Source organism: Lissotriton helveticus, chromosome 9 (assembly GCF_964261635.1).
Source record: "Lissotriton helveticus chromosome 9, aLisHel1.1, whole genome shotgun sequence".
NCBI classification, from domain to species: domain Eukaryota; kingdom Metazoa; phylum Chordata; class Amphibia; order Caudata; family Salamandridae; genus Lissotriton; species Lissotriton helveticus.
Window position 1 is genome coordinate 599,405,902 of NC_136070.1, and position 1,153,433 is coordinate 600,559,334.

Consider the following 1,153,433-nt stretch of genomic DNA (forward strand, 5'->3'; position numbering starts at 1 on the left):
AACCTTCCTGTTCTATAAAATAAGCTAGTTAATATACTACAGGAAATGCCATAAATCAAGGGTAAATGATGGTAGGTAACACCTTCAGCTACTGAAGTAGGTCATTTCATACAGACATAACAATCACTAATTTGCATAGTCTCTACATAATGTACTAATAGGCTAGCAAATACATTCATATCAGTTTCGTTTCTGTTTCTAACGTGATGTAATTTTATCTCATCTTGTGCTTCTAAGTCTACTCTATCTTGTTTGTGGTGCGCTATCTTTCCGTGTATACTAGTGTCATTCTGTTTAGCAGCCATCTAGTAAGGTATTGCTATTGTCAGTCCTAGCCATACTACAAGTACTATAAGTACACTACATATACATATACTACAGCAAGTCTTTATACAACTTCTTTTTGAGTTTCCAGTAACTCTTTTATCAGCCATTTTTGACTAAGGAGGCTTAACCCCTCTTTGAGAATTTTACACAGAATACACCTGTTATTTTATCTCAAGTTGGCCTCACTTCTTCAATATTTGGATCCGCAATCAATTCTTCATCACTTTCATCACTGATTTCCAAATTCCCGAAATCTTCAATGATGACGTAAGTCCATTGAGGGCCTTTGAATTTATTGTTCAACTTTTTCAGGCGTGGACTTCTACTTCTTTGATAGCTTGTAGACGGTTCAGTTGGTCTCGTTACTTCGTCCACCTGTTCAGGTTTTTCATCTATTGTCACTAGGCGATATTTCAGTCTTTGAACAAAACAAGGCCATTTATCGAGTCTTTTAGCTGGCACTGTGCTTTCTGATTCTTCAAATGTTCTTTTGTTTTCTTTAAGTTGTGGCACCACTTTATTTTCATGAACCTCAGGTATCCTCTCTAACTGACCTTGTCCAGGGCTTATTACGGTTGACTGTTCCGCCTGGATGGATTCTTCTAGACTAATCTGACCTTATTCAGGATATGACTTTGTTGGGCCTGGAGTTTTTTCTTCGTCCTGAACGTGTTTTGCTAATCCTGTCTCGTCCTGCACAGGTCTTGCAGATTCTTGATTGTCTTCCACCTGTGCATTTTGTATAGTGCCTATCTGTCCCTCCTCAGACAATGGAGTTCTGATAGGGGTTTCGTTGGTCTGAGTATATTGCTCTTTCCTTATCTGGTCCTCATCACGATTACCATTAGCTTGTATTTCTGTAATGTGGGTATGTTCTTCTACACCTATCTCATCCTCACTATCAGTCTGACTATCTAAGTATGTTTGGCTTCTTGTTCTCACTCTTATTTCAGGTATGTCAACCACTGGGATCCATTAATCCTGACTGGTGCTCGGTTGTTCTTCGTCAACTACTTCAGGATCAACTTCTTGAGACCCTTCAGCCTCAACTTCGTCAGGTCCAGTTACCCTTTTAGTGTGGCTTGCGAGGATCCAGTTGGGGATTCCCTTGCACTTTACAGCTGTGGTGGTGACCAGTATCACTTGATGTGGCTCTCCCCGCCTTGGTGCTAGGCAAGATTCCCGGGTGTGATTTTTTATCACTACCCAATCTCCAGGGTTCAAATCATGTGCTGGAGTTGAATGTCTGGCTTCAGCGTCTTCCCCAACCTGGTGAGAGATAGAACGCACTTGGCCAGGCAACTCTTTGCAGTACTCCAACACTAAATCACCAGATAAAGTTAACAGCTGATGTTCTGGCACACATGCTTGCCTCAGTGCCCTTCCCATGAGTATTTCATGGGGACTTAAGCCTGTTTTCTTGTCTGGAATGCTTCTGAGCCCCATCAGGACAAGAGGCAAAGCATCAGGCCATTCTAATTGGGAAGATTCACACATATTTCCCAATCTTGCTTTAATTGTGCCATTCAATTGTTATACCACTCCAGAAGCCTCTGGGCGGTATGCACAGTGAAATTTTTGCTCAATGTTAAATGCTTCACAGATTAGAGCAATAATTTCATTATTAAAATGTTTTCCTCGGTCTGACTCAATGGTTACTGGAAAAACGAACCGAGGAATGAGCTCTCTCAAATAGAGTTTGGCTGCAGTTAAGCTGTCATTCCTGCGAGTGGGTAGGCTTCCACCTATTTTGAAAATAGGCAGACAATGACCAATACATACTTTAATCCTCGACGCGCAGGTAACTGAATGAAGTCAATTTGGAGTCTGATAAATGGGCCTTCTGCCTTCCTAATTTTCCCAGGACACACAGTTTTCTTACCAGGGTTTAATCGTTGACATGTTAGGCATCTCTGGCAAAGACTCTCTGCTATGTTCCTGAACTTCACATTGAACCAGTCCCGTCTGAACAACCTCACCATAGCATCTCTCCCTATATGTGTGTCCCCATGGTCCATTCTATTATGCCATCTTCAGGTCTTATCTGACACCCTATTTTCTGCCAGCCTTCCCTTTCTTTGGCCTCTGCTTCACCTTGTAAATCTTTCACTTCCTCCCATGTATTCAGACCTCTCAATAGCATAAGTTGGCAGCTGTTTCCACATGCTTCGATTTTCTTGTTTACTGCCATTTTATATTTGGCACAGTGTTGGGCCACTTGGTCAGCATAACGATTACCAGCTGTCACTTTGCCATCTCCAGATTGGTGAGCAAGGCATTTGACCACGGCCAGTTCTTTGGGCAATTGAAGTGCTTCAAGTAATTCTTTTACAAACTGTCCATTTTTTATAGGGGTTCCTGAAGAAGTCATGAACTCCCTTTGCATCCATAGCTGGCCACAGTCATGCACAACTGCGTAACCATACTGACTATCAGTGTAAATGGTTACTCACCAATGTTTCCGAATTTTGCACGCTTTTATTAAAGCAAACAATTTGGCTACTTGTGCAGACTTGACTCCTGGTAAATAGGATGCTTCTACTATATTGGATAATGTGCACACAGCATAAGCAGCGCTTAGTCCTCCTTCCTCATGGCACATACACGAGCCCTCTACAAATAACTCATGCTCTTGGTCTTTTAAAGGTTCTTCCTGTATGTGTGCGGAGGTTTTGAACTGAATTCATTTAAGTCGATACTGTCATGTTCAACTTCTTCTCTCACTTACTCAAAAGTGAGAATCTGACAATAAGGTTGCTGGATTTAGAACAGTGCACCTCACTATTGTCACGTTTTCTGAACCAATGACAGTTCTTTAATATATAGTCATCCGACTAGGAGTTAAATGCTCAGTACGTGTTCTAGTTAACAGAATCACCACTGAATGTGGAACATATACTGTTACAGGATGTCCCATAATGATGGACTCATGCACGTTGCAGCTACCGCTTTCAAGCAACCTGGCAGTGCTGATGCCACTGGGTCCAATGTGGCAGGTCATCGCATTAATCCATGAGTCTGGGTTGGGCCTGAAATAGCACAATTGTCTCTTGTGTCACAGAATAGTGCAAACTATTTTGAATAATCTGGCATCCCTAATGCTGGAGCTTCACACAGACTGTTACGCAATTTTAAGAAAGCAGTCATGTTTTCATCGTCCCATTCAACAGGATCCTTTGCTCATTTCTTTGTCATTTGAATCAATGGCTTTGCAAGCACTGCAAATCCCACAATCCACTGCTTGCAGTGACATACAACTCCAAGAAACATTCTGATCTCCTTCTGAGTTTGTGGTAACTTAATATTTTGAATTATTTTGATTCTTTCAGATGTCACGCTCCTGACCCCTCTTTCTATCTGGTGTCCCAGATATTTGACAGAGGTTGTACAGTATTGCAACTTCTCTGGGGACACTTTATGTCCACCCTTTGCTAAATGGTTCAACAATGCAATGGAACCAATCACACAGTAATTTCTTGTTCTCGATGCCAATAATAGGTCATCGATATACTGCACCCGGACAGATTGTCCGGGCAGCACCAGTGATTTAAGGCACTTTTTCAGAATCTGATTAAAAATAGATGGACTTTCCGTGTACCCCTGAGGAACACGATTCCAAATGTAAACATGCTTGTCAAATTTGAACGAAAATAAAAATTTGCTATCTGGATGCAGCGGGATGTAAAAGAAGGCCTGGCATAAATCAATTACAGTGAACCATCCTGCTCCCCATGGTATTTGATACAGAATCACTGCTGGATTTGGTACTACTGGGCAACATGGGATGACAATTTTATTAATTTTACGGAGGTCTTGGACCACCCTGTACTTTCCGTTTGCTTGCTTTACGCCAATTAAAGGTGATTTGCAAGACTGCTCATTATTTCTTCTAGAATGCCTTGTTCAACCAAACGCCCTATTTCCTGTGCAACTCCTGCCTTTATTTCGGGACTCATTGTGTACTGTCGAATATTCAGGTAAACTGCACCTTCTTTCACAGTCACTTTTATGGGACCAACATCTGCCATTAGGCCTACTTATTTACGTGAAAAATCCCATACATCAGGATTCACAAACGTTTTTAATTCTCCTGGTAAATCTTCTAGGCATATCTTCTTAACTTCTGTTTCATGTCTGGCTGGCATAATTTTATACACTCCGTCTTCATCTGGAGTCTGAATTTCAACACCATTTGGTGTACAAAAAATTGCGCAGTTCATTTTGCACAGTAGATCCCTTCCTAGCAAGTTTACAGGCCTAGAATCACACACTACGAATTTGTGCATTTCTCGGAAGTTGCCAATACAGACTTCCATAGGTTCTGTGACAGGGGTCCTAATTTGTTTATTAGAAACGCCCACTGCTTGGATCGCTTCTCCCGAGAGGGGTAGGTTTGGGATGTCTGCTGTTCTCACAGTAGAACGGGTAGCACCAGTGTCCAACAAAAAGGTAACATAATTTCCCTCCACTTTCCCTTCAATGTAAGGACCTGACTGATCTACCGGTAAGGATGCGCCAAGTACGCAATCCTCTCCCCCCCCCTCAAGCACCTTCAATATTCCTCCATCTCAAAAAATATATCCTGAAAAGAAATTGTGGTGTTGCCGTAATTTTCTTATCATTTCCCTCCCGAGATCCGGTGTCCACACTGTATTTGGGTTGACTCACAAAATCTGGCATAGGGGCTTGTATCACTGTATTATCTGTTGCGGCTGTCTCATTGACACCTCATTCTGCGTCTGTGGATTTAAATTTTGATTTTGGACATTATTATTCTGTATTAATTTACACTCATTTCTCCAATGCCTCAATTTTCCGCACCCAGGACAAGGAAACTTTTTCTTCGCCTCTTCTGTACTCATTTTCCCTCTTGCTTTGCCCCCACTTCCTTCACCTTGGCCTTCCCCTCTTTTCTGATTATTTGCCTGCTGACTTAGATGAGGCTCTTGTTGTTCTGCCATTTTTACTTGAGCCCACATTACTTTTTCTTCTAACTTCTTTAGTTTATTATCAATTTCATCCTCGCAGTATTTTGCATACTTGAGAATTTTGTCGACAGGCTTTGCTTGCCAACACAATTTATGCTCTTTAATTGTTTGGGAGATTTCAGGTTTTAATCCGGACACAAAACGATAAATAAAATGTGTCATGTCCTTATTATCAATGTTTTCTAAATGACTATACTGTTTAAATACCTGCAAGAGGCGTTTATGATATGCATGTACAAATTAATCTTTATTTTCGGTGGTTCTGTCTATTTTAGTCCAATCAGTTTCTTTTGGAGGAATCTTTCCCTTTAAGTAAGTTATCACCTGACTGTACTTCTTCATCACATTTTCTGATGGGGCTCCTGTTTTAGGATCTCTAGGGTAATCATCATTTGGCCAATTTACTGTCATTTTACACTCGGTCCACAAATCAGCTGGAACAACAATGTCAAATAAACCATCTAAATCCTTTAACCCTGTTGGTGCTGCGGACGGCCCCTGCCCGTTCCACGTGACGGTGGGCGTGTGTAGAGGACGGCCAGGTGCCATCCAAATCCCGTCCATTTGCTAATTCGCCCGCACAGCGGCAGAATTAGCACAGCGCACAAAGGGTTAACAGCACTTTCAACACTTTCACAAACCTTTCAACTTGTCGGTACCATTCTACAGGTTTTTCTCTGAGTTTTGGACAGTCATTAGTAAATGATAAAATATCCTCTCGGGACCCTGGGACATGTACATAACCTCCTCCTGGCACTTCTCTCATCGGACACAACCTTTCAACCTTTTCAGTTTCTTTTAGTAAATACTCAGAAGTGGTTTTATTTCCCTGTGCCTCTTCCTTCTTCTTTGTCCATCTAGCTTTCCATTTGTCTAAATCTCCCCATTTATTCAACAACAACAACAATTCCTTTATCTGCAACTTTCGTCCTGACACATTCATATTTTCCAAGTCTTTGTCAGAAAATTCCGCTCTATATGGTTTCTGTAATACCATTGATTTACCAATGTCAATTCCCATTTCCAAAGACAAAAAGACAAATTCATTAACTTTTCATGGTATATTTTTGTATTGCGGGTAATACTTCTGCATATAAACAATAATTTATCTTCATCAAATGAGTTTAGGTTGTCCAATCCCTCATTTCCTGCTACCATTTCTTCTAATTCCACCCTCAATTTGAATATGTCCAATACCTTGGACTGTGATTTTGGCTTCTCTATGTTTCGGGTCCATCTATCTAATTCTTCTGGACTTACTACAGTTGCATGTCTCGTTCCTGAGGATGTTGCAATCTGTACCTCTTTTGGACATCGGGGAGTAACTTTTCTGATTGAGTCACTTACTGGTTCTCTTATAGGTAAATCAATTAAGGAAATTACCGTCTCACATTCACTTGCTTGATCATCAACTATTAGGGTTTCTTTTCTCGGCTGTATTATAGGTGTAGTCAGAACAGGAGCTTTAGGATTCGCTTGCTTATCTCCATATAAAGGAACTACCGGACCCATTGTTACAGGTATCGTCAGGGCTTCAGGACTTGTATTTAATTGGGAGATTTTCTGAATTAATTCACTACGCTGTTTATTTAAAGCTTCCTTTTCTCTTTCTTGAAGTACCTTTTCTAATGAGGTTTCACGTATAACCTGCAGAACTAAATGTGGTTGCAAAAACGGAGCACTAGGAGTAATTCTATGGATTTCTTCACGGTAAGGTGGAGGACTCTTCATTAATAAATCATCTAAATAATCATCATCCGAATCACCACTAGTCATTACATTTCTCGTTTTCTCTGTACTTTTATTTCCTGATGGTTCTTCTGTAGTAAAGACAGGATATAATCCTTCCACTAACATGGATTGTCTCCATCTTTTCATTTGCTTATCTCGGGTATCCTTTGGAAATTTGGGATAAAATCTACTAAAACTTCTATCACCTCGAGATCTGTCTCACTCAAATCCCTCTGTCTCCCAGTCCTCTAGGGCTTCATATTCAGTTAATCTTGGTCTTGGGTCTAGTTCATTCATGCAAGTTTGCAAATTGTGCAAAATCCTACCATTAAATGTACCATGTTCTGGAAAAGCTTGTATGCCATAATTTTTAGTATATTCTATCCAATTTTCCAACCACACACATGTGTGGTAGCCCCTTTCGACCATCATGTATGATGCGGGCCTATTAGGTGGTGGAATAATATTCCCTTCTCTTGTTTTAATGGCTTTGTCCTTCTTAAGGTAATTCTTTATTTTCTTGAAAAACAACATTTTTCTCTTTCCTCCGTACATGAGATAAGGTCTTCCTCTAATCTGTTGTTCTTTAGCAAATCCTGAGTATTTTCTATCATGACGATTTCCTATAAATGCTGGATCTGAATGCCACATATACCTCTATTGAATTTTTCAGTAAATTTGATTAATTGAGTTTGTTTACTTGCAGAAATATTTATCCAATACCAGCGCGTCTTCCAATCTCAATCACCAATGAGGTTTTAACTTACAAGCAGTGTTAACCAATGATTGCGCAGCTTTTCTGTGACGTGAATCTACTCTGCACTCACCCCTCCTTTACAATTTTCTCACGGCTACACACCCACTGTTTCTACCAATCCCAGCGTGGCTCTCTGTGACGTCAGTGCAGCACCCGTGACTGACTCCCTCCTTTGCAAGGTAATACAACAATTCAATTTCTTTCAAAATTCAATTATACATTTCATTAATTGGGAACATGAAAACATTCGCTACTGTGCCTCATTGACTAGATTCAAAGAAAAGATAATTTCTTTCACAACGAGTAAACCTAATTCCGCCTACTCTTTATGCACTGCGAGTAAAACAACCTTCCGTTTACCCTTTACTTAAGCGAAAAGAACCTGCTACTCCTTCAGAATTACCCTTTTAGGTGATATAAGATCAAAGTTTCACCAGCGAACTCCTTTGCTACCAATCATTCTCACTTTTATACTAGAAAAATAAACCTTAACTAGTACTTCAAGTTTTACCTAACTTTACGCACCTTTTTCCTCAAGGCAAGTAACCTCACAGCAGTGTGGCTTCTATTTACCGCCCGCTTTTCTTATCCCGGGATATTCCAAACAACATTTAACAACACAAGTGGATTTTGGTTAGTATATAAAATCAATAACATTAATAATCAATAATCAATACGCAACTAACTACCTATTTTTAACTAATCCCTAACCATACTACTGCTACCAGAAAAGTATACTGATAGAGCGCGCAGGACCACTAGCTCAGTTTACCATACTCACCTGGGCCCATAAAACATTCACACTTTGAACTAGTAGTCCTGCCTGTGATTTACTAACTAATCACCTATCAATACTTTGAGTCCTTTTATGACTTATACCTGTAAACCATGACTTACCAATCCTTGTCACCTTTGCTATAAGTCCTAGGGATCGAATAAGGAGTTAGAATAAACAGGCAGTATTTAAACACATTTACTTTTCCTGTAATAACCACAGACTCGGGGAAAGTGTTAAAAGCTTTATCTATGCAAGATTTTCTGAGTAAAAAAAAAAAAGGCCACAATACCGTGACCATAAATTTTACAAGCAAAAATATGACATAAAGTTTGTAAGAAATCACAGTAACACCTTTAAACATCGGTACCTGGGAACGGTGAGAAAGGGAAATTGCACAAGGACATACCACATGGATTATATTTACCTAGAATGGTGCAATGACCAATCCTGGTCATGGGCTAAAGCAAAAAGACCAGGGCTAGGCTCCCGACTAATCAGGTGCCCATGGGACAAGATAGGTGCAGATCAGGACAGGTGACCTCCTCTAAGTGCAACGCCAGCGTTACACCCCTCTTTCTCAGCAAGCAAATTAGTACCCCGACTGGGTAATCAATGATCTCCTATAGCATGAGTTGGGTCAGCGACAGGTCAGCTATTCGGACAAGTAGGACAATTTCTCTATCTAAAACTACCTTAGTTATACCACATCGAGGGCAATGTACCACCCCTACATGTTGCAAATCTATGTGTTCCCCTTCAGTGATTGGTCAGAAAGATGAGGAGAGGTCATCACACCATACTAAGATGAGATCATTTCAATTGACTTGTATTTATCAAGTCTCCACCGACAATTTATTTTCCCATGACTTTATTCCGCCCAACAATATCGACATACAAATTACATACATTGTATTTCTTTCAGTATTTTTGCTTCCTCTTTAGAGGTCAGTAGAGCAGGTTCCCAGGAACATCGTGGGTAAGAAGGGTGTTGGCAGCCATTCAATGCCAATGACTGCATGACTTTCAGGGATTTGTTGCGCAGGCGCTGCTTTTTCAATATGGAGTTTTCGTCTCATTTAAGGCCCATAATACGAGCTAGTAACAAAGTCAAAAAAGACACATTAGAATGCAAAAGTAAATGAATGCACTGCATACCACCTATCTCTACTCTAACCCCATTACTTTATTTTAACTTTTGCATTAATAGTTAAGCAGAACGAACAAGCTTAGTACAAGCAGCAGCATAAGCATTAGCATGTGAGGTTTGAAGCGGCCATTTCTGGCAGAAGTAAGAAGATCCCACCAAAAGCAGAGATACCTCACACCACGTAGATGTGGCGGACGCATGCGCAGTAAAGTTCCTGCGTTTTCGGCGGCCATTTTAAGACACTCGGGTTAATGTTAGTAAAAGCACATATGCATGCTTCCCCATCTTTCTAAATATGTTGTGTAATGCAAATATTAAAGGACGAAAGATGTTGATTAATAAGTTAAAGGTTATTTCGAGAGTGTTGAATCCAAGCAAGTTTCTGTACGTGTGAAACCTTGCTCCATCAGTATGCCGGTGCCCCAACCATGAACTACATTTCCCAGCTGTGCTTGGAGACTGTAGAGGCCATTTTGGATTGTCAGTTATAATTTTCTTAGTGTTTCATGGTATTGTTACTAGGTAATTGTGCGACAGTGTTGCAGCAGCCAGAACCTTACTACTTGGATGCCGGATTGAAAGAACTGGTCTGTCCACAAGAGTTTCCTGGAAAACCTCTTGTTAATACAGAGGAGTATTCTGAAAGTTGGTCATGCTGAGAAGCAAAATTTTAACTATTTCTTTTATTTTTTTTAGTTCATACCTGCCAACTTGAAGAACAATCTCACAGTGTGAGGAGGGGTCTGGGTCTCGTGCTGAGACACTAGGAGGCACTTTTGAACTCTACCCTGCCCCCAAGCCCCCTCCTCCCAAAAAATAAGTTTGTTGAGGCTGGTGCCGATGTCCTGGGGGTGTTTTCAAACCCCTTAATGGATGTCAGCAGTTTAAAGCCTCTCGAAAATGAGCTGGAAAATCACTATTTATAGTGGTTTTCAGCTCGTTTTCCCTAACACAGTGTGATACCGGCTCCTCACCAGAAGACCATATGATGGGAGACATAACGTGTGTCACACTGTGGCACAGTGTGAGTTGACAGGTATGTTAGATGTATCTTTTTATTGAATTTTCTAACAATGATACATTGCTTAATAAACTGGGTGCTGTAATCTTGTCACTAAAAACATTAGCTTAAGAAAGTACAGTGTCTAAAAAAGAGTGGCCGCATAATACATATTATCAATGAAATGTCCCCTCCCTGAACCCCCTCCTTCAAACAATCAACAAAATAAATGTATTGGAGACAAGAAGTCAATCAGTTCAGTAGGTACCTGGGGTCCATTTACTGGGTGTGTGTATTGAAAAAGAACATTCAGTTGTGTGTGTTCATTGGAGTGTTCTACAGGCATATTCTCTAATGCTCGAAATCTCACTAGTTGCTGGAAATTGCAGTGAAATTTATTTTGTGGCTCTATTTAGGGGCCAGTCTTGGTAGATAGGAAATAGCTGGGAAATCCCTCTAAGGGAAAGATAAAGAGCTTCTCCCTACTGCTCAAAATGTGTGATGGTCCGGGAGAACCTCTGCAAAACGTTCCATGGCCATAAAATTGACTCTAGTACTACTCTGTAATGGACTGGTGGAGTCTCTTTTTTCCCGGTATGATGTCAGCGGCCGCTCTTCCATTAGGGCAGAGGAGCGTTGCCCACTGCTTTCTCTCAGTGTGAGAAGCAGAAATATAAAAATTGTATTTTAAATACCATTTTATGTTTCTGCTTCTCGTGATGCAAGAAAGCTTGGTCGCCCCACTCACTGCTGCCGCTCCTGCCTGCCTTTGCCGACTCCTGCCTGCAGATTCCTTCGCTCGCTGCCCGCTGCTCCTGGGAATTTCCCGCTGCTCCTGGGAATTTCCCGCTGCTCCTGGGAATTTCCCGCTGCCCGCTGCTTCTTGGAATTTCCCGCCGCTGCCGCCCTGCGGCCCCGCCGCCCTGTGATTCCATTCGCCGCCCCGCTCCCGCCACCCAGCTGCTCCTCCCTCCCGGCTCTTTACTTATGACGCCCCCAGAGCGACCGCGCAGCGGACGCGCACAGCGGACGCGCGCAGCGGGAGCGCCGATTGAGCGCCGAAGGTGCGCCAAAGGTAAGCCCGTCTGCGCCCGTCCGCGCCTGGCCCGCGCCCAGCGCCAGCGCCAGGACCCCTGGCCCTCCCCGCCGAGGCAAGACGACCCGACTGACCTACGACGCCGCCACTCTCAACGCACTCAATGCCGGCCGGACCCACGCCTGCTGCCGAGCCACCCCGAGACGCACCCACGGACCCTTCACCTGCTGCACCTGCAAGTTCACCTGCCTCCGAACCTGCCCCGCACCCGCCAAGACAAACACCAGCAGCAACCACCTCAAGTGCATCCTGATCAACACCCGCTCCGTCCACAGACACGCCGTGGAACTCTGGAACCTCCTCGACGCTACATCACCGGACGTCGCCTTCCTCACAGAAAATCATCAGGAGGGACCGCATCAACCAGACCGGAGGTGGCATCGCCATCGTCCACAGGAACACCATCCGCATCACGACCGACGCCAACGACTCCTTCGCCGCAGCCGAACATCTCCACTTCCAGATTCACACCGACCCTAAGACGACCCTCGGAGGCACCCTCGTCTACAGACCCCCGGGACCACGCACACAATTCAGCGAAGACATCACAGACTTCATCAGCCCGCACGCCCTCCCCTCCACTGACTACATCCTCCTCGGGGACCTCAACTTCCACCTGGAGAACAACAAGGACCGCAACACCACCGCCCTGCTGGAAAACCTCGCCAACCTCGGACTCAAGCAACTGGTCAACACCCCCACCCACTACACCGGCCACACGCTTGATCCTGTCTTCTCTTCCAGCAAGTACATCACCTTCAGCCACGCCACCAGACTCCACTGGACCGACCACAGCTGCGTTCACTTCAGCTTCAAAAGATCCACGACCCACCACCACCCGCAACAGGTACCTCACAGGAATTGGAGCAAGATCACCGCAGACCAGCTCACCACCTCCCTCAGCCAGAGCCCACCCGCCAACACAACGGAACCCACCGAAGCAGCCCGCAACTTCACACAGTGGCTGACCGCCTGCGCCAACGACCTCGCACCACTAAAGAACCCTCCCAGCAGACCCAGAAGCAAGAAGGCATCCTGGTTCACCGACGACCTCAAGGACTCCAAGAATACCTGCCGCACCCTCGAGAAAGCCTGGCTCCTCGACCGGACCACCGACAACATGAGCGCCCTCAAACACGCTACCCGCAAGCACCACCAGCTCATCCACACCACCAAGAAGAAATCCCTGAAGGAACGACTGGACAACAACGCCCACGACAGCAAAGAGCTCTTCACTATCGTCAAGGAGTTCTCCAACCCCATCACCGGCACCAACGACATCACTCCGTCACAAGACCTCTGCGACTCCCTCGCCTCGTCCTTCCACCGCAAGATCGCCGACATCCACAGCAGCTTCGGCGCCCCACCCACGCACCCAACCGTCGAACCAACGCCCCCCACCGCCACCCTTCGCACCTGGACCACGGTGACCACCGAAGACACAGCCCGCACGATGAACACCATCCACTCCGGATCACCGACCGACCCCTGCCCACACCACGTCTTCAACAAGGCCGACTCCACCATCGCACCCCAACTCCGAAACATCATCAACGCCTCCTTCAACACCGCCACCTTCCCGGAGAGCTGGAAGCACGCCGAGATCAGCACCCTCCTGAAGAAACCTACAGCGGACCCCACCGATCTCAAAAACTTCCGCCCCATCTCGCTCCTCCCTTTTCCTGCTAAAGTCATCGAGAAGATCGTCAACAGACAGCTGACCGCCTTCCTCGAGACGAACGGATCCCTCGACCCCTCGCAGTCCGGCTTCAGAGCCAACCACAGCACCGAGACCGCCCTCATCGCAGCCACCGACGACATCCGGACCCTGCTCGACAAGGGGGAAACAGTGGCCCTCATCCTCCTGGACCTCTCCGCTGCGTTCGACACGGTCTGCCACCGCACCCTAGTCCAGCGCCTCAGCAACATCGGTATCCAAGAGAAGGCACTGGAGTGGATCATCTCGTTCCTTGCCGGAAGAACACAAAGAGTCCGCCTCCCCCCATTTCGCTCCGAGGCCACCAAAGTCATCTGCGGCGTCCCGCAAGGATCTTCACTCAGCCCCACCCTCTTCAACATCTACTTGAAACCTCTCGCAGCCATCGCACGCCAGCACAACCTCAACATCATCTCTTACGCCGACGACACCCAGCTGATCCTCTCCCTCACCAGAGACCCCGACACCGCCAGAACCTGCCTACACGAAGGGATGAAAGACGTCGCCGAGTGGATGAAGCTCAGCCACCTGAAACTGAACTCGGACAAGACGGAAGTCCTCATTCTGGGATCTTCGCCCTCCGCCTGGGACGACTCCTGGTGGCCCCCAGCCCTGGGCACCGCACCCAAGCCAACCGACCATGCACGCAACCTGGGCTTCATCCTGGACCCCTCCCTCTCGATGACCAGACAAGTCAACGCCGTCTCCTCATCGTGCTTCAACACCCTGCGTATGCTTCGCAAGATCTTCCGCTGGATCCCGACCGAGACCAGGAAGACTGTCACCCAGGCACTCGTCACCAGCCGACTGGACTACGGAAACGCCCTCTACGCCAGAACCACAGCCAAGCTACAGAAAAGACTCCAGCGCATCCAGAACGCCTCCGCCCGACTCATCCTGGATGTCCCCCGACGCAGCCACATCTCCAGCCACCTGAGGAACCTGCACTGGCTCCCCGTCGACAAGAGGATCACGTTCCGGCTCCTCACCCACGCACACAAGTCTCTCCACGACCTGGGCCCCAAGTACCTCAACGACCGCCTGACCTTCTACACGCCCACCCGCCAGCTACGGTCCACCAGCCTCGCCCTCGCAGCCGTACCACGCATCCGAAGAGCCACCGCCGGAGGAAGATCCTTCTCTTACCTGGCTGCCAAGACTTGGAACTCCCTCCCCATCCACCTTCGGCTGACCCAGGACCATCTCGCCTTCAGGAAACAACTCAAGACCTGGCTGTTCTAGCAGTAGCATACCCCTCCCTCCAAGCGCCTTGAGACCCTCCCGGGTGAGTAGTGCGCTATACAAATGGCATGATTGATTGATTGATTGGTTGGGTGCGGGTGGGAGGGTATGCCTGGTTGGGGGCGGGCGGGTGGGCTTGTTGGAGAGGAGTGGCTTGCCCACTGTTGTGGGCCCTGACTGTTTGGTCGGCCCTCTGGGGCCGACCAAACCAGTCATGCGCACTCTACATTTTCTCTATATAGGCAGCATGCAGCCTACATAGAGAAAATGGCTTCCCTAAAGGCGCCCTGCTGGGTGCCATCTGTGCCGATCACAACACTGCCATTGCAGCGTTGTGATTGGCTTAGAAGGGTGGGAGGGAGAATGCCTGCTTCCTGTTCTCCTGAAGCAGCAGGAAAAATTGGGACCCAGCCAGCATCGGAGACAATGCGAGAACCGGTGAGGTACGTTTTTAGTTTTAGTTTTCAATTAATCCCCCCACCCCGCGAACCCCCGTGTGACCCCCAACCCCCCACTCGCGAGTCATGCGAGGCTCGGCTGTCTGATGTCAGTGCGGTCATTGACACTTCCATAAATACCAAAGGAGGGAGTGGAGAGAGAGTGTGTCCAGACGGACACTGGGAGTGGATTCGACCTCCCCTAACTATAATTTATAACCAAATTGAATCCACCCTCAGAAGATTGGCGCTAGAAAATAGATGGTCTTGGGTTGGATGTGTTTCCTACATGGGTGGGAAGCACATTGTGTTTCTTAAATACCCCTCACACACCAAAAGGGCCCTTGGTGTCATGTTTCATTATAGGGGTCTTTGCGCCCCTCTACGGAACGTGGCATGCTACTAAGCAGCGGATACGCGGGAGCACTGATGTAACCACTATGTAGTGTGAGGGGGGTGAGTGGTAGGGTCAGGAGTGGATAGTGAGTGAGTATTAAAAAATACCTAGCATGTGAGAAGTAAAAATAATTTTAATTGCCCTCCGTGCCGGTATTGTTAAAAAAGTGAGGTGGAGGTGTGATGTATTAATTTACAAAACTCTGTATAGAGTAGAACATTAGCTAGAGTCCCCCACATATCTACAATCTCTTAGTATGTATGACCTTCTCATACTCTGTATTTTCATTACTATTCCTATCTATAAGAACAGAAAACCCAAGACGGGCGATCCAATAGCATCAATCTGCAAAGACTGAAACCAAGAATTTAGTCGGACATTCGAGGTACAAATGACCAATACAAATGTCTAACAATGAGATATTTACGAGTGATCTATATTTCACATGGTTCTCTGACTTTTACCTTTTGTGATTTTAGTGTAATCGTTAGAATATAGGGTATCAGCGCTGGCTCAACATTAACTCAAGCCCATGGTCGACCAAAAATTTTAAGATGTAAGTGCCTTAAGATTAATAAGTGCTTGTTACTACTTTTAGAAACTTTTTGACCTCATAGAGTGCAATCTCACTAGACATCCTCCTTCAATCTTTAGGCGCAATTAAACAGAAGGTATAAGAAAAATGTTTGTAGAAAAATAAAATAAATAAATAGAGGCAATATATATCAGATCTATTGGACCCAACATCGTCCCTTATCAATGTAAACAACAGCCATAGTGGCATATCCTTTTAACTTTGATATCCTCAAATAAGGTACACTAGATCCGTTTGGAATCAGTGGAATTCCTTCTGAGTCAATTTTAATCATCAGTCTATGTATAATTGTATCACCGCAGCATGATTATATGTATCTATACACCTTATTAAATCTTCCCATTTCTCCCTCTTGTTCCCCCTTTTAATGGCAAGTGTCGCAAGGAAATGAAATTGCTAGTATTGATGTACCATTACATTTCTGATCCTGTATTCCAATAAGGTTCTAAGCTACAAAAGAAAACGATAAATTTGTATAGTATTTTAAATAATTCTTGTACTGTTGGTAATTTTTCTTTGTATGTAAATTTGTATTTTGTAGAATCTTTCGTGGCTGCTCCAGAAGAAGGCGCTGGTCGCCGAAACGCGCGTAGAGTACCAATTTGCCACTCCCTCACCTTTACCTTCTTTTTCAAAAAAAGGAATTTTTTAATATGTAATATGTCTCTATTTTTATGTTGATTCTCTCTATGTAGAATTTTTAACTTGTATGTATTTTATATTTTGAAATATGATCTTCTGTCTAATCATTATTAAAACCTTGGAACTTTAAATATTGTTGTAGCTTAATTTCCTTGTTACTAATAATTTTGACATTGTGTTGGATGATTGCCTAGATTGTTACATACCAATTATTTACTATTTCCCTGGTCTAGGAATCTTATTTTTTATGAATTCAGGGGGTCCTTGTTACATATACACTTAATTTACAAAACCTCCTGCGTGTGTCAACATGTTTCGAAGCGTGATGCTTCTTCTTCAGGACGGGTACAGAGATCCCTACCCTACTCACATGGACCATATAATACAATCTGTACACAAGAAATACTATGTGTAGGATTAATAATATAAATGTTGCAAACTATGCCTATTGTCGTCAAATGTACTGCGACAAGGTAATACCTTTGTAACAATCTGAAAAAGAAACACAAATGTATGAAAAAAACATCAGATGAGTAGAATCACTCCGGACATGAAGTTTGTGACCTGTAAATGGGATATATACAGTGTCCATTGATAGCCTTGAGAATATAAGTGCTGGAGCAGTGTCCTGTGAAAAAGGGACGAATACTAGACACACAAAACACGTAATATAAAACACACACTCTATAGAGGTCAATTCCTATTGGTTACTGCGGGTTTTCAATGAATGCATAAAGTTGTCAACACAAGAAACTATTCACATACTTGCTATCCAGAAGCCAGAGGCGTCCTGAGCCTTCAGAACGGTGGGGCCCCGTGCTATTTGCACTCAGTAAGGAGAATAGCTGCATTAGGGATGCATTAGGAAACTCACTTGGTTCGAGCAGGAGTGGCCTCGTAGAAGCGGCTATGTTGTACTTACATCAGTCAGGATACTACCTCACTCGATCGTCCCCTCCGCGGCTCCATGGTTAGTGTGAAGCCGGGAGCTCTCGGTATTTATGCTATACTTAATTGCCTTAATTTTCCCACCACTTGTGCGGTGTACGTGTGTGACAGGAGCGTTGCTCTTAGCAGCTATGAGTTAAAGAGACAAAGTCCTAATGCGGTTCGGGTGAAATTAACCTGGAACTGCAAGAGGACACGTAGTAGTGGGACTAGACCCCTCACTATCTAACTGTGTGCGACTGCGCGATTCTGATTGGGTGAATCAGAAATGCATGTCTGAATTATGCGAGGAAAGGTTGCCGCGGTGGCACACACCCGAGAGGGTGCGCGGAACTGGTATACCGGTTATCCATGCGCATCATGTGAGCAACAAGGTTATTTTTTTATTTTATTTTTTTAATGTATTTATTGAAGATTGCATAGTAAAATACAGCAGTTACATATTACAACGTCATATGTATGTACGAAAAGATAAGCATTATGGGCTCTGCTGCTGCACATTTCAGAAGGATAAGAGTTTTGTAAACAACTAACAAAACAGGCTACCGTCAGTACAAACATGAAACAAATCTGACAATCCCAGCATTCCTGTGCAAAATAAGGATCATTCTGATAAAGAAACATAACATATGGGGTCAATACATATTGTGGTGGACAAATCATATACCTCTACATACAGATGCAGGTGAGTGCATATCATATCCTCTATCAATGTTTGAATTGGGCGGAGAGCAGCATTGTCTTAGGCCTAACTCAGCACAGCATATTACCATTGTGTTATAAAAGCGGTACATTTGCACAGACACAAGTAAAGGGAAATCCCAACTCAGCACTCCAGAATTATGTTTCCGGGCCACCGGGCTCCGATGGGGGAGACTCCGCTCTGTTCCGTGACCATTGCAAGAACGGCTCCCAAATATCCCTAGCAACAAGGTTATTAACTGCAAATAAAAGGCAGGATGTTGATGAGGAATTATTTGCATAACACGGGGATATTTTGAAAATTAATAAATGGGACTCTAAAAAGCCCCGGTGGGCTGAGAACAGGATATTGAAAATCAACTGAAGGGAGAAGAGCAGTCTAAAATAGAAAAGCTGGATTAGCCAAAACCATTGCTGTCCTCCGGGCAGCTGTGGTGAAGTACGTTGTTAAAAAGCACACTGAGCCAAATGAACGAGGAAAAGCAGGCTTAAATAAGCTGCCATTCATTCGATGAGTTACCATAGTGGCACCCAGAGGCTTTTCTACTTCAGTAAACTGGCTCCAAGGAATATTATTGTTAAGTCCATTGACGTTGGTGCCCAGGTGGAACACCCAACGTTGTTCTTTTTCTAGGAGGCCGCTCTCAGATGGTAGTTGCTCTATGACTGTCCACTGTAGGTCGTTTACTGTGTGTGTTTCCGACAGGTAGTGTGTCGCCATTTTTGTGGTACTCTTTTTACATCGGACATTGCTCTTATGTTTGCCGATGCCGATTTTGGCTGGTTGAGACATCATACCAATGTACTGTAAACCACAGGGGCATGTGATTATGTAAATAACGTTCCGGCTGTTACAGTTGATGAATTTTCTGGGCTCCCAATCGCTGCGATTCCTATACTTATCCCATCTGCTTTTTTTGGTAAGGTGGCATGTGCTGCAGTTACCACAAGGGTGGTGGCCTTGGTCTGGTTGTAGAGTTGGATTGTGGGTGGTCGTGACTGGGCCTGTGCGTGGTCAGGGCCGAACTGGCCGTAGCGGGCACCGGGCAATCCCCCGGTGCGCCGCATGGGTGGGGGACGGTTTGGGGCCCCTGGGGGCCATTTTTGTTACAGGGCCGTTTCTGCAGCATAGCTGCAAAATCGGCCCTGTAACAAAATCGGTCAAAAACCGGCCTTGACAAAAAGCTCGGCGGAACCCACAACCTCCTGGGGCTGGGCTGCCGAGCACTTTGCCATGGCCGGTTTTGTTTCCCAGTCCGGCCCTGTGCATGGTCTTGTGTGGACAAGCATGGCCTTAAGGTTTCTGCCCCTTTTGTGTGCAAACAGTGGTTTCTCTAGGTTCAGGTCACCGCAATTCAGGATTTTCCAATGTCTGTTAACAATTTTTGATGTTCTGTTGGAATGGGTGTCGTAGGTTGTCACACAGATTGGTCTGGCCTCTGAATCCTTGGGACCCTTGTCTTCCAATGGAGCCTCCCTTTTGTTGTTACGCGCCCTCTTCATTGCTTTGTCGATGATGGGGGCGGGATAGTTCCAGTGGGAGAGTTTGGTCTTCAAATCTGACGCTTGTTTCTTGTAGTCAGTTAGATTGGTACAGTTCCTTCGGAGACGAAGAAACTGCCCATAGGGGAGATTATCGCGTAGGTGACATGGGTGAAAGCTGTCGTATAATAACAGTCAGTTTTTTGCAGTAGGTTTAAAGTGTGTGGTGGTTTTCAACGATCCACCCTCCGGATATATGTTCAGGTCCAGAAACACTAGTTGGTCACGAGTGTGGTGCTGGTGAACTTTGGGAAGGAGTTCTGCTGGTTGAGCCATTCCATGAATTGCTCGATTGATGGAATTTCCCCTTCCCATATGACCAGCACATCGTCAATGTACCTTTTCCAGGTCTTAATGTTGTGCCTGAAAGGGTTATCCTGATGGAGAATCTTGCAAGTCTCCAAATGGTGTACATAGAGACCAGCCAGTCTGGGAGCGAAGGTGCTCCCCATGCTGGTCCCATGTTTCTGCAAGTAGAGAGTGTCCTCATTCATGAAAAAGTTCTTGATTAGGGCCAGGGTAATGCATTCCATTACTAGGTTCCTTGGTGTTTGGTACTCCCAAGAGGTAGAGAAAAGAATCTCCTCAATGATTTTTAGTGTCTCATCGTGGGGCGGACTGGTATACAAACTCTATATGTCTCAAGAGTAGTTGGCTGCCAGGGTCCAAAGGCAGATCTTGTAGCAGCAGTAGCACTGCTTTTGTGTCTTTTAGGTAGGTGTTAGTTTGTTGGATCGGAGGGCGGAGGAAAGCGTCAGAAAATTTAGACAGAGGCTCCAAAATCAAGCCTATGCCCGAGACTGTCAGGTGGCCTGGTGGTTGTACCTGGTCTTTGCGTATCTTAGAGATGGTGTAGAAATATGGGGTCATAGGTGATTTTTGGATCAGAAACTCAGCCTCCTTTCTTGACACCCAGATGTGCGCCAGGGCTTCTTCCACCATCCCCGTGTTCTGGATCTGTAAGGATTCTGTGGGGTCTTTCTGTAAGATTGCGTAGTTCCTCCTGTCTACCAGCGATCTCCTGATCTTCATTATCGTAGGCCGTTGACGTCTGGATCACTATTGCCCTGCTGTTTTCGGCTGGGTTGATGGTGATCTCTTTGTTGTTTGATAATTATTGTATGGCTTCCATTTCAAGTCTGGTGGTGTTCTGAAAGGGAGTCTGGCTATCTGTGGTCATTTGTCTAAGGTCTTCCATAACTGCCTTCTCAAATGTCAATAGTTTGACTAGTAGTATGGAGTCTGGCGAAGTGAATGTTGATTTTAGCTGTAAACCTGTGTCCGATGATTCAATTGCAGTGATACTCTTCTCTTAGAAGAAAGACCGTAGCTTTAGTTTCCTTAAAAATCCTTGCATTTCTGCATGGATCTTAAATTTGTCCAACCTGTTTGAAGGTACAAAGCCCAAGCCTTTTTCTAGGACTCTTCTTTGAGTTTCTGTGAGTTTGTGTTCTGTGATATTCACCACTAGTTGGCGCTCTTGCTGGTGGACGCCTAGTTGTTGAGTGAGCCCGTCATGCTCCTCGTCGAGACGCGCGGGTCCTCTTCTTTTTCCATTGTCCAGTGCACATTGTTGCCTCTCCTGCCCCGTCAGGGTCCCGGGCATGAACCTAAAAAAGGCGGTGGCCCGTAGTAGTTATATTCGTAATCGGGTGCCCATTGTTGGTATGCAACCCCCATCGGCGGAGGTCCGTACGGATATTGCTGGAAAACAGGGGGCCTTGGTAGTTGCCCCATCCTCTCTGTCTTGGATTATACGGTCTTTGGTATTGTTGACCTCCTCTATGGTTCCTAAAAGAATTTCTCCTGCTTGAATTGGAACCGTTGGAACTAGTGTCTGAGATATAGCTGTCCAGGTCACTGTTGAAGTCCTTTGGTACATAGTCATTCCTTGTGTATGGATAGGCTCTCTCATGGGTGAAGCGTTCCTTATCCAGACAGTGTTCAGCAGAATTAAATCAGTCTTAATTTGCTGTTGCAGTTAAGGAATTGTGAAGGCCCAACAAAACAAAGGCAGCACCTTGATGAATGGGATATCTCAACATTGTGTTCATTGCAGCAAAAAGTTCGGCCCAGAGAGGATTACTATATGGACAATTCCTCCAGATATAGTTGAAATCATCCCATGCACCCAACCCCTCTAGCAAAATGTGCGAGTAACTTGGTTAGGCAGTGATCACCCGCGACCCATGCAGGTAAGACTGGTGGGGCCAGGTGGGGGTGGAGGATTTTGACAGATGATGACAAGGGGAAATTAAATAAATAATTAATTTTGCCTCATCGTCGTCTGTTGAAACCCTTCACCGGGCCCCACCGCTCTTACCTGCACGGGCTGCGGCTGGCAGTGATACCACTCAAATGCAATTTTATACTGTGCTTCCATTCCTAGTGCGGACGGAAATGTTTTGCCACAGGAATTTCCAATCGGTCTTGCCTCTATCTCTCCCCAACCAAGATTTTGTCTTATTTTGCTCTACAAACGTGAGTTGATACCACAAAGACTTTGCAGCGTTTGTTATAACTGCCAGAAATCAAACATTTCATGCTGAAGAAAGTTTTCACAAAATATTTTTGTTGTTGTAAATTCTCTGGTCGCAACTTTCCTGACTGATGGAGTCATCACCCAGAGCCCTAGTTGTGTATAATAATATTTGTTTTGATGTAAATGAAAATGACTTTTTCATGCTTCAAAGGATAAGGCTTCAGTACCATGAAACATGTCTGATCTTGTCAGACATCCCCCCTCCATCTATTTATCGAATGGCCCTGGTGTCCGCGCAGGTGTAAGGCCAAGATTATCTTGGCTGGGGGTATATGGTGAGAGAAATTATGTAAATTATACGCCTTTTGTGACAGACTTCCACACTACGAGTGCAGCACTTGTAGGAGTGCTTGCTTGTTTAATCTTCTGGAGGCCTATATTGTTTAGGTTTCCACACTAAAGGTTTCAGAGGTACAGCACTTTAGATCAAGTAACTGACAAATGGTAAATAAGTGAATCAGATTTACCATTATCAAGGCCAATAAAGCGAGGATTTTGTTTTCAGTGGAAGCAAGCAGGATGAACCTATGCATTCTAACTGCATTCTAAATTGAAAAACATTTCCTGAAGTTATGCATTTAAGAGCAACCACAAAGTTTCTTTTCTTTTATGAGAGCATATCCAAAAATATTATCTTTTTAGGAAGAGGTCAGCAAAATGTGACAAGACGTCTAGTTTTTGCAAATGTAATATAATACTATCAGGGTGATCTGAATTTGAATTAAGTCAGATATTCTTTACATAGTAGTCCTAATTGCTGGGTGAACCATAATGCTGTGGCTTGGGTCATCATATTCGTCCACCCGAGGCGATTAGTCACCAGGTGCCATAGCGGTACTGTGTGGGCCGTTGGACCGATGTACTTTCCTTTTCGGGCCTTCGTATATAGCGCCCCCATATATCCCTCTCTGCCCATCTGATATCTATCCAGCATGTAGGCTGGAACCATCGGGGAACGATATATCCAGTGGTTTACCACCACTAACTGTGAGACCCAGTAGTAGAGTCTAACATCAGGGAAAGTGATCCCCTGTCGTTCCATCGCTTAGTCAACTTTTGCTATACGAGGTGAGCCTCTGTTCCATAGTAGCATCTGACCTCACTTTCCACACTTAAGGAATAGGCGTCCGGAACCTTAGTTGGACAATTTTGAAGGATATAGAGAAAGTACGGAAGGGCTAACACCTTAAACAGGGCAGCTCGGCCCAGTAAAGATAGAGGCAGGGACCTCCAAGTGTTTGATGTCATATCGCAGCCTGTCCAAAGGTGCCGCTTGGTTTCGATCATAGAAGAGTTTGAGATATGGGGTTATAAAAACTCCGAGGTATCGAAACCCGTCGAGGGACACTTCTACTTAGCATCCCAGGGGGAGGCGGGGAACCGGGCCCTGTAGGACGATTAGTATCAACTTATTCCAGTTAATCGCATACCCAGAGTATTTCCCAAAGTTCATAAAAATATTTAAAACTATGTGTAGGGACTTGTATGGGGATGCGAGATATAGCAAGATATCATCGGCATAGAGCTATATTCGTCATCGTGCCCTTCCGTCCATTTTAATCATCTCAGCATTGCATCCCCACTCACCCAGGATGCCAGTGATTACAGCATCAAGGAGGAAATTAGGGGGGACAGGGGGCAGCCCAAGTCAGATATTAATAAATGAATGCTAATTTGAAACGTAAACAAATTAGCAGATGGTCAATTACTTTTAATAATGCAGGCTCTTCCCACACCAGGGAGATGAGTTAATCCTCAAAATTGTAGACATCATTATCCCTACCTCCTTGTCCCGGCAATTACTCCTGAGGTTAACCCCCCTCATTGACAGGACCAAAAGCAGAAAGTAGGAGTGGACTTGACTTAATCCCATTCACATAGGGTGGTATGAGATATGGCCAACCCCATTCCTCTTCCTGATTTTGTTACTGTCTCGAGGACTGAGACATGGAGGTAGGAGGGAGGTCGCTACCGGTAGGAGCCTCTCGGCTTGATAGAGGAGACTCGCGCCCTGCTGGGCTTGAATAGTGCACTTTACATTGCATGCGTTTACAACGCGGTCGTTATAACCGTTGCATCGCAGTACATTACAACGCAAGTCGTTACATCGACTTTCTCTAGGGGGCGCACTGGATTTAGGAATAGTATAATTTGCTATTCCAACTTCAGTGTGCGAATCAGTAGGGTAGGTGTTGAAATAGTAAACTATACTATTCCTTATGTTAGCGCGCCCCCCTAGAGCAAGTCGATGTAATGACTTGTGTTGTAGTGTACTGCGATGTAACAACGCGGTCGTTGTAACAAGTACGTTGTAATCGCATGCGTTGTAACGCATGTGATGCAATGGTGAGTAAACAGTCTAAATATCGATTTTTTTGTCCGACCTACAAGAATATCGAGTTGTAAATATCGGAGGGACAGAATATCAAAATCAAGAATATCGACCACCATAATATCGACCTGAAGGTAAGAAATATTGTTTTTGTTAATATCGAAGTTAGTAATATCGATAGCAAAAATATTGATGTTACTAATATCGATATTAATATTAGAGTGATGTATTTGATATGTTTGTTTTTATAATTTTTGTTAATTATTGTACTAGTTTTAAAATATATGTATTACATTTTTAGAAGTTATTAATTTTTTTTAAAGTAAATTATGTGTTTTAGTACCGTAGCAGGTTGTAGGTTTATAGGGGAATAGGGTGGGAAGTAATTTAATTATAGTAAATTCATTAAATATTTTTTAGGAAGTAGTAAATATTTTTGGGAAGTAATTTAATTGTAATTAAGTAATTATTTACTTTTTCTTTATTGGTATTGATAATTCTTTTTATGTTAAATAATTATTAATTGTAGTTAATGTTTATTAAATGATTAATTGGTAATTATATTAAGTGTATTAATTTATTATTGAAGTGTGTTGTGAGGTTATAGGGCAATAGGGTGGGAAGCAATTTAATTGTAATTAAGAATGTTTTTTGTGTGTTGAGTGTTGATAATTAAATTATTGTTAATCAATTATTAATTGGTAATAACTTTTTAATAATTAATATTTTTACATTCATTTATTGTTCATTAATTATTAATTGGTAATTCAATGTGATTGTTTATAATGTATTGATATTTATCATTAATTATTTTTTAATTCATTAATAATTTCTAAATGTTTTTTAAATAATTATTGTTTTTTGGTATTGAAAATTAATTGTATTTTATTGTTTTTTGTTGTTTTTTTGTCCTCATCTCACCACAGACTCCAGCAGTTTTGACAAGTCGATTTGTACTTAACTGGGCGCCACTCGACTCACTACTTTTGTCTAGCCAACCACAGCCTTCCTCTTAATCCCGAGGACTGGTGTAATCATTAGACAAACACGCTGTTTACAGGATCTTAACTGTTTATCATGTGCAGGCGACACCCCCAGGAGAGCAAAGGGGACCAGATGTTAGCAGGCGGTTCCTCTTGATCTAAACTTGCCCTATTTAGGGCAGCGTTAATCCAGCTTTCTCTAGTAGGGGGGCTGGATCCTTCCATCTGATGCAAATCTCCCTTCTAGCCAGGATCACAAGATAGAGAAGCAAACCCATCTGGGACTGTGGAAGTGACCAGGTACCATGGTTAATCAGGCCAAAAAACACCAGGCAGAGATCCATCTCTACATGTGTTTGAAAAATATCTGTCAAAGTGAAGTGTCCCCCACATCTTTCCAAAATCCGATTAAGTCTGCACATTCAAAAAACATATGGATATCATCCACCTTATTAATAGAACACCTCGGGCAAACTAGAACAGAAGCGGCGGGAGATACAAATTTGGCAATTTTAGCCGGGGTTTAATAAAGCCTGTTTAATACAAAAAAATTATTTTTCTTTAAGTTCGTGGGCTTAATGTATTTATACATTAACTTGATGGAAAATTCAAAAAGGTTTTCAATGTCTTGGGCAAGTGGGGTGGAGTTCCATACTGCTGACTGTGGGGGGACCTCATGATCTACTGCTTCTAAAAGGCTTGTGTACCACAGTGATACCTCTTTTTTCCTCTGACGTGTATTTTGAAATAGCTACTCAAGTTCCTAGTTCCCTACTGTTTCTCGGGCCCCCGCTTCAAACCATGACCTTAGCTGAAGGTACATAAACCTTGAAAATGCAGCCCCAATCTTATCTAACAGTATCTCCCAAGGGAGAACCCCATCTGAATCCAACAGATCCAGCCACCTCTCCAAACCCGCTCTTCTAATCAGGATTGCTAAGCTATCGCCCAAACAGATAGGAGTCCCCGGTGAATCCCAGATTGGTGCAGAAGGGGAAAAATAGCCAATACCCCAGATACGCCTTAATTTGTACCATATGTGCAAGGCAGCTTTCAGAACCTTGAGGCGCACCCGCTTGAAAAATCTGGGGGCCCCAAATTTATATAAAAACCCAGCCTGCCCACTACCACCCTCTGCTAAGACTAGTTCCCCCAAAGTCTACCCCAAGAAGTTTCCTCCGGAGTGGAGAGGAGCATGCTTATGCCCTTGAATTGGAAAGCCATTAGGTATAAATTTATATCTGGCAGTGCCAGGCAACCTTTGAGTAGCTTCCTTCTTCCAGGTTAGCCTGGCACTTTTCTGCCCCCAAATAAAGCTGCTTATCTTCCCCTGAATCTTATTAATGATATCCTGAGGAAAAGTAAGAGGGACCTCACTAAAAAGGAAGTTCAGTTTAGGTAATACCGACATCTTCACCAGGTTGACCCTCCCATAGATCGATAAAGGGAGGTTTTCCACCTGACAAAGAGGAAATATATATCTTTTTCAATTTTTTTCCAATTGATCAAAGGTATTTTATTTAAATCCTTTACTATTTTTATTCCTAAATACCTGAACTCTTTGCTTACGGGGCCATGACTATACACCGAGTTCCAACACATAATCTCTGTTTTATCTAAGTTGGCTAAATACCCTGAAATCGAGCCAAACTCCAACAACAGATTTTCTAGTTGCGGAATGGAGATATCAGGATCCATAGTATACATTATAACATCATCTGCGTACAGAGCGATTTTACATTGGTAGTTTCCTGACTTAAAAGGGCTTATGATATTATCCTGCCTGATCGCCTGCGCAAGGGGGTCGATATAAATGTTGAACAAGAGGGGGGAGACAGGGCACCCCTGTCTCGTCCCTCTCTGCATTTCAAAGCTAGGGGTCAGAGAGCCGTTTAGTAAAATCTTTGCCGATGCTCCATAATAGCAGTTCTTTAAAATCTGGACGAAAATCGGACCCATACCCATGCCCTCCAACGCCGCCCATAAATATTTCCAATAGACCCGATCGAAGGCCTTAGCGGCATCTAATGCCACTACTGCTAAAGGGTTCCCCCTATTTTCTGCTAAATCAATGTTGCCAATTAGCAGTTGGGTTTGCTCCTGAATGACTCTTCCGGACATAAAGCCCTTCTGGTCGGTGTTAATCAGGCTTGGTGCTAATTTACCCAATCTCCCTGCCAAAATACTCATAAACATCTTGTAATCAGCGTTCTGCAGGGAAATTGGGTGGTAAGAGTCAGGCAACAGGGGATCCTTCCCAGGCTTCAATATCAACACTATCGTGACCTCCTTCCATGAGCTAGGGATCTTCCCTGCAGGACTGTATACCATATTAAATAGAGTATGGAGTGCAGGCAAAAGTTCATCCAGCAACACTTTATAGATTTCATTTGGAAGGGCATCAAGGCACGTAGCGTTCTTCGTTTTTGCCCTCTTTATTTGCTCCCTAATCTCATCCATAGAAATAGGAGAATCTAAGAGATCTCTAGTTGAATCTGCAAGAACAGGAATAGTTTTATCCATCAGCCACGATCTTATTACATCTTGTGGGGGATCAATATCCTCCTTGTAAAGGTTTGCAAAACGAGACAGAAGGCAATTCTGCATAACTGCGGGCTCAATAGATTTAGTTAACGCATTATCAATTATAAGTTGACTAATGGTGTTTTTTGCCCTATCAATCCTTGCCTTCCATGCCAATAAGGCACCTGCTCTCTCCCCATATTCGAAGTTTTCCATATTGCGAACCTTCCACTGAGCCTTACATTTCTGATCCAGAAAGGACCGTAGATATCGTCTTGCCTCCTCAAGTTTTTCCTCTATCTGTACCAGTTCTCTAGAACTTTCCTGGGCAATGTGACTCCTTTCTTCTTCAAAAGAAGGAATTCTACCCTCCAGAGTCTGCAGTTCTAAAACATTAGCCTTATTCCTCGAACTTATTAGACTGCGCAAGAGCCCTCTTAAATTTGCCTTGTAGGCATCCTAGACAACCTCTTCTGAAGTAGTACCAAGATTAAGAAAGAAAAACTCCAGAGAGAACTTTTTAATTGCCTGGAGAATTCCAGAGTCCAATAGCATTGTCCTATTCAAAGTCCATCTAACTTGTTGAGGAATTATATTTGTGGAATATAAAAAAAGAGGTGCATGGTCAGATAGATGACTTGGAGATACAAATATACTGATAACATTCTCTATAGTCTCTCTATTTACCAGAACATAGTCGATTCTTGAAGAATGATGACTCTTCTTACAATAAAATGTAAATCCATCCACACCTCCCATCTTTGCTCTCCATAAATCAACTAGGTTGAGATTAGATAGTAAATTGTTCATAACCCTGCGAGATCTCGGGGTCCCATTAAAGTGACTCACATTAGATCTATCATTCACTGGGTCGAGCTGAACATTAAAATCCCCACCTATAATAAGTGGGGGATTTACCATAATTAACCTGTCCTGCAGTTTGACTAGAAAGGATGAGTCATCCGTATTAGGGCCGTAGTAAAAAGAACAAATCAACTTCTCTCCATCAAAGTCAAGCAGCGCAATAATCCATCTGCCTGTTTGATCTGTCTGGACTGATCTTATTGTACAGGTGATTCCCTTTTTACCAAGATAGCAACTCCACGAATATTCAATACTTGGTGGGAGTAGCAAAAACATTGAAGCCAAGGAATTTTTGAAAAAACAGATTCAGACTCTGTCCTGTTCAGATGAGTTTCTTGCAACAAACACACGTGCGCAGGGGACACCCTTAAGTATTTAAAAATTAATCTTTGTCTCCTTGGACACCTCAGGTCATTCAGGTTTCAGGAGATGAATTAAATATTCCAACCCCCCTTTATTTTATCCTTACATAACTTAAGTGGGTCTTATCTAGATGTTGAATTTGTTTACTAGATAATCTAATCAAAAGGAAATCATATAATTTGTGAGATGAGGATTTTTTTAACCTATTTTGCTACCACCCTGTGCCACCCTCTGTGCTCCCTGAGCCCTTCCCTTCCACCCCGGATCCCCGTGCCCCCCAACCCCCTACTGCCCTGAGGAACCCTACCTTCCAATAGGTCAATACCTATTTGGACTCAACCTCCCTCCAGGCTCTATGAATATACATAAAAACTAGTAAATCATTACGATGGGGAAACAAACTCTCATAATAGCCAGTATCACCTGTTTCTCAAGCTGGATCTTGGCTATGAGTGCATCTGCTTCATTAGTGGTCCGGATCATATGCATATTGTTGTTCCACATGACTCGCAGTGTAGCTGGGAACCTTAGTTGAGCTTTTGCCCCTAGACTATTTAATTCTACCAGTCTCTTTCCCAACTCCCACTGTCTTTCGGCCGTTATGTGTGAAATATCGGACCTGACGGAGAAGGTGAATGGAGACATATCAGTAAAAGGAGAAGATATAGCCCCCGCTTTTAAGGCTGCATATAGGATCTGTTCTTGACCGAATATGAAAGAAAATTCACCAGTATCTTCCGTGGTTTCTGACTTCCCGGGTTCCTTTTAAAGGGGTCTCTATGTACCCTCTGAATTTCGTTTTTTAAGTCAACATTAGGAAGACTCTCAAATACCGTACCTTTCAGTAATAAAATTACGAACTCCTTTATATCCTCTCCCTCAATCGCTTCTGGAACAAAATTTCAGATAATTTTTCCGCGAGTGATTCCCAAGTCTTTCCAAGTCATCTTTAAGCTCTTTGTTTTGAATAGCTAACTTCTCCAGCTGGAAAGAGGAAGACCCTATTGCACTCTTCATCTTCGGAATCTTGACCTCGATTGCCTCTGTCCTTGCGGTAATCTCTTCAAGCTTCTCAGCTAGGATTTCGCATGAAGATTTGATGGCAGCCTGATTCACCTCAGAGACTAAAAACCTATTTGCCAACTCTGCTTGATTTGCCTCTGAAAATGGTGAATCTATTTGCCATTTCATCTTTCAGTGCAAAAAGAATGTCTGCCATAGAGTGGGAACGAGAATCAAAGCGAAAATCAGAGCTTGACGTCAGAGTCTCTTGAACATTCAAGGCAAGCAGGGAAGGGTTTTGCTAATGGTCTGCACGAACTGTCTTCCGTTGGCTCCTCTTGCCGCTCTTTGCTCTTCCCATGGGTCCCTTGCGCAGCCCTGCCCTTGCCACCTTCATGCTCTTGAACACTTCCCGACTCTTCCCTATTATCAGGGGTGGAGACAGGAACATAAAAAGGGACTGCCACTGATTTTATGTCTGAGCCCTTTCTTTGGTATAATACCGAGTATCAGTTCGAGAGGGCTATAGCTGGATGGACCTCTAAATTAGTCTCTGATATCGTAGCGAGGTCTATAGAATCCGCTAGTTCGTCCGAGTTCGAAATGGTGGCACTTTCCAGGAGACGCTTTTGCTTAACCTGGTTAGTCCCTGGGCTCTTCACTCTTGGGGTCGTAAGAGTGGGCATGGATTTTAAAGAGACTACTGGAGCCACGATAGGTTATAGATTTGACTCAGACATGCTTTACAGGTTCCCTTCCACTTCAGGAGGTGGAAAGGATGAAGACAATACTTTAGTTGTAGACAAAGACATGACCTGATAGAAAGTTTTCAGCGACTGATTATTTTAGATTTGGAAAAGGTGTTTTTTTTATCCCTACTTTCCCCTTACCTCTCTGGGCGTTAGACTTAGCCGGAGTAGTTGCTAGGTCGGTACCCCCCACCTGTTTAAACTGTTTTGCCGAGAATTTTACTTCGGCCACTGGGGGAGATATTCGATGTGGTAGGCTCGATTAACTAATCAAGTTATTAGAGGCAAAATGAGCCGCCCTTGCCCGCAGCGAATATCTTGTTAGTTGGGGGAAGATGTTCCCTCTTGCAATTCAGCCCCTTTCTCCATACAGTCCGGTAAGACTTTACAATAAATGTCCTCTACCCCGTTGCCGGTGCAGCTTTAAAATATGGATCTGAATGTGGATTTAAATCTGAATGCGGGAGCTTAATAGCCCCCCAGGGACAGTCCGGGAGTGACCCACCTTCTACAGGCTCGTAATCACGGCGGTTGTTCCCAGAGGTACCATGCCAACACTTAACCTCTCCTCCTCCTACCTTTTCCGAATATAATACGTTCTCAGGTCTATGTGTTCTCCCTTCCGCACTGCACAAAGACCGGAAAAGGAGCCCACTTTGCTTCCACTCACTGGCGGCGACCGTCCACCTCCAGGCCGATCTCAATGCGCCGGAACAGAAACCAAGAAAGATGCCAGCTCCGGTGTAACTCGCTGATGCTAAAAAAAACTAGAGCGTCAACGGTGCCTGCGACTGCCGAGTTCACTGCAGGCACCTCCCACATACCAGCCGCCGGACGTGAAGACGCTGAGAAAGAGGCTAAACCAGGCTGACTGCAGAAAACAAATAGCAGGTACAAATCAGGTCACATCGTACTGTAAGATAAATACTCATAGTGTGAAGAGTTCAGGGTCGTTGATGCAGGGTCAACTAAGCTTCAAAACCCCACTGTCATCTGGAGCCATGGAGAGGTGCGTCTGCGGCCGTTTACGCGGCGGCCGCCATGTTCCGACGCCCACAATTTTATTTTATTGTATTATTATTTGGTAATAAATTTTTTAATAATTATTAGTTAATTGTATTTGTTTTAATTGTTAATTAATTAATTAATTTGTAATTATTTGTAAATAATTATTTATTGGCATTGTTAATTAATGTAGTGTATTTTAATAATTATAATTATATATATTTATTATTATATATTTTAATTATTAGTACGTTTTTTTAACCTCTATGCTATCCAACAGTTTCCCTACTGTTGCACCCTCTGGAGTTGGAATGGTAATTTTTACCCCTATGCTATCAAACACTTTCCTTACCGTTGCACCCTCTGGAGTTGGAATAGTAATGTTAACCCCTACGCTATCCAACACTTTCTCTACTGTGGCACCCTCTGGAGTTGGAATAGTAATTTTAGCCCCTACGCTAGCCAACACTTTCCCTACTGTTGCACCCTCTGGAGTTGGAATAGTAATTTTAACCCCTACGCTATCCAACACTTTTCCTACTGTTGCACCCTCTGGAGTTGGAATAGTAATTTTAACCCCTACGCTATCCAACACTTTCTCTACTGTAGCACCGTCTGGAGTTGGAATAGTAATTTTAATCCCTTCGCTATACAACCCTTTCCCTACTGTTGCACTCTCTGGAGTTGGAATAGTAATTTTTTACCCTTCGCTATCCAACACTGTCCCCACTGTTGCAACCTCTGGAGTTGGAATAGTAATTTTTGCCGCTATGCCCATGGTTCCCAAACTGTGCGCTGCGGCACCCCGGTGCGCCATTAGGACTAGCAAGGGGCGCCGCGTACTTCTTTGCAATGAGAGCAATAAAAAAATAGTGAGTCTTTTGATGCCCTCCCTGTACGCCGGCGTCAAGAATGATTTTCCCAGCAGTCGCAGCGAACATCTGTAGAATCAGCACCTACATGCATCACGTAACCTCTACTTAGGCGGGGCCAGGCATACACAGTGATGACGAGTGTTATTTCTGCCCGTGTTTGGACGAGCCTCCAGAGACCCTCTTCATAAAGTTACAAGTAGGTCTCACACGTAAACATGCGCCTTGTCTGATGATTAGAATCAGCAGCAGAGCCGTGCCTGTGCAGCTAGGCCAGCAAGTGCCAAAGCCAAGTGTTGCAGCCTGCATTTTAATACATGTGCCATTATATAAGGAAGAAGCAGTGATTATTAGGTGGCTGCTCGGCTCAGAGCTTTAAAATGCAGGCTGCAACACTTGGCTTTGGTACATGCTTGTGACCAGGTGACCAGCCTGACGCTCTCAGTAGCGGTCGCTCCCCACGCTCCCTGCTCTCCTTTGGTATCGTTGGGCTGCGCTCTTTGCTCTGATCTGCTCATTTAAAAACTGCTGACTGCTGTCCATCATAGCGCTGCACTGCGATAAGCATTGTCGAGCATTAGAAATAATTATAGCGCTTAAGCTGACTTAGCACTGTTTTATTCATGTGTGCAGTCCCAGTTGTAGCGCTCGCTGTGTAGCTTTGACTGGAAATTGCTTTGCTTGTTTTGTGCATCGATATTTGTAGCGCTTCCATCACAGATTGTATAAGTTATTTAATTTGTCTTTGTGCCCCAGCCTGTTTCTAGCTTCACTTTTGCTGCCATTTTGTTGTTTGTTGTGCCTTCGGAGCCCGTCCTCTACACCCCGCCCCCACCACCCAGCTGATCCTCCCTCGCCCCTCCCCCTCCCACTATCCACATATGACAGATGCCTTTCCGCGCAGCGTTCACGTGCAGCGGTCGCACCCCATGCGCGCCGAAGGTGCGCCAAAGGTAAGCCCGTCTACGCCCCTCCGCGCCTGGACCGCGCCCAGCGCCAGACCCCCGGTCCTCGCGTTACCCACTCTACCCTCTTTGCCCTTAACCCCGGACGCACACCACAATGCTGCAAGGCTGCCCCAGGACACACCCATGGACCCTTCGCCTGCCACTCCTGCAAGTTCGACTGCATCAGGACCCACACCAAATCGACTAACTACAAGCACAGCTCCGACTCTACCCACCTGAAGTGCATCCTGCTGAACACCCGCTCGGTCCACAGACACGCCACCGAACTCTGGGACCTACTCGACACTGCATCGCCGGACATCGCCTTCCTTAGAGAAACCTGGATGAACACCTCATCAGCGCCCGACATCGCCATAGCCATCCCGGATGCTTACAAGATCATCCAAAAAGACTGCACCAACCAAACAGGAGGAGGCATCGCCATCGTCCATAAGAACACCATCCGAATCACTACCAGCTCCGACGATAACCTCGCCACCGCCGAGCACCTCCACTTCCAGATCCACACCTACCCCAGGACCACACTTAGAGGCACCCTCATCTACAGACCACAAGGAACCCGCACACAATTCAACGAAGATATCACTGACTTCATCAGTCCACATGCCCTCACCTCCGAGAACTACATCCTACTGGGAGACCTCAACTTCCACCTGGAAAAGAAAAACGACAGCAACACCACCACCCTTCTGGACAACCTGGCCAATCTCGGACTCAAACAACTTGTTGACACCCCCACCCACCTTGCCGGACACACGCTTGACCCTATCCTCACCTCCAGCAAACACATCTCCTTCGATCACACCACAGCCCTCCATTGGACGGACCACAGCTGCGTTCACTTCAACTACAAAAAGACCGCGAACAACAACCCCCCACAACCTGTTCCCCGAAGAAACTGGAACAAAATCACAGCGGACCAACTCTCCACATCGCTTAACCAAAACCCTCCTACCATATCATCGGACCCAAACCAAGCTGCCACCAAACTCACACAATGGATCACCCACAGCACTGACGAATTAGCACCATTGAAAAACCACCAGATCAAACAAGGTAGCAAAAAGGCCCCTTGGTTCAACGAGGACCTTAAGAAATCCAAGAACTTATGTCGTACTCTCGAGAAAACCTGGCGAAAAAACCCAATTACTGACAACCTGACCACCTTCAAGGACGCCACCCGCAAACACCACCAATTGATCCGATCCACCAAGAAATCAGCATTCAAGGATCGACTCGACAACAACGCCCACAACAGCAAGGAACTATTCAACATCGTCAAAGAATTTACCAACCCCACCGCCGGCAATAACGACATCACTCCCTCCCAAGACTTCTGCGACTCTTTATCCTCTTTCTTCCACAACAAAATCGCCGACATACATAACAGCTTCAAAAACCCGTCCGAAGAACAATCCACTCCACCCACCTCCAAACCAATACAGAACTCTCACAACCTTTGCGCCTGGAACCCAATCACTACTGAAGACACCATCCGCCTGATGAACTCAATCCACTCAGGATCGCCAACCGACCCATGTCCCCACCACATTTTCAACAAAGCAGACTCCATCATCGCACCCCATCTCCGCGATGTCATCAACTGTTCCTTCAACGCCGCTACCTTCCCAGAAAGCTGGAAACATGCCGAACTCAGCACCCTTTTGAAGAAACCCACAGCAGACCCCTCTGAACTTAAGAACTACCGTCCCATCTCACTCCTCCCATTCCCTGCCAAAGTCATTGAGAAAGCCGTCAATAGCCAGATCGCCGCCTTCCTGGAATCCAACAATTCCCTTGACTCCTCACAGTCCGGATTCCGAGCCAAACACAGCACCGAAACGGCCCTCATTGCAGCTACAGACGACATCCGAACGCTTCTGAACAACAGAGAAACAGTTGCCCTCATCCTACTTGACCTCTCCGCCGCCTTCGACACAGTCTGTCATAGCACCCTCATACAACGCCTCAGCAACGTCGGAATACATGGAAAAGCTTTGGACTGGATAATCTCGTTTATCGCCGGAAGAACCCAGAGAGTCCGCCTCCCCCCATTCAATTCAGAGGCCACCGAAGTCATCTGCGGAGTACCACAAGGCTCATCTCTCAGTCCCACCCTCTTCAATGTTTACATGAGCCCCCTCGCATCCATCGCGCGACAACACAACCTCAACATCATCTCCTATGCAGACGACACCCAGCTGATCCTCTCCCTCACCAAAGACCCTAACATCGCTAAAACGAACCTACACGAAGGAATGAAAGAAGTAGCCGAATGGATGAAGAACAGCCGTTTAAAACTAAACTCGGACAAAACGGAAGTCCTCATCCTAGGATCATCCCCCACTGCCTGGGACGACTCATGGTGGCCACCGGCCCTGGGTACAGCACCCATACCTACAGACCACGCACGTAACCTGGGCTTCATCCTAGACTCCTCCCTCTCGATGTCCAGACAAGTCAACGCCGTCTCATCTTCTTGCTTCAACGTCAGTCGCATGCTCAAAAAAATCTTCCGTTGGATCCCCACCGAAACAAGAAAGACTATCACCCACGCACTGGTCACTAGCCGACTGGACTATGGAAACACCCTCTACGCCGGAACCACTGCCAAACTACAGAAAAAACTCCAACGCATCCAAAACGCCTCAGCCAGACTCATATTGGACATCTCCCGTCAAGCTCACATTACCGGTCACCTGAAAGACCTTCACTGGCTCCCCGTCAACAAGAGAATAATGTTCTGTCTCCTCACCCACGCACACAAGGCCCTCTACGACCTAGGACCCGAATGCCTCAACACACGACTGTCCTGCTACACACCCACCCGCCAACTGCGCTCATCCAATCAAGCCCTCGCCGCAGTTCCGCGCATCCATAGAACCACCATGGGAGGAAGATCCTTCTCCTACTTAGCAGCCAAAACCTGGAATTCTCTCCCCACTCACCTCCGCCTTACACAGAACCACCTCTCCTTCAGAAAGCAGCTAAAAACCTGACTATTCGATAAGTAATGCACACACCCTCCCCCAAGCGCCTTGAGACCCTATGGGTGAGTAGCGGGCTATACAAATTTCTGAACTTGAACTTGAACTATGCTGGCCTCGCTGCACATGCCCGACCCACTGCTCTCCCTTTGAGCGCTGCTAATATTTACTGATTACTCTGACTACTGCACTCAGAGGTCTACCGCCCTTCAAACTTGTGGTGGGCTCTTCCCCAGTGTCTTAGCGCATGGGAGGAAGGAGGCCTTTATTATTCACAGAGTTTGATTGCACTATTTCTACTACCTACACTGGTTTACATCAGATGTGGGCAGATAATTTTAGAGCCTTACCACTTTGTTATTAATCAACATGTACAGAGGGGGGTCAGAAAGTCTTTTGTTCTGCTTATACGAGAATTTGAACCAAGAGGCCTTTGGAGTGTTTCTGGGGAGGGTTGACCACCTCAGTAAATGCGGGACGAATCCTGGTTACTTGGAACTGCTAGCAATGGTTTAAAATGAGATTTTGGTAAGTCGCTAGAGTTAGATTCTTTATACTTACTGGCATAATAGGAAACACTTGCGTGCAGGGTAGGCTGCAAACTCTGTGGGTCTAATCATGGCATCATAAATGCCAACATTTCAGAACAGTAACGTGGAGGTTTTTAATCGGGGGAATGTGTTTTCTCCCGTGACTTCTATTTGATGCTGTGGTAACTTCAGGCGGAGACAGCGATAACGAAGCAACTTTTGGCTTCAAACCGGTAGTCTCCCGCCTGAATCCGGTCAGTTGGCATGTATGTGGCAGTTACAACTTCGAATCTGTGACTCATAGTTGGTTTTCCTTATTTTACTATGGAAGCAGGCGTCTGTGCATGTTCCAGCGCATAACATTAGCATTTCCAGCTGTTAGTCCAGGTTTTGTAAAGCGAGATTGTCTTAGCTGGTAAGTCCTGCTTTCTCTTGCCATGTGCTGAGTGTGCCATGCTCCTGCGTTGTCAGCATGCCTGGCATACTTATTGTATCGTTTCTCACTTAACCATTTAAAGTTTTTTTATTAAATAACTGTTATATTTTAATTTTGTTACAAATATGATTACAATACCTTCATAGTATTCATCCCAATTCATTTCAGGGAGAAAACTGGAAGTACTCCTGAGGTACAAATGACATGATGGGGAGCCGCGGCCAACTGCCTATTAGGACAAGGGAGCCGCGGGTTGAAAAAGTTTGGGAACCACTGCCCTAGGCTATCCAACACTTTCCCTACTGTTGCACCCTCTGGAGTTGGAATAGTACTTTTAACCCCTACGCTATTCAACACTTTCCCTACTTTTGCACTCTCTGGAATTGGAATAGTAATTTTTACCCTACGCTATCCAATATTTCCTGTTTTAGTTAATGTAGTGTATAATTTATTTAAAACTATTTTTTATAATTTGTTATATATAGTTTTGATATTTTTATTTATATTGTATGTGTATGTATGTATTTATAATTTATAAAATATTTTTAACAATTTACAAGTTATTAGAGTAATAAATTGTAAATATTATGAAGTAAGTATATATATATGTTATATTTTATATGTATATGTTTAATTTTTTTGCATTATATGTATTACTTATAATTTTAAACACAATTTTAACTATGTTTATTTTAATTATATGTATTATTTATTACATTTTGCATTATTTTTAAACATTTTTAAAAAACGATATTGTTTACAATATTTTTGACAACAATGTTTCTTTTCCAATATTTTTGTACTTACCTTAATGTAGATAGGACTTCAATATTCTTAACATCTATATTCCGCCTCCGATATTTTTGACGTCGATGTCAGACATTCGTAATGGTGGTTTCCTGCTGGGAATAGTACACTTTACAACGCATGCTCTGGGCTTTGGTGCGGTACCTCCATCTGATGTCTCAGCAACATGGAAGTAGGAGGAGGAGGGCGCTCCATCCAGACTTCACTTTTTATTGGCAGTCCAGGCTTTCTTCTGATTTGGCTGAGGGAGAAAGGGGGATTTTACCAACTGCGCACATACCTGTGGCACAGAAAGATTTGTGGATGACCGTAAGCATGTATGAGTCGTGTTACTGGCGCGGCTGATGGCATGTCCTTTTTAAGATTTTCTCCTCCACAATAGTATGCACATGTGTAAGGGAAATACTATTTTCCTGATTAGCTAAAGACTCCACCAAGGAGTTATTCAAAACAGTAAAAACTCTAATTGTTATAATAATAACTGCATTAGGTCCGATCAAACTCTGTGTAACAGACTAACAATTATTTTCAATCAAAGCTGAATGTTATCTTCAGCATTAGAAGCCATCAAAGATAGATCCAGTGCCGTACCTACTGTTGTTACGGCCTTTACCCCCCTTTCAGTTAGGAAGTTTTCGAAACCTGTTGAATCCACTAAATCTGGGGCAGCTTTGGATCCTTGCCCTCCTCATGTTTTCCATGGGGTTTCTGACATGGTATCAATCTACCTCCCTGAACTGAACAAAATTATAATTACTGGATATTTCCCTGCAGCGTGGAAAAAAGCATCAGTGCTTTACCTACTTAAAAAGACCCTGCCTTGGCCCTCAGGATGTGAACAATTATAGGCCATCTCTGCCAGCCAAGATGTTCAAGAAGGCTATGACTGTTGATATCATGGCTTTTCTTGATGAAGACAATCTTTTAGATGACTCCCACTATGGTTTTAGGCCCAATCATTGTACTGAGTCAGCTCTAGTGGCTTTAACTGTGGAAATTAGAACTATGGTCGATAAGGGTGGGGTGTCGGCCACGTTTGATACTGTCAACTACTTGCTGCTTATCAACCGGCTCTATAGCTCTATAGCATTTTCTTTTCTTTTACACAGAGTTTTATATAGCGCAAACTTGACCCGAAGGTATTGGGTATCAGAACGCTTTACACGAGCACCAGTAGCATTATATAAAGACACACTCATTTTTGTCAAGCACGGGGAGATTAAGTGATTTGCTCAGAATCACAGGATGTTGTGCGTCCTTGCTGAGACTCGAACCCGGTTGCCCAGATATGAGGTTGACCGCCCTTGCGCTTAGGCCAACTCCTCTCCCAAGCATTGGCATAAAAGACTCCGCACTTGCCCTTCTTAGCTATTTCCTGTCCAACTGCTTTCTGTAAGTTGTCGCCTTTAGGGAATTTACTTCAGAACCATTTTCTCTTCCATGTGGGGTACCCCAAAGATCCTCATTAAGTCCATCACTTTTTTATATTTATGTTACCTCCCTGGTCAACCTGATTCGCTCCTGTAGGTTCTCTGTAATATTTTATGCCGACGGCACACAGATTGTAGCATCTTTCTCATTTAATGTCGAAAGGGTGGCTAAACTGTTTAATAACTGTATGGACCAAATTGTATGCTGGATGAAGAATAATTGTCTGAAGTTGAATTCAGGTAAGACTGAGACCACCATCCCTATGATGACTGTCATTCCTAATAGGTCACAAACTGCGACATACCTAATTAACATTCATGAGGTTGGATGACTTGCCACTAGAACTAGCTAATTTAAATTTAAAACCTTAATACTTTATGAATTATGATTTCCAAATTGCGATTCAGTAAAAAATATCAATTTCCAGTGTTAGTATGTCTGCGCCATGGACAACTGTACCCTAGGTTCCTGTCTCCCATCAGTGGACCCCTGGATGTATTAAAACCAACTTAACTGCACCACTCCAAAAACATAGATCTTCACTTGTGGAATCTCATCCCCTCACCACCACTCTTGTATCTGACCCCTGGAAATAAAATATTTACCAGGCCCCCACCATCAAAGTAAGGACCATGGGGATGATCAATGACTCTGACCTCCCCTTCTTTGTCAGGTAAAAGAGATTAATTAATCCTCTAGCTTTACCTACAGGATCCTGTGTTACACATTCCTAAGCATTGGATCCTCTACAGTGCAAGCTACACCATGTTTCTCTCGTGCCTACAATATGCCTGATTATATCTCGTAGCCCTGAACTCTATCCTCTGCAAAGAACACTGCAGCACATTCAAACTGCTGCTGCCAGACAACATCTATACTTCTGCACTCTTCCTCACAGCCCACTTGCCCTTCAAGCTCTTCGCTGACTTCTTGTGGCAAGAAGTAATACCTGCAAGACATCTGTATTATCTCTAAGGCCCATTAACTTTGCTGACCCAATCTTCCTACAGTACAAATTGCTCAACTACCACCAAAGAACAATCCTCATGCCTAGACCATGCACACATCTAACCATCTTCAGGTTAAAACAGTTCTGCAATGGTAAAATCTATGTCACACTGAAAACAGCCAAGTTTTGGAGCACCCTCCCCTCAGAAATCAGCAACCTTACCAACCTCCAAAAATCCCAAATGACACAGTGTATTATTTTTTATGGTGAAGACATATATGTACCGACATATATACCTGCACAGTAACCTTGCCATTCAAGTTTACTGTAAGTGAACATCGGTCCATAGGTCGACATGGACTAGCTACTGGACAAAACTGAAATAGCCAACTCCACGATGGTACCACCGAAATTAGTCATGTTTCGCATCGAACACTGTGCTTTCCCCCCCCCCTGACACAATTCTCATGTTGAGGGTGAGCTACCACCGATGTTCCTAGACACCCTGCACCTTGGCTGGATTTCTGAGCTTCTTCCCTCCTACTAGTGATATCACTATCATTCCCAGAGGACATACACAAAGGCCTAAGCAGGAAGGAGGTTACACCTCCGCCCTCCCAGGATGGCTATTGAGTGGCACATCAGGGCATTGTGCTTCAAAGGCTCACACCGCCTCTGATATACAAGAGACATGTCCTCCAGCCTGGGACAAAGGCCACCCTGCCTCCAGGCACTCGTGTGTGCGGGCAGGTGGAAAAAGTAGCCAGTCAGGAGGTGTACACTCCCAAAAGACTATCCACACCCTGTTACGGTGATAAAGAGGAAACCAGGAAACTTCAGATGTATTCCAGAACAAGTTTAATGCAGTAAATAGAGGAGCCCTGTCCCACTTGTCCTGCCTCCAAGAAATCCAAACTGCAACTGGCTCAGCTGTAGTTGGATGCTATAAAGAAGGAATGATGTGTGTGAGCTTAATGAAATGTAAACATTTACACAGGTCCACATAGTATGGTGCGAGGCAAAGAATGTACACGTGAAGTAACAGCTTAATATGAACATAAAGAAAGGAATAATTTCATCACTACATCATCTTCCCCTTTATAAACCAAAACAATGCAATTTTCAGGGCATATAAAAGTCTCAGTACCTCACGGGCATGGAAACGTTGCAAGAGTTTCTAACTTCTCTGAAAGATCCAGTTGCGCTGGTACCCTAAGAAGGACTAAAGACACTCATCTGAATTACCTAACCATGTAGATTCAGTAAGATCCAAATCTGTACCCAACTCAGAATTGTTAGACTGGACAGAGGAAGAAGATTGAGTAGCATCTGACACCAAGTTATTTCCTTCCAATGCAAACCAATCCTCACTGTCTTGACCTCTTTCCTCATCAATGAGGCCTTTGTGTGTGCGAATTGTACATCCTTGCTCAGGCATCAACCTCACAAGAGCTGTTTTGCTCCACCAACCTCTCTCATTCAGCAAGGCTGATCCTCTCAAAATGTTGTTAATTTGCGCAGGACCGGCGAAAACTGATTTCCCTTTTTAGGTCGAGGGACCTATAAGCTGCGAAGCAGCTTCCGGTCCGGAGATTTAATGTTACTTAGTAGGGGTTCAGAACCCGCCTCCCTGCCCTGTCTCTCCACCATTGGCTGGCTTCCTAAATGGAGGCCAGCCATTGGAGGAGAGAGCCGTCCCTCCAAAGAAGCTCTGTCTTTTTCGGATTTGTGGGCATACGTTTTGCTGTTCTTTAGACAGTGACGTTGCCTGTCACTCAAAACAGCAAAACCACACCCCGATTCCGAAAAAATCGGAAGCTTGAGGCCGCCATTTTGCTGCTGGTGAGGTTGAGGTAGGCTGCTCTCGCTCGCTTTCCTCGTTCCCGACGTCTTTTTTCCCTGCCCCCTCCCGCTGTCCGTGTCTTTGTTAGGGCTTGTGCCCTGGTTACTTTCTAAAAAATTAAAATAACGCACATGTCGCCTGCCGCTATTTTAAAACAACTGTGGGTCACAGCTACTAACTGTCCGACTGGAAGCTGGGATGATAACTTATTTAGTTGCCATGTATTCAACCGAAACTCTTCAGTTATTGACCGCGCGTTATTCAAAGAAAAAAATGGTTTTGAATCTTTGGCTGCAAGCGGTCCTTTTGGTGTGCATAATTCAGCCCTATGGCCACCTTTTCTATTACGTGTTTTTCCGCGGGGCGGGCATTCTAATTTGCATCGCTTCATATACCGATATAGCAAATGTGGTAAAAAAAAACAACATTAGTAAGATGCCATTTTAACAGTTCTTTTGCTTATCTGTCCTTTTTTCCGTGTTCATGCTAAATTAAAGATACTCCCCTTCTTGCGAGAAGTTGTCTCTGACAGCACCTACTGCAGCCCAACGCACCGGTTCTTTCCAACGGTACAGACGGAGCGGCCTTCGTGAGATCAAGGGGCACTTTAGAATGGAAGACATGGACCGGGACGAGGCGCAGGAATCCGTTGAAGCACAGGGGGCCCAGGAAGAAGAGTCCCAGCAGGAGCACGGGAGCGAGGAGGTCAACTGTGACGACCAACCGGCGGAGGAGAACGGCAATTCCAATGGAGTTCAAGCGTATAGCCTACCTATTGTCTTTGTGATTGCTGGGCAGGACGTGTTGGGTAGCCGCTAGGATATCGGGGATAAGCTAGTAGTACGAGTAAAAATAGACCCCACATCAGCGGCTGATTTGCTCTAAAGACGGGGTTACGTAAGAGTAGTAGGCCGTGAAAAACGTGTTGTAGAATTTTAGACCGTGGTAGGGAATGGAGGCCTCTCTTGTGGGTGGTGACCGTAGTCCGGTAGGGGCTTGTGCGGTCAACGCTATTCGGTTGAAGCAGGGAGGGCAAATGTCCGCACTTTTGTAACACTGGAAATGTATTTTTAAGGTAAAGTGTGACGACGTGTCCTGCTGGTCTGTAAATCTCGCAGACCAGTTTCACGCGTGATATTAGTCTAGTCCATTCGTTACAGCTGTGAGGCGTAGGACTATAAGGTAGTACTTTTGAACCGGATGGACAAACTTTGTGCCGTTGTGCATTATGCGCTGGTTATTGCAATACTACTTCCGGGGTTTGTTATAATGGCGGTCTGCAAAGGTTCTTCAACGCGACAAACAACGTATATCGGCTTCTTAAATTTTATGACGACTATCAATTTGCCTATTCGCAGTGTTTCACAGGTTTACGGGAATAGTTAATTTAATGGCATATCTATAAACCTAGATCAGCGAGGTTATAGCACTTGTGTCTGATCTTATAGTTTTGTGGGCATATATTTAGTTGGTAGTTTAATGTGAGACTTGTAGTCTTCTAAATCCTGTGCTTTCTTCACCGTAAAGCATGACAGTATTTTATTTCGCTTTGTGATGCATATTTGTTTTATATCAAGTACATGTGCCTGCAAGTACATGTGCCTGCAATGAGATAAACCTAATTCTGTTTTGGCTTTTCTGAAGAGCAACTGAAAGAGAAGTCTGAACTGAAGGGAAAATCTACAGGATCTAGGAAAGGAAACCGGTTTCAGCCGTACCAAAAGGACCGAGGATCGGGCTCTGGTGACCGGAAGGGACAGGGGCGCAACAGAGTATTTATTAGTAACATCCCATATGACATCAAATGGCAAGCAATCAAAGACATCATGAGACAAAGGTAATTTTCCCTAACCACGCCTTTTTTTTGAGCTGAGGATTTTAAACGTTTTGCTTCCCCTTTTCCCTCGAGACAACCAGCATTGCTGAGGAGCAATGTTAAAGTTAGTGCTCTTCTGCTGACTACTGCTTACATAGATTGGCACATGCATGCCGCCATACTTCCAAAATGGTTCATTTTAGGTAATTGTTACTGGCAATCCTAATATCTAGTGTTTATGTATGCACAATGATGGATGTCCTCCAGACACTGTTTGTACTTCCTTGGTAGTACATTTGGCGTTGGAATTCAAGTTGTCTGCATTGCACACTGTCAATACGCTCAGGTGATACCGAACTACAATTGCTTATTGCTGTTCTTTGTTCACACATTGCATAGTCTTGGCAGAATAATGAAATTATAAAGTCCCACTTACTGGGGCATTATCAACGTTAAACTGTATATTGTGTAAGGCGGGTCTGTGAGAAATTGTGCTTGGTGTATCTGTTGTAAGGTGACATGACTATTTGACTGGTTTTTATTATCGAATTTTAGAAAGTGTTGCCTCCTGTGAACATTTGGCTTGTAAATTTGTTTTTATATTGAAGGTAAACTTTTTTTCAAGATTGAATTCATTCAGGTAGATAGTCACCGTAAAACAGCTGTTGTGCTTGAGATGACACGTCAATGAAACGTGCTATATAATTGTTTTAAATTGAGGATAAATGGCCGCTGATTTTTGTAATATTGCTCGTAGTGGCCGAAATATGATTTTGTAGTATGAATTGGGTTATAGTTGTGTATTGCTATTGAGTATGTGGCTGCTACGTTTTCGAATTTGGCTGAATTATGTAGCCATTGATTGACATTTGGTATGTTTTCATTGTTGGTGAAACATAGGTTCTTTGTAGAGTTGTGCATTGGGCACAGTAAATAAAGATGCTGGTGTTTTTAAATGCATTGTTTCTTGGTATTTTCCCTTTGTATGTCTTATGTAGTTGGTGAGGTTACATACGTGGAGCTCTTTAAGGATGCTGAAGGAAAATCAAGGGTAAGTGCCATGGGCAATAACCTGTTTGAGGTTTTAAACTTCCTCAGTAGTTTTATTTTTGCATTATACCTGTACCAGTTTTCGAAAGTAAGTTTCATTTTACTGTTTGTGTATGAAAGATCTCGGATCCCTGCACTGATAAATAATTGGATGCTATTTCAAATTTAACTGGAAGGCTGAATCCACCCTATTTTGCAAACTTTGTCCCCTTTCAGAAACCTAAACTAGGCGTTAGATCTTGTAATCTGAATTTGTTTTCTGGATTTTCGACACTATACTGAATGGTCAATTTCAGTTAGTGCAATGTTGTACTTTTGGCATCCTCCAAGCAGTTTGCAGAGCTGCACACGATAGTGCTGTGGATCAATAGACAAGTCCTATTTTAAAATGAATTGGTGTTGTCAGGTTCTTCTGCTTTCCGACTTGGATGGATACATATATTTGGAAGGCATTTAAGACCGTTTTAACCTATTAATTATGCTATTTAAAGACACCCACCATAATTATTTGTGTGCTGAAACATGACAAACTGTCCTATGAATTAACTCTATTGTTTAGCTGTACAACACAGCCTATACAAAATGCCCACATGCCAGTGCTTTTGCTTCATGTGCATATTGTCAAATGGCACAGTATTTCCATGACTGTATAACACTCAAATGCTACTCTCCCCAGCACAGCTTTTTTTTTTTTTTTTACAAAAGTCAAACTAGTATGCTGCTCCTGCATCTTTGCACGCCAGTAAGCTGCCGTCCAGGTTACTACCTGTGAACTGGATCCAGCAAATTAAGTGTTATGGAATATGTTTACCTCTAAGAGGGCAGCCCGTCTCTATATTGGCAGCTGTTTACATGCAGCTGGCTGCTTTAAGCAGGAAGGGTTAGCTTAATTAAATGTGTAGGCCTGTACATTGTTGCAAACTATTCTGTACGACGATATTCGCTTACTAATTTATTTTAATTCTTTACATGTATTTGAAAATATCCCTTGCTGTAGGGTTGTGGGTAAGTAACCAATATAAATATATATTTGTCTGTTTACGTTTGTGCGTTCTATTGGTTAATAAACATTTTGTTTTCTACAGTGTGGTTGAGTTCAAAGATGCAGAATTTGTCAAGAAAGCAGTGGAAGTTATGGCCAAGCTCGATCTTAGTGGAAGACCCTTGAACATTAAAGAGGTGAGGCTGTTGATTTTCTCTAATAAATAACTTAGAACTGCCTTAACAAAAAAAATCACCTCATTAATCCCGGTTTAATATACTAATCAACAGCGGAGACATGACCAGGCAACTTTTACAAATTGTCTGTTACTTCCCTTCATTGCAGGTGTTTTTATATTAACATTTGTTCCGTTTGAAATCGGATCAGTTGTTTTCAGTCATTAACATTAGCCAGTTATTCGGCAGAGGGTATGTTTTAGTACTCAACATGTACGATACGTTAGTACTGTACAGTACAATGCTTTGCTGCACTTGAAATTCCCCAGTTGCATTCTGCGTGCCTGCATGTTGAATGGAAAGGTGCTCCAGATGCGGCATGTATCATTGATCTACTGCAGGATGAGACAGTTTGTGGCTGTGCACTGTCCGTGCTAATGTATGCTAAGTGGAAAGGCTTTGTGTTAGCTAGAGGTGTTTAAGTGTGTGTGTGGATCTGTGTGTGGCTGGGTGGCTCTGTGTGTGGCTGGGTGGCTCTGTGTGTGGCTGGGTGGCTGTGTGTGTGTGGGTGGCTCTGTGTGTGGCTGGGTGGCTCTGTGTGTGTGGGTTGCTCTGTGTGTGTGGGTGGCTCTGTGTGTGTGGGTGGCTCTGTGTGTGTGGGTGGCTCTGTGTGTGTGGGTGGCTGTGTGTGTGGGTGGCTCGCTCTGTGTGTGTGTGGGTGGCTCTGTGTGTGTGTGTGGGTGGCTCTGTGTGTGTGTGTGGGTGGCTCTGTGTGTGTGGGTGGCTCTCTCTGTGTGTGTGTGTGTGTGGGTGGAGCTCTGTGTGTGTGGCTCTGTAAATACTCTCTACTACTCTATAATGCTCATCTATTGCCATTGTAAATGACAATACCATTTATTTATGTTTTTTTTTAAAATGAAGCAAAATGTCATGAGCAATGCCAATAGCTCTACCTTTATTAATGCCGAGACCATTGCATTGTAAATGTTTGTTTTAACCCTGGTGTGTCGTTTGATCAATGCTGAGTAAGTAACCTTGTATTCAACATATTTTGCATCGTGCATTATGTCATAATGACTTTTATGCACTGACTGGACTGCAGCAACCATTTCCCTGACCATTTTAGAGATTTGTAGTGATATTATTTTTCTCTTAGCATAATGTCCTTGACCCAGTCCGGCAAACCTCAGACCTTGGTTTTCTTTTTCTTAACAAACAAAAAGGAGACACACCAGTGGTGGAGTGAAGAGCAAGATGGTAAGCCCAACCCTTCTTCAAAAGGAACCCTGCTAGCTAAAGCAGATTGTATTCCTTCTTTCAGAAACATGTTCATCTGCTCCACCAGACCATTTTAGGTGGGCGTGTACAAAGGCACTGTCAAACGTCTGATGCAATGGTTTTGGATAAATTATTCCACATGTGAAGAAATTAAGTGTGTCCCATTGTCAGTGAATAACTCCTTTGGTGGCCCTTCAGTTTCAAATATCTTGCTAACATTTTTTAAATAATAATAGCAGTACTGGTACCAGGAACAAATTAAAGAAACACCATTTGGAGAAATAATCTTCTAAGACTAGTACAAATATTTTATCTAAGGGTAAGACTTTGAGCAGTCCTCCAAAATCCAATTCAACTTTTGACCACACTTCATCACGAAGTGGAACAATGTGTAACGGTGTTGGAGAGTGACCCAATGCATGTCTGACAGTAAACAAGTATTGCATTCAGAGATACAACTTGCAGCTTGAGAATCTAAAGAAGACCACCAAAAAAGTGTTTTACATTTTACAAGTGGCTCCTTCCCCTAAGTGGCCTTGGTGAGCAGCCTGGATATGTTTGGTCCTAACAGCACATGGAGGAACAGTGACATAATTTTGTAAAAGAATACCATCAAAATGGACAGCTCGCTTTCCACATGGGAGAAAGGTTTGAGAGGAGCATCTAGAGATCTCTCTTTGGGCTACACCTTTTTGACAAACTCCATTACCGCGGATAACACATTATCATCTTTAACAGCAGATAGTCATTCTTCACAGGAGACCAGATCAGACGAACTCAAAATATCATCCAATGTGGCCACCACAGATTTAACCTCTTCCAGATCACCAGTTTGTTCAACACCTTGAACTGGCATCCTGATAAGAAATCAGCCCTAGAGGTCATGCCCCAAGGGATGTTGTCAATTTTGAAATTGTATTCTTGCAAGTGAGAAAGGAGTCTGACCAGTCCAGCTGATGCTTTTTCTCAGCCATTACTGTTAAGTAAATATATCAGGCACTTGTGATCTGTAAATGAATCAAAACTCATGTCCCAAATAAATGTTTTAAACTTTTCAATGGCCCATGAGCAATCCAACACCTCCTTCTGAAAATAGTGCTGTGGTGTGACTCTGGAGTTTTCAGTGAGCGGGAAGCTATGGTCACAGTGTGTTCCCAGTTGTCATAAAATTGTAACAAAACATTCTGTAAGTATGCATTTGCTCCCAGGTGAAAAGAAGAACAAGGCTGGATCATTAGTAGACGACGTTTTGATTCTAGAGAAGGACTGCTCGGCTAGATCATCCCAAATGAACTGTACACCTTTCTGCAACAATTTTCTAGGTGGTTGTACAACTAGAGCATACCCTTGCATAAACCTAGAGTAATACCCACTCATGCCAAGAAAGGACTTAGGTGTCTTTATGTTTGGATGGGGTTACTTCCTGTATTGCTTGTACAAATGAAAATGTTGGTTTAATGCCACTGTTAGAAATATGGTACTCCAAATAGTCTAATTCCTTCTTCAGGAAAAAAACACTTCTCAGGTTTGAGGGTGATGTTCACTTCCCTGAATACCTCCAAAACTTTGTTCAGTATATTCTTATGTTCTGTGGCCGTATTAGAGAATACCAATACATCATCTTGGTATGCCTGGGTGCCTGATATGTTGGATAAAACAGAATACATCAATTTTTGAAACATGCTCACTACAGAAGCAAGACAAAATGGCAACCGTAGAAACTTGTAGGCTCCAAAAGGAGTGACAATGGTGGTAAGATCTTGCAAATGTGCAGCAAGCAGAATCTGTGGTACATCGAGCGCAAATCTAATAGTGAGAAAAGTATTGCCCCACTTATGTTTGACAACAGCTCATTTATCTTGGGCAAAAGGTGACATTCATCAATCAAATTTTTGTTCAGGATGCGCAAGTTCGCACAGATTCTAATGTCCCAATCCTTTTTGCATACAACGACAATGAGACTCACCCACTCTGAGGAGTCCGTGTGAGAAATTACATTTTCTTTAACCAGTTTATCAAGTAGTGTTTTGAGTTCTGACCGCACTGACAAGGGTACTGGCCTATCCTTATGAGAAACTGGCATTCTTCTTAAGATTTATTTTGTGTTCAAATTTGTGAATGGTGCCAATTTTGTTGGTAAAAACTTATGGAAAACTGTGAACTACCTCCACAATAGGTCGTCGCTATTATCAATTATCGAAACCACCATCATGTCATCCACCTAACAGAATTAGGAGAACCGGGACAACCATTAAGCCCAATTTTGCTAAGTCTTCGCATCCTTCAATATGTTTGCCCTTTTCTGCTGTATATATCTTTGTGTGAATCTCCTTGTCCAAGCATTTTACATTATCCATAAAGAAACCAATCATGTTAATATCCTGATCTACATAGACTTTAGGAGAGACGTCAGGAGAGTGCAAAGGTCTGGTCTAAGCCCATGTTTGATGATAAAATGTATCAGAAACAATCATGATGGGTGCTCCTGAATCTGGCATCATATTAAGCTTAATCGGCCAAATGCACAGACCACAAAGTAAACTTTTCACAGGTTTCACTTCCAGGGCATCTACATCCAGTGTAAAGACCACTCTCGCTAAGTCCTGTGAACATTCCTCTGTAACAGAAGCAATATCCACAGAACCTACCCAAAGGCTGTCCCCATCACTGCTGCAGACCCCATGAAAATGTCCACATTTGTGACATTTGGTGCATATTTTTACCACAGCCAGACACAAAGCATGGTTGCCATATGAGTTTTGGAACCCCATCTATAGCAAAATGTCCCACACCTTTTGTGTGACAATTTCTTTTTTTTCTCCATACAACAGTACATTAACAGACTCTGGAACTTGTACGGTGTTCTAAACCTGTGCAATGTGTTCAGCTGAAATAAATTGACTAAAAATGACCGATCGTTCTAGGGCTTTGGTTATATCCAATGCTTCAATCAAAGTGGTATCACGAAAACGAAGTACATTTTCCTGGATTTTCTTAGAAGAGCAACCAAAAACAAATTCTTCCCTGATGAAAGTGTCTAGCGTAGCTCCAAAGTCACATTTTGCTGCAAGAATCCTCAGAGCAGAAACAAACTCTTCAATAGACTCCTCCTGAGTCTGCTTCCTGTTGTTAAAATAAACATTTTCAAACAGTATACTCTCTTGCTCTGTAAATTTCTTCTTCAACCCTGTAATCGCCTCCAAATACTCATTCCAACCATCACCATCCTCATGAGGTGATAAAACAGGTAAGTTGTCATAAACCTATTGACCTTCAGACACTTAGGGGCCTATTCCGATGTTGGACGGACCTGAGTCCGTCCGACACCGGGCAAGAGCTGTAACCGATCGACCTGCTGTTGTCTGTTACAGCCCTGCTAGTACGATGCGACCAAACTGGGGTCGGTCGCATTCGTATACCTTATAATGCAAGCATGCTTTCCGACCGGAAAGCATGCTTGCAATGTAGAAAGCAGGGGTGCAGTCCATCCCTGCACCCTGTGGCCGGCTCCCCAAGGTGCCTGCCACCAGGTGCAGGGATCAATGGAGGGGCACCATACGTGCCCCCAGGCCACCATCCGGCGGACTCACACCCATGGGGGCCCTGCTGGGAGCACCCAGAGACAGCTTCCGACTGCCTTTTCGTGCCGGACAGATCGGTACGAAAAGGCAGTGAACAGCTGGCATCGTACTCCCTCGGTCGTACAGAGGCGACCGCGGGAGTACTGGAGGATTTCCAGACTGCAGACAGGCTCTCTGAGCCTGTCGTCTGCAATACGGAAATCCGAGTTGGATTTCTTTCCAACCAAGCCCATCAGAATGGCTCGGTCAGAAAGGAATCCGGCCGGCAGTGACCGATTCGGTCGGAAGGGCTCCGAACATGTTCGGAGCCCTTCCGGCCGAAATCGGAGTAGGCCCCTAAATTGTTATAAAGACCAGCTTTTTTCGTTTACAGTGGAAATTATTTACTGTCAGTAACCACCAATAAATTATCAAAGCAGTTGAACCACCTTACCCATGAAAGTGGATGTTTTCCAGGGGTCTGAAGAAATGGTTGAATTTGCACAAATTGCTGAATATTAGACATTATAAGTACTGAGAGTAATGTACAGATCCACCTTATTATCCTTTTTTGAAATATGAAAGTTTAAAGAAAATACCTCAATAAACAGGTACTAGTCCTCTGCAGCCGCCAGGCACAACCCGTACTTTCAAGATCCAAAGAAGGAATGTCGCTGGGCTCTGTTTAGAACCAGCCCAAAAGTAAACAACCAGGTGCCTTCTGGGAAGCATAGTCCTGAACCTCAGCGAGTCTCAGCCCTCTACAGCTTTCTAAAGACTAGCTGAAGATTTGCTTCATCACTGCATTTGCCATGGCCAAGGTTTGTTGGTGGTCCTGCTGACTGCTTTACACGATGATCCAGGAAGAGAGAGTCTCTAGCTTCCTCAGCCTTCTCCTTCTGTGGCGCAGCTGTCGACTACTTGCCTCCCAAACCTGTCTGCGTAAGCATGCCTGGTAAAGACAGCTGCTGCAGTCCCGTTCAGCACCACGGATAGCAAGCTAGGCAGAGCTGTCCTGCCTGATGATTCCTGGGCTTGGGGCCCCTCCAAGCCTCCCCACTCGACATCCAACAACAAAAAAAGGAGTAGAAGTACAAGTACACTATCCACTAGTATGATTAGTGACACACACTTCGTTTTTTAAAAACTGCCTTCACCCACAAATGGTGGCATGCTTCATCAAAGGGGTTGCTACGACACCCCTGCGCATACCAACGCCTGGGGTGGAGCAATAGGGAGGGGAAAGACAATACAAACATAAAATAGGGATCTGAAAAATAATAGTACAGAAACGAAAGTGTAAAACTGGCTCAGAAATGTCAGTTTCCACTTTTATACCTGGGCTTCCTGGTCAGGATTAAAATAGATAAAGGATGGTGGTGACGGGGAGTATTAATGACCCCATACCCCTCCCTCCTCTCTGCATGTTAGTCAACATGTTTCAGCCGATTTTCTCAAGCCCTACACGGGTCTTAAGGCTTTCATCAAGACCTACGATCCTCTTGATTCTCCAGATCTCCTTCTTTCTTTTAATAGGTTGAAGATAGACCCAATCTGATCTGAGGGCTGCAATACACACTTTGATAATACCTGTAAATGGAAATATGACACTTTTAACCATTTATATATGCATGAGAGATAACTTTATGTGTTAGAGAAGACCCATATACACATGTTCCAACATATCCTAATCATGCCGCTCAAGTGTTGCTTCCATATATGCTTTCCATATATGCTACCCAATTGTGGATGTGGCTAACTGGTCGCCAAGCGATCGAACACCCAAGTGACCTTCCTAGCCAATGTTCCACAATGCTATAATCCCTTATTGCAATTATTACAAACGTGAAAAGACAACAAACAAACAAGTGGCAGTGCCTAATGGGATACGTAATTAGTATTGTGAAATACCCGGGTGTTGAATCTTACCAATTTTCGCCGTTATTTCTGGTCAAAAAGGCGTGGTAGTGAGGGCGACTCCGTGTGGTCACACTCTAGTTGTAAAGGAGAAGGAATATGATTATTTGAGCCCCACCTGGCACTTAATGCCTGTGAGTATAAAACCGCTCTAATGAACGTGTTTAGCATTCCAAAGGTGCTCGTCCACACAGACCCATGTGTACAGCGTCTTTTGATCACTATCAACGGACCTCAGCCCCCTCTCCGTACTTCATTAAGGTGAGGCTGCCGCTTTACCAGTTCTCTCCGCAAGCCATGGAGATGCCAGCACTTCACCAATGCCCTCCACCTGATCACAAAGTGTGATCACGTGATCTGGACACCTGTCTGTTTGCATCCAGGTGTCTTCCCAGCTCCTGTAGTTATTTTGCCGCCATATTGGGTGTACTACTCCATAGTTTGATTTTTACCATAGTGAAATAAAGCCCATCGATGATTTTTCGGGCATAATGATAGATGTGCCCTGTATATCATTTCCCATAATAAATTTAGAGAAACATCTTCATCAGGAATCATTTTTATCTCCTGATCAAAGCCCCAATTCTGCCATAAAAGTTGTTCCATATTTGTACTCATTTCTTGTATATTCCTTATTTGTTCTCTCTTGTGTCAAACAAAATATATGTATGTGTATTTTCTGCTGAGAAATTCACATTCATATATATTTTAAAGCCTGCTGAATATACCCCTGTCCCATAATTTCAGAGTGTATGACTACAATTGTTCCAGTCATATTCTCCATGATCCATGTGTGTGATCTTTAAAATAGTTATAATCTATTCAGTAGATTCCACTGGATCTCATCTTTCAAGCCCCTCTCGTCTCTGTGAATCCTATATATACACTTGTGTTCCCTCAGTAGCAGACACTTCCTTATGTCTTGCGTTGTGTTAGGGATGGTGCAGAGACTAAATATCGAATCCCAAATATCGACTTGCCTGAATATCATTGCAAAAATATTGTGGCTCAAGAATATCAACAGACAAAATATTGTGGTGAAGAATATCGAATTTTGGTAAGTAATATTGATGTAAAAAGTGTTTAATATCGTTTGCAAAAATATAGATGTTAAAAATATGGATTTTGTAATAATGTTATTTATGTTAGAATATGTTTTATATGTGTGTAAGGCATGTATTTTTTTGTATAAGATTTGTTTGTATTTTTATTATATGTGTAAAAATGTTAGTAGTTATTAAAAAAAAATATTGTTTGAATTTTGCGTTTTTAGTTCTGTAGCAGGATGTGGGTTTATAACATTTTCATTTATCAATAATTGTTGAATTAAGATGTACATTTTTGATCAATTTTGTAATAATTAGTTGTTAATGAATTTTAATGAATTAACTGCCAATTAATTATATCAATTGTGTAATTATTTGTATGTGTGCGTTGTGCTGTTTACAGGTGAACATGGTGTGAATGGTGGGAAGTAATTTAGTTTTTAATTGATGATTTAATAATATGTTGTTAATTAATTTTAGTTAATTAATTGGCAAATAATTATGTTATTTGTGTAAATATTTTTATGTGTGTTGTGTTGTTTATAGGTGAAAATGGTGGGAAGCAATTTAGTTTTTTTGGATGATTTAATAATTAGTTGTTCATTAATTTTAGTTAATTAATTGGCAATTAATTATGTTAATTGTGTAAAGATTCTAGGTGTCTTGTGGTGTTCATAGGTGGAAATGGTGGGAAGGGTGGGAAGTAATTTATTAATAAATATTAGTTAATTAATTCAAAATAATTAATCAGTAATTAGTTATGGTATTTGTGTACTTAATTTTAGGTGTATGTAGTGAATATTATAGTGTTAAATAATGCATAATAAATCAATGTTTATTAATTATATTTATTAATAATAATTTGTCAAATGATTAATAATTATGTTATTTAGGGAAATACATTAAAATGAAAACTTTGACTTTTTTGATTGGTGTGGTGTTTATAGGCTAGGAAATGAAATAAATAAATTATTGTTTAAAAATACCTGTTTGTTAATATTTGATTATTTTAAATAAATATTGTGTATAAATGTATTTATTTTAGATAATAGTTCTATCTTTTTTATATATGTAATTAATATATTTAATGTAAACGTTTAATATATTTAATCTGCTATTTGTAAAATATTGTTTAATTCTTTTTTATATTGTTTACATTTTTTAAATTATTTAAATATTATTAATTTTTGTTTCTCTGCTATCCAACACTTTCCTTACTGTTGCGTTGCACTCACTGGAGTGGGAAAGGTAATTTTTTTCCCCTTTGCTATCCAATACTTTCCCTACTGTTGCACTCACTGGAGTGGGAATAGTAATGTTTACCCCTCTGCTATCCAGTAATTTCCCTACTATTGCACTCACTGGAGTGGGAATACTAAATTTTACCCCTCCGCTATCCAGCACTTTCCCTACTGTTGCACTCACTGGAGTGGGAATAGTAATTTTTACCCCTTTGCTATCCAACACGTTCACTACTGTTGCACTAACTGGAGTGGGAATAGTAATTTTTACCCCTCCGCCATCCAGCACTTTCCCTACTGTTGCACTCACTGGAGTGGGAATAGTAGTTTTTACTCCTCCACCATCCAACACTTTCCCTACTATTGCACTCATTGGAGTGGGAATAGTCATTTTTACCCCTCCGCCATCCAGCACTTTCCCTTCTGTTGCACTCACTGGAGTGGGAATAGTAATTTTTACTCATCCGCTATCCTGCTCTTTCCCTACTGTTGCACTCACTGGAGTGGGAATAGGAATTTTTACTCATCCACTATCCTGCCCTCTCCCTACTGGAGGAATTTTTACCCCTCTGCTATCCTGCACTTTCCCTACTGTTGTATTTATTGTATTGCAAAGTGTATGTTTTTTTTATAGTTAAATGTTTGAATTCATTATAAATTGGTTATTTTTTTAATTTTAAATTATTGATATAGGTGTATGTTTAATTTTTATATATTTAAAAGTTTAAACATTAAATCAAGATATCAGTTAATAAATTATATTTAAGTAAATATATTTTTATGTATACATTTTTATGTTTGTGTGTTTATATTTTTTTAATTATGTTTATTTGTTATATTTATTTAAAATGTATATTACATTTAATGTATTTTATTAAAAATATTATTTAATATATTTATTTTATATTTAATATATTTTTAAGTCAATATTTTGTACATCTATATGTTTTGCTTCAATATATTTTATTCAATATTCTTGTACTTACCTGTTTAAATATAGGGAGTCGATATTTTTGTATTCTATATTTTTGCTTCGATGCTTTTGTATATTGATGTTTTCTACGTCGATATTTCATCGGTGAACCGTCAGGAATGTTTGGTTTGTCTAGCAATGTCCAATAGATGTCCTTCAACGTGTGCATCTGCTCTAGGTAGTGTGTGGTCGGTTTCATTATAGTTTTCGGGGACACCTGATGTTGCTCCTAGGTTCCATGTTTCGTATTTTTATTTTTCGTGTTGTCATCCCTATGTACAATAAACCACATGGACATCAGATCAACCAAAAGGACCTTCATCCAGAACAGGATAACCTCCAACTCCAGCATACTCAAAGTGTCAGGAATTAGCCAGCCGCGAATACCTGACTACTGAATAAACGACAACTTCCATGAGCCTTTAGCTGTTGTCACGATATTTAAAGGAGGGCGGGGCTGCAAGACTTTGTGCGTGATTCTGGATAGCTCGTTTGTTCTGTTTTCATTTCTGCATCTTGATCCGAGGAAAGAATTCCTGTGTTTGTTCCTGTCGGAGCTTGTGGATGTGCCTGGATTCTCAGCGCTGGATTTCGGTACAGTTTTCTGTTATGCGCTCCGCTCCTTGTGGGCGTTTACTGTTTTGTTTTGGTTCCTGGTTTTCTCCCGCCTTTCGCGGTTGCTGCCGAAGAAGTGCGAGACTGTGCATTCCTGGCAGAGCGAGGTGAGGGAGTGGTTTCTCGGTGAGCTTGCGTGCGTGAACGCATTGGAGGTATTAGTGACCCTACAGCTGTCGGGCACATTTAAATACATTGTGTTCTCATCGAATAAGTGAGAGCGGAGTGTTGTGGAAGTTCTACACACTACCGTTACGAAAGTATCGGAGGAGGAGGAAATGTTTGGAGGGCGTGTATAAGTGCCAAAGCGGAAAGTAGTGGGTGTGGATACTACGCTTTACCGTATTTGGAGTTTTGAGTTCTTGGATTTTGACATTTTGTACAAAGGTCAAAGCGGAAGATAGTGGTAGGACGCTACATCTTACCATGTTTAGTCTAGACACTTGCAATATTCAGTGGGTAAAGGAACCTTCTGAAATCTATGATTTTTACTTGTGATCTTTGAACTTTGAAAAAGGCGCATGATTCTTCCTTTAGAGTTTGCTCTGCTCTCCTTCTGGTGGGTATCTGTCAAGGGTCATTGGCGGGTTGGCTTTGAAGGAGAAGTTCTATTCCAAGTGTGCTCTTATACAACCGTGGGTGCGTTCCTTTGCAGAAATTCTTTATTGAATACATTACTATTGTTTAGAATGCTGGGATATTTATGTGCCTCTTATGTTGTTTAGAGACAAGGGAACACTCTGAGTTCATACACAACCTCTGCAGAAGCAGGAGTGATTTGGAGAATCTGAGCCAGGTGAATGGAGGAGAAAACATTAGTGAGAATGAAATGAGAGTAGCATATATATGTGTTCTAAATCTGGTGTGCTTTCTTTTTCAGCTTCCCTTTCCCTGCGGTTCCCTTCCTTTTCCCTTTTTTCCCTCGCCCGATCTCTCGAACACCCTGTGTATTTTGTATCTCAGTGTGTTGGTGAGGTCCGGAGGTGGAACATATTTGCTGCAATTGGACCCTGCAGAGTGCAACCTGACACGAAGGAACTCTTCAGCATCATCCAAGAATTCAGTAAACCCCCCAGAAAAGCCACGGACATCACCCCCGCCCAGGACCTCTGCAACAAGCTCAACACCTACTTCCATCTGAAAATGAAGTTCCTTTATGACAACCTCGACGAACTGACACCAGCCCGCGAAATCACACACTCCCCCAGCAATGCCAGTAAACCCATTAGCTCCGCCTGGACCCAAATCACCACAGATGACAGCGAATTAACCATGAAAGGCATCCACTGAGGAGCAGCCAAGGACCCCTGCCCTCTTCACTTCTTCCACAGAGCCGCCACCGCCATCGCACCAGAACTACGACGCACAATCAACACCTCCTTCAAAACCGGCATTTTTCCCAACGACTGGAAACGCACAGAAGTAAAGCCCCTTCTCAAGAAACCCTTGGCAGATCCTTCGGACCTCAAGAACAACCGACCCATCTTCCTCCTTCCCTTTGTGGGAAAAGTCACCGATATGATCGTCAGCGCCCAACTAACAAAATTCATCAAAGAGAACGCCATCCTTGACCCCTCTCAATCCGGATTCTGCAGCAACCATAGCACCAAGACCGCCCTACTCGCCTCCATGGATGACATCCGCATCCCTCCTCGACCAAGGCCACACCGTGGCCCTGATCGTACTTGACCTTTATGTAACTTTTGACACCGTCTCCCGCCGCACTCTTGCTGCCAGACTCCATGACACCGGCATACAGGGAACCACCCTCTAATGGCTCCGCTCCTTCCTCACCGGAATAACCCAAAAAAATCACCCTTCCTCTCCAAACACACAGAGATCAACTGCGGAGTACCTCAAGGATCATCTCTCAGCCTGACGCTCTTCAACATCTACCTAGGCCCTCCTCTCCACCATTGTCAGACAGCACAGACTCAACATTGTCTTATACGCTGATGACACCCAGTTCATCCTCTCCCTCACCAAGGATACCATCACCATCCGACTCAGCTCCCAGGAAGGAATGAAGGACATCGTATCCTGGTTGAGAAGCAGCTGCCTGAAGCTCAACTCGGAGAAGACAGAGGTCCTCGTCCTAGGACCCTCTCCCACCTCATGGGACAACACCTGATGGCCCACCGCCCTCGGCAGACCCACCCATGCCTACGGACCTCGTCTGGAACCTCTGCATCATACTCGACTCCTCCCTCTCCATGACTCGACAGGTCAACGCCATCACCTCCAATTGCTTCAAGACCCTCCGCATCCTTCGCAAGGCCTTCAAATGGATCCCCCGAATCAAGAAAGACTGTCACCAACGCACTCATAACCAGCAGACTGGACTACGAAAACGTCCTCTACATCAGAATCAACAAGTCTCTGCTCCGCAAACTCCAGACCATGCAGAACACCACAGCCAGACTAGTCCTCAGCATCCCTCGACAAGAAAACATCTCTCAACACCTGCGAGACCTCCACTGGATCCCCGTTTAGAAGAGGGTAACCTTTAAGATACTCACCCATGCCTACAAATGCCTCCACAACACCATACCACAATACATTAATGAAAGAATATCCTTCCACATAACCAAGAGAGACCTCCTATCTGCTGACCGCGCCCTCACAGAAACCCTGCGCATCCGCAGAGCTAGAACACGTGGAAGAGCCTTCTCCTACATTGCGGCCAAGACCTGGAACGAGCTCCCGGTCGAAATCAGATGAGCCCCACTGCACATCTTCAGGAAGACCCTCAAGACCTGGCTCTCCGACCGACCGGAGCTGCTGACCCTCACCCCACCCCCCAGTGCCTTGAGACCCTCACGAGTGAGTAGTGCACTTAACAATTCCCTGATTGATTGATTGACTGATATTATCAGGTAAATTACATTTTCTTAGTTGCAAATAATATACTTCTTTTGGACCCAGGGATATTTCAAGCCTACATCAAGGCATTTAGTATCCATGGTCAGGTTACAGACATCACATGAGCCACTTCTTGTGTGGACTGTCACTGGTGGTAGGTCCCAGAGTCTGTGTTGTTTGCCTGGTGTTGCCTGGCGCGGTCCAGTATGTACTAGAAGATCTCTCATGTTCACACTTCTCTTGAAGGAGAACAATGGTTTTTCAAGATTCAGGCCTCAGAGTTTAAGGTGGGCCAATTTTTCATAATGATGTCTGTTATAAGGGTGACCGCTCGAGCCTGCCCAGGCGAGGTCGCCCCACTTACGCCGCTCCTGCCTGCTGCTGCCAGCACGCTGCCCTGCTGACGGCTGCGCACTTCCTGCTACCTCCGTTTTCGCCGCTGTCCGCCTCCACTGCGTGCCTGGTTACCCCTCAGTCGCCTGTTGTTACCCTTTTTCTTTTCTGTACCCTGCTGTGTGCCTGTTGTCTCCCCCGCCCGCCGCCTGTTTACCCTTTTCCTTCTGTACCCCTCTCCCCCGCTTCGGCTGCCCTCCCCCTCCGGTGTGCTCCCTCTTGCCGCCTTCTTCCCGCCACTGCCCTCTGGTGTCTCCGCCCCCCCTCCTGCCCATTGGCCGCCCGCTCCCGCCACCCAGCTGACCCGCCCTCCCGGCTCCTCACTTAAGGGGTCCCAACGCAGGGGTAAGGAGTGACCGCTCGAGCCTGCCCAGGCGAGGTCGCCCCACTTACGCCGCTCCTGCCTGCTGCTGCCAGCACGCTGCCCTGCTGACGGCTGCGCACTTCCTGCACCCTCCGTTTTCGCCGCTGTCCGCCTACACTGCGTGCCTGGTTACCCCTCAGTCGCCTGTTGTTACCCTTTTTCTTTTCTGTACCCTGCTGTGTGCCTGTTGTCTCCCCCGCCCGCCGCCTGTTTACCCTTTTCCTTCTGTACCCCTCTCCTCCGCTTCGGCTGCCCTCCCCCTCCGGTGTGCTCCCTCTTGCCGCCTTCTTCCCGCCACTGCCCTCTGGCGTCTCCGCCCCCCTCCTGCCCATTGGCCGCCCCGCTCCCGCCACCCAGCTGACCCGCCCTCCCGGCTCCTCACTTATGACGCCCCCCCGAGCAACCGCGCAGCAGACGCGCGCAGCGGGAGCACCGAATGAGCGCCGAAGGTGCGCCAAAGGTAAGCCCGTCTGCGCCCGTCCGCGCCTGGCCCGCGCCCAGCGCCAGGACCCCTGGCCCCCACCGACGGAAGCCTACCCGACGGACCTACAACGCCACCGACCTCAAAGCACTCAATACCGGCCGGACCCCGGGCTGCTAGCGAGCCACACCGAGACGCACCCATGGACCCTTCAGCTGCCACTCCTGCAAGTTCACCTGCAACCGGACCCACGCCACACCAACACCCACCAAGCCGAACGCCAGCAGCAGCCACCTGAAGTGCATCCTGCTCAACACCCGCTCCATCCACAGACACGCCGTCGAGCTCTGGAACCTGCTCGACACCACAGCCCCAGACGTCGCCTTCCTCACGGAAACCTGGATGAACTCCTCCTCAGCGCCCGACATCGCCATCGCCATCCCGGAAGGCTACAAGATCATCCGAAGGGACCGCGTCAACCAGACCGGAGGAGGCATCGCCATCATCCACAGAAACACCATCCGCATCACGACCGACACCGACGATACCATCGCACCCGCCGAACACCTGCACTTCCAGATCCACGTCAACCCCAAGACCACCCTCAGAGGCACCCTCATCCACAGACCCCCGGGACCACGCACACAATTCAGCGAAGACATCGCCGACTTCATCAGCCCACACGCCCTCCTCTCCACCGACTACATCCTCCTCGGGGACCTCAACTTCCACTTGGAGAACAGCAACGACCGCAACACTACCACCCTGCTGGACAACCTCGCCACCCTCGGTCTCAAGCAGCTGGTGACCACCCCAACCCACTACGCCGGACACACACTCGACCCCGTCTTCTCCTCCAGCAAGGACATCACCTTCAGCCACGCCACCGGACTCCACTGGACGGACCACAGCTGCATCCACTTCAGCTACAGAAAGAACACGGCCCACCACCACCAGCAACAGGTTCCCCGCAGAAGTTGGAACAAGATCACTGCAGACCAGCTCGCTACTTCCCTGAGCAAGAACCCTCCCACAAGCACAACGAACCCCAGCCAAGCGGCCACCAACCTCACGAAATGGATCAGAGACTGCGCAGACGACCTCGCCCCCCTGAAGACCCCGCCGAACAGACCCAGCAGCAAGAAAGCCCCATGGTTTAACGACGAACTCAAGAGCTCCAAGAAGAACTGCAGAGCACTCGAGAAAACCTGGCGCAGAGACCCAACACCGGACAACATGGCTGCCCTAAAACTCGCCACCCGAAAACACCACCAACTGATCCACGCCACCAAGAAAACCGCATTCAAGGAACGACTGGACAACAACGCACACAACAGCAAGGAACTCTTCAACATCGTAAAAGAGCTCTCCAACCCCAACGCCGGAAACAACGACATCACCCCTTCGCAAGACCTCTGCAACTCCCTCGCCTCCTACTTCCACAACAAGATCGCGGACATACACAACAGCTTCAGTACTCAACCGACGCAAGCCACGACCGAACCACCGCCCCCCACAACCACCCTCCGCGCCTGGACCCCGATCAGCACCGAAGACACCGCCCGCACGATGAACTCCATCCACTCCGGATCTCCCACAGACCCCTGCCCTCACTACGTCTTCACTAAGGCCGACCCTGTCATCGCACCCCACCTGCGGGACATCATCAACACCTCCTTCGACACCGCCACCTTCCCGGAGAGCTGGAAGCACGCCGAACTCAGCGCTCTAATTAAAAAACCATCAGCCGACCCCACCGACCTCAAGAACTACCGCCCCATCTCGCTGCTCCCGTTTCCGGCAAAAGTCATCGAGAAGACCGTCAACAAGCAACTGGCCGCCTTCCTCGAGATGAACGACTCCCTCGACCTCTCGCAGTCTGGCTTCCGGGCCAACCACAGCACCGAGACTGCCCTGATCGCAGCTACCGATGACATCCGAGCCCTGCTCGACAACGGAGAAACAGTGGCCCTCATCCTCCTGGACCTCTCCGCGGCCTTCGACACTGTCTGCCACCGTACCCTAGTACAGCGCCTGAGCAATGTCGGAATCCAGGAGAAGGCACTGGAGTGGATCATCTCCTTCCTCGCCGGAAGGACACAGAGAGTCTGCCTCCCCCCGTTCAGGTCAGATGCCACCGAAGTCACCTGCGGCGTTCCTCAAGGCTCCTCGCTCAGCCCAACACTCTTCAACGTCTACATGAGCCCCCTCGCAGCCATCGCACGCCAGCACAACCTCAACATCATCTCCTACGCCGACGACACCCAGCTGATCCTCTCCCTCACCAACGACCCCGCCACCGCCAGAGCCAATCTGCACGAAGGGATGACAGACGTAGCCAAATGGATGTCGAACAGCCGCCTGAAACTGAACTCGGACAAGACGGAAGTCCTCATCCTGGGATCATCACCCTCCGCCTGGGACGACTCCTGGTGGCCCCCCGCCTTGGGCAGCGCACCCAAACCCACAGACCACGCACGCAACCTGGGCTTCATCCTGCACTCCTCCCTCTCCATGACCAGACAAGTCAACGCCGTCTCCTCGTCATGCTTCAACATCCTTCGCATGCTACGTAAGATCTTCCGATGGATCCCCACCGAGACCAGGAAGATGGTCACCCAGGCCCTCGTCACCAGCTGTCTGGACTACGGCAACTCCCTCTACGCCGGAACCACCGCCAAACTCCAGAAGAGACTCCAGCGGATCCAGAACACCTCAGCACGACTCATCCTGGATATCCTCCGCCGCAGCCACATCTCCGGACACCTGAAAAACCTGCACTGGCTCCCGGTCAACAAGAGAATCACCTTCCGGCTCCTCACCCACGCACACAAAGCCCTACACAACCAAGGCCCAGGATACCTCAACAACCGCCTCAACTTCTACGCTCCCAAACACCAGCTCCGATCGACCAGCCACGCCCTCGCCGCCGTACCCCGCATCCGAAGAGCCACCACAGGAGGAAGGTCCTTCTCCTACCTAGCAGCCAAAACCTGGAACTCCCTTCCGACCCACCTCTGCCTGACCCAAGACCACCTCGCCTTCAGGAAGCAGCTCAAGACCTGGCTGTTCGAGCAGTAGCGGACCCTCTCCCCCCAGCGCCTTGAGACCCTCCGGGTGAGTAGTGCGCTATATAAATGCTTTGATTGATTGATACTGTTTGATACTGTACGGTACGTGGTAATACAGGTCATTTTTGTCATGTCCGGTTATACAATGTTTTCTAATAGGGCACCCCTGTTGAAATTAGATGTTCTCTATTGTGCCTTTTTTTAGCACTCTATTAGGATAGTCTCTATACTGGAGTTTCTCAGAGAGTTGAATAGATTCATTTTAAAGTTCCTAAGATCCGAATTGTTCCTCCTTAAACAAAGGAACTGTCTGACCGGTGGGTTCTCCCTAAGGGATTTAGGACGGAAGCTTTTGAATGATAGGAGGCTGTTCCTGTCAATGGGTTTATGGTAGAACTGTGTTGTCAATTTTCCTTTCCTCGCTGTGATCACAAAATCTAGAAATGGTAGTTCAGTTTGTGTGATGTGGACATAAAATGTAGTAAGGGGTTGTGCTTATTTAGCCAATTAAGGAAATCTTTAATCAAGTCCATATCCCTTCCCCAAATCAGGAGAACATCATCTATGAAACAGTGCTATATAACCCTGCCAGGTTCGGCACAAATGCACTTCCCATAGATGTCCCACGGGTTTGCAGGTAAATGGTTCCCTGAAATTCAAAGAAGTTTATTGTCAGGGCTATTTCTGCTAGATTCAGCATGAAAGATATTGGGGTGCTGCAAAACCACGCTTGTGCATACAGTAAGTCTTCTAACACGCATAAGTGTTTCTGTCTGTGGGATATAATGATGTAGAGAGATTCGATATCTAGACCTACCAGGTATTCCTTTGTTGGGTCAAACTCCATATCTTTGACACGGTTCAATACATCTCTAGTGTCCCTTCAGATATGCCTTCATTTTTTGTACCAGAGGATTAAAGAAAGAAATCACACAATTGTGATATTGGTTCTAGTATTGAGCCAATGCCTGATACTTTTGGTCTCCCTGGTGGAGGTCTCAGGAGTTTGTGTGCTTTTTGCAATGTATAGAAGTATGGGATAACTGTATTTTCTTTTCAAAGGAAGAGTCCTTCCTGCTCTAATATCCAGTATTTATTCACTGCTTCTTCCACTAAAGTGGCTACTTTCTTTCTTGTTTCAGGAGTTGGATCCCGAGTCAGGATGCTGTAGTTTTTTCTATCTGATTAAAGGTCTTAGGCATTTATTATCATAGATTGTCTTGGTCTGGAGGATTATAGCCCCTCCCTTATCCGCCGGTTTGATGGCAAAGTTATCATTCTGACTTAATACTTCCAGAGACTCTCTTTCCAAGCTGGCGAGGTTTCTAAATGGATTGATCTCCATCTTAATCAGCTCCTCAGCTTCGTATATAACTGCCTGTTTAAAAGTAGTCACCTCTTGGGGGAGTGTCATGATTTGCGGAGTAAATTTAGATTTGGGCCGAAAGGTGGTGTCACCTTTCTTTGTTTGATTTTCCTCCTCAAAGAATACTCTCAGTATTATCTTCCTGAAGAAACCCACCAGTTTTCATCTCAGTTGAAAACTATTCTGTACATTTGTGGGGACAAATATATATGGAAACAATACTTGAGTGGCATGATTAAGATGTGTTGGGACATGTATATAGGAGTCTACTCTAACACACACAGAGTTATCTCTCGCGCATATATATGTATGGTTATGAGTGTTATATTTCCATTTACAGGTATTACCAAAGTGTGTATTGCAGCACTAAGACCAGATTGGGTCTATCTTGAACATATTAAAAAAACATAGTAGATTTGGGCAATCAAGGAGATCGTAGGTCCTGATGAAAGCTGGTCGACCCATGTTGGTCTTGCGACTATTTGTGGGTGACGTCAGTTATAAAAAACTAAGTGTGTGCCACTAATCATACTAACTGGTAGTTTCCTTGTACTTCTACACCTTTTTTGTGTTGTTGAATTGCAATGGGTGGCAGCAGTGATTGAGCAAGCCCCAACTGGAGAAAGGACATTTTTGCACACTGACAGTAGGACCACTTACCAAGAGCTGGTGAGCTGGGTACCGACCAGGCACAGAGATGGATGGAAAATCAAAGGCGCTCCTATCTGGGGTGGTGAACAGTTGTGGGAAGAGATGCGGAAGAAAGCACAGAAGTGTCAAATCTATGCGGGGCACATGGATGCCCACTGTCCTAGAGACACCTTCCTTGCATCTTTATTCAACAATGAAGTGGATCAAATGACCAAAACAAGATCATAGTTCATTAATGAAGAAGCTGACGTGGCCTTAGAAAACTGGACTAATACGACATCAGGGTATTTGGGAGAGAACAGCACTCATGTATGGGCACAGTAACGACAAACCCCTATCTCTAAAGAGCGACTGCACAAGCAGTGAAAGAGTACCCAACGTGCAACCAAATTAGAGAGATGCACTTGCATAAGAAACCAAGCGGATATATGAAAAGAGGAACTGCAGCTGCCACAATGAAGCAAATGGTCTATATTGGACCTCTGCCGAAGGAACGGGGGCGAAAGCTATGCATTCACTATGGTGGACACTTATTCTGGACTCATGCTGGGTTTGACTTGTAAGTCTGCAGGTCAAAAGTCCACTTTGCTAGGGCTAGATGACCTGTTTAGACACTATGGGGTACCAGAGGAAATCCAGACAGACAGGGGTACACATTTTTCAGGAAAGGCTGTACAGGACTGGGCTCAGGAGATATAGTACATATTAGTTACCACCCACAAGCGGCAGGAATGATTTATAGATATAATAGTTTGCTGAAGGGACAATTGAGGAAGCTATCAGTGCATCAGAACTTGAAAGGATGGAGTAACAACCTGGGCAGAGCATTGTTTGAGCTAAACAACAGGCCCAGAGGTCCACTGACCCCTTTTATCCGAAAGACAGGACAGGACCCTGAGCCGACACCAACTATGATAATTTGGAAAACAGACCCCCGAACCAAGCTTCCATTACAAGCTATCCCTGGCAGGATAGGTCTAGATCTGTTTGCCTTAGAAGCGGGAGAAATCAACCAGGGCAGACCAAGGTGATACCCTTGAGAGTAGGAGTGAAAGTACCAGCAGAAATATATGGTAGGATTGCCCCTTGCTCTAGCCTAGCTATTAAAGGAACCTCAGTGCTGGCAGGAGTTATTGATTCAGACTACAGGGGGGAATCAAAGTGGTACAACTGAATCAAGGAGAAACTGCTGTATCATATTAAACACATCACAGAATTGCACAGCTGATCTGTGAGAAAGGGCAACTCCCACATGTAGGGGAAAGATTTGGACCCCCTAATTCCACCCAAAGAGGGGAGGGGGGATTTGGCAGAACTGAAAGGAAGGTGTGGGTACATCATCCAGGAAAGAAAGCAGAAGCTGGAGAGATACTAAGTCAAGGGGTGGCAAGTAGATATGCTGTGCTTTTGAAGAATTCTAGTGTGCCTGTGTTTTTTTACCTGCAGTGAGGCTCAGTCCACCAACATGAATTAGGAAATACTTATCAAAGATGTGGTTCTGGCTCACCCTGATGATTGCAACTGTAGAAGCCATATGGGTACACCCACATGAAGTCTACGAGAAAATCACCTATGATCTCCATGCCTCTTGTGCACAGCCAGCACCCAATATCACAGATAAATGAGGGATGACTTTGTTATGCAATGTGCTGGTGCCGGGATGTAACTGGATGGCCGCCAAGGTGATGCCTTGGACAGTGACAGGACGACTAATTCGCCATACCTTTAGACTAATGAAGTTACAGGGAACAACCGCAAGGGTGCTGGCCCTGAAAGCTATTAAACATGACATGCAGATACTGTAATTAAATATTGCTCTTTGTGCCTGCCTCAGCATATCATGGTGAAAAGTATGAGTGCTTGAATGAATGGATCATTCAGCCAGAGCATATGGTGGTGGTCACTATGCAAAATGGAAAAATGGGGGTCCGAGGATCCAAGCCTCCTACATTTATGTTTTATGTAGCAGAGAAGCGCATGGCTAGTATTTTAGGCAACTACTCAGTAGTTAGATATAGGATACAATGCAAACAAGCTCTGCATGCAAGTACTATCAATCAAGTAATATTGCAGATCCACATTACTCAAGGATATGTTACATGGCATGATCCATTGTGTGCTAGGTGGGTGCAACAGTTGTGGCCTTTGCCAAAATTGCGAATTAGAAGGGATTTAGGATCTTTAATAGTTGGGGAAATAGGAAAACTTCTTTGATATTGAAGCCATGAGGAATAAATTATCATCCACCATATATAGTACCGGTGAAGCTACCAAAGTAATAGCTCAATGGGGCCCCATTCAGTCACAGGAAGTCTGGAAAGTCCTGCGAGGACTATATCAAGATTGGCAGTGGCACAATTTTACCTATGAGCAGTTTGGGAAAGTGTTTCAATGCAAGCACTATGTGTCCAAGGCATCCAATTCATCCTATGGCAGAACATTGCAAATCAACAGTTTATAGAATTCATATCCGAGTGGGGACACTTACAAGGGGAATGCAGGAGACAACGGTTGCAGTTACCCGATGAGATATGGGTCAAGCCAATACAATTCCAGTGTGAAGGAGAAATATGTTACACTCACTTTAAAGTAGCAAAAAGTAACCATCCTCCAGAAGTATGGTGCCCCTTTGTGCTGCTCCAGATAGCAATAGAACATAAATGGTGGATACCTCACACAGACAAGGCATGGATTGATCAGGCTACTCACACAGTAGATCCATTAAATGTGCAGATTGGTGAAAGAGGTAGGTATGTACTTACACAGGGAGAGTGTTAGATTCATATTTGCATACCATACCAGGCGAATGTGAACGGTTAACCTATCCCATTAATGGCACGGATCTGTATCAAGTAGGGACAGAAACCATTTGTTACATTACCAATCACCCGTTGCTCATTAACAGATTCATACAAACAACAGGAGAGCAAGTATTGTGTGCCCATATTGTGTCTGATATTAATAATATAAGCACCCACGTATTGTACCTACCTATTACATTTACCACTGCTCACCTGGGCATGCACAGGATTTTTTAATGGGAAGTCCCCCTCACAATTAAGCTGCCTGGATTAGAAGCTATTAGACAATATGCACAGATTGCTTTTACTAGGTTTGACATAGCTCCCTGTGACTCAAAGAATTAAGTTTAAATCCTTGTGCCTAGTTTTTAAAGCTCTGCATGGGAAGGGACCTAGTTCCCTTCAATGCAAATTTGAATGGTACGTCCCCGGTAGAGCCTTGCGCTCCTCTGGGGCAAAACTAATAAAAGTCCCCCGATTTAAAAAAGTTAGAGCAGGAAGCAGATCCTTTGGGGTTGCTGCTGCAAGGCTGTGGAACACTCTGCCTTTTGAACTGAGACAACTCAGTGAACTCCTACCGTTCAGAAAGAACCTAAAAACATGGTTATTCCCTAAGAATTAGGGTTGAGTATAGGGAGCTTTCACTGCGATGGCCAACTGAGTTATGAGTGCCAAGATGCCTGTCAGGTGATAGTGCGCTATAGAAATCAAATAAATAAATAAATGTACAAAAGGCGCATAATGACAATCAATGCCAAGCAACTTATGCATACCGCTTCTCATATTCAGCATCTAACTGAGCATCATTGGTATGACATATTCGTTGGCTGGGCACCAGGAGCCTCGAACATTGTTAATTTGGTGCTGCACACTTTGATTTGGCTGTTAATGTCTTTGCTATATTGACTATTATAATGTGCAAACTATACGTATGTGCTAAACAGCTGTATGTTAGAGTAAAGACGCTTGATGCAATGTTTACTGGGCTTCATAGTAATCTGTCTGCGAACACGATTAAATAACTTGGTTTTTGCATGCATTGTCACTCATCAAAATGGGTGGAGTGTGGAGTATGCATGCCTAGTGTTTGGAAGACAATGTGACGTGAAAGGGTTAATTAGCTTAGGCTGTGTTGATGAGTGAAAATGCATGCAGAAAACCCTTCTACCACGCAGCGCTAGCATTGATTCGTGTGAAGCTTGTTGGCCATTTCCAACTAGACGCAATTAGATGTGCTGCCAAGATTCTTTGTTTATGGCACCAGGCCACGTTGGGCTTGCAATGCTTTTCTTCGACATTCCATAGATGCAGCTATCTGCGAAGAATCTGTTTATGGTACACTGGGGCAGCCAGGTGGATCGTTGGAGACAAATACTGTTGAGAATGTACTGACCCAGAGAGGGCCTGGGAGGATGGTTGATGCGTACCAGAAAGAGCAAGGTTATACATACTTATAACAGGGCTAGAACTTGAAAGAAGGGAACAATAGAATATTGCACAAGCCAGTTTTAGGGTATAAAAGTCAGGGAGCGTGAGGCCCCTAGTGAAGCTCACAGACGGGAGTCATGCAGAACTGTCCTCCACCTGAATCTGCTGCCCTCAGGTACTCCATTAAGTCCCAGGGGGGTGAAGGGCCTGATTCTACTTCTCTGTCTCAACTTGTCAGAGTATTACTATTGCATCTTTACTTAACTGCATTGCAATTGATTCAATACTGCATGTTTTACCATCACTAAGCTAGCATTGCACAGTACACACACACACACACACACATATATATATATACATATGTATATATATAAGCTCCTGAGTCTCCCTCCCGTCCCGGAAAGAGAGTTTAAGCACTCCAGGTTAGGCAAACGATTTTTTATTCAACACACAGCGCAGATGACATGTATATATATATATATATATATATATATATATATATATATATATATATATATATATATATATATATATATATATATATATATATATATATATATATATATATATGTGTGTTTAACTTGCTCTCGGAAGTTGAAAGGTAATATTCTAATTACTTACGTTTCTGCTTTGAGTTACTGCATTGTGAATGATGTTATATTCTCCTGTGCTAAAGACTTACCTTTGTGCCTTTACCCATTTCTGGCATTTCATTATAAATATGCATGCAACCATTTCGCTAATGTATAATTATCATTGCTGAAGATAAGTGTTCATGCACTTAAAATTTTATTATAGCTGAATTTTATTGGCTACCTGTGTGTTCCTTACTGAGTGTCCCTATTGATTTTTTCTTGATTGACATTGCTTGGGTTTGTTGCCAGCAGCCAATCCAATACAGTAGATATCAGTGCCTTACAGGTCAGGCAGGATGCTTTGAAACAATGGCTGGAAGCTGTGGAAAGTCAACTGAAAGTCAAACAAGGAGGTAAACAATTGGGACAAAAGGTCTAGAATCTTTTATAGAAACTTGTAGATCTGGAATACAGGGGCAGAGGGGACAATGTGCTCTTAACGGGTATCCTGGAAGGCCTTAAACAGGTGGACATGATAACGTTTTTTGGCACTTTTCATACCAGTGGTGCTGCAATCCAAAATCTTCTACCAGGCCCATTCAAGAGTGCTCACCAGGGGCTTTATTATGGCAAGGGCACGCTGTCCATGTTTATGCCATGGGGCTGCCTGCAGGAAATTCACTGGAAAAGAGCTACCTTTTTGTGTGCACTGTGAGTGTGCCTCCTAAGGGCCTGTTTGTGTCTTTACCAGTGCTTAATTTGAGCCGGTGATTTCCGGGGCTCCGCTCCAACGCTCATGACAGTCACATGGTGACACGGTCTGCCTGTCTTTAGGTGTGAGGACAACAGCTGTTTATTTATTTATTTATTTTGAAAGTTTTATATAGCGCGAACAAGATCTTCGCAGATATCAGAGCGCTTTACAGAGGAGGGGAGCATGTATACGCAGATACATCAATCATGTTAACAGTACATTGAAGTGATATCATAAAACAATCAAGTAAGTCAATTTCAAAGTCAAAATAAAAATACAAGGGTTCGAACAAGTAGTACAGATGAGTATCGAGTCTTTGTAGTTTTTCCCTAGTAGTCGTTCAAGTGTATTTAGCCATGAGGATCGCTTTTACTTCTCTCTTGAAAAGTATGGTAGAGGTGATGAGCCTTGTTTCGGGGGGAGCGAGTTCCAAATCCTGGGAGCCATTCCTGAGAAAGAGCATTTATAGGTTTTTTCCTTGCGGAATCTTTTAGGCTTTAGCAAAAGATTGTTTGTGCCTCTAGTGTTTCTGGAGCCTCCAGAAATCGTCAGCTTCTGAGCGAGGTATCTAGGTGAGCTCAGGTGGACAGCCTTGTGGGTCAAGCAAGCGATTTTCAGGTGTATTCTGGCTTCAAACGGCAGCCAGTTCAGTGATTTGAAGTCAGGGGAAATGTGTGAGTGTTTTTTTGATCCAGTGATAAGTCTCGCTGCGGCGTTTAGAGAGGCTCTTATGGGTGCCGTAGTAGCTAGGGGGAGACCGCAGAGGGCGGTGCTGCCGTATTCTATTCGATGTATGACTAGTGATTGTACCGCAGTTTGGACGTCTTTGGCTGGAAGGAAAGGTTTAAGTTTCCTAAGGGTGTTGATTTGGTAGTTTGCTCCCTTAGTTGCTTTGTTGATGTGTTCCTGCATGCTGAGATTGGTGTCAAGTGTTATGCCCAAAGATTTCGCTGAGTCCACGATGGTGGGTTGAACATTGAGTGCCGTTAGGTCTTTAAGCCACATTTGTGCGGTTGTGATCTTCGCTGGAGGTGAGATCAGAAGGAACTCTGTTTTAAGGGCATTGAGTTTGAGATGATTAGCGGCCAACCAAGATTGGGTGCTTCTGATCGTTGAGTTCAAGAGCGTGATGTCTTTGGGTGATTGTAGTTTGAGATAGAGTTGGGTGTCATCAGCATACATGTGGAAGTGTACATTGGATTCTTGCAGCAAGGTGGTGAGAGGTTCCATAACTAGGTTGAACAAAGTTGGGGATAGGGAGGATCCTTGTGGTACGCCTAGGGATACAGGTCTTGGTGCGGACATCAAGTTGTTGCTCTTGAATTTCTGCGACCTGTTATGCAAAAAGGAAGTGAACCATTTGAGCACAGTTCCAGATAGGCCCATTCTTGTGTTTAATAGTTCGAGTAAGCTCTCATGTTTGACGGTGTCAAATGCGGAGGAGAGATCAAGGAGGATGAGGAGGCAGGTATCGTTATGATCTAGGATTTGGAGGGCGTCGTCGATTATGTGAATCATGGCAGTTTCCGTACTGTGATTAGCTCGGAAGCCTGATTGATGAGAGTTGAGGAGATCAAATTGAGTAATGTGTTTAGTCAATTGTATTTGTGCGCATTTTTCCAGCAGTTTGGCAAGAGTCGGAATGTTGGTAATGGGACGGTAGTTGTTTAGGTCAGAGGGGTCGGCTGTAGGTTTCTTTAGCAAAGGTGTTACTTGTCCAACTTTGAGGGAGTCGGGAATAATCCCTTGTTGAAGTGAGCTGTTAATGATTTTGGTCCAGAGTGGAAGGAGCGACGGGGTAAGGACTTTGACAGCGTTAGCAGGAAGGGGGTCCGTGAGGTGATTGGATGGTTTCAGAGTGCTGAGCAGTTTGCCAATTTCTTCTTCCGTGTAGGTGACAAAGGTTGACCAGGTTGCATTGTTTTTTGGTTTAGTGGGTGTTATGCGGTGGGGTTTGGGATAGAGGCTTGCGTCCATGAGGAGATCATTCTTTATGTTGTCAGTTTTTTGGTTAAAGAAAGAGGCGAAGTCTTCGCAGGAGGGAGCTTCGCACATAGTGTTGAGAGGTTGGGGTTGTTCTTTGGTTTGTGTTCGGATAAGCTCAAACAGCTTTCTCGGACGATTTTTGGCTTTATTTATACAATATACATTAAGAATGACTAATGCGTGCCACCCAAGCCATTCTTATACCTTTGGGGGCCTGGAATAGTATAAATTGTTAGTCTTTTAAGAGTTTGATGGTTATTAGGGGTGTACGTACTGTTGTTGCCAGCGCTGGCAGGGGCAAGGGATGGTGCAAGATGCAGTGTTCTTCTGACAAGGGCCCTGGCCCTTATTATTTACAAATTAAGCACAGGTCTGCACCAGCATCTATAATATGGCACGGGCACAGAGGTAAACAGATCTCCTCATTTGAATGGAGCCTTGCTCTCATGATGACACTGGCGCTGCATGGGCACCAGCGCTATCAGTATTACAGAAGGGTAAACACAGTCATCTGTGGCCCCTTCTGTAATACCATTGTTCCCTGGAGGCACACACACCCTTAGCGCCCCCAGGGCAGAATGTATATTATGCCCTCTAGTCTAATTGAGATGTTTTCAAGAGCTAGACATGCTGAGATCACTCAAAACCTGCTTTACACAGCACCAGCAAGTTAGACATACCCGTGGCGACAAAACACAATGGCCCCTTTCGCTATGATAATACTATGATCTTTATTTCTGCAGACTTCTCACAAGACAATACTTGAAGTAAAAACGTTTCTGGTGCTGCCTCTGCAGAGTGGGGCTAAGGCAATGCCTCCTGGAACCAACCATGATGTTGATCTTGATTAATAGAAAAACAGAGAATTCTCAATCCAGATGACCAGGAGATGCTCATGATGATTCTTTCACGGATACAGCTTGGACTGCTGATGGCCGAAGGGCGGGAGTTTAAATGAAAGACATGAATCTGTCATGCGGAAATGGGCGAGCACAGAGTGGGAGCCAGACGCCTCTGCTCTGCGAGGCTGGGACAAATCCAGTTCGGTCCGGAACAACTGACTTTGATTCTCTTGCAGCCATAGACTAAAATGGGATACTGGAGTTGTGATCCCTGTGTGTCTTTATGTGTTTTCTGTTTAGACTTCCTTTGTATTTCACAATGTTGACCTGGCACTCGGAATACAACGGTGCCTCCTGTGCCCCCTAACTTGTGCTATTGTCTACTCTTACTGGCAGTGCTGCCCTTTCTTCCATACCTGCTCCCTACACATGTCCTTAAATGATTAGGGTAGTCTGTCACCCCCTGCAGCTGAGACACCCCAATGACCTAAGAACAGTAACAACACGAGGTGAGGAGGGAGCACACCAGCGCTCAAGCGCATACAAGCCACAGAGGTGAGACACACAAGGAACAGAGGCAGACTAGCCTACCTCAGAGGCTCAGAGGCGCAGGGCGAAATCGAAGGGGTAGCGGCCCAAGGAGAGACAGGACACGACCTAGGGGAAGCAATAGAAGCGGAGGCTGCCGGCTAAGAACTAAACAACTCGCACAAACATAGGGGAGCACAGCTGTAGCAGGGAGGAAGCCCTAGACAAGCACAATAAACGCAATCAAAGCCCGCTCTCCAAGCCAGCAGCCTGCAAGAAGACCAGCCAACGGTGCCCCTGCGGCTACGATCACCGAATAAGAACATAGACGACCGCCGCTGAGGTCACATTGCCGAGCAGCCGATACCGGAGCTGGCGGGGGCTAAGACAAGAACGAGGACAATCAGAGAGCCGTGCAGATTCCGGCAAGACAGGCCAAACGCCAATAAAGGGAGCACAACAGAACAGCAAAGAGGCGATAGACTCCACACCTATCTAGCAAGATGGGGATTTGGCGAAATGGCAGGACATGAAGGCAAAACCAACAACGACATCAAAAAAGTAAGGAAGGACCAGCCAGATTCCCCATCGAAGCTCAAAAACTACCTCAGGAATGAAACCACGCTAGAAACGATCCTAAAGAAAATAAATGAGGGGAACGAACTGGCCAAAGCAACAAAGAAAATGATAGATAACATGCAACTGGAACTGGCGGGCATAAGAGCGGACCAGAGTAAAACGAACTGCAGACTAGAAGCAGCTGAGAAGAGGATCGGAGATCTTGAAGACACCAGTGGGCACATGCACAAAGAACTGGGGTTTGTGATGAAGACCTCCAACCACCTCCAGAAGCTGTTGGCTGAGCAGGACGACTGAAGCAGGAGGGGGAACATAAGACTCCTGGGAGTGCCTGAAGGAGAGGAATATGCTCCAGGGTCTTGCGCTGCCCTACTGGAGGCCCTGCTGCCGCAGCTGACGGGCCTAAAATTCGACAAGCAATTCGAGATAGACAAGGCCTATAGAGTGCCGGCAACCAAACCTCAGCAGGGTCGCGGGCCGCGCCCCATCATTTGCAAACCATTGCGAGCGAACCACACAGAAGCAATCTTCGCGGTCGCAAGGAAAAGCCAGAACATGAAATGGAACGGAAACAAAATAGTAATCACACAAGACTTCTCAAGACAAACAGTGGAAGTCAGGAAAGGCTTCCTAGCCCTAAGAGACAGACTCAGGAGCGACAACATTACCTTCAGCTTCGCCGGCCCAGCCAGGATGAGGATCACTGACAGAAGAGGAACACTGGTCTTTGAGGATCCCAGTGAGCTTAGATGATACCTACAAGGACCAGTCCCAGAAGATATGGAGGCCCAAAGCCCAGGCACAGGAAAGAGGAGAGCCCCGCCAGACAATGCGGAGTGCGGAACCGGAATGTGAATACGACCAGGCAGTCCTCAGGTACCGAAACACCACACTTGTCTGTGGAACAATCCAAGAAGGCCCGACCTAGCCTTTTAAGGTTTCCCTTTCTACACTAACCAATTTACCTCATTGAACGAGCTACCTCATTGCCTTTGCACATCTACCTCACTGAACCGAACTACCTAATAGTTTTTTGTGGTCCTACCTCCTTGCACCGAATTACTTCATCGCCTTTGCAGAGCTTCCAGAATACCCAACTTAGGTCACAGACTTGAACCTTGTCCAAACAGAACAATAAGAAGCGAACATCTAGGATGCACTACCATGGTCAGGACAAGGACCCGAATGAAGCGGAACTCATATCCTTTTATTTCAAATGTGCACCATGTGCAGACGCAACAGTGTAGGACTAAGCCCAGGACTGGACTCGGGGGGGAGGGGAAGGGGGGTACTTGCTGTCGGACGCCTACTGCACAATGCACGGGGGAGGGGGGAGGGGAGGGAGGAGGGGGGACAGGGTAGGGGGGCCCTCAAGTACAGTGGTATGTGATTCTTGCTCTCTATGTTTTTCTACTTTTCCTTTCCTTTTCCTCACTCCCTATATATCCTAGAGACAGAGCTACCCTAGCCGCAAACGGTTTAGAGCTTCCAGGGCTGACTATCAGAGCTCAGGGACCAATGGGAACACCGCTGAAGCACCGCAAACGAAAGTTATTGAGGGAGAACACCACATTGACACACGACAAACACGCAAGTAATGTCTGCACAAACATATAGCCAGCTGAGCTCAGACATAAAGGTGGTGTCCCTGAATGTCAAAGGTCTCAACCATCCGGTAAAACGGAAAAAGATGCTTGACTACCTAGCGAAGCTCAAGGGCGACGTTTACGTCCTCCAGGAGACGAAACTCTCGGAAGAGGACACGCAGCCCCTCAGAGCTAGCTGGATTAGCGATTCCTTCTGCTCACCAGCCATACATAAAAAAAGAGGGTCATCACACTAATATACAAGAAAAGCAACCTCACCCTACACGAGAAATACACTGATGAGGATGGGAGAGTACTGATAACCAGTCTCAAGAGAGGGGATGAAATCATACACATAGCCAACATATACGGGCCCAACTCAGAGAACATGGACTTTTGGGAAGGGGTGGAAGCCAAACTAGGAAACCTCCCCCAGGACGACCTACTTCTGCTGGCTGGGGATATGAACCAAGTGCTGGACCAGGCCATAGACAGACACCCCGTCAGGCAGAGTCACAGACCCCAGGAGCAGAAGACACTGGAGAACCTATGCTCCAAACTGCACCTTAGAGACCCCTGGAGACTCCAACACCCAAACGCGAGAGAATACACGTTCTACTCACACCCGCACAACTCATATAGTAGAATAGACTACATACATATGTCAGCATCGCACACACACCTCATAGACCATACAGAGATAGCAGCAATAACAATATCAGTCCACGCACACATCAGCCTCTCCCTTAGTGGGCGACACAATAAACAACCCAGCCGAAGATGGAGGCTAAATGATGACATCCTGAAACACCCCACAAACAGGGCTGAGATCGAGGAGGCAATCAAGGAGTATCCTTCAATGACAACGCAGGGATAGACAAGGCCATCCTGTGGGACGCACTCAAAGCTACCATAAGAGGCAAACTCCTAAACATCAAGGCCAGGATGAACAGAGAAAGGAATAGAAGAATAACAGAACTAGAGAATGAGATCAGGAACCTAGAAAGAGGCCACTGCGCAAACCTTGCGGACGGCAACATGCTGACTGACCTTACAAAAGGAAAAATGAACTCATTAAGATTCTGAGCGAAAGAGCTGGCACATGGATAAATAAATATGTGCCGCTTTCTGAATTATATGCATCATTGTCGGCCCTCTAAGGCAAAACAGCACCCATCAAAGGAGTACGAAAAAAATACAAAAAAATTTGTTGGTCACAAGAGAGACTATGATTCGAACTTTTCACTGCAACAGTTGGAACTTTATGAACTGATTTTTTCATGTATCAAGGATGACCATGGTTTGACTTTGAGATCACAAAAGGAGATTATTTTACCGTTTCAATCTGATTAAGCATAAGACTGTGTGCAATGCAGCATTCACATTTTTGGGGTCGCGATGACAACTCAGAAAAATCAACGTTATGACGTCTGAGGGTGGGCGGTGTATTTGTCTGATAACTTGCAGGAGAATGGATGATGAGGGAGGGGATTGTATATGGGTATTGCTGATTTAGTTCGTACGGGTGGCCACACGCAGTGTACTGTGGGATTTGGAGGCAAATCGGAAACAGAGCAGTAACGGAGTATGGGAAAGATTTTGATTGAGCACAGGTGGGGAGAAGGGGTGGAGACATGTAATGGTAAAAGCAGAGCAGAAAACAGAAAGCCATGGGAGGATTGGTAATGAACACGCTGGGAGCACGCTCATGTTTCTGAACAGGTACGATTCAGCAGTAATGAAAAGGTAGTTGGAACATTAAGTTTAATCTCTTTAATTAAAGTTCACTAGAACGTTATGAAGGAGGGGTTCGATTCAAGTGAGGGAGGTTAAATTAAAGGTGTAAGAGAAGGGGAGAGGAGTTGGTTGACGAGGGCATGGAAAGCAAGGTTATTCAGCGAAGGGTAGTCTGAGGCTACATTTTATTAGCGGGAATATGTTGATATACTGGAGATATGTGAAGGGTATGGTGTTTTGCTGAATCACGTTTTGTTGATTACGGGGTTAATCTATGGTTTAATTGAAATATTTTACATTTTCAGACATTCCCCTGATGAAGGTCCAAAAGTGAGGCCCGAAATGCATTGGGTAAAAAGGATCAATGCTAGTGGATAAAGCTTATGTAAACCGGCATGGTGCAAAACAAGGCTGGATTGGCACGTTTGTAACATTAAGCCAAATAATGTTTTTGTAAGCGTCTCCCTTGTGACATGATGAGACAACATGAAGTATTGACAAAGTTTGGATTATTTGGAAGAAAATACTAATAAAGAAAATGAGTAAACATATGAACTGTGTGGCATAGCTATATGCAAAGGACAATAAGCTGTGCATCCGCCTGGGGTGTCGTTTCACCCCAGCCCTTTGAGCATAAATAAATATAAAGCCATTAATCTGTGTACAGCCAACAAAGCGGGGCGGGCACTAGCGTCATACCTAAAGGCAAAGAAGAGACAGCACTCTATTGCAACAATAACAGACACCACTAAAAAGACTCACACAGCAAACAAGGAGATACTGGAAGTATTTAAAGACTTCTATGGTAACCTATACAAGGCAGACAAAGATCTAGCGAAGGACGGGGGGCAAGCCTACTGAGCAAACTAAGCCTACCCACGCTGACGGAGAACCAGAGATCATCCCTAGGACACGCCATAACGGGGCGGAAGGAAAGAAGGCGATAGAGACACTCAAAGTAAACAAGGCGCCGGGGCCTGACGGATATACGGCAGCCTTTTACAAGCTCTTCCTACAGCTATTAAAACTACCATGGTAGAAGTGTTCACGCACTGTGCGCACAAAGGCCGTATGACAGACACAATGTCAGAGGCCAATATCATAGTAATACCCAAAGAAGGGAAAGATCCACAGTACCCTCAAAACTACAGGCCGATCTCAGTAATTAACGTGGACTTCAAAATTTGCGCCAAAATACTGGCAACCAGACTCAACAACCACCTCCCCCACCTAATTCACAACTCACAGGTAGGGTACATTAAGAACAGGCTGGCCCAAGACAACACTAGGCTTCTCTGCCATCTTATTAACCACACATCCAACAGTACAGACCCCGCAGTCATGATCGCACTCGACGCAGAAAAGGACTTCGACAGGGTTTCCTGGCCGTACTTGGACCTATGTATGCAGAAGTTCGGGCTGGGTGAGAAATACAGGAGTATGGTGATGGCCCTTTACAAGGAGCCCAAAGCACAGGTCGTGGTAAACTGAGGCACATCGGAACAACTAACACTAGAGAGAGGTACGAGACAGAGCTGCCCGCTCTCCCCAGCCTTGTTCCTACTAGCACTAACAAAAAACCCTACCGAATCAATAGCGGCACTAATGAACACCATTGGGACGTATGTGAGAGTCTCGGGATACAAACTGAACAGGGATAAATCTGAGTGCAAACCCATGAATGTCCACACTACAAGCGCAGTCCTGGGCGAATCAGGGCTAGCATGGCAAAAGAAGCACCTCAAATACCTTGGTCTCCACTTTGGTAGGGACCTCAGGGCGACGCTTGATCACAATGAGGAAGCCACCCTAAAAAAGGTAAAAGAGAAACTGAACTCTTGGTTACCCAAATACATCAGCTGGTGGGGCAGGGTAGAGACAATCAAGATGATGGTTACACCCTTGATTAACTACATGATAGGTATGCTACCACTAACACTGACAGACGATTTCCACAAACAGCTGGACAATATGATCAACACATTTTAATGGAAGCAAAAAAGACCCAGAATAAGCCTGCAGAAGCTAAGGCTGAACAAAAGCTTAGGAGGGCTAAACATTACAAACTTCAAAATATTCCAAACAGCATGCTTAGCCAAACAGGGATCCCACTGGCTCGTCCCTAACCATGAGTACACACCAGTTTGGCTAGCACTGGAGAAGGCGACCCTAGGCGGACTAGACCCCATAGCCATGCTCACAGCAAACAAACACCCAGAGATGAGGAACACAGTCCTCAGGAACACAAAGGCCGCCCTCCAAAAAGTAGACAAAAAGATGGAACAGACAATCAGGAATACTAGTTGGGAATCCATCTGGTTTAACTCTAAGGTCCAATACAAAGGGAAGATTCTAGACAACAACACCTGGTACGGGAAAGGAATCTCCACCCCCACACAACTCGAAAAGAACAGGACACCACTAACGTTCGAAGCCCTAAGACAAGCCCATAGTCTAACCAACGCTCGAGTTCTATGAATTTCTCAAAATTAGAGCGGCCATCACAAAAGCAAACTTAGACAAGAAGGTCCCCTCCATCATACAATATATGCACAACCTGAACAAGATAGGCCACCAGACTTCCCATATATACAAACTCCTAAGCCCTACGGCATCGAACCTCAACACTAAGGTGGCACAAACTAAATACTGGCTGCTACACAGGGCCTACTGGACACCGGCCCGCCTAGCGGAGGTCAGAGTCAGAGAAAACAACACCTGCTGGAACTGCCAAAAGGAGAGAGGCGACCTCGCTCACCTGATTTTTTACTGCACCAAAGTTACGAGTTTCTGGAACAAGGTTAGGGACTTCATCACAAAGATAGCGAGACGTGAAATACAACCAGGCTTTGTGGGGCTAGCCACTGCATTCATGGCCCCAGATCTAGACTCCAAGGGGGACAAGGACCTGATAGACCTTCTCCTCACTACAGCAGTCAAAACAATACTAGCGAACTGGAAAGACACAGGGAAGGCGACCTTCAAAGGCTGGGTCAACTGGATCACCTTCCTCAGAGGGGCGGACAACATAACGGCACTGCATGCACCCAACCACACAGCAAGGGGCGAAATGTGAGCCTCGCTGGATAGACACTTGGGTCCAAACAAACCCCCATAGAAGCCGTCATACTCTGCCCACCGAAGCCAATAATGGGCACTGGACGCTCACCGCGGAGAAACATCAAACATCATAATGCTCTGTCTCCCCTCCCCCACACTTACCTTCCTCTACTCCTCCTTTCCTCACTCCTCTCTTTCTTCTTAGTGAGGGTACAACAGTGTTACCTGGAACAATTTACGCCAACCAGCAATTCGAGCGTTTGTGACTTACTTCAAGCCATACGAGCCAGTATGCCTTATGTAACCCCAAAGGCGTCTGGATTCACCCTCACGCACTACTACTGTACTGTATATATATATATACAAATCTTCAATAAAATACTTAAAAAAAAACAAAACGTGCCACTGGAGTAGCATAATTTAGTGCCTCATAGATTTGTAATCAATTTATACTCCATGTGTGTTTAACATATTAATCTGTGTGCATTGCATAAATCAAATGTAGTAGGTGCCGGCATTTATACGTAGTAAGAGTCACCTTGCATATATATCAAAATGTACTCAATGTATTACTTATGCTAACTGTGATTGCTTGGAAGTCATGTTGATTTAAAGATGGCCTAACCAGTAAGCGGGCCGATTCTCTCCAATTATTTCTTTAATAAATGCATTGCAAGCTTTATGTTTTCTCTCTCCTCTGCAGGTGCGGTATCAAGAAGTGCTCGATAGGTAGAATAGTGCATTATTATTGTACTTTAACTTTTAAATAGCTATGGGAATAATTGGATTTGTCCGTGCACATGCACTGCGTGGGATGAGAGAGATCCCCCTGTACCAGGCAGACTCCGTTGTTACTAACATCACGGCTGTGCAGCTGTGTGTTTCTGTATCCAGCTCTGGGAAACTGGGGAGTTTACATGCTGTTGAAGAACAACAACTCTTAATTGAACCATTTGGTGGAAACCATTTGTAGCATCCTCCCCAGCCTGGTAGCATGCAAAATAAACACGCAACACAGAGCACGTAACTGTCGTCTTTATCCACCAGCGTACAACATTCAACTGAGCAACTCATTATTTCCTAAACTTTTTTTTTTTTTTTTTTACTTTTTATTTGCAGGATAGAATTGCAGAAAATCACACAGTACAATCTGGTCCCAGAAATTGCGAAGTAATGAAATGTTCACAGTACTGTACATGCATATGTAATATTTCGTTTTCTTATTTTCTTTTTGTTACATTCCCAACTCAACCCACCCAACTCCCCCCACCCAAAAACCCACCCGGGCACTCACATATAGTCATATTAGTCATTATATCTACATGGCGGGACTTCTCACAGCAGTCTTTCATTCAGTCTGGATAGGTGTCGTATCACCATTCGGGAACATACAAAGCACCTTTCAATTACATCTCGTCCACCTCTACGTGAAATGCACCCGTGCCAACCCCGAGTCTCCTCCATCCGGGACAGCTGCGTGTTCGGGGAGTCTGACCATGTATCTCCCCGCAATAATCACCACATCTCAGTCAGCCTCAGACAACAACTCAGACGTTTCCTCCCCGCCAATCATTTCAAAGGACAACATCATGGCGTTCCACTCCAACGATATAGGAGTCTTTCTTAGGCCCTTACGCTCCTCTAGCTGCAGCGCCAACCCCTCCGCATTACCCCACCGCACCACTTCCGCCCTCCATACGTCAGTGTCAGGCGGCCTTCGCGACTTCCACCTCATGGTAATAGTTCGCTTTGCTAGCAGCAGTGCAAGATCAGCGAACCGAGTAGCCACGCTTTTCTTCTTCTCCGAAGGCCCTAGACCCAGTAAGCTAAAGACTATGGTGTCATATGGCCTATTAGGGGATACCCTGCGTAGTTCATCGTGTATTGTCTTCCAGTAATATCCTATTTTTGGGCAATCCCACAACATGTGTACTAGCCTCGCATCTTCTAAACCACACCGGGGGCATGCGTCAGATGTGTCCGGGAACATCACATGTAGTCGGTGTGGTGTGAGGTATGCACGGTGCAGAATCATGAGTTGGATGAACTTAAACTTCGATACTTTCTTGGGGAATTTAAGGATGCGTTCCCATTCCTTCTCTCGTAACTCTCTACCCACCTCCCTTTCCCATGTTTCTCTCAGTGGTTGTAGCGATATCGCTCTCCCGGCGCGTATACCAGTCGTGATCCATTTTGTTAAATGACTACCCGATCCCATCAGGTACTGCATGGTGAATAGGGTATTCACACCTGGCTCAGCACCGTCCGGCGACCAAGTCTGTGTAAGGTATCGGCGCACCCCTGCATGTAGCAGGAACGAACCCCCAGGAGCGCGGTGTACCCCGCGGAAATCGTCAAAGGTCAGCAGAACACCCTCTCCGTAAAAGTCACCTACCTGCGACACACCCGCATCAGCCCATATTGCGAGCTCCCGAGTGGACAACAGTCTCGTACCCAGTGGGATCCCCAGCAGTGGTATAGTTGGGGCATAGCAGGAGGCCGAGGAGGTGTATCGTACAGCCCTTCTCCAGCAGGCAATGGCGATCTTGAGTAGGAGAGGGTACTGCCCAGGGATCACAGCTTTTGGTAGCAACAGAGTGTGTATGACACCTCTCTTCCTGTCAGTTTCAGACATATCTATTTCATGCAGGTTGCGACCCGCAATCCAGTAAGCCAGCCACTGCAGCTGGCATGCATAATAATATGCCAATAGATCCGGGACTCCCATCCCGCCAGCCGCTGTAGGTAGCTGCAGCTTGGCCAGGCCAATACGGCGTCTACCCCGCCCCCAAATCAGCTCTGACAACATTGTGTTCAAGGCCCGAAATATAACAGCTGGCACCAACAAGGGTAAATTAGTGAAATAGTAAAGTAGCCTAGGGAGTACTACCATCTTAGCGATGGCCACCCTGCCCGCCACCGACAAAGGCAACGTGGTCCAAAATTGCACCTGCGCTCTCAGCGCTGTTACGGCTCTGCCCAGGTTGCCGTCAAGCATGTCCGTTGCTGCTCTATAAATCTGTATCCCCAGGTAACGGAAGGTCGTCTCGGCCATCTCAAAGTGGTAGGGGGGAAAGGACAATGGGTCCCGCGCCCCAAGGGCAGCGAAACTGTACCCGTACGATTTAGACTCGCTGATCGTAAGGCCCGAAAGCGCGCTAAAGGCCTGGAACATATCCGGGATGGGATCCAGGTCCCCCTGTAGGTCTCCCAAGTAAAGGACAATATCATCCGCGTATGCCGACACCACATGGGTCGTTCCGCCTCTCCTGATTCCCTTATGTTGCGCTTGTTGTTGAAGTTTGCACAGCAGCGGCTCTAGCGCTAATATGAACAATAAGGGGGACAGCGGGCAGCCTTGCCTGGTTCCCTTCGCTACGTCCAGTTGCGGTGAAATGCATCTGTTTGTGTGTACCCGAGCCGTAGGGCGGGTGTATAATAAACGGACCCACGCAATAAAATCAGCCGGGATTCCAAACCTCTCAAGCGCCGAAAACATATAATCCCACCGGAGTGAGTCGAATGCCTGACGCAAATCCAGGGAGATGCATCCCTCAGCTGCAGTGGGTGAACGTTCATGAAGCATAAGTTGGCTAAGCCTCCTCAGATTCATCGCCGTACTTCTGCCAGGCACAAAACCACATTGGTCTGGGTGGACTAAGCTCGGAATATGCTGAGCTAGTCTCGTCGCTAATACCTTGCTCAGGATCTTGTGGTCGGTATTCAACAACGACAAAGGCCTATAGTTAGCCAGGCATAGACCATCCCTACCCGGTTTAGGCAGTGAAACAATTAGGGCCTGTAGTGTGGTCTGCGGCAGTCCTTGCGCTTTCCTCGCTTCGATGAGCACCGCGTGCAAGCGTGGAGCCAACAGGTCTATATACGCCCCGTAGAATTCCGCCGGCAGACCGCCGGTGCCAGGGGTCTTATTCCTCGGAAGAGCTTGCATAGCCTGTCGTATCTCCGCGATCGTAATGGGTCGTGCTAGACCCTCACTCTGTGCCCCCTCCAGGCGCGGTATCTCAAGCCCAGTCATAAACTCCTCGAACGCGTCCTCCGACATACACTGGTGCGGACCATACAATGTGCCATAGTATTCTCGAAAGGCAGTGTTTATATCAAATTGTGTCGTGGCCAGCGTCCCTGTCTGGTCCCTAACCTCTAATACGGGAGTGGGAGCCGGGGCGTCTCTTATCAATCGTGCCAACAGGGGCCCTGATTTCTCAGCGTGCATTTGTTGTTTGCAAGTGTATTCCCTGTAATCCAGGACACGTAGTTCCTCCAATAGCTCAGCGTGTTGAATGTGGGCCTCCTGCAGTGGTGTAAAGGGCAAATTCGTACCCGCCGCCTCTCTCTCCAACATGGCCAGCCGGCCCTCCACCTCGCTAAGTCTCTCCATTACCATGCGCCTCATGCCTGTTCTTATGTTCATTGCCTGCCCCCTGATAGATACCTTAAAGGCATCCCACTCAATTTGTCGCATGCTAGCCATGCCAGTATTTATACGGAAATATTGTGTGATTGCGTCTGCAAGGGTTGCCTTGAAGACAGTATCCTCAAGTAAGGCAGGGGACATGCGCCACGTCGGTATAGGCGTGGGCAGTCTGCCCCACTGTACCACTACCTCCACAGGATTGTGGTCTGAGAAGGTCTTACCCATGTGCTCCGACGTGGTCACCGCATCCAGCAATGTCGTGGTGCAAAACATATGGTCTATTCTTGTGTGCAAGTTATGGGGAGGGGAAAAAAAGGTATACTCTTTATGCAGTGGGTGTATGCGCCTCCAAATATCAGCCAGGTCCCATCCCATCGCCCACTGTGATAGTGCATCCGCCTGTCTCCTACATTCAGTAGCCTGTAAAGGTGGGTGCGACCTATCTAGGGATATGTCGAGCACTGCATTAAAGTCCCCCCCAAGTATCCATGTGTATTCCGACCAGTCAGCAATCACCCTATTAAGCACAGCTAGAAATTCCGACTGGCCTGTATTCGGCGCATACACGCATCCAAACACCACAGGGGAACCATCCAACAATCCTCTGACTAGCACATACCTGCCCTCCGGGTCTAGCCTCTCCTCCACCAATTTAAAGGGAACCGAGTTCCTAAACCATATAGCCGCCCCTCTGGAAAACACAGAGTAAGTAGTAGCAACCAGTTGCCCCTTCCACTTCTTTAGCAACTTCGCACTTTCGTCCTTATTCAAATGCGTTTCCTGCAAGCATGCCACAGCTACACGCCCCCTATTGAGTTGCGCCAACACCCGGTGTCTCTTATGGACCGAGCCCATACCCCGCACATTCCAGGTGCACACCGTGTATTCGCTAAGAGTCCCCATGGTGATCTGCGACAAACATGAACAGTATTTCCCGCCCTGTTCCAATCATATATATAAAGTAAGTCATGAGTGCCAGAAAAACACGTAATCTCCAAACTTCAAGGTCCCCACTCAAAAAAAAAACATGAGGACCAAACACAGGCACCCAACTGGGGTGATGACAAACAGACTGAACCATTGCTGCGCCCTGGGGGTGTGGTTCCGCTCTTCCTTGCCTGGAACCCGCCGAAGTCAACACAGCGCGCCCTGGCAAGTATTCATCCCCCCGAGCCCCACCCGTCCCACCCAAGGCCCACATATATCCTGTACATTACCAGTCGGAGTCTTCTAGAGTCCCTTTCAGAGTTCATTCGCCTCTTGTGCAGTTATTTTCGGGAAAAGTAACAGGCTATCCGCAGAGCCCGACACCTCAGTTTGTGCGTCAGAGGCATTATCCAGTGCCGGCTCGCCTCCGGCATCGTGGGCAGCCAACGCAGCCTCCGTCAGTCGTGCTCCCTCCTGGATTCCCTTCATCTTGAGCGCGGTCTCCGTGCCGCGCGCTTCATCCTCCACCCCGTGCGTGTCGCTCTCAGTGGTCCGCCGTTCCTCCCGGCGCAGCGGCTCCCCCATCCGGTCCTCCACAAGCGGGTCCTGTGAAGTAGTCGGCGTCAGTGTCACCTCCATCCATTCTGCCGCTTCCTCAGGCGTATCAAAGAAGAGTGATTTGTTATTATAAATTATTTTCAGGCGTGCCGGGAACAGCAACGCATATTTCAGATTTCTGGCTCTCAGACGTCTTTTCACTCCCATAAACGTTGACCTGGCCCTTTGCACCGTCGGGGTGAAGTCTGGGTATATCGACACCGTCTTGTCCTCAAAACCCAATGGCGCCTTCTCCCGTGCCACTCTCAGTACTATGTCTCTATCCTTATAATTCAGCAAACGTGCTATTAGAGGTCGCGGTCGGGGTGGTCTAGCCGGAATCCTGTGCGCCCTCTCCACACTATACAGGGGTGTGAGTGCCTGTGGTCCCGCGATATCCCTCAGCCAGTCTTCGACAAACTGCGTTGGGTTCCTCCCCTCACTGCGCTCCGGAACACCTAAAATGCACACATTATTGCGGCGTGTCCTCCCTTCCGCATCGTCCATCCTCTCCCAAATTAGTTTCAGCTGCTTCTCCATGTGTTCCATTTTCGTGGAGTGCTCCGTCTGTTGTGGTATGAGGTCATCTAGCGCTATCTTGTGTTACGTGACTTTCTCCGCAAGCTTATTATGATCAGCACGCAGCAACGACATACCAGTTGCCATGTTGTCCATTCTTGTTTCGAGCGCTTCTCTGGAGGCCCTGATCTCAGACAGGATGAGGTCCAGTGTGTTCTCTTGAGAGTCCTTGCCCGTAGGAGGCACCATTTCCACATTCGAGGAGGCCAGCGGGTCCTCAGAGCCAGTTGACTGCAATACCAGACCGGCACCTCTCTCGGGCATCTTGGTCCTGTTTCTGCCCATAATTCTCGTTGCCAGGTTGGCGGTGTGTATCCACCCCGGGCGATCCCGCTCCAGCCCACTACAAATCACCACAGACGCCACACTCCTCCTATGTCCAGCCGTTAGTGGCTCGTCGTCCCGCGTGTGGGCGGGCGCAGCGTCGTACTGGTTGGTCGCTCCGGGCCCGCTTCGGGTATCTCTCAGGTCCGTCCAGGGGGTCCGCCACCCACGAAGCGGTGCCCAGCCGCCCGCCACACAGGGAGGCTCAGTGTGCAGTATCCTCCCCACCTCCGAGAAAAGATATGTGATCCTCCCCGCCACTTCGCCGTCGCCTCAAGGCCGTAGACAGGAGGAGTCGCCCTCACCTGCAGTGGAACCGCCAGCCGCAGTGGTCAGCGGTGACGGTATTCAGGCCAGCGCCCGTGTGCACAAGTGTTAACGGCCAGTCTCCCTCTCTAGGTCCATTGTCCGTCGGGGCGAAGACCCCCTAGGGCCATCAGCGCCCTCTGCACTCTCGGGGTAAATGTTGCTTCAGTTCGTGCCTCCAACAGACCTCGTCGTGGTCACCATGCAAGGGCGTCGTCCTGCCCGCAGTCAGTAGGGTCGTCCCAGTGCCGCTCACCCACAATTTCCAGGTCACTGCTTATTATTCTGGCAGTCCCCTGACGACGACGCGTGTAGTTCAGTGGTGCGCCCGGTGGAGAGACACGCACACACACTCTGCCTGTCCTGCGCGTCTGCCAGCGCAAATCAGCTCACGCACTGCAACGCCTCATGGACAATGGCGGCTGCAGCGCCCAGTGAGCCCCGGGAGGGTCCCAGGACGTCGTGTCAGGTACAGGGTAAGATGCCAGGGATCCCGGCCATCGGGTGCCTCAGCGCACGAGGCTTCCACTCTTCTCCGCCTCCCACGGTAGCGGCTCCCCCAGCAGGGCTCACCTCGCGCCGACCTTCACTCTGCCGGAGACCGCGGCTCTGTCTACATCCACAATCTCGGGCACGCCGATCACTGTTCGCCGGTCCCTGGTGGGAAATAACAGCAGCAAATGACCAATGTTGGCACCAGGCTTCAGCTGTGCACGGCAGGAGCGCCCCGGTGAAGTTGGCCTCCCCTACGCTCCACTGTCTTCCACGACGCCGTCCCTGCAGGGCTCACCCCGCTCGGCCGTTCTCAGCACGGGAGACCGCGGCTGCGTGTCTGGCGGCAGGCCTCATACACCGCGGGAGCTCCGACTGCCCGTACGAAGTCTCGCCGGACTCAAGGCTCCGACTGTGCGCTCTAGGGTCCCTTACTTGTCATCAGACCCGGGTGGGACGCAGGGGCCGTCCGGGGTACAGGATATTCAGCTTGTATCACCGGGCAGAGGACGGAGCTACCTCAAGAAGCGTCCGCCATGCTCGGCTCTCGGCCACGCCCCCCCTTCCTAAACGTTTATGACCATACCTTGCCACCTCCCCAAATGGTTTCATACTTCTCTCATTCAGTCCGCCCAGAACCCCAGGGTCCTGGCGATCATAGTCTTAAGACACTATGGGGCCCATTAGGATGGCGGGCGATCCGCCAGCCATCCTTGCTTTAAAGACCCCCCGACATATTAACATGGCCGGGGGGGGTCCACGGTGGAGGGAAAGACCGTCTGCCGCTTTTCCGCCGGTCGCCTTGTATATGGTTGCGGTGTGTATCAGACACCGCCAGCCATATATTACATATATGTCAATGCCTTTCCGTGGCGGCAATGCCGCCACGGAAAGGCATGCGGAGTCCACATGCGGGGGCCCGTTGCGGGCCCCCATGGACTCCGAGGGCGTGGGGGGTGCACATGGGGGGTACCTATGGTACCCCCCTGCTTTTCAATGCACAACATGACAGGGACCGCGCGGGGCCTGTCATGTTGTGCATTGAAAAGCACAATGTGCATTTTTAGCATTGCGGCGGGCGGTGCTTTCAGCACCGCCCGCCGCAATGTTAAAAATGCGGGATGCGCCAGCCACTGTGGCAGGCGCATCCTAATTCCCCCCACGGGACCCCCGCCCTTATGGTGGGCGGTCCCGTTGTCCAATAGAATGGCGGCCGGACAAAGTCCGCCTGTCATCCTAATGTCCCCCTATGTCTTCCCCTTGGTAAATAAAAAGGCGTAAACAACAGCAAAATATTATATTTCTTTGATAAGTCGTCTAGGTGCTCACACTGTTTGGCCAGATCGCATGGTCTGAGGTAGTTGAGATGCCCCCTGAGTGGACACCGATGGTACAGCAGCTGATGTTTGATTTGGGCCGTCAGGTGGGGCAGCCCCATCTGAGATTACAGGGACTGATGAATGTCGAAATAGATGTCTGAAATGTGATGAATCCCATGTGATGGATTTTCCAGGACATTGCGCAGTTATCATATGTCCTTTGCATATCACAGCTCTCAGAGGATCGGTGGAAAATAGATAATCTTTTTTCTGCTTCTGTTTTTGTTTAGAAAAGAACCCAGTCACTTGGATTGGGAGGCTATGCTGCTAGAACTCGAGGAGATAGAGATGGAACCATTGCAGATAGGGGGTGTGTGAATGGAAGAATGGTATAGGATCTGCAGAAGTGTGCAATATCGGTGTACTAAAGCCTGCTGGTGCACGGGTGTGGTTTCTGTGAACTTAAATAAATGCTATGACAGTCTGATTCATTATGACGGAGTGTTACATTTTGGACTACACACGAGCAGGAGACGTATGGGGATAGGGTGGATGTTGTTGGGAGGGGTGAGGATCGGGGGTTTGATCCTTTAGTTTGTTGATTACTAAACGTATTGATGCGACACTGTGTAATGTACCACTGACCGTACAAGTGCCTTCAAGGAAATGTAGAATGGGGAAGAATATGATGTACTGTACTCCTGTATTTTTTTCCACATGACATCTATAACATGCTGGAATTGTACATAACCGCCTTGTTGGGTTGGGAAGAAAATGAGAAAAAGACTGTACTGTGTGATAAGAACCAATGATAAAACAGTGACAATACTGTACAGATGCGAATAAAGAGTTTTTAAAAAAAAAAAGAACCCAGTCACTTTCGTTGAAGACGAGTTTGTGAGTTCTCCGCCATTGATCAGCGTATGTCTTCATTTCACGTTTCGAAGCAGTGTCAGTGGCACAAACTTTGTCAGCAGTCCGAGTGCGTTCATTGTTCCACTCTGTTGTAGTTTGGTTCTTACCGATCTCCCAAACAGCAAGGTGGCAGTACTTTCATCCGCGGTGGAGTGGTGGAGTGAGAAGTCGAACAATAGGCATGGAGCAGCAGGAAGGGATGGGCTACCCGCAGTGATATTTGAAAGGATTGCCAGTTGTGTAGCCCCCTCTGTTAGAGAAAAACCCACATTAAGTGGGTAACTAAAACTAAAATTATCCTCAAATCTTTGCCTAAATATAACATGGCTTTCTTGTGAAACAGAAGTAAAGACAAATCGTTGCCCCCAACTATAAGGCCTATATCCCATCTAAAAGGAAAAAGCAGTGTTTACAGCTAGCTACTAGCCAACCTAGAAATCTTCTAATTTACATATCCTGTTTTCTGAAGTGCAACATATGTTTGTCCGTGAGTGCTCTACAGCAGGGCATAGCAATCTTTTCATATCTTTGCTTGATTTTCCACAGTTGCTTGGGCTCCCAGTAGGCTGGATATTGCTGGCTTCGGGTGAAGCATTCGACAGAGTCAAGTGGGCAGGCTTGTGGATGATACTGTCTAAATACAGACAATGTGGTCTTGTTTATGTATGACTAAGAGAGGCGATGAAGGTGACTGAAGCATCAGCAAGGTGCTTACAATGAATGTATGACAGTATATCAAGGTTAATAATGTCGGTCTACAATAATATCGCTACCAGGACCCTGACTACCACAAAATCATCATTTTAGGTAAATTGTTACTATCTTTACGCAACATCACCTAACTAACCCCATTAACAATTGTGCACACCTACTATCCTTTTTTACACTTACCTTGCAGAATAGTGGACCGTTCGCAGTAGTGGATGCAATATTATAGTCATTTGACATAAGCATGTGAACTAGTAGGGCATACCCTTACAATATACTAATGCAAGAAACTGAATGCTAATACATCTCAAACAATTTGCTATAATGTGTGTAGCCTTAGTCCTGTACTCATGAATATCTAGGCATTAACTGTTCCCAGTCGTCAACTAGATCAGCTAAAATAACAAAACTTGGAACAATTACAATATTCCTTTAAAATGCTCTAGTTATACCAAGATCAGATAGATTTTAACCCCAACCACAATTGCCCCTAGCATGCGGTGAATTTCCCTGTGCTGTACAGATTACCTCTGTCATTCACATACGCACGATTTGATGTGTGGAAAGCAACTTTCTGGGTGGACTTACCTCAAAAACCCCAGAGATGCCCCTCGCCTCTGGAGGAAACAATTGAAGACCTGGCTCTTCTACAGAACCTTTAACTAACTTTCCCCATCTTGAATAACCTGTCAGTCACCATGAGACTCCGTCCACACTTTAGGCTTTGCACAGTTTCGAATAAAAATTTGTAAATGCAGTAATGCATTAGTAAATGCAGAAAACATTAAAAAAAAGTCCGGTTATCCATAAACACTTACACTTCTTATCAGATGTTAAATGCACATTAGAAACTAACACAAAAAGACAACGTTCTGTGGCACTAAAAAGTTTATTTCATTTTCATTCTTTACTCAAATACACATTGAGATACGTGACTTCAAAACAAAAAAATAAATAAAAAATACAATCGTTTTTTCCTGTGTCATTCTTTGCTGGATAAATTGTGCAGGGACAAAAAAAGATACAGACCCTAAAGGCCAATAGACAAATTGTCCATTTCCACTTTCATATACTGGGTGCTTGCAAGAGTGTACATTTATTTGGGTTAATTGTTATCTGTCAATGCGAGCAGACAGAAAGCTGTGTACATTTAATAACATTAATTTCTGCATTCGGTACGAAGTACATGAGAAGTGCAAATATTCAGAGTTCGTAATTAAGTTGTCAAGAGGTACAGAGAATGTAATACTAATTGTAATACACTTAACAAGCTGAAACTCTAAATACCAGACATTTATCACCAGCTAGTCGATTGTTTACATCAAGACCACTGGATCTTTTATTGATACAAAACTGATCACTACTGCAGAAGTACCGTACACTGTGTTCACGTTTTGTGGTTAAGAAACACCAAAACATTAGTCAACAATTCCATAGAGTTAAGAGAGAAAAACCCATCCAGCAATCCAGTGACATAGAAGCAATTTGTAACTATTGCGTCGGTGCACTAAGCATAAAGCCCTAGCCACATGTCACATTTTAAAAGCACTGCCAAGATTAAAGAGGACAACACAAACAAAAGTTAAATATTTAATGAGGCTTCCAGCATCATGCACTTAAAAAGCAACAGAAACCCCCCCTACCTCTAGAACACCGTTCCCAGTCAGTATACAGGAGTGGTCCTAAGAGGCGAGAGACAGCATAAAAAGAGCTGCTTCCGCCTATATGTTGTGTTAAGACTATGGTGTTGAAAAAATGGTACAGGAAAACTGAGATGATGTATAAGGGCAATGCTGTCTCCACTCCGGCCACCCCAAGTTTTTTTAACAGTCGTATTTCTTGATATTCCGTTTATTCTGCCTTTCTTTTGGTGCCAGGAATTTTTGCTTGGATTCTAAAAAATAAAAGAAGAATTTAGAGGTGCTATACTAACCATTCATTGCTATCATTTTATTGTGGATTACAAAGCCATGGGTGCACTGACCTAAGTTTGGGTGAAAAATGCTATGCTTGACAGCTTTGTAATGAAATCTTAAATGAAATCTTATGGCCACTCTCATTGGGCCTCTGGCTTCCTCTGTCCCAGTGCAAAGATACATTTATATTGAGTAATGCTAATAATGAACCATAAGGTGGTTTGTGAATGGGTTGAGATTATTAGCACCACCACACAGCTTGATTTTTCTATTTAAGTAATCATGTAGGGAGAGGGGTACTTATCTGAACATTTTACCATCCTGGGTGTTGGTCAGTAACAGGAGAATTTAGGCTATCAGCACCCCTGATATCGCTGACCTTGGTCTTCAACATGGTCAAGCGAGCATCGCAAGACCGTTGTGGATTCGGCCTTCTCAGATTGATGCAATGGCGACTGACAGCTGCCAATCTCTTCATTCTCCAGGTGGGGTTTATGTCTAATACATATGTTCAGAGAGGCCCAACTCAAAAATGCAGAAAAATGCATCTCATGGGTGCAGGAACTGATGTCCTGCATTCACTAGACGCATAGACCAATACAAACAGTGCTGTAAATGAAACTTTCAGATCATAAAAATCATGTTTTGAGATATTTAACAAGTAGTCTTTGATAGTGTCTAATGTGTACCACTGGTTGCATGGGGTGGGCACTCACACTCATTTTTGTGAACTGGAGCTTATTTTTCATCACCAGACTTTGACCCAGAACAAAGAAGAAGGAGGCAGAACATGGTACAAGAAGAAGCAAGATAGAAAAGGGAAAGCAGCAATAGGAGAAGGCGGGGATGAAAAGAACCTTGAAGAGGGAGATAAAGAGATGGGAAGTGTGGGATCGTGGAAGAAAGGGAAATGCAGTGAAATCAAGTCTAGGCAACCATGGTATTCAGCAACCCTGGCAACCACTAGTGGTACTGGCAGGCCCGTGAGAACATTTTTGGGCCCCTGCTCTTAAGTTTTTCTAAACAAATTAAGCACTTTGGTGATTAAAGCATGTTTTTGGAGACAACACGGAGCACATTCTGTGAAAACACAGTTGCACTGATTTAATTAATTACAAAACAAGCCCAGATACATAACCTATGCTTGAAATAAACCTTTTTAGGTTTAATGGAAAGGGGTTTTGTAGAAAATACGTTTAACAAACCTCTAATATAAAACAATATATAAAAGAAAATCACAATATTTGCAACTTAAAATTGGCTTTGCTATGAAACCAATCCAATTTCCAAATCATTCCCATTCTAGAGAACTGTGCAAAAGCACATCCATAATTGCATTCTAAACACTGGCTTATCTTTACTGTAAGTAAACAACCTGTGAGTTGAGATACCTTAAAATGGTAGGCAAAACTACAGGAGTCTTTTGAAGAAGATAGCAGGGAAGCAGGCTGAAAGAGAGAACCTGCCACTACCATTTGAGAAAAGGCTTTGAGAGCAGAACCCTCAAGAAAGGAAGGGGCGAGTGAGTGTTAATGTGAATAAATAAAGTTAGCTAAAGATGGTGGATGAGAGACAGCAAAGTTGGATCACAGGTGTTTATATGGCTGCAGAGACAAGGCAATTACGGTGCTTAATTTGTGCTGCTGGTTAAAAGTTTGAGGCACCAGAACTCATTTCTGAAGAATGTAGTTATTTTCCATTAGACTGTAAACCACAACAAGACAGAGAATGGTAGAAAAGAGATAAAGAAAGGGGAAGAGAAGATGTGAAAACAATGACAAAGGGAAAAAGAGATAAAAGGAACCACCTGCAATATAAAGATAAAGAGAAAGGTATGTAGGTAGTGAAAGCAAGCGGCATGAGGCAGAATGAAGACTTGAGTAAGTTGGTATTCGGCAAGACTGGCATTTAGCAACCCAAGTGACGTGCTCTAAGAAAAACTTTGTAACATCTACAATGGTTCAGGGATTATTTAGTGTAAAACAAAGCAATACTGTTTTACATGAATGAAACAGTTGGATTTAACCACAGAAAAGAGAAGGAAATAATGAGAGGGTACCCATAACAAATATTCAAAATGCATTTGTTATTACAAATGTTCATAAAAGACACATAATACAAAATTGTAATATACTATATACACGTGGTGCTCACAAAGTTGCAAAGCGCTTGTGTCACTCTATGACTAATTGGTTGGAGAATGACATGAGCGTTTTGTTGGGTTCATTCGGCAGCAGAAGTATTTTTGAGCTTGTAGGTGGCCCGACGAGTTATGCATAGGTTCCCCCCAGTGAATTTATGCGATTACAATTTTATTGTTTGGGACTACTGGTATGTATCATTGGCCCTGGAGAATTTCTTGTTTGGGATATTGGCAGTTCAGATTGTTCACAATCAATCTGTTGGTTGCTCTGAACTTTGTCCGGTGTCCTGATGATGACCCAATGAATCAATATGGTCGAAACGCCTTCCACATATTCCTTTGGCAAAAAATCAAAGAGGAAGGATACATTGCGTTCATGTTCATGTTATTTGTTGGATCCTTTTTGTTTAGAACTTTTCCTCTGCCATTGTTTTTCTGATAATACCGTATACTGTATTTGCAGTCACATTGTCTTGTGCAACTTTGGGAGCACCACTTGTGTATTGTATATTATAATTTGTTATTATTTGTATTTTATGAACAATTATAATAACAAACACTTTTTAAGTATTTGTTATGGGTGCCTTTTCATTATTTTCTTCTTTTGTCTGTTTAAATCCAACTGTTTCATTCATATAAAACAGTATGTGTTGCTTTGTTGTTTTGCACTACATAGTCCCTGAACAATGCAGCTGTTTCAATATTTATTGACCCCAGGTTCTGGGTAACAGGGCTGCCCCTGTTTTATGTAACCCCTAAGAAAAACTTAGGGCTCCTGCACATGTGTTTTGTCTAAATTAAGCACTAGACAAGAGTGCAATTTCTTGAAGGTGGAAAAGACTTAGGGCATTTGGTCAGACCTGAGTAAAAGAAGAGTGAGTGACCAGCCACTGGGGCAAAGCGTTATGTTTTAACAATAATAGCACATACACCACAACATCTGACTTACTTTGTCACAACTGCATTTACATGGGTCTTCATGAGCCCGACGTACTGGTCAATCTGAGGCTAAATAGCCAAATACAATAAGAGAGAGTTAGTAATGATTAATAAATGTAGTCAAGTTCAACAGCAAATTTAATAGTAATTAGCTGCCTCGACTCACCTGATACTTATCGTATACAGCAGGCAGAGAAAACATGGAGATCACAGCTGTAAGAAATACAAAGATCACAGAATCAGCATTTCCAGACATTAAGTTTCTTTATCAATGTCCAAAACAGTCCACTAACACACACCTTTCCAGTGTACCCAAGCAACTACAGCTACTCACATTGCCCATTTTAGGTAAGCAAATGAGCAAGATATACTAACTTGGTCATGCCTGCCTGGAATTATTGAGAATCCTACTCATAACAAAGTTTACTTTCCACAAATGCTTTTGTCGAGGGATGAAAGACCAGGTGGGATGTAATAAGATTGGACCTGGAAGGATTATCTGCCAAAGATGTTTCATAGGACCTGGGCTCTATGGACAAGTAGGTGCTACTTAACAGACATGAATGTGGCTGTAGTTGGTCTTAGTACACCAAGGCATTGTTACAAATATTGAGTTAAAATTATTTCCTTTTGCTCTTGACAACGGATTACAATTTAGGTTGTATTTACTCATGCGCTAATGGCACATATGCTATTTGCTCATGTACATATTGGATACCCTGCACCACTTGCCTGCAACTGTACAGCAGATAAAACCTGACAAGATCATGTTGGCAGATAACAAGGAATTTCAATTTCTGCACCATGTATTGTGTTACAGGGTACATATATCTGAACTTACCGATGTTTCTCAATAAAATTCTCCCCATCTTTTATGACCCAAAAATCTGTTGGCAAATTGTACAACAAATATAATTGCACATGGGCATGTTGTACATGAGCAATTACAGTAAGGGCAAATACCACCTAACTGTGAATATAGTTTCTGGCAAAAACAGTCGTTTGCACCTGAAATAGAATAGTACCTTAGCTCTAAACAGGTTCAAAGGATTTGGTGAAATGGTAAGCCCAAGGCTAACTAGTGCATCTCGAGGAATTAGCCTTGGAAACAACGTATGAGGCAGTGAATGGTGTTTCAGAGCTAAATACATAGTGACAGGGAGTTTGAACAAAATATAGGATTAGAAATATCAAGGTACAGAAATGACGGGAAAAAATATTGTGACAATAATATTGTGATGCGGAAATAGCATAAAGAATATCAATTTTCCAGGTAAGTAATATCGTTGTCAATAATATTATTGTTGTTAATATTGTTTTCAATAATATAGTTGCAAAAAAAATCGATTTTTTTTTAAACTGTTTTTATTGTTATTATACAACTCATCAGCATCTATCACAGGTTGTTTACATTTATAATGCACAATTAGGTTATGAAACTCAACACATTTATCCGAGTCCACCTCCCCATATAATTGGAGCACAGCACTCCTGACCTCAGGCCAATTGTGCACGATTGTCATGCTATTCTTCCCCAGAGTCATCGTCAGAACTGCCCCCATCAGAATCCGGTATCGATCACATATATCTCCCCGGTATGCATTCCATGCAGCCCATATTTTAGTCCATTTCTGTGGGCACTTAGGGGTTATGTACACCGTTCTTTCCGCTTGCATATTTAAGTCCATATCTTTGCACCAGGATCCCAGCAAAGGCACCTCCCTCGCTCCCCATTTCTGTGCTATATTACGTTTAGCTACCATGAGTCCCAGCGTGACCCACACCTGCCCATGGCGTGTTAAGTCATTTGGTTCCCACACATTTTAAAGGCATTTGCGCGGCTCCGGCAAAAGCGACACGGCCATTGCTTGCGATATCGTTCGTAGAACTGCTCGCCAGTATTCTGCTATCAATGGGCAGTCCCATAGCGTGTGGAAAAAGGATCCCTCTTCCCCACACCCTCTGAGGCAAAACGGGTGTTGTGCTCTCCCCATTTTGTGTAGTGTTAAAAGAATCGTTTTTTTAAATATTTTTGTGTTAGTTCATATATGAATTTTATGTGTTGTTACTGTTTGTAAAATTGTTAGTAATATTTTGAAATATAGGGCCACATTACGACACCGTAACGGAAAATGGGACTGACCGCCAGAGGTGCGGCGGTCCCATGAGACCAATTAGGATGCACCCGACACACTGGCGGGTGCATTCTGGCCTTTAACATTGAGATGGTGTTGCTGGGTGCAGCTCCGTCTGCAATGTTAAAAGAGCATGGTTTGCATTGCCATACACAAGGTGACAGGTACGTCTTTCCGTCCTCCGCGATAACCCCGCCACACTAATATGGCGGGTGGTAAATCAGGTACAAATGGCTGGAGGATCGCCACCGCTGGCCCGGCGGTGGCGATCCGCCTGCCATCATAATAGCCCCTTAGTTTGTAATTTTACGTTTTTTCATAAGTTTTTATTTTAATTTCTAATGGTAATTTATATTGTCGTAGTAGGTTATTAAATAATTGATTCATAAATATGAAAATTGTGTAATAATTTTACTTTTTGTTATATAGTAGGTGCGGGTTTCTGGGTTTGTAGGGGTATGAGGCAAGAATTTAATTATGTAATAATTAATTAACAATGTATTAATTAATTACGGGATCCATAAATATACAAACTGTGTAATAATTGTTTAAGTTATATATTAGGTGCAGGCTGTTGGGGTTATAGGGGTATAGAGTGGGAAGGTCATTAAGTAGTAATTAATTATAATTATTTATCAATGTATTATTAATCATTTAATTGCTTAGTATTCATTTAGATAGTGTAATAATTGTATTTTTTAGGTTATATATTAAGTGCGTGCTTCTGGATGTGTAGGGATATAGGGTGGAAAGTTAATTATTAATGAATTATGAAATTATTAGTTAATATTTAATTGATTATTAATTGTGTTACATTTATTTATTGCAGTTAAAAAAATTAAAAGAGTTCCGGGTTCCAGGCAGGGATCAGACGAAACATATTGGAAAATTGTTAAATTGTAATTCACATTTCACTGTCTATTGTCTGAGCAACCTATGGTACATGGGAAGCACGATACACCAGACAAAAAAGAGAATTTTTGGAGCACATGTGTGCTATAACTAAAAAAGACAGTAGCTATCCTGTTGCAAGGCATTTTGCAGAACATCATAAAAGCAATAGCCAACTGCTAAATTTCTTTTGTATTGATCAAGTGTCCCCCATGAAGAGAGGAGGTGACAGAATAAGAATACTGAGACAGCTGGAGTCTAACTATATAGTGGAACTTCAAACCTTCGCCCCACATGGACTCAATTGTGAAGAGGAACCATGGGTCCATGTAGGTTAAGGTATAAAGAAACACCATGATCAAGAGTACCGTTCTTTAAGATGCATAGTAATATTACAATATATTGAGATAAATTGAGAATATACCCTTTATATCTTAGGACTATATATTCATAGTGATCAATTGTATAAATATATTTGGATCACCATTCATTGCTCCAGGTTCCCTTTGTCCCGTTCTTCTAACAAATTTCCAAGTACATTTACAGTACAGTAGGATTTATTGTTTATCTTTTTTTCATCTCACTTATCTTCCTCACTTCTGGATCTATTCTTATGATGTTTTTATTGTACACTTCACTACTGATTTTTACTGTGAGATATGTAAAGGAACGGCTCAGATTGTTTTTAAGATCTGATATAATGTGGAATTAAACTGCCAAGTTTCATGAGCCCATTCAGGGCTTGATTGCTGGTCATTTTTTGAGTGTTATGTAAACACATGTTAGGATTATATATAATATGGGCTGTAGGTGATAATATGATTGAGCCCATTCGGGGCTAGATGATTTAACTACATGTCTGGAAAAATGGAGGGGAATATTTATTATGTACATAGAACAATCATGTTCTTTTATCCTCTCAAAGATGGCCGCCACATACAAAGTCGATTGTAAACGTTTTTAAGTATGATTTGAGCCCATCCAGGGCTTGATTATTCACAAATCAGCTATTTCATGTACGAATAATGGAGAGGAACCACTTATTGAATTTGAATTTGTATTGTGTACATAGAACAATCGTGTTCTTTTATCTTCTCCAAGATGGCCGCCACATGCAATGCCGATAGTAACTGTTCGTAAGTCCATTCTTTTTGTCAATAAAAAGAAGCAGTAATTGACTTGTATTGAAACTTTATGAAATGTTTGTCACGCTGACATTGTCACGCTGACATTGACGAAGGCCGTCATGGCCGAAACGTGTTTGTTAGCCAAAGCCAAAGGGACAAGAATAAAGTAATTTTGGTATATTACGGACCCGAGTGTGTGCCAGACTTTGTTGTTACAGAGCGTCTTGGAGAAATTTCTGCAGTGCACCGCTGCTACGTGGCAGCACCCACCCAGAAGCGAGCGGCGGTTTAGGTGACAACCTTGGATTAAGAAAAATACATATATATATATATATATATATATATATATATATATATATATATATATATATATATATATATATATGAAAAACAGGAACTCCTCTCAAGTGACAGAAGCAGAAGCCTCAGCGGGGATTAAAAGCAGCTCCGTTTATTGCTCACAGATAAATGGCGAATGCATTTCGGCCGGTTTGGCCTTCGTCAGCGCCTGCGGTGGATATAAATGAAACCCACGTTTCTGCAGTTCTTAAAAAGCCCAACCAATATATATTTTTTTTTTTCAAAAACACATACACACCCATAAATATTTAAGTGTGTATGTTTAGTATATATTTATATATAGTATTAAGTGTAACTTACATTTATTTAATTTACATTATATTAATGTTATATATTAAAATATGTAAGATTTACTATTTAAAACTACATATAACATATATATATATATTAAAACAATGTTTGTGTATGTTTTTAACAATATTAGTGGAAAACAATATATTTTTTGATATTTCTGTACTTGCGTTCATAGGTATAGGAAAATTATATTTTTGTAAATAATATTTTTGACATAATATTTCTGTGATCAATATTATGTCAGTGATCCAGTGACAGATCTTTTTAGTGGGTAAACACTGGGTTGGTAGGTGCTCTGGTGAGCTGATATCAGATAAAGGGTCCAGCACAAGTCCTAATCCATGACAGATGTTCAACTAACCACTGTGTAAACAAGCTTCATTTAGATTCAATGTATGTGAGTGTATATGCCATCAATATGATACAAATCTGGCTTGAATCTGGCCAACCTGGACCTAAGTTGACCACTATTGCATAGAACACTGGGATTCCTGAAATATATGCAGTGGTGGAAAATAGATGCTAATAAATGCTAATGGTCAAAAGGCAGCACACAAAGGAACCACCTACACTTGCACCACTTACTTGTCACCAGGGCTGGCTTTAGCACCCGTGGTGTCTGCTGCAACAATCTTCTATTGGCGCCTGCCCCTCAATTACCTTCTTTCCCTCACTACCACATAGTGCCTCTCATCTCTCCATAGCCCCTCTCTGACATACATTTAGTTTTTATAGGCCTTCTCATAATTCACTCACACTCAGTACGGTGACCTGCATGGTACATGTTCTGTGCAGCAGGCACATTAACCCTCTGAGCTACTTTATGAGGAGTCAAACCTGCCACTTGACAAAACTCCAATCTCTCTTTTCCAGCAGGAATATTAATGTTCATTATTGCCTGAAAGTTGCTTCACAAACAATGAACTCTGCAGCAGGGGCTTTTAAACTCACTGGCTATTTGTAAGCACAGCATCCCCCCCCCCTTTAGCAGCCAGGGGTGGCTGCACCTGTAGAACCGCCCTAAAGCCGCCCCATCTTTCTACCTGTGTTTTCTTTGGTTCCTATTCTTCCCCAACAAGCAACAAAAAAACTAACATCAAAAGGCAGCCAATCAATGAATGGTTAGAATATGTAAATTCCAGGGAAATGTGGCACATCACACACTGAAAATCATTTAATGAACACTTTTCATTCGGGGGAAGGCAATCCTGTTTTCAAAATAGTTTTCAGAAGCAACCACTCCCCAGCAGGAACAGTACGTGCTATTTACCCATGATCAGCAGCGTCAGCCCATTGAAGAGCGCTCCAACGTAAGTCAGCAGCCACATTAGTACAGCGAACTGCAGAAAAAAAGAACATCAGGTGTTACTCCTCTGATTACATCATGGTTATTTCAACACTAAACATACATGCTTGTGAAACAAGGATCTACCAAGATGTTTATGAGGCACTCTACGGAAATGGCTCATGCCATACCTTTATGGAGGGTCTGGAAAGCTGGCTAAAGATGTACCTAATTAACGGTGGATTGAATTGCAACCAACATATCTGTTCATTCTTTTTTTAATCTATGCTATTGGACAACAAAGCTAATAAAATTTCATTTCAGAGATTAAGAGCCTTATTATGAGACCGTCCCGCACCATTAAACCTGTGTAGGAACCGCCTGCCAGATCAGGAGTTTTTTCCTGGTCTGGCAGGCGGTTCTTTGGCATTCCCACGGTGGTGCCTATGAAATGGGCACCGCAATGGGAACGTCAAAGGCAGTACCTGCACGGCATGGACTGCTGCAGTTCATACCATGCAGGTACGGGTGTGCATGCACACAGGGGGGCACATATTATGCCCCTCACTGTGCATCCACATGGCGTGAGGCACTAGGGGGCCCTTTGTTTCCTCACTGTCACAGTGAGGAAACTCGTAATATGCTTGGCGGGGCTGCAGCAGCCTTGCCCAGTATATTGCGGCCACGGGACCACTGCGCAACCGCCAGGGAACGGCGGTTCCCTGGCGGTTGCTGCAGTTGTCATGGCCCCAGGGTGGCCAGACCACCCTATTTGTAATAGTGAGGTTGGGAGACCGCCACCGTGAGTTCACGGTCCGCTAGACTCATAATAAGGCCCTAATGGTCATAGTAATTTATGGAATTTTATTGTCTCAAATTGTCTTTTGTCCTCATGGTTTTTAGTTGCGCATTTATCTTTATTCGCTTTGCTTTTAATTATTCCATTCATGTGATTTTGTTCAGTAGCTCTAATCTGAAAGCTGTTGCAAGTGCCTCCAGATTCACAAGTCCCCTACCCTACCACTGGCAGAACAGAACTTGTCACAGCTATACCTCCAACCAATCCAAATGGAGGGAGCTGTATATGGTAAGGATAGCAACAGCCACAGCATTTAGCCTAGCAAAAAAGGCACAACCGTTGTTCACAACTACTGTAGTGTTTTACGGACTTAGACTCAGAGTGGTTCAATATCAATGCATTTTTCCAACACTAGCAAATGGCATCAGAATACACAGTCTACCATTGGTTAGAAGCCCTAGCAATAGAGAACACTGACATTTACAACAACAAAAAAACTACACCTGCTGAATGAATTGCCTCACATCTTATTTGTTTCATCACTTAAAGCACTAAAAAACAACCGAGGGCATTCAAGACTGCCCATTATTTATAAGAATCCACATGGTTTCTTTGGCAAAGGACAAATCATGTGGACACACAAAGGTAAGACTGCCATTGTTGGTGTCACTTATCTATGCATGCCTTTAGCGGCCATCAAGGAACAAAAGGACTCTAAGAATGGAAAGTGCTATCACCAGTCTAACGTGTTCTATCATGATTACCTAGTTTTTAAAGTTATTAAGGGTTACCATGTTTTACTGTTCTTGCGTCTTTTACACATTAAGAGTTCTATTTATGAGGCTGTTTGCATCGTTCTTGCACCATGCAATGCAAGTCGGTTTTTTAGGCCAAGGAAAACCACTTGGCCTGGCCCTTTGTGGCTACAAAAATCCCAGAGTAACGAAAAGCAGAGCAAATCGCTGTGTTGTGTTACTCTGCATTGGGAAGGCACTCCATGGGCATTGCTTGTGTGTTCCCATGCAACTCCCATGAATTTTAATGCATCCCCAGGTTTACAAGAACTTGTAAACCTGGGGATACGTCAACATCTTACACCTTTTCTGGGGAGGTGTAACGAGGAGAAAAATCTCTATTTCTCCTGGTTTCTTCCTCTTTCTAGGTGTGCTGTATACTGCCTACCAGGATTGTTTTGTGCAGGAAAGTGCCACTTCCTGCACTACAAAAACAATCCTGCATACAACGTAGGCACCTTTGCACCATGGTGCAAGGGTGTCTGCATTGGCACTAGGCAGCCCATTGTGCACCAGCACATGGGGAGAGGAGTTGGCCTAACGGCTAGGGCGCTCGACCTCGGACCTGGGGATCTGGGTTTGAGTCTCGGTAACGACGCCAAAAAAACCTCCTGTGATTCTGGGCAAATCACTTAATCTCCCCGTGCCTAAAATGAATGCTTGTCCTCATGTAACGTAACTGGTGCTTTGTAAAGTGCTCTGATACTTGATTCAGTTCGGGTCTAGACCGCGCTACATAAAACTCTAAAAAAAAAATGGAAAAAAAATGGGAAAGGTCAGGAATACGCTGTATTCCATTAAATACGGCACATTCCTGCCCTTTCCCTGTCAAGTAGTGAAGCGCAGTAAGGTGACTTGCAGCATTGTGCTGCGTCACAAAGCTCATTATTTAGCCCCAGGGTTTGGAGCTATCAAAGAAAGTTTTAATAAGCATACCTTCAAGGAATCCACCAGGTCCTGCACAAGAAAAAGTCTCCTCAGCTCCTTGACAGTGCTGTTCATGTACAACTGAAGGCAGTCTGTGTATTTTTGAATTTGGTCCTGAGAAAGGGAAATTTCCATTTCCAGGTAAGGTCTGTAAAATGAAAACAAACACAGGGCAAGTTCAAAAAAGTAATCAGCATTCACCCCTATTCATATTGACAGTGCCAATCACTGCATTTACGTATTGAATTACTATAAATACATAAAAAAGATTTGACATCAGCCACCTCACTGTGTTTTGAGGTGGTTCAATAAGTGTAGTTTGACTTACATCAATAAACTGGATTTGACTCAGATTGATCTATGACAAGAAACTGATCGAAACATATACTGATAGTGTATAGCAATGTACTTGATTTAGATTGCACAGTAACAAAATAGTGGCATAAACTTGTGTAAGCTCAAGTCTATTTTTGTATCACCCCTCTTTTTTCATTCTTCTTATTCTCACTTTTATTAGTCTCTTTACCGTTTGCTGTGGAATTGAAGAGATTGGCTGTTGACCACGCTTATTTCTATGCAGGAAGGCAGTTGAGTGGACAACAAGCACGTGAAACAAATGTTTATGGAGATAAATGCTGATACTTCAGTTATTAATGTTGAGGCTTAATATTTTCTCATTAAATGTGAAGGATTTGGAACAATCGAATAAATAAATTAGACTATAGTGGAAAGAGAAAAGGTGACATGGCCCTTTTACAGGAAACTAGAATCTCTAACAGACAGGTCTTTCAGTAGGGAGGCTGTACACAAAAAGAATTGTGTGATTATTTAAGAATAGAAAAAAGGCGAACCTGAAATTATTGAGATAGAAGGAGATTTGAAGGGAGATGGGTCTGGGAACTCCTTAGCAATGATATTAATGTGCCTACTCAAGACTCCATCTTTTGGGATGTGTTCAGGATAAAAAGTCAGGCATTCTGGCAGGGGAATCAGAAAATGGTACTTAGTTGCAACTTTAATCTAATTCTAGGCATTATGCTGGATAAGAAAAAACAGATAGAAATCCAAGTCACCAAAAGCATATAGGACTTTACTGGTTAAATGTAAACATTTGAATCTACTAGACCTGTACAGAATGCAACACCCAACAGGTCAGTTATTTCCCTTTATCTCCTCTTTCCATCAGTCATACTCCTGTGGTGATTACCATGTTATGTGTTGGAGGGCATATTAAAACCTATCTGAGATCACTCTACCATTGCTACCATTGGGCTAATTCTTGAAAATGTATCCCAAAAAACTCCAGGTAAATTCATGAACGTTGTATAATGAATTTCTCAGAAACCCCCAACATGTGGAAAAAAGATCTTTGAAAGCTTAACAGACTACTTTGAATTCAATAGCAATAGTCCTCAGAGCTATTATAATACATGGGATGCAACAAAAGCTACAATTTGGGGTAATTGCATTTCTATAGCTGCAGTTGAGAATAAAACTGCTAAGGCAACCCTCTTAAAAAGACATCAAGAAACTTGAGTTTTCACAATTATGTTAAATGACTTTGAATTTTATCCTAAACTGAGATTGCATAAACATTAATATACTAAGATCCTGTCTCGTAATGTGGGTCTACTGATTAAAAATGACAAAGTTAAACAAATATGTGATGCTAACAAGACAGTAAGGATTCTAGCAAATGATTAAAGAAACAGAAGTCCTTTTATACATACTGTGGCACTTAAGAAAAAAGAAATTAAATAGTCACACGAAATAACAAAATTATTCAGGCCTTAAAAATGCCTATGAGAATCTCTATACCCATTAGCAGGGGCGGCTCTAGGCACATGGCGGCCCTGGGTAGGGAGCGTAGGTAGGGGGCCCCCGGAGGAACGCAGGTGTGGAGGCCAGTGAAGAGGGGGGGGTCAGGGTGTTTGGAAGTGGAACAGAGCCGGAGGCCGCCAAATCCCTGCCAGGGGTTGCCACACAAATATGTAGCCATCCTCAGAGGATTGTTATATTAAGGATATATATTGGCGTGGCGGCCCCTGGGGTTTGGCGGCCCTGTGCAGATACACATCTTGCACATGCCTGCCATTAGGAAGAAATAGATCAAGATAAGACTGACCGATTTCTAACATATGACTAAACTTAGTGATGAAGATATTACTACTATTGAATCTCCAGTGGCAATGAGGGAGATTCAAAAGGCCACAACCCACACAAGTAGAACGCGTTCCTAAACCAGATGTTCTACCCAATCATATTTGTGGGGGTCTTCAGTCACACTCTAAACAAACACTTGGAAAAATATTTGCCTTACAAAAATGAATCCATCCTGGCGCAAAGTGTTAGTAAAGTCTGACCAGTTTGTCACATTACATTATACCTGCAGCACTTTTTTCACACTTTCCCACAGCAGCTAGAGGCTCTGCTCCTTGGGGAACCTTGAGTTTGGGGCACATGAATTGGCCTCACAGATCCAGGGTCGCAAAATCTTTTATCAGAAAAGGCCAAGGTATTCTTTGAACCTCTAGTTCATTAAACACAAAATTGACACCCTGTTTCATGTTTCCAAAACACCAGTTTGACACCCTGTTTCATGTTTCCAACAGGTGTTCCCTTAACTATGGAAGAGCTAAGGAGCTGATTTAGAGTTTGGTGGAGCGGATACAGCATCTCAGCCAAACCGAGGGGCTTATTTACAAGCCCTGTGCGCAGCTGGAACGTCACTTTTTGTGATGTTCCGGTGGCACACAGAGCTTACCCATTTCAACAAAGCCACGTAAAGCCACCCTGCATGGCTTTTCATGGCCTTGTACATAGGGACTGAGGCAAAGCAGCATAAGTTGCTGTGTTGCCTCACTCTACGATGGGGAGGCGTACCATGGACGTTACGGTGGGTGTTCCCAGGTAACACCCATGGCATTAGACACATTCCCAGAACTACAACAAGCTGTAAACCAGGGAATGGGTCAAAAGCCTACACTTCTGCAGCATACACAGAAGGAGGAAATCGATACACCTTCCTGCACAAAAAAAATCATCCCTATAATGCATGCACCCTTGCACGATGGTGCAAGGGTGCCTGTGTTGGTGTAAGGCAGTCAATTAAGCACCAACGCAGGGAAAGAGGACAGAAATGCACTATATCTAATGGATATCTTGCCCCTTTCTTTTGCCGTAGGACAGCGCAGCAGGAAAGCTTGTGGCACTGCCCTACAGCATAATATTGCAAATGAGGCCCTGAAGGTCTATCCCTCTGATTTACAGTCAGGCAGACCTTTATTAGGTTAGCAATGGAGACTACTCCATCTCAATAACTGACAAACTCCTCCGACGGCCTGACAAAGTAATGGGTTTTTGGAGGGTTGTCCATTCAACCGCTCACCCGATTTACAGTGAACGGTCGAATGGCCAGTTTTTACTCTCCCTTGCTGCCAAAAAAAGCGTTGATGTAAGGGACAGTAAAAATGTTTATACATCCACCACACCATGGGTGAAAACTCCTAACATCATTTTTTACTCTCCCTTAACACCATGAAAAACGTGGACATAAGGGACAGTAAAAAAATATTTTTACGTTCCCCACACCATAGGTGAAAACCCCCATGGTGTGGGAAGGGGTTATCATTGATTTTTGCTTTTCAAAAACAAAATACTGCTTTGGAATTTTCTTTTGAAGATACAAATACTTGTTAAAGGCTTGACGGAGGTCATCATGTTTGATGGTCCTGTCCATCAAAAATGTAACTCATTGGCTGGAACAGCCATAAATCTGTGCAATAAAGTACATGTGCAAGTTAACCAGATGGAAGTGACCAACATTAGGGGGTCAAACACTAGATAGAGTGCCAACCGAGAATAAAGATCCACAAGGTCATAGATGTTTAATTCGGTTTCAGCTAAACAGACAATACGGCTCCAAGAAAATATTTTCTGTGTACAGGCAACTGGGCTATTAGCAAGGTTCCCGCTAATGTGGTGCTATAAAAGTGCACCTCAAACCCTACTTTATGGGATTTCATTCCTGATGGTATTCAATGGTACTCTCCCTAAAATAGAGCCACTATCTGGCTTTTCCTACACTTGCCTTTAAGGTAATTCCAGCAAGATTTGCCTTATAAGAGTCTTATGTCCCATTCCTCCCCCCAGAATGCTATTATTGTCAATCATTGCTCCAGCTGTGCCTTTCTAATCAGAAGAAAAGCGGAATAACTTAAACTCATGTGCAGCAGTGTAGGTGGACTTCACACAGAGTTGTCTCCAATGTGTCTTGTGGCTGTTGAGACAATCTTCGCTAGAAAAATTGTATTCACATCACGAGTCTTCACGGCACAAAAGCTTCACTTAACACTGTTCTGCAAACGACACACACTGCTCGTTCTTCGGAATCTCAAGAGTGGATGTAGCCTGGCTAAAAGCAAAACAGATTACTAGAATACACAAAAATAAAAGCTGATCTGATAGGGATTTCTAGCCACAGATTCTTTACCTTAGGATATTCCCCAGGCGTCAGGCTGAATCTGGAAGATTTTTCGAGAAGTACTCCTGTGCTCCAGTAGATGCATTATTGGCTCCACATTGGCATCGTCCGCACTGGAAGTGACGTCCATGGTACCTATGTAAGTGCCACCCTGGTGTCAGAGTCAGTTCTTTCCTTTCCACGTCAGATAGCGCTGATCTGGTCTGAGCTACCCCTCAGTCACTTTTTGACTGGCTTTTTTGATCTTTTGTCTATTTTTTTCTTAAAATAATATATTTTCCTGGTGTGAGGGAAGTCACCCAAAAAACTGGATGGTTTCAAATCATGTGGGGCATCTCACAGGCATATGTCAGTGACAGGCTCCCACTTGGGGTGTTTATGGTGCTTGGAATGAGACTACAACTACAAGAGCTGCAAGGATTGCTGTGCCATGCCTACCTGAAGGCAGTGAGGGAGCGCTCCCTCAAGCTTCTTGCCGTCCGATGTCAGCTGACTCTGAGACGCCTGCGTTCCCAATTGCTCCTAAGGTTCTGGAACCGTTCACAGAGCACGTCCCAATAGTCGTCATCGCACACCAGATCGTCGGGTAAGTCCCACAAGCATAAAAAATTAAAGGAGCCGAAGAGGTCCTCAAATTCGCTGCATCTGTCAAAGTCTTCTGACATGAGTTGGCAGAAACTGACGAGATCTGATCTACACTTCACTGATTTACCCATAGTCGAGCGACCCCCCCATTTGAAGGAGTTCTATGAGACCAAGCACCTCACATTAGGGCGGCCTGGCCCTTCTGGAGTTGCTTTGGGCCCCACGGGTACGGGAGGGGCCCATTCTGGATCCACGCCAGCGGGTTAGACCTTGGCGCCAGTTAGACCCTATATCCTATGCTGGATCAGGAGCGGAGCCAATATCGAGATCGAGATCGAGGCCTTCCTGGGCGCCCACTCCAGTATCAATGCCCCTGGCAGCACCATCCCCAGCATTATTCCTGGCTCCAACATGTAGCTGGATAGGCGCTGTTTGATGCCAACCGGGCCCAAACTTCCAGGAGAAGAGCCAGTGTCTTATTTGTTTTATAGGGTTGGAGGAGGGGGATTGGGAGGGGTCTGCTGACCCTTATGATTTCCAACCCTCAATGAGGAATAGGACAACTGGTACGAGGAACTGGCGAAGGTCAGTGGGTTAGACACCTCACCATATACTGGTCTTGTCTCTCCGCCTACCGTCGCTATGGAGGAGGAAGTCTTTTTTGCAATGGTGGTGCGCAGGGCGGCTAAGGTCTTGGACCTTCAGTTGCCCATAGTGGCAGTTAGGACAAACGTCTTGATGGAGGTGCGTCAGTTGGAAGTCAGCCCTTCTGAACTGCTACCTCCTTTCCATGAAGCCCTTCTGGACGTCCTACTCTGGGTCTGGTCCAAGCCCTGCACAGTGGCTCCTATCGTACTATGAATGCCTGCCCCCATCACCCCCTCCTGAGGATTTAAGTTCCCTTACCCAGCACCCCACTCTGAAGAGCTTGGTAGTCCAAGCCTCCACATCCAGAATCACCCCCGGCGTGTTCCCTACCACTCCACCGCATTGGGAATCCAAGAGGCTGTGTACCTTTGGTAAGAGAATGTTCTCTGCTGCCAGCCTAGCACTGCAGTTGCTAAACCCTGCATGCCTATTAGGCTGTTACTACCATACAATATGGGAATCTGTTGCACAAGTGCTGCCTATGGTCTCAGAGGAGGCTCGAGCCAAGCTCACCCAGGCTATTGCTGATGGGAGAGATGCAGGTAAGTTCATCATAAGGTGTGGGCTTGACACAACCGACTCACTGGGCAGATCAACCTCATCGTTGGTGGCCTTACTGTGCCATGCCTAGCTGAGAACTATGGGCTTTTCAAGGGATGTCTAGGCTTCTCTCATGGACATGCCCTTTGATGGTTCTCGCCTTTTATGGCGAGAAGGCGGACTCAGCACTTAAGTGGTTTAAGGACATCAGAGCTACAGCCAGGTCCTTGGGCTTGTCTTTGGCCCATCGTCACCCCAATCCACCTTCGGACCCTCTGTGGCCATGGAACCACGTCCATACCCTCCTAGCCATCACGGACAAAAGGCTTCCCAGCCTTTTCATGGCTGAGGACACAAACAACGTGGGACATGTAGCCAGCAGTCACGCCAGCCCACCACCCCTGGCAGCAACTGCCTCCAAGCCTCTTTAGTTCGCCCTTCGGCCATTGTGGGCGCACAGTGGGAGGCAGGATACACCATCAACTTCCCCATTGGTGGTCAGTGGCATCAGGCTGCTGTGTCCTACAGATTGTCCAAAGGAGCTACTCCCTCCCCTTTGTGATTACCCCACCACCCATGCCTCCCACTTAAGATTGGCTGATGGAGGACCATCTCTCCTTGCTCCGCCGGAAGTGCAGGCTCTTTTAGCCAAGGAAGCCAGATAGTGGGTGCCAGCATCAGAAGTACGTTGTGGTAGTAATTCCAGCAACTTTCTGGTGCCAAAGAACAGAGGACTTTGTCCTATCCTAGACCTGCGCCATCCCATCCTCTGCCTGACAAATTAGAAGTTCAAAATGCTAACGCTCGCCCAAGTCCTGCCTGCCCTAGACACTGGAGCCTGGATGGTAGCATAGGACTTGCAGGACGCCTATTTCCACATCCCCGTCCTGCCTGCACAGAAGCATTAAGTTGTGTTCACGGTGGGCGAAGAACACTTTCAGTTTGCTGTGCTCTCCTTAGGCCATAACAGCGCCCCTCTTGTGTTCACTAAAGTGATGGCAGTGGTTGCCACTCATCTGCGGATGTTGGGGTTCCAGTTTTCTCCTATCTCGATGATTGGCTGTTGAAGGTGAGCTCACCCCAGGCAGATGTCTGCCACCTACTGACTATTGCAAACCTCCTGTACTCACTGGGATTCTCTAAAAACATGCCAAAGTCGCATCTGACTCCCTCTAAGATGCTCCCTTTCATCTGAGCCGTTCTGGACACAGTGCAGTTTCGGTCCTATCCTCCCGAACAGCGTGTCGAGGATAATCAGACTATGATTCCAATGTTTCAGTCTTTATCCTGGATTTCAGAGAGACTGACTCTGAGGCTGTGGGGCCTCATGGCTTCCTGCATCCTGCTTGTTACTCATGCCCGTTAACATGGCATATGTGGGCTCTGCAGTGGGACCTGAAGACCCAGTGGGTACAGCATCAGGTAAATCTCTACAACATGGTCTGGATCTCGGAGGGAACTGCAGAAGGTTGACAGTGGTGGCAAACAAACCACAATTGGGTCTGTGACAGGCCCCTTTCCCAACTAGAGCTGACTATAGTGACAGATGCATCACTCCTGTGTTGATGCGGCAATCTGGGAGAGTAGAGATCAGAGGACTCTGATCTCTGGTGGAGTCCAATCTCCACATCAACAAATCAGCTTCAGGCAAATCGCTTGGCATCGAAAGCCTTTCTTACTTTGATCAGGGGGAGGCTGGTGCAGCTGTTCATGGGCAACACCACCCCAGTGAAAAGGCCATGCATCTCTGAACATGGCTGGAATGTCAGGGCATTTCTCTGGTGGCTCAACACCTAGCGGGCTCTCTGAAAGCCAGAATGGACAAATTCAGCCGAAGATGCCTAGCGAATCATGAATGGCGTCTCCATCCGGAGGTAGTGCAAGGTCTCTTTCAGCAGTGGGGAGAGCCTTGGTTAGATCTGTTCGCCACTGCTGTTAATACACAGTGTCAGCAGCTTTGCGCGTTGGAGTCTCCAAGGCGACTCTCTCTTGGAGGTGCTTTTCACCTTGAGTGGAGCTCCGGCGTCCTGTTCACCTTTCCACCAATACCACTCCTACCCAGCGTTCTCATGAGGGTCAGGAACGACCGGGCTCAAGCCATTCTTGCGGCTCCAGAGTGGCCACAGAGTCTGGTATCCCGAGCTGTTGAGCATGAGCATTGGTCCATCACTCAGGCTGCCTCTCCGAGAGAATCTTCTGTCGCAGCAGCAGGGGAGAGTCCTACCCTCTAACCTGCATGGAGATTGAGCGGCTACAGGTGACAGCTATTGACCTTTCTCTCGAAGTCTGTGATGCTATTCTAGCAGCAAGGTGCCCTCCACCAAGTCGCTATACATCTGCTCTTGGGATAAGTTTGTGTCATGGTGTGCTTCCCACAAAGTTGACCCCCTTTTTGCACCTTTATTCAAGGTTCTATTGTTTGCTTTATCTTTGGCCCAGCAGGGCTCTTCCATTTCGGCATTTTTGCGGTTGCTGGAGAAATCTTGCCTCAGTGGGACCTCAACCTTGTCCTTACCTTTCTAATGTGTGCACCATTTGAGCCTCTGCACAATTGCCCTCTTAAGCTATTGAAGATCACAACAGTTTTTTTTAGTGGCCATAACATCAGCCAGGTGCGTCAGCGAATTACAGGAACTCTCGGTGCACCCTCCTTATACCACCTCTGACCCAGACAAACTAGTTCTCGAGACACATGCTTCCTTCCTTCCAAAGGTTGTTACTCCCTTCTATATAGGCCGGAGCATCACCCTGGCTAATTTTTTTGCTCTGCCCCATCCTGCCAAAGCGGAGGAGAGGCTCCACCATCTGGACCAAAAAAGTGATTGTTGTTCTAGCTTGACCACACAATATTCAGTTTGGACGATCAACTCTTAGTGGGCTATATAGGAGCTAAAAAAGAGAAGGCTGTGCTGAAATGGACCATCTAAAGGGATGTATGACGTTACAACTCATACTTTTACAACGCATACCATTACAACGAAATTTTTACAACGCAAAAACGATTACAACGCATGTATTTACAACGCATGTTTTTACAACGCAGGTACCTTTACAACGCATACCATTACAACGTAAGTATTGGTAAGTATATATTATTTTTTTTAATTTAAATTAATTGAAATGAATATAATTTAATTTAATTTAATGTAATTTAATTTAATTTATTTTCATTTAATTGATTTAATTTAAATTTAATTTAATTTTATTTTTACCCTGTACCCCTGTACCCCAAAAACCCCAAACTGACCCTAAACTCTAAAAATACCCCTGTACCCCAAAAACCCAAAAGTTACCCTGAACCCTTAAAATACCCCTTTACCCAAAAACCCAAAACTGACCCTGAACCCTAAAAATACCCTTTTACCCAAAAACCCAAAACTGACACTGAACCCTAAAAATACCCCTGTACCCCAAAAACCCAAAACTGACCCTGAACCCTAAAAATACCCCTTTACCCAAAAACTGAAAACTGACCCTGAACTCTAAAAATACCCTTTTACCCAAAAACCCAAAACTGACCCTGAACCCTAAAAATACCCCTGTACCCCAAAAACCCAAAACTGACCCTGAACCCTAAAAATACCCCTTTACCCAAAAACTGAAAACTGACCCTGAACCCTAAAAATACCCTTTTACCCAAAAACCCAAAACTGACCCTGAACCCTAAAAATACCCCTGTACCCCAAAAACCCAAAACTGACCCTGAACCCTAAAAATACCCCTTTACCCAAAAACTGGAAACTGACCCTGAACCCTAAAAATACCCCTTTACCCAAAAACTGAAAACTGACCCTGAACCCTAAAAATACCCCTTTACCCAAAAACTGAAAACTGACCCTGAACCCTAAAAATACCCCTTTACCCAAAAACTGAAAAGAACCCTTAAAAATACCCCTTTACCCAAAAACTGAAAACTGACCCTGAACCCTTAAAATACCCCTTTACCCATAAATTGAAAACTGACCCTGAACCCTAAAAATACCCCTAAAAAAAAACAAACATATAACATTTTAAATATAATTATATACTTACCAATACTTACGTTGTAATGGTATGCGTTGTAAAGGTATCTGCGTTGTAAAAACATGCCTTGTAAATACATGCGTTGTAATGGTTTTTGCGTTGTAAAAATTTCGTTGTAATGGTAGTGCGTTGTAAAAGTTGCGTTGTAAAGGTTGTTTCCCATCTAAAGATGTATAGTTCTCTGCATTAAGATTTGCTAAGCATTGGCCAAGATGCAACCCCCAGAGGGCTTGTGGGCTCACTCTCACAGACACAAGGCTGTGACCACTGTGTTAGCATGCAGCGTCCCTGTCTTGAACATCTGTTAGGCAGCAACATTGACATCCCTGCACATGTTCACCAAGCACTACTGCCTGGATAGTCTGATCCATCATGACAGGCACCTCACTCTTCTGGTACTGCAAGACTTTCTTGTTTAATTGGATTTGAAGACCGATCTCATGAAAAATATTGCTTGGGTATCTATTCTAAGGTAAGGAATCCTGTGGCTAGAAGTCTTCATCAGTTGGACAAATTACTTAACTTTGGTAAAGCCTTATCTGGTAGAGACTCTATCTAGCTGCAGATTCCTTATCGCTCTTCCATCCACTCCACTCTGCAAACCGATTACAATGTAATGGGCACCCTTCTCAGGGCCTTAGCTTGTCACATTAGTGGTCAGAGCTTATCATGGCTCCGCGCTCCTGGTGTGGCATTCACAAAAGTAACTGGTGTAAGTTCACCTGGGTGGCACCTATATAGGAACCACGCACTACACTTCCAGGGTGGACAACACTGATGCACAGGAGAACAATGCTACCTACGGGCATTCAGGGGTACTGCTCAGACATCTTCTGTATCCAGGATGACACCTGGAGAATATTCTACGGTAAGGAATCTGCAGCTAGATAGAGTTTGTAACAGTAGGGCATTTCCCGAAGGTAGGTAACTTGTTTAATAAAATAATGCCAAAGTGTGCTAGCTCATGAGCTTGTTTTAAATTATACCCACAAACCGGGGGCCATGCTGAGTCAGGTTTTAGATGGCGACTGAAACCTGATAGTTCTAGAATTTAGCATCTTTAACTAGCAGTCTTATGAGCTCAGACCTACCTCAGACCTGCCTAAACATAGTCATGTGCACTGGTGTGGCTAGGATAAAAGTTGAAACGTTAGCAAACCCTTTCCCTTGGGCATGCAAGTGGCAGGACAGTGGTGAACAAGACAACTTTGTGAGGCCTGTGAAGGTACTTTGTGCAATTTGGAGGATCTTTGAGGCACAAAGCCGAATCAGAGGTCAGAAGCCCAGATGAGAGGTGCAACTGTGAGTCAAAAATTCCATCACATGGGCATAATTGGCAAATTTCAGTACGACTTTTCCAAACCAAGCAGAGTACTGGAGATACCTTCGAGGATGGCCAAGCAAAGGCAGAGGGCTGCGGAATGCAGGGATGCACAGAGGGAGGCAGAAGTTTAACACCTACACTTTCCTACAGCTGAGGAAGGAGCCAGTCAGTTAGGGGAAGGAAGGTTAGGTTGTGTATTTCCTTGATTGCCTTCTTGATCATACCAGGTCATCACTGAATCCACTGGTGATGGCCATCATTCTACATAGGTACTGCCAACCAAGGCAAGTGCCTTGGATAAAAGCTGACGGTGCAGCCATCACAGAGTGATGAGGAGACAGACACACACTTATTTAACAGATTGGTGCTCACTTACAGGAAGAAGGGGCTTTGGCAGCTTAATATATTAGCATATTCAGAGAAGGTTGATAGCAAGTGTTATTACTCAAGATCATATATGTTCCTCTGAGGCCCTCAGAACACACAAATCCTTAATGGTCTGCAAAGACAATATGTAGAAGATACAGGCAGCTACGTTAGAGCTGATCCAAAAGAAAGAACATCATTGAAATAGAAGGACTCACATAGACCAAGACCAAGCATACTGGATTCAAAGAATGACATGTGTTCACAAGTGATACAAACAAACAAATGCAGCAGCAATAAAAGGGCCGGCAGTGTTTATCAAACAAGGAAATGTCACAAAGGCAGAGATAGGGCAAGTTCATGGAACCTCACTACCACAAAAATGTTCAATCTAAGGTGAGGATGGCAGTGCACATATCCTTGATAGAGATGACTGTGTAGGTAGTGAAGTATCACTTGTGAGTTATAGCAAAGAGATTGAATGAGATGAAGTCATAGATTTTGCAGATGTAAGGTAACCTACAGTCACAATGAATTTGATCTTCCTAAATGAAATCACCCACATCAATCAGCTCATGGACAGGCAGTGTACCTGCCCCAGAGTGACAAAGAAAGCATAATCAGATCAGAATTTTACATCCACTGTCAATCAGTGGTTGAATATTCCTTTCCAATTCCACAGCGGTGTTGGGTGTAATGGGGAGAGGATGTAGATTAACTGCCAAAGCTGCCGACTTTGGAAGTGGGGAACCAAGTTTGGCTCAACATCCTGTGATTCTGTGCAAATGACAATCCACCCATGCGTACACAAATATGAATGTGTCCTTGTGTAATGTAACTGCTCCTCGTGTAAAAACTGCAGGAGAAAACGTATAACCCGGAGCAATTAAAACCCCACATGACCATATGGAATGCACGAGCAATCTACAAATACTAAGAGTATGTGTTGGCCAGAAAAAAAGATGACAACCTTAATAATCTTGTCAGTAGTCTCTCCTGAAACCCTGAGTATCTAAAGTGTGAATGGGCCCGGCCACTCTGGGTCCATGAACAGAATCAGGCGAGACCCCCATCTGAGATGCCATCTTTCCATTCAACACCTTAATCTGGGCATCGATCTGGAGCCACTATGCCAGTGGCCCAATGAAATAGCAAAGAGGACAGCCATCAACTGGCATATGTCAGCTCCCTATGATCCTAGCTGACAGATCCTTATAGAGGAGTTGTTTGTATGCAATATTCTAGGGCCCATAATTCAGCCGCAGAAGGAAGGTGACTAGGTAATCCCACCACACTGAGCCGAATGCCTTCTTGATGTCTACCAGCAAGACCACTGCAGGATCATCCAGTCTGTCTGCCAAGGTCAGAGCATTATCCAACTGTCGTATGCTGTGTCTTGTTGCTTGACGGACCAGTGAGGGGATCACTTCGGAAAGTTGGGCTGCCATGGCTTTTGCTATAATCTTGATCTCAATATTCAGAAGGGAAATGGGGCATTAGGAGGAGCAGAGCTGCCGTGGGTGGCCAGGCTTTGGATTCGCTACTATTTCAGGCAACAATCTATTTTCTCTCACCTATCAAAAATCATCGTCCAGAAAGTCCATGAGTTTATTAGCATAAAGTTAAAGAACTCAACAAGGAATCCAAAGGGAACTCAACATCTTTCCCAACAGCAAATGGTCCAAGTTCTCTGAGAGTTTGGTGCCCATAAGGTCACCCTCCAAGGATAGTTTGTCTGCTGGGTGGAAGATCTGGCATGTTGATGGTTTTGACTCGTAAGCAGTCTGTGAACACTGACACCTAATCATAACAAGAAAAAATACCAAACCTAGTATATACTAAGGGGCAGATTTATGAGGCCCTTGCGCCACGTTTACGCCGCTGTTGCATCACGCAAGGCGGCGTAAACGTGGTGCATCCCTACGAATGATTTACAACGTGACGCATCTAGGCAGATGCGTCACGTTGTAAAGCCCTGCGCCGCTTGTGGGCGTTCCGGCGCAGGGTGGGCGTTCCGGGGCAGGTGCACCTCGCAAAAGTGGCTGAGTGAAATCTATAAGATTTCACTCAGTCACTTTCAGGCCAATGCTGCGTCAAAAGCCTGCGCCTACTTGAAGCAGGCGTAGGTCTTGATGCAGCATTGGTCAGATAGGGCACCCCCGAGCCTTGCTGGAGCTGCGTCGCGCTTGCGACGCAACTCCAGCAATGGGCCGCCTTTACGGCACAGATACGTCACGCCTCTGTGCCGTTTTTGCACCATGGTGCGCCGCATTGTAAATGCGGCGCACCATGGGTGGCGGAGCTGTGGCGCACTGTGGCGCACATTAACTGGCGCATCTCCAGGGATGCTCCAGTTAACATAAATCTGCCCCTAAATGCTTCAGGACAGTGGTCTGGCCATGTAAGACTTATAATCTGATATGTGTGACCAACATCTGAAGAAGAGTTTGGCAGAGTTTCATTGAGTTGTTTGAATGCTGCATGAGGTGTTAGACACCATGGATTGGTGCAGATATGTATGATGACATATCCCATACTCTAGGCAAATGATAAGAATAGTTCCTTGCGTAGACCGTGGAGCACTACACAGGCCACTGACTTTGCAGACAAAATGGCAGATGTCTGTTTACATTTTATTTAAGGCTGTGGAAAAGAACAGCCTCCATTTGACATTCAGAAGCATGGATTGCAATATATGTAGGAATATTAAAAGGGAACAGGCTCAGGCAGACGTTTGTCTTGGAACAATAAATACCTTCCTGTTGAGCTAATGCTGTGCTGTATGAAAGGACTCACGCATTCTCTTTGTCGTTGCTGTTGCTATGTGTGAAGGAGAGCCATGGCAACGGTATTCTGATTCAAGACCTAAGGTAACTTTATTGCTAAGGCCAGTTTAGAGACTAAATTTACCAGCTGATGGAGGAGATTCTGTTTCATTGTGTATTAAGTTTACGGTGATTTCTTCAAAACCTACAGGATTTCATCTCTCTGAGTTTATGCACATCATGGGTGTAGCTCCTTCGATGCTCATGACGAGCTCAGCTCGTCATGAGCCACGGTCCTCGTGTGCTCATGACGAGCTGAGCTCGTCATGACCATTAGAACGCTCACATGTTGGGCTAATTCCCCTGCTGTGCGAGTGTTCTATGAAAACGGGTGTGGTCATGACGAGCTCAGCTCGTCATGAGCACACGAGCACTGTGCTGCATTACGAGCTGAGCTCGTCATGAGCATGGAGGCGCTGTGCGCACCGCCCCTCCCCCAGCACAGTGAGGGAAAGTGCCCAGCAGGAAGGTGGTAGCATGCATGATGCTGCAGTACAAATTAATAAATATGGGTTGTTGTCATTGCAGGAAGCTCACTGGAGTAAAATCTGAGCATGAACATTGTCTCGATTAGTCTGCCCACCATTAACAGTACCTGACACAGGGGCTGCTGGGGTGTTCGATCTATATCGTCTCTGAGAGCAAGACAAAAAAGGACATCTATAAGCCAAGTTTCACGGCTGCTAAAGGATGTGACACCTTCACTTCTAGTTGAAATTAATTGGACTGCATGAACAACCAGTGACAGAATTGTATAAAAAATTCTTCTCTCTCACAACTAGCAATGTAAGTACCATGAAATGCATTAGGTTTCTTGTCAATCATACAACTCCTGCGGAGGATCACTGTTAGCAGCACAGAAGCAAAATGTTTAAGGTTATACAGCCGCGGGCTGTGGAGGGAGTTACGGTGGGGCAGGGAGGCGGGGAGGGGGAGGGGCAGGGTGGAGGGTGCTAAATACAGGCATATGGATCATTACAGGTAAGTACACAATTTAATTAATAAAACGAAATTCGTAGCGCGCACAGCATTGCTTTTTGCCATGCAGTGCGCGCTACGAATTTCGTTTTATTAATTAAATTGTGTACTTACCTGCAATGATCCATATGCCTGTTTTTAGCACCCTCCACCCCGCCCCTCCCCCTCCCCGCCTCCCTGCCCCACTGTAACTCCCTCCACGGCCCGCGGCTGAGGTTATATCTAAAAATGTCATAGCTGGAAAAAAGTTCAAATGTGGTACAAATAAAACCACATCAGTAGTAATGATATTATCCTTCACTTCTAAATAATTTGCATTAAGCTGAATTAGGAAATTGCCCTGTGCTAATTCTCCTGATCACCCTTATCTCCCACAGTCTATCCTTAGGAAAGGTGTAATGGGGAAGTGATATTACTTTAAGGGTCTTCAGCTTTTGACAAGACAAGACTTTCACTTGCTCCTCCTCAGCTGTATACTTGTGGTCCTGATCATTTTTAGAGTTCGCCTGCACAGCGCTTGCGTTGTGCTTGAAGAATCTATTATTTTTAATATAAACTTAAAAGGGGCTTACATCCCGCCTCCTCTCTTACCTGGCTTCTCATTAGTTCATGTGTGTGCCACTTACCTTTCCTCCATTTCTTTTGGCCCTAGCCTATTTTCCTGCATTTACCAATGCTCGTCCCTCGTATACTTCTCTTATCAGTATTACGCCACCAAAATACTGTTAGCATCTGCTTTGATGGAACTATATTTTCATGAAGTTCATATTTAATCAACAATTTATCACCCGGAGAGATTACTTGATTTGCATAGAATCACAGGATGTTGTGCGGTGTCACCGAAACATGAATGGGGATACCTCGCTTTCGTGTCAGCAGCTCTTGCCACTGCACCATATCCTCTAGACTCCCATGTTATTTGTCAGGGAGCTTTTTCCTTCTACCAGATGATGAGTGATGAAAACAGCTCTTTATTCATTACATAGGCGAAACCGATGAATTACCAATGGAACAAAAAGGCCTCAAGAGTCAAGCTTTCGGTGGTCCAACTTGCAGTTGATCAAGGTGGTTTGGCTCTCCCCCATTTTAAGACATGTTATGAAGCAGCCTTTTTTGATATTGTGGCAGGATTATTAAGGATTAGACAGACAAGAGATAACTTCTTTCTAGGAAAAATGATACAGGAAGCAGGTTCTCAAATTCCTAACTTTTTAAAAACTGCTAAACTCCCTAAAAAATCAAGATATAAGACGTTAAAAGTGTATACAGCGAGACTACTGCTCCTTTTTAAAAAACAAGGCTCTGATGGCTCTATGTATGTGAGCTTGTCTGAATGTGTCAAACTGGGTCTGAAGATATCCTTGAATCATCTGAAAGATTGGGAACTTTCCGGGTTTAGGGAATTAAGACATCTGTTTGTACAAACTAAGGTCATTAGCTGGCAGGAGATTTTAAATAGAATGAATAATTCCAGGCGACTTATGTTTTTAGAGTATTTACAAATGGTCTATTTTATTAGGAAAGAGATAGGTAGCTTGTTCATCTCTCCCACTGCCTTGATATCAGCTTTGTACGGGGATAAAAATAAAGGTATAGGATTTTGGTACAAAAAGCTCTACTTTGCTAATTCTTCTCCTGTAATTGAATAGACATCTAGAGAAAATAAGCCTCTCGACACAGTGTGTTCTTACAGTTAAAGATTGGGAGCTATTGTGCCATCTGGGCAATAAAGCACTTCGGGCAGCTAATTACAAAAGAATGTCTTTTTTATCGCGTTGGCTCGCGTATTATACCCCGGTGAGAATGTTCCCGGAAGTTGTGAATAAGTGTTTTAGATGTAAAGCTATGGGTCAGGGAGGATGGTGTCATATCTTATTCTCCTGCCCGAAGTTGGAATCTTTTTGGAAGGGGATATTCGCAGATATGGAGTTGGCAACTGGGAAAGTATTCTTGCCAGAAGCAGAGGCGGCCCTGTTTGGCATATGTGAAGAGAGGAGCAGGTTTGACAAAACAGAAGAAGTATTTCTTTTTATTTCTTGTGTAGTTGCACGGTCTTTAATCCTTCAAAATTGGAAATCAGTGGTGATTCCATCACAGATACAATGGTTCAATAAAATGAGAAGAACATGTAATTTCGAAAGAGCTTATGCAGGTAGGGTGGGAGCCACTGCAAGATTTGAAAGAAATTAGAAATATTTTGAGAATCTGGAATTGTTCAAAGGAAGATTATAAGGATGGAGAGGGTAATGTGAACTTCTTGCACTTTTTTTTGTAATATTGCTGCTTTATAATAGCTGTTTTGCACTTTATTGCACTAAGCACTTTAAAATTGCACTTTATTGGATTTTATCTCCTTTGGCAGTGGCACTTTATTGCAGTTTTTGCACTTATATGCAGTGATATTGTTCACTAAAAATTGCGGTTTTTTGCACAAGGACTTTGTAAGTTTTTATAACGGTCTCTTTCCCCTCTAAATCCTCTGTTTTTATTCCAGTTTTATCTCTTGTAAATTGTCTGAAAATTTTCTGACTGTTAAAAAAACAGATATGAATAATGTCTTTGTTTTTTTAATTATGTACCAATGATTTCATGATGTCCTACTGCCTTGTTCAATAAATTTTTTTTTAAAAAAAACAGAATTACCAAGGTTTGTTAATCTTGGCAGTTTTAACTGTCTGTATAATGACTTGTAACCAAGAAACAGAAAGTGGGCTTTCTGTCAGCCCCCTCTAAGCGCTTATTAATTTGGGCCAGGCTCATTTCACCATGCTTTGAGACAGTTTCAATTACATTTTGGATCACCTAAAAGGATCATTTCCAACTACCCTTGGAGCTATTTGATATTAAGTGTGTTTGTGTGCATAAGAAGTGTTTTCATTGCAATGCATAAGGTGCATTGTTACTGATTAAAATTAAATTCTTGCTATTTTAATATGTCACTGTGCCACATTTTGTAGAACCTTGTTCTTCAAATAATAGCTCTTACCTTCAATCTACGTCTCCTGTTAGTGTTGTCCACTAAAGAGTTATGTGTCTGAGAATTAGTAGTTTCTTTTTTGGTCTTCAGAAAAATTAGTTTCTAGGTCCATACACTAGAACAGGACCTAATATTTTTTGATCTTCTTCCTTATTGTGCCAAGATGGAGGCATTGATCTACCTTCAAACTATTTTATGTGGAGATGGACAGCTATGCTCCTGCTTGTACATAGGTATTTTCCTCTTTAAACCTCTGGTTTAATCAGCTCATGTGAACTAAGCAAAATACGGTGGGAGTGTGTGCGAAAAACCTTCAGGTACAATGCTGCAAAAAATGAAAATTGTTTATCCTGTGGCAAAGATGGAACTTTTCAATCGATTTAGGCATTTAGGAATTTCCTTCACAAATTCATGTGAGCCATGAGCAATGTCCTGCCAAGTGGTGAATAGACTGTTAAATGTTTCTTGTCTAGTGCCTCGTAAGCTGAAAGAATTACTGGTGTCACATTACAGAATCAATTGCAACACAGTGGCAGCTGGCATGTACCGAGGGAGGTGAGGTGGGTGGCAGAGAAAAAATATCAAATAAATAAAACACACTTACCTTACTGTGCGACACAAAGTCCTCGATCGGTCTTCTTTCTTCGAGGCAGGCTCCAAAGCAGGACCCAGCTAACTCCCCTAACCAATCCTGGTACTGCTCTCTCCAGCATGAGAGAAGCACCAGGATTGGAGGGAGAGGTCTCTCTCAGCGCTCTTAAAAGGACTGGAGGCCTGCAATTTCTGTAACCCAGCTGTCTCAGCTGCGTTAGAGAGGTTTAAAATATGCATGTCAGGTTGGCCATCGCAAGACGGCCGGCCAAAGAGACATGAGCATTTTTAACTTAAGCGCACAGCTTCCAGCTGCCAGTCAGCAGCAATGGCCTGCCCCATCCTGACACTCAGTTCAGGACAGGTCGGTTGATAAAAATGGTAATAAATGAACTTTATTACCATTCTATTTTTCAACTCTGGCCTGGGGCTTTTCTTTGTGGGGCAATGCTCCTCCGCTCAAATGGTGGAGCTGCCCCTGATACAACATACTGAACATATCAAGCCATATGGACAATAGCAAAGTGAAAGACGTACGTGTTGTGCCCTTTGCAGCTTTAATAATGACTGGCGGCCATCTGAAAAAGGACTGCCTTTGAGGAAAATAATCCTTTTGTCATTTTGCAGTGGCTATTTGAAGTTTTATTCTCTGAGAAAAAAGCTAATATAGTGAATGGGAGGAACTTTAGCAAGAGTATTTCAGAGACTAGATATGTCCATGTGAAAGGCTTAAAAGATTGAATGGTTGAGTGTTGGATAAGTGTTAAGCATTGAATAAACACGACTACAGAAATGTGTAATGCAGGTAATGGGTGGGACTTTCAGAAAGCCCAATGCAGGGCATGTAATAGACCTCAAAACAACTAATACAAAAAATGCACAACACAATATTAAAGGATAATACATGGAATGGATTACATTTAGCGAACAAATGGGTTACTGGGAATGGGACCTTGGGAAAGTCTCATAGAGGAAATTAATAGAATTTCGGAAAAGTCTACATGCGGTGTAACAAACTGGGACTGTGAAATATCCGTGCATATTATAAAGTTTGAGTTTCTATCAATACAATAGAATGGAAAATGCATTACTCTTGTGACAGAAACATCAATAAACAATGGGGCACATTTATTGACAGCCACCCAGAAAGGTATATATGCTCAAAAGGTTTGCACTGCTTCTGTTTGCTGACACTTCTTTGAGTGCCATTGAGAAAATTGGGAACATGTCCCAGGGTAAGATAAAAAACTGGGACTACACCAGATAATGTCATAATTGAGTGAAGAGAGCATAAAATAACAATCCAAGAGAAGTTATTATCAGATAATGAACAATGCACCTGGCACAATACAAAAAAGTATTGTATTGTATTGTATTGTGATTGCATTTATATAGCGCTTACTACCCCTGACGAGGCGTCGAATCGCTTTTTCTGCGAGTAGCGCGCTACTCCGGAACCCATAAAGGATTAGTGTTGGGTTAGCATAGTGAAATATGAAAGTAATTTGATTGGTGGAAGTACTCACTTAAATGGATGCCCCTCGTCGGTCTTCTGCACCGCCTGGAGCACTGACTTGTAGATTCTGAAGCTGATGGTGGCAGAGAGAGCAGCGAGGGCCAGGTATGCAATGACACTGACGACGCTGAACTGGGTCAAGGAGAAGAGCATTAGGAGGACACTTCCAAACACGATGCCAGTCTGCTTTATGTCGCGCCAGTACAGCAGGTCAACGGCTGTGGACAGAAACACACATTTTCAATGCCCAGAATGCAGCAAAGAGACATTACATATTGATCAAGACGTTTTATCTGAAGTAGATACAGAAGGCATGCTGCTTCCAAATCTAAATACATTGCTAGCCAAATCAGAATATTTCTAAATCAGATCTTCATCAGGCTGCCAGGGATGGTTCAATGAGCATATGTTGTACTGTCTCATTAGAATAGTTCTGCTTCTTAAAATGCTACAACAAACAATTCCACTCACTTGATCCAGGCGCTGAAATTCAAATTAAGGCTACTATTGTGCAAAGTCTTAAACCTTTTCATGAAAAAATGCAAAACTGGCTTATTTTCGGAATACAAGGCCTACTACTTGTGTCTTACGAACATTTTAAATAGCTTTTTAGTCAGAAATAGATTACTCCAAATTAATTGACAAATTGCATCCATTGTAACATGCTTTGCAAGACCTCCTTTAGCTTTCAGTGGGTGTGCAAACTAGGTGCAGAGTTCATGGCCCCACACACAAGGCCTGTTCGGGTAGAGGCAGAAGGTACCTGAAAAACAGCATCCATCTTTAAGCCCAATAAAATCTTTGGCCCCAGGATGGTTTCCTCGATTTCACCTTGCTGCGCTGCACTGCTTGACAGGGAAAGGGCAGGAATGCTCAGTATATAAGGCAATATGGCACATCCATGCCGTTTCCTCTGTGCAGGCACCCTATTGGCAGCCTAGCGCCAACGCAGGCACACTTGCACCATGGTGCTTGCAAGGGTGCCTGTGTTGTATGAAGAATTGTTTTTGTGCAGGAAGGGGCACCTTCCTCCACAAAAACAATCCTATGAGGCATATTCCTCTATGTGTGCTGCAGCACACATAGGAAGAGGAAGTAACGAGGAGATATAAGCATATTTCTACTTGTTACGCCTCTCCTGGGAAGGCATAGCTTTTTGGCACAGTCCCAGGTTTACCAGTTCTGGTAAATCTGTGAAGGCATCAAAAATCATGGGAGTTGCGTAGGAACATCCACGCAAAGCCCATGGAACGTTTCCCCAGGGCAGTGTAAGGCAACAGAGTGATTTGCGCTGCGTTACCTAGCTCCAGATTTATGGGGCCACCTGCGGCTATGCAAAGTGGCCTTGCACGGCTTCATAAATCTGACTTAAGGTTGCATGGTGCAAGAGTGATGCAAACCACCTCGTAAATAGACCCCTAAGTTTTTGCGATGTGCAGTAGTCAAAGTTGAGGTGCTGCGTTGCACAAAAACAAGAGAGCCTAACAGCTCAATATCTATTAAGTTGTGTTGCTGCTGTTCTCTCCTCTGGTGCTGGCGTACCATAGGCTGCCTTGAGCCAAAGCATGCACCCTTGCAACAAAGTGCAACGATATTTAAGTGATATCAAGGTTAGGTTTTATACTGGAAGGGTACCCTTCCAGCACAAACTTCTGTGTTTCCACAACGTTTATCACATCAGCTTTTGGATGTCTGCTGTCTGGTGCAGTGCACATATGCAACTTTGTGTTTTGCAACAGGAACATTACCCTTCTATGCTTCTAGACCATAAGCCAAAAGTGTGACTACAAAAATCACAGAGAGCTGCACATAGACCAAAAGGCTAAATCATCTTAATTTGTTTTTTTCTATTCTAGGTTTCTTTATTTGTATTTTGTGTTTAGATCACAAAGGGCACATTTATGATGGATGAATAAAAAAAAAGAATAACAGTCAACAATTACAACGTTTTTGTGCAACATACCATCTTAGATTGCACCGTAGGTGCAAGCCAGAGCCCCAGTCTCCCACAACGGATACATCAAAAGACAATAGAGCATCCATAGGCATGGTACTGTACAGCACACACAAATATGAGATGCACATTTAGCTCTTAATGGTTATACAGAATACTAGATGCAAACACCTCATGCAAATGTAAGGCACATTACGGCGGTGGTAGGGCTGTGCCAATAACTGATGGAGTGTGTAGGTCACCAGGAAGTAAGTTGTAAAGGACAGTCCTCAATCCATTGAGTTGGGGTGATGTTAACAGCCGCATCTGAGTCCTGGGTTAGAAGATAAGACTCCAATGGTCCCCATAAATCCATGGGTCTTGAGCTAGGGGGCAATAGTTTGGCATAGGTAGCAAGCTGGTCTTTACAGAATATGAAGTCTTGCAGCCAGTTCTTAAATGTAGGTGCTTGGCACCTTCACTACTTACAAGCAACCCGCCTTTTAGCTAGAAGATGGAAAAGTGAGACAAGTTTCCGATATCCCACCTCTATGCCTCCTGTATGTCCCAGAATTGCCACCAGTGGGGTGAGGATGAGTGTTTGATCAATTATGAGCGATATCGGTCCCTCAATCTCCCTCCAATAAGACTGAATCTGGTGACATGACCAGGCCAGGTGTAGGAAGTCTGCTCTGCACCCTCCATTCCAAGCCTGGCACATCTGTCATCAGGGAGGAGATTATATCTGTGCAGTTTTACAGGAGTATAGTATAGCCAGTGCTGAAATGTATAATGGATAATACAAAGCCTACTGCTTGATGCGATATGCGTCATCTGCTGGCAACATTGGAGCCACTGAGCATCAGGGAGGGGAGCACTCTGTTCCAGATCCCAACCCTACTGAGCTCCTCCACTCATGCCCAGCATCTCCTGCTGTGCCGTGTGATATAGGAGGGAAACCAAGCGTTTCGGCCCTTCTAGGTTAAGCAGCGTGTGCAACATGCTAAGTGTGGGGTCTCCCGGGGAAAGTCGGGGCAGCAACTTTTATTTTATGTTTCAGTCTGAGATATAGAAATACATCTAAGGGTGTCGGTTGTCCACCAGCGTATAAGGTTTCACTATTGCTGAATAGGCTGTCTTTATGAAGGTCTCCCCGAGTAGTAGCGCCAGCCCAATGCAGCATGTTTCGGCAAGCAATTTCACGAGTGACTGGAATTGATGTCTGATAGTGTAATGGAAGGGAAGGTCGTGGAGGTCTATATCTAAGATTTGAGTAACATCACATTAGCGGGAAATCTGGTTGAAACCTCTGGGTTGATTTAGTTAGAGGAAAAATATAAAATTTTCCCCAGTTTATTTGGATGCCCGACAAACCCCCAAAGTGAACACATTTGGCGAGCACAGAGTTCAGGCTATCCCGAGGGTGGTGTCATCAGTGTAGAGCAATACTAAAATAGGTCTAGTGGGATACCTGATTGCATATTGGTGGTGGTGTTGTTAAATCTTGGCAGGCAGCAGTTCAACTGCAAACACAAACAGCAAGGGTGACAGTGGGCACCCCTGCCGCGTGCCCGAGTGATAAAGAACGGTGCTGAGCATGATCCGTTGATCTGGACCTTGGCTGATGGATGGGAGTACAAGAGGGCAATTAATTTCAGAAACACGGGGGATTCCCATACGCTGAAGCATGGCCATTAAGTAATCCCATTTCAGTGAATCAAAAGCCTTGGTGGCATCAATTAAGACAGCAACTGCGGATAGATCTGGGTCAATATCCAGAAGCAATGCGAACAGAGTGCACAAGTTGTGGGATGTGGACTGCTCAGGTATGAACCCTGATTGATCCGGTTGGAACAGAAATGTCATTAGGAGACTAAGGCGGTTCACCTGGACCTTGGCCAGTACCTAAGTGTTGCAGCTGATGCGCAACATGGGCAGGTAGGAATCGCATATGTCAGCATTTTGTCAGTCTTAAGTAGGGCTATTATCATGGCTTCTTTCATAGATGGCGGGACCACGCCATCCTTTTATTTCCAGAATAAACCACCTCCAATAACGGAGTGAGGATACTGATGTAGGCTTTATGAAAATCTGCGAGAAGGCTGTATGGGGCAGGGGCTTTTCTCAACTGTAATTGCATTATATCTTCCCGTATCCCATCCTCTTCTATATCTGCTGCCAGGAATTCCCTGTGTGTCACTTAGCCATCCCAATGTAACATCCTATATATAGATGTCTACATTTGCCCCCTGCATACTTGTCAAGGTTTATAGTGTACCATAAAATGAGGCAAACTCTCGCAAAATGTCCAGTGTGTCCCATACTAAGGCTCGGTCCTTAATCTCAAGAATTGTTTTTGTAAGCTGGGGTTTACATGTCATGGACACCAATGCATGTCCTGGTCACTTTCCCTTGCCATATGTTCTTGCCTGAGTGTACTTGCCTTGGTATAAACATTCATGTTCGTCAGCTTCTTCAAAGTCAGACTGGGCTGCCCTAAACTTCCTGGCCACTTCAGGGTCTCTGGGTGCACCTAACTAAGTCTCTAATTTCTTAATGACTCCCTCCACGTTGTGAAGCATATCTCTAAGGGCCTGCAACACACCAAAGCCAAGCATAACCCTCATATTGTAACTTTAAAGGCTTTCCTAACAGTACTCAGTTTGTGAACTGTATCTCGGTTTCTTTTTAAAAAGTCTAACTTCATGTCCTAGCTCCTCTCTAAAGGGAGCATCCAAGAACAGCAGTAGAGAGAGGTGCCACAATGCGGATGGCGAACAAGTCCTCGGGAGGCTCAGCTCCAGGAGAACCAGGGAGTGATCTGAGTAGGTGCGTGCTAAATGTATAGTTCCTCGAATCTATGATCCCAGGCCTTGTTATTGAAGACAGTAATCCAATCTGGCCCAACTTGCACGCACTCCTGCATAGAAGGCCCCTTCTTTCAGATGTGGGAGCAGTGAGCACCAGGCATCTAGCTTCTCACCTTATATCAAAATGTCATGTACATGTCGGGCAGCCACACTGTGAGAGGTAGAGAAGCCATGCAGCCTATCCAGTTCTGCATTGATAGCTAACTTGAAGCCCCCTCATAGAATGTATATGGACCCAATATCTGCAATCTGGCCCAATAGTCTATCAAAGAATGAAGGGTCACAAGTGTTTATGCCACAGCAGTTGACAATAATTAGTGAGAAAGATTCCAATCTGCCAAATATCAAGGCATAGCATCCCTGGGGGTCATTACATGATCCCTATGGGATATATGATGTGCCTTTGAGCACTAGTGTCGCCGAGCCACGCGAATATGAGGAATATGTAGCAAATTGTCTGTAGGATGCCCAACGTGAGTTGAAGTGGTGTGTGTAGTATCAATGAAGTGCATCTCTTGTAACAGAGCAATGTATATGTTATGTCTGTCTAGATATGCTAGTATTTGCGTATGTTTGCGTGGATCTCCCAGTCCTCTAACGTTCCATGTGAGGCAATTGATGTAGGGACGAGTGTCACTATCTCGTATAGATTTGATGTCTGTCACTCCTAAATAAGTAATGAAGAGCTAGTGGGGCGAACCAGACATGGCAGCACTATGTTGGTGTGTTCATTCCTTCTACAAACAACAAAATAAATAGATATACACAGGTAAAACACCCAAAACAATCCCCTTCCCACTCTCCTCCCACACTAGCAGCCCAGTCCAGCCAGGGATATCAATCCCATCCAAACCCCAAGAACCAGAGATAAGTCAATAAAGGATTTGCTTCTATCAAATTGTGGAATCCCGCTTAATTAATAAGGAGGGCATTAGAGTTTGACAGAGTTGGAGCACTGCCCACAAATAGCCGTGCCAAACTTGTGGTTTCCCAGCGTCTGGCATATGGGTCACCAACCTAAGATCACCAAACTAACATCTAAGAAGATTGCACTTGAGGGTGACATTTTTTCCCACATTTACACTTTGCAATTTACTCCCTTGTTATGAAAAAATATGCAGTTCTTTGGCAATGCCTACAATAAAACTTAGCAAAGGGTATGTCTGCTATTCCATTTAGTTCACAAGGGTTTCAACCCTTTTTGATCCTAAGCCTCATGGAAATATTATCTCTTCATTGATCATCAAGAATTTAACACAATTAGAATCCTAAACACATATCCTCTTTCTCTTTTATCAGTATTGTAGGACCAAATAAAGGCAGCAAATGTCTTAACTAAGCTTGATATAAGGGAAGCTTACAACCTTTTTTCAAATCAAAGAAGGTGATGAATAGAAGATGGCCTTCAACACTCGGTATAGCCACTTCAAGTATTTGGTAATGCCATTCTAGCTATGTAATGCTCCAGCCGCATTTCATCAGACTGTAAATGATACTTTCAGAGATTTCAACATATATCAATCAATCAACAGTATGTGTGAGAATTGCTGCATTGTTTACCAGTCTAGTTAGCAAAATGTGTCTTTTAACTCTCCCAGGTTTCATTCCTAGAGTTTCAGATTTCTTGCAATGGGATCAGTAAGGACAAGACCAAAGTCCAGGGAGGTTTAGAATAGCCTTAACCAAGCTACCTAAGAGGTATCTAACAAGTTCTACTCAACTCTTTTACCAGAGCCAGTCCTATAAAACAATGAATCCTTGATCTGGAGTATAGATCAAGAAGGAGCCTTCCAAACTATAAAAAACCAAAAGCATTCACCTCTGTCCATATTCTGAAACATCTTAACTCCCAGTTACCTTTTTCTTTTTGAACAGATGCTTCAACCACTAAATTTTCAGCAGTCCCCCTTTACTGAAGCTTTGCATCTAATTGCCTAAAACTCCAGAATCTTGTTGGCCACAGAACGTAAGTATACAATCGCTGACTTAGAATTACTCCCTACACAATAATTCTTTTGTAACTGACAACATTATTTGGTTCTCATAGTTTGGACGTACCATAAAAACCTTTTATATAATTAAAGTCTGTGCTAATGCTTGTCATCAGTGGATTCTCTTTTTTTCAAAATTCAGTTATTTGATCACGTATAGACCTGTTAATAAACATGCAAAGGCGGAGTCTGTGTCAAGGCAATGCCAGGGTGATCCTCCAAATCTGATGTCTCATACCATCTTGTCACCCAGCAAGTCTTTTTTCTGGGGTTACTTGCTAGAGCTTGTTTGTCAAGCACAAGAACAAATTGATCCTACTGTCTAGATACATACAAAACAGAAGGACTCATCTCTTGTTTTTTTCCAGCCATAGCCCTAAAATAGTGCCATGATTCTTCCTTGGCAGGGCACCCTGGCCGTCAGGAAAACATTGGACTAAGGGCCAGATGTAGGTCACCAAATACCGGTCGGTAACGGCCGATTTCGGCCGTTACCGACCGGTATTTGGTGATTGAAATGTAGGGGGCTTATATTTTACAGAATCGGTAAATTTACCGATTCGGTAAATTTACCGATTCTGTAAAATACCGAATCGGTATATTTACCGAATCGGTAAATCTATATGTAGGTGGCACAGGAAACAGTGCCACAGGCCCCTAAGAATTCATTATTTACCATGTAATACTATTGCATGGTAAATAACAAATTCCTGTGTAAATGCACATCTGTGCATGTACACCTGTGCCATGTGGCACAGGGCATGTATGTGTGCCACATGGCACACAAGCCTGAATCACGGGTGCAACAGGGTGTCAAAGTGACACCCTGTCCCCCTTGTAAATTCGGTAATTTTACTGAATCGGTATTTACCGATTCGGTAATTGACATTGGTTCCTATGGGCCTCATGGCCCATAGGAATCAATGGCAAATACCGAATCGGTAAATACCGATTCGGTAATTACCGAATCATACAGATTCGGTAAAAATTACCGAATTTTTACCTACATCTGATTTACCGAACCTAGAATACCGAATCGGTAAAATTCGGTATTCTAGAGTTGGTAAATCAGATTTACCTACATCTGGCCCTTAGTGAAAATACTTTTTTGGTAGCTAAAATTAAGGGACATGGTAAACCAGTGAAGTAGCCCAGCGCACGGTCTGTACTCAGGCCGTACCTACTCATACTAAACCTTCATGATACCTCCAACCCTTGCCTATCCCTCATTAACTATCATTGATAGAGGTCCTCAGTTCCACGGTTCATATGTTAAACCTGTTGCTGATTCATTAAGTACTCCTCTTCTTAACATACTTTTAATTAGGACCCTTGTGTATGAGGTCAAAACCACTTTAAATGTCCAAGGTCATCACAGTCAATTCTGCTACCAAGTTCTGGGCAGAACATGTAAAAAGTCTGAGGACCTTGCATTTCAAATCTACTACCAATCAATTCTAGACAGATGGATAGATTTAACATCTTAATCAAACAGTACCTTTGCTTGGTTTTAATGAACAATCAGGACATTTGGGAAAGGCTGACAGGCACTGTCTGAAATTTGCCTATGCTCACTCTTTGCACTGTTCTTCACATACACACCCCTTTTCTTGCACCTATGACATTCGTCGCTGTGTCTTACCTGCTGATCTTCCTCCTTTCTTATTGCCATCGATGTCTGGCCTTCTGCACTGCATCAAGTCCATTCAGAAAGGAGTACTGGTACACGTAGAACAAGTCAACACAGATCACTAAAAGTCTGCTTATAGCCACAGACTACTCTTCCTAATTATAAAATGGGTGATGAGGACTTGCTGTCCACACAGTTTTGACTATTCCTGGTTCACACTCAAACTTCTGCCCACGATTTGTTGACTTATTTCCAATGATGCCTTGGAGAATTCTGTGGCATTACGACCTAAGCTAATAATTAAGTGGAAGATACAGCTGTCATGTTCCATATGCTATAAACCTGCTACTGAGTCACCAAGCACTATCCCTCTTCCAAAACTCATAGATCGGGCCACGAAGTATGAGGCCTGAAGGCAGCATGGCCAATTGCAATACCTGGTGGCTTGGAAGAGAGAAAAGACAACGTGCCTGAGAGATCATGAGAACCATTTTTTTTGTTCATACCCCTCAACTGAAGAGAAAGTGTCCCAGTTGTTTCCCAGACAAACTGGGGTGTAGGCGTTCTTTGTGGAGGGGTACCGGTAGGCCAATGCACAGCCCCTGTTCCCACTCCTTTCTTTTGTTTTTCTTTCCAGTTCCCCTCAGGTTCTCCTCTAGCCAGACAGTAGGGTACTTACCTTTCGCTCCTGCAAATCCTGTTAGTCTTAGCTGTCCAGCTTTCATGGATGTTGGGTTGGATCAATAGTCTTCCTTAGTGTTGGTTATTATATTGGCAGCTACGAAGGCTTGTAAGTGAAGTAGTGTGGCTCACTGGTTAGAGGCGGCAGACCCGAGAGCAGAGGACGGCCCGGGACCAGGGTTCGATTCCCGGCGCGGCAGGTTTCTGGACCAGGGTCAGCGGACTCGATAATTCTCTCGCCTCGGTGCCCACTCTGATCAGCCTTCACACTCGGCAACTCTGGGCATTAGCTTGCCTCATCTTCACTAACGGCCCCACCAGACCGCCGGGGATGCCTGGTCTCACCCTGGAGATACCCATTAAGGGACCATCTCTCAGGGAAGCCAGGAAGGGTTTCGCAGCGGTCGAAGCGCCTTGGGACCCTACGGGTAAGTAGTGCGCTATATAAATGCCTATACATTTGACATTTACATTTAAGAGAAACTGAAACCTGCACTTACCTGTTTGCTGGTACTATATTTATTTGTTAAGTCACGCTGTTGCTTGTCTTTAATAAAAGCAAAAGAGACAAGTGAGTTTGATGATTAGCTCGAGGCTGAAAGCACCGAATATAAACTACTAATTCTTGTGTCTATTTTTTCATCCTTTCTTTATTTTGCCCTCACTTCTTTCTCCAACCTGAGGTAAGGGGAAATGTGGGGCTCTCAACAGGTTTCTCTACTGTATTAGTTATTCTTGGTGACCCTCACCATTTAGAGGTGTGGGCCTCTCTGAGTTTACACCGGTAAAGCCTCAGCTGCCCCACTGGCAGAACCCCATGAGGCTGGCAGCCAGTGCTCCACTGAGTCACCAGAGCACAGTGATGGTAGCAGGTAGCCCTGCTCTACTTAGGATGGGGAGACAATCACTGTTTTTCCTTAGTGGTACTGCTGTGTTTGATATGATAGCCCCAGAAAGGAAAATGTTCACTGACAGATACTGAGAAAACTAGCTGCAATTCGGGAACATCTGTCTTTTACTTTGCAGCAACAAAATTGTAATTTGAGGGTTTGCTGCTGTACAAAAAAGAAAATATCGAAGAGGGTGCTTCGGAACAGTGTCCCGCTCAGCATTCAGTAGTAATGAGAATGATCTGCTGCACTGAAAGTTGCAATTTCCCAGCAGCGGCTGCTACCAGACGGGGGTGGTGGGACGGGAGGTTAATAACACAAAAAAAACAGTTACCTTAGAATGGCCGGCGTGGCACCGCCTCCCCTGCGACTTCTTCCTTTCAGCAGTCCGGCCAGCAGCACCTGGCACACAGGCTCCCCTGAGCCAATCACAACGTTGCAATGCAGGATTGTGATTGGTCTGAGCACCATGGATTGGCGCTCATACTAGAACAGGGAGCCTGTGCATGTTCCTCACCAGGCTACGTAATGCAGCCTTGTAGGAACATGCAAAGTGCACATGCACTATTTGGTCAGCACAAGAGAGCCGGACAAAAAGTTAATGCACACTTTGGGAGTGCAAACCACACCTCCCCTGCTCTGGCCAGCCCTGCCTCATGCCACACAGGCTACTAACTGCATGCAATCAGAAAAATAAAATGAAAATAACGATGTGTTATTGTAATTTTATTTGTCCTTTTTGCACAGTAGGTCAACACTCTCTTAGCGGAGGAGCCGCCACTGTAATTTCCTATCAAAGAACCCCCCCATTCAGTCATGGATATACAGATATTGCAGACGGTTGACTACAACGGCAATAGACACCAAAGCCTCTGCTAACCTAATGGGCTGGGAGGACACTCAATGAGGTCTAAATGACCCCTAAATACATATATTTAGATGCAGTAGATTTTCAGACTGGCAATTTAGCTTTTTTGATAAATTAAGTATAAACATATCATACCAAAAGCAAATTTATTTTTTGACCTCAAAAAGTACAAGTGTCATATTTGTCCATAGCGCTTTATGGAACTACTTTGTGTGTGGATGTTCTTCTTGTGAAAGGGCGAAATGCTGTGACTCTCAGTTAACCTCATAGCTGCGTCGAACCTTCAGCACCCAGTGATGAACGTTTGAATAACGAGCGCTGGCCCGTCGGCCAACGGTCGTGCGCAGCACTGGGGAGGTAGCGTTGCCGTCGGCCATTGGCCGACGGCAGCGCTTAAGGGGTTAAGCTAGCGAACTGTTGAAGTCAGGTGACCCACTGCCCCAATCTGTATGCATTAGTTGATGGAAGAAAAAAGTGTGAATGACTCAATAATAGACCAATGGATGCAGAGGATCAGCTGAAAGCTCATATGATTAATGCCCAATATAGTTATTGGGGGTAGGGCTGTTGTTCCACTGAGGCCACAGAGTAAATTCCTCTGTCGCCCTGATGGCAGTCCCAAGTACCAGATTTATAAATAACCACCAAGCTGGATTTTCTTGTTAAAAATAAAACAGAAAATGCCCACTCGCTGTGGGAGTCACCTTCAATGGTGAGGAGGGCATTATATCTTTTTTACTGTCCCTCATAACCAGGGTTTGAGTGGAAGAGACAGTGAAAATACGGTTGGTTATATGTCCGCCCATCCTAATTGGGCAGACAGACAAATAGACAAATCTCTGACTCCCCTTACTCCGTCGGGTCATCGCAAAAGTATGTAGTCACTTCCGTAGCCAAAATTAAGGTCTGCATGCGTCTAAATATGCAGGGCACAAAAACAACAGTGCAGTGCGTGGGCAAGCATGTGTAAGTAACATGACGTACATGACGTACATCACTGTTATTTTGACCATTTTACCATGTGCATTGAATTTTTGGGAAGCAAAACCTCAATGTAGCAAACTAGGAATGCAGAGTGGATTTGGGGTTATAACACAGGTATATTAAAGCTCAGAACGCCAGTACACTGGAACCAGGCAAGGTGGCACAGGGCTTTGAAGGGGAGAAGTGATGAACATACATTGGGTCTGTTGAATTACTAGATACTGAATCGTACCGGCCGACTCGAATCGGCAGTCGGAATCAGACTTTGGTGGCCCGTAGTGGGACCCCCTGCACCCAGAGCCTTCCCAATCGGGCCCGTGGGGATACCCATGGGTCCTATCTTACCAGCCATGCACAGTGTGGCAGGCACCAGGGGTGCCCGATTTTCCCCAGCCACACCTTTCTTCAATGGGAGGATATGCATTCGGTCGGAACAAAGGCTCCCATTGAAGTCAATGGGAGTCCAACCAAATCGTATCTGGAAGCATCCGGATGCATCTTACTCAGTCGGTTGGACTCTACTGATCCGATTCGGTCGGAAACCATTCCCAAACCCATTCGGTCAGGAAGCTTTCCAAACCGCATCAGAATCAGGTCCTTTGTGTTTTACACACGCTCATCATTTTTTATTTTTTCTGCCACTCTGAAATCCTTGGTTTTTAGTGGTGGTTTGCCTTTATTTGTCCCTCCTTTGCGTCTTTGGTTTCGTCACATGGTAACCAGCCATATAACATGAACGTGTGTCCTTAAGTCTACTTACGTTCGTTTCGACTGACTATTTCTTTTTTTGGGCTTGTTTTCAGAAGGTTTCTGAGTTCTCCACATCCCCCACCACCTCTCCCAGTTCGCTACTTACCCACCCCAACACTTGAACACCCCCACCACCCCTCCCAGGTCGCCGCTTGTTTTTATTCTGAAGAACTGCAATGCTCAAACCCTCTCCTCGGGCTACAGCTGCCTCCCCCTCCCTCCTGCATGTTTACTTTAGCTGTTTACATATACAAATGCTCGCTCCCTCTCCTCGGGCTGCAGCTGTATTTTAAATCCAAGTATTGAGTCTGATTTTTTCTGACCACTTGGAGAAAGTTATAATTGTAGTAGAATTTCGGCTTTTATATGACAGTACATGCTTCTTTTTAAGCCGAATACAGTCTCTTCAAACATGGCGGACTTCTATACACAATAGTAGCAGCTAGTTTTGTCTGTCTTCTTGCTCTGTGCCGGTAACTGGTCACATGTGACAGCAATCACTTTACGACAGCTTGCAGACTGGCACAAGACCAGAATGCTAGGAAAGGGCGGGACTACCGGTCATCTCAAGTGCAGTGATTGGCTGAATTTCCACACATTGCATGTCGCCTGTAGGTCCTCTTCACTAGTTTCTGGGTTGTCAAGATGTCATTGAGGGTACTTGTTGGGGTGAAGTGGGTTATTGATTATGCTGTAAAGGTGGGGCATTATGAGAACGTTTGGGACCCACATGTTGGGATGAGGGAATTTGCTCAGCATTATACTATCTGTGCATTTCCAACTGCATCCCACAAAACAACCTGGCCTTCTTCTATGTTTAAAAACAAAACAAACATGAGCAGTATGCCCAGTCAAAATAGCAAAGGCTTGGGAGCAACAGCACCAAAACATGAAGATACCACAGGAAGATTATGACAACGGATATCTGATCTGGGATTACAAGTTTAAGGTTTTACAGCTAAGTGTTGTATGACATTCGTAAGACTCCATTTAAGTTAATGGGCTGGGAAAGTGACAATTACATGAATGAGTCTGTACATTAAGTTGTGAGGTACCTGTTGAACCCCCACACTTCCTTTTTAAACTTTACACTCCTTTTTAGGTCTCGCCTAGGCAGCAAAAAGATAGTGTTAAGTGAGATGCATTGGCAAACGGCTCCACTGGATGTAATGTTTCTCTGCCCTGCCTCGTCAGCTCTTCATGAAAATGTTTTTCTGTATAGCCCACAGTGCAGTTTGATTCACTTTTGCACGCCTAATTTACAGAGGTGTATTCATAAAAAATGCCATATTCAGAGTACTGAAGACGGAAGCTCTCCATTGGTTGACATCAAAGAGGACAATATGTAATAAAAATGGTATGAGGAGTTTCTTCGAAATGTACGCGGTGAAGAATAAGTAAAGTGTGCATCTCAGTTTATCAGGGTCTCCGTTTTTGAAGCATAGTGCGTCGAGGCCGTTCTGTAAAGTGAATATATGAGACTACCACAAATTCATTTTACTTTCAGAAGGTACACCTGAGTTCGTGGTGACCTTAAATGTTCACATTTCAATGCTTATTTTTTCTCTGAACAATTCGCTTATATACTAGACTTACCCCCAGATGCATCAAAGTTATGTTTTGCGAGTCCTTAATAGAGAATTTTAAGGATTCGCTATTAAAGACTCGCAAAACGGGATGCATGTAGGAATCGCAATATTATTTGCGATTTCTATTGATTCCTTATTTGCGATTCGCTAATTGCTAATCGCCAATAAGGAATGGCTCATAGGAATGAATGGGGAGTCATTCCTTATTTGCGATTAGCAATTAGCGAATCGCAAATGTGCCGCAATTTCAAGAGTGCCAGGGTGTCCAAAGGACACCCTGTTGCACCCCTGAAATGGTAATGTTCACTGGTTTTGCGCACACACATGTCCCAAGGACATGTGTGTGTATAACATACAACTTAGAAAAATGTACTAAAGTGCATATTTCTAAGTTTTTGCTATTTACCACGTAGTTTGACTTCGCGGTAAATAGCGGCCCCAGATTGCGAATTCGCAATTTTGGAATGGTTCATGGATTGCATTTAAGGAATCGCAAATTGCGATTCCTTAAATGCAATTGCAATTTGAGAACTCGCAATTATTTGCGAATTCTTAAATTGCGAGTGCATGAACCCTTGATGCATCTCAAATGCCATTTTTGCGGGCGCAAACGGCCGAATTTTGAGATTCGCACCGTTTGCGCTCGCAAAAATGCTTGATGCATCTACCTGTAAGACAGCCACATTAGCGCGAATAAAACGCTGTATTTAATCAAATGCTGCAGCTGAATCGTAATGCGCGAGTCTACTGTGCTGTAAAACCAAGGCTGAGTAGACAGCTGAATAATCCTTTCTGCCAGGGTATCCACTGCCTGCAAGAAATGTGAATGTGCGCAACTAGGTAATCTGCAAATGTGCCTGTACTGACTTTAATTAGTCAAATAACTCGAAGCGTTGTGATGACAAAGATTTATTATTTTTCAGTTGCAGTACAAAGAGTTAACAACTGAGCTGTGAAGTGAGTGCTTGCAATTGAAATTGCATTTATGTGACACTTAGTATCCTGGACTAGGTGTTGAAGGGACAGTTACGTAAAAAAATGCATTATGTACAGTCGGGGTATTACTAAAATCGAACATTTGGAAGCACAATTTTATCTTAAATCTTTCTGTGCATTTTGTAGCTGTCTATATTATACTGTGTGTAATGCAAGTTTTAATTAATAACTTAGATATTCCCACAGGCTCTAACTTCGTAGCACTAAAAATAGACAAGACACTATTCTCCACTGCTCCAACCAAGATGTCTGTTCTGTTACCTGAGGCAAGCATGTATTCCCGAATCAGACTGCACACCCCAGTGTGCAGTAACAGTATAGCTCTTCAATCCCTGGAGGCACGGCACCCAGGGTAATATGCTGCATGGCTGAACACTTAAAAGGACTAAAAGGCAAGACCGATTGGCTATGCCAATGCTTGTTATTTATGTTCCCACTTTTCTAGTGTAGCTATTGTATTGCTTTAGATGAGCCTGTAATAACAGTCATGCACAGAAAAAAAGAGCATTCAAAGGCCTACCCTTGGATAGGCCTGCTCAGTCTCTGAAGGTGCCCACACTGTGGGGCATAGGGTGCCAGCAGAGGGCTTCTCCAATTGAAGTGGGAGAGTTGTGAGTTTGGTGGAATGGGAGAACTGGTGATTTAGGCCCAGGTTAAGAGTTAGGCAGAGAGGAATTACCATATGGAATGCTGCTCCACCAGATTCTGAGTTTCCTGTGTTCCCACACCCAGTTTTCCCAGATGTTGGAACACCAGACCCAATTTTACCATGTGGTAATTCCATGTGAAAAAACTCACATTTGGGCCTGGCTGCAATGCTCACCCCTGTCGAATTTAGTATTCCCTTCATTTCCTTACACCCACACTAACCCTACAAGAGATTGGAGCATACATTTATCATTTACTCACAGCAAGTGATAAAGGTATGTGTCAAACCCCATGGAATTGTGGATTCCGTGTTGTTTTATGACCAGGTAATCTGGTCTGATATGGTTTTTCCCCATTCCATGAAACTGGCATGGTGCTATGGCCTACTAATGTAAATATTGCATGCAGAGACTGCACTCTGCCAGTACCATGCAACTCATAATCAGGGCTTTAGCGTTTCTCCTGTCCTTTATTACTAAATGAATGCCTCCATCACCGCAACTGTGACGGTTGGGCCTCCCCACTTTGCTTTCTCATTACTGACAGAGAGGGTTCCAGTCAGCAGGGGGGTACGGCAGGGATGTGTGATGGCGCCAACACTATTCTCCCTCTTTATAAATGGGGTGGTGGACCATTTGAGGGAGGTTCCGGCAGATGCCCCCATTCTTGCCGGGGAGAAAACCCCGACCCTCCTCTTTGCTGACGACACCCTCTTGATGTCTAAAACCCCCAAAGGTTTACAAACGCTTCTTGACCGTTTCTCTTTATTTTGTGAGGACCGTGGGTTAACTGTCAACACTTTGAAGACTAAACTAATGGTCTTAACCCCCAATAGTAAGTTGAGAAAGGTACATGTTACCCTCTGTGGTTCACCCTTGGAGGTTGTGAGTGAGTTTGACTACCTGGGGGTGAGACTGTCTAACCGTATGACTTGGGACTCCCATATTTCTAAGATGGTACTGAATTTAAAAAGGGTGTCCGGTGCAATAACAAAAAATCAGCGACTTTCCATAAGCCGTCCGGTAGCCCCGGCCCTAATAGTCTACGAAGGGAAGGCTTTATCTTCGGCAGTTTATGGCGCCGAACTTTGGGGGGCAGAAAACACTAGGCCACTGGTAATTGCTGAAAATAAGTTTATCAGAGATTTAGTGTCACTTCCGATTTCCTCACCCTTGTTACCCCTATTTTTTGACATGGGTAAAAAGTCAATTGCGGACAAAGTTCGGCTTCGGCCTTTGTTATTCTGGGTCCGCCTTAGAAGAACCGAGGAATTAAGGGGGTACGCTCGAGTGTTGGATGAGCTAATTACTCTCAATGTTTCCAAACAAATAAAATGGCTTAACAACCTCAAAAAACTAGTAGTGTCAGTAGGACTGGGGGAGTTTTGGGCGTCACAGGATCCACCCCCAAAAGAAAGTGTAAAAAAATTGTACTGGGATTGGGTTGAGTCCAAAATTAATAACAGTTCAAACTTGGGAACGCTAACAACGAACTTTCTTGCTCATAAACCACACATGAAGCTAGAACCGTTCTTAGATTTCATCCAAATAGCCAGCCATAGAACATTATATTTGAAATTAAGGTATGGCACCCTGCCCCTTAATGGTTTTGTGGGAAAATGGAATTCTAAGGGGGGAACTGAATTAAAATGTCCAGGGTGCCAATGTCCTGAGGAAACCCTTCCCCATTTCCTATTTGCTTGCCCAACGTATAAAGTTGTTAGAACTAAATGGCTGAAACCTGTATGTAGGGAGTTGGGGGTTAAAGATTGTATGACAGCCCTACGTATTATCACAACCAACACGGTTTCTTTGTACATTGTTTGTGGGGTGGCCAAATATTTGGGGGGTGCGTGGATATTACGCTCTAGATTGGTGAACAATGTGTAAATTTCGGGAAAGGGGAAGTTAATTTCTTAAAATAATTTCTGTTTTTTCCTGTTTCATGAGATGTAATTGCAGTACTATGGATCATTTGTTTTATATGTTTGTACGTTTGTACTTTTATGATGTATGTTCATCGAATAAAGTATTACAATCGAATCAATCATTACTTTTAGAAATTCTATTTTTACACATCTGTGAATTCACGCCTAAAACGCCTGCGGTGGCAAATCAAAAATCCATACTCTGCTAAAGAGAAAGGTCTTGGTTTTTCGCTTTCGGATTTTGATTTGGCATTGTTCTTCTTTGTGTGTTCTAGTTTATGCTTATTATTGTAAATTATAAAAAAAATCCTATAGATTATAATTATAAATCATGTTAAAATATAACAAAAAAATAAATAAATACATAAATTACAGTTTATAAAAATATATATATATATAAATTACATCATAAATTGTATTTGCAAATTGATCAAAATATAACATTGAAACTAGATTGATTAACCCGTATTCAGGCATTTTTAAGTTTAAATCCGATTAAGGGGGGGTCATTTAGACCAATGAAGACAGTCAGCCAGTTCCCGAGGGTGCCAGTGTAAAGAGTATTCATGGAATAACAAGCTGGTATTCTCAGCCAAATTAAAGGAATAGTATTCTAAAATAAAGAAATAGAAGAAAGCTTATTTTTCATCCAGTTTGCAGAACATCCATGAGAACTTTTATCTCTTATTAGACAGCTTCAAAATTCTATTACAATTCAAAATGACATCTCGGCCTCTGCTAAATTATGTGAGACACTAAGTTCTTTTCTAATAAGATTACCACTGTCAGGGAAGAGATTTGCACTCGAGCGCCTCATAAGCCATCTTCCATTGACTCTCTTGCCACCTTAGGGAAAATTGATGCAACATTAGAGGAATTCCATCTACTATAAGCGGCACATCTCATCAAAATAATTAAAAATAGATGGCCCTCGAGGTCATCATTAGATCTTTTTATGCAAAATATATGCAGAAACTTGCAGGTGTGCTGGTGGATCACCGTATTCAGCTCTTCTATTACTCTATGAGGACTGGCCTGGTTCCTCTTGACTGGAAGAAAGCGGTTATAAAACCTTTATTACAAAAAAAAACTTTGGACCACCTTTGACCCCAATAATTTCAGACCCATTTCCATTCTTCCCTGTCTGCTGAAATTATTGGCGAGATGAGTCTTTCTCCAACTCCAGGACTTTGTGGAATCTAGTGATGTTCTAAAATGCAGGTGGTGAGATGGGTCCCTATCAGGCTCTCCATTTTTGCCCCTACCCTCAGGATGAAAAAAATGCATCTTAACTCTGCTGCAGTACCACCCTTCACTGCCTTTGATGTACTCCAAAGAGACTCGTTATAGTTAGTTCACAGCCTCATTATTTCAGAACTAAAGCATTTTCAATATGTTACAACGAAGCCATAGCTGTGGCTAATATATCTTATGCAACGAACAACCATTGACAAAGCCAATAGTCCTGACTTTTTGTAAGTGTAATGTTACTTGTTGTATAATATATCTGGATGCAATGACGGAAGCAGCAAACTACCAGTCAGGCGGCACACTATGCTAAGCACAGATTTTCAGCGTAAGTATTTTTATGACACGCCCTTAATTAGCCACGCCCCTAATTACATAGGCCACAACCCTTTCAGAGCCCCCCAAGTTCCTCCTCCCACTTAAAGCCCTGGGTAGGAGTTAATGATCACAGTTGTAGCCTCCTTTGGGTTGAGCCCACACCCTAAGGTACCAGGAGAGTGCTGCAGCTTTGCCATTTATTTCTTCCCTGGAGCCTTCCTCTTCCTGTCTGTTCTCAATCTGTGCGGTGCTTCGTCAGCCACTTGAAGGGTAATGATGCTGTCTATCACCTGCTACCACAAGGCCTCCCAGGAAGCAACCCCTAAGGACGCATTTCAGCTACCAACCTCAGCCGCACAGAGCTAGCTCTTCCTCCTTAGGCTATTGCAGTCTGCTATGTGGGCTGACGTGTGCCCTGACATGTTGATTTTTGTAAGAGGCGGCCATATCTGTGCCCATTCGCTGCCTTCCATACTTTTTGTCTTGCATATGAAATAGTCCACTGGTTTGATAATGGACAAAGTACGCATGTGCAGAATATGATCTGCATTTGTACATTGTGATCTGCATGCATTGCATGTGTTACACATGCTCATCCAATGCACAGCATGTAGTGTACCTTGCATCAGAATAAATGCATCCTCGTCCTATGTGGAGTAAATTCACCAACACAACCTTACACCGCGCTGCCCTGAACATGTGCACCAATTTCTACGCATCGCAGAACTATTTGTCTACTGAACACTTTGTAAAACATGCATTATGCATGCATATTAGGAATCTCACACAAATTCTGTACTTTGCAAATTGTTTGTGAAGCACAACAAATGTGCATTTTGCACCTAAATTTATAAACAAAATTAGAAATTTTGCAATTTGGGGGAATTTGGCCACAGTAGTTTTAGAGCCCAACCCTAGCCCAAAGAGCAGAGGAACAATGAAATAAAGATTAACACGTTTTCAATTAATACACAAAATATATTATTACTATGGTGGTAGAAAATATCTTTATGAAAACCAGTGAGTAAAATGACTGAGACCCTACCATATATTAAACTGTCAATAGGTGCTGGTCAACCTCCCCTTTCCATGTAACTGGACACTAGGGTAAGCCTAGGGCTTCAGGAACAAGGCCTTGAGTCTCGGAGCAAGGCATAAGAAAGAGTGGTTAGACACTCTGGGGCAGATTTCCCTTGTGACATCTTTACGACACCTTTGCGTCACTTCTGTGACGCAGCGTCGTCGTAAACAATGCGCCTCTATGCAACATATTTACAACGTGACGCATCTAGGGAGATGTGTCACGTTGTAAAGCCCTGCGCTACATTATACTTGCGTCAGATATAATGTATGCAGGGTGGGCGTTCCGTCGCAGGGAAGCCTCATAAAAGTGACGCAGTGAAATCTACAAGATTTCACTGAGTCACTTTTATGACGCCACTGGGTCAAAATCTTACGCCTGCTTGAAGCAGGCGTAAGGAGTGATGCAGCATGTTAGGAATAGGCATTCCTAACCATTGCTGGAGATGCGTCGTGCTTGTGACACGATTCGAGCAATGCGTCACGCATTTGTCTATCCTTGCGCCCCGGTGCGCCGTATTGTAAATGCAGCACATCCATGGTGGCGCAAGGCTATTTTTCCGTCACGCAAGATAACTGGCACATCTCTGCTAATATGCAGAGATGCGCCAGTTGTTGTAAGTCTGCCCCTCTGCATTTCCAGGATACTGGGATGTCCACCCAAAGGAGAGGGCAGCCAGCACCTGAAGTGGAAAACTATTCAAAGGTTGTGGTGGTTGTCCAAGAACTGTTCTCAGTTATTGGTGGCCAGAAATAGTGGCAAGCGCCTTAAGACGCATGCTATGTAAAAGAGTCTGTGATTGCCATGAAATATATTATGATGATAAGTTATACAGTGTTAATTAGCATACCCAAAACACCACCTGCTGCTGCCAGCTTTAAGGCACAGAAAGACACTGCATCGGATTAATATATGTTTAGTATGAGAGTGATACATAAACTCTACTGTGTACATATGTGAGCGCCTAAAGGGCCTTATAAACTTATCAGTCACATAAACATTTTTACTACATGTCACTAAGACAAAAGCAGTATAAGCTACTTAGGTGGGCATACTATTCCTTAAATAGATCACTAGAAAACTGGCTGATGCTTAAAGGTGCCATCTCAAATGGTAATGTCCCAAAACAGGGAAAGCCTGCTGCAATCCGCCATTAAATATGCATGTGAAGCGAAGCCAGAGGCCTAGAGCCTGATGAATATTTGATGCCAGTGTGTTGGAAAAGCAAGCCTGGCGTTTGAGCAGAACATTCATATTCAAATTAGAAAAGATTTATTTTACTCTGACCTTAATCCACTCTGAGACATTTATCAAACATATGTAGAGTAGGCTTCATGTAGGCAATCTTGACAATCAATAAACACATGCACAGACTTTCTACTGTCTTCGCTCTCTTAATCTGAGAAACTGATTAGCAACATCCTTTTTTGCTACTATTTACATTCATCCTTCTGATTGAAATCATTATGTGGAATTGTGATTCATCAAAATGAATTCAGTAAAGCCGTTTGGAAGGTGCCTAACAAATAATTCTGTGTTGCCAGTGCCTTTTTGTGGAGAGGGCCACCTTATAGACCTAGACGCGTGTCTCTGGCTGTGGACACCAATGCCTTCCTGCACAATAATGTTGCTTTCATTCGCTTGAGTACCAGCACCCGAGTCCACAGGCTTGTGTTGCTTGTCTGGTTTCTTTCCCACTCGTTCTTCCTGCTAAAGTGCTTACTTTCGTCCGCCTCCCTCCCTCATGTTGAGCATGGTCATTTGTTTCTCCTTAACCTTATTCCTGCAGAGCTGATCTGGCCTCAGTCTGTTCTGTGTGCCCAATATTCTCACATTCCAGCATTCCTGCCCTCCTCAACCCCATGTCCTCCATCTTTTTGTGCTCAGTTCTTTCCATCTTTCTTAAGTGCCCAATCTCTCTGCTTCCACCATGTTTAGGTCTGTCCTAGAGAAAAACTTAGTTGTAGCTGTCTTGCCAGTCTCATGTAATAAAAACAACCTATAACTAAAAAAAACAACTAAATAAATACACAGAGGGTCTTTAGGTCTTCATCCATTTACATCTGATCAGCTGTCATTCACATTGTGTTTCCATCCACAGCAGCACACAGAATGGGGCAATCGGTCAACCCACTTCAGTTTTTGGCTGCCTATGCACCTTAAAAAAATGCATGCTCACTACAAATCGACAGGGGCGGCTCCTCCACGTGGGCGTCGGAGTGTCGCCCCACTGCTTTCTCGCAGTGCAAGAAGTGGAAACGTAAAATGATATAAATACCATTTTACGTTTCCGCTTCTCGCAAAGCAGAAGAAGGGTATTCCTGGTTGGGGACCGGCGGGTGGGTGGTTAGGGGAGGAGTGGCTAGCCCAAAGCCCAATGTTATGGGAGCTGACTGTTTGGTCGACCCCAGGACCGACCAAACCAGTCATAGCACTCTCCTGCAGTCTGTATGAAGAAAATGTCCTCCCCATAGACGCCTGTAAGGACGGTGTCCTAGCCAATCACAATGCTGCCATTGCAGCGTTGTGATTGGCTTAGGAGGAAGAGGGAGGCTGCCTGCTACGGCTTACAGTTTGCAGAGAACAGGAGGCGTGACGCGGAAGTCCGGCATCGGAGGCAAAGGTACGTTTATTTTTACCTAAAATTGAGCAGTAATGTCTTTGCCTCATAAATTTCTGGGCATATTACATGAATTTCAAAGTATGAATCTCACTGCCTAAATATGCTTTTTTGTTGCCACCCATCTATCAATTGATAAACAAACATAAAGCAAGCAATTGCTCAATGATGTTTAACAGCTCAGTGTAAAGGGAATGAATAAATAAATAAATCCGGTATTTGTTAAGCATGAACTAATAATAATAATAATAAAGCCATTTTTAGAGCGCCTGGTTACACTCAAGACAGTGTGTCCCCACGCTAAAATTGCTGCTGCTCCCAGAGAGACAGAAGTCTAATCGCCCCAAAGGGTCTCAAAGCACTGGGGGCCGTCGGGTAGATTAAGTGAGCTATTGCCTAGAGTCACAGGGTGCTGAGCAGAGCTGACACCGGCGATCCAACCCTGAGCCTTGCGCTCCAGAGTCAGTCACACGGGCCACTGCACCACACCTCTCCCTTGAAAAGGGGGGGGGGGACACAGCACCGACACCAATCGGAGTTGGCAGATGTGAAGATGAAAGCACACTTCCTGATAGGTGAATATGCACATGTGCACAGGCAAATACCACCATTCACCTTCTTGTTGAATTGTGACCTATTGCCCCATATTGAATATATGTTGGGAAGCAGCAAAATGTGAATGACAATGCAACAGACTAATGGATAAAGAAGGCTGAATGAAAGCAAAGACATTTATGAAAAAAATTCTGTTTTTAGAAATTAGGGCTCATAATCCTCTTGAATCACAATAAAGGTGGAAACACCAACTAAAAATAAACATATTTTGTATTGTGTAGTGAGGTCGCCCCATATGCATGGTTGTGCATATTGTACAACTGCGCTTGGGAGAAAAAATGTGCATTCCCCTTATTTTACACCGACAACAATTTGGGGGGGGCACTTCTGATTTACACTCTAGAAATGGATAGACTCCCACCCTTGACATGGCTAAAATATGTACCAGAAAATTGTAACCGGAAAACAGAAACTTTAGAAGGCCTTGCAAACTGTTGCTTGAATTGTATAGGGTTGTGATAGACTGCTCTGAAAGTTTCAATCCCGTTATCGCCTGTATAAAAAAAAATATGTATCCACCCTGAAGGTATAAAAACAATTATTAGCTGCTATCTACTTTTAAACTGAGCATCTTCCATTCTCAATGTGTGAAGAGTCCTTTGTACATAAGTGGGGGATATAGATAAGCATGAGAACAGTAAGGTTTTGAAGCTCAGTTTGGTCTGGACTGTTTCTATTGGAGCAACCCCAAGGTTAATTTGCATATGGCTGGCTCCTGTCTGGAGTGTCAGAGTAGATAAAAAACGATAGACGGGGGAGGAGACCCCAAATAATTACTAGCAGCTGAGACCATATCAAGTCAATGGCGTAGCTAGACGATGTGCCACCCGTGGCAGTCCCTGCATTGGCCGCCCGTGATGGCATGTAAGAGCACAGGAGGGGGGGTGCTGGCGATTCCCGCGACGCCACCAGGTAAGGGAGGGAGGCCTCATTCCTAAAAACTCATGCTACACCACTGATTTAAGCATTTCACTTTTCTGTTTTCCTCAATACTTTGCCCTAAGTGCTAGAGGAGAGCCCAGAGGTAGGTCCATGCTCACTGATTCCTGTCGGCCAAAATCTAAGTCGGGTGCGCAGTATCAGTCGTAGAAATGGTGCCTTGAAAAGCATCTTTTGCTATTATGCAGATCAAATGGCTTTTCTAGCCAATTTGTGCTTGGAAATTATATATGGGGTAGCATAAGTGACTACTAAATGGTTACAAGGTTCTTGAAAGCAAAAGGTGCTCTCTTGGCTCTGACGGAGTTGATATGTAAGATTTAGACAAGGCGACTAATTGAGTAAAAAAGCAGTTTGATGGGCATAATAGCAAAAGATGCTTTTCTTTGAAACCACTATTGCATGCTTACTCCTTAGCCCGATCCCTATCCTGCTGACATATATGCATATACTGAATGAAAAACGTAGCTCTAAAGAGCAAAATACATCATGATTAGCCAGTGGGCAAAACATCAACCTAGTAAACAATCAACGCTGCAAGCAGTCAAAGTAATTTACTTTGTACATGCTTTACTCTCAAATGCACTAGATTCCTGTTTCATTTATGTGTCCAATAAACATGGTGCATTTGTTGTACACAGGTAAGAATGTAACACTTCAATAAAATCCTTTGAACCAAAAAAGTTACGCTATATGGCTAGACAAAGCTCTATTGTTCTTTGTACCATAAACGTAAAACTTCATACATTTTTCAAAGTGTGAACTGGTGAGGGCCCTATTAGGATGTCAGTCAGAAAGCCTCCGACCTGTGGTTGGAGGCTTTCCGACCAACATAATTGGTTTCACTTCTGACCGCTGTATTACAATGACGGCGGACGGAAGTGCAACCTCCCAGCCATTCTGGCTGACTTCCGAAGAACCGGCCGTAATCCCTTCAACATGGCGCTTCCACAGTCGGGATTATGATGCCGGTTTTCCACAGGCTTTACATGTTGGGCTTTCCGACATGGAAAACCTGTTTGAAAGCGACTTTGGGGGCCTCTTGCAGGTGCCCCTTCTCATTGCGGCCTCCGGTTGGGGGCACCTATGGTGCCCTCCTGTTAATCCCTGCACTGTGTGACAGGCACCTTGAGGTGCCTGCCAACCCTGTGCACAGATTAACGGAAACTCCCATTTCTCTATGGGAGCTTGTGCTGCGGCCGGTTTACAGCAGCAGCACAAGCTCCCATATAGAAATGGGAGTATGTGACTGCACCATGTGTGATCGCATTGTAATAGCGGTGTCGGGACCGCCGACCGGAGGTGGGTAAGTCCCGAGACGGCAAAGGTCGCCGTCCGACATCGTAATGAGGCCTTTGAAAGTAGGGATGTGTGAGTTTTGAAGGTGTTACATCAAAATACAATTTTTCTAATTGGCATGCACTAATAGTGTATCCGGAATGTCCACTACCACCATACCATCAAAGTAAGTATATATAGGTGTTGAAATATTTGCTGCTGGGAACCCTGCATCTACTTACCTTGACAATGCATATATATATATATATATGCATTGTATTCAATGAAGAAACAAAGGTTAAAACATAGATTCTTTCCATATCTATACACACCTAACAAACTATACAAACATTAGAAATTCTAACGCTATAGATATAACTTAAATGTATAATTTATGCACCACCTTTAAATCACTATAACTTAAATCCTAATTTCTATACAAGCCAAACTTAAACTATGCAAAATGGTAAATTCTAAAGTTACAGTTATACCTTAAATTTATAATTTAGGCACCACCTTCACATTATTATAAATAGCGTACCTCCATACACATAGTGTTCAGCTCGCTTAACACACAACAACCATAACTCACTCCTTCTCCATGCACTGCCTATACCCTCTTATTTTACACCACTCAAACAATCCTCCTGAGGCGGAAAGCCGGGAGAGCGCCTGATATTGCATTTTGTATTTGAAAAACTGCATTTTACTGTGTTATTTTCGTGTTTTTAAACCTACTTACTGCACTGAAGCCAGACAGATTTCCTTAAAGCCCCGAACAGCCGACTTGACGCTGTAACGGGGTCCCCGCTCGATCGCCTTCCCAGGGACCAACTTAGCCACGCCCACCTCGCTGGCCACGCCCCCCGCAAGGTTAAAGGGCGTGCTGATCACTAGCGCTGCCCACTCAAACAATCCTCCTGAGGCGGAAAGCCGGGAGAGCGCCTGATATTGCATTTTGTATTTGAAAAACTGCATTTTACTGTGTTATTTTCGTGTTTTTAAACCTACTTACTGCACTGAAGCCAGACAGATTTCCTTAAAGCCCCGAACAGCCGACTTGACGCTGTAACGGGGTCCCCGCTCGATCGCCTTCCCAGGGACCAACTTAGCCACGCCCACCTCGCTGGCCACGCCCCCCGCAAGGTTAAAGGGCGCGCTGATCACTAGCGCTGCCCACTCAAACAATCCTCCTGAGGCGGAAAGCCGGGAGAGCGCCTGATATTGCATTTTGTATTTGAAAAACTGCATTTTACTGTGTTATTTTCGTGTTTTTAAACCTACTTACTGCACTGAAGCCAGACAGATTTCCTTAAAGCCCCGAACAGCCGACTTGACACTGTAACGGGGTCCCCGCTCGATCGCCTTCCCAGGGACCAACTTAGCCACGCCCACCTCGCTGGCCACGCCCCCCGCAAGGTTAAAGGGCGCGCTGATCACTAGCGCTGCCCACTCAAACAATCCTCCTGAGGCCGAAAGCCGGGAGAGCGCCTGATATTGCATTTTGTATTTGAAAAACTGCATTTTACTGTGTTATTTTCGTGTTTTTAAACCTACTTACTGCACTGAAGCCAGACAGATTTCCTTAAAGCCCCGAACAGCCGACTTGACGCTGTAACGGGGTCCCCGCTCGATCGCCTTCCCAGGGACCAACTTAGCCACGCCCACCTCGCTGGCCACACACCCCTCCCTTCCGCCCTCAGCGTCACTATTTCATCATGTGCATTTACCGGAAGCGCAGCGGACGGGCGGAGCGGGCGCGACGATGGCGCGCCGAAGGCGCGCCCATGGCAAGCCCGTCTGCGCCCGTCATCGCCAGTACATCGCCTCTCGCCAGTCCCCCTGTTCAACTCGCTCCATACAAACTGCAGTACGATAGAAAAACCCTCCTTGCACTCAAACCAGACTCAAGATGCGATGAACTTGAAGGCTGCCTTGGACAAACAAGTCTGTACTGCAAGCCCTGCAGCTTCAGAACTCCTTCACCTGGGCTAGCCAGCTACAATACTACTGCCCATAAGCAATACACCCTTACCGTCCTCCAACTGAATGTCAGATCTCTGGTGAAACACCATGCCGAAGTGTTCACCCTCATTACAGAGGAATGTCCAGACATCATCTTTATATGTGAAACCTGGCTCCACAACGACCAAAACAGTATCCTAAATCTCTCGCTGCCCGAGGGCTTCTCTATAAAAACCATTAATAGAGACACCAGGGGTGGGGGGATAGCTGTGATATTCAGATCGGCATACAACTGTACCTTTGAAAAGGAATCTATCTGGGGCTGTGAAAGCGCACGATTCAAAATCTCTACTAGTCCCCATTTCACTCTATCCGGACTCTATATTTACCGACCCCCCGGCCCTACTGCCAGGTTCATTGAGGAACTCCTAGATGTGGCGCACACTCTGGTGATATCCTCCCCCAACTTTACCATTCTAGGAGACCTCAATCTACACTTTGACTCCCTGACCGATTCTATTACTCAGAACCTCCATGCTGATCTCACCGCCCTTCAGCTAAGCCCACTCATCCTAACCTCCACTCACTCTGCCGGACACCTACTGGACCCTGTTTTTTCCAACTTTCCAGACGCCTTGGCTGACCCCGCTAAACCCATGGGGTGGACTGACCACTCTCTTATCAAATTCTTCTTCAAGATCAGAGACTCGACTATGATAAACCCAACTAGCTCCCGATACAAGAGACCCTGGCACAAACTGAAACCTAGCGATCTTACCAATAAACTAGGCAATTTCCGCCTCAATCCATCTGACGGAGACATTAATTCAGCCTATGCGGCCTTTCAAAAATGGATAAACTCAGGACTTGATTCCTTAATCCCTGCAAAGTGGACTAAGACTCGTAATACTCCATCTAACCCATGGTACAACGAGAATCTTCTAACCATGCGTAAAGACTGCAAAAGAGCCGAACGCCAGTGGAGGAAAGAATATAAGGAGACGGAAAAAGCCGCCTACCTACTAAAACTTAGGTTGTATCACAAGGCGGTTCGTACCACCCGTGCCTCCTTCTATGCGGTAGCAATCAGCTCTAGTTCAAATCCCTCAAAGACTATTTTTAAAATTGTTCAAGAACTTAGAGATACTTCCATCCCAGCCCCATGTATTACCTCCGCGCATCAATGCGATGAACTTGCCACCTTCTTTACGGAAAAGGTAAAGAAAATCTATACCACCTTTCCTCAGAACCCTCCGGATACCTTCAAACCTCGTGAGCCTTTGCCTGACAGTCCCAGTCTGTCCTTCATCCCCAGCGTTACACATGATGAACTTGCTAAACTGTGCTCTAAAGTTAAATCTGGCTCTCCCACAGACGCCATGAGACCCGACAAATTCCTAGAATCTCTGGATTTTTTCCTCCCTCCTCTGAAGACCCTACTTAACTTTTCATTCACCTCAGCGGTGGTTCCCACTTGCTGGAAGCAGGCATGGGTCTCTCCAATCTTAAAAAAACCTACCCTAGACCCATCCAAACCAGAAAATTTTAGACCAATCTCACTGCTTCCATGGGCCTCAAAACTGGCCGAAGCCCATGCGAACAAGGTTCTTGCCAACTATATGACGCAACATCGAATCTTAGATCCATCACAGAACGGCTTCAGGCCAGGATTCAGCACCGAATCCGCCCTGCTGACCACCGTTGAACATCTTCGGGATATCCTGGATGCCGGCCAAAGTGCTGCGCTGATTTTACTCGATCTCAGCGCAGCCTTTGATACGGTCTCCCACTCTATCCTACTTAGGCGCCTTGAGGACATAGGAATTAAAGACCTTGCCTTAGAGTGGTTCCGATCGTTCCTGACGGACAGATCTTTTCGGGTCTCGGCCCCTCCATTCACCTCCCAGCCTCACCCCATAGAGCAAGGCGTCCCCCAGGGATCGGCGCTCAGCCCGTCCCTATTCAATCTTTATGTCCAGCCTCTCGCTGAAATAGCAAAAGAATGGGACCTGACGCTGGTATCGTACGCCGACGACACCCAGCTGGTCATCTCCCTGTCCGAAGGCCCCTCGATCTCAGCAGCGAGATTCAAGACCGGATTACAGGAAGTCGCACGCTGGATGTCACACAACTGTCTCCAGTTGAATGCTGGCAAAACGGAGGTGCTGCTCCTAGGTAAAAACCCCGACTACTGGTCTGATCATTGGTGGCCATCTGCACTGGGCCCCATCCCCCCCTCTAAAACCGTGGTAAAAAACCTTGGCGTCTGGGTGGACGCAGCTCTTAACTTCCAGACCCACACTAAGAAACTTGCTGCCACCTGTGTGGGCCTGTTGAGGTGCCTTCACCCAATTCTTGGCTTTTTTGACCATCATACGCGCCAGCTGATTGTCCAGTCTACCATTCTGTCTCGACTGGACTACGCCAATGTCCTTTTCCTCGGCCTTAACAAAGCTGAGATGGCGCGGCTGCAACGCATACAAAACTCTGCTGCCAGGGCAGTTGTAGGCCTCCCTCGTAGGTGCTCTGCTAGAAATACCATCCAGAGACTACATTGGCTGCGTATGGAAGCCCGAGTTCAGTTCAAAACTCTCACTACTGTTTTTAAAATTCTTAAGACTGACTGCCCTGGTCTCTTGCGCCCTCTCTTAGAGCCTTACACCCCTCAGCGTGCCCTACGCTCCTCAGGGCAAAACTTGGTTATTACCCCACGTATAAGGCTAAGCAGAATGGGCGGCCGCTCTTTCAGAGTCCTGGGGGCAAGGCTCTGGAACTCCCTGCCACCCCATATCCGCTCCATGACCAACTTACTGGTCTTCCGTAAGGCGATTAAAACCATTCTATTCTCCCCATCCTAATCCCTTTCTGTCCTCTCTCTCCCTCCTTCCCTCTGGTTATTGTTATGGGTCAGCGCCGGGACGCCTCGTTGCTGGGGCAGCTGTTCGCGCTTAATAAAACTTAGTAACATAACATAACATAACATAACATACCATATGAAATCATCACATTTAAAACAAAACTTACCACATCTCAAATCACATCTTTTGAAAACAGTGCATGTTAGAGTGGCAAGATATAGTTTTGTAGACTAGAGTTGCATAGAGTGGGGGAGAGTGTCGCAGAGTGGAGTAGTGTAGAGTGGAGTATCAAACAGTGGCATAGAGTTGGGTAAAGTATCCTATCGTGGAGTAGGGTGAAGTGTAGTCGATTGGAGTTGTGTAGGATAAAATGATTTAAAGTGTCATTGAGTGGTGTGTTATGTTGTAGAACAGAGTGGCGTGGAGTAGAGTGTTAAATAGTGATGTAGAGTGTAGTAGACTGTTGTAGAGTGGAGTTGTATAGAGTAGAGTAGTGTGCAGCTGCGTAGAATGGAGTGTCGTAGGCTGACAGAGTGAGTTAAAATGGCATACAGTGGAGTTGAGTGGAGTGGCATAGAATAGAGTGGAGTAAGGTGTCATAGTGTGGAGTTGCATGTCATACAGTAGGGTGCTGTGGAGTGAAGTGGTATAGCTTAGAGTGGAGTCAAGTGTCACTAAGAGGAATGGTGTGTGGTAGAGTAGAGTGGCTTGGCGTGGAGTAGAGTACAGTGGAGTGGTTTAGTGTATTGCTGAGTAAAGTGTTATAAATTGTAGAGTACAGTGAACAAGCATACACTGGAGTGGTATAGTTTTGAATATCATATAGTAGGGTGGAGTGGCAGAGAATGGGATACTGTACAGTGGAGTGGTGTACAGTGGAATACCGGGGATTCAGGGGGAATACAGAGGATGCATATGTCCTCTCAGTTTCGCATCATTCCTCGAGCACTCCAAGGGTCAGATGTACGACCCTATTTTGCATACGCAAACGGCTTTGTGACCCGTTTGCGCATGCAAAATCTAATAGGGCCATGTACAATCCCTATTTAGCGAGTCGCAATTTTTTTGCGACTCACTAAATAGGAATTGCGAGTTGCTATTAGAAGGGGCGTTCCAAGGGCGTCCCTTCCTAATAGCGTGTCAGAGACCTACGTAAGAATGTTTTGCGGTCACAAAAAACGTGCAAATTACCGCCCTCTTCAAGAGGGTGGTAAAGCACTTGCAAATAGGAAGGGTTCCCAGGGGACCCCTTCCCCTTTGCGAATGCAGGGGAAAATATTTTTTAGGGGCAGGCAGTGGTCCCAGGGACCACTGTCTGCCCTTAAAAAATGAAACAAAAACATTTCCTTTTACTTTTTTTAAAATGCAGCCCATTTTTCTTTAAGGAAAACGGGCTGCATTTAAAAAAATAACCTGCTTTATTTAAAAGCAGTCCCAGACATGGAAGTCTGCTGAGCCAAACAGGCCACCATACCTAGGAGGGCCAACCCTTCCCAATGGGGTCGCAAATTGCGAGTGCCTCATTAATATGCATGAGGTATGCAATTTGCGACCCTATTAGGAATAGCTAACAGTGTCTCAGACACTGTTGTACATGGCATTTAGCGACTCGTAAATTGCGACTCGCAATTGAGCGCCATTTGCGAGTCGCTAAATGACATGGTCGTACATCTGGCCCCAAGTCTATAACTATCACTCAGTAGGATCAGCCCTGTACGGTGTTGAGCTCAAAGGACATGAGGGTTTCCTCTTTAGCTGCAGTTGAAAATTGCTTTATGCGGCAACTGATTGGCCTCCTCCTCAGTACCCCGCTGCTCCCCCTGAGGTTGGACATGGGCTTAAAAGAAAATTCTGACAGAGCCAATGTTAGGCCCATTTTGTTTTGGGGAGGATCTGGCCAAACACAGCAATTGAGTCCATATCAGTTGGGTCTTGAAAAGGAACTACTTCTGTCAGGTGCTGCTGATCTCCTGTGGTTTAAGCATGTGAGGCGAACCCTTACAAATATTGGGCTTCAGCACTGTGGGATGCCCCTGTAGAGAGGCCTGTATGATCTCATAAGATCATATCAAGAAGGCATATTGGAAATACAAAAATGGGCTTATTGCAAAGACAGTCCAATAGGTGTCTCTTGACGTCGATTCTTTTATTGCTGAAGGATGGTTTTGAGACAGAGCAGTTCCCAAATGAAATAGAGCCTACAACTACCAGGAAGCTGTACCTGCAATTCAGATATAGGACTCTGCCGCTCTCTTCATATACACATAGTTGGGTGCAAGTACTCAAGCCACGAAATGGGCAGTGCCCATTTAACACTAATCAAAATGAAGCAATTGAGTATGCTTCATTTTTTTTACCCTGCCTACTGGAGCTTAAGAACGAAATGGATTTCACCACTCTGTCACAACATAGGGGCTAGAGAATCTAGAGTTGCATTGAGATTCTAAAGACAGACACCAGCATCTGTGTTTTTTGTGATTTCGTTTTTGCGATTTTGCAATTTCTGCTGGCTATGTGGAGTCTTAGGCAAAAACTACTACAAGAGATATTGTAAAGCATTAATGAATTATCATTTAGTACCTGTCTGCAAGCTTTCTGGCTTTTGTCATTTCCAAGTGTTTTGATACTCAAAGTTTTCTTCAGTTATTTCCAATGTGTATGAGTTTTACATTTTTTATGTGGATTTTATTCATTACTATTACTAATTATTCTTTATTTTGAAATAATTGTACTGTGATGTTTTGTGAACTTTGATTACAAATTGCTGAATAAAGTTGTTTTGAATCGAATTGAATACCGTAGAGTGTAATGTTGTATAGTGGAATAGCATAGACCGGAGTAGTGTAGAGTGGAATGGCATACCGTGGAGTGACATAGAGTTTAGTGGTGTAGAGTACAGTGACATAGAGTGGAATAGTGTAAAGTGGAGTGGCGTACAGTGGAGTGATGTATAGTGGAGTGACGTACAGTGGAGTGGTGTATAGTGGAGTGGCTTACAGTAGAGATGCATACAGTGGAATAGCTTAGAGTGTAGAGGCATAGACTGGAGTTGGTACAGTGGGCTAGCGCAGAGTGGAGTGGCGTATAGTGCAGAGGCACAGTGGAATGCTGTAAAGTGGAGTGGTGTAGAGTGGAGTTGCATAGAGTGCAGTGGTGTACAGTGGAATACCATAGAGTGGAGTGTCGTATAGTGGAGTGGCGAGCAGGAAAATAACGTATAGCGGAGGTTGTAGACTGTAGTGGTGTACACGAGAGTGGTGTGTCATAATGTAGAGTGGAGTGTTGCGGAGCCGACTTGCATGTTGTTGTAAAGTGGGGTGGTGTCCAGTGGATTGCATAGAGTGATGTAGAGTGCAATAGTGTAGAGTGGAGTGGCATACAGTGAAGTGATTTAAACTGGAGTGGCATAGAGTCCAGTAGTGTGTTGTAGAAGGGAGTGGAGTTCCGTAGAGTGGAATAGCGTATAGTGGGGTGGCACAGAGTGGAGTGGCGTAGTGCAAGAGTGTGTCATATAGTGGAGTGGCGTAGGGTGATATGGCATACTGTGGAACAGCGTGGAGAGGAGTAATGTAGAGTAGAGTGGCTTACAACCCAATAGCGTGGAGTGAAGTGGCTTGGAGTGGAGTGGCATACACTGGAGTGACATAGAGAGGATTAGCGTAGAGTGGAGTTGCATACAGTGGAATAGAGTAGAGTGGATTGGCATACAGTGGAAGAGCATAGAGTGGAGTGGCATACTGTTTAGTGGAGTACAGTGTAGTGGTGTACAGTGTAGTGGCATACAGTGTAGTGGCATACAGTGGAATAACATAGAGTGGAGTGGCGTAGAGTGGAGTGGCTTAGAGTGCAATAGAAAAGAGTGAAGTAGCATGGAGTGGAGTAGAGTGGCATACAGTACAGCTGCATAGAGTGCAGTGGCAGAGAGTGGACTGGCGTAGAGTGGACTGGTGTAAAGTGGAACAGGGTACTGTATAGTGAAGTGGCATAGAGTGGAGATGCATAAAGTGTATTTGTAAGTAAGTATATAACTGTCTGACTGGATCTGTGAGTGGATACATGAGTGTCTAAGTGGGTAAGTGATTGGCTACATGAGTGTCTGAGTGTGTCTGTGAGTGAGTGCATACGTCTCTCAGTGGGTCTATCATCGGCAGCGTGAGTGGTTCTGTCAGTGGGTGCATGGGTCTCTGAGTGCGACTGTGAGTGGGTACATGAGTCTCTGAGTGTATAACTGACTGGGTGCCTAAGTATCTCAGTGACTCTGAGTGGGTGTGTGAATGACTGTATGGGTGTAAAAAGCTGACCACACAAAGGAAGACAGGGCAAAGGATCCTGCACCAGTCAAAGTACCTTATCTGGGGTCTATTTGTTTGTTTCAAGATTGGTGCAAAGGGCCTAGGGAATGGGCTCCATGTGCCCTAAATAAATGACATACAAGTCACTTAAACAAGATAAAGAGAGATTGGCCCAGCACTCAAATAAGTGACATGTGAGTAATAATTTGTAATAAAATTTATTGGCAATATAACACACAATGTGTAATTCGACAAAGTCTCCCAATCAAAGAATAGTGCCGGCAGAATTTGATTGTAGATGCAAAGATACTTTTATTCTTTATTGATATACTAATTCTCAAAATTCCTGACTGTGACGCATTTCGTCCTCGTGTGGACTTCTTCAGGGCTTGCTGTCATAAACAAATTCTTGCGATGCAATATTAAAAATGCAATCAGGTCAAATTTGCAGAGTCAGTCTTTGTCATTAGGTTAAACAGTTGTATAAACCACCTGATATTCCAATACTTAAAAGGACCTGATTGACACAAACAGTCCTCTATTGACCAGTAACATGGGAAATGTATCTCCCGAGCTTCAACAAGGTCGTTCGGTTCAGGGACTGAATATGGGATGGGAAGTTGCCTGCTTGATAATAAAGGTTTGCTGACCTACCTGCAGCGGTGTGCAGCCTCAAGCTTCTGGGCACTTGGTGTGAAAATATATATATATATATATATATATATATATATATATATATATATATATATATATATATATATATTACCTACTGGCGGTCGCCAGTAGGTATATATAGTTAGGATTTTTTCTCTATGGGTTTTTTAAAAATTCTATGTCTAATAACTTTGGCGTTTGTGGACGGAATTGGCTGAAATTTTCAGGAAAATGGCACATTTTGTTTCTGAGCAGCCCTTGAAAATTTGGGGGGGGTTCGTCAAGGGGGGGCTGAGAAAAAAGGGGGGTCCCAAAACGTGTTTTTAACATTGAGTTTTCCATAGGGCGGTTTGCCTCACTTTTAGCCCGAACGGCTGAATGGATTTGCACGAAACTTGGCAAAATTGTAGGGACTGGTAGCCCGATGTGCCTTTTGTAGGTCTCAATATATGTGCTCCAGTGGATTTTGAGAAATTAACGTTTAAAAAAAGATATATATCTGTAACAGCGGACCGGGCAGCGCTCCAGGACGCGTACTTTTCGCGCAACGGAGCTTTGTGAAGCGAAGCTGATTGGTTCTCCGGCGTCTGTCAACATTCCAAACAGTCCGTAGCGGCCGCCATCTTGTCTCTCGGTAGGATCGAGAGACAAGAGGAGGCCAAAGCGAAGGGGCAAATGACCATAAGGGGGAATAGTAGATCCTCGCTGACCCCCTACGTTGATGTGGAGGTTTTAAAAGGGCCCCGCGGGGCAAAAAAAAAAATAATAATAATAATCGAACGGCTGAATGGATTTGCACGAAACTTGGCTAAATATTAGGGACTGGTAGCCCGATGTGCCTTTGCTAGGTCTCAATATATGTGCTCCAGTGGATTTTGAGAAATTAACGTTCAAAAAAAGATATATATCTGTAACAGCGCTCCGCTTCGCGTACTTTTTGCGTTACGGAGCTTTGCGAAGCTGATTGGTTCTCCGGCGTCTGTCAACATTCCAAACAGTCCGTAGCGGCCGCCATCTTGTCTCTCGGTAGGATTGAGAGACAAGAGGAGGCCAAAGCGAAGGGGGAAATGACCATAAGGGGGCATAGTAGATCCTTCCTGACCTCTTAGGTTTGATGTACCATTTTGCCAAGTTTGGTGTAATTCCGTTCAGCCATTCAGGCTGTAGACGTATGTAAATGTCCTATGGAAAATTGCATGGGGAAAACACATTTGAAAGTGTTGAAATTTAGAACCAATTAAAATGTTACTTTGGTTTTGTATTTGTGTGTGATGAAAGTTAATTGGTTATGTATATATTTCAAATGAGAGGAAACCACAGCCATTTTGTGATACTACTGTCTGAGGTACATTTGTGAGGAATTTTTGGTGGTGAATTTCTGGTGTTTGATTTACACAGTACTAACACTTCTCCTACTTTTAAAAAGGTGAGTTGTTAATTTGTAAGGGGAACTATGTTGTACACTTGAAGATAATTTGAAAAATGTTTTCTGTTATTTATTTGCAGTCCTTCTGTTATACTAAATACTTGATAAAGTTAGTTTTATATTATGTATTACTAAAAACGATAAATGAAAGTGATTATTTTTTTCTGCAATTTACAGCAAGCAATTTCAAAATAAAATGGCTCACAATGAAGAGACCGTGGCAATTTCTTTTGAATTGTCCACTACATTGATTGAAATTGAGAGCACCAATAATGAAATATTGTCACAAGGAGGACATGACTTGTATGATTCCATTAGATTGATTGAAATGGACAGCACCAAGAATGAAATATTGTCACAAGGAGATGACTTGAATGATTCCACTACATTGATTGAAATTGAGAGCACCAATAATGAAATATTGTCACAAGGAGGAGATGACTTGTATGATTCCATTAGATTGATTGAAATGGACAGCACCAATAATGAAATATTGTCACAAGGAGGAGATGACTTGAATGATTCCACTACATTGATTGAAATTGAGAGCACCAATAATGAAATATTGTCACGAGGAGATGACTTGAATGATTCCACTACATTGATTGAAATTGACAGCACCAATAATGAAATATTGTCACAAGGAGGAGATGACTTGAATGATTTTTTTGATCAATCTCTTGATGGCGAATTTATCGAGTGTTTGGAGACCATAGAGTTACAAGAATCATCATTGGAGACTTTTCATGAGGACATTGCTGATGAGGACATGTTACTAGTTCTTTCAAATTTAGAAAATTCTGAAGAATAAATTTATATTTAGAAATCAAAAATTGTTTGAGACATTATTCATTTTTATTTTTAATTTATGAGGTTGTAGCGAAGTGATTGTAGTATAAAATGAGACTTATAGTATAGAGTGCAACATTTTTATGTTACATGGTAAGTTTACTCATATTTACTTCCCTTCTGCCACTATATTATCTCCAATGTGTATTTGACATCTCTTCTTCATCTCCGGCCTCCTTTCTCTCACTGTGTGTCTCCGATGCATCTTATCGCTGCTATTTTGTGTAATTACAGAAGAGAGTAAAATAAAATAGTTCGGAACGTGAAAAGGGGGCAAAGTAGAGTACTCCTCACCCCCTAGGCCTTTTTAGGCGGTCCCAAAAGGATCAGTTTCTGCTTTCCTGAGAGATTATGGTATGAGTTCCATATACCACAATAACTTGCATTACAACATGCAAGATATCTATCTCCTATTACCAACTTTTGGAGATATTCGCGCTAAGCGCGAATATCTCCAAAAAGTAACACCTGCCCTGAGCAGTTCTTAGCCATGTTATCCAATGGGAGGTGGATAACATGGCTAAGAGCATTAGCTCGGTAATGCATGAATATCGCTGAGTTTTTAGCGATATTCATGCATTGCGGCCGTTTATTATCGCATTTGCGATAAACCTTGATAATAGCAAGGTTTATCTTCGATAATTTCTGACGATGCTTAGTGGTAAAAAATTCGTTGGTAAGCATCGTTAGCGATAAATATCGCTTAACTTTGGTAATATGCCCCAACGTCTGTTAACGTTCGATTCGAAGGAAATGAGGAAGTGTTGAAAAACATTGTCTGCGCCATCTTGCCTTTTTTGAAATGCCACACTTTTGTCGTGCACGGCAGCCATTTTAGATGTCTTGACCAGACCCACTCTCTGCACGCTGTCGATTCGTAGCATGGCTCCTCACCCACGCAAGCATCTTCCCCAGGCACTGGTCACCACCGCTCTCTGTCTTATGCATGGGCAATAAACCTCCCCCCATCTGCGCTGCTCTTCCCTGAGAATCACACTCTGTGCCCGCCCGACACCTCCCTTTCGCCCTATTCACTACCGCACCCTCTGACACTCCTCTTCCTCTGTGTCCGATTGTCCAGGCTATCAGCTAGCCCTGCAGATGTAGTTTATGGCCCCAGCTGTAAAGAATCACCCCTCTTCAAAGGAGTTATAGTAGATCAAGGCCCACACCCGATGAGATCCGTCACACCACACGTGTTCCTACTATCTGAAAACCATCCTGTATTGTGATTGGGGAGGGGACCGAGCCTGAAGCGGAAGATTCCAGGAATGACTCTTTGTACATCAAAGTTTTTACAATTATGTGTCACATTAAAAATATATAGCACTCCAACAAAGTAGTAGGAATATAAAACTTTAATAACATATAAATATATACAACAAAACAAAAACAGTAAAAACATTTAAACAACGAAGAGACCGTGGCAATTTCTTTTGAATTATCCAATAGATTTATTGAAATTGACAGCACCAATAATGAAATATTCTTGTCAGTAGCGGTCTGTTGTGCGAATAGTTCCAAGGCAGCAGAACGCGCTGAAATCTAGATGGCACGAAGGTGATGTCTAGTAAGTTGCCGCCCAGCAAATAACGGCGTGGGGCGCCGCGGGGGTGAGTGAGTCCAGTAGGCACCACAGCTATTCTTACCGGCATTGCAGAATTACTGCTGGGGACAATGCCTGTGCTGTAGCAGGGTCACAGCAGAAACAAAAAGGATTCTGTTGAAGATGTTGTTGGTTTTCAATTTGAAAACAGTTCTGGTGTCAACTGCTATGCTAATGTAGTGGTTAATGTTTTGTTTTCTCTAGAAAATGTAAAAGAGGGGGAGGCAGTCCAAAGTTCCGTTAAAAGGGCAAAGGAAAGGATCGGTGGTTTGAACTATCAGTCAAAAAGGGGAGGGGGTGCAATAATTTTTCCTACCGGGTCACACTGTGCTTTCACCGGAAGTGAGGTCTGCAGGATTCTAGTAATTCAAAGTGAGGCTGGCGCCAGCATGGGAGCGCCGACGTCCCGCGGATACAGTTTCGTCTCTCCACGGGCGATCATGGCAGTCATTCCCCATCGGGGGTCGGAGACTCCCGCGGCTCCTCTAGAATCTTCAAGGTCGTGGAGGACTACGGTGGTGGAGTCAACCAGTGACCGGGCCATTTCTTTATGCTGGGCCCGCTCTTGCCAGGTCGACCGCCATTTTTAGAGTTCGGCAGCTACCGGCGATCGCGGGGTCACATGAGCGGACGGGCTCCACCCTGCCGGGCGAGACGTTGCAGCATGGCCACAGTGGAAGAACCCTTTTCCGGGCGCCTGGAGCGCTGAGGGTGCAGCTGGGAAGCCTCCACCTGGGGAGGCGGGAGAGGCCTGTTCGCACCGTCTCTCCCTCCCAGTGCACCCCACGGCGTCTCGCTTGAGATTTGTTATGGCCGGACCAGGCGATGAGGACGAGGGGGGGGTCGGAGGCATGTGCAAGACATCCCCCCCCAGTGTTGTCGCAGCCATTATTCAAGAAAGAAGAAGTGTCCCGTCCGTCTTCGGGCCGGGCTTCCGGTAGATGTCGGCCGGACGCCCCTGGCTCTGGCCCCATGAACGGGTTTCTTGGTTTATCGGCTGCAGCCGGATCCCGTCGGCCTCGGCCCCCCGACCGTTGGTGGCCGGACCGGAAGAGCATGTGGCGGGACTACCTGCAACTCTCAAGGGCCACCGCGGCCGGACTGGGAGAGAGAGGGGAGGGTCGAGGAGACATTCCCCCCCCCTGCAACTGTTCAGCGTTGTAAAGGCAATCCCCTGGCCGGGTCCCGCTGGCCTCGGCCTCTCCTCCGGCTACACCCTACGTTAGGATCTCCTGGCCGAGGCGTGGCAGCAGGACCTGCCTTATATGGGCTGCTCCCGGCTGGGCGTAGTCGGAACCCTGCCCCACCTTGGAAGTTTCCAGAGTGGGGGCGGATGTTCTACTGACTTGCATTTTCCCTAGTCTATCGATTTTTTTGGCGTGGCAGGCGGTGGGACAGCGAGGGGTGATTTGGTTTCTCTTACTGTTTTTCTGGTCTCTCACCACTGGCATATTTTAACGTTTTCTTGTTTCTAGGACATTAATAGGTTTTATCATTACGTTATGTTATTGTTTCTTTGTTCGTTGTTTAATAAAAGTTCATGTTCATCAGTGGCCTACTGATTTTCGTTTTCCTATTCTTTTCTTTCCAGGTTGTTTCATGCTAAAGTTTCTGTTAACAGGATACAGTGATCACTTCGTTATTATTGCATATGTCCTTTTCACTAGGGGTGCTCTCTGGTCGGGCCAGATGACGTATCTCTAGTAAATGGTCCGGGTGAAACAGGTGCATCAATCAGTGGGGAGTAGATAGGCATGACAGATTACAACGGGGGAGAAAGGTCCGCATTACGTACCCTTTCACTACTTGCAAAGATTTTCCTACGTTTATTTGCAAACAGGGAATACCTCCAAAAAGAACTAATTCCCAAACAGTCAATGTTAGGACAATCAATCAATCAATGAGGAATGAAATAGGTACGACGTGTTAAAGGCTTGCGTTACCTACCCTTCACTATCTGCAAAGGGAGAGAGAATATTCCTATTCTTCCTCGTTTGCAGGCAGAGAAGATCCTTAAGAGAATTAACTTCGAACAATTCAATGCTCGATTCAAACAATCAACAAGGGGTACTGTGAACACAAATGAACGCCGCTTATGTACATACGCATTGCTATTTTCAACAGGTTGTTCCTAATGTTTCTATTTTAGCGAGGTCAAAAAGAGATCCCATTAGTGGCCTACTGATTTTGCTCGATTCCTTTTGTTTTTTTACACGATTTTTCGCTATCTGCAAAGACTAAACAGAGTATTGCGACTCTGTGCTTGTTTGTAAATAGAGAATGAACCAAAGAGAACAATCAATCAAATGGAGAGAGAAGCAGGCACGACGGATTACAAAGGGGGCAAAGGGCTGCGTTAACTACCCTTCACTATCTGCAAAGAGAGAGTACTCCTAATAGAAATGAGGGGTGGGGGGCAGCATTCAAAGCAGATCAGTGTGCATAAACACGAAAATGTTTTTACTTACCACGTACTTGACATTCGACAGCTTATGATATTTGCTATTAAAAAACCATTGAAATTCACTGAAAAAACCATAGGTTATAGACCATATATAGTTAGGAATTAGCATTTACAAAACCTTGAAAATTCACTGAAAAAACCATAGGTTATAGACCATATATAGTTAGGAATTAGCATTTAAAAAACCTTATTTTACTCACACAAAACCATTGAAATTCCATATATAGTTAGTTGCACTAACTATATATCGCGCACCCGCAATCCACTGCTGATCATGTCACATATTACATCATTCATGACATGGTCAGTGACATCACTGATGACATCTCAAATGACATCACTGATGAGATCACTGATGACATCTCATTTGACATCAATGACCACATCACTGATGATATCATTCATGTGACAATACAATGCATCTCCTCACGTTTTAATATAACCTCTGTTTCACCCAGTGTTAAATACAGAGTATAATTTTTGAAACCATTGACACACCAATACTAGTTACTACATACGTACTCACTGATTCCTACGTCTACACACACATTCACTCATTCACCCATACAATCATTCATACATACAATCACTCATCTTTACAACACTATCATATGCACTCATACACCTATACAGACACTTACACTCTGCCACTCATCCATGGAGTTACTCACACACCTAGTCAGTCCTGTAAAGAATCAATCACACTTCCATTTTCTTGTCTATACAGTTAAACATAGAGCACCTTACATTTTCAAACATATACTAACACATACTTACTTTCTTATACAATCATTGATACAAGTACACATTGATCTGCACAGAGTCACACACCTCCCAGCCAGCCACACACACACTCAGTCTCCTATACAAATACTTGGACAATCAATCAATAACCCATATAGTTAATCATATAGCTACTGATCAACACATGCAGCAGTTTACAGAACAACAGACATAATGATGCACAAATTAAGACAGTTTAGTCACTAACCCATGCACTCAGTGAGACACATTTAATCACTCACTCATACATTCAGTCATGCACCTACTAAATCCTTCGTCCAGACACTTATACATCTACTCATTCTTCAATATGTAAAACATATTTAAACTTTACAGAAACACACAGTCACTGGATGATGTCATCAGTGATCTCATCAGTGATGTCATTTGAGATGTCATCAGTGATGTCACTGACCATGTCATGAATGATGTAATATGTGACATGATCAGCAGTGGATTGCGGGTGCGCGATATATAGTTAGTGCAACTAACTATATATGGAATTTCAATGGTTTTGTGTGAGTAAAATAAGGTTTTTTAAATGCTAATTCCTAACTATATATGGTCTATAACCTATGGTTTTTTCAGTGAATATATATATATATATATATATATATATATAAGAAAAATCAATGCTACCAAAGTCTAATCACCAAACTTGGTAGTAGATTCGATGTAATTGTGCGCCAGGCCGATAAAGGCGGGAACATCGTTTTATGGCCTAGGGAGTTGTATGTGGCGGAAGCGGAAAAACAGCTGCTTGACACTACATGTTATAGAAAGAGTAACATTACTATAGTCAAGGCTGCATGGGACCATCTCAACACAAAATTGATGGCATGGAGAAGTGCTAAATTGATATCCATAGATGAGCACAAGTTCATGAAAAATGACTATCCTGTAATCCCGGCATTTTATCTTATACCGAAATTGCATAAGGATATTAATTTTCCACCAGGTCGCCCGATTATTTCGGCAATCAATAGCGCCACTGAGAACATTTCGCGCTACATCGACTTTTTCTTACAGGACTGGGTAAAAGGTTTAAAGTCATACGTTCAGGATACGTCTGACTTTATCAGGAAATTGAATCAGGTGGTATGGCAGGAAAATTGTTTGTTGATGACGTTAGATGTTTCGTCATTATATACATCAATCAAGCATGCAGATGGTTTAAGAGCGGTGGGATTCTTTCTAAATCAGAGACCTTTGAATTTTTCAGTGCATAACAAGATGTTGTTGGCTATGATTGAACTGTGTTTGGAACAAAACTTCTTCTTATTTGATAATCAGGTGTACCAACAGATCAGGGGCGTAGCAATGGGGGCCTGCTTCTCTCCGAGTCTAGCGTGCTTGCACATGGGGCTTTGGGAGGAGCAGGTCCTATGGGGCACGCTAAATGAGATAATGAAGAAGCATGTGGTTCTGTACTTACGGTACATAGATGATCTGTTCTTTGTATGGCGTGGTACGGAGCAGGAGGCGGCAGATTTTGTGGAAACCTTAAACAACAATGGTATAAATTTGATGTTTACCTCCAATATCGATACTAAATCCGTCGCCTTCCTTGATACAGAAGTGTTTGTCACAGGGTCAGGTATAGCCACGAGAATGCACAGAAAGCCTACGGCGGGCAACACCGTTTTACACGCGTCAAGTCATCATCCTCAGCACTTAATCACCAGCATCCCCTTTGGGGAGATGCTGCGGATTAGGCGAATTTGTAGTCTGGATGCGGACTGCATAAAGGCACAAGAGGAAAGTAGAGATCGCTTCCTGTTACGTGGGTACTCGTTAAAAACCATCTTTTTTTTTTTTTTTTTTTAAAGACCTTTATTGAGAGAAAAGGCAAATACAAAGCAACAGAAGCCCAGGAGCTCACACATACGATACATTGCAATTACTGAAGCACGAAGGATCCATTACAGAAGGAAGGAGGTCTAGTTTTAAAAGTGTTCCTTGTAGAATAGACATGAACAGGAGAGCGCGGTGCTAACAGGACAACATCGGTATAAAACAATCAGGATAGGTAATCTTGAAGCATAAACAAACACCAAAGTCGTTGCGAGGCACCAAGGAAAGAAGCGTCTAAACCCCAGGGAAGGAAAAAAGGAAAAAGAATAGTAGGCCCATAGAACAAAAAGAAAAACAAAAAACAAAAAGAAAGCATCCCCCCCCCCTAAGTACCCCCCACCCTGCACCCCTGCAGCTGGCTACGGCCCGACCCCCCCTAGCAGTGTGCCTGTCGCCCAAGAAAAGGAGTCCCGAAAGATAGAGAGTAAGAAAAGGAGAGAATCCTAACACTCTCAGAAAAAGAAAAGTGGGGAGGAGCCCACAACCCGTCCCCCAGCTCCGCCATTCTGTACCAATAGTTCCCACAGCGGTCTGACGCTCAACAGGTATAATATGTCCAATATGCAGAAAAAGTGGAGGCGCAGCAGCAGCGCGCAATATATGTAAGGCAATAGCACCCAAACCAAGCGCAAGCCCCCGATATAATCTTCCATCCCCAACGATACATGTCCGAGTCACTCAAAGAAGCTAGATCCCTCGCCGTCCCACCCACCAGAATGGCACAAGTACAGGAATCAGTAGCCCAATCGCCATAGCACGGTCCCAGAGCACAGAAAGGAGCACAGCGGCAAGAACATAAAACAGAATACCAATAATATGTCCCCATTCGGCATGATCAGTAACCAAAAATCCATCAGCCCAATACCGGAAGCGTCTATCCTTGTCCCGTTTTATCCCTACCACCGCAGACCCGTGCAGTCGATACGGATGCAGACGGCAATTCAGGAAAGAAAAAACGGTGTAGGGGATCCGGTGCCGGTAGGGCAATGAAGTCCAGGAGTACCAAAGGGAGCGCCGAGTATGCCATCTCAAAATCTCCGAAGGTAGCCAGGGCAGGGAGGGAAAGCGCCGTGCACAACTCTCCTCGGGGCGAGTCTCGGGGATCAGCAAACATTGCGAGAAGGGAGGGCTCGCATTGTGGCAAAGGTTCCAGAATACACGATTTCGGGGGCCACTCTCCCGTGACTGATGGCAACGACAGGATTGGGGTCACGAGGGCGCCACCGACTCCAGTGGGCGCCACCGGAGCACAGGCGAAGGTGGAACAAAGAGCGGTGCCGAGTCCCTGCGAGTCGGCCATCTTAGGACAAATCGAAGCACCGAGGATGCCCTCCATTTTGTCCAGCAGGACGCAGCCAGAGCGTAGAGCCTCAGATCGGAAGGAGAGGACCGCTTCCAAAACGTTCCCAAAACTGTGAGAGGGAGCACACAATGTATCAGGCATGTTTCCCATTCAGTGAGGCAAGAAACACCAATCACGGCCAAACAGCCACGACACAAAGCAGGATGTCCACCATAGCATCGGGCAGGGAGACCCCAGGTAGAAACAGGCGCGCACCATACAAGGACAACCAGGCGTGCTACGATGTCAGAAGCCTGAGCCTGGGCGCAGACATTAGTGGAGTCCGACCAATACGCCGTCCACTTAGTTTCGATTGCTCGGCCAGCTTGAAAGTACAGCGGCAATAGCGGGGCGAAATGCAGGCAATAAGCACACAAATCACAGTGCGAGTGTCCGTAGCGTCAAAGTTGTAGACTGGCGCAGTCACCGCAGAGCCAAAAGCGCAGCAGGATGCGAGCACGAGGTCCGCTGGCCGATGAGAGCCGCCAATCGGGACCTCACCGTCCCCAGGTCCGGGAGAGCGCGTCTGCTGACCGGCCTCGATAGTTACGCGAGGCCCCGGTCTGTACGCTGATGCGGGCCGCCAACTGCGTCCAAGTATTTCTCCGACTTGCCAAGGAGCAAAAGCGTCAGGAGTTCGTGGCGGGTCAGTAGAGTACGTCCGCTGTCGAAATCAGCCACTGCGTTACAGGATATCAGGCAGGAGAGACTTGAAGGCGGAGACGGTCCCCGGAGCAGAGGGACTACACGTCCGCTCCGAGCGCCATCTTGGCTCCTCCCCGTTAAAAACCATCTTAAGAGCAACAAACCGAGCTAATGCAATTCCCCGACAGGAAGCGCTTGCAGTAAGGGCCAGGAAAGGTCCCTCTACTGAAGTGACTGATAACCCGGTGATTGAACCCAGGGTGATTGTAAAATACTGTAGGCAACATAAGGAGATTCGCAAGATATTCTATAAGAACTGGAATCTAATAACAGGGGATCCTGTTATTGGTAAATATATACATGGCAAACCACAAATAACTTTCAGAAGGTCAGGGTCCATGGCTGATAAGCTGGTCCATAATTTCCTCGAAAAACGAGTCTCCGACACATGGGGGGCATTGGGAGGAGGTTTTAAAAAATGTGCTGTATGCAAGGCCTGTAAACATGGCTGCAGTAAAACGCAGTACAATGTACCTTTCAGAAAAGAGCCTGTAAAAATTAAGAAAAGGATGTCCTGCAAAACAGACTTTGCAGTCTATGTACTGCAATGCCCATGTGCCCTGCGCTATGTAGGGAGTACTCGGTTGCCCGTACATAAACGAGTTCTTCAGCATATTAGGGCAATTGTGGGGAAAGACCAGAGCTATCCAGTGGCTCGCCACTTTGAAGCTAAACATAACAGTGATGCAGCCTTGTTACAATACTATGCCATTGATTGTGTCCCTCCGCTAAAGCGAGGGGGGGATAGGAATGCCAAGTTAAGAGCTTTGGAGACGAGGTATATACTGGAATTGGATAGCAAGACTCCGAATGGCATGAACGCGAGTGAAGATTTATACACTTGCCTGTAGTGCCTTCGGACCTGCTCCAATTCTTGTTGTTTCCACTCATATTCCGTTCGGTTAAACTTATCATGCGAAATGAACCCTGAAATTCTCTGATAAAAGTACAATGATACATTTGGAAATAGGTTAAGTAAGAATTGGGATACTGGTGTCATGAAGGTCCACAGGGGTGGTGGTAGGAGTGTGTCAGAACAAGTCCTTCCCCCTATTGACTCAATTAAATTGAATAGATTTTAAAAGAAAGAATGTTTTTTCTTTTTGGTGATTTTTTGATTTTTTACAGATTTTGTTGGGAGTCACTGTAAGGTGTGGGTCATATACAGGATATACAACTGAGTGGAAATTTCTCCTGTGAAGATAGGAGTATAGCAAATGACTATGAGAACGAGTAAGAATAATAAGAAGGGGTAGAATACTTGATTGACCAGCCAAAGTGTATTATGGTTGCTGGTCGATATGATATGTCAACAGTGTTCTGATCAACAATTAGATAAACATACATATACAGGTACAAATAAAATGGGAGTATATATCTTTTAAAGTTTTCCATTGGATATTTGGGAAATGTATATATTATGAAATTATGTGAAAATGTAAATATTTATCATAGATGTATATTTTTGTAGTTTTGTATTATAGAGTATATATTTTTGATAGCAACTAGTTGAATGTATGTATATAATTAGATGGGAGTGTGTATATATATTAAGTTGTCTAATGTACAGAACTGTGGGTTTTAACAACTTTGTATGAAATAGTGTGTGATCGGAGCATTGAATCAGAATTGTATTTACCCTATTATAATGGGCACTGCGCCCTTTATCTGTTTTGCACTTGCGTATTTGCACTCGTCAATTTGCATTGCACTGGAGAAGCAAGAGTTAAATTAAAACGTAGGAGTGAGATCATTTGACTCCTCCTGTTCCGCCAGTTGTAAATGTTTAAATATCCTGCTTTTCTTCCGCGACGCTATCATGTGACCAAGCCTCGTGTTGGAGGCGAAACGCGTCATGCGGACTTGCTGGGTTAACTTTATGAAATAAATCCACTGAAATTCAAACAAGAAGGGTTTGTTCTTTTTCGTCCTCGACGAGGAGCTGCTACGAAATTGGTAGTGGTGGAGCGGCGGCTTCACCAGACGGAGGTTGTGATAATATATATATATATGTATATATATATATATCCGCGCTCACTCCTTTCTCCTTCTAGGTACCAGGAAAGCACTCCACAGGGACTTCAGTTGTCATAAATTACCATGATTCACAGGGATGAGTATAACATGACGCGTTTCGCCGATGCTTTAATCGTATGTTCACATATATATATATATATATATATATATATATATATATATATATATATATATATATATTTATATAGTTATATATATATACTTTCATGGTGCAGAGTTTGAAGTTAAGAATAGCAAATCTACATTAACCTATATCTATCTACCTTGACGATATATGTACAGAAATCTTCAACGTACATAGAGGAGGCATGTAGAACAGTAAATCTGCATGTACCTAAATACACTTACCATGACAATACATTAGTAATCGATATTTTGGACATATGTGAGGTCGATAAAAAAAAATCTTTAATGTGGTAGAAATCAGAAGGACATTTTGGGATAAAGAACAGGTACATCGCGAATATCAATATATCCTTGTCCACAACTAAATTAGTGTAGGGTTGTGGTCCAAAAGTACTTGCAACTGACAGATAGAGTGAGCCATGCATAATCAAATAAAAATAAGCTGTTTGAACAGTTCACAGGTACCCAACTTTCAAGTTTACATTTTGACCACATGGCTGATTAATACTTCATCCACACTGAGTAAGGATTCTTTCACAATCCATAGTCTATAATACTGAGAACTGAGCATCTGCTTTGTATTCTTAAGGTTCAACTTCCCCAACACACCCAGTCCCAGCTAAAATTGCTCAAAAGGATGAGTTTTTTCCCGGGTGATAAAGTTGATTCATGATTGCATGGCATGATGTCAGATGTGAAGTAAGCAGCATTTACTGGAAATGACCGGTAGATGACTGTGAACATTCTGTAAGGTTTAAAGATAAAGAAAGAAACGTGTTTCTCGAGGTGTGAGTCATGGCTTAAACATTAATCACAAACACAGATATTGATGTGTCAGAGGATAAAGTAGACAAATATTTAATCCTACTCCTAGCAGCATGGTAGTCCTTGTCCACAAGAGGACTTCAATACTCAGTTTTCATACGTTTTTTAATGAATTTTATGAATTATTAAGCCATGCGAATAAACAGAAATCTCCATGCAACATGAAAGTATGTTTTTGGAAGAAATGATTAAAAAATGAGTTCCCCAAAGAATCTTCTAAATAACCATATTCGGCGAATTCATTAACTAAAGAAAGGGTTGAGATGATGTCAAACTTTCAATCTGTCAGATACGAACATCCAGGCTGCTTTAGCAGCGAGAAGCATTGTCGGCTGCAGACAACCTAAAGGGACACCCCTTAAGGGCCCACCTTACAATAGGATAATGCAGGGGCTGGTTCTAAGAAATTGGAATGGAGCCACAGGTTTTGATGAAAATGCCATAAAACATTAGCCTGTACGGTGCTGCAAAGTTACAGAATTTTTATATGTCATAAAATATTGGTAATCTAATCAGTGATACTATGGTCTTATGCACTCAGTTTGGCAATGGTGTAGGAATGTTCCACTTTGTATGCTTAAATTAAAAACATATGAATGCCATTTTGCCATTTTTATCCCATAAACTTGCAACTGTATTCGACTCTGACTGCCAGAATCATTGAGTGGGTCTGCACTAAGGAGTCGCTCTGTAACACACTGAGATTGAAGGAACTGTTTTGCTCCATGGAATGACAGAATTTGAGCTCAAAGTGGTATATTCTTACAATTTTGCCTTGTCACTAATGAGCCAAACACATCGATGGTCGTCAAAAACGATACACTACCCAACAAAATGGTCTGAAGAGATTGCCTTGATTGTTTTTTCTTTTTTGGCAAAAAGAACAGATGATGGATGTAATGCTGAACAATGCAAACATTCACCCCCAAGCAAAAGATCTAGGTTTAATCCATTGTTTTTTTGCCTACCACGATACCCCAGTTTGGACCCAGCCATATGGAAATCAGTCTTGATCCTGCTCCTCATGGTAAAAGTCCAGTCCGAACTGCCAGGCCAGGTCCTCCCTGGACCAGAAACAAGCATCCTGGGACCGGTCTCTGGGAATCACCCCTCATCAATCAGGTAAGCTTGAATCCAGTTGCGGAGTGAGCACACACCCACGTCCACGCATACCCTTCCCATTTAGGGTGACAAAAGCAGAAAGAACATATGATGGACGAAATGCTGAACAATGCAAACATTCATCCCCAGGCAACAGATCTGGGTTTATCCATCGTTTGTGACTGGGGGTGAATGTTTGACAATGTTCAGCATTCCGTCCATCAACTTTTTGCGCTGCATTTTCTTTTTTTGGAACATCATTGGAAATTCTCTTGCCCAGGGACGGTTGAAGGTTTAGAGGTCCGGAATATAACTTTTTTGCTTGTTCTTCCAAAAACATGTGAAGCTTTTGGAATGAGATGGGTTCCGGGAGACTTACAAACCAATGCCATCAGCTCTCTATCATAGCTCTATAAATGTCATGCCCTAAAGTCCTGCAACCAATATCATGGCTATGCGCTCACACTCACAGTGGGATTGGCAGCACAGGGCGCCTTGTGCTGATGATCATCTGGGTGTGTGTGAGTGCAGAGCATGCTTTTCAACCCTTGGAGCTCTTTGGAGCTGAGGTGAACCAGACTTGGCTCTATGGTGTGTCAATCACAGACTGTGTGTGCATGCCTGCATGTGCTTGTGTGTGCACATGTGAGTGAGTACAGAGTCCCAAATGCAGAAGTCAGAGGTCAGAAGAAGAAGTGTGTGAGACCAGGTGTAGCTGCAGCATGGAAATCAAATTTGGAGCTCGACATTATGACATCAGCTCTGAAGTGTTGCTGGCCTTAGTTTAGCAGGGATCCTTCTTGGAATATTGTGGGCCTTCTTGTTATAATGGTACACACCCCTTGAATAATATTGGGCAACTTTTGCACATTATGAACATAATGGTACTGATCATTCACTTTTTATAATACGCAAGTAAAATCTCAGGCTATTATGCAGGGGGCTACAGTTCTTGCCTCATGCTATGCATCACATTGTGGTTGGTGCTTGCAGGCTTCCACACATGGATTACTGCCATGCCATCTACCTGAGGCTCTCTGCCAAAGTAGTTTAAAGCTAGAAAGACTGGAGAAGCTGGCAGTTTGGTTAGCATGCAGGCTGCACCAGTACAACCTTGTTTTTACGGATCTCTGGTCATTGCATGGACAGCGGGTAAAGAAGCGAGTGCGATTCAAAACACAAGTCATGGTGAATCAAATCTGTGACAGATCAGACTCGAACTTGCTGGTCAATCTTGAGACCAATTATGTCGTAGAATGATCACCAAGCTGAGGGCCTCAATTTCTTATGAAGGACTGTTGCTTAATCAGGCCTGGTGCGGCAGCGGCTCGTTCAGAGTTTGAGGTCTACAGCTTTAGAATTTGCTACACTTAGTCCAGTGCATCATTTAGAATTTTGGGGAGTCCTGTAGAGCAGGGTTCTCCAAAGTCAGTCCTGGAGTACCGGATCCATGCCAGGTTTTTGGCATATCCTCATTTAGATAAATGTAGTTATCTTAAAAATCTGGCATGGATCCGGCCCTCCAGGACCGGCTTTGGAGAACCCTGCTGTAGAGGCTTGAAAACCTTTCCTTGCTACAATTTCTATTTTTTACTGCTAGCTGATTGTTAGTACTCCTCGTACCAGTATGGGCAAGCGAGCGCTTTATGGAGAAAAATGTAGATTCACAGGCATATTGGGAGCTCTGGTAGACTGTCGCTTATCCTAAACATATTATGCACACTCTTGCTATAATGGTAGCTGCTTTTGCCACACTGTGTGCCTCCTCGACATTATAATGCCCACCCCTGGAATAATACCAGCCCTGGTAGAATGGTATTAATTTAATCCATATTTTGGGCATCTTCGATGTTATTTCTGGTGCAATGGCATTTATTCTTGGCATGCTATCTTCAATTCTGGCTTTATGTGGCCCACCCATTGGAGACGGCAAAATGGTGACTATTCTTTACATATTGTGGACATCCTTAGCTTGATGGCTCTCATCATCACATAATGGTATCTTTGGTAGTAGATTTTTGGAATCTTTGGCGTGATGTGTCGAATCCTGACTAATGGTGGACAATCTTAGCATATTGTGGGCATTCTTAAAAAATGGTTAAATCCCGGTGTAATTATGATCTTTCTCGCATACTGTTGGTGCCCTTATCCTGGTGGTGCCCACCACTGGCATAATACTCACCATCTTTGGAGAACTGCGGGCATTTTTTGCATATGGAGCATATCCTTGGCATAATTGTGCTCCTGGCAGTATTTCGCCCTTCATTGACACACTACAAGGCGTTGTGACGTAAATGTGTCCATTCATGGCATAACTGGCATGCAATGGGCATCCCTAGTATTTGATGGTGATACATCGACATGCAAGGCAGAATCTGTGCATGCGTGGCAGTAGTACATGTAAGTGTATAATAAAAATGGCTACCAGATTTTGGGAGCCAGACGTGTATTCACTTAAAAAGGAAAAAGTAGCAGTTTGGGCCAAATTACCTTTTTTTGTTATAATGACAAGCGCTTGATTTAAAGATGCTATTTGAGTGATGAAGCTGAGCTTGGGAGATTTATGCTGTTACTATTCCCTGTGACATTTTAAGGATGTTGGGGGGCCTGAGCCAAACGTATTTTGGGGGCTGCTTCTCGGAATAGCTTTGAATTTATGATCTAATTTCAGCTCTTACATACACTCTTTGGCCAGGTCACTGAGTGCACAGGCACATTCATACAAAATTCAAATGTGTTTACATCTAATATTCAGGGATTGTTATGTAATACTGCTGCGAATAATCTATGTGACACACTCCTATTTACCATATTAGATGGCCCGTTTTGATCTAAAATAACTTTTTTATGGCTGTGGCATTAAACATAAATACATACTGTGTCTACAAAATGTTTGCAATAGACTCAACACCCACATTAAAAATAAATTAAATTAAAACAGTATTTAGAACAATCTGTTTAATAAATATTCAAGGTCACAAGGACAAGACTTTCTGAAGAACAGAGCTGGCTCTATCAGGGGGGGGCCCTTTAAATGGCTGAGACCCTGGGCCAAAGCCTACTTTGCCAATGCCTTAAAACGTCTTTGACTATTCCCTTCCTGTCAAAAGGGACTTTTTGCTATAGATGTTATTTCATTCCCTTTGTGGAATCATGCCATTGATATTGATAACGCTTTTAAATGATGTAAAACAAATGTATGATGTTACAACGCATATACTTACAACACATGCACTTACAACGCAGTTTTTAGATCGCAACATCCACTACAACGCATTCCATTACATCGCATGACACTACATCGTATTTTTAGAAAACTACCTTTACAACGCATTCCATTACATCACATACTACCTTTACCACGTATACCATTAGAACACATACCATTACATTGCATTTAAGATAAGTATTGGACAGTATAGAGGTAACAATTACTATTCTAACTTCAGGAGGAAAGTGTTGGATAGTGTAGGGGTAAAAATTACTATTCTAACTTAAGGGGGTGCAACAGTAGGGTAAGTGTTGTACAGTGTAGGGGTTACAATTACTATTCTGTCCCCAGTGGGTGCAACAGTAGGGTAGGTGTTGGATAGTGTAGGGGTACTATGCGTTGTAATGGTATTCGTTGTAATGGTATGGGTTGTAATGCCTGCGTTGCAGTGTCATGCGATGTAGTGTCATGCGTTGTAAAGGTATGCGTTGTAATGCCTGCGTTGTAGTGACATGTGTTGTAATGGATGTTGCGATGTAATGACTGCGTTGTAAAGGTTGTTTTTCCATGTAAAACTGTATGAGGCATGAGCCTGTAAGACTGATGGTTGTAACTTGTCTGCTATTCAACTTGTAATGTCTTAACTGCTGTATGAGCTAGTAAAATTTGTGAGGTTCTGATGTCTATGACCTGAGATTCTGAGATTTGGACAAGTGTTTTCCCCCATAATACCCAATACAAATAGATTCTCAAAAATACCATGTAACTCAGAATCTTGGCCCTCAAAATTAATGATGTATGCTGGAGTCAAATTATGCGTATTATGTTGTTTTTTAACTTAGTATTGTGTAATTTTGGAACTTTGATCCCAGTATGAATGTTTTGCTATGCTTTTATGAGTTTCTCTCGAATAAAGCTAAATGAATAACGAGTGACCTCTTAATCCTGAAAATACAGGATCCATCGGAATTATGAAATCCACTGGAACCCAGTAGATTTCTTTACTTTCACTTGAAAATGTTGGCTCTTAAAAACATTTTAAATATGTGTATGTAAATACAGGGGAAAATGGGGAATTACTGTGGCAACCGGGCACAGAACTACAAATCCTCCCTGTTATTCCTCATTTCTTAGTTGACCCTTTGGGCCCAAATTCTAATGGACTTTATTTCCTCAGCCCCGGAGTTATCACTCCCACCGGTATTGGTAACTCTGGTGGTGATGGAAATGCTGTCCATTTACTGGGCCACTCCTACTTGTAAGGGCAGGACAGGCAAAAAAAAGGTGTGAGAAATATAAATGAAGAAAGAAGCTATACACATTTCTACAAAAGTATATGCCACATGAAATTCAATACCCATAATTTTTTTAATTTGCAATATTGATGGCTTTTTGGGCTAGTTTCAGGCCTACTTGGAAAGCTATGAAATTACTGAAATAATAAATTAGGGCCCCTTCGATACATATTGCCTTTTAGTCATTTCAGCTGTAAAATAGCGAAATCACCTTTTGCTCTTTTTTTATAATGCCCTTGAGAGAGAAACCATTAAGAATCTAGCACGTGGGTGGCCAAACCTTTATGGCGGTGTATTCATTTCTGCTGGAGCCAAACCACTGCACATAGAGTTCACCACTGATTTGAGGAGAGTCTTTTAGACAAAACGGATCAGGTCTGTATGACTGAAGTACTTTCTGAAAAGATGACAAGTTGGCTGTTCACCATGTCCCAACAACCTACTGGCCTTTTCTGAAAGATGTCTCATTGGCTGGTCGCCATGCCCCAACGACCTACTGGCCTTTTATATGTTCTTAAACAAGCCCCAACAGTAGGAGGTTCTTGCTGAAAATTAGAAAAACAATGAAAATTTGAATTTACATCAAGCACGTGGGTGGGGTCCCTGTTTTTCTCTGTTCCGTCGTACAGCATCCACTGGCCTTGGGAGGGGCGTGGTCATAAAATCTAAATCGGAATCTAAAATGTAGTTTACCGGATTTGGCAAACTCAGCACCAGGTTAACTTGGATAGGTGATTTATTACTATTAGGTTTGCTCTTGTCACCAGGGTACTGCACTCCATGCCTTCAGTCCTGCGCTTCCTTTTAAAAGTCATTTAATTGGGTACCCCTATCAAATTGTTTAATTGAAGCCAAGCAAATCTACAACTCTAAAAGCACCTTAGGTTTTTTTAATAAAAGCCCATGACTGAAAACTCACTTGCCCGATGGCCTACAGTCAGCTGATGATAACTATACTTAGAGGGCAAATTCACTCAGCGTTAGGCAGCTGTACTAAATGCCTTTTACACCGATGGAATAATCAAAAAAATGACAACTGGACAGCTGTGTCAAAAAGGCTGCCAAAATGGGAGGCGATTGAGGCGCATTTCAGTAGCTGATATCACTGTGTGATGATAAAAAGCAGAACTGGGTGGGACTCTGTTATCGCCTGCATGCGCACAAACGAGAACAGACCCCTGGGAGCATGTCTTTGTGGAGATTCGAGCATCACATCTAAGGCCCAATGAAGCCCGTCTGCTGATTCCCAGCACACCAAACGTTGTTTTCTGATCGCCACAAGCCTTATCAAAGATCTCTGGACATCTGCCTTTGCTGCCAGTTTCCTCCTCCCAAAACAGCAGTGTCAAAAGACGTGATCGTTTTAAATAGCGCTGAAGTTTGATCAAGACAAGCGCGGCGCTCTGCTCGCCAGGTCCACCTCCATCGCACAACAGGCAACCACGTCACGTCTAGACCACTTCATGGAAAATAAGGCGAGCGAGCCACAGACGTGGGGCTCAACCGTTTCCAACCACGCTGCGTGTTGCCTTTGTGAACACATTATCGCACAGGACTGAACCCTGAATTTGTTTACCATCATATTATAATTTTTTTATTTTTGAATGTCACAAAAGAGGTAAACTCAAAAATTCAACAAGGATATGGCTGTCCCTGAAGTATCATATTGACTAAGGAAGGCAAACGAGAGTGATGCTGAAGGCATGAAAATGGCTTTGCGGGTGCTCTATTATAAAACCGCGAATTTAATATTCGAAATAAACAGGGCCTCCTTCAATACAATTCCATTAAAAGCAACGCAATCCTCTTGGAGTTAAGACATGTTTTTAATAAAAATGTTCGCTCAGCTTGCAGGTTTGAGAGATAGTATTCACAAATGCACACACCAAGTTGATTTGCTCTATGTGTTTACTGTTCGTATCAGAGCGACAAAACGCCCTGCGACCCTTATTTAAAATAACAGTGAATGAACGCAGGCTGTGTTTTCATACTGTGCTAAATCTTCCAACCCGGCGCACACAGCTCTCTCGGGCTCCCAGCCTCCCAACAAAACAAAGACTACATGTCAGCAGCACTGTCTGGCACTGAGCGAAAATGGCTGCAAACCTCTCTGAAGCGAGCTGGGAAGGTGGCCACACCCAGATGTTGTTGTGGAGGTGGCGAAATACACTAGCTTCGGTAAAATATGAAAAAGTAAAAAAATAATAATAATACACAGCTGTTTCTAGCAATGCCCAGCTAGGGACTATTTAATCATAAAGGTTATTGTCGGAATTATTTCTAGCTTCTCACGGGTGCGTCTATCGCAAGGGTTAGCGCCCCAATAATGCTAATGTTAGCACCGCTGCATCATCTGGGCGCCCTTTGTGTTGCCGGGAGACGCGGATTTGACAATGGGTGTGTCCCCCATGCAAGGATGCAGCACTGCAAGCCGCCTGGCGGACAGACATCACGCGGATTAAATATTGCAAAGCATTGTGTATCTGATGACGCTCAAACAGGCACCATAAAACAGCGGATTACGTTGAAAATTAAAGGGCGGCTGGGCGCTATAAAGGCTCGCAACCTGTCTGCAATCTAGGTAGGCATGCACGACGCAAAGGGATAACGTACCCTGGCCCTTCCAGTTGCTCCACATGCACTCCATCTTGGTAGAGTCGGCGCTGGCCTGCATCTTTCGGGGAGGGACTCGGGAATGACTGGTGCGTTCTTCGGGGGGCGCCGGGATGTCACTCAGGCATTCCAAGGCATGAATGGGCTGTGGGTACCACTGCTGCCGCGTGCCTGCCCCAGCTCCAGAATGATGCTGAGAGCAGGAGAGGGGCGCGCGCGCGCTGGTGGAGGGGGAGGGCGGGAGCTCAGCGCTGCAGTCTACACTGCAGCAAATCAGCGCGGTGATGTGATAGCCCCAGGGACCGCGCGCCTCTGGATGAGGGACGCGCACGTGCCTTTCACGCTGGAGTCGTCCACGAGGCAACACTTTGCTATACAGACACACGCATTATTTGCGCCTAAATGATATCAAAAACCACAAAGAAGAGACGTATTTACTCTTTCCCCCTCCTTTCTCTTTCCTCCTTTTTCTCTCCCCTTCTTCCTAAAAAATGTCCCCAAAAATGCTTTTTGTAATTTGTTTAGCTCTTATATTCTGGCCTGGATTTCTCTCTTTCACATAATTTGTCTTGCAATTTATAATTAATCCTTTGGTTGTACTGATGTTTTACTTCGCCTATTATATTCAATTAAGCTTTCTAAACTTAAAAAAAAGAACTTCTTGTTTTTAACACAGATGAAGCACAACTCTGAACGGTGGTTTTCAGTAGAGATAAACATTGCAGAATCTACAAACAGTGGGGTTGTCTGTCATCTCAACGAACCAGAGCACTGCCTTAAATACCAGTCCCATAATTCTCAACAAATCAACCAGTTTAGATTCGCCAACTTCCTCCCGATGAAGCGGGATTTGTATTTATTTGGCACCGAAAGCGTCTGTGCAGGAAATGCTGTGCACGGATCCACAAACGCTGTACAAATCCACCTAAAATGGAGGAAGGCATGTATAAACCGAGTTCATAGGGCGGGGGACATTGAGACGTTATTGAGATACCAGGCACCAATCGATATCGGATCACCGAAACCTTATACAACTGCTTTCACTTTCGTTGTCTCGAATTCTTACACAGGATTTGTGGAATGCTTTAAAGTGTACATGTGGCCTGTCTGTTTTTCAAACAGTGTACTGTGGTTTCAGCTTTCATTCAATCAATCAAACAGCATTTGTAAAGTGCAACACTGCCACCCCTAGGGGTATTCGGGCGTTGTGTCTCAGTCGAAGAGCCAGGTCTTGAGTCTCTTTCTGAAGTCTACAAGCGAGGGCTGTACAGAGCTGGAGGGGAAGGTCGTTCCAGGAATTGGCAGCGATGTAAGAGAAGGAGCGGCCACCACTGTGGCTGAGACCGATGCAGGGAGTGTGTGCGAGGGCAAGTGAAGAGGAGCGCAGGTGTCTAGCAGGATGGTGGAAGTTCAGCCGATGGTTAAGGTGGAATCTATCTGAAGATTTTGCAGAGCATGCAAAGTCTGTGGAAGCAAGGGGAGGCGACTGTGTTAACTTGCCATTTCATGGTCAGTTGGCTGTCGAGGATGATGCCAAGAATGCGTGCGTGGTCAGTCGGCGTGGTCTGAGTTCTGCAGGCAACCAGTTGTGGTCCCATGTGGAGGTGCTCTTCCTGAAGATCAGCAATTCAGTTTTCTCGGCGATGAGTTGGAAGCATTTGTCTCTCATCCATTCGGCTACAATGGTCATGGCGTTGCAGAAGTTGGTTTTGCCGTTGGAGGGGTCCTCGGTGAGCGAGAGGATCAGTTGAGTATCACCTACGTAGGCGATTATGTTGAGTCCGTGGGATCTGACGGTGTCTGCGAGGAGGGTCAGGTAGATGTTGAACAGGGTGGGGCTGAGGGATGATCCTTGTGGTATGCTGCATATGATGTCTTTGGGTGCGGAGGTGAAGGGAGGCAGTCATATGCTCTGTGCGCATCCTGTGAGGACGGAGTTGATCCACTTGAGGGCATCTTGCTGTATGCCTATGATGGGGTGTCTGTTGTTGAGGGTGTTGTGGGAGACTGAGTCCAACAGAGCGGAGAGGTCGAGGAGGATCATGGCCACGGTTTCTCCACGGTCAGGGAGTGTTCTGATGTCATCAGTGACGGCGCTCAGTACAGTATCAGTGCTATGGTTGGCACATAATCCTGATTGAGAGGCGTACAGTAGGTGGTTTTGTTCCAGGAATTCGGCGAGCTGCTGGTTGATGGCTTTCTTGAGAACTTTGACAGGGTAGGGGAGAAGAGAGATCGGATGATAGTTTTTGAGATCGTGAGGCTTTCTTTAGGAGGGTAGCAAAAAAAGCGAGCAACCCAATATGCCCTTGAGGGTTCGGGCAAAGAATATGGAAAGGTGAGCGTACCTTCAAGGGATTTTGTTTATATTAATTAAAGCATAAAGCTCTCATTACAAATTCTTGACCAGGAGTGCTTTGTGTCAATTTGTGCCAAAATGCAACAGTAATTACTTATTCAATTATAGAATAGTCACAATAGGTGATCTAAGAGCAAAAAATAGATAGAGCGGGTGTATATGAAAGATTTGTATTTAATACTCTATACAAATTAAAAATGGTACAAAATCAATATAAACAATGTTACAAGAAGTACATGTTAGATCAATACAAAACTTCTTTGTGACAATTGTATACGCTTTTCTTCCGAGTTACAATTAGTTAACAAATCCAGACAAGAAAAAGCGTGGGTCGACGTTTCGGTCTCTTAAAAACTGATTGATGAGACCATCTTCAGGACAATAGACACTTTCTGAAGCCCTAAAAGCAATAAAGAGTTATTATTAAAAAAACATTCTATATTATAACCATGTCATGAAACTTAACATGTCTCATCAATCAGTTTTTAAGAGACCGAAACGTCGACCCACGCTTTTTCTTGTCTGGATTTGTTAACTAATTGTAACAAGGAAGAAAAGCCTATACAATTGTCACAAAGAAGTTTTGTATTGATCTAACATGTACTTCTTGTAACATTGTTTATATTGATTTTGTACCCTTTTTAATTTGTATAGAGTATTAAATACAAATCTTTCATATACACCCGCTCTATCTATTTTTTGCTCTTAGATCACCTATTGTGACTATTCTATAATTGAATAAGTAATTACTGTTGCATTTTGGCACAAATTGACCCTAAGCACTCCTGGTCAAGAATTTGTATTGAGAGCTTTATGCTTTAATTAATATAAACAAAATCCCTTGAAGGTACGCTCACCTTTCCATATTCTTTAGGAGGGGTCTGACGTCTTGTGTTTCCATCTGTTTGGGAAGGTTCCTGTGAAGATGGAGATGTTGAGTATGCTGATGAGTTGAGTGCTGATAGGGTTCATTGTGAGGTTGTAGAGGTGGTGGGGCAGCGTTCGATGGGCATCCGGAGTGGATGGAAGACATGATGGCTGAGGTAGTGAGGGCGGTGAGCGGTGACCAGGCAGTAATGATTTGGCTGTTGTTTGCTGGTTGGCTGAGGTAATTGGAGATGAGGGTGGTGGGTTGGATGTTGAAATTGTAGATGTTGGGGGGAGGAGCCAAGATGGCGATCGGAACAGTCGCATGAACGCTTCGCTCTGAGGTCCCTTCCTCCCCGCTTACCTATCCTGTCGATAATCCTGTTCGAGGCTTTCTGATTTCTACTGCTAGAGAAAATCGCTCACTTACCGTTTGATTTTGGGGCTCCAACGTGCAGTGGCTCCTGCGATCTGCCCTTGTCTGCTTGCTAGCCTTCCCGGCCCTGACGCCGGGGCCTCGAGTGCAGCGCCTGCCCGGCGGTGTTCGGAGTGTTGGTGGCCCTGGTCCGGATGAGAAGCCTGTTGGTGGGAGCCTGAGAGCCGCGAGCCGGGAGAGATGGAGCGGACCCACTCCCAATAGTGGGTCGCCCCGTATGCCCGAGCAGTTGGTGACCCGGAGAGAGGCCGTGTTGTCCGGTTCCCCTTGGGTGGGACGCCCACTCCTGTTAATAGTTCCGTCCGGGAACCGGTGCCTGGCTCCCGGAGAGCTGCTGGGAGCACACCCGGCCTTCTGGTGACTCTCCTTTCTCCGCTGGGCGCCGACCCCGCTGATCGACTGTGGGTCCTGTTGCCTCTGGCGGTCATGATGGACTTGGCGGTGGAGGGGATAATGGCGGCGAACGATGTGCTCAAGATGGCGGATGGCCCCTTGGAGTGTATCCCTCCCGGAGACGGTGGCACTGTTGCATTTGAGACCCCCGGACCTCGGTTACTTGGGGCGGCGCTTACACGAAGTCATGTGTTGCTTGCGCTGGTTACTCTGCGAACCGATCTGCACTGGAAGTCCCGGGACTTGGAATTACGGATCGCTGCCATTGTTGATCCGCCATTTTGTACCGTAGTGCATTCTCCCCGAGTTGTTCCCGTTGATTCTCCTCCGGTTGCTGAGCCGGGGTCCCCGGATGAGTCTACGATTTTGAGGGAACAAATGGACCTGGCGCCGGTGCGGCAATGTTTTCCACATCTTGTGTTCTCCACTCCGTGCTGGGCAGACCTGATTTTGGACTTGGCCGTGTTGGTGATTGGCATACTGTTGCATTCTGGCTGCCGCCATGTATCGCTGGCTACTTCTTGGTGGCTGGGACAGTGTTGTGCGAAGATGCCGCCTGCCTTACCTGACTGGTATGGACTTTTTGTGTCGTACTGTCTCCAGACTGCACGGAGGTTTGGCAGTTCTACTATTCACAGAAGTGGCCAGGGGTGACCTTGCCTAGATCCTGGCGGGACTTTCTCTTAGTTAATGGTGTATCCGGGACTCGTCTTGTGGACTGTTTTTGATTGCACCCTGTGCGTTGGCTTTTCTCTGTATTCTTTCTGGCCTCGATTTGTAAGTTTTCTGTTGCGGGGATGGGGGGGGACCGAGTGTTTCCATCGCCGGCTCCTCTCCTCTTTCTTTCTTTTTCTCCCTTTCGTTATTTTTCTCTTCTTCTCTTTTATTTCCCTTTCTTCGGGTGACTCTGGGGCGACAGACACGCTGTTAGTGGGGTAGGCCATAGCCATTACGGTGATGTAGGGTGGCGGGTGATGGGGGGGGGTTTGTTATTTTAATTTGTTTTGTTCTATGGTCCCTTTTTCTCCCCTTTCAAGGGGGTTGGCTATGTCTCTCTTTTTTTTCTCTCCTTTATTCATCCGGTGTCTGCACTTGTCTTTCTTACTGTTTTGGGCGGGTGGGCTTTCTACACGACGTCTTGCTAAATTGCTTGCTACGGTTTGTCCTTTACTTCTGGCCCACCTTTGGTGGGCGTAGGGTGTATTTGGCCCCGTTTCTTATTATTGCTTTCTGATTGCATGGGGGGATATACCCCTCCCGTCTCCTTTTCTCTGACTGTGTTGCATGGCGCCTTGGTAGATATAGCCGCTGCCTCCTCTTAAAATCATAAAAATTAAACCTTTTTTATCCTTGCGCTTCCTGTGTTACGACCACATTTCACGGCTATACTGTACTTACTTTTTACCATACACGTCTAAACTGCTCTGTTTTTTGATCTCCTGATTTTGCGGCCGGCCCCAGTGGTTGTAGGCCTGCGCTTGTATTGCTCTGCTTATATGAATAAAGGTTTAAAAAAAAAAAAAAAAAAAAAATTGTAGTTGTTGGTGATCTTGCTGTGAAAGTAGAGTGACAGGGTGTCACAGAGTTCTTGGGAGGGTTGGATGGTGTTCTCTATGGCTGATGGGTTGGAGAATTTTTTGACTATTTTGAAGAGTTCCTTTGCATGCTTGGCTGCGAACTTTATGCGGGTGGGGATGGCTGCTTTCTTGGCTTCTTTTGATGTGCCTTTACAGAGAATAGTGTATTAAATTACAGGACCAATTCAGCTCTCCTCAAGAATACTCACTGCCCAACTCCAGCTAATCAATACCTCCCGCTACACAATACCGCTTGGAGGTGCAGCATGTGGGCAGTGTTGTGATACAAAATAATGGGGCCAGCCTCCACAATGTGATGAGATGTCCCAGAGTCTCGAATATCTTATAGATATTCATTGGTCTTGGGGTGAATGGGAGCCCCATAAAGAATTGGGGGACTCTTGAAGGTTTGGGTCCACCCTGTGTCGCAGGGGATGCAGGACCTGCCTGCATTACATCCCTGCATGTGGCCACTGGGCCTGAATGGCGGTTAGTACACCAGAGAAACTCAAGGCGTCATAGTCACTGTTAAATGCTTTGGTGCTGAATGGGCTAAAGGCCACTATCCAAGATTTTGCCACATGAAATAGTGGGTTTTTCACAGTCCAAGGATGCCTAGAAAGTTCAAGAAACTTCTGAAAATTGTTCTGCTGCTTGCAAAAAGAAGGGTCACTATATCTTGGTATCAAGGACCTTCACCATCAAAAGATAGATGGTTGACAGACATAGACCCCGATTATGAGTGTCCATAAATTTCCATAAGTGCTGTACTTTCTGTTGCTGCTCATATCAGAATTATGAGTCACACCTCAACAAAGTGCACTGGGTAGTGCTAATGGGCATTACTTAATCGATTTGTGATGTTATAAGCTGTTTTGTAACGCGCTCAATTACTACCGGAGTATCCTGGCGCGGTATACCGCTGGGGAACCCGTCCTGGCTTTCCCTGTGGGATGGACCCTACTGGGAGTCCCCAAGGTGAAGCCAGGCATCCCCGGCGTTGATGGGGCCGTTGTGGAGATTAGGCAAGCTAATGCCCAGAGTTGCCGAGTGGGACCCCTGGTTAGAGTAGGCACCGAGGCGAGAATTATCGAGTCCGCTGACCCTGGTCCACGACCCTGCCGCGTCGGGAATTGAACCCTGGTCCCGGGCCGACTCCTGCTTCTGGGTCTGCCGCCTCTAACCAGTGAGCCACACCACTCCACACCACATGATGTCTGTTGGTGTTGTGTAACTCTGAGTTGCTCTAGTACATAATTAGTGCAGTATTCTCATTATGCACAATCTCAATCGGACACAAAGTATGGAATCGTACCACTGTGCCTATGCAATAGGTGATTTTTGTTTTGCTTATTCATAATATGGTAGGTACTCTGTGTTGCTAGAATATCAAAATAAAATAATAACAGTATGTGGACCGTGCCCATGCATTGTATGTTATTGCAGTTGAAAAATAATGGATGACCAGGTAAAATGGAGATCTGTTGGCATTTGTAATAAAACATAAGGAATTCTGTTGATTTTGCAGGTTTTTACCGCTAATTTATTATTTCCAAATTTCATCATAGTCTATGTCGCAAAGGCTGTCACAAACTACAGCCATCAAAGAAAGTCACTCATACCACTCACCAGATGATTCATCAATAGTCACCCTAAACATTTACCCATAATGACTAATAATACCATTCATACAGAATCAATGACCACAGTACTCACCACGCAACTGGTTCACAGTAGTCAACGACACTTCCAGCAGCAACTCACAGGTCCAGTGCTACAATAAAACAGCTGTAGGCAGCTGCCTTCAGTGGTACTAAAAATGGCCACACAAGGGTGCTAAACTGCAATAAATTACCTTAACAAAGCATTTGTGCTAGAGGCCAAGGTGTGCCTGAACAGCAAAATCCCATTTTCCACAGACTCTACTTATTCTGAACGAACACCAGCTCCACCTTACGGAAACAAGTGTTAGACATCACTTTTATACTGGTACTAAACAGAGGTAGAGCTGGTAAGTTTAGGCTGATATCGTTAGAAGGCTAGAAGCTAAAAAATGTTCAAGCCAAGAAGCAAATCATTCATAAAAATGATGCCAACTAACATAATTAAATGTATCAATTGCAGGAATGAATATTACAGAGGATTAGGTTGACCAACATTGTTAGAAATTAGTAAAGTTTACATGTATAGTGATGTCTCCACTGTAGAGGGTATTTTTGGACTGTGGTACCCCAAGAAAGAGCACCTAAGCACTAGACAGATATCACCAGAATTCCTATTTCATGAGCCAGAGTTAAATGTATGCCCACCATAACAGGCTGAAAATGTCCTACTGCTTGTGACTTGGATAGCTGGAAACTTTGTAAACTCTATTGCTGTTCCTCAACACAAAACACATAAGGGTATATTTATGAGGATGTGGCCCAGCGTAGCAAGTTCACAAGGAAAGGGCAGGAATGCGCCATATTTAAAAGAATACAATACATTCCTGTCCTTGTCTCTGCACCTCGGTGTAAGGGTGCCTGTGTTGCATGCAGAATTGTTTTCCTGCACAAAAATAATCCTGAGTGGGATATTCCTCTAACTTTGGTGCTGCAGAATGCTGCACAGATAGAAAGAGGAAGTAATGAGGAGAAATAAAGACATTTCTCCTTATTACGTCTCCCCTGGGAAGGTGTATCTTTTTGGCACATTACCGGGTTAAACAGTTCTAGTAAATCTGGGAGTGCATGAAAAACCATGGAAGTTGCATGGGAACACCCACTCAACGCCCATGGAATGTCTTCACATGGCAGAGTAACGCAGCATAGCGATTTGTGCTGCGTTCCATTAGTCCAGATTTATGAAGCCACTCAGGCCATGCAAGGTGACCTTGCGTGGCTTCACAAATCTTATTTTTGAGTTGCGTCACACTTGCACCACGTTGCGTGGTGTCAGTGCGACACAACAAGGGCTCATAAATATGTCCCATAACCATGACCAAATTGTTAGGCCTTTCTACACCTTTAACATTCAATTATGGCATGTGTTGAGTCTCAGCTCATAAGCAGTGTTTATAGGCTATCATCTTCAACAATGCACTTGTAAACAGGGTTGGACCGGCCTTTTATTCCATCAGACATTTCCACAGTGGGCTGGAGCCTTTCGGGGCCGGTTTTGCAAGCCCAGGTCCTTCGCTGGTGCTTCTGTCACTTTTCCCAGCTCTCCAAGAGTAACTGAAGCAGGCACAAGAAACTTTCAGACAGAGTGAGGGAGAGGAAGAGAGAAGGTTGGAGAGAGAAAAAATAGAAAGAGAGAGAGTGTGTGGCTGGACTGAGAAAGATAGAGCAAGGATAGGAAGGGAGCGGGTATGGTTTGAGCATTTTTGATAGGGCTCTTTTTAGATTTCTTAGTCCATCCTTGCCTGCCAAATTCATGCTCTCCTGCTACTCCCTAATGCACTTTATTTTGTACTGAAGCATATTTTCATCTACCTATTTCTAGTCTCATGGAAATTTTTTTTTTTTACATTTACATAATTTATTTATTTTTTCTCATTTTATTGACATTCATTTTTTAGTCACCGGAAAAAAAGTTGATAGCGTGATTTCAGATTTCTTAAAGTTATAAATGTACACTCACACTTCAGCATCTGTAGAAGTTTAGTGTGCTTAGTTGCCATAAACAATGAAAATAAAACACTTGCGTAAAAAATAGCATTGTAGTTTCAGCAAATATGCACATTTATAGATATTTTCACTTCATTAGTAGCCTCCTGCCTTTTTTTAAACTCCCACAGCTGCTACTATGGGCAGTTGTCGGCCTAGCACGTATGATTGGCAGCAAGGAGTTAACGTTCAAAAGAAAACCTAATATATACATTTTCTGTTTTAAAACAAATGCAAACAGCAAATCTGTTGATTTCTAATCCATACCTTTGTATAAAAATCTTTTAAAATAACAGAGAACACTTAGCATTATTTATAATTCATGTACTTAGTTCAAATAAAACCTTTTTTTTTAATTCAAGCTTTATGTTTTGCAAGGAATCAAGCCTTTTGGGCAGGTTTCCCCCCACATTTTGCTCTCATTTGGATTATTTACTGCTGGTTTTTCGATTCTGAGAGTGCAAGGAGGCCTTCTAACCAGACCCCTGTGCCAAGGGTCTAACCCATTACAAAAGGTATGTCAAATTGGCTACACCCAATTGGCAAGTGCTGACTTACTGTCCAATCAGGCTGCAGCACTGTTTGTGCCATTCTGAGAGTGGCAAATGACAAATGGCTTCCAGCCTGCCCCTGCGGACTGACAGAGCAGTGTCTTTACTGATAGTTCAACTTTGCTTCTCTTAAAAGTATATGTAAGTCTCCCCTAAGGAAGGCCTTTAGTGCCCCATGGCAGGGAGTGGTGGGGAAACATCCATTACAACACAGTCACTACTTCGCACTGGTTTTACAATGCAACTGTTACAACAGAACTGCATTTATATCACATGACATCACAATGCATGCCAATACAACGCATGTCACTACAACGCATGCCATTACAACACATACCATTACAATGCAACTGTTACAACAGAACTGCATTTATATCACATGACATCACAATGCATGCCAATACAACGCATGTCACTACAACGCATGCCATTACAACACATACCATTACAACGCATGCTAATACAACGCATTATAAGGTAAGTAATGGAGATTATTTCGTTTTAGGGTGGGGATGGGTTGTGGGGTAGGTGGGAATAGTAATTTTTACCCCTACACTATCCAACACTTTCCCTACTGTTGCACTCACTGGAGTGGGAATAGTAATTTTTACCCCTACACTATCCAACACTTACCCTACTGTTGCCCTAAAAGTATTTTGCGTTGTAATGGTATGCGTTGTAAAAGCTTGCATTGTAATTGTTTGCTTTGTAATGTCATATATACAGAGTGGCGTATTGTTATGATAGACATATAGATTTATATCCTTTTTAGCAGCCAAACCCTTAAACTTTGTCGTTTTGCTAAGGAAAGTTCGTAGCCCCATTGGTTAACACAGGGTTGCAGGCAGGCACTCCAGCCTGGCTTACTTTTGAATGGGAATACCTAACTGGGTCCTGTATGGTATCAAATTAATCATGACATTAAATCCGACTTGATGCCCAAGTCATGATATATGTCACTTTTAAAGTTAAGCAACTTTTAGAACGTTGCCACTCTGTGCTCCAGCTAATCCAGTGGCCTCACAAAGGCCCTGGCACACAGACAGCTTTCTTTCTGCCTGGGGAGACATGTGAATGACTTCCAGGCTCAAGAGCAATGGCAGTTGCTGCAGAGTGAGGTGTGACCTCCTCTCCCAAGAAGACTACTCAGAGTATTAGCACAAAAGGTGAGCTTCAAAGGGAAATTGCCTTTGAAGGACTGCTTGTGACAAAACATCCAAACAGGACGTCTTTTTTTCCTGCAGACAAGTTGTAGACGGAGAGGAAAAACACATCCCTAAACCGTTTTTGCCAGGGGCACGTAGCACTTAGGTAGTCACACCTCTGGGGTGGGCTACCAAGTTCCTCACAGTTAAGGGAAAGTTCAGACATCTTGAGAGTGGCAAGAATATTGTACTCTGGGCTCGCCAAATGCCACACATCACTGGAACTTTGTCACCAAAAGGAAGGGACCTACTAGCCTATTGGCTAGTGACTGTATTCCCGGGATATAACGGACACCCAGGGCACCCTGAACCACAGTACATAATGGACTTGAAGAGAGGACAAAAAGAAGAGTGTCCTGCTGCCTTTGATGCTGCACAAAGAGAGGCTGCGCTGCCAGAAGGACTGCACCTGTTGCACTTTGGGCTAGTGAGTTTGGACTGTGGCTCCTGGCTTGGCATTCACATGAACCCCAGTCCAAGATTGAAACAGTGACTCCAAGGGTCAGTCGGCTGGTCCCCTGGACCAGCACCAGGGACATCAAAGCTGAGGAAGCCCAAAACAGCAAAGCAATAGCAACTTCTGAGGTATTACCACTGGCCTCCGCCGGGCATGCGTAGAGACAAATCAGAGATAGCCAAAAGTTGCATCCATGTGTGCCAGGCCCGGGTGTTGGCTATCAGAGAATGGATTCATCACTCAAGAGGGACACTAGCCCCCAACAAGGATATTTATTGTGACCACTGTTTCGCGAGATCGAGTGCCCAACCGCAGCGGGCCTTCTACTGTCACCAAGAGGATGTCATGGAACCCCAAGTGCTGTGGTCAAATTTGCCTCACCCCACCTGTGGACTGAGGGATCACCTGCACTTCACCCCTATTGACCGCACAGCAACAGGAGCATCTTTGAGCATCTTTTCCCCTTGCATCCCCAGCATCAGGAGCACTCTATTGTCTCCTATGGCTGTTGTTTCCTAAAGGCTGGAACTGGATTGGAAAAGGCTCTGGTGGCCAGGAAACTGTCCAAAGTAACCTTACTGGACTCCTAGACCTCTGCCCTGTCAGATTTGGTTGCCCAAAGTTTGCAAAGTTTTTGTTGACCAATGCTTGTTTACAGTTGCATTTAAAGTATTTATTTATTTAAAAATCTGTATCTGGAATTGTCTGGTGGATTTTGATAATCAAAGACTCTAACAAACCATAAAAATATGCTCTATTTATATAAACTGTTGTTGGGTCTCTTTCTTTTTGTGTGACTTTTTTCCATTGTTTGGTTCTATTCAATGCTTTACGCTAAGTTCCTTCGTTTAGTTTTCCTCCTCAAAGCCACAGCTACCCAGGGTTGACCTTAAGGTTTACAAATGAGCCTGACTGGAACCAAGACAGGTTTTACAAGTGCATTCCAAGATAAGGCCCCACAGCCATATCATATAGTACACCCAAATCCCCACATGTATGAAGCTATTTTATGGTATGTAGTGGTTACTTATATAATGCTAACTATACCTGATGTCGTTAAAAATATCATTGTGTGTTATATCACTGTAATTTATACATTTAAGTGTATTTTGAAATTGGTTTGTCTCGCATTTGTTTTTAAAATGTTTGCATTTTTTGTATACAAATTTTAGGAGTGGGATGTTGGAATAGTGTGGGGAGTAAATTAAAAGATTTATTTTTAAAAGTTTATTATGTTTAAAATAGTTTTTGAGTGATTTCTTTAAAAAAAGTAAAATGTTTTATAGTAATTTTTTTCATGAAATGATATCTTTAAATTGTATTTTTGTATTTTAGTTATGTAAAATTCAGATGTTTATATGTAATGTTTTAACCCGTTAACCACTGCGGTAATTCCGCCGCGGTGTGGGCGTTTCCTTGCACGGGCGGGGCCGCGTCGGCCGCTGCACGTGCGCAGCACTACGCAGGTAGTGCTCACGACGGACGGCCAACGGCCGACGGCAGCACGCAACGGGTTAAAAACAATTTCTAAAAAATCTTTTTATTGTTTTTATATTTTAAAAGATTTGGAATAAATATGTTTTCTGTCCATACTTTTATAGAACTTTTTTGTTTCTTATTATTTGAATATATTTTAAAAATTATTTGTGCAACATAATAAATATCTGTTATTAATTGTAATGTTTTTAATTTTAAATAAAGGTGTTTTTATCATTTGATTTTTTTTCATTGGGAGTTACCGTTTTTTGTAATTTAATTCTAAAATGTAAATATTTCAGATTTTGCGTAATTATTTTTTAATCAAATAAATTATTTTGAAATCATCTATACTTACAAATTGTAAAGGTATAGTGAATATTGGTTAATTTCTTTATTAATATCCCTTATCTAGGTCATGTGGTTTTCTAATTTGTGGCATTAAAAATGGCGTTCTGTAATGTATTATTTTTTGTGTAATGTCTTGTATAATTTTGTGGAAATAGTTAATTTTGAAATGTAAAATTCTAGCAATTTCCCAAGTGTGGTTATGTTTAAGTGGGAGTAGTAAATCTAATCATGCCAAAGTTCAGCACCTTCCCCAGTGTGGTTAAATGTGGAGTGGGAATTGTAAATTTGGCCACTTCAAAGTCTTACATTTTATCTAATGTGGTTAAGTTTAGAGTGGGAATAGTACATCTGAACACCCTCGCCCAAAAATATAAAACTTTCCCTGATATTGGTAAGTTTAGAGTAACTATGAAATCGCCAAAGACCAACACTTTCCCCAATGTGATAAAGTTTGGAGTGGGAAAAGTCAATCTGAACCACTCATAGTCCTTCACTTTCCTAAAATGTGGTTAAGTCTGGAGTGAAAATAGTAAACTTGACACCCCAAAGTCCAACATTTTCCCCAATTTAATTAGGTGTGGAGTCGGAATAGTTAACCTGAGCTGCACCAAAGGCCAACACTTCCCCCTATGTGGTTAAGTCTGAAGTGGGAGTAGTAAATATGAAGCACCCAAAGAAAAACACTTTCTCCAATGTTGTTAAGTTTGGAATTGTAATTTATTTGCAGTTTTACACACTGTTTAATCAGTGTAAGGGCTTTAAATGAGTACCAGTTATGTTACATAAGGCCAGAATACATTTTGTTAGACACATGGAGATACATAATTTGTCCAGAATCATAGGATGTTGAGCTGACGCTGAGCCACAAACCTGGAGGTCCATTAGGATGGCGGATGGACAAAGTCCGTTCGCCATCCTGTCTGAGGACGGGACCGTCTGCCACAGGTGCGGAGGTCCCGTCCGTGTAATTAGGATGCACCCGCCACAGTGGCGGGTGCATCCCGCATTTTTAACATTGCGGCGGGCGGTGCTGAAATCACCGCCCGCCGCAGTGTTAAAAATGCATGTTGTGCGTTTCAAAGCACAACATGACAGGCACCGCACTGTGCCTGCCATGTTGCCATGTGCACCCCCAACCCCCCTTCATCCTGGGGGCCCGCAACGGGCCCCCAAAGCAAGGACCGTATGCCCCACCACTGAAATGCATAACCCCCGGCACATCCCAATATGGCTGGCGGTGTCTGATAGACACCGCCACCATATTAGAGCTTTTCCGCCGTGGTCGCAAGGCGACCGTGGCGGAAAAGCGGCGGACGGTCTTCCCGTCCGCCACGGTCCCCCCGCCATTGTAATATGGCAGGGGGGAAATAGGTGGCGGACGGGCAAGGATGGTGGACGGATCGCCACCGCCTGCATGGCGGTGGCGATCCATCCGCCATCCTAATTGACCCCCTGGTTTGCAAGTTCCAAAATTGTCTGCTCCAGCTCATCATCTCTAGTCGTAACACCACACCCTTTCTCCCTATTAATATTAAACCTGAAACCTACAAAGTCCAACACTTTCCCCAATGTGATAATGTTTGAAATGGGAATAGTAAAAGAGAACCTCTTCAAAGTCTAATATTTTCCTCAATGTAGTTAATTTTGGAATGGGAATAGTAAATCTAACTCCTCCAAAGTTCAACCTTTTCCCCAATGTGGTAAAGCTTGGAGTTGGAATAGCAATTTTGAAGCCGTCCACAGTCCAACAGTTTCCCCGAAGTGGTTGGAGTGGGAATAGTAACTATGAACCCTCAAGCGCCAGCACTTTGTTTATTATTTTATAAACAATAATAAATAAAATACATTTGGCTACATTGATTGTTATGGGATGGGCATCTTTTTTATTTATTTTTTTTCACCATTTATTCCTAGCTTTTTGATTTTGTGTTCTTTCTTCCTCATTTTGGCCTGTTTGTGAAACCTGTGACACTGTTGCAACCGCTGGCCTCCAGTTCGGGTAGGACTATTTAAAACTTATTTTTTAAGGGCTAGTGGTAGGAGAGAGATCTTTGGACTTAGTTAGCCTAGTCTTTGTAATTGGATGCTGTTATATTGTATTGTTTTTAATGCAGTATGTGTTGTTTAGTTTAAGGTATTGTGGTAGGTCTTATTGTGAAATGGAACACTTAGGGCCTGATTCCGATCTCGCTCGGAAAGCCCTACGGCTGACTCGGGCCCGTAGAGCTTTCCAAATGACTCATGCTCCTGGCCTCCGAATGCCCGAGTACGATGCTAGTACGCGCTGATGGACTCGGGTCACTCGGTGCCCCATTGAAGTCAATGGGAGGCTGTTGTACGTCACGTAGTTAGGCTTCCATCGTGAAAAAAGCATGCTGCGGAGAAGGGCGCCCCCTGTGGTGGGTACACATTGGTGCCCCCGCAACGTACATGCATGTGTAAGGGGGACCTTGGGACCCCCCCGTGAAGGAGGTGTAGGGCTACGGGTAAAGGAGGACCTGCTATGGCCCCCCGAAGTACCCTTTCTGAAGCTTTTTCAAGTCAGAGGCTCAGAGTCAATCCGGCTGCTCGACACGCGCATCGTACTTGGTCGCTTGGAAATTGGACCCATTGCGCTGCACGAGTCGGCCATGTTGTAGTCGTCCAGAGGGCTTCACTGACAGGTATGAGTCGCTTGGAGCACGAGGCAATATTCACATTGTACTCGCTTGCTTGTACAGTGGGACGAGTCTGTCGTAAATCACACTTGTGACTCGGACTCGCTCCTGACGGATGCCATCAGGAGCCCTTCTTAGTGAGTCGAAATCGGGCCCTTATTTGTATGTATGTATGTATGTATTGGTATACTTTTATAGCGCGTGTCTGTCACCCAACGGGTATCCTGGCGCTTTGACTAAAAGGAGCCTGCTTCGCAACGTGCTGATCAAAAGAAACTAATGTATCCCAGCCTTGGGAAAAAGATGGGTTTTTAAGTTTTTCTTGAAAGAATTGAGGTCATTCGTGCTTCTCAATCCCAATGGAAGAGCATTCCATAGCCTAGCTGCCGTAAAGCTGAAAGATCGGCCACCCAGTCGTGATCTCAATACTTTAGGCACCACAGCCAGGTAGGCAGAAGCCGAGCGAAGGGATCTGGTCGGAGTATACCAATGGAACATGTTCTGTAGTGGGATTGGGCCTTGTCCGTGAAGGGCCCTAAATACAATACATAACGATTTAAAATCAATCCGCTGAAGGACCGGTAACCAGTGGAGGTCCCTTAGTGCCTGGGATGAGGAGTCGAAACGGCGACGGTCTAGCGCTAATTTAGCTGCAAGATTTTGCACCCGTTGCAGTTTTCCTGTCAAGGTAGCTGGTGCTCCGAGGAAAAGGGCATTACAGTAGTCCAAACGACTTACAATAATGCTTCTCACCACCTCTGGTCTACTGTCCAAGGGAAGCATCGGGAGGACCTTCCTCAGCATTCGTAGTAATCCCATGCAGTTACTCACAGTTTTACTAACAGCTGCGTCCAATTGGAGATTAGACCCAAACATCACTCCCAGATTACGGACCGAAATAGCTGACACAGACGTGCTCTGGAAGGAAGGCGGCCAAAAGTCCGGCGGAAGAGGTCTAGGGACACGATCAGTAGTGCAGTGTAAGACTTCTGTCTTAGAGCTGTTAAACTGCAGCGAATTCTGATTCAGCCAGTCGGCAGTTGCGAGCATACATCGGTGGAAGATGTCCAGCGTCACTGCTTCCTTGCCCTCAAGCGAGAAGACAAGTTGAGTGTCATCCGCATAATTCGTCACCGCTATGCCAAAAGATCTAATTAGCGCAACTAATGGCCGCAGATATAAATTAAAGAGGATAGGGCTGATGGCCGACCCTTGTGGGACCCCTTGCTCCACTTTCCTGATGTCAGATTTGAAAGGAGGCAGTGACACTACCTGATGACGATTTCCAAGGTATGATGTCAGCCACTGCAGAGCAAGGCCTGTCACCCCCACTTCCTCTAACCTTTTGATCAGAATTTCGTGGTTGACTGTGTCGAACGCGGCCGACATGTCGAGCAGCACTAAAAAGGCAGCTCTACCATGGTCGGCTCGCGTCCTAAGATCGTCTAACACAGTCACCAGCGCTGATTCGGTCCCGTGAGCCGGTCTAAAGCCGAATTGAACCTCATCCAGACAGGACCCGGTCTCCAGATACTTCGACAGATGTTTTGTAACCCATTTTTCCAGAATTTTTATTGGAAACGGGAGCAAAGAAATAGGTCGATAGTTGGCTGGGCACACCGGATCCAAGGTAGCCTTTTTAAGAAGAGGGGAAACCACGGCCAGTTTCCAACAGTCTGGAACCCGTGCTGAAACCAGGGACTGTTCACAGATGGCAGACAGCGGGGGAAAAAGCTCTTCCCGGAACAGCTTCCAGTATTTATGTGGAAGCGGGTCCAGAGGGGATCCCGACGCCACACTGTGAGCCAAGGAAATGAATTCCTCAAAGGTGGGAGATGGAAAGCAGTCCAACTTGGCAACGCTAGGGGTTATTTCTGTAGTAGACTCAAGGTGCAGTTCATTGCCTTCTAGAGGATTACCGCTAGATGTAACGCCAAGATTGTTTAAAATGGCTGCGATTTTATCCTCAAAGGCCTGCGCCAATGAGTTACACAGAGACTGGGATGCGGGAATAGCATTGGCCGTGGTGGCAGGGCATGACAGATCCTTCACGATTTTAAACAAAGTCTGTGATTTGTTTACTGCCACCCGCAAAGACTCTTCCAAAAACCTAGCCTTCGCCCTTTTAATCTGTGCTTTGTAGATGGACATGGCCTGTTTGTAAAGAACCCGGTCGAGGTCCGAATAGTTCTTTCTCCAGATGCGCTCGGCCCGCTTACATTGGAGTTTAAGTTGGAACAGCTCCTCGGAAAACCACGGCATGGCCGGAGTCGGCCTGTTTCTGATTTTCCGTAAAGGGGCCAAGGAATCTAATGAGGACACAATCCGTTGACTCAGTCTTTCGTAGCTCAAGTCTACGTTTTCCTCAAGAGTGAAACCCCCAGAAAGTAATAGAGGTAGAGGAGACTGATTCAGGAGTTTAGACCATTGTCTGCTGCGTTTGACCCCCGCTAGGTTCCTATTTTTCCCCCGCCCCGCCTTGGGCGTAAGGGAGAAGGACACAAGCGCATGATCTGTCCAGCATTGTGGCAAGATGTTCCGAACGGTTAAGTACTCTGGATCAGCGAAAACTAGGTCCAGTATATGGCCCTTTACATGGGTGGGAGTGAGAACTAACTGCTGTAGCTGAATACTCAGGCAGGTCTGGGTTAGATCTGTGAGCGCCGTCTCTCCAGAGCCACCTGCCCAGAGATTAAAATCTCCCAATACCATTAACCTTGAATGTGAGGTGGATAGATCAAGGATAAGCTCAATCAGCCCAGCCACAGCTGAAATAGGGCTAGATGGAGGTCTATAGCAGAGCAGACCCGTAAATAGAGCGCCCCCCTGATCATTCAGGGAAAAGGCTAATAGTTCACACCCAGGAATAGTCTTGATGTCAATCAGGGATAGGTCTATTGATTCTCTGAAAATCAAACCCAGTCCTCCTCCTCTAGCACCAATCCGAGGGATGTGCCTGATTTTATATCCGGAGGGGCAGGCCAATCCCAGCTCCACTACACAGTCCGAGCTTGTCCATGTCTCTGTCATGAGTAGAATATCTAACTCATGGCAGTCGATCATGAAGGCAATATCCCCGTGATGCAAACACAGCGATCTCACATTTAAGAGACCACATCTATACGAGTCCGTCTGCTTCTCCGCAGCCGCTGCTCGTCCTCTTAACGGGGGAATGATGTTAATGCCTAAGAGTTCATCTCGGGTATAAATTATGGTCCCCTGAGATGGTAGTCCAGGGAGACCGGCCCCCGGCGCGTCCGTTGCGCGAACGGGCGCAAACGGGCTTACCTCTGGCGCACCTCCGGCACCCCTACGGCGCACCCGCTGCGCGCCGTCGCTGCGCGCTTGTCCAGCAGCCATCTTAAGAAGGCCCAGGCCAATAGGTCACGTGGGTCCTGGCAGGGCGAGTGGCTCTCCCTCACCCAAGATGGCGCTCCGTGAGGAGAATCCTTCCCCCAAACCAAAATGGCGCTCAGAAACCGGCGCGATGAGTTTGCAGTGCCCCCGAGTCCCTTCTACCCCACAAAGTGTGGGTGTGCAGAGGTTAAATGCGGGTGAGATCTCCCTAATATTCCCTCTAAGCGGCGCAGGCAAAGAAAGAGCAAACAGAGCAGGCGCTCGACGCAAAACAATATAATGGTTTTAAAAGTAATTAAAATACAGGTAGAGCGTTTGCACGCAGCGCGAGTGCAGAAGGCTGGTAGTCTGCCTAAACGAGGTAGGAGGACCTACTTTTATTACCTCCTCCTCCAATGCGTGGGTCCTGGCAGGGCGAGTGGCTCTCCCTCACCCAAGATGGCGCTCCGTGAGGAGAATCCTTCCCCCAAACCAAAATGGCGCTCAGAAACCGGCGCGATGAGTTTGCAGTGCCCCCGAGTCCCTTCTACCCCACAAAGTGTGGGTGTGCAGAGGTTAAATGCGGGTGAGATCTCCCTAATATTCCCTCTAAGCGGCGCAGGCAAAGAAAGAGCAAACAGAGCAGGCGCTCGACGCAAAACAATATAATGGTTTTAAAAGTAATTAAAATACAGGTAGAGCGTTTGCACGCAGCGCGAGTGCAGAAGGCTGGTAGTCTGCCTAAACGAGGTAGGAGGACCTACTTTTATTACCTCCTCCTCCAATGCGTGGGTCCTGGCAGGGCGAGTGGCTCTCCCTCACCCAAGATGGCGCTCCGTGAGGAGAATCCTTCCCCCAAACCAAAATGGCGCTCAGAAACCGGCGCGATGAGTTTGCAGTGCCCCCGAGTCCCTTCTACCCCACAAAGTGTGGGTGTGCAGAGGTTAAATGCGGGTGAGATCTCCCTAATATTCCCTCTAAGCGGCGCAGGCAAAGAAAGAGCAAACAGAGCAGGCGCTCGACGCAAAACAATATAATGGTTTTAAAAGTAATTAAAATACAGGTAGAGCGTTTGCACGCAGCGCGAGTGCAGAAGGCTGGTAGTTTTATATGTGTCTTTTATGTGTTGAACATTAATTTTCATGCTTTTAACTGTGCCTTGTTTTATGCTAGGGCTGTAAGTGTTTTTTGGGAGTGTTTATATGGTTGTTCATTCTTTACAGAATTTTATTTTTGGACAGTACACAAAAAGAGACAGCAGTCAGCCTAGTAGGTGAGGGTGATTTATTGGTGAGCGGCCACAATGTTACACGGGACGAAAGGACAACTTATAAACAGTGAGCATCAGATGGAAAAAAGATACACGTGAGTATATCCCAGACAAATATCTGAAATTAAGGTGGACAATGTCTGTAAGGTCAAAGTAAGGAAAAAGGATTGGAAGGAAAAGAGAACAGATGAACAGAGAAGCAGTGTGATATGCTGAGAAAAATTGGGAGCAGTCAACAACAGGAAAATGCAAAACAATGGTTGAGATGGTTCAATGATGGAGCCAGAAACTATAGGAATGGATGCGACTGACACAGCTGTGGAGGACTGGGTGAGACAAAAAAGGATATAACATTTTCCCTAAAATTAAACGACAGAACAATTACTGCTCACCTTATTGAATACCTAAAAAAGTGTGCTGGTGAATATGTAGACTTAGTAGTGGCTGGTAACCTTTAAAAGTGGTGGGGTGTAATCCTTAGCTTGAATAACAATGAACGAGTCTGACTTCTTAAAGAGTTAGAGGGTTCTCTCATACTTGCTTGCACTCAGTGTTACTCTTGCAATCATTCTCACTTATTTTTATTCACTTAATCTTATTTTCATTTATAATCAATTTTACTCACTCTGACTCACTCATTCTCACTCTGACCTACCCCGTCTCACTCATTCTGGTTCACACAATCTCACTGTGAGTCATAGTCATTCAGACTCACTCTTTCTCACTCATTCCTACTTATTCTCACTTATCCTGACTCACCCAGTCTTACTGTCTCACTCTGACTTACCCAGTCTCCCTCAGTCCCACTCATTCTCACTCATTCTGATTTACTCAATTTCACTCTGACTCACTCAGTCTCACTCATTCTCACTTAGTCCTACGTATTCTGACTCATTCTGTGTCACTGCGACACACTTTGACTCCATCAGTCTCACTGATCTCACTCCGACTCACTCACTAAGGCTCTGACTCGGTCTCACTCTGACTCACTCAGCCTCACACACAGTAACACTGTTACAATGTCATTCTCCCTCACTGACACCTATTCAATCTCACCTCACTCATACTCAGTCTTCCTTTCACACTCATTCTCACTCTGAGTCACTCCATCACGGAATCTCTATCACACACATACATAAACACACAGACAAGCTCACAGAAACACACACTCTCTTTTACAGACACATACTCTCACCAATATGCACACAACATGTAAGAGCTGTTTTCACTTGTCTTGCTGCCTGCAGAGGCTCAGTTTGGAGTCCTGTTGTTCAATTTTCTCTCGGGCAGCCACACAGGTACTTTCTACTTTCAACAATACAGCATGGAACTGAACCCTCTAACCTGCCAAGTTTCAGTCCCTGCTTTTTCACCCCACTCCATCCTAATTCTGGAATTCGTTGGGAAAGTGTAGGTTGTCAGGCTGACTTGCGTGTAGCACTGGGCACTACAGGGCTTATGCCTGCAGAGCCTATTGGCTACTTTTAGCAATTGTGCTTTTGCACGTCACAGAGGAAGAAAGCTCTGAGGTGTGCCAGGGCCCTGAAGCGAGGGCTGGGATTTGAACCGCCCTGGACAATCTCGCTGATGACTGCATCAGACGTTTGTCATTTTTGCTTTTTTTTTTTAACAATAGTTAATAATAGATTATTATTCACTCTTGAGTGACAAACAGATTGTTAGTCACCCTTGTTATGATAAAAAACGTGCCTCAAAATAAAGAGGACATAGCCCTCGAGCACACATGGGAGAGCTGCCACTGCATGGATAGTTTTAAACTGCTGCATAGTGAATAGATACAACCTAAGGATAAACTAATGAGAAGTCCAGGGGCACCTGCAAACATTGAATCCACAAATTGTGGAATGTTTAATGTTAGATAGTGTACACTGTTAGAAGCAGCCTTAGTGGTTCACATCACTTTTTAAATACATGGATGTTATGTTATGGTACGTAGGGCCCACGTGACACCCAAGAGGGAATAGTGACATCTGAAGAAGAGAAGAAGGGTAGGACTACCCTTACCGGGGCTTTTTGAAAGAGTCAGGCTTTAAGTTTCTTTGGCATTCTAGGTCCAAGCTGGCGGCTTTAATATGCAAGGGGAGGTGGTTTAAAGGCTTTAGGAGCCAGGTACGAGAAAGCTTGGCTGAGGGCTCCGGCTCTTCAGATGCATGGGACATGGGTGAGACGTAGGCTGGTGGGGTGAGGATGCCTGGAGTGATGTGGAACAAGATGTGGCTCTTCATGTAGGTGGGTCCTTGGTTGTTCAGTGCTTTGTGTGTGTGTGAGTAGTTTGAAAAGGATATGTTAATAAACGGGAAGCCAATGGAGATCTTTGAGATGTGACTAGGTGTAGGACAGGGGTTTGAGTGTGAGTCTGGCTGCTGCATACTAGGTAAGCTGGAGTCTCTTGATTGAGACGTGCAGAGATTACGACATAAAGTGCATTTCTGTTGTTGAGCTTGCTGGTGACGGGCTTGGGTGATGGTTCGGTGGGTTTTCAGCAGAAGCCATCTGAAAATTTGAGGGATGGAAGCAGGAGGAGGTGATCAAGTTGACCTGGCTGGACATTGAGATTTGGTTGTTTATCAAGATCCTTGGGTGCCTGGCTTGGCTTGATAGGCTGGGTGTGAATTCTAATTCTGAGGGGCACCAGGATGAAGACTAAGAGTGAGGTGTCTTTCCCAAAGAGTAACACCTCCATCTTGTCACATGAAATGATGTTGAATACACAGGCTTGGATGATGCTGGTGAGGGGGGCTCTAAACACTGTAGAGTTTGGGGCTGACAGATGAGCCTTGAGGGACTCCGCAGATCAGGTTGGACGCTGAGGAGGTGTAGAGAGCTAGGCCAATGGCCTGTGTGTGGCCCATGAGGAAGGAGCTGACTCACTGAAGTGCAGTTCTGTATATTCCAGTATCATGGAGACGTTGGGTGAGTATTGGGTGAAAGATGGTGCCAAAGGCGATTCAGAGGTCAAGAGGTAGGAAAGCCACAGTGTTGTTCTTGTCGATGATTAGATGGATGTCTGTGTCGGTGATGAGGGCAGTCTTGGTGCTGTGATTGGGCCCAAATTCAAATTGGGATGGGCACAAGCGGTAGTTGTCATTGAGGTAGATGCTAGTCATTTGTTGATTCCGTTTTTCCAGGACGTTTGCCAGGCAGGGTGTCCAGGAGGGTAGTATGAATTTAATACGGGTTGCTCTAGAGAGTTAAGGGGAGATGGTCTGGCTTTGGTATGTTCAGACTCAGGTCCAGGATGAAAGAGTAGTACAAGAAATGCTAGACAACAATCTGTGGCTATGGTGTGTGGCACCCACAAAGCCCATATTGAAGACACACATGTTTAGTTGTCAGCCATTCTCATGCGTACCCTTCTCATAGTGCCCCATTCAGTGGATCGTGTTGCAGCAATGTTGGAACACAAAAAGTAGTATTTGTTGATTGCATAAAAAAGTGATTTGCACCAAGTAACCATGACATTCAGATAAGAATGTTCAAAGTGTGGGGTAGACATAAATTGATACACTGCTACATCATTTATAATTCTATACTAAGGACCAAGAAGGGGAGGTTTGAAATCTGTTAAAGAGCATGGCAAGTGGGTGGAAACAAAACTAGGCAAAGAGGTTTGAGATTGGAGGATGAGGTGTCCTTTTAGATAAATGTTACAAGAATGACATGAGGATCTCCCTACTTGGCATTGTGCTAAAGAAGGCTCCAAGGGAATTAAGAGTGATTCACTGTTTCTCTTGGCAGGAAGAGTAATTGATGAATGATCAAAAAGAGACGCTGCTTTGTGACATAGGCCAATTTGGATTAAGTAGTGGGCATGGTGAGAGATGAGAGGTGGCACTGTTGGCATTGAACTGGTGAAATGTGCTATTATATCTGAATGTAGGCTGCTGCTGTGTACACGTACAATATCTACATTTTGGGGATTCAATTTGGAGGAAGATTATAAACGGACAAAACAATGTCCATGGGCTGTGTAGTGGTGTGAAGTATTTTGAAAGAATACAAAAAATGAATGGAATGCTTAAATTAATCTCAGCCACTGGTAATTACTCAGGGCTATATACAGGTCCATTGTTATTTTGCATACCATGCCACCTCAGTTTAGACACCGCCATATGCAAATCAATCTGGACCTTGCTCCAATGGGAATAGTCCAGCCCGAACTGCCAGGCCAAGCCCTCCCTGAACTGGAACTCAAGCAACCCAGGACCGGTTACCCCCTAGTGAGGGGTCATCAGCGAGTTATAGCTTGGTTCCAGTGACACAGTGTGCACAGGACCCATGACTGGGCATGCCCGTCCCACTTAGGGTGACACACTAAATAATACAAAAAAGTGGTAATGGATGGAATGCTTGAATTAATCGCAGCCACTGGTATGGGAACAGTCCAGTCTAACTGCCAGGCCAGGTCCTCCCATCCAAATTGAGGTGGCAACCCCCGTTCTCTAAGCTAATCAATTTTCCACACTTCCTGTCTGAGGTCTACCACAACACTACAGTGGTAATGGAGGATTGGTAACTCTACTATTTTTCAATATGTAAATGTAGGACAATTTCACCAAATATCTAATGTGTTCCTATCCCTATACATTTTCTCCAACATGCATCTCTTGTCCTCAGAAACCTGCTATACAACTTGTTGAGAGTCCGGTGTGATCCCAGAATGATTTCTACCAATGATTCCCTGTTCTTAATCACCATACTATGCTTCATTATGTCTTCCCAAAGTAGTTGCCAGGTGTTTCTAGGTAAGTCCCTACCTTATGGCTGACTCTACCTACCTATGCATTCCCATTCTGCTTCCCTCAATGGACACCAATCATCCAATTCAATTCTGGAACAAGTCCACAATTCCCTGTGAAGGTTGTAATCATTTGTTTCAGAAAGTGTCTTCTGCCTCAGAGCAGCTCTTTAGAACTCACCTACATCAGCTTTTAGCTGTGTGTTGTCAAACACTGAATGTTTACAGTACCAATACTTAGAGTGGGCTTTGGCTCAGCCAGCTGCTTGCCACTGGTTTGCTTTCTAGTCTCATTTACATGCTTTTTATTCATTGGCTTTCCTTCCTTCCATTGTGTTTGCCTCTCCTGAGACATAGCTTATTTCCCATCCTTCTGATTGGATGGTGTGCACATTCCACTGCGCCACATCAGGGAACTAAATGTACTCTTTCTTTGAGTACTTTGTGATAGTGCATGTGTTTTCTTGTTGTTTTCTCTGTGTGCTGCTTCCACCTTACATCCCACAATGTTTGCATCGAGTTTGCTTCCCTCCAACCTAATCTGTTGTTTCAACTGTCCCTCCCAGCCCCGCTTGACTCTTTTAATTGAAATCCCACCCAGATCCTCTGTTGCTCCACCTCCCTTCCCTGCTCCCCACATTAGCTTAATGAAACTTGAGGAGGTCCCCCTGCTAACTACATCGGGCCCGCCCCCTTCCGACTCAGTCAGGAGCTTTCACACCAGGGTACTGCACTGAGGGCCCCCCCGGGAGCTCGGTTTCCCCGCACGCTGCGGGGACCTTTGTTTTACGCCACTGGCTCCCCGGATGCTCCTACTGCTCAGATGAATTTACTTATTCACTTCCTGCCGCCCACTGCTTGGATGCATTTACTTGTTTTCTCCATCCTCATCTGCTCCCCTATTGAGCGAAAAAGAGCTTGGAAGGTGAAGAGAGGATTACACAGGGTAGCAAATGTGAGAAGGTAGTGATGTGAGCATGAGAAGGGAAAATATTAAGGAGGGAGAAATGAAAAAGCAATAAGAGTGAGATGGGAAGAAGGTTGGAGTGATAGTATGAGTAGTAAGGCGATCCTCAAGTGGCACAGGGTCCCTGCTGAGTGTAGTCGGCCCATCCCGTTGGAGACACAAACAGACAAGTACAGCTCTGTACTGGCCAGAGGATGTGAAAGGTGCATATCCAGGTTAGGGGCTACCACTAGATAGTCCTGGGTGGCTCACTACATCCCTTCCCAACTCTGTATGGAATTGTTATCGTAGAGCTTTACACACAAAGTCTTTGAGCTGCCGGCTCGGTTATGGATTCAACCAGAATTTATAACGCTTGTGGTGTGAGCAGTCCGGAGTCCTGTCAACATTCAGGTTGTTATGAGTGTCCATGCCACTCCTATTGTTCTCACTGGTTCATTCTGGGGTGTTGTCATATTGGGCGACTCTACGGGGACTCTCATCCTTATGCAGATCTTTTACTATAGGTTTGTCTCACCTCTTCTTCTTCCAACACAGGTCTAATTTCTTGAACCATGAGATGTTTCTTGTGACTGTTTCACTGCCCTTCTTTGCTGTGACCATGAGGCCTTTGACACTGATCACTGTCCACACCCCAGGTGAGAAAGGTGTCCCGAATTCCACCCTGGCCTCCGGTCTCTGATAATGATTTTGTTACCAGGAAACATCAGCAATGCCGTTGCTCGCCATTTGAGGTAATGCGCACGTTGTTCTTTGTGCTTCGGGCATGAGCTCTCAAGGGGTTAGAGGATGGCTGGGCCCACTCCGGGTGCACCAGAATGGTGTCTCTCCTGGGTCCATTAAAAATTTGTGACTACGGAGCCCATTGGGTAGTGCATGCGGTATTCCTCGGTACTCATGGAAGAATCTCTGAAGGCTGAGTTCAAGGCTGGTTCCTTCAACCATGGCAATTCTGCGGTCTTCATTCAGAGTATGTATGAATCGCTCAGCAAACAGTGGTTTGCCTGCAGCCACTATGGAGTGACACAGCAGTGTTGTATCTCCAGGTTGCTGAGCATGTCTTTGAATTCAGACCCTTGGGAGGGTGGTCTGTAGTCAGTTTTGACTTTGTTCGGCACACCGGACATTGAGAAGGCCCTTTCCAGAACCAGTGCAACATTGGCGAAAGCCGTCAAGTCGATCACATCAACAATGTGGTATTTGGAGCAATTGTCCACTAAAACCACTGTAACCCTACGATCGGGGAAGCTCCCAAAGTCTTGACTTATTGTGGACCTCAGGGCTGTGCAGGGTTCTTCTGTGATATTGGGTGCAGGGGGCTCCAAGGAACTAGTGAGTTGACGCAGGGCATAGCTGCACCATTTCATCTACCGCTGCTTCGAGGTCAGGGAACCACATCTTTTCCCGCACACAGAACTTTATCTTCACTGTCGCAGGGTGCCCTCCATGGGCTAACAATGTCATGTGATGCTGTAAGCTCATTGGGATCACCAACTGGTGGCCTTGCAATAAGATGCCATCATGAGTGGCGCTGAGTACATCACGCATCATCCACAATTTGGTCATCCTCTCTTTGTCGTGGCCTTGACAGTCATTGGCATCTCATGGAAAATTCTGCCAGGAACCTCTCTATACACGTCCTTCTCTTTCCTCCATACAGCGTCGGACCTCATGGCTTCTCCAATGATGTTGAGTGCCTTTGCGCAGGCACCTTGAGAGATCATGTGGACATTGTCCACGACAGCTTCAATACTTTAAGCGTCTTGTTCAGCCGCTTGCGGCGGGTGGCCTGAGAGGAAATCCTGTATGTTCTTGGAGTCCTGTCAATGGATGACTTCCATTTGGTAATGCTGCAGTAGGATTGCTCATCGTTCAATTTGCAGCAGAGGGTAGAGTGCCAAGCCTTGGAATAGAGGGACGAGTGGTTGATGGTCCGTAACCACTCTGAATGGCCTTATGCACAGATAAAATGTATGCATGCCCACTTGATGGCCAAGGCCTCTCTTTCGATCTGTGCGTAGCGTGCTTCAGTAGGCCGAATGCCAACAGTGCCCATTTTCCCAGGTCCACGAGCAGGTTGGGAATATTGGCATATATTGTGGGCGTGATATGCCTTTCCCATTTGATGGCTAGATTCAGGACGCCCATGTTGATACATAGTCATATATTCCTGGACTGTTTTGGCATTTCTGCAATGACCTTGGGGGATACCCAGGGTGTTATGCAAAATGCGTGGTAAAATGCTCCATTATTCCTTGCTTTTTGGGGGAGTATACCTCCAAACCTCCTTTCCATAATTCTCACATGCTGCGCCAACACACTCTGCAGAGCACGGGGGCTGGTAAAAAAAAACTGCAAAGGTTACTTGTGGTTTTAGGTCTGACCCTTTGTGTGTCCCACTCTCACTGGTGTGCAGAGGGGATGAGGCCAAGTGGCAATTGGGGGACATATTGCACCTTGGTAATAACACAGCCAATAAATGCCAATCAACTCTGAAACCGCTTAGTGGCAACTATAGCAAAAGATCTTACATTGTACTTCCATTGTATTACTTTCTAAATTGTGCCTGGGTATAGAAACACCCACACACAGGAACACAATGGGGCACATGCATCAAGGTAGGATTTTGTGAGTCCTTAATTACGATTATTAATGAATCGCAATTAAGGACTCTCAAAAGCCTATGCATGTAGGAATCGCTATAAAAATAGAGATTCCTAAACAATCCTTAATTGCGATTCGCAATTTGCGACCCACAATTAAGGGATGGTCCCCCATCCATTCCTATGGGCCTACAGGCCCATAGGAATGAATAGGAGATTGCATGCGCAATTTGCGAGTATCAAAAGGGCACCCTGTTGCACCCCTGAAATTGTGATGTGCACCCATGTTGCGCACACACATGCCCCAAGGAAACTTTGAAAAATGCACTTTAGTGCATTTTTCAAAGTTTTTGAAAATTACCAACCAGTTTAATTGCTCTGTAATTTGCGGCCCCAAATAACAAAATCGCTATTTAAAAGTGGTTCTTGCATTGCATTTAAGGAATCGCAAATTGCGATTCCTTAAATGTAATTGCAATTTAAAAAATCGCAATTAATTGCGATTTCTTAAATTGCGAGTGCCTTACACCTTGATGCATGGCAAAAGCCCTTTTTGCGGGCCAAACGCCTGATTATTGCGAATCACACCGTTTGCACTTGCAAAAAAGGTTGATGCATGTGCCTGTTTGTTTTATATCTTCCAGAAAAACAACACGGTCGCTGTGGCAGTTCCTATGGCATTAGATTCTTCACATAATATTGTCACTTAGTGCATGGAACAGCCTTTAATAACAGAATTATTAAGATTTATATTATGTAAAAAGAAAAGTTAGATACAAATCCACGCAGCCATCAAATGCACAATAAAGACAATGAATGACCTGTTAAATGACGAACTTCCAGTCACAAACAAATAACAATAAAAGACAATCATGTTTTCATGAAACACCGGAACTACAAAAATTCGGACCCATCAGGGAACATATGAGCTACAAAAACAGAACAATAAAAAACAAAGCAGCCATGTCACCATACATTATGCATGCTTCCAATGGTAGTTTTGCGTCTCGAAAGGCAGGCAGCTTTTATTTACCCGTCTGAGGCCACAGGCCCCAAAGAGCAAGCACAGTATTTTAGTGACCTCGAGGGGATACAACAGGCAGAATGGAGCGGTGGAAAACAACAGCGTATCTCAAATAAACTGGCCACTGCAGACTGTAATGGCTGGGTGCTGAATAAGAGGAGCCAACCCTTGGTTCTACGACTCGGTCTAGTCCGGTCCGCGTCTGGTGCAGCAAGGAACTAAAAATAAACAAAGATACCTCCGTATGTATGGAAAACACGCCATGCGCGCTGTATTCGCTGAGAGATATGGGACTCACTGCAAAAAAATGGATATGAAGTTGTGCTTTTGGGGGTGAGAAAATTCATCGTTTAAGGCAAATGTTTTGATTATTTAAACAACTCAGGGCCAGATGTAGGTGGCTAAATAGCAAGCGCTAACGCTGAAATTCGCAGAATTTCAGTGTTTGCGAACACTATTTGGCTGCAAGCAATGTAGGTGAGTTTAAACCTACTAGAAAAATAAGGAATCGCAAAATTGCGATTCCTTTTTTTTGCTCTTGGATTTAAGGAATCGCAAATTGCGATTCCTTAAATGCAATGTAAGTAGCACAAAAGAAAGTGCACTTTAGCCTTAAGGAATCGCTAATTACCACCAACTTTAAGTTGGTAGTAATTAGCGATTTCCTTTAAAAAAGCACTTTTTTGCTTTTTTTAAAGGGCCATGTGGCACACATTCATGTCCTTAGGGCATGTATGTGCGTCACATCTGCACACATGCACATTTCAGGTGTGCAACAGGGTGTCCTTTTGACACCCTGGCACCCTTGACATAGCGTCCGCTATTTGCGATTCTCTAATAGCGAATTGCAAATAGTGAATATCTTCCCATTCATTCCTATGGGCCTCCCAGCCCATAGGAATGAATGGGTAGGTATTCCTTCTTAGCGAATCTCAATTTGCGATTCGCAATTAAGGAATATTAAGGATTCACTAATATTTTAGCGTTTCCTACTTCCATTCAATTTTGTGAGTCCTTAATAGCAAATCGGTAAAATTCGCTATTAAGGATTCGCAAATTTGATTTTATCTACATCTGGCCCTCAGTGATGTCTAGATTTGGAAAGATGAACCATACGCAACTATTGTCCTCAAACGAAAAATCAGCAATGTTGCAAAGGCCCATCAGGTGCAGGTACCATAGGTGCAGCAGGTGCAGTGACACCGGGCCCATTAAATCCCTGACAGTTGCTGTATTTTACTACCCCAACAGTAGTTAAAGGAGTCATTTCCTTTGATTGCACCAGGGCCCAAGGCATCCTTGCTACACTACGGCAATGCTGTAGTATTTATGACTGAGTAAAAGCGAGATGACAGGGCCTGTCCAACTTGTTGTTAATGTTACAAGTTAACCAAAGATTGCAAAGCAGGTTGGGGGACATCCTAAAAGAAAATCCAAAATAATATAATGTGATGTGTTCTTTCTCCCCCTTAATTCCAATATGAGAAGCGGAAAATATTCTGAGAGATGAAGACATAATATATAATGGGATTTGAGGAGGCGGGACAGTTATTTATTTACCAAAATTGATTTTCATGATTATTTTTTTATCACCATAAAATATTAAAAATTTCAAATATGGCAATTATGTTTACTATAAATGCATAATTTCCAAGTACACTGGACAACATGCTATTGGTATCCAAAGACGACAGCGAAGTGGGTTGGCAGTCCCAACACTTGTTCTTTCCAGAAATTCGCACCTTTCTGGATATCGTTTTACAACCCTTCGTTGATTCACTGGCATATACAAGTTACACACACCTGTATGAGTTGTATTACCAGGAATTTAAGATATATGTCAGTTCATATAGGTGATTTTTGCTATGACTTATATAAGATGCTTTAAGGCAGATAGCAAACAACTGGAGACCAAAAACAATAACACCAGAGTCTAAAAGTGGCTTCCAAAATTGAGGGTACACACAAGCACACATTTATGTGAGGTTTACAACTCAGGTCAGCAGGGGGATGTGGCCTAACATTGCAAGATGGAAGTTACACTCCAATTGTGATCCCACTCGGGCTTCTGAAAATTCTTTAACATCAGGACACTATTGAGCGTTTTATCTGGCTGGCAACATGCCCCCGCGATGACTGTCAGAGACCAGTGAGCCAGGAGGGCTGGTGGAATGGTTCTGAAATGACGCCAGTGGACCTGCTGGAGAGTGACGCTGACGTGTGGTGGGTGTGGTCTGTTGCTGTGACTGGGAAAGTATTTTCTGCGGGCCACGTGGAGCTGAACTTGGCAGCTTAGCCCCGTGGATTACTGGTGGAGGCCTACCCCACCCTAAAATCATGAGAGGCATGGGCTGTCCACGTGGCTGTAGCTTAATGAAAAGAGGAGAGAGGAGGTCACCCAGGCAGGGTGAAATGGGGCCTGCATGCACTATTCATTGTGTTGACCTGGCCTGACGAGGCCATGGTCTGCGTCAGAGGTTGGTAGGGCAACGGGGTCGGGGCCCATCCCCGTCTTTTCTGTCAACTGCGTGTGGGTTGCACTGAGAAGACTTCCAACACGCCATCACCCATGATTTACTGCTGGCACCTCAATAGAAGCACTGGTACCAGTGTACAAAGACCTGCTTGGAGGTTGGCACAGCAAGAGTGGGCGCTGTTGAGGTCACGAGTGCAGAGCTTGAAGCGGTGGGGTGGGGGCAACTTTTCACAGGTAGCCTAAGCACTATACGGAGACCCAGGAAGGATTGAATTGCATGGACTACCTTGCACTAACCATTGTGATGTTTCCACTGGTCTCACACTACACCAGTACTGCTTACCCTCCAACAGCAACTCACCCTTCCTGGAGTTGCTGGGGCAACTGACTTGCAATAGGATCACCAGTCCTCCAGCCCTCAGGCAGCCACTGGAACGCTTTCGAGATCCTGATCCATGACTGACCCTCACACTGGCCTTGTGTGGGACCATACTGCTTGTGCCTTCCCTGTTGGATTCTGACAGCATTGTTGGACTTGCAGTAAGGTAGGTCTCCATCCCTCGAACTATGCTGATGAAGCTTAGCTAACCACTGGCATGGACTAACCAACACTATGTGAACCGCTGGTGGGCGCTCTGTGCCGAGCTGAAAATATTGCTGTCTTCACAGATGGGGAGACACAAAACTAGGGGGTCCTTTCCCCCAGCAGCAGCCCTCACAGGGATATCTGATCGCCGCCAAGAGATATCTCCTCCCTCTTCACTGTTGAAAGTGTTCACCGGGTACCTGCCCATTACCCTCCACCTGAAGGCCTCCAACAGAGTGATCATAGCTAAAATAAAGTAATATTGCAAGACAGACACGCCACATAACTTGAAAAATGCACACATCCTAATGCTCCTGGATTACACCATTGCAGTTCAACACAGATGTGTCTCATTCTTCAGCATTAAACAGAGAATGAGGGACCTTGGACCTAAATACTCCTTGTTTTTCTCTGCAAACCTAAAGGTTATTGTTGGAATGTGGTTTGTTAGTAGCGGTAAGTAGGTACCTACCACTAGTAATAAGGCTACAATCACAATATAAGGTCCAGTGAAGGTCTCAATAAATTAATCCCTTGCTCAACTCTTTGTAGCTGGCTGCAAGCAGGCAGGCTTAATTTAGGAGACAGGTGTGTAAAGTATTTTAAAACACCAGTACATTAAGTAAGACACAACACATAGTAAAAAGTCCAACACCAATTTCTAAAAATAGGAAATACTTTTAGGATTAAAATGAGACCAAAACAACAAAAATCCAATGTAGGGAAGCGGAGATATGAATTTTTAAAGGATAAACACTTTCTAGTGCCTAAAAGCCTAAAGCGACATTTTAGGACATCTGGTCGCGCTTGACCGGGACAAAGTCGGTGTGCAGGCAGAATATCGAGTATGAAATGTCGAACTTCAGAAATAAATAGTCCTAAATATCATGATTCAGAAATATTGACAGCAAGAATATTGTCGTCAAAAATATCGATTTTAAGGTAAGAAATATAATTTAAAAAAATATAGAAGTCATTAATATCGTTTTCAAAAATATAGGGGCATATTATCAAGGGGGTTTATCTCTGCTTTTTTGGCTTTAAAAGCCAAGAAATCGGAGATAAAATGATCTCCCTATTACCTAGCTGTCGCTAACACCAGTTAGCGACAGCTAGTAGGAGATAGCGACCATCTTGGGCCCCACTTTGCATGTCAGAGAAATTTATCACTAATGACATGCAAAGTGGGCGTGCCAAGATGTTAGCGAGTGGAAACAGTCGCTAACATCGCTATCTCCTATTACCAACATTTAGAGATATTCGTGCTAAGCGCCAATATCTCCAAAAGCTAACACCTGCCCTGAGCAGTTCTTAGCCATGTTATCCAATGGGAGGTGGATAACATGGCTAAGAGCATTAGCTCGGTAATGCCTGAATATCGCTGACTTTACATCGATATTCATGCATTGCGGCCGATTTTTATCGCATTTGCGATAAACCTCGGTAATACCAAGGTTTATCTGCAATAAAAATCGCCGCAGGTCGGCGATACATTTTTGTCTCTAACCAAGCAATAGCGATAATTATCGTTATTGCTTGGTAATATGCCCCATAGTTGTTTAAAATATCGATTTTTTAAATTAGTGTTATGTATTTTAGTATATATTTTAAATGTATGTGATTTTTTTTTAATAAGAATTGTTTATGGTTCTTATTATTTGTGTTAAATTATTAGTAGTTATTAATTTTATTTTAATTACATTATGCATTTTTTTAGTTCTGTAGCGGGTTGTGGGTTTATAGGAAAATAGGGTGGAAATTAATTTAATTATAATAAATAAATGATTATTTTTTGTTTTTTGATATTTATTTAATTGAAATTTTATAGTCTTAATTGTGGGAAGTAATTTATTAATACTTAATTATTAATTGGTTTTTAATCAATATTAATGAATTGCTAATTAATCATTGTGATTGTGCAATTTTTTTGGTGCGGGTTGTGGGGTTTGTAGTGGTAAGGGTTGGAAAGTAATTCATTTTTAATTAATTAATAATAAGTTGTTAATTAGTATTAATTGATTAATTGAAAATTAAATATGGAAATGTGTAATTAATTTTAGGTGTGGGTATAGAAGTCATTAACATCATTTGCAAAAATATAGTTGTTTAAAATAATCGATTTTTCAAATTAGTGTTATGTATTTTAGTATATATTTGAAATGTATGTGATGTATTTTTTGTATACAAATTGTTTATGTTTTTTAATATTTGTGTTAAATTTTGAGTAATCAATTTTATTTTATTTACATTTTGCGTTTTTAGTTCTGTAGCGGGTTGTGGGTTTATAGGAAAATAGGGTGGGAATTAATTTAATTATAATAAATCAATGATTCATTTTTATTTATAAATATTTATTTAGATGAGATTTTATAGTGTTAATTTTGGGAAGTAATTTATGAATACTTAATTAATAATTCGTTGTTATCGATAATAATTCATTGCTAATTATTTATTATAATTGTGCAAATTTTTTAGGTGCAGGTTGTGGGGTTTATAGGGATAATGGGTGGGAAGTAATTTATTTTTAATTCATAATTAATTGTTAATTGATATTAATGAATGTATTGAAAATTAATTATGGAAATCGTGTTATTTTAGGTGCGGGTTGTGGGGTTTTGAGGGGTAAAGATTGGGAAGTAATTTATGTTCAATTAATTGTTAAATAATCGTTAATAAATAGTAATTAAATAATTGTAAATTAATTATGCACATTGTGTAATTCATTGTAGGTGAAGATTGTGGGGTTTATAGGAGTAAAGAGCAGGAAGCAATGTAGGTTTCATTAATTAATAATTAGTTCTTAATATTATTAATGGAAAATTAAATATGGAAATTGTGTAATCAATTTTAGGTGTGGGTTGTGAGGTTTATAGGGGTAAAGGGTGGAAAGTAATTTATGTTTAATTAATTCATAATTAGTGGATCATTAATATTAATTAATTAATTGATATTTAATTAGGGTAATTGTTTATTTTTTTGTGTGTAGGTTTTACATTTATAAGGGTAAAGGGCCAGGAGAAAATTACTTTTACTTACTTTATAATTAGTTGTTAAATACTGTTTAATTTTAGCTGTGGTTTGTGGGGGCTATAGGGGTAAAGTGTGGGAAGTTTATTAATTTTTATGAGTTTTAATTTATTTGAAAATGAATAATATTTCTTTAATTGGTAATTAATACTGTTAATTATGTAAGTCCATTTTTTATTTAGATGTGGGTTGTGAATTGTGTGGTGTTATAGGGGAGGAAATTTAAAAAAAAAGTGAATGTATGTAAAAATTAATGTTTTTGTTTCTAATTAAAAATATGTATTTGTTTGAAAATGCTTTTTTATTTTATTTAATATAATATTTGTAGGTACATGTCATATGCATTTAACATATTATGTTTTTAAAATTTGTAATATTAAATATATTTGAATTTTAATTTTTAACATATTTATATATTTTTTTTTATTTATTTTTGAAATATTTTTGTTGTTAAAATTTTGTTTGTTTTCAATTTTTATTTGACTGGAGTGAGAATATAAATTGTTACCCTTTCGCTATCTAACACTTTTCCAACTGTTGCACTCATTGGAGTGGGAATAGTAATTATTACCCCTCCGCTATCCAACACTTTCTCTACTGTTACAACTATTGGAGAGGGAATAGTAAATGTTATCTCCCTGCAAACCAATAATTTCTCTACTGTTGCACTCATTGCAGTGGGAATAGTAATTTTTACCCCTCCACTATCCAACACTTTCCCTACTGTTGCACTAATTGGAGTGGGGATAATAATTTTTACCTTCTGGTATCCAACACTTTCCCTATTGTTACACTCACTGGAGTGGGAATAGTAATTTTTACCCCTCTGCTATCCAACACTTTCGCTATTGTTGCACTCACTGGAGTGGAAATAGTAATTTTTACTCCACCGCTATCCAACACTTTCCCTACTGTCGTACTGACTGTGGGGATGGATTTAAGTTTAAAGATTTTTAAATAGTTTAATGTTTTAAATTATAATAGAATGTTTTTTAAAATAGATTTTAAGTTATTGGTATATAACTTACACACTTAAAAATATGAGCCCTCCAATGGGCGACTCGAATGAGTCCGCGTTGGTTTGTGGGTCCTGTCGTGTGTGCCTCAGTTATATGCCGCTGTCTGAGATGTTTCAAGCCCACCAATGGGCCTCCACTCGCACATCCGGCTTGTTAATCCTCCATGGATGCCTCCACATTGAGACTCCGTGATTCGGAGCTCCGTGGCCCCAAATTTCCGGGTGGTGCATCTCCCGCACTGGGAGGCCGTGTATAAATCAAAGCTCCAAGGTTCCCACCTGTTGGAGACGCACTCTTGACATCCACTGCAGCAACCCTCATGAGGTAAAAGCCAGATCGGCGGGTGGATCCAGTTTACAGCATGCCTGTCGATTCAAGCCGAACGCGTTTCATGCTCATTGCACTCTTCAGTGGCGCAAGAGTCATTTTGGCATAGAGGCCACACCTCCCACTTAAAAATATGAGCCCTCCAATGGGCGACTCGAATGAGTCCGCGTTGGTTTGTGGGTCCTGTCGTGTGTGCCTCAGTTATGTGCCACTGTCTGAGATATTTCAAGCCCACCAATGGGCCTCCACTCGCACATCCGGCTTGTCAATCCTCCATGAATGCCTCCACATTGAGACTCCGTGATTCGGAGCTCTATGGCCCTGAATTTCCAGGTGGTGCATCTCCCGCAGCTGGGAGGCCGCGTATAAATCAAAGCTTCAAGGTTCCCACCTGTTGGAGACGCACTCTGATATCCACTGCAGCAACTTTCATGATGTAAAAGCCGGATCGGCGGGCGGATCCAGTTTACAGCATTCCTGTTGATTCACGCCGAATGCGTTTCGTGCTCATTCACTCTTCAGCGGTGCGACAGTCCTTTTGGCATAGAGGCCACACCTCCCACTTCAAAATATGAGCCCTCCAATGGGCGACTCGAATGAGTCCGCGTTGGTTTGTGGGTCCTGTTGTGTGTGCCTCAGTTATGTGCCGCCCTCTGAGATATTTGAAGCCCACCAATGGGCCTCCACTCGCACATCCGGCTTGTCAATTCTCCATGGATGCCTCCACATTGAGACTCCGTGATTCGGAGCTCCGTGGACCCAAATTTCCGGGTGGTGCATCTCCCGCAGCTGGGAGGCTGTGTATAAATCAAAGCTCCAAGGTTCCCACCTGTTGGAGACACACTCTTGACATCCACTGCAGCAACCTTCATGAGGTAAAAGCCGGATTGGCGGGCGGATCCAGTTTACAGCATGCCCGCGATTCGCGCTGGATGTGTCTCGTGCTCATTGCACTCTTCAGCGGCACGACAGTCATTTTGACATAGAGGCCACACCTCCCACTTAAAAATATGAGCCCTCCAATGGGCCACTCGAATGAGCGCGTTGGCTTGTGGGTCCTGTCGTGTGTGCCTCAGTTATGTGCCGCTGTCTGAGATATTTCAAGACCACCAATGGGCCTCCACTCACACATCCGGCTTGTCAATCCTTCATGAATGCCTCCACATTGAGACTCCGTGATTCGGAGCTCCGTGGCCCCAAATATCCAGGCGGAGCATCTCCCGCGGCTGGGAGGCCGCATATAAATCAAAGCTCCAAGGTTCCCACCTGTTGGAGATGCACTCTGACATCCACTGCAGCAACTTTCATGAGGTAAAAGCCGGATCGGCGGGCGGATCCAGTTTATAGCATTTCTTTTGATTCACGCCGAACGCGTTTCGTGCTCATTGCACTCTTCAGTGGCACGACAGTCATTTTGGCATAGAGGCCACACCTCCCACTTCAAAATATGAGCCCTTCAATGGGCGACTCGAATGAGTCCGCGTTGGCTTGTGGGTCCTGTTGTGTGTGCCTCAGTTATGTGCCGCTGTCTGAGATATTTCAAGACCACCAATGGGCCTCCACTCACACATCCGGCTTGTCAATCCTTCATGAATGCCTCCACATTGAGACTCCGTGATTCGGAGCTCCGTGGCCCCAAATTTCCGGGTGGTGCATCTCCCGCGGCCTGGAGGCCGGAAATAAATCAAAGCTCCAAGGTTCCCACCTGTTGGAGACGCACTCTGACATCCACTGCAGCAACCTTCATGAGGTAAAAGAGGGATCTAGTTTACAGCATTCCTGTTGATTCACGCCGGACGCGTTTCGTGCTCATTCACTCTTCAGCGGCCCCACAGTCATTTTGGCATAGAGCCACACCTCCCACCTAAAAATATGAGCCCTCCAATGGGCGACTCAAATGAGTCTGCGTTGGTTTGTGGGTCCTGTTGTGTGTGCCTCAGTTATGTGCCACTGTCTGAGATATTTCAAGCCCACCAATGGGCCTCCACTCCCACATCCGGCTTGTCAATCCTCCATGGATGCCTCCACATTGAGACTCCGTGATTCGGAGCTCCGTGGCCCCAAATTTCCGGGTGGTGCATCTCCCGCGGCCTGGAGGCCGGAAATAAATCAAAGCTCCAAGGTTCCCACCTGTTGGAGACGCACTCTTGACATCCACTGCAGCAACCTTCATGAAGTAAAAGCCGGATCGGCGGGCGGATCCAGTTTACACCATGCCTGTCAATTCACGCTGGATGCGTTTCGTGCTCACTGAACTCTTCAGCGGAGCGACAGTCATTTTGGCATAAAGGCCACACCTCCCACTTCAAAATATGAGTCCTCCAATGGGCAACTCGAACGAGTCAGCATTGGTTTGTGGGTTCTGTCGTGCGTGCCTCAGTTATGTGCCGCTGTCTGAGATATTTCAAGCCCACCAATGGGCCTCCACTCGCACATCCGGCTTGTCAATCCTCCATGGATGCCTCCACATTGAGACTCCGTGATTCGGAGCTCCGTGGCCCCAAATTTCTGGGTGGTGCATCTCACGTGGCTGGGAGGCCGTGTATAAATCAAAGCTCGAAGGTTCCCACCTGTTGGAGACGCACTCTTGACATCCACTGCAGCAACCTTCATGAGAAAAAAGCCGGATCGGCGGGCGTATCCAGTTTACAGCATGCCTGTCGATTGACGCTGGACGCGTTTCGTGCTCATTGCACTTTTCAGCGGTGTGACAGTCATTTTGGCATAGAGGCCACACCTCCCACTTAAAAATATGAGCCCTCCGATATAAGTTTTTTGCACATTAAAACCATCTGTGGACTGTAACGGTGTCCCGCCTCCTTTGCATTGCTTAAGGTTTGTCGGCTGTTTTTTTGGATTCTTGCCACCGCAGCTGGCACTGACATCGAAGGGCAGGCGTATTGCATTCGGCAAAATTGCTTGGATCTCTCTCTCTCTCTCTATGTGCATATATATATATATATGTACATTTTTATAAAATTTTAAAATTATAAAAGAAATTAAAATGTATAGTTTAATCATTGTTTTGAAGTAAATATATATATATATATATATTATGTATGTGTGTTTAACTTTTTAAATTAAGTTTATTAGTTATATTTGTGAAAATGTATATTAAATCTACTTTATTTTTAAAAAACTTAATTTTATTATTTAATATATTTAATAGTTAATATTTTATTTTATATAAATAAAAAACCTTATTTTGTACAACTATATTTTGAATATCGATATTGTTTTCTCAATATTTTTGTACTTTCCTGTTTATATATAGGGAGTCGATATGTTTGCATACTATATAGTTTTTCATCTATATTTTTTACATCTATATTTTTTACATCGATATTCTGTCAATGAACCGACAAAAGTCAAAGTTTGAGGCCCACAGCGAAAACACTTAACAGTAGGGCTCAGTCAAGTTTGAACCTCTGACTTGGTCACTTTCTGAAGCTTTTTCTCTTTACGTTGAGTGGGGCTCCTCGACAGGCAAGCTTTGGGTTCCACAATGGTGACTTAGCTTAGCTCAGCGAAATGCCTTAGTCACCGTCTGGAAGGCTGGTCGACAATGAAAAGCTCAGAAGCTTCAGCTGGGCAAACCTGAATCTCAGGCCGAATCGCGGTTCAATGTTGCCGAAAAGTTGAAGAGTTGGTCACCTTATAGAGCTTTTTGATGAAAATTCTCCAAACATCTGAATCTTCTTCCAGGTTCCAGAACCTTCTTACTGGAGATGCTGCAGGTGGAGCTGTGTTAACCTGTTGCTTTCAGGGAGTCTACTCCTTCAGTTTCCAAAGCAAGGCAGATCCCTTGGGACTGTAGTTCCAAAGTCTGTAGCAGGAACAGTCATTCAGAGAGCAATCCTCTTGGTGCAGGTCAGGGTTCCAGTAGGGCAGTTCTTCTTCTTTTTGTAGTTTAAGGCAGGGATCTGAGTTGCTGGGCAGCTCTTCCATGTCTATCCAGTTTTCTTGGGTGACAAGCAGTGGGGCACCCCTGGCCAATGGGGTGCAGGGTGCCACCCTCAGACCTGACCACTTCCTCCAAAGTGTGGAATATTCTTGTGCCAGGGAGCATTAGTCCTCTTCCAGACCCTCTCCTAATTCAGTTACTGGCGTCCTGTCTGGCTTGGGGTGCAGGATGTAGGGGCGGGCCTGTGTCCTGTCCTGTGATTCCTTCTTTGAAGACCATTTTGGCTACTCCACCCACATCCTGCCTTTTGCTCTGCAGCTGCAGATCTCCCACCAGATGCCCTTTGTCTCTATGCAGTCTACTTCACACCTCGTCAGAGCAGTTTGGCTCAGCCTGTTAAAGGCTAGTCAATCAGGAGAGGCTGGATTTGAGCTCATCAGAAAATAAAATTCTATAGCTTATTTTCCGTGAAAGTTATAATGAACCTTATCTTGGCAAGTTACTGGGTTTATTCTAACTACCATTTTAAAACTCTGAAGTATATTTTTGTCTCACTCATATCAATAGTTATACTTTATTAAAGTATTCCCATGTTAGCATATGGAAACAATGTGCTACAATGGAGAGAAAGGAAATTGGCAGTTTCTCCCTCTCCACGGCATGTAAAACATATTTTAAAATGTCCTTATATGTAAAAATAAGGTTGTTTAAGACTTTGGAAGTACCTTTAATTCAAAAGTCGAATTTGCGTATTTATGTTTAAAGCAGCCTGAATAGTAATGCTGCCTTTAAAATGACAGCAGGTAACACAGCAGTACACACTTAAGTGCATTAAATCCGCTGGGCCTCTAAACCTGTATGCTCTACCATGTACTATGGGGCTTACAGGTAGGTTGTCATACCAGTTGTAATTACACCCAATTAACATATACCTTTAACACAGAACACTGGCCCTGGGTCTGGTTAGCAGAGTCCAGGGCACAATCAGAGTCAGTTACCGCCAGTATCTGTCAAAAAATAGGGGGATCCGGACAAAAAGGATAACTCTCTCACAGTTATTACAAACCAATACTCATACTTTTCAAGGGAACTTGTGGATGCATGTGATTGGGTTGAGCAACAACAACAAAGTGTACCAGTGGCTGAGTTGTTTCCCCTCAAGCTCCCTTGAGGCCTGCCTGGAGTGGTTGTGGCTCTCTCTGTGAGATCCTGCTGTGCAAATCCACCTTCAGTACACCTGTATTTTAGCTGCTGGATTTGGAGTCGCATCATTCCTCTGACAATTGAGATAATGCTTCTTCATATAGAGAACCACAGGCTCCTTAAATAGGTTCTGCATCGATATTCCATCCCTCAATAATGCCCGAAACAGCTGACAACATATTATAGTTTTTTTTAAATTTGTTTGAGTTGTTTAAGAGAAATACACGGCGACAGACATTCAGTAAGTACATCTTCAGCAAGCAAAGTCCTGAGATAAAGCAGAAGATTTTTGTGACAGTCCACTGGTGAACCATCTTATCTGTCTAAACTGGGTAAGAAACAGTGGGAAAAGAAGGGAAGAGGGATAAGGAAGAAGGAAACCACTCAGCAAGGTCCAATGCCTAGTAACAGTTACATTTGATATCTGGGTGCAATTAGATGGAAAGCTGCCACGCAAATATAAAATACCTAGCTGGCCAGATCAGTTTGTGTGGAACCCGCGGGAGCAACCACCTCAACAGCATGCACTTTGTCTTGTGCTCGCAAGTACGTCTCTAAGGGGGCCCAGACACATGATCCTGCTCCAGTGCAATAACAGCCATGAATCTAGTGGGATAGGGCCAGTGATGGACGAATTACACCTGTGTGCAGTAGTTGTACAAATCCATGTCTGTTGCTCCCAGGCCACACTGCTCAAAGGAAAGTGTAAGCACCACCCAAGCAATTCCAGGATGTCGGCCCGCCTGTTAAAAGAATTGGGCAGAGTCTTCTGCAGAAGGCCATTGTTAGTGAGATCTGCAAATTTGTGAACAAATATAAGAGCTTGGGTTGTGCCTGTGAGAGACAGCGGCAGTCTGCACTAGACCTCAATCCTCTCCTCCGGCCAAGTGACAAGACAACCATAATTGTCCCGCTAGAGGTCCTGAAGGTCCCCCCTGAGCCATTTTCCTAGATATCAGACGGATTCACTAACCCATCAAAGTGGATGTTCCGAGGTAAACTCAGTAGTGATCAGGGGAAACAGTATGGACTTAGACCACTTTGCATTTATACTGGAAAATCCTCCAAATCTGGTGAACTCCAGCAATAATTCATCCAAATTGTCGCGCAGGTCCCTAACATATAAGGTCACGTCATCTGCATACATGTACACCAAGACTTCCCACTGCATAAAACCTAATCCACGATGTGAGTGATACTGCCACAGCCTCGCTGCAAGGGGCTATATGGTGATGGCAAAATATAATGGCGAAAGCAGGCAACCCTGGCGGGTGCCACGCGCCACCGGAAAAGAAGGTGTTATTACGCCATTGGCACGCAATCGAGCAACAGGATCAGCATATAGAAGACCAATCAAGCTAATGAATTTGGGGCTCAGGCGGGGCCACAAGGTGAATAATATGGGCCATTCCAGGGAGTCAAATGCCTTTGTGGCATTTAAAAAGGCTGAGGCGCCCTTCAGATCAGGAATAATAGTATGAAGGATCGTGAAAAAAGTGTGCAGGTTATGAGCTGTCACATGTCCCAGCACAAAGTCTGCATGATCTGGATGAACAATGAGCGGTATAAGAGGTAGTAGTCTGGTGGCAATCAGCTTGGCAAGAGTATTATTATCTAAACTATTCATTGATAGGGGGTGATATAATTCAAATGTCTGGGGGTCTTTATCCGATTTGAGTATGATTACAATCAAGGCCTCCCAGAGGGAAGGGGCAGAGTGCCAGTTCGGAGGAATTCATTGTACATCTCAAAAAGATGGGGTGTGAGAATCTGGGCATACTCTTTATAAAAGGCTGCACTTAGGCCATTTAGCCCAGGGGCTTTGTCACCCCGCAGGGCATTGATAACCTGTATGATCTCTTCCTTGGCGAAAGGTTCAGCTAGGTATTGCTGGTGTGCACCATCCAGACCAAGGAGTTGCACCGAGTCTAGATAATCAATGAGGTCGGAGGAGGGCTCAGTTCATTGGGATGCATACAGCGAGGAGAAAAACGTGGTAATTTCCCTCTGCACTGCCACCATGCCAATATGACAGTTGCCCAAGTCATCTTGTATTTTGGTGATGTAGTAACAAGTCCATGGCCTGCGCAGTAGGTTGATAAGGGTTTTGCCCACCTTGTCTCTTTCTCCAAATCTCACTCCCCAAATAATGCTTTTCCCTCAGTGCCACTTCCTGGTAGGATGCCAACTTGTCTCTAATGGGCACCAACACATCTGTGGAGTAATAATGGAAATAAAGTGCCTCAAGTGCACAGACTTCCGCCTCAAGATATGATATGCAGACCCCTGTGACTTGAAGGCCTCCCACATCATGGATGTAGAGGAGACGGAATGCTGACTGAGCTCAAAATAGTCTATGATAGCTTGTCATACGTATTCCCGAAATACCTTGTCTCTCAATGCCCCCGACGAAAGCCGCCATGTGAAAGCGTGCTCAAGGCAATCTGGTGTGTGAATTTCCAACAAGACTGGCGAATGATCAGATAGGGTTCTGGCTAAGTGACCCACCTTCGTGGTCCATGCATCTATATCACGTGAACCTTGCCAGAAATCAATGCACAACCAGATTGAATGGGTGGATGTAATGCAAGTGCCCTCAGAGTTACCCCCAGGCCTAGTACGCCAGAGGTCTGAAAGGTGATTGTCGTCAATGAGGCTGTGCAGTTGTACTGCTGCATTTAGGTGTGGATGCCTAGTGTTGCTGGAGTGATCAGCTACTGGCTCCAGGACCACATTGAAATCTACAACCCACAAGATCGCTGCCGGCCCAAGAGTTCCAGCAAGTTTTCAAACCTCGGAGAAGACACGAGGGTCGTTCATCGACGTTAGTCCCATAAATCGCAGGCAGCTTCAGTGGGATACCTTGCAGACTGCCAGCAAGCAAGAGACTTAATGGCCCGCAGGGTCACAGAGGACCTGGCAGGCATGCCAAGTGAGCCCCCCGCGGAGTACAATATCCACTCCCATTGAGTAACTTGAGTAGTAGGCTACTTGTTGTTCCCCAATGCATCCCGCTCGCAAGCGTGTCCTAGTGTGGTCAGTAAGGTGGAGCTCCTGCAGGAAGCCTATGTCTATCTGATGGTGTTGTCATTAAGGCAGTGGACATTCCACGTTAAGCATTTAAGTGTGTGCATTAGAGTAAGGGAGGTATAACAGTCGCACCAGGCAATAGGCATGCAGTCAGCTTGGGAGTTCGCGAAGTGATGCTGAGTGGGCAAGAAAAAAAAGAAAGGGACATTGCAACATCTAACAGCTGTAATCAACAGCATTACCTCAACAATTTACCCTGCCCACTTTGGCCCTCCAATAAGGCAAAATACATCCAACACTCCCATCTAGCAAACCCAAATGGTTAAACATAAGAGCAAAGAAGGAACTCATTCCAAGAAGGTGCAACAGATGACCGACAACCTCCCAGCCACAGAGTAGCTGGGTGCCGGAGCAAGGATGCACACGCAGCCAGGGCCCTGCATGGCTGGGTACCCATGTAGTCTACATCCAGCTCTGCCAGTATGGTATGTCAGCAGGGGTAGCAAAGGCTCGGCTGTGGATCTCACCAGAGGAGGCAGGGGTATAATTCAGGATTAGTCATTGTCACAGACCCGTCCAGGTTCCGATGTTTCCACTGCTGGGGTTGAATATGATGGAGCTTTTGGGATAGATTTAACACATTTGGAGCTGCCTTTGGGTCACTGAAGAAGTAGATCTTTCTAGAATAGAACATTTGGAGTTTAGAAGGGTAGAGAAGCAAATATTTGGCCTCCCTCTGCAGCAAGGAAATCTTGACCAGTAGGAAGTCTCTCTGGGCTGCCTGTACTGCAACAGTAAAGTATGGGAAGATTGAAACCACATTGCCCTGGTAATGTAGGGACTGTTGTTCCCTAACCAATTGCAAAATTGTGTCACGGTCACAATAGTTTAGACTGCGGGCGATCATGGTTCTCGGAGTTGACCCGGGGAGGGGGGCGTTGGCTGAGTGATCTATGGGTTCATTCAACAATAAGCACTGTAAAGAGGTCTTCCCCAAACAAGTCCTGCATCATGGCTTCAATATAATTTTCCATTCTGCCCATCGCCGTTGACTCTGAAATCCCTACAATATGTATGTTATTTCTTCTAGTTCTCCCTCAAAGTCTTCATTTTTATTCCGGATAACTTCAAGTACCTTTTCCATTTGTAAAAACTTCTCACTGGCCACTTAGTGATTGTACTTTAGATGATCAAACCTGTCTGTTAGCAAATCAGTCTTGGTGTCAATGGCTATTAGGCGGTGTTTCAAATCCAAAAACATGGAGCAGATATCTGGCAACTGCGTGGGATCATCTGTTTGTAGGTGACTCGATCTAGTAGCAGCAGGGTCCAGGTCACTGGTTCACATCTGTCGACATTGATCAAAGGATATCTTCCTCTGTTTGGCGTCCGTCTTCCCCATCGTGGCTGAGCAGCCCAGGAGGGCAGGGCAGTATAATATTGTGCAGGAGCCCCCCCTGCCACGGGCTGCTGTCGAGTCAAGGATCCTGCCTTACCGCCAGAGTAGCTGGCATGGAGGGGCATGAACATACCGAGGCCAACAGGCGCCTTAGTGAAGCAGGTGGATGCGGGCACCCGCAGTAGCTCTGGGATGGCGGGTCACCATGCTATAGTGTTCACCAAGGGTCTGCATTGCCAGGCTAGGGGAAAGCATCAGTTGAAAGCCATACCAGGGGGGCCACTCGTGAACCCCAGGGCAGCCCATTCCACTGCTGTAAGCCAGCATCCAGATGGCAGGGGAAGCAGCACCTGTGCAGTTCACAGCAGGGGGGGCAGCAGGCGGGATGGCAGTGAACAGTCCTGGCCACCCCGTGACCATAGCTCAATATTTACCCACGGAAAGTAGACCGCTGTCTGGGGGGACCAGAACAGCATGCGGTCACCAGTTCCCACACCCCCAGCTAAATAACAGGGTGAGGACCTCCAACGAGCAGGGGCGAGAGGGCCGCAAGGCAGGATGTCAGTGGCATCAACAGGGGCATGAGCAAGTCAGTCCCTACAGGCATCTGAGCCCGCCCATGAAACAACACCAAGTCCACATGGCTTCCCCAGTTCAGGGCAACCACTCAATGGGGCAGAGGGGGTCTGGGGCCCAGCCAGTCATCCAGGCACGGGAAGGGGGGTCAAGCCACCACACAGGCTGCAGCCTAATGGGTTCTAGGACACTCTGGCTTGATCACTTCCCTCACCTGTCCCCGGTGCCTCTGTTCTGCAGGTTCTTGTCCAGCAGTGCAATCATCAGCAGGCCCATATCCCAGCCTCAACAGCGAAGAGGCTGTCCCTGCAGGCCATCTCACTCTGTGGTCTCCCCTCCCAGCAGACAGCAAAGGGGCCTCCAGAATAGTACGCCATCTGCTCCTCTGCCTCCACTCCTGGGCCCACAGCCACGAGGGAGGTAGCCCAGCACCACACTGTCTCACAGTGCACAGGGGGAGAGCCACCCAGGCAATGCCAAATGCCAGATGGCAGCCTGCGATGCCCCTGTCACCACCAATCAGGGCAAAATCCAGGCAAGATACACACAACAGAGGGGGACCCCAGTGCCCCACACCCCAGGCCGGTGTGAGCCACGTCTCCTGGGGGCTGAGAAGCTGGAGGCCTAGGCTCACATCCATTCCGGGCTCACCAGCCCATGAGGTTAGCTAACCGCCTTATCAGACAGCATTCGGTAGGAATTTAGGTATGGCGGAGTTCAGTAGGGCGTTATCTATGCAAGCAGCCCATTGGCAGACCTTGATGCCGCCTCTGAAACTGGATTGTTGTTGGATAATCAGCTCCAGCTGGACGAGCCTCACAGAGTGGCGGCCATCTTGAAGTAAGGCTCTCTAGCACCCACCCCACAACATATAGTTGAATGTGCCATCTACACCTCACTCTTGGTGGGAGGGTGACACACACTGCCTGCATAAGTTAACATCATGCTGGGTACTCCTCTCATGTCACACACTACATGCCTGAATTTGACATCCCTAGGATGCTGAGTGGTGCTGGCCGCGTGCGCATTGCCACTCACCGTCTAACGCAGTTATATTGAACCTTGCTGCCACACAGACTTTTTGCAGGTTGATGCAGTTGTGGGAAACATTAGCCGCTCATGGTCGAACACTGACATGAAGGTTACCGCTCACAACATATCTTTCTTTATGACGGACCTCGTCAAATTACCTATCTGGTTACTGCCTTTTCCACCACTACTGGTCCCACCCCCTACAGGTCCACTACAGCCTTTAGGGTCTCTGAGTTTCCTTGTTTGGGCAGCTAGATACTGCTCTGCCACAGTAGGTTGGAGAGTTGGGTAGGTTTTGTAGTGAAGCATGGTCTTCAATTCGTGATTTTAGGTGTCACCGGGTTTCATTATAGATCATGTCCAAAACCATTTCACCTTAGCTATCAAGCCCCGATGGCTCAAGCTCTCATTACACTACAATACCCCACAACATTTTCAAGGTAATACTGATGTCATGGAACATCCAGGGCAGAGGCACCTTGAAAAAGCATTAGTCTATATGTACATACCTCAAGCGCAGAGGGACCCACATCGCCTTGCTACAGGAGCCCAATCTTGCTGACATTGAGAGTCTAAGACTCCAGAGAGTACAGTTCTACTGTACAGGCCACACCGGCTATGTCACAGGGGCAGTTATTTGGGATCAGGCCAAGGATCCCTATCAAATGTATAATTGTAGTTACAGATGCAGAGGGACACTATGGGGCATATGTTTCAAGCCCTTTTCCCGGCCTGTTTGTGTATGGGAAAAGGCCTTTTGGGATGTATCCTCCCAAAAGGGCATCGCAAATTAGAGAATCGCAAAATTTGCGATTCTCTATTTTGCAATTGCATTTAAGGAATCGCAAATTGTGATTCATTAAATGTGATGTAGAAAGCACCTAAGTTGTGCGAATTTGAGATAAGAAATCGCAATTTACCACCAACTGATAGTTGGTGGTAATTTGCAAATTCTTTGAAAAAAGCACTTTTTTGCTTTTTTCAAAGTGCCATGTGGCACACATACATGCCCTTAGGGCATGTATGTGCACCACATGTGCACACATGCTTATTTCAGGGGTGCAACAGGGTGGCCTTTTGGCACCCTTGCAACCTTGAAATTGCATTCTCAATTTGTGATTCTCTAATTGGTAATCTCAAATTGAGAATGTCTTCCCATTCATTCCTATGGGCCTCCTAGCCCATAGGAATGAATGGGAAGGTATTCCTTATTTGCGAATCTCAATTTGCAATTCACAATTAAGGAATATGTAGGATTCGCAAACATTTTAGCAAATCCTACATACATTGCATTTTGCGATTCTCTAATTGCGATTCGCTAAAAATCACAATTTGAGAATGGCAAAACTCTTTTTGATATATATGGCCCTTTGTGTTTGTGAAGGAAGTTTTAGACAGCACTGGGGTTTTGTTGGGCAGTGTATATTGACCGAACACAGGGCATCCACAGTACGTAACAGAATTGTTCATGCAGCTGGTTTGCTAGTCCCACTTCCCCATGGTAACAAGGGGTGTGGGGAAGAGGGGAAATTTAATAACTGGGGGGAATACAACTAAGTTTTTAATGTCATTTTTTTATAGGTCAGATTTTTCTTACCTCGCACATCTACAACGTGCTCTACTTCCTACCTAGCCCAGTGGTTATTGCACGTGTGTCTAGTTGATAGCTGGAGGGCCCTTCACCTCAGTGCCAAGGAGTACCCCTTCTACTCCTCCCCATATGGCCTTCACGTCCAGCAGGACTGCTCTCCATGCCACCTAGCCACACAGCTATTGGTGATATGTGATATACAGAGGTTATTCTCATTCACTTTCAGTTAAACATTGATGTGTAGGTTATATGTTACTCGTAGGAATTGTGGGCAAGATTCACTGTAGTTGCCTTTCAGATGGCACTGTCTCTACATTATTAACAGGACCAGTGTGTGACAAGGGTGATATTTTGGGTCATACCACACTTTGCAACACAGTTGCACAGCTTGCTGGTTTGCCCGAGAAGGTGAGTTGAGGTAAGAGAGAGAGAGAGAGATCCACATTTGTAAAGCGCACAATCACCCATAAGGGTCTCTAGGCGCTGGGGGCCGTCGGGAAGATTAAGCAAGCTATTGCCCAGAGTCACATGGTGCTGGGCTAGCCTGCCACCGGAGCCGAGGATCGAACCATGATCCCCAGATTCCAACGTCAGTCGCCCTGGCCGCGGCGCCACACCTCTCCCCTAGGTCTATATATACCTTGGTGATAGCCTTTCTTTTTCATGATGGCTATATCGAATGGAGTTTCACTTGTTGACACCACTACTGTGCACATTGCACCACGTCACGAGGGTGCCAGCATTTCCTCTGGCCACACAACGCCAGGCTTCTTTTTTGTGCAGTCTTGCATGCACATTTTGAATTCAAGAGGCCAAGGGGTCATGTTTGACATGCATCCACACAACTCTACAGTGCTAGCAACCATGTTACATTGCAGGTATGCGTAAGGCCTTCCACTTACCATGGTTTTCATAATTGGGTGTACTTGTGATTTCAGTACACACACAGTTGTCTCAATAGTTCTGTACCATAGGCACTGTGTACCATCTCTGAGGGGATAGGCCAATTCCAAATAGGAAGATTGCTACCACTGACGCCCACCCCATTTTGTGATGGCCAGATTTGATTATCTGCAGAGTATCACACATCACTCAGCTCAGCTCTGCTCACTTGTACGTGTACATGACTCCTCTGCTAATCCTCTAGTGGACCCATGGACTCTCGTTTCTGTCACAAACTGATGGCACACAGATGATTATTTGACCCTAACGTGACACCAACACCCTCAATGTAAGTCACCATTTGCTATTTATTAACATTGCTACCTGTATCTGAAGGCTATGGCTGAAGCTGTGGGCACATGCTAGTAGTTATGATATTCTGTGACATGTACCTACCCATGTTTGCCACCCAACTAGGCCCATACACTTCACCCTCCAAACATTACTAAGACCTGCCCATAGTTGCGGAACATATCTCATCCAGTCACTTCTCTATTCCCTGTTTGACATCCTCCTGCTTTGACATATGTGGCATATCCAACATTTCTCTTTCAAAATCCCTCCTGACAGGGGCTATACCTTCATTAAGGCCCACATCACATGTAGGATGTAGTACCCCAATGCTTTTTTCTATGGCATCCCTTCTCAGCTGCATCAGAAGTGTGACACTATCAGACATAGCAGTGCATGAGTATGGTTCAGGCTAGCTTTCAGTACACATGTCACTTCTCACCTCCTTGCTATGCAATGTCTCCCCAATCGGACACTGTGCCAGTTCAATATGCTCATATGCGCAGCCACACCTACATTGCACTACACTACCAGGGGCCCACCAGGCTCACACACAACCTATTCTTCCAACACACAGTCATAGTCCTCTGGTGTGCACCACTTGCATTTCCCCCCACCACCATTTTCGATTTGTGCATGGCAGGAGGTAGGGTGGTCTGTACCATGGCAGCTGTCACCTGTGTGATTTCACCCCATACATCTGTACTGCTGCGTGCCATGTAGTTTCAGGCTAGTGACAGTACGTCTGGCTATTGGCGTTTTCATATGTGCTGATTCTTCACACACACCACACCTGAAAACCCTCTTAGATGAGGAGTTAATCCTCTGGTAACACTATTCCATTCCATGGCTTTGCAGTCCAGATTTATCACATGGCCCCAAGACAGACACACTAGCCTCATGGTGCAAGGGAGCATGCATTGTCAGTCAGGGTGGGCAGGGTTCCAGGGTCCATGCATGATGTGTTTCAGTTCAGGTTTTTGGCTTCGTATTGTATGACTCTGTTCCTGGTTACTAACCTTCTACATTGCACTGCAAGTCCCAGTATACAAGGGATAACCTGGGCTGGTGCCACACATGGCCTGGACAAACGTGACGGAGCTAGACTGGGCTGTGCAACATTTAACTCGGCAGTTTGACTGACATTTATATGATGTATGACTGGACATGTGCGTAATTCCATCCCTTTCCCTTACAGTCAGCACAGAGAAGGAACATAGCTTGCTGCACTGCAGAGCATGACATTTTTTATCATATTGTCCCTTGTTGCCACTTACCCTGTAGGACTTGTTATTCCTCATTGCCAGCACTGTCTTGTCCGGCAACTCCTGACAACCAACTCTGCTGGGATGACTGATGCCACCTGCTCCTCGAAGGGAGTCAACTCCTCCTGGTCCTCAGCTCCTCTTCCTGCGGTCCGCCTGGCTGCCTTCAGGTGATTTCCCAGTTTCTCCTTAGTCCTACGCTTATATTTGTGCCAGCGCTTCTTGCACTCTGGCACTGTCCTTTTAGCTTGCCCGACACTGTTAATCTTGTCCACTATGTACTGCCAAATGGCGTCTTTCTTCACTAATGGCAATTTGGAGGTGACAAAGATTTGTTGTTCATACTTTGTCACCTCTTTATTCAGAATGTTATTCTCCTCCCCACCAAAATTACTCTTCCCCTGGGGGTCTGTCTGGACTTTCGGGCTGGTGCTGGGGTTGTTGCCCTGACTGCTGCTGCCTTTTGAGGTGTGGGGAAAAGTTTTTTTTTCAAATGCGTCACTTTTTAAGCAACTTTTGATGCATGACGCAATCCAATGTGACGCTAGGGTGATTTGTACTGCTTTAAGTGCTGCCAAACAGCTTAGCATTTCTTTTGCTGCACATGCATCAGTTTTAACTGCACCATGGACCCTACACCATGGTGCGCTGTACCGTAAATAAGACACATTCAATATGTGTTAAAATGTCGCACTGCAGCTCAGCTTTTTCTGATGCATTACTGCCTTACAGCAGCGATGCATCAGTTGTCATAAATGAGGGCCATATGGAAACTTTACACATGAAGCATTAGATGTCGTCTCTTTTTTAGGTCTCGGCCTGCGTAGGCTGGGCTTGCGCAGTCTTGCTTGCGAGATCTTATGTCTCTCGTAGTGGGGCTTGAACCCGCCCCTCTTCTCCATTGGCTGTCCTCCTAAACGGCGGCCAGCCACTGGAGAAGACGTCTCTCTGACATTGTGTTTTCACCATAAGCCCCGTCCTTTTCGGATTGAGAGGCGTGTTTTTTTCGTTTCTTTCTCTCCTCTCCTCCAGTCAATGGAGAAGAGGGGAGAAAGAAAAACACGCCCCCCAGTCTGAAAAGGACGGGACTTACAGTCTCCTGCTGCCCGTTTCGTTTGTTTAGTGGATACGAATTCGTGATGAATGATGTACTGCGCTTAGGGGTTGGCGGATGAAACGTTTTTGCCAGTTGCTACAACCCTGTGTGCAAAGCAAACTAACCAGATACGATGCCCGCCCGCTCTTTGCAGTGGAAGCACGTCAAGCGGTAAAAGTTACTTTCGGTCAAAGACGGGGCAGCACATACGGTATGCGCGCAGAGAATGGACTGCTGTGTGCCAAGGACGGGCGTGAGGGGAGAGGAATCTGGAACTCCAGCCCCAAGGCAGCTGCCAAGGCGAGTTACTCCTCCACAGTAGCAGCGGCCGCGTCACGTGCTTTCCGAGTTTTGTATCTTTACTTTATTTCTTAGCCCCAGACAAAAGGCATAGCTAGGGGCGAAAAGCAACCCGCACGATCCCTGGGCAAGCCCGGGCCACGGCACTGTCACCCTTCCCCCGCGCCCTGCCACTGCTGTCTGTGAGGGGTGGGCACCGGGGTAGGACGGGGGATCGGGCGGACCTCGGGTACCTGCCAGTCCGGGATACCATGCCAGCCTCCCCTCTTATGGGAATGGTATACTCGGGAGGGCGGCAAGTGAGGCCGAGTAACACAACGTGACCCGGCTGCCGAGAGGGAGCCGGGGTTACTGCAGAGTACGTGTGCACCCTGCGGCTAAAACAAAAGCAGTGGCTGCGCGAGCACAACAACGCCCGTGCTTCGGTGCTTAAAGCTTTACCATTGCAAACTTCATCAGGAATGCGGCTGGGGAGCAGGAGCAGAGGAGCTTGCGTTGCCGTTCCGGCTGAGGACAAATGAAGAATCTCTTACTACCCGATAGGCAACTGAATTACTATTGCAACGCCCAGCCCCACATATTTCGCTCAACCCTTAGTGTTAGCCGCATACCCTAAAATTTGACTTTGCAAATTAGCCTTACCGCCTGTTTTGGAAGAAAGTCACACTTTTCCAAAATATTCTGACTAGATATAGAATTTGCCCAAAGCGAGTGCGTGTGATTTGTGTCTCTCTGCCTCGTGTGCCTTCTCTCTTACGTATATCTCTCTCCCCTTCCCCCAGATCTCATCCTCCTTAAGGGCCCCGCCCCCTCAACGTTGACTCACCCAGCAGGCATCCAGCTAATGAAACTGCTGGAGTTTAAAGTGCTCCTACCTGCTCCAGCAGCCCCCGGTCACGTGACATGAAGGGGGGTAGGCACGCAACGCCCCCCCACCCCTCATGTGGGGGAACACCCAAATGTACTTTAACCCGACCTACCCACTCCATTCTTATCTGCAAGAACCTCCTCGTGCACAGCCTGGTTCCCCGCCTTAACTTTGTAATTAGACCCTTTGCTGCCCTTCCTTAAGCCACCGAAAAGAGGCCCCCCTCCCTTCCCCCGTTGCGTCACCCCAGGCCAAATTACTCCAAGTCGGTACTCTTGGAGACTACTTATCGGCCCGGGATCACAGGATGTTGAGCCACACCGAGTTTAAAATGTCATTCCCTCTCTCCAAACTCAACAGCTCTGAGCCTAGAGCCCTCTCGCTTCCCCCCTCATACCCCATCATGTACTGCTATTGTCTTACCCAAAATCTTTCGCTCTTGCGTACAATCACTAAATATACAACTCCTAAGCGGAGGCTCCTGCAGCAGCCCCCCGCCACTCGCGCGCTCCCCTCGCGTGCCTTGGTTTACCCTTTAACCCGACTCCGCATTGAAACCTTCTTCCTGATACTCCATGCGTCACCCCATGCCAAATACCTGGTCTGTGGTACTCTGAGAAGAGTAAATCATCTGCGCAGGATCACTGGATGTTGAGCCACTCCCAAGTCGGCAGCTCTGTGCATAGGCCACATCGCTTCCCCTATGGTCCCCACTATAGCCTACGGTTGCTTAGCGGGCCCCATTGACTAACTTGCACCTCCTGTGATCCTGTCCGCCATCCGAGCTTAGCCTGCAACTCACAAATTGCAATTTTCTAACAACCATTGAGCCAGCCCCAGACAAAACACTTCAACCCTCCCATCCTCACACATCATTAACCTACCCTTCCGCACATTGCTCCACTCCTGCTGCCATATGAACCATCGAGCTGGGGGCAATGCAGTCCTCCATGTGCACTGCTGCTGGGCCCGCAAGGTGGTACCTGGGCTAAACATTGGGTGTAGCCACACCCTATTGTAATTGTATACCACTCTTTACCCCCAAAACTCCGCCCCACATCCCTGCGTGCCCGTTAATACTGACAGCCCGCCTGCAAACCACCTGCGGGCTGAGGCTGCAGCACGCATCTCACCTACAGTTTTCCTGTTTAACAGTACTTACATACTGTTCCACCGACCCAACCCACACTGCCCCTCATCTCACACCATCCGCTCAGAGGAACTGCCTCCACCCCCCGCCTCGTTTCATGCCCTGCTACTTTGGAAGGTGACCCGCGCAAACAACCCTTGGCCCTCCCAGCACTTCTCACCGCAATAACACCCCTTCATCCCTCCCCAGACAGTGCTTCACCCCCGCCTAGGTCTCCCGAGGTAGCGAAGGCACCGCGGTTGACAAGGAACTGCAACCAATCTCACTGGTCCCAGAAGGATGAAAGGCAGAGGGCATGAAGACTGGGCCTCGAACTGCTACACAAGGACACCAGCCGCTCCCTGAATCCTCTCCCTATGCGTGCGGGTTGGAGCCAAACCAGAAATCACCTCGAGGGCAGAGGACTGACAACCCTCCCTTGTGCCTGTGCAAGGCGACAAGCCCCCCGCCCATCCGATGGCACTGTGATCCGCGTGGCTTCCTCCTTCCTGTGTGCCTTGCCCCCAGTACAACCAGCCCCATCAGCACACCCCACTAGCTGCCCCACACATCTCAACCACCCTCTCCCCCTGGGCAACGGCACCTCCTCCCACCCAAGGCCCACTGCTCTCCAAACCTATATCTGCAGGAATACTGATCTCACACCTGTAAGCTGTAACTGCAATCATAGTAACAATACATGGATGAGTATATGTATTATCCACTCAGAGTCCTTATTCCAAAATGCGTGGGTATTAACATTTTTAATGCATTAGATTAATGTGATAAAAATAAATAAAAGCCAGTACCATTTAGTGTGGCAGCGTGTCCTTGGCTCATTTTAAAACGCGGCTTATTAACGTGAATCGGTATTTCAATAACACCTCCATTTGATCCAACATAATGTGTTTTCATTTCTGCCCACTGCTCGGCCAAATCAGTGCAGCCTTGGAATAGACACCGTAGCATGTTCATTCTAATTCACAGACTTTCAAAGGAAAATGTTTCATTCATTATTGCAGTGCTTTTTGCAATGTACCCAATTTGTATATATAATGCCATGGATTGTTTGTGCTCTAGTGCATGTGAGTGTCGAATGGTATGAAATGAGTATTAGATACACACAAACAATGTTCTGACGATGCTTTGTTTAATTAAGTTCTTGATATTTTCACGTTCCGATATCATTGATACTGGATGTTTGCTCACATTAATTTTATTTCATCATGGCTGCCCTGTTCCTGATTTGCATTTGCTTGCACTCTTGTCAATACCTTGCTGACTTATTAAAAAGCCTAAAGTGGGTTGGCACTTTTATATTCTATTAATTGTGCCACCGGCTCCTAGTTTCTTGCTGTACTTTGCATGGGATGCGATGTCAGTAATACGTCGGGATTGATTCATGACACTTTTTTTCCATTTAAACTGAGGGTCTGATTTATTGCTTTGAATTGGGTTGTGTGTACTTAGCCTGAAAGTGTTGAGCGCCCTAGTACTTGATTTTTCCTGGTTTCCAAATTCAAAGTGTTGAATTGGGTTGTGTTTGAAGCAGGCACATGCTGCATGCTCTTCCTTACTCTGTTTGCTTGATGTTGCCAAATTCCATGTGTGCCGCATTTCGTCCTTGGAGTATCTGTTTAAAAGTTCTCCTTTTCATTTCTTTTCTTTCTGCTTGTGTCACCTCTCCTATTCATACACTATTGCCTGCATTGTTTATAGTACAATCCTATGACCTGCCTCACTGTATGCCTATCTTGAATACATCAACCCCTGCTAATGTCTATTCTCCACTTTGTTCTCCTACATCCTTTGACTTCAATCTTCTCTAATGTTATGCCATTCTCGTCGTGTCCCTTTCAAACATTTCTATTCCAGACTGTGTGTGTGGCTCTCTGTGTGTTTGGCTCTGTGTGTGTGTGTGTGTGTGTGGCTCTGTGTGTGTGAATGTGTGTGTGGCTCTGTGTGTGTGTGTGTGGCTCTGTGTGTGTGTGTGGCTCTGTGTGTGTGTGTGTGTGTGTGTGTGGCTCTGTGTGTGTGTGTGTGGCTCTGTGTGTGTGTGTGGGGGGCTGTGTGTGTGTGGCTGTGTGTGTGTGTGTGTGTGTGTGGCTCTGTGTGTGTGAATGTGTGTGTGGCTCTGTGTGTGTGTGTGTGTGTGTGGCTCTGTGTGTGTGTGTGGCTCTGTGTGTGTGTGTGTGTGTGGCTCTGTGTGTGTGTGTGTGGCTCTGTGTGTGTGTGTGTGGGGGGGCTGTGTGTGTGTGGCTCTGTGTGTGTGGGTGGCTCTGTGTCTGTGTGTGGCTCTCTGTGTGTCTGTGTGTGACTCTGTGTGTGTGTGTGGCTCTGTGTGTGTGTGTGTGTGGCTCTGTGTCTGTGTGTGGCTGTGTGTGTGTGGCTGTGTGTGTGTGTGTGGCTCAGTGGGTGTGGCTCTGTGTGGGTCTGTGTGTGCGTGGGTCTGTGTGTGGGTCTGTGTGTGTGTGGGTCTGTGTGTTTTTGTGTGGCATTTGCGAGAGATTAAGCTATTGGCATTGTAAATGACAATGCCATCTATTTATCTGTTTTCAAAACCAACACATAAATAAAAAAATGTGTCATTTACAATGCCAATAGCTCTAACTTTTGCGAAGGCGAGACCGTTGCATTGTAAATGCTTGTTATAATTGCAAATATTGTTTCTCTGTTTTATGTAACCCCATTCTGTTGTCTACTACCCTGAACCTGTGTCTCACTACTCAACCATTCACATACCTCAAACCATTTTTAACGGAACTACCACCAAAGATTTTGATTTTTTGTAATGCGACATAAACTTAACACTGGCAGAGAGAGCGTAACACATTAGTGCAAGCTCAACTGAAACAAACCACAGATTCCTATCAGGCATCAAATCTATCCTGGCTCTAGTTAGTGAATTTTCAGGCCATTTCTTTTGGGCCTACAGAAACCAGAGGCAACAAGATAATCCTTTTAATAACATGTGCCAGCTGTCCCTAAGACCACAGGACCCAGGTACAACAGCAAACTCACTGAAATGCCTGAAACTTGCTCTGTAGGCTTTTAGTGAGTATCAGTGACAAGCAATTAAGGTTTACTTCTGGAGCTTGATACAGGTTTAGAGCCTCCGACATAAATAACACATGAATGACACACAATACTGTGAATATATTTCCAGCACTATAATTGTATAAAAGTATAAGACATTTGTTCGATTAGCATAATAGAGTCTATGTATAGCAGTGCCTTAAAGTGTAATTGAGATGACTAATTCCTTTACAGATTTCTACATGCCCATCTCCTCCATTCCTTCAGGGAATATCATGAAATGCAAATGGTGTATTGTCAATGAGCCCTCTACCCCTGATTCTAGTGCTTGAATCATGTAAAGAAAGCTGGTGCTGGGGTGGGTTCTAAGGTCTTCATGATATCTTCGACGCGATGGACCCTCTGGTTCTTCGACACTCACCTGCCAGGTGAGGGAAGAACCATTTCCATCTGTTTAAACGCTACCTCTGATTACAGCTCGCTTCATGATCATCCACTCCTCAACTGCCGGGCCATGGCACTATTGATCATATGATGGATATGCTCCATTCGTGTTTTCAGTGCTATTACTTTCAAGCCTGGGATTGGTAACAAGGAGACTTGCCCATTGTTTGGACCTCAGAGCTGACCAAATTCACACTCAATTCTGCAGCAATGGTTATTCTGCTTATGGGAGGTGCCCCTTTCACAAGGGCCCTACTCAAAGGTGATATTACTGTCAGTTGCAACAACTGCCAAGGGTATTTAGAGATACTCTGGTCTCTTGAGAGAGAGTGATTATTTGGGCATGAGTCCAGACAATCTCAACAATCGACCCTATGGTGGGCCTTCAAAGGAATCAGTATTTTTGGTGACAGAGGCAATAAGGTTAGCACATCCAAGGATCCATTCCATCTTTATGGAAAACACAGACGTTTTCATCATCCCTCGAAGGTAAAGCTCCTGTAGTGTAAAATATATAAATACATGATTGAGTCATAATTTAAGATAGTCCATTTTAAAATGTCCTATCAAACTGTTTTGGCAACCTGCATAGACATCTTCCTAAGTACAAAAAGAGGTGCAAACCCCTAAAACAGTTCCTTCACATTTTCATGGCAAGGGGAGCCTGGAGTAATCTCTGATACAGGGATGATCCAATTTACCACCAGAGTTCATCCTTATTGATTGACAGATATCGCTTCAATATCTTACAACATTGACTTGAGTAAGGAGATATTTGTGCGCAGAGCTGGGTTTGTTACTTACAAATCTGACTGATAAGGTGTGCGTGGCCCCAAACTTTCTCTTGACACTGCTATGTCATGCAGAGTCCTATCTGATTTCTTTCTCTTAGATCTTTATTCCACTGAACTTGTATCTACAACCTCTCACTGATAACTTATATCACAGACATCTCCCTCCTGGGGCACACTAATCATATGCGTCAGTATTTAGCCTTAGTTCATTGTCCTCTTATCTTCTGGGTGGCCAAGTCTTGATGAGACTAACATTCTTGCTCTGTCCGTCGGTACTTCTTGCCGGCGTCCAAGCCCCGAGTCGGCTTGGACGCCGGCGAGAAGTACCGACGGACAGAGCGGTGCTTCCTCTTCCTGAGCCGCAGCCAGGTGATGCGAGGCCTTTTCCTCCTGCAAACTAGTGACAAATCAGTCCATATGCAGAAAGGAATCAGTAGACACCTAGGATTCCAGGTGATAACGTTCTTTTTCTTTATGTGTTAACACAATTTTGTTCATATTGCACGTTGCAGTAGCAATCATTATCAAAGGTCCTGAGGAAGGCAACGACAATAGGGTCCATTTACACTGCTGAAACATGTCGACCTATACTCTTTCTGGGCAGATATTTGTTTAAAACTGCTCTTTTTTTGCTCTGTTTTTAATCTTGGGGAATTAAGTAAAAACAATAAAATGTAGTGTTGCTCATTCACCCAATCTTAAGTCACTCTTTCACACTAACATGCACTACAATTTTGTTTTAGCCATCACACTAGATCATTAGTCAACATCAGAAGGACCGTACGGTGAGTCATAATTTGATGTAGGACATTCCATCTAGTCCTAATTCATCATTTATGTCTTAAAATGGGAAGGTCCAAAAGGTGTCCCAGATGATGATAAGGGCGGTACCGTGTGGTGACTGATGGGTATCCTTATTTCTTAGGAGAATTCCAGGATTAGTTGCACATTTTTTATCCTGTGTTGCTTTTCACATCGCATCTTTATTAAGGAAGTAGGTTCGTTGTATTTAGATCCATTGACATTCTTTATGTGATATAACATTCTTGACCCTCACAAAACCGGCCACCCTGTTTGCTCGAATGATAACCCATGTCTGTCTCACTGTCAATGGAATTTTATAAAGTTATAAGGCTCAGCGTATCCCAGAGGTATCTTGGTGCTAAACTGCAAAGGAGAAAATAAAAGTTTGGTTTTTACTATACTATGACTTTTGTAAAACGAAAGTTTGATATAAAGGCCCGGGTGTACAACATGATATGCTTTAGTGCTTGTCAGGTGCACTTTTCACAACACAATGTCTTTACATCGGATGTATGACATTACAACACATGCTATTACAACGCATGCCTTTACGACGCAAGTTTTACAAAGCAACTTTTACAACGACTTGCGTTGGGGGGCGCTGGATAGTGAATAGTTTAATTTACTATTCCAACTCCAGTCCCCGTGGATAGTAGGGAAGGTGTTGGAAACTATTCCCTATCCTAGAGCGCCCCCCAGCGCAAGTCGTTGTAAAAGTTGCGTTGTAATGGTTGCGTCGTAAAGGTACTTCGTTGTAACAGTTGCGTTGTACTTACATTTTCCAAGACATCGCTTAAATTGTTTCACGTCAATCTTAGTGCATGTGCTACTAAATCTAGGACTTATGATCTCATTCGTCCCGTCCACGGATTTATACATTTTTAGGTCTCGGTAATATCCGGTCGGTAGACCGGAAGTCCGAGATTTATTGTTAGTAAGAGGGTTGCTTTATCCCTCCCTCTTTTTGGCTCTCCCTCCATTGGCTGGCTTCCTAAACGGAGGCCAGCCATTGGAGGAGAGAGCCGTCCCTCCAAATAGGCTCCGTCTTTTTCGGATTTGGGGGCGTAAGTTTTGCTGTTCTTTAGACAGTGACGTCGTCCGTCACTCAGGACAGAAAAACCTCGCCCCATTCCGAACAATTCGAAAGCTAACGGCCGCCATTTTACGGCTCCTTAAGATGAGGTAGGCTTGCTGTCCTCGTTTCCCGCTGTCTTTTTCCCCGCCCCCCTCCCGCTGTCCGTCTCTGTTTCCGCCCTCCTCCCGCTGATTAGGTCGGCCGTTGTATTATTTCCCTGCCGTGGTCTTTTTCCCGCCCCCCTCCCGCTGTCCGTGTTTGTTCCCGCCCTCCTCCCGCTGATTAGGTCGGCCGCTGTGCTGTTGTATTCTTTTTCCCACCCCCCTCCCGCTGTCCGTCTTTCTTCCCGCCCCCCTCCCGCTAAATAAATCATTCAGTGTCTCTGTTTGTGTCTGGGGAATAACAGTGGGTGTTGAAATGCCTCACAGTGCTTTTTAGGTAGAGGGACCTATAAGCTCTGGATCAATGGCTGCCCCGCTGGTGTGTACTTTATTCTCCTATGCAATTGTTAACGCACCTTAACATAATGCTGCCGCCTTGATTAATATGGTCTGCCCAGTTGTGTTAGCCTCCCATACCACTGTGTGCTCAATTAGTCTGACAGATGTAACGCTGCGCCATGAAAGCCCGAGCAGAGCGGCCTGAATAGGCCCCTTTATGGAAAAAAACACGCACGAAATTGAGGCTCCGCGCCGGGCCACATTAAACGCGAAACCATGTTGAAATATAAAAAGGTCAGCGCGAACAAAAAGGATTTCCTCTGTGGAGGGATAATTCAGGTTGTTTTGTCCTTTATTTATTTTAAACCAACTGCATATTCATGGCGCTGAGAAATAACCCGTTCTTTAGGGCGGCGGGAAGGGGTTTTCGGCGAGGCTTATGAGGTGGCAATACTTTGGCTGGGTACGTCCCGCACTTGGGGACCGTATTGCCGCTTGTTTCATGCCTCTGGTGAAAGGCTGTCTCTTGCAGTTGTTTTCGCGCTCGCTAGCGCCTGGATGCCGTTGCAGTTTCGCTTCTCGCCGCGGGTTCAGGTCTAACTGTGCCCGACGGCTGTAAATTCTGCAGGTTCCTTTGTGGTCGGCGTCAGAGGCCGCCTCGTGACGAGAAAAGAGGGGGCCTCGGGGCAAGATCGGGGATCGACAGGAGCCGGACCCCCAATGGCCCACTCACCGGTAAGGAGGGCCGCACCTAAGCCCAGGCTCACGCACACCGCTGACATGCTGCAGGCAATGCTCCTCCTTTCATCATTTATCATTTCAAACGTGCCCAGCCGCCCCATCGCTGCAGCGACAATAGACAACTCTTTAAAGGAAAGTTGTAAGACGCGTGAAATCTCCTCATGAAACAACAGTTTATTTCTTGCCGGGTTATGATATTTTGAATTATCCAATTATTGAAGCGAATGAATATGTATTTAATGGGTAAAAAATATTTTGTTCAGAATCTTTGGGTATATATCGGGGAGCCCCTCTTTCGCTCTCGAGCTTTTTTCTCTCTCTCTTTGCGCCTTATTTCTCTACCCCCCACACTCTCTCTCCCCCCCTAGTTCCCCCTAGTTTCCTCTCTCCCGCATTTCTCTCCTTCCCTCCCTCTTTCTCCCCCGTTCCCCTCCTCTTTCTCTCACACGCTCTCTCTTAATTTTTCTCTCTCTGCCACCTCTTCCTTCCTCTCTCCTTTCTATGTCCCCTTCGCTCCCCTCCCCTGTTTCCATCTGTGTCAGAGGCTGGGGAGCAGGTCCTTTGGAGAGCTCTCTAGAGGGGTGTTTCTGACGGGAGTTGGTGAGAGGTTTCTCTAGTGAAGTGGCCAAGTTCCAACAGAGAGATGGCGCTGTGCAGCGGCATCCCCCAGCCACTGTGTGTGTTTTTGGGAGGGGGCGTCCTTTGTGCTCGGTCTCACGTCATCCCGAGGGACCTGCCAGGATCAAGGGACAGAAAACGTCTTGAGAGAATAGCCCACCCCCTCAGCCTTGGGTATGTCTATGGAATGGTCACCGGGCCTGGTTCGTCTTAACACCTCCCCGCCTTACTACCATTATGTATGTGAGACACGCGCGTGGCCATGTGAGTGTGACCGTGTGTTTCACTCAGTATATGTTTGTGTCGGGTGTTGCAATGGGTAAGTGTGTGCCACTAAGGAGGCATGTGTGTGAATGAGTGTGTATGTGGCTGGGGTATGTGTGCGCCAATGTATCGGGATGTGTTTGTATGAGTGTAAATGTGGGTACGTGTGTTGGTGTATGTGTATATGTGTAGGTATTGATGCAGGTGTGCATGCGTGAATAAGTATGAGTTTGTGTTTCTGTGACTATGCGTGAGTGTATGGGGTTCTGTGTGTTAGTATGTATTAATATGTGTGGTCTGTGCTCGCTTTGGTGCGTGTGGATAAGCGCTTCAGCAAGGATGTAGGTTTGCACGTTAGTGACTGAGTAGGTATATGTATGATTTATATATGTGCGTATGTAAGTATGCGTGTTAGTATACTATAGATTTGCACATTGTAATGTGTTAGCATAAATGTAGGTATGCATATTGGTGTGTATGCATGTGGGTACCCTCAGCATCTCTTCAAGCTTATTTTAAGGCGTGTAACATATTGTGCCACAGATAAAACTGGTGTGGCCCTCTACATAGGAGATATGCACACATTTATGTGTGTGCATATTTACAATTGGAATACATTTATAAACAATCATGCAACCTCAAATGTAAACAATTAAAACAAAAATCTCTGCTTTCAATTGAGTGTAGTAGGAGACATTAATGTGTGTGGCAAGGTACAGTGTCTTCTTGTTTTTTTCTGTGGCCTCCTGGTAAAATTACCAACCATGGTGGGAGGGGGCACAGGGGAGGAAAGCAAGACAAATAGAGCTGGGCAACAGGCCCCATTGGGCCCCTCACTAGAGATGCCCGTGAGTAGATATGTTTGTGTGCGTTGTTGGCTGGCATGTATGTTAGTAAGCCTGTTAATGTGTATATATAAAGGCATGTGGGTATTGGATTTATGAGTAGGGGTGTCAATGGGTTTGAATGTCGGTATGCATATTATTATGCTTGTATTGGGTATGTGTGTAGAGAGAATATGCATTTAAGCATTTAGGTGAAAACGAATTAAGTAGTGTCTGCTCCCAAGTTAGGCCATTGGTCCCCATGTTATATTTCAAATGGTGTTCTTCCTTCCCCCACCCCCCCCCCCTCCCCCCCACACTTAATACCTGGGCTACTCTTTCCAATTCATAATAATTCCACAGCTGACCCCACCACTTATCTATGTTCGGTAGAATAGTGCTGATCCACTCCTGGGCAATACATAACCTAGCCGTACAGATTGCTGTAAAAGAAAACAGTGCCACAGGATTATGCACCTGTTCCAAGGACAATATTCTGAGCCTAGATAACCAAATTGTACTCCTGTCCAAACTGCTTTGGTTACCACCGCCCAGAAACAAGTTAGTTTATTATAGTTCAGAAATGTGCGAATGTAATCCACTTGCTCAATTTAGCATTGGGGGACATTTGGAATAAACCTGAATGTCTCACAATGTAATCTCATTGGTGTATAATACTATCTATAAATTACTTTAAACGGCTGTAATCGCAGATTAGCTGCTTCGAAAACAGCGTTACCAGCATCAATTGCAATGTGAATATATTGTCTAAGAATTTCAATTACCAATTTCTCGTGGCTTGTGCGTGAGCTCTTGCGTAAGCTCCTCGCCCTCCCCCCCTCCCCCCTCGTGGTTTGTGCGTGAGCTCCTGACCCCCTCCCCCCCTCGTGGCTTGTGCATGAGCTCCTGACCCCCTCCCCATGCCTAACAAAAATGAATGTGTCCTCTCTACTACTCTCTAATGCTCACCTATTGCTATTGTAAATGACAATACCATTTATTTATGTTTAAAAAAAAAAAAAGGAAAAAAAATGTCATGAGCAATGGTTTGCGCACGGAATTTCTGAGAATGCAATAGGATTCGCCAAGAAGAAACCGCTTTTACCACGCAGCATGAGCTACGAGGGGCTGAACCACACAGGTGGAAACAACCATTTCTAAACCACGAATATGTATTAACTACGCATATTCATGGTTAAGGCATATGCACGGTCTAGTTGCTGTTGCTGCCGGAAGCAGGAAGAGGAAGGATCGGGACGAGGAGGAGAGGTAAGACGGGTTTTGAGGGGGTGGGGTAGTTTGTAGGGGTTATGGGGTAGTTTAGAGGGCTAGGAGGGGGTTAGGGTAGTTGTCATGGCTGGGGTGAGAGTTTTAGGGCTCAGGGCATGGGACAGGAAAGCGCAGTTTTCATTTGGAGGTAGCAGTTGGGAGTCTTAGGGCTCAGGGCAGGGGATGGACGTGGGGGTAGATTATTGGATTGGGGTAGTTTTGGGGTTGGGAGGTCGTGGTAGTTTTCAGGGCTGGGGTGGGGAGTTTTAGTACTCAGGACAAGGAACAGGTAAAGGGCAGTTTTAAGGCTAAGGGGGTATTTCGGAGGGTTGCGCTTGTTTTAGGGCTCAGGGAGAGGACTGTGGTAGTAGTTTTAAGGGGGCTGAGTTGTAGGGCTAAGGATAGGGGAGAGGATAGCGGCAGTTTTCAGGTTGAGGGGGCAGTTGGGCGGGGGTAGGCGGGAAATAGGGATTTTTTTTAAGTTTAGGGTGTCTTTAGGGTTTAGGGCAGCGGGCAGGAGTGATCTTTTCCACACATGCCCATTCACCAAACATGTCTTTACCACGAAATTGAGTGGTAAAGACGCGGTCGGGGTTAAGGCATGCATTGTTAAGGCATGCGTTTTTCCATCTCACAACCTTCTGCAAGCCACCCTATGTACAAACAGGTCAGTTCACAAAATACCAAATCAAGGGGTTGGGGAGAATGGCTTGCCAAATTATACTCATTAAGCAGGTCGCAATTTGTCACCCCCTGCAATTTGCCACAGTCATAGGGATGGTGGCCTGCAAGGGTCAGCAGACACCATGCCTGTGATTATGTTTAAGTAAAGTAACTTTTCATTTAAATAAATCCATTTTCCTTAAAGGAAACAGGTTTTTTTTTTTATAAAATTTCACTGAGAGGTAGCTGCGGTGCCGTGGACCACTGCCTACTCTCTCCCTGAAACATTTTTCAACATTCACAAAGGGGAACCAAACGATACCTCTTCCCCTTTGCGAATCAGTTACCACCTCAATTTGGGATTTTGAAATTGACCAGAATTATGGTCCCAAACAATGATACACCAGTAACAAATCACAATTCGGAAGGGAAAGCCACAACAAGCCTCTTCCAAATGGTGATTAGTAATTTCTAAACCCATTTACTGTTTTGGAAACCGTTTTCTGAATCAATAAATGTGAATAGTAAATACAAAAAGTGTTTTAATGGTTGCAAACAGTCTGATTTAGAGAACTGTAGGATTTCTGACCATAAGAAAGTTTTGTACATCAGGCCAATATGTTCTTTATGTTTGCTCTATCTTAAATATTTATATCTGCTTATCAATACCAGCACCCTTTTTAATATCTTTTCTACTTTTGTGGACTTTGGCTCAGCCAACAAACCACATTACAGCACCGCAGGGCTGTACAGATTCTAATCTCATTCACGGGTTCATTCATCCATTTATGATATTACTATTTCCAGTACCCCTTCAACTGCCAGAAACCAAGGGACAAGAGCTTAGATTAACTTTTACAACATTATTGCACTATACTCAGCGTTAAATGAGCAGTCATTCAAAAGACGGTCAAGCTGCGGCCCTAGATGGAAAACCCATGCTGCGTCAAAAAATGTAGAAACAGGATACATTCCAAATAAGTTTAATAGATCCATTCATCCCTATGTGGGGTTGCCATATTTAGAATCAAGAATGACTACTTTATTGTGGAACCAACACACCAACAAATGACTTTTTTAGTGGTCTCGGATATATTCCAAAAACAGCTAGACCTCAGCAATTGTTAGCCTAATGTCACACAGGAGTTGGGTTTGTGGTTTTAAAGCGCATATATTTGGAATATGTAAGGAAGGACTATTCCTATCATGCCTCACAAAGAACAAACATATATCCAAGCCCCAGCCACAGTCTTTTACATATACATGTTGAGAAAAACTGAAGAAGGACATGATGACCGATGGGAGGGGCAGGCACAATGGGAGTCGGCGTGACCTGGTAAGACCTTAAGCCCTCTCTCTTTTCAATCAGGAACTGTTTTAAGGGATAAAATAGCGAGAACTGAGACAGAATTATCAATTTATTAAAAAAAATGGTTGGCCAAGACAGCAGATCCAAGCATGTCCCCATAGACCTGGCTAATCGAGCCAGAAGAAGAGATATGCCCTCGCAGCAGTACTTCTTGATGACAACACTGCTTCTGCCATAGGACCATTAGTAATAAAGCCCTGCAGCTGTAAGTGAGAGCAATAATCTTCCCGGAAACTGAAATTCAGCACTAAATCGCTGGAGGAACTAATCAATGCGGTCAATTGCAGGGTATTTCCTTTATCTCTGATTTTAGGAGCCTTTGGGTTTACTGGTTGTTTATAAAATATTTATCGCATTTCAATCGTGGAGGGATCTCGGGATTTCCTTAGTTCCCTGACAGGATGCAGAAAATGTGAACCTACTTCGAGAACATTTAAGCGCAGATAAACTGTAAATTAATTGAGAAAGAGACATAGGTTTATGAGTAAAAATATTTTTGGTTTTAAACCTAACCTGCAGGTTAAAATATGCACTAAGGGCCTCATTTATGAGTTTTTGGCGCCGGGCGGCGCGCAAGGAATCTTGCTGCCCTGCGTCAAAACAAAAGGGCATGAATGCGCCTCATCTTTGTGATATGGCGCATTCCTGTCCTTTTCCCCTGCGCTGGCACACAATGGGCTGCCATGCGCCAACGCAGGCACCCTTGCGCCATAGTGAAGGGTGCCTGCGATGCAGGGCTGATTGATTTTGTGCAGGAAGTGGCACAATTTTTCACAAAATCAATCAATTGAGGCGATTTCCCCTTTCCATGAGTGCTGCACAATGCAGCATTTATAAAATGATGGAAATCCGAGGAGAAATGTTTCCATGATGGCGGGGTGGCATTAGTACCTGACACATAACCAGGCTTGCGATTCCTCGTAAATCTGGGAATGCTTCAGATTCCATGGATGTTGCGTGGGAACGGTGAACAACCTTTACAACGAAACTTTTACAACGCACTACCATTACAACTCGGTCATTACAACGCAAACCATTACAACGCATTGCGCTGGGGGGCGCTCTAGGATAGGGAATAAGTTTAATTTACTATCCAACACCTTCCCTAGTGTCCACGGGGACTGGTGTTGGAATAGTAAATTAAACTTTTCACTATCCAGCACCCCAAAGCGCTATGCGTTGTAATGGATTGCGATGTAAAAACCGCGTTGTAAAGGCAGGCGTTGTAATAGCCTGCGTTGTAATGTCATACATCCACAAGGCGATGAAAAGCCGGAAAATGTCCTTTAGAACATAGCCAGAATCACGCAGTGTCTTCACAGCGCCGGAAACTGAACAAATGCGCCATTAGCACACAATTGTTCTGCACGCAAGTCATTACAATCACTTACTTTATGGGGGCGTAATGGTGGAGTGGTGTTAGAATTAAAGTCTAACACCTTCCCTATTGTTGTGCAGACTAGAGTTGGAATAGTAAATTAAACTATTCCAATATCCAGCGCCCCCCCAAAGCAAGTCGTTAAAACAAATTGCATGCAGAACAAATGCGTGCTAAAGATGCATTAGTTGAAATAACGGAGTTCTTAAGGCATGAGGGAAAAACGCATGCAGAATTCTGTCCTAGATTCGAAAAGCCACGTATAGCGGCTTTGCGTGGCCTTGTAAATATGCTGCAGCACATGGTGCAACCGGAGTGTCGAATAGGTGACACTCTGGCAGCGCAAAAGAGCCACAAGAGGCCTCGTAAATGAGGCCTATAGGTTGGGAAAATAGGGCATTCAGTGCAAGCCCTAATTCATATAAGGATCATTTTAGATACACGAGTTAGTGCTAAAATGGGCTCAAACTGCATTTACGTGCGTTTTCACACCAACTCTCAATAGGACTAAGTGTAAATTACACACCTCATTATGTATTAGCCTGGGTATTATCTCCAGATTTTCCCTCGTGATAGCTTCCTGGGGTCCACAAACACTAATAGTGCATGAAGAACTATTTTAATTACCATTTGCCGACCTTATTGCTTGTCATTCATCAAAACATCAGTTATTCCTTGCGACTGGAGCACAGCAGGATGTGAACAGGTCCAGGCTTGTTGTGTGGTCACCATCCTGCAGAGTGGAAATGATCTACTGCAATAAACAGTTCCAGAGAGGGGCTGATAGTGTGTACAGATTTAGAATGAGCCTAGGGGCTGTCTTTCTTGGGTATTAGGAAGCGGGGGGGAAATTCACCCTATATCTCTTCTACGTTAGAACTTGCTTCTATAGGACCATACTAGAGAGCAGCCTGTATTTCTTTCTGTTAGAGTGGCAGATAGTCTGTCCATGCCTTCTTTTGTCTTAAAAGCTAATGTCTGGGAAGGGTACAGAATGTTATAAAGTATCCATAGGCAAATATATTCAAGATCCACGTACATGTGGCTCACTCTTGTCATCCTTTTGAAAACAGTCTCAGCCTTTTTCTGACAGGCGTTTGCGAATGCAACCTATATAGGCATTAACAGCCCTAGTGCTCCCAGTGCCTCTGTCACAGATGTTTCCCAAATAAATCCTCCTTTGGTGTCTGCCTCACACGTCCATGGCTGCCATGGTGTGTGTGCTGTATGTGTTTTATGTCCTGGAAAGAATGACTTTGGTTAGTGGGAGGATGTCGCCTTAGATACTATGGGCCTCATTTATGAGAAATGACGCATCGCTGCATGAAAGCAGCGATGCGTCACTTCTCAGTGCACACTCCTTGCGTCATGATAGATGCGTCATATTTATAATATGACGCATCATGTCGCAAGGAGTTACAGATACGTCAGTATTTCTGACGTATCTGTAGGCGCAAAAGTGACGCAATGCTGGAGTGTGTCAAAAAAGTGACGCAACTCCAGCAATGTGTACTTTCACATGGGCAAGTCCCGTGTTGTGAGTGCCTGCATCAGTCTTACGCCTGCCATTAAGCAGGCGTAAGATTTTGACGCATTAGCGGCCAAGAAATGGCGCACTGAAATCTTATAGATTTCACTGCGTCACTTCCATGACCCTTTCTTGCGTCAAAACGCTCCCCTTGCATACATTATACCTGGCGCAGGTATAATGTGGTGCAGGGGTTTACAAAGTGACGCATCTACCTAGATGCGTCACTTTGTAAATATGGCGCAACAAGGAGCATTTTTTACGCCACTAGTGCGTCACAAAAAGTGACGCTCCAGCGGCGTAAAAGTGACGCACAGCCTCATAAATGAGGCCCTATGAAAGGATGGGTACTGCTGCACTGCAACCCCATATCACACAGTTGTGTCTAGGTTTCAATCTTTTGTAATATCTTGTCCACTTTTGGTCCATAAAGGTTCTCGCTATCCAAAGAAGAGTCAACAGTGGGTCTACACGCAGAGTTTAAACGCTAATCCTTGTAACCAGCCTCAACCTTTAGGGGGAAATAAATAAATAATTAATTCCCCCTCATCGTTGTCTGTTGAAATCTCCCACCACCCGGCCCCACCGCCCTACCGCTCTTACCTGCATGGGCCGCGGCTGCGTGTAACCACAAGTAACACCTCTGAATGGGTGACGTAGTAAAATCGGAGGCATCTAGAATGGCCCTGATATACTACAACCCAGCATCAGCTTGTTTCAGGCAGATTACATTTTCCATCTCTTCACAATTATATTTATCATATCTGCCAGTAGTGTTTGGGAACTGGCAATGTGCCAGCTCTCCAGTCTTTACCATCCAAGCAGCCAACTCAGGCCTTTTATTCTCCTTATAAGGAGGTATCCGTTTGTAGCTATGTCTGACCATCTCTTGCTAGTCCATTGGATGACCACAGAACCAAGCCTTGCAATGTAAAGGAAGTCTTGAGGAGCAACTATTTATTAGTGCCAGTATGCAACGTAATAGGGCACGTTTGAAGCTGGCTTTTTAAAAAAAAAACATTTTTGATGCTGACTTCAGACCATCATAAGCTCATGGTTCTGTGTTTTTCGGTTGAAATCATAGTTTCAATTAGAGAGTTGCATTCCTCTTTCTCTCCTTGCATATCGACAACCAATGCTTAATTTGTGCCTGTGTTTTTTATCATCAGAAAGAAGAGAGAGAGAGATGAAAACAGTGACAAAGAGAAAGTAGGGATAAAAAAGAAACAGAAAGAAGAGAGAGAGAGAGAGATGAAAACAGTGACAAAGAGAAAGTAGGGATAAAAAAGAACCCGCAAGATTTAGATAAAGAGACTCAAAGTGCAATAGGACAGAAGAAAGAGGCATGAGGTGGAATCAAATACACGCATCCTTGGTACTCGGCGAACCGGTATTCAGTAGGACCAGCAATGGGCTACAAAAAAGCACCGAGGTCCTGGCTTAATTATTTTATTTTACAATTGAGCACTGGCCACTATATGGTGGAATGCCACTTTTGCAGAACAGATGTTTTGGTGGTGTGGAAAGTCTGATAGGATAAAAGTCTACACATTTCTCTAATGGAGGAGTCAATCTCATAATCCTTCTTTACATCCAAGAAATCCTCACCAAAATAGTCATTCTCTTTCTAGGAACAGTCTTGGGCTTATTCCTGAGTTCAGTCATGACAGTGTTGCCTGCACTATAAGTAATTTGTGAGATAGGCTTTGAGTATGCATGATACATTTGTTAATTCAATGTAAGATTATTTTTTCAATCATAGCTGTTTTGTAAAGACCTTTACATTCTAGACACTGCTGTCCAAGTTTTCATCCCTTACCAGGAAATATTCTAGCCGGATAATTTTCTTCTTCCTCTCTTATCCACTTTGAATCATGAGGTCAGTGGCGGTGGCCACCTATCTAAAGTGGTAGGCGGCCACAGGTGGAGAGAGCGGGGGTTTGGAGGGAGAAATAAAATAGAAGTAAAAAAAATATTAAAAATGTACCTGCCGCTCTGCTCTCGCTAACGCCTGCCTCGCTGATCCACTTGTCGGGCCGGAAGGGGATGGCCCTCAGGGCACAGGCCCCACACCCAATCCAGACGCTGCTCTCATAGCATGAAAGCAGCACCAGGATTAGTCTGAGTGGCCTCTTTTGCCGCTTAGACAGTGCATTGGGGCCTGTGGCTTATCTTCAACTCGGCTGTTTAACACAGCCAGGTTGAAGAAACATAAGTGCGCATGTGTGTTTGGCCGGCCTGGGACTACTCCTCCCTAACATTCCCGCCCCCGCCCGCCCTGTTCTAATTGTATTGCGGGGCACAGACAGCATAAATAAAATGATAATAATATTGTATTTTTATCATTTTATTTATCGTCTGCTGGCACTGGCTGGGGGGCGACGCTCCATCACTATTACGGAGGAGCCGTCCCTGCATGAAGTCCACCTCTGTCCTAGGCATGCCTGCCTACACTATGTAGAGATATCTGTGCCTACAAAAAAATAATACTTCACAAACCATGTTATACAAGGTCTACAGTCCCAAGTTAAGCAGGTGTTCTGCTCACTAATCCTGCAACATTTACTCCTTCAAGATTCTACATACAAAGCTGAGCCTTTATGTTAAAAAGCATCAATCCTTAAAATCCGATCAGCCGTGTATTGTACACTTAAGAAATATTGACGTGATTAACTATGTAGATTTGGTAAAAGACAATCTAAACCCAGTTAAGTGCCTTTAATGGCAAGGAAAGAAGTAATGAGATTAGAATGACTCTTAAGCACTAATACATTGTAAACAACATTACAGCAGACATAAATTGAGAAGTATATTGCAATACTAATAACTTTTAGGCTGTAGTGCACTCTGAACGTCATTACTAAGCTATATTGAGAAGGAGAGTATAATTTGATGCTAATAATTAACTAATCCTAATTTAGCAATGCCAAAGAGTGAAATCCTACCGGTGGAAAAAACTGCAGATGGTTATATTCTGACCCCATTACCTTTGTATTGTGCCACGGGTCTACCAAAAGAAAAAAATCAGCAAAAACACATTTTTTTAAAGGTGAACTTTTTCGCATATGTATGACCAGTAAAATATTTATATCTGTGCACCCTCAAAACACCTGGGGCCTCATTCATGAGGCCTTGCGTCAGTTTTGCGCTTCCGATGCGTCACTTTTTGTGACGCATCGGCGGCGTAATACATGCCTCCTGTTGCGCACTATTTACAAAGTGACGCATCTAAGCAGATGCGTCACTTTGTAAACCCCTGCGCTACATTATACCTGCGTCAGGTATAATGTATGCAGGGGTGGCGTTCCCCCGCAAAAAGCCTCGTAATAGTGACGCAGTGAAATCTATGAGATTTCACTGCGTCACTTTTAGGACTCTGTTGCGTCAAAATCTTGCGCCTGCCTCACAGCAGGCGTAAGACTGACGCAGGCCCTTTCACATGGGGCTTTCCCCATGTGAAAGGACACATTGCTGGAGTTGCGTCACATTTGTGACACATTCCAGCAATGCGTGACTTTTGCGCTTACAGATACGTTAGAAATACTCGCGTATCTGTAACTCCTTGCGACATGATGCGTCATACTGTAAATATGACGCATCAATCATGTCGCAAGGAGTGCGCACTGAGAAGTGACGCATCGCTGCTTTCACGCAGCGATGCGTCATTTCTCATAAATGAGGCCCCCACTGTCCATATAATGTTACATGAAACACTTTGCCCAAAAACGTTTTTAGAGGAAGCATAAAGTGCAGTCTTCAGTTTTATTTGATATGGGTGAACATAACCAAATTCATCCAACGACATACTTGACTCTTTCACAATTTTATTTCTTTTTTTGATTGTTTTAATTTTTTATTTCAAGATTTACTTTTTATGTGTTCAAGTGTAAGCATTTATATATTAACAGCATTACATTTCGGCTTTCAGATTAGTTTAAGAAGAACTGGACACCTCTACAGGACAGCATTCCAATGCAGGTCGCACACACCATTCTTTACCTGAAGGCATATCAACCCCATCAAGTAATGGTGACCAATGCAGCATAACCCACTGCTTATTATCCTAATTTCAAGCAACAGAGAAGTTCTGTGAGATTTACCCCTAATATATATAACAAAACCATGATGTTTATCACTGAATAAATAGACTGGATGCATTAACTAAAGGATCTGAAGTCGCAATTGAGACGTTGCCGGTGATATGCACAATTGTCTATGCAAACATGAGACCTTAAAAGCCTTGAAGAAATGTATGCTTTCATGGCAAACCAAGTGTTGGCTGGGTGTGATAAGTGCATAATACATGGACGTGAACAGAGAGCACATAAGGAGCGTATTCAGAAATGAAAATTGTTCCAAAAATAGAAATACTAAAATGAAAGAAACCATGATATCTTTGAGTTAATGTGGTGATGGGCGTCACAGTCAAACAAGAACGCAATATATATCTCTAGTATATCTCCTAAAACAAATCCTGTAAACTAAACACTTTCTCCTCAAGCAATAAGAATGAAGAAGGAGTTGCAGCTAAATAGTGGGCAGAATTAGCCATTGAAGGAGAGTGGGGTCTGCAATCCCATGGCCACCCCAGATTTTTGCTTTTTGCTTCAGTGGTTTACGACTTTCCCTGGCTGTGGGCCTGCTAATCAGACCCACAGCCTAGCTGTTCTCTCTCTAAATTGACAAGCATGTACCTTAGGTGCATTTACCAATTGGTACCTGGCCACCTTATCAGTCCCTGTACAGTATACCTTAGGTATCCAGGGCATAGGTGTACCCAGGGCCTACCAGGGGCTGCAGCATGTATTATGCCACCCCTGGCTGGCCACCCAAATCTGACACAACTGGCTGCACGACAGCTGGGGCAAGGTGGTGTAATCACCCTTTGCTTTAGATATAGTATTCCTATATCTAAACCCTAAAATGGACACATATATTCCTATCAGTCACTCCTATGGCAGGCCTTATCAATCCTGAAGGCAGAGTGCTTGGAATTATGTGAGATGGTGCTCTGGCATGAGCTGAGCCCGTTTGCAGCTTGCGGAATGAAGTCCTTATAGCTGTTCCATGATAACGCTATACCATATACTCTTAAGTGCATTATGAACCTCGCGGTCAAATGCTAACTTTGGCATAGCATTATCAAAACATGTCGAGTAAGGTGTCATACGAATTGGAATACTAATCCCTCGCCAATTCTGGCAACGGGGTTAGCATTCCACCCTTCTAGAGGGACACGACATGTCTGTAACTGTGAACCCCGGTTAAAGTTAACTCGAGCCTCAGCATCACAAAATGGATGCTGCCACCACAGACACAAGTCTGACCTCCTGCTGCTGGGAGTCCTTCCAGCTAGGGAGGCTCAGACAAAGGGTTTCCTGCCTTGGGAGGTGCTAGCACCACCCCAGACAGGATTTTGTGTATTAGGTAGGCCAAGGCTGAAAGGAATGAGACATGCCTGGGGCACACAAGGTGCCCTGTGCATACACCGGTTCCAACCAGTTGCTGGGGCACTCCAGCCCCAGCTCTGGCGGGAAACTGGACAAAGGATAGGGGGTGTAACCACCCCCCTTCCTGGTCCCACCCAGAGGAGGGACCTAGTCGTAGTGCAGCCCCCTTTAGCTGAATAAAGCTAGGAGCTGGTCCCATTCCCAGTTAGATTAATCTTGACAACTTCCACGAAGAACTCTTGACCTTCGACCTCCTGGACACCAGAAGACTGAAGAATCTCCCCTATGGTCAGGGAGTGACCATCCTGCTTCGCAGGCACCATCAAGCTCCTGTGCGGTTTGCTGCAAAGTCCTTCCATCCCGGAATCCGACGACCCAGCTCGACAAGACCCGGACCTCCAGACCTCTCTGACCTCTACCCACATCCACAGCACAGCTGGGACCCGTGGGTGCGACGAGTAACGTGGAGACGGCCATCTTGAAGAAACCTGCACAGCGCTTCCAGCACAACCCCCGAGGGTTCCTCGAGTGAGTGCATTGGGGACTGAGAAGCCCCACACCGACGCAGCTCCTGCACCAAAGACCAGCCCCCCAGCATCCCCGTGATCTGCGTGGGGCCCTTTTGCCTTTTTGCTGCCCTTCCTGTTGTCTGGTCACTTGCCGGCTGGCTTGTGACCTCTGAGACGACGACCTGAAGATTTCGACACTGCTAGTCTGGTCCCCCAGACTGGCCCTTGCTTCCTTGTGAAAGAGAAGCACCCCGGACCCTCCTGGTCCACTCCAGACGCCATCTTTGTTCCACCGCGTGGCTTGCATTAGCCAAGGCCTGTTGTCCAGATCGACGATCCGACACCGCCAACAGCAGCAGACTACGTGGGACAGCTCGTGCCTCCAGACTGGTCGTGAAGAGCAGCTCCTGGTCCGCGCAGCTACAGAGAGAAGCGACCCTTCCTTCACCTGAACGCGGCGACAGCATCTGGTTCCCTCCTGGTTCCAGCACCGTCACTGGCTAGTGACCAAGACTCTGTCCCCTTCCCTTTCAGGACTTCTTCCTTCCAGTTCCATCCTTGGAACCACCGGACTCCTCCATCTGGCTGCCTGCCAGCAACTCCTTGTTTCAGGCATCACCGGGATCAACGCAGCAAACCCGACGCAACTTCAGCCCTATGCACCCGCAGCCTGTGGGTTAGGTAACTAAAGCTTCTAGGTGCTGAAGTCTGGGTCCACTATCCTAGTGTCCAGGTCCACTGTTGTTTTCCCTCCATCCAGCCGGGTTCGTCCGGAATCCGTAACTTTCTAAACTGTAGTATCCATAGACGTTGGTACGCATCCTGCGTGAGAGTTTCCACTCTGCACGTGAGTCCCGTGGGCCTCCTGCTCCGTACTTACCTAGTTCGTAGTGTAGTCCCACCGATCCTCCAGCCTCTGGATCTCCTTACAGTACTTTCCTTCCTCGCATTCCATTGTTTTGAGTATATGGTTTGTCGTGCCCTTAGGGCACTCGTGTAAATATTGTGCGAACTCGTATTTCTTTTGTAGTATTGTCATGTGCTTAGCCCTCTGACCTCATAAAGAGTTCAGAGGTGTATGTTAGTTAATAAATATACTTTTATTTTCATAACAACCTGTGTGGTGTCCTTTCATCTGGTATTCAAGGGGTTATATTGTGGTAAAACAGCTGGCTTCACATGCCAAAAGAGTTTAGCCTAAGACTGCTTGTGTCCACGCTACTAGGATAGCTGGTCTATAAGGTTGACTTACAACCAATCACCATAAGGGGTTGTTTGGACTGATACAAGGTGATCACTAGAATTAGTGAGCATCATATATCAGGCCAACTTCTCACAGCCATTCCAAGATTAAGTAACAAACAGAGACCAACATGGAAGTGTTGGTGGTGGTCCTGTCTGCAGTTTGCTGAGAACCCAGATTGGCTACTTACATATTTGGCCACACATTGGAGCAAAAACTGCCTCCTCCTGATGGCTCTGTTTGCTTCCAGTTCACCTTTCAATCTACTGCATGCTGGATTTACTTCCTAACTCCTCTCTCTGGCTCCACATCCGTTAGAATCACTTGGCACAGCGACGCCTGAAAGACGCAACGCTAACATGTGATAGATTTGCGGCTAATGTTGGAAGCTAAACCCCACTCTCGAGGGGAGGTCCTCATACGGGTGGTGGAAATACCTGGCACAGGGGACCACAAAGAGGCAGCTGCATTCCACTGGACAGAGTCTGCAAGTGAACCAACATGCAATAGATCCGTCACACAATGAATGAATACTCTTCCCCAATGTCCAGCCAGGTAATGAAGATAACTGAATGTGTTACAAGTATAAAGCACGTTAAAAATAACTATTGCTGATGCAAGATAAATTTCCAAGCACCAGTGTTCTCAAGAAAAGTTTCTTTATGATTGATGGTCTACTGGGAATTTCTTTGTTTTGGTTTGTATAATGTGCCTCATCTTCAAAAGTCCTTGTTGATAGTTGTCTTCAATAGGAGGACATGCAGCATTACCCTTTTCTTGGAGCTTTCACTGGGTGTGACAACAAACGTTTGCTAGGTAAATTATGGCTGCAGGTCCCTGTTAGGGTCACATCTTATGTGCCTTAATATTTATGCTCTGCTACTTCATTCTCCTCCTTCTTATGTAAAGGCTTTGTTCGCCTTCAGGCTACTGGAGTGCTGCTTACAATAAGGTGGGGAGCATTAATGGGGTGATGGATTTGCCACTTGGACAGGCTAGCATAGCAGTAGTACACGTTGCACATCGGTTTCCCCTTACTCTATGATTTGCCACCACAATGAGATATGAATGGATTCGAATTTATTTACTTGAAAAAGTATCTGGCAGATGCAGAGTGAGTCTTCCTTGACATGCCTTTAGTGCCACACAGCTTTGAGAGACTTCCTCCACAACGTCTAGGATTGTCCGGTGATTCAGATCTTCTAGGCTGGTGTAGCCAGAGCCATATCTGGGATCCTGGTGTGGATGATGCTTCTGTCCCCTGAATCGTCTCTCCTTCAAATGTTTGAAGATACCTTTTGCTCTGATGGAGGGTAGTGCAGCAATATTCCTTGTGGCGCGGCTACGACAAAACCTCATAAATGAGGCCCAGGGTCTTTTGGCGTCAGTCTTTGGCAACTCTTCATGCGGCTAGTTAATAGATGACTGGCATCGCGCTGCTTTGTATTTATATCTTGCTGCTACTCCTGCTTTTGGAATGTTGCCTTGGTACTAGTGTCATGTCCAAAAAGCTGTTGCGTATACCACGGTTCAGTTCTGGCTGGTATTCAACGGCGGTTAGGGGCTGATCACAAGGGGGTTGGGTGGGGGAGGTATTGAAGAAAAGAAAAGAATCACTCACCTGTCTGCCACCACCGCCTCCTCTCCCCCTTCACCCGCTTCCATGGCAGGAAGCATGAAGCCCGAAGCACCCAGCTCTCAACCTCCCGATAGCCAATCACAATGCTGCAATGCAGCGTTGTGATTAGTCTGAGTGCAGTGACACGCTGTGATCAGGGCTCAGACAGAAAATGGGAGACTGGACATGTTCTTCATGCAGGGTGTAATGCAGCCTGCATGGAGATTATACAAAGTGCGCATGGCAGTTTGACTGAGCCCAGACGGCCAGCCAAAGCGTCCTGCGCACTTGGAGTGGGCAAACCACTCCTACCCTGCCCTGCTCAGGTGATTTTAGATCTAGAGTTTAACGCTTTTTGTATTTGCCCATTTTTAACAATGTATGTGATGGTAAATAGCATTTTATGAGATCGAAGGTAGATATTTTCATTTTGATTACGATGACAAAAATCTCCCCATTTAGACCTGTTTTTGTCTTTATTGTTGTTTGAAGTGCATGTAATGACAGGGGCAATTCATTCATGAACTTTGGTTAAGTGTCCAATTTGTAAATTAGAAAACATGCCTAAGTTGCTCTATTGCTCCTGCATGGACAGCTTATGACAGCCTGTGTGTAGGGTTGGACTTCCACAAAACACCACACCCACGTACCCGTGAGAGCCAAGTCTCTTACACCACTTGATTTTCGCAGTGATGTTTGTTGTGGGCGTATACATGTCAGAGTGTGGGATCAAATGCAGCAGGTGAGCTGTAAATGTTTTGTTCTTGGCAAACAGGAGGCAGGGCTTAGGGTGTGTTTAACCTCTTCTATGCTCATGACGAGCTGAGCTCGTCATGAGCCACGGCGCTCCGGTGCTCATGACGAGCTCAGCTCGTCATGAGCCGTGGAACGTTCGCATGCGGGGATAATTCCCCTGCTGTGCTGAGCGTTCCACGGAAGGTAATGCACCTGTGACGAGCGTCATGAGCACAGGACCGCCGTGCCTCATGACGAGCTCAGCTCGTCATGACCATGCGGGCGCCGTGCGCTCCCCCCTCACCCCCCAGCACAGCGGGAAATTAACCCCCACAGCGAAGGGGTTAAGTCAGTCTGCTGGGGGGTTCCTCTTGAGAAACCACTGCCTATGTGTATGCCAGGTTCAATCATGGCATACTGAAAGAATGAAAAAATAAAAGCCCTGCTTCAACTAAAGCAATGCCTGGGACAGATTCAGACAAGGTTCTCTGAAGTTATGAATGAGAAAATAAGGGAGATACTAAACCTGTAAAAAGACTGCTGTGTCCGAATCACTAATACTTCACAGGACATTGAGGGTCTTGAGAAAAGCTATAAAGGACCCATCACTACTGTTAAACCAAGTTTTTCCAAAAACAAATTGACCTGTCCTCCAATCTGGCTAAATCTGTTTTTTACAACATTGACTTTAATGTTAGAGTTCTCAGAAAATCCTCACTTAGGCGCTAAGTCACCAATGCAGTAAATGTCCATACTTCTTTGCAGTAAAAAAGCATGTCTTTCGTAGACCAGTTTCGCCCTTCCTTGTACTTAGTAGGGACACCTATTTCCAAAACTAGGAACACCTAGAGAGTTTTTTCTTCAGAGGAGCTTGCCTTGATCATCAATCATCTGAAACCCTCCAACTATCACTTTAACCCCCTTGCAAGTTAATGTTATTATAGTCAACTTCTAGCTGTTTGTTTTATGATGGTGCACATTGATAAATCTGTCTCCCAAGGCATGATTCCTGACCAGCTGAAATCTGGTCGAATCATCCCCAGCATGAAAAAACACAATCTCAACACCAAACTCTTGAAGAATGACATGCCTTTCAATTTTTCATTGCCATGAATATCCTTACGACTACTAACATACATCAATAAGCAACTGCACCTTGGTGATCATCCATCTGGCTATCAATATGGTTCCAATTGTGAGACAGAAACTCTACAATTGTTAGATTATGTGTATTGCTTGTTGGAAGAAGGCACCAATCTTCATGTTCAAATCAGTCTCTGCATCTTTTAGTAGAATTGAGCAAACTGACTGTAGGAGAGTGGGGTCTGCTTCCTATGGTCACCCCCACTTTTTGCTGTGATTCTCTGGTTTTTCGACTTTAGTGTGGCTGTGGGCCTGCTAATCGGACCCACAGCCCAGCTGTTCTCTCTCTAAATTGATACCATGTACTTTAGGTACATACCAGATTGGGTATTGGGTCACCGTTGTGAGCCTCTGTATAGTGTACCATAGGTACCCAGGACATAGGTGCATCCAAGGCCTACCAGGGGCTGCAGCATGTATTATGCCACCCCTGGCTGGCCCTCCAAACTGACACCACAGGCTGATCCCTCAGCTTGGGTAAGGTGGTGTAATCACCCCTTACTTAGATATAGTATACCTATATCTACCTTATATATAGACACATATGCACCTATAAGTCACTCCTATGGTAGGCCTCGACAATCCTGGAGGCAGAGTGCTTGGTTTTATGTGAGAGGGTGCCCTATCATGAGCTGAGCCCCTCTGCAGCTTTCGGAACCATCTCCTTATAGCTGTTCTATGATATAGCCATACCATATACTCTTAAGTGCATTATAATCCTCACGGTTAATGCTAACTTTGGTTTGGCTTTATCAAAACATGTGGTGTAAGGTGTCAAACACTTTGGAATACTACCCCCCGCCAATTCTGGCGGCGGTGGTAGCATTCCACCCTTCTAGAGGGAAAAGACATGTATGTTACTGCTTTACCCGGTTAAAGTTAAACAGAGCCTCACCATCACAAAATGGATGCTGCTGCCACAGACACGAGTCTGACCTCCTATTGCTGGGGGAAACTCCAGCAAGGGGGGCCTGGACAATAGGTTTCCTGTCCAGGGAGGTGCCAGCACCTCCCCAGACAGGGGTTTTGTGTATTGGGGCAGGGAGGGCTGCATTCAGCGAATGCATCTAGACACTGTCTGGGGCACACAAGGTGCTCCATGCATAGCCTGGTTCAAACCAGTTGCTGGGGCACTCCAGCCCCAGCTCTGGCGCGAAACTGGACAAAGGGAAAGGGGTGTAACCACCCCCTTCTCAGGTCCACCCATAGGAGGGACCTAGGCAGGTAATCCAGCCCCTTAGCTTAGTATAAGTATAGGAGCTGTGTCCCCAGGACTTTAGAAACTGAATTCCTCCTCCTCTCCTCCTCACTTTCTCCTCCCCCGGTTCAATCATGGATGGACCAGATGAATCTACTGAACAATAAACCCATCATTGTCGACAGCGCAAAATCCCTTGGTGTCATACTCGACACTAAACTCAATCTACTCTCCCACATTAATTCAATTGCAAAGTCTGCTCGATACCAACTGCGCCTTCTTTGGGGGATTTGTCGCTTCTTTCCGGAGCATGACCTTAAAACCCTGGTCCAATCGCTGGTCCTCTCCAGACTGGACTACTGCAATTCTCTACTTAATGGCCTCCCCAAATCCCACCTGTCTCCCCTTAAGTCTGTCCTCCACTCAGCAGCTTGCTTCATTTATGGGGCCAAAAGAAGCAACCACATCACACCCATGTTATCCACCCTCCGCTGGCTTCCCATCGAGGCAAGATCCATCTACAAGACTGCCTGCATCACCCACAAAGCCCTGCACTCCTCCTCTCCTCGCTACCTGGCGAATAAACTGAAACTCTCTGGAGGCTCTAGACCATCACGAAATGCGGAAAATCTACTGCTTGAACATCCCACTTTCAAGAAGGAAAGATCAATGGCCCAATCCTTTTCAGGCAACGCAGTGAGAATCTGGAACTCACTTCCACCTCAGCTCCGGACCACCACCTCCTCCTAGGCCTTCAAAAATGACCTGAAAGTTCTCCTCCTTCAAAGACACTTCCAAAGTTAATTCATGCCCTCTATTATCTGAAGGAAGACCTTTTTAGTATAGAAAATTTCTATTCTCAATGACTATGGAAGTACCTTCCCAGTGTGTTCTTGTGGTTTGAGAGACTACCATTTATTGCAGTACTACCCTTTACCTGTGTTTGGTACTCTTTTGTAACATGCACATGACACTTTTCTCTTGTAACACACCGTTTGCTACCTCTTGCTTTTTGTTTGCTTTCGATACTTGCACAAGTGCCACCATTGCCTATGTAACGTTTGTTCTTGTGTTTGAGTTTCCTCCATTTATTGCAGTATTATACCTCCACTTGTACTAAAGGATTATAATTGGTAAAACAGCTTCCTTCACATGCTCTCTGAAGTCTTAGCCTATGACTGCCGGTCCATGCTACCACTAGGATAGCTTGTCTATAAGGTTGACTTTACAACCACCATCCGTAAGGGTCGATTAGACTGGTGCAAGGTGCCCACTAGAATAGTGGACATCATATGCCAGGCTAACTTCTCACATTGACCAGTTTCCATCATGGAACATTGTAAGGGCTTTCATGGTGATGTTCATAGTGAATTCTCCTCATATCTAATCACTCACTTTCAGTTTAAGACAGCTGAAGGCTAATTCTCAGCTAGCCCTGCAATACCTGGAGACATTCTTATGGAGTCAATCCTACCACTCACTCTGTATTTTGAGCCCCTCATATAGCTAGTTAAGGAATAGGGGGGGGTCTCTTTACACTAATATATGGATGCCACCATATTAAAACCTTCCTCCATTAATGGTCCTGTGTGACCCTGAATAAAACTAAGAGCATGGATGGTCATTTGCTCCATCCCCACAACAACTGTCACAAGCAGGTCTTCGTGGTGATAACTTCTGGGTTTTGGTAGCCAGAAGAAATGGCCTTCAACCTCCGAAAGCAACTTCTGGCTCCAGCGTAGAAAAGAATAGTTTGAAAATTACTCTGGAAGTAGACTGTAGCTAGAGGAAAAAGCTGCTGCTCAGAAAAAAACTCCCATCCACGTCTGAGAAAAAGGGACACAAGGAAAAAAGACTTCCAAATGGGTCCAGAGGACAAGCAACAAGTCATACAAGTGAATTTGTGATGCACCAAGACCCAATTCAGTCTCCATTAAATACTGTTCTCATAAGAAGTGAACCTTTCGGGGAAACAGGAAGTACTTGCCCTCCATGAGACACTAGAAAGAATAAAGTCTAAGCTCAATGAATATAGCTCTTAACCAAAAGGGAAAACAACTGCAATTACATCTAATTTCAAGGTAAGGAGGAGATTAAACTTGAAAAAATAACGTAATAAACATATTGATACCTGCACGTTACAGAAACATCAAAGGTACCTTCTTTTAATGCTTTTTGATGCACACAGCACTAACAGAGATACTGCATGCATGAAAAGACTAGCCTCTCCACATAATGCTGTGTGCAATTTACGGCAGAGGAACATAGCGCTGCACACCCACGACTCGGGAAGAGATGCGTGAGTGGTGCGGAGACACTCGGTGACCAAATTGCAGGCAAAGTGGCCATGATAAAGGCCACTGAGACTACCAAAGCAGCCCACCTGATGCACAATGACCACGATAAGTGCAGACAAATTGGCCTGGTAAGGCTGTGATCCAGACAAATCCGAGTTCCTTCTCATCATCCTTGAAACATAAGAATACGGTTGACCTAAGACTCTTTGGTGAGCATAAACTACCAAGCTGCCCCCTAACCCTTTCTACAACGCTTTGGTTTTACCCCACATACCTGTTTTTTTTTGGCTCTTCACATAAGCAAAGTCACAAAAAACACAAATTTCCACCATTATTCTGTCAAAAAATAAAACATCTCCTATTGACTACCCGTCTGAGAAATGTTGCCCGTGTTATAGTTATTTCCCCATGGGGCTGTGGCAGTGTCATCCTTGCATGGGTACCGCAATCCTTGCTCACTCCTTTGACGTCTGTATTACCCTCTGCAGTCATATTCCTATCTTCAACCCGAAAGTTCGACCATAAATAACCCCACCATTCTTTCCAGCCAATGTCAATTAAAGCAAAGTTCATTTAAAACCCTCCTTCTTGTCATTCAGACATTTATAATACCACTGGTTATGATAAAACTTGGAATTAGAATCAATAATATCTTTTGTTACTCATAGCGCCCATGAATCTCTCATACCCTAACCATTCTTCTGTGAATGTATGCATCTGTGGCTGAAAAGTAAAGCACCCTTTCACGCCTTCAGTAAAGACACTTCACATAGCATTGTGAAATAAATAAATAAAAACATATCTTAGTAACCATATCTTACATAACAGCTCTCTTTCTTGGTGCCCCATCTATGTACCATTTGCATTGGCACATTACTGACTGATCATGCATACAAAACAGCAACCATTCCCATGGCCTCACTATGGGCCTGGGTTATGAGTTTGGAAGGTGGGTTACTCCTTCATAAATGTGATTGATATCTTGCCTGCCTTTCTGCAAGTGCTTCACATCTTGTGGAACTTGTACTTAGCAAGTCAGGATGTCTGTCATGTTTGTGATAGAGTAAGCCCATGTCTAACTCTAATTCAACCCAATGCATTTGCCTTTTCTGTACTGACCTAGAAACCTACTCAGCAAGTCAGATTGACAGGCACCTTGAGAAGCCTATGCTTCCTGCTCCTGGGTGGAGGAGTTTAACTTCAAGACTTCCTGCACACATGGTCAACAGGTAATTTCTCTCTCTCGCTCTCTCTCTTCTTTCCACTAAGAAACAAGCATTTGCAATGCAATAGGTCTCGCATTTGCAAGATTTCCAGCTATTGATATTGAAAATGGCAAATGCTATTTATAATATTAAAAGGCATTGTTATTTACAATATTATTAGGTCAAATTTCGGCAAAAGCAAGACCTATTGTATTATAGAGCACGGTGTCTGTGAAGAAGGTGCCGCGCTCACCAATAAAGTAAAAAAAACAAATGAAACAGAGCGGTGTCTCAGAAATAGGCGCTGCGCTCACCATTAAAGTAAAAAAAATAATTAAACAGAGCACGGTGTCCCTGAAGCGGATGCTGCGCTCCACATTATAGTAAAAAAAGAACATGAAACTGAGCACGGTATCCCTAAAGCGTGTACTGCGCTCAGCAAGCAAATTTATAAAAAAACAAAAATGTGAAAGGTGCCGTGAGTGCTGTGGGGGCAGCCACTCAAATTCAGAGCATCATAGCACTCTATACGAATAGCGGCCGCCACTGTCCTGTGTAGGCGCGCTGTGGATAAAAAAAAAACAGCTGCCATTGTCCCCATTAGTGAATAAACAAAATAGTGCTCACCCACTGGTAACGCAGAGCAGGCATCAAGCCAAGAAAAAGTTCCAGTTGGTATGGGAGATAACAAATACAGACAAGGCGGTTCCAAGGAGGGACTAACAAGCCTATTCACGAATCAGAAGCCAGCATTTACAAAGGACAATGACACCAGCCAATGACAAATATGGGGGAGAGTGACAGGGGCTTCCACTGCATACTCCAATACAGCATGACTCGCAGAGTGAGTAGCGCATCCACGCTGCCCCTAGGCTCGACCTAAAAATGAATGTGCCCCTGTAATGTAACTGGTGCTCAAGAAAAGCCCTCCAATACCTTTGGGTCTATTTTGCGCCATATACAGAACTGAAGGGAAAAAAAGCACACCCTGGAAGAAAACTCCCAGTGCGCCTAGAACACTGGCTGAGTAGCGTCCACGAAATAAGCCCCCTGCAACCTCCACCACTCTGGGGGACTTGTAAAAATGTGAAAAAAGCCTCCTGAATCTCCACGCCGCCTTGGCACAGTAGTTTGGGGAGCACTGAGCAATTTCAATGAAATTACTCACGCAATTTGATCGGTAAAGTCTGGGCATGTGGCTGCATGACCAGCGGTGACATGACCTCCCAATCCCCAGTAGCTTGGCAGCTAAAGTCTAGGGCCTCATTTATGAGGCCTTGCGTCAGTTTTGCGTTTTCGATGCAACTCTTTTGTTACGCATCGGTGGCGTAAAACATGCCTCCTGTTGCGCACTATTTACAAAGTGACGCTTACAAAGTGACGCTTATAAGCAGATGTGTCACTTTGTAAACCCCTGCGCTACATTATACCTGCGTCAGGTTTAATGTATGCAAGGGGGGTGTTCCCCTGAAAAAAGCCTTGTAGAAGTGACGCAGTGAAATCTATGAGATTTCACTGCGTCACTTCTAGGACGCCATTGCGTCAAAATCTTGGGCCTGCCTCACAGTAGGTGTAAGACCGACGCAAGCCCCATGTGAACGGACGCATTGCTGGAGTTGCGTCACTTTTGTGACACACTCCAGCAATGTGTCACTTTTGCGCTTACAGATACGTCAGAAAAACTGACGTATCTCTAACTCCTTACGACATGATGCGTCATACATTAAATATGACGCATCAGGTATGTCGCAAGGAGTGCGCACTGAGAAGTGACACATCGCTGCTTTCACGCAGCGATGCTTCATTTCTCATAAATGAGGCCCTAAATGAGGCCATTATTGTTTTATTTCGAAATGGGCATCAGCATTCACAGGCCTGTGTGAGAGAAGTTCTGGAATTTCTTTTTTTTTTACAGTTTCATGTAAACAACAACTGTTTTCTGTTGCCTTCAATTACTTAGCATCTATAGAAAGAAAAATAGATTTTTGTTGACGTTCTTCTGATCGAATATCTATATATATATATATATATATATATATATATTCACTGAAAAAACCATAGGTTTCAGGAGTTATATAGTTAGGAATTCGTTTTTAAAAAACCTTTGAAATTCACTCAAAAAACTATAAGTTTTAGTGGTGTTATAGTTAGCTGGACATTTTACTCATACAAAACCAATGAAATTGCTCCTATATAGTTAGTTGTACTAACTATATTTCGCGCACCCGCAATCCACTGCTGATGATGTCACATATTAGATCATTCATGACATGGTCAGTGACATCACTGATGACATCTCAAATGACATCACTGATGACATCACTGATGACATCATCCAGTGAATGTGGTTTGCTTCGTTATTTAAATATGCATTATATATATAGCAATTTACATTGAAGAATGAGTGGATATATATAAATAAATATTTGGATGGAGGATTTAGTAGCAGTGTAATTGACTGTTTACTTGACCAATTTATAATGTCTCACTAATTATAGTGGATAGTGACTAAACTGTGTGAATATCTGTATCACTTTGTCAGTTGTTGTGTAAACTGATTCTACAGTTGGTTACTAGCTATGTGAAAGTCTATATTAGTTATTGATTAGTTAACTGAGTATTTGTATGGGAGTGTGAAAGTGTGTGTGGTTCGGTGGGGGGTGTGTGACTGTCCAAAGATGTGTGAATAGTTGATTCAGTAGATATATGAAGTTAAAACTACATGTTCTAACAGTTTGGGTGAGGGAATCTCTTTATGGGTGTGGTGATGAGCAAATATATTTCTCAAAGGTACAGGTCCAACAAACTAGAAAAATAAAAGGCAGTGTATGTGTCAGTTGTTGTATATAAATAAGTATACATAAGACACAATGATTGTGTGAGTGACTGTATGGATAACTGTATATTTGTAATAATGATTTTATAATTCACTAAGTATGACTTACTATCTAAATGAATAGAAGAAGTGGTGTTTGTATAAGTGTTTTGCTAAGTAAATATGTAAGTATGATCCATTGTTTGCATAAGTGAGTAGGATGACTTCATATGTGAATAGGATGCGTGCTGTTGTTTAATGTCGATATAGATGTATAAGTATTTTTGATAGTGTTCTATTGTACATTGACAGCATATATGAGTGAATCCATAGTTAAGTGATTAGATGTGTGTATACATCTATGAATCACTGAGTGGATTTTTAGATACTTGTATTGCTGTGACAATGGATTTAAATATGATACTCTGTATTTTACAAACAGTGATGAAAAATTGTAATAGTGTATGAAAAGGTTATGTGATTGTCACGTGGATGATGTCATCAGTGATGTCATTTGAGATGTCATCAGTGATGTCACTGACCATGTCATGAATGATCTAATATGTGACATCATCAGCAGTGGATTGCGGGTGCGCGAAATATAGTTAGTACAACTAACTATATAGGAGCAATTTCATTGGTTTTGTATGAGTAAAATGTCCAGCTAACTATAACACCACTAAAACGTATAGTTTTTTGAGTGAATTTCAAAGGTTTTTTAAAAACGAATTCCTAACTATATAACTCCTGAAACCTATGTTTTTTTCAGTGAATTTCAAAGGTTTTTTTAAATGCTAATTCCTAACTATATAAGGCCTGAAACCTATGTTTTTTTCAGTGAATTTCACAGGTTTTTTAAATGCTGATTCCTAACTATATAAGCCCTGAAACCTATGGTTTTTCAGTGAATTTCAAAGGTTTTTTAAATGCTAATTCCTAACTATATAAGGCCTGAAACCTATGGTTTTTTCAGTGAATTTCAAAGGTTTTTTAAATGCTAATTCCTAACTATATAAGGCCTGAAACCTATGGTTTTTTCAGTGTTTTAAAAAAAAAATTGATTGGTTAACTGGATTATTAAGTGTATCTTAGTGAATACATATATTAACGAGTCATTTTTAAATATTTAAATATATGCATGAGTGATGTAATATGTGACGTCATCAGCAGTGCATTGCAGACGTGCAAGTTATAGTGAGTCCAACTAACTACAACATGGGAATTTCAATGGTTTTATGCGAGTAAAATTTCCAGCTAACTATAACTGATGTGAAACCTATGGTTTTTTCAGTGAATTTCAAAGGTTTTTTAAATGCTAATTCCTAACTATAACTGGTGTGTAACCTATGTTTTTTTTCAGTGAATATATATATATATAAAATTTCTATGGCAAAATGAAACCCCTCATTTTGTTCCTTTTCAAATTAAATGTATGAAGTGTTACCACTTTATTCCAATCAAGATGACTTCAGGTGTGCCATACTTTTGTCATAAGTAAGACTGTTAGCGTTCTAGTTGTTCTTTAGAACACTCTGGGACATTCTGTCATTGGGCTATAGTTGGGCTACATCTGGCTGATATTTGGGCTACATTTGTGCTCTTTTTTCTCTGGTGGCCATCTTGGGAGACTGCATATCAGAATTTTTTTTATGAAATATAAGAGGATTTGAGAAGTCACTCAAAATGTGCCCTAATTTTTCTTTCTTCAGCACTAATCATATTTCTATGGCAAAATGAACCCCCTCATTTTGTTGCTTTGCAAATTAAATGTTTTAAGTGTTAACACTTTATTCCAATCAAGATGACTTCAGGTGTGCCATACTTTTGTCATAAGTAAGACTGTTAGCGCTCTAGTTGTTCTTTAGAACACTCTGGGACATTCTGTCATCGGGCTATAGTTGGGCTACATCTGGCTGATATTTGGGCTACATTTGTTTTTTTTGTCTCTGGTGGCCATCTTTGGGCTACATTGGGCTACATTGGGCTACATTGGGCTACATTTGGGCTCTAACATATATATAGCCCAATGTAGACCAATATATATTTTTTCAAAGTTAATTTTCGTAAAAACCACTGGAGCACATATCTTGAGACATAGCAAAGGCACATGGGGCTACCAGTCCCTACAATTTTGCCAAGTTTGGTGGAAAACCATTCAGCCGTTCGGGCTAAAAGTGAGTCCAACCGCCCTATGGAAATTAACATGGGGAAAACACGTTTTGGGACCCCCCTTTTATCTCGGCCCCCGCCTGATGAATCCCCCCCAAACTTTCAGGGAAGGAGTGGAGTGCCGCGAGGCAAAGTTAAGGACAATTTCAGGAAGATTCCTCAACCGGTGCCAAAGTTATTCCCAATAGAATGTTGCGATTTCCCTATGGAAAACAATCCTAACTATATATACCTACTGGCTATCGCCAGTAGGTAATATATATATATATATATATATATATATATATATATATATATATATATATATATATTTTCATATGATCTGTTACAACTGCGAAGCGTAGTTTTTTTTTTTACGGTGCCTCATTGTGAGCAGAAGATGCCTTAACTGTATATCGTAAAAAGTGAAAATAAATGTGGTCTTTGGCAAGTTTATTCCTGTCCCTACGGAATTACTTTTTATACAAGCTCGACGAAGTGTCACTCTGGAATGAGATAGCCAAGAGAGGTTTTAGGAAAAACTTTGCTTTGAAGAAATTCGTTTAACTACTCGTCTTTGATCAAACCAAGGGGATGAGCAAATCCATTTTTGTCTACGATTAAAAAGAGTTTTGTGCACCAACAATTCTGCCATTAAAAAGTGCAGAATTCAAAAGTGTTTAAGTGGTATTCAGGGAGGGAAGGTTTCATGATCCTTTCAGACAAATTCATTTAAGGGCCTTGTTTCTGTAGTAGGTGTTCGCAGAGAGTAGGCACCCCCAAAAGTCCCCACTCACCCTCAAGTACGCAGTGACATACTCCTTAGGAAAAGATCAGATAACTAAGAAATTATAACTGAAGCGCTCACACTTGTATACCTCACACTCACATTTGGTTGGAGTTTGGGTGCGATTAACTGGTTTTATTACCTATCTCAATAGTGCCCATTTTATCGACCTAGGAAAGATGAAAGGCGAGGCACAATCACAGTGATCTTCAGGCAACACAGTGTCCCCTGTAATTAATGCCTTAATCAACTAATCTTTTTTTTTTGCAGATGTATATAGCGTGAACCCTGACCCGAAGGTATTGGAGCACTTTACACGAGCACCAGTTACATTACACAAGGACACATTTATTTTTCGGTAGGCACTGGGAGATTAAGTGATTTGCGCAGAGTCACAGGATGTTGAACCGAGGCTCAAACCTGGTTCCCCACCTGCAAATTCGGCAGCTCTGGCTGTTAGGCCACATCCTAGACCATACTTAATAGTGTAAGTCATGTATGTGTGATCAGTGCTGGGCCCTATCCGGTGAACGTTCAGATTTCCATTGGTGGCTTGGGAACTGGTTGGAAAAGCAAAGATTTATAGTTGTCTTATATAACCGGCAAAGGACAGTCAATTGGACAAGTCTGCTAGTTTCCAATTGGTGGCAAACCCCTGCTTTCTGAAGAAGTTGTGTGAAGTGAGGATTACACGTCAGAGCCCCTCTAAACACAGGCATGCCACTACAACTAAATCAAAGTTAGCTACCAGGTTTGCTACTGTCCTGTCAAGCCGTTAGGTAGCTTTCTTCCTCTCTACATTCCTGGCTAGAGGAGTCCCACCCCGAAGCAGCGGAACCGAGTTCGAGTCTTGGCTGGTACGCTCAAAACACCTATGATTCTGGGCAAATCATTGAACTTCCCTGTGCATAACAAAAAGCGCTCTGATACCTTTGGGTCTAGTTTGCGCTATATAAAGCTAAAAAAAAAAAGATAATGTTAGTCACCCAACTCCGTGGTACTCGTTTAGTGCATAGAAACCCCTGCTAGCCACCCAGCCACTCGATTACAAATATTTGCCATGGAATAGGTCTCGCATTTAAATGCGAGACATATGGCACTGGGAAGAAGTGACCGCCATTGTCCTGGCTGCTTGAAAATCAATAAAGAAAATAGTGCTTACAGACTTAAGAAGACGTACCGTGTAACAATCGAAGTAAAAGGGACAGTCACCATGGGAGCTTACAAATGCAGACAAGGAGGTACTAAGGAGAGACTAACAAGCCCATGTACAAATCAGACTACAGCATTTAGGAAGGACAATAACCTAATCAAACGACAAATATGGGCGGAGAGTGAGTGAGGCTTCAATTACGTACTTTACTACAACAAGTCTCGCAGAGCAGTGCATGCGTGCTGACTCTAGGCTCAACCTAAAAAGGAAGAAGGACAAAACCCATAATTCCTTGGGGGATCACCAAAGAAGTAACCTCAAAGAAATTATGTACTGAAGCCCCAACTTTGTTAACAATTGTGACGTGAAAGATGGACTTGGCCTGCAGAACTGTACTAGAGGCTGGTGCACTTACAGAACAGTAATACCAGTGTAATGAAACTAATGAATGTTCATTCATTCAGGAGGGGAGAGATTGAACTGGAGGCTATATTATGCACCACAAGAGGGCAGCCTAAGTATCCCTCCCGCTACCTTATAGGGAATGTTTGGTGACTTTTAAAAGCTAATAACAAATGCATTCTCGTTTGCCGGAATGAATACAACTGGCGGAATAATCAGATCCAGGGATAGTAGTCCACCTGACGTGAGTAATATAGAAAAAGAAGGGGGGGATTATCTTTTCTCCCCTCTAAAAGCTGCTGGCGAAAGCCATCGACCCGGCAAATGGGCATTGTCAGGTCGTCCATCCCTGTCCCTCAGCAACGGGTAGGTGCTGCCAGAGCTTTTAATAGAGTGACCCCTGAGATGTTAGCTCAGGCCGCTGTGGATCACCCCTGTCCTCTTGTCGGGGACCTGGAGAGAGACTTGGAGTCCCTGCAGGAGTGGCTTGTGGATAGGCTTGATGATCTGGCCCCGGTGCTGCCTCCCCGCTTAACATCAAAGCGGGTCTCGGCCCCTTGGTTTACTGCAGCACTGCGGGCTACGCGGCAGCAGTGCAAGGTAGCCGAAAGGGCCTGGCGGGCACACTATGACAGTGTGGACAGGTCTGCCTATAAACTCGTGGTGAATGCCTACCATCGGGATATCCGCCTCGCAAAGAAAATCTATCTTGCGGGTAGAATTGACGCAGCCTCGAACTCTAGTAAGGAGATCTTTACTATTGTGAGAGAATTTATTTCTCCTCGGACCGTCACGTCGGATGAGGTGCCCTTAGAGTCCTGGGCGGCGGATCTTGCCTGTTTTTTTACGGCCAAGATAAAGCTTATACAGGACTCTTTTCCATCGGGAGCGCCTGAGGAAACATCGCCTACTCCCGCGGCTGGCCTTTCCCCTCCCGTTTGGCAGGGCGCCGTCTTGGCCGAGTTTCCATCTTTGCCGGCCTCTGCCTCCTTAGCACTTATGGGCAATTTAAAATCTGGGTCGCCACTTGACCCATGCCCAGCTAAGCTTTTGGGTAAGTTGGCGGAGGTGGTTAACCCACTGGCGAACCCTCTTCTCAATCTTTCGTTGAGTCAGGGAGTGGTTCCGCCAGGATGGAAGCAGGCAATGGTCATCCCGCTGCTAAAAAAACCGGGGCTCGACCCGAAGGTCCCAGCCAATCATAGACCGATTTCGCTGTTACCGGCCCTCGTTAAAATCCTGGAGAAGCACGTCCAGTCGGTGCTCTCCAATTTCCTGGAGTCTCATGAGATCTTGCACGACTCCCAGTCTGGCTTCCGTACAAATCGTAGCACCGAAACCGCGCTCCTTGAGGTTTCTGAAACCATCAAGGGAGTGTTGGATACCGGGGGTAAAGTCATGCTGGTGTTGTTGGACCTGTTGGCGGCTTTTGACACCGTCCCCCATGATGGCCTTCTCGCAAGACTCTATGAGATTGGTCTGCGGGGGACGGTGCTCAAATGGTTTTCATCCTTTCTTGCCGACCGCCGGCAAACGATCTGGACGCCGCCTGACACCGCTGTGATGCCGCCATTGGGAGTCGGGGTCCCTCAGGGCTCTATTTTGAGCCCGACCCTCTTTAACATCTTTCTGACCCCCTTGGCGGCGGTCGTGGAGTCTTTCGGTGTCCGGATCGTGTCATATGCCGACGACACCCAGCTCCTCTTCTCTTGCGAGAGAGGGGCCGACTTTGACGGGGAGAGTATCCGGAATTGCCTTGGGGCTGTGTTTTCATGGTTCCAACTGCACAGCCTCAAGTGCAATTCCGATAAGTCCGAGGTACTCTTTTTCGGGTGCGATGCGGAGCCTAGCTGGCAGGCCTGGTGGCCCATTGACATGTTCCCTCCGTCCGGTTCTTCCCCTATGGCTAAGAACTTGGGGGTTAAGATGGATGGGGGACTGTCAATGAAAGCCCAGATTTTTGGGGTGACCGGCACCTGCTTCGGTCTTTTAAAAATGCTGCGGAGGTTCCTGCCTCTTTTGTCGGAGGAGCATAGGAGGCTGACAGTGCAGGCCCTGATAGGCTCCAGGTTGGATTACGCCAACATTCTTTACCTGGGCCTACCTGAGTACCTGCTGCAGCAGCTTCAGGTTGCACAGAACGCGGCGGCCAGGGCCATTTTTGGTCTAAACAGACGCGCCAGCGCCTCCGGGCTAATGAGGACTTTGCATTGGCTACCGATCCGTAAACGGATCGCTTTTAAGGCCATGATATTGGCCTATAAGGCACTCCACGCAGTAGGAGCAAAACATCTCCAAAAGAGAGTGGTCTTTTACCAGCCGGGCCGCTCTCTGCGGTCTGAATCGTTGTTTATGGCGGCCGTCCCTCGTATTAAGAGAGCTCGTTTGGGCGGCCGCTCTTTCAGTCTGCTGGCCCCACAGATGTGGAATGCGCTTCCACTCTCACTTCGGGGAGCGACCAGTCTTTGGACTTTAGGAGAGGTCTTAAAACCTGGTTGTTTACCCAGTAGGCCTCCCTAGCCGCTCTTCCTTGTTCTCTGTGTGTGTGGTGTTTTCTTTTTCTTTTTTAATTGCGTTATGTTATTCTGAATCTGTTCCCCTTACTCAAAGCGCCGGGACACTCTTTTTGAGTATCCGTTGCGCTATATAAAAAACATAAATAACATAACATAACATAACATGTCGGCTGAAACATGTAGACCATTCTTTTAACCTTATTGATAGTGATGTGAAGGACATATTGCAGGTTCTATTTTCCACATCCACTGTTGTTTTTAACCATACCCTTATAATTTCTTTTAATAAATTTGAGTGTATGATAAAGAGGTAATTTTAACTCACATTTTTCACTAAGTAGATCCCAACTAGTTCCTCTGGATCACCACCTGGTGGAGGCCAACAAAGACCCGATGATGATGCTACCAACCAGGATTCCGCCAGTGGCAAAAGACATACCAAAGGCGGAAAATGGCTCTGGAGGGTCCCATACATATTTTTTATTTCGATCACTCAAGGCCTCAAAGGTTCACTCCTTTTTGATTTTGTGTAATATATTCGGAAGCTCAGTGGGGCCCCAGATTGCTTCTACTTCCCTCCTTTGATAGATTGAAGGCATTTAAAGTTACCTTACGGTGAGTCTCCATTGGCACGCAAGCTGATATCCTCAGGGATAACCGCCAACAACTACAAATGATAGAGCATGAATTACAGGGGCTGGAATGGGACTATGATGTTACGCTTTGGCCAGAGATTCTTGCTGCTATTCCAGATAAAGTGACATCATATAAAGATATGGCAAGGGGGGAAGTACATTATCTATCACACCGCCATATGTCAGGAGCACATGGAGAAGGTAGTCACCTGGGAGGTGATCAGGCCAATAAACAGAGGACTCCATGGGCACCTACCCATATTGTAAAAATCATAGACACTGGGGGAAGATTACTATGACACACCGGCCATTTTAAAGATGTTTTCTGATTATTACAAGCAGCTCTATGTCACCAGAAATAAAGCATCCGAAGGGAAGATTGTGGAATTCTTTAAGGATGTCACCTGGCATGGTTGCCACTAGGACAGTGGAAATACTTAGCGCAACCCAGCACAGTGAAGGAAGTCTAAGAAGCAATACAATTGCTCCCAAATGGGAAGGCACCGGGAACGGGTGGTTTAACAGGTGAGTTGTACAAAGAGTTCATAGACCTGCTAGCGCTGTACCTGCAGAAGATGTATGCATAGACATACATGAACCAGATACTAGCCATGTCCCGTCGCGAAGCCCCAATCATTACGCTACTCAAACCTGACATATGGCCGGAGAATTGCGTGTCCTATAGACTGCTTTCATTGATTAATATTGACCCAAAAATTCTGGCTTCTAGAATTCAACTCTTGCTAATGAACATGGTGCTGTCAGATCGATTGGCCTTTATACCCACTTGCTTCACCACACATAGCTTGGGAACCATTTTTGCCCTTCTCCACCAGCTTGACTCCAATAGGTAGGCAACGGAGGTGTGATTGGATGCCGATAAAGCATTCGATTCAATTGAATGTCTGTTCATGTTCACAGTATCACAATGAATGGGGATGCCTTAGCCCTTTTTAGGGTGGATACAAACCAGTTGCTAGGGTGCAGGTTAATGGTAACATATCAGAGTTGCTAACTATACAAAAGGATACACAGCAGGGTTTCCCACTGTCCCCACAGTTATCTACACTCGCTCTTGAGCCTCTAGCATACATGATATGACAAAGATATGTGAATTTGGCCATGCGTTTCCGACTGCGACCTGTCAGCATATCATTATATGCAGACAACTTGGTGTTATATCTATGTCAACAACCCCATGGTCCACTTAGCACTGTTAATCCAATAATAAAATGTATTCGATTTGAAAGATATGCAGATAATTGGTCGAAATCAGTCATAATCGCCTTGACACCGCATACATAGCTATCCTTGCTTGATTTTCCTTTGAGCTGGTGTGCTGACCCTGTTAAATATCTAGGAGTTCGAGTGCATAGAGACCCGGAGTTGGTTTTTAGGGAAAATTATAGGAGAGCATGCTCTGAACTGGAGAAACGGGTTACCAGATGGATCAGATTACCCTTATCACTGGCAGACATGATAACGATCTTGAAAATGATTCTTCTTCCCAGGCTTTTATATGTTTATTAACATTCTCATTATGTTGCCCCATCTTTTTTTCAAAACATTGTGGTCCCACATGATAACCCTAGCATGGGCGGGGACGTAACATAGAATTCGATGAGAAGTGCTAACACTCCCACTTGCACAAGGGGGATTTAGTGCACCAGATCTACGCTTATACTATTGATGCGTGCAGTCCCATTTTGTGCATTATTGGTACCACCCACACGACTACATACCACATTTGGCAATAGAGTAGGTTGATGCACGCCCTATTCCAATTGCTGCACTTCTACCACATAAGCGTGCCGATGCCCTCAAACAGAGATTAACACTATTAAATGTACCACATGGGCCTGGCAGATACAGGGCACTTGGACCCAAAAAACCCCACTGTACGCCCCTGCACTTCCTCTCAATTCCTGATGGACATTTCAGTACCACATGAGGCTGGAGCACTTGTCTTGTTAGAAGGAGCTGGGTGGAGGACCACTGAAGATGTGTTGCCGGGTGGGTCCTTTGTTGCGCTAACAAATTTCCCATCTGGGCAGCAACAGACTCCACTCCTGACCTTCACATACTATCACCTTCGGGTGTCTATGAGAAAGCTGTACCCTTCCTTCCCTGCAGAGCCCACTACTCTTGGGACTCTTCAAGTTTTGCTCACTAGTCCTAAGCGCTGGCGCCTTATTACTAAACTATATCATGCAGATCAGAGCGATACATCCACAGATACAAATCAAGCGCTTGACAAATGAAATGCTGTCCTAGACACACTATTGTATGCTGAAGAATGGAGCTTTGGTTGCACACTCACAGGTATGCTCACACCAAACTGTGAATCAAACATTTCAAGTATCTACAACAAATGTATTACAATCCTGCCAGGCAGGTTAGATATGGGCTGTGTGGTGATGCATACTATGTAAGATGTAGGACAATGAATGCAGATTTTCTGCACCTGGCCTGGGTGAACCCCTCCAGTCAATCAATTCTGGGCTGGGGTGACGAGTGGTTTCGCGACTAGGGTGCTAGCCTAGAACCTGTTTCCAGAACACCTCAGATGTGTGTAAATGGCCTGAGTAAGCTGTGGCAGCAGCCCTGCCATAGATTTGTGGCAGTGGGACTATTATTAGCAAAAAGATGAGTGCCTATGAACTGGGGGGGGAAAATGCATACCCAGGCTTAAGCAATGGATTGCTGATATGTTGTACTGTAAGGAGCAGCTGGAATTATACACTGAGGAGTTGTCAGCACCCTCGTGCCCTAGAGACATATGGTGCCCACATACGGTTTACGTGCTATCCTCGCTGGATACAATGTAGTATGTTGTAGTGTACAGGCTACAGTGCTCAGAATATATGTGCACGGGTTACATAGAAATGACATTGTTATGCTTCTATGGACATGTTGAAACGATTTGTTGTATGTGGCAACTAGGGACACTGTATCTGTGTTATGTTCTTTTTCTATCCAAAAACTCAATAAAAAAACTATTTTGTGGATAGCGCTTGTTATTCCCTTCTTTATTAAGATGTATTTCCTAAGTCTCTCTAACTTTCTTATGACGGCCTTCCTGTTACACTGCAGCAAGGCCCAACACAAGTAAGACTTAGATAAATTACTATCAACACAGGTTTTTGATGTATGCAGTTACTAGTCTCTTAATCTTATTTTCCCTATCTTCTTTTTGTAAATCATCATCTGCCTATTTTTAAAAAGCCTTTTCGATTTAATGACCCCCGTTCTAGTTTTTTGGTCAATGGAAATTGTATTAAGATATAATCTGATATACACAGTACACAATGCAAAACACAAAAAGAATAGAATACTATAAAAAAAATAACATGGTTAGTTTAAAGGCTCACACTATTGGTTGTAGCCATACCTCCAGCTCAATATCCCATTGATGGTTATTTATTTTTGGAGGGTCAAGGGGAAGACATTCTCCATCTTATACTCACTGATTTTTGGTGAGCACTGCATTTACAACTCCTCCAGTCACCATCTCCTGAATGATGAAACAGGACATGGCAACACTGTTCAGAGCAGCCCATTTCCCTTACTTCACAGAGAATACAAGGTAAATGAGGCGGCAGTGAGACAGCCTAATTACTCTAATCAAAATGGCAGGTGTCGCTTGCAATACCCAAATAGCGGTTGTTGAAGGGGGACACTATTTTGACAATTTTAATTAAAATTACGTAGACAAAGTTTTTCTTAGTAATATCAGGGGTAAAACACCACTCCCACTTAAGTGAAATGACCATATGGGATGTCCATTTCATGTAAAAAATAAAAACCTTCAAAATACTAAAAAATTATGTCAGATCACCTCCCATTAGATTAAAAAAAGTTGTCTCTACTCCAGCAAGGTAATGTTTTTCTGCCTGTTTCTTAGTATAGTATTTGTTCCTGTTCATCCACTGCCTGAACTCCAAACACAACTGTCTTCATGGGATTTTCTATAACAGAAAAAAGGAAAATCTCCTTAGTCTGTGGATAATTTAATAAGAATTTTGTGCTTGCACCATCCTGTTTTTGTTTACAAGTCTCTGTTATCTTCCTCCTATTGGCCATCTAAAGGACATTGTTCTACCACACTGCGCTCCCTTTCACCAGGCTGTGGTGTGCATGTTTCACCGCCACCTCTGAAGACCCTGGCTGGCCTGTCTAGTAGAAGTAAGGGGGGAATAGACAAAGGTGTTGACCAGCTGAGACCAGCTGTTCCACCAGACTTCCCCCTGCTCTGCAAATGCTTGAGAAGATGCACTCTGGCCTTGTAGCTTTCTATTAAAAGAAAACTCACCTTTTCAGGGCCCTCGCTTGCTCTCCCTGCCCAAAGCGAAAGATAAAAATATTGTTCCTTGAGTCACCAACTAGTAATTTCTCTGGATTTGGAAGAGAATCTGTGCTCCAGAAAAAAAGAGATATCTTATCAAGGGCAATGACCTACCTGCTACCATCCTCTGCTTAGAGCTAAGAACAAATTCTAGGAGCTGCTGAAGCTTGCTTCTGCGAACTGGAGGAGAATGACGGAGCTGCCCAGAAAAAGAGGAAACAGCCTTTACAACGAGGTTTTTACCACATTGTACCTTTTATTTATTTATTTATTTGTATTTATTTTTTCAGCTTGTAGAGCGCGACAGCTACCCAAATAGGGTTTCCCGGCGCTAATGGAGACTGGAGCAGCATACAGTGGGTGGTAGGTTATTGGTTAAACAACCAGGTCTTGACTGCCTTCCGGAAACGGCCATAGCAGCGTTCCGCACGAATGGATGGAGGGAGGGAATTCCAGAGCCAAGGACCCATGGAGGCAAAGGACCTCCCTCCCATCCTAGCAAGTCTGACCATTGGTACACAGTACCTTTACCACGCATTTTTTACGACGCATGTTTTTAGAATCCATACGTTTTACAACATATACCTTTACCATGCATTTAAGGAAAGTTCTGGGGTGTGGGGGTCTACCGCCACAAATACATTGTTCATATATAAAGATATATATAAACAATGCGTCTAAAAGCACTTTGTAAAAGCAAATGCATCTAAAAAAATGTGTGGTAAAAAATGAGTGGTAGAGCATGCAGGGTATTTCCCAGCGTTGTTCCGTCATACAACCCAGAAAAAGGCGTCTTTATCACTAGGAAGATCACCAACCGACACTACAAAGTGAATCCATGTGCCAGACGTTTTGAGGAAGCGATCATTCCAGGACGTCACAAGGATCCAGCAGCCTAGCGAGCTTGAATTGAACCAAGAAGCAGTTGAGTGACCAGGGTTGAAGGCCCCGCAGGGACCCATTCTAGCATGGCGGGAGCCGTGTGCCCGCGTCCTGTCCATCACTAGTTGAAACCACAGAGTGAATTCATGTGGCAGACGCTTCATTGGAGTGATCTCTCCAGGAAGCTACAAGGTTCCTGCAGTCCAGCTGGGTAAAATGGAAACAAAAATGCAACTGAGCGACTAGAATTAAAGTCCCCGCAGTGACCCCTTTGAGTACTGTGAGTGCTGTGTGCTCGTATCATGTCCAACCCCCATTCCTGATTCCAGGAAAGCATGTCTCTCCTTGTTTCTGATAAAAGAGGCAGGGCCATTTACTCTTCACTGTATTTTTTTGTCCTGTTGGCTGCAGCCAATCACCCTGCTTCTGGAACAGTCTGAATGTTCCTCCTAACCCCTGTTCTAGAGATATTACCAGATTAATTCATAGTCAGCACAAAACCCTAAATTCTAGTCCTTGTTCCAACTGATTCAACCTGTAAGTCCAGAGGTTGCTTCTAGTTCTGTGGGAGCTCTGACCAACTACAAATATTAATGCCCGCTAGCCATGTCTGAGAAGTGGGCCTTACATGGTTGGCACTAATGAGGGATGTTGTTGTTGGTTCTAAACTAAACCCAGAGCCCCCTTACCTTTCACTAATGTGAAAACAGTTACGCCCCAACGGTTCCCCTCCCTACCCCCTGTGAACTGTGCTCAGTGGACAGTACCACTTCACCATGTTAACTGGACGCGAAGATGTTATTTAAAATCGCAGTTGGCACCCTAGTTTGGAACTCTTCAGGGGCCTTTGATCCAGTTTAGGTGGTGGATTTTAGGATTACTGCTTCTTGGACTTCTGTTGGTTACTCAGCCATACATCCTCAATGTCCAGCCTTCCATTCAGACCGACAAGAACAGGAGGAAAGATATTTGCTTACAAACTTGATAAATTGTATTCTAATATTTTCTAATATTTGGCATCTCTACCCCATTGACTGGCTGGAGTAAAGAACTCATCACAGTAAGAAGGGGCACTCGTGAAGAAAGGTCAATGACGCTAAAAGCCTTCCCAGTAGACTTGCATTAGTTCCAGGACTTCACGTAATTCAGTGTGGCGCCTGAACACCTAAGCCATATATTTGTGTTCTAAGTTTCATCTCTGCCCCATAAGGTTTTAGATCCTTCTGGCTTTTTTTTTATACATTTGCTTTTTTCTGCCCATCTTTTGTGCAATGTAAATGAAGATCTTTAATTACCAAATGTATACCTCTTACTGGACAATGATAAAGTTACTATTGTTATAGAGTATCTGAGTTCCACACCCTTTGCCATCCCATGGAGTAGGCCTTTTACTGTTTACAAACAGAGGGCCTTATTTGTGAGGCCCGTTGCGCCATCCGAACGTCACTTTTTGTGACGTTCCCTGGTGCAGAAGCCTGCGAGATATTTATCAGGCAGCACTAAGCCACTTTTTTGTGGCTTATTGCTGCCTGATAAATATCAGTCCCTTTAACGCCGTGTTCTGCGTTAAAGGGGCGTGCAATGTGTGTTGCTGGGGGCGTTCCCAGCAACATCCATGGCCTTTTGACACTGCCCCAGATTTACGAGTAATCGTAAATCTGAGGCAGAGTGAAAAGCTTACGTCTCCCCAGGGGAGGCGTAAGGGAGGCGCAACGGGGAGAAATTTCTTTATTTCTCCTCATTTTTCCTTTTTCTACGTGTGCTGCATACTGCAGCACACGTAGAAAGAGGAAAAGCCTCTTGTTATTATTTTTGTACAGAAAGGTTTCCCTTCCTGTACAAAAATAATCATCCCCACAACGCAGGCCCCCTTGCACCATTGTGCAAAGGTGCCTGCGTTGGTGCACAGCTGCTCATTATGCGCTGGCGCAGGGGAAAAGGACAGGAATGCACTGTATCTTATAGATACGGCGCATTCCTGCCTTTTTCTTTTGCCGTAGGGAAGCGCAGCAGGACTTCTTGCGGATGTATGACGTTACAACACATGCTTTTACAACGCATGCCATTACGACGCAGGTTTTACAACGCAAGTCGTTACAACGGCTTGCGTTGGGGGGCGCTGGATAGTGAATAGTTTAATTTACTATTCCAACTCCAGTCCCCGTGGATAGTAGGCAAGGTGTTGGATAGTAATTAAACTATTCCCTATCCTAGAGCGCCCTCCAGCACAATTCGTTGTAATGACTTGCGTTGTAAAAGTTGCATCGTAATGGTAGTGCGTTGTAAAAGTTGCGTTGTAAAGGATGTTTCCCCTTCCTGCTGCGCTTCCCTACGGCAAAACTTCATAAATGAGGCCCAGAGTATCTTAGGTGCAACCTTGCAATGCAATACGACCAGAAGCTTTGAGGGTTCACTTCACAGAACTATTTTCGGCAATTAAGTACGTTTGCCTCTGAAAGTGGCTGCATTTAAGGAATCCCCCAATGGCTGGGTCGATCTATGGGTTGTTTACCTTCAAAGTTTGTGAGCACCTAAAAATTTGTAATTTGGCAGCCATTTTCAAACCCCGAAAATGTTTGGAGATCTACTCCAGCAAAGGGCTGGATTAAATATCATTCCAGGATTGGGGGTTGGGGGGATATAAGCCAATCTCCAGGGGGCGAGATGGCAGGGGTGCAAGCTTCGCCCTAAGGAAAACCTCCACAGGGAAAAGTCACGGGAAATATAAAAGAAAGATATGTTCCATTCGACAATGGGGCTGCCTTTCCCCAATGAGCACATGTAAGTGTATGCTTTCCAGGTGTGAGTCAAAATAGCAACGACACTGTCTTAAAGAAGTACTCATGCATTTTGCCTTTGGGGAGAGGAGGGGTGTGACCATCCACCTAGGCCAGGTGCTTAAACAGGTGCTTAAAATCAGGAAAACCTGCTCCCATCACGGTTGATTTGTGAAATATTTCGTTTTGGAAATCGCTTTTTTTTTTATTTCACAAATCAACCTAATATTTAAAGAAATATTTTTCTTCAAGAATCATTGATCGCAAATTGTAGTTTGTCAATAATTGTTTTTATTAATTCAAGATTTTATTGGGATTTGAACAGGTTTTGTCATTTTCCCTGAGTATTTCATATGAACCAAAGTTGACACCAAAATCCCACCAATGTATTTGGAGCGAAAAATAAAGTCACCCAGACCCGCTCTTTAAATTTTGAAAGCAATCCTGACAATCCTTTAATAGGTTTCCAGAAAAAATATATGTATCAATCTATTTTCCTACAATATTGGTTAATTTAAGTTACATTTATTCCAAATCGTAAAACAAATCCCAGAAGGTGTAAGGATTGGTGTGAATAAATAGGACATGATAGTCCCAGCACGAGCAGAAGGAGAGCTTGTGTGCGGTAGAGGGCGCTCGCATACTGAGAGAGATTTTCTTTCTTCTAGAAACTCCGCATTCATTTCACTGCCTGAAACATACATAATGCAGCACGTACAGCGACGAGCTGTCTTATTTTAAGCGCGCAAAAAACAGGCCGACCAGCAGGCCTTCTAGAAAGCGGATATTGTATTTGTTCATGCACGCATGCTTAAAAACGATGTTTCGGCTCCAAGGGATCATTACAAAAACAAGGCAAATTGTATGAGAGCAGCTGACCCGAGTTTCCATGGAAACCGTCGCATCCCTACTTGGATACATGGATTATTGGTGGGAGGAGGGGGAGCCAGCAGCTCCCTGCGGTACAACAACCAGCGCTGATAAGTTGAGATGGGGTTGGGGCGGTGGTGGGGGTTTGGTGATAGGGCCTGATAGAGGTGAAACACTAAAGCGAGGGCTCCTCAGGGGAGAATCTGAGGGGCATATTATCAAGAATGGGCGTTACATTATCGCCGCTTTTATCAGCAGGAAACTGCCGATAAAGCGGCGATAATGGGCTTGATAATATGCTCTATGAATTCCAATCGAAGCCCATGTTAGATGTCTTTACATCTAACATGGGCTTCGATTGGAATTCATAGAGCATATTATCAAGCCCATAATCGCCGCTTTATCGGCAGTTTCCTGCCGATAAAAGCGGCGATAATGTAACGCCCATTCTTGATAATATGCCCCTATAACCCTGCCGAGATCAGGGCTGGCACTCATAGCCCGCCTGAGCCAATGACACCCAGGAGATTCGCATCAGGCCACCATGAAGCAATACATGCTCTTGTATAAACTGAATTTCATTGAGCGTTGAGTGCTTAATTTGTCAAATGTTAAGGGGCAGATGTACAAGGAAGTGTGGCAGCCTGGCACCGCAGGCCCTTTGGCTGTGCTACTCTGCGGCACTTCCGAAGCACAGGAATGCGACATATTTACAAGAATATGTCGCATCTCTGTGCTTCCCCCTGCGCTGGCGCACAAACTGCAGCCATGCGCTGGCACCCTTGTACCATGGTGCAAGGAGGCCTGCGTCATGGGGAGATTGTTTTTGTGCAGGAAGGGGCACCTTCCTGCACAAAAACAATCACTACAGGCATTTTCCTCTTTCAATGTGTGCTGTAGAATGCAGCACGCTTTGAAAGAGGAAAAAACGAGGAGAAATGAAAAGATTTCTCCTCGTTGTGCCTCGCTAAGCCTCCCCTGGGGAGGCGTAGCATTGACACGCATTTCAGATTTACGATTACTCTTAAATCTGGAATTGTGCTTCGTTCCATGGGTGTTGAGTGGGAGCACCCACAGCAACACCCCTTCCATGCAAAGTGTTGCGTGTGAAGTGGCCATATTTACAAGGAGAGGAATAGTCATGCAGGGTCGCTTTTCCTCTCCTTGTAAATATGGAGAAGTGAAATGCCACTAAGTGCAGGTGCTCAAATTTTTGGGGGGAGGCCACACCCACGTGTCCAGCTCCACCCACTTCCTCCATAGGCTCCACCCACTTCCTTTACTGGCTCCACCCACATCCACAAGCCTCAACACATCATAGCCACCTCCTCACATCTTGAGTTCCACAAGAAGCTGAAGATCTGGCTCTTCACATAAGCACCTCAGGCCCTTCCACCTACACACCTGCCCAATTTCCTGGATACCCTCTTGGGTGATTAGTGTGCTATACAAATCAATACTGCAACATAACATAATGTAACATATGGGAAGCCTTTGAAAACAACTTAAAAGTTAACTCAAATGAGAGAATGTGTGCAAATCTCGAAATGCAGCTTTAGAAGAGGTCATTAGAGGACTTGAGGCAGTTTTGCAAGCTAAAGAGAACATGCTTGTACTGTGCTGTTTAAAAGAAAGGAAGGGTTAAAGGACGGAATACATTAAAGAAGGTAACAACAAATGCAGGCAGGCAGGAAGGAGAGTACTGAAGTGAGGAAATATATGAGTGATGGATGAAAGAAGGAGGAAATAAGAAAAGAATGTGAAAGGAAGAAATGAAGGAATAGAGAGAAAGGAAGTGAATGATGTGTGATAGATGAATAGAAAGAGAAAAGGAGCAAGATAAGCATAAGGAATGTTGATAAGAAAGGAAGAAATTGAAGAAGAGGTGAAGGAAGGAGCAGGAAAAAAGAAAGTAAGGAAAGAATGGAGGAAGAAGGATTAAATGCACCAAGGAAGGATGGCTGGGGAATGAATGAGGGTGTAAGGATGGAAGAATGGAATGAGGGTGTAAGGAAGCAAGAAGCAAGAGGGGAAAGGAGGCATGGCAGGAGTTGCTAAGGGAGAGAAAAAAGGAAAAGACGGGACGAAGGAAAGAAAGGAGGTCAGGGGAATGGATACAAGTATGAAAGGTACTGGGTCAAGGAAGGACAGAGAGAATAATGACAGTGTAATATTGCATAGTAATTGAAAAAAAAAAGATTGAAACACACTTGTGTCCTTAACATGTATATTTGTAAATCACATATTCACCAAAGGAAGCCTTGACAACAAATTTAAAATGTTGTGATCCAGCTTAACGGCACAAATTTTATTTACCTCAGAAAGATGAAAGACAGATGCAGCACCAAGATTTAAATTTATGATCCTGAGAACAAACACTGATTCCTGGAGTGGATATAAAAAAATGTGCGAGAAGGAGAAACATAAAAGGGGGAGTTAGGAAGGAGGAGAGGTCTGAAGGCAAAGATAGACACAGTAGACAAAGAATGTGAAGAGAAGTGAGGAAAGCAGAGATGGGGAGTACCAGATTGGAGTGGAACAGGATGAGATGAAAAAAGGAAAGAGGAGAAAGAGAATAAGAGCAGACAGAGGGGAGTGCGTGAAAAGAGAGTGGAAGGGAAAGATGAGAAGGTGAAAAATGAAAAGCAGTTAATGATGGGAGGTGGCGATTAAGAAGAAACGTGGACGTAGGGCAGAAAGTGAAAGAAGAATGGAGAGAAGGGAAGGAGTAAGGTGTGAAGGGTAGGAAGAAAAGCAAACACTGAGGAAGAGCAAAAGGAGAGTACACCTCTGATTTATTAAATATACAGTAATTAATTATGTACAATTGATGGGTGACAGGGCTATATAATTCTAGGCTTGTCTCATCAATGCAAAGCTGCCCTGTCCGAGACAAACAATAGCGATTTAGGACACCATGTCCCTGAGTGGCAAGTTTAAAGCACACCATTTGCGCAATCACTGTGAAAGCACGTGCCATTGTTGGTTCTAAGGCCTAGTTCTTTCAGAGTGTATATGATCATGGTGCTCCCCAACCTCCTCAAGCTTGGTGTACGCGCCGCCAAAAGCGATTGTTGCATCAGGCGCCAGGAGCGCTAAAGCCAGCGCTGCCAACACGTTCACTTAGAAACTCATCAATTCATCCAATCACATTGACTTGAGTATTGAAAAATACATCACAAATTAACTAACTCCATTTAAGATAGAAACAATGTAATTTTTTTAATTATGGCTTCCTTTTACAATTTGTCCACTTCAGGCTTGTTTGCACAGGTCTGCCTGTAGTGTATCCTAAAAATTCTAAATTTTAACAAGAGTGCACCGAATCATTTGCACAACATGAATGACTCTTTAGTCCTCAAGAGGCAACAGTGGTGGAAGAACGAAAAAGTCATATATGACTCTTTCAATTTAGCTCCTAAATGATAAATCATTGTTCCAAACAGCTACCCTTTCCGTTTCATAATAATTCAATTACATACAGTGTAGCAGGTCAGGGGTGGCACTTTACCATAAGTGGATTTAATTAAGGAGACAGACAATGGTTTCCGCAGTATACTATTGCTCATTTTGCTATTGGACACTTTAATCAACCAGCATGCATGTTTGGATCAATCAGTCTCAGCTGTTGTGTTCATTCATCTAGTAATTGAATTTAGTGGAAATGAAATGAAAGGACACACTTGCAGAGACAATGCAGCAAGTATGTGAAATTCTATCACATAACTACTTTCCTGCTATTAACTAACCTGCTTCAGCCCACTGCCAACCACATTTTAAATCACAAATCGCATACACTTGTGGTTCTGGATGAGGATATTGTTTATAAAAGCTTTCTTTGTTTAGGGTTCTTGTAAGCCAGTTTTTTTTTTAATTTGGTAAAGTCAAAAGCAACTTGTAGATTAGAAACTGCCTTCATTTCATGTATCTACTATTTCTTTTGCTATTTTTTCCAACAACTGTGGACTTCTTATATCCTACAGCTGAGCTAGTGGGAACTATCTTTTGCGAAGAAAACACAATAAAAATGCATACAGTCCTAGTTTTCAGGATGTACGTTGTTACAACGCATGCTTTTACTGCGTTGGGGGGTGCTGGATAGTGAATAGTTTAATTTACTATTCCAACTCCAGTCCCCGTGGATAGTAGGGAAGGTGTTGGATAGCAAATTAAACTATTAGCTATCCTAGAGCGCCCCCAGCGCAATTCGTTGTAATGACTTGCGTTGAAAAACCTGCGTTGTAAAGGCACTGCGTGGTAAAAGTTGCGTCGTAAAGGATCTTTCCCTAGTTTTCATGGCAAAACACACACATGACAAAATCAGCAAGGGCCCTCCCAGCGCCAAAAATTATTTTCTCCCTGATCTTTGAGGGATGATGGGCTAGTCACATTGTGTTATGTCACATTGTGATGACTGGGTTCAGCCTGTCCTGCTATGCCGGCTGCCCAGCTGCTCCCTGCAATGCTGCTACGGCCTGTGCCATGCAATTAGAGTGCTGGCAGTTTCTAAGTGTAGAGCAGCATGTGTACACCGTAGTTAGTGGTTGGCCATAAGTACTTCGAAAGCAGAACTAAAGACAGCTCCAGGTCAGTGCTGATGAAAATGCATGCTACAAGTATGCACTCTTTTTTCATCTCAGAAAGGCAGGGCAGCAAAATAAATCTACGGAGGATTTCATAGCATTCTGCTATGAAACAAATACAGGGGCAGATGTATCAAGATTCCATTTTGCGATTTCTAAATAGCGATTTTTAAGGAATCGCTATTTAGAATTAGCAAAATGGAATGTATGTAAAAAATCGCTAATTTTTAGCGATTCCTTAATCTTCCTTAATTGCGAATTCGCATTTTGCAAATTCGCAATTAAGGAATAATTTCCCATGCATTCCTATGGGCCAGGAGGCCCATAGGAATAATTGTGAAATAATTCTCAAATTGCGAATTCGCAATTTGCTAATCGCAAATTGAGAATTATTTCAAGGGTGCAGGGGTGTCTCAAAGACACCCTGCTGCACCCCTGAAATGTACATGTGTGTGCATATGGCGCACCTACATGCCCTATGGGCATGTGTGTGCATCACATGCCACCTTCAAAAATGCCAAATTGTGCATTTTTAAAAGAATTCGCAAATTAACATTAACTTCAAGTTGGTGTTAATTAGCGATTTCTTATCCAAAATTCGCAATACAAAAATGCTACATACATAGCATTTACGGAATCGCAAAAATTGCGATTCCTTCAATGCTATGGCAAAATAAGGAATCGCAAATTTTTGCGATTCCGTAATTTGCGAAAATTTGATGCATGCCAAAACATGCAAAAAGACCGTTTGCGACTCGCAAAGACCGAAATTCTGCAAATTTCAGCCTTTGCGATTCGCAAAAGGCTTGATACATCTGCCCCTAAGTGACTCAAGCGCAGACTCTGGCAACCATGGGTCGGATTTTACAAGGCAATAAATCAGGCCCTTGGCTTGAAAGACGTGAGATTAATCAAATGTGTCTTTATTCCATATATGTATTTATTTTTGGTGCAGCTCTTGTTGCTTTAATGAAGTAAGTAAATCCAATCTATGAAACTCATACTTGTACTGATCGTGGGCGCTTGTTTACATTAACTTCAGAAGTTCCCCGACGGAAATGAAACCCTGTTCCTTGAGGAAGGCAGGCGCGATCTGCTGATGTAACATCACTAACCTGATGAAGTCGCTCTTTTAATATGCCTGGACGGGGTGGGCCTTCCTATGAGGACATACCAGGCAGCAACAGAGGAAGAGTAGGAATTAATTTTTAATAATTACCAGGCCATCTGCTGGAGGAGAAAGATCGCATAGACCAGACCCGGTGAAATAAGTACCGGTGCTGAGCACCACAAAAGCACCGGCACAAATTAAGCACTGGCCCAAAATGTTGACAAATAAGGGGATTGAGCCATAGGGCAATAGGTCTATTATTTACGGTAATCTTTAATACCAAGAGCCCTAGTGTTCCCCGTCAACAGCTTGGCCATTGGGGGGAAGGGCGGGGGATAGGGGTGAGCTTCAGATTTTCCAACAATCACGCTCATATCTAATATAAAAATACATTATACGAGGCAAGGAGCATGAGAGGGGCTTAAGGGGCAGTGGAAAGAGAGAGGAATGCAGATTGGTAGGGGTACTAAGTGAGGGAAAACATAGTGGGGCAGATTTAAAAGCCCCTTGCGCTGCCAGTGCGTCACTTTTTGTGATGCACCGGCAGCGCATTTTTATGCCCCATATTTACAAGGACAGTAAAAGCCACCCTGCGTGGCTTTTCTTGTCCTTGTAAATACTGCCCCACTACACACAGCACTTTGCGTGAAAGGGGCGTTCCAAGGGTGTAGCTGTGGGTGTTCCCAAGCAACAGCCATGGAACCTGACATTTCCAGATGTACAAGAAATCGTAAATCTGGAAATGCATCTGAATGGCGTAGGGAGGAGCAACAAGGAGAAATGTATTCATTTCTCCTAGTTTTTTTCCCTCTTTCTATGCCTGCTACATTCTGCAGCACACATAGAACGAGGAAATACCCTCTAATGTTTGTTTATGTAAAGGAAGGTGTCCCTTCCTGCACATAAACAATCCTTTAAATAAATTATGTTTTACAAGTTCTATGTGTGCTAATGCAGCACACATAGAAGTTGGAAAACGCCATTTCTGATTGTTTATGTGCAGGAAGGGAACCCTTGCTGAAAATAAAGAATCTCCCCAAGATGCAGGCATCCTTTCACCATGGTGCAAGGGTGCCTTTACCGGCGCATGGCCGCAGTTTGTGCGCCAGCGCAGAGGGAAGCACAGAGATGCGACATATTGTAAATATGTCGCATGCCTGTGCTTTGAAAGTGACTCAGTGCGGCACAGCAAAATGGCTTGCGGCACGCAGTGAGTCACTTCCCTTGTAAATCTGGCCCAGTATTTTTTTAAACTTACCAACATTTTTTAACACTTTGAAACAGAGAAAGGGGTAGAGTGTATCTGCATTTTTTTCTGTGTATTTAATACTTCCTGGTAAATAAGATGTTGGGACGCTCAAGCTTTTTTTACGTCTCGTTTTATGATTTGTATTTGTTCTCATATTTAGTCAGATATTTGATTTATTAGTCAATATTATTAACTTAGCTTCTATATGTTTATTGTCTTCATACATCATGAAGTTGCTATCTTAACGTTGACTATATTGTCAACCTTTTTAAATTTAACAGCGATTTTAATTCAAGCAAAATCTCGAGAGATAGATTAGGAGCCATGGCTCCAATTTAGGGGCTTACTTAGGGGCCGCTGGTCAAACATTTTTTGCGACGCTCCGGTGGCGCAGGGGCCTGCTCCATGTTTACCAGGCAGAACTAAGCCTCTTTTTTGGGCTTAATGCTGTCTTGTAAATATTGTTCCCACTAACACAGTTTTCTGTGTTGAAGGGGCATGCAATGGGTGTTGCTAGGGGCGTTCCCAGCAACATCCATGGCTTTTTGACACTGCCCCAGATGTACAAGAAATCCCAACTCTGAGGCAGCACCAAAAACGTGCACCTCCCCAGGGGAGACATAAGTGATGCACAACAAGCAGAAATATCTTTATTTTTCCTCTTTTTTCCTTTTTCTATGTGTGCTGCAAAATGCAGCACACATAGAAGGAAGAAAATGTCTCTTGTGATTGTTTTTGTACAGGAACAAAAACAATCATCCCCACAACGCAAGCCCCCTTGCACCATGGTGCCAAGGTTCCTGCTTTGGCGCACGGAAGCCCATTGTGCGCCAGCGCAGGGGAAAAGGACAGGAATGCAGTGTAGCTGATATATATAGTGCATTCCTGCCCTTTTCTTTTGCCGTAGGGCAGCGCAGCAGGAAGGGCAACGGTGCTGCCCTACCGGAAAACTCATAAATGAGGTCCGGAGTGTTGATATTGTTGAATGTATGAATATATTTGACATATTGCTTTAAAAACATATTCTACTTAAAAATATGAAGCTGAACTAGCGCTTCATCCCTTTCCTTCACTTTTCCTCTGCCCTGTTTGCCCTGAAACACATCTTCCCCAAAAAGGGTCCCTCCTAGAGAAGGCCCTGATGGCCCTGATGAACAGCAGACAAGGGAATGCTTATATTAACCTGCCTGACTGCCTGACCACCTCCGGAAGCACAGGGTGAGTATGCAACGCTCCTCCATGTCAGCTCATAGCCTCCTCTGTTGTCTCAAGTTAACCCCTGTATGGCTTGAACCTATTATCCCCCACAAAGTTTTAATTCAATCAATTACAATGTCAAAGAACAACGGAACTTATACCAGCACTAAAAAGAGTGTGTTTGTGTACTTGCAAGTTATAAGGCACAGGACGTACGGAGTAAATCTGGTGTGTGAACATGTGACTTTTCCAACATCCACAAAACCATAACTTTATGAAGATTTTATTCAAAAGGGAGGACCTGTGAAGCAGGACTCTTCAAGAGCTCCACAAAGAATGTAAAACTCTCAAACCCAGGGGTAAGTGTTTTCTACTACTATATGACAACAGACTTTTAATCAAATCAAACATATTTATCACAAATTTACAACTAATTCAGTTTAGATAAACCATCTTTTTAGGATAAGAGAGGAACTACGAGTCTTATTTATGAGAGGATTATGTCAAGTATGCAACACGCAACCGGGTAAAAGTGTGACACAAACCTGTAAGTAAGATTTTTGATGCCACGCAAAGCCACTTTGTAGGGCTGTGAGTGTATCAAAAATCTGAAGTAACTGGAGCAAATCGCTGTGTTGCGTTCCTCTGCCCTGGGAAGGCGTTCCATGTGTGTTGTGTGGGTGTTGAAACGCAACTCTCATAGATTTTGACCCATCCCCAGATTTACAAGATCTTGTACACTAACCCAGGGGTGGCCTAATGAGGAGAAATATCTCTATTTCTCCATGTTTCTTCATCTTTCTGTTAGTGCTGCACTCTTCAATACACATAGAAAGTGGAATATGCCTCCCAGGAATGTTATTGTGCAGGAGGTGTCCCATCCTGCACGAAAACAATTCTGCATGCAACACAAGCACCCTTGCACCATGGTGCAAGAGTGCCTGTGTTGGTGCTTGGCTGCCAACAGGGCACCAACGCAAGGGAAAGGACAGAAATGCGCTGTATTGCCTTAAATACGTCTCATTCCTGCCCCTTCCCTCTCATGCAGCACAGCAAGGTGACTTGCTGTGCTGCACTGTGTGACTTCTTCGTAAAAGAGTCCCTATTTCTTTATCCTGATCAGACAGTCGGGCAATAGAGCTAACCCTAAAGCCATGCAAAGCAGCTGAACATAGTTAAAGATAAGCCCGCCAACTCACTGGGCTGGAGCTTTTCTACCTGCACCAGACTTCATCAGCCTATCCGGCCGTACCCCATTTAAACTGCCATCAATTTCATACAATGCTGGCTGTGACTGAAATAAAATGCTTATAGCCATAAAAAATGTCCCTTTCGTGCTTACTTATTTCTGTGGGAACCTAATTGTTCCACCCTCGGCTGAATGGAAATGAACTAAATAAAAGTATACATTATACAGATTGATTTAAAACAACTGACTGACTCTGTCTCCTTATCATAAAAAATCTTACATATTTAATTTATGTAAAATGCACTAATGGTTAAAAAAATACTGTATCTTTCATATATCACATATCATACATAGATTAAAAACATACATCAATAAACAGTTTTTAAGAAACAGTGTCTTTGTAATTTTTCTCTAATGCGTCTATAGTTCACTCTTGATTTTTGTCATACAGAAAGTGTTTTCAATCCAATAGAACACATTTAAAAAAAAGACTGTCAAAGTGTTTACAATCAAAATAGAACACATTAAAAACTCAAGTAGATTCGATCCAAACACATTAACAATAACTCAAGAAGATTCTGTTGACCCAGCATTTCGGTTGCACTTGAGATGGTTCACATCACCTTCTTCAGTACAACTTTAAAAATAAATCATACACAGATTCTAGGTGGCAGAGAAATATGATCAATGGAATCAGTCTAGATAATGTAGATAACTTCAAACAACTGAAGCATCCAGCTGTACCATACTTTAGTACAAACCATTTGCCTAAAAGGGTTACTACTCCCCTTTTTTGCGTGTGTAGTCATGCACGTTAATTAGGATGACATTTAAGTGGGCTAGGCTATGGCCATTCCTCTACTACTCTTAATGGATCCTGAAGGATGGGTCTCATGGATAAAACAAGCCCCCCCTCCAGAGGCTGTTTACCTTGTTCTTCCTCTCAGTGTAGTTTCACTGATCCATGCCACTAGAAAGAAAAGAAGATTAAACTGGGACCTTATATAGTCTATACCTCTATATTAATTTTAGATTCTGTATATGGCATCTAGGTCTATCTCAGCTAGTACTTCTATGTGTGTGCTCATAGACTACTGGGCATTGGGCACTAGGCATTCCTCCTATGAAGCAAGGCTTACTACCATTTCTCTGTCGCTCAACAGTACAGGCAGCAATCCACAGGCTAGCCTCTCGGCTGTATCTATGTAGGGCTCTTCAAGCCCACATCTTATTTAACATTTTTATTGTGCTCAAGATGCTCTTTCCTTTCCTCAGGTCCCTCATTATTGGTCAATGACATCTATCGCTCAACCAGCAGCATGGGTCCAAAACTATTCCATGATTCCAGCCGGCACTTTCAATCCGTGCCCTACGTCAAACATTGGCAACCTCCTCATGAGATCTTGCATTGGGTAAAGAGGGGGATGAAACCTCCCATGGTTGTATGGGCTACGTATGCCCACCTACTATCACTTCGATGTTCAAGTTTTTTTTCTACAGTCTAACACTGGATCACCATTGGACCAGTTGAAAAATAGAAAGTCTATCCTTTTATCAGAAGATTTAAAGAAGAAGGAAGCTCTGTAACAAATCAACAGAAATTAAGTTGTGACTTCCATGAAAGGAGTGTGGTAAGTGCGCAATTAGTAGTACAATATAGGGATATGCAACCCCTAACAAGATCGGGGAACATAAAGTACAATTACTTTATTCATATATATGTACAGAGAGGAAGCATCAACATATCACTGTGGGACATCAGAATGGATTATTCTTAAAACATCTGCCACATTTTAACAGTAAGTCCCAAGGGTTGTTGAACATACTTAATGATCCGAATATATAATTAAAAGGAAGCACAGTGGTTTGTCCTTAATATTATACAATAAATTACAGGAAAGAAAAAGTCATGTGGGCCCCTCAAGTGAACCACTGAGTCGCCTGGATTGGTAAAACTACACTGAGAGGAAGAATAAGGTAAACATCCTCTGAAGAGTGGGTTTGCTTTATCCATGGGGCCCATTCTTTGGGATCCAGTAAGAGTAGTAGAGGAATGGCCCTACCCTATCCCACTTAAATGTCATCCTAATTAATTTGCATGACTACACACACAAAAAGGGGGGTAGTAACCCTTTTAGGCTAATGGTTTGGACTAAAGTATGGTATAGTTAGATTAGTCATTGTTGGGAGTTATCTAGATTGATTCCACTGTTCATATTTCTCTGTCTCCCAGAATCTATGTATGCTTTTTTTTTAAAAAGTTGTCCTGAGAAGTGTGGTATGCACCATCTCAAAAGCCACCGAAAGGCAGCGTCAACAGAATCTTCTTGAGTTTGTAAATGTATTTTGATAGAATCTGCTTGAGTTTTAAATGTGTTCTTTTTTTATTGTAAACACTTTGGCAGTCTTTTTTTCATTGTGTTCTATTGGATTGAAAACACTTCATGTATGACAACAATCTCGAGTGAAATATAGAAGCATTAGAGAAAAATTAACTGCAAAGACATTGGGGCATATTATCAAGGGGTTTTATCTCCGCTTTTTTGGCTTTAAAAGCCAAGAAAGCGGAGATAAAATTATCTCCCTATTACCTAGCTGTCGCTAACACCAGTTAGCGACAGATAGTAGGAAATAGCGACCATCTTGGGCCCCACTTTGCATGTCAGTGATATTTATCACTAATGACATGCAAAGTGGGCGTGCCTGGAAACAGTCGCTAACATCGCTATCTCCTATTACCAACTTTTGGAGATATTTGCGCTAAGCGCGAATATCTCCAAAAGCTAACACCTGCCCTGAGCAGTTCTTAGCCATGTTATCCAATGGGAGGTGGATAACATGGCTAAGAGCATTAGCTCGGTAATGCATGAATATCGCTGACTTTTCAGCGATATTCATGCATTGCGGCCGTTTTTTATCGCATTTGCGATAAACCTTGGTAATACCAAGGTTTATCTGCGATAAAAATCGCCGCAGCTCAGCGGTAAAATTTTGTCTCTAACCAAGCAATAGCGATAATTATCGCTATTGCTTGGTAATATGCCCCATTGTTTCTTAAAAACTGTTTATTGATGCATGCTTTTATTCTATGTATAATATATGATATATGAAAGATATACTCTATTGTTTGTATCATTACTGCTTTTCACATAAATACATAGGAATGATTTTGTTTAGTAAGGAGACAGTCAGTCAGTTTTTTAAATCAATCTGAATAATGCATACAATTATTTAGTGCATTTACATTCAGCTGAAGGTAGTACAATTGGGGTCCCACAGAAATAAGTCTGCAGGAAAATAAATTTATTTTGGTTTAAGTATAAAACCGTCCTGCCCCTTTTGGCAGTGAAGGGTGACTCTCTTTGTACTGGGACTAACACAAAATACACAATTACTTTCAAAGTCATCATTTTACTGCGCCAACCAACTACCAATGAAAAAAAGTTCTATATGTTTGAATTTTGAAGTGAATGGAAGGTGAACTTTCATCACTTCAGAAAACTACAACAATTGTACCAAATCAAAAAATAAATAAGAACAAATGATTGCTACGGAGATAGTATTGCAAAAGATAAAATCATCTTCTTATTGCCATATACAATTCATGCATGTTCAATATTTGTGTCACACTAAAATCGAATAGAGAAGTTTTTGAAATACTGTTGTAGTTGTAGATTTATTAATTCAAATTAACGGACAAAATAGTTGAGTGAGTGTGGTGTTACACTGTGACAAGTTTTGGTATGATGTTGTTTAATAGTTAATGGACAATAAGCATTGTCATTCCAAATATAACCCATAACTACGTGTTCTTGTGCTCTTGTTGTCACTTTCTAAACTACAATTGTAAGTACATATTCACTCTGGTATTCAGTGGGCTTTGCACTGACGTTCAGTGCTGAACAAAAATCAAAATAATTAAGTAAAGAATATCCCATATGGTCATCAGCAGGAAGGGAGATGTCAACAAACTGGTTGGTCTATGCACAGGTGGTTGTAGGCATGCTTTAGAATGGGGCGTAGTCATTGAAGACGGGTTTTTGTGATCTTATATTAAGATTTATATATTGAAGTGATCCAAGACCAGTGGGAAAAATAAACAGCGTGTAATATCTTCCTCCGTAGGGGTGAGGAGTGCAAGAGTTGGGAGAAAGACCATTAATTGCTTGAGACATCCTGGTATAAGTTGCAGTTTCCAGGCTAACTGTTTATGTAGTCCTTGTAAACATTCACTTTAAATCATACCTAAATATTGGCAAAGCCAACAGGCCTAGCAATTACTGCTGGCCTTTTAGCTTTGTGAATGCTTGCTTTGGTTTGTCATGTGTTTTGTAAAACTTTACTATTAGGAATGCTGCTGGGCCCTCAACATTCTAAAAAAAATTGGCGTCCAGCAAAAAAATATTTATAGATCCTGAAAAGCACATATTGATGTTGTTGCAATTGAAACTGAATGAAACTACTTTATGTGTAGATGTGCTCCTTGTGAAAGAGCAGAATGCTGTCACTCAAAGTGAAGATAGCCAATAGATGAAGTGGGATGACTTCAATGTCCCATACTGTATGCTGTAGTGGGCGGATGAAAAATGTGAATGACACATTAACAGACCAATGGATGAAGAGGGCTGGCTGAATGCCCTTATAACTAATTATATAATATGTATAATTGTAGTAAAAGCAAAATATCTTGGTTAACGCCTGAGCCTAATTAGCAACGTTCAGTTGTTCCTCCAAGACCAGAGATTTTCAGGTTTTCACAGTAAGGCCACTTTGAATTGTTCAGCTTGGTTCCTGTTTCTACCCTAGTGTCTGCCCCTTAACGGACCCCAGTGCTGTTATCCAGACAACACTCTTCCTGTGGCCATACACCATTCATTAACAAAGTACTATTCATTTACATATGCAAGACATTTATTTAAATATTCGCCTAATCTAAACATCCTGTACAAACATTAGTAGAGAGGGTAAAGCAAATTAGAAGCGTATATTTTGCGAAATCACGTTTACATTTTCAAGTTAATACAATGCTGCACACATGGCTTATTCACAGACTGAAAACATTGCTGCAGATCGGATTAATATCATGGTAATTGTTTTGCAAATGACTCCAATTAACCTACATAAGAAAACTGCATTGCTCTGACAACAACAAATTGGTCTTTATTTTGGGAGCAGGAGTTCAAAGATATATTTAGTAAATACAGGCGGCTTTAGCGATGGTGGCGCTTGGTGTGACAATCATTTTTGGCACCCCCACACCCCATGACCGCCTCCTCAGATTCTATCACTATCACTGGGCAAAAATGCCCCTCATCTCTCCAATCATAAGTTATTGCTAAACACAGCGGCTCCCCCTGATGTCAACGCCCCCTCCACATGTCAGCACCCAGTGCGGCCACACCAGTCGCATTGCCCTAAAGCTGGTCCTGAGTAAATATATATTAGGCGAGCCATCTGCCCCTACCAGTAGGTATTAATGAAGAAATACATCCAAAAAGCACTTAAAGTCCGAGTGCATTACAGAAAGATCAGCCCCATACGGAACATTAAACTCCAAAATCACATTGGTTTAAGTGGAGCGTCACCCATATAAATTCAATTTGACTTTACACTGACGGTGTTGGTTCTTCATTCAGGTACAAAATAATTTGATGGTATGAAAATGAGGGACCAGCAATCTCCAGAAGAGAAAACAGTAGTCGAACATGCACAGGGCAGTTAAGTTAGGGAAATAATGCAAAGCAAATGTTTAAAAAAAAAACAGAGTCCAATATGTAAAAGATATAACTTATGGCAGCCAATTTATTTATTTATTTATTTATTTTTGAAATTTGTAAAGCGCAAACAAATGCCCTTGGGCGTCTTGGCGCTACAGATTCAGTGCAGATGTAAGAAAGGCTGGGTTTACTGATTGAACAGCTGCGTTTTTATCATTTTGCGGAATTGAAACAGTGATGGAGCAGAGCGGATCTTTAGTGGTAAAGCATTCCAAAGCTTGGCTGCTGTCACCACAAAACGTCTGTCTCCCCAGGCCATTGTCCTAGTACGAGGCACCAATAGTTTCAGCTTTTGTGTAGTGGAAAGCTGAAATAAAGCCTGCGCACACACACACACGTACACACACACATAAGCACCACCCACACACCCACTCACCACCCTACGAGCCACTAGCTCAAGTCAGGCTGGAGAGTGAAGCCTGGTTCTGGCACAACTCGAGGTCCCGAAGCCGATGAAAGCTCGAGCCAGAAGCATGGTTTTGCCTCAACACGAAGTACCTTTAGTTCATGGCGAGCTGAGCTTTCATGTGGCTTCTCCCTGCCACCCTTGCTCTAACATCATGCACAAAAAGATAAAATCAAAGTATTAACATTTGAGGTACAAATAGAGACAAATAGATACACATTTAGTGCAAAGGGGTGGCTACTGCTTAATGGTAGAGGAGCGCCGTCCCCCTGCTAAAAGATGAAAAATAAAATGATAATAAAATCATTTTATTATCATTTTAGTTTTGCCTGTTGGACAGTAGATGACGTAAGTCTTCAGCGGGGCTAGGCTAGGCAATCCTGTGTGATAGCGTGATAGAGAGAGGAGTGGTGGGCACTTTTAAGTGCGCATGTCAGTTTGGCCGGCCGTCTTAGGCCAGCCAAACAGGCTGGCCGCTCAGACTAATCCCAGCACTTCTCTCATGCTGGGGAAAACATGAGAGAAGCACCTGAATTGGCATCTGAGTGACTGCACAGTGTGCAGCAGAAGTCGAGGATCGGGAGAGAGGAGCAAGGCAGAGGCCATCGGAGCAGCAGGCAAGTGAAATTTTAATAATTTTAATAATGTCTTCCATTTTGATTATTTTCCTACCCCTGCAGCACCACTAAACAATGGGAGCAGCCGCCACTGTTAGTGGCTAATTTGTAAAAAGTGAAACCAGAAAAAATTGATTCATCATAGCGTCCCCACTCATCCAAATTGTGTGATCTTAGGCACCTTCTAATACATGAGTTCAGAATACCAGCTGCACAAAAACCAATTGTTTGATATAAAATTGGGCAACATACAGGGCTCACATGACGACTGTCTTACCTCATAATTTACTAAATGCACTGTTGCCAGGGTTGGGAATGGGGCAGGAATAAGTTTATGTTTAAAACTAGGACTTTTAATAAATACTTCTCATTGCAGTGCAATAATGTGGTGTATTAATGTCAAGGCTTCCACGTGATAAAGAAATACACTTTAGAAAAGTTTGAAGATACTATCATATTCACGTATGCTTGTTTTATGATTTACATAGCGAACGTTTTCCTCACATGAATGCGGCTGCCCGAGGCCACCGCAGGAGGCCACTCAAGAGGGCGGCCCTCTAGTGCCCTCGGGCATTCCACACCCCCTTTTCCCCCATAGGAGCAGGGACTCTCAGGGAGTCCCCTCCTGGGAGCGGACAGTGCCGCGTCATGTCCGGTGCGATAGGCGGGGCGAGGGGTATATATCCCCCCCTCGCGACACCGACGACCTCTTTGTCGCCGCACCGGACACGCGCGGCCGCTGCCTCGCAGGACACGCCGTCTGCAGCCATGAGCGTCCTTCATTGTGCCGCGTCGCGCCGTTTGTCGAGCTGTGTCGGGATTTCACGGTGAGTCCAGGTCACTGGGGCTATCCCAGTGTCCGTTGGTGGCTCACGGGTAATGTTGATGCACAGCGATGCAAGGAGTTGAGACATGGATACTTGCCCCAGCTGGACACACTGCGTGTCCTGGGTCTGGCGTCGGTGCTTTGATGAGTGCGGGGGCATATCTGTGTGGGCATAGTAATCTGTTTTAGCGAGGCCTGCCCCGGGCAAAGAGCTGCGCGTCCTCTCCCCGGTTCTGCAGAAGTTAATACCCTCGAGGAAGGGAGCTGTGGTGAATTTACGGACCCCCCTCTTACGCTACAGATGGTGATTTCGTGGTCTAATGGATGAGGCGTCCGTCCTCGGACCAGAGGACTGGGCGTTTTGCGTGGAGCTGTACCCTGGGTGAGTCATAACCCCCCCCTCTTATAAAATAGATATGACCTCCAACGCCTAGCAATTGCCGGGGCGGCGGTCTGCTCGAGGGGGGCTGGGTTCAGCGCCCTGGGGCCCAGGTTCATTTTCCCCGTGCTCTACGGGTATTTCGCGTTTCGGCGCCATGCTGGAGTCGGGTTGCGGTCTTTGGGGTTTGTGTGGTCCAGTTGATGTTGTTGATGCCCCCCCCCCCCATTGTGGGCGTAGCGAGGAGATCGGGAATTGTGGTTCGTGCCTCGGAATAGGCACGAAGTGTGTGTTATTGCCGGGGAATTAGCCTATTGGTTCTGACTTTTCCGCGCAATTCATGGGGTGGGCCGTCGCTGCCGGCGGATCCATGGTGCGAGGGACAGCGCAACGATTACAGGTTGCGCGCGTTACTGAGCGGAGGGAATTCGGGCATGACCCTGCGTTTAGGCGCTGCGCTGGGATAGGGGAAGGTCCGCCACATTTGCGTAGGGGGGGCAAGAGACTGAAGGTCTTTCCAGGTGCTGGAGTGGGCAAATAGGTGCTGGTTCCGGTACGGGTCAGGACAGACGGACTTTGCGATGGTCTGGGGGGGCGACATCGAGTCCCCCTCCTCCGCTTTGCGTGTAGTGGCGACATGGCTCGTTAAGTTCCCCAGGATGGCTCGTTTGGCGACTTAAGGTCGGGGGCGTGGTCGGGACATCCCAGATGTGTTGGGTGTGCACCGGCTGCCATCTTGTTTTGCTGCGGAGTTATATTCAGGGGTAAGGCCGCTTGTGCAGGCAAGGATGCCTGATTAGGATTGACCGAGTGTGCGTTATGACCGGATGCGGCGTTGCGAAAGTTGGGCGCAGTGGTTATGGTGGCACGCTGCAGTGATGGCAGATGGGGCTGCAAGGGATTTGGCATGCCGGGATGCACCAAAGAGGCGCTTTGAGTGACCACCAAAAGTCTACGTTAAGCAGATTATTGGGACTATTTATGGTCTTTTCCGTGGTGGCCTAAGATAATTGGTGGGAACATGTGCAACATGGTTCGAGAGTGGTGGACTATTGTAGAGAGGCATGGCTTTACCTCACACGGTTGGGTGAATAGTTACGGTCCATGGCGAGAATTTACCGGCGAGTTGGGGGCAAGAGTTTTACTGTGCGACCTGACCTGGGACTGCTTCTTTTCGACCGGTCCGCAAGGCCGTCTGCCGATAAGGGTGAGGCGCTGGGAGCGGGCCCCTTGATAATTTGGGTGAGTTGTACCAGGAGAAGGGTACTTAGAACTCATTTTGATTACCCAACGCCGCATCGGGTGTGATGAAGTTGACGCGCACACAAGCAGAGGCCGTGCATAGGAGGGTTATGAGCATTGACCATGCCTGTCCTCGCTGGGTGTGGGGCGCCTGTGGTTCATTCGGCACGAAGGTTGGAGGGGGGGCTCCGTGCCCGGTGCCACCGAATGAATGAGGGGACCGTAGCTGATGACTAGCGAGGCTAGGCCAGCATCGGACACGCAACAGCCGCGGGTGGCGGCCCGCAGAGACAGACCTCAATACCTTGAGTTTGGAATTGTCTTGCATGTACGATGGCGACACAGTTGCGCCTGCAGTTAGTTGCACCCCCCACGGTGTCTAGAAGAGAGGTATTATAGTGGGTAAAGCGGCAATTCAAACGAGAATGTGACTGCCTGCACACATGTGCACAGGATCACTTGGCACATGATTAATAAAAGCAATGTGACCTGATGTTGAGCACCAAGTTGAGGGGAAAGGAGAGCCTAATTTAGTGTTGTAGTCCAGGTTCGAGCCTTGGGGTCGTGTCCACAAGCTGTAATCTATGGCAACCCACTTAATCTCCAAACGCCTGAAGAATGGGTAAGGTAAAATCGTGCTCAAGTTATGCCCTACGACACCCGCGGGTCGAGTTTATGAAAGATAAAATGCTTCCAAAGGTGCTCTCCACTATGAGGGAAGTGCAAATGGGAGTTTAAGGGAATCCCTTGAGTGAGTAACACACTCTCTTGGCGGCGCGTCTCTTAATGCAGGACTATCATGTGTCTTTAGCGCCACGCTAGCGGCCTTAGGCCGCCGTCTCCTTCCAGGTGCATGCATTGGAATGGAGGCGGGGCACTTAGCATTGGTAGGCATTTGGCATTTGGAAGTAGTCCATTTAAGGTGATACGGCGCAGTTCTTAATTACAGCGCGATTACGTATATTGATCGCCACTATCAGCCTTGAGCCGCCGTATTTCTCCATTTCACTTGCATGCTGGGTCTGTGTGTGTGGAGAGGGGTGCTGCATTCAGTGTATTATTACATGGCTGATTAGTAGGTTCCACTCGGGTACTGGTCCACCACCTGGCTGCCCGGGTCCCAGGGGACCATTCCGGAGAGGCGTCATAGTTTCCGATGTCCAGTCGGACTAGCTGCTACGCAGGGAGGGGTAATTTCCACTTTTGATAACTACTTCTCAATGTAGTGTTGAATGATTCTGTGTGTTAAATAAATACACTTTAAAAAATGTTGAAGACAATGTATCATAGGCTAACATGGTGTTTGTTGCATGATTTAGATGCCAAACATTTCCAAGCCTCTTCTTATGCATGGGCTCTAGGGCTAAGCTGACCATTGGCTCGGCTCTGGCTCGGCTCTTGTTAATTTGTTGGCTCGCACGCACACACATCTCTCAGCGACATACTGTCATATTATTGCAGGAATCTGTCCTTTGTGTAATCTTATAGTCATCAGAAAAGTTTCAACTCAATTTTTAAAACTACAAACTGGTTATTGTAATAAAAAACCAAAAGAGGTAGCAAAATATCAATGTAAGCAGAAAAAAATAAATCATAAATGGGTGCACCATACACCCATTTCTGATTTATTTTTTCTGCTTACATTGATATTTTGCTCCCTCTGTTTTTTGTTGTTTTTCCAGCTGAAAAATATGACACTATTTTTTCAGTTATCTTTAGAGTGTGCACTTGATACCCTGAGTGCTGTATTCCTCTGTTAGTAGGAGAGATCTCCTGTGCTGCTTGAAAACACTTTTTTGCATTTGGGTTTGAGGGGCCCGGTACTGCAGCACAGTACCCCCAAGAAAACACTACACTTCTGGGGAGAGTTAAATCTCCCTCACGTAAAAAAATATTTGTGCCCTTCCCATGTTTACTTTTTTTTTTTTATTATCATAAAAACAAATGATAATTTCGAAATATGAGAGAGCTTCAGTCATAGGTACAGAAAAATAAAAATATCAACAATACATGAAATGTCCATAGGGAGTATGTAGGAGACTCATTTAGACAGCTGATTGATGATAATACAATAGACGTTTGGGAGAGAGTTTATAACTGCTGAGTACAGTTAGATCTATCGGATATCCTATGACGGGTTAGTAGTCAATATCCAATTAAATCAGTCCTTGAGCCTATGTTGACTCTTAGCGCTTTTCCCTCCACTTTGTCCTAATCATAGAACAAAAACAGGAGAATTGGTGATGAAACGCAGGGGAGCCGTTCCCTATACCAGCTATGTTTTAGTATACTAAAAGGCAGTTTATTGTTGCCAAAAATATACAAATGAGTCATTGCCTGGGAGGCAATGACCAGCTAGCAGGCAATCAAAAAGCACTTAAGAGCATGTAAAGTTCCAGAGCTGATCTTCTGAACTCTGCCTGATGTCACAATGCACCCACAGATCTAAATTAAAAGCCTTTCCCTTTTATGCATTGACTAGGCAATTACGGAAAAAGAACAGAACATTTTTTTAAAGCTTATTTGTTATGACAGCAGTTTTGTTTATGTAGAATTGAAGCTTTTAGTATTTTTTTAATCCATTACAGAGCCTGCTTGAAGAAGCAGATTATGCAGGTCTCACAAGCGAACTGGTTGCAAGAATGAAAGTCCTTGCTTGGCTGGGAAAGCGGTGTACGCTCCATTCAACTTTGCCTGGCCCGCCTGTGCCTTCCACCCAGTGGCGTAGCAAGGTGGGGGGCGGCAGTTTTGGGGGTGGTGGCCTCCCACACGCTCTTACCTGCGACCGTCACGGGGCGGCAAACGCAGGAATCGCCAACACCCCGCTCTTAAATGCAGAACGCCACGGCCAGCAAAAGATCTAGCTACGCCACTGCTTCCACCTGTATATTGGAGAATCTGTGACTCTACTGGAGGGAAGTGCGTCATGATTTTTACTGATGTTGGAGACAAAGTCTGAGGCGCACCTAGTCTTGGTCTGCCCCCAAGACAAGACCCCACACCAGGCTGTGGAAATCTTGGTCTGCCTCGGAGGCATGACCCCACAGCAGGCTGTGGAAATCTTGGTCTGCCTCGGGGGCATGACCCCACAGCAGGCTGTGGGAAGGCTAGTGGTTGATGGGGTGGAGCCAATAAGGCCTCCCTTTAGAAAGTTCATCCAGTCCCACTCACAAAATGGGGTCCTTGCCCCTCCGGTTGTATTCTGTGTGGTATGTGAAAGTGTTTGGCGAGTTTCACAGTTGTTTGCATAGTTAGGAGAGTTTGTGCACAGTCAATGTAGCCTGAAGTGGACACAGGGGTCCTGCACATCGGGTTCCCATGGTTAACACCAGGGTGGCTTTGGATTTTCAGGGGGCATCTCTAAGGTATCCTCAGTGTGCCTATATCAATAAATCCATACGATAGTCAAAGTCAGAGTCAGAGAGTCTTGCATCACAGACAACCCCAGAGAATGGTCTCCGAAGGCTGCAGATTGGCTCTGCTCATGCACGGACACCCTTTCACGTAAAACCCAGCACTCTGCCTTCAGGATTGATAAGGCCTGCCATAGGGGTGACTGATAGGTTTTTAAGTGTAGTGATTTAGATAGATATAGTGAACCTATATCTTAAGTAAGTGGTGCAAGCACCAGCTTACACAGTCCGCGGTAGCAGGCTGGTTGTGTCAATTTGAATGGCCTCCCAGTGATGGCACAATACATGCCTCAGCCCATGGGAAGCCTCTGGGGTACCTATGCCCTGGGTACATGGTGTACCATATACTAGGGACTGATAGGGTACCCCAGTATCCAATCTGGAGCGTACCAAAAGTACATACTTAGCAATTTAAGGGAGAAAGCAGATAGACAGGGGCCCTGAATAGCAGGATCCCAACCAGTCTAGTCAAAAACCAGTAAAACACCAGGGAAAAGTGGGGGTAACCATGCAGTCAGATTCCATCTTCCTACATCCAGCACATGTACGAAAAATGGCTCCCCTGTTCACTTTTTGCAGCAAGACATCTGACCAGCACAGAGGCATATTGGCTCATGCCGATATGTCTCCACATGTAGTAGAGTTCACCCTGCCTTAGGGCCGTGTGGCTTTCTGGGGTGACTTACCTATACCGCATGCACTGTTTATGGATGTGGCACACAGGGATATGTGCCATGTCGTATTTTCACTTTTGTATGCATCAAGACACGCAGCCTGCAGTGGCAGTCTATATGTGTTTGGTGAGGAGTCCTTCAGGGTGGCACAATTTGTGCTGCAGCCCTTAAGGACTTTCTGTAGCCTCCTTGCCCTTAGTGTCAGGGGTACCACTTACTAGGGACTTACAGGGAGGGCTAAAGGTATTGCCAATTGGGGTACAATTGCACCGCTTTCGGGGAAGAGATCTGGCACTGGGGACCTGGTTAGCAGGAGCCCAGTGCACTTCTAGTCGAAATCATATCAACTACTTGGGAAAAAGTGGGGGTGACCATGTCAAAAAGGGCATATATAGATAGGGACTTTCAGAGAATTCTAAGTTAAATGGGATTTCCCAGGGAAGGAGCACTTCTGTCTGGAGTGATTACAAAACTTTGAGATTTTTTTAATGAAGAGTTGCTTTGCTTCTAAATGATCAGTAACTTCCAGATATGTTAATGTTGGTTCTAAGGCCTTATAGATTGCCACGGTGTTTAAAGTCTGCCAGGAATTATGTAATTCAATAAAGTTTCTTGGTTCTAGAAAAAAATTGGGCAACAGAGCAAGGATTTTGTTCATAAGTCTACGGAGTAAGCCATTCCCACAGTCGTTCATGAAATTGCTGTTGTTTGAACAATGGTTTGTAATATGCTTTTGGTATGAAATTCCTGATATTACTAAAGTATCTCAGTTTCAACTTAAAACCTTTAGGTAACCAAGGGTGCAACAGCACTCAATAGCATGCATATACAATCGATCGCGTGATATACGCCCACTATGTAGCCCGCCAACCCCGTTGTAACCCCTACGGAGCCCGCGAGGCAACGCTACCACTGTACTGTATGTATATATGAAAATTTGCTAATAAAAACTGTTGAAATAAAAAAAAAACTTTAGGTAAGGTTTTAGGATGAGCTTCCTAACCATGGGTGACAGCCAGAGATTTGCTTGAGGTAACTACTTTGAAGTGATGTCTGCGTTGTTTAAAATTTCAGTACAATTGGTCAGAAGTAGCTGGATGCATGTAAGCAGATGGAGGAAGGGGTTTGATCTTATTCCTGATGACAATGTGTTTGTGAGTGAAGCATTCAGTAATTCCTTAAACTAATTAATTAAAAGGAACTTGCACTACTTGGGTAGATTAACTTTTTAGTATATTGACAATTTTTGGCCATTGTGAGTGTTTTGTTAAAATATACGGGCTTTAGTATTGTAAAGATTGGAAGTGGCAGTAATTCTTGGCATAATGGGCATCCATTGTAAAATACTGGCAGTGGCATAGTAGAGGTAATTATCACATTTGGGCACCCCTAGAAAAATGCTGCCATGCTTAAGCAAATTCTTGTCATGGGGTATCCAGGTGATGCCTGGAATAAAGGCGTGCAACCTTACATATGGGAGGATGACAACCATGAAAACATTCTGAATCTGGTATACAGAGGTTATTTTTGAAATAATAGTCACCTATAGCAGAGGGACAGGCGACATGAAAACATTCTGACACTGGCATATTGAGGACACCCATGGCATATTGTGGGGCCTGGCACAATGAAATTAATTCGTAACATATGGAGCACTCGCAGCACATTTTGAAAAAATGGGGTCAAATCTTGGAGCGCATCAGTATGCAATAGCTTGGTAGACCAAAAAAGGAATTTATTTTTTAATGAATGTTCTTTCAAAGCCTATGGCATTTTAGCAAACTTATGTGGAAATTGTGCTTTAAAATGCGCCATTAGATCCATTTCTTTTCAAATTTTTCTAGGGAGTTACATCCTAGAAGATGTCTGGCTTACTTGCTTCACTCGCTCACTACAGTTCAGGGCAAATATTATGCCCCAGGACCTTCAAAGATCAAGTCAGTATCTTAAATAGGCATTTGTCTGAGACGTGTTGTTACATTTTTCATACAGTTAATATGGAACTTCAACAATGCCAATTATTGTGATTTCATGAAGGTTAAGGTCATGTGATTTCCTGAAGAAATTAAATCAGAGTCAAAGGTCATATGATGTCACTTCCTGTGATGTCATTAAGGTCAGAGAGTATGTGATGCCACTTGGGCTATCCCTGGTATTTGGATGAATTGACCTCAATGAATCACTCATTGTTAAGTGAAAAGATCTCAGTATACCTGGATTCTATGGAAACATCCTAGATCCTGAATGATAGAGATCCAGTAGGGTATCAAAGTGAACAACTGCACAATAGGCCCTATCAAATAATACAATGTGCGTTGTATTTGTTTTGAAAGCCCCCACTCAGCCTCTTGTGTCCCGAGTGGATTTCCCCACACTAAACCAAGTGACTCTTCTGCGCAGAGAGTCATGTGTTTGATTTCTCTATTGTACAATGGGCCACGCTATGTTAAGGAGACTAGTAAAGCAGTCAGCATGCCTGCTTGTCTGCAAGGAGCATTGTTGAAATAGACAAGGTGCTGGATCTACAGGTTACCCATTTCGCATGTGTGCAATCCGTTCATTGTAATGTCTAAAAGGGAACAATCCATTGAATGTGGTTGAAATAAATTACTGATTGAAGGTGTTGTGAATTAGTGCTAACATGATTACATATAAGAACCAGTTTTTCGTGGCTTATTAGGCTTCCAAGACTATTAACATTTTGAACACATAAGATTCTCGATCACAAAAAGAACAATCATTTACAATACTATAGGTTTCGCATTTCCGAGAGTTTGAGCTATTGGCATTGTAAATGACAATGCCTTTCATGTATGTGTTGTTTTTAAAACAGACAAATAAAAGGGCATTGTCATTTACAATGCCAATAGCTTAAACTCTCGCAAATGCAAGACCTATTGCATTGCAAATGGCACTGCCTGTGCTATAAAAATGAAGAAAAAAAAGCATTAGAAAAGAGCATGTCCTGCCTGCAACAGCAGGCAGGACAAAGCTATTCGAGAAAATAGTGCTTGGAGGCTGTAATTAAAGTCTACCGAGTAACAACACATGTAACAGGGGGTGTCGCCATGGGGGGCTACAAAATGAGACAAGGCGGTACTAAGGAGGGACTATTAAGCCAATTGGCCAATGAACAGTCACAGTTTACAGTGGAAAATGACACAAGCCAGTTAACAATATGGGCGGAGAGTGGGCAGAGCTTCAATTCCCTACCTGAATACAGCATGCCTTGCAGAGCAGTGCATGCGCTGTCCAGGCTCGATCTAAAAAGTAAGACCATAAGACTCTGCCACAAAAATGAAACAACACAGAGGACAGTGAAAAGCAAATGCAGCTCCAATGTTTTGCCTAGGAAGTTCATGCACTTGTTCACCTTTTTTGTTGTGCCCTATGCACAACTACTAAGATGCATGAAGACACAATAGACTAACACAATGATACAATAGGCTAACTCAAGAGTGACTACTTTTGCTCCACTATATTCAAGGACTCAATAAAACCTGATCAGAGCACAACTCTAGTCATCAAACATGCGATGGAATCACTTACAACACAGGCCACGTGATGGACAGACACTTACTCTTTCACCCAAGAAACCCCACAGAGTAACATGCCACCTTCCTTAAAAGGGATCTGGCTCCCAATCAAAAGTATGAAGCACTATATAAATGCAACAAAAATACAATCCAATGATGAAGTTTAAAAGCTTTACCATGTAAAGGCAGTTTGGAAAGCCAAACCTACATTTTCAGTTGTCTACTTTAGACCATTACAATTATACCCTTTTCAACACCCCTTAAGACCTCACCAAAAATATGATATCCGTGTTTAAAGTAATTTTGAAATATTTTTACAGAATTTTGAAGAACGAGGAAAAATTAGCCTGAAAAACACAGAACAGTGTTTACATAGGATACCCATTTTAATAGTATTTATTTTCCATCACAGATTGAAATTCAAAGTAGACTACCTGTCACAGGCTGATTTTGTTTCAAAAGGCACATTTGTAAAGTTATTCACCTGCAATGTACATGTGTCTCTGTTTATTTTAAGGTCCAATTATGTGATGATTTAAAAAACCATTCATTACCCCAATTTGTAGTGAATTTACAAAGATACAAAGATATAACCAAGATTGTAACGCAATGTAATGAGCCGATATAATACACAAATCCCTCTTTTACTACAACTCCCAGCAGCAATAAGCACATAAGCAAGAACTCTGAGACGTCACTTCGTCATGGAATGAAGGACTGAATATCATTAGTGATATCCTTTATATTTCTGCTGCACTTGGCACTCAATGAACTTATTTTTTTCTGATTCTGCTTTGGAGGATTTTCTTCTTTTCCTTTCCTATTTATACTTCTCCTTTTACACTTGGTAAAAAAAAGATTTCTTAGTACAATCTAGGATGAGTTTGCAGTTACTCCATAATTTATAATGTTCACCACTTCACAAATATTTTATTTAAAGAGTGATAAAATCTGTTATGTAATCACTTTTTTCTATCTGGAGATTTTTGTAAATCACTATTGTGTATGTGAATATTAGATAAGTAAACAATCAATTAATCAGGGTTCTGTAGAACGCACTAGTCACCCGTGAGGGTCTCAAGGCGCTAAGGGGGCGGGGGAGGGGGGTGGAGGGGGTGTGAGTAGCTCCATTTGGGTCATTCGAAGAGCCAGGTCTTAAGGTCCTTTCTGAATTGGTGCAGTGTTGGGCTTTATCGGAGGTGAAGGGGGAGTTAGTTCCAGGTCTTGGCTGCAAGGTAGGAGAAGGATTTTCCACCTGCACCTTCCACAATCGTCTAATTTCTTCTTTCTGTTGCCTGTCCTTACTGTGTGTCTTTCTGGCTCACTTTGTTGCTGCACTTGCACATTGCAGTGGTTATGTGGAATGCCTGCAGCAATTACTCTATTACGGCATACATTGTCAGTGCCAGGAAGCAAACGGTTTACAATTTGAGGTTGTGCAGAGAAAGCTCAATGGCCTACAATGGAGCCGCCAGAAAAAAACATCCCCCACTTTCAGTCATATCCTGAATAACATTAAGTGGAAAAGTGAGGTGAACTAGCCAGCACTCATTTGAGGAGTGTTAGTCCCCCTGAGGGAATTCTTAAAACAATGCAGGAAAATAGTACATTTTACATTTTATTTCTCAATAATTTGGTCAAAATGATAAAGGTTTTCCAGGAAGTTCTGTATGGTCACTCAAGAAATAATAAGTCTCCTCAAGGTCCATGTACTCTAGCTGGCCTTCCACAGGGTCCCCCGGGCCTTGAGACCCTTACGAGTGAGAAGTTGCACTTTACAAGTCACCTGATTGATTAATTGATTGATTAATTGATTGAGAGTCGTTGTAAAAGAGATCATTTCTTCCAAAGAAAATGTTGACAAATTGAGCCAAGTTGCACATTTTTTAGAACAGTGTTGTAACAAATTGGCTTAAAAGCTATAGGTTTTACAGGTAGTGGTGTCGGGATACTCATGAACTAGTCTGATACATTTATTGGGCAAAAGGCAAGGCTTATTTTCCGTAGGAATATTAGATGGGGGGCTGCCCAATTAATCTTTCCACTTTTCCTTCCTTATTTATTTGTCTTTATTTCAGCCCATTTATTTCCTTTTTTCTTCTGTTTTTAATTTCTTGTTTCCATTTTCCTTCCTTTATTCAATGTATTTTTATTTCTTACTTTGTTTTGACCTTTCTTTTATTTTTTCATTAAACTTTTTCCTTCTTTCCCTATTATTCTTTTTCTTTTGATTCTCCTTTCTTTTACTTCCTTCCATCTCACTGACAGTCCTTAAAATTTCAAACAGGTGCAGCACCGAGGCTGGTATTCCACAGCATCTACTGTGTGCCCATTCAAAACCTTTTCGAATGGTTTGCTACCTGTGTGCCTGTTTGAGTATAAGTACGTAGGCTGAGGCTGAGATGCTCCATATAACAATGACCTACTAGGTAACGGCTATTTCTCCATAGGTGGAAAACCATAGGATGAACACCAACTTCAGTCATTTGTAAATTAGCCCAAACTTTCATTTTGCTCCAGTATCCCAACTAAATATCCCTGTTTTTCTTAAAATCATCACTGTTTGATTTACGTCCACAATCCTGCATAGGACTTCCTCCTCAAACCTCATCAGATTTGCCTCTCAGTTGGTACTTCCAAACGGTGGTAGACAGCTCTGCTTCACCAGTGTTATTTTAAAAAATGTTCACTGAACATTCATACTGATGATAGGGACCATGAAAACCACAGCCACTCTTCCATGTGTGTGTCTTTGTAAGACAGAGTGAAAAATGTTAAGTACTTGTGAGAAAACGGAGCTGAGAACGTGAGTGATATGAGCATGAGAAGGCACAGTGCAAGGGAAGTTAAGTGTGTTAGAAGGGCGGGTAAGTGGGGTTTGAGACAAGGAGAATTTTGAAAGGGAATGGAATGTGTGCATGTGTTTGTGAGAGAGCGTTGATAGGGAAGGGTGTGAGTGAAAATGGGATTGTAAGAGGAGTGATTGGGACATAAAAGAGGGTCTTTTGAAAGATGGGTGTGAGGAAAACATGAAAATAGAGGATATGCGAAAAAGGAAGATCTGAGAGAGTATGAGATACAATAATGAGATTACTGTGAGAAAGAGAAGTGAAGTGAAGTGAAAGAAGTCAAAGAAAATGACATGCATATCTTATTTTTCTGCCCAGCTTACCAACATTCGAGGAAAAGGTGGATCAAACCCCTATGTAACATTTTTAATTTAAGACACTGCAGACAGGCAGAACGGATTCTGCGATCAGACACTTCTCAATTGGTTGTATTCTGCGTGTCCAGGTTTCTTATGAACGTAATGTTCCTTAGAGCCAAAAATGGGTTAAAATTGTAATAGCAGCAGCGCATTGTTTAAACTGATACATGGAGGAACAAGTTTATTTAATCTCTCTATCCCAAAACGCATCTTGTCTTTTATTTTCCATAACACTACATTGGAGTATCTCAGCAGTGCTTGTGCGAATGTATAGTAATATTTTAAATTTTATGGAATGTATATTTTTAACTTCAATACCCCTATTATTTTTATACTTATAAATAATTATTGTATTTTTTTTTATATATAAACGATTTTATCTGTAAACAATTGATGAAATGTGGAAATAATACCCCCCTCTCATTTTACTTGGCTTAATTGTTGAGATTGTTTAATTGCTGTAATCCTTGTGATGATGATTTTAAAAATTACTGTGTTGTACTATTTTATTTTATGTACTTTCATGGTCCATAGTAGACCGAAATAAAGTTTTGATGATGATGATGATGAAAGAGAAGTGTGTGGCAAGCTTGAGGGAAGTGAGAAGGATAGAGAGAGAAGTGTATCAGATGATGGACAAATATAGATGTGTGAATGAAAAATGTGAGAGAGGAGGGCATGTGAGATAGAGAAAGGTAGATGGAGGAATGAGAAGAGAAAGTACGAGGCTCATAAATTTAAAAAAAGGAAGCATGTGCATAATACAAAACGAGTTCAAGTGAGCAGGTGTGAGCACAGAAGGCAGTGTGAGACACATGAAAGAAGGGACAACTTTAGTTACAAATAGTAGAATGGGTCTCTGCTGCCACCAGCAGGGACTGTCATATTCCCAGTTTAAGAAGAAAATGTGGCACAACTGATAGAGCGGGGGTTAAAAAAACAAATATCTTGAATGAAGAATGGCAAAAATACTTGTGCTGCCCCTAAATAGTGCAGATGGAAACGTTAGCAGAAATAAGTAAGAACGAGAGAGGATATGTGAAAGATAGAGAGAGGACGAAAGAGTAGGGTAAGATGAGTAGAGAGTGAAAAAGGTGTATATAATAGATTAATTTGGGAAAGGAGGGCAAGAGAGAACCAGGCGTGAATGAAGAGTAAGGAAGAGTTCAGAGTAAAAATACAAATGAAGGTGAAATGAGAAAAGGGGAAGAGACTGAAAGAGATAGGAAATAAGGACAAGAAAGGACAGTGGAAGAAGTTGATTAGAGATTGAGAGAGAGAAAGAAATATCTAATAGAGAAAGGAGAGATAAAGAGACAGAAGGGGCAATGATGGGAGGGGAACAAAAGATCAGCAGAGAGGCGCCTTTTTGTTATTTTTTGATTTTGCCATTTTTCTTTTAAACGGGCCATTTTGGGCACATGTAGTTTCATCTATCCCCTTGCACACCATTAAAAGGAAAGGTCTCTGTATTGGTATAGAAAGGGTCTAGCCTTTGACAAATGTGCATGTGAAAGGCAGCCGTTGAATCTAAATGAAGTGACAGCAGCAGGGATGTAATATATTACGCTAGGAGTTGTAGCAGTGACAGCAGTTCTCCAGGTGACAGTAGCAGGACTTTCAGGATGCAGACGTAGATAACGGTGTCAGAATTCACATATTCACTCACTCACCCACCCATTATGTCCTCTCTGTGAGTTATGCCCCTGCTCCAGGTCTCTGTCTTAACCCCTTGAGTGCTCATGACGAGGTCAGCTCGTCATGAGCTACGGCGCTCCGGTGGTCATGACGAGCTGAGCTCGTCATGACCGCGCCCGTTCCGTGGAACGCTCGCATGCTGGGCTGATTCCCCTGCAGTGCTGAGCGTTCTATTGGAACGGGTGTGGCCATGACGAGCTCAGCTCATCATGAGCACTGGAGCGCCGTAGCTCGGAGCGCTGTACGGCCTCCCCCGCCCCTCAGCACAGCAGGGGAATCAGCCCAGCACGGAAGGGGTTAAATGTACATGTCACTCCTGCCTTAACTGTGCATGGTTTCTGAACAATGAAAGCTTTTACTAGTCTATCTTCTGAATTTGCTCTGTTGGGAACCTGCAGACTGCATTGCTGCCTTGTTGTGAGAGAAGGAATGTTATTTTGGCAATCCTAACTGCTATGTCTGTTCTATGAGGAGGCAAGGCCTGCACTGCTCCAACCAGCTGCGGCCCATGGAGGGAGTTACGGTGGGGCAGGGAGGCGGGGAGGGGGAGGGGCAGGGTGGAGGTACCTAAAAACTGGCATATGGATAATTGCAGGTAAATACACAATTTAATTAATAAAACGAAATTCGTAGCACGCACAGCATCGCATTTAGCGATGCAGTGCGTGCTACGAAATTCGTTTTATTAATTAAATTGTGTACTTACCTGCAATTATCCATATGCCAGTTTTTAGGTACCTCCACCCTGCCCCTCCCCCTCCCCGCCTCCCTGCCCCACCGTAACTCCCTCCACGGGCCGCGGCTGGCTCCAACCTGATATGTATGTGCTCTGTGGTGGGGAAAGCTTGCAGTGCTGCTGTTCTAGATTTACATGTCCTCTGATTTTCAGACGCTTACACTGTTTCCGCCCACGATGAGTCTGTTTTATGAAGAAAAGTTTGTTTCCCCTGCAGTTGCCCCGTCTTATGAAACACACAACAAAGGATATATTGAATGCACTTGCATAACATGTGCTATGAACCCAGTGCTTAATTTGTAAAATATGAAGTGCAGGTGCTCAAATGTTTGTCAGAGGCCACACCTACTTTTCTCTGGCTCCACCCACCTCATCCATTGGCTCCACCCACTTACTATATTAGCTCCACCCACATCGTCAACGGGTCAGAGCCAGGGCACTCCACAGTGCTGTTCATATTGATCTTATCCTCCCCCAGTGGTGCTTCATATTGAGTAGGTCCCAAAGTGCTGATATATATTGGTCACAGCCACAGAGGGCTGCTCTGTTAAACCAGAGACCTCATGCTAGCGAGAATAACGCAATTTTAGATGTCCTATCAAGACAGCCTCTTTTTAGGCATAGTGGCCATTTTTGGAAACCAAGCAATGATAGGTGTCAGTCAGAATTGCGGAGTTGCGGACAAGACATAGCCAGGGGGCTGCATTGTAATGTACATGCCCCACTGTCATCAATCATCCTAATCAACGTGTTCACAAGTGTATGTTGGCCTCAGCAGCAACGGCGCTGTGGTGTGCCGGCCGGGCTTTGTCACTCTGTAAGGTGTAGGTGGCCTCAGCAGCCCATGTGTGACTTCACTTAGGCGCCGTAGCGCGAGAGGCGCTGTGTAAGGGAGGTGACGTGGTCGCAATGTCGTCATCCAGTGCGCGGAGCGGAGCTGAGGATTGATTGTGGCGCTGATTTGTGCTGTGGTCTGATTGGGTTCGGGCCAGTCTATTTGAGCATTTTAATTTGCTTTCCGACTCTGGACCTCTTTATGATGAAAGTATATACATGGCACCTGCTTGCATCATGCATGATATACAAATGCTACACTGCTACAAACATACTGATGAGAGAGGCTGTGGGTGGAAAATTAGCTGTTCTTGAAAAACACATATTAATGCTTACATTTCATATAATTGTTTATCCCTTTTCAAAATGTAGGAGACCTAATGCTGCCCTGGTATATATATCTTTTTGTAAACACTGCCATTCCCTACGCAAGAAAACCTGCCCAAAACACGGGGGGGTCAGGGGGTATGGGAGAGAATGTGTGTATGTGAGAAAGAATGTGCGACAAAGTGTGTGTGTGTGAAAATGAGGGAATGGGTGGGAGAGTGAGTGTGTGTGACAGAGTGAGTGTGCGAGAGTGTGAGTGTGTGTGCGAGAGTGTGAGTGTGAGAGAAATGTCGTCCAAATAATACACTTGCAGGCCATCCCTCTTCAACATAATATAGCCTTTGCATCAACTGAAGAGTAATTATCAAGTCAGTAGACAAGGCGAGGGGTGCAGCAACCAGGAAGTATGTGGGGATGACACAATTCTGACCCTGAGCAGTTTACAAGCGACAGAACAGTAAAGCTTCTCAAATTAACCATACGAATGTAAACCAATTTCGCTTGAATTCCCTGTCGGATGGGACACTGAGCATAGCATTCAAATTTAACTTGCTGGCTGCGGCGGCGCACAGGCAACAACAGGGACTGGGCGCACAGGCAACAGGTGCCGTTTGTGAGTTCCTGTGCACAGACAAGGCAGCTCCTGCTACCGCCTGTGCGTGTTTTTTAGGGCTCGCCTGCTGATGCGCTTCAGCGCATAGCTGGCGAAGCTCTATAGGGGCTTATCCAGTGTTTATCCACTGGCGATTCCACTGGCGATTCCTTCAAGTGCATGTGCTTTTTAGGTCATTGCGCTTGCGCAAGCCCTAAAAAGCGCGTGCACAATGCCACCAGCCGCCTGCCTGCCTGCCTCGCATTACCACATCAAAGGCAGCCCTCCGAGCGCATTTCTCACCCCCTAATTATTCACGGCCGGCCGGCAGGCACATCAAAGGCTGCTGCTGCCGTGACTCGCATTTCTCCTCCCTCCTCCCCTATCACTGCCCAGGCCGGCCGTACTTTCTCTTTACAAGGGCGCCCATTCCTGAATCACTTGAAATCTCTCCACATTATTTGCATTTTGTTAATTAAAAAAATTAACTTCAACACAGCGTTGCACATTTTTCTCGACTTCGGAAGGATGAGTCCCAATCTCATTTGTACAAAGTGTTGTAATGGGATTATTGGAGAGTTAGAGAAACGTGCTCACAAGTTACATTTTTATGCAAATCATCTGAGTAAATAAACAATAGCATGGTGCCGTTTGCATCCTTGACTTGATCTGGTTTTTATTTTTATTTTGCTATTATTCTCACAAAGGCTAAGAAGGTCTGCCTACTTTAGTATTAAGTGCTATACGTCGCATAAGCAACAGCTAACCATTCACTCACCCACGCAACGCCACTCACCCATGCAACGCCACTCACCCACGCAACGCCACTCACCCACGCAACGCCACTCACCCACGCAACGCCACTCACCCACGCAACACCACTCACACACGCAACGCCACTCACACACGCAACGCCACTCACACACGCAACGCCACTCACACACGCAACGCCACACACGCAACGCCACACACACACGCAACGCCACACACACATGCAACGCCACACACACATGCAACGCCACTCACACATGCAACGCCACTCACACATGCAACGCCACTCAACCACGCAACGCCACTCACACACGCAACGCCACTCAACCACGCAACGCCACTCACCCACGCAACACCACTCAGCCACGCAACGCCACTCAGCCACGCAACGCCACTCAGCCACGCAACGCCACTCAGCCACGCAACGCCACTCACACACGCAACGCCACTCACACACGCAACGCCACTCACACACGCAACGCCACTCACACACGCAACGCCACACACACACGCAACGCCACACACGCAACGCCACACACACACGCAACGCCACACACACATGCAACGCCACTCACACATGCAACGCCACTCACACATGCAACGCCACTCACCCACGCAACGCCACTCACACACGCAACGCCACTCACACACGCAACGCCACTCAACCACGCAACGCCACTCACCCACGCAACGCCACTCACCCACGCAACGCCACTCACCCACGCAACGCCACTCACCCACGCAACGCCACTCACCCACGCAACGCCACTCACCCACGCAACGCCACTCACCCACGCAACGCCACTCACCCACGCAACGCCACACACACACGCAACGCCACACACACACGCAACGCCACACACACACGCAACGCCACACACACATGCAACGCCACTCACACATGCAACGCCACTCACACATGCAACGCCACTCACACACGCAACGCCACTCACACACGCAACGCCACTCACACACGCAACGCCACTCACCCACGCAACGCCACTCACCCACGCAACGCCACTCACCCACGCAACGCCACTCACCCACGCAACGCCACTCACCCACGCAACGCCACTCACCCACGCAACGCCACACACACACGCAACGCCACACACACACGCAACGCCACACACACACGCAACGCCACACACACACGCAACGCCACACACACACGCAACGCCACTCACCCATGCAACGCCACTCACCCACGCAACGCCACTCACCCACGCTACGCCACTCACCCACGCAACGCCACTCACCCACGCAACGCCACTCACCCACGCAACGCCACTCACCCACGCAACGCCACTCACCCACGCAACGCCACTCAGCCACGCAACGCCACTCAGCCACGCAACGCCACTCAGCCACGCAACGCCGCTCAGCCACGCAACGCCGCTCAGCCACGCAACGCCGCTCATCCACGCAACGCCACTCACCCACGCAACGCCACTCACCCACGCAACGCCACTCACCCACGCAACGCCACTCACCCACGCAACGCCACTCATCCACGCAACGCCACTCATCCACGCAACGCCACTCATCTATATGCAAAACGAAAAATGTCAAACTCTTCTATTGCGAGACCTATTGCATTTTCAATGCTTGTTTCTCGTTTTTTTTGTGGGGGGGGGGGGGGACGGGGTGGTAGGTGAAAGTAAATGTTGGCTTATGGGCTAGGTCCTCTAGCCTAGGAGTTGGTAATTGGAAACGCTGGTGGTAAAGGCAACAGCTGGATGTTTAAGAAGTAAAGACATAGGTAGAGAAAAGAGAGAGCTGAACGTGAAGGGAGACAGGGAAAGGGGCGGCTAAGATTTGATATCCAGTGGAGGTGTTCAGTTTTATAGGGCTTCACTCCCGATGCCAACTCAACCTGATCTTTTCATTCCACGTGACCCAAGGATGTCTCATGTGGATCACCGTTACAGGTACGAACCAAGGCGCGTCCCCAGAGAAGGGGAACACCGTACCCCCAAAAGTAATAAGGACCACAGGGTCCTAAATGGGAGGGACGAACGGCTGGGAAATGGGGACAGGAGCAGAACCCGCCTGCCCGGTGAACAGCGCCCCCCAGAGGGGAGATCTGCGCATGAGAGGAGAGGAGAGGTCCCGAGATGAGGGAGGCCTCGCGGCACCGAGCGGACAGAGACTTGAATAGTGAGCCAGAGAGCCGGGACAGGTACAGCGAGGACAGGAGCAGGCAGCACGGACGTATGGAAAGGAAGGAGGAGAACTGGGACGAGAGAAGCAGGGACCGAGAGGAACCGAGCCACCAGGGGGCCCTCTGGCGTGGCCGAAGCCTGAACCACATGGCTCTCCAGTGTCGGATGCTGTGTGCAAAAATGAGGATCCCATGGAGCAGGCCGGTGGGCATCGCAATGGAATGACTCACTAATGATGCTGGATGGGACACAGTATCGACCATGCTGCCGCCAAAGCCTCGATCAATGCTCGTTGAAGGGCAGCTCGGCACCGGCTCAGAAGTTAAGTCAGGCTGCAACATTTCTTTAAGAAGCTCTGCTTTGGTATACACAGTGGGAAACTGCAGTTACAACATCTCTGTTGCTCTGTGGACCACTACTGTAACAGATGTGTTTTTCTCTGCTGGGGCCCCAAAAAGGAGTGCAATTCCATGTCAGGGAGGTATCAAGGTCAGTGCCATTCTGTGGGTCCAAATACAGACCAGAGGCAGCCAGCTGTCCACTTCCTCCTGAAGGCGCTGAATTGCAATGCCCTATCGTAATCATAAAGGGCAAGGACGTCATAGTGATTGCCTCCTCCTACATGGGTTTTTTAATCTTGGAGCAATTAGCAGTAAGATGGCCGGGTCTTGGCATTTTGCACAGCGAAGAACAATTGCCATTTTTACAAGGTCATTGGCATTAATTTCCATGTCATGGTTAGAAACAAACTCATATATGGTGAGGTGTCGATGGATATACATGCCTGGCTGGCTGCCTGGCCTGTGGTGCGGCCACCGTGACTCGACGGACAGTGGTGGTGAACGGGAATCAGGCTCAGAGCCTGTCTGAGGCAGTGCAGGTATTCTGGGGTGTGGTGGCAAAGCAGTGAATGCGCGCGCATTGCTGCTTGCCGCGCACAGCCCCAACCCCCCACAGATTTGACGAGCCTGCCTCTGCCCTGAACCGAAACTGAATCCATTCCCAGGGCTAGTACTACTGATCCATCCATCCAGGCAGCCCGGGCAGGCCCGCAACAATAGACGCTGCTTAAAGCGACTGCACTGACTGACTACTGGCAACATGATCATGATGATGATCAAAGTAAACGGGGGATCAAACCCTCATCATCATGATCAGAGTAACCCAATAACATCAACATAAGTTATAACAATCAAAAGTAAACTAATCACGGCGCATGCGGTGCCAGGCCCTGCCTCACCTTCGCCGCTTTCATTATTTTTTAAATCATGATTTGGCCGCCGGCCTACGCCGCCTACCCCAGGCCATCATGACCGTCACCAGACCAATCAACTTAATGATCAAAACAACAGTATTCACGGTGCCTGCGGGCTGCCAGGACCTGACCGGCCTGCAGCCTATCCTGCGTTTGCGCAGCAGTTTATTTATTTTTCAAATCATGATTTTGCCGCCGCTGGCCTACGCCGCATATGGCTTACCCCAGGCCTGGTCATCATGACAGTCACCAGACCAATGAAATCAACATAATAAATATGAAATAACAGTCATCACCGTCGCGGCTGGCAGGCCCTGCCCTGCCTCACCTGCGCAGCTCCCCAGGCCATGCCTCGTTCGCCCTCACCTGGTGCAGCAATAGTCTGTCTAGCCAACCTCTTCGGTCCAACCAGGTCCCGACTCCCGCTACTTTGAACGGCGCCGGTGGGTGGCAGTGTTGAAGTAATTCGACCACCAGATACTGGTCGCAGGTGAGATGCGGGTATGCTGGGGCGGGTGTGCCATGGCAAAATTAAAGCAGCAGCAGCAAATGCGCGCGCATTCAACATCTGCGCACGCATCGCTGCCTCTGCCGCGCACAGCCCCAACCCCCGCACAAAAAGACCAGCCCAGGGCAGGCAAAGGCGTCCCGGCCCTGCCCAACAACTCAGTGTCCCGCCCACTGGGAGCCGGCAACACACTGATGGATCCGCAGCCGGAAGTCTTGATCTGAGTCAGTCAGTCACATCACGTCGTCACTGTGTAGACACACAGTAAGTGTTTTTTGTACGCAACACGACGGTAACTTAAACTAAGTGACAGCAGCAGCACTTACGTACTACAGCAGCAGCAGCACAGCACACGCTCTCTGTGCCAGTGCCACCATTCATTATCAATTACTGAAGGTGCACTTAAAGAGCATGACTGACTGTAGACCTGGCCCTGATAATTAGGTGCCGGTGCTAAGCACCGGCAAGCTCCGGCTCAAATTAGGCACTGTATGAACCAGAGACTGTTTCACAATATTTGATGTGAGATACCACGACCTGTAGTTCTGAGGAAGGTGCCTGATACCGTAGCAGAAATATTTGAGAGCTGAAACATGGTGATAGATAAGAAAAGTAACGTATGTTGCTCAACATTCCTCTTTTGAATTGTGTAATAGGGAGACACCAGTAAAAACATCTTAGCACATGTATGCGCCATTTCAATATATGTCTACGTTTAATAAAGGGAAGACATACATGTTACCTTGAGGGGTGCAACCTCATTTAAACTAGGGAACCCATAACTAGTAAACTGTAAAACCGGTGAACAGTAGTACTTTCGGATGCTTCCCAGTGCTAGGTGTGGAACTCATTGAGGAAGCATACCACACTAGTCAGGTGAGGGTTCATCATTCTATGTGAAGACATGGATTCCATGTGACGTTTGGCTGTTTCTGTCAGGACTTTTTTACTTCTTGTATATTAATGTCAATTTCCAGAGAGTGTGCAACAGTCCTTTAACTCATCTCATTCCCTCTTCAGTGTGTTAGCTATACTGAACCTATTCTGTATGTGGGGGAACCGTGCAATGTCTCTGCTGCCTTCTGCGACTTGTCTTTTAACACATTCTGTTTGTTACAGAAGGTTGTGGTGCTACTACTCATTGTGCACCTTTCCAATGTGAAGCTCACTATTACACTGAGAGATACACAAAAGGTAAATTGGTTCACATTGCCAATGCTTGTTCTGATTCATGATATGAATGAAAGAGTGAACTCACACAAAATATGTGAGTAAGGTTTACTTTGGGTTTTATGTGAGAAACAAGCAACATTTTTAAATGGACTACATGACTTTGTAAAAATGTAAAACATAGCTGACAAGTGGTTTAACGTCCCACAATTCCGGCATTGCAGTGACCAGCAATATGCATGCTGGGGGTTTGAACCCATAATAGCAGGATTCAAAGCGAAACTGTAAGTCCCACAATGCTGAAACGAAAAGGTGACCAATTCCACTACTACGGATTATTATATTGTATTTGTTTAATAACTTTTGGATTGTATCTTTGATCTGTGTGAGCTAGAATCAAAATTTCTTTTTGGTCAAAACTTCAAATTATGCAGCAGATGGTGTTTTCCTGGAAAATGAGGAGATTGTATGATTATGCTGAAAACACTGCAGCCTCAGAAATGCATAATTCCAGTAGCCCTGATTATATGTCATAATTTCAGTTGTCAGACTTCTGGGCCATATCTTAAAGGCTCTGTGCATCGCTTTACATCTGCTTTTTCGCATGTGAGGTGTCTAAAATTCAAACATACAACTCAGAATGTCTCAGAGTTAATGCATGATCTTTAAACAGAACACTTTGGAAACAGTGACCAGGAATTACCACGCCCTGTTTACAACTTGTGAGTCACTGAGTTATGTGTTTGAACTTTAGACACCTCGAGCACAAAAAGACAAGCATGGGGCTCCGCGCAAAGCCTTCATGAGAGGGCCCCTGAAATGCAAAATATAATTTCGTTCCTGACTTTCTTCTTTTTTTTAAATTATGGGCCATCAAGGGTTAAACAGCCGCAATGGTAGAGAGGGCAGAGACAACCTTTCAAAACCAGATGCAGGAATCTCACTGCTAATGATCAATCAATCAATCATAGTTATATGCCGCGACTACTCACCCGTGAGGGTCTCAAGGCGCTGTGGAATGGGTGACAAATCGTATGGTGAAAGCCATTTACCAGAACAATGCGAGCAGTAGCAGCTGAAAAGGCTGAAAAAGAAAATAATGCGCGGGCACCCCTCTTTCTGAGCCCATCATTGGCCAACAGGTTGGTGTAATGTAGGTGGGGCACCTGCGTTGTACAAGTGCAGCTCATGCTGCAGATGCTATCCTGCAAAGGCCACATGTGTTCCCTCTTTTCCCACACTCTAGGTCTTCTTTCCTTTATTCCTTCTTTAGTTGCCTCTGCTTACTTCTTTCGTTCTTTTGCTTCATTCTTTTTCTGCCCCTTCCCTCTTTCTGCCCCTTCATTTCCTCCTTTCATCTCTATTCCCTTCTCTGTTTTCTACTCTGTCTCCCATCCCTTTTTTCTTCCCTTTCTTCCATCCACCCTTCTTTCTATCCCTTTTCCTCCTTTCTTTTCTTACCTACATCTCTCTATTCTTCTTTCTGTCTTATTCTTTCATTACTTCCTCCCTTCGCTCATCATTCTTTAAGGTCTTTTTTCTTCATTCCTTTCTTTCTTTAATCCATCCATCTGCCTCTACTTTTCTCTTCTTTCTCTTCATCCATCCATCCATCCATCCAGCCATCCATTTTCCTCTCCTTATATCTCTCCATACCTCTCTTCCTCTTGCTCACTGTCTTCATTTTTCTTTTCTTTCCATACTCACTTGTTCCATTTTTCCCCACCCACACCTTTATGATGCTATTTTCATGAACCTCTGGTTGGAGATCAGTTTCAAAGGAGAAACACATCAATTTATATTAACACAAGTTTCCAGTGGCATTCCTCCACCTCTACCTCCCGCTCAACCTGCCAGAAGGAGGACTGATATTATCCTTGTTGGCCTATATCTGTACCTTAGTGACGTGCTTTGTTGCCATGCTTGCACATTGCCATGGTTACTTTGTAGGAACAGGTCTCTAGCATTACACTTTGATAAAGTCAATATATACAAATCAGCACTGCTGTCCAAACTATGTTGTGCCCTTGGTTACTGACAGAAGATGCTATGTGCCGCCAGCATCCTTAAGCCAATAGATTTCCAGTATGCAATTGATAAGTTCACAATGCTAATTGTGCCAGCAGCAGTGACGAAATGTTGAGCTTAACACCATTTCAATCCTTCTCTTTTACATGCAATGCTGCAACCTTCATTTTTTGATTAAAATGACTCTTGCCGGATGTATGACGGTACAACGCGTACCATTTCAACACGTGCCTTTACAACGCGTCTTTAACAACGCAAGTCATTATAACGACTTGCGCAGTTGGGCGCGGATAGTGAATAGTATAATTTACTATTCTAACACCAGTCCCCGTGGATAGTAGGGAAGGTGTTGGAATAGTAAATATACTATTCTTTATCCTTTAGCGCCCTCCAGCGCAAGTCGTGGTTACGACTTGCGTTGTAAAGGACGCGTCGTAAAAGCACTGCGGGGTAACATCCGCGTTGAAAAGGATGTTCCCCCTCTTGCCTATTCTGCAGCTGATTGTAGAAGTAGTATAGGATTGTCCTAAAAAGCACTCCGGGACAAAATTATCAGGGGATTTGGCGTAGGGAAGCCCAGCAAGTCAGCTTGCTGTACTGCCCTAAGTAAGTGAAAAGTCAGGAATGCATCGTATTTATCTAATACGGTGCGTCCCTGACCTTTCCCTCTGTGCTGGTGCTGTTTTGGCAGCCTAGCACCAAGGCAGGCACATTTGCAACATGGTGCAAGGGTGCCTGTGTTGTCGGCAGGATTGTTTTTGTGCAGTAAGGAGCACACATAGACAGAGGAAAAAACGAGTAGAAATTACGTTATTTCTCCTTGTTGCGCCTCCCCTGGAGAGATGTAAGGTTTTGGCACTTCCCCAGGTTTACATGGTCTTGTTAATCTGGGGAAGTGTCCAAATTCATGGGTGTTGCTTGGTAACACCCACAGCAACACTCATGGAACGTCACCCTAGCGCAGAGTAAGGCAATGCAGAAATTAGCGCTCCCTTACTCCATATCTATGAGGTCATTCAAAGCCACGCAAAGTGGCTTTGCATGACCTCATAGATATGATATCGTTTTTTGCCCCGCCAGAGCCTCACAAAAAGTGACGCTACAGCGGCGTAAGGGGTTCATAAATATGCCCCTCTGTTTTTTCTGCCTTAGGTTAATAATAAACGTTTGATCAGAGCTTGAGTAAACGCAAATTGCTTTAAACTGTGGAATCACTTAGAGAAGTCATTCTGTAATTTTGTTCAGACATATCTTCATATGTTAAAATGAACAACTACAATAAGGGGCTATGAACGTATGTAGTGATAGTAAATACAATTAAATTGGGATATAGTGTGATGTGGGCTCGCTATATTATCACTTTACAGTCAAAGCAAGGGATCGTTGTAATTCTACCTAAATTTATCATGAGAAATACTTGACCGGCCTGATGAAAACAGATTACCAAAAGCAGTTCACCCCAAATTAACTCACATCTAGAGCCCATTACAGACTGATACCTAGTGTCCCTCTCATATGTCCCTCTCCTTTTGTCTCCCAGGAGGCCAAACAATATAGCAAAGGACAAACACTTGAGGCCTTCCACAGGTTTTTTAGGGTGCTATATTCTGCAAAAATTCTTCAAAGAGGCTTGGCAAGGCATCTCAATTAATGCCAGAGACCCCAAGGCACATATGGAGAGGATGTTGAGAATGAAGCCCCTCTACTAAGACTCCAGTTTTTATCGAGAACAATGCTCCCTAAATAATTTTTCTAAAACACTTCAAACTCACTCTTTCTTTTCAAACTACTCTCTTCTGCTTGGTACACTCCTCCTGTCTCCCTTTCAAACCAAAGCTCGATCCCCCACGCAGAGTCATTTACACTACCATGCATGGGTTCCTTCCTCTCATGTCACGGCACACAATACTCTTCACTCAGAGTACACTTACCCCTCATTCTTTAGGGAGGTCTGCATTAATTAACCAATTTCATTCTTCCCTGCTGAAAGCGGTCAAGTCTGCTGTCTGCAAAAGACACTGATCATGCATTGAAGCATGATCAGTTGTGATCCTAGATATCTCTGGCAACCTCAACGATTATGCTACACCTAATGACACCTCACCAATGTCCAGAACTTCTTCTTTCTCCCTTTATGGCCCAGCATAATCTGTTTTCTTCAGGATCCAGTATGTATTGAATCTGATGCTGGGTCTGACATGCATTGGCTTTTCCAAAGCTTGCATTTGGTTTCCATCGATCTCATTGACTTGTCAAGTTTTTCTCCAACCTTTATGGGGAAATCTGCAAGGACGTGATCTTGATTAGGTTTTTTCATCCCTCCATGTTCAGGACGGAGTCTCTTGAAGTATGGATTAGCATTTAGGACGAGGGACGTCCTCAGACCATTTCCCTATTTTTATTTTCCTTCCTCCTAGGTGCTACTTCTCACCCTCTCCGGTTTTGTTGTACAACAGTTAATTGAAATAAGAGTTCAAGTACAGTTTGCTAATGCCAAGAGTAATAGAAGTTGTTTTGTATGGCAAGGGATCCCCAGGCAGCTCTATTTTGCTTCCCTGTACCCGGGATTGCTTTATTTACCTAAACACTTTTGTCTACTCAGCTACTGTTGCTGAAATAAGTTTTTGTTGGCTTCAGGACTCTGTGTCATTTACCATTGCAAACCATAGTGAAAGTGCTTGTACTCACTCAAAAGAACATGGTAAAATTGCCCTACACCTTATTGGCACATTTAGTTTACTTATAAGTCTCTAGTAAATTAGCACAACTTGTACCCAGGGCCTGTACATCAAATGCTAGTGGTAGGCCTGAAGCACTAATTGTGCCACCTGCATAAGTAGCCTTTTAAAAAATGTCTCAGGCCGACCAACTTGCCTGCAGTTTTAAACTGCCAATTTGACCTGGAAAAATGAACCTTTTGTTAGGTTGAAAATTCCCTTTTAATACATATACTTTGCCCCCAAAGTAGGTTATAAACATCCTATAGGGCAGGGTGCAGTGTATTTTAAAAGTTGGGCACGCACTTTTTTTTCAATGTTTTATGACCTGGTAGTGAAAAACTCCCAAATGTGTTTTTTACTACTCGGAGGCGGCCTACCTCTCCCATAGGTAAACATTGGTTTACCTTATTACATTTAATAATTGCTAACTTTTGATAGGGAACAGGTAAAGAAGTCATGTTGGCCTTAAGAAATTGTCATGTAAAATCCTCTTTAATGGCAAAGTCGGATTTTAAGTCACAATTCCGAAAATGCCATTTTTAGAAAGTTGACATTCTTGTCCTAACCCTTTGTGTATACCTCTCAGACAGTGATACGAAGTAGGACCACATGTTGGCAGGATGGGCCACCCCGCTTAGCTGGAAGGGCTGGAGCTGTTCCCTACCCACTCACATTTCAAAGGGGCTGCCTCAAAACAACCACAACACCAGTTTATTGTCACCTTTGACCTCTTGGATTCTGGGGAGGAAGGAAATTCCAGAACCAGGTGTGGGGAAAAGTCTAGATGTTTCTCCTACTTCAAAGGCTGGCACCGGTATGAATATTGGACCCTCAGACTAACTCTTCAGAACACTCCTGGCCCTGCATACATTACAGAAGAAGCACTGCATGTTTCCCCTGAGGAATGCACTGCTGCTTGAGGCCTGCCTTGTTTCCCAGATGACTGCCTTGTTGCTAAAGGCCTTTCTTGTTTTCCAGAGGACTGCCCTGTTGCTTCAGGCCAGCCTTGTTTTTCAGAGAACTGCCCTGCTGCTCGAGGCTTGCTGTATTCCCCTGAGGACTGCCCTGCTGCTTGAGGCCTGCCCACCTCTCTGCTAAGGAAGACTGGACTGGCTCCCTTCATCCCAGGCTACATAAATGACTCCTTGGATCTGTTGGCTGGCCTCGTGTTCTGAGCTACAGGGTGACAACAAACTCCAGAGGCCTCCCTGTAACTGCCCAGCTGACTTGCTGCAATATTGCCTGTTTGTACTGCAACTTGACCTACCTCAGTCCTGCTGCACTCTGCTAGAGTGACTTCCTAATCCTCATGCGGTCCTGGGTACGTGGTTGCCATCAGAGTCTACTCCTCCACAAGAAAAGGAGAAATCCTGAAGTTCTGGACTCTTATCGCCGGACTTTGAGAGGGTAATTTTTTATAGCTGGATTAACCTGGCCTCCTGTATACGGGCCACACACCATCATGGTCGGCCTGAACTTGTGGCTTTCCCCCTGTCTAGCCTGGGGTGGTTTCTCCATTAGGGCTGTGGGGTGCACCCCTCAGAAAATTCTTACACATTTACATTAAAAAAGATTAACTAGATCGATTTATTTAGGGATACAATTGTATTTTTAAATAAATCGATCTATTTAAGTCTGGGTGGTCTGTTTCAGGATGCCTGCCCGCCTCGCTCTGCTGCAGGAGACAGAAGACAGGCAATAAATCAACTTGCTTAACGTGACGAACCACGCAGGGCTTTCTGTTTTAAAGTCCTTCATTGCCACTGGGGTCTTTGGTTGCATGCACACTGTGGGCCAGTGACGCATCACGGTTTCGGGCGTAGGAGACTTCATCCCTGCGTGATTTCAGACGTCCGTCATTCAAAGACGTAGATCCCACCCTTTCATCATACTTGAGAGGGGATGCAAGCACGTCTGATCCGGTGCCTTGTTCTCTGTAAAGTGTTTGCAAGCTAATGCTGTGTTCTGTATATTGTACAGAGACCACTCATCTCTCTAACCTCCCCCTTTATGACACCCTAGTCCCTCGCTGCACATTGCTCGTTCTATAGAAGTGGAGCTGCGGCAGTTGCTCCCTTCTGAAATGGATCCAAATAAAGAGCAGGGTTCGCTCTTGTTTCCTTGAGAAATGGATCCAAATATCCAAGTCAGGCCCAAAGCGAGAGATATGTGCTTACAGTGGCCAGTTCTGTGATGTTTGGCATTCAAAAGGGCCCTGTGTACATGCCCCTAGGTTAACACTGATGCTAAAAACATGGATCGACTTGCAAACAATGAATGTTAAAAAATATTGACGGAATGCATTTCAGCGATTTAGTTCCTCTCTTATTTTACATGCTTTACTTAATCTTGCATTCCCATGAGTCAGCTATTTTATGATGTTGTTGTTTATCTGTATTTTTTTCTGTGCATACTTTGAAGCTTGAGCCATGGCAGGTGTTTATGAGGGGCTTTTATTGAGCACTCAGGAGCTAAGGCTAGAAAACAAAGTACCTGTCAGTGAGTTGACCTCTCTGCAGAGCACACAGAACAATGTTTGTGAATTCCATTTGCAACTGAAATTCTGTGGATATATGTGTGAAGGGGGTACACTGATGTCAAAATATTTGCAAGGCAAGAGTAATGTTGGGGGCGGTGAAGTGACAGCGATACGAGGAAGGGCATTTGGGAAAGAGTGAAAAGAGGATACTGAAGAGGAAAGAGAGGGGGTTGAAGATGTGCAGATGGACAAGATATACAGAGAAAGAGAGGTTACCTATCTAACATAAAGCACACATAATTGAAGGCCAAAACTCCTTCCACAGGCCTCAATGCTATTTAATTCACAGACTCACTATTTCAGAATTTAAACTTTTCCATTGTTAATTATTTATAGGAAATCATTGTTGTTACTCATTTATCTCAAACAGCTCACACCCAGTGACAAAGCCAATTATACTGACAGGCTTTAGGTGTATGTCAGTTGCTGTGCCATTTATCTGGATAAAATTACATCTTAGAGAGAAACCAAAATACTGGTCTGATGGCACACTATGGGAATCACGGAAATGTATTTGGCATGTTCCTTAATATAGAGCACTCACTTTTTTCATCTCACTTAAAGACTGTCTGCACATATTCCTATATGACTGTTTACAGCTAGCATCTTTGGGTGCTTCTCGAAGTCTGGTTAGAGCATATTTTCCCAAGGTTAATGCTGCATGCAGTGCAAGACACTGGGCAAGCATACAATTTAAAGGGCTAAAGTTGTTATGCAGAACAATTTACACCTTACAGTAACTGTTGAACAAAATAATGCAAGAAGATATGGGGCAGTTTTTAATGTGTTTAATATTTCAAGGCTATATCAAGGCTATACGTCACCAGCCGCCACTGACTCTAGCACAACTAGATGACTGTGAGTGGTGCTTTGTGATTTTAGGCACTATACATACCAAAAACTTTAAAACTGATTATCCTTGGTTCTACTGATTAGATTGTTGTAGTTTTGTTTTCCTTTTACTCATTAAAATGTTCTACATTTCTCTTAATTGGTTTGAGGTTTTTCTTGTGTTGTGATTTTACTTTGTTAATGGTTGTGGGCTTCCTAAATCGTTACACAATGCCTCTAAGCTTTTGAGTCAAGTTACCAGAGGGTTAAGTACAGGTTAATTTAGTGATTTTTTTGGTTCACCCTGAAAAGGATTGTGGATATTGCCTGAGTGGAGCTTCCACCCCACTCAATCAATAACCCAATTTCTCACAAGGATGCTGAAGTCTTTTATTTGGGGGTTATGGATTCTGTACTGCAATACCGACTTCCTTGATCTCATCCATGTTCTCTCCTCCTTCGACTACGTCCTTCCTTTTCAAAATCTTCAACTCACTAGGAAAATATATATTTCTGATCCTCTCTGCTTGTTTAAGACCAGGCAACTGCCCATTTACATCATATCCAATTCCAAGTATTCTGGTTTGTAGCCCACAGAGCCTTTTCCCTTCTTTAGTGATGCTCTTTTCTCTCCCCCATCAGTGATGATTTAAATGCCAAATGATTCCATCCTTTCCACTGACTACGAGTGGGTATCAAGTGCGGGTATTACACTTATGGCATCCGTTGGTATTTAAATTATCGCTGACGTTTCCCTCCACAGTGTGTGACTACAGGCCTGCCCATCCTGGCTTCTCCATGTCACTTGAAAACCTTGTCTGAAATATTTATTTAACAAGTTTAAGCACTATCTGTCACATTTATTAAGCAAGTTGCGCATGTTAGGATGACACAACTCCTGATTTTATGATTTTAACCAGTGCTCTGCACACGTGCTTTCACTCTACGTGCATTGCCATCTGAGTACTATAGTCTTCATAAAAGAACCGCGCCTCTGGCATAGGGAATGACATGAGTTGCTGGAACAGAATGGTATGAACGTTTGAGATGTATGTAATGATGGTAAACAGCACTGTGTATGAACAAGCACTGACCACTGTTAAGCGCGTGTGATAGCGTTTGATAAGCACAGTGAAGCTTACTGTGTCTCGACACCCTGAGCACCCTGCATGACATGGGTATGATTGCTAACCACGGAGCCACCGTAATACTGTCATTGCATGTCTGTTGCTTAATGCTCTTTCATTATATCCATTCCAGGTAGTATTTAAGAGGATGGTGAAACAGTAAGCTACGGGTCATTTTTTTTCTTTTTAAATCTTTTTATTGAACATAACAGCTCCAGTAAAATACACATCAGATAGCAGTGAAAGTGCATTGTTACAGTGACTAACATACACATGTATAAATCTGTTGGCGAGATCCATGTAGGCCTACCCCCACGGTGCACCCCGCACGAAATTCAACGTTCTATGCTTAGGTTCTCCTACCCTCTCCGCCCAATTCCCCCACCCCTCCACGCCATGTCATCCCCCCCGCTTCATGGCCATTCCCTCTTGCAACATTGGACAGGCAGTCCCTCGAACAGTAGGGTGCAGTAAGTGCTCACTGAGCGTGTCGGTCAGAGGATGAGGTCCTATAGGGTCTAACTCATCCCAGTGGTGAACCATCAGGGGTACTCAACCACTCCCCCCTGTATCGTCTCCATGCCAACCATATATTCTCCCATTTTTTGGGACACCCCCTGCTATTGTAAATGACTTTCTCTGCCCTTTGGCACCAGTCCAAGTCCCTCTCCCATTCTGCCACCGTTGGTGACAGGTCACTCCCCCAGAGTCAAGCTATGTTCCTTTTTGCCACCATACTGGCAAGTGCTAGCCATAACTTGTCCCCCTTGGGCCAGGTAACCTCCCCTGTCACTCCCAGAACGTGCCAGCGGGCCTCTAGCGGAACCTCTGCCCCAATTACTTCTTCCATAATCCCCTGCAGCTGGACCCAGTACGTGCAGATTTTGGGGCAGTCCCACAAGATGTGGAAAAAGGTGCCCTCCTCCCCGCAGCCCCTTAGGCAGAAGTGTGACGTTGCAAACCCCATCTTATGTAGCACCGTTCTTGGTGTGTAGGACCTATGGAGTACGCGCAGCTGGACCAGTCTGAATCTAGCCTTGATTGCAACCTCTCTAGGGCACTGCAGACCCTCGTTCCCATTGTCATCTTCTAGTAAGCCAAGATCAGACTCCTATTTTTCTCTCAACTGTCCCAGTGTGTCCGGGAGGTTATTAACAAGCTTTTTATAGGTAAGAGAGATAGCCTTATCAATCATAGGTTCCAGCAGCAGCCTATCCTCAAGTGGAGCATATTCAGGTAACTGCTCCCCCTGCGGCAGGTGTGCGTGTATGGCGTGCTTGAGTTGTTGGTAATGGAGAAATTCTCCATCACCAATGTGGAAATCCGTCTGTAGACTCGCGAAAGCCACCAGCTTCCCCCTCAAGCTACGGGTCATTTAAACAATTTCTGTTGCATGCCTTAGTGCTCATGCCCACACTTCGCTAGGCTGGTTCCTAGTACACATAGTCCTGATGAAAGCCACTGTGACTTTACAGCACTCATAACTGTCTGAAACACAGTAGTGTGTGAGACCATTATCCTCCCACCTTACATCCATTTCTTTCAATTCTCCTACCCAAGGTATCCATTATAAAATCTCAATTGGTACGGAGTTATAGTTATAAAACCACTCACAAATTCACAACCACGTCATAAAAATCCAGCTCTGCTGTAATCAGGTATCACTGCACACCATGGATTCGCTAGGCATTTTGGGTGGGAACTCTACGATGAAGCATGCCACCAACTAGGTTGGTGGGGAGAGTTCTTTTAATAACCTAATGGTTCCCCTGGAACATGGGTGAAGGACATTCGTGACAATAGAACCTATTAGTAGCTAAGTTCATTCTAGTTTGTTTTTTGTTATATTAAAGGCGAAGAGGAATGAGCCCATGCGCATCTTCTTGCTCTTTTTTAAAATTATTCCTCTTATGGAAATTTACAACTTGTGCAGATTTCTAGTCGTGTGTCTGGGCCTGTTTGGGAATCCTATGAAAGATGGAAATTGGCTCCTACAGGAACACATTTCTGACCGGGCTGAGGTCCAACAAAGGTAAATGGGCTGTACATCAAACATGCCTTTGTCACTTGCAGCTTTAGCAGACATACTACATGCAACTGTGCTCCACAAGGGATCCGATTTAGTACATACCGAGTGACATATTTCAGGATGTCAGTCGCATACTAGTATGGCAAATCTAATACTTTCCAAGGTAACAAAATAGGCTCACAAACATTAGGCATATTTCAAGATTTACAAGGCACAATATCGAAGTTTTTAATATCAGCCTACCAAAAGTGCCCACTGTATTCAGTGCCAATATATTGTTAAGGTAAGTATACATAGGAAAGTATATATTTGTTAATTTTAACTTTACAACTACTTTCTTTGACAATGTAGTAGCAATTGATACCGTAGATATAAATGTTTGTATTTTGACCATGATAAAGGCCATGATAGAGAGACTCCCAACAATGCAAAGATCTCATAGATAAAAGAAATATGTACTTAAATTTAAAATACACCGCAGAAGCTATGCCCATGAAGGTAAATGTTTTAAAAAATCCTCATTAACCAACAAATATTTGCGCTTTCTCTTTCAGCAGGATTGCTGAAGAACTGCTTTGTCTTGGTTCATTGTCATAGAAGGTGGCAAGTCTGATTCAGGTTTCCCTCAACCATGCAATTTTTGACGATACTTGCCTACTCTTAAATCCATGAAATGCTACTTAACATCACAAAAGTATTTTACTCACCCTTTTTCTTGTTGAAGAATATCAAGGTTGGTAGTACCACAGGACTTTTTTTGTCAGAGTCTTTAGAAGATGCTGTACTTTGCTTAACAACTGACCCTTCTGTTGGTTTCTGTAAGCTCAATTTGTCCTTTGATAGTTCAGAACTAATTTTTGAGTGTGGCGGCTCGATTTTGACCTCTGATGTAGCAAAAGAGGATTTCATGTAGGAAGCCGATTCGGCCAGATTCTCTCTATTCATCTTGCTCTCTGTTAGACTATTGAGATCATAATCAGCGGCATCTGCACCTTCATTCCTTAAGCCATTCTCTTCTTCGATGATGTCCATGTGAAAGGGTTTCATCAATGGAGAATCCTGCTCCCTTTTTGGGCTTTCCTCAGAGGCTGAGGAACCTTCATATGACTCAATGATGAGTTCACTGTCCAGTTCGGCTTCACGCTCCTCCCTCAGTATACTGTACTGTATGGATGAGGATGCGGGTGATGGAGGAGGACCCCCCATGTGGCTGAAGGTCATGTAGGTAGAATGCAGTGCCTCCTCTGAAGTCACTTGGTCTTCTGATACAACCTCTATTTCTGAGTCCCCAGAGTCAGCGCTGTTTGGCTCGTTTTCTATGGGCAAGTGTACACCCGGAATTCCAGGAGGATTTTTAATTTCATGAGTTTCTGCATATGTGTTGGAAGGCTGTTGGTCCTCGGATGTTTTAAAAGAGAAGCCCTTGGCTCCATCCTTTGCTTTAATGGCACTGACAAGTTCATCTTCAGATAAGCTGTATTTATTTATATTTTCTGAACCTGATGGCTCTGTGTCCCATGAGAACGCAAAAAAAGAAATAAAAAAAAACAATTTTTTAGATCACATAATTTTACATTTAGTACAATTAAAAACAATAGAGTAATTCAGGTGGAAATAAAAATTGAAGCTGTCTATAAAATTATATAAACAATGCTTGTTAGTTGTATACTGTACCATCATTATATATCAGCACAAAATAGTAAAACATATTCAAGCAAGTTATTTGGTTCAACAAAACCAGAAGAATATAATACCTCATTACTGATGAACTGTAGTTTGGACCACAGTAGTGTGACATATGTGTCTACACCACACCAGAATTCAGACAGTAACATCACCCTAACCACCTGAATTCTGGTAAGATGTTCTGGAAGTACTGGCATATACCAGAAATAAGTCACAACTTTAATCAAATAAATAGAAAGACCAACTGTTCTAAATATAAACATTGAAACAACAAACATTTGAAAATAAAAAGTAAAAAAACTGACAAAATGTTAAAACACATTAAAGTGGGTGAGTGGGAGAGTAGTGTCAGCTTTAGGATATCACCAATATCCTGGACTATATGCAAGCTGTAAAACACTTTACAAGTTAAATTGTCAAAGTAAGTGGCACGTTTCCTATCACTACCCTTGGAGACTCAAGTGTGCAAAAAAGATAATGTAGTTATCCAATTGGAATAAATCTAGAATAAAGCAATCATCACGGATACTGCCCGGTTACTTACACATTACTCCGAGTCCTGGTCTCCCCGTCCCATTCCTTATACGTGAGCAGCTAGTCTGCTCCCCAGAAACCTAAAACCTAGCAGAGCTTTTCAGCACTTCCCCCAATATGGCGCCACCAATCCGGTGAGGATAAAGGGGGAAGTGCGTCAGAGAACATCCTGAGAATACCAAAGAAAACCAGAACGAAAACAGACAATCACCCAAAGAAAACCCAAACCAGGGAGGGAGGGAAGGGCTCAGGAATGGGACGGGGAGACCAGGACTCGGAGTAATGTGTATTACCGGTAAGTAACCGGGCATTACCTCCTCGTCCTGTCTCCCCGTCCCATTCCTTATACGTGAGCCCATACCCAAGCCCACGGTGATTGGAAGAAAAAAAACAGACCAGAATAAAGCATGTAACAGGTCCGTTGTAATCAACAAAAACAAGTACAGATCACAAATCATGTACAGCAGACAGGACAGAAGCCCCAAAAACAGCAGAGGCCGCCATCCCCAACACCAGACGAAAATGTGCAACAAAAGTGTGGGGAGAAGCCCACGTGGCAGCATTGCAAACGTCCCACAAAGAGGCCTCCCTGAACATGGCCCAGGAGGCAGAAACACTGCGAGTCGACTGACCCTGAACAGAAGAAGGCAGGGGACACCGGGCAGAATCGTAAGCAGAAACCACAGCGCCCGTGACCCAACGAGACAAGGGGGACAGAGAAGGGTGAAGCCCCAAACCCGACAGGCCATAGGTGACGAACAGGGAATCCACTGAACGAAACCCAGCCGTACGCACCAAGTAGATGCGGAGAGCCCGCAGCACATCCAAAGAAAGGAGGAGCACCTCCTCAGGAGAGGCAGGAGCCGGAAAAAAGACAGTGTTGTGTTGTGTTTACCTTTCCCTGCGCCAGGACGCTCCTTCGCTGGAGCAGCTGTGCGCATTAAAATGCAACTAACATAACAGGGAGAACAATATCCGCCTGATAGTGAAAGGAAGACACCACCTTAGGGAGAAAAAACCGACTAGGGCGGAGAACCAACCCATCCTCGCAAAAGCGCAAGAAGGGCGGGGAAGCCATCAGCGCCCCAACCTCACCAACCCACCGGCCAGAAGCAACGGCCACCAGGAAAATAACCTCCGCAGGAAGGAACTACAGGGCCACGGAGTCCAAAGGCACGAAAGGAGGACCCGTCAAAGCCCGCAGAACCAGGGTAAAACCCCAAGGAGGCACAGGAGAACGAGAGACAGGACGCTGAAGCAAGAAACACCGCAGAAGGCGAGCCACCAACGGGGAGACAGAGGCAACGGAGGAACTCCGAAAAGCAAGAACGGCAGCCCACTGAGCCCGTAGGGAAGAAACAGCAAGACCCAGGAGGAAACCATCCCGCAGGAAGTCCAAGACCCGCACAGCGTCACAGGAGGCAGAAGAGAGACCCGTCCCAAGGCACCAAGAAGAGAAACTCTTCCAGTGACGGGCATACGACAGCAAAGTGGAAGGACGCTGAGAAAGCTGAAGACAATGGGCAACCGCCACCGAGCACCCCAGATCCAGCAAACTCAACCCCTCAAGTGCCAAACCCCCAGGCGGAGGCGCCGCAGGGAGGCAAGGCCCAGAAGAGGGACCCTCAGAGGGGAGGGACACAGGGGAAACCACCAATGAGGTCGAACAGAAAAAGCCAGCAGAAGGGGGCACCAAGACCGCCGAGACCACCCCGGAACCACCAGGAGAACCACCGCCCGATCCCAACGAATCTCCCGGAGGACTCACGGAAGGAAGGCAAACGGAGGGAAGGCAAACAGCAGACCCTCCGACCAAGGAATCGAGAAAGCATCGGAGGCCCACGCCAGAGGAGAGGGAACGAAGCCGCAAAACTGAGGAAGAAGGGCGGACTCCTCCGAGGCAAAAAGATCCAGCCAAGGAAGGCCGAACCGGACGACAATCAGATCGAACACAACCGGGGACAGACAGAGGGACACCGAGGACGGGAACACCCGGCTCAAAGAGTCCGCAGGCCCATTCTCCGACCCCGAAAGAAAGACCGCCGACAGAGACAAGAGATACGAATCCGCCCACAGGCCGATCCTCCGGGAAAGGAGAAACAGGGCACGACACATGCCCCCCAGGCGATTCACAGAAGCCCGAACCACCCGATCGTCGGTCAGCACCGAGACCGCCCGACCCCGAAGGAGAGGAGCGAACCAAAGAAGAGCCAACCAAACAGCCCTCAGCACCTTCCAGTCCGACGACCGGAGGGACTCGAAGCCGGACCACCGACCCCGAGCCGTGGAGGCACCCAGAACGGCACCCCACCCCAGAGCACTGGCATCCGTGGAAAAACGACCACAGACAGGGGAGGAAGGAGATCGAACCCCCGGGACAGAGACAGAGGGGACAACAACCACCTGAGATCCGCCCGAAACCCCGGAGCGACAAGGAGGAGAGACACGCAGATCAAGGAGGCAGGATCCCAGTGTGACAGGACACGAAGTAACAGGGGGCACAGACGCAGCCCGGCCCGAGAAAGGAGACGCAAAGCGGACGCCATCTCCCCCGACTCCGCAACCAGAGGCAGGCAGACACCCGGGACAGGGACAGAAGCCAGAAAAGGCGACGACACAAAGCCAACCGGCGCACCCGGGAGAAGAACACCAAGCCCAGGGCCATGCGGAAGAGAGCCCCCAGGAAATACAGGGACTGGGAGAGCACCAGGGAGGACACTTGGGGGCGAGAAGGAACCCAAAGGAACCCAGCAGAAGACACACCCGCTCCACTTCCGACAGAGCCGGAGAAAAAGAAGGAGACAAAAACAACCAGTCAACCAGACAGGGAAACACCTGCAGCCCTCAGGAATGAAGAACATCCACCAGAGGGGCCTAGAGCCCGGCGAAAACCCTGAGTGCAGAGGAAAGGCCGAACAGGAGCACCCGGAAAGGAAGCGAAGGACCCCCACAGCAAACGGAGAAACCCGCGGGACTGTCAGGAACGAGCAGACACGCATCCAGCAGAAACAGGGACGCCAGGCAGCCACACAGAAGCACCAGAGGCAGGATGGACAGCAAAGCCACCAACAGGAACGCAAGTCCGGGAAAGAAAGAACGAACCCCTCGAGACACAAACAGGGCACAGAATAGGAAGTACCCATCACTGAGGCCAGGAAGAGGAACAAACAACAACCCTCGCCCCCACACCAGAAATGAACCACCACGACAGCCAACTATAACAACAGAAGGCACACACCCCCAAGCAAGGCCACCCCCGTAGAGGATGACGGGGTGAGGGGGGGTTTACAAAGAAGATCGGGGGGGGGGGACCCGGAACCGAAAACCCATGGATGGACACAGGCCGCAAGGACCAGGCAACCGGAACCGGCAACCACCGGGGCATGCAAAAAACAAAGGCGCAGCCGGGGTCCGACCATCCAAACATCACACCAGCAAAAAAAGAGCCGGGGCCCGGAACCTGCACCAGGGACCGGACCATGTAGATGGAAAAGGACACAGCCCGACCTCAAAGAGGCAGTGTAGGAATGTCCAACCACCCCCTCCACCCGCTGACAGCGGCAGAGGGAGGGCAAACAACAGCAACAGCACGGGAAGGCAGTGAACCAGGCTCGTGAGGGAGGACACCACCAAAAGCACAAGACCTACCCCAGAGCAACAGCACCTCGGACCAAGAGGGGAATAAAACCCACAGCAACCGGCACACCCAGGCAGACCCCCAACCAGGGACCAACCAGGCAAAACACGACCACAGAAGCACCAGGAGTGAAAACACCTGACAACATGCGTCGCAAGAAAGACACGTGGAGCACAAAAGACAGATGTAGCATCGCCACCAAACACAAAGGCAGCACCACATCGACCTCAGAGGGATGAAAGGCTGAGCGGACCCGCCGGGACCCAAACCCAAGACCATGAGGCCGAGAACACAGGCCGCAGCAGCGGATGCAACAGGCCACTGAGCCACCAGACCCAGCATCCACAAAGTAAGAGGCCCGAACCACTAGGCCACCGCGAGGAAACCAAACGAAAACAGGCCACATAAGGGAGGCACGGCCGCAGTCCAGCGACCATGGTGAACTCAGGTCGTAGCAGTGGATGAAGCACCAAGCGCACAGCGCGCCGCAAGTGCTCCACAAACACCCCTTACGGGCCCCACCACAGCAGCAGAAGGGGCAGGCCAAACCAGAGGGCCACCAGGCAACATGGCCAGAGAGTACACACGCCCCACCAATGAGGAGGAGCAAGGCAGCCAAAGAAGGAGCCATCGAGGCACCCGACCACGCAAGCCAGGTGGTAAGGGGGCGGACGCATAAAAAAAGCGACCGGCCTCCCAACAAACACCAAGGGGAGGCAGGAAACCCAAGGACGCTCCGCGCCGCAGGCAAAGAACAGATGGCCCCCGCCCGCTAAAGCAGGGCGAGAAGGGACCCCTGAGAGAGAAGCGGCCGCCAAAGCAGGCCGAGGACCAGAGGGCGAGGGAAAAGAAACAGGCACAAACGGCCGCTAAAGCAGGCCGAGAGAAGGCACAAAACACAAACGCACAATTCCCAGCACCAACCCCAAGTACAAGGGGAGGCAGCAAACCCAAGGACGCTCCGCGCCGCAGGGAAAGAACAGATGGCCCCCGCCCGCTAAAGCAGGGCGAGACGGGACCCCCGTGAGAGGAGCGGCCGCCAAAGCAGGCCGAGTACCAGAGGGCGAGGGGCAGGGAAAAGAAATAGGCACAAACGGCCGCTAAAGCAGGCCGTGAGAAGGCACAAAAGAAAAACGCACATTTCCCAGCACCAACCCCAAACAGAAGGAAAAAAGCGGCCGCTACAGCAGGCTGCCAAAAGAAACAAACTAAAAATCAGAAGGGACACTTACCCGAACCGAAGCTCCGCTAGGCATGAAGGCAACTGACGAAGTCAGAAAAAAAAGAACAGGATGTTCTCTGACGCACTTCCCCCTTTATCCTCACCGGATTGGTGGCGCCATATTGGGGGAAGTGCTGAAAAGCTCTGCTAGGTTTTAGGTTTCTGGGGAGCAGACTAGCTGCTCACGTATAAGGAATGGGACGGGGAGACAGGACGAGGAGGTAATGTCCAGTAGCAGCCTACTGCACATGATGCAGTAAAAAGACCTCACAGTCTGTCTGTCGTTAGTCCCTTATCCAAAAACAATGGGATATGCTGAACCAGGATCAATTCCGATAGAGACTGTTCCAAAAACACCTTTGGAAACTGAACCAGGATGGACAAGTGACTGGGCAGAAAATACTCCCCAGTATAGATGTGGTCCAGTACAATTAATATATAGCTCTGATTTTTCATAAAAGTTTTGGTGATAAAATGTAAGCAGGCTTCCCAACATAGATGAATTTCACTGGGACTATGCAGCGGGAGTCTTTTTTCAATGTCCATTTATATTATTTGCCAGTGCTCAGCCCTGCAGTCCTGCAGGTTCTGACTCATTTAACCCTAGGCCCCATGGGTGAGTACCTGTACTATTTGAATTATATACTATTTGATAAATGGAAAACATGAATTTATAATTTACAAACTGTTTACTAATTACATTTACTGCATAACTAATTAAAGTATCTGTTCTTCGATTTTGTATTTGACTATTTGCTTTTTATGCATCAAACTTTGTTTGCCTTCACAGTCTTTACAGTACTCATTCTGTATCGTTGCAACGTAAAATACTGTAGTTGCAAACATAAGGCCAAATTCACAGAGTGATGCACTGATGCTTATAGCTGAGCATTTGCTGATTTTACACCTGCTAGGTATGTGCAAAACAACACCTACCAATTGTAAATCCATTTACTCCTGTATAATTGTATGCCATGACAATGTCCAATTACTCTGTAGCTCCACAGAGAAGGTGGGTAGTGGCGCAATACAATGCATAGTTAACCATGTGTTTGTGAATACACAGAAACCCAACGTCACTGTATTAGCATATCGCAAACTCATCATTGACCCCTTAGGAAATGGTCTGAGATTCAGACCCGTAAAGGGCAGGAGTACGGCACTCATGTACAGAAATTCCATTTAAGAAATTGTAAAGTGCAACAAATAACAAATTGCAATTTACACTTTTTTTAATGGAAGGTACTAAAATGCATTTGGTATAAGTAGTTGCAGTTTGCGGACCGACTCCCTCTGAATCCACTGGAATTTTCGAACCAACCCATGTACTAATAGGTCTCTTCACAAGATCACAAATAGTAGTGGGTCGTAATTCGACCTACTTCATTAATATGAATGAGATAGGTAGCAAATCATGACCCACTAGGATTGCCTACAATGACTGTCATGGTGGCCTGCAGCAGACAGCAGACTACCATGTCTGTGATTGCTTTTAAATACAGCAATCTTTTTTTTAAAGTGGCAATTTTTCCTTAAAGAAAAATGGAATGTGGATAAAAAAGAAAATGAAAAATTACACAAACCTTAATTAGCAGCAGGCAGTGCTCCCACGTACCACTGCCTACCCCAAAGCATTTTTGTCAACATTCACGAAGGGGCAGGGCCCTTTGTGGACCTCTTTCAGTTTGCAAATAGCTTACCACTTACTTTGAGGAGGTGGTAAAACATGAATTGTTTGTAACCAAATCTCAGTTGCAAAACATTTATACATACCTTAAGGAATCGGTATTTGGAAGGGATGCCCTTAACACACCCTTTCGAAATACCGATTTGTATGTATTCCAAAACCCAACTAGTGATTCGGTAGCATGTTCCTGAATCCCAGTTTGGGTTTTGTGAATACAAAAATGTCATTTTGCGGTCATAAAGGCTCTGATTTTACAAATAGGAGCATTTTCAACCACAAAATGGTTTAGGACATGAGGGTCCAAATCCCTTTCCAAGGAGGAAAGGGGGACGCACCCGCACCCCATCGCAGACTTTCTGGTGGTGTAGGGGAACCAGTTTATCGAGGGTTTGAGGAACTGGGTGAGTTATATGGTGTGGCTGTGTGGCCTTTCCATGGAAAACACTCCCATAAACAGTCTTAGGTCCAGTCAGGTGTGTTTGTGCTACCTTTTGCTTGATCCTGGGTAGCTGTGGCTTCGAGCAGCAAGACTTAACAAAGGAACTTAGTGTAAAGCATTTAACATCACCAAACATGGAATAAGAAAGTTACACAACAAGAAAGAGACACAGCAACAATTTATAGGAATAGAACACCCTGTTATGAATGTTAAGTGTCATTAATCATCAAAATCCATCAGAGGGTTCTGGAGATATGTGTTTTTAAACAAGTATCAGCCAACAAGAGGTTTATAAACTTTTGAAAAGTTTTAAAGAATTTGTTTGGGAATTCCGACCCAACTTGGGTGACCAAATTTGACAGGGCGATGGTCTAGGAGACCAGTGAGGTTATTTTGAACAGTTACCTTACCACCAGAGCCTTTTGCCTCCCTCTTCCAGCCTTTAGGATGCGGTGGCCATAGACTACAATGGAGTGGTCCTGATACTGAGGATGCAGGATGCTCCAAGATGCTTCTGGTGCTGTGTTGTCAATGGGGATGAGTTGGGGGTGATCTCTTGGTCCACGGATGAGGTGGGGTGACTTTGGCCACTGAACTCGGGGTCCCATGACGTCCTGTTCATGTGACAGTAGAAGGCCTGCTGCGGCTGAGTTACTGATCTCCCAACACAGAAGTCACAGGCCAAACCTCACTAGCCCAAAGTGCAACAGACGCAGTTTTCCTGATGGTACAGCCTCAGTTTGTACAGTTTCAAGGACAGCAGAGCAGTACTTTCCGCAAATCCAATGTGTACTAAAGTCTAGAGTGTCAGGGATGCCCATTTTATCCTGGTAAAGCACAGAGAGGGGACAATGCATTCACTAGCCAATGAGCTAGTAGGTCCCCTCCTCTCTGGTGACAGAGTTCCAGTGATGTGTGGCATTTACCAATCTCAGAGTGCATTTTTCTTGCCACTCTCAAGATGTCAGGACCATCTTTTGACTGTGAGGAGCGTGTTAGCCCACCTCAGAGGTGTGGGTACCTAATGGCTACATGCCCCCAGGAAAACTTGTTTAGGGACAGATTTTCACTTTCTGTCCCTGTCTCAAACTTGTCTACATGAACAAAAGGCAGCTCGCTCTGGAGCATTATCATTATTTGCCTTTCAAAGGTGGCTTCCCTTTGAAGTTCACCTTTTGGGCTAACACCCAGAGTGACCATTCTGGGGAAGGTGGTCACACCTCGCCTTGCAGCAGCTGCCTTTGTTTCTAAGCCAGGTCTCACCAGGTGGGCAGAAAGCTGTCTGTGTGCCAGAACCTGGGTGAGGCAACTGGACCAGCAGGGGCACAGGATGGCAACTTTCTAAAGTTGCTTAACATAAAAAGTGACATTAACTTTGACTTGGGCATCAAGTTAGATGTAATGGCACAATTAATTTGATACCTTACAGTACCCAGTTAGGTTGTTCTATTCAGAAGTTAGTACGGCTGGGATGCCAGCGGGTAACCCATGTTAGCCAATGGTGTTACTAACTTTTCCTCAGCAAAAAGACAACTTTAAGGGTTTTGCTCCTAAGACATGTAAAAACCTATATGTCTTGCTTAATAATCTACACCTCCCTGCCATGAGGCTCTATATTCCTTCTACTTCCTTAGACTTACATATATTATTAAGAGAAGTGGTGGCATTGCAATTTGTTTAAATGGCAAAGTCAAACTAGCAGTGTAAACACTGCCCTTCCACTCTGCAGTGGCAGGCTGGGAGCCATTTTGCCCTTTGTCACACTCAGGGTGGCACAAATAGTGCTGCAGCCCTGGGCAGAGACTCTGCCCTACATGCCCTTGGTACCCTGGGTACCATATACTAGGGACTTACAAGTAGTCAGTTATTGCCAATTGGGGACAACCAATTCAACATATCATTTGTAATGGGTCAGAACACTGGCATTGAGGTCTGGACAAAGGGTCTCAGTGCATTCTCACACATGGGGTAAAAATGCTTTCCCCGTCGAGGAAAAAGAAGAAAAACAAAAAAAGTGCAATTGCTTATTATGGCTGCCTTCACTTCGGTTTGAGGGATTGACTTTGTCAAACATGATGGATGGTGATAAAAGTTTTAACTTGTTTTTGTTTCTTCAAACACAAAATCCTAAAGCGGGCAGTAGAATGGCCAAACCTCCGACACCTCTTACTACTTTAGGCCAACTGAGGAGTATGTCAACAATGGATGGAGCCAGAGTAGTCTTTGTCATTGACATACTTAAGATCCTCCCAACTGTAGTTCAGGTGGGCGGACCATCAATTTGGCAGAGAGGGTACTTTGTCGTTGTTGTATTGGACGAGTGCTTACGTGCTGGATTGATAATTTCTAAATAAGGATCCCATTATGAGAGTGACTTTTCATAATTATAAAGTCTGTCTTCCCGGGACTGAAGGGCTTGATCGATGTTGTTGCTTTGGATCCGCTCCCACTACTTCGCTTTTACAACATGTGTATCTCTTTTACAGGACAAGTGAGAGGAAAATCAAAGATCTGCAAGAGCACAACTGTAGCAATGAGCTTTTACGTGTTTAAACCAGGGGAGCAATTTAGCTGCACTGGTTAAAATACCTCTGGCTGTGTTTCAAGATATTGCCCCTTTTGGATTTGACCAAAGTCAAATTCAATAAAACAGAAGGCATAGTGGAGAATGATGGACACTGCTTCCTATACCTAATTCTTCTTGTAGGGACAAAGTCACAGTCGGCAGTGAGTAAAGAAAGCAGAGATTGTAATTAACCATTTTCTGCAGAAGTCAGACAGTTGAAGTTACCTATACACCACCATTGCACATGTATAAAGCACTAGCAAGTGACTTTCTGCTGTATTTAGACCTCGGCAGACTGACCTGAGTTCGCCAGGGTAGTGGAGGGATGTACTCCTCTTTCCTCATGGACTATTGCTCACCATATTGAGAGATCTACACCTGGTGGTAATCTCTTTGCTTTGAGAGGAGCCACTGTCAGATGACTCCTCTGAAGGCACAGAAGCTTTGCTGTGCTGCACCATGTGTTATGTGCTTGTACAGCAAGTTTGTTTTTGTTTTATAAGTGTTAGGATTTGCATTTAGGGAAATTCACAGTTTTGATTTGCAGTAAAATCTCAAATTCAGAAAAAAGCTTGACTAAAGTCATTTTCTGTGCTTGCACAGAGAACTACTTCCTCTGATGTCTTAAGAACTTTAATTAGACCTTTACCAAAACCCACCAGCCATGGGAAAGCACCTTTGTCTTCAAATCCATATTTGGAGCATGTAAATAACTACTTTCTCAAAGATATTTCCAGGGATCTAAAAGGGAAATAAGTTGATTTCTCTAGACTAAAAGTTAGATAGTTTTACATATGGGACGATTTCAGCAGTTTACAATGTCCGTATAAAGTATGTATTTACTACTACATCATGCGGTGTCCCTCAACAACAAAAACAAAATGGATGGGAGGCGGCGGGCTACAAGCGATTGAGCAACCTGGGAAATATTTCTGTCCAAGGCCATTGGGTGTGTAGATTATGTACTGTGTAACATTAGAAGGCTAAGTAATGCTAAGGTTGTACTGGGTGTTGTATTGTGTTATTGTAATGCACTAAGAAAACCAAATACATAAAGATTTTTTTAAAGTATGTATTTACTGCGCTCAAAATAAAGGCTGCCCACTCCAAAGGTTCGTATTTAAAAATTTTGCAGGAACTCTGTCAGGGGCCAGAGCTTTTCCCCATTTTAAGCTCTTACAAGCTGCTAGGTCTTACTCAAGTGAAAAGGCCTCAAACTCCTTCAGTGACATGACATAGGGTGTGACAGATATCCAGGACAGGTGGTGAGACCTACAATGCTTGAAAATGAGAAAATCCGTTTTCCTCAAATATCACGTATGAGGGTTTTGACCAATAAGGGTGCTCCATAAGAGCTGAGTTAAGATCATTTGAGTTTATGCTACAGGGTGAGGTGTTACCTCCTCTTCACAGAAAGCCTCTCAAGGTGTTAGCTCAAAAGGCGAGCTTCAAAGGTGATGGGCAGATGGCATTCACGTTCCAGAAAGGCTGCCATTTGGTCATGGAGACGGGGACAGTGAAGGAAACCCAGTGCCCCAATCGGTTTTCCCTAGTTGTGCAGCCCTTAGGTATCCACACCTCTAGGGTGGGATACCAAGCTCCTGACATCCGAGGAAGGGTCCTGACATCTTGAGAATGGGTGAAATAGTGCACTCTTGTATTGCTAGATGCCGGGAAGTAGTCACCAAGAGGTAGGTGACCTGGTAGCCCATTGGCTAGTGACCGCGTCATCCCCCTGAGGCACTTTCTGGGAATAAATATGGCACCACTGGCACCCTCCATCTCAGATTATATCGGAATAGGAAGAAGGACCGAAGAAGGACTACCCTACTGCCCCCTGCACTGCACAAAGAGCGGCTGCACCTGCTGCACCTTGGGCTAGCGAAGAGAGGGCTGTGCCCGTGGCTCATAGCTCGAGAAAAAGTCTTACCCCAGCCCCAACCCCAGCCCGAGACCAAAGGAAGGGACTCAAAGGAGCCATGGACTGACCCCTGGAAACTGCACCAGGGTCACCACAGCTTAAGCAGCCCACACTAGCAAGTTGCTAGACATCCCAAACATGTTGCTGCTAGCTGCCGTTGGGCACCCGGAGCATCCTTGAGCTTCTTCATTTCCTGCATCCTCAGCGTCAGGACTACTCCATTTATGTCTATGGTGGTCATGATGTAAACTGTGGAACTGAACTAGAAAACCCTTTGGTGGCCAGGCAACTTTCCAAATCTACCCCATTAGCCCCCCATACCTTCTCCCAATTGAATTTTGTTGCCCAAGCTGGGTCAGAGTACCCAAACTAATATTCACAAACTTTTCAAAAGTTTTCCAACTTTACGGTTGTCAATGCTTGTTTACGTTTGGATTACAAATTAAGATTTCTTTACAAATCTGTATCTCTGGAACCCTCTGGTGGATTGTGCCCATCTTAGACTCTAAAAATGCATAAAAATATAATCTGTTTTTATAAATTAGCATTGTATTTATTTTGTGTTGCTTGGCTTTCTTATTATGTTGTTTGGTACTGTTAAATATTTTACATTAGTTCCTGTGTTCTAGTCTTGCTGCTCAAAGCCTCAGCTACGCAGGGTTGGGCTTAAGTCTGTGCAAATGAGCCTGACTGGTCCCAAGACCAAAGTTTTTGCAAGTGTATTCCAAGATAAGGCTGCATAGCCATACCATATAATACACCCAAATCTTCACAAGGAAAATTAAACAAGGGAAACATCTTGTTGTCAGACTGATGTCTTTAGGAGGCAAAGCCAAAGTATTCATTTTTAGTGTGTCATATAATTAACTGTGGAATTCATATTCAATATGAGGAGGTTCAGGGTCTCTGAATCAGGACATTACAATCCAATCATCAAGTGCAAAAGGCATATATCTAATATCTAAGACAGGTATCTCTTTGATCCTCATATGAATCAATACAATTTGGCATTTGTCTTGGGTCAGCTCTTGGCTGGGTGTTGTCCACACCACAGGCAGCTACAACTCAGTACACCTCACTCCACACCTCTAGCTACAATCAGGGTTGTGATCTGGAAAGAGCCTCACGTGAAGTACTGAGGGTCTGGAACGAGTCTGGAAGCTCCTTGTAGCTAGATTGTAGACAAAGGAGAGACACCACATTTGCTACAGGCTCTAATATATATATATATATATATATATATATATATATATATATATATATATATATATATTACCTACTGGCGGTCGCCAGTAGGTATATATAGTTAGGATTTTTTCTCTATGGGTTTTTTGAAAATTCTATGTCTAATAACTTTGGCGTTTGTGGACGGAATTGGCTGAAATTTTCAGGAAAATGGCACATTTTGTTTCTGAGCAGCCCCTGAAAATTTTGGGGGGGTTCGTCAAGGGGGGGCCGAGAAAAAAGGGGGGTCCCAAAACGCGTTTTTCCCATGTTAATTTCCATAGGGCGGTTGGCCTCACTTTTAGCCCGAACGGCTGAATGGATTTGCACGAAACTTGGCAAAATTGTAGGGACTGGTAGCCCGATGTGCCTTTTGTAGGTCTCAATATATGTGCTGCAGTGGATTTTGAGAAATTAACGTTTAAAAAAAGATATATATCTGTAACAGCGGACTGGGCAGCGGCCCAGGACGCGGACTTTTCGCGCAACGGAGCTTTGTGAAGCGAAGCTGATTGGGTCCTCGGCGTCTGTCAACATTCCAAACAGTCCGTAGCGGCCGCCATCTTGTCTCTCGGTAGGATCGAGAGACAAGAGGAGGCCAAAGCGAAGGGGCAAATGACCATAAGGGGGAATAGTAGATCCTCGGTGACCCCCTACGTTTGATGTGGAGGTTTTAAAAGGGCCCCGCGGGGCAAAAAAAAAAAAATAATAATAATCGAACGGCTGAATGGATTTGCACGAAACTTGGCAAAATTGTAGGGACTGGTAGCCCGATGTACCTTTGCTAGGTCTCAATATATGTGCTCTAGTGGATTTTGAGAAATTAACGTTCAAAAAAAGATATATATCTGTAACAGCGCTCCGCTTCGCGTACTTTTCGCGTTACGGAGGTTTGCGAAGCTGATTGGTTCTCCGGCGTCTGTCAACATTCCAAACAGTCCGTAGCGGCCGCCATCTTGTCTCTCGGTAGGATCGAGAGACAAGAGGAGGCCAAAGCGAAGGGGCAAATGACCATAAGGGGGCATAGTAGATCCTCCATGACCCCCTAGGTTTGATGTGGAGGCTTTGAAAGGGTCTCGCAGGGCAAAAAAAAAATATACCGTTTTTTCAGTTTTTAGTTTTTTTGCGTGGAGTGCGCCCGGTTCGCGAACCGGGAAGCGGTCTGGGGAGCGTACTTTCTTGAAAATTAGTGAAAAAAGTTAGAGTAAAATAATAATTGTGAGTGATCAGATGTAGGGTAGCTCTGAGAAGAGCTTTTGGGTTTATGGTACATTTAGGTACTTATAAGTAGGTACCAATGCACAGTCTTAAATTCAGAGTGAAAACTCTGTTGCCCTCATCTGAGAAGTGAACTCCATCTGCTCTGTAGATATCTTGCATGTAGTAACGCAAGTTATTGTTGTACAGGGAGCCCATTCCATGGTCTCTCATGTAAGCTGAAACAGATTTGTTTACATGCTTCCTCGATTTCTCAATTTGTGGACAAAATTGGTTCGACCACCTCCATTTCTGTCTTTGGCATATATTTGAATATACCAAGGCAGTCTGAGGAAAAAGTGCCATCAATTGCTCAAAGGTGTCCTTTAAAAGCATTTCCAGACCTACCCCAGTCAAAGTGCCCAAATCATTACCTCCACAGTGCACAATTAACAGGTCAGGTTTTGGCAAATGCATAAAGGTTTTCACCAATGGTATCAATTGGTGACATTTTAATCCTCTGTGGCCAAACCACTTAATTTCCACATCTTGTAAATTGAGGTTAGGTAAATTCCTGTTTTCAGCGTACCTTTGAGCCCAATAGATGTAGCTATGTCCAACAATCCAGACAGAAAACATGGCGAGAGAAGGTTCTCCTGCAGTCAGATGAAGTGTGGCAATGAAATGGCAGTTGAAAAAAAGAGAGTGTAAAATGAAAAAAACTGAGGAGTTTCTGTGTTAATGAAGCAGTAAGAGTGATTGGTGGATTTTGATTGCTGAAAACAGAAAGTTAGTGTGCATGGATGAGTTCGTTGAAAGATGTATTTTGAGTGGCGAAGAAAAAATCATTAAATGAAAGAATGCTCTGGATATGCAGGTGCACTGAGAGTTCAGAGTTCAATTGCAACATTGTTGTGTGAGAGGTCTTGCAAGAGGTGGTTGCTATGCAGAAAAAGCAGAGAGGGGGCAGAGGGGGGAAGGGTTTTGCTTTGAAAAAAAGTGAGGGAAGAGTTTTGATTGGGTGACATGAGAGATCTGTGTGAGGAATTACAGCATTTCTGTGCTTTTGATAGCTGCAGACTCTGGAGTGCATACCTTTTGCTCTGCTGAAGACAAATTGGTGTGTTTCTGAGACTGTTTTGAAACTCAAAGTTTTTGCTAAGGTGAGAAAAAATTTCTTTAATTTAGATAGAAAATAGTGTGCTTTAAGGAGAAAATTATGAAGAAAGTTGTGTTTTTCAAATGTTGCTTTATCTCAAGTGTTTCACAAATAGATTTTGTTTCTTTGAGAAATTGTAATTGGAGAAAATGTGAAGTATTAGTACTGACAGGGCTTTTATGTGCATAGGAGTTGTGGAGTGTTTTCAAATTATGACTTGTAAATCGTTTTTGAGAAAAAGCAATGGTTTTAATATTGATGAGAAGGACATAATGGTGTCTGCTTCTTTATAAGGTAATTGAGAGTCTCTGATGTTATTTTTCCCATTTCAATGTAAGAAGTTTGTCTGTGGAGCAAATTGCTTGTAAATATGCTCCCACCTGTGCATGGCAAATTTAGATTTTGAAAGTTTCCGTTACATAGGCATGTTAAAGGTGACTGAAATATGCTGCAAAGGCAATCAAAAAATGCTTTTATGTGTCTTAAGGACATTTTAAGTCATTTCCCCATGTGCAGTGTTTTCAAATTATGAGTTGAAAATCGTTTTTGAGGTAAAGGAATGTTTTCAAAATTTATGTGCGCCATATGACCCCAAATTTCTTTTTCAGGGGTGCAGCAGGGTGTTCTTGAGACACCCCTGCACCGTCGGAAAAATTCGTAATTTGCGATGAGGTAATTGCTAATCGCAAATTGCACCTTCATTCCTATGGGCCTCCTGCTGCATGGAAATGAATGGGTAATCTTGCTGAAATGCAAAGTCGAATCGGTATTTAAAAGGGTCTGCACCTCTGTACGGGTGTTCGCTATGTGAAGCACGAAAGTTTCACGGGCGGAACTCAAGGCCACCTCTCTCTGAGACAAAAGAGCTCTTATTCTTGCCATGCCGTTGAAATGTGCTCCCAAGGTTGGTATTTGTGGCCAGATTGAAAACTCCCTATGTTCATGTGTGGGAGGAAATAGAACATTTCTGCAGCAAATAACCCGTTCATTTACTTTTACGATAAAATGAATACTTTTAATTAACCCAGAACAATCTTCATTATTGAGCATCAAATAACTACCATTTTCCAAGAACTTGAACGTGGGGATGATAGCAGGAACTGGTGTGCCTTGCAACACGCAAGCCATATTTGGTCGGTGTTTGTTGCATGAACCGTGTAACTGTATGTGCCTACACATTAGTGAATGATCTGGCGTCTCAGTGCATTCCTCTCCATTCAGATAAAGTTCTTGATCATCTTTGAAAATCTGTATGTGTATGGAAGCGACCAGACCTCATGAAGAAAACCACTACCTAAAGGTTAATAACGACCTATTGGTATATATTTCATACAATTTGAAAACTTATATAAAGCAAAAGGCAGCGTTATTAAACCGTGGATAAGGCACGTTGCCAAAGCAGTCAACCTTTTGGATTTATACTGGAAATGTTAAAGGAAGAATTACGGAGTAGGGCCTGTAAATCTTTAATGGACAACGAGTAAAATTACTCCAACCATCATATTCCTCTAACTCCGGGATAGTAGGGGTGTTTAATTTTTTAGAAGTAGCCAATCCAAAGCATTTGGTCTGGGAAATTGTTTCATTCACAAACAACATGTGATTTGGGATGAGACATGCACGGTGGAAAGCCTCAGTGCCTTGTACCTGCCAGGTTCGTGAACCCCAAACTGATGTAGATCCTGGATATTTTTACTCTGTGTTACGTTAGCATGGGCTCATTACTGGTTTAAACGCCATTTTTCCTTTTTTGTAACTTCTGCACACGATACTTAGTTGTTGCTTTAGCTTTCAGCCTACCTGCATCAAGATCTATGCCTGCTTCAAGCAGGCGCAGGGTTTTGATGTAGCTTTGTCCTATCTGATTGTAAATGCGGCACACCGTGGGTGGCAGAGCAGTGGTGCACGTTAACTGGTGCATCCCTGGGGATGTGCTAGTTAATATAAATCTGCCCCTTTACATTTAATTATGTGCAGGGGACACAGAGTAGGTGAGGTTTATCCAAGGTTAAGAAGAGATGAGTCTTGTTCAGTGAAAAATTGGAGATAGGCTTCAGTATATTATATACTTAAGTAGTGTGTTAAGTTTTTGATGACTGTTATTAATTTACTGTTGGGTAATAGTGGTTAATAACATTTTTTATTATATTTTACCACAGATTCAACTGCAGATTATTTCAAGATTTTAGGATGCCTAGCAAAGAAAGAGTAAGAAAGGCTGCAAAACGTCAAAGACAGCAGGACCATGGAATAATGCAGCAGTCCTCTAACAAAAAGATTTGTCAAGTCACCAAGAAAGCACCGGGTAAGAGTCGAAAAACAGTCATAAGAAATATGTGTAGTAAAAAAAATATTACTACAGAAAATGTTTCAGTCCAGAGAAGGAGAAATAATTCAAATGGTAAGGAAAGGCCAATGAGAAATGTTACTGCTAGAGTAAGAGATAACTCTATGCATGAAAGTAGAAGGAAACAAGAGTTTAGGGATATTCGTAAACGAATGTTCCGCAACAGGATAATTGGGAATTTGTTAAAAAATATTAAGAAAGGTCAGCAGAAAGTGGTTTTTTATAAGAGAAAAAAAATAGTTGAGAAAGTTATTGATCAGGCATTTGAAATTAAACGTAAGTTATTTATTTTGACAATCAATAGAATTAGGAAGCTAAACAAGGTAATTTATGATTTCAAAAGAAATAGTAGATGGAAGAGAATAGTTAATCGTAGTAATTTTTGTGAAGTTTTTTCTGGAGAATGGATGCATAGTTCAAGCTCTGAGGCATTTTTTAATGAGGAGAGTTATTTCCAGGATAATGATTTGGTGCATGCAGTTGACACCAGTGGTCGAGCTTATGAAGTGAAAGATGGTTGTCCAGTTGAACAAGAAAAACTTGTGAGAACAGAGATAGAAGAGGTGTTAGGTAATGAGGTTTTAGGGAGACGTCCTAAGGGTCCTGTGTACACCTGGAAGTGTAGTAGTATTTGCAGTGTACGACAGGATTCCATCAATTTGCTTTGTGATTTTATACGGTCATTTAGTAAGAACAGTTTGAAGCAGAAAATGAAGTTGTTGCAAGAATTAGATCCTTGCAGAGTGAGAGAAGTGATAGGTTTGCATGGTCATTCACTGGCTTGTCTTTCCAGGAGAGTATGCCAGAGTGTTTTTCATCATTTCAGGATGCTAGCAGTGCATCATAATAAAGTGAGGAAATTAGTTAGAATGTTGTATTATGCTAAGAGTCCAGCAATTATGCTCAAACAATTATGCGCTGCTCTTTTGCATGGTTCTGAAATAGATGTGAAGAATATATGTGAAGAAATTGAGTTTTGTTACTTTGGAAGTAAAGAGGAGAATGTTGAAATTGACCAAGAAGAAGAGAGTAATGTGGAAGATAGTGTACAGGTTTCCAGTACAGATAATTTCCAGAGGGAAATTGCGACGTTTGAGGTGAAATCAAGTGAGAGGCCAAATTTCACTTGTGTGTGTTGTCGACGCACTTATTATAAGAATCAGACTAAGTTAGTGGATTTATATGGAAAAAGTGAAAGGGAAAATAATAGTGAATGGAAGGATTTTACAACATACTTGATGGTAGAAAATTGTTTTGATTTGGGATTGGATCAACGTGTGTGTACTTATTGTTGTAACAAATTAAATCAAAACCAGATGCCTGCTAGAGCAGTTCATAATAATCTGGAATTGGTTGAGATTCCTTCTGAATTGAAGGATTTAAATACTTATGAATCTATTTTGATTCAAAGTATCCATCCCTTTCAGGCTATTGTAAGAATGGAGCCAAAGACAGGGAAATTGCCTCCATCAGATTTACAGAGAGGATTAAAGGGAAGAGTTGTTTATTTGCCTCTAGATTTGAAGAAAAACATTAACACAATTGGAGTAGAAAAAGTGGAAGAGGAACCTCTTGTTATCTTAGTTAATGGGGTTCCGACAAAGAATAAGAAAATATGGCAAGATTTAGTAGATGTTAGGAAAGTCAAAAGGGCAACATTGTATTTGAAAAAATATAATAAGTACTATAAAAATGTATATGTTACAGAAGAGGAAGTAAGTGAGGAAGAGGATAACGATTTGTGTGCTGGTCAAATTGAGAAAGTAGAACCCTGTACTAGTGAAGAAATATATGAACATTATAGTGTTCATCCTTTGCATTCCAAGGAAGTCATGGGGAATGCTATTGAGTTGTTTCAAATGAAACAAGCGAAAGGGAGTCCCATTAGTGTTTGGGAGGAAAGTTTGGAAGCTCGGTGTTTCCCACAGCTTTTTCCAACAGGTCAGGGAGGAAGATATGATGAGCGACCTCATCAAATTCCTGCTTCTGAATACCGGACTTTGCGATTGTATGCAGGAGATCCTAGGTTTCGACAATGCATTCCTTATTTGTTTCATCTCCTGTTTGAAAGCGATCTGTCTGGACTGTCATATGCAGTGAACCACATCTTGAAAAGTGGTATACACATGCAAAACATCTCGGCAAGTGACTTTATGGATAAAGTCAATGTCCAAGACAGTATTTTGGATTCTCACCTGATTAATCTCATGGCGTGTCAGCGTGGTACTAATGAGTACTGGTACCGTCGTCATGGTGATTTAAAATGTATGCTAAGGAACTTAGGAACTCCCACATGGTTCCTCACTTTGAGCTGTGCTGAGTATGGCTGGGAAGACTTACTTGAATTTCTACGAGAGGCAAATGCTAACGTAGAAAACATCGAATTCAAGACACCCGGAGAACTGTGCTCTTTGGATCCAGTCAATGTATGTAGGTACTTCAATCATAGATTTGAAGGTATGATGTCTTTCATCATGAATAAGAAGAATCCACCTCTTGGAGAGGTGTTGGATTTCTTCTGGAGGAAGGAGTACCAAGCAAGAGGTGCTCCTCATATACATATGTTGCTGTGGATCAAGGATGCACCTAAATTTGGAACGGATGCAGACGACTCAGTGATGAGTTTCATAGAACAGTATTCTACGTGTGCTGTTCCAAACGCAAAGGAGAAAAAAAGCCTAAGAGAAAAAGTTCTACGTTTCCAAAGCCATCGATGTGGAAAGTACTGTCGTCGTAAATTCCGGAACAAAGACAAGTTCTACACCAAATGTCGTTTCGGCTTTCCACGATCGGTGATTTCTAAAGGAAGAGTGAACAGTTTGATGTCTTCGCTGCGACATAATGTGATGAAGAAATCACCTAAAAACACATACAATTTGAAGAGGAACGAAGAGTCTAAGTACATTAACGACTACAACCCGGTGATTTTGTCCATGTGGAATGCTAACATGGATATACAGTTTGTGGCTGATAACTGTATGGCTGTGGCTCGGTATGTGACATCTTACATCACCAAAAAAGAGAAGACAGAATTGAAGGATATGTGGGAGGACATTTCCCATGAAAAGAGCCTCAGCAAGAAGTTGTACAGTTTCAGTCTGAAGATGTTGTCGCATCGAGAAATCGGAGCTTACGAATGTTCTGACCGGTTGTCTTCAGCAAGTCTCTATGCCAAGTCCAGGAGTATCGTTTGGGCGAGTGTTGGTCTTGCTGCAACGCGTAATCGAGTTCTGAAACCTGTGCGGGAAATTGAGTATTTGGCGGAAAAGGAGCCAAACAGTACCGACATTTTGAAGAGCAACATGTTGGATACATATTATCCAAATCGAAGCAGTCACCTCGAGAATGTTTGTCTGTATGAGGTTCTGCAAAATTACATATTCAAGAGGAACATCAAATAAGATACTGAGAAAGGAGTGTATGCTGTAATAGGAAGTGAGGGATGTCTGGTCAAGCAAAGAAAATGCCACTTGATAAACCATCGAAAATTGAGTGGCGAATCTCCTGAAAAAAAGGAGTTTTTCTATTTAGCACTTTTGCAACTTTTTAAGCCTTGGCGTGCAGAAGAGGAACTGCTTGGAGATTTCCTTTGTTACGAAGACTCATTCAATGCTGCCAAGGAGACCATAGAATGTCCTGCTTTTCCCAAATATGTAGAAATGTTGAATGTGGAAATTGAGCAGGAAGCAACGATTGCAGCCGAGATTGCCAGAGACAGTTCTCAGGACAGTCAGAGTTCTGCTTCATTGAGTCAGGATCCACTAGGAGGACCTCTTATCGAAAATGAAGCTGCCACTGCTATGAATGCAGTGGAAAGAGCCATGGCACATGCTCAGGAGGATGCGGTTAACTTAGAAGAGTTGGAAAGACAACTCAACGTTGAGCAGAGGAAAATATATGACGAACTTACCATGCAAATTGATCATGGATTAAGTCATGACAAGAAAGAGTGCTCATGTACGTCGTTGAAGCCTGTCCGACTGTACGTGAGTGGAGAAGCGGGAACTGGAAAAAGTTTCCTTATTAAAGCAATTTCATGTTATTTGCAGGAAAGGACAGAGTCATCGCTGTCTTGTGTTGTCACCGCTCCAACTGGACTGGCAGCACATAACATTAAAGGGATTACTTTACATCGTTTACTGATGCTGCCAGTGGAGCATGACAACAAATTAGAATATCACAAGCTATCTGGAGATGCTTGTTTTGAAGTTTCAAGAGTCTTGAGGAAAATGAAACTTCTTATCATTGACGAAGTAAGCATGGTTTCCAATGTCATGCTTGCCTTTGTGCATTTGAGAATGCAAGAAGTTCTCAAAACAGAGTATGATGTGTTATTTGGTGGCAAACACATCATTGTTTTCGGAGATCTTCTGCAGCTGACACCAGTGAAAGGGCAACCTGTGTTCAAAATGCTCACGCATGAAGATACCAGGAAGTGCTTAGGGAGTATTGGCAACGTCAATATATGGTTAAACTTCAATTATGCTGAACTGCATGAAAATATGCGTCAGGCAAAGGATGAAGTTTACAAGACTATTCTACAAGATGTTAGAATTGGAAAAGTGACCGAGCATGGGAAAGAAGCTTTACATGCACGATTACTGACAAATTTATATCCAGACGAAGATGTTGTGCCTGAGAATATTTTTCAGAAAGTTACTGAGAAAAAATCTGGAATATGTTTGATGCCAACTCTTGCAGAATGTGCCAAATTCAACAACAAAATGTTGCATTTAGAAAAGCAAGAGATTGTGAAATTGGAAGCTATTGACAGAGTAGAGCATATGGGATCAACAATTATTTTGTCTGAGAATCTGAAAACAAAATTGGATTCATTAGAGAAGAGTATATCTAAAACTGCGGGTTTTGAAAAGACTCTGAATGTGTGCTTGAACTGCCGTATAATTTTAAGAAGGAATTTACATGTTGAAAGAGGTCTGGTAAATGGATCAATGGGTAATGTTGTTGATTTTGTGAAATACAGAAATAGAGATGGAATTGAATTTTTAAAAATTAAATTTGATGGCATTGAGGAAGTACAGCTAATTGCTCGTTGTTCTGCTAGATTTTTGCTTGTAAAAGACTTATATGTTCGTCGTAAGCAGTTTCCTGTTTGCTTGGCATATGCGGTGACAATCCATAAATCGCAAGGTTTAAGTGTAGACTGTGCATTGGTGAATATTGGCAGTTCTGTGTTCAAGGAGGGTATGGCATATGTGGCATTGTCACGAGTTAGGACTTTATCGGGATTGTACTTGATTGAGTGTGATGTCACAAACATTTGTGCGGATCTAGATTGTGTTAAGGAATACAATAGGTTGAGAAGAGAGTATGCGCCACATTTGCCTCAGTATCCTTTGTTTGAGAAACGTGTGGTAGGCCGGAAACGAAGAAATGTGACCAATACTGGGGAGGTTGTAGCAAAAAGACGAAAAGTCGATGAACCTGAAATTATAAGCAGAAACAAAAAGGATTCTGTTGAAGATGTTGTTGGTTTTCAATTTGAAAACAGTTCTGGTGTCAACTGCTATGCTAATGTAGTGATTAATGTTTTGTTTTCTCTACAAAATGTAAAAGAAGAGATTGTGGTCAATTCTGATCAAAGATTTTGCAGTTTGTTAAATTCTGTGTTAGAGAAATGTAGCACTGATAGAACAAACATAGAAAGTGTGTCTGAAATTCGAAATCTGTTAGACAGATGTTCAGGCCAAACACAATTCTCTCAAAATAGTCAGCAAGATTGTCAGGAGTTTTTAATGTATATGCTTGATGTATTGTATGCTGAAGGTGTAGATGTAGATCATCTGTTTGGGCTTTCTTATCAATGGCAGCATGACTGCGAGAACTGTAGGGTATCAAGTAGTACTAGTGTAGACTCAGAAAGATTTATATATTTAACTTTGCCAGACAGTAAATCAGTCTCTTTTAATAAGCTAGTAAAAGCAGCTGATCACAACATGGAGTGTAGCCAATGTAAATCTGAAATGATGTCCACATTATTTATACGAACATATGGCCAGTATGTCATTTTAATGTTCCAACGATGTAGGCCTGATGGAACAAAATTGACAACTTTAATTAAAAATGTTGTGGCTTCACAGTTGTCAATATCAGGAAGGACTTTTGTAACTGTAGCAATTATATATCATGATGGTTCTTCAATAACATCAGGACATTATACAGCTTATTTAAAGTGTAGAAATGGCTGGTCATTCTGCAATGATTCTGTTTTAATTTTCACAAAAAAATTGCCATATGACCTTAAAAACTCTTACCTGGTGTTTTTAAAACCAAAATTTTAGGGAAAGAATCTCGGGATGTGCTCTGAGGAATTTCAAGAAGTTCTCATGGCTCCTACACTATTTGGCCTTGAAGATAAGTGTAGTACAGAGACATAACTTTTTACCATAACACTGGACGTTATTGAGAAATATGTGCACTTTGAATGAGTTCAGAAAAACTATTTCTTTTTATAAGCTAATTGAAGCAGCGAATCAAAACATGGAGTAGAGGGAATGTAAGTCTGCAATGCTGTCTACTGTTTTACATTGCTTTGTGATTAAAAGTGATGTAGAGAATTAAATAATTGTACTAGTCATAAAGGTAGTGTAAGTCTGCTTCATAGTAAGCAGTATCAGTGTGATAGGAAATGTAGAACATGATTGAGCAAGAAGGGGAAGATATTACTAGTCCAGGATTGTGTAAATGATCTTCAACATTTTAATTCTGAAAGTTGTGGAAATGCGAAAAGACGGGATTGGCTAACAAGAAATCCAAGAGTTATACATGGCTCTGACAAGATTTGGCCTTGTGGAATCTTGTGGTAGAGAGCAAGAAGTCATTTATTGTATGTAACATGTTTTTGAAAACGATGGAGGTTTTCTTTCAGAAAGTGGCGGGTTGAAAGTAATAACAGCACAACAGAGTGTAAGCTGTTCATAGGACATCCTTGGCCGTCATGGAAAGTAAGTTAACTTTAAGGAGTTCTGAATTCTGATTTCTAATGTTGTATGGGTTTTTTAAACACAATCATTTTGATTGTGTTTTTTTTCCCCCGCTGTTATATGATGAATACCTTCAAGTCACTCTTTTAGTGAAATTTGATACATTCTGAGAACAGCAAAAATAAACCATTTAACATGTATAATTAATTCTGTTCTGTTTGCATTTATGATGTACATGTAGAACTGTGTAGGAGGCATGGAGAAGGTGAGGCTTCTGTAAGTGTCAAAGTTGTTGCATACAGTGCTCATATTCTACGTAGTCTTTTATATTTCATTACTTTCACTGTTTCTGACTGATCTAAAATTTTTTTTTTAAAAAGAACAGTAAGTATAAGGGAAGGAAACAGACAGTTATGTTAAAAGAAACACAGCTATAGGGAATAAACTAGGGATACTGTTACCCGCAATCCTCTGCTGATGATGTCACTGAGCATGTCATGAATGATGTAATATGTGACATCATCAGCAGTGGATTACGGGTAATAGTATCTCTAGTTTACTCCCTTATAGCTGTCTTTCTTTTAACATAAGTGTCTGTTTCCTTCCCTTATACTTACTGTTCTTTTTTAAAAAAAAAATTTTTGGGTTCGCTTCCGGTTCGCGTACCGGGGAGCGAACTGGGAAGCGAACTAAGAGAAATAGAGGTTGGCACAGTTGCAAATATTGTACCAATTTTTTAATAACGGGGAGGTAGTTCTGAAAAGAACTTTTTTTTAAATTGTTTTTGTTGTTTTATATTTTTTTTATTATTTTTCTGAACATTTTTTTACTTTTTTTGAATTTTTCTGAACAGTTTTATATTTTTTTTGGTTTTTTTTCGGAGGGGGCAACGAAAACGATTCATTGTAAAGGGCTCAACAGGAGCAAGAAAACAAAAAAAAAGAATTTATTGTTTGGGGAGTGTCGGACAAACATGAGCATGATTGTCAATAGCTCTGTTGATCAGAGTGATGCTACTTTCTGCGTAGCAAATGAATCCACTGCAATGTACGCAGACTTGTTTTACTTCACGAAATCTCGTTTGTATATTTGGCACCATCTCCCTGCCCTCTGGTCCCGTTACTTCCGGTACAACAGATCTTCTGGCCATAATAGGGAGATTATCTAGGTCGTCCTGTTCCTCTTCTTCCTCTTCTTGCTGAATTATAACTTTAGCAGGTGGTCCACTCTTCCTTGGATGTGGTGGAGGTGGTGGGGAAGCACCAGCTGAAGCTAGTAAAGAAGCCATTGCTCACTGGTAACAAAGGGTCTTTCTCTCACAATGATGAAAGTCAGAGTGAGGAAAGAAGGAGGGATTTTCACCATTTGGGAAAAAAAATAGTTCTCAACCAATGAAAAGTGTTCATTTTAGATCATATGACCTAGTCTTACATCATTAGGAAACCGAAAGTGAAATGAACCAATGAAAAGTGTTATTACCAAGTCACATGACCTGCTGTGTGTATGTTACGCGCTTTGCAGGGCCTCCCGGTTTGCTTCCAGAAACCTGTGCTTTGCGACTCGGTAAGCGTACGAGTTCGCTAACGTAGCACGTCATATGACGTATCACGCGACAACGCGAAACGTCATGCGGACGGGAGGCGTCACGATGTTGTTTTCTAACGCGGCAGTTGCGGTAAAGAAACGTTTACCGGCTCGCGGTCTATTTCGCGGCATCAAGGTCAGCTAACGGGAAGCTTCCCGATTCGCGAAGCGGGAACGAAGAAAAAAAAATATTTTAAAAAAAAGTTATTAATAAACATATAAAATATATTTTGGGATTTAAAGAAGAATACATTTTACAGCTACAGATATTAGCTGTTAAAAAACCAATGAAATTCACTGAAAAAACCATAGGTTATAGACCATATATAGTTAGGAATTAGCATTTACAAAACCTTGAAAATTCACTGAAAAAACCATAGGTTATAGACCATATATAGTTAGGAATTAGCATTTAAAAAACCTTATTTTACTCACACAAAACCATTGAAATTCCATATATAGTTAGTTGCACTAACTATATATCGCGCACCCGCAATCCACTGCTGATCATGTCACATATTACATCATTCATGACATGGTCAGTGACATCACTGATGACATCACTGATGACATCTCAAATGACATCACTGATGACATCACTGATGACATCACTGATGACATCACTGATGACATCTCAAATGACATCACTGATGACATCTCAAATGACATCACTGATGACATCACTGATGACATCTCATTTGACATTACTGATCACATCACTGATGACATCATTCATGTGATAATACGATGAACCTCTTCAGACTCTAATATAACCTTAGATACACTCAGTGTAAACAGACACTCATAGACTGTCACTCATCTATGGAGTTACTCAGACACTTAGTCAGTAATGCAAAGAATCAATCACACCTCCATTTCCTCAACTATACAGTTATACACACCTTACTTATTCAAACATATACTAAAACATATTTACTCACTTATACAATCCTGGATACAAGTTCACAATGATCCATACAGCCACTCACACATTCACTGGCTCTTATGCACAGTTATTTATATATGTCAACTCTCACATGTACTGTATTTTACATATGTACTTACTTTAACATGTAGCACTGAGATATCCATTCACTCACCAATACACTCATGCACACAGTCAACTGCCCATACAGCTGTTTCCACATGCACTTTTGAACCCATACATCTAGTCAATCAACTGCTCACACATCTATGCAGAGAGTCATACACCTCCCAGCCACCCACACACACACTCAGTCTCCCATACAAATGCTTGGGCAACCAATCAATAACCCATATAGTTAATCATATAGCTACTGATCAACACATGCAGCAGTTTACAGAACAACAGACATAATGATGCACAAATTAAGACAGTTTAGTCACTAACCCATGCACTCAGTGAGACACATTTAATCAGTCACTCATACAGTCAGTCATGCCCCTACTAAATCCTTCATCAAAACACTTATACATCCACTCATTCTTCAATATGTAAGACATATTTTAACTTTACAGAATTATACAGTCACTGGATGTAGTCATCAGTGATGTCATCAGTGATGTCATTTGAGATGTCATCAGTGATGTCATCAGTGATGTCACTGACCATGTCATGAATGATGTAATATGTGACATGATCAGCAGTGGATTGCGGGTGCGCGATATATAGTTAGTGCAACTAACTATATATGGAATTTCAATGGTTTTGTGTGAGTAAAATAAGGTTTTTTAAATGCTAATTCCTAACTATATATGGTCTATAACCTATGGTTTTTTCAGTGAAATTTCAAGGTTTTGTAAATGCTAATTCCTAACTATATATGGTCTATAACCTATGGTTTTTTCAGTGAATATATATATATATATATATATATATATATATAAATCATTTTTATTGGATTTTCATAGACAAACATAATGACCACATGCACCAAATCATAACTCAGCGATGGGTACAGCATTAAAATAAAAACACAAACAACATACCATTACATGTGGATATCATAACACATGATATCTCTGGTGTTCTGCCGTACGTCAAGTTGTTTTGCAGTGAGGGCATTGGTGCCTATGATCATTCTCAGGTGCAGTCAAAATAGTGCAGGATAGAGTGACTGTGGATAAACGGATGGGTGGGGGGACGGATGTATCGGAGTGTGTTAGTGTTAGGGAATTAAGTGATACTGAGGAAGGGTGAGACGTGAGCAGGTGTCAGGAGGGAAAGTGTGTGGCATGGGGGGATAAAGGGAGGAAAGACGTTTGATAGCGTGCTAGAATATACTGCTCCCAAGGGTGATGGGGTCTATCCCAATATGTAGTGTGCGTGGGACGGTCTCAGGGTAAAATCATAATTTCCGCCCAGCTGTTTGAAATGCACACAGAGGGTGGCCCACTGCAGTGATATAAGTCTTTGATGGATATGGCGGACATTCTCATAATGAAGGGCATCCTCCTCCTAGGTGCCCTATTTAAGGAGCGAACCTCTTTATGCCTCTGTGTGAGTTGTCGGGGAGCACCAGTGGAGTGTAATAGTACGCATGGCCAATAACAAGGCAAGGGCTATAAACCGCACCCACACTTTATGTTGTGCTTACGTTTAAATATGCAGAGGAAGCATGTTTCCCATGCGCCTATTTCGGGAGTTCTGTGACCTCTTGTAATACGGCATGTATGGTGTGCCAATAGTCCTGGAGAACCAGACACAACCACGGCATTTGCTTGACCACGGGTTCTGGAGCCTGACAGTGGGGGGCATGCACATTGTGTTTACGAAAGTAGCAATGTAATTGTGTGGGAGTGATGTAGCCTCTATGTAGTACACAGAACTGTATCTTCTTGAATGGTGAATTGCGGGAGATCTTCGGGAATTCGAGTGCTCGTTACCATTCCGTATCATGCAATTCCCTCTCAAACTCATCCTCCCATTTGTGGCGGAGCATGTCTAGTGAAGTGGACGTCAGTTTCTGAATGGCTCTATACAGTCAGGTGATAAGGGGGCAACCTAGCCCCATACTCAACGTGGCCTGAAGTACAAGATGCATCACAGGCTCCCCGCCTGAGAGATCCCACAGGGTGCCACATGTATGTGTGAGCTGCCTATGTAGGAGAAACTGTCTGGCGGGAGTCCACTCTCTGCAGCCAATTGGCCAAAAGGGAGAAGACGGCCCTCTGTGAAGAGGTCCTCCGCAGGCTCTAATTTCACTGTGGCTTGATTTTATACCTACAGCATACCTCTAGCTGGCATCAGGAGCCTCTAGGGATCCATAGGTCAGCAACTGTGGGACCAGATATGCCACTGCAAATTGCAGAAAACACTAGTTTTCAAATGGAAACAGGTCAAGAGACAGTTGGCAAAAGGAGGAGGACCACACACTAATCAGAATCTCTACTGGCACAAACAAATTCTTTTTTTGTCAAAGAAAATAAAAAATTGAAACTAATTACAAACCGGATAAGATTGAGGCTATTCTTACTACACCAAGATTTCAAAGTGGAAACCATCATTCATCAACAGGATCTATTCAAAGTCAGGTATTAGAAGATCAGAACAGTCCACAAAGATGCTTACAGATCAGTTCTAATCAACAAGGACTACAAGACATTCTTAAAGCTCCTATAGGAAGGTCTGTTTTATTAGTTTATATCCCTCCTTTCAACCTTTCATCAGCTGCTCTTTCCCAAGCTCATGAAGCCTCTTTTTCACAAAACTATGGGCCTGATGCATGAATACCATTTCATAAACCAGGATATGCAAGTTGCACACCGCCTGGTTTGTGAATAGGTGTGCAATTTATGACATGACCTTTATAATGATAGGTCACAATGCAAACTGTCCATTTTCAGGGGTTACAATAGAACATGCCTCATGAATATTAATCAAAGCGGTCTAATTTGCAACCCTCAGTGATTGACTGCAAATGCAAGGCCACAAGACCTCCATCTCTGCATTTGTATTTCCAAATGGAAACTGTCTTTTTTATAAGCAGGCCATATACAAAAAAAGGACAGTGGCTATTTAAAAGCAAAAATAGCTTTCCTGTTTGGGAACACATTGGGAGGAGCATACACTGCCACTTATTACCAAAGGTCAAGTTGTCCACCTGTTAGTTTCATATTTATTGAATCAGCTACCACTCCAACCGGTGAGTCGGTAACTGATCAATGGCTTACAACATTGATTGGGATTGCAAACCTTTGATATATACATTTCTGAATCACAAAAAGGAGAAGAGCCATCTCATAAACAATTAAATTTGCAATTCAGAAAGTGTTGACAAGCCCTTTTAATGAGGCTCATAAAAGGACTTTTGTCAATTGTAGAAAAACCTTTAGTGTCGCAAATCCTGTGACCTTCTGAATTATACAGTTTGTGACTGCAAAAGGGTCTTTTACATCAGACCCTAATATAATATTATCAAGGGGAACCCATACACTAATTTAATTGAACACCATGCTCTTTATGTCCCAGAACAGAACAACTTTTCTAGAACATTTTAAGTTTGCTACATTTTTTTTCAGATTCTTGACTTAATAGTAGATAAAGAGAAATCAGATATAATTTTATAAAAGACACAGAGGCAGGTATTGTTTAAAAAAATTAATATATTGCTCCACTGTTAAATCCTCAAAAGCCTCTTATTTGTGGCTGCTGGGTTTTATGGAAAAGAGAATAAACTACATCGAGTAAACAGGGCTCCTTTGATCCCTGTTTACTCACTGTTCCTGCTAATGCATTCATGACCTAAGAGGCCAGGGGTAGCAATGGCAGGTCCTGTGCGGCAAAAGACAAACCAGAGGTAGCTGCAGCTACCTCTGATTGCCACTTATTGATGTCCATTGAGGTATGAATAGTGAGGTCACTTTGGTGTCGGTCCACAAAGTCATGTTAATGTTAATGTTAATAAGATTTTTAAAGCGCTCTGCTACCCAGAGGTGTCCTGGCTCTGTACACTACCATCTGAAATAAATTATGACCAACACGGTGGGCAGGAGCGGGTTACCTGAAGAGCCAGGTTTTTAATCTTTTTCGAAATACGAGCAGTTCTGTCGAGCTCCTTAAGGAACAAGGAAGACTATTCCATGTTTTAGCCGCACAATAGCAAAAGCTCCTTCCACCCCAGCTCTGTTTCGCAGCGCGGGGGAGAGAAACTTGTTTAGCTTGCATGGAGCAAAGGGCCCTTCCCGGAACATACCATTGAAAAGAATGCTTCAAAAAATCAGGACCAATACCATTTAGGGCTTTAACCCCTTCGACGCTCATGACGAGCTGGGCTCGTCATGAGGTAGCCTCCTCGCACGCTCATGACGAGCCCAGCTCGTCATGTAAAGTGCGATATGAAAAATCCCAGCATACGGGCGGAAATCATGCCGCACGCATGCGGTTAAACACCAGGCACAAAGCCTTAAACTGAATCCGAGAATCAACAGGGAGCCAGTGAAGGGCTCTAAGTTCTGCACTAGCTGAGGCGAACTTGGGAATCCCAGCAAGCAGTCTGTCTGCCAAATTCTGCACCATCTCGAGTCTTGCCAACTGTCTCTTCTGGATGTTAATGAAGAGAGCATTGCAATAATCCAGACGCGAGAGAATGAGTGCCGTGACTGCTATTTTCATACTGTCTTCCTTATCAGTAAAATTGCAGAGAGGGCACAGTCCTTCCTATCTGGACACATCAGCTATGAATATTCCATACTTAGTCCCATTTTAGATGTTTTGGAGCCAATTCACAAATGCATTGAACACAGTGGTGGCCGGCATGGTCTGTGGGTGGCGGAGCGAGTACAGACACAAAGGTGCGCATGGGGAGGGGGGGCAGACTGTGTGCAATTTTAAAAAATTGAATAAAACAACACTTACCTTGCCGCACCGGGTCCCACGTCTCTGCTCTCCTCGTCAGACAGGCACAGGAAGTACAGCCAGGCTCCCCTGACCAATCACTGGTTTTGAGCTTCCTAGTTCAATGCTCAACCTGGGAATGGGGGCCTGGGCTTGTTCTCCACGCAGGCTGTAATGCAGCCTGCATAGAGAATGGGTAAAGTGTGCAGGACTGGTTTTGGTGACCCGAGATGGTTGACAAAAGAGTCTTTGCACACTTAGGAGTGGCCAAACCACTTCTCCACAGCCCTGCTCTAAGAGCAGACCAGACCCACCAGCCCACCAGCCCACCTGCCCGCCTGCCTGACCGCCCCTAAAAAGGCAGGAAACATAAAATGACAATAAGGTACTATCATTTTATGTTTCTTCTTCCTCGCACTGCTTAAAAAGCAGTGGGGCGACACCCCTCCGCCATAACGGAGGATCCTCCCCTGATTGAACAGTATGTGAAGTAGTGCTTCAGATTTACTACTAGGGTGGCAAAGTTTCAAATATTACTTCACAGGTAATTGCATGTGTCGTCTCTTTGCATGTGTGCAGACTCACTCCGCATGAAGAGACACTTTGTGCATGCAGACACTTCAGAAGAAGTTTGTTGGGAAGCAGGGCAGGTTATATGCCACTAAATTCATTTCGAGGGTTTAATTCTTTAATCCCCTTCTAAAGCAGGCTTCGTATAAGAAATACCTCAGGTGTATACTGAGTCTGATTTAATGTGTCATACTGCGCTTAAGTGTCAACCACTATACCACCTCCTCAAGTGACCATTGACTGCTTGCTATTGGCACTGCTGGAGAGACAAGTTTGCAAAATAAATAACTCCATCATCGAAATGGAACTAAATAGTTTTAATACCCAAAACACCTATGGGAAACAATGCTATCTACCATGGACACTGCCTGGAAACAAACTAATGCCCCAGATAACATCCCACAATCTACTTCTAACCATTTCATATGAAAATATTGTGTGGGGCTTAGAAATAGGCACAATACATGCAGCAAATGCTAAAAAACATCTTGTCAGGATCCCTAGAAGGAGGGCAGTTGACTAGGGTGCGCAGACTCCACCAATAGATTTAAAATCTAATCCTGGTTTTAGCACATCACATAAATATGCTGGAAAAAAACAATGGGGCATATTCTCAAGGAGCTATCGCCGAGTTAACAGCACTTTATCACAGCCAAAGTCGCGTTAAAGTTATCACCCCATTCACAATCTGGTGCTAACAGCCCATAGCACCACTTTACCAGCGATAGCAGCAGCAAAAAACATTGCCACAGATGACCGCGACAACTATCGCTAATGAGATGCAGAGTAGGGGTTCCCGTGCAAAAAGCCGCAACAACACCACTCCGCAACATTCACAACGACCAGCCAGATCAGCAAAAAGACCACGGAACATGTAATATGGCGTGTTAGCAGCAGGAAACAAACACCTGCTCTCACCTGGTGCAAAGTCGGAAGACAGCCTGCACCACAAAAGGGAGCACAGCCCAGAGCCACACCTCCTGAAGGACAACAGATGCCATGGAGCCACTGAACATGCAGGACAGACACCCAAGAGGGCCACAACAGCCACCGTCACCACCCCCAGAACCACCGCCAGCACCCCCAGAACCATCCCCACCACCCCGGACACCCACCACCCCCCCCAGGAACAACACTGAGGCAGCGCAGGCAAAGACAACGACCCTCTGAAAATGCACCAACCTCACAGGCCCAACACCAGAGAATGTCAATGCCCACTACAGGCACAAAAGGACAACCATCCTCAGCATCCTGAACATCATGCCCACAGACCAATGGTTCCAACACAGCGGACAACCAACATCCCACCTCAGACCAAGCTGCTGGCCGTGATACACCTGTTGGCCACTGGTACTCTCCAACCAACATCCGCACGAGTCAGAGGAGTCACACAGCCAGCCCAATCCAAGTCCCTCACAACGGTCATGGATGACACCATCAGCTTGGTACCCTACTATCTATACTTCCCGCACACTGCGCTGGAATAGCCGGAGACCAAGGAAGGCGTCTACGCTGGCTTTCTGCACGTGTCAGGGGGCAATTGACTGCACACATGTCCTACTTGTGCCCTGTGGCAACACTGCCCACAATAAGCTCAACAGAAAGCACACGTATCCCACCAATATCCAGGCAAAATTGGACCATAGAGGAATCTCCGTCAACGTCATTGCCAACCCCCCAGGCAGTGTGCATGTGCCCTACACCTTCCGAAAGTCCATAATCAACCTGCACAACCAGGATGGCACCCATGGAAATGCACTGCTCGTTTGCCAATACCAAATGAACACACCACACACCTCAACTCAACAATCATGCAACTCACAACACAGGAAATGCACAAGTCACAAGCTCACATACAACATGCACACCCACCAGCCACGACAGAACAACTTACTGTGGGAACTTGGGCCAGCCATGTACATTAGCCATCGACGGCATGACACCTCAGCCACACAATAGCAGGATGTGGGAAGAAGTGGGGCCTAGGCATGTGCAAAGGAGGCAAGTGACCCATGAAGGAGAAGGTACACAATGCCAAGTGTGGCGTGGATGTGCTGGACAGACTGCAGTATGAAGACCACACACATATCCATGACGACACACACCGCTGGTGTTTGGAGTGTAGTGGACAGTAGACGCAACCATGTCACCCCAGCCAGTGGGGAGGATTGCGGAAATGTAGCTTGTTACATCCCCCCGTAAGCGTGAGCGGAGTGGGCTGGCCTGGTGTATGCCAGGCCAGCGTTGGGGTGTGAATAAAAGGCACGTAACTCTGGGCATGGTCCTCTTCTGGAATGCCCAACGTGTCTGCCAGGGCGGCGCCTCTCACTCACCACAAGATTCTGTGGGCCCACGCGGACTACTGCTCTCAGCCTACGCTACGCTCGAGTAGGTCCCAGAATTGGAACTGAACATCGATTATGCAAAGGCAGAGTACATATCATTGCACGCAAGGAGAGGCGTAAGAGGATGACGCGTTGCATTTGGGCGGAAAAAAGGATCATCGTTGCGGAGGTGATCGAACACTACCGACAACTGCCCTGGTGTCACTAACTCTGTGCATCATGAGCCAATAATTTTGCAGTGTGTTAGGCAAATCTGTTGGGTTGTAGTGAAATTAGGGCCGTAATATTAGTACGTGGAAGGAGCTTAATTTAGGGTGGTGTGTGCCGGGACACTTAGCTTTTATTTTTTTATCTTTTCTCCTGTAAACATTGTAGGCATTCAAGTGTTTTTATTTTTAAAGTGCTTTGGCATGGAGATGTATACAAAGCCGTAATGTTAGTGCCTGTAAGGAGGGACGGGATTGTCCGAATTAATTTTAGGATAGGCGGGCATTCGCTTTGTATTTTGCGTCCGGGACGTGTTTTTTTGGTTTGGGGCCTAAACACATGTGCTCAAATCAGGTGAGTAATATTAGTACATGCAAGGAGCTTAATTTAGGGTGGTGTGTGCCGGGACTCTTATTTGTTTAAGTTTTGTTTTTAGTATTTAAATGGCTGATTAAGTTTTGTTTTTAGCAAGAATTAAATGCGTTTATAAACCAATACTTTGAATACATATGTTGGACCTGAGAACCCGGAGATGTTCTTATGATGGGAATAGCCTAAACATTTTGTGATAAAAGAATTGCCTTTACAAAAGCTGCTGCCTTTGCTTAAACAGGGATCCTCTTCCTAACAAATCTATATCTTCCAATGCTTGTTTACTGATGTCCTCCCTTAGGATGTTTTTACGACCACCTTTTAAATTGTCCACACATGTTTGTAGTCTCCAGACTTGTTAGAACAACAGATAAGGCAGTGGAATGGCTCCAAGACAGTTTCTGCTTAGTTTCACTACAAACCCCACACCTCTCCACCCACCTAGCCCTAGGCTGTTTGTAGGCAGTCAAACGAGGTGTTTGTAAGCAAGGCTGCGTCTTCTCCATCCTTGTGGTAAAAACTGCATCCTACTTTTTAATCCTATTTTTTTTACCAGTTTTATGCCAAGTTTGCGTTGTATTAGTCAAAACTGTTGGGCCTTAATCAAATAGGTGCGTAATATTAGTACGTGCAAGGAGCTTAATTTAGGATGGTGTGTGCCGGGACGCTTAGCACTGTTTTAAGCTTTTCTCCTTTAAACATTGTAGGCACAAAAGGACTTATATTTTTAAGGTGCTTAAGCATGGAAATGTGTACGGGCCGGTAATGTTAGCGCCTCCAAGCAGGGATGGTTTTGTTAGAATTTTTGGAGGGAATAGGCCTGCAGTTGCTTTGTATTTCGCGTCCGGGACATATATTTATATTTTGGGGCCTAAACACAAGCGCTATTAACATCTAAAGCCTGTGCACATATTTACTTCACTAAAGCACATATACATAGTGCTTCTCACCGCACCCTCTTCCTCTGCTGTAGCAACCCCCACCCCCCCTCCCGCCCTACCCCCGCTTTCCTCACATTATTATGTATTTCTCAAAGAAATCTTCTAGTAGGGCCGTAATGTTATCGCGTTCAGGGGCCTTATATGTTATACCGTGCTGTGGCATAATATTGGCGGGGGGCGGACTGCGCTGTCTGTGTTGCGGGCCTCCTGGACCCCCGCAGAGTGGTTCTATCTTCAGCGAGCCCCAAGTAAGGGCTGACGAGAGGGCGCGGTCTGGAATGTGCTGCATCGGAGCCGGAGCCCCAATTCAATTGAGGTGTGGTTGCCATCTTGGGGACCGGGCCGGTGAGGCCGGACTGTGTGGCAGGTGTTGTGCCCTTCTTGGACCCCGGCGGAGTGTGTTTACCAGTGCTGGAACCCAGGCAAGGAGCGGGGAGACTTGCCTGACAGACCTCCTGGTGGGATCACCCCGTGCCAGCTGTGGTGAGACTTACTCCCCTGGTGGGCTGACGTCACGTGAGGGGTAGGTGCTCCTTTCGTCTGCTGATGCTCTGACATCTTGCTGAGTGGGGGTTGTCACGGTGCGACCGCTTTGTCCGGTACCCGGGAGTTTGGCTGCATCTGCGGTTCCCCCACTGTTTGAGAGCGGTCCGGAGTTAGGGCCGGGGACTACAACAACAGACGCAGGAAGCACACGAGAGGGGCAACCGGAGGTACAAGATCACGGCGATACAACAAGTAGAAAAGCCGGTAAGCCAGTCAGATCAGGGACGCCTATACCCTTCTGTGGCCAGAGGTTCAGGCCGAGACCGGGGATGCGACGGGGTTTGCAGGGAATCTATCCTTGGGACAAGTCCTGAAGGCCTGTGAAGGGGCGAGATAGCCTAAGTGTATAGAGCAGCATCAGATGCCCCTGACTTGAATGTATTGATACCCAGTAGTCTGCTGAAGGGCACCATCGGAGTAGTAAGTCTTGGGTCACAAGTGACATTCCATATTGGGGCCCGAACACGATCATTAGGAGCACACAGGACCTGGTCCCTGGCTGGGGTTTAATCCACTGAAGGAAGAATAGCTTTTGCCCCCCGCTTGTCGGAAGGGGGTGTCTAGGACACTGCCTGTACGACCAATCAGCTACCAGGACAAAGACAGCTGCGCAGATGGATGGACAGAGGAGAGCTTGGAAGATGCTTGGCTGAAGAGGAGACCGCATCATCCAAAGAAGGTTACCTAACCCCAAAGCCCTGAGTTGTTAAATGACCCATAGAAGGCGCAAAATGGCGGAGCGCGAAGGGAGCTACCATTTTGATGTTTCTTGTCCTCTCCCTCTGTCCGTCGGACTTCATCCTGCCAACCCTCAGACATTGCTCCTCAGCTGGACAGCCTTATTTCTTTCTCCCCCCCAGGTCCCTGTCTGTCTTTTAGCCTATCTCATCTCTCTCCCCTCCCTCTCTCTACCCCCTTGGATGTTTTATTTCTCCGTTCACTCTGTTGAAAAGTAACATACAATCGTTTTTATCCTAATTGTTGTGATAATAGAACCCTAAGTGAATTTACTATTTTGCATAGTTACAACTCTAACCACTAGTATATGTAGTAGTTCTTTGTACTTGATATCACCATTTTGTGATTCTGAGCTTTTTGCATTTTCATTTATCTCCTGAGTGACTCTACAACGTATTCATTTCCTTTTCTGCTATCCGTATCTCTTCCTTGTGGGACTCTTCAACTCGCTGACTTCCTCACTTTGTTCTCCCTGACCCTTGCCTTTCGTGGATCCTGTCTTTTTCTGGATCTTTAATTTATCCGGGTATTGTATGTGTCATCTTTCGGTAGGGGCTCATTAGGATGGCGGACGGACTTGCGTCCGTCCGCCACCCTAGAGGAGGAGGGACCGTCCGCAGGGGCAGCGGCGGTCCCTCCAGTGCAATTAGGATGTGACCGCCAGCCTGGCGGTCACATCCTCAATCTTTAACATTGCGGCGGGTGCAGCTTCAAGCTGCACCCGCGCGGTGCCTGCCTGCGGTGCGCGGTGCCTGCCAATTACTGCATACAAATGCAGGGGGATACCATAGGTACCCCCCATGTGCACCCCCCACCCCCCCTTCACCCAGGGGGCCCGCAACGGGCCCCCGCAGTGTAGCTCCGTATGCTTTTCCAGGGCGGAAAATCCGCCGTGGAAAAGCATTTCTTTTTGGGCATCCTAATATGGCTGACGGTGTCTGATAGACACCGTCACCATATTAGTGCTTTTCCGCCGCGGTTGTAAGCCAACCGCGGCGGAAAAGCTGCGGACGGAAACCAGGACCCACCAGCCATCCTAATGTGGCGGTGGGTCTTTGGTGGGTACGCTGCGGTTTTTCCGCATCCTCCGGGCCGGCGGTGGCTTCCGCCGGCCCGGAGGATGCGGAAAAACCGCTATCCTAATGAGCCCCTTTATGCGATTTTCTTTTGCTGTTTGTTCCCCCTCTGTTGACCTGCCAGTTCCGACCCTCCTCCTAGCCCCATGTCCCTTGTTGCCCTTTGACTAAGCACTCCTCCTCTCCTTGTTGGGGAAAGATCTAATATTCTTACTCTGGAGTCTCAGTGACCCCTCTGAGAGAGTCCACAGCATCAAGGGAACCGCGCATAGCTGAGGCATGGTATTTATTTATTAATTAATTTATTTATTGGCGGCCTTTACAAAAGCACTCCCTCTCCCCTTGTTGGGGCAGGATCCAGTAGGTAAACCTTGGAGTCTTAGAGACTCCTCTGAAAGAATCAACCGCGTAAAGCACCCTCCCCCCTCTTTTCATGCTCTCTCTCACCCTCCCCTACCGTTTTCCCTCTTTCATTCTTTGTCTACTTACCCTGCTCCTATCCCCTCCCCCTTAATCTCTCGCCTTCCCTGCTACGCCCCCTAGACCCCTGTCCCTTGTGCCCTTTAACTAAGCACCCCTTCTCCCCTTGTTGAGGAAAGATCCAACTACTTATACTCTGGAGTCTCAGTGATCCCTCTGAGAGAGTCCACAGCGATAAGGGAGCCACTCACAGTTGAGGCATGGTATGGCGCCCCTTGCCAAAGCACTCCCTCTCCCCTTTTTGGGGAAGGATCCAGTAGGTAGGCCTTGGAGTCTCAGAGACCCCTCTGAGAGAGTCCACTCTGTAAAGGGAGCCTCTCGCATCTGAGTTGGGGGAATGATACCACTTCCCCTGGGAGCACAGCTTACTGGACTTTGGACGTAGCTTTTACTCATCTACCGGTTTGTGTCCCCCTCTTCTTTCATGCTGTGCCTCTCACCCTCCCCCCTTTCCCTCCTTCATTCGCTGTCTACTTCCCATGCTCCTACCCCCTCCCACCTGAATCGCTCCCCTTGCCTGCTTTTTCCCTAATGCATATGCCCTTATTGTTTGTCTCGACTGAACATGTAACTAAGTAGCTATGCTCTAATAACTGTGTAACCTTTGTAACGATGTAACCTGCAACAATGGTCTGATACTCATGTAAAGCGCTCTGGTACCTCCAGGTCTAGCCAGTGCTATATAAAACCTTTCAAATAAAAATAAAAAAATAAAAAAGACACATGGCTGTGGGCCACTGCTGACCGCTGCCTCTGGCCTACACTGCGGCCCAGTAGGTCACAGAGTCTTGATTTAGCAATGGCGGAGTTCATATCAGTGTACTGGCATCATCACAGACTGCATCCCCCCTCAGCCCCGGTGCCACTAAGTCTGTTCCCCGACATTCATGGATACTCTATGGTCGTACAATGGTGGCGTCTGAGTCTATGGACTAGGGGGTAGTTTTCATCCTCATACAGCTGATACTGAATTGGTTGTGGCAACAAGGTTGTCGCTTTCAACTCCACCATTTGCTGCTTCTGGATAACATTTGACCTTCTGCATCATGTCCCCCGCAACCCTCCGCCACATTCACCTTCGACATCGATGAGGACCCGCCCAGTCCGCGTTGCCCTACCTCAATGCACCGCAAGTCACCGTCCCGTGGCAGGGTGCCTCTGCCGGCCACTGTGCCACTAACTCTATGCTGGTCAAGTCCTGGACCCCTTCTTCTGAGATATTGGATGGCCTCTGAGGCGATGGCTTTGGGGTCATCAACGCTATGTGTCGTCATGTGTCTGTGGCCCTGCGCTGTCCGCTGCCTCCGGCCTCAACTGCAGCCCACCAGGGCTCACACTTCAAATTGAGTCCTGACCGGCCCGGACGTCGCTTCACCACAGGAGGCACACGCCACCACCGAAGGTGTGGTGGTCCTCTCCAGCATCACAGATCACAGATGTGTTGTCTTCTGTGGTCTACTGGAGGTGTGCCCCTCTGCAATGTGAAGGGGAGATGCATGTTGGCATTGTGTTGACATGTATGTTGTCGCATTGTTCCTGTTTACATGCAGACTGTATGACAATGTACATTGTGACTGTTTGGGAGGTGCAGGATTTGGATGCAGGACCGTGTACATTTGGACTACATGACGGATGTGATGTTGTACTCCATAAAAGTAATGGGACCCCCTCTAAAGTACTAATTCACAGGTCAGGGAGAAGAGGGGAAAGAAATAACATGTAGCAACTACTCAAAACATACACTCCCTCATGACCTCTCTATTTATTTGAGGGTTCTAGCCTCTTACATTCTATCATGGGCATAACAAAACACAAATTTAACTATTACTTATTTCCATTCTCTTTTTTATTTGTCATTTAAATTATTTTTTTCTTTGTTGACATCTTTTAATCATTGTTATTATTAAAAAATACAAAAAGACATTTCTTATATACACAATTTGGCAACATGAGAAATAATTCACAAATTCATATAGTAAACACAATATGGCCAGGTAGAGAACAACTAACAATCAAACCATACATGCATACTTCACACACATTCACACCACAAATTATCTGTGCAAGTTGTCGCGTTTCGTTGGTTCTAGTCTAAAGGCCCAAAGCCAGGGTCACTACAAAATGTAGGATATTATATAGACATGGTCGACGCGTTTCGGTGGCAATAGATAGCAGTAGAAGCCACCTCCCTCTGGACCCGCCAGATTATTAAACAGTGTTCTCTACACTCTGGTACTTCTCAAGTAGAACCAATGCTGTAGCCTATCGTAATTTTCACATAGACGGCCTTCTTTGCAACGATGGTTATGTTTCCCACAGGGTTCTCTTTTGGCTCGAATACTCCTAGAGTGGGTTGAATATAAAATCTTTCATATTTCCATTTTGGGCAGCATAAACTGCATTTCCACTTAGACGTTTTATTCTCTGGGTAACGTTTGTTATCTTGATTCCATTGGTATGGGTCTATTTTTCTATTGCCTTTTCTCCCTTCAAAAGTGCAGTCTCTCCTAAATTAGTTGAATTGGCCGTCCATCAAAATTCCGCACACGTCTCCTATGGATATGAGGTTGTACACATACATTTCCATTTCACAGTTTCCAGCTCTGTCAGATGTAGTAGGAATGTTTCTGCATTTTGTGCGGAGCCAGTTGTGTCTTCTGTTCTGCAGTGTCGGGTTTGCGCATTGTACCACATTGTCGTCAATGTGAAGGTGCTGTTATTGCTATGTGTGTGTGCTGCAGTGTGCCACAGGGGTCAGGGACATGATCCAGGGTAATTGTAGGTGTGCAGTGTGCTACACATCATTGTGCATGTGTGTCATTGTGCCCATCTCTCCCCTTCCCCCCAGTCCCTGGTCGTTACTCACCCTGTTGAGGTTGTGTCAGGTCCTCTTGAGCTGTGTCCGTACTCCCTACTCCTTACACCGTCTCCACACTGATGACTGTGGCCTCGGTTTCCTCCATCTCCTCCTGTGGTGCAGGACTCACACCTCCTGTTGCCATTGCAGCCTTCCTGTTAGCAGCAGGTTTGTGCCTGGTTTAGCTTGTCACATCATGCCAGCGCCTCTTGGCCTCCTCGACACTCCGACTACATTCCAGGTTGTCTACTTGTGGGTCAGTTGATGGTAGTGTTCTGTCACCTCCGTGAAGCTGATCTGGTTTTGCTGCGGACTGCACCCAGTCTTCCTCTCCCTCTTCTCCTTGGCCTTCCCTGTCCCCGTTGTTCCTTGCTGGTGGTCTGAGGAGGTTGTGGGGTTCGCGTTGGCCTCTGCGCCCAGTCAGGGTGCATCCATGTTGCTACACGCTTTGGATTGTTTCTGGTGTGTTGTTTCTGTAGTTTTTATAGTGCATTTTCTCACCAGACGCGTGGGATTTGCAGGCCTGTTGCTGGTTTTCGCTGCTTTTTGTATCGCGATTGGCCTCATTGGAAGATTTTTTGCGTTTGCGTGTTGCATTTTTGCGGCATGGCGTTGATTTTAACGTGGAGATTTGATGCGTTATCTGGAGACTATCACATGGTACCGTCGTGTTGAGAATGCTTTGTTAACACAGCGTTATTTTCACGCGATAGACGGCAATTTTCGATGTAGCCTTAAGTTACTTTTGCGATGGTTATTACACGTTCTTGAGCCTATGCCCCAATTAATTTTAAACTTGTCAGGACCCACAACAAACAGACATTTCCTTATAAAGGTAGACCGTTGGCATTCCTGTCAGAACCACTGCCACCTCAGTTGTGAGTTGTTGGGCTAGTAGAAAAAGCGTGAAACCAAGAGGCATAGCTTTTCATTCCAGTCTCCTTATTTAGATAAATTGTGTGCTCTTAGGGAATCACCTTTTGAATGTAATCCTCCTTTCCAATTTTTTGGGACAAGATTAGGAGTAGTTAAAACCAATTTAAAGGCTGTTACTAAAGTTGTGCTGGAGGAAACACCCTCAATGTAAGGTGGGTAGGCAGTGATCACCCTCATGGTCAATTCACCAAAATGTATTAATGGGGTAATGTAATAGCCTTTTAATAGCAGGACTGCATTAAAATTCCGGCTTCTAGCTTACCAAACTGTTTGACATTGGGCAAATCAGACTCCATCTCCCCTGATGTGACAATATTGCTGTCCAGCGTTTAGAGTTTTTGTTTCAGAGTATCTAAATTTAGAAGGGGAGACAGTTATTGAGAGACCAAGCGCAGGCAGACCTATGTAATTGACAGTCGAGAATAAACCTGCAGAGGTTTACCTTACTCCCCGGATCAGTGTCGAATTATTTATATGTGTTTTTCATTCGAAGGACGCTTGATGGAAGAAAAACACCGAAAGCATATTCTCACTATATACCCCCATCTTTTTCATTCTCACACAGCTAGGACACTTGTTTAACTCTAGGAGTCAGCACACACTCCCTAATAGTATTAAGGCCTTTGAAGCAGCTTTGTACAGGGCCTTTCCTGTGGTGCAGACTCTCACCCCCAGACAGGCCAGGCCCCTCTGCCACGGCTCATATAGGGCTGACATTATGAAATGAGGACCCCTACAAGTCAACCTCAGGTGTGCTGTCAGGCAGCTGGATTTGAGTAGCAAAAAGCCGAACACCTAGCATTCCATGGCAGCTAAGTGCAGTGAACGAGGCAGACCACCCAAATATGGAAAATCTGCCAAAAAAACATGGACGGGTGCCGGCTGGTCACCGTAAGTCGATTCCACATACTCTCTTGAATGGATGGATGCCTTTGCGGACTGTCCACTTTTGTTTCTCTGGCTTATTTAAAAAAAAGTTCCATGATAAAGCCACTAGAGGGCAGCATACTCAAGAAGATGGACTATAATCCATCAGGGTTGTCACATGTTTTCGTGGCTCATGAAAGAATAAGATGTAAGAAGTGTATCCATGAAGCGTTCCTTTTGCAGTGCACATGATTGTCAGATTAGACAGATATTCAATGAAAACTAAATATATTGCCTAACAGAGCACATCTACATCATTCCTATAGCATGGAGCATCCGATATTGTGTTGTTATTGGTTATGTGTCCTTTCAAGGGAGATTTATTTATGCACTGATCTTCTGTCTGCTTTGATTGGTAATCTGATTGTTGCACAGCATGTTCATTTCCGCCTGTATGCTTAATTTCCGGTTCTACTCAGATTGCTTTCGGAATGCCTGATGGCACTGCCAGCTGGCCTCTGTTGTGTTCCATTTGTGACATTATTCTTTTTATATAACTTTCACAGATATGGACGACTATTGCCGACTGTGCGTGCACGACAAGAGATGTTCTGAATGGATCCGATATAGAACCCTTGCAGGTGGGGTGACCATCAGGCATGGAGGCAAATTCTGTACAGGACTGCAAGAATTCAGGACAAACTGACACATTGCATGACAAACATTCAGGACAAAAGTTCAATTTTACAGACAAATTCAATGAGAAGCAATACCTCACCACCGTATCAGTACATTTATTTACTATTGATTTTATATTGAATTAGTTCTTCACTGCTCTCTAGATGTGATTGCTCTAGGTTTGTTACAGTCAGTTTGTGCAATATTTCCTTGTTTAATGATAAATTGATGCTCTTGACCATTGAGTCAAGGGCATCAACCCACACTCCTATCTACCCAATCTTTCTTGGAGAGAAAGCACTGAAACGTTTTAATATTAAAAACCCATAGCAAAAAGTTTGGGAAACATTCAGATAAATTACTTTTTCACCTTCTGCTAGTGAAGACAAATTGAATAAAAACATCTAGCTCACTTCGCTCGCCACTGGATGTCAAACCTTTAAAAAAAATATGTATAGAAAAGGAACACATACATTAATTTGAAAAATATCATGAGTTCTCCATGATCTTCATACTAGGGATAGGTCAAACAGTGAACCACTATGTTCTGCACCTCGCCCCATTACCCATTGTGAAGTATGCCCTCACCAATGCCATAGTGCATAATCATAAGTAGAACATTGCACCACCACCCACTGTGTACCATCACAAACTGTGTTATGTTATGTAATGTTAATATATTTCTAAAGTGCTCGAATACTCATGGGTGTCTTGGCGCTGATTCGGAATGGCGGTATAGGCAAGAGCAAAAGAGGACTAGAAGTTAAAAGGCCACGTTTTTAGCAGTTTCCTAAAACTCAGTAATGTGGGAGCTGCTTTGATATTTATAGGCAGGCAGTTCCAGAGAACCAGGGCTTCAGAGAAGAAGCATCTACCCCTCACCCCATTTGAGTCTCTTAAAGCTGGGGGGAGGGGGGGAGACCACAATGGTGTTTTTAGATCGTAGGTCTCCGCTGGGTATATACCAGGAGAAGGACTGTTTGAGGTAACCAGGATCATGCAAGGGCTTATAGATGAGGCATAGCGCCTTGAATTTTATATGTTTACCCACTGAAAGTGCTTGTTAGTGCTCTGGTGGAGACGAATATATGATGATACAATGCGATCATGTTGATCGCGGTATTTTACAACGCAGGTTTTACAATGTAAGTCGTTTCAACGACTTGCGCTGTAGGGTGCTGGACTTAGGGACAGTACGATTTACTATTCCAACACCAGTCTACATACAGTAGGGAAGGTGCTAGATAGTAAATCGTACTATTCCTTAGCTTGCAGCGTCCTTCAGCGCAAGTCGTTGCTACGACTTGCGTTGTAAAACCTGCATTGTCAACCTACCGCGGTAAAACTCCCGCGTAGTAAAGGTCGTCTCCCGTGGAGACAGTTAGGGCTAGACCAGGCTAAGGTTAGTGTACATCAGAGGGACTTTCTTAGGCATGTAGCCTCACTTGCATGTGCTGCACACAGAGCAAGTGGGGAGGGGCAGTGGCGTCACTAGGGGGGTGCGGGGGGTGCGGCCCGCACCGGGTGACACCAACACATGGGGTGACACCAATCTGCACTGCAGCCTCGCCTCTGCTCTCACCTTTACTGTCACTCCCTGTGCAAGCCAAGCTTGTTCCTCATGCTGTTCACACTCGCCAGTGTCTCGCAGGAGATCTGCAATGCTTGACTGCAATTTTCTTGGATCACAAGGCAACTCTATAGCAGCCTAGCTCATCTGAGGGTGCATGGTTTCCTATTTTTCAGTATCTTGCAGTCTTCAGTTTTCCAGTTAACCAGTTCCAAATTTCAGCTTGCTCTTCACTACAGTGCCACCTGTTGCTCACACTCTTGTTTATACAAATCCAGGGAAGACAGATGGAGTAAGAGAGAGAGGGAGACAGAGGGAGCTAGAGGGAGTAATACAGAGAGAGGGAGCTAGAGAGAGCAAGACAGAGAGAGAGGGAGCAAGAGGGAATAACAAAGGGAGAGAGGGAGCTATAGAGAGTAAGACAGAGAGAGAGAGGGAGATAAAGGGAGTAAGACAGAGAGAGAGAGGGAGCTAGAGGGAGTACGACAGAGAGAGAGAGATAGAGTGAGAAAGACAGAGAGAGAGGGAGCTAGAGTGAGAAAGACAGAGAGAGCGGGAGCTAGAGGGAGTAAGATAGAGAGAGAGGGAGCTAGAGGGAGCAAGACAGAGAGAGAGGGAGCTAGAGGGAATAAGAGAGAAGGAGCTAGAGGGAGCAAGACAGAGAGAGAGAGGGAGCTAGAAGGAGTAAGACAGAGAGAGGGAGCTAGAGGGAGTAGGACAGAGAGAGAGGGAGCCAGAGGGAGTAAGACAGCGAGAGAGGGAGCTAGAGGGAGTAAGACAGAGAGAGGGAGCTAGAGGGAGTAAGAGAGAGAGAGAGGGAGCTAGAGGGAGTACGACAGAGAGATAGAGTGAGAAAGACAGAGAGAGAGGGAGCTAGAGTGAGAAAGACAGAGAGAGAGGGAGCTAGAGGGAATAAGAGAGAAGGAGCTAGAGGGAGCAAGACAGAGAGAGAGAGGGAGCTAGAGGGAGTAAGACAGAGAGAGGGAGCTAGAGGGAGCAAGACAGAGATAGAGGGAGCTAGAGGGAGCTAGACAGTGAGAGGGAGCTAGAGGGAGTAAGACAGAGAGAGAGGGAGCTAGACAGAGAGAGGGAGCTAGAGGGAGTAAGATAGAGAGAGAGGGAGCTAGAGGGAGGAAGACAGAGAGAGAGGGAGCTAGAGGGAGTAAGAGAGAGAGAGGGAGCTAGAGGGAGGAAGGCAGAGAGAGAGGGAGCTAGAGGGAGTAAGACAGAGAGAGAGGGAGACAGAGGGAGCTAGAGGGAGCAAGAGAGGGGGAGCTAGAGGGAGCTAGACAGAGAGAGGGAGCTAGAGGGAGTAAGACAGAGAGAGAAGGAGCTAGAGAGAGTAAGACAGAGAGCGAGAGAGCTAGAGGGAGCTAGAGGGAGCTAGAGGGAGTAAGATAGAGAGAGAGGGAGCTAGAGCGAGCAAGACAGAGAGAGAGGGAGCTAGAGGAAGTAAGAGAGAGAGAGGGAGCTAGACAGAGAGAGGGAGCTAGAGGGAGTAAGATAAAGAGAGAGAGGGAGCTAGAGCGAGCAAGACAGAGAGAGAGGGAGCTAGAGGGAGTAAGATAGAGAGAGAGGGAGCTAGAGGGAGTAAGACAGAGAGAGAGGGAGCTAGACGGAGCAAAACAGAGAGAGAAGGAGCTAGAGAGATCAAGACAGAGAGGGAGCTAGAGGGAGTAAGAGAGAGGGAGCTAGAGGGAGCTAGAGGGAGAAGGACAGAGAGAGAGGGAGCCAGAGGGAGTAAGACAGCGAGAGAGGGAGCTAGAGGGAGTAAGACAGAGAGAGGGAGCTAGAGGGAGTAAGAGAGAGAGAGAGGGAGCTAGAGGGAGTAAGACAGAGAGGGAGACAGAGGGAGCTAGAGGGAGTAAGACAGGGCGAGAGGGAGCTAGACAGAGAGAGTGAGCTAGAGGGATTAAGATAGAGAGAGAGGGAGCTAGAGGGAGCAAGACAGGGGGAGAGGGAGCTAGAGGGAGTAAGAGAGAGAGAGGGAGCTAGACAGAGAGAGGGAGCTAGAGGGAGTAAGACAGAGAGAGAGGGAGCTAGAGGGAGTAAGACAGAGAGAGGGGGAGCTAGACAGAGAGAGGGAGCTAGAGGGAGTAAGACAGAGAGAGAGTGAGCTAGAGGTCGCTAGACAGAGAGAGGGAGCTAGAGGGAGTAAGAGAGAGGGAGCAAGACAGAGTCAGAGGGAGCTAGAGGAAGAGAGAGAGAGGGAGCTAGAGGGAGTAAGAGAGAGGTGGCTAGAGGCAGTAAGACAGAGAGAGCTAGAGGGAGCAAGACAGAGAGAGGGGGCTAGAGGGAGTAAGAGAGAGAGAGGGAGCTAGAGGTAGTAAGAGAGAGGGGGCTAGAGGGAGTAAGACAGAGAGAGAGGAAGCTAGAGGGAGCAAGACAGAGAGAGAGAAGGAGCTAGAGGGAGTAAAACAGAGAGAGGGAGCTAGAGGGAGCAAGACAGAGAGAGGGAGCTAGAGGGCGTAAGAGAGAGAGGGAGCTAGAGGGAGTAAGAGAGAGAGCGGGAGCTAGAGGGAGTAAGAGAGAGAGAGCGGGAGCTAGAGGGAGTAAGACAGAGGGAGGGAGCTAGAGGGAGTAAGACAGAGAGAGAGGGAGCTAGAAGGAGTAAGAGAGGGAGCTAGAGGGAGCAAGACAGAGAGAGGGAGCTAGAGGGAGTAATAAAGAGGGAGAGGGAGCTAGAAGGAGAAAGACAGAGAGAGGGGGAACCAGTGGGAGCTAGAGGGAGCAAGACAGAGAGAGAGGGAGCTAGAGGGAGTAAGACAGAGAGAGAGTGAGCTAGAGGGCGCTAGACAGAGAGAGGGAGCTAGAGGGTGTAAGAGAGAGAGAGGGAGCTAGAGAGAGCAAGACAGAGAGAGAGGGAGCTAGAGGGAGTAAGACAGAGAGAGAGAGAGAGCTAGAGGGAGCAAGACAAAGAGAGAGGGGGCTAGAGGGAGTAAGAGAGAGAGAGGGAGCTAGAGGGAGTAAGAGAGAGGGGGCTATAAGGAGTAAGACAGAGAGAGAGGAAGCTAGAGGGAGTAAGACAGAGAGAGGGAGCTAGAGGGAGCAAGACAGAGAGAGAGAGGGAGCTAAAGGGAGTACAACAGAGAGAGGGAGGTAGAGGGAGCAAGACAGAGAGAGAGGGAGCTAGAGGGAGTAAGAGAGAGAGGGGGAGCTAGAGGGAGTAAGAGAGAGAGCAGGAGCTAGAGGGAGTAAGAGAGAGAGAGCGGGAGCTAGAGGGAGTAAGACAGAGAGAAGGATCTAGAGGGAGTAAGACAGAGAGAGAGGGAGCTAGAGGGAGTAAGACAGAGAGAGAGGGAGTAAGACAGAGAGAGAGGGAGCTAGAAGGAGTAAGACAGAGGGAGAGGGAGCTAGAGGGAGTAAGACAGAGACAGAGGGAGCTAGAGGGAGTAAGACAGAGAGAGAGAGGGAACCAGAGGAAGCTAGAGAGAGTAAGACAGAGAGAGGGAGCTAGAGGGAGTAAGACAGAGAGAGGGAGCTAGAGGGTGCTAGACAGAGAGAGGGAGCTAGAGGGAGTAAGACAGTTCCTAGCGCCGTACATTTCCGACCATGTGGTAAGTCGTGAGGGGGTGACACCATGAGTTACCGCACCGGGTGACACCAACCCCAGTGACGCCACTGGGGAGGGGAGCAGGATCCTGGAGAAGATTGACCAAGAAGGGGGATGTCAGACAATGGCAATATAATTAAAATGTTATGAGTGCAAAACAGGCAACTCTGAGCTGTCTCCTTCAAAGCAAGGGGCAGAAAGCTAGCTTCATTTGTCGTACAAGAAAATGCAGCATGTATGAAAAAGTGGAAAGAAGTAAAGAAATGCAATATCAAAAAGTCCTTCTGTTCAGAAGGCTAGTCAGAGGTGGGACAGGCAGGGTAGCGTGGGCCTGCACAAGGCTTTGTAACTGGTGTTGAACTAGACAGACTGCAAGTTTCAATGCTTGGTTGCAATATCACGCAACAAGCAAAGCTTCGGAACATTTTTCTCCATGACGTCCCACAGTGGTGTGGGATGTTTTGCAGGTGTGGCGGTGTGGCGGTGCTATGTGGAATGGGGGTCAGCAGCGAGGAGTACGGTGTGGGGTGGCCAGTGACTTTTCTAAAAGGAGTTAGTGCTCCTATAGAATAGAACATTGCAATCAGACCTTTAAGCGTAATAACTCAGCAAATTTTGCCTAAGATGCATAGGCCAATTCATAACTTGCAAATAAAAGGAGCACATCGAAGCAGGGTCAACTCACTTTTATGTTCTCCATGAGTGCAAAATCAGTGGGTCCGAGATTTCTAATAATAACATAACAGGTGTATTTGTAAAGCGCACGATTACCCGTAGGTGTCCTGGCGCTGAATAACAGATGTTTATTGTTACCCAACACAATGGTACTCATTTTATCGACTCAGATGGATGAAAGGCTGAGTGGACTCGCCGGTATTTGAACCTGTGACCATGAGGTCAAACACAGGCCCCTGCAGTGGCCACTAGACCCGGCTATGACTTGAAGCAGTTATTGGTGTCTGCAAGATGAAAGTCCAGAGTGATGGCAATGGATTATTTTCCACTCTGACACTTTGGTGAAAACAAAGATATTTTTTCGGGACAGGAATGTTCCTTTCATGGACCATGTGTCCCCCCACTTGTCCGGCATGTCCTACTGCACGTGTATTTGGTATTCTGTTTTTTTTATTTTGGCCCTGACATCACGCAAATCTAAGTATGTGTGCAGAGGTCTAGCGGGTCACTGTGCTTGAAAGTTCTCGCAAGACGAAGCCTATTTGAACTGTAGTACCAAATCATTGCACCTGAGCCTAAATCATTGCACCTGAGCCTGATTAATGCTACTCCTGATTACTCTACACAGGGTATCCCAGAACCAGGGAGACCATCAGGGTGGGAGGAAGGGGGGCAGACAGGGCCGGACTGGCCGTAGCGAGCACCAGGCGTTTCCCCGGTGGGCCGCTAGGGTGGGGGCCAATTTTACAGGGCCGTTTTGCAGCAAATTCAGCCCTGTATCAAAATCGGCTGAAACCGACCCTAACAAACAGTTCGGCTGCACTCCCCGGGGAGGGAGGGAGGGGGGGATTGCATCCTAGCTCTTTGCCAGGGCCAGTTTTGTTCCCAGTCCGGCCCTGTGGACAGAGCGTGCGTGCCTACAAGAGGTAGCACCCTAGATCGAGCTTGTAGTGTAGTATGTAATATTTACATCTGTGTGACTAAAGACCTTTTATTCCTCTAAAGACGAGTGCTCAGCTGGCGATCAAATTTATGGTGTCTGTTGGTAGACTGTTGAGCGCTGAGAGACCCACTGGTCGTGGGGTCAGCTGTAGGCAGAGACCTTAGTCCAACAGTGGCTTGTCCTTCAACCTCTTCATTGTGTTGTGGCTACCGCAGTCCGGATCCAGAGTATAACTCCCACAAGAACTCTCCCTCCCTTATGCAGAAATTTTTAAACAAGGGTGTGGATAGTTTTAGAATCCAGACGCTCCTGCACAGCTTGCTGGGACAATTCAAGATGGAGCCGTCAAGAAGTCACTGTTCATATCTCATCTGGGGTCCTCAGCTCCACCCCTAGCTGACAACACTGCCAGGGCCTTTCCCACCAAAACTTCAAATAGGTGCACCCTCCTGTGCTGGCTCCAGAGGTCTGGGATTCCTCCTTTATTTAGTCGGCATGGGCTGTCCCAGCCTTGGTACAGCGTAACAGCTAATTAACAGATTAAGGTTTTCAACACCACCGTTCCTCCTCAGGAGATGAGTGAAGTATTGTTAATTACTCCTTTTGTGTGGGGAGGCCTTTTTTCCTTCTGCTGAGCAGTGTATTTAACTTGGCCCAGAAGGGTGACAAAGGTCTTGGACCCTGATCCTGAGTTGAGCCAGAGAAATATGAACATTTTGGACCACTATATGGGGTATAAGTATGATCTTTGAACATTCGTATTCAAACTGGGTACACATTTCACCCCCGTTTCAGACCTTAAGGGACTTTGTAGGCTTAAAGGAAGCAAAACTGTACTCTAAGGTATATTTCCCCCTACGTGTCTGATACAGTGTCACTGCAAACAAAGCAGTAAACCATTATGACTTTACCTATGAGTGCCAACTAATATTATAAGGCTATATCCCAGGCCAACATCTAACCCTGCAGACTTCCTTGTGTGCCAGGCTACCTGTGAGCTGTTATTGGGCTGAGCACTGCAGTAGTCTCACCCGTGCAACCTGCAAAAGTGTGTTCACGTGTAACCAGCCAAGTGCCCCTTCCTCTTGCTGCATCACAGTGACCTTATCCTAAAAGGCAGACACTGGCTATAAACATGCACAGTCCATTTATCATTTGTTTACCTTGGGTGAGACACAAGTAGTGAGAGTCATCCACAGTAAAAAGTCCAAAACCAAGTGATCAAATAAGCACAAAAAAAAACTGGGAATGCTAAATGGGCAGAACCCATTTGCATCAGTTCTGTTTAACACTAGAGGACAGTGCTTTTGCACAATTCTGTCAGATGAAAAGTACTTTGCGTTAAATAAATACGGATCACAGGCTATGCTGACATAATATCTAAAAAATACATACATATTGAAGGTAAGGGAAGGCAGGACACCATATGCTGATATCATAGGTTTCCTCAGAATTGACAAAGCTATTCAACAGAGTTGAAAAAACATTTTTAAAAAGTATGGATATTGTGATCCCAAGTGCAAATGAGGTGGGGATCAGTGAGAGTGGTAGTGGAGTCAAAGGCATGGATACAAAGAACAAAATATTCTATTTTGCTGGTCTTTCACAAGCAGGTAACTGCATATAAAATAACACACATCTTGAATGCATAATAAATGCAAGTAAATGAATCAGTGGGAAATGCACTTCTTTATGTTATGAAACCTCTGTTTGTTGAATGTATGACGTTACAATGCACACTTTCACAACGCATACCATTACAACGAAACTTTTACAACGCAGGATCCATTACAACGCATGCCATTACAACGCCCATACTTACGTTGTAATGGCATGGGTTGTAATAGCATCTGTGTTGTAATGGCATGCGTTGCAATGACATGCGTTGTAATGGATCCTGTGTTGTAATAGTTTTGTTGTAATGGTAGTGCATTGTTATAGTTGTGTTGTAAAGGATGTTTCCCCTATTGGTTAATGTGATCACTGCAGATGTCTGTGTGTGCGATCAGAATTAAATTTTGGTTGCTGCAGTGGTGAAAAGTGGATTTTTAGTGCTACGAGGGTCAAACCTGTGACAGAAAGCAATGTGAATGTGTAAGTAATTTTTTTTAACTTTCAGTACACACAGTATAAGGTAGGCTGCCACAAAATGTGCAAACACATGAGTTAAGGATAAAAAAAAAAGTACTTCCAAAGTATAGATTTTAGTAATATGCAGACTGTATCTAGTGCAAACATTTTATATAACTGACCATTAAAAGCAGTCACTCCATAGCTCAGCTGGTAACACCCTACAGCAATTCTGAAAAAGATTACTCTTTGTCATCAGGAAGCTTACAGTGACTCCTTAATTAACACCTATACCGCCTTCCAATCAGTCTTTACATATGCAAATTGACCCATTGCACAAATTTACATTTCTTTAAGGTAGGAGGCACTTTGGCAAGATGGCGTGTTTCTTGTTTAGCTGCCTGCCCCTCCCCCGGCCTCACAACATAGAATACACCCGCCCTCTTAAACTAAGGAATGTCAACAATGGGAACAAATACTAAAGGTACAGACAAATGGCGTCCATTGAAAGATCAATCATGGACAACGGACATTAGGGCCAATCTACTGTCTGCCTTTGAAAATGAGGGCAGGTGGTCACCCTACATGCAGAGTGATGGCAGATATGGAGAATATTTATCTTAATATCTGCAGAGGGGTAGGAGAGGTGCAATGCATGCTCTCACCAAAGAAGGGTAGTTCCTAGATCAAATGTTTTATCAGCTCTTATAATTGCACTATTTAGCGGTGTTCTGGGTGTTTAAACTCACTATCTGTGAAACCCCCTCCCTAAATTTCCAGTGCGCATGCCAAAGTATTACACGCATGCGCACTCACAGGCCTGTATTTTGAATATCCCTATTTGTCAGGAAGTACGGCAATGCTCAAACACACTCATTACTATAATTTTTTTCCAGTTTTTATTTAGTACGAATTAGAGCTTTACATGAGCAAGAGATTACATTAAACAAGGTCAGATTCACTTGTTTTGTATTTTTTCTTGTTTTGTATTTTCATGGGGGGGGGGGGGCGAATTAAGTGATTTGCTCAGAATCACAAGATGATGATCCGACACTGGAACTTCGGACCTAGTTCTTAGTTCCATTTTCGGCAGCTCTGGCCATTTAGGCCACATCTCCTCCCTAGAATAACATTCGGAGACTGGAATTGGAATAGTAAATCATCATCTCTTCGAATATGCGGGGGTATTGCTATGCTCTCTTTTGAGTTTGAAGGGAGACACAGAGGTGCAGACTCTTCCGGGAGGCACAGACATGCAGGGCTTTAAGTGGGCCGGGTCGCACTGGTAGTTTTTTAAAGAGGGCCTCGAAACGGGTCTCTCTCAGGCTCTGTTATGTGCCCTGGCAGTGGTGGTCCGTTTTTTCCGGACTGCAGTGACAGCAAGCACATCATGTGCGTGTGCTCACACTGCTCACGTATCACTAGTACAGAAGTTACTGCATGACGTCATGCCAGGTGAGTGTTGTAGGGGAAGGGAAATCCTTTAAAGAGAGTCATTTTCTCTCTGGATTTCCCTTCTCTTTTTGAAACTCAGGAGCAGCAACATTGTCGTGGTGTCACCAGGGCTTTAAGTGGAAGCTTTTCCAATATTATATACTAGCCATAGTAGCTGCTTATTTATCTTCTGCAACCAACAACTATTGACAAAGCCAATAGCTCTGACTTCTTGTAGGTATAATGTGACTTCTTGTATCACATATCTTGATGCAATGACAGAAACAGCATAATACAAGTCAGGCAGCACACTATGCTAAGCACAGATTTTTAGCTGAGGTGTTTTAAGCCACGCCCATAATTTCATTGGCCTCGCCCCTTTGAGAGACCTCCCAGTTTTTTCATCCCACTTAACCTCTTCGGTGCTCATGACGAGCACAGCTCATCATGAGTCACAATGGAGCTGTGCTCATGACGAGCTGGGCTCGTCATAACGGCTCCATGCCGCCCCTGCGTGATTGATTCCCGCCTGTGCGGGCGAATTAATCAGTGTGCGGGGTCGTGACGAGACCAGCTCGTCATGAGCACAGCTCCACCATGACTCATGATGAGCTGGTCTCGTCATGAGCACTGCGGCGCCGCGCTCCCCCCGCCCCGTGGGGGAATTACCCCCATAGGGAAGTGGTTAAAGCCCTGCAGATAGGAATGGGAGCTTGGGCGGTTAGGATGCTGGCAGTGTTACCACTGAGTCCATCTAACTCGATGCAGTCATGACAGTATGATCATGCTCAGGAATCAGTCTACCGCACTAGCCCTTTAAAAATAGAAACACATGTAGCTGCTTTTCTCAGCACGAGGAGCATTTGGATATAAATACCTAACTTCACCCAGAAGTTCCACTTGCCTGTTTCACTCATTCAGAGTCAGCGCTGAATGCTGCTCCACAACAAGTTAAGCTAAGTTTCTTTGCTTTCTATAGTTTAAAATAGATTTATGATCGCTATGACCAGCAGTTCAAATACAGGTTTCAATGTGGTAACCAGTGGTGGGCGGTGACCCTCAACAGTGGAGGGGCGTCGAGCGGCTAAGAGCCAAACCCAGTGACCAGCATTGTAATAAATCACAATGCTTTTAGGCTCAAATGCTAAAGCTCTCAATCATTACTCGTTAACAGATTGTTGTTTATAACAGGCCAAGACTGAGAGCTCTGGAGTTGAGGCTCAGAGCAATGTGAGTTTCTCACAGGGCCTGTCAGTGGGCCAAAAAGATAATAACAAAATTGAAAATGTACTTACCCACGTTTCCTCGTCCTCCATGTTGTCTTCTTGAATGCCATCCCTGTCAGTGCGACTACACCTCATGGAGTCTCAGCCTACTCCCCTCTTCTAATCCCGACACTGCTCTCATGCTGTAGAAGAGCAGAATGAGAGCAGCATCAGGATTGGCTGGAGTGGTCTGCTTCGACGCTCCAGCAGGCACTCGGGGCCTGTGTCTGCTCTCCACCCAGCTGTCTACCACAGCTAGGTGGAGAGGTTTGAAGTGCGCATCTCAGGCTGGCTGGCGAAAAACAGCCGGTCAAAGTGGCATGTGTACTTTAAACTGGAGTGAGCACCACCCCCCTGCTGCCAGTCAGCAGCAATGGCCCTGCCCTCAAACTGCTAGGGCTGGGAGCAGTGAAAAACGAAATGGTAATTCATATTACTATTTTATTTTTCACCTTTTCTGTACAGGCAGGAGGGCGACGCTCCTCCGCCCTGGTGAGGGTGGGGTGCCGCTGGTGGTTACAGTGTTTCTTAGGATAAACCTTTTCAAGCGTTCTGAGGCTTATTATCTCCCTCGAGTGCTAACTGTGTTAAACAAGACCTGGGGGACCTCTACTTGTGCTGAGACACTTTTTTTGTTTTTTTGAATTAATCCAATCCTAGGTCCTCCCTTAGTACTCTCTTTAGATTGGTTTCATGTCTGCACAGGCTCTGCTGTGCAGGGTAGCAGTCCGTTATCTTCCTTCAGCCCTGATCCTACTCCACGAGATACTCCCTTTCTGAGGGCATGGGGCACTGCAACCTTTGTGGAGTTGTAAGTCAAACTATAATTGCAGTGCATAATGTCAGGGATTTGTTTAAATTCAAACAGAATGGGAGCTATTGCCTTGCTGTGCAGGTTCATTCCTACCTTCTGTCTACTTTTTTCCTGGTGCACCCTTTTTGGTGGTTCGGGAGATTGCACGTGAGTAAACTGTAGTATTTAACCTGTATCTCTCATGTTTAGCGCATATCTTCTTCGCCTGCTGGTCGCTGCGCGGCACTTGTCTTCAATAAAGATATCTTACCTGCAAACATTTGTGTTGGTGGTCGATTTCACTACATTAACCTTCGAGGTTTGAGCTTGGTGCTGAGACTTTGCTTTGTAAAGCTCACCCTCTGCTGCCCCTTTTGGAGTCATTAGTGAAATCTTTGGTATTGATAGAAGACAGGTCTTCTTCCAACCATCCAAGAAGGGTGTCGTGTTTTGAAGGTTCCAGGTGATGCAACACTCGTGGTATCATGTGAGTGCAGACTGTGGAGGTTTACACCACCCCACCTCAACTCAAGGTCTGGAAAATAGGATAGCAGTGGTTTATATCATCTCTAGAGATGTTGATTTGAATGTCTGGGAGTTCTTTCACCCTCCTTTGCCTCCCCCAGGCCCCATTCTTTCTGCAACTGTCCACTGGGGAATGTGGGTTCCTCTGGATAATTCTGAAATAATGAAAGTGTGATGCCATTTACGCCTGGTTCCAGTCGGTATCCCCTTTAGGTTTATTTAGGTGGTTTTTGTGGTGCTCTGTTCCTGGTGGGCCGCTCTTGCCACCAAGAGTGGTCTCTTCAGGCCCCTGGCCTCTAAGATTTTATAGTTTTACAAGACCTGGTTTTCATTTCTCTCTACCTCAGGACCTTTTCTCTGTTTGAGCGCCTGGGCACTCTCCTGACTTCAGGGTCTTCCTCAAAAGTAGCGCCAAGATAGAATACCCTCCCTGCCGCACTCCTCAGGCCCCATGGCTTTGGCTGTTTTATAAGGTACCTGCGTGTCAGCAGCATAGCGAGTGGCCCCTCCTGGTGGAGGTCACCCATCTGCAGGACCAGAACTCAGAAGATCCTGGCGAGCCTCCCAGTGTCACTCCAAGCAGGTCCATCCCTCTACTGTCCCTCAGAGGGTAAGTGGGCCAGAACCACTGGCCCTTTAGAAACACTCTTAGTCCCTTGGTGCCATCTGGAGTCTGAAAGTTCTTAAGTTCATCTTTACAGTGGAGTCAGGTATTTTTTCCTTACAGCTGGATATTCCTTCAACGTTGTTGCTCCCAGGTCCATAAATCTCTCAACAGTCTCTCAGTTGAACAGAGGTTTTTAAGTGCAGAGGGAATTTCAAGAAGGTAGGCAACTCTCCCAATCTGAGGGTAATACATCATCACTTGCATAGCATTCTGGGTCATTCTAACATGGTGACTTGAAATGGTCTGCTTAATTACCTTCTCCAAGAGCCTCAACACACCTCCCCAACTGAGACCAGCTGCCTAGTCCTTATCCTCTAAATCTTCAAAGGGAAGCCCCTGTTGTTTTTGGCTCTAGAGATCTAGCTGTTATTCTTTCTTTGTGTCAGTGTGAGTGAGCCTTCTAAGGTCAGGAGAAGCCTGTGGGGAAGCCTTTGATAATCCTTCTGGCCAGCAGAGTAATTAACTTGGACCCGTAGAAGGGAACGAAAGCCTGGAATCTAATTACGAGCTGAGTCAGAGAATTATGACAAGTCGCCAAATGCCATATGGAGTACAGGTATCACAGAAGTGACTTTGGATCAACACTGTTTTACCCTAGGATTGGTACTTTGCTTGAATATTTAGATTTAAGTAGGGTAAAAATGTACTTTGGTGCAGAATTTTGCCCATAATGTATAACTCACTTAAGCACACAGATTCTTCAGTAATTACTACATCAAATCATCAAAGGGGAGCCAGTGGAGGTTCCTGAGGTGGGGGGTGATGCAAGTCTGTCTGGGGAGGTTGAGGATGAGTCTGGCCACTACATTCTGTATGTTCTGGAGTCTCTTGAGGAAAAGGGTGGTGGCAACGGCATTGAGGGCATTTCCGTAGTCCAGCCCGCTGGTGATAAGGGCTTGCATGACCGTTTTCCTGTCATTGATGGGGATCCATCTAAAGATCTTTCAGAGCATGTGGAAGGTGTGGAAACAGGTTGAGGGGGCAGTATTACCTTGGTGTTTCTTGGTGAGTTTGCTGTCCAGGATGATGCTGAGGTTGGGGGCGAGGTCTATTTGTGTGGTTCAGAGGTCTGTGAGCCACCTGGTGTTGTCTCATTGTGAGGTGTTCTTCCTGAAGATCAGCACTTCCGTCTTGCCCGTGTTGAGCTTCAGGCATTTGATCCTCATCCAGTCGGGGAGACTCGTCATTCCATTTTGGAAGTTTGTTTTGGTGGTAGTGGGGTTTTCCGTGAGAGATAAGAGGACTTTGGTGTTGTCTGCATACGATATGATATTAAGTCCATGGGTTCAGACGATGTTGGCCAGTTGTGTCACTTAGGTGTTGAACAGGGTGGCACTGAAGAAAGATCTTTGGGAGATGCCACAGATGATGCTCTTGAGCTCGGAGGTGAAGGGTGGTAGGCGGATTCTTTGGGTGTGTCCTGTGAGGAAGGCTGCAATCCATTTGAAGGCATTTCCCTGAACGCCGGCATGGTGGAGTCTTCTGATAAAGTGTGGTGGGATACTGTGTTGAGTGCTGCCAAGAGGTGGAGGAGGATTGGGTCTGCTGTTTTACCTTGGTCAATAAGGGTTCTGATGTTGTCAATTGTGGCAATCACGGCGGGCTCAGTACTGTGGTTGGCATCGAAACCGGATTGGGAAGCATCGAGTAGGCTGTTTCTTTCTAGGTGTTCGGTAAACTGGTGCTTGATGGCTTTCTCGAGGACTTTGTCGGAGGATGGGAGCAGCAAAATGGGGCAGTAATTTTTGAGTTTGCAGGGGTCAGCGGAGGGTTTCTTCAGGAGGATTCTGACCTCAGCGTGTTTCCATCCATCGGGGAATGTGGCCATGGTGATGGATGCATTTAGGATGGCGGTGACACTGCTGATTTCTTTGTGTCTGGGGCTGAAGACGTGATGGGCAGGGGTCCGTTGGTGCTCGAGAGTGAATGGAGGTCATGATAGCTGTACTGTTCTGCATGATGAGAGGCTTCCATGTGTTGAGCGTGTGTTTGTCGGTGGTGACTTTTGGTGTCATGAGGTTGTTGAGGTTGGTGAGTTGTGGATTGAATTTGCAGTAGATGGTGGATATCTTGTAAATTGCTATAGTGTTGCAGAGTTCTTGGGATTGGCCGACAGTGTTCTTGGTGGCTGAAGGAGAGGAGATTTCTCTGACGATGTTCAAGAGCTCCTTGGTGTGGTTGCTGCTTGACTCAATGCGGTCTATCAAGGAGTCTCTCTTTGCATTTTTGAGGCATCGATAGTAATTGCTGATGGTGAAGGTGGTGCGGTCTGTGAGATTCCTGTTGGAGTGCCAACGCCTTTCTAGTTGCTTGCATTTGTGTTTGATGGTCCAGAGTTCTGGCGTGTACCAGCTGGCATGTTTGGTGGATCTACTAATCTTGGCCGACTTTATGTGGGCAACTTTGGCAGCGCAGTTGGAGAAATTAAGAACAGCCTGTTCCAGGTTGCTGGAAGTGTAGGGCTGGGTGGTGATGAAGGACATCACCTATTGGGTCTCTGTTACTTTGTTCCAGCTGAGGTGGGGAGAACTCAGGGGTGGAACCCTGGGAATCTGTGATGGTGAACTGCACAATGCTGTGGTCAGTCCAGGTGAGCTTGGTGACATGGCGAAACTTGACTCTATTGCTGGCTGTGATGATAGGATGCAAAGTGTATCCTGCACGGTGTGTGGGGCAGGTGATCAACTAGGTGAGGCTAGTGTTGCTCATGCTCTCCAGGAGATTGGTGGAACTGGCGTCTTTAGGGTCGTCAAGGTGGAAGTAGTGCTTGGAGTCGAAGGCTAGAGGGGTGATAAATTCGGAGATGGCATTGCAGAAGACAGGGTGGGGACCTGGCGGTCTGTAGGCAAGGGCTCCTCTAAAGGATGTCTAGGCGTTGCTTTGAAGTTGGAACTACAGATGTACACTATGAATGCCCACTCACATTATTAGGACTAAACAAGATTAGAACCAATCCGTGAAGGGTCAAAGCTGCGAAAGCCGGCTTATCTGCAGATACTGGGCTGAGCTAAACAGTAATTTCACATGCTCAGCTGGCATACGTGCGCTTATATGGGTGCTCACGTGCAACCTACTCAGAGCCTCTTACCCTAGCTGCACAGCAGCAGGCCTTATCTTGAAAGGTGGACACTGGCATATAACCATCCCAAACCATTATAACAGAATTTAGTGAGAGTGAGTTTCAGTAAGACTCATTCACAGTAAAAGTCCAAAGCAGGGAATTCCAAAAGGAAAACATCCAGGGGGATTAAATGCTAATGGGAATTGAATTCCTCTAAATTTTTCTGATGCATTCCAACACCCCAGGTCAATCCTGGATTGACTCTTGCAATACTCCAAACTGTAATGCTGTCGTTATTGACAGCCTTAGACTACTAGACAAAAGACTTTGTTGAATATTTAGTAAAGACTTGTGTCGCCCTTGAGATACTGTCAGAGTGCATCATAATCATGCATAGTCAGCACTCAAATATATTCTGTGTGATTAATGTTACTAAAGAAATGGAGTATTGCACATTTAAAGTACTCCATATTAAGATTTATGTGTGTAGAACGTGAGTAATGAAAGTCTATGTAATATTTACATATTAGGGTGACAGGAGAAAGTTAACGTGAAATGTGTCACATTGTGAGATTAATAGAATAGAATGTGTATGTGTAGACTAATGTTTAAACATTTATACGAGGAACAAGAATTTTTTCATGCAGGTGAGTTTAGAATGACATCTTCGTAATCCTTTACAATTTTATTAATGTATTAAGAAGCTGAAATGTATTATTGTGTAGAAGTGTGCATGCATTCTTTAACGCACTGCTAAGATCACAAAAGTGGTCCTCGAAAAATCGTTCAGGTCAAGCTCATGTTCTAACATGTAATTCGTATTTATCCTTTAACGTAGAATATTTTCTTGTATTTTATTTCCACTGCAGGTGTGGACAAGTCCTCGTTAGTTAGCATAGAAGGTTTTTGTTTTGTTAGATAGTAAGGTATGAGAAGATGAGGGTTGGCAAGGAGAAACATGGTAACGAGCAGGGAGGCGAGTTCTCATGGAGGAGCAGAAGAATGACCAAGGACAAATCAAGTAGCAACTTATCAATGTGAGAAAGGTGGTGCAAGAATCCAGTTGTGTCCGAGTCCTGGAAAAGTACTAGCAAAAGTCACGTGGGGTTGTCTACCTTGAATACAATTGATATTTTTATGCTGTAACTTATTGAGGGGCAAGAGAGGCATCTTAGGACTTCATGGGGAGCAGATCTATGGATCTGCTTGTGTGACTTTATGCTAAGTGACCCATGGTTGCAGTGCTTCTACTGGAAACTCCTACACTGACACCTTTCTAATTTCACCTTTTCTAAATGTTTTTTAGTTTTGGGTTGCCCCTTTAAGTAGTGTAGGGTGAGAGAGTTTGCTCGTGCTTACCTTGGAGAATCATTTGATGAAGTTTAATACTCAATTCTTTTTCCTGATTATTTGCATCTTAATCATAGAATTAGTCATCTGTTTTGTATTATATTGGGTAAATCTCTTCAGGTGATTTGGACTTATGTTGGTCATTATTTATTTGTATGTGATAATTTTGAGGCTGTTCTATATCGATTTGTTTCTAAATGTATAATTAAGCCCTGCTACATTATTGCGTGACCAAATTGGTTACATTGTATAGAGATTTAACTGTGGTTGCTTTTTCCCTTTTACCTCTCCAGCTGCTACCAAGACTATCGGACTGGAGATAAATGTTTAGGTGGGCCCAAACTCTTGCAGCGTGCGAGTGCAACATAACTCTTAAGTTAGATTTATCAAGCCACGCAAGACCACCGTGCATGGGCCTTGCATGCCTTGCTAAATCTAGAGTAATGCAATGCAGCACAAATCACTATGTTGCGTTACTCTGCCCCAGGGAGGCGTTCCATGGGAGGAGCGTGGGTGTTCCCACGCAAATTGGGCACATTCCCAGATTCACCATTACTGGTAGACCTTGGAGTGCATCTAAATGCGACACCTCCCCCAGGTGAGGTGTAACCAGGAGAAATATCTATCTTTCTCCTCGTTACTTCCTGTTTCTATGTGGGCTGCATTCTGCAACACACATTGAAAGAGGAAAATGCAGCTCAGGGTTACTTTTGTACAGGAAGGTGTCCCTTCCTGCACAAAACAATCCTGCTTACAATGCAGGCACTCTTGCACCATGGTGCAAGTGTGCCTGCATTGGTGCTAGGCGCGCATTGTGCGTCAGTTCAGGGAATAAACAGGAATATGCCAAATAATGTTAGATACAGCACATTCTTGCCCTTTCCTTATCACACAGTACAGCAAGGTAACTTGCTGCGCAGTGTGATTTTTTTGCCCCTTATTCTCCAATCCGACATCAAAGCTGTGGCTAACAGAGCAAGATTTCAATTGAGATTTTCGTGTGGCATCCAGAAGTTCGTACCCGAACAGAACCATAGTACAATCACTTGCCTCTCAAGACCTGGTTGTCAGGTTGCTGCTGCTCCACTTTTTTCCAGGTCCTACTGTGAAAGTAGATGAGGCTATCACTTTGGTTACTGAATTTTAAATGAAAACTGTGCATGTGTCAGTAGTTTAGAAGAGCGTCAGAGGTTCTTGACATCATGCTAAAGCAAAATGCTCTCTTTTGGGCAGGGAGCACATGGGCGAAAACCTCCATTGTGGGCCAGCTGCAAGAATTGATGATGGACTTTGATTTACTATGTGTATGTTTAACTCTGCTGGGTGGTGAGTCTTACTATTTTTATAACGTTTACTCCGGATCTCTGGATTTAAAACAAGAATCAACAGTACTAAGATACCCTGAATGGCCATCTGTCTACTATTCTGCCCCTAGCAAGAAAGATAGTAGGTGGAGATTTTAATTGTCACTTCGAGCTCCTCAGTGTAGGCAGTCGGTCCCTCCTCTAAGGAGACTATTGTATGGAATATACCAGAACTAAAGTTTGCGCCTATTAAGAAAGGGTCAACAGTTGCATTACAAATCAATGCCCTTACTCTCAATTAGGGACTGGGTGTGTGCAATGGCAGAACTAACTCTGACAGATCTGGGGCGTATCCATTTAACAGAGCAAACCATAGGAGTCTGATTGATTATTTATTGATAATGTCAGACTTTGGTCCACTTTAGTTAACATGTTAGCAGCCCCAAACTATGAGAGTGATCACAATGCTCTGTCCTTAAAATTGAATGTGTTTGCTACAGCTTATGCCATGGTTCTAGACGCAAATCTAGGTAGGAGATTACTAGTTGCCAGCAATAGGCGTAGAAAAAAAAGTGCAGGAGGGCAGTTCTACTCACAGGAGTTTATTAGCGGGATATATGGTCTGGTTGCTGACTGTCTGGAAGAATTGTCTACCTTAGCCTCTAACTGAGGTCCCTGGGGAGCCTTTGGAGGCTGCAGTGGTAGCAAACTGTCAGCTGTTTTTTTTTAATATAAGGACATGTACATTGAGAAAGTGGTGGTATGTGCCAAGGGGAGAGAAGGCCCTACTCATGGTATAATGTATCATGCAGGGAAGCTTGAATTAAAGTTGTTAAGGCAGCGAAGGTACGGAATCGGCTAGAGATTAAGACTGCGAAGTGTACTTATAAAAAAGCCCTCTTGGATGCTAAAAAGATGGGGAGAGGGAAAAATGGGAGGACCTTCTTGAGGCTGTGAGAACCAAAGACCATCGCTCCTTTTGGAATTTTGTGACAACTAGAAGCAAGGAGGGGTCTGGCGTCATTGATAGCAATATTGCAGGCAGCAATTGGGTCAAGCATTTTTCCACTCTTTACTCTGAAAATGGGAACAGACCCCCCCCCCCTCCCACACACACACACCCAGCCCTGCAGCATGCAGATGCTATGAATGGCCTGTAGTGACAGTAGGGAAAAGGTTGCAAACTCTGCTGCTGGTCCTTTACATCCTACTGTTTTCTCACAAGGCTGTGTGCACAGCGCTCAGACAGGAGCTGGAAGGCTGTGCATGTTCTCCACCCAGGCTGTGCGCTATAGCCTGGTGGAGAACATGCAAAGTGCGTATGACAGTTTGGACGGACCAAGGGGGCCGGCCAAGCCGTCGTGCGCACTTAGAGAGTGCAAACCACTCCTAACTCTGCTCTGGCTAGCCCAGCCCCGCCCTGCTTTAACCTGGCTCTTGGTCCGCACTGAAAAAAAAATGAGAATAACGTCATGTAACTATCATTTTCTTTTTCAATTTTTTGCACTGCTCAAAGAGCAGTGGGGCAGTGCTCCTCTGCCTCAGCGGAGAAGCCGCCACTGTTCAAGAGGGTTTGGCTGTAGAGTGGGTGGGAGAGCAGGAGATGTATGAGGGTATCTGAGACTGATTCTCTCATGACAGCTAAACTTGTTCTAGCATGATCTTCCCTTGAATGGAAGATCCTGTGTCCTTACTCATAGGTGAAATATTTCACTAGCCAATGAGTCATCAGAGTCAAGTTTGTCTTGGGAATGTGAGCTATAAACCATGCTCCTTGCCTAGTTTTCTGACATGTCTTCATTTTAGCAGGTAGAAAGTTAACTAACTCTGAAGAGCAACTGCTGCTGAGGTCTGTATGAGAACTACTGAGTTCCAGGCTGGGACGGCTTAGACATGTATGCTCCTGGAGCTGATTGTAAAAATCCTTTTGTCTTGGAATGTCTCTAATAATATAGCTATTTATAACACTTTCAAGTTTGAAGGAACTAGTGAGGTTCACTTTAAAGGCATGTAAAGGGGTGCGGGGGAGTGTGGGAGGGAGAGGGCGGGGGTTAATAATAATTAAAACATTTTTAAAAAGACTTATCTGTAGCTGCTGGCCGCCTCCTGCGTCATGCCTCAGTGGTCCTCTTCCTACTTCCTTGTCCCAGCAGGCACTGGGGCAGCACCAGACTCTGTGCAATCCCTGTGCTTCTCTCATGCTTTGAGAGGAGCATGGAGATTGGCCTGAGTGGACTGATTTGACGCTCTGCTCAGGACAGGAAGTCTATGCTGTTTTTCCAGCCTGGCTGTTCCATACAGGCGGGTTGGAGAAACCTAAGTGCACATGTGTGTTTTGCGGGCCTGGGACTCCCTTTCAAACACACAAGTCCACTAAGAGATATTAAAATATTGTTTTATTTTTCAGCTGTTGGCTCTGAGCCAGTGGGGCGACGCTCCTCTGTCATTGTGGAGGAGCCGCCCCAAATTTAAGTGTTGTGATTATCTCAATTAGGCTCACGTACTTGGATACTTTTTATGCTGATGATGCTCATTTAGTCATTTACGTGAGAAAGACCCTTGCAGGACGTCAAATCTGTGGCTTTGTTCAGCCAGTATATGTACAAATCTTACTACGTTCAATGTGTAGTGTCTCTCTTTGAAGGGCATCTTCATGTATAAGGACAGCAGTATTTTCTAATGTAAAAAAAAACCTAACATTAATTTTAAAAAACAAGCGTTTTTAGGCACCTTTGTCATGGTCCATTGGTCTAATTCCAAGTAATGTTTTGGTCGCCAGATCCTTGCTGTGTGTAATTTTGGGAAGAAATATCTCAAATTCCGATGGCCTCTTCATGCAGATCGCTCCTGGAGCTAGTGGCTACGTGTGTGCATTTTCTACTTCTATTATAATGAGCTCAATGTTCTACCTCCCTTCCTTGACTCATGTTCCAATACTCTTCCTGTAATTAGGGTTCTGATCAGTTCCCTGTTAGGAGGAGTAGGAACTGCAGTAGTTGATCAGGTTGTGGAGGCCTTAGATGCATGAAGTAGAAAGCACGGATGCTACCGCCTCAATATACAAGATACCTGTTTTATCTACAAATTATCTTGTTATATTGATGCCTTTGTCAATTTCTGTTCTCAGTGCCAGATGTCTGTCTTGTGTTGAATGGGGGTGTTGGTTATTGTTGCTACAGAAACAGTTTAGGGATACTGAGGAGGAAATCTGGGCTGTTGGACTTTGTCTCCTTTACTTTGTATCAGATTTTTTGAGGGATGCATCTCTTTTTTGCTTATTAACTCAGTGTTTCTTCTGCTTACTACCACCACATTTACTCCAGCATTTTTATGTATGATTGTTTCCTTGCTGTTGTAGGATCCACGATCACTCTCCAATTCTTCACTTGGTAAGTCGGTGTAATTAACACTGGAATACTGTGCAGTGCTGTCAGCAGTGGCCTGGAATTCTCGATGGCTTGGGTGGACAAATCTATTTGTCTATGTGCATGTGTTTTCCTGTATGCACTCTGCCTGCAGTTGTATTTTGTTTTGTTGGCTTTTGCGTACCAGAGTTTTTCCTTGATCAGGAATGTGTGCATGGGTGACTTTCCGCTTCTGTTGTCATGCTTTTTGGCTTATGAGTTTTTTTGCTTTGCATGTAGATCTTTAGCAACTGGCTTCCATCCTTTAGAGTGGGAGGTTGTAGGGGGTTCTTTTCTGGGAAGCTTGCAGCTCTCCTATGATCATCTGAGCATAGAGGGAGATGTACTCGGCTTCAGGGAACCTGTGTCTGCCAGCTGTACCAAATAGTGGTCAGAAATTGTCTGGCACTTGTGATCACCCTACAAAAGTCCCCAAGATTAATTTCCTCTCCGTGTGCATTGTTTTCGTATGTCCCCCAGACGGAGGTATGACATTACAACGCATGCTTTTACCACTCATGCCTTTACAATGCAGTTTTTACAACGCATACTGTTACAACGCATAGCGCTTAGGGGTGCTGGTTAGTGAATAGTTTAATTTACTATTCCAACTCCAGTCCCCGTGGATAGTAGGGAAGGTGTTGGATAGTAAATTAAATCTATTCCCTATCCTAGAGCGCCCCCAGCGCAATGCGTTGTAATGACATGCGTTGTAATAGTTGCGTCGTAAAGGCACTGCGTGGTAAAAGTTGCGTTGTAAAGGATGTCCCCCCCCCCCCCCCAGACTAGTGGTACATGTGCAGTTTCCCTTCCTTTGTGAGCTCCCTCGAGTGCAGAAAAGTTCTTCACCCGTGCACATTTGAACAGCATCAAAGCACGGCTCAGGGTAAGCAGTTGGCAGAAGGTAGGCGGGAAGGCGTGCAGGAATTGGCTGAAGGATGAACAGTGACAATATGGGTAAAAAAACAATGTCATGCTAAAGGTTTATGTTTCAGTACTGTAATAGTGTGAGACCTTCTATGACAGATATCAAAGATTCTACTGCTCTACCAGCACTACATAATTCCCCTGCTTGATTGATTGATTGACATATCGACCAGCAACACATATCAAAAGCCCAGAATTAATAAGAACAACACTACTTGCTATAAATGCTGTAAGTTAATTTGAAATATGGTCTTAAAGGTAAATATAGTTTTTTTTCTGTGGTTCACCCATAACAAAAGTTAAAGCAAATCAAAATTAGTCATATTCGCAAACCTGAATGACGATAATGCAAGACAAATTCGCTAGTCACTGGGCACGAAAGATTAGAGTAGGAAGGATAAATGGAGAAGACACATGCTGGGGACAATTAGCATAAGGCCTGTTGAGGGGTATTCCTTTTTCTCTAGTGGCAACAACATCTACAGTTTATAATGACATCTACTGCGTATCATCATTAGTTTTGGTACATGACAAAGCCAATAGGTCTGGTGTTGGCCGCCAGCCTTCTGGCGGTTATTGTTTTATTTTGTCATGGATTTACAACACTTTTTTGTTTGAGAATATGCTGGGCCCTCATCAACCTAAAACAAAAATTGCCACAGGGAAAAAAAATTTTGGGGTGTAAAAATAAACATGCATTACCACACCTGGCACTTAAGGAAACTATTTTGTGTGTGAATGTGTTCCCTGTGGAAGGGGGGCATGCTGTAACTTGTTGTGAAGCCAGCCAATGGATGAAGTGGGCTGATACACTGACCCTTAATGCATGGGTGGAAGAAAAATGTGAATGCCACCAACCACAGACTAATCGATGAAGTTTGGCTGAACCCCATATAGTAACCATACATATAACTTTAGTAAAATGGAATGGTTTTGCAAACACAGAGCCAAAAAAGTAAATCAGTCTGGCACTGGCTACAACTCTCTAGAAAGAAAGAAAGAAAGAAAGAAAGATGAAGAAGGAAAGAGAAAGAAAGAGGGAAAGAAAGAAGGAAAGAAAAAGAAAGAAGGAAAGAGAAGGAAATAAAGAGGAGAGAACAAAAGAGAAACAGAGGAAAATGAAAGAAGGAATGAAAGAAAAGGAAAGAAGAACTGAAGGAAGTCAATAATGGGAAATGGCAGGAGAAAGAAGGAAAGAAAGAATAAGAGAATGCAAGAGAAAATGAAAGAGAGAGATAAAGAAGGAAAGAAAAAGAAAGAAAGAAAAAAGAAAGAAACAGAAAAAAGAGAAGGAAAGAGAAAGATAAAAGAATGAAAGAAGACAAGAAAGAAGGAAGGGAGAAGGAAAGAAAATGCAAGAAAGAAGGAAAACATGGAAAGAAAGAAGGAAAAAAGGAAGGAAAGAAGGAAATAAATTGCAAAAGGAAAGTGAAAATAAAAGGAGAGCAAGAAAAAAAGCAAAAAGAGGATGGCAACACAGACCAGTTTAAATGGACACAATCTCGTATGCTGTGAAATAGCAGCAGCCAGAAAAGCAAGACTCTACAAAAGACATTTACAACAGCATTGGAATGAGATGGGATCTGATAAATATGGAATGTGCATCAGAAGCATCCTGCTAATACATCAGGCTCTTAACACAAATGCCTAGCTTGTGTGGGGGTGTGCTCCTTGTGAGAGAACAAAATGCAGCCACTCAAAGTGAAGCTAACCAGTGGCTGAAGTAGACTGACCCACTGCTCCATGCTATACAATGTAGTGGGTGGAAGCAAAATGTGAATGGCACAATAGACCAATGGATGAAGAGAGGTGGCTGAAAGCCACTCATGTAAATATATTATACATATTTTAGTGAAATCCAAAGGTCTTGGCCAATGCCAGACTTAAAAAGTGCGGTTCATTGGTGATCTACTGTGGCTTTCCATTTTATTGGTGAGATTAATCTGTTACTCAATTCATGCCTTGCAAACCAGATTGTGAAAACGATGAACAATGAAAAGAAGCCTTTACCTGTGCCTGTGGATGAAGGGGTCAGTGATCCTGGACTTTCGTCTTCGGGCTCTGACACTGTAACTGTGGGAACCACATCAGGGCCTGGCATTAAGATCATGTCCTGCTTTGTCGGAGATGCGTCTTCCAGATCAGAATCATCTGTATTTTCTGTCTCAGTCAGTGTGATTGTAACTGGAATTGCTTTGTTTTCTTTCACTACAGAGGTACTATGCAACCCTGGGGCATCAAATGCTTCATTCATGTAAGGCGTGAACTTTATATCTTCAGATATATTTTGATATTGGGTCTTGTTGGCATTTTCCAAGACTGACTTCTCAGATATGTGTTCTAGTTTCCTCATTGGTTCAGAGCCTGTGTTGATTGCACTTGTATTCCTCCCACCTGAAGTCAGGTCTTGAACGTCTGAGATGTCTTCTGACCCCCTTATGTCCATGTACTTGTAGGCTTCTACTTTCTCTTGATCAGTGGACCCAGACAGGATTTTATCTACATCAGTGGTTTCCGCAGGCGTCATTTCAATTCCAGAATCTGAGGTAAATAAGCCCCGACTCTCAAAAATGGAGAAATCTTGAGGGGAGTGCACGCCGATACTGAAATCTTTGGCAGGTACTGGAGGGGAAGCGCTGCTGTGTTCTTGTTGCAGAATCCCACTGAAATATGTGGGATTCTCTTTGGAATCTTTGCTCCAGGAAGAGCTGTCATCTGATTTCAGAGAGGTATATAAGTCTTCTTCTTCAGGCTCCAAACCTTTTGTAAAAGAGTAATCACCAAACTGAGAGGCAGGCTTATGACCTAACATGAAAAAGAAACAAGAAACATTCAGTACTGTACCATTAAACAGGAACATTGACAAGACTTTAGAGTGAAGAGAAAAACAATCTATGATGCAGAATAACATATAGGCTATTCCATGATTAGATATTGGACAAATACTGAACACTTTTCTATGTAGGCATCCATTTGCAAAATATGTGAGTATCTGTGCACTTCAAGGTCTTGGGAGATTACAACATGACACTATGGGGCATATTACCAACAACTAGCGATAATTATCGCTGTGTTGGCTTAGCGGGAATATTTCTATTGCCACCCTTCACCTGTTTTTATCGCTGAGATACCTTGCTATTAGCAAGGTTTATCTCAGGAGCGATAAAAAAACAGGAGAAATGCGTGAATATCGCTGTCAATACTGCGATATTCAGGCATTACCGTGACAATGCTCTTAGCCATGTTATCCACCTCTCATTGGATAACATGGCTAAGAACTGGTCAGGGCTTGCATTAGCTTTTGGAGATATTTGTGCTTAGCGCGAATATTTCCAAAATTACGCCTGTGTTGATCATAGACGATAGCGATTGCAGCGACTGTTTTCAGTCGCTGACATTTTGGCACGCTCACTTTGCATGTCATTAGCGATAATTATCGCTGACATGCAAAGTGGGCCCCTAAATGCCCGCCATCGCCTACAAGCTGGTGTTAGCGACAGCTTGGTAATAGGGCGATAAAATTATCGCCGCATTAGCGGGAAAAAGTCCCGCTAAAGCGGCGATAATGGCCCTTGGTAATATGCCCCTATATTTTGTCTCATTCCCCATAAAACAACGTCTATTATTTACAAGGAAAAAAACTACTAAACATTTACTGACTGCGCGTCAATTCCTTTCAGTAAGCATTGACATCAAGGAAAACTGCATTGACCTGAGAGGAAGAGCTACCACCTGGGACCAGTACTTGGGCTACTGAAATGACACAGCACTGACAGACAAGCTTTGCACTGATTCCAAGTTCAGAATCCTGCTTCAGATTTGCACCACCGTATGTAGCCTATGTGTTAACAGGCAGGAGAGCTTCACTTCCCTCCTAAGAAGGTGCGGACCAAGTCAAACGAAACAAGATGAAAAAACAAACCCTATAAGAAATAACCCTGGTCAACTACATAGACCGTTTCTGCATTGGGTAATTTCACTCTGGTGCTGAAGACATTTTGCACCATCTGCTCATTGCAAATGACTATGTAAACTGTACAAAGGAAATATTGTCTATACCGGTCTAACGTTAATAGTCCATGTCCTGGTCATTGGCATAGGGGCCAAGATGAACACACATATGGTTTTCCAGTATTCCAGTGGCCCGTTGAAGCCTGAAGGAGAATGAAGAAGTGTCCCCTGGGGCAGTGAACTAAAGAGAAAGGGACCTGGACTTGAACCAATGACTCTCTGGCCCCATGCATATTGCCTGACATGGCTTGCTTTATTTAAAAAAATTATTTTAAAAAAAATATATATATATATATAGTAAACGTGTTAAATGGTTGATTAGCATTCCTAAAGTCTGCAGGTGAGACACATATTGCTGCAATAGAAAGCCCTATCTAGCGCCTATCACAGCATTAGCACTTAATCATCCTGTCCTAAAAATACACCCCGAACCTTTGTTTTACTCACTCAAAAATGACACGTTTTAAAATGTACCTTCTAAACGTGTCTTCCCTTCATTTTGCATTGCTGTTACTCTGAGTCATGTATACGTTCAACTGACAGATATGTGGAAACGACGCGTGGGTTTAGAATAGGTAAAGTTACTCTCAAATGTTCCTTTCTCATTCCTATGTGTAATATTGAGTGTAATAAAATGCACTTTATTTGTTATTTTTGTATAGTGCTCACACAGTGAGGAAGCCACTGCTGATCACAAACCTCTAAGACCCCAGGAAAACTTTATTCAAGTCCCATATCACACTTTCTATAATGAATAACAAATCAGAGAATTTGATGGGATACATAATCACAGATAATAACTTGATGAGTTCCATATGTAAAGTATGATACGGTAAGAGTGCATAGCCTCTTAAATCCATCTTTGACTTTTCTAATATTGTATAGCAAAGATTGTTGAATGTTTGTAAATGCAAGCATTATTTCCTTAAGTATAGGGTTAAGCATTACATATACATGAATATGTATTTTATATATCAACATGTACATTGTATACTATAATGGCTTGAATCCCAAAGGTAAGCTTTACGTGAAATTCACAAACTACATGCGGAGTTTTGTGACTCTGAATGTGCTATCTTTTTATGCTTGGAGATCTCTGAGTACTTGCGTGTGCAAATACTTCCTTAGTCAGGGCAGAGATAGCTGCACTTAAAAAGGTAGGACTTGAAAAGTCGTGAAAGTCCAAACGCAGTTTGTGAATTTCACTTAAATTGTAAATTTACACTAAGTTTACCTTTGTGAATCAGGCCCTATATCTGTATATTCACATGCATATGTATTAAATATAGGTACTTTGTACCTTGACTTCGACAGGAAAATATGTGCATTCCCATTGATATGATAAGCTTGTTACATAAAATCCTGTGACAAAGTTACATCTTTGCACATTGTCAGTGCCAAGAAGTGCCTCACCTATCTGTTTGGGACTTGTTTCCTGATTTCCGCGTTATAGAAAGGGAAGCTGGGGTGTCAAACGATTTTTGTTTGATCTTGTACAATATAAATAGATGATTAGTTAATGCATGCTCAGTAATCAACTTAGTGGACTGTGGCCATAAGAAGTATCATAAAGAAACTGCAGAGCTGCTCAAAGATGCCAGCTTTCTGAAAACCATAAACTGCGTGCCTGCCTTTCACACTTTCTCATGAATGTATGACGTTACAACGCATACGTTTACAGCGCATGCCTTTAGAACAGGTTTTTACATCGCAACATCCTTTACAACGCACTCCATTACATCACATGACACTACATCGCATTTTTAGAAACTACCTTTACAAAGCATTCCATTACATCGCATTATACCTTTACAACGCATACCATTACAGCACATACCATTACATTGCATTTAAGGTAAGTATTGGATTGTAGAGGGGTAAAAATTACTATTCTAACTCCAGGGGGTAAGTGTTGGATAGTGTAGGGGTAAAAATTACTAGTCTAACTCCAGGGGATGCAACAGTAGGGTAAGTGTTGGATAGTGTAGGGGTAAAAATTACTATTCTAACTCCAGGGGGTGCAACAGTAGGGTAAGTTTTGGAGAGTGTAGGGGTACTATGCGTTGTAATGGTATGCGTTGTAATGGTATGAGTTGTAATACCTGCGTTGTAGTGACATGCGATGTAGTGTCATGCGATGTAGTGTCATGCGTTGTAATGCCTGCGTTGTAGTGACATGAGTTGTAAAGGATGTTGCCTTGTAATTACTGCGTTGTAAGTGTAGTGCGATGTAATGGTTGCGTTGTAAAGGATGTTTCTCTTTCTCATCAATCACATTGCCAAGCGTGCGTCCCACAACATTATTGACCTCACTTCGGTGATCCTTAGACTTGGAACCCATCATACATGGGATCAAAATAAAAACAACACCCTTCCAACCACACAACCTTCCCCAGGCCTGCCAACTTGAACTTAAAATTCACAGAGTGAGAGTGGTGTGTGGCTTTGAGGGGGGGGGGGGCTTTATTCGAGAACTGCCTAAGAGGCCCTTCTGCCCCAGTCCCTGCCCCTATCGATCTCCTTCCTTTGCCAGAAAAATAGAAAAACAAAGGGTTACTGAGGATGCGGCAGACGTCTTGGGGTGTTTTCACACCTCTTAATGGAGACCGGCAGTTTAGCCTCAAAAGAGGTGCTGGAAATCCACTCTGTGCAGTGGTTCCAGCTCACCTTGAAAGCCACTGTGTGATTCAGCTCCTTGCTAGATGTCCTTGTGAAGGGAGTCAATACTGTGTGACACACGGCGACACTGTGTGAGTTGGTAGGGCTGCCATGTAGGCAGACTACTGTACTGTACTGAACTCGACTAGGATTCAATAATTGAAATGGGCAAGTCCGACCTTCTCTTGCAGGTATTGAGATTTTTCTTTCAAAAGAAAAAATTTAAAAAACAAAGCAATTTGGTGAATATTACAGCACAGTTTTTTTACACAAATTGGCTAAAATTCCAAAGTTGTTAAATTAACTATTTTAGAACATTTGTGATGTGCCAGGCAAGTCTTACCCTTTCCAGGATGTTCACATTTCTTTTGCACAATTTCTCTAAATGTTAGCTAAAGACTTATAATATTACACATAATTGAAATAAACTTGCAATGCAATGTAACATAGCAAACATGTTCAAACCATACATAGCATCTTTCTTCACTTCATTTTTCCTTCCCGCCACCTCATTGTAGATTATCACCCACATACTATAAAACTGGTTGGCAGCGGGGACAACTTAAAATGATGCAAATCTCAACACCACAGGCCAATGACATAAGGCTAGACACATTCTGGAGGCAATGATACAACAATGCTAGTGTTCAATCAAAAAGAGATTACAGCATCAGTCAGGTTACACCAAAAAGACCTTACAGCATCAGGGAGGTTACACCAATGGTACATTTTCAGGCTGCAGATAGCTCTAGTGATAATATCGCTTATTTAACGCTTATCAATATACATGATGAAATTACTCCCCATTAAATAACAGCCATAGTGGTACAGGAACTCTGTTACCAAGCAACCAAATCATCAAAAAGCTTCCTCAATTGAGCCTGACTTCACATACCAGCTTTATCTATATTTCTTCAATGCAATCATTTAGCCTGAATCATTAGCCTGCCAGTGTCAGAAAATACACATATGTGGCGTTAAAATACAGCATTTGACATACATGAATAAGCGCAATTACTAAACAAAAGCTTGTCATTTTATTGAAGAAACAATGCATTTTGACTCAGAACATACTTGATTTTCATTGATTGGTCCCTAGATATCAGCTTGCCATTTTCACCAAGTACTCAAATGTGCTACCGTCACACATTCTGCATTTTATGTCCATTTATCCAATCCAATCCAAGTTTATTGTTTGATTACTTAAAATCATTACAAAATATTAAAACCTTATGACTCACGTATACATATATGAATTTATCATCCTCATCAAACACCAGGAATACCCACTGTGTAGCAGGAATTTCATCACTGTTACACCAGAGATTTATGTTGATAATTATTCTGGACTTTTTTCAAGAATACACACATTATGTAAAGAATGGGGATATAGAATGCCATGCATAAAAAGCGTTGAAACGATAAGGGATGATAAATTATTGCAGTGGTCTCAGGCGCTGTAATGTTTCTGGCCACATTCTGGTTCATTGTCTGTTTTGTCCACTTTGCTATTCAAGAAGGGAAGCAACCACATGAAAATCAGTCTTAGTACTGTCTGACAGGAACAGCCCAGGTCCTCTTAATGGAAACATTAGCAACAACACATTGGTTTCAGCCTAGTTGGACAACACAGTACTTGGAAAGTGGCACCAAGCTAACTTCAGAATCATGTGGTGTCTTGGGGGAGTCAGTGCATTTCAGAGTGGTGATTAGCACAGGGCAGTAGTGTTCAATTAGATTCACCAAACAAACAGTGGGTGACGTATGAATGCTAAATTGAGAAAGGGGAACAATCAACCCGACACACAAAATACAGCAAGAGGTGCTAATGTGCAGGTTATATATTTCTTTAAGCAGTACCAATATGAAAGATTCAGCCTAGCCTGCTACGTTATTGCTCTGTCATGCAATTCGGTGAGAACATCCGGACATGCCGCTGCCAGAGCCCTTGAAGATGCACCAAGCAAGCACTAGGATACAGCGATCCTGTGACCTGGGAAGACCAGTAAGCTTGGTGCGTGCGTGCCGTGGTTGCCATGCAGCATAAGATAAAGCCTGATTGCCATCAGACAAGCCACAGGCATCAAGGGCATTTCTACCCTAGCATCTATACACAATTTAACACAGATGATGTCTTAATGATGATGTCTTAATAACTTTGTCCAACCCTGCAAACCCTATCACACATCTTATTGGTTTTCAGAATTTTTGGAGGTATCTGATTAACTGGAGCAAGTGCAAAGCTTTACCTCTCACCTGAGTCACTACATACGGTGCACTAGAACCACACCCCTTCCGATGGGAGACATCAATGGTGAAATATTTGGGAATTGTCTTAAACAGAGTAATGTATCATTTAGTAGAAGATAACATATGCCATTAATGGATAGGATAACAAGTGGCATGGGAAGATGGTCTTCTCTGAACATGTCACTATAAGGGAGAACACAAGGGACAAAAATGAATGTAGGTCCCCGACTTAATTATGTATTCACAACATTACCTTTAAGGACCCCCAAAACAATACAGAAGAATTTATCTAAAATGGTTCATCTGAGGGGTGTGGGGAATAAACTATGTCTAAAAGTGGATAACCTGCAGGCGGCCACAGAGCATGGTGGTCAACTATTAACACACTTTGAGACATACTGGCTCGCCTTCCATTTAGAACAAATCAACTATTTGCTACATGATAACCTAGAAAAACCAAGTTGGGTGACGATGAAAGAGGCAGTCCTAGGATGTGACATAGTCCACATGCTCTGAGAGTGTCAACTGTTTCAAAACTATTAGAGGTATGGACAGTAATTTCAAATGCCTCAGGCATCTCTGGAGTATTAACAAGCCCATCACACCTCCATGTACCAAGAGATTACACCTCAATATGAGTGACGGTTCACTACGGCAATGGATATGGCCAGGATTTGTATACTGATACTGTGGAGAACTGTAAAATGTCTATTGGTGGAAACCTGGATGCAGAAAATGATACTGGAAAGCCCACTTCTAACTAGTTTGGAAATGGACAGTGTTTGGAAGGGGAGAGGCATCGGAGGCGGGAGGCAATTGGGAGGCTAAAGTAAACTAACTGGGAGAAGGGAAGAATGGGACTGGATAAACTTTGATACCTAGAAGTTATGGACACATTGTTTTCATAGAATATTATGACAGGTTTTGCAGACAATAACCCTGCTTTTTTCCTTTAATAAAATACTATTAAAACAAAATGGTATGGGACACGAAGTCTTGAACAACATCGCTAGACAGTACAGAGAATCTCCAGGCAGACTAACTTCTCCGATGCTTGACACACTAACTGGTGAAAGTCAGTGGCAGCTCTAACTAAATGAAAAATAAAATGATAATAACTGAATGTTATTATCATTAAATTTTTTCCTGCAGCTTTGCGGCTGGGGTGGGCGTGGCTGCTCTGCTCTCAAAGCAGGGTCGGGGAGGAGTGGTTTGCCCACCGCAAGTGTGCATGAATGGTTGGCCGGCATACGCACTTTTCATGTTCTCCAGGCAGGCTGCTTTAAAGCCTGCATAGAGAACATGCCCAGGCTCCCATTTCCTGGCTGAATACCGAACCATGGCGCTCAGATCAATCACAACGCTGCATTGCAGGGTTGTGATTGGTCAGGGGAGCCTGAGTGCTTCCTGATACCTGTTCCGGCTGAGTCCTGATGCAAATGATAAACTGGAGAGACAGCAGCAGTAAAGTAAGTTTTATTTATGTATTTATTTTTACATTACCCCGCACCGCCCCTGATCCATGCCGGCCGCCACTGTTGAAAGTGCAGATAAAAATAAGTGTTCACTTTGAGCGAGAAAGCAGCTGCAGTCTGAGCACTGCCCCCATCAGACTATACTCATGGTGTGGAAGGAAGAAGGACGCACATCTTGAAAAATTAGATGCATTTTTATTCGGGCCACAGCATATTTGGTGGGAGCACTGCCCATCAGTAGAGCGACCACATGCATCACCATGGTTCCACCATGACATTACTCTGTTCCAGACACAGCTACAACACGTACTTCTGCTGCCATGCCTGGGGTATGGGACATGCGTTTTTGACAATGAACTAGTCAAGATTCAACCATTCATCAATAAATGCATTCAACAGTTCCATGCACACATTTTCAATTCATCTGTCAGGCATAGCTTGTGACAGAGTGAGCACAGAAACCAAGTTTGGCCATATCCTTGCCACTTATGGCTGTAGTGATGGGTTGGGATGCTACCCTGAATGATTGGCAGTGGTTGTATTGTATTTTAACTGTATTGCAATTGCATTTTTTTAGCACTTACTACTTCTGACGAGGCGTCAAAGTGCTTTTTCGGCGAGTAGCACACTACTTCGGAACCCATAAAAGAATAGTGGTGAATTAGTATAGTGAAATCTGAAAGTAGTTTGAGTGGTGGATATGTTAGTCAGTTATTTGGATTGGGAAGGATAGTGAACGGATAGAAGAGGGAAAAGGTTTGCATTCATATAGCGCTTGCTACCCTTGATGAGATGCTGAGATGCTTTTTCACCATAAAAGTATCTGCAAGCATGCAGTCAAAACCCTAGCAGCCTGACACAGTGATTCTGTTACATACCTCCTGTGTCAGCCAGCCCCTGCACCAAGCTTTCCTCACAGCTCACCCTCTGTACAAGGCAGAGCAGGCCATCTAGCTCAGAGGGGCAGTCGTCACCTCCTTGGGATTAGCAGGAAGCATACAATGATAATGACTTAAAGTTAGTATCATTTTATGTTTCTACTTTGCACTGCTTAAAAGCTGTGGGGCGACAGTCCTCCGCCATAGCAGAGGAGATGCCACTGAAAATATCCCCCCTTTTGCACATCTTGTGTTATTCCAAGTTTTGCACCACTAACATTATTACAAACTTGTCGGAAGGAGCGCCAAAAAAAGATTGTCGCACTGGGTGCCACCAATGCTAAAGCTGGCCCTGCTGGCACCCCCAGGCACACCGTAAACGAAGGACAAATCATTTGTGCATTACCTGTGCAGGGTATCGTCGCAGAGTTTTGTGGCAGGGGTATTGTACATGTGAGGTTACAAAGGTATGCCACATGAGGAGAGTTCCTCTGTGTATTGTTTCTCATTGGAGAACTTTCTTGCACAGCTTTTTTCCTGAAGTTGCATACACAAAAATCACACAAATCTTACAGTTCGCAAGGCAACTCCAATATGGGTTAGGTACAAAGTATCAGAGCACAGTCTCTTAACGAAAGTATTGTAACACCAGCAGCTAGATGCATCAAGCGAAATACCGTTCGCAAAGGGGCAGATTCTCAGAATATGTCCCTCTGCGACCGGTATTTATGCATTTGGGACGCTATTTGCGATTGCATTTAAGGAATCTCAAATTGAGATTCCTTAAATGCAATGCATGAATGTAAAATAGCTAGCGATTTCGCTGATAGGGGTTGCTATTTACCGTGAAATCAAACTTCATGGTAAATAGTGAAAACTGTGAAAAATGCACTAAAGTGCATCTTTCAAAGTTGTATGTTACACACACACATGTCCTTGGGACATGTGTGTGCGCAATACCAGTGTCCAGGTCAATTTAAGGGGTGCAAAAGGGTGTCCTTTGGACAACCGTCACCCTTGAAATCGCATTCTCAAATTGCGATTAGCTGATTGCTAATCGCAAATTGAGAATTCCTCCCCATTCATTCCTATGGGCCTCTTGGCCCATAGGAATCAATGAGATATCATTCCTTATTTGCGAATCGCACTCTGCGAGTCGCAGATAAGGAATATTTAGGCATTGCTAATATTTTAGCAAATCCTACATGCATCTGATTTTGCGAGTACCTAAATGCGAATCCTTAAACTTCGCAATGAAGGACTCGCAAAATCGACGGTTGATGCATCTAGCAGCAGATGCCTTGACTGATTGCTGAAACCCTTGTTGAAATGCTCTCAAATTATTTTCAGAAATATTTTCGAAAGTGAGCCATTTTACCTTCTAAAGCAAAAGTCAAAATATTTTCAAACATAGTTAAATGAGAACAAAACGAAAATGTGTAGTACTCCTTCTTTTTTCCCTACGCTGACTTTCAAATTGAAATAGGCAACTTTTTACCTCAGATATGGATGCCAGAGAATGTTGCCTAAAATTGGCTCAGTTCAGCAAACAATCTTTATTTTCATCAGCTTAGTTCTTCCTAATGAGGGAAATTTTCATTACAATAAATAGTATGCTCGTGGTATTAGAGCTGTGAGATGGTACTATTGTTTCCCCAGAGGGGGGCAATAATAAAGGAGTAACATACAAGTAGTTAAAAAAAATAGAAATAAGACCCAAAATGGGATAAAAAGAAAGATGGAAATTGCTAAACACTAGGCAATACCATTTGGTAGGTACTTGGCCAAACCTTTCAGGTAATGCTGGTGCAGCTTCTATAATATTGGTAAGATATTCATTGGATACTACTGTGGTTCTTCTTATCTATAGCTAATGTAAACACTATTTATAGAGGCCATCCAGTGAAAAGAAAAATCAATTCTCTTTACCCAGTCCTACTTCACTACTAATCACCGATAGTAAGTATTCTAGAACGTTCCTTTATTTGATGACATCTGCTTCGGATTTGATAACTATTTTTACATTATTCACAGAGTGGCCCCTTTAAAAGCAGGCTTGCTAATAGCTGCTGTGAGGCACGTGCTCTACCCATCTGCAACACTCACCCTGAGAACCCACCAATCACTCTCCTTCCCTCGAGCCTGCAGCAGCCGGAGCAGACCCATTAAACCGCCACATATAATGGGTTGTCTGAGGCGTAAGTAAGCGCCCTTTGGCGTGAACTCGACAAAGGGCGGGTTAAAAAGCCATGAAAGGAAAAGTCCTGGAAACTGTAGTGATCCCTTCAGAGACGGTGCAGACATAAGCCTGTAAATCTGCGCCATCCTGAGTCCTGTGGGCTAAGGTCCCAGTAATCTTCCCTCAGCCGGTTAATCCTTTCAAGGAAAACAAATTGAGCTGCGCTTTTATTTGGGTCAGATAGTTTCAGAAATCTGACATATAGCCACCCACACAATTTAAGTGAATGGTTTTTTTTATGCGACTGGCACTTTAAGCCAGAAAGATGATGTTTTCCTCCTCATAAATTGTCTATCCTTAACTGCGAATTGTTTTTTAAGTGTATTTAGTGTTTTCTATAAGTAGGTTTGTACTAAAAGGCACGTTTCACTTAGCTGGACTTTCTGTGATTTCTGTTTGCCTCCCAGTTTAGCATTTAACGCAGTGTGAGTTTTATTCCTGTGGCGAATTTATGACCATTCTGTAGTTGGTCGCATGAATCATAGAGAGGAGACAAAAGCTCTCTAGCAGAATGTGAAAGCAGGAAAAGAGATGGAAAAGTCAGTCTAGCTGTTCTTATTCTATGGTCGACTGAACTCTTAAGCGCATTGTTTTGACTGACACTATTAAATATATATCTTTTATATGTCCTTTTACGGTGTACCTAGGGATGCAGCAGGGCCGGTTAGTGGTGCAAAGCTTGGAAAAAGTTATATGTGCAAAATGAAGGATATTTTTAAAGGCCTCGCTTACATAAAATATGCAACGATGGGACCCCTAGACACTGACACGCATGCAGGCAACCCTTGGAGCCGGGCATGGCCCAAGGGTATACATATAAGGGCACAAGACTACTTGTGGTCTTCTGCCTGTACTTATAGCAGAGAGTGACAGCGCTTTATTTGCTGCCCCCTGCGGCTTAGTAGAACCCCAACTCAGCAAACTAGAGTCCTCAGATGCAACCCCTCCTTCTCCTGTTTCAAAAGGGACCTAAAACTCCACCTCCTCAACAAATACTTTCCCGACCAACATCAACGAACTTAGACTTCAATACCCAAGTTAACTCCTCTCTCTCTTGACATTCAAGGATAGTTGGTGACCAGACTGTGTTAGCCACCTTCGTTTGTTTTCTCTCCCTCCCATGCACTGTTTACCTATTTTTCATGTTGTATTTTTTATCTCTGTTTTGCTTCCTTACCGCCTTCCTACTATGTAATGCAATTTTCTTCTGTCTTTACTGTGTGTATGTAAAGCGCTCTGACGCCCATGGGTCAAGCTAGCGCTATATAAAACTTTAAAAATAAAAATAAATAAATAACTACAGTGGCAGTGAGGTGACAGCCTACCCCATGACCACCCCCTCTCCGTCACCCTGAGACTGCGCTGTCTCCGCGCTCCGCTACAGCACTGGAAATCCCTTCCTTCTCAGTCCTCGCTGGCCTCCTGTTCCACGGCCACGCCTGCATGTGACATTGCACATTGCAAGTATGTTTTGGTAGTATGCAATGACGGCATCATTTTTATCAGGTCTGCTATCAATGTGTTTTTAAATAGTACCTAAACAGGATGGTATATTATAATGGAATAACTGCCAAAATGTTATTGGTCCGATGCATTGCCGTCATTTACTTAAAGTTGCATTACTGGCAGGCAGGGGCGGCACCGCCTTTGAAGCGGAGGAGCGTTGCACCACTTAAAATCCCCACATAACGCTATGAAAAATAAAATGGTAATTTATTACCATTTTATTTTAGTTGCATTACTGGCAGGCAGGGGCGGCACCTCCTTTGAAGCGGAGGAGCGTTGCACCACCTAAAATCCCCACATAACGCTATGAAAAATAAAATGGTAATTTATTACCATTTTATTTTTCATTCCCAAGCCAAGCGTCAGAACGGGGGTGGGGTCGCTGCTGAGTGACAGCAGCAGGGAGTAGGGTGGACTGTCGATGTGTTTATGTTTAAAGTTCACATGTCCTTTTGTCCGACCGTCTTGAGACGGCCAGCCACACATGCGCACTTTAAACATCTCTAACTCAGCTGTCTTATGACAGCTGGGTTAGCATCCGTGCAGGCCTCCAGGTTGCTGTTGAGTGCCAAGTGAGGCTGCTCCCTCCAATCAGGGCGCTGATCTCAAAGCATGAGAGCAGCACCCTCAATGGTCCAGGCCTGCCAGTGGGGCTTTCCTGCCTGGTGTTATTTGTGTGAATGAGAAATAATAATCTCAGCGATGGGCGGATGAGGAAGCAGGTAGAGGCCACAGAGCTTCACGTGCAGCAACACTAGTTCTGCGAATAACTTTAGTCCCGCCAACGGGCGACTGTCGGTTCTATCGAAAAATCCTTTGAAACTGTCCTGTCTGCCCTTAGCAGCCCACACACCAGTTCAAGCCTAGATTTGCTGGCACACTGCATTTTGGTTAACCTGTTGATGTCACTGCCACTGCGATCACCTCAGTAGGCCTGCAGAATAGAGCTGTGCTTCCTGGGACTGCACCTTTAGCTGAAGTGGCAAGGGGCCTTTCAAATGTCCTAATGGTGAAGGATTTCTAGCGAATAGCGCCCCCTGGAGTTTAGCGCTAGGGGCAGTGACACCACTTGTGCCACCCTGAAGCCTGCCGAGGGGTGCAGGATGCATGCCTAACCTCAACATGATCATCCCCTCTAGGGGCGTAGCTTGAGGGCGGCTGTTTGGAATGCTACATTCCCCCCCCCCCCCCCCCCCCACCCACCCAATGTATTCTGTAGCAAGTTGTTGGATACAAAAGGTGTCAGTCGGGTATGGATAAGCGTCTGTCAGATTTCACCTGGGATTTTTTAGATGCCCATACTGACAAAAAAGAAACACACACACCTACTCACTCTTGTCTCTGTTTGAAGGCCTTAAAATGTTGATTAGTTTGAAAAATGTTGTTTTTAAGTACCCCTAACAATTCACCCGCCTCTTTCTTTCCACTGCCCCCGTCATGTTCTAATTCTAATATAATGTGTTTTAACAAGATATTCCAACGTGACTGTTGGAAAATCTGAAGCTCACACCCCTCCAATCTTATTGACCAAGCTACAACCCTGATCCACACAATTTTCTTTTCCTCAGTATTCATTCCACGTGTGTGCTCCTCGAGGTGTATTTTGGCTATGCTTGACATAATGTTACCTGTACGGATACCCTACATAACTCAGCCCCTCCCCTGACCAGTATAAATATATTCACAATGAAACATAAAATATTCTGCACCAAAGCTTCCAAAAACAGTGGTCATCAAATGGGTATGTTTTGCTGAATTTCGTGCAGATTGTGGATGGGAGAAGGGAACAAAGGTAGTACATGGTTGCGAAAATGTGCACTTTCCAAATAAAACCCTTCTTTGTAATTTTCTCCGCAAAATACATAAATACATTTAAAAAAACAAAAAAAAATTAACGAAGGAAGTTCACAGAATTTGTCAGACAGATCATAATGGGCTTCAATACGTGTCTTTTGCTGACTTGAAGACTTCATCCAGCATGCCATGTTATGAGAAATCCAAAAATGCTGCTTTCTGGTGAATAGACATTGTACGTGTTTAGCTTGGTGATCGATGACAAGTAACAGAAACATTAAACAAGCAATTACAATGCAATGGCCTCTGCTTTGTTAAAGTTAGAGCTATTGGCATTGCAAATGGCATTTTTTTCATTTTTTTTAAACATAAATAAATGGTATTGTCATTTACAATAGCAATAGCTGAGCATTAGAGAGTAGTAGAGAGTATTAGCAGACACAGAGCCCCACACACAGCCCAACACACACACACACACAGAGCCCAACACACACAGAGAGCCCCCGCACACACACACATAGAGCCACACACAGAGAGCCCAACACACACACTCACACATAGCACAACACACACACACACACACATACAGAGAGCCCAACACACACACAGAGAGCCCAACACACACACACACACAGAGCCCAACACACACACACACACACAGAGCCCAACACACACACACAGAGCCACACACACACACAGAGCCACACACACATACACACAGAGCCACACACACACACACACACACACGCACACACAGAGCCACACACACACACACACAGAGCCACACACACACACACACACATCCACACACACACATACAGAGCCACACACACAGAGTCACACACACACAGAGCCACACACACAGAGCCACACACACAGCCACACACACACAGCCACACACACACACACAGAGCCACACACACAAATAGCCACACACACACACACACACAGAGCCACACACACACAGCCACACACACAGAGAGAGAGCCACACACACACACACAGAGCCACACACACAGACAGAGCCACACACACACAGACAGAGCCACACACACACAGACAGGTCCACACACACACACACACACAGAGCCACACACACACAGACAGGGCCACACACACAGAGACAGGGCCACACACACACAGACAGAGCCACACACACACAGACAGAACCCCCCCCCACACACACACACAGCCACACACACACACACAGAGCCACACACACACACACACACACACAGGCACTATACAGGATGCATAGCTCCTACTACCACGAATTTACGGTTGAGTACCACTATGGGAGTAGCTGACTGCGCACATTTCTACAATTTCAAAGACAGGACAAATACAATACTTGGGTACTTCGGAAAGCCACCTCCCCCAATAAAATGGTTTGAGGGGCGCGAGTTCAAGGAGCCCCTTCCTCACAGGCTGGATCTCCGGTACTTGGGGGGCAACCACCACCACCACCACCACCTAAGACCTAAAAAGACGTGGTGTCGCGGAAGTGATCTTACTACACCTGCAGAACGTATTTATGTAGCGGTGGGATCAGTGGAGACGCTCTACCGATATTTAAGCCGAGGACTCCCGGAAATACTGGATGGGGGATTTTGGAACAAAGTACTTCACCAAGTATACATAGATCCTGGGGAGGAAACACCTCAGAAGAACTGTCCTCAGCCTTGGGGCAAGGAAACTACCACTGGTGCAGATTGTAAAAGGCGAACACAGCGCGCTCACTTCCGCTTGGGCGGTTTGTTTGAGACGCCGCCCTCTCGCACCACATGGCTGAGTCACAGCACAATGGAAACAAGCGCCCTTGTAAACAAGGGATCCGCGACGGTGTCTCTAACCTCTACCTCCTCATTAAATGCCCAACCGCAGCCCCGCAGCCCGTCCCTGCAGGGTACCCAGGATGCGGCCGAGCCTGGACACTCCCGCTGCTGCAGCTGCCACGAGCTCCGGCTCCATCTTGAGCAATCCCAATGACACACACACACGGGACACTGCACCCGCGGTTATTTATCGACCCCGGGCCAGCCCACGGCCCGGCAGCCAGTAAGAGCCAGGGAGCAGCCCCTCTGGCAGCAAGAGAGAGGAGGAGCCGCAGAGCCCGGGAGTTTTGATTAGGATCGCTGCTGGGAACACGAAGGAAGATCTGGAACCTGGAATCGGAGGGGGTGGGGTAGGTCGACTGCAATGGGGTCAGGCAAGAGCACGGAAGAGAGCCACCAGACCAAAACATTCTGGGAAAAGTAGTCCTGCTGTCTATATAGACCTGCTGCGGCCTAAGAATTCTGGGAACTGCAGTTCTTCTGTAGCGGAAGGTGCTACTTCCAAAAACACTCTCCGAAGAGTAGCACAGAGTCGGCGCACGTGCAACTTAGTGGCGAAATGCAAACTGGTGCACCTTTCCTTAACAAGCTTCCTTTGTAGAGTGATAACTGCGCACATCCACCAAGAGCTTGCCATGAGACAGCCTTTTCTCTCTAAGCCCCGTCCGTTTTGGATTGGGGGCGTGTTTTTTGTTGAGTGACAGATGCCGTAACGGATAGAAAGGACAGCAAAAAACACGCCCCTCAATCCGAAACGGACTGGGATTAGAGTGACAGGCAGAGCTCTTCTCCAATGGCTGGCCGCCGTTTAGGAAGCCAGCCAATGGAGAAGAGCTGGCTCGTTTACCTCCCTACTCTAAGACATAATTTCTCGCCCAGCGAGACTGGGCAAGCACAGCCTACGCAGGCAGAGACCGCAAAAAGGCACACGATATTCTAATTGCTCTAGATGTTTCTGTTGACCGCAAAAAAGTAATTTGTTTAACCATTCTGAGAAATTTCAAAGAGCATTCAACTTGTTTACTTCACATCTGTTCGAGAAAAAAGAGATGTTCGCAAACAAATGTTATAGGAAAAAGTAAACTGTGGTATTTAAACTTCATGCAATCATATTATACCATTTAAAGGAGAGACTCATAGTGCAGTGTAGTATGTTCTGAATGGAGATAAAATGTCCATGAACAGATGTTTATGGTCGATGGAAGGGCAAATAAATCTGCTGCTTTGCAGCAGGAAATCCCGTGCTACTCGGGGCCTAGTTCCCCCTCCCACCTTTGCATGGGGTAACAAGGGATATGTTTTTGCCACCTAAACATATATTACAATATTCACAATAATAATGTCTAGCTTTAATAACTGTTTAATAATTGATTGAAAAGAACTGAGTACATCTGTGGCTCACATAAAAGATTGAATGTGGCTCTTTAGTTTCAGGTCATAATGTGAGGTAAGCAGTCTACTGTTTCCTTTCAAGGGTCATTTTAAGTATGTTCCCACAGGTTTCCATGTGTTAATGTCTGAAACTTGGTGAACCTTAAATATAAATATTGGCAGCAAGCAATGGTCTTTGTATCATTCTTTTGTCAGTATCAGCCTTAATGTAATTTAGACAAATACTGCTTCTATGTAGGTACATAGGGATGTGAGCACAGATGGACTGCAAAACTGTAGTATGGATAGTGTATCTGAGGGTTTTCCAACGTTGAGCTCTCAAGACATTTTGAAGATTTTGGGGCATATTTACAAGCCCCTATCGCTACCACAACGTCACTTTTAGTGACATTGTCATGGCGATAGGGCCTTTGCCTTATTTACAAGGCAGTGTTAAGCCACTTAACGTGGCTTAACACTGCCTTGTAAATAAGGCACCCTTTCACGCTGTACTGGGCAGGAAAGGGGAGGGCAATGGGTGTTGTGTGGGTATTCCACCGCAACACCCATTGATTTTGACGCTGCCCCCTATTTACAAAGGTGGCGTAAATAGGACGCAGCGCCAAAATTAAGACCAGGGAATACCTGAGATCTGGTAGCGCACCGGGGACTGATGGCCTCACGTTGGGGTTCTACAAGACCTTTCTAGATAAACTACTACGGCACCTCTCTACGCTCTTCAATGATATCTGTGTAGAGAGCAGCATGCCACAATCTATGAGGAAGGCGCTGCTGGTCGCAATACCCAAGCAAGGCAAGCCGCGTGACGAGTGCTGCTCGTACAGGCCTCTTTCCCTACTGAATGTAGACACTAAACTATTTGCTAAAGTGCTAGCTAATCGTTTGGCGCTTCTGACGCCTCGACTGGTCGCCCCTGAGCAGGCCGTTTTCATCCCCAGCAGGAACCTGACCTATAACATCCGCACTGTTCTAGGCACGATGCAGCATGTGCGGCAAGATAGGAAGGCACTAGCTGTGTTCCTGGATATGGAAAAGGCGTTCGACTCAGTGGAATGGCCATTTATGCGCCTGGTGCTGCAGCGGATGGGCCTGGGATTACCATTCCTCCAGATGATAGGAGTACTGTATAACAGCCCGCGGGCTAGGCTCCGACTGGGCAACTTGGTGACTGATGATTTTCCCGTTTGCAGGGGCACTAGACAGGGGTGTTCCTATTTAAGACCCTCCCGATAGTACTCCCGAAATCTTTTTTCAAGCAACTTACTCAACTCATGATAAAGCTAGCTTGGGCAGGGAGGCAACCCCGAGCCAGGTGGACTCTGCTCACGTTACCCTACAGCATGGGGGGCTTAGTGCCCCGGACTTAGAGCTTTATTATAGGCTGGCGCAGGCCGCACGCTTGCATACCTGGATTCACGGCGAGGGCAGTATTCCACACGTTAGAATGGAAACACTTTTTGCTGGCCCTCTCTCCCGTCCACGATTTTTCGGCCAGTTGACCGCAGAACCGGCATACTGGACTCAATAGCCGCAACTAAGCATGCATGGCATAACCGTCTACAACTACAGGGCGGCGCCCTGCTGTATACCCCAGTGATGCCGATAGACTGGGCCCGGTGGCTGTCTCCCATTAAAGAAAAAGGAGTCGTTCATACATTACACAAGATGGACATTAAAGTGGCAGGAGACCTTTTCCAGGATGGGGTAGCCAAAACTTGGGAACAAGTGGCTACTAACAGAGCTGACGCTTCACTGCTGACCCGCTTCCCATTCCACAGGGTGCGCAGCGCCCTTACAGACTTGTTGGGTGAGGATATGGCTGAGCCGCCTGAGGTGCCGGAACTCACGTATGTCATCAAGGCTGAGTCACATCAGAAATTGCTGTCCAACCTATATAAGATTGCGCAGGCGCACAGGGAAAACATGTACACGAAGGCACGCCTGGCTTGGCAAAATGATCTGCAGATAGTTATAGATGATGAGATGTGGCGATACTGCTGCACTAACACGAAGAAGTTATCCCTGAACGGCAGGCACCGACTAGTTCACTTCAAGTTTCTTAACAGGGTGTATCACACGCTGGCGCGGCTGCGCAGATACGGCCTGCGTGACACTGCGGGCTGCGAGAGGTGCCACGCCCCTGGCGCAGATTTCTTGCACCTGGCATGGCAATGCCCGGACATATGGGAATTCTGGGACAAGGTCTTTAATGAGATAAGTGGAATAGCAGAAATAGACCTTACACCTGACCCGGCAATAGCACTACTGGGATACACCAAAAAACTCCCCAGAGCCGTACGACGATTAGTGGACATGGGACTGCTCATGGCTAAAAGGGTGGTGGCAAGTTGTTGGATGAGAGGCCCGACACCCACTCCTAGGTGCTGGGCACGGGACATGTTATACTGCTGCACGCAGTCTGAGAATTACAGTGAGCTGTTACCACCTACTAGCCGACCCAAAAACGTCTGGGGGCTCTACCACGCTTACCTCGCCAACAGGAGCTATACTTCTAACACAGGGGACGATCAGGGGCTCTGAACCATAACGATATACTAGAGTTTGCTGCATTGGTACGCAGGGTCACGACCGTGTTTGTGATACACTTAGGGGGGTTTCCCCCCCTCCTGGGGAAGAGGAGTTGTGCCTACCGCTGGCGTGTATGCTCGCGGACACGATATGATTGCCGCCTGCCCATCTAAGGGTTGTTGGCTAAATGGCTGTGTATTCACTTGAAAGAGGATTGTCGCACTGTTGCCCGTACAGTATATGTACTTCTGGTCAGACCGGGGGGTGGGGGGATTGTAGAATTGCACTGATTTAACTGTTGCAAACTCAATAAATACAATAAATAAAAATAAAAAATAAAGTAAACTTAGCTTTACTTAATTTGCCATATATGCACTATATATATCTTTGTGATACAGAGAAGTGGAGTGAAGAATAGTATACCTATACTTACCATCATACCTTCTCAATGTTTTTGTCCCTGATATCTTGCCCACAATATTACACTAGCACAACATTTTTAAAACAATATTGTGACATACGACTATTTGTCTACTGGTAAATATATGCTCGGTAACTTTTTAGGTCTTGCCTATTCCATTCCGCAAGGAATGAATATGCGAGTCTAATGCAGCTAAACCACTACTTAAACCCAAGGCTCGCAAAAGGCTCTCCAAAAGCGGATTTTCAACAGTTCACGAGAATCACGTGACCACAAGCTCCTCGTGCACGAGCTCGCATTCCATCATCAAAGGCAGCCCAGCCAGCCCAGCCTCCCTCACACAAGCTTCTCCAAGCAGGCAGCCCACCCCCTCCCTCTCCATATGGTCGCTCGAGTTGCCCACCCCCTCCCTCTCCAGCGCCTGCCTTCTCTCTGCCCACGTATCTTCACACTTCACGGCCGCCAGGCCGTGACTCGCATTTTTTTAACTTGTTTGAATTGGGCCTGAACTATGTTGGCATTCTCCACAGGCTGTCTTATACTGCCATCTGGTGGCCATTTTTTGTAGTAAAAGCTTGTTTATTTTGCAGTCTTGCGGGCTTACCCGAAGGTATTGGAGGCAGACATTTGTTCACTGATGTAGTGACTCTGTTGTACAATTAATTTACATCCCATTCCATGGAGTCCCGTAGCACTTGGGTACATCCATTTAGATGTCCTTATTTCCACCAAATTATACCCAAATCAACTTTTGGGAGAGAAATAGGTCGTGCATTCCCTGTACGTTCTAAGTCTCAGTCAGTGTGCCTTGCACACTTCAATCGCTTTCGCCCATTCTCACTCAGGGTTTCTCCCTCATCCTCCTCATCCCACACTGACATAGCCTACACATTTCTCTTTTGGTAGGCCTATTGCTTGTCCTGCCGATCACTATCATACCCAGCCCAGTTAGCACCAATGTTGTTACTCCGTGGAGGTGGGCTACGATGACCTGGGTTAGACCATTCTTCCCTCGTACGCTGCTGAGCAGGCCCTTGGCTAACACACGGCAGAGTGAAAAGCTCACACGTCAGAGGAGGCCTCCAGCTCCCGCGCTGCCATTTCACCGTCTTTCACGCGCTGTCACTCCATAGTCTGCATTTTCTTGGCAGACTAGAGCGTGATCGACTGGAGTTTGAGCGCTACAAAAAAATCTGCTCCCAGTGAACATTGTCGTGCACAAGGTTTTATCACTCCATATTTACACAAATAAAATATATCCCTAATCACTGCTTTGACAGTTGCAGAAAGTCGTCATACTTTGTAAAGGTTGGTGCATACACAAGAATACTTTTAGTCCATCTTCAGTGTTTACATAAACTAATTTCCCTGATATTTTTAGCCGTTGATCGTCGTGCGTACAATCGTCAGGCATGTGCTTTTTGACAGGGTTTGCCCAGCCCGGTGCCAGTTTAAAGCTGAGCGCGTCCGCGTGTTCCAGGCCCGGCTAGCAGACTCCTGCCTGCGTCGACAGCCACTGTCGCCTCTCTGACAGATGTCGCGGCCGCAGCTTGATTGATGTGACAGTACCTGACGTTGTGCTGCAGCGATGAGAGCTCCCGTCCAAGTCGTGACCCCTTTCATTCCAGTGCTTTAGAACGGAAGCTGCATTATACTTTATACAGCATTGCTGGACCCATGCATGCCATGGCAACGAGTAATGGAGTTGGTTGTACAAGAGAGAATACGCATTGGTGCTCGGTAGTGCAAACAGATGACAGCAGCGTTTGTTAAGTCAATGTATGTTCTTCTAAGGTTATGGCATTTTTTTCTGCATGACCTTATGTAATAACACTATATTTTTCCTTGAGAGATTTCTGCTTTAAATGTGTCTGTCTTTACATCTCATTGCGTTGTAGTTTATGCCGATCATTCAGCTGTGCTGTTTTGTGACACCCTACATTGCAGACCAACCGTATAAATTGTAAACGAGGCCTTTTTAGGTCAATGCGCTTGACACTTCAAAGGAATGCCTCCCGCTCCCCCCGCCCCCACACACACACCAGCCACGTCACAAACCACCATGCTTCGCGGCCGCTTTGATGTTCTCAGTGAGCCGTGCGGCCACTCAGAACATCAAAGCGGCCGCAAAATACTCACCATTTGTCACCCCCTCGCTTCCTGCTGGCATTCCCCCCTACCTTCTCGCCCAGTCCTTGTTCTATTTTACTTTGCTTCCTTGCAGTGATCTGCCTGCCTGTGATTTTATGGTCAGCATGCTAACTTGTCAAAATGTGTTTTGGTGCATTTTATCTTGCACTGTAGCTCGGACTCTCACGTTTTCTCATATTTATCCTCATGTGTTTTAATTCTCACACAGCACTCTTAACTGTTATTTTTCAAGGAGGTCTTTAGTTCGCTACTTGTTTTGCTCCTGAAAGCTGCATCTCTCAGAAACTGTTATTTAAATCGGCAGACAGGTTTCATTTGCCTCCCACCGCAACCCTCATTTCTAGGTTACTGGAGAATAACCCGAAAAGGTAATCTCACTTTTCTTGACTTCAAGCATCCGTTTCCTAGAAACAAAATGTAGTAAATGTGAGGATCAGGTGTGCAGAGGTGTGGCCCTAAAATACCCTTACATTAGTGCGTTTATAGCACAGATACCCGCTGATTTATATCGTGTGCGCCTTCCTGGGACAGCCCTCAACACACGCACAGGCCTTCCACCAGCCTCTCTTTACCTAGGCACCTCCGCAAATTTAAGTTGCCCTGGGAGAGAAGCATTGTTTCCAAAAGTCATTAATTGGTGCGCAATTGCTTTTAATGGGTGTCCCATGTCCACACAGAGGCCTTTTCAGGGATTCTTTTTCACCATGCTTCTGTATCTTGTAGGTTTTTTCTAACATGGAATGCCGTGTACGTATATACTAAAGGCCACAACCCCTTCGAGCACTGTTATCTTAACATTTGTGTTTCTCTCTGTCTTATGATGTCTGCCCGGCCACCATTTACTTCGGACCCTCACACACCCTCACCCTCACACCTCCTCACCCTCACACACCCTCACACCCTCTCACCCTCACACACCCTCACACCCTCTCACCCTCACACACCCTCACTCACCCTCACACCCCATACCCTCACCCTCACACACCCTCAGCCTCACACACCCTCACACACCCTCACTCACCCTCACCCCCCTCACCCTCACAACCCTCTCACCCTCACTCACCCTCACCCACCCTCACCCTCACACACCCTCACCCACCCTCACTCACACCCTCTCACCCCCTCACCCTCGCCCCCCCCGCAACCTCACACACCCTCACACACACCCTCACCCTCAAACACCCTCTCACCCACCCTTACCCACCTTCTCACCCTCACACACCCCCTCACCCTCACACCCCCCTCACCCTCACTCACCCTCTCACCCACCCTCTCACCCTCACCCACCCTCTCACCCTCACACACCCTCTCACCCTCACACCCCCTCACACACCTAACTCCCACACCCCCTCACCCTCACACCACCTCACCCTCAAACACCCTCACACTCCCTCACCCCCTCACCCTCACACTCCATCACCCTCACAACCCCCTCACCCTCACACCCCCTCACCCTCACACCCCCTCACCCTCACACCCCTTCACCCTCACACCCCTCACCCCAACACACCCTCACACTCACACACCCTCACACCCTCTCACCCTATCACCCTCACACATCCTCACTCACCCTCACACCCCCTAACCCTCACACCCCTTCACCCTCACACCCCCTCACCCTCACACGCCCTCACTCTCACACCCCTTCACCCACCCTCACACACCCTCATTCACCCTCACACCATCACCCTCACACCCCCCACCCTCACACTCCATCACCCTCACAACCCCCTCACCCTCACACCCCCTCACCCTCACACCCCCTCACCCTCACACCCCTTCACCCTCACAACCCTCTCACCCTCACACCCCTCACCCTCACACCCCTCACCCCCACACACCCTCACACTCACACACCCTCACACCCTCTCACCCTATCACCCTCACACATCCTCACTCACCCTCACACACCGTCACACGCCCTCACCCTCAAACACCCTCACTTACCCTCACACACCCTCATCCTCACACACCCTCACTCTCACACACCCTCACTCTCACTCACTCTCACTCACCCTCACTCACCCTCACACACCCTCACACACCCTCACCAGCTTAGCATAACAAAACAAAGCATAGACATAACAAAACACAGCATAGCATAGCATAACAAAAAAAAGCATAGGGTAGCAAAACATAGCATAGCATAACAAAAGAAAGCATAGGATAGCAAAACAAAACATAGCAAAACAAAACATAGCATAGCAAAACACAACAAGGCATAGCATAGCATAACAAAACATAGCATAACATAACAAAACATAGCATAACATAACAAAACATAGCATAACATAACAACATAACAAAACATAGCATAACAAAACACAACACAACAAAACATTGCATAGCATAGCATAACAAAACACAACAAAACATAGCATAGCATAACAAAACAAAGCATAGGATAGCAAAACTTAACATAGCATATCATAACAAAACAAAGCATAGGATAGCAAAACAAAACATAGCATAGCATAACAAAACATAGCATAACATAACAAAACACAGCATAACAAAACATAGCAAAACACAACAAAACATAGCATAACTTAACAAAACATAGCATAGCAAAACAAAACATATAATAGCATAGCAAAGCATAGCATACCAAGCACAACAAAAAATAGCATAGCATAACAAAACATAACATAGCAAAACAAAGCATAGCATAATAAAACACAGCATAGCAAATCAAAGCATAGGATAGCAAAACATAGGATAGCATAACAAAACAAAACATAGGAAAGCAAAACAAAACATAGCATAGCATACAGCATCACTCAGCACCACCACAGCATCACTCAGGGGCACCACAACATCACTATGCGCTACCACAGCATCACTGAACGCCACAGCATCACTAGCGCCACCACAGCAGCAATCTGTGCAACCATTCAACAACAACTGTTTCAAATATGTTCTCTCAATGTTTCAAGCTTTATTACAAATGTAACAAAAAAGATGTTAATATTTCACTTCTGTTCTTGGATTTTCCTCACAATAAAATACACTGAACATAATCTTCACAAAAGTTATTTACAAAAGTTTAAGCTATTGCCATTATAAATTACAATAACTTTTATTTAAGTATTAATTATTAAAAAAATTAAAAGCCATTGTTATTTGTAATATCAATACATGTACGTCACGTAAATACAACACATATTGCATTACAAATGCTATAGGTGTCACATTTGCGAAAGTTATAACTATTGGCATTGTAAATGACAACGCTATTAATTTCGCTACTTTCAAAAAGAAAACATAAATAAAAAAATTTAATTTACAATAACAATAGCTCAAACTTTCCTAATGCGAGACCTATTGCATTGCAAATGCTTGTTAAGTAATAGGTTTTACTGAACATTGAGTTCATCATGACTGATTATCAGTGCTTCGTTTGTTAAAAAAAACTTACACACTAGGTCACAATCCATTGCCCCTGCCAGGACTTCCAATGACAGTACCAGCACAACTACTGTCCATCACATTCCTACAAGTGTAACAATTAAGACTATTCTAAGTCCCAACACCATAAGAATGGCTTGGTGGCAAGAGTTAGTCATTTTTAATGTATATTTAATTATCAAACAACTGTTGTTGTGCTCAACCCACAATTAGACAAACAGTGCCACCATGTGGCTGACTGTCATAAGTGCTTGAGTTGATATATAAGTGCCGGTGCTGAGCACCTGAAACCACTGGTCGGAATTAAGCACTGGTGATTATTATGAAGTGCTGTAATAGAGTTTCAAACTTACTATTGCTAGTACCTGGAGTAAGAATTGACTGTTCAGACAATTAAGATAGTGTGCCCTATTAAATTGTATGAGCTGCCCCCAGGGCAGCTGCAAACTCATACTTCCCTGGGGTAGCGCATTCAAGTGAAAAATGCAGTGGCTTTGAAGTAGCTACTTAATGTTTCACTGTGCAGGTGGCAACCCGCCTGCACTATTAAGGGAGGAGAGAGATCCACTTGCAGACAGGTGCTGTGAGTGACTGCACTTGCCTGCATGGGGATGTCTGGAAGGTCCAACGGGCCCACTTCCCCCCCCTCCAGAGGGCTGCCATCAGGAGGCGCACTGACAGTGTTTCACCTTTTAGTTGACATGCTATCAGTGCGCCTTCTGACAGCTTCTTTGCCTCTGCGCCCTTGTCTATAATACGGTGCAAATGCAGAGGCAAAGGGATTCCCACATTTGGATGGGGCCACCCTCCCATGCAAATCAGGGAACACCCGTTGGTGATAGCGTTGGCGCCAGTGCTATCTGTATTATAGAAAGTGACACACAAGTGTCTGCGGCCCTTTCCGTAATACCAAAGTGCCCGTGGTGCCACATGCCTATAGCGCCCCCGGGGCACTTTCCATAATACAGCCCCTGGACTTTCATCAGATTTTGACCCATGGCAAGAGAGCTGATAACAGAAAATTGAGAACGAAAGAGAAAGTGAAAGATATGACAACAATGACAAGGGAGAAAACAGCTATGAAAACGATCCTGTAAGAGTGTGATAAAGAGACAGGAAGTGTAGAATGGTGGGAGAAAGAGTCACAAGGTGGAATCAAGACTAGGCTTCCTTATATTCAGCAGCTTTGGCATTTGGTCGCAACAGGAATTCATTAGATTCCAGCCCTTTGTTGTGCAAATTAAACACTACAATTTGGCATTGGGTGTTCTTCTGCAGTCCTGCCAAGTATCACGCATCAGGTGTGACACTCACGCATTTCAGTGCGGTGTTCCGCATCACCGCACTGAAATGCATTGTCACGCATTTTGCCGATTCGCCAGCTCGTGCCACCGGCGACGCCTGTGCACGGCTCTGCTGCTCCGAGAGTCATGCTGGCAGTGCCAGCAGCTGCTGGGCTCTAGTTCGTAAATAGTTCATCACAATGACTGCTCTGAGTCCCCCACAGGCGTCGGAGCTTCGCCTTTCACTGTTAGCTAAGGCTACAGTGCTGGCAGGCTCATAGTCTGCTGTGCTACAATGTATTCTGATCACCGGGACCACCAGTCAAGGTGCTTGCATATCTGCCTGCGGCCCCACGTATGTCACATCCTGGTGCCCTGAGATTTGAGCAAGGCTGCCCAGGGCTGTATGGTTTGCTGGCAGCGCAGCAATTTCAATGATGGCGCTGCCACCCACAGCTCTCCTCTGCAGGCAGTTCACACCGGACCGGGTCCCCACCGTGCTAGCTCACAGCTTGTTATTTTTTCCCTTCAAATTCAGCCGATTCAGAAACAGGTGACCCGGCGGGATTGCAGCGCTGAGCGGCCGCCAGGACAATATTACTAGCCGCCCGCCCCGTTTAACTCAGGAGGAGTCAGGACAGCCGCAGCCCGATCACTATGAGGAGGCCGCAGGCAGGGCAGAAAACAGTCAGAATAGCGGCCTCGCCTGAACCCAGCCAGCCTGCAGTGGCGCAACGAGCCCTTGCAGGCCAGAGAGAATCGCTGCGGCACCTACTGGCGCCACCCGCCTGCAACACCACAGTCCTATTCCTCCAGGCACACACACTCTCGAATCATCTGCGGACGGGCCCAAGTACGTACCAGCCAGAGCCTGTGCAGGCCGGGGCCAAGGACAATTAAAGCGCACTTAATTAGAAAAAGAATAGCGCTAAGGGCGAGCGCGCGGGAGCCGAGAACCGAAACGAAGCGTAACAAGCATTTCTTAGAAATAGAAGTAGGTGCACCGTGGGACGACAATAGAGACGGTTATAGCAATAATTGTTAATTGGCGGGGTGTGAAGCCCTTCTCATTTGACATCTCCACGTTGCCAGGGAGTCCTGGCTCCTGGGGCCCCCTCAGCCACATTTCATCTTCGCCTTGGAAATCTCTCAGGGGCCCCTCAGCTTTAGGATCAACCCTTCGACGTCATCGGGGTCAATGGGTGTGTGACATCATTCTTCAACCCTAGGCATTTTTGTGAATCTATGTCAGTGATTATACGTGTATCAAGCAGCCACGTCCATCAGGTGATCTGAAAGACAGCAGAGAGAAGCTCTGCACCCTTCCCTCCAAGGTGGGTATCACCTGCGTGTATCCCATTCCGTTAGCAGGAGAACACAGCAATTACGATCCTCGTGGAACTTCTGTCCGGCGCTCAGGAGGCCTTTATTACACAGATGCTTGCCCCACGTCGGACGAGAGTTGCCCTGTACTTCACCTGGGGCTGTAGTTTATTAGACCATGTTATTTCTGGTCCTGATGCTCCATTATTTCCCTCTATGATATTGTGTCTGGTACCAGGTTATTGCCCAGTGAAGTTAGTGCAGCAAATATAGGTAGCATCAGTGTAACTACACATTAGAGCAGGAGGAAGCCAACGTAACCTGTCCCCAGCCCACTGGGCTGCGGCGCCGCCTCAGCAGCCGCTGTGAGGAGGAGTCTGTAGGCTGCATGACAAGTGCCTGAGAGAGTGAGCGCAGGCAAAGTGTATTTATCCTAATTAAACTAAGTAAACATTATTTGTGCCACAAATTATGTGTTAATTGCTTATAAGGCTAGTAGACTGTGGAACTTACTCTTTTATTATACAATTCAGTTACTCATTGTGTGTCTTTTTAAAAAACAAATTACAGCCTGCGACTGAGCTGGGACCGCTAGGCTGTGAGTGTGTCTCTCCTGCCCTTCGGTTTCTGGTGCTTTGCTGAAGTTCTAAGATCTTCTTAGTGTTTCTTGTTGCTCAAATGGGTGTATTGTCTAATATTTATGTGTTTCCCTGGTCTTCATTGCTTAATTTTGCTTGTGACAAAGTGTCATTCATAGTTGTTGAAATGTCACTCATAAATGACACTGAAATTATGAAAATGTCACACACAGCGATTTGAAACCTTGGCAGCTATGCTTCTGACACAAATGCCTACATTGTATAGGGGTTCAAGGGGGGCTCGTAGTTTGCTGACATGGTATGCTTGTTCTCAACTACCCACAAAATGTTCACCGTGACAAATTGCACGTTAAAGGGCCAGCATATTCCTTAATCGAATAAGAACCATTTTGGGGAGTGTGGGGGTGGGTTTGGGGTTGATAGAATGTACATCATTCCGATTAGCAATGAAAAAATCGTAATAAACTAATCTCACTGTGGCTACTGTGCTGTACAATGGCCATTGTAAACGTTTATTCACACATTGCGACCCCGCCCACTGACTGCAGCTAAACTAACCTTTCATGTTTAATCTTGTGTATGTGTGTGAGCATGGAGGTGAGTTTCAAAAAAGAAAACAGGAAGATAAGTTTTACTTCAGAAAGGGCTGCTTTCCTAAGATCAAATGGAAGCCAGTGAATAAATTAGACCAAACCGCTATTCGTGATGTGTTGATCCAAAATGGTGGAAAGGGTGTGGGCGCAGCTGCAGGGCCAAAAGGTGATTTCATTCACTTAGGGGCATATGTAGGAAGGCGTTTGCGAATCGCAAACGGCCTTTTGGTATGTAGGTGCCACATATCAAAATAAGGAATCGCAAAAATCACGATTCCTTATTTTGCTCAAGCATTTAGGGAATCACAATTTTGCGATTCCTTAACTGCTTTGTAAGAGTGCCTTTGACATTACGAATATGTCTTAAGGAATCGCAAAATACCACCTACTCCAAGTAGATGGTATTTTGCGATTTCCTTTCAAAATGTTTGTTTTTTTAAATTCAAAGTGCCATGTGGCGCACAGACATGCCCATAGGGCATGTATGTGCGCCACATGTACTTACAGGCACATTCCAGGGGTGCAACAGGTGTCCTTTGGACACCCTGGCACCCTTGGAATTGCGATTCTCAAATTGCGATTTTCTCATAGAAAATCGCAATTTGAGAATGTATCCCCATTCATTACTGTGGGCCTCTTGGCCCATAGGAATGAATGGGACACTCATTCCTTAATTGCGATTCGCAATTTGCTAATTGCAATTAAGGAATTTTAGAGATTCGCAATAAAATTGCGAATTATTACCTACATTCCATTTTGCAATGCTCAAATAGCGATTCCTTAAAAATCGCTATTTGAGAATCGCAAAATGTGATTTACCTACATATGCCCCTATGTCAGTCAACCTCAAGGTAGCTGTTCACATCTCGGGATGTTCCCATGAGGCACAGGGTCAGACTGATTTGCATATAGCCATGTCTGAACTGGGTTGGCAGAGTGGGCTAAAGAACGGTGATGGATCAAACCCAGATCTTTTGACTGGGTGTGAGTGTTTGATTGGTTCAGATGCTCCGTCCATCACCACCCCCTTTTGTACCACATCTCGAAATGGAACATATCTGTTTCTGCTGTGTGTAACTACAATTTCTCAAAATGGATGCGTCCTGCATCTCAAATAAGAGCACAATTCCCTTAATCATTTCCACGCATCATTAATGTTTTCTGAAGGTATAATAAGGTTCTAATTGGCCTAGATACTATATCTGAACTAGTAACTAGAAGAGCGATACGGGTACACGCTGAAAGTGAAAATAATTCAAGTGATTTTTATCTGCTCGCAAGGCAGAGGCGTCCCTGGAGAGGCCTTCCTTGCTCCAGGAGGCTTATTTTATATCTTCGTGGATGAGCGCAGCACTGCGGATTTTACTGCTTGTCTTGGAAGATTAATATTGGCTTTTTTTGCAGATTGTAAAGCCGCCTGGCTGTTTGATAACTATGGCTGGGACTCAGTGAGCAGGGCATGTGAGGTAAAGAAAAAAACCATAACTTAATACGACTACATTAAGGTAGGGATCTGGGAATGAAAAATAAGAAGAGACATTCTTGCCAACATGTGTTCTTGTACCTGTACAAAAAGGGGTGTTCGAAAATTGTATTTTTTATGTGTAAAATGCACGTCATTTGCGTAGAAATAATGCATATGTGGAGAAGTGTGGATCACTGGTTAGAAGCGGCAGACCCTGATGCAGAGGTCAGGCCCGGGACCAGGGTTCAATTCCTGACGCGGCAGGGTCTTGGGCTCAATGTCCGCGGACTCGATAATTCTCGCCTCGGTGCCTACTCTAATCATGGGTCCCACTCTGCAACTCTGGGCAATAGCTTGCTTAATCTCCACAACGGCCCCTACAGTGCTGGGATGCCTGGCTTCACCTTGGGGGTGCCCAGGAGGGGACATCTCACAGGGAAAGCCAGGAAGGGTTCCACAGCGGTATACAGCGCCAGGATGCCCCAAGATGGGGCGACAGTGCGCTTTACAAGTATACACACATTTACATTTACATATGATTTGAATGTACTTGAGCGATATCACTTGTGAAAATATCACACAAGGGCGTGGCCTTGTGTACTGAAGTCATACAAGCAGTGCTTAATTTGAGCCAGTGGTTGCCGGGGGGGGGGGGGATGCAAACACTCATTTTTGGGGACCAGCACTTATTTTACTGCATCAGACATTTCCTGATAGCAGGAGAGGGAAAAAGTAAAAAAGGGGAAAGAAAACAGGAAAAAGAAGAGAACAAAAGAAAAAAGTCTCAAAAGGAAAAAGCAAAGACCTGGACGCAGTGGTGGCTGGTGACATTTGAAAGTGGTGAGGCGCAAAAGTTTGTGGTGAGTGGCCTTTGACGAGTGAGCATAGTGAGCATGCCTGATCATTATAAGGTGGGTTCGATGGAGGGTTCCTCCGCCCCAGAACATTTAGAAAAAAAAGTGGGGGCAAACAGTCCATTTTCAAGCATATTTGAGAAAGCAAGAAAATTAATAAAGCAAATATTTAAGTGTTTTTTCCAGACTCCCAAGCCTGACAATAAATCTACTAGCACTGCCCCAGCTCAACTGTCCTTTCAGACTCCTAGGACTGTCAGTAAATCTGCTGACACTACCCGCAGCTCCACTATCCTTTTACACTCCCAGGCCTGCCAGTAAATCTACTGAAACCATGAGGGATTAGTGTTCAGTTCAGTTCAAATAACTTTATTCGATTGTAAACGTAACAATCATAAAAGTACATAACATCAACATACATTTAAAAACAATCCAAAGATTCATTTGACAAGTGAGGAATCCAGTGCACAGTATAAGTTGAGAAAGTAGAAAGCAGCGGGCAACATGAACATATACATTATAAAAATCACATTAAAAGCATAAATAATTTCATTGTAATTTCATAGTAAAAAGTTAAAAGTGCATAAGGCGTCTTTACAACATAATTATCCATCCATGCTTTTCCTAAAGGTGATAGCTGATTTTAAAAAGTTACAGACAAATAAAGTGCAGTCACATTTCAGCAATTGAAGATAATAAAGTGCGGGTTTGATTTGTGCAAAGTTCAGTTTTTTGAGGCACGGCTTTAGATATAGTTTCCGTGGTAGGAAGTAATAAGGGCAAATAAATAAAAAGTGTGCCAGATCTTGCGGAGACTTCCCGTCGCAGCCGCAAGCTGACAACACCTCACCCCGATGGGCCCCACTTGGGACCGCCAATAGGAGATGGAATAGGTCAAAGCGGAACCTTGTTAGCAAAAAACGTTCATAGCCAGTCATGTGCCATGACAAGTAAGGTTCCATTTGGGGACAGGTTTTGAGAAACAAGTGTTTCCTGACACTGTCCTTCTGTAGCTCGACCTCTTCTCTGTCTGAACATCTTAATATTAGCAAAGCATTTTTTACAAGGGTAACATCGGGTTTCGTGATCACGTTAGGACTAAAAAACAGTTCTGGCCGGCCAATTGCCGTCAGGCAGTCCTTTATGTACTTCAACCACGGAACTTCAAACCTCCCATCAAGTGTTAAAGCTTCTTTCAGTAAGGCTTGAGTGAGGGGTATATCTATATTAAGCCAACAATTCAACCAACATACTACTGGGTTCACTGCTATTCTGTCACTTAAATAGGGGACACCCAGCTCCTCATGTACCGAAAAGTTCCCAGTACCCCTTGGTAGCCTCAAAATCTTTTTCAGGACATTGTTTTCTGTGACCTCTAGGTCCTTTATCTTGCAGTAGCCCCAAAGCTCACTACCATAGCAGGCGACAGCAACACTTTTTGCCTGATATAGTTTAAGCAGGGCGGCCGTTGGGCAATTTCCAATTTTTTTCGCAAAGCCTACAATGGCCGCGTTCACACGTGTTGCCTCACCCTTCTTATTGGTGACTGCGGGCCCCCAAGATAATTTATGATCCAGGAGGACTCCAAGATATGAAAAGCTGTTAGTGGTAGGGATTTTCTCACCATTTAAACTGAAGGAGTTTATTTTCCGTGTACCCTGACCTATTTTCATGGCATAGGACTTAGAGTTGTTGATGCTTAGGCCACGGGACTCCATGAACTCAAAGAAGGAATTTCGTAATTTCTGGAGGCCATTTGCTGTTCTAGAGATGAGTACAGCGTCATCTGCATAAAGCAGCACTGGAACCCCTTTGCGCTCTACAGAGGGGTAGTCTGCTTCTGTTTTTAATAGAAATTCCTCCAATTCGTTGATATACAGATTGAAGAGGAATGGGGCCAGGATGCACCCCTGCCGTACACCCCGATTGATTCTAAATTCGTCCGTTACTTTTAAATCTTGGGTGTATGGAACATTGGCTCTTGTATCTGAATGTAGGTCGGCCAGAAAATTAACAAGATTCCTCTCTACGCCCATTTTTATCAGAGTAGCCCATAAAATGCCTCTGTCCACACAATCGAAGGCGGACGACAGGTCCATAAATGCCAGGTAAACAGTTCCTTTTTTGGCCAGGGTATATTTACTTAAGATCAGATACAGGTTCAGACACTGTGTGATTGTCGAATGACCGGGTCTGAAGCCGTATTGTATAGGTGATAGAGTGTTGTTTACTTTGGCCCATGTGGATAGCCTGTTTAGAATTATTCCGCCTACCACTTTAGCTACTGAGTTTATTAGAGATATCGGCCTGTAACATGATGGGCTGCTGCGATCCCCCTTTTTAAAAACAGGGACTATAGTTGATAACCCCCACGCTTTTGGACACCCCGTATTCACTGCTGCGTTCACTACCGCCGTGAGAACGGGAGCCCAGAAGGAAACACTGGACTTAAAAAGGTCCGGTGGTAAGCCGTCTGGGCCCGGGGCCTTGTTGCTAGTTAGTCCCTGGATACCCCTTTCAACCTCATTGACTGTGAAGCATAGAGAATTATCGGATGGGGTTAAAAGAACATTTTCTGCCCGCTGCTCATTACTTTTAAAAATCACACTGAAGTGGGACATCCAGTCCTCCTCTGAGATGTTAGTGCCAAGGGCTGTGTCATTAGGATTATCAAACAAGGGTTTGTTGATAATTTGCCAAAACTTACTGCTATTCCCCAACACTGAGGGGTCAAGAAGGGACTCTATGGTTTTAGCCTTAATTTCTTTTTTCCTTGCGGCTAGTGCCTGTTTATAAAGCAAACGCAGGTTTTTGATTAAAACAAAATCTCTAGGTTTAATTTTTAAGGCAATCTTCAGGTCTCTACTTGCCTTAGAGCAGTTATGATCAAACCATTTAGAGTTGTTTTCGCTTTGTACTTTAGTTGGTGCTGTTAACATAGTTCCAATTATTGATACTATCCCCTCAAAACCGGACAAGATGTTCTCAGGGGGTGAGTGGGAAGATGTACAAGTTAACAACTCCTTTTCGCATGCATTATTTATTTTAATGTATAGCAAATCTTGATTTACCATTGTCCATTTTATGCGGCGTCTGCCGTTTATACAGCTCATCGTTCCCCGATCGATTCGGGGCAGTTGTTGTTTAAAAAAGGTTCCACCCAGGTTAATAGTTAGGGGGTTATGGTCACTGTAGACACTCAACAGAATGGTGAAGTCCGAGACCCATATTACAAGCTCGGTGGAGACTAGTATATAGTCTATAAAGGATCCCTGACCAAGTCCTTTAAAGGTTGGAACATCGTAGACTTTTGTTTCAGAGACCAAGGACATGGCTACAGTTAAGTTATTTTCATTCACTAGATCATTTAAGTTCTTGCCACCCCTAGTATGGGCAAAATGGAAACCTTCTATGTTATTACATCCCAGGGAACCCATTGGGGTAGAGCCAGGATTACCACATGGGTGTACATTAAAATCTCCTGCAATCAACAACTTTCGTGACACAGTGCAAACAGTTTTTCTTAGCAACTCTGTTAAGAACGCGATATTACAATCACCATTGCCGTTGTTAGCATTATAAAAGTTAATCAAGGTCAAAACACATTTACCACTCTTCAATTCAAGCATCTGAATGTTACGATTAGCCATCTGATAATTGCATGTTTTACAGCACAAACCTAATTTAATGAAAATGGCCAAGCCACCCTTTGCTCTCCCCCTAGTTGAAACAGCTGCAGGTATGACAAAGCTTTGAAAACCCTCAATATGGACATTATTATCCACCATCCATGTCTCCTGAAGGCATATAATTGTATATTTTTTAATAGATAATAACCAAACAGGATCACATAATTTGTCAGCCAAGCCGGCAATGGTCCAAGATACTAAGTTCATACTACAATCGCCAGATGCTACATCTATGAGGGTTTCTCTAGTAGTAGACGCTGTCAATGAGTCAGTTAAATCTATGTGTATAGTCCCCTGGTTCACGGTACTGGCCACATCTAGATCTGAGTTGGCCAGGGGGGGGATATAGGCCTCAGGTAAGTCAGGGGATTTGTTGTTGTTAAGTAAGGAGTCCACAATTAACAATGATTTTCTAGGATTGTCTCGCTTTGCCTTCAGGGTGGCGGTGACTATGGCTTGGTTGTGTGCCTCAGCTTGTACGTAGTTATATTCTACTAGGACATCAGATATTGGTGCAGAAGAGCCAGCCTGTAGTCAGTCTACCTCCTCCAGATCACTTTGATTGTGGAAAGCAGCGAACCTGTTAGTGATAGGTACATTGTAGTATGATGTTGGATCTATAAATTGGGGGTGTTCTGGATGGTAATACGACCCATGGGCAGCCTCCCAGTTCTCTAGATGGGAACCTTCGTAAATAACCTCTCTAGGTTCCCAGGATGTGTTCCTTCTATGTTGTCGCTGTGCACCTACAGTGTGGTGGCCTCGGTTTCTTGATGTTATCCCAGTGTGGTATTGGGTAAAGGTATCTGGGGCTCTTACATGCTCAGCGATAGGGAAAGAGTGCACTGGTGTTGAGGGATGGTTAATCAGGGGGTAGAAATAACTCAGATCCTTAGTGCGGATCAGGCTGCTGATGGAGCTATCTTTCCAGTCCGTGATCAACTTTGCCGTGCGGCCATCCTTAAAATTTACTACAACACAGTCACCCTCAGTGGACTTGAATCTGTTACCCACCCAATCCACTCTTCTGACATTTGTTATTCTGCCACTAACGTATGGGGGAATTGGTCTATGGGCAGTTAGCCAGTGGCTTACTTTATTTCTTAATTCTCCAAAGCTTTCTGTTTTACTTGCCTCGAGTTGGGGTACCCCAATCATTACTACAGTGTGCTGATGTGAGTCAGGTGGAAGGTGAATATGAGTGTTTTTTTAAAATTTTATTGTTGTGGAAATTTGTTTAGGACGCGTATCGGGAACAACATTTTGTGTAATTGTTGTTCTTAGTGGCTCAATTTGACCACCGCAAGGTTCAAAAGATGTACCTTCCGCGGCCCATTCACTCTCATCAGTGTCAGAGATATGGCTCTCCGGCAAAGAGACCTGGGGTTGCACTGTGACTGTGTTGTTATTATCTAGGGTCTGAGATGATACAATGTTTAGCGCTGATGTACTTGCGGGTAAGCTGGGTGTCATAGGGGGACTGCTGCTTGGGACAGTGGTGTTAGTTTGTATCTTCAGAGTCTTTGTTTGCTTGAGATTACTTTTAAGTGGCATGGAGCTTTCCTTTGATAACGGGCCAGAAAGTATCTTTAAAATACTTGAGGTGTCTTTTCTTTGTTGTTTTTCAAATTTTGCAAAGATTTGCTCTAGGCTCGTTATTTTATCACACAGAGGTTGTAATGAAGATTTAATCAATTCTTCCAAGTCAGTTGAAGTTAAATTATCCACTACACTAGCTTTTTCAGTCTGACACATTTGCACTGAGTATGTCTTAGTATGAACTGTTTGTATGTCGTTTGGTGTAGAAATGTTCTCAGTTGCAGGTATAGGAGTAGTATTTTGTGTGGCATTGGAAGCTTTAGCCAACCTAAAGTTGAACCAGACATCCTTGGCCGATGGCTTATGAATACCTAGCGGTCTATAAATTTTCCTCACTAATGATTTAGTTTTTGTACGTTTCTTTTGTTGGTGCTTACTCTTGTTAGGTGGTGGTATTTTATCAGCAATTATTACATTTATATTTGGCAAGCTATCAGTACAGGTGCCCCTTTGCGAGTTTGGTGTAGATATACTGGGTTGAGGGGAACAGACTCTCTTCGAGTTGGAGGCAATGCCTTCCAAGTTGGAAACAAGCACCGGACTTTGTTCTAAACTATTTACAGTTATAGGGGATGACAGCAAAGCAGGTTTCTTACTGCTTTTTTGACCGCTGGGCAACCCTGTGAAAGACTGCATTAAGAGAGAGTCCTCCTGATTGAAAGAGGAGTCCATGGTGTTATTAATTGCGGTGATATTTGCGGTAGTATGCTGTGACAAATTAGGGAAACACAAGTCAGGGGTTAATGATAGGCGCCTCTCCGTGTTTTGGATAGCATCAGCAACAACACTTATTGTTCTTTGTAGCATTAGGTCAATGGCAGTAATTGTCGGCAAAGGTGTGGATGGTAAGTTCTTATTTCTGGTGGATGATCTCGTAGCTACTGGAGTCTTTCTCACTTTAGTCATTTTTGCAAAGTAATCCGTAGTTATTACAGTATTATTTTAACAAGTGAAGCAGGAGTTACAACGGAAGAAATGAAAACACAGTCACCTTGCTCCTAGGGGTTATGTGCCGTTAGGGGGGTGGCCCGTCCCGTCTCCTTTGGTCCCCTGAGGGCCACAGAGGGCCCGCCCTTTGCCCGGGCTTCGCCCCGGGCACTCCCGCGCGCTCCCGCGACGCGGGGGTGACGCTTCCTTTATGCGCCGCCTGGCGCGATGAAAAGGCGGCTGGCGCCGCTAGGCCTGCTGGGGGGTGTAGTTTCAGGGTCCCCCTCCGCTCGGCAACCGCAGTTCTTGCTCTAAAGCGGCGGCGGGAGGGGGACGCTGCAGGCGGCAGTCAAGCAGGCTTAAGGGAGTCAGAACTCCGTTGTGGGGGTAGGTTAGGCTCACTCGGGCTCTGGTGCTGCTCTGTCGATTTCTCCGCGTCACCCGCTCTGCCGGGGTGACGCTTCCTTTATGCGCCGCCTGGCGCGATGAAAAGGCGGCTGGCGCCGCTAGGCCTGCTGGGGGGTGTAGTTTCAGGGTCCCCCTCCGCTCGGCAACCGCAGTTCTTGCTCTAAAGCGGCGGCGGGAGGGGGACGCTGCAGGCGGCAGTCAAGCAGGCTTAAGGGAGTCAGAACTCCGTCGTGGGGGTAGGTTAGGTTCACTCGGGCTCTGGTGCTGCTCTGTCGATTTCTCCGCGTCACCCGCTCTGCCGGGGTGACGCTTCCTTTATGCGCCGCCTGGCGCGATGAAAAGGCGGCTGGCGCCGCTAGGCCTGCTGGGGGGTGTAGTTTCAGGGTCCCCCTCCGCTCGGCAACCGCAGTTCTTGCTCTAAAGCGGCGGCGGGAGGGGGACGCTGCAGGCGGCAGTCAAGCAGGCTTAAGGAGTCAGAACTCCGTCGTGGGGGTAGGTTAGGCTCACTCGGGCTCTGGTGCTGCTCTGTCGATTTCTCCGCATCACCCGCTCTGCCGGGGTGACGCTTCCTTTATGCGCCGCCTGGCGCGATGAAAAGGCGGCTGGCGCCGCTAGGCCTGCTGGGGGGTGTAGTTTCAGGGTCCCCCTCCGCTCGGCAACCGCAGTTCTTGCTCTAAAGCGGCGGCGGGAGGGGGACGCTGCAGGCGGCAGTCAAGCAGGCTTAAGGGAGTCAGAACTCCGTCGTGGGGGTAGGTTAGGCTCACTCGGGCTCTGGTGCTGCTCTGTCGATTTCTCCGCGTCACCCGCTCTGCCGGGGTGACGCTTCCTTTATGCGCCGCCTGGCGCGATGAAAAGGCGGCTGGCGCCGCTAGGCCTGCTGGGGGGTGTAGTTTCAGGGTCCCCCTCCGCTCGGCAACCGCAGTTCTTGCTCTAAAGCGGCGGCGGGAGGGGGACGCTGCAGGCGGCAGTCAAGCAGGCTTAAGGGAGTCAGAACTCCGTCGTGGGGGTAGGTTAGGCTCACTCGGGCTCTGGTGCTGCTCTGTCGATTTCTCCGCGATTAGTGTTTGGTGCCGATGGGTGGCCTGAAGGTTACTGATGAGGCCAGGCTGATGCTGTCTCTGGCTTCTTGAATCTCTAGCAGCTGGGACCCATGCAGGTAAGAGTGGAGGGGCTGGATGGGGCAGGATAACGACAGATGACCACGAGGGAAAATAAATAAATAATTAATTTCCCCTTGTCATCTGTTGAAATCCCCGGCCACACCGCTCTTACCTGCATGGGCTGCGGCTACTCTCTTGGGCAAGCATCCTAGCCACTTCGCCACCTTTCTCTATCACCTCATTCCTTGTCCATACCACTCCTACCTTTCCCACTGCCTCAAACGTATCTAACTCCTCTGGCCTAATCGTTACCCAACCTACTCCTAAAGCCTCCTACTTCCTCGGTCCCCCTATTAACCTACCTGTCAATTCTTACCTTTCCAAAGCCCTTTGCCCCACTGGTCCTTTCCATCCCTAACCTTCCCTCAGACCAAGTCCTGCTTTTCATTTCAGCTTCCTCTCCCTGTAATCGGTCTGCCTCTTCCTTAGCAACTACTACCTTTCTGCCCTACCCCTCGTACCTATGCAAGTTCCCTCGCCCCTAAAGCTCTGATTCTCGTCTAAAATTTCATCATTTTTAAATAGAACTATATTGAGTTTTCAAACATTTGGGGAGATAATGCCATATTTATTTAGCGCATTTCACTAGCAAAGACCCACAAAATAATGTCCTTTTGACCACTGAAAACAAAACATACATGCATTTTCAATTAAGCTTACAGAAGATAGAAAAATGAATAAACGTTGAAACAAATCCAAGCCTGTTTAGATGTGCGAGGCGCACCTGAGTTCTAATTGCACAGAAGGAGTGCCCGAATGGCCGTAGCGGGCACGGAGCGTTTTCCCGGTGTGCCGGAAAGGTGGGGTCTGGTTCTGGACTGGTGGGGGCGATCTGTGTTACTGGGGGCAGGTTTTTCAGCAGTGCTGCAATATCAGCCCCCTGTAACAAAAGCAGCAGCAGAGTTTCCCACCAGCACGCCCCTCCCTCCTCCTTGGGGCGGGTCCGACATAATTGTCAGGGCTGGCTTGCGTTCTCAGTCCAGCCCTGCATAGAATCACACATACCAGCAGGGCCGGATGGCTACCGGGCAGTTTGGAATGCTGCTGAGCTGAGGGCTGATTTCGTTCATGGAGACCTGCGTGTTTTAAACAAAATTCGTTTGCTTTAATTATTTTGAGGCACACGCAGGTCTCCATGAACGAAATCAGCCCCCACGGCAGTGGAATCAAACCCCAGCTCGGCAGCATTCCAAACTGCCCGGTAGTCAGTCCGGCCCTGCATACCAGCAAGGCAGACTTCGAGACAAAGTTATCCAAAACAGAATACGTTTTTATAAAAACCCAGTACAATGATATTCCTGGTAATCTAATCCGGACAAGAATAGCTGACCTGGGGTATTATGTAACCATTATTTTGTCCACTTCCAACTGATATAGCAAACATCTTTCCCACTGTCTTTGTTCTTTTCCTATATACTGCCTCCACCACACTCTTCTAACAGCTTGGAAGGCTCCTAACCACATCAACATTCTCCCTATCGCTTAGGTTAATTCTTTCAGCAAGGCTGAGTTATATTTGAAAAGACACTCAAAGATCAAGTAGGTGTAAACATTATGAGATTTGTGTGGGTGTTGCAGGAACAGACTCCAGTGCTCTGCTATTCCACGTCTTTACTAAACAGTCATAAATCAAGGATGGGTTTTGAAAAAGAGAGCTAAGTGTTGTATGATGACCCCCAGAAAAACCATGGATTTTACCAGGGTAGTAACAATTATTATTTCCCTCATAAGATCGAAGATTCTCAATTTACAAAGCACTGTATATGAGAATATAAAATTTGTCCCCTTAGGGTTTCCGCTGCATTTGAGCCTCATTTTCAACTTTCTTAGAATACACAAATAAATCCAGGTGCCAGTGCTTAATTTGTAAAAAAACTGAAGTGCTAGATCCCAAAGTATTTCACACTGGTCCACTGGATCTAGCACTACCCACATGTGACATTAAACTGTAGGTCTAAGATGTAGTTTTAGCATGTTTTTCAGCCATGAAATGGTTAAATGGTACACAAATAAACTCTGCTAAAAAATGCACACACAGCACCATCATGTGGTGGATTCTCATAAATACGTGCCAAAGCTTGACACTAATGCAAAGACTCTACAAAGACCCTACAAAGCCGGCATAGAGGGGACTGCTCTCAACTGGATCACATGCTTACTTCAAAACAGAGCTAATGGCATCCATACCTCCCCTTTCCCATCCAAACTAAACTTTACAAAAGCAGGGATGCCTCAAGGCTCTATCATGTCACCCATGCTTTTCAACATTTACATGAAGTAATTACCGGCATTGATCAATGAATTTAACCTCACATGCTATAACTATGCAGATGATACACAAATACTTCTTAAAATGGAAAGCCCGAAAGACATTGGAAACTCACAAATGTTCAGTTGCATCAGAGCTGTGGATCAGTGGATGACATGGAGTCATCTCAAATTGAAAGCTTCCACTACAGAAATACTTACGTGTGGTGATCGGAAAAATGATGACCTATTCGCCACCTGGCCTGATGATCTGGGAACCCAGTACAAAGTAAATAGGAAAGTAAGAAAACTCAGAATTTTAATGAACTCCAAGCTATCAATGAATGCCCAAGTGGACAAACTAGCAAGATCAAGCTTAATTGCTATAAAAGTCTACTACACATCTTCTCCCACCTAGGAGTTCCACACAAGGTCCAGGCTACAATTTCTTTTGTTCTGTCTAAACTTGATTACACCAATACCACAGATCATCTTTAACAACTATGAAAAGACAACCATGGATTCATAACTGTGCTGCAACACTACTCATACATAAAGCCAGAAAGTCCACATATCCCCTGCCTTGAAGGCCCTATGTTGGTTACCCATTGCCAAAAGATCCACATTCAAGCTGCTTTGTAACACCTACAAACCTATACATGGAACAGGACCGCTCTTCATTAAGAATAAAATCACCAAATACATTTAACAAAAATCCCTCCACTGTAGATTGGCACCTCGCCTCAAAATCTCACCAAACAAGAAAAATACCATTGGTGGCACATCCTTCTCTGTTCAAGCAGCTAAACTATGGAACTCTTTACCCCCAAACAGAAGATCCACAGATTACTACCTTATCTTCAGAAGACTACTCAAGAGTTGGCTCTTCCCCATATCACCACCATACACAAACTGATATATACAGCATATCCCTCTGTATATAAGCATTTATTTGGACTATAGATGTGTACCTACATATGTGTATTGCTTTGTATAAGTTATTCGTTAGTTAAGCTTAACAATTGGACATATTACTTATGGTTATATTATTCTATGTTTAACATGCATATAGGTGACTGCATAAATAAGTACATTTTTATCTTAACTATTTATTGACAATTGCTTCACTACTGAATTTCAAAAATATATATATAAAGTACAGCAACACTTGAAAGTTAGAGTTTATTAAATACAACTTAAATCTACATTTATGGTGGAGAAGTGTGGCTCACTGGTTAGAGGAGGCAGACAGGAAGCAGAGGTCAGCCCGGGACCAGGGTTCAATTCCCAGCTCGGCGGGGTCTTGTGTCCTAAAATGTCCATGGACTCGACAATTCTCGCTCCGGTGCCGGGGATATCTCGCAGGGGAATACCAGGACGGGTTCCCTAAGCAAGCGCTTAGAAACCGCTTGGTGATTTGCGCTATATAAATTCCTGTACATTTACATTTATTACCTTCATTATACATATATACCTTTCTATGCACTTATGTATCTTTATATGTATTACTTTACTTCAAATTCAGCTTCTCCAATGCATTACCATATATCTCTCTCAATATATCCTCTACCTCCAGTCTCTGACGCATCCGAAATCTCACTCTACAACTCTCTCCTATGCACTACCCTATTTCTCACCGTATAACTCTCTCAATATATCCTATACCTTCACTCACTGGCGCATACCAAGCCTCATTCTACTATTGTGATCCACAAAATAACCCTTTCTAGACTCTTCTGTCCTCTACCACTCCTTGCATCATCTCATTCCTCTTTTACAATTCAGATCTACCAAACAAGCCTTTCTAAACCTTTCCCTCTGACTCTTCCCCCCTCCACCTCCCCTTTCACTCATACCTCCTCATACTGCCATGAGCTCCAAACACCCCCAAAAGAGACTTTCTAGACCCTTCCCTCTTCTATCTCTCCACTATCCTTTTCCATCCACCTAACAGACTAATATGTCCACCACTCAAATTAATTTCATACTTCCCTATACTAATTCCCCACTAATCCTGTTAGGGTCCCAGAGTAGCATGCTCCTTGCCCAAACAAAGATTTGACACCTCATTAGGGGTAGGAAGCGCTATATAAATGCAGTTACAATTATAATGTTTACAATTAAGTGACAGTGGTGAGCATGGCAAACAATGGCACAAATTAAGCACTGCCAGGTCCACTCGTGACAAGTCGCACCAGTTCTAAAAAACTTTGGAGTACCTACTACAAAAGAGGAGAATTTGTAATGAAGAGAAAATAGGAGGGTGTTCTCTTTAATGCCACATTAAAACTTTTTTTTAATCGTGTTTTTATGTAGGAAATCTAGTTAAGCGGCAGAAGGCAGGTTGTATTTTTTAATCTGGAACTGAAAAACATCCATTTGCAACAAGGTTTCTGGGATTCAACCCCATATTTATAATGTTAATGGTGAAACTATGCCTTATGATTCCTAGTACAGTGGGATAAAACCCTGAATTCACAAAGTGGCCTTCATGACATAAGCTACTTTGCAGCTACTATGCAACAAAAGGAGCCAAATGATGTTCTGATCAATACAATGTATATTTGTGCATTGCATTTCATTGCCAAAAATTGTAAAAGAGAACTTATACTAAGCATAAATATTTAAATAACTGACTGTATAAACATAGCTGCCAACTGCTATGTGTGAAATTTGTATTCCGTCAATGCTTTTTAGACAACAGAATGCTGTTTCGCTTTTAAAGTTGTACGAATGGACTTTCAATTTTTCTATAAAATTGAGAAGCCGGAGTCCATATTTTTTATTGCCAGTTTCACACATTTCCATATTTTTCTGCAGAAGCTGAAGTTTTTTCCTGCAGATTTTCACAAATATATCCACATGTTTTGACTTAGATTGTGAGTTTGGCACTGTTGTGCCAGCTCTGCACCGGCACAGCTGCACCAAACCTGCACAAGGACCGCCCGCTGTATTACGAGTTGAACTTGTGCACAGTGGACAGTCCTTTGCCTTCTTCAGGGCGGTGTCTAAAAAACAGGCACCGCAATGGGAACGGCAAAAATGTTCCAGCACGGCATGGATGATGGCGTCGCAGGCTTTGAAGGAACTTTGGGGGAATTCAAACTGGGGGGCACATGTTGTGCCCCCTGAATGTATCCCCATGCCTGCCTTTTCATGGCGGGGCTCTCACCATGAAATGGCTGGCAGTGGCGGAACTTGTAATATGCTCAGCGGGACTGTGCCAATCCAGCTTTGCCTCTTACATTGTGGCACAGATGCGCCACCACCAGGGAACAAACAAATGTTCCTTGGCACAGTCGGTGGTCCTCTGCCTCAAAGACTTTCAAAGATGTAATGTGGCAGACCGCCACCAGGGGTTTTGATGTCGCATGACCGCCAGATTTAAAATAAGGCACTTCATTTTCTGCAAATTTGCAATGCAATTTGCTATTATCAGCCAACTCAGTGCAACATTGCAAGGATGATGGTATAAGTCAGCCCCACCATGATTCAGATGTGTCTCATATAACGTGATCAATAACATCGTGAAAGGCACTCCTCCAATAATATTCATACCCCATTCCGAGGGTTCTCTAATACACTGAAGTTGTCTATAATTGAGAATGACACTTATGTAACAAACCAAACACAAAGAGATGATGGACGGAGTACTGAAACTTTTCAGACACTCAAACCCATTCACAGATCTGGGTTTAAGCCATCATTGTTCTTTGACTCACTAAGCCACCCCAGTTTGGACCCAGCCATATGCAAATCAGTCTTGATCCTGTTTCTCATGGGGATAGTCCAGCCTGAACTGGCAAGCGAGGTCTTCCCTGGACCGGAAACAAGCATCCTGGGACCGGTTTCGGTGTATCATCCCTCATCAGCCAAGCTTGCTTGAATCCAGTAGCAAAGTGAGCAAGGGACCCACATGAGGGCATACCCTGCCAACTTAGAGTGAACAAAGCAAATACAAAGAGATGATGGACGGAGAGCTGAAACTTTTCAGACACTCACTCCCAGTCAAAGATCTGTAACAAACACAGGCGTTAAGGAGGAAATACAGCTTGTACAAAACTTCAGCTAGAAACCCCATTGAGTCATTTTTTGCGAATATGTGTATATCTCAAATTCTCAATGTAGACATCTCTTTATACACATATTAAAGTTAGACAGTTGGAATGTGTAGCCAATAATGGGAGGATAAATATTCTACTTTATCAGATCAGCCGTTTACTACGGCAAAATACGTGCTTGGTGGGTGAAATTTGCTAAATTTGTAAATTTTGAAAAATGCTACATTCATAAAATGTTCACACTTTGTAATTACATGATTTTGTGTGACTTTCACTGACGAGAAACTGGTTTGAGTAGAAAAAGTCTCACAGAGAGACATTTTCTACTCGAACTAGTCTTCATTCGACATCTTGTGCGACTGTTTTCCATGAATAGGCCACGTTACAACGCATACGTTTACAATGCATGCCCTTACAACACGTTGTTACATCGTATACCATTACAACGCAAGTCATTACAACGACTTTCTGTAAGGGGGGTGGCGCTGGATTTTGGAATAGTATAATATATTCCAACTCCAGTCTGTGCAACAGTAGGGAAGGTGTTGGATTTAAAATCCAAAAATTTCTGCCCCCTACAGCAAGTCGTTGTTATGACTTGCGTTGTAATGGTATGCGATGTAACAAGCGGTCGTTGCAATGACCGCTTTGTAACGCCATGCGTTGTATCGCTTGCGTTATAAACGATGTTTATCAATTTCCACAAGTGAAACCCTCATGTGTAATGTTCACGTGGGATACTGGCAACCTATATTTCACCCCATCGAGCAATTTTGTGGAACTTTTATGAAATTTCACAAGAGGACATTACACCCACCCCTAACCTGTAGTAGGTGAAGGTGGTATACCGTTTGTGCATAACTGGAATAGGATATCTCCTGTTTACAGAGCACAAAGCAAAGGAAAGAGCAGTCAAAGCTTCTTGGCACTAGCATAGCATTCTAAAATTAACCCCTTCTACACAATCTCGTTTGCTGGAAGAAATTAACTCGGCTGAATTGAATATATTAATTAACTGCACAAAAGGCCACTGTGTAATTAAAGCTGATTTAAAGTCGAATTTGAGCAGGTGTTCAAAATGGAGCCGTTTTATAACAAACACATGTGCCTTGAAACGTCAATACTTAGAAGAACATATTGTCCTCGAATCAATAAATAACCTGCGAGGTGAAAGGCGAGGTAATCCATCCATGCGGCAAAAAAAAAATGGAGGAGTCCTGTGCCTTAATTGTCCTGCTGAATAAAACTGCAGCAACGGCACAGAAAGGAAGCTCTTGGCACAGACGAGAAGGTTTACACTTTCTCCCCGCTGAGTTTACAGTACAGGATGCTCCAAGCACTGTTATGGCTTCCTTGCTTTTAGGTCAGCATTTTTAATGGTCTCTGGGTAGCATGCATTATTTAGAAGCTCATAATAAAGCAAATCCTTACATAACAGCCAGAGTATTGCCCAATATTTCATAATGATTTTTTGTTGTTGTTGAGATTTCACTTTTTTTCTAATTCAACGGAGCTGGATTTAGAAATTAAGTAGAATTTCAGGTAACTCAAAACATTCTTCTGTTTTTTGTTAGCACACATCAATTCTTTCTTTTTTGTCGTATTCTGCGTCAACATGTAAGAGTCTTCAAACACAACAAAGCATTTTACTTTACCTCACCTCATTTAACGATCTAATAAGTTTGAATATATTCTTCCAAGATTAAATGTATGTCTTAGTTAGGTAGAATATTTGCTTAGAATTGTGTCCAATGTTGTAACAGCACCTTGAATGTGTATGTCTATGCATCATAATGAGGGCAAAGGGTGTATTCCACACCGCTGGCAGTATTACTTGCATTGAATGTACCTTGCTCCAGATCCTGTTGCCGACATTGAAAGGATATTCGATGGGCATGTTTGTCTGACCCAAATTGGTATTATTAAATGTTACTTCCCACAAACAGTATGGCACAAGTGTCTATTGGACGACTGCCACAAGAAGGCCCCCATTTTTACAGAAGGGCGACATTTCAGATTTCTTTGGTGCTTAATTTGAGCCGGTGGTTTCCGGTGTTCACTTGAGCACCAGTTAAGGACACATTCATTTTTGGTAGGCACAAGAAGATAAATTGATTTGCCCAGAATCACAGGATGTTGAGTCGAAGCCGAGGCTCGAGCCTGGTTCCCCAGCTCTGAAGTTGGCAGCTCTGGCCATTATGCCACATACTCTCACCACTTGTATTGTCTTATTGTTGGCAGTTAGTTCTGTATTAGGCAGAACTAACAGGAGAAATGGGATGGTCGAAGCTGCCACCTGAGGAGAGCCCCGTCACTTATGTTTTTTTTTTGTTTTTACAAATTAACCACTGCTGTAAAGCCTAGAATTACACAGTTCAAGGTGACAGTCATTACTCCATCATTGAACATAATTACAACTGTTCCTAGAATTAAAGATGTCAGCGCTCTCGGATTACTTGAAGTTCAGTGAATAGGTGCTGATTCAGGTCGAGTCTTTCAACTTCTCCTGCAAAGCAGAATGGATTTAAATCGCAGGGTGACTGAACTGACTGCCTTGCCCTGGCTCAGCAGTGAGAAATTGCAGAGAATTAGGCCATTAGCAGATCATTTGTCTAGATGTATTTTGTGTGGGTCTATTTTAAGCCATGTCACACGGGCTTGAAGAAATAATCCATCATTCTTATCTGAATACACTGCTTTTGAAAAAGAATCCACAACCTTGGCTGCTCAGTGCAGTGCACGTTCATAAATATTGTATGACCACCAGTAAGGCCATCTGCCTGGCAGGAGGAGGTCATATTTCGGCTTTTACAGCACTGCTCTTGGTCTGTTACACTGATCTGTTCTGAAGGATGCACTCAGCGCAGTCGGCACTAAAAGCGCTTCTTTCACCCTCTATTGGTTTAACTCCTGCTTTCTAAGCATACTGCAGTTTTGGAAGCACTGCGTAATCACTTCACTTTGTAGACTCTGTGCAAGACTTGGCATCCTTGGTGTGGTTTCCCCTGACTTTTTGCCTCTACCTCCTGTATTATTGACTGTGTGAAGGAATTCGTTTTTGCTGGCTTAGATGCTTTTGGCACTTTGCCACTGCTGATTAGTGTCAAAGTGCAAGTTCTCCCCAGGGAAATTATTATAGTGATTGGTTATCCATGATTGGCATATTCGATTTACTGGCAAGTCCCTGGGAAAGTGCTGTAAGTGTGCCAGGGCTTGTAAATCACATGCTGCTAATGGACTTGCAGCACTGATTGTGCCACTCACAAGTAGCCCTGTAAAAGTATCTCAGACCTGCCGCTGCAGTGTCTGAGCATGCAGTATTTAACTGCCATAGCGACCTGGCAAGGGCACCCACTTGGAAGGCCCTAACCTTCCCTTTTCTTAAATGTAAGGCACCCCTCAGTTAGGCCCAAGGTACCCCTATGGGCAGGGTGCAGTGTATGTGAAAGGTAGGGCATGTACTAGTGAGTCACATGTCCTGATAGTAAAACACAGACAATTTCGTTTTCACTATTGAAAGGGTATCTGTCCCATAGGCTAACATGGGAGTTACTTTGTAACATTTTACAAGTATAACTTTCCATTGGGACACAGTGGAGAAATGGAGCTTAAGCTTACTGAACTCAGAATTTAATAACACACATTTACATTTATAGGGAGCTGGTTTTTAAATTTTGTGTTTGAAAATGCCACTTTTAGAAAGTACACCAACAGCCGGGGTTGGGCCCTATTGAATCAGCAAGGCTGGGCCACCTATAAATCAACAACAATTGCCAATACTGACGGACTATTTACATAGACTCAATTTCTTATGAACACTCTATTTAATAATAGTGGTCTTCCAATATTATTTTACATATTAGTCATGTCACTTTACAAATTCATCATATTCAAAAGCTTATTACAAACAAATCATATATAAACACTACATGAAACCCACCCAACATCCATGAACAGAAACTGTTGCACAAAATGAACAAAAATAAACATACAAATCAGTTATGACAATACAAATAGGCACTAACTGTTCTGGAATTTACTTCCCCAAACTGGAGGACACATAAGTTAAAATCAATTTTATTTGCTTGTCTACTCCTGAACGAATGGGCCAAGCAACCTCAAAAAACACTGCTTTTATAACCAGGTGGTTAATTGATCAAATTTGTTATTATTTACCTGATTGCAAAGCCTTAATTATTCGCTTGTAGATTGCTCTGTTGTTCCATTGTATATTTGTGTACTGGGTTACAAGCACAGCCAAAAGCACCTGAAAATGGATGCTTCAGAAAAAAACATTACTTTCATCAAGACTCTCACAAACCCAACTGCCCAGAAATACAAATACTTGTAAAACTTAATTTCTCAAAAACTACTGAACGGATTTTCACCAATCACAACAAGCACAATCTGCGAACCAAGATCTAGCTTTCTGCCAATTGTGTTGTAATTCCGTTCAGCAGTGTTTGGGGTAGTGCCACCTAAAGGCATTGTTTTTTTTGGTTTGCTAATAACTGTGGCACAGTTTGACGAATCTTCACACAACGTTCCAAAATAAACAAGCAAATTCTTAACTACAGAGTCATTTACACCCACCCACACATCAATGGCATAACAAAGGTCCCCACGGCCCCCGCAGGCAGTGGCAGGGGGGCTCAAGCTCCAGGGGCCCCCCTCAGCCCAGTACACAGGCCTGAGAGCCCCTGAGTGAGTATAGAGGGGGCCCCTCCATGTACTTTGCAGAGGGGCTGATGGAGCGAGATAGAAAACAAAATTTTGTTTAAACTCGCAAAGTCACATTTCCATAACATGAATAATAATATTAATGATTTGTGATATGTCGTGCTAATACAACTTAGATTAAACTTTACACGTGGGGGGACTAACATGTGTGTTCATAAACGTGCATAAATGTTGCATCTTTTTGTTCGTGCAAAATAATAAAATAATTTATTGTTTTCGTTTTTGTCATTACTAATTGCTGCAAACTTAAAAGAAGCATGTGCTTGTTTTGCTTTTCCTTGTCTGTGTGATGTCATTTCTACTATTCTAGGTGCATATGGGTCTCATGAAAAAACGGAGACTGGTAATTATAAACGCTGCTTTATTTGTTTGCAATGGCTAGGTAACATTTTGATTAATTGGGTGGGTTAATTAATTAGAAAACCATGGGGTGGATACAGAATCTACTTTATTTCTTACATTAATACTTTTCTTGTGTTTGTTTTATACTAGAAAACATAAGTTGCCTGCTTTTGGGCCTAGTCATTTGAACCGCAGAAAAAGAGCTGACATATAATTCTGCAGAAAGTCATGAGACGCCCATTCTGAATTAAATCGTTTATTGAAGCTGCATTCACAAAGCAAAAACTGATGAGCTGACATCATTCTGTCGGACATGGCCAAGGTCGAAAGTGAACATTTTGTCAGTCCTTAACTTGGCATCCGCGGAAGTGTAATGAAAGTCTATGGAAGCTGCGAGGATGACTTAATACATAGTTGCAAACGCAGGAAGCTTCTGGCTTCACGTGGAAGAGACAATGGTCTTTATGAGACATGATTTCATGGAACTTTTTGAGAAACGGGTGACATGTCACTTGTCACTCTCAGCCAATGGGACGTCGAGGATTTCTGAAAACTTTCCTTTGCTAGTTTAGTTAGCGTAGAAAGGTATAAAAAGTCAAGCCCTTAGGGTTGGGCTGGCTGCTGCTTTCTGACTTTCCGATGAGGGTGATGTGCTGCTGGACTTTGCGTGGAGCACGTAAGAATCCTCAAAGAACTTTACTTTAATTTCTATCTATTTAGCTTAGTTAGGGAATTAAGTTTTAGAAATGCTAAACTTTATATATTTTCTTTAAATTTGATTCACTTGCTTAAATTGTATTTTTTCTCATATTTCATTACAATCATGCTTGCTTTAATGCTAATAAAATTCATTTATAAAACTTTCAACTTATATACCATAATTAGTAAATAAAATCTTACTTTTGACAAACAAGCTGGTCTTGGTTATTCAGAAGTGTAGGTTACTATTAGCTAGATCACGTCGCCTATGGTGGTCATTTAAATGGTTGGGTTTTATTCTAATGATAATATTCTTTCTGTAAATGTATAAATATGTATATTGTTTGTAGATAATGTATATATAGATTTATTCTGACCACCTGATTCAGTAGGCCCAAAATATATCAGGTTTATAAATGGGTCCATATTTAGTTTAGATTTTGTTTATAGGTTATGAAGTTGGGTAGTGTAGTTTATGATATATTTTCTATAGCCCGCTGGATCAATTCTCTGGTAGCAGAAATTGATGGTTGCTAAGAGGTAACCAAGGTAATATGTTGGTTGCTAAGGGTTGCGTTATGGTATGGAAATAGGATCGATGTTTTAACACATGTTAAGTTTGTTTCTCGTGCTATCTGTAAGCTATACCGGTATAGATTGTGTGGCGAGAAATTAGTCACGCAAGCCATCTGTTCCGTTTGTAGTGATATCGCCGAGTATCACAAGAGGTATCGCCGTGTACCATAGTGTTGTCGCCGAGCAGCACAGTTTTAGGGCTAGGTCTGAATCTTGTATAGTGAGGGTTTTCTAAGAAATCAAAGCAGCATGAGAATAGGGACAAAGCGCCTTCCATAAAACTCACTGTGATGAGAGTATTAGTTATATCCGAGCTTGAGTGAAGGGTAAAATTAACGTCGGTGCATGATTATCTATAAACAGGTTAGAGTCCTGTACGGGTACATGTTTCATATCTATAAACAGGTGAGAGCCCTGTACGGATAACGTCGTTATTTTGCTAACGGTGCATGATTTCTATAAACAGGTGAGAGTCCTGTACGGATTTCATGTGTGTTTGAAATTAGGGAATTTTCCGTGTAAAAGTGCGAGTTTGAGTTGTATTTTATGTTCAAGTGGAACTCTTAGAACTTTCACTTCGCGGTGGGTTCAGAGCAAAGCGAGTTCATAATTATACGTGTTAGAAGGGTGGGGTAAGGTTACTCTGCTGACAATTGAACATTATCCTTAATGTGAATAGCGCCGTCTATTCCGAAGTGTGGATACTTGAATGTATGTAAACTATCCTAATTAGTGAAACGAACAGATGTTGTCTTTATAGTCCTTGTTAAGAATTAATTTACACTGAAAAGTGTCCTTAAAATGGCGCTGTGAAAAGATTTTGTGAAGGAGGGGTAAGCGCCAGGAGTGAGAAGCGAGAAACCGCAGCTGCTGTGTACGTCACAGAGCCGCGCTGGGATTGGGTGACCTACGTCACAAACTGTATTCTGATTGGCTCTTGAGTCTCTGACGGCCTGTGAGCTGATTGGTCGTTCGGAAAAATTCTAAATTTATTGGTTGAGCAGAAAAGTGACGTAGCTCAACTGTCATTGGCTTGTTGGTGTGTTTCGCGCACGGATTGGTTGTTTTGCGGAACATCCCGGAAATATTTTACGAACGATTTTGTGAATTAAATTTAACTTTTAAAAATGAGTTATCATTTTAAACATGTTGAGAAAAAGACAACATTATTTCAGAAATTCAAAAATTTATTTTCACCTGACAAGAAAATCGAAACGCGAGGTGGTAAACTACTTCATAAGTATAAAACACCTGCAGCGTACATGGAAGGTGAATACGGATATCATACTGTCTTATGGTTCGACAGTTGGAAACGCTATACTAAAAACGATGGTGTTTTAGCTTGGCCTGACGATGGTTCATTTAATGTAAGAGTTTTAAGAAATTTACGAGAGAAAATGAATGCTCTTGTTCCAAAACCGAGACCAACTCAATTTGAAGCTTTAGTTGAGTGGGAAGACGAGATGTATCAGTTACAAAGAGAAGCTAGTGGAATTAAAAGACCTTCTAAAAATCCATCTTGGAAAAGAGAAACTCATGAAGATAGATTGAGAATGTGGAGACAGGGAAACATGAGTGAAGGATTGTATTTAATTCATGAAATGGTAATGGGTACTCCTACAGGGAAATCTATGGAAAGTGAATCTGAGGATGCAGTTATGGAAGAAATATATACAACTGCTAGAAAGAATCAGCCTAATCAGCCTTTGAGACCTCCTAGATCATGGTCTACTCCGGTGGTTTCTACTGAAACTTCACCGAGTGCACCTCCAATTAGTGAAGCTCCTAAACTTTATCCAAATAATTGTGAAATCACTGAAACTCCTAGAAGACCAGAATTCGAGAATGCTCGAAATGAAGGTAGACATTTTACAATGACTCCAAGAGCAAGGGAACCTCCAAAAGATTATGCAAGAGAAACAAGAAATGTTGAAGATGTTGATTATAATGAATATTTAAGATCAAAGGAAGAATTAATAAAAAGAATGACAAAAGGCATGGAAGCTGTCACAGTTCCAGTAACAATTGGTCCTGTTCAGCCCGTATTTGAACCAAGAGAAACAAACAAAACTGGATTAACTATTCCTTTAAATACAGAAATTCAAAAGACTGCTGAAAGATTTTATTCAGATTTATCTGAAATAAACACTTCTAAATCGAAAATGCCTGATTTAACCTTTAATGAGGATTTATCTCCAAAAACACCAATGGGTGCTATATCAGATATAGGGAGTCCTGAAGTCAGGGTAACCACACCAAAACTTGATGTGGCCAAATTAAAAGCGAATATCGAAGAATTAATAATTGGAACGATTGGCCCAGATAGTTTAAATTACTATCGGGATGATGAACTACTATTCATTTGCAAAAGCATTCAGTGGAAAACGAAAAATAAATATGATCAATTAGAGGATCTAGCTGCAGAACTTGAAATCGATGTGAGTAAACAAAAGAATTTTGCAAAGCATTACAGATTAGACTTTTCAGAAAGTGACATTGAGAGTTTAAACTCAATGGGAAGAATAGTTCACATTAAAGATTTGATTGTCTATATCAAAAAGCTAGGAGAACTGAATAAATGGAGAGTAAAATGGACGAAAAAGAAGGAAGATGAAAGATTGGATAAATTGTCAAAACAATTTCCAATGAGAGAAGTTGCAGGTGGAGGATATGTTCATGTCCCGTGGTCGAGACAGGACATTCTGTTATTCACAAATGACTTTCCAAAATTGAGGGAAAAACCAGTTGAGTGGTACAGGCAAGTTGATAGATTTATCAAAGTGTCAAAAGTACTGTGGATTGATTTGGATGGATTTTTTGACATTGTAGTTCCATCTGATCTTTGGACAGAATGTAAAATATCTATTAGTTGGCCAAAAGCAGAACCTGAACGAATTAAAGAAACAGGTGCTCCTAATCCACTTGTAATGGATTTTTATGAAAAAGTAATTGTTTGGATGAAAAACAAAATTCCACCCAAAGAAGTTGATTGGGTTAAAATAGAAAGAACAGAACAGGAAACAAAAGAATCAGTTCATTCTTTTTATGAAAGACTACTGTTCCTAATACATAGTTGCAAACGCAGGAAGCTTCTGGCTTCACGTGGAAGAGACAATGGTCTTTATGAGACATGATTTCATGGAACTTTTTGAGAAACGGGTGACATGTCACTTGTCACTCTCAGCCAATGGGACGTCGAGGATTTCTGAAAACTTTCCTTTGCTAGTTTAGTTAGCGTAGAAAGGTATAAAAAGTCAAGCCCTTAGGGTTGGGCTGGCTGCTGCTTTCTGACTTTCCGATGAGGGTGATGTGCTGCTGGACTTTGCGTGGAGCACGTAAGAATCCTCAAAGAACTTTACTTTAATTTCTATCTATTTAGCTTAGTTAGGGAATTAAGTTTTAGAAATGCTAAACTTTATATATTTTCTTTAAATTTGATTCACTTGCTTAAATTGTATTTTTTCTCATATTTCATTACAATCATGCTTGCTTTAATGCTAATAAAATTCATTTATAAAACTTTCAACTTATATACCATAATTAGTAAATAAAATCTTACTTTTGACAAACAAGCTGGTCTTGGTTATTCAGAAGTGTAGGTTACTATTAGCTAGATCACGTCGCCTATGGTGGTCATTTAAATGGTTGGGTTTTATTCTAATGATAATATTCTTTCTGTAAATGTATAAATATGTATATTGTTTGTAGATAATGTATATATAGATTTATTCTGACCACCTGATTCAGTAGGCCCAAAATATATCAGGTTTATAAATGGGTCCATATTTAGTTTAGATTTTGTTTATAGGTTATGAAGTTGGGTAGTGTAGTTTATGATATATTTTCTATAGCCCGCTGGATCAATTCTCTGGTAGCAGGCAAGATAACTGAGAATTCGGTTATCTCTATTGAAGACAAAGAAGCTGAACCAAAAGAAGTTTCAGACCAGGAGAGTATCGAAAGGCAGAGAACAAACTCTGAAGTAAGGAACAAAAATCCGAAATCTGGGAAATTAGAGGTAATTGAGGAAGAGGAGGAGAACGAATTACCGAGTACCAGTGATGGAAGACAAAGTGAAGTTCCTGAAGGAGTGAAATTGCCGAATAGAGAAGTTCCTGAGTCAATTGAAATTTCAGACTACGAAACTGAAGAAAGTGACGTGGAAGGTGGAAGTGAAAACAGAAAGAAAAGGACTTGGAAGTCAGAATCAAATAATTCTGAACCAAAGAAGAAGTACGTGAGAAAAGCAGACTACTGGCCAGGTGGAAGATTAAGAGTCAGATTGATCAAAAAGCCAATAGAACAAGTAGAGGAAATTAGTAGTCAAAAGAGTCCAGGAAAAGAAGTTGGAGTTGGAAGAAAAATCGAAGTGATATCGAGAAAAGGAAAGAGAATAATAAGACCAAACCAGAAATACAAGTCTCCTGAGTGGACTTACTTAGTAATTCCACCTGTTATTGACATATATGATAGTAGTGAAGAAGAAAACGAAATCCAAGAAATTAGTGACAATGATTGAAGTACAGAATTATTAAATTGGCAAAAGGCTGAAGAAATCTTGTTAGTTGACACAAGGTCGAAGAAAAACTGTTTAGTAGAAGAAAACTTATGTATGACATAAGGTCGAAGAAATCTTGTTTAGGGTTATAAAAGAAAAATATATTTTAAAAGGGGGGTGTATATAAATTTTAAAATTTATTTTTATTTTTGAGGCTAAAACTAACATAAAAATGCCTTATGTTAAGGAGAGCACTTCAAAGTGTTCTGTTTTTAAAAGATGCTGTAAGATGACTCTGGTGTGTCTGCTCATTTTAGTTCTGCTCTGGTTGGTACTAGCTGTGATTATCCCTTTAGAAATGAATAGAGAATTACACAAAGTTAACATAACAAGCAAAGCTCTGGTTAGCCAAACTAAACATAGTACATCTGCAAAAGTTATTGATCATCAGCCTAACATTCATCAAGATAAATCGATAGGTGATTTTTCAAGTAATACATTCACAAAGCTATTGAGTGAATATGTAAAGGTAATGGATGCAAAAGACTGCTATGTCTGTGTTAAGTTACCTGCTTCTGTTTCTGAGGGAGTAACATATAATATGCTTCCTCTCACTTATGCTGTAACATGTAGTGTATTAACTAGTTTATTTTATCAAACTGGTCGTTTAGAATATTACTATTCAAATTATGATGACATTTTTGCTAATGTTAAGATTGATAATGCTTTAAATAAACATAAGAAAGCAAAACAAATGAGAGAATATTTCCTTGTTACTAACGAACTCACTTACGAGTATGCTTACAAGAATAATCTAACATGTAAATTAAGTGCTGAAGGAAAGAAATTTTTGAATATGGTTGAGGAGAGAAGAGCAATTTATAAGAGAAATGAATTAGTCAAGCAGACTAAGTCAGCCTTCTGGCAAAAAGAGGATGAGAAATTAAATGGCAAAATGCTTGAAAATATTGCAATTCACATAGACAAACCAGTTAGTGGAAAGCTTTGCATTAGAAGAGATAATACACTTTTTGATAATTATTTTGTAGGTGCAAGTAACTGTGAAGATACTTATCAGATTATGGGAGGTTGGGGATTTAAAGGTGGAAAAGATCCTATCTTTCCTGGGATTTATTTTGTTTGTGATGACAAAGCCTACTACAACCTTCCAGACCATTGGTATGGAACTTGTTATGTGGGAATTGTTTTTCCTAAAGTGTTTCATGTTGACAGAGATTCAGAAGGATTGTTTAAAATTCATAATTATGTAAATAGAGCTAAAAGAGAAACTTTTACCGAAGTTCTGGGAGATATTTTTCAAGCTGTAATACCTTTTGTTGGTATAACCCTAAATGCAGGGAGAATCAGAAAATTGTCCACTATAGTTGATAGATTATCAACTGACACTGCTGATGGATTTCAATTAGTGAATGTTGAAGTTATTGCAATTAGATCCATGGTAATTCAAGATCGTCTTGCTTTAGACATACTCCTAGCAAAAGAGGGAGGAGTCTGTGGCATTTTACATGTCCAACATTGCTGTACATATATACCTGATGAAAGTAAGAATATTGAAATGTATATTAAAAATATTACACAAATGCATTCAGAGATAATTCCTTTAGAAGAAGAAGATTTTACAGGGAAACTTTCAAAAAGATTTCAAGCAATTAAAAACTGGTTTCATAATATCGGAAGTTCAATTCTTGGCAAGATTCTGGCACCTTTGATTATAATAGTATTCATTTTTATTTTGACCAAATTAGGTTGTTTGTTACATAAAAGAAAGAAACAGTTGAGAGAAAAGAAAAGAATCTATAAACTCAGAAAAGAAGAAGAAAGGGAGATCGAATTGCAGGAGTTACATAGAGAGCGTCATGTTAATTGCAAAGATTATGCAGAAACAGACTTTTAGGTTTACTGATACAAATGAATTTGAATCGATTTCTTAAAAATTTAATTTACCAAAATTTTGAGTGCTGGTGTGGTGATTTGTTAATCACCAGATGAGGGAGTTGATGGAGCGAGATAGAAAACAAAATTTTGTTTAAACTCGCAAAGTCACATTTCCATAACATGAATAATAATATTAATGATTTGTGATATGTCGTGCTAATACAACTTAGATTAAACTATACACGTGGGGGGACTAACATGTGTGTTCATAAACGTGCATAAATGTTGCATCTTTTTGTTCGTGCAAAATAATAAAATAATTTATTGTTTTCGTTTTTGTCATTACTAATTGCTGCAAACTTAAAAGAAGCATGTGCTTGTTTTGCTTTTCCTTGTCTGTGTGATGTCATTTCTACTATTCTAGGTGCATATGGGTCTCATGAAAAAACGGAGACTGGTAATTATAAACGCTGCTTTATTTGTTTGCAATGGCTAGGTAACATTTTGATTAATTGGGTGGGTTAATTAATTAGAAAACCATGGGGTGGATACAGAATCTACTTTATTTCTTACATTAATACTTTTCTTGTGTTTGTTTTATACTAGAAAACATAAGTTGCCTGCTTTTGGGCCTAGTCATTTGAACCGCAGAAAAAGAGCTGACATATAATTCTGCAGAAAGTCATGAGACGCCCATTCTGAATTAAATCGTTTATTGAAGCTGCATTCACAAAGCAAAAACTGATGAGCTGACATCATTCTGTCGGACATGGCCAAGGTCGAAAGTGAACATTTTGTCAGTCCTTAACTTGGCATCCGCGGAAGTGTAATGAAAGTCTATGGAAGCTGCGAGGATGACTTAATACATAGTTGCAAACGCAGGAAGCTTCTGGCTTCACGTGGAAGAGACAATGGTCTTTATGAGACATGATTTCATGGAACTTTTTGAGAAACGGGTGACATGTCACTTGTCACTCTCAGCCAATGGGACGTCGAGGATTTCTGAAAACTTTCCTTTGCTAGTTTAGTTAGCGTAGAAAGGTATAAAAAGTCAAGCCCTTAGGGTTGGGCTGGCTGCTGCTTTCTGACTTTCCGATGAGGGTGATGTGCTGCTGGACTTTGCGTGGAGCACGTAAGAATCCTCAAAGAACTTTACTTTAATTTCTATCTATTTAGCTTAGTTAGGGAATTAAGTTTTAGAAATGCTAAACTTTATATATTTTCTTTAAATTTGATTCACTTGCTTAAATTGTATTTTTTCTCATATTTCATTACAATCATGCTTGCTTTAATGCTAATAAAATTCATTTATAAAACTTTCAACTTATATACCATAATTAGTAAATAAAATCTTACTTTTGACAAACAAGCTGGTCTTGGTTATTCAGAAGTGTAGGTTACTATTAGCTAGATCACGTCGCCTATGGTGGTCATTTAAATGGTTGAGTTTTATTCTAATGATAATATTCTTTCTGTAAATGTATAAATATGTATATTGTTTGTAGATAATGTATATATAGATTTATTCTGACCACCTGATTCAGTAGGCCCAAAATATATCAGGTTTATAAATGGGTCCATATTTAGTTTAGATTTTGTTTATAGGTTATGAAGTTGGGTAGTGTAGTTTATGATATATTTTCTATAGCCCGCTGGATCAATTCTCAGTTGATGGAGCGAGATAGAAAACAAAATTTTGTTTAAACTCGCAAAGTCACATTTCCATAACATGAATAATAATATTAATGATTTGTGATATGTCGTGCTAATACAACTTAGATTAAACTATACACGTGGGGGGACTAACATGTGTGTTCATAAACGTGCATAAATGTTGCATCTTTTTGTTCGTGCAAAATAATAAAATAATTTATTGTTTTCGTTTTTGTCATTACTAATTGCTGCAAACTTAAAAGAAGCATGTGCTTGTTTTGCTTTTCCTTGTCTGTGTGATGTCATTTCTACTATTCTAGGTGCATATGGGTCTCATGAAAAAACGGAGACTGGTAATTATAAACGCTGCTTTATTTGTTTGCAATGGCTAGGTAACATTTTGATTAATTGGGTGGGTTAATTAATTAGAAAACCATGGGGTGGATACAGAATCTACTTTATTTCTTACATTAATACTTTTCTTGTGTTTGTTTTATACTAGAAAACATAAGTTGCCTGCTTTTGGGCCTAGTCATTTGAACCGCAGAAAAAGAGCTGACATATAATTCTGCAGAAAGTCATGAGACGCCCATTCTGAATTAAATCGTTTATTGAAGCTGCATTCACAAAGCAAAAACTGATGAGCTGACATCATTCTGTCGGACATGGCCAAGGTCGAAAGTGAACATTTTGTCAGTCCTTAACTTGGCATCCGCGGAAGTGTAATGAAAGTCTATGGAAGCTGCGAGGATGACTTAATACATAGTTGCAAACGCAGGAAGCTTCTGGCTTCACGTGGAAGAGACAATGGTCTTTATGAGACATGATTTCATGGAACTTTTTGAGAAACGGGTGACATGTCACTTGTCACTCTCAGCCAATGGGACGTCGAGGATTTCTGAAAACTTTCCTTTGCTAGTTTAGTTAGCGTAGAAAGGTATAAAAAGTCAAGCCCTTAGGGTTGGGCTGGCTGCTGCTTTCTGACTTTCCGATGAGGGTGATGTGCTGCTGGACTTTGCGTGGAGCACGTAAGAATCCTCAAAGAACTTTACTTTAATTTCTATCTATTTAGCTTAGTTAGGGAATTAAGTTTTAGAAATGCTAAACTTTATATATTTTCTTTAAATTTGATTCACTTGCTTAAATTGTATTTTTTCTCATATTTCATTACAATCATGCTTGCTTTAATGCTAATAAAATTCATTTATAAAACTTTCAACTTATATACCATAATTAGTAAATAAAATCTTACTTTTGACAAACAAGCTGGTCTTGGTTATTCAGAAGTGTAGGTTACTATTAGCTAGATCACGTCGCCTATGGTGGTCATTTAAATGGTTGAGTTTTATTCTAATGATAATATTCTTTCTGTAAATGTATAAATATGTATATTGTTTGTAGATAATGTATATATAGATTTATTCTGACCACCTGATTCAGTAGGCCCAAAATATATCAGGTTTATAAATGGGTCCATATTTAGTTTAGATTTTGTTTATAGGTTATGAAGTTGGGTAGTGTAGTTTATGATATATTTTCTATAGCCCGCTGGATCAATTCTCTGGTAGCAGAAATTGATGGTTGCTAAGAGGTAACCAAGGTAATATGTTGGTTGCTAAGGGTTGCGTTATGGTATGGAAATAGGATCGATGTTTTAACACATGTTAAGTTTGTTTCTCGTGCTATCTGTAAGCTATACCGGTATAGATTGTGTGGCGAGAAATTAGTCACGCAAGCCATCTGTTCCGTTTGTAGTGATATCGCCGAGTATCACAAGAGGTATCGCCGTGTACCATAGTGTTGTCGCCGAGCAGCACAGTTTTAGGGCTAGGTCTGAATCTTGTATAGTGAGGGTTTTCTAAGAAATCAAAGCAGCATGAGAATAGGGACAAAGCGCCTTCCATAAAACTCACTGTGATGAGAGTATTAGTTATATCCGAGCTTGAGTGAAGGGTAAAATTAACGTCGGTGCATGATTATCTATAAACAGGTTAGAGTCCTGTACGGGTACATGTTTCATATCTATAAACAGGTGAGAGCCCTGTACGGATAACATCGTTATTTTGCTAACGGTGCATGATTTCTATAAACAGGTGAGAGTCCTGTACGGATTTCATGTGTGTTTGAAATTAGGGAATTTTCCGTGTAAAAGTGCGAGTTTGAGTTGTATTTTATGTTCAAGTGGAACTCTTAGAACTTTCACTTCGCGGTGGGTTCAGAGCAAAGCGAGTTCATAATTATACGTGTTAGAAGGGTGGGGTAAGGTTACTCTGCTGACAATTGAACATTATCCTTAATGTGAATAGCGCCGTCTATTCCGAAGTGTGGATACTTGAATGTATGTAAACTATCCTAATTAGTGAAACGAACAGATGTTGTCTTTATAGTCATTGTTAAGAATTAATTTACACTGAAAAGTGTCCTTAAAATGGCGCTGTGAAAAGATTTTGTGAAGGAGGGGTAAGCGCCAGGAGTGAGAAGCGAGAAACCGCAGCTGCTGTGTACGTCACAGAGCCGCGCTGGGATTGGGTGACCTACGTCACAAACTGTATTCTGATTGGCTCTTGAGTCTCTGACGGCCTGTGAGCTGATTGGTCGTTCGGAAAAATTCTAAATTTATTGGTTGAGCAGAAAAGTGACGTAGCTCAACTGTCATTGGCTTGTTGGTGTGTTTCGCGCACGGATTGGTTGTTTTGCGGAACATCCCGGAAATATTTTACGAACGATTTTGTGAATTAAATTTAACTTTTAAAAATGAGTTATCATTTTAAACATGTTGAGAAAAAGACAACATTATTTCAGAAATTCAAAAATTTATTTTCACCTGACAAGAAAATCGAAACGCGAGGTGGTAAACTACTTCATAAGTATAAAACACCTGCAGCGTACATGGAAGGTGAATACGGATATCATACTGTCTTATGGTTCGACAGTTGGAAATGCTATACTAAAAACGATGGTGTTTTAGCTTGGCCTGACGATGGTTCATTTAATGTAAGAGTTTTAAGAAATTTACGAGAGAAAATGAATGCTCTTGTTCCAAAACCGAGACCAACTCAATTTGAAGCTTTAGTTGAGTGGGAAGACGAGATGTATCAGTTACAAAGAGAAGCTAGTGGAATTAAAAGACCTTCTAAAAATCCATCTTGGAAAAGAGAAACTCATGAAGATAGATTGAGAATGTGGAGACAGGGAAACATGAGTGAAGGATTGTATTTAATTCATGAAATGGTAATGGGTACTCCTACAGGGAAATCTATGGAAAGTGAATCTGAGGATGCAGTTATGGAAGAAATATATACAACTGCTAGAAAGAATCAGCCTAATCAGCCTTTGAGACCTCCTAGATCATGGTCTACTCCGGTGGTTTCTACTGAAACTTCACCGAGTGCACCTCCAATTAGTGAAGCTCCTAAACTTTATCCAAATAATTGTGAAATCACTGAAACTCCTAGAAGACCAGAATTCGAGAATGCTCGAAATGAAGGTAGACATTTTACAATGACTCCAAGAGCAAGGGAACCTCCAAAAGATTATGCAAGAGAAACAAGAAATGTTGAAGATGTTGATTATAATGAATATTTAAGATCAAAGGAAGAATTAATAAAAAGAATGACAAAAGGCATGGAAGCTGTCACAGTTCCAGTAACAATTGGTCCTGTTCAGCCCGTATTTGAACCAAGAGAAACAAACAAAACTGGATTAACTATTCCTTTAAATACAGAAATTCAAAAGACTGCTGAAAGATTTTATTCAGATTTATCTGAAATAAACACTTCTAAATCGAAAATGCCTGATTTAACCTTTAATGAGGATTTATCTCCAAAAACACCAATGGGTGCTATATCAGATATAGGGAGTCCTGAAGTCAGGGTAACCACACCAAAACTTGATGTGGCCAAATTAAAAGCGAATATCGAAGAATTAATAATTGGAACGATTGGCCCAGATAGTTTAAATTACTATCGGGATGATGAACTACTATTCATTTGCAAAAGCATTCAGTGGAAAACGAAAAATAAATATGATCAATTAGAGGATCTAGCTGCAGAACTTGAAATCGATGTGAGTAAACAAAAGAATTTTGCAAAGCATTACAGATTAGACTTTTCAGAAAGTGACATTGAGAGTTTAAACTCAATGGGAAGAATAGTTCACATTAAAGATTTGATTGTCTATATCAAAAAGCTAGGAGAACTGAATAAATGGAGAGTAAAATGGACGAAAAAGAAGGAAGATGAAAGATTGGATAAATTGTCAAAACAATTTCCAATGAGAGAAGTTGCAGGTGGAGGATATGTTCATGTCCCGTGGTCGAGACAGGACATTCTGTTATTCACAAATGACTTTCCAAAATTGAGGGAAAAACCAGTTGAGTGGTACAGGCAAGTTGATAGATTTATCAAAGTGTCAAAAGTACTGTGGATTGATTTGGATGGATTTTTTGACATTGTAGTTCCATCTGATCTTTGGACAGAATGTAAAATATCTATTAGTTGGCCAAAAGCAGAACCTGAACGAATTAAAGAAACAGGTGCTCCTAATCCACTTGTAATGGATTTTTATGAAAAAGTAATTGTTTGGATGAAAAACAAAATTCCACCCAAAGAAGTTGATTGGGTTAAAATAGAAAGAACAGAACAGGAAACAAAAGAATCAGTTCATTCTTTTTATGAAAGACTACTGTTAATTTTTAAACAATACAGTGGTTATGAAAAATTAGATGAAAAAGACATGAGTCATTTTATCTATAGATTTGTTTATGGACTAAAACCTGAAATTGGAGAAATGATCAGAACTAGTATTGTCGGATGGCAATCACTATCTGTAGATGATATTCTAAGAAAAGCAAAATATTGTAGCGATGAAATAGAAGTAAGACAGAAGAAGCTGAAGGAGAAAGCCATGTGGGCTCAGGTAAAGGTGGCTGAGCAACAGATTGCCAGCATGGGAAATAAGAACACTAATTTTGCTCAAACTGGAAATACAAACCAGATACAAGGAAAGTTTAAAGGTAATAATTTCCAAAAGAAATTTAGCCCAAAGATAGAAGAGCTGAAACAAAGATTACCTTGTTTTAATTGTGGCGAAATTGGACATTGGAGGGACGAGTGTCCTCATCCTCCTAAAAACTTAAAGAATCCCTTATTGAATCCACAGATGCAGAATGGTGTTAACCTGCAGCAACAGCTACAGATGCAACAGGGGTTAAACGAATTTAATATTCAGCGACAGTTACAGCAACAGCAACAACAACAGGTGAATAATCGTCAAGACCAATTGCCACAACCACCTTTTCCGAATTGTGGGGGAGTTCAAAAATATAATCCAAACGTGGGATTTCAGGGAAGTGAACAGGTAATAAAACCACAAAAACAGCAAAAGCAGCAAAGGGTTCAAATGCAAAATGCTTCACAACAATTTTTATTAGCAGAAAGTCAAGACAGTGATTCTGATGATTATTGCTGACGGTGCCCGAGAGAGGAGGAAGAGTGTGTTGTTGGAGCCACTCTTGAGGTTGACCAGTCTGGTCCTTATGTAAACGGGAAAGTTAATGATGTAGACATCACTTTTCTAGTGGACACTGGTGCTACCCGTTCTACTGTTAGATCAGTGGAAATTGAAAACCTACCTCTCTCTGGGGATACCATCCAAGTTGTGGGAGTAAGTAATCAGCAAATTAAAACAGATTTAACTGATCCAGTACCAGTTGAAATTGGAAATTACAGAGACAAACACAGATTTGTGGTTTGTAATAGTAGTCCAGTAAATCTATTAGGCAGAGACATCCTATGTAAAATGAATTGCAGAATATATTGTTCTCCTGATGGAGTTGAGTTACAAACAATGGAGGAAGATGGTTTATACAGGATGACAATGATGATGATAGAAGCAGAAGAAACAAAATTGTTTCCTGCATTTGAAGAAAAGGATTTACCTGAAGAGCTAAAAGAAATAGTGAAATCTGAAATATGGGATTTTACTGGGAATGAGATGGGTCTAATGAAAAACGTAGATCCTGTAAAAATTGCATTGAAACAGGGAATAGAATTTCCAAACACTCCACAATATAAAATGAAAACAGAAACAATTGAAGGTATTACACCTATAATTGAAAAATTAATCAAGCAAGGTGTATTAAAGGAAATGAAGAGTAGCTCTTGTAATTCACCAATTATGGGAGTTAAAAAGTCTAACGGAACATTTAGGATCGTACAAGATTTGAGAAAGGTTAATCAAATTGTCGTTCCATGTTGTCCTGTAGTTCCAAATCCAGCAGTAATTCTATTTCAGATTCCACATGATGCTGAATGGTACACAGTCATTGACCTTTGCAATGCATTCTTTACTGTTCCCTTACATCCAGACAGTTATGAAATCTTTGCTTTCAGATTCCAAGGTAAGACCCTTGGATGGACAAGAATCCCTCAGGGCTATACAGAAAGTCCTTCAATCTTTAACGAACTGTTAAAAAGATCATTAGAAGATTTAGAATTACAAGGTAGATCTACGTTGGTGCAGTATATTGATGATTTGTTAATAGCTGCAAAGACAAGAGAAAATTGTGTAAGAGACACAATAATTCTGTTAAATCGCCTTGCAGAAGAAGGACATAAAGTGTCCCCAGCAAAACTACAGTTTTGCAAACAAGAAGTAAAATATCTTGGTCACAGAATTGCAAAAGGAAAAAGACAAGTAACAATAGAGAGAATAAAAATGATTCAAGCAATGTTACCGCCAAGAACACAAAGACAGGTCAGAATGTTCTTGGGAATGGTAGGTTACTGTCGACAATGGATAAGTGGATTTTCAGTAATTGCAAAACCACTACAAAGACTGACCAAATCAGATGTAAAAGATCCAATTATTCTCAATGATGTTGAGATGGAATCTTTTGAGAACCTGAAAAAGAGCTTATGCCAAGCTCCTGCTTTAGGCATGCCAAATTATGAGAAAGATTTTGAACTGTATTGCAGTGAGAGAGAAGGATGTGCATTATCTGTATTAATACAGAGACATGGAAATTTAAAGAAACCTATTGCATACTTCTCTGCAGTTCTTGATCCAATTGCAAAAGCATTACCAGGTTGTTTGAAAGCAGTTGCAGCTACAAGTATCAGCCTCGAACAAAGTGAAGGAATCATTATGGGATTTCCTGTGAAAGTTTTTGTGCCTCATTCGGTTGAAATATTACTGACAAGAGGTAAGACTCAACATTTAACAAGTAGCAGATTGACAAAGTATGAGAAAATCATACTGGGAGCAGATAATGTTTCGATTTCAAGATGTTTGAATCTGAATCCTTCTACATTACTGCCCGATTCTGAAATTGTTGATGACATTGAGACAGAACATGAATGTTTAGATGTCATGGAATTCTGCACAAAACCAAGAAAAGACATCAAAGACAGACCTTTGTCTGAATCGGATTTTGTCTACTTTGTAGATGGCTCATGCTTAAGATCCGAAGGAGGTGTCTTGAAAGCTTCATACTCAGTTTGTACAGTTGTAGATGTTGAAGAAGCATCATGTCTTGAAGGAGTTCGTTCAGCACAAGTGGCTGAATTGATTGCTTTAATTCGTGCATGTGAAATATCAAAGGATATAAGAGTTACAATCATTACTGATAGTCAGTATGGGTACGGAGTTGTGCATGATTACGGACAACTCTGGTCACAGAGAGGATACATGACATCAACAGGATCACCAATTAAAAATGCAGTTTTCATTAGAAGATTAATTGAAGCAATACAATTGCCAAAAGAAATTGCCATTGTCAAGTGTGCAGCGCACACTAGAGGAACTGATTATATTTCCAAGGGAAATGCCTTCGCAGACGAAACAGCAAAGTACTGCGCAAGGAAAAATTATTCATACAATCGGGAGAGGAGTAAAGAAACTGATTCAAATTCATTAATGCTAACAACTGTTGTAGAAACATGGCATGAGATTAGAGATTTACAAAACGAAGCAGATGATAAAGAAAAAGAACTATGGTTAAGATCAGATTGTAGACCACGTGAAGAAGATGGAGTGTGGGTTTACAAAGATGGCAGAGTAGTGTTACCAAATTGCTTGATTGCTGACATGGCCAGATTATATCATGGTCCTGCACATCTAGGAAGAGATTCTATGGTCAGACTTTTTAGAGAAACATGGTTCAATACCAAATTTAGAACCATTACTGAATCTTTTTGTCAAAGGTGTTTGTCATGCCAACAAATGAATCCAAACAGAAAATCAGTGGTGGGGACAGGAATAATTGGTCGAGAGGGTGGTCCCTTTACCAGGTTACAAATGGATTTCATTGAAATGCCCTTACACAACTGTTTGAAATATGTACTTGTAATTGTATGCTTATTCTCAAGATGGGTAGAGGCTTTCCCTACACGACATTGTGATTCAATTACAGTAGCAAAACTATTGCTCAGAGAAATCATCCCAAGGTACGGTTTTCCAGTCACTATTGAGAGTGATGGAGGAAGCCATTTTGATAACAAACTGATGAAATTAATTTGTGAAGCTTTGAGCATTGAGCAGAAAATACACTGTGCATACAGACCAGAGGCATCAGGTGTAGTTGAACAAATAAATGGAACTATCAAAAACAGAATTGGAAAAATGTGTCTTGAAACAGGTATTAAGTGGACAGATGCTCTTCCACTTGTTTTGATGTCATTAAGAAGTACACCAGATAAAAAGACAGGTTTGAGTCCTCATGAAATTTTAATGGGAAGAGTTATGAGGCAAGCTTTTGTACCTGTAGGTAAACTGTTGAGCATAAATGACAGTGCAATTTTGGATTACTGTAAAAGGTTATCTGATATGGTAACTTCTGTGTCTAATCAGGTGGGAACTGAAGCTCAATCAAATGAAAAAGTTTTGACTCATGATCTGAGACCTGGCGATTGGGTCAGAACGAAAGTACATCGGAGAAGGAATTGTCTAGCTCCTAGATGGCAGAAACCTAGGCAGATAATCTTGATCACTACTAATGCTGTAAAGTGCAGAGGATTGAAGCGTTGGATTCATCCTAGTGAAGAAATCTTGTTTAGGGTTATAAAAGAAAAATATATTTTAAAAGGGGGGTGTATATAAATTTTAAAATTTATTTTTATTTTTGAGGCTAAAACTAACATAAAAATGCCTTATGTTAAGGAGAGCACTTCAAAGTGTTCTGTTTTTAAAAGATGCTGTAAGATGACTCTGGTGTGTCTGCTCATTTTAGTTCTGCTCTGGTTGGTACTAGCTGTGATTATCCCTTTAGAAATGAATAGAGAATTACACAAAGTTAACATAACAAGCAAAGCTCTGGTTAGCCAAACTAAACATAGTACATCTGCAAAAGTTATTGATCATCAGCCTAACATTCATCAAGATAAATCGATAGGTGATTTTTCAAGTAATACATTCACAAAGCTATTGAGTGAATATGTAAAGGTAATGGATGCAAAAGACTGCTATGTCTGTGTTAAGTTACCTGCTTCTGTTTCTGAGGGAGTAACATATAATATGCTTCCTCTCACTTATGCTGTAACATGTAGTGTATTAACTAGTTTATTTTATCAAACTGGTCGTTTATAATATTACTATTCAAATTATGATGAAATTTTTGCTAATGTTAAGATTGATAATGCTTTAAATAAACATAAGAAAGCAAAACAAATGAGAGAATATTTCCTTGTTACTAACGAACTCACTTACGAGTATGCTTACAAGAATAATCTAACATGTAAATTAAGTGCTGAAGGAAAGAAATTTTTGAATATGGTTGAGGAGAGAAGAGCAATTTATAAGAGAAATGAATTAGTCAAGCAGACTAAGTCAGCCTTCTGGCAAAAAGAGGATGAGAAATTAAATGGCAAAATGCTTGAAAATATTGCAATTCACATAGACAAACCAGTTAGTGGAAAGCTTTGCATTAGAAGAGATAATACACTTTTTGATAATTATTTTGTAGGTGCAAGTAACTGTGAAGATACTTATCAGATTATGGGAGGTTGGGGATTTAAAGGTGGAAAAGATCCTAACTTTCCTGGGATTTATTTTGTTTGTGGTGACAAAGCCTACTACAACCTTCCAGACCATTGGTATGGAACTTGTTATGTGGGAATTGTTTTTCCTAAAGTGTTTCATGTTGACAGAGATTCAGAAGGATTGTTTAAAATTCATAATTATGTAAATAGAGCTAAAAGAGAAACTTTTACCGAAGTTCTGGGAGATATTTTTCAAGCTGTAATACCTTTTGTTGGTATAACCCTAAATGCAGGGAGAATCAGAAAATTGTCCACTATAGTTGATAGATTATCAACTGACACTGCTGATGGATTTCAATTAGTGAATGTTGAAGTTATTGCAATTAGATCCATGGTAATTCAAGATCGTCTTGCTTTAGACATACTCCTAGCAAAAGAGGGAGGAGTCTGTGGCATTTTACATGTCCAACATTGCTGTACATATATACCTGATGAAAGTAAGAATATTGAAATGTATATTAAAAATATTACACAAATGCATTCAGAGATAATTCCTTTAGAAGAAGAAGATTTTACAGGGAAACTTTCAAAAAGATTTCAAGCAATTAAAAACTGGTTTCATAATATCGGAAGTTCAATTCTTGGCAAGATTCTGGCACCTTTGATTATAATAGTATTCATTTTTATTTTGACCAAATTAGGTTGTTTGTTACATAAAAGAAAGAAACAGTTGAGAGAAAAGAAAAGAATCTATAAACTCAGAAAAGAAGAAGAAAGGGAGATCGAATTGCAGGAGTTACATAGAGAGCGTCATGTTAATTGCAAAGATTATGCAGAAACAGACTTTTAGGTTTACTGATACAAATGAATTTGAATCGATTTCTTAAAAATTTAATTTACCAAAATTTTGAGTGCTGGTGTGGTGATTTGTTAATCACCAGATGAGGGAGTTGATGGAGCGAGATAGAAAACAAAATTTTGTTTAAACTCGCAAAGTCACATTTCCATAACATGAATAATAATATTAATGATTTGTGATATGTCGTGCTAATACAACTTAGATTAAACTTTACACGTGGGGGGACTAACATGTGTGTTCATAAACGTGCATAAATGTTGCATCTTTTTGTTCGTGCAAAATAATAAAATAATTTATTGTTTTCGTTTTTGTCATTACTAATTGCTGCAAACTTAAAAGAAGCATGTGCTTGTTTTGCTTTTCCTTGTCTGTGTGATGTCATTTCTACTATTCTAGGTGCATATGGGTCTCATGAAAAAACGGAGACTGGTAATTATAAACGCTGCTTTATTTGTTTGCAATGGCTAGGTAACATTTTGATTAATTGGGTGGGTTAATTAATTAGAAAACCATGGGGTGGATACAGAATCTACTTTATTTCTTACATTAATACTTTTCTTGTGTTTGTTTTATACTAGAAAACATAAGTTGCCTGCTTTTGGGCCTAGTCATTTGAACCGCAGAAAAAGAGCTGACATATAATTCTGCAGAAAGTCATGAGACGCCCATTCTGAATTAAATCGTTTATTGAAGCTGCATTCACAAAGCAAAAACTGATGAGCTGACATCATTCTGTCGGACATGGCCAAGGTCGAAAGTGAACATTTTGTCAGTCCTTAACTTGGCATCCGCGGAAGTGTAATGAAAGTCTATGGAAGCTGCGAGGATGACTTAATACATAGTTGCAAACGCAGGAAGCTTCTGGCTTCACGTGGAAGAGACAATGGTCTTTATGAGACATGATTTCATGGAACTTTTTGAGAAACGGGTGACATGTCACTTGTCACTCTCAGCCAATGGGACGTCGAGGATTTCTGAAAACTTTCCTTTGCTAGTTTAGTTAGCGTAGAAAGGTATAAAAAGTCAAGCCCTTAGGGTTGGGCTGGCTGCTGCTTTCTGACTTTCCGATGAGGGTGATGTGCTGCTGGACTTTGCGTGGAGCACGTAAGAATCCTCAAAGAACTTTACTTTAATTTCTATCTATTTAGCTTAGTTAGGGAATTAAGTTTTAGAAATGCTAAACTTTATATATTTTCTTTAAATTTGATTCACTTGCTTAAATTGTATTTTTTCTCATATTTCATTACAATCATGCTTGCTTTAATGCTAATAAAATTCATTTATAAAACTTTCAACTTATATACCATAATTAGTAAATAAAATCTTACTTTTGACAAACAAGCTGGTCTTGGTTATTCAGAAGTGTAGGTTACTATTAGCTAGATCACGTCGCCTATGGTGGTCATTTAAATGGTTGGGTTTTATTCTAATGATAATATTCTTTCTGTAAATGTATAAATATGTATATTGTTTGTAGATAATGTATATATAGATTTATTCTGACCACCTGATTCAGTAGGCCCAAAATATATCAGGTTTATAAATGGGTCCATATTTAGTTTAGATTTTGTTTATAGGTTATGAAGTTGGGTAGTGTAGTTTATGATATATTTTCTATAGCCCGCTGGATCAGGGCCTCTTCAACTTCCGTTACGCCACTGCCACACATACACTCATACAGCCACTCAAAATCCCACACAGTCAGTCACACACCCATTTACGCATGGAAACTGCCACTTAGATAGACTCATACACCCATACAGCCATTCACACACCGACACACACTCATACAGTAACTCACATACCAATACAGTGACTCATACACCCGCTCTCACACACAAACACATATAACAATACAGCTACTCTCATACCCAGTCATAAACTGATAAATCTACTCAGAGACTTGCGCATTTATGCACAGACCAATGATGCAACTGACACAACCAGGCACTCGCTGGCACAGCCACTGACAGACCCATGCTCCCACTGATACAACCTCTGACACACCTAGGGACACACTGATACAGCCACTGACATACCCAGACACACACTGATAGGACTACTGATACACCCAGCCACACTCTGAAACAGAAACTGACACACCCAGGCACATACTCATACAGGCAATGACATTCCCAGTCACATATTAATACAGTCACTTTAGACATTCAGGCAAACACTGATCCAGCATGTCAAACATGCACAAGCATACTGATGCAGCCAGTTACACATCTAACCAAACACTAATGCGGACACTAACAGAGCCTGGCAAACACTAATGCTTCCAATAATACCCCCAGGCACACACTGATGCTTACACGGACAGACCCAGGCAAACACCAATGCAGACACTGACACACCCCTCCAAACGTTAATGCATCCAATAATACATCCACTAATGCATACACTGAGACAGCCAGGCATACAGTCCTGCAGGTGTTTTAAAAAAGTTTTTGAGTGTTAAATATATATTTACCAAGGTATAGTGGTAAATCAGTGGGTATATGAGTGCCTCTATGGATGATTCAGAAGGTGCGTGACTGACTGTATAAGTGAGTGATTAGGCATCTCAATGAATGTATAGGTGAGTGACTAGGTTGGGTGAATTTCAGTATCAGTCTGTCAGTTGGTGTCTAAGTGACTAGATGAGTTACTCAGTGGGTATGTGAGTGACTCTATGAGTGATTGGTTGGTTGTCTGAGTACCTTTACGGGTGTATGAGGGTCTATGTGGGTGGGTGAGGGGTGTGTGACTGACTACATGGATGAGTGAGTGGGTGAGTCAGTGACTGCATGGGTTAGTGAGTGCATCTGTGAAGGGCTGTATGGGTGACTGAGTGTGTGTATGACTATGTTGGGAAGTGAATGGATGTGTCAGTGGTATACGGGTGAGTAACTGCATATGTGAAAGGCAGTAAAGGTGAGTGTTGGAGTATATGAGTGACTGTGTGAGTGAGTCATTGTGAGAGTGGCTGTAGGGGTGAGTGTGAACTTGTGTCAGTGAATATATAGGTGAGTGAGTATGTGTTAGTGTCAATATGAATAAGTGAGTGTGTGTGTATACCTGTATAGGTGAGCAAGTGACTGTGTGATTGACTCTATGGGTTAGTGAGTGGGTGTGTGAGTAGCTCTATGGGTGACTGACAGTATGTGAGTGACTGTATGGGTGTATGAGTGGATATATCAGTGGTTATATTAGTGAGTGAGTTAGTGTATGAGTTGCTGTATGGGTTCCTTTTTTCTGTTTTTTTAAGGAAGGGGGACCGTGGATCATTTTGGACCCCAGGAGCCCCATCCCTCGGGCCTGCCCCTTAAAAATAAAATTGTTATAAAAAAACAAAGGGAGAGGGGCCGGGCAGATCCCCTCCCTGGCCGATTTCAGCCCTGGGGACCCCCATCTCCTGGGGCCCAGCATTTTTTTAAATGTAATTGAAAGGGAGGGAACCGAGTTGCCCCCCCCCCTTCTGATTAGAAGAAATGGTTAGGGGTTCTGCCCACCTTACCCTCCCGTACCTGAGCAGGAGACATCCAAGGATGAAAAAGTAGCAACAAAAAGGTACTGAAGGGATTAATCTACTTTAATTCTCAAACAAGAAACAATGAATTATCTTGTGATATGCGAATTATACGCAGCATAGGTATATATACATTCATAAACACATATATGAGCAAACAACCAGAGAAGCACAATATCACAAAATGATACAATCTATATACAACATATCACATCTACAATATGTACAAATACACAAAACACTATACAATACCAAACATACTTCTCAGTACCCTTGAGAAAACAAGAATTATATACACCAATTTACATATGTATCTCCTCTCAATTTGGGCTGGAGTATACAACAAACTGGTAGTCCCAAACACAGAAAAAACACCAGGGGGTAACTTATCAACCCAGCATAGATTTGTGTTGGTGTGCCTTGGAAAAAAATCCAATCTTCCTTAAATTTTTACAAGGGACTCCGTTCCGAACATAAGGTGTCGACGCAGTCGCGGTCGCGTTTCAGCCAGAAGATATAGGCTTCATCAGGACATGGGTACTCTATTCTTTAAAGGCCCCGGTCAGACCTCGGGCTGGTAACACCCGCCCCCCACCACAACCACAGGGGTGGGTGGGGTAGCGACCACCGTCTATACTCTATTCCAGTAGACTCTTGAATCTTCGAGATGTCCACCCAGGTAGAAAAACACTTGTCATCCACTTTTTAGAGGTGGCTCGGGTCACGCAATCTTTCTTCAATTTATCCTCAGGGGCCGTGGCACGTACACTCAATCTTAGCTCCAGCGCCTCTCCATTCGAATCACAAGCCCCCCCCCCCCCTTCTGGGCCATTTTCAGCCACGGGGACCCCATTCCCCGGAACCTGCCCCTTTTTAAAAAAAAAATTTTTAAAGGGAGGGGGGCCACGCGATCCCCCTGCCAGGCCATTTTCTGCTCCGGGGACCCCATCCCTGAGGGCCAGCACCTTTTTTTAAGCGCAAGGCTCTCTTGTATATGATTAGGTTATCGCCCAGGGGAGGTGGCGGTCCCTGGGGCAGCGGGGAATGCCACAGGGCCTCACCTGCGTTATTTTTATTTCTCATTTGTGCTCCAAGAGGTGACGCTCGACAGGGCAGCAGGGGAGCCCCCGCATATAATTAAGTTACTGCCCTGGGGAGCACTGGCAAAACTAAACTTGAGAGGGCCTCCCTGTAAGGTACGTGGAGGAGCCCACTCCAGACTCAGCCAGGAGCTCTCCAGCCAGAGTACTGTGCTGAAGGGGCCCACTGGAGCTTGGGGGCCCACCCGCACCGCGAGAGCCTGTGTTACGCCAATGCTAGGGAGGTGGTAGTCCCCGGGACTTTGAATAGCCCAAGGAGGGGGCCCTGTGCGCCTCCTCCTATATTTCCACAATGGCCCACATGGGGGCCAATATTTAACAAAATGCGGAAGATCGCTCTTCCTTTTTAAAAGAAAGTAATCTGTGGGAGTCGCGCATCCAAATGAAAATATTTTCAAAATTTTTTTCTTAGCCCTGGTTGGTCCCTGTGTTACCTTCCCACGAGGCCTAGTGAGTCAGTGTTTTTTTTTCTTGAGACTCGGTTCAACCAAGTCACAAGATGGCTGCCAACACTTCCTGGTTTGAAGTGTTGGCAGCCAATCAGATCTTAGCACGAGATCGGGAGGGGTCGCGGATCCACCGCGTACCTATATATACAACTGGGGATTTCTTTAAATTTCTCAGCAACTACTGAAGGGATTTACAACAAATCACAAAAGGCACATCCCTCGACAAACATGGACCTTCCTGCCAAATTTGGTGTAATTCCATTCAGCAGTTCTGGCTGTAGCCGTCTCTAAATGTCCTACAGTAATTAAAATAGGGGAAACGTGCTTTTAAGCACCCCTTGGTTCTTGGTCCTTGTTTGACAGATCACCCCGAAGCTTTAAAGATGGCAGCTGAAGTGAGCGTTGCATTAGTTTTGAAAATTGTGTGAAGGTTGGTGAAAGATTTGTGAAACAACACCAAAATTATTGGCAAAACAAAAAACACTTTTCCTATAGAAACTAGGTTGTAACTATAACTATCTACTGGCAGTCTCCAGTAGGTAATATACTACTATTTATTCAGTCATATATATATAAAACTGAAGAAATAGTAGTGCCCTCCCCTGCAGTGAAAAGACAGGGTGTATTTCAATGTCAAAGAAAACATGTTTCAGCTATTCAGCATTTCTCAAGTGTAGGCCAAATACCCCATCGAGAATAAATAGTGCAAACCAATCACAAGTAATAAATGATAAAAGGACAGACTATATAGTCGCATTGAGACAAACATTGGCATTGATTACACCTCGTCACGTAAACAAATATACAATCGTGTTACCTATAGTACAAATCATCTGTCTACAATTTCCTATTTCCTGAGTAACAATTAAAATTGACTTGATCCATTCTTATAATGCAGCATCCCATAGAAATTCATGTATAATACATTATGGTCAAACAAATAAGCCCAATGCAAATCCTTTATCATGTAATTCAAAACATCATAATTCATCAATCAATGTGAATACTTCCAATCAATAAGGTTCCACGCATTCATAGCAACTCATTTCTCAGCTTTTCCTAATGATTCCCACTGTCAATGATACCATGTATAGTAAGACTGGAAAAGAAGAGCAAATCAAATAAATTAAATCCTCTAATGAACAGGAGCAATTAGAAACAATTATCTATTGTACTAAAAATCATTATTATAAAACTGCTAAAAAAAATTAAATTAACCCGCACAAGTGGGCAATTTCAAATAATCATACATATGATAACAAAAGGAACAATTATAGATTCTGCCAGAATGATTATTGAAACCTCCTAGAACGTATGCAGTTGTCACACCCAAGTGACCAAAAATATAATGCATAAAGATTATAATTTCATATGCCATATTAATAAAGATGTGCATGTATGTACCTTTAAGAGAACAATCAAATATAGTCTCATTACGATTGCATGCAAAAAGGCAGAGGAATACAAAATATATATTAGACAAAGGGGGCTTAATGACCTCTGCACATGCATCATACATCTTAACCTCAAGAAAAATTAATGGACCTTTAATATGTATTTATGGAAACACAAAGGTTCTAAAGCAATAAAAAAAACACGTACAATAAGGAGATTAACAAAATCTAATGCATCACAAATGTTGACCCAAGATACATTTTCTATACACAGCCCGACCCTGGAGATGCAGGTCCCGATTATATATGTACTGCTAGTTCCCCATCCATATTCAACCCTCTAGGAGTCTTAATGTGCATATCAATTATGAAGCGTGATTCAGAGATGCGAAGCAGTTTCTCTTTATTGCCACCTCCCGGTGGTTTGTCATACCTGTCAATGGCAAAAAACTTTATAAGTTCAAGGTTAATGTTATGTTTTTGTCTGAAATGTCTTGCAAAAGGATATGCCACATCACAATTTTCTATGGAGTTTGGTCAATAGTTGTCCCTCAAGCACCATAAGACAAGGTCTTTAGTGGATTTGAGGCATACACAGGCGGAGCCTAATTTAGGAAAAAATCTAACTTCAATGTGTAGACACATACAGTGTGGCTGGATAAACATTAAAGCACGGACACAAAATCCTTGAGTCGGAAATGCAGTTTCAAATCATAGTAGTCATCCGTGTACTAATCGCTATATGTCCATGCACAAGTTGCCTACTCAGCGCTACTTGTCATGTAAAAGCCTGGGGAACTTCTTGTGGGCAAGTAGTACAAAATTCAGATATGTGCATCCAAGACTGTACTCCAAGGTAACCCATGTACAACTGTGGTTGAGTCTGTGGTGAGTTTTGCTATGTATCTCTTTCATCCTGGGGCTATGGTCCAAAACATACAGGAATGAGGTCGGATATATTCTGTCAACAGGTAAGTTAGGATGTCAACATTTACATGTAGATGGAGACATAACATAAAAGGGACCCTGTGCATAACAGACATCCCTACATAGGCGCTGGGGGCTATAAAACCTATCCAAATGAACTCTAGGATGAAGCATGATTTATGTCGAGGGGGATGCCAGAATACCTAAGAACACCCAACCATGGCTGGCAACCCAGCACTTTGGAGACCCCTGGGAAGAGGTATATACATTCAAATTCCCCATAAACATGAATACTTGCAAGTGAAACATAAGGGAAAGTATAGTCCTTTTTAAATTACACTTCTCAGAAGTTATTTTGCTTCTGGATCCCTGACACATGAGGTGTATGAGTAAGGAGGGTCCCAATACATCATTGCTTTTGGCTCCAGAGTGTAGGGATACCTAATTTGCATACATGTGCATAGTGCATAAGACCCCAAAATATGAATAAATGTCGTCCATCCCAATGCTCCACCTCCTCTGTTGAGCTTGATGTGCTGTTCTGTCCTTGACCTTCATAAAGTGTGCACCTGTTGTACCTCCTTCGGACACCTGGATTTTCTCCCCTCTGAAGATACAAGACTATTTACTTAGCAATCAGTCTCTTGGCCTTTCTGTACACAAATATTTTATGTAAACTTTTGCCATTTTCCAGTAGGCATTGGTGAGCTTCACTCTATGCCTAGTGAACAAGCGAAACAGAGAGCCTGATGTTAGCGCCCTGTCACCTTTCCTTACGCAGCTGGCATCTGGCGGGACATCACATACTTTGGGAAGACCTTGAAGGGATTGATTAGCGGGCCCTCTCTTTTATTCCCATTCCTCTGATTTCATATTGGGATGGGGTGGAGACGTCAGAGACTAGGGTGTAACAAAACCTTTGGGGGTCCATTGCAAAGTATGAAGAGAGGTATGAAGATCCTTTCTTGTTTATTAGCCCCCTACCTTCACAAAGACTCACAGAGCTGGGCTGTCCTAGAGGCTACACAGGTCACAGGCTATGAATTCAGACTACTAAAGGGCTATGCCTCAGGTGAAAAAGAAGTTACAAAATCAGAACTCACACTCAGCCTTCTGTACAGTTGCTGATTCACTCTGAATCTCTTTTATCACCTCTATACTGAACTGACATGACTTTCTTTCAGTCCCCTCTGTATGTTCACCAGTAAAAGGAAAAATATTTGATAAATGATGCTGAATCAACAAGCAAGGAGAGTACTTCAGTGTTGAAGTAAATGAACAACCATCCTGTGTCCTTTGTTGGTTACAGAGTGCATGAATACGGATACAGTCAATGCCCAAAGACAGTTGTGCATTGTAGGCTGAGTGAGTTTAGTGAGTGAGCCCGACCATAACCAGGTCAATTTGGTTGCTGGGTAATTATAAGTGCATGCAAGAAAATCATGTGTATTCTCTCAGGGCTGTTTGTAAGTCTTAATAGGAGAGGATCCATCCATCTATCCACCCCTTAAAGCAGCCGCGTCTTCAGCCTCTGTGGATTTCAGTGTGACACATATGGCCAATCTAATTCTGTTGTATATAGTTAGCCATGCATTATATAGACTTGTATGTTGGCTTCATGCTGTAAACCGACCCAGTACCACTAGTCGTTCAAGTCCCTTTATTTTTATTTTTTTACTATGAACCTTGTTGCACGATACTAACTGCAATATTTTGAGAATTATCATTGCTACAAGGAATACAAAGAACACATGCAAGCCCTTGTCATCCTTTCCACTCCAAAGCAAAAGCACAGTATTTCTGGAATCAAAGAATACATGACCAATATAGCACTTCAAAATAAAGCTGTCCATTACACTATGCAAAGTTATGCATATACTATTACTAGAGAATGTCTTGACTTTCTTCACTGTAAGAAAATGGAGCGTTAGCTGAGGGGGCGAGAACCACATCAAACAATAATCATAATCCTTGTCATGGTAATCCACAAATGTAAGTAAATAAACCTGTGTTTGACACTTTGGTAGCTTGACACAAATTAGTCAGCATTAAGGCAATGTCTGAAGTATTTATGCAGTACTCAGCCGAAGAGGACTCTACCCAACTGGAGGCGATCCAACCCTGTGACTGGTCAGACCACCACATTATCACCTTCTTTATCAACGAAAAAGTTAAACTTAACCCGGCTCAACCTACCAAATCCAAGACCTGGAAAAGGGACATGAAGAATCTTAACCCCAATACCCTGCCTCCCCACATCGGCAGTCTCCTCCTTCCCCCTTCAGGTGCCTCGGATGTTCTATCGCTGACCAATCACTACCTTGACTCTATGCATTCAATAGTCAATGAAGTCGCCCCATTGCAACTGAAGAGAGTCTCCACCAGGATCTCTAACCCTTGGTATGACGGCAGACTCAATGATGACAGGCGTGCTATGCGAATGGCAGAGCGCACCTGGAGTTCTGACCCCACATCACTGCATCTCAAAACGCTTAACAACAAGAGAAATGCCTACTTTAGGAAAATAAAGCGCGCAAAGTCTGACTTCTTTAGCCGCCAGCTGGACCAAGCTAAAAACAGGCCAAAAAAGCTGTTCGAACTAATCAAAACTCAAACAAAGTCACAACCCTTACAATCAAACAGCACAACAAGCGACACCCCACACTGTGAAGCCTTCTCTGCATTCTTTAAGCTAAAGACCGACAACATAAGAAATGACCTCATCACGGATGTAAGCGGATTCCCCAGCCACACCAGAATGTCTAACACTCAACCTAAAAATCATGCATCATGGTTGTCCTTCAACACCTACTCGGAAGAAGCAATACACAAACTGCTCTGCACCTTGAAGCCCTCTAATCACCTCATAGACCCCCTACCTGCTAATGCTGTAAAAGACTTCATCCCCCTGCTCCTCCCACTTTGGACCAAAATCATCAACAGCTCCCTTCAACAAGGTCTCATCCCAGACTCCCTCAAGGTGGGGCAAGCCACGCCTATTCTCAAGAAACCTACAGCTGACCCATCTGACCTGAACAATTACCGCCCTATCACCAATATCCCCACCCTGGCCAAACTGCTGGAAAAATGTGTCCAACTCCAACTAACAAAACACATTGATCAATTTGACCTCCTCAACCCTCATCAATCAGGCTTCCGAGCGAAACATAGCACGGAAACAGCTATGACACACATAATTGATGACGCCATCCAAATCCTTGATCACAATGAGTCCTGCCTCCTCATCCTTCTTGATCTCTCTTCAGCATTTGACACGGTCAAACACGAGAACTTACTGGAGCTGCTAAGCACTAGAATGGGTCTATCGGGAACTGTTCTCAAATGGTTTACCTCCTTCCTTCATAACAGGTCTCAGAAGTTCAAGATCGACAATGTGCTATCTACACCTGTGCCAGCAGATCTAGGTGTTCCGCAAGGATCTTCCCTCTCCCCCACACTGTTCAACCTCGTCATGGAACCGCTCGCCGCCTTGCTCCAAGCATCCAATGTTCAATTCCATATGTACGCCGATGACACACAACTTTACCTAAAGCTACGATCCCCGGAAGATGTCAAACTTCTCAATTCCACACTTAGTAACACTCAATCTTGGTTGGCCGATAATCACCTCAAACTAAATGCTCTGAAAACTGAGTTCCTACTCATCTCACCTCCGGCAAAAATTACCACCACCCAAACCTGGCTCAATAACTTAACAGCACTCCATGTCCAACCGACCATCGTGGATTCTGCGAAATCCTTAGGCATCACACTCGACGCCAAGCTCAACATGCAACAGCACGTTAGCAAAGCCACAAAAGGAGCTAATTTCCAAATCAACACACTGAGGAAACTTAAACCCTTCCTCCCAGCCAAAGACTTCCAAACTGCTGTACAAGCTTTAATCATCCCTCGCATAGACTATGGAATTGTGGCCCTCAGCAGACTCCCGCTATCCACAACAGCACCCCTAAGAGCCTCCCTGAACGCTGCCGCGAGACTCATTACTGGCTCAAGAAAACATTCGCATATATCCCCAGACTTAAAATCTCTAAAATGGCTGCCTTTTGAAGCCAGAATACAGCAAAAAATTGCCGTTATGACACACTCGGCCGTGCACCACAAGGCACCCAACTACCTCGCTCAAAAGTTGTCTATATCGGGAGGTTCGAGATCCAACAGAAGTACAAAAAATCTACTCCTGAAACCTCGTAGATTCCGGAAAGAAAAAACATACAAGCGCTCCTTCTCAGGAATGGCACCCAGGATCTGGAATGCGCTCCCTCCTGAAACCAGGCTTATCTCCTCCACTGCACTCTTCAAGAAAGAGGTGAAAACCATCCTTCTGGCCAAGATCTCCTGAACTTTATAGATGTTGGACCAGAGACTCTGCATCGCTCTGTATTATTGTTCGCCTGATTGTTTCTTGGCACTATATTCTTACCTGATTGTGACACTACTATGCTACTCTCCTACTACCGACCAATATATGATACACTTTAGGTGGTTGAATCACCCTCCCGATGCCCACACCCTGTGTTCTCCCTATCCTAAGAAACTGGTATAAGCCATCCCTACAGCCAATGTTTACCTGAACTCTATTGTAGCGGGATCAATGACTTGCGCCGTCTTATATTATTTGTTACCTGATTGTATATCGGCATGTTTTCTGTACATTACTGTTATCCTATTATGTTAGTGACTATTATACTGCTCCCATTATGTCTGTTCAGTTCTGTTGCCCCTACCCCTGTCTCTGTGAAGCGCTCTGATATCTGTAAAGATCTTGTTCGCGCTATATAAAACTTTGAATAAATAAATTAATAAATAAATTAATAAAGTGAAAACATAACACAGCAAAAATCCCAAACTAATTTAGAAAACAAGAATACATTTTAAGAAACAAAATGATAACAAAACAACAAAAACACAATAAGTAGAACCGGAGATATAAATATTTAAAGTTTGACTTAAAAAAAGCTCCACAAAGCGCCAACTGCGGCTATCTGATCACACTAGGCTAGGTCAAAGTCGGAAGGTAATCCCGACTGCAATGGACTGCAGGTCAGATACAGGGATCAGATTAAACCTGGTGGAAAAATTAACTCATGTCTTAGAAACTTCCTGGTAAAAAGTGGTAGTTGACAAGGTGTCGGCTGGGCAAGCTGCAAGCTGGATCCGAAGCAGGGATCGACAATGGTGGATTGCTGGAGAACGGGGTCCTGATGCGGTTGCCAATGACTGGGAGAAAGCTTCGAGCTGGCGAAGTCTGAAGTCCGAGCCTGGTGAGACCTCATTGTTGATGGGATGCTGTTCATTGTCAGTTCTGATTAAGCTCTCTACGACTTAGAAACTTTTGTGGAAGTCAGATCCCCTTAAGCAGGGCAAACCAACAAGTTGAATCCGATCGGTGATTCAACACTGACTGCTCCATGTTGGTCTCCTACTTGTTTTGTAGTTTGGGTCCAGAACCTAGGGGGCACCCTAGTGGGGTTTAGGATTCACCCCAACAAAGGCCAGCAGCAGGGTCCAGGGCAGGTCAAGTGGTACCAGTCAGCTGGACAGTTGCAGGAAAAAGGCCTCAGGAATCTTGGGTCCCTATATATCAAACTGGAGGTCAGCCTACTGACCCTTCAAGTTACTTCTAGGACCTGTTTCAAGGCAAGCAGGTCCAATCTTGCTTTAGGATTCAGACAGCAGGGCAATACTTCTTCTGAAATTCACAGGTCCCGAAGAGTTCTGAGGTGAGGTCTGTGGGGTCGACTTTTATGCCCAGTGCCAGTCCATGGGTGGGGTCAAGCATTTGTCCACCATCTAAATCTGGTCACTTCTTCTGAATATATGACGTTACAACGCATGCAATTACAATGCATGCTTTTACAACGCAGTCTTTACATCGCAACAACTATTACATTGCATGATTTTACAAAGCATGCCATTACAATACATTTTTAAAAACTACAATTACAATGCATTCCATTACAACACATACCATTACAACACATAATACTTGTATCGCAACAGTAGGGTAAGTGTTGGGTAGTGTAGGGGTAAAAATTACTATTCCCAATCCAGTGAGGGCAACAGTAGGGTAAGTGTTGGATAGTGTTGGTGTAAAAATTACTATTCCCATTCCAGTGAGTGCAACAGTAGGGAAAGTGTTGGATAGTGTGGGGGTAAAAATTACTATTCCCATGTATCCCAAAAGCCGTACCATCCCTAATACTAAAAAAAACTCCATTACTTGGGGGCGTGGCTTGCGCGCCGCTTTAGTATGGCGTGTTGCGCTTGAGCTCCGGGGTGAGTTGGTCCCGTCGAGCGTTTTTCTCCGTCTATCACTGCCCTTCTTGACGGAAAAAGCAACCCTCATCAGCGGACCATGTGGGGATCGGCATGACACTCTTTTCCTGCTGCTTTGACCTCCGGCTGAATGATTTCTGCCTCTCGCCTCACAGGCGCTCGCATTCCTCACGAGCAGCAGCCATTTTCCCGCTCATGACGTTCCTGTCATTTTACTTCAAAGGAGCCGCCGCGGATACAATTTCGCTGTGTTGCTTGTCTGCCTGATGCATTTCGTCCACAACGCCCACTACTGGTAACATTTTGCCTTCTTTATGTTACTTTCTTGCTGCTTGGTTGGGTTTCAGCTGTTTTCACGCTATTTTTCTCTCAGTCCGTTTTTCATAGAAGTGTTGACATTTTTGGTTACGAACTCATTACGGTGCCCCCCTGCTCTGCTCATTCTTTCACCGCTAGAATATCATAGCGCACTTTGAGCTTGCTTTTCTATTTTTAATATTTGTGGGTTACTCTGCGCAACTTTTGTGGTTTTTCTCTTCCTCAAGTGGTATTCTTACAGATTACTACATCACCACTGCCAATATGAATCGGTCTTCGACCAACAAAGACTCTAAGGATGTTGCAACGTCGTTGAAAAGGCTTAAGTCGGTCTCTCCAACGCCCGAGTCGCCTCAGCCAGACACTGCTTCCACATTGGACGCAATATTATCACGCCTTAATGAAGTACATGATATTGCGCAGTCAACGAAAACTAACACAGACTTGTTACAAGTGGAAGTGTCTGCTATCAGGAATGACTTTAAGGCTCTTTCTCTTCGTGTATCAGAGACAGAATCACGAATCAGTTCTGCTGAGGATGGCATGCACAAGCAATCCAGATCCCTCAACCACTTGGAACGCTCAATGGCGGCATTGCGCAGAGACCTCACTGAGCAGGAGGACCGTAACCGTAGATCTAATCTGCGTATTTTTGGTCTACCGGAAGATTCAGAGAAATCATCTTCCTCTATGATAGACTTTTTATCTCATTGGATTCCGGATACTCTCCAAATATCATTCCATAGAGATTTTGAGATAGAACGAGCACACCGTGTTCCAACGTTTCGACCTAAGGCAGCAACCCAGCCAAGAGCAATCATTTTTAAGCCTTTGCGACATCAGCACACTGAACTGATTCTCTCTCATATGAGGAAAGTTAAGCAAGTCAGTTGGGATGGTCATCGCATCTCTATTTCACAGGACTTTGCCAGAGACACAGTCATAAGAAGGAAGGGATTCCTGAACCTTCGAAAACGCCTCACGGAAATGGGCATTCCTTTTTCGTTTTCTGGTCCTTCCAAATTTCGCATTACACACAAAGGCCGTTCTAGAATCTTCGATGAACCGGCGGATTTGGCGACATTCCTGGATAACCAGTTGGAGATTGAGATGGAAATCCAAAGAGCAACTTCGCAGCATCCTGGGGCCTCAGGAACTTGAACTGTTTTCTTCTTTTTCTCTGCATGATCTTTTTATGGCTAGCTGCCTCCTCTCTTGTTACAGCTAATTTACTTCTCGGTCTTTCCTGTTACCATTGTTCGTCCTAACGTTGCCCTTCCTTCGTCCATGTTAATATCGTTTTTCTCATTCTTCCTTATATTCAATCTATCTATATGTTTATGATGTTTATCCTACATCAACACTTTTTCTTATCCTTCCACTGTTTCTCTTCTTACTTCCTTTCTGTCGTCTTCTTTTCAATTCCTCCTGATTATTTCTTCAACATTGTCATTCCTCTTTTATTCAGTGTCTTTTTCGTTTTTTTTGTCCAAGGTCTCTTACCTCTCTGTTTTCTTATTTCTGGATTTAGCTTCATGTTCTTCTCCATATTGTCATATTTTATTTTATTTTTATTTTTTTTTTGTTTTTATTTTTTTTTCACTTATGATGTTATGGTTTTAAATATGTAATTTACCTGCCTTACATTTATCTACTGTTTAAGATTTTTCGTATTTAAATAACGTATTCTTACTTATTTCACTTGCATTTTGTACTCACATATATTTCCTGTTCGGATGTTCTTATATTATAGGTGCTGTTCAATTCTCTTCTTTATTTGCTCTCCTATTTACTATACTCGTTCTCTTCCTTCTTCTCTATCCCTCTGTTTTATCTACAATTTTCTTTTTCTATTCTCTCACGCTCCTCTTTTTATTACTTCTGTTAGTTAACTTCATAGTCTAATCAATTGTTGATATACGTTATTCTTTAACTTTGTTGCAACCTTTTACAATAGGTATTGTATTCTTTTAATGCTATATGCTGATTAGTTTTTTCGCACATACTTACACTGTTATTAGTTTTGGTACTATTGTTGCTTAGTATAGATATTATTCTCAATAGATATTGTTAATCCATCCTGCATTGATGTACTCTCTTCTTTATCAAGTTTAGGAATTGCATTATAATAATGTTTTCCGGTGTTATTTGCTTCTTGCTTTTCCTTTATCACTCGTTGTATTTTAATATTGGGCTAATCTCTCTTTTTTTTACCCACTTTTGCTCCTAATACGGGTCCCTTACTCGCCTCTTCCACGTTCTCCCTTGCATGTTATGGGTCTTTTTTAGACCTCCCCTCCTGCCTCTTCTCTCTCTCCTTTCTATTCTATTTTCCTCTCTTCTTTTCTTTTTCTTCTCATGGTTCTCCCACATGGATGCTCCCACAGATTTTCTTTTGATTCAAAGTTGGTCCCTTATTTTTTTTTTTTCACAGTCGTTCTTTCTCTGTTATCAGTGGTGTCTTCTTTTGATCCCTCCATTTTTGAATGCCAGGTTTAAATGTGTTATCCCTTAATGTTAAGGGTCTGAATCACCCGGTCAAAAGGTCTAAAATCTTGGATTACTGTAAGTCCCTCTCTACAGATTTAGTTCTTTTTCAAGAATCCAAGATCACTAGCAGAGAAGCGCTGTTTTTAAAGAAAGAATGGGTGTCGGATGTTTCATGTTCTGATGCCTCTGGCAAACGGAATGGAGTTGTTACGTTAATCTCAAGGAATTCTGGTTTATCAATTCTCTCTTCTGAGCATGATTCTGACGGTCGTTGGCTCTTATCTAAACTGTCGGATGGACAGCATGACTTATATGTTATGAATATTTACGCTCCGAATGTTGATGATCCGTTATGTTATTGTCCTGTACCATCTTTTCCGGGCGCTTAGAGACCTGCAGGTGATTAGGCGCGGTATAAAATTAAAATAACAATAACAATAACAATGATCCAGCGTTTTGGAAGTCCATTACTAAAATTTTGCAAGATACCCCACATGCTGGAAATCTCATTGTTGGTGGCGATTTTAATTTACCAATGGACCCTCTTTTAGACAGGAATTCTGCATTCCAATTTCGTCCTCCTAAAGCACACAAACATATGCTTAACATGTGTTCCATTTCCCATCTTCACGATATCTGGCGTCTTCACAATCCACTGGTAGTGATTTCTCTTTCTTTTCCTCGCCGCATTCCTCCTTTTCTCGTATTGATTATCTCCTAGTTCATTCTTCTCTTGTCTCCTCTTCTTCTTCTCCGCTTATACACCCCATTGTCATCTCTGATCATGCCGCGGTCACTTTTACGCTATCTTCCTTTACTCCTAAACCACGTAGTCGTTCATGGCGTTTAAATACTGAAGTGTTACATGACTCCTCTCAAGTTGCGGAATTTTCTACGGATATAGATACTTTTTTCCGTGAGAACGAAGACTCTGTTTCTTCCCCAATAACTCTTTGGGATTCTTTTAAATGTACTTTTAGGGGTCAAGTCATTAAATGTATGTCCAAACGTAATTCGGCTATTAAAAAAGAGCTTACTGACTTATCATCTAAAATCAAAACTCTAGAAGCTTCCTTTCGACACACCAAAGATCCGATTAGTCTACAGCAAATTAAGCTCCTAAAATACAAATATAATACAATTGTTACTAAAAGGGCTCATATTGGTGTCCAAGCACAAAAGTCCAAGAAGTTACTTTTAAAGAACCGGGCTGGGAAACTTTTGGCTGCTACCCTAAAATTTCAAGATTTCTCTTTTAAGTCCTCGCAAATTTCTTCCATTACAGACCACAATGGCTCTAAAAAGTTTCAGACGGAGGAGATTCTTGAAGTTTTTCGTGATTTTTATAACAAACTATATACCCCATCTAACCAATCCTCTTTTGATAAGTGTCAAGATTTTTTAAAATCGATTCCGATTCAGTCAGTCTCTGAGGAAGATCGCTCCATTCTGAACGAACCTATTTCTCCAGAGGAAATTATCGCTGCGATCAAGGCCACCCGGTCTGGGAAAGCCCCTGGCCCGGATGGGTATCCAATATTATTCTATAAAACCTTTCTTCCGTTGCTAGTCCCTAGGTTACAATCTGTCTTTAATTCTTTTGTTCAGGAAGGCTCTGTTTCTGGTACGGCTGCTGAAGCCACCATAGTTGTGATCCCGAAAGACGGGAAGGACCACTCAGATCCTAAAAACTTTCGGCCTATTTCGCTTCTAAACATGGAAGCAAAGATTTTTGCTAAAATCCTGGCTAAGCGTTTAGAATCCTTTATTCCCCACCTTGTACATCCCTCCCAAACTGGTTTTGTTAAGGGTCGTCTGGCGAGGGACAATATCCGCACCTTCTGTCATATTATCGGTGCTGCCAAACGGTCCCAGCTTCCGGCCGCTGCCTTGGCCCTTGATGCAGAAAAGGCCTTCGATAAGGTCTCGTGGCCATTCCTTCGAGCTGTCCTATGTGCACATAACCTTGGAGATTCTTTCATTAATATGGTCATGTCTTTATATTCCCAACCCAAAGCTAACATTAGAGTCAATGGTGCTACGTCTTCATTTTTTAATCTTTGCCAGGGCACAAGACAGGGCTGTCCCCTATCCCCACTCTTATTCTTATTGTCTATTGATCCTCTTCTTCGGCTGATTGATCTACATCCTAATATTAAAGGGTTTTCTTTTGGTTCTCACTGTCTTAAAACTGCCGCATACGCTGACGATGTTCTTATTTTTTCAGATGATATCGCCTTGGCCATCCCTGCTATTTCGGACACCATCTCCTTGTTTTCAACGGTATCGGGGTATACTTTAAATAAAGATAAGACGGAGTATTTCCCTCTAAATGCCTATTGCTTTCCTGCGCATATGGGCTCGGCTGGTTTTAAATGGAATCTACGCATCTCAAATATCTGGGTATTTATTTCTGTTCTACTCTGCATGACACCGTTACATATAATGAATCTCAGACTATTGCCAAAGTACGTTGTCTTCTGGATACATGGTCTCCAAAACATATTTCATGGTGGGGTCGTTTACAAACCCTTAAAATGATGATCACGCCGATTATTAATTTCGTCTCATCCATGTTACCGCTTAAACTGTCTGCCTCCTTCTTTCGAGAAATTGATGCTCTCACTTCTAAGTTTTTATGGAATGGTAAACGAGCTCGATTAGCATATAAATATTTACGTCGACCTTGTGATATGGGTGGTTGTAACTTTCCGGACTGGGAGAAATACCAAACTGCTTTCTTGGCATCTCAAGGTGCTTTTTGGTTCTCTCCTCCAACTTGTCATACCCCCTCTTGGATTCTCATAGAACAAGCATTGGCATCACCTTTACCACTTGCCTCTTTTTGTACTACATCCACTTTGCATATTCTGTTTTCCCGCTCTATCATTATTGATACAATTACTGCGATTAAGAAATTAGATAGGAAAATGGCAACTCCTTTGCATAACACTAGGTGGTCTTCTATCTGGAGGAACTCCAAAATCAAGATTGATATTTCTCCCACCCTCATGTCTTACTGGGCTGCTAAGGGAATCTCTCTTGTCCAACACTTATATAGTGATTCTGGAGATCCATTACCTTTCTCTACCTTGGCACATGTACACTCCTTAACGAATTTTGATTTCTATACCTTTCTTAAAATCAAGGTTGCTGTTTCTAGAACTCGTCTTCACTCCTCCTCCTCCACCATCTCGCTTTTCCACATTTGGCTCAAAGCTGGTCATGTTGCTTCCAAAATTTATAAGTTTTTATCTTCCACTTCGCTTCCTGATCAGACGGTGGCACAACAAAAATGGTCTCGCCATTTTGATCATAACATCACAGATCATATTTCATCCGAAGCTTGGCAATCCATTGGTAAATTGGCCCTTCGTAATAAAATAGCTCCTTCCCTAATGCAATCTAAATTTTTCTCGATCAATCTCCTCCATTGGACGCCTGCGCGTCTTCATTCGCTCCATCTTAAAGATGACGACCTCTGCTGGAGTTGCGGCTTGGTGGCTGGGGATTTTCCACATATGTTTTATCATTGCTCCTTACTAAAACCTTTCTGGGACCTTATCCAGCAACATTTATCCCTTATTTTTAATATTGAACTCCAGCTTTCCTTTCCTTTCGTTTTACTAGGCCCCTTGGCTGCTCCTACTCCTCTTCCTTTAGACCCGTTAGACCTACAATTGTTAGATCTTCTCTTAACTATAGCGGTTAAAATCATTCTTATGGAATGGAAATCCTTTTCGTCTGTCTCTTATCATACGTGGTGGGCGTGGGTATCCTTCTTACGCAGTGCCCACACCTCAGTAGATCTAGCTCACCTGTCGCCTTCCATCTCTATAGGAGTTTGGAGAGCCCTGGATGATTATATGGAACTCTCCTCGAAAGGGCTCATACCTCAATTCCCTGTTGACTCGTCTGTCTAATTGTTGTTTGTTCTTTGCGTTACATTGGTTCGCTCATGTGGGATTCCTTCTTTTTTTTCTCTTCTTCCACCTTTCCTGTCTTCTTGTCCCGTTCTTTCTTTTTGCTGTGTTTTTCTCTCTTCTTTCCTTTTTTCTTTCTTTTCTTCTACTTCCTCCCTTGTTCCCATCCTCAATTTAGAGAGTGATACGTTTTGCTTTTGATTACTGACAGCCTATATTGGTTCATATTCTCAACTTCGCATTGATTGTCTTTTTCAATTTTATTTACATCTATTCTAGTTACTTCTTGAGTAATGTATAAGCTTATCTTTTTTGCTTTTGTCAGATTGTATCACCTCTATTGTACTTGATTTTTACTATTTGGATCATTATCTATCTCAATAAAATCTTCTTGAAATCAAAAAAAAAAAACTCCATTACTTACCTTATAATGCGTTGTAAGGGCATGCGTTGTAAAGGTATGCATGGTAATGGCATGCATAGTAGAGATATGCATTGTAATGGCATGGATTGTAATGGCATGTAATGTAAAGGCAGTTGCATTGTAACAGTTGCGTTGTAAAGGTAGGTCGTTGTAATGACTGCGTTGTAATAGATTTTTCCCGTTCTTCTACCCCCACTAGGTTTGTTGTTCGCCTGACTAAAGAGACAACATGGAGGTAGGCCTAGGTGTGAGCCTCATCTGCTAGTGACAAGGTAGGCATCCTTTAAAGGTCAAGAAGGGGCTGGAAACACCCCCAGGCCATCCTGGCAAGGAAGGAGTCCCCTTCCCACTTCCAGGGCCCTTTGTCCACTATCTGGTATCAATACTCAACTCACCACGGTGGAGTCCTTCAACAGTCAGATGACACAGGATGCTGGCAGAAAAGCACACTTGACTTAGGCAGGAATATGACAACTTTTTGAATGTGTTAGTTTCTAAACAGTAACATAAAATCCAACTCTACCACTAAGTTGGATTTCAATTTACTAATACAATGAGTCCTTGAATCATCTTTCTAGCAGCTCCTAAACTAAAATTAAACACAATGCAATTATTATAGTGTAACCCAGGTTTTTTTATTGGACGGCCAGCTTTGTCACAGTGAATAACACGTTTTGGGGGTTTTCACTGCCAGTACACATACAACTTTAAATATACATGTCCTCATTTTTAAATACCATGCATCCTACCCTATGGGCACTTAGGCACTACAGTAGGGGTGACCTACAAGCATCAATGAGGAAGGTTTTGGTAAGGTGAAAGGTTTATTTTGCCAGGTCGAAATGACAGTTTAAACTGCACAAACAGGCTGCAAGTGCAGGCCTGGACAAATGTTTCACAGGGCTAATTTAGTGGGTGGAACAATGAGTGCTGAAGACCACTAGTAACATTTCATTTTCATGCTGTGAGTGCATGTAGTACCTTACACTAAGACCTTATAAGTAAATTCAATGTGCCAATAAGGAATATGTCACTTTTACCAGGCTTAAGGAGAGAGCAGAAGCACTTTACCACTTGTTAGCAGGAGTAAAGTGCAAAGAGTCCTATGGCCAACAAAAGCGGGTTCAGTAAAAGAAGGAAAAAATCTAGGGGAATACCACACAAAAGATGGACATTTCCAACATTTGCCATTTTCACTACCCTGTCTGCCAATAAAGGAGTATAAAAGTCACTCCTGAATTGCAATTGAAGTGAGAAAGTCTAACCTCATTCAGGTGTGATTGGGAGGGTTCTTCCTCCCAGAACATTTGGAAAAATTAAGCGTGCAGGACATTTAACATCCCAAATTTTAGAAAGGGCTCTTCTCAAACATTCCAATATTTTCATGATGTGATAAGCAATACCAGCCTTCCATAGGGCTTTTTGGGGTTTATGCACCTCCAAGAATATATTTTGAAAATGGAGGAAATTATGATATTTTTCAAGAACCATTTCCTAAAATGTCTAAAAGCCATAGGGGATAAGGACGTTCTGAAAATGAAATTTCACATGGCCTACCAGTTATGTTCTTCATTTGTTCATTTTACTCCTGTTAATTTTTTCATCAGGTCCCATCCAGGAAGATTTCACTCATAAATCATGTATATTTGAGCTAATACTCAGGATATAGAGGATTGCACATTCCAACAATAGACCATCAGCTTTACATTTGTAGTGTTGTACGACTGAATATCAATACTAAACATATCGTGGCACAAGAATCTCAATGACAGAATAGTGAGGGACAAAATAATGAAAGGTAAGTGCATATTGGGAAGTATAGATTTACTACCTCGACATCTATGTACCTTCACGATATATGTATCACATAGGTGCATACATATCGAGTTAGGTAAAGTTAATCTAGATTTACTTATCTGTTGCTATTTAATTTTTGATATTCTGTCCTTGATACTGTGTCCCATCAATAAGTACTTCTATTAAACATGTATAGATTCTGCCTTGCATGCTCACATCAATCAATCAATCAATCAGTGATTTGTGAAGCGCACTACTCACCGTGAGGGTCTCAAGGCGCTGTCGGGGGAGGGGGGTGTTCGTGCAGCTTCGTCTCACCTGAATAGTCAGGTTTTGAGGCTCTTTCCGAGAACTTGCAGAGTGGGGGTATGTCTGATGCTGAGTGGGAGTTCGTTCCAGGTTTTGGCTGCGATGTAGGAGAAGGCTCCCACCCCCGCTCTGCGGATGCATGGGATTTCGCCTGGGGCTAGATCAGCGTGTTGAGGGATTTGTAGGCGTGGAGTTCTCATAGGTGTTGGGTGATATGGTGTTGTCGTGGGATGCCGAGGACAAGTCTAGCTGCGGCATTCTGGATTGTCTGGAGTTTGAGGAGTAGAGATTTGTTTATTTCGTCATTGAGGGCGTTCCCGTAGTACAGTCTGCTGGTTATGAGTGCGTGGGTTACGATACTTCTGGATTTGGGGGATCCATTTGAAGGTCTTGCAGAGGATGCAAGGTTGTTGAAGCATGTGGAGGATACAGCGTTGATCTTTCAGTGCATGGTGAGGGAGGGGTTGAGGTTGCAGGAGTGGTTTGTGGGTGTGGAAGCTTCACTGAGGGTGGTGGGCCACCAGGTGTTGTCCCATGCTGAGGGGGTGGAGCCGAGGACGAGGGCTTCCGTTTTCTCGGAGTTGAGCTTTAGGCAGCTGTTGCTCATCCAGGAGGCGACGTCTTTCATAACTTCCTGGAAACCATGTCTCGTGATGTCAGGTTCGTTGGTGAGGGAGAGGATGAACTGGGTGTCGTCGGTGTAGGATAATATGCTGAGTCTGTGTTTTCTGACAATGGTGGAGAGGTGGGCCATGTAGATGTTGAAGAGAGTTGGGCTGAGTGAAGATCTTTGGGGTACTCCGCAGCTGATCTCTGTGGATTCGGAGAGAAAGGGTGGGAGTCTGACTCTTTGGGTTCGGCCGGTGAGGAAGGGCAGTTTCCTGAATTCCTGCATCGTGGAGTTTGGTGGTTAGTGTGTGGTGGGAGACAGTGTCAAAGGCTGCTGATGGGTCTAGAAGGATGAGTGCTGCCATGTGGCCCTGGTCGAGGAGGGCGCGGATGTCGGTCGTGGCGGCTAGGAGGGCGGTCTCGGTGCTGTGGTTATTGCGGAATACGGATTGGGAAGAATCAAGGATCGAGTTGGCTTCTATGAAGTGGTTGAGCTGGTTGTTGACGATCTTCTCGGTGACCTTGGCTGCGAAGGGGTGGAGAGAAATGGGTCAGTAGTTCTTGAGGTCTGTCGGGTCTGTAGTGGGCTTCTTGAGGTGGGGCTTCACCTCTGCCTGTTTCCAGTCGTTGGGGAAAGTGCCTGTTACGAGGGAGCAGTTGATGCTACATTGTAGTTCAGGTGCGATGGTGGAGGTGGCTCTGTGGAAGGAGTGGGGTGGGCAGGGGTTGGTGGATGCTCCTGAGTTAGTACTTCTCATAGTCTTGGCAGTCTCTTCTGTGGTGACAGAGGTCCAGGTGTAGGGTCGGTGTTTATGTTCTGCTCATCTAAGTAGCTGTAGAGAGTTCTGCTCTTGAGATGGATGTAGGAACTGAGTTTGTTGCAGAGGTCCAGGGAGGGAGGGACATCAGAGGATTTGCTGGGGGTTTGGTGAATTCTTGAATTATGCTAACGAGTTCCTTAGAGTTGTGGGAGTTGGTGAGTATTGTGTTCTGGATGAAGTTCTTCTTCATGGTTCTGATGCGTTGGTGGTGTTCTGTCGTGGTGGTCATGTAGGCGGCACGTGGTTTGGGTTTTTGCTGTTCCTACAAGCTTTCTCGAGTCATCTGCAAGTGCGCTTTGATTCTCAGAGGTCAGTCGTGAACCAGGTGGCTTTCGTGGTGCATTGTCTGTCAGAGGGGGGTGACAGTGTCTGTGCAGTTGTTAATCCATCTGTGGAATGCGTTAGCCGCAGAGTTGGTGCTGGTTGTGGCAGGGGGTGGAGAGCGGTTGAGTGCAGAGTTGAGGTGCTCCTCTGTGATCATGCTCCAGTTCCTGACTGGGGAGCGAGGAGTGGGCCTGTGAGCAGACACAGGTGTGGCCCGTCCAGATGGGTTGTGTGTTCTGACTGAAGCGAATGTTGTGTCCTCCAGCAAAGATGGGGTCGAGAGTATAGAGTATGTCCTGCCTTGTGGGTGGGGGTTATGACAAGCTGTTTCAGTTTGATATTGGCGAGGTTGTCCAGAAGGGTGGTGGAGTTGCAGTTGTTGGGGTTGTCGAGGTGGAAGTTAAGGTCTCCGAGTAATACGTAGTCCGTGGATACGATGGCATGGGGAGTGATAATGTATGTGATGGTGGTGGTGAATGAGGCACACGGTACGGGTGGTCTGTAGGCGAGGGTGCCATGTAGGGTCATTCTGGGGTTGATCTGTATCTGGAAATGCAGGTGTTCCATGGGGGACGTGGAGTCGTTCGTGCCGGATGTGGTGAGTCAGAGGGAGATTTTGTGTACGATGTCGAGTCTGCCTCCAGGGTGGTTGGGGCGGTCCTTCCTCCGGATCTTGTATCCGCTGGGGACGGCGATTGCGGTGTCGGGTGCGGAGCTGGTGTTGGCCCAAGTTTCTGTGAGGAAGACAATGTCAGACGAGAGTGCTGAGGAGGTCCCATATTCTACTGTGTGTCTGTGCAGGGAGCAAACATTGAGGAGGATGCAGCTCAGGGTTTTGGGTGCGCTGGCATCTGTTGGGTTGGTGGTGGCGGTGGGTGTCCAGAGGTCAGTGAAGGTGAGGCAGTAGTGTTGGCAGGAGAACTGGCCCTGGGTGGTGTCTGGTGTTGATAGCTCGAAGTAGTTGTTTCTTCCGGAGTTGAGTGCATCGAGTGTTGCTGAGTCATAGCACTGGAGGGTCAAAAGACCAGGGTTCCTGGCACTGGTCGTGGACGGGTCACGGATGGGCTCAGACGGGCTCGCCTTTGGCACGCCAGCGGCGCAGCAGCCTCCATTGAGTAGGGGGAGGGAAGGAACAGCTGGCAGGCAGGAGGGGCTGCAGGGGCAGTAGCGGCAGGAAATGGGAAAGACAAGGGCTAAGGTGCAAGAGCGACAAAAAAGTCACGAAAATGAAATCAGGATGAAAGAAAGCAAAAACGCAAAAAGATGAAAATAAAGAAGAAAAAAAAGCAAGCAAAAAATGAGGCGAGATGCCAGAGTCAGAGGCAGAAGGCAGAAGGAGAGTCCAGGGGACTCAACCCATGCTCTGCTGTGCGGGAGACAGGGGCACTGGCAGTCAGAGCTGAAGCGGAGCTGTGTGCTGGGAGAGCCAAGCCCACAATTCGCAATCACGCATAATGGAAGTCAGCAAAATTCCAGGAATTGCCGTTATGTCAGTGCATGTATTATTCCAGAGGTGGGCGCCTTTGTATAGTGAATGTACACAATATCCCAAGCATAAACACCATTATACCGCGGCCATCATTATCATAGTGGCAGATATCATGTTATGAATGCCACCAATATGTCATATGTCAGGGAAAGCATTTTTCCATAGTATGGGACCAAACTATTTAATGAGTTATCACTGTTAAGCCAGAACCAGCACATTATGAGAGATGACCATTAGTAAGCTATGAACACGCACTGTATGCTACAAATTACCACGATTATGCCATGGGCAGTATTACCCAATATGTGGGTACCACTTTCCCATGGGTGCCCACAATATGCAGAGAATTATTACCTTAATGTCAGGGCGAGAATATTCCTACGTGTGAGCACCACCATATTAAGGATGCTGAAAATATTTCATGAATTACCATCATTATGCCACGGCTAGGTCGAAACTAGGATAGCCTTGATCATGCCATAGATGTCCAAAATATACAAAGATTTGCCACTGTTATTTCATGGATAGCACTTTACCATGTATTGGTGCCATCATGACACAGATTCTCCAAACATGCCAGGAATTACCCCCATTATATGAGGTGCAGCATTGCTCCAGGGCCAGGCTCCAGCATGCCATCAATGTTCACAAAATACCAACACATACTGCTATTTTATATGGGCAAATAATTTCTCAGGGGTGGACACCAACATGCCTGGCAGTGCTATATATGCCCTAAATTACCATCATTATACAATGGTCAACATTTTACCTGGGATTGGCAGTGGCATTCAGTATGACTCACCGAGAGGTCAGTGAATGAAGTACCATTAATTTGAACTATATAACATCTGTTATTTACAGTGCTTAGAAATAGCAGGTGTGTGTGGCTGTGAAGTGCTACATAAGCAGCAAGTTATTATTCAAGTTATCTTGAATAATAACTTGCTTTCATCCCGGCCGGCATTGGCCGATGGAACTCTGCAGTTTCTTTTCTCGGGATTCCTGCTTGGGTCACTCTGAGCCAGATGTACGTCCCTTACAATTTGCGATTCCCAAAATGTAATTTACTACAGTGCCTCAGACACTGTTTGCGATTCCTAATGGGAAGCAATAAATATTCATGAGGCAGGTGCAATTTACGACCCCATTGGGAATGGCTAGCACTCCCAGGGATGGTGGCCTGCTGGGGTCAGCAGACCACCATTTCTGCTTTTTAAACAAAGCAGGTTTTTTTTAAGAAATGCAGCACGTTTTCCTTAAAGGAAAATGAGATGCATTTAAAAAAGCAAAATGAAATGTTTCTGTTTCATTTTTTAAGAGCAGGCAGTGGTCCGTGTGAGCACTGCATGCTCTTAATAAATATTTTCACATCAACTCACAAAGGGGAAGGGCTCCCTTGGAGACCCCTTCCCCTGTGCGAGTGACTTACCACCTACTTGAAGTAGGTGGTAAACTGTGAGTGTTTTGAGACTGCAATTGCAGTCGCAAAACAATCACACATTGAAGTGCAAGTCGCTATTAGGAAGGGAACGCCCTTGCAATGCCCCTTCCTAATAGCGCGTCGCAAACTCTATTTTGCGAGTCAGTAATAGGTTTCTGACTCACAAAATAGGGTTTGTTCATGGGTAGACCAATTTTGCAGTCTCAAATGGGCTGATTTCCCGTTTGCGACCGCAAAAAACGGTTGTACATCTGGCCCCTGTATCCTGTCACTCTGAGCCTGTCACTCTGATTCCTACTGCATAGCATAGCATACCACATGTTACACTTAAGTTTTAATTATATCTGCGTAGGGAAATTCTGAACCTTGTGCAAACCTCTCCCTCTGTACACACTACCTGCTAAATTTCGACAGATCAAATCTGGTTGAGTTTAACAAGGGAAAGAAATGTAGGGCCTGATTCACTAAAGTAAAGTGAGATGAAAGTCTAACTTTACGACTTTTGGTATTCACAAGGCGCACTTACTATTCGTAAATGACCTTTGTGTATTTCAAAAGTTGAACTTTATGATTTTTGGTATTTACAAAGGTCATTTAGTAGTAGTAAACGCCCTTTGTGAATACTGAAAGTCGTAAAGTAAGACTTTCGCCTCATTTTACCTTTGTGAATTGGGCCACAGTAATTATTAGGGAATGGGGACTTTCGTGTAGTAAGCCCAAAAATCTGCATTACTGGGAAAAACATCAGGTTTGGTGCTATTTATCACACCTGAGAAATTCCAAACCCTGGTGTGTCAGACTTTATCCGGTGTGGTAAATGCCTAATACCCCTCGGGGGCACTTGTATTCAGGGCCTAAGGTGATCACAGTGCATGGCCTTACATCAGACCCTGCACTGTCAATCACACTTTAGTGTGCCACATAACCTGCCAATGGTTTCTGAATGTTGATGTACAGCAATCTGCTGGAGACCTGTGAGCTGCTATTTCAGGCTCCACCTCTTTAACAGAATGCTGTGCCTCGGTGCTTTGACCAACACTAGCTGTGCATGTCTGAAGAACCAAGAATGCACATACATCAGTTGGTATTTTATTTATTTTGCTGCTCTGGGGGTCCGGAGCTGCACTGCTAAGGAAGTACTACAACTTCAGACCCTCATATTGGAATGGTGGAAAGACATCTGGTGGTGCCCAAATGCCTCTAAATGTTAACCTTCCCCTGTTTAGGATACCTTCCTCTCCCTCTATTTATTCTCTTTCATCTCTCTTCCACCTTGTCAAATGTTTGCCGCCAGCTCTGCCCTGCTACATCCCTCACAACTGCCCTGACTTGTCTGTTCCTTACTCTGTCTCCTATTTCACCCCTTCCCTTGTCTCTCTTCATCTCTCCTGGCACTTTCTCTCCTCCTGCCTTCGTGTCTCCTACCACTAGTTGTTTTGCGTCTCTCCCTTTCCAGTTTCACCAGACTCCCTACTGAGTCTGTGGTGTTTCTTTCTCATCTTTGTCTTCAACACATACCGCCCTCTCTCTCCAAGCTTTCCTTCTCTATTACTTCTCCCTTTTTGTATTTCATCTCTCCATCAGGAATGTCCTCTTACTCTGTTTCACTGGTAAAAATTCTCCTCTCACTTGCCTGTCACTCTCACTTTTTCTATATCTCTTTCTTATTGTCGCTTCATAATTTCAATCTAACTCGCACACACTGGTCAGTTGTGGTGTCATCTCATTCTCTTAAACCCTTTTCTTGTCTGGTAGTCTTTCCCCTTTCTCTTTCTGCTCTTTTCCCAACATGTCCACTTGCAAGATCTCCCTCGCATCTCTCTCTCTCTGTCAGATGTTTCTTATTTACCTGGCCCTTACCATCCCCCCCCCTCATCGTTGGTCCTTTTCTTTTTTCTCCAATCTCTCTCGCTCTCACATTCAACTCTTCTCTTTCTTCACCTTTCCCTTTGTAACTTCACTCTAATATGTTCTCCTCTCCCACTAAGCTGTTTTTTACTAACCAGACCGCTCTCTGGAGTGCAGGTCGGACACACCAACCAGGTTCGTCCTGGTCAAAGATTTTACTTTCTGACATAGTCCTTTAAATCCCGGTGCACCACAGGAGTACACCCAGGATCTCAAGGGAGGCACTTGGAGACTCACATAGTGTCAGGCAGAGGCCTACAGCAGGATGAAGTCCAGTTTCAGTTGCCTGGCACAAGTTAGTAGGCAGGAATGACCCTTGGAGATGCACTAATAAATTAGCAAAAGTTCCTGGAGCCAGCCCTATGCACTTTGGGCATTTTCTAGATGGTGAACTACTCAGCCTCAGTTAACCTGGGTTCTGAGAGCTAAGTGTGTGTGTGGGAAAAGAGAGTGCGCTATGCTAATCCTAGTATCCTCCCACACCTAACAGTAAAAGCCAGTTTGGGGCTGCCACTGTACTCACAAAAAAACACATAGAGAGATGACTGGTAGGACAAAAGCAGAGTTGTTCAGCAACAAGACATAGGGTCCACAAGAATTATCTTGGCATCCTGTTCTCTAATCTCTCATGTGTGCCTCAATGGGTTATATGTAAACCCAGAGACAGAAGTCTGGTAGAACAAAAACAGAGTCCTTCCACTACCAGATACTGGATCCATAAGAGCTATCTTGATATCCTGTTCTCTAACCTTTCTAGTGTGCCCCAAGTGTTATAAGTAAACCTAGCAGATCTGTGAAGCAGGATCTGAAAGTCAGACACGATTTGACACAGTAGTGTGAAAAAATTATGCTGCAGCCCAACCCTGCATGTTCTGTGGTGTTCAGAGGAGTCATCTATGTGCATAAAGGTAAGCTTATTATTTGCTCCTGGGAGACGTGTCACACCTATTCAAGGCTAAATACTGGATGGGAACGGTCACATGCTTATATTAATTAGCCTTCTGACAGTTCAGGCAGTTAAAGGGTAACTTTCTAAAAGTTACTTTACCTCAATATTTATTAAAAATCTGACTTCACCATTGAACTGGATATTAAAAATAATTGTAACTTTTCTAGCTATTCCTTTTCCTGAGATTCAGTCTTAGTATTTTAATTGGTACTCTAGATTTCTGCATAGGACAGCTAGGCCTGCCACTGTGAAAATAGCTTTTAGGTCCTAGTCATTATAAGAACATGTTAAAATGAATTTCCACATATCGTAATGTTAAATGCAATGCAATGCACTTGAGGGCTACAAGGCCTACATAGGTGTGACCTAATAATATTTAGAAGGGAGGTTTTTACCAGTCAAAATGGGTGTACTGTTGGTGTGCATTGTTTGCCCTGTTATCGTCAGTCTACAGTGATAGGCCTAAAGTCAGTTTTGACTGTCATTATAGTGGAAGGCACAATAGGTGCTGCAGTCCCCTAGTGGCATTTAACTTCCAGTTCCTTGGATACATCTTTGTACAGTATACTAAGGACTTATAGGCAAGCTAAATATACCAATTAGGATTAAATCAATTCGACTATGTTAATAAAGTGGGGACAAGCACTTTACCACTGGTTAAGAGTTCTAAAGCTAGCAAAAAATAAGGTACAGCAAAAGGCGATATACCTGGCGTGGCTATGCAGAAAAGTTGGCTTTCCTCAACATTGGAAGGGGATGATGAGAGTACAGTCAGAGGTTAATCGCACACTTCTTACTGCAGCTAGTTTCCTGTGAATTTGCAGGTAGCTACGGCCAGGGGAGAGTGTGGGAGCAGTATTCACCTCCTCAGCTCCTCTCCTTACCACACCCACCTTTGTCAATGAACAGCCAACCAATGATTACGACACATTCTTCCATTCCATCTTGATATGGTGCCGACATTCAAGTGGCGTCACCTGCATTTCAATAAGTTGTCTAGAGGCCTGACACTTAACACTGGAACACTTGTACTTTGTGTACTGTATGTTAGTATTACATGCTTTTGGGGTTAATGCTGCACTTTCCAAGTCAAACAGGTTTCTTAGCAGAGAGGAAGCTGTGTATATTACAGTTGAAATTTGGCCTTGCATCAAACCTACCAATCTGTGTGACTCCTAGGGCTCCCACTGAACCAAGACTTTGGATGATTCGGGATAGTGCTCCAATTGGACCGACGACTTTGGGCTAACATTTCTATAGATCGCATTACTACTAGGATTAGGGCTTCCATTAGTCCATGTCACCTGGCTGCTAGGGTTAGAGCTGTCATTGGATCCAAATACTTAGGGTCTCCTTTGGTCAAGGTCACCTGGCTCCCATGGTTATGGGGCCTATTGGTCCAGTACACAAGTGTCCAGTGGGTTTAATTTGTAGGAAAACATCACCCGATTGTACCTATATGCAATAATCTAAATTCAAAACAACAATTCATGTAACCAAAATAATTGTATCAGGCCGCTCTTTTCATGTATCTCAAGTGTATTACCATGAAAATGAATCAGCAAAGTGCAGGTGGCGCAGTGAAATATATATATACCTTGCCATTAAAACAGATCATCAGGTGTAATCAAATTTCAACACCAGATTCCAGAATGTTCATAAGGGTCTCCCAGTGTGGAATCAATCCTATTACAACTATGTCGCTGATGTGGTATCAGATGCTTTGATTTAGGCACTCAGGTGGAATTATTCCACTTGTGATAACAGGAGCCGATGAACATGGAGACAAGAGCTTACGAGTTCCTTGTAATAGATTTTTCAGGACGTTTAGAAGTCAACATATGGCCATTACTGGTCACGGCTATTAATGGTTCGACTTCAAATGGAGTATCGGTTTTTCCGGTTCGTTTTTGGTTCACTAGAACCCAGTCTCCCTTGCTACAGACCATGTCCTTAACACATCTGCATTCGTCAGCATAGATTTTTATTTTGCACTTTTGAGAAGTGTCCTTGTTGTGAATCTTGTCTGCATCCGGTGGAGGATTTGAGGTCCATTGTGGTATCTTTGTTCCCATAGCTCTCCCAAACATCAAGGAGGCAGGGCTCTCACCCATGGTGGAATGGGGAGTTGATCGATAGGCACAAAGGGCTTGGCACAATGCTGACTTGAGACCAATGCCTACCATTACAGCTCATTGAACTACTTTATTTAGAGTGCACATGAATCATTCTACAACGCCATTAACCTGTGGCTAGAGAGGCATGCTTTTCTGATGCTTGATATTCAGCCAGGCAAGCAACTTCTTAAATTCTTTGCTAATAAAACATGGACCATCGTCCCATTTGAGAACAGTGGGAAGGCCCCACACTGCAAAGATGTCATCCAGCCTATTGATAACCTTGTCACAAGTGGCTGACGCTAAGTCTTCCACCAGGGGAAAACAAGAGTATTCATCAATGATGACCATTAAGTGATGTTCATTGTTTAATGGTCCAAATAAATCAATTGCAATCCTTTCCCATACCTGCTTAGGAAGGTCAGACATATTGAGGGAATGTTGCATTGTTTTTATTGACAGGCAACTGCAAATGTGACAAGCTTTTAATTCCTTCTCCACTCATTCATCTAGGCGGGGGAACCACACCCGATCTCTGAGAGCTCTCTTGGTGGCTACAATGCTACAATGTCATTCATGTGCTGGTTAAATGACCTGCTGCTTCAGGCTCTCAGGTATCACAATTCGTGTGCCTCATAATAGGACACCCTCTTGAGTGACAGAGTTCTTGCACATTTCTAAACTTGTGAATTCAATGTTGTCGGCCACAGGTCACACAGCTTTCTTCCATAATTGCTTTGTATTGATGTATTTGATAGTGAGCAAGTGTTTGTCAGCGTTAGTAGCAGTGAGGATCTGTTCAACGGAATGAGCAGTAGGTGTACTTGACTTCACAATGAAATTGATGTATTCTTCAGAAGCTTTGGACGTTGAACTGTGATGAGACAACGGCACACATGAATTGGCACTTGCACCTTCATCTTCTTATGCCGCATGGTTGCTGTGAATGATCCTTGACTTTGTAGTGGTGCGGAAGCAGCCCATGTGAACACATTCATAGTCGAAGGAGTGAGGCATGGCACAGGAAACAATTCATTGAACTTCTCTGCTGGCATGATGTTTATCAATGCACCACTGTCTATGATGAAAGCTATGGGACATCTATTCACCTTCAGGGTAATTTTAAGACACTGTCCAAATGAGTTTTGTTGCTTAGTTTGGTGGTTTCTCTTTAGTTTGGTCTCTTCTTTGCAAGCAGCCAACCCTACATGTGCAAGTCGCTCTTTAGTTGACAACATCATTGCACACCCATCTTCCTCAGTCACTTGAAAGTGATGCTGACGAGCCTTTACAAGAAGAATTTGAAGGCAGTGGACTTCATTTAGTTTCCACTTGTCACAGTAGATGTTACTGTTTGGCCTTTTGGGCGTGGCAAGAATGTTTCCGGAACTTTTAGGAGTTCATTTTCTCTTCTCCCTGTGACACAATCAGTTTCTCTTTCTCTTTGCAAACTGTTCTGAAATAGTTTTCTTTCCTCCATCTTTTGCATTTCTGTCCAATGGCAGGACATATGCCTTCATGGGAAAAATCCACATCAGAAACACAACTTTTTCTTCGGAGATGTTAAACTCTGGGCCTTTGCCTTATGCTTGTGTTTACTTTTCATGATTAACGTTGATTCATTCTGTGCTGTTCCAGCTTCCATTTTCGGTCTGAATGTTCCTCTGCTCTTGTAGCCATGAGAACTTTCTCCAAGCTAAGGGTCTTTCTTAGCATGTGTCTCCTGAACGTACAATGCTTGATAAGTGTGTTGAGTCTCTCGATAAACGGATCCATCATTTCACCACTTTGTTGTTGTGAATGATTGAAAATGCACCTCTCGTAGCTGACATCTGACATTTGGCATTGGGTTGAACTTAGCTTCCAATGCTTCCTTTATCTGATGATAAGAGGTTTCATCAGTTTGTGATATCTTTTTTATAACTTCTTTCACTCCATCACCTGAAAAGTTGACGATCTTTTTGTCATCCACTTCTTCTAGCGCATCATTGAAGTCATCAACATTCTGAATCCAGGCGATCCATCTGGCACAAAAATTCAGCTATTTGGAGGTGTTGAACAGAGGCGGTGGTTTCAGGAAAGCAGCTGCATCATACTTCATGCTCTTTTTTACTATTGTTGAGAGCACGTGCTGTTCAGAGGGCCGTTGCTCTTCACCGGGACTGCACCTTCAGCAAGCATTGCCGGTGTGCTTTCACTTGGGTCATAACGACCGCCCTGATGTTGTAGGGTGTCTTCTTCCTTTTTCACTGCATGCTACTGTTCTGTCTCCTGTGCTTGGTCTTCGTCACTTTTAACCTTTTGCAGCATACTTGGTTGTTGCTGCCTTTAGCGTTTTCTTGTATCTGGTTGTCGCTGTCTTTTAGCGTTCACTTTGTATAGCTGATGGCTCTGTGTTGGGCTGTGGCATAGTATCTCTTATTTTGGCCATACCAGTGGGTTTCTGGTGAAAGCGTTCTTCTGCAGGGCCTTCAATTTTGTCGAGAGCCTCTTGTGGCCTGGAACAGAGCTCCGATTTCAGACACATCAGCTTCAAACTCTTTCTCATCAAAGTGAGCACAGGTGGCAACAACAAGGAGTTTGCTATAGCTCTGCAAACTTCCTGGAAGAACAGTATTATTACTTTGGGGCACAGATCCCGCACTTGTCACCAGTTGTAGACTCCTCCCCAGCCCGGAAGCATGCAAATGACCACGCCACACACAGAGAGTTCTTAAACACACATCTTTATTCTTTAGCATACTAAAACAATCTGCACGGTTTCATCATAACTTTATTGAACACACTCATACACACCCAAACCAATTACATAATTTCAGTAAAGAGTTCACATAGTACCAAAACTGCCCAAATGCACACCAGCTCAAGACGCTACACCTTTGACTGAATTACTGAGTTACTTTACTTAGCCATCCTAGCAGAGGTTTCCTCATGCGGTCTGGAAACCCATCCTTCCTGGTCCATTCTGCCAAGCTGCGCTCTGTCATCCACAGTGCACAGCATCCTGCTCCCTGGAACACTCAGTCTTCTACTCCTGCTGCTCCTGCAGCCCACAGAGACTTCGGCCCAACATCTGTGGCTCTGCTTAGTATCTATGGTTCCAGCTGCTGCTGTTTACTCCACCAGGGTGTCTCCTGCAGATGCCTCCAGATCTCCCACAGATGCTGTAGCATCAAGCATCTGCAGGAGAGCTCCTGGTGGAGAAAACAGCAGCAGTTGGAGTTACAGATATTAATCAGAGCCATTGAAGTCAAGCTGGTGCCTCTATGGTTGCCTGAAGAAAGGAGGCACATAGAACCAGGGTCACTGTAAGGATCCAGGAAAAGGGGGGGGGGGCAGATAGAACTGTGTTTGTGTGTTTCAGTGTGGGACATGGAAGGTTATTAGGGACAGAAGTAGTCCACTCACTCTCATTTGGAGGATGTTGCTGTCTTTTTGGCTAGATTGATTTTACTAGAAAGGACAGAGCATCATATTACTTTAGTAGGATCAGCGTCAATGTCAACTTGCACGATCCACCTAAACAGATTTGTTCTGCATTTACTTTAATCTGACCATTCTCTTTAACATCTGACTTCTTCCCCTCTGGAAAGTCAACAGGTTAACATGTTTGGGTTAAGGGGCAGCAGGTACACGTTGGGTAGGTATCTCACGGGTGCAGGATCAGAAATGGAAGTGCTCATGCAGCTGGTGAAATGAGAGAGGAACGGATATAGGGAAGGAAACTGAGTGAGGGAAAAGGTGTGTGTCACCTGTAGGATGGCACATCGAATCCGGAACAACGCCTGCCATTACAATGCAGTTGTTGCAACGACCGCGTTGTTACAACGCATGCCATTACAACGCAAGTCGGAACAACAACTTGCTCTAGGGTTCAGAAGGTGTTGAATTTATAATCCAAACCTTCTACTGTTGCACAGACTGGAGTTGGAATATTAAATAATACTATTTCAACATCTAGTGCCCCCCCAGATCAAGTCGTTGTTCCAACTTGTGTTGTAGTGGCATGCGTTGTTACAACGCCGTCGTTGTAATGACCGCGTTGTAATGGCATGCGTTAAAAAAGCATGGGAGGTGACATGGCATATTCCTGTAGAGGAGTAGATGGACTATGAGAGGGGGCACCTGTATGTTCTCCCCTTCAAGTGCATGTATGCATGTTGTCTGTGCGCATATGGGCCAATTTGTGTTGAGTGATCGTGTGTGACTAGACATACTGCCTGTGAATATGTTTTCTCTACATAGATATCTGTCTGTAGTGCCAGTAGGTGCATGCACTTTGGGAAAGGCAGACCTCTTGGCTTTGATAATTATTGTTTCGCTTTATTTCACAAATCTATGTTTAGTTTTAAAGGGGAAGATGAGAGGTTGGTGAATAAACAGTTGAACGGCTTACTGCCTTAAACACTGTTCCTAGTGTAAACTTCACCCGAAAGTGCAAATCCGAAAGGATGCCACATCTACATACCGCCCTTTAAAATAGGTGCCTTGACAAGATGGTTGTGATTAAAGCAAAAAATTATAGCAAACACTAAATTCACTTTTCAAGCAGTGTCCAAGTGCAACACAAGCAGGTGCTACACTGATAAATACACCATTGACGAGGAAGCTTGCAAGGGGAAACAACCTTTACAACGCAACTTTTAGAACGCACTACCATTACAACGAAACTTTTACAACGCAACATCCATTACAACGCATGCATTTACAACGCAACCATTACAACGCATGACACTACAACGCACACCACTACAACGCATGTCATTACAACTCAGTCATTACAACGCATACCATTACAACGCATAACATTACCATCCAACACTTACCCTACTGTTGCACCCCCTGGAGTTAGAATAGTAATTTTACCCCTACACTATCCAACACTTACCCTACTGTTGCACCCCCTGGAGTTAAAATAGTAATTTTTACCCCTACACTATCCAACACTTACCCTACTGTTGCACCCCCTGGAGTTAGAATAGTAATTTTACCCCTACACTATCCAATACTTACCAAAACATGCAATGTAATGTTATGCGTTGTAATGGTATGCTTTGTAAAGGTATTATGCGTTGTAATGGAATGCGTTGTAAATGTAGTTTTTTAAATTTCGTTGTATTGGCATGCGTTGTAATGGAATGCGTTGTAATGGATGTTGCGCTGTAAAAAATGCGTTGTAAAGGTATGCGTTGTAAAGTGTGCGTTGTAATGTCATACATCCGTTTGCAAGCCTCCAAGCCCTTTTGTGCTACTTCAGGAGGTAAACCCAGAACCAACAACACTTAGTTAGACTATAGGCAACTCAAGCAGACATATGTTATCAATGGTAGGCTACAGATCAAAATCTGCAACACCAGCCGCTATTCTGCTCATAACTGCAAATTTCTACGAAAAGGCTAAAAAAAAAAGCTTGGCGTTAATGACATGACACAAATAACTGCCAGATTATCTTGTTAAGAAAACACATAGGATAAATACATTAATTCCTTTTGGCCTGAAGAAAGGCAGCATGATATTGCAGCTATGGAACACTTTTTTTTTAGGTCTGGCTTGACACTGAATTTATCACCCAATAAACGTTTATGCCATTCATCCACTGTATGCAGAAAGCAATCCTTTTTTTTCTTCACTGCAGAAGGCTAATGTTTTCATTTGGCTTCACATTTTACCTGCTGGAGCTCTCCATATATCTGAAAAATAAGCACTGGCAAAGCCAATATGTCTGACTTTAATATGCAAACTCTGGCATGCACAAATGTGGTTTACACACTGTCGCATACTGAAGCCGTTCTGTTGACTTTAGCAATGCTTCTTTAACTTCTGTAGGGATCTCAATTCCGCACATAGGGAGAGCAGACCTGAAAACAGTAGCACTGGAGATGAAACAGTTTATGGCACAATAAATGTTTCACTGATTCGGTCTCAGGCAGCAAAACAAAACAAATGCTAAGAATGGCTTTCTGAATTGCTGCCAAAACTCGCCTTTAAGAGACTTACCCTGGATTGCATTAGTAAGGCAATCAATCGAACGGGATGTATTAAAAGCAAGGGCTGGCTCCCCACGAGACTGCAGCCCCGGCTTAAGTGGCGTTACGGATATCTTTTCTTAACTTCGGAAGCACAGCCTGAAATGCACACTGGCACTGTGTCTGCGGCATAGCCCCAGCCGTTTTGCTTCAGAACACTAAAATGGCAGAGTCTCTTTAAAACATGGTGTACACGAGTCAATACAGTTTCACACTTAGGGCCATATGTATCAACATTCCGTTTTGCGATTCCTAAATAGCGATTTTTAAGGAATCGCTATTTAGAAAACGCAAAATGGTATGTATGTAGGAAATCGCTTTTTTTTAGCGATTCCTTAAAATTCCTAAATTGCGATTAGCATACAGCTAATCGCAAATTTCCCATTCATTTCTATGGGCCAGGAGGCCCATAGGAATGAAGGGGAGATTTGCGAGTAGCAATTTGCTAATCGCAAATTGTGAATATTTTCAAGGGTGCAGGGGTGTCTCAAGAACACCCTGCTGCACCCCTGAAAATGACATGTGTGCGCATATGGCGCACATACATGCCCTAAGGGCATGTATGAGCGTCACATGGCACCTTTTGATGTTCAAAAAAATGCTTTTTTAAAAGAATTCGCAACTTACCACCAACTAGAAGTTGGTGGTAATTTGCGATTCCTTAATGGCATTTTGGGATGTTTTTTTCCTTGATACATTGCATTTAAGGAATCGCAAAATTTGCAATTCCTTAAATGCAATCGCAAAATAAGGAATGGCAAATTTAGCGAATCCTTATTTTGCACCAAAAATGTTTCATACATACCATTTAGCGAAAATGGGTTCGCAAACGCCGGAATTCTGAGAATTTTGGCGTTTGCGAACCCATTTTGCTTTGATGCATATGGCCCTAAGCATAGAGCTGAGAAGATTAGTAATTTGACGGCGCTTTTCTTCAGTTCCTTATGACTGCTGTCCTCAGTCATGAAACAGTCATAAACTCGAGGTGTTAAGTGTTGTTGCTGTGAATCAACCTCAGCACATCTTTCTGAATTATCATGAGTACCCCTCCAGGGCGACATGAAAGACATTTCTCTAAAGAGTTACAAAAAACAGTTTTGTAAAATGCGCCATTTGGCACTTTAAAAAAAAAACTCTCTTAGGAGGAGAACATCTCTAGGCAGGGACATCCACCCGTGAACAGAAGTCATACTTATTTGCTCCACCTGCACCAGCTACTCACAAGGGTTCTAAATCTAAGTGCAAACCATGCTCATCTTTTTCTTGCAGTATGCTAAAAATTTGTAGCGCTCTTAACTCACAAACATTTTGTACGTCTGCATACCTTGCTACGCTTTCCTCACGAGAAACTAACTACAAATTCTACCAGCACTCAAAATACTCACAAAAGTCACTATTTTCAGACAAGATCCCAAATCGTGTGGAAATTACAGAACTTCTGGTACTTTTTGTAGTTTTTGGGAAAAATACATCAAATTTACGAGGAATAACTTTTGCAACATTACACACGCCCAGTCCTTCCCTCATTAAGAAAGAATCTTCCGAACCTTTTAGGGCAACAATAACAAATATATGTCACTTTTTTTTTAAAGAGCTGAGGAGGACTAAATATGATGAATGGAATGCTTGAATTAATTCAACCTCTGGTTATATTCTAAGCCTTGTTCTGATCTATTACTTGCTTTGCTCACCACTGACTAAAGACAGTGACCAAACATATAAAATCAGTCTCAATCAGGCCCCAAAAGGGATACTCGAGCTCGAACCGCTAGGCCACATCCTCTCTATAGAAGAAATAAGTGCCCCAGGCATGTTTTCCCTTGATGGGTCTCACCAGTGAGGTAAAGCTTGTGTTATATGGCACAGTGAGCTCTAGAGAAAAAACAACCTAGGCAATATGGTATTGTAAATTGTCAAACTATCAAAAATAACAAAGAGGTGAGACTTTTATACAAAAATTACAAATATAAAAAAATGACACAGTTATTATTATTTCAAAATTCACAATTTATAACAAGAAGGGTGAAAAAGTGGCAAGACCGATTGGGATAATACCCAACCGGAGATATGCCAGCATGAACTCACCATGAGCTTCAATGCGTTTTAATTTCTTTTTGAGGTCAGTAAAAAATGTACAAGGAAATGGAATACCCATCTTTGGGTTTGTATTAATGATGCATACTTGTCAAATATAAGAGGTTACGAGGTTGTCACAGTTTTTAGAAAATATTTTTAAATGTGTATATAAATGTATTTTTCTTCTTTTTTCCATTAGGTTTAGATAATAATTATATTCTTTTTACTTATAGAATATATTGTGGCTACTCCAGAAGAAGGCGCTGGTCGCCGAAACGCGCGTCGAGAAATGCATTAATCTTGCCACTTTTTCACCCTTCTTGTTATAAATTGTGAATTTTGAAATAATAATAACTGTGTCATTTTTTGATATTTGTAATTTTTGTATAAATTGAAACTATTATGTATTGATAATTGATTCATTATTTTATGTATTGTGTTGTATTTGTACTGGAATTTTTTAATTCATATAAATTCATTGGAAGTCTTGTCTGTTTTTTAAAAATGAATATTATTAAATGTTAGATACTGATCCTGTGCAGTCTCACCTCTTTGTTATTTTTGATAGTTTGACAATTTACAATACCATATTGCCTAGGTTGTTTTTTCTCAAGAATTTTTCCCTGACCTAGGTTTGGTCCATTCATTCCTTCAGGGGGTCCTTGTTACTTAATCGCATACAGTGAGCTCTAGATCCATGTAGGCCTTACTTGTCAAACCTATGATAACTCATGGTTAAGAACAAAAAGGTGATGGGTCAAATGCTGGCAGGGTGCAGGACCACAAGCCCCACACGCCAGCACTTCCAGGAGGGGCAGGAGAAGTAGCACATCTGCCCCACGCATATAGCGCTCTAATGTTTTCCGCAGTGTGGGATGGCCATGGGACTGGTAACGACTGGGCCAAGAGCAGTCCCATCTGCACCCGTCAGAATCCAGAGGAGGCTGGGTTGGCCCACCCCTCTTGGCTCTGGCTGCTTAACATTAAGCAACTAAAAGTAACCTCATTTACATCATTGGCACATATATTGCTGTTTTTAACTCTGTTTATAGAAAATGGTGAAGATGAAGGCTGGCACTCATGTACCATAGCTTATTTAAAATCCTGCATATCAAGGGAGAGAATCTAACAGCATGGCAAAGGATGCTTTTGTTTTTAATCGTCAAAAAGAGAACCATATGAGTAAATTTGATATTACAAAGTGTGGAAGCTTCTATCAATTAATCAAATTGACATCAGGGCTAGAATGTATCTCTGTTTTATTACTAACCCTCAGGATAGATTCTTTGTAACTCAGTTTCGTTTCAACATGATCCATTTTTTATTGCCATTCCCCATCCAAGGCACCTGGTTTACCGACTTACCAAAATATCCCCATGACAATGTCACAGAACAAAGTACGGTCCATTCTATGCTCTTCTGTGTACTTTATGGGACCATTCAGGAAAGAACTCTCTAGTATCTATTCTAAATGAAGCTAATATCAGACAGCATACATCAGCATTAGTGTTCCTGCAGCAATTGAGTTTCCCTAGGATTTGTGTGGCAACATTGAAGTCATCAGAAGCGCACCGACTGTTAGAAAGACCTATGGAGTAACTGTCTATGTGTAAATTATGCAAATTGTTTTTTAATGCAGTCTATGTTCTCACCAGATTAATTGCTTTTTACTGAAGATATAATTTTATTCCATGTTGGTTTATTGTGTCCTTTTATGATTTGGTTTAGGCTGAATAAAGCTGAATTGACTGACTGACTGATCTAACTCATCTCAGCCACTTCAATTACTTTGGAAAACATTTCTGTCCATTTTGATCACTGGCCAATCCAGACAGGGATTAACCATATGCATATCAGAGAAAGTAGAAGTGGCACAGACAAAAATATATCCTTACCAGTGCATTCCATGATTACTTAGCAAAGAAAGGAATCCAATGCTTTATTAAAATTTTTTGCATCATTTTGAAAGCCTAACAACAAGCGCTTGGTTACCACCACTGTCTAAAAAGTGTTATTATGTGACCACTACTTCTTCTCCTAATGCTTTTAGTCAAATTAATTGATATGATAATGCAGATAATTGCAGATCCAGTTGAAGGCAGCTTTTTTCTTGTCTGATCATTTAAATGGTTTAATTGCTAATTTGTTTCTACAGGAAATTATATACTTTTGAGCTATCATAGGAGAACCAAAACTAAAGAGTATTTAGCAGGTTTGAGCAAGTGGGAAAAACAGGTGACAGATATCAAATAGAAAGAGGTTTTTTTGTACGTCCATAGTGAAAAGGTCATTTTGCTCAAGTTTGAAAATTAAGTTTGTAATCCATCAGAATAAAATTTTAAATGATGCATATCAGAATATTTGCTAAAAAAAATCCTATATACCATGTTTTTGCTGTGATTCAAGGCTTTACATTTAGAGTTCATAAAAAATATTAGTAATAATATTAGTATAACTAAAAATTTCAAATATCTGACTTTAGATCTTTCATTTTCCAGAACATCTTCTATTTCAGTATGTGCAACGTCATTCATTTAGTTAAATATTCAGAAAATGCTGGCCATGTTCAATAAAGATAATTGTGTAGAAGTAAAACATTGTGAAGGTTGATAAACTACAGAAAAAAAAGTGTAACAAGGATTGTTGATTTCAGAAGTGAAGAAATTAGCAACATTGGAAGCAAATAGGTTAATCTAACATAATTTCCGATTACGGACTCAGAACTGAAGACAAGTGGTGTGCAGAGGATAGAGTGAAATCATACGAAAAATGAAGTGTGGAGAATCAGTGTCAGAAGGAAACAGACATTTTCTCTCCGGTATTGATCTAGTTTCCCCCAAAAAATATGACTAGACCTAAAGTGAGGTATAGACATATAAATAATATATATATTATATATTTCGGGTTTGATTCATAAAGGTACATTTGAAGGTGTGGATCTAAACACATGCAGATCTACTCTTACACCTAGGTGTAAATCTCCACTTTTTACTGTTCAACACTTATGAGTTACACTTAGATGTACACTAAATAGACTCCAGGGACTTCCACAATTGTTGGTGTGCTGCACTGTCGGGTAAGAATTAAAGGTGAGCTTTGAAAGCTCAGCATCCATCGAAGAGAGGTATTTTCAGTTTAATTCATTTATTTATGTACACTGAAATATATATAGGCTTTTGATTCTACATGTACATGTACTTCAGGATCCCAAGAATTCTGTTGTGGCATATTTATATGCTTGCACTATATGTAATCCAGGCATTATACAGTCTCGGCTCCTGCAGGTAAACACGGTGGGGGAGCAGGGAGGATGTCGACAGACGACGGAATAGGATTTATTTTATTTTCCCTATTCCGTTGTCTGTGGACATCCCTCCTGCCCGCCACAATATACAAGCATAATATTCAGTAGCGGCTCCTGGAGGGAGTCCTGTGGGGCGGTGAGGCGGGGGAGGGGCAGGGCATGGGGTAGTAAACTCCAGAATACGGCTGAACGTAAGTAAAGAGATAAATAAATAAAACGAATTACATTGCGCACGCTGCAATGCCAAGATGGTTTCTTGAGTAAGGGTATGATCTCAGTGTGTGTCCAGTTTTCTGGGACCGTGGTTATTGAGGTGTTGAGCAGGGCGGGGAGTTTGTAGCTCAATTTGTCTTTTACGATGTTGAAGATGTGGTGTGGGCAGGGGCTATTCGGTGCTCCTGAGTGGATGGAGTTCTTAACGGCGGCAGTTTCCTGAGTGGTGGTGCGTTCCCGGTGGTTATTCAGGCTTCTTGGCAGGTTGTGGTTAGGGTGTGTAGGTTGAGGAAATCAGTGGGCTCGGGTTGGGGTTCAAAGTTCTTGTAGATACTGGAGATCTTGTTGTGGAAGTAATTGGATTTGAAGGATGGGCACTCCTTGACGGCGACAGAGTATTTCACTCCCTCACCCTGATGGAGTAAAGACCATCCTCCATGGTCTAAACCTGACCTGGAGAAGTCTCCAAACGTATCCAGCCAATGGGAGGACTTCTCAGGCCTCTCTCGTCTTTTCCCATCAAACTAACAGGTTGAGCAGGATCTCTTCCAATGCCTATATGACTTTGAGAGAACTTTGTTGGATATACCGTGCTTCCTTGCACAGCTGGGGAATTTTGACTTACATTTTAGAGTCTAAGTCCAAAGATAAAATCTCCGATGAGGATTAATCTGGTAGGGGCATCCGACCTGCATCCCAATGCGGTCACCCTGAAATCATGCCTAAGTCCCGGTTTCCACAACCATGGACTACTTTTTGTGCTTAATGCGTATTAGTGCTACTATTTGTCCTTAAACCTTCTGAAATTCTTATTCCTGATTCTTTTATTAATTTTTTTGTCATTTTGCTTATTCAATTTTACTTTATTTTTGAAAAATTTGGTGTGGGATCTTTATTGTGCTGTTTTTTTTACTTTTAACTGTGTTGGTACTTCTAAATTCTTTACACATTTTCTTTAAGTTAAGCCTGTCTGCTCTGTGCCATAGCCACTACGGGTTAAGCTCAAGATTAAACTACTGAAACTTTTGACTTGACCTAAAAGGTTAGGGACCTTATTCCTTGTTGTGAACTACCATTGGCCCCAATGAACCATTCATTTTGTTACAAATTACATCAATACAAGTGGCTGAGGGTTTCACGGATTTCAAAGTGAGTTCCACTACATGATCTAGTAACAAGAATTTCGCAAAATACTAGGGAACCACAACTTCCATCTATAGACAGACTTAGAAGAAACTTTAAGTGACAAGAAAATGTCAACACCAAATAGGAATGTCACTTTTGCGACCTGAGTTAGCCCCCTGCTTATTCAGGAGAGTATTCTGTAATTAGGCTCTAGGAAGAACCATGCGACAAGACCTTCAAAACCGTGAGCACACAAATCACTGGCATACCTCCTACTGAATGGTTGTGGTGCTGCTGTAACTTACTGGAAGTTGTCTCTTGACGCGAAACTCCTGTCAGTTGGGCCGCATCCAGGACCATCAAATCCCATCTCAGTGGGTGGTGTAGGATGCACACAACCTTGAGTGATCCCAGCCTCTGCCGACCATTAATGCTCCCAGACATGGAAAGCTGAATGGACTTTATGAACTCTGCAGCAACGGTCAGGTACTCTGGCACTGTATCCTTAACAAAGTGGGAAAGACTGCATACCCACCGGGCAGGGGGGAATCTGAATGCTATCCTGTGTGCAACAATGAGCTGCAAGTAGCCTTTTCCACTACAGATTCTATCTCAGACTCTCCTAACAGTGCCATGGGCCAACCTACTATACTGTTATCCACTGTGCCAAAATTATCTGAAGTTATTAACTCATTAATACTACATATAAATGTCCTCTGTTCATGGTGTGTGTCTGGCTGGACACTAATTTATTGATCATTATCTGAAGCTTATTGAGCTCTGTCTCAAAGCCCACACCACCTCCATGAGTAAGGCTTGGGCGTGCTCAACTTCACTCCCTTGAGAGTCTAGAGCTAAATTGCTGTACTTGGTGATCCATTTTGGGTCTTAAAGAAAAGAGTAAATCTTCTTCAAGTCCTAGAAGGCAGAGTGCAGCTAGCTATAAATCTCCTTAGGGCTGAAGTTGTCTCTTGACGTGGGGTTATCTGGCAGCACTGCTGTCACATGACAGGATCATCTCTGAAAGACAGGGGGATGTAGAGTGTGGGGACAAGAGCCACTGCGTATCATAGTGCTTTCTACATAAGAACATTTATAAATAGATAGGCACCTTATTTTCCTTAGGTCACTTTTTGCTGAGGTCAAATTTAAAGGTGTGTGTTACAAACAAAAAGGAACTAACTATTTTGAGGTTGTTTGTGTAAAGGATACCAGGTCATAAAAAAACAGTAAGTTAAGGGCGCCCAGACATATATTCACTAGGGGAAAGTGCCCATTGCCAGGAAGCTTGCACCAGTGTTACCTGCCCCCATGCTGTCAGGAGCGAGGCAATCTAGACAGTCGTCTAGTAGCATCACATCCCAAACCTCTGCTGTTCCAGGCCTTCATTTGTTTGGTAATAGCTAAGATTGGTGGGCAGCCATTTTCACTTCCAAGATGGCCACTGGCATTCATACTAGGATTACACTGGACCAATATTGGCTGGGCACTACACTAGGCCTTTCTGGAGTCACATTTTCTGGTATGGCAGACTCTGAGATTTGGTTTGGAAACTAAGAAGCATTGCACGAGGTGATAGTGTTCTCCTTGGTTTGTCAGTGCATTACCCCTGGAACACCTGCTGTCCTGTGTCAAAGAGCCCAAAAGTGGCAACCCACCACATCATCCCACAGAGACCACAGTATGGGGCCTAAGAGTGCCAAATACTGTTCTGCAGCTCAAGCGGCCAAGAGTCCATGAGCTACTTTCACTGTTTTGGGAAAAGCGACCAATAACATACGTCTTATTATGGATGATAGAGGTGTGGCAGCCTTCCTATCATTAGATGTATTGGTTGCCTTTGATACCACCTTGAAAGCCACCCTATTGGATTGCTGGGCTCATCTTGGGGTTTGTGACAATGTGCATAAATGGTTCACGTCTTTCTTGAAGGATGGCATCCAAACAGTGTGACTCGCCAACTTCTGAACATCAGTTAAGCCTATTTTTACTGGAATCCCACAGTGATCAGCCCTCAGCTTCACACTTTTTAATGTAAAGGTGGTGACACTAGCCAGAGATACAGGTTCTTTTGTTTTCAGGTTCTATGCCTATGCTGATGGCACCCAACTCATCCTCTGGATGGGCAGAAATCCAAAGATATCACCCCAACAATATTCCTTATACTTTCAAAAAAGTAGTAGAAAGGACAAAAGTCAACTCTTTAATATTAAATAACAACAAAACGGAGGTGACCATTTTTGGTAACCCTGCTGCATAGACAAACGACTTGTGGCCAGAATCACATGAACCTTTTTCAGCCCTTTGAAACAAACTGGAAGATTGGGATTGTTTTTTAATCCAACCTTTACTTTGTGGAGCACAAGACGACCCTTGTTACTAATTGCTTTCCTTTGCTAAAGTTTATGAGAACAATCTTTCCTTTTCCGCTCTCTTTCTCCAGAAAAAATAGGATTCAGGCTCTGGTCATTTCCAGACGTGGTTATTGAAACCCACTATTAACTCACCTCTCAAAATACCAATAACAAATTGCAGGCAAAACAAAATGCAGCAGCACGAACAGTTCTGGACTAAAAAGAAGCTCTCTGAGCTCAGGACACCTTCAGCAACTGCAATGATAGCTCATTACACAAAGAGGCCAATTGAAAGCACTGTGCCGCTGTCATAGAGCTATTTATAAGGTGGAATCTGACATGTACATCTCCTCCCTGTTTACTTGTTTTTCTTCTCTGCATTCGCTATGCTCGAATTCACAATTCTTGACATCAACCCCATATATAAAAAAAAACACAGCAGAGGCTGTTTTTTTGGCAGTTCTGGCATGCAGGGCATGACATTTCATGACCTTGTCCCTATAACCTCAATCAAACTACAACTGCTTTAGGAAACAACTAAAAACATACCTGTTTAACCTCATAATTTAATGGTAGTCTGAGAGTTGTTACATCTGACATGCCCAGTAGCACCAGGACCACTTCTTCTTAAGGTATATATGTGCTCAATAAATGTTTCATTCATTAGTTAAGTCATTCACTCATCACCCATCTCCATTGACTGTCTCAGATCTACTGTTGACCTACCAGGCCAGCTCTTCTTGACAGCTACCAGGCAGCAGTCCAAAAACTCACCAGAAACTTAGGGCGTTTGTGGGGTATTTAAGGCAGCTCTGACAGCATGTTACCTTTAGTGCATCCAGGCCCGAGGACTACTCAGACCAAAGAAGCGGTCTGATCCCTCAAAGTCTCTGCATCGGTGAGCGGTATGACACCGTCAGGATTGGCGTAGATCTCGTGAGCTTTAGAAGCCTATGTGCTGCTTCTAAAGGGTTATGCTGTGGCTAGAGTGGATGATACAGGAGTACAGACAATCTATCTGTGTATCTGTCCGTCCGTCCGTACGTCGGCCCGCCCGCCTGTCTGTCTGTCTATCTATCTGATCACAACATTACCATTGGTAGGTTGGCAATGAAATAAATACTTCACATGCAAGGATCACTTCTGCAAGCTCTGTAGGACTGGGTGAGGATCTGTCGCATGGCAGGGTTGCTTCTGACTGGTTGGACTGCTCTAATTCAGACACTTGTCAGTCTAGTGACTGAAAGATTAGCTACTGGGCACAGTCAGTAACATGTTCGGATCCCCTCTGAAAGACCAGATGGATCAGTCATAGGCCAATCTTGCACCTTAAATGACAGTGGTCAGAACTCCAATAGGACTCCAAAGGCTCCTTAGTGCTATGGAAGACTATGCATAGCAGCACTATCTAAAAATAAATAGCTCAAAGACTAAAGTCCTGACCTTTAGAAAGAAAGGTGTTAGAATTTGGCAAAATGTAAATTGGTTTTGAGGAGTGCAAAGATGGAAAAAGTGCACTTTACCCTTACCTGGGTAGAGTTTTTTCCAGGTAATTATAGTAATAGCGATCATAAAAGTAAGGCTCTGTACCAGGCCTCAACCATTTATAGATTGTGTAAGAGCTGCAGAAAAAGACACTTTGCACATGTCCTAGCAACAATTGGAAAGGTGCACCAAGGAAAGATTGTAGTTCATAGGAGTACAAAATGTATTTTCCAATTATAATTATATTCCCTCTCTATATCCGTATAAAGAACATCCAGCCAGCGCGTTTCGTTCAAATTACTTATTGAACTTCATCAGGGCTCATATAAATGTAATTCATAGACATTTATTATAATTGGAAAAATATTTTGGGCTCCTACGGACTACAATCTTTCCTTGGTGCACCTTTCCAATTGTTGCTATATCAAGTCTGCTGGGCAGTGGTATTAAACAATGGCAGGTACCAGATAAGCAGTGCACAGGACATGATGGGGCATATTATCAAGGACCGGTGTTAAAATTATCGCCGTTTTATTGGCAGGAAACTGCCGATAAAACGGCAATAATGGGCTTGATAATACGTTCTTGTTAATTCCCATAGAAGCCCATGTTAACATCAGAACATGGGCTTCTATGGGAATTAACAAGAGCGTATTATCAAGCCCATTTTCGCCATTTTATCGGCAGTTTCCTGCCGATAAAACTGCGATAATTTTAACACTGGTCCTTGATAATATGCCCCTATATTTGTTTGGAACTTTGATTGAAGTGTGGTCACTTTAGTCCGCGTTGTTGTATGACTTTGCACATGTTCTATTGATTTACAAGGCAAAACTTCCGCCCACTTTGAGCAATGCCTGCGAAGTGATGGATGTGCAGCCGTGGACCTTGTTCGACATTGCAGAGAGGCGTATTTGCCGTCAAACTTGTAATATGATTTCTTTGGTTTCCCCATTCGTTCTTCGGCTCCAATTTGGGTTAACTTCCACAGTTGTGCTTGTTATGGAGGCAGATTTGAGGTTGGGGTACAACCTACTCGGAGTGAAATGGGGTTTGATACGCGCTGTGCTAAAGCAGGAAATCTTGCACACTATGAGAGAGAAAAGTGCATTTTATTCCTCAGGTACAAAAGCAATGGAAATGCCTGAGATTCTTTAAAATGAGAATTTTCTATACCCAAAACATCTTTTAAACCTTATTAAAAAATAAGTCTGTATAAAGTGAGCATGAAAAGGGATATTTTGCACTGTACACAGCATGTGAGGAATAATATTGTAATAGAAAGTAGTATATTTAAAAGTCCTCAACCCTACCTCACGTGGAACCGCCCACATGGTGTTCAGAGAATTATCTTGCTGAATCAGGTTAAACCTGATTCCTCTGCGGGTGACCACAGAAGAATGGGAAGGCCTACCGAAGGGAAAGAGACTCTGTGAACTCTGTTTCAATCATGTTCAAATCAAAATCATGTGGTTTTTGTGTGCCCATATTTTCACTTTGTACATCGCCACTTTTTGAGACCCTCTCTTTTTGAAATATAATATATATTCGGCAGTCGAGGCTCGTCACTGTCTATTTGCCCGCCTCCAACAGCAATGGTTTGTGGATTTTTAAAAACTTTTTTAAATGTTTCTTAAATGTGTTTTGATCATACATGATTGTGTGCATCAGCACATTATTATTGAGTCGTAGTAAATAGTACATTATTTCATGCAGTTATACATTACATTTGCACTTTAAATACTGTTACCTCATGTGACCTCTTAGACTGTCTTTTGTATCTATTTTGTGTTTATTAGGATTCTTGCACTTCAATATTGAGTGTAATGAACTGTACATCTTATTCAAGCAGCCATACTTCTCATCAGCACTTTACAAGCTATGACTTCCATTGGATTGTCTCTTGCGCATATTAACATGTTTCCAAACGTATTATTGTGCTATAACGAGTTTTAACCCCTTTGCTGCGGCCGCGATTTTTCCGCTGTGCGGAAAACAAAAGAACAGGGCGGGGCCGTGACAAACCCCAGCCGTCATCCGCACACGCCCACCGCGGGGCGTGACAGCTGGGGTTCGTCATCAGCATGGGAGGGGTTAAACTCTGAAGTTATTTGTTTATTCGCACTTCACATTTTGCAACCTTATTAGATTGTTTTTAACTATGTTGCAATAAAGCCTGTGTCAAAGTTCATAATGGATGCATTTTAGTATTTCCTATGTAGACTATAGTTGAGTTCCAAAACCTACATAAATAAACTTTTTACTGAATTGACAGTAGTCGGTTACGAGCCAAACATTCTCATATATCTACCTGAACCCCACCCCAAAACTACTGCCTCATTTGATAAAAACTCTGTATGCAATAATTCTATAAATTAAATTTAAAAAGATGCCTAAAACATTATACCTACATTAAGAAAACAAGGCTGGGTGGAGACTTTGTGAGTTTAGTAACTTCATTAAATTATTTGAACCGTGTGTTTAGTGGCAATTTGTTGTCTTTTGATTCCCTGATTTTTTGTGGAACGTCTGCAGCGTAGCAATATGTTTCGTGGGATACACTGAGGACAGTCCCTAAACTTCTTAAGAGCCAGAAAGTGCTCGGAAAAATTAATTACTAAATACAGTCCAATACCCTTTTGAGGAGAAAACAATAAAAAGACATGCGATATCAAATACTGGCTGGAAGTAGGTCAACTTGAATCCATAATTCCTTATACTGTAGCAAGCCATGCACATTCCGGTGGGAGAAGTTTAGATGGCCAAGTGTTATCAGTCTTTCTACGGACTGGAAGCAACAGAAGATCAATGCTTTCCTAGTTAAAATTAATACATTCAACAGTAGTCACAGAACCCAATTACAGCCTTATTTTTGGGGCTAGTCAGAATCACATTGGTCTCAATATTTCATCACCTTTCCTACAAAAGCTAAAGAAACAAAAGCTAAAAACACATCTTATGAAATACGAATCTCATCAAAGAGTTACTTCGATGGGGACTTGGGGGGCAGCTGATCACAGGGAGGTCTGTCCCCTGGGTTTTTGAGGAAGTGTGTAATCCAACGACTTTACAGGGAGTTTTGTGCTCTTCTTGGGCTACTTTCATAGCCCAAACTATATGTTTTTGGCCATTTTAAGGTACCAGCCACCATTCTGTCATGGTGACACTTTGGCTGGTACCTAGGCAGGAGCGTTCTTGTCTTTTTGTACCTTTGTTAGGTCTGTGGAGTAGCTTGTCTCGTGGCATGTTACATACATACCTGCAGAATGGAATGTGTTGGAGCTGAGGAAGACAAGGTGGCCCAGGCGGGAAAACTACTTGCTGAGGCAGGCCACCTTGATATGCTAGCTGACAGGACCCAATTACGCTGTGGGTGTCCCTCCAGAAGAGCGGCCCAAGGGGTTGCCCTGCGGTGCTAGCATACGGCTCCCCTCGTCGGTCACAGGCTCACATGGTGCAGGTACGGAGAGGGGGCCGCTCCCAAACTTGGAGAGCAGCCCCAGGAAGGGTGCCAGTAAAGGGCAGTGCAAACATGGGATGCATTATGAAGCTAGCCCTGTCAAGTATTTGGCACGCAGGGCTAGAGGTGAGAGCATGCAGTTGCCCGAGGCCTCCTTAGGCCCCAGTGAGGTCTTGCAGGTGAAAAAACTGGGTGGGGCCACTGTGGACACGTGGCCACTTTGCACAGAGGGAGGGAGAAGGCGGGGGCAGGTAGGAACATGGCCTCAGCAAGGGAGTCCCCAGCTGGGGACACTGGGAGGGGGGATTGGAAGGCCAGCTAAGGGAGCTGTGCAGGAGCTCTTCGGCCTGCCAGGGGCAGGTAGAATTTAGGCAGATATATGAGGAGCTTCTATTAAAAGAGGCTGATGCAGTAGAATGGGTCAAGCAGAGGATTTTGGCGCTGGGTAGCGTAGCGTCCTAAACAGTATTGATTGGCGTAAGGAATCATTGCTAGGCCAGGCACCCATGGGGGTTAGGGCAGAAAGGGCCATGAGAAAAAGGGGTGGGAATGGGGGCCACGGGAAGAGTCTGTAGGGCCCATCTTGCTCCACAGGAACCCACAGTGCCCTTCTGAGATTGTGGCTAGCCTGGTATGGAGCGAGAGGGAGGAGGAGGGGCAGGTAGGGGAGTTACAGGAGTCAGGGAGACACCGGCCTAGTAGTGTATCCAGTGCCATGGTGGTGAAGCCCCCAAGCAGCGTATATGGGAGGGTATTTGAAATGGAGGCATGGCAGGGGCAGCGATAGGTGGAGCAGTAGTAGGGGATGCCAGGTCGCATGCTATATCAGGTTAATCTGTGGGGATGTGGGGAAGCCGGAGGAAGTCAGGATAAGAGACATTTGGGGGGGGAAGGGACAACTGACAAGCGCAATTATGGGGAGTTGTGTAGCCAGCACACTGGACCATTTTTCTTTTTTTCAGGTCGGCACATTAGCTGGGGGGCAAAGCTCAATGTTCCCGAGGTAAACAGAAGGCGCGGCCCCCTGCAGCCAGCTGGAACACTTCAGGGGATGGCAAGATCACAGCCATAAGAAGGTCTGGCATGATCTCCGCAGTGAGACGGGTGGCAGGAGCAGGAGTACCCTCTGCCATGATGGACTATGGGAATATGCGTCCTGCTTGATTACGATGAAGAAAGTCTGGAGAAAGTGGAACTGAGAGAGGATAATGAGGGGCAGGTAGATGTTCAGATTTGGTGGCAGGAAGGTGCGGTGGGGGTCTTTAATCCACCTGTACCTAATATGTTTCAGGATCCACAGGTCCAGCGGACAGAACCTTGTGGCGGTGGCAAAGTGTTGGGCTCCTGAATGGGCACTGAACTTGGAACAAGGTAAGATGCCAAAGTATGGGGCGCATACACATCACTCAGGGTCTTTAGGGGTCGATGGTAGTGTTTATCAAGAAAGTGGGGAGGCCTGCACAAAGGAGGATGTCCAGAGGGGGTCGAGGCTAGAGAACTAGACAGCAGGGAGGCCCACTTAAGGATGGTGTCCATTAGGGTTGAGGCTAGGGAGCCGCAAGACAGCGAGGAAGCCCACTTATTGAAAGTATTATACATGTGGGACACCAGGGTGGGCACTGAGGCCCCCATGTTGAGCACAGATGATGCCATACAGAAGCAGGGGGAAGGTAAGCAGGACGTCAAAGAACAAGGTAAGGAGAACCTAGACCAGGTGAGTACATCGGGTAAGGTAACAAACAAGGGGCCAGGTACACAGCCCACGCAATCCAATCAATCCGGGGGGGGGGGGATGAAAAGTGACATGACAATGGACTCAGGCAATAAGCTAGAGAGTAAAGAGGTGAGGTTCAGAAAGTTACCATACATGAGAATGTCCAAATCTTTAGGGGCACACCTCATGCAGTCAACCAAAGAGTGGATTTGAAAGGGGGAGTATGTTGAAACACTTAAACTTCTACATAGGGAATTGAGTACCAAAGAAGGCTCCAAGGAAGAAGAACTAGAATTGTCAAAATGGCTGAGGGTGCCGGTGACAATAGAAAACTGGAAGGCAGCATTCCTCATTTATGCGAGTGTGTACTGTGAAAAGTACACAGAGAGGTCAGGTGCACTCTTTAAATACACAGACATGATAAGGAAGGCACAGTTGAAATAGGGGTGCTTTTCTTGGGCCCAGTATGACCATAATGATGAGTCACTCCTTTGTGAAGTGGGCGGAGCGTCATGCCAGGGCCAGCAGCCACATGAGAACAGGGGGCTAAGGGGTGGGGGGGAGGATTAGCCTTCCTCCCCGTCGTTTCCAATTTTCTGGGTGGCGATTGACTGAGAAGTTGCCATGATTTACAGAAGTTTATTGTTGGTCAGCGGCAGTTCAGGAATTTAATGGGTAGGCAATTTCACGCCTGGACGACATAGGTAGTTCAAGGTTAGGTAGAAAGTTGAATGGGTTCAAAGGTTATTAGAGGAAGGAAAAAGGAAAGGGATTTTGGAGGTCCCAGTTACAGTTCATTAGCTCTGATGAAAATCTGTTATTGATTATTAAAGCTGTTATGGGGGCTTATTTTAGAGGTGAGGTTATAGATTATTATGGGTGATTAAAGATGTATAGTGAGGTTATAGTTTTGTAAGGTAAAGGCCCAAACTATGTAATGTGTACCTGTTTCAATAAAGCAGCCTTTTTCACACAACCCTGGTGTCAGCGTTCGGTGGTGCTCCCCTCTTCCCCAATCGCCACAAAGTAAGTCATTGCTTCTAGAGGCGAACACATCAACAGATTATGCTCGATGTCAGTTTCGTTGACAGAAATTCCTATTTCTAGCACAAGACACAGCTATTCCTAAATAGTTAATTAAATACGGCCCAGCCATAATTGATCTAAGGTATTAATCAGATAATGTATGCCTGAATATGGTAACCGAGTAAAATAGTGCAAGAAGCAGGAAAACAGTTGAGAAAACAGTGATGACAAAAATAATGCACCTCTTATAAAAAAGCAGGACACTGGGAGGGATATACCCTAATTATATTTTCACTTTTAATGCTAGAAAACATAGACCATTAACCTATGGATTAAACACACAGATGGCCAAGAAAACGTAAAAAAAGACTATCTCTTGGCTGCCAACATCATGCTCCTCCGGAGTGCTTTTAGTTCTTACACTGAGACAGTTTTGAAAACACCATGTTACATAATTTAGAACACTGTTCCACTGTTTTTGTTGTAGTGGTTTTAAAATGGTATTCAGTGCCTTCATGGACAAAGCTAAGAAGTCAGTATCGAACAGCATGAAATGCAAACTTAGCTTCTGGGCAGAAAAGGTAAGTAAGGTTCTCCATTTGTAAACGGAAATGGATTTGCACTTTAGTAGCAGATCACTATTCAATGTATTCACTCAGGGACAAATAAACTAAATAGCCATATCTGAGAGTGTAAAAGTTCAGGTCCTGTTCCATATCATCACAAAATCTACGCAAAATTACAGATATTACGACATTACTCTACATCGCATAATGAGACTCCTGTTATGGGAGAAACTGTAATGCAAGCTGTACCATTCGGATAATTGTGATCACAAACAGCAGTGTTTTGAACAAGAGCGGCAGTTCCTTTACCGTGGGCAGTCAACAAACCTTTCAGGTAGATTTGTTTGCCCAAGCGGACGCTCAGGTAGTTTCTGAGGCCGAAACTAGAAATCCGAACAGGATCAGCAGTGTTTTGAGAGTAAGCGATCGGAAGTCAATTTAAATTTCTATTTTTGAGTTTATTTATTACCTCAACTGACCATTCTGGTCATTTATTTTTTTGAGTGTGAGATGCATTTCACATAATTACATGTAATTTTAGGTTAATTTTGCATAATTATGCTACATTACACAAGTTTCAGGCAACCATGTTCAAGACTAGTGTTTTGCTGAGGTTCCCTAGTCTCTCAAATTCACTTCTGGAAACTTAACTCATGGACCACATTTCCTTCAGTGGACTGCATGATAATTTTATTTTAAGTTTTTTATTATAATGTCAACCTTTACTCCAAGAAGCAGAAGAGTGCTTTACAGAGAGGATTTTCATTGCCTTTGAAGCATATAGGTAAGACAAGTGTGGCCTAGCGTATACCACAATAAAAAAACAGGATGACATTAGGGGGGTGGGTCTATATGATTGTGACAGTGCTCGACAACATACTGTATTTGTCTCTTTTTACATCACAATTATTTACAACCGAAGGCATACGTAGGTAAAGTGATTTGCCCACAATCACACAATGTTTGGTCCAGAGCTTTTTCAAGGATTGGAACCCAGATATCTGGGCTGCAACTGAGGCCATAGACCAGAGGTCTTTAATCTGTGGGGTGCACCCCAAAGGGGGGCTGTGGAGTCCTGGGAAGGGGGTTGCACATTCCCCAGCTTCAATAGTCCCTGCAAACCAAAAGTGGGATGGCTGATTCAGATCGTTATCAGCTGCTTTCCTGAATGAAATGCAAATGTGCCTATCAGTTAATATGCAAGTGTAAAGGATGTTTAGGAGCGGTTCTGGCTACAATTGATTAAATCCCTTCAAGGCTTTGTACTGACAGTTTTGGTTTTTGGAGTGGTTGTGCAAAGAGTTAACAACTGGGCTGGCAAGTGCTTGCATTCAATTTTAACTGCATTTAGTACCACTAAAGAAGTATTGAAGGGACAGTTATGTAAAATAAAAAACTGCATTACATACGCTCTGGTATTACTAAAATCTACATTTTGAAAGCACTATTTGCATGTTTTGCAGCATTCTATCTTGCACTGTGTGTAATGCAAGTTTAAAATATTGACATATATCCACAGTTCTTTCTATCACAGGCTGTGACCTTGTAGCACTAAAAATACACATCACTATTCTCCACTGCACCAATCAAGATTTAATTATGTGGCTCTCTGGTTACATGCAGACCTCTGCAGTGCAATAACTAATGGAGGTTTCATAATATTGTAATATATTGCACTTCCCACTAACAACTTTTTAAATACATTTTTATTTACGCTGCCCATTATTTTATATGAAGCTACCTGATGGAGAAAGACCTAAAAAACATACAGAATATTTTGGGGCTTATTTATGAGAGGCTTGCATCATTAGAGCATCACTTTCTTTTTTGACGCTCCGGTGACGCAAGCATCTCAACCATACCTATGAGGCAGCACAAAGTCACCCTGCATGACTTTGCATGGCTTCATAGATATGGAGTAAGACAAAGCAGCGCTAGTCACTGCGTTACCTTACTATGCATCAAGGAGGTGTTCAATGGGGTTTGTTTGGTTTCCCACGGAACGGTTGTATGACATCACAACGCATGCTTTTACCACGCATGCCATTACAACGCAGTTTTTACAACGCAAGTCGTTACAACGACTTGCGTTGGGGACGCTGGATAGTGGAATAGTTTAATTTTCCATTCCAACTCCAGTCCCCGTGGATAGTAGGGAAGGTGTTGGATAGAAAATTAAGCTATTCCCTATCCTACAGCGTCCTCCAGCAGCGCAAGTCGTTGTAATGACTTGCGCAGTAATGGTTGCATTGTAATGGTAGTGCGGGGTAAAAGTTGCGTTGTAAAGGATGTTCCCCCCACGGAACACCCATGGATTTTGATGCAGCCCCATATTTACAAAATCACATAAACCTGGAGCAGCTGCAGAAACGGATGCCTTCCCAGTGGAGGCGTAATGAGGAGAAATGTTTTCATTTCTCCTCGTTTTTCCTCTTTCCATGCGTGCTGCATTCTGCAGCTCACATAGAAAGAGGATAAAGCCTCTCTGGATTGTTTTTGTGAAGGGAGGTGCCCCTTTCTGTACAAAAACAATCCTGCCTATGTTGGTGCTAGGCAGCAATTTGTGCGCCAATGCAAGGGAAAATGACAGGAATGCACGATATTTTATAAATACGGTGCATTCCTGCCCTTTCACTTAGGCATAGGGGAGCGCAGCAAGAAGATTTGCTTCGCTGCCCTATGCCAATTCCTCATAAATGAGGCTGTTTATTATTTTTTATTGTTTTCATTGTTAGCTTTGGCAAAAAATTCAGGTTGAACATAATCACATTTTACTGTCAATGTACATTCCCATATTATCAATACAATCATTACATCTCTAAATTTGTTTATCTTTTGTGGCTCCCCATGCAATCTCTCCAAGCGTCCCCCGTCGCTCTCTCTACTGCTCCCCCTCTGAACTGTCTCCATCGCGATCCGGTGGTGGCTCACATATATCTCCCCTGAACCCGTTCCATGCTCCCCATATCTTGAAGCTGTTTATTTTTAGCTATACCTTTGACTATGCCTCAACGCTCACTGACCTTTAGTTTACTGAAGGTTGTTTAATATTATTTCCCCACCATAAAAATTATTTGCTGGGGAATTGGGGGCGTTTATGGTTGTCAATAGTTGTTGATGATGAGGAGTACCAGGTTCTGGAAATCTTTGTTAGAAGGGGTCCTTGTGCCTACAAAAGTTTGACAAGGGGGTGTCAGCATCAAAAAGTTTGAAGACCTCTGCCCTAGACTAAGGGTATAATTTAGAGTTTCAAAAAATAGGCGCTACGCCACATACTGCCAAAGGTCCAGCTGCATCAAACTTGCAGTCCTGCACCTCATTCAGAGTAGCAGGAATTGCTAGATTTCCAATGGTGGACCTCAGCTTGTCTAGCCGCTTAAAACCTTTGATCAGCAGCCAGACCACAGGAGGGATGCTAGTCACTGCATGTCAGATGTCCAGCAATATTAAGTGCAGGCCTTCCATGGCAAATATTTGTTCTTCCCAACTACCAAAAAAATAACAAATGTTTCGGGAGAAAAAAGGACCTCAGGTGCAGGGTTTTTATTTATTTTCAGAAATAACCACAGTTTTGGGTGTCTGTTTCTGAACTCTAATGTGTGGGGTGAGTTATAAATAACATGGCGACCTGCCAGAAATTTACTTTTGCCAAGCGTAGCCCAAAACAGCTACTGACAGACCAGACCCCGGCAAAAATACCCCAGCCAATTTAGAGATGCCTTCAGCTGGTGTCTCTATATTTGCCGGACACTCACTCCTTTTCAGAGTGGGTGGAGGCAAGAGCTCTATCACAACAGTAACCTGATAGCTGCCCAAAAGGGTTGAAAGACGCCCACCCACATTTTCTTCCTAAAAGATCAAGAGAAGCATAGATAAATAGTAAGACAGCTAAATAGTGTAATGCAGACCTGAAAAATCATCAAAATGACTAGGCTAGTTGGAGTCACTTACAATTTTGCTAGACCCACCACTTGTCGACTTGCCATTTATTTTTTAATGTGGGAACAAAATGTATATGTTTATGTATGTTTTTAGGTCGAGCCTAGACAGCGCTTGCACTGTTGCTTAATGACCTGTTGTAGATGGTTTGTGGAGTTAAACTCCACCCATTAGTTGCTATTGCTTTTCACTTGTCTATGTGAGTATCGTTTAAAAATCCTTGCATGCTAATGGTCAGTCCTGCATCTTTGTCCCTACTTTTTCTCTACCGTTCCTCCCATGTACCAGGGACTAAATTCTGTCTCATTAAGCTATAGTACTTTATCTATTCTTTGGGAGACTATTTTTTTCTTTGTTCCTTGTTCTGTTACTGTTTGCCTGTGTTCAGCTTCGGCACCATAGCTGCTTACATTTTAATTTAGCATTTCTTCTTCCCAGATCCTCTTAATGTCACAGTTGTGTTAGTGATGCCTCATGCGTCATGCCTCCCGCTCATTGCTTCTATTTGTTTTAGCCATTTGTGCAATTTTGGATGTCCACCGTTAGTTGGGCTTCTTTTTGTTACAATTGTAGTTTGGTTTTGGGCTTCCTTTTAAGAGGTATTGGACTTGTTTTTATCCTTTTTTTTGAAAACGAAGACCTGATACGAACGGACGCTTTTGCTGCAGCAGGGGATACGATTATACCACTTTTTAAGAAACTACCCCAACGCTCACAAAAGTAAAGGCAGCTCACCGCGCCTTTATTATTCCTTCGACTGCGAGATCTCTTTTTGATTATTATAGAGAGACTCGTTTTGGTCATTGAAGCCAACCGCCATTGATCTTGATATTCATCCCCGCTACAAGTTAAGAACAACTAAAGAGTAGTGACATAGAAGTGTCTGAAGTTTTACAGATTTTAAAAAAATGTTCTAATCCTTATTGGATAGGAGAATCATCAGTAACCTCCAGATAGTTACCGCCCAATAAGAATATCTCCTCACATCTTGAAAGAATTTTTATCTTCTACATAATAAGGAATCCCACCAAACAGGACAACCATAAGGATCCAGTAACACGACAGACAACAAACCAATAGTCTTGATAAAGGTGGCACATAATAATACGCAAACCACCGAAACGCGTCGACGCAATTTTCTGTACAATTCATCTTTTTTCCCCCCCGGTGTATATAAGATTGTAAGGTTATAAAACCAGGGGTCGTTGAAATTTTAATTGTGAATGTACGCTTTGTAATCTCTAATTTGTATGTTTTACAATTGAGTTCTGTCTGTCCTTCATTTTTGTGCTGGTCACAAAAGTATATAGTATTTTAATTGTTTCAATTGTTTTTTAACATTTTTTCCAGTGTAATTATAAATTGTCTTTTTATTGTCTCAATAAATTGTTATGTAACTTCATTTTTGATCAATTTCTTTAGTCAATGTGTTTATATTTGATTGTGGTTATAGCTAATTCCAAGCTTCTTCTGTGCACGACCCAAGGGAATCACTTTGTTTGATTTAGGTTTAACACCCCAATTCCCTTGTTTACTTCAAGGGGTTCCTCTCTCTTTTCATAACACTGTTTGCCTGTGTTCAGCTTCGGCACCATAGCTGCTTACATTTTAATTTAGCATTTCTTCTTCCCAGATCCTCTTAATGTCACAGTTGTTTTAGTGATGCCTCATGCGTCATGCCTCCCGCTCATTGCTTCTATTTGTTTTAGCCATTTGTGCAATTTTGGATGTCCACCGTTAGTTGGGCTTCTTTTTGTTACAATTGTAGTTTGGTTTTGGGCTTCCTTTTAAGAGGTATTGGACTTGTTTTTATCCTTTTTTCACAGTGAGGAAACACAAATTCACGCAATGTCATAACTGCAGCCAGGTACATTAGGGTGGTACTGAGCAGTGGAGGCCTCTTTTCACGTGCCTCTCACTTGTTGCTTACATATTTTTGAGCCTTTTTGTAATTTTAGATGTCGACAGTCTGTTGGGCTTCTTTTGGTAGGATATTAGATTTGTTTTGGGCTTCTTTTTTTAGGGGGTGGGCTTGTTTTTAGTGGGTTTTTCACAGTGATCAAACGCAAAATATTGCGCCATCGGGCGGTACTAGGCAGCGGGCCCTCTTTAAAAAAAAAACCTGCCTTGTTGGCTGAGGTATTGGAGGGCTGCACATTATTGAGCACTATTTACTGTAAGCAAGCCTCTCACTCATTTTTTCCTCCCTGTTGTGAAAAATGGTGATTTATCCTGCCTTAACTGCTGAGCAGTAAAGCCTTGTTGGAGAAAAAGCCTCCCACCTGCACAAGAAAGGCAGGCAGGAGAGACCCTGGATTAATAGTATGCGTGGACAGGTGGGCGCATAGTTAAAGGTAAGATGCTTTGCCCTTCTGGATCTGCACATTTTGTTCAGAAACGGTGGTTAAGGGGTTGACTACTTTTTTTTCATGGCTGCTTGTCTTTTGTTTCCTCCCACTTGGAGCATTGAGTACACTCCGTGTTGTCTTCCTAAAATGGCGGCTTGGTGTAGGCTATTGATGTCCCAAGTGTCCCATAGTTCTATTTCTCTGCCTGTGTTGCATCCGCCTGTGTTGGCTGCAGAAGCACAACGGCGGCCGCAGGAAGTTTCTTCTCGTCCTCCTTCGCAGGACAGCCGCCTGTCCCTTGATGCTTCCCCTGCTCAGCAGTGCTCTTAAGTCTGGGTTTTGCCTGTGAGCCATGCCGTGTTGGAGAGGTAATGAGCCGCTGAGTAGGTGAGCAGCGGAATGAGGCAGTATCAGCGTAGCTGGAATGATTGGCCTCCCAGGACAGTAGCATCCTACAATTACAATTTACAAGCATGACTTAACTATGCCAGCTTGTCTAGAGTTGTTAGTTTAAAAAACTAGGGGCATATTACCAACCAATAGAGATAATTTTTGTCTCTAACTTGTTTAGAGACAAAAATTATCGCCGCACATCGGCGATTTTTATCGCAGATAAACCTTGCTATTAGCAAGGTTTATCGCAAATGCGATAAAAAACGGCTGCAATGCATGAATATCGCTGAAAAGTCAGCGATATTCATGCATTATCGAGCAAATGCTCTTAGCCATGTTATCCACCTCCCATTGGTTAACATGGCTAACAACTGCTCAGGGCAGGTGTTAGCTTTTGGAGATATTCGCGCTTAGCGCGAATATCTCCAAAAGTTGGTAATAGGAGATAGCGATGTTAGCGACTGTTTCCAGTCGCTAACATCTTGGCACGCCCACTTTGCATGTCATTAGTGATAAATATCACTGACATGCAAAGCGGGGCCCAAGATGGTCGCTATCTCCTATTAGCTGTCGCTAACTGGTGTTAGCGACAGCTTGGTAATAGGGAGATAATTTTATCTCCGCTTTCTTGGCTTTTAAAGCCAAAAAAGCGGGGATAAACCCCCTTGATAATATGCCCCCTAGTTCTTTCATTAAATTAAAAGTTGTTCTGAACAGGGGCTCTAAAATATGCATTATGCAGGGTCTAACAATACATAATATAACACACAAACTAGCTCAAAGTGTCGCAAATTACATCAGAATCTTAAAGACGTGTGCACACAATATGTGTGAACATCCCAGTATTTGGGCACTCCCTCTGGTTCTTCATATATGAGAAGACTCCATTATTTTCATGAGTTTCTTTATTTTCAGTATTAGTAACGATTTTTTATGTTTTCATAATGTAGATTCAATTCATCAACATCATTTTAATTGTTTTCATAATCATAAATGCTCCAATGCATTTCGGGCAGATTGCCCTTTCTCAGGGAGCTCTAAAGACAAAAAAGAACGAACTGCATTTGCTTCAAGGTACTAGATTCATGTTACATATTTATATAGCAAGCTCACAAAATTCCCAGTGACGGTTTAAGCGCATATCAATAATCAGATTGTGCAAATGGCATAAAACCACCTCAAGACCAAGATTACCAAGAAGAAAGTATTGGAATGATAACACCGTGAGTAATAACGAACGTAATCGTTGGCGTGCTAAGAAGCAACAAGGTAAGAAAGGTATAGGTAAGAAGTGACGAGGCGGGAAAACATTGTGACTCAGCTCGGTAGAGACAGGGCGTCCGCTTTTTAAAGAATGCCGGGTGCGGTCAACGATAAACAATTAAGGCCAGAAGACCGGAATGAGATTCAAATCTTACCGATTAAGTGTTCAAAAGGGGACTCGCAAAGTCTCCGTGTGTGTTGTCGGCTGAACGCAACTCACTGGAGTAGCGCGATGGTATTTCAAGTGTGATAGACATAAACGAGGGACTCGTGAATTAAGTGAAAGTGCAGTGCATCAAAGAAGGGCTGAGTAATAAGAGAATGGGTCGGCCATCTTAGGTCGGGTGTGTGGCTGGTGAATGGATAGGGTGAAGTGAAAACGAGGTGTTAATAAGTGAAACAAAAGTAGAGATTTTTAAGAAACACGTATTGAACATATAAACACATTGACAAAGGGATACAATAATCATGATGGAACAAGTGTACCATATTTAGTAACAATAAACTTATTAGCCGATGTTGTGTTAAAGGCGCATCAGGGCTCTGTGTCAGTAGATACCATGTAAGGTACTAATTCTAATATCCAATGAGGTGATTAAAGAAAGCAACTCAGTTCGATACGGTCGTTAAGACCAAAAGGTTTGCAAGATTGCAAAAGATAAATCCATGCTGTTTCTCTTTGTAGAAGGAACTTGTTATTGTCCCTTCCTTCTTTCTTGTCGATGATTTCAAGGACCATGAACTTTAACTGTGCTATCGTATGGTTGTTTTCCATAAAGTGTGTGGCCACACTGGATTTTGTCTGTTTTGTTCGGATGTTTGACTTGTGTTCGTTTATGCGGACCTTGATTTTTCTCTCTGTTTTTCCCACGTATACTTTCCCGCAGGGGCATTTTAGTAAGTATATTAAGTTTGTTGAATCACAAGTTGCATTCACTCTCACTTTGATTTCTGTGCCTTTCATTGGGTGGTTGATCTTTTGGCCTGTAATGAAGTTATTGCAATTATTGCAGTTGAAGCAGGGTCTCGTGCCTTTATAGGTGATTTGACTAGGTGTTTCTCTTGACAAAATTTCCCTTAAATTCGTAGCTCTGGTGTACGCGAATAGGGGAGGGTTCTTAAACATGTCTTTGAAGTCTGGTTCAGATGCAAGGATTCTCCAATGTCCAAGTATGATCTTCTTGAATCTCCCACTCATTGTGGAGTATTTTGATACTACTACTGTTCTGTTTTCTTCGCTTTTAGTAGTCTTTTCAAGAGTCTTCTCTCGTTGGATGAGCGCAACTTTTCTCATTGCTTCATTGGTGCTTTCCGGTGGGTAGCCTCTTTCAGTGAACCTGAGCTTCATTTCATCTATCCTTTGTAAGTAGATTTCTGGGTTGGATACAATGCGCTTAACGCGTAACATTTGACTGAAAGGAAGGTGGCGTTTGAGTGATTGCTGGTGGAAACTTGTAAAATGCAACGTATTATTACGGTCAGTAGGTTTCCTGTAGAGATCTGTTTCAAGGCCATTAGAGGACCTAGTTATTGATACATCCAAAAAATTTATGTTCATTTCATTCATAATCCATGTAATTTGAATGCGATGGTCCTTAGTGTTAAGAGTATTCAGTTCATTTTCCAAAGCTGTTTTTGTACCTTTCCAGAGGAAAAAAAGGTCATCTATGTACCTTACGTACATTAGTAGGTTATTGGTCCATTCAGGGTTGCCATAGATGTAGGTTTGTTCAAAGTCAGCCATGTAAGTATTTGCGTACGCAGGCGCAGCGCAGTTGCCCATGGACATGCCAGAGAGCTGTTGGAACCATTTGTCTTTGTGGCTGAAGTAACTATGATACAGGGTAAAAATCATTAACTCCATTAGGAAGATTTGAAGAGGTTCAGGAATTTCACTGTGTAGTAGGATTTTTTCGATTGCTTCAATTCCACCGCCATGGGGGATTGAGGTGTATAAGCTGTTAACATCAGCCGTGCAAAATATAAGATCATCCTCTTTGTTGATGTTTATTTCTGAAAGTTTTAAAAGGAATTCAGTCGTGTCTTTTATGTAGCTCTTTAATTCTTTCACCAGGGGTTGTAAATAGCGGTCTAGAAATTTTCCTACCGGTTCATGTAATGAGCCCTTAGTGGACACAATTGGTCGCATTGGAGGATCCAATAAGCATTTATGTATTTTGGGTAAAAGTGTTATAGTGGGGCTTCTGGGAAATTCAACCAGCAAGAATTTTTTGGTACGTTCATCAATTGTTCCTATGTCGTATGCTTTGTTGATGATTGATTCAAGTGTAGACTTGTATTGGGTGGTTGGGTTGGACTCAAGAGGTGTGTAAGTTTCAGACTCCCAAATATGTTCATTGATTTTATCATCATACATGCTTGAATTCATAACGACGATGGCGCCGCCTTTGTCGGCTTTGATGCATCTGATCAACTTATTGTCAGCGATACGTTTTAAAGTATCATGATCTTTTTGCGTTAAGTTCAAAGATCTTGTTTTTTTCTTAAAGTTGATTTTTCCCAGGTCTTGTTTTACTAGAGTCTCAAAGGTATCAATACTTTTGTGACTTACTGGAGGTAAGTATGAACTCGGTGGGCGTAGTCCACGGAGTTGGTCCGGTTTTTTATCAAGAGTCGGTGGAAGTACGTTCTCAAAAAAATGGCGTAGTCTTAATTTCCGTGTAAGCTTAAATGTACTGGTCTCCAATTCGAGTTGATTGGTGAAGGTAGTTGGAATGAACGACGTTCCCTTTTGTAGAAGGTTGGTTTCATGTTCGGATAGTGTGATGTCAGAAATGTTAATCACTAGCGATTTGTCTTCTTTTTGTCCTTCTTGGACCCTCTTGTATTTGGAGCTTCTGGTTCCCTTTCTTTTACTCCGCCTGAGTCGTCGCTTTCTTGTGGGCCTTTCTCTAAAAAAGGCCCAGAGGTGGTGGCGTTCTCACCAGAAGGGATTCTTGTCTGCTCTTGGTTACTGGTGTTCTCACCAGGTGTCTTTCTTGGTGGCCGGTTGGATGCGTCACTCCCAGATGAGGAGGTGTCGGTATATTGGCTAGATGGTTTATTTCGCCGCCGTTGAGCGTAAATATCAGCCCAGGTGTAAACCTCGTCCAGTTGGTAATCCAACGTATCACGTCTGAATTTGCGAATTTTTCTATCATTAATGTCTTTGGTGTGCTTTTCTAGTTGTAATTTGACATCATTTAACATTTGTGATAGATCTTCCGACGACGTGAATCCTTCAAGTTCTTTTTCAACTTCTGTGATTTCAGTGGTTAGATCAATAAGGATGGTGGATAATTCCTCTATGATAAGGAGGATAAGGTCAAGGCTGCATTTATTTAAAATAGCATTCCATTTGGCTTGAAAGTTTTTGGAATTCTTGCAGAGCGACGGTTTAAGCGCGATTCTGAGTCCACGGGGAATGCGGAGGGCCTGATGGTATTTTACTAATGTTTTTGCGTGTAATTGCTGGTTAATTCGACGTTTTGATAGATAAAGGAGGTGTTTGACACATTGCTCTCTAGTGCGACTGCTGGATTCTTGAGAGACATCATCTTGAATGAGTGCATAAATACGTTCTTTCTCATCGTCTCCATATGCCAGGAGGTCTGCTCTTGCTTCTGTTGATTTCGAGATGGTTTCAAATTGCATTTTTGAGTGCGTGCTATTGCCTTAGGGGCGGAAAATTTTGAGCGAAAAATTATTATGGGCAATGCACAGCGTGTTTAGTTAATGGTGTAAATTTGATGGTGGTTAATCTGTTTAGATTGTAGAGGTGCTCCAACTGGTGGCGTAACCGTCCGTTTGCGCCGAATATAGAATCTTAAAGACGTGTGCACACAATATGTGTGAACATCCCAGTATTTGGGCACTCCCTCTGGTTCTTCATATATGAGAAGACTCCATTATTTTCATGAGTTTCTTTATTTTCAGTATTAGTAACGATTTTTTATGTTTTCATAATGTAGATTCAATTCATCAACATCATTTTAATTGTTTTCATAATCATAAATGCTCCAATGCATTTCGGGCAGATTGCCCTTTCTCAGGGAGCTCTAAAGACAAAAAAGAACGAACTGCATTTGCTTCAAGGTACTAGATTCATGTTACATATTTATATAGCAAGCTCACAAAATTCCCAGTGACGGTTTAAGCGCATATCAATAATCAGATTGTGCAAATGGCATAAAACCACCTCAAGACCAAGATTACCAAGAAGAAAGTAATGGAATGATAACACCGTGAGTAATAACGAACGTAATCGTTGGCGTGCTAAGAAGCAACAAGGTAAGAAAGGTATAGGTAAGAAGTGACGAGGCGGGAAAACATTGTGACTCAGCTCGGTAGAGACAGGGCGTCCGCTTTTTAAAGAATGCCGGGTGCGGTCAACGATAAACAATTAAGGCCAGAAGACCGGAATGAGATTCAAATCTTACCGATTAAGTGTTCAAAAGGGGACTCGCAAAGTCTCCGTGTGTGTTGTCGGCTGAACGCAACTCACTGGAGTAGCGCGATGGTATTTCAAGTGTGATAGACATAAACGAGGGACTCGTGAATTAAGTGAAAGTGCAGTGCATCAAAGAAGGGCTGAGTAATAAGAGAATGGGTCGGCCATCTTAGGTCGGGTGTGTGGCTGGTGAATGGATAGGGTGAAGTGAAAACGAGGTGTTAATAAGTGAAACAAAAGTAGAGATTTTTAAGAAACACGTATTGAACATATAAACACATTGACAAAGGGATACAATAATCATGATGGAACAAGTGTACCATATTTAGTAACAATAAACTTATTAGCCGATGTTGTGTTAAAGGCGCATCAGGGCTCTGTGTCAGTAGATACCATGTAAGGTACTAATTCTAATATCCAATGAGGTGATTAAAGAAAGCAACTCAGTTCGATACGGTCGTTAAGACCAAAAGGTTTGCAAGATTGCAAAAGATAAATCCATGCTGTTTCTCTTTGTAGAAGGAACTTGTTATTGTCCCTTCCTTCTTTCTTGTCGATGATTTCAAGGACCATGAACTTTAACTGTGCTATCGTATGGTTGTTTTCCATAAAGTGTGTGGCCACACTGGATTTTGTCTGTTTTGTTCGGATGTTTGACTTGTGTTCGTTTATGCGGACCTTGATTTTTCTCTCTGTTTTTCCCACGTATACTTTCCCGCAGGGGCATTTTAGTAAGTATATTAAGTTTGTTGAATCACAAGTTGCATTCACTCTCACTTTGATTTCTGTGCCTTTCATTGGGTGGTTGATCTTTTGGCCTGTAATGACGTTATTGCAATTATTGCAGTTGAAGCAGGGTCTCGTGCCTTTATAGGTGATTTGACTAGGTGTTTCTCTTGACAAAATTTCCCTTAAATTCGTAGCTCTGGTGTACGCGAATAGGGGAGGGTTCTTAAACATGTCTTTGAAGTCTGGTTCAGATGCAAGGATTCTCCAATGTCCAAGTATGATCTTCTTGAATCTCCCACTCATTGTGGAGTATTTTGATACTACTACTGTTCTGTTTTCTTCGCTTTTAGTAGTCTTTTCAAGAGTCTTCTCTCGTTGGATGAGCGCAACTTTTCTCATTGCTTCATTGGTGCTTTCCGGTGGGTAGCCTCTTTCAGTGAACCTGAGCTTCATTTCATCTATCCTTTGTAAGTAGATTTCTGGGTTGGATACAATGCGCTTAACGCGTAACATTTGACTGAAAGGAAGGTGGCGTTTGAGTGATTGCTGGTGGAAACTTGTAAAATGCAACGTATTATTACGGTCAGTAGGTTTCCTGTAGAGATCTGTTTCAAGGCCATTAGAGGACCTAGTTATTGATACATCCAAAAAATTTATGTTCATTTCATTCATAATCCATGTAATTTGAATGCGATGGTCCTTAGTGTTAAGAGTATTCAGTTCATTTTCCAAAGCTGTTTTTGTACCTTTCCAGAGGAAAAAAAGGTCATCTATGTACCTTACGTACATTAGTAGGTTATTGGTCCATTCAGGGTTGCCATAGATGTAGGTTTGTTCAAAGTCAGCCATGTAAGTATTTGCGTACGCAGGCGCAGCGCAGTTGCCCATGGACATGCCAGAGAGCTGTTGGAACCATTTGTCTTTGTGGCTGAAGTAACTATGATACAGGGTAAAAATCATTAACTCCATTAGGAAGATTTGAAGAGGTTCAGGAATTTCACTGTGTAGTAGGATTTTTTCGATTGCTTCAATTCCACCGCCATGGGGGATTGAGGTGTATAAGCTGTTAACATCAGCCGTGCAAAATATAAGATCATCCTCTTTGTTGATGTTTATTTCTGAAAGTTTTAAAAGGAATTCAGTCGTGTCTTTTATGTAGCTCTTTAATTCTTTCACCAGGGGTTGTAAATAGCGGTCTAGAAATTTTCCTACCGGTTCATGTAATGAGCCCTTAGTGGACACAATTGGTCGCATTGGAGGATCCAATAAGCATTTATGTATTTTGGGTAAAAGTGTTATAGTGGGGCTTCTGGGAAATTCAACCAGCAAGAATTTTTTGGTACGTTCATCAATTGTTCCTATGTCACATCAGGCCATTTGGCAGCTATACCCACGCCTGCCTGGTGGACAGGCGCGCTTATGTGCGGCAATGCCCACGTTGTCCATGACTGGTGAATCGGTACTCTCTTATGCAGCAAAGCCCACATTGTGCCTGCCTCACAGAAAGGCAATCTATAGTGAGACAATGCCTACATTGTGCCTGCCTGCTGCAAAGGTACACTATAATGTGGGATGTGACCATTGAACCAGACACTGCAGTGTGACTACGACTTTTGTTTCCCCATAAAGTAGCTCCAGTTAATGAACGAACCTGGAAATGTGTTAGATTCCCCTTTGGTTCTCTGCCTCAGCCTCCAAGATCCATGTTTACCTTGTTAGTTACCGGTTTTGAACGCCGAAGATGAGGGGGTGGCTCAGCCTTTTATCCTCCCAAGATCAGTACCTCAAGAAACATTTGCACAGAATCTTCTACCACACTGGTGCTGTTTTGTAGCGTGGCAAAGGGCATGTGCCCCTGGCACTCCGCAACACTCATGGTCTGGATCCGAACCTGTATATAACACAGGTCTCAATAGGAAGTGTTTAACCAACTCAGCTACTTTAGCCACTAGCATCATGGTGGCTTCATTCCAAAAGGTGTTGCTCCTGGTTAGAATTTTCACTCCCTTTGCCTCTGCACTCCTACCGAGGCTGTACACTCACTTTTGTAACAGGGTCCCTCCTATGACCCCCCTCCCATCTTGGTTTCCATCTCCTCACGATCTTCTCCCTCTCTTTCGGAAGGTTGAACCCCGTCATCCTGGTGGAACCGCTACTGGCCCCCAGCTGCAGGCAATGTGTTGCATGGCTAAATACTTATAAGGCCCCAAAGGCGAGACCGATTGCATTGCAAATGCTTGTTTAGTTTGACATAATTCTTGCCTGCATCTCTAGAAAAGTTGCCTGAAGTGCACAATATTGAACTTTTACACTTATATGAATTTCTGTCCACGTTGATCATCACAATTTCTTTGCAACTTTATCGTGAAAATGTTCAGAAGTGGCCGGTGTAGGACGAGTGGCAGGGAAAGAGGAGGTTCGGGGGGCATAGGTGTTGTGGGTGAGAAAAATTAAAAACATAATTTTAAGAAAACCTACCTGCGGTGAGCCGGTTAGCGCACTTCTGCTCCTGTTCTCCATGAGGCATAGGCTCCCAGAATGCCCTGCGGCTAATCCTGAAGCTGCTCTCGCATGAGAGCAGGTTCCGAATTGGCCTGAGAGCCTTCGATTTGCGCTTCAGGACAGACTGGGAGTCTGTGCCTGCTCTTTCCAACCCAGCATCATTGCTTGAGATGGCCGGCGAAACTGTCATGCACAGTGAAAGGAGTGCACCTCCCACTCCCCTTAGTGCCTGTCACCCCCAGGACCTGCCCTCAAGACTCGGCAGGAAAGGAAAAATAAAACCAGTGTTTATTATCCTTTTTTTCTCTTTCCTGCTGGTTTTTTTTTGGGGGGGGGGGAGGGCGCTACGCTCCTCCGCCATAGTGGAGGAGCCGCTGCTGAACCTGTTGTCTGTTTTATAATGAACTTTTGTTTTTTCCAATTAGAGATTAAAATGCCTTATTTAAAACTAAAAAACAATAGATGTATATATCAAAACTGCTACATTTAGATGAGGGGTTTTATTTTGCTGCTCTCTCCATTATGCATTAATATTTACCAATTAAAATTCACTGATTTGTTTGATATGTGATACTGTTTGTAGATGTCATTCTTGGTGACCAAAAAAGCGTTTCCTACCAGTTGACAAACCATTTGACATTGTGGATAAATACGTGTTCTAGATGTGCGCAACCAAGTTACACATCCTTGTTATGAAATATTAATTTTCCATGGTCATTTGAACACCTACTTCCCTTTTTAGGTTTTGCCTAGCAAAGGCTGTGCTTGCGCAGTCTCGCTGGGAGAAAAGTGATGTTTTAGAGAGTGGGACTTGAACCCGCCCCTCTTCTCCATTGGCTGACTTCCTAAACGGAGGCCAGCCATTGGAGGAGAGGGGCATCACTCCGTTCAAGCCCCGTCTTTTTGGGATTGAGGGGTGTGTTTTTTCGTTTCTTTCTCTTTTTCTTCCCATTGGCTGGAATTTTACATTCCAGCCAATGGGAAGCGGAGAGAAAGAAAAACAAGCCCCTCAATCCCAAAAATGATTTTAGAAGCATGGTAAATCAGTAGACAGGAAGTCAGAGAAGTCATCCCCTCTGCCTGAGCCCTGATCACATCTGGACGCGGATTAGCTCCGAGCATCTCCCAAACTTCTCCCCCACCTCTTTGATGCCATTCCCTCTGCAGCCCTCCCTTTGTGAGCTGGGGGAGGGGGTTTAAAGAACTTTATCTCCCCCTCCAGGCTCACCGGCCTCTGATTGGCCAGAAGTTGTCCGGCCTTGTCCGACCCCTGCTTCCCTTTCCCCGTGCCCTGCTGGGAGCCGCTGGTCAGTCGACAGCGCTCGTTGGAGGTGGATGTGTTTCCCCAAGTCTCGGCGCCTCCCTCCTGTGATTCTCAGGCACCATGCAAGCTGCCGGGGGAGGCTGATGCCCCCAGGCCGTGTGTTGTGCGCAGGGGCTTGGTGTGAAGATGCTCTGGCTGGCCGTCCTCCTGTACCTTGGGATCGTGCCCTCTGTGCGGGGCTCTTACTCCACGGACCTGTGCAGCTGGAGGGGCAGGTATGTGCTCTCTTGTGTGTCACGGTGTGCTCTTTCGTGTGTGTGTCACCGTGTGCTCTTGGGACGCGGAGTTTCTTTCAGCTCACAGGTCTGGGGTAGCTGTGGTGGTTGAGACCCCCATTTTTAAAGAAGCTGCTTTAAGCCTATCGTGAACGCTTAGCAGGATCAAGTGCAAACAGTAGGGGGGGGGGGCGGATGGACTGTGTCCGTCTTGGGAGGGAGCGACCCCCTCTGGCCGATGCTGGTTGTACTTTAAAACTTGGGAAGGGCGTGCATCTCCAGGGAACTTTAATACCACGGGGGACTTGTGCGAACTGGCACCGGGGACATTTAAATCAAAGACGTGACCCGCCTTCTGAACGCCCCCCTCACCCCGGGTTCTCAGCTCTGATGCAGATGGTGTGGATTCCAAGGGGGCTGCCATTTGGGAGAGGATTGGGAGGCTGCATGGGGTGCTGGAGGGTGGTCCATGCTGGTTGTAGTGGTGGAGGGCCGGTTTAGAGAGCTGGTTCGGTGTTCATGGGGCCGGCTTTAGGGTGGTGTGGCCGCACAGGGTGCTGACCTATGGAGGGGGCGCTGTATTTACCAATACCTTATGTTTGGAGATGTTAGGGACACTTGTGCCCGGTGGTAGTGAGAGAATCCGCGGAGGCGGTCATGGAGTGTGGGGAGCATGGTTGTCACACCGGGTGCCACCAGCGCTAAGGCCGGCCCTGGGTGTCCAGGCACTGAGGCTCAGGGCGATAGAGGGGGCTGAGCTTGAAGGCCTGCCTTGGGTGTCCAGGCACTGAGGCTCAGGGCGATGGAGGGGGCTGAGCTGGTGCCTGTGCCGAGGAGGCTGCCCTGAGTGCTGCAGCCGCGTGCCCAGTTTGAAATGATGGTGGGCAGTCCATGCAAGGGACAATTGGGTGTTTGCGATAAGTGTCCAGGCTAAAGATGCTTGCCACTAGAGCGGGTCTACACTCGCGGAACTGGAGGGTGTCCAGGCAGGGTGCGGGGAGGCCCTTGGTACTGGAGGGCTGATCAACTCGGGTGCTGAGAGGGATATCAGGCTGGTGAGGTGTCCAGCTCGGGTGCTGTGTGGGTTGTCATGCCCATGGTACTGCAGGGTGTCCAGCTTGTGGTGGTGCTGGGGGAAGACAGGCCTGTTATAGCAGTTGGAGTGTTTGGACACGCGGGTCCTGTAGGCTGACAAGAGGGGGGGTGGGCTTAGGGTGCTGGAGTGGTCCGGGGTGCAGGGTGTGCACGGTCGGGATGATGCGGGGTACACACTCGCGGTGATGGCTGGGGTGGAATGTACAGCCTCAGGATGCTGCAGTGGATGCCACCCCACAGGCACTCACTGGCTGCTGGCGGGAGGTTTACATGCTCAGTATCCCTTCAGTACCGCTCAGCTCATTTCTGTTCTTGTTTTTACTGCCTGTCGGGCTTTCCTCTCGATCCAGATCCCTCCTCTCGCTTCCTCTTTCTCTGTACTAGTTGCTTCATTACTCCACGCCCTCCCCTGTGACCCATGTGATGTGGATTCCGTGCTGGAGTGGGTTCAGATTTGGTCTTAAATTGCTGCTTACCCATGACTTTGTTTTATACTTTATGTAACTTCATACATGATCACAACTTTTCACTCTTTCTATAGTGCTGGTGTAACTTCATTTGTAAGGCGCTGCTAATGTTGTAAGCGCCTTAACACCTTCTGGTAATGTCGGCACTATATAAAACTGCGTAAATAAATAAGCTAGTGGGAATGGTAGGGGGTCAAACGCATGTTTCTGTAAGGCTGTCCAGGGAGAATATGCCGGGGGAGTGGCAGAGCTCGGGCTGTTGGGGGGTGCTAGTTCGGGTGGTACACAGGTTGTGGAGGGTCAAGATTCAGGGTGCTTCTGGGGCTGCATGAGCCCAGGATGCTGGAATGATGTGCTCGGGCTAAAATGACAGAAGGTTGTACAGACTTAGGATGCTGCCGGGAAAGAGGTGCACATAGTCTTTGGGTTCTGTAGTGGGGCAGACAGTCACAGGATGGTGCTGGGAAGTGGATGAGCTCAGGGTGCTGGGGGGCTGGCGACGACAGGAGCGTGCTGGAGTGGTACCCAGGCAGGCACGAATATGCTGCCGGCGTGTCTAGACTCTGGGTGTGTCCCCGTGAAGCTGCCCCCCCTGTTCCTCATTCCGCTCCCTTTCTGACCCCCCCACCCCCCTGTTCCTCGTTCCGCTCCCTTTTCTGACCCCCCCACCCTCCTGTTCCTCGTTCCGCTTGCTTTTCTGACCCCCCACCCCCTGTTCCTCGTTCCACTCGCTTTTCTGACCCCCACCCCCCTGTTCCTCGTTCCGCTCGCTTTTCTGACCCCCACCCCCCTGTTCATCATTCCGCTCGCTTTTCCGACCCCCCACCCCGCTGTTCCTCGTTCCGCGTGTATGTGTGTGTGGGGGGGGCTCTGTGTGTGTGTGAGTGTGGGGCTGTGTGTGTGGGGCAGTGTGTGTGGGGCGGTGTGTGTGTGGTGGTGTGTGTGGGGCTCTGTGTGTGTGTGTGGGGGGGGGCTGTGTGTGTGGAGCTGTGTGTGTGGGGCGCTGTGTGTGGGGCGGTGTGTGTGTGGGGCGGTGTGTGTGTGGGGCGGTGTGTGTGTGGGGCGGTGTGTGTGTGTGGGGTGGTGTGTGTGGGGGCGGTGTGTGTGGGGGCAGTGTGTGTGGGGCGCTGTGTGTGGGGCGCTGTGTGTGGGGCTCTGTGTGTGGGGCGCTGTGTGTGTGGGGCGCTGTGTGCGTGGGGTGCTGTGTGGGGCTGTGTGTCGGGCTGTGTGGGGGGCTCTCTGTGTGTGTGGGGGGGGCTCTGTGTCTGTGTGTGGGGCTCTGTGTGTGTGTGTGTGGGGGGCTCTGTGTGTGTGTGTGGGGGGGGCTCTGTGTGTGTGTGTGTGTGTGTGTGTGTGGCTCTGTGTGTGTGGGGGGGGCTCTCTGTGTGTGGGGGGCGCTGTGTGTGTGTGGGGGGGGGTTTCTCTGTGTGTGTGGGGGCTCTATTGTGTGTGTGTGTGTGTGTGTGTGGGGCTCTGTGTGTCTGTGTGTGGGGCTCTGCGTGTGTGTGTGGGGGTGGCTCTGTGTGTGTGTGTGTGTGTGTGGGGCTCTCTGTGTGTGTGGGGGGGCTCTGTGTGTGTGTGTGTGTGTATGTGTGTGTGTGTGGGGGGGCTCTCTGTGTGTGTGTGTGTATGGGTGTGTGTGTGTGTGTGTGGCTCTGTGTGTGTGTGGGTGCAAATGCAATAGGTCTCGCATTTGCGAGTGATTAAGCTATTGACATTGTAAATGACAATGCCATTTATTTATCTGTTTTCAAAACCAACACATAAATAAAAATGTTGTCATTTACAATGCCAATAGCTCTAACTTTGGCAAAGGCGAGACCGTTGCATTGTAAATGCTTGTTTATTTATTGCTTTTAGCTCCAGTTCGAATGGGCCAACACGGTGAATCCCACCCACTCCTCCCATGCTTTTTATCCAACAGCACACTTCCTTCAGGGACTTGTAGTTTTACTTATTCCTTCATAAGTAGTGGTAAACGCATTGTGATGATGTGGAGAGCTGAACTGGCTCTCCAAGAATCAGTGGTTGCAGACCATCAAGAAGTTCAAAGGGTCACTGCGCTGTTAAATTAATTTACTTACCAATTGGGTAAGTAAAAAAGTCAAAGCACTAAATCGCAGTACATCTTAGTTGCCGCTGCGAGCAGGTGAGTAGATTCTTCCAGACCTGCCTAATGTATTTGCTGTAAAGTTGTGCATGCAAGTTTGAGATCAGAGGTCAAAAACTCAAGTATGAACGTATCACTTTTCTTCTTTCTGTGGTTGATGAATTCTCTCTAACTGAGTAAATGTAAGCAGTTTCGCTGGCAGATGGAGAGTTTTTAAAGGGCTGTGGTGCAAAAAAACATCTCGAATTTCACTGAGCAAGTATCATTGCCCCTAGTGGAGCAGGGGGTGCTTCCATGTCTTCCCATGAGATACATGTTTGAAGACTAGGGCCAAAGATTAGGACGAAACTCTACACTTTACACCACATTTTCAAATAAAATGGATAAGAAGCCGTAGGATTTGCTGCAATTTAAATAATCGGGGCATTTTATTTAATGTGGCCTTCCAGAACTTTTCAGGATGTATGCAGCATATTTCTTCACTTCTAGATACCACTTTCTTTCTTTTTTCCATCCTGCTTAATTATGACTGAAAGCTCACTTGAAAGATGCAGGGTAGAAACATTTTAATAATGCACAGATCTCAATTTGAGGCAGTGACAGAAGATATATGCCTCAGGTAACATAGATCAATCTAACACTAATGCTCAGGTTACAGCCACCTTACAGATATATACCGGAGACCTGCTCAAAAGACGGCACCATATATTAGAAACTACCTCAGGCACTAATAGTGATGATAAATTCATAAAAAGCTTTATAATTAAAAATTATGAATTGCAGCTACTTGAGAAAGTGCCGTTGGGCACCAATGAAATAACAGCGGTAAATGAGTCCCAACTGTGCAACCAAATAGTAGCCAAGGCCACTGGATTTATGCGGCAAAGGTTGAATAAATTATGCAGCAAAAAATAATAATGTGGCATAACACAGCGCACGTTGTGACATTATTACCTCACTATGTTGTCATTTCCCAACGTTAACACTATCTCGGCAAGGTTTTCGCTTTGGGTGTCAAACTGGTTTTGTACCAGTTTGACACCCAAATTGGAGCTATAAGCAACAGAAAGATGACCAGACAAACACCGCAAAGGGCATTCCGATGCACTGCAACACGTGTCACCAAATTTTTTGCAACTTTTGATCTGTCTGAGTTAGAAACAAAATGTCCTTTTTGTTAAACACTGCAGATTATGCCGCAGATGCTGAATTATGTGGCAAATGCAGAAAACGCTGCAGTCACAAAATCGCATAATTCTAGTAGCCCTGCTAGTAGCTTTACAATTATTATGTAAGTGTGATAATTTTGCTTACTAACATCAGCTTAGCATTTCCAGACAGTGCCCAGATTTTGCTGTCAAATGCATATTTCTTATTTAGGGTAAACAAAAGAAATGCATCCCTATTCTCTAAAAATAACTTTGTTGCTCCCAAAAGGCAGCTTTTATTTTTAGGAAAATTTGAAAGCTTAGTCCCCACATATCTTTTTGTGCTCATCAAGAACTTTCATATACTACAGTCCTGGAGGGATAATTTGCCTTATGCTCATATGTTATGACAAACACATGCCAGTAATACCAGTCATTTGCTAGTAGCAGCCATAAGGTCTCATCAAGTGCAGGCTTTGCCTGGATAGAGGAATAATGATGCTGCAGAACTGTCAGGGGACCTCACCCATTATTACTATCACACCGCTGCCTGAGCAGACACACCACAATCACAGATATGGCCCTGCTGCAATTTTTCATTGACTTTAACCAGAAGTCACATCTGCAGATTTACACCATCATCATAACTGCCCTTTAGGCCGACGGTGCAAGTTGAATAAGACTTCTACTGTTTTGTGTAGCAGCAGCGATGCACAAGGGAGTAGACAGAAAATAAAAATACCCACTTTGAACCGAAGCTCTTATGGCACCAAGCAAGTGGCGAAAGTCATTGCGACACTCCCCAGAAGAGCATTTTTCTCTCTTCCATCCAAGCATCTATCCAATCTACTTTTCATCCTTCCATTCATTAACTGATATCCACCATTGGACCTATACATGTTGTCATACATTCACTATTTCATCCATCATTCTGTCAGCCCTCCATCCAGCCACCCTTTGAGTCGTCCATCCCCATCCATCCTTTCATCCCTCCAACCATCCACCCATCTTTTCACCCATTAATCCCATTCATCTCTCCAACAGTCCTTTCATTAACGCATCCATCCACCCTTTCACTCACACATCCATCTATCCATCCATCCTTTCACTTACACAGCCAGCCGTTCACGTTAATTATGAGCCTTTGTCTGCTGAGCTGCAGACAGAAGAGGCCTGTTGGACTTGGCCCCTTTTTGCAGGGTCATCCCTGAACTTTCTGCCTTCCTCCTGCATTTTTTTCTGATCTGTTGTTGGTTGTTTTATGACTCTGGGCACCTTTTTACCGCTAATCAATGCTAAAGTGCATTTGCTCTCTATTGTAAATTGATGTATTGGATTAGTGACTCCATGATTGGCTATTTGTTTTACTTGTCAGACCCTAGTACAGTGCACCATGTGTGCCCAGGGCCCGTAAATCAAATGCTGCTGGTGGGCTTGCAGCAATGGTTGTGCCACCCACAGAAGCAGCTTGTAAAATGTGGTTCAGGACTGCCACTGCAGAGCCTGTGTGCAGTCTGGGTCTGCCATGTCGACTTGGCAAGTGCACACACTTGCCAGTCCCTAAACCTTCCCTTTTCTACATGTTAGTCACCCCTAAGAAAGGCCCCAGGTACCCCCACGGGCAGGGTGCCTTGTATGTGAAAGGTAGGACATGCCCTGATGTGTGTGGCATGTCCTGATAGTGAATTAGAGCCAATTTTGTTTTTCACTATTGCAAGGCTACCTGTTCCCACAGGTCAGAATGTGCAGTTTGATTATTGTATTGTATTGTATTGTATGGCATACTTGTATAGCGCAAAACTGTCACCCGAAGGGTATCCTATCTTATAATCCTAACTGACCCATGGAACTAGGTAGAAAAACGAGTTTGGTATGCCTGAACTCAGAATGTTAAAATACATCTTTTAGTGAGGGTGATTTTTACCTTCTGTGTTTGAAAATACCACTTTTAGGAAGTGGGTATTTTCTTGCCTAACCATCCTGTATGCCTCTGTTAGTTCTGTGTATTCCATGTCTTGTTTGTGAGTGACAGCGGGCTAGAGGGGACCTTGTCTACAGCAGTCTGATGGGTCAGGGCTAGGATGAATAGTTTTGTTTTATACTGCCTACTGACCACGAGTATCATTACACTAGATTGATCCATTGTTGAAGATGTTTATTAAATTTGTCAAGTAATTATTTGTTCTCTGTTGTTTAGAAATTGTCTTGAGGAAGGTGTAAGAATCTGTACATACACCGAAACGCTGCGTCGACAACTTTTTTCTCACAACGCCATTTGTATTTTTGTATTTACCGTGATGTATTTTAATATTTGTTTTTAACCATGTTTTTTTTTTAAATCTTATCATTAAGTCAATATTGATTGTATATACATTGTGTTTTGAATAAAATGAACAAATGTACCTTGACATAAAATACGCATATTTTGCTTATTCCATTGTGTAATCCCATCTTTTTCAAAGTGGTGGATCATTTCAACTAGGCAGTAGTATTATGCTTGTGGTAGTTATTACTATTGGGTTTATTCCTTTGTTAACTGTGGATGTCTCTTGGGACAGTGTACTTTTCTGACTTACCTACCCCTAGTCCCGTGATTGGATTAGTTAGGGGACCTCTCTAAACTTTTTTCTGGGATGAATAGGACCTGCATTAAATAGAGAGTAGGGGAAGAGATTTCCTTTCACTGACCCGAGCCCTCACAGAATAGAGAGTAGGGAGTCGAGATTTCCTTTCACTGACCTGAGCCCTCATAGAATAGAGAGTAGGGGGAGGAGATTTCCTTTCAGCTACCTGGGCTAGGTCTGCTCTCAAACAATGATGTCTCCACCTCCTGGCAGGAAGCTGCACCCAGGAGGACAATACGTGTTTTGACTAGGTACAGACACTCTATGCCTTCAGAGAACAAAGGATTTTGCAGTATACATTTTGGGGACCAGTCCCCAGAACTTTAGATCACTTCTGGGAATCAAGACAAACTTTTGCCAAGGAGAAGAACGGGAGAAGCTGAAGGAAGATTACTGCCCCTGTGCTGTTTGCTGTTGGGGTTGGCCCCCAGGCAAAGGAGAAAAGGACTTTGTTGTGTGTACTTTATCATCTTGAGGTAGATCTTCAAAGGATTGTGACTGAGCTTGCCTCCTGTTCTGAAGTCTCAGGGACACAAAGACTTCACCAACAGCTCTCCCTGAATTCCCTTGCTGGAAATTCTATCTGCAGTGAGGTGCCTGCTGTTGTTTGGGCACTCTGAGAGACTGCGTGTTGCTGGGAGCGCGACGCAACAAAAGCTTGTTGCCGCCGCAGCAGTTGCCATTGCATTGCCAAAGAAGCGTACCGCCGCAGCTGTTCGCCGTCCCATCGCAGACGAAGCGTGTCGCCTCACCGGAGAAGCGTGCGGCAGAGGTCACCGTCGCATCACTGGAGAAGCGTGTCGCAGGGTCTGTCGCGGCTCCAATATTCATCGATTTCGCCGCACAGGCCGTCGGGCGTGCACACATCGCATCCACGTTGTAGCATCGCATCCAAGACTCCATTTTGTCGCATCGCACCGGATCGTCGCATCGCGGCACCATCTTGTCGCATCGTAACCGGAATGCAGTAAGAAACCGACGCATCACCTCCTCTCCGGTAAGGAACCGATGCATCACCTCCCCTGCGCTGCAGTAAGGAACCGACGCATCACCTCCCTCAAAGCAAGGAACCGACGCATCACCTTCTCTGCGACCCTTTTGTTTGTATTGCGTGACGCATCCAAGGTACTTTGAGAGTAATGTGTTGCATTTACCATCTACATTGAACTAAGCTAGTTCTACCATTTTAAGATCATATTTTTATTACAGTATAGTGGATTGTTGTTGTTTGGTCTTGTGTTAAGTCTAGTAAAGAATACTTATTTTTCTAAACTGGTGTGGTGTCCATTTGTAGTGTTTTCACTGTATTACTGTATGTATTCACAAATGCTTTACACACTGCCTCTGAGATAAGCCTGTCTGCTCATGCCAAGCTACCAAGGGGGTGAGCAGGAGTTATTTTATAAGTGTAGCCCCTTACCCTGACTAGAAGCAAGGGTCCCTATTTGGCCAAAGGTGCAAACCATTGCCATCTAGAGACCCCCATTTATAACAAGGCCTATCAAGAACTCCACCCCGACTGTAGCTACTAACTTGAGGGATCACAATGTCCCTGCCCTAACATATCCATCTATCTCCAAACCTATCCATCAAACCCATCCGTCCAACCACCCTCTCACTCCATCAATCCTCTATCTCACTAATCTAACTATCCACCCTTCCATTCATCCATCTATCTTTTCACTCAACCATCCACCCTCTCATTCATCCATCTACCTTTTCACGGAACCATCCATCTACCTTTTCAGTTCAGCCATCCATCCCTTCATTCATCCATCCACTCGTTCACTCACTCATCCACTCGTTTCTCCACCCTTGCACTCATCCATCCATCCTTTCACTCAACCAACCAATCCACCCATCTATCCACTCATCCATCAACCCTTTCACTCAATCATCCATTCTTTCACTAATCCATCCACCTTTTCACTCAACCATGCACCCTTTCACCCATCCATCGATTATTTCACTCTTTCATCCAGCCATCTCTGCGTCCACCCTTTTACTCAAATATCTATTCATTCTTTCAATCACACAACCATCCATCCTTCCTTTCACTCACTTACCCACCCACCCTTTCACGTTAATTATGAGCCTTTGTCTGCCAAGCTGCAGACAGAAGAGGCCCATCAAGAACTCCACCCTGCTGTAGTTTCTTAGAGCAGTGGGGGGTTCACAACGAACCCTAGTGCTGTAGCATCTATGCAAGCTACTGAGTGCCTTAGCTGTACCAACAACACTACAACAAGGCACCTTTTTACCTGCAACTGAATAAAAACAAAAGCCTCAAGATAGACCTCCGTATTTCTACCAGTTCTTCAACACAAGGCCCTGATTGCAAGTTTCACCATTATACAAGTAAAAGATCTATTTTAGACCACACATTTAAAGTCAAACCACTACTGCCTTTGTGGCAGGCTCTGGCAACTAACTAATGAACTGTCATTTATTTTTTAGGTAGAAAAGTGCAGTCAGTGGTAATCTATGGGAATATTGAGATTTTGATATCGAAGAGAAAAAATATTGAGTCCAAAATATTTACTATTACAATACTGTGAGGGTAAGTATATGGATTTACTATTCCTAACTCCACATTTGTGTACCTTGACAGTATAGATTTGTTTTTCTTTAAGAAATGAATTAAGTGGACATTATATGTCCCTTGAGTGCTCGGTAATCTAAGTATTCTAACCTCCTCCGTATCCTCCAGAAATAAGCCTTGACTATTCCACCTTGCAGCTTCCTGAAGTCAACGCCAAAACAAGCAGTGCTGGGCAATTCAGTGAGATTTCAGTAATATCTGACATGTATGTTTCCAAACACAACTGCACTACCTGAAACAAGGATTGCCTAATTGCTCTTGAATTCCACAGTCCAATTCATTCATATTCATGGACAAGACAACAATTGGGAAATACATGTGATTTTCTAAACTCAAATGAAGTATTGCAACACTACACAGTAAATATGCTATTGATGGAGCAGGTCAGTTTGCATTGTGGCCACACTTACACAAAGTCATTTTAGTTTAGCTGAATGGCCGACCACAGTTTGAGATATGGAAGTTACTCTACAATGAATGACAATAGAGCAGCTGTATGTATGATAATACAAATTAGAATAAACAAAAGTAATTAAAGAAAGATATCAAACCAGGAATAGATATGCTTCTCACAAGCACAACCTGGCTTGGAAAATGTGAACAGATGCAGGAAATCATGCTGAGCATTAATAATAGAGAACAAAGGAGACTGGGAAGAATGCCAGATGCAACTTAATATAAAGCATAATCCATGCTACAAAAATAGAATGGCCAAAATGGACAGCAGACAAAAATATTCAATGTGCATTTTTTTGCTGCCCCCAGCAAGATATATCAAAACAGGGGAACAGTACACATTTCGTAGAATTATTTAAAAAGTTGATCAGAATAACCAGTGGATTTGCCGTTTAGAAATTTCTAAAAAAGTGTAGAGTAACGACAATCACATTATTGAGCAATATGGAAGGTTCCCGCATTTACAACAGAATAAAATAAAACCCATATGGGATATAGTCACCCCCTCGGGAAATAGACATATACACCTGTAAACTTCACCACTCTACTTCACCTAACTTCACTTTTGCCACCACCAGTCTGCTGCATGCAACTACTTTAACTTGGTACAACCCCAGCCCCAATGGCTTTCAAAACAAAATGGCCCCATGGCCAATGTGTTTTTTTGCCTTGGACATGCCAATGATTCGACTCAGAAAGGCTTTAGTCTGGAGTCATCTCCTATTCCTCATGTAATCGCCGATTCGGTATTTACCGATTCGGCGAATACTGATTCGGTAGGTATCGAACCACGATACCGATTGTTACCGATTCGGTAATTTTCCGACATTTTTTCCCTACATATCATTTTCCGATTTCAATATACCGATTCGGTAGGAATCGGTATTTTAAAATCGGTAAATGGGTTTTACCTACATCGGGCCCTTAGTTTCAGGACAAAAGCATTTTTTTTCTTCTTTACATGGGGTGATACATCTTTCTTCCTTTAAGAAAGCCATATCTCCCATGTTCCTTCATGCCACTTTCTTGCATTTTTTGTATTAATTGATTATGTGGAGCCCGAGGAAATACTTAGTGACCCTTTCCTCTACATTCAAATTGGTGACTGGCTTACAGGCTCCGGTCCTCTACAGCCATTGTAACTTAATGACCTAAAATGTGCCGGAAGAACACCATATCCCATTGCCATTATCAGAACTAAAACAATAAACTATAAACCACAGACCAAAAGAGTATCAACCATAAATCCCTTAACAAAATGTATTATAGAAACCCCAAACGAACATATGTCCTACATATTAATCAACACCAGATCAACACACCCTCAAAGAAATAAAATATACCACTTATTAACTGATCAGGATAGAGTTATAGCTTGCATTACAAGAACATGACTAAAAGCAGGCTCTACCCATATTATTGATCTATTAGTTCCTAATGACTATAACATTATTATAGATGAAATAAAACACCAAAATAGGGGGAGGTTTTGCTGTCATCTTCAGGACAAACCCTAACAGCAAAGCCAAATCTCTATGACCTATTATGAAATATTCAAATGCCTACAATATTTCGAAATCTGTTCTCAAGGAGACAATCCAGTGACAAACTATCTATCACGCATCAAAGCGGAAATCCAAAGTCGTAGAGCAACTAGATGATTGCATGACGGAGATTCATATGTACTTAACCCACAACATAACTCTAGGAGACTTCCATTCAGACTGCCAGAACACACATTGCAAACAATTCCAGACAATAAACAACGTAGGTAATTGCTGAAAGTCTGAGACAACTATCAGGGCCGGACTGGCCATAGCTGGCCCCAGGCAATCCCCCGGTGCGCCGCACGGGTAGGGGCCGGTTTTGGGCCCCTCGGGGTCGTTTTTGTTACAAGGCCGTTTTTGCAGCATAGCTGCAAAATCGGCCGAAAACCGGCCCCGGCAAACAGCTCGGGGCACCTCCACCCCCCCTGAGTGGGGAGGGGGGCCAGCCAAGCACTTCGCCAGGTTGTGGTTCCCAGTCCGGCCCTGACAACTATGACACCTCCTTATGTATAACACAGGCAACACCATGGGTTTAAACTTTAAAAACACAAAACGTGTTCCTTGCCTTCATTCAATCCACCTGGTTTATCCCATCCCATCAGATCAAATGTGCTGACTAGTAATAACTCTCCCACCAAAGGTGGGTGCACAATCTGAAAGATAAAGTTTTAAAAGATCATATTTCTCGCATCTTCAACCAGTTTGATCGAAAGGACAATATTTACACAACAACCACTGACTACTTAAACAGAATAACAGCAACAGTGGAATTACTAGCCCAAATTCATCTGAGAAGATACTTAACACAAATTAGTTAACCCCTGGTATTTAGACATGGTTTTAGAATCCAGAAAATGACTGGGGGAAAATCAAAATCTCCTCAGTTTCATAAAAAGGCAAAAGAAAATTAAGAAATGATTGAAAACAAATTCTATCTAATGCTAAGGACTGCTCCATCCAAGAAAGATTTGCTTCCATAAAGATTTTGCTTCTGGCAGATCACCTATCAATGTAACAATTTCATAAAAAACTTCACAGACAAATTCAATACAATTAGAGAAAACATATAAAAGAACATAATGACAACTGTCCTTCCCCCCATATTCGACATTACATGGGAATCTTTTAACAGATCTCACACGATGATCATTCTTCCATTATCAAGCATATTAATCCCACCCAATACTTCCTTGATCCCATTCCAGCAAAATTGCTAAAGAAAAAGTCAAGTCTGAATCTTCATTGAAGCATAGAGCAAACTGATAAGTACTTCAGTGGATTAAGGTATGCACCAATAACTAGCCATGTCATGATATATTTGTGACCGGGAACCAAATCAGCCAAATTATAGATATACCACCAACCCCCATGGCTAAGTAAGGTGGCAAAAACAATTGCCATCCCTCTCAACACTGGCATAGCCTAGGTAGAACTACCAGTGAAATACCAGTATAGATGTAGAGCAGGGTCCCACTCTGGTTGAATATTAATCCTCCAACTATCTTAGGGTGGAAGGGTATCCAAAGATATTGGAGAAGACGCCTCACTCACTTATATTGAAATGCTTCATCATAGGCGTCTTTCCACACCCAGGTAAGATGGTACTACCTGGGCGGACTCAACCAAAAGATGTTATGGGAGTTCTTATATAAAATATTGACTGGCCATGCAGGGAACAAGATGAGTGACGTTAAAAATACCTCCAGATATACCCAAACCATATGTTAATTCATAGGGTACCTGGGGTACTAGATAAAAAATGTGATACAAAAGAAGAGGGGTTTCTTGAACATTATTCGTTCAGTTATACCCACATCAGAATGCCAACATTTTTCACGGTGGGAGAGATACGGAGCGCGATTAAGCATATGGCCTGCAACAAGATGCCTGGGGTGGATGGCCTCCCTATAGAATTCTACTCCAAATATGCGGACTATCTGGCTCCGCGCCTACAAGTGGTTTATCAGAAGGCGCGTGTTTATTTATTTATTTATTTATTGAAAAGTTTTGTATAGCGCGAACAAGACCCGTGGGTATCAGAGCGCTTTACATAGAAGTAGGATAAAAATATTAACAGGATGATAACCATTAAACAACATATAGATATGGGGTAGATAATTATATGGCTTTGGTGAATGCATAAATAACCACCTTCCATTCAAGTTAGTCTTTTACAATATGCAGTACTATGAAGCATGAAATATTAACATTAGTCATTGTCGTCGTACATATGAGGTAGTAGGTTATATGGTTTCAGGATGTGAGATAATTGTATGAGTTCACTTTGACATGAGGTAGCAGTTGGTATACAGTTTAAACACCAGAGATGTCGTCAGTTTCGACCCATAGTTTATCTTTCATCTAATTCACGTCGATCATTCTCTTTCTGATGACGTAAGTGTTTTGTATGCGGACAGAATTATATCCCATAGTGATCCATGAACTTCTCTATGTAAGGTATTTACTCATTAAGAAGCTCTTCGCTTCTCGCTTAAATGTTGAGGTATTAGGTGTCTTCCTAATGCTTGGGGGGAGTGAGTTCCAGATTCTAGGGGCAGCTCCTGAGAACGCTCTGTCATAAGTTTTTTTCTTTCTAAAGATGGCTGGACGCAGCACCAACTCCTTGGCACTCCTAGCTGGTCTGTTTCCTCCTGACAGCTCAATTTTCTTGGATAGGTATTCAGGAGTATTGTGGTGAAGCGCTCTATGGGTGATACATGCGATCTTTAGTTGAATTCTGGCCTCATAGGTTAGCCAGTTTAATGCTTTCAAGTGAGGAGATATGTGGTCAAACTTCCTTGATCCAGAGATGGGTCTCGCCGCAGCGTTAAGGCAAGCTTTTAGTGGTGCTGTCGATGTTTTTTGTGGACAGTGCAGCCCGTCTACTCTACAACCTCCCCCGCTGGCAGTCAGCAAGGAATGCTTTAAGGGAACTTCATTGGCTTCCCATTGCTGAAAGAATACAATTTAAGGCCATGTGTATTTTACACAAGGCCTTCCATCGCACCGGCCCCGTAATTCTTCAGTCCCTGGTCACTCCCTATGTTCCATCTCGCTCCCTCCGTTCTTGCTCCCTCCAGCTGGCTACTCCCAGCAGAGTCAGGAAGGCTCGCCAGGGTGGCCGCTCCTTCTCACATACTGCGGCAAAACTCTGGAATACTCTCCCTCTGCCCCTGCGGGGAACTGTAAACCATCTCTTTTTCAGGAAAACCCTGAAAACACACTTGTATGCTACACTCTGTTGACCTGCCTCGAGCCCTCGTTAATTAAGCTCCTGTCATAAGCGCTACGAGGCCTCCGGGTAGTTTGCGCTATACAAGTGCTATTTCATTCATTCATTCATTTTGGTAAACCCGCTAAGGTAGTGCAACCATATTCGATCCTAGAGATGACTAAGGATTGGGTTGCCAGTTTCAGATATGATTCAGAGATAAATGGTTTCAGTTTTCTTAGGTAGTTCAGGTGGAAGCGGGCGCCTTTAGCCATTGAATTAATGTTAGCTTTCATGTCAAGGTTCTCGTCTAAAGTAATTCCTAGCGACTTAGCTGAATTGACTAGAGTCGGGGTGCAGTTGAGCGCCGTCACCAACTTGGTCCACTCCTTTATTTCCATTACGCTCCTTGGTGGAGAAATTAGTAAGAACTCAGTTTTCTGAGCATTTAGCTTCAAATGATTGGTAGTTAACCATTCCATTGTCATTTTTAAAGTTTCATTCATTAGCTCAATGTCTTTAAGGGAGGCTATCTTTATATATATTTGCGTGTCATCCGCATACATATGGTAGGATATCTTTGAGTTTCTGAGAATTGCTGTAAGAGGTTCGACATTCAAGTTAAACAAATCAGGGGATAATGTCGATCCTTGTGGGACTCCAATCGAGTTGGGGCAAGGTGGTGAAATTGATTGGTTGACCAGGAAACGTTGTGTTCTGTTCCGTAGGAAAGAGTCGAACCATTTCAGCACATTTCCAGACACACCCATTCTGTCCTGTAGCCTGGCCAGTAGTGCTTCGTGCTTAACTGTGTCAAATGCCGATGACAGGTCCAGGAGAATTAGTAAGCATGCTTGATTTTGATCTAGAGCCTGTAGCGCGTCATCAACAATATGGAGGATCGCTGTTTCCGTACTATGCCCTGATCTGAATCCTGATTGGCATTCATCTAGTAGGGAGAACTTAGTGATGTGTTGGCTCAGTTGGCCCTGCACGCATTTCTCAATTAGTTTGACCAATAAAGGGATGTTGGTCACTGGTCGAAAGTTATTCGGATCTGTAATATCCGCAGTCGGTTTTTTGATCAAAGGAACCACTTGACCTGTTTTTAGGCAGTCTGGGAGGATCCCTTGTGATAATGATGCGTTTATTATTCTGGTCCAGATTGGTACCACAATATGGCTGATTCCTCTTACGCATTTCGCGGGTAGAGGATCTTGGTAGTGGTTGTTAGGTTTGATTTTGGATAGCGTTTTGGCGATCGTGTCCTGATCATAAAATTCAAATGTATCCCAGTTTGCCTTGTTTTTTGTCTTGCTACACCCTGAAGTCGGGTTGGAATCGCATGTAGTCATTGGTTGGATGGGGAGGTTAGTCACTGCGCTTAAGAGTTCTGTTTCCAGCGATTTGGCCTTCTTCGTGAAGAATGTTGAGAATTCCTCGCTGCTTAGAGATATTTTTGAGTTTTCATGAGCTGTTTTGGCTAGTTTGTTTGATTGTTGCTTCAGGATTTCAAAGAGTTTCCGAGGTCTGTTTTTGGCATTATCCAATTCCGATCTTATAAATTCCTTTTTGGAATTGATGATCTTTTTGTTATATTGGTTTCTAATTTTTCTAAGGGCTTTCAGCTCAGGGGATGATGGGTGTTGTCTCCATTTTCTTTCGGCCATTCTCAGTTTGCGCCTGTCTTCGTTCAGTGATCCATCAAACCACGGATTTTTCATCTTCTCCGTGGTTCTTTTTAGTTTTAATGGCAGGGTGTTGTTGACGATATTCCCGACTGAGGTTAGATAGTGTTCAGTCAACTCATTTGCATTCTGCAGGTTGCTAGGTGTCTTTAAGTCTCTCTCACAAGTTTCTATTAGTAGCTCAATATTAGCCTCTCTTGTGTCTCGGATCCATTTTTTGCAATTGGCAGGTTGAACGGTCTTGCACTTTTTCAATATGGGTATCAGGAATGTTATTGCATAGTGATCCGAACAATCACACGGGACTATTGAGAGGATTGATGTATTTTTGTTGCCTGAGATAATCCAGTCCAATGTTGCTCCTTTAGAGTGTGTGGGTTGCGTGCATGCTTGGTTGAGGTTTAGCTCTGCAAGGAAATCCTTAAGCGTGATAACTAGTTTGTCGTTGCAGTCATCCCAATGTAAGTTGAAATCTCCTGCGTAAAGCAGGAAGGCTGCCCGAGACGACTAGGGAGGCTATTATCATCCCCCTCCTGAAACCTGGCAGGGGAGCGATAGATATGAAGGCATATCGTCCACTCTCCATGTTGACAACTGATTACAAAATCCTGAGCAGGATCCTGGCCTCCCGTCTACTCCCATACATGGCGCAGTTAGTGCATCGGGATCAATCGGGTTTTATACCTAAGCGTGATACGTCTATTAATGTGAGACGCTTGTTACGAATTTTGGAGCATTGCCAGGACCCAATATCAACTGCCTTGATTCTTTCAGTCGACATAGAAAAGGCATTTGATAGTCTGGAGTGGCCATATCTCTTCCAGGTGCTGCGCAAGCTGAGCCTGGGGACGAGTTTGTGAGATGGACCCAAATACTATATAACTCAGCGACGGCCCGGGTAAGAACGGGAGGAACGGTGTCGTCACCCTGCTCGGTGGGACGGGGGACGCAACAGGGTTGTTCACTGTCTCCGCTGGCGATCGAACCACTGGCGATGAGAGTTAGATCAGGAAGGCATTACACTGGGCTAGAGGTGCGCGGAGAAGAGCATTACATATCGCTCTACGCAGATGACCTGCTGATGTTTTTGGCTGCCCCAGGAGATGGGAGCCCCGCTGCCTGCCATATCTGGGGACTAACATTTCCCATGAGGAGGAGGACTTATTGGAGAGCAATGTGAACAGGGCGGTGCGAGGGATCAAAGGGAATATGGCATTTTGGAGTACTCTGCCACTTTCGGTGGCAGGCAGAGTAGCACTGCTGAAAATGGTAGCACTGCCTAGACTCTTATATTATTTCAGGACGCTGCCGATCTGGATCCCAGGATCGGTGTTTAAGACGCTCAGGTCCATGGTAGGGGGATTTCTATGGGGGAATGGCAGGCGGCGGGTGGCACTGACCACGATGAGGAGGCCTAAAGCAGAGGGAGGATGGGCGGTCTCAGACTTCGAAGTGTATTATTTAGCAGCCCAGTTACAACAGCTCACGCAGGCGATGGCTCAGGAGTTTAGGGCACCGGATGGCCCTGAGGACCGATGGTTACCGCGGCATGTTATGTCATTTGTGGTTCTTGGTCAGCGGTTGCAAATTAAATCATTGACGAATGAGGAGAAACCACTAAGGGCATGTTGGAATAGATACAAGCGTAGGGGTGGCATCACTCGCCCGTACGCGCCGGAGATTCCTCTGGGCATGTGCACAGCCTTTCCGCATGGAGGAGACTGGCCTGCGCTGGTGGAGTGGGAGGATCTGGGGTTGCAAATGATCGGGGATCTATATGGGGAGGGGGCCCTCTTGCCTTTTCAGGAACTGCAAGACAGGTATGGTTTGCCTAGCGGCGATTTTTTGCTGCATGCCGCTTTGTAGTCTGCGAAACACTGGGGGGAAGGACTATCGGAACCACAGACATCATTGACGTGTCAATATGTTGTAATGGCAGCAGGGACGGTAAAGGCCATAACATGCCTGTGTAGGCAGATGGTGGAAGAGGGGATGCAGCCATTGAATCAGCTGCGAGACAGATGGGGGGTGGACCTGGTTAGGAATATTCCTGAAACGACCTGGAATAGAATAGTGGAAAGGGCATGGAAAGGTACACAGAATGCCAGATTCCAACTCATTCATTTCTACATTCTACACAGGGCATATTTAACCCCTGAGCAGATAACTAAATATTTCCATGTGGATATGGCATGTTGCCCCAGGTGTAACACAAATGCAGCAGACTTCCAACACATGACGTGGAGCTGTCCGCAGCTTGGAACATACTGGGAGGAGGTGGTCGGGGTTCTGAGGGGAGTGACGGATAGGCAGATAGAGCCTGACATGGGAGTATGCATGCTGCACTGTTTTCCGCATACAGCCCGGACTAAGATCACGAGCAAGTTCATTGATTTGGGGCTGTTATTAGCTAAACAGGAACGGACAAGGCAGTGGAAATCCAAGCAGGGCCCCAGTGTGGTACGATAGAGGGTGGAGTTCGAGAACTGGGCGGCTAGTGAGACTATGGCTAGATTCCAGCAGGCTAGGAGAGTGAACAACGAAAAAGCGATGGAAACTGCACAGGCATGGGATGCATTGGTGACTTTGCTGAAGCTTCCAGAGTCTGACTCGGATACCGACTCCCTAGAAGCTCCTCAGGAGCATGTCGGGGAACATGCCGGGGAACATGGCATATAGATAGGTTTGAGCTGGTCACGGGGGGGAAAGAGCAGGTATGGAATCAGTGTGAATAGGAGAATAGCCTAAATAGAATTGCAGACCCACACATCCTAGCATAATGACGATGAGTGCTTATCCTTGCTTAAATTAGTTAGAGCACACCAGTGGGAGGGATTAGGGGGATAGGGGAGGGAGGGGCAAGAATATGCGGGGGGCACCAAGCTTGAGGACTACTATGTTGCGGGTTGGTACTGAATGCATATACTGATGCTGATATTGACAGGGGAAGAGAAGAAATGGAAGTTTAATGTTGTGCAGATCAGGATGTGAATTCTAGCCCAATTATGGATAGTGGCTGTCCACGCAATGTCCACGCAACGTACTACGAAATGTGCCCCCTTCGAGTATGTGTCGTATAAGAGGGGATTTGTGTGTGTTGGAAAATCAATAAAAATATTTAAAACAACAACAAAAAATGAGAATGCCAACATGTTACGTTCCTTCGTCCCTTTCCTTTGTTGTCTGAATATCCATAACGGATGTACAGACACCAGCAGTTGCCCTTTGTGATGCAATTATATCAAGGAGATTGCAACTGATCTGCTTCTCTCACTCTCCCTTGTTAAAAAGAGTAGATTTAGAGCTGGACACTGCATTAAAACAGCAACTTTGAAGGTTCTAAACAATGTTTACAAAATGAGAGACCAAGGGTTTGCATTTCTATTTGTGGTGTTGGACCTGTCAGAAATCTTCGGTATGCTGGACCATGGCAGACTATTATTTACATTAAACATTAGGTAGATGGGCTTCAATGGCAATGTTTTAAAAAGGTTTGCCTTAAAACCCAGAAATCAGAAGCACCCTGGTAAATATTAGAGATAAGATAAAGAAAGACCCCTATTTGGAGTCCCACATGGATCAATACTATTCCCAATATTCTTGAAACTATTCATGGAGTAAATAAGATAGATCATGGAAAACATAACAGTGCATCAATATGCTGCTGACAAGCAACTGTATTTGAAACTCTCATTGATAACATGGCCACACTAAAGAACTGCCATACAAACAATAACAAAGAACTTCCTCGATTTCCCCAAAATTTAACTTCTCCTCATAATGAGATTGACACAGCCCTATTAAACGCTCTACACCTGTATGGCTTCTCACCTGCACTGTCATCTTCCTGAATAACTCTAAGCTTCTTCCTGGATACCACCCTGCAAGAACACGCACATACATAAAATAGCTAAAATGTCCAACTATCACTTATATGCATTGAAGTAAAATCAGACGTTTGATCTCACCAGAACATCTCAAAACAGCTCTACAAGCGGTGGTCATCTAGAGACTGGACTTCAGAAATGCATTACTAAGAGGTGGACCACTATCAGCACTAGTTCCGCTAAAGGTGTTTTGCTCTCACAAGACTTTGCACTAGACTCAATCACTCAGCAAAGACATTTGTTCACATTACCTCTGTGCTAGGAAATCTACATTGGCTACCCATAATGTCAAGATAATTTTCAAAATTTGCTATTGACTCACAAGACTATCCACAAAAACATCCTACCATACATAGTTGACTTACTAAGCATCCCATGAGGAAAGGGGCCTAAGAGCCATAAGCTACTCTAGTCAACTTCATAGCTTACACAGTACAGAGTAAATCATTTTAGGATCAGCTGTGTTCAGATGGAACTCGCTACCTTCTAAACACGGGAAAACTCATTCAATCTTTACCTTCAGGAAACACTACAATCCCACCTTTTCAGGCAGTTACTAAAGTAATATCTATCATCCACATATGACCACCTGAATCCTGTTATGCATTAACTCGCTGTTCAAATATTTTATGACTCATTTCTCAAATGTTCTGTTGTTTTTTCCTCCTACCTTTCTGCTTGCTAGCAATTCATCTTTGTATTTAATTGTAAAATAAATTCTATCTTACAGATGTACGAAGCCTTTTATTTGGTTGCAAACAGCCCGATTTGCAGAAAAAAAGCTTCACTGTATCACAATTTGGGTTGTGGTATATGGAAGAAACATGTTTAAGGTGTCCCATCTAAAAATATAACTGGATTGGTATACATTAACCCTTTGTATGCTGATGACGGAACCGCTCAATCATCAGCTGCGGTGGCGCTGTGCTGATGACGGAGCAGTTCCGTCATGGTCCGGCCGTCGTGCCTGCGCGGCGCGGATTCCGCGCCTGCGCTGGGCGTTCTATTGAGCGGGCGGGGCCATGACGGAACCGCTCCGTCATGAGCACAGTCCAACCGCGGCTGATGACGGAGCGGTTCCGTCACCAGCATGCGGCCACCGCGCAGCCGCCCCGCCCCCTTAGCACTGCGGCGGAATAGCCGCCGCAGTGAAGGGGTTAATGTCACATATCAGTCTTTTGCCACCTCCTCAAAGGAGGTGCTAAGCAGTTCGCCAATGAGAAGTGCTCCCCTGGGGACCTCTTCCCCTTTGTGAATGTTAAAAAAAACATCTTTAAGAGTAGGCAGTGGCTCCTTGGACCATAGACCACTGCCTACTCTTAAACAATACATATTATGCTTTTAATTATGTTTATTTAAATGCTTACCATTTTCCTTTTACGAAAACGAGTTGCATTTAAAGAAAAAACTGCTTTATTAAAAGCAATCAAAGATATGGTGATATGCTGACCTTCTGTAAATAATTCAGGTGGGCTGTTACACTTCACCACCAAAAAGAAAAATCAACAGGTAGCTCCAATGTGATCCATTCTTCATGGAGAATCATGTGTAAAGGATGAAATAGCCCTCACCCACCTAGGTGGCATTTTTCAACATCTGGCTCGCTGGTTGGGCGATGCAATACAGAGCAGGCTCCCAAAAAATGGGTCTCTTTGGCTGAGATGTTTTCTCTTCCTGAACTGGTATTTGCCAGAGCTCGCGTAGCTGCCCTATTTGAGTAGATAACGTGGAAAAAGTAGACTGGGCAATGGTATAGTTAAAATTGGCTACAGGCCCTCCCTTGACACTGTTTATTCCTGGTAAGTGTCCGTGCCAATAGTAAGTAAAGAACTGAAATAATCATGCATAGTGATGAGCCCTTGGTTTTTACTATTAATGTAAGGAGCTAGCTCTAATAAACAGAATTACTTACAGATTTGTCTTTTGAGTAGGACATGTGCCGGACGTGTTAAAGATTTCCTCTCCGTGTCCGTGTCTTGTTATATTACTGTCTGCTGACCTTAGCAGGCCACCATCTCTGTGATGGCTGAAATTCCTAGTGGGTCGCAATTTGCAACTCACCTTATTAATATTCATGAGGTAGGTCAAATTGTGACCCACTAGAGATAGGTAATTTGCAAGCCAACCTATTACTATCACAGCCGTGTCTAAAGAAAGGGGCGTGGCCTCTATTAAGTGCAAGCGCGGCAAGGGACTCTTGGAAACAACCTACCCAAAAAATATTTGTAAAGCAATAGGTGTCGCATTTGCGAGAGTTTAAGCTATTGTCATTTACAATGTCAATAGCTCAAACTCTCTTAACTGCGAGACCTATGGCATTCCAAAGAAGCGGCCATTTTTGTCCCAGCTGCTTGGAACGTGAAAGCGCGCATGGCGCGCTGAATGTTGATGCAAAGCATGTCATGCTTGCAGTAAAAGAAAACTCACTAAAGAAATAGTGCTTACAGACTAAATAACACAGACGGTGTAACAACAGAAGTAAAAGGGTCAGTCCTCATGGGAGGTTACAAATGAAGACAAGGCGGTACTAAGGAGGGACTAACAAGCCAGCATTTACGAAGGACACAGACACAAGCCAATGAAAAATATGGGCCGAGAGTGGGCAGAGCTTCAAGTGCCTACTCTAATACAGCATGCCTCGCAGAGCAACACATGCGCTGTCGAGACTCTACCTAAAAATAAAGAGGTGTGCTAAATTTGACAAAAATCTATGGTACTGTGTGTGTTTTCCATTTATAGAGAGGAAAACATAGTTTTCAATCCAGCTGTTCTCAACATTGTGGCTAAAATCACTCAATATTTTGTAAGGGGCTGGAAGGACGTCTGTTTGTGACAGCAATATTTATTTAAATGCCAATCTAGGGAGTCAATTGGGGGCTGAATCTGTTACTTCCGGCTAAGGTTTGCCCTATGATACCCATGACGCCACCTTCGCTGCCCCTAAACTGAAAGGAATGAAGACAGCACAAGGAACAGAAGCTGAACAGGGCTCTCTGAGCACCATGTTTACCTAGTTACCAATAGTTATCCCACCTCAGGCCACTCAACAGCAAAAAAGGAGGCATAGAGTGGGACAAGGAGAGGATTCTACCACCGGCCTCTCTGGATGCCATGGTTACTCAGTTCCCATTGGAGATCCCACCCTGAGCTTTCAAAAGGAAACAGGAGTCCTAGACTGTAGTAAGGGTTGCATACTCCCACCAGCCTCCATTCTTCATATTCTCTTGAGCCTCTTATTTAGTACTGTGGAGCTGGGGAAATAGGTAAACATCTGTTCCCTCTGCAACATCAGGATAAAAAATGAGGAGGGTGCCAATGGTAAGGAGTGCATTTTGCAGGTGTTTCGCATGAGGAATAGCAGTGATTGGGTGAGGTATGGCTCCTTTGCCTTCGCACTGGGAGTGTGTGACATGAAAATTACTCTGGTGCTACAAGACTCACGGACACATGCGCACAACGTCCTGAAGTTAGGTCTTCTAGGGCAGGAGTGCAAAGGTAAGAGAGGGCAGATAGAGGTGCTGAGAGCCATACATGCACTGGTGGGGCTCATTTTCCACCACAAATTATACCTGTGCGTTGGTAGGCTGTACAGAACATATGAGGGCATAACAGAGCATGTACAGCTTACCTTGCAATTCTTTGGCTATCCTTGGCATACACGACTATACCTTGGTGTCTGCAGTTGTGCCTAGGACTGAGATGCATTTGCTTGGGCGTCTGAAGCTTAGCCTGGGAATCTGATGTTACTACTAGACATATATGATGGTTGTGTATGATTGTCTGATGGCCTCTCACTTGCAGCAAGACACTGCTCTGAAGATATTACCCACCTAAAAACCTCGAGACAGAGGATGGAGGTGCTTCTAAGGCCTGATTCTCGGCGCTCTAGGCTCTGTTCTAGCTCCCCTGTGATCCGAGGAAGTCCTCATTGCTGCGACTTACTACATCCTGCATTGAGAATAGGCAACACTCACACATGCGGGGTGGACAGATGATGGGTCAAAGACAGGGGTGCCTGGATCACAAGGAACCCAACAGCACTCACGGTCACGCCCCACACCTTTTTAAGATTAGTGATATCACTTTATGACATGTCTTTTGGGTTAAAACCATGCCGTCTCGCTTTCTGCGCTGTCACTTACACTAACCATGGCATTTCGCTAAATCAACATCCATCCTACCAGTCCCCATAGTACCACAACTAGGCGTGCCTGATGGGTTGGCCAACAAATAAATAACAGCAAAATGGTTAGAATTGGCCCATTTACACGAAGCACTTTGACTTACACAGTGACATGTAAGCGTAAGCGAAACAGCCACGTTATAGTAATTTCTCCATTTGAAAAGATGGATGGTCTCTCATATTCACCTAACAAAATTAGGTCTGAGCATGAAGACGGGTTTAACAGCATTTGTGAAGAAAGGGCAATTTGTGCCAAGACCAATTGCATAAACCAAAATGGATTTGTGCTCTTGAACGTCTTTTGCAAATCTCCGCCATTAAATAGAATGGAATTTGCTACTTTGAAGTTTGAAAAATGGACTCTTATCCAGTGCACCTCTGGGCCGAACAGTTAGTGGATTAGAGTACTTCCAGTATGTTATAAAGAATATTGCACTATATTTTAAAATAAATATTTAATTGCCCTAAACATAATCTAGTTGTGTCCCTAAGGTGCTTGCAGTAGTTTTAATGTGCCTCTATTTTCTACTGGGCCACATTACAACCACACTGAAAGGAGAGCTTAAAAACATATTACATTAGATTTTTATTGTTAGCTCTATAGAATTTGGATGTGTGATACCTCTGGGGGCTACTCTGATCTGGATATTCTTTTATCACAATTGTTCATGCGTAGGCATCTTGCAGTGTTATGTGAGATGAACGGTTCTAATTTCAGTGTGCCCAATATAGGTGTTACAGTTTTTCCAAACGTTTTTTAGGACAATAGGCAAGGCCAGTATGAATGTGTGTGCGGGGAAAAATAATATACTAACACATCTAGAGCATACAGAGATACAGCGATTTCTCCCCTTACAGATATCTCCAACCGCCATACTTTTCCTTACTCTGCCAGCTGTGCCATACATCCCAGACGACCGCCTCTAGCTCCACAAATTTCTTTCCTCCCAGCAAACCCAAACACCCCCTTTTTCTTACCCTGAAAACCATACCACTCACCCCATAAGACCATCTCCCCCACAAATGTCTTCCCTCTATCAATCCCCAACACCTCGCTTCTTGTTACTCTGCCAACTGCATCACATTACTTAAGACCATTTCTAGCCCACCACACAGTTTCCCCCCTTACAGCAACCCCCCCCCCAATTCTTCTTACCAATGCACACAGTATCACTTATTTCTTGAGACCACCTCTTTCTTGATCGCCCCAAAAACCGAGCCCCACTGAAATCCACAGAAACTGGCTTCACCCTTCTTATGTTGAACATTAGCATATTTAAAAAAATAAACACAAATACAATTACATTAATAATGGGAACCTGTGTTGCCCCATTCCTGACTAAAATTGTTCCTGGGTTCATATTTTCGTTGGCTTGTTTCCCAAATTGGCCATAACTGGTCATAACAACGTAACCATGGCAACTGCCTCTCTAGAGAGCAGATGATCTTCATTTGCAGTGCTGCAATGCGATGCACAAGGCAATTGCTGATGCAAAGGTCTCTCACATGTGCACGTTATATCCACATCCCTAATCCCACACAGGTAGCAACATTTAAAATTCCAGTAAATCCAAAAAGTGTATTTTGTAAATGGGTCCAGCGGGACAGGATAACATCAGTTTCTGTTGCAGCATTTATCGGAGAAATTCAGGATTCAGGGCAAACAAGAACATTGATGGGCTCAGACAGGTACAGCCACAGTCTCTTTCAAGAGAACTCAAGAGCCAGCCTTTTCTAACTAACACTTGGGGCTCGATTCATCCAAAAGTTGTACTATAACTCCTGTACATGTACTCTCATGCGCGACTTTGGCAAGTGAAAAACATTTCGTGTAGTGTGCCTGGAAAGCTACACCTTTCATTGCAGCCTTCCAGGCCTTCTACTGGGACTGTTAGGTGGCATCTGCTGTTTCCTTAATGGAGCATTAAAGTGCAGCAGCTCTTTCTGGACAGGCAGTCAGTCTGTGCATATTCACATAATTGTTATTGTCTTTTCTCTAGCATTGATAAAAATTTTCATCACGGAGAAAGATATCCTACTCTGGAACGCGAATTGCCATTTGATGGGGTACATTTCCACCCATTTTCAGGGTAAGAAATGGTCAGAGAGGAGTTAGTCAGTCCTTTGCGTGGAGAAGTGTGGCTCACTGGTTAGAGCAGCAGACTCTGAAGCAGAGATCAAGTCCCGACGCGGCAGGGTCTTGGGCTCAATGTCCGCGGACTCGATAATTCTCGCATCGGCGCCTACTCTAATCATGGGTCCCACGCTGCAACTCTGGGCAATAGCTTGCTTAATCTCCACAACGGCCCCTACAACACTGGGATGCCTGGCTTCACCTTGGGGGTGCCCAGGAGAGGCATCTCACAGGGAGAGCCAGGAAGGGTTCCACAGCGTTATACAGCGCCGGGACGCCCCGTTGGGGCAGCTGTGCGCTTTACAAAATACACTACTACTACAAGGTCACACACGTATAGGTGCTCACAAACTCTCAAGTCAAACCACGCCTTGATACGCCCACTCGACAACCTTTGCATGGGGTTTGCTACTTTATAACTGTACACAGTCATTGCGTACAATTATGCACTAAAGGAAGCATTTAACAATACCTGACAAGTCGCCTTTTGTGTATACCCGACAGGACTAAATGGGGACATTTTTGGCCATTCATGTTAGTTTGTACCCGCAAATCGCTTAGCAAGTTGCCCCTTAGACTTGAAAATAATGAAATATTACAAGCATTTGCAAAATGTCACCAATGAACACACCATTACCTAAATATATCTAAAGTGAACGTAGATTCATGGGCCTCTTTTAAACAGACTCTGACACGAAAATACTGGGGAGCAGGTTTTTAGGTCTCGTCTGAGTACGCTCATGTATGTGAATGCATGCACTCTCGCTTGCAAAAGATATTGTGATGAAAAAAGGATTTGGAGCCAGTCCATTGGTCACCATCCATGGGCTTCTTATCACTCTCGTTTGTTGCCTTCTAATAGGGTAGAGCGAGCCGTCTAAACTTTCGCTTCTTTCAGCAGGAGCACGGACGAACTTCTGATTGCTTCAGATGTATTAAGGTCCTTCTGCTGCCGGTGCTGTGATCGAGGTTCTATTTGTTTTTTCAATTTCTTGCTTCTATCGCCCTACCTGCCCCCATCTATGTTGCTTTTCCCCTCCCACGTGCCCAACCATGTTGTTTCTTTGCCCATCCATGTTGCTTCTTATCCCGCTCCCCTGCCTTCATCCCTGTCCCTTCTTCCACTCTCATCCACCCTCGTCCTTGTTGCATCCCTCCCACCCCCAGTGGCGGCTCCTCCGCTATGGTGGAGGTGCATCGCCCCACTGCTTTTAAGCAGTGCAAAGTACAAAACATAAAATGATAATAACTTTGAGTTATTATCATTTTACCCTTCGTGCTGCTTTGCGGGTGGGTGAGCAGGGCTGCTCTGCTCTTGGAGCAGGGGAGGAGTGGTTTGCCCACTCCTACGTGCGCAGTCTGTTTGGTCGGCCCTCTCGGTCCGCTGAAACCAGTCATGCGCACTTTCCCTGTTCTTTACATTACATGGAGAACATGCATCCATTTCTAACGATAATGGCATTACTCCTAGTCCTACTCCCTCGCCTTCCTTCAGCACAATTGAGGCCCCACCTCCCACCCAGACCCACCCCCAGCATAAAAACTCTGCCCGCCCCCACCTCTACCTGTACACAAACAAGCCGAGCTAGCACTCAGTTGTACCGCACCGGGAGGGAGGGAGGGTCCTTGAAGGAAGGCGAGGGAGTAGGACTAGGAGTAATGCCATTATCGTTAGAAATGGATGCATTACCTCCCGTCCCTCCCTCGCCTTCCTTCAGCACAATTGAGGACATAGCAAGCAGAAGAAAACAGAGACGGACAACTGAGGGACAAAGAACACAAAACAGTGCCCCAAACACAGCAGATCAACATCCCTGGCCTCGCAAAGAGGACAAGACCACGAAGCCCAAACCCCCACCAGAGGAAAAGCCACCAAGGCTGGGGACCGAAACCAACAACCCCACGGAGTGGGGGAAGGCAAACACCGGAGCCGGACCAAAGCGAATAAACAGAGTCCGCCACCCGGAAGGACACCACAACCAGCAGGCACCACAGCAAAAAGAGGCCGGACAGCCAAACTGAGCAAACGAGAATCCACAGCCAAGGAAGGAGCAGGACAGAACACAGGACAAAACCACCCCATGACAGAGCGAAAACGCCGAGCCGCCGGAGGGAAAAGGGACGGAACCGGACCCAAAAGCAGCAGAAACCCACAGACCAGACAGAAGGGAACGCACAAGACAGGGCCCACAACACCCCTAAGCGCCCAGCAGGGGCGACAGCAACCAAAAAACCAAGGCCCGAGAGCTACAACCCAAGACCCCAAGGAGCCCAAAGGGAGGATCGGATAGGACAGCCAACACCAGCAGCAAAGACCCCGAAGGGAAGGATCCGACAGGGCGGCGGATCAAACACACCAGACCCGGAAAAGAAAACCAGGCAACAGACCCCAGGCAACACGCAAGGAAGCCAGGAGCACCAAGAAGCAGGAAAGCCGCCCCAGAAGGAGCGAACTGCTACACCAAAAGGAGGCCAGCACCATGGGAACAACACCCAGAGCAGAACCCCAGGCCCAAAGGCCAGCAAACACCAAGCACAGGACAGCCGAAACGAGGACCGACGCGAAGCCCGCAAGCCACCGCCAGCCGGCCGAGAACCACCAACCCAGCCAAGGCCAGCCGCACAACCGCCAGGCAGCAGGGGCAAGCCCCGCACAGAACCCAGGGGAAGGGCTCGGAACATCAAAGGGCACGGAACGCCTGGAAGGAACCCCCACCGAGCGCAACACAACCCGGACAGGAGGGGAAAACAAGGAGCCCAAGGCCAACAGGGAGCAACCAACAACCCCCGAGAACAGACCCACAGAGCCCGCACCAGAAATGCCCGAACTACGTAAAAGGCAGGGCAGGGCAAGGCACACAGAAGAGCCAGAGGCCCAGGAGAGGGCCAGACGCCCCCCCCCAAAGACCCGGGACCCCAGTCCAGAGACCCGAACCGGGCCACCCAGGCCGACCCCGGAGCCACGAACAGGACCACCACAGGGAGGCCCCAAAGACCCACCAACAGTCCAGACCCAGGGAAGGAGAGAGAAAACCCAGGAGGAAGGAAGGACCCAGCATAACAGAACTGCCAGCACACAGGTCACCCACAGAGGCAGAGAGCCGACAGCCCCAGCACCCAGACCAGAGTCCACAGAAACAGGACGCAGGCAACCAAGGAACAAGGACCAGAACCGGGACCCACCCAGGAAGCGGCAAAGGACAACGCCACCGGAGCGTCAGACGGAGCCAACACCCACAGACCCCCAGAGAGCCCCGAAAGGACACCAGGGAAGGCCAAAACGCCGCAACAGCCACCAGCAAGCGGACCCCCGGGAGAGCAGCAGGAACCAGAACAGGATCCCAAACCTAGCCAAGCCCGAACAGGCCGGCAACCGAAGCCACCACAAGTGGAGCCGGAGGAGCCAGTGAACACCGAGCCAGAAGGCAACAGAGGCCGAGCCACCAGGAGAGCCCCCCTGTGGACCGACCGACAAGGGCAGCAGGGACAACAGACCCCGGAGACCAACCCAACAGGAGCCAGAGTGACAGGCTCAGAAGAAGAAAACAATCCCAGGGAACACCGCAGAAGCCAGGCGCCCCAGCACCAGCAGCCACAGGACACGCCGGAGGAGCCCCCGGGGCCACGAGGCCGAACCCACGAAGGAAGAGAGACCAGGCACCCACTGGACAAGGGAACGGGGCTGAGCTCACAAGAGCGTCCGGACAAGCGGGAAGACCCAGTGCGAAGGCCCGAGGCCGAAGAGGAAGGATGCAACACAGAAAACGGGCATACCCCACACAGAACTGCAGGAAACGCAGAAAAGAAGCAGTGACTGGGAAGAGGGGAGAAGCGACCCCAAAATACAGGGCACGCCAAAACCACCAGGAAGGGCCCGCGGAAAGGCATCCCAAAGGGCCAACACACGGAAGGGCACAGGCCAAATCCAGGAGGAGAACCAGGACAGGCACAAAGCCGCCGGACACCCCAGCCACAGCAACAGAACGGAGCGGGCCCCAGACCCAAGCCCCACCAACAGGAACCCAGCAGACGGAACACATGGCAAGCAAACAGGACTCCCAGTCCAGCAGAGCCACCCAGCAGGAACCGGAGACAGGCACCGGAAACAGCCAAACCCTCTCCAAACCGGTGGAACCCGCACCAAGCCGACCCTGACAAGAACCCAACAGGGCAAGGCACACTGACCAAGAGGCAGTCAGCCAGGGCAAAAGAAACGGTCAAAACCCCGCCCACCCGAAAGACGGAGGAGAAACCCACAGCAGGGACCACGGAGAGGCCCCAGTGCAAGGCACGGGAGAAAGGCAGGACGCCCCAACCAAGGCAAGGCAAGCAGAGGGCCCAAGGAGGCGACATGCAGCCACCACGAACCGCCACCGCAAACTCCACAAAACCCAGCACCAAGGAGGGCACAGAAGAAGCCGAGAACAGGCCAGCCAGCGCCACTGCAGCAGCCAAGCAGAACAGGCCCACCAAGCAGCGCGGCCAGGACAGAGGCCAACCGCACCACAGGGGAAAAGGGGCGACCCACACCAAGAAGCAAAGCCACAGGAGGAAGACAGGGACGCGCAGCCCAGAAGCGAACGCCCTGGCGCAAACCGAGAGCGCAGAGAAACCTGAAACCAATCAGGACCAACACAGCGCAGAAGGAAGAAGGAGGGCTGGGAAGAGACCGCCAATGGCAGGCCGCACAGGAAAGCGCCAAGCAACAGTCAGCAGGGCAGCACCACAGCGGACAAAGCCACACGCACCACGCACCCACAACAAGTACGAGCAACGCACGCTACACACTGCACCAAGCCCCACCCCGGCACAAAAGGGCAAGCCCAACCGGGAGGGCCGGGGACACCATGGAAAGAAACCCACAGGCCCCGCCCAGCAGGAAACAGGAAAACCCAGCCGACCAGCACAGGAGTCCAGCGACCCACGGACTGAATGCTCACCACCCCGGAGCCACACACAGAGCAGAGGCGGGAGAAAGATCCACACCCAAGGACCCAGGCGGGAACCATGCGCACATAGGACCAGCCGGTCGAGGACGGGACGCGGAAGGCATCAACCAAACCCCAGAACACAGGACAGGGCAGCCACAATCAAGGCCAGCACCTACATGAGACAAGAAAGGCAGAGCGACAAGGGCACCCCAGGGGGACCGGAGACCCAGCAGCAGAGGAAGAGGACACCAGTACGCCCCCAACCAATCCCCATGCGACCCCGTCAGGAGCAGACCCAGGGGCAGACAACCATAAAGGCTACTACCAAAGGGAACATGGAGCAGCAGGTCAAGAAGAGAAGCCATCCAGCGAAAACCAGTACCACCAAAGGACATCACTGAGGCACAGCACCAAGGCCGGTCGGCACACAACATCCACAGGGCAAGAAAAATGCACAAGCAGGCCGGAGAAACCACAGGCCGTAAAATGTAAATAATACAATACCGCCTCAGCAGTGCGAAGAATCCGCCAGCGGCACACAAATCCAGAAGGCACGAAAAAGGACAAGTGAAGCCGAGGAGCCGTGGATGGAAAAAGGCACAGGGAAGCCCCGGAAAACCCACACAGTGCCCTTCAGAGGAGCAGGGGGACCATAGCAAGGGGGCTGGGCCATGCCAAGCCCCTCACTGGGCAGCCGGCAGAGCGGCAGTCCCCGGGTGCAAGAAGCAATGCGCCCGCCAAGAAACAAAAAAGGAAACGGGCACAAACCCGTCCTACCTGGCCGCCTGGAATACAGCACACCGGGAGGAGGCAGCCACGCAGCCCGACCCGGAAACACAGCCCCAGCCACAGGAGGACCGCCGGACACCGCCGAGGATTCCAGAGCCACCGCTCCGCCCCCACACCACGAGGGAGACGAGGAGAGGAGGCACAGCCAGGAGAACTCAGCAGAGGACACCGTCGCCGCAGAGAACCAGACCGAAGACTCCCCGGCACCGCCACAGAGAGGAGCTGAAAGGTAAGTCTCACTAGGGAGACAGAAAAAAACAGGTAGAGGTGGGGGCGGGCAGAGTTTTTATGCTGGGGGTGGGTCTGGGTGGGAGGTGGGGCCTCAATTGTGCTGAAGGAAGGCGAGGGAGAGACGGGAGGTAAGGCCCATTCCTCCAGCCCATTAAGCATTGTGATTGATCAGTGGGGCCTGGCTGGACTTCCTGTTCCAAGATGAGGAGCGCAGGAGCAGAGACGTGGGACCCGGGGGCAAGGTACATTTTATTTTTTACATTGCACACCCCAAACCCCCGCTCACGACTCCTCCCCCGCGACACTCCCTCTTTCCCACCACCCTCGAGCCCTGCCGTCCACACTGCCCACCCCTCTATGTTGCTTTTTAAATTCTCACTGGCATCCCTGTTGCTTTTTACCCTCCCAACAGCCCATCTGTGTTGCTTATTCTTCTATCAATCCCTGTCCTTGTAGCTCTTTATCCCACTCTGTCCCTGTTTCTTGTTCTCCTCCAACTCGCTAGTCCCTGTTTCATCTTCCCCTCCCTCACACCCACTTGCCCACTCCCTGTTTCATGTTCCTCTCCCCCCTACCATGTCCTGTTTCTCCCTCCACCCACACCGGAAAGAAGGACAGAAAAAGGATATGACGTTGCTAGCGCTGACCTCATCATAGCACTTTATTTTACCGTTGTGTGCTTCACCAACTCTCCACCCACCCTTTCATTCTCCACCCTCACCCGATTGGAAAAGCCAATAGCTCACACATAGGCAAAACCTATTGGCTTTGCCAATGGTTGTTCTAAAATCTATGGCCAAGCACCGTTGCCCATTGCCTTTGGGATCTCCTAGGGGAGAAACTGCAAGAATGTTCCTTCTTGAATTTGAATCATAACTTGCAAGCACAGACTTCCTCTGGCAACAGATTGAAATGTTTGCAATTATTTGCCCAAGTCCATTCCAAGAGCATAATATTGTTTTGACCAGGAAACCCGTGCAAATTTATAAAGTCACAACGCTTCCTGTTAGCCATGAATACAACCAAATGTAAAGGACAATCAAGAGTAAAACAAAAAGTTGTGTTTTCACAATGTTTTCTGCGGCTTGCATGCAAATAAGTGTGCAGAAACAGTGAATAATCAATGTGAGCTAAGAAACTTTCAGAAATATATGCTGTTACTACTTTTCTCTGAGAGACGTCTTGACTTTGAAACTGCAATCCAATATTTTTCAGGATTTAAATCAGAAATCTGGTCTCAAAACACTTTAATTTGGTGCAGTTTTTCCTTTCCCTAATCTCATGGTCTATATCAGTCTACATTTGCGTTCAACAAAACTCATAAAATGGAATGTGGGAACCCAGATGTTACCAGCTATGGCTTTTTGGAACTTCATCGGACAACCACGAAGTAAGTCAGAGTTTATGAAAAGAACCTCTGGCTCTGGGGTAATATGGGTAAAGAAACAACTGTAGACGAACAAAAACCATCCAACTCTAGATTCCCCCAGATACCTTCTTTTTAAGAATAGTGCAACACGTTTGAAGGTTTCTCAAGAAGCAAATACCACACTGAAAAAAAAAGTAACTGTGTCAAATCTGAAATTGTCATCAGACGTGTGATCCAGAAAAACCCACCTTGACCATGATGTAGTCTTAGCTTTGACAATTCTGTGTCCTACGTCAAACCTCGTTAGATATTGTTTTCACTGTGCAAAGTCTGGAAAGAAGGTGTTTCTACCAACCGTAACCCGAGTGTCCTAAAATGGCCGTCGTAATATGGGAACTTTTCTGCGCATGCGTCTGTCACACTCACGTGACGTGATGTATTCTTTGCTTGGTGGGAAAACGTTGCTTCTGCGCACTAGAACTAAAGATGGCTGCTCTATATTTTCACGTGCTAACGCTTGTGTTGCTGCTTTTACTAAATTGTTCGTTCTGCTTAATTCCTAATGCTATTGTTAAAATAAAATAATGGGAATAGAGTAGAGATAAGTGGTATACAGTGCATTCATTTTTTTTTTTATAAAACTGTTTCTCTTTGACTTTGCCATTAGATCGTATTTGGGCCTGATGTAATCTTGCTGCACTCCATCTTGCAATCCTGCGACTGCACAGAAGAGCTCAAGAGTCCACAAGTCATGGCAATGAACCTGTTCCAGTGACTGTCTTGTCTGAAGATGCGCCTGGGAAACTCACCCTTCGACCTCTCGAGAGGAAGCTAAATTGAACATTTTACATACAATGTTTTTGTTATTGAAACATCCATTGTCGGGTGGAATAAAAAGGGCATGGGAAAATAAAATGATGGGAGGGAACATTAATTTGCATTATTGAATCAAGTGACCTCATAACTGGAATGGTGTGATGACCTCTCCTCGTCTTTCAACCGATCAAACTGAGGGAATACACACATTTGCAACATTGGGGGGTGGTACGCTGCCCTGGAAAATGGGATATCTAAGGTAGGCTTAGCTAGCTAGTTTGTCCGACTTGTCCGAATCGGTGACCTGTCACTGACCCAACGCACTCAATAGGCGATCAAGATCAGAGGTGCTGGCGGAGCACTTTGTCAGAAGATTCAATAACCCAATCAGGGTTCGTGGGAGAAGGTTCGATAACCCAATCGGGGTTCGACTGTTAGCTGCAGAGAGGGTTGCGACGCTGGCGTTGCACTTTAGCTGTGGGTGCCGGTTTTGACCTGCGGTGGTCCTGTCCTGATCCAATTTTGTCCGTACTTATCCTGATTCTGATCTGCACCGGTCCTGTCCTGTTGGCACCTGAACTATCGGGAGTCCTCTCTTTTATCCCAGCCTGTGGCCAGGGTTGGTCTTCACACCATTCTAGGTAATTATAAAATTGTGTGGGTATGTCAGTATACTGTTTCCCTTTTCTTACCCTTCCTATGTTTCAATGCTTAAAGAAAGACTCATAATATTTTCACATCATCTTGCTTTGATTATATTGTTCCTAATTGAACGAGCTTTGATTGAATTGGTATGGACTCTGACATTTAAAAATTTACATAGATAAAGTGTTTAAATCTTTCCAGAGTCTGTGGTTATTTTATGAGTGCAAATGTTTATTTACTGCCTATTATGCTAACACCCTTGATCCCTTAGGACTCTAGGTACCGGTGACAAGGGTTGGTAAGACAAATGGTATAAGTCCTACATGGGGAACAGCGTTTACAACGCAACTTTTACCACGCAGTGCCTTTACGATGCAACTTTTACAACGCAAACCATTACAACGCATTGCGCTGGGGGCGCTCTAGGATAGGGAATAGGTTTAATTTACTATCCAACACCTTCCCTACTATCCACGGGAACTGGAGTTGGAATAGTAAATTAAACAATTCACTATCCAGCGCCCCAAAGCACTATGCGTTGTAAAGGCTTGCGTTGTAAAAACCGCGTTGTAAAGGCATGCGTGGTAAAAGCATGCGTTGTAATGTCATACATCCGTCCTAAATGGTTGATTAAATCCAGATAAAAGCATAGGTTTACCTGTTCAAAGTGTGTATGTGTTTATGGGCCCAGGTGAATATGGTATAACGAGCAGGTGAGCCCGTGCTCTATCAAATGTGAAAAACTGAAATGGCAGGATACTCCTTGGCAGCACTTTATTTGGATTTACGTTTAGAGGAACTGCTGGATGAAGGGATTATTGCTATACCTGGTTTCTGCAGAAAGCCAATCAATCTATACTCAACCTCATATCTTGTCTGGATCTTGAAAATAGTACTTTCATGTCAAGTGTACCATTCTCTGCTCTCTGAAAGAGAACAATCAGACTGCTCTAATTCTCTTGTAACTCTTTACAGGAAATGGCATGCTACATCATGAATTTCAAATGTTCCCACCTGAGAGAAAGCCACATTGTGTCTGGTCGTGCACTTGAGTGGATCAAATATTGAATCATTGATTGAAGCCAAAAAGTTGAAGTATGCTCAGTGACATCCAGTAAGAAAAAGATTACCTGTGGGGCACTACACAGCTTATGCATTTACCCCCTGCAATTCAGAACACGCAGGCCTCCTGGAAGAATCATCCAACAATACCACCTTCACTTGTAGACGTACAGATGCAGATGCAGATGCAGAAGACGTAGTTTTAACCCAGTGTGAACCATCAAGACTCCTGAGAAAGGCTCTCCAAAATCCCCACTCAAATCCCCAGAGCAACAACATATAGGCCCCGACTTTTGCACATACAGACTACGGTAACACTGTCTACTATGAACTGCCCAAGCAGGTTTAAAAGCTCCAGAATAAAGCAGTAAAAATTGCTTTCAACTAAAAAAATACTCAGACAATTATCGCCCTTTATGCTCGTCACTAACTTCCAGGGGCATAAATAACTGATTTTAAAATTCTCAGCACCATCTCCAAACTCTTCTGGGAGGGTGTGCTTCTACTCACATACCATGGAACTCACTGTTAAGCCATCAGAAATCAAACATCAAGTCACTCTATTATCCAGCAATCTAAGTAAGTTGAGTTGGAACAAAGACAGGGAAAACCGAAGGAGCAGGGCTTTCTAACAACCTGGCCAGTCAATTCAGGATCAACAAAATTATAAGGAATTTAGTAAAGAAATATATCCTTGTTCTTTTGATAATCCTTCGACCGAGCCAAACATTTTGGGACATACTTCCCCTCACTGTCAAGAATATATACACCTCCCAAACTAGAAAGTGCAATATTGGAGAGTTCAAGCCTGTATTGATGTGAGCACGTTTTGTTATGTTATATTATAAATTGTTTTGTAGCGCGCTCAATTACTCGCGAGTATCCTGGCGTGTGTGAGGAGTACAGAGCAGAGGGGAGAGCCTGATTAGGCCGAGAGATTGACCAGATGGGGTTTTAGGCCTTTCTTAAACTGGACAATACTCTGAGTTTCTCAAAGGTAGGGGGGAAGAGCATTCCAGGCTCTGGCTGCCACAACAGATATAGATTGGCCCCCGAGCCTCACGAGCTTGAATCTGGGGACGACCATCTTGCACTGATTAGCCGATCTGAGGTAGCGGTTAGGCACATACAGAGAAAAACGTTTTCTCAAGTACAGTGGCCCTTGCTCATGCGTAGCCCTGAAGGAAAGAACCAGAGATTTAAACAAGATCCGCTGTGCCACCGGGAGCCAGTGGAGGCTGCGAAGGTGGGGGCGAACGCTAACTCTTCTAGGAATATCAAAAAGAAGTCTGGCAACCGCATTCTGAACGACCTGAAGTCGTTTGATAAAATAAGATGGAATGCCGCTGAACAAAGCGTTGGCATAATCAAGCCTCGATAGGATAAGAGCACGGGAGACCGCCTCCTTGGCTTCCATGGGGAGTAGAGGAAAAAATCTGCGTAAAGCTTTCAAGGTGCCAAAACAGACCGCTGTAAGCTTTTTGATGTGATCTTCAAATTTCAGATTTTCTCCGAACCAGACCCCCAGGTTCTTAGCCGGGCCACCCATTGATTTGGGGCATACAGTGTCTGGTGGCCATAGCAGGTCTCTAAAGTTGCTAGGAAACGCACTGTAGAAAAGAACTTCGGACTTATCCTCATTACACTTGAGCTGGGCCAACGCCAGCCAGCGAAAGACAGAGGAAAGACAAAGCTGGACAGCCGACGTATCCAAATTGTCACGTGGCCAGGTAAACAGGAGTAGGGTATCGTCGGCGTCGGTAATCATCTTAGCCCCCATATGCTCAGCCAAATATATCAGGGGGGTCAGGTACACATTAAACAATAGGGGGCTAAGCGTGGATCCCTGCAAGACACCGGTAGAAAGTGCCCTAGGTGCAGATGCATAAGGTGGCATCCAAACCTGCTGAGTCCTGTTGTTCAGAAATGACGTCAGCCAGTCCAGTGCCAAACCAGTAATGCCGATGGCCGACAGTCTGGAGAGAAGAAGCTCGTGGGGCACCGTGTCGAAAGCGGCAGAGAGGTCCAGCAAGATCAGAACCGATCTGCCGCCACCATCCAGACACTCCCGAATGGCCTCTGATATCTCGACCAAGGCTGTTTCAGTGCTATAAGCCGCCTGGAACCCAGATTGAGCCGGGTGCAAAGCACTGGAGGTCTCAACGAAGTTATCCAATTGTCGAAACACCATTTTCTCACAGACTTTAGCCAACACCGGCAACAAAGATATAGGCCGATAATTTACCGGAGTGGCTGTGTCCAACCCCTGTTTTTTAAGAAGCGGCAGTAGTTTCGCCTGCTTCCAGCAGGTTGGGACGGTCGCAGTGGAGAGAGAGAGATTGACAATCTGAGTAACCTCCCCGCTGACTGTCCCAGCCACTCCCCCCAGCACTCGGGCCGGACAGGGGTCGGCAGGAGACCCTGACTTTATGGTTCTAAGAACTGCCAAGATGTCTCCTTCTGCAGCAGGAGATAATCCCTCAAACTGGCAGACGGCGGGCTCGGGCGCGGGCAGGGAGGGACCAAATAGAGGATTTTGAACATGGCAGACAGCGAGCAAGCCCTCCTGAATCTTCGCAATTTTGTTGATAAAAAAGGATGATAGTTCCTCACACCATTTTACAGAGGAGGGCAGTAAAGGCTGTGCTGCACAGGGAGATAAGAAACTCTTTACAATAGAAAAGATTTCTTTGCTGTTGTTATTGGCCTGTGTTATTCTTCCTGCATAGTAGCTGCCCTTTGCTGTCCTAATCGCAGCATAATAGTCCCTCTGGGCAGCTCGGAGAGCAGTTTTCGCATCAGGCCTATACCCCTGCCTCCATACTCTTTCAAGCTTTTTACAGCCTAGTTTCATTTCCCGCAGCTCGTGTGAAAACCAGGGTTTTGAAGGGGAAAAGCGCATTCTGCGAATGGTACCCTGTTTCACAGAAGCAGCCGTCCCCTGCTCCACCCATGCATTGAAACGCCTTACCGCCTCACCCACCTCCGAGCCCAGCAGAGGTCGATCCCTAGATAGGGTGTGACCAAGGGTGGATACATTTATCTTCTGGGGTTGGACAGAGGGTAAGCTGTCCCCAGACCCTATAGGGTCATCCACCGACCAGAAGAACCTAATAAGCTCATGGTCTGACCAGGTTACATTTTCAGACCTAAGTGCCGAAATGTCAAAATTGGAGCAAACTAGATCAGGTAAGTGCCCCCCTACATGTGTTGGAGCTTCAACCCATTGCTTAAGTTGGGCAAGATCTAAGGTTTCCACTAGGCGCCGGGCCTCTGTAGAATCTGAGACTCCCACGTGGATGTTAAAGCCCTCTAATAGGAGAAACTTAGAGAATCTCAGAGCCCGGGGCACTATAACCTCTTCCAGGGCATCAATAAATTGCCCTGCATAACCAGGGGGCCTATACACCAGCGTACCTCCGAGGGTAAAATGCGGGTTAATCATAAGAGAAAAAAGAAGCACCTCCCCATCACTCAAGTCATCCGAGGGCTCATGGCAAAAGAGCCATTTATCCCTGTAGATCACAGCAACCCCGCCACCCCTTCCTGACTGACGATCCACCCTCGAGATCCTAAAGCCCCTAGGGACAGCAAGCTCGACCACCGGGGCACAGGTGTCATTAAGCCATGTCTCGGTGATAAAAAAAAAGGTCCAGCTGGTCGTCCGCTAAGATCTCAAAAACATCCGCAGCGTGCTTCACCAGGGAACCAGCATTAATAAGCCCTGCTCTGAGCTGGGTGGTATCAGTCCTATCTAATACGGGACTGATATGGGTCGGTAGAAAACAAAAATTACAGATTGAACATTTCCGGGCCAAGCATTACGGCGACCACCCACGGGCTGCCCCCCTCACATATTGTAACATTAAGTTCCATAAGGTCATTCCTAGAATACCTTTTTCTGGCCTCCTTCCCCTGTGGAGGTGAGTGGGCTGGGGGTCTGGGACTGGGCACGTCCGAGGCACGGACGGGCACAGACGGCCCCTCCTTTGGTGCTCCTTCGGCGCGCAGACGGCGCTCCCGCTGCGCGTCCGGGCAGCCATTACTATTTATGTTTCAAGCCCCTCCCCCAGCTAGACCGCTACCTCAGGTCACGCCGGGATCCGGGCGTCAGGTAATATGGAGCCCTACCCTGCCCTCCACAACAAGCGGCATGAAAAGCCACGGTGGAACGGGGCAAGGGAGTATTAGCACTCACAGAGAGAGTTTACAGAAGGTACATTTAATTTTAACAGTGCAACAAAGTCATAAGCATAATTTTTAAAAAGAGTTGTTTAAAAATTCCAGCTGGGGTAAGTTAGAGCAGAGGAGGATCCCCTCGCAATCTGCCAACCTCACGAGCAATGCACAAGGAGCTGCCACCACCTTGAGTTATCGCCATGTAATTGGTGACACAGTCCTGAGCCATGCCAAGCACACTAAATGAGACTACGCATCAACTCAGAACAATAGCACATGCTCGGTTTCATGATACAGCATCAGATCTATTATAGCCTTATACCGAACATTAAAGGCCTGCTTTGCATTCGGCGAGGGCCTTTAACAAGGGAGCGGGGCTTTAATGGTCGGTATTGCCCAGGTACAGAGGGCTATAATGCTATTAGAACATTCCACCACTAGAGGGCAGAATGTTCTAACAAATAAAACAAAAGCCTCAGGGAACCCGAGTGGATTTAAATCCCCTTGGGCTCCCTGAGGCCTTTGTTCACAGCTGTTGCTGTGAAACAAACATTGGCGTGTTGATCCTCCTGGCTTCTACCAGCGATTAAAAGCCAGAGCACTCCATTGCCTTCAATGGAGCTCCTAACAGTCCAATGTTTTAATATATGGTAGACATTTTACTTGCAATACATATAAATAAGGTTGATAAACTGAAATCTTTCCAAACAATTTTACCAGCACAAGCCCACCTCTCTGGCATGTTAACATCAGTAGCTTGACCTTGCAGGCTTGATCAAACTGGGGCAAATAAAGCAGAGGGGTGCCATGTAGTCCTAGAAATCAGCAGAAGAAATTGTTATGGCCATTGGTAAGTTCAAATTAAAGTTATGGCCTGAATGGTTGTATTTATTGTATCTTTCTAAAAAGAAAAGATCTCTTCTGCTTGCATTCTCATTGTGAGTAATATAACCATGTTAAGGGCTCAAAGTCTATTGGCCTCCAAGTTAAAGGCTACCTTAGCTATAATTACCAATCCAGGTACAGAATCATTTAAAATGTGCATCTTATTAACCCCTTGGGTGCTCATGACGAGGTCAGCTCGTCATGAGCTACGGCGCTACGGTGCTCATGACGAGCTGAGCTCGTCATGACCTCGCCCGTTCCGTGGAACGCTCGCACGCTGGGCTGATTCCCCTGCTATGCTGAACGTTCCATGGGAACGGGTGTGACCATGACGAGCTCAGCTCTTCATGAGCACCGGGGTGCTGTACGCGCCCCCCGCCCCCCAGCACAGCGGGGGAAACAGCCCCGCACGGAAGGGGTTAATCAAAATCAATCACCCTACTCAATGTAGATGGTAAGATGTTCACAAAAGTATTGGCTTCTTATATGGAAACTATTGTGATACATTTTACATCATGACCAATCCAGGTTCAACAGGAAAGCCATTCAGAAGACATAATCACAGCAGAAGGCAACCTAAAGCACCATGCTTGAAAATTCAACGAGCAAGCGATACTGCTTCCTCTTTATGTAGAGAAGGCAATGGGAAGCATAACTGAGTATTTCTGCACAGCGACATAGTACATATGGGTATCTTACATTGGGTATCTCATATTGCAGTATGAGCAGGAACACCCTGTAGAAACCTGATGTTAAGACAAAGATGAATTGAGGATTATAAGACAAGACTAATACGTGCAAAGTTGACTAATGTGGCTGCCCAATCTGTATTGTTTAATTTATTGGCAGCACTTATGACCATGGAATGTGAATGGGAATCAATGACAGAATTGGGGTATATTTACTTGGGGGCAACTCAGTGAAATTGTTTAATTTTGCAGATGAAATACTGGTTTTCCCTGCACAATCACAATAAGTCATGAGCAGCACTAACCCTTTCCTTGCGCCTGTCGGCCAACGGCCGTCGCGAGCACTAACTTCGTAGTGCTGCGCACATCCGTTGGCCGGCGCAGCCCTGCCCACACAATGGAATGCCCCGACCGCGGCAGAATTGCCGTCGCGGTTAAGGCGTTAATAGAGGAACTTTGGCAGTTTAAGGATATGCAGGTCAAACTACCCTTGGTTTCTCATTGTGCTGCATCATGATACATGCAAGTATTTTATGGAAAACCTTTATATCTCTTTCAAATGTACCTTCTACCACAGGTTTTCCAAGTTCTACACAAAAAGAACCTATGAAAGAGAATACCTATATTTGCTGTGTTATGTTATGTTATTTGGAACCAAATATAGCGCACAACTTATCCCCGTACCGACATACACATCTAGACTGACAAAAACAGCACACCTCCAAAACAACTGATATGTCCTAAAACGGAATGTGAGTTGGCACTTCCGAGCATGAGGTGCAGCTGTCTCAAACAGGGCACTTGGTAAGAAACCCTATGGTTAGGAAGTCAGCAACAAGGCCACTGATGTCATTAGAAGAGTTTAAAAAGAAAGTAAGGCCTAGTCTTCCGAATCTACAGTCTACTGGTATGATGACTATGTGGAAGTATCAGGAGGCCTCGTTCAAACAAAAGTAAGTACAATTTAATTGCAAGGTGTGGAAACATCTCTGGAACAGAACCTAAACTGGCACACTAAGCATCTGAAAGGGGGCAGCCTTTGATTACCTACCAGAAACTGGCACCCCAGGTGAACCATCAGCAGCCACACTATTGTTCATCAAATGAGGTTCCCACCCGTATCGAATGCTCTGGGAAACTGGAAGATTTGATTGTGATGCAAAAGCTTACGCACTCCATTAACAAAAGCCATGACGCATTCACTGCCCTTTGAACCCTCTTACTATAGTGCATTCACTCCAAAATCAAGGCAGTGTCTTTTCGCAAATACCTCTGAGCGCTATATTTTTCGTGGAACAAGCAATGCTGTTCGGTTGGAGTCCTATTGTCCCCTGTGGGAGCCCGTGCTCTGCCCTACAACCGCATAACACAGGCTCCTATGAGGAAATGGGGTGTTTGGGGGAAACCCTGCACCCTGTTGGAGGCTACCCACAATGCCTGTCACAAAGTGAAGGGTTTGGCAGAGGGTAGGTGTACCCTGAGTACCCCCTTCGGGCAACAACCGGAGGCCGTGGGGCCAAGGGGGCCCTGGCATGGGCCCCCAAAGTCACTTTCTGACAGCCTTTTCATGTCGGACAGACTTGGAAAAGCTGTTGGAAACCGACATACTAATCCCTCAGTCGGAAACAATGCCCATAGAGGTGGACGATGTGGCTGCGACTAACAGGAATCCTCAAAGAGCCTTCGGAAATGATTCGAAAAAACTGGGGGGTTTTCATTCAGACCGCGAACATTGTAATCAGATGGGCAGAATGCAAACCGACCGAGTCGGTCGGAAGGGCTCCGACGCAGTCTAGGAGATTCCGACTGTCAGGAGGAGGCTTTCCGCCCGGCATTGAAATCGGCCCCTTAGTGTTACACAGGTATCAGGTCAAAGGGCTTGCTTTAAATATAGCTGCAGTATATTGCTTGCCACTTGTGAGTGGATGTATGTGGACTAACTGTTCAAAGGACGGGGAAGGGATACTGAAGAATGAGGTTGAAGAAAAAACTATGATACACTTGGTAATAATACAAAGCTCAAAATATGCAAAAAAAGGTGCTATTCCACAGTGAGTTTTAGATGGAATCTGAAGCTCTGATAATGTTGCTACTACACATGATAATGTTTTTAAAAGTTACTTGATTTTAAAAAAAGCACATTTTAAATCGCGCTGATCTTGAAATTTTCGGTGCCCGGTATTACTATTAACAACCAGATGGCCAAAGCCTACCCGGACTCTAGAGTGATCCTATCTAACGATAGACGCAGAGTCAGATGGGCTAAAGTTATAGGGAACCCCAAAGTTATCTATTGGCTTTACGCTATGATAGTTCCGGTGTTACAAAGAGTAGCAGAACTTATTTCACTACCCCCGGTCTGCAGAGAATTATAATAAATTCGGGGACCTTCATTTGGAGCTTACTAGCGCCCTAGCGGAGGTATTGAACCCACAAGCGACGAAAAAGAAAGGCAAGGGGAAGAAAGCCTCATGGTACAATGCAGCCTGTAGGAAGGCTAAAGCGGATCTCCTTGAGGCTATGAAGCAAAAGGGCAATACTGCGCTGATTAGGGTTAAGAGGAATGAATACAAACACCTAATCCAAAATGCCAAGATTGAGTGGGACAATGAAAATTGGACTGAAATGGTGGGTGCCCTTAATTCCAGAGATGCCCGGAAATTTTGGCAGATTGTTAAAACCGGCTCTGCGGATCCAACGCCAGCGGTAGAAGCTAATATTGCTCCTAGTGTCTGGGAGGTTCACTTCCGCACCCTATATGCACATGCAAGTATAGATTAGGTAGAGGATACAGGTAATTTAGTGGCAGACCCTATCCCTCTAGTGGACCAGGATGAATTCACTGTGGTGGAGGTTGGCGCTGCAATTTCCAAACTTGCAGCGGAGAAAGCCCCAGGCTTGGACAAACTCCCGGGAGATCTGTTCAAACATGAACCAACTGTTTGGGCCCCATACTTACAGGTCCTATTCAACTCAATCCTAGGTGGGATGGCGGTTCCTACTACTTGGCTAGGGGCAGAGATTGTACCCATTTTTAAGAAGGGCTCTCCTCTGCTCCCAGCCAACTACAGGCCTATCAGCCTCATTGACGTCCCACAAAAGGTCTTCGCGAGGCTGATTCTGGACCGCCTATCAGTGTGGATGCTTGATCCCTCAGTCCTGAGCCCCTATCAGGCAGGGTTCAGGAAAAAAGTTTCTACTATAGACCAAATCTTCCGCCTGGCCCTTATATATTGGAAAACGGTAAAGTTGGAGGGTGGCAGCCTCTATACCATTTTTGTAGATCTGCGGGCGGCTTTTGATCTCGTACCCCGTAGAAAACTTTGGTCCGTCCTTTCAAATATGGGGGTACCGCACCACCTTCTAAACATAGTTGTCCGACTACACACAGATAATTATGCACAGGTTAGATGTGGCCAGGATGGTTCCCTATCGAACAGATTCCCCAATGACAGGGGGGTAAGACAGGGCTGTGTTCTGGCACCGACCCTGTTCTGCCTCTATGTCAACGGGGTAATTTCCCATCTAAATGGGGTTGAGGATAGTGATGCCCCCAGACTTGCTGGCAGCAGGGTGCCGGAGATTATGTTCGCGGACGACACCCTGATGCTGTCCAAATCTCCTATGGGGATCCAACGAGTGTTTAATGGATTCAAGGCATTCTGTGAAGAGCATGGCCTTGAGATCAACACTCTTAAAACCAAATACATGATTTTCAACCCCCCAATAAAAACACGCCCTAACCCGTCTATCGGTGCAAATAGGTTGGCAAGGGTTCGAACCTTTGAATATCTAGGGGTCACTCTAAATGAGAATATGTCTTGGGGTCATCATCAAACAAAATCCCAACTTAAACTGGCCCAACTGGCGGGAGGAATCATTAGCCTCATAAACAAAAATAAATCCACTATTAAGGCGATTGGTCCCCCATTAGAGATATATAAAGTGCAGGCTAGGGGAGCAGTCATGTATGGAGGTGAACTCTGGGGCCACATGTGTAAACGTGAGATGGTAGCAACTGAGAATAAATTTATTAGGCAGCTTCTATCACTTCCCCCTAGTACTCCCTTGCTGCCGATGAGGCTTGATCTGGGACTGAGGCCACTCGACGAAGACCTGGGTGCCAGGCCCTTAACTTTCAGGCTCAGAGTCTGGACCACACCAGAGCTAGTGAATTACAGGTCCGAGCTACAGGAAATCCTGACCTACCCGAATGCGGGGAAAATTGTGATGCAAAAGCTTACGCACTCCATTAACAAAAGCCATGACGCATTCACTGCCCTTTGAACCCTCTTACTATAGTGCATTCACTCCAAAATCAAGGCAGTGTCTTTTCGCAAATACCTCTGAGTGCTATATTTTTCGTGGAACAAGCAATGCTGTTCGGTTGGAGTCCTATTGTCCCCTGTGGGAGCCCGTGCTCTGCCCTACAACCGCATAACACAGGCTCCTATGAGGAAATGGGGTGTTTGGGGGAAACCCTGCACCCTGTTGGAGGCTACCCACAATGCCTGTCACAAAGTGAAGGGTTTGGCAGAGGGTAGGTGTACCCTGAGTACCCCCTTCGGGCAACAACCGGAGGCCGTGGGGCCAAGGGGGCCCTGGCATGGGCCCCCAAAGTCACTTTCTGACAGCCTTTTCATGTCGGACAGACTTGGAAAAGCTGTTGGAAACCGACATACTAATCCCTCAGTCGGAAACAATGCCCATAGAGGTGGACGATGTGGCTGCGACTAACAGGAATCCTCAAAGAGCCTTCGGAAATGATTCGAAAAAACTGGGGGGTTTTCATTCAGACCGCGAACATTGTAATCAGATGGGCAGAATGCAAACCGACCGAGTCGGTCGGAAGGGCTCCGACGCAGTCTAGGAGATTTCGACTGTCAGGAGGAGGCTTTCCGCCCGGCATTGAAATCGGCCCCTTAGTGTTACACAGGTATCAGGTCAAAGGGCTTGCTTTAAATCTAGCTGCAGTATATTGCTTGCCACTTGTGAGTGGATGTATGTGGACTAACTGTTCAAAGGACGGGGAAGGGATACTGAAGAATGAGGTTGAAGAAAAAACTATGATACACTTGGTAATAATACAAAGCTCAAAATATGCAAAAAAAGGTGCTATTCCACAGTGAGTTTTAGATGGAATCTGAAGCTCTGATAATGTTGCTACTACACATGATAATGTTTTTAAAAGTTACTTGATTTTAAAAAAAGCACATTTTAAATCGCGCTGATCTTGAAATTTTCGGTGCCCGGTATTACTATTAACAACCAGATGGCCAAAGCCTACCCGGACTCTAGAGTGATCCTATCTAACGATAGACGCAGAGTCAGATGGGCTAAAGTTATAGGGAACCCCAAAGTTATCTATTGGCTTTACGCTATGATAGTTCCGGTGTTACAAAGAGTTGCAGAACTTATTTCACTACCCCCGGTCTGCAGAGAATTATAATAAATTCGGGGACCTTCATTTGGAGCTTACTAGCGCCCTAGCGGAGGTATTGAACCCACAAGCGACGAAAAAGAAAGGCAAGGGGAAGAAAGCCTCATGGTACAATGCAGCCTGTAGGAAGGCTAAAGCGGATCTCCTTGAGGCTATGAAGCAAAAGGGCAATACTGCGCTGATTAGGGTTAAGAGGAATGAATACAAACACCTAATCCAAAATGCCAAGATTGAGTGGGACAATGAAAATTGGACTGAAATGGTGGGTGCCCTTAATTCCAGAGATGCCCGGAAATTTTGGCAGATTGTTAAAACCGGCTCTGCGGATCCAACGCCAGCGGTAGAAGCTAATATTGCTCCTAGTGTCTGGGAGGTTCACTTCCGCACCCTATATGCACATGCAAGTATAGATTAGGTAGAGGATACAGGTAATTTAGTGGCAGACCCTATCCCTCTAGTGGACCAGGATGAATTCACTGTGGTGGAGGTTGGCGCTGCAATTTCCAAACTTGCAGCGGAGAAAGCCCCAGGCTTGGACAAACTCCCGGGAGATCTGTTCAAACATGAACCAACTGTTTGGGCCCCATACTTACAGGTCCTATTCAACTCAATCCTAGGTGGGATGGCGGTTCCTACTACTTGGCTAGGGGCAGAGATTGTACCCATTTTTAAGAAGGGCTCTCCTCTGCTCCCAGCCAACTACAGGCCTATCAGCCTCATTGACGTCCCACAAAAGGTCTTCGCGAGGCTGATTCTGGACCGCCTATCAGTGTGGATGCTTGATCCCTCAGTCCTGAGCCCCTATCAGGCAGGGTTCAGGAAAAAAGTTTCTACTATAGACCAAATCTTCCGCCTGGCCCTTATATATTGGAAAACGGTAAAGTTGGAGGGTGGCAGCCTCTATACCATTTTTGTAGATCTGCGGGCGGCTTTTGATCTCGTACCCCGTAGAAAACTTTGGTCCGTCCTTTCAAATATGGGGGTACCGCACCACCTTCTAAACATAGTTGTCCGACTACACACGGATAATTATGCACAGGTTAGATGTGGCCAGGATGGTTCCCTATCGAACAGATTCCCCAATGACAGGGGGGTAAGACAGGGCTGTGTTCTGGCACCGACCCTGTTCTGCCTCTATGTCAACGGGGTAATTTCCCATCTAAATGGGGTTGAGGATAGTGATGCCCCCAGACTTGCTGGCAGCAGGGTGCCGGAGATTATGTTCGCGGACGACACCCTGCTGCTGTCCAAATCTCCTATGGGGATCCAACGAGTGTTTAATGGATTCAAGGCATTCTGTGAAGAGCATGGCCTTGAGATCAACACTCTTAAAACCAAATACATGATTTTCAACCCCCCAATAAAAACACGCCCTAACCCGTCTATCGGTGCAAATAGGTTGGCAAGGGTTCGAACCTTTGAATATCTAGGGGTCACTCTAAATGAGAATATGTCTTGGGGTCATCATCAAACAAAATCCCAACTTAAACTGGCCCAACTGGCGGGAGGAATCATTAGCCTCATAAACAAAAATAAATCCACTATTAAGGCGATTGGTCCCCCATTAGAGATATATAAAGTGCAGGCTAGGGGAGCAGTCATGTATGGAGGTGAACTCTGGGGCCACATGTGTAAACGTGAGATGGTAGCAACTGAGAATAAATTTATTAGGCAGCTTCTATCACTTCCCCCTAGTACTCCCTTGCTGCCGATGAGGCTTGATCTGGGACTGAGGCCACTCGACGAAGACCTGGGTGCCAGGCCCTTAACTTTCAGGCTCAGAGTCTGGACCACACCAGAGCTAGTGAATTACAGGTCCGAGCTACAGGAAATCCTGACCTACCCGAATGCGGGGAAAATTCCCTGGTTCCAATAGATAAAAAATGAGTTTGGGCGTCTGGGATTAGCTACTTTGTGGTCTGACCCCGTGATAGCTTGCCCTACGGTCTCTCGGAAGAAACTGCTTGCACTGTACCACGAGCGCAAAATCGCGGCACATAGACAAGGCACACAGTCCAGCACTCTGACTGATTCTTTTTTAAAGACTAAGGATATTTATAAGTTGGAGGGAGTCTTAGATGCCATATTTCCAACCGTTACCAGGAAATTGTATCTACAGTGGAGGTACGGAAGCCTACCAATTCGAGCCTATACTAGAAAATGGACTGAGCCCTCCCTGAGTCATTGTCCTGGGTGTAATTATGAGCAGGAAACAGAGCTGCATATATTGTTTTTCTGCCGAGCTTATGCGCAGACAAGGAGGCACTGGATTGTACCGGCCTGCAAAAACTGGGGTTTCACCCATTGTTTGCAGGCGTATAGGGTTTTTAAAACAGATCTTTCAGATATGATCGTGTTTGCCATAGCTAAATATTTGGAAATTTTTTGGCAGAAGAGAAGATGCTTACTAACTAGGGCTCTAGAATAAATGGTAAATTTTATAACATTTTTAACATGTAATCAACATTTTTATAACTTTATCTTTCTTGTGAACTGATTAAAACTGTACCTACGATGTTATGTCCATAAGAAATTACGTTGCTGATTTAAAGAGCCCTGATTGATTGCCCATGATGTAACGCATTGTTTTATTTGTATAAAGGTGTGTTTTTATCTTTTATGGCAAATGCTGCCGAAATAAAGATTGTTGATGATGATGATGACATTTTTTTTTTAATGTTTTTTTTATTTTTATTTTCACCTGGTACGGGACAATAATACATTCAGAATAATTTCATTTAATCAAATAAATCATATACATAAACAAACATATATAAGTCAGCATTCAATTTGCTAAAATTAATAAAGATGCTAGACTGTTACAGCGAGATCATCTAAGCAGTTAAAAGTAGCCTTTGAAACAATCAATTCATTCTAAGTCCCCCCACAATTTCTCAAATTTATATAGCGAGCGTATACCTCTTAACTCTGCTAAGGAACACTCCATAATTTTTATTTCGTTGACCAGCTACCACCACTCCATAGCATTAGGTGTGTTGGGGCTAATCCATGCCCTGGCTAAAATTAATTTAGCACATGAGATTAGTATTGATAACAGTATATGATGCGATTGGTTGGTCAAATGTGGGCCAAGTATTACCATAGGAGCCGTTATTGGGGAGCTAAGAATTTTTTTTGTAACTAACGTTTTTTCCACTTCTTCCCAGAATTTCCTAAGCATTGGACATGAAAACAGCATATGTACAAGGTCTGCCCCATATTCAGCACATTTCGGGCATTTAGTTTTTTCTCCCAAGGTATTATTTAAAGACCATTTTGAAAACTTTTCTGGTGTGTAATATAGCATATAAATAGTTCTATATTGTTGTAGTCGTAAGCTTGATGATCGAACGTAATTATGAATATTAGTGTAAGATAGACTTATTTGTTTACCGGTAAGATTTATTCCAAGTTTTAAATTCCATTTATTAGCAAGTACATCGTTATCGTCAGGTTTTAAGCTTATAAAAAATGTATATGTCGAGCTAATGATAGATTTTTCTTTCTTTGAATTTAGGTAGTCCCAGATGCCCCCGCTCGACACAGTATTAATTCTGTTTTTATGTATTAAAAAATCATAAATTTGTATATATTTAAACCTATGAGTTTCGGATAATCCAAATAAGTGTTTTAAAGTAAGAAAATCTAATATACCTTGAGAGTTATAGAGATCGCCCAGTACTGTTACCCCTTTCAGCTGCCACCTTCGAAATTCCCCATCACTAAATATACTCGGTAAACCAGGATTATTCCACAAAATAAGTTGAGAGTGAAATATAGTAGTTTTACAATAGTCAAGAATATCCTTCCATATTCTTATTATATCGCGTACGGTCTTAAACTTGACCCGTTTGTAGTAGTTGGGGTCTGTGATGCGAAATAAAAATTGATTGGAGTCGCCTTTTAGTAGTAAATGATGGTAAAAAAGCAAGTCTTCAGAATTTAATAGTGAGCGTATGCGTCTTATAAATGATGCCCAAAAGTATAATTTCATATCGGGAAAATTAAGACCGCCTGATCCAATTTGATTTTTTAATAGCTTTAACGATCTCCTAGCCTTCTTGTACCCCCAGATGAAATTGCCAAAGATCCTGTCTAATTGTTTAAAGAAAAGCCTACTATGAGTCAGAGGGATTGATCTAAATAGATACAAGTATTTGGGTATAATTTTCATTTTAATCAGGTTTATTCTACCAATTAGGCTTAATGGTAGTCTATGCCATTTTTTTAAACTCGAGATGGTAGTTTTCGTTAAATCATTATAATTGATAGCATTAAGTTCTTTGATATTTGAAGTGATCTTAACTCCGAGGTAGGTAGCAACCTTACAAATTTCTGGGACCGGTGGCGAGGGAGCGAAGTTGGCTATTATTTGGGTTTTATGAGCATTCAGTTTATAGCCTGACACTATGCCGAATTTAGATGCTTCAATATTGATAATTCTTAGAGATTCGTATACTTCAGACGAATAGATAGCAATATCGTCGGCATACGCTGTAATTTTTAGACTTTGCGTGCCCGTCTTAAAAGGTATTATTCCAGACTGGGTATCCAGAGCCTTTAAAAACGGTTCCAATGAGAGGGCAAATAATAAAGGTGAAAGGGGGCATCCTTGACGTGTGCCCCTACTGATTGGAAAGCACGGCGAGATGAGCCCTCCATAGCTAGTGTATGCCGTTGGTGTATCATAAAGTGCTCGGATCCCGTTTAAAAATTCTCCTTCAAATCCCATCGATCCCATTATGTGCCATAAATAGTCCCAACCCACCCGATCAAATGCCTTTTCGGCGTCAAGCATTATCATGGCAAGAGGGGTTGCCTCTACCTCAGCTATATCAAATGCTGTTATTGCCGTGTTGATATGAGCTGAGGTATCCCTCCCTGTTATAAACCTGTGCTGTTGTGTATTTACAATTTTGGGCATTAGTGGTGCAAGTCTTTTAGCCAAACATTTTGCAAAGATCTTGGCGTCAGCATTGATCAGGGATATCGGTCTATATGAACCCATCTCCTCTTTAGGTTTACCATTTTTGTGAAAAAAAATTATTTTAGCTTTGTTCCATGAGCGGGGTGCCGACCCAGTTCTGCCGATATGAGTTATCACTTCTAAAAAAAAAGGTACTAACTCACCTAAGCATAGTTTATAGACTTCCAATGGAATAGTATCTTCACCGGTGGCTTTCCCTATAGGCAATGATTGTATGGCTTCTTTTAATTCTTCGCTTGTTATTTCTGTAGCAAGGTCCTCTGCTTCTGTCACAGTTATCTGTTTCATTAAGTTTTCTTTTAAGTAGTTCTCGATTGCAGAGCCATTAGGCGTGTTTTCCGATGTATAAAGAACTTCATAATATTTAGCAAACTGTTGAATTATATCAGTTGGCTGGTCATATCTTTTATTATCAACCTCTATAATTTGAGCAATCGTGGACTCCGCTCTGTCTTCTGCCACTTTAAATGCTAACATTTTGCCGATTTTGTCTCCACCCTCATATTGTGAAAATTTATATTTGTGAATCTGAGTACTTCTTTTTTTAAGAAGTATTTCTTTAGTCCTGAATTTTAGTTGGCTAAGATTTGCACTAATTTCCAGAGTAGATAGGTTATCTCTTAAAGCTTGTGCTAGCCGTGTCTCTTCAGCAGCAATATCAGATGTCAGGGCTAAATTATTCTTAAGTCTTTCGTGGTTCTGTTTCAAGACAAATGATTGCGTGAACCCTCTAATACTAGCTTTGCATGTGTCCCATACTATTAGACATGAAGCAGTGTTTCTATTAATAGTCAAAAATTCTGTTATATGTTGTTTTAACTGCGAGGTGTAAGACGCATTTGATATTAAATTCCTAGGAAATGTAAAGGGTCTCGGAGGTTTACGATTCGTAAAAGTAGAGAGTTCGACCATGATGGGATTATGATCAGATGCTATGCGGGGGTAAATTTCCATTGATGCAGATTTCATTAGGAAGTCTGAAACAAAAGCCATATCTAAACAAGAGCATAGCCTGTGGGGTGCTGAATAGTAAGTGTAGCCAGGAGAGTTTGGGTATAAACATCTCCATACATCTCTAACGTTGTGTACCTTACATAGATCTAATATAGATGCTCTGGTTTTGGGAATTCGTTTATAATTACCCGGCCGTCCGTCCGTGTGACGACATTTTAAATTAGATCGGGGGGTCATTATCCACAATAAAACTTTCAGAAAAGAACTTTAATTGCACATATTTTATTTTTACAGTCCTCAAAGAAGTCTCCAGTTATGTGGCCTCGAGTGATGTTTTTCAGATCCAGCTCTGAAAACTTATATTGTACATTTACGGAAATACACACACTCATTTAGGCACATGTCAAAGCCAAGATATTGCAGCTAATTATTTTCACATGTTGTGTGTGCAGAAAACACAATTATAATTGGCACACTGGAAATGTTTCTTTTTACCCGCAGTAGGTTGATAACTATTTCTGCAAGCTCTGGGTCAGCCACACAGCGAACAGTGGAGGCGGCACAATCTGTTTTGCTCTTTTGCTTTGAGGATATGAAATAAAGTGAAGATGGTCTCGACAAACAGCTTTGAGGCAAACTGTAAACGCAACTACAGCAGCTGGAAAACAGTTTTTTTATTCCGGCCTAGATGCTGAATTGGCTTAGTACACTGTCCTACCACCGAAGCAGGCGTGGCTGGTACAGGCAAGCGCAGTGGGCTGTGGGGTGGGAGCGGTAAGTTGACAGACGATAGGATAGGTAAAATCAGTAGCGGCCCTTGCAGGGAAGTGCGGTGGGGTAAGGGCGGATGGGGTGGAGGGGAGAAAGTGACAAACGACTGGATAGGGAATGTAAAATATATATTTTTTAAACAATTACCTTGCGTTCGCCGCAATGCCGACTCTGTGATGGGGCGAGCGCAAGATAAATGGTTTTATTTATTTAATTATTTGACATTCCCTATTCCATTGTTTTCACTTTCACCCCTACCCCCGCCTGCCCCAACACACCACGCTATCCTGCATGGGCCACCACTAAGTAAAATTAAATAAAAACATTAATTGACCACTTGCCTTGCATTTCGGCGATGCGGCGAGCGCAAGGTAAGTGGTTTCATTAATTTTTTATTTAATTTTACCTATCCTATTGTCTGTCAACTTCCTCCTCCCCCACACTGCCCCGCCCGCCCCACTGCTCTTACCTGTGCCGGCCGCACCTGCACCAAAGTAATCACAATATTCACAGCCCCTGCTTTGATGTGGTCAGCATTAATAATCCACATTTGTAAAGCGCACAATCACCCGTAAGGGTCTCTAGGCGCTGGGGGCCGTCGGGAAGATTAAGCAAGCTATTGCCCAGAGTCACATGGTGCTGGGCTAACCTGCCGCCGGAGCCGGGGATCGAACCCTGATCCGCCACACCTCTTCCTTCATTCATTATATGTCGCAGGAAAATTACAGTGCATTCCCAGTAAATAACACCACTCGATTATCCTGGCCTAGATACTGATTGGAAAACCCTCCACAGAATCACGAGCCCCCACTTTAATCATAATCATGGAAAATAAATGAATTAATAAATAAATACATATGGCAGAATTACTTCTTTGAATAAGTTGTGATAGTGGACCTAGAGCCCCATGTGACGTGCATGCGTGGTTTGATGTGCCAAATGTGTGAGTCTGTTATGGTGCTGTTTATATCTGTAATCAAACAGGAGATACCACTCTCTCCATGAGATATTCCTGACCTTTGGAAAAAAAAGAAGAGGAACAACTAATGATTTCTTTCACAGTCAATGTATATTGGAATAATCTGTAGTGCACAGTTAAGTGCTTAATATAATTTGGGGTGTCCAAGATTTGGCCATTGCCATGCCAGATTTTGTGGATATTCACCTACAATAAATGTGCATGCACTTAAACTCAGTGAAACTCATTTGTATTGTCAGTGGTTACCCTGAAAATCTGACATGGATCCCATGTCAGTAGCCAAACAAATTAGAGGAGAACCACATTTTTCAGTGAGGCCACTTCATTCTCCTCACACATGCCCACTAGGCTCTTGGCGCAGGACCAGCACATCTGAACCACAGCCTCTCATTCCACATACCTGCCAGACAACTATGCTCCTCCCAACTTGCCCTGGCCAACGTCCCACGGATTTACAAGACCAGAACCGGAGGAAGATCCTTCTCCTACCTCGCCGCCAAGACCTGGAACACCCTGCCCCTCCACCTCTGTCAAACCCCGTCGCTGATCCAATTCAGGAAGGAACTCAAGGCCTGGTTTTTCGACAGACCACCGCGCCCCCACAGCGTCTTGAGACCCTCAAGGGTGAGTAGTAACGCTTTACAAACTCCTGATTAATTGATTGATGATTGATTGATTGAGAATATACCTCTGCAAGGAATAACAGAATATCCTCTTCAGAAGAATATCCCACTAAAGGGTCACAAATATCAATCAATGTTATTGTACTCAAATAATATCTCAGACCCTTATCAATAAGCAATCAGTTCAATTATTATCAGTGATAAGCAGTGACTTATCACTAGCAATAAGGACAGAAATACAATAAGAGGGTCAGTCAAGGTCTCAATAAAATATTCCCTTGCTCAACGCTTAGTAGCTGGCAACGAGCTGGCAGGCGTAACTTAGGAGACAGGTGTGTAAAGCATTTGAAAACACCGATACATTACAAAAGACACAACACACAATAAAAAATCAACTCTAATCGATAAACATAGATTATATATTAATGAACAAGGAGACACCAACACAACAACACTCCAATTTAGGCAACCAGAGATATGAATTCCTAATGACTAAATGCAAAACTAGTACTTAGAAGCAAATAGCACTCAAAGGGTTAAAAAGGTCTTTCTGGACCAGGAAAAAAATAAGAATTCTTTATACTTACTTCCAGAACGGTTTCTTGATGCAGGAAAATGGTCCCCAGCACCAGCCAAGGGTTCAGATGCTCTGGTTTGCCTCTTGGGGTCTGGGACGACAACTCCCACAATGCACCTAGTCAGCTTATGGATCTTTTTACAAACGTTGCTCCAAACTTCTGGATCTTTTTCCAGGAGGTCTTCTTGGGTGTTCAAAGTGTCCAAAATACCACCTCAAGGGTATGGAATCTTCTAGAGGTTCCTTGGGATGTCTGGACTACAATTCCCACAATGCACCTGGCCAAATTCTTAAAAGTCCACTGAGCGCTCTCAAGGATGGGGACTCTTCGTGGAGATAATGCAGGTGGGCTCTGTTAACCTGAACTGACAGGAAGTCCACTCCTTAATCCTCCTTGATGCAATGCAAAGTCCTTAGGGCTGTAGTACGAGATTGTGCAGCAGGTGCAGTCCTTCAGAGTGCAGTCCTTTGGGTGCAGGCAGCAGATCTGAGGAGCTGCACCAGTGCTTAATTTGAGCTGGGGCTTTCCTCTTAACTGGTTTCTGGTGCTCGGCACCGGCACCTAATTGTCAACACCATACCTAGAACAGTCTACCACATGGTGGTGCTGCTCATCTAATTTAGAGATGAGCAGAAAAACGGTTGTTTAGGAATACAATATGCATTAAAATTGCAAATACCTGCTTCCTCAGCCATTCCTTTAGCTTTGGGGACCTAGGATAATCTGAACTATCGCATTTACATGCAAGAGAGATGATTAGTAGTTGTTCTGGAAGCGATGACAAGGGCGATGGGTGGTGCAAGCTGCAGTGGCCTCCCGGTCAGAGCCCTGGCACTTAATATTTTACAAATTAAGCACTGCACTGCACCTCTTCCACATGTATCTAGTGTTTCTGTGTGTCAAGCAAGGGGCACCCCCGACCAATGGGATGCAGGGTGCCACCACAGGTATATACCACTTCCTCTAAAGCCTCTTCAAAGGAGCTGGATCAGGATAACCCAACCTACTGGTATGGCTAATTTTCCTAAACACTCCCCTCCCAATGAATGAAAAGATTTTATAAAGTTCGTGATTACCCTAAGGTGTCTTAGCGCGATAAGCGGAACATCAGAACCCAGTCCATTTCTGAGACGCACTAGATTGTAACTTCAAAATGAATCAACTACTTCAGGTAGTGGCAGTGCCTGGGGGTCTGTTGGTCGGAACGCTGCATCTAAAATCACTCTGTTGATATCGTGCTTATTATCCTGCACTTTATATCGGCGCTGGCATGATTGCAATGTTGGCTGCGCATTTGTAAAATTTTAAAGTGTACTACTAGTTTTTACTTATTCCTTATTTTGCACTTATACTAATTGCAATTACCGTTTCACATTACCTGTAACCTCGCCCTACCACTGCGGCTGGTGCCGTTAGCGTGGAGGGGAGGCGCCATCTTGGGAGTGGATAGACCGGAATTAGCGGTCTAGTCTCACCACAGAGGCAGTGCTTATTGGGCCATGTGCTTCCGGGAGCGCAGCGGGCGCGACGATGGCGCGCCGAAGGTGCGCATAAGGTAAACTCGTCTGCGCTCGTCCGCGAGCGTCCGGAGCCAGGGACCAGTCACCATGCCCAAAAATACTTTTACTCAGGCCTACAACTTATGGCCCTAAGACCTCTTGACCATCAATGCCCCACCATAGCTGCACATGTGTTTAAACGTACTATTTCTTATGGCATTGCTAAGTGTACTCCTGTGGACCTTGAGCCACTCCCGGATACTGCCCCACAAGTTCATAAAATTATGACTACCACTATCGAAAAAACCTTTCACTGCTTGTTTTTAAACACACGTTCAATGGTACAACACCAAATAGATCTATTTTTATTACTGACAGAACAAAAACCCGATCTATTATTACTGGCAGAAACCTGGCTAACCCAGGACTCTCTTCCCGACATCCTGGCCACACTTCCCGGCGACTATCACATTCACTCAGTCAACCGTCCGCCAGGAAAAAAAGGCGGCGGAGTCGCAGTTATTTAAAAAAAATCTTTTACACCTCTGTTGCTGCCTTCACTTATCCTACCAGGCGTTGAAAACATTGTCTTTAAAATTGATACGGACTGCGGAGCCATCCTTACTGTTCTGATTTACCTTCCCCCCTCTTCCATGCCCATGTTTCCCTTTGTCTTAGCGGAACAACTTGCCCCATTAGTAACTACCTATTCCAAAACCCTTCTAGTAGGGGATTTTAATCTTTGGTTTGATGCTATGGACTTGGATGCTCAGGCAGGGGAATTAAAAGATCTTCTTGTTGACCTTAATTTACAGCAGCACATCCACTCCCCCACTCACCGTAAAGGCCATAGCCTCGACCAGATCTGGTCCTACAACCTTACTCTATCTAATCTGGTTGTGGAGCCTTGTATCTGGTCGGATCACCACCTAATACAGTTTGCCTTGACGGTCAGTAGTAATAAGGCCCAGAAGCCTCAGAAAATGGGGAAAATAAGAAAATGGAAAAGCATTAGCTCCCCGGAGTTTCTAGACTCGCTACTTGCAACTTTACCCCCGGTTTCAGAACATCCGGATGCCATGGAGGAATCTATCTCACATTGGATCACAGGGGCTGCAGACATCCATGCCCCCTGGGTCAAGCCCCCTCGGTCTCGCGCTAGTAATACTCACAGATGGTTTACCCCACAACTTCAGGCGCAAAAATTTGAAGTCCGTAAGAAAGAAAGGACCTGGAGGACCAACTATTCCCAACAGGATAGGGTGACCTACTGTGCTGCTCGCAAGGTCTACCAGAAATCCATCCTGGCACAGAAAACAACTTACTTTTCTGAGCTCATCACACACTCACAAAATAAATCCAAAGACATCTTTAAGATGGTGAATGAGCTCTGCGACAGCGACAGAACGGTCCCCCCAGTGGTCCCTACCCAAGCATGGTGCGACTCTTTAAATTCTTTCTTTATCAATAAAATTTTGGACATAAAACAATGCATAATCAACTCTCCAGTCCCACTTCCTTTGGATGATTCCTTTTTTAACCCTTCTACGCTCGAGGCTTTTCCACCGATTGATGCTAAAATGCTGTCCGAACTCTTTAACCGAGTTAAATCAGGTTCTCCTGATGATGTTTGCCCCCCACACATATATAAGGACATAGGCCTAGCCATACCTCAGAGTATTCTTCCCGCACTAAATGCTTCTCTTATCAGCGGCAGGGTACCATCTCGATTTAAACAGGCTCTACTCATCCCTCTGCTGAAGAAGCCGGGTGCAGACCCACAAGTCCTGGTCAACTATAGGCCTATTTCCTTGCTCCCATACTTGTCAAAATTACTGGAGGCATATACCTCTACCTATCTCTCTAAATTTATAGAGGACAGCGGCTATCTTGAACCCAACCAAGCAGGTTTCCGTCCCTGTCATTCGACGGAAACGGTCTTCCTAGCCGTCCAAAATGCATTAAGATCTAATGCAGACAAGGGCATCCACCGGGCCCTGGTCTTACTTGACTTGTCGGCCGCGTTCGACACGGTTGATTTTTCCATCTTAATCAACCGTGTCGAGCAGGCCGGCCTTAGGGGCACAGCTCTTGAGTGGATAACCTCTTTCATCTCGGACCGCACTCAGTCGGTTAGACTGGGCTCTTTTACCGCCTCTAGAACTGGTTCCACATGCGGGGTCCCACAGGGGTCCTCACTTTCCCCTTTGCTTTTTAATCTTTACATGCGCCCCCTTCTGCATCTCCTAAAGCAATTTAAAGTTACAGTTTACAACTACGCTGATGATTTGCAGCTTATCTTTCCCCTGAATGCACCCGATTCTGTCATCGAATTCCAAGCAACAATGCAACTGATACAACGCTGGATGAGCCTTAACCATCTTAAGCTCAACCCAGGGAAAACCAAGCTAATTGTCCCCGGGACCAGTAGTATCAGTTGGGGCCCACATTTTTGGCCTATTAGTCTTGGACCTCCGCCGCCCATCGCCTCTTCGGTGAAAAGTCTCGGAGTCATTTTGACCTCGGACCTATCACTGAGGGGCCAAGTTGGCGCGGTCGTCTCTTCCAGCTTCTATCAGATAAGAAAGATTAAAAAAATAGCGCAGTTCTTAACTTTCTCAGCTCTTATTCAAGTCACCATCGCCTTGGTTCTCTCTAGGCTGGACTTTTCCAACAGCATCTATCTGGGCCTTCCTCTCGGTCTCCTTAAACGACTGCAGTTAGTGCAGAATCAGGCAGTTAGGCTGCTTCTTAAACAGCCTAAGTGGCAATCCATCAGGCCAGGCCTTGAACAACTACACTGGCTTCCTGTCCCCCAAAGAATAATGTTTAAGACCAGCTGCATTATATTCAGGAGCTTACAGGAGACAGGGCCACAGTTCATCACTCAGCTGGTCACCAGATACAAGCCCATTTTGAATCTTCGCTCCTCCAATAAAGACCTCTTGATTGTTCCTTCTTACAACAGGAACCGGCAGGGTGGTAGCTGTTTTCACCACCTAGCTGCTGTTTTGTGGAACTCTCTTCCGCTGACTCTCAGGCAAAGCCCAGATCTTTTGACTTTCAGGCTCTCTCTTAAGACATGGCTATATAAGCAAGCATATCCGCAGTAGATTTGTTATGTTATGTTCCTTCCTTCAACAGCGTGATGAAGCCCACGGGCGTACGTGCGCTTTACAAAAAACCCTAACATAACATAACATAACAGCAAATAGCCAAGTCTTCAGCTGCTTCCTAAAATGCATCAGAGAAGGTTGGCAACCCTCTCCCTAATCTAATTACAGGGGTCCCTGTGTGGCTGGGGTGGCAAAATGTGGGGGTCAGTCTGTGCTGTCCTAAAGTGTCATTCTCCCTTTGAAGACCAGTTTGGCTACCCCTCACCCACTTCCTGCCACCTGCTCGGCAGCTTGTACCTCTCCATACACAGTAAACCCACCGTCTCTCTAACAGGTCTTTTCACACCTCATTAGAGCAGCTTGGCCAGCCTGGGCAGTTAGTCTCGCCAATCAGGATCGAGCAGCTAAAAGGTTGGATTTTGACTTACAGAAAAAAAAAATTCATAACTTCTTTTCTGTCATAGTTAATATAAACCAAACAGTGGCAAGTTGTTGGATTTATCGTAACTATTAATTAGCTATCGTAACTATTAATTAGATACCTTGAAGTATATTTTTAGGTGTATCCTGTCAATATTTATACTTAAATAAAATATCTCAATAATAGCCTATGGAGCCATTTGCTAAAATTTGGAAACAGAATTTGCAGTTTTCCACTCATCTGGGCTTATAAAACATATGTTATAATGTCCCTGCTTATTGTTACAAGGCACCCTACCCCTGAAGCACCTAGGGGAGACCACAGGGTTACTTATATGGTAAAGAACATCTTTGGAAGTATTTTTAATTCCAAAGTCAAATGTGCATCTAATTACAATTTAAAAGCAGCCTGCAAGGCAGGGCTGGCTTTTAAAATGACAGCAGACAACACAGCAGTGCATACTCTAGTGAAGGACATCTACTGGGCCTCTAAACCTCCCTGCTCTACTATAAACTAGGGACTAATAGGTAGTTTGAATCCCCCTTGCCGTATTATATACTAGGGACTTAAAGGAGTTTGTCACTGCCAATTATAATTATACATAACCATGTACTTTTAATCAGAGCACAGGCCCTGGATCTGGTTAGCAGCGCCCAGGACACAATCAAAGTCAGAAAACCAGCACCTAGTAGTTGAAATTGGGGCAAAAGTGTGGGGGAGACACTGTAATCAGGTCCTGATTTCTCACACATAACAACTATTTCTCTAAGTTACTCACTTATATACATGGTGTTTATATATGTTTGAATTACAGAGTATCTACAGTCCATAAAGAAGGCAGGTTGTCCTGAAAGATCTATTGAATATCCATACATGACAGTATCCCAGTCTTTACCAAGAATCATACAGTGACATCTGCAAAACCTAGCAACACTGTGTTTGGGCCAGGCAACTCTGATATTCAATCTATTTAGAAAGACTCTTGTATTGTAGTGTAGTTCCTATTATCCCAATAGGCTCTGCGCATTGGAATAATACCTTCAGTAGTATAGGCCTAGACCAGACGTTAACTAGGTCTACTACTGTCGATATTAGACTTAAAGTTTTGGGTTTGCCAGCTAGCTCAGAGTTCACTAGAAACTTTCTCGAATAGGCAAGGAGGAGTTGAACCTCCCTGGATAGACAAGAAGGGATTTAGTTTCTGACAACCATAGAACATGACAACTTTGCTCTCCCCTAATCAAGAGTGTATCTCTAGAGTCGTGTGAAAACAAAAGACGACTTATTTTACTCAGTCAGTACGTGCATTCTTAGTCTCACCAGATTGTAGAGAAAAGGAAGAGACGGGCGTGTTCAATAAAAGATGTTATTTATTGATCAGTCTCTTTTCTCATACAAGAGAAATGGATCGATATTATTGCAATACTTATGGTTAAGTAAAGTGCATACATTAAAAGCAGAAGTATAAAATAATACTGTAAAAACATTGATATGGTTTCTAAGCCATATGATGGTTTAAAATGGATAAAATATATACATACACATATACATTTGACTAATCGTACTCAACTGGTGTTTCTAACTACGCCTACCCCGTGTACCTGACCTAAGCCTAATACGTGGGCGGGAATAGAAAGTTACAGTTTAAGTTAAGTTTGTTTTGCCAAGTGACTGACTAAAGAATTCTCTGCAAGGGGTTATTCAGTTCTGTACCTGGAATCTAGGATGAATGAGGGATGGTATCTCTCGTCTCTGGTCTCGATATTCCAGGCTGCCTGCGAGGGCTACCCGGAAGCGCCGGAGCTGGATTTCTCGGCAGGAGAAAAGGCAGCTTCTCGTTCTCAGCGCGTCAGAAAGGCGGGGCTGCGCCAGCAGGGTCTGCTCTGCTCTGGGCTTCGGCAAGTCTGGCTGCTCCGATCTCGTCACCACCGCGTGTGTTTGCATAGGGCAATATCGGTAATATTTATACCTTTAAGGTGCCGAGATTGACGTAAGGATGGACATAGATACGTCAATAAGGATGTCATACGACTTGGTCGTTAGCACATTCTTTTGCTGAAGTTCTCGATGAAATCAAAACAATGGCCGCAGGGTTTTTCCCAGGTTGTCATAGGTTTCATTTGTTTTGAGAACTCCGTATGCCTTATCAGGGGCTGGAGGAATATCGCTTGTCTAATTAGATGGCAAGCGTTATGACCTAATCAGATAACACGTTCCTGTGCCGTAGTGTGGCTTAATCAGATAACGGTTCCTGCATCATGGGGGTTTTCTGCCTCATGGGATGGCTGCTAGTTAACTTGTTAACCAGAATAGGGTCAGGAATAGGGGGATCGATACAGAACCTATAGGAATACATCACACCCACTCCACGCTAACTATGGACATATTTACGAATCTATGCATAGTAAAACATACTGTAGAGTATCGTGTATACCTTACCACCCCAAAATACATAAATGCATTTTGAAATTATCAAATATACGGAAAAAACAGTCACATGTAATATATGCACTCAAGCTGTAGAATAATGCTAAAGTAATCACGCATATCTATACATTATCACTAATTTGTATATGAGAATTTACACATGAAATGGCTCTTAATACAGAAAAAAGGTTCGAGACCATTCCATCACAGAATAAAATAATTATGAACATACCAGCGGGCAGCTAATGTCTATAAACTATCTAAAATTAGAAATATCAGTTCTCTAAGAATAGTTCTTACTTTAAGCAGAAGATAGTGTCCCGAAAAATATGCAAAAATATTTTGGGGCTGCTGAAAAAATTGCTGTCCGTGAACTGGAGGGAAAATTGTTCATGGTATTTTGCTTTTCTAGTTGAAGGCCAAATTCAGGGAACGCCGTGTACGAGCTTGCTCAAAAGTCTCTATTTCTGCTCTGGTGAGAACATCATATCATTTAGACTCTCGAAAAAGTTGTCAACAGCTTCCTGGGAGAGTTCCACTAACTCGGAAAAAGGTGTAACCATGCATTCGTGCGCATGATTGTCTCCATTGATATTTTGATTAGTATTGCTGACAGAAGGTCATACCTGATCAATGCTGCTTTCATCTTGAACTTCACTACCCCTTAATCGTAGTGGTGAAGCTTCCACGAATGCCGTCATCAGAATTGGTAGCCGTTGAGGGCAGCACAAAGCATGAGCCTTTATTGGACTCAACAATGTTTCTGCATCCATAGGCGCATCTGATTGTAGCGTCAGACAGGTGTCTAACACGCATTCTTCTCCGCATAGCAAGCACCTTAATACAGGTAAAACACATCGATGCCACATTGGTCGAAATGAAAGAAACCAAGTCATGTTCAGGTCTCTAAGCCGGGATAGTCCCAGGATTTTGGAAATCCGGTCCCGGTATCCAATGGCTAGGATTGTTTCTTCCCTTGTCGCAGGAGTTTTGTCTGTGACATGGTTTGCCATAACGAAATATAAGGACTAAGAATAGGATCCCTGCAATTAGTCCCAAAATGAGGGGAAGTCCGCCAAAAATCGAATGGACGAAATCTGGAAAAATACCCAGTATGGCTTTGAATGGTGTTAATGCCATCGAAAATACCGTCTTAAATACCTTTGAGACTCCACTGGTATCAGAAATATTTAAGATTTCATTCAGGATTTCTGCGAAATGTATGGGGGAATTAGTTGATAGCAATGAGTGAATCTCTGCAGTCGTCCTTGCGACTGGGAGATCATATGTTTCTTTTGATGACGTGAGCTTGGTCGGCGTCTGAAGAAGCACTGTTTTCATTCTGCTTAAAGTATCTATTCGAATAGAAGTAATTTTCAAGTTGGGCCATGCCCTTGCCTCCCTGTCTGGAAGGGAGCTGGGGAACAATAAGCGTCCACAGCACTTGACCTTCGCAGTCGTAGTTACGAGATAAGGAGTCCCGGGCATAAGACTACAACATCTGCGGTCCACAATTAGAACATAACTCCCATTATAGAGTCTTTGAAAGAATGGTTCTATTTCTGTTGCAGGTGTGCCTAGCTGGTGACATGAAAGGTTATTTGAGTTCCCTTCACAGGCTCCATGCAAACTAATTCCGTTACACAGAAGTGTACCGCTTAGTGACATCGCACAATTATTGCCACTAAGAAACACTTTCTGTCCTTTATTACTGACACATGCATGTGAATAGGGCAGGTTCCATGTTGTTTTAATGTACCCCTTTCCCAATTTTTCGTACATGCCAGCCTGTATATATTTTTGGCAGTATTGAAACCTGAAGGTTGATATTGGAATATTAATTATCCCATGTATTATCCATTCACTGACAGGTCGTTCTGACATTGTCACTGGTAATCTCTCAAGTTTCTCAATGCTCAGGATTGTATAATCAGCACCCTTTTGTGCCATACTGATTTGTTTATCAGTAAGGTTAAAGATATTGAATAGTGACGTTGTGTTGATTAAACGCCAAGGCACATAGCCTGAACGCAGATTTTGTAACGTCCAGCCAAGCTGTACAATAGAACGCAATTGAGACTGACCGTGTTGTAACAACAGTAAGTCTTGCGATATTATGTCGATTGCTGAAGACACAATGCTGTCCAGAGAAAAAATTCTGGAGGACAGAGTCATTAACCCATTGTCCACTACAGAAAGTGATTTTTCCAAATTAATACGGTCAATTTCCCGTATTCTTTCTGCTGTCTCAATTTGAGTCACCTTCCAGGCCTCGTTGTATGCTGCATATACAGAGGCTGCTATGAAGCGTTTTTGACGCTGTTTGCGTGGTCTCATAATGAAATCACGCAAGTCAGCACCATCAGTAAGTAAAAGTTAGGTGTTGCTTAATTTCTGTCAGTGTGGAAGTTTGTAGCCATTGAAGGCATAATTTGCCCACACTGTAGGTTGTTATTATCCCTGGGTGTTGTCTTTGGGAATATCTAGGGTCTGGCCTGGTCATTTTGAACCCCTGTGTTTTGTTCAGGAATCTATCTTGACAGTTATTAGTATCTGTGGGCCAGATCAACCACTGTTTCCAATCAGGATGTGTTCTGTTTTGGTTTAATACATAATTTACGTCTATCTCCTCATCTGTAGAGCTATTGCTGTTCATTGTTGGTTTTGGAATAGACGGTTTATTTAAGTCTTTGATTTTGGCTAAGCCAAGACAGGTGGTTTGTTGAACAGTGTCATTTAAAAATATAATTTGTTCTGGGATCATGCAGGCTCTAAACAAAGATTCTACACCCTGTACTTGCCATTCTTTTGTACCCCAAACACTCTTTACTTCAACATTTTTGTCCCAATAATCAAAACCAAAAGTATTCATTTGTTCAAAGAATGAGTCTGAATATATCAATTTCGTGTTTGTTATCATGGTCTTTGTCCCTGTCTTATTTGACAATTTGAAATAAAATGTTTCAGCATTACTTGTGTTAAAACCTGTGAAGTATGAATATTTGTCATAAACTGTTCTTGAGCTTCCTTTTGGAGGGGTTGCACAATGTTCCCATTGATTATAATTTAAAACATTTCTAGGTTGTGCAGATCTATGTAGAAAATGGTTACCATAGTGGTTATAACAGTACATACTATCATAATTTGTCGAACCCTGCAAATAATCATGTTTGGTAAATTTAGCAGACATTACTAAGTCAGACATCATATTATTTATACTTTCAAAGTCCCAATCATCAGCAAATGAGCTTGGTTTTACAAAGTCACTCAACGAGATCTTAATTTGGTGTGGATATTTCAGGATTTCAACCGGACCATAAATTTCGTAGTCAGTGTTGTCCCATGCTACCCCACCCGGTATAGGATTGGCTGTGAAGTTGACTGAAGAAAGTTCTCTTTTCTCGACGTGTGAAGATGTGTGTGGTTTGAGGATCAAGTTGATTTTCTGACTTGCTGTGTCCATTTTAGCATATTTTCCCTCAATGAAGCGTCCCAAAGTTAGTACCATGATGAGCCAAAGTATGAGGATAAATGCACCAAAACCCACCCAAAATTCAATCCATGGAGAAATCAGATATGTTTCTTTCAGTTGTTTCAAAAGTACTTTAACTTTATCTTTAAAGGTTTTTGTTGATGGCTGTGTTTTTGATTCACTTAGGTCTTCAGAGGAATCATCAAAGTTAATGAAGTAGCCGGATGCAGTTCTGTCAATTGTTCCAATTGCTTCAGGATTACTTTTTCTTGCATATTCGTTTGTTACTTCATTGTAGGTTGGTGTGTCTCTGCTAAATGTTTTTATTTGGGTTTTCAGAGGTCTAAGTTCCATTGCATTGTTGCATAGTCCTTGTTGTTCTTCTGTAGGCGTTTCGAATTTGATTAGCCTCTTAGATTGAACCTCTGTGTTTGTAGCAAATCTTGGTGTTCTACTACTTATCGGGAGTCCACTTGGCCTACTGTTTGTTATCGGCCACATGATTGTGGTTTTACCAGGTCGATGGATACAACTCGGTTCTCCTTTTTACCAGCAAGTGGCGGTAGTACAACTGATCTTGTCCCGTTGATAGACAAGACAGGAACTGCTTTTCTGTAAGAAGGCCCAAATTCCTTCTTTACCGCGATTTTTTCTCTGACTAGATCCCCGACTTTTGGAATCCAGACAGGTCTTGCTGGGACAGGTGGTGGTTCTTCAGTGGTTGTTGGCTGCTGTTTCAACTTTATGTTGCTCAGGTCTTTTCTTGTTTCGTTTAAGTCCTGCAAAATAGCCAAACGATCTTTGATATCAAAGCTTTTTTCCTTCACCACTGAAGTCTGACTGTCGAGGTCTAAGACTAACATCCTAGTTCCAAATAATAATTCGTACGGACTGAGTCCCTTCAGAGAATTTCTTGGCAGGTTATTTAGACTACGTTGGACACTTATTAGATGTTTGACCCACCCAGCTCCCGAACCTAATATCCTTTCTGTTATAGATAGCTTTATGCCTTGGTTTTTTCTTTACACCATCCCGTATCCCTCAGGAAGGAAGTGAGAAGATTCCCGCTGTGCTCTGCTCATTTGGCCATGTTTCCACTCAGGCTGGAGGGCTAGAGTGAGAACAATGGTCAAACGTAGCATGCTCTTAGCGTATATGCCATTTAGACTCGCAAATCTTTGTATAACAGTCCAGACGTCAGCCGAGTGCTGGTGATCTACATTATAAGTGGAAACTAGCCTGTATATGTTAATCGGACGCTTTGCTTTTTACTGTTGATTCTTTCTGGAGTGAAACGACACGGTATTACGCCGTTTCTCTCACCACTGCGATTTCTGTTACAGTTTGGGCAGTTCTTTACAAACATGGTATGATGCAGGCTCATGCCTGGCCACCAGTACCTTGATTGTAATTCTTCCAGAGAATCTTTTAGTTTGAGGTGTCTGTGACCCTCGCCCATATGTGCGTCTGCTATTAACAAGTTTCTCCTGTCCATTTTTGGAATTACTCTATCCCCCACTCCAGGGATTCGAGCAAAAGGGACGGAGTTTGCATCGATTATGTATGTATAATTGAGTGGATAGTTGATCGGTAGCGCTGAGCAGTCGCCTTTCGATGACGTTTTCACCGCAAGCACTGTTTCACCGTCAATATACTTCACTGTATGCTTTTTTCGAGCTACGGAAGCCGATTTAGTTGCTACCGCTGTGGCTGTTTCAGCCAATGAATTCCCTGCAACGTGAACGCCATCACGCTGATGACTCAGAGAGTGTGTCACGTGAGTCTTTGGTAGTTCTTTTTGTAAAAGAGCTATTTGTTCCCAAAGCAGTTTTTGCTTTATTGTTGCATCTGTGTCATCTTTGTAACCGTTTTGAATCCATGTCTGCAAATCCTTGTTATATGATTTGACGCAGTAATATGAATCGGACACTATAAGTGTCGGGAATTCGCGATCCGCATTATCTAGCGCCATTTTCAATGCTAATATTTCAGTCTGTTGTTCTGAATTAGATTCTACGGAGTGTGTTTTTGTTAATAGAGGTCTTAGTTTACCTCCGCGCCACACTTCTTTTGTAATCTCACATGTGGGGTTGTATGCTTGTTCTCCCCAAACGGAGGGTTGAGCATGTCCGTCTGTATAGATTACGCAAGCGTATTGTCGTAAGGGCAGAATGTCGATTGGCAGAGGGAATGTTCTTTCATATTCTAGATTTTTCAGTTCCTCTAGTTCTGGATAAAAGTAGTAGTATACTTTGTCCGTTGTGATTGAATTTACCCATTGTATCCATTCCGGATTCAATGTTGTTGTTGGTAAATTACACGGTGTTGTTAATGCCTCAAAGGCTGATTCTGCTGTTCTGACTGTGATATGTCTACCGTCAGCTTGATCTTTTTCTCTAGCTATTGCGGTTTGAACTGCATGAACAATTTTTCCTTTAATGCTGAATTTCTTTTCAGCTTCTGTGTACAAGTGTGATTTGAATGCAATTGGTACCTTTTCTCCCTCATTAGAGGTCAGGTATGTGAATCCGCATCTTTCTGGGATGACTCGAATCACAAGATTGCGTGTGTTATCACGTGTTTCTAATTTTGTTTTAATTAACATGTCTGTTTGTAAGGATCTCAGAATTTCTGTGTGTATTTGAGTCCAATTGGTTCTTTTAAAATCTGGTTTTATTAGATCATAAAGGGGTTTGACCCTTTCTGCGTAATTTGCAATGTATGTTCTTCCGAAATTTAGGAAGCCTAGAATTGACTGTAGGTTTTTTAGTGTTCTAGGTGCTTGGAGTACGGCACATTTCTCTAGGAAATTGTCAGCCAGGCTTTTGCCTTCACTTGATAATTCATATCCTAAGAACAGGACTGTTAGATGGGCAATTCTGGATTTTTGAAAGTTGAATTTGTAACCCTCTGCTGCGAACCCAAGTATTATGGTGTTCACTCTCTTCAAGTGAGTATCCAAGTCATCATCTGTTAGGTATATGTCGTCGACATAAGATAATGCTTCGTCATCATATGTTTGTAGTAACTCTGTTACTCTCGCTGAGAATACCCCTGGGCTATTCTTGTACCCCTGGGCTAACCGACAGAATTGTTTTTGAGTGCCATTTATTGAGAACGCAGACAAATATCTGCTCTCTGGTGCTATGTTTTGACAAAAGAATCCATTAGAGATGTCTAATGTTGTTTTGTATTTTTTGCGCACTATGTTATTCATTAGTGCAGCACTATGCGAGTTCTGTACTGCAAAAGTTTTGCAACATGAGTTAAGGTGTCGGTAATCCAAAACTAGACGATATGAATTGTCTGGTTTGGAGACCGGAAACAAAGGGTTGTTCATTTGTGAGGTGCAAGTTTCAATCACCCCCTGGTATTCTAATTGATCTAGAATTTCTTTTACCTGTTTTTTAGCTTCTTGCTTAATTGGGTACTGTCTTTGTGCAGTAGGTTGTGATTTTAACTGGATTTTGTGAGGAGGAGAGTCCTCATCCCATCCTACATGATTTTTATATAAAGCAGGAGCTTGAGCTACTGCCCACTTTCTGGCAAGTGTATATTTTTTATGAATTGGGATATGATTTGAGAAGGCAGGCATAATTATTTCTTCGCCATGAGGGCACTCCCTGACAAACTCTGGTGGCCAGTCTTTTTCAGCTAGAAGGATGTCATAGCCCTTGGAGAGATTATCCCAAAATAGTCCCCTTATTTTTCTAGTCTTATCCCCTTCTATACGTAAAGTTATTTCATATATTTTGTGAGGTTTGCTAACTCTGGTGTCTGCAGTTTCCACTTGAAGATATTCATTCGTGTCCACTGTCTCCAGATGATTCATAAGGACTTTGCGAGCTATGCTCACTTCTGCTGCGCTGTCTAGCATTGTCTGAGCCCATTCTCCGTTTTTCAGTTGTGTCCTCAGTATTCTCGGCATTGTTAACTACCTTGATACTGGCTACCTTCTTTTTTGGAAAGTGTAGTTTCTTTTTTAGATGAGCAGGTTCCTTGTCTTTGGACTTGGCGTGCTCTTCTCTTTGTTCTGATCGTCCTCTTCTTTCCGATTTCTGCGAGGAAGTCTGAAAAGATTGAGAGGGACGTGTATCAATGTCTTGATATCTATCAGGCTTCTTTATATTATCCCTATTTCTAAGGTTATATCTTTTCCCAGAGGGGTCACTTTGGGGTGACCTGTGTCTTTGGTTCGGAGACTTTTCTCTTCGCCGAGGAGACCTTCCTCTGGACTGGAATTTCTTTTCTTTAGGATTGGATTGTTTGTTTCCATCCCAGCTCTTTTTTGTGATGTTGAATTATTATTAAAAAATATTTTTTCAGGACTTTCAATCAGTTGTGGTTTTACTGGTATTCCACCTAAACTATCTCTACCTAGTTCCTCATAGGACTTTTCTATAATTCTGGCAATTTCAGCTGGTTGGTCTGCTATATCTGTCTCCTTTAACCTCTGGCGGATCGCCACGTTTGCTGCTTCTCCCTTTATGTTGGCTAATAATATAGCCGAGACCTGCTTGAAGTCTTTTAGTAATTTCATACCAAGAGTTAAGGCAGGTTCTGGACCGTATTCGTCTTGAATTTGTTTTAGCACATCTGGTATTACCGAAATGGATGGAACACCGTGCGTTTTTGTGTAGATGGAAGCAAAGACTGTACCCCAAGTGTCACAGTCCTCCACGTGTGGTGCGATTCCCATTGGAAGACAGATAGTCAGAATCCTGTGTTTTTCTAACGGGGTGGTGTCTGGAAACACCGCCTCTATTTGGGTGATTTTTTGTGCCAACCAGAATGGTATTTGTTCCCGTTTAGCTGGTACTTTACCTAGGCAGGATTGTATGTTCTGTGGTGTAATTTTGTTTGTGTTCCCCTGGTGAGGGGTCAGCTGTGGAATTTTAATTGCTGGTTGAATTGTTGAAGTCCGCATTACATATTGGACTAATTGTCTATGTATTTTTATTCATTGTTTTAGCTGTATCAAAAGCTCTGGTGCAGGCATTCTTTCGATGTCTGGATGTGGTGTGTATCCGGCTAGGACCGGCCACGTTGCTCCTGGTCTACCTAAGGGACCGAGCCTGGTGATGTGATTATTATGTTTTAGGGCGCCATTAAATAAGAGCAGGTGCTCTTGAAATTTAAGTGGTACTTCCACCTCCTCGAAAGGAGTGTACTCATTTGGAGGTTCCTCTGTTTTGTAATAGTGGAAGTACTTTGTTACAGCATTTGCTGCTGGAAAATGTATCCATGAATAGTATACCTCTGTCTGCCGATATTCGTGTGCCTCAATTACGAATATGACTGTGCCACCTCTAGGTTTCAGTCCATTTTCTATAAGTTTTAAAGTTATAGATTTTCTTGTGTTGACCGGGATGAGTATTATATCCTGGTCAGCGTCTTGCAGTGCATTATCAGCTGCTGCGAGTTCAGTTGCTATCCTAACTGCCTCTCTTTCATCATCACTGTCTACCATTTTACCGACAGGAAGGTTATTTCTTTTGTTTGCAGATCAGGTTTCTTATGGAAACAAAGATTAGATGCACAATATTTTGGAACAGTGTATCCTTCAACGTTGACTAAACCAAGAACCATACATAGGAGTTTCCTCCTGCGAGGTCTGGCGGATATTTCCTTTCACCCACTCCAGACGTCTTTGGAGTATTATGGGAAAAAGGGGTCTGAGTGAAAAAGCACGACTGAGTTACTCTAAATGTCTTACGTTAGTTTTATCGCCCTTCCAAATGCGTTGGGTGCCATGTAGTGTAGTTCCTATTATCCCAATAGGCTCTGCGCATTGGAATAATACCTTCAGTAGTATAGGCCTAGACCAGACGTTAACTAGGTCTACTACTGTCGATATTAGACTTAAAGTTTTGGGTTTGCCAGCTAGATCAGAGTTCACTAGAAACTTTCTCATATAGGCAAGGAGGAGTTGAACCTCCCTGGATAGACAAGAAGGGATTTAGTTTCTGACAACCATAGAACATGACAACTTTGCTCTCCCCTAATCAAGAGTGTATCTCTAGAGTCGTGTGAAAACAAAAGACGACTTATTTTACTCAGTCAGTACGTGCATTCTTAGTCTCACCAGATTGTTGAGAAAAGGAAGAGACGGGCGTGTTCAATAAAAGATGTTATTTATTGATCAGTCTCTTTTCTCATACAAGAGAAATGGATCGATATTATTGCAATACTTATGGTTAAGTAAAGTGCATACATTAAAAGCAGAAGTATAAAATAATACTGTAAAAACATTGATATGGTTTCTAAGCCATATGATGGTTTAAAATGGATAAAATATATACATACACATATACATTTGACTAATCGTACTCAACTGGTGTTTCTAACTACGCCTACCCCGTGTACCTGACCTAAGCCTAATACGTGGGCGGGAATAGAAAGTTACAGTTTAAGTTAAGTTTGTTTTGCCAAGTGACTGACTAAAGAATTCTCTGCAAGGGGTTATTCAGTTCTGTACCTGGAATCTAGGATGAATGAGGGATGTTATCTCTCGTCTCTGGTCTCGATATTCCAGGCTGCCTGCGAGGGCTACCCGGAAGCGCCGGAGCTGGATTTCTCGGCAGGAGAAAAGGCAGCTTCTCGTTCTCAGCGCGTCAGAAAGGCGGGGCTGCGCCAGCGGGGTCTGCTCTGCTCTGGGCTTCGGCAAGTCTGGCTGCTCCGATCTCGTCACCACCGCGTGTGTTTGCATAGGGCAATATCGGTAATATTTATACCTTTAAGGTGCCGAGATTGACGTAAGGATGGACATAGATACGTCAATAAGGATGTCATACGACTTGGTCGTTAGCACATTCTTTTGCTGAAGTTCTCGATGAAATCAAAACAATGGCCGCAGGGTTTTTCCCAGGTTGTCATAGGTTTCATTTGTTTTGAGAACTCCGTATGCCTTATCAGGGGCTGGAGGAATATCGCTTGTCTAATTAGATGGCAAGCGTTATGACCTAATCAGATAACACGTTCCTGTGCCGTAGTGTGGCTTAATCAGATAACGGTTCCTGCATCATGGGGGTTTTCTGCCTCATGGGATGGCTGCTAGTTAACTTGTTAACCAGAATAGGGTCAGGAATAGGGGGATCGATACAGAACCTATAGGAATACATCACAGTGTAACCACATGATTAGATGTAAGAGAGAGCACGCACACACTTAGGTGGTGATGGTAAAATACACCTGGCACTGGTGGTTTCAATGTGCAGGCGCATATTTTAAGATGCAGTGGGAGGAATAGGCACACAAAAATAACCACCAGGCCCTCTTCTGCACTTACTCCTCCAATATCACAAAATAAATTGGTAACAGTGGCCATGCAGAATCCATGCTCTTGGAAAGCCAGCATGAATACACGTAGGGTCTATTTACGAGAATGTTATGCTGTGCAGCTATGCGGCAGAGCGAGACAGGGAAAGGGCAGAAATGAGCCATATTTAATGCAATACAGAGCATTTATTTCCTGCCTTTTTCTCTAAGATGGTGCACTTTTGGCAACCTGGCGCTAATGCAGGCACCCTTACACCATGGTGAAAGGGTGCCTGCGTTGTATCTAGGAGTGTTTTTGTGCAGGAAGGGACACCTTCCTGTACAAAAACAATCCTGAGAGGCATATTCCTCTAGATAGAGGGAGTAACAAGGAGAAATAAAGAAATTACCTCTCATTGCACCCCACAAGGTCTGTGCCAGATGTGCAGGATTTACAGAGGTTGAGAAGTGTCTTGTTTGGAAAACAGATTTGCTAAGCATCCTATCGCAAGATTCCTTTGGTTTCAGCTCTCACCAATGGCATCAAAGTGCCTCACACTGGTTGTCGGTCACTCTGATATTTCAGTCCTTTATGCTGGAATGAACTTCTGGTACACATGGGCAGTATCTAGGGCCAATTTGACTTTAAGAAGGCCTTGAAGATGCAATTGTTTTGTTAATGTTTGCTTGTGTTTAGTCTTCTCTGCTAAGTGGCCAGTAAGTCCTTTTTATTCGTGCCAAGATATGCTTCAGTGTACAAATCCTTTATAAAGAATACAACAATGATGATACTGATGTTGATGGCGATATCAAAGTGTAAAACAATGAACAACATTGATGGTCCCTTAGCTTATCATACACCTCAACATGAAAGCCCAGGAGCACCTCAACATGGAACATGGAGCAAAAGGCATTCAAATCTTTCCATAGAACTTTGCATTTGACAAATCACAACTACAACTGGATTTTGCATCTCCTACCTCCAGCATATAAGATAGTATGCAAAGAATAAAGAAATGCATTCAGTTGTGATTGTGTTCATGCTTTACTCATAGGAGATCCCATTAAACCAACTTCCCTACTCAAAGTCCATCCTGTTTCACATAATACCATCTTCCGGGATACTAATCTACAAAATAAAATCTACATCAGTGGTTCCAAACCTCTGGTACGGGGGCCCCTTAGGGTCCATGAAGCCTCCTCAGGTAGTCCGCAACTACTTAAATATGTTTATATTAGCAGATTAATTAAGTGTATATCAATAAAGAAGCTAAATGTACAATTTGACGTTTGAAAACGTGCTGAAAATGTGAAGGAATTCGAAACTGGAGGCTAAAAATTAAGTTAGTATCCTCAGATTGATTCATGGGAGCAGAGCAGGTGCATCAAACAAAATATAGTATGGCTGATGAGTGGCCTCAATGAATTTAGAAAAGCTCCAACCGTTCTATTAAATTTAAAAAGTAGACTTTATTTTTATTTATATGTGCTTGCGTATTTTGAAACAATGTGTTATCATTTGTGTATTTGTTTGATGAATGCTTTTTTCTGCATTTGTGGGTAGTGTTTTGCAGTTCAAATCATCATCAATGCTTACGCTTGGGTTCCCGGCTTCCAATAATGACTCAGTGGGAGGTCCCCAGATTCCAATAATGATTCAGTGGGGGGTTTCCAGGTTCCAGTAATGATTAAGTGGGGGGTCCCCAGAAATCATGTTTAGGCAAAATATATATTCTGTAGATAAAAAAAATCATTATGACAAAAAATGAACATGACTAACACTGTAGAGAGAATATCAAGGACTCAGTTCTTGAGCATTGGAGTCATGGTGTTGTGACTAGTCCTCTGTCTACTTTATGTGTCAAATAATATGAAAGTGGTGTTAGGACTGCCAGAACTGTTTGTCACCCTTTATCATGACAGTGACATGGCTCCTATATAATAATGCAGGCTAAGAACGACTAGCATTTTTTGTAACAGAATTCTATGATAATTCATAGAGGGGAAATAAAAATCTCCAGTAACTGTTGCATTCATACAGCTCAGTAATATTTAATTACTGTTAACTTAACATAGTAATAGCCACGAGGGCATCAATGAAGCAATTCTCAACAGGCCAATCTCATTTAGTACCTCCCTACTAAAATACATTTAGATCTACTCCTCTAATTCAACCATTTTCTCTTGACAATGTGTGTTGCCCATGATTCTATTCTTGCCCCAATGATCTTCAGCGTTTATAACGAACAACATGTGAGTCCAAGACAAAGCCCTCTACCAGCAAGGTGCCAACATACAGCAATAATTGAAGGTGTTGCTGGTCCAGTTCATGGTCATCAATGACAGCAAGTTCCAGCCCAATTCTTACAGTCTAGATGGACAGGTTTTCTAATCCACCATGTTCACATCTATAACACCACTACCCTGAGCCTGACCTTTCTGAATGGAGGAATGCAACAGGCACATGATTCTACATGAAGAGTTTGAATGAATTAGTGGCAAATGGTGTTATTTCTAATCAAATCTAACCATGTACATGACACACTAAAGAGAGTTTCACAAAGGCATTTGGAGTAATACTCCTATAGTACTCTTACAAGCCTTTGTGAACTGTTCCCCAAATATCTAAACTGGGAATATTCAGAGAGTATTCACATATAATTAGTACACTTAGAAAGGACTGTGTCTTCTTTGCACTATTTCCCTTAATCATAAATGCTTTTGTCAGTCGGTTGCCATGTATCCATCAGTGCCTTTTCAAACAGTGAGGTGCCTACGGTGAGAAGTCACCTTTTAAGTACAAACACAAACCAAAAAATAGTGAGCAATCCCCCAGATGGTGACTAAAAATCACATTCAGAAATAATAGTTTCTATCAATCCAATTTGGGTGACTGATAACCCATGTTCGTTGACTAAAATAAAAACCCTTGTGATAGTGAACATGAAGAGTCAAGAGTGTACAACATTCCTTTGTGAGCCATCTTGAAATCCTAAATGGGAAAAACTTCCTGAACCCTAGACAGCACTATGCTTAATTGTGTAAATCATTCTTCTGACTTGGGGGTGAGGGGGTTCTAGGAATGATCTATGTTACTAAAATCCCATTGCAGTCTCACTTACATAGAAAGCTTGCGCATATCTCTGGAACAACATGCTATATAAAGACCGCCTAGGCAATCTCTTACCAGTATGGATTACATTTATATTTGTTACCATTGTAAAGAATCCCAGCCCAGGTAATATACACATTCAAACTTTATCTTCCAGAGGGTGGCGGCGCTGGATCCCAATGGAGGGACAAGTAAAGGCAAGATCGGAGGACAGTGAGCGAGCCCCCCCCCCGCAATATTGCTGAGAAATGTGGCGTATTCTGAATGGTGTCGATTTAAGCAGGGTCAACCCTGGACATCTGGGGCTTGCCTGATCCTAAGATGGCCACCGTCAGAAACAACTAACAGTTGGAGCTGCTCCCTGACGAATCCCTGCGCAATATAACAGGCAATCAACTGAGCAGATAACAGGAGGATCCCTGGCGCTGTTCATCATGCCGATCCTCTGCTTAGTTTGCACCCCCTTTCATCCAGATTATAGAAAATCATGGGGACCCTCTGAATTCATTTATCAAGGACTCATCCCCCTGCCTGTCCTCAAGATGGTCGCCCCAGTCATTGACTCTGTGAACCCTCCATCGACAGCTAAGACCCAGCCATTTTGACTGATGCCCGGTGGAGCTACCTCGCGAGCTAAAGAGGAGATGGGCTATGGATTCCCTCCTTGGCCATCACCTATCCAGCCGGTCCTTGGGCAAACTCTCCTGCATCTCTCCTGACCTTATCTCCCTCCTCCCCCTCCACCCCTACCACGGGAGATAAAGGGGAGATGGACTTTTGATTTCCTCCTTGACCATTACCTACCCAGCCGGACTTTGGGCAAACTCTCCTACGTCGCCCCTGACCTTATCTCCCCCCTTCCTTCACGACTCTCCGCTCTACTCTACCCAGCTACTGACCTTTGCCCTCACCTGTCCTTGCCCTTGGTTACCCACTCTGTTGATCTGTGAACTTTCCCTCGCCACTTGAGACCTAGCTATTTTGACTGATGGCCGATGGATTTACCTTGTTTAACTAACTCCTTCGGCGCTTATGACGAGCTCAGCTCGTCATGAGCACAGCTCCACTGTCATGAGACACAGTGGAGCTGTGCTCATGACGAGCTGAGCTCGTCATAACTGCCGTGGAACGCCCACGCGGGGATAATTCCCCTCCTGTGCGGGGCGTTCCATTAAGTGGGGGGAGTCATGACGAGCTCAGCTTGTCATGAGCACAGCTCCACTGTGCCTCATGACGAGCATAGCTTGTCATGAGTTCCGCAGCGCCGCGCACGGCCCCCCTCCCCCACGCCGTGGGGGAATTAGTCCCACGGCGAAGGAGCTAAAGGGGAGACAGGCCATGGATTCCCTCCTTGAACGTCACCTACACAGTCGATCTTTAGACAGACTTCATTTCGTCTCTTCCCTCATCCTCCCTCTTCTCACCTCGCCGTTTCCCCCTCCACTATTTTCTCTCTCCTTTCTCTCCTCTCTCAATGTATTGCTTATTTTTTTTACATAATGTGTAATTGTGATCATTTTCTGTTACATTGTGGAACCTAATGTAAAGCGCTCTGATACCTTCGGGTCTAGCCAGCGCTACATAAAACTCTTTAAATAAATAAAATAAATATCTATAAGACACGACACCTCCCTTGTTCCATCACTACTACATTTTCTAAACTTCTCCTCGTTGTTAGCTTGTTCCATGTTTACAATATCTCTCCCTTGCTCTTAACTCTAATGTATTTCTTCAGTTACATCTAAAGAACTCTGTGCCTAGGTGGCAATGTCCACACTATATAAATACTACAGTAAATAAAATTAAATAAATGGTGTGTGTGTATACATACAATGTCTTACTTAGAACTTTTCTCATTGAAATGCACTTTCATTCTTTGTGCTGCGAAAGTTCTGCCTATAAGGTCGTTGTGGAAGCTATGGCTATAAAGTTAATATTTGCAAGCATCCTAAACCTTTGGTGGCTGGATTACTTTAATCTGAATAAAAGTTCATTGCCTTAGCATCTAGCCAATTATTAACAGGCCACACAAGCCAAAAAGTCCTCCTCATTGTCCCTACGATGGACCCTGTAACTCTGCTGTAAGTAATTAACATCTGCCAATGCTTTCTTCAGTACGGTTGTTGTCAGAACTTTTCATAATAAACAGATCAGACTTATGGCCTCTAGCATAACTTTTCCCAATGAACCATTCATAACTGAATTTTCATCTTGTAAAAACATGTCTTACTATATTCAGTACAAGCTTTTACACAAAGCAAACAATGGTATACCATCATAAAAATCCAAATATGTTCAAATTTACAGGTGGAAGGAGTGCTCACAGGAGATGGAGGTTGCAACAATGTGAGCTTCGCCAACCGTCCCAACGTTAATCTGTCAAAATCCACCAGCAGACAGTATCTCAGCCGAATCGTCACTGGATGAAGTTGTGGAGTGAGCAGGGCTGTTCATCGACACATGTATTGCCTGCTGACCCTTATCTGGCCCAAAGATTGGTGGTGAGGCTTGGGCGACTGAAAACAGAGTGAGGTCGGCGATGGTACGCACTTCCCAAAAACATGTCTCCACTCATGGGGGAGCTGGGATACTGATATGGGTTAAAATACACCCTCTACTCTCCTTCGCTGCTGTAGGGGTATTACCGGTTGTGGTTCTCCCCCCTCCTCATCACTATTCTCTCACCATCATGGGGAAGGACAAAGTACCGACACAGGGTGGCATGGGCCGCATAGAAACATTTACTAAACCCACAGACGTCTGAAAGGTGAGGTGGACTCGCCCTCAGAGACTACAATGGCTATCCTCTTGGTGATTCGAGAATCCCGGACATCTCTGGAGGAAAGGGTCAATGAACTAAGTGGGATTCTCTCTTTCCTACATCAAGGCCTCTGAAACGTGGAGGACAGGGTCTTGCGAGCAGAAGGGATCAACTCTGAGGCAAAAGACACCATCAATGGGCTACAGGAACAGATTATGCAGCTGCGAAACATGGTACTCATACTGAAGAACCGGGCAGACTAGCTTGGTGGGTTTCCTGGAGGGAGCGGAGGGCCCCCACCCTACACAGGTTGTCACCCAATGGCTGTGGCCATGGGTGCTGGCGGAGGATCTTTCACTGTGTTTCCTGGTCAAGAGAGACCACAGATCCCTGGCTCCACGGCTACAGACAAGACCAACCATAGCCTGCATCTTCAACTTTGCAGACAGAGATACCATCTTGGGGGCCTTATGCACACAAGAAATTGTTTTTCATAATTCCTCCAAAAATCATGTTATTCCCGGATTACACATTGCAGGTGCAGCAGCAACATCAAACCTTCCTTGGGTTCAAACAAAAACTATGCGCTATGCACATCAAATATATGTTACTTTTCTCTGCAAGGTTCAAAATGCTTTATGTGGAGAAAACCTATTTTTGACACCCCAGAGACTGCCTGGCAATGGATCAAAGAGAGGCTGTCATAGAGGGCTGAAGATGACCACCAGTCCACCACAGGCAACCCCTCGCTGTCGTCACAGCGCAAAAGCCAGAGGAACGCAGGCACCACTCAGCAGGGGCTCCCCAGCATGGGAAGTCGCCGCCAAGTCCAGATGGCCGAACGTGTGCAGCGGCTGCCAATCCTTGAGGGAAGAGCTTCAGTCTCCGTTCTTAGGTATGGGTGGTCTTCTGACTTACCTCATCACTAGCCCGTAGGCAAGGTCACATTATGCTCTCTATTTTTTTATGTTTAGGGATTGTTTTTGTACTTCTTTGGGGGGGCGGGTTGGAAGGTGGGGATGTGTACTTGGTCCTATGAGACAAATGGAGGAGAAACATTGGCTTATCCAGCACCCTGCAGGGCACCCCATCTCATCTGTAAGTGTTTATGCTCCTCCCTGCTCCCTACAGAATTCCTTAGGATGCTGGGGGATGGTCTGCTGCATTTCCCTAGGAAGTTGTGGATATCATAAGGCGACATCAAAAGAGTGGGCGAGCCCTCACTGGACAGGTCAGGAGTGACCCACGACAGACCCACTAGACCCATCTTGCTGCATTCCTTGATAACATGACACTGTCGGATGCACCAGCCTCCCACGTGGAGTTATACATGTTTCTCGGGCATGCACAAGGTGTTCTCACGCCTTGACTGCTACTTACTTCCCACCTCTGAGACCGCCAGGATAGCAGTAACGCACATCATGGTTAGGGGTTTATTTATTTTGGGTCTGAGGTGGACTTCAGTCTCTCACAAAATAAGGATACAGTTACTCCGCAGGGATCCTGTTGGAGGCACTTAAATCCATGAAAGTCATATTGTAGGTAAGAAACAAAGGAAACTACAGGTTACAGAACATGAAAACAGCCAACTCGAAATGCAACAGGCTTTCGCAATTCATCCAGACCCAACCCTTCTCCAAAATATCCTATGCAGCCACACCCTACTACAACAAGTTCTCCTAGATGAAGCATGACTGACCCCTCCTAATATGCAAAGCCGCATCTTCCATTGGGAGACAAGAGCCGTAGGATACTTAGCCGCCTGTGCTCACCGTCGTTGTGTGTCATTTGGTAGATGACAAAGGGGGTGACATCATCACTGACCCTTTGATAGCTTCAGAATTCACAACCTACTATGTCCACCTCTACTATCAAATGGCAGGGCCTCAAGAGCTGACTGCCTTTGTAGCCAATGTGCCCTTCCGTTGCCTTACCACTGAGGCGAGGACCTCCTTGGAAGGGGACCAACACTGGATGAACTAAGGGAAGCACTGGCACAACTCCAGACTGGTTAACCCCCATGCCCAAATGAGTACCTGGTGGAATTCTACAAAACCTTCTGGTCTCAGCCAGACCCGCCCATAATGGATATGCTTGGGGTCACCTTTCGGGGTAAGCAGCACCCCAAACTTCCGGCTGGCAGACATAGTGGTTATTCCCAAACAGGACCAACCCACAATATGCCAATACAGTCCCATTTCACTCCTTAATGTAGCGGTGAAAATATGGGCCAAAGCCTTGGCTATCCACCTACTGAGGGTGGTTGAGTCTCTGGTCCATCCGGATGAATCTGGCGTTATGCATGCCTGGGTGACTAGAAACAATTTCCGGTGGTTACAGAACACCTGGCACTGGCACTCCTTGTAGTTGACTTTCATAAACCTTTTAATTCGGTGGACTGACCTTACTTATTCACACTTTTGACTCAGATTAATTCAGGTCTGCGCTACATCAGCTTTGTCAAATTACTCTTTAACAACATCAAGGCCAGGCCTGAATAGCCAACTCAGTTTCCTGTATGTTTTCAATATACAAGGGCGAGCAAGAGGGTTGTCCTCTGTCACCTTTGCTATTTGCACTTGCCAAAGAACCCCTGGGGGTGTCGTCCTGAGTGGTTGTTCTAGTCAAGGGATTTGAGTGAGGCCCAGGGGTCTCGGACCAGATAGCACTATATGTAGATGATGTCCTCATTTTCCTGGTGGAATCATGGCACCCATGTGCCCTATAGATCTTGAAGATCTTTTGGGAACATTCAGGCCTATATGTCAATACAGCAAAATACTTAATAAACCCATTGGGAACTCAAACATACACAGATCCTTGGGCACAAGTCTTAAAGTCGAGTATAGGCAGATCCCGATACCTTGAGGTTTACACTACAGAAGACAGTCAAAGGGTCTGGGAGGAAACTTTACAGCCTCATATAGCTAAAGTGCATAGAGACTTCGGATTCTGGTCTATGCTTACCCTCTCTTTGATGGGAACTTTGGCTATCTTCAAGATGATTGGATTTCCTTGGTTACTGTACCAACTATAAAATGTACCCAATCCCATTCCCAAGGCAAAATTTGCATGACTCAATGCAGCATTGCAAAGTTTTCTTTGGAACAACAGGCAGCCACCCAGGATTGCACTTGTTAAGTGCTTCAGATTCACATACAACGACAACCTAGCTACACCCTATAGGCTTTCCTATTGTAGAGCGGCACAACTGGTGGTACTCCATGACTGGTGGTTTGGTGGCACTCACTCATATGCCTCACAGAGTTGGGCACTGTGTGATACCCTGGTTGTGCAGGACCTGTACGGTGACCCTCTCCTCTTAGGACTTCCTCCTGCAACAAGGGTAGTGTTTCAGGCATGGCAGGACACTCTTCATGCACTGAGTTGGGATAATTGCTTAACTCGAGAGACCCCCACAATGGGTTTCAACAACTAAGACTTCATTGGCATTTCCTCGTTGAGAGATGTGATGACTGGGACCGCCATTAAATCCTTTGCTGATCTACAAAGGAATATGGACTTCATAAAACCCAATTATTTTGCTTCTTTCAGATCAGACACACACTCATGTCTCCGGTTTATTGGACCTGCCAGAAGTCAACCCCTAGGAGGCCCAGGGACTGCTAACCCCACCCATCCAACAAAAACTGTCCTTTATCCACAAATCCTTAGTCAAGCATACCCCAGACAAATTCCATCTATTGCGGGAGGCATGGACATGTTACTTAGGACAGATAGAAGACGATGATTGGCGAGATGCCTTGAGTTCCCCAAGAAACTCAGTTATTGCCGCCCAATTAAGACTCAAACAATTTAAAGACCTCCATTGGACTTACCTTACCCAGAGCAAACTTTGGCAAAAGGTAGTGACCACGTCTCCACTTTGCCTCCATTGTTCCAAACACCCCTTAACTTCCTACAAATGATTTGGACTTGCCAAATCTCGGTCCCATAATGGGTGGATGAGCCAACCGGTCTCAGAGGGGAACTAGAATTGCCCCTTCATCAGGACCCCAAACTCATCCTCCTGCACATCACGGACAACATAGAGGGCAACCAATATAAAAGAGCCCTGCTATGGCTGGGACAGGTGTTGGCCAAATGAGACATTGTCCAACATTAGAAGGCCACAGAAGCCCCATCTCTGGCAGAGTGGAGGGCAGGACTAGATGAATGCATGGCCCTAGAACACATCTGGTCTACACGACCTGAGGTTGATCAGAAATACAGAAGAAAATATGGGGAGATTGGGCCCGAAAAGGAGGATACTACTCACCCGCTACAGTGCCACGGCTTAAACTGTGACACATTATTTGCAGGCTGGCGTGCCCTGGAATGGAGACCCAACACAAAGGCACCTTGGGGGGCAGGGACTCCGGGGGTACCATACACTTGCCGGGGAGGAATATATATATATATATATATATATATATATATATATATATATATATATATATATATATATATATATATATATATATAGTGCGATATGGATAGACCACAATTCTCTTTAGTAACTACTGTGGTATCTTGGATAGGGAAGAGATGTTACTGTGTCGATAAGCACAAGCTTTTATATATGTCATTCATCAGTCAAACAGACAGCAAAGTTACAAAGAGGTATAAAATTACAGCTTGTAAAACAATATACAACCATCCATTGAAAAAGCTTAACAGTGATTTTCACAGTGCAAATCTTCTAGTCTAAAGGTTTATCCAAGGGGTAACAAACACCAAAACACTTGCTTACTACATGAATCTGCAAATTCCAGTCTACTATCCTCAAGATATGTAATAGCTACCCACCTATTAATGCCTATTAGCTTAAGTAAATGCATTTCACAATAAGGAAGTCAAGCCTAATACATTTATCATAACTTTTCATAATAAACAGATCAGATTCTTGGGACTTAACATAACTTTTCCCAAAGTTTCAATCAAGCCTAAAGCCTTCCTCAATGGTGTGTGGCAATAACCTCCCAAGTCTCCTGTATTGCACATAGGCTGCCAACCATCAGGCACACAACCATACAATTACACATATATACAAAATTAAAGTTGGCAAAACAATATAAAACCCCTCTGGAAAGGACCTAACACAGAGTATGACATTGTAAACCTTGCACTCCAAGCTGTTGTCAGAGTGGGTTACAACACCACAACCCATGTCTACTACAGTGATCTGTGCGATTCTATCTAATACAATATCTGTCCTCAGCTTTTAACATGTACAATGCCAATCCACCCTTAAATGCCTATTAGCTTTGACAATCACTTTTCAAAAACAATTGGTCAGGTTTTCTGCTATTGTTGTAACTTTTAACATGTCAGGCCTATGACATCTAACATCAATTTTCCCAAGGAACCAGTCAGGTCTACAGCCTTTATTATTGGCTTTTCACTATAACCAAATTGGTCCTACTGAATCCTGCAAAACCTTTCCCATAAGACAACCCCCAGGCATAAGACAACCCGCAGACATAAAGTCAGGCAATTACAGGAATACACAAAATTAAAGTTGGCAAAACCATATTAAACCCTTCCAACAAGGGAGAATAAGGATTATCAATGTGCAAATCTTCTGTCAGGGTTTGTCTGAAGGGGACACCAGAGGTGGAAACTAACAGCAAAAACCTTGCCTACTATATAGTAGCCTGTAAGGATCCACATAACACAAGGCTTTAACTTGTGTGTAATAATAATCCAAAGATACCAACAGTCTGAATTAGATAGACTCAATGGAACCTGAATAGTGTCCCACATTCATGCTGAGACCACAAAGTTAGTCCAGAAAAATATAACATTGTTATACCAAGAAAAGAGAGGGAGAGAAGATACAAGGTGTGAAAACTAGAAAAGTACCCATCAGCCCACTCAAAAGTGGAAACTCGTCATCTGGGTTGTTTAGGTTGGAAAATGGTGTCCAGTAGGCTCCTCCCCAGGAAGGGCCTGAGGCTGCCTAATGTTGGACCCACTGGTTGAACAGTCAACCAAAGGAGATGACAGTGTGTAAGCTGAGGGGGCAAAAAGTTGCAGTGCTCGAAATAAAGAAAGGAAAATGATCCAAGTGATTTAAAAATACCTACTTTGATGTCATAAGGAAAACTTTATTAGGTCTGTCCATCAAGGTGGTATAATTAAAAGCAGTGTAATAATAGCATGCAAGGAATTGCTATTTACCATGTGTGTTATTCGGTCAACATGTTTCAGCCTTTATCGGCTTTCGTCAGGACCTTTGATGTACTACTGCAACACTTACTTAATGTGGTGTGATAGGAAATCTACTACCAATGTCCAATTTCCAAGAAAAATTGGTGTATCTTCTCCCTAGTTGAAGGGATAAAGGAGGCCACGCACTTTCCGTCGTTGCCTCGGGTATGGAACTTCCCCTCGGCTCAGTTCCATACCCGAGGCAACGACGGAAAGTGCCTGGCCTCCTTTATCCTGAGCGGTTGCCAGGTGAGGTGAGGTTTTTCCTCCCTTCAACTAGGGAGAAGATACACCAATTTTTCTTGGAAATTGGACATTGGTAGTAGATTTCCTATCACACCACATTAAGTAAGTGTTGCAGTAGTACATCAAAGGTCCTGACGAAAGCCGATAAATGCTGAAACATGTTGACCGAATAACACACATGGTAAATAGCAATTCCTTCATGCTATTATTACACTGCTTTTAATTATACCACCTTGATGGACAGACCTAATAAAGTTTTCCTTATGACATCAAAGTAGGTATTTTTAAATCACTTGGATCATTTTCCTTTCTTTATTTCGAGCACTGCAACTTTTTGCCCCCTCAGCTTACACACTGTCATCTCCTTTGGTTGACTGTTCAACCAGTGGGTCCAACATTAGGCAGCCTCAGGCACTTCCTGGGGAGGAGCCTACTGGACACCATTTTCCAACGTAAACAACCCAGATGACGAGTTTCCACTTTTGAGTGGGCTGATGGGTACTTTTCTAGTTTTCACACCTTGTATCTTCTCTCCCTCTCTTTTCTTGGTATAACAATGTTATATTTTTCTGGACTAACTTTGTGGTCTCAGCATGAATGTGGGACACTATTCAGGTTCCATTGAGTCTATCTAATTCAGACTGTTGGTATCTTCCGTGTTTTCAATTGTCTAGCCGGGGGACAAGGTACCATTTGGTCTATAAAAACACTTTCCCTCTGGACCCTCCACCACTTTTTTGTTTCTTTGTTTGTAATAACAATCCACCCTTACAGGCCTATTGGGTCTAGTATATGATTTCCTCAATAAATCAACCCTGCTGGGTTTGTTTTCATTTTAAAATACATTAAAAAGAATAAATGTACTGCCTTTGTCATAACTTTTCATAATAAACTGAACAGGCCTATAGTCTTCTTCACTGCATTTCCACCACGACCTACCCCGTCATGCTGTATTGAGCATAAGGTTTTCTACAGGACAGAAAGTGCAATACAAGTACTCTTTTTTAGTGGAACCACACAACTTCTGCCCAATCAAAATCTGTGCTCAAGGGTATCAACATTTATATGCAGTCAAAGCCCCTTTCTGCTTCTTAAAGCTCTTTTCCTTTTTATTTTTTTATTTTATCACAAATTAAAGGCACATTTATAAAGTAGCATAATTGGATAACTTTACAATCAGTTGGTTGGTCATATCGTTAGGTGATGATTTCTTACATAACATCACATTGTTGCTCATGCATTACAGCAATGCAGATGTATCACATTACAACGTAATTAACACACACTTTAAAGAAGTTCTTGGTCTTGAAGTATTGTTGGTAAGGTACATATCCCTCCTCTATAGGTGTTCCACCCCTCCCAAAGTCATATACATTTTTTCGGGCACCCCCAACGTACATACACAGTTCTTTCTGCCACCATAGCCATGTCCATATCTTTGCACCACTCCGTTTCTGTGGGGGCGGCGGAAGCTCCCCAATTTTTAGCGATGTTTCTTTTAGCTAACATGATTCCCAGGGTTGCCCATGTTTGCATTGTGGAGTTAAGGTCTGTTGCCTCCCATATGTTTAATAAACAGCGTTTGGGTTCTGGCGGGACAGGGCTCCCGCTCATTCTCGTGATAGAGTCCATTACGGATGTTCAGTATTCAGTTATTTCAGGGCAGTCCCAAATAGTGTGAAAGGAGGTACCAGTCGCCCCACACCCCCTCAGACAAAGCTGGTTGTCAGACTTTCCTATTTTGTAAAGAGTTGGTATTGTATAGTAAATTCTATGCAGTATATTGAGCTGTATCAGGTGGAGTCTGGATGGGATCGCCACTTCTCTAGATTATGCCAGTGCGTCCTGCCGGGAAACAAACTTTACAACGCAACTTTTACAACGCACTACCATTACAACGAAACTTTTACAACGCAACATCCATTACATCGCATGCCATTACAACGCATGACACTACAACGCATACCATTACAACGCATGTCATTACAACGCATACCATTACACGCATAACATTACAATGCATAGTACCTTTACACTATCCAACACTTAACCTACTGTTGCACCCCCTGGAGTTAGAATAGTAATTTTTACCCCTACACTATCCAACACTTACCCTACTGTTGCACCCCCCTGGAGTTAGAATAGTAAATTTTACCCCTACACTATCCAACACTTACCCTACTGTTGCACCCCCCTGGAGTTAGAATAGTAATTTTTACCCCCACACTATCCAATACTTACCATACATGCAATGTAATGTTATGCGTTGTAATGGTATGCGTTGTAAAGGTAGTATGCGTTGTAATGAAATGCGTTGTAAAGGTAGTTTTTAAAAATTAGTTGTAATGGCATGCGTTGTAATGGAATGCGTTGTAATGGATGTTGCGTTGTAAAAAATGCATTGTAAAGGTATGCGTTGTAAATGTATGTGTTGTAACGTCATACATCCATCCTGCCAGTCAGTGTCGTCTAACTCTCCCAATTCCCCGCTCCATTTGTCGCAGAGTTTTTGCATAGGGTCAGGCATGTTATTATTAATTTTCCGATACGTCATAGAGATTGCTTTCTAGTCCATATGTTCCGTGAGTAATCTGTCTTCTAATGGCGAGGCCTCAGGTAGGTTAGTGCCGGGGGGATTGCTGTCTCTAGCCATGGTTTATTTGGTGGTGTCAAAATTGTTCTGTCGGTGCCATCTCATATTGCATTTGGAGTTGCACAAACGTAAGCACCTTCCCCTGCACCCAGAGATCCCCAACTTTGGATATTCCTATAGCGTCCCAACGCTGAAAGCCCTTACTTTTGCCCAATCAGCCCAACTTATCTGTGACCTAGAGTGGCATTGCCTGTGTGATTGTGTTGTGCCACCCCAATTTTCTACAAGCTGTACACCATAACTGGAGTTGTGATTTGTTGGGCCCCGTGGTTTGTTGTATAGTGCACTGTACGGGCCCCTATCTCCCAGTTCCACCCTGTCCAGAGCGTAGGCTGGGTCTGTGTGAGGGACGTGCAGCCAGTGATTAAGTACAGTCAATTGTGACGCCCAGTAGTACGTCTGGACATGTGAGAGAGCTATTCCACCATCATACCATGTTCGAAACAATTTTGGCTTTGCTATACGGGCTGGTTTGCCATTCCAGAAGAGCTTGGTGACCTAATAGTACTGGGGGACTGGAAGTGCGTATTTTGATGGGCGTAAAGGAATCGTGGTAGCGCCATAATTTTGAAGATCGCCGCTCTTCCCAGGAGCATCATTGGAAGTTATTGCCAGTGTATGGTATCTCTTTGAAGCCGTTGTAGGGGGGCTTGAAGATTTAGGGTCCTAACGACCTCTGGATCTTGCTTGATGTGGATTCCTAAGTATTTAAAATGATCCTCGACTTTCGTCACATTGCACCCAGCAGGCAATAGTGGCGGAGGTCCCTGAAGGACATAACATAACATGTGTATTTGTAAAGCGCACATATCACCCAAGGGTCTCAAGGCGCTGAATAACAGATGTATGTTGTTACCCAACTCAATGGTACTCATTTTATCGACCTCAGATGGATGAAAGGCTGAGTGGACCCACTGGGATTAGAACCTGTGACCATGAGGTCGAACACAGGCCCCTATAGTGGATGCATTCGTCCACTGCACCACCAGACCCGGCATACAGCACAGCACAGATTTTGTCCAATTTATTGTGTACCCTGAGTATCTCCCATAGGACCCACAGATGTCCAAGAGACAAGACAGAGATCGTCTAGGAGAGACCAGGTACAGGAGGATATCGTCTGCATACAGAGATATACACTCCTCACAATCGGCAGTCCAGCGGAGCCTGCGAATGACTGGGTCATGTTGCACCCAGGCTGCCAGGAGCTCTAATATCAGGGCAAAGAGCAGTGGCGATAATGGGCAGCCTTGTCGCGTGCCCCGATGCAGCAGAAATTCCCTGGAGATGTGCCCATTTGCCACTACATGCGCCAGGTGGTTAGTATAGAGTAATCTTATCCAAAATGTTGTCCCAAAGCCAAGCTTCCTGAGAACAGCAAAAAAGAAGGGCCATTCGACCGTATCGAAGGCCATTCTCGCGTCTAAGAAGAGCAAGATGGCGTCCTCTTGTATAGTGTGTTTGCGCCCTAGGACATTATGGAGGCGTCGCAGATTTAGGGTCGCATTTCTCCACGGCATGAATCCTGATTGGTCTGGGTGTATTCATTTGGCTAGCTATGGTGTAAGTCTATTGGCCAGAGTATTGGCCAGTATCTTGGCTTCAGTGTTTATCAGGTTTATCAGGTGTGTGAATGGCCACTATGGTTGCTGTTCTTTGGTCCCGCAGTTGCTCTCCCACCATTAGGCTGGCTTCAAACATTGCTACCAGATAGGGCGCGAGTGTTGTCGCATTACGTTTAAACCATTCAATGGGGATCCAGTTAGGGCGAGAGCTTTTCCTGACTGAAGTTTTATGATCGCCACCGCTAGCTCCTCCGTCGAGAGTTCCACCTCTAGAAGCCGGGATTCAGTCTCTGTGAGTTTAGGGAGTCAGATATCGCAGAGGAAATCCTCCGTCTCATCCTGCGTCTTCGTGTGTATGGAGGTGTAAACTTGTTTGTAGTGGTGCACTAAGAGGTCCACTATGTCTTGTGGTGCCCCCCGTGGGGAGTCGAAGTTCTGCAACCCATCTATCTGCTTTTTCCCGTGTATCAAGCCAGGCCAAAAGCTTGCCCGCCTTGTCACCTACTTCATATATTGTGTGTTGCGTTACAGAGAGCCGTGTCTTAGCTTCCTCCCAGAGGTGATCTTTGTATTCCTGTTTTTTGAGGAACAGTAGATGTGTGGTGGAGTCAGAGGGGTCCCGTCCCTGGTTTTTTTCTAGGTCATCCACCTCCTGTTCAAGTGTTTCCACTATCCTGACGTTTTCCCTTTTGTGATTTGTTTTCAGGAAAATTGCCTGCCTACGAAATACTGTTTTATATGCTTCCCATAAAGTGAGTGGGGAGGAGACCGAAGGTGCATTTTCTCTGAAGTAGTGTGTGGTGGTGTCTGATAAACCCTTCCATATCCCTGGATTCTTCAAGTGTTCAGGGTAGATAGGGTACATTCTGCGTCATGTTGTGGTCTGACATGTATACAAGGCACTGATAGGAGAATGATCTGAGATGCCGCTTGGTAAGTGTGCAATTTCTAAGAAATTACCTATTTCGCCTGCGGTGCCAGTATGTGGTCTAATCTGGAGAAGCTGTTGTGTGTGCCCGAGTGGTATGTGTATTGTTGCGTCTGTGGGAAGAGGAGCCTCCAAATATCTATTAGGCCCATTGTGTCTAATAAGTCTCTGAGGGCTGAGTGTGTCCAGTGCTGTAGTTTAGTTTAGTTTATTAGTCAATTAAAACCATAAACAAAATCAAATGGTTAAAAAGTACATAACGAATAAAAAGTAAAATGGATGTAAAACAGGTATGTCATACAGCTAGTACAACCTCAACTCTTCACGCTACATACCATTTGCTTTCTTCAACATTCCATCCTAGAAATTTAAGTCAGGATACCACACTAATCTATGTTAGATAAAAAGTGACTAAACAGGAATCGTTTGTTACCCTAATGTATAAAAAGCAAGCTTTTTGCACAGATAACTAAAATGTCTCTTAAGTACAATAATATATATAATTAAAATGCCTATAAGCGGTACTAAGAAAGGTATGAATACGGTGCCAGATGGACTGTGAAACCCACTATTAAAAACAATTATACAAATATTCACATCATTAAAAATACAGAAATAGATCAAGTAGTTATCTGAGTCTAATGGGATGGGGAACCACTAGTTTCAGTCCCTAGCAGCCCGTCCTTCACAGTTACTGTGCGTGCTCGGTTAACATTAAGGGTTTCCGAGTTATCACAATTTAGGATTACATTCAGGGACCACCTCCAGATTACACATCACATATCCTGTTAGCTGATCATTTTCTTGTCTGGTGCTGTAGTCTTGGGGGTGTCCGGTCCAGGGTATCGTCCAATGTGGCATATAGGTCACCGCCTATGATTAAGTTGCCCTGTGGGAGATGTAGCAGAAACACACCAAGCGCTGGGTATGTCAGTGAGTGAAGCACCAGGGAGAGATAGACAGAAACGATATTGACCATCCAGCCCTCCCACTGACACGTCAGTGCAGCTAATCGGCCTTGGTCATCTGTAAATGTCTTTTTAACAACTATTGGATACTGTTTTTTAATAAGGATCCCCACCCCGCGGGAGCTGGTCGTAAATTCCAAATGGCCCCCTGATTTGTAGCCCCATCTATCGAGTGCTTTACAAGTCGTACCTGTCAAGTGGGTCTCCTCCAGCATTGTTATTATGGGCGCATTGCACTTCAGATATTGTAGGACTAACCCGCGTTTGAGCTTATCCCGGAGACCATTTACGTTCCAGGAAATCACAGGTAGTGTTTGTGTACGCGTCGTGCCCGAGTGGGCAGTGTCAGGAGCCATGGTCATGATCTGCGGTGGAGAAGTACGCTGCGCGGTCTGGGTAGTTGTGTAGCCCTATATTGGTTGCATGAGTGAGTCTATATGTGCCTTATAACATGAAGAGACAAATAAACAAATTAAACCAAAACTTTCCCAATTCACCCTGGGTCCCTCCCCCCTCCCTGCTTCACTGCAAGACGGTTTAAGAACTTCCTGCCACCCCAACTTTGCAGAGGGCCTAATTCCCATTACCGGGTACCTTTGTAGGGGGAGAGAATAGCTCTCATGGTGCCCCTTTTTGGCCGCTTCATGGAGATAATGTCCCTCTCAACATCTTATAGCAAGCTTATATTAAGGTGTCCAATGTCCCCAGCTCACCAATAGCTATACATAGAGGCTCAACAGTGGGCAATCCCAAATGTCTTTTTTGCTCTGATGCGGTGTCACGGAAGTGTGGAGCCCCTTTTTGCACTCGTCCAGGTTGTCGGTGTCTGAGTCCCTCCTCCGAGTCGTAGCCCGGCTGAAACGTTGATTGTACAGCAGACACTCCCCACAAGGAAGGTCGTGATCTCGAGGTTGGTTCAGTTCTCTATGGTTTGGCCACCTGTCTCCGTCGTCCCTCCTGCTCGTTGTTGGGGTTGAGTTCCTGTCGCTGTTCGGTTGTTATTGCGTCTGGATCCATTACGGTAGGGGACCTGTCGTCATCCCTCGAGCCACTCCTGTGGTTCTTCCTGTGCGTTGAAAAAACAGGTTTTTCCGTCTGCCTCTACTCTTAATTTTGCAGGAAATATATTTGAGTTCTCAGCATCTAAGCTCTTGCTTTATGGCAACGAAGTTTCGGCGTTGTTTGGCCACAGCCGCTGTGTATTCCGGAAAGAAGGAGATCGTGCTTTTCTAGTATCGTAGCGGGGGCACCCTCGCCGTCTGAAGGATGAGGTCCCAGTCACGAAAGTTGAATATACGTGCGAGTATGAGCCGATAGGGGGCACCTGGCCGAGGTCTGCCCCCCAGACCTCGGTGGGCCCGTTCACAGAGAAATAGTTAGAAAGTCTTTTAGGTTGTAGGTTGTTCTTGATCAGGTCCTCCGCAAGTAGGTCCATAGCGGCGCCCCCTGTTCTTTCCGGTACTCCTATTATTCGGACGTTGTTGCGGTGAGTGCGGCCTTCATAGGCGTCCAGTTTTGCCACCATTTGCTTGTTGTCCGATTCTAGTCGTTTCATGTGATTCTTAAGTGCGATCGTGTCTGCGCTCATCTCGGTTGTTGTCTTTTCTATCTCTGCCACTCGAGAGCTAAGGTTCCTAATGTCCGCACGTATTAGGGAGAGTTCCGTGGTAACTGTGTCGATACGGGACTCCAGCAATGTGTGGACCTTATTGAGTGTAGCCATTATGTCTTGCAATGTCATTTCTTTGGCTTGTGTTGGTCCCTTGGTTGTCGTATCCTCAGCGCCAGCGCATTCTGGATTATTGGGGTCAGGCTTGGAGTATGCATATTTCTCCAGTCTATTCTGCTGGATCCCTCTTTGGCGTGGCCCCCCCATGGCGTCCGGAACAGTCACAGCGGTCACCAATCGCCGATCGTCAGCCAGTGGTACTCACCACCGCCTGCCTGTGCTTCTCCGAGATGCACGTGGCCTGTCGGATTTCCCACCAACTGGGTGGTGCTGCGGCGTTTCCGCCCAGGAGGCACAATAATATGCTGCGTGCTGGCTTTGTTGGCTGTACCCTTCCGGGCGTCTCAGAACACTGGCCACTCAGGCCCTTGCAGCAACTCGGGACCCGGGGACCCGGTGGGCCGACAACATCCCCAGCAGGGGGCTCAGGTAGGATGCCTGAAGAGCTCCCCTAATGGGTCAAGGACAGTCATTGCTCAGCCGCAGGCTCTGCCGGTCAGAACTGCATTTCACCGCTTCTAGCGAGCTTATGGGTTGTGAGGAACAGGAGCTAGCCTGTTTTGTGCACTGTGGGCCCCACGGTAGGCCACGAGCCCTCCCCGCTTTGCCTTCACCACTGCTTAAGGGTCCCGCAGGCAGGATCCGGTGTCGGATGGGCCCCTGTACCTCGGCCCTGTATGCGCATTCATTCCAGCGCGAGCGTCTATTAGGCCGCCGTCCCGACCTCGATTAGTTCAAGCGGCGAACTTGCCTTAATCGGCTGCACACGTTTTAGTGCAGCCAAGCTGCCTCCTGTCAGCATTCACCACAGAGCCCCATGGGGGGAGATCTCAGGGTCAGGAGGGAGAGGCAGATGCACAGCGCGCCTCACCGCCTATCGCCGTTGTTCTGCAGCTGCCGGGTGTGCCTGCCGGGCAAGCGCGCACCCGAGGCCCCGGTCTGTCGTCTGGTTGAAGGCCCCACTTCTTTCTTATGGCGGAAACATCACGGGTCAGCGACTTTTGGCTTCGCAGTTCAATCATCAGGAGTCGCTGGGGTTACGAAGTCTCTGCCAGTGCTGTCCACTGAGTTGCGGGCACAGATTAATGCTTGGATGATGAATGCGGCCTCCGGGGGTCCGGAGCTCACATAACCTGTGGTCATCTTCGTTGGCTGCTAGCCATGCCCCAGCTCTTTTCCTTTTGATCACATAGAATCTAGCGACAGCTGTGTTGTCAAGCCAGAACCAATAAGGGGAATTTTCAACAGCAGCCTGGGTCTGCAAATGACTTTATTCATGACGCTAATGCCTCGCTCACCTCTATAGATTGATGGCACCATTTTGGAAAATGGTTTAATTTGAGGTGGAGGAGACTCAAGCTGTTTACTTGAAAATATTCTTAACCATCAATGTCAACTTGCCCGAGTTAGGTAGGTAGTCACCTATATCTGGCAAATTTCTCTCTTCCTCACCCACTAAAAATCATGAGCACCCCTCCAGCCCTTCTCTTACAAGAGGCCCATGACCAATCCTCAGTGTCCATTGCGCCTTACCATGCCCTGTGATTGATTCCACACTCTTGCGTAACACAATGTCTATTGGTAGTGGGTTCATTGCTGCCGGTGTTAAATTATTTTTCAAGATTTCTTTTTTATGTATTAATAATGATGATTAAAATGTCTTTCTAACCTTGAGGTTACATATATACACTGAACTGACATAATTGCAATTGAAACAAGCTACATATGATGTGTAGAAATGCGTTTATTATTGTGTTTTAGTTATGCCATTTTTTCCATGAAAAATGCAATTTTAGACAAGATGGATGCTGTCTTCGTCACTCACTCCTGCTTCCCTCTGCACACATACTCTCCCCTACAGGATCCGTAGAGCACACAAGCTGAGAACTTCATGGTTAATGACTTTTATTTTGCGTGTGTTCTGATTTGCTAAAGAGGTGATACTTTTGCTGACACCACAGTGATTTTCCAGTGTTTACTAGTTTGTTATGCGAGAATTGTGTATAAGAACCCTTTGATTTTGTGGATGAAGAAGAGATTTTGGAAGATTTCCCTGAGCTAGTAGAAATGCTGTCCAATTTATTTCTAATTACGCTGCTTATTTGGGACTAAAAATAATTTTCAGCTTTTGCCTTCTCTGTATAATTTTGCATCTGAGAGCCTTCATGGTATGGATTCTGTACCTCTTATTTTTAAATGTTGTAATAAAACCCTTTAACCTTTCATTGATCTAGAACTCAATTATTGAGAGGGCCCCATTACTTATTGAACTGGTTTACTTTGCTAATTGATGTTTGGGAGGTGACTTGACACACAATTCGATTTGTGGGATAAATGTATAAGTTAAAATAAAGGAAAATGGGATGCATTTAAAAAACAAAATTGAAAAGTGTTCTTTTCATTTTTAAGAGTAGGCAGTGGTCCATGGGTCCACTGCCTGCTCCTAAAGCATGTTTGCGCCTACATTCGCGAAGGGGAAGGGGTTCCTCTGGGACCCCTCTTTCCATTTGCGAATGGGTTACTGCAAACTAGAAGTTGGTGGTAAACTACAAATGTTTTGCAGTCGCATTCCGGTTGCATAACATTCATACGTCCCCCTGCCACTCGCTATTATAGAGGGATGCCCTTAGCAAGCCCCTTCCTAATACCAACTTACAACCCCTATCTTGCGATTCAGTAATGAGTTACTGATTAGCAAAATAGGGTTAGTACATGTTAAAAGGCTATTTAGTAGTCACAAACTGCTCAATTATCTGTTTCTGACCACTAAAAACTTTTGTTTGTGTGGCCCATAGTGTTTACTACCAATTTCCCACAAGTGTGATAATCAGGAAAAAGGATAAAGCTATTGTTTTAACCCTGGCACAGCACAGCTGTTTGTGAACTTCCCATGTTCTTTGCTGATCAGAGCTGTACCAATCTTCCTGTATATTGAATGGTAGGGGACTTTTAGCACGACCACAGTCATGACCAATTGCGTCACACTTGCCTGGCATCTCCTATGTGTATGTGCCATATCCTTCGCTCCTTTTCGCTTCAAGTACATGCATAGGTAAAACAACAACAGCATAACTCTGTGCCACACACATGCAGAGACGTTTTAAGGCATGGGAAAAGTGGGCTCTAGGCCAGGGCCCCAGTCTTTCAGGAGGCCCCAGATAGATCCAACACTATTCTGGAGAGAGTTTTGTCCTGATGACCTTAAATAATTGATAAAGACATTATTTTAAATACAGTTTTATTTTTATTTATTTTAATCTGGGTGAGTCTATTGCAGACATTTTGCAGAGAAATGTTGTGTTTATGTTTCATGCAATACCCATAAAAAAAAGTTTATTTTAGATCCAAACCAGGATCTCACAAATGGGAAATGGGAGGGTGTAACAGAATATTTGCAGCAATATTAGTGAACTGCTGCTGTGTTACAACATTGAAAGCAGCCGTCAACATCCCTAAATATTATATGTAAACACATTTAGAATTTGGACGAGTGTGCCTGTGCACTGTCAGTGACCTGGCCAAAAAGGCCATGAAAGAGCTGAAGTTGGATCATAAATTCAAAACTGTTCCAAACAGGGGCCCCAAAATACGTTTGGCCCAGGGCCCCCAAAATCCTTAAGTTGTCCCTGCATACATGACAATAAAAGCACTTAGATAGGCCATAAGATAGGCACTTTCTTCCATCATGGAAATGACTATCAGTTCAAATATAGTGAAAGCCCAAGGTGACATTTTGATCAATGACGTGGCTCTCGCCAAGATAGTCAACCGCACTGTAAGATGTTTCACACTCAACGAGGCACAGCTGTCTCTGGAAATACTTTAGGGATTTTGTCCCCCTCGGAACACTAAGTATGACGTGTATTTTATTTTCAGCAAATCACTCCCATGTGGACAGGAACCTTTTAAACCGCCTGCATTTGACACGTGTGTTTCCTTGACGGAAATCTGGCTTGCATTTTGCAATGTCACACGTAGACGATCTTAGCGTCGACAATTCTTCCATTTTATTGTTGTGATCATGTGCAAATGTTCCTCTTTGTTTGAGGTTTAAAGAAAGAACGAAGGCTGATTATGTCATTGTTTCTTAAGTGACGCAAACATTCTTATTAACTTGAAACAAGAATAGATATATCTGTATGTCAATTCGAAATTCAGTAGAAATGCAAAACAATACGTGAGCAAGGGATACTGCAAAGTTATTGCAGTAGTTATACATAAACAACAGAGAGGCGTGGCGTACACCCACAACAGAGAGAGAGGGAGAGAGAGAGAGAGGGAGAGAGAGAGAGAGAGAGAGAGAGAGAGAGAGAGAGAGAGAGATGAAAACAGCAAGTGAAAACCTGGACTGTACTGCTTGATTGCTTGTAGTCCGCAATACAAAGAAAAGAAAATATTGTATATTAGTTAGATGGTGGAGCTTTATAGAAGATGGCTGCCTCAGTAGCACATCTGCCTGCAGAAATGATGTGTCTGTCAGCTATTTTATGCATTGTTCAGTTTTCAATGGGCCCTATTCAGAAGATTCAGATTTTGTTTGTTGTTCATGGAGCGAACGGGAACTAAACAAACAGCAATGATGCATGTTTTGATGCCCTCCTGTTTTTGGATTGAATGGTCATGCTTAGAGACTAATTAAAACAAAGGAACATATTACTAAGATGTGAAATATGTATGTGTGTGATCAAAACATTGGCAGACACAAATGTTTTTACAGCCATCTCTTCTAGAATAAACGTTACAAGTAATGCTTAAAAATAAACATTATTTCCTATATATTTCTAAGTGTGACTGAATTCTGTGTTTGGTACACTATTAAAACAAACTAGCTTTTTTATCTACACTTATGCTGATGCACGTTTGCCCTCAATGTAACATTGCTGAACAATATTTGGGTCAACTCCAGTTAATATTCACATATGCATTTACGCAGAGTGAAGGTGGCATATGGAAACACACAGAACACGGTGTTTTTAATTACCTTTACTTTATGTTTACATCTACTCTAATTTCCCCGTGGAAGTCTTAATGGCATGGCATAGGTTAAGTGCACGGGGAGACCCCAAAATGCAGGTCATCTGACAGTGAGAGTTTGAGAAGTTCAGGCCAACCTGACTGTGTTACATAATTCTTGGAGGTGCGTTATTTCCTCACGGGTGGGTGGTGATGAAAAAAAGGAAGATGTTTCCAGCTACGGGCTCAATACATTTACACAGCTCCGGAATCTGTCTCAATATAGCGGAAAGGAGGGGTTTTGGGGAGACACCAGCAGAGATGGAAGCCCTTGCACCAATGAGAACAGAGAATGCCAGCGAACTTTTTGGGACGAAGACGCAAAAGCCGCAGTTTTTATCTCATTTTAGTTGCACTGTTTGCTTGCATTATAAAATACAGGTGCATTGTGGCTCTTTGCACAGTTCCTTTTAAAATGGCACTGTAAAGAAGCTGCACACTACACAGAATATGTCCGAAGACGTAGATCCCATTTAAAAACAACCATGCTGACACGCACAGTGCGTTGGCACCCGCTGTGCTATATTTGTGCACAGGTATCAATTACATAACGAGAACGGCTTTCTAATAACGGGAAGCAGCGCGCGCTCTGTCCGGGTACCTGTGGATGCAGTCTCCATGGTGACTGCGGGCGGGCGCCGCTCCTGGTCCCAATTCCCTGGGTACCTCTGCCCCTCCTCGTCCTTCCCCGGATGCAGTGGCGGCGGCTGGTCCCAGATCCCCGGGCTACGGTGGCTACCAGCACCGGTCGCCGCCTGTTCGCTGCTCCCAGTCAGTCCCGCTAGTGCGGCTCGAGCCTCCTCCTCTCCTGCGGAGTACCACCGCGCCCCTGAGCCGAGCGGCTCCTCTCCGGACATGATGGGAGTGGGCTGGAGGTCGGCAGGCACCCGAATCCTGGGGGGAGCGTCGCTTCCAGCCTCTCACACCCGCAGCTGGCTGCGCACCCTCCAGTAGAGCGTTACGCAGGTGAAAATGGCCTGTTTGGTTTCAGTATCTCCGTCCTGACGTCAGCCCCTGGCTGGCTTATCATAGAAACCGACTGGGGATGGATCCCCTGCTGGTTAACTCTTAGGAAACGGCGCTTGGCAGACATGTGACCGCGTCCCTGAAAGTTTAACGTATAACACAATCTTGTTTGGCATAATACGAGCTTAAAATAGCACAGAATTGACAATAGAATGAAAAGTTGGTGCAAACAAGGGTACCAAAATATGGCTTGCCCCAGGGATTCATACATCTCTACAATAGCCAGTGTAATGCAGACCCCTGCCTGACCCATGCAGCGCAGGGAGTGGGCCCCCCAATTCTGTCAGGTGGCCAGTGTCGTGTTAAGGATTTTGGGGGCCCGGGCAAGAAAGATTTGGGGGGGCCCTGCTTGCAACAACTTCAAATTTTATGACCAATATTCCACTAATTTAATCCCTGTGATCCCAAACAATATTGGATTATATGTTAAAGGTTGAAACAGCGAAATAGAATAGGAGAGAGAAAAAGTTCACTTTCCAAGGGCCCTCTGGAAGGTGGAGGCCCTAGGCAATTGTCCACTTTGCCCATGCCTTAAAAAATCTCTTCAGGAGCCCCCATTTAGTCCAAGTCCAATGAAAATCTGTTATGTTGTGTTATGTTAAAATTCATTTCTAGAGCGCACTTTCACCAAACGGTTTCTTGGCGCTATGGGCAGAACGGTGGCAATACCAGACAGTAAATGGGTGTCAATTGTAAGCGTGGGAGAAGAGCCAAGTTTTGAGTGATTTCCTAAATTAAGTGTAGGAGTCCGCCATGCGCAAATAGAGAGGGAGGGAGTTCCAAAATTGGGGGACCAGGGACGTCTATCTAAGGCCACCATGTTTCTTCTGTAGTGTAGTTCCTATATTCCCAATAGGTTCTGTACATTGGAATAATATATCCTGTAGTTTAGACGTAGGACTGAGGTCGACTAGGTCTCTACCGAATATATTAAACTTAATTGTGAGTGCCAGCTAGCTCAGAGGTCACTAGAAACTTTCTCGAATTCACAAGAAGGGATTAGTTTCTGACAACCGCATAAACATGACAACTTTGTTTCCCAAGAATAAGAAATCAATCTCCAGAGTCGCGGAAACAATAGATAGCTATTTTACTCAGTCAATCGTGCATGCTTCGTTTCACCAGAGGTGCTGAGAAATAGAGAGACAGGCGTTTTCAATAAAAAGTATTTATTGAACAGTCTTCTTTCTCAAGCATAAGAAATGTACTGCTACAATCGTATTACTGGTTATAAAGTACAAGGCATATAATATGAAAAGTATTATAAAGTAGTACTGTAAACGCATGGTATGGTTTTTAAGCCATATAAAATAACATGTAATACATACAATACATTTAGTGATAAATAATGACAAAGTACTCAACTGGTGCTTCTAAAATACGCCTACCCCGATATACCTAACCTAGGTCTAGTACGAGGGAAGAAGTAAGTGAGGTGTAGCTTAAGTTTTAGTATTCTTTGCCAAGAATCTATTCCAAGAATTCTCTAAAGGTCTAATCAGCTCCGTACCTTGGTTTTAGAATGAAGGAGGTCTTGTATCTCTCTCAGGACTCGATTTCCCAGCAACCCGCAAGGGTAGGCTGGAAACACTGGAGCTGGATTTCTCGGCAAGAGAAAAGACAGCGTCTCTCAGTGCGTCAGCTGGAGGGTCGGCTTCCTTCGGGCACTTGCTGCTGCAGGGCACGTCGGTCAAGTAGATAGTCGAACTGCTCCAAACCACCGTGTGTTTGTCTGGGCAAATGTAGGCATATTTATACCTTGGAGGTACCGAGTTTGATGTATGATTGGACATAATAACGTCATCAAAGACTCAGTTCTTTGAAAACTCCATGATTTCCTAGATAAATTAGTATTCAGGCAAGGGGAAGTCCCTAGCTGCTGAAGGCTGGTTTTTCTAAGAAATCGTTGTTGATTCTCGGAACTTAGTGGAAGTAGCCATGCCATATTTGGGCTGCATAGGCTCAGTCTAAATATGGGAATGATTTCTATGCCTATATAAGGATCGGGTAATTTATACCTATATATGGGCATGAATCGGGAAAATTACACTAGGGTCCTAGATTCCTACACAACACTTCCGTTTAGAAGAATGGGAGACCAGGGGTCAAGTTCTTATTAGAGGAGCGTAGATCGCGAGAGGGGAGATACCGCTGAATGTTTAGAGCAATAAAGGCAGGACCAAGTCCTGACAGGGCTTTGTGGATGGTAAAGCCCAGCTTAAACAGACACCGTTGGGGTATGGGAAGCCAATGAAGGCTTTTCAATAGTGGTTTCACGTGGGAGTGCCTTGGCTCTCCAAGAATGAGTCTGGCTGCCTGGTTCTGGACCTGTTGCAGGCGATGTACTTGGTACGCAGGTATACCAACGTACAGGGAATTGGCATAATCAATACACGAGATAATCAGGGCGAGAACCACTTGGGTCAGGGCTTCGGGGGAGAGGAATCTGCTGATTTTTTGGATTCTGCAAAGATGGAAAAAGCACACTGAGACCAATGAGCTGACCTGGGCCTTCATGGTAAGATTATTGCTGATCATAATTCCCAGCCTTTTTACTAACGTGACCGGGGCTGGGGGGCTCCCTAGAGATAGGGGCCAAAAGCTGGAATTCCATGGGTTAACCAAGCCACCAGTGAGAATCAAATCTGTTTTATCTGGGTTTAGTTTAAGTTGGTTAGTAGTCATCCAATCACTGATGAAGTTCATTATGGATTGAAAGTTTGTGATAAATGAAGCTGACGGATCGATGTTAAAGATCAGCTGGAGGTCGTCGGCATAGTTGTACACAACAACCTTTCTCTTCCGCAAGGCTAAAATCAGGGGAAGAATATACAGGTTAAAGAGTAGAGGTGAGAGGGAGGAGCCCTGTGGAACCCCGCAGGTCAGTTTCATTTGATCTGCCCTGAAGCCAGCAAGGCGAACAGATTGGGAGTGATTACTCAGAAAGGAGGCGATCCATTTCAGTGGCAGACCCTGGAGACCAGCGCTGCCAGCACGGTCGACCAAAAGCTGATGGTCGACCATGTCAAAAGCAGCTGACAAGTCAAGGAGCACCAGGGCCTGAGTGGAGCCCTAGTCCGCCTCCTTTCTTAACTCGTCCAGGACTGCCAGGGAACGGTTTTGGTGGAGTGTTCAGGTCGAAACCCTGCTTGGTGAGGGTCCAGATAGTGGGTCTGTTCTACAAAGGAGTCGAGGCTATTGGCAACATGGGCTTCCGTGACCTTGCTCAGGTAAGGTAGCAAAGAGATGGGGTGGTAGTTGCCAGGTACCTGCTGATCTAAGCTAGGTTTTCTGATTATAGGAACAACTTCAGCCATCTTAAATAGATCTGGGACAGTCCCTTGGGCAAGGAAGTAGTTAATGAGCGACAAAGGAGGATCTGGACAACGTAGAAAAACTTCCTGGAGAATATGAGGGGGACAGCTGTCCAGAGGGGAACCATAACTGACTTTCTTGAGTAGGCCGAAGAAAGCTTCTTTAGTAATAAGGGGAAAGTGATCCAAAGAAGCAGTGTTTGTGTCGCAACATAAGTAAGGCAGAGGGTCAATACGTTTAGGGATACTTGCTTTAATAGTAACAATTATCTCAATAAAAAAGTGATTGAGTGAGTCGCATAGAGATTGAGAAGGAGTAGGTTTTGCAATCACTCGGTCTAATTTAGAAAGTTCGTCCACTATCGAAAAGATTTCCTTGGCTTTATTAGCTGAGCTTAGTATTTTGGACGAAAAGTGCTCAGCCTTGGTCTGAAGAATCGATGTTTTATAATCTTTAAAAAGAGACATAAAAATGACTTAAAGAATAGGGCAGTAATTGCGTCGCCACTTGCGTTCCGCTTGCCTCAAGGTTAGTTTCTTTGCCTTTAGCTCTGATGAGAACCAGCGTTGTACATCATGGGGCCTCTTAATTTTGACTTTCTTCAAAGGGGCTATGCTATCTCTGGTCCCGTCCAACCAGGTGTTGATATTTGCCGCTTGAAAATGATGGTGCTCCTCCAAAGCAGAAGGGGCCGAGGCAATTAACAAGGAACAAAAGTCTTCCATATCCACTCTGCTCCAGTTTCTGGCTAAAAAATTGCCTAAAGGAGGGGTGGTGGCAGGACGGACATAGGGGATGAAAAAGGTGACCAGATGGTGGTCTGACCATGTACACGGGGCCACTTGTAGGTGGAAAATATCCAAATTGGGAGTCCAGACCTGGTCTAAAGTATGCCCTTTAACATGAGTGGCGACCTTTATATGTTGAATACAATTCATTCCCATTAAACGTTCTGTGAATTAGAGAGAGCAGGGGCTTTCATGTGCATCATTGAGCCAATAGTTGATATCCCCACGATTAAAACTCGAGAGTTATTGACCACTAATTCGGCTATCCTGTCAGCCACCAACTGGGGGAATGTGGGCGTATGAGATGGGGGGCTGTAAAGTAAGACACAGATGAATGAGAAGTTATGAGACTCACGTTTTAATGAGAGGCTATCGACTAGAGGGATGTCTAAAGAGGCCATGGAGGTGAATTTGTGTTTCTGGTTAATTATGGCTGCCACCCCTCTTCCAGCCTTCCTTGCAGGTCGATCTGCCTGAAGAATGTGGTAGTTATCGGGGAGTGCCGCACGAATGTCAGGGCCCGATTCCTCAGTCAGCCATGTTTCGGAGAGAAGGAGGATGTCTGGCTTAACAGTATCCAGCAGGTAGAATATGTCGTGCTGGTGTTTTGCGATAGAGCGTGTATTCAAGTAATATACTGAAAGTCCTTTTTGCACCGGAAGTGAAGGGCTAGATGGAGCTGTTGAGCCTTTGTAGTTTAAGGGAGACTTTTGGACGGTAGCTTTTAAGGGATTAGCAGGAGAGGGGTTCCCCTGAGAGTAAATCTCAAGTGAGTTTTATTTTTCCTTAATACGAGGACTAATGACCGCAGCTCCTTTCAGTATCTTTAGTTCTGGTGAGGAATACCTTAAAAAACAGGCATAATGTGTAGCCCCTGGCCCCGGACGGGCTTGGACAGCTGCAGACGGGCTTGCCTTTGGCGCGCTGCCGGTGCGCCAGCTGGGCGCGTCCGCTGCGCGGAAGGGAGAGCATTGATTTAAATACGAGTGCGGGACTCCGCCCTCTCTGGTCTCCAACCCAGAAGAGGGGAATTAAATGAGGTCGTGGCCGGTACTCCCTCCACACAACCGGGATAAGGACCCGTGGTGGACCGGGGAGCAGTGCGGGTCAGGGTGCAGGTAAGTTACAATAGTGCAGGTATTTCAATTTTAAAAAGTGATTATAGCGAAGTTTAAAAACACAGTTCACCCCCAGCAAACAAATCGAAGCACACACTCAGCTGACTGATGCAGCGCGCGTTCCCTGAGAGCTATAGTCAAATCAGGGGCCCGCTTCATATTCTGTAGGGGGTGGAATTACTTTGTGCTAAGCAATAATGACCCGGCCTGCTCAGTTTAGGAAAGGAGGATAATCAATTAAATTGAATCTGTTTCATGAGTTTATCATCTCAGTAAACCAATATCCAGTTTTTACTACAGATTGATTCGAAAAGGTTTTCCATATGATGCTTCATTTTATACTTTTGTTTATTCTCTGAGGCTGATATCTGTTGACTAGCTACCCTGAGAGACAGGGGTGCCAGCCCAGCTCTTATAAGCATCTTTAGCTGTCAAGGAACTTTTTTTAAGCCAGTGGTTGCAGTTGGGGCCCACGGGTACCTGCACTTATCTTTCCTCATCAGACTTTAACCTATATGAGCAAGAGAGAGAAAAACACAAAAGGGGGAATTTGGAAGAAAAAAAAGACAGAAATATAGTGACAGAGAAAAAAAGCATGAATTCAAAACATTTTAATCAATGGGAATTTGGCACTGGGGCCACTAGAGGATCAGTGACCCACCTTTATGCAGTTAGAGCAGACAGGGAATGTGGATTACTAAGCCCTACAAAGCCCTCCATGAATAAGGACCTGCCTATATGAACCACCACCTGAACTTCCAGCTACCACCCAGGAAACCTCTACGCCGCTCACCTCACCCTCGCACAGATACCTGGTGTTGGACTTTGCCCTTCTGGCAGGTTCACCCCTGAACTTTTTGCTTTTTATTTGTGACCTGGGGATGGTGATTTTTGGTTTCTGCACACTTTCACTGTGTCCCAGTGGAAAGTGCGTGCGCACTTTGAGTGCGTGTGGTGAGATAGGCCTGCCCTCCCATAGGAATGCATGGGGAATGTATGTGTCCCTGGTAGTTCCTGATACATGGGGTGTGCAGGCTCGAGTCTGGTATGTGCGGACTCGTGTGATTGAATGCTGCGCAATGATGCATGCAGCGTGTTTGTGTCTAATATGGAAGTCCCACTTCTAGAAGTGTGCCTGTCTGTGCAGTGAATGTGCTGGCTTGTGATTGGCTGGAGCTGGCTGGTGGGCCAGGCTCCATGAGTCATGATGGGTCTGCCCCGGTGGTGAGTGTTGAGATTAGCATGTGTGAATTGAGGGAGGGGTGCACCTGGGACCTGAAAAGGGCTGGGCTTTCCCCACACAATGCTGGCTCCGCCCTCTGTGGTGCATCTAATGTCCCTAGCCTGGCCAGTGAAAGGAAAGGGTGGGTGAGCACATCACAGTGCTCCAAAACCAACTGCGACTGGTTTTTCCCCCACCCTGCACCCTGAGACAAAGGGATTTAATGTATAAAAAGGGGCTGTGTCCCCTTGCAAAAGGTTCTCTTCTTGAATCCTTTCCAGAGGGGGGCTGCTGCTGCTGGGCGCCAGGAGGACCGCCACTGGGGATTGCCTCCCTGCCTAGGAGGACCCTGTGAGCTGGCTCTGGGCCCAGCCTTGCCCCCCCCCCCACCTCCGAAAGGACTTTCCCCTGGACCTTTTACTTTAAGCGCCTGGTGAGCGCGTTGCTTCCTTCAGGGGAGCGCTGGATTTGCCCCTAAGCGCTCAGAACGCTTTATTTCCACTTTTACGGCTGCCCACGCCGCCTGTTGCCGGGGTCCTTCTTGTAATTGGAATCCCTGGCGAGTGCCCACCCCGCCAGGGACCTTGCCGTTATTTCCCTTTATGGCCCAAGCGAGTGCCCACCTCGCTTTATATTTAAACTAAAGAGGGAGCCCACCCCTCGTTTACCCGAGAAAGTCACCGCCGCCGGCCCGGGGATCCTCTGTGAGGCGCTGTCCCGCCTCCACACCCCAGGGCCGCGCTGCCATTGGCTGCAGCCGCGACCCGGAAGTGCTTCCCCCAGAAACTGGAAGCAGGAAGCAACGGGAGCCGACCCCGCGCTCCTGCGTGTGCCTGAATAAGCTGTGCTCGGCCTCGGCGGTCCCCTGTGTGGAGAGGGAGACCGGCAGTGTTCCCCGCCGCCATCAGCGAGGTCCCGAAGTGGTGAGGAGCCGCCCCAGAGAGGGGCCGCCGCCGCCAGAGACCGGTGAGTGGGGCCGGGGTTCCTGTCCAAGGAGGGGGGCGTTGGGGCACATTGCCGGTGCCCACCCCCTCCCAGTCGTACTCTCCTCACTTTTGGGGGCACCCTTGCTCGTTAAAGGCCCGTGGGGGCCCAAGCACATCCCTAGAGCGGCCCCGAAGGCAGCGGGCTGCTCCAACGACGGGGCAAGTTGTTTACCGAGCCCAAGAGGCTCCTGGGCACCACGGTAGTTTCGAGCTCCCCGAGCGGGGTTCCTATGTTGCGGGGGCGATTTGGTTAGAGCCCACGAGGCTCTTGGGGACCTTTGTTGATCTCAAGTCCCCAGAGGAGGGACCCCAACGACTGCCACATTTTGTATTCGAGCCTGCGAGGCTCCCGGGGCATTTGTGCATTTAGAGCCCCCAAGGCTCCCGGGGGCATAGTTCTTTTGGCCACCGAGCCTGCGAGGCTCACAGGTGGTTCTTGGCCCCTTGGTTGTTTCTAGAGTCCCAGAAGAGAGCCAGGAGGCACGCTGGTGCCAGGCTCAGTTCTTACAGCTGCCCAGCACTTAGTGGGCAGCTGCTACGTTTAGGCCCCTGACATTTGGGACCGTCACTCGTTGTAGCCTAATGTGATTTCTGCGCAATTGTGTTCTGTGCTGTACCTCTGAATGTTTTTATGCGTCATGTGCTTTTCTCCTACACCGCTGAATGTATGTTTATGCATCATGTGTAAAGTGTTCATGCTTATACCCCTACATGTATTGTAATGCTTAGGTGGTTGTTCTTCTAGTATAGATGTACTAGGGAGGTCCTGGTTCCCTGCGTAATATTCTCCTAAGGTGGTTAGGGTTGCGTAGGTGGTACTTACCTGTTACCAGTAGTTACTGGTTGTGTGCTCTATTTCCTATTTTTTGCTACAGTAATTTTATATTCTATGTTCTAAGTGCTAAATTCTACCAAGTATTCTAAAATCTACAAGTGCATATTCCTGACAGTGGTCCAGGTGGCCCTATCCTGTACAAATTCCCTGTAAATTCTGCCTGTGCCTGTTGGCACATTGTAAAGTGTGTGTTTTTATCTAATGTGTTTTGGTATAATACAAAGGCTATTTTTATATATAACCTTGTGTGGAGTTTCCTTTATGGTGGGCCGTGGGTGTTGTTGCTGGGAGCACGCGCAAACGCTTAACTCACATTGCCTCCGAGTTTAGCCTTACTGCTCGTGTCACGTTACCAAGGGGGTAAGCAGGGGTTATCTTGGTGTGTAACTCCCTTGCCCTGACTTAGAGTGGTGGTTTCTGACTGACTTTGGCGCACGCCTAAGTCAGCCGGAAATCCCATTTCTAACACCTGGTATCCGCTGCTGCCACAACGGAGGACGCTCCTTTTCTCACCTCACTGCCAAGTCTTGGAACACCCTTCCCCTCCACTTCCATAAGTCACTTTCATTGGCAGACTTCAGGAAGGGACTCAAGACCTGGCTCTTCGACTAATACCTGCAGTACAGCGCCTGGATACCCTTATGGGTGATAAGCCACACTTTATTAGTACTGTTTCATTGATTGATTAGTTGTCTGTACTCCTAGAACTTGTGTGGTTTGTTCTTCATTCAGTTGACCTTTCCAGACTGTTCATCAGACACAGCTTTTGTACAGAGTGATGCTCCTCACAGCACAGTAATCTCCAGCCTGGAGCACCCACTACAGAGTCATAAAGAGCTGCCAGCTTTCTGTACCTGGCTATCAATGCCCACACTAAACAGTGTTCAGGAGAGGGTCAAATGGCTGGCTTCACCTAAAGGACCATTCACACTCTGAACACTGAGTGCTGTCTCACCCTTTACCACTATCATCTACCAAATTGCAGCGTTTAGGAAACTAATCAGCAGTCCCTCTCTGCAAAACAACCTGATCGAATTTCTAAAGGGCACACTGTCTCCACTGCCCAAACTTCAGTGTCTACAGTGTCTAGGTCTCCTCCCTCCAGCTTCAGGAATGTCAGAAATACACTTTTACTGTAAAAAAAACAACCTCACTGCCATCTTCTGCACATGAGCATCCTAGGGGCTTCCAAAATGGAACCCTAAAGCCACACTTATCCTGGGTCACTTGTTCAGGTAATGTATGGATCACACATGTTACACACTGGGATTTTGGCACTAGAAACTGGGTTAGTGCATAAAAAAGGAACTTTGCAAGAGTGGGGCAGCAGGCCTTCATTTCACGTATACAGAAAACAAGCATTGGCAAAGTCAATAGGTCTGGTGTTGTCTGTCAGCTTTTTGAGAATACTTGTTTTGATAAGGTTTTTGCAAAACTTTATTGTTCTGAAAGTTGCCGGGATTTCGTTAATCTAAAAAAAAAAAACTTGGCCAAATGCAAAAATGTTTTTTTCCTTAAAAACACTTTTTACCATACTACCCTGTGGCACTTAACATACCCACTTTGCGTTTCAATGCGCTGTCAGTCAAAGGGCAGCATGCTGTAACTCATAATGAAGTCATCCAGTGACGGAAGTGAGCTGATGTATTGTTCCTTGATGCATGATTGAGAGGGTTGGAGAAAAATATGAATGATACACCCACAGACAAATGGATGAAGTGTTGCTGAAAACCCCAATATATGTAATTAAGTCATACACATAATTATGCTTACATCAGAAGGCCTTAACCAACACAGATATGAAAAAAGCCAATCGTTCTGACATTGGCTGCCAGCATCTTGCATTAGAGAAGGAAAGAAGAAAGAAGAAAGAAAGGTAGGAAAGAAAGAAGGAAATGAGAAAAGAAAGAAAGAAGGAAGTAAAGAAAGAAAGAAGAAAAGAAAAAGGGGAAAGAAAGAATAAATGTCAGATTTTAAGTCATAATTCTGAAAATTCCACTTTAAGAAAGTTGGCATTCTCTTGTCCTAACCATTTGGTGCCTGCAGCCTATTTCCTAGGAAATATGACTAGATGTAGTTGGCTTTTGTGTTTTCGTCCCTGATATCCACTCAGTACAGGTCTTGGAGTTGGCAGGATAGGCCACCCTGAATTGATAAATAAGAGGGGCGGAGCTGTCACCTGTCACACTTGCACTTCAAAGAAACTGCCTCCGCTCACACACAAAGGACTTAACACTAGCCTATTATGTCAGCAGACAGACTGGGACTAGGGCAGGAAGACAGGAAATTCTAGAAACGTCCGTAAGGGTGAGACTCCAGACGCTTATTCTACTTCAAAGTGGGCACCCATTATTTAAAGGGACCCTCAGACTCACTCTTCAAATCACACCTAGATCTGTGGATACTACAGAAGAACGGCTGCCCTGCTGCCAGAGGATGGCCGTACTGCTTTAGGCCTGCTCTGCTGCCTGAGACACCTGCACACTTAATCAAAGACTGAAGTGACTCCAAGGGGCAGCTAACTGACCTACTGTTCTGAGCTGCAGGCATACAAATAGCTACAACTGTCTACCTGCAACTGCCCAGATGACCTGCTGTACTGGACCTGACTGCACCTGCAACTGGACCTGCCTGAGCTCTGCTGGAGTCGATTCCTGATCTCCAAGAGGTACCGCCAAGGGGCTGGACCCTTGGTGTAGCATCATTTGAGTTCCTCCTTGAAGAAAAGGAAAAATCCTGATGTTTTGGGGGGAAACAGCCATTACAACGCGGCTGTTACGTCGCATGCGTTACAATGCATGCGACGTAACCACGCGTACACTTTATGATGCGGGCCATTACATTGCATGCGCTCTCAAAATGCATGTTATGTAATGACGTTGGAGCACAGACAGTAACGCAGGAACCGGGAGCAGAGACGGCGACGCTGGGAAGGGGAACGGAACACAGGAAACCAGAGCAGAGACGACCACGAGGAAGGAGAGAAGTAAGGGGGATTAGGGTTTAGGGTAGTCTCAGGTGGTAGTAGTGTAGGCTTTAGGGTTTAGGGTAGTCTATGGGGGTTGTAGTGTATGCTAGTGTTTTAGGGCTTAGGATAGTCTAAGGGGGTTGTAGTGTAATCTAGTGTTGTAAGCTTTAGGGCTTAGTGTAGTGTCAGGGGTTGTAGTGTATGCTAGTGGTTTAGGATTAGGGTTTAGGGTAGTCTCAGGTGGTAGTGGTGTAGGCATTAGGGTTTAGGGTAGTCTCAGGGGGTTGTAGTGTATGCTATTGTTTTAGGGCTTAGGGTAGTCTAAGGGGTTAGGTTTGTTTTTTTTGTGTTTTTTTTTCAAAGCTAGACGAATATTTATTTCTGAAAGAACTTATAGTACCATGGCTATCATTTTTCATGAAGGACTTAGTGTAACATCTGGAAATTATACTGTCTATTTAAAAACTGAAACGGAAGGGATGGAATGTAATGACAGCAACCTTAAACTGCATTTTTAGCTACCAAATTCTTATCTTTTGTTTCTTCAAACAAACTTCTTTTATTTTTCCCTTTTTTTTTTTTTTTTTTTCCCTTTTACCTTAATACATGCAGATATTCAAACAGTTAATTATGTATTGCTCCCACCCCCCACCCCCACGCAAAAAATTTGAAAAAGAAAGAGGAAGACAAATACCTAAGGAAGAAATGTCGTGTTTGGTGACTGCATAAGCAAGTAGTAGAGAGAAGAAAAGAGAGTATCTCTCTAAAAGAAGTCCAGCATGCAGCATAGGATCCCCTATGTAGCATTTCTAGTCGGGTTGCCCCTGTTGTTCAATCCAAGAAGAAAATTTTTCCCAAACCTCTAAGCCTTTCTTCCGGTTTCTACGCCCTTTTTTAGCATACACCGCTTTTTCTAAGTGAAAGGTGGCTACTAGCCTCGCCAGCCAGTGGGAAAAGGAGGGGGGTCAGTATCTAGCCAGCCTGAAGAAACACAAATCCTTCATATTGCCATTGCAATAAAAACCAGTCCTTCTTCTTTAATTCTTGGTGAATCGGATTGAGTCCCCAAGAGAATGGTTGTGGGGTTTAAGGAGATTGGTTGGTTAGAAATTTCGCTAAGCAACTCCCGTACTCTGAGTAATATAGGGGCAAGTTTTGGGCAAGTTGCAAAGATGTGTATTGAGTCAGCCCCCACTTCAGAGCATCGAGGGCATAATGTCCCTTTACCCACTCCCCATTTGATAATTTTGCTAGGTGTCATATACAAAAAAAAAATGCTTTGAAAGTGTTGTGCTTGTAGCTTAGCGGAAATTAGGATCTGTTGCGATAAGGCTAAGGAATTATAAAAGATACTTTGGTCGGAGTTAAGTTTGGTATGCCATTTGTTAGAAGTAGATTCAAGATCGTCTGGGGTTTGCCTGTTAAGTATATTATATATACTTCCAATACGAGGGGTTGTGGTGTTGCGCAATGTGTGTATAAGTTCGACCTCTGAAAACGCGGCAATGCCCCCAACCTTCCTAGAAAGATAATCATGGATGGATAGGTATTTAAAAGTATCTTGATTTTTCAAGTTAAATTTGGACTGTAAATTTGCAAAAGATTTGATTCCCTCACTGGTGATCAGGTCCCCGAGTTTCACTACTCCAGCCCTGTACCAGTCTGAAAAGTAAGAAGTTCCAAAGATAGCTGGCAGATTATTTTTGTTAAAAGTGGGAGAGTAAAAATTAAATCTGTAAAGTCCAAAAATTCTCCTAATGTTGCGAAAGACTTTATACAAATTCATTAGAGTCTTGAACCTTACGCACTTGTAGTATCCAAATGATATTTCACGGAGCAGACATCCCCAGTGTTGTTCACCCAGCAGAAGTTGAAAGGGTGAAGGTAACCCAGGTGCTGCGGAGGTAGTAGGTTCTCTTACTAATTCTGAACTATACTGTAGCACTGAGGCCCAGTAGTATAGAACAATGTTGGGAAAGGACCATCCTCCTCTTTCCTTTGGGAGTGATAGTTGTTTCAAAGCTCGCCTGGGTTGGGAGTAGGCCCAGATAAACTGGGTGAAGATTTGCTGGAATTTAAGAACGTTGGTTTTGCTAAATTCCAAGGGTATACTACGAAAACATAGAGCAATTTGGGGAAGTACGTCATTTTAATGACGTTACACCTGCCGACTAGCGTTAGTTAGATGCAAGTTGTCAATCTGTTTTAACGCCTTCTTTGCCTGGATAGCAAGAGGTACTAGGTTGTCTGTTACAATTTCCTCAAGCTTTGGTGAGACAAGCACCCCCAGATATTTAGCTTTGGGCACCACCCTGTCGTCAGTCCAAGTAATTTTACTGTTTATTAGGATTTGTGTTTTGGTTTTATTTAGGGCGTATCCGGATAGTCTCCCGAATTTTTGGGCCTCTCATTCTAAAGCTAGTATGGTATCAGCAGGGTCAGGGGAAGTGATGGCGAGATCCTCAGCATAAGCCAACATTTTACATCTGTTATGCCGATTGGGGAGATGTTGTCATTTTTCTCTATCTGCTTGATGAATGGATCCAGATAGAGAGCGAACAGCAAGGGCGAGCAGGGACAGTCCTGCCTGGTGCCCCGAGAGATGTTAAAGGAATCAGTAAGTTATCCGTTTATAGTAACACACGCCGTTGGTTTAGAATAGAGTGCCTGTACTGCCTGGAGGAGCTTACTACCGAATCCCATCCTGCTCATAACACTCCACAGGAAAAGCCAAATGACTTGTCGAAGGCATTCTCTGCGTTGAGTAGAGTAAGTGACATAGGGTCTCCGGCAACCTGTGCAGCGTCAAACAGGGTGATCACCCTCCTATCGTGTTCAGTAGTCCCTTTCTTGGGAATAAAGCCGTGTTGCCACTCCGAGACAAGAGATTCAACTACTGAAGAAATTCTAGAGGCTATTACTTTAGAGAAGATTTTGGAGTCACAATTGATGAGTGTGATGGGCCTTTAGGAGCTCATGTCCAAAGGGGATTTGTCTTTTTTTTGAGAAAATAGAAATTCTGGCGCTTGCCCAAGAGGGGGGGAAGCCCCACCAAAGATGGATGTAACTACCTCAGTGAAGATGACTTTAATTTGTGGAGCAAAGATTTTATAGAATTCCACGGGAGTCTAAGGGGTTAGTAGTGTAAGCTAGTGTTTTAGGCTTTAGGGCTTAGTGTAGTGTCAGGGGATTGTAGTGTATGCTAGTTTTTTAGGATTTAGGGCTTAGGGTACTCTCAGGGGGTTGTAGTGTAATCTGGTGTTTTAGGCTTTAGGGCTAAGGGTAGTGTCAGGGGGTTGTAGTGTATGCTAGTGTTTTAGACTTTCTGGCTTAGGGTAGTGTCAGGAGGTAGTAGTGTATGGTATTGGTTTAGGGTTTAGGGTTGTGTAAGCAGGTCAAGCAGGTCCAGTATGGTAGTGTTTCATGTAAAGGGGACAGACTGTGCATACGGGTAGGGTCGTTTTTTGAGTACTATTTATGGGTAGTTTTCAAATTTTGCACTGTAGGGTATTACTGTTCACGGTGTGTTTGTAGAGTCGTGTGTTAGTATTTGGGGGATATTTTGCTATTTAAATACATGCAGGGAACTTGGGTCCGATGTAAAGGCATATAGTATGCATTTCTAAGGAAATGCGAACTAATGCCATTCATTGAAAAATCATGCGTTATGACGGTACATGCGAACTAAAAACTGCATTGTAAAAGCATGCGTTGTTTTAGTTTGCGATGTATCGTCATACATCCGTTTTGGGGTCTTTGCGACTGCAAACAGGTCAATTCACGCCAAGACCTTGCTGCTCGTGCCATCTGTCAACGCGAAGCTCCAGTGAACCTGACTCTTCGCACTACATCGACCACCAGCACCGGCATGCAACACAAGATTTGCAGTTTGCACTACAGCAATGCTAGCCCACTGTGACCGTCAACGCAAAGCTCCAGCACCAACTGACCATGATGTCCGACAGGATCTTCGTACTACAGAGATCACCGGCCATGACGCCCGGCCTGCTCTGCGCACTCTACCGACAACTACCCGCGACATTCTCCTTGCTCCTTGAGCCTCCTCCACTGCCTACATAACTCTTCATGCTGGACTTAAGAAGGTAACTTTTTCAGCAACTCTTCGTGCCAGACTTTAGACAGTAACTTTTTCAGCAGGACTAACTGGGTCACTGCATTTGGCATTTACCCCATCACCGCGGGCATGAATTTCTGACTATAACCCGGTCTTGTAAGACCAGATAATCACGGGTGGAGCTTTGTGCTTTTAGGGAATTTACTTACCATAAATCTTTGAAATTGCATATCGTTGATTGGAATTTTGTTGTTTTGATGTAAAATAATGTATTGCGTTTTACTCTATTTTTCTAATTTGGTGTGATATTTGTCTTGTATTGTGTTTTCACTTTATTGCTGTTTACGTGCTGCATAAATACTTTACACATTGCCTCTAAGTTAAGCATGAGTCCTTTTGTGCCAAGCTACCAGAGGGTTAAGCTTGGGTTAATTTAGTGATTTTTTATGGTACACCCTGACAAGGATTGAGGCCGTTGCTTGAGAAGAGCTCACACCCCCATCAACCAACAACTCAATTTCTTATATAAACTATGCAGGGGACATTCCCGTCCCAACAACAGCCCTACATTTACAAGTGCACTGTGAAAAAACACAGCCCAAGGAAATGAGGATTTCATCGTAAGTACACATATCTTGAAGTGACCTGGAGCATATGTTAACTACTAGTACTGGTTACATTGAAAATTCTGGGTCTCAATGACATATCAGTGCTGATAGGAACATGTAATAACATATAATGAAGAGTGTTTAACCCCTTCGGGGCTAATGACGAGCTGGGCTCGTCATCGCGCTTACCTGTCCTGCGCGGATGACAAGGCCAGCTCGTCATCAGCCCCACCCTCGGGGGAAGCGCTGGCGCTCCCCCCGAGGCTCTCTGATCGTCGTTGTTTTGCTGGGGGCGGCAGTGGAAGAGCTTCCGCTGCCGCCCCCGCCCCCCCCCCATGGTAATCCCTGATGACGTCAGCGCGCACAGCGCGCGCTGACATCATCAGGGATTCCCAGCGCTCGGGAAGCCATTTGCTTCCTGCGCGCTGGGAAAGAAGGTAGGTTTCTCGAGGCTGGCGGGGGTTTGGGGGCAGCGAAGAGGCATCAGGGGAGAGGAAAGAGATTTTCCTTTCCCCTGATGTCTCTTTGCAGGGCATTTCTGCCTCACGATCGCGCACAGCGTCGCGATTGTGCGGCGGAAATGCCCCCACTAGACACCAGGGATATACTTTTAGTTTTTAGGAAGTGACCCCTTGGGCAAGGGTCGCTTCCAGGCTGGCTGGCAATATGTTTTCGTTTTTCTGCCCCCCCCCTGGGGGGAAATCGGCCCGTTTTTTCGGCCGTTTTGCCCCCAGGGGGGGCAGAAATTCCCCACTAGCACCAGGGATATAGATTTCTACAAAGATGGCGGCCATTGATTTTGTTTACGTTTTTCTGTCACCCCTGGGGGCAAATCGGCCCGGTTTTTTTTGCCGTTTTGCCCCCAGGGGGGACAGAAAATGCCCACTAGACACCAGGGATGTAATTTTAGTTTTTAGGAAGCGACCCCTTGGGCAAGGGTCGCTTCCAGGTGGGGTCTGAGTATGTTTTCGTTTTTCTGCCCCCCCTGGGGGGAAATCGGCCCGTTTTTCGGCCGTTTTGCCCCCAGGGGGGGCAGAAATTACCCACTAGAACCAGGGATTTTTGTTGGGGCAATGTGTTTGTTTTGGGAAGCGACCCCTTGGGTAAGGGTCGCTTCCAGGTGGACATGATTGTGTTTTTGTTTTTCTGTCCACCCTGGGGGCAAATCGGCCTGTTTTTTTTGCCGTTTTGCCCCCAGGGGGGGCGGAAAATGCCCACTAACACAAAGTTTTTAGGAAGCGACCCCTTGGGCAAGTTTGCTGGTGGTGTGTGTGGGGAGTGGTACTTGGCTGGATGGTGTGCGTGGAGCGGTGCTTGGCTGGCGGTGTGTGTGGAGTGGTACTTGGCTGTCGGTGTGCGCTGAGTGGTGTTTGGCTGGCGGTGTGCGTGGAGGGGTACTTGGCTATCTATACACAGAGTGGTGCTTGGCTGGCGGTGTGTGTGGAGTGGCGCTTGGCTGGTGGTGTGTGTAGAGTGGTACTTGGCTGTCTGTGCACGGAGTGGTGCTTGGCTGGCGGTGTGTGTGGAGTGGCGCTTGGCTGGTGGTGTGCGTGGAGTGCTACTTTGCTGTCTGTGCACGGAGTGCTGCTTGGCTGGCGGTGTGTGTGGAGTGGCGCTTGGCTGGCGGTGTGTGTGGAGTGGCGCTTGGCTGGATGGTGCTTGGCTGGCGGTGAGTGGTGCTTGGCTGGTGGTGCTTGTGGAGTGGCGCTTGGCAGGTGGTGTGCGTGGAGTGCTACTTTGCTGTCTGTGCACGGAGTGGTGCTTGGCTGGCGGTGTGTGTGGAGTGGCGCTTGGCTGTTAGTGTGCGTGGAGTGCTACTTTGCTGTCTGTGCACGGAGTGCTGCTTGGCTGGCGGTGTGTGTGGAGTGGCGCTTGGCTGGTGGTGTGCGTGGAGTGCTACTTTGCTGTCTGTGCACGGAGTGCTGCTTGGCTGGCGGTGTGTGTGGAGTGGCGCTTGGCTGGTGGTGTGCGTGGAGTGCTACTTTGCTGTCTGTGCACGGAGTGCTGCTTGGCTGGCGGTGTGTGTGGAGTGGCGCTTGGCTGGATGGTGCTTGGCTGGCGGTGAGTGGTGCTTGGCTGGTGGTGCTTGTGGAGTGGCGCCTGGCAGGTGGTGTGCGTGGAGTGCTACTTTGCTGTCTGTGCACGGAGTGGTGCTTGGCTGGCGGTGTGTGTGGAGTGGCGCTTGGCTGTTAGTGTGCGTGGAGTGCTACTTTGCTGTCTGTGCACGGAGTGCTGCTTGGCTGGCGGTGTGTGTGGAGTGGCGCTTGGCTGGTGGTGTGCGTGGAGTGCTACTTTGCTGTCTGTGCACGGAGTGCTGCTTGGCTGGCGGTGTGTGTGGAGTGGCGCTTGGCTGGTGGTGTGCGTGGAGTGCTACTTTGCTGTCTGTGCACGGAGTGCTGCTTGGCTGGCGGTGTGTGTGGAGTGGCGCTTGGCTGGTGGTGTGCGTGGAGTGCTACTTTGCTGTCTGTGCACGGAGTGCTGCTTGGCTGGCGGTGTGTGTGGAGTGGCGCTTGGCTGGTGGTGTGCGTGGAGTGCTACTTTGCTGTCTGTGCACGGAGTGCTGCTTGGCTGGCGGTGTGTGTGGAGTGGCGCTTGGCTGGTGGTGTGCGTGGAGTGCTACTTTGCTGTCTGCACGGAGTGCTGCTTGGCTGGCGGTGTGTGTGGAGTGCTGCTTGGCTGGCGGTGTGTGTGGAGTGGCGCTTGGCTGGTGGTGTGCGTGGAGTGCTACTTTGCTGTCTGTGCACGGAGTGCTGCTTGGCTGGCGGTGTGTGTGGAGTGGCGCTTGGCTGGTGGTGTGCGTGGAGTGCTACTTTGCTGTCTGTGCACGGAGTGCTGCTTGGCTGGAGGTGTGTGTTGAGTGGCGCTTGGCTGGTGGTGTGCGTGGAGTGCTGCTTGGCTGGAGGTGTGTGTTGAGTGGCGCTTGGCTGGTGGTGTGCGTGGAGTGCTACTTTGCTGTCTGTGCACGGAGTGCTGCTTGGCTGGCGGTGTGTGTGGAGTGGCGCTTGGCTGGTGGTGTGCGTGGAGTGCTACTTTGCTGTCTGTGCACGGAGTGCTGCTTGGCTGGCGGTGTGTGTGGAGTGGCGCTTGGCTGGTGGTGTGCTGGAGTGCTACTTTGCTGTCTGTGCACGGAGTGCTGCTTGGCTGGCGGTGTGTGTGGAGTGGTGTTTGGCTGGCGGTGTGTGGGGAGTGGTGTTTGGCTGGCGGTGTGTGGGGAGTGGTACTTGGCTGGATGGTGTGCGTGGAGTGGTACTTGGCTGTCGGTGTGCGCTGAGTGGGGTTTGGCTGGCGGTGTGCATGGTCTGGTGCTTGGATGGTGGTGTGGGTGGACTGGAACTCTGCTGGCGGTGTGTGAGTAGTTACTTTCTGTTGGTCACTACACACACTGCTAGTTGAGTGACACTCTACGCAGTCCATCATTTTCTGTAGTTGCTATGTCAGATATGTGGGCGTGTGAAAGTGATGGGCGGCTGGCGGTGTGAATGTTTTGTATGTGTCACACGTACAAAAGGTGTATGAATGTCCTTACTGCCCCTGTGTGATATGGGTACTGGTAGTAGCAAAAGACTGACTGGCACCAAAGTGGTCAGGCACTTTACAAAAATTCAAAAAATTATCCAGTGTCTTGATGTTAAACCTCATCTAATCTCATTTGGTCTAAGCCCTAATTGATGGCCCATCTGGCCGAATTTTAATTTGGGGGGCAAATTTGTGTGTTGTTTTTTTAATTGTTATATTGTTTGTGAAATGTGGTAGTAATTTTTTTTTCTTCTCTATTTTTGTCTTGTTCCAGGCTTTTGCTGTTTGGATTGTTGTAGGTTGCGTGTCTGTTTGCAGCTTGTGTAGTTGCTTGTGCTTGGTAAGTGAATGTATTTTGTACTACTTCTCCTTGATGTTTGTCTTTTTGAAAAAGGTTGTACTTCTAGCAGTTTGTGTGGCTCTGTGTTTTTTTTTTCAGCATTAGTGTTTGATGTGCACTTTGTTTTCTAATGTCATTTCTTTTTTTCTTTCTAGTGGGATTTCATTTCTTTTCGCTGTGTCTCAACAGAGTAGGTGCTGGTGAGTGTAGCTATATTTTGTAAGAGTGAAATTGTTTTGGATTGTATTTATCTTTTAGTGAAAGCCTTACCTTGTTTACTTCTTACTTTGCACAGTGTAGGTTGTTGTTCACTTGTGTGTGCAGTCTTCTTGCTTTGTAAGGATAATGGCTAGTCGCAGGATTACTGCTCAGCAGGTTCTTGGTTTGCTTTTTGAGTCTTCCTCGGACCTCTTCGCATGGAATCATCATCATCGGATGATGACTCTTCTTCTAGTGCTGATGAAGGGCCTATGGTACAGGAGGACATTGTGTTGCCGGTAGTGGGCCAAGAGGCACCTGTGCTGCTGCCTAGGGCCGCAAGGTTTCCTTTCTTTTTACGTCGGCAAGAGGCATGTGGGCTGGAGCCTGCACCCAAAAGGCTTCACATTGCTGTGGTGCGCAAAGGGGCATCTGGTGCTTTTCGTCTTCCTGCTCGTGTAGTGCAGCAAGAGGCATCTGGGGCTGTTAGGCTTCCCATTGGTGTAGAGCGGCAAGAGGCATCTGGGCCTGCTGGGTTTCCCGGTGGTGTAGTGCAGCAAGAAGCATCTCAGGCTGCTGGGCTTCCCGTTGGTGTAGTGCAGGAAGAGCCCTCTGGGGATGCTACGTCTTCTGTTGGTGTTGTGCAGCCAGAAGTATCTGTGGCTGTTAGGCTTCTCGTTGGAGAACAGCAGCAAGATGTTTCGGTGCTGCAGGCTGGGGTGGCTGCTCCCCCCGTTGATAGGGATGGCCTCTGGGTTCCCCCTGGCTTGGTGCAGCCGGCATTGCCAGAGTTCACTGGTGTTCCTGGGTGTAGAGTGAATACAGAGAATTTTCTGCCAATTAATTTTTTTCAGTTGTTTTTTGACGATGTGTTTTTGCAAAAGATTGTTGAGCAAACCAATTTATATGCAGAACAATATTTGAGGGCCAACAGTGCCAGCCTTAAGCCCTATTGTAGAGCAATCCGGTGGACTCCCACCAATGTTGAAGAGATGAAGAAGTTTCTGGGATTAACTTTTTTGATGGGCTTGATAAGGAAGTCATCAATTACTTCATATTGGTCCACTAGTCCCTTGATGGTAACAGCTGTATTTCCAGCAGTCATAAGTCGTGATCGGTATACGCTTCTTCTTCGGATGATGCATTTTGCTGATAATAGTTTAGCGTTGTCACGCGATCACCCTGATTGTGACCGTTTGTTTAAAATTCGGCCTGTCCTTGATCACTTTGTTGATAGTTTTTCTGAGATTTTTGTCCCTGGTAAAGAAATTGCAGTGGATGAGTCTTTGGTGTTGTTCAAGGGCCGCTTGGTTTTTAGGCAATACATTCCTAGTAAGAGGTCACGCTATGGAATCAAACTGTATATGCTGTGTGACAGTGAGACTGGATATGTCTACAATTTCAGGGTGTACACTGGTAAGGAGTCCCGCATTAACCCTCCTGGTTGTCCTTCTACTTTTGGAGTAACTGAGAAAATTGTGTGGGAACTAGGTAGAGGATTATTTAACAAAGGCCATCATTTATATGTAGATAACTTCTACACTGGTGTGCAGTTGTTCAAGGAGTTGGCCAAAGTGGGCACTGTTGCTTGTGGCACAATGCGCAGTAACCGTAAAGGTTTCCCAAAGGAACTTGTTTGCAAAAGGCTTGTGCGGGGACAGTCTACGGCATTGCGATGTGGGGAGCTTTTAGCTGTGAAGTATTCAGACAAGAGAGATGTGTACATGCTGACTACTATCCACGATGAAAGTACTGTACCTGTGCCTGTTTGGGGTCAGGGTGCTGAAGTGCGCAAACCTGTGTGCATTGTAGCTTACAATAAGTTCATGGGTGGTGTTGACAGAGTAGATCAGAGGTTGGAACCTTATGCTGCTCTTCGAAAGGCTTACGTTTGGTACAAGAAGTTGGCTATCCATCTGTTCCACTTGGCATCATTTAATGCTTTCGTTGTGTACCAGAAGTCTTGTCCTGGGACGAAGATGACTTTTCTTAAGTTTCAGGAGTCTATAATAGGCAGCCTTGTACTTGTGCAGCAGGCAAGTGTTCCTAGATTTGGAGTGGTGGAGGAAGTGGCTAGATTGCAAGATCGCCACTTTCCTGAATCTATTCCTTCCACTACTGCTAGAGACTTTCCGACTAGAAGATGCAGAGTCTGTTGGCGAAGAGGCGTGCGGAAGGAGTCTCGTATATACTGTCCTGACTGTCCTTCTAAGCCTGCATTGTGTATGTCAGCTTGTTTTAAATCGTACCACACGCAAAAGAACTATTGGGAGTTTGATTGAGCTGGAAAGTGAATTGCTTGGTCTGCATTCTGTAAAACATTTTTAGTTTGTTTCAAGGATTGGCATTAGTGCAAAGTTTTTATTTTAAGAATTTGTGTTACCTGATTTGTAGGTATTTCCATTTGTTTAGTGTTATTTTCAAAAAAAGAATTCTAAATGTGTTTGTGGTTTGTGCCGGCTGGTGCTTGGCTGGCGGTGTGTGTGGAGTGGCGCTTGGCTGGTGGTGTTCGTGGAGTGGTACTTGGCTGTCTGTGCATGGAGTGGTGCTTGGCTGGCGGTGTGTGTGGAGTGGTGCTTGGCTGGCGGTGTGTGTGGAGTGGTGCTTGGCTGGCGGTGTGTGTGGAGTGGTGCTTGGCTGGCGGTGTGTGTGGAGTGGTGCTTGGCTGGTGGTGTGTGTGGAGTGGCGCTTGGCTGGTGGTGTTCGTGGAGTGGTGCTTGGCTGTCTGTGCACGGAGTGGTGCTTTGCTGGCGGTGTGTGTGGAGTGGCGCTTGGCTGGTGGTGTTCGTGGAGTGGTACTTGGCTGTCTGTGCATGGAGTGGTGCTTGGCTGGCGGTGTGTGTGGAGTGGTGCTTGGCTGGCGGTGTGTGTGGAGTGGTGCTTGGCTGGCGGTGTGTGTGGAGTGGTGCTTTGCTGGCGGTGTGTGTGGAGTGGCGCTTGGCTGGTGGTGTTCGTGGAGTGGTGCTTGGCTGTCTGTGCATGGAGTGGTGCTTGGCTGGCGGTGTGCATGGAGTGGTGCTTGGCTGGCGGTGTGTGTGGAGTGCTGCTTGGCTGGCGGTGTGTGTGGAGTGGTGCTTGGCTGGCAGTGTGTGTGGAATGGTGCTTGGCTGGCAGTGTGTGTGGAGTGGCGCTTGGCTGGTGGTGTTTGTGGAGTGGTACTTGGCTGGAGGGTGTGCGTGGAGCGGTGTTTAGCTGTCTGTGCACGGAGTGGTGCTTGGCTGGCGGTGTGCGTGGAGAGGCGCTTGGCTGGTGGTGTGCGCTGAGTGTTTGGCTGGCGGTGTGCATGGTCTGGTGCTTGGCTGTTGGTGTGGGTGGACTGGCGCTCGGCTGGCGGTGTGTGAGTAGTTACTTTCTGTTGGTCACTGCACACACTGCTTGTTGAGTGACACTCCACGCAGTCCATCAATTTGTGTAGTTCCAGTGTCAGAAATGTGGGCGTGTGAAAGTGATGGGCCCTTGAATGGCGCTGTTTGCTGGTGTGAGTGTTGAAATGTGATGGGTCCGCGGCTGGCGTTGTGAATGTTTTGAATGTGTCACACGTACGAAAGGTGTATGAATGGCCTGTAAAGAGGTTGGTGCCTTGACGTGGCTTTACAGCTCACGAGCTGTGAGTCAGTGGTTCAGTTTATCATACTTGCAATTATACACAGTGTATTTCATTTTTGTGAAATTACTTGCGTATACAATTGTATGTACTGAATCATCACTCACCCTCGTGCCAAATCCAACCAGTATGTGTGTGTGCTTGCGGATTAGATGGGTGTGCAGTAATAATTGTTTTTTTTTCTCTTTCTGCATTAGGGTGTACCTTGTCCCTTATTGTGATTGTTGTAATGTGTTGCTTTTATTCCAGATGGTGTCAGTGGTCTTGTTTGTATCAGGTATGAAAGGTGCGTGAATGGCCTGTAAAACGGTTGGTGCCTTGTCGTGGCTTTACAGCTCACGAGTTGCGAGTCACTGGTTCGGTTTTTATGCATTTATTTATTGACAGAGCATTTCATTTTTTTGAAATATCTTGTTAATAAAATTTTATATACTGAACCATCACTCGCCCTCGTGCCAAATCCAACCTGTATGTGTGTGTCTTTGAGGAATAGATAGCCGTGCTTGAATGTTTGACTTTTGAGTAACTCTGTTAAGGTGAGGTACCCTTTTACTCGGGAGAACAAGGGGAACGCTGGGTGGTAGGACATTTTTGCCGGCACGGCGATCCCACGGCAAAATTTTTGGAAAAGTGCTATTTTTACCTAATTAAGGTTTGCAAGGAGTTCTGGGTAGGAAAACATTGGGGGACCCATGCATGCCATACCTCCCTGGACTCCCCCGGGTGTCTACTTTTCAGAAATGTGTGGGTTTGGTAGGTTTCCCTAGATGGCTGTCTCGCACGGGGCCAGAAACCCAGGTAACCCCTCTTGCAAAAGCTGGAGAATTCATGTCCACCAGCTTTTGCAAGAGGGGTTACCCGGGTTTTTGGCCCCGTGCGAGACAGCCATCTAGGGAAACCTACCAAACCCACACATTTCTGAAAAGTAGACACCCGGGGGCTTCCAAGGAGGTATGGCTTGCGTGGATCCTCCAACGTTCCTTTACACAGAATCCCTTGCAAACCTCATTTTTTGCTTGGAAAAAATCAGTTTTTTCACACGTTTTAGTGTGGGCAAGCGTGGCATCACTGGGCTCACACAAATTACCTCCCACCCAGCATTCCCCAAGGTCTCTCGATAAAAATGGTACCTCACTTGCGTGGTTAGGCATAGCGGCTGCTTTAGGAAAAGGCCCAATTCATACTGTGGAGACGAAAACATTACCTTTAGCCAAATAATCTTATTTTTTGAGGGGGTTACCTGAGCTTTTGGCCCGGGGCTTGGCAGGCATCTTTGGAAACTACCAAACCCAAACAGTTCTGAGAACTAGACACCCGGGGGAGTCCAGGGTGGTATGGCATGCGTGGGTCCCCCAATGTTTTGCTACCCAGAAACCCCTGCAAACCTGAAATTTTGGTCCAAAAACCCACTTTTCCATACTTTTTTGGGTGGGATCTCGCTGCCGGAACAAATGTCCTACCACCCAGCGTTTCCCTTGTTCTCCCGAGTAAAATGATACCTCACTTGTGTGGGTGGGCCAAAGGCAAGTGACTTAGGCTGGGGTGCTTAATTTGTAAAACGTAAATGTGAGTAAAAACTACTTTTTTCAAAATTCATTTTTGGGGTGTTCTGCTTTGGGGCACCCACACAAGTGAGGTATCCTTTTACTCGGGAGAACAAGGGGAACGCAGGGTGGTACGACTTTTTTGCCGGCACGGTGATCCCACGCCAAAAAGTTTGGAAAAGGGCAATTTTTACCTAATTTTAAGGTTTGCAGAGAGTTCTGGGTAGGAAAACATTGGGGGACCCATGCATGCCATACCTCCCTGGACTCCCCCAGGTGTCTAGTTTTCAGAACTGTTTGGGTTTGCTACTTTGCAAAGAATACCACCGAGCCCCGGGCCACAAATTCAGATCCCCCCCCCCAAAATCAAGGTAGTTTTGCAATAAGGTAATGTAAATTCACCACCGTACGATTTGAACCGTTTCCTGTTGCAGCCACTATGTCTATCCATGCAAGTGAGGTACCGTTTTTTTCGGGAGACCTGGGGGCACGCTGGGTGAGTGGAAATTTGTTGCTCCACGCAGATTCCAGAACTTTCCACCACAGAAATGTGAGGAAAATGTGTTTTTTTGGTCAAATTTTTATGTTTGTAAGGGATTCTGGGTAACAAAACCTGGGGGTAGGCAGACGAGTCACCCCATCCTGAATTCCCCTGGGTGTCTAGTTTTCAAAAATGTATAGGTTTGCTAGGTTTCCCTAGGTGCTGGCAGAGCTACGGCGCAAAAACAAAAGGTAGTCTTTTTGTCCGAATCGTGCTAAATTTCACTGGGAAATTGAGGTGCGACCATGCTGCGTTTTGCGCTGTTTCATGTCGCAGCCACTATGCCTACCCACGCAAGTGAGGTACCATTTTTTTCGGGAGACCTGGGGGCACGCTGGGTGGGTGGAAATGTGTTGATCCACGCAGATTCCAGAACTTTCCACCACAGAAATGTGAGAAAAATTAGTTTTTTTGGTCAAATATTTATGTTTGTAAGGGATTCTGGGTAACAAAACCTGGGGGTAGGCAGACGAGTCACCCCATCCTGAATTGCCCTGGGTGTCTAGTTTTCAGAAATGTATAGGTTTGCTAGGTTTCCCTAGGTGCTGGCAGAGCTACGGCGCAAAAACAAAAGGTAGTCTTTTTGTCCGAATCGTGCTAAATTTCACTGGGAAATTGAGGTGCGACCATGCTGCGTTTTGCGCTGTTTCATGTCGCAGCCACTATGCCTACCCACGCAAGTGAGGTACCATTTTTTTCGGGAGACCTGGGGGCACGCTGGGTGGGTGGAAATTTGATGCTCCACGCAGATTCCAGAACTTTCCACCACAGAAATGTGAGGAAAATGTGTTTTTTTGGTCAAATTTTTATGTTTGTAAGGGATTCTGGGTAACAAAACCTGGGGGTAGGCAGACGAGTCACCCCATCCTGAATTCCCCTGGGTGTCTAGTTTTCAAAAATGTATAGGTTTGCTAGGTTTCCCTAGGTGCTGGCAGAGCTACGGCGCAAAAACAAAAGGTAGTCTTTTTGTCCGAATCGTGCTAAATTTCACTGGGAAATTGAGGTGCGACCATGCTGCGTTTTGCGCTGTTTCATGTCGCAGCCACTATGCCTACCCACGCAAGTGAGGTACCATTTTTTTCGGGAGACCTGGGGGCACGCTGGGTGAGTGGAAATTTGTTGATCCACGCAGATTCCAGAACTTTCCACCACAGAAATGTGAGAAAACTGTGTTTTTTTGGTCAAATTTTTATGTTTGTAAGGGATTCTCGGTAACAAAACCTGGGGGTAGGCAGACGAGTCACCCCATCCTGAATTCCCCTGGGTGTCTAGTTTTCAAAAATGTATAGGTTTACTAGGTTTCCTTAGGTGCTGGCAGAGCTACGGCGCAAAAACAAAAGGTAGTCTTTTTGTCCGAATCGTGCAAAATTTCACTGGGAAATTGAGGTGCGACCATGCTGCGTTTTGCGCTGTTTCATGTTGCAGCCACTATGCCTACCCACGCAAATGAGGTACCATTTTTTTTGGGAGACCTGGGGGCACGCTGGGTGGGTGGAAATTTGTTGATCCACGCAGATTCCAGAACTTTCCACCACAGAAATGTGAGGAAAATGTGTTTTTTTGGTCAACTTTTTATGTTTGTAAGGGATTCTGGGTAACAAAACCTGGGGGTAGGCAGACGAGTCACCCCATCCTGAATTGCCCTGGGTGTCTAGTTTTCAGAAATGTATAGGTTTGCTAGGTTTCCCTAGGTGCTGGCAGAGCTACGGCGCAAAAACAAAAGGTAGTCTTTTTGTCCGAATCGTGCAAAATTTCACTGGGAAATTGAGGTGCGACCATGCTGCGTTTTGCGCTGTTTCATGTCGCAGCCACTATGCCTACCCACGCAAGTGAGGTACCATTTTTTTTGGGAGACCTGGGGGCACGCTGGGTGGGTGGTAATTTGTTGATCCACGCAGATTCCAGAACTTTCCACCACAGAAATGTGAGGAAAATGTGTTTTTTTGGTCACATTTTTATGTTTGTAAGGGATTCTGGGTAACAAAACCTGGGGGTAGGCAGACGAGTCACCCCATCCTGAATTGCCCTGGGTGTCTAGTTTTCAGAAATGTATAGGTTTGCTAGGTTTCCCTAGGTGCTGGCAGAGCTACGGCGCAAAAACCAAAGGTAGTCTTTTTGTCCGAATCGTGCTAAATTTCACTGGGAAATTGAGGTGCAACCATGCTGCGTTTTGCGCTGTTTCATGTCGCAGCCACTATGCCTACCCATGCAAGTGAGGTACCATTTTTTTTGGGAGACCTGGGGGCACGCTGGGTGGGTGGAAATTTGTTGATCCACGCAGATTCCAGAACTTTCCACCACAGAAATGTGAGGAAAATGTGTTTTTTTGGTCAATTTGTTTTGTTTGAAAGGGATTCTGGGTAACAAAACCTGGGGGTAGGCAGACAAGTCACCCCATCCTGAATTGCCCTGTGTGTCTAGTTTTCAGAAATGTATAGGTTTGCTAGGTTTCCCTAGGTGCTGGCAGAGCTACGGCGCAAAAACAAAAGGTAGTCTTTTTGTCCGAATCGTGCTAAATTTCACTGGGAAATTGAGGTGCGACCATGCTGCGTTTTGCGCTGTTTCATGTCGCAGCCACTATGCCTACCCACGCAAGTGAGGTACCATTGTTTTGGGGAGGCCTGGGGGCACGCTGGGTGGGTGGAAATTTGTTGATCCACGCAGATTCCAGAACTTTCCACCACAGAAATGTGAGGAAAATGTGTTTTTTTGGTTAAATTATTTTGTTTGAAAGGGATGCTGGGTAACAAAACCTGGGGGTAGGCAGACGAGTCACCCCATCCTGAATTGCCCTGGGTGTCTAGTTTTCAGAAATGTATAGGTTTGCTAGGTTTCCCTAGGTGCTGGCAGAGCTACGGCACAAAAACAAAAGGTAGTCTTTTTGTCCGAATCGTGCTAAATTTCACTGGGAAATTGAGGTGCGACCATGCTGCGTTTTGCGCTGTTTCATGTCGCAGCCACTATGCCTACCCACGCAAGTGAGGTACCATTTTTTTCGGTAGACCTGGGGGCACGCTGGGTGGGTGGAAATTTGTTGATCCACGCAGATTCCAGAACTTTCCACCACAGAAATGTGAGGAAAATGTGTTTTTTTGGTCAAATTTTTATGTTTGTAAGGGATTCTGGGTAACAAAACCTGGGGGTAGGAAGACGAGTCACCCCATCCTGAATTGCCCTGGGTGTCTAGTTTTCAGAAATGTATAGGTTTGCTAGGTTTCCCTAGGTGCTGGCAGAGCTACGGCGTAAAAACAAAAGGTAGTCTTTTTGTCCGAATCGTGCTAAATTTCACTGGGAAATTGAGGTGCGACCATGCTGCGTTTTGCGCTGTTTCATGTCGCAGCCACTATGCCTACCCACGCAAGTGAGGTACCATTTTTTTCGGGAGACCTGGGGGCACACTGGGTGCATGGAAATTTGTTGATCCACGCAGATTCCAGAACTTTCCACCACAGAAATGTGAGGAAAATGTGTTTTTTTGGGTCAAATTCTTTTGTTTGAAAGGGATTCTGGGTAACAAAACCTGGGGGTAGGCAGACGAGTCACCCCATCCTGAATTGCCCTGGGTGTCTAGTTTTCAGAAATGTATAGGTTTGCTAGGTTTCCCTAGGTGCTGGCAGAGCTACGGCGCAAAAACAAAAGGTTGTCTTTTTGTCCGAATCATGCAAAATTTCACTGGGAAATTGAGGTGCAACCATGCTGCGTTTTGCGCTGTTTCATGTCGCAGCCACTATGCCTACCCACGCAAGTGAGGTACCATTTTTTTCGGGAGACCTGGGGGCACACTGGGTGGATGGAAATTTGTTGATCCACGCAGATTCCAGAACTTTCCACCACAGAAATGTGAGGAAAATGTGTTGTTTTGGTTAACTTTTTTTGTTTGAAAGGGATTCTGGGTAACAAAACCTGGGGGTAGGCAGACGAGTCACCCCATCCTGAATTGCCCTGGGTGTCTAGTTTTCAGAAATGTATAGGTTTGCTAGGTTTCCCTAGGTGCTGGCAGAGCTACGGCGCAAAAACCAAAGGTAGTCTTTTTGTCCGAATCGTGCTAAATTTCACTGGGAAATTGAGGTGCGACCATGCTGCGTTTTGCGCTGTTTCATGTCGCAGCCACTATGCCTACCCATGCAAGTGAGGTACCATTTTTTTCGGGAGACCTGGGGGCACGCTGGGTGTGTGGAAATTTGTTGATCCACGCAGATTCCAGAACTTTCCACCACAGAAATGTGAGGAAAATGTGTTTTTTTGGTCAATTTGTTTTGTTTGAAAGGGATTCTGGGTAACAAAACCTGGGGGTAGGCAGACAAGTCACCCCATCCTGAATTGCCCTGTGTGTCTAGTTTTCAGAAATGTATAGGTTTGCTAGTTTCCCTAGGTGCTGGCAGAGCTACGGCGCAAAAACAAAAGGTAGTCTTTTTGTCCGAATCGTGCTAAATTTCACTGGGAAATTGAGGTACGACCATGCTGCGTTTTGCGCTGTTTCATGTCGCAGCCACTATGCCTACCCACGCAAGTGAGGTACCATTTTTTTCGGGAGACCTGGGGGCACGCTGGGTGGGTGGAAATTTGTTGATCCACGCAGATTCCAGAACTTTCCACCACAGAAATGTGAGGAAAATGTGTTTTTTTGGTTCAATTTTTTTGTTTGAAAGGGATTCTGGGTAACAAAACCTGGGGGTAGGCAGACGAGTCACCCCATCCTGAATTGCCCTGGGTGTCTAGTTTTCAGAAATGTATAGGTTTGCTAGGTTTCCCTAGGTGCTGGCAGAGCTACGGCACAAAAACAAAAGGTAGTCTTTTTGTCCGAATCGTGCTAAATTTCACTGGGAAATTGAGGTGCGACCATGCTGCGTTTTGCGCTGTTTCATGTCGCAGCCACTATGCCTACCCACGCAAGTGAGGTACCATTTTTTTCGGGAGACCTGGGGGCACACTGGGTGCATGGAAATTTGTTGATCCACGCAGATTCCAGAACTTTCCACCACAGAAATGTGAGGAAAATGTGTTTTTTTGGGTCAAATTTTTTTGTTTGAAAGGGATTCTGGGTAACAAAACCTGGGGGTAGGCAGACGAGTCACCCCATCCTGAATTGCCCTGGGTGTCTAGTTTTCAGAAATGTATAGGTTTGCTAGGTTTCCCTAGGTGCTGGCAGAGCTACGGCGCAAAAACAAAAGGTTGTCTTTTTGTCCGAATCATGCAAAATTTCACTGGGAAATTGAGGTGCGACCATGCTGCGTTTTGCGCTGTTTCATGTCGCAGCCACTATGCCTACCCACGCAAGTGAGGTACCATTTTTTTCGGGAGACCTGGGGGCACACTGGATGGATGGAAATTTGTTGATCCACGCAGATTCCAGAACTTTCCACCACAGAAATGTGAGGAAAATGTGTTTTTTTGGTCAAATTTTTTTGTTTGAAAGGGATTCTGGGTAACAAAACCTGGGGGTAGGCAGACGAGTCACCCCATCCTGAATTGCCCTGGGTGTCTAGTTTTCAGAAATGTATAGGTTTGCTAGGTTTCCCTAGGTGCTGGCAGAGCTACGGCGCAAAAACAAAAGGTAGTCTTTTTGTCCAAATCGTGCAAAATTTCACTGGGAAATTGAGGTGCGACCATGCTGCGTTTTGCGCTGTTTCATGTCGCAGCCACTATGCCTACCCACGCAAGTGGGGTACCATTTTTTTCGGGAGACCTGGGGGCACACTGGGTGCATGGAAATTTGTTGATCCACGCAGATTCCAGAACTTTCCCCCACAGAAATGTGAGGAAAATGTGTTTTTTTGGTCAAATTTTTTTGTTTGAAAGGGATTCCGGGTAACAAAACCTGGGGGTAGGCAGACGAGTCACCCCATCCTGAATTGCCCTGGTTGTCTAGTTTTCACAAATGTATAGGGTTGCTAGGTTTCCCTAGGTGCTGGCAGAGCTACGGCGCAAAAACAAAAGGTAGTCTTTTTGTCCGAATCGTGCTAAATTTCACTGGGAAATTGAGATGCGACCATGCTGCGTTTTGCGCGGTTTCATGTCGCAGCCACTATGCCTACCCACGCAAGTGAGGTACCATTTTTTTCGGGAGACCTAGGGGCACGCTGGGTGGGTGGAAATTTGTTGATCCACGCAGATTCCAGAACTTTCCACCACAGAAATGTGAGGAAAATGTGTTTTTTTGGTCAAATATTTATGTTTGCAAGGGATTCTGGGTAACAAAACCTGGGGGTAGGCAGACGAGTCACCCCATCCTGAATTGCCCTGGGTGTCTAGTTTTCAAAAATGTATAGGTTTGCTAGGTTTCCCTAGGTGCTGGTTGAGCTACGGCTCAAAAACAAAAGGTAGTCTCTTTGTGTAAAGAGCTTAAGATTTCACTGGGAAATTGAGGAGCGACCACGTTGCATTTTGTGCCGTTTCCCGTCGTAGGCACAAGGCCGACCCACACAAGTGAGGTACCATTTTTTTCGGGAGACCTGGGGGCACGCTGGGTGGGTGGAAATTTGTTGATCCACGCAGATTCCAGAACTTTCCACCACAGAAATGTGAGGAAAATGTGGTTTTTTTGTCAAAATCTGAGCTTTGCAAGGGATTCTGGGTAACAAAACCTGGTGGTAGGCAGTCGAGTCATCCCATCCTGAATTCCCCTGGGTGTCTACTTTTCAAAAATGTATAGGTTTGCTAGGTTTCCCTAGGTGCCGGAAGAACTAGGGTGCAAAAACTACAGGTAGGCACTTTGCCAAAAAAGGGTCAATTTGTAACTGCAAAATTTAGGTGTGAGCACGTTGCATTTTGCGCCGTTTCCTGTCGCAGGCACAAGGCCGACCCACACAAGTGAGGTACCGTTTTTATCGGGACACTTGGGGTAATTCAGATTTGTAAATCAACTGTTATTACCAATTGAGCTTTCTTGCATTTCTCCCTTTGAATGAAAGATATTGTGTAGAAAAAAAAACTTTATGAAAAATGACCAATAATTCTCATGCTAGTATGAGTATTCCCAACTTTGAAAATGTGCAATTATATACTGTTTCTGAACTCTATAATTTGTACCCAATTCATACATACATAGGTGTCTTTCATGCAGATTATTCCATGTGTACATTTTCCAAGACAAAGTGCACTATACCCAGTAAATGAAAAAATACCATTGCAAGTTGCTGCTCAGTTTTTGGATCTGGGTTCGTCGGGTTCTTGGTGAAACTACAAGTCCCATATATCCCCACAACCAGGAAGGTCTAACGGATGTAATGGTATATTGCTTTCCAAGAGCTGTCAAAATTAGAGAAAGTTATAGGTGAAAACGTTGAGACAAAAGGCCGTTGTTTTCAACAAATTTTCAAATATTCCAATATCTAACTGTTAGTTTCTATAACGAAACCTTCATGGATTTAGACAAATGACCCCTTTCTGAATTCAGAATTTTGTCTATTTTTCGGAAATGTAAAGCTTTCTAGGATCCATTATTGCTTTCAAACTCATTTCTACCATTAACTGGAAGGAGGTGGAAAGCTCTAAAAATAGCAAAAATAGGCTATGTCCCAGAAAAATGCCAAAACTGAGTGAAAAATTTCGGTTCTCTGACAAAACACTGTCATTCCCTAAAAGCTGAGAAAATGGAGAATTCAGCCCCACAAACCCTTTTTTGATACCATATTCAGGGAAAAAGCCAGAGGCTTTCATTTGCAGCCCGTTTTTCCCATTTTTCTGAAAAAAACACTATATTTTGGTTAATTTCTGGGACCCCTCCAAGGGAATCCACAAACCCTGGGCGCCTTTAGAATCCCCATGATGTTGGAAGAAAAGGACGCAAATTTGGCGCGGATCCCTTATGTGGTCAAAAAGTTACAAGGGCCTAAGCGCGCACTACCCCAAAACACCAAAAAAAGCCTTAGCACAGGAGGGGGAAAAGGCCTAGCAGCGAAGGGGTTAAAGGACTCTGAAAGAGGGGTAGACAGGAAAAGCCCCCTGATAACCACCATTTAGTATTCTCTGATTAATTTATAGAAGGAAGTCAGTAACTGTTGCAAATAGTTTCTGCCCATTTAGTTGCCAGAACTGTTTGCTTTTGATCCCCCATTTATTTTACTTTTACTGTGGGTAAGTATTGCTACCTCAGTCTTACTGTAATTTCCTTGTTATTGGACTGAGTGTGTTTACCACTAGTGTCCACGTTCTAAAATAGGGGGCTGCAGCTCAGCCAGGGTAAGGGGTACTGGGCTGATTACATGTGAACACACGTGCACACGTCTGCGTGCATATGTGTGGGCTGCGCTTGAGAGACTACCGTCATGCACAGCCTAGTAGCTGCACACAAGTAACATGCCTACGGCAGTTTCATACGTAATATTAGACCTGTCAAAGTAACACCTTTTTTACAGGCCTAATATTTCCTTTTAAATATTACTAAGTTACCCCTCACTAGGCCTTAATGCCCATAAAGGCAAGGTGCCTGGTATTTAAAAATAGGGCATGTAAAAATGTACAGGAACAGGGGTGGGAGCACACTGCTTCACCTCCAGCAAGGTTCGCCCCTGGCATTATTGTAAATGCAGTTTCAGTTACTTGCTTGCTTCAAGAGTGTTCGAGTGTTTCGCCACAGTTGGCGCAGATAGTGCTGATCTCTAGACACGTGTTTCTGGTCCTTTCACCATCATTAGGAGAGAATACAGTCTTTCAAATTTGGGGTTTGCTGAGTAGGCTGCCAACATCTTTTTCAGGTCAAGTAGGCTGCCAACATCTTTTTCAGATCAGGTACCTCTCACTGGCGCGCGGGTGCTTCATCCACGAGCTCGTCAGCTCAATGACTCACAGGAGTACTATTAAACTGGAACAGGGGTGGGAGCACACCGCTTCACCTCCCAGCAAGGTTCGCCCCTGGCATTATGGTAAATACAGTTTCAATTACTTGCTTGCTTCTAGAGTGTTCGAGTGTTTTGCCACAGTTGGCGCAGATAGTGCTGATCTCTAGATACGTGTTTCTGGTTCTTTAACCATCATCAGTAGAGATTACAGTCCTTCAAATTTGGGGTTTTCTGAGTAGGCTGCCAACATCTTTTTCAGGTCAAGTACCTCTCACTGGCGCGCGGGTGCTTCATCCACAAGCTCGCCAGCTCAATGGCTTACGGGAGTACTATTAAACAGGAATAGGGGTCGGAGCACACCGCTTTACTTCCCAACAAGGTTCGCCCCTGGCATTATGATAAATGCAGTTTCAGTTACTTGCTTGCTTCAAGAGTGTTCGAGTGTTTCGCCAGACTTGGATCTGTGCTGCAATGCCACTAGAATCAGGAACCGCTAGAAGAAGAAGTACCCTGATGTCCCTGACTTGCCTGGAATAAGCAAAACACTTGAAGATGCATTAATCTTTCAATTTCTGAATTGTTAGAGAAAAATGACCTTCTGCATCCCATGCAGACCAGATTCTGTCCCTATCATAGCACAGAGTCTGCTCTCATGTCTGTGGTAGAAGAAGCCAAACAGCTTTTAGATCAGGGAGGCTGTGCAGCAATTAACCTCCAAGATTTTAGTTCAGCTATGGATTCTGTCAGCCATAATATTCTTGCGGATAGATTGCAGATTGCTGGAATCAATGGATCTGCCGTAGCCTCACTCAAGTCTTTCCTGGAAGACAGAACTTTCCAGGCTTTTGAGGGGGATTGTTTACAGACCAGCTTTCCCCTTAAATGTGGAGTACATCAGGGCTCCTGATTGACCCACACTCTGTTTAATATATATTATATAAGACCCTCTGCCGACAACATCCTCCCTTTTGGGATCTCAATAATATCCTCTGCGGACGATACACACCTGGTCTTTTCTCTTTCCCAGGGTCATGGTTCCACATCATCTTCTTTAGGCCCTTGCCTTGAGATGGTTGCTAAATGGATGAAGAGCTCCTGTTTCAAATTAAACGAAGACAAAACGGAGCAAATGATCCTGGGCAACAATCTCAAGCCTTCCTTCAATCTGGGCTGGCCAAGCTACCTAGGCCCTCCCCCAGCTCTAAACCAGCCATAAAAAGCTTAGGAATATGGCTCCCAAGCTGTAAAACTTTCCAGTACATGTTACGATATGATGAGGTTGTTGTGCAAAATCCTCACTTTTTTGCCCTCTACCTCAAAAGCTTTGCTAGTCCAGGTGTTCATTCTTTTTCATCTGCACTACTGCAATTTCCTCTTCTTAGGAGCACCTAAAGCCACAATAAAGAATTTGCAGGTAGTTCAGAACTCAGCTGCTCGGATGCTATACAACATACCAAGACATAAATCTGCCCTACTATCCTAATGCCTCCTCCACTAGCTTCCTCTGGCCGAGAGGATTAAATGTAGGTCACTCTGCACTGCCCACAGAGCAATTCGCGATAAAGGGCCTTTGAGCATTCGCTCTCTTCTATCCTTCTACACACCTGGGAGATCGCTGCACTCCTCTAATGCCTACTTGGCTAAGATCCATGTCATTAAGAGAGTGAAACAGGGAAGGCGTACTTTCCCATACAAAGCTGCAAAACAGTGGAATAGCCTTCCGTTCTCTCTTCGATTAATTGAAAAGGAACTTCTTTTACAGAAATCACTGAAAACATGGCTCATCCAGAATGAGTCCCTGTAATTTCCCCTCATGGGCTAAGTGAACCTTTCTGTGCTTCACTGCCATTGCTGGGATGTCTACAAGTAGTTATGCACTCAATAAGTGCTTCTAGAATATAACAGAATAGCCAGGGGCCACACATCACAGGAACTGCATCACTAGAGAGGAGGGTACCCAGTAGCCCATTGGCTAGTGAACGCATGGTCCCCTCTGGACTTGTTTCTGGGATAAATGTGGCACCTCTGGCACCCTACCTCTTAGTTCAGATTGGAGAAGAAGAGAAGATCGAAGAAGGATTGCCCTACTGCCCCTGAACTGCGTAAAGAGAGGCTGCACCATCGAGAAGACTGCACCTGCTGCACTTTTGGGCTAGTTAGATTGGGACTGTGCTTTTGGCTCCTGGCCCTGGGAAAAGTTGATTTCCCAGCTTCACCAAGACCAGTGACTCCAAGGATCAAGTGGCTGATCCCCAGGAACCAGCTCCAGAAACACAAGACTTTAAAGAACCAAACCAACAGAGTGGTGGCCCCAGCAGAAGATTTGATGCTACCAGTTGCAAGACGCGACAAAGAGAGAATCTGAGATAGCCAAAATCTACACCGAAGTCTGGCGGACCCGGGAGTGCTGTTCAAAGTCAGACTTGCAACACTCAAGGGACACCAGCCCCCACCAAACGCTTTACATCCAAAAGCAGTGCAACTTGAAAAGTAGTCCAGCATTGACTCTCTGACTACTGCAACTTAGAGGAATTCAAGGGACACCTCTCTCCATGGCCAAAGTCGTCCCACATCACCGGTGGTCTGAAGAACCACCAGCAAGCCATCCCCATCAATCGCACCACAACCAGAACATCCTTTTGAGCAGCTGTGCCTCCATCCCTCAGCATCAGGACCACTCCATTGACTTCTATGGAGGTTGTTCTATAAAGTTGGGATCTTACTTTTAAATTGCTCTAGTGGCCAGGTAACTGTGCAAAGTATGCTTTCTGGCCCCCTAGATCTTGTCCCTGCTGGATTTCGTTGCCCAAGCCAGGCCACAACCACTGCAGTAACGTTTCCAAACTTTATGTTTGCCATTGCTTGTTTGTGGTTGCGTTTTAAAGTGATAAAAAGTTATAAAATCTGTATCTCCGGAACCCTCTGGTGGATTTTAATGATCAAGGTCTCTAAAAATTCATAACAACTTCACTCCATTTTTATTAAATAGGGTTGTGTATTTTTATTGGAGTGTGACTTTCTTCTTCTGTTGTGTGGTGCTGTTAAATGCTTTACACTAAGTTCCTTTGCCAAGCCTCACTGCTTGCAGCCACAGCTACCCAGGGTTGAGTGAAGGTTGAATAAACAATACTGACTGGACCCAGGAAGGTATTGGTGAGTGTACTCCACGATAAAGCCCCAAAGCCATATCATATAATACATCCAGATCCTCAGAGGAATGCATATTTTATTTAGTAATGTATTCATTTATGCTTTCATTGGAGGTATACACATGCTTACTGCAATGTGATGACCCCTTGCCAATGCCCATAGGCTTGCCTTATATATTGATGTGGTGACTCTGTGACAAAGCCAATAAGTCTGCTTTACTTATTATGACATCCCTTAATCATGTGACGTTACATTTGGTATAGTGTGGGGCACAATTATTATTATGGGGGCCATTAATCCAGCCGTGAGGGAAACGGCAAGCAGTCTACAGCTCTACCGCCGTGAGGGGAACGGCCTTTCACCACCCGCCGTGAGGGCAACGGCCGTAGTTCGGACATAGCGAACTACATTACCCAGCTCCCCCGGGGACCGGCGCACAGTTCCTGACGCTGCTGACGCGACAGGAGGCCCTGTAAGAGCGAGGAGCGGTGAGCGCTCCTGGAGCCATCAATCCAGCCGTGAGGGAAACGGCAAGCAGTCTACAGCTCTACTGCTGTGAGGGGAACGGCCTTTCACCACCCGCCGTGAGGGCAACGGCCGTAATTCGGACATAGCGAACTACATTATCCAGCTCCCCCGGGGACCGGCGCACAGTTCCTGATGCTGCTGACGCGACAGGAGGCCCTGTAAGAGCGCGGAGCGGCGAGCGCTCCTGGGGTCATCAATCCAGCCGTGAGGGAAACGGCAAGCAGTCTACAGCTCTACTGCTGTGAGGGGAACGGCCTTTCACCACCCGCCGTGAGGGCAACGGCCGTAGTTCGGACATAGCGAACTACATTACCCAGCTCCCCCGGGGACCGGCGCACAGTTCCTGACGCTGCTGATGCGACAGGAGGCCCTGTAAGAGCGCGGAACGCCTCTCGCCCCGCGAGTCACACGCGGGAGCACCCGGGAGAAGCCCGGGACAAGGGCGGGACAGTCTGTGGCAGTCCGGGGCAGAACGAGGCCGGGCTGGGCCATAGACTTTGGCCTATAGACATTGACGCGGCCCCCTACCCTACATACAGTGAGACTTTGCAATATACTTGGTCTGTGTATAACTGCTGTGTCTCTTTTAAAGATTTGTGCCACTAGGTGGCGGTTTAGTGTATTATGTGCAATTCTTGAGAGCTTCATTTGGTCTTTTTATATATTATATTTTTTTTGATTAGTTATTAAACATGTCTAAACACAATGCTCCACCTGCGCTTGGCACCTTGGACAACTACTTAGTTAAGGTTGTCAACAAAATCAATAGTGAAAGGCGACAGTCGTTAGGATTGAGCAGTGACCCTTTACCCCCCATTATGCGCACTTCCCACGTCGTACTGGCGCAGGACGACAGTAGCAATCCCAATAACCTTGACGTATCTGACAGGGAAACGCCTGAGCAGTCTACTTCTACCCAAGTTGAGTTGGATCATTCCATAGACACTATAGTACAGCATCCTCCGACCCCTGTGACCAGAGTGGTTAGAGCATGCAGGAAAGTCCAGACCAAACGCGGGGTTACTCGTACCACTAGGAAAAAAGTAGTTACACCCCTTAAAGTTTTAGACAAGGAAGATGATGCTTCAGTGGAAGCTGGCACTGTAAAATTGGATGATGAACAACTTAATCAACTAGTTAGCATAATTGACTTAAAGATAAAGGGTATTATCAAACCTCTAGTGGCAAAACTTGATCGGATGTCTGCAGAGGTTAATAGATTAGGAGGACTTCTGAACAAGTACATGGATGCAGTAGGTAGCTTAACTGCTCCAACTAAGAATAGCAGTGATAATCAATTCCCCCCCCCTGGGAGTGGTGCATGCGTTAGAGAGAATGTTGTATCAAATTCCCCCCTTCCAGTCTGCCAAGTTAGACAGGTTGCAACAACAGCAGAAAGGAAGGAGGGTTGGACTGAAGTAAGACGAAGGCGCTCTACAAACCTCCCCCCTGATTGTGCACCATATGTAGTAGTTTTAACTAATGTACCCCCTATTGAGAACGAGAGCCACCAGGAAACACTTGAATCCTTAAAAAATAAAACGGTATCCTGGTTGCATAGACAATGTGGTTTTCTGACTGCATTCTCTGATCAAGTTTTAACTACTAGAAGGGTTAACTGGATAGGGAATTCCAGAAAGAGGTGTAGGGGAGATTGTGTCATAGTAAATTTTAAATATCCACAACATGCTGTCACCGTACTTATTAGAGCTGCCTCCTTACCGATCACCGACAATAACGTGTGTGCCCGCTCACTTGGTTATTTCTATAGCCACCTTAACACTACCCCCCATGATAGTAAAGGAAGTAGACCCTATCCTTTCATTCATGGGTCTTTCCAATCAATCAATCAATCAATCAATCAATCAATCAAGAAATTTGTATAGCGCGCTACTCACCCGGAGGGTCTCAAGGCGCTAGGGGTGGGGGTCCGCTACTGCTCGAACAGCCAGGTCTTGAGTTGCTTCCTGAAGGAGAGGTGGTCTTGGGTAAGACGGAGGTGGATGGGGAGGGAATTCCAGGTCTTGGCTGCCAGGTAGGAGAAGGATCTTCCTCCCATGGTGGCTCTCCGGATGCGTGGAACGGCGGCGAGGGCGTGGTTGGTCGAACGTAGTTGGCGGGTGGGAGTGTAGGAGGTCAGGCGGCTGTTGAGGTACCTGGGGCCCAGGTCGTGGAGGGCTTTATGTGCGTGGGTGAGGAGTCGGAACGTGATTCTTTTGCTGATGGGGAGCCAGTGCAGGTCTTTCAGGTGTCCGGAGATGTGGCTGTGGCGGGGGATGTCCAGGATGAGTCGTGCGGAGGCGTTCTGGATGCAGTTTGGCTGTGGTTCCGGTGTAGAGGGTGTTTCCGTAGTCTAGTCTGCTGGTGACAAGTGCCTAGGTGACCGTCCTCCTGGTTTCGGTGGGGATCCATCGGAAGATCTTTCGGAGCATGCGTAGGATGTTGAAGCATGAAGACGAGACGGCGTTGACTTGTCTGGTAATCGACAGGGAGGAGTCCAGGATGAAGCCCAGGTTGCGTGCGTGGTCCATTGGTTTGGGTGCGCTGCCTAAGGCCGGGTGCCACCAGGAGTCGTCCCAGGCAGATGGTGATGATCCAAGGATGAGGACTTCATCCATTCGGCTACTTCTTTCATCCCTTCGTGTAGGTTTGTTCTGGCGGTGGCGGGTTCGTTGGTGAGGGAGAGGATCAGCTGGGTGTCGTCGGCGTAGGAGATGATGTTGAGGCTGTGTTGGCGTGCGATGGCTTCGAGGGGGCTCATGTACACGTTGAAGAGGGTGGGGCTGAGTGATGAGCCTTGTGGTACGCCGCAGATGACTTCGGTGGCCTCAGATCTGAACGGGGGGAGGCGGACTCTCTGGGTTCTACCTGCGAGGAACGAGATGATCCACTCCAGTGCCTTCTCTTGGATTCCGACGTTGCTGAGGCGTTGTACTAGGGTGCGGTGGCAGACAGTATTGAACGCTGCGGAGAGGTCCAGGAGGATGAGGGCCGCTGTTTCCCCGTTGTCGAGCAGGGTTCGGATGTCGTCAGTGGCTGCGATGAGGGCGGTCTCGGTGCTGTGATTGGCTCGGAAGCCGGCCTGTGAGTGGTCGAGGGATCCGTTCGTCTCGAGGAAGGCGGCCACCTGTCTGTTGACGGTCTTCTCGATGACTTTGGCAGGGAACGGGAGCAGCGAGATGGGGCGGTAGTTCTTGAGGTCGGTGGGGGTCTGCCGATGGTTTCTTCAGTAGGGCGCTGAGTTTGGCGTGCTTCCAGCTCTCCGGAAAGGTGGCGGTGTCGAAGGAGCAGTTGATGATGTCCCGGAGTTGGGGTGCGATGACGGAGTCGGCCTTGTTGAAGACCTGGTGGTGTGGGCATGGGTCGGTTGGTGATCCGGAGTGGATGGTGTTCATAGTCCGGATGGTGTCTTCGGTGTTGACTGGGGTTCAGTCGCGGAGGATGGTGGTGGGGGGCGTTTGTTCTGTGGTTGGGTGCGTGGTCTGTTCGTCGAAGCTGTTGTGTATGTCTGCGATCTTGTTGTGGAAGAACGCGGCCAGTGAGTCGCAGAGGTCTTGTGAGGGAGTGATGTCGTTGTTTCCGGCGCTGGGGTTGGAGAGCTCTTTGACGATGCTGAAGAGTTCTTTGCTGTTGTGCGTGTTGTTGAATAATCGTTCCTTGAATGCTGTCTTCTTGGTGGTGTGGATCAGCTGGTGGTGTTTGCGGGTGGCGTGCTTGAGGGCGGTCATGTTGTCTGTGGTCGGGTTCTTTCGCCAGGCTTTCTCGAGGGTGCGGCAGTTCTTCTTGGAGTTCTTGAGGTCGTCGTTGAACCACGGGGCTTTCTTGCTTTCGGGCCTGCTGGGATGGGTTTTCAGGGGTGCGAGGTCGTTGGCGCAGTTGGTGATCCATTGTGCGAGGTTGTGGGCTGCTTGGTTGGGGTCCGTTGATCTTGCGGGCGGTTTCTGGTTCAGTGATGCGGTGAGCTGGTCAGTGGTGATCTTGTTCCAGTTCCTGCGGGGAACCTGTTGCGGGAGGTGGTGAGTTGTGTTCTTTCTGAAGCTGAAGTGGACGCAGCTGTGGTCAGTCCAGTGGAGTCCGGTGGAGTGGCTGAAGGAGATGTGCTTGCTGGAGGAGAAGATTGGGTCCAGAGTGTGTCCGGCGTAGTGGGTGGGGGTGTTCACCAGTTGCTTGAGTCCGACGTTAGCGAGGTTGTCCAGTAGGGTGGTGGTGTTGTTGTCGTTGTTGTTCTCCAGGTGGAAGTTGAGATCCCTTAGGAGGATGTAGTCGGCTGAGGGGAGGGCGTGTGGGCTGATGAAGTCTGCGATGTCTTCGCTGAATTGTGCACGGGGTCCTGGGGGTCTGTAGATGAGGGTGCCTCTGAGTGTGGTCTTGGGGTCGGTGTGTATCTGGAAGTGAAGATGTTCGGCAGCTGTGAGGGTGTCTTCGGAGTTGGTCGAGATGCGGATGGTGTTTTTGTGGACGATGGCGATGCCTCCTCCAGTCTGGTTGACACGGTCCCTCCGGGTGATTTTGTATCCGTCCGGGATGGCTATGGCGATGTCGGGCGCTGAGGAGGCGTTCATCCAGGTCTCCGTGAGGAAGGCGACGTTCGGGGATGTGGTGTCCAGCAGGTTCCATAGTTCCACGGCGTGTCTGTGGACGGAGCGGGTGTTGAGCAGGATGCACTTCAGGTGGTTTCTGTTGGGGCTTGGCTTGGCGGGTGCGAGTGGGTTGCGGGTCCGGATGCAGGTGAACTTGCAGGATTGGCAGGTGAAGGGTCTGTGGGTGCGTCCTGGGGTGGCTTGGTGGCATCCGGGGAGGCGTCCGGTGTTGAGTGCGCTGAGGGTGGTGGCGTCGTACGTCCGGCGCCGTACGTCCGGTGATATTACGTCGTACGTCCGGTGATATCCCTGATATTACTACGCAAAATCAATTCCAAGCGTTAAATTCCTTGGATGTGAACGACTGACTCATACAGGTCATCCAGCCCCAACTCCAGGAGACCATTAGCTCCTCTGTGGATGTTATAGAAGATCATAATATGGCTCCTGAGTTAGATACCACACTTGAGTCAAAATTGGTGGCGGATCCAATTGTGTTTATGGAATGTGGGGACACAAGGAATAGAAACCTGAATGAAGGTGGGGGTCAAAATGACTGTCTGATGCTTGATAGTGTTAGTACTAGAGGTAAAGGTACTACGATTGTCAGTTGGAATGTGGCAGGATTGAAATTCAAGGGGAAGGACTTGGGCTGGTTAAACTTTATTAATACCTACGGCATCTTATGTTTCCAGGAAACATGGTGTAGGGACGAGGTCAGTTACGAGGATATGTTTCCTATAATTTACGGGCACTGGGTGTGGGACCAGGTAGAGCCAAAGGCGGCCTTTTGACACTTGTATCAATTCTTCGCCCAATTGTGGTAAAAAAGTATATACCTGTGGGCGACCTTGTCCAGATTCTTTGCCTTATTGAGGATAAAGATCATAACATCCTACTGATCAATTATTATAATAACATCTTTGATGGCACCAGGGCTAAAGTAGTAATAGACCTAGTGGGTGTCATTGAAAAGTTATGTCAGGAAGCGAATGTTGTATTTGATTTTATATGGGTGGGGGATTTTAACATTACTTTATGCGAACTGTCATCACTAAAGGCTTGTGGGGTCACTAATAATGCCGGATGAGATGTCTTGCACTTCGGGCACAACAGCTATGGAGAAGCATTGCATAAGCTTATGGGCTGTTATGAACTGGAAATGTTGGAGTATAGCAAGGATGTAAATGGTCTACCCATCCCCACTTTTAAAAATTGGCATACTAGCTCTGTAATTGACCATGTGATTGTCTCTTCTAATATTATCTCTTGCTGTGCTCCCCCTAGAATTGATGTAACATCACAAAGTGACCATAATTGTATTATTTTGGACACTACTTTCTGGATGGGTAGCTCAGTTAAAGTAGGTACTACAATCACTAATGTAGAACCACACAGGACCAATGGTGTAAGGTTAAGATGGGTTGGAGAGAGGGCCCATGAACTAATTAGTTCCATTGTTAAGGAGAGCTTGTTGGACATTGTTTTTATTTTGGAAAATAGATCTGAACAGGAGAAGGTTTTATTTTCTTTTAATGAAATTAATAAAGCTATTAATGCTAAGTTCACTGGATGGAGCAGCGGGCAGCGTAGGAATGGACCGGGTTGGTTCGATCATCACTGTACCACCGCATTAACTGATCTTAAGCCGGCACTAGTAAAAAAGCCCAGGGATAATAATTTAATTATTAAACTGAGACTGGCGTATAAATGTGTACTCAAACAGAGGAAGAGCGAGCTGCAGGAACAGGCCTGGGATTCTTTAATCAAGCAGCAGAGCAATCAAATAGTACCTTGCTTTGGGCCACGGTTAACTCTTCTTTTCTTAAGGATGAAAAGACACCTGAGCTAACCACTAATGTCTCGAGTGATGGATGGATAGTCCACTTCTCTAATATTTTTGATTCAAATAGAATTGTAGATAGTGAACCTAACAGGTGGGCTGTCTTGCCGCTGGATATTTCAGCTAGTGAAGTTGAACAAGGCATAAGTGCTAGTAAGGGAGGGAAAGCCCAGGGCCCGGATGGGGTGCCCGTAGATGTATATAAAGCTGCACCAGAGGTTTGGGGACCTCTTTTGGCCGCCGTTTTTAATGCAGCCGTGTGTACTGAGGCCCCTGCAACCTGGGGAGAATCGATTATAGTGCCAATCTACAAAAAGGGAAGTAGGTCTGATGCCAAAAATTACCGTCCCATTTCTCTTCTTGACTCCTCCGTTAAGATTATGAGCAGAGTCATGCTTGTTAGATTAGAGGAATGGGCTGAGCAGGATGGTATTCTGGCTGACAGCCAGTATGGATTTAGGAAGGGTCGGGGTACACTCGACCAGTGCATCAATCTTGATTTACTGATCAGGAAATATACTGAAGCGAAACCTGGCTCCCTGTACCTCTGCTTTGCAGACCTTAGTAGTGCATTCGATATGGTGGACCATTCCATTTTATGGCCAACCTTGTTGAAGTTAGGAGCACCTGATGGCATAATTTTCTTTCTCGCAAGGCTGTACGAGAAATTGCAAACTAGCGTGCGCTTTGGAACCAGAGGAGAATGCACCCCAAAATTCAGTGTTAAAAGAGGAATTAGGCAGGGCTGTGTTCTGGCCCCCCTCCTTTTTATATTATTTATTAACGGAATTGATGCCATTTTAAAAAAAGTTAATGCAGACGACCCTCAGATTAAAGGCGCCCCGGTGCCGGTGTTATTATACGCCGATGACGCTGTTTTACTTTCCAGAACCCCTGTGGGTCTACAGCGATTAATGGGCAGTTTTTCTTCCTTTATTAAAGATAGAAAATTAGTAATTAATAAAGGGAAAACATATATAATGACCTGTGGGGCCAAAAGTAAACTTTTAAATGCTTTTTTTATCGACAGTGAAAAGGTGCAACAGGTTGACAAATTCTGTTACCTAGGTATCACCTTCTCGAAAGACAGGAAATGGACTAACGAATGTAATAATATTCGGAATAAAATGGCAAAGAATGCCCATGGAATCTATAGATTTGCTGCGAAGGTTGGGGATCGCCGTACCAGGGATATGCTCAAGATTTATCAGGCTAGATGTGTTACCGTAGCATTGTATGGGGCAGGAGTATGGGGCCATAGTTGCGCCTATAATCTACAGCTGGAGGAAAATGTATTCCTAAAAAAGCTCCAACCGAATTGATCCACCGAGAATTAGCCACCAATTATTTAATTGATCTGTTATCCCTTAGGCCACTGATGATGTGGCGGTCTATTTGGCTCAAGGATGAGAAGTCTTTTAACAGATCCATTATCGAGGATTGTTTATTGTTTGATAAATATTATGAGATACCCTGGGTTAAATATGTTGTTGCCTGCTTCTCAGACATATTTAACTTGAACATTTTACTTGACCCTGGTGTGGCGTCGAGAATACCTAAAGCTGAAATGAAAAGTGTGTTCTTGTTATATGCTGAAAGGAAGCGGGCATTTGCCACTGGAATAATGTCCACCGTCGTGTTTTATAATCGATATATTTCTGGGGAAGGTTTCCCTTGTTATTTAGGTATGGAAACTAGGCATTCACATAAATTTGTGCTAACCAGACTTAGATTTGGTATGGCACATTATCTAGTGGCCCATCCAAACATTAAAAAACACCCGACCTGGCCATGTATGTGTGATGGTGTGTCTATCCAGAGCACTTTGCACTTTTTGCTGTTCTGTAAACTATACACAAATTTTCGTATTACCTTCTTGAAACCTATGTTTGTTAAACATGGTGTACGTACATGTTAAACATGATATGGCTTTAATTTTTAACCTGCAATCTGTAGACGCCTGTTTTTATACTGCAACATTTTTAAACCGGTGCATCAACTCCAGGAAAAGTATGTGTTTTTAATGAATTTCTGATTGTTAATTGTAAATTATTTTGTGAATTGATGTGTGTTTTAATGAATTTTTCTGACCGTTAATACTAACTGTACAACTTTTTTATGAAATGCTGAATTTTTCTGTTGTGCTTTTATGGTCATCTATATGTACCGAATAAAGCTTCATGAATTGAATTGATTAAAACGTAATTTCAGAATGTCACCAAGGATATTTCCATTAATGCATGGTATTTACTAGTGCGTGTGTAATAAATGAACTTTTTCTTTTTCAAAGAATAGTCATTGACTGGACAATAATTTATTTAGTGTTGTTGTTTGCCAGTGGACTGAGAATACTAGCCCACCCCAGCTCCTAGGAATAGGCCTTGGACTGCTATTCTTCGCTACCCTGAGAGAGTCAAGTGCTACAATATGGTACTTGGCACCAGGTAAGGAGTCACTAGTGGACCTACTACTTAGTTATGTATTTATTTATTTTATTTATTTATTGAATTTGTAGGCCGCAACAGCTATCCAAAAAGGGTTTTTTCGGCGCCTGGACGAAGCAGAATACAGAGGAATCATGGTGAAAGACATTACTGGTTAAACAACCAGGTCTTTAAAGATTTGCGGAAACTGGTATAGATGGTTTCTTTGCGGATAGTGATCGGGAAGGTGTTCCAGAGCATTGAGCCAAGATAAGAAAAATAAAGTCATGCGCAAGAAAAAACTTGCGCATGACTCACATCCTGCACAACTAATAACCCATTTTCTTACAGTAGCTCCACCACCAACCAATTTATCCTTCACTGCTTGACTGGAATGAAAATGGAGTCTGTATTCCCTAACCAATGTTTATGGTGGGTTCATGCCTGGGTTGTTCAGTACATTTATAAGGAAATCCATGGTGGGAAAATGTCCTGAAAAACCGCTATAATTGTTAACAATAAATTCTGCGTAAGCCTTCTCTTACCATTGCTGCATGGGGGCAAATAAACATTTACTGCACTCAATTCAAAGTTTCTGAAATCCAATTGATTGCTCACTATTTTTACTACTTGCTGATAAATAGAGCACTCCCCTAGTTTGATAGCCAGATATAGTTTAATCAAACAAATGTTGCAAATCCCTCCTTTGCCCACCACAGAGACCAGTGATGTTAACACCAGCCACAAAAGGTGTCCTTAAAACATTGCATTCTGCGTCTTGAATTATGTGTTTTAGGGATTTATTGACTGTAGTGGAAGTGAGTTATATAACATAAAGTCAGAGTTAAGGACAGAATTCACATGTAGATCAAAGACCCTTTGATCAGTGATTCAATCAGAACACTTGGTGTTTGTTGTTATATGGAGATACTGGGATTTGTAGCTCCGTTCATTGTAATCGATAGAGCCCATATTATCACTGGTGTGATATGAAGATTCTCTCTCCCCCGGGATGCATTAATTGTCATGAACTATTCCATCTCGCCGTCAAAGATCGATGTGTCCATATGGCATCTAATCCGACGGTTCTGAAGATGGTCTTATTGATGGACAACATAAGAGACCAAAACGTCGATGCATCAACCCATTTTTCAACCAACTAAAGAACTTCAGGGGCTTATGTACAAGCCCCTATCGCCACGGGAACATCACTTTTTGTGACATCCCATGGCGATAGGGGCCTTGCCTTATGTACAAGGCAGCGCTAAGCCACTTCACATGGCTTAACGCTGCCTTGTACATAAGGCACCCTTTCACGCTATGTTTAGCGTGAAAGGGGCGTGCAGTGGGTGTTGTGATGGGCGTTCCACTGCAACACCCATTGTATTTGATGCTGCCCCCTATGTACAAGAGTGGCGTACATAGAAGGCAGTGCCAAAATTAAGACCAGGAAAACCCTGGTCTTAAGTTGGCGAAACGAGGAGAAATGCATTATTTCACCTCGTTTTTGCATTTTCCATGTGTGCTGCCTTGTGCAGCACACATGAAAAAAGCAAAATGCCATGGTTTGTTTATGTACAGGAAGGTGTCCCTTTCTGTACATGAACAAACCTTTTAAAAAAATGCAATTTTGTAACTTTCATGTGCCTGCATGAAGCAGCACACATGAAAAGTTACAAAATGGCATTTTAGGATTGTTTATGTGCAGGCAGGGACACCTTCCTACACATAACCAATCCTCCCCTGCACACAGACACCCTTTCACTCTTGTGCAAGGGTGCCTGCGTTGGCGCTAAGTTGTTAAACTTAGTGCCATTGCAGGGGAAAACGCAAGGCTGCACCACATTCTTGTAAATATGGTGCAGCCTTGGGGTTCCGAAGTGGCGGAGCGTGTCATTAAGCCCAGAAGGCTAACGACAAGCTCCGCCACTTCTGTTGTGCAAATCCCCTCTATGGGAAGGGAATTAATTTCGTATACATAGGCTGTTTCCATTAAGATTATATTTTTAAATGGTTTTAATACATTGGCGACAAGGATACATTATTTTGTGTGATTTTGGCTTCTGTTACCCTTGTGTGTATGAGATATATATGTTATATGTACCCTTATCATAAATTTATACAAGAAGAAATATACCCGGTCCTGTTTCTTTTGTTTTGTGAGATATATTCATTATAGAATATTAGAATTTATGTTAAAAAATTACATTTTTGATGCTTGTATTATGATTAATGTTTAAATGAATGATATTGTTAGTTAAATAAAATCCCTTGTAGGCATTTTTACTTGACACATTTTAGAAAGTGGGCATTTTCTTGTTTAACCATTGTGTGTGCCTCTGCCTGTTGTGTATTCACCGTCTGGTTTTAAAGTGACGGGAGCTGGGGAAGTGCATTCACTCTAGACAGTCTCGATGTGGGTTGAGGTGTGTCCTGCCTTTCCTGGGTGACTTATAGCCAGGCTGAATAGTCCTTTCTGCATTTAGAGTAGTGGGAGGAGTTTTCTCTAGCATCTGAATAAGCTGTGTCTGCCCTGCACAACACTGCCTCTACCTCCTGTAGTGAAGCTGGACAAGGGAGGACAGAACTGGTTTACACTGAACTCGGAGACCTGCTTTCAACAGAAGAGGATCATAGCTGAACAACTTACTCACAAAGAAGAGATTAATTGGAAAGTTATTGATCTAGAAAATCGTTCGAGGAGAAATAACTTGCGATTTCTACAAATTAAGGAAGGAAAGGAAGGGACAGATCCTTGTGGTTTTATAGTTGAGCTGCTTAAAAAATCATTCCCCGACCCGATTCGATGGGACTGGGATCGGGAAGTTGAAAGAACGCATCGGTTCCCATTTAACATTCGAGTTAACAACTTGGAACAGCAAGATCAAAGACCAAGGGCTTTATTAGTGGCATTCAACAGTTTTTTAGCGCGAGAGGAAGTGTATAAGAAAGCAAGACCGGATAAAAAAGTCAGCGCATTTGGTTGTGAATATTTTGTCCGCCCAGACTTATGTAAACAGACAGTGGATCTGAGATGGCAAATGCGACAGCTCATTCCCCTCTTTCAAGCCAAAGGAGCTCAGGTCTACCTTATGTTTCCTGCCAAAATGAAAATTGTTTATAAGGAGCGCACTCACTACTTTATAACATCATTGGCAGCTAAGACTTTTCTGGACTCATTGTAACCTGACTTATTTAATGTGTAAGCCTACATAGTGAAAAGTTTACATAATGATTATACCATTTCTTCAGAGGCTTATCTAAAGGTGGCTAATTATGTATACTGTTTAGCCTACAGGCTAACTCGAAGACGTATTTGAGTATACTATGTCTTTTTTCTAAAAATCAGTATTCAGTCCGGGGGCGAAGGCAGGGAAAATGGGGCAAGCTCACAATCAAGAGGACCATAAGTCCTAACGCCTCAATAAAGGGTATGGGAGGGGGGAGGGGCACATTAGTTTGGGGTGGTGTTGAGGGCGGCACAGTGGGGTGCTATGGGGAGGAAAAGTGGGGAAAAACTGTTCTTGGGCACAGCGAACTACAAAGTGAGAAGTCTACTTTTGATTTAATTTTGGCATGGTGTATCACGCTTTTTGATTCAAAGGTGTGTAAAGAAATGATTTGGATTTTGAACATGAATCGAAATATTAGAATAAAGGTAATTTTACTTCGAATTTTTCAATGGCAACGAAACGCTTAAGAATATGTTCTCTAAATGTATCAGGACTCAATATTGTGAACAAAAGGCAGAGAGTGGCTGCTGAATTAAAGTATATAGGACCACATATAGTATGCATTCAGGAGACTCATATACCTTGGTCCAAGAGATCGGTCTTAACTGAATTGGGATACACACTTGCAGTCGCTACGGGTCAAACTAGCACGATTAGGGGTGTAGCCACCATGGTTAAAGGGGACGTTGCTGTAATAGGTAAAACTTTGGCGGATAAAAAAGGTAGATGGGCAATAGTGGAAATAAGTGTAGACGGTAAGAATTTAACTCTTTGCAATATTTATGGATCAAATTTAGATGACCCAGAGGTAATAGCGGAATTGAACACTGAGCTAACTACATGGGCTCAACCCATAATTATTTGTGGGGATATGAACATAAACTTGACTAATACTGCTATAAAGGAAGGGCGGGTCATGTATAAGGGCCGCAAACCAAAAGTATTTAAGGCATTGGCTAGCTTGATACAAGATCATGGGCTAGTGGATGTTTGGGGACAACTTAGAACACAAGATAATGGCTACACGTTCTACTCTTACCCGCATAAAAAATTAGTCAGGCTTGATTATTTCTTCTCCCCTATTTCAATTATGTCAGGCGCAAGTATTTCAATATATCCTAGAATAACATCTGATCACTCCCCGTTATTATTAGAGATTGATATGGGTTTAAACAAACCCAGACAAACTAGTTTTACATTTGATAGGAAGCTAATTTTTAACGAGGGGTTTCAAGAACATATAAGAAAATGGATAAAGTTATATTTTGAAGAGAATGAGGGATCCAGCTCACAAGCCATAATATGGGATACTTTTAAAGCTGGATTTCGGGGAGAATGTATAAATTTTTCATCCAGGGCTCGGAAAAAAGCCCAATCAGAGCTAGATAGCTTATATGATCAAATAATCTTGTCAGAAACATTATTAATGCAGGAGATAATTAACAAAGGGCCAAGTCTAATTGAATTGGAGGATAAGGTTGCTAGGGATAAAGCGAAAATAACTGGTATCTGGTCTCAGGAAAATGCTAGGAAGTATCTCTCTTCAAAAATGGATGCCCATGAATATGGTGAAACAATCGGGCGAAGGCTGGCGATTCAATTACGCATTAAAGAGTCGGCCAGAAATATTGCTCAAATGAGAGATTCTGAAGGTACGATACAATCGGCACCACAAGAGATACTTAAAAATTTTCAACGATTTTACTCTGAGCTATATGAGGGACCACTTTGTTCAGGATTAAATTGGAATACACTATTCGCAAAGGGCCTAAAAAAGGTGGACCCACCGTCTCTTTGGGCCTAGAGGATATAATTACAGAGGAGGAGTTGGATAGAGCTGTTAATAGTTTAGCAAAGGGCAAAGCCGCTGGTCCCGACAGACTACCAAGTGAAATATACTTACAATTTTACCATGACATTAAAAAAGAACTTCTAAAAACAGTGAGGGAAGATCAGGTGGGCAATCCCCCAAGAACATGGGCGGAAGCTACTATTGCCGTTTTTTGTAAAAAAGGGAAACCGGCAGATTGTGTAGGGTCATATAGACCGATTTCGCTGTTAAACTCTGACAATAAAATGTACTCTAAAATTTTAGCTAATCGGCTGTCAGATTGTATTACCCCTTTAGTTTCACAACATCAACATGGATTTATCCCTAGAAGGGGGACGACAGAACATGTAAATACAGTTATATCTCTTTTTGATACGGCTTCAGTATATAAGAATGATTTAGCGCTGATTCTGCTGGACGCGGAAAAAGCGTTTGATCGTGTGCAATGGGAGTATCTTTGGCAAATAATGAGTAAAATGGGATTTGGGGGAAGATTCATTGGAGCAATACAATCTTTGTATTTAAACCCAGTAGCAAAGATTTCAGTCATGGGCCAACTTTCTGATAAAGTTATTATAACACGAGGTACACGACAAGGTTGCCCGTGCTCTCCTCTTTTATTTGCTCTTTACATAAACCCTTTTATTGAGTTATTAGACCAGAATATTTTGATCACCCCTTATAAAGTTCAGAATCTTTATTTTTCGGTGTTTGCATACGCCGATGACATAGCAGTGGTAACAACTAATCCTGCAACAGCAATTAAAGAAATTGAACGATTAGCACATATATTTGGATTGATAACAGGCTATAAATTGAACAAGACCAAAACTCAAATTCTTTGTTCTGATACAATTGTCTGGGCTGATAGTAGGGTGGTTAAAGAGGTGACCTATTTGGGAATTCTAATCAGGGCAAATATGGCGGAAATTGTGCAAGTTAACTGGAATACTTTAATGCTAAAAATCACGGCATCCTTGGATAGATGGGAAAGGCTGTATTTAACTATCATTGGAAGATCAAATGTGATAGAAATGAATATACTGCCAATGGTACTCTATTTGTTTAGATCAATACCTTTAGAAATCACTAAGGATAAGATACAGAACTTGCAATCTAAATGCGGGAAGTTTATATGGAGCCCGGGGAGACCTAGAAGGGCAATGAAATATATGATGTTGCCAATTTTAAGGGGAGGAATGGGAGTACCTGATTTTTTCCTTTATTATGTTACTTGTTTTTTATTGAAAATGAAAAATTTAATAACAGGAGTTAATGAAATGGATGATGTCAACATGCCAAATATTTTTGATATGCAGTTGGGGTCTAATGCAAAACTTATTTTTGTAAAAGAAATTGATGGGAGTTATTTCAAGCGAACAAGGTTCAAGGTGACCATGAGGGCTTTCAAGGTTTGGAAATGGTATATGAAAAATATGGAATTACCAAGAGTCTCATATTACACTCCGTTTAATGCACATAGGATTTTACCAGGCATTTTTTCTGATGTAATGGCTAATAAATGGCAGCAAAAAGGTATTAAGACGCTAGGACACATGGTTAATATAAATGTGAAGTGTAAATCTTTTGAAGAGATCAAGGATGAATATTTACTGCCTAGATGGTATTTTTTTAAATACCTCCAAATACGGGATTATTTAACTCGAAGGGGTGGGAGTTTAAATCAACATCAAGTTATTGAAGAAATACGTAGATCAGCTAAAATTGGAGTAATTTATCAATCCTTGATCTCTGCTAAAAAAGATGACATAGATAGAGTGCAGTTGAAATGGAGAGAGTCGTTAGGTGATTCCGAGATTAATATAGAGGATCTGTTAATTTTATCTAAGGAAGGGCTCATGTCGGCAAAGTTGAAAGCTCAGTTTTTTAAGTCACTATATGATTTATATTATACGCCCAAGAGAATGGCGAATTGGATATTGGGAAGTCAGGGTAAATGCTTCCGTTGTGGTGAGGAGGATGCTGGAGCGATACATGTTTTTTATAACTGTCTTAAGTTAAAGGGATTTATTGAGCACCTGGAAAAGTTTATTTCTTCAGTGATTAAAACAACAATAGTTATTTCTCCAGCAATGATGCTGTTAGGAAAAATACAGAAAGACAACAACCTGGATATACTTTTTCCACACCGGCATTCTATTTTTTTTGCAATGACAGTGGCACGCCTCTGTATCGCCAGGGAATGGCTACAGGAAAAACCACCGGACTTTCTGCAATGGCGTGCTAAAATGTTGAGCTTATATAATTTGGAGTGGAGCTTATTCTCAATTAAAGGATCAAGGAAAAAAAGACTGGGCATTAAAATTTGGGGCTCCTTCCGAGATTATTATGAGTCATGAATTTGTCTCTCTTGAAAACTAAAATATAAATAACGTGGACCTTATTTTGGACTTTATTACTTTATTGCTTTATTATTGCATGATGTATAGGCTGATAGCTAACTCGAGATGTGTTTGTTAGTTTGCTGTACTAAGAACAATAAATTAAAAAAAAAATTAAAAAAAGAACTCGGAGACATGCTGCCTAAAATGTCAAGGGCTGCACTCTGCAGGATTGATGCGGCGTGATAAGCTCCACCTCCGGACCTCCCAAACACCCTGAATACAAGATCACAGGGTGTTCAAGTGATACGGCGAGGGAAAAACCCCTAAAAGGGGAAAAAACCCGGGAAGGAAAGGGAGGGAGCAGCTGGGAAAAAGGAAGCTGTGAAAAGAAAAACACATAAGTTAATATATTGCTCAAAACCCTACTCTCTTTCATCTCTCACTGAAAAAACAAACTAAACACCACCTGCCTCTTGCTATCCTTTTGGTAGCGCCCATCCAACTAGCACTCCTCCTTCACACCTTCCCTATATAACAGGAAAACCAGCATTAGTATATGTGCACACAATGGAACTAAGGGAAAGACACATGTAAAGGAAATAAGCATACCCCGGGGGGAATAACCACCCGCCGTAATCCAAATCCTAGATACTTGAAGAGCAGCAAAAATGGATTCCGTCATCCACTAATGCAGATACATTCACAATAGAAGTAGCAGAGTCAAAGCATACCCCAAATACGGCAGAGCGTAGTTAGCAGCACTACTGCCCTCCGCTTTGGTACTTGTAATCCAAACACTAGATAACTGTCACCCCAAATACGGCAGAGCGTAGTTAGTAGCACTACTGCCCTCCGCTTTGGTACTTGTAATCCAAACACTAGGTAACTGTCACCCCAAATACGGCAGAGCGTAGTTAGCAGCACTACTGCCCTCCGCTTTGGTACTTGTACTCCAAAACACGATAACCGTGCGAGACTAAGCCTTGCTTCGTGACGGTAATGTGAAGGGAAAGAAACGCCCCCTCTACACTCCGCCACTAGACGAGACGAATACCCTGTTAGCCGAACATCAGGTAAGCGATAACCACCACTTCCCCACCAGACACAATGTCATGTGCGCAAGATGCCGCTAACTCAGTCATTGAGCTGTGAGCAAAGCTCACAAACAAAGGCACCGGAGCGCTTTCCAAACAAAGCGCGGTACTTTACCACCAACGCTGATTCCATCCGGGAATCCACTTCGAAGTTCTTCCTACGAACCAGAACAGATCACAGGAACACCACCCGCCAGCGCTTCCGCGGGAAACAAACAAGGAAGAATCAAGTACGCCCATTCCCTGGTCTGGCCGCGCTATGACACCGCGCCGCAAAGGATCAAGGGACTTGTAGTTTTCTGCCATAGCATCATGGGGGTTGTAGTTCGGCAGGCGCAAGTCAGTTCCTGACAGTACGCCCTCCTCCCAAGCGCCTCCTAGGGCCTGGTTTGGACGGACACCTTAAGTGGAAGGAACGAACAGCCCGTGGCGCGTGGACGTTGTCCCATGGTTCCCAGGAATCGTTCTCGGCAGGATACCCCTTCCATGAGACCAGATACCAGAGCACTCCACGACGCAACTTGGAATCACGTATGGAACGCACCTCGTACTCCACTCCATTTTCACCATCCACAGGTGGTGGCGCTACTCTGCGCGCCGAATGAGCTCTTTTCAAAAGGTGCACGTGGAACACTGGGTGGATTCGTAAGGAGCCAGGTAACCGCAACCTATATGCCACAGGATTCACTTGCCGAACAATCGGGTAAGGACCGATGTAACGGGGGTGGAACACGCTCCTCAACTTAAATCGGATGTTCTTCGTGGAGAGCCATACTCTGTCTCCCACCTGAAATAAGGGACCCGGCCTTCTGTGTTTATCCGCCCACCTCTTGTACACCTCCTTAGCCTTTGCCAAATGCTTTTGGACGCCTTGGTGCACCTTTCTCAACACCCGAATGTGTGCCAGGACTGAGGGATGATTGGACACTTCTACAGGAACGTCTACTGGTAGAGTGTGTGCATCATAACCGTAGTTGGCCTTAAACGGAGACATCCCTGTGGAGCTATGCCAGGCGTTGTTGTAGGCCAACTCCGCCATCCACAACAAATTCACCCAAGATTCGTGCGCCTCCCTGGAATAACACCGTAAGTATTTTTTCAAAGTTTGATTCAACCTTTCGGTTTGTCCATCCGTTTGTGGATGAAAGCTGGTTGAAAGAGCCGCTTCAATGCCCAATGCCTTACACCACATTTTCCAAAAACGGGCCACGAACTGGGGACCCCTATCAGACACTATCACCCGTGGGAGACCGTGTAACCGTAAGACCTGTGAGGCCAACAGCTGAGCAGTTTGTCCTGCTGTAGGGAGATTCTTACAGGGGATAAAATGTCCCATTTTGGTCAGATTGTCCACCACTACCATGATTGCTGAAAACCCCTGATCCATAGGTAAGCCTGTGGTGAAATCCAGACTTATGTTCTGCCACGGACGAGCAGGCGACGGCATAGGCATCAACAAACCTTTTTGTTTGTTGTTGTCTCCTTTTGCTCTGGCACAGGTGTCGCACTTTTGTACCCACTGGGCCGCATCTGTGGCCAATGTTTCCCACCAAAAATGCCTTTTTAGGAGGTTCACCGTTTTAGTCACACCAGGGTGCCCGGCCATGGGAGCCTCATGACACCACTCAAACGCCTTTCTCCGTAGCACCTTATTAGGCAGAAACAAACATTTCCCTTGCAGGGGGAGCCCCTGTTTCAACACCCTTCCCGGGGCAGCAGCAGTCCAAAGCCCCCAAGCTGCCGTTGATTTGCAGTTCCTGATTTCTTCCAGAAAGGTCTCAGCCCGAACCACACACAACACCTTGGCAGAGGGGATGATAGCATGCTGGGTTTCTGTCTGCTGTTCGTTTGGTACTTGTTGTCTTGACAGCGCGTCAGCCTTTCTGTTGTCTGTACCTGGTCTGAAGGTCACCACGAAATTGTATTCCGCAAAGAAGAGCATCCATCGCATTTGTCTTTGCGTTAGGTGCCTCGCGGAGGTCATATATTGCAGATTTTTATGATCAGTGTACACTGTCACAGCGTGACAAGCCCCCCATAGGTACTGCCTCCATTCCTGGAATGCCCTCTTGATGGCTAGTAGTTCCTTCTCTGCAATGCTATAGTTGTATTCAGCAGAAGACAACTTTCTGGAGAGATAGGCCACCGGATGGAGTTGACCAGTAAGAGGATCTCGCTGAGACAGGACCGCTCCTATCGCTTCGTCTGAAGCGTCAGCCTCCACCACAAACGGATGTTCCAACACCGGGTGTGCCAACACCGGCGCTGAAGTGAAAGCCTTCTTTAATGTCCGGAAAGCCTCTTCCGCCTCTGCAGTCCACATAAAGGGAGCCCCTTTTCTCAGCAGTCTGGTAATGGGGACAGCGATCTGTGAGAAATGGACTATAAATCGGCGATAGTAATTGGCGAACCCCAGGAAGCTCTGTACTTCACGCACGTTCCCTGGGGCAGGCCAATCCCTCACCGCCTGCACTTTCCGGTCGGACATTTGTAGTCCCTTTGCACTGAGGTTAACCCCCAGAAACTCCACCTCGCTGACCCCAAACTCACATTTACTCAGTTTGACATAGAGCCGGTTGTCTCTCAACTTATCCAGAACCATTTTGACCTGTTCTGTATGAGTTTCCTCATTCTGAGAGTACACCAGTATATCGTCTATGTATACTACTACAAAACGATCCACGTAGTCCTTTAGCACATCATTAATAAAGAATTGAAATGCCGCAGGGGCGTTACACAAACCAAAAGGCATCACCAGGTACTCATATAACCCATATCGCGTCTTGAACGCGGTTTTCCACTCATCCCCCTCGCGGACTCTGACCAGGTGATAAGCCCCCCTTAGATCCAACCGGGTGTACACCTTGGCTTCTCTCACCTGGTCGAGCAAAACAGGAATGAGAGGGAGAGGGTAACGATTCCGCACGGTGTTCCGGTTCAAGACGCGATAATCCACACAAGCCCGGAGATCGCCATTAGCTTTCGCTATAAAGAACAGAGGGGAGGCTGCTGGTGAACGGGATGGTCTAATGAACCCCAACCGAAGATAGTGGTCTATGTATTCCCGCAAATGAGTTGTTTCAGGTACGGACAGCGCATAAACTCGACAAGAGGGTATCGTAGCCCCCTCCACCAAATCTATGCGACAATCATAGTCTCTATGTGGTGGCAGGGTTTCCGCCTTGCTCTCGCTGAATACATCACTATAGAGACTGTATTCTTTGGGTAGTTGCACATTCTTCTCCACCGCAGTAGCAGCGGAATATGATGAAGACAATACTGCGACGTGTGAGGAAGGGTAGGGCACCATATGTGCTCCACAGTTCTCGGGCAAAAACCGGAACGTTTTTGACTTCCAGTCCACGGCCGGATTGTGATGACACAACCATGGCATACCAAGGATCACCTCATACTGGGGGGCAGCTATAATGTTTAGCGATAAGGTTTCAGAGTGAACAATTCCATTTTGTCTTAGTGACAGCCCTACCTCACAGGTTTTTTCTGTGATCTGTCCGGATTTCAACGGCTGTCCATCCACAGCCAGTACTTCCTCCGGATTGTCTCTGGGTACACGAGGCAAGGCCAGCCGAGACACCAAGCCGTCATCGATGAAGTTACCCGTGGCTCCGGAATCCAACATTACCAACACCTGATGGAACAGATGCTCACATTCCAAGGTCATGCCTATAACCAGATGGCATTCCGTCTCTCCTATACCAATAGTAGAGAGAGAGGTGAGTTTCCACTCCTTCTCCTCGTCCACTACCTGCCTTTTCTCCTTAACCTGTTCGGTGTCAGCCCCTGTGGTAGACACCGCCACTTTCTTGAAACGACTACCAACAGTAGTCTTAGGCTTAGAAGGGCATTCACGGACGTAGTGTCCTTTTTTACCACAGTACATACATAACCCTTGGGTTCTCCGCACTTCCCTTTCCTCTTTTGACAACGGAGCTCTGAGCGCTCCTATCTCCATCGGCTCTGGGCTACTCTCCGCTCCCCCTGACACCTTACGAGGGGAACGATCCACATACACTGACCCTCTCTCCCATCTTCTCCTAGAACCCCCTCTTTCAGTCAATCTGCTGTCCAATCTCAAAGCTAGATTGATCATGTCAACACATGTCCTAGGCTGGGGATCCACCTGAGCTATGACATCTTTCAGATCGTCCTTCAAACCCTGATAGAAAAGGGACATTCTTTTTTCTTCGGGCCACTCAGCCTCCGCTACCAACTTGTTGAATTTAGTCAAATAGGTAATCAACTCACCCCTTCCCTGTCTCAACTCCAATAACTCCTTATCGGCGCTAAAATTAGTGGCCCTGCGGTCAAACACCTTCTCAAACTCTGTTCGAAAAGCCGACCAGTCAGACAAGATGGCATCGTTATTCTTTACTAAAGGCACCGCCCAGTTAGCAGCATCCCCTACCAAATAAGATATGGCGAAAGCCACTCGGGAATGATTGGTTGGGAACGAAGCCGGCTTACATGAAAAATGCATCAACACCTGGGTCAAAAATACTTGTATTTTCCCTGGATCCCCCGAGTACTTTTCAGGATTGGCTAAAGGAATGGGCGGAGGAACTGTTACCTGTATGGAAGACGCAGCAGATGAGGCATTAAACGGGTTTTTTGATAACTGTTCTACCTTGTCTCGCAGTGCCGCAGTTTCGGCTTTGGAAGAAGCCAACTCCTGCTGCACTAAAACCAACGCATGCAACACATCCTCCATGGACGCCATTTATCACACCACACCAACCGGGCAGAGTGAAATTCGTGGGTACTTGATTCTGTCAAGGGCTGCACTCTGCAGGATTGATGCGGCGTGATAAGCTCCACCTCCGGACCTCCCAAACACCCTGAATACAAGATCACAGGGTGTTCAAGTGATACGGCGAGGGAAAAACCCCTAAAAGGGGAAAAACCCGGGAAGGAAAGGGAGGGAGCAGCTGGGAAAAAGGAAGCTGTGAAAAGAAAAACACATAAGTTAATATATTGCTCAAAACCCTACTCTCTTTCATCTCTCACTGAAAAAACAAACTAAACACCACCTGCCTCTTGCTATCCTTTTGGTAGCGTCCATCCAACTAGCACTCCTCCTTCACACCTTCCCTATATAACAGGAAAACCAGCATTAGTATATGTGCACACAATGGAACTAAGGGAAAGACACATGTAAAGGAAATAAGCATACCCCGGGGGGAATAACCACCCGCCGTAATCCAAATCCTAGATACTTGAAGAGCAGCAAAAATGGATTCCGTCATCCACTAATGCAGATACATTCACAATAGAAGTAGCAGAGTCAAAGCATACCCCAAATACGGCAGAGCGTAGTTAGCAGCACTACTGCCCTCCGCTTTGGTACTTGTAATCCAAACACTAGATAACTGTCACCCCAAATACGGCAGAGCGTAGTTAGTAGCACTACTGCCCTCCGCTTTGGTACTTGTAATCCAAACACTAGGTAACTGTCACCCCAAATACGGCAGAGCGTAGTTAGCAGCACTACTGCCCTCCGCTTTGGTACTTGTACTCCAAAACACGATAACCGTGCGAGACTAAGCCTTGCTTCGTGACGGTAATGTGAAGGGAAAGAAACGCCCCCTCTACACTCCGCCACTAGACGAGACGAATACCCTGTTAGCCGAACATCAGGTAAGCGATAACCACCACTTCCCCACCAGACACAATGTCATGTGCGCAAGATGCCGCTAACTCAGTCATTGAGCTGTGAGCAAAGCTCACAAACAAAGGCACCGGAGCGCTTTCCAAACAAAGCGCGGTACTTTACCACCAACGCTGATTCCATCCGGGAATCCACTTCGAAGTTCTTCCTACGAACCAGAACAGATCACAGGAACACCACCCGCCAGCGCTTCCGCGGGAAACAAACAAGGAAGAATCAAGTACGCCCATTCCCTGGTCTGGCCGCGCTATGACACCGCGCCGCAAAGGATCAAGGGACTTGTAGTTTTCTGCCATAGCATCATGGGGGTTGTAGTTCGGCAGGCGCAAGTCAGTTCCTGACATAAAACTTCAAAGAGACCTGCCAAGAAGAAGAACTGGTGAAGCTGTTAGGAGGAACTACCACTTTGCCACGTGCTTTTTTCCTTGCTGGATTGCAGTGGTTGCTTCTGTCTTGGACAGTAAAAGGACTGTGCTGGTCTTAATGCTACTTATTTTCCTGAGTTTCTCCAAGAGCATGAGGTAGAGCTTGCCCCCTGTTCAAGAAGTCTCAGGAACAGCAAAGACTTAAAGATCATCTGCTACCAGCACTGAGAACTGTGTGTTGTGTGCTGCAAAAGAAGGAAAAGCAATCCAACACAGTCAATGACTTCACTGCCAGCTCAGTGACCTGTTGGTTCTGCAGAGAGAACTACCCACATTGTCCTTTTGTAGTGTTTTCACTGTATTATTGTGTGCTATGTGCAAATTCTTTACACATTGCCTCTGAAATAAGCCTGACTGCTCATGCCAAGCTACCAAGGGGGTGAGCAGGGGTTATTTTAGAAGTGTAATCCCCCTTACACTGACTAGAAGGAAGGGTCCCTAATTAGACAGGGTACAAACCTGCCAACCAGAGAGCCCCATTCCTAAAAGCCTCTCCGAGCACGAGAAGGACATTGTACCTTTTGATTCCTTTGCTGCTCTCCACCAGCGGACTATAGGGCTCCGGTGGGTGTCTACAGAGACAGAGAGCAGGACTGATTTGCTCGGTCCCAGGGTCTTTGCCATCAAAGTGGTGGCTACCCTTACTCAGGATCAGGGCTGTGTCAAATCTCATTCTCCATTGAAGCCCAACCATCCTGAGGTCTGAAGCGCACACATTCTTGCCTTGGCTTCTACTCTCCTACTCTGGCTGCTGCCCCACGAGACAATCAGCACCATCTGAATGGACAGCTGAGTATATCATGGTTATCTGAGAGCCAGCATGGTGTTGATGATGTATCTCATGCCGCCCTCCAATGTTTACCTGTATTTTGCTTCGCAATGTTTCGCTCTGTTGGGCAGCTTGTTGTTCCGATTGCTGATGTTGCTGCTCCTTTGATAGCCCCTCCCCCACCCCTGCACACCCACTCTGCCATCGCTCTCCCCCCTGAGGAATTAGGAGCCCCAGTCTTCAGTCCTGTCTCTTCCTGGTACCAGGCTCTGCCATCGCACTGGCTAATCTTTTCCTGCTCTCTTTGCCCCTCCCCTTGGGACTTCCGACGTGCCCAGATTCCCAAGTTTGAACCCACAGTACAGAGTCTTCTGTGCCCACTGAGGCTTCCCTCCTTGGCTCTGTACCGGTTACTCTCCCTTTTTCTTTCCTTACTCACGTCTGTCTTTTCCTTGCCCTTAAGTTTGCGTCTGGCCTTCGCCATTACTCCGGGTTGTCTGTTCCTACTCGCTTGAGGATTTCTTTTTTTCTTTTTTCCTTTCTTCATTCCTCTTTCCTTTGTTATCTTCTCCTCCTCCTCCTTCTCTTATTTTCTTTATTCTGACTTCCCTCTTTCTTTGCCCTTTTTCCGCCTCTCGCACCCCCACCACCATTGCGATACAATGGCTGCCAGCCCCATTTGCCCCTGCAAGCCATCTCCTGAAATGGTAATGGCCTGACATATTTCAATAAATGCAAGTGTTGTCCTACCTGCAATCTAAGTGTGTTGATGTGGCCCTATTACAAGAGACCCACCTCTCCCTTGCAAAGATGAAAAAGTGCACCTGTACTGGGTGCGGAAGGTGGTCCACAACAGTTGCCCGGCAGTGTCTGTCACCTGACCCAGGCACCCTAGGAAGTTTGGTGTAATGATTCTTCTACACAGGTCCCTGCCCTTCACCATCCTCAAGACCTAGCTGACAGACGTTATGCTTTTGACAAACTCTGAATCAGTGGGCGGATGCTTTGTGTTGGTCGGTATATGCATTGACGGGACCCAAGCACCAGTTTTACCTTCAGCTAAACCGCATCCTCACGGAAATTGGGGCCACTCACTGGTCATGGGGGTGTCTTGAACCAGGCCTGGGATGAGGTGCACAACTGCAACGGCCACCTAGACGTAGCCATTAATGCATCTTGGGCTCTTCTAAGGGACCTGCTTCAGACCACGGCCTTGTGGATCTCAGGTGCCTCTCACATCCGGGGGATCGGGAACACACTTTTTTTTATAGCCGATACATGGGACCCAGTGCTACTTGGACTACCTCTTGGTCTCCCAGCCAGTGGTTGCCTTCTGCTAGGACTCCAGGAGAATGGAGGGCAGGCTCACCGATACGCCTTGCACTCCCCAGGCCAAGTCCCAGCTGTAGTCCCATGTCTCCACATATCTGGGGGGGCGTGGCTTAAGCGCCGACCGGGATGGCTGCGTGAGCGAGTTGCTCCGCGCCAAGTCCCGTACTTTCTCCTGCAAACCTGAGCCCCGGGTCACCTGACGGCGGACATTGAGGTCCTGGAGGGTCACTGACATAGTGGGCTGCGTCCGGACCCCGACTGGCCCCTGGTCGCCGAGTGTGGGCTGACCTGGAGACTGGCCCGGTCTGGCCGGACCAAGACGGCAAGATGGCGGCGCCGAATAAATGAAAGCGCCGAGGGCTGCGCTGTGAGGAGGCGCGAGACTGAAGGAAGGTGCCTAGAGGGCTGCTCCGAGGCGGTGAGCCGGGAGGCGGACTGCAGGTGCGGGCCAGAGCAGCAGCGGAGACCGGAGCGGCGAGCGGAGGTGGGTGGCGCCCCTCCCCCACCTGATTTCCCGGCTGGCTGGAGAGCTGGGCCCCAGCTTGCGCTGGGCGGGCAGAGGCGCGGCTGGAGCGGAGGGCCGCCGGGCCGTTGAGACGGCCGCAGCAGAGGCAGCAGAGACGCAGCGGGAGGCAAGGAGTACCGGAGTGCTGCAGTGGGAGCTGCCCGTAGCACCAGGGCGTCCCGAGGGGCGGATTGACCGAGTGGCGGCTGGCGGACTGATCGCCGGTGCAGGGCCCGCCCGGTGGCCGGCAGGGGTGCGCTGGGCCTGCGCACTGATATTTCGGCCCCAACGAGTGCTGGAGCAGCGGTGGCCTGAATTCTGCGGCCCAGTTCGGGACATTGTGCATTGCTCCGAGTGAGCCTACGCTGGGCGCCTGGGGATGAGAACGCTACCCGTCGGGGAATAGCAGGATCTGCAGTGGGGCCTGGGGCGAGCTCCCGCTATCAGCCCAGTGTTTGCCAGGGGAGTGCTCTCTTGCGCCAGAGGCTACCTGTCCCTACTTGAAGAGTCTGGGTGGCGCTGCCCGCCGATCGCGGCCGACCCTCTCCTGGCGCGGGGAGTGGGCTGAAGATCGCAGGCTCGGCGGGGACGGCGGGTTGGGACGGAGCCCATTCTGGTGCGGCTGGCTGGACCTGCCCGGGGACGCGGACTTCCGGCTGCCCGCCATCACGGGAGGGCGAGTGCTCCCTGGACCTGGGGCGCACTGTGATTGTTGAGGGGCCTGCACCTCTGGACTGGAAGCTACCGGCTGGGAGTGGTGGAAGGGAAGCTGGCCCCGCGTGGTCATGTTTGGCCTGGACATTGGAGAGTAACGCTCCTTCGGATATACCATTAGACGTCACAGGGCGAGCCTAGGACCGAACCGTCCGGAGGGACCGCCACCATAGGCTGTCTTCAGTGGGAACTGCTTGCTCAAGATGGCCGCGCAGGGAAATGGCGTCGTGGCGCCGCCTGAGCGTGGAAGCAAGGGATCTGAGGACGTGGAGGGCGATATCACGGCAGGGCCGTCACCACAGGAACAACGTCTGAATCTCCGCCTTGATGCTATCTTGGCCGCGATTACTGCCACAAAGGACGAACTACACCAGGACATAGCACAGGTGGCGACGGGACTTGGCCTACTGAGAGCGGACCACGCCAAGCTCTCGGACAGAGTGAAAAACAACGAACAACTGCTCCAGGAGCTGAAACCGGCAGTGGTTACCGCGGAACATAAACTTGAGGACGTTCTTCATAGATTGGCGATCCTGGAGCGGCGAGCTGAGGACGCGGAAGGACGTAATCGACGGAACAACGTGCGGGTGGTGGGGCTTCCGGAGAAGATTGAGAAAGGTGACGCAGTGTCCTACATGGAGGACTGGTTTCGAACAGTGGTGGCACCGGAAGGCCTGTCCCCCTTCTTCTCGCTGGAAAGGGCGCACCGGGTGCCCGCCAAGCCACCCCTGGAGGGCAGACCACCCCGACCGATGGTGGTCAAACTGCTGCACTTCAAAGATCGGGATCTGCTGATCCAGCGGGCGAGATCCCTGGGGCCCTTCCAGGTGGATAACAGTAAGGTGACGATTTTTCCGGATTACACGCAGGAAGTGCAGAGGGGCAGAGCTTCCTTCCTGTCGGTGAAGAAGGAGCTAAGAGAAGAAGGAATCCAATACTCCTTGCTTTTTCCGGCCAAGCTACGGGTCATAGTTGATGACAGGACTCATTTTTTCCAAACGCCCGATGAAGCATGGTCCTGGCTGGAACTGTATCGTGCGGGGACTGATCGTGCGCACAGGCCTACCAGGGATCGACAGCAGCCGGTCAGGGTCAGGAAGTCCCAGCGTATCCGCTCCAGGAATAGGCGCCAGCGAGCTGAACGGGAGGCACAAATGCTGGCCGATAGACAGAGTGCGTTGGAGGCCACGGCTAGCATTACGGGGTCACAGCAAGAGGACGCTTCCAGAGGCTCGGCATCGGGAGGGGAAGGAGAGAAATCCGGTGACGAGGACTCAGAAGTGGGTGGAGGGCTGGGACCGGAGGTCACCCCACAGACATCGGATGGTATCTTTAATGGATGATGCTAATGGCTGCTGAGCATTTCTGGGTGGCCTGAAGGGGCGATTGATCCTGACCTTTACTTGCCTACCAGGTATGGGGCTGCACTAGCAGTGTGGGGCTGTGGGCGCGGGGTGGTTGCTCTGTCGTCCTGGTTAGGGGCTCCCTAGCCCTCAATAGACCCTTAAGGTCTTCTGTGGTGTCGACCACAGGTTAGTGTGATGTGTTGGGTGTTTACGGTTTGGAACGGGGCTGAAGCTGGGTTACTAGGCCCTGTCCTGGGGAGGGGGTTGGGGGGAGTTGGGGTACATGTTTTGAAGGGGATGCACCATTGCTGCAATGCGGGTCACACATATTGGCATGCGCCACTGTTGGGATTGATGCTCTATGGGGACATTACCTAACCTGAAATGTATCACATGGAATGTCCGGGGTATTCGAACTATGGTGAAGCGCCACAAGGTACACGCCTACCTGGTGAGGCGGGGTGTTCAAATAGCGATGCTTCAGGAGACACATTTGACGCAGCAGGAATGTGGAGCGTTGCAGAAGAGGTGGAGGGGTCAGGTGTTTGGCACGACTTATTCGGCATTCGCCAGAGGGGTATTGATCTGGATTAGGGCGGGCACGCCTTTCCAAGTCACGAGTCAGAAGATAGATCCAGAGGGTCGCTATGTGGTAGTGGAGGGGCGGCTACATGGGAGGGAGGTGGTGCTGTGTAACATCTATGCCCCCAACGCTGATCAGGCTCGTTTCTTCGAGGGTTTATCGCGATCACTGGCGTATTATTTAGCAGGCCCCGTACTGTTGGCAGGGGATTTTAACTCCATTACTGATGTGCTGATGGACAGATCGCACCCGCCCTTGGTTGACTCCCCAGTGCGCCGTCTGGCGACCCATAGGCGGGACTGGCAGGATAAGTGGGGTCTGGTGGATGTGTGGAGGGCGCAACACCCCGAAACTCGAGATTACTCCTACTTCTCTACGCTGCATGACCTACATGTTAGACTGGATTCAGTGCTGTGTAGCGATTCATTGGCGAGGGTGGTGACTGGCTCTGAGTATTTGTCCAGGACCATCTCGGACCATAATCCCCTGTTGCTCTCTATGCAATGGCAGCTGGCGAGATCGGCAGTCCCTACGTGGCGACTGCGTCCGGAAACGCTGGAGGACCCGGTGTTTTGCGACACGGTCCGCCAGGGCATAGACGGTTATTTTGAGGAAAATGCTGGATCGACAGCGGCTAGGGCGATTGAATGGGACGCAATGAAAGTGGTGGTGAGAGGGGTGTGTATGGGGCGGTTTCTGACCGTGAGAGGGGCGGTGCTGAATGACCTTGCGAAAGCGGAAGAAGTGTTGAGAGGGGTGGAACAGCAGAGGCCCGAGAGGCCGGAGATTCAGGACCGACTGTTGCAAGCCAAGGAGACTGTGGCGACTGAGACAGAGAGATTGCGGTGCTATGATTACAAATTGTATGCTGTGAAGGTGCATGAGGAGCGGGATAAGGTAGGCACGCTCCTGGCGAAGCTGGCTGATCCGAACCCTAGGGGGTGCCCGGTCATGAGTGTGCGACAGGAGGACGGGGAGGTGGTCTATTCGCAGTCAGCGGTCCTGGGGCGCTTCCAATCTTACTATACAGGACTGTATGCCAGCCACCTCGAGGCGACGGCCACGGAAATAGAGGATTACCTGGAACGGATTCCTTTACCGTTACTGGATGGGGAGGAAGCCCGGGATCTAGGGGGGCCCATCACCCTGGCGGAAATCAGAGGGGCAATTGCTCATATGGCACGGAACAAAACCCCTGGGGTAGATGGACTGCCGGTCGAGTTCTACGCTAAATTTATGGAGGTATTAGCGCCCAGGCTGCAGATTGTATTTGAGGAAGCGAGACAATTGGGGCGGTTGCCCGACTCGATGAGGGAGGCGCTGGTGGTGCCGCTGCTGAAGCCGGGCAGGGATGCATTGGATGTCTCTTCTTATCGTCCATTGTCTATGCTAACCGTAGATTACAAGATCTTGAGTCGTATTCTAGCTACCAGGCTCCTACCGCTGATGACCTCCCTGGTGCATGGGGACCAGGCGGGCTTTATCCCGTCTAGGAGCACTTCGATGAATGTTCGTCGGCTGATCGGGGTTATAGATAGTGCGGCTGACGCGGAACAGGGCCCAGTGGTGTTGACGGTTGATATAGAGAAGGCGTTTGACAGCTTGGAGTGGGATTTTCTGGATGGCGTGCTGTTGAAGTTCGGAGTCGGGGAGGGGTTCCGGCGTTGGACAAGAGTACTTTACTCCTCGGCTAAGGCGCGGGTACGGCTGGGGACCTTGGTTTCTCAGGTTTATCCGGTTGGCAGGGGCACGAGGCAGGGTTGCTCGCTTTCCCCGCTGCTCTTTGCCCTGGCTATGGAACCGCTAGCGGCGCAGGCGAGATCAGGCGTTCTTTACGAGGGAATAGCACAGGGTCCTGACACGCACTATATCTCGTTATATGCCGACGACCTGTTATTGTACTTAGCGGACTCCGGGAGGGCGTTGGAAGGCGCAGTGGACATGTTGGGCAGGTTCGGGAGGCTCTCAGGCCTCAGGGTGAACTGGACCAAGACCTGTGTGTTTCCATTGCGGAAGACCGCGCTCTGCCCACCGCTCTCGAGGCCTGTAGTGTGGGAACCTTCTTGCTTTGTTTATCTAGGAGTGCGCATCTACCATGACATAGTGGACCTCCTTGAGGGGAATGTGGGGCGCTGCATCCGAGCGTTGAGGGGTAGTATGGAATTCTGGGCGTCCCTTCCGCTGTCAGTGCTGGGTCGTGTTGCGCTGCTGAAAATGGTGGCTCTCCCGCGGTTGCTCTATTACTTTAGAACATTGCCGATATGGATCCCGCAGAGGATCTTTAGGGAACTGAGGACGTTGGTGACTGGCTTTCTCTGGGGCCAGGGTCGCCGGAGAGTGGCGCTGACCACCTTGATGAGACCCAAATGTGAAGGGGGGATGGCAGTCCCCGACTTTGAGTTATACTATTTGGCGGCGCAGCTCCAGATCCTGACTCAAAATGTGGCTAGGGAATTTAGGGGGCCTGATAGCGGCCGGGGGATCGGCGTTCAGAGGCATGTCTTGTCGGCTATCGTGATGCAACAGAGACTGGCTGTTAGGGATCTTACGATGGAGGAGAGGACGCTTAGATTGTGTTGGAATAGGCACCTGAAGAGGGCTGGGAAGCGCCGGCCGTATGCTCCGGAGATTCCGCTGGGAATGCTGACTGCCTTGCCGCATGGCGGTGATTGGTCCCAACTGTTAACGTGGGAAGACCTGGGTTTGCAGATGGTGGGAGACCTCTATGTGGACGGGACGCTGGCCCCATTCCAGACTTTACAAGAGCAATTTGACCTGCCGAATGGTACCTTCCTGTTGCATGCGGCGGTTACCGCTGCGATGCAGCGGCATTGGGGAACTGGACTGGTAGAACCGGAGGTGACGATGGCGTGCCAATACGTGGTGATGGCCGCGGGCACCATCAAGGCGGTGACCTGCCTCCACAACAGAATGTTGAACGAGGGACTGGTGCCTTTGGTTGAGTTGAAGTCACGGTGGGAGGCCAGCATAGGTAAACAAATCCCAGACGCCGTATGGGCCCAGGTGCTGCACAGGACCTGGAAAGGAACGAGGAACGCAAGGTTTCAACAGGTGCACTTTTTTGTTATTCATCGAGCGTATTTGACTCTGGAGAGGTTGCGTCGACACTTTCAGGTGCTTGACGCCGTATGCCCCAGATGTCTAGTGCCTGCGGTAGATCTGGACCACATGCTGTGGGGGTGCCCGAGATTAGGGAATTACTGGTCTGAGATAGGGGACCTCCTGCAAGCGGTTACGGATCGGGAGGTGGACTTTGACATGGCTGCGTGCTTGCTTCTTTGGTTCCCGCACACCAAAAAGACCAAGGTGACGAGCAAATTCATTGGGTTGGGTTTAATACTGGCACAGCGGGAAATCACTTGGCACTGGAAGTCTAAAGAGGGGCCGTCTGTGCGGCGATGGAAGAATGAGTTGCTGAAATGGTCGGGCTGTGAGAGTGTGCTAAGGATGCGTCAGGCAACTAGAACTGGTAACGAGAAATGTTTAGAACTGGCACGGTCCTGGGAGTTGGTGGTGCAAGCTTTACGGGACTACTTAACGGAAGGCGAGGAATCTGATTAGATATTGGCCGGGATTCCATGGAACTGTTTGAATGTCAGAACTTCCTGGTAGTTGGCACCCTAGAGTAGGAGAGGAATGTTGGAGCCCGCATTAGCAGCAGTTGGTGGGGAGGGGGGGGGGACATTGGGAAAGGATCATGGGAGGGGAGATTAGCCGGCTCCGCAGCAGCCTCCCGGAACCGGGGGGCCCTGGGAAGTCATCATGAAGATTAGGAGAAATACTGGTGGAATGACCTAGCGCGGGCTGGAGTGGGGTGAATAGGTTGTTATGGGATAAAAGCAGTCACGATATGTTGCATTCGACCTATGGCCCGACCAGGGCGCACACTGAGGTGCCTCCAGTGAACTGATTCATTGATACGCCGCCCTGCCTCCGGGATGTGGGCTAATCGGCTGTGTATTGTGTTACTATCAGTCTGAATGTTGAGGGCCTTCAGTGTATAGGTTGGCCTGTTGATCTTGGTTATTCCTGATTCTGCAATAAAAATATATTTACAAAAAAAATGTCTCCACATATCTGGAGCACAACAGGGGTTCTGTCGCCTTCCCTTGAATCCTGTGGACGACCACCAAAGCAACCATCCATGGCCAGCTAATTAGAGATGCGGCCTTCGCCAACACACAGAGTGCAATGCAGCAGGAGACCATTGAGGAAGAGATCACGTCCCTCACCTGACAACCCCTCGCCCCCTCACCATCACCACTTGGAGAAGGCCCGCATAAACCTCAACACATTGTTCACTTCTAAGGCCGAGTATGCGCTCCAATGGTTGAAAGGCCGTCATTATGAACAGGGCAAGAAAGCAGGGAGACTACTGGAAGCCTGCCGATAGTACTATCCTCAATCTTCCACAGGACATTGTCAACAAGTTTGCAGTTTTCTACCAGCCACTATATATTATATTGCAGAGGTAGCGGACCATCCTGCCTGCCTAGAGGCCTTTTTTGATGGCTTGCGCCTCCCCAGCCTCGGATCACTAACAAAATATCGATGTAAAAATTATTGATGACAAAAATATAGAATGCAAAAATATCGACTCCCTATACTTAAACAGGAAAGTACAAAAATATGGAATAAAAAATATTAAAGTAAAAATAGAGATGTACAAAATATCGATAAAAAAAATATATATATAACATAAAATGAAATATATTAATAATGTTTTACCATATACATTTTACCTATATTTAACAAATAAACTTCATTAAAAAAAATATGAAAATACAAACATAATAGTTTATACATATACATATATTTACCTAAATATAATTTAACTATTATCTTTATTTAATTTTTAAACTTTCAAATTATATCAAAAATAATTATATATGCATATACCAATAATTTAAAATGGAAAAATGACCATTTTATCATTAATTCAAAATTTACCGTTGACATTTTTTTTTTACATTTCGCAGTACAATAAATAAAACAGTAGGGAAAATGTTGCATAGTGGAATAATTGAATTTACTGTTCTAACTCCAGTGAGTGCAACAGTAGGGAAATTGTTGGATAGCTAGGGAGTAGAAATTACTATTCCCACTCAACTGAGTGCAACAGTAGAGAAACTATAGGATAGTGGTGCTAGACAGCGGAGGGGAAAAAATTACTATTCCCACTCCAGTGAGTGCAACAGTAGGGAAAGCATTGGATAACAGAGGGGTATAAATTAATATTCCAACTCCAAAGAGTGCAACAGTAGGGAAAAGATTGGATAGCCGAGGGATACAAATTACTATTCCCACTCCAGTGAGTGCAACAGTAGTGAAAGTGTTGGATAGCAGAGGGGTAAAAATGACTACTCCAACTCCAGTGAGTGTAAAAGTAGGGAAAGCGCTGAATAGCGGAGGATTAAAAATTACTATTCCCACTCCAGTGAGTGCAACAGCAGGTAAAATAATGGATAGTGGAGGGGTAAAAATGACTATTACCACTCCAGCGAGCACAACACTAGGAAAAGTGCTGGATAGGGAAGGGGTAAAAATTACTATTCCCACTCCAATGAGTGCAACAATAGGGAAAATGCTGGATAGCGGAGGGGTAAAAATTACTATTCCTACTCCAGTGAGTGCAACAGAAGGGAAAGTGCTGGATAACAGAGGGATACACATTACTATTCCCACTCCAATGAGTGCAACAGTAGGGAAAGTGCTGGATGGCGGAGGGGTAAAAATTACTATTCCCACTCCAGTGAGTGCAACAGTAAGGAAAGTGTTGGATAGCTGAGAAACAAAACTTAATAATCACATTTAAACAATTGAAAAAACCTAAATAATCATAAAAATAAACAATATTTTTAAAATATCAGATTAAATATATTAAACATTGACATTAAATATAGTAATTACATATAACAAAAAGGTACATCTAAAATAAATTAATAAATACATTTATAAACAATATTTATTTAAAAGAAGCAACTATTACCAAACAAACAAAAATTAAAACGTAATTAATTTATTGTATTTACTACCCTATAACGCCACACCAATAAAAAAGTCAACATTTTTATTTACACTTATTTCCATAATTAACATAATTAATAATGATTACAAAAATTAATAATAACAAAATAGACATTTATTGATTACACATTCTTTAACACTATATTATGCACAACACACACTTAAAATGAATTTCACAATTACCATCATTAATTACTAATTAATTAATTCAAATTAATTAACAACTAATTATTAATTCATCAATTAAAAATAAATTAGTTCCCACCCTTCCTACTATTTTTACCTATAAACACCACAACACAACCTAAAATAATTACACAATTAACATAATTAATTGCAACTAATTGATTAAAAATAATTAACAACTAATTATTAATTCATCAATTAAAAATAAATTACTTGCCACCCTTCTCACCATTTATACCTATAAACACCACAACACACACCTAAAATATTTATACAATTAACATGAGTAATTTCCAGGTAATTAATTAAAATTAATTAACAACTAATTAATTCATCAATTAAAAACTAAATTACTTCCCACCATTTTCACCTATAAACACCACAACACACCTAAAAATAATTACATGAATAATATAATTGATTGCCAATTAATTATTTAAAATGAATTACTAACTAATTATTAAATAATTAATAAAATATTAATATTAACATTTAACACTATAACATCTCAATACAAATATTAATACATACAAATTATTGAATAAATGTACTATATTTAAATTAAAATTACTTCCCACCCTATTCCCCTATAAACCCTCAACCCGCTACGGTACTAAAAACATAAAATTCAAATATTTGTTTTAATAACTACTAAAAATAATCAAAAAATTTTATATAATTAAATCACTTCCCACCCTACTCCCATATAAACCCACAACCTGCTATGGAACAAAAAATGGAAAATTCAAACAATTTATTTTTATAACTACTAACATTTTAAAACATATAATAAAAATACAAATAATTCTTATACAAAAAATACATGCATCACACATATAAATATAACATTAATATAAATCGATATTTTTGACATCTATATTTTTGCAAATGATATTAAACACTTACTTTTACATCAGTATTACTTACCCAAAATCGATATTCGTGACCACGATATTTTTGCCACGATATTTGTGCAATTCGATATTTCTTACTGCTCAGGGCGGTAATCACTAAGACAGAGATTGTGCAGGTCATTTCCAGGCTCCCATACCACAAGGCCCCTTGGTAAGGCAGCTTCACTACGGAGTTCTGCAAGTGAGCTGGCGAGGAGGTGGTTGACTCCCTCTATGAGGCCTTTTGGGAAGTGAATCAGTCGGGCTCCCTTAGTCCCATCTCCAACAGGGTAGTAGTATCAGTCCTTCCTAAACTGTGGAAGCTACAGGCCCATTTCCCTGCTTAATGGGGACATCAAGATATTTGCTGGAGTCATTGCTGTTCACCTCTGGGTGGTGATCCCGTCCCTGATTCACCATACTCAGGTGGGGTTCATTGCACACTGCTCCTCCAAGAATTACTTGTGCACCCTTGCTGATGCCCTGTTGTCTGCTAGGGACATGCAAGAGGATTCCCTTATCCTGTCCCTGGATTCTGAGAAGGTGTTTGATAGGATCAAGTGGGGATACCTGCTTGTGATCCTTTGAAGGTTTGGTCTGGGCGAGGACTTCATAACTAAGGTCCGGTGGCTCTAAGACTCGCCTACTGCCCAAGTTAATTGTGGGGGATATACCTTGAACCCATTCCCAGTCCTTTGGGGGATGCTGCAGGGTTGTCTGCACTGTCCCCCTCTTGTTCTATCTCACCTTAGAACCCATTGCAGCTTCTTTTCAACAATTCCCACATCTGACCAGCATCCCCATCCCCGGAGGGACATCGATCATCCATCTTTACGCCAACGACATCCTGCATACACTCCTGGACCTCTTGCACTCCCTCCCAGCCCTCTTGGAAGTCATCTCTGGCTTCACAGCGCTCTTGGGGTACAGGGTCAACTGGGACAATAGTGAGTCATTGCCAATGTCACGAGTGACCACCAGCGCAGCGATATCCACTTACCCTTTTCAGTGGAAGTCCTCACTCCTCAAGTAGCTGGGGGTCTATATTAACCAAGGGTTGGACCGTATAGTAGCGGATAACCTCAATCCTCATTGACACGCATGAAACTGGACTTCGAGAAGAAGGCCCACCTCGGCCTCTCGTTATATGGCAGGGTACAGGCGGTCAGGATGGCGACACTACCACAATACACCTACGTCACTGGCATGCTACCCCTGCTGGTAGTTCTGGTACCTCTCTCCTTACTATGATTGGTACACAAGAGCATACAGTCCTTTATCTGGTGATCCTCCTGTCCCCAGGTGGCCAGCAGCAAACTCCTGGCCCTTCGATCCTGTGGAGGCTGGGTCTCCCTTTGGTTGAATATTACATCCTGGCTCTTCACTTGGAGCAATTCGCCTACATGCTCCCCGGGTTGCCAGATCCGCCGTCGTGGGTGCTGGTGGAGTGCATGTTGCTGGATTTCCCAAAGGGGCTGTACCCTCTCTACAAGAGAGGTGCAACCATACCGGGCCAGAAAAATCCAATGCTCCAGGCGATGGTCAAATGGTGGCAGCAGATCCACCATCTCTTCAAGGGGGATCCTCTCTTTTATAAGCCCACGCTGCTATGGGGTAACTCTAGCCTCCGCATAGGTGGTGAGATGCTGCCTTGGGGTATGTGGGATTCTGCGGGGATCCACACCCTTCAACACGTGCTCGAGCAAGGTGCCCTGAAATCCTTCATGACGCTCTGTGAGGAGTTCAGCCTTCCACCCCATCAGTCCTGCAATATCTACAGCTGTGGCATTGCCTCACCCAGCGCTTGGGTCTGGCTTCTATATCCTCTTGAGTCGTCACTTATTTTCCTTGCCCCTCCTGAATAATCTCCGTACCAAATGGCAAGCAAGGCTTCAGATAGAATATGAAATGGAGGATTGGCCCAAACTTCTGGAGGCACTAGATCATGGAACCCGGGAGGTGCAGTTGAAGTTCTGCCTCTTTAAGTCCCTACGTGACTGGAATTGGACCCCTATGAAATTGCGGGCAGCAGGTCTGTAGCCCCATGCAAATTGCTGGTGCTGTTATCACAAATGCTGCAACCTGATTCATATAATTTGCGACTGTCGCAAAGACAGACCCTTTTGGGAGGTGGTAGGTACCATCCTCAGCAGGACACTGCAAGTCACAGGACCTTTTCCCCGCCCTCTGATCCTGTTGCATGACCTTGCAGACTCCTCACAGATATCACGCCTTCAGGGCCACCTACTACACATGGTGGTAGAGAGGAGGTTAGGGAAAAGGAAAAGGAGGGGGAAGAGTGGGATCATATTGAAAGAAATCCAAGAGGTGGGAATAGACAGTTACAACTGAGACGAAGAGAGGTACTTTGGCTTATGAAACTTAAAGCAGTAGAACTGGGTTTAAATATTGATCAAGAATTTGAATACTATCTAGGGAATGATTAAAACTGCAAACAATGAATAATGTTATCATTTTGAGTACATGTTTATGTGACAGCTCTCACACTGTATGTCCAGAGCTACTGATTGCTGTTAGTCTGAACTGATCCTATATGTATACTGTTATCTATGCCTTTCCCTTGCCTTTCTACTCATCCTTCCCCTCTTTCTGATTTTCCGCTAACTTTTTCCTTTATACTAATTTACCCCGGGGCAGACATGTACTTTTGGAATATTAAGGACATCCTTTATACCGTGATAACTCACTAACCTAATACGGTGTATACAATTGCTTTAATTACTCGCTTCCAGCGCGCAGTATTTTATGAATTCTATTTGCTCACTAATACATGATTATACTTATTATGGTATTATGACTTTAGATTTTCTATAATATTACTCGTTATGTATTGAGCGGTATATACTTGGTTTCTTGTATTTTGGGATGATAAATAATCCATTATCATCACTTAAGTATACCTTTAGCGTTACTATTTACCGTTCTACGATGGCGCGCATTTAATTACTATTTGTGGTACCATTATGCATTGGTACATCAGGCTACATTTTGGTTATTCCAAGATGGCGACCTTAGATTTTCTATAATACTACTTGTTACGTATTGAGCTGTATATACTTTGTTTCTTGTATTCTGTGATGATAAATAATTCATTATCATCACTTAAGTATAACTTGAGCGTTACTATTTACCGCTCTATGATGGCGCGCATTTATTTACTATTTTGGTACCATTATGCCTTGGTGCATCAGGCTACATGTTGGTCATTCAAAGATGGCGCGTCCGGTTTTTACTTTATCAATTTCTACTTTTTATTGCCATTGAGAGATGATGTCCGCTTAGTACGCTATTTACCTCACGGGGACTTACAAATAGACATGCAGTGAATTTGACGAAGGCATATATGCAGCATAATTACGCCATATCATTCTGCGCTTTGGAACATAGAGTTACTTTTTAGCCGTTCAAAGATGGCGTGCTCGGTACTTAACTATAAATTGCCATTGAAAGATGGCGCCTGTGTAGCACGCGGAGCTTTTCAGGACGACTCCAAGCAGATATGCGGTGAGTTTTCTCTTGTAGTGTGCGCTGGTATTGATTTCTTCGCCAGTATTATGTTGGGAATTTGGTACTAAGGAACTTATTATTTACTATTATAGATATTGGATTTATTGACGGATTACTAGTGAATTGGATGACTAATTGTTTCGACCCTTGACTCGTGTAAGACTACGATCTTTACAGATGGCGATTGAGACTTATATTGTGACGTTTTATCTAGCTGTTAAATGATACTTATTTGCTTACAGAGTGGAGTGTTGTTCTACTACTTGCAACTTACGGAATTTGATACTACTTTGTTTATTCGTGCTACATGACTTATTACATATTAATATGGTGAGTTACACGATACTCTCTTTTTATATACTAGTCCTTTTTTTCGGAAGAGCCTATCTGTGACCGGGGCCTCTTTCTTACCCCCCTTGTGTACTTTAGAATACTCTACAGCGATTAGCTTACTGAACTCAATGAGGAGAATTGAATACTCTTGAATTTTCGTTGATGGTATGTTATACTAGTTAATTTCTATTTACTTATTACAGAACTATTAACTTTGGCATTGCCTTTTGGCCTTTTATCACATCTGAGGTGATTCTAGTCTTTTTCTTGGTGTAGGGCTTTTTCACTTTTTACTTCACACTACTCGGTGAATTTTGGTTGTACTTTGATATTGTTTAATATAGAAATGATATTTGAATATTGGTTACTGTACTTGTTTACAGCCCTGAAGAAGTCTGTTTGTCTGTGACTGACAAGACGAAACACGTGTTGGCTGTGCTTCGAAAGCTACGCTGAAATATGGAATAAAGCAAAGAAATGAAAACTTCTTGATAATTCTGAGATACTTTTTGACACTGATTTATTGGAACTTTATTCTACAATTTGAGTGCTTGGTGGAATTTTGGGACTTGCTTTAAAGCCTTTGGCTTATATATTTGAGTAGTGGTAACCTACTCATTTTAGCCTTGAGCACCAACTGGTTACTTTACTATTCTTCATATGTACATACTTATATACGCTGTGCGCTCCTGTATAACCGTTACCATTGTTATTGTATTACTACACATGGTGCTTGCCACAACAAAAACCTGTATTCTCCGCCACTGGTGCTCACCCCCACCTCATAATGAGTAGCTCTCGGCTACGTACCTAATGGCCTCATATAAGCTGGTCCTTTAGCATCTGCTGGATAAAATGGAGTCCTTCCGCCTGACCTGGGCACCTTTCCTTCAGGACGGTAGCCCCTAACCGCTAGGTATGGACATTCTTGATTTCCTACAAGAGGACCACAAACTGCCATGCCGACTTCCACGGACCTTGTGGCTCTGCCCTGGCCATGACCGTTGCAGATGCTCACCCGCTCTCACTCACCCACTCTTCCCCCTCCTTTTCCTTTTCCCTAACCTCCTCTCTACCACCCACTTCTCCCACTTCTCTCCTAACTCCTTTCTTCTTTTCCGGGTATCTTCCCTACTCCCCCCGGGCATGCATCGATTCCCTACCCACCTCCCTCCCTCCCCTTGTCATGTCCTGTTCTCCTCATGGCTGCTCCTCTCCATGCTGATCATCATGGGTGGCAAGGCGTAACCATGCGTCACTACTAGAGCTCTTCCTACTGATCTCCCATGCGTGCTGGCTCTGCGGGCCTGCCAAATGTTATGTATCTAGTGATGTGGTTGTTTTGCAATGTATTGATTGCTTCATGTGCCAAGTACCCCACCCCTTTCTTTTACTCCCTGCTTTGTTTTTCCCCTTCAATAACAAAATTTGTGAAACAAAACAATGAGTGAGGTTCAGGGTTGAACTGGGACAAAATGAGGCCCTGGTACCAAAATAAAAGTGACGCCTATAGCAAATCAAATAGCTAAAAACGTGGTGGTAATGTCAGGGGAATCACATGTAAAACTTAGCTCATCTGGCTATTAAACTGGCTCACAACTGTTAAAAAATGGCCCACACACTGCACTGATAAGAAAGACTAGCCCATCTGGAACATCCTGATTGCTCTATCGGCCAGTCCGACCTTGGTGATGAAAATATGTTCACAATATCATACCAACACAAATATTGAGGAAGCGTATATCAATGGTAAATATAAAATTTAAACAGAATATTTGTGGAGTAGGGTTTATTGGGGCATTTGGTGGTGAGTGTTTTATTTAAAATACTCATTCTTTAATATTATTGTTAATTATGTTATTGTTAATTTATTTATTAATAGTAATTTATGTATTACATTCTTGTGGTTTTCTTAATAATTCATTGTTTTGGCTTTTGATGTCTATTGGGGCATTGGGTGTGTAGCTTATTTAATGTATATTAATTCATTTTGAATGATTAAGCTATTAAGAGAATATTTTGCCAATAATAATTATGCATTTACTTGATTAGTCAATTTTAAATTATTTTAAAAGTATTTGGTATTTAATGTTAGTGTTTGGGTTTCTGGGGCTTTGGTTTTCTATATATAAAATTAATTCTGAATAATAAATTATTATTACTTTATATCATTTTAAATTGTTTAATAATTACTGTAATGTGTATGCTTGTTAAATTACTTTATATATTTAAATACATAGAGGCTTGATTTTTGTTTTTGGCAGGGTTTAAGTGGCTTGCGTTTTATTTGAAAAAAACTTAAACTAAACATTGGGGTTCAGGAATTTGTGACTTTAAAAAAAAGTGTTGCTTATTTCTTTTGAAGAATGATGTAGTTACATTATTATTATTGTTTCTATTATTTTGTAAAGATAAGTTTTAATTTCTATTTATTTGTTATTATTCTAAAATGTACATAATATATATATAAGGTCGCTGCTGGGTAGTTATAGTTAGAATCATGTTTCCATTGAAAAGCATTTTTTCTTTTTCTAATTACTTTGGTGCCATTTGATGAATCTTCTGAAAACTGTCCAAAGAAAGTTCTTTCACCTCAGCTCCAAACTGGAACGTTTCGGAGTGATCCGTCAATCGGGGGTGTCGAAAAAAAGGGGGGTCCTAAAACATGTTTTCCCCACACATTTTTCCATAGGAAATTTAGGCACAGCTACAGCCCAAAAGCTGAACAGCTTGACACCAAATTTGGCAAAAAAGCTAGATGTTGGTTCAGAAAGCGAGGTGTAAATGCGCTAGGTGGTTTTTGAAAAAATGAAGCCTCAAAAACTTTGTACATTTCATGCTGCTGAGGATCCTCTCTGCTGACAGATCTTAAAATGATTGGCTGCCACCACATCAACAACAATGTGGCAACAGCCATCTTATAACTCTGGACTCAGACTCAGTGGAGGGGGGTTTGTTGCAGAGCGACCCCCTAGAGGCCAAAATCATATTTTTTTAAATGTTGCCAAAATTCACAGAAAAATATTTTTTTAAATCCCACACTACTAAATGAAATAACCCCAGGGTGGCCAGGGCCTGTAGGGGCGGTGCAGTAACATATGTAGTGGAGGGGGCCCATGGACCCCTACTTGAGCCTTTGGGAGACCCCAGGGACCCCATCCCATGGGGCCGGCACAATTGGAAATAGGAGGGGATGAGCGCCCCACCTTCCTAGGCCTGTTAAGTTCCTGGTTACCCCATCACTTAGGGCCAATAGATACATTTAAAGGGAAGGAGGTGCACAGCTGAGTCACTTTAGCCTCTGATGTCCCGGGGACCCCATTCCCCAGGACTATCTAACTACCTTTGCCCCTGGAGAGCCCATGCCCAGACTCTGCAAGCCCCCTCCCCTACTTTGTAAATGCCCACAGGGATTGGGATCCCCGGGACTTGTGCAGCCTTGTTGAGGAGGGCCATATGTTTCTCTCCCCATATTATATTATTTTGCCCTGAGTGATTGGAGGACCCCTTTTACAGAATAGGAGACCAGTGGAGTACTCCTAATACACTTAGGGGGTCATTAGTATAGCGGGCGGATCGTCACCGCCCGTATGGTGGTGGCGATCCGCCCGCCATATCCCACCACCCGCCTACCATTTCCCTCCGCCATATTACGATGGCTGGGGGAACCCCAGCGGACGGAAAGACCGTTTGCAGGTTTTCTGCCGGCTGGACTGGCGACCGGGCGGTAAAGGGCTCCAATATGGTGGCGATGTCTGCAAGACACCACCATCCATATTAGGATGAATGCGGAGATGTGCCGCCATTGAAAGGCATGCGGTTTCTGCCTTAGGGGGCCCGTTGCGGAGCCCCAGGGTGTTCGGGGTGCACTCGGGGGGGGGGAGGTACCCCCCTACATTGGCATGGAAAAGGCGGCAGTCACCGCGCGGTGCCTGTCACCTTGTGCATGCCAATGCACAATGTGCATTCACAGCATTGTGGCGGGCGGTGCTGTGAGCACCACCCACCACAATGTTGTGAATGAGAGATGCCACCGCCACGGTGGCGGTGGAATTCTGATGGCCAGAGCGGGACCGCCGCACTTCTGGCAGATGGTCCCGTTCACCGTCACGGTGGCGGGCGTACAAAGCCATCGTAATAGGGCCCTAAGAATTTTGAATAGAATGGAGTACGAAATTAAAGCTGGAGCATCTTATACATCCTGATTTAAGGAGAGTATTGTGTAATGGAAGAACACAGTTCCATATTTAGGGCTGATTGTACAAAAATTTCCCTTGTGAATTTTGCTTACAACAAACGTGAGAAATGTACGCAATCAAATTTGTACCCTGTAAATGACATTTGTATCAATGATATTGTAGAAAAAACATAGATATCTCACAGCTTTGATACTTAGGAAGAGCATGGGTTATGAATGGTATGTATGAATACATGGTATAAGAGTTGGTATATTTTTTTTATATGTCTATATGTATTTCATGTTGTGGAGTCCATAAATAACATTTATAAATTTGTGATATTTTCCTATATAATGGTGTAAGTTGAGCCTTATTACATTGTATTTAGAATTATAAAGGATGGTTGCCTGAGAATTTACACTATTAGTAGCTTTTTCCCTGTCTCAGGAACTGGTATTCGAGAACAGGGGGTCCCTTCTTATGTACATTATGGGCCCGATTCCGATGTCGGACGGACCTGAGTTTGTCCGACATCGGTCAGGAACTGTAACCAACCGACCTCCTGTCGACGGTTACAGACATGCAAGTAGGGCGTGACCGAATCCTATACTTAACAATGGTAGTATGCATTCCGAATGGAATGCATGCTCACATTGTTAACTGCAGCGGTGCAGTTCAGAAAGAAAGACCGGCACAAAAACGCAGTGGGAAACTGCCATCGTACTCCCTCGGCCAGAAAGACGCAGTCGGGGGAGTACTGAAGGGTTTCCGGATGGCGGACGGGCTCCCTGAGCCCGCCATAAGCCATCTGGAAAACCTAGTTGAATTCCTTTCTGACCGAGCCCATCAGAATGGCTTGGTCGGAAAGGAATCTGAACGGCATGTTCCGATGCAGGCAGGAGGACTCTGACTGACGGTCAGAGCCCTTCCGGCCGACATCGGATTCGGCCCTTTATTGGAAATGTGACAGTGATTCTTTTTCTTCACAGTTCCACTATATGCACACATTTATGCCAAACCTCAGCAAAAGGAAGACTCCGAGCAAAAGTGGTGGCTGGAGCCTCAACGAGACCTGAACGGGTTGCGAGGTCGTTCAAAAAAATGAAGTCTTTGGGGCCTATAGATGGACCAGCTACAAAGAAAGAGGTTCCACAAAGAGGCAAAGCAGGTGTGTTTTACAAAATGTGGTGCCAAAAGAACCCTGATGTATCTTTGTCTCAAGCATCTGTTGTATGGTTGGTGGGTTCATTGTCGACATTGCTAAGTTAGCATGAGCTTTGCTGCCATGAGGCTGCTTTTGCGCACGTTACTACTTGCATCTATTTTGCAAGACTTTGTTTTTGCCTTTCACATGAGAACTGTCTGCTTTTCACTTTCTCTGCTGTTCCCTGGGGTTTAGTCTGCACACGATGTACAAGGTCGATAAACAATGCCCCTGGTTATTCTGTTCTGGTCAGTCCCTCGCATCTAGACATAACACAACACACAGCTGCACTACTGAAAGTTGCGTGCTTTAATATTACAGAATTGCATAATATTCTACACACTTGGAGAGAGACCTTTCCAGAGAGAAGAACTGTGCTGGTCCTGAGATGTAAACCTTTCTTCTAGGCCTTGAGGTATGGGGTCTGCTGACAAAGCCCAGAGGTCTTATTTTTTTATATTAATCTATTTCTTACCACGGGGAGGGTGGTTAGGTCCTATAATCCTTTTCCACTGTCTTTATAAAATGACACTCCCATTTTTCTTATATGGAATTGCAATAATGCTAACGATATTGTGTGTATGCATTTTGTTGCTGGTAATGGCACGTGTACGGCACCATAAAGCACGTTAGTTAAAATAAACATTTTGAACTATACTGTGACTCTTATTGTGGACAAGTATGAGTGAGTAAGGGAAAAAGTTGTCTTGCTACTGCGATTCCAGAGAGAGTCAGGAGTGTTGTGTTTTGGGTTGTCTAATCATTGGTAGCTTCGTTATTATGTTGGAGAACGAATGAGACACTACAGCTAGTCGGTTTTGGGGATTTTGGGCACTAAGGTGATAGGATGGTACACCACTATACACCAAGGTCCTGATTTCCTGTGCATAGTTCTGTATATGTGCAGTATCCCTGCAGCACATTGTGTTGCTCCAGCATCTAGTAAGGGCTATAAAAAATGTAAAGCAATAGTTAGACAGGCGGTTACAATCATAAGTTTGTGAAGAGATGTTCAGGCATATATATATATATATTTTTTTTACTAAGTTGTATTTTTTTTGTTTCTCTCATGGAGCCAACACAAAAGACCAGCTGGAGTACCACGAAAGGTTAAGCATACATCGACACCAGTAAAGGATATCACACAGATCTGTCAAAACAGCCCTACGCCAGCAACCGGTGAGAGATACCCAGTGCGTCATAACAAACCATGCGCGGCCTCTACAAATGCAGGCCTTAGAGATACTTGTTGCTCTAACCCCTACACTGCTTTTACCAGCAAAACCCAAAACTAGTACAACGAACACGCATACAGGAAAGCCATTTTTGGCTAGGGCTGTAAACCTCAGAGGATGCACACTTCCAGCCGCAGATATACAACAGCCAGGGTCATGTAAAAACCAGGAAGTAGATCTCACGCTAAACAAAGCAAAATCAAGTTGCCTTTCCTTAAAGAAGAAGAAGAAACCACGGTCCCAAACCTACAAAACGTCCCTTTAGATCAGGGGTACACATAGTACGGCCCGACAAGCCTTACTTGGCGGCCCGCGGACCTTGCAGCCATCCTACCCGTTTTTTTTTTGTTTTTTTTGAAAGAGTGCCCTGTGTCCGCAAACACTGCCGGTGGCAGCAGCGCTCTATGCGGCCGGCCGAATCCAGTGAAGGTCAGAGTGCAGATGCAGGGGCGCCAAGAGGTGAAACATATCAAAGCCTCATTAACAAGTAAGTGGTCTTTTAAAGACCTGTGAAGTGCTCGGGTGCGGCCGAGAGGCTATCTTGTCTTGTCCTGACACACGCACGCCAGGTGAGGTGACAGAGGGAGGGAGAGGGAGAGAGGGGGAGAGGAGGGAGAGAGAGGCAGACAGAGGGATGGAGAGAGAGACAGAGAGGGAGGCAGACAGAGGGAGGAAGACACAGGGTTGCCTGCTTGTTGCATCCTTTTCCCATCAATAACCTCATATTTGTTGCTGAGTGACAAAGGCAAGAAGTAAAAAAGCAGAAAATAAACAGGGGTTTTAGGGTTGTGATTACTTTCTTTTGCCTTTGCTGTGTCCATGGTCTCTGTGACCAGGGTTTGCAGAAACATTATTAGGGGAACCAAAGGGCAAGATAGTCCTGACTAGCTGTAACTGACACCCTTGTCTCAGCTCCATCTTTCTCATTGTTTTTCTTGATCCCATTCTCTCTTCTTCTTTCTCTTTCCCTCTCACTTGTCCACATATCCTTTTCTGTATCTATTCCTTTCTCCACTTTCCTCAATCTTTCCATAAATTAAATTCTCTTTCTCCCTTTCTCGCTTCTGCTTCTTTCTCTAGCTTTCTCTTTCACCATCTCTCCTTGTATCTTCTCTCTCTTTTCCCTCTCCCTTATCATATATTCCAGCCATGACTCATCTTCCACCAATCTCTCATCTATTCACTCTCTTGCTCTGCCCAGTTCTCCTTTCCATGCCCCTTCTCCGTAATTTCCTCTATTCTATATCATTTTCTCTCAATGTTTTCTCTTTCTACCTCCCTCCCTCTGCTTTTTCCTCTGTCCCATCCTTGCTCACACCGCCTCTCCCCTCCTCTCCCCTCCCCTCTATGCAATCCCTCCCTCTCTCCCTTCCTTTCTCTCACTCACTGACCTCTCTCATCTGTCCCTTACTCTCTCTTTTCTGTCGATGCCTCTTCCCGCACCCATCCTCTCTCGGGCACAATAACTCTATCCCATCCTAACTTGCTCTGTCCCCCTTCCCGTCCTCCCTTTGATTCCATTCTCTCTCTCTGTCCCCACCATCTTCTCTATCACATTGTGTCGCTCTCAACCTCTCTTTTTGTTCAATTCCATCTCCTTTTTCCCACCCTGTCTCTCTGACCACTCCCCTAATTTCCAATTCTTTTCTGCTTCCTCCTTTTTCCCCCCCTCCATTTTGTCTCTGGGCCCACTCCGGTCTTCTCTATCACACATTCTCTTGCTGTCCTTCCCTTCAATCCCATTCTTTCTTGCTGCCTCTTTTTTCATTTTTGGCTTTATCCCTTTAAACACCCCTCATTCCCCTCCACTCTTCTCTGTTCCACCCTCTCAATCTCTGTACCTTATGTCATCCTTTCCTTCTAGCCCAGTAGTCTCCATCATTTAACTAAGGAGCTACTGGCAGCTCCTCAGCACCCTAAAAGCAGTTCTCAGAAATAAGGCCAAGCCAGTTACTAATTCAGTGGGTTTGTGCATGTGTGAAGTGGGTAGCTGTACTCACAGAAAAGAGTCAGGAGCAGCGGATGTCATGAAGAAGGTATCTTTATTCCAAGTAAGGACCCCACGTCCCGCCAGTCCTTCCTCCAGTGTGTCTCAGCTCCAACTGATGGAGTTGGATTGGAAACCATGGAGAAAGAACATCGAAGACTGGATGCAGGACAAATACAAACATGTTATTGTATATAAAATAACATACAGACATGAGCCCCTTGGAGTGAACCCATAATTACAAGAGTAGAAGGACTAGACCACACTACAGCATCTTAAAGCAGGCAGGAGTGGTATCCAGCCTAACCAATGATAGGGCATCATCATAACATTCAAACACACGCTATTCGGCTTACAGGGTCTGCTACATGACCCTCAATCTGGCAAAGTCACAAGGAGATTAGCCTGGATGTCGGCCCTGCTCTATCGATCGCATTATGTGTTTGAACAATGGGCCAGAAAAGAAGAGTATTACCAGTAGCCACTGTGGACCCACCGAAGTGTGGGACTGCAGGAGCTGTAGTGAAATGGATGTACTGGGTGCAGAACCAGCCCAGGGCCTAAGAGGAGGAGGGTCTGGAGCCAGAGTTGAGACAGTTAAGAGCCTCACACATGAGTCTGTGTGTGAATATGTATGTGTGTATGTGTGTGTGTGTGTCTGGCATTGTAGTCCTCCCTAACAGTTTTGCTCCCAAGAAACTATGCCTTGTGCCAAGAGCTACCAAACATATATGTCAGTAAGGAGTGAGCGAGTGCCTCCTCCCCCTTTTTTCAGTTCATTCCAGACGAAGAAATGCTTGCAAAGTTCTGATTGTGGTTTTATATCTGTTATTTGTCTCACTCTCCCTCAACAAACGCTACATAGATATGTCCTTTGAGTAGAGAAACATATTTCCAACAAATGCAACAAAACCTAAATACTTGGTCTATCGTACTTGTGTTCCGTCTAAAACCTGCTTGGAACTTTGTCAAGATCTCATTTTCACCGATCCACAGATCCATTCGATTTAAAAGATGCCTTGAGTAGATTTTTTGTAAAATGTCTAAAAGACAGATGGGACGATAGTTAGAAGGATCATATCTATCTCCCTTCTTAAAAACTAAAATAATTTCTGCTCTATTTGACGAAGGGCTTGAAAATGATCATTCAGACCAGGATCCATTTCTGCATGCATAGGGATTCTCAGGGGGATAACCAGTGAGCCACAACTGCATATAAAAATCTCACTACCCTTAGCTGTTGAAGGGCTTGAAAATGATCATTCCCAAACAGACATATCTTATGTAGGTACAGGGCTTCTCAAGGGCTTGACATGGATGCCATTGAGTTCTGAAACACCAGCCGATGCTGCAGCCATTCACAGTGTTCCTTCTAATGTAGATCTCGAGGGACAGCAGCCACCTGTTCCCAGCACCAGTGCTTCCTACACCTCTACAGCGTAGAGATAAATTCACCATATCCTATGTCACCGGTTACACCTCCAGGAATACACTATCCCGCCAGCCCCGTTTCAAGTGTAAAACATCCATCACTCACTTTTACATACCCCGACAGCAGTATAGGACGCAGCAGATGTCAGAGCTTTGAAACAGAGTATTGCAACGAGGCGTCCTCAGGAGCAGCTGGCGGATACCCTGCTGGATGTTTGGATTAAGAAGCACTTTGTTTGATTCCCTCAATTCCAGACCTTCAGAACAGTGTAAATGGGCGTAGCCAGAGAGCTGTGCTCGGGAAGATTCCGAGTAATATATGCCCCATGTCACAGAAAATGCACCGGAATATAGTTTATTAGCCCAAAAAGCTGTACTAGGGTCATATGTGAAATGCTGGCACCTGGTTCTCAGAAAACTACAATCCAATCTGAACTCTAAGGCCAGAAAACTGTGGAAGATAGAAACCGATAACCGACCCTTAAGGGATGTACAGAGGGAGATCCGGAGGGTACAAAGATATGGAAGAAAGGTGTTACAATCTTGCAAATTACATGCTGCAGGTGTAGAGGTTATTATTTCATCTTGACATGGCCTGTGGCACTCCCTAAAGAGTAGGGGTTCCAGCTTTATTAATAACTCAGTCCAAAGTTCCAAATATAAACAGAAGGTACAAGACATCCTTACTGAAGCGTTACGGTTCTTACGAGTCCACATGGATAAAAAGAAGTTAAAACCCTACAGAGAGGGCCTAAAAGTTCCAAATAGGATTTCAGCACATCCTAAAATGGCATGAATTAGCCCCCCTAACACACATTTAGTAGAGGGCCGCAGGCGCTCCAGGGATTAACATTCATAGGGCAAAGATGTGAGACCCGGATACACCGAACACAAAGACGGTCTCAAAGTAACGGCTGTAGCCAGGGAATTGGGTTGGGCATCTTGAGCAAATACTCCTGAGACCATTCAAACTGACTGTGGGGGCTGCCTAAAAATGGGTAGGCCGGTATGAAACAAAAGTGGGTTAATAGGGCCAAGTAGCATAGGCTTTAATCAGTAAATTAAAGAAAGACAGAAGTTGTGCTACAAGGAAGCTTAAAAATACACTGCCTCAGAATCAGAGTCAGCCCCCCAAAATGATTTATTGGAGAGCTCAACGTCCAGCACAAACCCCCAATCTGAGAATTCAGAGATGTTGTTTTTAGAGAGCATCACAAGCAGGGCCGGACTGGGAAATGAAAGCAGCCCTGGCAAATTTAGCCAGACCAGCCTCCGTCCGGCGCGTAGCGAGCGAGCGCAGCGAGCGAGCCCGACTGCTCCTAGGGGAGTTTGGAAAATTACAGAGCAAAATGGTGAATTTTACAGCACATTTTTCATTACATATTCAAATTGTATCAACTTTCAAAGCACAGTAAATAGTAGATGATGACGTTAAAGAACATCAGGTTACCCACCCAGTCATGTGTACCCATAGGCATTCTTTGAGAGAGCATCAAAAATAGACACAAGTAGTGAATCAGAGAGAACAAAGTAAAAGTGAGCCCAGCCCCCACATGGTGTGTAGCGAGCAAGCGCAGTGAACAACCACTACTAGGGGGAGTGCTGGTGCTAAGGCACCAGGACTTCTCTTGTTTTGAGGGACCTTCTACGGTCTAGCATGGGAATGTGCTCCCTCAGGAGAGCAGTCTGGGGGACTGGTCATGAAGGCGGAGCCTGGTTCCCCAGTTCTAAATTCAACAGCTCTGACCACAGTGCTACATCTGCTTCCTCAATGATTACCATTCTGCCCCACTGAGAGAAATTCACACTGCCTTCAACTACAATCCAATTTGACCTACTATAAACAACTGGATGTAACTGAATTCAAATTACACACTACGCAAGAGCAATATGCTGCCTAAAAGAAAAAGTAAAATGATCCTAGAAAAAGCAAACACTCATAGGGAATGAAAGATTAAATAAAGCATGTGAAAGCAGGAACAATATGGTGAACTTAACGCTTTTGCTCTCAGTATTCAGAAATCAATGAGTATTTTTGCCAGAAAAGTTAAGGACAAGACTACTGGGCCCAGAAAGGACCCATTCCAATGTCCACTGCTTATATGCTTATAAAACGTGAGCAGTATGGTTTAGAATGACCACATTCGTGAACACAAAACTGCCGTACATATTTTATTTTCCAATCCACCCATCAACCATGTATTGCAGTACCTCCAGGTTTGGTGCACTTCCCCACCGGGGAAAACAGTGCTGTTCAAAGAAAGACAAGTAAACAAAAGGAGCGCTTCACTGGCAGAGTCTGTAAAGTGACGCTAAGGAGTTTGGGTCTGAATAAAACCAATCTGGCCACTTTAAGGACACTCTGTTTTGCTTTATTTTGTTATTTCTTTTCATATTTTGAACCTTTTATTTCAGAGGCTGCAGTTTGAATTTCAAAAATGCCAAAAACAGCATATCCAGCAAAAGTGTTTTTCTTTTTTGCATCCATTTCACAGGGGAACAAATGAACGAAAAGAAGAAAGAGAGGGTGAGAACCATTTCTTGAGTCACGGTTTTCTGTAAGTGAGGACGAGCTAGACAGAAAGAGAGGGAGGGAATAAGAGTAGGAAAGAGAGGAGGGCAGCAGCCACTGGCAGAGCAGAAGCGGACACTGTCCTTGTCTTGTCTGGCAGGAAGCAAGAGACCGAGACCTTTCCCTTCTCTGCTCCTTGCCCGTCCCCGAAAAGCCACTAATGCCGGGCCTTCTCTGCAGACCGTGGATATTTCTGAGGTCCTCCAGGGACACATGTTCAAAATGAAAAAGTAGGGGAACGGAATCTATAGAATTAAAGAAGTAGGGGCACCCCTGCATCGCCTCAACAGATAGTCCAATGAGTCTCCTAAGAAGATAGTCCAGTGCGTTTATGCACTTGCTGCAGAAGTACATAAATTGTTGAACAAAGGTTGGAAAATCTGACTATGGTTTGCAGGGTTTCTGAGGAAGAGAGGAGGAAGTCGATCCTGTGTCTCCTCAATAGATAGCCGAGAGGGTTTATGCACCTGCTGTAAAAGTGTGTAAACTTCTGACCACAAGTTTGAATCCCTATACTGTGATATAGAGGGATACTGGGGGAAGAAGCGAAGAATGCGAGCCAGCACCTCTTCAGCTGATAGACCTGTGGGTTTGTGCAACTGCCTGCGGAAGAGGGGCAAAAACTGCTGCCAATGGGTTCAAATTACTTCAGGGTCCCCTCAACACTTTATTATCAGCGTGTCTACGTAGTAGTCTACCTATATAAAATAGTGCAGTTGAAGCTCATGCTGCACTTGAAATACCTCCCAACAGACTGATAGGGTTTGGAGAACTAGGTCTTTTTGAGAACTATTTTGCTGTTACTGTAAAAGTTCTTCACTACAGCAGATCGTGGAAGTACTTCACATCCAATGCAAAAGTGTATTGTCGATTGTTTTTAATAAAGTTTATATGTATTTTATTTATCTTTTAGATAAGATCACCAATGCTATAGCTTTATATGACACTATGAATGATTCTAAATATTTGTCAAATTCTGAATGTCTTTCATTATGACTCTTAGGTAATATCAGTGGCTTTTTTTCCTGAAGAAGGCGTTCTGATTACGCCGAAACGCGCGTCAGTAGATATTAATGATAAAGAGTGCCACCTTTACAAATTTGTGTATATTGTATTGAATAATAATGAAATTAGTAAATTTAATTGTGGAATGTACAATCTATGTTGTTTTTAAATGTATGAGCTTTTTTAATAATTAAATATACAATATTTTTCTACATGATTTCTTGTCTACTTTTCCCTATATTATGTTTTTGGATTTGGATTGATTTGCTACAATTGCCTAGGAAGTTTTTCTCTCATACCGTTACATATAAGGTTCATACATATATTGAATTTTCTGCCCATGAAATTGAGGAAGTTGCCAAAAGCCTTTGGTTTCTAGGTTGTAAAGGTTATTTCCCCTACTTTTTTAACACCTGGGCAAATCAGAATTATAAGGGTTCTATGCCTCCTCCCGACAGCTACGGTGTTGAGTACATGATGCCTGAGAAGAAAGAGAGTTGTCTACAGTGGTATGGTGAATCCTGTGAAAAGAAGTTTCATTTTCAAATCAAGTTGAAAGCTTAGTGTCAGGCAGATGTAATGATCTTATGGAATGCTTGCAATCTCTTCAGAGACGTTGTTGCAGGAATGACAAAATAAGAAAAGGTTCTGGAACACAATACCGCCAAGATGACAAAGTCCGTAGAGTACATCAACCCTTTTCAACATGTCACAATGGCTTCCATGTGTATGTCTCTCTACAAGCACATGTTTTTCCAACCTGAAAGCATAGCTCTAGTGCCGCCAGACCTCTATAATGGTAAACAGAAGCGTTATTCTACTCCCTCTATTCAATTGCTCATGTACGTCTCTGACAATGAAACCATCTTCATCGAACATGCCTTGCAGGGTGGTGAATACAGTTTGGGGCCTTATTTCCTAGATGATTTACAACAAGGGGTGGTGATGGACAGAGTCTCTGAATTAAGCAGAGTACTCTCACCCAGTCAAGAGATCAGGGCTAGATCCAACACCGTTTTTTAGCTCATTGCACCATCCCAGTTTCAGAACCTGGCTGTATGCAAATTAGTCTGTCCCTGGCCCAGTGCATCATGGGAACAGGGCAGACCAGACTACAAAAGCCAATTCTTACACTGGGAAGGAAACAAGCTTCCGGGGACCGGTTTCTGCCATTTCAGGCGTCTTCGGCCCGGCTTGCTTGAATCCTGATGGTGCAATGAGCAAGGGACTCACATCTGAGCATACCCTTCCACGCTTAGGGTGGACAAAATTATTTACAACAAGGGGTGGTGATGGACAGAGTCTCTGAATTAAGCAGAGTACTCTCACCCAGTCAAGAGATCAGGGCTAGATCCAACACCGTTTTTTAGCTCATTGCACCATCCCAGTTTCAGAACCTGGCTGTATGCAAATTAGTCTGTCCCTGGCCCAGTGCATCATGGGAACAGGGCAGACCAGACTACAAAAGCCAATTCTTACACTGGGAAGGAAACAAGCTTCCGGGGACCGGTTTCTGCCATTTCAGGCGTCTTCGGCCCGGCTTGCTTGAATCCTGATGGTGCAATGAGAAAGGGACTCACATCTGAGCATACCCTTCCACGCTTAGGGTGGACAAAATTATTTACAACAAGGGGTGGTGATGGACAGAGTCTCTGAATTAAGCAGAGTACTCTCACCCAGTCAAGAGATCAGGGCTAGATCCAACACCGTTTTTTAGCTCATTGCACCATCCCAGTTTCAGAACCTGGCTGTATGCAAATTAGTCTGTCCCTGGCCCAGTGCATCATGGGAACAGGGCAGACCAGACTACAAAAGCCAATTCTTACACTGGGAAGGAAACAAGCTTCCGGGGACCGGTTTCTGCCATTTCAGGCGTCTTCGGCCCGGCTTGCTTGAATCCTGATGGTGCAATGAGCAAGGGACTCACATCTGAGCATACCCTTCCACGCTTAGGGTGGACAAAATTATTTACAACAAGGGGTGGTGATGGACAGAGTCTCTGAATTAAGCAGAGTACTCTCACCCAGTCAAGAGATCAGGGCTAGATCCAACACCGTTTTTTAGCTCATTGCACCATCCCAGTTTCAGAACCTGGCTGTATGCAAATTAGTCTGTCCCTGGCCCAGTGCATCATGGGAACAGGGCAGACCAGACTACAAAAGCCAATTCTTACACTGGGAAGGAAACAAGCTTCCGGGGACCGGTTTCTGCCATTTCAGGCGTCTTCGGCCCGGCTTGCTTGAATCCTGATGGTGCAATGAGCAAGGGACTCACATCTGAGCATACCCTTCCACGCTTAGGGTGGACAAAATTATTTACAACAAGGGGTGGTGATGGACAGAGTCTCTGAATTAAGCAGAGTACTCTCACCCAGTCAAGAGATCAGGGCTAGATCCAACACCGTTTTTTAGCTCATTGCACCATCCCAGTTTCAGAACCTGGCTGTATGCAAATTAGTCTGTCCCTGGCCCAGTGCATCATGGGAACAGGGCAGACCAGACTACAAAAGCCAATTCTTACACTGGGAAGGAAACAAGCTTCCGGGGACCGGTTTCTGCCATTTCAGGCGTCTTCGGCCCGGCTTGCTTGAATCCTGATGGTGCAATGAGCAAGGGACTCACATCTGAGCATACCCTTCCACGCTTAGGGTGGACAAAATTATTTACAACAAGGGGTGGTGATGGACAGAGTCTCTGAATTAAGCAGAGTACTCTCACCCAGTCAAGAGATCAGGGCTAGATCCAACACCGTTTTTTAGCTCATTGCACCATCCCAGTTTCAGAACCTGGCTGTATGCAAATTAGTCTGTCCCTGGCCCAGTGCATCATGGGAACAGGGCAGACCAGACTACAAAAGCCAATTCTTACACTGGGAAGGAAACAAGCTTCCGGGGACCGGTTTCTGCCATTTCAGGCGTCTTCGGCCCGGCTTGCTTGAATCCTGATGGTGCAATGAGCAAGGGACTCACATCTGAGCATACCCTTCCACGCTTAGGGTGGACAAAATTATTTACAACAAGGGGTGGTGATGGACAGAGTCTCTGAATTAAGCAGAGTACTCTCACCCAGTCAAGAGATCAGGGCTAGATCCAACACCGTTTTTTAGCTCATTGCACCATCCCAGTTTCAGAACCTGGCTGTATGCAAATTAGTCTGTCCCTGGCCCAGTGCATCATGGGAACAGGGCAGACCAGACTACAAAAGCCAATTCTTACACTGGGAAGGAAACAAGCTTCCGGGGACCGGTTTCTGCCATTTCAGGCGTCTTCGGCCCGGCTTGCTTGAATCCTGATGGTGCAATGAGCAAGGGACTCACATCTGAGCATACCCTTCCACGCTTAGGGTGGACAAAATTATTTACAACAAGGGGTGGTGATGGACACTGGGATGGTGCAATGAGCTAAAAAACGGTGTTGGATCTAGCCCTGATCTCTTGACTGGGTGAGAGTATTCTGCTTAATTCTGCTTAATTCAGAGACTCTGTCCCTCACCACCCCTTGTTGTAAATAATTTTGTCCACCCTAAGCGTGGAAGGGTATACTCAGACATGAGTCCCTTGCTCATTGCACCATCAGGATTCAAGCAAGCCGGGCCGAAGACGGCTGTAATGCCAGAAACCGGTCCCCGGAAGCTTGTTTCCTTCCCAGTGTAAGAATTGGCTTTTGTAGTTTGGTTTGCCCTGTTCCCATCATGCACTGGGACAGGAACAGACTAATTTGCATACAGCCAGGTTCTGAAACTGGGATGGTGCAATGAGCTAAAAAACGGTGTTGGATCTAGCCCTGATCTCTTGACTGGGTGAGAGTATTCTGCGTAATTCAGAGACTCTGTCCCTCACCACCCCTTGTTGTAAATAATTTTGTCCACCCTAAGCGTGGAAGGGTATACTCAGACATGAGTCCCTTGCTCATTGCACCATCAGGATTCAAGCAAGCCGGGCCGAAGACGGCTGTAATGCCAGAAACCGGTCCCCGGAAGCTTGTTTCCTTCCCAGTGTAAGAATTGGCTTTTGTAGTTTGGTTTGCCCTGTTCCCATCATGCACTGGGACAGGAACAGACTAATTTGCATACAGCCAGGTTCTGAAACTGGGATGGTGCAATGAGCTAAAAAACGGTGTTGGATCTAGCCCTGATCTCTTGACTGGGTGAGAGTATTCTGCTTAATTCAGAGACTCTGTCCCTCACCACCCCTTGTTGTAAATAATTTTGTCCACCCTAAGCGTGGAAGGGTATACTCAGACATGAGTCCCTTGCTCATTGCACCATCAGGATTCAAGCAAGCCGGGCCGAAGACGGCTGTAATGCCAGAAACCGGTCCCCGGAAGCTTGTTTCCTTCCCAGTGTAAGAATTGGCTTTTGTAGTTTGGTTTGTCCTGTTCCCATCATGCACTGGGACAGGAACAGACTAATTTGCATACAGCCAGGTTCTGAAACTGGGATGGTGCAATGAGCTAAAAAACGGTGTTGGATCTAGCCCTGATCTCTTGACTGGGTGAGAGTATTCTGCTTAATTCAGAGACTCTGTCCCTCACCACCCCTTGTTGTAAATAATTTTGTCCACCCTAAGCGTGGAAGGGTATACTCAGACATGAGTCCCTTGCTCATTGCACCATCAGGATTCAAGCAAGCCGGGCCGAAGACGGCTGTAATGCCAGAAACCGGTCCCCGGAAGCTTGTTTCCTTCCCAGTGTAAGAATTGGCTTTTGTAGTTTGGTTTGCCCTGTTCCCATCATGCACTGGGACAGGAACAGACTAATTTGCATACAGCCAGGTTCTGAAACTGGGATGGTGCAATGAGCTAAAAAACGGTGTTGGATCTAGCCCTGATCTCTTGACTGGGTGAGAGTATTCTGCTTAATTCAGAGACTCTGTCCCTCACCACCCCTTGTTGTAAATAATTTTGTCCACCCTAAGCGTGGAAGGGTATACTCAGACATGAGTCCCTTGCTCATTGCACCATCAGGATTCAAGCAAGCCGGGCCGAAGACGGCTGTAATGCCAGAAACCGGTCCCCGGAAGCTTGTTTCCTTCCCAGTGTAAGAATTGGCTTTTGTAGTTTGGTTTGCCCTGTTCCCATCATGCACTGGGACAGGAACAGACTAATTTGCATACAGCCAGGTTCTGAAACTGGGATGGTGCAATGAGCTAAAAAACGGTGTTGGATCTAGCCCTGATCTCTTGACTGGGTGAGAGTATTCTGCTTAATTCAGAGACTCTGTCCCTCACCACCCCTTGTTGTAAATAATTTTGTCCACCCTAAGCGTGGAAGGGTATACTCAGACATGAGTCCCTTGCTCATTGCACCATCAGGATTCAAGCAAGCCGGGCCGAAGACGGCTGTAATGCCAGAAACCGGTCCCCGGAAGCTTGTTTCCTTCCCAGTGTAAGAATTGGCTTTTGTAGTTTGGTTTGCCCTGTTCCCATCATGCACTGGGACAGGAACAGACTAATTTGCATACAGCCAGGTTCTGAAACTGGGATGGTGCAATGAGCTAAAAAACGGTGTTGGATCTAGCCCTGATCTCTTGACTGGGTGAGAGTATTCTGCTTAATTCAGAGACTCTGTCCCTCACCACCCCTTGTTGTAAATAATTTTGTCCACCCTAAGCGTGGAAGGGTATACTCAGACATGAGTCCCTTGCTCATTGCACCATCAGGATTCAAGCAAGCCGGGCCGAAGACGGCTGTAATGCCAGAAACCGGTCCCCGGAAGCTTGTTTCCTTCCCAGTGTAAGAATTGGCTTTTGTAGTTTGGTTTGCCCTGTTCCCATCATGCACTGGGACAGGAACAGACTAATTTGCATACAGCCAGGTTCTGAAACTGGGATGGTGCAATGAGCTAAAAAACGGTGTTGGATCTAGCCCTGATCTCTTGACTGGGTGAGAGTATTCTGCTTAATTCAGAGACTCTGTCCCTCACCACCCCTTGTTGTAAATAATTTTGTCCACCCTAAGCGTGGAAGGGTATACTCAGACATGAGTCCCTTGCTCATTGCACCATCAGGATTCAAGCAAGCCGGGCCGAAGACGGCTGTAATGCCAGAAACCGGTCCCCGGAAGCTTGTTTCCTTCCCAGTGTAAGAATTGGCTTTTGTAGTTTGGTTTGCCCTGTTCCCATCATGCACTGGGACAGGAACAGACTAATTTGCATACAGCCAGGTTCTGAAACTGGGATGGTGCAATGAGCTAAAAAACGGTGTTGGATCTAGCCCTGATCTCTTGACTGGGTGAGAGTATTCTGCTTAATTCAGAGACTCTGTCCCTCACCACCCCTTGTTGTAAATAATTTTGTCCACCCTAAGCGTGGAAGGGTATACTCAGACATGAGTCCCTTGCTCATTGCACCATCAGGATTCAAGCAAGCCGGGCCGAAGACGGCTGTAATGCCAGAAACCGGTCCCCGGAAGCTTGTTTCCTTCCCAGTGTAAGAATTGGCTTTTGTAGTTTGGTTTGCCCTGTTCCCATCATGCACTGGGACAGGAACAGACTAATTTGCATACAGCCAGGTTCTGAAACTGGGATGGTGCAATGAGCTAAAAAACGGTGTTGGATCTAGCCCTGATCTCTTGACTGGGTGAGAGTATTCTGCTTAATTCAGAGACTCTGTCCCTCACCACCCCTTGTTGTAAATAATTTTGTCCACCCTAAGCGTGGAAGGGTATACTCAGACATGAGTCCCTTGCTCATTGCACCATCAGGATTCAAGCAAGCCGGGCCGAAGACGGCTGTAATGCCAGAAACCGGTCCCCGGAAGCTTGTTTCCTTCCCAGTGTAAGAATTGGCTTTTGTAGTTTGGTTTGCCCTGTTCCCATCATGCACTGGGACAGGAACAGACTAATTTGCATACAGCCAGGTTCTGAAACTGGGATGGTGCAATGAGCTAAAAAACGGTGTTGGATCTAGCCCTGATCTCTTGACTGGGTGAGAGTATTCTGCTTAATTCAGAGACTCTGTCCCTCACCACCCCTTGTTGTAAATAATTTTGTCCACCCTAAGCGTGGAAGGGTATACTCAGACATGAGTCCCTTGCTCATTGCACCATCAGGATTCAAGCAAGCCGGGCCGAAGACGGCTGTAATGCCAGAAACCGGTCCCCGGAAGCTTGTTTCCTTCCCAGTGTAAGAATTGGCTTTTGTAGTTTGGTTTGCCCTGTTCCCATCATGCACTGGGACAGGAACAGACTAATTTGCATACAGCCAGGTTCTGAAACTGGGATGGTGCAATGAGCTAAAAAACGGTGTTGGATCTAGCCCTGATCTCTTGACTGGGTGAGAGTATTCTGCTTAATTCAGAGACTCTGTCCCTCACCACCCCTTGTTGTAAATAATTTTGTCCACCCTAAGCGTGGAAGGGTATACTCAGACATGAGTCCCTTGCTCATTGCACCATCAGGATTCAAGCAAGCCGGGCCGAAGACGGCTGTAATGCCAGAAACCGGTCCCCGGAAGCTTGTTTCCTTCCCAGTGTAAGAATTGGCTTTTGTAGTTTGGTTTGCCCTGTTCCCATCATGCACTGGGACAGGAACAGACTAATTTGCATACAGCCAGGTTCTGAAACTGGGATGGTGCAATGAGCTAAAAAACGGTGTTGGATCTAGCCCTGATCTCTTGACTGGGTGAGAGTATTCTGCTTAATTCAGAGACTCTGTCCCTCACCACCCCTTGTTGTAAATAATTTTGTCCACCCTAAGCGTGGAAGGGTATACTCAGACATGAGTCCCTTGCTCATTGCACCATCAGGATTCAAGCAAGCCGGGCCGAAGACGGCTGTAATGCCAGAAACCGGTCCCCGGAAGCTTGTTTCCTTCCCAGTGTAAGAATTGGCTTTTGTAGTTTGGTTTGCCCTGTTCCCATCATGCACTGGGACAGGAACAGACTAATTTGCATACAGCCAGGTTCTGAAACTGGGATGGTGCAATGAGCTAAAAAACGGTGTTGGATCTAGCCCTGATCTCTTGACTGGGTGAGAGTATTCTGCTTAATTCAGAGACTCTGTCCCTCACCACCCCTTGTTGTAAATAATTTTGTCCACCCTAAGCGTGGAAGGGTATACTCAGACATGAGTCCCTTGCTCATTGCACCATCAGGATTCAAGCAAGCCGGGCCGAAGACGGCTGTAATGCCAGAAACCGGTCCCCGGAAGCTTGTTTCCTTCCCAGTGTAAGAATTGGCTTTTGTAGTTTGGTTTGCCCTGTTCCCATCATGCACTGGGACAGGAACAGACTAATTTCCATACAGCCAGGTTCTGAAACTGGGATGGTGCAATGAGCTAAAAAACGGTGTTGGATCTAGCCCTGATCTCTTGACTGGGTGAGAGTATTCTGCTTAATTCAGAGACTCTGTCCCTCACCACCCCTTGTTGTAAATAATTTTGTCCACCCTAAGCGTGGAAGGGTATACTCAGACATGAGTCCCTTGCTCATTGCACCATCAGGATTCAAGCAAGCCGGGCCGAAGACGGCTGTAATGCCAGAAACCGGTCCCCGGAAGCTTGTTTCCTTCCCAGTGTAAGAATTGGCTTTTGTAGTTTGGTTTGCCCTGTTCCCATCATGCACTGGGACAGGAACAGACTAATTTGCATACAGCCAGGTTCTGAAACTGGGATGGTGCAATGAGCTAAAAAACGGTGTTGGATCTAGCCCTGATCTCTTGACTGGGTGAGAGTATTCTGCTTAATTCAGAGACTCTGTCCCTCACCACCCCTTGTTGTAAATAATTTTGTCCACCCTAAGCGTGGAAGGGTATACTCAGACATGAGTCCCTTGCTCATTGCACCATCAGGATTCAAGCAAGCCGGGCCGAAGACGGCTGTAATGCCAGAAACCGGTCCCCGGAAGCTTGTTTCCTTCCCAGTGTAAGAATTGGCTTTTGTAGTTTGGTTTGCCCTGTTCCCATCATGCACTGGGACAGGAACAGACTAATTTGCATACAGCCAGGTTCTGAAACTGGGATGGTGCAATGAGCTAAAAAACGGTGTTGGATCTAGCCCTGATCTCTTGACTGGGTGAGAGTATTCTGCTTAATTCAGAGACTCTGTCCCTCACCACCCCTTGTTGTAAATAATTTTGTCCACCCTAAGCGTGGAAGGGTATACTCAGACATGAGTCCCTTGCTCATTGCACCATCAGGATTCAAGCAAGCCGGGCCGAAGACGGCTGTAATGCCAGAAACCGGTCCCCGGAAGCTTGTTTCCTTCCCAGTGTAAGAATTGGCTTTTGTAGTTTGGTTTGCCCTGTTCCCATCATGCACTGGGACAGGAACAGACTAATTTGCATACAGCCAGGTTCTGAAACTGGGATGGTGCAATGAGCTAAAAAACGGTGTTGGATCTAGCCCTGATCTCTTGACTGGGTGAGAGTATTCTGCTTAATTCAGAGACTCTGTCCCTCACCACCCCTTGTTGTAAATTATTTCCTAGATGGGTACGATGTAATTAATGGCGGACTTTGAATACAATGGTTGCTTTTACTTTGGTTGCCCCCACTGCTTCAAACCCAATGAGTTTGACAGGCTGTTGGGTACCAAATTTGAATACTTGCACAGGCATACTCTGTTAAAGTCGCAATATGTTGAAAACTGTGGTTTTGTTGTGACATCCCTCCAAAGCTGGGTGTGTATGGTTTTGCAGTATTCACAGCCCCCTCATATAACAGCACAATGTAGTTGATGTCATAGTTTTTTAAATTGAAAGGGTTTGTGGTATAGAGACCGCTAAAAGCCATGTTGTCAACAAAACCTATGATAATACATGTCGGTAGTTATCCCAAAAATACATTTTGCTGCTGGGTTTATCTGGTACCAGCAGGGATGCTGTATGTCTTCTGATGTACTCTGTCAACAGCATACTTGGTGTTCGATAGCTGTAAGGTCTCGGCATGAGCCAGTCTGATGTTTGGGGACACTTTCACTCTCTTTACAAACAAACTAGCGGACAGTAAGACCAGTTTATACTGTTCCACTTCCTTGCTGATGAGACAGAACGTATCCTTGTTGCGGATAAGTTTGAACTTAAGATCAATACCATTACTGAGCAGTTTATCTTGGAAGAAAAGGTCTGAATGTATACGCCTGAGGAGGTCAAACTGTCTACTGCCGGCTTCAAAGCTTGCTCTTATTACAAAACCTTGATTGTCTCCATCCAGCTCCTTGTCATCAAAATGTGCATAAGTATCCTTGTAGAAGAGCCCTGCTGAAAGTTGTGTGTTCAGGGTGTCGCAGCTGTATTTTAGAATACTCTCGATGTAGGCTCTGTAAGCATACATGTTATCATTTTGCATGATTAGTCAAATCAAATCAAATCAAAAATAGCTTTATTCGATTGTTGAATAGCAATCATAAAAGCATACAATTAAAATTACCACATTTAATTACATATTATAAAATCACAATATTTAAAAGGAAGATATATTAAAAATATGTACAACATTTCATTATTAACTGGTTTCAACTCAGGCCATCATCACTATACATAAAGTGCAACTACATAACCATACTTTTTCTCCAATATACCACTTTTTTCAGGAAGATTATCATTTTTAAAACGCCTCTTTCATTGTCTAAATATTGTAAACATAACAAGGCTGGACGACATTGGCGCAATCCGATCTGTTTCAAAAAAGGCACCAATATCCCGCGCCTAACAGTAGCATAAAATTTACAAAATAGAATAACATGAATCGTGTTTTGTGGGGACACATCATCACAGGGCAAGGCTGGAGGTCTCGTGACCAGTCATTAATAGCTGGGAAGCTAACTAATCTGTGGAAGATTCCCAGCCTAAACCGAGTTAATAAAAATCTGTCATAATTGCCAGGAACAAAATTCAAATAGGGTTGAATATTAAAAGTGGTTAATAACAATTGATGTTGCAGGACAGATGGTTTTAAGATCTCTGTTGCCATTCTTAGGGTGTCCAGCATAGTCAAGCCCTCTTTCTTCAGGTATTTTCTGGTTACTGCCGAGATAGTAAGAGGATTGGAAAAATACTCTGGTCTACCAAGATCCATACAAAACTTATACACATATCTCAACCAGGGAATCCTCATTGCTCCTTCCAATTTCAAAATATCTGACAGGATATCCCTATTCAGCTTTGTTTCCTCTTTTGTCCGCAGCCTGTGCCATAATAGCACGGGCTCAAGCTTAATTAAGTCAGATATGAATGGAAGGCCTAATTCTGCATGATAGATATACCCTGAGGTACTGTTGGGAACAGCTAAAATATATTTTAGAAAAGAGTTTTCAACTACCTGGATGGGTGTAGAGTCGGCAAATCCCCATACCCCGCTCCCATAAATAGCAGCAGATACACATTTTGCTTTATAGATTTTAATTAACTCAACAGGTGGTCTTTCACCCAATTGTTTGGCAAAAATGGTGAGGGCAGAAGTAGAGCGTAACATCGCCAACTTCTTTGCTGCTACCGCTTGATTAGTCAATTGCTCAGGGTAATTTCCACCTGATTAAAGATGGCTGCATTTGTATAAGCGATCATCGCCACTTTATCGGCGGCCGGTATGTTGCCACCATCTGCTTTTACAATTTTACAAACAAGATGCAGCAGCATATTGTTGAGCTCCAGATACACGTCCGTGGACCCTGGCACAAAAAACTCTATTGGTGCCAACGGCGTCAAAGCGGCTAGAAATTATACTTCCATGAAAAACTATTTTCAATACTGGTCTTACTGGGCTTTGGAGAAAAAAAATCTAACTCTGATTTGGTGCATTCTTCAGATGCGCAATGTACAGAGGGCATGTTTCAAGTTGTTGCGCGTTAAAAAATATTTACGCTAACTGGTGTTCTCTTGTTCTTCTAGGCTCTCTTCCACCTTAGGGATCTTCTTTTGTGAGTGCTTTTTGAAGAGTGCATCCTTTTTTTATAGGGAGCTGGCGGACCTCTACGCCTCGAAGACCATTGCTTCCTTTTAATCCGTGTGCTAGGCCTGTACACAAGTCCCGCTCCTTCTTGGGGTTGTTTGTTTATACGTTCGGTGACTGCAGAAGTAACAGATCCCACCTCTTAGGCAATGTTCGAGGCCGCAACATAACTCTTCTAAACAAACTACGGAAAAAAACTCCAAGTCCTGCCTCGAACATAAAAGGGGCCCGTTGAAAATATGGTGGCCCTCCATATCTGGCCTGCTGTCTGTAATAGTCTTTGTTCAGAGCGAGGTCGCTGTATGTTTTCATGATCACTAAGAGGACTTCTTAATATTCGCTGTCACGTAGCGGTCTTAAATGAAGCTTAAAAATAACTTCCCATATTTAAGACACCGGCTTAGATTGATCGTCAAAGACCATGACCAACATAGTGTCAAAATGGTTTTTAGAAATTGCTATGTAGTCAGGTTTGATATATTGAACATTAATCGCCGTGTTATTTCCCCCCTTCACCTGGACCCATCTTAACAATGGTGAATACCTATCCCCTGGCTCTATAATGTCACTACACACGTGAAGTGCATAGAATCCTCCGTTAATATCTGGGCATGTAGGGTTCGACTCTACCTGGTTATTTATATGTTGTACTATTCCTGCAACTCTTCTTAATTTACCCGTACAGCTAAACTATGTATTGCGATTTGGAGCTTTAATAAACACCTTTCTAACTTTATCTAATACTAGCTGAATATTCGAATACGTTTTGATGTTGGCTATGGATTTGTTGATGGCCTCGACAACCGCCAGGACGTTGAGGTAATAGCCATAAGGAAAGCCAGCGTGGATGCTCAAGGAGTCCTGATCACGCTTTATAGTAAATTTATCCTCAAGCACTGAAAATATATTCCATGTTCTTGGGTATTGGATTTTGGTTAGGGCTACCACCCAGTGCTCTTTTAGGTCCACAGGTTTAGCCAGTTTCACTGTATAATTAGAAATGTGATTGTCGTGGAATTTATCCTTGGAGGCATTGGATGGTAAGGTAATATAAAATGATGATGTCTCCATATTGTTGCCTTCAGAGAGCCCCCGTACTCACACACCCTGCAGGGAGCTAGCCAGGACCAAACTGTTAAATTTCTCGGGCTACCCCCTTCATTTAACAAAGGCCTGTCTGTTAGCACCACTACTTTTCCGTTTCAGAATCTTTTCAAGTCTGTACACCCTGTGTGAATCATTGGTACCTTTTCTAACTCTTCATTGTAAAAGGCACCCAACACTGTTTCGCAATCTTAGTCCTTCAACCTGTAAATATATATGCCTTTTTTAAGCTCCACACTCTCCACTAGAAATCTTTAATCACTAAAAGTCTGTGGGTAGCCCTTCGTAAAGACCCCTTTCAACTTTGAAACCCTAACATGATTACCTTTTTTTAAAAGAGGCTTCTTTACACCGTTGTCCACACTGCTAAGGAATTATTGGTCATTAACTCTATGGGAGACGTTTTGATGTTTCTGTGATAACTGGTGTTATAAGAATGTATAAACACCTGTAGAACATTCACATATTGGTAGGTGTTGTAGAAAGAGAAATATCTCCACATCTTCAATTTTAAAACGTTCTATAGCAGCTGTTGTTATCTCCGTGTGCGTTTCAAAATGATGAGCAGCATGCTGATTTAATAATTCCTAAAACAAACTTGTTTAAAAATTATTTGCTGGCTTCTGTTTGCAGTTTTTGGGAGGTTTGCTCATTCAATAAGATGGATTTAAAGGGCGTGGTAACGCTAGTACCAATTTTATCGCTTAGAGCTTCTGTAAAGGCTTACTAGGACAATACATCAATTAGTGCTAATTTTTTCAAGCTCCGTTATTATGCTTGCCTAGATCTTGAAGACTGATTATGTCCGCCTGCCATTGATAATTTAGCTGCACATTAACGATGGTCGATTTCCTCTTAAAACGCCTCCTGGCATGCTTGTGGAGTGAATATGCCTCTTTCCCAGATAACCAGGTCTTCACCTGCACTCTGTTTACCGGCTAATTTTCAACTAGAGCCCTTCTGAAGAGACATTGGCAAATCTGAAGACTACGACCCCGCTTGTATCGTAATAAAGTTTCCTTAACCTGTCCCCTGATTTGTTATCACCCCCTGCATCCCATGAAATGAAAGCCAATAGTTTTGTGTAAGGGCATTTCATCAAATATAAACAATGTTAGCAACACATTAATTGGCCATACTTTACAGTTTCATGGTACACATCTTGTTGTTGTTGGACATTTTGCTGACTTTTCACTATGTATACAGGGAAACAGTGTTTACAACGCTGTCATTACATTGTGCTACTATTACAACGCGATTGTTACAACAACCGCGTTGTTAGTACCCTATATATTTACATCACAAGTCATTACAACGACTTGCTCTAGGGGCGCTCAGGTATTGGAAATGAACTCAAACACCTTCCCTATTGTTGCTCAAACTGGAGTAGGAATAGTAATTATTACTATTCCTAAGTTCAGCACGCCCCCTAGTGCAAGTCGTTGTAATGACTTGCGATGTAAATGCATCGTGTACTAGCAACGCTTCGTTGTAAAAGCAGGCGATGTAATACATCGCGATGTAATGAGCCATATTCATGTATACATAATACGACACATGCTACATACATTACTTGGGGCCCGGCAGATAATTTGCCTCAGCGTCACAAACTTTTGCTATTTTTACAGCTGTAAATGCAACGGCTCTAGACAGCACTTCCTGCTCACTCCTCCGGTAACTTTGTACACTCAGGATACTGAGGGCATTCACAAGATCGTATAATTCTCTCTTGTACAATACAAAACCTGTATTTCTGAAAAAATAGCTCCAAGGCAATATGTAAGCTGGTCGTCAGTGATAGTATTAACTCCCTCATACGGCTTTTGTATGTGCTCCAGTATTCATCCATTGTAGGTAGCCACGCATTGATACAGCTGTTGGCTATGCACGTAGGACTGTCACACTGAATCGTCGTGGGTGGCTCACCAAGCTTCAAATAGCGCAGAGTTGCAGATTGTATTTCACCTATTCTTTCTTTAAGCAACACATGTACTAATCTGGCAATACATATGTGTCCTGGATGTAACTCAGAGGCATCTTGCGCACTAACATTCTGATGCTTGGCCTAAAAGTGAGTAAGTATGTAACGTTACATAATAATATAATGACACAATACCGGGTGTCTTGTCATTTTGTAAAACAGTTTTTGTGGGGCTAAAGAGCTGACTCGTCTATTTTTTAAATACATTTCACACATGTCCTCCTATAACCCTTTCTGACATCCTTCTAACAAAATCCATACACACATCTCGCATACAACTGTTTTGAGTTTGGCTCACTCGAACATCGCATCTCTTTAAGTGAGATTGACAAGACCTTAATTGTATCAGGGTGGACATATTTCTTTTCCTTGGACAAACCATACACCAACCGTAACAGTTTATATACTTTGTTCAGGACTAGCAAGCTACATATATGATGGATTGTTCTTGAAGTGTATGAGTTGTATAAATACTCACGGGTTTCCTGCTGCGGATCATAAATTGTATGTATGTATGTCCGTTATAATAGTCACCTTTGACACAAGCGCTCACAGCAATTGCAGCAAAACCTTTAACAAGCCATATGGCGTTGGAGGGTATGCATGGAGCTTCCTTTTCAAACTTTGCGATATTGTAGGTACAACCACATTTCTTACGCAGCTCTTTGTTTTGGATTGTGGAACTTTCAGTCTGTTTTAAAAAGCATAAGCAGTTAAAATGTATGGCGTTAACCTTTGACGACATCCCCTCTACCACAGCTCATTTTGCTGATGCTTTCTATGTTTCAAAAAAGAAAGAAAGACAGACTATTAGTTAAAAATAAATATAGCAATATATACGGTATAAATTGGTGTTTATAATGATTTTTAGTAACCTCATCATTGTCATGAGACTCGGCGGCAGCTCTGAAATCATGAGAGTCTCTGCGGTCCATCGAGGCGTAACGGACGTCGGAGTTTGCGCGTGGCTATTGCACCCCTTATCGTTATAGATCGGTGAGTTAGGAGCTGCTATATATTCTTCACCATCTTCCATGTTGATGAAATTGTTCCCAATATTTTCTTCGTTACTCGAGACTTCGCTTCCGCTGCTGGAGCACTTAATAGGGGATATCAGTTGCTGCAAATCCTTAAGGCTGAGCGTTTCTAACTGCCTGCAGAGCTCCTTGTCAAAACCGGTGACGTTGTGACCACCCTTTTTAAGGTCACTCTACTGTGCATTCTGCTCCATTGCCGCTGGTGTCAGGCTACGATAATATCTATTGAAAGTGTTCAAACCATCATCAGAGGGTGCCTATTTGATGGGATGGCTGCACCTCTTCATAATGACCGAGCAATCTCTTTCTGGAGGGCGGCTCCTGGGTTTGTCATAGGCTGCTTAGGGGCTCCTTATATATATTCTAAGTATTAAAAAAAATTGGGCGTACTCCTCTACATCACATTATGGCCACCTGATCTCCAGGGGCTCTGGTTCATTGGGGGCTGCTGCATAGTCACAACCACATGGTAGAACCAGGAGCACATAACTAGCACATGACCAGGGTGATGTCACAACACACATGACACAACACGGTCGCGTGACCCCCCCCCCACCCCCCGGAAGTGACTTCACTGACGGGGAGGGCCCCCAAGGGCCCGGAAGTCCTGGAAATGGAAGTGGCGTCACTTCCGGGATGGAAAACCTGTCTTTTTGCTTAATGTGTAAGGTATCCACATTACTTTGTGTAAATATAACATTGTTCCTCAAACAATGGCGGCCGCCACAGGTAAGCAGGGTGGGGGTCGGGGATCATGACATATGACGGAATAAGTTAACTTAAAATAAAAAAGAAATAAAACCATTTACCTTGCACTTGCAGCATCGGCGACTCGGCGATGCAGCAAGCACAAGGTAAGTAGTTTTTTTTATTTTTTATTTTAGGTTAACTTATTCCATTGTATGCTGAGTTGATAACCACTGTGCCATGGATCCACCAAGTTTTCCAGAAATATCCTTATGCCATGGGCAGCATTATATCAGAGGTTGTGTCGTGTACTTCCTATAAAACCTATATAGGATCTGTACGTTTGAACAACATACAGTGTAGGATTGGTGTCAGACTGATTCTAGACAACCCCACCGGGTATGTTGGCCTGTGTACCAGCTAGCTCACAGTGCCACTAGAGACTCTTCTTACCAAGGAGAGAATAGTTCTTGCCAACTATCCAACATGACAACCCTGATCCCTCAGGACCGTGGAAACAGTTTCGCTCAGTCACTCTTGCTCACATAGTCTCAGAGAGAAACACAGAATAAACGGTATGGACGTTTTCAATAAGCATTTATTGAACAGTAATTATTCTAGTGTAAAATAGGTGTGCTGAAACAATCCCAAGACAGTAACAGATATACATGATTAGAAGCACTAAGAAAGTAAAAAGATTGTAGAATGCTGCCATTTTGCTATAACCATAAATACAGGCAAGTATATAGAATACATGACAATAAAATGCGTACTCCTACGGTACAACCCTAACTAGATGTACCTTAGTGTACCTAGCATGTGTTTAGGTGTTAAGCCAAGAATCCCTCTAGGATAAAATAAACCCCTTTACCTGGAGTGAGAGAATGTGGGAACCCGTCTTGGACTTGAGTTGGACACCCCGCAAGAGATGTTAGACCACTGCGAGCTGGAGTATCTGCATGCAGGAACCTCAGTGTCTCACGTCAGTGTGACTGCATGGAAGTCCTGATCTCCTTTGTTTGTCTCAGCAAGATGTGATGTTTATATACCCAAAGGTCTCCCCGGGGGTTCTACCTTGCTGTGCCACTGTCAGCCTTAGAATGACGTCGGGAATTAACTTTGTAAACAGTTATTATACAGGAGATGGAAGGTCTGCTGAGTTTCTAAGAATCCTCATGTATAATGTATGAGGCTGCTACTAGGGAAATCCTGCGTTCTATGTGCAGTGTTGTATCTAGGTAAAAAGTCAGTCCCCACGAACTGTTATGTGTGTAAGGTAGGGGACGATATAGTTGATGTTACCTACGCCTATATTGGGGTACATTGTGGAATATAACACCCACTCTTCATCCGACTGGATGACATGATTGAGTTCTAACGTACTGCTAGGCTGTCTAGTCACTGGTAAGCAAACAACTATAACTATAGTAAAACAATAGTTTTGTTAAAAAATGCTAAAAGAACCTAAAAGAAATGCTAAAAACTAAAATTGTCACTCAAAATAATAGCCCTAATGTGTCCGTATATAGTTTGAACTACTACAAGCATCGGAAAACCATGCAGGAAAAAAAAAGGTGTCAATTTGTTTTGAAATTCCAACTTGAGTTTTGTTTTAAAAATCTGATTGTTTCCCGGCACACGATGAGCCAAATGTTTATGTGTCCTGGCTGGTAGATGCAACATTGCTGTTGCCTGCCTCCACAGATGACGGTCCCTGTAACATCACGCAGAGTACGTCAATCGAGCATAGATGATCTCCCGTACTGCCTGCAGCAAACCTGGGGCAGCCTATGCGCCATCCAAGGACTGGGTGTCAGTGGAGGAGCCGGTATCCATTCCAACAGGAGCAGAGACATCCTGTGGAGGCTCTAAGAATGCCGCCATCAACATTGGATTACGCTGGGGACACTGCAGAACATGGGCCGTTATCTGGTCCAGTAGAGCATAGAAGTCCTTTGCACAATTGATGGAAGTGTCAGACAGAAATCCAACACGCATACTTCTCCGCAGAACAGGTATCGGAGAACAGGTAGGACACAGTCCATCCAGACTGGTCTAAATGACAGGTACCAAGAGGCGCTTAGTTCCCATAGGCGAGGTGTGCCCAGATGTTGTACCATGCGGTCATTGCATTTACGCTCCAGGAGAGCTTTTTCCATCTCCTTGGTGACTGGGCCGAAAGATTAAAATCAGGATACCTACTATTAGGAACAGGATCAGTGGAAGCCCTCAAAAAATGCTTCCAAATACATAGTCTATAAAGAGTGGTATAACTCCGAGGAGCGTCTGAAAGGTGCTTAACAGTCCCTAACCTATGGTGTTAAATAGGTGGACTATACCTGTCGTATCAGACATGTCAAACATACGATTTACCATTTCTATGAAATAGAAGGGGCAGTTTGTACGTATGAGTGCCTGTATTTCGGCTGGGGACCTTGCGATCTGGAGATCAAAAGTCTCCCAGGTGGAGGTTAAAGGCACGGTTTTATGTAGAAGCATGGCTTTAATTCTGCTCAGACTATCAAGCCGTATAAGAGAAACCTCTAAACGAAGGCCATAGCGACACCTCCCTGACTGTGTGCATCGGTGGAAACTATACTTGTATACAGAAAGGAACCCTGGAGCTCACGGTGACTAGATATGCAATGCCTGGAAGCATCCCACAACAACCTTGATTGATCAGCATCAAGTAACTCCCATTTGAAAGTAGTTTGAATACTGGGGTACCCCTCGAGTGAAAGGATAGGTATGCTACTGAGCCATTGCAGGCCCCGTGCAGCATAATATCCTGGCATATGTATGAGCAATCCACAAAGAGTGTTTGCAGTTTGTACCGCTTAGAAACACTTCTCGATCCCCACTCCTGCATCAAAATCTGTATGGTAATTCCCAAGATTCCTTGATGAATTCCCTACCCATTTCTTCATATCTGCTTGCCTGTTATTGTTCTAGGCAGTACTGAAACTAGAAAGTTGTGACCGGTAATGTTATATGGCCATGGATCAACCATTCTGTGGATGGTGATTCTGCCACAGTAAAAGGTAATCTGTCCAGTTTTTCAATACGCAGCATTGTATATTTTGCACTTCTCTGTGCCATTTTCATCTGTTTTTCCCGTTAGATTGTAAGCAGAAAACAGAGAAGTACTGTTGATAAAACGCCAAAGCACGTGACCTGTGCGCAATGATTGCAGTGCCCAGCTTAATAGCATGATAGAACGTAATTGCGATTGTCCATGCTGTAGTATGAACAAATCTTGTTCTAGTGCATCAATAGCAGAAGATACAATGTTGCCCAGTGAATAAATTCTGGATACTATTGTAAACTACTGCTTTTCTAAAGTGATCCTATCTATTTCTCGTAGTCTCCCCGCTGCTTCTTGTTGGGAGATTTTCCAAATTTCATTATAGACAGCATAATAGAAAAGTTTTTGAGGTGGCTTTCTGGGACCTCGTAAAAATTCCAGTAGGTCCACATCTTCTGTAAGTAAGGATAAGTGTTGATTCACCTGTGTTAGTTAGTGTTGGTTCTTAGCCAATCGAGGCATAACTTCCCAACACTGTATGGTATCACCACCCCCGGTTGTTCTCTTTGTAAATAGCGTGGGTCTGGCCTATGGATACTGTACCCTTCGGTGGTACCCCTGAATCTTTCCTGACATCTGTTGGTGTCTGTGGGCAAAATCAACCATCCCTTCCAATTGGGGTCTGATCTACTGTATTGTAAAATGTCATCTAATGTATTCCCTTTCAGTGATGTAAAGTTACCCTTGGACTGCGATGGTGTTTGAATCCGAGGTGTGTTCAAATCCTTGTTCTTAGCTATTCCAAGGCAGGAAGTCTGTTGCACAGTCTCATTCAGAAATATCATCTGCTGAGAAATGAGGCATGCTCTAAATAGTGCTTCTGTTCCCTGGACTTGCAAGTCTCTAGAACCCCAGATTGATTTTAAGTCTATAGTGTTCTTCCATAAGTCAAAACCTTGTTCAGACAGTTGGGTAATAAAGGAAGCAGAGTAAATCTGTTTGGTGTTTGTCAACATATTTTTCTATGCAGGTGTCGGGTCAGAAATATTAAATCCTGAAAATAATGACATTTCTGTGCAAAGGTCTTTGAACTACTTTTTGGCGGTGTTGGGCAATGTTCCCATTGGTGATATGTGAAAACATTGCTAGGTGTTCTGGGTTTGTGTAGACAATTATGACCATAATGTTGATAACAATACATTGTGTTAAAGTCTGATGTGTCTTCTAACATTTCACATTTCATTGCTGGAAAATGCGGCAGATTGTTCTAAATCAGACAACATATTATTTATAGATTCAAAATCCCAATCATCGGAAAAGGTACTGGAGGTAATGATATCATTTAAGGAAATTGCACAAATGTCACATTAAGCCCCGCCCCCTCCTTTCACCACTGTGCAAACGCGCCCCGTGCCGCGTTTTAAGTTGGGAGATTAAGTCCCCTTGAATCCTGAGGGTCCCTGGGGTCCAACTAGCCCACCAGGTACCTCCAGTAAGCGCCACACAGCTGCGTTGCTGCATTTCAGAGAGATGTAAAAAGGGGCATGGCCCCAGACCACCTCTCTGCAATGCAGCCCTGTGGCGTGTACCGGAGGCACCTGGTGGGCTAGATAGCTCCCAGGGACTCTCAAGTTTCAAGGGGAACTAATTCCCCACCTTAAAACGTGCCATGTGGCGCATTTGCCCGGTAATACAGGGAGGGGTGGGGCCTCAGGCGATTTGCCGGTTCCTTTTTTTGCAAACATTTTGGGAGGTGGGCTCTGTGGCTCCCCTTCCCTGTGACTCTTTTGGCCCCGGGGACCCCATCCCCCGGGGCCTGACACCCTTATTTTTTTATTATGCGGAGGGGGACTGCTTGACCCCCTCCAAAGGCCAATTATGGCACGAGGACCCCATTCCCCAGGGCCTGGCTAACCGTTTTTTCCCGTTTTTTTCGAAGGGGGAAGCGTGACCCCCCTCCCAGACCATTCCTGGACCCGGGGACCATATTCCTCGGGTCCTGGCCTCTCCGTTGGGGACCGTGGGGGAGCCTCAATTCCCCCATGGTCCTGCCGGCTCCCTGCCTTCTGCGGGAGCCGGCATTGCTTTTCCACAAGAGGAGCTGCTAACATGCAGCTACCCTTGTGGAAAAGCAATCTGCCTTGGATTTTGGAAGCGAAAGCAGGAAACCTGCTCTCGCTTCCGAAATCCAAAGCAGTGTTTGCTATGACAGGACGGGAGCCACACGGCTCCCGCCCTACCATACCAAACAGGAGTGTCCCGGGGGTGGGCACCCCGGGACACTGCAGGAGCCGGCCCTGGGGAATTGCGGTCCCCAGGGCCATGGAGGGCTCCAGGAGGTGGCGGTCCACGGGGCTGCGGGGACCCCCGCGGGCCCCCACTCATAAATTTATAGTGCCCCCGGGACCTGGCCCACCCGGGGGCATTTATTTATTCATTTATTTATTTAATTAATTTTATAAGGTTTTTATTGAAGAAGACAAGAGAATTTACATAAATCGGGTGTCATACAAAGAATACGATATGGCGATAGGTGAGCGAGTAGACCAATGCAGAGAAATCAATTCACAGAAGTATGTAGTTTTGGCAACGATATATACATTAAAGAGGAGAAATGATCAGCAATCTGACAAAACAACAGCCTGCAGGGTTCGCCCACCCACGATTCAGGATAGTGAGGACCAAATTAGACACCCAACTAAGTAAGAAAATCGATACAGGATAAGCGACCCATCTCTTGTGAGAGAAGAAAGGAAAGAGAAAAAAGGCCATAGAACTAAACAAAGGTAAAATAACAAACCCCTCCCCATTCCCCTACCCTACACCCCTGCAATGGCTACGGCCCATCCCCACTGGCAGTGTGCCTGTCGCCCCGGAACTAGACCTAAAAGTAGGAAAAAAGAGTGGAGGAGGGAATATCAAACAGGCCCCCGGTCTCCCTTACCCCCCGCCAGCAGCGACCCATCCCACACATCTTCCAGAATAACAGAATGCAACAAGTAAAATCCAACGGGGGGAAACTTATAAGAACCACCCCACTCCCTCGCCATTATGAGGTACAAATCCCGTGTCAAATTAAGTCATTTTGCAAACCCATCCAGTAAAAGTCAACCCTGGCCGCTACGATTCTTCATGCGAGCCCTGTCCGTTCGAACCGCCATCTCAATAGGAGAATCAAAATATAGAAAAAGTTCAAAGTCAGTACGGAAGGATTGAGACCAGGATAGCGGTACACAAAATCCAAAAGTCAAACGGAGTTCACTGCCCACCAGAAATAGATCGCCAGAGCGTATTTGAACCATCTAGGAGAAAAAGGGCGAGGTATCAATCCGACAGTCACTGGAGAACTCACTCTGAAATATAAGATTGTCCATATCCATCTTGGGCGGTATCGGCGTAGGGCAGGATTCACCTTTGATAGTCTCGGGCTCGCATGCTGCCGTTCGTGAGTCGAAAAAGAATACAAAGTCTGACTTCAGCACGGGGCCCTCTGTAGCAGTTGGAGCTTGCTCCACGGGTAAAGCAGCTTGTTCCAGAACCAACAAAGGGTCGGAGTCCGGTCTCCGGCAGATGAGATCAACCGTCATGACCATCCTCTGGAAAATGGCGGTGACTTGTGAATGGAGCTCCCCAATGGCGGCCATTACAGTATGCAGCGACGGTGTACATTCCACCCACTCCATCGCCCCTTACGAAGCGACCGAGCAGGTCTCTGAACCCCGGAGGTCGACTACTCCGGGGCACCAGGCACAGGCAAAGCCGATGACAACTGTGGGCACCTCCAAAAGCGCGATCTCAACACCGTCGCCGCCAGCGAGAAACCAAGCCCATCGACCCCGGGAGCTCAACGGGGCCTCCGGGCAGCGGATCCCCGACCACAGCAAACGATGCGTCACGCCGCCGTAGCTGCGAGATAAAGCCGCCACCGATCCACCATCCAAAACGAACAAGAAACAGTCCACTTCGGGAGACTGGACGCCACCCATGTCCCGCGACCGATGTTATTCAACTTCAACCCGGCTGGGTTAGAAATCGAGGCCCCGGCTTCAACTCCGGGTTAGGCCGAGAATGGAACACGGCGTATCTTTGTCATTTGAGCAGCTAGAAATTTCGGGATTGCACCTTTACACTTCAGCTGCACGGGAGTCCGGTGAGAAATCAGGATAATCGTCAGGATTTGTGAGCAACTGGCGGAGGTCGGCGGAGCTGGGAGCTTATGCGGCCATCTTGGTTGCTAGCGTAGCTCCTCCAAACCCGGGGGCATTTTTTAAACGAAGCGTGGGAGACCGCTCTTAATTTTTTTTCAATAATTACGGCGGGATTCGCCACCCCATTGCGATTTCTGCCGAGATTATTTTTTTTAAAGCTTTTTTGGGCCTGTGGGACCCCCTGAGCAGGCCTAGGGGGTCAGGGTGTTTCTACCCTGCCAACATTTCCTGGTTTGGAGTGTTGGCAGCCAATTAGAATGATTCTCATGGTTGGGAGGGGAAACACCCGTTACAGCGGAAGCACTGCATCGCGTTGCTATCGCATCGCGACTATTACATCGCAGATGCCTGCACACCGCATGCTACTGCGACGCATGCCAAGACGCCGCAATGACTTTCAAAGCGCGAGGCATTACATCGCATTACAGGGCAAAGCATGGGTGATGTAAATGCTTACACAAAGCGCGAGGCATTACATCGCATTACAGGCATTACAGGGCAAAGCCATGACATCGCCACAAAGCCTAAACAACCAGAAAAGCATATGATACAACTGTGGCTTCCAGCACAAATGAGCACAAATAATGGCAAATAATGATTACGACCCAAATAATGACAAAGAAAAACATAAACGAAAGAAAATAATACAAAGAATTTACGACCACTTATTATATGATAAATTGTGACTTCCAGGAAAACGTACACCAAAGTTATTACGGGAAATGAGCACAAATAATGGAAAAGAATGATTTACGACTAAATATACCCAGCTAAGTTATTAATGAAAATGTACACCAAAGTTATTACAAAAAATAAGAAATATACCCAGAAAAGCATAAACGGAAGCAAATAATACAAAGCATTTACGACCACTTATTATGTGATACAATTGTGACTTCGAGCACAAATGATTACGACCCTAAAAATTGACAAAAAAGTTACGAGCACAACGATGGTCTGAGGGCAAGGAAAACGTTAATTCGGTTTATTTCATATCTGGCCGAGGCGCCCAAATACCAGAAATTATTTCAGGCCACATAACGGATAACGATGTGGTCTGAGGGCAACGCGCTCACCTTTGGTCCCGGGGACTAATGTTCGAACCTCCTGTCACGTCGACAATAAAAAATACACAAACAATGTACATTTTGTTTTGGTGGCCAACATTCAAAAAATAAATTACTTTTTATACACTGCAAACATCCGATAGAAAGCGAAGATTTGGCGTTGAGGTGAGGGGGGGGAGGGGGGGAGATGGGGGCCAGGGCTTAGAGGCAGGTTCTCGCAGGCGATTCCAAAGACCCCGTTGTTTTGCCATGCGACATGCTGTACTGCGGGGTAAAGTACGGCCCCATAGAAACCAATGGAATCGCGCTGCAATAGATTGCGCGGTGAAAACAGACGATGTAATGGACTCGGCGATCAAATAGATGCGGGGAAAAAGCGCGCGATGTAATTGTGCGCGATGGAACGTCATACGGTTGGGAGGGTTCGCAAACCCACCGCGGCCATAGATATTGAAACATTTTCTTTTTCTAATTTCTCAGGAACTACTGAACGGATTTACACCATTTAATAAAAAGGATTCTTTCTGAACTAAGGGCTACCTTTTTGCCAATTTTGGTGAAATTCCGTTGAGCAGTTTGGGCTCTAGCATTGTCTAAAGTTTCCTATTGAAAATAACATGGGGAAAACGCATTTTGGGACCCCCCTTTTTTCTCGGCCCCCGCTTGGTGAATCACCCCGAAACGTTCAAGACAGGAGCTTACCGGAGCTGATCACAAGTTTTGAAAATTTCGCGAAGATTCGTCAACCGACACCAAAGTTTTTGGGAAAACAAAAAACGCTTTTCCTATGGAAACTAGGTCCTAACTATAACTACCTACTGGCGATATAGGTATGTTTATAGCGCAAACCAAGCTATGCAGCATAGGTAATGCTGTAGATTAGTAAAGGGATTGGGAGAGGATCTCGTGTACACCAAGTGGAGATTGCACAAATACATTTTACACACAAGAGAGAGAGTTACTTAAGGGTCAGGTGGGAGGAATACACATGTACAGTATGAGATTTCTAGGAGAGTAGGGAAGCACTAAATGGGCAGGGACAGTGAAGTGTCATCTCACCTTTACAAGCAATTCGTCAGAAAGAGGCCAATCACTTCTTGAGTTAGGAGAGCAGAGTAATTTCATAGCTCTCCTTTTCGGCTATCAAAGCGAGGCCAAGGACTGAATGGGAATTCTTTATGAAGTATCCGTCACTTTTAGAATGGATCCATTCTTGAAAACTACAAGCAGTAAACTGGTATGGTGAATGTTGTGAACTTTCACACTTTGGGGCTCATTACGATGTCAGACGGAGACACCGCATCGGTCATGGGACCCACCGACACCTGGTCGGTTGTCCCGACTGCCCCATTAGGATGCGACGAACACTGTTCGGTTGCATTGCTATATTTTACTATGTAAACCAGCTTAATGCATGCTCCCATAGTAAAATGGGAGGCCCGGTTATCCCTGCACCCCGTGGCAGGCACCTCAAGGTGCCTGCCACAAGGTGCAGGGATCAACAGGGGTGCAACATAGATGCCCCTTCGGCTTCCAACCAAAGGCCATGCACCAAATGGGACCCTGCTGGGGACCCCAAATATGCTTTCTGGCATGATTTCCATGTCAGACAGACCGGCATGGAAACCATGTTGGAAACTGTCATCGTAATCTCAAGGGCGGAAAGGCTCGCCCTTGAGATTACTTGCTGTATTCCGACTGGCGGACGGGCTTTCGGAGCCCGTCGGAAGCCAGCCGGAATGACCTATCAGATTCCTTTCCAACCGCCTAAATCAAAATGAGTGGGTCAGAAAGGAATCCGACCGGCCTATTACGATGCAGCCATAAAGGCTCTGACTGGCTGCATTGTAATTGGCTCCTTAGATGTGATTCTTGTACAGAGAGGACAGTCATTGAATAGGTATAGAGACCTTACCTGTGTCACCTCCAGGGTAAAAGCTAAACTATAGGGGATATGATAAGCGGTGTGCTTGCTCAACCTTATAAGTGGTCTGTCAAAGAGAGGCCAATTCCTGAATGGGCATGAAGATCAGCATGCACCATTTTACCATTATATATGATCTATTTATGAACTGTCCATGGAACGAAAGGGTATGGATAGTGAAGTGCCTTTAAACCTTGGAAGTGATCCCTAGGAAACAGCTAAAACAGTGTATGAACTGTGAGAGCACTGTATACTCCCACTGGGTAATGGGATTGATCAGAGAGAGGCCAACCAATACATGCGCTCTCTCACCTATAGATCAGATGTAATTCTTTCAGAGAGGGTCCAAGCACTGCATGGACTGGGAAAGCATACTGCACTCCCCTATAAACCATAGAAGTGATCCTTTGGAGAGAGGCCAAACCCTGAATGGGCATTTATGTTAACTTGCCTTCACCCCCTTAGAAGTGATTCCATGGTGGCCAAGCACTAAATGGGCCAGGAAATCAAACTCCTTTATTATTAATAGGGATGCATACTAGCATTGAATGGGGGCAGCCCTTCGTTATTGTCCTAAGAAATCGGTATAAAGAATGATTCCTAGTCTCTGCCCCCAGGTGCAAAGGCTGTGACCTGAGTGTCTTTTGCAATATGCTCAATTTCAAAAGTGTTGTATCCGCTTAAAAAACTTTCATGGGTGATTAGCGGAAAAAAACAGCCTCCATAGGTTATTAGTTGGCACAGGCACACCTTCTACAAAGCCCCTTTCAATGGAAACAAAAGGAAGTCAGAGAGGGCCACTGCTCTTGCGCCCCACCTTCTGGCCCCATGCTTGGTGCAAGGGGCAGTCTGGAGTACGTGATCACTCCAAGATGTCTCACTTCTGCCATGTTTGCCAATGAATGGTCAATTGGAGATAGTTTAGAAACTATGCAGGTTTGTAAAATTGAGACCTTGTTTCTTTGGAGCGCACTTAAAAAATTGTATTTTCCTGTGCATGGCCAAACTAGGCCCACACTAAGTCTGACTCCATCTTGAATGTCAAAACAGTTCTGCTGTGTGTTTCCATTTCTCCTCACATTGCATGTTGTAAAATGTGCACTAATGGAACGCTCTGTTTTGACATGCTGTTCTAGAAGAACTCCGGTGCAAGCTTTCCTTACAATTTGTAACTGTAAGGAAATGGATGTACTTTTGCTTGTTCACCCCCATATATTTGAACTGATGCTGCTGGTTTATCAACACTGAGAGTGCACTTTCAGGCAGTGTTAGAAACCCCAAAGCTATCAATCAAGGCCCGTTATAAACAGTGTTTATAGCAGCCCACAACACAGCTTTGGAGTTGAGGTTCAAGGCAGTTCGAGTTTCTCACGCTGCCTGACAGTGGGCAAAAAAACAATTTTTAATAAAAAATAAATAAATAGTAATTACCTACTTCTCTCCATCCCATAGTCCATGTCACCAAGGCAACAAGGGGGTCCCATAGTCAACTCCCCTACCCATCCAGATGCTACTCTCATGCTGTTAACCAGCATTAGATAAGTGCCAGGATTGTTTGGAGTGGGCTGGCTCCGCTCTCCTACAGGCACTGGAGGTCTGTGCTTGCACTCCACCCAGCTGTATAAGACAGCTCAGGTTGGAGAGCTTTAAAGTGTGCATGTCAGGCTAGCTGTCGCAAGACAGACAGCCAAAGTGACATGCACACTTTAAACTGGAGTGAGCACAACTCCTCATCCCCTGCTGCCGCACCGTAGCACTTGGCTTGGGCTGGCCGCACTGAAAAATAAAATGGTAATAACATCATTTTATTATCATTTTATTTTTCATGCTTGCTCCGCTGGCAGCAGGGTGGGTGATGCTCCTCACCCCTAATGGAGGAACATCCACTGCTTACAAACTTTCCAAAAGCTTACACACTTTACAGTTATCAATGCTTGTTTGTAGTTAAACTATGATTTATGTTCTTCTAAAAATCTGTATCTCCGGAACCCTCTAGTGGATTTTTCTTATCTCACTTTCTAAACATTTCTATAAATATAGTCTATTTTTATAAATTAGTGTTGGATTTATTTTGTTTTGTGTGGTTTTGTATTTCATTGTTTAGTACTGTTATATGCTTTGTACTACTTCCTCTGATTAAGCCTTGCTCCTCAAAGCCACAACTACCCAGGATAGAGCTTAAGGTTTTACATACAAGCCTGACTGGAACCAAGACAGTTTTTGTGAGTGTATTACATAGTAATGCCACCCAGTCATACCATGAAATACACCCAAATCCTCACAACTATTCAAGCTCTTTTCCTGCCTGTGTCAGAAAGCCCATTCATTTATGAGCTTGTCAAGTTGTCATTGCTTTGTGTTTAACTAGATTTGTACTGTCACATCCATTGAAATAGGGCAGAATAGGGATTAATTATTATTTTATTTGGTTTGATATTTTTGTATATTGCTATATTGTGATTGGTTCATTCCTGCAACAATTAGTTCATTTTATGATGACTAAGTGACTTTTGCTGTGCGTTTTACTTTAAAGGACTCCAAATTTGCAGATGATCCAGTCTAGTTTGCCATGACTGGTTTAGAGAAGACCCTTGCCTGTCTGGCTCTTGCAGAGGAATTAGAATATTTTTACTTTGAGACTTAACCTAATGGCAGGACCTTTGCTGCATTTAATTGAGCTTTAGAATATTTCCCTGTATTTGATTTTTCAAGCATTATGACTAACCATTTTTTGCCTTCTTTGTAGCACTTTAAATATGTAATAACACTTCATAGTTTGTAACTTTTACTGGTCTTAAGCCTTCTTGAGTCTTATTTAATTGAGTAGGTCTATTTATTTGCTCTCTATCTAATCTCCTCAATGACATATTACCTCGTATGTTCAAGAGGACAACACCACCCGTGTTCTTGTGCAGGTGCTTTATCTCTTATTATTTGATAAGATATCATCAACAAGGAGAAAAGGTGGGCTGCCATTGTAATGGTGTTGATTGGCATCGTATCCACTAGTTGAGACTGGAGAATGGTGGGGCTAAACCTTATGAGAATCTTGGTGTGTGATGAGGGTAGTAGAGAAGACACAGAAGTGTGGTTGAACTGGAAGTGCAAAGCATGGTGGACACTCCTGGAGATGGGCTGGTTAGCAGTCAGAGTAATGTGCACTGGAAGAGTGTAGGTTGTTTGATTGATGTATCAGACCAGTTGATAAAGTTCAGGGCTTCCGATTTTAAGAGGAGGGATCTGGTTTGAGCCCATTCTGGTTTGTTGAACCAGATACTCAGGCTCTCAAATATGTAAAGGTAGTAATGGTTGAAATTGGTGTCAATGATGGTAGTGAGAAAAGGCTTCTTAGAAGAATGCATGTAAAAATAAGGGAATATCTAAGAAAGAGGTTTAGGCCATTTCACACAGAAGAAAGTGAAAATAACACCTGCTCTGTACATTTAGAGTGTCTCACCTAAATCGAGAATGTCGGTATGTATGATAAAACCCTGATTGTTCGGACGGAGTCTGTTGTATAGGAGGACTGAAGAGGAGTAGGTGGAGAAGGTGAGCAATGGTTGTAATTGAGTAAGGATTCTTATTCTGCTGATGAGAGGTATGTAAAGCTGGTGGTGGGAAAGGAGCTCTTGAAAAAGACCACTATTATTCTGCCATTTTTGTTGGTCGGCAGTTTCTTATCACTGTTTGGTAGCCTGGCATAATTAATATCCTAGTATAGAGTGGGGGCTACGCCTTCATTTAGTTCAGTTTTAATAATGGAGAATAGCAACAGGTTGAAATCTGAGATCAGGTCATGGATGTTCAGGTGTTTCTTTTTTATTTATCATTTCATGATATGGTTGAAGCAAAGATAGTGGTTGGAAGAAGAAGGTGGGATGCACTTTATGATAGGAAAAGGAGATGTAGAGAGAGGAGAAGGGTGGACAGATGAGATAAGGTCTTTGTTGCACTCTAGTGTAGGAAACTGCCTCTTTTGGACATTTTTAGCGCCCGCTTTTTGCAGGGGAAATTATGTAGTTTTGACTGGAATTGCACAGGGTCCCTGCCAACCAGATCCCTTGTGCCAGATCTCATTCCCTAAACTGTCCCTCTTGTTTCCACAATTTGGCATCTCTTTAGCTCACATGTAAGTGCCTAGTAAACGGTCCACAACATCTCAGCATGATGAACCTGCACTGATTCCTGTGTCAGATTTATTAAAAAGTGCACCCAGAAGACCCCTTAAAGGGGTCCTCTGAAACCTACCAATCCTTAGTATGGTCACCGACTGGCCTGAGCCAGCCTGCTACCTCATGGGGAGTGTGCCTCCGCACTCTGAGGCCGAGAACAATGCCTTTACTGGGTGTCGTTGTTCACATCTCCCCAGGGTCAGGAAGAGCCATCTGTGGCAGCTCCAAAGGCCTTGCCACCTTTGTACTGTGATCCTCCCTGTCCTCACTCACTTTTTGTTGGGGGAATAGACGTGAAATGTAGAAAGAATAGGAGGTGTGCCCCCTTCTGCCAACTCCAGCCCTCAGGTGCTGGAGGCGAGGTGAAGTACACTTTCAGTGCCTACCATCTTGAAGATGGTGGGACTACTGCAATCAGGATGGGGGATATGTCCACCCCCCACATGGGGAGAGCATTTGTCACCCTTAAGGTAAGAAGCCCATTGGCTACTACCTGGCACTCCTGTTGAATGCCCCTGGATGACGTTTTTTGGTGACCCCCTGATGCCTGAACTTCAGTTCCTGATGACCTAAGAAGAGCCGGACACTACAGAGTCGCACCAACAGAGAAGACTACAGAGACCAACTGACTTGGCCCCTGCCCTACCGGCCTGTCTGCAGCTCTCGACTATCCTGCACCAAAAGATGACTTGTCCTGCAGCAACGCGACCTCGAGAACCCTGAGAGGACTGACTGCCTTCAACAAAGATCAAGACTCCTGAGAACAGCGGACCTGTTCGCCAAGCAACCATCTTCAAAGTAAAGACTCTGTGACCTGAAGAACAGTGAAGCCTGCACCCAGTTCCACTGCTGCACCCGACGTCTCCAGCCCAAGTCCAAGTGGCCAACCTGTTGCAGCGAAGTTCCCAAGCTCTCCAGCGCCCGAGTCCACCGTGAGCTGACTTCTCCTGGACTCCTGGATGTCACATGCAGCCTCTGCACGGAGACCCCCCAACAACGACCTGCTCCGGCAAGCCGTTTCCGACACCAAAAGGCATCCCTGCACCGATCCGCCCTGGGCTTTGATGAAGAGGACCAAAGGTGTCCCTACGTCCCGAGCATTGCAACTTACCTGCACAGCTGTTGGTTTCCTTCAATCGGCCTCCTGGTTTGAGCCTTTAGCCCTTGTTCAATTTGGTCGTTCTCCATTGCCTTGCATTGCGCACCCCACTTTGTGTTGGCAGCCTGCACCTGACCATCCCTGTGCAGCTGGTGGTGTAGTGTTGGTGCTGAATTGAACTTTGCATAATACTGACCTTAACATCTGAAGACTGGTCTTGTAAGTCAATGTTATTCCCATGTGTGCTGAATGTGTTCTTCCCCCCGTAGGTTAACATTGCAAAGTATGAAAATTGCAGTGTCCAATTTTTTTTAACTGAAAAGTATTTTGATTGAAAAACGTATTTACCTATGACGAAGTTCTGTGATTCTGCAAAATAAATATAACCAAGAATTATTTTTGTAAATTGATCTCGGATTTATTCATTGGGTGTGTGTCTCATTTATTGCCACTGTGTGTGCAACAAATGCTTAACACTGCCCTCTCATAAGCCTAACTGCTCGCCCACACTACCACAAAAGAGAGCATTAGTATTATGTACTTTAGCTTTTGTAAAACCTCTGGGAATCTACTGGACTCTCTGCACACTATACCTTATTTTGGCATAGTGTATAGAGAGCCAGCTTCCTACACCTAGAATCTGCATGAGCGATTTGAAAGGGTTGGCAGGGAGGGGATGTTAGTTGCTAAGGTAAGAAGCGAAGGGCAGCGAGAGGTAGGATAAAGGAAGGTGGTGCAAAAGGGCTGATGTTGCAGACATAAGAGTGGTGTGTATGGGAAGCCTAGGATGAAGAGTTGAGAAGGTGAGGAGAAAGGTAGAGTCTCTTGTGTTGTGCATAGTTTATGAGATGGGCCGCAGGCAACCTTTAGAATAGTTTTGCTTCTTTGTTTAGGCCAAAACATCCCATGCCAGCACCAAGAGAATCCTTGGAGTGGTGGATGCTTTACTATTGCTGCCTTTCATTCATTTAGAGGATGGGAAGATCATGTTTTGTACTATCCAGAGTTGCTTGTGTGTCATGTACATATCACTCAACTCATCTTTTGCTGGTGCAACACACCCTGGGGTTCTTCACCTCACCCACCAGCCAGCCTCCCTTCTTCACCCAGCAGGGCTATCTTCCTGCTTGTTTCTGCAGTCTACCACTGCAATGCCTAGGCTCCACATTAAACAGAAAGTGCTAGCCAGTCTGTCTACTGACAGTGTTACAGTACTAAGGTTGAGAAGTTTGCATGTGTTAGCTGCTCTGCTGAGCTTTAAATAATTCCAAGTGCATCCATGAGTAACATATTCACTGCAGACATTTTCTTTGAATTCTGGCACTTGCAGTCATCATTTTGTAATGGGAGAAACATGACTACAAATACCATCATGGAATGAAAACAACTTGAACTGCATGAGCTACTCACACATATACCTCAGAAACTTAAGAGCTCTCCTTCTGTATTGCATTGTAACATTTATACAGTGATTACTATCGTATAGGCTGGGCATTGAAGTGCTTGTTTACTTGAGTTGCATGCCACACTGTGTAGGGTGTGACTGGAAGTTTGTTCTCATTGATTTGATTCTAAGTGGGAAGTGTTTCCATGATGAGCATGATGAGCACTGAGGTGTAGTTATTGTGTTATGGAATGTGGCACTTAGTAGTGTGATGGCAGACATGTTAGATAGGCACAACGTTTATGGTTTATAGTAAGCTGGCTGCTTTAATCAGCTCTGCATGTTCCTTTAAGGTATTTCTTACAGTGACACCCAACTAAGCTGATTACCACACAAGATTGTCTAATCTGCGATTTTTTGGGTTTGTTTATTGACCTTTTATGCTCCTGAGTAAAAATAGATTGGAAAGAGAAGTCAGGAGATATGCTTGGATGTGCCTAGTGACAATCATCCCTTACATGTTTGTCATTGTGAAGCAGTCATAGTATGTAGTCAGCTAGAACGTGCAGTTGTGGACTAAATTAGAATCCTCTGGTGACAGTGGTGTGTGGCAGATCTAAATCAGTTATTCAATGACTTTTCAGTTGGTAATGTATATGCATGGTTTTGCTGTGGACTGGACAGTACTGTGTGATGATTGACCTCTCAGGGTTGAGTCTAATGTAAGTGTATGTGAATCAAGTAGTATAAAGGAGTGGGGAGGAGGAAGCACTCTGCCTCTCATCCCAGCACAGTTCATCCCATTGCATTCTGGTACATGCAGTACACTTACTTTGAAGTTGCTGTAGTTTTCACTAAAGCTGGAGCAGGTGGTGCTGTTAACTCTAAACATGTGTTGCTGGGATAAGACCTTCATCAGCAGAGAGGAGAGAAATGTAATTTGGGTTGCTGAAATGCTCCCAGATTCTTCACAGGTCACAGGTGCATCCCAGGTTAGCACGTAAGCTTGTTGTTTCAAGAGAGCCTTTCAGACAATAGTGGGGAGGGAGCCTACTGCCTCTCATCCCAGCACAGTTCACCCCATTGCATTCTGATAAATGCAGTATGCTCACTTCAAAGTTGCTGTAGTTTTTTGCCAAAGTTGTTGTAGGTTGTGCTGTTATCTCTAGACACGTGCTTCTGGTTTAAGCCCTTCATCGGTAGAGCAGAAGTAGCAGAGAGCACAATAAATTCACCTGGGATTGTTGAAATGCTGTCCAAGTCTTCACAGGTCATAGTACCACTTCACAGGCCCACACATGCATCCCAGGTTAGCTTGTCAGCTTATTGGCTCAAGGGAGCGTTTTAAACAACAGGGAGAAAGGAGCCCACTGCCCCTCATCCCAGAACAGTTCGACACATTGCATTCAGGTAAATGCAGTATGCCTACTTCAAAGTTGGTGTCGTTTTTCACCAAAGTTGGTGCAGGTAGTGCTGGTACCTCTAGACAATTGTTTCTGGGTTAGTATAAAGGAGTAATCATGCAGATTGTTTGAACTACAATTGGCTGCTTGACCACTGAGTGTTATGGTATTAGCATTAGTGAGGGTTGGGGGGGGGGGTATATATGAATTGACATTCCTATGTAATGCCCAGGCTATTTATAGGTCAGTTCTTCATAACTAGCCTAGACATAAAAAGTTGTGTTGGTTGGGCTGTAGATTGTACATGATTAGCAATTATTATTCTGGGTTCTAGCCTAGAGTTATAAGAGGATCTTAGAAATAACCATTGCGAGGATCTGGGTGTGCTATATGATGGCTGTGGGGCCATCTTGCGCAGCACACAAACATACACCATCTTGTGTCCAGTCAGTATCGTTTACTCAACCTTAAGCTCAACCCTGCGTAGCTGTAGCAGTGAGCAGTAACGCCTGGCAAAGGCACTCAAAGCATGTGGCAACACCAAATAACAAAAAAGGAAAATCACACACCAATAAAAAGACACAACACTTCATAAAAACAGAGTTGTTTTTTTAATTTTGAGGGACCTTGATCATTAAAATCCACCAGAGTGTTCTGGAGATACAGATTTTTTAATTTGGTATCACTTTTAAATGCAACCGCAAACAAGCATTGGCAAACATACAGACTGAAAACTTTTGAAAAGTTAGGAAAAGTTAGTGCGAGTACTCTGGTCTAGCTTGGGTGACCAAATCCAGCAGGAATAGGGTCTAGGGGGCTAGAAAGAATACTTTGGTCAGTTTGCTGGCCACCAGAGAATTTTTGTAGCAAGTTCCAACTTTACAGGACAACCTCCGTAGAAGTCAATGGAATGGGCCTGATGCTTAGGGATGGAGGCAAGGATGCTTAAAAGGCTTCTCCGTTTGTAGTGTGGTCGGCGGGTATTTCTTGGTTCTTGGTCCTTGGTCCACAGGTGATGTAGGGGATGACTTGGGCCACGGAGATCAGGGTCCCTTGAAGTCCTCTACGCTGTAGTAGCCGGACAGCTGATGCTGAACTACTGGTCACACTGCACCGTGGTTGGATGCAAACTCTTTGTTGGGGGCTGGTGTCCCTTGGGAACAATGAATCTGACTGGATAGCACTCCCAGGTCAGCCAGACTCAGGTGCAGGTTTTGGCTATTTGGGATTTGTCCTCTGTTGTGCCCTGCAACTGGTAGTGGCAAAAGGTCTGTGGTGGCTACCACTAATCTCTTTAAAGGCTCATTAAGCTCATTTACGTCTTGTGCTGGTGTGAGGAGATTAGCAAACTGATCCTCTGAGTCACTGGTCTTGGTGAAGCTGGAATACTGACTTTTTCTGTGGTCAGGAGGTGTAGGCACAGTCCCAGTCTTGCTAGTCCAAAAGTTCAGCAGGTGCAGTCCTCTTGATGGTGCAGCCTTTCTTTTCATGGTTCAAGGGCAGTAGGGCAGTCCTTCTTTGGCCCTCTTTTCTTTTCCAATGTGACTGAGGGGCAGGGTGCCAGGGGTGCCCTCATTATCAAAGGAATGTGCAAGGGGACCACGTGGTCACTAGCCAACGGGCTAAGGGGTCCCCTCCTCTCTAGTGATGAAGTTCCTGTGATGTTTGGCATCTGACTATCTCAGAGTGCCCCATTCTTACTCCTTCAAGATGGCACGACCCTTCTGAGGTCGTTGTGAACAGGGTAGCGCACCCTAGAGGTGTGGCTATCTGTGGGCTGCACGTCCACGGGAAAACTGATTTGTACACAGGCTTCCCTCCCTTAACTCTGTCTATCAATTGTCTGCAGGAAGAAAAGACATCCTGCTCAGAGAAGTTGTCACAATCAGCCCTTCAAAGACATGAGGAGGCATCGGGAGGCAGCGGGAGTGAGCGGAGGGCTCCTGGCGAGCTGGCAGAGGATGCCTGACTCTAGGATGGCGGCGGCCGAGGCCCGATAAGCGCAGCGCTGAAGCCTACTTACTGTGAATCCGGCTATTAACTGGGCTCTATTTGGAGGTGGTAATTGGCCTGAGCTGCTGAGAGGGAGATCAACTGTGGTAGCGCTGGAGTGGAGTGGAGGGCTGGCCCGACGAGCGATATTGCAATTGCCTGGAAGTACCTGAGACCTGGGGCGACGCAGAAGCGAAAACGCGTGAAAAGCTGAGGGGCAGTCGGGACGGTCCTTATTGCAGTGGCACTGCTTGGCACGTGGCTGGGCGATTGTGGCGTGGGTGCCCTGCTGGTTGGAGGTGAGTACGGCGAGCTGAGCGGACTGCTGGTGGGGGTTGCCTGTGGGGATTGAGCAGGTGGCCCCTGAGTTCTTCTGGTCACTGAAGAGAGTGGAGTAGGGGATTGGTGTCGCCACGTGAACAGCGGTGCGGGGGGCTGCGACTGGAGTGGAAGAACTGTGATCTGGAATAGAACAGACTGATACTGTGTGCGTGGGAAGCACATCCCCTAGGATCCTGGAGTGCGCATGGATACTGGCCCAGGGCATATACCGTGCCTCCGTCAGGGGCAAGGAGGCCTGTCTGAGGTTGTGGGGACGGAGCCGACTGTCCTCAGTACTGATTAAAACTGGAGATAGGGACTATACGGCTGAGGAGCCCGCCGCTGCGCCTCAAACTGGCGAGCAGGTGCGGTGAAGGAGAGGCCTGACTGGGAGTGGGTTGAGTTTGAAGGGAGTGCCCTGGGAGTGACCTGATCTTCCTTACAGACACTGGAGCAGAGGTGGCGGCTCTCCCTGCCTATCAGCAATACGAAGTTGGCGGGGGTGGGCGGTTGCTCCTGGATTGCTGGGCGGCCGTGGTTTGGAGTGAAGGGCGCCCTGTTGACGGGAAAGTCCACTAGGTCAAGGACTGATTGGAAGGACCCGTGTGGCCTTGGCCGGGCATGGGGAGAATTTCCGAACTCTTAACCGAGGAGGAGTGTGACCTTAGACTCTCCCCACTGTTATTGCCTGCAAATCTCAGGATGGGCAGGGTGAACAAGAGAAGGGGTTCGAGGTTTTGCAAGTAGAGGAGATTGACCAACACGTAGATGAGGAAGATGTTTCCACTGTGCGCGGGGCAGCCAAGCAGCCCGGGGACCCTTCCCTGGGAGAAATCATGCAGGCCATCATAGCCTCCAGGGAGGCGCTGGAGAAGAGGATGTATGCCATCGGCTCGGATCTTTCCCTTTTAAAGGACGACCACAGGAAACTCAAAGAGAGGGTGGCGGCCAGTGAAACCACCATGAAAGACATTCCTTCCACGATTACCGCCTTACAAAAGTCACTGAATGAGTTGGTGCACAGAGTTAAAGTGCTGGAGGTGCGAGCGGAGGACAGTGAAGGACGCTCACGATGCAACAACCTCTGCATAGTGGGAATCCCGGAGCGATAGGAGGGAGCGGATGTGGTAAAGTTTTTGGAGACATGGCTGAAAGCGGAGGTGGCATCGGAAGGCCTATCTCCGTTTTATGCGCTGGAAAGGGCACACAGGGTCCCAGCTCACCCCCCTAAGCCTGGAGCTCCACCCCGCCCAATGGTGGTGAGACTGCTACACTACAGAGACTGTGTTCTCATACTGCAGAGGGCCCGGGAGCAACAGAATTTGCGGATTGGGAACAGCAAAGTAATGATATTCCCGGACTATACTAGGGAGGTACAGCGCCAGAGAACCTCCTTCCTGGCTGTCAAGCGGAAGCTGCGCCAACTTCACCTCCCTTATGCCATGCTATTTCCGGCCCGGCTACGAGTGGCTGCTGAGGGGGTTACACACTTTTTTTCTCACACCGCAGGCCGCTTGGGACTGGTTGGAAGCCCGGGAGGACCCGGTGCACGTGCGCCAAGGACGGCTTCGCCGCGGGGGCTCTCGCCCACTGCATCGCCGACACAGAGGCCTGTATCTCCCAAGGATTGGCGCCAGGAGCGGGACAGGGCAGTCTTAGCGGTGGCGGTCATCAGCCAGGTGGCTGTTAGCCCGGCCAGCAGCAACTCGGAACACGTGAGGAGTGGAACGGAGAGCCCCAGTTCGAGTAGTGCTCAGGGGCACTCGGACGCAGATCTTCCTGTTGTTACTCCGCAAACGGCGGATGGGATGTTTAGGTGATGGAGCAGTGGGGGCGATGCGAGAGGATCGGTAAGGTCTCTGTTCTGGCTGCTGAGGCTCGAGACTCCTTTGCCAGGTGATGGCGGGCTGCGATGACTCTCCGCATGGACAGTAGGGGGCCCGGATGGCTGTATTAGCTCGAATGGCAGGGGGGAGGGGGGTTCTGGGGACTTCATGGTAGAGTCCTGAGTCGCCTTTACTTCATAGATCTTTCTATGCACATTTCCATACTTTGGATGGGGTTGCCTCGTTGTGTGCCTGTCCTTGGGAGGGGGAGTTGGGGATGTTTTCCTTGTTGTCTTTTCATTTTAAGGGGACCCAGGCGTGTCATGGGGATGAGTGTTGCTGACCGTTTTAAATACCAGTACATGCAATGGGACCCACATTAGGTTACGCATGTCTCACGTGGAATGTGCGGGGCATGCATACTATGGTTAGGGGCCACAAGATACATGCATGCCTGATCCGTAGGGACATACAAATTGCATTCCTTCAGGAAGCTCACCTCCTGGCGAAAGAGGGGAGAGCGCTGCAGCGCCGTTGGAGGGGTCAGGTTTATTTCACTACATATTCTGCATAGGCAAAGGGGGTTTGGATCTGGGTGAGCGCCGGAGTTCCAATCAATCAATCAATCAGTGACACTTATAGAGCGCGCTACCTACCCGTAGGGTCTCAAGGCGCTTAGGGGAGGGGGGGGTGCCGCTACTGCTCGAACAGCCAGGTCTTCAGCTTCTTCCTGAAGGAGAGGTGGTCTTGGGTCAGGCGCAGGTCGGTCGGGAGGGAGTTCCAGGTCTTGGCGGCCAGGTAGGAGAAGGACCTTCCTCCTGTAGTTGCTCTTCGGATGCGGGGGACGGCGGCGAGGGCGTGGTTGGCTGAACGGAGGTGGCGTTTGGGAGCGTAGAAGTTGATCCGGCTGTTGAGGTAGCTCGGGCCTTGGTCGTGTAGGGCTTTGTGTGCGTGGGTGAGGAGGCGGAAGGTGATTCTTTTGTTGACGGGGAGCCAGTGAAGGTCTCTCAGATGTCCGGAGATGTGGCTGTGTCGTGGGATGTCGAGGATGAGTCGTGCTGAGGCGTTCTGGATCCGCTGGAGTCTCTTCTGGAGCTTGGCGGTGGTACCGGCGTAGAGGGCGTTGCCGTAGTCCAGTCGGCTGGTGACGAGGGCCTGGGTGACGGTCTTCCTGGTCTCGGTGGGGATCCACCTGAAGATCTTACGTAGCATGCGCAGGATGTTGAAGCATGACGAGGAGACGGCGTTGACTTGCCTGGTCATGGAGAGGGAGGAGTCCAGGATGAAGCCCAGGTTGCGTGCGTGGTCTGTCGGTTTGGGTGCGGTGCCCAGGGCGGGAGGCCACCAGGAGTCGTCCCAGGCGGAAGGGTGAAGAGCCCAGGATGAGGACCTCCGTCTTGTCCGAGTTCAGTTTCAGGCGGCTGGTCGTCATCCACTCGGCTACCTCTTTCATCCCTTCGTGTAGGTTGGCTCTGGCGGCGGCGGGGTCGTTGGTCAGGGAGAGGATCAGCTGGGTGTCGTCGGCGTAGGAGATTATGTTGAGGTTGTGTTGGCGTGCGATGGCCGCGAGGGGGCTCATGTAGACGTTGAAGAGGGTGGGGCTCAGAGAGGATCCTTGAGGGACGCCGCAGATGACTTCGGAGGCCTCTGACTTGTACGGTGGTAGGCGGACTCTCTGTGTTCTTCCGTCGAGGAAGGAGATGATCCATTCCAGCGCCTTGTCCTGGATTCCGACGTTGCTCAGGCGCTGTACCAGGGTGCGGTGGCAGACAGTGTCGAATGCCGCGGAGAGGTCTAGGAGGATGAGGGCCGCTGTTTCTCCGTTGTCCATCAGGGCTCGGATGTCATCGGTGGCGGCGATGAGGGCGGTCTCGGTGCTGTGATTGGCTCGGAAGCCGGACTGTGAGGGGTCGAGGGATCCATTCGTCTCGAGGAAGGCGGCCAGCTGCTTGTTGACGGTCTTCTCGATGACTTTGGCTGGAAACGGGAGGAGCGAGATGGGGCGGTAGTTCTTGAGTTCGGTGGGGTCCGCTGTTGGTTTCTTGAGTAGAGCGCTGAGTTCGGCGTGCTTCCAGCTCTCAGGGAAGGTGGCGGTGTCGAAGGATGTGTTGATGATGTCTCGCAGGTGGGGTGCGATGACAGCGTCGGCCTTGTTGAAGACGTGGTGAGGGCAGGGGTCGGTCGGTGATCCGGAGTGGATGGAGTTCATCGTGCGGATGGTGTCTTCGGTGCTGATCGGGGTCCAGGCGTGGAGGGTGGTGGTGGGGGGTGGTTGTTCGGTCATGGTGTGCGTTGGTTGTTTGTTGAAGCTGTTGTGTATGTCCGCGATCTTGTTGTGGAAGTAGGAAGCGAGGGAGTCGCAGAGGTCTTGCGATGGGGTGATGTCGTTGTTTCCTGCGCTGGGGTTGGATAGCTCTTTCACGATGTTGAAGAGTTCCTTGCTGTTGTGTGCGTTGTTGTCCAGCCGGTCCTTGAATGCAGTTTTCTTGGCGGCGCGGATCAGCTGGTGGTGCTTCCGAGTGGCCAGTTTGAGGGTGGTCCTGTTGTCCGGTGTAGGTTCCCTTCTCCAGACTTTCTCGAGGGCTCGGCAGTTCTTCTTGGAGCTCTTGAGTTCGTCGGAGAACCACGGGGCTTTCTTGCTGCCGTGTCTGCTGGGCGGGGTCCTCAGCGGGGCGAGCTCGTCCGCGCAGATGCTGATCCACTTCGTGAGGTTGTCGGCGGCCTGGCTGGGGTTCGCTGAGCTGGCTCAGGGAGGTGGCGAGCTGGTCTGCTGTGATCTTGTTCCAGCTTCTGCGGGCGGCCTGTTGCTGGTGGTGGTGGGTCGTCGTTCTCTTGAAGGTGAAGTGGACGCAGCTGTGGTCCGTCCAGTGGAGTTCTGTGGCGTGGCTGAAGGCGACGTCTTTGCTGGATGAGAAGACGGCGTCGAGTGTGTGTCCGGTGAGGTGGGTGGGGGTGGTCACCAGCTGCTTGAGTCCAAGATTGGCGAGGTTGTCGAGCAGGGTGTTGGTGTTGCGGTCGTTGTTGTTCTCCAGATGGAAGTTGAGGTCCCCCAGTAGGATGTAGTCAGCGGAGGGGAGGGCATGCGGGCTGACGAAGTCGGCGATGTCCTCGCTGAATTGTGTGCGTGGTCCCGGAGGTCGGTAGATCAGGGTGCCTCTAAGGGTGGTGTTCGGGTTGGTGTGGATCTGGAAATGCAGGTGTTCGGCGCTGGTCAGGGTGTTGTCGGTGCTGGTCGTGAGACGGATGGTGTTCTTGTGGATGATGGCGATGCCTCCTCCCATCTGGTTGGCGTTGCGGTCCCTCCGGACGATCTTGTAGCCCTCTGGGATGGCGATGGCGATGTCGGGAGCTGAAGAGGCGTTCATCCAGGTCTCCGTGAGGAAGGCAACGTCAGGGGCTGTGGCGTCTAGGAGGTTCCAGAGTTCGATGGCGTGTCTGTGGACGGAGCGGGTGTTGAGCAGGATGCCCTTGAGGTGGGTGCTGCTGGTGTTCGACTTGGCGGGTGCTGGTGCGAGGCAGGTCTCTCCCTGGAGCTACCACGGACCGCGTCGCTCGAGGGAGGAGGCGGGGTCCAGCGGCAGCAGCCGGGGAGCGAGGCAGCGAGGCAGAAGGCGGAGGGGGCACTCGCAGCAGCTGGTGGCCGTGCGGCGCGGGGGTGTCCTACAAGTAGGTCACCCCCTCCAATGCACAACACAGTTGAATGACACAGAGGGCAGGTATGTGGTGGTATAGGGGAAGTTAGATGGTAGGGACCTTACTCTGGGATGTATATATGCGCCTAATGCTGACCAACCGGCCTTCTTTTCTCTGCTATCGCGTAAGCTAGCGACCGCCCTCACGGGACCACTCTTACTAGGGGGTGATTTTAATTGTGTCACGGATATCACCTTGGATCGCTCCCACCCCCCCCCCTCCCGAACGCGCCGGCACATAAACTAGCAGAAGTACACAGGAACTGGCAGCAGAAATGGGGGTAAGTTGACACTTGGCGGGCCCATCACCCCTCGACTAGAGATTACTCCTTTTTCTCTGCCCTGCATGATTTGCACACCCGCCTCGACGCCTTCTTGTGCTCCCCGGACGTTCACGGAGAGATCCGCTGTTGGACTTGGCCCTTCTGGCAGGTTCACCCCTGAACTTTTTGCCTTTTAAGGTTACATCATTATATTGATTTCTGGTCTTTGCGCACTTTGACACTGTGTCCCTGTGTAAAGTGCATGCGCTCTCTGAGTGCGTGTGTGAGATTGGCCTGCCCTCCCATAGGAATGCATGGGGGATATGTGTGTCCATGGTAGTTCCTGATGTGTGGGGAGTGCAGGGTCGAGTTTGGTATGTGCGGACTCGTGCGATTAAATGCTGCTCGATGATGCGTGCGGCGTTAATGTGTCTAGAGTGGAAGTACCACTTCTAGAAGCTGGCATGTCTGTGTAATAAATGTGAATGGAATGTCTGGTTGTGATTGGCTGGAGCTGGCTGGTGTGCCTGGCTCCAGGAGTCAGGATGGGTCTGCCCTGGTGGTGAATAGAGAGATTGACAGCCAGATGGGTGGGAGGAGTGCACCTGGGACCTGAATAGGGCTGAGCTTTCCCTACACAATGCTGGCTCCACCCCCTGTGGTGTGTCTGATGTCCCTGACCCACCCTGTGAATAGGCAGAGGGGCTGAGCAAAACAAAGTGCTCAGGAACCAGTTGCGTCTGGTTCGCCCCTTGCCTGCACCTTTGACATTAAAGGATTTGTGTATTTAAAAAGAGGCTGTGACCTCATGTTAAATGTTCTTGTTTCCTGACTTGAATCTACCAGGGGCCTGCTGCTGCTGGGGCCCAGGGGAAGGCTTGCCTCCCTGGGCCTTGCCCAGCCCCTGGATGCCTGATGGACCTTGTGCTGGGACCCCTCTGCCTTGCCTGGGGGACTGGAGGACTTCCCTGTGCTGAGGTGCTGGTTGCTCCATGTCTTTATGCCCAGGACTTTACCTTGTTTTTCAGCAGTTGCTCTGTTGAACAGGAGCTCTTTCTCCCCTAGCACCTGGGGAGCGCTTTATCCTCATTTGTCCTTTTATTGGAGGCACCTAGTTCCTGAGGGCTGCATTTACTCGCAGCGCGGCTGCCTACCCCACTCATTTTGTTATTTACAGGCAGGAGCCCACCCTGCCTTATGCCCACATTTAATTATTTATTTACGGGTGCCCATTCCGTTTATCTGTACCTTAGCAGGTGCCCACCCCGCTTCTACGTTTATTTTCTTCTCCGAGGGAGCCTACCCCTCGTATTGCCCCGAAAAAGAAAATGCCGGTGCCGCCGTGACGGCAAAACCGGAAGCCAGACCCGCGCCCGCCTGACTGTGGGCGGGGCCTGGAGTGCATCCCTTCCGCTTCCCCCTGCCTGGGGGAAGCCATTGCTGCATTGCCGGTCTCCTGTGTCGAGAGGGAGACCGGAGATGCTGCCCGCCGCCGAGAAGGGGAAAGAGAAGCGGCCGAGTAATGCCCCCCCGCGGCCTGGGGCTCCCATAAGTTGTTGAGAGCCCCGGGGCCGCCAACAGGAAACAGCCCGAGTGTTGCGGGGCTCCCATGCGCTGGAGGGAGCCCCGAAAGTGAAGTCCCGTCCCCTTGTGCCGCGCCGTGAGGAGAGCTGCCGTGAGGAACAGGTGACACGCTGGTCTGCGCGGGGCTCCCATGATTGAGGGAGAGCCCTGTCTGCCGCCACCCGAGTGAAGAGGAGCTCTGCTACAAAGCTCCGGTGAGTGGGGGCTTCACGTTGTTTAGTGTCCTTTGCAACCCAGTGCCATGGTTGCGCTTCGAGCAGCCCCATCTTGCAGTGGGCTGCTCCAACGAGGCAGGCATAATTTTGGTCTAGGAGCCAGCCTGCTCCACCGTGCCCATTGTCCACCGCTGGGGACATATTTACTTTGACATATTGCTTTTTAAAGCGCAAGTGCTCTACAGTAATTGGGGGACAGGACTACTCCCAGAGCCCAGATGGCTCCAGCAGGGGCCATGTTATTTAAAAGAGCCCCAGCAGGGCCCAGAGGGCACTGCTATGCCAGGGCCCATTTTTGTCCGGTCCCCTCCAGTTCTTTAGGGGACATCTGCTAGTTCTAGAGCCTATAGGGCTCCAAAAGTGCGCAATATGTATTTCCAGAGCCCCGTGTGGCCCCAATGAGTGGCACAGTTTGTTCTGAGGGCCAGTGAGGGCCCCTGTCGCAATTTTGAGTTCACAGCTGCCCAGCAAGTAGTGGGCAGTTGCACCGTTTAGGTTTTTCTTCCTAGGGATATGTCTCTGGACTCAGGAGTGAGTTGCACTTCTTCACCCCTACTTTGGCCTTCCCCAGCTGCATAGCACTTAGTGCCAGCTGCAGCGTTTAGGCCTGTTCTTGTCTTCAGCTGCCCAGCAAGAAGTGGGCAGCTACTACATTTAGGTTTTGGCGCAGTGGCGCAACCTGGACCTTAAGGTGATTTATGTACTACTTTTTGGGTGTTAGGAAATGTATTGTGTGTAGTATGTTTTGTGCACCCTGTCTGGATACCTCTAAATGTATTTTTATACTTAGGAGGTTGTGTTTCCTAGTATAGGTTATGCTAGTGAGTTCATGGTTCCCTGCGTGATATATGCCTAAGGTGTTTAGGATTGCGTAGGATGTACTTACCTTCTACCAGTGGTTACTGGTTGTTATGTTATGTTATGTTACTTTGTTTCTTTTATAGCGCACGGCTACTCCGAGGAGCATCCCGGCGCTTTGGCAAAGAATAACAGCATAAAAAAGGCAGCCACACACAACAGAAAGAGCAGAGAAGGAATAGGGTCTATTTCATAAAAAGCCATGTTTTCAGGTCCTTTCTAAAAGCAAGAAGACAGGGAGCCTGTCTCAAGGACAGTGGTAAGTCGTTCCAAACTTTAGGTGTTAAATAGCGGAAAGACCGACCTCCCAATCTTGCACGGCGAATTGCAGGGACAGTCATCATAGACAGACCAGATGACCTGAGAGTCCTGCTCGGTGCCTACCGGGAAAGACGTTTCCCAATATACTTGGGGCCAATACCATGTAGGGCCTTAAAGGCCATAGTCAGGCATTTGAAAATAATTCGCTTGGAGATAGGTAGCCAATGTAAGGTGTTCAGTAAAGCAGTGGCACCAGCTCTCCTCGGGAGTCCAAAGATGGCACGGGCTGCCGAATTCTGGACAACTTGCAAACGGGTCATGAGATATTTTGGTAGACCCAAAAAAAGAGCGTTTGCATAGTCCAGTCGTGAACCGATCAATGCCTGAACAACTATTTTCCTGTGGTTAAGTGATAGTAGAGGAAGAAATTTCCTCAACATCCGTAAAATGCCGAAGCATTTCCCAACAAGAGACAGGATGTGAGGTCCAAAGGATAGTTCACAATCTACTATCACTCCCAAATTCTTGGCCTTAAGAGAGACCTTATCAGGGGGAAACATATCTTGAGGCCACCAAGATTTCCACTCGGGTTCAGGGGCGCAACCGAAAAAAAGAAGCTCTGACTTGTCTGAGTTGCATTTTAAGCCATGACATCTAAACCACTCAAACACCGCACCAAGGCAATCCCTGATCTGTATGCCATCAAAAGACCCACCCCTATCACATGTGAACAGGAGTTGGGTGTCATCAGCATATGACACGATCTGGGCGCCAAATGATTCCGCGACATCCGCCAGAGGGGCCATAAAGATGTTAAACAGCATAGGGCTGAGAATGGAGCCCTGCGGGACTCCCACCTCTAGCGGAGCCATATCAGCGGAAAAGGGAGGCGCCCAGATCGTTTGTCGGCGGTCGGCCAGAAAAGATTTTAGCCATTTCCACACCGTTCCGCGAAGGCCACACTCCCAGAGTCTTGCAAGGAGGACCTCGTGAGGAACGGTGTCGAAAGCCGCCGACAAGTCAAGCATGACTAACACGGCCTTTCCCCCAGAGTCGAGTACTTCCCTGATGGCATCGGTGACCTCAAGCAGAGCCGACTCCGTGCTAAAATTAGCACGGAAACCGGACTGCGAGGCGTGCAACAGGTTGTTTCCTTCGATGAAACTGGAAATTGTCCTGTGCACGTGTCGCTCGGCCACTTTCGCCAGAGCAGGGAGAAGGGAGATTGGCCTGTAATTGGCATGGATGAGGGGGTCCAAGGTGGGTTTCTTGAGCAGAGGTAGAATCATGGCACACTTCCAAGCCTGAGGCACCACCCCTGTAGACAAGGATGTATTCAACAGGGGGTTCACCAAGACGTTAATGGCGGATGCCACTTTCCCCAAGTATTTGGCCGGACATGGATCTAAAGGAGAGCCGGATTTCAAGCCTGACAAAAGCTCCAAGGATGTACTAAGATCCATGTGAGGGAATTCGGAGAGGAAAGGACCATGACCTTCCACAAAACATGGTGGCGTTAAAAGGCTCAAATCCGATTGAGCGCTGGAGAGAGAGGCCTGGATAGCTGTGATCTTACTAACAAAAAAGATGGCTAGTTGTTGTATCCAAGAGTCCGTATGAGTGTGTCTAGGGGTACAGACAGCAGGAGTAGCAAAATCCTGAACCACTTTAAAAATTTCTTTGCAGACATTATCAGCCTCATCGATACGATGTTCAAAATAGGCCCTTTTTTCATCCCAGGTTGACTGATGATAGGCTTTTATTGCTGCTCGAAATTTCAATTTCTCGATTGGATCATAAGCCCGCCTCCAGGCCCTCTCAGCCCTTTTACACTCCTGTCGTTGTGTCCTCAACAGAGGAGAAAACCATGGGGCCGACGCTCTGCGCTCTCCTAATTTAGGTCTCTTTGCGGGGATTAAAGTCTCAAATCTGGCTAAAAGCCATTTTTGGAGGAGGACAAGATTCTCCTCCAAACTTCCCAGAAGGGGGCAAGGAAAGGTGATGAGAGCCTCAGATAACATGTCCCCGGAGAGCAGATGGAACGGGCGTGATGCCCGCGAGATCTCAACTTCTCTCTCCCGGATAAAGGCAGTGACAGGCAGAGAGAAGGAGATTAAAAAATGATCCGACCAGAGTACTGGCTGTATAGCACAAACAGAGATAGGTCTCGTTGAGAATACCTGATCTAAGGTATGGCCTTTGTTATGTGTTGGACCTTTCACAAACGGAGATAACCCTAACGGAGTCATGATATCAATAAGTTTTGTAGCGTCGGGATCACAACTATTGTCCATATGGACATTAAGATCTCCAAGAAGAATGCAATGATCAGACCTAAGACAAGGGACTGAAAGAGCTACTTGCAGTTCGTCAAAGAAAGGTCCCGTTGGTCCGGGGGTTCTATACAAAAGTATCCCAGTACAAGCCTGTAGAGGGGAGAGATGTAAAGTGAAGCCAAGGGCTTCACATCCCTGGATGTTCTCCACCGGAAAGGTAGACCAGGAAATACTCTTTTTCACAATGAGAGCTACTCCACCTCCTCTGCCCAATGTTCTATCCCTCCTAAAGATGTTATAATTAGGAGGGATGGCATTGGCCAGGTCCGGTGCGGAAAATTCACCTAACCAGGTCTCAGTCAAAAACAAACATGCAATATTGGAGTTATACAGCAGATTCCAAATATTAAGAGAGTGGCATGTCACGGACCTGGTATTAAGGAGAAGACATTGAAAAGAGACAGATGCATTATCATGCCCGGTTCCATCTGCAGCCGGGAACCGCCACGCGCATGACGGACAGCCTTTTCTTAATTTCCGACCACCGGGAAAAATATGGGAACAATTTCCTCGAGGGAGGCGTAAAGCGCAAAGCTCGGCCGACGAATAGATCAACATAATTGACAGAGTATAAACAACAAAGGCCGAAATAATACAGACCAAACAAGCCAAAAAGCAGTCCAGCCCCGTCCGCCTCCGAGACGCTGACGGGCGCAGACGGGCTGGACTCTGGCGTGACTCCGGCGCTGCGTAGGCGCTCCCGCTGCGCGATCCCGCTGCGCTCACAAGGGAGCTTTATGTAGGCGAGCATCCGATCCCACAGAGCGCTAGTCCGCTCGTAGTCACCGCCCCCCTCTCGGCAAAACACCACTCAAAGATGGCGGCCGATGTTATTTTTCCACCCCGGGACCCGGACCCGCAACAACAGCGGTGGTCACCACAATTAGAGTGCAAGTATAGGGAAAGACAACCCCACGTTAAAAACAAGGTATAAGAAAAGAAACCACAAAGCAAATATTCAAGAAGGTAAGTTTTAAAAAGCAGCACGATGTAAAGCGCAAGGTGCGAGGCGCTAAGCAGGGAATTCTTTACCTTGGTGAGGAAGAGCCTAGGACCGGTCGCCTTATGTAGGCGAGCATCCGATCCCACAGAGCGCTAGTCCGCTCGTAGTCACCGCCCCCCTCTCGGCAAAACACCACTCAAAGATGGCGGCTGATGTTATTTTTCCACCCCGGGACCCGGACCCGCAACAACAGCGGTGGTCACCACAATTAGAGTGCAAGTATAGGGAAAGACAACCCCACGTTAAAAACAAGGGATAAGAAAAGAAACCACAAAGCAAATATTCAAGAAGGTAAGTTTTAAAAAGCAGCGCGATGTAAAGCGCAAGGTGCGAGGCACTAAGCAGGGAATTCTTTACCTTGGCGAGGAAGAGCCTAGGACCGGTCGCCTTATGTAGGCGAGCATCCGATCCCACAGAGCGCTAGTCCGCTCGTAGTCACCGCCCCCCTCTCGGCAAAACACCACTCAAAGATGGCGGCCGATGTTATTTTTCCACCCCGGGACCCGGACCCGCAACAACAGCGGTGGTCACCACAATTAGAGTGCAAGTATAGGGAAAGACAACCCCACGTTAAAAACAAGGGATAAGAAAAGAAACCACAAAGCAAATATTCAAGAAGGTAAGTTTTAAAAAGCAGCGCGATGTAAAGCGCAAGGTGCGAGGCGCTAAGCAGGGAATTCTTTACCTTGGCGAGGAAGAGCCTAGGACCGGTCGCCTTATGTAGGCGAGCATCCGATCCCACAGAGCGCTAGTCCGCTCGTAGTCACCGCCCCCCTCTCGGCAAAACACAACTCAAAGATGGCGGCCGATGTTATTTTTCCACCCCGGGACCCGGACCCGCAACAACAGCGGTGGTCACCACAATTAGAGTGCAAGTATAGGGAAAGACAACCCCACGTTAAAAACAAGGGATAAGAAAAGAACCACAAAGCAAATATTCAAGAAGGTAAGTTTTAAAAAGCAGCGCGATGTAAAGCGCAAGGTGCGAGGCGCTAAGCAGGGAATTCTTTACCTTGGCGAGGAAGAGCCTAGGACCGGTCGCCTTATGTAGGCGAGCATCCGATCCCACAGAGCGCTAGTCCGCTCGTAGTCACCGCCCCCCTCTCGGCAAAACACCACTCAAAGATGGCGGCCAATGTTATTTTTCCACCCCGGGACCCGGACCCGCAACAACAGCGGTGGTCACCACAATTAGAGTGCAAGTATAGGGAAAGACAACCCCACGTTAAAAACAAGGGATAAGAAAAGAAACCACAAAGCAAATATTCAAGAAGGTAAGTTTTAAAAAGCTACATTTGCTATTTTATACTACAAATTATCCTATGATCTAAGTGCTAAGTTCTACCAAGTGCTTATTCCTGACAGTGGTCCATGTGGCCCTGTCCTATGTACATAATCCCCTGTAAATTCCGCCCGTGCCAGTGGCACAGTGTAAATTGTGTGGTTATTATCTAATGTGTTTGGTATAATACAAAGGCTATTTTTATATATAACCTTGTGTGAAGTTCCTTTTGTGGGGGGCCTGGGATGTTGTTGCTGGTGGGTGCGTGCGCGAATGCTTTACACATTGCCTCCGGGATAAGCCTAACTGCTCGTGCCAAGCTACCAAGGGGTGAGCAGGGGTTATCTTGGCGGGTGACTTCCTTGCCCTGACTAGAGTGGTGGTTTCTGCCTGACTTTGGCGCAAGCCTCAGCCAACCAGAAATCCCATTTCTAACATCCGCAGTAGTGAATATCTCACTAGGACGATCTCTGACCATAATCCGGTGTTGGCCCGGCTGGGATGGTCACAAGCGCGCCCCAAAATCCCCACCTGAAGACTGAGGCCGGAAGTACTTGATGATCAGGTTTTCCGCGCCACCATCGCAACGGCTATTGCAGAATACTTCCAGTTTAATGAGGGAACAGCTGGGGCAGTGACTGTGGAGTGGACGCTTATAAGACGGTTATTAGGGGGAGATGCATTTCTGCTGTGGCTGGGACCAGAAAGACCCTCTTGCATGACATCCAAAGAGAGGACGAACGATTGCGCATCCTGGAAAGGGAACGCCCTGAAAATCTGGCCAAGCAAGAGGAACTGTTGGTAACCAGGGAGGCAGTGGCGGCTAATGTAGAGCGCCTGAGGTGCTTCGATTATAAAAAATATATCACAAGGGCGCATTCAGAGCGGGATAAATCGGGGGCCCTCCTAGCTTGGCAGGCTAATCCGGCTCGTCGCGGCTCAGTCATATTGGAGCTGCGGGATCAGATGGGGGCTGCCCACTTTGATCAGCAGGGGATAAATGATCTGTTCTTTGATTACTACACGGAGCTTTATCGCAGCCGAGTGGCCCCTTCTGAAGCAGAACTACAGGAGTTCATGGAGGGTGTTACCCTGCCGACATTGGTTGAGTAGGGGGCCAAATTGTTGGGACGGAACATTGATGTGTGGGAAGTGCGAGTGGCCATCAAAAGCATGGCCTGGAATAAAACTCCGGGTTCAGATGGCTTCCCAGTGGAATTTTATCTTACTTACATTGATCTGCTTGCCCCCATCTCACGCGCCTATACAATGAGGCTAAAAGGATAGGCAGATTGCCGGATTCCACTAGGGAGTCAATCATTATACCCTTGCTAAAGCTGGGCAAACAAGCTTGGGACAGAACAGCATATAGGCCGTTATCCTTGCTCAACCTTGATTACAAAATACTGAGCAAGATACTGGCCACTCGTCTGCTGCCCCACATGACTACCCTTATTCATGCCGACCAATCGGGGTTCATCCCAACCCGCAACACAGCGCTTAATATACGAAGGCTCCTACATGATTTGGAGGCGGATTCCTACAATGTGGACTCCGCAGCGATATTTTCTGTAGACATAGAAAAAGCCTTCGACAGCTTAGAGTGGGAGTACCTCTTCCATGTGATGCGACAAATGGGTCCTGTCCCCGATTTTGTAGGATGGGCGGCCCTATTGTATACAGATTCGACCGCCAGGATCAAGACAGGAGGGGTGATCTCGGAGGCCTGCAGGGAGGGGAGGGGCACGTGACAGGGGTGTCCCCTCTCCCCATTATTATTTGCTATGGCAGTGGAGCCACTGGCGGCGCACGCTCGGTCGGGGCGGGCATATTGGGGCCTCGATGTCTATGGCCAGATCCACCATATTGCGCTATAGGCGGATGACCACTTGTTGTTCCCGGCAGACACAGGCGAAGCATTGCTGGGGGCGAAGTCCCTGCTGCGGGATCTGAGTAGAATGGCCGGTTTAAAAGTCAATTGGACGAAATCGTGTCTCTTCCCAGTGCGCAAGGGCAGGCAAGGCCCCCAGACCACTGAAGAGGTGACATGGGAGGAGAGATGTTTGCCCTACTTAGGCACGCTTATTTCCCCCGAGAAGGAAGATATTCTTGAGGGGAACGTTGGGAAGGCGATCAAGGGGGCTAGAGCTAACTTTGACTTCTGGGGTACCTTGTCGTTATCGGTGGCGGGACGGGTGGCACTTCTTAAAATGGTGACCCTTCCGCGACTACTCTACTTCTTCAGGGCCCTACCGATCTGGATCCCGACGGCCTACTTTAAACGGCTCAGAGCAATGGTTGTGTCGTTTTTGTGGGGTAGGGGCAGACGCAGAGTGGCCCTAAACACACTCATTAGGCCTCGGGCGGAGGGAGGGCTAGCGGTCCCGGATTATGAAATGTATTACCTAGCAGCCCAGCTACAGTGGCTCACGCAGTGGGTGGCGAGGGCTATTGGGGAAGAGGATGGGCCTGGTGGGTTGTCGGACCCACTGATGGTCCTATCCCGCATAGTGTTACGGCTCCCACTCGGGACCATACATCTTACCCTAGAATTTGACACGGCCCAGAAATACTGGAACAGATACCTGCGGAGACTAAACATAAGGACCCCTTATGCCCCTGATATACCGCTGAAGATGTGCAGAGCTCTGCCACATGGGGGCACCTGGCAGAAACTGGAGACCTGGGAACAGCAGGGTTTACTAACAATAGGGAAACTTTATGAGGAAGGAGCCCTCCTACCTTTTGAAGACTTACGAGCCCGATATGACCTACCAGGGGGTGACTTTCTGCAATACACTGCACTCACAGCAGCTATTAGAAAGCACTGTAAGACGGGCCTTACGGAGCCGCCCACCTCCATGGAGTGCCAATAGGTTGTGGTGGCAGCGGGCACTATAATTGCAGTGACATGTCTATACAGGCGCATGACACTAGAGTCCCTCTCACCAATGACTGCTCTAAAGCTTAAGTGGGAAGAGGACATAGGGAAAGATATCCCAGATGCAGCATGGAGTGGGATTGTGGAGAGGGCCTGGAAAAGCACAAGAAATGCGCAATTTCAGTTAGTACACTTTCACATCCTTCATAGAGCTTACTTAACGCCAGCCCGACTACATAAATATTTCCCGACCCAGTCAGCGTCCTGTCCACGGTGCGCTATGGCTGAAGCGGATTTCAAACACATGTTGTGGGACTGCTCATCTCTTGACCTTTTTTGGAGAGAGGTGACGGTTCTGCTGATGGATGTAACTGAGAGAGACCTACAACCCTCCATGGCACACTGTATCCTACATTGGTTTCCCCACACCTCAAAGAATAAAATCACTAGCAAATTCATAGATTTGGGACTCTTATTGGCCAAAAGAACTATAACTTCCCATTGGAAAGCGAAAACAGGTCCTAGTATAGATAAGTGGAAGGCAGAACTTCGGAAGTGGGCTGAGTGTGAGGGCACAGTCCGGTTGCAAATTGCGCGCAGGACGAGCAGTGAAAAGGCGTTGGAGAGGGCGAGAGCTTGGGAGAGACTAGTTGTGGAACTTACAGCCCCGGAAGATGCAGAAGATGAGGCCCGCGCAATTAGCCCTGTAGCACAAACGGCATAACCCATCACGGTAGTCAGTAGGGTTCCACGGTGTATTATTGGTAAAGAGCTGCACCCGCCTCACATGTGAGACGCTTAATACTACGGTGCATTCATTGTTCCCGTTGCGTAGAACAATTATGAGTTAGGCCGATTAGGGCAGCAGCGAATGGTTAGCTCAGACACGCCTGGGGGTGGGGGGGAGGGGGAGGTGGTTGGGGTGAATGTTTTGGGGTAGGGGAGGGGGTTCGGGGGGCAGTTGAACATGAATATTAGCAAGGCACCCATTCACCAACGGCGCCTGGACTGGAAGGTCGAGGAGATTGTGGACAAAGCAATAGACTGCTATTTAAATGATGCAGTTTCTTACTGCATGCATTTGGGGGAGTGCCGCTATACAATTTGGTCTGACATTTATTAAAACTGCAATGTAAGTTGGTAACAAAACAATAAAAATTGGGTTTAAAAAAAAAATAATGACCTACACTTGTGGCAACAACCCTGAAACTTCACGACTGTGACACGTCACAGACCAGAGACTGATTCCAAAGGAAAGAGGAACCCAAAGGCAACTTCAGATCTCCCTTGGACTAGATGTACTAGCCCCTAGCAGCCCTCAGGTAAAACCACCTTCCAAGAACCAAAGAATCCCAAGGTGGGTGTCAGGGCAAGTACAGGTAATCGTAGTATTTCAGGAATAATTCCAATCAGCTGGATTAATTGTGAAAATAGTATTTATAGGTGTTGTCACTCATTGAAGAATAACTGAGTGGGTGTGCAAGAGAGTAACAAACAGCCAACACGTGTTTCGCCCCATTACATGGCCATCCGGCCTGGTGCTTCCTCAGGGCATGGTATCATTTCTAAGAGAATTTTAATGTCGTTGATAATGTGGGTCCTTGTACAATCTTCAAATTCTCGGCGTGATGCCTGCTATTCAGAAAAAATCCAGGGAAGACACCTCAATAAGTGACAACACCTATAAATACTATTTTCACAATGAATCCGGCTTTTTGGAATTATTTCTGAAATACTACGATAACCTGTACTTGCCCTGACACGCACCTTGGAACTCGTTAAAGTTTAGGGGGTAGGGGTATGCCCCTGTCTAGGACAAGTAACACAATAATATATATTTGCTCAATATCCAACGGATAATAAGGGATCGGGACCCATCACCCCTCTACCTACAGAACTAGAACCAAAGAATCACTGACCATCAGGCCCGCTGAGGGATCGGCCAAAAATAAATGGTCCAGTGCATTGTGGGAAAGGTAGCCCTGACCTCCAGCAAGGTTCAGACAGCTACTATTTTCCTTCGGACTCTGGGACGTTGAAGTAACTCCGGGCAGTGCTTGCTGCTGGCAAGGCTTGTTGGTGGAAGTCCGGCTACCACTACCTTTGTTCGACGCTGTTCTTCGAGGGAACCCTGCAGCATCTTCAACCCACCACCTCAGTGTCACCATTTTCGAGTTTTTGCATCCGTTTCCTCACCAGCACTTTCTAAGCAGCACAACCCGCATTCGAGCAGCCCCTGCTTCAGCTCCAGGGACAGCCAGGACATCTCAGCACCAGGACCCTACAAGTCAGGTAAAAGTCAACTGCCTGTCGGTGACTTGGTCCTTGGACTTGCGTCACCTTAACCCCCAGTGGTTTCCACTGGACTTGCCCTGCAAGTTACCGATTGTCACTAGTGCTTTTTCTCATTCACAGCAAATTTAAAGTTTCCCAAAAGTGAAATGCACTGATTTATTTTTCTTCTAAAAAAAATAACTCGGGTAATGTACATCCCATTGTCTTCTAAATGTATTTTAAAATCGACATTATTTTTTATAAATTGGTTTTGAATTCCTTCCGAGTTGTGTCAAATGCATATTGCCCATGTTGGTATTCTGAAATGCTTAACACACGCTCCTCTAGTAAAGCCTGACTGTTCTATGTCACACTACCAGGACTGAACTATGTATTTATTACGGTGCATCCAAAGGGCTTTTATGGGGTATTGTGAGAGTATTGTATAGTGAAACCTAACCAGTCTCACTACATAACACTCTACCTTCCTACAGTTGGACTTCAGAGGGGGAAACTTTAGTATACTTCAGAGGGCCAAAGATTTACTATTACCACTCCAGTCTATGCATCAGTGGGGAAAGCGTTGGACTTCAGAGGAGTTAAATATACTATTCCCACTCCAGTCTGTACAACAGTAGGGAAAGCGATGGACTTTAAAAGGGTTACATTTATTATTCTCACTCCAGTCTGTGCAACAGGAGGGAAAGTACTTCACCTCAAACTTATTACATATTTCAATAACCCTAATAATTTATTTAAAAAAACTATACAGCTCTTAATAGAAACAATATTAATATACATTAAATATATATTAGAAATGTTTACAATTCACATAATTAATGAACAATGTAACTATTAATTCTCAATGAAAAATGTTTGCTATTTAATTACATAATTAACTTCCCACCCTACACCCCTACAAACCTAGCAGTCCACACCTATAATATAACTAAAACAGATACGTATAAAACAATTTACATTTTAATCATCAATTAAATGTTTAACAATTAAAAAATTGGAAATTAATTATTACTTAATAAACCTCCCAACCAATACCCCTACAAATCAAGCAGAACAGATCTAAATTATAACTAAAATCTATATTAATTGCAGTATATACATAATTATTAATTAATTTAAATATTAATGAAAATTGTTAACTAATTCTATTTATTTATTACTATATTAACTTCCCACCCTATATCCCTAAAAACTTAGTAACGCGTACCGAAAATAAAACTAAAATAAATCAGTTTAACATAACATGCAAAATTAATATACATTGCATACTTACTTCAAAATTATGAATTAGTTAATAATTATTACTAAATGAACTTCCCACCCTACCCCCTACAAACCCAACACTCTGCTACAACACTATAAATTATCATTAGCAATTACATAAAAAAATGTTAATCACTTAAAACTACAAACTAAATTTAAAAATCGGGATATCAATCATACAAACAATAACACATACAATTATTTTATATACTAAAACACATTGAAATAATAAAAAAAGATATGTTTAACAACTATATTATTGAAAAATGATATTAAAAACAACAATATTCTTACCAACGATATTACTTACCTAAAAAATCAATACTCTTGACAAATATATTCCTGCATCATGATATTTTTGTATGACAATTTTTTTTCCGATATTTCTGTCTCCCGATATTAAACATTCGATATTTTGCCCAAACATTGGTCTGCTAGAATGTAAAACATTGTTTAGATTTGTCTTGGTCTCTGTATCTAGTAAGAAATATTTAATGTTTGCACTGCTGGATAGTGCTCAACATATTACAGAATTCACCTGGTGCCCCTGTGTGTCACAGAATATAATTTCTCTTTACACGGTTGCCTTGTGAAGAGCCAATATCACATGGTGTACACAAAATTAAGTGGACGCGGCAGAAAGGAGATTTACATAAAATTGTTTGGAGGCTTCACACAGCCAATATCCATTACAAGATGTGACACTTCCTCAGGGCATTGGCCGCAGCCTCAGAAGCTTTTTAGGTTGCAGCCTACCAGACAATCCAATGCAGCTACACTCAACACCACTATACTCTGCAATACTCTACACCAATGCACTCTACACCAGTTCACTCTACTCTTTGCCACTCCAGTGTATGCCACTCTATGTGACTCCACACTATGCCACTCCAATAAATGATACTCTCTGCCACTCCACTCTACAACACACTACTCCACTCTTCGCCATTCCACTCTTGGACACTCCACACCACTCTGCTCTACCCCAATAACTTTTTGCCATGCTGAACAGCAGCCTTGCTGTTGTACAAAATGGCTAAAACACATTGGCATCAGCCAATAGCTCTTGAATAGACGAAACCTATTGGGGTTGCCAATGCTTGTTTGTTTTTGTGTGGGGTGGAGGTTGTGAGTTAAAGAGCCTCAGGCTCTGCTCACAAAGTCCAAGGTCCAGCCCCTCCTGACAGGTGAAAACATTTCACAAGTTGGTATGTTTGGCATTAAGAGGAAGCAACAAGTGAGAGTTTGGTCAGCAAATAGGGGGCACATTCATCAAAGTAGGCTTTTGCACGTCCTTAATTGCGATTATTATCTCAAAATTCTATGCATGTGGAAATCGCTATTAAAATAGCGATTTCTAAACATTCCTTAATTTGCGACTCGCAAATTGCGAGTCACGTTAAGGAATGGCTTCCTATTCATTCCTATGGGCCTGCAGGCCCATAGGAATGAATGGGAAATTGCGAATGCAATTTCAAGGATGCAAAGGTGTCAAAATTACACCCTACTGCACCCCTGAAATTGTGATGTGCACCCATGTTGCGCACACACATGCCCCAAGGGCATGTGTGTGTGTAACCTGAAACCTTGAAAAATGCACTTTAGCTCTTTTTTCAAGGTTTTTACAAAATACAGACCAGAGTAATTTTTCTGTATTTTGTGGCCCCAAATAGCGAATTTGCTATTTCTAAGGGGTACATGCATTGCATTTAAGCAATCACAAATTATGATTCCTTACATGCAACCACAATTTAAGAAATCGCAATAAATTGTGATTTCTTAAATTGCAAGTGCCTTACACTTTGATGCATCGCAATAGGCATTTTTGCGGGCGCAAACGGACAATTTTTATGAATTGCACTGTTTGCGCTCGCAAAAAAGTTGATGCATGTGCCTGTAAAACTTTAATGTAAATGAACAGTGATTCTTTCTGTTAGGGTAGGTGAATACAATGCCAATGAATGTCATCATATGAGCAGGCCTGACAACAGCAATATCAGTCAATCCAATTTCAATGTATACACAGCCTGTGCCCACATGCTTGTTAATCCAATTTCAATGCATACTGTAACTTGTGCCCGCACAGCAGCGCTGACATCAGCAGTAATGATACCAATGTATGCTTGTACGATACTATTATTGTTGCCAATAACACCAATGTCGATGTACATTCAGACCAAAGCAAACATACCTTTGACAACACCAGTAAAGACAATGTTAATGTGCAAGATAACAACTATATGTACGATGTTGGTAATGTCGATAAAAATGATGCCAGTGGCTGCCATGTTATTCTTAGGCATTCCAATGAACTGACATGATTGCTGTCGTATTCACCCAAGGTAACCTCCATATCAACCCAGAGTCAGAGATACATGGTCAGACAGGTCCTGCGACCCATGCCCTCGCTTATTGAGTAACAAGTCACAGGTGGGGTTCCCCATAAATTACAGGCAAACACACACCCAGGTACAACCCTGGTCGATTCCACAGATAGGTAATTGCACCACAAAAAAGTCTAAGGTAATTGGCTCCAATGAAATCCATTTGGCCAAAGATTTGCGTTCCCCAAAAATACTACAAAGCTAGATACCACATGTAGACAGGTACATTCAACCAATCAGGACATGACATGCACACCACACGTAGCGATCACGCGCTCCTCACACTGGACATTTGGACATATACACACTGGCCCACATTTCCTCTCCCCGAGTTCAAGAGCCATCTGTGTCCTAATAAGATGCGCATATGTGATTGTTTTATGACTAAGATGCTCTTTTGGAATGTAGAGAACATTTTATTGTACCTCATGAACTATAAGAAAACTTTGTACATTGAGAGATTTTGAGCAGAAGCATTCTGTCCAGACTCTCCTGGCCGCAGTGTTTAATTAAACCAACTTGTTTCTGCTTTGACAAATGCCTCTTGTCTTTTCATTTATTTAAGGTAAATTCATATCTGAACAACATTTCTTTGCCTTACTTTTAATAACCATATAAAGAGACGTTATGAAAAAGTTTTGGACACCCAAAACATTTTTTGTCTGCTTTGTATGCTCTGGAAACCTCAATGATTTCTATTGGGGTCGGGAACTTTTTTATAAAAAAAAAAGTAATAATTTTACATTTTTTCGTGAAATAAATACCCTTAATTCTAAACACAACTGGAAATTGTCCATTATCCCCCAGATTCATCAAGGTCCCGATTTGCGAGTCCTTAATAGCGATTATTAAGGAATCGCTATTAAGGACTTGCAAATCGGGATTCATGTAGAAATCGCAAAATAAATTGCGATTCCTGCAGCCTCCTTATTTGCGATTAGCATAGCGATTTGCTAATCGCAAATAAGGATGCGATTTCAAGGCTGCAGGGGTGTCCAAAGGACACCCTGTTGCACCCCTGAAATGACATTGGACGCTGGTGTTACGCACACACATGTCCCAAGGACATGTGTGTGTGTAACATACAACTTCGAAAAATGCACTTAAGTGCATTTTTCTAAGTTTCCGCTATTTACCACGAGGTTGGACTTCACGGTAAATAGCGGCCCAAAATTGCGAATTCGCTATTTTTAAATGTTTCATGAATTGCATTTAAGGAATCTCAAATAGAGATTCCTTAAATGCAATTCATCGCAAATTTGCGATTTTGCTATTAGCGATTTTTGCATTTGGGATGATGAATCCCAAATGCAAAAATTGCGCTCGCAAAGGGCCAGATTCTCAGAATCTGGCCCTTTGCGAGCGCAATTTTCAATGATGAATCTGGCTGTTAAGGGTAGATGCATCATTGTTCCCGTTTGCGATTTCTAAATTGCTAAAATTAAGGAATCGCAATTTAGAAATCGCAAACGGCAATGCATGAAAAAATCGCAATTTTTATTGCGATTCGGTATTTTTCCTTAATTGCGATTCACAATTTGCAAATCGCAATTAAGGAAAACCCTTCCCATTGATTCCTATGGGCCAAAAGGCCCATAGGAATCAATGGGAAGGCATTCACATTTTGCGAATTTCAAATTGCGATTCGCAAAATGTGAATGCAATTTCAAGGGTGCAGGGGGGGGTCCAAAGAACCCCTCCCTGCACCCCTGAAATGTAACTTTAAGACAATTTACACACACACATGCCCCAAGGAAATGTGTATGTAAAATAAAACTTTCAAATATGTAACTTTTGCATGTTTGAAAGTTTTAGGTAAATTAGCATGAAGTTCAACTTCATGCTAATTTACAGCCTGATTCATGAAGCTGATTTGCGCTCGCAAAGGGCCAGATTCTGAGAATCTGGCCCTTTGCGAGTGCGATTTTTGCATTTGGGATTCATCAGCCTGATTCATCAAGCTGATTTGCGCTCGCAAAGGGCCAGATTCTGAGAATCTGGCCCTTTGCGAGTGCGATTTTTGCATTTGGGATTCATCATCCCAAATGCAAAAATCTCTATTACCGAAATCGCATATTTGCGAGGAATTGGATTTAAGGAATCTCTAATAGAGATTCCTTAAATGCAATTCATCAACCAATTAGAAATTGCGAAATCGCAATATTTGGTCGCAATTTACCACCAAGTCTGACTTGGTGGTAAATTGCGAAAATAGTGTAAAAAGCACTTTAGTGCATTTTTTTCTTTTGCATGTTACACACACACATGTCCTTTGGACATGTGTGTGCGCAACACCTGTTCAAATGTGCATTTAAGTGGTGCTACAGGGTGTCCTTTGGACACCCCTGGCACCCTTTAAATCGCTATCTTATTTGCGAGTAGCAAATTGCTAATCGCAAATAAGGAATACTCCCCATTCATTCCTATGGGCCTTTCGGCCCATAGGAATGAATGGGGAGTTATTCCTTATTTGCGAATAGCAATTTGCTACTCGCAAATAAGGAATGTGTAGGAATCGCTATTTATTTAGCAATTCCTACATGAATACCGTTTTGCGAGTCCTTAATAGCGATTCGCTATGAATCGCTATTAGGGGCTCGCAAAACGGGTGAATGATGAATCAGGCTGTATCATCCCAAATGCAAAAATCTCTATTACCGAAATCGCATATTTGCGAGGAATTGGATTTAAGGAATCTCTAATAGAGATTCCTTAAATGCAATTCATCAACCAATTAGAAATTGCGAAATCGCAATATTTGGTCGCAATTTACCACCAAGTCTCACTTGGTGGTAAATTGCGAAAATAGTGTAAAAAGCACTTTAGTGCATTTTTTTCTTTTGCATGTTACACACACACATGTCCTTTGGACATGTGTGTGCGCAACACCTGTTCAAATGTGCATTTAAGGGGTGCTACAGGGTGTCCTTTGGACACCCCTGGCACCCTTTAAATCGCTATCTTATTTGCGAGTAGCAAATTGCTAATCGCAAATAAGGAATACTCCCCATTCATTCCTATGGGCCTTTCGGCCCATAGGAATGATTGGGGAGTTATTCCTTATTTGCGAATAGCAATTTGCTACTCGCAAATAAGGAATGTGTAGGAATCGCTATTTATTTAGCAATTCCTACATGAATACCGTTTTGCGAGTCCTTAATAGCGATTCGCTATGAATCGCTATTAGGGGCTCGCAAAACGGGTGAATGATGAATCAGGCTGTTACCCCTTCCAAATTGCGAATTCGCAATTAAAAATAAATCATGCATTGCATTTAAGAATTCGCAAAATTGCGATTTCTGAAATGCAATCGCAATTTAAGAAATCGCAAATAAATTGCGATTTCTTAAATTGCGAAAAAGCAAAAAAGTTTAATGCATCCCAAAACAATGAATTGCATTTGCAAACGGCCGAATTTTGCGATTCGCACCGTTTAAGAATGCAATTCACTTTGATGCATCTAGGCATAGGTGTCTCCCAAGGCGCACTGCGTGTGCTAAGAAGCTAAAAGCTATCTCTTCCCAATTAGTGAAGAGGCGGTGTAAACGAATGCACCCACTCATCTGCATATAGTGTATCTCCACGGAGCAGGTCATCTGTATTAAAGGTACACTGAGCATAGGCACTGAGGTAGTGTTTCTGCGCGCGTACTTATCGTTCTCTGATGTCCCACACTGAGCATGCGCAAGTGAGCAGTGTACAGGGTTACAGCAACATCCTGTTGATACACCCATTGACCAATCTTTTTTTCACGAGCGTGTGTCTTTGAGTGCAGTAGTTGTGGGGGTATTCATCGGTACCGTCGCCGCCCTCCTGCAGGTTCTTTATTAGAAATACTTTAAAAGAGGGCCTGTGTGCTTTACTAGGGGGAGTGTGTACCATGAAGAATAGAAAAGGAAGTCCCCACCAGGGTTCAGATAAGGTAAGTTGTGACGTATAACGATGGATCTTATTGGTCGCAGAGGACTCTCCTTGTATGAACAATAACACAGTCCATCACTTTTTTTAAAATAAATGTTATTTTAGCTATCTCCCGCCAACTTTACATCCATTTCGTTGCAAGTTACCAGGGAAACGAAATCATTTCCACCCTTTTCTCCAGATCTCTCTCTCTTAGGAGTTTCTTAATATGGGCATCACTCATACACCCAAGGTTCACAATTCCTGACTGCATCGGTTTGCGTGAAAAGTTAATTTCTTTAACAGAATGTGATGAATATTTCAAAACAACACGTGTTACTTCTGTTCCTCCCAATGTCACCGTGGAACCTATTTTTTGTAAAGGTTTAAACAAAATACAAAGAAACAATGATGCTCTAATTTAGAGAATTTTAAGAAACACGAATGGATGTTTTTGTCTGAATTTCGGTTGGTTGCAGTTTTAGTTACATTTCTAAATTGTGGTCCCCCAGTATTTTTTTTACTTCACTGTATAAAAGTCTACCCCACTTTGATATTCCCGTAATGTTATTCTAGTTCATTTTGGTTTTATATGTGAGGGGTGAAAGCAGAAAGGACAAATAAAGAAGTCACATGACCGGTGTTTGTCTTATAATCTGATTAGTGTCACCCCACAGTGGGATTTGGAAACAAAGCTAAATATGAAATTCAAATATATGTGACACTGGAAATCCATTGGCATATTATGACACAAATCTAGTTCTGTCCGTTACAGACGATCTACAAGGCTGTATATTAAGTGGAGATTTCACGAATACAATTCATACATTACATTTCACATTTTTAGGCACAGGGACCTTAAGTGATTTGCCATGGTTTTTAGGTCTCGTCCTTTACCATTCCGAAGGAATGGGAAATGGCGAGAATTCAAGTGCTCGAACTGATTGTCAAACCACCGCATTTTTTCGTGGCGTTTTCTTAAAGTGCACGTGGCCACAGGCACGCGCTTTTGGCCCATACACTTTCATGGCCATCTGTTCCTCAATGTCCCTCCCACCCTTCGTTTGATCTTGCCGCGAGTTCAGGCTAATGGCCCTGCCCCCTCCCCCAGCACAGAGCGCGCATCGCGGCCGCACAGCACATCAAAGGGCTTCTCCCAGCGTGTGCTGTGCGGCTTCTCCTCCCCTAATTATGTGGCCGGCCGTACTTGTGTTTCCCGGCCGCTTCCCGGCCGCTCTTGTATTTAATTAGCAGCAGCAGCATTTCTCCTGCGCCAGGCCACATCAAAGGCTCTGTGCCACTTTCACCCACACAGCAACACTTACAGACACGCAACGCCACTCACACCCACGCAAGCCCACTATCATCCACGCAACACCACACTCACCCACGCAACGCCACTCACACACGCAACGCAACTCATCCACGCAACGCCACTCACACACGCAACGCCACTCACACACGCAACGCCACTCACCCACGCAACGCCACTCACCCACGCAACACAATTTACCCACGCAACGCCACTCACACACGCAACGCCACTCACACACGCAACGCCACTCACACACGCAACGCCACTCACACACGCAACGCCACACACACGCCACGCCACTCACACACGCAACGCCACTCACACACGCAACGCCACTCACACACGCAACGCCACTCACACATTGTGGGTGCAGATTGTGGGTGCAGATTCAGAGTGCAGATTGTGGGTGCAGATTGTGGGTGCAGATTGTGGGTGCAGATTGTGGGTGCAGATTCAGGGTGCAGATTCAGGGTGCAGATTCAGGGTGCAGATTCAGGGTGCAGATTGTGGGTGCAGATTGTGGGTGCAGATTGTGGGTGCAGATTGTGGGTGCAGATTGTGGGTGCAGATTCAGAGTGCAGATTCAGAGTGCAGATTCAGAGTGCAGATTCAGGGTGCAGATTCAGGGTGCAGATTCAGGGTGCAGATTCAGGGTGCAGATTGTGGGTGTAGATTGTGGGTGCAGATTGTGGGTGCAGATTGTGGGTGCAGATTGTGGGTGCAGATTGTGGGTGCAGATTCAGAGTGCAGATTCAGAGTGCAGATTCAGAGAAAACTCAGCAGCACCACCACCATTGCAATGCAATAGGTCTCGTTTTAACGCAAATTTAAGCTATAGGCCTTGTAAATGACAAAGCCTTTTATTTATGTTCCAAAAACCAGAACGCAAAAATAAAGGGCATTATCATTTACAATGCTAATAGTTCAGACTCGCGTTATTGCGAGACCTATTGCATTTCCAATGCTTGTTTGCCATGCTGTTGATTTCTCACCGAAGCAAGTGTTTTCAACACCGAGAGGAGCCATATTGGAGCAGAACTTTTCCAGAAATTCTACAAAAGGAGCACTATAGATTCCCCTGTGAATGCATGAATAGCTCAACAAGTCTTTATTTTTAGGTCGAGCCTAGCCAACGCATGCGCTGCTTTTTGAGCCATGCTGTATTAGAGAATGGGTTTGAAGCCCCGCCCACTCTCCGCCCATATTTGTCATTGGCTAGTGTCATTGTCCTTCTAAATGATGGCATCTGATTCGTTAATAGGATTGTTAGTCCCTCCTTAGTACCGCCTTGTCTTCATTTGTAACCTCCCATGAGGACTGGCCCTTTTACTTCGGTTGTTACACAGTGCGTCTTATTTAGTTTGTAAGCACTATTTTCTTTGAGGGTTTCTCGTACCGCAGGCACTACATGCTTTCCTGCAAATTTCAGCATGCCATGCACGCTTTCACTGTGCGCTTTTACAAAAATAAACATTTGTTTGTCAACTTGACAAACAAATGCATTTTTGGGTAAATGCGCCCCATACCATGCTTTCAGTTTAATAGCGGCCACGGACCTTTCTTTAGGCACGGCTTTTCTAAAGAAAGGGGCATGGCCTCTATTAACTGAAAGTGCAGCATGAGGCGCTTGTAAACAATAAGCATTTGTAATGCAATAAATCTCGCATTTTAGAAACTTTGACCTATTGGTATTGTAAATGACAATACCTTTTATTATTGCAGTTTTTTTTTTAACACGGATAAACGGCATTGTCTTTAACAATGCCAATAGTTTAAAATCTTGCAATTGTGACACCTATTGCATTGGAAATGCTTGTTTTCTATGTGCCCTGAAACTTGTAGTTCTGCATTGATGGTGGCATGATCCGAACCACACGTCCCAAAGTAAAAAGAAAATATTAAGACTGGATGAGCTTCTCGCATATTTTCAGATTCGGATTCTAAGCAATTAACAGAGTTTTGATAATTTTTTAAATGGAGGGAGTTGTGAGAGAGGTATTTTTTTAAAGGGAATATGGGAGAACCTGTCTTTTCCTTTTCCTTAAGGTAAGGCTAGTTAATGATTTAAGAGAGGGCTGCTTTCCAAGGCATGAGTAGAGTGAGAGTTCTGACAGAGGGAAGGTTTGCATGTTTGTCTTTAGAGCTGGATCTCAAATGTAAACTTAGCATAACACGTGCTGACATGGCCATAAAAATGACTAAATAAACCTTTATACAGGTGTCCTCGTACCTGACAGAGTAATGTATGATGTTGATGCATCTGTGATGTACTCCTTTTTGTTCAAGGTGCCAGCCACATTTTGCGATGTTGCCGCCTGTTTCTCCGAAGAGGAGTGGAAGCTTTTACACCACTGGCAGAAGGAACTTTATAAGAGTGTGATGAAGCAAATACACCAAGCCTTCAGTTCTCTGGGTGAAGTAACAATGACTCTTTATGTTCCAAAGTACATAATGTATGACTAGAGCGTCCTCATACAATCAATTTCCGAGAAATGTTATGGTGTATGTCATTTTCTTTCTGATAGGAATTGGGTAACTTGTAAGTCTATTACAAGGTCACGTTTCTCACAGAGACATTATTCTATTAATACATTTAGATTTTAAAATTTAGAGTTGAAACCGCTGATATTTTATGAAGAGCTAACAGATATAGCATTTTTTGGTGCATGTTAATGGGGAAGCCTAGCAATAGCACAGTAAAGTTGCTATACTTCTTTGTGACATGTAGCAAAAGCTGCTACCTCTAAATTGCAGTGGCGGTTGGCCGTCACAAGCACATCTCTACAGTTGTTGGCTCCATTCACTTGCTTCCGATTCACCCATGAATTATCTTAGCCCATCAAGCTTGTAATGGCCAATGTCCTGTGAATCGAAGAGCAAAACTCTTGAATGCATGCGCTAAGACAGCAGCTGCAATCTTCCATTGGTTATCTGTTGTAGGATCCCAAGTTAACTCAGTAGGGAACTGGCGGCCGGTTAATATTACGCCTCTTTTTTAAAATCACAACTCTTGAACAGACCTATTGCTTACTATATAAGCAGGGAACACTCTGGGTCTGCCCCTTTCTACCATTGCCTTTGTTCATCCAGTCTCTTTCAGACATTGGCTTATGACTTTTTTATTCACTTTTTGACTCAGCCCAATGGAGTAATATCTTTCACCTAATGCTATTGGCTGTTTGGGTGTTTCTTTCCGCGTCCACTCAAATGATTGTTCTGAACTGCATAAATGACTAATTTACAACTATAACCCTCTCTGTCCACTCGAGCTTGCCTTAACATGCTAACGCTACTAGGGTTCGCTCATAAAACCTAGACCTAATGGTGTTCCTAATGCATTTTGAAATAGACCCTAAGACTCTGGAAAAAATTGCCAGCCTATTCAGATTGACTGAGAACCTTGGTCATTAAGATGTTGCTGTAAATGACCCAATTACCTAGTATCTAACATGGCTTTATTATGTGTATTGCTCAGTTTTTTTTATCACCGCCTAGTTGAAAGTTGATCTTAACAAAACCAGGGACGTCGATTAGGGGTCGCCTGGGGTTGCAACTGTGACCCCTAGCACTGCCCTGGTGACCCCTGACCTAAGAGGTCTCTAAAGGAGTACCAGTAACAGAAGTTAGATTGTGCTCTAATGAGCCTTTTACAACTTTTTATCCCGCAGTAAATGGGGACGTTTGGCTATGATAAATACATTCAGTAGTGAAACTCTGAACACTGCTTGAAAATAAAACGATGCCACCTTTCCTGAACTGGGGGGCACAACAATGGCCACCGGGCCTGGCAGTTGAGAGACAAAAGAAAGCGTTAACGACCAGGGGAACATAGGCACACATCAGATAGGTGAGGTGTGTGAGTGTGTGTGTGTGTGTGTGTACAAAAGAGACACCTGAGGGAAAGGAGAATAGGTTAGAGGCAGTTGAGAAAAAGACAGTTTCAAGGTACAGAGTGGGCTAGTAGGAGAGAGGTATAAGAGAAGCAATGGTGGGGGATAGCTCAGCGAGAGAAAGATACATGTGAAAGACAGAGAGAGGAGTAATGAGGTTAACAGGATAGAAAGAATAGCTTAGAGGTCTGGGAATGGACAAATGGACATTGATTAGCAGGGCTCGAAAATTCCACTCGACCGCTCGCATAGTCGGCCTAAATTTAACAAGGTCAAGCTGTTTTTAGGTCCTACTCGCCCTTTCTGGCGAGTAGGAAAACAAGCCAACTTTTGTCCTCTGTCTGTGAAAACGGAGCAAATGTGATAAGATTACCAGATTTAAAGGCATTTTTATTGCTCACATAGTTAATGAGCAATAAAGATGCCTTTAAATCTTGTTATCTTGTCACATTTGCTCCGCTTTCACAGAGGGGGGTCAAGTAGGTTGCAATTAGGTCGAGGAAATTTTTTAAGGTACTAGTCCTGCAGGACTATTACAATTTTTTTGATTTTTCGAGCCTTGATTAGGGGTTACCACTGGTCGCAGTTGCCACTCCTAGATTGCCCTTTGCAGCTTCTGGCACTGCGTTTGCTATCCCCTGGTCTCTGACCTGATAACATCAGTGGCAAAAACACAGAGCAGTCACCATTTTGGGCGACAGTGCTCCTCCCTCCTTGTTTTCTGTCCATTTTTATTATTGTATCAATAATGAATTATAGTTTATTATTCACTATCAGTGTAATTAAAATGGAGCACAGGGGCTGTAACAGGACATTCTCTGACAGCCGAGGTAAGTTAAATAAAATTAGTTTAAATGTATGTTGTGTCCATTGGAGAAGGTGAGAGTGTGTTTGTGTGAGAAAGAGAGCATGTGTAAGTATGAGAGTGTTTGTTTCTATGTAGGTGCATGCTTGTGTTTGTGGGAGTGAAAGTGAGTGTGAGTGAGGGAGAATAAATGAGAATGAACGTGAAGCGTGTTAGAGAGAGTGAGAGTGTGAATGAGAATGAATGTAAGTGAGTGAAAATTCGCGGTAAGGAGTGGCAATGAATGAACGTAACTATGAGTGAGAATTAATGAGTGAGAACAAGTGAAAAGAGTGAATAAAGGGGAATTCAAGTGCTTTTGACAGGGAATGTGTGAGTGAGAGTAATGACGTGAGTGGGTGTACTCAAAGGAGGGAGAACAAGTGAGTCAGAGGGAGTGATGTTAAGACTGAGTGAAAAAGAACATGTGAGTGAGAGTAAGAGGGAGTGGAAAAGGCTTAGTGAGACTTTATGAGCGAGTCTGAGTTTGTAAAATTACGAGTGAGTGAGGATGAGTGAAAGCAAGTGATTGCGAATGAATGAGTTTGAGTGAGTGAATGTATGTGAGCTTGAGAGAGAATGTGGTGTTATGCTTGCTAGTCTGCAGTTGGCTGTGGCATACAGAAGGCAATTCTTGGCATTTTAGAGGCAACCACTGCAGAGGGCTAGTGTTTGTATACTAAATACAATTCTTAGCATGATAGGCACCTGTGACAAAATACCGGCATTGCCATTCTAGAAGTAATACTTGGCATTTGGGGACACCCATGGGAAAAGCCTGGCACTGGCATGCTGGAGCAAATTCTTTGGCATGGGGGACCCATGCCACAAGGCTGAGATTGGCACACTGGCGGTCATTCTTGGCAGAAAGGAGCACAATTGTGGCTTATTGGAGAGGAGGCAACCAAAATGCTGGCCCTGACATACTAGAGGTAATGTTTAATATAGAAGGCACCCCCGATAGATGGAGAGCACTAATGACAAAATTCCGGCACTGTAATATTGGATGTCGTTTTTGGCATAAGAGGGCACCCATGATGAAATGCACATTTTTAAACACATTGCTGCTATGTTTCATTATTGTGAATATATAAAAAAGTATGTTTTTGAATAAAACCTTAAAATAATTTAGGCTTCCGGTACAGTTCTGTGTTTTGTAGCACTAAGGAGCAAGGTTCCCCTGGTATTATTTATCGACACCCTAATAGAGGTGGTATCTAAAATAAACTGTTTTGTTACATTAGTAATGCTGCTATTATGGAACTTCAGCAATGTCAATTATTGTAATTTATTCAAGATCATGTGAGATCGCTTTGTGGGAATATTTAGAGTCAAAGGTCATTGTGATATCACTTCTGTGGTATCATTCAGATCAAAGGGTGTGTGATGTCACTTCCGCTACCCTTTACATTTTGGTAAATAAATGTTTTTCTAGCAAGCGCGTCAAGAATTTTCTGTTCTATTAAGGACACAGAGGCGAGGATTATGCTTCTCTTTCTTTATTAATACAATTACAGCATTCAATTGAAAAAATGAAAGCTTTAAACTACATATGCCATGAGCCTTTAGCCCAATGTCTCCAAAAATCAGTTTATAACAGTCTCCAAATATAATCTCTTGAAACTTGTGTCCGTCCTCTTCCTTTATGAAAATCATAACTTTAACTGCGCATGAACCAACAGCAACTTTACACCAACAGGCGCATCCAAACATGACACTCCATAGGCGAACCTTTCAAGTGAGATTCTGTCAGATGGATCTCCAGCCGCTCACGCTCCAACAGCTTCTCTGCTGGTTTATTATCTGCACCTGTCATGAGGAAAAAAGAATTGTAACACCAAAGCTCTCCAAAAGAGGAATCTGAAATCAAAAGCTGGGTCACACAAAATAATATCAAATTAAAATCGGATGTTAACAATATAAACAGTTCTGTATATTCAACATAATCTCAACCATAACACTGGGTGGGATAATCCTCGCCTCTGTGTCCATAATAGAACTGAGAATTCTGGGCGCTTTAGTTAGCATTTTTTTATTCTATGTCAGTATAAGACAAGACAAGACATGCAACATGAATTTGTCTTGGTGTATTTAGATATCTGAAAGGAAACCCCGTAGGAGTAAATCCTCTACTTGTTATATCCAATGCCTAGAAGAAATGAGGCATAACTTTGCTGATAACTATTTCCTCAAAAGATCTTTGTCTGCCGGCCAAGCCCTTAAAAAATATTTCAGTTGAGGGGGTCGAACAAGCCTGATAGCCCTGAAAATTTTACAGATTAACGGATGCTCACCTACAGGTCTGCCATCAACACCAGGATTTCCCACTGAAATAGCAGACCGAAAATTGTTCACTATGTGATAGGCTAAACCTTGAGTAGCCAGTTCCGAAAGCAAATTAGTGATTACTGGTATAGTGGCCCCCAGGGGATCAATGTCCTGTTCACCACACGAATTAATCATAGCCTGGTCCGAAACTCCCGGCACCTACTATGTCTCCTGAAATCCTCCATGCCATAAGCAACAAGTCGCCCTGAACCACTAGTGGGTGTAGGAGTTCCAGCAGAGCACAAGACTGCGTCATCGCCATCAGAAACCACGACTGAACCGTCTTAAGAGGGGGTCACAAAAATCAGTTCCTCAGAGGGAACGCATAATGCAACTTCCCCAACTAAGACTGGAGAAAGGCATCAAAACTCGCTGCTTGTGGATCTGGCCTCCAAGTGTAAAACGTTGGAAGCTGATTATTCTGGTCAGAGGCAAACAAGTCCACTCTGAAGACGCAAGGGTGAAGACTCCAATTGCTGGAATCTCAGACAAACCAAGAGTTCTAGTCCACCACCACATTCGCATGACCTGGAATGTAATCCACAATCACCGATAGCAGGCGGTGGCGATCCGACCGCCAAATGTCCCTGTGACACCCCGCTATGTTAATATGGCGAAGGGCACCGCAGCCGCTTTTCCGCCGGTCGGATTGCCAGCTGGGCGGAAAATGCAGTCCATATTATGATGCATAAGGAAAAAGGCATTTCCATGGCGGTGATGCTGCCATAGAAAGGCAGGCGGTCTTTGACACTGGTGGCCCGTTGCGGGCCCCCAGGGTGTTGGGGGGTAGAGGGTGCACTTGGGGGTTACCTATGGTACCCCCCTTCATTGGCAGACACAAAGTGGAAGGCACCGCGCAGTGCCTGTCACGTTGTGCATGCTAATGCACAACATGCATATTGTGCTTTGCGGCGGGTGCTGCTGACAGCACCACATGCCGCAGTGCATAATATGCAGGATGCGACCGTCAGGGTGGCGGGCGCATCCTAATAGGCATTGCAGGACCGCCGCAACTCTGGCGGTCGGTCCCGTTTACCGTTACGGTGGCGGGCGGATTGGGCCCCCATGTGTTCCGAGTAAGATAGACCGTTCTACAGATGTTACATCTTGAGGCACTGTAAATCCCGATAATGAAGGGGACTGTGAAATATGGCCTGAATCAATGAGGCCGGAAGCCCACCAACCTGGCCAAAGTCCTCAATGATATAGTCTGCAAGGTAAAGGCTTTCCTTAACTCCTTGATTGATGTAATATTTGCAAGGAGCAGTTTGAGCTGCACCAGAACTTAGTCAACTTATAACCCTAGGAACTCCAGTCTCAAAGTCTTGCAGAAGATGAATGCCCACCCATCTTGAGATGGTGATGCAACACCCAAGAATTGAAGTGCTTGAGGTTGAGAACCAGACGCAAATCATCACCCCTTTTCTGCACCAGAAATATGGTGCTCACAAATCCCAGGGAAAGAGGAAGAGAGGGCGCTATCACCTTCTTGTTAATCAGGTTTTGAACCCTGGTATCGATAAAGAGACTCTCTGACTGGAGAAAAAAGGAGAGGGGAGGAATGGATTCCTGAGATGGAGTGGTGTAAAAATCTATTTTGAAGCTTTGCACTGTTTCCCAGGGATTGTGACTGATCGCCCGCTGATTGTGTAGAAGTACTGAACTCTTCCCCTCAATGCAACTTCTGAACAAGAAATGGGATTTAACTGTAAAGGCAGTTTCGCTTGCTGTGCTACCACCACAGTGGCCACCGCTGTTGGAGGGTCCTTGCCCACCTCAATGTTGTAGGGGTGGAAGTTGGAAGATCCCAATAGGATGCACTGCCTCTGGAAGCATAGCCCCTGGAGAAGGTCTGGGGGTAACCACGGTCTGGCACTCAACCCCTGAAGGGCCTGGCCCAGGCAAAAAAGGCCATGGTGTAAAACCTTTTTGATATTAGATTGAGCTTTATCCAAAGTGGAACAAATGGCATCCTACTTGCCCAGATCTTTGACAAATCTGTTGCCAAATAGAAGGCAATTCTCTGAAGGACTTGCCTCTGAAGAGGCCAGTTCGGTCAACTTAGGGTCTATCAATACAGATTTGCAGCACTCAGCTGATACCGCAGTTTGGGTTGCCCAGCAGACAAAGTGCACACTGGGATCCTTCCAGTAAAATGTTTGATCCACCGTGGCATTGGAGTCATTGGCCTGAACCGTTAGCTCCAAACTTTTGGTTAGAGGCCCAGAGAGGTCTAACAGCTTGTCCTGATAGTTGTGCCAGCCCAGGTCAATCCCTTTATTTGGGTTCCTTTGCAAATTGTTAATTATCATCACCATGTTGGGATGTAATTCAGGAGTGTCTACGGCTTTGCTCGTAAGTGATGGTTGAGTGCATTCAGAACGTAAGGTATTGCGCACCTCTTTCTTGAATTCTTTTCGCAGGTGAGTCTGCCACCTCAGGGCAGGGCACCCAGTCAGTTGATTGCAGATAAATAATGTCAACATGATCAAAGAGGAGGTTACGAGGGCGATTGTCCGGTGTGGCGTCATCAACATGCCGATATTTGTATTTGTGTTTCACCGGTTGCAATTCTCCTTGGGAATGCTCCGACTCGGATTGGTAAGATGAGTAGGAGGAAGAGTCTTCACGGGAGCGGCCCTGGCCCAGATTGTCCGGCACCGAAGAGGCCCTATATTGATGGTCTAGGTGAACTGAGGAGGACCTCTGTGCCCCTGCCTGCATCGAGGGCTGTCCCACCAGACCCTTACTCAGTCTACCAGTGTTTGCGGTGTTCAGATTCAAGAGGGTGGTTTATCCCCCAATGAGCCAATGGTAAACTCTCATCTGCCATAATTAATGAGAGCTTGTGGAAATGGATTTAGTTCCCAAACCAATGCTCTATTCACGGAGTCTTGCACATGGGTGTCCAGCGCCTCTACCAACCTTTTATCCATCTGATTTTCATAAGGGACAAATTTATAGGCCCCAAAGGACTCATCCTCATCACAATAATGGGCCATAATGGTGTATTACAACAACAAAGAATTAAACAGTATATAATAGTCACCGTAGGAAGTTAACGGGGGGAGGGGCCCCACAGGTGAATCTATGAAGGCAGAGTTTACTGCTTGTGCCAGCCGTTATATTGTATAAGGTGGAGGGAACCACCTGCATTACTCCTCTATGGCATGCCCTACATGTATTTTTATCACCCCGCCGTGCTTTGTAGGGCTAGCGTGGCGTCAAATCGGCAGCTCATGCATGTTTTCCCAAAGCTGCCCGAATTAATTCCCATCAATCGCGACTAAACGGGCCTGCGTGTGCTCATGATCAAAAGAGTACTACGTCCTCCTCCTAGAGCCCACCCATGCACCAACAAGCCTTGCTCCCGCTCCACTACTGGCATCAATCAATGAAACGAGGGTCGGGTCCCTCTGAAAAAGGGGTGCAATGGCCGCGTTGTAAATGAGTGCTGCGCTATTGCAATCAAAGCACATAAAGTGAGTATATATATATATATATCTCCAAGCTCAGAACTTCGTTGTATTTCCATGAACAAAGCAGAAGCACTCCGTGGTGGGCGGTCAAAGTTATTTTAATCCAGCAACAAAGTGTGCACAGATGCGTTTCGGACATCTAGTCCTTTGTCAGTGTTTCAACATAGCGTGTGTGAGTGGTAAGTGGTAAGAAACTGCCGTGAACAAGAACTTTGGTTCGAAACGCGTAGGCAAACACAGTTTTGAATAAAGAACTTTAAACTACTACCTAATGGAGTGCCTTCATTGAAATTCTTTGTGGAAAAAATTAAACGGGATACTGCCCTGATCCCGGTGACGGCACCAACTGAGCAGTGCTCCTCTTGTATCAGGACAATTTGTGGAAGAATATATATATATACACACATATATATATATAAAATCACTTACCTGAATGCTGCTGCAGCAGCAAAGAAAGAGAAGGAGGATGGACCCAGGTTTCAAGAGTTTACGGAGACTGTTCTACACTGATTTGTGGAGACATTGGACTAAAGGTTCACAGGATATTTTGTTTAAAGCTTTTATTCTTTTAATTGGCTGCTGTATTTTTATCAGTAAAGAAAGAGAAGCCGAATCCGAAGCCTCCGGTCCTGACATAGAATCGACGTCCATGAACAAGACCTAAAAAACAAAAAAAAAGAAGATGCGTTTAAATGGAAAGAATGGGTACCAAAGGATAGTAATTTCTAATCTGAAAGAATGGTGCAAGTGTGGGCCTGACAAATAGTCACTTGGTCGTTGTTTAGCAGCAACACTGGCAATTCCAATTCTGGGGCTGGTGCCATAAAAGAATAACTATGGTAAATAACTTCCTCTGTTCTGTCTATGTGTTCAGAGCAATATTTGCTGCAGCCTTGTTTTTGGAGAGGTGGTCGGAGGCAGTGCGTTTTTGAACATTAGATTATTTTAGCATAAAGACTTGTCTCAACTTTGGACCCCCTTCATTCCGTTCAGGTCAACTGTTTCAAGCATACACATGCAAGGTATTTCCAAAATCTGAACTCGAAAGTATGAAGTAGTGAGCTAATGATTCTGGATCGGAGGTCAACAGTAGGATGTAAAGATCTCTAAACTGTACTAACTGTCTGGACTGCCATGTTATTAGTGGTGTCAAATAGAAATCTGAGATTTTAGACCTTCAACATGGAAAGTGCAAAAATCCCAGTTGAGACATAAACTCACTCTGCCTCTTCTCCATTTGACACTGCAAAAGCATGTGTCCTCCTACTAGCTTGGCAATTCATTTAAGTAGTCAAACATGTTATGCAGAATGAGCCTTATCTTTGTTGTCTTTAGTATACTGGAGGCTCAAAATGGCATGGCTTCTGTAAATTGATCAGGGAGAGACTGGCTGACATGCTGCTAGTGGAAGATACCCAAAAACAGAACTGGGCCTTGACTCTAACTCAGTCAGGCTGAGTCAAAATACTAAAGAGAACAAAACGGTTGCCAAAACTGAGACAATCTTCCATAAAGCCTTACACTGGACCTTTATGAACAAAACACAAACGTCTATTTTTTAGGTTACACCATCTAATGATTTATTCCACTTTTTTTGTTTTCATTTTGCAACAAACGAATTCATTGTAGAGTCTTATTGGTCCTGAGGAGAACCCCATTAGTTTACGGGTTCGAAACGCGTCGACCTGGTCCCAGGTCACATAAAAAGAGATTTTTGTTGTTCCTATTTTTCCAAATGAAAGATATCACAGCTTTATTCTGTCTGTGAATAGATAAAATAGGTTTCAAATTTCCTTCACAGTTGGTTTCATTCCTATGTTGATGTATATTGTTGTGTACATTGGGACTTGTATGTAGTGTGAGTGTGTTAAGTTTGAGAGTAGTGTGTATGAAGAGGGACTAAAAGTGTCAGGTGTAAATATTGTATATGTTGTATTGATTGTATGCTTATATTTGTTTGTATATAGCTTGTATTAATATTATGCACAATTAATTCGTGTTTTGCCAAATTTATGAAAACAAAAAAAGTGGAATAAATCATTAGATGGTGTAACCTAAAAAATAGACGTTTATGTTTTGTTCATAAAGGTCCAGTGTAAGACTTTATAGAAGATTGTCTCAGTTTTGGCAACCGTTTTGTTCTCTCTCGCTAGTGGAAGATAGCCCTCAGTATTAAAACAGCCATGTGTTTTGCATACTAGGGCCTTCATATCAAACAAAAAAGAAACTCTGCTTGTAGGTTGTTTCCATGGTGTGTTAATAGGCACTGCTCTCCAGGGGCAGGTGTACACTCAAAAAGTGGTGGTCTCAAGTCTTTTTGAGTGGATATTTTCACCCCCTTAGTCACAAGAGAGTGGTTATGGCGCCCACCATGACAAATGGCAATTCAGTGACAGCTTGCCTCTAAGGTTCCCTCCATGGTCCCCTCTACAAAGGCCAGAGTGCACTCTGGTCATGCAAAACCTGTCAAAGGGTCCCATCCACACTGCCAGGCTCTTCTTAAAAGCATGTGGTCTGTTTGGGGCAGTAGGACAGTGACCATCTACGGGGTGGGCCAATCTGTAGCTGCCTCATGAGTTGGCGCCCAACGAGCATCTCCTCCTCCTCCCAAAGTACAGAGTAGGCAGCAAAATGTAACAACCTCCTGGCTGGTTTACATTCAACAATCCCTCCCGCTCCTTCCAGATACCCAATGCGCATTGGCCTGTCAGCTGTTCTGTAATAGGAACACTCATTCAAAAAACCTAAGATTCCCTCATTTCTTGAGTAACAACCCAATGCCAATGAGGACACTATCCAGTATGAGTGAACTGGTGTGGGCTCTTTCTAGTACCATTGCAGAGCACTTCGATTCCCACTGTCCTATTGTCAGCTGTAGAAAACAAAGAATGAAAGAAATGTATTGGGCATTACAGAAATTGTTGCACTATGTGCAGATCACAACATGTGGTGAAAAAATACAACATTGCGTCAATTACTGGTTTCTTAAATTTTTTGTAAAGGGGTCAATCAATCAATCAATCCGAGTACTTGTAAAGGGCGCTACTTACCCGTGAGGGTCTCAAGGCGCTGAGGAGAGGGGGTGCCGCTACTGCTAGAAGAGCCAGGTCTTGAGGAGTCTTCTGAAGGCGAGTAGGTCTTGGGAAACCGTAGGTGGGTAGGGAGGATGTTCCAGGTCTTGGTGGCGAGGTAGGAGAAGGGTCCTAATATTCTCTTATGGTAAGAAAACAATGTATTATTTAAAGTATTATCTTTGCACTCACACAAAGGCAGACACATGTCCTGTGCTCCAGAGTCAGTTGGGCCATGTGGCAATTGATATGAGGCTGAAAGACATGATATAATGATACTGGTTGGTGTTGGCATGTAAAATGAGGCAATAATAAACTAAGTATTAGTAGACATTTTATTTTCAGAGACACAAATATCAAAGTGTTGGTCAATAGGTCAGTTATCTGTGTAATGTCAATTATAAACAAAAAGGAAGAATTCAGATAGTAATAAAAAAAAGATAAGACCAGATAGATACTCGGGTGAGTAAAGAGATCTGGTTAGAGGGCTCAGACCATTGAAAAAATGCACACTGGGGTTCAGATTTTATAAGAATGCACCTATTCATTCAATGGCTTATATATTACACTCTAGAATTTGTACAGAAACAAAATCGGAATATATTTCACCAGTGTCCAAGTTGTTCACGATGACGAACATGGAGTCACAGGGCAATGACTTGTTCAAAAGTACAGGCATACTTTTTTGTTTCTTCAATAAAAAAATTATAAAAAAAAAAAAAGAACAGGCATTCTGCAGTGATATATTTGCATTCATAAGTAATGGGATGGAAAAAGTGATATCAGATCCAATCCCAGTTCTACTGGAAAGCTCAAAAGACCTTGGCACAACCCTTATTGCTAGGTGTAGATGGTGCTAGTTCTTTGATTGCAGAACTGTGGAAAGCAAATGTCCCTCTCTTGTTTGTTATCCGGTCACAGAAAAGTAGAAAAGTATGCAAAAATGTATTAAAAAAGAATGCTTTTGCTACATATAAGTGGGAAACATTTTGGGGTCGGTACTAACCCATATGGATGTATTTAACTTACTTTTGATTTTTATTAATTCCCTTGCATCTAATACTATGACTTTTATGCTTTTCTAGAAAACAGATTCAAAAATAAATAAATCTAAATAAAAGGAGGACGATAATATTCTTGTTGTTCTTGGGTCCATCGACCTCAAAAGGCCAGACAGTGATACTGTATTTGGTATCACTGATACAGATCCCAAACCCATAGTTTCTACAGCTGCTGTGTGCACGGTTGGTGCATTAAAGGCAGGAGTGGCTGTGCTTCCCTAGCAGTGTAAATCTATAATTCCTCAGAATAATCTATTGGTAAAGAATTTCAGGTGATCCTGAAGCATGAACAGAAGGCGTATAAACCACTTTTCTGTGGTCATTCTATATTTGATCAATTTACAGTAGCATGTATTAACTAATGTTGCTTTTCCTTTCTTAACAGGTCCTCTCATTGCAACCTCAGTATTTTCATTGAGTCCTAAAGAAAAGGGAGATGCCTGCTCCAGGGACCTTCAGGACTTAAAGATACATGGTAGTATTTGCTTTTTCTAAAACAAAGTAGCAGAGCAGAATTGATCTCTCTTGATCTTAAAACAGTAGATGCATTGTTGGATCATATTTTTCCAAATACCTATATTGTCGACCTGCCATTTCAACAGGGTGCCAACTTTGGAAAGACTAAGGTGTGTTTCAAATTGTCATTACCATGAGTGCAAGCAGAAACTTTGGAATGGCATGTATGGGGTTCCAGTTAGTGTGGCTTATTCTCCCAATGTTTACCCTCAGAGTGGAAATTCTATTTATACTCCTCTGTATGCAATCCATGTACCCACTCCAGTCCATGAAATGGTCATCTTCTTACTCCACTCCCAAGCAGACTTCACGCCTTCACCTTTACATCACCTGCCAGGCTAGGTCTTTTACCTCCTGCCTTGCATTGGTACACTCCCCTGATTCCTGGATTGGATTCCTGCCAGTTGACATGGCAGTTACTACCAAGTGATGAGAGGTAAAAAAGGTACGGGAAAGGGATGTGACAAAATCAGTTGCACTTCAAACGAAAACAAGGATTTTAATTCTTGATTACTCATTTGGTACCAGATACTCTTCTGCTGACAAAGTTTGCATTAGGACAAAGATATAAACATGCACTTGCATGCAAAAAAACTCACATGTATACAGAGCAGCACTAGTTTTTTTACCATTATGGAAGACGATGTTGGATTGTAATTCAATCCAGATGCCTTCGGGAGTAACAGAAGTAATATTTAAAATGATTATGATATTGCCCATTGGGACCAAAATACAGTGGTCTATAACACCTTGTCTATGAAAAAGTGGCATTTTAAAGGCTTCTTAAGTTAAGGCGAACTGTGTTTGTGAAATGCACGTAAACTGGCTGTTAAAATAGCTAAATATGGTAAAATTTTATCTATCTTTGCAGCTCATCCAGTCCAGCCTGCCACAATTTCTTGCAGACTAACAAAATGTTAGCATGGACACAGTCATATATACAACACTGGTATTGTAAATGTTGTAGTAATCCCCCCTGTGGATATAGAAAAAAACTATCGCTAATGCTCCTGTACTCCTTAGTAAAGAGCAAAGTTTTCCACTAAACATGGAGCTAAGAGATACATAAGCTCTAATTACGATGTCGGGCAGATCGCCACCGACAGGCAGTCAATGGCGGTCCACCCAATATCCACAGCAAATTTTGATGCAGCTGGTTAGACCGCAGTGGTCGGGGGGGGGGGGTAAGACTGCTGCCTCTGACAGTATCCAAAAGCCCATCGGGGTAGCTGTCGGAATCCTGTCCCTACAATCGAGACGGTGCCTGCACCGTCATATGGATTAGTCTATGCCTTTCTGATTGCTTATTCATGGTGGTTCCACCGCCATCAAAAGGCAGACAGAAACAGACTTTGCGGGGAAGATGGCCCCTATCCCCCATGGGCAACAGCTAAGTAGCCCTGGGGGCACATGCACTGCATCTACACATCCATGTACCTGTGTACCCACATGGTGCCTGGTACCCAGTGCATGTATGTGCACAAAGCATTTTTTTCTACTGCGACTAGTGCTGCAGCCCTTTTCCTGGGCCGCAGCACAAGTCACAGTAGAAAAAAGCACTTTCCAGTCTGATCATATTAGGCTGGGGGTAATCGCCGACTCATTGTCGGACGGTCACCTGCCCAATACGATGGCGGTCGGTAGTCCGACCAACCGCCATCGTCATTAGGCCCTTAGGGGCACATGCATCAACATTGCTTTTTGCGATTCCTTAATTGCGAAAAATAAGGAATCGCAAATAAGGAATTGCAAAATGCAATGCATCAAGAAATCTTAATATTCCTTAATTGCGATTCGCAAATTGCGAGTCGCAATTAAGGAATACCTCCCCATTCATTCTTATGGGCTTAGAGGCCCATGGGAATGAATGGGAAGACATTCTCAATATGCGATTCTCAATTAGAGAATCGCAAATTGAGAATGCAATTTCAAGGGGGCAGGGGTGTCCAAAGGACACCCTGTTGCACCCCTGAAATTGATCTGTGCACATATGTTGCGCACAGACATGCCCTTAGGGCATGTGGGCGCGCAACATGAAACTTTGAAAAATGCACAAAAGTGCATTTTTCTAAGTTTTTGCAAATTACCATGAAGTTCAACTTCATGGTAATTTGCTACTCCTATTAGCGAAATCGCTATTTTTTTTTGTTTGATGCATTGCATTTAAGGAATCTCAATTTGGGATTCCTTAAATGCAATCTCAGTTTAAGGAATCTCAATTTAGAGATTCCTTAATTGCGATTTTTGCATTTGGGATGATGCATCCGAAATGCAAAAATACCGGTTGCAAAGATGCAGATTCTGAGAATCTGCCAGTTTGCGACCGCTTTTTTGCTTGATGCATCTGGGCCTTAGTGTCTACTAAGCAGATGGTACTATAATATTTGATTGACCTCCCATTGGCCTTCAGAGACCACTGAACGATTCCGTCAATGCTGTCAAGAAAAATTCTTAAAATTAAATATTCAGAAGACAAAACGTTTAGGATGAGAAATTTCAAGCTGAAGAACACTTTAAAGTTAGATGGAAAGGAATTGAAAGGTGTACACTGTTATGCATATCTAGGGATAAACTTTGCAAGCAATCTACCCATGGTCCACGCAAAAAGAATGGTTCCTTGTTCAAAAATGGCAGCTGGAGCTCTTCATAAAGTTGACAACGAAATCGGTAGAAGGTCAATTGAGATGTTAGTACATTCTGTTGAAGCAAAGCTTATATGCCTGTTGTTAAATGGCTCTGAAATGATTTCTTGGAAACGTGAAAATTCTTGCGAGAGTGGAGATGGCTTTTTGGTAAACTTGTTATCATTGTGGAAGGAGGCATCAACCTTTGCATTAAGATTAGAGTTAAGTATAAATTCCATGCAAAGGTTTTATCACATTTACATCGGGCAGACTTGAAAGTAGAAGGAACAGAATCGCATATAATAAAAAAGTCAGTCGGTGAAGAGTCACCAGGTCTTTTGCTTACAACTAGAACATGAATTTTGGAACACCTGGGACCTGAGGCGAAGAGTAGGTAGCTGTTAGGTTAGAAGATAGAGATAAAACTACTGATAAGAAACTCCAATATGGAGATTGGAATTGCATAGTATTGACAGCAAGTAGACCCATGCCCAGAAATATTTATTCATTATACAATCACAAGAGGTTAGATGCTAATGAGGAGGGTGGAGTGGCTCCATTCAGTAGAATTTGCTGGAAGTTGGACAAATACCTCTTATAATAAAGAGACTAAGCCAAATATGTATGCAAGTGTTGCAAACTCTTAGGCCCATCTTGTTTTTTGTCTGCTAAATAAACGTCCACAACAGTTAGTTTCAGTTTTTAGACACGTACAGATTCAAAGGTTAATGAAAAGCTGCTGTAGCTTTTAGTCCAGAAAGCCTGCTTTTTGTGATTTGGTGTAAATCGTTTCAGTACTTTTGGAGATATTAAGCACCAAAAGTGTTTGTATATCTGGACAGTTGGGTTTGAGAGACTCTTGTGGGAGCCTCTCGATCCAAATAAAAAATAGAGCTGTCTGATTGGCCCAGGGGGCTTCTTTACCCATGGGCCATCTAGATCGCTTCCGCAAGAGCAAGCCTCAGATTGGCTGCCTGCAACATGAGGAAACATGTTGCAGGCAGCCATTTTGGGACTCAGTGATTTAGTCACCTATCCTGCGATTAGTTAAAAAAAAAATTTAAGCGGACAGGTCCGGAATACCATGCCCTTCTAGGCCCTGTGTAGCCAAAATATTTTTTTTAAAGTTGCAGCCCCATTGGAGTGCCACGCGATTGTGGCTTTTAAAACAAAGCAAAATAAATTAACACCCGCCAGCCATGTCATTTTTATGAAATACTGGGAAGGAGGCATGTGGCCCACCTTCCCAAGCCACAGATGGGTCCCAGGGTCCCCATTCCCGGGGCCAGGTTTATGATAAAAGGGGATGGGACATGCTTACTTCCTTCTGGAACCTTAAGAGGTCCAACAGACCCCACCCCCTGGGGCCAAACACATTAGTTTTAAGGAAGGGGCCACGCAGCACCTCTCCCGGAGTCCAAATGGGCCCCTGGGGCACTATCCCTTGGGTCAAACAGTAACTAGAGGGGAAGGGAACACGTTTCACCACTTCCCTGAGACCCCATCCCTCGTGCAGGCTCTTTACCATGCGGGAGCTGGCTTGAGCTGCGGGGGCTTCCTCTGCAGCCCCATCTGTATGTTTTGTGAGAGCCCCAAGTGCATTTAGAGAATTAAGGGGTCCCGGGGCCTCTTAATGCTCGGGAGGGGGGACCAAGCGCCACATCTCCTATAATTAATTTATGCTATTTAGGTTATAATTAAAGTATGGCCTCGAGGGATAGGGTCTTCGAGGCTTGGGAAGGGGGGCTATGCACCCCCTGCCCTCTATTTAAAGTATGACCGTGGGGGATGGGGACCCATTTAGGATAGCGGAGGGATTCCACTCCCTCCCGAATAATAATATATTTTTTGTGCCTCCGGGGAGGAGACGCCAGGGCCAATAGTGGGCTTGGGGAGGGGGACTGCATGGCAGGTCCTGTGACCAACCCTACGTAGCACGTTGATGATGGCAGTGCTTGTTTGGTGTTTTGGATTTACGTATGGTAATAAAATATTACTGTATGTTAAAAAACACCTAGAAAGTCAGTGAAAAAAAACAAAGGTTTAAGTGACGTTATAGTTAGGTGAAACTTTCAATACCAATGTAAAGTTTAAAACTTAAAAAGTCACTGAAATTCACCAGTTATAGTTATCTCTAGTAACTATAACTTATGCCCTCGCCATGCACTTCTAATTACCTCCCCTATTACATCACTCATGACACGTTCTATGACACTGTTGATAACATCACTGCAATATCTGAAATTACATCTTTGATCACAAGATTGTGCATGGCGGGGGTGAGAGTTATAGTTACCATAAGGCACGAGTTATAGTTAGTAGAGATAACAATAACTGGTGAATTTCAGTATATTTTGTTAGTTTAAAACGGTGCTTAATGCAGTACTTTGGCACTCACATTTTTGTCTAACGAAAGCGTCACTGTAACATTTAATTTTTTCAGTGAAAATAATATGTAGACAAAGAAATGTGAGGATTGGGTAAAGTTTTAAAGATTGATCTGATGTAATAGAATAAGCATGAATATTGTAAATGTTTATCTTAATAGTTTAGATGTATGAAGTGAATTTTAAAATTTCAACACTGTAATGGCTGTTAGTGTTTGTATGTCCACTTTGTTGGCATGTAACAAACATAAAATAAATTGAAATTGAAGCTTGTAACTTTACTAGCATGCAGAAGGAAAGTGATTTCTAGGAGTGTGGAGTTTTGGTCCTGATTTCCAATTGTCTGTGAAGAAGGGACAGTGTGTACATTGTCTCATGATTTGCCTGCCATGTCTATACATTAATTGATACAAATATTACCATAACTTCCAATTGTTTACCACTATTGAATGTGATGCACGTCTGTTCCTTCCAGTCTACGTCTGCAGTTCCATTGTCTATATGCAACTATAGTACTAATTATGTGTTTATAATTACTTGAGTGTACCTTCTTTTTTCCTCTTTACAATTGTACGTTTTTTGTGTGGCTGGTTATTGGTGATGGGCTTGCAGTGTTTATGTTAAATAAATTAATTAGCTATTTGAATACAAATTCATGCTGTGGAAAGTGAAAATACATTATTTTCTTTTTCATAGAACTTTTTGCCGCTGAACCTGAAGTGTTATTCATGCCAAATCAACATTTAAAGGATGCTAAGAATGCAGTTGAAATGGAAAACTTTGGGGATCCTGACACAGGTCGGAAATAATTGACAATGACGTATTTATTTTGATTTTGAAAATCAAATTGCAAATCATCCACCTATCTGTGTTATTGAGTTCCCGGGCCTCATGAGCTAACCTCACTCCAATTACTACTCAGACTCTTTAATTATTTCTGCTCAAACCTAGCAATTCACATTCTATAGTTTTCCCACCAGTTTTGATGAATTTTGGAGGACAGTCCATTACAGAGACTTCAATATGTATGGTTTCCGTGAAATAGGAGGTAAATTTCGTTTTGTAAATAGCATTCCCAACAGCACTTTTATGCTTTTGAATACATAATTTAATTTTATGTATTCTTATACTGTCGTATGTGACTGCAAGGAAAAGTGCTGCAGTTAGTGAACTGTTTTTGTACGCTGAGTGATCTTAAACTCAACGTACATTTTTTGCTAATTTTTTGTCTGGCTGCATACCGAGCAGTGTCCACAGGGACAATGACTCTTCACTGATGGTGTCCCTGATATTAGAAGGCAAGTTTAACCATACATACATAAACACTGACTTTTCGGCATAATATAAATGGAACATTCCCCATAACGATAGTCACTCCGGGTCATAACTCCCAAATAACAATTAAGGCATATTTTATAGTCTCTTTAGTCTTCGTAGTGTGGTCATGGGACTTGTCGATGGCGAGGGCTTAGGAGTAGTTAAAAAGAGGGGGTAAACAATCAGGCATCACAATCCACAATCAATGCACCAGAATGAAAGTACCAAACGTCCTTAAGTTGTGAAATAAGACATCAGGCACCACAAGTGCTAGACAGCACTTACCAATATGGGATATGTGAACAGCAGTTGAACAATTTAACTATTGTTGCAAGAACAAAGGCCATTTCATAGTCCACCTATGGTTGTGAAAAAATGTATTCTTTTCATGTTTCACTCTTACGGTCGCCAGTAAAAATAGTGAAGCTTCACATTCTTGATTTTCTGGTGCTCCTGTCTCTTTTGATGTGGGACTTGAGTCATATTTGGGAATCTGCATTTTTGCACCCTTCCAACGAAGATCCAATCTTCTCACTTTTGTTTTAAGTTTCATTGCCGTTTGTCTGGGATTAGTGTATGTCCACCTGAACATTTCCATAGCCTTGCTGAGGGCCTTATGGCCTTCCTAAGATCTATGTTAGAATCACCATCAGCCGTCACTACTTCGTTGTGCAACTAGCTCTTCAGCAAACTCTTCAAGCCTCTGATTCATCAGCGGGGAACTAACCTAGTGTCCTCGGGCAAGGGGCTTTCCCCTCATTTCCAGGAGTTCACTTTGGGACTCCAGGAAAGACAATAAGATTGGTTAAAATAATTTCTCTGGTCCACCACCTCTCTCTGCCTTCCTCTCATGCCTACAGAGTTATGTAAATTCCCCCAGCTTACTCATTACAACCCTCGCTATTTGTTATTGTCTCCAGTACATCCTACAATAACAAAATCTTATTTTCAATCTGTTGGCAGCTTTGCTGCCTGCAAGTCTTTAAGCACAGACATCACTGCCAGCTCTCCTTGGGATACGCCTGAGGCCAACGCCGCACCCATCTCAGAGTCAGTCTCATGACATTCACTGGTGGACAATGCTTTCTGTGTGAAGAAATCTTTCTTTTCTCTTTGAGTCTTTAGTTTCCGTTCCTTTCAGAAACATTTTCTCCAAGTGTCCGTCCACTCCCACCTGGTACAAAGAATCAGGAGTTTTCTCTGGTCCAAATAACTTAACCCAGCATAGAAATGTGTGCTAGACTCCAAAGACCGTTGCTCTGTGGGAGAGAAAACTGCTCTCACCAAAGATCCTCCATCTGCATTGCCCTCCACATGCTGATATCCCATGAGGATCTGCCTATTCTAGTCTAGGTTGCATCCTTCCCTTAGGAGTTGGACTTCTGCCACCATCTTCATGAATATGCAGCCCAGTTAGAGGGGATAGAAAACCTCCAAATCCCCAGATGAGTGTGGACCCACTGTCCATGAGCAGGATCTCCTGATGGACTTCCCATTCCTCCATCAATATCCACTGCTAACCCGCTACACCACCACCACAGTGCAGGAGCGTAACTCAAGTGAAGGGAGCTTTGTGGGAAGTGAAGCTCCATTGGATCTGCCCTGTGTCCCTATTTCTAAACTCATGGATTAACTGACAAGGAATTTCAAATTTACTTATTTAGCTCTCAAATTTGGTCATCTCTTGACTGCAACACAAGTCTGCAGGAGTAAGGGTTCGAATGGAGCTTTTTCTCCAGTTCCAAAATTCTTCAGTGTCAATCAGTGGGTTCCTTTATTCTGGTGGCTATGAGTTAAAGTGGAAACTGCTGTAATTCTGTCCTCCACTACCCTTCATTCAAGCCGAAAGGATTGTCCATGTTGTTATTTCTAGCTCTAGAAAATATGTTTAACCCATACAAACAACAATATTTTTACAATGATGGGGATACATATATTTCTTAAAAAGAGGTAATGCACAATTACACATTCTGCAAAATAGATGAAACACAGAGCAGCTTTGAGGTCCACACATAGTGTCACCAATAATGTGTGAGGAGACAGATAAAAATCCGGTATTATCATTGATTTAAAGGCAGTCTAACAACACTTGGTGATCCCAGGGAGAATAATTTGTGGGTAAGAACTTGGTTGCATCCTCTGTCCCATACAAGACACTTTGAGTTATCTCAAATTGTCTACTTTTTTCAGAAAGTGGCCTTTCTTTTCCAGCAGAGATTGCGGTAAACATGATGACAGAGGGGATCAATATTTCCCAACTCCCAGATATACAGGAAGGAAGGACCGCACTTGAGGGCAGTGGCCAATTTACAATATTTATTCCTGGTGACTGAAACGTGTTGGGTGTTTTATTTTTGTGCCTGATCGTTGTTTGTGGAATAAATATTGCAGATTGGCAGCTGGCCTAGAGTGCGTTCTTTCCATTTCCTAGATAACTGGGAGATAATGGAATTAATTTGGCATGTATATATATTTTTTCTTCTGATTGACAGCTGAGTGAAGGATAGAAGAGCCATTACTCATACTGCCTGGAAGAGATATCTCCAAGTCAATGATAAGAAATGTAAAAAACATTTGTACAGCCCCATAAGTATACCGAGCTTAACAGAAATCTGTCAAAGTATTCCAAAATGTCTGTACCATAAGTAAACATATTGAGCTGTGTTTTTATTTGAGTACATGAATGAATGATGACAATACTTCATAAACTGCGATGTTATTCTACTGAGAAGTTACTAGCACATCCAATTAACTGAGGGGAAAGCACCTTTGAGATATACATTTAAACCTAATGGCAAATAACTTGCAGGCCTAACGTTAAGCTACTTCAAAAGAATACCTATACTTTATACCAAGCAAACCCAAGAATGTATTGAAGTTAAATAATGCAATTATTTCCCAGTACCGGTTTTTATCAGCAATTTCTAAGCATATCTTTTCAATGACAATGTTTATTGACAGTAGAGTAATTCGGTGTATAAGTATTTATTCTGATGATTATTAATGTAGAACTTGTAGAAGTGGGTTTAGCATACATAGATGTATTTATTAGTTAAGCATAGTTTTTAAATTCTTAATGGTGCTTGTATTACTTACATATTAAATATTATTTTTTAATTACATAGTATAGCTAACTGTTGTTTTTGCGAGTATTTCTACTCAACACCAACATGTTAGATCCACAGCACACAGAAGTTAGTCTTGGGGTAGATGGAAGCATATGCTTCATATATCTAAATTACACTGTCAGTTTACAAGCACGTACATGTATATGGTATTACCCTAAGTCTAGTTCTACCTCAATCAATCAATGAATCAGGGCTTTATAGAGTGCGCTACTCACCTGTGAGGGTCTCAATGTGCGGGTTTGCAGCTCTGGTTCAGTCGAAGAGTCATGTCTTGAGGTTCTTCCTGAAGGTGTGCAGGGTCGGGGAGCGTCTGATGTTAGCTGGGAGCTCGTTCTTGACTGCAAAGATTCTGGTAGATTCACCTGAGATGATTGAGACAATGAGACCTCCTTTCCTCTCAGCTACCTCCATGCCAAAAGCTTGTGTTAAATTGGAAAAGGGACTAAGTGGATTTGGGAGGTTAATTGCTGCATTTAATGACGATATCCTCCTAGACCATCCTGATCCCATATTAATTCTTTAATAATAAAGGACTAGTCACAGCAATATATATGTGAATACATAATGCGAGTTTTCTAGTAGTGCTGTTTATTTTCCATTATAATAAATGTGGTTTTCCCAATTCAAAAGGCTTCTGTCAAAAATACCTAGCCACTCACTTTATCATCCACATTCTGATGCATTAAATTTCCAGTTTCACAAACTAACAATTACAATTTCGATGTACTTGCTTGTATTTTTCTAACAGGATATTGTGTTACTAATTCTGGCCCCAATTTGAGAATTGGTGAAGAGTTTGACCCCAGTATGACAGATCAGGATAGTGCGGGAAGAGAAGGTAAGGTACCTATTCTATACACTTTTATACATTTTCCCCTTTTATACAATGAACATTCCTCACCTAGTAAAGACTCCAGCAGCTGAAATTAGTGTTAAATAGCATTTGTTTATGGTATCGAGCAAACCATATCCCAGGTGTGTCTGTGTTTAGGTTTGTGTGCTGCTGCCCGAATAGACTCAAACTAATTCTTATGTCCTGGGCTAGTCCTAACCTACTTCTTTTAAACTCTACCACCATTTAGGAGAACCATCATCATTCCTGATCTATTCCAATAGCATCATCATCTCTGGCAGGCATTCTCTATAGGAGCTTTATACTTCTTGATTGTGGCAGTGTCTTTCATCTATGGCTTGATTAAATGCTTCATCCTGTGACTGAAATCGCTGCTCGACTTATCTTGAGGAAATAGCCCCAGACAGCCCTTTGGATTAGATGATCCTCCTTAAAAGAAATAAAACCATCAACCATAAAGTTGAGCCTTGAGGAAGAAAACGCTGCACCACAAAGGGAAAGGTTATTATTGAGAACAATAAAAATTAAAAATAAGAGTTCCTGGCTGGCACCTTTATTGAACAGTTCAGTATTTATGTTCTCAAGTAGTTAAAGCTGTGCTGCGCTGTTTTTTAAAAAAAGTTTAAGAAGCTTTAATAATGTATTGTACATCATACAACATAGGCAAAATGTTATCATATTAAGAATAACAAACATATGTAATAAAAACATGCCATAAAAGATATCTGAAAGCTAATATAAATTTTTAGGGTTTATATAGGGAAAGGGAGAAATAAAATATACTCTATAAGTGAAGATAAACTAGCAATAAATACTCATCAGAATAATAAAGGATACAATTAACATATTTTCCATAGGAATATTACAATATGATTGATATTAAACAGGAGAAAAAAGACAAAGATATAAAAGAAATAAAAGAAACTCATAGAGGTTGAAAGTTTTCTGACCGGTTACTAGAAATCTGAGAAATAGAGGGTTTATTTAAATAAACCATTAGGGGTTACCAAAAAAGATCTCTATATATCTGTGGGTTGCAACGGGAGGCAAAAGCTGTGTCCAATTTATGGTAATGACATACAGTGTTCCACCAAGATTTAACTGATAGCTTATTTGGGCATTTTCAATTGAGTGTAATTTGTTGAAAAGCTAAAGCTAACATGAGGTCAAACAGCCCACGTTCATGAGATCATATCCCAAGTGATTCTGATAAACTTCCCACTAACAAGAGGGAGTTTGATAAGGGAATATTAATTTTAAAAATATTCAAGATCCAAGGCCAAATTTTTAACCAAATGAAGCTATGGGAATGCACGAAAAAAGGAGGTGATGGAGGTCAGCCAAGGGATGATCACAAGACCAGCAGGTTTTATTATTAGAGTGTGTAAAATTGGCAGTGGAAGTGGGAGTGAAATAAAGTCTGTGGTAAAAAAAAAACATAGATTGAGTAGTAGAAGCAGATCTAGAAATTTTCAACGATCTGGTCCATAATTTGCTCCAAAGTTCATTGCTCCATTCGCAACCAAAATCTACCTCCCAGGTGAGCTCTTTCTTAGTCTTAGATCGTTCCGGGACTGTGAAATTCAGAGATTTATAAATAAGAGAGTCCTTTGGGGATACTGACAGGATTCTAAGAAGTGGATCTTGGGTAGACCAAGAATCTTCAGAAGGAAGGGAATTAGAAGGCTTCTAAAAGTGCTTCCATAAGCAATAAAAACTTATGCAGAAACAAGCAAGGACAATTAAAATTAGTTTGGAACAGGGGAAAAGAACAAGGATAAGTGCCATCGAATATGTCCTAAACCCAGAGGATACCTTTATATCTCCAGGGGCTCCAGAATAGAGGCTTATTATTAATGATGAGAAAACGATTATGCCATAGAGGAGAACCCAAGAACATGTTTCTAGTCATTCTCTTTGGTTGACAATAAGGTCTTAACAATGAGCAAGTGTGTTTAAATAATGGAAGAGATGTGAGACTGGTTTTGGCCATGAAAGCCAGAACTTCCGGGAAAGAGAAAGGGGAACAGAGAAGACGCTCAATATTTACCCATAAAGAGGTGTAAGAAGAAATATTCGCTTGGAGCCAGTAAGCCAGTAAGTGGCTTGTTTAAGACAAAAGGCTTTATGATATAACCTCAAATTTGGAAAATTCACCCCTGCAGTGGATTTTAGTTTTCTAAGATGGGATAAAGAGATTCTGGATTTTGTGTTGTTCTACAAAAATTTGGAAAGTAAAGAGTCACGTTTTTTTAAATAGATAGAAGGAATGTGGATTGAAATCATTGAGAGAATATATAACATAATGGGGGTGATCATCAACTTGATATAATCTAGACGACCCCACCCAGAAAGAAAAAGAGGATTCCAGGAGGAGAGTAGTTTGGAAATCCGATCAAGAGTTTCTTTCATATTTATTTTGATTGTGTCTGAAATAGAGTTGGTGAACCACAGCCCCAAGTATTTAATTTTAGAACTATTCCAATGGAATCCAGTTGGATCAAAATGATGTTTAGAACAGAGTTTGAATAAAGGAAGAATCCCTGTTTTATCCGAATTGATTTCATAACCCTATACCGCCAAAAAATCTGTAAATTCTTGTAATAATGGGGGAATAGAAAGTTCTGGGTTAGAAATAAAGAGTAAGATACCATCCGCGTAGGCAGAGAGCTTCAAGTGTTGGTCTCCAAATAGAAAAACAGAAATAGAAGTGTTATGACTGATGCGAGCCAGAGAGGGCTCAAGGGAAAGAGTAAAAAGGAGAGGAGATAGAGGGCAACCCTGTCGGACACCGCGGTGAAGCGAAAATCGACCATTAACTATAATGAAAGAAGTAGGTGCTGTATAAAGTAAAGAAAACAGGAAGATGCATTTAGGCCCAAAATCATGCCAACGGAGTGACTCAAATAAAAAAGACCATTCAACTCTATTGAAAGCTTTTTCTGCATCAATAGATATTGCACCCAGGGAATGAGATAGAGTAGAAGCCTTATTTAAAACATTGAAAAATAACCAAGAGTTATCAGAGGTTAATCAGCCCTTAACAAAACCACATTGTTCTGGACCAAATAGACGGGGTAGAAGTGATTCAAGATGTAATGTCAATAATTTAGGAACAATTCTATAGTCCACATTTAACAAGGATATGGGGCGATAATTTTTGCAGAGTTTAGGATCTTTACCTTCTTTATGAATGAGATAAAATCGAGGCTCCTAAGAAAGTACTGATTGCCTTACCAGTCGTGCAGAAGTATTTATAGAGGTTAAAAAGTTTGAGAAAGGAGACAATTTGAAAAGTGTCAATAAAATTCTACTGAGAAATCAACTGGCACAGGGGATTTTTTTTTTCTTTAGGGAGTTAAGAGAACTAGTAATTTCTTAGAGCGAAGTATCCACGTCTAGGGAATCAAAATCAAGATCAGTGGATGAAGGAGATGGAATATTACTTAAATAAGAATCAATAAGAGAATTTGATGTGAGCGCTTCTGGAGTATATAATTTCTTATAAAATGTTGTAAATTCATCAAGGATTTCTGGATCTTCAAAACGAAGATGCTTACCCTCCGCGAACTTAATAGTCTATCAACGTCCTCTCTTTTCTAGGTTTAAGGTAATTAGCTAAGAGTGAACCAACTCTATTGCGGGCACTGCTACGAAGTAAAATAGATGAAGCATTGTCAGTGGAGATCTTGTTAAACTCTATCTTAGTGCAATTAAGCTCCTGCACAGTAGAATCCGATGAGGAAGTGTAAAATTGATGTTCTAAGCACTTAATATTCGTTAATACATCCTTATGCTGAATGTGAGTGCGTTTGTTTTTCCTTGTTACAAAATCAATAATGAATCCACGGGCGATGGCTTTAAAGGTATCCCATACCAAAGCAGGGGCTATAGATGGACCTTCATTCAAAGAAAAGAAGATGGAAAAGCTGCATCCTGTAAAAAAAATTGTTAAGTCTCCATCTAGAAGATTTGGGCTTCAAACGGAGCAAATCAAAATCCAAAATCACTGGAGCATGGACAGAGATTAAAATGGGTTAGTTGGAAGACAAATTAAGATTTTGAGCTAGAGGTTTGGATAGAAAAATGTAATCCAGTCGGGATAACGAGCCATGTGGTGGGGAGAAAAAGGAAAATTATGTTTGTTCTGGGTTACATAGTCTCCAGGCATCTACTTGATGGGTCTGTGTTATTATGTCATCAATTGTTTATGGGTTTTATGGGGAATGAAATGTACCTGTGATTTACGATCAATAAATGGGTCCATAACCTGGTTACAATTGCCTCCAAGGATAAAACTAGCAGTGCGTTACCTGCAGCAGCAGGTTTGAGTTACTGAAATGTGCAGTGATTTTAACACAATGCCAGCATGCAGAGAGTCTGCAAAGTGTCACCAACAGAACGGTGCCATTGAAAATGCCACCCACAGTAGAAAAACAACAAATGGTGTTCACAGTAAAACCTGCAGTACTGCATGCCCTAGTCAGTGAAATGCCCAGCCGCCACGGGACAACAGGTAGCTAATGTAGAAACATCTGGATAACCGAGCGGTCCACCTCTAATCTGGGGTGTCGGGTTCGAGTCTCGGCAAGGACGCTCAACATCCTGTGATACTGGGCAAATTGCATAATCTCCCTGTCCCTGAAAAATGTATGTGTCCGTCTGCAACGCAACTAGTGCTCATGTGAAGCGTTCTGTCTGATAAACTTTGGGTCGAGTTCGCGCTATCTAAATCTCCAATACCCCTCCAGAAAAAACCTTAATACTTGTCAACCTCTTGCGCTATTAAAAAGAAAGGATATATTTGAATCAATAAACATACTGATTAATGTGTTGTTTGGCAACTTAAGCTTATTAAAGTGTCATTTTGCACTGCAGAACTCTCCTTTTCCTGACCTGCAGAGGGGACGGGGTTGGCGCGAGCTGTTCAATGACAGCGCATCTAATTAAACCTCCAACATTTGCTCCTCACTGGCACCCGCGTCTGGCCGGGGGCTGCCCCCAATGTGTTTACCTATGGCACATACCCTTCATAGTGCACGGGCCGGGCATTCTCTCGCTCGCGCTTATTAATTCACACACTGCTGCTGTTTCTTCCTGCTCAGACTGTGCATGGAAACAAACCTTTGTAACCAGGTTACATCGCAGAGATGCAAATGTCAAAACGAATCCCCTCCAAACCCGGCCACGGCCGGTGAACTGTACAAAATGCGCAGATTCGGCACTGCCCCTCCCGTGTTTTCCATGGCAATAGAAATCACAGGCTGGCTTACGGCGATGCAAAGCTGCACTAGGCAAATAAATCTCCCTCCACGTCAGACAGAGCAGGCAGAAGTAAGGCACACGAGCGCACGCCGTCTATGATTGACAAGCAACGGCAAAACCGAAATAAAAACAAGAAACCCGAGCTCTTGTGCACTCCCTCCACTCGGTCAGTTTTCTCTCCGCATCTTGTTTTAAGTTGTTGACGGCAGGCGGGGAGCGGAAAAAAATAGTGCTGCATGCGCAGGAGCGTCTGTTTAGCGGCTGATGGACGACGCATGCATAATATAGCGGCTGGACAGGTCAGGCAAAATAAAGTGTGCGACCCAGCCAGCCAATCGGAAGAGAAAACAAGCATTTCTAAATGCAATAGGACTCGGTTTACGCGAGCCCTATTGCATTATAAACAAAAGTGCCTGCCTCCAAGAAGGCATGATCGGGAGGGGGGGAGGGTGGACAGAAAAGTTACAGACTGCGGGAGGGAATGGAGGGCATAGGAAGAAAAGAGTTTGTAAAGTAATAGGGCCGATAGCCATGGAAGGATTAAAATGACGACATGGACATGAGGAGGAGGGACAAACAAGCCAGAAACAAATCAGAATGCAGCATTTCTGATTAAAGCCAATGAAAATCATGGACGAAAAGTCGGTGGAGCTTCCCCCCAGTATACTGTATACTGCATGTTTCGCAAAGCGAACAGTGCGTTGCACTGCAACGCTATGCGAAACCTAAAAATTCATCTTTGTGTTGCATATATTTATTTGTAATAGCAGGCCAGTAAGCCTAATCTGGTTGGGTCGGACCATAAATATTAAAAACAGTTAGAGAGACATTATTATTAATGAGTAATTTAACTAAAATTCATCTACCATCTGTGTCTATTTCTTGCAAAACTACAAAGCATTTCAATTTTTTGTGACATAAAATAATAACACCATTCTTCTTTGTAGTTGAAGGAGAGACAAGAACAGAACCAACCCAATTATGTTTGAGCTTAAGAGCCACAGCTTCTGATAAATGAGATTCTTGTAATAAAACTAAGTCAGGATTATAAGAGGCTAAATGTGAAAGAATTCTTTGCTTTTTTATAGGATTAATAAAACCTTTTACATTCCATGTAACAACTCTGAATGCAAGAAAATAACCATAGAAGTAAAAACAATGGAAATTGACAATAGTGAAGGAGCATAGGGAGAGCAATATAACAAGCCCAAGGATAGATAAAAAGGCACATAAGAGAACAGAGAGAAGAATAGAACAGAACATGTTATTATATAGTACTGGAAAGAAAAGAGAGCTTCAGACCAAAAGCAGGAAAAGGGAAGAAAGGGAGAGAATGAAAGGAAACAAAAAACAGAAAAGGGAAAGATAAAAAAGTGAAATAGAAAAGCTAAAAGAGGAGACAGTACATATCCACAAAGGACGACTGAAAAGACATACCTGTTGGGGACAAGAAAGAAATAACACTGGGGTGGCGACGACACACAAGAGAATTACACGCTCAAGACTGGGGAGTCCGAGCCACACCAGGAGCGAAAGAAGAGAGCAGTGAGGAAAACGGACCAAACATGTTAACTACATCGGACAAATCTCCAAGAATACAAAAGAGAACAACATAAGAGATATCAAGTATGGTAAAACCTTCAAAAATTATCATCTGACAAAATGAGATATGGTGAGGAATCACAAAATAGGACTACAATTCAATAACAATGGGAACACCATAATAAAAAATATAAAATGATCAACCATTGGAAGGACCAGCAGTGTCCATGTTATTCAAAGTGTGAGAATGTATAAACTTCTTCAGTTCCGCAAAGTCACCTTGAAAATGCAAGGATGGAGGAGGCCATATCTGGCCCAAGAGAACGAAGAGGAGCACGAAGGATAAGAAACTCTTTTCTTCTAGCTGCAGTGGCATTGGAGACATCCTGAAAAAGGAGCACACTTTTACCCCGCCAAGACACGTGACGTTCAGGCCTAGCTGCAGAGATGACCGACAACACGTTAGTAAATTTCAAGAAGAGGATGGCCTCTAGGCTTGACTGGAGATGCAGACAGTGATGGGCGAGGACCAAGACTGTGCGCTCTCTGAATGTTAAGCGAGGTTGGGGAGGGCATATCCAATAACTTTGACAGGAATGAGGAAAAAAAGGAAACAGGATCATCTCCTTCCAAAGTTTCAGGCAGACCATAAATATGTAGATTGTTCCTCCGCTTTCGGTTTTCCAAATCTTCAGTGTGCTGTTGTAGCCTGAGTACCTCCCTTTCCAAAGAATTAATTCTCTGAGTTTCATTAATCCTTCAATGTGCAGAGGGACTCAGCACAGTGATTGCATGCCTTATTAATATGAATGAAGCAGAAGCTGGCTTTGCACCTCTTTACGAACAGGTTTGATTATTGATGCAGAGGCCTGCTTAGTACAGCAGACCTCTGTTACAGGAATTGAATTGGCAGTGAATGGGCATGGTCATAGGTCACAATTCCCCCAAAAAGTGGCACACTAGACATTTTGGAAAGCATGCAGTAGTCTGTAGGACCATTGTTTGCACTTCTTGATGGCTACAGCTTGTCCACACACACAGCGGGTGCTGCTGGATATTGTCAGCTTACACTTTGTAAATAGCTATGATTTGCCCTTTGCAGGGCCGGTTCTAAGCATGTGCAGAGCATGTGGCAGCACCGAGCCCATGTCAGTCCACTACCTACACCCAGCTCTGCCCACCTACGTCTCTCTGGCTTTGCCCCAATGATGGGCTCTGCAGTGTAACCGTAAAGCCTTCCAAGCAAAACCTAGAAGAATATTTATGTGTGTTGGCATGAGCTTGCCTGGGCCTACACTGAAGAGAGCGCGCATCCACTGAAGAGTGCATGTAGCTCCGTCCCAGGACAGAGTTGCATGACATGCACACAGATCACATCTCCTCTCTCCATCCCTCTGGAGAGGCCCCTGTCCGACCTTTCACTGAAAGTTTGGCTTCACTGAGGCCAAATCGTTCACATGTAAAACCTTGTCTCAGGCCCTTATTAACATGTAATGGACCCATTCCCATGCTCCTTGGCCTTTGTTAACATACCTGATTCTCCTTCCAATGTGTAGTGTCCATAGTCCAGTCAACCTCTAGGGGAGGAAGAAGTGTAAAGAACAGGAGGAGTTGGCAGCACTGGTGGTTTTGAATATAAGGCTTGAGGATAGAAGGAGATGGAGAAGGTCTGAAGAAAACTGAAAACAGGAAGAGAAGATGCAAGGAAAAAACATGCGGTGGTGGAAAGAATAGAACATTTGAGAAGTGGAGGGGTAGGAGAGGACAAAAGAAAACCAAGAAGGGAAGAAGGAGATAGGCATGAAAGGGGGAACTGGGACAGTATTGATATGGGAACAGGACAGTATTGGTGGTAAAAAGGAGAAAAAAACAGAGCAACGGACCAAATTGCAAGAAGAGAGGGACAAAGGAGAGGGGAGAGGCTACGAGAAAGGGAAAACAGACAACAGCAAGGCGAGAATGGGAAAGAAGAGGCAAGGGCTTGGGAGCAATAGAAGCAATGCAAAACAGTAAGCATGGAAGAGGAAACAAAGACCATCGAGAGAAAAGAGAACTTCAGGGGCAAGGCATAATTAGAGGGAGCGAAAAAGAGATATATGTTTATAAGAGGTTGAGAAGGAGAGGGTTGAGATGAGAGATTTGGGTAGAGAGGCAGTGGGAGAAGGTAAGGCAAGCCAGTCTGCTTTTTGCATTAATGTCCCTAAAGATGACCACTTGCCTTGGTCTGGAGTCTGACTGTGCCTGGCACATTGACACAGGCCTACTGACAGCAGAATAGGCCACTGAACAGAAGTCCCGCTGTTGATAAAATGTGGCATTATGGAGGCTTTGAGTCTCAATCGTACAAGGCAGGCTCAGTCTTCCGCTCTGTCGAGTTTGATAAACGAAGTACCTTAAATGGGCTAATCGTAACATCTGTTATTTACAGTGTTTAGAAACTGCAGACATCAGCAGTGCTGCTTAAATTAAAAACAAGTTGTTACATTATTATTACCCTTTCACAGCTCAACTGCCTTTTAGGAACCGGTGTTACTTGCGTATGGTATTGTGCTAGCACTATAGGCCTGTCAGAAAAAGATAGGTGGGGTATCTTTGGAGATAGTAAGAGTCAAGCTATGCATATACACTTAATTAATCTATAGGAGATAGGTATTCATATTATTTAGGCTTGTTATTTATGTTCTGATCAATTTCTTTGATGTCCCAGGAAGTCGCCTCTTGTAAAGTTGCTTCACTGTTACCAAAGAGGATGATAAGTCAATATCACTTCCTGTGATTACATTCCGATGTCACTTTCTGTGTTATCAGGCCACATTCAAATAGAGGGGTCTCATAATTTTCCTCTTCTGTGGCGCCCCTAAAATTTAGTAAATCAACCGTGGCCTTCAGCATTCATTATCCATTCCATGCTTTACAAATGCAATAGCAAAACAGCAGTGCATTCCGTGGTGAGTAACAAGGTGAGACGGATACCACTTCCTTGCGACTTGCATTGTGTGCATTTGCTTTTTCAAAGTCAGCAGCACTGCCTTTACGAATGCAAAGTACTTATTTGAATCTGGATCACAGTGTTGTCTCTTCCTACTTTAAGAGTATTACAAATGTGTGGAGGCCTACCTCTGGTTTTTCTTGAAAAGAATAGACTGCATTATCAGCTTCTTAGATTTTGTCATCCATTGAAGTTTTGGTTATAATGCTGCTCCTTATATTAATATTTGATTAATATTGTCCCTGTTATCTGTGAATGTCATGTAATGTTGTTCAAGACACCATAATTCTTAATTTTCTAATGATTGAACACAGGTATTCAAATATAAAGTTTCCTCATACAACTACTTGTTTTTCTTTTTTAAATCAGGGTTTACTAATATTTTACCGGGTGGTTCATTAAACATAAAAATCAAGGAGGAATTGTATTCCGTGGACCCCCTTGACTGTGAGAAACAAGGGAGCATCTCCAAGGCCACACGTGAGTAATTATTGCTAAGCAAATTGGAATTGAAGTAAGCCGTATAAGCATCTACCGCATTGCTTAGACCAAATTAGATAAAAAAATGTTCACCAGTGATAGTTTGTCACAAATTGTTATAGTAACTCATTGCCCCTCACAGCATATGGGATAGAGCAAAAGCTTACCAGGGTTCTGTTATTACAAAGATTAAATTCTATAAAGAGTATTAATCTTTTTGCGTTTATCGACAGCTTCTAAAATACCAATTCTCTAGAGTGAAGTATTTACCGTATGTGAGGTAAATGCCTCCAATTTCGAATTTGCAGAGCAAATTGAGGAATTAAATGTGGAAAGAAGTTTCACAGCACCTCTTTCTGTATGTGTCGGAGTTTGTACCTCACATTTTCCCTTGATACAGTTCAGCTGAGTTGACCTCCTGAAACGTGTCAGGAGTAAATCGCTTGTCTGCGGTGCATACAGCAAAAGTTGACATTTTTACATTTTGAGCCAAGCTCAAATTTAAGTCATCCTACATTGGGTTCAAGTGAACTGTGCCTCAGGAGACAGATGGAGCACCCAATTCCCACTGTCCTTAGCCATATGTCACCTGTACCAGTAAATGGCATATTTCCAGGCGCACTTTTTGTAGCTCACATTATTTCTATTGTAGTTTATATTGGGCATTGCTTCCTGGTAGCATGCGCATATTTTTGCAGTTCATACCTCGTTTCTGCAGGGCACACAATGACTTTAAAAGGGGTATTTTAAAATATCCAGTCCTGTAGAGTGACTGCTTTTGGATCACTGTGGGCACTATTAGGTCTATTGGATGCACTTAGGAACCTCCTTGAGTACTGGCTATTAAACTAACAGTATACATGGAAAGGTGTTACTTTGTAATGTGCCACTTTGTTTATTTAAAAAAAGTAAAAAGGTATTAGGGTACAAAAACATCCTTTGAATGTCATTGGTGCAGTGGCTTTACTAGCCCAACGCTCTTTATAATACTGATTGTAAACTTTTATGGCTTTGTTAAAATTACACCACTGAGATCAGATTTTGTGGCGATGGGTTAAGGCTGCTAAACATTTTCATAAGAGACTAAAAGATGGAATGAGCTAACAGTCACAGGATGCCTGTTAGTTTCCGTTGATGTCATCTGTTGTCATTGTGGACCCCACTGCGCTACTGGGCTGTTTCAGGCCATGACACCTGCACCACAATCCTTTGCCCCTGAGACACGGCTCTGCGTCGGGTAAAATGCTTATCTTCAGTTCTTAGACCCTGCTATGCATGACACTTTGCTGGGCCTTTCAGGGCCAGGACTACTTTTACCACAATACTTTGCCCCTGAGAGATGGGGCTGTGCCAAGCAGGGCACTTATCTTCAGTTCATGAACCCCGCTGAGTAGAACGCTTTGCTGGGCTCTTTGGGGCCAGGACTGCCTGTACCACAATCTTTTCAACCTGAGAGTGCTGGAGGCCTGTCCTTTCTCTAACCCAGCTGTCTAATACTGCTAGGTTAGAGAAGTAAAAAATGTAAATGTCCAGCTGGCCATCGCAAGACTGCTGGCTAAAGGCACATGTACACTTAAAACATAAGTGCACAGGTCCCTGATGGCATTCAGCAGCAATTGCCTAACCCGTCTTGACACTATGTTCAGGATGGGTTGCTGAAAAATATAATGGTAATCAATAAGTTTTACCATTTTGAATTTCAACTATTCTGGGGTATTTGTTAGCGGGGCGACACTCCTCCGCACTCATGGAGAAGCCGCCCCTGCAGGACAACTAGCCTTATCTTCAAATCTGGGACTCTGTTACATGGTATACTTTTTTGGGATCTTTGGGGCCAGGACTAACTGTACCACAATCCTTTGCCCTTGAGAGGCGGGGCTGTGCTAAGCAGGGTGCTTATCTTCAATTCAATCAGCAGGAAGAGACTGAGTTGGGCAACTTTCCTTTCATTTTATATTTTGCTTCTTAGAGGATTCACTGTTGGCAAATGGAAAACTCTGAATATATTTGTTTCTATTTCTAAGAGGACAACTATAGATTCTATCCCAGAGCTTGCTGTGTGTGTAATTTCCAAAGAAATTGCTATGACTGAGAGAAGGTTGTCATTGGAAGGGGGGGACCCCTCTTCTGCTTGCAAGCGTAAACCAACTGTCCTGTGCTTCTGTCATTTGACTGTGCAAGAGCATGTCCAAAGGAGTCTGTGGTCAGCAGTTAAATAAACCTCCCCGCTTAATAAGCCGCCAGTTAAAAGGACAAAAAAAGGGGGGAATTTTTTCGATGGGTGATGTAATTTCATGAATGATCTGTGTTATAGGACTGAATCAATATTTAAAGGAACTCTTTGGTTGAGCAAAATATAATCATCGTTGGCGTTTTTTACCATTTGTACTAATATTAGTCACTTTCCTATAGTTCTCAAGGGTGCTCCTCCAGTGGCTGGGAGCATTGGCTCTGTTTTGTTTGTAGGTGCTTAGCAGACAGATAATGGCCACTCTAGCAGCCCTCCTACCCTGTTGCCTCCTGCGCCCTGCTGCCCCGTTGTTAAACCTACCCTTAGTTGCCCCAGTGTACACTCCTGTTAGCTTGGGGTGTGTTGTTGACTTTTGTAATTCCACCCATCAGGCTCCTTGTGATTTCCTTTTGAAGCTAGATGTATTGAGCCAAACCACCCCCCTGCTTGTCCGTATGTAATAGTCCTGGTCAGTACTCCGAAACTAAAATTAGTACAAGAAGGGACAAGTGAACAGTTGATATGTAAGGTGTTACACTGGCTGTGTAACCCTATTTGATTCTGCATTGCACAAAACAACCAAATATTAATGACCAGAAGAGAGTACTGGGGTGAATCATCCCATAAGCTGCTAAATGGGGAATGAATTGTTGTTAATTTTAGACCTCCAAATGTAGCGCAAAGCTTGTTAGCTAGTGTAGGAAACTGGGTTTTTATTGCAGTAGATTCCCAACATTTTGCCTGGTTTTTTATGCAACTTTGTCTGAAGTGCACTGGGTTCCTGCTAATTAGGTCCCCAGTGCTAGTGTTATTTCCCCAAAATAAGGTAACTGGTCAATTGATGCCCAGTGGGCGAGGCCTTTGGCACATCTGTAAGTGCCTAGTATGTGGTGCCTCTGGTATCTAGAGCATAGGTACTAAAGAGGGTCCTTAAGAGCTGCAGCATATATAGTGCCACTCCAAAGGACCCAGCACCAACCTCATGCAGACAGCCACTCCAGGTTATGTGACAAGGTGCACTATAAAGTGAAGACATGGCACACAACACCTCATGAAGTATTTGTTAAGTCATCCCGACAGCAGTCCTTACAGCCCTAAGGCAGGGTGCATTATATGACATGTGAGGACATATCTGAATGGCCAGTTCAATTGCTGACAGTACAAGTGAACAGTAAAGCCATCTTAAGGTATGCGCTGGGTACTGGTCAAAACGAGTTTCTGAGCTCCATGATAGCTGCACTGAAACCTATTGTGTTTGGTATCAAACACCTCATATTAATAAACCCACACTGATTCCAGTGTTGAATTTATTAATACATGCACCCAGAGGTTACCTTAAAAGTACCCGCTGAAAGCCTACCGACCTCTAGTGTATTGGCTGACTGGTCCTGTCCAGCCGACCACCATAGACGCATTTCTGACCCTCTGAGGGTGAGAGCCCCTGCTCCCTGAGGTCAGAAACAATGCCTGCTCTGGCAGGAGGTGTTGTCACCTCCCCCAAGCAGAATGACTGGTAATCTGCATATCAAGGCAGAAGGCTTCAAAGGCCTCCACCACCTGTGATAGGCAAACCTGCCTTTGCCCAGACAGGGGAAATGCCACCCCTTCCCAGGGCCCAGTTGGCCCCCGGGCAGGCGGTAAAATTAGCTAGTCAGGATGTGTGTTCACCCTCAGGTTAGGACGACCCCTAAGGTGGGATACCTGAAGTGAACACGACTACAAAAATTCCACCATCATGGAATGGTGGAATTAGATATTCTGTGTTAGGGTTATGCCCACTTTCCAGCGGAAGTGCTCATCTGGAGGGTATAGTCACCCTAAAGGTAGGGCGCAGATTGGTTACTACCTGACACTCCCTAGAACACCCCTAAATACAGTAAGTATAAAAAGAAGGAGTGGACAAAGAAGATTGCTGACTCGAGAACAGAGGACCAACGACTGACTTGGCGCCAACCCTGCCAGCCTGCCTGCTGCACCCAACCCTCGTGGAGACACTAACTCATCCTGCCACTGTGCAGATTCCAAGAAATCTGGAGGGTTGTCAGTGCTTCGCAATCACCAGAGAACTCCCTTGTAGTAGAAGAGCTACTTCCCTGCAGCCGCAGGCACCCAAGAAGTAAGGTCCGGTTCACTGTCCTGCCACTTACCTGGACTACCAATGCTGCAGCCGCCCAGGAAAAGTTTGCCGTGCTCCAACAGGTCAAATCCGTCCTCCCTTCAAGTATTGGGATGCCAGGTGTTGCACACTACCAATACCTGAGATACCAGACCCCTTGCAGAAACCAAGTCTTGTTGTGTCCAGCCTGAACACCAACGCTGCGCAAGACTGACCTCCGACTTGAGGGACATTGAAACCCACACTGAGAGTGGCCTGGCTGTCCTGTTTGCCCCTCTTCTGCAAAACCAAGACAAAGATAGAGCCTCAGACTGTCGCCACCTGGCAACTCAAAGTACCTCTGTACCGGCACCCCACAGCCTGAGTCCAAAGAAGGTGACGGTACCAACAGGGTCCTGAGACCCTCAAAGGCTGAGCCCACCCTTGGGTTTGCCCACACTGGACTCCCAATCGGTGCCTGCAGCCTCTTTGTGCAGCACCCCTCAACGAGTGTCTCCTGCAGCACGAACCCTACACTTTTAACATTGGGGAGACCTATTGGTTTTGCCTATGCTTGTTAAGTATTAATGTGGTAATTAGTATGTTGTGTTTTACTTTTGATGAATCTGCTATCGCTCTTAACCAGAGTTCTTCCAGTGGAGCCTATGGACCAGATGGGGTACCAATTGATGTTTTCAAATTCAGCGTTGACATTTGGGTCCCATTACTTGCTAATAAATGTATTTAACAACCTTGATACATCTGATCTGCCTCCCTCTTGGTCAAGTTTACTAGTTGTCCCTGTTTATAAAATAGGGAGCCACTCTGAGACCAAATGTTATAGACATATCAGCTTAATTGATACAAAAGTTAAAATCTTAGGGAGGGTCATTTTTAACAGAATTTGGGAATGGACGAATGATTACAACATCTTGTCTTCTTGCCAGTATTGGTTTAGAGAAAGGTTAGGCACAATGGAACAGTACCTGTATTTGCATTTGTTGATAGGCAAATATACCATAGCTAGTCGCAGTCCACTGTAACGGACCTTTATAGACTTGTTCTCAGTGTTTGATAAGGTCAACCGGGCCAAGATATGGGTGCTCTTCCTGGAGATTGATTTAGATGCTACTCTTGCTCACTCTCTATCATCTCTACATCAGGGTCAGATTTGGACCAAATGAGGAACTCTCTGACCTGTTCACTTTGCATCTTCTTGAGTCAGACAAGGGTGTGTTTAGCTCCCCCTATTGTTTGTTCTGTACATAAATAAAGGTAATATTTGTTTGAAGGAAGCGACTCTAGATGTCCCTCGTGTTAACTTCACCCTCATACAAGTGCTCCTATATGAATATGACGCGGTTCTGCTAGCTCGAACTCCTAATGCATTGTGTTGCTTGGTCAAAACTTTTTCTGATTTTTATGGTGGACTTTGATTTGTGTACAAATTTTTCTAAGCCTCATACCATGGCTTGTGGTCCTAAACATCATCTATTATGCATCCTTTTCAACAATGGCAATAAACTTATCTGTGTGGCTAGTTTTCCATATCTCTGACTTGTGTTCGATCAAGTCCAGTGGTTCCTGGGCTGGAAATATTTCATTTTGCTGTGCAAAGTTTTCTCAGGTAGTGGGTTTGATTTTAACATCTGTCAGGTAGTTTGGGGGTAAGCCTATCTCATCTCTTTTAGAGATGTATTAAAAAAAAAAATTAACTGTGGGTTATGGGTGTGTGATATGGGGTTATCCAGATTGTGGAGCACTCCAAACAAAGGAGATTAGATATTTTTGCAGCCATCTACTATCTCTTCCACATGATATTTCACACTTCTGCTGTAATGAGAAGCTCTCCCTACCTTCCCTTGAGTATAATATCCTGCTATGGTTATCGGTATGGAATAATTTCCATGCCACTTTGAATCATCCTGATAGAGCGCGCGAGGTCACCCAACCAATAATTTCGCCGCTTCCGGCTTCGGGCCCATATATTTCAATTCACCATATACATTGACCGGGTGACTTCACGGGCTGCTACCAATTTGTGTGAATTCCCTACTGTTATTCCTCAGCGTACCCGACTTACCATCCACCGACACGGGTACCTATGACCACAATGGATCAGGGAGCTAGCTGTAAAGGAAAGGCAGCAAAATACAACTCAAAATGACATTCAATACTTTTGTAAAATGACCACGGACAACTGGAAGTTTTAAAATGTTTATCTAAAGTTCGTTCTCAGTAAGCATTAAATTTACAAGAATAAGACAATCAATAATCAAGATAATGAAAAGTACATAACTATAGAGAAATAAAGTCAGGGTAATCATGGAAATGCTAATATGGGATGCAACAGGAAACGCTATGTATTTAGGGCAAAAGTTCTTTAGACAGTTTAAGTAAGGAGGTTCTAGACCATATCAGAAAATGACAAACTGCAATGCAAAATATGATTTCTAACAGGAAGGGTAACATGGGAACATGTTAAGAAAATATGCAAATGACTTTACGTTTTCAATAGTTGCGGAAAGCATGGAAAATTAACATATGCAAAGGTGTGTCTTTATTAAAGCAAAAGACAGAAAAATAGAAAGGTGCAGTTTTCAAGAGATTTGAGCAATATTTACCTAGACTGGTGTGGAAACCAAACCCTGGCCAAGGGTCAGTTAAGGACAGGAAACCCTCACGGAAGGATACCCCTCAATGGACAGCAGGTGCAGAATGGACACCCAGGACAGGACAGGAAACCCTCCGATTAGGAATCAGGACAGGACCTCAGGACAGGACAGGAAACCCTCAGGACAGGACCAGCACCCGCAGTTCGGAAGCAACGCCTGCGCTCCACCCTCTCTGCAGCTATCGATCAAGACCCCGATTGGGTCAGCGAACTCCCAGCAAAGTGCTCCGCCAGCACTTTAAGGTTCAGTAAAACCTTAGTCTATGGTCAATTTCGGACAGAGTGCTCCGCAGCTCTCTGTATCTTCAGTCACCTATTGAGTGCGTTGGGTCAGTGACAGGTCAGCTAAACCAGACAAGTCGGACAATTTCCCTAGGTGAACCCAGGGTAGATATACTGTTTTGGGGCGGTGTACCACCCCCCAATGTTGCAAAGTGTCAGAATCCCTCAATTTGGATTGGTCCTAAGGTAGGATTTGGGTAACACACCAATCAAAACACACTATTTAGATGCCTAATTTACATCTCTGGGTACCGCCTAGTGAGATTGGGGTTCCCATGAGAAAATTGCGCAGAATACAGGGAAAGAATACATTTTAGCAACATAATAGAACAATATCGTGATGCTGCGGGGCGAAGGTACTGCTTCCCAGGGTGGCTTCTGGTATCAACCTTCTTTGGCAGCAATTCAATGCCATGATGGCTCCTGCCGAGTCTGCGCACAAGTACCCTCCAAGATGGACTCCCCAGCCCAGCACCCCTCCGAATGGAGAATACATGAAAAGTAAGCGAGAACAAATTAATACATAGAAATTACGATATGAAAACACATCATTGGTTTTGTACTTGCAACTTATCACTATAAAAATATACTATGCGGTCTAAATGTTAGCTACATATACACGGGCACAAGAGCAGTGGCACGAGCAGTACCACGTTACTGGCAAAGCTATGTATTACGCATGCGCAACTATTTCCCTCCAAACCTGCAAACACATCAGGACACGTGAGTGTGACTGACGCATGCGCAGACACTTATTTCAAAGCAGCGGCCATTTTATTGACTCAAATTAATAGTATTAGATATACACATAGGCAAGCTTCATGGACTTCGATTAAACATGAAATAAACGTTAGTAAGACGTACAAATTATTACTGGATTACATATGAGCGAGGTTCATGAATTCGGCAAGTCGCAAATGCGAAGCTTTGCTTCATCAATCCAATGATAAGGGATTGTGTTAGTGTTATCTGTGAGCATGGCGTGAGCATCCAATGGATAAAATATGTTAAGCAAAAATTAACTGAGCTAGGTAGAACCTCCTTATTTCATAATCCAACTTCAATATGCAATATTCAAATTGATAGTTAAACGCTTATTTCTAGAACGTGTCGGATTTAGAGGGAAGATGTGGAATTGAGAAAGCCTCTCGTTTGGAAATATGCTGATCTTAAAGCAAATATTGGCATATAACTTTATCTATCTTTAATGTGGAACAGTTTGGAGAGGGCCTTGTTAGTGACATTTAGAGCAAGTATCATACTTATTGTGCTTTCCATTGGGGCATTTCGGTACATTAGCTGGATTGAAGTGTGCATGTGGTGGCTTCCCTGCACAAACTCTCATACACTTGACACTTTTCTGTACATTTTTCAGAGCGTTTAGAATGAAATTTGTATTGCCACTTTTAAAGATACATACATTTAAACAATGTAGAGATGTCTTGCGTTTTTTACAAATGTTGCCTAATGAGGATGTATGTTTTAGAAAAGGGTGTTTTATTAAATCCTCTCTCTTTTATTGAAAATTAATTAATTTATAGATATCTGTATATTGTATACTATTTCTACATATGCTTGATTTTATGATTGTCTCAGGCTTTCAAAGAAAGATTAATTGAATTGAATATGTTTTAATGCATTCCCACACCTGGAGTTGTGGCCAAATGTTTGTTTTCAGTGTACCAATTTCTCTGTATACTCTGTTGATCTACAAATCTGGCTTTTAAAAAAGCTGATATTAATCGTTTTTTGTAATGTTAAACTTTGTGTGTGTGTTTAAGTATGTCTATATTTCTGCATCATTTATTGAATAAGTCATATAACTTGTCTGCTTCTCAAAGGTTATAATATTCTCTGTGGTATCCTGCTCTGTGCTAAGGCTTTGCCGCCCCTCACTTGTAAATTCACATTGAAAAGTGTGTTTAAGCTATACATTGATTTAGATAGATACAAACGGATATAGCTATGTTAACTCAATTGACACCCTCGGTTGCTCATTTAACTAAAACAATATTTGTAATAAACTTCTTTTACATTTTTACATTTTGAAACAGGTTTTCCATTTCACAATTTTGAGGACAGTGGGCAGGTGGGGAAACTGCATTGTAAAGAGAGAGAAGAAAGTAGCATCTGCCTTAACTCTGGTAAGCTGTAAACATTTCAGTGTGACAAATTGCAAGGACTGCACAATTATAGCACAGCATTCTGAGAGCAGGTCGTTGTACATGTCTTTAAGCTTAGGGCTGTGAGAAAATCCTCCGAAAGGGTTCATAAATGTCCACAAGCGTTAGCTTAAACATGTTAAAAGCCATCTAATCTGAATGATTTGTTTCTGTATCGTTAAGTATCCCAGGATACTCTGGGTCTTATTCTTTAAAACAAATATTGATTATCAAGGAAGGAAGGGTCTGAAGAAGTTTGTGTGGGATGCATTGGCAGAAAAATTTGTAAAAAGAATAAGGGTGAGAAATAGCTTAGCAGAGCAAAATAACTCGTGGAGGGGGATGAGAAATGTACACAATTAAATTACATGTCATAACTACACACATTCATCACAGATCTAATAGTAAAAGCAAAGTAACTACAGTATTGTCAAATGGTCCTTAATTAACTAAGTCTGCTTACCGACCTAACCAGCTAAAGTGTAGGAGTGGATGTCACTGAATTCCCAAATCAGAAATTTTGCTAATCCGCAATTCTCCTAATATCTGCGATAACACATTTTGGCCCTACTGCATGGGAGTCTGTCCTGACCCAGTGCCAGCGATAAGAAATGTAGACATTCTATTAGATGATAAACTTATATTAAACAGCTAGATATCACCCGTGAAAAAGAATTGAGTCTTTCAGCTGTGTACTCTTTGATGCTTGTTTTCCTTTCTATCTGAATCAGAAGCTGCCCATAATTTATTTATTTATTTATTAACAGTTTTCTATAGCGCGGACATGACCCATGGGTATTAGAGCGCTTAACATCGTATGGGTTAAAAACACAATGTACATAGAGCAGTAAGATCGTACAGACTTAAATATTGTCGTTTTAGACCTAGCAACTAAAAGGCTAATATAGGGGAACAATAACGGATTGGTGTTGATTAAGACATGAGTTAACAATGTTCTGAGGTAGTATTTCTTTAAGGCTCTATCATTCCTATTCCCATATTGGGTATCTGGTCATCAAATCAATGATAAGTCTTCGGAGGCACTTGTCTTGTTTATGGGAGGAACTTACTCATAAGAAAGATCTTAATTTCTTTCTTGAATGTTGCAGTGTTTGTAATTTTTCTGATGTTTGCAGGAAGGGAGTTTCAAATCCTGGGAGCTACGCCTGAGAATGTCCTCTCATATGTTTTTTTCTTCTTAAAGATAGGTGGTTTCAGGAGCAGATAATAGGCACCCCTGACAAGTCTGTTTCTTCCTGAAATTTCTATTTTGTGGCCGAGATATTTCGGTGTGTTGTGATGAATCGCTTTATGGGTGATACATGCCATTTTCAGCTGTACTCTGGCTTCGTACAGTAGCCAGTTTAAGGCTTTCAAGTGTGGCAAGATATGGTCAAATTTCCTCGACCCTGTAATAAGCCTTGCCGCTGCATTGAGGCAGGCTTTTAGGGGTGCTGTGGAAATTTTTGGTAGACCGGCAAGTGTAGTGCAACCATATTCAATCCTAGAGACAACCAGTGATTGCACAGCTAGTTTCGAGTCTGTCTCCGTTAAAAAAGATTTAATCTTTCTCAGATAGTTCAAGTGGAAACGGGCGTTTTTTGCCATAGATTTAATGTGGGTTTTCATATCAAGGTTCTCATCCAGTGTGATTCCGAGGGATTTTGCCGAGTCAACTAGAGTAGGGATGCAATTTAATGCTGTGATCATTTTGGACCATTCTTTCACTATGGATAGATTTTTTTGTGGTGTAATGAGTAAGAATTCTGTTTTGTTAGCGTTAAGCTTGAGATGATTGTTAGTTAGCCATTTTAGCGATATTTTGAGGGCATCATTCATTGTGGTTATGTCTTCCAGGCTAGCAATCTTGATGTAAAGTTGCGTGTCGTCTGCATACATGTGGTAGGATATTTTTGATTTCCGTAGAATTTCTGTAAGAGGTTCGATGTATAAGTTAAACAGTGAAGGAGATAAGGTGGATCCTTGCGGTACTCAGAGTGTGTTTGGGCATGATGGCGATAGTGATTGGTTTACTAGGAATCTCTGAGTTCTGTTCTTTAAAAATGATTGAAACCATTTCAGTACCGTGACAGACATTCCCATCCTGTCGTGAAGTCTGTTCAGTAATTTTTCGTGGTTAACTGTGTCAAATTCTGCTGACAAGTCAAGGAGGATGAGTAGACAAGATTGATTGCGATCTAAGCTTGAAGTGCATCATCGACAATGTGTAGGATTGCCGTTTCCGTGCTATGATTTGCTCTGAATCCCGATTGGCAGTCATCCAGCAATGAGAAGTTGTCGATATGTTTACTCAACTGATTCTGTACACATTTCTCTATCAGTTTGGCAAGAAACGGGATGTTGGTCACTGGTCGATAATTATTTGGATCTGTTGGGTCCACTGTGGGTTTTTTGATGATCGGGACTACTTGTCCAGTCTTCAGGCTTTCTGGGAGGCACCCTTGTGAGAGTGAGGCATTTATGATATCTGTCCATATTGGAATCATAGTATGACTGATTTCTTTCAGGCATTTCGATGGTAGTGGGTCGTTATAATGGTTGTTGGGTTTCGTGGTCGCAAGCGTTTTAGCAATTTCATTTTGGTCTAATAATTTGAAAGTGTTCCAGTGTGGTTTTGTTTTTAGTCGTCTTGTTCACATAATTCGGATCAGCTAGTGACGGAGGCGTGTTGTGTTTGATGTTATCTGTGGCGGTCCTAAGTTCTTCCTCCAACTTATTGGCTTTGTTAATGAAGAAGGTAGAAAATTCATCGCAACTTAGTTGTGTTTTAGTGACCTCTTGGACAGATTTTGCCAACTTGTTAGATTGTTGCGTTATGATTTCGAATAATTTACGTGGTATGTTTTTGGCGTTATCCAATTCTGTTCTGATAAATTCCTTTTTTGTGTTGATGATTTTCTTTTTATATTCATTTCTGATTTTTCTGAGTGATTTCAATGTAGGGGAGGATGGGTGTTGTCTCCATTTTCTTTCTGCTCGTCTCAAATTACGTCTTTCTTCATTCAATATTCCATTAAACCATGGATTTTTTGTCTTTTCGGTAACTCTTTTTAATTTGAGTGGTATGGTGGCATTGACTATTTCCGTTACTGTGGTATTGTAATGGTTCGTTAGATCGTTCACATTTTTCAAGTTGTCTGATGGGTTTAAGTCTCTCTTGCAACTCTCAGATAGCAAAACCATATTTGAGTCCCTGGTACCTCTGATCCATCTTTTCATTTTGTTAGTTTGAATCGTTTTTATTTTCTCCCGTGATGGTATAAGGAAGGTTATGGCGTGGTGATCTGACCAGTCGCACTGTTCAATGGAGAGGATTGAGATGTCCTTGTTTTTCGAGATAATCCAGTCCAGTGTAGCTCCTTTTGAGTGTGTTGGTGGAAGACATGCTTGGGATAGTTTTAGATCATTTAAAAATTCTTTAAAGTCGTTGACCTGTTTGTCGTTGTTGTCGTTCCAACGTAGATTGAAATCACCTAAAAATATATTATTAATGTCGGAGTTGGCGTTAGCAGTGATGATCTCCATCAGTTGGTCAATGAAGTTCAGATTGTTTCCTGGTGGGTGATATAGGGCATGTAAGTTGTAGATCTGTTTGTTTGCCGATCTTATGTTGAGCCCTAGGTATTCGCATGATTCGAGGGGGTCGGATTGAAATTGGCCAACTTCTAAAATCGATCTATGGATACAGGCAATACCTCCCCCTGTCTTTATCTGTCTGTCCAGTCTTAATATGTTATAGTGCGGTGGTACCAGAAGGTCCAGGACTGGGGATGAGGATTCAGATAACCAGGTTTTAGTCAGGATTGTTATGTCTATTTCTCGATTGATGATGATGTCGGCTATGTCAGAAGCATGTTTCGCTGCAGATCGACAGTTGAGCAGTTGACAGTTTAGAGATTTCTCCGTTCTGGTTGTGGTCATGTTTAACGGATCCGTGGTTATTTGGATTTGTTGTAAGTTGTTGAGGTTTAATTTCCTTTCATTCCTTGTGGATGTTCTGTTTATGTCTATCCCTACTCTTTTGATTTCCTGTGCTATCATAAGGTTTGATGATTCATATTCCTGGAGTAGTGATGTTATGTCTTCTTCAGTTAGATAATTTTGGTTCCTATCTGGTGTATTTTGTCTGTCTGTCAATGGTAAAGATCTCTTGTTGTTTATAGCTATGGATGTATTTATTAGCTCTCTGATGAGTTCTACTTCAGTCTGAGTATTCTTTGTGATATCACAGTTTTTCAATCCCTTTCATGGAGTTTTGCATTTCCTGTGCTAGATTGCTGATTTGTGTTTGGATCTCGCAGATTTTTCTCATGACCTTGGGTGCCGTAGTGTGAATAATCCTCCGTAAGTTCTCATTTTCACATTTCCTGTTCCTGAGTTTCCGTTTAGAGCAATGTATCCTTGATTTCTTGATACTTCCCTTCGGTCGATTATTATCTCTCTCATTGATTTCTGGGTTAGCCGTTCTATCACATTAATTAGTGCAATGCTGCTTTTCTTGGTACCAGAATATCACAACGTACTTATCGTCTAAAAGAAATTCCTTTTCCTAAACCTAGTTTACAAAAATATCGCTCCACTGGAGTTAATGGAAAATCTACTACCAATGGAGCAATATTTTTGTTATGAATATTTAAGACAGAATATTTCAGTCAGACAGTAGTTTTGCTCATGAAATTCTTATATACAACGATTTTTTTTTGCCCATCAAAGAAGAATGGTGATAGACTGTAGTTGAATCAAAATGCTGTATCCAAGGCCATCTTTGGCTTGAGTAAATTGGGCCATGTTTTAGTCAAATTCAAGAATAGAATCTTGTATTGGTTTTCCATAAAGAGGTTTGAATTTAAGATGCTGTGTTTAGTTCATAAAACCTTAAATACCGGTCTTTAAATTGTCTCAGCACAAATTTTTCTTGAAAGTCTGTGGTGTGGATATGTTTAGGAAAGGGGCCCAAATGAAAGTAACACGATCATTTCTTATCAGTTTCTTTTGCACCGGACATAATATTATGAATGTGTCTTAGTTGGTGCATTGGTTCTATAAAACTGTGATTGAGCCCTACTCTACTATGTTACATATTGATCCACTATCTGGTCCCTGATTTTCAGTACTTTTCATGACGTGTAACAAATTAGGTCCTCCATTCTTATTTGATACCTATGGTTGGATTCAACCACCCTATCATGATCTTCTTATATCACAAATCTACATAATTTCCACTTTACAGAGAAGAAATATACAGGCTGTAAAACCATCTGCTAGCTATAAAGTAATTGAAGGATTACATATTTAAAACAAACGTCTGAAATTAGTAGCACCGTTTGCCCCAGACACCCGCTTGTGCTAATTCTTTTGTTACTGCATCAAAGTCTATTTTCCTTAACTATTCTGCCTTTTAGGGAGCTGTCATGGACAGCCAGTGCTTTGCATTGTCTCGTTTAGGTAGCAGCAGCTACAGACCAACTAATATTTTTTTGCAGCGTGCCCCCCCCATTCATCTACTATACCCAATATGATGCATTTGGGGTCCATATCTATAGCCTTCGCCCCCCTACCTTGCCCGAGGAGCTAGCTACCACTTTCTAGTATTGGGTAATGACCGTGTAATCCCATACAACAGGAAAGTAAGTGGCTCTAAGATTATTGCATCTGGTACAGTGGAGATTTGGTATTTTACCCACCTTCCATAAGTATTCTGGGCTGTAATAAAATCTATGAAAGTATTTAACTTGGATCAACCTAACCCCAGAGGATATGGTGAGGGTCCTTGGCGCCACTTTGGCTTCCTTCCATTCCTTGTCATCCATCTGGCCCACGTCTTCTTCCCATTACCATTTTAAGGCAAGCATTAGGTCTGGGTAATTAATTAGTAAAGAACGGTATAATCACAATATACCTGTATCGCCCAGTTCCTCTATCATATGTTTGGCCTACAGTGGTTTTCAATCCAGGATCGCCTCCAGTTTATTGTGATAACACTCTAAGGCGTGTCTCAGTTGTGATACTGGAAAATTTGCACAGTTGAAATTCCTCTGCCAGCTCCTTCTATGATTTTATATGGTCATGGAACCAGATGTTGCCCAAGTTCGAAATACTTATCAAAACCCATCTCAACCATATGCCCTGCCATAACAGATTGGAATCTGTTGAGATACCCTTCCACTTGATATGTTTGAGGGCATCATGCCAGCAAAGGAATAGTATTGTAAAAGAAAAAAGAAAACGAGCAATGGAGGGAAAGTCAATCGGAATAGCCCTGCCATATAATAGCACCCACGGGTCATATTTACACAGCGTGTTTAGTTCCAGTCGGAAGGTCTATCTCCATGTACCTAGTCATCTATTGGGATGAGTTGTATGGCGCAGTAATTTAGTTTGATATATGCCTAACCCAGACATGCATACATGCCCTGCCTACATTTAACAAAGCAGATCCGCTGTGTTTTATTATCGAACAAGAATATTAGCCTCAAGACTGGAGGTTCCTGAAAAAAGTGGAATGCAAAATAAAGGGATAATTCTGCAACACATACCAAAAGCAAGGAAGAGAAATCATTTTGATTAAAGCCACCCTGCCAATCAACAAAAGTAGTAAGGTAGTCCACATCTTGATCTCCTGTTTAAATTGGCTAATCGGGGAACAATGTTCAATTCCCAGCCTCTCTGTTGCGTTTGTGCAATTTCCATCCCCAAGTAGAGAAACTGGCCCCCTCCCTCTCACATGCCTACATCTCGAAGGCAGCTGGGGTAGGTCCCCAAAAAAATGCACATATGTAGTCTTGCTCCAGTTAACCTTCAATCCCAAAGCATCTCTATATATATTTAGGCTGTAAAAAATACATGGGATAGAGATGTTCAATTGTTGCGCAAAAAAAGAGTATTTCGTTACTGTGAATGGACACCCTATCCTCTTGGCCATTGCTCAAATGGAAATTCCTTACCTGTGGATTCACTTTTAGCCATTCTGCAAGGGGTTCCATAACCAGAGCAAACAACAAGGGTGAGAGCAGGCAACCCTGTCTGGTGCACCTTTCATTTGGGAAAGGATGTAAGAGTACACGATTTACTCGGACCTGAGCCCATTGGGCTGCACCCAAGATCTCTCTTCATATCTCTGAAATCTGGGGCCAAAATTCATTCAGCCCAAGGCTCCAAACAAGAAGTGCCAATGCCCTGTGTCAAAAGCCTTCTCTAGGCGAGAACTATTTGTTAGTTAGTTTGTTAAATACATTTATTTAGATTCAGTCCAGATATGGTATATAAAGTTATATAAAGAGTCATCCTAGTCTCAATTATGGTGACTTAAAAAACAATAAGGCTTTAAAAAATATGTCACAATCACTGAAATGTGGGTTCATTCACAATGGGAAAATGTGTGTACTCAGAAATGTATTTTTTCACAACAGGGTCAGAAGTTATCACACCCTTTTCATCAACTGGTATTAATGAAGAGGGAAAGACCTACGCCATTGACATCAAGGACCACAGAAGAAGAGAAGGACTTGACACACATGAGGGTCAGTATACCACCAGAAGCTGCCTACATTCACACAACAATATTGCAGCAGTCTAAGGAGAGCCACATGAAACAGTGATTCAGATCCTGTACAGTTAACCATTCCGCTGTCCATTTTTTGGTCTAGTTTTCAAACTAACAGGCCTGGCTCTGATTATCAAAGTCCTATTGTTATGGTTAGATTTGCCTTTATAGCTCGATCTTGGACAAGCTGTGTGGGAAGTTTAGTGAAGGTGAAATACGGCCTAGCGATTATTTAAGCAAATTCCAGACAAACGTAAGGTGTTGCAATAAATCATAGGTAGAACCTGAATACGGTTATTTTTTGTACTTCGCAGAAGTTTTATTAGGTTTTATGCATACATGAAAGAAAATACATAGAGACCAATCCATCCAAGGGGTAATACTGATAAGCTGAGTGAAAGGCATGTATAGCTCATAAACAATAAGAGTTTCATATCAGAGGGTAGGAGGTGTCAGTGTATTGGTGTGAGGGTAGGTTGGTTAGTGTTGGTGTGGTGAAAGGTTTGGGTTGGTTCCTGAGAAAGGACTGTACAGTATCATATTGTATGGTGATAGATATGGAGTAAAAGAGAATAGAGAGGCAGAAGGAGAGAAGCGAAGGGGATAGTGAAAGAAAACCAGGAGAAGGTTTTGATGAATTTGCACAAGTTATTGCCGGTGTTACAAGTCAGTAGCACCAAGACACGGATAGTAGGGGTACGTAAACTCAGTTTTTTAATACTATAGTAGACTTTATTGCACTTTGTCAGAGATGTCACCATGCACCATTGGAGCTGTGAAGAGTAATATTCCGGATTCCTCTGTGTGGGGAGCTCATTTGCACAACACTTGAGCATTTAGCTCTTGTGTCAAGCATAGAGTTGATTCCAAAGAGTGAGGAAGCTCTGAATACACAGCATTTAATCTTCTTTTTCTAATCTGAACAGGCTTGGACAAAGATAATGCTGTTGCAGTGCTTACAAATTTATTCTCCGCAAAAGCATGGTTTTGAGGGGTAGGAAAGAATCTGTCTGAAACGATGTCCTTGTTTCTGGACAAACTGGATTGCGCCAAAAGCTTATACTTGGGTTTGTCAGCATTTTTAATCCAACAGCTCCAAATAATCCAAAATTCTGCCGCACATCTAATTTTGAAAATTCTCCCACACTCTCCAGTGTCTCATCATCTTCGGCATCTTCACTGGCTCCTTGTCATCAAGAGGATCCAATTTAAGGCAATCACCTTCGACTTTAGGGCCTTCACTCACAAAGGTCCTCTTTACCTGAGGAGAATATTCAAACCCTATACTCGATCGAGAGCTCTGAGAACAAATAATCTCAAACTGCTCCAAGTACCCCGTATACACAAAGTTAGAAGAGGGGCGTTCCTTCACTTACTTAACCTCCAAATTGTAGAATACACTGCCGCTTAGTTTGTATTGCAGACCAGTCCGTCGGAATCTGTTTTTCATCAGTCTCAAACTCTTCAGTTTGACACTTGTCTCATGGGTGTGTAGTCCGCCAGGTTTTCCCTCTTCATTTATGAGCTAACCGCTATTGCGGAATGCCTCTCCGGAGGCAGCTGTGTGCTCTATATATGCCTTGAATTGTATTTTAGCCATCCATGCCGCTAGCTTTTTGGGAGGTAGGAATGTCAGACGTGTACATTTATTAAATTATTTATTCTTTGTGCAGGATATTCAGAGATCGAGCCATCCCAGCACCACACTTCATGGAAATAGGGATGAAACATGTCCAAAAGCAGTTGCTGTAGATAGAATTTGGTCTCCAAATTATAGGTAATAGATTTACTTTGTCATACAAAAAGGTTGTGTTGTCTGCCAAAGTTGCTGCTACCTTCTTGCCCCACAACACGTGTTCTTGAGATGAAGGAAATTGTCAGCTGTGGTAGGCATAAGAAGAGCTTATGTTCACCTTCTCCAGGCAGCACTAAGGAGCCAAAGCTTCCAGGCAGAAGCTGCGTGTGGTGGCCTCCTACCAAATGACTCCCCGTGATCCACATATTTTATGCACACCTTGAGGCGGAGGAATCCTTGGAAGCCGCCAGACAGGTGTTGGATGGTTAGCTGATAGCCAGTTATTCTCGAGGCCATTGGAAAATTCCCAGCATTGTTCTTACTAGGACATTAGAGATTCTGAGAGATTCTCTTCAGGGCCCACCCCCAAGATTAGCTGAGACATGGCTTAGAAGACAAGAGGCTTCCCCCCCAGCTTCAAGCTTGGTGGTGCCCACCAGTATACCTCCTCATGCTACCCACCGGGAGATCATGGTCAGAAATGTGTGATGAGTTCAGCGACCAGATTTCACCGTGCTGGATTTTTTGTGGTTCACAGGCAGTGGTGAAGGCAGTGAATCAACCAGTGGGAACTAGCAGCCTGTGCCCAAGTTACTTTAATACAATCTGCTTATTTAAGTAGGTGTGGTATAACTCCCAGGAAAATACAACCGGAACCTGACCTATTTGAACCAGAGGCCTCCCTTTTTAGGTCTCGCGACCTATCAATGCGCGCAAGCGCATTGAGCGGAGCGAGAATTCATCTCCTGAAAATCCTCGTGAAACCAAGGGCTTCTTGCGCTGCGGTTTTCTTTAAGTTCACGTGAATCACGTGACCAAACAAGCACGCGCATCAGCCTCCCTCCCTCCTAATTGCATTTTTTTTAACGGCCGCACAGCACATCAAAGGGCTTCGCCCAGCGTGCGCTCTGCGGCTTCTCGGCTTCTCCTCCCTTAATTATTTATGGATGGCCAGCCGGCCGTACTTTCAGTTTCCCGGCCGCTCATCTTCGCAGCACATCAAAGGGCTTCGCCTAGCGTGCGCTCTGCGGCTTCTCGGCTTCTCCTCCCTTAATTATTTATGGATGGCCGGCCGGCCGTACTTTCAGTTTCCCAGCCGCTCATCTTCTCGCTTGTTTTTTTTTTTCATTGTAAACAGGCAAAAGCACTTGTGTGTGTTTTAAAAGCATGCCATGGCTTCAATGTACAGCAAGACATTCTCCCGCACGTGCCTCACTCTCTCCCGTAAAATATTCTAAATTGTACCGTTTTGTTTTTATTAAGTAACTCAAAAATAACCAAAGTACAGAATGATGCATTCAATGCTCAGGCTGATTTCGCGAGCAAAGTTTAGTAAGGCGTTGTCCATTTAAATGCAGTGATACGGACAGACCCGGCATGCGTAATCTAAATACAGGGTGAAAGTACACAGAAAACGCACAATATTGCTTTTGAAAAGTTATAATTCCTGTGCAAGTACGCCAGTCGCACCTGTCTATTTTCACCCCAAAATACAATTTCACGGTGTTGCTGCCTCTCCCCCCACCCCCGTCATAACAAAAATCTACTGTCTCAATTAAATTCAGGAGAAAAACATTACATATATGTCCAGTCAGAGCTGTAACAAACCACGTGCGTCTGAATGTTTCCTTGTTGCCAAGCTTGGAGGTATGCATTAAACCGGCTGCATCAATGTCACGTTTTAAAGGAGCCGCTACTCGCCCACATACTGTTTCACAAATACTCGACCCCGAATGACCACCAGAAACAGCTCAATTAACAGACGGTAGGAAAGGTCGAAAGTCAGTTACACACTCCGAAAATTTCATACAGAACTAGACAGAGCCGACTCCATCACTGTGTACCACCGTGCCACTAAGTAGCTCAGACTAGTCACTCTGCATTCTTTTGGTTAGTGAAATGCACTAGAGTAGCACAACCTATCTCGCTTGTTTTTTTTTTTCATTCCAATCCATTGTAAACAGGCAAAAGCACTTGTGTGTGTTTTAAAAGCATGCCATGGCTTCAATGTACGATACAGAAAAGGGGGTGGTGATGAACAGAGTGTCTGAATTAAGCAGACCACTCTTACCCAGTCCAAAGATCAGGGCTTGATCCATCACCGTTATTTATCTCACTGCCCCATCCCAGCTCAGAACCTGGCTATATGCAAATTAGTCTGTCCCTGGCCCAGTGCATCATGGGAACAGGGCAGACCAAACTACCAAGCCAATTCTTCACCAGAAAGGAGACAAGCTACCGGGGACCGGTTTCTGGCATTTCAGCCTCTTCGGCCCGGCTTGCTTGAATCCTGATGGAGCAGTGAGAAAGGGACTCATGTCTGAGTATACCCTGCCACACCTATAGTGGCCAAAAACGATACAGAAAAGGGGGTGGTGATGAACAGAGTGTCTGAATTAAGCAGACCACTTCCTAATAGCGAGACTCAATGCCATTTACTATTGTTTTGCGGCTGCAAACCACTCGCAAACGGGAAGGGGTCCCCTTGGAACCCCTTCCCCATTGTGTATGGGTGCGTAAATATTTTTTAAGAGCAGGCAGTGGTCTCAGGGACCACTGCCTGCCCTTAACAAATGAAACTGAAAAGTTTTGTTTTTCTTTTTCAAATGCATCCCGTTTTCCCTTGAGGAAAATGAACTGCATGTTTTTTTAAAAACTTTTTTATTTAAAATGCAGTCCCAGACATGGTGTTCTGCTGACCCCAGCAGGCCACCATTTCTGGGAGTGCTAGCCATTCCCAATGGGGTCGCAAATTGTGTATACCTCATGAACATTAATGAAGCATGCAATTTGCGACCCCCTTTGAAATCGCTAACATTGTCTGAGACACTGTTGTACATGCACTTTTGCGAGTCGCAATTTGACACAATTTGCGACTCACAAAACTGAATGGTTGACCATCTGGCACCAGGTTTGCCGACCTATATGTGATAGGATTATCTTTGAATTGAGATTTTGTAAACTTCTTAAAATTGAATGAGGGCTTTAATTGTGTACAGTGCCTTTCTGATGGTCCTGTAAGTATTCTGTAGTTATTTGTAGTGCTGAAACATCTTGACCTTTACAGCTGATGTCATTATTACTCCTATGCCTTTTAAATTTGTTAGTGAACATTTGATAGTACGATTGACCTAACAATGTCTCCAATATAGTTTGAACATGTTGGGTATTGAGAAAAGAGCTGTATGCATTTTAATTTTTTTTTTTTATACAATTTCTAAAGCACACTATCACCTGACAGGCATCTTGGCGCTGGTAACTCAAAGACCATGTCAACACAGAAGGGGGGCTAAGGCACAGGCCTAGTTCTTAGGGAATAACCAAGTTTTAAGGTTCTTTCTGAACGTGAGAAGATCCTTGTGTTGTCTCAGTTCAGTAGGTAGAGTGCTCCACAGCCTGGCCGCAGCCACCCCAAATGATCTACCACCAGCTCTAACTTTTTTTAAACGTGGGACTTTTATTAACTTGCCTCCAGAGGAGCGGAGCGTTCTGCCCGAACGTACCATTCAAATTTTTGCTGGAAAGAGACGGGTCCTTTTCCATGTAGGGCTTTAAATACTAGACACAAGGATTTGAATTTGATTCTTTGTGTCACAGGGAGCCAGTGCAACTCTGCCAATGCTCCAGAGGCGGAGGACCTCCTTAACCATCCTAGTACCAGTTTAGCAGCGGCAGATTGCATCCGCTGTAGTCTGTCTAGTAGGAATTTAGGGGATTCAAGGAGCAGGGCGTTACAATAATCTGCCCGACTAAGTATCGTACTCCGTGCTATCAGGACGCGGGCTTGATGGGGTAAAAGAGGAAAAATCTTCCTCAAAGAGCAAATAATCGCCAGGCTGCAGCTCACCACCTTCCCCACGTGCACCTCCAGGGAGAGGTTACAATCAAATGTTACCCCCAAGTTACGAACTGTTTTGACCGGCTGGCCAGGGTTGGGAAACTCTGGGGGGCACAGATTCATGGGCAGCCATAGTGTTCCTACGCGTCTCAAATTGCAACAACTCAGTTTTAGCTATATTAAACTGTAAAGAATTCTCCTTCAGCCACTGTGACATATCTTCTAAACATCTATGAAACCCCTCTACTGAGATGGACTGCTCTCCCTCCAGGGAGAGAATGAGTTGCGTATCATCAGCGTAGTTGATGACCTTGATGTTATAACGCTTGAAGATCGTCAACAAGGGTCTCAAATAGACATTAAAAAGAATGGGGCTGATGGCCGAGCCCTGAGGCACCCCATGTGAGACATGAGTAGAAGCGGATTGGTGAGGAGGAAGAGACACCGCTTGCTGCCTCCCTGAGTGAAAGGAGTGAAACCATCTGAGGGCCACTCCCGTGACTCCCACCTCACTCAACCGGTTCAGAAGGATGTTGTGGTTGACCGTATCGAAGGCGGCAGACAGGTCCAGCAGAATCAACACTGCTGCCTGGCCCCTGTCTGCCCGCCACCGAAGCTCATCCATAACGGTCACCAGTGCCGTCTCAGTACCATGAGCCGGTCGAAACCCGAACTGCTCCTCCTCCAGATGTTTACCCTGTTCTAAATGCGCGGACAGTGTGCCACTCACTACCCGTTCCACTACCTTGGCCGGGAAAGGGAGAAGGGATATTGGCCTAAAGTTCTTTAGACATTCTGGATCAAGGGAGGATTTTTTAAGCAATGGCGTTACCAACGCCTGCTTCCATTGGCTTGGAACCACCCCTTCTGCAAGAGACTGATTACAGATCTTACACAATAGTGGGAAGAGTTCTACCCCGAACTCCTTCCAGATTTTACAAGGCAGTGAGTCCAAGGGGGGGGAGCCTGACACAATGCTATCTGTTAACTTGTAGAAATCCTCAATCTGAAGAAGGGGGAATTCAAAAAGTGCCCCCAAGGCAACCTCCACTGTACTGCCATTCCCGGTCAGCTCACCCTTGTCCTTGATAAGGGACAGCTGCTCGTTTCCTGCTTTCGACGGCTCTGATGCCTTCCCCAACTCCTCAATGATAAAGGCAACTTTATTATCAAAAAAGTTGGCAAGATTATCACAGAGCCTCTGAGATGGCATGAAGTCATTTTTACAACACTCAGGTTTAGTCAGGCTATTGAGGATGTTAAAAATGCAGCGAGAGCTATTTGAAGCCCTGAGTATCGCTGAGGCGAATAGGTCAGCCTTTGTTCTCTTAATGACCTTCCTATATTCCAAAATGTTTGCTCTCCAGGCCTTTTTGTCCTCAATTAGATATTTCTGTCTCCAGATTCTCTCGGCCCGATTACAGTCATGCTTCAGTTTTTTCAATTCCTCCCCAAACCAGGGGGCAGATGGCCTCCCCTTACTCTGAAAGGATTTGCGAGGCACCAGTGAGTCCAGGGTCAGAGTAATCTCTTTACAGAAAGTGGAGTAGTTCTCATCGACCTGAGCCTCCGGCGAGAAGCAGTCTTCCACCGAGAACACTTCACCATGACTTTTCCTCTGTACAAAGGCCCACCAATCCCTCCCCACAAAATTAGTCTTCCGATTGCCTTCCCTTTTATCACAATTGGCCATATTCAGGTAGAATTTGACCAAAAAGTGACACTTATCTTTCGTGAGGGACATGACAGTTCAGGTTAAGTGTAAGGTGGCAACACCAATGCAGTTTCTATACTTGGGGACATTGGTTTCAGGACATTGGGCCTTTATGTGGCGATCCATGTTGAATGTATGCGAACAAAAAAGGCCGCCCGTGCGGGACCATTGTGATTGCGATTTTCACCCCAACTTCCTGACTCGCTTGAAAACAAAATAGTTCGGGCAGCATACACTCTAAGTCATTTACTTTTTGGCACTCTGGATTTCGAGAAAAGTGCGAACATTAATATTATTCATTATCGGTCAACATCCTCTTTTCTTTACAGAGTTATTTTTATATGTGATGAGCTCATTATTGTTCAGTTATCATCGGCGTATAGATGCACATAATGGACATCTTTGTCAATGAAACCATATTGGATGGTTTTAGGAGTTTTTAAACGGTCTGGGAGTTCAGTGAACACTGTTATTCTTTATTGCTCAGCAACCTCGGATCTTTGCAGAGTTTTTTATATATGATGTGCTCATTATAGTTCATTTATCGTGGGCGCCTGAATACACATGTTGGACATTATTGGCATTAGTACCATAGTGGATGGTTTTTGGGATGTTAAAGTAATGTTTAGTGTTTGCAGACACTTAAATGTGCATAGCTCTATACCATAGATTCAGATTTGTTTATATAAGGAGCTCATTAGAGTTCGATTTTCATGGGCGCATGGAAGGACATATTAGACGTCTTTATCATAAGTCCCAAATGGATGGTCTTGGATGTTAAAATGGTCTGGAAGCTCAGTGAGTTTATGACCCTTAGAAGTACATAGCTCTACAGGGCTCGAAAAATCCCAAAAATGGTACTAGTCCTGCAGGACTAGTACCTTAAAAAATGTCCTCGACCTAACTGCAACCTACTTGACCTCCGTCTCTGAAAGCGGAGCAAATGTGACAAGATAACAAGATTTAAAGGCATCTTTATTGCTCATTAACTTTCTGAGCAATAAAAATGCCTTTAAATCTTATCTTGTCACAATTATTCCGTTTTCACAGACAGAGGACAAAAGTTGGTTTGTTTTCCTACTTGCCAGAAAGGGCGAGTAGGACCTAAAAACAGCTCAACCTTGTTAAATTTAGCTCGACTATGCGAGCGGTCAAGTGGAATTTTCGAGCCCTGCTCTACACCATAGGTACGCCCTCATAAAGGTTCTGTGATGTTGATTTCTGTATATTCTTTAAAGTAGTTTGTGCAGTGGGTTCATATCGCCTTGTATATGTTAAATTTTCTTGTTAGATTAAATAGGCCTGTGCATTCTATTCTTTCTGCAATTGTATTCTGATTGTCCAATGGTGGCGAAACAGCAGTGATTCAGAATTTTTACAGTTGGCTCCAGGGGATCTCGTTATTGAGACCTCTCTCATTAGTCATTGGCCACTTGCTCTATCACTGTCCAATAGATGTTGTTAGGGTTATGTCCTTTCTCCAAGAAATGTGCCGCCATTTTTGTCGTACTTCTTTTGCATTTGATGTTGCTTTTGTGGTCTCCTATTCTCATTTTTACGGCTCGAGTGGTCATGCCAATATATTCCAGAAGGCATGGGCATCTTATCAGTTATACCACACCTGTGGAGTTACATGTAGTGAACTTTCTCTGTTCCCAAGTACTTCCATTTTGGAACTTGATTTCCTTACTCTTGGATGTCAGATGGCAAACCTTGCATTTCCCGCAAGGGTGATGACCTTGTATACTGCTCTTTGCAGTTGATAGATTGGATACTGCGTTCTTTTTTGGCCTATTGTGAACAACCATATCCCAAATGCTTTTCCCTTTCCTGTGGGAAAATATAGGTTTTGGGAGTTGCAGTCCGCCACTATTCAGAATTTCCCAATGTCTATTGACACTTTTGGTTACTTCATTTGATTTGGTGTTATAAGTTGTGATGCAAAAAGGACGCGTTTCTTCTTGTTAAAGGATAGTTGGTTCCAGAAGATTTTCCCTGCAATTGTTGCGTGCTCTCTTGTATGCTTTCTCCACTACCTTTTTGGGGTACTGTCGCATCTGAAGTTTCTGAAATCCGCAATCTCCGTACAGTTTCTTCGAAGGCGCAAAAATTGGCCATAGGGAAGGTTATCCCTAAGAGGTTTCGGGTGGAAGCTCAGGTACATAGTAGGCAATTCTTTGATGTGGCTTTGAAATGCGTGGTTGTTATGAGTCTGCCATCTTTCGGCATTATGTTGAGATCCAGAAATACTAGATGGTCCCTGGAGATGGTGCTAGTGAATTTCAAAAAATCGTTTTGATAGTTCAGGAGGAAGTACTTGGTTTCCCCACTCCTTATGTTGGGCCTTTCCATGTTGTAAAGAGGTGCCTGTGATAACACTTTGATGACCCCTGCCTAGGATTGTGGATAGTATTTGCAGCCAAGTGCCTGTGAGGTACATTTCCCTTTGCTCCTTTTGTCTTTTGTTATGTTTCATGTGGATGAATGTTGAATTACTCACACTTGACTTGACACAGTTGAGTCAAAACTGATGAAAGAGGGATAAGTCAACATAAATTGCTTTAACTAAAATATGTATGAAAGTAAAATTATAAATAGTTGTTTGACATATACGAATAAGTGAAAAGCAAAATAATCATAAAGCAGTTTAAAACACTTTATTTCACATTGGATCTACTTTACAGTAAAACATGAATCTTATTGTTATGTCTATTTATACGCTACATTTGTTTCTTTGACTATACAATTTTCTATTCCATAATACCCTTTCAGTCCTCCCGGTCATTGGGGGACTGTTTCCAGTCTCTGGACTTTCATGAGATAAACCAGTTCATTCTGGGTGCTTTAGTTTTATTTTGCTTTCATTGAACTAAATACACTAACAAACAATAATTTTTAGGTGAAATGTTCTGGGCTGGGAGCAGTGTCTATATTGACCTTGTGGGAGAAATCACTCTATCACCAGCAATGAGAGAAAAGTAATAGGGCTGTCTTCCTAGCCACAAAGGGGCAGATCATGGAACATCTGCACAGACTGACTCATACAAAAAATCATATTTGCTCTTGTCAGTGAGATCAAATGTTGTTTTTCCACTGGTCGTCTGTATAAACGTTCCAGCAAAACAGCCCTAAGTAGTGTAAAGTTGCTGGCGACCAGTGCATTTCACATTATCTGGCCCAGAGCCTTATGGTACCTACCTTGAATACTGACACAACACATATTGTACTAGGATCTGTCCAGCTGGAAAGTCACTGTCTGCTCTCCTCCAGAATATTGTCTGCATGTATATTGTTATCGTGCAACATTTCACAAACCAAAAGCAGTTAATGTATATTTATTTATAATCCAATAGGTGATGGAAGCATAAACCAAAAGAGAAATATGGGGACATATTTAAAATGCAGCTACAGAACAGCATGGAGCAGATCCAAAGTAAAGCAGATCCAAGCAAATATTGTCCATCGTGTGCATGAGAGAAACAGTTCTATTAGCCAGAATTGGTCTGGAAGTCATCAGGAATTGAGAGGAGATGGGACTGCTGAAGGGCAAAACGATGGCATCTTAAATCAACCATCACTCTTTGTACAAAGGTCAGAAACAAACAAAGCATGTGAGAGTGAAGTGAGAAATGACATTATTCCTTGTGACTCTACTCCACTGCAAGATTGCAGACCATCGACTAAAATTAAGAAATCCACCCAGGGCGGCATATACACTGGCCATCAGCAGGCGCATAAAGTAAAAGGAAGACACATATGTACAGAGTGTGGAAAAGGCTTTTCTGCAATGTCAACACTTATTACCCATGAACGAACACACACTGGGGAAAGACCTCATCATTGTACTATATGTGGAAAAAGCTTCAATCAAAGTGGAGTTCTTCTTAGACACCAAAAAATGCATACAGGCGAAAGACCCTATCAGTGCAGTGTATGTGGAAAAAGCTTTAATCGTAAGGACTATCTTCTTGGACATCACAAAATACATAAAAAAGGCCAGCAATTTTGTGAGCTTGATCTAGTGGAAAGGTGGCTAGGAAATCACATGCCTGAGACGCACAGCTAGGACTATGGATGTAAGGAGTTATCTGTAAGTCCTATACTCGAATCAACAGAGCATGATGGAATACAAGAGGCGAAAAAATGTGTGATAAAAGAGAAAGAGTATTTGCTTGGAATATTGAGTAATTGGTCTGCCAGGATAATCATTATTTAAATATGTTATGTGTTTAAAGCAGAAATGGAAATGTGAGTCGGTGGATAATTGTATGGAGCATGCAAAGCCTTGAGAATTCACAATGGCCCCTTATTACCAGTGGCCTGGCCTGGTTAACTGCAACTGTACCAAATTTAACATGTAATCCTCCATTTGGATGGGTAAAACTTGTGACAGAAGTTCCTTTTCAGCTCTGATAACTACTGATCCCTGGTTTATCAGCATTTATGAGGCTGATAAATAACGTATTCTCATCCAGGCCACTCGTAATAAGGACTTAAGCGTCAAAACATGTTGGCAGGGATTTTTGAGATCTGCATCTTTAGACATGATAACTTTGCAACTCTTAGTAATATGATAGCCAAATTGGAGAGGGATTGTGTGATTATAAAATATGAAAGCAATTATATTTGTGAGTCTCTGTGGACACTACAACTAGTTGCTGAACTGCTGATAAATAGTAGTTGCAAAAGCTGAGGATAAACAATTGTGCTGTTATAGAGAGTAGTGAAGAGACAGAAGCCCTGGGAAGCCACTGAATGATACAAAATTTCGAAGACTGGGAGTATAGTGGAGTAAAAGAATCAGTTGAAGAGGACTGGATGAAGCGTTGCTGTTAAATGCGGGTGCTGCTCAAGGAGAAGTTGAAAACAAATGCCTGCTAAGTGGAGTGAAATGCTGAGCAACTGTATAGTAGCTCCAGCTGCGGTCCTCCTTGTTGAGTTACTTTCCATGCTTTGTGGTAAAAACTATTTTTGAGATACTGCTCTCTTGTTGCAGTTTTTGGGGCTTAATGCAGCCAGCGTCCAGCATAATTCTGTTTCACCCCTATTCCTTCTGGTGTAGATTATGAATAATGGGTCTTAGTATGTTTCCTGGATATTTGTGAACTCAGTGTTTGTGCTATTGCATTCAAAATGCCTGCAGTTGCAATGCAATATGGAGACTGCACTGGTCCAGCTATTGTAGAAGATACCAGTGTCAATCCAAATTTTTCTTGCTGACCACAGAACATCAGTGTTTTTCAGTGTCTTGCTTGCCTAAAGGTGACGGCACTGGAGGTTATAAAATGAATGCCTTATTATATAACTCAGTTTGACATCATTGCCTCAATGAATCCACATAGTTTAATCAGTTTGTCAGTTTTAGTGGGGCATTGGCCTGTGACTCTTGCCTGCTTTGGGCCAGTGGAGAGATCCCTGGAATGTCATTGGCAGGAGCATAAGCCATCAACTTAGTGAAGCCTGTATTGACACAAAACATAGGTAACATGATGACGATACAAACAACATGGTTAGTGCAGGAGTCCCCTGCCACTGTGACGACGAGGGAGGGAAATGGCCAGGGTAGGGTGCCGTACAAAGTTAGAGCTTCCATTCCAGTCACAACCATTAAACGTAACTAAAGAATCATTCGGAAATATAAGGTGTTAGTTGAGTATGCAGCCTGAGGGTTACCTCAGTGGAGTAGCAACCAGAGAATCGAAAAAGGTAACTAAAAATGAAGATGACCTACAATAAACAATTCAGCCATCCAGCAGTGACTGTGACTCTGTTTCTTACAACTGGACGGGCAACACTGCCCACCTTGACCGCATAAATAAAAGTGAGAAAAAGACTAAGTCATCCTCCTGTCCTCGGTTCAGACGTGTTGCTTTCACAAGGTAAGAAGTATCCGAGAGCCTGTTTGGGGGAAGTGTAATGTTTGTAGCATGTGCTACTATATATTACATGCTCTGCATACTCCCAACGTTCAGTGTTGGGCATGAACACTGCAAGTTGTTTTTCTTCTATGAAGTCTTCGGTCTCAATATAACTCATCACTACACCCTGAAACCTACATTGCACCAGGACAAAGACTCCAACTCAGATTGTTTTTTTCCGCCATCAGCTTCAGACATACTTTCGGATGTACTTTTCGAGCTTTGAAATTGTCAAGGGTGTCCATTCGACTTCATGAATAGGCTCTTCGGTTACATAATTGAAAGACATTTTCAATACAGATGGTTTGTATTAGTCCTTGACCTTAGGGATTCAGTAGGCCAGATCGTATGAGAATAAATTGTATGGGTGTGGGTCATGGAGAACACAGACTTCCAATCAGCCCTAAATGCAATTAAAAGTTCCCGATGTCAGAATGCCAATGAGTTTGCAGTCTTTGCTTACCTTGGGACCATGAACATTGGAGATGTTCGGTCTGTCAACACAAGGTGCTGCAGGTGGGAACTTGCTCAGAAGTCCTTCACCTAAAGTGGCTATAGAGGCAACACTACCAGTTCAAAGTTCTACCCATCAGAGTAACAACAGCCCCAAGAGTCTCTACAAAGCCTGCCATTCATGTGCTTCTATATTTAGATGGTTGCTAAAGAAAAACAGCAGGCATCAGCAATGCATAAAACACACTGAGGCTGCTGTGCCACTCCTGCACAGGCTAGGGTTTACCATCAATAGCAAAAAATTCCATCTCTGCCCTCAACAGAGTCAGCCTTTCTTGGGAGCACTTTTAAACTCGTAATCACTTTCAAACTCTAGACTGATGGTAGGACAACATTGTGAGCGGACGGCATCAACACACTTGAATGTGTGACTAGAGGGTAATGCCCTAATATTCTCCCCGGGTTGAGAACATTTTGTCTGACAACTGGAAAAAAGTTCCAGTGTCATATAGCACAAGTATAAGTTTTTACTGCTTTGTGTGGCTAACACTACATGATCACTTTATGACTAGTGATAACTAAGTACAGAATTTTGTATTGTCAAAGGATCCCACAAATAAAACCACATAATTGGGTATCCTATTAGGCAGCTTTAACTCTCTTTTCATATACCTGTGTATACTTTTGAGCTCTCAATGGATGACAGATCTCCACCTGTGTTTAGGAATTTATACATTATGTGTTGAAGCTTGCCATGACAAGAGGGTTAGGTATTACTTTAAACTCAATAGAATCAGGTTAGAAGGTGGATCTTCTTCAATAAGTCATCAGTCTTTTTGTGTTTTTTGATGTTATGAGCTGGGAGGCAGAGTAATGATTCTTTTCCTCTCTCCTCCTATTTCCCACGAATAATATAGGCACAGTCTATCCAAATCAACAGGGGGTGATGGCATTTCAAAGGCTGCTAACTCCATCAGACATCACATCCTCTAATAGTAAGAACAGTTGTGAAGCTTTTGTGGAAGATGGCTTACTGTATGGTCATAGTAATTCATTCTCTGCTTCACATGGTCAGAGGCAACAGGTCTATGGAAAGATCCAGTATTGGTAGAGCCCCGGGTTCGACATGCTCTGAAGTGGTGGAGCTATAAGACTTGTTGCAGGAAGTCCTATTCGTGGACCCTGAGTCGCAGCTGACCCTTATCACAGCCAACTCACTCATGGGCATAGAGGCACTTCTGAAATACATGACTGTCAGGGTACCTGTACACGAGAATAACAAGTGTCACATCAACTTCTAGAGCTGACAGTGATCCATTTGGGCCTCAGAATATGTTACACACTCATTCAGAAGAAAATAGTAATGTGTGGACTGACAACACGTATTACACATGGACACAAGGGTGTACTCACTCGGCCCAGGCGTCAGTGCTAGCCAAATCACTATGAATAATGAAGAGGGGAAACCCAATATACCCTTGTAGGTTTGGGCAATGCAATAATCAAGTAAAATATACCTGCAAGGGATTTTGTTTAGGCAAAACAACTTCTAATCTGTTGTAATACTTTATTCGATAAATATATCATAAAAGTACAGACATAAAAAAAAACAATACATAAGACGATTTACCAAGCATTACTTCAATTTCATTAAGAAATCATCGCTACAAACAATTTAAAAAATAGAGGAGGGTCTACACAGAATTAAAAATTCATTCTTAGAGTGGATCTGAACAGACATTGGATAGCAGCCTTGACCGGATAAACCAAGCATTAGCCAAATACTTGGCGACCCCGCAAAAAATGTACATACAGGTAGTGTTGGTTAAAATAATGCGCAGAGCTGATTTATGGTCCCTAATTCCCAGCTCCCTACACACTGGTTTCAACCATTTAGCTCTAACCTGCTTATATGCATTACATGCAAACAAAAAGTGGCCAAGGGATTCTTCCAGACAAGGACAACCTGGGCATTTTGAGTCATGCACCCTCCTGACCTTCCACCCTTCCGTACATTTTTTGAGGGGGAGGGTACCGTATCTTAGTTTCAGGAACAAAGTTCTATCTCGAGGAGTCTGGATGAAGTCCAGGAATGGTTCTAACTTTCTAGAAGGTTTATGTTCAAGAAAGTTGTTCGTCAAAGGTCCCCAACTTGTGTTATTGAGGTCCTTGGCCTCTACCCAATCCCAATATAATTTTGTAACAATTTGTTTAGTGGGAGGGGAATGTGAGGCCCAAGACTCAGCCAAACCTATAGACTCCACCAGCTTCTTTAGATTGTTAAGCCACTTTATTTTGTTGGATACATTCAAAATAATTAACTCGCCAACACTAGAGCATATTTTGCTAATTCAGGGGTCCTTCTAAGGCGCACCCAGAATAGCAAACGGCGGAGTTGAACTAATTCTGAAATTGATCTTTTACCCATATCAAGGAATAGTGGTTTCAAAGGGGTCGAGGAAGGAAGCGAAACTATGTCTCTCATAAACGTATTCTCTGCAGTTACCAATGCCTTAGTGTTCTCGGCACCCCACAATTCAGAGCCATAAACTGCAGAGGCTAAAGCTTTCCCCTCATAAACTGCCAGGGCAGGGGCTACTGGTCTGCTGATAGAGAGGCGCTGGTTCTTTAATATGGCTCCAGAGAACCTTTTAAGATTTAGGACCATTTTTGATATATGGGAGTCCCATCTCATGTTATTACAGAGCCTGACCCCAAGGTAGTCGAATTCGTCCACTACCTCTAGAGAGGTCCCATTCAAGGAGAGATACGTTTTCCTAAAATTTCTTTTAGCTGATAATACCATCAGCTTCGTTTTCGTGGTGTTAACCGTTAGCCCACGGTCTTTACAAAAAACGCTGAAGCGGTCAAGCAATTTTTGCAGACCCCCGGGGTCTTAGACATCAGAAGGGTATCATCCGCAAAGAGGAGTGTGGGGGTTTTCTCCCCGGCAAGGACAGGGGCATCCGCAGGGTCCTCCTGCAAATGGTCCACCGCCCCATTTATAAAGAGGGAGAACAGTGTCGGAGCCACATAATCAATTGTATGATTTAATCTGAGGTTTCACTCCAACAGAAGATGACTTCGTAGTGTCAATGGACAACAAAACAACAATGCAAACGAGAGGAAAAAACAACAGGGGAAACCTTGGATATTTTGAATATGTCAGTATTATTTAGACATTGGATATCTGAAATGGGGTACAGAATAAAAGTAAATATTTACAGCAACATATTTATGCAAAGAAGCCAGAATCACATTGTCCTAACAATACATAAAAATAATAACTATTCCAAATGTGATGATAGAAGTCACAAATATCAAACAATGAAAATATGTAACTCTCAGACATATTAATTTCCACTTGGAAATAGATGTAGTGGTCGATGTTTCGGTCTGTTCCGCTTTCGTCTTTCAGACCATCTTCAGGACAGTATATTTTGATGCTGTCTGGTGAACCATTCAGATACCAGTGGATCACTGTCTGAATCGATTCTTGTATTTTAAGATATTGTCTGCAGCAACAGCTGTCTAGATGGCACTTTGGGTGCTGCAATCATTTACCGCTTTACAAATACTTTCTTTATTCTTCGAAGATAGATCACTGCTCTCTGAAAAATACGGCTGGCGTCTCACGTGGAAAATCACCGGGAGCTGTTGCTGTAAATATTTACTTTTATTCTGTACCCCATTTCAGATATCCAATGTCTAAATAATACTGACATATTCAAAATATCCAAGGTTTCCCGTGTTGTTTTTTCCTCTCGTTTGCATTGTTGTTTTGTTGTCCATTGACACTACGAAGTCATCTCCTGTTGGAGTGAAACCTCAGATTAAATCATACAATTGATTAGAAGTTGTTTTGCCTAAACAAAATCCCTTGCAGGTAGCCAAATCACTATGGCACTTGGCTAGACTTCACTAGATCCAGGTCCTAGTGGAGCCTCTACCAGGAGCAGAGAATAACTTTGTGGGCCCATTAAGGGGAATGAATCAATATGTGCACAAGAGGAAGATGAAACCTCAAGTACTACTGTCAGTACTTGAGAGAGGGGGGTACATCAATGGGTGATCTGTTCACCGCCACAGAATGCACAACTACCCCAGCTTTGCCTTCTGGTACCCACACCCAGAGCGCATGGTGAATGCACCATGTATGAATTGTCTGTGATATTTGCTTACCCTTTTCCTCTAATACTTGTTACGCCTTCACGTAGTGACTCCACATGTAAATCTTGTGGCGCCAACGTGAGCGAGGCAGTTGTGGTAATCAGTGCTACTGGCACAGTCTGTCCATCAATACAAGAAAGTGTCCATCTGGGCAGATGTTCTAACCTTGCATTAGGATCTTGTGGGGCATCCAAATGTCCAGTTAATCAACCTAACGAGTTGGATCCTTGAGTTTGGGTACATCAGACTTCCAGAAGAGTGCATACTAATGCTGTGTGAGGCCTGCAAGCCTGCCATTCAAGATTGTTTTGTGGCAAAGTACAAACTCTTTGTTACTGCATAAACAAACAGACGGAATCTTTGAAAGCGTCAGTCAGTACATCTTTTGCTATTTGCTGCACCTTCAGAAAGTGGGGTTAGCATACACATCAGTTGGACTACATTTAGCAGTGGTAGCTGCTTACATGCAAAACACAACATGCATCTTTATTCAAAATTCTAGTCATCGAAGCTTTCATGGAGGGCCTTAAAAGAGTATTTTCTCGAGGGCTACAGCAGCTCCCTATATTGAACATGCCATCCTCACTAGACTCATTGGGTTCCTTTGAGCCATTGCACTCTTGAAGGATGGAATATCTCTCAAAAAGTAGCATTCCTAGTAGCAGTTACTTCCTTGTAAAGGGTTAGCTAGTTGCAGGCGTTAACAGTAAAGGAGCCTTTCATCCAGGGACTCAGGGACAGAGTTATCCTGATGGCAAATCCTCATTTCCTGCGAAATGGTGGTTTCCACCGTCATCGTCTGTCCAACCAATGGACTAACAATCTTCTTTCTACACCTGTGTGGCCGAAAGAGCTTTTACACACATTAGATGTCAAAACACCCTAATATATTAGTTAATTAGTAAGGAGATGAAGTGACTATTGCTTTTGTTAAACCTCACTTGCAAAAATCGAAATTTAAATATGGGACTTGTAAGATGGATAGTTAAATGCATCCAAGTATGTTGTGCTAAGGCAAACTAAACTTTGCATTCATTTTCTTTTTTAATTATCTTTATTGTTTTTTTGTTTTTTGACATGACTATCATCACAACTTTATACAGAATGCCCAAATATGAAAGGCAAAAAAAAAAATAACACCTATATAAAATAATATTTTCCATTGCAACAACATAAAAGTGACATTAGTGTGTCATCTCCAATCACAGATCCGTGCACCTTGTGAGCATGTGTCCTGCGATCACTGCACGCCCTTGTTCACTTCTTTGCTACATCAAATATTACATATTACAGTCACCACTGTCCACATCTTACTTATGACATTTCTAGGCTGGACTGCTTTGACAGGACCTTATTTTTATACATCTTGCATATAAAACAGAAAAAACCTTGCCAGTCAGACCTGGTCGACCATGCACTGTGAAAGAAGAATGTATGATTTACATGGTGATAGAACGTAAAAACTAAACACTGGAATGTACCAATAAGACATATATTTTAAAACACTCCAACCAAACTAAAATTTATAATATAAAAAAGGAATAATATGCCATCTATAAAATTCAAACGAATAAATAGGTACGAAGCTGTATCACCAGTGCAGTTTCATGTAAACAGCATACCCAACCAAAGAGTGGAGCAGTGCTCCTATTGAGGCGTAGTTGCCAGCCAGCAAAGAGGTCCTCTACATCCGAAAACGGAGGGGGGGGGGGGGGTAGGTACTTGTCTATAATGATCCAGGGGTGCAGTGTTGTATTCTACAGTGTGTGTTGAGGCGCATCTGCGACCCTTAACTAATCAGTAAGGAATCAGTGCACCTGGCTCGGCTCGGCAGTGTGAGTACTGTTTGCTTCCGTTGCGTGGCCTGTCCGTAAGGCAGTGAGTAGGGCGTCCAACTCTGTGCAATGGGAAATTTGCGGAGCCCCGCTGTTTCCTCTCTATGTAGCGCCGTACTTTCCGCTTGTGCCCAGATTGTAAGTGAACGCCTCCAACTGAGTATCTCTGGAGGGTTGCATTTTTCCATTTCTTGGTTATTAAGCGCTTTGCCGTAATGAGACCTAAATCTCGGACCCTCGAGGTGACCTTATTCTTTTTGGACCTGGCATAAAGCCCTAGGAGGCATACTTCCCATGACAATGGTAACAACGTATTTGTGCATGAAGCTAGGATTGTGACCACCACCTGCCAATAATGTTGAAGGGATGCACAAGTCCACAGCATATGAAGCAGGTCAGCATCAGGATCCTCTTAGCGTGGACATGTATAGGTGGCGATATGGAATTATCTATTTATCATGTCAGGTGAGAGGTATGCCCTCTGTATGATATATGTTTGTATGAGCTTAAACCTAGAGTTCCTTGGTATATGTTTAGCGCCCGCTAATATAACGTCCCATTCCCTGAACTTTGCATTCATTGCCTAGATTGAACACATTCTATAAGAAATAAGGGGGTTACAATGGCTTTCCTATTTAACATACCACTAACGGATATATGGAACTCTGCTGCATTGTCAACACTACACACGTTCTCTAAGTGTTACTGTGTGGACATTCACACCCACCAACTGGCACAAATCGGGCAAACTCTGCTTAGAACTTTATTTCAAACACCTCGTTGACCTGTTCACTAGTCACCACTTTGGAGGGGAGTGCACTCTTTTATGGTGTATTCATACCATGTGATCTACAGTAACACATGCTAAAAATGTGAAATATTACTTTACCTGTAACTATCAGTTTGCAGCTTGTAGTGATTGAGATTCACATGGGCCCTCCCACCTCATGAGATGCGAGACCATACTTCAGATTTTTTCCTCACAGGACACATTTGCAGTGCACTTTTACACTGTTACTTTTTTACTTCAATACACTCCATTTACCCCACTCACTCGTTGGGGGAAACCAAAATCTGAGGTGGTGTCTTAGTTTAGTAGATTATGAGTTTGGCAGAGGAGTCACAAGCTATCTGAAGACTTCTTCGAAGAAAAACAACTTACAACGTCCATGCCCAGCACTAGATGGCAGGAATGAGCAGAGTATGGGACCTACAGCACTACAAAGTACTGACCCAATTGTTACCGGGTAAGTAACATTTTCCATGAAGTAACTAATGTGCTAGACTAGCATTTCCCAAACTCTGGATCGCTAGCTAATTTTTAGTGGGTTGCGAAAGTCCTTGTACATGCTAGCAATCAGATTTTTTTAGCCTGAGGTACTTTTTTCAGCTTGTGTTACAGACAATATTTGATCTCGTAGAAGACAGAGAAATATGAAGAAACAGAAATATGCCAGTAGTTATTCTGTTTTATAATTATTTAAATAGGACTATGCTGCGAACACACACCACTAGGAACACAAGGGTGCATATCTGCTAGTTTAATGTTGTTTTTACTTTGTAAACAAAGTGTATTGACCTTTAGGACTGGGGAGGAGTGATTAACAAATCAAGCACATGCTTTAAATATGACAGTCAGACTGAATCTTACTAGCCTTCCAGCAAGTAATTAGATTAAATTCTCTAAATAGTAGCATAGTCCCCCTCTGGCCCTGAAGAGAGGTGTGTGCATCTGACAAGGCCAAGACACTGCAGGCTACAGCCCCATACTCTGGCTGAGCCTCCTGATGTGCAGAAACAAGAGAAAAGCAGATGTTGCAAATTTGTTAAGGTTAGGAATATTCGTGTATCGAGACAAGCTATCCTGGCTGATGACGGCTGATAGCTAGAAACCGGTCCTAGGATGCTTGATTCCGGTCCAGGGAAGACGGACTTTTTCGCCTACTTAGAAGCTTCTATTTTGACCAATTTTGGGCAGGAAAATGACTAAGCACACTTATTTTAGTTCCAAAAGTGAGAATTCACTTGCAATAGTCATTTACAGTCAAAAGATTAAACATTAAAAAAATGTCCATTTCTGACCATCTGGAGAAAGTTCGTCATCAGAAAATTGTTTTTTTTTACTGTAGAAAAAAATCAATCAAAATGTCAATTGGATTGTGCCTCATCATGAATAACGACTTTTTAAAGCCTCACAGTGACCAACATTGCCATTTTTACAGAATAATCCGCCTACTAGAAGCTTCTAATTCGACCAATTTCAGGCAGGAAAATGACTTCCGGGGCAGAGCAAGCACAAGCGAGGGACTTCCGACTTGCCGAAAACCGAGAGACTTTCTCTGGTTCCCCGAGGGAGCAAAAAACTACGGATACTGAGGTACTATTGGCCTCAGTTTATTGATAGTGGAACACAGAACTACCTCTAAGTGCTACACAAGTTGTGTAAGTACTACCTTCTTTTATATTGTTCCTGAAGAAAGCCCCATAGACCCGGCTGGGCACAGTGGGGCTGAAACATGTCGGCCTAATTTGTGTATTGTATAGAGGATCCAGTAACTAGATCCACTACTACACAGTGAAAATTTTAGCTTTCTTGAATCACTTTACTCCAATAAATATTTTTTGAAGTTGATCCAAAGAATTTTAACTCACCATATTTTTTGAGCACTTAAATTGCCCTGGTCACTACTACGCATCCAGTGGTTACCTCCGGGTGGAGGTCAGCATACAACAAATAAAAACCCAATGATGATGCACTAACGCAGAGTAAATGGCAGAGAATCAAGATATCCCGCCTTACCCCCTATGTGCGTGTATGAGGGTCAATCAGCACCATAAAAAACCCTGGCTACTTAGTTACAAGTGGTCCATTTCCCCCCTATTTGATTTTTGGATATATAGCTTGGAAGCTGAATGGACCTCAACTTCTATCCCCCCTCCACACCCATTGTGATTGAAAATAAACACAAACTATACCTGTAATACTAGGTGTGTCTGGAATGTTTTTTGCTAAAAAATTGGGCTGTGGTTCTACTAAGCTTGGGAAACGCTGTGGTAGTAAGGATGTCTGCATTGTTCTTTCAAAGAGGATAGCAGACACTGGGCATAGTTTCGAACACATTAACGTTGATACAAATGAAAATAATGTTAAAAGTTTCATCATGGGAAGTTGAATGAGGATCAGTCTGTCCCTAATTACAAAAGGGTGCTGTACAGAATATGTGGAGGGTAAGATTGTAATGAAGGAAAAACTTCAAGATGAGTACTGAAAGTTATGTCAATTTTTATTTACTAGAGTTACCTGAGTTAATAAAGGGAGCCCCAGAAGACAGGGAAATTCTGCACAGCAAGAGTAAATGTGTTGTGAACAATGTTTACATCAATATGTCTCAGATTAATAAGCATGAGCGTGCTGCTAGAAGCACTACAAATAGTCCTTTTATCGCTACTTAGCTAAGTTTTGATGGAAAATATAGCAGAAAGGTAAAGATCCAATGACCCACATTTGTGAAGTCTGTAAGACATGCTATCAGGCTATTGAGTTAAAACTTTTATGGTGCTTTTAAAGATCATATAATTGCACCTCAAGCCACCACAAACCCAATGATGCTTCTGAACTGTGTCCACCACAAATTGGGGAGTGTTCCGTCTGCCCGCCTAAGTAGACCATCATCATCCCATTTTTCTGTTCCTCCTGGTCCTAGAGCTGCTACTGTTACATAGCAGTACTGCTGTAATCCAAAAGAAAATGCATGATGTGGACTCCTGGTTCTCTGTAAGCTCTTTATGAAAGAAAGAGGTAACTCTTCGAGTTGACGAGAGATGAGCAGAATGCAACAATACAACCTACCGTGACATGGAACACACACCCTACTCCATCCAGATCTTTATCACCTCTCCAACTGTCCTGATCAATCACACCATGGCAACCAAACACGCCAGATCACATTGTTGGAAGAAAAAACAAAATGTGTGAATGCAGGAGCTTTATATAAGCATCCACATTCACTGACAGCATATAACACATCTCCTCCCTTTAATTCAAGAATAAAAAAAAGACATTGATGTATTCTACTCCTGGCCATTACGCCACATCCTCACCCATTACGCCACACTCTCTCCCCTTAGGTCACATTCTCCCTCCGTACACCGCATCCTCTCCCCTCCTCAATAGATGCACCTTTAATTGCCTTTGATTTTTTTATTTGGTCTTTTCCGACATCACTAATGTGCCTCTGACTTTTTTTTCCGCCACAAAAATGCTCACATGGAACACTTCTAAATAATTTGACAATATGCTATGTTGAAGCAATACACTTCCTAACACAGTACAACAGTCTGTATGACCTTCTTGGTATTAAAATGACTTTTCTTCATGTGACTCTAAAAAACTTCCATGCACAGTCTCCAACACGCGCTATTTCCTGACCATGAATTGTAACTTTACATGGCAGTTTTGTTAAACGTCAAAAATACTCCGAATGGCAAACACATTATAAGCAGTGGTGTAGCAAAACTTGCCGGGACCCCCCACGCTCTAGACCCAGTCAGGAACCCTCAGGGGCCCACTATCCGTGCACAGTGCAGGAGGGGGCTCCCTGGATCTCCGGACCCCCCGGGCAATGGGGGCTATTGTTGCGCCATTGATTATGAAACATGAAGTCTCATTACATGGTAACACTAAGGGGAGGGGAATAACCTGAACTACCAGTCTCATCTTCTCCAAAACTGCACAAAAAATAACTCAGAGAAGTCAAAATAAGACTGCTTATTTGACCCTGAAATGAGGCTTTTGATGACAAACTTCCCATAAAAAATAGGGTTATACAGAACATTTTGTCCATGCTGCATTTTAATTTCAAATTTGTTTTATTGAGTTTAAGAGCAAGAAAAACAGGCATAGTAAGGCGAATAGCATGCAGTAGGTTTATGTAGCGAGCGAGACAGACAGGCACGTCTTCTCTGAGAGGCAACCAAGAAGCATATAAATCACGCCTACACAATATTGCATTGCCGACATTTAGGTGAAGATGCCATGTGGGAATTACAACCAAACAAAACAGAAGGAAAAACTCAACCCCCCACCCTTCACCCAACAGCCCCTCCCCCCCTCCCCCCACCCCGGCCAGTATGCCAATAGTTCGGAGTCTCCCTGAGTTCACTCTCGGGCTAGTGTGTAGCAAGGTGTCTAAGTTTGTGGCGGGTTCTGCGGTGGTGTCGTGAGCCGTAGAATGCGAAGATATTTTGGGCATGTGATTTCGTGAAATTCCCTGGATAAGAGGGACAGGAGCGGTTGCCAGGTCTTCTGGAAGGAGTCAGTCGAATGTGTGAGTGTGGCTTGGATGCGCTCCATGCCCAGTGTGAACCACAATTTGTGTAACCAGCCAGTGTGGGTGGGTAATGTGGTGGAGCCCCATAGTGACAGAACGTGTTGTGACGCTGCCTGCATGGCAATGCCCATCTGTTTGCCACGTAGTGACTTTAAGGGAAATGTGAGTGCGTTGGGTAGCCCTAGGATAGTGTATGCAGGAAAGCGCGGGATTTCAGTTTCAAAGGTGGAGTCAATATCGTCTAATACCGCTTTCCAGTACCCTTGCAGAGCGTTGCATTCCCACAGGAGATGGGTCAGAGTGCCCCTTTCACCGCAGCCCCTCCAACACAGAGCGCTTCGAAGAGGATTGCCCTGATTGAGTCTTGTCGGGGTAAGGTGCCAGTAGATGGCCAGTTTCACCGCCGACTCCCTGGCGCTAGTATTACGAGTGGTGTGTGCCGCTCTATGGTATACGAACCCCCATTCCTTGGGCGAAAGTGTCCTTCCGAGCTCCGATTCCCAGCGCCTCTGCCCCGCTGTTTTAACCGGGCCGGCCGCGGGGGATAACATTTTGTAAAGGTCCGATATAAGGTGCCTACCCGAGTCCTTCGTAATCAGCCATTTCTCAAACTGCGTCATCGGTCGAGCGACTAGGGGAGCGCGATCCGGGTGTAGAAGCCAGTGACGAAGCTGGAAGTATTGGAACATGTGAGGTTTATTCACTCCGTAGCCGTGTGTGATCTCGGCAAGGGGGAGGAAGCCCTCTAAGTCAAAGAGATGGCCGGCCGAGCGGCAGTCCGTGTTCCGCCATTGTAGAAAGGCACGGGGATCGGCGCCCGGCAGAAATTCCGGGTTATCAAAGAGCGGAGTGAGCGGGGATGGGAAAGTTGTCAGGCCCCGTTTGACCGCTACCGTGTCCCAGGTCTTCATGATGGTGCGAGTAACCGGAGATTTAAGAAGGTATCGCGGTCTATGCCGGCGGGCAAGAAATGGGATCTTCCACAGCGATGTCTGAGCCATCGCTCTGTCTTGAAAGAGCCACCTCTTTTCTGACTCAGGCCTGTACCATTCCACCAAGTAGCGGAGCTGCGAGGCCTGAAAATATTGCCTGAGATCAGGGATCCCGAGGCCTCCCTCATCAATACGTCTGTGCGCCACCTGTTTATGCAGACGTGCGCGTTTCTTTTCCCAGATGAACTGGTGGAAGGCATTTTGCAATTCAGCAATCGCACCTGGCGGCGGCATTACTGGGAGGGTCTGGAAAATGTACAAGATCTTGGGCAAGGCTGACATTTTTATTGCCGCTATGCGGCCCAGCATGGAGAGGGGTTGTTTTGACCATCGCGCGAGGTCGGCTCGAATTTGGGAGACAAGTGATTTATAATTAAGGGTCACCGTTGAGTCCGTGGAAGCAGTAAGAGTGATCCCTAGGTATGGAAGCTGCGCGGAGGTTTGTAAGTCGCAGCCAAAATCAGGTGGTGGGGTGTTAGGAAGGGCGTTCTTGCCCAGGGGCAAGATCAAGGATTTCCCCCTGTTGATTTTGAAGCCCGACACCGCTCCGAAGCTCTCCAATTCCTCCAGGAAAGCAGGTATAGAGCTGGACGGTCGGTCCAGAGCAGCGATGATGTCATCGGCGTATAGCCCCACCACGTGGGGTTCATGGCCGAATGAGATACCACCAATGCGAGGATTGTCTCGAATTTTCTGCGCCAGGGGTTCCACGTACAGGGCGAATAAAAGGGGCGAAAGGGGGCACCCCTGACGCGTGCCTCGTTGTATTTCGAAGGGGTCCGACTTTAGGCCGCCCAGCCGGACCCGGGCCATAGGGTGGTGGTAGCAGCTCGCGATCCAGGCCTGAAACCGGTCGCCCAGTTGGTACCGCTGCAGGACTTTTTGTAAGTAGGTCCAGTCGACACGGTCGAATGCCTTTTCCGCATCGACGGCTAGAAGCACCGAGTCCGAGACCTGAAAGTGAGATTTATCCACGAGGTGCATCAATCGTTTAGTGTTATCACTGCATTGGCGGTTCGGGACAAAGCCCGACTGATCCGGCTCGAGGATACCCGGTAGACAGGGGCCCAAGCGGGCCGCCAGCACCCCTGTGAAGAGCTTTAAATCTAAGTTAAGTAAGGAGATTGGACGGAACGCAGAGCAGTGCGTCGTGGGTTTGCCCGGTTTGGGCAACACCACTATGTCAGCTGCCAGCATGTCCGGCGGAATGGAGCTCGGGCCCTCGAAAGAATTAAACAATCTCGTGAGTACCGGAGCTAGTACGTGGCCAAAGAGCTTGTAAAAGCCTGAGGAAAAACCATCAGGGCCTGGTGATTTGAGCGGACGGAGGCGCGAGATGGCGGCCAGGACCTCATCAGGGCGAATGGGAGCATCTAAGGCTTCCGTTGTCGCTGGGCATAACGGTGTAATGTCCGCCGATTGCAAGTATGCGTCAATGTCGGTCGGCGAGACACTGTCCTCGCTATACAGGGAGGCGTAAAAGGAGCGGAAGGCGTTAGCCACTTGTGCGTCTTCGGTGAGTGTGGTACCGGAGTCGTCCAGGAGAGTGGTGATTTTTGAGCGGTGAGTTTTGGCTTTTAAGGCACTGGCAAGAAGGCGTCCGGTGCGGTTACCTCCTACGTAGTATGTATGGCGGAGGCGAAGAGCGGCAAATTCCGCTCTGTCTGTATCGATGCCGGCCAGTTGAGCCCTTGCGGCCTTCAGCTGACGCCAGATCCTCGGGGCGCAGGTGCGGCTATGAATTCTTTCAAGTTCGGCTACTTGTGCTGAGAGGTCAGCTCTCTTTTCTTTGCGGATCTTGGCGTCAGCAGCTGCGATGGCGATCAGCTCCCCCCTGACTACTGCCTTCAAGGCCCCCCAGAGAGTCGACACTGAGATAGCTGGGGTGTCATTGGTGGCGAGATAGTCCGAGATGCATTTATGGATTTGTCGAACAACGGCCGGCCTCTGCAATATGGGTTCATTGAGTCGCCAATAGCCAGGAGTGCGTGGCACCTTGGGTATACGGAGTGTCAGCTCCACCGCGTCGTGGTCTGAAAGGGCTGCCGGGACAATGGAAACGTCGGTGATATGAGGGTGCAGCTCCGAAGAGCCTAAGAAGTGATCTAGACGCGCGTATGTATGGTGTACATGGGAGTAGAAGGTGAAGCGCTCTGTGTTGGGGTGTGCCGCCCTCCAGAGATCAAGAACGCCCCTCTCCAGCAGCCAGGACCTACCCGCCTCCGAGAGTGCGCCGGTATCTCCATAGCGGTGCCCAGACCTGTCTTTATTTGTGTCCATGACCAGATTGAGGTCCCCCCCAATGAGTAGCTGAGAGGGAGGTGACTGTAGTGCCTCGGAGAGTGCAGTTTTCAGGAATAGTTCCTGACCCGTGTTGGGAGCATAGATGGTGCCTATTGTCAGCGCACTATTCCCTATGTGGAAGGAGTAGGCCAGGAGGCGTCCCTTAATCTCCCCTACCTTGGTTCCCACCCGGCCTCTGAAACGTCGGGATACTAGGATGGCCACCCCAGCTTTCTTAGACGGGAGAGAGGAAAAGTACTGTTGAGGAAAAGCCCGGGAGCGCATTCTGTGCAGATCTTTAATCAGGAGGTGGGTTTCCTGCAATAAGCAGACATCAGCCTCCGAGTGTTCGAGGTATGAGATAACAGCTCTACGTTTAATTGGATTGTTGAGTCCCTTTACATTGAGAGATAGTACCTTGAGTGTATCAGTCATATTGGGAGAGTTCGAAGAGACCTAAGCTTAGCATCGTGTAGCGCAGTCGTGCTCGACATGCCGTAGTCAACATCTGAAACCTGTAGGAGTCCCTTGGCATACTGGTCCCCGCCCTCGTCCCCCACCCTGCCCTGCCCGCAACATCGTACCCCCCCACAGCCCCTCTCTCCCCCCGTCCCGAGAGAACCTCCCTAACCCCAACAAGATGTGCCCCCGCAAGATCAACAGAGCCCACCCCCCCCCCCCCTTCCGCCCCTCCCTCCTCCCCAGAACAAACCCCAAAACTGGAACTAGTCAGAGTCTCGGGCCTAATTGTGTATGACACAGGTCCGTAGAAAGTCAATAGAAGGGGTACCATGGTAGCGGCCGAATTAGCGGCCCCCCGACCTGTCGCCCCAGGTTATTACAGCGTAAAAGAAAACCCCCAAGCATACTTAGTCTTACAGATCTGTTGCAGTGTTGTCCGCCACTTCTTGCACAGCCGCCTGTCGTTCTTGAGCGACCGTGGCAGGGTCCGGTTTCGGGACGCGTCTCGGGGAGCGTCTTCGTCGCACTGTTTGCCAGCTGTCCCTCGGCCGCTGTGACGAGTCATCCTGTGATCTACGTGGGGATGCGTCTCTGGATTCGGACCCCTCTGGCATTTCAATGTTCAGTAGGGCACAAGTGTCGCGGAGCGATCTGAGCTGATGGAGTGAGCTATTCCACTTAAAGATCAGGCGGAACGGATGGCCCCAGGAGTAGGGTACCCCATTGTCTCTCAAGAAGTTTGTTGCTATCCGGAAGGACTTACGCTTCTGTAGAGTGATGGGAGAAAGGTCCTGGAAAAGAGCCACGGGTTCGTCGCGGAACCGGATAGGCTGTGCCCTGCGGGCCTCCCGTAGAATGCGTTCCTTGAGGGGAAAATCCGGTAGGAAAGCCAGAATATCCGGTGGAGGGGCTGACTCCCGGCGCGCCAGGCCAACCCTGTGCGCCCTGTCGATTCGTATCTCAAAATCCTGAGGTTCGCCCAAAATCTCCCGGAACAGAGCTTGCAAATAGGCAACCAGGTCATTCTTCACTGCTTTCAACGGGACTCCACGGACCCGTATGTTGTTCCGCCGGGAGCGGTTCTCAAGGTCCTCTGAGTGCGATTGCAAGTCTACTTGTTGGTCCTGGAGTCGAAGGATCTCTTGCTGTAGCCTCTCCACCTCCATGCTGCGTGACTGGTCCGACTCCTCCACCGAGGCTACTCGCTCGCCCAGGCCGTCCAGGTCTCGGCGCAGTTCCCGTTGCTCCCCCGTCAGTTCTTGTTTCAGGGTTTGAAAATCCTCCCTCAGGGTATTGAAGAGGGAGGCCAGGAAGGCTTTAGTGATGGGGGCATTGTCCTCTTCCTGTCCCCGGGGGCTTGCTTGGGGCTTCGGGGAGGCCGCTGTTTGTGACTTCTCCACTTTCGGTGCATTTTTGCTCAAGAGGTCCACGATGTTCCGAGTCCCTTTGCGGCTGGAGTGCGCCATGATGTCAAAGTTAGGAACTCGTAGAACCGGACTGGGGGGGCAAGAGGGACTCAGGTAGCGCTCCTTTGGTGTGAGATGCAGAGTCCGCAAGGCCTGGCGGTCACTCCGGCGGGGTCGCGCAGATGGCTTCTGGAGCGGGATGTAGCGCTCCGGCAGTCTGTCGCCTAGAGCGTTGTAGTCGGGAGATAGAGGCCGGATGCGGTTCCGTGGGAAAGACCCACAGGGTACCCAGGGTGGGCGCGCCGGGAGAAACGAGCATTCAACCACGGGCAGTAAGGTCAGGCTCCCGCCGGTAGTGTGGGGATCAAATCAGGTGAGGTCAGTTCCCTGAAGGTGGGGCACCGATGACCCCTCGGAGTCAGGGGAACCCTGCTGGTGAGGGCGGTCGACGAGCAAGAGCTGCTGTGAGCGCTAGGAGCGCCGGTCCCTCAGGCGTGAGCAGGCCCCAAGCCGGGGAGTAGGGCAGCAGGCCGGCCGTCCGCCGTGCTCCGGTGCCAGGGATGCCGTCTGTCTCTCTAGAAGCCTCAGAGGTGTTTGCTTCCTGAACGTGTGCAGCGTGGTCTGGCAGAGCAACGCAGGAGTGTCCTCAAGCTGGAGTTGGGGGACCGTAGTGGCAAAGCAGGGTCCCGTGTGATTGAATCCCTGTAGTGGTCCCACGTGGCTCCCAGTCCACAGGGGGCCAGAGGTAGCAGGCCGGGGCCGCGGCGCAGGAGGGCCCAGGTGTTTCAGAGCGAGGTCGCAGCAAAGACAGGCCCTGCGCCGGGGCCTCTGGTATGGCGCTGTCCCCGCAGGGGGGGCAGTAGCGGCGGGTGGCGTTCCAGCCCCGGGGCGAGGCTCTCCCTCGACTCGGAGCTCCAGGCGGGGGGGGGTCGGAGCTAGGTGCCGGCTGTGTGTGGTCGGCAGGTGAGGCGCGGCAGCTTTGGTTGGACCGGACTCACCAGGGAGGGGTCCCGTCCGGTCACGGTGTAGGCCCGGACCGGGGGCTAGAGTTGCGGGGACCCGCCGGATCCTCGCGCGGTCCCCGAGTGCAGAGGGCGCCAGGCGCTGGTCGCGCAGCCGCCGCCGGGATCAGAGTGTCTCTCACCGGCTCTGGTGGGGTAGCGCCGTAGGACCGCAGACCGCTCTCTCTCCTCCGGTCCCGCCGGGCAGCTTCAGCTCCGCGCCGCCATTGCGCCGGTCACCTCGGTCTCAGCAGCAGCGGGCGCAATGGGGCGACGGTGTCCTCCGCCGGTCCGGATTTCGGCCAGGGGGGTGTTGCGGTGGGGTGCCACCCAGCGATGCAAGTTTAAGCTGGGTTCTGGGGGGATTTCTGCAGTGTACACCGTGCTATGGGGCATTGGGCCGGGGAGCCTCACAAAGCACGTCCGTTCAGGCTGCCATCGTAGCCACGCCCCCTCCATGCTGCATTTTGAGAAAAGTTGAACAGTGGACTTTGTTTTGAACACATTCACACATTCCACGCTAAATCAGAGCACCAACAGCGTCTTTAAGCTCTTCATCAGTCTACTTTAAATTGTGTCTACAACTTCAAGTCCACCAGATTGTTCCAGTTGAGTTGCCTTTCTCGATGTTAATTAATTACTGCAATTAGCCGGCACAGTCTACAGCGCATTATGTACCACACCATTTATATTTAACACAGGACTCTTGTCAGCCAGATGATGGTATGCATCCAAACTTGTTATCAAACCATTAAAAATATACTCCAACTGGATCACTGACGCAATATCATGGTAAACAATATAATTGACAAAATTATGATGTCAAAAATATAGTTTCGTACAATATCGTGCTCCTATACTTATAATGGTAAGTACATACATTTTGGAAATAAAATATTGTGGATACTAATATTGTATAAAATATTCAAAAATATTGATTATTTAAATATAGAGTTTAAAGTAGTAAACGTTAAATATTTTAATATATGAATTTAATATGATATAAATGAAATACATTCTATACATATTTAATACTATATATAAATGTATAAACACACACACACATATGTATATCAAGAATCCCCATAACTTCCTCCAAGAGATGGGCCCAGACACCATTTTAAAGTTCTCTGTTTATTGTAGTCTTGTCCACATGATGCGTTTCGGTCAATCCTGGCCTTGATCACATACGTGTCGCAAGAGTTCAACATCCCTTTATAGACACCACATGGTGTATAAACGTAAACAACATACTTTGCACATCTAATAAATCCCAATTCATCCAGTTTCAATGAAGTCAAACATAGAGATATAATAACGATACTGTTACACAGTTTATGAACTACACAGTGATACCCAAATCAAAAATTGTTGGATAAGCAATGACCACATGCTGCCTGTAATAAGAAATTGATGTATAAATATAAAAAAAGGTTTTACTGGTTAAATCCATGATGTCAGTCATCAGCAAAAACATGCTCCATCAGAAGATGGCAAAGATATATAAATATATAATTATGTAAATAGGGATATATAAAGAGTGATAAGGGTAGCATTGTTAATATTAAAAAATAATGTTAATAAAAAATATTGGACTCACAGTATACATTCATATAAATAACAGGATAAATCCATGTCCGAAGATGCCATAGAAAAAAGTGCCCCAAGAATCAAGTTAAGACAACTACTCATGAACCCTTCTCGTAAAACAACCAATATTTATGTTCATGGTGAGACATAAAAGAATAAAACACCTACATGTCATTGCTTTTGTAGAGACAACAATCAACAACATACTCCCTGGAAACCCATTGTTCTTCATACCTCTATGTCGTACCTACAACTTATATCCCCACCCAGACGTGTATTATTAAATAACATATATAATTAAAGAAAAATAGCAATGGAACACATAGTAGCTCAAATATGTATTTTGTGTATAAATACACAGCCACCATGAGGACAACCAATGAATACACATTCCTAGAGAAAAGTGTGAAAATCATAGTCCAGATTTAAAACATTGCAAGTCTTAGAATCAAGATTCAAAATATAGCAAGCCTCTTGTTGTCTCAGCGACCTCTCTCGATTGCCACCACAACACCAATTTCGGTACAGAGTCAATCACAAAATATTTAATGTAATTCAAATTACTACTGTGGTACTAAGTAACGTGCCTCGCGACTAGGTATGAGTGGTCTCTAGTTGTGATTGCTCTTAAGTTTTGTAGCACCCTTTTATAGACCTGTAGCTTTGTACTGCCAACCTAATGCAGTCCCCAATCACATTGTAAAACATAGACTGCGTATTCGGTTTTGCAATTACACCCCTGTAACAGGTTGTAGTTTCTCACAAAACGGAGTGACATATTCACCTATATTCTTGCCGAATTTACAAGCTCTGCATGAGCTACATTTATAGAAACCATGCCTTGGCTGTAGCTAATTACTTCTGGCCACTACCTCCGGACTCATCTTCACCAAGGCATTCCTCATACATTGTAGGTAATTGATGGCTTAGGCAGTGTGGGTCCTAGAACAGGGTCACTCTGCACAAGTGAACAATATCTGTTGCACATAGCTCTTAGCTCTGTTTCCTGTTTGCTTAAAGTAAGAATTAATCTAGTGGTGAGGTCTTAAACTTTCTGACCACGATCAAACAAGAGTGCTCTCTACTTTTCTATATATGTTTTTATTTATTACAGAGTGGTGGTAACTACCCAGTAGTTAGTTATACTTAGGCGACCAGAGGTAGGGATTTTTCAGAATAATGGGCCCGATGTAGGTAATCTCGATTTACCTACTCTTAAATACCGAATCATACTGATTCGGTATTTAAGAGTAGGTAAATTGGAAGTAGGCAGATGTAGGTAATTTTTCTTTTTCAATTACCGAATCTGTAAGATTCGGTATTTACCGATTCGGTAAATACCGAATCAGTATTTGCCATTGATTCCTATGGGAATCAATGGCAAATACTGATTCGGTAATTACCGAATCGGTAAATACCGAATCCTGCCAGGGGGGAACGGGGTGTCACTTTGACACCCTGTAGCACCCCAATGTCAGGCTTGTGTGCCATGTGGCACACATACATGTCTGTGTGTCACATGGCACAGGTGTACAGTCACAGATGTGCATGTACACCTGAATTCGTTATTTACCATGCAATAGTATTACATGGTAAATAATGGATTCTTAGGGGCCTATGGCACTGTTTAAAGCGCCACCTACATCTACAGATTCGGTATTTTTACCGAGTCTGTATTTACCAATTTGGTAATTTTACCGATTCGGTAAATACAGATTCGGTAAAAATACAGAATCTGTAAATACATGCCCCCTACATTGGAAAAGGCATTTCCTACATCGGGCCCTTTGCTCCCTAATAACTTTGCACCGGTTTGACAAATGTGGAAGAAAGTTTGCAGACCTGTTGTCCCCATTTCATTTCATGTGGACTGAAGATTTTGCAGCGTTTGGCCAAAGAAAAGAGGGGGGGCTGAAAACTGCTTGAAAACCAATGCATTTTTCATAGACGTTTGTATTTCATGTAGAGCAAAAACCACCAAATTGATTTTTTTAAAATTTGACAGTATTACATAGTGGGGGTGCAGATGACTCTGTGGGGTTGTGCAGGTAAATAGAGTAAGGCAATATTAAGATATACGTTTTTGTGTGATATCTGTGGCCACAGTAGTACCGCGGTACATAGCAATAGCAAGGGATTATCTGATAGGCTATTGTGCTCTTTTCCAAACCATGAAGGCAGCAATGTTGCTTTACAGAGCAGTTTGCCTGTGCTGTCTAATACACCTAAACAATAAGTATACGACTAAGTTTTGTGTGTACCTCTGATTAGTATTAGTTTTCTTTAGTACACATATGAAGGTAATAACATCTGCTAATGCTTATATGCTTTTTTCTTAAAAATATTGAGTACCGCGCTACAATCGCGTGAGTTTGTAGAGAGTACTGCGGTACCATAAAAGTGTTTTCAAATATATATATTTATAAATAAACATATATTTTTACATTTACTTATGTTCTCTTAGGTTGGCTCTTAAAAGAGCCTTTGATTTGAAGATTTGAAGTGTGTACTTTGGATTTACATATGCCTGTGCAGGCATTCCCGGATGTTATTAATATAGACATTATTGTACACCTTCTGCACGATATAGGTCAGCTATTGAAAAGATAATGTTATGGTAATATATCAAAGACATCACGTGATCTCTTGGAAAGGCAGATACCGTTTTATATTTATATGTCTGCATGCTTTCTCATACTTTATGGCATTTGCTAATGAGTATTTCCATTTTATCCTTTGACAAATATTTGAATGCACAACATGGGTGTCAGGAAATAGAGTCATCAAAGATATAAAGGTCTCTTTCATCTCTATTTCAATTAGAACACCAGTGTGATGACCAATATAATGTTATGTCAAGACAATAGGTTAGCATTATGCATTAAACTTTTATTTCCCACTTCTGAGCAGCACCTTTAAAAGCTCCTGGAATCTTTTAAAAACATCACAATCAAAAAGAACTTTCAATAACATAAGTAACATGAAGCCACCCTCTTCTTCCTCTTTTGTTTGCTGCTTCTGAGCAGATAAGTATACTGATATTAGTATTTTTAAATATTATGTGTATTTTAATAGAATTTTCGGATGTTTATAATTCTGATTGAATGAGTGTTTTTAATTGTAAACCCAATTTATGGGTGAACTTTATAATGTGTGTTAGTTAGAATGTGTATTTATTTGTTTAATAAGGGTTTGAGGTTGAGAGTCGTGTTTTAAATATTATTTTAAAAGAGAAGGAAAGATTTGAAAAGATTTTTGATCTGGTTGAGAGCGCAAGCGTAAGCGCGTCAAAATAACATGAATTTGAGAGGAAAATGATGTTTAGTTTTAGAGTTTTAGGTTTTAGATGCTTTCTTATTTTGAGAAAATCGAGCACGTTTAAAAAATTAAGCGCGAGCACTAGAAAATGTAATTTTTATGAGTATTAAGGTTTTTTAGAGTTCACGAGCACTGGGCAATTTGTATATGTTTAAAAAAGATTGCTCGCGCCTACAGTCTTTTCCATAACGGTAGTGCGAGTAGGCTCGAGCAAGGAGTTGTGGCTCGTGGATTATCGGAATGACGCAATGATCGCGCAGCACCGTGAATAATGATTAGTTAAAACTGGGCTCATTTTTTAAAGGAATTGTGCTGATTTTTAAACGCGAGGAGTTGTTTTTATAGGAAATAGCTCCATGAAGCTAGTTTCCATGGAAATGTTTCAGTTGTCGACTTCGCACCGAGGAGACAGTTGAGGAGATAGTTTTTGACAAAAGAGAAAGGAGATTTAAGAGAGAAATAGCGCAAATAAGGAAAAGGTATTTTTTAAAGGATAGATTTGAGTTAGGAAGTATAATTAAGGAGGAATGGAGAAATCTAATGAGGTAGTAATTAACAAGAGGGGGGAGGGGAGCATGGGCTAACATTCAGTGAGGATGACATTGAGAGGATTTTGGCTGAAGAAAATCCCTTCGAAGGATTAAGTACTAACGATCCAGGCCCAGCAGTAGGAGACTGGGATGAATTGACAAACGTACGGAAAGTACAGATCAGGGCTGCCCTACATGGTCTTCTGATGAGGGAATATTTAAGGAACAAGATGGCCCCTCAGGGCTTGATAGTAAAAAATGAACCATTCATCTTCCAAGAAGATCTCACGTTCAAAAAGGCTTGGTCATTATTTTCCTGGCACTGTACCAGAGACTGGTTGGTACTGATAGTACAGACTGCTAGTCGAAAATCCCAAGAATTAAAAACAGATACAAAGACTAGAAGTCCAACTAAAAGCATTTATTTCACCAGCTGACCTAAAGAAAGGGCTGGAAGAGCTTAACAAACAAATGTCTGACTTTGAGGCGACATTGAAACAGAGCAAATTTAACAAGCTAAAGAAAGATAAGGACCGATTTACAGCAGAGTGGGCTTACCCTTACACGAAAGCTGACTATGTGACTAGTGGTAACACGAGTGATGCTGACAGCGCCAGTTCAGATGGAAGCTCCACTAGCACAAACTCAGGTGGTTTCCGAAACAAAAGACAACAAAGGGGTGGTTACCGCCAACAGAGAACCCAATTCCCACGCCAAAGAGGGTGGAGAGGTTTCCAAGGACCTACACAGTTCAACCCCTTTCAGAGCCAGTACCAGTTCCCTCAGTTTCAATATGGCCCCCCACCAATGGGACCAATGTACCCACAATGGGGAGAAGACCCTACCACTGTACAACAAAATCAACAGCCTTTTTTATCATGGGGCCCAGGATCCAACAGAGGCAGGAACAGGAGAGGGAACAATGTCACCTGGCAACCGGTGGTCGAGACAGACCCCAGGGTACACACCAGGAGTATGACAGCGAGCCGAGCGTCAACGAGCAAGAGAGGGACCCAGTCATCAATATATCTCCTTGGCCGTTAACAGATATGCAGAACCAAGTACTCAACAAAGGTTTAGGGTATATCCCCACAAATAAACCGGACACGTTTCGCTTACACAAAGAGGTTCAGGACTTTGTAAGGACTATCAAGTTGAGAGCATTCTTTTATAATCAGTAACCCACCCAGGAACCATCTGATACTGGCTTAAAACCTAAGTCGTCTTTCACGCCACTGGACAATCAACTTCCTGTTGAAGTCCTGGCCTTTGAAAAAGCCGTTATGCTCGAATTAGGGAAAATGAACACCAACCAAAGAGTATTCCAAAATATGAGTAGACAGGAACACGAGGCAATAAGGGAACTTTCACAAAACAAACAAATCATTATAAAACCAGCGGACAAGGGCGGTGCAGTGGTTATTCAGACAACCACTGCATACGACCAAGAATGTAGAAGACTCCTTTCGGATAGGAGAAACTACCAGATTCTTGAAGAGGACCCCACAGAGTTCATACGCATCCAAATAGGTGTAATGACTGAGGAAGCCCTTGCCCATAACTGGCTCTCGAAAAAGGAGGCCGATTTCCTGACACAAAAAAAACCCCGCGAAAACCTTACTCGCCCCATTGTGTCCGGCATTTCGTCCATCCTTGAACCTTTATCCAAATTCGCTGATGCCTTCCTAAGGCCTCTGGTTCAGGCAACGGACACATATCTTAGGGACACAAAAGCAGTTCTTCAGGTGTTACAAAATCAACCGTTCAACCCAGACTCTCAAATACTGCTGAGCCTCGATGTGGAGAGCCTTTACACCAGTCTCCCACACGATGAAACCCTCCTAATCATTGAGGAGGTATTACATACCAAACAATGGAACTATCATACTCCACGAGGAGTAGTGATGGAATGTATCTCCATGGCACTCACCAGAAACTTTTTCGAGTATGAGGGCATTCTATACCTACAACGGCACGGAACGAGTATGGGAAGCACATTCGCTCCGAGCCTAGCAGGTCTATATGTACACCACTTGGAAACTACCAAAATCCTCCATCCCAGCAATCCGTTCAGGACCAAGATCCTCACCTGGAGGCGTTATATTGATGACGTCTTGGTCATCTGGGAAGGGAATTACCAATCTGTCATAGATTTCATGCATTGGATCAACAATCGGAATGCTTTTCTGAAGTTTACCCACCAAATGTCCAATGAATCAATGGTGTTCCTGGATTTGAACATCTACCATGAGGCAGGATACCTAAAAACTGAGACACATTTTAAACCCACAGCTAGGAATTGCCTCCTTAGGTACGACAGTTTCCATCCACGTCACCTAAGAGAAAACTTACCATACGGTCAGTTCCTACGCTTACGCCGCAATTGCAGCGACGTGGGAAAATATAAATCCCAAGCACAGGATCTGAGTAAAAAACTGAAACAGAGAAGGTATCCCGAAAGAGTCATAAAGCAAGCGATGAAAAGGGCGCGCAATAACAACCGAGAAGCCCTTTTAGAAGACAACACCCAAAAGGAAAAGACAGAAAACAGAACAGTCTGTGTAACAACATTCAGTTCTGTATCCAACCAGGTCTCAAAACTGGTAAATAAACATTGGCGGATTTTGACAAGTGAAATAAACATTGGCGGATTTTGACAAGTGGTTCTCTAGATCTAGAAAAGCCTATATTCGCTGACAGGAGAGGAAGAAACTTGAAAGACATCCTGGTACATACCAGACCTCGCACTAATGTGATTCAACAAACCAGATTACGAGGTCTTCATGGACACCATCCATGTGGCAATTGTAATAGCTGCCACCTAACTGATAAGAGTCTTACTCTCACCTTCAAAAACGGCACCAAATGGGAACAACGAGCATTCACAAACTGCAACAGCAGGAATGTTGTATACCTGATTACATGCCCATGTGGAAAAGAATATGTGGGTATGACAACACGTGCTGTAAAAACGAGAATAAACGAGCACAAAAGCAATGTAAGGTGCAAGAAACAAACTACAAAAATGGCAGCACATTTTCTGGAGGCACAGCACTGTGTGAATGAAAAACATTGGACTGTGATTGAGCAACTGCCTTCAGATATAGGCCTTTTTGAGAAAGAACAAAGGTGGGTGTTCCGTTTGGGCACAGATATCACTGGATTAAATGACTCCATTCCATGGAGCCAATTGCGATGATAGCCCACAATTGACTGTCATACCATCCTTGAACATTACCAGTCTATAGTGATTTTCCGTACTTCAAATATTCTTCCTAAGTTTTTCTGAATAGACAGCATCCCCGTGTATTGTAGAGGTCTCACGGCTCTCAGTATAATCCTGTCTTTAAAGAAATAGCCCCACAAACAATGACATGATTGAGTTACCCCCCATACACGCATGCGCGAGCGCCTGCAAGCTGTACAAAAACGCTCAGACGATTTGCAGACACTACCGCTTCGCGCATGCGCTTGCGGTTAGTGTCTTTTCTCCGCTCATGTCTTCTGAACAATAGACACACCCACCTTACGCACCCAGACCCGGATCATAACCTAAGGACTATGTCCTTTTTTGGGCCGATTCCGTTTTCAATTAGGGGTCAATTAGAACATCCCGAGGCACTATAAAAGGTGTTTGTTTTTCAGTGAACCGACACTTCGTCGAAGCCGCGTTGAGGGGATGAGAGCCTACCTGGCTTTGCTGTAACCGTGAGTTTGATGGTGTAGGGTGTGACTATTTATATCTGTACCGCGAACGAGTATCTTAGACCCTAAAATTCAGTTCCTTTAACACCCCACAGGTTGCCACATTGAGCAGAACAGAGAACCCCCAATACCACGCATTTGGCTCTTGAAGCTACTTAGCCCTTAACTATAAGTAAGCAATATATATATGTTGACAATTGTGTGATTCTCAATCCGTTTCTTTCACCTTACGGAATCCAATGGCGACCTTCAAAACAATTAATGTGTGTCCTAGTCTATATGTTTGTCTGTGTTTTCTTTTTCTTTTTTCTTTTTCAGGGTTCCTGGAACTTATTTTTGGTTCGTCGTTACCCTTCTGTGTAATAACACAGTTTTTCCTGAACATGTGTTCCAATTTAGACATTATGTTTTATATGACTTTTTGTTTATTCACAGGTTCTGTATAACGCCAATTGGGCGCAACGGACTTTTGCTTAAAAACAGATAGGTACATTTCACTATATTTATTTTTGTAGAGCACACTTTGACATCTACATATACATGTGAGTAAGGTGAGGATAATCAGTGCACATCCTCGTCCTGAAGAAGGAGTCTTTAACTCCGAAACATTACGACGCACTTTTGAGGTTGACATACCATAATCAGTAAGTAAACAACCTCACCTGCACTTTTTAGGTTTCGCCCAGGGCGAAATCTTATGATCCTACAGTGTGGGGCTTTGTCCCGCCTTCTCTTCCATTGGCTAGCTCCATAAATGGAGGCTAGCCATTGGAAGAGATTGGCTGTCAATCACTCTTTCCCGTCAGAATGCGAATCGTGGGCGTTTCTGACTCTTTTTTTAAGTCCCGCCTCTTGTTGCCGTGTGTCCTGGGCCGCGCTGTGATTGGCTGCCGGCCCGGGACACCCCCATGACGTCATTCCCCGGGCCGCGCTGTGATTGGCTGCCGGCCCGGGACACCTCCGTGTCTGTCTGTGGAGGGCACACATCCTTCGGCTCCCGTTAGTTTCTGATGTAGCTGATGCTCTGTCATCGGCAGCAGTTATGACACCCCTCCCGCTAACATGTTGTGTCATAAATAATCAATGAGGCGACATTAATATTCATGAGCTGAAACTGCGTAGTCATGTGCGCTGGTGCTGAGATGGGGGGGAGGAGGGGATGTTGTCATGAACTGAGCCGTAACTCGGCGTGTGTGGATGCGAAGATGCGAGATACTTAAGGAAGGGTGGACGGGCATGCTGCTGCCGCCTCCGCTGCTCCCACGCGCCGCACATCGCCTCGGTGCATGCCTGCATCTCACAGTGGCTGCCGGGGTCTCCACGCGGGAGTGACTGATGACAAACTGTAGTCGCGTCCGGAGGGTGATTCCCTGTCAGTGCGCCTGCCATCCTGGGCTGGGGGAGAGGGGAGCCCAGATCTCCCGCCGTGTGCTAGAATGGGCTGCAACCTGTGTACTTTTCAGAAGAGGGAGGAACACTGCAAGCTGCTCTACGAGGTCGCACAGGTGAGAGAGTGTGCCCTTGGAGCAGGCGTGAGCAGGGCTGCGAAGGGGCTTGCAAAGTTCTATGCCAAGCATTCTGAGTTGTGTCCTCTCCCTGTGTGGGGACCACGCTGTGATCTCCGTGCAAACACTAAGGCCTGCAAGTTGTCACATTAGATCTGCAACACAGCGTGTGGTTTGAGAGAAGGGTTGGGGTGTGATGAGGCTCTGGAGTCTAGTCAGGGATGCTCCTGCAAAGGCGGATATTATTTACGGTTTACATTTGGATAGTCCCAGGTCTTTCTAAATTGTGGCAACTTTGTTTCCGAATCCTGGTCGATGAAGGATGCTCTAACGATTGTCGACATTGTGTCACCGCTCGTTGTTATGGTTCATTGTGTGAGTTTGTGCGTAAAGTGCATTATAGTACATCGACAGACAGGTGATGACAGCTCGTTGTGACCAAATAATTTCGTCATGTTGAGCTCTGCTCGGTGCGTAGTTTGGGCACTTGGTCCATGAACGGAATGTCTGCGGGGTAGTGTTTTGGAAATACAGAATGGTATGTACAGTGTGTGGGCATCGAACCATGGAGGACACGTGTGCTCCTGAGCCGTGTGCTTCTGTGCCGTGTGCTCCTTGGCCGTGTGCTCCTGTGCCGTGTGCTCACGGCGCCTTCCCGCCTTGCTCCGGTGGCGTGTGTGCAGCAGGATGCGCCGCCGCTCTGAATGAGGGGGACATGCCTTGGGGGCCGTCTCTTCTGCGTGCATCTGTCAGAGGGGTGACAGATACACGTTGACAGAGGCTGAGCGAGCCCGGCACCCGGTAGCACTGCCGGCGACAGGCGCGTGGCGGGGAGCCCCTCTCAGTGTTGGCGGTCCTCTGGCCCAGGGCGGATAAAGTGCTCATCCCTCGTGGTACAAGAGAAGCTGAATTGGTCAAAATCTGTTTTACATCTAATTCGTTTCAGCTATTTACAAAGCACACTTACTATTCGAGGTTTCGTAGCTGGATGACGTCCCACCGGTTCTAAACAGTGGCTTAACACAGTTTGATCAGGGCCCCCTATAATTCCTGGGTGCCCCAAGTCTTGCACATCTCACAGACAGATACTAGAACTTAGGCTGAATGCCCCTCCCACGTGCCGCCGCAGGGGCCCGTGTTACGCCCCTGATTTTGAATACTTGGTGCAAGTTTATTGCTAACTCTCGGGATAACTCGGTGGGCAGGATGATTACTGCAGAGGGCGCTGCACACCCTGCAGCTCACTGGTTGGGAAACTTAACATCACCACATTTAATTCATAATTTTGAGGCCTACAGAGAAAGTAGTGTTGAGCAATAACAGCTGTGTTTAATAAGCAAATGCACACAATTCAGCTGTGGCGGGTACTGCACTGCATAAACGCCCAGTATTTTTAAAAGTGCAGGCAGTCATAAACTGTGCTTGAATTGCATTTTTATTTTGGCACAGCACCTTCAGTCAATGTGCATTCAGTGTGGGTACCGACTCTTTTGTCTGGTTTCACTGACAGAAGTCATTATGCAGGAGGTCGCCAGCACTGGCCTTTCCCCTCTGCTGAGCCACGTTTGAAATCTGTGGAGACTGCTACGACCTGACCTTTAACCTACTTGTAACGGACCTATGTGTTTCACACCACAAAACCTTTACGTTTCTAGGATGAGCCAGTGCAGTGCTGGGAGGTTTCAACTATCAGCTGGTCCTTGTTCTGTTTTGTGCCTTCATTTGTGGAGTCAAGTTTGCCAACATAGTTAAAATCCACGAACGGAACGGCAATAAAAACGGAGGCCAGCTCAACAGAGACTTCAATTGCCTGTGATTCTCATTAGATGATTATTAAGCGTCAATAAAATGCGAAAGATCATTTGCTTAGAGTATTTCCTGTTTCCTTCTGTTTATTGGAATGCCTAGATATTGCTCTTAATAGCAGAGATTCACCTGTTAAAGACGCTGCCAATGTTGGCAGGTACAGAAACAGAGTCACAGGCTGATAGAGTGCTCACTTGGCCACTGGATTCAAGATAGCCTGGCTGATGAGGATTATGAATCCGAAACCGGTCCCAGGATGCTTGTTTCCGGTCCATGGAAGACATGGCTTGGCAGTTCGGGCTGGACTGTTCCCATGAGGCACAGGGTCAGACTGATTTGCATATAGCCATGTCTGAAATGGGGTGGCTGAGTGGGCTAAAGAATGGTGATGGATTAAACCCAGATCAGTTGACTGGGGGTGAGTGTTTGATTTGCTCAAACGCTCCGTCCATCATCCCCTTTTGTATCGCTTTGTTAGAGTACATCACCTGGGGTGACGTCATTGAGTCGGAGGAGTGCCCGGATGATAATTCATGTCTCCTTCTCCCAGAATCACCAAACGGTTATTTCCCAGCCCTACATTTAATTCTATCCCTGGAGTCTACTAATGTGCGCCTCTTCCTCAATTACTCTTCCCCATTTCTCTCTCACGACCTGGCTTCACTACTCCCCTCTCCAGACCCCTGCCCCTTTCTCTCAGAGATTAAGCTAATGGCAATGTAAATGACAAAACCAACACATAAATACAAATTTTGTCATTTACAATGCCAATAGCTCTAACTTTTCCAAAGGCGAAACCATTGCATTGTAAATGCTTGTTTAATGATGCCAGCCGAGGACTTAATAAAGAGTTTTTGTTTTTTTCCTACGAGCCAGGTATTTTTTAACCAACACCTTCACCTCACTACGCACACACTATTACTCCACACACACCAACACATAGTTCACCTTCAGTGCTCCTACGTAGTCGTGAGTCGTAGCACGCCGCATTCCGTAGAGGTTTGCGAAGACCCCGATGATGAAGCATGACACCAAGGGGCCTTTTGGTGTGTGAGGGGTATTTAAACAACACTGGTTGCTCCCCACCACTGTAGGGATCACCGACACTATCCGAGTGGATTCTCTTTGTTTATACGAAATCTAATGAGGAACAGGAGGATATGATTAGAGAAATTATAAATAAAGAGATGCAAGAATCTAGTCAGGAATCAGTTTAGTAGGCATTGGGTAAGAGAAAAGTAAGTGAAGAGGAAGAATACTTCTCAATTTCAGCGGAGGAAAATGAAAGGGGTCCTGGAGGAAAATGTTTAAAGAAAAATAAACATTTAGAAAATAAGAAGGATCTGAATGGAGTCCAAAGCGGCTCAAAAAGGATGGGTGTCCGAAGCGGTACACAAGAGAGCCAGTTATTCACTGGAAGGAGAGGAAATGCATCTGGAGATGCATTAAGTGAAGACGAATTGGATGAATACATTTTAGACTTGGAATATAAAGATGATCTAGGAGAAGTAAATGAGGAAAAGGTTAAAGAGAAAGTAAAAGATAAAGTGGTTGATCCTTTTCGCGAAATAATGTTTAATCCCAGAGAGATTAGACATCCTAGAAGGAAGGATTGGTGGCCACTTGAACATGTGGCGGATTACATTAAGGCTAGGTTGCGTAAGCCATTAGAAGTAGATGAGAGGAATGTAATGAAAGCTGAGTGTTCAAGACCAAATATAGAAGAGAAAATTAAAATCACACCTAATATTGATCCAGAATTAATAACATATCTTTTTAAGTTGGGAAAAGATCACAAGAAGTGGTTAGACCGTAGTTTGAAGAAATGTCAGGATAAGATTCTTGACATTCTAGGACCATTGGCAAAGAATTTCGATGCAATGGAAGAAGCTTATTTGAAGAAATTAGATTTGGATCTTTCATTATTTCGTGGATGGTGCCAGAGGGCAATATGTTTTTTAGGCAACGCAAATGCAGGCATTTTGGCAGGAAGAAGGAAAACAATCCTTATGAGGATAAATCCAAGATTAGGAAATCTGGCATTTAAAGAGTCTGCTGAAGAGGGCTTCTGTTTGGAGATGGACTGGTGAAGTCACTTTCTAAATTTGTTAATACCTTCGCTATTCTCGATAGAGCACAATTTAACATGCGTAGGGTTTTCAGTAACAACAGTGGTTTATATGGTAGGGCCGGTAGAAGGGGGCAAGCTGCCGGCCGAGGAAACTATAGAGCCCATTACCAAAATCAAGGAGGAAATTTTGGAAGAGGGCAAAGTAATTACAGCTTCTTCCCTCAAAGAGGAAGAAGCAGAACACGTGGTTATAGGGGGGGATGCGATGACAGCTGACACCAGTGCCGTGAGGGAAATGGCTTTGTTTTGCCTCATTTCCAGCTTGGACACTGCCGTGAGGGGAATGGCTTAATTACTGCAGCACCGTAACACCCGCCGTGAGGGCAACGGCCGAACTACCATCCCCAGAAGGCATTTCTTGTCGCTTGCTGGGGATGTCATCGCGGTGCCTGGAGGCGCTTATCAGCCAAGCAGCCCTCCCGCAGCGCGGGACGCATGTGCAGGCTAAGCCCGGGCCGGGGCAGGCCCGTCCGCACCCATCAGAGCCTGAAAAAGGCTGGGCTGGGCCATCCCTCCAATGTTCAACCATGGGTAAGCGCAAAAACACCTTGCCCGTCAAGATCAGGAGGGTTGTAAAGCCAAAATCCCTAGAAAGTCACCATCTATAATTTCATACTTGACCTCGGCGGTGGGAGCTCTGAATAAGGAGATAGCCAACGCTGAAAAGGAATTGGGACTGGGTTCAAGTCAAAATGCTGGGGAAGGGTTTGTGGCAACTGATCCTCCGTTACTCATTCCCGTACCATTGGAACCATTGGTGTTGATTAGTGGCCCAAGAGCAAGGAGCGAAGCTCATTCTCACGACACTGTATTGATAGGGGGTGTGGATGTGACACCTGAAATTCCCACCCTGGATGAGGAAAGGATACCTAGGGATCCAATTGGGAGGACTGTGGGGACTGTGGGGAAAAACGTAACAGTACAAAAGCCAGTAAGCTGCATAAGGGATTAAACAAAAGTACCCCCAAGTCTGCGCCCGTGGTGGATGAGAATATCCAACTGACATTGCGGAATTTAATTGAGGACATTTTTAGTGCTCCGTTTGAATCTATATTGACTAGTATCGCTAAAGATGTAATTGATACCTTGAATTCTTGTGTTGTGGATTTAAAGACAAAATGTGAGGGGTTGGACTATTTCCTGAGGGATACAAAGTATACCCCGCAAGTTAATCCAAATTTAGGTTTGTTACCTGTTCCCCCATTAGAGTCCAGGCCCAATTCCTGAGGGAAACATTTAGGTAATCAACCTCTACAACTTTTAGGTGGGGGGGGGGGGGGGGGGGGGGGGGATAAAGCCTAACTCTGTTATTAGACCAGAGGTCATCCAAGGTCTGGGTCTAGGGGGAGGGAAACCCTTCCAAATTGACACAAGTCTAGGCAACTTGCCCTCTAATGGCCCGACTTTGGTAATTAATGAGAATTCTGCTCCGCAAGAGAGAGATATAAGTCCTAATGGTTGTAGAATTAACCTCCCCCAGAAGCCACTCCTTTGGCGGCAGTCCTTGTAGGGGTCCCTCCGCTTAGTGCCCCTGACAGTGGATCAACAGCGGCTCTGCTGCGTAAGACAAAAAACTGGTGTGACCATTACTGCTCTGGTCAATCCGAGATTTCTGCTCACATTATAATGGCTAGACGGGTTGCCCGGGTGGGTAATGCTCCCAAATAGGTACAGGGCGACTGTATTATAGTTAATTTTAACAAACAGGATGTTTTGGGACGCCAGTGAGTTACAATGGGGGGTATTAGGGCCCTGCCATTAGGTTATTTTTACCCCTCCAGTAAGTGCATCTTGTGCTCTTGATAGGGTAAGTATCGCTAATTCCACCAGTTTTCAACAGTTTTTGAAGTCCCCCTCTCGCAATAAAAGGCTTGTATTCTGTCCCTGTAAAGTAAGCAGGGGAGGAGTAACATCTTTAAAATCCGTACCTCAGTTGCCCAGGCATGATGAGGGAGGTTTACCTCTCTCAAACAGATTTCTCCCACTTACCCAGATGGATATGAACGATTGACTGACGGCAATTGTATACTCGAACCATGCTCTAACCGTCATGTCATAGGTGATACAGGAGTTGAAATCCCCCTCAATTGTAGAATTCTCGGCCGGAATATTGCGGGGCTTAGAGCTAAAAGAGTTGACCCAATTTGGTTGAACTTCATAAAATCATGATATAATTGCTCTTCAGGAAACATGGAATGGGGGATAACTTTTGGCTGAATGGTTTTAAAAGTGATATGTTGAAAGAGAGATTGAGAGTTAAATAAAGGAGTGAGGTGGAAAAAATCTGGGAAGCATGTAGGAATGAAGAGTTTTACAAGTAACTAAAAGATGGGTTGGAACCACTGATTAATTTCAGCCGGTGATTGCATGAGGGGCCCAGTGACACTCATTCTTGAGGACCAGATTTTGACACAGAGCAGGAGACAGGAATATACAAAAGAGGAAAGGACAGAGAAAGCAAAAGATGGATAAACAAAAGACAGAGGAAGTGAAAGACGGAAAAAATGTCAAAGAAAGAAACTAGGGGTGAAAAAGAACCTGAAAGAGTGAAGGGTAGCTACTTGTCTGTGGATGGATGGAAGAAACTTGAAGCAGGATAAAGACTATGCAGCCTTGGTATTCAGCTCTGCTGACAGGTTATAGCAAAACTTTGGGCGCTGGCACTTATTCTTTTACAAATAAAGCGCTGTGGAAGAAGATAAAAGAGTGGAAGTGAAGAACAGTTTGATGTGGAAATGAGGATGAGGTGGTGGAGAATGAGTAGACTAAGTGAGGGTTTGGAGGTAGAGAGTAGGAGAGGAAATCTGGAAGAATAGAAGAAAAAAGGGTCAAAGAGTGAGCAAGATAATGAAGAATGGGGCAGAAGGAGCAGGATGGGTGAGGAAAAGATGTGACAGAAAGGTTATGAAGAGGAACAAAGGAAGAAGGGAGGAAGGGCAAAAGGAAACAGGAGTTCAGAAAGAGGCAACAAAAGATGGGAAAAAAAGAAAGTACAGCTAAGTATAGAATGAAGAATGGGATAAAGGGACACGAGATATATGTAAAGAAAGAAATGAGAGCTGGAACAAGGAATTGATATTGACTAAATTGTCAGCATGCGATTGTGGAAAGGCATTTTGTCAAACTCCTCGACTATCTTTGTTGCCCCAACTGAATACAGTGAGGCAAATACAACAGCCAAGATGCTATGAAAACACATGTAATGAAAGTTTCAGCCATTTATAGTTTAAAGAAGATGGCTGCAATTTAGAAAGTAGCATCCTCTTTATTTCCCTTTATTAAACTAATGATCACTAAGAATGATTCACCAGCATATAAGCTGGCATGACAGAACACGGTGCTTTAGGGTTTTGCGCAGACAGTTTCATACACTACGCACTTGCCCCTATACAGAGGCCATTGCATTGCCCCCCACCTTTTTAACGCCCATCTCTGCACAGTATGAGGAACAGGTTTGTAAAGCCCATGAGCTTAGGTCACAGAGTTTATTCTATTTTAGAATCAAAGGTTCTGATTATACCTCTCTTCTTTTACTGCAAAATAACAGCAGCCAATGAAAAAACGTTTCACATATAACACATACTACATATCCCATGATACTTTGCTCTTAACCATCAATCATGGCCCATTAGTCCATATAAGTACAGATAACACCATCTTGAGAACCTCTTCTTTTGCTGCTTGGCAATCAAGATAAGTGTCTCTGTCTTTTCCCATGTGCATTGTGTTTCATACAGGTTCCTATATATTCAGGTAGGCTGCAATAATTTGGATTACACCAATAAATAAATAGTTTTTTAGACACTTGTTTCTATTAGCTTCTGTAAAGTCCTCCACATATTGTTGTTTATATGAATTCTTAGTTGCCTAGGAGTTGTTTATCTCACATGTTTTTCCCTGTCTTAGGAATTGCACAATTTACTGTTCAGGGGGCCTTTGATAATCACAATAATGCTATTGGTAGACATTCTTTACGATACTTTGCAGTTTTTTATTATTAGTAGTACTGTTGTCCCGCTTGGCGCCCCCGCGGCGTTACTCTCTCTACCCAGTCTCATCCTCACGACTGGGAATACATGTGCTCCTTTGCGGGAAATATTTCACCACTTTTCCTTTACATGTGTTTTGTCATTCCAAACTTTCCTGCGGCTCTGCACGGCTGCATTCAATGCCTCTGTGCCTTCCCTGATACACGGGCCCAAGTTATAGAGCCTTGGATGATCATAACCCTATTGAGCTCCTTTTGGGCTCGAATTGGGGTGCATGCAGTCTGCTTTCACCTCTTCCTCTGATGCATTCTTCTAATGCTCAGCACTGCGCTGGTTTTAAAACTCTACACAGCGCAGTCTGGTCGCCTGCTATGGCTGCAATGATAGGGCATTTTGCCCAACTTTTCTAGCAGAGTGCACGCTCATCAGATTGGCTCTCCTGACACCCACGATTCCTATATATTCAGGTAGGCTGCAATAATTTGGATTACACCAGTTGCTGAGGAGCCTGTTTTTCACTGATAATCCCTCTGCATTTGGGGTTGGCTCCCCCTCCTAATATTCTTGGGGACAGACTTGGCTATATTCTTAATATTTACACCATGACCGACTGGGTGCCTTTTGAGGAGGAGTATGAATCCTACTATAAGGAGGGTCAAGGGTGCCATTTGGAGGATACTTTCGCTGGCGCCCTGGATGCTTCAGTGTTGCAGTCTGTCACCAGGGGAAAGGAGACTGCTGTACCTCTAACTGTTAATCAGGCTTTGGCGGACGCCCTGTAGCCCATTACCGCCAAAATCTGTGGAAGATAATGCTGATCAGTTTCGGAAGGCCAAGCCAAGTCAGCTGAGTGGCCTCATGCTGTCGCCTTGTCCAACCTTCCCCATGGTTCTTTTGGGGATCATGGCTATGGTTCTGTTCCTTCCACCTCCAAAGTGACGCAGTCCAAGCATAAAGACGACACTTATACAGATTCTGCACCCGCGGACTCCACTTATTCTGATCACAATAATACCCCGAAACTCAAGAAGACCAAAAAGTCTGCTTCTACCAATCCTCCAGTCTCTTTGCAATCCCTTTCCAACCCCTTCAACTTTAACTTGGAGGACATTGTCCACTCAAGGTTGTCTGACTGGACCCCCACTCCGGTGGTGTCAGAATACTTACACGATAACTTGCGTAGGGGTTTGAAAAGGAAGTTCGCAATCATCTCTGGGTGGAATGTCGAAGACCAGACCTTCCCAAGAAAGTTGCAGAAATTCCTGAGATTGACCCTAGTATTTTGACTTTCCTAAAAAAGTCTGCTAAAGACCTGAAGAAGGGCATCGACCACCCCTGGTGCAGAAGTCAGGATAAAATGTTAGTTCTCACCGGGCCACTCGTAAACATTCTGGAAATGGCCCGATGGCCAAGGAAACCGGTTCCCCTATTGACCCTGCTATCTGGCAGGATGGACCCAGTGGGCTGTATGCCTGTTGGGTAACGCCAATTGTGTTATGTCTTCTGAGAGACGGAAGTCTCTTCTGATGCGCATGGATACAAACTTGACAGAATTTGCTTCAGCCAACGCCGGCCCCTTCGCTGAAGGGCAACACTTTGGAGACAAATTTGTTAAGGACATTTCCAAGTACGTTAATACATTTAGGTTTCTAGATAAAGTACAATCCAACCTCAAGAAGGTGTTCCCAGCTGGCCTTTTTTTAGTGGGCCACGCGAGGCAGTGACCGCTTGCCAGGCTGCTTCTACTACCAAGGCCCTCCCAGGGGAGCTTACGGACGTGGCTGCGGAGACTGGCAAGACTCCACAAGAGGGGGTACCTTCTTCCTGGCCAGACAGCAATTCTACTGATGCCACTTTCACAAAGGTGATTCCAGACGGGGATTCCAGTTTAATAATTCCACAAGTAAGGGTTATCGGTGCCTCAGAGGTTCAATTGGGGGGTCAAGTACAACTCTTTCGTCACAATTGGAGTCTTTTGACTCAGGATGCATGGTTATTACAAACGATTCAGGGGTTCTGACTGGAGTTTTATCAAATACCACGGCAAAGTTGAGTTGAGAAGAAGCTATTCTGTTGCCACGCTTAGAGCGCTGGTTGCTAATGCTTGTTGCCACCCACATAATTGGGATGTGGCTGTGACACCATCAGCGGTCTGCCCTGTGTGTGGTTTTAAACTGGGGTGGGGGCTTGTTCCCTTGGCTAACGAGGTCAGCTTACCCGACCAGCAAGCCAAGGACTTCTCTATTTTGGCAGTTTTGATTGATGCCCGCTCGCTTAGGAAACACCATGCGGATGTATTTGTTCTCTTGGAGGACAACTCTCTCAACATGCTGTTCCTAAGACCTAGACTTGGCTTGATCCCACTACGGATCCCATTGTTTCCTTTGCCATTCCAGTGGGCTATAAGATCTACAGAGTTGACCGTCAGGGGGGAGAGGAGGCGGTGTGGCCATCATATAAAAAACATATGGGACCTTCGTCTGGGAGACACTACGGCTTGGGGAGGTTGTGAGGTGCTTGATTTTAGCATCCATTTTACATCCCATTTTACCTTGGGATCTCCCCTGATCTATAGGACCCCTGGATATATCCTATTTTTCTTGGGTGGTTTCTAATGCAGAGACACAGGCGCGCTCCTACCAGAAGCCAGCTTTTGGGAAAATTGATCCTCTGGAATTTAGTAGGGCTCTGGAATCCTCTAGGCCCATCCTGGCCGGAGAACTGGAGGAATGGAACTGGAGGAATGTATGTCGGGGTTTACTGGTTGGATGTCCCGTGCGGTCGATTCTGTGGCCTCTCTTCGGCCTGCCAGACCGGCCAGAGATATGCCCTCTAAACCCTGGTTTAATTCGTTGCTTAAAGCTGTAAAGTTTGACTGCAAGATCCTGGAGTGGGCTTGGCGCAGGAGTGGTTACTGCCCCATGGCTAAGAGGAAGCTCAGAGCAACGCAAAAAGTTTATTATGATGCTATTTCTGTGGCTAAAGGGCAATTCTTTGCAGCCCGCATTGATTCGGCCAGGAACAACTCTAAAGAAATCTTTGCCATAGTTCAGAGTTTTACATCTCTGTTGGCTCAATTGAGTGTGATTCCATCTTCTTCTGCCTGGTGTAACACGCTTTCTGCTGTTTCAGAGATAAAATTCTGGCTATCCAGGCTACATTTCTTTCTGGGAAGGGTAGCCGTGAGGGGTCCTTGGTGGGGCAACTTGCTGCATCCACCAGCTCTCTATCAGCATTTAGAGCAGTTGACCCCTTGGATACCCTTAAAATCCTTAGGGGGCTCAAGTCTGGTTCTCCCTCGGACTCCTGCTAGGCAAGGTTGCTGGCAGCAGTGGCAGAAAGTGTTAATATAGAAGTGAACCTTATCATTAACTTGCCTCTTCAGACTGCGGCTGTTCCTCAGGGTTGGAAGCAAGCAAATATCTTGCCTCTCCTTAAAAAACTTCTTTGCATCCCCTTCACCCAGAGAACTATCGGCCTATCTCCCTCCTTTCGGCCATCGCTAAGGTATGTGAGAAGGTGGTCAATAAACAACCTACAGAGTATGTGGAGAGTGAGGCACTTTTGCATCCTGCTCAATCAGGGTTCCGTGCCTCTCACAGCACCGAGACTGTTTTAGTTGAGGTGGCGGAGGCGATTCGGGAGTGCCTCGACGCCGGCGGGAGAGCAGCACTGATTTTGCTGGATCTCTCAGCGGCGTTCGATACGGTTCCACATGCAATTCTTTTGGCCAGACAGGCAGGAATTGGAGTGTCAGGAGCCGTTTGGGGCTGGCTTAGGTCTTTCTTGGAGTAGCGTGTCGAGCAGATATGGCTTCCTCCTTTTTCTTCCCCCCCTCAGCTAGTCACCACTGGAGTCCCGCAGGGATCCTCCCTTAGCCCTCTCCTCTTTAACATCTATGTCACGCCATTGATATATCTGGCAGAGGAGCTCGGAGCTAAGGTGATGGCCTATGCGGACGATACCCAGTTGCTTTTCACCTGGGATAAAACAACAAGACTCCGTCTTGGCGGCGCAACAGTGCCTAGCCTCCATTTTTAAATGGTTGGCGGATGCACAGCTTAAGTGCAATGAACAGAAGTCTGTGATCCTGCTATTTGGCAATTTCCCCTCTGACTTCCAGGAGCAGCTGTGGCCATCTGACTCTCCACTGACTCTGTCTACGGGCCAGCCCACAAAAAAGCTGGGTGCATGGTTCGACGAGAGTCTCTTTTTGTCGACACATATTAAGAAACTGGCTGGCGGCTGTTTCTGCCTTCTTAAGACACTCAGGCACTTTTTCCCTCTTCTTCCGCAGGCGGCCACAGAAACTGTTACGTGTGCTTTGATCTTATCACCTTTGGATTATGCCAACGCCCTCTATGCGGAGGCCCCCGGCTACCTGCTCAAAAGGCTTCAGGTGGTTTAGAATATGGCGGCCAGATTGCTATTGGGCATTTCGGCAAGAAACAGGGTGGCTCATCATCTGCGCTCCCATCACTGGCTCCCCGTGGTGGACAGGGTCAAATTTAAATCTCTGGTTCTGGCCAATCGCGCTCTCCACGGGTGTGGCCCTCTTTATCTTCAGAGGGGCTTCTCCTTTTATGTTCCTTTGTGAGCTCTTCGATCTATGTCCCTTCGTTTTGCTTGGGTTCCGCGCTTCAAGTTTAAGAGGTTAGGGGGCAGCTCCTTTGTGGTGAAGGCCAGTGAGGCCTGGAATGCCCTCCCCTTTGCCATACGGTCTATTCAGGACCCAGTTGTGTTCAAAAGGAAACTTAAGACCCATCTCTTTGCTTGATAGCCTTTACTAGCACCCCTCTGGCATCGCGCCGGGACACTCACGAGTATCCGGGCGCGTTAAAAATGGATACAACATAACATAACAAATGGGGTCCCCATAACAGTTAAATTTGTCCCTACAGGTGTGAACTTTTATAGATGCCGAACTAGAAGACCTGCTAAAGAAGCTAGCGGTGGCATATTACGACCCTACCTCATCCCGCAGGTTTCTGCAGCAACATCTTTTTATTACAAAAATGAGAGTGTGGACGCAGGTTGGTTCTGAATCTGAGGAAGCTGAACTACTACATTACATACAAACATTTCAAGATGGAGGTATCCATCTTCTGGCAGACTTGTTGCAGAAAGGAGACTCAATGGTCTGTTTGGACCTCAAAGATGCCTATCTGTCCATTCCCATCTTTCCCCCAAACTGGCGGTTCCTACAGTTCAGATGGAGAGACAGGCACCTGGAATATTTTTTCCTTCCTTTCGGGCTTTCTTCTGGTCTGTGGTGGTTCACCAAGATGATGAAACCGGTGATAGCACACCTCAGAAAGAAAGGAGTAGGCATGATCATTTACTTAGATGACCTCCTGATCATGGTGCACTCCTAGGAATTAGTCTCTCTGCATCTACATATGATGGTGTCGCTCTTACAGGTCTTGGGATTTGTCATCAACAGGATGAGGACGGACCGCTCTCCTTCCCAAAACATAGAATTTCTGGGGTTTGTGATCGACTCACAGTTAGCTCAGCTGAAGCTCTCCAAAGCCAAGTTGAGGGACATAAAAGAGGAGATAAAATTGGTCCTTTTCCGCAGACGATTGCACGCCTGGTCGGTCTGCTATCTTCCTCAATTCAGGCTATCTTCCTGGGGCCTCTTAACTACAGGGCCCTCCGCAGAATAAAAATCCAAAACTTATAGAAGGGTTTAGATTACACGGATCAGGTACTTCTGACTGAGAATGTGAGAGGAGCTCAGATGGTAGCTGGGACACGTAGATGCGTGGAATGGCAGAGCCATCCTCGGACCTCAGCCGGAAGTGGTGATAGAGTCGGACACAGCCGATGGGGTTGGGGAATGCGTTGTGGAGATTTCTCAACATGCGGCGGCAGGTGGTCTCTCCAAGAGTTAGACCTCCATATCAATTGCATCGAGCTCTGGCAGGGTCCTTTGCCAATCAGGCTCTTTCCCCAAGAAACTGTCTTGTTGCATCCTTCTCAGGAAGGACAACATATCTGTGGTGCGGTATATCAACAAGTCGGGGGCACAAGATTGTCACTCATGGTCTAAATAGCCAAGGACTTTTGGCACTATTGCTTGAGTCACAAAATATGTGATAACGGAAAACATTCTGGGTCAATCCAATGCATAGCGGATTAGAATTCAAGGTACCTGATAGATTACAGCAATTGTTGGCTCCCTCCTCATCTATTCAGAGTGATACAGACTGTTTGAGGTCCCTGCAAAGTGGACCTCTTTGCCTCCAGTCTGGACCGCCAATTGGAGGAATTTTTCAGCTGGAGGCCAGATCCATTAGTGAAGGCGATGGATGCTTTTTCTCGGGATTGGTCAAAGTCCCTGAATTATGCTTTTCCCCTGTTCGCAGTGATCCCCAGGGTAGCAACTCAGATCAAATGACAGGTAGCAGAAATAGTGCTTGTCACCCCTGTGTGGAAAACGCAACCCTAGTTCCTGATTCTCCTGGAGTGGACTTGCAAGCTTACCCTCCTTCTTCCATGGTCCCAGACGATGCTCCTGTGCCCTCACATGGCCAGACAATGACCAATTCTCTAGGAAACAGTTGTTGGCAAAATTGGCTTTGCTTTTATGTCTCTACACATGTAGAAGAACTTCAGATGAGAGAGTTCTGGACATTGCATGTAGAGTATTTACTCCTGAAGGAACTTCCTTTACTATTACTGTGTAATGGTTCTCTATGGCGGATGCCTGGTCCCACCAGCATCTGTAGTTAGAACCTTCGGTGTGGATTGAATTCTATGTTCTAATGCCAAGTGTGTTCTTGTTGTCAGTTGCCCTGCTCTAGTCCTGTTATGACTGCTGCGCAGTACCTCTTGTAACACAATACACCTACTTCTAAATCGAGATGTCTGCAACTCTCTCACTACAATTATGATGGAGACGAGCTACATGAGGTACTTAAGAACCCACGGAGCTTCTCTGGCAGAGGAGCGAAATTTTTTTTACGTTTCTTACCAGCAACCTCTTCGGAACAGCCTTGAAGCAAATTCTACGAGGAATTGGTGGAGGATGCCGATCATGAGTCGGAGGAGATGAGAGGGTTCCAGGAGTTTGCCCTTTTCACGTAACTCTCGCTGAGCAGTGTGTCCACCATTGTGCCTACTCCACAGCGGCCGTTGCGTATTCTCCCCAGTGGCCATTTCACGCAGGGGCTGCGTGCAGTATGCGTCGGCCATTTTACATTGATTGGCAAACGTGGTTAAGAGATGCAGCAGTGTACTGAGACTAACCGAATCACGCTTTTCACTGATCTATTCAGGCAAGTGACTTTTGTTTATCACTTGAGTGTTACGGCAGTACACTACTTACCCAGTGACGCACTGAAAACAACGACGTGGTTGGCAACATTAGCTGGACATGGTTGGCTTAATGCAATTGACTCACAGCGCGGTGATGCACACACCTTCAACACAGTGCTTTGTTTAAACAGATGCGCGGGGACGCGCACCCATATGGAGTTAATTTTTGCCATCTTCATTTTTATTATTTTTTCGGTTTTGCCTTGCTGCTGAAAATTTTGAATTTTTCACATGCACACAGATTGTGTTTCATTTGCACATTTCCTTAAGTCATTTCAAGCAACGCAGGTGGCATTTTGATGACATTTTCTTTGGTTCCCCACTGTCAATTTTGTTTAAAACAAAACTTTACTTAAAGTTGCGGATAGTTATACACTATCATTAAGGCTTTTACTTTTACGCTCAGTTAGGTGTTCTCGGAAGTGGAATTGAGCGGAGGTTTAATTAGCGTTAACTGTGTGAAGGATCAACATTGCAAAGGGTTAGATTAACACAACGCATTGTCTGCTTAAGTAAACACGCGCCTATTCGCATCGGTGACACGCACACCTGGCATGTCAACGAAGTTTACAACGTATAATAGTTTCTGCGTAAAGCTATCGACATGCAGTCTGTTACTGCTCCTCTGTCTTTCCTAGAGACACCAGGAAATCCACCCATTGTGTGGAAAAAATGGTACGATGCCTTCGTACCTTATCTGGGGGCCATAGGTGCTTCTAGATATCATCCTGAAAGAAAGAAATACTTGCTTTTGCACTGTTTAGGGTATGAAGGTAGGTCAATTTACAAACATTTGCCGACTTTGGTCAGAGGAGAGAACGAAGAAGACATTGAGGAGTATATGGAGACTGTTAGGAAACTTGAGTTACGATTCGATGTACAACCAAGTTTAGTTGCCATTCGTCACAAATTCTTTAAACGAGAACAGTTGCCTGGAGAAGATGTGGACACTTTTGTCTCTGCACTCAGGCAATTGGGTGCGGGTTGTCAATTTGAGGCCTTTACCAGACAATTAGTTAGGGATCAATACATTTGCAAATGTGCTGACAAGTCCATTCAGCAGAAGCTTATTTCTATGGGTAATCCCTCTCTAGGAAACTGTTTGTACGGCTAAAAGTATTGAACTTTCTAAAGCTTCAGTAAAAGAGTTGGAGAAGAAAACGGAAGATACTGTTGCGGCTGTCATAGTCAAAGACTCTAGAACTTCCCAGGTGCCACATTCGGATAAATCAATTTTCAAACAAAACTGATGTGTGTTATAGGTGTGGAGATACCTCTCACACTAAAGGGAACACGTTTTGCCCAGCCAATGAGTGCTACGTGCAGAATTTGTTGCAAAATTGGCCATTTTGCAAAAATATGTCAAAGTGTTAGGAATACTAATTATGGGCAGCCAATCTAAGGTCAGGTCACTTTTGTTGGTGTGGCTAATGCATCTGACTCTGTCAACAATGATTGTGAGAACATTCAAAACATTCAAGATGACTTGAGAGAAGTGGTCATGGTTGTGAATGACGTTCAAGTCATTATTGAGGATGCTTACAATTGTGCCTATCCATATGTTGAGATTGGAGTGGGTGATAAGAAGCTTCGGTTGTTGGTGGATTCAGGCACCAGAATAACTATGATTACTCAGGAGTTATTCGCAGAAATTTGGTGTGATCATTCTTTAGATCCTCCTGACAGGGCTCCAGTCTCCTATGAAAGGCGACATTTTTTATTAGCAGGTTACTTTGAGGTCATTCTAGAATTCAAAGGAAGAAAAATCCTAGGCAAAGTTTACATTGCCATCAAAGGTTTGTCTATTTTAGGCTGGTTTCACCAGGGTCTCTTTCAGATGGTCCCCAGACCTGGTACAAGAGATAATTAACGTATTTGATTCATTGGATTACACAGAAAATGTGATTCTTGAACACCCCTCTGTTTTTGATGGGGGTTTGGGTGAGATCAAAGGGTTTACTCATGAGATAAGAGTGAAAGATGGTGCCATCCCTGTGAAATACAAAATGAGGCGTGTTCAATTTAGTTTTAGAGGGTTTGGAAAAAGAACTTTATGAATTGTGTTCAAAAGGAATCATTAAGTTAATTGAATCATCTGTGTGCCTTTCACCCTTGGTTGTTGCAAGGAAAAAAAATGGCGACGTGCGTGTCTGTGTTGATTTGCGTCGTTTAAACAAGAACATTTGGATTGACTCAAACCTTTTACCCAAAATAACTGAGTTTTATTGGCTTTGACCAAAGGGGCTAAATGGTTCACGAAGTTGGATCTTACTTCTGCATATCACCAGGTGGTGCTGGATCCTTCTTCGAGGCATCTTAAAGCCTTTGTGTCACCCAGTGGTACTTCCCAATATTGCAGAATGCCGTTTGGCCTAGCGCCTGTGGCAGCTGTTTTTCAAAGATTGATGAGTCACATGTTGAAAAATGTCCCTGGAGTTGCTGTTTTCCAGGATGATGTTTTGAATTTTGGTGAAACCAGAGACAATCATGACTAGTCGCTTAGACAGGTTTTAGGAATCATGCAGGACAAAGGAGTTGTTCTCAAAAGTGAATGTTGCTGAAGGAGAAAGTGGAATATCTGGGTCATGTGGGGTCGCATGACAGTGTGGAGCCTAGACCGGCGTTAGTTAAGGCCATTGTTGACGCGTGTTCACCTACTGATAAGACTGGTCTGAAGTCTTTCATTGGACTTTGTGAATTTGCCGCTAGATTCATCAAAGACTATGCTTCTAAAGTTCAACCTTTAACAAACATGATGAAGAAAAGTGTTCCTTTCACATGGGACAAGAATTGTCAGATGGTTTTTGATTGGATCAAATCTCAGTTGGTCTGTGACAGGATTCTAAAGCCCTTTGATCCAAACAAAAAAGGTAGCATAACTGTTGATGCTAGGGGTTTCGGGTTGGGAGCTATCCTCACCCAAGTCTATGGTGACACTGAATACACGTTGGCTATGCCTCCAGGGTACTGAGGGGCGCAGAAACAAACTTCTCAGTCATTGAGAAAGAGTTGTTAGCCTGTTGGTGGGCCATAAGGAAATTCAATCCATTCATTTGGGGAAACCATTTTGTTTTGAGGACTGGTCACAGTCCTTTAGTTTCTACCCTGTCAGGTGAAAAAATCAAAGAGCACATGCCCAGAATTGCAAGACTTTCTACTAAATTGTTGCAGTACAATTTTGACGTTGTATATTTACCTGGCTCTAGGAATGCTAGGGCGGATTTCCTGTCCCGCTTCCCTGTGTCAGAGTCCGACTCAGAATTGGAAAAAGATGATGATCAAGATGACTGTTTTGTTGCTGCAATTGATGTTGAAGGTATGTGTGCTGTGAGTGAATCTGAATGGAAAGAGTTGGCTGGAGATGTCGTTCTTGTACAGGTCATGAATTTTGTCAAAAAGGGATGGCCTATAGAAAAGAATGTTACTTTTCAATTTCAAACTTTTGTTAAAGTTTCTCAAGAACTCACTGTTGAAGATGGTATTCTTTTACGGGGAGAGAGATTGGTACCTCCTGAAAGTTTAAGGACGGTTTGCTTAATGGTGCGCATGAAGGGCATTTAGGAAAAACCCCTACCAAACGCAGATTGAGAGAGGTGTTTTGGTGGCCACAAATGGACACTGGTGTTGATGAGCTTGTTGACAAATGTGTGGTTGGCAGCTGTGCAGATAAAGGCTTCAAGGTGAGGAGCCCCCCCATGCAACCTGTTGAATTCCCGAGTAGTCCGCGGTTAAAAATTGTCATTGATCTTGTTGGCCCTTTGTTACCAAGGCTCAGGAACAGCAGAAAAACTATTTTGATGAGAGGAAGAAAGCTGTATCTATTAAAATCTGTGTGGGTGATGTGGTGCACATCAAAAGTCCGATCCACTCGCCAAAGGGACAAATCAAATTTTCTTATCCTCTTATCGTTGACAAGGTGTGTGGCAATGCCATTAGGGTTAATCATAAGAACTGATGGAACATTGCCAGGTTGGTCAAGTTGAAGAATTAGCAGGTGTCTGACTGCAGTGTTGATGTTGATGGGTGTCATGCTGATTCTGTCAAGAATGATCGTCCTGTTACAGTTTCTAGGAGAAAGTATGATAGCTGCTCTGTTCTTCGCAGGAGCAAGCGACATTGCAATGATCCACTGAGATTCTGTTGATGACGTTTATTGTATGTTGATCAGTTTTTGTTACTTACATTTTTATTGCTTATTCTTCTTAGATAGGATCATCCTTTGTACATTTTCCTTTGTTTCTTTTCTTTTCTTTTCTTTCACTTTCTATCCTGTTTAGCAGTTGTTATTTCAGTTTTATTTAAGTTAAACTTCTGGGAGGAGAAGATAATGTAATGGTTCTCCATGGCGGATGTCTGGTCCCACCAGCATCCGTAGTTAGAACCTTCAGTGTACATTGAATCCTATGCTCTAATGACAAGGTGTTCTTATTGTCAGTTGCGCTGCTCTGGTCCTGTTATGTCTGCCTCGCAGTACCTCTTGTAACATAATAATTCTACTTCTGAATCAAGATGTTTGCGACTCTCACTACAATACTGGCAGGACAAAAAGGTTTTCAAGGTGTATTGAGTATCATGCATTTTCTAATAATGATAAACTGTGTCAAAAAATGATTGAACGTTTTTGAAGAATGTATGCGTGCTTTGAGAAATTATACATCTGGTCAGTTGATGATTGCTTTACAAAAACCTTTTAAGCTGGTGCCCTCTGCCACTTTAGCCCAGTGATTAAAGTCTGTGATGTCAGAAGCTGGTATAGATACTCAAGTCTTTGAAGCTCATTCTGTCCGGGGTGCTAAGGCCTCAAAATCCTTTATGTTAGGACCCACTATCCAAGACATGTTGAGATCGGACGATTGGTCATCTGACTCTACTTTAAAGGTATTTTATTAAAAACCAGTGGGAGATATTGCCTCTGTAGTATTTAATAAGCTTTAAACTAGCATGATCAGAGCCTCCGGTCCGGAAATAGAATAAAATATTTGCTAGCATTCGTGTCACAAAGTTTAATTTCTATTAAGGACACAGAGGAGAGGATTATCCCACCCAGGAATATCAGTCATTGATTTGAAAGGTCATGATTTTGATTGTTTTTCTTTCAATGTTTACCCTACCCGTCTTTTGCCATCTTTGGTATATGGATATTATGGTACCTTATTTATTTTGCAGTTTCCAATCAGAAAGTGGATTGAACACGTTCAGTTTTGTCTCTTGGGTTGGCACTTCATGCTCCTATTGCTGGTTGAGCTGCTGCTCGCAAGTTGAAGATGCATGCTGAAGTTTTCACTGCGGATATTGTTGGTTGTCGTTCGAATTGCTATGGCTGTTCTGAGCAAAGAAAAGAGGCTCTCAAGATAGTGTTATCTGTACTTATAAGGACTACTTTGCCATGATTGGTGGTTAAGAGCAAAGTATCATGTGATATGTAGTATGTGTTGTGTGTGAAATGCTTTTAGGTCTCGCATGCGCTGCTCGCTGGCGAGAAATTAATTGAGAGAGGGATTTCAGAAAAGGGCTTTAAGCCCCGCCCCTCATTTCCATTGGCTGGCGTCACCGTTTATGCCTGCCATTGGAAATTAGGGTTTTGTGGACGCCCTTTCGCCTCCGACCGGACTGGGTCGCCCGCTTTGCTGCTGTCGCAAATCACTTTTTTATCGTTATGGGGCCACGTGTTCCGCGCTAATTAGAAACACATGGTCCCATAGAGCTAAGAGATCGGTGCTTGTTATTTTGGTGCCCGGGCTTGGTTTCTGTCCCAGTCGGACCCAGAAGGTGGGAGGAATGAAGGAAAGATGCCCACACCCCCCTCTTTGGGACTGGGAGGGTGGGGGAAGGGAAAAGACAAGGAAACTGGGCTTTGTCACCATCTGCACCACCGAAAGAACTGTGGCCAAAAAACAAATGCGATTTTGGATGGTGGGCATACTTCCCAAGTCGTCCTTTTTCGGAATTTCCTTTTTTTCTTAAAAATATTACTCGTTCAAATATCTTAGTTCATTTTATCCTTGCTAGTACTACATACCTTCATGTTCACTGCTGGTTCTATCCTCCATTGCCACTCCTGCTCTCAGTGCCCATGCGTATACCATTCCCTCTGTTTCCCCATAGCACTTTGAAGTGGCCTTAGGAATGATAGGAGGGTGTGTGTGGGAGTGTATGTGTTTGTGTGATACAATATCCTTTCCTCCCTCGTCACTGTTCCTTCTATCCCTTTTCTCTGTTACTCTGGTGGCCTTCTTTCCACTCCCTCTTGTGTCTGCCAAGTGCTGCGAGACAGAATAAGGGCAGCGAAGGTGCTATGCAAACAACAAGCATGGCTTGAAATAGTGTCTGAGACCTCTATGCAAGACAGTCAAAATAGAATATTCTGATCAGATTATTGGATTAGGACAGAAGCTTGTTACTTTTGGAAGGCAGTTACTCTGACCTTAGGCACAACTGAGGTGAACGCCGTGCCTCGAGGACGCTCCGTGAAACTTCCAGCTAGCTGGTCGGATTGTCCTGCCCCCCAGCACACCCTTCTGTAGTTGGGTGTCGTTGGTGTATGACCAGAGAGACCCCTTGGCTCCATTACCAGTTACTAGCATCACATGAAGGAAAAGATAGGTGTGCAGAGACTCAGGCCATGTAATTTGCAATTTGTGGATGATGACTTTGTTTGGCAGATTCAGATTTATTCCGATGCTGCAGGATCAAGTGGTTTTGGTTTGTTTTGGGAAGGGAGATGGTGAGCGGAAAGTTGGCCTGAGCATTGGATGAAACAGAGACGAAGTATTGCTTTTCTGGAGTTGTTCCCATTGATTGTTGCCTTGTTGGTATGGGGCCACGAATTTCGGAACGATCTGTCTTGTTCCATGTGGATAATTTGGCAGTGGTGAACCTAGTGAACAACCAAAAGGCTAAGGATTTGAAGGTACTGCAGTTGCTTAGAATGTTCATGCTTCTGAGTTTTAAGTTTAATTTGGTTTTCGAGGCTAAGCATGTCCCAGGGGTCAACAATTCCATTGCTGACGCACTTTCTCGTTCTCATTGGCAGAAGGTTTGTGCATTGGCGCCAGGAGCGGACATCAGCAAAACTATGGTACCACACAACATTTGGGCCCTAGGGGATTGAGGATCGTCCAGCTAGTCGAGCATTCCATAGCACCTTCGACTAGGAGAAGTTATCTACAAGCATGGGAAGAATTTTTGAGTTATAAGAATTGTTTGCATGAGACAGTTTCCACAGGGAAAGGTGGTGCATTTATTTGTGACTTTGTTCTAATGTTAAGAGATAGGTTTATCCCACACCACTATTGTGGGAAAATGATCAGGTGTGTCATTTTATGGCCAATTGTTATGGGGTTTTGATCCAGTTGACAACATTTTAGTTGGAAAAATAATGAAAGGGCGGAATAGGGAAAAAGTTAGGCCCCAGCAGCTCCGTGCTCCTATTACGTTTGAGTTATTACAACAAATCTGGAGCAGCTTTCAGTTTGCTGTTATAATGTTTGGGAAAGGGAAAGTTTCCGACTTGGAATGATTTGGATGTTTTTTGGCGCATTCAGGGTATCGGAAGTACTGGGTTTGGGTGGGGACAGGGGTTTGGGCAGTGATGAGGTTTCAGTAGTGGGACACAAATTAGGTATCTGGCTTAAAAAATCAAAAACCGATCAGCTGGGCAGGGGCATATGGGTTTTTCTAAATGGCAGCGGTATATCGCAATGCTGCCCAGTTCAAGAATGGGTACAGTTTTCTTCTTCAGGTGCATTTCAGCAGGGCCCTATTTTCACTCACATGGATGGTAACAAAATAAAGAGTTCTCATCTCTTGGCTGTTCTGCGAAAAGCTCTAATGCTAGTTGGTCAAGACCCAAAAGATTTCGCCACGCATTCGTTTAGAATTGGGGCAGCTACGGAAGCATCAAGATTGGGGCTGGGTTTGGAAGTTTTGCAACGTATTGGTCGGTGGAAAACAAGTTGTTGTAAGCGATATGTGCTTAAATAAGTATGTTATGTAATAATGTTGGCCGCATGTTAATTTTTTGCCTTTCCATTTAGGTGATGTTCGGGGTGCACCTTCAAACTTAAAAAAGCAAACGTGGATGGTGGGTCATTCCTTTGTTAAATGGGCGTCTCTTTTTGCTGAGAAACAAATTAATGGAAGATCACTTGGTATACCCAGTGCTGGACATGAATTGGTATGGAAGGGTAAAGGAGGCATGAAATGGGATGACTTATTTCCGACGCTCACAGGTTTGTTTCATGTTAGAGGTTGTCCTGATTATTTAATTCTTCATTTAGGAGAGAATGATTTGGTTGAACCATCCGGTTTAACGCTCATCAAGAAAATGCAATTGGACTTAGCTGTTTTAAAGAACAATTGGCCGGGCATTCGCCTCATTTGGACTGAATTTGTTTATAGACAGTCTTGGAGAAAGGCAAGGTGTCACATAGCAGTCGAAAAAGCTAGAAGGAAGCTGAATAGAGCCATGAGAGTATTTTGTCCAGTAATGCGGATCAAATGTATTGCTCATGATAATATCACGAGCACAGAAGGTCACCTTTTTAGAGAGGACGGAGTCCATTTATCGCATTTAGGCGTAGCCTATTACTTAATGGAAATAAGGGATATGTTGGCTCATGAGTTAAATGTTAATTTATGGTGCAATTCCAAGTTATAAATCGCTTAAGTTCAAGAGGAGGGGGTCCAGGAAAACTCTTTGGTTTTCCTGGGTGGCGTAAATCGGGGGAGAATAAGTCTAGAGCGGGCTTGTCCAGTCCTTCGTTGGGGGGTGTAGGGGGAGTTTATTGAGAACAATTGAGGGGAAGAATTTAAGGAAAAAAAAGGTTGGGGAAGTTTAATTCAGTAGTGTGACAAGAAAATTATATTGATGGTTTTGGTGCGATGTTATATATTTGCAAATTTAAGATGACAAATGGTTTCTGTTTTAATTGCCAAATTGCATCGTTAAAATAAAATGGTTATTTGATGGGACTTCATCGGTCTTGAATAATGTGGCCTTTTCTGCTACAAAAATTTGTGTGGTCTGGATTATGTGGGCGATGGGCCCTCAGGGGGAGCGGCGCGAGCTGTCTCCCCCTGGGGATTTTCGCACACATGCAGCAGGCCATGCGGGGATTGGCTGAGGGAGCGTCAGGCAGGGTCACCCGCTGAGAATTCGTAGGTGCGTAGGCAGGGAGTTTAGGAGCGCGAGCGAGGCCGAGGCGGCAGGGTGTGTTTCTCATTAGATCCCACCCACCCTTTAAAAAAAAAAAAAAGAAAAAAAAAAGAAAATGTTATATGAAAGCTTATTTTTGCCACTTCAAGACATGATATTCCCTAGCAGAGGTTTAAGGGCGTAAATCGGGGGAGGATAAGTCTAGAGCGGGCTTGTCCAGTCCTTCGTGGGGGGGTATGGGGAGTTTATTGAGAACAATTGAGGGGAAGAATTTAAGAAAAAAAAGGTTGGGGAAGTTTAATTCAGTATTGCAACACAAGAAAATTATATTGATGGTTTTGGTGCGATGTTATATATTTGCAAATTTAAGATGACAAATGGTTTCGGTTTTAATTGCCAAATTGCATCGTTATAATAAAATGGTTATTTGATGGGAATTAATCTGTCTTGAATAAAGTGGCCTTTTCTGCTACAAAAATTTGTGTGGTCTGGATTATGTGGGCGATGGCATCGCTACTAATAATCCCGTTTTCGCCGGGTCAGTCCAAGAAAGTTCGAGACTCCAGGGTAATTCACTATCCCGGGCAAGTTCCGGGAATGCATCTGCATTATCATGTCTGAAGCTCTGCAGCCTGTGTGTGGCAGGGCATCGCACATAGCCTGTGCACACTGCTTCGCAGGCTTAGGGCGGTCGCAGCTGAGCTATGCCATGGGCTTCTGGCAGGCAGCTCACTGCTGTGCAACAATGTTTCTATCTCATGATGGGATTCCAGCGCCGCGCAGCTGAGTCAGACAGCCTGCTGCCTGAGTAATGCCCAATGAGACAGCCGGGCCAACTCAGGGAGTAAGTCTGGCCGCCTGTGGTGCTGCCAGGGGACGTCACCTCCTACTGGGGGAGATAAGTTGTGAGCGGGTGGCGCCAGCCGCAAATAGTGCTAGGCTAGCAGCGCTGCTGCTGCTTGCACCAGCCTGGCCCCTGTGGCCTGAAATGCCCAGTAGAGGATGGAGAAACATCAGGCCCTGAAATCGGCCATACCCAACCCTGCACTGCAGAAGGCGACCGTGGCTTGGCCCAGAGGAAGCATGCCCGGGCCTGCAGCCTGGAAACCTTGGAGTGATGGAGGTGTGCGTAGCCAAGTGGGAAGGGAGCCGCAGAGGCCCTCTCGGATGGCTGGGCCTAGCAGTAGCCGCAGAGAAGGCGGTAAGCTGTGAGGAAAGCCATGGAGAACGAAGTCATGGGGCACCAAAAAGATTGTTGCAATGGGAGCCATCTGCTGGTCCTGAGAGCGAGTAAGTAATGTCGGTCACTGTACTGTTTGAGATTGATAATTTTGTTCAGTGGGGAAGGTGTTGTTTCTCGCTCTCTCTTCGTAGTTTTATATGCGCAAACTTTGACCCGAAGGTATCAGAGCGCTTTACATAAGCACCAGCTGCGTTACACAAGGACATGGGGAGATTAAGTGATTTGCCCAGAATCACAGGATGTTAAGCGTCATTGCCAAGACTTGAACCTGGTTCCCCGGATTAGAGATCGACCGCCCTAGCCCTTAGGCTACATCCTCTCCCATTGTTGTTATCGGTCTTGACTTTATGTATATATGAACTTTAATAGCACATTGCTTATTTTATAACGCAAGTGAGAATCCAAACAGTATTAAAAAAAAGGGGTGTTAAATTATGCTAATTATGTGGGTTGTGCAGGGTGGGCAGAGATTTTGGGCAGTGGGTGTGGTAAAATGTTGTGCTGCAAAGCGGCCTCCAGTAATTACGAGAGGCTGATATTAATCCAAGTATGGCACCTATACCTTTTTATTAGTTTTTCCCGATAGAGTATCAGTGTAGGACGAATGCAGTGCAACGTTAGTCCCCAACGCTCTTGGAATGATCTACATGCACAATTTTGCCGAAATACAGGTGAGGTTTGAAAAGTTCAAGTCTTCTTTATTTCCATAGTACAATGCCCCTAAATGCGATGTAACCAGCCGCATCACCAGTACTTTCCTCTGCAGAAAGATAGAAACTGCTTTACCAGGCACACACTACAGAAACCCAAACTTCTTCATGCGCGTCGCCATTTTGGATAAGACAGGAAGTGATATAAGGTATACCGTCCAACACGGAAGTGAAGATATAATTTTCCGAAGAGCAGCGCTTTTACATGTCATGGATACGAGGTTGGAAACTAATGAGCTTGTCTGATGATACAGACACAGCATACAGCCCTCTGCAATTTTGGGTTTCTGTATTGCCCCTATGTTAACGGCGTTAACGTTGTTTTCCATATGCTCTGCCTCTGCTGACCCGGAACAAAATAGGATTATTTCCTTACTGTTTACCCTTCGTTCTTGTCACTTCCTGGAAGACCGCGGACACCCAGAGCTGTCTAATGGGTATTTCTTTAAACATTAGAAACGTGCGTTCACGGGACAAGTAAAGCTAGATCTCCCACTCCACAAAGGCTCTACTCCTTCACAGCTGGACGCGCACACACCTCCACTTTCCACGCACCACAAAAAACACCTCTGGTCACGCCCCTGAAACATCGTAAATTGACACACTAAAGCAGCGACAGGTCGGTGTTCCGTGACGCAATGTACAGGCCGGGTGGTGGTGCTCACCATTTCACAGGAGTCTCGCAGCCTTGTTTGGGCGCAGCTCACTGACAGGGAAAGCCCGAACGGAAGACGTAACGTCCAGTAGATACAACTGTGTTTCTGTAAAGCAAGAACCTGGTGTGTTTGTTGGATCACGCTGCACGAATGAGTCCTGGCGCACCTGCATCACCAGCCAGGTTAGGCCTCAGAGCGGGTGAGTTGGGCAGCAGTGCTGTCAAATGTACTTAGACAAAGTCACGTCTTAACTGGGGTTGTAGTATTGGGTCAGCTTCGAAAGCAATGATTTTATTTTCATTTCTGAGCTGTAATTTAAGTAGAGAGGGTTGGTAGGAAATACAGCGTTTAATTCGGGCTTTAGACTCTAAGAAAAGATATCCACCGTATTTTAAATGCCAGGGTAGTCACTTCCGCATTTTCTTTTTTTGCATGATAAGAAGTAGAAATATTTGTTACTGTGCAGGAGTTGTTTGCGTGCCATTAATGGCAGGACATCGTTGAGCCACACCAATGCACGGTGCCTCACTGTGCTTCAGCTGAACCTCACAGGTTTGCAAAGGCAAATCTAACATCTCCGGTTTTTTTTATTCAGGAGAGCTACTACTGAACGTGCAAGTCAAGTAATGTCTATTTAATACCACAGTCTTTAAAACATCATGTACTTAACAATTAAAAAATTATAAACCCTTACATTTCATAGATATACATATTACACACATCATAAACTCATAATAGTATAGTCACACACTCCTTTAAAAAAAAAAAAGTAATGACCATGCAATTGCAGACTCCAGGGATTTAATTTTGACAAATAGTGATGTGTTCAACATTATTGCTATGTCGCTTATGATAGACATTGGTTATTTTAATCAGATTTACTAACCCTTGAGAGAGCATACATTGAATTTTTTACAGTGCTGTGAAGTGCCCCAGGGCAAGCTCTTATGGTAAAAAAAGGACTAACCTTGTATTTTCCTATTTATTTTCTATATCGCCATTCAGCAAAATAAGACTTTAATACTCCCACATGCTTTCTTTCTATTCCTGTATAACCATGCAAGCCATGGAAGAAGTGGAAGGAATACTTAATGAACTATGTACAGTCATTTAAAGACTAAGTTATGTCATCAGAAAAAAGTTATGATAACTGAGACCAGAATGGCAAATATTTATACAGGCAAATGCCTAAAGGTGAAAGAGGCGCTGGGGAAGGCCGTGAGTTTAGAAGTTTTGTTGCGAGTATTGATGTATATTTTTCTCCAACTGTGTCTGGCAATCAACAAATATACTTTCCTCAACAGAAAGCTGGACAGAGAAGATACCATTGATGACTTTGTAACTGCTTAAAAAATATATACTTGTACATTTGGAAATCTAAACGTTGATCTCATAAGAGATCAAATTATAATGCATATCAAATAACTCCCCTGTACAGGAGGGCTTTAAATGAATGGCGAGGTTTCACCGAACGATAAAATAGATTTGCTATGAAAAGCAATGCTATCAGGTTATCACAGTAAAGTGGTAAGCCCAGGAAACTGCAGGTGAATAAATAAAGACAAACGGTCTGGGCCCCACCCAGCTCTGCCGTGATGCCGCCTTTGGGAGTCGGAGTTCCACAGGGTTCTGTGTTGAGCCCGACGCTTTTTAACATCTTTATGACCCCTCTCGCGGCACTGGCGGAGTCTTATGGGGCTCAGATCGTGTCCTATGCTGACGATACTCAGATCCTTTTTACGTGCAGGAAAGGAGAAGAGTTTGATGGAGAGAGTATCCGTGAGTGCCTTGGGGCTGTTTTCGAATGGTTCCAGCTGAACAGCCTCAAATGCAACTCAGATAAATCTGAGGTACTCTTCTTCGGCTGCCCTCACGATCCAGACTGGCAGGATTGGTGGCCGGTTAACATGTTTCCTCCAGCACATTCGTCCCAGCTGGCTAAGAATCTGGGAATTAAGATGGACAATGGCCTGGCATTAAGGTCTCAGATTCTTGGTCTCTCGGGAACTTGTTTTGGCCTGCTTAGGATGCTGCGTAAGTTTTTCCCTTTACTTTCAGTAGATCACAGGAAGTTAACGGTGCAGGCCTTAATTGGCTCAAGATTGGACTATTCCAACGTCCTGTATCTTGGCCTACCGGACTACCTTTTGCAACGACTCCAGGTGGTCCAGAACTCGGCTGCGCGGGCCATTTTTGGCCTTTATAGGCGCGCCAGAGTTTCGGGACTCCTGCAGTCGCTCCACTGGTTGCCTGTCCGAAAACGGATTGTGTTCAAGGCTTTGACCCTGGCCCACAAGGCTCTCCATGCTTCGGGGGCAAAATATCTCCAGAAGAGGTTGGTCTTTTACCATCGGACCCGGTCTTTGAGGTCTGAATCTCTGTTTCTGGCGGTGGTCCCTCGAGTAAAAAAGGCTCGCATAGGGGGCCGCTCTTTTGGGCTGTTGGCATCACAGATGTGGAACACGCTCCCTTTGTCACTTCGCAGCTCCTCTAGTCTACTGATTTTTAGGAAGGGCCTTAAAACCTGGCACTTTGCCCAGTAGTCTGCTCTTGTTCTTGTCTCTCCTTGCTTCAATGTGTTGTGTTACTCTGTGATGGTTGTATTAAAAGCGCCAGGACACTCCATGGAGTAGCCGTGCGCTATAAAAGACAAAAGTTAACATAACATAACATAACATAACAAGTAACTGCAGAAGAGAACAAGCATTGGCATAGCCAACAGGTCTCGCATTTGGGACCTCATAAGTGTGTAGCCATGCAACAGTTGGTGTGGTTGCACCAAGGATATTCTGCTGCATAACTAAATATTTTAGGGTCCAAAAGGCGAGACATATTGGCTATGCCAATGCTTGTTTGTTTTTTGTTGCTGTTTTGTTTAAGTTGCCAGATCTACAATAGCTGGACATGGTTTTTGTTAACAGTTCTTTGCATCAAATGAACTTTTTTTCATTGCTCTGAATGTTGTTTCCATTCTGGTTGTAGGAAGCAGTAATTCCCGGGGGTGTGGGGTTGCCCATGCGCCAAACTTTGCAAAGGAGACAAAGCTTGGTGCAGGCGCAATTTACAAGTGTGGAGTGAGTGAGCGAGCCTCAGGCAGCATGACTCACTCACACAGGAGTTCATGCATTGCACTGCATACTCAGCATGGTTTATGGAAACTCGAACCACTCCCTCCCAGGCATTGAACATATATTTACTAAGAAACTCTGAGAAGAGCCTGCCTGCTGCACTGACGGCTGGTGGTGTGTGTGCCCGGTGAAAGCGTTCACTGACGGCTGGTGGTGTGTGTGCCAGGTGAAAGCGTTCACTGACAGCTGGTGGTGTGTGTGCCCGGTGAAAGCGTGTACTGATGGCTGGGGGTGTGTGTGCCCGGTGAAAGCGTGCACTGATGCGTGGGGGGGTGTGTGCCCGGTGAAAGCGTGCACCGACGGCTGGTAGAGTGTGTGCCTGGTGGAAGCGTGCACTGACGGCTGATGGTGTGTGTGCCTGGTGGAAGCGTGCACCGACGGCTGGTGGTGTGTATGCCTGGTGGAAAAGCGTGCACTGACGGCTGGTGGTGTGTGTGCCTGGTGAAAAAGTGTGCACTGACGGCTGGTGGTGTGTGTGCATGGTAGAAAAGTGTGCACTGAAGGCTGGTGGTGTGTGTGCATGGTGGAAGCGTGCACTGACGGCTGGTGGTGTGTGTGCATGGTGGAAGCATGCACTGACGGCTGGTAGTGTGTATGCCTGGTGGAAGCGTGCGCTGACGGCTGGTGGTGTGTGCCTGGTGAAAGCGTGCACTGACGGATGGTGGTGTGTGTCCCTGGTGGGAGCGTGCACTGATGGCTGGTGGTGTGTGCGCCTGGTGGAAAAGCGTGCACTGACGGCTGGTGGTGTGTGTGCCTGGTGGAAAAGCGTTCACTGACGGCTGGTGGTGTGTGTGCCTGGTGGAAAAGCGTGCACTGACGGCTGGTGGTGTGTGTGCCTGGTGGAAGCGTGCACTGACGGCTGGTGGTGTGTGTGCCTGGTGGAAGCGTGCACGGACGGCTGGTGGTGTGTGTGCCTGGTGGAAGCGTGCACTGACGGCTGGTGGTGTGAGTGCCTGGTGGAAGCGTGCACTGACGGCTGGTGGTGTGTGTGCCTGGTGAAAGCGTGCACTGACCACTGAAGGTGTGTGTGCCAGGTGGAAGCAGGAGCATTCACAGCAATACAAGACACAAATGAAACTAACGAAGAGGGAGGGGGGAGCATTCACAGCATAGAAGACCCAAATGAAACTGAGGAAGAGGGAGTGGGAGAAGGGAGGGAGATTGTGAGCAGAGGAGCATGATTACAGCAATAAAAACACAGATGGCAGCTGTGCATGTGAACGCAAGTTGCAGGCCAGCAAAAGCCTCTGGTGGCACTTTTAAAAGCCACTTACTAAATGTCTCGAAGAGACAGCATGCGCTGTCTCAAGCAAGACCTAAAAAAAATAGGATCATGAGAATAAAAAGAATAATTGGAAAAATAAATTAAAGTCAGATGATATTAAATGCTGTTGGTGTGTCTGGGACAGAGATTTAACCTAGGGCAGTTAACTTCCAACAGTATGCTTCTATCTACCTTAACAGAGGCCCTGGTAAAGTTGATAAAAGCTACGTAGAATGACTGTTTTTTCTTTAGCACGCACTTCTCATAAATTAATTGTGAAATTGCTAGCCCGTCTAGAGTGGCATGATTATGCCTAAATCCTATCTGTTCCATTGGAAGTCATTTCCCCTTGTCTACCGACTCTTGCAGATGTTCTAGAAGGATGGTATAGTACATCTTACTTATTACATCCAATAATGCTATCTGCTTCTACTTCTTGGTTTGCATTTAAACCCTTTCTTATGAATTGGAATTAATATGCTGCCTTTCCACAAACCCAGAACAGTGGCATGTATGAAGCATTATGCAAATAACGGTGTTAACATTGTGCTTCACATTGGACCCTAAACTGTAGTATCTCTAGCCTTCTCACCCATCCTTATTAAAGACTAGAAATTAATATTAAATAGAAAAGCTTGATTCTGTGGCATCAATCTTGAATCCGTTCGAAACCTATCGTTCTTATAAGATTAATAAGCAATCCATTGTTTTTTCAGATATTGGAACTGAGGTGTTTTGAATGTTGGCATTAGTTATATTAGCTATAACCTTCCACTATGCTTTGCTATTTCTAAGCCATATTGCCTTGGAAAATGAGTACCAGAGTTAAAGAGCCTCCTGCTTTTGTACTTCTAATCTGAGCCTTTTTCGCAATCTGAGAGTTTTTAATTCTTGTTTTATAATTGGCTTCTAGTGAGTTTATTTAGTTACAATTTCAGTGTTTCCCACACATCTTTGCAACTGTTGAATTCGTTCTTTGGGTTGTGCATAGCGATTTGTAAATAATAATCATAAGAATAGGGTATTTTCAAAGTGGTTGTTACCAAATTATGATTATTTAAAATGAGGTTTAACTATATTCATTTCATGATGCCATGTAGACCAGCACAGAACTTCCACTTAATGTAAGACGAATTGTAAAAGTAGGTGTATCCCCCTTTAACCTCCAAATCAATATTATTAACAAAATGAGGGTCATAATTGCAGTTCTTCCTTTATTGTCTCTGTTCTTATTACTAATCAAAGATTCAAGGATATTACAAGCCAGCCTCTGATCAGGATCTTTGCAATCATTGAAAATATTGCGAATAGTAGTTTGTTTTCATTAAACTCTTCGTCCACCAAGATATTATCTAAGTTCTATACAACACACATTTCTAAATTTTCTTCCCCTATTTTATGTTACAGTATCCCATTTTCTTCTTGGAGGCATACAAACATTGCATAGAGTTAGGTTATTAGGATTTCCGTCAATTCAGAGACCAAAAAACCATAGTAAACAATTCAAGAATGTCTACACTACTCTGAAACTCGAGTTATAAACAGTGCTGAAACAGACAGTCGGGCCTCTTCTGTGTCAGCATTTATTTGAGAAATCTGCTGGTTCATGTAGTAATTAGAGCATTCCTATTAGCCTATTGCCCAGGTTTCTTGTAGCCATATGATGGCAAAAACATAGTGAACTCCATAAAAACCTTTTTATTTATATTTTTGAGGCCTTCACAATTTCAGCTATAAATTCCTTAGCAGATGAAGAAGTTGCATTTTAAAATAGCTGAGAGGCAGCCCCAAAAAGATTTTTCTTTGTTATAGTTTAATTATTTTCTACTTGGAAGGGAGATACAGTTCGATTAGCTTGACTTGTTAGATACATTTTCAGCAGATGCAGGTGCTGTATAGACATGTCAAGGATGGTACAGGATGAAAATAATTAATGGTCATACACACTTTTAGGTCATTTTTAGAGTCTGGGATGAAATACATAGATCTTTTTCTATGTCAATTCCTATTTGATAAAAAAACTCCACATTAGATACCTTTTCAAAGGTGCTACCTTGTTGCTTTTGTGCGGGACACCTTTGTGCTGCCATCGAAGTTGGGAACTGCTCTATCACCCCGGGAGAAGACTACAGCCGAAAGCAACAACAATTTGTACAGAGTTCCCCTGGTTAAGTCAACTTATATCTAACCTCTCTCACGTAGAGTAGTGACCAGAAAAGGTGAAGGTGCTACACCCTTTTTACGGAATTAAGGATACCTCACACAAGTCACCGGTTGGACGGCCACTGTCATCCCACCCGATGATCGTACAGTGTCATCATTGGTGTCCTGCTCCTGCGGCAGGCTGGCGATGCAATGCCTGTCGGGCAGCCCTAGGTGCTGCACTTTGTCGGAGATCTTTTATTCCTTAGCCAATGGGTGTGTGAGTGTGAGGGGCCTAAAAAAGTGCAATAGTGAGCGTGAGTGGAGTTTAAAAAAAGTCAGTAGGGTCCATTAGGCAAAGCTTTAATGTTATGGCTCACTGCTTTGTTAAAAGAAAAATAGAGGGGTATGAAGGCGTGGTAATAATGGTGCCCAAACCTCATTCAACCCTCAGTCAGAGTGTGGTCGACATGTTTCTTGCCCCTACGGCAATTCATCAGGACCAGAGTGCTCATATAATTGCTGCCGATACCTCTCTAATTAGAGGAATCGGATATACGACCTGGAGTGTGTCGTGGGATCAACCCTCCATTGAAGCCCTCCCTGGGACTAGGAGAGGAAACAAAAAGAAGTGTACATTCAATCACTTGTCTGTTTAAAATTGAACATTGTGGCACATCAAAAATTAACATGCAAGTGATGCGTTCTGAGGGGAAGCAATTGAACAGACCCCATCAGGGATAGATACTCATGTGAGAGAGGGTTAGAAATTGTAGTCAGACCGTGGAGAGACCACGTCCTGCTAGTGACAGATGTGCTCCGCCATTCGCGTGCATAGTTGTATTTACATTTCTAGCGTGTCATGCCGTGCTATATGTCATGTAAGTAACATGCAGGCGCCGCTTGGTGTGCGCGTTCACACACAGGAAACAATTCACATTAGAATTGAGATTAAAAGGAATGAGATAAAGAGGAAGGCACCGTGGTAGCACTCTATCTCATGGGACTCGGTAACTCGTCGCGCCAGGGTGGTCAACAGTTCTTACAATCAGTGATCGACCCCGCCGGGGAGAGAGTAAAGACAGGGGGACAAAGAGAGAAATCTTACCAAAGTTCCCTGGTAGAGAAGTCCACCGGCTGACTTGGTGGGGCCAGAACTAAACGTAATTCACCTGGAAAGAGTACAGAGCCACCGTTTATCAGGGGGTTACTAAACGGTGATGCTTACTGTTGGTGGTTGGTGAAGCTTGCGGCTCAATTGCCGCGGTCGTGGAGGTCGCGTCAGATCAGTGCGCCTTACCTTAATTGTTGCTGGCAATAGGCATCTAGTCACCTACCCCTCCCACGTCGGTACCGCTACAGGACAGCCGGTCAGACCGATGAGAGACTCCCGCCGCATATGAAAACGCGGAAAGCGGGCACCATGGTAGGCGTGTCCGGTGCGTGTTGCTAGGCAACGCGACGCGGGGGTGGAAAGCGAAGATTACCTAGTCATGCCGAGACGGTGAATGTGGGCGCCATCTTAGAACAGGGAAGTTATTTACTTGGTAGAGACAGATAGTTAATGGGAACCGGACTGTCAAGTCCGAGTCTATAGAGACAATTAGTTACGAGTCTGTATTATCTGGCTAGCAAAGTCCAAGGCACCGAATCATTGAGGCCGAGCTCATCGGTACGCAGACGATGAACCCATCTTTGTTCCAATCGAAACAGGGCTGGTTGGCTTATTGTGGCATGACACTCTAGGACAGTCCAGCGCATATTCTCTGTGGAGTGATTGTGTTCTTTGCAGTGATCGTATAGTCTCGTATGTGTCTTAGAGCACCGAATATTGCTGTTGTGCTCCATGATTCGTTGTTTTACAGGGCGCATTGTCATCCCAATATAGAGCATCCTACAGGGACAGATGAGAACATAGACACACCTTGAGCTATTACAGTTGGTGTGTTTTTTAATTGTCCAGATGAAGTCCCTCGGTAATTCAATAGTTTTACCCTGGATGGTTTGAGGGCACACTACACATGATCCACACCAGTAGTGTCCAGTGACCGGTGGGAGGTCCCACAAGGTTTTGACCGGGTGTGTACTGGATTTTTTAGGGCGAGTGTGAATCAAAGTGTCTTTGAGGTTCGCTGTCCTTTTGAATGCAAAACGTGGGCGTGGTAATTCCATATCTGCTGTGTTGAGGATCCCCCAGTGTAAGTTCACAGTCTTTTTAATGAAAGATGAATGCTTGGTGTAGGATGTTACACATGTGATTGTGTCATCTTGCTCTTTAGGGTGGATTTCAAGCAGTGCCTCTCTGTGATTGTTAAGTGCCCTTTTGGATGATGTCTTTAGAAGTCGTGTAGGGTAGCCCCTATCCCGGAGCTTATGTTGCAGGATACTGGCTTCTTGTTTATAGTCTTGGACCGAGCTGCAATTTCTCCGCAGGCGGAGGAATTGCCCGAAGGGCAAGTTATCCCTCAGAGGTCTCGTATGGTGGCTCTTATAGAGGAGCAAGCTGTTTCTATCAGTCTCCTTTTTGAAGAGGGTAGTACTGATCGTTGCCGGATCCAATCGGATGGTCAGATCTAAGAAGGGTATCGATGTCTCGGCAATTGTGCCTGTAAACTTTAGGAAAGGGTCCTGCTGGTTGATCCAAATGCAAAAGGCCTCGCAACTGGGTCGATCACCCTTCCAGAAAATCAAAATGTCATCGATATATCGACGCCAGAGGGTGAGATTCTCTCGAAAGGGGTTGTTTTCTGGAGGGTAGATGTAATTCTTTTCAAACGAGGCCATATAGATGCATGCCAGGCTCGGTGCGAAGGTCGAACCCATCGAGGTTCCGCGGACCTGGTGGTACAGTTGGGCTTCGTATCTGAAAAAATTCTCCGTCAGGGCTATATGTGCTAGCTCCATGATAAAGGCTATTGGAGTGGGGGACATCCATTCTTCTTGTCGCATCAGTGAGTCGACTGCTTCTAGCGTTGCTTGTTGTGGAATGTTAGTATACAACGCCTCTACGTCTAGAGTTAGGAGTAGGTCGATGTCTTCTCTCCCGTCGATATCGTTGATAAGACGGAGGACGTCTCTGGTGTCTTGTAGATAGGATGGAATCTGTTTAACCAAAGGCTGGAAGAAGGCGTCACAAAATTGGGACAACGGCTCCAGCACCGATCCAATGCCGGAGACAATTGGTCTCCCAGGGACTGGGGTCGTCCCCTTGTGTATTTTGGGGAGCGTGTAAAAGTAAGGTGTTACAGGGTCCAGTGTCACCAAAAATTCAGCTTCCTTCTTACTTATCCACTCGTTCGTCTCAGCTTCGATGACAAGGGCCATGATGGTTGTCGTTAGCCGTTTAGTAGGGTCCTCCATGAGTGGTCTGTAATGTGTACTATTCGACAATTGTCGTCTGCATTCAAGGTCGTAGTCCTCATAGTTTTGTATCACCGTGGCTCCCCCTTTATCTGCCTGCTTGATGACAATGGATTCATCCCTCCCCAAAGCAATGGAAGCTTGTCTTTCTGCAGTAGTTAAATTGTGGAAGGGTTTGATAATCGGTGTGTTGCGTAGGCTAGTTAGAACCGCACGCTCGAAGGTTAAGACTTCTGGAGGCACCATCCCATCAGTAGGGGTGAAGGTGGATGGTTTCTTCAAACCTGTGTCTAGACTGGGAACTTCAGGTTGGTCTTTGAAGAATGCCCGAAGGCGTATTTTCCTGAAGAATTGTTTCAGCTCAATCATTTCTAGGAAGTTATCAGGGGTAGGAGTGGGGACAAACCCCAGACCCTTCTCCAAGACACTATTTTCTGTTGGTGAAAGGATTCGGTTGGATAAATTGACGATCAAACTCGTCTCCCCCTGGCTGCAATGCTCCTGGTTTCCATTGCTGTCGGTACTGACGGTTGTTCCTGCCATTGTACTCCTTTCTGCCCGCCTCGCTTTCGCCCTCTTCCTCTGCCCCAACCTCTGCCTTGAAAAGGTGGCGGGTTAAGGGGGTAGAATTGCGGGGGGCCTTGTGGATAGAAAGGGTATTGCCATGGTGGTGTCATATGTGGTGGACCGTGGAATACTGGGCCTTGATGGAAACCTTGTTGCCATGTGCGTGGTGGGCGGGGATTCCTAGAGGGATTGCCACCACTGGAGTCACTGCTTGATGATCCCCGTCTGTTGTCACTGGCTGAGTTCTCATCAGACGAATAGTTGTTCTTTTTCCCTTTGTAATCATCTTTCAAATAAGGATATACCTTTTCTTTCGCAAATTTGGCAATATCCTTCTCAAGTTTTGTTGTTTTCTGTTTTAGTAAAAACTCATGATGATCAGCCATCTCTTGGTTGATCTCAGAAAGCTTGGTGGTAAAAGCTGTCTTGTTATTTTTTGATATTGCGTTCTTCATGGTTGCCTCTAAGGCTGAAATTCTTTCTAGCAATGCGTCAGCAAGGCGCTTCGCTGTTTGTGTGATCAAAAAGAGTAGATCCTTGGTGCACTTCCAGGAAACCTGGCACCAGTCCACTTTGAAGCGTTTGTCATCCAGAAAGAGTCTTGGGATTATATTGACAATTAAGCCCTGAGGTGCTATGTTACTCCTCAAGTATTCGGTCATCATGATCCCATGGAGCGTAATTCTTATGAGTTCTTTCTTCAACTCTGTTAGAGTTGTCCATTCATCGGAAGATGCCCCAGATGTAGAGGCCGAAAGGTTGGTCAATATTGATGGCGCTGATCTTAGTGCCTCGGCTATGGTGTCCTCATCGAAGCTTAAGCCCGGTACATCCTCCATCTTGGCAACCGGGTTCGCTCTCGGAACAAGGATGCGGAGCCCCGGACCGTGCCAGCCAGAGTAGAGTGTAAGAAAGGTGCCTTAGTTGAGCAGTCAATACTGACTCGGGTTGGACCAAAAAGGTGAAAAATTCTTCACTAATGGTAACCTAAAAGAAGGGGTTCCCGTGCAAAAAATGCACGTGAGGAATTATATCAAATAGGGGGGAACAAGAACGGACAATTTTTCACGGGGTCCAGTGTACATGTCCTACAATAGAAAGCAACAACAATTTGTACAGAGTTCCCCTGGTTAAGTCAACTTATATCTAACCTCTCTCACGTAGAGTAGTGACCAGAAAAGGTGAAGGTGCTACACCCTTTTTACGGAATTAAGGATACCTCACACAAGTCACCGGTTGGACGGCCACTGTCATCCCACCCGATGATCGTACAGTGTCATCATTGGTGTCCTGCTCCTGCGGCAGGCTGGCGATGCAATGCCTGTCGGGCAGCCCTACAGCCCCCAGGGTGCATCACTAACACAGAAGCTGCTGCGAGTGAGGGGGAGCCGTGGTGACCGCGCTTAAAGCGCTACCTCTCCCCCGCGGCGAAGGGAAACTTTTCAAAGCTGCTACCTTGTTGCTTTTGTTGCCGGGAGACTCTCTGTTGCTTCTTTCGTCACCCTGCTGGTGGGCGGCTGTGTGGTACGCCTTTGTGCTGCCATCGAAGGTGGAAACTGCTCTATCACCCCGGGAGAAGACTACAGCCCCCAGGGTGCATCACTATGACCGCAGCTGCGGCAAGTGAGGGGGAGGCATGGTGACCACGCATAAAGCGCTGCCTCTCCACACGCGACGTGGGACGATGCCTGGACGAAGCCCGGACCAAGGGCGGCCCCGTCTGACCCCGTCAGAGCCCGGAGAAGGCTGGGCCATTGTATTGACACTTGGACTTGCGACTGGTTTACCCAGCAGCTGACTTATTCACTAGAACTATTTATCAAACGGACTGGGTGAGACTTATAAAGCTAAGCTATTAATTACACGTTCGTGTATTGAGGGGGTTTAGTATGAATAAGAGCAAATCGCTAACAGGGCAGGGGTTAGTCGGGACATTAGATGCCTTTCTCTCTAGGGCAGAAACAGTTTTCATACATGAACTCGCTCTAACTGAGCGTAGGCTGTCCCTAGAGTCTATAGCAGGACTACCACAGCACCACAATAATACGTTAGAGCAACCAATTTCAGTATCTGGAGAAGCAGCCGAAATTGACCTGCTGACCTCAGTAGAGGAAGTATCACCAGTTTTAGCAGCCCAAGCACCGACAAAAGACTCACAGGAAATACTAAATCTATCTACAAAGCCAAATGTCCTGACGAGGGCCAAAAAGTAAAGATTAGCCAAGGGAAAGGGACAGCCCCCCATTGGAAAAAATAAGTGGACAGGGAACAACAACTACCCACAAACCGCCGCCCCCCACACCCCCCCAGACATAAAGGCCAAGGGTTGGTGCTGGAGAATGGGCCGGATGGATCCTCAATGACAGGAGTGCCCCCTGCCCCAGCCTTAAAATTTAGAAGGGGGGGGGTTGTATTTCAAAGTATGAGTCAATTGGAATTCTGGGCAAAAATGGATGGCACAATAACAGCCATAATTAGACCTATGATAACCATGTTGTCCTCTATTGAGGAAAGGTTGCTTAGTCTGAAAGGGGCAGTCAAACGCTCGTTAGCACAGTCGCAGTCTGTAGTGCAGAAAAGGGGTGAGCTTGAGGAGGTGGGTGCGGAGGTACTAGAGGCGGGCCCACAGAAATTAATTCCCAGAGAATCCCTACTCCGAGAGTGCCACAGAATTCGCATGCACTGGACACTCTGCTTACAACTAATTTGGAGATGAGAGCTGGGGTCCAGTCAGATATTACTGCAGCTCTCCAACAAAGACGCCAGGTCTCCTTATCTCCTGGTCAGCCTGAGAGCAGAAGGGAGGTGGGTATTGTAGATGTGCATGCACAGCTTAAGCAGACGAACTGGGCTGAAAATTCTGATAAGTCAAACACTGTGAGACAGAATGCTAATTATCTGGCGAAACAAAACATGCAGGGAAATTTCAGACCTGAGCCAAGGCAGTTGCATCTCCCCCGCAAGCTACCCCTTACACCATTTTTCTCACTAACGTACCTAGACTTCCTCGTGGAGAACTTGACCATTGATTTCCTTTAGGTCCCCAGATTTGGTGAGGAGCATACTAGACAGGACAGGTCACTACCAGTCAGGAAGGGCGGGATAAGCGTGGTTCCCCTAGGCTTTTTCTAATACCCTGCAATGACCCCCAGTTTGTATCAATGATAGAGAATATCAGAGGTGGTCGTCAACAGATATTTTGAATCCCAACATCTAACTTCTTTGAGCCCCTCTTTGGTATGGATGGGGTTGATTGACTGGAGCCATCTGCTGATATAGTTGGAGATTGGGGCGAACAAAGTAAATCTAGCCATCTGGACACATCCACACAGGTTGAGTTACATCCGCGAGTGGACTCAGCGGGGGGGGGTCATACCTCCCGAAAGAACAGAGGAAAAAATAGATGTGAGATACCATCATAGGAATTTAGCCCCTTACCAGAACAGAATGATGATAATAACAGTATATTGGTGCCATCTAGTTCAGATGTTATTATTGAAGTGGGGTCGACTTCCATTAATTCGTTGTCCAACCAGATGGCAACTACTACCTCTGTTGTTATGTGAAATATATCAGGCTTACGCTCAAAGATACAGAATCCCGTTTGGGTTGGTTTCAAAGAGAATATAGATATCCTTTGTCTGCAGGAGACTTGGGCAATAGAACCCATCCATATAAATGGTTTAAGGACATATCACACTCAGGCAGTGAAGGCTCTGGGAGGAAGGCCAAAAGGTGGCATCTGTACTTATGTTTCTAACAAAATACCCCTAAGCAATATCTACTTCCATGAGGGGGATTGTTATTATCATTTGGTAGAATTAGTATTTAATGCAGCTAATCGCCTCATATTGATTAACCTATATAATAATGCTCCCCAAGATGTCTGAGGAGTAGTGGTAAAGAATATCATGGAGGTCACCAAAGGTCTATGCACTGTGGAAGGTAAAGATACTATGTTTTTGTTGATGGGATATTTTAATTGTAATTTATGTAACTATACTGATGACCGAATGTGTGGTTTATCCATTGGTCAGGATTATTGTACCCATTTTACACACTCCAATGCGGGGGATTTATTTAATGTACTCATCTTCTGGATGGATCTCGCCTATGCCAATGAATTGCTGGCTATGCTGCACTGCAGGCCCCCTACTTTAAATGGGAGAGCGTTCGCAACAATAATTGATTTCATATTGACCTCACGCCCCCATGCGCACTTGGTCGCTGCCTTTGAAATGGGTGATATTGCTATAAGCGATCACTTTCCCCTTTCCATAAACCTTAAGTTACCCCTTCATAGATCCAAAAAGTCCACAAAACCTATTCCATTGCTGGGGAATGTAGCATCGAAAAAAACGAATGGTTATACACTAAAATGGGATAAGGGGGATGTGGATCTGCTGACCAAAAATGTGATAGTGAATTGCCGGTCCGCTCTGGATATTTGCCTGTGTGAGGCTGCCTCCGTTGTTGCAATTGTTCATTTCTTCAATGATATTACGAGGGAGGTAAAAAACTTGCTAACAAAGGAACAGATCAACATCTCCCGGGTGGTTTAATGTAAAATGTACCAGGGCCTATGCTAGATTAAAGAAGGAATTAAATACACAGCCGAGATCACCGTCTAAAATTAATTAAGATCAGATTATAGAGGGGCAATAAAAGAAAGAAAGCAAACACTGAAAAATGAAGCCTGGGATTCCCTACACAATTCGGCCCAGCAGAAGGACTCTGCTGCATTCTGGAAGGTCTTGAGGACCCCCTTGTTATCTTCTAGCAGTGGCCCTTCTGTCAAAATAGCAATTGCAGAAGAAAAAGTGATTAGCCACTTCTCAATGGTGTACAATGAGCAGGGAAATACAGGGCGGCAACTTGATGATGGTGCACTAAGTAGTGGCACCAGGATTGATCTGGAAATCACCTTGGAAGAGGTGAGTAGGGCCATGGCCAGTAGCCTGGATGGCAAAGCCCCAGGACCCGATGGGGTCCCTGTCCATATGTTTAAATGTAATGTTCCTCTCTGGGGCCCCATCTTAACTCGGGTTATTAATGCCATCATTAAGTCTGATCTCCCATCAACGTGGGTGCAGTCAATAATAATCCCAATATACAAAAAAGCCGATCGCCAAGACCCAGGATGTTACAGACCGATCTCCCTCCTGGACTCTGTGGTCAAAGCGGTAGGGAGGGTCATCCTGGAACACCTTCAAGACTGGGCAGAGGATAGTCCGATAATGTCGGACCTGCAGTATGGTTTCCGTGCTAGTTTAGGCACAATAGAACAAAGTCTGAATTTGTCAATTTTGGATGGCAAGTATACCAGAGCAAAAAAAGGAAGTCTTTATTTAGCCTTTGTAGATCTTACAGAGGCATTTGATTCAGTTAGACATCACAGGCTGTGGGAGGTCCTTCAGACGGTCGGGGCTGATCTACAAATTATTACGTTTTTAAGAAGTTTGTACAGTGGAGCTACTGCAAGTGTTCAGTATGGGCTAAAGGGAGAATGCACGCAAGCTTTCCCAATTAAGAGAGGGGTCAGACAAGGTTGTGTTCTGGCCCCTTTCCTTTTTAATCTTTATATCAACAGATTAGAAGCATTACTCCAGCAGGGCAATGATTTCCCGCAAGTAAATGGCCGGCCATTTCCGCACTCCTTTATGCGGACGATTCTGTGTTATTGGCACGTACACTAAATGGCCTCCAGAGCGTTCTGGACAGCTTCAGTGCATTCATGAATGACCTAGGTCTTAAAAGTAACATTGCTAAAAGATATGTCATGAGATGTAGGCAAGGCACCAAGAAGACCCGAGAAATGTTTTTAGATGGGAAGAAGTTATTAACAGCAAAAAACATTTCCTATCTAGGTATACTTTTTAATCAACATGATTCTTGGGTTGCCAACCTAACTGCTAAAAACCTGGCATTTTGTAGATCCACCGCAGCTCTAGTAACATTTGCTAAAAAATTAGGTAGGAAACCACCCTCAGAACTCCTACAAATATATAAGACAAAATACATTAGTATGGCAACTTATGGGGCTGGGGTGTGGGGTTTTGCAGATGCCACCCCGATTCAAATAATTGAAAATGTGTTTAAAAGGTATATTTTATCTGTACCCCCTAAGACCTCCTCATTTATTTGTCATGAAGAGCTGGGTCTACACTATATATCTGATCTAGTAAACGTAGAGCCAATACTCTTATGGCACAGAGTTTGGTGTAAAGACCAAACAAAACTAAATAGGGGGATTTTAAAAGATGTACTGAGGTTAGAGGGGGCTCTGCAGATACCCTGGATTAAATACGTCCGCGATTTCATGAATGACCTGGGACATCCAGAGTACTTTTTAAACCCAATATCTATGCTGGAGATTCCCAGAAAGACCTTAAAAAAAATCACGGAGGCAACATCAGCTGACACGTACAACCTTGGGGATGGAGCCCTACCTATCATTCTTACCTGGAATATTTGATAGATTTCTTTTAATTAGGTTTAGACTGGGAAATATCCATAGATTAACATCTTTTCTGAAAATGAACGACTGGTCACGCAATCTAATACCATGCCCTTGCGATAGATCTCAGACCAGTCGACCATGCATGTAGTTTTATTCTGCAAATTTTATATGGAGCCAAGGGAAGTTTGGATTATACAATTTTTAAAGGATTTAGGGCTTAGGCAGTGCCGCCAGGCCATGCTCTCACTCCAGTTTCTGGAAAATGAGCACGTAGCGTGGAGAATAACAATGTTTTTAAAAAAGGTGCTACAAATCAGGAAATCTAATATTATTAATTGGTAAATTTTGCACTATGTTTTTAACTGAGTACTATATGTGTCAATTTCTTTGTAAATAGTATGAATTTAACTGTATTTTAACATAATTATGTCCTTTTATGACTGTATTGAAAAACAGCCGAATAAGGCTTTCCTTGACTTGACTATTATTAGCTCTATGGTTGCTTTAATTTGCACCTTCCCTGTGGAAATGTGCTCTTTTGTAGTCTAATAATACTATGCTTGCGATATCACTACTAATTATCACTCTCAACTGAGGAATAGCAAAGAAAATATTTAGAAGATGAAGCTAATTTGAATAATTTTCAGATTCAGGAAACAAAATCTCTAAATTCTAACAGAAATGAGTCATGAGATTACAAATTAACATCTAGGTTAGATTAACATAATTGTGCTTGAACCGCTACTGTTCGCACAGCTCTTCTAGTCTGTTCTGTACACAGTTTTGGTATTAATGCCAGCATTTCTGATTGGAATATGTCGAAAAGTTGGCACTATTAGATTTAAAAATGAATATTTTATGGGATCTAGAGGAAGAGTAAAGTCTGAATTCTACATCGCTTACATGTCATTTTTCACAATTGCAGGAGACTGACGATTTTTTTCTTGTTTAGAGGTAAATCTTCTGAACAGGAGGAAAATCATCATGAGGAGAGGGAGGGTAGAGAAATGCTGAAATTGTGAGAGGCTTTTGGTCTTTTATTATTTAGTTGCCTGTCTTCTTGCGTATAGTTAACAGAGACTCCGATTTATGGCTTGTTTCAGTAAATATTGGCTGAACCCCAGTCTTAGAGTTATTTACAGAGAGAATCTCATAGTGGAATTATTTTTTTCCCTCTATAGGGTATCTGTTTTCCTCAAAGAGATGTTTGAGTGAGGATATTTGATCACTCTGCTTGATGGGGTACTCTATTTTGAAGCTTCATTTTTCATAAGCTTTTTTTGTACGTTCAGCTTCATTTTGTCTACTATAGTATGCAAACCCAGGTGGACTGGAGGTGTCCATACATACTTGAATAGATAAATCAGTTGATTGAGGAGGGAGGCAAGATGGCTGTCATTTAGTCTTAAGATTATGTTCATCAGACACGCTAATATTTCTGTTACAATACTCAAGGTATGGTCTGAACTTGCAGGGGATTTCTCTAATAAAGATAGGATTGATGAAATCACTTAATTAAACAGAGATTCTGATATAATTACGGTGTCCCCAGTCAAGTTGAATGAATATGAAAATGATATAATATATAGAGAAAGCTTAAAACTCGGAGTACCTTTCTGTGGCTACTTCTCAGTTTTTTTTTCCGTTCACCTACACATTTTTACCAGGACGTACTAATCACCATTTCAGACCTCCTGTTTGTGTTAGCATTAGCAGTAAAGTCCCTCGGCAGATAAGGGCGTGTTTATTCATAATAGAACAGACTCCGAGCGCCTACCTTTCGAGAAGACTTCGTGATATCATCCATTGTTGAAGAAGTGTACGGAGCTCAACTGGATTTCAATGTAAGGGTATTAGAATCAGCTGTTAAATTTAAAAAATCGTGTATATTATTCTTGTTTTGTATTAGTTCAATTCATGCATTGACCACTCTGACGTTTTACAGCTGGTATGACTGCTGGACTTTAAAATGAAGAAATAATTGGTTTCTTTGACAAAGCACTCCTTCTCCCTTTCTGTACTGTGGAGTCTTTGGTTTTTCAGGGAATGCTAGCTTTGCTTCTCTCTTTGTGCATGATAGTTACTCCTCAATACAGTGAGACTGAATTGGTTATGGTAACAAGCCAATGAGAATGGCTGTAGGTCTGATCGGTTTCATATGACCTTTTCAGATAAGGACAGTACGTCTGGCATATTTATTATGAATTACATTTGGTAACATCAATCCATTTAGGGGTGGTTTGTTATTACTGTATCTGAAAACCTGCAGAGAAGGATTTTGTTACATGGACTCTCACTGATTACTGTAAGAGGGAAACCTTTCGGTGTAAGTTGCCTCCATAACAACCCGTGGATATAGATTACTTGCCCTCTTAAGGAAGATAATCTTTTCCTAAGCTAATTGTAATTTTTGTATACCTTTGTAACTGTGACTGTGTGCTTGATGGTTACTTTGTGGGAAAGCTTATGTTCTAAACAGTAGGCCTGAGTTAGTTATGGGGACAAGCTATATGCCTAATTGGTACAGTGGCAATAGTTATGTCCGATGCTGTAGGTCAGATCTGCTTATTATCAAAAGTCATGACAAAGGCAGTATGGTAGCTTATTTATTGTGAAAAGCATTTGTTAAAGCCAGTACGCCTTTAGCACTGGTTTGTTATATCACATTTTGTTACCAACTTTAGAAGGTATTTTGTTATAGTTAATCTCACAGATGACCATAGTAAGTAAGGTGGTTGCCACCCTTTCTGACACACCATGGAGGTTTTCACTGAGATGATTCTCGTTGGGTCCTGTTAAGATGGCTGCATATTATTTTTGAAAACTGTATTTTTGGAATTTTATTACTGTTTGCATGGTGGTTGCAGGTTTAAGTGCACTTGAATAGACTGGTATGGTTTCAGCCAATGGTAAAGGGTATATGCCTTATAAGTTCATTGAAAAAAGTTATGCTAGATTCTATAGGTTTTATATTGGTTTGACAACTATAATTTTATACATATTAGTGGATTTGTTACTGTGTGCTTGGTGGCTGCCTTGTGAGAAGACTTAGTGATGGCGACAAGCCAATGTAAAAGACTATAGTTCTTATTGTTTGTTATGAAAAGTGAAAATAAAGATACTATCCCGCCATTTATTGTGAAAAGCATCTTTAAAAACCAACTGATAGGTATTTGGTTACATGAAGTCTCACTGATTACCGCTGCAGGCAAGGGTTTTGGTGTTGGTTACCCCTCTAATAAATCAAAGGTATAGAGTATTTGCACTGTGTGCATCCTTGTGCGGCCCTTTTAGGGGAGATAGTATTTTAATTTGCTACTACAATTTTGTATACTTTTGTAATTGTATGACTGTATATGTGATATTTACCTTACCTGAAAGTTTATGCCCGAGTTGGTTATGGTGACAAGCCAATGATAATGGCAGTAGGGTCTGATTGGCTCACTAGCAAAAGGATTTTATCTTTGTATTATGAAAAGTTATGAAAAAGGTAGTAGATCTTAGTTATTTACTAAACAACACATATATTAAAGCCAATGGGCCTTTAAGGATGGATTATATGTACAATGTTAAAGACTGCAGTGAGGTATTTTGTTACATGAAATCTCACAGATTTATGTATAGTACATATATACACATATGGGTGCATAGAGGGGCATAGTTAGCCCTCTTCTGCCATTGGTACGTCTGGGTGTCAATTACGCTCTGCTTTAAAGTCATGGCTGCATACGGCGATGGGGTAATGGTCCGATCTACATAAGTCATGGATTCTCCTGCCCTGTGAATGACCGCATTTTCTCATCATATGTACACATCCACCTGAAAATGAGTGCACTTCCTTGAGGCCTTGTTTCCAGGCCTTTTAGTTTTCATTTTTTCTCTTTGTATACTCTTCCCCCCCCCCCTTAATCTCTTTATTTCCCCGTTTTTCTTTCCTTTTTGTGTGTTGTAATTTTATATTAAAGCATCAGGAAAGATAGAAATCCAAAGAGTCTGTAACACTGTACAATAATGACCGTCAATGATAATGCAGGTGCTCCATTGGGAAAAGATCAATCATACAAGCATGTAACAGCTAGCTAGTGTGGGAGCATAATGCAAAAAACGAAATCCATGACTATCGCGGGGGGGGGGAGTGTTCAATATCCAACATGGATAACAGCGGAGAGGGCGTAGAGGGTGTGAAAGAGGAAGAGACATAGTGGAGGGACCACAAGAGTGCAAGGGGGGATGGAGCAGGAGTGATGGAGCAGGGGTGATGGGAACAGGAGGGGGGAGGAGAGGGAAATACAAGAGGGGTGGGGGATCCAAAGGGGAGGCAGAGCTCAGTGGCGTAGGAAGGGGGGTGCGCTGGGTGCGGGCCCCCTGAGTGTCATTATTGCTTGGTCATCCCCCCCCCCCCTGGTTCTGTCTGAATGCTGGGAAACTTTCTTACATGGTACCCCACATCCCCTTATCAGGAAGTACCTAGCTCTGCCAGTGGTGTCGGTCAGGTGGTACCCGGTGCAGAACATTTCTTGTCAACCCCGGCTTGACAAAGTGGCAAAAATATGTATTTTAAACACATACTTTTTCTATTTTGTCAAGCCGGGGGTGACAAATGTTCTTCACCGGGTACCACCTGACCTATGCCACTGGCAGACCTAGGTACTCTCTGATAAGGGAATGTGGGGTACCAAGTAAGAAAGTTTCCCAGCGTCCAGACGAAACCAGACTGATGGGGGGCCCAAGTGGGAGTTCCCTTAAGCATTGCCGAATAAGGGGAGAGAAGGTAGGGAGGGAGTAGAGAGGGGGGGCAATGAGGCATTGCAGGCACTCAACATCAACCCACCAAGATCGCCCATCCAGGGAGACCAGGTGAGAAGAAATGTGTTGGCCTTATCTTGCAAATTGTAGATGGTTCTCTCATAAGAAGCAGCTGTGTACATAACTATAAGCCATTCCTCATGCTCCAGCAACTGTGGAGAACATCAGTGACCCAGGATGCTGAGCTTATCCGCCGTCAGGGAGGTAGTGAGCATTCTAAGGTCATGATGGGTCGTCTGAGGAAAGTCCGCCTGGTCATGGAGCAGAACCAGAAGATGCAGCACTGAAGCGGGCACAGCTATCGTCTCACCTAGGCTCAGAAGGGGCGAATGTCTGGGCAATTGTAAAGTATATGAACAATGTTGCAGTGCACATGGCAGCCCTTCCATCAAGAGGAATGGGGCAGTAGCCCTGCCCACTTGAGTCCCAGCGGCGTCAATTGCCACCCGTGCAGGATTTAAAAAAGGCAGAATTTCATCTGGGCCTCCTGTGGTTCAGCATTCGACGAAGGCACACCAATCGACGGTGGGGCTGCTTTTGGGGAAGCAATTTTAAATGAAATTGTCCGCTGTATCCGATGGATTTGGTGGTTCTTATTCACACAACTGTACAAAATGCATTGGGTTCTATTTCTCCAGCCGAAAGAATGTTGGAATACTTCATCGCTGGACACCCCATATTAGTTAAGATAGTCAACTCTTGATAGTGATCTCTGACACTGTTGCTTCATGTGATCAGGATTAGATGGACATTGTTTTTATGGGATTAGTCCAGCTTTTAAGGAATCGGAGTATGCCTATATGTCAGTTGCGCCTGGTGCAAGGCCATACAATAATGCTACAATGCAATAATGCTCAACGGATTGGAGACCAAGGCTTCCGGAGGATCTGTGGGCAATAATTTTCCCATTGGCCTGGCACGGTCTCGTCGGCCCCCAGGTGAAGGACTTAATGCCCTGTCAACCTGTTACAGGATTGTAAGGAGCGTCAACAGCGGGAGCTTGCCCAGCACATAGGTGAATCTCAGGAAGGTCATCATCTTCACAGCCTGCGACCTCCCCAAAACCACAGGTTCAGGTGTGTCCATTTCTCAAAATCAAGCCTCATCTGCTCCAGGAGCGGGACTGGGTTATTTACCACCATTCGCTACAGACCTCTTGTGACATGGGTACCTAAATACTTGACATGGGAGGCTCTCCACTGGAACGGAAAACCATCAATGGCAGCATGTGTAGTGACCCTCAAGAGCGACGGAGCTTCCCTCTTCCTCCAATTAACCATTGTTACCAGTGATGACCGTGAAAGTGTCAATAGTGTCCAACAACACCAGGATGGAGGAGTAGAGCGCCGCTAGTGTGAGCAGAATGTCATCTACATACAAGTACAGCATCGAGGGATAGCCACAATCTGCTTTTACTGGCGAAGTATCGCAGCCAGGGGCTCCATGGCGAGGAGGAACAGCAAAGAGGACAGCGAGCACCACTGCTGTGTCCCCCAGCAGGCAGATGAAAGGGTCAGAGAGGAGGCTGCGACAATTGATGTGCAGCGAGGGAGAGCCCTAGAGCCAGTAGATCCTGGAGATAAACTTGGTGCCAAGTCTAAATTTCCAGAGTGTAGCAAACAGAAAGCCCCACACAATCCAGTCATAGGCTTTCTCTGCACCCAGTGACAGGGCCATAGTGGCCTCTGGCAGGCCTGTAGCCAGCCACACCGCATGAGACATCAAACGCATATGGTTACGCGATGATCAACCCAGGACGAACCCCACCTGTGTATGATGAACCAGGGACGGGAATAGGCCTTTAAGATGGGGCTCCAAAATGCTGGACAAGTTCTTGACATTGCCATTAAGAAAAGAGTTGGGGCGTTAACTGCTACAGAGGAGGGGATCTTACCCAGGCTCGGGGAGGACCGTGATAAGGGCCTTGTTGGTGAAGGGAGACCATCCAGTCCCCCTCCTTGAAAGCATGTTGGAGGGAATCCACTACTTGGACTTTAGTCCATTTGTAAAACTCATCCGGGAAGCCCTCCTCCGTGGAGGCTTTTTGTCATCCCTCTGCCGCAGCTGCACCCCCAAAATCCTCCCTGGGTACTCCCAGTGTTTTGTAGTGTCTGTACCTCTATTTCAGGAGCGCTTATTCAGCTTTGGAGGTAAAGAGTGTTGAGTTCCATGCAGGCCTTTTCGAGGCTGCGCCTAGCAGCATTTGAGAGGTGGACCATGTAGACGCCCATGAGGCTAGCTATGTCCCCCTTAATGTTCATTGATGTACCTCCTTTTGTTTGTTGAATATAGCTGCATCCCTCATCAGCTGGCCCCTGACACACTCTTTCATCACCGCCGACAGGGTGAGCGGCAAGTCCACTGATTCCTGGTTATGCTGTAGATTTTCCTTTTTCTTAAGATGATGCACAGCTGCCCAAGCTGTACAAAGGGGCTGCTTGCTTGCCACTCATTTCACCTGCAGGGTGAAAAATTGCATGTGGCAATTTTCTCTAAATTAGGCGACCATTATGGAATGCTTTTGCCCATAGTGAATCATTATTTTAACATTCCAAGATGACCAACCCATTGGTTCTTAACTTGGCGACCTCATTGGAACTTTAAAAAAAATTGCCTATGTACAATGGAACTGCAAGACTTCTACATTCAGTTTTGTTATTGCAAGCATGTGCCTGCTGTGTTTCGACAGCAGTGTTTTATTTTTTTCTTCTGCATTCTTTTAATTTATAGTGCATACATTTGTAAGTATGTGTGTTTAATTGTAGTTGCGTCAATGGGTGAGCAAGGATAAACCGATGGATGGGTGAGTTGATGGATAAATGAATACCTGAGCACAAAGATGACTGACAGAATACTAACATAATGACAAATTGAGTGCCTAAACCCATCAGTGACACAGAAGGCACTTTTATTCATAAACCGGACCTGTTGGTATTACCAATGCTTGTTTGTCCTCAGTGCATAAAAGGTTTCAAGAGACACAAGATCCCCCCCTTTCTCCAGTGCTACAGGTACTGCATCTGTTCCATGATCTATCAAAATTGGCTTGCACGCCTACAACTATTCACTAATTTCCACCTCAAACTCCTTAATCATAATATTTTGATCGATTTGTACCCTGACCCATTCCGTGCAGGGCCCCACTAATCCAGTAATCATTTTAAGGGAGTGGTAATCTGGGAGTACTCATACTTCAGTAGTATTTTGTGTTGGTACGTAGATTAAAAACGTAACCACAGAACAGCAGTGCAAAAATGGGTTTAAGCTTGCCAAGTTCTGGATAGGCTCTTACTCGCAGGTTCCCCTTCCTGGCCAAAGTCCCACAAAGGGGTACAGGTATTTTCTCACTAGACACTGCAGGCCCCACCTTCTGCCACCTTCACTCAGTATACGCCATCAGCGTTACACTGTGTAGTAGGAGCTATAGAAGCAAGTTGCCTCATAGAACGTACCCGCACCCTACTGCCTACTTGTCACATCTCGTGGGTTCCTGAGGGAAGATGAAGGTGGTGGTGTGGGAAGGGCCGAGACCTCCATTCTTAGTGCAGTCCATAGAGTAACGCAGCAATGGGGCTGGTGCTAGCATGCATGGGGGGGGGGCATGAGCACAACTGGCGTCTGTAGAGTGGCAGGGAGTCCAAGCGAAACAATTCAGCAATAATCCATAGCATATTTACATGTTATAATTGGTACAGCAGTGGTGTATAGAATATTCAGTAAACATTACTTTTATTTTATTTCTGTAAAATTTCATTGATATGTATACTTGTTGATTGTTGTGCTGCTCCTTGAATAGTTTGCCTTTATTTCCGTGTTGCATTCTATATTCTGTGTGGTGATGGTAATATGTCTTGGAGTTTTCTGGATGGGCAGGTAGATAAGGTTTTTTTTGTGGAATGATGCCAAGGATTTTGTTGAAATAAAGAGCATGTTAAGACAAAAGTTTGTGGTAAATTCATTGCAGACATTTGAAAGAAAAGTATTGAAAATACAGTTGTAATTAGCTGGCAGTTATAATTTACTCTGCATGTTCTCTGTTATGTTTCATGGTTTCTATTGTGCTGGAGGCAGCAGGAAGAGACTGAGATCTATCTGGATTGCTGGTGTTGTAGATAGTCCCTTTTTGGGGAAGATGGGAACTTAAATGTGTATATATGCAGCAACACTGCACCAACCTAGTCAGAATGGCTGCATGGTACTGTGTACATGTACAACACAAAAAGCTGCGGTAATCACTCTGAGAAGTACCACTAACCCATAAGGCAACATGAGTGAGGTAGGAAGTAGAAGAGCAGTCAGAGTTGGCAACCAGAGTAGAAACTACCCAATGGGGTAAAGGCTTCCGGGGACAAACTTACCCACTTTGGGCATTTATTAACTTGGTGAAAGTATTCGGTCCCACAAAACCTGGGCACTAAGGGCTAGGGGTGCAGTTGGGCAGTGTACTATGGTAATCCTTGTGTCCTCTCTCAACTAATACCACAATCCAATTTGTGACAACCACTGACCCCCAATAAACCCAGAGACAGAAGTCTAGTTGAACATACATAGGATTTTCTAGCGACCAGACAATGGATACAAGAATTGCTTTGGTACACTGATTCCTTTCCATTCAGTAGGGCCTTGCAGTTTCTATGTAAAACCCAGAGACAGAAGTCTGGAGGGACAAAAGCATGGGTTTTCAGCAACCACACAGTAAATACACAATAATTGTTTTAGCATTCTGTTATCCTTACATTCAAATACATACCCAGTGTTACACACAAATCCAGCGGACCTTGACACTCAGGAAGGACTTGACACTAATGTGAAAAATTATGTTCACAGCCCGCACCCAGCATATTCTGTGAGGTTCAGAGGAATCATCTGCTCATGCAGGTCAATGTATTGACTGCTCCTGAGAAGAACTTCACAACTTTCTCAGATCCATTCAAATGCTAATTACTGCCTTGCAGTAGTGGGAGAGCAAATGTATATGTAGCCTCCTGGAACTTCATGCAGGGAAAAAGGTAATTTTCCAAAAGTTACTTTTCCTTAATATTGATTAAAAAATCCGAATTCGCCATTGAATTCATTTTTTAATACCTATTAAAATAGTTGTTTAATTATTTTCCTCACTAGTACCTTTCCCCAGATACAGTGTTAAGATTTTTAATCTGTAATCTGGCTTTCTAAATAGGACAGCTAGGTCTGCCACAGTGCAAAATAGCCTTTGGGTTCTAGTCACTCTAATGACTTTAACATGAAATTACTACATGTCCAACTTTTAGTCAGTCAAAAATCTTTATTTTGGCCACTAGGACCATAAAAGTACATAAAAAGAATGATACAATATATACAGTTTCTGATAACATGCTTTAGGGTAGCTAAAAAAAGAAATAACACAATTTAATTTACTGTTCTAACAAAGATCACAAGGTGGAAAAGTGCATCTCTTCATGAAAATTCCCAAACTTAGTCCTAATTTATAAGTGTATCCTAAAGCTGCTACTTCTCCCACTTTTGCGGAGCAATAAAAACAGGTGTTGGATCGAGTGATCAGTTTTAACCATAATATTGTTTCAATCAAATAAAAAGAAATATCTTAAAAAGAAAAAGAAAAAAGAGGCACACACATAGTGCACATAAATAAGAAAAGGTGGCCGAGAACAGTATTGATTTCCCACTCTTGCTGGAAAATAAAGTGCCTGTGCTGTGTCAGGAAGTACATTTTTGCCAGAGATGGATTCATTCAAACGAGGTGTCTTAATAGGGACACAATCGTAGTGCACTTAGTTAGCAGGGAGAATACCAGGTGCAATCCTTTGTGGGCAAACACATATTGCGCCGGATAGCTGGTAGGTGACCGACAATAGTATCAGATAAACCATAGGGTTCATATTAAGATGATCCTATGAAAGCTAATTATGTTAAAAAAAAGATATATATGTCGAATCACGGCGGCGTTAACGGGAGACCTCAAAAATCATTGGTAACTAGTAAAGGGTGTTAGAATATCCTATAACCTCATTAACTCCTTTTTCATGATAGCACTACGAATATGCCACATAAAGTATAGAAAACGTGAGATGGAAAACACGATGGTTGTTTGGGTGTCGTACTTTAATATTCTAAGAGTCTCAGAATAATGTCTGAGGCCCATGTTCCTACACAGCTGGACCAGCCAGCGGGACCTTGGCCACCTAGAAGCATGACAAAAGAAAAGTATGTGCACTTCAGTCTCCTCCAAGTTCATACGGGTCAGTCCGACTGCGGTCGCCCAACCAGTTAGCGGGGAACGATCGGAGTGGAATTATCCTATGTCTGAACTTGATGTATAACTTCTTTGCGAGTAGTGGTTGGATATCATCTAGTGCTGGTTCAAGGCGATATTCTAGTTTTGTTTCCATAAACCTTTGTGATAGGTGCCCTGGTGAACTCCTCCATAGCTGGGTCTGTTTTAACTCTCTGTAGTTCTCAATTAGTGCCTTTCTGGGAGTCACAGTGCTAGAATCTTCGGCTGAACTCCACAAATTTGTCCTCCCCAAGGCCTGGCATGTGTTCCTTATGTACACCAGCCAGGGCAATTTTCATGCACCGTGCGAGCTCCTAACCTCCCTTAGTTCGTCTCTATAAGGAGCAAGCTCTGGGGTGCTCCATAGACGTCGCCAGAATGAAAGTGGTCTTACAGCTATTTCATCTGCAATGGGGCTAGTCCCAAGATCCAGCCTAAGAGGGATTAGAGGGGAGCTAACAGGGAGTCGTAGGAGCTGCCTGGTGAAAGAGTTCTCTGTTGACGATAAAAGGGTGCTGGAGCAGTGACCCCATAATTCTGCTCCATACAGAGTAGCTCCCCTAGCCTGAACCTTATAAAGTTCAACCACAGGACCTATTACTTTGTGGGAGCATTTATTGTAGACCTTTAGAATGCCCCCTGATACTTGGGCCAGTTTTAGGTTAGCTTTTTTTATTTGGGCCCCCCAGTCCATTTTTTCGGTTAGAGTGATCCCGAGATATTCGAAGATCGACACCCTCTCTAGGGCATTCCGTCTAAACAGGCGTTCGGGCGAGTGTGATTTTTCGCATTGAAAACCATGTATTTGGTTTTCTGTAAGTTGATCTCCATACCCCTGTTTTTACAGAAGGCACTGAATGAATCGAGGACCCTTTGCATACCAATGGGGGATTATGATAGTACGAGGGTGTTGTCTGCGAACATCAGGGCAGGTATCTTACGGTTTGCTAGCTGGGGTCCATCAATATCTTTTCCTGCCATCAGGAACTCTATTAACCCGTTTATAAAAAAGGAGAAGAGAGTTTGGGCCAGGACGCAACCTTGGCGTACGCCTTTTTCGACTCGGAAGAGGGCTGAGAGCTCTCCCCTTTTGCCATATCTTATTTGAGCATAGTTGCCTTGATGAAGGTGTTTCATCTCATGGCGAAGGTAATCTGGAGCCCCTAATTCCATTAATATCTCCCACAATTTATCCCTCGGAACTAAATCCAAGGCGGATTTAAGGTCCACAAAAATGAGATAGAGGCTGCCATCCTCTATGGTCACATTTTTCCAAAACAAGAGCTGTAATCGAAAAATGTGATTGATGGTAGAGATCTTGGCCCTAAACCCAGCTTGGAGGGGTGTGAGTACATTATGTTCTTCTATCCAGGGCTGTAATCGGCCCAGGCGGGCATGTGCATAGATTTTCTGGCTTATGTCAATTAGGCTAATGGGGCGGTAGTTTGCTGGGCTCAGGGGGGAGCCCTTTTTTGTAAATAGGAATTATTTCTGCCCCGACCCAGGAGGGAATCGCCATACCCTGAAGGATGGCGTTAAACAAAGTCCACAAGTAAGGGGTCCAGACAGAGGATTCAGAGCGAAAGAGGTCGCCGGGGATCTTATCCAACCCTGGCACCTTAGCTGGAAGGATCTTGCCCAGGGCTTCCGCAATCTCCTTAAGAGTAAACAGGGGGGTATCTCTTTTTGGTGGTTCTGGGTGGTAGGGGGTCACTTCCACCGGCCCAACTTCCTTCGGAGTCATTTCATATAGGGATTTATAGTGGGCTCTCCAAACTTCCTCCCCTATGTTTGCTAATATCGCTGGTTTACCCTCAGTCGTTCCGGTGTTAATCCGGTTCCAAAATAGCCGCATATCATGGCTTTCCAGCGTGGTTCTTAGATTGACCTATTTTTCGCACTCCCAGTTGCTTCTAGCTTTGGCCATAGTTAATTTATAAATTGCCCTGGTTTCCTTGATTTGTAATCTATTATTTGCCTTAATGGCAGCTAGAAGCTCTGACAATGATTGTTGTACCATGGATGCTGTGAATTTCTGTTTGACCTGGCCTTTCTACTAGTAGCAAAGAACAGAGCCATAGTAGATAGCATGTCTTGATGGTTATTGGAAACTACAGTCTGGGAGGTTGTAATACCAGTGGTTTCTGAGTGGAGGTGTGCTACAAGTAGGGGGATGATTTTTGGTAAAAAGAGGCAAGCTTAGTCTGTGATAGCAAAAGTTCCTCCCAGCGAATTCTCCTGCCTCCATTAGCCTGTATAGGTCCAAGGGTGGATTGTGTACTTCCGCCTAGAGCGCGTCTGTCACATTGAGGAGTTACATCTAGTTTTTGGTCGCTCTCATGACTCGGTGTGATCTTAAAATCTAGGGCCTTATGCCACGATTTAATGTCCACTAGGATGTAGTCTGATTGATTCATGCCCTGGTCTGTTACATGTGGGCTTCCCTGGGCTATCCGATGTTAAACGGCCGTTGCATGCCCTTAGTGAGTGACCTTAATGTAAGTGAATGCATCTGTAAGGCCAACGGGGTCCAAGCTCGCATGGGCGAGATATTGGACTCTGGAATAGCCCAAATTGAATCCTCTTCACTTGAGATACTGTTGGGAAGACCGTTCAAGGGTTCGAATTGACAATTGAAGTCCCCTCCTATAATTATCCAATAGCTGTCCGGTATTTTTTGAAGGAAAGTATGTCAAGAGTGTTGGAGGTTTGGCCATAGCTGACCGGGAGTGAATAGACATTAATCAGACCAATTTTGATTTTTGAGGTGAAAATTAGAAATATACAGAGGATATCACTAGATGAGGTTTCTATCTGTTTGACCTCCCAGCCAAAGTACACACCAACCAAGATGGTTAGACCCCCAAAGGGCCTACACCTTTCCCGCCTATCAGCTAAAACGCTATAGGACGCATATCCTGCTCTGTGTTGCCTCTCTAGCCCAGGTTTCCTGGAACATGCCTAACCCATGTTTGTCAATAAATACCCTCCAATCTGGTAAATCTAGTTTTGAGGTGAGTCCTGCTATGTTCCAGGATAATAGTTGCAAACCAGCCAAATCCGTCTTTGCTACATGGGTGGGTGCCGGTGAACTGGGACTTAAATGCGCCCGTTGTAGATTATTAGTCCCCATCTTGTCCAGCACCCCCTGATCATAGCCCGAGTCGCTAATACTCGTTGCTGTCATGGGATGCTTTGCAATGGGGAGTATGGTAGGATTGTTTGTCTTCGGGTTGTATTGGGGTCGGTCGGGGGTTGGGTGACCCATGTGAATTAATTCCACAGTTGGAATTGTTAGGTCCCTCACTTTCCCCCCACGTCCCTTCTCTAGTTCTCCCATGTGCTTCCTAGATCCTTCCTGGTGTAATAAAGCATCTGCAAGCGATTTTTTAAACTTTATAATCTACTTGGCAGCTAGAACTTTTAAATAGGGGCCCAGTAAAAGTCCTACTTTTAAATACCAGGCACCCTGCCATGTGGACGACATGACTTGCAATCCATATTTAACCCAAAGGACCTGGGTACATTTTATGCCATGTACTACGGACTTATGTATGTTAAATTTACCAATTAAAAATATGCCTATTAAACTATGTTTAAAAGCGAAGCACAGGCACTTTACCTCGGTTTAGTAGGTCTAACACTAGCAAAAAGATAGAGTCCAACAAAAGGAGTGACCAAGCAGGAAAGGCAGATTTCCAACAGTATCGTACAAACACTTGACGCGATAACGGTTTTACCATCAATATAACTTTCAAAATCCACAATTAGCTAAAAATGAGATAACAATGTGTATTTGGAACATAAATGGTTTAACATCTAAACTAAATAACGAAGAAGTTCTAAATTATTTAACACGCTTCGATGTCATCTTTATTCAATAAACCTGGGAAGAAAAACCACCTGAGTTACAAGGTTACACTTCCAACTCTGTTCCGGCAACAAAGAGGAAGGGCTTTGGACGTCGATCCGGGGCCTGCAGTCTCTATTTGCAATAACTCGAATAAACAAAACCTTTCCTATAAAGATCAGGATGACTCCTCCAATTTGCATTCAGGCATCAATAGTAAAACTGTTTTTGGACCATAAGGCACAAAAGGTAATAATGATAAACATTTATGTACATCCAAAACACAAACTAAAAACAGCTAAAGACCTGACTAAAGAACTAAAAAGAGTAATGGAGGAAGAGGACACTGAACTTATCATCCTGGCCGGTGACTTTAACACGCATCTCCTGGGGGGAGATAATGATGACGACACGTCCCAGGAACTTACAGACGCATGGGGAATTCCAGCCCAAGGCCCCGTAAAAAAAGTGAAGCAAACATGTTGCTCCAAATTTCTTATTCAGGAACTGGAACACTTAAATTTAAGAGCATTAAACGGTTGTTTCAAGGAGGATAACCCACCAGCTCCTACATACCACTCCGCAAAAACATCGTCCCATTTGGACTTTACTTTTATGTCCTTATCACTGTTCAAAATAATAGCCTCTTTCAAAATAGGTAACAATGTAGCGAGTGACCATATGCCACAGGAGTTGACGCTGAAAACAAGGACAGACCTTTTACTGGAGGCTGACAAAAATATAGTTTCAGTTGAAGCAATAAATCCAAAGCGACTAAGATGCAACTCAACCAACATGGAGTTAGTATCAAGTACAGCAAAAAATATACTAATCCGTGCAAAGGAAAACTCAGAAAATCCGATGGACAGTTGGGAAAAATTCACCACGTCACTGGGAGATAAAACTCCAACTGGGATCAATCAGGAACAGAGCAGCAAGGTTGTCAATGTAACAAAAAAGGCAATGAGCCCTTTATCAGAAAAAACGAAACAGATCATAAACAACACCTTAAGGCAACTTCGTAAGTCACCGACAGACCAAAAACTGCAGCAAACTCTCCGAGAATCTAAGGCTCTCCTAAAGCAAAGGAGATGGGACAGAAAAAGATCACTGAACAACGATCTATGGGTTAAACTACTCTACGAATCGAATATGAAAAACAGCGCCAAGTTTTGGCAATCAATTAATAGATTACAACGCCCAACCCATCCTGGGATAAACGCTAACATCTCTAAAGCGGCCTGGGTTGACTTTCTTTATAATCATTTTAATGGAATCAATTTAATACTTGCTCAAAGCGCCACTCAGAGCTCCGAGAGAGTGATTAGCTCGATGAAGGAGAAGCCAGACTTAAATCACGTCCATTCAGATGAAAAATTCCCCCAAGCATCTTCCCAACTACCAAGGGAAACGGACTTGACACTGATACTGACAAAAGAGAAGCCTAGTAGCCTGGAAACAACCTTAATTCAGAAACAAATAGCAAAGGGAAGACAGGCAGGCGCTCCAAGCCCTAATGGCATTCCGCCAAAGCTGAACAAACATGATCCTGAATTTTGGAGCAATACACTGGAACCTGTCTTTAAATATGCATTTGAAACATCTATTATTCCACAGTCTTGGAGAGGCTCAATCATAAGCCAATATACAAACAAGGGAAGAGGTCAGAGCCAAAAAACTATCGCTTGACAGCCCTCATTGACACCGAAGCCAAATATTTTGCGGGGCTTATTTTAAACGACCTAACATGGGCTTCAGACAACCACATTATTTCACCAACACAAACCGGGTTCCGTCAAGGAGCAATAACAAATATTATGGCGCTAACTTTACTAATGGATGCAGCAAAACAGGGGAAATATCCCCTGTTCCTCTGCTTCATAGACTTTACAGCCGCCTTTGACCATGTGGACAGGACAAAGCTCTGGCAAAAACTACAGGGGATGGGAATACCACCTCCGCTTCTGGACCAGTTAAGGAACCTGCATACAAACACCTGAGTAAGGATAAAGCTAGGTGCAGGGACTCTCGTATCAAAAGAAATCCCCACATCAAAAGTGTTAAAACAAGGTTTTTAATTTCTTCCTCTAGGTCTACAATTTTTTTGTTTCTTTCTTTGTACAGCCTACCCTTGACTGTCATAACGGTTCCTCTGATGGTGGCCTTTAGGGCGTCCCATAGCAGCTCCCTGTTAGTCTCCGCGGTGTCATTGGTCGTCATGTACTCTTTTATTGCCTCCTCTATCTCTGCTTTCGCTGAGATGTTGAAGAGTAGATTGTCATCGAATCGCCATCTCCGAGTTGGCTTTTCGTTGTGTTTCCCCGATAGCGTTAGGCTTATGTGCGAGTGATCTGATATTGTCCTTGGGCCAATCTCTGTGTGGTCTATGAGGTGGGTGTGTGTTCCTGACATGAGGATGTAATCTATTCGGCTGTATGAGTTGTGTGGGTTGGAATAAAAGGTATATTCTCTGGCGTCTGGGTTACTTGGGCGCCATGGGTCCTTCAGGCTAAGTTTGGCGCACAGATTCTTCAGGATGTTGCATTTTTTTGTTGATTGGCTCGGCCAACCTAGAAGATAAAAACACCCTCACAAGCCTAACTAAACGAAAGTGCGAACTCAACAGAATACTGAGTGAGAGAGCAGGGACCTGGATTAATAAATACAAATCTATTAACCTGTGCACCGCAAACAAAGCGGGGAAAAACCTAGCATCCTACCTAAGGGGAAAACAGAAGCAGCACACGATAGGAGCCATTAAAGACAGACATAACAAGTCCCAGACTGCAAACAAAGACATTCTGGAGGTCTTTAGAGACTTCTACGAGGGACTGTACACGGAAGATGGGAAGCTAAAGGTTGACGGGGGCAAAGAACTATTAGGAAGCATATCTACACCAGCACTCTCAGACCAGGAACGTGACATCCTCGAGCTGGCCATAACGGAGGATGAGATAGGGAGAGCCACGGCAAGCCTTAAAGACAACAAGGCACCAGGGCCAGATGGTTTCACATCTGGTTTTTACAAGCAGTACCTACACATTCTCAAACCAACCATGAAAGAGGTCTTCACGGAGTGTGTCCAGAACGGACGCATGACACAGACAATGGCAGAGGCAAATATAATAGTAATACCAAAGGAAGGGAAAGACGCAAACGAGGCGAAGAATTTTAGACCAATCTCACTCATAAATGTAGACTGTAAGATCTACGCAAAAATACTTGCAAACAGACTCAACGCATACCTGCCTAAGCTTATACACAACTCCCAAGTAGGCTACCTCAAAAACCGTATGTCCCACGACAATACGAGGCTACTATGCCACATAATTAACCACTCCTCCAAAAGTAGCAACGCAGCAGTCATGATACCCTTAGACGCTGAGAAAGCGTTCGACAGGGTGTCTTGGCCATTCCTAGATCAATGCAGGGGGAAATTTGGGCTAGGACCAAACTACAGGAAGATGGTGATGGCCCTATACAAAGACCCCAAAGCTCGGGTGGTAGTAAACGGAGGCACGTCAGACATACTTAAGCTAGGTCGGGGCACGAGACAAGGGTGCCCATTATCATCAGCCCTATTCCTACTAGCCATAGAACCACTCCTCACCATGATCAGAACCAACGAAGACATAGCAGGAATACCTTTAGGGGGAGAAACCTTTAAGTTAGCTGCATATGCGGATGATGTACTAATAGTCACAGAAGACCCAGAGAGATCCATCAAAGCACTGACTGACACGATAGAACAATATGCCCAGGTCGCGGGGTACAAACTCAACAAGGACAAATCCGAATGCAAACCACTGAACGTCCACACAACAAAAACGGTATTAGGAACGTCCGGACTAACATGGCAACAGAAACCCATAAAATATTTGGACCTCCTCTTTGAGAGAGACCTAAGAGCAACACTGCAACACAACGAGCAAGCAACCATCCAGAAAATTAAGGTCAGAGTAGAAGGGTGGTCCCCCAAATTCACAACATGGTGGGGCAGAGTGGAGACGATTAAAATGATGCTCACACCGATGGTTAACTACATGCTGAGCATGCTTCCACTAATAAACACAGAAGACTTCCACAAGAGACTGGACAAAATGTTGAACAATTTCTTGTGGAGGGGGAAAAAACCCAGAATAAGCATACACAAGCTCAGACTCTCAAAAGATCTGGGTGGTCTTAACTTAACCAACTTCAAACGATTCCAGATAGCATGCATGGCTTGACCCGAGACAGGAATACACCCCCGCATGGCTGTCACTCGAGCGAGGACTACTAAAAGGTATGAACCCAATCACCCTTCTCACGGCCACCCGACACCCAGCAATCAAGGACAACCCCGTCCTAAAGAACACAAAAACAGCGCTTCTGAGTGTTGACAAACTACTGACAATAAGCATCAGGAAAAGCCTATTCGAGTCCATCTGGCACAACCCCACAATCAAGTACAGGGATAAGGTTCTCAACATGCACTCATGGTATAGGCATGGCATCTCCACCGCCTACGACCTTCAGAAACAAGGCATGCATGCAACTTTCGACACCCTCAAGGAGGAACACAACCTACAGAACATAGAACTGTACAATTTCCTGAAAATCAAGGTAGCAGTCAGGAAGGCAAACCTTAATAGCCCAACACCATCGCTCATACAACACGCCGCTAAACTCAACACACTAGGACACCAAGTGGCACACCTGTACAAAGCCCTACGCCCCAAATCCACGAAACTCAACGAGAAAGTCACGAATTTCTGGGGAGCACTAGCGGGGAGGGTGCTAAGCGAGGATGAGAAAGCAGAGCTATGGAGATCCACCTCTAGGAAAAAGGTAACGGCAGCCCTAAACCAGACCAAATACTGGCTAGTACATAAGGCATACTGGACACCAGCCCGCCTAGCCTCCATGGGGATCCGAGAGAACGACTCCTGCTGGAACTGCGGCAAGGGGAAGGGAGACCTGGAACACTTACTCCTCAGCTGTCCTAAGGTCAAGGGATTCTGGGACAAAATTGGGACACATATTAATGACATCACAGGAGCAGCCATACACATAGATTTCCCAAGCCTGGTCCTGAGTTTCACATCCCCATCAATCACAACTGCAGAAGACCGGGACCTCATTGATCTACTGCTGACGGCTGCAGTCAAAACAGTCCTCAGCAATTGGAAAGACACATCGAAAGCTGCGCCCCAGCCATGGCTTAACTGGATCACCTTCCTAAGGGGGGCTGACAACATCACAGCGAAACAGTCACCGAAAAGGCACAGGCAGTCAAACATGTGGGGTTCCCTAGACCTCTACCTATCTTCGCACAAACCCCCATAGGCGGCGAATCTAGCCAATCAGCGAGGCGGTACACCCGGCCGGTCAATCAATCAATCAATCAATCATGCCATTTGTATAGCGCACTACTCACCCGGGAGGGTCTCAAGGCGCTTGGGGGAGGGGTATGCTACTGCTCGAACAGCCAGGTCTTGAGTTGTTTCCTGAAGGCGAGATGGTCCTGGGTCAGCCGAAGGTCCATGCGGTTACAAATGGAAAATAACCTACAACGCTCCTTTCTTTTTCCTCTTCGATCCGTCCCTATCCTCTCTATCCTCTCCATCCTCCGGGGCGTGGGACAAAGATGCAAACCAAGCAACACGAAGGGATGGCAGACGACAACGACAAGCAGAACTTTGATGACTAGTAATCGAACTAACCGAATGAGACTGGAAGCAGACAGCCATGCCCCCCCCCCGGGCGTTTTTTCTTCTCTTTCCTTTCCGCCTTTCTTTCTTCTACTTTCTTTTTCCTCCAACCATGTATATATCATGCTCCATGTAAATATATATTTTTGTATACAATAAAAAACTACAGAAAAAAAAAAAAAAAGTGTTAAAACAAGGGTGCGTCTTAGCCCCGTCGCTTTTTAACCTTTACCTAGCAGACTTACCGGGGGAATTGGGCAAGTGTAAAAACCATGCCCCAAAATTAGGAACTATAAGCTTATCAAACCTGTTATATGCCGACGATTTGGTTTTGATAAGTCGAACTTCTATTGGATTACAGCATCTACTGAATGTGACCCATAGCTTCTCAGAACGTAACGCCTTGAAAATAAATTATAGTAAGACAAGAATAATGGCAGTAAATCATCACAGGAAGAAAGGTTTCAATTGGTTCCTGGATGGGCACCGCTTAGACCAAGCACCCAGCTACAAATACCTAGGATTAATACTAGACCAAAACAACACATTTAAATCACAGATAGAATCCGTACAGAGGAAAGGGGAAATGATATATTTGGCAATTAAACCTCTAAAGAAGCTACTACCGGACTTAACACTTGATCCATTATTAAAAGTCCTACAAGCGAAACTTCATCCAACAATAACATACGGTAGCTCAGCAATGAAGGGCAAAGACGCAAAAGCTGTAGAAAATACAATAACTAACACATATCGATCCATTTTTCATCTCCCCAGGTATGCTTCCCCGGCCCAAATACGGTTGGAGTTTGTGCTACAAAAACAATCAATCGAAAGAAGGGGAGCATACGTAAAATGCTGGCATAAAATCAAAGAAGCAGCACAAGGATCCCTGAACAGCCACATATGGACAGAGTTATTCCGTCCTACAAAATCACCAGCCAGAGAGTACCTGCCGGACTCAATCAAACTGTTAGGACTGACAGACCTCTGGAGTATTACAGTGGCTCACTCTGTATTTAAAAAAAAACGTAACAAAGGTATCCCGACAACTGTCAGTTGCAGAAGATAAAAACTCGCTATCCAAATGATCTCACGGTTGGGTAGTACTGAACACGTATAAAGCTTTAAAAACGCAATCTTACTTGAAAATTGGAATAAAAACAATTAGAAAGGAAACATTCTTAAAACTCCGCTTGGGGATTGGTGCAATTAATCAGTTTCTTCCCCCCTGGGAGAGAAAAGGCGGTGATCAGCCTTGTCGCCTCTGCGGCTGCGGAGTGGAGGACCCATTACATGTCATGTGTACTTGCAATAACCTAAGAGATATAAGAATAAGCCTTCTAAAACCTGTGTTCAACCAATATGGTGTTAGGACTCGTAGACAAGCGGCTCTGCTGTGTTTCAACCCAGAGAGAGTGCAGCTAAATTGCAGACTAACAAAGTTTTTCGACATAACAGCTAAGCGACTGGAAAATTTACGTACGTTGCCCTTGGAACACTCAACAACAGGAGCTTTGCCAAACGGATAAGCCCAGAAAATAGAATAACAGGGAGAAGAGTCACTAACGGAGCCAACGTCCCCAAAAAACTTCTACCTACTTTTGTTGCACTTAAAATAGTAAAAAGTGGTGAAAAAAGGCTTTCCACGGTGAATTAAAATACAAACTCTCCGTAGAGGTTCCTCTTAACGAAATGTCGCAAGCTGTCGATAGAAAACAAGAGTCAAGGCAATGACACCGAGGATTCTCCCTACACCGGCCATGACCCTTTTTACAAAAACATTGCGTCCCACTGGTAAAAGGCCAAAAATGTCACTCTGGAGAAGTCAAATAACAGTGACATTTGCCCTCCTCCATCTCTACTTTGTCTTTTTTAACGAGTAACTGAAATTAAATACGTGGACCATATAGCAGTATTTTTTAAGTATATATGATCAGATGTTTTATAATAAGTTTTAATGTATGCAACGGTTTTAAATAATCATGCATAATAAAGAAATTTCCCCAAAATTTCCCATCAATATTAATATATTATCTGTAAGGAAACATATTATTAAAGGATGGTTATTCCTCGTTATTCAATGAATCTTAGCCGATAAGTGAGATAGAATCCAATAAATCAATCCCCTTTAGTAGACTTAGTTCATCCTCGCTTATTTGATTGGTTGGTTGGTATAGGTCACCAGTAGGAACTTGGAGAGACATTTCACAAATAGAGGTCGGGCAATAAGAAGAACTGTTTGGAGTGTAGTCCAAGTTAATATATTAATTTTTTAGGCAGGTAATTAAAAGTTCCAATTATTTGGTACATTGGTGAATGCAGTAATAACGTATGCGTAGAACTCGACACAGATGGTGAGGGCTGTCCAGCTACATCAGAATTCATAAAAGTATTCCTGTGTATAAAAGACTGGAAGAAATTGGTTATTAAATGTTATGGTAGAGGATTCATTTGGGGGTGAGGTTTTTGGCTGAACCACAGGCTGTAAATCCTTTTGAGAATTTGTGGCCATTACAGGTGTATTCTTACATATTAACGTGCATTTCCGCAACCGCTTAACCAATGAAGAAGCACACGTCTTATTGTACCAAAAAGGTCGTAGGCTGTTTATATACTAAAATGTCAAACCCTCAAGGCACAGAAACGGTATAACACATTTATTTTTACTGCAAACATGTCCGAAAACCATTTAAGCATCAGAATGTTTGCTTTTTTACTCTTTATTTGTACGTAATATGCTTGCAATAAAAATAAATAACATTCACAGGCCATCCCATTTGTTTTTCTAGTGCTTGTTCTATTTGGTGTCTCAGTTTCTTTTTGTATTTTATTCTGCTGCTTGATTAATTGCCATGTTTTTGTATTTATGAATATTTCGATACAAGTTACAGTAAGTGCTGCAGAGTTCAAACGTGTTCTCGCTTTTCTGTTATCAGGTTCTCAACTGAAAATTATTTAAGTTTTGAGACTTTCACGTGTCTATCGCACATTATTCGAACCTCAAGAAGAAAAGAAAAATGGAAAGTTGCACTACAGGTGAGATTGACAGATTTAGTCTAAATCATATTAGACCACTTGCTCTAAAATAAGTGTCGAACAACAGACTGAATGGGTCAATTTAGGTGTGTGGCCTGGTGCGTGGACTGCATGAATGAATCATTAGTGTGTTATTTCATTGTTTGCTTGGGTGATATCGATAATGCGTTCTAATTCCATGCCAGAACTCGGGCTGCCCCAGCGCCCGGAGATCAAGGAGGAGGGGAGAGTGAATTTAGCCCTTTTCATCTCACCCCATTTGATTATTAATGACCTGCTGGGCCTCACACTCCTACTGTTAAAATAAGAGCCTAAAAGGGGCAGGTTTGTTTACACTCTTATCTCTCTTCTTGCAAGCTCATGGCAGCCTGGTGCTGACCTGTCCAGACCTTGGGCTGTTTAGCTTCTAATCTTGCCTCCTGTTCTTCTGCTGGGGACCTCCAGGAAGACAAACTTCTTCCACCCTCTAATGGCACCAGCAGACTGCTAACCATGAGTGATGGGCCAATTTACAAGCTCTTTAAACTCCCAAATACTAGAACAGTCTGATTTTTAGCACATGCTAACTTTCACCAACACATTCTTGAAGAATCAGCCTGTGGTGTACACCATAGATTACGCCAAGCACTGCCACATTTGCACTACAAAATCATCTCTACCCCTTGATCCAGCAGCGTGTTTTTCGGAAATGGTGATGATTTTTTCCCTAGATATAAAGCAACTTTGGTTTTGTAATAGTTAGTTTCTATCAAAGGAGCAACCATTAAAATCTCGAAATTAAGAACAGTTATTGTTTACCCTTAATGAGATAGTCTGAATTCTTTCAAACACACACAGAATCATCTCAAACTACCTTTTGATTAGTTACCTTCATAAAAATACCGATAGTGATGAATTCCCTACATTACAATACAGCAACAGCATTTAATGAAAGTAACAATGCTATAAAAGCGCATTTTCACCTGAGAAGTTAGAGCTAGAGAGCTGGGCTTGGTCGATCAGATCTAAAAGGCTTAATGAAATTGTTTAATCATGGTCATTGTAGCTAGACCTTCTTAAGTAATTTATTGATGTCATTTGTATTATTTTATCTAATCTTGTGGATGCATTTTTCATGTTTTGGTTTTTAACTTGTTGTGCTATGTAATGCTTTTAAAGATATGTTTTATCGAAATAAAGCCTACTGACTGACTGACTGATAATATATCTAGCCCGGAGGACAGTCCTCTCAGTTCTAACGTGGGATCACGTTCATAGTTCGTACAAAAAACATTTGGAGGGGAAGAAGCATGGTCTCATGCATTTTCCTTTTGTTCGGCTTCATCTCGAAAGCAACCATTTGAAGGCAACATTGCTACCTTTTACTTTTATGGGTTCTAGTTAGACCATTCCTAAACACAGTATAATGCAGCTTATATGAGTGAAGGGCCGAGAACTAAATCTTTCTCTACGGTGTGTGCCACTGGCCAGTTTCCAGACCAGGGTTTTTTCTAGGTATTTCTGTCTTGGAAGGGCACACCTTAGCCATCTGGAGCTGGTCTGGTTTCGGACATGTGCAACAAAAGATCGTTGCTCTGGATGATGATTCAAAACCAGACAGCCACTGCATTCAGCTGTACAAGGAATTCGCTGCGGAGGGAAATCGAAGGAGGGATGCATGGGGATATGCGGGGATAAGGGAATACAGCTTAATGTGTTTACCACGATCCGTATGATCCTGCCTCCCCTTCCTACCCTGTTGAATATCAAGGACAGTACTCGACTACTGGAATCAGCTGCCACCAAGTATTGGCATTAGTTTGGTCCTGTCCTGGAGTGGTAGGTAAACAAACAAAATGGAGAATCACTTTGGGTGATCTCCCAGAAACCCTCCAGGGTCTGTCACTCCACTGATGAGCAGCACAGCATAATCTTGTAGAACATTCGTCTGATGGCTTCTGACAGGGGTCTCTTGTACCTTTAAACACAGGAATTTTCCAGAACATCAAAATAAGGAGAAGGTGGTCACATTGACAATGCCCTTGGATTTTTCGACTCTACAGCCACAAACATATCTTTGAATATGTTATTGGTGTCTAACTTTATTACCTTGAAAAATGTAGGCAAGGATTTTATGTTTCAAATATCTTGTATGTTTACATACTGCTTGTCATGAAATGCATTGCAGCTGAGTTTTGATTGTGGAACAGGGATTCTTGAGAAAAGACTTTTAAGAAGGAACACCTGTTTGACTTTTCATGAAGAGTGATGAACTATTTGAGCCACTTTTAACCATGAGAATGGGGGTAAAGGTAGTAATGGGAAAAGTCCTAGGGCAGACAGACGAGAATCGGACTCTAGTATTCAAAACCAGGACACTATCAGACCTACTATTTGTTCTTAAGTTGGATACAAACACGGGTAATTCAGACCCAGCAGTCTCTCTCTCGACCATCAATCAAGTTGCTTATATGCTATGAAAGCTGAGTCCTATTTTATGCTAAATGGAACTTTTAAAGAGCTCTTACACCCACAGGTCTCTAGTTGCTTGAATAAAAACAAATACAAGGTGAAAGTGTGTCTTTAGTTGAACCAGAAAGGTTTTTAATTGTTTTCTAAAAAGATGAGTGGCTGAAGTTTGATGCCCAAAGGCGGGGAGTTCCATAACTTTGGAGCCAAAACTGAAAATGCACTGCTCCAGGTTTGGGGGTGGGCAGGTCCCTGAGTTTTATGGGCCTGAATCCTATTTCTATTTATTTGCATTTAGTAGTTGTTTTTCTCTTCAATAAGTTATACTTAAATATTGAAATAATCATACCCTTAATTTCTTTCCAAACAGAAGTGAAGTGCCTCCTTGCACAGGATATCGATGTAGCCCAGGAGATTGATGTCCCACTAGAGACTGATGTATCAGGATCACCTATCCAGTTAAGACAACCCAGCAGGGTGTCACTTCGAGGGTCACGAGGTGCCCTGGCGAAGCTGGTGATCGTGCGGCCTGGTATGTAACTGTTTCTTGGTGGTTATTAGAAAGTAGAAAAACATTAATGTGGACAGAAAACATTTGAACATTTCAGATTTTGTTGAGTATTTTCTGAGAACTATCTATGCCCTCAAACAAGCATGTTCTTTTCTAGTGCTGTATGGAAAGTTGTTAATGGCTTCTAATTAAGCTGACCATAATAATGCAGTGTTTTATTTAAACTCTGTGCCCAACTGGCCTCAGTTTGGACCAGCTACAGTCTGGATGATCTTAAGGTCTACCGTAATATGCTGGACATGGCATATGATGGGTTCTCCAGTCCTGATACTGCCCATCTGCTTGCTGTACTTGATAAAGTGGGCAGTGTCCTTCTGCAACGTTTGACTCACATATTTGCATTTCCACCTTCTTATGTCCATTTACCAGTGTGTGGCTACTGTTGTCGTTCTAAATTTTTTTCCATGTTTGAATTTATTAGGTTTTTCAGACGCTGTGGCCCACATAAGTATTTATCAGTGGGTGCCACTTTGGCAGGTAGTAGTCCGCCCAGACAAATACGATGTGCTTCATTAAAGTTTAAAATCTTTTATACAGAGCATGAGTGTTAGTTCTGGGGTGTTCAAGGTCTGATAAATGGAAAATGCTGTTTATGGGTCCAAATTATAGATTATTCAAACCTCTAAATTTTGCAATCTGTTCTGCCAAGCTCCAAAGCGTTTTGTCTGGGAGTTGTGTTAAATTCACTTATGCCCCTTAGTACTTAGTGCTGTTGTGACTTTCTAGCACTATCGCTTATATGGCTTATTTGATATGTAATCCTTTCACCTGCAGAAGAATGATATACTGTAGTTGCTCCAGTAGTGCTTTCCCACCTTGCTCACAATAATTCTTTGTAGGTGGGTCTTACCAAATATTGGTTTGCTCTCGTCAAGCCCATTAAAAATTTAGTGGCAAGGCACTGGCAATTCATGGCATTTAATTCTCTCTCCTCCAACGCCTTTATGAAAATACTCCAGGGTGCATGTTCAAGGGACGTTTCCAGGTATATTTAGTAGCAGGTAGTTGGGAAGAGAGTCCTCTTGCTAGCTTTCCTCAGAGGCGACCCCTATGATCTTTGAAGGAAAATTGAGCGAGAACCTTTTCCACTGACATTTTTGCTGAGAGCATCATGAAACTACCTACTAGCTTCAGTCAATGTATGCAATATTATTTTTCAGAAGTCCTGAATCGGAAAACCATTGATGAAAAAAGTGCCTCTTACTGAGTGGGTATGCTGATGTCCTTAGTGAGGTGGACCCCTACTGTCTTGAAGTAGGAGACCTGCATAATGGAGTCTTAAAGAAGGCTTATGAGTTTGTACTGTAGCAGGTAGTGCATGTGTTCAAGACCTCTTCAGTAGTTTAACCCATTTTATTTTAGGCCCTTTCTACTCCTTCATTCATTAGGGATAATATGTGTGGTAAACTGGACTTTTTGCAGATATACCCCCCCCCCCCCCCCCCCCCTCCCCACCACCACCACCACCACCACTTTTTTCTGCTAAATGCTGTGGCAATTGATCTGAAAGTGTGCTGGGTTCTGCTAGCAAGGCCCCAGCACTAATGCTCTTTCTCTTACACTGTAATTGTGAATTTCTGCACCCAATTTGCAAGTACTTTTACTCCCCTGTAAGGCCCTAGTATATGGTACCAGTGGTACCCAGGGCAGGGATGTAAAAGGGAGAGCCCGGGACTGCAGCACTTGTGCCCCCCTGAGTGACCCGAGTGAAACCAAAGGCTGCAGGTCTGCCATGTTAGCCCTCCACTAGCAGCTTGCCTGCATTAGTTCGACCCTGCACAGATCATGTGTGACAGGGTCAACTCACTGCATTTAATATATGCTAGTCACCATTAAGTTAGGCATCTTAAACCTCATGATGCAGTGTGCATTATATTATATGTGTGGAAATATATGTGCAAGCATATATTGCCTTGTGGTAGAATTCTAAACGTATTTCTACCTCAAGCGACCAACATTCCATAGAATAACATGGGCTGGACACTGGACATACTCCAGGTGTTCAGCTCCATTATGGAACTGTCAGTTTTCTTTGTGTTTGGTATCTTAACCCCTGACACAATAATGGTGTTGAGGTTTAACCAGCATGTACCTAAGTGGCACTTTAGACAGGGCCTACTAAGTTAGCTCGGTGTTCTCGTGCCTTGGCAGGCTGTTCTGAGGGTTTGCTGCCAAGACAGAACTCTGAATTTATGCTGGGAAGTGTGTGCCTCTCTGAGAGGCCAGAGACTAAGACATGTGTTTCCAGGAGGTGATACCTCTGCCCACATAGGATGGCTAATGAATGGACCATCACAGCGTTTAGCCTCAAAGGCTTCACCGGCACAATGGGACAGAGGAACTTGTCACCTGCTCGAGAACAAATTTACCCCTTCCCCAGGCACTGTTTTTTGTCGGTTGGCTGGAAATTAGCTATGCAGAAGGCGTGCACCTCCACAAGGCTGACCACACCTCTAGGGTGTCGCAGCTGCGGTGTACATTCGAGGATGGTGTTGGACGTCTTGAATTCAGATAAAAAGCAGTTCTGAATAGTTTTGACACAATTCCACTGGATATGGTAACTACTGGGGCGGATTAGCAGCAGCACTAGATGCCCATTGGCTAGTAGTCCTCACACACACTAATACCCTCTGAATCCAGGATTTAAGGGGCAGCCAGACACCAGAACCTTAGATTCGATGTGATAACAAGAAGTGACCCATTTCCACGACAAGGCAGGACTCTATTAAGACAGGTGCTAAGCTCCGCACCTGTGACAGCCCCCCTGCACCCGCTGGATCGTGACTCGATCAAGGCAAGCAACGGGTTCCAAAAGGAAAGTGACCCCTCTTCAAATTCCAGACTTCACAAGAACTCCCTTGTGTTAGAGGAACTAGTCCCCTGCAGTCAGCAGGCATAAACTGCTAAATCCACAACCTTGAAGTGCTGTCTACCGAGCCGTCCGGTGTAGATGCTCAGTCACTGGGCATGTGGCTTCTAGGAACTGTAGTCCCGACCCTCCGCGAGGCTCAGCTTTGTACACCATTCCCCTGGTCTTCTGGAAGATTTCATCAACCACAGTGCTTGCAGGTACCAAAGCTTGCTGTGGTCAATCAGGCTACTCCCTGCTTTACTCGAGGAGAGATCCAACGGCACAAACAACCAGCCACTCTTGTGGCTTTGTTTTAAAGATCCTGCATTTGTTTTCACCCTCTCTTGGCACGCCTGCCACCACCGCTGGCCGCGGATCCTTTCAGCAGCACGAATAGCTAAGAGCACCTCTGCACTGAGTTCGCCGAGCGAGGTAGAGTCATTCTGCCTGGAGACTCCTTGTCCAGGTTCAGCTCCCTGCTTAAGTTCCAAAGGTTATTACTCAACAAGATCCGCAAGTACCTTTTTTGCTAAGGTAACCCGTTTAAAGATAGCAAGCCTGATTGACTGCTCCGTTTGACAGCTAACGTGCCCCTCGGCACCCCGCTGTCCTGAGCCTGGTAAAATTGTGTTGGCTTTTGTGAACTGGACTAGGGACTCACAAGACCTTAATCTTCAGTGGGTTCAGGTAAACTCGCTCTCTAATTAACCGATTGCTTATATATGTTTTCCCACTGACCGCAACGTTAATATTTTTCTTTAAAATTGATAACTCTGGTTATCCTGTATGTATCGATTTCCTTTTGGTGTTTTACAATGTATAAAAATGTAAGCTGATTTTATGAATTGGTGTTGGATTTCTCTGGAATAATGTCAATTACTTATCCTCCATGTTGGTGATGGGAAAAAGCTTAACACATGCTCCTCTAAGTAGCCTGTCTGATCTTTGCCACTCTATCAGGACAGAGGGAAGGTGTACCAGGGTCCGTCTTTGTGTGTTGTGCTAGTATTCCATGGTAAGGCACCCCTTCAAACCATGAAATACTTTCACCTTGCAATATTAGTGTTTCAGCTGTGGGATTCCTGAACTTGTGTTTCGCTTCACCACTTAAACATAAGTATATTTTTTTGTGCATGAAAATCCTCAATTGACTTTATATCAAAAAGTGTATTTTGTTCAGATTTAGAAAAAATAGTTTTCATTTAAATTGTCAGTGCCCTGTGTTAATTCCCTACTGCAATAGTAAATTAAAGAGTAAAATGTTTAACGTTGTTTAGGAAGTAGGCTAAAGTACTTTAGAATTTTTATCCTTTTTAATAAGTTACCCACTTTCTAGATAAAGTAAGCACAATGGAGGGTGTACCAGAACTCGAGGTGATCACTCTCTCAGCATCCAGGATTTTAGAGCTTTGTGAAAACTTGGGGCATTGGCTACAAAGAAAGGATGATCTAGTACAGGCCTTCCAAGTGTAGGAGGATGAGCAAGCTAAAGCAGAGAACCTCATCAGGTGAGCCTGAGACACAGGATGATGTCTTGGCTCAACAAGTGGTTGAAGAAGATAAGAACTGTGATCTCATGCAGTTTCCAAGACAGCCCTCTCCTGCAGGTAGTGGCAGAGGCCACTCTAGTTGTAGACATGTGAGTTGGGCAGTAGGAGACCTTGAGGACAAGCTTGCCCAACTCTCCCTGGAGCAGAGAAAACTTGAACTAGAGGAGAGGAGACTAGCCCTAGAAGATAGAAGGGTTAATGTGGACCTAAAGCCTAAAGATGGTGGCAGCAAAGTTAATAGGGTCAGTGGGGAAACTCGTGACCCTAAAATTCCAAAGGGTATAGTCCCCAGTTACAACGACGGAGATTACATTTCAAAATGGTTTGCAACTTTTGAGAGAACCTGCACCATGAGAAGAGTAGGTAGCCAGCACTGGGACTCACTACTGTGGGAATTACTACCAGTTAGGGGCAGAGATACGGCTCGGCTACCTCTTCAACTAGGATCAGAAGTCTATCATCACATGACAGATACTTTCATGGAAGGCTTTGGACTTACTACAGAGGAGTACAGAAACAGATGTAGGGAAATCCATAAAAGACATAAACAAACTTGCGTAGATTTTGGGACTCTGCAGTCAAGGCACTGGAATGCTGTATTGAAGGTAATGAAGTAGAAACATATGAAGACTGTGTAATCTATTGATAAAAGAGCAGGTTCTGAAAAAATTGTTCCGTAGAGAAATGCATCTGGTAGATTCTGAGTTATCTTCTCCCAGAGAGCTGGTAAAGATTGCAGATAAATTTCTCCGATCCAGGGTTACCCAGAACAAGACCCAAGGTGGAGGTGACTCCAAGAAAGGTGCTCAAACTTCCCAACAGGGGAAGGACATGAGCACTGTCAAAGGTAAAAAGACAGTCCTCATCATGCCCACAAAAGACTTCCAAGGAGGGTAGGCCCAGAGACTCTTCCCAGTACAAAGGAAAGGGGTACCAAGGTAAAAATTGGCATCCCAGGAAAGCTGGGAACTGCTTTGATTGTCTCAAGCCTGGACACAAGAAAGGTGATGCAATATGTGAATTGGTACACCGAATTTGCAAGTACTTTTACACCCCTGTCAAGCCCTAGTGTATGGTACCAGTGGTACTCAGGGCAGGGATCTAAAAGGAGCTCCAGGGCTGCAGCACTTGTTGTGCCACCCTGAGTGACCTGAGTGAAACCAAAGGCTGCATGTCTGCCATATCGGCAGGCTGCAATTAGTATATCATTTTTGTAGTGTTTGAGCTGATGCAGGATGTGGGGTGATTGGGAATGTTCTTGGTCTCCAGACAACATTCTTCACTTACTATTTAAAGTTGTTCAGCTTTATAGTAACTCTGGAAAGCAGGGAAAGCCATCCAGTTATGTTTGGGCAATTGAAGGATCAGAGACAAGGCGATACAAAAGGGGATGATGGACGGAGCGTTTGAGCAAATCAAACACTCACCCCCAGTCAACTGATCTGGGTTTAATCCATCACCGTTCTTTAGCCCACTCAGCCACCCCATTTCAGACATGGCTATATGCAAATCAGTCTGACCCTGTGCCTCATGGGAACAGTCCATCCCGAACTGCCAAGCCATGTCTTCCATGGACCGGAAACAAGCATCCTGGCACCGGTTTCGGATTCATAATCCTCATCAGCCAGGCTATCTTGAATCCAGTGGCCAAGTGAGCAAGGGACTCACGTCTGAGCATACCCTGCCACACTTAGGGCGAACAAAGCGATACAAAAGGGGATGATGGACGGAGCGTTTGAGCAAATCAAACACTCACCCCCAGTCAACTGATCTGGGTTTAATCCATCACCATTCTTTAGCCCACTCAGCCACCCCATTTCAGACATGGCTATATGCAAATCAGTCTGACCCTGTGCCTCATGGGAACAGTCCATCCCGAACTGCCAAGCCATGTCTTCCAGAGACAAGACCATATTCACAATCCACCATATTTTCATGAGTTTTTGAATACCAGGATTTGATGGACCTGTAGTTACGAAGAATGGGAAATGTAAGAGATTCTGGGATGTTGGGGTTTATGGGGATAATTACAGAGGCTTCAAGCCTCCGGCCAAAGTACAAGAAACCATTTAGGAAGTTGGTCATGTGTCTTGCATTGGATCGAGGGCAGGTCCAGCAAAGGCAGTGTGTATGTAATTGGAGTGTTATTAATAATTTGAGTCACCAGAGAGAGAACATGGTGAGAACTGGATCTGAGGAGTATGAGGGGGGTTATCAGACATCAGCATGGGTGTGGTTTCTGTCCCATAACGAGCCAGAACCAGTTTGTCGGTGATGCCATTTTGGATCGTAAGGACCCTGGGCACGAAGAATGTGTTTAAACTTTTAAATTCTGCTAACTACATTGCTCATTTTATTTGTGATTGTGAAGATTTGTTCTACCAGCAACTTTTTTGTGTTAGTAAAGCGCACCATAATGCGTTTTTTACTTTTGTATTGTTTAACAGTTTTCTAAAGCATACATTCAGCTATATTATAACACTGGCTAACAGGGTTACAGCTCAATTTAATTCAAATAATCTTTATTTGCAATTTATTTCTTCCATAAAAAAAAATACACACACAAAATGAAATCCCATACTTAAAACTTTAAAAGATTAAAACATAAGATAAAATAATGCTCTAATACAGCAGTCTTATTGCAACAGTAGATCATATGCCAATCTTCAAAGTGTACAAAGCAAAGTGACGTGGGATTATTTGTTTGACTCATAGTGCAATGTTTCTAAATAAGCACACATTTTCCTTCGCTTATTAGCATGAAGGACAAATTTAGTTCTTCTTCCACGCACCCATTCTTGGAAACGTTATGACAAAATGTAGAAAAATACCTCACTGAAGCCTCACGAGGTAAAGCCTTTCCTGTGTGTAAGTTACAAATGATAAGTAATTTGGAATGTCATTACACAGGTTACCTCTAGTATATTTTTGTACTGTTGTCTTGGCACACTCTCTGGAATCCCTCATGGCTTCCCTATAACCCATGAGGGGCATCTTCAGTTCTTTTTTGGTATACCATAAATGCTTGTTGGATCATCCAGGGAAGATTTTTTATGCATGACCGTTGAGAGGCTCACATGGACACACCAGGGAATGTTATCTCTACAATCAAGAGCCAAACAATTTTTAATGATGACTTTAGTAAACTTTGTTCCAAACTTAGTCCAGATGCTATGCCAAAACAGAAGTGCATTAATATGAATAGTGTCTTCAATATGGGGACCACAAGTTCACTATGAAAAATATATGAAGAAGTAGATTGTGGTATGACCAGGGCTCGAGTCGGGGATCCATGCGGGTGGACGGCATCCCCCCACTCTTTTCACAGGGTGGACGCCGTCCCCCCTGCCAAGAAGCTGGGCCCCACAGAAATATGCTGAACGTGTCCCGGTGTAAATTTCAGTCGTTTAGCACGTGACGTCATGAGGTCATTTGCATACTATCAGTCCCCCCACTTCTTTTTATAGGACTTGTGCCCTGGGTATGACCAATAAGCTGCGCAAGAAATTGTTCTCCAATGTTTGTAGTAATTTGCTATTTGACAACCCACACAAGGCAGCCCTGTAAATTACATAGTTGATACATTTACTGTTATACAAAAGCAGCATCTCTTATCAGTTTATTTCCAATTTTGTATGCAAATCTAAATAAGTACAGTGCAAACAATGATTCAAAACAAATTTATACACATTAGATATTGACCAGCATTCTGAACTGATCCAATGTATTGTTGCTCAACGCTTCTGGGCTTATATTATCTGGGGTACTTTTATTCTTGAAGGCAACCCCCAACCTCCTGGCAATGCAGGCACCCTGCCCCCAACAGACTCATTCCCCAAGCTGAATAATGAGAATCTCCCTTTCTGTCTTGCCCATAACTGCAATCCCGGTAGCAGCGGTGCAGTCAACTAGATCTCAAAATGTGCACTAGCGCAGAGAACAATCTGGGTGAAGTCTGCCTTGTGAAAAAAGACCATTTGAGTTCCCAGTCCTTGTGTTCCCTGAGGTGGAATGGGGCTAAATGTCACAGGGCAAAGGAATAATGAGAAATGTAAAATTGTGCACTCCTTCCTGATTGCCTTTGGAAGGGACTTTCATATTTGGAAGTCTTCCCATTCTTCGAGAAAAGGCTCTCAAGTTCAAGTTCAAGTTCAGTAATTTGTATAGCGCACTACTCACCCAGAGGGTCTCAAGGCGCTTGGGGGAGGATGGGTGCATTACTTATCGAAAAGCCAGGTTTTGAGTTGCTTTCTGAAGGAGAGGTGGTTCTGCGTAAGACGGAGGTGAGTGGGGAGAGAATTCCAAGTCTTGGCCGCTAAGTAGGAGAAGGATCTTCCTCCCATGGTGGATCTATGGATGCGCGGAATTGCGGCGAGGGCTTGATTGGATGAACGTAGTTGGCGGGTGGGTGTGTAGAAGGATAGTCGTGTGTTGAGGCATTCTGGTCCTAGGTCGTAGAGGGTCTTGTGTGCGTGGGTGAGGAGACGGAATGTGATTCTTTTGTTTACTGGGAGCCAGTGGAGGCTTTTCAGGTGACCGGAAATGTGGGCATGACGGGGGATGTCCAGTATGAGTCTGGCTGAGGCGTTTTGGATGCGTTGGAGTTTTTTCTGTAGTTTGTCTGTGGTTCCGGCGTAAAGGGTATTTCCATAATCCAGACGTCTAGTGACCAGTGCGTGGGTGACTGTCTTTCTAGTTTCGGTGGGGATCCAACGGAAGATTTTTTTGAGCATGCGTAGGATGTTGAAGCATGAAGATGAGACGGCGTTGACTTGTCTGGTCATAGAGAGCGAGGAGTCTAGGATGAAGCCCAGGTTACGTGCGTGATCTGTAGGTATGGGTGCTGTACCCAGGGCCGGTGGCCACCATGAGTCGTCCCAGGCAGAGGGGGATGATCCTAAGATGAGGACTTCCGTTTTGTCCGAGTTTAGTTTTAAACGGCTGTTCTTCATCCAATCGGCTACTTCTTTCATTCCTTCGTGTAGATTGGTTTTGGCGGTGTTAGGGTCTTTGGTGAGGGAGAGTATCAGCTGGGTGTCGTCTGCGTAGGAGATGATGTTGAGGTTGTGTTGTCGCGAGATGGATGCGAGGGGGCTCATGTAAACGTTGAAGAGGGTGGGACTGAGCGAAGATCCTTGTGGTACGCCGCAGATGACTTCGGTGGCCTCTGATTTGAATGGGGGGAGGCGGACTCTCTGGGTTCTTCCGGCGAGGAATGAGATGATCCAGTCCAGAGCTTTTCCTTGTATTCCGACGTTGCTGAGGCGTTGTATGAGGGTGTTATGACAGACTGTGTCGAAGGCTGCGGAGAGGTCAAGTAAGATGAGGGCAACTGTTTCTCCGTTGTCCAGTAGTGTTCGGATGTCGTCTGTAGCTGCGATGAGGGCGGTTTCGGTGCTGTGTTTGGCTCGGAATCCGGATTGTGAAGGGTCGAGGGATTTGTTGGATTCGAGGAAGGCGGCGAGCTGACTATTGACGGCTTTCTCAATAACTTTGGCCGGGAAAGGGAGGAGTGAGATGGGGCGGTAGTTCTTAAGTTCAGAGGGGTCTGCTGTGGGTTTCTTCAGGAGGGCACTGAGTTCGGCATGTTTCCAGCTTTCCGGGAAGGTAGCGGAGTTGAAGGAGCAGTTGATGACATCGCGGAGATGGGGTGCGATGATGGAGTCTGCTTTGTTGAAAATGTGGTGGGGACATGGGTCGGTTGGTGAACCTGAGTGGATAGAGTTCATCAGGCGGATGGTGTCTTCAGTAGTGACTGGGTTCCAGGTGCAAAGGTTGTGAGAGTGTTGTTTTGGTTCGGAGGTGGGTGGAGTGGTCTGATCTTCGGACTGGTTATCAAAGCTGTTATGTATGTCGGCGATTTTGTTGTGGAAGAAAGAGGATAGAGAGTCGCAGAGGTCTTGGGAGGGAGTGATGTCGTTGGTGCCGGCGATGGGGTTGGTAAATTCTTTGACGATGTTGAATAGTTCCTTGCTGTTGTGGGCGTTGTTGTCGAGTCGGTCCTTGAATGCTGATTTCTTGGTGGATCGGATTAATTGGTGGGGTTTGCGGGTGGCGTCCTTGAAGGTGGTCAGGTTGTGAGTGGTTGGGTTTTTTCTCCAGGATTTCTCGAGGGTACGACATAACTTCTTGGATTTCTTACGGTCATCGTTGAACCAGGGGGCCTTTTTGCTACCTTGTTTGATCTGGTGGTTTTTCATGGGTGCTAATTCGTCAGCGCTGTGGGTGATCCATTGTGTGAGTTTGGTGGCTGCTTGGTTTGGGTCCGATGGTATGGCAGGAGGGTTTTGGTTAAGCGATGAGAAGAGTTGGTCGGTGGTGATTTTGTTCCAGTTTCTTCGAGGAATAGGTTGTGGGGGGTTGTGAGTCGTGGTCTTTTGTAGCTGAAGTGGACGCAGCTGTGGTCCGTCCAATGAAGTGCTGTGGTGTGATCGAAGGAGATGTGTTTGCTGGAGGTGAAGATCGGGTCTAGCGTGTGTCCGGTTAAGTGGGTGGGGGTGTCAACAAGTTGTTTGAGTCCGAGAGTGGCCAGGTTGTCCAGAAGGGTGGTGGTGTTGCTGTCGTTTTTCTTTTCCAGGTGAAAGTTGAGGTCTCCCAGTAGTATGTAGTTCTCGGATGTGAGGGCATGTGGGCTGATGAAGTCCGTGATGTCTTCGTTGAATTGTGTGCGGGTTCCTGGTGGTCTGTAGATGAGGGTGCCTCTAAGTGTGGTCCTGGAGTCGGTGTGGATCTGGAAGTGAAGGTGTTCGGCGACCGCGAGGTTGACGTCGGAGCTGGTCGTGATTCGGATGGTGTTCTTATGGACGATGGCGATGCCTCCTCCTGTTTGGATGGTGCGGTCTTTTCAGATGATCTTATAATTGTCCGGGATGGCTATGGCGATGTCGGGTGCTGATGAGGCGTTCATCCATGTTTCAGTGAGGAAGGCGACGTCCGGCGATGTAGTGTCGAGTAGATCCCAGAGTTCAGTGGCGTGTCTGTGGACCGAGCGGGTGTTCAGCAGGATGCACTTCAGGTGGTTAGAGTCGGAGCTGAGTTTGGAGGAAGTGGATTTGGTGTGGGTACTGATGCAGGTGAACTTGCAGGAGTGGCAGGCGAATGGTCCGTCCTGGGGTAGCTGCGCAGCATTGTGGTGTGCGTCCGGGGTTAAGGGCAAAGAGGGTATCGGTGTCGTACGTTATGCTAGTGGAGTGGGATTTGCGAGGACCAGGAGGTCTGGCGCTGGGCGCGGTCCAGGCGCGGACGGGCGCAGAATGGCTTACCTTTGGCGCACCTTCGGCGCGCATGGGGCGCGACCGCTGCGCGCAAAGGCATCTGACATATGCGGATAGTGGGAGGGGAGGGGCGAGGGCAGAGCAGCTGGGGGGCGGGGTGGGGAGCCGGGCAGGGAGGCACAATAATAAACAACAAAATGGATGGCTGCGAGCCAAAAGAGGAATGGGGCACAAGCACTGAAAACGCGAACTAATTGGCAATGGCACCTGCACAATTAGGCACAAGACAAATAATTAAGGCAAGGCAGCACAGCACAGTATAATCATAAACAAAGCGCACTTTCGCACTATAGCGCTATTTTACAAATCTATTGTGCAGTCAGGCACTACTGGTAGCGTGAGCAATGCGAGTTGCAATTATCAATTTAGCAGTCTTTTATGCCGTCTGGCGCTACGATACCACTCTGGGAGCTGGGAGCAGCGTGATGAGTGACCGCTTCTGAACGGATCAGGACGGTCACAGCGCTACCACGGGATCGGAGCCTGCAGTATCAGTGGGAGGGCGGAGCAGCTGGGGGGCGGGGTGGGGAGCCGGGCAGGGAGGCACAATAATAAACAACAAAATGGATGGCTGCGAGCCAAAAGCGAAAGAGGAATGGGGCACAAGCACTGAAAACGCGAACTAATTGGCAATGGCACTGGCACAATTAGGCACAAGACAAATAATTACGCCAAGGCAGCACAGCACAGTATAATCATAAACAAAGCGCACTATAGCGCTATTTTACAAATCTATTGTGCAGTCAGGCACTACTGGTAGCGTGAGCAATGCGAGTTGCAATTATCAATTTAGCAGTCTTTTATGCCGTCTGGCGCTACGATACCACTCAGGGAGCTGGGAGCTGGGAGCAGCGTGATGAGTGACCGCTTCTGAACGGATCAGGACGGTCACAGCGCTACCACGGGATCGGAGCCTGCAGTATCAGTGGGAGGGCGGAGCAGCTGGGAGGCGGGGGCGGGGTGGGGAGCCGGGCAGGGAGGCACAATAATAAACAACAAAATGGATGGCTGCGAGCCAAAAGCGAAAGAGGAATGGGGCACAAGCACTGAAAACGCGAACTAATTGGCAATGGCACCGGCACAATTAGGCACAAGACAAATAATTAAGGCATGGCAGCACAGCACAGTATAATCATAAACAAAGCGCACTTTCGCACTATAGCGCTATTTTACAAATCTATTGTGCAGTCAGGCACTACTGGTAGCGTGAGCAATGCGAGTTGCAATTATCAATTTAGCAGTCTTTTATGCCGTCTGGCGCTACGATACCACTCAGGGAGCTGGGAGCAGCGTGATGAGTGACCGCTTCTGAACGGATCAGGACGGTCTCTGTCTGGTGATGGTCACTGTTGTCACACTGGATAACTATTTGTTACAAAAATGTGTATAACTTTGAGAGGGAAAATAGGACTCTAATACTATGTTTTCTTCTTAAATGCTTTATTCAGTAAATATTATAACCGTAAAAGTACAGAAACACATAAATGCATCAATAAAAATGACCTCATAAAGACATGTTAGAGCTCCAACAACAAGACTCGTCAATGAAGAAAAAAAATTAAAATCAACAAAAAGCTATATCTGAAAATCACGTTTAATGAAGGCTAAGATAAATGAAATCAACAGCTGAGAGGTACCTTAAACTGGAAGGAAGGTGAAATATCTCCTTCAGCAGCCCAGCGCTGCTTTGCAGCTGTCTTTGGTTGGCTGGCCCGGGCACAGCTGAAGTGCAATGAGGGTAAATCGGAGGTTCTCCTCTACGGCCCTTTTCCTCCGTTCTTTAAAGAGACTCTGTGGCCCCCAGAGTACCCCCCAGCCTTTGTCATCTGGCAATCCTGATAAAAATCTGGGGAACTGGTTTGCGGAAGATCTTAGATTTACTGCTCATATAAAGCGACTGGCAGGGGTATGCTTCGGTATCCTAAAATCTCTCAGGAAATTCTTCCCTCTGCTTCCCCGATCTGCCAGGGAAATGGTCACTCGGGCACTTATCTTGTCCCGTATTGACTACGCTAATGGCTTGTACGTTGGACTCCCGGAATACCAGTCAAAGAGTCTACATGAGACCTCTTGCTGCAATCGCACGCCAACACAACCTCAACATCATCTCCTACGCCGACGACACTCAGATGATCCTCTCCCTCACCAAAGACCCCGACACTGCCAGAACCAGCCTACACGAAGGGATGAAAGACGTCGCAGAGTGGATGAAGAACAGCCGCCTGAAACTGAACTCAGACAAGACGGAAGTCCTCATCCTGGGACCATCACCCTCCGCCTGGGAGGACTCCTGGTGGCCCCCGGACCTGGGCACCGCTCCCAAGCCAACAGACCACGCACGCAACCTGGGCTTCATCCTGGACTCCTCCCTCTCGATGACCAGACAAGTCAACGCCGTCTCCTCATCATGCTTTCTCACCCTTCGCATGCTTTGCAAGATCTTCCGATGGATCCCGACCGAAACCAGGAAGACGGTCACCCAGGCCCTCGTCACCAGCCGACTGGACTACGGAAACACCCTCTACGCCGGAACCACAGCCAAGCTACAGAAAAGACTCCAACGCATCCAGAACGCCTCCGCCCGACTCATCCTGGAATCCCCCGACGCAGCCACATCTCCGGCCACCTGAGGGACCTGCACTGGCTCCCCGTCAACAAGAGGATCACGTTCAGGCTCCTCACCCACGCACACAAGTCTCTCCACGACCTGGGCCCCAAGTACCTCAACGACCGCCTGACCTTCTACACGCCCACCCGCCAGCTACGGTCTACTAGCCTCGCCCTCGCCGCCGTACCACGCATCCGAAGAGCCACCGCCGGAGGCAGATCCTTCTCCTACCTGGCGGCCAAGACATGGAACTCCCTCCCCACCCACCTTCGGCTGACCCAGGACCACCTCACCTTCAGGAGACAACTCAAGACCTGGCTGTTCGAGCAGTAGCAGATCCCTTCCCCCAAGCGCCTTGAGACCCTTCCTGGTGAGTAGTGCGCTATACAAGTGTTATGATTGATTGATTGATTGAAAGAAACTGCAAGTAATTCAGAATGCGGCGGCCAGGGCTCTGCTGCAAATCCCTGGGCGCGCTGGCATGAAGCAGCACTTACGAGACTTGCACTGGCTGCCTGTTGTCCACCGTATCCAGTTTAAGGCCCTTACGCTGGCTCACAGAGCCTTGTATGGTCTTGGCCCGCTTTACCTCCAGAGGCGCTTTTCCTTCTACACGCCTCGTAGAAACCTCCGCTCTACCACTCTGCGCCTGACCACCGTTCCCCGCTTTCGCAGGGTTCGGCTAGGGGGTAGCGCCCTCTCTGTTAAGGCTGTGGAGGCCTGGAATTCTCTCCCTCTGGAGCTGCGCAACATCCAAGACACCACGCTATTTAAGAAACAGCTGAAGACCTTCCTTTTTAACCAATCCATCTAAATCTGCTGCTCGCTGTTATGGTTCACCTCTGCGCCGGGACACTCTTGAGTATCCGTGCGCGATATAAATGTCTAATAACATAATATAACATACGATATCACAAGGCCTAACTTGTCTTTATAAAGAAATAAACCAATATATACAATAGTACAAAATGCTGAAAACTAGTTGTAAAAAAGGCTATATACATTCTTTGGCAATATCAATTAAGGAATACAAAGAGGCCTAGAGTGCAATTGCTTTTACTGTGACAGACCAGCTCCAATGAAGATATTTGGATACGGCACCCATGATAATCTGATTAGATTCTGTGTGCAGCAGCCGCAAGGCATCTTGGTGCTGTTGACATCCTAACTGTTTACACAAAGTGTTAATCCATCTCTTTCTAGGGCGAACATAAGGGGCACATAAAAATAGGAAATGAGACCAGGGTTCCTCGGCCTGCAAACGTGTGTGACATACAGTGCTCAAGCTACTACAGGAATTCAATTTCGGTAGGAGCACCAATAATGGTTAAGTGCCATATTAGCACTTCAAATAAATCTTCCAAGCCGCTGGCAGTAATACATAATCTAAAAAACAGACTCAAATCTCACAAGACACTTACAATCCAAAAAGTCAGCTGTGAGAGATCCTACTGACACATTCCGCTACTCCTCAATATATTTAAAATCTCAAAAGCCTTCTTGAGTGCAGACTTCTAGAATTGCTTGGAAATAGAAATAGAAGTAGAAGACCAAAAGACACCCAGACCAATCTGAAATAACATACTCTTAACATAGGAGAGGCATTTGATTTTGCCAAATGAATCACTAGAGACTACATCCAAGAAAGATATGTATTAATCTTGCAAACCTGGATAATACTTTAGCCTATGCCAAAAGACAAAAGAGGAGAGACCTAAGATGGGCCTTATTAGTCATAGGATCGAGGCCCAAATCACGTCTTAAAGGAATCAACAGTGCATTTTTTGATAGGTCAGTTAAGGCTCTAATAAATGTATACTCAGCCACCCCTAGTGTGGTTAGATTGGTGGTGCCCCATAATTCTGCACCATACAGTGTGCTACCCTCAACTATGGCTCTATATAGCTTTAAGGCAGGAGATATACTCCTGACACTAGAGGCCTAAACAGTCTTACAATAGCTGCAGAGTGTCGAGTAAGGTTCAGACTGCTACACTCAACTTGGGGAGCCCAAGACATTGATTTAGTTAACTTGGTCCCTAAGTATACAAAGTCAGTCACCCGATCTAGTGGGCTGTCTTAAAAAATAATGGAAGTCCTAAATGACTTAGGGGGACATATGGCCATAAACTTTGTGTTGGGCTGATTAATTGCCAAGTCTCATTCACTACAAAAGGTCACAAAAGTATCCACTAAAGGTTGGAGGCCTCTCTGTTTTTTTTTATATTAGAAGAGTATTGTTGGTAAATAATAGGCAGGGAGTCTTGCGTCCAGCCAAACGGGGAGCCTCATATACGGTATTCTCTAGGAAAAGCGCAACATCATTTAAATATAAAGAGAAGGGGTTTGGGGCAAGGACAGTCCCCTCCCTGCCGGACACCTTTTTAGGTGGGTATTTGTTCCATTAACTCACCACCCCTACACCATCTAACTTAGGCATATGTCGCCTCATGTAGGTGCAATAGCACATCCAAAAGATGCAAAGGAACCCCTTTGTTCATAAGAACCTTCCACATCTTTCCACGGGGAACTAGGTCGAATGCAGACTTTAAGTCTACAAAGACCAGGTATAAATGTGCTTTATGATGATTGACAGTCTTCTAATATAGTATTAAAAACCTAAAGACCTGATCAATTGTACTAACACCTCTGCGGAAACCCGCCTGTAGGGGAGAAAGAGATTGGTGTTCCGCGATCCAGCCTTTGAGTTTTCTCAGGATCTGCCTTGCAAAGTCCTTCTGGGCCAAGTCAATTTAGAGGAGAGTCTGTGGAAGCTTTTTATGAGTGGGAATCATTTCTGCTGCCTTCCAGCTTGGTGGGATGTAGGCCCCTTCAAGGATACAGTTTGCAAGAATATTAAAGCATGAGGCTCAACTATAAATTTCCAATTAGAGAAGGTTGCCTGAAATGCCGTAAGGCCCTGCGGCCTTTTATTTGACTATAGCTTTAATCGCTATAACTGTGTCGGACGACTCCAACCAGTCAAAGGTTAGTATGTTATCGACCCTTGAGTTAGCTATACAATCAAAACTTTGATCCTGCTTGTAAAGATCAAAGAAATGGGAGTACCATATATATCATGCGAGATAGAATCAGCCAGTGAGTTAGTGGGGTGTTGCTCGCCATTTGCAACTATCTTCCAAAATGTCCTAGTGTCACAGGAAACTGCAGCATCATAAAGAGTCTCCCATTTATATGTGTCCAAGTCCTTGCGCATTTGTTTGAGTTGACGTATACTCTTTTCTCTTCATTCTTAGCAGGTTGGGATCACCATGCAAGAAGGCTGAATGAAGCTTGTCTTTCTTCTCATTACAAGATTTATTATACATAGTGCGTTCAGATTTAGTTGGACAGTCACCAAACCTGTGAAAATGAATAAAGCATTTGCTTGAATAGGACCCCATTATCCTATCAACCCTAGATTGCCACAGTTCATCCCTAGAGTGACCTAAAGAAACAGTTCCTAGCTTCAGAGTAGCTGCCTTCAGGGCTTTGGTCATATGATCTCTAATTCCCATATTGACTAAAAATGTTTCTTATTTAATTCTGCGCTTATCATTTGAGGGCTCTCTGTTTGTGCTTATGGAATCCGGATCGTCTGCTATAAAGCTAAAAATTTCTATAAAGATCAATGAAGAGCATTAAGGCAACTGTCATCCCTAGCCACAACCTTCAATTCAAGTAAATTATCCCATAAATACAGAGAAATTGTGCAATAGTAGATTCTGCTGGTATAAGACAAGGTGAATGTCATAAGCTGATAAGCAACATTTGACCATCGTTTCACCGGAGTAGTATTAAGTTGGATTTCCCATGTCTCATCCTCCTTGCTGATGGGGGAGCCACATCCCAAATCCATAGGTTCAAATGTCATTTTAAAGCCAGCTCCAATTATAACAGAATTTTTTGGGTCAAGGGATTCCTTAAGAGTACTAAGTTCGCAAAGTGCCTGAGTCTCAGCCCCTCTTCTGCCTACCCTGTTATAGATATTAAAGACATAAAGGGTACGAGCATCCTTTCTGGTCAAAGATAAGCCCAAAATATTGTTAGAGACCGAGGGAAAGACCAATATTTTTAACTCCAAATCTAGTTTAACCCAGATAAGGAGACCACAAGATGGGCCCCTCACTGAGAAGAGAGCAGGGGTTTAGAATGTTAGAAATCCTGATCTGTGCAGAGGAGCACATGACCAATTTTCCTGCAAAAGACGAAGATCAAATTTATCATTGAACACCCCCCCAATTCGGATCCTCAAGTTTAAATTTGGCTCCCGCTAGATTCCAAGAAATAATGTTCGTAATGGAGCTGGTTCTAGAGGGTGATTCACCATTAGAACCCTGAAATGCCATATCACTAATTGGAGACTCACTGACCCTTTCTGTAGGAAGGTCAAGGCCTCTATTATGGGGAATTTTGAGGCCGAGTGACCAGTCAATCCACCATAAAGGATCCCAAAGCATCCGACTGCTAGAGAGATGCCACCCCTCTGTCTCCCAGTAGACCACTGATAAGCAGTGGTAGTTCCTCCCAGCTAGAAGGTAAATCATAAGGAAGTGTGTGTGTGTGTGTGTGTGGGGGGGGGGGGGGGGGGTTCAATTTAAAGCTAATCTGAGAATTGGCAGTAATGTCCCTGCACAAGCCTAAATCAACTAGGCCCTCCTCTAGAGATTTCCCCTTCATGTCCAACCTTACAACCTAAAATTTACATTTACATTTACATTTACATTTAACCTGAGGCTATCAAAATGCCCTTTTTTGCTTGGTGAGATCAGGAAAGCAGTTGGCAGGAAGGTCATCCGCTTAGATGGCAGAGCGAAAATCAAGGGCTGACCGTATATAATATATACTTTTATTTATCATAGACTCTTCATCTTCCAAAACCCTACCTGATAGGCCAGGAACTTTTACCATATATAGTACAGATGGATTTTTAGACTATTGGGCAGCCCAGCTTTGGAGTCAAAATCAGCATGTCCAAATTTAAAACTCAAATGGGCTCCAGCGTCCACTCTTTTGTGTTTAAGGAGTAAATGATGCACAGTCCTACTAAGTGACAGACACGCTGAAGTAACGGAAAGTGGATTTATAATGGGGGGAGAACATGAAAAGCACTGTTTCATGGCACTCTTGTTTTTTTCACTCCATTTTTCTGGTCAATCAGTGTGATATAAGCACTACTAAAAGCCTCATGGTTATAATTTGCAAAACAGGGTGGTTTGACATGAGCTCTCAGCTCTCCAATTTCATCAGTCAATAGCACAAATTTTGATTTTAAATTCACTACCTCTGCCTGAAGGCTTTGAACAATTGAGACTGACAGCAGAACCCAGTACACAGCTTGCCCAGCTTGATAATTCAACGTTTGCAGTATGCGGCTGGGAGACCTCCGTAGGGTTTAAAGAGACTTCCCCACTATTCGTATGTATGACCGGACTAGAAAAAGGCAAACATATATTTGTGCATGTAACTAAATGAGCGAGTGGAATGGGCACAGAAACATTCACAGGGTCTGCAGGTTGGGGAGGAGTGCTTATTTGGCCACCGTCACACTTACCTGACTTAGAAGTCATCACATCAGAGACAACATTAGAGCTAGTTTGAAGCTTGGAAAGCCAGTTAGCAACTGACTTTTGCTTCTTTAAAACTTTCTTCAGAGGTTGCCTCAGCAAGGGATTACTAGAGTCACCTCTTCCCAGGAGATTTTACACTTGTTCAATTAAATTATCAATGTCTTTAAAAGTAAAATTTTCTGGAGGATTATCAAGAGGTGGACTTGTAGCTGATTTACGATTTTTAAGTCTTTTTTTCCCTGGAGGATTTCTGTGGCCTTATGTTTCATCATGATAGAAACAACGAGTAGTGATTTGTACTGATAGTGGATACGTGTAATAATATCTCTCTGTGTATGTTTGGTATGTTATTGGCATAGAGGGTGGGGGAGCATAGGCGTACCACTTTGGATCTTTCACATGGGTATGAACAGACCAACAACTTTTCAGATGTTCCCATTCTGTCCTAGACAGGGGGGTTGGGGGTGGTGTGTCTGTGTGTTTGTACACACACCATACTTTCACCCACCAATGTGGGGTAGGTAGTTGGGGTGGTTTCCATTATAGCGGTCAGCAAGTACAAATGATCCTTGTCCGCATCTAGTCGCAATAGCAGGGTGAAATGTTTTTCTAGAAAAAATTTTCATTGCACAACTCCACTGCATACGTACTTGTACAACTTCCAAACATAGCTTAAGATACATCAAAGTCATGTATTATTAGAGAACATATAGAGTATGGACCAGATGTTAATCAAGGATTCCTTTGAGATCTCCTCCCTCTATTCTGTTGCCAATAGCTTTGTGTAGTTAATATCTAGTGTCTCTCCCTCTGTCTTGCGGTGGTGGACCTTTGGGGCGGGTGAGATGCTTGCTCTTTTTAGACTTCATGAACCGCTTTCCTTTCAGGCAAGCCGGAGATGATGTAAAGTGCCATTTCCAGTTTGTCCTTTGGGGTAATGAATAGAAAAGCTATTGGAGCAGCCATGGGGGCACCAGTAGCTGCAGGGATGCGCCTCATGCATGTGGCACTTTTAGGATGTGCCAGTGGAATGCAGTTCACTCAGAGCCTTGGCCCGTCAGTAAAAGGGTTGGTCTATGCTGGGGCTTGGGTATCGCTCGACACTTAGGCAAGATAGTTGTAGTTTTCTCAAGTAAACTGTGAACTTTTGTGTAACTATGGCTGGCTCTAGAGCTGCTGGCTCAATTCCCCCGAGTGACAGGGGGAGGAGGCTAACCGGAAAGTGTGGTCTACTAGGTACAGCTGTAACAGCAGGCCGGAGTGGGCCTACCTTCAGTGTGACAGTTTGGACACAGACCCAACTGTTCATTATGGCTAACTCACACCAGAAGAGGGGGACACAAGCCTTATTGTTTTTTAAGGCTACAAGAAGACCCTAGACCGGGAGAAAGGAAAGTCAACAGCTATTGACTTGCTAAAGAGTAGGAACAAAATTATGGTAACTCTTGATACAATTATGAGGTAGTTAGAAAAGGCTGAAAAGTAGCTGCTATGGACTCCAGATTGGAGGTAATAGAGACACAAATGATGGAAACAACAGTGACGCTATTGTAAATTGACGAGCCTTGAGGGAAGACCGGACTGTGTGGAAAGAGTCAGATGACCAGACAAGAATTCAAGGTAAAGTGTTGCAGGCAATCATCCTTGAGGGAAGACCGGACTGTGTGGAAAGAGTCAGATGACCAGACAAGAATTCAAGGTAAAGTGTTGCAGGCAATCCTCATTTTAAATGGGAGATTTGAGATGTTGAAGAATTCTAAACATATAGCTAACATCAGGGTGAGTATCCATCCCTCCCTTTTGGTAGCAAAACGATTGAGGAGAAAATCTTTTTTTATGATGCTTTTAGCGCCTTCTGTTTTGGATGAGATGACTTTGGTCTAAAAGTTGTATAACTCTTACCTAGGTCACCAGATTCCTCAATGAAGGCGGGGCACCATCCTAGTCATGCTTGTGGACTCACAATATTGATATCCAGTCTTCAAGAACGCAGCATTGTAAAAACTGAAGCTGGTTCATGGAAGCTCATCCTCCTTTTCATGAATCTGTGGTGTCATCGAATGAAGGAGAAGAGGACTTTAAGAAGTGAGAAAAGAGTTAATTTTAGATAGGTCTTCGCCACCTTGGTCCACTGCCTGGTTGATGGTGCGCTGCGATGCAGATGCCAGGGCATGTCTGATAGAGACTTCTAGCCCCAGATTCCTTACCTTTAAATTTCCCCAGGCGTCAGACTGGATCAGGAAGATGTTTCATGAGCAGTACCCCTGCGCGTCTGTAGGTGGCATAGAACGGCTCTGCATGTCAACTTTGTCCATTCTGGAAGTGATGTATACACCACCTATATAGGCACCACCTGAGGCGCTCACATCCGTTCTTTTATTTCCACACCAGCCAGCGCTGATCTGAGGGTCGAGCCAACTCTGTCTTGACTGGATTTTTGCAAAAATATTTCAAGCTTGATTAGGTCTTTTCCTCTTGGTGTGTCATAGATCTCATCGAGGAACACCGGTTTTAAACCCTGTGTCACCTCTTACCGTGCAATGGCAATGTGTTTGTTGTTTCTGGAGCACGACCACGACTCACAAGTCGTGCTCCGACTGCCGGGCCAATCCACCAAAGGCTTTGAGGGAGCAGTCCCTGAAGCTGCTAGCGGCCCGGCAAGCAACTCCGTGGATTTCATGGTCTCTGGACTGTTCCAGGAGTCTAAGGTGCTCTTTTTTCCCCACTCGAAATTATCAGGATACTCGGGTAAGAGCACAAAAAACACAAGAAGTCGAAGAGTGCTTCGACTTTACCTCGTCTGTCAGCCGACGCAACAAGGGAGCCTTGCACTCGGAGCCTTGTTCCTCAGAACCTACGCCTGGGCCAACTTCGTGCCTCCCCAGTTTTCCGGTAGTTGGAGTGACCCCTGCTCAGATGAAAGAGTTTTATGATGTCAAACACCTCAATTTTTAGCATGCTGTCAGGCCCCTTGGGGTCGGAGTGGGCCCATCTGATTCCATGCCTATGGCTCCAGTTCGACCTGCCCCCATGGATCTGGTAATGGATCCTGACTGTTGCCTTTCATGCCACTGCGACCTTCACTGGTGCTGGCCCTGACGCCAATGCTTCAGGTGCCCACTGGTGGTGTCAGGCCCATTGTGATACCCGAATAAGACTCTGAGCTGGAGCTGCGACAGCCGATGCAGATTCCTGCGCTGACCGGACCCCCCTGTCCTAGGTCAGAGACTGAGCCCTATTTCGAAAGGCCAGATCTTGGGTAGGAATGGCAGGGGTTGCTGGACCCTTTAGATTACCAGCCTTATGAGCAGGGTTTCGCCTGATGTGAATAACTGGGTGATGCCAGGGGTCTGGATACGTCTCCAAATAGAGGCATGCTTTTACCGCCTACCGTGGCTACATATGCAATGGTGGTGTAGAGGGTGGCTGAGGTCCTCTATCTTCAGTTGCCCTTAGTGGCAAAGACCAATGTCTTGATGAAGGTGCTGCAACCGGGAGTCTCCTCCTCTGAACCCCTACGCTTGTTCTCCCTCCCCTTTGAGACTACCCCTACCTTAATTCCATGCCTCTATCTTATGACTGGCTGAGGGAGGATCATTTGTCTCTGCTCCGCAATGAAGTCAGGCTCTCTTGACCAAGAGAGCCAAAGAGAGTTCCGCTGCCAGAAGTAGGTTGTGGTTGCTATTCCCTCTACTTTCTGGTCCTCAAAAAGGACAAGGGTCTTCGTCCCATCCAAGATCTCCACACCCTCCACTATATCCTCCAAAAGGAGAAGTTCAAGATGCTCACATTGACTCTGGTCTTATTTGCCTTGGATCCAGGAGACTGGATTGTAGTGTTGGATCTGCATGATGCCTATTTTCACATCCCTGTCTCCCTGCCCATTGGCGCTACCTTTGGTTTATGGTAGGCTATGAGCATTTTCCGTTCACTGTGCTCCCTTTTTGCCTTACCAGTGCCCATTAGGTGTTCACCATGGTGATGGCGATGGTTGCAGCTCATCTGCGCAGGATAAGGGTGTCCGTTTTCCCCTATCTCGACGACTGGCTGCTGAGGAGGGCTCACCCCAGGCTGTCGTCTCCCACCTCCAAGCTATGACAAACCTCCTGCTTTCGCTTGAGTTCACTATCAACATGCCAAAGTCACACCTGACTCCCTCTCCGATGGTCCTTTTCATCGGAACTGTTCATTAACACAGTGCAGTTTCTGGCTTATCATCCCGAGCAGCGAGTCCAGGATATTCAGGTTCTGATACTGATGTTTTAGCCTCTATCCTGGGCTTCGGTGAGGCTGGTTCTGAGGCTGCCTGGCCTCATTGCTTCATGCATCTTACTGGTGACATATGTCAGATGGCATATGCGAGCTCTGCAGTGGGACCTGAACTTCTAGTGGGTGCAAAATCGGAGAAATCTCTCCAACATGCTCCAGATCTCGGAGGGAGCTGCAAAGGACCTGCAGCGGTGGCTAATGAATAATGATGGGCCAGAGGCAGACTTCTCTCCCTTGCCCAACTAGATCTCACAATAATGACAGATACGTCACTTCTGGGATGGGGCGGCCGCCTGAGAGAGATGGAGATCAGAGGACTCCAGCCTCCAGCGGAATCGGGACTCCACATCAACATGCTGGAGCTCCATGCGATCTGACGGGCTTTGAAAGCCTTTCAACCCTACATCAAGGGAAGGCTAGTGCAGGTGTTCATAGATAACGCCACCGCCATGTGGTACTGCAACAAACAGGGTGGGGTGAGGTCGTGGACCCTCTGTCAAGAGACCCTACTTCTCGGAACATGGCTGGTCAATACTTAGCAGGTTCTCTGTACGACAGAAGGGATAGGAGTTGGCCTAATGGCTAGGGCGGTCAACCTTGAATCTGGGGAGCTGGTTTTGAGTCCCTGCAATGACGCTGAACATCCTGTGATTCTGAGCAAATCACTTAATCTCCCTGTGCCTAAAAATAAAAATGTTTGTGTCCTCTTGTAATACAACTGGTGCTATGTAAAGCGCTCTGAGACCCGATTCGGGTCAAGTTCGCGCTATATAAAACTCTGTGAAATAAATAAAAAATAAAATAAAAGACAGAGAAGACAAACTCAGCCGTTGATGTCTATCTGATCACGAATGGTGTCTCCACCCCGAGGTGGCACAATGTCTCTTTCAGCAGTGGGGAGAGCCTTTGTTAGATCTGTTCACCTCTGCGAGAACGTGCAATGTCAGTAGTATTGCACGCCGAAGTTTCCAAGGTGGCTCTCGCTCAGAGACGCTTTTCATCTTGAGGGGAGCACAGGCCTCCTGTACACCTTTCCTCCCATGCCACTCCTGCCCAGAGACCTCAAGAAGATCAGAAATGAGTGGGCACAAGTAAATTGGCTCCATACTGGGCATGGACAGTCTGGTATCCTGAGCTTCTGAACATAAATGTCGACCCTCCGATTATGCTGCCCCTTTGGGAGGATCTTCTGTTGCAGCAGCAGGGGAGAGTCCTCCACCTAAACCTGTCAACTCTCGGCCTTCTTGTGTGGAGCTTGAGCAGTGACAGTTCATAGCTTTCGACCTTCTTCCTGAAGTCTGCAATGTTATTCTGGTAGCCAGGCGTCCCTCTGCCAAGACAGTATATGCCTACTGTTGGAAAAATGTTGTATCATATTGAACAGAAGATTCCATTGACCCTCTTTTTATATTTTGCTTTTTATTCTTACCCTTGCCCAGCAGGGCTCTGCCTTGGGCACTCTTAAGGGTTATCTTTCTACTCTGTTTGCCTGCTTTTGACTGTTTGACCAACCCTCTTTAGATTTTTGTAGGGCCTTGTACATATGTACACTTAATACGCTCCTCCACATCCCTCTAAGGAAGAAGAGCGACTCGACCTTCTGGACCCAAAAAGAGTGTTTTGTTCTTCCTTAACCACACACGAGAATTCCGAGTGGCCGACTAACTCTTCATGGGGTATGTTTGTGCGAAGATATATGTTGGGTGATGCAAAAACAGACCATCTCTCGATGGGTTGTTCTGTGCATCAAGATCTGCTACACACTGGCAAAGAAGCAGCCTCTTGAAGGCTTTAGTGCTCATTCCACCAGAGCTAAAGCTGCACCCACTGAGTTAGCACGTCGAATTCCAGTCCCCTGGCCATCTGCCAGGCAGCAACATGGGATTCCCTGCACACGTTTACCAAGCATTACTGCCTGGACTGTCAGGTCTGCATTGGAGAGCATTTCACCAGTTTGATCCTGCTGGACTTACTAGTTCAAATTTGTCAGCAGACCCACCACCAGGGATGGATTGCTTCGATATCTCTTCAAAGGTAAGGAATCTGTGGCTAGAAGTCTCTATCAGGCAAATAAGTTGCTTACCTTTGGTTACTTATTATCATGTAGAGACAATATCTAGCTACAGATTCCCTATCGACCCACCCATCCTCCCAGTTCTGGGGATCTATTTCTATGGTCGGGGACGATCACTTTCAGGTCCCTAGTTTGGATACACCAGTGTCCGTGCACTTCATGGCTTCGCGCTTCTGGTGTGGAAAGTTGTGAATAGTCACTTATGTCAGCCTGCTGAAATGGCACCTATGTAGGTGACGCAGATATCACTTCTGGTGTGGACGACGCCAGGCGAAGTAAATTGGCACCACCTACTGGCGCACATGTGAACTGCTCACGAAAAACCTTCCAGATCCAGTATGTCACCTGGGGAAATTCAAAGGTAAGAAATCTGTGGCTAGATATTGTCTCTAGCAGATAAGGCGTTACCGAAGGTAAGTAACTTGTTATCTTGGAGTATTTTATGGCTGGTGGTCGGCAAATTGTGCAGAAATGGTTAGAGACCATAATTGTAGGCTCTGAGCTTTCAGACTCATTTGATCCTCACTAGTACTTTGTTGACCTATGAGTAGTGTAGTGACCACAAAAGAACAATGACTACCAGGGTTCTAAGTGCAGAATTTACAGTGTCTGAGCTGTTACATCTCCCCCCACTACTGTTTACCCTTCTTGTACTGATTTGTCCTACCTCTCCTTTTCATTTTCTGCCATTCTTCTGGCTTTGTTTGTCTCTTCCTTACCTCTTTTTTCCCCTGCACTTTATCATGTTAGCTGTACTAGGTATTTCCTGTTTTAATCGTCATTACGATGCTTTATTTAGAATAAAGCATGGTAATGATGTCAATTAAAAATTGTGCTATAAGTAGTGATGTGATAATATACTAGACTATGGTGAAGTTGTGTCCTGCTTTTTTTTTTGCCAATCACATTTTTGAAACAGAATACTCTGTGTCAGAAATGTGGTTATTGGTTGAGTGGGGGTGGAAGCTCCACTTAGGCAGCAACCCCAATCCTTGTCAGTTTGAACCACAAAAGTCACTAAATTAACCAGTGCATAGCCCTCTGCTAGCTTGGCAGAAGAGCAGTCAGGCTTTATTTAGAGAAAATGTGTAAAGTATTTAAGCAGCACATAAACAATATTAATGCAAAATACAACATAAGGAAAATCTCAAACCAATTTTGAAAAAAGAGGCTATTTTAATAAATGTAATGATATCAGAACAACAAAAATCCAACCAGTGAAACCAGAGATATGTAATCTCATAGTTTTAGGTAAGCACAAAGCGCAAACTGCGTTTATCTGGTTGCACTGGACCGGGACAAAGTCACAAGTTAAAGCCGATCGCGATGGACCGCAGGCTGGGTACAGGGACCAGGATAGTTACCGCTGAGAGTTTTATCTCATCTCCTTGATGTGAGGCACCATAGCTTGGTGTTGACCTAAACATGGACATGGGAGAGGGCTCAGGGGAGAGAAAGAGGGAGGGAGAGAGAGAGAGAGAGAGAGGGGTGGGGGAGGGGGTCAGAGGGGAGAGAGAGGGGGGGAGAGGGAGAGGGGAGAGAGAGAAATATTGATTTGGAGAGGGAGGGGGAGAGATAGGGAGGGGGAGAGATAGGGAGGGGGAGAGATAGGGAGGGAGGAGAGATTTAGGGAGGGAGGGAGGAGAGATTTAGGGAGGGAGGGAGGAGAGATTTGGGGAGGGGGGAGAGATTTGGGGAGGGGGAGAGATTTGGGGAGGGGGGAGAGTTTTGGAGAGGGGGTGGGGGAGAGATTTGGAGAGGGGGAGGGAGAGATTTGGAGAGGGAGGAAGAGATTTGGAGAGGGATTTGGGGAGACAAGAGAGGGAGGGAGTGATGGAGAAAGATGAAGAGAATGAGAGCGATGGAGAGAGATGCGAACACACACACTCACCCCCAACCACCCCCAAATACACTCCTTGCATCTCACTTGGCAAAGCGGGTGGGATGCGGAGGATAAGGACTATAAGGTCGCAGATAAACTGCCTTACCACTGTTGTGAATCTGGGTTTTTGTGATCTCAAGGAAAGCTGAACACTTAGCTGCATTTGGGATTGACTTTGGGGTAGGGTTGTTCTAATTGAGGGGTCATGTGATAGTGGCAAGACTGGTTCTGCAGAGTAGTTCTTTGAGGTTATTGAAAGTGCCAAATTGGAATGTGGAGTTGTTGAGAGAATTGTTTGATGACCTGCATAGGGATAAGGAAAGGTCAGTTGATAAGGTTATTGGTGTTTACAGCGAGTAGCTGGTTAACTATAGGAAAGTGCACCAGGGAATAATCCACATCAAGTATGAATATCAAATAATCTTTTTTATTAGCATAGTTAGTATAAAGGTTAAAATCCAGCCAACACCTTTCGTTCCGTAAGTACAGGAACTTCATCTGGGCTCATAATGGTGTTTGGAGAGATCTTATTCGTATCAGTGATATGGTGCTATTGCGTCCTAAATACCATTGATATAACTTCATCCACATTCAGTATTTACAGCCGAAAGAAAGAAGAATAACAATGGGCATTATCAGGCCCCGTACTTGTTACCGCATGTGATGCTCATGATGTATCTGCTGTGCGGTCTGGTTTTCGAAATAAAGTGTGTTAAGTGAATGTTAAGGATTTTTTAGCACAAAACATATTTCTTTTAGAAAAATTGTTCATTCTCTCGCTCCTTATCCGAGACGCACTCACGCACACACACAAAATATTTACAGAGCTCCTTTCTCATAACCATGAGGAATGTATCATATTTAGGCAACACAGGATGTGGGGAGGGTGAAACTATGAATCGTAAATCAAGTTAATTGACTTCTTCTGTTGCAGAAATATCGCCAACACTGGAAGAGGAGGGAGAGGTTTCACCCTGCCAAGAAAAGGACATTCATTTGAAAGTTGCTTCCTCAATGCTAAAACTAGCCAATCAGGGGGAGGATGTCTCTTCATTTCTCCAGAACCCAGCTAATCCGGATGAGACTGCTACTTCACCTTTTGGGAAAACACCAGACCAGGGTAAGACTCCCTCCTCACCTTCATCTATCCGGAAAGCAGCTCAATTACAAACAAAGTATATTGATTATAAATACAACTATACAGAATATAACTATCTGTTGGAGTACACAATTTAGGAGATGCTCGCTCATCTGGGAAAATGAATGTAGGAAGCTGGCTGTCTATAAAGTGGACTAAAACGGAGTACACTGTGCAGAGTCCAGTGGGTTTCCAATGGGTTTACAGAGGCTAAAGTAGATAATACTAAAGTATGGGCGCGCCGTTAGGCTTATCAGAGGGTAGTGCTAAGCATTTGTTGTTGTTTTCACAGAGGCAATAAATGAGACACAGGCTCAAAGAATAAATACGAGACCAAGGGCCCGATGTAGGTGGCCAAATACTGGTCGGTAACAGTGAAATTCGGTAAATTTCACCGTTACCGACCGGTATTTAGCCATTCCTGATGTAGGGAAAGAATCGGTAATAAGGAATCGGTAAATACCGATTCCTTATTGGCCTTCCATTTAAGGAATCGGTAATACCGATTCCTTAAATGCAATGTAGAAAGCACATGAGGGTGCTTTTGGGCCTTAAGGAATCGGTAATTACCACCAACTTCAAGTTCATGGTAATTACTGAGTTCCTTTAAAAAAGCACTTTCTTGCTTTTTTTTTTAAGCGCCAGGTGTCTCACATCCATTCCCTTAGGGCATTCATGTGTGCCACATGTGCACACATGCACATTTCAGGGGTGCAACAGGGTGTCATTTGGACACCCTGGCACCCTTGAAATACCTCCCGGTATTACCTATTCGGTAATACCGAATCGGTAATACCGAATGTCTTCACATTCATTCCTATGGACCTCCAAGCCCATAGGAATGAATGGGTAGGTATTCGTTATTACCGAATCTCAAGTACCGATTCAGTAATAACGAATATTAAGGATTCGGTATTTTTTACCAAATTCTTACGCTGCTGATGAGGCTGGTAGATGGCCTGCTCGAATTAAATCCGGGGCGGGGGTGAATGGGGGGTTGGGCATCCAAACACAAACTGCACAGGGGGACTTGGGAATAAGCCCAAGAGATCCCAAACGGGGGCTTGGGTCGCGAAGGGTCACAGCCAGTTTGTCGGGACCCGGGCCAGGCGGCTCAGTGCAGAGTGGTTTGGTTGGCTGGGTTGGGGGTGCAAAGATGCACATCGCGGTCAGGGACAAACAGCTGGCAGAGGAGAAATCAAGGCAGCTGGGCCACTGACAAAGTGGGTCTCAGTGATGCCGACATCTCTCGACGGCTGCTTGGTCCTGGCAGGGCCGGACTGGGAACCAAAACCGGCCCTGGCAAAGTGCTCCGCCGGCACCCCCCACCCCCCCAGGAGGGGTGCGACAGCGCTCTTTGCCAGGGCCGGTACTCGGTCAATTTTGTGACAGGGCCGTTTTTGCAGCAACGCTGCAAAAACGGCCCTGTAACAAAAACGGCCCCCAGGGGCCCAAAACCGGCCTCCACCCTTGCGGTGCACCGGGGGATTGCCCGGTGCCCGCAACAGCCAGTCCGGGCCTGGGTCCTGGTGCAGTGAGAATCTGGAATGTTGATGTTTGCTGCAGGGTGTCCGGTACCTCAGAGGTTAGTGTTGCACAGCTCTGTTTGGTCTTGGTGTCTTCACACTTGGTGGGGAGACAGATCTGACCTTCCAAAGCACAAGTACCTCCTGATCGTGGTGCCAATTGTGTAACAATGGTACAGTTTAGGGAAACAACACTGGTACTGGGGACCTGGTTAGCAGGATCCCAGCACACATGTTCAGTCAAGTTTGCACCAGATACCAGGCAGTGGGGGGGGGGTGTTGGGGGGGAGGGGTTACTGTAATAGTCCCTTTTTCTGACAGTGAATACTAGTTCTTTGCACAGCCATGTAGGGTTAGTACATAGTGTGCATGTACAGACAACTCTTTCAGTTCAGTGAACATATTGACATCACTGTCTTAGATATATGAGTGATAGAGGGCTGCCTGGTTGAAAACTAGATATAGCGATGCCACAGCGACTGCATGGTATCCTAAATTTGCAGTAGCAGTACGACCAGGCATCTTTGGAAATGGCAGCTCACCAGACCAGTACAATTTACATTGAAAGACCAAGAGCCTGATGTCCTGTCTCCCTTATTATGAGTGCCAAAGGCTATAGTGCACTGTAATACGGCAGGCAGACAAAACATCCCCGCGTTTTAAACGGATTATGCCATTTGCCAAACTCAAGGCCCATAGTTTGAAGCCAGATTTTATTTTATATGCCTTATTACCCGGATGTAACCAGGTTTTAATTTGTATTCCTCATAACCTGAATATGCTTTATACCAAAGAATATTCTACAAAGGGATCTGCTCTGTGAATAAGAACTGTGACCCTGACAACTCCCCACTGAGTATGCACAAAAGTACATTTATCATTGCGAAATTAGGCTAATCTACTTAAATGTCTAAAATGTGAAGATGTTGAATATTATTAATGGCCAACAGATGTGTATCTACATTTGGTGAATACACATACTTATACCCGGTTGTAATGCCCCTATTTGTGTCTCGTTTTAATTACAAGAAAGTTCCTGCATCCTTAAGAAGTCAGTTGGCTAGTTAAAATCTGTTTTCACAAGGCTTACTGCCACCTTTTGACTTGTGGGGTTGCCTGTACACGCCTCCAAGCTAGGAGTGGGCGGGTTTCGCAAGAATATAAAGCGATCCTCGGAATGTCGAAAGTTCCAAACACCTGATCATGTCTTGGTTGCCAATGCAATTATAATTAACACACTTTGTTCGATTCATAACCTCACATTTTGATTACAACACACAGCCAAATGACCCAAAACACACACGAGCAGTTGTCCAAGGATAAACTTCAGAGCTATTAGCAACTCGAATCAAGCAGTATGTTTCAATTAGGCATTGTTATCTTACTTTTTTTTTAATGTTATCTTTGCTAAATTAAAATATGGCGTTTTCCCCTTCAGAAAAATCACTGGCACAAAGAAATGTAAAACTTTACTTTTGTATCCTCCATCCCACATCAAAATTTTCGCCCAGGCACAGATCTAGAATTGAAAAATAGTGCATTTATTTTCTCGTTAAATAACTGGCATTTCAAAAACTACGTTAACTACACTAATGACTGCAGACCCATTATATCTTTGTATTCAAAGGTCAAACAGTAAAAACAAATCCTCAACTTTTTATCTACTCATAGCTACTTAACTTGTTAACATTTTGCAATGAAATATATGTCTAACTATTAATCATTAGAAGCTATTAAAACATTCCACAGTGGCATTTGGGCAGAATCCGGTCTAATCAAAGTATTTTGATCGCTTGGCGTTTATTTTAGTTCTAAAAATGTGTAGGTCAAAAGCACCCCTATTCATATTTGCTCTTCACTTCTATAATTAAAAACATCGGGTGAGCGGTGTCACTTTCAACCCACGTTATGAATGTTTACCATGGGACAACCACATGTCGACGTAAAGGAGGAAGGTATTAAATTACTGCATGAGGTTAAAGAAAACAGACGAACTAATTCTGGGCTGATTTTTTTTTTATATAAGTTTTAGGCCAAAATGTGTTGAATAGTTTTTGAGATTCTTTTCATAAGAATGGTTCGCACAATCCTGAGACTGAAAAACAGGCTTAAATGCAGTTGAGTCCACATCTGTCCTGCCCCAAGGAAGCCATAGTAGTGCTTTTCCAGTGAATTCATTTTTGTAACCAACCTAAGTGCCTCCAGTTTGACAATCTACCAAAAATGTAAGATGAGCACTGATGCTCCTCAATGTGTCGTGGTTGTCCCTATTGCTTATCTGTGCTGTTATGGATGTTGCAACTGCACAGGCAATCTCTGCCTCTTTGTGCCTTTCTACTTCCCTTTGTCATTAGGTAATGGAGAAGACTTCGATAACATAGCCACCTTTCCCGTTCTGTAGAGCAGGTCTATGGCTCCGTTCACCCTGGGTCCGAGGTAGGAATATAAGGAGCGTCAAGGCTAGGTTTACGTTCCACTGAGACAATATTAATGGGATTGGAGGGACGATATGTGTCAGGCACTTCAGAAAACACGTCACAACCGTTTATTTAAAGAGACATGGTTGGACAGGCCAACTTAAAAGGCTGACTTTTCCGACTAATAACGCTGAACTTTGCAGACTGGAAAGCTGTGCTGGACAATGACGCAACAAAGTATAATACAATAGAGAATTTCCCTGCAGAGGGTCCGGGTAGTGTACAGCATACCAGGCCACAAACGTTTCCAAGCGCCTGGCATAGATGGACTTTGTGGACCGGTATCTGGCTGCAAGAATGACATCTTCCACTTTGAATGGCAAGCCAAAATCCCAACACATGGAGGTGTAGGTTGCAGGTATTCCAATGCAGGAGCCTCTCCTGTTGCTAAGACAGGAGATCTTGGGGTAGTTATATTGGAAGGTGTAAATTCTCAGCAGCATTGGGCATCGCACTCTCCTGGTTCAGTCTTGAATTATTCGATTGACTTGGGTTCTATTTGTCTTTACTTGGCTGGGAGCTCGAAGCAGAAGAGGCAGTGGTAGGGATTCATACAGAAGGCCTGTCCCTCACAGATGCACTGCGTCTCGCAATTACTGTTTTGTAGGACACTTCAATGTGCAGATGCTTTGAATCTACGTTCTCAGTGGTGGGGAACAGACCTAGCCTGGGTATGCCCCACTAATCAAAGGCATTGTGCCACCTCTGGATGGAGATGCGACTCCTGATCTGCCAGTTGATGTCTACTCCGAGCATATGCACTGACATTCAGAGACCCCTTTAGGTGGTTGGCTACCAGAAATATCATTTGCTGGTCCAGCCAACTCCAGAGAAGTTGAGCCTCCTAGCACAGGATCCACGGCTCCACCTCGTGGTGACAGAACCTGCACTTGTCTTCCTTTTATGGGCAGTAGGAAGGATGTTGGGGCCAAATTGATTTCCATGCAGCTCCAAAAGGTTGATGGAGAGCAGGCTCTTCCCTAGAGACCAGAAGCCTCTGATCTCCACCTCCCCCAAATGACCCCACCCACTCTAGCAGTGACAAATCTGTCCCAAGCTGGAAGGGCACCCTGCCACAGTGCAGGTTGGCACTAGTTTGACACTACATCAGTTACTAAGCTGTCTATTGTGAGATATGGACAGTGTCGGACAGGTAACCCTAGTGCTGGGCCCATGGAAACCTTAGGTGTCATTGCAATGTCTGCATGCGTTATTTGGCGTGAGGACAAGGAGGATGCCCGAGACCAGGAGCCCAAGACGCCTAGAGCCTGAACTGAGGATCTTATTCTGAATGTCACAGGCTCTCTGCGGTGGTTGAAAGGCCATGAATTGTACTGTGTCCATGATTGGCCCTATGAAGGGAATGCTCTGCGTAGGAACTGGGGATGGGCTTCAGCTCATTAATAAAAAACCCTAAGAGATCAAGCACCCAGCTGATGTCTGTAGGTGGTCTGTGACTTGCTCAGCGAGCCAGCCTTAGCAGCCAATCAAGGTGCGATAATACATGTTATCCCTAATCTCTGAAGATGAGCCGTGACTCCCGCAATAACTTTTGTGTACACCCGAGATGCCAAGGAAGGTCAAGAGTAGCTTGGCGAATTGAAATTGTTCTGACTCCACCATGAACCGCAGGTAACATCTCTGGAACTGTAGACTAGGTATATGAAAATACACATCCGCAAAGTCCCAGGGACACAATCCAGTCTCCAAGTTGCGGAGCAGAGAGGATGTAAGCCAGAGTGAGCATTTTGAATGAGTCCTTCTTAAAGAAGGCATTTACTGGCCAGAGGTCCATTATAGGCCTGAGGCCTGTGTCCTTCTTCGCGATGAGAAAGTAGCATGCATACAACTGTTCTCCCCTCTCTGAATCCGGCATCTGTTGGATGGTGGCATTTTTACTTGTTGCATCAGGATAGTGGTGTTGTCTATGGATGTTGCATTGGTATGTGTGGGGGGGCAGGGATGAAATGAAAGGCAGCACGTAGAAATTTAAATAATTTGTAACATTCCTCAGTCTGACATAATGGTTCACCAGCCAGAGGAGAAATATTATATCCTGCCACTAATCGGATGGCTGTGGGCCTGGGAAAGCAAATTAAAGCAGCTTGGCAGCCACTGCAACAGGGGAGGAAGCGTTGAAGAATAACTGCCCCTGCTGGTGTGAACGGCCTTGCCCTCCACCATGTCCTCTGCCTAAAAGGTTTGCTTTCGCTGCTGTACTGTCTTGGAAGGTTGGTGCTGGGCCTCCGGAATAGACTTTAAACTTTCTACACTGCTGATGAACTTGTCTGGCTGGGGACAATAACCCCAAGGACTGAACTGTGATACAAAATATTTTTTAAAGAGTGTAGAGCCAGGCAAGATTAGGACCTTTTCTTTCTAAAAGCATCAATTCGATTCAATTCCCTCTCTGGGAGATTAAAAGGAAAAGCATTCAGATTTCCTTTACATAAAGATGCTTGACCTACAAGACTTTAAGACGTTAGGCATTTCATCAAAAAATCAGAACTGCCATAGGCTCATCTGATAAAGATTGGCTGACTGGAGAGTCTGAGCATGGCTAAGACCACGTTGCCATGAGAGTGCCCGGCAGGGCCTAATTAAGTTGTAACAGTGAGTCACATGTTGTTGGACCTGTTTAAAGAATTTCAATCAATAGATTATCTTTGGTTTCCAGAGTAGGCAATTGCAAGTCCAGCACTTCTGCTGCTCACCACTACAGCAACATAGCTACTTTCTGCTATTGGTGTAGCAGATTATCAACCTCATCGCCATCAGTGTCTTGAGGGAATTTACGTATGCCCTGGCCCGCATCAGAGTTGAAGGGGGCTTCTATCCTCTGATAGTAGTGCTGTCCAGGGGGAGGCTGAGGCTGAAGGTCTGACTGTACCATCACTGGTTGTACGTTAGTTATTAAATAGTGCAACCTAGATCTGGTGAAGGGTGCCCGCGGTTAAGGGTCCGAAACCTATGTTGCGATTCGATCCAGTACCTGCAGGATTGCCACTGGTGCTAGTAGTGAGGGAACTGGTGTGGACCCATGGGCTAGAGTGGAAGTCTGGACTGGCTGCAGTACACACCCAAGGACAGGTACTTAGGGGGCAATCAATGGTGAGAGAGGGCCCGGCAGATTTGCCACACAGGGGGCTCCAGTGGCTCTGTGGAGCACGATGGCATGTCAGAGGGAGCTAGTAGTATCTGGAAAATGTGCATTGTGACTTATTCTAAGGCAACTTTCTGCTGTGGTGTTGTCAAAGGCCTGGAGATTTCAGGACATATCGGGACCATATGTGCAACACACTTATCACATGACTTTCTCATGACTGGAGGCAAAGCACCTATGGCACAATTAGTGCAGGTGTGAGACGAACATCTATTTCTTACAGTTTTGGCATGGCTTTAATTCCGTTGCATTAAGGTGAGACATCTTCCCTTGTACAGTGTCTTTGAGACAAATTTTGGAGTTATCGTAAAACAAGCAGGCTCGTTGCGGAGCTTTGCATCAGCGTTCAGGTTGTATAAAAAGAGAAACTGAAGTTTACATGCAGGGATGGCACTTATATGCGGCTTTGCTACATTACTTCTGGGGCAGTATGAAATTACTGTGGAACCTTATGCGGCTACCTACAGGCGCAAAGGGAGCATAGCTGAAAAAGTGCCGCTTGGCATCAAGGATTAATTTAAAGTGAGGAGCCTGCAGTTAGACGTATCCATCAGAAATATATTACACTGACTGAACCTTGTAGAAATATTTTAGAGAAAGGATGACCTAATGGCATGGAGACAGAGGTGTGTATACAATAGCAAATACAACAGTCTACTGTTAATTGTTTAATTATTTTAAACTAAGGTATCCTGCAATTTGTGTATTAGTAGGGTGGGAAGATTTTAAAAAAACTCCCTTAAAGATAATTATTTAATCTGTATGAAATCCACCTGACACACAACATGTTACATGTGAATATCAAACTGATCAAGAATTGACATAGATCAATGTATTATTTATCCCTCCCAGGATAAATAATACATCTCAAGATGCCAAAAAGATGTGACAAACTTTGGAGCCCAGTTATAGTTGCAAAACAAACACTGTTCTCATCTCAGAGAAAAGGGCTAAAATCCTAATGGTGCCATTTAACTCATACCTTTAAGCTAATCCAATGAATTTTTTAGCATATGTGATCACTGCGCCTTTTGTGTTTAAATACAAGATGATCTGACTTTTGAAAGTTAACTGTCATTGCTTTTTTATCTTCCTGGCACCATTCTTGATAATTAAGTCCGGTAGAACACATTAGTTATTGGAATGGTGTGGCTCACTGGTTAGAGGCGGCAGACCCGGGAGCAGAAGTCGGCCCGGGACCAGGGTTCAATTCCCGACGCGGCAGGGTCGTGGACCAGGGTCGGCGAACTCGACAATTCTCGCCTCGGTGCCTACTCTAACCTGGGGTCCCACTCGGCAACTCTGGGCATTAGCTTGCCTAATCTCCACAACGGCCCCATCAACGCCGGGGATGCCTGGCTCCACCTTGGGGATTCCCAGTAGAGACCATCCCACAGGGAAAGCCAGGACGGGTTCCCCAGCGGTATACAGCGCCAGGACGCCCCTTTGCTGGGGCAGCTGTGCGCTTTACAAGTATACAACATTTAACATTTAACAGAGACAATATGGAATAATTCACACGAGTATACAGAATTTACTGACTAAGATAAGTGACTAGAAAGTAAATAATTTTAATTTCTTATAATTTGTTTTGCACTATTCTTACATTTGCACAGATTTTCACAAGCAGGAATCCTGTGTAACAGACTAGAACCTGAGAGCATTAGCAGGTCTCTAGTTGCAGTTAGCAAGGTGGATTGAGACAAAGAATTCCAGTTCTAGTGTAGATGTGCCGGCTGTGGTGTGGTGCTGCTAGTGCAGATAATAAGGAAGTTGGAACTTATGAGCGCATAAACATCTTGGAGTATGGCATAAATGCCTTAACAGAGGACTAGGCCTTGGTTGTTATCTCTCTGACGTGGTTGAGTATGGAGAGAGAGAAATGTATGATTGGACTAGTAGAGATGATTATTTGTTGACTCTCTCAGCGAGGAGAAGCACATAATCATGCTAACCATGGTTGTGCAGGATGGCTGCCAGGGATGTTGCATAGAAGAGTCTAGACTGGTGAGAAGACTATGCGACTGACCTACAAACACATCCCACTCTCCTCTTCCCAGCTACTCCATACACACAACATATTTTAAACCCTAGAGTGTCCCACACCAGACACAAAAGTACTTGATATCAGTTAGGAACTTCCAAGTACACTCCAAGAGGTAGGAGCTCCCAAGAATGGTCGTGGAGTAGAACCTTAATATTCCATTGTAGTCCTCTAAAGGAAGTAGTCCCAACATATCTTAACCCAGGATGTGAGCTTACTCGTTGACCTGTATATGAAATAAAATAACTTTTATTCTTCTATTCCAGACGGATCACTAACACTGGAATACCAGAGCAAGACTGCCTCTTCACCCAACTCGGAACCAGACAGTCGTGTGGAAGCTGCTTCCTCACTGCTCCAGATACTAGCCAATCAGGCAGAGGATCCCTCTTCATTGTTCCATAAATCAGTCAGTAAGGAGAAGACTGTAGCCTCGCCACTTGAGAAAACATCAGATGAAGGTTAGACTCCTCTCCTCGTCTTCATCTTTCTGAAGACCAGCAGTAATTATTTTTACAGTTAAGTTAGTGATAATATGCATATTTGTAAGAGTAGTGGATTCAGGAGTTCAACATGTGCACACCACTGCAGGAATAGTGGATTTATGATGTAAATAGCTCTGTTGAGATAAAGGAGTGTAGATGGCATATACTACTCCCTATCAGATGCAATCTTTCTACTTAGCTCTGTTATGATGTTGGTTATAGAGGTTCTGTTAAGATAGTTATATTGCTGAGTTATCAACTTGCCCCATGTCTGTTGCTACTTCCCAGTCCTTTTTTCCCGTTGCATTATGCAACATGTTATCCTGCCTTTGTAATGGGGAAAAACAAAGGTACCAAGTACCAGAAAGCAATGAATAAAATAATCACTGGCTTTTCTCTAACCTGACATAAAAATATGGAGAGTTATACTGATTTTTCTCATGTGAATAGAGATATTTTAAACAGATCTCAGTATCTGATGGATCATTGATAGATCATGTTTACACACAGATCTTTGTATTTTAGATTGCAAGAAACAGTTAATGGAAATGGTAGAGTATCAATATGTTTTAAATAAGAAAAACAAAATAGCAAAAATAAAAATGGTGAACACACTCATCTTGTTTCCTAGATGGAGGATTCAGGGCATACACACACATTTCTTCTGAAAACTTTTTTTTTTAACTTTAATGTTCTCAGCTTTAGCCTTATACATCCTACGGCGTTAAAATCTATATTCCATAAAAGCAGCCCAGCTCTAAGCCACAATAAGATCGTTACAAATAGTCAATTTATTAAAGCAGGGTTAAAAATATGAAATCCAATCCTACTTTCTGCCAACTCAAGCTAGGCATCATAATAAGTTGCAAAAACATAAAAGCACTCTATCAATGCACCACAAAGCCTAAATAATAATGAACTACGGTCACCTTCAATCTCCCAGCCATGATCCAAGCACTGTAGATATACATGGAAACTGTACTATAGATCACTGGGTGGTCTATTGTATAACACAAGTCCGAGGCATCTGCCTCATTCAATACACTATAAGCGACAAATGGGGGAGTAAGCAATTTCCTGCGGGACAAAGATCATCCATGCCTACGATGTAACGCCATCTGGCAATGTGGTTTTTAAGGTTACATCCCCAGACTGAACTTCACATATAGTGAACTTTATGCCTCAGGATAAATACCATCTAGATAGGGGTCAAAACCACTATGAACATGTTGCTTTAGGAATCCATGTACCAAGCATCCACTACTAATGTAGTTGTAGACATTTGTATGTTGTCCTGCCAGTAGGCCTTCTTGATCCGATGTATTTATTGATCAGAGAGGGATCCTCATAAATAATCTCTAGTTTGAGTAATGTTAGAATGCTTTAAACATGATCCCACCAAGGCATTCAAGATGTTCCAGGATGGTAAGATACCACTCTGATGGATTCCAGCTGTATACCCACATTGCGTCTCCTATGTAGGCAATCCCAATAAAGTTTTGGAGTGATGGCAATGATGTCCGAAAAGAGTTTAAAGCCAGATTTCAGACAAAATGTACAAATAGGGGCGTACCTAGCCCCAGGGACAATAAATATTGATCTCAAAAACCTATTCTCCATTTTCTAAATTGTAGAAACCTCTATATAGCCCCAAATGTCTGCTCCCAGTCGATACTGCCTTTGTTCTGTATACATGCAATAGCCCGCTCAAGGACTGTCCCCTTAACCTCTGCTAATAACTGCCACTGCAGCCTGCTTTCGTTTTGCTGCTGTCTTTTCCCTGTGCTGACTCCAAGTCAATTTGGTGTCATATCGTATTCCATGGTAATCAAAATTGTTCACCCTTTCCAGGATCACATTATTCATAGAAAAGGAGCATCTTCTTTGGTTTCATCATCATAGATTTAGTTTCAGAGATGTTAATATGAAGATGTTTTCCCAATCAATAATCAACAAAGCCCTTGATCAGCTTATGCATTGAAAGCTAAGTGAGAGATAACAGGATTGTGTCCTCCTCAAATAGTAAACGCAGAGATCCTCGAATTATCGAGTCTCAAGCTATCCAGCTTCAGGCTGTGTATGTACGAGCGTACATCATTAAAAGATAATGAGAAAAGCAAAGGGGGCCAATAAAAACCCTTGGCGCACACCTGTGATGATTGGGAAACTCTCTGTACTTTCCCCCCTTGGGACCCATATTGAACTTGAGCTGTTGGGTCCTTATGCAAACTTTGCAAAACTTTTGGCAAGTAGTGGTATAGTCCCTGCTGCTTCAACACCAACCATAGTAGGTCTTTAGCTACAGAGTCAAAAGCTGACTTTAAATCAATAAACGTTAGGTGGAGGGGGACTCTCCTTTGCCTCATATATTTTACTCATCTCTTCTGTTGCAGTTATATAAAGGCTATAATAAGGTTTCACGTTGATGGCAAACTAGAATGTCTTAAACTGAGAATGAAACTCAAAAATGTTCCTTTTGCTAGAAATGATGGGGATCTAGTTACTGATAACAAAGTGGGGACAAAAACTAGAAAGTGAAAGTTGGGGCTTATAGTATAAACCTGTATCCACACTGCCCCAGACTTTTGTGAATTTCCAGAAATCAGTTTAGTACCACTCTATAGACTTGCTTACAAAGAAACTCCCAACTCATCAGTGTTCTTGCTTCCTGTGTTTCACAAAGGTCAGCCAATCAACCATAAAATTGGAAACAACACATTGCTATGCGTTTTCTTTCTTTAAAAGTTCACATTTATACCTAATGGACTAATTACCAAAACCTGATTCATGGTTCCCAACATTGTTTGAAAAATAGGTCACCCAATGCTATCAAAATGTTGGAACTCTGGAAAATATTTGAGCTGTTATCTTCTAGAAGCCTTGAAATTAGAGACATTCATATACTTTACTAATACAAAAACTGTCTCTAGGTTATTTATTTATTTATTGCATTTGTATGGCGCTACAGCTACCCTGAGGGTTTCCCGGCGCCCTGAATCAGCAATACTTGTAAGTATACAGGAAGCAGTTATTGGTCAAACAGCCATGCTTTCACTCCCTTGCGGAAGCGTAGATAACAAGGTTCCAATCTTAGTTGAAAGGGAGTGAGTTCCACAATGCCGGCGCTATACAGGAGAAAGAGCGCCCTCCTAATCGAGCTCTCTTTACCCTGGGCACGATAAATTTTGCTTGATTTGCTGAGCGTAGATTCCGCGTGGGCAAGTATTTTTTAACCATTTTACATAGATACTTAGGGGCTATTCCTGCGTTGATCCTGTACATATAGCACAGTGCTTTAAACTTTACTCTGCTGGTCACCCTCAGCCAGTGTACGTTTTTGAGATGTTCTGTCATCCTTGTTCGTCCTGGAAGATTGAGGAGCATTCTCGCTGCGGAATTCTGCACAACTTGCAGTTGGTTCAGTGTGCTATTCGTAGCTCCCAAAAAGAGCTACCGTAGTTACCGTAGTCTAATCGTGACATAATTCACAAGGTTCACAAGAAAGCAGTATGTGACGCTGTGAATGCCACAGCAGAGACCTCCTGTTCTGTTTGAGGATTCTGGATAATTCCCAGAGTTTGGTGGTGCTATCTTAAGATGGTTGCCTTGGATACCAAACTGAACATTGCATGAGAATCTGATGTCAGAATTGGGGAATTGAGTAGAAGTATTGGGCCGGCCAGGCCATTTGTCTGCCCTATTCTCCTGATACCTTCTTTTGTTTTTGAAAAAGAGCATTAATCTGTGATGTTTGTAGATGGGAATCTAGAAGCAGACTAAATAGGGTATTGGTCGAGTGGCCCTTGCCTTCGCTGTTAATCATACAAAATAACAAGTTTGTCAATATATATAAAATTCCCTCCAAGATATTGTACCTTGATCTTGAATTTGCAGCTCTTGGAAGTCCATAATTAACTAAAAAGATAACAAAATCAAACTTAAGTTGTGAAGGGCTATCACCTCATGTATAGCACGTTGAGATACCCAAGATTTCTGGAAATGTCAGATTGCCCCGCTTTGCTAATTGTCCAGGAAGTCCTCATTTTGAAGAATGTGAACATTTTGTTTAACACAATAAGATACTTTTATTTTACGCTTATTTGCTTGAAGTGGTTAGGATGCGTATAGTTAAGTGACTGAGAAAGGGAAAATGAGTTATGAATTGAAACCCTCTTCATAAGGCCCAATAACATATTCCCACTAATGGCCTAAAAGTATATCCTCATATTGGGGAGCATCTCCACTCGCTTGCTTAGAGACTACTGCAAAAAGTTTAAGGCCCGAGGAAATTTCATGTAATCCAAACAAGGAAGGAAACAGCAAAAATAAATCTTGGAAGTACAACAATTTTTACAAGATTGGTCTGACTTGCTATTGTTAGCGGGATATTATCCCACAACAAAAACATTTGGATACACACCCTTGACATTAGGTTGTGGTTGGCGGTGAGCATGTTGCTGGAATGCAATGTTAATATGACATATAAATAGCTTGCCTGATCAGTAGTTCAGATATCGAACAGCTAAGTATTGGCAGTGGATAATACCCGGGTTTTATTAGGATTACGTTTTTAGCCAATCACGGAATCAAAGTTTGTGGCTATATCTTAGTTCATATTATATTAGCAACAACAAGGGGCCCCAATTCAGTCAGCAGGGGACCTAGGGGAACATACCTTTTAGAACAACAGTGGTCCCATGGATTCAGAAATACATAAAACAGTAAATATAGATGGAATCAAATCTATATTTTAGTAGTAGTAGTAGAAGCTTTATTTCGATATATACACATCTTAAAAAGCATTACAGTACAGTAAAATTATTTAAAAGGAAACTCATTACATTAATACAAGCATTTCATTCCTTGTTTAAAACATTCAGTTTATGCATTAGCACAATTAAGAGAAGAGTTTATGGCAAAATCAATAGCCTCGAGGATCGAGTCCGCCAGGCCCAACCCAGAAATTTGGCAAGACAACATGCAAAGAAGGGGCAGGGGTCAGATCTTAAGATTCGTAAAGCCTCTAGGTGTGATCTAGTGCCAAGACTCCTGCAAAGTGGCTTCAACCATATGTGGCGCGGGACTATATACGATGGACAAGCGAACAAGAGGTGAGGAACTGTCTCGAGCCTATTTACACAGAAGGGGCAATAAGGGGTCGTTTGCGCCGGTACCTTCCAGCTAGCAGTCAGTTTCCCCACTGGCAGTAAGCCCACCCTAAATTTAAAATATAGGGCCATATCCTAGGATTTAGAAATCATGTCCAAATATGGTTCACAAAGGTGGACTTCCTTAATCATCAAAAATTCAACAGAAGTTTTACACAACTTGGAATTACAATTTCTACCGGCCAACACCCATGACCAGTATAACTTCTTAGGAGTCTGCTTAGGCGGGGCGGTTCTAGTAGCCCATGCTACCTCAAGCCCCAGATTAAAGAGAAGGCACTTGACTTCTTTCAACCAACGGACTTTGTACCAACCTGGTGTTAAAAGCAGTTCCCTTAGGCCTTCAGCATAGCTGAACAGTTCTGGGACCCTCCAGATTCGTGCCCATAAGAGGAGGGGGCGCAGCCTCGCCTGATCGCTTATTGAGCGGGTTCCCATATCTAAGAGGAGTGGAAGAACAGGTGTACTATGCGGTAAGCCCATAAGATCTTTATGAAATATGTTTTCCGAGCTGGATAAAGAGTCCACTTTCTGGACACCCCATAATTCGGACCCATACAGGGCTGCACTTACCCCCCTTGCCCTATAGATGTCTAATACAGGGCCAATGGGTCTAAGTGGGGAAGCCCGTTGTTCTTTCAAGAGCGCCCCTACCACCCTCTTATGGGTCAACAATGCCTTTTGGTGATGTGGTTTCCAGCTCATGGAATCGCATAAGCGAATGCCCAGGTAGTCAAACTCCTTTACCCTCTCGAGTGGGACGGAATCCAGGGAAGGTGGAATAACAGTTCTCCTCGGGGGGTTCAAGACCAGGAACTTGGTTTTACCTACATTAATAGCAAGGCCCCTAGTATCACAGAAGTTCTTAAAACTGGAAAGTAGACATTGCAAGCCTGCTGGGGTTTTTGAGATCAGCAGGGTGTCGTCTGCGAATAGGAGGGTAGGGATTTTCCTGCCAGCCAGGGAGGGAGCATCAGCTGGTTGGTTAAGTAGATGCTCCACCACTCCGTTAACATATAATGAGAACAGAGTGGGGGCTAGTACACAGCCCTGGCGGACACCCCTGTTCACAGGGATGCGAGCTGTTTTTTGGCCCTGGTCACCCCACCTAATCTGCGCGAAGTTACCCTCTTGCAACTTTATAAGCATATTAAGTAAATATGTAGAAATACCCATTGCATCGAGGACACACCACAGTTGATCTTGTGGGACCAGGTCAAAGGCAGTCCGTAAATCAATAAATGCAAGGTACAGACTGCCCTTGCCCAGTACAACCACTTTTCAGTAGATCATTAATAACCGGAATGTCTGTTCGATGGTCCCCGTGCCAGATCTAAACCCCGCCTGATAATCCGAGAGTATTTGCTCTTCCTCGACCCACTGCAAGAGCCTTCCTAATACTACCTTGCCCGCTACCTTCTGAGAGGAGTCTAACAGGCTGATTGGGCGGTAGTTAGCGGGGACGTCCCGGTTCCCTTTTTTAAAAATAGGGACGACCTCCGCCCCCTTCCATGAGTCCGGCACACGCCCACCCATCAAGGCAGCATTCAGAAGGGAGGCAATAAGACTACTCCACTCTTCAATATTAACCCTAAGTAGGTCACCTGGGATACCATCAGGTCCCGCAGCCTTATTCGGAACCAAGGATTTAATCTCCCCCTCTACTTCTTTAATAGAAAAGAAATTGGCCTCATTATAATCCGAACCTACAGTATGCGGAAGGTGCATCGAGCTGTCTGGAGAGCCCCCCGTTGGGGAATAGAGCTGGGAAAAAATATTAAACCACGCCTCCCCAGTTATATTGCATGTCAATAGGGAGTCTTCAGGTTTATTCCTTGCTCTCAACAATTCCCAGAAGCCCTTCGAGTCTTTCCTGGAGCTAGCCGCAATTAGATCAGACCAGAATTGGGTTTCATGCTCAGCCCTAGCTAATGCTAGTGTCTTTTTGTAGCTTTTCCTAGCAAGACTAATATGTCTACTGAGGCCAGATTTCACTGCTCTAATGAGATCGCGTTTAGCGGAGCGACAAGCAGGAGGAAACCAGCTCACTCCACCCTTCGGGGCACTTCTTTTCTTATCTCTAGTGCCTGCTGGGTTGATACTGAACAGTTCTCCTAGAGCATTAACTGTCTCTATAAAGAGAGTAGGGACATCCGTTTTACTACGGCCCGGGGAGTCTAACCGTGATTTCATATTGGACATTATGGATTTTACTAGCGACATCTTTCCTTCATCCACAACAACTTTTTTCCATTTGAGCCGCCTACCGCAGTTCGAGGGGCAGACTTCGTGCGTTGATTTCCAAATGTGTAGGGGTGAACTTGAAGTCATGCCCGACCAAGGGGGGGACAAAGTCAAAGCTAGTGGGTTATGATCGCTATCAGTAGTTGACAAAACCTCCATGTCTAGCAAATGGGCCCAGAGCCTGTAGTTCAGGAGTATGTAGTCAATCCGTGAGGTGTAGCCTACCCTGTTATATGTATGTGCCCCTTTGGAGTCAGACCTAGATCTACCATTGGTTGCCCTTAAGCCAAATTCCATACAGAGGGCATTAAGATCTATAGCGCTCTGGGTCCATTTTTTAATCGGTTTAAGAGTAAGCAGGGGAATAGCTCTCCTGGCATCTTCTTCCCAGATGTCTAAGATGTCATCACTAGCAAGTGGTTCGAACGAACAATTCAGATCCCCAGCTAATAACACTAAGGAGTCAGCATTACAAGATCCCAATTCCTCCTCAATGCCAGTGTATGGCAACAATGAGGCACCACCCCTTGCCCCCCTTATGTAGATATTAAAAACTTCCAGCTTTTTCCTACCTGAGCCTTTGATTGATAATCTCTGCAGGTCAGGTGATTTAGTGGGCATTTGCCTAACGGATAGACCCAATGCAATACTAACCCAGATTAGAAGGCCTCCCGACGGGCGGCCTTTACTGCCGGGTAGTTGTGATGCAGGCACAAAGTAGGTAGTATAGCCCACCCTGTGTCGAGGTTCTAAGCACCAGGTTTCCTGCAAAAGGCAGATCTCAAAGGATTCAACAAAAGAATTCCAGTCCGGGATGTCAATGTTACGGGTAAGACCTGCTACATTCCAGCTGAGGACCCTTAGCGTTGGGCTCCCAGCAATCCGAAGGCCTACTGGAGGGGCAGGCACGGGGGGGATCACCAACAGGGCCAAGCCCCCTTGTCGCAAGCAGCGGCAATAGGTCCGCATCAGCTTCCCCCGCTAGGGTTTGTGGGCCCTCCACCCTTACAATTTTAGTTACAGGGAGTATGGAATCACTAGCAGCATTAGGCCTAGGACTGGTTGCAAGCACTGTTAACAGTGATGATGGAGAAGTCTGGAACAAGTTGCACAAGTCATAGGATTCCTTATGGGAAAAATTGCTCGGCATCCCCAGGTCAACTACAACATCCAAATTTGATTGGCCTACAAAGTGTGTTACAACAGGGGAGAGATCTGTAGCACTAGGTATTGACCTGTCAGGGTCCTTTAATATTCCCCTGGGTGGACTGCCCCCGCTAAGATAGTTTTCTAAAATCCTATTCTCAATAGTCGGTAGGTGCATTTTAGCCTTAACATCAGGTGGTAATCCCTGAGGCAGGGTGAGTCAATCTACCTCTTCTAGACAACCAAACCTATTAAAGGTTGGTGCCCCGTACCACCTATTATTTGGGCCTTGCCATCCTTCTCTCATCCCTCCGCGGGCCGAGTGACGAACCAATGACCAGTCTCCCCCATAGTCAAATCTATATTTGAAATGACATGTCCAGCCGGACAGAGGTCTTTCAGGTTTATTCAATAAACAAATGATCCATATAGAGAGAATACCTTCCACAATTTCACCAGTGTGGTACACAAGCCTGTGCCCAGCACTAACGGATCAGATACAGAAGGTAAGTTAAAGAACATAGAAGGGCTTTTCAAGGCAAACAAAACGTTTTCTGTTATTAATCCAATTGTACAGAAGTGTCATCAGTGCACCATTACATTACATAGAAATCAAGTTTTGTATAGGGTGCTAGACAGGTCGACGGCGTTTCGGTCCCCCCATTTAAATCATGGGGACCATCATCAGGACATTCAATAATTGCCTTTACGTTAATTAGCCTCTAGTTGCCGGGGCAATATGCTGTTTATAGATACACAGGGAGGGGTAGCCTCTATCTCAGTGACCGCAGCCCGGAATCAGGCGCGGTATACCGCGTTACAATAATGTAATCCCACGGGGCCAGGGATGTACCGGGTTAGTCGGTCTGTAAGTCTGTTCCCTGATGTTTTGTTTGCCTTGAAAAGCCCTTCTATGTTCTTTAACTTACCTTCTGTATCTGATCCGTTAGTGCTGGGCACAGGCTTGTGTACCACACTGGTGAAATTGTGGAAGGTATTCTCTCTATATGGATCATTTGTTTATTGAATAAACCTGAAAGACCTCTGTCCGGCTGGACATGTCATTTCAAATATAGATTTGATTCCATCTATATTTACTGTTTTATGTATTTCTGAATGCATGGGACCACTGTTGTTCTAGAAAATATATCTTAGTTCATGGCAATATTGGGGGGGAGGGGTCTTTCTTGGGTAAAGAAGTGCTAGTTGGTTTGCAACGACAATCGTTCCAAATACAGCATTGGCCACAGATTACTAGTATGATTAAGGTAGATTGCATAGTATTCAAATTAAGTGGTTCCATATAAAGGATCTGCTGGATGGGTTGTCACGTAGCTAAGTTAGGCCCAGGAAGAAACACTGCCATTTAGAAGTACACATTTTTTTTTAAGTTTCCTTCTTTTCTACACAATGGCTTTTGACACACATTTGCCTACATGACAGTGCAGGTTTTAGTTTCTTTGAAAAACCATTGCTTACAATTCCACTTCGTAAGTACACTATCACAATGCCTTGAACATTTAGTACAAGGCCTGGACACACGTTATTGTTGTTTGTTATTCGTCCATGAGGAGACATAGCTATCAGAAAGACAGTAACAATGTCGGCCCGGCTGAAGCTTGGACACGGAAGCACGGAGGATGTAGTATAAATGATCATGCATTTCCATGCTCAAATTAGAAGAGCACTTTTCTGTCACTGTGAGGTCGGAGTCTTAGCCCAGCTGATTGCAGTTTTCCCTCTGCGAGAAGGGATGCCCAACTTATGGTCAAGACAGGGGCCTACATATCCTACCCTCAGGAAATGGGGAGTTTGATCATGCGTTCTTGACAGAACATCTGCCCTAAGTAACTAGGTTAGGGAGAGCATAGTAGGAGTATACTATACACAGTACTCATGATATGGCAACATATATACACTGTCTTAGCACAATGGTGAAATTGTTCATTCTGGTCTTTGTTCTTATATTGGTAATCGCTTTTATCTGCTTATGTCTATTGATCATTGCAGCACATATATTTTACACAAGAATCGCAATGATTCAATAAATATTGAAATGCCACTTTGTGCATTTCTTGCGTATCTTCATGAGTGAGCACGCGTGACTTGAGCGAAAAGGTTCTGGATCTGTTACCACGATTACTGGAGGAGGTATAGTTGTCAAGTTCTGAGGTTGCCCAAGCCAATTGTTACCTGCCTAGGATTAGGGGCACTTATGGTGGCACTGTGAGCTAGCAGGTTTATAGGCCAACATATTCCGAGGAGGTGCATAGAATCAGTCTGGCACCATCCCAACACTTATGTTTTCCAACAATCGAACAGTTCCTACTGAAAAAGGGGAAACTGTACACCAGGGTATTGGGGCATTCCTGCCATGTCCCCATGCTGCTCATGGACTGTGGTGAAAGTGACCATCAATGCGTAGGAAGGCTTATTGGGCTGCATATATTGTTGGTAGGTGGATGGAATCTACATCTTTGCATGGGGACTCAAAGAAAGTTTCATTTGATCTGATCAAAGGCTGTGTCTCCATCCAGTAAAATCCTAGCTGGTGGATGCCGATCCTCCTCTAACTTCATGAGCCTGATAGCTGTAGTAATATCCTGTTGATCCTTCCTGATATAAACCCAAGCTGCCACTTGGATTCTAATTAAAGAGTGACCACTGACATTCAGAATGATACGAGACTTGCATCATTTTTAGTATCTACATTTAATAATGTTGTGTGCTAATAAGACAAGGTTTGCAATAGTGGCTTATCTTTCATGTGGAAGACCATCTGGAGTGGTTCATCCCAATACGTTGGAATAGCAGGTCCATCCATTATTGCCCGTAAGACCTCCAGCAGTATTGAGGCTGTAATTTAGCAGGATGTTTGTTTAGTTATCCAGTCGGACAGTTATGCCCAGGTGCTGTACCATTAAGTCCTGAAGAACGAAAGCAAGTAAAGTTGGTAATAGTTGGACTTTAGTGTGGCAAGCCTGCATCCCACTAATTACACCTTACTGTTGTGTTTATTGTGAGGATGGTTTTGAGTGGATATGGGTCAGTAGAATACTGTTGAAAATTAGAAGAATCTCCAGGGGCCTGGTCTGTACTTACAGGCCTTTCATGGTGTATCCAGCCCTTTTCCATTATCACCAAGATTGTGCTTGCTTTCTCCCAAACTCAAAGGTTAAGGACGTCTGAGAGAATCATCATCTGTAGCGCTCAAACCCTTACCAGGTATTGCAAGGGAGTCTGAGTTGAACCACAATCCCCTCCATCTGTGCAAATCTGAGCCTCAGGGAGTAATTTGCCAAGGGAATATCATTGAAGATCACCTTACATTTTTTGCTTATCACACGGATGATATCCTCCGACATCGGCAAATTTGAGAGCAGCACCATAGTCCCCTCTGCAGGCGACATCTGTGTTGGCACAGAGGGAGTCTCTGATCAGAGGACAACACAATGGCATGCTTTGATCTTTATTTTTAGGTGCCTGGGTGAGAGCCAAGGGCACATGACATCAGGGTGATATAGACCTGCACATACGTGGTTGAGTGATTGACCCATACACATCTCTCTCATTTGTGACAGTGTATGTATGTGCTCCAATGATGAGAAAGAGTCTGGCATCTGAGAACGGCACAGCAACTGCAAATTGCCCTGGAAAGAAGAACAGTTCCATGTGGAACAAGAGGACTGCTCCTACTTTTGGAACTTCTTGTGGTTTTTCTTTTGGTGAAAAGATTTCTTGGAAGATCATTCTTACAGGTGACTTACCTGCAGATGAGGGACATCACAAAGGTGTCTCCTTGTGTACCTGAGCAAGAAGCAACTTGCTTTTGCTAAGCTGTAGGCTTATGGTTGCATCAATGCACCCAAACCACTCGCAGCAGTGTTGTGTCACTATCAGAGATACCACAAGCAGTTGTCCTGTAGATCAGAAAGGGACCTCTTCGTGTGGCATCTTTGAGTTTTGAAACATGAACATTTTGGAAAAGACATTTGACTTAGTGCCTGTGTAATGCTGTGGAATTTTGTCACTGAGATCCACTTCTACATCAGTGAGGTACGGAAAAACTGGTAATGACATAACCTTGCCAGTCAGCACCTAATATACTCCAGTGTTGTCCTACCCGGAGGTGGAGTCCAGGTATGGGCCACATGGCACTGGGGAGCTATTGCTTTGGAAATGCTTTTTCTGACCTCTTGGAAGCCTGGAAGGGTAATTTTTAATGTCCAACATTTACAGGAATAGGTATCCATCAGAAGGTAGCATGTTTTTTATACTCCTTACAGATTAGGCCTGCATGTTCGAAAGCTTGCAGAACTGACTTACTTGCTGCAGTATGCAGAAAGAAGAAAGACCATTCTGACTTTTGCGGGGGTGGAACTGCACATACCAGATGAAGTGACCTGATCCCTAGTAAGACCTGCACAAGATCCAGCTTCCTGGAAGGACGTGCCTATGGACTCATTAAGAACAGAGTCAGCTCATGAGCCACAGTGTTGCCACAGGCGACCGTTCAGAAGATAGTCAGAACATCTTCCTGGATGAAGGGCACACTCAGTCACATTCATACATCGCAAAGGGTGAGCTTGCATCATCGCTGAACAATGCTGTATTTGAGGGGTAGCTACAGCTTCCTTTCTTCAGGCCCAGAGGGTCCAGATGAATATTAATGTTCAGTAGCGCAAGCATGTGGTCCTATGTTGGAGGTAGTCTCCTAACCAATCTCCCTGCCGTCACTGCCCTCTTTCTTAAAACTGACTTCCATGCAGTGGTCTGTAGTTGTGTTGGAACTCCAGTGATGAACCTGGCGGAAAGCGATAATCAAGATTTATTGCAGGCAAGAGAAGAAACCACACACAATGTTCCTTCAGTGCTTCCTCCCAACTCCGCTCTGTAACAAACGTGAATCTAGAATGTTGACGGAAAGATGCTGTGATAGAACAAAGAAATTAAAGGGAACGCTCCTTAACAACATTAACCAAAAAATCCTTAATTGCATTTTAGTACAAAGCACCATAGTCTATAACACTTATTGCTTTCAGTCATAAATTTGATCACATTACAGCCACGCTCCTAAATCTTTGCTGACTACTCTGATGGCCGAGTCCGAACTTCAATCCCTATGCATCGTTCACAAAACCCTACATACTCTCAAACTGGCCTGCCTCCCTATCAAATTTACTGGGTTTGCATAACCTGCAACACAAAACAAATGGTCCTTCAATTTCCTGAGAAAAAAAACAGAAGCCAAAAAGGCAAGGCTTCTTCCCCCCCCCCTCCTTTAAAAAAAAATATGTTTATTGATTTCATACACAACAAAACAACTATAAAGTAACTTTGTGTTGATAATTACCCCAACTTCCCCAATCCCTGCCCCGACCACACAAGTCTGTCATGCAGTAAAGAACATAACCATACGTGCATTTGAGCAGTGTTCCTTACATCGTCACCACGGCATTCCTCCCATCTAATTGAGTCATGTCCAGTGATGCTATCTGTGCCATTCGTGCTATTCATGTAGGACCCTGGTCCCAGTTGCCTAAGATTTTTTCTAATTTCTGGGGCATGCTCGCTGTGGGAGGCCGGCCTGGTATATGATGTACACTTATGTAAGTGGACACCCTGCACCAGTCCAGACAACCCTTATGGTGTTTTAGGAGGTCTTAGACAACCATAGAAAGCTCTCTAAGTGGTAGCTGTGGAGAGCAGCCTCAGGCTTAGTCCAGAAGGAGTGTAAAGCAGCTTGTTTTACCAGAATACATTCTTATAGGTATAGATAAGATTAAATGAAAAAGAACCACACTAGGTATTTATAAAAATATGTATTTATTGTATAATACTCACTAACCCGTTTAAATATCTCCTACCCGGAGATATGACCAATGCACACAATACTTTGCATAGAAATCACGTAAATTGAAAAAAATTCACAGTGAACTCCAGGGGGGACCAAACCATATATTAGGAAAGTGGTATAAGAACCACGACTCGTGTCAAGGCAACGTCTAGAGAACTCAGAAGTGCCGGGCACTCAAGGTGAGTGACTAGGAACCCCACGGAGATTGTGTGCAGTGTGGGAACACAAACGCGTTCTCCGTACAAATCAATGTGTAAGTCGCGGTTGCAAGTTTAAAGAGAAAGGACCCTTCCCAGTGGACCCTGAAGAAACCCTGTGGAAGACAGAAGGGTTGGAGAGCCACCCCACCCTTGGATACCCTAGTACCCACGTTACCCACATCAGGGAAGCCGGTGCATAGGTTTGTGGTGTCGGAAACCGCCGTCCAACCCAATGGCGGACTTCAGGAAAGTACCGCTGCTGGAGAAGGAGAAAGTGTCTGGTGGAATCCGAAGGTGGATTCTTGTTGAGAGGTACCTGCAATCAGAGGGGACAGAGTCTGTCACTCAGGAGTGACTCAGAGACCTAGAAGATTAATGACCACCGATGTCAGGGGTTGCAGGAGAGTTGATGGTGACCTTGACTCTGCAGCTGTGAAGACCAGGTGACGTTGAGGAAGACCAGGAGCCGTCCACGAGGTGTCCCACTTCGGATGTCGAGAGCTGAGGGGTCGATGTGCGTCGGAAATACCAACAAGCCTTGGCAACTGCAAATAACGTGGATGTCAAAGAAGTTGCAATGTTGGGACCAGCAAGGTCCAGGGGGACTCACCACAAGCAGGGGAGTATGGGCAGGCCCCGAGCAATCAGTGGAGCCCAAAAGAAACAAAGGTGACCCTCAAATGGACCCACAGACCGGAGGCACTGGAGTCGTGAAAGGACCTCAAGGAGCTCACCAAAAGATGCAGGCCACGATGCAAATGATCCGGGGTGGACGAAGATTCTGGTCACCGGAGATCCTCGCGGTTGGGACTACTTGGAGCCCGAAGATCTTGGTGGAAGGAAGCCAACAAACTCTTGCAACGGGTTTGGTTCCTGCAGCTCCTACGAGGGATACTGGCCTCAAACTTGGTGAGAGGGCAGGCCTTGAGAGGCATGGTGAACCACCACCTGTGTTGCTGAGCCTTTCAAAGTCCGTGGGAGCTGAGGATCAGCAAACCGGTCAGCTTTGTTACGTTGTCTGCAGGTGCAGGGAAGTGACTCCTTCACTCCAAGGGAGATTCCTTCGGGTGTCTTTGATGCCCACAGGCCGTAGAAGGTTCTTGTATGGTGCACAGACAATTCAGCAGACTGAAAGGGGGACGAAGTCGAGCCCAAACGAAGTCCAGCGAAGTCCAGAGTGTCCAGATGGTAAGTCCAGAGTGTCCAGACGGTAGACGTCGAAGTGGTGTCTGAATTGAATCGTGTAAAAACAAAAACAGAACCCCTCACTGAAGTATAATTTAAATTTATACTTCAGTGAGGGGTTCTGTTTTTGTTTTTGCTCTTATTTCCCTGCCTCCCTCTCACTTTATCTGTTTCCAGGGACCCTCTGTTGTTACTATTGATGAATTGAATCGTGTCCCACGACTAATCTAGGGACCCACCCCCAATTAAGCCCTTAAGTACCCTAGGGAAAGGGTTGGGACGATTCAAGGTTCCCTCCCAGGGGAGGAAGTGGATAGTGGGGAGGATACACCCATGTCCTTGGTCCAGTTTCACACCAGAGCGGAAGCCAACGGCTCCCAGAGCTTGTTTGAACTGGACTATGCAAGGAGGCACCAAATGTGCCCCTCATGCAGACTGAGTGGCGCAGGCAAGCACACCCACCCGGCCCCAATACACTAAATCCTCTCTGGGAGGTGGTCACACTTCCCTGTGACAGGATACCTATTGTTCTGCCTTCCCCTGATCGAGCCTGGCTCAGCAGCAGGATGGCAGAATCGTACCTCTGGTCAGCAGCAACCATTTTGTGCTGTCTGGGTCTAGAAGACTGGTACCTGGAGCACTGAGAGCCTAAAAGAGGCCCGTTCTGGTGCTTGGAATCCTATCTCCCACACCATTTATGGTGTGGGGTATTATTCCAAAATGTTTGATACCAAACATGACAGGATTCGTTACAGCCAGTTTCAAGATGTTCATCGCGTAATTACGCGTTGCCCGTCTATGTGGTATATGGCTGCTTCACTTACAACCCAGGAGAATGGACTCTATAGGCTGTAGGGCTGTCCTGCTCATGCAGGGGTATCATCACACTTGGAACCAAGCACCCTGCCTTCAGGTTTCCAAAGGCCTACTATAGGGGTGACGTATAGGTTTTAAGTGCAGTGACCCTAGATATAGGAAACCTATATATTTCCTAAGTAGTGCTAGCACCAGCTTACACAGACTGCAATGGCAGGCCTGTAGGTACAGTATGAATAGTCTCCCATGGGTGGCATAATACATGCTTCAGCCCATGGGGGTCCTCTGGGGTACCTATGCCCTGGATACCTTAGTACCATATACTAGGGACAGCCAAGTACCTCAGAATCCAATCTGGGATGTACCTAAGTATTTGACATAACAATTTAAGTGAGAAAGCAGAGAGGCTGGGGCCCTGATCAGCAGGATCCCAGTCAGACTAGTCTGAATCCATCACGGCACCAGGCAAAAGGTGGGAGTAACCATTCAGAAGGATCCTACCTTCCTACACTCGCCCCTTATATACCTCCCATTTCGCAATCTAGCAGTGGTCCATCCCTACCTCCCAGTCCCAGTGCTTGGGGGGTTCCCACTACCCCATTTCTGAGCGACGTCCCTCTTTGCTACAATATAGCCCAGATTCACTAGAAGTTTCTGGTATCGTGACATATGTCAGCCCCGATATGCCCAGAATCACCAGTTTCAGTTGTAGGTTCAAGGGCAACCCAGTGGCCTCCTCCAATGAGCTCCGTACCCCAACACAAAAGGCCTGTAGGCGTACCCCTCACAAAAGGCCTGTAGGCGTGGGCAGTCCCACAGTGTGTGCAGCAGTGTGCCTTCCATCCCGCATCATGTAAAGCAATGTGCGCTCTCCGCCCTGCCAACTTTGTACAGTAAGGGTTGCACGTAGTATGTACAGTGTAAAACTTTTTGTGGAATCAGGCGATAACTAGTCTTTATTGCCACCTCTGCTGGGAAGGCCAATGCTTTCTGACAGTCTTTACCCTCCGTCTCCCCCAGGTCATGTTCCCACCCTTCCCGCAGCCTTAACAGGGAGGCTTGTATGTTCCACGTTATGGTATCATATGTCAACGAAATAATATTGCTATTCACAAGGCTTCTCCTCTTTTGAGCCTGCTCTTTGGAGAAAATACCCCCGCCCCCCACCCTTAGTCTAAACAGAACACCTTTCTTCAGTACCCTGAAATTTAAAGTCAAAGCTCTCCATTTGACAGTTCTCCTCCTTCCCTGTTTCACTTTGGACTGTCTACTTTGAAAAAGGGGGACCGCTACGAAACAACAATATATCTTGCTAGCTGTAGGGGATAATATCTGAAAGGGTAAACAACAAGCTAGCCACAAGATCCAAAACAATTATTTACATTGAAAAAATCCAGGCCTTAATCTATACAAAAACAATGCATCTTCATAACTTTTATACATCAATCTGACGACAATTATTCTTTTGATATGAAGATATTTTCGTCTTTATTCATCTATCTTTGTTTTATGATTTCATCACATATAGTAAGTGTGCATATCTTTTGTTATATATATCGATTTTTTTGATAGTTCCTTTTTACATATACATACAATTTTTTAAAAACTTTTTACAATCATACACAAACCATTATTATATACAATTAAAAACCTAAAGGAGGGGTTAACAACTAGTTTAAAGGCTGGCGGTCGATGTAGAGAGAAGAGAAACAGACGCGCGTTTCGCGTAAAGCCTTCGTCAGGCAAACCTGTCTCAACTTTTTCTAAAAGATATAGAAAGTAACCACAATCAACTTGCATAGATATCACATTTCTGGCCTGGTTTTATATTTCTGATAATCATTTGAGCTATTAATTCTTCTATTAATTTCATAACTTTGTCCATGAAGGCCTACAGAGATATTTTTATTATATGTACTCCACAAATTGTGTAGCAAGCCGCAATCATTTCTACCAATGAACCACCAATACAGGTGTGCAGAAGATTGCCATAGATATATCCATAAACTCCAAGGGAATAGTTTATCACCCGTCAACAACAGAAATAGTGGAAAAAGGAGAAAAGGAAAAGAACTGTGATACTAGACATTTTATCACTAGTTGTTCTTAACGAAAAAATCATTTGGGTCAACAATCCTAGGTATTAACATAACCCAATAATTCAATGTCTTATGGACAATCTATATTCACTTTTTCTAAGTAAATATTGTATAAGGTAGATACCTATTATTTCCTTAAGACCTCAATATATGAACTGAGGTCACGATATAACAAAATCTTCTCCGCAACGGTTAGTTGATATTCTGGTGGTATTATCTAAAAGGGGTACAACAATAGCAGTACATTATAAACCCTTCACTGTGCCATCTACAAAGTGACTTCTACATGTAAAATATCTCAGATACTGAGATTATGTGTTTCTGTTAAAAGGAAAAGAATGATATATACCTTATTAGTTGTAGCCACAACATAATAGGCTATCTTTCTGTGGTGTGTAATTCTCAACCATATAGCCTGCAAAGGTTAACATTGTAAATAGCCGTATTAGCGACTTCCCTTAATTGAAGGGTATCCTCTCTTTGCATCTATTCTACATGTTCTTATCTTTCTATTTGTGTTTCTATACTTACAGTTTAGTTTTGAAGTTCACTATTTTCAAAGAAATTCTTTTATTTTTTGTTTGAAGAGATACTTTAGATTAAATGCCCCGAAGAACAACAGTAGTTCAAAAAAGAAGACATAAAAAGGAAAAGATGGACATGTTTAGTTAGACCTATATATGGTTATATTGGAGTCTCCTGTAAATTACTTATTTTTAGCACAAACATGGCGATTAGACGGATGTAAACTCCTACTTACTTGCGATGCTGATGCCACAATGTGACAATACATGGCCTAGACTAAGCCGGACAATCAAGAGAGGAAGAAGATCTGAAAACAGATGAAGGGCATGTTAAGACCCTCGTGTGAAACCTCAGAGGATTATACAGTCCTTCTCTTATTTAAACTATCTTCAGGCTATTACTCACACCTAAACCTAATTATTGCCACGATGGTTCACTTTAATGTCTCAATGTATCTGTTGTTCTTAATATTCTTACTGGCAAATTAGCTCGATTTATGATATTTCAGCTTTCCCTTAAATTTTATCATCGGGCAGTATCTGGAGTGTTTGGACTGTATACTTTCTTGTGCTCTGGAAATTGCACCACTGGCCATTGGGCCTAGGTCCATGCTATACAAATACCCACAATTAATTACAAAAATAAACGTACATGGATGTAACTTTGACAGTACATGGATGTTATTGAGTTTGATCCTGCCTTTCTGACATCTTGCTATGTTCCTTGTCCCTTACACAACAAAGTCTGGTGGTGACTACAGACAAGGCAGTGCTGAGTGTCTGAGGAGGAACTATCATATGTACTACTGGCAACATCCTCAACAAACAAATCACTGTCTGGGAATTATCAGTAGCTCCCAAAGACCTGGTTTATTCTGTTGCTTTATTTCTTGTACCAGTCAGCGTGGCTCCTGAACAACCCTTTGTTTAGTCAAGTGCTGTTCAAATAAAGGTAAAACTGACAAAATTAGACATGCAACAATGCCTGGGAATTAATTGTGAGGACATTTCCATGTACAGATCCTCCATACTATAATTCCATTATGGGAGAGAATGTGTAACCCCAGCTAGGAGGACCAAGGCTGTTGGTTGTGTGGAACACTTAATATGACCTAAATAACTTCTTCTTTAGTTTCAGATAAATCACTAACCAAGAAATTCCTGAAGAAGGCTGCCTGTTCAATACCCAGTGATCCAGACAAATATTTGAAATTTACTACTTCAGTGCTGCAGAAACTAGCAACTAAAACTTATGGTGCCTGTTCACCTCTCCAGAAAGCACTTCGCCAAAATGAATCTTCTGCTACACAAGTCGAGAAAACACCAGACCAGGAAAAGACAACATCTACGCGTTTTCCTCCCTGGAAAGCAGCCTCCACATCAGGTACATTTCTTACAGACACAATAGTGTGCTGAGTTAGTGGATATAGGAGTTCTATATGTAGCTGTCTGCTCTGATTGTGAATGTAAGAACTATGTACACAGTTTCGCAGGGATAACCGATGGAGCGATTTTTCACTGCACTGTGATAGGAAGGTGGAAGTTATAGATCCACTATTACCACATCGCCTTCCCTCCCACCACCATAATCCTCAACATCGACTGTATGCACATCTGTCTCCTAGATAACGGATGCAATCAAATAGTTCTGCTGGGATAGTAGATCTAGACTTCTACCTCACACTTCTGGGAGACTAGTTGTAATAATTCCACATTATTTTATTTTATTCCTGTTGATACATTTCTTGGGATGGTCGAGAGGATTTCTATGCATAAATCAGTGATGGGATAATGGGTACAACAGAGCGATCTAGTCTGATGTTCGGCCTGAAGAGCTCATCCAATGATTTTTTTTGTGTGCTTTCTGTGTATTGTTTTAAATGTTCCATGGGAAAGCACTACAATTTGAAGAGTTAAATCCGGTCTGTTTAAGCTACTCACATGGAATCGCTGTGAGAGTTCTAATATAAGAGGTGTACAGACTTTAATTTTCTGCATGTAGGGATTTTATACAGATTATTGAAATGTATTTTACCCACTTGTCTGCTAAGATAGTGCACTTGTTACTTTGTTCACAGAATATTTTAGATATTGCTTGGTTTTGATTTAGGCAGTTCTTTACTCTTGTTCATTTGTTTTTTTTAAATAATTTTAAATTGTCCAATCTGAGTGATGCTCACAATATTGTATTCTCTCTTATTGTAATTTAAAATAAATACATTCTTATATGAATTGATGCTCCTTTGTTATTTTACAGTTTTTAAAAAATATATTTTTTATCTGTAGCAATAAACAGTATTTCAATGCCTGAAAAGCTATAGAATAGGGTTTATTTAGCTGCCTTACCTACACGTTCATCTTATTAAAAAACGCCCAAACCTCATTCATTGAGGTGAATGCGCTCTAAATCCACCCCTTCTATAGTGATCACCATATCTTAGATTTCACCTGCACATAGTGTGTGACAAAGTCTATGCTCTTCTATATTTCATGTAAGTTTATCTTGGATTTTATTTTGTAAGAAAGGCTTACCTGCATCTTTTTCCAAAGCCCAATTGTTGCAGGGTACCTTATAGAATTTTGTTTCTAAGATGCTTGGCTCAGAAAACATCAAGTCTGAAACGTTCTAAGGTATTTTTCTGCACTGCATTTCTATCTTTTATGTCCGTCTCTCCTTTGTCTCCAATGGATGGAAAAAATGAGGGAACTGATGTAAGAGGACTGGTGTGGGCCTCAAATAAGGCTCTGTGAACACCGCGTCCAGAGGGTTGTATGACAGAGGCACACATGGCTAAACCATGCATTCATCTACAATGCTGCCAGAACAACAAATGCATCTTAACATTGCATTCCTTTACCACACATGCCTTTATCACGCAATTTTGTGGTAAAAGCATGACTGGTAAATGGATATGTGTGGTACAGATCACACTCCAGCCCCCCCTGCCCTGAGCCCTAAAAATAACCCTGACTCCGCCCTGAAAATAACACTGCTCCTCCAGAGACCTAAAGAAAACACAACTCCCTCGAGCCCTAAGAACAACCAGACCCCCCTAAGCCCTAAAAACTACCCCCAAACCCGGCTCCAGCCCCACTTACAGACATCATCCACGTCTGCTGATCCTATCTCTTCCTGTGCTCTCCCATCCGCGCAGCTAGACAGCGCCCTGCCTTAACCACACATATGTATGTTTTAGGGCAAGCGTGGATCCGTTTGTGGAGAAAGGGCACACATGGCTCATGCCTCATTGTAAAGGCTGTTTCCCTGTCCAGGGAGACACCACAGTCGAGCTAAAGATGTGGTGCCACCTTCTTTGTGGAAGAGGTAGTTCAACTTTTCTGAATCCTGTCTGATACTTGGGGTGATTCATAAGGGGAGGAATCTACAACATAGATTGTGATCACATACTTATGATTTGTCCCCGGTATGATGATCTGCATCATAAATATATATGGCCCCTTTTGTTGCCCATGAATTTCAACCAAGCGAGACCTGCGTTATTGTATTTCGGGTTTTTAACTAACCCTACAGTATGTTATTTTTTATCATGGTATCTTTCTGGTTTTTTAAAGCGAGTTAACCTGTGATCTTTCTTTTATCGTTGTTACTGTGTATCTAATGCATTTTACTGTGTTCAAATGTTATGATTCTTTTTTAAAAATAGAATAAAGTATATATTGACTCATTGATTTTGTGCAAAAGATAGAAAGATAGAAACGACTGGCCTTTGTACTCTCCAAAGTCTTTTGCTTTGCCCCAACTAGATTTTCTCTGTAACTGTCTTGGCTGAATGAGGCAGCACATATTGATGTCTGGCCCAAGCTGCAATAACTTTTTGCTGTTGCAGAGGGAGGGTTGTTTTTCCGCTCTTATTATAAAGTTCGGGGGTTGGAAAGTCTTGTGAGACACCACTGACTCTCAGTGACTGTTTTGGGGAATGGTATATTTAAATCATTGACAGTCCTCAAGGCTTTGCTTACCTTCAAGATTCCACTGCGAGAAGACATATTTCCTTGCACTTCAACAAGCATTACAAATTTCTGCACCAGTAGAGTGTAGCCCTCAAGATCATCACTACTTTGGGATACGCTCTGTCTAGATCATCACGTTTGAATACTATTCCGAAAATGATCTGTCAGTAATAGACAGCAGTACAGAGGCACCATACAGCACTTTTGTGTGTCAACACTATTAACATTGCTGATCTGTGAGCTCAACAGAATCTCAAGACTTGTACAACCTGATCTTGGCAATCATGAATTTTTGTCTTGAACCCCGCACAAGAGTTGATGCAACAAACAGGACATGGACTCACATGCACCCAATCCAGGATTATAACAATGCATGCAACGTTACTAGTGTCTGGAAATGTTTACACCGTGTCTGTATATGCTTGTGAGATCATGAGAGGCTGTGGGTATAAAAGTATTCTGGAGTAACCTCAATCATTGCCGAGATGGATCTTTTTTTGGCTGATCTGTAGTAATTGTTGCTGAGGGTTTCGAATGAGACTTCAGCTTTGTAGAGCATTGCTTGAGAAAATGATCCTCTTTTCCACTGTAAAGTCTTGTGTTTTATGTTGATTTCCTGGCACTCTCCTCTCTCATAGTAGGGCTACATTGTTCCCCCTAGTTGCACGGGTTCCACCTCCTCAGCAGAGGGTCAGTCTTATTTTTCTTTTTCTTCACCACTTGCACTTCATGATCACTTTTATTTTGTCCCCACAACATTTGTCAGATTGTAGTCCAGCTTAGTCACCATATTGATAAGTTTTAGACAAGACATGGGTACATCAATTATCTATGTCTAACCTGTACTTCAACTCATCCCATAACCCATGGTACAAAAATGAGGCCTTTGTCTCCTCTGGTCATTGTGCCTCGGCTATGAGAGGTTGATTGAGTTTAAATATTTTACAAAAGATTAGGTTTCCTGATTTAAGTTAAACAACTATGTGTTAATGGATTGTACACGTGTGTTCCTCAATAGTTTCTTCGGATGTATGACGGTACAACGCGGTATAAAACACTGCAGAGCATCACAACGCAGGTTTTACAACCCAAGTCGTTACCACGACTTGCGCTGTAGGGTGCTGGACTTAGGAATAGTAAGATTTACTATTCCAACACCAGCCTACGTACAGTAGGGAAGGTGCTGGAATAGTAAATCTACTATTCCTTAGCCTAGAGCGCCCTCCAGGGCAAGTCGTGGTAATGACTTGCGTTGTGAAACCTGCGTTGTAATGGCACTGCGAGGTCATTACCGCGTTGTAAAGGATGTTCCCCATTTCTTCTCTGCCTTAACCTGATTTTAGTTATAGAGCAGTGGACCATCATGTTCTACCTGAGTAATAGACCGGGATACAAAGAAAAAAGTGTCCAACTTGTTTTGGCAATGAAGCAGGTCTACAAAGGAAATGTAATTGCCACTGATTTAGGGAAACTGCAAAGTAATTGGCTTTGCAAGAGGAACCGTCAAAGGAATCATTATTTGAACTACTAGTGACCCTGCTAGAGTTCGGATTAACTGGGTTCAGGTGGTACAGGTGGTAGACTTGTGCCTTGTTTCATGTTGTAAAAGGATGGCGGTCAAAGAGCCAGCCTGGATTTTGGTTGGGTCCATTGATGGTGGAATAGGAGTCCTCTAAATGCTGAATGAAGGAATCTTTATTCTGTGTGACTGGCAATCTCCCTTCCGAAGGTTATCCTCTTATTAGGTCTCCATCATCTTGGCTAGATCACCCACAGTGACTCCTTGCAAATTCTGTGGGTCCTTCACTCTGGTAGGAAGATGAACATGCAGTAGGAGTAGGAGTCCTGCACTAACCTGCTTGGTAGTGTGATGTTGTTATGCAGGCATGATGCTGAAAACCTAACCCCCCAGCTTCTCTTTCTGTGACCCCAGAGAGTGTAACTTGGTAACAGGAACACACCCATAGTATGCTGTCCAGGTGTGACTCCCTTAATAATAGGGTTTTACAACTGGGTTTGAGGGATAATTTTCTTAAACAGTGGTGCCCATGTGAAACAACTGTATCAGGTTTTGCTGAAGGTGATGTCTATATTAAAATGGTACTGGAAAGAGTTAAAGGATGGGTGGTTGTTCGCCTTGTCCCTCTTAATAATCATACTAACATTGTAAATCTTAGTCTTAAAAATCAGAAATAATAAAGACATCAGTGGTATAAAATTTGGACCAAGAGGACAAGCACACTTTGCAAGACATCAATACATATATTAGTGGAAGAGATAGACCTTTTTTCTAAAAGAAAGAGAAATCTGAAATGTATAACCCCTCACTAAATATAAATTACAGATTGTGACTAGAAAAAACATGTTTTTTAAGAGCACTTTGTCAGGGACCTAAAAAATAAACAAAAACCTTGCTAAAAGAAAACATTTGTCCCAATTCTGGTTTGACAAAGTGAAGTCAGTCGCTCCTTATGGAGTGAATTTGTTAAGATGGAATACCTACCCGGGTTTGAAAAAAATTTGTGAAGGATATTAGAGTTAGATCACCATTTGGTGACTGAGGAGCAACATGTGGAAAAAAAGCTTATGCTACAGAGGCATAAGAGGGCTATATCAGGACAACACAAGTTTAAGCAGTTGCCTTTTACCTTCGCATTTTGGATAGATACCATTTTGTAGAAGAGAACTTGGATTAGTGACAGAAGAGACACAGAAGCCGGGGTGCAAAAGCGACCAACTGGTAGCATGACTGATCAAATCAGCGACTCGTAGCACAAAAGTAACATTGGCCCAAATGCACAAGCAGGACTCGGCAAGCAATAAATTATATTGTCCGTGATTAATAATGAACACTTAATACTCAAACATCCCCAACACACGACCGTTAACTAACCTGCTAGTTGGGGTCAAGATACCTGTCCTTAATGGATTACCTACAGAATTTTATACAAAATACTGTGACAACCTAGCTCCAGAGCTACTCTTAATCCATCCATTTGAAAAGAACACCACATGCTACCAGCAACTACAAATGAGGCTGTGGTGGTGGTTGTTCTTAAGCCAAATAAATTGATGCAAACCTCTGCCTGTACTTATTTTTATCCTGAAAATCCTAAGCGAGACACTCACTTCTAGTGTGCATACTAAACCACAGAGACCACATGACGTTATTCACCAGGTTGTAAGACCATCAACAATCAGATAATTGTTCCGTGTCAAGAACAAGATGAAAGATAGAAACACCTTCTCTGTAGTGGCCACACTTGATACCAATTAAGTGTTTGACTCCTGTAGGTTGAGTTGGTTGTTCTGAGAAATTATATTTGGCCCTGATCTCATAGGGTGGATTCAACTATTATACAGTAAGCCTTGGAGTAGTCAACAGAAAGCAATACATATTTGAAACACAAGTATGTAGAGGGAGGCAGGGCTTCCCTCTGTACCCCTCCATTTTCTCTCTGACGATGAAGCCTTTACTATTACATCTGCAAGCACCAGGGGCATGAGATAAATGTCACGGAAATTCGAAGTGGATATCCCATGCTGATATGGCCATAGTTGCAGTTTTTAGGAAGCATCTTAAGACGTGGCAATTCTTGTTGCCAAATGAGTTGTATGGCCTTTTCTTTTTTGTTTTTAAGCCCTTTGTTTTCCTTTTCTTTTTTCTTCCTCATGCAACCTTTTGTAGCAGTGGTTGTTAGTAGATGGTCTTGTGTTCAGAAAAGCGTCAGGATGCTTCGTTGGGCTTGCAGTGCGCTTTGTAGATAAACTCTTTCATTCCATTTCATTTCATTTTCTCAAAGTAGCATTTGGAAAAAGAGTTTTCTGTTTGGAAGAGGCCCCAGTTACATGGTATGAGTGATTTCTACATGAACCAAAAGCTGTTACTGTTTTTCAACTATAGAGAAGTACACAACATTCCACATGGGCAGTTTCTATAGTCTGACAAGATAATAAAGGTGGTTACCGGTGTATGAGTAACAAGTCGAGGAAGAACAGCATCAGACAGCATTAGACATTCTGGGAGCTGTAGTTTTGGTTTTCTTCACAGATCAATTCAAGTAACAGACATGTTAAAAGTGATTTGTTGTGAATTGTAGCTGAAAAACGCAGGCCAAATACATGATGCCACGACAACATAGTGCCAGAGGCTGACACAAAAATAGGTTAACGCAGAGCAGGTGACCCTGATTAAGTTAGACAGGGCATCAAATGCTGAAACAACATCAGTCAAATGAGTGGTGCTTGTGGCGGCAGAAATGCACCCTGCAGACAAATACACACTCTTGGCGCTGTGTAAAACATTAGTGTACGTGGTATTGTTCAGTTCAAAGGTAGTAAAAATATTTAATTATAAAAAAAACTCTTGCTAAAAGGTATTTGGTGAGTTCCAGTTAATATCAGCAGTATTGTTAATAGCTGTTTTCGCTGTATAGAACATACAGGGTACCCAGATTAGTTTGTGTCAGTAAATGTTTTGTTTTCTCTATCGCACATTAACCATTTGTTCTGCCACTCCTTTAAAAAAAGGTAGGTGGGTTGAGATGGAAGGATTCTTTGAATTTTAGTGTTGCACAAGTGGCATCAATACAGTGGAGGCTTGTGTATGGATGTGTTTGTAGCTTTCAAATGAAGGTTTGCAAGAAATGGCTTCAAGGGGGCATAAGCAGTGTTTCTGTGAGGGAAGGTCTTCCTGACCTGGTCATGTATTCCTGCTGGAGGCATCATAGATTTAGTTTTGGGTGACTAGAAAGAGCATGTTCCTTTGGAAGTTGAACTTGAATTCCTCTGTAACCCATTTTGTGGTCTGTATGTGAACAAGTTGCCAGCCATGTCCTGGGTGAAGATTATAAAGGCATGGTTGAAACAGGTGTGGGGATAAACTTTAAGTTACTCCAGTATTGGAACTTTCATAGATTCACATGCTTGAATCATTCCTCGTTGTCGAGATGGGAGTCCCCGGTATTATAAAAATAATTGTCTCAATAGACATAGACACATAAGGCCTAGGCCTTAAAAATGTTTATGACATATCTCTGTCCTTTAATAAAAATGACCAAATTTAAAACTCAATCAATCAGAAGAGACCACCCTGTAGAACCTTCCTGAGAGAGGCTCCAGTCCCTCAGATTTTCTACTGCACTTCGTGCTAAGGGAGTCTCCACTGAGCTCTGCTCAGTTTTCTTCTCTTTTCAAGATTTGGAGTGTTTTTTAACCCTTTCAAATTTCTACTAACTCATTGGAGGTTTTTGAAGATGATTCAAACTGATGTCCACAATGTCAGAGACACCTAAAAAAGGTTTATATAGAGCCTGTGGAACCTGCAGGAAGAAAAGACTGGATATTGACGATAAGCATAAGGACTGCTTATACTGTTTATACCCTGACCACAAGCCAAAGGAGTGCAATGTATGTCATACCTTTTCTTCTAAGACTCTTAAAGACCAAGAAGGAAGGCTTCTCTTGGGGCTTCAGAGACTTACAAATAGAAATAATGTGGTATCTGATGAGGAGAGTGATACATCGTCTAAATCCTCCTCAAAAACATCTCCGAAACGACCTTTAGATGACCCTGCGGGCTCATCGTCGCAGCCACCTAAAAAAGCGTCAAAAAGTCTGTTGAGCCCTCTCAGAAACAGACTGGATCTACCGCCAAAGCCTCTCATGAAGAAAAGAAGGCTTTAAAGATCAAGAAACCAGTTTCAGAACCTAGAACACCACCTATGAAATTGAAGCATACCTTCAAAAAACCTACCTCGGCTCCACAGTTGAGCAGCCAGTCGACGATATCACCGTCAACGAGAAGATCATCACCTGAGGTGATTCTAGTAACAACAACGGTGTCTTAAATTAACATTGTGACCGTTTCTGTGGTATTGACGACATCGTCGATCGGTAACGTGCCTTTACCGTCGACGAAGTAAATCGTGTCATCTAGGGCCAGATGTAGGTCGGTCGGTAACGGCCGAAAATCGGTATTTTCGGCCGTTACCGACCGGTATATGGGTGACAGGTATGTAGGGGGCATTATTTTAACGAATCGGTAAAATTACCGATTCGGTAATTTTACCGATTCTGTAAAATAAAAAATCAGTAAATTTACCGATTCTGAGGCACCGAGATGTAGGTGGGACTCTTCAGAGGCCTTACAGAATCGGTATTTTACCATCAAATTCAATTTGATAGTAAAATACAGATTCCGGTGTGCATGCACATGTGTGCATGCACACCTATGCCATGTGACATGCAGACCTGCCCTTAGGGCATGTATGCCTGCCACATGGCACCGAGCCTGTTTTGGGGGTGCCAGAGGGTGTCAATGTGACACCCCCTGCACCCTTGTGCAAATCGGTATTTACCGATTCTTAGGTAAATTGCCAATACCGAATCCTTAATACCGATTCATACCGAATCGGTATTAAGAATGAGGTAAACGTGATGTAGGTAAAAATCCGTTAAACATTACCGATTCGTTGCAAATCGGTATTAAATACCGATTGTGAACTGATCGGTAATAAAAATACATACCGAAAGGCTATTACCGAATCGGTGTTACCGAATCCACACCCAAAATCGGAATTACCGAATCGGTAATTCAAAAAATAGCGTTTTGGTGAATCAGCCAATCCTGATACACCCATTTACTTCCCAAACAGGAAGTTGCCACACCCAGCCAGGTGCACAGGGCCTGGAGCACACTGTGAGGCAGGCAGGCAGGCAGGAGAGCTGAGGAGCCAGCAGCAACACAGCCAAGAAAATAAAACAAAAAACCACTGAACAAGCATTGCAATGGCAAGCCAGGACAAGGAGAAGGAGGCAGGTGAAAGAAAAAGAAAACTCAAGTTCAGCGACAAGGAGCTTGAGATCCTGATCGAGGATGTCACCCAAGAGTACCACAAGCTGTTTGGAGCCCAGTCCCAACAAGTGCCAGACGCACAGAAGAGGCAAATATGGAGTGGCATTCGGGACAAGATCAATGCCATAGGTGTGACCCTGCGCACCATAGAGGACATCAGAAAGAGGTGGTACGACCTCAGAAAAACAGCAAAACAGAGGATGGCAGAGAGACATAGGCTGGCTGGGAAAACTGGAGGAGGAAAAAATCGAGCCCCAGTGCCAACACCACTGGAACAGATGGTAGAGTCCACCATCCAGCGGGAGAGTGTGAGTGGCATAGGAAACGCAGACAGCTCCGCCAGAGCAGCTAGAAAACAAGGTAAGAAGCATGCCCAGCATGCTGCCCTACCCCCTCCCCAACCCCCATAGTGGTAAATGTGCTCCCACTCCACACCATGTCTTACTGCTTACCTGCAATGCATTCTGGGTGATGTAGTCAGTGTGAAATCATGATCAGGACTGTCAGGGCAGCTAACACAATAGCATGGTAATAGAATTGGATAGGTCAGGATAACCACTGTGCACTGTTGGCATGTACTTTAATGCAATGGCATTGCAGACAGAGCATTGAGAATATTTACATTTGTGTCATTTCAGGCGAGTCATCTCGCAGTGCAGCTGAGGGCAGCAGAGGCAGGTCAGCCAGGCCAGAGGGGAGTGAACAGGATGAAGACAGCATGCCTGCAGGGAACACCAGCTCTGCGCCATCGCAGCCAGCCAATCCTCCACCACAGCCATCACCACAGCGCCAGGGAGGTCCGCAATCCCCTCTCACTCAGTCACCACTGCGACGTTCACCAACACCACCAACACCACCACCACCACAGTCCGGCAGGAGGCATGCCGTGAACACCCTCCAGCAGATGGAGGCGTCGGAGGAGGAGGGCAGCCAGCGCGCAGAATGTCCTATCGTAGAGAGATCCGACAGGGAGCGGGCTGGTTCTGCATCCGAGGGTGCGAACATCTCATCACGACGCCGCAGGGCAAGGCCAGACAGTCCAGTGGCAGTTGAGCAGGGTGACAGTGTGTTTGCTGGACTGGAAGGCAACATGCTGAAGGTCCAGCGCCTGCAATGGAGGGAGATGAAGTCATTACACAGGGAGGTGGCAAACATTAACAGACATATGCACAAGATGGAGAAGGGTATCAGTGCCATGGGGGAGAATATGTCTGCAGGGATGGAGAGGGTAGCAACCTCGGTGGACAACCTCTGCAGCCAGCTGGAGCAGGACCGTGTTGGCATGCGCCGGGAAAAGACAGAGACTCCAGGACTATACCAAGTCGGTGAACCGGCTGGCCACTATGACATCACTGATGTGTCGCCGGTCCATCGCCATGCAGGAGGCGATGGCGCATTGCAGCAGGGATGTGGCCAGGGGGATGGTGTCCATGACCTCAGTGCTAGAGCTCATGCAGAATGCTAAGGCCTCAAATATGGAAGGGGGGGGGACAGTGAGGAGGCTACCAGCCGTGGTAGCATTACACCCTCACCCACCGAGTGCAGGAGGCGTAGTGGACGTAATGTCCCAGCACAGGAACGGTCCGACTCACAAGTCTGTGTCGATGGGGAACATGCACGTGCAGCACGGGGACGCAAGAAGTGAAGGACACTGGCTGTCCACATGCATGTGATGGGTGATGTAACCCATGTCCAATTGGACAATGCTCACAATGCTGGAGGTGTGCCAAATAAACACCTCTACATGTAATTTGAAATGCCTCAGTGTCGTTACTCACTCAGAAATAGTGTGATGTAATCTCTGCCCGTCTATGTCTCCCATCATGTTCAATAGCAGCACCAGCCGCGCTGGGCTCTGGCTGAGGGTTGTCCTCGTCCTCGTCCTCTGACTCAGTTAGTTCCACTGCTGTTCCTTTTTTAGTGGCCAGATTGTGTAGCATTGCACACGTAGCAATGATCTTGCAACATTTGATGGGGCTGTACAGACGCGCACCTCCTGTTTTGTGGAGGCAACGGAATCTGCTTTTGAGCAAACCAAAAGTGCGCTCCACCACGTTGCGTGTGCTCCTATGTGCCACATTGTATCTCCTCTCCCTTCGGGTGGTTGGGTTCAGATATGGTGTGAGGATAAAAGGCCGGAGGGCATATGCGCGGTCACCTATGATGAGAAGTAAGTGGCATTGATTGGTGTGACCAACAGCTTGTGCCAGGGTGTACATCAGGGTGTGTGACATTTACTTACCAAGTATGTATCCGTCGGCAAATTCACCAGCAAGCAGACGTGTATGTATGCCACTGTTCCTGAAGATGTAAGCATCGTGGGTACTCCCGGGGTATTTTGCCACGATGTCTGTTATTATGTGTTTGGCATTGCAGATCACCTGCACATTGATTGAGTGGGTGGATTTGCGGTTCCTGTAAATGTATTCACTTGCTGCAGGTGGGCAGATGGGAATGTGGGTCCCATCGATGCAGCCGATCACGTGGGGGAAGTGGGCAAGTTGATAGAACTCCAGCTTGGTTCTCTGCAGCTCCGCCTGCGTACTGGGGAAGGATATGTAATGTTCCATTCTGTCCATCATGGCGTCTAGGAAGGTGTTGAAGAACCGGGATAGGCAGCTCTGTGATACTCCACCCACTGCTGCTATCACACCCTGGAAACTTCCTGATGCAAGGAGGTGCAGGCAGCAGAGTACCTGGACATGGGTGGGGATTGCGTGGGCCCTTGGCGTCTGATGCTCCAGATAGGGTCTTAGGTCCCGTATTAGCTCCAGGATGGTTTGTGGGTGCAATCTGTCTCTCTCGTGTATTTCTGCGTCTGTCAACTGGAACAGAGTGATGCGTACTCTGTACACCTGCTCCTCACGTCTCCAGATCCTCATTCCTGCTGCTCTCAGGCGTAGCCGCCTTGCTATGAGATAGAGGCCTGCCATTGTGTTCACACTGATGCATTTTGGGTCTGTTTATATAGACTCCTCCTGATTACCACATGCTCCTGAAACGTGGTATTTAACGAATCGTTATTACCGATTTTGGCCAAAATCGGTATTACCGGGGTTTGCTACATAGCGTATTTGGGGTTTTTACCGATTCGTTTATACCGATTCGGTATTCATTGTTTCGGTAATTCCTAGTCGGTAACTTATGGTTTTTAGCGATTCGTTATTATCGACTCTATTCGGTATTACCTACATCTCACATGGCTAAATTTTTGTCGGTAACACCGAAAATGACCCTTTTTCGGTGTTACCGATCGGTATTTGGCCACCTACATATGGCCCTCTGTAATTACAGAATCGGTATTGCCCATTGATTCCTATGGGCTTCACAGCCCATAGGAATCAATAGGAAATACCGATTCGGTATTTCCAGATTCGGTAAATACCGAATCTTGAAGATTCGGTATTTACACATCTGGAAATACCTACATCTCCCCCCTTCATATTTACCACTTCTTAAATACCGAATCGGTAAAATTCGGTATTTAAGAAGTGGTAAATAAGAATTACCTACATCGGGCCCCTAGTTCTTTATCGACTTCGAGGGATCAACTTCCGTCGACGACACTTCTCCCATTAATAAAGACCTCGTCGACGACGGCGTCCACGAGAGAAGCAGCGTCGACGATTGAAGTGTCATTGGCGTTACCGTCGATGAAGATCACTGTCCCCTGCAGTTTGCCGTTGACGATGACCATTCCGTCGATGGAGCAGGAGAAGCAGCCTTCGTCAATGAAGATGATTCCGGCGGTGATGCAATTGTCGACGGGCTTGTCGGCTAGGAAAGAAAAACGTAAAATTTCAAATTCGGAGTTAACACTAGCTGTAACCTCACCTAGTCAGATTAAAGCTCTTTTGCCATCACTGTCTTCTGAAGAAGAGGATGAGGAGGATGAACATTTTGACGAAGATAGCCTTTTTGGGGCAGCCTTGAGCCCATCTGATCGTCATGTCAAATACCAAGAAGAGTCTGAGGAGGATGATGCTTATGGATGTCAATATTACCATCTGCAATAGCAATATCACCAACAGGAAATGATGTGCCTCCCATCAAACTGACGACAGACCTGCAATTTATGCTGGCGGACTACAAGAGGAGATTTCCGCCAGAGCAGAATATCCTACAGACTCTGCCTCCTTCACCATCTCCGCCTGTTATTCCACAGATACAGGTTTGTTCTCCTGTCCTTCAACAGTCTCCTAGGGTCCAGCTTCCTACTCAAGCTCCTCCTGTCGAGCAGTTAACATCCTCTGATGAGGAAGTTGAGAGAGAGGAAGGAGAGATTCAACAGGATGAATGGGATTCCTTTATCATCCCCACTCCGTAATCTCCATCTCGCCCATAAGCGGACTCCCCTTCGGAAGATATTGGTGGTTTCCACAACCTTCAGGAGAGAGCTGCTAAGCGCTTTGATTTACCGATGCCTATGCATCAGCAAGAAGGTTTTCTGTATGATTTCAAAGAACCTTATAGGAAAACAGTAAGATTGTTGCCTAATATCGATTACATATGGAAGTAGGGGCTAAGGATAAGCAAAATCCAGCAACAGTTTCACCTGTGTTACCGAGACTAAACAAAAAATATAAAGCTCTGAATGATGCTCCAGCCTGTTTAATAGGTCATACAAAAGCAGATTCTGTAATTTCACAAGTAGTGCAGCGACGTTCTCAAAATCCTTCAGCTTCCCTAACGGCTCCTCCTGACAAAGAAGGAAGGAAGCTTGACCACATTGGCAATTGTTTTTCAACGATGTCTGCTATAATGCTTCGAGCAGCAAATTCTCTGGCTTTACTGGGCCGTTATAATAGGCAGATGTGGTCGGACTTGTCACCACTTTTGGACAAGCTTCCATCAGATGACAAGGAGGAAGCTAAAAGAATTCTTGAAGACGAACAAACTGCCTCTGAAGTGATAGACTGTGCTATGGATGTAGCTTCCACAGGGTTCAGGCAGCTAGCAGGAGCGGCCGTCTTATAATATCGGGGACTCCCATGTCGACGACAGGGAATGATTCAAGCATATGAATCTATGAAAGATTCCAATACTGGAGAACTATAGTTAGGGGTAAGTAATTTGTTTCATATCACTTGTCTCTCTGCCGCCTCTGAGGAGGCCAGGTTTTGTTAGTTGTCTGTGTTGAGGTTAGGTGCAGAAGGATGCCTTCGTTGACTACATCTGTGGGTTCTGTAAGCTCGGTCAGAAAAGCAAAATAAATCTATCAAATGAGGTCTGCTAAGCCGAATAGCAGAGCATGGGGTTAGGGCATGATTTAAGATGGTGAGAAAGGTATTTCAAGTGCCTAGTGATGTGCAGACAGTAACGGAGAGCAGTCCAAATGTCTGTCAGAGAAGTTGATTTCAAGTCCTGTGCTCAATCCAGAGGACAGGCTACTGATGTAGGGGCAATCTAGATGTTGAGGCATGTGATGGTGGCAAAGCTGATGCTTCAGAGCAAGCCTTTTTGAGACCTGCAAGTAAAGAACAGTATTTTATGTGGTCATGGGGAAGTGAGGTGGGGTGAACAGGTAATAAGGGTACTCACGGTTGCACAAGGTCTGTTTTGTGGCATGATAGGGTTATAGATGGTTCAACATAGTTTACCCCACAAAGCAGTGCTTGATGACTGTGTGGGGCTCTTTCAGTACCCACACAGAATCCCCTGAGAACTGATGAGCACCTCATATTATATATTAAGCATACTTGAGAAATGTCCAGCTTGCACATATAGTGCCTGAGGCTAAGAGCTCTTCATTAGATAAACAGCAGTACCTAAGGTCTGTGATAAGCTCCTAGTTACAAACCTAAAACAGTGATAGAGTATTTTGTGGGGCATACCTCTTACACACCTAATATCTTGGAGCACTGTAAAAGGAATTATTACTTGAGAGAGCAAACCCCCAGGCTGTATTGAGATGCTCATAACAATAAACTTCAAATCTAATACTTTAATTATTCTTTTGCAGAGATATCACCATCATTAGAGGATCAAAAGAAGGCTGCTTCTTCACCGACTCATAACCCCGACAATCAGGTGAAAGCGGCTTCCTCACTGCTCCAGAAACTAGCCAATCAGGTGAAAGCTACCTCTTCACATCTACAGAAACCAGGGACTCCGAATCTGACTGCCTCCTTGCCTTCAACACTCTGGAAACAAGCAGCTTCCACATCAGGTATATATCTTATCGCCACGCCCGAGCCAAATAATAAGACAGGAGTGTTATACAATCAGCTTTCTCCTGTAGTAATGACCATATGATCAATAAGATTAAAATGTTTAGGAGTGCTCACTATCTGAGTTACCAGCATGGTTCTGTGCTAGAATACCGAATGCGGGAAAGTGTATACAGAGTTGTATATTTGTCTCCTCCGGAATACAGGGGTTCTACACAGCTCTCTGAAGGTATAAAGAACTCGATGATTCTATTCCGATCTTAAAAAAATAGTGAGTAGAGTTCTGCACTACCGGGGTGGTGGGAGGTCTGCACATCTGTGTTGGAAAAGAGTGTACGAAGGGGGTGTCATTTTCTACCTGGAAGATGTCCGTCGAGGATCTGTTTTCAAGTTCATAAAATAGGAAAACAATATAGTCATGCTATTTAAATCAATAATGCAGGTATTTAAATCCAGCACATAATTAAGATACCACACTTCCATGCCAAGTATGTAAAGTGCAATAGTAAATGGCAGTTTACAATCACATATACAGGTCCTTCTTACTACATTGCCAATTACAGAAGTTTCGATTAATTAAAATAGCTGGTGGTTAATGGAAACATTCATAGCTCTGGTACTGGATATTGAAGTTATCTACAGTTCTCTGTTGGGATAGTGGATATATATGATGCCATTGATGTAGGCGTTCTTCACATTTCTGTCAAGGAAAGCAAATATTCAAGTTCAGAGCACCTTTAAATAGTATAGTTCTTATATTGGTTCTAAACCGCTCTGCTGTGATTTTGGATATAGGAGTTGTGCTCTGTCTTCAAGCAATTGTGGAGAAAAGTGTTGCCTGCAGCTCTCTATAATGGTGTAGTGGATATTACAGAGATCTCAATCCAATATCAGGCTTCTGTAGATCCCCAGTCCTGTATCTTCTTTGCACTCCTAGGCTGTTTTTATTGGTTATATAAAACATTACAACCTTCAGTTTGCATACAGTCTGGATATATGAACAGCAGGTGTTTCTCATCAGCTTCTCATTAACATATATCATTTACATACAGTGATAGGTATGCTATCTAGGGAAGAAGGATACAGTTTATCGCCATTACCAGATTACATGATCAAATCATTGTGAGGTACGGTGCTGTGATTACAATTTTGCTTGTTAGTTCAGAATATACCATACTACTTTATGTTTAACTGCATGTTCTACAAAAGGAAAAGTGCATTAATAAACAGTGAACGGTAACAGTTCCTTATCTATTATAGGCCCAATAATTGGCTTGTGGCTCAGATCCAAGGCTGCCTAGTAATGACCATTCTGAATTGTTGAGGCATGTGATCAAGAAATTGTAATGGGAGAACAGGCAATCGACTTAAAAGAGCTGTGTTAAGGTACTGTCTATAGATGATCATTTTAGATGAGGTGGTACCATTCCTGCTGCCGCTCATGGGGCATTGTCATTTTTTCTGGATTCTACTAGTGTGGCACACAATTCATCCCCTTCCCTTGCAATTTGGAACTTTCGGATGCCCCGGGCCTCCTCCCTATGCTATACCTTTGTAGGGCTTATATCGTCTTGCGGCTGACTCCTTTGTTTAATCTGTGAGCTGGTAAGAGATTTCCATTTCAAAGCATTTGGATGATATTGCCAGTATCAGTAATAAATCAGCAAACTTAGTTCCTGGTTTGCCTCGCTTGGGGTGGGGGCAAGGTCCATTTTGCAGGCCTCTTGTATAGTGCAATTCTCCCTGACTATAATAGTCCTTAAGACCTCCTGAATCTCATGTCAGAACTGTATGATCATAAGACAATCCCACAACATAGGATAAAAACTTGACCCAGACATGACCCAGCACTGCTCAGAGGAAACCCACCACAGAGGAGCAACCCTGGATGCTATCATCGCGGATAGAAAGACAATTTCAATTGACCACATCTTCCCATTAGACTGGTCAGACCATCACGCCATCCTCTTTCATATCAATCATTCGGCGCTTTCCGTCCCTCCCACTCAAACCTCCCCCAAGTGGACCAGAAACTTATCGAGAGTCCCCCATGACAAACTAGAAAAGGCCCTCAGCTCACTCCTCCCGAACTCGACGGAATTCCTTTCAACCACAGAACTCACTTCGCTTTACCATTCCAACTTGGAGCTCGTCTTAGACCAGCTGGCACCGAGGAAACTAAAAAAACAAAGAAACATCACCTCCAGATCTTGGTTCTCCACGGACATTAACGATGAAAGAAGACACCTAAGATCCATGGACAGATCCTGGAGGTCCAACCCCTCCTCACACAACCGGGACCAGCTCAAGGCAGCCCGCAAAAGCTACTATAACCATATCAAGAACAAAAAAGTCGTCCTTCTTCTGTGCGGCCCTTGACAATGCCAAAAACCGCCCCAAAGAACTTTTCAACATCATCAAGAACCAAATTTCCATTCCGATAACAGGAGACATGGTGGCGTCCAAATCCCAATGCGACGACTTTGCCAGCTTCTTCAACGAAAAAATTGCCAAAATTGACCGATCACTCGGCACTTTGCCCTCCTCCCACCCCTCTGCAACTACCCATTTAAGACCCAACAATCACATCCACTCGCTGGTCCTCCTTCCAACCTATCCAGGTTGAACTGATAAGCAATCTCATAGCCACCGCCAAACCCTCATCTCACTCCCTTGATCAGCTTCCCCCGAGATTGACCAAAGACTTGAAGCTCACTCTAGCCCCTATCTGGGCCAAGATCATCAACAGCTCTCTGAGCGAGGGCTCCATCCCGGACTGCCTTAAAATAGGTCAAGTCACGCCTCTACTAAAAAAAACGGGCCTTGACCCACAGGATATGAACAACTTCAGACCAGTTTCGAACCTTCCACTCTTATCCAAAATCTTGGAAAGATGTGTGCTGTCGCAACTATCCCAGCACTTAGAGAACACGAATCTTCTTGACCCATATCAATCAGGGTTCAGAAAAGGCTGCAGTACTGAAACCGCAATCCTTAACGTCCTGGACGATCTACACATGTCGCTCGACTCCAACCAATGCAGCCTTCTCATCCTCTTAAACCTATCGGCTGCACTTGACACAGTTGATCATGCCCTGCTAATCAATGTCCTAAAGGAGAGAGCAGGCCTCGAAAAGACTGCCCTAAAATAGTTCTCCTCCTTTCTCAACAACCGCACACAAAGAATCAAAATTAAAAGCTGTGAATCAGACATTCTTCCCATCAGCAGAGGAGTCCCTCATGGGTCAGTACTCTCTCCACAACTCTTCAACATCTACATGAAGCCCCTCACCTCAATTCTAAGGAAAGCTAACATCCCCTTCCACCTTTATGCGGACGACACTCAACTCTATCTGGAAACCACGTCGATCACAGACATCCACAGACTGAATCACACACTTACCGAAGTTCAACTCTGGCTCTCATCCAACCACCTCAAACTCAATGAAGAAAAAACAGAAGTGCTCCTCATCTCAAACAAAGAAGAAACCCCCCAAATTCTTGAATGGCTCAAAGCCTTAAATGCCCTGAATGTTCCTCTTGTTCCATCGAACTCCATAAAATCCCTAGGGATCACCCTTGACCCCAAACTGGATATGAAAGAACACGTCTCAAAAACTGCCAAAAGTGCTTTCCTGAACCTGAAATTGCTCTACAAATTAAAACCATTTCTCCCCACGAAAGACTTGAAACAGGCCACGCATGCTCTGGTTCTCTCCAGAATTGACTATGGCATTGCCACTCTGACTGGAACAGCCAAATCGCACCTGCGACCTCTGACCTCTACCCTAAATGCCGCTGCAAGAATGATCACAGGAACAAAGAAATATGAACACATCACCCCAGCTCTTAAGGATCTGAACTGGCTCCCTATTGACCAACGAGGCAGCTTCCGCACAGCCTGCCTCACACACAAAGCCCTGCATACAGGCAAACCTGAATACCTGGCCAACAAGCTCAAAAGGGCCGGTCAGTCTAGAAACCTCAGAAGTTCCAACACGCTCCTACTCATTCCTCTGAAATCCCAGAAATTCTCAACATCTAGCAAATCCTTTGCGGGCAATGCTCCCAAGATATGGAACTCCATCCCCCCACACATCAGAATGACCGCCTCCTTCCCGAAATTCAAGAAGTTACTCAAAGCCCTCTTCCTCCATCGTTCCGGAGCTAACTAGAACTCAACCTGGACTTTGAAGTTCCATGTTCTCGTTCACCCCAGAGCTGATTGACTTGCCTATGACTGTCCGCCCTGTTTTACGCTTGGCTGCTATTGTACAGACTGTATTCGCTCTTGTGCTCCCTGCCTTGTTTTCCGTCCGCAATGTCTGTCTAACGCCTCTGTACTTGCTGTGAAGCGCTCTGATACCCTCGGGTCCAGCTAGCGCTATACAAAACTTTAATAAATAAATTTAAAAAAGACCTCCTGAATCTTATGTCAGAACTGTATGATCATAAGACAATCCCACAACATAGGATAAAAACTGCTTTCTCCCCATGGCAAATGGGGCAGCACACTGTTCCATGCAGGTGCAACTTGCTTATCATGTGGGGGGACATATATTATGTGTGATTGGTAGTACTGTACCAGCATTAGAAGATTTTTTTTAGGGTATTCGAGGGCCTTATCCCAGTCTTTTTAAAAAAACAACAACTTTATTTTCAATTTTTATCAGTTAAGTAACAAGAATGGTGCATCCATGGATATACATTACAATAAACAATCAGCAATGCGTACATGTGCCTGGACCAACATTAGGATATAAAATACAAGTCAGTGCAAAGTATGGAGCCGTTGGAATTTGTCCTCATCCGCGTATCATGGGCAGTGTTAAAATACAAAGTCTTTGTGGCTAGAGTAGGTACACAGCAATTCAAGTTCTCCAGGCCGGTCTAATGCAGAACCATGCCCCTTTGCATGCACGAGAGGGAATCATAAAAAGTTACACAAGTAGACAAAATGAATCGCGCCCTGTAGGCTAGGTAGGAGGGCCTGTAGTGTATCGTCACCTAGACAACATTCAGTTCTGCAATCCACCCCAAACTCCCTTGTGTTAAGACAGTAGCTGGGGTTGTTCAGAGGCCCACCCCAGTAAGGCACGCAGTCTGTGATGTGTGTGGCATTTCTGTATTGTGGGAGTCGTCACTCTCCAATAGATAACACTGCAATGGGGCCCTAATATCAGCCGGCCTGGCAGAAATCGGTAGTAGCTCAGAGTATGTAGCAATCTGTTTCTGACAGTATGTGAGATCATGTAGCCAGTTCTTAAACTTAGGGGCTCTGCCTCTCCCCCATCTGCACGCTACTCTCCTCTTAGCCACCAAAAATGCCAGTGCAATAAATTTCCGGTGTGCCGCTGGTATGGGCTCTACACACCCCAGCAACGCAAGTAATGGAGAGTGCACTATGTCCGTGTGTATCATCTTGGACACAGCTGTAAATACCTGACGCCAGTAGGTCTGCACACCCTCACATTCCCATGCCAAGTGTAGGAAGTCGGCCCCTGGGGCGTGACATCTGTCGCAGGTGTCGGTGTCCCGCAGATGAAACCTGTGCATGCGGACTGGAGTGTAATAAAGTCTGTGTATAAATTTGTAGTGTATGATTCTGAATCTACTGCTCGATGAAACGCGTTCAGTTTGTTGTAAGCAAAATTCCCATTGCTTGTCCGTGATCACCACACCTAACTCCCGATCCCAGTGTGTCTTGGCCGCGAGCGGTGGTGTTTCTCTTAATGTATGTACGGTTCTGTAAATCTTAGATACCAGTTTCTTGGGTGTTTCGTCTTGCAATATACGCTGTAGTGGCTCAAAGACTTGAGGCTCATTAGGGAAGTCTGGTGTAATTGCTTTCAGTCCTTGGCGCAGCCTAATATAGAGGAAAGTGTCCAGAGGAGATGGGGGGGGGGGGGTATCAAACCCTAGAGTGTCCAGTGTGCAAAATGTTCCCGCATCATACAAGTCGCCCCATGTAGCAACATTTATACGTTTAGCCAGTTTCTGAAAAACTGTCTCTTGTACCAGGGGCATATCTGGATGATAAGTAAGCGGTAGCAACGGTGAGTACAACATGTCTGTGTTCAGTATAGTTCCCAGTCGTGCCCATGCATTCACAGTGCTCATCACAGTGGACGGCATCCGATCTCTACCCTGAGAGGGGGTATATAGTGCCCCTTCTATTGGGACGGTATGAGCAAGCCTGTGCTCTGCCGCTATCTGGGGCATGTATCGAGGCTGGTATATTCAGAAGTAAGCATAGTGCGTCTGAGCAGAGTAGTAATATAATTCAAAGTCAGGAATACCAAAGCCGCCCCGGTTATATGGTCTAACTAGGACGTCCCATCGCAGCCGGGCCGTTTTGTCGCCCCACACCAATCGAGTGAGCTCCGATCAGAGCTGCTGGAAGAAATATCTTCCAGGGTAGAAAGGCACATTTAGGAATAGGTAAAGCAATTGCGGCAGCACAACCATTTTTATGAGGGATGCCCTGCCCGCCATGGACAATGGGAGGGTAATCCATCGAGTAATGTTGTCAGTGATACGGGACATAGTCGTGTCATAGTTGAGCTGCAACAATTCCCCCTGTCTTTTGTCACCTGGATCCCCAGGTATCTGAAGTCTTCCTCACACCAAGCAATGGGGTAGTCCAAGTTGAATTTCACTGTGGACGCCGTGAGGGGAAACAAGCATGATTTGCTCCAATTTATCTGGATGCCAGAGAGTTCGCCAAATCGAATAAACTCCCTGAGGATGGGGTTCAGGTTATGACTAGGGTCTCGAATGTACAGGGTGATATCGTCTGCGTACATTGATATCAAGATCTGTCGTTGATGGCATTGTAACGCCTTGTCGTTATGATGTTGCCGCAGTCTCGCCGCTAAGGGCTCAGTAGCAATGGCAAATAATAGGGGCGACAGGGGGCAGCCTGGTCTCGTGCCTCTTGTGATGGGGAATTCCTGAGACAGTCTGCCATTAATAGTCACTTTGGCCACCGGCGTTTCGTATAACAGTCTGATCCAAGATATAAATATATTTGGGAAGCCCATTCGTTCCAACACCTGGAACACATAGTCCCACTCCAGGGAGTCGAAGGCTTTAGTGGCGTCCAAAAAGATGGCAGCCATAGGCAAGCCCTCATGGATGTTATTCATGATCGTAAAAAAAGTGCGTAGGTTATGTGAGGTCGCCCCCCTGCCTGGGACGAAGCCCGATTGGTCAGGTAAAATCAGATTAGGCAGAAGGAGGTTGATGCGTGTAGCTATAAGCTTAGCAAGTATCTTTACGTCGCAGTTTAGGAGCGACAAGGGCCTATATGAATCACAACTTTTCGCCGGCTTCCCAGGTTTGAGCAATGATGTGATAAGAACAATGCGCATGGAAGGCGGGAGATGTCCGACCTCCAGTGCGTCCTCATAAACTTCCCGCAGAATCAGGGCCATGAATTCAATATATGTTCTATAAAACTCTACCGGAATCCCGTCGAGCTCAGTAGCTTTGCCTGACTGCATGTGCATTATAGCGTCTCATACTTCATCTATTTCAAACGGGGCACTTAAAAAGTTTCTCTGTGTGTCACTCAGCCAGCCTAAGGATATATCCTGCAAATAGTCGCGCAATTGAAGCTTTCCCGTTCTGGTGGTGGTGTATAATGTGGTGTAATGCGCGACAAAAGTATTAAGAATCTGTGTTGTATCCCTGTATAGCAGCCCATCCGGCCCATCAATCTCTAGTACTGTGTTCGGCTGTCGCGTCAACTTGATTGCCGCAGCCAGCGCCTTCCCTGGTCTTTCACCTTCGCCGTATCTACGAGCTGTCCATAGTCGGCCCCTAAATTCAGTCTCTCGGCTAGCCTCATCTGTGTATTCCGTAAGTTTCCCCCTGATTTGCGATAGCGTTGATCCATCTTGGCATTCCGCCAGTGATCATTCAAGCGTTTTGAGCTCAGTTTCCAACGTAGTCAGTTTTGTCACTATACTTTTAAGTACCCCCGATCCCTTTGCTATACAAATCCCTCTCAGGGTCACCTTAAAGGCATCCCAGATAGTTTCTACATCCCTCACTGAGTCTTTGTTACATTTGAAGAAGTCTGAAATTTCCTCTCGTAGTTCCTCCTGGAATACAACGTCCAGGAGCATTGTAGGCTGTAGTCGCCAGGCGGACCTCGGCGGACCTAGGTCATCAGCCCTTAATGTTATTTTTACAGGTGAGTGGTCGGAGTAAGTCCTGGCTAAGTGCTGTGCTTGAACCAACGCAGGGCAAAGCTGTGGGGATATGAAGATGTAGTCTAGTCTCGCCCAAGTCCTAGCCTGCGCTGTGAAGTGAGTGCCCTCACGTGTATCAATGTGAAGGTGTCTCCATGCATCAACCGGGTTATATTCCTTGACCAAAGTGCATAGTTCAGCCCCTGCTTTAGTGTAGTGGTGGGGGGCAGGGTGTGATCTATCGATGGCTGGGTCGTGTGCAACGTTAAAATCCCCGCCCCATATTATGTGGTCTGGACCTGTACTCATTATATTGGCCCAAAGGTCCGTAAAATAGTGAGGATCATCAGTATTGGGTCCATAGCTGCATACCATGGTGACCGCCATGTGTCCCAGCCTCCCCCCATACCATGCAATATCGTCCCTGAGTGTCCCGCCTGCTGCCAACCAGAGTAAATGGCGTGCCTTTTTTGATAAGTATTGCAGTTCCTCTAGCATAAGTTGAATAGGAGGAAAAGGCCGTATGAGCCGCCCACCTACAGGCAAAGGTGTGATTAGTGGTGGGCTTAAAATGCGTTTCCTGCAAAAAGGCAACATGCACAGCATGATGATCCAAATATGCCAGTACCTGTCGCCGCTTTCGCGGGTCTCCTAACCCCCGCACATTCCATGTGATAAGGTTCAAGTCAGTGTTTGCCATGTGTCTTGTGTTTCATATTGACATTGGTGATTGCTCGCCAGACCCATCAATGCAAAGCACCTAGCCCCAGTATGACATGTATTACATCCCTGTGGTGTTCCATAAATCACGTTGTGTCCTAGCTTCCATGAATCGCATTTATTGCAGAAATAGACAGTTCTCAATTGTGTACGTCCCGAATACACCATAAAAACAACCCTTACCCCCCCATCCCCTTCCAGTCGGTCCCGCATCCCCTCCCGGATCCTATCAGCAGTCATCAAAGTTTCATAGACATCATGCAACATACTTCCTTCAGATCCACCCCCTCCCACTGAAGCATCCCCAACTTGCCAGCATACGTTACCCACCCTTCCCCCCTACTCCCAAACAGTTGAACAGTCATACCCCAAAACAATACCAAGAGCATTCCCCCAAACAGTGCAATATAATATCGGGGAACACCCGCAGGGGGACAGTCTAGAGAGCAGCACCAACACCGCCCTCTCCTCAAGCCCATGGACCTGTGCGCTCTGTAGGCTGTATACGAGGGAGGGCAGTGGGGCCCGGAATACGTTACCACTGGATGAACAGCATTCTTCCCTTTGTCGCGGGCAGCAGTCAGTCCAAGCCGCAGCGCCTCACCGGAGTCTTTGGCAAATACCAATTGCGCCCCGCATAGGCGGGAAATCGGTCAGTCACATAGATCAGTCCTCTTCGGTTTCGCGTGGACTAGCATCTCGTTGTGCTTCGGCGCGTCCATTAGCTCTCCGGTGCGGCCCCTTCAGCGAGCGTAGATAATCTTCGACATGTTGTGGATTTGTAAAGAATCCTTGCTTCCCCTGATGCTTCACTCGTAGTCGTGCCGGATACAGTAATGCATAATCTATCTGTGCTGCACGCAGTTTCTTTTTCACGTCAATGAATTTACGTCTTTCCTCTTGCACCATTGGAGTGAAGTCCGGGAAGATCGAGAAGGACACACCATTGTACACCAGATTTTGCTTGGTGCGGGCTGCGCGCAGTGCCACATCGCGGTCACGATAGTTTAATAGCCGAGCGATGATGGGTCTAGGAGGTGCGCCAGGTTTCGGTCGGGGTCCAAGGGATCGATGTGCGCGTTAACAATCAGTTGCGTGGAGAAGGCCTCAGCTCCAATGGATGTCAGGAGCAACTTTTCAATGTAGTCCTCCATGCGCCCGGTGTCGGTGGATTCCGGCACACCCGTTACGCGGATGTTATTGCGCCTACTACGGGTTTCCAAATCTTCGTTCTTTGGGGCAATGGCGCGCAGCAAGTTCTCCATCCGTGCCAATTGTGTCGTATGACCCGCAGTGGTGTCTTCATCGTCAGAAATGCGCCGTTCGGCTTCTGTGAGCCGCTCTTCATGTTTGTCCACGTTGTGCACTATTGCGTCCAGTCGCGAGGACATGCGATCCACTTTGTCAACTACTGTGGCAAATCCTTGTCTCATTTCCTGCAGGATCTGCCTCATGTCAATGTCTGAGGATGGTTCGCTGGTGCCTGGTCTGTTGGCTCCGTCCGTTGCCGCATCATCCGAGTTCGGCTTAGGCCCTTTCTTTCCTGTCACTTCAAAGGTGAGCTTAGGCTGCCTGGTGTCTGGTTTCCCCATGGTTACGCCACTCCTGAGTGGTCCACAGTCAACCGCGCGCGAGCGGCTCACAGTCGTCGGCAGCGCCCCACTGCCAGCTTGCAAACTATCGCAATGATTGTCCGGTGGTGCTTCGGTTGTAGTAGCAGCTTTTCTACACTTGCCTCAGGAGATTAGCCCCAGGTGCGTGCCCCTATCAGTATTGGGCCCAGGCTGCTAGCGTGTGGTCGCGCCCGCCCGCCTGTTGCTTCTGTGGGAGGGGCCTTGTAAATAAGGCTCAAGCTTGCCTTCACTCCCGGTGTGGTGTTCCTCCCAAGGGGGTGTTGGTACAGTAGTTCTTCAAATAAATTTGAGGCTTCTGTTGCTAGAGTCTTAGTGAGCATTAGAGGGTGTACAGTATTGTGGAAGCCAATGGCTGCAGCGCTCAGTTAGGGGGGGGCAGTCCGCGATGCTCCGCTAGTCTCTTGATGCGAGGAGCTGCACAGATCTCACAGCGCACCTCGTAGCGCTTGCTGGGAATCACTAGTTTAACAGCGCTGACAGACGCAAACGCCTCGGCACTCGCGGCTTCCAGGTCCCAGCCCCGCATCAGCTGCCCGCGGCCTACTCTCCGCGTGGTAAGCACCGGCCTCGCGTGTCTCAGGCAGCCGCCCGTACTACGATCCGTGGAGTACCAGGGCCAGTCTCGGCGGAAAGTTCCAATGCTTGTATCTTTTGAAAGCCGGTCGGATGCACCTTAAAGTTTCACCGGAGCTGGCCAGACCTCTAATACGCAAATAGGCACATTTAAATGGAAGTGCAATCCAGTTTATCAGGATAAATTACAGATGTAAGATTCCGGGCAGCAGGAGCCTCACCAACTGGCGGCCATGCTGCTCGTGCGCCCTCTAGCGACCCCTAGGGCCCCGCCTTATCCCAATCTTTGTCATTGATAGGATGACCCAAATCTATCTCCCACCAGAGTTTGTTTGGTATGGGGACGTGTAGATAGAGACAGTAGTGATCGATCTAGACCGGGAATAAGCTTGCCACTCGTGCTCGTGTTGAAAACCGTCTATATGAGGAATGTGGCCCTTTTCTGTCAGTCACACGCCAAGTTTAATAATAGACCATCCAGCTCTTTAAATTGTTTCAGAGGCAGCTTACAAGGTACATTTCTGTAAAAGTAAAGATAGCATGGCAGCATTATCACCTTGGCCAATGCTATTTGGTCTTTTGTTGTGAGAGGAAGCGACCACCAAACGTAGACATGTGACCAAAGTGATCTTCCTACCCGACTGAAATTCTCTTTGTTACATCCGCTTCAGCATTAAATCTGTACCCCCAAATATTTTTAAGTAGATGCTACTCACTTAGGCAGAGTAGTTACAGAGCTGTCCCACATTTGTGAGGTTCAGGGTTGCAACAAATATATGCTTCTTTTCCCTAGTTCACCTTTCGCCTAAGACTTTAAGTTCCCTAATCACCTCACCAATGTTGATCTTCGCTTCTCGTAAATATAGTAATAGGTCATTTGCTTTGAGTGAAAGCATGTCACATGCTGCACCAGTTGGTATTCTCCGCTGTCAGCCATTCTCTTGCAGTCACGTTGTAAAAGGCTTGATTGCCAGGGCAAATAAGAGGGGAGGACTTCCCTGCCTGGTTCCTGGTGTACCTGATATTTCTCTGAGATAACCCTGCCATTCCATAATTGTGTTGTAGGGAGTTTGTAAGTACCTTTAATCCATTTATGGAAGGCTACACTCCAGGCGAAAGTATTCCAATACCTTATGGAATTTCCAGCAAAGGGAGTTTAATGTCTTCTCCACATCATCTGACACTACGGCCGCATTGGGCCACTTGTGTAGGCAGACTCCACTATCTTAAATAGTCACCTTCATGTTTTGCCATGTATTATGGCCGGTTATGAAGCTGAAATAGTTGGTGTGTACCAGAAGCGGCATATGAGGCAGTAGCCTGTTAACTAGACTTTTTCCCAAGTGCGTTATGTTCCACATTCAATATGGACAGGGGGGGATTTGCTGATAATTCCTTTGGGGCTTTACTAGGTTTTAGTATGACCACTACCAGTGCCTCGTGAGTTGTTGTGTGGGGATACATGGTCAAATGTGCTGCTATAGAGTATTACTGACTTGGGTGCTTGTAAGTCTACAAAGGATGCGTAGAACTCAAGAGGTAAACCATCAACCCATGAGATCTTCCCACACGGCAAAAGTGATAAGCAAAATTGATATTGTTACTTTCACTTCTTTTGAGGAGATTGGACGCCCTATGTCTATTAAGTCCTGGCATGTAATTTCAGGCAATGAGATATCACAGATATAGTCATTGATAATGGAGTCTGGGCCTTCATTGTAGATAGTGTACACTTGTTTATTATAATCTAAGAAAGTTCTGTTAATGGATTCTTGAGATGGCTGCAAAGGCCCCTTGAGGTACACAATTATCGTCCGGACTCGTTTATCTGGATTAGTCAGCCATGTCAAAAGATTGTTCAATGTATTCCCCTGTGTGATGGTTTGACCAGTATGCCACACAGTCCACATTACTCTGCTAATGAAGTAAGCTTCCTGCAAGGCAGTGATGTACTTTTCACCTGCAGCCATCTTATTTTCAAAATCCAGGAAACGTCTGTCAAGCTTGTCAAACTGTTGTGCTATTTGCTTTCTGACCCCTAGAGTCATCCGTATGTAGTGTCTCCTATATGTTAGTGTTAAAGGTTTCCCAAACCATGGAGTGGAGGCAAAATATACAGTGGCTGTCCTCCCCTCAAATTAATGTTCTAGAAACTCCTTCAAGGATGCAGAGAAAGCTGGGTCTTCCAGCGCATCCTGTACTAATCGCCATGTGGTTATGGGGTATGTGCCTCGCCCACAGGAAACATGTAGCACCAATGGGTTGTGTAAGGTGGATTTTGTAGAGCGTTGCTTATCACCGTCAGGATATCCAGGTGCTGAGTAGGTGAGTGTAGGGGCGTGATTAAGCTGGCCTAAATACCAGCAGTCTTGATGGTCCTGCAAGAAGACTAATTAAAAAGCCAGGCCTTCAGCTTCTTGCGAAATTCAAAAAGTGAGGAGGACAGGACACCCTGATTTGCTGGGGGAGCTCATTCCAGGATATGGGGGCTTGCTATGAGAATGATCAACCTCCCGTTTTGCGGATGTAAAGTGCGTGTGCAAGTGAGAGTGATGCTGAGCAGAGTTGTCTGATAGGTTGGTGAAAGTGAAACCAGTGATTGAGATATGAGAGTCCCTTTTTGTATAGTGACCTGAATGCATGTGTGAGAAGTTTAAACTGGAAGCACTTCTGGTCAGAGAGCCAGTGGAGCTCTCTGAGAAGTGATGTGGTGTGGGTTCCGCTCTTGAGGTAGAGGAAGAGTCTGGCAGCGGCGTTTTGGAAGGTTAGAAGTCTATAAACAAAATGGTTTTGGATGCCGGCGTAGATTCGGATCTATCTGATGGTACATCTGGTGTCCAGTGGGAGCCACTTGAAGATTTTACGCAACATTCGGGGGATGTGGAAGCATGAGGAGGTGATGGCGTTCACCTGGGACTTCATGGTGTGGTTGATGTCCATTATGATGCCTCGGTTCCTAGCATGATCGATTGAGGTGAGTGTGGGTCCAAGATCGTTGGTTCCCAAGATGAGCTCTTATTTTTGAAGATCAGCTCTTCAGGTTTGTCATTGTTTAGCTTTTAGCAGTTTTCTTTCATTCAGTTGGCCATGCTGGTCATGTATTGTTTGAAGTTTGTCTTGGTGGTGACATTGTCATCTTGTGGTCTGATATGGTGCGACTTATTCCAAAACAAAATGTTTTCCTGTAAGCTCTTGCTCATAGCTAAAGGATTCACCTTTCACCATTCACCTTAGGTCCACCAGCATTCATGTACCGATTGTAACGGTATTCTAGTTAAAACAGGCATGTTCCTGCCAGTTTTTCTCCACCTCCTCAGGTGCTACATTATTAAAGAACCTTATTCCATTGGCACATGTTTACTTTTATTTTTGTCTCTCTCAGGCATCAGAGGACTTAAGTACAGCATGAAACCAAAACATGAGCCTAAAGGCAGGGGGGCACACAACCAGTAAAGGAGAAAGATTTGTAAGGTCTTATAAAACTTTAAGTAGTCATCCAACAGCCTCAACTCCAATTGAAGGTCACTCAAGACTTTGGAATGAGTTCCTTTGTCTTACCTGAATTGTCTTGAGCTTCCTTGTTAGCTCTGCACCATTAGGCACCTTAAGGAGGTACTAGAAACCTCACAGTTGTATGAGACATAGGTTTAGCTATTCAGATAGCAGTAGGCAAACTCTGAAGTATCAAAGCAGCACTCTTTTCCGACATGTAAGTGCTGCATTGCCTTATTATTGGGGTTCTTCCTCGTATAGTTCTTACATCTCTTGGAGATAATTCTGTGATGTGGCATGATACATTTTTTCTTCAGCCTTGGCTCCTGTGCTGCACCCAGTCTCTACTTTCACAATTAATCTTGAGCAGGCCAAAGCTTCATTTACAATTTGTCAGGGCCAAGTACAGTGTAGACAAGACCTGGTGGTTCTTCTAGCTCCACTATTCTGGATACACCTCTTTAGTTGTTATGAGAGGCCAGTGCACTGTAGCTTCATCATTTGCAAGCCACTGCACTGTTCACATTGAAAAATATCCTCTGTGGTGACCCTGAATTCAGTCTTGGCATCTCATGTCCGTCTCACTTCACTCCATGCAGAAATCCTTGTACGCGCGGTGTTGTGTAAGTAAATGCCTCTCTTTGCATGATCTCTCCCAAAGTTTTGGACTGATGCTACTGGTTTTCGACTCTGAAGGTACACGGAGTCCTGCCAAACAGGCCTCAATGCCAATATCAACCAATTGCTTTCCTTTCTTTGAAAGATCATTGCAAAAGGTGTCCCTTGTGAATAAAATCTAGGTAAACTCCCTCCGGCCGCACTAGCAGTTCACCCATGACTACACCTCAGCGTAGACACATCTACCATCAAAGGGACAACACTCTCCAGATCAGATAGTCTTTTGGCACTGATGGACGTCTTTGCAGCTTTCATCTCCCTTTACCACTAAATTACACTATTTCACCCTCCACTTCCCTCTCTCCATAGGTCAGATTTCTAATCCCCTGGCACAAGGGCACCGTCAGTGCACCAATACGAATGAGAAGTCCAGTTGGACTGCAGCTCATACACAACCCTCTGAGCAATACTATGAAGGAAGGAAGTATTTACTGGTAACAATTAGCCTCATAAAAGGAGTTCAGGGACACAGTGAAACACCAAACCCTCTTTCGTCTATGAATAACACCCTCTAAATAGCACTAAGAAACAGGGCTTATATTTAAAAAATATATATATATATAATTTTAAATCCTAATCCAGTGCATAAAGTATGATTGGTAACCAAACAGAATGCAAAAATAAATGCAGCGAAGCAGGTCATGATCAGCAAAAACTGCAGGAACATTTCTAACATGGTTATTGAGTTTTTATCAGCCTAATGCCATCAGACTATTTCTAAATACTACCCTAATTTTTAGTTAAGGCAGAAAATACCAAGTCTGTGCTCAAGTTTCTGACCTGTACACACAGCATACCTGTGTTTTCATTATTAAATGGCAAGTAGTTTATTCTCTATCATAGCTTGTTCTGGGCTGTAAACTTAAGAGCAACCTGCTGAAGACCACTTCTGCTTGATATTACCTCCAACAGAGGCTGGTTGGTGCTGCAGACAGGCATAATCTTTTATATGATAGTCCTAGTGCAAAGTCCTTTTTTGACTATGGTTCGATACCATTTTTTATAGTATCTGATCAGATGTTATCTTGTATTATGTAAACAAATGCAGGACGTACACACACTAAGGCATTAACAAGACTAAATAATCATGGCTGCAAATTTATCATTTCAATTATAGTATTGATTATAGGTAATCGGCATTATAAACAAAACACATGTCATCCTAGACAATAAGCAACGCATGATGCAAACATGTCTATGCTTGTCTTGAAATCTTCACAGTTTCACTGAAAGAAACAGGAGAGCCTGAAAACAAGTACAGAATAGAAATAGTAGAGTTAAATGGAACCAAAAGATGGGAATAGAAAAGCTGGAATGGGAACTGCCACCTTGTTCACGGCTCAAGCACTGTTTAATACTCTTAATTGAATAGAGTTTTACGGGTCATCCTAGCCCTTCCCAGTAACCTATAACATCCCCTCAAGGCTCAACCCTTTCAATGCTGATCTTTATTCTTTACGCAGAGTCCCTTGGAGTTCTACTACCTGACAAACACAAGCTTTCCCAAGTACACGGATGATACCCCGCTGAACCTAAAGGTCACAGACCTGTTATGATATGGCCTACATAAAGGCCTGTCCCACCAGCATCCAAACCTGAATGTTCAGAGCCTACCCCAAGCTGAACCTGACAAAGACATAACACATTCTGTTCACGAAAGGCAAAACATCACCAGGTCTAGGAATGGATTGGTGAAATTAACTTGTATGACTTCATAACACAACTAGTTGACCATGCCTGGTTGGAGAGCTTACAGGTTAATTCTGCTTCAGCTTCACTAACCACATCACTCATTAGACCAAAGCACCCAATGTCCCTGTTCCACAATTTGAAAACCTTCCTGCCAGGAGGACGACTTCCAGACTCTGGTCCCGTCTCACCGCAATGGAGTTAACACTTGGATGTTCAACTCCCTTACCTCAGCATTGGTTCACATACTCTCTGTAAGATAATCAGCAAGCAGTATGCACTATTCCGAACAAATCCATGACTCTAAGAATGCCTTCTAAACATTCTCTAATATGCTCTTATTTTATATTGTTGATCTGAAATTATTACGAGACTCATTTATATGTAAGCTAGCAAGTAAAATAAGTCACCTAATCAGTGAATACATTGTGGAGTGTCTTCACCGAGCTGTTTTAGTTCAACAATAGTTGGGGTGTGAATTAGATTCCTTGTGATCTGCTTGGATTCTTTACTCTGCTTTTAGACAGCTTCTCCCTTGTGCTTCTTGAGCACCTAATGAGAGTTCATATCCTTACAGTTTGTTTCCCTTTTACATTACCCAGGTGCTGCACAATCTTTGAGGCCCAGGGAGAGAAGGAAGCCGGACGATAAGTCTACTCGTCATATGAAGGCTGCTTGGAGTGTCCAGTTGCTTGAACTTGGTGAGAATGTGATTTTTCTGTTATTTGTACATATACCTATTGTGACATACCTTATTTTGAATGTTGTTGCTTTCCGAGCTGTCTTCTTTACACTTTTTGGAGTGTAGGCACTCAAGCACGGCATACATCATTAAACTTTATTCCATCTTTATTCCATCTTCCAAAAGTAGATCATAAAAAATACACATGACAAAGGCACATAATAAAAAACATGATAAAGTATGCAACATTAAATACATTGAATTTTTTTAAAACAAACAAAAAAAATTCCACTATATAAAACATTGAAAACTTCAGCTTGAAGGAGACAAAAGTGCATTAATCAAATTTCAGCGGCATATTGGAAAGCCAAGAACATAAAGTGCAGGTGTGCTTGCAAAAGCTACATTTAGAACTGAATTTCTCCTCCTGTGGGTTACTATGCATATCAAAAACAAACAACAGAGTGCCAGGTGTCATGATTGTTCAATCGTAAAAACATAAGGCAGCTTTTTTACTCTTGGAAAATGTGTACCTATGTGACAATGGCAATAAGAATCTCCTTGTTAATGGTAGGTGGAAATTACAAAAGAAGTCAGAGTGCAATAGGGACTGGCTTAATTGCTCGTCGCATGGACAGATACCTATGTCTGCAGTAGAATATGGTCCTAATGGGAAACATAGCAGCCAGTGAATCAAGCCCAGCCTAAATCTGGTCAATAATGTTTGCTTATACACATTTGTCACATAAAGTAAGTAGGGAGTGATTTCAGGTGTCATCTGAATTATGCAATAATCTCTTACCACACGTTTTGCCACCTCCACTCTCTCCCTAGTGGCTTGTCTGTGCCTAATAAAACTGTCTTGGACCGAATATTTATCTTTTTTTAGTAATAGGCTTGGGATTCTCGCTATGAATTCACGCAGACCAGGGCTGAAAAGGAATCTTTAATATAGTTTAACCATGGAATGGTCAGCCCATGACTGCAGGAAAGGCAGTCTCTGATGACAGCCCGATTAAGCTTGGCTTCCTTGTTCGCCTGGATTGAACACCAGAGGATCAAAGGGGCTGCGTTAATGGTATCTTACATGCACTCCATGCCTAATTTCTGATGCAAAGGGAAATGCAGCGCAGAGTGGGGAACCCTCAACAGTCCACGGCAAAATGTATTCTCCTCCACCTGGATTGCCCCAACAACCCCAGATACCCATGCCATACGTTACTGGTGGGAGACATTTCTGGGTATATATCTCTCAGATTGGAGCAACCGGTTTCATGTCAATGCAAGTGGCAAGCGAAAAGGTGATATCTAATGCTCGAGTAAAGCAAACTATTCTACTCCTTAGGCAGGGTGACCAAGTACACTTACCATCAAAATCCAGACCAAGGTATGGAAAAGAGTTCACCCGTTCAGTATTCAACCACTTATGCTTAAAGTACGGGATTTTGTGTTTTTTGGGGCCACTTACCATAGAAAAGTTTTTGTGAAGTTGGTCTCCATTTCCAGACCCCTCATAAATAATACAAAACTTGAGATTTAAGACCATTAGACCATCTAGCAAGAAGGACCGCATCATCCGCCTATAATATCGCTGGCACAGCCTTCTGCCCAATGTGCGGTACGTCCGCCTTAGCAGATACTAATGTTCTTTCCAGGTCATTGATTTAGAGTAGGAAAAGGATGGGTGCTAGACCCCTCAATTCACCTTAAAAGATTCAATGGCCAATGATTTTGGCCATTGAATCCAGAAGGGATATCTGACTATACCCCTTTAGGTCATGGGCTTTGCCTTTTAAAAAAATAGGGAAAATACTTGAGGTGAGCAAAGATGGAACCACTCGAGCACGGCATACATCATTAAATATACGGATGAGCATTGTGGTCCAGAACCCTGGGTCATCCCTATGACCCAAAGTCAAGTGATACACCATCGGGCCCGGTGCCTTTTTGCTGCAACTATTGAGGATAGCTTTAAACACCTCTTCCTCCCTAAATGAAAGATTGGCACAGGAGGAACTAGCCATCTGCTTTACTTCACTTTGCCCACTACTAGGTGAGTAGACAGAATAGAAGTGCACTAACCAGGCCTCTGCCGTAATGTGGACGGTAACTTTGTTGGTGGACGTGGAAGGAGATAAAACTGACCGTACTGCCTTTCAAAGGCCTGAGAGTCTTTATGCTGACAAAGGCCTGAGAGTATTTCTGCTGACAAGCACCAACTATAGCCTCCCATTCCTCTTACTTTATGACCCACTTTATTTTTTTCAAAGCCAGGGTGTAAACCTTTCTACTGGCTGCAATTGCAACTCTACAGTCTTTATCAAACCAAGATTCTGCATGAGTAGGGGCCCGGGCTATATGTCTTGTCTACTGCCATTTCATCTGTGATAACAGGGCAGCAAAATGATTTAGTATTAAACTGGGATGTCGAACTTCAAGTTGCAACGTTCTCCAGTGCCAGACAATGGCTGGTGACCTGGGTCATGATTAGCTTCATATTGGCAAAACACCATACCAACCTGCGCCTTTTGTGGCTCGTCATTGGCTAGATCTGGAATTTGCATGTTGGCACTTAAGGAAGGGTGCAATTTGCACAGCAGTAGGGTTGTGGTTGCTAAATACCAAGGTGAGGACCTCACTCCCCTTAATGGGGGAAAACAAACTTTTAGGCATGGAAGACGTTATCTATGTTGACCCAGAGCCCCTCTCAGTAAAAGTTTGAATGACTTAGGTGGAAGGACTCCGGCCACATTTACTAAGTCGCAATCAGCCAGCGGGATGCAAGATGCAGCCCCTACCATCCATTGCATTGACATCGATGAGATCAAAAATTTGTTGGTGATCAAGGAGGCAAAAAAAAACTTTCTTGGCATTAAAATTGCATGCCAAAAGCAAGTTCAAAGGACTTTCGGTCCTTACATCCTTTTCAGTGAGAGCTGCCCTTGTTTGAGAAGTTATTATTATAAAAATTTGCCATGCAAACCCTATATTTCTCTTCCCACTAAAGGTTAAACGCCTGATCCTCAACCTGTTCTGTGGCAATGGGTGAAATTGGACAACCAATATAGACTTCAAACCAGGCTACCAGCCCTCCTTTGGCATGGCCAGCGGGTGAGGATAGCTCAGGGAGGCAGCAACACATGTATCCATTGCATACTTCCTCATTCACCTCCCACGTGTCCTGCATAAATGCTATATCGTAGTCTAAGAGGAGGGAGTGACAAATTTCTATTTGATCCTTTGAGGTCAGGCAAGCCATGTTCCAGCAGAGCAAGTTAATGTATGAGCAGCACACTCCTCCATCAGTTCTGTACGCACCCACCTAGATTGCCCTTCACAGGACTTTAAGGAACAATCTAGGACAGGTTTCACACCCAGAAAATCAGGATTAATTAGTAGCCGAATGCATCCTAGTGGTATCCCAGTGGAGTGTCCACAGTCCCCAGCTCTGGCATGACCACTCTCCATACCATGCTGTCTATCATTATCTTCCAGCCCTGCAAAGGCCGCAAATCTGTCATGCAGAGGTAGTAATGGAGGGCAAGGGGGCCTCGCAGATACATGACTAAATGCCAGTGGCCCAACAGGCCTCCCAAATGCCTGTAAAAAAACACAGTCTCTCTTTGGAAAAGTCCCAATAGCCGCACACATTTATATTCAGCCAATATATGATTTTGTTCATAAGTCCCCTCTTTGTTTCTGAATCATCAACTGGTGGGCTGGATGCCTTTGCTAGCACAATTATGTATGGGTATGATTCTGGAGGAAGGCCAATCACAGGAAGGGGGTTCGAACTAGGACATCTGCTTTCAATCCGCTTAATGAGAGAGGCTTAACCCTCGCTCTGCAGCACCCTGCTCAGAGCTGGTCTGGTGACAGCAGCCAGGGTTCTGCTATTGACGTCTACTCTGACCACAGGGTTAGGCTCCTGGCATGACGTTATTGGTGGTGCAGTATTGGGTGGAAAGTCGGACTCAGCAATTATCTCACACTGATATTTCTGGGATTTCCGAGTGCAAACAGGGGCCCTGCTATCGGCCAACTTTTCCAGTTAGGCTTCAAGGAGGCAAGTTGGTCATAAACTGGGTGTAATTTGGCGTCCAACAGTTCACATAGGTGTTTGCTCATACTGTCCCACAAGTCGGCCAGTAGAGCAAGCACTTTCACAGGCACAGACTCTGCACCAGCCCTCCTACAGGTTGCCGGTTTGACCTTGGGATCTGTGGGTTTGAATTTCAGGGCTTTGTCCTGCATTTGGCAGTTGATCAGATATCTAGTTGTGGGTCAGGAGAGCAAATGATATTGATATATTTCTTATCATGTGCTTCTCCCCCCCACCCCCCACCTCCCCCCCACCCTCAACAAACTGCTGCAAGGAGATCCCTTATCGGAGTGCACAGGTTAACAATCTCTCCCACAGTTGGTTTCGGTGCATAAGCTGGGAGTACCCCAGGGAATGAGGCTCAAGACTACTAGGCAAAATAGGGTGAATATCTTGGTAAAGAAGTGGGAGTAGATCAAATTCCTCAGAGGTGAGCGAAAGGTGACACTTCGCCAGTTTGATTTCATTTAATACTTAGTCCTTTGCCCGCACCAGAAAATTGCAATGGTGAAGCGTGAATGCGGGGTGGCCAGCAGGAACCCCAGAAGGATCTTCCTTTTGCCCATGGTAATGCAAACAATGAAGCCTCAACAAATAGAACACCAACGCACCACAGGAGGAGGAGGATTATATACACATTAAATGGGTAAAAGCCCGCCTCAAAATGACAGTGTGCAGAGTTAAGAGGGCAAGAAAGGTGCCCCAGCCCTGCCTATTCTAGGCTATGACTAGCCCTTCTTGGCCTGCTCTTCGCTCGGGTGCACATCTGAGCCCATCCCACACTAGGACGTACTCCCACCCCACCTAGGCCAAAGTTATGATGCGGGCAGAGCATGCTCACAGACCGGCCTAGGAAGGCGTCAAACGCTGCAGGAGGTGTGGGGAGCTTTTAAGCGCATTTTCCACCTGCAGATCCCTCCTCCTCAATAGTGTGCTGGGGGGCGCAGTCCCACCGAGCTGGGGAAAAGTTATGATGCAGGCAAAGAAGGCTCACAGACCTGCATAGGAAGGCGTCAGGAAAAATTTTAAATGCAATAAAAATATTAATAGTGCACGTTCTCTCTAGTGTCGCTTGAATCATTCCTCATTGTCTGGCTGGGAGTCCCCTACCCTTACGAATTACATGAAAAGGCTGGAGCTCTCTAATAACGTTTATTTGGTAATACATTCATGCCATCGAAAACAGCCCAAACTTCAGCCAGTATGGTGAATGTACAGCACTTCCCTAGAAGCCACTGTTGCTCAGATTTCTACCATACCTTGTGTATGTGAGGGAGTCTCATGAAACCTTGCTCTGCTCACTTCAGACAAGTGCTCATTTCGCTCTTGTTTTCAAATCAAGTTTACTCTCCTCTTCTCCTACTAGTGAATATTGTTTGGGGATTTCTTTTGGTATTGGGGTAATACATTTTGACTTTGGCTTAATCATTCAAAGAAAAGAAGTCCATGGTCCTGCCCTGTGCCATTTATGGGTTAAAGATTATTTTTGATGGCCCTGAAAATGTCTTTAAAGTCTCTGCCACAAACCATTAGCCAAAGGAGTGCTTAATTTGCCACATTTTTGTTAAGAGAGACTTGGAAGCAGGGAAAGGCGTCACTATTTTACCCTACAACAACCTCTGATGATGTCCCCTTTTCAGGCCATTACTTCTGACGCTGTCCCCATTGCATTCTTTGAGACAGCACTTGAGTGAAACAAACTGGACAGTTTAACAAGTAAAGTGTCAGTTAGAAGCAGCTTCTACTGAGGACCAGCCTTCCACACCCATAGAACCACCTTCTAATGGGGCTAAAATTCAGAACAAGCCTCCTAAACCTCCAACCGAGAAGTTCTAAGGATTTCCTGTAAATTAGTGTCATTGAGCCAATGGCTTAAGACAGTCAGGTGCTACTGTGTCTGCTTTCACCTCTGCACCGTCTCTGCTTTATCATCTACCCTGATGCTGCCGAACATACACTGGTTAGTTCCCTTCTTGTAGACATTTATACTGTTTTGTTGATGACTCATTCACCCCTGCCAAATCAGTGACTATTAAAAATAAAAACTGGTACGAAAATAGATTGCCTCTTTACATGGAGAGACAGTGTCTTAGCTAACTGTGTACACATCCCCACACACATGCTTGCTGATCCTTTGGCAAACATCTGCAATAATGAGAAAGAAGAGATTGAGGGGGACAATAATAACACAATCCTCCAACACAGCCAGAGCTGAAGAGCCTATCTCCCAATCAGCAGGAGACACTGGCCAGACTTCTTAGGAACGCAGTGTTACCTGGATTGGGCAGCTGGCCGTGGCCTCCTCAGAGCACACACACATCCTAGTGGTGGCGGGGTGGAGATGTAATCAGACCAGCTTGTGCATGACTCTGAGTTTCTCAGGCAGCTGTATGGCGAGCAAAAGAGGTGAAGCGTCTCGGTAGACTGAGAACAATAAGGGGAGCTGAGCAGGAGCGGTAGAGGCACACGCTGCCCGCCAAAGATGGTGACTTTCAAAGGAAGACTGGGAGTTGAAAGCCCACTGTTGAGGTAATGGTGGGGGGTTAAAACTAAGCCCTCCCGGTGTTGCGGCCCAGGCATCCACCCAGCAGAGAGACTAGTGCTTCAATTTAAAGTAAAAAGGGTAAATACATTTTCCCTGGTATTAGAAGAGGAGAGCACCATTAGGGTACAGCCTCCCAAAGGAATTGATGAGCTCTATAGATAAGGTTGAAAATGAGGTAACCCGTTATAGGTTGCAGTCTGGTTGTTGGATCCCCTTGACATCCGACAAATGTACTGTATGCACTACTTTGAATTCCTCACTCCAGCTTATAATTGTCAAAAACTATACAAGGGAACACCATCTACATATACCTTCTGAGACAGTGGCCAATATTAGCATACTTTAAGAGGCTGCTGGGCTGTAATTAGAGCATTATGGGAAAGACCCCACTTGTGTTAGAGAAACAATAGTCACAGTCAAATCATACCACTGGAACAGCCGTCAGTCTTCACATTGGAAAGAACACTGTCAGTGAGAGCCATCTGGTGATAAATAACCTAAACTGCCCTCATTTGCTTTACCCAAAGGGTGACATAAGGGATGGAATAGGAAGGGAGTCTAGATTCGCAAATAACAAAAAGAGCACTAATAATAAAGCTAAGAGAGCCTGTGAATGATATGCTAGCAGACAAAGCAACCAAGAAAGCAACGAAGAACCTGGACCTTGGTCGCCAAGGGTCTCCAAGGAAAAAGGTTCAGAACCACAACTAACTACAAAAAATCCTAATGGAGGTAAGGATGGGAATCCTGGCCATTAGGACTATTTAAAAGTCCTGCCGCCACAAACTGGAAGGACTTTAAGAAGGCTTGGTAATAGGGTCAGTGACCTGGAAAGAGAGTTGGGCGACCATTACAAGAACACCATGACCAAGGACCCTAATTGCATCTCTTGAGAGAGAAGTTGGAAGAGCAAGAGGAGCCAGAAAAATAATCTAGACACAACAACATCTGAATTATGGGTCTACTGAGTGCCAAAAGTGATGACATCCAGTCATCTGTTCATACACTTTGGCATTTCATTATGGGCCGCCCCGAGGATTCTCCCATTAAACTCTATTGGGCGCATATATAGATGGTAGAAAATGCGCAACAATGACATAAAAATGTCCTTTTACTGACAGTAGATGCTGAAAAAAGACTTCACAGATTTTATTGAACCTACCACAAACACAAAATAGCCTCACTGAGATTCGGACCACAATTATTATGGGGATCTTGCTAGTAAAACTTCTAGGCAAACTTCAGGGTAAACAGTTTACCATTCAATGATATTTTAATCCAGAGAGGGACCAGGCATGGTTGCCCTCCTAGTTAATCTTTTATTTGAACTCCCTCTTTCTAGAATAGTATACCCAAAAAAATTATATTGGAATGAGATTTTGAGGCGATGTCTTAAAATGCACTATGTTTGCTGGTGACATCATGGCCTCCTTTATGGACCTGGCACACTTGTAATGTAGAAGCCATCACACTAAAAAGCCCTGCAGAGCAGTTAACAACATATAATGTAAACGTTCCTATTAGATGGGTGTCTACATAGGTTGCTACCTGGGAATTCAGATTGCATAATTGATAGGACAAATTGCAGCTCAAAACCACTTCTGTTTTTGAAGGAACTACAGAACCCTCTGAAAACATCACATATGGGGAGTCTCATCACACAAAAAGAAGTAGGAGTGAAAAGATTACTTATAGTGTTATATATATGGCAAAGTCATCATGTTTGAAAAACTGCCCTCACCCACACGACTGTGGCATGCTTCATCATTGGGCTGCTAAACACACCCCTGCGCAGACCAACACATGAGGTGTAGCAGTAGGATGCGGGTAAAAATACAAACACAAAGGAGAGTAGGGTTCAATTGAAGAGTAAGTTCAGAAAGGGATGTTAAAACTAGCTCAGGGATATCAAATTCCCTATTTTATTTCCGGACTCCCTAGCCAGGATTAAAAAGGTCTAACAACCTAGAGCATGGGTACTCACAAACTTTCTCTCAGATGCCAAATATACAGTGTGGTTTGTGTCCGAGGGCCGCACCAGTGGGGGTGGGGTCAGTGGAGTAGGGGGCGGGGCTAGAGCAACAAAAAAAACTGTGACCATGAGGTTGATCACAGGTCCCTGCAGCGGACGCCTTCGTCCACTGAGCCACCAGACCTTGCATACACAAATATCTCTCTCTCTCTCTCTCTCTCTCTCTCTCTCTCTCTCTCTCTTTCTCTCTCTCTCGCTCCCTCCCTCCCTCCCTCTCTCCCTCTCTCCCTCTCTCCCTCCCTCCCTCCCTATGTCTCACTCTGACTGTCTCACTCACTCTGACTATCTCACTCTCTCCCACCCTCACTCCCACCCTCTCTCTCTCCCTCTGTCTCCCACCCTCTGTCTCCCACCCTCTGTCTCCCACCCTCTGTCTCTACCTGCCTCTCCCTTTCTCTGCCTGCCTCTCTCTTTTCTCTGCCTGCCTCTTCCCTTATCTGCCTGCCTCTCCCCTTCTCTGCCTGCCTCTCTCCTTTCTCTGCCTGCCTCTCTCCTTTCTTCCTTTCTCTGCCTGCCTCTCTCCTTTCTTTGCCTGCCTCTCCCTTTCTCTGCCTGTCTCTCCCCTTCTCTGCCTGCCTCTCTCCTTTCTCTGCCTGCCTCTCTCCTTTCTCTGCCTGCCTCTCCCCTTCTCTGCCTGCCTCTCTCCTTTCTCTGCCTGCCTCTCTCCTTTCTCTGCCAGCCTCTCCCTCCCTCTGTCTCCCTCCCTCTGGGACACGCCGCCTCAAAACGCCTTCCCTGTCGACCTCTGGTGCTCTATGTTGGTCCCAATGGTTGTGATGTCACTGAGCACCAGGCGGGGGTTGCGTGGCTCTGGGTCTCAGTTGAATGGGCTTGTGTCCACTGCACACCCTGGTCCCACCTGTTAGCTTGTTGGTCTAGTGGGGTTAGGTAGCAACCCCCTCCTCCTCACTCCTCAGGTTGCTGGTGTGGCCCCCTCCCATGCTTCACAGGTACGAGCAATGATGAATCACTGCTTTACAGGAGGGCACGCCACTGAGATGCAGGGAGCACTCGCGTCGGGCTGGGACATCCCCCATACCGGGCTATTGGATGCTGAAACTATGACATTTTACAATTCAACACCCTACCTCTGACATTCCCGTTTTGAAAAATGAGCATGCTTTTCTCAAAGTGATTTTAACCGGGACTGGCAACTTTAATACATTTTATTTTTCATTGTCTGTTTTTAAAATATGTATAACTATGTACTTTTCTTACTCTTAACATTTTTTGAATATATTTCAGGAGCTAAGCATACCAGTGAGTCATACAATGTTTAGTTAAGAACTTGTAAATAAACACACATATACATTTTAATTTCTTATGATAATATGTGATTGTTTTGTAGCATGTATTTTCATTTGTATTTTCACATGAGGTAGAGTTGTTTTCTGCCACTCAGAATATATTAATTATGACTGTGCCTTGTAGGTGCTGATTACGTGACCTGGGTTCATAGACACTTGTCATTTCAATGAAAAAAGTTTACGGCTTTAAAGGGAGCAGGGGGTCTGCATGGATATGCATCGTAGAGCCCCCAGACTTCTCAGGGCGATCTTCTCCCAAAGGACCCCTCCTACCAGCTGCACTGGCTGAGGCAGCTTCCAGGACACACACAGCCGCACTCGAGAAATTAACAGGTCTTTTAAAGACCATTTGCATGTTAATGGGGCTTTGTTGGCATTTCACCTCTTCTTGGCCCCTGCAGCTCGACTCAATCACTGGAATCGCCCTGGCCCCGCAGCAGAGTCTCTCAGAGTTGCGCTGCTGAAACACAGTGTTTGCAGACACGCTAAACATTTTTTCCAAAAACACGGGTACAATGTCAGCAAGGTCCGCGGGCCGCAAAGGAAGGCTTGTCGGGCCGCCACTGGCCCGCGGGCCGTACTGTGAGTACCCGTGACCTAGAGGATAATGGTGAACATGGTAGATTATGAACCATTCACCCTTCCTCTCTGCAGATAATTCAACATGTTTCAGCCGGCTATTGTATCTTCCCTGGCTTTCTTCAGGACTGCTTGATCCCTGTGATCCTGCCCTCCTTTCCTACCTTAATAAGAGGATTGAGGACTGACCCTAAACTCGCGTATGGGTCTTGTATTCACACCTCGAATCTAATCTGCAAGTAAGAACATACAACAAAGTCAAAGAAATGTGTGCAGGAAATCATTCTTATGTGTGTGATTTCATAGAAACATGCTACTCTGCCACCTTAAACTTAATCAGTGCGTACAGCTCATTACATACTCATTTAATTGCCGTATGTTGGGACAGTGTCTCTACAAAACGTTTAATCAAGTTAGTAAGTTTAAAATTCATGAAATAACAAATTATTACTCGGAATACACTACCTAACTAGAACACCCCCCAGGACGTATCTTTTTCCATGGAGAAATGAAGTGAAACCAGCCAGTCTCACAGCGTTTCACAGCAGTATGTGCTCGAAAAGGTGTCGGAGCGAGGGAGGCCCCTTGTAGTCACACACTAATTTAAAATAAGTGGATAGTGCATGAGACCTTGGAGACAGACACTTAGAAATATATAAAGTCCACTATGTAAGTCCTTCGTCATCCAACATTAAAGCCTTTGTTGTTAACTCCCGGCATATGGGAGACATCCATAGCTCTAACCATGCCTCATCGCATCATGCAGCATCTAATAGCACGTGAATGCTGGGAAAACGTGCCAAAGCTTAGATCTTTAATGGAGCCAGCTCGTTGCCTCAGTTTTGGCCAAAACCCCCGGTGTTACTTGCTTATTTCATCAAAGTGAGCCTGCCTCTGTATCAGTGTGTCTCCGTGCGCCATGCAGGTTCCAAACACATCAATCTCCTTTCATGGCGTCTCTGCTTCACGTCACATGATGGCAGGAGTGGTCACATGGTGCGGGAACTGCCGTGTTGGAGGCTAGAACGCAGGTGTTTGTAACATGAAGGGGGAGTGTTAGGACCTTCGTGTTGGACCGGATCTTGACATCTGTATGGGGAGTCTCACCTGGCTTGACTGGGTAATGGCAGTGAAAATGACCATAGTGCAAAGGATTCTTTATCTATTCCAGACCATAACACTGTTGATTTCTTACTCATTAATCTGGCTGTTAGAAACCACAGTCAATAATTTTGTTAGAAGACAACCCCCCCCCCAAGAATATCATCCAAATTACTCTACCTTTTGATGTGAACAGGAGGGCAGGCTCTCCCAAATGTATTTTCCTACCATCGGGCAAACCAGTTGCAATTATTTATTTGGTTGTATGCAGTGATGCTTTATGGACCATAGGAGAGCCGTTGTCTCATTCTGGTCACTTATGTGGTTAGCCAGAAAGCATAGAAACTGGGGTCTTAACTAGCCACTGCTGACTAGAGCGACGCTTCACATGTGGGAAAACCTGTTGGTGGTAGTCAATTTCAGTTTATTTCTTCCGACTATTCACTGAAATGCTATAACCTGGACCTTACACCAGGTGTCTTAGGAGGAGGGTTTCAACTATAGCTAGATAAAACTGCCTTCTGCTGGGTTCTGTGTTTAAAATACAGGGCAGAAATACATTTGTAGAAGTCAAAAATGTATTTGATACTTAATGGGGCAGCACTCTTCCATGCATCCAACAGTAAAAGCTAGGGCTCCTTGAGAGCTTTGAGAAATGGGCTATGGGGGCGTGACCATGACATCCACCTCATCGCTTCAATAGCAACATCCTTCTGGGAGATTGTGGGCCAGAAAAGGTGGAAGAGGGAGTTTGGAAGGTGGTTGGCAGTGGGAAGTTCTGGACAGTCTTTCTAAGTCGTGTCCCTCTTGCAACTTCTGCCTTCAGCAAAAGATCTCTGAAACCCGCCCAACTAGCTTTTAACAAGACTATGATCTCAGCGGCTCTTATTAACGCCTGGTCCATGGTTAAACATGCAGCTGACATTTTTGAGCTTCTCTCTGATGGTAAACTTGATATTCTATTCATTACTGAGTCATGGTTGAAGGATTCCTGTGCCCCGGTGGTGGAGAATGCTATCCCCAGAGGCTACAAAATCATCCGAGCTGACCGTATAACTGGGAGAGGCGGTGGAACGGCAGTGGTGTTCAGGGATACCTGGTCCTTTTTAGGTCTCGCTGGAATAGCATCCGAAGGATGCGTCCAGCTGGAGACATATAGCTGCCCGTCTCGGGGGAATTAGGGACAAGAGGGTGTTACGAGCTTTTCCTGCGGATTTGGGTGCGCGAACGCGCACGTCCAGCCCCGCGCCGCGCCGTGCACATCCCCGGCTCCGATTTCTTGTTTTGACCGCGTGAGCGCGCCTCTGGCTGCTTGCAGTCTGTGCGCGGTTTCGCTTTCTGTTAGAAGCAGGCACGCACGCACACGCACACACACACACGCGCGCGCATGCACACGCAGGCACACACATGCAGGCACACAGCCCCCCCCCCTTTTCACACATGCAGGCACACAGCCCCCCCCTTTACCTCACCGGAGTCGGACTCTGGCTCGCACCATCTGCCAAGGGAGCCCCGCAGAGCACTCGAGCTCCTCTGCCACTCTACCAAGAAGCGGAGCTCTCCCCATAGACATGGGGGCCCCGCAGTCTCCCCGCTGGTCTTCACCCGGGCCCCCTCCTGGGACCCGGGACTTCATGCGGCACTTCTCTTCTCTTCTCCGGGCTCGCGCTCGTCAAAACGAAACTGGAGTGGCGCGCATGCGCAGGCAGCCCCCGCCCTCCCACTCCTCACAGGCCGGCAAAGAGCTGATGGCAGCGCAGGACTGGTTTCTGTCTCTTTTCTGTCCCCCCGGGACACCACGTAATGTTTTCTAGTTCTTGGGCTAGTGCTGCCCACGTCACATGACCCACCTCCCTCTCCTGCTAGTATCTCCACACGCCGGCCCCCAGCGTTGCACCATGCCACCTGCCGGCTTTATTACTCTGTTAGGCTTTTGATTGCTCAGTGTGATCCCACTGGGTTTGTTATTAGCAGACTACCCACCCACCTTCCCTGCCAAGGTGATGCATAAGGGCAGGAGTCCCCTTATAGCCATACTTGCTTCTCCCAGAGAATCACTGTTCACTCCTCTTCAATTCCCTCTTGGCTCTGCCCTCAGCTGTAGCTCCGGCCGCAGAGCCGGTGTTAGCCTGTGCCGCTGGAGAGCCTAGGAGAAGATTCGAGCTGGGAAACGGTGGCACGAGAGCCCGGTGGGAGCCGAGTCCAGAACAGTGGAAGCCGGGCCCAGCGGACAGTAGATACCTTGGGTGGGTGGGAGACTGAATTTGAGCGGAGCAGAAAGCAGGAGCATATCATATTTTTGAAGGGAGCAGAGCCCGAGCGGGGCAGCATGCTAGGGGCTGCGGGGAGCTTCATTGGAGTTTTGCACCGGCTCTGAGTCACTGTGTATTATACATCGAGAGCGCCGAAATATGGATGCCGGCATGGAGAAGTGCAGCACCCTCAGGGGCTTTCCAAACCATCATCAGCGACATGAAGGTAAAAGAGGCTCCTGCGTGCTTCGAGAGGGGTTGGTGGGGGGATGGGCGCCTCTCCGGGGACAGGATGCAAGGAAGTTCTCTTTGGAAGTGGCCCACTCCATGTCTGCTTCCACCCACACACTTGAGCTGTTGTGCGGCATAGGGCCTATTAGCAAAGGTCCCTTTCTTGAAGCAGGGTCTGTGGGTGGTGTAATTTAGAGGGAGACTGTCCTCGCTCGATGGTGTATTGGATTAGTTTCTTGAGCCCCCTACCTTCAACTCATTTATAGCTCTCTCTCACTCTTCTTCAAATGTATAGCCCTATTGCATGCAGCTCTTCGTTGCTTTGTAGCTAGAATACCACTTCATAAGGCCCATGCATAGGAGAGTACATGGGAGGACAGAGGATCTTGAAGGAGCGCACCTGGAGCGGAGGGTTCTTAATGAGGTTCTTGTTCGGGAACCCAAGGCTGGTAGGGGATATATTTTTTCTGGAGTTGTTGGGGGTCCTTTGGGAACTCTCTGGATATTGTGATCAGGGCGTTCTCTTGAGGTAATAATCTCGGGACTGGGATAGGGACAGGCCGGTCTGGCGTGGTGGGAGATGTACTGAGACAAGTCCTGGTTCAGAATCGGGAGTTTGTGTATCTCCTTGGGACGTGTCTGTCCTCACGTGTAGAGAGGATTTTGTTACACTGGGTGGTTCAAGAGCCATATCAGTGAAATTCACTATTTCTTTTGCATTTATATGTATGAACAGAGCCAGTTAGTGTTGTCTCTATAGAATTCGGAGGTTATGTAATTGTTTGTGACAAAATCACGTGCTGATTTTAGTGCTGTTGAACAGCGCTGCCCCACAGAGTTTACTCTCTCCAGCTGTGAGAAGGGGGGTCCTTGTTGTGGCTGCACTCTGAGAGCATAGGCAATATAGCGCCACCCTGGACTGTCCTCGCCCCCTCCTTGCTGTGCCAGTTCTCCTTTCTTTTAGCTTCTCCGGATTCCAGGCCGAGATTTCAGCCTGCCTCCCCATCTCCAGGCTCAAGTTACACACCTGTACACTAAGCACAGCTGCTCGGGGCTGTGGCCTGGAGAGGCTGTATGTGAATACAGAACCCACCTGTTGCAAAACCCTTCCCGTGTGGGAGTTGCACTGAAGAACCAGCCATCTTGGGGTGTCACTCGCACCGTGCGGTTAGAGCGCTGTATTGTACTAAATCAATCTGGGAGAAACTCTTTGCTATCGTAAAAGTTTGCCTCATGCTACGCAGCAGCTTGAAATCTGGTGGTTCTCCAGGGGGCCATTAAATCATGCAAACCTGGCTCAAAAATATCCCGGCGTGGTGCTGAGTTCAAACGCAGTTACTTCCCCAGGTACTCTGTTGAACTCTCTTGTGCTTTAGCCGACATGGATTGAACGATCTATGTCCTGTATGAGTAAGTGCTTATCTTAACTACAGCTCTCTTGCGCTCAGTATTTTCCTGGAAAGGATGACTGCAACAACTGTAGAGTTCAAATTCTCCCTCTGAGACATCATGTAACTTTTTTTTTTTTTTTAAAGCGCGACCCCTTTTACTCCGTTTTAGTTTCTAACAGAGCAATCAGCTTCTGCAGCAATACACTTACCATTTATTTATTTTTAATACTCACGTTAAAAACCATACTGAAGTCTATGCAGCATAAAATGTAATATAGGTAAATATTCTTTCTTCTACTATAATATCTTTGCTTTGCTCTGCTAGATCCAGAACATTAACACCTCCATCTATGATCTGTTTTACTCAAATTGTATGCGCTTTGAAATTACTGTATGGAACTTACTAAGAGATTTCTGGTTCAATGAATATCATTACGGTCAATCAGTAAAATAGCTTGTCGGGTCTACAATGCAATAGGTCTCTTAAACGAGTTTAAGCTATTGGCATTGTAAACAACAATGCCTTTTATTTATGTTTTAAAAACGAAAACGAAAATAAAAGGCATTATCATTTGCAATGTCAATAGCTTAAACTAGCGTAAATGCGAGACCTATTGCATTGCAAATGCTTGTTTAGTGAGGTGTCAGGCGAATTGGGGGATGGCGAGGCTTTGCATTTCACCCTCATTTTATCCCCTCATTTCACGCTGGGAGGTACGCTGGTGTACCGTCCACCTGGCCCGCCCAGTGCTTTACTTAAAGCTCTGGATGATGTCATCATTCCTCCCGCCCTCCGCTTCTCCAAGTTCTTACTCCTGGGGGATTTTAATATTCCATATAATCAATAGAAAACGGACACTTGTAACCACGTTACAAATAGATTAGTTGGATCACCCTCATAAACGCCATGTATACTTTGCGGTTTATATCGTTTTTCCGCCCCACATGTGCGTTATGGCATTGTCATTGGGTGTTCCAAGTTCGTGCTATATGCCAGCCTGAGGCAATCTCTGATGTAGCGTAGTAGTGTCCAGAGATCTAGATGTGCCCCCAAAAGGGAGAAGGATATCTTCACATAAAACAAACGATCACATGGTTTGAACTTTAATTGCCAAAAGTGAATTTTTGTAATTAAAAACAAGAGTTTAATTAAAGATTGTTTTAAGGGATCTCTTGATATCACTTTAGAAAAGGTCGACATGTTTCTGTCCCATCTTGCCCAGCCGGGTCTAAGGGACATTCGTCAGGACAAACTCACAATGTGAAAAATATTTCACACAATTTGTGTCATATATGGTGGGTTTTTTCTTACCACTCTGTTTCCAAGTAGGTATATAGTACCTGTAGTAAAAAGAAACATGAAGAGGCGTGGGGGTACAATTATAGCACTCATAAGCAACTCTCTATTTGAGATATATAATGTAAAAAAAAAAAATTGCTGCATTAAGTACGGACTTGTGAAAACACTGCTAATAAAGACAATCATGTTGTGCCATGGAGAGGGTAATACTAAAGAGTGACTCGGTAATTGTTGTTCAATGTTTACCAAACGAGGAAATGGAAGATTGTTTTTTATCCTCAATCGCTGATTCACTCAATCTAAAATATAGTAATCAATATCAAGTTATGATAAATGATCTAACTTTCTCACTCGGGAAGCCCCGCGATAACTACTGATGTTTATCTTCATTATGTATGATGTTAAAGTTCGAGATATCTTAAAATTACCTGAAATGGATTGTTATCACGTTTCCACAGGGGCGCAGGACTCTCTGGTCCTAAGCTGAAAATAAGAACGAGGTTTTTTAACTTTACCATACTTATCGATATAAGGGTTTCAATCCAACGTTGATAACAGATAGCCTCACCCGCACTTCGGAAATTCCCCGCGTCTGGTGCTGGCTCTGCCCCGGACGTGGAGCTTGATTTCCGGCTTCCTTATATTCGGATCGAGTTGTTATGTTTGGAAATAGAAAGAGGACTCCGAATATAGATAGTTTTTTTACGTTGACTTTCTATTTTCAAATATGATGGGACTGGTAATTATTTATCTCTGTTGTTACATACAGATCTCATCACGATGTGAATTTAAAAGAAAGATTCGTAAATGTGAATATTATCGTTTTTATGGATTGAGATCGCGCTATTGTTCAGGTATATTGGTCTTAATACAAAAAGATTTTTATAATACACTGGTTAGTTCGTATTTTTGGGAATTTTGTTTTATGAACATAAGGAGTGGTTCTCATCTGTCGGTGTTTCGACATTGGAGCTAGAAAGGGGACTGCTAATGTGTGAACATTGTCCTAGTGATTACTCCATTCTTATTGGAAACTTTACTTCGTGATGGCTTAGGAACGAAGTATATTCAAATATGTTGTGGTATATAGATAATGTTTACTAAAGGGGTTATAGGGCATCTGTCTATTACTCAAGTGCAGGAATAAATAGTTGTCTTTAGCTCTTGCAGCACAATTGGTTTTTACATATTTATATTCTAAGCACTGAGGAAAACACTTTTGGTTCCTTCTACTTTGTCCTGTGTAAGTGTGTCACATGGACTGCGGATTCAGATTAGTGGGATCTCAGAAAGGGATTTCTATGACTAATGTGGACTCTTCTCATTGTGCAAATTGATGCCAAGGTACATTATCGTTGAGTCCATTTTGGTGTGTTTTCAATCGGTTCACCCATCTTTGCTCCTTTTCAAATAGTATTTTTTCAGCGTTCGATGTTTTATCGTAGAGCATTTCTAGAACTGTCCATCTTAAATCCTCTGGTTTGTGGCCAGATTCAATGAAATGTGAGCACAATTTGGTGGTATTTTTCTTTAACTTGATGTTACTCTTATGTTCCCCAATCCTTACTTGATTTTTCTGCATGTCATGCCTATGTACTTCTTGTCACAGGGGCACCATATAATGTAGATGACATGGGTGGAGTTACAGTTAGTATGCTGTTTCTGTATCCAGTGCAGTGTATCGGTTAACTGTAAAGATTTGGTCATCGTTGTCAATTTGCATACTAGACAAGTTCCACATGGATAATGGGCAACGATTGGGGTAATTTCTATGTTCCTTGTTTCAGTTATTCTTTGGGATTTTGCAGGTCGCGTATGTACTAAGATGTCTTTTAAATTTCGTGTTCTTTTATTTGCGAATCTTGGTTGTGGCCAATTGAATTTGCCCGTTGTTAGTATTTGCCAATTTTTTCTGACCATCTTCTGCATCGCGTATGTTGCTGGACAATAAGTTGTGACACATGTCATCAGGGGTGGATTGTTTCACATTGGTTTGTAGAAGGCATTCTCTTGGTTGGTGTTTTGCTCTTTTATGGCATTTCGCTATTGTTGGTGTATAGTCTCTGAGTTCCAATTTTTCACTCAATTCTTGTGCTTGTATTTTGTAGTCAGTTGGCTTACTACAATTTCATTTCAGCCTCAAAAACTGGCTGTACGGTAAATTATCCCGCAATGGTTTAGGATGAAAACTCTTGTATGATAAGAGACTGTATGTTTAGTTTCAATCTGTCCGTTTTCAATGAAGATTGTTAGATCCAAGAAGTCTATGCTTGTGTTGTTGGAGGTGAAGGTACATTTTAGCCATTTATCTCTGTCATTCAGCCATTCGATGAATAGGGTTAGATCTTTGTCAACTTTCCAAATCATAAGAATATTGTCTATATATAGTTTCCAATAAAGTATATTGGATTTTGCATCCAATATACTTTATTGGAAACGATATATAGATATAGCCAACTGACTACAAAATACAAGCACAAGAATTGAGCAAAACACCAACCAAAAGAATGCCTTCTACAAACCATTGTGAAACAACCCACCCCTGATCTGATGACGTGTCACAACTTATAAAACACGAAATTTAAAAGACATCTTAGTACATACGCGACCTGCAAAATGCCAAAGAATAACTCAAACAAGGAACATCGAAATGACCCCAATCGTTGGCCATTATCCATGTGGAACTTGTCTAGTATGCAAATTGACAACGATGACCAAATCTTTACAGTTAACCGATACACTGCACTGGATACAGAAACAGCATACTAACTGTAACTCCACCCATGTCATCTACATGATATGGTGCCCCTGTGACAAGAAGTACATAGGCATGACATGCAGAAAAATCAAGTTAAGGATTGGGGAACATAAGAGTAACATTAAGTTAAAGAAAAATACAACCAAATTGTGCTCACATTTCATTGAATCTGTCCACAAACCAGAGGATTTAAGATGGACAGTTCTAGAAATGCTCTACGATAAAACATCTAACGCTGAAAAAATACTATTTGAAAAGGAGCAAAGATGGGTGAACCGATTGAAAACACACCAAAATGGATACAACGATAATATACCTTGGCATCAATTTGCACAATGAGAAGAGTCCACATTAGTCATAGAAATCCCTTTCTGAGATCCCACTAATCTGTATCCGCAGTCCATGTGACACACTTACACAGGACAAAGTAGAAGGAACCAAAAGTTTTTTCCTCAGTGCTTAGAATATAAATATGTAAAAACCAATTGTGCTGCAAGAGCTAAAGAAAACTATTTATTCCTGCACTTGAGTAATAGACAGATGCCTATAACCCCTTTAGTAAACATTATCTATATACCACAACATATTTGAATATACTTTGTTCCTAAGCCATCACGAAGTAAAGTTTCCAATAAGAATGGAGTAATCACTAGGACAGAGTTCACACATTAACAGTCCCCTTTCTAGCTCCAGTGTCGAAACACCGACAGATGAGAACCACTCCTTATGTTCATAAAACAAAATTCCCAAAAATACGAACTAACCAGTGTATTATAAAAATCCTTTTGTATTAAGACCAATATACCTGAACAATACCGCGATCTCAATCCATAAAAACGATAATATTAACATTTACGAATCTTTCTTTTAAATTCACATCGTGATGAGATCTGTATGTAACAGAGATAAATAATTACCAGTCCCATCATATTTGAAAATAGAAAGTAAACGTAAAAAAACTATCTATATTCGGAGTCCTCTTTCTATTTCCAAACATAACAACTCGATCCGAATATAAGGAAGCTGGAAATCAAGCTCGCGTCCGGGGGCAGAGCCAGCACCAGACGCGTGGAATTTCCGAAGTGCGGGTGAGTCTATCTGTTATCAACGTTGGATTGAAACCCTTATATCGATAAGTATGGTAAAGTTAAAAAACCTCGTTCTTATTTTCAGCTTAGGACCAGAGAGTCCTGCGCTCCTGTTGAAACGTGATAACAATCCATTTCAGGTAATTTCAGGATATCTCGAACTTTAACATCATACATAATGAAGATAAACATCATTAGTTATCGCGGGGCTTCCCGAGTGAGAAAGTTAGATCATTTATCATAACTTTATATCGATTACTATATTTTAGAATGAGTGAATCAGTGATTGAGGATAAAAAACAATCTTCCATTTCCTCGTTTGGTAAACATTGAGCAACAATTAGCAAGTCACTCTTTAGTATTACCCTCTCCATGGCACAACATGATTGTCTTTATTAGCAGTGTTTTCACAAGTCCGTACTTAATGCAGCAATTATGTATTTTTACCATTATATATCTCAAATAGAGAGTTGCTTATGAGTGCTATAATTGTACCCCCACGCCTCTTTATGTTTCTTTTTACTACAGGTACCATATACCTACTTGGAAACAGAGTGGTAAGAAAAAACCCACCATATATGACACAAATTGTGTGAAATATTTTTAACATTGTGAGTTTGTCCTGACGAATGTCCCTTAGACCCGGCTGGGCAAGATGGGACAGAAACATGTTGACCTTTTCTAAAGTGATATAAAGAGATCCCTTAACACAATCTTTAATTATACCCCTTGTTTTTAAGTACAAAAATTCACTTTTGGCAATTAAAGTTCAAACCAGGTGATAGTTTGTTTTATGTGAAGATATCCTTCTCCCTTTTGGGGGCACATCTATATCTCTGGACACTACTACGCTACATCAGAGATTGCCTCAGGCTTGAGGCTGGCATATAGCACGAACTTGGAACACCCAATGACAATGCCATAACGCACATGTGGGGCAGAAAAACGATATAAACCGCAAAGTATACATGGCGTTTATGAGGGTGATCCAACTAATCTATTTGTAACGTGGTTACAAGTGTCCGTTTTCTATTGATTATATGAAATACTGAACTGGGGAACTGAATGGACACCTAAATTCCTCCTCCCTACTCTGATCAGGATTTTAATATTCACCTGGACGCTCATGAAGCCCTGGATTCCAGAATTCTCCTGGATTCACTTAACCTGGCTCAGCTGACCCAGCGGGTCAAGATGCCAACGCATTCAGGGGGCCATCCACTGAATCTAGTTTGTTCCAATTTCGATCTGTCTATAAGTTAACCAGAGTGTGTTACCTGGTCCGACCACCATCTGATCAGATTCTCCTGGCTCATGAGGGAAGCCTGCTGGTACTTCTGCCATTTCTTTTTGCACCCGCCCCCAGAAGATTAATCTTCCCGCACTCTCCGATGCTTTACTTCAGACCCATCCGACTTTGGGTCCTGATCTCATTGGGACAGTGCATAGCTTAGACTCCTGGATTAGCTGAGGGGTCAGCTCTACTGCCAAATCAGGTGCTAGAGGCAAACAGCGTTCCCCACCTTCGAAGCCCTTGTTCTCAAACGCCCTAAAAGGGTTGAAACTGGGCTGTAAAAAATTGGAGCCCAGATGGCGTCTGGAGTATTGCCCCTCTGCCAAGTCTGCACTTCGTACTGCCCAGAGGGAATACTACTCTGCTATTAGAAAAGCTACAAGTAATTACTACGCTGGGAGGATCACTAATGCTAATAACAACAGTAAGGAGATTTTCGCTATTGTTAAGAGCTTCCTTTCCCCCTGTGCGGAGCAAATGTCACTTCCTTCCTCTGTCCAATGGTCGGAGGTCTTGTCTTCCTTTTTTATTGACAAAATAGCTAAGATTCAGGACAGCTTGGGAGCTGCCCTCTCTGATCAGAAGAGTGCTTCCCTTGCACTCCCGCTCACCCTTAGTCCTCCTACTGATCGGTTCAGACATTTCCTGTCGGTGCCTGAGGAAGGTATTTTAGCTATTCTGAAACCACTGAAATCTGGCTCACCCACTGATCCATGTCCGGCCCGAGTTCTAGCTGGGGTAGCAGAGGTGATCAGCTCAGAGGTAGCTGAGATCATTAATCTCTCCCTTCAGATGGCCATTGTTCCTATGTGATGGAAGCAGGCCAAACTCTTACCCCTTCTCAAAAAATCGGGGCTAGATCCCTCGGTTCCATCAATTTATCGTCCCATCTCTCTTCTGCCAGCTTTGGAAAAAGTTTGTGAGAAGGTGGTATTCCGTCAGTTGGAGTCCTTTGTGGAAACATCTAATGCTCTGCACCCTGCTCAATTCGGGTTTCTAGGCTCCTATAGTACGGAGAATGCGTTGGTGGAAATGACTGAAGCGATCAGGGAGTGCTTAGATGGAGGCGACAAGGCGGCACTGATTTTGTTGGACCTCTCTGCCACCTTCGATACGGAGCCCCATCAACTTCTTCTTGCCGGCTGTCGTCTATTGGCATTACCGGCTCTGCTCTGGAATGGATTGAATCGTTTTTAGACAACCGTACTCAGCAGGTCTGGGTGCCCCCAATTTGTCCTCTGTGAGGAAACTCTCCACTGGAGTACCTCAGGGCTCAGCGTTAAGCCCTCTGCTTTTCAACATCTATCTGACCCCCCCCCCCTGATTTTTTTAGCAGAGGAACTGGGTGCAAAAATTATAGCCTACGCAGATGACACCCAGCTGCTATTCACTTGGAGGGGCTTGGATCTGGATACTAAGATCTCTCAGACCTGCCCTTCATCTGTTTTCCGCTGGCTTGCACATACCCAACTTTAGTGCAATGAGGAAAAATCGGAGGTACTCCTATATGGTCAGTTCCCCCCCGCTTTCAGAGAATCATTGTGGCCTCCCAATGTTCCTTGTCCCAGCTCCGTGGGGGATCCGGCGAAAAACCTGGGGGTATGGGTTGGGGAAAATCTGCAGTTTGAAGAGCATATTAAAAAACTTACAGGAGTTTGCTTCGGTACCCTCAAAGCCCTACGAAGGTTCTTTCCCCTGCTCCCGAGGGAGGCTAAAGAAATGGTAGCGGGTGTCCTCATCCTTTCTCGCCTCGATTATGCCAATGCTTTGTACATTGGCATTCCGGGCTATCTGGTTAAGAAACTTCAGATCATACAGAATGCCGTGGCTAGTCTCCTGTTCAACATCTCACGGAGATCTAGTGTCCGGCAACATTTGTGTGATCTACATTGGCTACCAGTGGCCCAGCGGGTGCAATTTAAGGCCCTTATTCTATCTCACAGGGCCATTCATGGTCAAGGGCCAGCGTATCTTAGGAGACGTTTTGTCCTGTATACCCCGAACCGACTTCTACGATCGGCCACTCAGTGCCGGCTGGTCAGCCCACGGTTTCGTAGTGCGTGGTTAGGTGGCCAGTCCATCTCTGTGAAAGCAGCCGCTGCCTGGAACGCCCTTCCTGTGGAGTTACAGCATACACAGGACTTCGATCGTTTTAAAAAAACTCTAAAAACATATCTCTTCAAAATGGTTCTGTAATTTTATGCCCGCTCTCCCACAGTCTGCGCACGCGCCAGGACACTCTAAAGTATTTGAGCACGATACAAATCCCTATATAACATATAACAGAACTCAGTGAGCAGGAATGGGATATGGTGTCTAAGAGATCTGGTAAATAGGAATGTAACAGGAAGGCAAAACTATCTGTAAAATTATCATGTGTTGGTACTTCAAACCTGAGAACCTCTCTGCATTGGTGGAGGAATTGTGGAGCAATGAGATCTTCTGTTAACAAATTGCTCCACAGCTCTTTCAGGAAAGCAACAAAAGCCTGGCCTCTTCTAAAGGAGACTTCATACTCTGAATACCGGAGTCTGCAGTCTCACCCCTCATCCCCACTATCTACCAAATGGCAGAGCTAAGGAATCAGCAGCCCCTCGCAGCTAAAGGATGCAATCTGATTGAAAAAGAGAGCCCAGCCACCTGTTTCACAACTTAAGTCTAGGTTACCTCACTCCAGTTTAAGAAATGTCTGGGAAAACAACTTCACCTTTATCTTGTGCACATGGCCTTAAATACTGTGATCCATTCTCAAACAATGACTACACGTATGTGAACTTGAATAACCTGCACTGGAGTGTTAACACTAGGACCTGCATTGGCACATAGAGGTGACATTTTACTCATGGGGACATTATGTCTCCACTCATGTGACCCAGATAAAAAGGTCTGGCCACAATGTCTGATTCATAAAGCATTGTATGCTGCCACTGCCCCTCTCCATGCAAACCCATGACAGGGACAGTAGTCCACTGTTCAACAAAATGGGGACCTTCCTGTGTGCTCCTGCAGTCCCTGGAACTCACTAATGTCAAAGGACAGCTATAACCCTCATGCATATACTAGATTAGTGTGAGGCTGAAGCCAAAATCAAAAACCAGGTTACCAAATACTCTCAGTTCAGCACTCTAGGTAGGGGAACTCGGCAGTGTACCATGAAGAGGAAATTTCCATCCTAAGAAACAGTGAAGCCTTTCTCTGTCATATTTTATTTTCTCTAGGGTGTACAACTGTAGTAGGGTGTTAATAAATGTATTTTAGGAAACATCCACAAATTACATTGCTTTATGAGAATCTTATGCTTCTCTTTTTTTTACTCTAGATACTATGGAATCTATCCTTATCACACAATTTGAAGAGTTTGTGCCACCTAATGGCAATCATCAGAGAGAATGTTTGGAAGACTCTGGTTCAGGTGAGCAAAAAATAATCTTTTACTACCATAGCATATATATTTTGACAATTGGGAGACCATGAGATGGCCCACTTTGGTACTATCAGAAGAACTATGACAAAATCAGCGTCTTACCTCTAAATCATCTATCGAAAGGAACAAACATCCAAGTGGCTGCAAAGCTTTAGGTTGCTAGAAATGCTCATCCTTGTAAGGAAAATGTTACTTCTCCTGTAAGCATCGGTTTGTTGCATGTGGCACTGTAGATTCACATGCTCTGCATACTCCTGCCGAATAGTGTTTGATTCTGACGTGCACAACTTGTTTTTCTTCAAATAATTATTTCGAATCACTAGGAATAGTGACTCCTCCTATGACTGGTAATGCTCATGGTCATTAGCTCCATTGTTAGATTGTTTTCTTCCGCAGTGGGAGAAGTTTGAGTTGGAGCATAAAGTGACGGAGAATGACCATGCAAGGAAAGTAGAAAAGTAAAGGAAAGCATCTGTAACAGCTAAAGGCTTCGAGGTAGAAAGGTGGGCACCTGTGAATCTGCCGCACTACATGCCATGAACAGATGATTACAGGGTAAGTAACATTTTCCGTTTGTGGTGTGTGTAGCTGTAGATACACATGCTTTGCATAGACCATAAAGCTGTTCTCCCCTGTGCGGGAACTAGCCAGAGGATGTTGCAGAGGATTGAAAAAGTGTATGTGGTACAACTTCACCCACTTGAACTTATTGATGTGTTAGGACATCCACACAGTGTATGGTGAATGTGTGTGGTGTGGACCGGGTAGCTTCCTTACAGATGTTGGCTATTGGGAAGTGAACCAGAAAGGCCATGGAGGCTACTCTCTTGCATGTAGAATGTGGCCCAGGTGACGAATCGAGCTGCCTTTTGGCCTTGGTGTTACAGGCTTGAATGCACTTTGACTAGCCAGTGAGCTACCCCTGCTTTCAAAATGGCACTGCCTTTTTGCAGGTTAGTGTAGGCAACAAATAAATGCTGAGTTTTACAAAATTATTTTGTCTTATCAGTGTAGGACATTAGGGCCGTGTTTATGTCTAGTGTGTGAAGTGCTTTCACTGCTACCGAGTACGGGTGTGGGAAGAACACCAGGCGATCAATTGTCTGACTGAGGTGGAAAGGAGAGACCACCTTGGTCAGGAACTAAGGGCTATCCTGTCTGCATGAATCTTAAAAATTGGTTCTTCCAGCATGAGAGCTTGGATCTCATTCACATGTCTGGGGGAAGTGATCGCAACTTAAAACACTACTTTCCAAGCCAAAAATTGGAGACGGCAAGCATGAGGGGGCTTAAAGTGGGGGGTCCCATGAGCCTAGTCAGGATTACATCAAGGATCCAGGATGGGGGGGTGGGTATATCCTCTTAGGTCCTTCCATAAAGTCTTTAATGATGGGTACTCTGAATGTGACAAGTGTTACCTGTTCTGTAGTTATGTTGCCACCCCAGCTAAATGTAAACAAATGGAAGTGTAAGCCAGGCCTGAGCGTTGCAAGTGAAACGGGTAACAGACGATGTTTTGCACTGCTGTCTTGAGCAGATCAATATGTTTAAGTAGGCATTAGTGGATGAACCTCTTCCACTTTGCTGCATACCAGGTCCGAGTAGTGGGATGGCCGAGCCTCTTTGAGAATGTACATACACTCAGCAGATGGTGAGATAACCAACTATAGAACTTCAGAAGCCAGATTGCTAGTATGAGCTATCTGGGGTTGGGGTGTCTGACTGTGCCCTGGTGTTGAGTGAGAAGATCTGGACTGTTGGAGTGCTTCGGTTTAGTGACTAGCGACAACTCAAGTAGGGTTGGGAACCACAGTTGCCTAGCCTATGTGGGAGCCACCAGGATGAAGTAAGGGAGGTCTGCAGTAGCCTCCAGACCATGTACGGAAGAAGTGGGAGAGGCGGAGGAGCATAGGCAAAAATCCTTGACCAATTAATCCATGCACATGGACTGAGGGTGGGGAAACCTGGAGGCGAAGCCTGGGCATTTGGCGTTTTCGATGGTTGCGAACAGGTCTGTCGGTAAACCCGCAATGTTGGAAGTATGGGAGCAGGGCATGGGGGTAGAGTTACCACATGTTGACTTGTTGCCGCATCCTGCTGAGCAGATCGGCAAGTTGTTGTCCGCATCTGGAAGGTATGCCGCTAGCACATGTACTCTGTTGTGGATCGCCACTGTCATAGGCTCTGCGCTGATTTCTAGAGCTGGGGAGAGTGTTTTCTCCCTTGTTTCCGAAGGTAACATGTGGCAGTCAGATTGTCTGTTTTGACCAGGCCTGTTTTGTGATGTACATGGCAGAAGAAAGATTTCAGAGCCAGTTGGACTGCCAATAATTACAGATAGTTGATGTTGATGGGGTGTCCACAGGCCCTGAACAGTCCTGCCCTGCAAATGTGCTCCCCAAACCATGAGAGGCGCGTTCATGGTTGTGACCAACTGCGAGACCTGGTCTAGAAAGTGCCTGCCCTGCAACAATTTGTGAATGTTCCACCGCTACAGATGGGTGGTGGCCCAGACCAATACTAGATCCTCCTAGCGACTGTCCACTTGTGACCATTGTCCTGGGCACTCTTGCAGCAGACTTTTGTAGTCGAGCGTGGGGCATGATGGTGATGCCGGAGGCCTTCATGCCCAGGAGACGCACTACCGTTCTGACTGTTAGCTGACAGTGTGGCTGAAAAAGAGGCAGCAGAATTTGGAAGACTTGGTACCATGAAGGGCTGGGATAAAGTTTCCCAGTGACTGTGTTTAGCATTACCCCGAGGAAGGGCTGTATCTGAAGGGGTTGGTGGTAGGACTTGCCCATTTTGATGGTGAAACCGAAATCATGGAAATTGAAGGTGATCTGGGTGTTGGTCAATCACTGCTCTCTGCCAGCACTCCGTCAACCAGTCATCAAGGTACAGAAAAACGTAAATGCTGCTCCTCCAGAGATGAGCGACTACCACTGCAAGGCGTTTACCAAAGACTCTGGGAGCTGTGCTGCCCCCGAAGAGCAGAACTTTGAATTGAAAGTGCTTTCCACTTACCACCAACCTGAGGCACTGGCAGTATGCATGGTGGATCATGATGCGGAAATAAAAGTCCTTCAAGTCGAGTGCAGTCATGAAGTCGCCTTGCTACACCAGTGGAATCAGGTCCTGGAGCGTGACCATGTGGAATGCTCCGACAAGGAGTACTTGCTGAGTTGCAAGAGGTAGAACATGGGCCCAAGGGACCCATCTTTCATGTGGATGAGAACGTACTGGGTTTACATCCCTATGCATATTAGTATAGTGGCACAGGCTCTATGGCCTCAGGGAGTAAGAGCGCGTCTTCTACCTCTTGTCCGAGGTGCTGGTGTTCTGTGGAGAGGGAGTGTGGTGGTGTGGTTGTTTGGTTTTGGAACAGTGAGTTCAACTCAGTACCCTCTTCTACAATTGGCAGAACCCATTGGGCTGAAGTGATGTTTTGCCATTGTGCGAGGAACCCCTGCAGGCGTCACCCGACAGGTGTTGTGTGATCGAGGGAAGGGAGAGGGAGTCACTGCTTAGCAGGGGCCAGCTCCCTTTGCTGCACTGCCTCAATTCCTGCCCTTGGAGTTATTCCCCCTATAGGCACCCCTGGAATAATATTGGGAGGGTTAAATGTAGCAATGGGGACTGAAGCCAGAGACACGGAGCCAGATGTGAAGGTGAATAAGAATGCTGGAGTGTTGTATAGATCCCACTAATCTGTAGGATCTGCACGTTTGTGGACAACATAAACTTTGGGTGATGTGCTTAGACTGATTCTACGCACCCCGTATTATATGTCGTCCTGGAGGCCAGCTAGCTCAAAGTGCCACCATAAGCCCCCTCTAACTCAAACAAGGAGCTAATGGTTTTTGGCAACCACTGAACATGAAGGCCCGGACCCCTCGGTGATCGCGGTAACAGATCTGGAACTTTTTCGCTCAGTCACTTGTGTACTCTTGTTCTCAGAGAAGTAAACCGAGAATACATAATGCAACGTTTCAGTATATTTATTGAACCAAGGTTATTCTTGTATAAAATACATGTGCTGCGATATTCAGGAGACAGAAGCAGACAAAAGTGATTAGGAACACCAAAAGAGTAAATAGCTCAAGCAAATACACGGATCACCAGGTTGGTTGTGTTTACGTTTGCAACCTATCATGTCAGCTTCTATGAAACGTAATTTGTTTGTGTTCCTGTGCCCAATTTTACTTGAAAAGTCTAGTCTTAATAAGTCATAGAATGGGTTTACCCTTTCTGCGTAATCCAAAATGTATGTTCTGCCAGAATTACAAAATCCTAAAATGGATTGTAGTCTTTTCAGAGTCCGAGGTTGGCGCAACGCACATTTTTCTAAAAAAAAATGGGTTGCCAGTCTTTTGCCTTCACTAAACAATTCGTATCACAAAAATAGGACATATAGCGGGGCAATTTTTGATTTTTTTAAATTAAATTTGTAGCCCAGGTGAGCAAACCTTAGAATTATGCGGTTTACTCTGTCCAAGTGTTCCATTCATTTATCATCCGTTAGATTGATATCCACATAGGACAATGTCTCCTCATCAACATTTTGAAGTAACTGATTGAAAACAGCCAAGGGCTATTCTTATATCCTTGAGGCAAACGACAAAATTGCCGCTGTGAGCCTAGCACTGAAAATGCTGTCAATCATGCTTGAATCATCCCCGTCGTCATAGTGGGAGTTCCGCAGTATACATATAAAAGCAGTAGCTAGAACTACTATAGGCTACCATGCAATGAAGAGTCACTGCAATTGCCTATCCACTTTCTTTTGTAAAAAAAAGAACCAAACTTAATCAACAGCCAATCAGGCAATTGCACCTTCTAGAACAATCTCAAGGGAGGCTAGGTTCCTCAGATTTTCCATGTTGTCTCTGAGGATGAGGAGACATCTACCTCACAGACTTCTAAGGAAACATCCAAAAGGAGAGAGAGATCTCTTGAATCGCCTAAAGTTTCCAAGAAGAAGACTTCAAAAAGGTCTAGTCAGGAAGAGGAAGGCACCTCACAAAAAGGAAAGCTTCCATTTCCTACTGAGGAAAAAAGCCATAAGAAAGGTAAATATTCTTCTATCCAATCAATTATAATCTCTGTCACAAAAAAGCTTGTATCACCAACGGCGTTAACTTCTTGATCACCGTCAACGCAAAAACCATCTTCTAAGCAAGTTCCTCCTTCCTCATTGTCAAAAAAAATCTACATCGGCGACGGACTCGGCGATAGTCCCGTCGACGACGCTTCCAGTGACGACGATTGCTCCACCACTGACGACCTCATCGTCGAAGGCAACTCTGACGATGACGACGACTACAACTTTTTCATCGGCGTCCTCGTCGACGACAGTGGTTCAGTCGACGACCCTGTTGACGACAATCTCATTGACGACTGCTTCATCCTGTCCTATCATGTCCTCGTTGACGACGCAGGCGCCGCTACCGTTGACAAAGCTGACAACGCTATATCCCACGCCTAGTCGTAAGTGTCCATCAACATTACTCCCGGGTCATCAAGCTGAGCCAAGGAGTGCCGCAGGAATCGACCCTGAGCCCTACCCTGTTTAATATCTATGTTGCCCCTGTGGCAGAGATTGCAGAGAGGTTTGGGGTCAGGGTCGTATCTTATGCGGACGATGCGCAGCTGGTGGTCGCCCTAACCCAGATGCCGGAGTCGGCCGCCCTCAGCTTCAAAACATGTATGCAAGAACTTGCTGCCTGGATAACTGCTTGAGGCTGAATGGCGACAAGACGGAGGTACTGGTGGTGGGGCGGGCCCCGACTGTGTAGTCATCGGCATGGTGGCCTCAGGAGCTGGGGGCGACACCTACACCATGTGCACGGGCAAAGAACCTGGGAGTTTGGTTAGATCCTAACCCGTCTTTTGACTATCAAACCAGGCGGGTGGCAGGTTCATGCTTTGGAATTCTGAAGGTCCTGCGTAAAACCCTTGATCTTCTACCCGTGGCAGCTAGGAAGAAACTGGTGCATGCGCTGGTGACATCCCGCCTGGATTATGGAAACATCTTGTATCTAGGTGCACCTGCGAGATGCGTGCAGCGCCTACAGGGAGTGCAGAATGCTGCCGCCCGTCTCATTGGAGACGCCCGAAAAGATCATCTGCCAGGGCAGCTCGGGCGACGCTTCACTGGCTACCAATTAAAGAAAGAGTTGCCTTTAAAGCGCTGTGCGTTTGCCATCGAATCCTGCAGGGTAGGGCCCCGGCGTACCTAGCAGAACTCGTGTCCCCATATATTCCTTCACGTCAGCTGAGATTGGGGGGGGGGCAGTTTGGTATGTGTACCAGCGATAAAAAGGGCCAGGATGGGTGGCCGGTCATTCAGACTGTTGGCAGCCAAACAGTGGAATGCCCTTCCGGTGGAGCTCCGGATGGAGAGCCAAGAGAGGTGCTATAGGAAAAAACTGAAAACACTTCTTTTTCCTTAGGTTGTATTAGACTCTGTCTGGTTCGAGGTTACTGGCTGATTTTACTGCAGCGCGGGGACACACATGCATTTGTGTAACCACGGCGCTTTATAAATGGACATATTATTATTATTATCCGTCGACACCGTTCTTGTCGACGACACCGGCGACAAGGCAATTTCTGCAGAATCTAGCAATAGTATCACCTTTACCTCCTTCAACATTCTTGGAGGAATCTGATGACAATGGGATGTTTGGGCCTCCTGATAGTCCTTCTCAATTACACGTCAAATATCCGGAGGAAGATGACTACGAATATGAGGGATACTCTCAACAAGAATATCACCCTCCTCATGCAAAAAATCAGTACATGGAACCAGTTACTGAACCTACGGTCCACCTTCCTGTTGCTTTGGTACGAGACCTTCAGGATTTATTACAGGACTATTGTACACGCTTTCCTTGAGCGCCTGGTCCTCCACCTCCGCAGTCACCGCCGCCTGCTGCTTCTCCACCTCATACATCTGTACCTTTATCTGTGTCCTCCCCTGCGGGAGATACTGGTGGGCCTCAACATCATCAGGATACTTCTGGTGAAGGAGAAAGTGAGGACAATCAACCTCAAAAGGAAGGACAAACAGGAGATGAATGGGATGACTGTCATATCAACACCGGCGTCTCCCTCTCCGAAAACCGTAGAGTCTCCACCAGAGAATATCGGCGGCTTTCATGCCTTAATAGAAAGTGCAGCATTGTGTTCCCAGCTGTCTTTGATGGTAAAGCAATCAGACTGCTTTCTCCATGATTTTAAAGACCTATCTCGAAAATCTGTTAGGTCTATACCCATTGTAGATAGACCACATATGGGAAGAAGGCTTAAAGGTAATGAGGACACCGGCGACAGTTATCCCTGTCTTAACCCAGGATCGACAAAAAGTATAAAGCTCCGGAGGATGCTCCAGCTTATGTAGTAGGACATCCTAAGCCTGACTCCCTTATCTTGCAGGCCGCTCAACAGAGATCAAGGAACCCTCAAGCACCCATTACTGCTCCACCTGAGAGAGAAGGGAGGCGCTTCGATACCATTGGGAAAAGATTTACAACCACATCAGGTGCAACTGTTCGTGCTGCCAACACTTTAGGGATTTTAGCCAGGTATGATCGACAAATGTGGTCGGACATTGCTCATTTCTTAGATCTCCTTCCAGAGGATAAGAGGATGGAAACAAAGAAAATCCTGCTTGAAGGGGAAAGATCTGCATTTGAAATTATTGATGCTTCTATGGATATTGCTTCCTTAGCTTTTTGTCAGCTTGCTGGAGCTGCTGTCCTAAGACGCCAGGGTTGGCTGTAAGCAACTATGTTCCGCCCTGCGGTGCAAAGCAAAATCTTGGATATGCCGTTTGATGGTGAAACGCTCTTTGGCAAGCATATTGATGACGCTTTGCAGACCATCAAAACAGACACAGACACAGCTATGGCTCTGAGAATGCTTCAATATAGAAAGACCCCCTTTCGTGGAGCACATGGCAGAGAAAATAATTATTTTCGAGGTGGTTACCAAAGTTACCAGACTCAAACTTACATCTCTTACCGGCCTTACTACCAACAGCAGCAACAATACTGTGCGCCAGCACAGGCTGCCTACTCCAGACAGCCTAGAAGAAAGCAACAGACTCAGCCCAGAGATTCGGGCCGGAAACAGTGACAACGCTTTGCCACCTGCCGCTCTTCCCTTGTCTTTTGCACGGAAGAAAACCCCAATCTCTCATTACCTACATCAGTGGCTAAAAATAACATCAGACAAATGGATCCTCGATATAATAAGGTATGGCCATACCCTAGAGTCTACCACAACGCCACCTCATCACTTGCCTCAGAAATCAACACCACCCCATCTTCAATTGTTAAAGAAGGATGCTTAATGCTTCAAAAAGTAGCAATTGAATGTGTTCCATGCTGTCAGAGAGGAAAAGGTTTCTACTCTTGCTTTTTCCTGATAAAAAAGAAGAAATTGGTGGAATGGCGTCCCATTTTACAACTCAGGAAGCTCAACTAATACCTTCTGAAGAAATCATTTCGCATGGTTATTTTTTAGGAAGCCTAGATTTGGCAGACTCTTATTTCCATATCCCTATCCACCTCAAACATTGAAAATGTCCATGTTTCTCTGTGGCAGGCTTGCATTATCAATTCAAGGTCCTTCCCTTCGGCCTTCGCTCAACTCCACAGGTTTTCATCAAGTGCCCTGCTCCCGTGGCAGCATTCCTGCGGCTGAACGGCCTACAGATCTTCCCATACCTCGACGATTGGCTGGTGAAAGCCCCTTGTCTACTTCAGGCTTCAGAAGACATCTCATTCTGCCTCCAACTCTTCCACTCTCTACGGTTGGCCGTCAATTTACGAAAATCCATTATTGCTCCTGCTCATCAGGTAACTAGGAACAACACTAGACACTCTCCAAAACAAGGTAATCGAGAGACTGGATGACATCCTTTCTCTTGCTCATGATCTCTACAAAAGGAAGTGCGCTTCTGTCCATCTCCTCAAATCCTTTCTTGGGATGATGTCTTCTGCCATTCTCATGGTACCATTTCAAGAGCAGTTGGACGCCCAATGGCTTCAAATAACAGGATCATTCAACAACATAATTCAGATAACTCTGATCATGAAGGATGCACTTCTTTGGTGGCCATCTCCAGATAATCTCTCTCTGGGACTGTCATTCCTTTCTCCACTTCCAGAGTTCGGTCTGACAACAGATGCATCTTTGGAAGGCTGAAGAGCACATCTGCAAGACCTCCAAATAAGCAGCAAATGGAGTCTCTCTCCCCAAAATGCATATCAGTTGTTTGGAACTACGGGCAATTTTTCTAGCCCTCCAGTCATTCCTTCCAAGGATAGGAACATCCTCAGTTCTCATACGCACAGACAACACCACCTACATGCATTATCTAAACAAGCAGGGAGGAACAAGATCTCTGATAATTATCAACGTGGAGCATCTCTCAGGAAAAAAAAACACCTAGCAGACACCTTGAGCAGGTCAAGTCAATCAAATCACAAGGTGGAAATCAACCAACTGGTTCTCAACCACATCGTCTAGAAATGGGGAACACCCAACTTGGACCTATTTGCGTCTCAAGGGAACCAGAAATGCCGGTTCTTTGCCAGCAGGGAACCTCAGACAGGGTCATGGGGGAATGTGTTTTCAATTAGATGGTCAGGAATATTTGCGTATGTTTTTCCCCCATATCCCCTAATCTCCAGGGTGCTAATGAAAATGAAACGTGGACTGTGCCAACTCATCCTCATTGCTCCACGTTGGCCACGTCCGCACTGGTTCACGGAGCTACTCCTGCTGTCGCAATCCAAACCTTACCGCCTTCCTTTGTCAGCCACCCTACTAACGATGAACAAAGAACAGATCATGCATCCGCACCCAGCTTCTCTTCAATTGCATGCCTGGAAACCTGAGTTCAATTAGTTCAAGGATTTATTTATCCCTCGGGATTGTAGAGATATATTGCCAGGGCAAGAGATGAGTCTACTACTATAACATAAACACTGAAATGGAAACGTTTTTGTTCTTGGTGCCTTTGCAATGACACTCACTCTCTTCACTCTCCCCCAGAACAAATCTTGCCTTATCTCTTGTCTCTGCCAGGATCAGGTCTGGCGTATTCTTTAATAAGGGTCCACCTCGCGTCCCTCTTCCGATATAGACTGACGTCTGACGCCTCTTCTCTCTGCTCTGCTCGCATCATCAAACAGTTCAAGAAGGGCCTTTTCAGGACTTTTCCCCCTATTAGGCCTATTCCACCAGAATGGCGCCTTATTGTGGTCCTCTCAAAGTTAATGAAACCACCTCTTGAGCCAATCCACAAAATAGAGCTCCAGTTTCTCACATGGAAAGTGGCTTTGCTTCTCCCGCTTACATCTGCCAGAAGAGTAAGTGAAAGTCAAGCCTTCACCATTAAAGAGTCTTACGTACGTTTCACAGAGGACTATGTGATGCTCCAAACAAATCCTAAGTTTATACCAAAGGTGCCATTCCAGTTTCCCCTTAATGAGCCTGTAATTCTGCACACTTTTTTTCCGCATTCTTCCTCTCCGGCGGAGAAATCTCTTCACTCTTTAAATGTAAAAAGATGTCTTAAGTTTTATTTGCAAAGGACATAACAACTGTGCAGAACGGATCAACTTGTAGTATCTTATGAACCTGTAAAACTAGGTTCTGCTGTTACAAAAAGAACTGTTGCACGATGGATCACTGCTACTATCCAATTGTGTCATATAAGGCGGGTCAACCTCTTACAACTAAGACCAAGGCGCATTCCACAAGAGCAGTATCTTCTGCTGCTGCTCCTTTCGCTGGAGTTCCACTAGACAAGATGTGCCGTGCTTCTACATGGAAGAATGCTCATACCTTCATGCGGCACTATTGCCTGGACATGGCAACTTATAGCGAAGCAGCAGTGGGACAGGCAGCCATGCGTCATTTATTTCAATGAGGTAAGCCTCTATTATTAGAGGTATTTTTTCTTATATGATATACAATTTTTATATATAGATGTATATATCTTGCTCCAAGTACACCGGTAGGCAGGTCATTCTGTAGGCGGGTGCGGCGGTGCTTCGCACAAAATACAAGCTTCAAAGAAACCCTTTCCGATTTAAGAAAGGATACCAGCACTCACGGGGTTGTCGTTACACAGCAGCAGTTTTATTCAAAGTGGCAGACGCGTTTCGGAAGTGCTCCTTCGTCAGTGTTTTACCGAGAGCACTGGGAGACACTATGTTTTTACGTCTTTGTGTTTGACATTGAAACAAATGAGGGACACAAGCACACAAATCATGGGCGCCATCTTACAATGTTTAAACATCACGGTTTATACACTTGAAATACAAATACTGGGCATTCTGTATAATTGAACACACCCTTATAGCATGTATGTCAATTTCCACCTTCTCCGATTGACACAAAAGGATTTTCATTATGAACGGAACAGAATGCCAAACATTTTCGCATATCGCGCATAACAAAGCCAATACCGTTCGTCCCCAACAGTGTGTATTTACACAATTACCTCATGCTCGTTTTTGAATTAAAACAGTGGCAGAATTTCACATTTTCACAATGGCAGTTATCATTGTCATATGTACAACACAACCGTGTCTCTTCATCTCACTTTGGATTTGCAAATGGCAACCTGCTCTCTCAGGTTGCCATAGTCCCCTCTATGCTCAATCTTGCCGTGTATCGGCCCAAGTTACAATGGACAATTTTAGTGCAAGAAAACTACTCTCATTAAAAACTCTTCTCATTTAATGGACTGATCGTCCTTCCTAACCTGTAAACCATGCAAATTTCTACCTATACCTTATCTAGGTCCCTAGATGTACGGTCAACTCTTCTCCACTGTTTAACCCATTGGGGCTTTTCGTTTGGAGGTCGATGATATAGCGTGACTCTAATCTTCTCAGTTTCAACACTCTATCCCCTCCTCTATTCTGTACTGGTACACAGTCAATACTAAAAAGTTGTAGGAGATCTCTGTTGCTTTTGTGTTTAAAAAAAAATGCCGTGCCACTGGATAATTAAAATCCTTCTTTGTTATAGCACACATGTGCTCCAAAATCCTGATTTTTACACAATGTATAGTACTTCCTATATATCGTAGCCCGCATGGGCACTTAAGGCAGTAAACGGTATGTGTAGTCTGGCATGTCATGAACTTCTCAATCCTTTTACCAGATTGAAGTCCTTTAATCTCATATGACAACACCCTTTTGCTAAAGGCACACGCTGTGCATCTACCACAGGGATAAAATCCCCTCATTTCATTCAGAGTTCCCTGTCTCGATGGAGCGACATCCAGATGACTATGCACTAAATGGTCCTTCAGTAAGCGTGCTTTCCTAAAGGTAATTAATGGCGATGTTTTGGATATCATCGCCAATAATAGCATCTGTTTTTAGTACATGCTAGTTTTTCTTCATAATCTTTCTCAGGGTGTCAGCATCCTCTGAGAAAGTGGTTCTCAGTCGAAATTTCCCTTCGTTGGCATTTGGCTGTTTAGTCTTTTGCTTGAGCAGATCTTCTCTAGATAGAAGCTCAACTCTTCTCAGAGTACTTTCCAAAAGTCCCTTACCATATCCTCTTGCTAAAAATCGTCTACGGCTTTCCTTCGCTGCCTTGTCAAAATCGCACTCCCTAGAGCAGTTTCGTTTCAATCTAAGAAACTCCCCATAGGGTATGCTGTTCTTCAGTTTCTTGGGGAGGTTGCTTGACCCATGTAGCTTACTATTCCCTGCTGTAGGCTTTCTGAACAGAGCTGTGGTCAAGTTATCATCCTGAATTTCAACTCTCAGGTCCAGATAGCTCACTGCCACTGAGCTGATCTCCCCAGAGAATTGCAGGTTGACATCATTTCTATTCATAATCTCTATATACTCTTCCGCCTTTTGCAAAGGACCCTTCCATATTATGAACAAGTCATCGATGTATCGATGCATCGATGCCAGGTGACTACATCCCTTGTGAAGTTTTCATTATCAGTGGCCCAGGCCACCTGCTCCTCCCACCAGCTAACGAATAAATTCGCATAGCTGGGGGCAATAGCGGTCCCCGATATTTGTCTATACAGATCTCCCTGGAAGAGAAAGATGTTATGAAATAGAAAAAAATTCAATTCGCTCCAATAGCATGCTGTTATGTGCTGCAAATTTCAATGGTCTCTTCTGTAGGAAGTACTCGACAGCAGTGAATCCCAGCGAATGGTTAATGCAGGTATAAAGACTGGTTTTTCGAGCACAATCAAACTATATGTTGGATCCCTCTCTATACCTTCAATTTGATTGATGTGTCCTTGATGTAGGACTTTCGCTGTATAACTGACTCGAACAGAAAATAATCAATAAATCTAGAAAGGTTCTCTGTTAAACTCCCCAAAGATGAGACTATCAGCCTCCCAGGCGGTCTCGGTTTATCCTTGTGCACTTTGGGTAAGTGATAAAAAAGTCGGTAGGATAGGGTTTATAGTTCTTAGAAATAAATATTCATCCAGATCTATCATGGATTTATCATGCCATTTCTTTTATATTGTGACCAAGTTTTTAGATTTCTTTTAATTTATTGGCGGGTGGTAGTCCTTGGGGGTGGTATGCTTTTCGCGGCGTTCGTCGACCTTAAATCGGCGTTTGATTTGGTGCCTCGAGCAAAAATGTGGGCAGTTTTTACAGAGCAGGGCATGCCACTTAGCATCTTGTCCTTCCTTCAGAAATTACATGAGGACAATTTTGCCCAAATCAGATGGAACCAACTGGGGAATGTTACAGATAAATTCCCCATAGCGAGGGGAGTACGCCAAGGGTGCGTACTGGCCCCGACCCTCTTTTCACTAAACATCAACAGGGTGATCAGCTATTTTATGCACCAACCAACCGATGCCCCTAAGTTGGATGGCAAGCTGATCCCCCTGTTGATGTTTGCAGACGACACCCTATTGATTTCTAAAACCCAGCAGGGCCTTCAAAAAGCCATTGATGTGTTTGAGGTCTTTTGCAAGGATCACGGACTTGTAGTAAATGTTAGCAAGACCAAGTTTATGGTGCTTCACAAGTCTAAATATGTCAGAGGTAATGTGGCAATGAATGGGGTCAGATTAGAACAGACTCAGGTTTTTTCGTACCTAGGCATTACCCTCGCATCTAAATTAGATTGGAAACCACACATCACGCAGTTGGTTACAAGCACGCCCAGCTAACAGGAGCTCTAATTAGAGAATTATTTCTTTCTCACACAAGGCCAATATCGCCTGTACTGAAAATGTATGATGCTAAAATAGCCGCAGCAGTTTTATAATGGGCGGAATTGTGGGGTTTCAGCAATCTTGATCACTTGACTAGGGCCCAAAACAAGTTTTTACGAGGGGTCACGGGCCTTCCAGCATCGACCCCGCTGATTCCCCTTTTTTATGATTTAGGCTCCCAGCGCCTGGAGGATAAGGCCCGCTATAGACCAGTGGCGTACTGGAGGAGATTGTGGGTTACCCTAGATCTCTCTCAGTATGCCCGGGCCTTTCTAGATGTTAGAAATGCTGATAAGGCTCATAAAATCCCCTGGCTGCGGGAGGTAAAGTCTATCTATTTTGCTATGGGCTTAATTAGTTTATGGGAGAATGCTACAGTTAACACCTTCCTCCCTAGAAAAATTTTAAGAGAACTTTATTGGAGCCTGGTCTCAATGAAGGGATTTGGCTCAACAATTGGTCCGTCATTGACTGCGGATTTCTTGGAACTTAAACACTCACCTGCTCATGAGGGATACTGGGATTATATTACTGTTCCGGAGGCCAGAAAGAGATACCATCAATTTAGGGTGGGAACTCTACCAACTAATTCCTTCGCTTCTAAGTGGAGAGAAGGACTTGTCCCTACTTGTCCTTTCTGTCCTACTCAAAAGGAGAGCACTGGGTGCATTCTATTTATCTGCCTTGAGTACAAAGTTCCTAGACGGATCTGGTTGAAACCTATTTGCTTACAGTTGGGTCTCCAGACAGGCTGTGAGGCATTAAGGATTCTTAAAACTAACACCACCCAGTCTGTGGTTATTGCAGTAGCTAAGTTTTTACATTGGACATGGAGAATCCGTATGCGTAAAACATGTTCAAGTTGATTATTTTAGCTCTCTACTGTATACATATTCTATCTGTAGTCCTTTTTTTAAAATAATTTTAACTTTATTCTTAATGTGTATAATTAAAGCTCAAATGTATAATACACTATATTTAATTGATTTTAAATTGTATTTTTAATCCTGTGGGTCGGGTAGTTGATTTGCTACAAAGCCCTTATTTGATTCCCTAAATTGGATTATGTAATTAATTATATCACATGGTTGATTATTGGTTCTTTAATCTTGTAAATTTTTTTTACTTTCTTTTATTTTATTGTTGTCTTTTATGATTCATCATCGAAATAAAGACTCTTTTGATTTGTGTGCATTAGTTGGATACTGTTCTGGTATTCCTCTTTGGCTGTCAATTCATAACACTCATGATTCCTTAATTGTCTTAACGTTTCCTCCACATAGTAATCACGTGACAGCAGAACAATGTTGCCTCCCTTATCTGAAGGCTTTTATACTACTGAGTTATCCTTTTCCAAGTTCTTTATTGCAGTTCTCTGGGTTTTGTTAGATTGTTCTTGCCTCTAGATGGCCCTGGTTTCTCTCTGTTTTACTAAATCCTTGATCACTGCTTCGAAAAAAGTATCTATTGCGTCTAACGGCATCTGTGGGAGGAACTGTGAAGGTGGTTTAAAGCTACTCTCTGGTGCTTCTTGTTCCACTTCTGCCCGCCTTGTTCTCTGTGTCAGGGTCGTCGCAGTAGGCAGATCTTCCAACGTCCCCTTGTGGCGCAATTCTTCCAGTAGTTCTAGGGTAGTTAAATCATGCACTGCTAATAAGTTTGTGCCTTTACTCTGTGATTTCAGAAGTCTGGCTTCTTTGGAGGTAGGTTTAAGTTTGAAGTACTTGTGCAATTTAAGCTTGCAAACTAACTTGAACAAATCAATCCTGGTTTGGGTGTATTCCAGGCAATTATGTGGGCAAAATGATAGTCCCAGTTTGAGCACAGATTCCTCAACTTCAGTCAAGACTATAGTTGTTAGGTTGTCTATGGTCAGGTGACCGTTCTCACCTACCATCTGCCCCCCCCCCTCTTGCTGCGTGTTACTCGTGGCGTTTTATTGCTTCTGTCTTTTCCTCTTCCGACCGCCCCTTCTCCTTCTGGGGGCTTGCTCCCCCCCTCAGCCATGATTGGCAAATGATGTTGAACTCCTCCTGAAAAGGGGTCTTCTGTTGTCTCCCTGATGGTCCTACCACTTCCTCCTCTGACTGCTCATTTTCCATGATATCGGACTCTGAGATTTCCACTCTAGCTGGTTTCCCTATGGGCGTCATCTTGTTTTTATTCGAAATTTCTTTCCTCGATTGCTCAAATCTTTTGGCAAAAGTTAAGACTCTGCCCATTGCATAATCTTTTTCATCGCGCTCAAACTTTTCTTGCTTGCGCTGTTTGATCTTCATCTCATACTGTGAGAGACGCTTTTTCATTGCCTCCCTTAGAGTGTCTTGCTGGGTTTTCTCTGTATTTTTAGACAACTCCTCCTCCAAGCCTTCGATTTCCTTGAGCGCTTTTTCTCTGTCGCTCCAAGCAAATTGCACCAATATCTCCAACAGTCCTTTACATGATGGGGCTGTGTGAGCTGCCCATGCCTCTAGAAGCAAAGTATCTGGGTTCTCATATGCCTGTAACTCTTTCCACCTCAATAAAATTTTGTAATGAGTGGCCTTCCACCACTTGCATATCTTTCTTTCATAGAGTCTCTAATTTCGGGAATTGTGTCACAAGAGAGTTGGGAATATTGCTTGTTTAAGGTTGCTCCACATTCGTGGTATCTGTTTTCTTTTTTCTAAATATGTCCTCTGCAGCCTCCCTGCGCTCCGTCACGTTAAACATACTCATCTTCTGTTTAGCGCGAGCCCCACTCATGGGCTCCTCCTGAGTCAACTCCTTGACCCAGCCTCCTGCTGTGCCAACCCCTTGCCAAACCTTGAGATCAACAGATAATTGCGGCGCGTATTTCTACACAACCGGTTTGTTGATGGTTCACCGGCTGCACCAACAATTACTTCTTTCTTCGCGTTAATCCCGATAAATCCGTCCACAATCCAAGGCGGTGCCTCCGCCAGTTACTCCTCGCTCCAAATACACCGGTAGTCGTGTCACTCTGTAGGCGGTGCTCTGCACAAAATACAAGCTCCAAAGAAACCCTTTCCGATAAAGACGTAAAAACATGGTGTCTCCCAGTGCTCTCGGTGAAACCCTGACAAAGGAGCACTTCCGAAACGCGTCTGCCACTTTGAATAAAACTGCTGCTGTGTAAAGACAACCTCGTGAGTGCTGGTATACTTTCTTAATCGGAAAGGGTTTCTTTGGAGCTTATATATGTGTGTGTGCGTGTGTGTGCGTGTGCGTGCGTGCGCGCGTGTGTGTGTGTGTGTGTGTGTATATATATATATATATAGATTTTTTTTTAAAAATCATTATTGGAATGATTTTTACAAATTCTCTCTAAAACCTTCATACACATTAATCTCATACATAATAATTACAGATTACAGGTCCTTCTAGTGACATGATCCCCATTTTGAGGGGCACCCATGAATTAATGTGTTTTTATAGGCTAAATTTCCACACTGCGTTCTTTTGCACATAATGCATTTAAGCACCAGGCAAAGGTACCACTGTGATAATTGCATCTCCATACAAGCTGCATATGAATTGACCAGCTGTTTTATTGTTTACAACACAGGTTACTGTTACTCGATTGTTTTCTAGCTTAGGCCGTTTTTCGCTCATAACATTGATGTGCACTATTAGACCGGGATGGACTATTAACAACTATGTTTTTTCCAACAAGGTCTTATCTATTGATGCTTGCCATTACTGCACCTTATATTTATTCAATGCATATATGCCATATTCCCCATTGGGGTTTATTATGTTTGGCACTAAATCTTGCACTGATAAGCGTTTGTTTGCACTGTAATTGCTATTTGCACACCATATGGGACTATCATGAACTTTTGTTGCCTGCGCCATATTTACAATCGCAACATGGGTAACCATTGCAATGTACATATTCATTATATTGCGACCCTAATAGTATGTCTTCCATATCCTTTGAGTCACTGACCGTGTGATATTTTTGCACTAGAACTTTAAAAGGGTGGCTTGCACTGTGAGCATCATGTGATCAAGGCCTCTTGGGAGGCCGAAACGCGTCATGTCGGTGCATGGTGTCTATGGAAAATAAATAACTATATGCACTTACTTCTTGGGTCCGTGTTTCAAGATTGGACGTTTGGAGACGGAGTACTGTTTTTATATATTATTTATATATATATATATATATCTGTTTTTATATATTATATATATATATATATATATATATATATATATATATGTATAATATTGTGCTGCTTAGTATCTCATTGATGTTTTTATATTGGCATGTATGTTATAACCCATCATCCTCTAAGGTGAAAATTTATATATTACACTATTGTTAAACATGCATGTTTATGAAACTTGTAGCTACTCTGTTTCAAGCATGTGAATCTACGTAAGATACAATACTGGAGAAGACAATGAGTTACTTATCTGTAACTACGGTTCTCCAGTATTGGTATCTTTAATAGATTCACCTGCGACCCACCCTCCTCCCCGAGAGGCTTCCCTTATTTCTCAAGGTTTATAGTTTCACACTTGAGGTTGCCGTCGCCTGATTGTCTGTCGATTAAGTTTGGTTCTTTTTTACAAAAGAAAGTGGATAGGCTATTGCAGTGACTCTTCATTGCATGGTAGCCTATAGTAGTTCTATCTACTGCTTTTATATGTATACCGTGGGACTCCCACTACGACGACTGGGATGATTCAAGCATGTGAATCTATGAAAGATAAACAAACAAATGGAGGAGTACCACCATAAGACATGTCGAGGTCTCAGAAAAGTGAGAGAAGAGAAAAGAAGCACAAGAAAAGAAAATTGTCCTTTTCTAAGAAGACCCCTCCCTCAGTAACCTAGTTGGTGACATGCTTCATCATTGGGGTCCCACCCGAACAGCCAAATGCCGTCCGGGTGTGCTGTGACACCTGACTACAGTGAGATTGAGAGTGAAAAAAGTTGATTAAAAATTGTCCTAGTATAACTCAGTTGAAAAAGATTTTATTCTAGAGCTACTGGACAATATTAAAAAGGTACATGTATGGGTATTATTGATCCATTGTTATCTATAAATAGTGAAAAAAGTGCAAAGTGATGGTCTCCATTTGTTTGTTTATTTGACCATTAAGGGGATTAGGAGTATTCACCTCCACATAGTGGAAATCCCTTTCTCTCTCCTGTTTTTCTACAATCTATGAAATATACCAATACTGGAGAGCTGTAGTTACAGGTAAGTAACTCCTTTTCTTGGATGTCTGTAGTCTAATACTAGATGGTATGAATTGTCTGGTTTCATTATAGGAAACAAGGGGTTATTCATTCAATTTTCCATTACACGTTGGTATTCACGTTGTTCTAGGATTTCCCTAACTTGTTTTGCCGCTTCATGCTTTATTGGTTGTTGTCTCTGTGGTTGAGGAATCGATTTTGATTACGATCTCATGATGAGGTGACTCCTCATCCCACCCAACAAGATTGAGGTAGAGTGCATGAGCTAGTGCGAACGCCCACTCCTTGGCACAAGAATGTTTAGCTGATTCCGGGACTTGGTCAGAGAAAGCAGGTAAAATTACTGTTTCCTCATTTAGGCATCCCATTACAAACTCAGGTGGTCAGCCTTTTGCAGCCAAAAAAATATTGTCACCATACGTCATGTTCTCCCAAAACAGAGCCTTGATGTTTCTAAGTTTCTGCCGCCAAATAATCCATCAGGTTCCGGCGAGGTATTGTGACTTCTGCCGCGCTGTCCAGCAGCTAATTCTGCATTCAGAAGGAGAGTCCTCAGTAGTTTGGGCATGCCTGATTTTAATTCCGGCTACCTTTTTCTTTTTGAATTGAAGTTAATTATTCTTTGTTTTTTCTTTATTAATGATATAGTCAGACGAGGGTTGTGATTCCTTCTTCGGCTTCACGTGCTCTGATGTGCGCTCTACCCCCCCCCACTTCTCGCGGAACGTGTATCAGATGACTCCTGAAAGGAACGAGGGGAACATATAATCAGTATCCTAATACCTGTCAGGCTTCCCAATGTTATCACGGTTTCTGAGATCATATCTTTTTTCAGTGGCTTCCTGTTGAATAGACCTACCCGTGATCTTTGTTTGACTTCAATTTTTCTGTTTATTATCCCACTTCTTCTTCATTGAAGAGTTGGGTGCTTACTTAGTTATCCTTTTCAGAATTACTCTTACATTGTGGTTTCTCAGGTCTGACTCACAAATTATCTCTGCCTAAAGTAGCATGGGTTTCATTTTTGGTAATTACGCTCCTGTTATGCAGGAGTGAAATACCTCCAGTGTTGGCGTATAGCTAACGCAGCTGCCTTCCCTTTTATGTTATGCAATGTAATGGTGAATATTGCTGCAAAATTGCCTATCAGTTTCATCCCTAAGTCCAGTGCAGGTGCTGCCCTGTACTCATTCATAAACTGTTCAATACATTAGGTAAAACAGCCAGTGAGGGGTACCATGTGTTCTGGGATAAACAACAGCGAAGACTATACCATGAGTGGAGCAGTCTTCCACTGGGGGAGCCATCCCCATCGACAAGCAGATAGTATTCTCTGTTTTTTCTGCCGGCCCTTATGGGGAAATACTGCTTCAAGCTTGCTTGTTTTTTTGTGCTATCCAGAATGGAAGTTTCCCCAGACTGGTGGGAATCTTTCCCATAATGGCATTCAGTGTTTCTAGAGTGATATCTGTGGTTGCCAGTTGTGGTTGTGCAGCTTGAGCAGTCCGCGCAGAATTAACTGTGAGTGTTCGTGTTATGAACTGTGTAAGATTTCTGTGAATTTTTACTAAATCTCTGTATAGTGTACGTATTTCTGCAGCTGTTAAATTATCAGTTTCAAGATGTGGTGTATATGCAGCTAAGATCAGCTATGTTGCTCCTTCTTTGCTGAGTGGACCGAGTCTCAAATTTGCTGTAGTGTGTGGGAGGGTGCCTTTAAACCAATTTGATATGCTCTTGGTAAGTGGGAGGTATTTCTACGTCTTCATATGGAGTGTCTTCCTCTGGTGTTTCATCCTCAATATAGGCATGAAACATTTGTGTGCGATCATTTGCAGCTGGGAATTAAACCAGGAATAGAATACATGTGTCTTGAATGCTTCATGTGCCTCAACCACGAAGGTGACGTTTCCACCCGGAGCCGGGAGACCATAGTTTAATAAATTCATAGTAACTGCATGTCTGCAATTCTCTTCTAGGTTTAAATCTCCTTCTCTGTTTTCAGACATGTTTTAAAGGGAAGGGAGATTAGTAAATGAATTTATGGAGATTTGGTAAGCACAATATGGGAAGTTTATCCTACAGGGTTGAATAACCTATAGCCAATACATAGGGTGTACCAACTTAACTGAGGCGGATTTCCCCACCCACCTGGACATCTCTGGTATGGAGATGAGTAGGAGCCTCTGAGAAGGCAGTATTGCACTACTCAGGTAAACTGTAATATAAGAACCCAACCAACTTTGGCTGCACCATGTTGTATAGTTACTACTAATACATAGGATATGCACGTTTGTGGACAACATAAACTTTGGGTGAGGTGGTTGGACTGATTCCGTGCACCCCAGTAGTATATGTTGTCCTTGAGGCCAGCTAGCTACAGTGCCACCATAAGCCTCCCCCTCAACCCAAACAAGTAGCAAATGGTTTCTGGCAATCACTGAACATGACATCCCTGACCCCTCAGGGATGCTGCCATAATCAGTAGACAGAAGGAGACTAAAGTGATTACGAGCACCAAAAGAGTGAATATCAGATACAGTTCTACTGTGGTGCTAAGACCGTTTATATATGCAAGGTTGTATGTTGCAACCACGCAATCCCCAACCATGCATGCCTGAACAACACGGTCTTAACAGTGACCACATCTTAACCACGACCGCGTCTTAACCACGCATGCATTTACAACTAGTTTAGTTGTAATGGCATACTTAGTAAAGGCATGTGCATGGTTAAGGTTCTACCCTAGACCCCCAGCGCCCTGAATCCTAAAAGCAGACCTCTGCCTTGTATACTAAGCCCCCCAGCCTTAAAAACACCACAGCGATCCCTACACTGAGTATGTCTACAGTGTATGTAGGTGTAAAGCCAGATTCTCCTCACTGGATGGTCCAACTCCATAACCTAGCAGGAAAAATGTAGTACCACGTCTTGGTCACGAACTGGACACCCGTCACAGGGATGTTAGGGAGCTCTGTGTCAGCTGAAGTGTCTCCTGTGTTAACTCCCAGAAATGCTTCTTTATTTATAATAAAAAGCATCCTTGCGATGTACATTAGCATTGTTATGGATATGTAGATAACCCTAACAAAGTTGAAAAGATCCCAGGCGCTGTATCGAGCAAACTGGGATGGAATTGAGAAGACTGCAAAAACTAGATTGTATCTTGCAACAGGGAGTGGAATCACCGAAAGACCCAGACAATAGGCACCATGCGGCATCAACTTAAGGCTTTGGTGACACACATCTGAAGCTGACAGCGGAAGAAAACAATCATGCAGATGAATATGCACATTACCAATCATAGGAGGAGTCACTATAGCTCATGACTCAAAAGACGTCTTTGAAGAAAAATAAGATGTACACGTCCGAGCCGAACAATAGAAGGCAGGCGTATGCTGAGCATGTGTATCTTCAGCTACACGTTTGGACAGTTTGTCCACTAGCTCCAAGTAGGCTATTGTTGCATGACTTTACCCACCTCCTCTCATTGCTTGATACTATAGTTTTATTAATGGCACTGAAATCCACACATTGACCGTCCTATAGTTTTTGTCCCAGGATGGCTTTTCCCTAATTTCCCAGTGGGGTCAACTTCATCTGGACTCGAAGTATTCTTGTGCAAGCCATCCAGTATTTTCTCTCCAGAGCAGCAATTCTTAACCTGGGGCCCTTATGGCCTTAAATCAAGTACTGGTAAGCTTAGACAAAAAGAGTGCATTCATTAGGATGAAATAAACAAAGTGATATGCTATAGTCGAGCATATCACTTCATCTTTCAGAATTAAAAATTCAAATTTAAAAAACTCCAAACTTCTCATTAAAATTTATATTTTTGTATAGTATTTGTTTGTGAATTAAATAGAAAATTTCGTAATTTATTGGTTGTTTGGTGTTCAAAAAGTAGAAATTCCTTAAGCCGTGTCCCTTCTTTCCAGTAGTCATTCCTTGGGAGTCCACAGAAGTCAAATGGTTAAGCACCGCTGTTCCAGAAGTCTGAAGGGGCTCTTTTGAACACAGTTGAGAATTTCCTAAAGGCATCTTAAGCATGCTGTTCTCGCTTAACCTTTCTAATGCATGACACAGTGGACTGTCGTGCGATGGTTATTCATCACTACTGCTGCTCAGTTATGAGTACTGTCACAGTTGTCACCAAGACCATTAATGTGATGATAATAATAATACAAATTCTTTATAGCATTTTATTATTTAAAACCATTTCAATTACTAAAAGCAAGGGACCTAAATCCATATGTTAAAATAGCACAATCAACATTTAAAACATCGGGAACACCGCGTTGGTTTACTGATAGAAAGGGGTGGACTCAAAAGTGCTAAGGCAGGAGGAGCCAAGACGGCGGCCAAAATGGCCGCATAGCTGCCCGGCTCCGCAACTCGCCCTCGCCTTTTGCCCCATCCTGGCACTGATCCTGCATCCCGGTCGCGGCTCACTCCGGCTGAACACCTCTGGAGTGCGGCGATGTTATTCCGGCTCGGAATCTGCTCCTGACGGCCGAGATCCATCGCCCCGTCCTCTCCGGCCCTGGTACTGATTTGGCCGGGACCTTGCGTGACGTGGCGGCCGATGCGCGGCTGAACAACAGCGGCCCCGAGAGGCCATCTTTGCCCGGTGAGCCGGCCCGGGACTTTCGATTGTAGCGGCCTGCAGTGACGGCTTTGGGATTGCATCAACGCCCAGAATAGCCTGCCAACGACTTGCGCCTTCGCATGCCACTGCTTGCACACTCGGCTGCACTTGCCACCGCACGGAACGACTCTGCCCCACTCCACGCACTGCCGGCGACCGATGGCTGTACTCATAGTGTGGCTCTGAGTGAGCAATCGACTATGCCCGGCGAGTGCTTTACAATGCGGTGGGTGTTTTCTGTTCCCGTATGTGCCTGGTGAGAACTGCGTGGTGGACGGCGCTTGCCTTCCTGGCGGTTGGTGAGGCTTGCTTCTTCCCCGGGTCTGGGGTTCCTCGCTGGAGCGGCACGCCGCACTGACCGGTACTGGGGCGATGGCACTTACAACGCGAGATGTCCTGCGGGCCCTCGCAGAGCTGCATTCCGAATTGCGAAGTCGTTTGCAGCCCGGTGATGATTTGCGGAGAATGGCGCTGTGTTCAATGGCGGACGGCCATCTTGCTGATCCGGAGCCCGAAATTCCCCGGTGTGCTGACACTGAGAGACCCCTGAACGTGGATCAGTCTGATTGTGTAATTGGTGGGACCTGCAGCCGAGCCTCTATGTTTGTGGATGTTATCACCTGCCACTCGGCGTTTATATCTCCTGACCGCCCCTACTTTGTTTTTGCGACGGCCAGTGTGTTACAGAGTTGCAAGATCTCTTTCCCTTCATTTCGTCTCTTTGCTGCTGCTTTGACTCCGAACGTGTCTGTGGACTCATCGAACCTGCTTCCTTACATCGTGCGGCGCCTTACTACCTTGACCCGGACTGGACAGGGCTGAACTTGTACTTTTTTACGTCTTCATTGGATTCTCTGATGCCGGATTGATACATTGTTTGTGGGTGTGACTTTGAGTGACCGGGATGACTCTATGTTGTTTGCCCTCCATCATGGTGGGCTCCTTATTCGTCAGGATGGGTGGGTGGGGGCGTACTTGGGGCCGGAGCGGGGGCCCTCCTCCTATTTTCCCTTTTTCGGGTTTTCTGGGGCGACAGGCGTGCCTATGGGGGGGGGGGGCCGTGGCCTTCCGCTGCATGCTGGGTGGGGGGTAGGGGTGGGGTGTGTTTCATGTTTCTCTTTGTCTCTATGGCCCACTTTTCTTCCCTTTTCTTTCTTTCCTCTTTAATAACTCTTTCTTTATGATCTTATGATTGTAGTCGGGGGTTTCGATTCCTCGAATGGATGATTATCTGTGTTCCCTTTTTTTTTTGTTATGTGATCCTGTTCATATTACTCGCTTAGTGGGCGGGTTACTGTGCCTTGATGTACTGCTCTCGGACTTATATCCTCTTGTCATGTTTGCATTGCTGCGCTGCATTGAAGGCTGTCGTCTCTACATGTGTATTGCATAGTGCGTGATGTCGTAACGTTGCATTTATTCGGAATCTCCAATTTCTGAACTAGACTCCTTCATATCCTGTAACACTGCTGACGATTCTGATTTTGCACCTGCTTTTTGTTGCCTTGTTGCTGGAGTCTATGACATCCCTGTCCTGTGTTGCACGATGATTTGGCCCCTGAATGTTATTTCATTGCCTTCTGACCTTTATTCGCTTTGCATATGATTTTATCATGTTAGCGTATTTTTAGCTAATCCTCCGATTGCGATTTTTGATATGGTTTGTACATCTGTTGGGTTCCTTGCCCCCTCTTCGTATATTATGGTTCACATGGTAACTGCTCTTCTTCATTTATAACCTTTAAAATTAACCTGATTTCTCCTGTGCTCGACGGTCACCTTTTTATATGTGTCATTTTGACCACTGGCGGGTTTTTCTCTAGTGACTGCTGAGCCATTCTATTGTAATTTTGTGCTGCGCATTGATTTTGGGGCCGGCCGGGTCGGTTGTAGGCCTCTGTATGTACGCTTTTGTGTTTCAATAAAGGTTTAAAAAAAAAAAAAGTGCTAAGGCAGAAATGGGTTCCACAGTTATTGCTTTGAACATACATCATTAATGCTACCTCAGCCATTACCACCACCACCGCCACAACCACCATTACTATCACAGCCAGTATGTTTGGCATTAATGAGCAGACACATCCTAATGTAGGCATAAACAAATGCTTCTTAGATAGCTAAAGCCAGACCAATCACTTTTGCAAAAGTCTGCTTTATTCTTTGAAAACTGTAGATTGGAATTGACGAAAAAATACAAACCTCATTTTTAGATCTTGCCTAGGCACATCTTTAGCAGTACCACCATCCTCAGTGTTTACCACTCATGGGCTCACGTGCATCCAGAACATTAATTTAACATGCGCACACACTGCAGAGCACAGTATCCTTCATATACGGTACCACTCATAGGCACACATACATCTAGCACATGCATTTTTCATGCATGCACTGCCTCAACACTACTTCTTCCATTAATTGTACCAATAATAGGCTCACATCCACCCAGAACATGCACTCATCATGCATGCACTGCTCAGTACTGCATTATCCCTGTATTGTACACTTCCCAGACACATACACCACACATACACTGCTTAGCACTACACACCAAACTAATGTAGGCTAGGAATCAGTTGAGCACACAGTAGAGGAACTTTAAAAAATGTGTGAGCCGTTAGGCCTCACTCCTGTGACACAATTGAACAAGCATTTACAATGCAATAGGTCTCACATTACTGGAAGTTTGAGCTATTGGCGTTGCATTATTATTAGCAATGCCAATAGCTCAAACTTTTTGAGTTTTATGCAGCTCCGTTTAGGGGATGCACTCTAGAACGGTGGCCAAGAATGGATTAAATTACTATTCACTTTGGTGTGGTTTAATGAATCCCGATGAAATATCACAGGCTCCTATCAAGTTCATCCCAGCGCTGGGATCGCAGATTCGAAAGAGGTCTGATATGGTGGGGCCAAAGTTAAAGAAAAGCCTATAAATCTTTGATTTGCTAACAGCTTTGGCCTAAATCACATGTCTGCACATCTGGCCGACTCACATCATAACATGATAAGCTACAGGCAAAAACAACAAGGAAGTGGGAGAAAAACAAGAATGGAAGCAAATAAAAATTAATCTGCCATTAATATTACTACCTCTTCGAAATCTAAACTATAAAGAATTGCAGTGATGTTCTACATTAATTGCACAACTCTGTGAGACGCATTTATTGGAAGGATATTCTCTTTAAAATCAGCAAAATAGCTGGTGGCATGGTTTCATACTAGCCCCAGGTCTATTAGATCCATTATCTCAAATATGTACAGGTTTATACAATGGCCTCTAGACTGATTATTTCATCTTAGAAATGCCCCACCGATACAGCAGTAGAACAAGGATGAAATAACATGAGTACTATTAAAAATTACCAATCATCAAGGATGATCAGTCCCAGTATGACATCATTAGGACCCCTCTACTGGCGCAGATTGACTGAAATGATACTCGGAGCAAACCCCTCAACATTCTCTTTACGTACTGCATAATGAGATAGATCGGTTTTTAATTTTCTTTAAAAACATATGTTCATTTTAAAAATATGAAAAACACTTATCCAACAAGAGGGCACTCCTCTATGCACACATACAGATAACATTATGTTCCTATTTCCTAATTTCTCGTACTTGGTATTTCATCACATATTTTAGAAAGCTTCCAAACTAAACCTAAATGTCCCATTGTACCAAAAAACATACAGATTCCAAAAAGGAGAAACTATAGCAAGTCGGCCAGCGTATGGATGAGGATTTATGAGGCATAATTAGGGGTGTGCTGCCTCTAGCATCAAAATAACTAGCGCTCTGCAGCACAGAGTCCTATCTAATCAACTTACTTGCTTATTTTTTCAAAGCTTGCAAATAAATTAGGCTTAAATAAACTAGGCTTAGAACTAAAAAGGAAACATTCCTTATCATTGGGAAAAATATCAGCTCAATATTTCCTCGTCCTAGGCCTTACTTCAATGAGGTCCGACTCCACCCCAGCACATCATTTGGCATACCCAAAATCAAAAACACACTCCTTACTTTTCCTGACCCTACCCTTGGGCCCTTTTCCAGATGGAGTCGTTAACACCCACACCCTAGCCGGTTTTCTCCCGACATTGCAGATAGTGGTTGAGAACCCTAGGGACTGAGGTGGGCCCGTAGCTACTGAGAAGAGGAAGGGTATCTGGAGTAATGATGACTACCCATCAGTAAGTAGTTGGTGCCTTATAAAAGACTGCCTCGCCGCCTCCATCCCACGCTGAAAGGAGAGCGAAAGACGGAGATAATGAGGAATACAACATGTGACAGAGCATTCAACTCCATCGCTGCTAGAGAGTTTTCCCTGCTGTGCTGGACAGCAATAAAAACGGGTGTGGTCATGACGAGCTCAGCTCGTCATAAGCACACGAGCACTGTGTTGCATGACGAGCTGAGCTAGTCATGAGCATGGAAGGGGTTAAAAATGATATAGACGGTTGCTGCATTAAAAAATACAAAAGCGCCCTTACATTATGTTTCATACATATGACGCCGCGAGCGTGCTCTTCTCCGAGCAACAATCCATAGAGATGCTGCGCCGCTTTCAAAGTCCAGTTAGTCGGAGGCTCATTTTTCACAGATTGCTGTCTGTCTTTTACCCAGGCTATTCCTGTCTGAACATTCAGCGCCACTCGTCAGAACAATCATCTGCTCCACAAGTTATTAATGAGATACATATCCAAGGATGGAGGTATGGCACGAGTCACCTCGCCTAATCAAATTCTTTAGTACAAGAGCCAATAACAACCGCAGTAATAGAAGTAATCTGCATGAGCATATTATAAGAATTATCTTATTCAACCCACACCTGCTCTTTCTGCAACTCTGATTTTCTGAGCTGACGCACGTGTAGAAGGGAGCGCGCCCCTGTCAGCCGTGCGCTCGCGTTCAGAACGAGTAGGAAGTACTTGCGAAAAGGAGCGCGTGCTGAGTGACCTAGGAGTTCGATGGGAGAGTGCCATGGTGCCACTTTGCTATGCTTTTACTGGCCACAGCAGTTAGGGATAGGCAGAGTTTGAATACAACGAGTTTTGAGATATTTCACTTGCCTTAAATTGAGGCCGAGATAAATGTTGACCTCTGTCCAGAGCAGCGGAGGACACTTAAGATACGGTTTGACTATTACAATTCTAATAGTGCCATGCCTTTTCAATGTAATCAAGGGCGACACTACGACACAATTATCCTCTAAAGCATGTCTCAGTGTCTTAGACAAACCCAACAAGCAGTGTAGCGTACATTTAAAGATGAGTGGTGTGCCACAGCAGACATGTGGTTTCAATTATCGCGCCCATGTCTGGGCGCTTACACGCTGGTGCGTATAATAGACACCAATAGGTCATGGGCGGAGCAATGCGCCCGCCTTTGGCCTATTGCGTACTCTCTTGGTAAAAAACACGTACGCAAAGCCCAATAGTGTGCCCCTAAAGGAAAAGCACACCCTCGTGCATGTGCCATTCCTAGGTCAGCTTCTGAAACCCTATTTTTACCTTCTAAATGTCTCACGCTGCGCCAGCAGTGCTGCACACTGCAACGCTAGGTGCGAGACCTAAAAACAACCTGTTAATTCCTACTTATCGCTACATGGTATGCTGCTACCACTGCACTTGTGCTACTTAACTCCTTTTGAAGGCAGGACCCTCTCACAACTTTGAGGGTAGCACTTTGGGCATCCGTCCTGGTCCAACAAGACCGCAATTGGTGAGACGGGCGAATGTAATGCCGCACTCACATGACCGTGTTTTCCTATGACAACAAAAATCATAATTAGGGATCCAGACATTAGTACAGTTGGGCACTCGGACAGGGGTGTATTTCCATTACCATGCAGAGTGCTTTTCCATCCCAATAAGGACAACGTTATGAAGAGTACAACGATCCGATTTCTTATTGAGTGTAGTTTTGGCACTTTTGTCAGATACATGGATTTACTAGCCCAAATGCTTTTCCTCTGGTGTCGCACCAAGGGTATTCATGGGAAGATGGTCGCCAGAGTAGAAAACATCTTTCTCAGACGTCTTCTAGCCCTCCCCCGCAGCACACCTCTGATTCCCCTGAGACTGAATGTGGGCTTAGTTTCTATCGCTGCTGAGCTGGAGTCCAAGCCAGTAAGATTCTGGCACAGGCTCTGGTCCACCAGCGAGCTTGAACACTATAGGAGTGATCTCACCCACGTAATGGCCTTGAACCATCGAGATAGAATCCTATGGCTGGCCTTCGTCAAGAAGGAATTGTACCGTTAAAAATTTCCTGAGCTTTGGGAGGCTCCAGAATTGGGCTGCCAAAGGCTAACTCGGAAACGCTTAGCCCAAATCTACAAGGAAAAAAGCCTTGATTCACTTATGACCTCAAATACTAACTACTAACTAGTGGAGAAGTGTGGCTCACTGGTTAGAGGAGGCAGACCCGGACGGTGAGATCAGACCTGGGACCAGGGTTCAATTCCCGACGTGGCAGGGTCTTGAACCCAAAATGTCCACGGACTCGATAATTCTCGCTTCGGTGCCTACTCGAATCACAGGTTCACACTCTGCAACTCTGGGCAATAGCTTGCTTAATCTCCACTACGGCCCCCCGTGGCGGGATGCCTGGCTTTCACCTTGGGGATACCCAGTAGGGGCTATCTCACAGGGAAAAACCAGGACGGGTTCCCAATGCAAAGCGCTTTGAGACCTGGCGGTGATATTGCGCTATATAAAAACCCATCCATCCATCCATCCATCCACCCTTACTGAACGTTTTTTGCAATCCAAAAACTCCTATGAATTTGAGGGTTTTATGGACATTATTTTCCCAATCCAAGCCAGAAAACTGTTTATTCAGTGGAGGTTTGGTACTTTACCTATTAAAACTTTTACCTCAAAATGGCTACAGAGGGAAGATAAGACCTGCCCGGGTTGTAATTCCCATGATGAGGAAGAAACCCACCTTTTCTTTTTCTGTCCTGCATACCACAGACCAAGGAAATACTGGCTGGTCCCTGTGTGCAGGAATTTGGGTTTCTGGAGCCATAAAGATGCTTACAGAGTTTTATGAACTAGTACTCTGCCTCACATAGTCTTTGCTGTGGCTAAATTCATCATGGCTATGTGGCACATCAGGAGAAAATTGTTAATTTCATAAAACCTTAAACCATGAATTTGTTTTTAAAATCTGGACTGTGGTTTTTAATTAATTCATGTATGTTTCTTCCCTGATTAGGGAATGTTCCCTCTTTCTCTCATCATGTTTGGAACGACCTGCACTCATTTTATGTAATGTGTCTGTAGAATTGTATCCCTTTTTTTTAAATGGTTGTTAAAATGTATACTCATGTATCTTTGGTCTTATTGACCGAAATAAAGAATTTTTGGATTGGATTGGATTGGTTATACCAAAATCTCAGGTAAGAAGTGTGCACTTGGCAATAGAACAGCCCACGCAAAAGTGGTTAGGCTTAGATGAAGCACACAAATGTGTGGCCGTTTTCGACCTATCTAGCTCTGGTTTGGATAGTACTTCAACTAATATGCCTGCTTAAGATTTTCATTGTACTCTGCACCATGCAAATATCAACAATACTGCTGTAAGAACCAAAATGGGGCACCCACATTTTGGAATGTGAGACATAAAAACTGTCTCGGTTACTTGGTTTCACTACAGTACTGCAACCGTAGCACATTAAATTGACTATGCGTTATTATGATCCAACTCTTTCCTAACTGATAAACAGTTACATAATCCCATCATGTATAACTCCAAATTTAATATGCATTTAACTTATTGTCCCCTGCTTAGCAATGAGCCGTAACTGGAAGGGAAGCAATATGCATCAAAGAAAACCATCTTTCCCAAATATCTTATCCAAACCTGAACTTTAATATTTTTTCACCATGTATTTCAAATCCATTTTGTGTGTTTAAAATCGCTGCTCAAAGTGTTTGCCAGAGGTTTCAATCCCTTCACCTGCCACTTACTAAATTAAGCATTATAAACATGTTACTGCTTTTAAATCCTAGCTCAGAGACCAGTTCATTTTCTAATTATAAATGTGTTGTCGAACATTCAAATTTATTTTTCTAGCTCCTCTATATGATATTGATAAATGCAAGGCAGAATAGATAAAATGAGCATCTTGTATTTGATGTTTATTTAATATTTTCTTTACTGTTTGTGTATATTACTCATTTACTAGTCTGCTGTGCTTTTCTTTCTGCTGTGAGGACATTTTATTGATGCTATTCATATAATTAGATTTTTAACTGGAGTCCTACTTCTCCTATTTACTCATTTTCTATCTGACGGTCACAGAAACTCATGGTCATGAAGTATTGTATTAGGATTTAATAACTACACTTGGTCCTTTGCATTTAAGCTGTATTATGACATAAAATAATACCTGGAACCTTTGCTTCTTCCAACAGAGAATGGAACCATTTCCACCACAAAAGGTTTATCTTTGGAACAGAAGATGAAGGAACTTGGAGAAACTGACAGACAATGCCCTGAGTGTGAGAAGAACATCAGCCTGAACTTGGATCAGTGTGATAAATGCAAAGCTCGTAGTACTTCAGGCCGAAAAAAACTGAAACAATACAAGTGTATGCAGTGTGAAAAAATCTTTGTTCGCAAGTGGGATCTGTACAGACATCGAAGGATCCATACAGGGGAGAGACCATACCAGTGCACGATGTGTGATAGAGGCTTCACACATAGCTCCCATTTGAGTAGACATTATAAAATACATACAGGGGAGAAATCCTATGAATGCACTGAGTGTGGGAAGCATTTTAGACATATGTCAACCCTGACAAAACATGAGAGAACCCACACAGGGGCGAGACCATACCAGTGTACAGAGTGTCAGAAAAGCTTCACTCACAGGTCAACACTGAGCAGGCATCAGATGATCCACAGGGAGGAGAAACCATACGATTGCGTAGAATGTGGTAAATCTTTTAGGCAATCATCGCTTCTGATAGATCATCATAGAATTCACACAGGGGAGAGACCTTACGAGTGCAAAGAGTGCCATAAACGCTTCACTCGGAAATCAGATCTTTGCATGCACCAGAGGATCCATACTGGAGAGAAACCATACCAGTGTAAGGAATGCTCTAAAAGTTTTGCTCATGGCTCGCATCTCAGAAGGCATCAAAGGATCCATACTGGTGAGAGGCCCTATGAGTGTAAGAAGTGCCAGAAGAAATTCACTGACAGTTCAACATTGTGCAAGCATCAGAGAAGCCACAAATGTAAGTCTGCATCATAAGAGCACAGAAGGTGAGCAGCAAGCATTCCACATGTAACAATTGTTTTATTAGGGTCCTATTGAAACAGGTACCTATGGACACTCTTGGGATTCTTAGACTATGACGAAAACCATCCGCATGGGATATTACACATTTTAACTAGCTCCTTCAACCATGAGCTAAAATAAGTGATAAACCAGCTTCCTAATCCCCTGCTGTGCTATTCTCCAACTTTAGAGCCATGGATTGGCTGCAGAAAAATCTTGGTTGAATACAAGAACAAGAAAATACTCCACACACCCCCATTTTATTTATAAAACCTGTTGTAACAAGGCAGAACGTCTTCAAAGGACAAGTTGGAATGAGCCATATAGTAGACTACGAATGCAAGTTTCTCATTATAAGCCAACAAGTAATGAATGAACACATCCTAGGGTCCAATGCACAGATGGCAAATCTGATTAGAAACGGCTCCTTTTTTCTGTCACCAGACTGGTCTAAATCCTGTTGATAGTGCAGCTGAAGGTTCTGTTTAACAGAAAAAAGAGAGGTGGGAACAATTAAACAGCAAAATTGCCATTTTAAGCCAATGGAACAAATGAGAAAGAAAACAAGAGTCGTAACTATGACAGAAGCCTCATTTTCTTTTACTAAACACCAAAGTGATCATAAAAAGGAGGAATAAAACCTAAAGATCAGAGACTAATCATGGCAACGCTGGATCACTGGATCTTGCAAAACACTTTACTACATGTGCAGAAAAAGACTGGAACAAACAAATGCATATTCTATCATGAGCTCCTCAAACAGTACCAAGTTTGTGTTGAATAAATCAGTGAAGAAAATTAAAACATGCATTGTCATCTTTATCTATTTAAGTAAGACAGGACTAATGTGTATTTTTGGCAGAAAGTACTGTATTCTATTTTATATTGTTTATTTCCAAAAGTTATTGTATATTTAATTCTTAGGATGTAAAGCTGTAGGGCTGAACCCAAGTCAGTCACTTAATAGGGTATCTGAAATTTGTCTTACTCAGCCCTGTCATTCTTTTTGGTAATCCAATCATGTAGTGTCTTTGGTCTGAGGTGACTATTTTTGTATCACTGCTTCTAGCCTTTGAGAGGCAATACTGGCTGTCTCAAACGGCTGTTGCAGCTAGCAAGTATATACTTAATCTCCACTGTTGAATCTTTCACAGATTTACATGTTTCATGTGTCCCCTACCATCAGCCTGGGAGTCCTTGGTAGCCAAAACTAGCTATATACATTGTTAAAAGGGCCAAAGACCCAAGATGTTTTTAGTAAGCATTCACCTCATTAAAATTCAGCGAAATATCATACAATTGGGTGAATTTACTGACTATTTTGACTACCCTAGAGGTTATTTAGTTCTGATTTTCTACCACATGTCGAGTCTGAGGTAGCCTCTGGACAGAGCTCTTTCTATGTACTCTTGCTACCTCAAAACTTGTGGATTTAAAATGTATGAGTCATGGGCACCATCCTAGGCCCATCTTCACAGTTTAGATCTTGTATATGGGTTTTTTCTTCTTGCCTCAAGAGATTTAAGCCATCATGGCACTCTCTCTCCATAAGGGGAAGGAATCTCTCTTCTAAGTCAGTTTGGCCTGTGGCTGTTCAAAATTGTTGTATACTGTCTGCATTAAAAGTGTATGTCTTGTCTTTTCCCCCAAAACAAAGGGCTTCCAAATTTGACATTGTTAAACCTTTCAACTCCAACACTCTTTATGACAGAAGAGCCTGGCTTTGTACCTTCAAAAACAAATCGTGAACCCTCTTCTGGATGATTCTGCGAGAAGTGCCCCTCCGAGAAATTTAGCTAAACAGACACCGAAATGAAAACACCTGGAAGTACTCTGGGTATTTACTTAATAAGCACCTGTAAAAGATTTTGATACAGCCTTAATTGGGATCTCCCTGTTAGCAGGCATCCAGTTGTTGTCAACAGTGACACTATCCATCGCACAGCTGAATCTGCCACAGTCTGCTGTGCTGGAAGCTTGGGCTCTGGGGATATTTCCGTTCTGCATCAGAAGATTTTCACTGCAAGTCAAATGCAGAAAATTCCCATTTTCAGGATTGTAGCCTGAAACACGTCTGTTCCAACATATTTTGCATATTTGTAGGTGTGAAGCTGTCATTTTTTGAAATCCTGACAAAAAAATCTCAAAAAGCTTTAATATGCTAGATGTTTTCAGAATTCTCTTAGATCTTCAGTAATACATAACATAATATTCAGCATGAACCCTCGTGTCTGGAATCAAAGCTGTAAAATCAGTAAGAAATGAAGACAAAAACATTATCCTGCTAGGCTCCACAGACAAACACTTGAAACTTTGCACTGCCTCTTTAGGGAGCTGCCAGCTTTCATATCCTTCCTGCCTTGTACTTGCAGCTGCCTCCATTCTTTCTACTTGCTCTTGCTGAGCACTCCAAACACTTCTCATGTTTTTTACTCCCTTTTCTGTGAGGGTTTTCCTTCATCTTTCAAAAAAAGTTGACTTGTCTGAAACTGTTTTAACATTTGAAGGGAAATTTTGGAACTATGCAGACTCATCATTTATGTGGTATGTTTCGGTCATGGATTACAAATTCTGCAAAAAGGCTGTCCAAAACTAAACTTGAAGACAGAGAAAGGATTTCGACAAAGAGGAAAAGGTTGAAGACCTCAAGGCGTAAAAGGAGCCAGTGAGGTTGCCCATGTAGCACAAATAGAACCGACTTTCCTCAAGGGATAATGGAGAAGAAGCAGCAAGATCACCATCTTCTTTGTTTAGGACACTACCGAGACTCCTGATTGATGATTTTGGTTTCGACATAGCAGCTCAGCCCCATACCAACGTGCTTATCTTCACGAAAGATCGACTGCCATCCATATATTCGCTCATGTCCACATGGACGGAGAAGTCTTGCAAGCTATCAACGTCAAAACACTTGATGTTGCTTCTTCCACTATTAAGACCATTGACAGCGAGGCATTCCTCTTCGCATGAAAATATCATCATCAAGACATTCTACATCAAGGATATATGCATTCCTACATTAGACTTCGACAGTCCTATCACAGTCACTGGCTGGTAGAAATTAATTCTCTCTACTTCACCAGATCCATCACCATTCCCATCAGGACCTACAATTATGATTACACTAGGCAAAGCCCCACTATAGTGACCATTGCAATCTCTGCACATTCCTCCAAATCCATGTATGGTGCAAAAGTTTAATTCTATGCCACCTAAATGATAAATGACTCTTCCCCCTCCACCCATCCCTCTTCCCCACCAACCCTGGATTTTCCATTGAAACCAACAGGAAATGTATCTGAAGACAAACCACCTCATGTAGAGACTTCTCACAGATGCCTGAGGAAGACATCACCATCTTTCTCTCCAGGTAGCAATGATTGATCAGATATGGCATTGCCATATTCATCTTGTGTGCCAGCCTCACTGATAAGGTCATCGCCTATAAATGCCATCATGACTATGCAGGATGTAGCAAAATTAAATATACAAATTGCGAAACTTCAAAACCTCTTTGTCTGTTGGCATGGAGGCTAGGCTGCTTTGTTCTCCTCCTAAACTACTTTTGCCTTTTGTACAAAGGTTTGTAGAATTGTCGGAATAAACATTCCCGGCACCACCACCAACTAAAATCACATCACTGACTTCTCAAGACATAGGCCCCAGAGCAGGAAGAAAACGTCAGCTACACTTGCTTCAGGAGGGAGCTTCTAATCTGCTGCAGAAATGCCCAATAGAGCCATTTTATTTCTCTCAGTAAGCCATCAATTCACAATATGTTTGCTTTGCAAATGAAAGCTCAAGAACAGTTTTGTATTACAAAAATGGATCAAAAAGCAACATTTTCAAATGTTGGCTCTCTCTTATATATTTCCCCAGCTCCAGAAAGAGAACTTGACCTGCACAGTGGACCTGCAAGATGCCTTTTTTCTTATCCTCAGTATTTTTTGTCTGAAATCGGCATTGCCATCTTTTTCAAAATGTACCTTCGCCAGCAGGGAATTTTCATCTAGGCTAATCTCAACCACTGGCTAATAATAGCTGATACTGTAGAGAAAGTGATCTATGGTTTTGGTGCAGCCATAACTCTACTTAAACATTTAGGCCTTCTTCGCAACTTTTGAAATGGACTATCACTGCAGTCCAAGTCCTTACTTGGCTAGAGGTCATGCTCAGCACACAAAATGAGTGTATTCCTTAGGGGGATGTGTCTACCATTTTTCTGAAATGTATCCAAATTTAAAAGATTCCTTTAACTGCTTGCCAGGTGTCTACCCTGCTGGGGTCAATGACCTACTGCATTTTCACTGTCCCAAAGGCAAGGATCCACTTGAGACATCTGAAACAATAGTTGGAGGATCAATGGAAAAGACAATTGGAATGACAGTTTGTTCCTAACTATTCTGACTTTTGCTAAAGGGAGTCCAATTTTACCAAAATCTCCCATCTGAAACCATTTTCACAATGCAGTGTGGTTTAAGGGCTCTTCGTCAGAATTTAACAGTACAGGAATTATGGTCACACAAGGAATGACTATATCACATTAATACACTAGAGTTGAGCGCAGTCCATCTAGCTCTCAAGGCCTTGCTGTACCTAACAATGAATTAAACCCTAATTTAAATGGATAATACTACCATGATGCACTACTTCAACATACAAGGAGGCATCCGATCTTCAAACCATTGGATGGAAGCCCAAACTGTCTGGAAATTGGCTCTGAGTGAGAAACCTGTCTGTAAAAGTCATTCATCTTCTGGGACTGGAAAGCTTCCAACCAGACATACTCAACCCCATCTCCTTGAGCTCGACCATATTGTAAATGGGGAGGGGTTATGCAGCCTCATCCCTGGGACGATTTCTGGCCCCAGGGCCCCATCTCCAGTGACCCGGCCATATTCTAATGGGGAGGAGGGCACGCAGGCCCACTCCCCGGGCCAATATTGGTCCCGGGGACCCCATCCGCCTGGGCCCGTCCTGTTAATAATGGAAGTAGGGGGGCTCATAGCCCTCCTCTGTGAGTCAGGGTCCCCATCCCCTAGTCTTGTCCGCTACCTGGTACCCAGTGGTGTGTCGTGGGGCTGCGATTACAGACTTCAGTGAGATTGAATATTTTGAAAATGGACAAGGTCAATTGACGTAGAAATTTTGAAGACTCCCCCACGACCCAGAATATTTTCAATACAACCGGCACAAGACCGATTAGATACAGGTAACAGTATAGTGTCTGCATTTTTCCACAACTCTGATCATTTGGAACACAACGCCTGACCTACATTAGCCTGACCGGGTTGGAATTATCACCGGCTGAGCGCCCTGAAGAAGTCGCGGAGCAAAACTCCATTGTGCGACAAAACACGTGTCGGCTGGCTTGTTCTACGTGCCTTTATGTTTGAAAAGGAATAAAAGATTCACCTTGATCTAACCGTACATTAACATCACCTCAAGACTTTTTCCTTCCATCTGGATGATACTCTTTGTCTTTTCACATTGCTTTTCACATGAACTTCATTCTCTTTTTTTTGTGCCTAGGTGTTTGTTGTTTGCGTTGTGTGGGATTTCCCATACTGAATTAAGGGGTTACAGGGCTTATCCCCTTGCCTAGCTTGCACCATATTGTGTTTATTTTGTGTAATTGTACCCATTCGCGTATAATAGCTGAGCGCCTGAATTAATCCCTTATCCCTAAAAAACTTTTTTTAAGTACATTACCCCATCCCCTAGGGCCTCCCCAATGATTAATGAGGGAAAGGAAGCACTTAGCCCCCCTCCGCAAGCCTGTTTTGGCCCCGGGGACACCATCCACCGGGGCCTAGCCACTGAAGGATGGGTGCCCTGGATCCCACTGAGGGCACCCGATTCACCATTGTTGGCTAAGGGGGAGCCCAAATGCCCCCACGACCTCAGCTGGCACCAGCCTCCTTCAGGAGCTGGCATTGCTCACGCCGGTAGGAAGCAGCTAAATATGCCTTTCCCTGCGGGTGGAAGCAATATTTTCATCTGTTTCGCTGCCCATTTCTAGTCAGCCAGGGAAGCAGATTAAAAGTCCACTCCCACTGGGCAAGAGCATTTTTTATGCTCCCATCCGCTGGGAGCGGACTTAGTGTTTTCTGTCCCTTGTTAGAAGCTTTAAAATTGCTTCCTCCAAGTGAGAGCAAGCACAGGTTTCCATGCCCGCATCTTTGCAGGCATGGAAACCGCTATGTCCTGAGGGTGGACACCCTGGGACATGGCTGGAGCTAGTGCTGGACGATGGGGTCCCCTGGGCTATTCATGGCTCAGTGAGGGGGTCTATGTGACCCCTCCCCCGTTTTGTCATGACAGGGCCCCAGTGGTGGCATTCCACAGGGCCAAAATCAATCCAGGAGGTGGGAGGGCCCGTGTCCCCCCCCCCTTCATTTTTGATGGCCGGGCCCTGGGGGGTGGTGGTCCCAAAGGTCAAAATCGCCCCAAGATGGAGGCTGTGTCCCCCACTGTATATTAAGGCCGTACCCCAGGGTCAATATTGTTCTGGGGAATAAGGCCACACATGTCCCTCTTCCCCAATTATGCTAGTTATCTCCCCGTGACCTGGCCCACCCAGGGGTGCATTAAAATAAAGCACTTTTAAAATAATTATATTACTGCAGATTCACAGATCCTCCAAAAATGTGCATAACTTAAAAAAAGAGGTTTGGCCCCAGATGGGGTCCTTTTGGGCTTAGGGGGTTAGGTATTCTTACCCTGCCCCCCTCATGTATTTTTTTTAGTTTTTTCTTGGGACTCGGTGGAGTAAAAGTCCCAAGATGGCTGCCAACACTTCCTGGTTGAAGTGATGGCAGCCAGTGAGATCTGTCGGATCGGCAGAGGATTTGCATATATATATATATATTACCTACTGGCGGTCGCCAGTAGGTATATATAGTTAGGATTTTTTCTCTATGGGATTTTTGAAAATTCTATGTCTAATAACTTTGGCGTTTGTGGACGGAATTGGCTGAAATTTTCAGGAAAATGGAACATTTTGTTTCTGAGCAGCCCCTGAAAATTTGGGGGGGGGGGTCGTCAAGGGGGGGCCGAGAAAAAAGGGGGGGCCCAAAACGTGTTTTTGCCATGCAATTTTCCATAGGGCGGTTGGCCTCACTTTTAGCTCGAACGGCTGAATGGATTTCCACGAAACTTGGCAAAATTGTAGATATTGTTTGCCCGATGTGCCTTTGCTAGGTCTCAAGATATGTGGTCCTGTGAATTTTGAGTAAATTAGGTTTAAAAAAAGATATATATCTAGAGCCGCGCCCGGTACGCGTACCGGGGAGCGCTCCAGGCACGCCACGCGACTTGCGCACGGCAAGCTGATTGGTTCTCGGGTGTCTGTAAACATTCGAAACAGTCCGCAGCGGCCGCCATCTTGTGTCTCGGTAGGATTGAGACACAAGAGGTGGCAAGAATCAAAGGGGGGAAATGAGCAAAAGGGGGCAGGGTACACCCCCCTGACCCCCTACTTTTGATGTGGGGGCCATAAAAGGCTCGATTTTCGCGGGGGGGGGTTTGGTGGGTAGCGCCCGGTACGCGCACCGCGGAGCGTACGGGGGAGCGTACCATGGAGATAAAAAATGACAGACTTTAAAAAAAAAAAAAAAAACTTCTTTTTATAAATTGGAGGTAGTTCTGAAAATAACTTTTTTTTTTATTTGTTGTTTTATATATTTTTTTTGTTTTTGTTGTTTTATATATTTTTTAGACTTTTTAAACCAATTTTATATTTTTTTTGGATTTTTGTCAAGGGAAAAACAAAAACAAGGATTCCAAAACTGCTCAACAGGAGCAAAAAAATTTGAAAATTTAGGGACTGGAAGAGCAGCTGTGTTGCTGTTTCTTTAGGGCAATGAGTTCAACACTCTGCTCCCCATAGCAGAGCAGTTCGTCACACTCCGTGCACAAAAATTTGATGCCTGCAAACACCGGCTGAATGTTAGGGACCATTCTTCCACGGGGTGGTCCCGAAGGTGTTGCTCCACCAGTGGAGGTGCTGCCGCCATCTGTGGGTACATTCCGTGCCAGCTCTCTGACACTCTCCCTGGCAAAGTTGTTAGGGTGTCTTCTTCTTTTCACATGCCTGATCAAATTAGCATTTCCAAAACTATATTTTTTCAGAGGATTGCCTCTGGATAAACTACTCCCACATATTTGGCAGGTTACTTTGGGAGCGTTGACTTTTTTCTGTCCTTCAGGGATGTCGTAAAATTTCCAGATGAAATGGGGTTTTTTCTTTTGCTGAGGAGGGTCCTCATCTAAAAATCCATCTGAATCACTGCTGGATGACTCTCTTGCAGCCATTGCTGGAGATCAGAAAAGTAGGAGATAGAGTAGACAGAACAGCTCTTGCTCTCTCCAAGTACAAAGCAATAGTGAGAGAAATGGGTGGGTTTCACACAATTTGGAAAAAAAAAAGTTCTGAACCAATGAAAAGTGTTATTTTAAAGTCACATGGTTTGACGCGCTTACGCTACGCGCCCCGGGGCGCGTCCCGGGCGTGTATCGTAAGCGCATCGGGGCGCTTACGTTGCGCGATCGTATGCGCTTCCGGGTGCGCTTACGCGGTGCGTCATAAGACGCATCTCGCGGCTACGCGATACGTGTCTTATGACGCAAGGCGTGGCGGCTACGCGATACGTCACGATGTTGTTTTCGTTCGCGGCAATAGCGCTTCCGGGACGCGCATCAGTACGCGCCCCGGGGCGCGCCGCAAGATTGCGCTTACCCGTGCGTTCACCTGTCCGCGCCCCGGGAGCGCACCAAAAATAATATAAAAAAAAAATAAAAAAATTATAAAATATAAAATTCGATTTAAAATGTATTATTTTTATAAAGATTTGCTATTAAAAAACCTATGAAATTCACTGAAAAAACCATAGGTTATAGACCATATATAGTTAGGAATTAGCATTTACAAAACCTTGAAAATTCACTGAAAAAACCATAGGTTATAGACCATATATAGTTAGGAATTAGCATTTAAAAAACCTTATTTTACTCACACAAAACCATTGAAATTCCATATATAGTTAGTTGTACTAACTATATATCGCGCACCCGCAATCCACTGCTGATCATGTCACATATTACATCATTCATGACATGGTCAGTGACATCACTGATGACATCACTGATGACATCACTGATGACATCTCATTTGACATTACTCATGACATCATTCATGTGATGATACGATGAACCTCTTCAGACTCTAATATAACCTTAGATACACTCAGTGTAAACAGACACTCACAGACTGTCACTCATCCATGGAGTTACTCACACACCTAATCAGTCTTGCAAAGAATCAATCACACCTCCATTTCCTCAACTATATAGTTAAACACACCTTACTTATTGAAACATATAATAACACATATTTACTCTGTTATACAATCCCTGATACAAGTTCACAATAATCCATACAGCCACTCACACATTCACTGGCTCTTATGCACAGTTATTTATATATGTCAACTACCACATGTACTGTGTTTTACATATGTACTTACTTTGACATGTAGCACTGAGATATCCATTCACTCACCAATACACTCATGCACACAGTAAACCGCCCATACAGCTGTTTCCACATGCACTTTTGAACCCATACATCTAGTGAATCAACTGCTCACACTTCTATGCACAGTCATACACCTCCCAGACACCCACACACACACTCAGTCTCCCATACAAATACTTGGCCAACTAATCAATAACCCATATAGTTAGTCATATAGCTAATGATCAACACATGCATCAGATTACAAAACAACAGACACAATGGTGCACAATTTAAAACAGTTTAGTCACTAACCCATGCACTCAGTGAGACACATTTAATCACTCACTTATACAGTCAGTCATGCACCTACTAAATACATCATCCAGACACTTATACATCCACTCATTCTTCAATATATAAGACATATTTTAACTTTACAGAAACATACAGTCACTGGATGTTGTCATCAGTGATGTCATCAGTGATGTCATCAGTGATGTCACTGACCATGTCATGAATGATGTAATATGTGACATCATCAGCAGTGGATTGCGGGTGCGCGATATATAGTTAGTACAACTAACTATATATGGAATTTCAATGGTTTTGTGTGAGTAAAATAAGGTTTTTTAAATGCTAATTACTAACTATATATGGTCTATAACCTATGGTTTTTTCAGTGAATATATATATATATATGAGCAGAATCATCTCTGAAGCAAAGAAGGAGAGAGACCACACAGGGGAGTCTGCGGAGGATGATCTTTATTTGCCAAATTAAACCAAATGTCAGGGCGGATGCATTTCGGCATGGGTTTGCCTTCGTCAGCGCCAAATGGTTTCACAGGAGGCAGACAGTGTGAACGGTTTAAATACCTTTACCTCCTCTTGCTCGATGAAAAGGTAGCTCCGCCCCCCCTGCAGCATGTGTTCTTGATTGTTGGTCGGTTCTCACTGTAGGACGCCCAGTGCGTCAGAACTACAGAGTCCAGAATGCTGTAGGCTGATCTTATATTGCAATGGGGGTAAATAAAGTCAGGCGGGCCCTTTTCAAATGTAATGTTCATGGCTGTAACCTCCTCAGCTCCCCGTACTGTGCACATTGCAAAGTCCCAGCAACACATTAGGCAGGGGTAGGACTGAAATTTCAGCTCACCCAACGTGGGGCACAGTGGCTCGCAGCACTGCCAATTTTTCTTGCCGGTTCTTTGTATGGGAACCAGACCATCCCAGTACCCTGGAAAACGAAATTTCACCACTAACGCGGGAAAGCCAGCTTGGTCCGGTCCACTCGAGGCACAGGGATCTCTCAGAGCGCGTTACTGGAACCCGCGCTTGTAATATGAGCAGAATCCTCTCTGAAGCAAAGAAGGAGAGAGACCACACAGGGGAGTCTGCGGAGGATGATCTTTATTTGCCAAATTAAACCAAATGTCAGGGCGGATGCAATTCGGCATGGGTTTGCCTTCGTCAGCGCCAAATGGTTTCACAGGAGGCAGACAGTGTGAACGGTTTAAATACCTTTACCTCCTCCTGCTCGATGAAAAGGTAGCTCCGCCCCCCCTGCAGCATGTGTTCTTGATTGTTGGTCGGTTCTCACTGTAGGACGCCCAGTGCGTCAGAACTACAGAGTCCAGAATGCTGTAGGCTGATCTTATATTGCAATGGGGGTAAATAAAGTCAGGCGGGCCCTTTTCAAATGTAATGTTCATGGCTGTAACCTCCTCAGCTCCCCGTACTGTGCACATTGCAAAGTCCCAGCAACACATTAGGCAGGGGTAGGACTGAAATTTCAGCTCACCCAACGTGGGGCACAGTGGCTCGCAGCACTGCCAATTTTTCTTGCCGGTTCTTTGTATGGGAACCAGACCATCCCAGTACCCTGGAAAACGAAATTTCACCACTAACGCGGGAAAGCCAGCTTGGTCCGGTCCACTCGAGGCACAGGGATCTCTCAGAGCGCGTTACTGGAACCCGCGCTTGTAATATGAGCAGAATCCTCTCTGAAGCAAAGAAGGAGAGAGACCACACAGGGGAGTCTGCGGAGGATGATCTTTATTTGCCAAATTAAACCAAATGTCAGGGCGGATGCATTTCGGCATGGGTTTGCCTTCGTCAGCGCCAAATGGTTTCACAGGAGGCAGACAGTGTGAACGGTTTAAATACCTTTACCTCCTCCTGCTCGATGAAAAGGTAGCTCCGCCCCCCCTGCAGCATGTGTTTTTGATTGTTGGTCGGTTCTCACTGTAGGACGCCCAGTGCGTCAGAACTACAGAGTCCAGAATGCTGTAGGCTGATCTTATATTGCAATGGGGGTAAATAAAGTCAGGCGGGCCCTTTTCAAATGTAATGTTCATGGCTGTAACCTCCTCAGCTCCCCGTACTGTGCACATTGCAAAGTCCCAGCAACACATTAGGCAGGGGTAGGACTGAAATTTCAGCTCACCCAACGTGGGGCACAGTGGCTCGCAGCACTGCCAATTTTTCTTGCCGGTTCTTTGTATGGGAACCAGACCATCCCAGTACCCTGGAAAACGAAATTTCACCACTAACGCGGGAAAGCCAGCTTGGTCCGGTCCACTCGAGGCACAGGGATCTCTCAGAGCGCGTTACTGGAACCCGCGCTTGTAATATGAGCAGAATCCTCTCTGAAGCAAAGAAGGAGAGAGACCACAAAGGGGAGTCTGCGGAGGATGATCTTTATTTGCCAAATTAAACCAAATGTCAGGGCGGATGCATTTCGGCATGGGTTTGCCTTCGTCAGCGCCAAATGGTTTCACAGGAGGCAGACAGTGTGAACGGTTTAAATACCTTTACCTCCTCCTGCTCGATGAAAAGGTAGCTCCGCCCCCCCTGCAGCATGTGTTCTTGATTGTTGGTCGGTTCTCACTGTAGGACGCCCAGTGCGTCAGAACTACAGAGTCCAGAATGCTGTAGGCTGATCTTATATTGCAATGGGGGTAAATAAAGTCAGGCGGGCCCTTTTCAAATGTAATGTTCATGGCTGTAACCTCCTCAGCTCTCCGTACTGTGCACATTGCAAAGTCCCAGCAACACATTAGGCAGGGGTAGGACTGAAATTTCAGCTCACCCAACGTGGGGCACAGTGGCTCGCAGCACTGCCAATTTTTCTTGCCGGTTCTTTGTATGGGAACCAGACCATCCCAGTACCCTGGAAAACGAAATTTCACCACTAACGCTGGAAAGCCAGCTTGGTCCGGTCCACTCGAGGCACAGGGATCTCTCAGAGCGCGTTACTGGAACCCGCGCTTGTAATATGAGCAGAATCCTCTCTGAAGCAAAGAAGGAGAGAGACCACACAGGGGAGTCTGCGGAGGATGATCTTTATTTGCCAAATTAAACCAAATGTCAGGGCGGATGCATTTCGGCATGGGTTTGCCTTCGTCAGCGCCAAATGGTTTCACAGGAGGCAGACAGTGTGAACGGTTTAAATACCTTTACCTCCTCCTGCTCGATGAAAAGGTAGCTCCGCCCCCCCTGCAGCATGTGTTCTTGATTGTTGGTCGGTTCTCACTGTAGGACGCCCAGTGTGTCAGAACTACAGAGTCCAGAATGCTGTAGGCTGATCTTATATTGCAATGGGGGTAAATAAAGTCAGGCGGGCCCTTTTCAAATGTAATGTTCATGGCTGTAACCTCCTCAGCTCCCCGTACTGTGCATATTGCAAAGTCCCAGCAACACATTAGGCAGGGGTAGGACTGAAATTTCAGCTCACCCAACGTGGGGCACAGTGGCTCGCAGCACTGCCAATTTTTCTTGCCGGTTCTTTGTATGGGAACCAGACCATCCCAGTACCCTGGAAAAAGAAATTTCACCACTAACGCGGGAAAGCCAGCTTGGTCCGGTCCACTCGAGGCACAGGGATCTCTCAGAGCGCGTTACTGGAACCCGCGCTTGTAATATGAGCAGAATCCTCTCTGAAGCAAAGAAGGAGAGAGACCACACAGGGGAGTCCGCGGAGGATGATCTTTATTTGCCAAATTAAACCAAATGTCAGGGCGGATGCATTTCGGCATGGGTTTGCCTTCGTCAGCGCCAAATGGTTTCACAGGAGGCAGACAGTGTGAACGGTTTAAATACCTTTACCTCCTCCTGCTCGATGAAAAGGTAGCTCCGCCCCCCCTGCAGCATGTGTTCTTGATTGTTGGTCGGTTCTCACTGTAGGACGCCCAGTGCGTCAGAACTACAGAGTCCAGAATGCTGTAGGCTGATCTTATATTGCAATGGGGGTAAATAAAGTCAGGCGGGCCCTTTTCAAATGTAATGTTCATGGCTGTAACCTCCTCAGCTCTCCGTACTGTGCACATTGCAAAGTCCCAGCAACACATTAGGCAGGGGTAGGACTGAAATTTCAGCTCACCCAACGTGGGGCACAGTGGCTCGCAGCACTGCCAATTTTTCTTGCCGGTTCTTTGTATGGGAACCAGACCATCCCAGTACCCTGGAAAACGAAATTTCACCACTAACGCTGGAAAGCCAGCTTGGTCCGGTCCACTCGAGGCACAGGGATCTCTCAGAGCGCGTTACTGGAACCCGCGCTTGTAATATGAGCAGAATCCTCTCTGAAGCAAAGAAGGAGAGAGACCACACAGGGGAGTCTGCGGAGGATGATCTTTATTTGCCAAATTAAACCAAATGTCAGGGCGGATGCATTTCGGCATGGGTTTGCCTTCGTCAGCGCCAAATGGTTTCACAGGAGGCAGACAGTGTGAACGGTTTAAATACCTTTACCTCCTCCTGCTCGATGAAAAGGTAGCTCCGCCCCCCCTGCAGCATGTGTTCTTGATTGTTGGTCGGTTCTCACTGTAGGACGCCCAGTGTGTCAGAACTACAGAGTCCAGAATGCTGTAGGCTGATCTTATATTGCAATGGGGGTAAATAAAGTCAGGCGGGCCCTTTTCAAATGTAATGTTCATGGCTGTAACCTCCTCAGCTCCCCGTACTGTGCATATTGCAAAGTCCCAGCAACACATTAGGCAGGGGTAGGACTGAAATTTCAGCTCACCCAACGTGGGGCACAGTGGCTCGCAGCACTGCCAATTTTTCTTGCCGGTTCTTTGTATGGGAACCAGACCATCCCAGTACCCTGGAAAAAGAAATTTCACCACTAACGCGGGAAAGCCAGCTTGGTCCGGTCCACTCGAGGCACAGGGATCTCTCAGAGCGCGTTACTGGAACCCGCGCTTGTAATATGAGCAGAATCCTCTCTGAAGCAAAGAAGGAGAGAGACCACACAGGGGAGTCCGCGGAGGATGATCTTTATTTGCCAAATTAAACCAAATGTCAGGGCGGATGCATTTCGGCATGGGTTTGCCTTCGTCAGCGCCAAATGGTTTCACAGGAGGCAGACAGTGTGAACGGTTTAAATACCTTTACCTCCTCCTGCTCGATGAAAAGGTAGCTCCGCCCCCCCCTGCAGCATGTGTTCTTGATTGTTGGTCGGTTCTCACTGTAGGACGCCCAGTGCGTCAGAACTACAGAGTCCAGAATGCTGTAGGCTGATCTTATATTGCAATGGGGGTAAATAAAGTCAGGCGGGCCCTTTTCAAATGTAATGTTCATGGCTGTAACCTCCTCAGCTCCCCGTACTGTGCACATTGCAAAGTCCCAGCAACACATTAGGCAGGGGTAGGACTGAAATTTCAGCTCACCCAACGTGGGGCACAGTGGCTCGCAGCACTGCCAATTTTTCTTGCCGGTTCTTTGTATGGGAACCAGACCATCCCAGTACCCTGGAAAACGAAATTTCACCACTAACGCGGGAAAGCCAGCTTGGTCCGGTCCACTCGAGGCACAGGGATCTCTCAGAGCGCGTTACTGGAACCCGCGCTTGTAATATGAGCAGAATCCTCTCTGAAGCAAAGAAGGAGAGAGACCACACAGGGGAGTCTGCGGAGGATGATCTTTATTTGCCAAATTAAACCAAATGTCAGGGCGGATGCATTTCGGCATGGGTTTGCCTTCGTCAGCGCCAAATGGTTTCACAGGAGGCAGACAGTGTGAACGGTTTAAATACCTTTACCTCCTCCTGCTCGATGAAAAGGAAGCTCCGCCCCCCCTGCAGCATGTGTTCTTGATTGTTGGTCGGTTCTCACTGTAGGACGCCCAGTGCGTCAGAACTACAGAGTCCAGAATGCTGTAGGCTGATCTTATATTGCAATGGGGGTAAATAAAGTCAGGCGGGCCCTTTTCAAATGTAATGTTCATGGCTGTAACCTCCTCAGCTCCCCGTACTGTGCACATTGCAAAGTCCCAGCAACACATTAGGCAGGGGTAGGACTGAAATTTCAGCTCACCCAACGTGGGGCACAGTGGCTCGCAGCACTGCCAATTTTTCTTGCCGGTTCTTTGTATGGGAACCAGACCATCCCAGTACCCTGGAAAACGAAATTTCACCACTAACGCGGGAAAGCCAGCTTGGTCCGGTCCACTCGAGGCACAGGGATCTCTCAGAGCGCGTTACTGGAACCCGCGCTTGTAATATGAGCAGAATCCTCTCTGAAGCAAAGGAGAGAGACCACACAGGGGAGTCTGCGGAGGATGATCTTTATTTGCCAAATTAAACCAAATGTCAGGGCGGATGCATTTCGGCATGGGTTTACCTTCGTCAGCGCCAAATGGTTTCACAGGAGGCAGACAGTGTGAACGCTTTAAATACCTTTACCTCCTCCTGCTCGATGAAAAAGTAGCTCCGCCCCCCCTGCAGCATGTGTTCTTGATTGTTGGTCGGTTCTCACTGTAGGACGCCCAGTGCGTCAGAACTACAGAGTCCAGAATGCTGTAGGCTGATCTTATATTGCAATGGGGGTAAATAAAGTCAGGCGGGCCCTTTTCAAATGTAATGTTCATGGCTTTAACCTCCTCAGCTCCCTGTACTGTGCACATTGCAAAGTCCCAGCAACACATTAGGCAGGGGTAGGACTGAAATTTCAGCTCACCCAACGTGGGGCACAGTGGCTCGCAGCACTGCCAATTTTTCTTGCCGGTTCTTTGTATGGGAACCAGACCATCCCAGTACCCTGGAAAACGAAATTTCACCACTAACGCGGGAAAGCCAGCTTGGTCCGGTCCACTCGAGGCACAGGGATCTCTCAGAGCGCGTTACTGGAACCCGCGCTTGTAATATGAACAGAATCCTCTCTGAAGCAAAGAAGGAGAGAGACCACACAGGGGAGTCTGCGGAGGATAATCTTTATTTGCCAAATTAAACCAAATGTCAGGGCGGATGCATTTCGGCATGGGTTTGCCTTCGTCAGCGCCAAATGGTTTCACATATATTTGTATTTTATTAACTCCAAAATTACCTAATGGATTTACACCAAAAACGGGGTTCTTTCTGGACCAAGAGCCATCTTTCTGCCAAATGTGGAGTCAATCTGTTCCGCGTTTCGGGCTTTAGTTGTGTCTAAAATACCACAGGAAATTGCATGGGGAAAACCTGTTTTGGGACGCCACTTTTCTCTCTGCCCCCACTTGGCGAATCAACCGGAAGCATTAAAGACTGCAGCTGAAGTGGGTAGCAAACTGGTTTTGAAACTTTCATGAAGATTAAAAAATGCTATTCATATGGAAACTAGGTCCTAATTATAACTAACTACTGGAGGCCACAAGTAGGTAATATATATATATATATATATATATATATATATATATATATATATTCACTGAAAAAACCATAGGTTTCACCCACGTTATAGTTAGGAATTAGCATTTAAAAAACCTTAGAAATTCACTGAAAAAAAACAGGTTTCACACATGTTATAGTTAGCTGGACATTTCACTCATACAAAACCATTGAAATTCCCCGTTATAGTTAGTTCAGCTAACTATGTTATGTTATGTTATGTTATAGAATTTATAAAGCGCTCAGCTGCCACAGCAAAGTGGCGTCCCGGCGCTATGTTGGACAAAATAACACAACCAGACGGAGAGACCAGATAGAGCGAGGGAACAGATTTAGAGTAGTGGAAACAAAAAGGTTTTGATAGCTCTTCTGAAAGACAATAAATCTGGTAAGGCACGAATGTCAGCGGGTAAAGTGTTCCAGAGACTCGCTGCCAGGACACCAAAGGAGCGACCACCAACTCTGGCTTTCCTGAAGCGAGGAACACAGGCCAGAAATTGACCCGTCGAACGTAGAATTCTAGAAGGAATATAGTAGGAGATTGCCTGTGCGAGAATGGGGCGGGGTGAAGCCTTTAAGATCTTAAAAACCAGGCACAGGGCTTTGAACTTGATCCTCTGTCCGACGGGCAGCCAATGTAGGCCATGGATGGTACGTCTGACAGAACAGAATTTAGGCAGGCCTACCAGCATTCTGGCAGCCGCGTTTTGCACGCGCTGGAGGCGTGTGAGTTCAGCTTGGTTGACGTCCAAAAGAAGCGAACTGGCGTAATCCAATCTAGAGAGCACTGTAGCTTGGACAATGAGTTGCCTTGTAGGAGCATCAAAAAATTTGAAAATGGGTCTAAGGCTCTGAAGGACACCAAAACAGGTGCCGGCAACTTTTTTAGTATGAGGGGTGAAAGTCAAGTTGGAGTCGAGCCAGACCCCAAGGTTCTTAGCCTCTGACACAGGAATGGGGGCTTGGCCTAGCTCCGGTGGCCACCAACGGTCTCCCCAGAGATGAACCTGTTTGCCCAGAACTAAGACCTCTGACTTCACTGCATTAAGTTGAAGACAGTTCTCCGTCATCCAACTAGCCACCTCCTTTAGGGCCGTCTGGAATTTAGGGGCATCAACCGCAGGGTCCCCATTTAGTGCAACCGCTAGCTGGGTGTCGTCGGCGTACGACACCATAGTTAGACCCCATCTCTTAGTGACAGTAGCTAGCGGCTGCACGTACAGGTTAAAAAGGGTCGGGCTAAGTGCCGAACCTTGCGGAACCCCTTGGGAAATGTTACGTGGGGTAGATTCAAATGGGGGGTGGATACTTTGAAGGTGCGTCCTGATAAAAAGGAGCGAAACCATTCAAATGCTGTATTCTCCACCCCGGCCTCTCGCAGCCGTTGAAGAAGGATGGAGTGGGAGACAGTGTCGAAAGCGGCACTGAGATCCAGAAGGATCAGTGCCGCCGTCTGTCCTGAGTCCATCATCCTCCGCAGGTACTCCACCATCGCCAACAAGGCAGTCTCCGTGCTATGACCTGCACGGAAACCATTCTGAGATGGATCTAAAATGCCTAAGTTTTTGAGATGATTCAGAAAAGGGGGTGGTGATGAACAGAGTGTCTGAATTAAGCAGACCACTCTTACCCAGTCCAAAGATCAGAGCTTGATCCATCACCGTTATTTAGCTCACTGCCCCATCCCAGCTCAGAACCTGGCTATATGCAAATTAGTCTGTCCCTGGCCCAGTGCATCATGGGAACAGGGCAAACCAAACTACCAAGCCAATTCTTCACCAGAAAGGATACAAGCTACCGGGGACCGGTTTCTGGCATTTTAGCCTCGTCGGCCCGGCTTGCTTGAATCCTGATGGAGCAGTGAGCAAGGGACTCATGTCTGAGTATACCCTGCCACACCTATAGTGGCCAAAAACGATTCAGAAAAGGGGGTGGTGATGAACAGAGTGTCTGAATTAAGCAGACCACTCTTACCCAGTCCAAAGATCAGGGCTTGATCCATCACCGTTATTTAGCTCACTGCCCCATCCCAGCTCAGAACCTGGCTATATGCAAATTAGTCTGTCCCTGGCCCAGTGCATCATGGGAACAG

The 1,153,433-nt window shown here is 44.5% G+C and overlaps 3 protein-coding genes across 5 annotated transcripts; 2 read left to right on the top strand and 1 right to left on the bottom strand.

Moving 5' to 3' along the window:
* Nucleotides 1-94,362: 94,362 nt before the first annotated feature.
* RTN1 (reticulon 1) lies at nt 94,363-661,226 on the bottom strand. 2 transcript variants are annotated; one of them, XM_078660618.1, is made up of 9 exons: nt 660,822-661,226; nt 414,658-415,452; nt 343,236-344,036; nt 127,969-128,176; nt 107,112-107,250; nt 104,568-104,637; nt 98,657-98,703; nt 98,501-98,559; nt 94,363-95,386 (listed from the first exon to the last, which is right to left on the bottom strand). In XM_078660618.1, exons 1-9 carry the CDS (start codon nt 661,075-661,077, stop codon nt 95,344-95,346), a joined length of 2,418 nt encoding a protein of 805 aa, XP_078516744.1. In that variant the 5' UTR covers nt 661,078-661,226; the 3' UTR covers nt 94,363-95,343. The 2 variants fall into 2 exon arrangements, with proteins under 2 accessions (XP_078516744.1, XP_078516745.1); XM_078660619.1 differs by lacking the exons at nt 343,236-344,036; nt 414,658-415,452; nt 660,822-661,226 and adding an exon at nt 185,821-186,001 and having other exon boundaries at nt 95,194-95,386.
* A 154,575-nt stretch (nt 661,227-815,801) lies between these two features.
* LOC144781657 (uncharacterized) lies at nt 815,802-883,188 on the top strand. Its single transcript, XM_078660622.1, has 10 exons — nt 815,802-816,017; nt 819,597-819,723; nt 832,369-832,458; nt 838,207-838,308; nt 842,704-842,793; nt 844,827-844,841; nt 852,965-853,084; nt 862,420-862,509; nt 869,958-870,068; nt 880,792-883,188. Exons 1-10 carry the CDS (start codon nt 815,976-815,978, stop codon nt 881,502-881,504), a joined length of 1,500 nt encoding a protein of 499 aa, XP_078516748.1. The 5' UTR covers nt 815,802-815,975; the 3' UTR covers nt 881,505-883,188.
* Nucleotides 883,189-938,469: 55,281 nt separating this feature from the next.
* On the top strand, nt 938,470-1,134,980 carry LOC144781655 (uncharacterized). Of its 2 annotated transcripts, none has more exons than XM_078660620.1 (10): nt 938,470-939,150; nt 979,435-979,534; nt 982,353-982,514; nt 1,011,565-1,011,750; nt 1,021,245-1,021,439; nt 1,041,835-1,042,086; nt 1,057,493-1,057,699; nt 1,075,287-1,075,385; nt 1,100,666-1,100,758; nt 1,133,302-1,134,980. In XM_078660620.1, the coding sequence occupies exons 2-10, from the start codon at nt 979,516-979,518 to the stop codon at nt 1,134,147-1,134,149; spliced, it is 2,061 nt and encodes a 686-aa protein (XP_078516746.1). In that variant the 5' UTR covers nt 938,470-939,150; nt 979,435-979,515; the 3' UTR covers nt 1,134,150-1,134,980. The 2 variants fall into 2 exon arrangements, with proteins under 2 accessions (XP_078516746.1, XP_078516747.1); XM_078660621.1 differs by having other exon boundaries at nt 938,514-939,133.
* The last annotated feature ends 18,453 nt before the right edge of the window (nt 1,134,981-1,153,433 follow it).

Coding starts and splice junctions, on each gene's coding strand:
- RTN1 (XM_078660618.1), bottom strand. CDS start 661,077: ATGTCCGGAGAGGAGCCGCTCGGCTCAGGGGCGCGGTGGTACTCCGCA. Junction 128,177..343,235: donor ATTCTTCAACAAGAAAAAGG/GTGAGTAAAATA, acceptor TTCTGTCCACAG/CCGTTGACCTGCTGTACTGG. Junction 104,638..107,111: donor ACCTGGTGGATTCCTTGAAG/GTATGCTTATTA, acceptor TTTTTTCTGCAG/TTCGCTGTACTAATGTGGCT.
- LOC144781657 (XM_078660622.1), top strand. CDS start 815,976: ATGAAGAATAGAAAAGGAAGTCCCCACCAGGGTTCAGATAAG. Junction 853,085..862,419: donor GAGCATCTCCAAGGCCACAC/GTGAGTAATTAT, acceptor ATTTTGAAACAG/GTTTTCCATTTCACAATTTT. Junction 862,510..869,957: donor TAGCATCTGCCTTAACTCTG/GTAAGCTGTAAA, acceptor TTTTCACAACAG/GGTCAGAAGTTATCACACCC.
- LOC144781655 (XM_078660620.1), top strand. Junction 982,515..1,011,564: donor GCTGGTGATCGTGCGGCCTG/GTATGTAACTGT, acceptor CTTCTGTTGCAG/AAATATCGCCAACACTGGAA. Junction 1,021,440..1,041,834: donor TGAGAAAACATCAGATGAAG/GTTAGACTCCTC, acceptor CTTCTTCTTTAG/TTTCAGATAAATCACTAACC.